This window comes from Cynocephalus volans, chromosome 5, assembly GCF_027409185.1.
Source record: "Cynocephalus volans isolate mCynVol1 chromosome 5, mCynVol1.pri, whole genome shotgun sequence".
NCBI lineage: Eukaryota > Metazoa > Chordata > Mammalia > Dermoptera > Cynocephalidae > Cynocephalus > Cynocephalus volans.
In genome coordinates this window covers 129,577,958-130,731,390 of record NC_084464.1, presented here as the reverse complement: position 1 = coordinate 130,731,390, position 1,153,433 = coordinate 129,577,958, and the positions used below count along the sequence as shown (strand labels likewise).

The following is a 1,153,433-nucleotide window of genomic DNA, read 5'->3' as shown; positions in this document are numbered from 1 at the left end:
TTTGTTTTCTGGTTTTTTTCCCCCACTCTTTTTTGTTCCTCTCTTCCCTTTTCCTACCTAATTTTGGATTATTTCAATATTTATTAGTATTACATTTTAACGTACCTATTGGCTTTAAAGATACACTTCTTTGCATTTATTTATTTATTTTTTAGTTGTTGATCTAGGGCTTACTATATATATTAAAAAGTAGAGTTGGGGAAACTGGTGGACCCTCCTCTTGCCATCTCTTAAGGGAGGACCGCTGCTGGTGGCCGGTCGTGGGGGGTGACCGCCACTTGGCCCTCGGCAGGAGAGGCTGCCTCATTTACAGGCAACAGCTTTGAAGTGTGGAGCAGGAAAAGAACTGTTTCTTAGCTGCAAAAGTGAGTCTCGAAACAGGGAACACGGTGCCAGGGCTGCTGTGGATGCAGACAGGATCCTGGAGGCTGGGGCCGCGCTGAAGGCGGCCAGCTGCCCTATTCAGGATTCGAGGTTACAGGCCGGCATTAAAGAAGATTCCTGGGAGTGCCCGAGCCGCGCCGCGACTGAACAGCCCGAGGCGGCAGTGGCCGAGAACAGGGAAGGTGGCAAACCAGAGGCAGAGGGTGAGCGCCCGACCTGGCATAGCCCTGTGAGTGACCCCTGGTCCAGTCCTGTGGGTGGCAGACGCCCACCCGACTCCCGCCTGCATCACCAGGCCACTCACCGCCCCGGGGCTCCCTCCATTTTCCCAGGTCCGGGCAGCTCCGCCCGGCTCGGCCGCCACTGAGTCCTCCCACTTGCTTGGCCCAGCTCAGGGCTTTCCGGAGCCTGCGGACTGGCCTCCCCTCCCACTCCCTCCGTGGTTCTCTGGCGGGTTGGTGGCATGGGGCGTCCCCGGCCAGTGTTGGGAGGGCAAGGAAGTACGGGCAGGCCGACCCTCACTCCACCGCACCCTGGACTCCAGCCGCCGGTAAACTTCCTGTTACTGGGAGGCAGATACCATCTCTGCTGCCACCAGTTCAGAAAAAAGCCTAACCAATTTCTGGTTCGGAATAGTGTGGTAGGAGAGTTCCCAGGTCCGCTTGAACCTGCCAGAGAGCTGGCTGCAGGCGGGTGCTAGACTCGGTTTATACCAGGGGGATACAAAGGTGAACAAGTCCCGAGAAAGATCTACACAGTGCGACAAAGGCACCCAGAGCGACCGGTCGTCGGTGCCCAGCAGAAACCTGGTAGACTTCCTGGGCGAGGCGGTGCCGAGCAGGGTCTTGAAGGCCCAGCTGATAGACGAGGGTTGCAGAAGACACGCCCCAGCCCAGCACAGTGCGCACAGAGTGGGGAGACGTGCAGCCAGGGAGGCGGAGACTCGACAGAAACCACACACCCTGTGGGGTCACCACTGCACGATCCAACAGCCTGGGCCAGAGCACACGGAAAAGGGAGAAGTCCTTCACAGGAAGTGAAAGCTCAACACCGATCACACACCCTGTGGTACGTGATCCACCAGCCCAGCAGAGTCCAAGCTGACCAGAAAGGTGGCTCCCCGGATAAGCCCAAGACCCGAGGCAACCACACACACAAGGCACTAGAGGCCAACTGAGCAGCCACGGAGGTAGCCATACGAAATTGGCAATCACAGCAACATCCTAGTTATTCATTAATCTCAAAACAGTGGACTGTGAAACCCCCTACCACAATGAATAAACATCAAAAAAAAGATACCAGAAATACAAAAAATCAAGAAAGTACACCACCAAAAGTTAATAAATCTCAAACTCTAGATCCTATAGAACAAGAAGCCCTTGAAATGACTGACAAGGAATTTTGAGTGATAATTCTAAGGAAACTGAATGTGATACAAGAAAACACAGCTAGACATCATGATGAAATGAGGAAAAGTATACAGGATCTGAAAGAGGAAATGTACAAAGAAATGAATGTCCTGAAAAAAAATGTAGCAGAACTTGCTGAACTGAAGAAGTTATTCAGCGAGATAAAAAACACAACGGAGAGTTTAACCAGCAGGCTTGTCGAAGTTGAAGAGAGAACCTCTGAACTTGAAGATGGGCTGTTTGAAATAACACAAGCAGACAAAAAGAAAGAAAAAAGAATCAAGGACATGGAAGAAAATCTGAAAGAGATATCAGACAATCTTAAGCGCTCAAATATCCGAGTCATCGGTATTCCAGAAGGGGAGGAAAATGGATATTCCATTAAAAACATATTCAACAAAATAGTGGCAGAAAACTTCCCAGGTATAGGAAAAATCACAGATCTTCAGATCCAGGAAGCTCAACGATCTCCAAACGTATTCAACCCAAAAAGGCCTTCTCCAAGACATGTCATAGTCAAATTGGCAAAACTCAGAGACAAAGAGAGAATCTTAAAAGCTGCAAGAGAGAAGCGTCAAATCACCTATAAGGGAGCCCCAATCAGGCTAACATCAGACTTTTCATCACAAACCCTAAAAGCTAGAAAGGAATGGGATGATATTTTCAAAATACTAAAAGACAAAGATTGCCAGCCAAGAATACTCTACCCTGCAAGGCTATCCTTCCGAAATGAAGGGAAAATAGTATCTTTCTCAGACAAACAAAAACTGCAGGAGTTCACTACCACACGACCACCCTTACAAGAAATCCTCAAGAGAGTACTGGGTTTGGTTCCTGAAAAATAACTACCAATGCCATAAAAACCCAAGAAAAATCAATACCCACTAGTATAATAAAAATGGCATTCATGAAGAGAAAACAAGCAAACAAAAATGCTATCTACAACCTAAGGAACCAACAAACACAGAAACCAATCAGTAAATCAGAAAGCAAGGAACAAAAGACACCTAAGACAACCAAACAACCAATAAAATGCTAGGAATAAATCAACACCTTTCAATAACAACTCTTAATGTAAAAGGCTTAAATTCCCCAATCAAAAGACACAGACTGGCTGACTGGATCAAAAAGGAGGACCCAACTATATGCTGCCTACAAGAGACCCACCTCACCCATAAAGATTCACACAGACTAAGAGTGAAAGGATGGAAAAAGATTTACCATGCAAACAGAAAAGAAAAACGAGCTGGAGTAGCTATTTTTATATCTGACAAAATAGACTTTAAACTAAAAACCATAAAAAGAGACAATGAGGGACACTACTTAATGATAAAAGGACTGATCCATCAAGAAGACATAACAATCATAAATATGTACACACCCAATGTTGGAGCAGCCAGATTTATAAAACAAACTCTATTAGACCTAAAGAAGGAAATAGACACTAATACCATAATAGCAGGGGACCTGAACACCCCACTGTCAATATTAGACAGATCATCTAGGCAAAGAATCAGTAGAGAAACACAAGATCTAAACAAGACTCTAGACCAATTGGAATTGGCGGATATCTACAGAACATTCCACCCAACAACCTCAGAATATTCATTCTTCTCATCAGCACATGGATCATTCTCCAGGATAGATCACATATTAGGTCACAAATCAAGTCTCAATAAATTCAAAAAAATTGGAATTATCCCATGTATCTTCTCAGACCACAATGGATTAAAACTAGAAATTAATAACAAACGAAACTCTGGAAACTATACAAACACATGGAAATTAAACAGCATTCTACTCAATGACATATGGGTCCAAGAAGAAATCAAGCAGGAAATCAAAAAATTTATTGAAACTAATGAAAACAATGATACATCATACCAAAACCTGTGGGATACTGCAAAAGCAGTATTGAGGGGAAAATTTATTGCATTAAATGCTCACTTCAGAAGAATGGAAAGATGGCAAGTGAACAACCTAACACTTCACCTTAAAGAACTAGAAAAACAAGAACAATCCAAACCTAAAGTTAGCAGAAGGAAAGAAATCATTAAGATCAGAGCAGAACTAAATGAAATTGAAAACCAAAAAACAATTCAAAAGATCAACGAATCAAAAAGTTGGTTTTTTGAAAAGATAAATAAAATTGAGAAACCATTAGCATGGCTAACAAAAAAAAGAAGAGAGAAGACTCAAATAACAAAAATTAGAAATGAAAAAGGCGATAGTACAACTGATTCATCTGAAATACAAGGAATCATTCGAGACTACTATAAACAACTATACGCCAACAAATTTGAAAATCTGGAGGAAATGGATAAATTTCTGGACACACACAAGCTCCCAAAACTGAACCGTGAAGACGTAGAAAATTTGAACAGACCAATAACAATAAAGGAGATTGAAGCTGTTATCAGAAGGCTCCCAACAAAGAAAAGCCCAGGACCAGATGGATTCACAGCAGAATTTTACCAAACATTCAAAGAGGAATTGACACCGATTCTTTACAAACTATTCCAAAAGATTGAAACGGACGCAAATCTCCCAAACTCATTCTATGAAGCAAACATCATCCTGATACCAAAACCAGGTAAAGATATAACCAAAAAAGAAAACTGCAGGCCGATATCCTTGATAAATATAGATGCAAAAATCCTCACTAAAATACTAGCAAACAGAATACAGCAACACATACGAAAAATTATTCATCACGATCAAGTGGGATTCATTCCAGGGATGCAAGGTTGGTTCAACATATGCAAATCAATAAATGTGATACACCATATTAATAAACTCAAACACAAGGACCATATGATCATCTCTATAGATGCTGAAAAAGCATTTGATAAAGTTCAGCACTCATTCTTGACAAAGACCCTCTATAAGTTAGGTATAGAGGGAAAGTATCTCAACATAATTAAAGCCATATATGCCAAATCCACTGCCAATATCATCCTGAATGGGGAAAAGCTGAAAGCTTTTCCTTTAAGAACAGGAACTAGACAAGGATGCCCACTCTCACCACTCCTATTCAACATAGTGTTGGAAGTACTAGCCAGAGCAATCAGAGAAGAGAAGGCAATAAAGGGCATCCAGATTGGAAAAGATGAAGTCAAACTGTCCCTGTTTGCAGATGACATGATCCTATATATCGAACAGCCTAAAGCCTCTACAAAAAAACTGCTGGATTTGATAAATGATTTCAGCACAGTAGCAGGATACAAAATCAACGCACAAAAATCAGTAGCATTTCTTTTCTCCAATAGTGAACATGCAGAATGAGAAATCAAGAAAGCCTGCCCATTTACAATAGCTACCAAAAAAATAAAATACTTAGGAATTGAGTTAACCAAAGAGGTGAAAAATCTCTATAATGAGAACTACAAGCCACTACTGAGAGAAATTAGAGAGGATACAAGAAGATGGAAAGATATCCCATGCTCTTGGATTGGAAGAATCAACATAGTGAAAATGTCCATACTACCCAAAGTGATATAGAAATTCAATGCAATCCCCATCAAAATTCCAAAGACATTTTTCTCAGAAATGGAAAAAACTATCCAGTCATTTATATGGAACAATAAAAGAACACGCATAGCCAAAGCAATGCTGAGCAAAAAAAAATAAACCTGGAGGCATAACAGTACTGGACTTTAAGCTATATTACAAAGCTATAATAACCAAAACAGTATGGTACTGGCATAAAAACAGACACACTGACCAATGGAATAGAATAGAGAATCCAGAAATCAACCCACACACTTACTGCCATCTGATCTTTGACAAAGGCACCAAGCCTATTCACTGGGGAAGGGACTGCCTCTTCAGCAAATGGTGCTGGGATAACTGGATATCCATATGCAGGAGAATGAATCTAGATCCATACCTCTCATCGTATACTAAAATCAACTCAAAATGGATTAAGGATTTAAATATACACCCTGAAACAATAAAACTTCTTAAAGAAAACATAGGAGAAACACTTCAGGAAATAGGACTGGACACAGACTTCATGAATACGACCCCAAAAGCACGGGCAACCAAAGGAAAAATAAACAAATGGGATTATATCAAACTAAAAAGCTTCTGCACAGCAAAAGAAACAATTAACAGAGTTAAAAGACAACCAACAGAGTGGGAGAAAATATTTGCAAAATATATATCTGACAAAGGATTAATATCCAGAATATACAAGGAACTCAAACAACTTTACAAGAAGAAAACAAGCAACCCAATTAAAAAATGGGCAAAAGAGCTAAGTAGGCATTTCTCTAAGGAAGATATACAAATGGCCAACAGACATATGAAAAAATGCTCAACAGCACTCAGCATCCGGGAAATGCAAATCAAAACCACACTGAGATACCACCTAACCCCAGTTAGGATGGCTAAAATCCAAAAGACTCTGAACGATAAATGCTGGCAAGGTTGCGGAGATAAAGGAACTCTCATACATTGTTGGTGGGACTCCAAAATGGTGCAGCCTCTATGGAAAATGGTATGGAGGTTCCTCAAACAACTGCAGATAGATCTACCATACGACCCAGCTATCCCACTGTTGGGAATATACCCAGAGGAATGGAAATCATCAAGTCGAAGGTATACCTGTTTCCCAATGTTCATCGCAGCACTCTTTACAATAGCCAAGAGTCGGAACCAGCCCAAATGTCCATCATCAGATGAGTGGATACGGAAAATGTAGTACATCTTCACAATGGAATACTACTCAGCTATAAAAACGAATGAAATACTGCCATTTGCAACAACATGGATGGACCTCGAGAGAATTATATTAAGTGAAACAAGTCAGGCACAGAAAGAGAAATACCACATGTTCTCACTTATTGGTGGGAGCTAAAAATTAATATATAAATTCACACACACACACACACACACACACCCACACACACACACAAAACCGGGGGGGGGGGAAGAAGATATAACAACCACAACTATTTGAAGTTGATACGACAAGCAAACAGAAAGGACATTGTTGGGGGGGGAGGGAGAAGGGAGTGAGGTTTTGGTGATGGGGAGCAATAATCAGCCACAATGTATATCGAGAAAATAAAATAAATAAATAAATAAATAAATAAATAAAGTAGAGTTGAAAAATAATATAAATTTTCCATGAACTTTTAAATGTACTGTCACACCAGTGTGTACATATATACTATATAGTATATATATTCTATACTGCACAGTATATATATACTTAAAGTATATTCTTTACTATTTAAAATTAATATTATACTGCTTTATATGAAATGTAGAAACCTTTCAACAATAAAGATTGCTTCCTTTCCTCCTGCCATTCTTTATGTTGCAGATGTCATATGTATTATATCTATATGTATTGAAAACAACACATGACAATATCATAATTTTTGCTTTGAAAAGTCATATACATTTAAAAACAACCAGGAGGAAAAATGGGCATTTATATTTGTTCAGATATTTATCATTTCTGACTTTTGCTATTTAATTCTCAAATGCAAATTTCCCTCTAACATCTATCATTTGCTTCAGCCTTTTAGACAATTTTCTTTAGCATCTTTCATGGTGCATGGCTGTTGGCAACAAATTCTTAAAGTTTTCCTTTTTATGAAAGTATTTACCTTGTTTTAAATCCTGAAGGATATTTTGGCTGGATATAGAATTCTGAGTGAGTCATTTTTTTCTTTCAGCACTTTAAAGATGTTGTTCCATGTCATTTGGCCTCCAGGGTTTCTTTTGATAAGTCTGTAATCATTCACATCATTACTACTCTCTATGAATGTACCGTTTTTATAACACTTTTAATTTTTGTGTGTGTGTGTGACTGGCAAGTTCTTGGATATTAACACTTGACCTTGGTGTTAGCAACAATGCACTCAATTTTTAAAATTTTAAAAAAGTTTTCGGTCTTTCAGCAGTTTAATTATAATGTGACTAAGCATGGTTTTCTTTGAATTTATCCTGTTTAGAGATCTGAGTTTCTTTAAGCTGTTAATTTGTGTCTTTATCAAAATTTAGGAAGTTTTGATCATTATTACTTCAATTTTTCTGTCTCAATCTCTTTCTCATACTTCTTGGATTCCAATTACTTGCACATTAGATCTTTTGATATTTTCCCACAGGTCCCTGAGATTGTATCTTTTTTTATCTTTTTTTTTCTTCTGTCCTTCAGACTGGGAAAATGTTTATTTATCTAGTTTAAAATTCACCTTTTTCCTGTCATCTATATTCTGCTATTGAGCCTGTCAAGTGGAATTTTTGTTTCTGTTATTGCATGTTTTAATTCTAAAACTTTCCATTTGGTTACTTTTTATGTAATGTATGTTAGTGAAATAGAATAGTTTGGTCAGGGCCCTCGACTCACGTCCGGTTGGGTGTGGTTCAGCATCCTTTGTAAGCAAATTGTGTGTGTGTGTGTGTGTGTGTGTGTGTGTGGAGTTAGTGCAAGTGCACACCAATGTATCTTTTTTAGTTTTGTTGCTATTCTTCTGTTCTTCAGAGAGAAGGAGAGGGGAGAGAGAGAGAGAAGAGAGAAGAGAGGAGTTTTAGTGAAGCAGGCAGGCAGGCGTCAGCCTTGGGCATCCACTGCACACGGCCATACTTTCCAACCTATGGCTTCCAAGGACCTTTTGGCCAGTTGCCTAGCTCACAGACCTGCGTGAAGGGGTCTGGTGACCCAGCCTGGCATGTGAAGGGTTTGTGACCCAGTCTATGAATGGGCTTGATGGGTCTGTGATCTCCAGACCCAGCCCTAGCTCAACAATTGGCCTAGTCAGCAGGATTACGGGCAGGTAAAAGAGCCCAACAACTGGCGTGGTCACCTTGCCAGAGCACCACAACTGACATAGTCGTGGTCGAGTAGCTTTACAATTGGCGTCTTGGCAGGATTATGCCACAATGTATTTCTCAATTTCCTCCATTTTATTCACTTCCAGTATGTTTTTTTTACCTCGCTGATTAACTACTGTATAGTCCTTGTCTGATAATATTTTGATAGTCTCAGGGCTGGCATCTGTTGGTTGTCTTTTCTCCTGAGAATGGGTCATATTTTCCTGATTATTTTCATGGCAAGTAATTGTGGATTTGTAAAGAAAAATATAACTTTAATATATGCAGTTTTGTAACAAATGCTTGCTAAAAACATTTTAAGTAAAGCAGCTTCTAAGAGGCCGTATAGTGGTCAGGCGGGCCCGAGCACACTAAACATTCCAAGGAAGGGAATGATCCCACCCGGTTCCAGGAACTGACTAGTTCCTTATCTAAAAGCCACCTGGCCAGACCCCGGGGAAAATAAACGATTGAGAAATGTGCTGTTCCTTATCGGGGTGCCAGCCAGCCTGCTAAAGCCTACCTGTAAATCTAAAGGTGCCACAAATCTATCAGGTTACCAACCTGCTAAAGTCTACCCATAAATCTAAAGGCGCCACAGATAACCAACAACTCATCCTGTCACAAAGATCTGTTCAGAAAAACTGTATAAAAGGTGCTTGTACTGTAAATTCGGGGTCGCTTCTGTCCAGGAGACTAAGTGACCCCAGCATGCTGGAATAAAGTCCCTCTTGCTTGATTGCATCAGTCTCAGTCTCACGGTCTTTGTGAAGTGAGCCGTCCCAGTCTGTGGGATTTGTGCATGGTCCACGGATCTTACAGATTGTGTCCTGGACATTGTGACTCTTCTGATGTATAGATTTCGGGTTCTGTTATAATCCTCTGAAGAATGTTGATAATTTTGTTTTAGTAGGCATTTAACTTAGGTGGGTTCAGATGGTAACCTCTTCCTGACGCCTTTGAGTGGTAGTCCAAATCTCAATTTATTTCTTTGAGCTTTGGTTACACTGTTTTGGATCTATTCTGTGCATTCATGGGTCTGAGGATCAGCAGGGTTTTTGTGTGTTCCTGGAGAAGCAGGAAGCCTGCCTGAGCTTCTTTCCTTGTTTCCTTTACTGAGAAGTACGTCAGTGTTACTCTGGAAGATGTAGCTGCTTACACTGCTCCATGACTGAGACTGTCTTGGAGAAAGCTGCAAAACCACCACCACAGCAAACGCATTCCTGTACCAGTCACTTCTCTAAGTTTTATTTCTCTTCGTGATCTGCCTGTTTTTCTTCAGTGCTCTCAGGTAGTTGTTTTTAATATTTTGTTTAGTTTATCATTGTTATCAGTGGGAGGAATGAGTTTGTAGGGGGTTTATATTGCCTGAACAGAATTGAAACCGATTAATATTCTGTCAAGAGCAGACAGTTTTAATTTTGGTGAACTCCAAATTATTCATTTCTTTGTCATATGGTTAGTAAGTTTTGTGTGTTGTAAATGGTATCTTTGACTATCACAAGATCATGGAGATTTTATTTCACTTATATTTTCTTCAAAATTCTTTTGGCTTTCCTATGATCTGTTTCAAGTTAATTTCTATGTGCAGTGCAAGGTAAGAATCAAAGTTCATTTTTTTCCAAATGGATATTCAATCTTTCCAGCACCATTTCTTGAAAAGACTGGAATTTTTTTTACCTCCACTGAATGACCTTGTGAACTTGATTGCAAATCAACTGATCATACATGTGTGAATGTGTATATGTGTGAGTATTTCTTTCTGGATTTCCTATTCTATTCCACTAATCTCCATGTCTATCCCTACACAAATTTCTCTCTATTTTGATTAATTTAGCTAATAAATCTTGGAATCACAAAATAAAACCCATCCAATTTTTTTTCTTTTTTCAAAATTATTTTGGCTATTCTAGATCCTTTTCAGCTCTACCTAAGTTTTAGAATTAGCCCACCAAAATCTACTTTTAAAAACTGTTAAAATGTTTACTGAAACTGAATTAAATCCAAAGATTAATTTGGGGAGAATTGCCATGATAATAAATTTGGTTTTCAAGTTCATTAATATGGTTTATCTTTCCATATATTTAGGTCTTTTTTATTTCCCTCAGTAATGTTTTATAAACTTTAGGTTTTGCACATAAATATATCTCAAATATTCAATATTTTTTGATGCTATTATAAATGGTATTTATAAAGTTTATTTTTCAATTGTTCTATTGCTAGTATATAAATTTTTGTATCTTGACCTTGTCTTCTGCAACATTGCTAAATTAAATTATTATTCTAATACCTTCTTTTTTAGATTGTATGTTCCTTTAGATTTTCTACATACATGAATACATGATTATGTCATCTGTGAGTTAAAACAGTTTTATCTTTCTAATTTGTATTTTTCTTTTTCTTATTGCACTGGCCAAGAGATCCAATATAGTATTGAATAACAGGTGTTCAATTGAACTTAATAGTAATGATGAGTGTGTACAACCTTGTCCCTGATCTTAGAAGGAAGACACTAAATTTTTCAGTATAATTTATGAAATTAGTTGTGGATGTTTTATAGAAACTCTTTATTTAAAATAAGTTCTCTTATTTCTAATTTGTCAAAAGGTTTTTTCCCTAATAAAATGCGTGTTGAATTTTGTCAAATGCTTCTTCTGTGTCTTTTGAGGTGATCGTATAACCTTTTCTTGTTTATTCTGTTAATATGGTGAATTATCTTGACTGAATTTTGAATATTGAACCAGTCTTACATTTCTGACATATATCCTAATATAACCTAATAGGTTATGATATAATTGTCTTTATGTATCACTACTTTTTATTTTCTAATATTTTGCTAAAGATTTGTATTTTTTTGGTATACGTGTAGTTTTCTTTTCTGATAATATTTGTCTGGTTTGGTATCAGGAGAATGCTGTTCTCATAATATGAGTTGGGATGCATTCCTTCTATTTTCTGAATGAGTTTGTTTAGAATTATATTTCTTCTAGTTTGATAGAATTCACTAGTGAAGCCATCTGGGCCAAAGTTTTCATGGAAAATTTTAAAATTACATATTCAATTACTTAACAAATATAGCACTATTTAGAATTTCTATTTATTTTTAAGTAAGATTTGGTACTTGTATCTTCAATGGAATTTGTTTTACCTATCAAATTTATTCTCCTGAAGTTGCTCATAATATTTCCTTATGATTAATATCTGTAGGTTCTACAGTGATTTTCCTTCTTTTACTCCTGATATTTCTAATAGTGGTAATCTTAATTTCTCTTGTGATTTTTTTTTCTTAGTCTAGCTAGTGGTTTACAAATTATATTGATCTTTTCAAATTACCAGTTTTTGTTTTACTAATTTTCTTTATTGATTGACCGTTTTCTATTTCACTGACATCTGCTCTTTACTATTTTCTTCCTGCTAATTTATTTTCTATTTCATTGACTCGTCTTTTTCTAGTTTCTTAGTATAAAATAATTTTATGGCTTTTTTTCTCTTCTAGCATGAGGATTTAAAGTTATTTTTCTCTTAAGCATGTCTTTAGCTGCATCATGTAAATCTTGTTGTACTTACATTTTTATTCTGTTCAAATATATTATGATTTCTCTTGTGATTTATTTTTGACCATGGACTATTTATTCATGCATTGTTTAATTTACAAATAATCCGAAATATTTCACATTTCTGTTACTGTTTCCTAATTTAATCTTGTTGTTAGAGAACACACTATGTATGTTTTCAATCTATTTAAATGCCTAGAGGCTTCATTTGGCTCAGTATGTGGTCTGTTTTGGTGAGTGCTTCACATACACTGGAAAGAATGTGTATTCTGCCTTTGTTTGATACAATGTTCTCTAAATATCAATGAGGTCAAGTTGGTTGATAGTGGTATTCAACTCTTCTGAATTCCTGCTAATTTTCTCTCTACTTAGTCTATTAATTACTGAGTCAAGAATATGAAATCTTCAATTTTAATGTGTCTTTGTCTGTTTCTTCTTTCATATGTTAGTTTCAGCTTCATATATTTTAAGCTTGTTATTAGGTACATATACATTTGAGATTTGTATGTATTTTGAATAACATGCTCCTTCTATCATATTAAAATTGAAAGAAAGTGAGCTGAGATGCTGGGTACTGTTCAAGCTTTCTTAAAGGAAGAAATCTGCTGGGCTGTGTTCAGAGTGGCCCAGGGCCCAGGGCTGCCCTGAAAATGGTGGACAGCACCAGGTGTGGGGTGGTAGAGCTTATATAGTGCTCCAAGGACTGGCTGATACCATCAAGGAGGGTCATTATGCTAATGTGTATCGGGGTGGAGAACTGCATCCTTGCGGAAGCAAAAGGGGTTTCTGTTTAAGTCAGGAGGCTTCTTGTAAAGGGAAGTGGGGAGGGGAGGGGAGGAGATGGGCAGTGCCATTTTGTACTTGGGCTTGTCTAAAGTGGAGCTGGTTATGTTGCAGATCTATTATTCCTGCCTTTTAAGTAAAGGAAAAAGGGGAAAAGGACAGAGGTCTCATTCTTCTGAAGCTACTTCCTGCTGGAGATGGGTGAAGATATGGAAAAAATAAAAGATTTAGGTGGCAGGGTATTGGTTTTGGGTGGGGAGGCTGTATTTCTGCATGGAAGGGTTGCTGATTCTGAGGGGCTGTTATCCTCCTTGCAGGAACAATTTGGCAACCTTTTGGTTGGTGAAAGCCCATATACATTCCTGCAAGAAATTAGAGAAACACCAAAAGAGACAGGGACCAAATGTAGGATGAGGCACAGTTAGGGGTCCTAGTAGGGGCATAGGCCAAGGTATCCAAGGGTTCAGTGAAATGGTTTAAGTTGTCTTGGATCACCCCAGACTCATTTATGTAATAACAGCATTCCTCCCCCAAGAAGAGGCAGGTGCCTTCCTTCTCGGCTGTAAGGAAGTAAAGGGCCTAATGGTTCTGTAAAGTGACTGTCCACTGTCCCGAGTGAGGTGACCTGTCACTGGAGGAAGGAGATGCTATCTATGTTTAACTCTTCTGAGAGTTTTTGATAGAATTGAGAGGCAGTAGCAGGGCCTGCTATGCCAGTCCCAGCTGCAGGAAGGATCCCTGTCCCAATTAAAAGGTGTAATTAGTGTCCTACAGGAGAAGGGGCACTTCCTGGGAGAGGGGGCCAAAGTTAGTCCCAGTCCTGTCTCCATCTCTCCATCTGTCTGGAGGACGATGTCAGGGATGAGCCAAAAGGATATGCAAGAAGTCGTGTTGGGAGGCGGGCAATAGGATAACGTAGTTTTACAAAGGAAATATATTCCAGTTTTAGGGCATGGATGAGGAGGGGGTAAGTGAGTGGTAGCGTTTGGTGTTAGTGAGGCAGAGTGTGGGCAGGCCCCGCACATGCTGCTAGTCCCCACTGAGGTGAGATTAGAGGAAAGTGAAGAGATGTTTGTGGAAACGTTGTGGGCTGCAATGACAGGGACGGGGGGTGACCACAAAAAGTTTCTCACAAAGTGGGAGACAGATGAGTTGCTCAGGGACCTGTCTGATTTGCTGAGGACTGCATCTTCCCTGTGGACCTGGAACCTCCATGTTCCAGGTAAGGGGGAGCATTGACATAGGAGGAAAAACATAGGAAGGATGCGAAGGGTTAGGGAGCCAAAAGAATTTAAAGGGGACATTGCCACAATGAAATTGCTAAGAAGCATCCTACCGATAGGAGGTAAAGAAGTGCCAGGAGAAATCGTCCTATAATGTTACACTGCTCTGGGACATCTGCTGCCAATCCTGTAGCAAGTACTAGAACAGACAGTGTAATAATAGCTCTTGTGCGAAGGATGTGGAGCGGGCCTGCAAGAGTGAGATAATCGCTGGGGGAAAGATCATCCTTCTTCTGGGACTGGGAGAAGAGCGAAGGTAGTGGAGATTTTTAATTTTGTGGGTCCTAAAATGGATAAAGTGTAAGGAGATGTTGGGGTCAGGGTTGAGTAGACGGACCCCTCTGGCTTGGTGTTAACATCTTTGAGTAAAGTCTCAGGTGCTAGTTTTACCAAGGATAAGCGATACCAAGGGGTTTTTCTTAGTACTTTGACTATGAGGGGTGGTGAGAAGTACTGTATAAGGCCCTTCTCAGCATGGTGAGAGAGGCTTTGGGATTCAGGTTTCAATATACACTTGCTGTCCTGGGCTCAGTTTAAAGTCCGAGAAGGTGCTGGGGAAAAGATGAGGTCATAAAAGGTTGGCCTGTTCCCTAAGATCACTAATGGGTGAAAGAGTAGGGAGATACTGGCCTAAAGGTGATGAGCTGGAAGGGAGAGGTGTGAGACTGAAGGGCTTACCATACATAAGTACGAGGGGGCTGAGGCCTGTGGGGTTGTGGGGGGCAGCCCGTAGGCAAGTGAGTGACTGGTGGAGAGGCCAAAATGAGGGATGATTTCTGAGGTGAGAGCACGCATTACTGCTGTAGCATCCTCTGTGCAGGGAAGTGCAGAGAAAAGCCTCAATCTGACCTGAAAGGGTATCTGCTAAGGTTAGAAGACAGTGTGTCCTTTTGTGGGGAGAGTAATATAAGGGCTGAAGAAGACGTAGTAGGAATTCATAGCCTATATGAATTGAATTATGGAAATCTAAAAGGATTTGCTCAGCTTGTGTGGTAGGGAGGACATAGCAAATGAGAGAGTATACCAGTTGTCCCTCCTTGGTGCTCCCAGCTGTTGGAGGTGTTGTATTTCTTGCAGTGTATATTGGGATAAGGGCATAGGGGCCACAAGAAGGACCTGAGCAGGAGAGGAAGAGTGGGAGCCTGGTGACTGAGCAGCCTGTTTTGTGGTTAGATCCACCACTTTGTTTCCCTGGGCTATGGGGTCATTGGAGGTTTGGTGTCCTCTGCAGTGTATAACCCCAACCTCCTTTGGGAGTTGTGCAGCCTCAGTAGCTTGTGTTAGATTTACTATGGCATAACCTGCCCCAGGGGCAGGCATGGAGGTGGCACGCCCATATATGAACCGTGTAATGGGATGTGGGGAGATGTGTGGAAAGGGATTGAGAAAGAGGTCTAAATCCTCCATGCAATTGTGTTCTAAGGGTCATCAGTGTTTTGGGATGAGAGTAGCTGGATTTTAAGGGAGGGCTTTCTTATGTTAAAAGGGTGGCTGCTGCAAGGCCCTTAAACAGGGGCCCATTCTCGAGCTGTTTTGTCTAGTTGTTTAGAGAGACATGCAACCAGGGAGAAAGTATCTCCTGCCTTTTGTCCCAAAACCCCAACCACCTGTCCTTGGGTTTCAGTGACAAACAAGATAAAAGAATGAGATAGGTTTGGGAGAGACACAGCTGGGGCTGCGAAGAGAATAGCTTTTAATCACTGGAAGGGAGAATGAATGAGCTTTGTGGGATCTAAAGGAATGGCAGGAACCCCTTTGGCTGCCCCATAAAGTGGCTTTGGTAGCTGCCAAAGTTAGGAATCCATAGGCGAAGGTAACCTGCAAGCCCCAAGAAAGAAAGGATTTCACCCTTTGTGGTGGGAGTAGGGAGTTCAGAAGTTAGACTCTTGAACTGAAAGAGAAGAAATTTGGGCCTTGCTGGGGGACACTCGATATCCCCTGGAGGCCAGGAAAGTAAGGAGAGCAACAATGTGGGCCTGTGAATCCTCATAGGAGGGGCTACAAAGGAGGAGGTCATCCACATATTGTATTGAAGTGCTAGAGGTTGGGGGAAAGTTCAGATAAGTCTTGAGGTAAGGCCTGGCCAAAGAAGTGGGGTCTATCCCAAAACCCCTGAGGTAGTACTGCCCAGGTGAGTTGTTGGGAATGACACGTGTCAGGATCTGTCCTGTACTAAATGGTATGAGCCATTAGGCTTTATAACTGGAAGGATGGGTGTACTGACAGACAAGTGGGTAAGCCATGAGAGATGAGAAGAAAGCAGTTTGTGTACGATGGGTTTTAATCCTATTAGGTGTTTGTTAGTGATGGGGTACTGTGGGACATCAGGGAACAAAGAGGGGTTCAGCAATTTAACAAGGATAGGGGAATGGTGCGTAGCAATGGAGGGAGAAGAAGTGTCCCATATAGGGATTGACCTTGTCTGAGGGGAAGGGGAAGGTGGAAGCCCCAGGGGCCAGGTATGGGGCAGCCTGTAACAGGAGTATTGTAGCTGGAGTTAAAGTGTTTAGGGTCAGAGTAGCTTTGAATTTGAAAAGAATGTCCCATCCCAGTAAGGGGGCTGGGCATTGAGGCATTATCAAGAATTTGTGGGCCGGCCCCGTGGTGCACTCGGGAGAGTGCAGCGCTTGGGAGCGCAGCAGCGCTCCCGCCACGGGTTCGGATCCTATATAGGGATGGCCAGTGCGCTCACTGGCTGAGCGTGGTGCGGACGACACCAAGCCAAGGGTTGCGATCCCCTTACCAGTCACAAAAAGACAAAAAAAAAAGAATTTGTGTGTGAATTGGGTGTAACGTAGGGTACAGGAAAGGCCTTGAGTAATCTATGGTTGGTATTCTGATCCTGTGACCCTTACTATTGTGATAGAGGACTGGGTTGTTGGTCCTGCATACTCAGGAAGGGTAGAGTAAATGGCCCCTGCATTGATGACAAAAGAGATTGGCTTACCTGCTATGAGGCGAGTTACCATGGGCTCAAGCATGGTGATCTCCATGGGGTCCTCAGGCCCTGGGCATCATCAGTCCTCCTAAGCAAAGCCAAGAAGCTGCGGTAGGGATGAACATGAAGCCAAAGGCTGTAGGTTGGTGACTGGGCCACTCCCTCTCTGGCAAGGGGCACAGTCAATTCCCCAGTGACCTGGCCATTTGCAGTGAGGATGGGTTACTGCAGGCCTGTGCCTAGTGGCCCAGTTGACCACCTTTGAAGCAGTTCCCGGGTGGCTGGCCCCTTGAGGCAGCCGGCTTTGGAGTACGTGAGCCACAGATGGCATTAGCCAGGAGCTGGTATTTGGCCTGATCTCTTTTATAGTTTTTTGAATATCGGGGGCTGATTGGGTAATGAAATCAGAGGGCCATGCCTGCAGGGGAGTTTGGATCTATACATGTGTATTCATGTAAAGCCTCAGAGAGGCAAGTTAGGAACTCACTGGGATTTTCAGTGGATCTCTGTGTGATTTCTCTAAGCTTGTCATAATTGACTGACTTGTGAGTAGACTTTTGGAGGCTGTAAATCAAGCATGTGATCATGTTATCACAGAGATCCCAATCCCTGTGGCCGGCCTGATAGTTCCAATTTGGGTCCGTGCAAGGAATAGCAATGGCTCCCACAGACCGCCTATTATTTTGAGCGTGTACCTGAGCCGCCATCCAGACCTGCTCCCTGTACATGGCCTCAGACAATTCCTTCCATCCCAGTCACTTCATGGAAGGGTTATAAAAAGTCAGAGCTGAGGTGGGGTTGTTACCTGACGAAGGGGGAGAAGGGGAGGAGTTGGGCTGAGGATGAGCATCTGGAGGCCAGGTGTGGGGAAGAGAGAGAAATGTGGAGGGCTGATGGGTCAGAAGATTGATCTGAGTCTGGAAGGAGAGGTTGACCATGAGCTAGGAGAATTTGACACATAGGACAGTTTTGACAGAGAGAAGAACACGTTTAGAGATAGGAAAAGGCCTGAACAAGGAATCTCCACAGCTTTTGCCATTTCAGTGAGTGTCTAAGTTGAGTACTATCTTGTGGCCACTGGGATCCATTGTAACGAGGCATTTGAGTTTTAATGTCTCCCTGGAGGCCGAGAAATTGTCCGGGACATGGCCCAGACACATAGAGCAGCCCAGAGGCATAGAGTGCAGAGTACAGTAGAAAACAGGAAGTTTAGGTTCAATGTCTCCCTGGAGGCCAAGAAATTAGCCAGGAGACAGCCCAAGGGCATAAAGAGTGGAGGTTTGGATCATGAGGATCCCATTTAGAGGGTGAGAAATGGCAGTCAGTCCTGGTAGAAGAAGCGTGCCAACAAAGAGTGTCCTGTCTGTTGTTCACCTTCTTTTCGAGAGAAAAAAAGCCACCGGCCAGCTAATGAAGTGTCCTTTAATAGCTGGGGGGCACGAGAAGGGTTCCCTTGGCCAGGCGCCTGGGCTTTGTAGAGACCTGAGTCGTAGAGAGAGTAGTCGGGGGAACCATAGAAGTAGGCAGGACAGACCCACTGACACCCTGAATTGAGGCCGGTGTTGGATGCATTGGTCTGAAACAGCAAAAGGAGAGGTGTCCCAAGTGTACCCGGTTCCAGCAGGTCTGGGAAGGGCAGCCGAGGGCCAATCACCCCAAGAGAGAGGGGATCGACCACAACATCAGCCAAAACCCTTCCCAGGTTTCAGCACCATAATGAAAGAAAGTGAACCAAGGTGCTGGGTACCATTCAAGCTTTATTAAAGAAAGAAATCTGCTGGGCTGTGCTCAGAGTGGCACAGGGCCCAGGGCTGCCCTGAAAATGGTGGACAGCACCAGGTGTGGGGGCGGTAGAGCTTATATAGTGCTCCAAGGACTGGCTGATACCATCAAGGAGGGTCATTATGCTAATGTGGATCGGGGTGGAGAACTGCGTCCTTGTGGAAGCAAAAGGGGTTTCTGTTTAAGTCAGGAAACTTCCCGTAAAGGGAAGCGGGGAGGGGAGGAGGTGGGTGGCGCCATTTTGTACTTAGGCTTGTCTAAAGTGGCGCTGGTTATGTTGCAGATCTATTAAAAATGTCCTTTATCTTTGGTAATATTCTCTGTCCTGTGATCTACTTTTTCTGATATTAGTATTGCTACTACTGCTTTCTTATGATTAGTGTTTGCATGGTATACTTTTTTACTTTAACCTGTATCTCTATATAAGTGTGTACGTTTATTGATAGCATATAATTGGGTCTTTTGATCTACTCTGTTTCTGCCTTTTAATTGGAGCGCTTGGACCATTTACATTTAATCTGATCAACGTAATGATTGCATTTAACTCTACAACCATGCTGTATCTTTGAGTCATCTGCTCTTTGTCTTTTTTCTTTTCTTGCCTTCTTTTGCATTGTCACAATTCCATTTTATCTTCACTATTGACTTATTGGCTATACTTCTTTATTTTATTTAAGAGGTTGTTTTCTGGATTATCATATAAACCTTTATTTTTCAGTCTCCCTTCAAAAAATATTGTATCTCTTCACCTATAATGTACAAACCTAAAACAGTATAATTCCATTTTCCTCTCAATTCTAAACTATTAACTTAACTTTTCATACACTTAACTTTTGCCTATGTTAAAACTTCTTAATATATTGTTATGTTTGCTTTACCTAGTTATTTATAATTTAAGAACATAAATGAGAAAAAGTCTTTTATTTTTACAATTTACACATTTACAATTTCTATCACTCTTCATTCCTTGTATAGATACAATTTTCCCCTGATGTAGGTATTTTTTGCTGGGTGTAGAATTCTAGGTTAGTCATTCATCTATTTCCTTTTGTGTTACCTGTCTTTTTTTTTTTTTTCTCCAAACTCCCTGTCCATTTAAAAAATTGAGTTTATTACCTTTTTACTATTACGTATAAGAGTTATATATAAATGCTGAATGCTAATTATTCATATGCATTGCAAATATTTTCTCCCAGTTTGTGGCTTGCCTAACTATTTTTTTAAACAATAACTTTGATAAACAGTAATTTTTAATGTCAATTTTTTCTTTTATACTTATGGCTTTTTATGGCCTATCAATTTTGCCTACTGAGCAACAAAAATATTGGCATGTTTCTATCTAAAAACATTATGAATTTAATTTTTGTGCAGATCTATGACCCATCTTGAGTTAACTTTGCATATGATGTGAGATATCTACTGAGTTTTAATTTTGCTTATTTTTTAATTTCAAAAAATTCTATTTGGTCCTTTTCTGAAAGTGTTATATCACTTATTGTACCTTTCTCTTCTCTACAGATATCTTCAAGCTTGTTTTAGTTCTTTAAACACAGTGAGTATTGTTTTATATTTTGTGTCTGATAATTCTAATATCTGATGTCTTTGTGTATCTGTTTCTGTTGTTTGTTGTTTCTGTTGGATCTCAGTCACAGTTTCACTTTCTTGTTTGCCTCTTTATCATTATGTGTTGGATGTGGTATTTGTAAAATTTTTGTAGAAATAATCTGATATTTACAATGAAGGCATCTTCTTCCAGAGAGGATTTACATTTGCTTCTGTCAGACACTTGGGGGCACTGCCCGACTAAGACTAACCAATTCAAGTAATTCAAACTTGGGCTTCAATTCTACTTTAGAATTTTGTTCTAACTTCTAGATCACCCTTACCTTGATGGTATAGCCCATTGGGGTGCTAACTTACTGTAGGGAGAGCTCCTATTTTAAATGAATTATGGATTTTGATTTCCTTTCCCTTCATCCTATGAATTGTCAAAACTGAAGTTCTACCTTTCAAGGATCAGAAAATGCTTTCACTGTGAAGGTACTTTTGAGTTAACAAATCTATCTGGGTTTTTATTTTCTTACATTTAGGGCCTAGAAATTTTTTTCTGTGTCATATCATCTATGCTTTTAGGAAGATATTTTTTACATTTTTATCCAGGTGCTTTGGTTATTTCCACCAGGAGTTGATCTGAGTTAGTATGAATAGCCCAATTTTCAATTGCTATCTGAGAAGTTTGGGCTTTTTCCCCCCAAAATGATAAACCACCTGCCTAACAACAGTTGTTGAAAAATGTATCCTTTTCACACAGGTTTCAAATGTCACATTATGTTTTACTCAGTGAGTGCATTGGTCTGTTTCTGATTTTTTTCTCTATTCCATTTATTTCTCATTCATAGTAGAGATTAATGGCTGGAGACCAGTACAAAAAGTCTTCCTATCTTTACTTCCTTTCTTGGTCTTCTTTAACTAATAGATTAGATTTTTCAGGTGATAGGAGAGTACTTGCCTCAAATGTTCACCTAGGACACTCTCATATATTCCTCATGGAAAGGTAAAACAGCACAAGCTTTAAAGCAGAGAATTCAGCTACATCTAAAAAATACTATTTATGCATTTGTTTTAATGCAGAAATACCAGGCTCTATATCTTATCACACAGACAAGCTTTCAAGATCATTCTTTATTATCTCTGGGACTCTTATCTGTATGTGACTCTCTAATTCTGACCAGACTTCCACTCTTTCAGGTCCATTTACCCATTTTACCCTCTGGAACTCATAGTCTGTCTTCACTTAAATGCTCTATGTCTTCCAACTTGGCTGGGGACCTTCTTTCTCACTCCAGCTCCACTGTCCCTGCAGGCTTTGCTTTCCCTGTAGTCCTTACAAGTTATTCTCCTGCACCCCACAGGCCATTCAGTCATGAGGGAAGGTGGAAGTCTTTATCCATGCTTCCCATTGCCATTTCTTGAAAAAAAATTGCTCCTCTTCCTTAAACAAAAATACCACCAAAAAAAAAAAAAAAAGCCTGTTTGGGGGAAATATATGCTATCCTATTGAGGGCTACCACACAGTGTTGTTTAGGCAGAACTTGCACAAGACTGTGAAGGTAGCTGTGAGCAGAGGAAGGGTGCTATTTTTTTAACATGCACAAGACATATACCATCTTCCAAACCTCATTTGAGCAAGGCTGCATTCACCCAGAGAATGATTTTCTAATTTCTGTGAACACATTCACTGTATGGGGTAGCAGCCACCCTGATTAGATGATACCACCTCCTTATTGTCATCCACAACACCTCCCTCATTCATGGGAGGTTTTATCCCTGACTTGCTGCCTTTCTCTCTACCGCTACCTTGGTCTTTATTCTTGGTGACATCAATGTCCTTACAGGAACCAATTACTCATAACGTTACCACTTTCAAAATTTCAAGCATCTTACTCTTAAACCACTCCCTTCTACTTTTCCAGATCACACCCTTTGTATAGCTATTTCCACAGTTCTTCAAGCCCACCAAGATCTCCCTTCAACATTTTTGTTACCAAGCCAAGTAGGGTCCATTTGCCTGCATGCCAGGGAGAACCAGTCACCAAAGCACATGTCTTTTCAGAGAGAGCTTAATCACAAGGCAGCCTTTGTGAGAGAAAGCAGGATATTAGCATGTCAGCTCTGCCTTCCCCATAATAGGGAAGGTGGTATATTTATGGGCAAGTGGTTAGGGTAGGCACGAGGCATGGGGAGATCACGACTGGTCAAAGGGTTTGAAGGAGTCTGTTCGTGATCTGCACTAGCAGTGCAGGCCTTTTGCATGTTCAGAAGATGGTGGCAGTCAACAGAATCTGGAGGTGGAGCCCTTGCCTTCTAATGTCAAAGATAAGAAATTCCTGCAGGCTTAGTAGGGATGTCTGTAGGCTCAGCCAGCCTAGCCTAATTTGTGTTGGGCCAAGGTAACCTCAATGATCCTGAAAAGAAATCTTAGGCACACAGCTAATGAATTCTATGCCAGAGATGTTATCTTAAAGGGCAGATAGGAATAAACAGAATGAGAAATTAGTTATGGAAATTTACTAAAAGAACAAGCCATTTAAGCAGAGAATAGACTTTAACTGAAATCCATGGTTACATTTTCACCTTGGATAAAACCCAACCTCTTGTTGAGTTTGATTTTTTCTTCTTCCTTTTACACCCCAGTTGCTGAAAGTGGCTAGAGAAAAACTAATGACTATACAGACTGTTGGCATTTTGCATTTATATCCCCAAATCCTCAAGTATCCCCCAATATGACTTAGCAGTCTTATGCCAAGAACTGTGAATGGTCTGAGATTTTACCATACTTGCAAGCTAATAAGTTAACCAACCACCATTTCATGAATGTCAGCAGAAGACACAAGACTCCTGGGTCAGAGACAAAGAACTGTATTACTCATAGCACAGCAAGCATTATTACTGCATGAGCATCAGCATATTTACTGTGTTCCCCTGCTCCCATGTTCCTCACAGATTAGCTCAGATGGATCTTTGTGCATGCCACAGGTTGTGTTCAGGAGAGGAACCCTGAGATTAGGGACCCATATCTTTTATGATGGGTAACAAGCAGGCTTCCTTGTTGCTCCAAGGGAAGATGAATTCTCTGTCTTCCAAGGCTGTTTATTATACCAACAACTTGAAAAGATAAATGGAATTAAAAGAAGTCAGTACATTGGCTCACAAGATGTGCAAAACCATGAGAGACCCATGGAGAATTGTCTCCCAATAATATTTGAGTCTGGACCATAATCACAGACTTTCTAAGGTTCCTATACAAGTTCTCCACTTGTGCATGAAATCCCTTCTCTGTTTGTCCTCTCCTGGACTACTCTTTCTTCAATTTCTTTCCTCTACTGGATCATCCTCATTATTAACCACAACTAAATGTTATAATAATTGCCCAAACTTAAAAAAAAGCAGAAAGGCCAAAACTCTTGACCTCATATCTTCAGCCAGCATCTGACCCATTCCTCTTTCCCCCTGAAAAAGTCACCTATGTTACCTCTCTCATCAGTCTCACCTTCACCTTCCATTTTCTCTTGAATCTTATCTAGTCAGGTTGCATTCCCACCTCTCTACTTAAAGAGTTCCTGTCAATGTCATCAATGACCTTCACATTGCTTAATCCAATGGTCAGTTCTCAGGTATCATCTTAATTGACCTCTCATCAACATCTGACATAGTTAATAAGTCTCACTTTCTTGAAGTACTTCCTTCACTTGGCTTCCCCATCCTCCTGATTTTTTCCAACTCACTGACTGCCTCCTGTTTTCAGCCTCCTTTACCCACTTCCATGGTGATCTCATCCTGTCAGATGGCTTTAAATACCATTCATATTCTGATGACTCCTAAATGTATTTCTAGAGCTTAAGCCTCTTCCCTGACCAAGGAGCCCTAGATATGATTACATATTCACCTTTTCCTCTTAGATGCTTAAAATTAACAGCTCCAAAATCAAATTCTTAATCCACTACTTTGCTCCCTGACAGTCTCTACAGACCCTGATTCTCCTAGAGTCTTGCCTATTTCAATAAAAAGCACCACCATTTAAAAAAGTGTTCTGGCCAAAAACCTTGGAGCTATCCCAGGTTCTTTCTTTTTCTTATATCCTTACATACTACCCATCAGAAAATCTTATGAATTTTACCTCCAAAATGTATTCAGAACCCAATCTCCACCTCCACCATTGATACTCTAGTGCAAGCTTCCATACTGTCTTCCATGGATTACTGCAATAGTTTCCTAACTTACCCCTACTCTACTCTTCATGCAGCATTCAGTGTTAACCAATTCTCAGCGACTTTCCACCACCCTAAGAATAAAATCCGTGGTCTTCCAGGTCTTCCATAATGTGTGCCTCTACCACTACCTTTCTGACTTAGCTAGTCTCTCTCTTCTCCTTACTCACTATGCCCCAGCCACTGGAGACTCTTTTCTATTCCCCAAACACTTCACAGGTGCTCTTTCTGCAGAATGTTTGCTTTTGCAGTGGCTTCCATGTGGGAAAGCCCTCCCCCTAGATACCTGCATGCTCACTTTCTCACTTCCTTCAGATTTCTGCTCAAATGTCTCTTGAGTAGAAAGGCCTTCCTTGAACACTACAACCCAAAATAGCATCACTTGCCTATTACTTTCTGTCTCTTTACCTGCTTTATTTTTCTTTATGGCCCTTAGCACTGACATCACATAGCTACTGAATTTCATCAAGTCTGAGATGTTATCAGTTGAAACATGCCATTATTTTATATGCCCATCAAGAAAGAGAAACTCTGACAGTTAAAATAGACATCATATTTCTTAAGTGACTTTATACTCATTGGAAACACTCTTTTAGATGTTAGACATGGTTTTAAAAACATTATATATCCTTCACACACAAAAAAGGAAAACAAATCAATTAAGTTATACCTAAAACATCTTTACATTCAGAGTTTAATCTTCTGATTCACTCGTCAACTCGTAGTTGTCTGTGTCAGTGTTTTTCCACACACTATCTCACAAATAAAATACAACACAGCTTCATCTACTTGTGGGTATCTTCTCTTCTTAGGACCCATAAAGCAAGAAATATGGAATTGTGGTCATTCTTCAAATGATAATTCTTGCTTTTCTAACATCAAATTTATGTCCCATTGCTCTATTTCTAGGCCTGGCTAGTGTACACAATAAATTTCCCTTTTCAGCCATGTAAGAATACCATCTTTTAAAGACATTTTAAACAATATTTAAACTCCAATGTATAGCACCAACAATGCACATAATTTAATTGTGTTTATATTATAAATAGCTATAAATAAGTTCACGTAGAAAAATGACTCTGACTACTCCTTGGCTAAATGTGCTTGTAAGATGCCAGTGACTGTAAGATGCATTTCCTTTTTCAGAGATTAAAAATGTGAAATAATGCATGTCTTCAAGTCAATTAAATATAGTATGTGTTTGTGTCTCCCACCATAACATGAGCACTAGGAGGGCAGGAAATTGGTTTGTTTTGTTCATTGGCTAATTCTCCTCATCTAGAAGAGTATTTGGAAAATAGAAGTGCAAGAAGTGTTCGTTGAATAAATGGATGGATAAATTTCTGCCTCCATTGTTAACAGTTGACTCTAGTACTATACTTAAAATCCCCAAGACAGAGGATCCAACTGGCTTAGTCAGTCACCATCCAGTATAAGGTGCCCCTGCTGGGGGTAAATGTAGTTCCAGGCACCTTACAGACTGTTGACGAGCCATCTGGTGATTCACACAGGTAGGCGGCTACCTTTAAAACTGGTGCCCACTTCAGGATGTTGCCTGCAGTAATCATGGCTTCTGGGAAACCTAGAGAAAGACAGTCAAACTTGGCTCTCAAAAATTGCTGACATTTATTTCAACTGTGAAGCCTTCAAAGGGAGCGTGACCTAGGCAAGCACTTCAAGCCCTCAAAAAAAAAAAAAAAAAGGCAGAGGAACTGGAAGGTACCTTGCTTAGTCTGCCTAGTAACCATTTGTTTTTCATTTCATCCCCACTACAACCTTCTGAGATAAAGATTCTTTTCAACATTTTAGAGATGAGAAAATTAATACATCTCTTATTCAATACCCACAATGGCAGATTTTTAATGGAAATTTTATGTATTTCTACTTTACTATGTACCTTCCAGGTGCCAAGCAATGGGCTAAGGGATTCAGTGGTACATAAAAGCAACCATGGATCCTGAACTCACTGAACTTAGAGACATCGGTCAGAGGAGCGTGTAAAGGTCACACACTGAGCGTGTAAATATCACAGTTCTCTAAATCTACTTAATTCTGGCTCCAAGCATCTATCCTACTAGGCTTAGTTGCTTTGTTGTCTCTTTTCCTGACTACACACCCTTACACCCTAAATGATACAAAGGTTTGGGGGTGTTAGGTGACATGAAGGCACATGAAAATCCTTCCAGTCATTAGATTATATTGGTTTTTATTCAAGATATTCATGAATTCCGTTCGGGTTCCATGCTGCCCCAAAGTTCTGCTTTTATCATGGAGGAAGTACAGGTATCTTTGCCTAAGCTTGGAACCCAGACCTGGAATCCCTCCTCGCCAGGCACACCATGCAGCCACCCCTTCTTTAGACTTTCGCCTCTCCTGGGAAACTGCCAGAGAACCAAAGCTCCTTCACTCCTTCACAATTTATAGAACTTTCTGCCCTTCCTCTCAGCCTCTCAAAATCACTCTCCTCCCTCCCTGTAGTGCCACCAAAAAATCTATCCCATGATTTTCTTACCAAAAAATTGTTGACCTTAGGCATCTTCTGCCGGATCCCTCATCAAGGAATTAAAAAGCCTACCTACCTGCATAAAATAGGGTAAAAGAATACAGGAGAACAAATGATGATATCAGTGTATTATTTTGCCAGTATCCCCTGTCTGGGTGTTTCCTAAGAGGGGGGGACCCAGGTCCCTATTCTAAATTGGTTCTCCACAATCCCATATACAAAGCAGCACCTGGATGGAGACTAAGTAAGCACTTGACTTTATTCCTAGCTGTTCAGGTATGATGCCTCCCTTTCCTGTTGTTTTACTTTCCTATGTGATGTAGGTATCCCCAGATCCAGAAGCATGTAATAGAGGAGGAAGGTAAGAGGTGCAAGGGCTACCTGCCACTTCCTATAATTCTCAAATATAAAATTGAGTTTCCTATAATTCATGTTAAGTCAGAAAAATGACATATATTTTTATTTAATTTTATTTATATGCTGTTTGATTCCAAAAGGAATTTAAGGCACCTAGAGAATTTAAGGAAGAGATTTAATAACAAACATTGAAACAGAAAGGGGTTGCTGCTTACCCTGAAAATTCAATTTAACAGAGTGGTTCATTCAAAATGTTCCAGTTAAACAAGATTTAATTATGCTTTATGTTTGTGTTTACTAATGCAATGTTTAGTTCTTACTCATACAGTGGAGAGAGTTCTTGAATGATTTGTCAACCTAGAGAGAAAGGAGTTTTTGTTTTGCAATGAGATGATTAGTGTTCTGTTACTTTCCTAAATTTTCAGTCATTTACTAAGTCACAAAATCTATGGGCAGAGAAGGGAGGTAGACAATGACAGTAATGTGATTTATAATATATTACCTGGATCAATCATTTTTAAAACAATATAAACTAATATATTCTATTTTATGTGGAGAGAATTAGTGTTAACAGGTTAACAGGATTTTTAAGTCTTAGTTTTGGCTGGGGTAACAAAGACCAACAACAAACAGTGGTTTCCAAAAAAATGCAGACAGAAGGAATGAGGATTTCTGTGGAGGGTGTTGGAATACTTCGGGGTTTCCCTGATCACACCTTGTAAGAAGAGAGGGAGGTAGTTTGTCATTCCCCCCTCAACCTCAGTCATGCTAGAGAGAGGTCATGACCCAAATTCCCTTCCAGGCAATCACTCAGAGAACTGACCTGTGCTTCCTGGAGCTGGGGAGCAGGAAGACTAGTGAAGAAGCTATAGCTGGAGTGGTTCTTGCAAAGGTGGCAGAACAAAAGAGAGAGAAAGGGCTGTACAGTGAACATGCTGCCTTTTTAGCAATGGTGGGCAAGAGTGCATGAGTGGATCTTGGTGGATAAAGACTTAGGCCAGGTGGGAGGAAGCTGGCTTTGAGCCATGTTGAACCAGGTTCAAGAGCACTTCCCAGAAGGGAGTTTGAGTGATATGCAGGTGCTAAGGGATGAAGTATACTTAGAGCCTGCCAATTAGAAGCATTGCTTATATCTAGGGGACTGCAGAGGGGTGCCTCCAGTGAGGACTATCTTCCAGCAATCCAGGAAAACATCCTATCAGAGGAAAAATCACATCGGGAATCTGTCCCACCCATGACCTGATGATGTCACTGCCATCCAGCAGGGTTCTCCCTGTTTCTTACCTCTTCTACCTCTCACTCCCAGCCTATGGCATAGGAAGGGCAAAGGAAAGCAGAAGCAAGGCAGGGGGATCAGAAGCCTCTGGAACTCAGAGGGCCAAGGCTTGAGTGGGAGAGAAGCTCTAACTTTAGATGAAGTTTAGAAACGTATTACTTAAACTGCATATTTTGCTTACAAAAATAGATTTGCTCTGATGACCAAAAATGACCTGAGTGACAGAAAAAGCCAAGAACTCGTTTGAAGAGATGGAAGGATAACCTTGTTTTCTGCTTCTACCCAGTGGAGTTCTACTTATACAGATATTAGAATTATCAATGCCTATTTCTGTCATGACTTAATATTAATCGTGCAGAGGCCTAATAGTCAACACACGCTGAGTGAACTTTGCAGGCTAACAGAAAAATGTGTTCTAATTCCATTCTCCTTTTCATTCATACCAGGGGTCTCACATTATCTCCTCCAAACAATGTTGAATAGCCTTGAATGACTACGTAGCTGTATAATTACTTTCCTCTGTGTGTTCTTTTTTCTGGTTAATTGTTTGAGAATACCTAGGCTTCTTCCTACACAATTCTCCATCCTTTGTGGTTATCAGGCGCATGCCTTTTGCCACCAACCACCTAAAGTTTAGATAAAATTTTATTTTTTTAAATAGACTATTTTTAGAGCAGTTTAGGTTGACAGTAAAATTAAAATGAAGTACAGAGAGTTCCCAAATACTCTATACATTATATTTATATATATTTATACATGCAATAAAATGTGGTAAAATGTACATAGCAAAAATTACCATTTTAACCATTTTTGGTATATAATTCAATTGCATTAAATACATTCACATTGTTATGCAACCATTAATTACCATCAGTCATCTCCAGAATTCATCATCCAAACTGAAACTCTGTACTCATTAAACAAAAACTCCCCATACCCCCTAACCCCAGCCTCTGGTAACTACTATTTTTCCTGTCCCTATGAATTTGATTATTCTGGTATCTTATATAAGTGGAATCATCCAATATTTGTCCTTTTGCATCTGGCTTATTTCACTTAGCATAATGTTTTCATGACTCATCTATGTTGCAGCATCTGTCAGAATTTCCTTCCTTTTTAAGGCTGAATAACATTCCACTGTATGTGCATACCACCTTTTGTTTACCCATTCATCTGTTAGTGAACACTTGGGTTGTTTCTACCTTTTGGCTGTTGTGAATAATTTTTGTCACATTGAATTGAGAGTCTTCCACTGCCTACTTCCCATAAAATAAAACCTTTTCCAACACTTTCATCCCTCACTACTTTTATAAACGGCTTTCTCTCTCTCTCTCTCTCTCTCTCTCTCTCTCTCTTCCCTTTTTCTGCAGTGCTTATCACCATACAACACTTATTTGTTTTTTACCCAGAACCTTCCAATGTTCTCTTAGCTCATCCACAGTGCAAAATTCAAAGCTTTATTTTTTTCTACAGAATCATATATCAGAGGATTTAAGCTCCAATTACACATATGAATCATCTGGGGAGTTTTAAAAAAGATATCCACTGCTGGGCCCCACTCTAGACCTGTTAATTCAGACTCTCCCTGGATGAGGCTCCAAAGGTGGATCTAGTGTGTGCTGGGGTTAAGGGTACCTTGCATTCTCGGACCATAGCTACTTTTCTGCCCTCACCTTGCCTCTTCTCACCGTGCTTATTCTGCTCCAGCCCCACTGATTTCCTTGTGGTTACCACCTCAGGATCATGTAATTGGCTGCTCCCTCTGTTTGAACATTTTTCCTCCAATATCCACATCACTCCTTTCCCTGACTTCTTTCAGGACTGTACTAAAGGAAGCTTTCCTTAACCATCCCAAGTTAAATAGTACACTGGATCCCACATGCTCATTCCCATTACTTTGCTTTATATTTCTTTGTGGGACTTATTACACACTCAAATATACATTTTTGTTTTCTGTCTCTCCTCTTTAGATTGTGTTGGTAGAGCAAGGACTCGCTTTGTTCATGGACGTTTCCTTAGTAACTAAAATAGTGCTGGCAAAAAGCAGATGCTCAATAAATACTTGGTGAGTGAGGGACTGATTCTGGAATCTTCAGAAGCAGAATTCCAAATTCAATTTGAGGAAGTATGGGATAGTCAGATGTCCAGAATTTAATATCAAAATACTGTTACACCATGGGATTTCAGAAAAAAAAGTTATTTCTCCAAAATGACAGCCATCCACTGTTTTTCTTTATTCTTCATGGTCCAAAAAGGAATTGTTTGCTATTTTCCCATGATAGAAGAAATCTGCTCTGCCTCACACAATGTGGTGGTTTGTCACTGCTCCTTAGATCCTACAGCCTGACCTACATGGATGCTGAAGGAACCTAAAACCATGGTCAGGCAAACAATTCACCTAAGGCTACATTTACTGTTGAGAAGCAAATTAGTAGTGCAGAAATTCTACAGGGAAAGTGTGTCAGATCACAGAGCAAAACACTAAGAGGTAGAATTAATGAAGGAAAAGAGAAGGATAGATTCAGGAGACCCCAACGAGGGATTAATCCAACAGGTATAACTCCTTCTGGAACTCAGAAGGAGGCAAATTGGAAAGAAAAATTAAATTATGAGAAAATTCCCCAGAGTAGCAAGAGAGTTGAGTATACAAATTAATAGAGCTCACCAGTTTTAGTTACTTTTAAAAAAAGACATGCACACTTTCTCATTCTGTTGAAATTAGAGGGACTAGATTGACCCTCCCACATTAAATAATTAGAAAGCCAATCAGTGTGTGCAACACTGGTGACCACTGAGAAAAAGGAACCAAACCAGGTGAGCTCCTTGAATGTCCTCACTTACTGCCTAGAGAGAGTTTGAGTATTAGATTGAAATTCCTGAACTTTAAGAATAAAAAATTACAAGACAGAACAGACATGTGGGAGAGTGAAGAAGTAAAAACTGTAATTCTCAGGTATGGAGAGGGGAGAAATGAACAAATAAATATTTAGAATTCTATATATTGTTATATACTGATATCATAAGTATAGATTTAACTCTAAATGTAACCACCAGCAGAACGTAGAGAAGAAATTCCAAATTACCAAATTTTAAAGGGCAATGAAAAAAATTAGACATAGACAGAAGAATAATAAAGGGAGAAAACAATAGCAACAGGATAGTAAAATATAAGGAAAACATAACATAATAAAAGGAATAAAATATATATCAATTTTCAATTTTTTAACACAACCATGTTACAAAATGATTTTAAAATGAAGCTCATCGAAAACAAAATAACAAAGAAATGTCAAAAGTATAAATGAAGATATGAGCAGATATTCCAGTAAATATAACCAAATAGAATGCAGCTGTTAAAATATCAATAAGCAACAAGGTCAAAAACATTAAACAGAACTTAATGGTGAGAGATAGAATTCACGTAGTCTTAGAAACGTCTTCCATAATTTATGCATAAAATTTTGTGCACAAATAACATAACTATCAAAAATGTAAAAAAGTTCTATAAGCACAGCTAGATCTTTAAAGAAATAGAGTGGGAGAAAAGGTATATTAAAGTTTAAATACCTTTTCTAGAATTGGATAGATCAAGTAGATAAATAGTAACTAAGGACATAGATTATTTCAATTATACCATCAACCAGTTGTATAAAACTATGTCTTACATCAGAGAACATACATTCTCTGTTTAGATCCATGGAACACTTAGAAAAATCAATCATGTTTTTGGCCACAAGGAAAACATCAATAAGTTCTAAAAAGCAGAGATTTTATAAGCCACATTTTCTGATAATTCAATATAGAGATAAAAAAGATATAATCATCAAAAAATTAACTCCTTGGAAATGAAAATGGGCTATGTTTTTGAAAATCCTAAATCAAAATCAAAGGAAAGGTGGAGAGGACCAGGTAAAGGGGCATGAAAATCAACTACAACGTATATTGAGAAGTAAAATAAAAATAAATTTTAAAAAATGATTTATAAAAACCAAAGGAAAAATTGATGTATAAAGAAAATAAAATGAGAACTAATGCCAAAACCTATGGAATACAATAAAACTGAAAGAAATTTTATAGCCTTAGAAGCTTTTATTAAATATAAAAAGAAAGATAAATGAAAATATCATCCAAACTTTATGATAACAAAATAGATTGAAAGAAAGCAGGAGGATTACAAATTCCATGGGCAGTCCAGCTGGTTAGCTCAGTTGGTTAGGGCACAGTGTTATAATACCAAAGTCAAGGGTTTGGATCCCTGTACTAACCACCACCCCCCACCCAAAAAATAATAATAATCGAATTCCATGGGAGCAGGGACTATCTTTTGCTTATTGCCACAAAGTGTTCATTTACTTAGAATAGTGCTCAATAATTACTTGTACTATCAACAGAAAGAATAAATTTTAAAACTTCTTTTTTGTGAAGATTCTTAGATGAATATCAGGTGAGCCAGATTAGAGCAAAAAGATAAATTATTCAAAATTAAGAATGACAAATAAGATAGAGATAGACACACTTAAAATTATTATACAAGAACATAAAGTGCAATTCTATGGTAATGAATTAAAAAACTTAGAGAAACTAGATAATTTCTGGGCAAAATAAATCTACTGTGGCAGAGAGATGCTATTTTATTTCTCACAGGCACAGAGACTTCTCGTTGTTGGGTTGAGACCGTGACACTGAGATCTGGCCGAATGAGTGAGAATACAGGTAACGTAAGCCACTTTCAGGGACTGGCACCTAAACACATCCTGCTCATTCCTTTAGTCCTCTTTTATGATGATTTTAGAATATCCCAGATACCACAGCTATAATCTAGAGGATGGCTCTCTAACCCATCTCAGACTGTGATGAGAATAAGAAATAATTTTAATACTATTAAAATTATGATAGTATTAAAATTATAATTATAACAAAATAATAATTCTATTGTGTTAAGTTTCTAAGCATTGGTGGTTTGTTCCTGCAGCCTAGCATAAGCTATCTTGACTAATACATTTACAGCATTTGACCAAGAAGAAATAGAAAACTGAACAGAACAAAAAACCCTTATAAGCATTTGGAAAGATGATAAAATTTAGCCATTTAAAAAGCATCGTATTCATATTGATTTTAAACTGATAATACCATTTGAAGAACAGATAACACTAATCTTTTGTGAACTGTGCCAACTTATAGGGAAGAAAAGGAAATCTCCTCAGTTCACTTTATGAAACCAATTTAACCTTAATACCAATACCTAACACAGGTAGTAGAGTAACAAGAATAAAATCATGTGGGCCAAATTTACTAACAGATATAGATGCAAATTTTCTACATAAATTTTTAACAAATGGAACCACAGTACATCAAAAAAATGCTACACAACCAAGTAGTTTGTTCTAGGAATGTGCAAATGATTCAAAACCAGGAAATATTTCAATATAATCACAACATTAATAAATTAAAGGAGAAAAGCCATGAATATATCATAAATACTAAAAGTATTTTGATAAAGAACCTCCTAATGCTAAATGTAAAAATAGAAATCAAATGAAATTACTGAAATATGATAAAGGCTATTTACTAATACTAATGTGATTGCAATATTAATAATAAAATATTGATGCCAATTGAAAAAATTGGGAACAATGTAGAAATAATCTTAATCAAAAGACCAGTTCTTTCACCATCAACAGATATTCTGGAAGTTACAGATGTCAACTAGTAAAAAGATTCTTAATGTGGTGTTCTCTTGGTCAAAGGCTGTGAGTACTTAATACACCCTAAAGCTATTAATTTGACAGCTTTCAAATAAATGTTACTAGTATCTCTTTCAAATTGCCTTTGTCAAATTTTCTAACTCATAAGGTCCATATTCCCCTTCCCTTGAGACCTTTATACATTTGTCATATGTTATCACATAAAACGGCTTGTTGAGTCAAACTTGTTTCCCTGATATATACAAAAGCATCATTTTCATATTTCACCTCAATTGAGAAATACAAAACAGTTGTATACATTAATAGCTGAAATAAAGACAGAGCCTCTTCCACATATACAAAGGATTAGAAAGATTAATATAAATAAAAGCACAATTTAAGTAAATTCTCTTATTGTTTTTCATTGCTGTAGACATTTTTAGCTGTTGTATTTCTTATGTGAATGTATTTAAACCAATGGTCTCCATGACTATTTTTGTGAATTCTACCAGGAGATAAAAAAAATTTTGTGAGCAAAACACAACCTGTACAACAGAAGTTATTATTTGTTATACATTGTTATTCCTACGTGAGTCAAAGATATTTAATCATGGGCCTATAAATGTTTTCATAGAATTATAAAATCATATAGAATACTTGATGTAGGAGTGAATGGAGATATCGTATTCAATATTTTCCTGGTAAAGTTAAAAAAAAGAAAATCAAATGTGCTTTCTCTTTTTTTAGAGTAAAATTTCATAGAATAATCCTTAGGCCTTCCCTGAACCGGAAACCTGGAGGTTTCACCGTCGTGACCAAAGAACATTCACCATACTGTTCTTCAGGCATGCTCAGTCATATCCAAATCTCAGTGGTAGAAATATTTAGTCCTTAACTGACGCCATCACAACCCACACACAAAAGAAGAAAACTGGAATCACCTATAATAACTAGTAACGTTTTTGTTTTTGTTTTTGGTTTTTTTGGACATACAAGGGGGTCTTTAAAAAAATTCATGGAAGGATTCATATTATCTTTTAAAATTTTTTTATTGGTTATGAATATTCATGGGGTACAAAGCAAATTGTCACCACTTGTGCCTAAGATGTGATGGCCAGATCCACACTGGCAGCACGTCCATTACCCCAAATTGTGATTGTACCCCATGTCCCCCACCCAATTATCCCTGGCATCCCTCTCCATCCCCCTTTCCCCCACTCCACTTTGTATCCCTAGGTATGTTGTCTCCCTCTGCAAGTCCAACGCACCACTGTGGTCTTTCCTTCCTTTCTTTATCTCTTAGCTCCCACTTATGAGTACATACGCTTTGCTTATTTCACTCAACATAAGTTTCTCCAATTGTATTATCTTTTAATTAGATTTTTCCACACACTTTTTCAAGTATCCTCATATCAACATGTATACATAACCTAAGTTTTCTCAAGCCTTCTAGTCTGGAGTTAACTATAGGATTGCTTCTCCTGTGTTTTGCTGCACTGTTAAAATGCAGGACCTCAGTCCCCTGGAAGATCTTGCCCTGCTCCCAATGTGCTTCTGTGGTTTCTAGAGGGTATCATACAGGTGCCTAGGCACAGCCCAGGTGGCTCCTACATGGTAGGCCCCAGGTCTCAGTTCTGTTTCTGCATGGGCAGGCCAACAGTGCCTGGCTGGTTTTTATTATCAAGAATGGCTCTGACACACCAAAGCCTTCAAGGCTCCAGGCTGGGAGCAGGCCAACAGCAAAGCAGCAAAGCAAGCCTCCCTTCTCATTTGTGTTACGTTCTGTTACTGCACACTGAAGCAGTGTGGTGCTCCAGTATGTCGAAGGCTTTTGGTTACACAGCTCTTCCTACCTTTGCATAGAGTCCTCTGTCTCCCAAACCCTGATCCAGGGCTATGGTGGCTCAGCCAGTGCAGATGCAGGCTTTAGACGCCCCTGGATTGAGAATTACTGCAGCCTCTTACCTCAAGGCTTTCTCTCATAGTCAGATACATTCTCCACAACTTCCCTATTGCTTAGAATGAATTATTTTCTAGGAGGTTCCTTCATTCCCTCAAGCAAACTGAAAGAAGCCCAGAAGGCCACCCACCAGTTACAAAGGCCTGCCCAGACTTGCTTACATCTCAGAAGGCCAAACACAATCTCAAATTGAGACAGCCCTGCTGAGACACTCACACTCAGATTCTGTTTGCTGTTTACAAAAATGGGATCATGCCATATACACAGTCATTATCTTTTTAAAATTTAATACTACGTCAAGCATGTTTTATATGTCATTAAAAACATGATTTTTTTATTCCTAATGGAATTCTATTTTACGAACATGCTATTATATATTTAACTAGATTCCTATTGTTAGACATGGAAGTTTCCAATTTTCCTGTAAAACATAATTGCAGTGAACATCCTTTAATGAAAATCTTGTGTTTCTCTCTGGTTATTTCTACAGAATAAATACCTAGGAGTGGAATTACTTTGTCTTGATTTGTGCATCTAGTTGCCTTCCAGAAAGATTGAAATAATTTTTATTTCCAGCAGTATATGAATGTCTGATTCAGTATGCCTTAGCCAACATTAATTATTATAATGCTTTAATATTTTCCAACTTGCTAGGAAAAAAGGTATGGTATCTATGCTGATGCTTCAGTGGTTGTATTTTTACATTTAACTCTTCATATATCTAGAACTTAAAATTATGTATGTTATGAATTATTGCTCCAACAGAATTATTTCCAAAATAACTACTTTACTGTAGGGACACCCTCAATTTTCAGATGAGAAAACAGAATCTCAGAGGTGTTTTTTTACACAGCCACATAAAGCCTAGAATTTATTTATTTATTTATTTATTTATTTATTTTTGTCTTTTTCGTGACCTGCACTCAACCAGTGAGTGCACCGGCCATTCCCATATAGGATCCGAACCTGCGGCGGGAGCGTCGCCGCGCGCTCCCAGCGCTGCACTCTCCCGAGTGCGCCACGGGCTCGGCCCTAAAGCCTAGAATTTAAACCTCCTACCTCTTAAGCAAGTTCATTACTTTTATCTCCTCTTTTTTCTTTCCAAACCACAGGGAAATGGTTTGGGATCTAGATGATCTGAAGAATTTTCCAACTACAGTGATCTCAAAAACCACTTGCTTAGAGTGAATTTCAAATACTTCAGCCCCCAAAGAAGACTATTTTCCAGAACAACCCTACAGTTTTTATAAAGGAAACTGAAGGAATATTACTGTGTTCTAGATCGATGTTCATAACAGAACCAAATATAAAACACACAATTTTTCTTAAAAAGTTTGTTTTAGTCTCCAGTAAAACAGAACAAAATTTTCTCAAACCTGGCTAATAATAACTAACCGCAATTCAGTGCTGACAATGGGCCAAGTACTATTCTGAGGGCTTTCTATGCACTAATTCACCCAAGCCTCTCAGCAACTCTGTGATGATGGTTCTTTCTTTTAAATCTCCAACTTACAGGTGCGGAAACTGAGGCATAGATAGAAGTAACTTTGGCGTGATTTACAAATAGATTAAAAGCAGTAGAGCTAGGATTTGAACTTTGGTGGTTTTTCTGTACATCCTGCTTATCGTACTTGTAACATGTGGCACCAAGGCAGTGGTCACATGTGCTGATCTAGCAGAAACAGATTTTGGGGAAATCCTGAGCTCTCCATGCCTGGCAGATGTATTTAGTGGTACCAAGCCAGGAGGATGTATTCCCATTTCAAACAATTCTATGTCCTCCTGTCTGTCTATATACACATGCTTCTTTTTTAGAACTAGACATAAAAAAACCTCAAGAACACAATATGATAACCTCTACAGAAAGTAGATCTCAAAAGAAAACAACCAGAATATAGAAACCATTAGCTACAAAGTAGACGAATAATGAAAGTGAGGGAGAAAGAGAGAGAGAAGAGAGAGAGTGCTAGTGACACATGAAGCTGACAGTTTTATTAAGACCCTAAGGGGCAAGGCTTATTATAGGCAATGAACTATATTGGTTTACAGTTTGAATTTTATTTTGATCAAAAGCAGACATTTTCTCAGGAAATACCCAGCCACAACCTTCTTGGCTGAAAGACCAAATGGCTGGCTACTCATGGACTGTTGAATGTCTGGGTATGTTTAGACAACCAAGTGCAACAGGAAAAAAGTCACAAGTCAGCCTTTTTTGCTCCTGTATCAGCAGAAGAACTAAGCTTACATAACGAGCCCCTGAGATCGATAGGAAGAGCCCAAGCTTTAACGCCGTAGCCCGAAGCCCAGTTTTGCATCATCCTTCCACGGAGCTACTAAACTTAAAAAATTTAGAGGGAGATCATCAAGAGGAAGAAAAAAGCAGTTACACTTTGCAGAACTTTCAAATCACTGATGGCAGGTGGTGCCCACTGAACTTCAAGCTTGAACTAAATTACATATTTCAGAAGGGACCCTCTTCCCTCCAAAGCCTGTGGCTGAATTATTTGGAGGAAGCTGTAGCTGCCAACAGCCACAGAGACCGTGATCCATTTAAGCATCAGATTCCAACCTGCCATTTCATATGGAAGTAGCAGTTTCGATACTGGGACCTCCCTCCATGAATTTGTGCACAAATATGCAGTAGCTTAGAGCCAGATGTAAGGTGAAGATTGGGGAGAGGGAGGGATATGGAATCAGATAGCATCTTATTCTTTTTATAAGAGTGCTCTGGAAGACTTGAGGAAGCTACTTTACTTTTCTGGGTCTTGGCTCCTTACATACAAAGCAGGGTAGTTTAAAGAGACAGTTTATGTCTATTCTCATTGATGTAGGAAAATCAGAGGAATAAAGGAGTAATTTTCTAGTACTCAATGCCAAGTTTTGTGTTCTGAGTTTGTTGCCCAAAGAGAAATAAATAACTCTCTGTATTTTAAAAACTTCTGTATTTTAAAAACTTCTGTATTTTAAAAGCCTTCTTCAACATATCTCCACTCAGATCTTTGCGGATGGTAGTTGGTTTTGCCCAAGGTGTGGGAATTAAGGTGGGTGGGAAAGGATAGGTTCTAATGCTTGGATATGAAGGTGGTGTTTGGGGGGATGATTCAACCCTGGGACAGAGAAGGTAGAAGAGAAGTGAGACCCCACTGTGGCATAGACTAGTGCTTTGCCACCACAAGGCCCCAGGAGGTAGCAGGTAGCAGAACCTCTGACCAGTCAGCATGTGGAGTCCTGTTACGGAACACTAAGGGATGCTGCCTTGAGAACCAAACAAGCATCACAATGGCTAAGGGCAGCATAAAGGATGTCAGAGCAGCTGAATGGGCCAAATCAGAATGCAGCCCATGGTCAGCAAACATCTCTGGGGAAATGTGTTGATCAGAGTTCTCTCTGAAGAAGCAGAACAAACAGAAAGAGATTTAAGGAATTGGCTTATGTGATTGGAGAAGTCAGGTAAGTTTGAAATTTGTAGAGCAGGCCAGCAGCCTGGAAATTCAGGGAAGAATTGGTGTTGCAGTCTTGAGTCTGGAATCTGTAGGAAACTTAGGAAGGATTTTTATGTTGCAATGTTGAGGCAGAAGTGCTGTTTCTTTGGGAAATCTCAGTCTTTGCTCTTAAGGTCTTCAACTGATTGGATGAAGTCTACCCACTTTATAGAGCATAACCTACTGTATTCAAAGTCTACTGATTTAAATGTTAATCTTATCTAAAAAAAGAAAATACCTTCATCTAGACATCTAGACTGGTGCTTCACTGAACAACTGGGCACCATAGACTAGCAAAGCTGATAAATCAACCATCACAGGGACTTTGATGAAAGGCCAGAAGACCACCCCTGGAGTTTCTTGATTGTATATGACCCTAAATTTTTATGTGGTTCAAGGATAGGACCACCAATTCAAATGATAAAGAAGAAATTTTCAACAATTGGGGCCTAGCAAAATTTGATTTGACTTGAAAAAGTTAAGAAATATAATTTTTTCTTATGTTCAAGGATCATGGAGCAAATTCACACAGTAATACAAATAAAATGGGACTAAAAAATCTTCAAGGTATTTTCCATGTAAACATTCTATGATTTAATGATACCATGCTGCTCTGACAAGCCTGACCTGAGACCTTATGGTAGATAGTCTGGTTTTCTGTAGTAGTATTTTCTGGTTAAACTGGAATTGTATACCCTATTTCAATAGTTATTTGGTTTTTTTTTTTTTTTCAGATATAACTGTTCTAAATAGAAACTGGTGAAAGCCAATTTAAAAAATAATTGAAAAATTTTACTGGTAACTATTTACTTAATAAAAGGTGAATATATTCAATTTTATCAGAACCTATAATCTGAAAACATCAATTAAAATTTTATTCATAAGATAAGCCTTTTTTTCATGAACAATCTCAGCAGGGTCTTATCTATATCATGTGAAATGTTTTGGTAAACAATTCTATGGTAATAATCACCTTCATGTTAATCTGTAAAGAATAGATTTAAGCACAAACTTCTAACTCACAAATTTACATCCATAGTTTACAAGAAAGTAAGAAAAAAATCACAATAAAAGCGAACAGAAATATTTTTTGCTGTCTAGCCTGTCATCTACATTAGACATAAAGCTGCATAATCACTGGCAAGAAAAATAACATCTATTTACCCATGGTAAGATGTTGGTGGACAAATGGACTAAGATCAAAGTGTATTTTAAAAAGGTCTTCTGTGATCACAATTTAGCTATTAGGTTCAAAGAGCCATGGTTATTATGTTGTTTGAACAAAATAAAAAAAGACCATTTTACCCTTCTCTGGAAAGATACAATTTTATTCAAGGAAAACAGTGGCTTGCCAGTACACTTTTCTCCCTAACTCAGATGTTAAATTTTAAAACAACAAACAAGCCCTCCATAGCCACCCTCTCACACCCAACCCAGACACACACAGAATTTAACTGCCATCTTTTCCTTTGCAAAGGCATTAAAGGCCAGAAATGCTAGTAAAGTTTGTAACATAATCAGAAAGGTGGTACGAGCTCCAGTTTATTACTCCAATACGGGACACAGCAGCAGGAGAGGGGATAGAGCTATTCAAGCTGATGTCCTAAAGTGCTAATGTAGGAAGTGATGTGTATGTTAGTTGGTAGGCAGGGTGACAATTTCTGCCATTGTCAACTAAAGTCAGACTTCTTTTTGTTTGTTTTTGTCTAAGTGATGATTGGAAGAAAAGCATTACCAAAACCTGAGAAAGTCAGTGGAAAGAGCACTGGAGGAGGAGTCAGACCTGGTCCTAGCTGTAAAAATTTGTGCCAAACCCTACAGAGGTCCTGTTAGAGACTTTCTGCATGTTGGGTTTATGCGCGACATCATTTATTCACTTATCCATTTATCCAGTACTTATGGAATGCTCACTGTGTTTGAGTCAATGCTATGCACTGGGAATGTGAGTGGCACACAAGAGGGACATGGCCCTCGTTCTCACAGTGACTCAACTGTTACACAGGTGTAGTTATTGAAACAATAAAGGAAATACGCAGTGAAATAAGAGCATAACCCCGGGTAGACTTCATCTAATCGAAGTCCCTATGTTGTTCATCATGTTATTCCCTTATTTGGACTAACCTCTTTAGTTCAGTGTAAATGGATTTTATAAAGGAGACAGGCTGAAAATGGTGGGAAAGTGCACGTGCATACATTCTTTCTTACTTCTGATCCCTTAAGGAAAACAGTTTTGTCTGTTTCTCAAGAATAAATCTATACCAATGCTAGAAATGAGAAAGGATGTCCAGAAAATGAAAGTTACTAGGAAGAAACATAGAAATAAAATGGAATCAGGTTGATGAAGAACCAAGTTAAAGAAAACCTCAGGCTAAAACACAGGTAAGAGAAAATTTACAATGTTGAAGGAATTTCAGTGATTATCCAAGCTCAGAATCAACACATTCTTGAAATAGCTAGGCCAGTTGGGTACCTTATTCCTTTCTTCCTTTCCACTTATCCTGAGTGGCAGCGATTAGCCGTGTTTGTCCCTGGATAAAATCAGAAAAACCCTTTCAGGAGGGTGAATAATCTGCCACCGGAGGCCGAGGCCTCCACAGAGAATTACGCTGCCTTGGAGAAGCCAAACAGAGCTGGGGGTGACTCCTTCAGAACTCCACCACAAATATGAAGAGAAGAAACAGGGAACATATGTCTAATGACACTAATGGGGTCTACACCAGAGTAAAGCCCTCCTGATTTTGGCAACTGGATGGAGAGGTCACCAGCATTCCTGACTTCCTGCCCAGAATAAAACATGGCAGTTAGAATGCCCTGCTGACTTCACATGGTACACAATTAGGTCTCACTTTGCAGAAGGGGCTAGTTGGGGACAAAAAGCAACACAATTCGGAGATCTTATCCAGCTGCCTGAATACTAGTCAACAAATCTTTGTCATGTCCAATTAAGACAAAAGTGAAAAGATAAGATTACCAACATAGGAAATGATTGAGAGAGACTTTTTTATGTAAAGAAATTGGAAAATCTAGATGAAAGGGAAGAATCTCTAGAAAATAAAAATGATTGTATTTGACAGAATAGGAAGTAGAAAAGCTGAATAGATCAATAACCACAGAAGGGACTGGAAGGTAGTCAAAGATCAGTCTTAAAAGGCATCAGTCCCAGGTGGTTTTACAGGTCAGTTTTCCTACCTTTCTGTAGGAATTTTTCCTACAGAAAGATTGGAAGGAAATTGGAAAGGCATCTGAAAAAGATGCCCTATGGAACTTGATTGGAAGATATTTAAGTTTATCTAGAAGTAAAGAATGTCTAGGAATGTTGGGGAAAGTTGAAAACAGAACAACTGCATATCAAAACAATATAAAGTTATGGTAACTAAAACAGTATAGCATTATCATAAGAGTAGATAAGAAGTGGAGAATAAGGTTTTGGAAATAGCAATTATATACAAGAATTTACTTTATAAGAAAGGTACATTTTTCAAACCATTGGGTAAATATTAGCCAATTTCATAGATAAGATAATTGGCTATTCATTTAGAAAAAATATCTCCCAACTTACAACACAGACATATGCAAATACTTCTAGATTGTTTTAAAAGCTAAACCTTAAAAAAAAAAATCAATATATTTACAAATTAGAGAAATAATCTTTGTATGAAAAAAACTTTCTAGACAATATACAGAAACTAGAAGCCATAAAGAGAAAGACTAACAGTGTTGACTGCTTAAAAAATTAAAACATTATATAATACCATAGACAAATCCAAAGGGAAAATATTTGCAAAATATATGATGACAAATGAATAAATTATTTAAACAAATTGATTTAAAAAAAAAATAGGATAAAAACACCAAGAGGAACAGAGCATATATGAATAGACAATTCAAATAAATATAAATGATCAACGAACATATGAACATATGAAGAGATTCCCATTCTCACTAATGATGAGGAAACAAATAACAAGAGAATGCCATTATATTTTTTACCCTGTATAAGTCTGTTTCTGTTGCTTATAATGTAAATATTTGAAACTGGATGATTTATTAGGAAAATGAAATTTACTGCTTACAGTTTTGGAGGCTGGGAAGTCCAAAGTACAGGGAACACATCTGGTGAAAGCCTTGATGGTGGCGACAGTGACCCAGGGTTATCACATGGCAGAAATGGCAGAGCAGAGAGAATCTCACATTCTCTCCTTTTAAAGCCCTCAGACCACTCCCATGACCACCATTATTAATCCATTCACTACAGCATGGTCCTCACAATCTAATCATCTCTTGAAGGTCCCACCTTTTAATTATCAGAGTAGGATTTCCCTCCCTCTTAACAATCAGTGGTGATCAGGCTTCTAATATGTAAAACTTGGGGGAGGCAATTCAGTCCATATCATACTCTTTGGACTGGAAAAAAGTTAGAAAGGGTCACTGCTATTCAGGTTTGGCAAAATTATGTTGAAATGAACATTCTTATATCTTACTGAGGGGAATGAAATTATTATAGCTTTTTCTGGAGGAACCTTTTGTAGTATTTGTGTTTCTCTGACACAGAATAAATATTCTCATATGAGTATGAAGAAATGTATACAAATATATTCATCACAATATTTTTTAACAGTAAAAAATTGAAAACAAATACCCATCAATAGAGGAACATATAAATTATGATACATCTATGATATGAAATGCTAGGCAGAACTTAAGTCTGTGTGTACTGATATGGAATCATCTGCAACACATATCTGTAAATTTTATAAAAGCAAAGTTCTATCGAAATTCTATACTTAGATCCCAATTATGTTAAAAGAAAAAATCCCAAATTGTGTATATGTAAATACCTAGAAAAAATCCAGAATGATACGTAATAGTTAATGATAATTTTGGGAAAGCAAACTGAGTTGTTGTAGGAGGAGAGTGTTGAAAGGGGATTTTATGTTTTTACTGTGTATATGTATCTTAAATAATTTTTAAACAGTGCATTTTTAATAATAAGTATATATGTATGCATCAATTCAAGGTGCAGAACAATATATATAAACCGTGATCCTAGAAAGGTAAAAGGTGATAATTCAGGAGTTGTATGAAATAGAACTTTGACTTTTTCATCCATATGATCTGTGTTACTAGATTTTTCTTACTATAACATACAGTCGTGTATTAATTGTATACCTTTAAAAACTAAGTTATTTAAAATATGTAATTCTAACATATAAGATAAATTAAGTGGGAGAACAAGAACAAATTGCAAGACAATACCTACAGTAAGATCCTTCAAAGGCAAAGGTCTGGAAGTTTACACACTGAATACAAGGAAAACACATTCATGTATTGTTAATATAATTCTCAAAAAAGATAAAAATAGAAAAAAGTAGTAAAAAGGAAATCCTACTGTGTACGAATTCAGAACCTGCTATTTAGCCACTTGATTGCAGCAAACAAAATTGTAAACATCAGCTGGTCTCCTGCCCTCAATAATCAGTGGGGAATTGGAACACCCAGGTTTTTACAAGGTGACCCTGCACCCTGGTCACAGTTGACGGGCATGGGTTTAAGCACTGAGTCAAGCTGAGACAATTACCTGGAGAATGGGACCCAGAAAGAATCCATTTCTGCATGTGGCTGGCCCTGTATCTTCCTGTGAGTCTTGGAGCTGTGGGCATACATCTGCCCTCACCCTGTGGACAGGGGAACAGAGAAGATTCTCTTCACAGAAGCTTAAACCAGTGGTAGAGAGCTGCCAACTGAGACTTCTGGAAAAGGAAAGGACTTCCTGTTTTTCTCCAGTCTTTCCAATTCTAATTCCCACAGTGCCTGGTCCTCAACTACATTTCTCCTTTTGGGTAGAGGTCTTCTCTAATCTATTGCAAATTTCTCTTCCTAGCTTCTATTTGCCACCTAAAGACAATGTCAGCATTTCCCTGTCTGACCATGAGGATATGTTCCAGTAAATTGGCTTTGTCAGATTTTATGATCCTGTGCTTTTAAATGGACCATGATAGGATAGATGTAATCTGCATGTGTCTGATATTTGACACCATTTCAAAGGCAAAATAATGAAAATATAGATATATTTAATGATGACAGAGGTCCACATGGAGGGCATTTTCCAGCTATCGTTTTTTTTCCTTGTGTGCCAAAGCAGTAAACACTATTTAAAATTTCACACTATATGTAGTTCTCCTAGTAGATTACCACATATAGGCCCAAATATAAGGCAATTTCTTCCCCTCCCCAAATTCTCTTTCAGAAGTTAGTTGTTTTAAGATTCTGTTTCTATAAGAGCTATTAATTACTGTTTTAGATGGAAAAATCATGTTTAGTGAGGGCTAGTCTGAAATATTCTCAGTCAAGTTTGGATGTTTATAGAGATCACCTGATAAAATCAGTAAAAAAAGGATGTAAAGATGTTTAATAGTGTATGAGTCATCATTTTTTGAGGGGATGGAGTATGACTTCAACTACAAGTATTGGATTTATTGTGGACAAGACTCAAAAAAAAATTTCTTATGCAGGAAGCATATGGTTACATTGTGGAGACCATCACAAATCTACCAACTACAAAACAATTTAATAAAATAATGACATGGGAAGAAATTAAAAATGAGGGATACAAAACTAAATTTATATTCTGATCCAGATTTTCTTTTAAAACCTTGTGAATAAAACAACGTACAAACATGACTAAAACAAATATTAGTGGTTCTCCTCTCAGAGTCTGTTTAATTCTTTTAATACATTTTACAATTTTTTTAAAACAGAAATCACGTGTTACTTTTGTAATCAGAAATTAGTTCTAAAAGCTAACATAAAAATTTTGAAAATATGATTTCTTTGGAGACTTCTGCATCCCTGCTAGATGGGATTAATATGTAACTTTCATACAACTATAAATGTTTTTATTTATGAGTTATTTAAATATTGAAAGTTATCTGCTTTATATTCTGTTAGATGTCTTGTTACCATGGGAACATTCAGGTTAATAGCAATGTTAGGGAAAAATAATCTGTACTAATCCACATGTAAGATTCATTTTTTAAAAGAGTGACAGAGTATTTCAAATGTTTCGGCACACTTTTCAGTTCTGTAGAGACCAAAGGATTATTATTAAAATTGAGTAATTACTGGTATTTTCTCTTCAGGAAGTTATAGCACACCAAGTGAATGCTTAATACTTAATTGGCCAGCATTTTTTGTACTTGAATATCTAATGTAATCGTGTTTCAAAATAAACCAAGTAGTTTATCTTCGAGGGACAGTGGATGCAGAAGGGAACCCGTTATGAGATCCTTGTCCCATTGTGTCCAGACGTGTCTAAAAAAGCATGTCACATGGGCTCCGGGTACATGACATTTGGATGGGGCTGTTTTGATGGTCATTTTGATACAGCCATTCTGAGGCTGCCACTAGGATACAGCTGTTTGACTTCAGAGACTTTGAAAGAGTTGCGTGGGCATGGCATTTTCCACAGCAGGGACATTTTGATGAGACATTTGGATGAAGCCTTTTCCTAGTTTTCTCTTTTTCTTTTTTAGCAATTTGTATTATTAGGTAATAAGAAGAGTAAACCATTTTGCCCCATCCTTGGGAAAACTCACCCCATTTTTGTTTTATTTTTAACCAGGAAAGTTTTATTTTGGAGGAAAACCATTAGGTTGAATCATATAAAACTTGATATTCAATTGTTTCTGGCCCCCCCAAAAAGTGAACTTCATATCATTCAGCATACTAGCTATGAATATGAGGTTTCATAGTTCTGTTCATTTGTGTGTTTTTGAGCTTCTGGTTTACAGCTGGATTGCACTGGACATTCAGAATGAAGAGGATAGGGTGGAAGGGAACTTTTTTTAAAAAAAAATGTAGTTTAATTTTTTTTACATTCTAGGATGTTGTTGCAGAGCAGTTGGACAGTTGGGAGGGAGGGAGAGAGGGGAACAGGGGAAGAAATGGGATGGAAGAAGGAGGAAGGAGGAGGGGTGGGATCGAGGCCTGTGGCACCCCCCTCATTCTCACAGGGGAGACCAGGGGGCTTCCAGAAGGGGCTTGGTCATTGCCGGGCTGGGTGCAGATGTCAGGGGGATGTGGCAAAAGCTCTCGCCAACCCCCCCACCACTCCAGCTTGGGAGCCCTGGACCCTTCTTGCAGTGGCTTGGTGGTCTTCACTGGGCTGGCTGTGCATGTCAGGGGGGCATGGCTGAGGCCCTCGGTCCCCCACCACCCCGGTTAGGGAGAGCCTGGGGTGCTTCCTGCAGTGGCTCAGTGGTCATTGCTGGGCTGGTTGTGTCTGTCAGGGGGGGCTTGGCTGAGGCCCTTGGCCCCCTGCCACCCCGGCTCGGGAGAGCCCAGGGCACTTCCTGCAGTGGCTCAGTGGCATTTTTTTTTTTTTAACCTCCATTGATATGGTGGTAGTCTAAGACGGGGGAGGGCCAGAGATGGGAGGAGGACTAGGCTGGAGCCTCCATGAAGTGCATTGTCACAAGCTCTTCACCACACTTGCTCGTCTCAAAAGAGGCCATCAATCACTCCAAGCAATACATCTGCTCATCTCTGAGGATTCACTTGTATCTTGAATGAGCCACATAAAATTCTCTCATCTCTCCCTTAAAGACATTGGTGAGGAGAATATTTGGTCCACACATGAGATTCCTTATTCTTAGGTCTAGACTGCACAATAATGCTCAATTAAATTTCTGACATTTCTCTCTTACCTCAGTAATATTAATAAAGTATAATTACTATTGTAAAACTTTATTATTAACAATGGATGTGGGGACAGCACTATCATTTCCTTAGAAGTTGACCCAATTCTGTCAAATTATGAGAAAAAAAGATACTTAGTTTATAAAAGTAATACAAATTCATAAACATTCAAACCAAACTCAATGAAGTAGAAAACATAAATCTTTTATAATGCTGGTGTGGCTAGGGAGCAGAGAAAGTTCCAGGGATGTCATGTGCACTGATTGGGAAAACAAATCGATAACAAATAATGGTTTCACACTTTTGACAGGGCCATCAAAGTGTCCCCCGCATCAAAATAGTCTTAAAGCTGTATCGACACATCCAGCTTCGTGAACAGTCCCCATGAAGTATCTAGGTTATACTTTTTTTGGACCCACTCTACCCACACCCTGATTCTCCCAACAACTTTCCCTTTTTGTCATTGTCCTTGGCTTCTGAAGTTATCAGAGGATGTCTCAGGGCCACTAGTATCCCAGATGAGAACAGTATCCATATTGAGATGTCTACATTTCAGGGCTCCCAACCCTATCCTTCTCAAGGAGCAGGGTGAGGTTCACTCTCCCAGACTCTAGGTCAATCCCCTTTTGCTTTTCGCTACTTCTACTTGTCTCAGGGAGCTCTTCTTCAACTTCTGCCTGTTACTCCTCTCTCCTTAAGGCTCAACAGGTAGCACAGGCCATCATTACAGTGGGAGGGTGGCTCTGGGGCATGCTGCCTGGGTTTACATCCTGGCTATGAGGCTTGTGCTGCAGGATCTTAGTTAAATTATGTAACCTCTCCGTGCCTCTGATTCCTCATCTGCAAAATGGACATGAGACAGACACCACAGACTCTGTCTCAGTGCACCTGTTGCTGTGACAGGCTGTTGTGAAGAATGAACTATAATCAGGGACACGCCAAGTGCCTAGGACAGTGTCCAGACCTGGGCAAACACTTGACAGATGTTCATTGCTATTTAAAAAGGAAGAAAAAGAGAAAAGCTACTGTGCAGGGTCAAGATTGCAGATTACCTCAGTTCTCACCTGCCCTAACACTTTACTTGCAGGCTCCCTTGTACAAACTCACATAACCATACATCAGGCCATATCCAGGTCTTATGTTCCCATTTGCTCAGCTAGGACCATCCTTCCACATTAGTCAGTTTCTTTTTCCTCCTCCCCTGCTAATTGCTGAGGGCACGAGTCCATCTTTTCCACTCGTGGTTTGGTTTCTGAGCAGCAGGACGGCAATGGACACACAGCAGGTTTGCTGAGTGGATGGATGCCTGAATGGATGGATGATGGTGGTGTTTATGTTGAAGCCATGAGTACTGTCTCAAAATACTTTTATTCAAGACTGCTCAGTTCCCGAATTATATTTAAATGCATTTCATTTTATAACAACTGTGCTGAATCTAGAGTAGAATTAAAATAGAACATAAAGAGAATCTCTTAAATGGGAAATTGGAAATAAAAAATGTTTAAAAAGGATAAAGAATAAAAATGCACACGTTTTCCACAAAGAGACTGAACAGCATTTTGTTTCGACATCATTAGCCCACCATTTAGAGGGTATGATGACTTATGGTCTTAAAATGAAACAGTATATCATTAAAGCCTTATTTTCGTGAAGATATTTTCTTCCAATTAAATTCAATACAATCCAGTAGAAGAATAGCTTATTCAACACCATACACAGAAATGCTTTTCCATGTGATAAAGAGCTCAAATAAAGAGTTCATATTTTACTGTGAAGCAAGGGAAAAACATGCACTGTTTTTGCAGGCTTCTTTGGGGCAGGCATTTTCTCTTAAGTGAGCAGTTTGGGCCTTATTTCACCAGTGAAAAAGAATCCTAAAACTGTGATTAATTTACCACGGCTCACGATAAACAGTATCAGAGAGAAGAAATCAGTTTTCACCAAAAAACTGTGATAGTGACACTGTTCTTTTGATTGTTGGAACTGAAGCCTTCCCAAACAAAAACAAGCCAAAAAAAAAAAAAAAAAAGTAGATATATTTAAATTATTGTCAGTAAGCTTCACCATAGTCCAGAGGGCTCTGCAATTTATACAGTAAACCTTTGAGAAACTCCCGGATTGTATCAAGCATCGAGCTAAGCCCTGGAAACGTGAAAATGAAGAGAACGTATAGGTGCTGCTTTCAAGCGAATCACAGTGTAGTGATTTTGGCATATTTCTTCTAGAAATGTGCTCCAATAAGAAGCCTAAAGGGAAACACCTGTGTACTTGTATACATGCAGCTCTGCTTATTCACTTATACATTTTTTGGCTGCCGATTTAGTGAAAAGGAATGTAGTGAGGAGAAGTGCATAAGTAATTTATATATTTTTTTCTCCAGAAAGCTTTTATCCTGAATTCATACTCAAGAGTGACAAACTTTTCAAATAGTGGTGTAGTAACGTGAACAGTAGCAATAATCAAAACAGTAGTTAACCAGAGTGAAACAAGTTTTGTTAACTACACTATTCCTTAATTTTTCGAAGTTCTTTTAAAAAAACCTCAATTTTAAGATGATTAAGACATGAAGAGGGAAATATTTATGTAAATACACATAGAGAAAGGATTCAAGGTCAACAAAAGTCACACCTAGTACCTAGATCTTGGTTGCTAATACCGTTCTCCAATAAAAGGAACTAGAACTCCTTGGAGAAATGAAATGGCTGATCCTAAGGCGGGGGCGGGAAATATACAGGATGAGCTCAGAGCATCTTGTAGTGTCAGAAAGTAAAAAAAAAAATACACTCAAAACAAAACTATGGTGTGTGTCAAAGGGACACAGAAACCAATATGGAGCTTTCAGTGGTCAAAACGAATGATTTGAACATCAAAATAAATAGCATAGTAATGGATTATAGCCCAAAGTATAAAATAAATAACTGACTGAATAAATAAATGGGGAAAAGAGACAAATGTCTCATACAGAGGAATTCCAAATAATGCATGTGCACCTTCCCTACTTAAAGAGAGGGGCATAACTCCCTGCCCCTTAAGTGAGGGCTTTACATACTGACTTCCTTCCAAAGAGTACACTATATGGAAAGCGGAAAAAGAGTGGAGAAACCTGGACAACATTACCTTGGACAGATGATCGAGGTTAACAGTCGGTCAAGGTTATCAATGGTGGTAAATCATGTTGATAGTATGAATGCTTGATGTTATGTGAAGAGAATGGCATTTTACCTCTGAGGTCTTTCTCCCAAAAAACCATAACCCCAGTCTGATCATGAGAAAAACATCAGACAGATGCAAACTGAGGAACAATCAACAAAATACCTGACCAGTACTCTTCAAAACTGCTAAGATCTTTGAAAATAAGGGAAGTCTGAGAAACTGTCACAGCCAGGAGGAGAAGGAGACATGATGACTAAATGTAATATGGTATCCTGGATGGGATCACGGAACAGAAACAGGACATTAGGCAAAAACTGAGGGAATTTGAGCAAAGTGTGAATTTTGTTATTAATTTATAAAAATGTACCAATGTTTAATTTTTAATTGTGACAAATAAGCCATAGCGATATTATGAGATGTTAACATAGGAAATTGGGCACTAGGTACATGGGAGCTCTCCTATCTTTGCAAATTTTCTGTGAATCTAAAACTATAATAAAGTTAAAAATTTACTTAAAAATAAACAAAAATCAAATATCTAAAAGCAGTAAGAGTTGACAGAGCTTTTCTCAATAAGTAGTAGATACATAAATGCCAGAATAAATAGTACAAATTGACATTATACTTTGATTCTATTTACTTTCTCCTAACTGGATTGCATAATGTGCTTCAGTTTAGCGTGTGGCCCAAATATTTTGAAGGCAAAACAATAATACTATAATAATACTAATAATTCTCGATGTACTTACTGCCTTGTACCTTTCCACCCAACTCTGCCTCCTCCCCCACCCAACCCCACCTTTTATAAATTTCAGGGACTTTAGGCATTTTGAAGTTTTCTAGCTATATGGCTTCTAAAGGTGTTGTATATTTTTATTTAAAATATATTTTGATGATGTGAATAATTATTATGTTTTTTTCCCATTTTCTCATGTGGTTGACTACTACATAGTGCAGAAACAACGCTGGATTTCAAAACTTCCCCGACTATAGAGTGTACTCACATTTTATGCAAATTTGAAATAATAAAAATAAAGATATTATTAAAGTCTTAATTTATGCACAAAATTTGTAATAATGTTAATTCCTCAAATTAAAAATTGATGGAGAATCATAATTTAAAGCTCATGGATGAAATGCATTTTAAACTGTGTTTACACTTCTACCGCATGGTGGCGCCATGTCAGCTGGTGAATGTATAACCTTGGCCAATCTTGAATTAGTCTTGAATTGACTCACCTGAGCTATTTGACCTCATCGGGAACACAGTCTACGTTCTCATTCCATCCTCCATTTTAGAGAAGAGATAACCGAAGTTCAGAGTTTAATTATTTTCCCAAGTCCACACAGGGGTCTGCTACTGAGCAACAAGTAGAATGTACTTCCTGTCACTTAGTTCTGTGCCTTTTCTCTCTCTGTCTCTCCCTTTCTCGCTCTCTCTCTTTTTTTCTATATGTGTGTGTATATATATATATAGAAAATATTTTAAAAATATGTAATTCGTAAGTGAACGTATATTAATATATTTATATTTATATATATTTATTTCCACAACAAATTTTTTATGGGGAAAAATGTACCTCAGTGCCACTTTAAAGTTCATGCATATAAGTAAATATCTAAAATACATTTATTAAAATCTTGACTAAGTACAACTATCCTTCTCTAGGTCCCTGAAAGTTCCTATGTTGTGAGTTTTGCTTAGCAAAATTTTTGCTGATGCAATATAATGTAAGTGCCATTAAAAGAATGAATTAGACTTATACAAGTTGACTTGGAGGTATTTTCACAAAGTATTGTTAAGTAAAAATATAAAAAGCAAAAAAGGATTGTATTAGTATTATGTTTATAAATCAAATGATGACAAAATTAAAATATCCTGTAGAGTATATAAATGTATGTATCTGTATAGAATTATTTGAATGCAGTGAAAAATATGGAATAGTATAAAAAGTCTTACCTTTGCAGAGAGAAGAGAGAGGAATCACGTGAGGGGGAAAGTAGAAGAGAATGAGGAAAATGCCAACAAAAAAGGAAAAAAAGTTGCACACACACAATTCTTATGTTCACATTTATATAAAGTTATCTTTATGTGAATATATGTATGAATATATAAATTTAAATACTTGGTTTTAAAGGTATTGCATATAAGGACAAAAGAAAAATGAAAATCTGGAAAAACTGTTTGTGATAAAAGTGACTGCTAAGATAGCAGGTAGCTAATCACCAAAAAAGCCAAAAAATCAAACAAACGAAAACACCTTCCTGCAAAGCAATTGTAAAAACACCTTCTGCAAAGAAGTAAGATAAAAACAGTAACCTAATAGAAAAAAATGAGCTAAGACCATAGGCAGTTTACATAAAAGAAGAATAGAAATGGCTTTCACACATCTGTAAAGATGTTTGTTCTTATCCATAATCAGGGAAATGCAAATTAAAAATCACACAATAAAATTCTGTTTTAAATTCATCATATAGGCAAAAAATTAATATGTCCTAATATGCCAAGTTTTGGTGAGGATGTTGAACAAGAGGAACTCTTTAAACTGCTGGTGAGAGTTAAATTGTAACAATTACTTTTGAAAGTAACTTGGCAATATAAGTGGAAAAACCTAAACCCTATGATCCTGCAATTCCACTCCTAGGTCTATGTCCCGCTCGTGTATTGATGAAGAGACGTTTTCAAGAATGTATGTAATAACATTTTCTGAAACACCAAAAATTGGAAACAACCTAAATGAACATCAGTGGTAGACTAGACAAATAGTGATATATTTATTCAATGAATTACTGAGCAGTAAGGTAAATGAATGAATTTGAACTATGTAAATATCATGAATGAATTCTCACAAAATAATGTTGAGGGCAAAAAGCACACTGCAGATGAATATATGCAGTATGATACTATCTGAAGTTTACAAACGTGCAAACTAATCATGTGCACCCACATTTAAGTACATATAGATAATTTGGGAGTACACATATGTGTAAGATATAAATAAATACCTGGGAATGATAAATATTAAAGTCAGCGTAGCAAATACTTCTGAAAAGAAGGGGTAGAGAAATTTAACTAGGGAAGGGTATACAGTGGTTTTCATCTGATTGGTAATGTATTTTTTTTAGCCAAATAGTATATACTTATGTTATTTACTACAATTATATTTATATTTTTACACCTATAGTTATTATAATACTATATTATACTTATATTACTTATGGTATTTCTAAAAAGATATTCAACCCCCTCATAAGAGGGGTGCTTATTAAAATGATAGCGAGAAACTATTTTCCATCTATCAGAATGTAAAGTTAAATATTCTAATAATTGTTCTAGCAAGGGTGCAGGACACAAGCATTTTCAATAATTGTTTTTTGGGGGGTTACATTTGTAGAACTTCTATTTCTGGGATGCTTGCAGTGTTTTTCAAAGCTAAGTGCACGTGCATACCGTTTGACCTAATTTATTCACTTTTAAGAATTTATTCTTTAGATACACTCTAGCAAGTACACAAAGGTGTGTATACAAATCTACCCATTGCAACATTGTCTGTGATAGCAAATCACAGAAGAGACTGGTTAGATAAAATGTGATTCATCCGTACAATGGATATTTCTCAGGAGGTTAAAAAGAATGTGGTACCCACCCTACAAACTGATATGGAATAAAGCCTAGGATAAATAGTAAAGGAAAAAAAAAAAAAAAAAACAAGGTGAAGAACATTTGTCTGATACCTACCTTTTGATAACATGGGCTTCTAAAATTTGGAACTGGGGATTGGGGGACAGAGGCAAAGAGATGGATTTTACCAATATTTCCATTTGTGTGTTTTGAATCTTTATCTCATGCATGTATTATCATAAAACAAAATTTAAAAGGTGCAGAAGCAAATAATGGAAAGAATAAATAAGATTAAAAATGAAAATAAAAACAAGAAATACCTCTCATATGTTTCATTTGAAAGATAGCATTGGTACTTCAATTTTAGTATTTTAATGAAATTGCATCACCTGCTTTATATCCAATGCCTAAGGCTTCAATTAATCTGGTGACCAAAGGAAGAAAGTCTCATTAAAAAGTGCCATTTGTTAGGAGGCCCTAGGCCCAAGGGAGGGATCTTTTTACCAAGACAGTACACTTCCCTTCCTTCTCATAAGGAAATTAGAAACCATGACCATAAACTTGAGTGATTTGAGTGAGGTCTCACTATTAGAGTTTTAAAATCAATTAATTAAGCTATATCGCTAATTGTTATAAAGAGATTTAAAACCAACTGACAAATAGGCACAAAATACAGCATGATTCAATGAGTTACAAATAAGTGAGAAAATGAGGCAATTATCCATTATATTTTATTTTTCCTTGTAGTTCTTGTTACTTTTTGTTTCATATACTTTGAGGCCATGTAAACAGGTGCATACAAATTTAGAGTTGTTATACATTCTCGGAGGATCGAGGCTTTCTTTTTACTAATGCCTTTTGCCATGAAGTCTGTTATCATTGATATTAGTAGAGTTACACCAACTTCCTTTTGATTTTATCTACATGGTATATTTTTCGCATTCTTTAACTTTTCTGTTTTGTTATGTATAGTAAACTGCATGTGGTTGTTGTTGTGTCTTAAATCCACTCTGGCAACCAGAATTTTTTAACATTCAGTCCATCTACATTCAGTGTACTTATTTATATTTCAATTAATTTTTACCATCTTATTGTATGCTTTTGATTTACTTACCTGCTTTACATTTATTTTTTTCTCCTCATGTCTTGCACTCCTGGAATAAACCCCACTTGGCCATAGTGTATCAAATCACCCTTTATGTATATTTCAGGATTTGATTTACCTACATTTTGTTAAAGAATTCTGTGTCTATGTATGTGAGATATATTGGTCTATAATTTCTTTTTCTTTTTATAGTCCTCTCTCCTTTTTCTTTCCTTTTTTCTTTTCTTTTTCCTTCCTTCCCCTTCTGTCCTTTCCTTTCTCTTTCAAGCATTTTTATCATATTTTGGTATAAACATTTTGGTAGACTCATAAAACAAGTTGGGAAGTATTCCCTCTTCCTCTATTTCCTTAAGTAGTTTGTGTAAGAGTGTTGTTATTCCTTTTTTAAATGTTTGATAGAATTCACCAGTGAAACTAATCTGGAGCCTTTGTGGGAAAGTTTCTGATAATTAAAAATTTCTAACAGATATAGGACCACTTAAATATTATTATGTTTATAATTATTATAGCATTGTTTATTATTATACTCATGTTATTAATATTATTTCATAGCATTTTTTAAAAGATTCTATTTTATGTTGTGTCTTTTGAGTCTTGCTTTTTTATCCATTCTTACAATTTCTGTCTTTTATTAGGAATATTTAGTCCATTTAAATTTAAAGTGATTAATCTTCCGAAAAGGTTCACCATTTTATTATTTGTTCTTTTTTTCTATTCCTCTTCTTTCTTCTTTTTGGATAATTATATATTTTCCAGAATTCCATTCTAAATTATCTCCAGGCTTTTTGGCTATGTCTCTGATTTTTAATAAAAAATGTACAGTTTGCAATTTATCTTCTACTACAAACCTCAGTAGTTTCTGTGTCATGTAGGAAACTGCACCAGAGATCCAAGGCCATGATGGATGAAGGTACCGGGCTTGGCACTCACCTGCTGGGCAGGTTTTGTTGCTCAAGGGTAAGCATTTAACCCCTATTTTCTTTAGATGCCAAGTTTGGTGGCTCCTAGGCTCTACAAGGAGCTGCTGAATGTGGACAACGGTTTGCTGCTGCCTCCTGAGATGGCCCAGCAATTCTGGGTGGGAATGCATTACCTCTAAGCTCTCTAGAGACGCAATTTACCTGAATGTGTTGGCTTTTGAAGACTCCAGATAGTCATCCTTATGGGAGAAGACATCAACTTTATGGTGTTGACAATTCAGCTGCTGGTGATCTGAAACCCATTTGGAAAACTAGATTGCTATATGCCCATCGTACTTTAGATGACGTGAAGTGAGAGACTGCTGAAGACTCTTCTGGTCATGAGGTTGAGTGTCTACTTATTATCTTAATATAAACATAGTTTATATCTGTCTCCTTTTCTGTAAAGACTTCTTAATATGTTGCACTCCTGGCTGTCACCCTGGGCACCAAAAGCATGGCCTGAGAGATGCCCTCTATGGCACTTGGGCAGTGTTGCCGGCAGTAAACCAAAGTGAATGCTATGGCCCATGGCTTCCAAGGTGTTCTCAGACATGGACCTTGCACTGGGCAGGGCTGAAGACCAGAGGATAACAGGGGGAATAGTTTACAGATAAGAAAGGCAGTTCCATATATTTTCCCATGTCAATATTGAAGAATAGGGTCTTGCGTGATGTTGTTCCCAGCAGCAGGCACCGGTAGATCATTTCCGAATTGATCGTCACAAGCTTGGAGTAGCTTTGAAGTTGGGACTGTTAGATAAAGAATCAGTTAGTAAAAGTTTTGGTCGCCTGGATTGTACCACAACCTGGAACTGTAGGTAAGTCAAGTCACAGCCCCCATAGTTCAATGAGCAGCCTAAATATCTCCGGGCAAAGAGCAACGTAGAAGGACAGATCAGGGCCACTGTCGTGATTGTCTCATTACTGGTCGGCTGAGACATTGCCTGGCAGCAGGTTTTGGGTACCACCTTATCTCAGCCTAACTGTGACACAAGAAAGGACCACTGTCTTGTATTTTGCCTTCTACCCATGAGTATTTGGGTTAAATGTGGCACTTAAGGGACCAGGATACTTGTCTACACCCAGACATGGTGGCCTAATGAGAACAGTGAAGCGGAGTGTGAGAGGAGCCAAACCCATAATGAGAAAACAGTGGATGTCAAGGTGAAATCAGAAGAATAAGGGGCAGGATGGCTATCCAAGAAAGTCAGAAAGGGGACGAGAAAACAAGGATGACAAATGGGTTCAGAACCAAGACTCTGAATGACAAATATTTGGGGGCTCCCTTCTCATGTGGCTTTTGGTGTATACGGCAAAGAAGGGACAGTGAAGCAGAAGGGGGCTGTCAAACTGGCTTATCGGAACCACCCAGGAATGAACATCCGCCCTAACCACTTTTCCAAAAATGGTTTTTAAGGTAACCAATGACATATGAATCATTCTTTAAGAGCTTGTTTAAATTTCATCTTACTGGAGAAACTTTCTGTTTTGTTTTCCTCAGCTCCAGTAGTTTCCCCTCTCTGGCAGAAACTCTCCTGATTGCTCAGTACTCATTCTCTCCTTCTTTCTTATTATATTATCTTGAATTTTTAGTTGGCCACCCTAGTACCAAGCTAAAAAAGTTACATTGCCCAGTTCCGTGATAACTATATGCAACCATGTTATGAAGATCTGGCCTATGAGATATAAGCAGAAGTATGGGTTATCTCCTTGGAAGAGTGTGGCACTCATTTCTTCTCACTTCTTCCTTCCTTTCACCTGCTGTGTGGAATGCAGGTGTATTGGCTGGAGTTGCAGCAGCCACCTTGGGTCTTAAAATGACCCTTGAAATGGAAGCCGTGCATGGCAGAGATACAAAATAGAAGAAGTCTGCCTCCTTGACATTCAAGATAGAAGGAGCTGGGGTCATACCATCCTAGCCCCGGATAGGCTGAAGAAGCCTACCTTTTGACTTATTTTACATGGGATAGAAATAAAACTCTATCTTATATAAGCTGAGACTTTTTACATACAGCGCAATTGATTTCCTTGAATTCTCATAGAAAATTTGGTTGGCTTAATGCATCATAGTACTTAATTCATTGCACAGATATTTTTCATTATTCTCATCTCTTACTAGCTTGTAAGCTTCAAGGAAGGCAAAATTAGAATTTACGCATTCTTACATCCATGGTGCATAGCATGGTGGCTGGTTTGTAGTGGTATTTAGTAACTGTTCATTCAGTGACTGAATGAATGGTGCTGATAACACCAAGGTTCAGAGTTCAATCTCTGTACCCGGCTACCTGCCAAAAAAAAAAAAAGAAAAAAAAAATCTCAGACTTAATGAATGAATTCTCATATGGTAGTATTATGTAACACAGATTGGCAGAGAGAGGCTGGCTGTGGCCAAGCGCGCAATGCTTTTTCACCAAAATATATATCCTTTTCCTCTTGGACACAAGACTAAACTGCATTTCCCAGCCTCCCTTGTAGTTAGGAACAGCCATATGACTGAGTGTCCACCAACAGAATATGGGCAGAATCCACCTGCACCGCCTTCAAGCCTGGCCCTGAAACCTCCTGCACAGTCGTCCACACACACAGGGTACAGTGGAGAATTCTGAGGCTCTGGGGATGGGGGGGCCACAGCTATGTGAAGCCTCAGTCCCTGAATGGCTATGTACATTTTTGACACTGCCCCACCCCAACCCATACACTGTGTAAACTATGACATACACGTGAAATACACCTTTATTGTGTCACATCTCTGAGATTTGAAGGTTCTTTCAACAACTAGCCTATCCTGCCTACAGCAGGAAGATAGGAGACTACCACAATGATCGGGGCATGAAATGATGACATCCTGAACTCAGAAGGAGACCCTAAACATAAAGAGATGAGAATGGAGTGAGCAACATTTTGAATTAAAAACCAGCGACTTGCGTCTGGTTGGATGTGAGAGGTTAGACAGGGAGAGAAGTCTAATAAACAGGGTTGTTAGGAGGATCGGACAAAGAAAAGTATGTAAAAGAACTTTAAAACTATGAGACAATGTTCAAATCTCAGAAGGAGGAGGTCGTGCAGTACAGGGAGAAGCGGGACTCCACGACAATCTCAGCAGCCCTGGGCTGTCATGGTGTCCCCCATCTGTCCTGTCCCTTTTTGTGGAATCTTCAGCTGAGAAAATGGCCTGCTTGGGAATTTTATTGGCCAGTTATCAGCCTCCTTATGAAGCAGTTTTCCTGGTTTGGCTTTATTTATACTGCTAGAGAAACAAAAAGCACCATGACTTGTGATTCATAATTTACGTAGCTGAATCCCATGGTTTTTATTTAAGAATGTTTTCAACAAATACTAATATATTTTGCTTCCCTGAAGCATCAAACTGTTCTGTGAGGATGTTCCAGGGACACATTCTGATGTGTATGTGTGTGGGAGAGACTCTGTGACACGGGAAGTGTATATCTCCCCGTATACCCCTACACTGTGATTATACTTGTCACCCCCTGGTCCCTTCTTTAGGACTCAAGAAATTGCTTGATTAATAACTCTCCTTTCCCTTTTCTAAAACCTAGTCTCAGAAAAGAATCAGGAACTCATTAATGCTAAATTAAATGACTACTAACATTTTAAATATGACTCTACCCAAGAATATTTATACATTAATAAGAATTACAGCTTCAAGACAAGGATGAAGATAGAGAAATAAATGCATTTAAAAAACAGAAAAAAAAGAAATATTAATACCAGAAAAGAAAACAAAATAGAGAAGCCATTAGGTAATGCAGCCAAGATTAAAAAAGGAGAAATATGCCAATTACGAATGAAAATGGGAAAGTAACTTAAATGCAGAGTGAATTTAAATAAGGATTTATTTAAATAAATTGCATAAAAAATCTGAAAACATCTGTGAGATAGATCAGTTTATAGAAAAATATAAATTATACAAACTAATCACAGATTTAGAAAATGTAAATAAAAATAGTGAAAATTCACTCAAAACCATCCCATCCACACTTTCGTCCCTAAAACTGTACAAGACCCAGATACTTCACCAGTGTATTTTCTGAAATGTCAAAGAATTGAGAACTCCAATGCTAATTAAAATGTTCCAGAACATGAATAAATAAGGAAATTCTTTTTAAAGAGCTAGAATAATATCAAGACTAAAATCTGACAAAGATGTTATAAAAACAGAAAACAACCGATCTATTTCACTTGTGAGAATTGATTTTAAAAATTATTAAAAAATTAGCAAGTAAAACTCATCATATTTTAAAAGAACAATAGATTTTGACTAGATAGGGACCATATCAGAAACACAAGAATGTGTCAGTATTAGAAAAATCTAACAATATATTTGACTCCATTAGTATAATATTTCAAAAGAGAAAAATAGTATACAGGTAGCCCTCAACTTACGATGGTTTGAGTTAACATTTTTCAATTTACAATGGTGCAAAAGCAATATGCATTCAGTAGAAACTGTACTGCAAGTACCTATACAACCATTGATTTTCACTTTTGGTACAGTATTCAATAAATTACAGGAGATATTCAACACTTTATTATAAATAGACTTTGTGTTAGATGATTTTGTTCAACTGTAGGCTAATGTAAGTGTCCTGAGAACATTTAAGGTAGGCTAGGCTAAGCTATGATGTTTGGTAAGTTAGGTGTATTAGATGCATCTTTGACTTAAGATATTTTCAATTTACGATAGGTTTATTGGGATGTAACCCCATTGTAAGTCAAGGAACAAGGAACATTTGTACTCATATTCACAGATTCTGAAAGATATTTGATAAAATACTAAACATTTACTTGTGATAAAAGTACTTAATAAAATAAAATTAGATAAGTTAAAAAAATTTTTACTTGATAATTAGATAATTCAGCAAAGTCACTGAGATATGTTCTTTCTATATACAAACTGTAATCAGAATGAAAATGTAAAAGAGAAAACATAATAGCAACAAAATGATAAACTACCAGAAAATAAACTTAACAAGAAGTATGCAGATTCTATACGGGAAGGTTAAAATGCTACTAAATGACAAAAAGACAAATAAGCACAAAGTTTATGCCAGCCTTAAAGAGAAAGATACATTATAAATATCTTGTGCCTAAGTTAACCTATATTTTTTTCATGATCTCAATAATATACCAACAGATTGTTTTAACTAAACAAGCATTTAACAGCACATTGAAAAATAAGCATACAAGAAAAGTCAGGAAAACTCTGAAAGGAATAAGTCAGCCTCGAGAGTAGATGAGCCCTACAATTATGGTAATTAAAGCAGTGTTGTACTGGCACATGTACATACCAACAGATCAGTGAAATAGAAGGGTGGGTTTATAAACAGAGCACCCAAATAAAATTTAATAAATAATACAGGTGAAATTCTATATCATTGGAAATAGAGTGTTTAATAAGTAAGTCTGGAATAATTGAATATCTGAAAAGACAGAGTTGAAATTGAAGGAGAGTGATATCATCAGAATATCAGAATAGACGATCCCTGATGTTCCCTCCCACAACTGATCAACTTACAACTCTAAAAATGCAAAAACTGCCATACTGAGGTTGATAGAGCTCAGGGGAAGAGCAGGAGAGACCTGCAAAGTTCATGAAAGCATGAAAGGCCATCGCAAAAGGGAGAGATCACTCCAACCATTCCATGCCCAGGCCACTTCCGTGGGTGTCATGGTAAAAGGCAAGGAGCAGCTGCCAGTACATAGAGCAGCCACCAGGGGAGGGCAAAGCTGCAGCAGAGCCCTCTGTGTGAAGCTACTTGGAGTCTGCAGGGCAGAAAGTTGCTTTGCAGTGCACCATCCCATCTCCCAGGCCAGCAAAACCACTAGCAAGTTTCCCCTAGACCCACATAGGAGCAAGGGGCTACATCCCATAGGGAGAAGAAACCACCCAGAGGTGAATGAGTCTTCGTGATGAATTCGTGCGTTGTCTGCCCCATGGGAAATATTTGGAGTGCTAGTGGGGAGGCTGACCCACCAGGGGAGTATTGGGGTGCAGCGTAGGCGGCTGATCTGCTTTCCAGTCAGCACAGGTGCCACACAGTGGAGACCAGTCAGGGTGATAGCACTGCAAGGGTAAAGTTTATGTGAGAGACTCAGTCCTGGGCCAGAATTTCCACACAGCTCAACTGTGTCTGTGGCTGACCTCACAAGACCTAGAAATAACTAAAAGACCAACAATTAAAATCCTATCTGAACAAAAATGTTCCTCGGTTTGAGAAACAGTAGCAAAGCAAAACAAATTTAGTTCAAGCACAGAGTTCAAGTCCCAGTCCCCACAGGAATTACCTGCCTGCAATTCAGAAACATCAACAGAATAAAGGAAAAAGCCAAATGATCATTTCAATAGATGCAGAAAAGGCATTTGATAAAATCCAACACCCCTTCCTGATAAAAACACTCAACATGTTATGTATATAAGGAATGTACCTCAAAACATAAAAATCATATATGACAAACCCAAAGCTAATATCATAAAATGGACAAAAATTGGAAGTTTTTCCCCTAAGATCTGGAACAAGACAGGGATGTTCAACTTCCTCACTCTTATTCAACATAGTAGTAGAAGATCTAGGCAGTGCAATAAGGCAAAAGAAAGCAATAAAGGGCATCTACATTGGAAAATAATTCAAATTATCCCTATTTTCTGATGACATGATCATATACATAGAAAACCCTAATGACTCCACCAAAAAATTGCTAGAACTAATAAATTAATTCAGTATAGTGATAGGATACAACAGCAACATGCAAAAATCACTAGCCTTCCAATACACCAATAAATACAATAGCTGAAGAAGAATTCAAGAAAGCAATCCCATTCACAATGGCTACCAAAAATAAAAAAATCTAGAAGTAAATTTAACAGAGGAGGTGAGAGACCTCTAGTACCATGAAAATTATAAAACATTGGTGAAAAAAAATTGAAGAGGATAAAAATAAATGGAAAGATATCCCATGTTCATGGGTTGGAAGAATTAACATCATCAAAATGTCCATATTACCCAAAGCAATCTACATATTCAATGCAATCCCTATCAAAGTACCAATGATATTCTTCACAGAAATAGGAAAAATGATCTTAAAATTTGTATGGGACCACAAAAGATCCCATATAGCTAAAGCAATCTTGAACAAAAAGTACAAAGTTGGTGGCATCACACTTCCTGACTTCAAAATATACTATGAAGCTACAGTAACCAAAACAGCCTGGTACTGGCATAAAAACAGAGAAACAGACCAATGGAACAGGTTGAGAGCCCCAAAATAAATCCACATACTTAAAGCCAACTGATTTTTGACAAAGTTGTCAAAAATATGCCTTGGGGAAAGAATGGACTCTCCAATAAATGGTGCTGGGGAAACAGAATATCCACATGCAGAAGATTAAATTTAGACCCCTACATCTCACCATACAAAGAAATCAACTCAAAATTAATTAAAGAGCTAAATTTAATGTTCAAAACTATGCAACTATTAGAAGAGAACATAGGGAAAGCACTACACAACATGGGAATGTGCAGCACTTTTTTGAATGAGACTACAATGGCACAGGCCATTTGTTTATTTTAGTACAAAAATACAAGGCAAAAATACACAAATGGGAGTACATCAAACTAAAAATCTGCACAGCAAGGGACCCAGCCAACAAAGTGAAGAGATTCCTACAGAATGGGAGAAAGTGTCTGCAATCTACACGTTAGACAAGGGCTAATATCCAAAATATGTCAGAAACTCAAACAACTCAACAGAAGAAAAAAATAATAATAACCCAATTAAAAAATGGGCAAAGGGCCTGAATAGATATTTCTCAAAAGAAGACATATAAATGGAGGAGCACGTGAAAAAATGCTCAAAATCACTAATCATCAGGGAAATGCAAGTTAAAACCACAGTGAGATATCATCTTATTCTAGTTAGAATGGCTATTATAAACAAGACAGAAAATAACAAATGCTGGTGAAGATGGGGAGAAAAAACTATCCTATGTTGCTGGTGGGAGCTTAAGTGGGTACAGCCACTGTAGAAAACAGTATGCAGGTTCTTCTTCAGAGACTTAAACAGATCTACCTTATGACCCAGCTATCTCACTACTGGGTATATATACCAAGGAAAATAAATCAACATATCAAAAAGACACTGCACTCCCATGTTCATTGCAGCAGTATTCACAATAGCCAAGACATGAAATTAACCTAAATGTTCATTGATGGATGAATGGAAAAATAACCCCATGGTATATTTACACAATGGAATACTATTCAGCTATAAAAAGAAATGATATCCTATCATTTTCAGTAACATGGATGGAACTGGAAACCATCATGTTAAGTGAAGTCAGGCACAGAAAGACAAATACCACATAATCTCTCTTGTACACACATATATCTTAGAAAACAACAAAAAAAGTGGTTCTCATAGATGCATAGAGTAGAATAATGGTTACCAGAGGCTGAGAGGGAAGGAGGGGCAGGAGAGAAGAAATGGTGACTAATGGGTACAAAACTCTGCTGCCTACCCTAAGTGAATCATTGTGCAGTATATGCACATATTGAAACACACTGTACCCCACAAATATGTACAAATAAATGTTAAGAGAAAAAAAGAAAGTTGAATTTTTGCCTCATCCCTTACATCAGAATAAATTCCAGATGGATCAAACATTCAAAAAAAAAAAAAAAAAAAAAACATTATTAGAAGAAAACGAGAGTCTTTTTTCTGTAAGCTCAGAGAACAGAAAATTTCTCCACTTTTAAATATATTTTTAACATATACATGTCAAAAGTTATTTAGCCAATGTCCAAAGATATATATAAACTAAAGGAAAATATTTGTCATGATATAGACTGAATGTTAATAATTTCACATATAAAAAGTTGTTACAAATTTTTAAAAAGAGTATTAACACAATAGAAAAAGTTATGAAGAGTCCAGAAATGAAAAGGCAAATAGAAATATTATGCATTTGAAAAGATGTTCAACATCACTATATAAAAAATACCAGTTAAAATGAAAGTGATATGCATTTTACCATATTTCCCCTTTATTCTGTCAAATATCAACAGATTTGATAGCATATTGTTTTGGCAAGGGTGTGGATAAACTGGTACTCTTCTACACTTGGTGAATACTCTGGAAGTTAATTGGCATCCCTTAAAATTTAAAAAACTGTGCACATTTTTTTGCACATCATATTTATTTCCAAGAATTAATTTTACAAGTATATTTGCTCATGTGGGAACAAACATGTACAAAGATATTCATGCAGCATTGTTTTTGTTAGCAAGACTGGAACCAACTAAATGTCTAACAGAGGTGGACTGTTAAATAAATTGTGATCCCAGAGTACAGTGTTATTTTAATAGAATGAGGGAATTCTGTGTTCTGTCATGAAATGTTCTCAAAATATATTGCTAGAATTTGTTTACAAAAAAAAGTTTAGTTTGTGTATGCAAATAAATTTGCATATGTGATTGCATATTCATAGAATAGCTCTAGAAGTCTACAAAAGAAATGTATCAGTCAAAGCCTCTGGGGAACTCCTGGGAGTCTGGGGCTTAGGATCACAGACAGAATTATTGTCTGTAATATATTATTTGGTATCTTTTGAATATTTTACTATGTGTATGAATTACATATTCAAAAATTAATAAACTAATTAATTAACCAACACTAATAGTAGATTTTAAAAAGATATTCAGGAGCAGATCAAATTAGTGAATAGAAGGTTTTTTTTTTTCCTGTTCTCATATCAAACAGCACCTGGTTTGTTTGCTCTTCCTTAGATCCTGAGGAGTTAGTATCAGGAATGAGATGAGTACTGCTAGTACAAATAGGGATGGGGAGAAATGCCAACTAAGAAAGGGCTTTGAAAACTCTGGAAATGTACACCTGTATTAGTTGTCATTGTCCCCATTATTATTCTTTGATAAAATATCTGATGGCTTTTATTATATAACCTTTAAAAAGTTGGTTCCAGTTTTTAACTCATGAGTTATCTAATTCTAGTCCATTGTATTTTTAGGCACTGCTTGAATCTTCTTTAGGCCACAATAAGAAATCAGCAAAACTAGTCATCAATATAGGTATACAAGGAAGGGCAAGAAGATGGTAAGGGATCTAAAAATCATGTCAGATGAGAAATGATGGAAAAAACTGACTTTTATTCTGTATAGCTTCAAAAGGAAGAACTAGGATCAATGAATGCAGTTACGGAAAGCAGAATATGATTTACTTTAAGGAAGACATTTCCAGTGATGAGAACAATCTGAAAATTTACTGGGCTGTTTTATCGGGATTTGAGTGTTCCTTCTCTAGAAATGCTCAATCAGATCACATTATAGCAAGAAATAGCCATGCACACTCAAAGTATCATGAAACCCACAGTGATCTTGGAACAAGGCTTGAAAAATAAAGTCAATTCCTTGTCCAAAGTTTCTTATTCTATTACCTCAGCCTCCAGGTCAAGGTGTCCAGAATTATAACAGTTCAGCCGTGAAGCAAATGTTTATCTCTTGTAAATTTAATTTACTCCTTTGACCTATGAAATGCCTGGATAATGCTGTTATTGACACACTCTAAGTTCAAGGGTGTGGTCAGCACTATTTACCATTTTGTGCTGTCACCAAACTTTCTGAGGTTAATGGGCTTAGAGACAGGATATCATTTATCTGAAGTTATTTAACAATAAAAGCAGTTTTATTTATTCCCATTTGAAATTTATTCAATAGGTAACCTTTTCAGCAACTATTTAGCTACGTTCAAAAAGGAAGAATGTCCTGAAGGTCCACCCTATAATTTAGTCTTGGCTCTTTCTCTCTCTCTCTCTCATGTTTGTTTGATTTTGGTGTCTGGACAATTGTTAAAGTACAGTGTTATGGGTCTAGCCCACCCTGAGGATACACATGGTCACTGCTTTCAATGGCCTACAGAAGCCTCTCATATTTTTCTTTATCTTCCAAAAGTACACTGATATACTTCATTTGTTTCAAATGGCATAAAAATATCTACAGATCTTTTGTCTAAGTCACTACTCTTAAAGAGAAGTGGCCAAAACCTTTAATACTTGGTTAGGAACATAACAATTAAAAGAAAAAAAAAAAACTTATTCAAATGATCTATTTGAAAATTTGAATACTGTCTCTGTCTTTTGAAATAGTTTCTATCCATAACACCCATTCTTAAATTCACCTTTTCTTTGGAACTTTCCTGATTCATGAAGTTAGCTCTGACTTCTCCATCCACTAAATTTCCTTGTTTCTCCTCCTCTTATGACATTTCTTTTATTCTTCCTCACCTTACTTTGTGCTTCTTTTCACACTTATCCTATCTCCACATCTTATTCAAATCACATTGATGGCCCCTGAAGTACCCAGCATAGTTCTCTGTCCATAATAGTAGTTCAATAAATGATTTGTGATTTAATTTTCTAATGCCCATTGATCAAATAGATATGTCCTGTTGGCATATTGATAGTTAACAAAGATGATGTATCTATATCTCTGGGGATTAAAATCTATTACTTGATAGAATGATCACACCAACTAATGTCAGTTACAACACAGATTTCTAGATATGGCCAAGACTTCAAATAGTACTGAAAAAAATTATTAGGCTTATCAGTGCATTTTAATCACATTTTTCAAACCATATGTAACAATCAGAAAATAAAAGTAGATGCCAAAGAATATGTTCTGATTAAGAGAGCAAAAGATAAATTCCAGATCTCCTCTCAAAGCTCTGCAGAAAACTTCTCTCTTTCATTGACTCCAGATTATTTGCATTCTGCATGCCAACAGACCCCTTTGTTTTTGTCTCCCAATCAGAATAGTGACTTCTTTGGTCATCAAGATATCTTTAACTTTGTGTCATTTGAGAGATATTTATTACTTAGCAACTGTTTACAAAGAACTGGGATAAATCCTGTGCAGAATACAAAACATTTAAGACATCTGCTGTGTGCTGAAGAAATATGGACTCTAATTGGGCAAATAAAATATAAATACCTGAAAAGATTGCAGTACAGCAGAGCTGTATTGTTCTAGCTATCTGTTACTGCATAATAAACCACCTGTCACATAAATGAGCCAACGATAGCTTCTGTACATTGGCCCCAATGTTGTTTACTTCTTCCCAGTAGGCTGACTGTTAGCTTAAAGCCCCCTGGCATTCAGTTTTAAACATTCAGTTTTTAAAAATATAGCCCAAATAAGCATATTGTTAGCCGTTTAGAGGCTGGCTGCTTTGTGTACCCAATAAACTGCACCCAATATCTGTTAGACATACACAGGACAAATCCTGGGGCTGTAAAAGTCCCCAAGTCCTTACTGTCCTTCAGAGGACCCACAGTGCAGATGAACAACATTATCTAGACATGTTAGCCTGCTTTTGGATTTCTCTGTCCCCATGAAGTTCTTGTGTCCTCTTCCCCTTTGGGTGGTGAACCCACACACTGCCTCTAAAAGGACTCTTGCTATGAAGGACTTTCCTTCACCCGCAACCTGTCCAAGAGCTTTTGAAGTAAAGCTCATGTGCTACTGTCACCTCGTGATCTTGTTTTTTCCTTAATGAACTCTGAAATCCTCAAATTGACTATACCACCCCAAAACTTAATGGCTTAAAACAACAACAACATTTATTGGGGTCATTTTGCAATTTGGATAGAGTGTCATGAGAGTGGCTTGTTTCTGCTGCACTCAGTGCCAGCTGGAGGGGCTCAACTGGAGGCCACCTGCTAAGATGTCAGTCTGGGATTGTCAGTCTTGTTATGTGGTGGGGGCATCCCTAAAACAAGCATTCCAAGAGGCCAAGGAGGAAGCTACAAGGCTTCTTATGACCTAGCCTCATTAGTCCCAGAATGACATATTCACGGCATTCTATTGGTTGAGCACATCATGAAAGACAACACCAACTCAGAGGGATGGGAATTGGATGCCACTTCTCAATGGAAGAAGTAGCGACGGGTTTGCAGCCATCTTTAGTTTACCACAGTGATTATTTCTTAGGGTATACTAAGAAATACAAGCAAGAATTGCTTATACTCTAACACAGGGGTTGGCAAACCAGCCTGTGGGCCAAATCTGGCCCACTGCCTGTTTCTGTAATTAAAGTTTTATTGGAACATAGTCATGTCCATTTGTTTACATATTGTCTATGGCTTTTTTTCTGTGCTAGAACCACAGAATTGAGTAGTCACAATTGAGATCATATAACCATTGTCTAAAATACTTACTATCTGGTCTTTCATAGGATAAGTTCATTAACCCCCGCTCTAACATGTGGTTGTGTTCTGCAGATGGTTGATTCAAATTGCTTTTTAAAAGTATACATCTTGGGCCGAGCCCGTGGCGCACCCGGTAGAGTGCTGCGCTGGGAGCGCAGCGACGCTCCCGCTGCGGGTTCGGATCCTATATAGGACTGGCCGGTGCACTCACTGGCTGAGTGCCGGTCACGAAAAAGACAAAAAAAAAAAAAAGGTATACATCTTAACAGGAGATACTCCTTTGGAAAGTTTAATGTACAAGCTCGCAACTTACACGCTGCTGTAGGTGCACACAGAGCTACTCTCTGAGACAATAGTGAGTCAATTCTGCCTGCCACCAACAGATGGTGTCCACAGTTGCACCGTTCACTTCATTCTGGACTACTGAGATTACTGTGTATTTGCCAAATGTGTGCTTCATTTTAAAGTGTTTTCAAACAGTACTTACCCTATCAAGATCAGTAAGTACAAAAAGTGATGAGAACATTAAAAAGTGTTAAATAACAAAAGGCGAAGTGTGATGATGACAAAAAGTAAAAAGAATTTTAAAATTTGAAAGTGATGTGATGACACACTTGTTATTTTTGTATATGGGGTCGACTGTTTGAAAGATAGATTTTGCGGAAGTAAGAGTGAATCATGCAACATGTGAAACTGATAATAATCAACAAGCAAAGTATGAAAATGACAAAACCAAAAAGCACATGTGAGGCTAAAGGAGCAATTGCACAGCCTTCTGTCTCTTAGCCTAATATTTACTCAGGAGATGATTATACCAGTTTTTGAAGATATGAAGTCCAATTAAGTATGATAAAAGGATGGGCTTGAAACTTTTGGTAAAAGGTATTGTATTAGGGTTCTCCAGAGAGACAGAATCAATAGGATATGTTATAATTATATGAGAGGGATTTATTAGAGGAATTAGCTCTCATGATTGTGAAGAAAAGTCCCATGACAGGCCATCTATAAACTGGATGCCGGTAATGTGGCTCAGTCGAAGTCCGAAGGCCACAAAACCAGGGAAGCCAGTGGTGTCCTTGGTGTAAGTCCTGGAACCCAAAAGCTTAAGAGTCTCAAGCTCTGATGTCCACGGACAGGAGAGAAGAATGTATCCCAGCGCCAGTGGATAGAGAGAGACCTTCACCTTTTTCCTGTCTTTTGTTCTCTCTGGGCCCCCAGTGGATTGGATGGTTCCCACCCACATTGAGGGTGAGTCTTTCCCACCCAGGCCCCTCAGACTCTAATACTAATCTCTGCTGGAAACACCCTCATGGACACACCTAAAAAGATAGCTTTATCAGGTTTCTCTGCGTTCCTTCATCTAACCAAGTTGACACCTAGAATTAACCTTCATGGATATATTTCTACAGATTCAAGGCCTCACTGAAATCTGCATAGCATCAAAGTTAGGACAGTGTAAATACCACAAGAACCATTTCCCACAGCATTTGCAGAAATCAGCAAGGAAGAATGTCTCCCACCTCAGCAGCCTTTATAGGTAGACAAAACTGGTCTTTTTTAGAAAAAGATGTTTGACAACATGCATAGGATCCAGAAGTAAAAAAAAGAATGCCAGCTTTAAAGCTACAAATAACCCACTGACTCTCATTTGGTAAAATTCTTTCTGTGAGCTAAGTTTTTTAGAACAAATCAATCTTAAATATTTTACAAGTGTATTTTCTGAATTTTAGTTCCTGTAGTTAAGAAATAAGGAAACAAACAAGCAAATTCATACTCAGGCTCAAATGTGTGATATATCACATTTTAACACAGTGACTCCCACCAATACATTTACTTTTATTGCAAATCTTGCAATAAACTTTTGATATAATTTGTGGTTCATTGTGATTGAAAGCTCAGCTATTAAAAGACATTTATTAACAGCATATACTTATTTTTATAAATTGAGATTTCCCCCAGATCTATGGAACCACAATAAAATACAGATGTGTATTGAAAGCTAAAGACTTTCAGTGTTAACCATAATACTCTATGCTCTTTGTTTTTGTGTATATCAAAATAGCCTCATGGTTTTTATTGATTTTACCATAGTTCTAATAAAATACTACTTTTATCTGCTTTATACATATGGATTCCACATAAGGTTTCCTTTGGAGGAAAAAATGTTCTGTTTAAAAGCTTGAAAATCATAACTATAAATAAAAGAGACTATTGAAGACTTTTGAGCAGGAAAGTTATGTAATGAAAGTGGTGTTTTAGGAACATATTAATTGGTTGTATATCAGATGGATTGCCCAGAAACCAGTTAAAAAGGATACTGCGAAACACGTCCTGTGAAAAGAACCATTCTAATACAATAGAAAATGGAAATAAGACTTATTATATCTGTTGGAAATCATGAGAGGTATTAAACAAAGGAGCTGAAAAATTATGTTTACATACCAAACAGGCATACTGTAAGGCTTTTCTACCTTCAACTCTATGATTTCCTCTATTTTGTGTTCAAATAAAAAATGTGAAAAGGAAAGAATGATACTACAGAAAGTGTTCGGTAGATTCCTAATATAGGAAAAAGCACCTAGTAAATTGTTACCCTACTTCATTTTAAATGTCTCTGGCTGGCTTAACAGCATTGACTAGATATGAAAATGCTTTTGACTGAACTTTTGACAATGAAAGTCTTCAGCCCCATTTTTAACTTCAAAGCATTTTTTTCTTGATTTTACAAAATTATTTTACAAATATAATATACATTGTGAAAAATTATAGAAATATATATATATAAGCAAACAAAAAATAAAATTACTTGAAATTTTACAACCTAGATAGGGTGGCTTGAAAGTCTACACACTTTTAATGTGTAGTATCTCCAATATTATTCTATGCAAACATCTACCAATAAACAAATACGGTTTCAAATAAATTGGATTATACTGTACATTCACCTAAATGTTTCAGAAATGTGTCTTTTATATCTTATTAGTAAAATATTTAACAACCAGGGAACGATTACCTAAAACAATCAATGGCCAGAAATCAAACACATAATTTTAAGCAGACTTTCTTGGAATTTAAATTTAATTCAAATTATGGTTATACGAAATGCAATATCTCCAAAATAAAATAAATTTCATTTGTATTCAATCAGGTTTTGAAGCAAACTGTTTACAATCCCTTTTTAACTCCAACGTTGTCTCGACCCCATTGTAACCAGAATTTGGTATCACATGGTCCATCTGAACATCTCACCATAATGAAATTGAAATCAACTCTAGGGTTTAACTATTTCATTCCCCCAAGACCATCACTAATCCAATATTTTCAATTGATGGCATCATAAGACACATTTTTGCTGTCTTAAATTGGTATTTCCCCCCCATACTCCTCACTCCTCAGTAATAGTCATTAAAACCTTGTTTCTCTCCTTTCTCATTATTCTGCTTCCTGCTACTTTTACCACATGAGGATACTGTGCCCCTAATGATTCATTGACTCAGCGGGGGGTGGGAGAAGGAAAAGAAATGGTTCAATGACTGGGTCAAAGCACACAAGCATTTACAGGCAGATCCCAGGCTTGACTCCTTTTCCTCGCTCCTGTATTTTTCTCCTAGCTTGTGTGCAAGGGCTCTTGCCACCATACCTATTACCTTATACAAAAGTGGCTACAATATAAATCCTGGAATCCCTCATTAACACAGTTCCACTTACAGCAGTAATTTTGTAGCAGGGGACCTGAGGACAACGTGTGGCAAAGACACAGATTGCATTTAAGAGAAAAAACAAAAAACTTCTCTTACGTTATTCAAAATAACATGTTATCTCTGAATTAAAGCCAGACAAATTAACCAACACCATTTTTTTTTCACTTATCAGATTGGCAACAATCAAAAGTTAGAACAAAATTCTGCTACCGGGTAGCAGGTAGTCTCATTCATTGCTAGTGGGAGTCCACAATGACGCAACCCCCATGAAGGACATTTTGGTAATATTTTTAATAGTTACAAATGTATTTACCCTTTGACCCAGCAATCTCACTTCTGGGAATGCATCTTACTGACACACCGGCACATATCACAATGATTTATAGCCAAGGTTATTCACTGTTGCATTGTTTGTAAAAGTAAAAGATTGGAAACAGCCCAAGTTTCTATCAGCAGAAGAGTGGTTAGTTAAGTTATGGAACATGCACACAATGGAATATTAGGTAGCTGTAAAAAACAGTGAAGAAGCATGAGAGGTACTGGTAGGGAAAGATCTCCAGGAAATATTGTTAGGAGTAAAACTCAAGGTGCAGAATAAAGTATATAAGATCCTTTTTATGTAAGAAACGGAGGAAGTGATACAAGCAATTAATACAAGTGGTTAACCATTGGGGGAGCACAAAGTGAGGGAGAGCATGGTGAGGTGGGATTAAGTCTTCTCAATGTATGCTTTGTTAAACTTTTTAAAGTTTCTAAAATATTATTTCAATATATTACCTATTAAAATAAAAACTAAATAAATTTTTAAAAGAGATACATTTTATTTTTATTGTTCTGGTTAACTGACAGATCAGGGGAAGAGTGCCCTACATCTTTTCTGGTTTAATCATTTTGAATGAGAATGTTGAAGTATGTTCTTAGATGACCTCTCCTAGTAGAAGAAAAAGGCAAAGAAAAATACTAAATGAATGTATTCATAACTTTGCATGGTAATCATTTAGTAATTACCTGCTTTATGGCATTAAGATATCTAAGAATATCCTAAGCAGCACTGACTGCTTTTCTCACTTTTCTGACTTTGCTTTTTCTGAAAAGACTGATAGGTCATCCAAACCTTTTTATTCCAAATATATCTATGTTATGTCTGAAAGGGAAATGGTAAAACTATTTATACCTTGATATGGATAATCGTTATTTTAATAAATATCACAAAATATAGTAGCAAAATTAAGATGATTAAGCTGAGATGCAGAAAAGTGTCAAATAAATACTTTAAAAAAAAAGAAAAAGAAAGGAAAGCCTGACAACATGGATGGACCTTGAGAGAATTATATTAAGTGAAACAAGTCAGGCACAGAAAGAGAAATACCACATGTTCTCACTTATTGGTGGGAGCTAAAAATTAATATATAATTCACACACACACACAAAAAAAAAAACTGGGGGGGGGAAGAAGATCTAACAACCACAATTACTTGAAGTTGATACGACAAGCAAACAGAAAGGACATTGTTGGGAGGGATGGGGGGGAGGGAGGGAGGTTTTGGTGATGGGGAACAATAATCAGCCACAATGTATATTGACAAAATAAAATTTAAAAAAAATAAATAAATTAAAAAAAAAAAAAAGGAAAGCCTGTTTATGCAGCAAAGTAGTAATTTGATTAAAAGAGAGGGTCCAACTGGAAAAGTAGACATAACTCATTAACTTGACAGGATCATTTTTAAATCTTCACTTTACAGTGATTCCATAGACACATTTTGCCTCTCAGAAATCAGACTTTTCTAGTACAATTATGAGTCCTGCTTCAAAATAAGATTTTTGTAATAATGTTGAAACAGGAGAACACAGTGCTCTTAGAGTTGGAGAGAAATTTTGTTTTAGTGCTATATTATCAGAATTATACATTATTATTATACATATCATTATTTTAAAAAATGAACACTAGCTGTCCAATTTTAGAAAGGTCAATTAACCATCTCTGAGCCTGTTTCCTTACCTATTCATGGGCATATTGACAATACCTGTTCATAGGATGATGTAAGGAATAAATGAAATAGTGTATTTAAAAATGTGCTTAATACTATGCCTGACACACAGAAAGTGATCATTAAGTAGTGGCTATTATTTTGATCTTATTTGAATGTTGACAATCTTATAAGATGAAATTTATTAGTTTTCCTATAAATATATAATTTATGATATAAATTGTAATAACAAAAATGCTTATAATATGCTAACTGTAAAACTGCAATATGAAAGTCAATGAATACTATGATTTAGAAAATCTGGCAAAATAACAGCAAGAAATATACACAAACATTAATAGTGGGAGTTATTAGAGTAATTATTGGAATAACTATTATTTTCTCTATTTCCTAAATTTAAAAAAATATATAACTTTACAATGACAATAAAGATAAATAAACTTGGCAGGGGGGTAGAAATGAAGAAACTAAATTGTCAAAAATAATAAATTACCTTGATTCAGGTTATATTGAGTGTCCATTCCCAACCCACTCCACCTTCAACACAAAAATACTCTGCACGTACTACAGCAACTGAGAGAAACTCTTCAGAGTTGGGCATATAAGATGTGCTTCTGGCACAGAGAGTAAACTACATCAGAAGATGGAAGAGAATATGTGGCAGGGAGAAAGAAAAGAAAAATTAAATTTTTATCATGGGTCAGATACTGCTAGTTGCCTTCCAAGTCTCATCTCTTCTTCTTTAGTAACAGAACCCCAATTTTGTCATGATAATAACATGCTCTTCCTAGAGTCCCTTGCAGCTAGGACTAGCCATGTGACCCAGTTCTGGCCAATGAAATAGAAATCACTGGGGAAGACTCTGTTGGTCTGTTTTAGCCACCTTCTCCTCTCCCCTTCTTCCTGCCAGGAATGCAGATAAGTTGCCTGGTCCCAGCAGTCATGTTACAATTGTGCATGTGAAAGTTACAAGGTAAGCATGGCAGAACAGAAATGTAGGAGTCTGGGTACCTGGAAGGCTTACCAAGCAGCGGCTCCTTCCTGGACCAGTCTTCCTGTTAGGTGAGAAAACTGAGTTCCTGTATGTGAAAACTACTGTGAGGATAGTCTGCTTTTTGCAGGCAAACAAATCCTAACTGATACACAACAACTTCCAGTTATGCCCAAAGCTGACAGGAGGGAAAGATACCTTTTTGGAACTTTGACGTAAAACAGACAGGGTCAAAGTTCAGAAGAGAATCGAAACAGGCCATAAAACTCCGCTTATTCATCATGCATCAATTTAGCTAGAATTGTATTCAGCTATGTGGGTTCTGTTCTGGAATGTCATCCAGGGTCTCCTGTACTTGTGACCTTGTTTTGTTTGTATTTGTTTTGTTTTGCTTTAATGTGGAAAAGTGTACATTTAAAAAGCCCATCTGTGACATATAGTAGTACTTCAAAAAAAATTGTGGGAAACAAAATTAAAAGATAATATTAATCTTTCCATGAACTTTTTGAAGTACCCTCGTACATCTTTCACACCCTGCATCTATATCTAAGTCCAACGCTTGGATTACGTGTATGAATGTTAATTAGCAACAACTTGGGTAGCTTCAGGCAGACGATGTTGTTCTACAATGTAACACAGGAAGTAACACAGAATCTATGATTTCTGTCAAGGGGAGGAAACACTTTCAAGGAATATTCTTCCTGGAAGCTGCCTTCTCCCCACCACACCCCTAAATTCAGCCTGGCCTATAAATCACCACCCGCATCACTACAGCAGAACAGATATAGCACAAAGGAAACCCCAGAGAGAGAAGTCATTCCAGAAAATAAAGCAACTGTGGTCTGCCCATCCCAGAGTGGAGGCGCTTTTGTTTCAGCAGAATTAGCGTTAGTGTTGATGGGTGGTGGTTGTTAGCAACCTGTGGCAAGAGAGAGAGGACTTAAACTCAGGTGCATCTAACTCCTATTATCTCACCATTATACAATATGGCCTCATTTTCTGATTGATGACTAGGTTATGTGTGAACTTTGAGCAATGGTAGACTAAGAAATTAAGAATTCTCAGCATAACAAGAAATGGTCACCCAACACAGACCCATGGTCTAGAAAAACTCCTCCCTTCAGCACAGCAGAGCAGAAAGAGCTCAGAGATGTAGCACAGTGTGATACACAGACCAGCAGATACTGAAGGACCAGCACCTGCATTCAGAGAATCTCATGAAGCAGAGCTGTGCCGTCTCCCCATTCTTCTCACAAATATGTTCTCTGAGTGTTTCCGAGTTTGATCAAGTCACTATTGCTTAGTGAGAGAGAAAATTATTGGAATAACAAGCACAATCCTTTGCACTGAAATAAATTATTATTCACTGACAGCTCGATTGGAGAAGCATCATCTGATATGGTAATGGTGGAGCTTCCCCTTATTTACCAGTTGGGGTCATGGCAGGTAACATATGGCACAATCAAGGTAAGTAATCTGGAGAGACTTTAATAAAAGGACTGTAAGCGACAGCCATGCAACTCGCAGCAGCAGCAGGGAGCTTTCAACCCCTCTACGTCTGAAGGGACAAGGGTCGAGAGTATACTCTGGGTGAAATTCCTGGCAGGAGCTAAGAAACTTGGGGAAAAGGCATTCAGTTTGAGACAACCTGCCAATTAGAGAGGGAGAATAAATACTCCAGCTTCACTTTTCTTTCTCCCTCTGATTTCCTGCAGGGATTTTCCTTTAGTTAAACCTTACTGAGAGCCATTGGCTAAGGGACCCCGTTGGTAAAGTCCACGTGGTTCAGCTTTCTGGGACACAAAACGTGGTGCAGAAGGGTGGAGAGTGGGTCTTGAAGGGCAGACAGAAGACATACAGCATATTCCAAATGAAGGGACTTTTAAGGACAGACCACTTACAGAGGTTTGGGCAGGGTTAAGAGACCAAAGAGAGATGTTAGAGCACCCAGGAACTGAATAAAATGGTAGCAGCATCTGGAATTACCACCCCTAGAACTGAATAAATGGTAGAAATAGTGTTTCTGTAGCTCTGTGAGAATTGTAGTCATGGTGGGGGGAGAGGGGGAGACTATCATTTTAGGGAAATTTAGTCTTTGTCAGGGATGTGGCTCTGAAGCAACCAGGAAACAGGAAAAGGAATACTGTAGTCTCTCCTATTCTCTAGTCTCCTGCCAGTGCCTCCTACTAACCCAACCCAACCCAACCAGAAACCAACCAGGAAGGGGACAGAGTGTTGAAGTCCAGAGGGGTCAGACTCCTAAGACAGAGAACAATGCATGTGAGAGAGAATAACTAGCACAGCAACCTAATAATATAAATTATCCCCTCTGTTGTATTACCTACCTCTTCTTTTCCTTTGGGAATTATTCATTCTTTTGTAGTAGTCAACAAGTATTAATTGAACACCTACTACGTGCCAGCCACTCTTCTTAGTTCTACATATAGAACACGAAAAAGACAGACAAAGCCTGAGATTTCAGGCAGATTATATTCTGTGGAAGAGAAAGAAATGAACAATATTAAACTATATATGCCAGATAATTTTAGATGGTGATAAATGCTATGAAGGCAATAAAACAAGGTGGCACAATTGAGAATGAGGAGAAAAGTGGGGGACACATCTCTAAAGAGGGGCCACTTGAGTTGAGACTAGGTGAGAAGAGGAGAGCCAGCCATGCCAGGAAAAAGCATTCCAGGCAGAGAGAAGAGTGATTGAAAAGAGAGGAATACATTTGACATGTTCAAGAATCAGTCAGGCACATTTTAGCTGGAGCATAAAGGTAGAAGGTAGGGTTGGTGCAGGGCCCAGATCAAGGAATGCTTTGTAGGTCATGGTAGGTAAATGCAAGGGAAAGCTACTAAGGGGTGTGTTACAGTATAGGAACATTCTCTGATTCATATTCCGATTGCTGTGAGCAGAATGGACTGGGTCTGGTGATAGAGGTAGGAGGGGGAAAGAGCAGCAGGAATGAAAGCAAGGGACAAGTTAGGAAGCTATTGCAAGGGGACAAGTTAGGAGACTATACCTAATCACCTCCCAAAGGCTCACTACCTAATGCCACCACTTTGGGGGTTAGGATTTCAACATACAAATTGGAGGGGAGCACACATTCAGTCCATTACATAATTCACATAGTTTGTTGTTGTTGCACGGGGAATGTTTTCATCAGGTTAGGCAGAAGCACAATTTTGTTGTTGTTTTTATTTGGAAGATAAGTATGATCAAAAGAGGTATGTATGGATGTTAGGTTAGCAAGTTGACTGTGGTAGCTTTGTACAATTTTGACTGAGTTAAGATGGAACTACGTTTCTCAGAATTCTCTTTCTGTGTGGTTCTGATTTAGCACTGTCCATAATATAAACTTGCATGAGATTTGGAAAGTAAAAGTAAAGCTATAGCAGTGCCGGACCCTGGCACTGTGGAAATTCACAGACATTGTCACTGCTCTGCTAGCTCAACTTGTGGGATAGCACTCAGACCTGCTGCCCCTCCAACCACTCCTGGAGATCCCTCCTTTAGCTACTCCAAGTCCTAGCCAAGTGCATGTGCAGCTCCATGGTGAAGGGCTAGCTTCTCTTACAGGTCTCCCATCACACTGAGGATGGAGGGGTGAGAATCAGACTCAGATTCTGGTTGCCTTTGCTCTCATGCACATCGATTTTTCTTTCCTGACTGCTGATCTGGCTGACCTAAAACAATTTTTGGCTTAACACTAGGCCTGCATAGACTGCTCCACCAACTTTCACAATTGTATCCCATCTAATCCCCATAATAAATCCCACATTCATTATCACTTATAATGGTTCTGTTTTTCTGGTCAAGTCCAGAACCGTACAACCTATGTGTCTGGGCTTTTCTTTCCTTTTTTTTTTCAAATCCAGAAACAATCTAGGATTATGCAATGTATCCAGTTGTCATCTATCTTACATCTTGTCAGTTTACAGCTGTTTTCCAGCCCCTTTTTTGTGTGTACATTTCATGACATTGACATTTTTTTAAGAACCTGGGCCAATTGTTGTAAATCCTCGACTTGGACATGTTATTATTTTCTCATGATCTGATTTGGGTTAAGGTTTTTGGCAGGAGTACTAAATGAGAGCTGGTGCTTTCTCCTCAGTACTCGCCTCAGGATACACATGATTTCAGTTTGTCTCATTATTACTAATGTTAAGTATGACTTCTTCTGTAAGATGATATCTGCCAGATTTCACCTTTGAGAAGGTAACTTTTTCTTTTTAAATTAATAAGTAACCTACTAAGTGATATTATAAAATTGTTCGCTCATCCAGCTCCCCAGTAATCGTTCACCTAATGATTTTAGCATCCATTGACGATCAATTATTATTGTGGAGGTTGCAAAACAGTGATTTAAAATTCCATCATCACTTTCACATTTATTAGGTGGAATCCTTTTGTAAAGAAGAACTTTCCATTCTCCATACCTTCCTTTTTAATGTTTTAACTATTAGCATGAACCATGGATTTTACTTTTTAATGTCATGTGTTAAACTTTATTACCTCATTTTTCATTTTGATGCTCAAATTGTGAAGAATTCAGCCAGTACATGCTCCTTCACATCAAGAACTGTGTTCAATAATATTCTGTAAAAGTTTCCTATAGATCTCTCATACATGTTTTAATATTTTTAATTCTAAATATTCATAATTTTATGTTATTTAAATGGCACCTTTTAATTTCACTTTACTATGTTTATTGCTGATATATAGTTATATAACACACAGTTTTGTATATTTATTTTGTTTTTGTCAATTTCTTTATATTCTCTTACTAATTTTGATAATCTATATCAAGATTCTTATAGATTTTCGGTTTACTCAGTCCTATCACCTGACAATAATGATAGTAGTGTTACTTTCTTCCCAATATTTATGCATTTCATTTTGGTTTTACCTACATGTATTGGTAAAGACTGCCAATAAAATATTGAAGTAGTGCTAACAGGCATTCTCATATTATTCTCAACATTAACATTTCTTCATTATGAATATTTGCTGTAGATTTTTTTAGATGCCCTCTATTGGATTAATACATTTTATTTTTATTATTATTTTGTTAAGAGGGCATTTAAAAAAAATATGAATGGATGCTGAATTTAATTAAACACTTTTATTTTATTGAAATGATTGTGTGATTTTTATCCTTCAATATGTTATTTGTGATAGATTGTATTAATATTGACTTATTTTTGATCTGTTATCTTTTTAAAGATATTTGACCTTTCATTTTCTTTTCTGATAGTGTGATTGTTTGGTTTTTGTACAAAGATTATGTTAGCCTACTCCACATGATTTGAGGAATGTTCTTTTTTCATATATAAAACTATGTGTGAGACTAGAATGATTTCTTCTTAGAATATTTGATAGAACTCACAATTGGAGTCATATGGACCTAGAGGTTTCTTTCATGTGTGGAGAAGACTCATTAAAAGTCCTTATAGAACTATTTAAGTTTTCTATTTCTTCTGTAGTCAATTTTAGTAAGATGTATTTTCTTCCAGGAATTTATCCATTTGTCTAAAATTTAAAATATATTGGCATAAAATTGTTTATATTTTACTAACTTTTTGATGCTTTTAATAATGTCTCTTTCTTCATTCTTGATTATAGTAGTTACTTCTTAATTCTCATTCTACCGCTCTCACACACACATATACACAAACATACACACACATTCAGTAGTACCAGAATTTTGTCAATTTAATTATATTTTTTGAAGAACTAACTTTTGGCTAAGTTAGTCCTTTCTATTGCATGTGTTTTAATTAATTAATTAATTAATTAATTAATTAATTAATTAATTGTTTTCTTCTCCCTTCTTTAAATTTATTTTGCTGGTTTTTGTCTAACTTCTTCTAATGGTTGATTACTTCACTAAATTTCAGCTGTTATTTTTCTCATGTACACATTTAAGGTTATACATTTTCCTCTAAGAACTACTTTAACTATATCTCAGAAGAGTCATTTAGAAGTGACCCATGGGTTAGTTAGAAGTACATTCTTAATTTAATAAGAATGAAATTATTTCAGTTAACTTCATATAAAAATTAAAGTCTAGTTTAATTGGATGTGACCAGAAAATGTGCTGTATATTACTTCAGCCCTTTGAAATGTGATGAAACTTGCTATGGCTCAATATATGGTTAATTTTTGAAAATGTTTAATTTGTGCTTTAAAAGACTGTGTATTCGACAATGACTGAATTTGTCTCTTACGTCAATTGTATTAACTTAATTTTAAAAATATATTATCTTACTAATTTCAAATCCTAATTAATCTTACTATATAAACAAATCTTATTTGTTTCTTTATGAATTGCTGAGAGAAGTATGTTAAAATCGCCCATTATAATTGCTTTCTCTATTTCTCTTTTCATTTTATTTAAATATTGTTTTGAATAATAGAGTTTGAAGCTGTGTTACTATGTGAAGACAAACATAAAATTGGTATATTGTCATGGTGAGTGAAACCTCTTAATCAATACGTAGTAATTCTCTCTGCTAGCAATATATTTTGCCTAAAAATTTATAGTGTAAGTATTTCCATGGTATTCTTTCTATGTTCCTTCATTTTCAATCCTTTGTATACATGTATTTGAGTTTGTTACAAATATCGTGCAGTTATATTTTTTATTCTTTCTGACTATCTTCATTCTTTGGTTTATTTACTGTATTTGCATTTAATGTAATTACTGTAAATATCATTGTGTAAATTTAGCATCTTATTTTGTAACTTCCTTTTTTTTTTTTTTGTCTTTTTCGTGACCGGTACTCAGCCAGTGAGTGCACCAGCCATTCCTATATAGGATCCGAACCCGTGGTGGGAGCGTCGCCACGCTCCCAGCGCCGCACTCTCCCGAGTGCGCCACAGGCTCGGCCCTTATTTTGTAACTTCTATTTGCCCCACCTATTCTATTCTATTTACTTTTTTTCCCCATTATTTCCTTTTAGATTGATTGACTGTGTATTGTGTGTGTTTAAATCATTGTGTATTATTTTTAATTACTTATTTGGAATTTATACACTCTTTTTCTCTTCGCTTAGTAGTTACCCTAGAAATTTTAAACTGTGTACTTAAAATCAACAGAATTGAAAGTAATCAGTACTTTTACCTTTTGCAAAAGCCTTAGAACATTTTTAACTCAATTTACCTTCTCCTGATTCATATATTTTAGTTGTCATTCATTTTACTTTTATCTTTTAAAAATTACACTGTTATTAGTATTTTATACTGTCAGTATTTATTTATATTTATTCACATGTTTACTTTTTCTAAAGTCTTTATTCTTTTCAACATGTAGGCCTAATTTCCTTCTGCCTGAAGTACTTCCTTCAGAATTTTCTTTAGTAAATGTGGCAAACTTACCTGGTGGCAAACTCACCCTAGGATTGTCTAAAAATGACTTTATTTTAATCTTGTTTTTAAATATATTTATAAAATATATTTTCACTGGGCTTAGGTTGGAAGTCACTTTTTCAGTATATTGAAAATATTGCTCAATGTTTTCTAGTTTCTATTATTACTATTGAAAATCAATCTACTGTTGCTCTTTTGGAATTAACCTACCTGTGTCAGGTTGAATGGCATTTCTCAGAAATTCATGTCCATCTAGAACCTCAGTATGGGACCCTATTTGGAAGTGGGATCTTTGCAGATGTAATTAGTTAGGGATCTTAAGACAAAATTATTCTGGATTTAGTGTGGGTCCTAAACTAGCAAATTTTGTCCTAATGAGAAGAGAAAAAGATGCACAGAGACGCAGAGAGAAGGGTGCTATGTAAAGTAGGAGGCAGAGATTTGAGTAATACAGTTACAAGCCAAGGAATGCTGAGGATTGCCTGCTAGGAGAGAGGTGTGACATATATTCTCCCTCAGTGCTTCCAGAAAGAATGAACACTGTCAACACCTTGATTTCAGACTTCTGGATTTCGGAAATGTGAGAGAAAAATTCCTGTGGTTTAAGCTGCACTGCTGTAATTTGTTACAGCAGCCCTAAGAAGCTGATACAGGTTTTGGTACTGGGAAATAAGGTGCTGCTATAACAGATACCTGAACAGATTACTCTAAAATAGTGTAAACAGATATCTAAAAATGAAGAGTGGCTTTAGAATTGGCTAATGGGTAGAGACTGAAAGAATTTTAAGGTGATCAATAGAAAAAGCATAGGCTATTTTGAAGAGACAGTTAGTAGAAATATGAATGTTAAAGATGCTTCTGGTGAGAAAATAAGAGACATGTTATTGGAAACTGGAGGAAAGTTGAGTCTTATTACAAAGTGCAGAAAACTGGGTTGAATTGTATTCTGTGGCAGAACTTGTAAGTGATGAATTTGGATATTTGACCGAGGAGATTTCCAAACAAAGTGTGGAAGATGCAGCTTGGTTTCTTGTTGTTGTTTATTGTAAAATGTGACAGAAAAGAGATAAATTGAAATAAAAACTCTTAAGCAAAGAGGAATCAGGACATTATGACTTGGAAAATTCTCAGCCTATCCATATTGCAAAAAATGCTAAAGGATGTGCTGAAAGGATGTGGGGCTATCAACCTTTTGTTGAAGAGATTAGATGTGTGACTCATAGAAACAGTCGACCATCTCAGCAGAAATCAGATACAGAGATGAGGTTATCCAGGAAGGATATGTGGAGCATACTCATGTCTAATGGTGTGGACCTCCTTGAAATATATGGAAGGCCCACAAGCTTTTTGAAAATGTTAAATGAGCAGAAACACTGCCAGCTTATACTAAGAGGTACAGAGACCAAATATAATGAAGGAAGGCTGTTGGACTTCTGATATTCTACAGGCAGGAAATAGGTTGATAGAACCACTCAGCTACAAATATTTGCTACCCTTTAGAAAAAAATAATGACTCTGAGAACAGAGCTGTGGATGCTGAGACAGAGGCCAGAGAAGTGGGCTGCAGGGCCTCTGCAAGCCCAGAGAATGGATTGAGCCACAGAGGATTACTCTCAGGCCTTGAAAACTAATGGAGTTTGCCCTCCTGGGAGCTAGCTTGGGACCAGTGATCCCTTTATTCCTTCTGTTTTCTTCCTTTTAGAGCAGCAATGTCTATGCTATGCCTGTCTTGTCATTGCATTTGGGACACAGATAATTTGTTTTCTAGTTCACAGGTCCACAGAGAGAGAAGAATTTTGCCTCAGGATGGATCATATCCAGCATTTCATGCATATCTGATTTAGATGATGATATTTGGAACTTTCATGAGTTGATAATACTTACATGGGATTTAAGATTTAGAGGTGATGCTGGAATGGATTAAGACTTTGAGGGATGTCAGAATGGGGTGAACGCATTTTGCATATGGCAAAGACATGAATTTGGGGGACCAGAGGAAGGGCTGTAGTGTACTGAATATTGTTACCACAAAATTTATGTCCACCTGTAACCTGAGAACATGACCTTATTTGTAAATAGGGTCTTTGCCAATATAATTAGTCAAAGATCTTAAGATGAAATCATCCTGGATTTAGTCTCTAAATCCAGTGTCTTGTGTCCTTAAAAGAAGAGGAAGGACATACAGAGACACAGAAGAAGAACACCAAGTTAAATCAGAGGCAGAGACTGGAGGAATAGACTCACAAGCCGGGAATATCAAAGATGGCTGGCAACCACAAGAAGCTAGGAAATAGGCACGGACAGGTTTCTCCCTCAGATTTTTTGTTTGTTTGTTTTGGACTTCTGGCCTCTGGAACTGTGAGAGAGTAAATTTCTGTTGTTTTCGGCCACCCAGTTTGTGGCCATTGGTTAAGGAAGCCCTAGAAAACTAATACCCTATCTTTTATTTTTCTGATTGCTGTAAGAATTGTTTTTCTTTGTTTTTGGTGTTCTGCAGCTTCACTATGATATATCTAACTGTGGACTTCCTTTGATTTATTCTGTCTGGAATACATTTGGTTTCTTGGATCTCTCAAGGTTCTTATTTTCCATTTGATTTTGGCCTGAGAGTTCCTTATTCATTTTTGTTTTTTCAATGTTTAAAAATTATTTTAAAAATTATTTTTCTAGAAGATTTTATTATTTTTACTGGTATGGTTGGTGTAATAATCCCAGCCTTGCTTTACTAGGAAGAGAAGTCTCTGCCAGAGTTATCTTATAATAACCAAATCAGGCCATGTCAGTATTTTGCATAACACTCACTAATGGCTACTTAGGATCAAATCCCAAATCCTATACTGGATGCTGGTGGACATGTCCAGATCAAACTCTACATCCTTCTAGAACATTCTTTCCCTTGCAAGTTCTGCTCCTTGCCATGCTTCTGCAATATCTGTGATGTTGTTGCAGAGATTGTTCTCACTGTATGGAACAATTTCTCTCCTCTCTGCTGTCATTTTCTCAGCTAAATTTTAGACATATTTTTTAACATTAGAATTCTAGGAGATACAAAAGGCTTTATCAAAAGAATTGAGAATGACTTTGAGCATTAATATTTCAGGGCAAAAGAGTTTTCTCTATATCTCTCACATCACACCATGCAAATATAATTATTTCTACCTCATTCAGTATAGTTCATTTTAATACATATTTACTGAGCACCTCTACATATCAAGAACTGTGTAGGAATTGGGGGAGTTCAAAAATAAATATGACATGATCCTTTCATCTCAAGAACTTCACAGTTTGGTGAAGAAGGTGGATAATAAGAAAATAATTTTAATATCTTTTTGTTAGATAAAGGTCTGCAGAGAGTTATGTGTGTCCAAAAGAAGAGAACTTAGCCAAGTCTGAGAGTTCAGGGGACACTTTCTTGGTACCTTTCTGCCAGGTCCTGTGCAGTTCAATATCCCTAGAGTCTGGAGAAGAGTTCGCTCTGATTAAATTGTGTAGAAGGAAAGGTATTTTACAACTAAAGATGGTTTTGTCCTTTGGCAAGAACATAATCATTTATATTACTTAATTTAGCCAAGAGCTTTCTTTTTACACTCAATAACTAATGAAGAGTTGTCCACCCTGTCTCAGAAGAACAACTTTTAAAATAATGATATTATTAGGTCTATTGACTGGGAAGGGGACTGTGATAAATTTGTAAAGCCAAAATCCTCTCTACCTGTCACAGAAATGAATTACTCTCCTGACAACAGAGCAGTATCTCCAAATTGGGGTTTATGTACACCTGGGAGCACCTGGAACCTCTCCATGGCCTACATAGGACCATGATTTTAGGGAAATCAGTTTCCAGATCTTTGACTTCCATGTGTATGCTCTCCAAAAACTCTGCTGAAATTGTCTTCCTTGATTTCCCATTTTATCATGTTTCCTGTTATATTCCTCTTCTCACACTTTATAGAAGAAAAGCAAACGACTTACCTTTCCTGAATTGAATTTTGCTGTATCATATTCTCCTTGTTTGAAAAAACTTTTGAGGACCAATAAAAAGGGGATGGGGGACAATTTCAAATATCGGTGACAGTATTGAGAAAATGAATAACTTAAATGATTGGTTAACAAATTCTTCTTAGTTGAGAATTCTCCTTTTTAATTTCTTTTAATCAAAATTCAATGAGGATCTAACAGAGTTCTTAACCAATAGATTATTAAAACCTAATTTTTGATGATGGATCACTATGGAATTTTTGTTATAGAACTCAGAAGAAGTTAAAAAAAAATTGAATATCCAGGTTGCAACAAATTCCATCCAGTTCCATCTACTCATTTAGGTGACATGTGTTTCTCAGTGCTCACATCTATAAAAATAAAAAATGAAAATATAATTTTTAATTTTAATAATAATATTCATACATAGATATACCCCCATTTATTCATTAAAAGATGCATTTCTATTTTTTTTGTTTAATGTATATTTATTGAAGTTTTAATAAATGTTTTTTCGATCAATTTTAGACTAAAAATAATGATAACTCAATCCAGATAGAATTTCTTAACACAGCCTTATGTTCACAAATTTTGTAACTTTGTATTAGTTCATTTTCTGTCACTTGTAACAGAATTCCAGAAACTTGAGTAATATGTACAGACACAAAATGTATTTGTTACAGTTTTGGAAGCTGGGAAATCCAGGGGCATATCTGGTGAGGATCTTCTGGTGGGGGCTTTGTGCAGAGTCCTGGGGTGACACAAGGGCAAGAGCTCTTTCATGTGCTCTCCATATAAAGCCCAAAACACCTCGTTAAACCATCAACCCATTACTTCATGAATAGATCAATCCATGAACAAGGGCACGGTCCTCATTATCCTATCACTTCTGAAAACCTCACTTTTCGAAATACCATAATTGGATTTCCCACCCTCTTAATACTGTTACAATGGGGATCAGGTTTCCAACACATGAACTTTTGGGGGACACATAAAACCCATAGCAAATTTCAGATTATGTACAGAAAGTATTATCAGCTAATAAAAGATTTAAGCATGAAAGTTTATCATAAATATGTGTTAAAATTTTCATGAAGGACTGTATTAGAAATATGTGTTGAAAGAAAAAGAAAGATTTAAAATCTCTAATAGTTAAGAAAAGCTTGTAGAAGCACATATATCTTTTACGTTCATATGTATAGATGAAATCACTATGGTAAAAAATTAGATTGGATACAATTTAAAAAGTAAAGTAACTGTTTAATTTTAAAATGTCAGAGTTCTCAGTATATGGATATTATATACTCTGTATTTTTTAAAACTTATGATAGCCACTATAGGAAAACAAATTTAAAATATTCAAAAAGATATAAAATTTCAAAATTGGTTAAGGAGGTGCATGAACAAAAACTCTGAAGCTCCTGGAGCAAGGGATGCCCCTGACATACTCCCCACCTCTGCCTGAGAAAGCTCAGCTTTCCAGGTATTGAAACTGGATGCTGTCAACAGGTTATAATCCTAGGTCACTTATTTCTAACATATAAAAACTCTTTTTATAATGAATAAGGTGTTTCTGCTTGTCTTCATACTAAGTATCACCTCTAAGGAGGTGAAGGGAACCTCTTTTCAAGAAAATGGAATCTAAATCCAGTTTGTAGCACCTGTTTGTTTCTGTGATTTGAAAAAAAGAAAAGACAATATGTTCTTTAAATCTACTCTATTATTCCAAGCTAAAAATATTTAATACTACAAATAATTTGGTAATATAGACAAGACCCCACATAACTTGGTGTTTAAAGAAAACCAAAATTTTAAATGGAGTAAAGCATTATTTGGTAATTCCAGTTGAGCAATAAAAATATGTATGTTTATGTGTAGCATTGTACTAATTATATTAGCTAGGAAGTAAACAAAAACATAAGATCCAAACAAACAAATGGACAAACTCCCTTGATTTATACAAGTTGAATGAGGAATAAAAAATTTACTTCAATTCAATGAATTCACATTTGCAATGAAAAACTCTTGAGTTTTCAAACAGGATTCAGTGTAAATAGAACTGAGGCTTTTAAAACAATGCCATAATCCTAACAGTGGGCAATAAACTAAGTGTCAAATCTTTTGGTTCTATGCAAATTATTCTGCCTGTGCTTGCAGGTTGATTCCTAGAATCTCACAGGTGTCAAATTTTCAATTAAGAAACTTCACCTTTTTTTCCCCTATAGGTACATAGGTACACACAAACTATATATGTGTGTGTGTATATATATATATGTATATATATATATACACACACACACATTTTTGAAATAACCAATTATCCTCTTTATGCCTCGATTCAGGCTATTGTTAGCCAGCTGGTCCTGCTAGTCAGTATAGGCAGTAGAACAAATATAATTCATAACTCAGGCGATCTGCTTACAGATTAGCAACCTCCAATAGAGAAAGGACCTTACACAATGGAGGAACCAGTCAGTCAGACCTGGTATTAAAATACATTCTTGACACCTATCAGCTGGACAATGCTTTTCAAGGTGTGTTTCACAGAATGGTGCCATCAGCACATTGCTTGTTGTTGGTCTGCAAAGACAAATTCCAAAATTGAGCATCGGCATTAAGAAAGTTACTGAAACATCCAAGTACAATCGGTTGACTCATCTCAGTCAACAGGATATAGAATAGCTTAGGTGTTCTTGAAATCACATGATGTATCCTACACGTACTCACACAACATGGAATCAAAGATGCCTACTAATTGTGCACAGAATAATAATGTGCTACAACATAATGTTTTGAGGTTGGTTTGCCAACTGCAATCCAAAAGTGTTAAATCTAGAATTTATTTCTTTCATTAAAAATAATTTAAATTTAACTATAATTCTACAGAGTAAATTATTAGATTCGGCCTCTGATAAAATATAAATTCTGAATGTACAGCATCATTTGCTTTATTTTGTATAAAAATTAAAAACAAATTGAGATTGCTAAAATTTGTTTTAAAACCTTTTCTTCCGTTCTCATTAACATAGCTCTGTAAGACTTATTTTTCTACTAGGAATTGTTATTAAATAAAAATAGATTAGATAAGTTAAAAAAGTAAGAAGCAAGCTTATTTGTCATGTTATAAATTGCATGTAGTTAAAAGTGTGTATACAGTGTTTAAGTTGGGAAATTCCTTTTTGTTCATATTTTTTGTTTAGTTATAATTATGAAATGACAAAAAATTACAGGTGAAAGAGTGATTTTCTGTATTAGTTGTCTATATGTGTATTTTCACTGAATAATGAGGACAGTTTTTGTAATTCTTTTATTTTTTAATGTTATGTTTGTTCCAATTATATTAATTAAAATATAATTTTATGCCTATTCAATCTAACAATAAAAGTTGGAATTGTATCTTGAATGTCTTTTTTATTTTGTTCATATTATTTAATTTTCTAACAATTCACTTCTATTTGTGTTTTCTAAAAGTATTAGTTCATGACTGATCAGGGGCAAAGAAGCCACAAAAAAATGGTCCTTAGCCACAAATGATTTGAGACTCACTGAGCTGGGAGACTTTCTGAGTCTGTTTCCTGTACTGTAAAACAAGAATGTAAATACTTTAGAAAGATATTGCAAAATTAAATAAAATCATGAGTGATACTTTCCTAGACTCTAGTAGTCATTCAATAAATGCAATCTCTTAATCCATTGTATTTAGACTTTTATTTTTATTTCTAAAATTTATTGTTGATAATTTCTAATCTGAAAATAATAATAATATCTAACCTCTTTGATGCTATGTAGTGTTCTGCATTCTTTGTATGTATTAGTTCATTCAATCCCCTAAATCCTATGACATGGATAATATTATTAACTTCTATTAATAGGTGAAGAAATTAAGGCCCAATATCATTGTAATACCAGTTTTCACTAGTTAATGTGATAACAACCTCAAAATTCCGGCAGTTTATAAAAACAAATACTTATTTCTCACTTATATTGCATTTTGGTGACTGCACATCACTTTCCTTAGCTCTTCTCCATGAGTCTTCTCATTCCAGGCCCCAGGCTGAAGAAGTAGCCAACTCTTATTAACAACACAGAAGAGAGATGGTGGGGAACCAGCAGCAACTCTTGCAACTACTTGCTAGAAATGGTATACATTGTGTTTATTCAATGCACTTGGCCAGAGCACACACTTGGCCAAGCCCAAGGTCAACAGAGTGGGGATGTATTATTCTCTATTAAGAAGGAGAAATTATTATTTGGGGACAATAAACAATCTGCCACAGTTACACAATTTGCAAGTAGTTGTGCTAATATTCAAACCTGGCAGTCTAGCACCAGAGTCTGCCCTGTTCACCATGACATCATATTACCTATTCCCAAGAGGGTCGATTGAATACAGAAAGAAAAGTCCCAGCAGTGCTGCTTCTCTCCTACACCTAACAAGGCATAAAAATTGATGATGATGACCACATAGAATCCATGAAGCCAGATAAGAAGCCCTAGGACAAGAAGTTCAAGGTCTCTCAGGACTACAGTGTTTCATAATCAATGTATCTTCATCCACAAAGAGATGCCTTACATGAAGAGCACAGATGAGATAAAGAATGTCCATATCTCAGTTCCACATAATGACAAGTGTTAGACTTTAACACATCTGTTATCCTCATTCTCTTTAATAAAAAAGATTTTACTTAAGACAAAAGAAAGCTCTACTTCTCAAAAAGTGCATTTTTCCCTGTTTGTACTGTTGGTCTTATGTTTCCAAGTGGTGATGGTATTAAAAACATGTAGAAGATACTGTGTTAACCAGATATTTTGCATTGTCTAGTTTAATATGCATCTATGATATAGTGTATTTATAACATTCTTTTTTGTTAAGGCTATGTGTAGATTGTTTGCCACCTAGTGGCAATTGTTTTCAACTCAAATATTAATATTCATGACCAATTCTAATTAGTTTGGCAACATGCTTTTTTTTTTTAAGGAAAGATTCCAAAGTCATAAAATGCTTAAAAGTGTTGACAATGACATTATTCTACTCTAGCAAACTTAAAAAAAAATACCTTGCAAATTTGGTTCATATTTAATTCTTGACAATGACAAATGAGGCATTATATTCAGGAGTCGTTTCCTGTTGCAAGAAGAATATAGAGAATGATAAAATGAACATTTCAATTTTTAGCAAATGATACTAGGATGTTCTTTAAATGTGATGGTTTTCTGTTTTGCATGCAATATTGCTTGGCAAAATATATACACACAGTTGCTAAATTTGTTGATTTATCATATGCAAATTTTAGCTTATGTGACTTTAAGGAGTTAATCAGTTGTTCCTGGTAGTCATGTTTTAATTTTTAATATTTTATTAAAAGTTACTATACAGTAAAACTAAGATTCTGGGCAGCAGGATTGACATAATTCTCACAAATACAATATAAAACAACATTCGACATTTTATAAAAACATAAAATCCCCCAATTCAGTATTTAATATATTTAAATATATTAGAATTGTTGGGGGAGGGAGAAATAGAATTTGGAAATGGATATAAAAGGGAACAAGTGAAGAATGAATTAACAAATAAGCTAATGGGAAGGGGCTTAAATGATAATGTGCTTTAAAACTGAGAACTTGATGATGAAGGTCAATTCAATCTCTGTGAGGTCTGCATAGTACGTAATAATGGTTGTTTCGAATTTAAGCATCAAATTTAAAAGTATTTTTTTAAAAAACAAAATTTTCTGTCCTAAGCAAAGGAGATATTTCTCCCAAGTACAGGAGATAATTATTTTAGTCAGATGATTTTTTGTTTGGTACTAATTGTAAACAGCCTGAAGTTATTTATACTTTGAGTTCACTAGGCATTGAGATTTTGAATATACAGTTATTAAATGGACAAAATTTTGAGCTTAAGGACAACAGTCTGATAAAAATATTTGGTAGGAAGGGGAAAAAAGAGAACAAAAGATAAAAACAGAGATATATAAGGAGAGAAACAGCTGGCCTGTTTGATTTAGGTAGGTCAGTATTTCTCTCAAATTTGGGGGGCTCCCCTCCTATGAAAAACCGATACGGGGCATGGCTCCATAGAAAAAGATGGTTTTGTGAGGACACCGTCTACACTCCATTTTTCAGATTCACAGAGAGCTTGGACACATGAATGCCTCAGAGATATCCTGTGTTAGAGAAATCAACTTGTATGACTTCACCTAAGTTAGTGTTTCTCAAACTTATTTGCCAAGCAACCTTTGTTCCTATGAAAGAAAGCCATTAATATCCTGCAAAATTAGCTTTCCACAGCCACTTTGGAAAACACTAATTTAAGCAGACTCCTCACATCATCCTATTTTACCTTTTTTTTCTCATCTCACCAGAGGCTTTGTGATGCCTATAACTAATGCCAATTTCCTTAAAAATACACACACACACACACACACACACACACACACACACACACACACATACACACACACATGCACAAAATGGTAAAAGTAGTGTATTAGTCAGGTTTCTCCTAAGAAACAGACCAGTTGGATATACACATATCTAGACTTACAGAAAGAGATTTATTATGAGGGACTGGCACCCATGATTGTGCAGGCTGAGAAGTCCCAGAATCTGTCGCCTGCAAGCTGGAGGTTCAGGAAAGCCAGTGGTATAGTTCCAGTCCAAACCCAAAAGCCTGAGAACCAAACCAGGAGAAGCAAGTTGTAAGCATGTTGTAAGTCTCCAAACCAGGAGAAGCATGTTGTAAGTCTCAGTCTGAGTCTAGAACCTGGGTGGGGCTGGGGGCAATAATGTAAGTTTCGGTTTGAGTCCAAGAACCAGGAGTGCTGATGCCCAAGGGCAGGAGATGGAGACCGCAGGTCCAGAAGAGAAAGCAAATTTGCCCTTCCTCTGCCGTTTTGTTCTATCTGGGCCCTCCCTGGATTGGATGATGCCTGCTCACTTGGGTGACAGTAGATCTTTACTCAGTCCACTGATTCAAATGCTAATCTCTTCCAGAAACACCTTCACAGACACACCCAGAAGTAATGTTTTACCATCTGTCTGGGCAACCCTTAGCCCCTTCAAGTTGACACATAAAATTAACCATCACAAATAGTATATACTTATTGAAACAAGGAGATTTTTAAACAGATTTTGTATCAGAATGAGATCATACCACACATCCTGAGCTGTACCTGTCCTTCATCATTCAGTAATATATCTTGGACATCCCCCCTGGTCAGTATATTCACATCATGTAAATTGTTCTTTCTTACCAGCCACAGAGTATTCCAGAGAAGTGTACATGAAACCTAGGGGCAGGGCAAGTTTAGAACCAGGAGAGGGGAAAAGGGCAAACCCAGCCCCCACACACAGACCTTTAGAGTAGGACCCAGGAGATGGTGGCACCGGGCTGAGGGGCACTTGGCCTTGGGTAGTGTGAGGAAGTCAAGAATCAGTTTTAAATACAAGAGGAACGAGGGTAAGATAGGAGATAAAATGAGAAGCCATTGAGATTAGGAATAGACCAGGGAGGAAAATGATGTGTTGTAGAGGCAAAACAACATTACAATTCTTGAACATTTACCATTTGCCAGGCACTAGGCTAATTAATATATATATATATTTGTATATAATTTTTATATATTGATATATACTTTTTAATTGTCATCAAAAAACTACTGTGAGATAGTTATTATCTGCATTATACCTATGAGGAAACCATGGATTAGGAAATTCAAGCAAACTAGCGGAGGTGACAAGGCCAGCAGATGGCAGAGCGGTCTGTCTCACTTGAACAGTCAGCCTCGCCTGTCACGGCACAGCTCAGGTCCCAGTGCACACACCTGCTGAGAGGCTGTGATGATTCTCACTCAGGGGCCTAGCAGGACCACGTGACTCACGACAAGCCATCTACACTATGTGACAGTTGTTTTCAGTAGCATTGGAGGTGAAGGAGTCAATGACAGGATGGGGAAAATGTTTCAATGCCCTGCTCTTATTCTTGAATGTACAGGTTGTTTTCTAATCTCTTTCCTTCTAAAGCCAGCAGAAGAAAGTCATAAGACCATGTGGCTTGACGTCCTTTAATCTCACATTCTCCTGGTATCTTTACACGTACTGATCAGCTTTCTAACATTTTCCCCCAAAATCATCAATTGGCCTCCCCCTGACTCTACCTTTGGGAGAGGGCTTTTCCTCCTTCAGCCTCCCACCTTGCCAGAGTTCTCTCGGCCTCACCATCACCACCAGCCAGGCTTAGCTGCTTCTCACGAACCCTGAGATTTTGGAGAACAGAAATAGTGGCTTAAAGTCTTCATGCGTGTGGTGCCTCATAGTGTTCTACCCGGCCCAGGAATTGTGTGAGAACAGGAACTCAGAAATGCTTGTTGAGTGGATGGTAAGACATTTGGCTAACTTCAAGGAAGAAGAGAAGCTGGTGTGTAATATTCACTTCCTTGGTTTCCATGGGAATGATATGAATGGGAAAGGTGAAATTTGTGAATGGACATAATGCTATGATTCACCAGGAAAGTAGCTGGGAGGCGTGCATCCCATTTTACAAAGAGAAAGGAGAGAAATTGAATTTGCCCATTTTTCAAATGTTTTACTAAATCTTTGCTATTGATAGTTCCAGTGCAAAGTAAGAGTCCAACCATATACACTGTGCATATATATATAAGTATACACATATTCATAATATACATCCATCATATATATTATACATGTAAAATCTCTCTCTAAATATATATATATATATAAAATATACTTTAACTTTATATGCTTTTAAGAAGCTTAATTGTCTGTGCCTTAAAAATGTAGCTATTGCTGGTATGTACTCATACAATTATAGGCATTGACATATCATGGTTTTATTTTATGAAACACTTCATCATAAATTAAATCCTTCCATATTGAGAGTAGATTTGCAGAACAAAAACTTCTCACAGTGGAGATGTTGGTGAGTCACCCCCATTTTGGTGACTCATGCCACTTTGGTTTTATAACCTTTTAGTAATATGATAATAGTAGTGCTTAATTTGTATGTGCCTCTGCAGACCTCAGAAGATCACAGAAGCAGTGTGCAGCAGCAAATAGAGGCTTTAGAATTTTAATTCCAGCTATACTACTTCTGATGTGTGTGCATTTGAGCAAACTCTAAGCTTTAATCTCTCCCTGTGTAAAGTATCTACCTTCGACAGCTATTTTGAGGATTAAAGGAGGTAATCAATCAGAGAACCTCACTCATAATATGTTCTCAAAAGTGTTAGGTGTATTTTTATCTTCCTGCATCTCCTCCCAATGACAATGAAAGTGTCAGGCAATACAGACAACAGGCATGAACATTCAATTAAGTTAAAACAGGAATTTATATATTTTAGCCTATTTTTATTGATTAGAAAAATGAGCTAAGATCAGTTGCTCACATAGATGGGATGTGTTAAAGGCAAAATTTTATTTCATGTTTTTTGTCAAGGGTGTTGTGTTCCATCTACTTTGACATCCAACCTTCCCTGTGAAGAGAAGCAAGGAAAGATGAAAGCAAGAAATATGGAATTGCATATTTTGAGCATTGATTTCTCACAGCATCTTTCTAGAATAGATCATATTGTGCAGATGATAAAAATGAGGGGAAGAGGAGTTAAGTAGACTTGCCCAAGGTAATAGCAAAGCCAGAAACCATGAGTGAACAAAACTGGAAAACTAGTACTTTACATTCCAAAAGTCTCCGTGGTTTCCTGTTTGCTGTGACTCGTTTGACTTCGTATGATTTGGATGCAGTAGCGATTTGCAACAATAAAGGGAAAATATATCGAAGGCCTCCTTGTGCCAGCCTCCAAATATTTCACTTCAACCATGTACTGAGTCCAAACGGCAAATGCTAAGTCTCACTGTTTCTTCCATCCTACTCAATGCTTTTCGTTCTCTTCTTCCTAATGAGTGGAAATCTACCATTACAAATTTAATATTTGGATTAATGGTTTGTTCCTTCTTCAAAGGCAGAGTGGTTTTTTTTTCCATATCAGTACCATTTTTCCCCCACATCAGTAATGCGTATCATAAAGTGAATTAGTTTGCCAGATTCTTGCCTACAGTTTTATAGCGACGAGGAGGGAATGTCACAGAGCATGAAATGTCACAGAAAAAATGAAAAGGAAAGCTGTGGGTACATGGTGTAGGCCGACCTCACGGGACACTTGGACTTGATTCTCTGCTCCATTTGACCCATTTAGCTTTGTTCAGGAAAAAATGCGTGTGTATGTGGTTGAACATTATGTAGTTATTAAGATCATATTTTGGAAGAAATTTAATAAAATGGGAAAACACTCCAAATATGTCATTAACTATAAAGAAGAGGAACAAAAAATTGTACTTACCCCATGATCCTAATTTTGTAACATGTGTGCATGTGGGTGTGTAAAAGTGTGTGTTTGTGTGTGTGTGAGACAGAGACAGTATTTTGGTCAAGTCAGAGACAAGATGACGTGAGCCTGGTTTGTGGCATTAAACCGACCATCCTGCAGAAGCCCCCTGTGAGCTTGGGCCAAATCAGCCTCTTGCCTCTCATAACACCTTCCAGGAACTGCTGCTGCTGTGCCTCCTTTTACTTTTGACGAAATAAAATTTTAAAATTTTAAACTGTACAGAAAGGCAAAAAAGGGCTCTAAAATCATCTACCCCCTTTTTCATAACCTAAAGGTACACTCAACGTTTTTTGTGTGGCTTCCAAAAATGTTTTATTTTTTTGCAAGTATGTATCCCGCCTCTACCATTTTTTTTTTTTTTACATATATGGAATTAATACTGTCTTGCATCAGTTTACTTTCTACTTTATGAACTGTAAGCAACGTTCCATATCAGTATTTATTATATTTCACATAAATTTATGGAGTGCTTTCTATAGTGTCAGGCCATCATCTAAGCATCTTTTGCAAATACTGTATCACTTAATCTTCATAATAACTTATGAGTGGGTATTGCTCTTGTGTCCATTTTATAGACAAATTAAATGAGGTACACAGAGAATATGATAACTTGCTATAGATAACCCCAGTGATAAATGCTGGGGCCAAGTTTCAAAACCAGGTATGGTTCCAAAGTTTGCACTGAGCCTCCAGAATCTAATCCCTTAGTTGAGTTGCTGGTTGGCACGCATAGTATATATAAATATTGGTGGATACATACAAGGGTAATTTGTAAAGGTTGTGGAAAAACAATCAAAAAATAATATGAATATTTCCATGAACTTTTTGAAGTACCCTCAGCTGTCATCCCTCTTAACAGCTGAGTGATATTCCCATGTATAAATGACCACAATCTGTTAATCACCTATTTCTAAGTACTTAGGTTGTTTTCAGTTTTTTTATTCTTATAAAAATTGATACAAAAAAAATCATTGCATTTATCATCTGTCTTTGTATAAATGTACACTGTAGCCTCAGGATAAATGCTTAGAAGTGAAGTTGCAAAATTAAAAGATAAATCCTTTAAACATTTGATAAATAATGCCAAGGTATTTCACAAAATTTTGCACCAATTTATCTCTTATTAACGGTCAATAAGAGTGCTTATTTCCCTCACACCCAAATGCTTTTTGCTTGCCAATTTATCAACAGGGGAGGGACGAAACTGAGATTGGTTTCTCACTATTTCTGTTTGCAATTTTTTAAATTTAAGAGTGCATTTGGACATACTTTTTTTATATGTTAATTGAACAATTATATTGTTTCTTCTAAGAGCTGCCTTTAATGCCTTTTATCTTCTGCCAATTTCTCTAGTGTTTTTTTTTTTTTTCCAATTGATTTACCAGGTGCTTTTTGTGTTTTAAGGATATTAACCTTTACCTATCATATGTAGTGCATGTATATTTACTCAAGCTGGAGGAAGTCAGGGTCAGCCAAGTGAGCACTGCGAAACCAGTGAAACGTTCAGCAACTGGGTGTCCACATGGGCAGCAGCATGAGGAAGAAGTCCTGGTGTCCCTCCCAGGATAAAAGTACAGATCTGAAGACAGGACCCAATATGTGCAGGAATGCATTATGCCCAACCTTCCTAGAGGTTCCCAGAGGGACTATGTTATGAGATTCGTTTCAGGAAAAGACTGAGCTCTCAACTACTCAACTACTTGAAATTAGAAGGATTTTCAGTCAAAGTGACCCTTGTTCTCAATGGCGGTAAGAGCAGCAGTGAGGCACACACTCTCAAGTCAGTCTACCTGGACTCACACCCACGCTTTAATAGCATTAGTTCTGGCTTCAAGCCTGATTGGCGGGTGGGAGGTAGTACCTTCCCCATAGGGTACTTACTACCTGGGTCAGGGCCTTCACACAGTGAGTGTTCAGTAAAGGGGGACTCTGAAGTTGGCAGCCAGGGAGGCCTAGGGTCTATTCTGCGCATGTCCCGTGTGGAGACAAACTACTGGGGAGAACCACACCAAAATGTTAGCAGCAGGTGTCCCTGACAGGTGGGATGGTGGGAATTTTCTTTTCTTTCTTTTAACGGTCTGCATTTTCATTAATGAATGTATATTTTTATTTTGCATAAAATATTACTTCTAATAATTCTTCCCTTTCAGTAGGCTTTGTTTATCAACCTCAACCAACTCTGATTCCTCCCGTGTTCCTCAGATCTGTCAATTATACTAATCATCTGTGACCTTTTTCTACCAAAAAAAAAAAAAAAATTAAGGTAGCATACAGAAAATATACAGAAAAAATTGGGAATTATAAATACTAAAGTGAAAACAGGTCCAGGGGAAGAAAAACAAGAGAACATGTTATGTACATACATGTAAGTATTTCCTAAGAGACAATGAGCTTTTACATTTTCAGAAGGACTTTGGTTCTGAGGTTCTGGGAGAGAAAGCAAAAAAAGAAAAAAAATGAGCTCATTTTTTTGAAAGAAAAAAAGAAAAGTTCCAAGAAAGAAGAGCTTTTCCCAGTTGAAGAGGCAGTAAGAAATACAGTAGACAGTATTTTTGGAAATGGCAGTTCATTCATAGAGGCATTTCTTGAAATTTCTCTTAGTGAAAGCAAAGTAATTTTTTAAAAACCCAGTTTAGACAATTTTGTGGGGCAGTAGAACAATGCAGCCCAAGTACATGGCTTTCGAATGATTAGACATGATTAGAATTAGAATATATAGTGAATTGGAGCCATTGCTTGTCCTTCAGAGAAATCTATTTTTTTTTTTTTGGCAATTCCTTCACAGTAACACTTGCATCTTTCTACTCTTATCAAGATATTGGCTTAAACCGTACGTTTCATGTATGGATGGATTATTTTAAGAAGAAAGATCATATTTCCCATTTTTGTTTTGCTTTACCTGCACATAATGCATCTGGCAATTTATATCTCACTAGTTTGATTCAGTGCCATATACATATTCCTTTTCATTTCTAGCTGTCAATAAATTTCAAATGCAATTTATTTTTAAATTTAGTTTGGACAAAATTAGTTTGATGGTTTGAATTATATAAGGCTTTATGAGAAAAGATTGATGTTAAGATCCTTTCTATTGCATGAAATTCAGAAATGCTTTACCGTCAAAAATGGGGGTTGAAATGCTCCTTTAACTTATGTCTTCTAATCACTTTGCATATTTAGAAAACACTTGAAATTGAGGAGGTGCTGTCCTCATCAGAATGTTTGATGTTAAAATTTAGTTATGGCTCTGATTTCCCTACATCGTGTGTTTTAAATCTGAAATTTAAAATAAATCCCAAGTTTGCTCAAGTATAATAAAAAGGGAGTTAAAAATACACAAAGTCACCTCCTTTTATATGGGGGTTGGACAATGTAATGATTGTAAATTACAACTACATCAGGAACCTGCCTCAGAAATGAGCATTATGGTATTTTAAAGAAAAATCTATTCTTTCCTAACAAAAGAGGGGTTGGAAAAATTGACTTTTCCAAGAGTGGTTTTGTTTCTTCATCTTGTTGATATAAATCCAGGAAAATCTACAGATTCCTAAAATATCACATATCTGGGATATTGACAGATTTATATTTTTACCTCTGGTATAATTACATAGATTTGTTTTATATCCACTTTATTACTTGCCACTCTTTCATCAAATCAAATAATGAAGTCTTTTTATGTCTTGTATTGTTTTAACATATTTCCTCTTGACACAGAAGATTATTCTGCTGTCAAATTATTATAACCTATGCGGAGCCATATCTGTGTTTATGTTGATAGCTTATTTAATTTTACTTTTATCACATGAGAGCTGAAGTAATTTACAGTACATTATTAAATTGGGGTACTAATAAAAATTCTTTTTGTACTACAGCCTTGCTTGCTAGCCCTCTGGGAACAACTGAAGGATCTCTTTAGGGTGAATCATGTTGAACTGAGGATTTTCTGCTTCTCTGATAACTAACCTCCCTTGGAGGTGGACCAAGATGGAGCCACACAATGCCAAATTTCAACATTGTAGTAGATTGCACAGTCAAAATTTCCATTTAATGGAATAATTGATGTGATTTAAAGTAGTTTTTAAAAACTAAGGTAAAAATTTTAGGCTGCCATTAAACTTGAAGCACATTTTTAAAAAGTAATTGCATATAATCATATCATTAATGTAAGCAACTCATTCAGTGTTTTTCTGAAAGCAGGTCTGAAACAAGAAGGTAAAGATGAAATGAAGGTCTTCCTAAGTAGAAAAAAGTTATTTAGAAAATGAAGCAGGTTTAACCGTGAGACATACAAACAAATCATTACTGCTAGTGAAGATACTCAGTTAAACTAAATAGCATTCAAACAGATGCAATAAAAACATTAATCCAAAAGATTTTTAGACTAGATGAATTGAAGGGGCAAATGTAAGAAACCTCTAGTACACTCTGATGAGCACAAACTATTGACAGCCAACATTTAGTGAGTACTTACCATATGTCAGGCAAGAACTATATCATTGAATTATCTCGTGACCTCTCAGAGGGACATGCTATTACTACTCATGTTCTACAGATAAGGAGACTGATCTACAGAGAGGTTAAGCGAGGTTAAGAGAGGTTAAGTTATGTGATTATTAAGTGGTATGTAGCTGGGATTTGAACCTGTAAATCAGGCTCCGTAGTCAAATATCTTAACCATTGTATACGCTCAGCAGGCTCATACCTATATTTTATTAGTGGCATTTGCTTGTTATAAATACAAGTTAGTGCAAGACAAATTAAGTAACTATGGACAAGAACGTTTAAGGAAATTATCCCAAGTCATTTGGCAATTTAGCAGCAAAACTGAGAATTCTGGTTTCCCTGTTCATGTGCTCCTCAAAACTGTGCTGCTCCCAGTTATATAACATGTTTTAAAAAGCCAGAAAGCAAATTTAGAAAGACAATCTGTGGTAAAATGACCACAGAATAATTAAACATGACCAAAGCAACTTAATCATTTAAATTTCCCTCACCTGTCAAGGTGCTTCTCCACACTCTCCCCTCATCCCCCACCAATGAATAAAGAAATTCATCAGGGCATTTTAAGAAGACTCAAAAAAATCGATCTGACTAAATTTCTTAGACATATACATTTCTGCCAATGTCCTGAGCTATGGCCATGGAGATAACACGGTTTTAGCTCATTTGAGAATGATGTTAGCAGAAGCGTGCTATTGTTTAGATCATAGAGTAAGAAGGAAGAAGCCTTCTGAGCTTTTCATCTGACATCTTTTATTAATGTTAAATTAACCTAGACATTAGACTGAGTTGGTTTTATTTGGAAGAAAAATTGATTTGGTGATTATCTGAATACTCACTAGCCTGCGTTTTATTCTTCTTAGGTGATGTTGTGAGTTGCTTATATAACCTTCAGAAAGCCAACAACTCTCTCCCAGCCTTAAGAAGTATAAAGCTTTATTTTATCCTACTTTCTTCCACTTAGCACTGCCCAACAATTCTCCTACATGTGATGTGCTCCACTTATAAGATTATATGGAATAAGCAGATAAAACCGAAGCAGCACAATTGCCCACACGTTAGCAAGGCTTCCCCCTCTCCCTCCCAAATTGCAGGCCTCAAGTGCGGTGCCTTTAAGACTCACTGAGGCTTGATTGCAAGGCCTGGCACTGAAGCCTTGAAAACGGCTTCTCCTTGCCTATACGGGTGATCAACGGGTGTAACCTCTCTAGAGGAACATTTTTCTGTTCTCAACAAATGCCTGAAAAAATGTGCAAATTGCCTAGCAATTCCATTTTTAGTACTTTGCTTTATTCAAAGACTTATTCCCAATCATAAAATAAGCCACATCACAGCATCATTTGAAATAGTAAAACAACAATTACAACCAAACCTGTAAATGGTAAAGGTCCAGCAATAAGGGATTAATTAAATGAAATGATACTTCCATACTGTGCAGTATTCTACAACCATTCTAAGTATAGAATAGTTACTGGCACAGGGAAATGTCAATAAAAAGCTTTAAAAATATGATCTCTATATTTAAAAAGTTAATTAATACTCTGAAATTTAACAAGGATTATATCAGAAAGGTGAAATTTTTTGTAGATTCTATTTTCTTCTTTATGAATTTCCATAGTCCCCTAATTTTCCTAAATGAACATAATATATTTCCTGGTCTTATCTCATTGTAAGTACTGATTTTGAGCAGCCATTAAATTTGGTTTATTTCTTGTCTGGACACTCACCTTGGCTGGTTGTCGCTGCTGATGGATTTACCCTAGGCATTGGTGACCTATGCGTCTCTTTTCTGGTATCCATTTGGCCTGTGTCATTTTGTTTTGGTTTTGTTTGCACTTGTTTTATCAATGTTCTGTTAGTAAGGTCAAGAGGAAGGTGACAGAAAACTTTTTCTTTCTGTCAGTAATCTTTGAGCATCTTCAATGACTGACGATCACTGTGAACTAAGTGATTATTCAAAGCAAAACTTTGGAGTAACTGGCAATGGGAGGAATTTTTCTCAAATTAATTTTACTAACACTACTTATGTCAACGTAGATAATGCCTTGGATGATCAGGCTTGTGAGTGACAGGTACATAAACATTGACACAGGGGGTGATGTGTACAATAAGAAGACTTTCTCCAGAGTTTCTTTCTTACATCATAAATGTGCTTTCAAAAGTGAGCTTGCAATTGAAAAGAGAAGGGACAAAAAGTTTCTTTTAAAACAAATATTCATTCTTTAATTTTCTGATTGGTAAGTTTAAATCTCACATATAGTACTAAATGTCTTAGAGAAGGGCATGGTGGAGGTTTCTTGGAGGAAACTTTGTTTATCTGAGTAACTCCAGTTTTGCGTGGGTTCAGTTTCATATAATTAGATTTCACTTCCTGTAATAGATCATTATCTTTTAACAGGAGGAAGAAACTATGTCAGTTTATATCACAGCAAGTTGTTCAAGCTAACCTAATTTCATTAATTATATGAGGCATAATCTCACATGGAGTTTTTATGCAAAACTTCAAATTTTCCAAGAATGCTGTTGTTATACACAAACATAAATATCCTGTGTTGGCCCAAAACTTTCTACGTAAATTTCTCCATGTTCAACCATGCTCAGCTGAGTTGCTAGACTCCAGAGGTGGTATGATGGAATTTCACAAGAACACCAGGCTGGAAATGCAAATACAGAGCTTATGGACTTATTTCTGGGACACCTGTCTGCATTGTGGCAGTCTGAAATGGTATCATTGAATAGTTCGTTTCATAAATTTTGAATATGCTCAGTTCTGTAACACAGTATCTATTATAAGTCCAGTGGTAGTTCGGGTTCATTTGTTTCCAGACAGTTTTCAAATACTTCGAGTTTGATAAGACTCAAAAGAACTTCATCAAACATCCCTCTACTCCCACCTATTTTAAATTGTTCATGCCCTAAAGGGATAGTGAATCCTTCTACAAGTACATCAAAGTTATAAGTCAAGTTATCATAGGGTTGTTTTGTCTACATCGTTTATTTTCTAGGAAGTTGCAGTAGTTATTTCTTACTGTTACTTTCTCCTCTTTCACCTTCTTTTAAATTACTGAGAAGACACGTTCCCTAGTGCCAGGCAAAGCAAAACCCAGAAAGATCTGGAAAATTTAGTTTAGTCCAAACTTAAGTTTCATGAGGCTTTAAGAGGGTCTAAATTTGGTAAAACCTGTTTTCTCATTCTTAACATCAGCTTGTTTTAGAGTCATCTGGACTAGATTTTCAAAGAGAAGAAACTGAAGATCAAAATTCAGCTGTACAACTCATTGCCAGTCCAATACTTTATAGGAATGTGCATATACATGTGGGATGTGTGTATGTGTGCATGCACTTGTGCGCTTATATATGTGTCTTTAAATTTAAAAAAAAACTATACATTAAACCTGGTGAATTCAAATCAAGTTTTAAGGCTCCCAGGCTGCCTCCCCAGTGTTGACTGTGGGTTTGCATTGGAAAGAGCAGTGGAAAACTGTCAGGAAATGGGTCTAAATGTTCCAAAACTTTTTTTGGAATTATTTTTTAAGTCAGCAATTTATGCAGAGAGTCATTTCTTTCTGTGATTTCTTAGTTCAAAGCAACAATACCTTTATTGGCCTAAGCTACTTTTGAAAAGAGGATAAAAAACAACATTTTTTCACAGGACCATGTATATAGCAGTTATTTAATAAATTTTAGTGAAATGAATGTTGAATTCTTCATGAATGAATGAATGAATGATTCTGTCTACAAAGATATTTGGAATTTTCAATGAAACAATTTCATATTTTCATATGAATATGCTCCAATTATACATTATCTAAAAATACACTGTTATATTACCGATTGCTACAATTGTTTGATTTTTTTTATTTTCATTGAAACATAATTGATGGTACATATCTGTGGGATATAGCATTGAACATCAATGGCTGTGTGCAACATATGATGCCCAGATCATGATAACTAATATAGTCTACATTACACTATGTAATCATATCATATTTTGTGGCCCTTTACCAATTTCTTGATTCATTTTTCTCAACTTTGGTCATAAAAAAATTCTTTTTGGGTCCTTGGATATCCTCTAATTACATTATCTACCCAAAATGTTAATCCTCATATTTAATGATGTTTATATCAGCTAGCTTCCAGAATGGCCCCTGATGATTCACATCCTTGGTATTCACACCCTCATCTAGTCCCCTCCTACAATGAATGAAGGCTGGCCTTGTGTGACAAATGTACAGAAGTGACTGTCTAGGACTTTCAATGTTGTAAAAGGTATTGCATCTTTCACCCTTATCTCATGGGTTGCTTGCTGTGGAGGAAGCTAACCACCATACTATAAAGACAACAAGGCAGCCCCTTGGAGAGGCCTGAGGCACCTGATCAACTTCCCACACCTGTGACAGAGCCACCTTGGAAGTGTGTCCTCAAGCCACAGGCAAGCCTTCAGATGAATGTTGACCCAATCAAAGTCTGACTGTGACTATAAGTGGGTCCTAAAAGAACTAACCAAAAGTGCTCTTCCTGAATTTCTGATCTTAGAATTTATGAGCATAATAAATCATTTTTTATGCCACCAAGTTTTGGGGGAATTTGCTACACAGCTGTAGCAAGTGGAAAAATATTTAAATGTATACAAATTTAGCAAATTTATAAATTTAATTCTCACAAATCAATAGTGATTCTAAGATCAAGCACATGCTTTATCCTCCAACAATCTTCTATCAAATTTTTCTTAGGAAAGTTTCCATGTCGAATGCATTTAATTCTGGGCCATTTAAGTTCCTTGCTGGCTTTGTTACTGTTTAACATTGAAAGGCTGCAAAAGAGTGTAACTGCTCTCTCTGAAGACATGCCCCTTGTACAATCAATACCTTCTGGTGCCTGCTGGGTTTGAACTACATCTAGAAAATGAATGAATAAAGGGATTAGTGAATAATGAGTTGATAAATATGAACCAATGAACAAATTTCAGTGCCTAACATGTGTTAGGCACCGTGTTAAATGCTTTCACATGTTATGCTCTGTGTTTTCATTCCTGTTACCTTTGTGTGTGTACAGTGCACTTGCAGTATTTCACATACATTTGATCTTCCCAGTTAGCCTGTGTATTCAGAAAACAAAAAAAAGGAATCTCATGGACAGAGGGAGTTTGTTAGTATTTAGCATCTTCCTGACATGATTTTCTTGTTAAGGATATAATCAGCTTTTGGTTTGTGGAAAGAAAATTTGAGAACTACCTATTAACTCAGAACTTCAGCTTTCCCAAGATACATAAGGCCCCTGCTCTCAAAGAGCTTCATTCTTATGAGGAAAATGACAAACAAAAGAGAAGAAAATTACAGCAAGAGTTTTATACGGAAACATAAAATAGGATGATATGCTAGAGTTATTGGATGGCTGCTTTGGAAGACAGCCTGAGATCTGAAAAAAAGGAGGACACTGAGAGGAAGAGTACAGCAGGCAGAAGGAGCAGGGTGTAGTGGCCACAAGTAGGAAAGAGTGTGGTGTATTTGGGACAAAACTCAGGTCAATGTGCCAGAGAAGAGTGCACAGTGATGGTGCAAGACCAGGTCAGACATGTTGGAAGGCCTTTGTAGGACAGACTAAAAAACTGGAGTCTTTTTTCTAAGAGTAATGAAAAGCCAATGAGAATTTCAAACCAGTGATTTGACTTATATTTTTAAACAATTCTTTTAGCTGTTCTGTGGTAAAAGGGGTATTTGATTATGGGGGGCAAAAATAAAGGCAGGGAGTTGTTCGGCTAGTATGGTAATATAGGGAGGTTGATGGAGACTTGACTATGGAGGTAGTAACAGAGAATGAGAGAAGTAGATATATGCAAGGCACACTTTGGAGGAAGATCCAGGATAACTTGATGGATTGCACGTGGGGGAGCTGCCTGCCAAACCTCAGTTCTTTGGCACTGTCACCTTTCTGGCCTGTATAGCCCTCTTTATATAATCATTTTAATCTTCACTGTCCTTTTCCTTATTATTTCCTAAAACAATAAAAATTGGAAAAATGAAAATGTTGGCATTAATGATAAAAAGCATGGGTCTCATAAATGTGATATCTCGAAACAAAGATGGATATCATTAGGTATGCTGAAAGCAACATGTTTTAGCCTCAACTGGTTTCTCAATTAAATCTAAAGCAGTCAACAGTGTATTCAATGTTGAGGAATAGAAAATTAAAGATTGCATAAAATGTATTGTTGAAAATGTTTCTTAGAAAAGTACATTTAAATTAAAATATTTTTAATCTCTCTGATCTAGAAATCTATCACATTTAAGTCTATTGTTCAACTTTTGCACAATCTGGATACTAATTATGTTTTCATGCCTTCAAATGTGTATAGTCCTTTAGTAGATATCACATTCTACTAAAGTAAAGGACTGCGTATATCTGCATGTAACCCATGATACATTTGTTTATGTATTAAAAATATTTATTTGGTTACTGTTATGTCTTGGCCACTTTTCTATGTGCTTGGGTTATGAAAATGAACAAACTAGGTGCAGTGGGTTGAAAGTCCTCCCACAAAGTCACTGAAGCTTAATCCCCACTGTAACTGTTGAGGGTGGGAAATCCTCTTTTTTTTTTTTTTTTTGGCAGATGGCCAGCATGGGGATCTGAACCCTTGACCTTGGTGTTATCACCACCATGCTCTAAGCAAGAGAGCTAACTGGCCAGCCCCAGGTAAATCCTATTATGATAATTGAAAGGCGGGGCCTTGAAGAGGTGATTAAGTTGATGGTCTAATGGTTGTTGTGGGTGTGGTTCTGAAGCTTGTAAAAGGAGAGGGCATGAGAAGCTATCTTTCTGTCTCTGCTCCTCCATTCTGTTATGTGAGACCCTGAGTTGCTGTAGTCACCACCAGGACAAGACCTTCCCCAGATGTGTTCCCTGGACTTTGGACTTCCCAGCCTCTGAAACTATAAGCAATAAATTTTGTTTTCTTACAAATTATCCAGTTCCATGTATTTTTGTCATAAGCAACAGAAATGGACTGTGTTGGGAAAAATAGGAAAATGTCAGGGCCCCTCAGATGTTCAGAATCTCTCTGAGCATTTGCTGTAAATACCCTCGGGTGTTCCTTGTTACTGCTTAATGTAAATTGTGTATGGGCACCCAGGTGTCCAGGGTTGTGGGCTTAAGCATAAAAAACTAATAGCTCTGATCGATCCACAGCGCTTCTCAGAACTCTCAGAGAAGTCACTAGGACAGTTGCTCCTAGATCTGAATAAAACTCATTCATTTTTCTATACCCACGGCTCCCAGAACCTTTTTTTTTCTATTACCTAGCTCACAGACCTGTGTGTGGAGGGTTTGTAACCCAATCTGTGCAACAGACTCAAAGGGTCTGTAAGCCCTAGCTTTACACTAGATCAAAGTACTCGCCTTCATAAGGCTTCCTATCTAGTGGGTATAAAAATAAGTAAACAGGTAATCACAATGGAAAGTAACAAGGGCTATGATGAGTGATGTTCAAGGTGCCATGGGAGCACACAGGTAGAAGCACTAACCAAGAAGGTAGATGAGTTGGGGTGAGAGAGAGTATCGGAAAACACTCACAGAGGTGGTAACATCCAGGCTGAGGCCCATGCTTGAGTTTCCTATGCTGTGGAACTCAACTGTAAGAACTGGTCACCTTGCAAAGGTGTGAACCCAGCCATTCATTCATTCAGCAGCCACACCCCGGCACAGCATCTTTTTCTCTCTCCAACATGGTGCATGGAGTAAATCTGGTAAAGAAACCAAAATTGTATTTTTAAAAAAAACAAGCCCTGGAAAAAATGACAATTATTAAAATAAAAGATGGAGGCGAAGATGATGTAAAGTGGTATAAGAAATTAATGGCTTTTAGCCAGAAAAATAGAAATCGCTGATATATTAAGAAGAGGTATATTGGGTGTTACAACAGCTCCATCCTTTGAGGCAGCTGAGCTCCCTGTGTGTTCTATTTGGAAACAAGTAAAAGTAGATTGTAAAACTGATTCAGCAAGTAGCAGTGCAAGAAAAATGTACTTCCTAAGTGAGAGAGATTAAATCATTATGTGTCTGAAGAGGTACGTAGATACTGGCTTATGTCTTGGCTTTTGCTTTGCAGGAAAATACTATGGTGGAATTCACAAATTTGGGCATTCACAAATATCTTGGGACCTCCTCCCTGCAAACATGAAGGCCTTTCCCTGCTTGGATGGATATAATATATTCTCTAAGAAAGACTTTTAGAAATTCAGCATTTTTATCTCAGGTCTCTTTTACCATCTTCTGAGCAAATCCACCCACTTAAGCATAGGTGTTTGACCTACATAAGGTATGATATTGCCAGAGTTAAAAAGTCGGAGGGACTGGCTTTCAAATATTTCAAATGTTATTGATACAGCTAATTTAGTTTGCCCAAATAATAATTTACCCACCTGGCAGGGTCTGCTTTATAAATGACTCCCCAGTTCATCTTGGGTTCCACTTAAAAACTGCCCTTATTACTAGCTTATTAGCCAGAAAATGAAGTGCTTATCATAGACCTTTTGCCCATATTAACCTTCCTTTTAAGGAGCAGGAACCCATCTGCAAAGTAAAAAAGAGTGAATTCGCTTACTCAGGATCAAGAGCAAATATGGGGTATGTTGAAATTGCTGCTTTTCTTGCTCACATCTGCATTATAAGTTTAAATTTCAGGCCCACAGATTAAATATTACAAAGATTATCATACTTTCTGGTCTCCCTCCCTATATAAGCTCTCACCATGCTTTCAATTCCTCTTTTCTATCTCTCTTTTCAACTAAACTGTTTTGAAAATGTCTGTCTTTATATAGCTACTTTCTAAGCTATTACATGAATACGGTTATAGAATGGGATCCTATATGAACCCTGTATGAATAGGATGCTAGTTTTTGATCCAACAGAAAAAGGCATGGGAAAAAAAATGTTACACTAAGATATTTATTAGGCTGAAAATATTTAGTACAATGACAACAATAGAATTGAGGTTTTAAAAAAATATATGTATTTTCCTCATATATCATTTTGTTAATGACCTTGTAAATGCTTATAAAAAAAAAAAAAGCTTGAAGCTTATTAGGACTTGTTAAAACACCCAAGTTAGTATAAGTCTGACTCTGTCTTACCTAAGGCTGGAAGTACCAGAGGGCCCCTGCTATATACATAGTACAGTCTCCCCAAGAGTATCATCTCATTGACATGCTGTATACTAAAAGTAAACATTCAAAAAACCTTATAATACATACAAAGTATCAATATGTGTTTTTTTAAAAATAATGTTTTAGTTATTGTTATTTATTTTAATTTCACTTAGGTCGAGGGAGAAAAATTGCCAGCGAGTAAAACATTCTCTCAGCAGCATCAGGTTGTACTCCTGCAGTATCTGTGGGCTCTGAGCATTTATGGTCTGTAGAACTACCATACCTGTTTGATTTAGATTTGCTCTTAAATGATCTTAGCCCAGTCCTTTGGAAAGCTGGTGCTTATCTGTGAAGCTTGCTGGTTGCTGTGCAAACAGTATTCCATGTCTTCAACATATTACAATTAGGTCACTTTTATTCCTTTTTAAAATTATTGTAGTGCAGCTTATAAAAATGAAAAAATTTGGCACAGTTTTGTGTCTACCAAAGTACCTCAGATTATTTCTCAAAGGTTTTTGGTTCAGTAAAATCCCAAATGCATCTTGCCAAATGTCCTTTTCTCTATGACTTCCAAATCCATGCAAATTTCAGAGAAAATTTAATCCGTATGTTTCTGATTTATTCACTCTTAACTCATCATATTGTTGTTTTCAAAGAACAATTTTATATCCAAGAAACCCTATGGCCATTATACACACACACACACACACACACACACACACACACACACACACACACACACACACGTATGTGTGTAAATATGTGTGTATATATATATATATATATAATCTTTATATATGCATATAAAATCTGGTTTTAGTCAATTTTTCCCAATTGGAGCTTGGAAGCTGTGCATTTTTAAGTATTAAATATTACTTGAACTTCCCCCCACCCTCATTTTAACTTTAAATTTTTCTTGTAAGAGGTAAGTCCCAATCAGCACATAGAGAATGTAAAATGACTGCACATTTCTGCCAGCAGCTGCCTTGCCAGACCCAAGGCTGACTTTAATCAGTATGAGTCTGCCGAACAAAGCCCAGTTCACCCCTTAATCGTTCTCAGCACTCTGGAGTCTCAGGAAAACTTCCCTCCATTGAGTCATCATCTTTAAAAAGTTGCATTTGTGGATTTGAACCTGCCATTCCGTAAAAGTGTGAGACTGAAGCCTTTTGGAACAATGGAGAATCACTGTGTAACCATTATTTCCGAAAGGAGAGAAAAAAGCCTTTCCATAAGTGGTATACTTTGAATCCACCACAATATTGTTTGTTTAGTTTTCTAAACATCATTTTGGGTCATCAAATCACATTACAGAGGACTTTAGGTTTCATTTAAAAAAACTAAAATATGTCAAGATACTGAACACATTAACGAGTAAATAACAAATATATGTTTATGCATTGCCTTCTACTTGAAGCAATCTGGTTGGCATTTTTCTCAAGGGGGTTATTTAAATTTTAAATGGAACATCTCATTTAGAGTTCTACAAATATGCTAGGGCACAGAAGTAATTTATATGTACATGAAACTCTTCACTTAAGCACCTGGCTACTTGACAATAATTAAAATACAAAGTAGACTTATTAACTTTCCCTTTTAACTTTCTACCTTTTTGCTTCTTCACAGAGAGTGAGAGGAAATTTCTAGAGTAGATTGTCAAGTACCTAGAGGTCCTTTTTCCCACTAGCACATAATTCCTGATTGCAATTGCCTCCTGAATCTCGCTGTTGCATCCTTAAAAAGGTATGCTGTGATCTTCCCTTATGGACCCATTGTTTATTTTCAGAATATGTTTTTATTTCTTAAGCTTTCAGTCCCTTTTATTCCAATCACCAGAGACTGAACATTTACTTCACTTTAATGCCAGCAATATAATTAAGGAAATAGACGGTAAAGGGATCAAAATGACAAAAAGTGCTGTAAATCAGAAATTTCCACAACATAGTTTTAACAATGACCTGGGTAGATAATTTCCATACTTATGTCATTGGCCCCGGATCTCCATCCCCACCTCCATCATCATTAATTGTCATGGAGGACATAATTTAAACCAGTGGTTCTCAAAATGTGGTACCTAGAAATGCAGATACTGGACCTATTGAATTCACCCTAGACCTTTTGAATTAGAAGCTGTAAGGGTGAGGCCCTCGGGTCTATGTTTTACCAAGCCCTCCGCGTGATTTGGACGCTCGCTGAAGTATGAGCTGATCCTGAAACTTAATGTGTTGAATTCTTCAGTTTGCTTCCCCTTTCCTAGTCTCATAACCTCACCATTCTTACCAATAGTTTTACAATCACCTTAATTTGTTGATATCAACATTTTGAAATCATTTTTGCTCTTCTTTATTTTGCCTTTTTCAGTCCCCCATCATGAAGCCAGCCCATTTTGTACCCAGCGTGTGTTTAAAAATCTGATATTTTGCTCTTATGTTAGGCCTTAAGACCAAATCCCAAGCCTTTTCCAATAAACAAACAAATATCCTCTGTAGCTTTTTATTCTAAATTGCTGTTAGAATAATTTCCCTATATGCTGCTTTTATCTTTGCTGCTGCTGGAGGAAAGTGCTATTCTATTTTGAAGCAAAACACAGTGCTCCTGTTTGTCCTTTGAGGCCTCCACCAATCAGCGTTCCACTCCTGCATTAGTGTTAGTCCTCATTCTCTAGCAAAGCAGGTCTCATCGGCTTGTTCTCTCTCGCTTCCTTTGTACTCTGTGTTTCTCTTATCTGGAAGGCCTTCTTCCCATCCCTCTGTTCTCTTCCTGTGAAAATCCAATTCACATGCTTTGAATCAGGGCTTTATCATTCAATACTTATTTTTACTTTTGTCGTAACTGGATTAATTTTGCTCTCACTTGCATGTTTCTTTCCCAACATTTTTTTCAAGTCAATGCAATGTATGTCCTCACCACTTCTTTTCTATATCTTTTTAATGTTCTTCTACTCTGTAATGTGTTGTATAAGACCCAGCACATGGTCAACTGACTTAAAAGTAGGTAAGATGAGATACTGAAACGAAATTGTCCACATTTGCAGTTATTAGTAGCTCTGGTTTAGGTTTATGGGAGGGAGTATGAAAACTACTGTCTAATAAGGGCTTGGATATTCATAACTAGTTATCCACGCCAGAAGTTTTTGGATGCTATGCCAATATCATTTAGGGTACTGCCTAAATGTGACTTTATCATTCAAGATACAATTTATTTCTTAACAAATACGAAACCATGAAATCAGTGTGTGTATACATACACATATCTTCTCTTTAACATGGGCGTGAACCTAAAGGAAATTCCACTAAGGCTATAAACAGGAAAAAAAATTACACCAACATTGATCCTTATTTCTCCCTGAAATAAAATAGAGTCTGTTTGTTCTTAATTTTTTTTTTTTATGATTTAGTGATATCCTATAGAATACTTTATTTTAATTTCAAAAAGGCAGCAACCAACTAATGTGGCAGAAGACCCTGAAAGGGAGAAATGGGTTAGAGAGAATCAGTAAAACTTAAAATAGACACCACCAGGCTTCCAGAGCAAAGCCAGCTATAAGAGAAGGAGCAGAAAGCATTAGTGGGAATCTGTTTCATTTAATCCTGGTACTGGGGACAAAAGAATTTTTCTTTTTTATTTCCTAAAGATAATTTGACTCTGTTAAAGCAGCATCTTTAGCTTCACCATATCATTTAGAATTGCAGTTGGAATGTTAAAAGAAAAACGTTAGACAATTTAATTTAGCAGAGTTTGAGCAAAGAACAATTCATGAATCAGGCAGCCCTTAGACCAGGAGAGGTTCAGAAAGCTCCACCCAGCAACTGTGGGCAGGAAACATTTATAGTCAGAGAAAGCAAGTGCCCTACAGAAACAGTTTGATGGGTTACCGCTTGGCCTTATTTGCCTTATCTGGTCATGGTCTGATTAGTTGAGACTCAGCTGTGGCTGCTGTAGTAGGCTAAGACTCAGCTATTTGTCATTACAAGAATATGCTCTTAAGTCATAGTTTGCTTACATACTACGTTAGGTTGCAGTCCACTACCTACAGAGACAGCTTTTGGCCAAATTTAATTTCACGTAACAGGAATTCTGTCATCAACACTTATCTGCAGATTCTTATGATTAAATTTGTACCTGTCCACAATTCCTTATCTGTGAATCCAAAATCTGAAAAGCTGTGAAAACTATTTTTACCATCTTTAGGTGACAGAATATTACCTGACCTGAATGAGTTTGGTGGCAAAACCAAATTGACATAAAATTATTTATATAGTTTTTATTTATGCCACGTGTGGTGAATGTTTATACATTTTTTTCCTGCTTGATGTGTTTTGAGTATAGAGCGAAGTTCTAAACCCCTTGGGCATGTGATATAATATATTGTATTGATTCTATTACCTGCCTAAAATTCAAAATTTTCTGTAATTGAAAACATATCTGGTCTTAAAGATTTAGGGGTAGTAATTGTGGATCTGAACTCATTTTCTCTGATTTTATCAAGAAAAAGTTTGAAATTATGTACTATTGTCTTGAAAATATCTCTTTAATACTTTGAAGTTTCTGAACATCTGCACCATGAGGGAAGTAGCTATGTTAGATTTTAACAAAGAAAGACTCTGGATACAAATTATACAAAGGGACTGAAAATACTTTTAAACATGATGGAATGTCAAGGGGCACAATTCAGAACCCAAGAATGTGAAGTTTTCTGCATTTTGTTCTTTAACTACCATATAGGTGTGCTCAATGAATATATAAAAATAAAATATATGCACAAATATACATATAAAATGTATACATGTATGTATTTCATCAATCTAACAGCAAACTTGGAAAACAGAATTGCAGCTGTTGAGTGTCTGTGTGTGTATTTATCGTGCCCTACTTTCATAATAGATCATAGTACTAGTTCAAAAAAAGATGCTATTGTTATATATGTAAACACACACACACAAATACACACAATTTCCAACCGATGTATCTATTTGCCACCTAATTTTTTCCAGTGTAATTACAGAAAATTAGTGCTTTTTCAATATTTTATCGAGTGAAGTGGTTGGAATAAAATTAGTGTTGACTCCCAATTTGTATTCTGCCAATTTCCTGAGAAGATAGGTTTTGAGTGGTTACTATTTAACTGAATAATTCAAATAGAATGGGAGTTGCACACAAAATACTGTATGTTTTGAGAGTACAGCAAAGTAAGACACAAGTCCTTTGCTAGGCACTGGGCTCTGACTCCCAGGGATCTGCACCTGCCCTCTTTGGGGAGAAAGACTGGCCCATTGCTGTTACAAACAGGTCAAGGCAAGGGATTTGAACAGTGAGTAAACATTTACTGGGAGTCCACTATGTACCACAATCTGAAGCAGGCACTGGGAGCTGTTCCAAAGTTACTGGCAGGCAGAAGAGCCTTTCTCTACAAGAACTTACAATACAAGGAGAGAACAGGGCAACCGCATAGTAAAGGAATTGTCTAAGGTATATTAATGAAAGAGCATTGATAGCGTTATGAATATGCATTATGAATGTCACATTTAATAACATATCCAGATGAAAAATATTAAGCCCTGAGCTTGCTAAAGACATTCTTTTCAACCTTTACCAGACCAATGTGTTTATGGGGGTATGTATTACAGAATGTGTTCTTTATGGAGGTTAAGAAGATACTATAATGGAAAAAGAATTACAGAGCACAGGTAATTTTCCATTCAAGTTGGTGCCAGTCAAAAGATGAGGGGATGAACCCTGGTAAATAAAGGATTGGTTTCGGAGCCTTGGGGCACAGAGAACCATAGAACTCCAATACTGTATCCTGGCAATTCTTGAAAACATTTCACTGACTGTATAATGGCAGTTATTTTAGAGCATGAGAACCCTTCTATTTCCTAAGAGAAAGTCAGAATTTTTATATTCGTTGCCATGATATGAAAGGGACTAATGATTTCTTTCTCCAAAAGCCTGTGGCCTTTGCAAGTGAACCAGAGAGGACAGGCCATGCTTCAATATGAATGGCAGAAGCATCCTTTTGGAGACAATCTCAAGACCTCCTAACTGAAAGCCCATGTTTCTAATTTAAGTATGAGACAGTAATTACTCATGCAGCCAGGGAGAATTCCAAGTCCCTGCTTATTTGCAGCACTGTCTAAAAACAATCAGCTCAGCTTTCAAATTTGACCAAACGACAAATGGTATGAGAATTCAGCCATCTAATAAGGATGTTCATTTTGGCATTCAGCAGCTTACGCGTGGCTCACAGATGGCTTCTGTCTCGTTTTGTGTAATCCAATCATCCTGCACTACTGCGTCTCACACTTAGTCTCCAGGAGTAATTGAAAAGCTCACAGTGACAATTCTCTCTTCTTCCAGATGTCATCGATGTAAGGAGGGTGGCTTTCATCACCTCCTTGAAGTAGGATGTGTACATGGCTCTCCAGGTCAGAGTTGCTCCAAGCAAGGTAAAGAGAAATTGCTTCTTTGCATGGCCTTTCAGTTGCTGCCTAGCACTAGTGGAAATGAATATGTTCTATAAATGGCCTTTCTGTCAGTAGGCAACTTGTTTCACTTTTGGCTGGGTACCATACCAAAAACATTCTGCTGCACTGCTTGCATCGTGTGGGGATGGTGGCAACATAGAGGCGCCCATGCTCAAGAAAAGATTCTAAAACATGTAAATAGTGGCTGTTTAGGAGGTACCATTTTGCTCAGAAGCAAGCTCTCTAGTTTTAACACCTGCACTTCTGCAATTGTTTTCTGAAATCCTGACAGTTTGTCCTCAATCTTTTTTTTTTTTAAATTATTTTTTCAGGGGTTTTCTTTTATTCTATAACTTCTAAAGGATGTGCAAGATTTTAAAGGCAAAGTATTGAAACGTTTTAAGCTGTAGGGCTGTAGGTTTGTTAGTTTCTTTTTCCCCTGAGGCTAGTGTTAATAGTTGTGTTTTATTTCAGTGTAAAAAATATCCCTTAAAAAAAAAAAAATCAAAGAAACTAAAAGAAGGAAATATGCCAAGCCTCAAAGCAGCTGTGTAAATTCACACAGGCTTTGGGCCTATAAAGAGCCAGTTTTAAGGGAATGACACCCTGGAAAATCAGATTTTTACTTAAAAATTAAATTATGATTATGAATTAGTGCTACATTAATTTTAGTAAAATATCAGCACTGTGTGTATTTCTGCAAGCTTTTTCTGCTCATTGCTATCCTCACCACATACATCATCAGTAAGAAATGTTGAGTGTGGCAACAGCTAAGAATTTTCTAGGTCAGTAAAAACATTTCAGGGAAAATATTTTTTAAAAACTTATTTTTAAGAGAATTTTAAACTGTTCATAATTTAACATAGTTTTGGGATTAAACTAGCAATAATAACTTTTGCTGGAGAGATAACAATTAAAAGATAATATCCTTTCTCTTAAGTAGCTTACACAAAGAATGGGGACTCTATATTTAGTCTGGGCTTATACACACACACACGCACACACATGCTGTTTGTCGTGGAAATATCCAGATAATTGCTGCAATTCTTCACTATTTTAGAATCTCAGGGCTCTATGTTTAAATCACTGCCTTAGAATATTAGATCAATAGTAAATATGTTCAAAATAGGTGGGCTGTTAAAAATCTGAATTTTTTATGATACATTCCTCCTATAGGTTATGAGTTAATTTTTCAGTCCTTGTTCACTGTCAATATTATTAGCACAGGAATTACTGATATACTCATAAATTTATAGTAATAACAAAAAAATGACCTTCATCTAAAGATAACTCTAAGACTCAACAAACATTCATTGAGTGTATGCAGTGTGCCAGGCATTGGGCTAATTAAATCCCCCCATCTCTATACAGTAAACGAGAGAAAAGCTGACTCAAGGCAAAGTCATGGCCAATGGCCATTTAATGAATTTGCTGTCTGGGAAAATAGCACAAGAACTGGGAAGAAAGCCCAGGTATGAGGACTGCTAAATTGTTGTTCAAAATACAATGTATTGTTCAGAATACATTGTATTCTACTCCAGTAGGATACACATTTCGTAACTGCAGGAAACTAAAGTAAACTTTCCTCTGTAAAACCAATGTTGTGTGTAAAAACCTCAAAGGCATAGCATATTTCCGCATTTCTGAACTGAAAAATTTCATCCATATGGGCACTTTCAGAGGGAACTGCTATTAGCAGGCTGGATCCTGGGCTGTAATCCTAGAAGTGAGGGAGCTATATGTCATGATTTTTCTAGGAATTGTCCAAAGAACTAAAAAGCAGGCTTTCCCATGAGGAGAAGTAGAAGGGAAAGTGTTATCTGTTGAACACACACAGTAGTTAATGCTAGGAATTTTAACCATGTTCTGAACATAAAACACCTATGACATTTTTTCTATATTTTATAGATAAGTAGAACAAAATCAGAAAGTAACTGGCCAGCGTCACACACTTCCCAGTGAGGAACTGGGAGAGAAATCCTAGTGAACCTGACCTAAAGTTCACTTTCGTTATTAATGGACTATGGTTCCCATGGGAGTAGGCTTTCATTATTTTCTTCCTTCCTTCCATTATTATTATTCAAAATATATTTACTGAACACCTAGCAAGGGCTAACCAATATTTTGGGGGCTGGAGAATTAAACATGATTAAATCAGTGTCTTTGTCTTTGAGAGGCTGGAGAAATGAGCACCTCTATAAATCAGTATGCTACAACACAAATGTGATCAGATCAGTAAGACATATACATAATGCTACAGAAGAAAAATAAATAAATGAGGGATTGATTCTTTCCAGGAGTGGAGGGTGGGGTGGGCAGATGATATATAAGCTAGACCTTGAGAATACCACTATACAGCTTTTTGCTCTGTAAAGAAGAATAAAGCTATTGTAGGTAATGGGAGAATTCTGCTTTGCAAAATCACATGAAGGCTTCCAGTTTTCATACAATAAATGGAGGTTGTTATAAAAGGACTAGGCCTAGATTTCACAGGGGAATTCTCCCACATCTTCAAAGATCACATACTCCCAATGTTACTTAAATTGTTTCTGAGTATAGAAAAAGAAGAAAACCAATAAGGTATTTTTATGAAACAATTACATGGTCACCTAAACCTTATAAAGACAGTGTAAAAAATAAACTACAGATCAATCTCATTTATGAACATGGAAATAAAATTCTAAATAACATATTAGCCAACAGAATCCAAGAACACATTGTAAAAATAAAACAAAATAACCAAGTGATATTTTTTCCAAAAATGTAAGAATGGTTCAATATTAGGTAGTCTACTAACAAAATTTACTATGTTTGTAAATCTAAGTGGAAAAATCATACGATCATCATCATACATGGTAAAACTGCCTTTAGCAAAAATTGACAACCATTCCTGATTAAAACACTAAATAAAATGATAATTGATGACTTCTTTAGTGTTTACACACACACACATGCACACACACACACAAATATATTGCAGTCCTAAAGCTGGTATATTACTTACTGGAGAATACTAGAGACATGCACAGAAAGGCCAAGATCAGGTTAAGGATATCCACTCACTCCACTACTGTTTAAAAATATACTAGAGATACTAGTCAATTCATTCAGACCAGGAAAAAAACAAAACAAAACCCCATAGAATTGGAATAGAAATATATTGCAGTATATCTAAAAAATCCAAGAGATTTACAATAAAAAAATTTAGTAAGGTAATCGACTATTAAATTAAAATATGAAAATCAGAAAACTTTCTATATACAAATAATAGGTAGTTAAACAATTTAATGGAAGATAAAATTTTGGTTACATTATTAGCAAAAGAGAATTTATTTAGTAATAAACTTAACAGAACGGATGTAAAATTTGTATGAGGAAAAAGAAAAATTCTGAGATGTAAACGTGGACTTGAATAAGTTTGGAGATTTTTATTTTTATTTTTTGGATAGCATGAGTAAACATCATAAGGCTATCATTTAGTCCCATCTTAATAATAAATTTAGCATAATCCCAATAAAAATAACAAAGTTGTTTTATGGAGGTAATCTAGTAGATTTTGAAATTTATATGGAAAAATGAACATAAAAATAGCTAAGAGAAACTTTAAAAAGAGAAAAATGAGAGGTGACTAGGCTTACAATATATTTTTTAAACAGTTTTATTGAATGATAAGTTTGATATACAAAAAACTGCCCATATTGAATGTACACAATTTGAGCTTGGACACATGCAAACACCTGTGAAAATATCACTACGATCAAGATAATAGACATATTCATCACCTCCAAAAGTTTCTTTGTGCCCCTTTGCTGGTTTTGTGTGTGTGCATGTGTGGTAAGAACACAACATGAGCTCTGCCCTCTTAACCAATGCTTTACCAGATATTAAGCATACTATATAAAGCTTCTATAATTAAAACCGTGCAGTATTGATCCATGAATAGATAGAAAGACAGATATCAATGAGCAATGGAAATACACTAATGAAAAAAGTAGTATATCACTGGAATGTTAGGTTGTGATAGAAAGCAAGGAAGTCCAACAAATGATGGGATTATGCAAAAGGAATACAGGCAGTATCTTGCAGGTGTTCAGACTGTTCAAATTTGGGACAATTGTAGCATTAACAAGAATTGTAATGGACTATGACACAGAAAATAAAGACCATAGGTCACCAAAAATAAATGAATAAATAATAAATATATAAATTAATAAGTTCAAGAGCAAGAAAGGAGACCTCTTTATGGAAGAATGCGTACTAAAATTTAGAAGGGAAAATAAAATGATAAAATCATCAGTTTATAAAACCAGTGTAAATAATTGGTTCAGACAAGATACATTAATAGTTGCTAAAACCATTGGGTAAAAAGTTTTGGGGTAACAGGATATTCACAGTGTCAAGCACAACCCCACAGATGATTTATTAAGCACAGAAGATAAACAGTACAATTAAAATAGAGAGATCTGCCAGACATCACCTTTACCAAGTGTTCAAACTGACCATCACTAGTAGTGAGACAAATTCATATTATGTCTCCTCATAAGATACGATGGGAAATATACAATATTCTCTTTGTGAAATTCTTTCCCAAAGAATCTAATCATGAGGAAACCATCAGACAAATTCAGAGTATGACACTAAAGAGATAGTGACAACCAAACGTAACGTGAAATTCGATTGATTCTAGGATTCTTGGATTTTGAGGACAACTGGGGAAATTTGAATATAGACTCTATACAAACAATATTTTATATTCAGGTAAAATTTCTTGTGTGTGATAATGGTTTTGTGGTTGTATAGGAGAATGTTCTTGCTCTTGTGAGAATTTGGGAAAAAATATTTAAGTTCTTTGAAAATTTTGTCTTCACTTTCTGCCATTGAGAAATAAATGTGTTATGATTTCACATCACCTTTACACATTATACCTGGTCATCTTTTTCCAAAGGCCATTATTTGATTTTAAGCCATCTAAAGGGGGAAAAAGTAAATACTAACACAAAAAAGCAAATCTATTTTAAAAATATATTTTTGCATGAAACACAAAATACTTTAGTATAATATAGTGTAGTGCTCTGGCTCTGTCGGAATCCTGTGAGGACTCCAATTGTAAAGCTAGCGCCAGGACTGGCGCTCACAGACCCCTCAAGCCCATTCACAGACTGGGTCCCCAGACTCCTCACACACCAGGCTGGGTCCCCAGACCCCTCACATGCAGGTCTGTGATCTAGGTAACTGGCAAACAAGTCCTTGGAAGCCACAGATTGGAAAGCATGGTTGTGCTTCTGCAGCCGCTGCAGGCAGAACACCAGCCAAATCGCAGCACCACGCAGGCCGCCAACTCCACCCACACACGACTTGCCCACAAAGAATGCTGCACCACCCCCAACCTGCCCCGAGGTGAGGGGCCCTGATTAAATTATTCTATTTTCTCAACAATCCACCCCTTCAGGGCCCATTGCTGCACAATCTACACATTCAGAATCTTCCGTGATGTTCCCTTAGCGAGGATAAATGACCCTTACATTCACACACTACACATTCCTTCCCAGTCCCAAAAGTCTCCAGCTTGTTGCAGCACCACCTCAAAAGTCCAAAGTCCAAAGTCTCATCTGAGACCAAAAACAAAAGTCCTTCTAGCCATGAACCTGTAAAAAGTCAAAAACAAGTTTATCTACTTCCAAGATACAGTGGGACAGACATTGGGTACACATTCCCATTCCAGAAGGGAGGAATAGAAAGGAAAAACAGTCCCCAAACAAATTCAAAACCCAAACAGTGCAAACGTTAAGCACACTGGGGCACCTGGACCTCTAAAAGCATTGGGCAACCTCGCTCCTACAGCTCCACCAGGTGCAGCCCATTGAGCTGCCCTGGTGCCTGCGGCTTTTCCAGGCTGGTGCTGCATGCTGCCAGCAGCCCCACGGTTCTGGGCTCCTGGTGGCAGTCCCACCCTCCTGGCTCCACTAGAAATTTTGTGAGTGGGGGTTCTCTGTGGGGGCTCCAATCCCACTTTTCTCCTCTACATTGCTCCATAAATGACCTCTGCAGTGGCTCCACTGCTGCAGCAGGTCTCCACCTGAGTCCCCCAACTTTTTCACGCATTTTCTGAAGTCTAGGTGGAGGCTGCCACACCTCCACTGCTCTCACATACTGCTGGCCTGCAAACTTAATACAATGTGAACGCCAGCAAGGTTTTTAGCTTTTGCTCTTTGGAGGTGCTGAGGCAGGATTGCTCCAGACAGAGCATCTGGGATGCAGGGAGCAGTTTGCTGAGGGCACCATGCCCCAGATCTGTCCTCAGGGACAACTCAGTTCTTCTAGGATGGGAGGGGCGTTTTCCCAAACTTCTGAAATGCCTTTAGGGCTTTTTTCCCATTGTCCTTGTTTATAGCATCTGGCTGCCTCATTGCCAAGACAATGTCTTTAGCAAACAGTTTATCTGCTTCACCCTCGCATTTTTCTCTTGCTCTCCACTTTTCTACCTCATGGCCAGGCTGAAAATTTCCCAAATCTTTATGCTCTACTTCCTTTTTACATTCTGGCTTTTGAATTACTCCAATCAGCTTGGCTTACACCAGCTAGTCACTCAGTCTCAGGCAGTTTTGCAGCATTCGCCCACAGTTCAAACAGCTGCATTCACCCAGTCGATCAAGGAGTGGCTACCCTGTCCCTGTGTATATCTGTGACTCTCCTGTAATCACTGCCACCCAGACAAGTGCATAGTAATGGAGACTAACTTTTCCACCTTTTCACCAGGTGAAAATTCTGCAGGGGCACCCATCCTCAGGTCATCTGTCCATCTGCATGTGGCACTCATTTCTCAAGGTTATATGGCACCCATCAAGCCATCGGGTTTAAGTGGCACCCTCATAGCCTTTTGCCTTCAGAAAAACACAACATGAGTTTACTACATTGTCTCCAAAGCATGTTACACCATCCACCCCTAAGTCCCGTAGCTATAGCAGCCAGGGGCTCTCAGTTTCTGCTGTTTTACTGTCTCAATTTCTCATGCACAACAGGTTGAGCCTGAAGACACACGGTTTCCCCCAACTCACCACTGGGTTGGTCTTACCTGGTGTGAGAAGCAGAAGTTGCCAGTCACTGCACATCATCCTCCAGGACATTTATCTGTGCTTCCAACAACTCTGCTTTCTGCTGCAAATCTTGATCAGTTTGCAGCATAGTGATCAGCAGCCAGGCTCCGGTCAACAGAAAAGTGGCCACTGGGCACCACATGCTCAAGGATAGCCACATTTTCTCCCCTTCCCAAGGGGTTTCTCACTGTGGTACCTGGCCTATGCTGCCTTGCAGCACACTGTGCAGCAATCAGATCCCAGTCAGCAGGAAGGTGGCCATAGGGCAGAGCATATTCAAAAGTAGCGACATTTCCTCCTTCTTCCAAGGGCTTTTGGCTCCTGTACCTGCTCAGAATCCTGCCAGCTACACCAATTGTCATGCTAGGGCTAATGTCAAAATCCTGCTGACTATGCCAATTGTTGCACTAGGGCTAATGTCAGAATCCTGCCAACTATGCCAATTGTCATGCTACACAACTACACCAATTTTCGAGCTCTTTTTCCTGCTTGTAGTCCTGCCGACTACACCAATTGTAGTGCTCTGGCCCTGTTGGAATCCTGCCAATGACTCCAATTGTAAAGCTAGGGGTGGGTCTGCAGCTCACAGACCCCTCAAGCCCATTCACAGACTGGGTCACAAACCCTTCACATGCCAGCCTGGGTCCACAGACCCCTCACATGCCAGGCTGGAACCCCAGACCCCTCACATGCCATGCTAGGTCACCAGACCCTTCACATGCAGGTCTATGAGCTAGGTAACCAGCAAACAGGTCCTTGGAAGCCTTAGATTGGAAAGCATGGCTGCGTGGAGTGGCAGCCGCCCAAGGCAGAATGCCAGCCAAATCACAGTACTGCACAGGTGCACAAACTCCACCCACACACAACTTGCCCACAAAGAATGCTGCACTACCCCCAACCTGCCCCAAGGCAAGGGGGCCTGATTAAATTATTCTATTTTCCCAACAAATAGTGTGAGGCATGTGTGCATAAATGAATGTTAATGTACACCCCAATGTCTACTGGTTAGCATTTGAAATACCCTTATCAGGAACTCACACATGAAGAGGTTCTCGGGCAATTCAAAAATTATTGTTGAAGACTATACAAGAGACTTTGTTAGTGAGCATCAGAAACAAGTTATTTTTTTTCCACTGGTGTTTTATACAAAATGTACAAAATTGAGCAGGCCTCACTACCCTCCATGAACAAAATATAAGAATCTGGAAAGCCCAGTAACATAAATACCATCAGAGAAGTACTCAAGATAGAGAACTCCATACATGTTCTTGTGTTGTCCCTCTACTTCCTGGACAAATCTGTGAATTCATCTGTCCAGGATGACTGATCCTGACTTCAGGACATCATTGCGACTGCCTCAGAGTAAACCTGACAAACTCAAGATATCCATCAAAATGTTACAAGACAGACAGGGAGCCTTCCCCAAGTTTTCAAGAAAAGGTTGTCCAAATAACTTTGTGTCTATTTGCTAACAAATGTTTCTATATTTGGCACAATTTTAAGTAAAACTTGCTATTATCGTAACATACAACAAAAATCCTGGTAATTTTCTTTCGTTAGAAATTTATAAAATACAGAAAAGAGGGCAAGGAAAATCGATGATTTCAACATCTAAAGACAAACACCATTAAGACATTTATATTTCCTATCAGATTTATATTTTTTGAGATATTGAACTGAGGATAATGGAGAGAGACATAAAGCCCCCACTACTTCTCATCCCTGGAAGGGGCAGATGTTGACCAGAAGAACCCATTGGTTATTTAATAGCAATTTAACTAAGATTTGTTTGAATAATGGATCTAGTGCTACTCTCTCAGTAGTAAGATTATTGCATTTTGTGATTTTTCATTTTTTTATTTCATGTTTTCCATATTTTCCACAATAGCTATTAATTCAATAATCAGATTAGTTTATATTTTTATCACTTAACAGTACTGAATACTTTTGAGACTAATTAATGAATATATTATTACAACAGTAGCCAGAATTTAGAAAATCAAAGAGGCAACTGCACCCCTGAAGCATTTTCAACCTTTTTGAACTTTACAGGTAATGGAAGGAATTGTAAAGTCCTGAATTGACTGCAAACTGCCACCCAGTAGCTGGAAGCAGCAACATTTATTTGCCTTCCCCCCATCTCCCCAGACTACTCTAATCTTCATAACTGATGAGACCAAATTAGTTTTAAAGGCACCTATATCTGAGCTTGTTTTCCTGATGTTTGTCTTACTAACAGTTTAACAGCAGAAAATATGCCAGAGACCTACTGATTTCTCTGGCTCTTTCTAAGAAGTTTTTGTGGATACTATCCCTTACCTCTATAAGGGATATCTTTTACATAGGTCCTCATGCTATGTATGAGATGAACTCTATAATATGGATACCCCTGTTTGCTTTAAAGAAGTTCACTTGACTCAAAGGCAGCACTCAGGGTCCAGTCAGCTGTCCATCAGCACCTGTTGACAGAGCTATATCCAACATGGTACCCTATACCAGAGAGTGACTGATTTATCTAATCAGATTCTCTCTTCTTGTGTATTTGCATAACAGAGGGAGTTGGTTAGTTGGTAGTACAGTTTGAAGAAGAAACAAAGAGAAAAACCAAAAATGGAAATGTTTAGCTCTAGCATGGAAGATTATTACAGAGGCTGTTAGGTCCATGTCACTTTGTGCTTAACTACTGAGTTATCATGGATCCAGAATGGTAACAAAGTGAGTAGCTGCTGAGACAGTATCTTTAATTGATTCTGAAATTTTCGTTTTATTCCCATTAAGAGGATGAGCTTTCTGTTCCCTACAACTTGAAGGAGCCTAATGAACATATTGAAAATTGAAATATAATTTAAAATACAAGTTCTATAAACAACATTTAAGTAGCTTTCACTATCTTCCATAGTTGTAGATATGAAGAGTAGGTTGGTGCTTTCTTTAATTCTTAATGAGAGTACGAAAAATCTCTCCTCTACAGGACTTTAAATACACTCTACACAGTACCTATATAGTTATAGTTGAAATTATCCTTAAAAATTAGGGATTCCTAATCTGGGGTCCATGGAAGGGGCTTTTGAATTTCTGCAAAAACACTGAAATTGCATACAGTTTTTTCTGTGTTTGTGAGTATATGCATTTTTCTCCACAGTACATATTTTTCATTAGATATTCAAAAAGAAAATAAGCCCTAAAGGGCTAAAAACACCACTGTCTAATTTTATAGATAAAAACATTTCTTAGAGTAACTTGCCCAAAGTCATGGAAGCTTTCATTGCTACAGACTAGGTCTCTCTCTTTCTTTCACTAAAAATTTATAAAATACAGAAAAAGGGGAAGAAATCACCCATGATTTCACCATGTAAAAACCAACATCGTTAAGGCTTTTATGTTTCCTAACAGAAATATATATATTTAGATTCAGAGTCACACTTTATAAAATTTAGCTTTCTGATAGCCTTGTACTAAATTCCACTAATACTAGCACTTTAGAACAGTGTCTGTTTCATTTACCAGAAAAGTTATACATTTTGTAAAAGGAAAAATATCTTGCCTAACTTGGTAGGAGAACAACAGTGTCACATGGTTGTTTTAGTGTGCATTTCTTTATCAGTGAAACAAATGACTATATTTGTTCATTTCAGTGGGAAATTTGTCTCGTGCCCATTTAGCTCAGGATCCAGATCTCCCAGCTGTCTATTTAATCCTACCTGAGGGGGAAACTCTAGGAGAAGCATAGGTTTCTGTTTAACACCTAGACTAGTTCCAATGTTCTTAGCAGATCTTTGCCTTGTCATCACCAGAGAGGTTTGTAAAAATGAAGACACCAGGGTTAAGAATAATAAAGTCTGAGAACTACTTAAAGGACAGGGAAGCTGATATTGAATATGAAGTGTATGAACCATTACAATTCTTACTAAGAGCCTATTTTGTTATGAAACCTAGATTCTCTCTCTTCTGTGGAGCATCTTTGCCCTTATAATCAGAACCACACAGTATACTTTCTTATTGGGAGTCAATAAACTTGATATAAAATTGCAGCTCCTCCAATGACCAGCTTTGTGAAAATCACTGAATTTCTCTGGGCATCTATCTCTTCATCTATAAAAAGGTGATTATAGTCCTAGCCCATGTATTTATTTTGATGGGTGAGCTAATCTATACAAGTATACTTTAAAGGATTGTGTAGATATTGGGTATACTTGCCTGTTCTAAATGTTTACTGTGTGATTATTTTGTCTCATCTTACTTCTTCCTTTGTATCCCCAAGAAGTCTGAAACAGCTTTGGACAGAATGTCAGCACTCAGTAATTATCTGCTGACTGATCACTATCTCATTGTACAGCAAAGATTGCTTTTATATGGGGTGGTATTCAGTGTGGCCTGGACTCTGACCAGTCACAACAGATGCTCCTTAAATAACCAGAATGTCCTTCAGCGCCCTGCTTCTATCAATCCTAAAACTGTAATGGGTCATTCAACTTACATTCTTTGATCCGTTTCAAGATGGCGGCGGCTGCGGCGGCTGGCGCGGAGTAGCTGAGGTGGAAAAGGTGGCCACTGGGCCTCAGGCAGCCGGGAAACTTGTGGACCTTCCTCTGGCCATCTCTTAAGGGAGGACTGCTGCTGCTGGCCGGTCGTAGGGGCTCAACGCCACTTTGCCCCCGGCAGGAGAGGCTGCCTCATTTACAGGCAACAGCTTTGAAGTGTGGAGCAGGAAAAGAACTGATTCTTAGCTGCAAAAGTGAGTCTTGAAACAGGGAACACGGCGCCAGGGCTGCTGTGGATGCAGCCAGGTTCCCGGAGGCTGGGGCCGCGCTGAAGGCGGCCAGCTGCCCTATTCAGGATTCGAGGTTTCAGGCCGGCATTAAAGAAGATTCCTGGGAGCGCCCGAGCGGCGCCGCGACTGAACAGCCCGAGGCGGCAGCGCCGAGAACACGGAAGGCAACAAACCAGAGACAGAGCGAGCGCCCGATCTGGCACAGCACTGTGAGTGATCCCTGGCACAGCTCTGTTCGGGGGGTGGATGCCCACGCGGCGCCCGCCTGCACCACCAGGCCACTCACTGCCACGGTGCTGCCTCCATTTTCCCAGGTGCGGGCAGCTCCGCCCTGCTCGGCCATCACTGAGCCCATTTGCTTGGCCTGGCGCGGGGCTTTCCGGACCCTGCGGGCCGACCTCCTCTCCCACTCCCTCCAAGGTTCTCTGGCAGGGCTGGGGGTGTGGGGCGTCCCGACCAGTTTTGGGAGGGCTAGGAAGTACGGGCGGGCCGACTGTCACTCCACCACACCCTGGACTCCGGCCCCGGTAAACTTCCTGTTACTGGGAGGCAGATACCATCTCTGCGACCACCAGTTTGGAAAAAAGCCTAACGAATTTCTGGTTGGGAATAGTGTGGTAGGAGAGTTCCCAGGTCCGCTTGAACCTGCCGGAGAGCAGGCTGCAGGCGGGCACTAGACTCGGTTTATACCGGGGGGATACAAAGGTGAACAAGACCCGAGAAAGATCTACACAGTGCTACAAAGGCACCCAGAGAGACCGGTCGTCTGTGCCTAGCAGAAACCTGGTAGACTTCCTGGGCGAGGCAGTGCTGAGCAGGGTCTTGAAGGCCCAGCTGATAGACGAGGGGTGCAGAAGACACGCCCCAGCCCAGCACAGTGTGCACAGAGGGGGGAGACGTGCGGCCAGGGAGGCGGAGACTCGACAGAAACCACACACCCGGTGGGGTCGCCACTGCACGATCTAACAGCCTGGGCCAGAGCACACGGAACGGGGAGAAGTCCTGTACAGAAAGTGAAAGCTCAACAGAGATCACACACCCTGTGGTACGTGATCCACCAGCCCAGCATAGTACAAGCTGACTAGAAAGGTGGATCCCCGGAGAAGCCCAAGACCCGAGGCAACCACACACACAAGACACTAGAGGCCAACTGAGCAGTCACGGCGGGAGCCATACCAAATTGGCAACCACAGCAACATCCTAGTTAGTCATTAGTCTTAAACCGGTGGACTGTGAAGCCCCCTGCCACAATGAATAAACACCAAAAAAAAGACACCAGAAATACAAAAAATCAAGAAAGTACACCACCAAAAGTTAATAAATCTCATACTCTAGATCCTATAGAACAAGAAGCCCTTGAAATAACTGACAAGGAATTTCGAGTGATAATTCTAAGGAAACTGAATGAGATACAAGAAAACTCAGCTAGACATCATGATGAAATGAGGAAAAGTATACAGGATCTGAAAGAGGAAATATACAAGGAAATCAATGTCCTGAAAAAAAAATGTAGCAGAACTTGCTGAACTGAAGAAGTTATTCAGCGAAATAAAAAACACAACGGAGAGTTTAACCAGCAGGCTTGTCGAAGTTGAAGAGAGAACCTCTGAACTTGAAGATGGGCTGTTTGAAATAACACAAGCAGACAAAAAGAAAGAAAAAAGAATCAAGGACATGGAAGAAAATCTGAGAGAGATATCAGACAACCTCAAGCGCTCAAATATCCGAGTCATGGGTATTCCAGAAGGGGAGGAAAATGGAGATTCCATTGAAAACATATTCAACAAAATAGTGGCAGAAAACTTCCCAGGTATAGGAAAAATCACAGATCTTCAGATCCAGGAAGCTCAACGATCCCCAAACGTATTCAACCCAAAAAGGCCTTCTCCAAGACATGTCATAGTCAAATTGGCAAAACTCAGAGACAAAGAGAGAATCTTAAAAGCTGCAAGAGAGAAGCGTCAAATCACCTATAAGGGAGCCCCAATCAGGTTAACATCAGACTTTTCATCACAAACCCTAAAAGCTAGAAAGGAATGGGATGATATTTTCAAAATACTAAAAGACAAAGATTGCCAGCCAAGAATACTCTACCCTGCAAGGCTATCCTTCCGAAATGAGGGGCAAATAGTATATTTCTCAGACAACTTACATTCTTTGAGTACCTACTATGTGCCAGGAAACACGCCAAGACACTACATGTAGTGGATTGAATTATCTCCCCCCAAAACTCATTGAAGCTTGAGTTGTGTCCCCCAAGTTTTATGTATTAGAAACTTAGCCCCCACTGTGACTGTTAAGAGGGTGGGAAATCCTGTTATGGTAATTGAAAGGTGGGGCCTTGAAGAGGTGATTGGATTATAGGACTGTGCCGTAGTGAATGGATTAAAACTGGTGGTCGGGGGTATGGTTCTGAGGGCTTTAACAGAAGAAGAGGGTCTGTCTTTCTCTCTCTCTGCTTTCTCTGTTTCCACCATCTTGCAATATGAGACCCCTGGGTTGCTGTCACCACCAGATGGACTTTGGACTTCCCAGCCTCAGAAATTGTAAGCAATACATTTCAATTTCTTTATAAATTACCCAGTTCCACATATTTTGTTATAAGCAACAAAAAAAGATTAATAAACTACACATATATGAGGGGTCTTCAAAAGTTCATGGAAAGATTTGTATCATCTTTTAATTCTATTTTTCCATGAACTTTTCAAAGTATCGTCATATTAGTGAGCAAAATGGACACATCTCTTCCCTCCCAGTCCCTTCTTAGATAAAATGAGGTATCATAGAGCAATTCAACGCCATACCTTTTAACAATTACTTGAAAAACCATAAAATGATATGTGGGGTGTTATTAAATGCAACAACAGAGAAATTCGAGAGATAAATGAAGAGAGGGGGCTATCAACTCCAGAAGAATGGAATGAATATGAGCTTTTCCTTTTTGAATTATATCCAGTCCAGCCCGTATAGAAACTGGAAAGGCAGTTTGGTGAGTCACACAGCAGGAGCATTCAGGGCCCACTGAAGCTCTGAATCCTCAGGGATGCCACCTGCACATATTCAGACTCTGTCTAGGTCCCAGGCTGGCCCTTACAAAAATACTGTTCTTGGTTTTGTAGGATTCTGAAACCTCAAATAAATGGAACTTTTCTCTATTCTTTTTTATACAGGTGTAGTTCCTCCTTAATTTCTACTTATTAAAAAAATGCTTTATTTTTTTAGGGCAGTAAAAGGAAGGTTGGCATCAAAATATTTTGATCAAAAAAAGATGACAATATAAAGACTAGTTGTAGCAGACAGTATTTTGTAAGCAACTTGTAAATCATTTATTATATCTTAAATTAGCACAATTTGCAGACTTGTGCAATTTATTTCACTTTCAGAGTAGATAAAAAAAAGTGGAAGCTTTTTAATAAAGAAATTGTGTTTATATTGATCGGTATTAGAGTATGATAAATTTTCAGTTACTACCCACAGTCAGACTAAGAGGGCTGAGTTAGCACCCAACAGAGAATAACAAGTCAGGGAAACTTACTGGAAGAAGTGAGGTGTCAGCTAAGACTTCAAACGATGAGTGGGAGTTAGCTTTTCAAAGAGAGGAGCAGTTAGTTGTGCACCGAAACGGCATTGAACTTTCCCAGGGATAGAATGCACTTAAGCATGGCTGGAGCGCCAAAGAGGAGGATACACACAAAGCAATTAGCAGAACCGGGGGTGACCTTCCTACACATACATGATAATGTTGTGAAATGTTTTTGGGTTTTTTCTTTTCTGCCAGTTCCTCTGTAGGAGGTGACAGTGTCCTCGAGAATTAGGTTTGCTGTAGAGGAATGCAATGGAAAGAAACATTCAGTGTTGATGGTGTGTGTTTTGTCTTGTTTTAACTTACAAAATGTGCTCCAACAATAGACTGAAAAGAGAATACCAGAGAGAGATTGACTACCCTCTGCAGGAACCTAGCTGAGGGGGTCCCGGGTCTGGAAGGAGAGAAGAGGGAGATGGTGTGGAGTTAGCAGGGGGGCGAGCCTGGGACCAAATTGCCAGGTGGGGGTGGAATATGGAGAAGAGCAGAGTCAGCAGGGGAAGCCCGCAGAGACCACTGTGTGGCTGGTGCCAGGCGGATGGGAGGAAGATGAGCCATTGGCTTCAGACAGATCCCTCACGGATCCCCATTAACATGCTGTGGAGCTGTGCAAGGTGTGTTCCTCCTTGCTAGTAGCATAGCTAGCTGCCTCCTCATTGCCCTTGGATAGTCCAGCAGAACAACATGCTCTCTGGTTCCTGGGATTCTGCCGAGTCCATAGAATTGCACAGTGACCCCCTATTCCCCTTCTCGCACCACCAACCCCATCTCAATGGCCCAAAGTACTTTTGAACCCCCTGAGACCATATGCTCTTTACTCCAGGGGGCACAGAAGGCAAATCGCCAGCAACTGTTTTCTTATTATGAATATAGATCATACTTCCTATCTGGCAGTGTTATTGTGAGGCTTAAAGGAGGCAAGGTTTGCAAAGTGGCTAGCTTGGTGCCTTACACATACAGGTATTAAACAAAGGTCACGCCTTACCCCATCCCCTAAAGAATAAGAATGTTCTCCAAATTTATTAATAAAACCATATTTTAAAAGTTTGTAAGAAGGCTTACTGGTTAAATATAATTATTAAAATTTTTTTTAAAATTATGATTAAAAGTAAACATATGTAAATTTAAATAAAATAGTATCATGAATTCCATTTATCCATCACCCAGCTTCAAAATAAATCATGTTCAATCTTGTTTCACCAACATTTCCACCTATTTTTCTACCTTTTTATTTTGAAGCTAACCCAGACATTATATCTGAAACTATTTCCCTATCATCTTTAAAAATAAGGACTAAAAAATAAAAACAAACAAACAAAAAAAAACCACACACAATACCATTATCACACCTTATAGAAATAATAATTCTTTCACATCATTAAGTATTCAATCATGTTTAAATAGCTAAATGTCATAATTTTTTTAATTGTTTGATTCAGGATCCAAATATATTTTTAAAGGAATAATAAAATGGAAAAACAAAAATTTTAGTGATAGCTAAATATCTAGACTGCTACAAATTCTGATTCTCATATTTTGGATTTTTCCTACAGTGCATAGTGAAGTTATATGTTTAGTCCTTTGAACAGCACTATTAAGTGCCTTTCCTTTGGTAATTCAATTTTTTGTGTGTGTGTGTGATCTCAACTTTGCCACTAAATACATGTATCTCCTTGGGCTGTTCATTCAGCCTGTCCAAGTCTCAGTTTCCGTAATTTAAAAAAGAAAGTGTTGAACTAGAATTGATTACTCTACATGCTTTTATGGTGAACCTACCAGGTGGGAGGCAGAACAGCTCAGGGTCAAGAGGAATAGCACTGACATCCAGTAGATGTGGGTTGAAGCCCTGCCACACAGAGGCCACATGAGCTGGGATAAGTTTCTTAACCTCTCTGTGCCTCAGTTTCCAAATCTGTGAAGTACCGAACATAGTCAACCAAATTCAGAAAGTTTTTCATATATGCGTGTAGTGGTGGGGTACAGAGAAGGGTGGATAAAATGAGAAACTAGGGGTACAGTGATTGTCACATAATAATTCCTCAGTAAATAGTAAATCTAGTTAGATTATCAGCTATTTGGGGCAGGGGTTGAGCAGATGAGCCTGGAAGGACAGGCAGAAGTTTGACCTGTGTTGTTGAAAATGGCAGCCACTAGCCAGCCACACATGGCTATTGAGCACTGGAAATGTGGCTAGTCCGAATTGAGATGTTTTGTAAATAGAACACACTCTGGATTTCTAAGACGTAGTATGAACAAACAACATAAAATACCTCAATGATATTTAATATTTAGTATATGTTAAAGTTATAACATTTAAGATCCATTGGGTTAAATAAATACTATTAAAATTAATGTCACCTTTTAAAAATTTTTATGAATGTGTCTATTAGAATACAAGCCATCTATACAATTTTAAATTTTCTCTTTCTGTTGGACAGCACTGGGCTAGATCATCAATCGCCATTACCCTCATTTTGAACTGATCTTTTTCCTTCTGTAATTATCCATCTGGTCAAACAGCATGGAAAATTGGTAGATATAACTGAAGGCCCCCTCTCTCTTAACCTGCAAAACACGTTTGTTCTACTTCCTTAAGACCTCACACATCTGTCCTCTTCTCCATTTCCACTGCTCCTCTAAGGTGTTACAAACCTATTTAAACGCTTTCCCTACCTAATAGCCCCTCTCCAATCTCCACTGCTCCTTAAATCTGTCACAGTTTCCCACGGCCTTGAGAGACATTCAAAACTCCCCAAGGAATAAAATTCCCTCCTTGATCTGACCTCAACTCTTTAAACGTTCTCATATGCCCTCGTCCCCCAAGGTTATCTCCAGTCACGTCTTTGCAAGAGCTTCTCCTTCTGCCTGTGACAACCCGAGTCCAACTTTGAAAAATTACCTAAGCCTCTTCGAGCCTCATTTTTCTTTCTGAAACAGGAATAATAGTAATAGAACATACCACTCAGCGTTTTTATAAGGTTTAAATGAGGAAACGCACACGAGGTGCCCGATACACAGTACACCTGCAATGAACGTTATCGTGGGACATTTTCTGGAGAAACGCCCCTTGCTGCGCCCTCCGCGTGCACGCATGCGCGCTGCCCACCATCCCCTGGGCTTCCACCGCGCGCTGTCCACTCCCCACTCTAGTTCTTATCTCTGCACTGCAGCCATCTGTTTACTCATCCTTCTTGCCTCTACATCAGTGGTTCTCAATGAATGGTCATAGGACAGCAGACACAAGCTGAGACAGGAGGTGCTCAGTTTCCCTGGCTCAGGTTACAGGACACACCTCCGGGTTTCACTCCCCGAGGTCCCAAGGGCCCCCTCTAGGTTGTCCCCTAGAGGGAAGTTATTGTTGCTGGTTGGACCTAATTTTTGGACCAACGTGAAAGACCTCAGGGGGCTGACTGGATGCAAATCCAGTGGCTAGGCATGCTCAGTAAAGTGGAATTTATATTCATTAGATAGCATGAATATGCATTAGACAGAGAGACTATAGAAGTTGAATCCTGGCCGGGGTTGCTCACTTTCCCGGGGCCAATCCACGCTTTGGTGGCTGAGATGTGTATCTTTCTTTTGTATCAAACTTACTTTCTGCTGGCAGCTGCTCACTGTCATGAGCCAGCCAGCGCTCTGTACTAGACTTTAAGGGCGTATTTCTTACTTTCGTATTCCACCTGGACTGGGCCCTGACGGGTCTCTCTCTTTGTGAAATCTGTATCCCTTCTTTGTTACATTAAACTCCTTCTCACTTTCTACTGTGACTCTGCTCTTGAATTCTTTCCTGTGGCGCAGTAAAGAAAATGGTAAGGGGCCGAGCCCGTGGCGCACTTGGGAGAGTGCAGCGCTGGGAGCGCAGCAACGCTCCCGCGGGTTCGGATCCTATATAGGAATGGCCGGTGCACTCACTGGCTGAGTGCCGGTCACGAAAAAGACAAAAAAAAAAAAAAAAAAAGAAAAAGAAAAAGAAAAAGAAAATGGTAAGAAGACAAGGTGGGTTAAGGCGGACTACCGGACCTTCCCAGACCCCTTCTCCACATCACAGCATTCCCGGGAACTTCCTAGAGATGCAAATTTCTGGGGCCCACCCCAGATGTACCAAGTCAGAATCGCTGACTTGGGGCTGGGGCCCAACAGTCTGTTTTAACAGGCCCTCAAGGTCTTATACTTGTACATTTAAGAAGACCAGCTAGACTGGGTTTCTATGGCTGGGACCACATCCAATTCACTTTGCATTGCTGCTTGCTCAGTGACTATTCGTCAAATTAAAAAAAATGGATGACTGAATCCTGATGACAGTGTGGGGTGCAGAAGGATATCAAGCAGGAGAATGTCATGGTCATGACTGTCTTTTAGAAAGTTAGTTCTATAGGCTGTGTAGAGTATACATTAGAAAAGTTACTAGAGGCAAGTTGCTGATAGAAAAATTATTTGAAAATCTAGATTTATAATTCAGGTGGAAAAAAGTAATTATTTACAAAAAGTATGACTTTTCAAAATATACCTATAAAATCATTTTAAAATGTATTATTCTAATATTATATTTATATGTAATATTTTATAAATTTCGGAAAAGTAAGTATATACGTAAAATTTGTCTACAAATATATTCTCCCAAAAGTTATAATTTAATTTTTAAAAAAGTTCCAAACATCTTACACAGATTTTGTATTTGTGGGTTTTCTAAGTATGTAGCACAATCCTCTGTTTGAACTGTAAAAGTAACATTTTATAGCAAGTGAGTGTATTAAAAAATTCAAATGTTTTAAATTTCAATATTGTTACAGGAATAAAAATATTTTGATGTTTGTTTGAAAATATATATTTGTGTAGAGACTATATATTGTTTATTTTGGATTGAAATGAAATAAAGCAATCATCTAGAAATATCTCAACTGGTGACTATTAATGCCCGACTTAAAAAGAAAAACAAATTGATATTAATACATTGAATAAAGAGTAAAGCAAACCCAAAGACTCGTGCCTCATGAGAAAATTACAGGGCTGAAGAAGCCCCAGGTTTGCTCCTTGTCACATATCCATCTCCCATCAGCAGATTCTCATTCCAACAGTTGGCAAGGAATTGAGCCAGTTTATGTCTGGGCACAATATTTGACCTTCAACTCAGATAAAGCCTTCACATTTTATCTTGACCTCTTAGTAATCTTCTCAGCAAAATGAGGACTTTTAGTTCTTTCTGAGTTTGTCTCTCCACCTGGAAGACACTGATAGTTGTCCATATCCATTCCTTCTTCCTTTCCAATGGAACTCCAGTTTTTATTTTATTGAGGCAGTAGGTGCCTAGCCCTGGGAGCAAAGTCACAGTGTTCTAAACCTCTCATGCTAAATCCTTTTACTCTTTGCCTGTGATTGCTCAGTGAGTGGGCACCTGGCCCAGTGGTGGTCAGTGAGACATAATGGTGGCTCCTAGGAAAGATTTTTTTTTCTCTAATAAATGAAAGAGAATTGTGGGAAGAAGTTCTCTTTTGCCCATCCTTTTACTTCTTCCTTTAAAAAGTGTTGTGTCAGCCACCATAAGGCCATAAGGGAGAGAAGATCTTAGGAAGAAAATGAGAAATATGGGCAAGAGGTTACCAAGGGTTGAGCAAAGAGAGACTGTGGGTCATGAGGGAGGAAAGATTAAGGGACAAGGAGTGTGAAAAACCAAGGGGCAAATGAGGGGCAGAGAGAGAAGAGACTTAGTGGGAAGGTGTTGGGGGGCACAGGCAAAGAGTAGGAGGTATTGAAGATGGTGTGGGGTCAGGGGATGGGGGAAAATTTTTTAGCTCCCAGAACCTTGGAGTTTTGGCTTCCTGTGTCCCTCTTAGGCCTGATGGGTCACCCATTTCTAAATAGTTGAGAAAAGCAAGTTCTTGGTAAATCTGTAAACTGGCCCATTCAGCCAATTGTCTGTGGTATGCTCTGTACTACCTTCTCCTTTTGCCTCTAGCAGAGTGTTCCTACTGTACCCAGGCCAATGAAAAGATTTGGTATATTTGGTCAACTGGTTTTTCAGAAAAAAAAAGATTATCCTAAAATGTTAGTATATTGGTTAAACAAAAATGATTTTTAAAAAAAAAATTCAAAAGTGGAAAGAATAAACTGAAAAATTCCCATGTGAAATGATGAAATTTTTGTTATATTCATAAAAACATATTTTAAAAGATTAATAGTGAAGTTCATCATGTGTTTTATTGTTTATTGGCTTTTTAAGATTTTCTTCATGTGAACTGCCTATACTTTATTTTTCTCTTGGTTTGTTTGTCTTTTTTTTAATTTGTATGAGTTTATATATTGTAGATATTAATTCTTTGTCTGTGATATATGTTACAAATATTTTCTCCCAACCTGTTCCTTGGCATTTAAGCCTTTAATCTATTTGAAATTTATTGTGGTTTCTGGTATAAGACTGGAGTCTAATGGGATTTTTCTGTTTAGAAGTCAGGCAATTTATACAAAACATTTGTTGAATAATGCATCTGGTCCCATTAATCTGGAATTTTTCCCTCTTAAATCTCAGATGTGGAAGAGTCCATTTTAGGACCATCTATTGTGTTTTAGCCAATTGCTCTGTAAATTCTTACACACATGTTTAATTATTGTGTTGTTATGTGGGGGTGAAGGGTTTGTTCACATTTTTCAAAATTTCTTACCTGTTCTTCTATTTTTATTATTATTACAGCTGAGATTTAAAATCATTTTGAAAAGTTAAAATATAAATATTGGCATTTAGGAAGTTGTTGTAGTGGATGGAGGGCAAGTGATATGGATATATACACTTCATTAATCCTTGGTGCAAATGTGTAATATGCCAGCATCTGGTCAGCAGCATTTTCCTCGTGTACTGTGAAGTCCTTCCCACACCATGGGTCTCCAAGCAATACAAGGCTAGTCACCACTGTCTAGCAGCCATTCATCATTTTTTGTTTGTCAAGCTAGTTCCCAACAACCATGTGAAAGAGCCGAGGCTCTTGGACCTCATGCCTGCTTTCTCCACAGGTGGTTTTGCTGAATCTTCTTATATGTGTCTCCCTGTTCTACACGGTGTACTATGTGTCTCTGAGCATGTGCTGTGTGACACTCAAGTAAGTAGCACTTTGTCTTCTAACAGAAAAGCTAACACTCAATATAAAAGGAGTTTATATTTAATATATGATGTCTTTAGGGATTGAAGGATGTGGACTTTTCCCCTAAGTAAGAGACTTTATTTTTAAGCAGCTTTAGGTTTACAGAAACATTGAGCAGAAAGTACAGACAGTTCACATACCACTACCCCTTCCCCCCACAGTTTCTCCTGTTATTAACATGTTACATTTGTGTGGTACATTTGTTAGAGTTATAAATCAATATTGACATGTTATTATTAACTCAATTTTACATTAGGGTTCTCTTTGTGTTGTTCAGTTCTATGGGTTTTGCCAAATGTATGATGTCATGTATCTGCCATTACAGTATCATACAGAATCGTTTTGCTGCCCTAACAATGCTCCGTGCCCCACCTCTTCATCCCATCCCTCCCCGCCCCTCCCCTGAAACCTTGACAACAACTGATTTTTTTTTTCCCCATCAACTCAAATATTTATCATTTCTTTGTGTTGGAAGCATTCAAAATCCTCTCTTCTGGCTAATTGGAAATAAACAATAAATTGTTGTGAATTGTCATCACCCTGCAGTGCTGTAGGACAGTAGGTATTATTCCTCCTCTCTAGCTGTATTTTTGTATCTGTTAACCAGCCTGTCACCATCCTTTCCAGCCTCTGGGAACCATCATTCTACTCTCAGCTTAGTAAGTGTTTTATTTAATGGTGCATACTTTCACTTTTTTTTTTTTAAGTGAAAATAAGCAAATGTTCCATCTTTGAAAACGGTAAAAGTAAAGTAACAATCATGAATTGAAATGTGTAGAGCCAGGCAGGATTCTTCTTCCCTATTTGGAGGATGGTCATGGAAAGAAAATGAAACTGTGACTCCCTAGGCTGGTATTGGAATCTGAGGAAGTTTATACTAGAAGGGGGTTTAGAGATAATCTACATCCAATTTAAATATTTTTTGATATATACTGGAAATAACTGTGAACTGGGAGTCAGGAGACCTGCATTCTGGCCCAGGTTCTTACCAACTTCTTGGATCATCTTGACCAAGCCACACAGCTTCTCTTATTTCAGTGTCTTTATTTGTCAAACGGAGGCAATAATCAAAAAAGAGTTATCATGAGCACAAAATAAGATTATACATGTATTTATAATGTTATCACTTCTTTGTAAGTATGAGACATTATTTTTCCAATAATTTTCTGTCTTGCTATGGTTGAATTTTCTTTCTCTACAAATTAAGTTGCCAATAAATTGATAGCCTTGAAATACACTATGTATATTTCCAAATAATTTTCTAGAAGTTGAGTGTTTATACAATTTACTTTTACTGTGCAACCAAAGAATTCTATTTCAATATGTAAATTAATACCAAAAAATTTTACCAATCTCTGCAATGGAAAGATGTTATTCAGCACGCTTGCACGAAACCTGTGCAGTCTCAGCCTCTGCCTGGGACTGGAAATGGTGAGGCCATGGCTGGACCAGGGAAGAGACGAGACTCTACAGGGCTCTCTGAGCATGGGATTTCAAGGGTTTGTAGTTAATGTGAATCATCAGAGGCAAGGAATTTGAAATAATTTGACCTTAAAGCTCCAGAAGGCAGCTAACTGGTTGACCATCTGCACATAGCTACAAACTTGGGTACAGTAAAAAGTCCAGGTATGTATTATATAGACTCAGATTTTAGAACAGGAAGATATCTCAGAAATTAATCTCTTCAATTTATAGATAAATGGAAGCCCAGAGAGGGTCAGTGAGTTGCTCAAGTTCACAGTTATAACACCACCAGGATTAGAACCTTCCTCACCTCTGCTATCTCCATGGTGTGAAGTTCTCCTCCCACGTTTGATGGCAGAAATTACAAAGATTATAGCTGAGAGCCCAAATACAATTAAGGCTACTTGGTAGACAAAGTTGACTTCAATGGACAAAGAAGACAATGTGGACAAGATATTATTTGGCTGCCTTCCAAGTCAGCCAGTTTTTAAATGTGCCAAAAGTGAGTGAATCCAATGATTTATCCTTGTATGTGAATAGTGATGTGCAATGCCTTGGTGTGCAGTTATGAACTGTCTCCTCTAGAATAAACTATTTTTATTTGTAACATCTTTAGGGTACATGAGTTGGATATCCTGGCACTGTTTGATTTCAAAACAAATCCCTCGTGGCTCAACACAAATTATAAAGGTAATTGTTTTTAAATTTTAATCCTGTCAGTTAGTAAGTTAAATGCCTCGCAAAATCAAAATTTTTAAAAAATAAGAATTTAAAAAATATCAGGCCTTTCTTTCAGTCATCTGTATATTATACCTGACTTCAAAAATTAATTAGGAAAAATGCCAAACAAAATTTTAAAGTGGCTATTCCTAGGAGATGGAGTAGGATGGAATAAGTAGAGGAAGGGAATTAAAATTCTTACATGAATTTTTCTTTCGAGATATTCTGGGTGAGTTTCTGTGCATTAAATATTTTCAAAGAAAAGGAAGAATGACTTAATGCACTGATTTAGAAAAGTGTTCGTGACATACAAAATAGAAAATATAAACTACAAAAGAGTTTGTATAGCATAATTTAATTTTTGTAAAATAGAGTGAAATACATGATGTTGGTGATAAGAAGTTTGGTGAATTATGCAACAAACTGGAATTTCCCATCTGGAATGACAGAGAACTTTCATTTTCTACTTTGTGCATTTCTGCTTTGTTTTATTTTTCTTCCCCAAATAGTATAGAACTTGTGGCAGAGAAAGAACAGTAAAAATGAATATACTAGGACAAAATTTATCTCTTTTAAATTTAGCATTTTTGTTGAGTAAATAATTATTATTTAATACCTAGTATGTTTATAATTATTAATATCTAGTATATTCATAAGCCTTATGTACATTAACAATAATGCTTATTTGTGTGGGATCTATTCAAACATGTTTTGGGGATGTTCATGGTGAGTTTGCCCATCTTTAGAAAAGTAAATTTTTAATGCTATTTTCCATTATAAAATAAAACAGGTTAATTTATAAAAGCTTAGAAAATACCTACAAGTAAAAAGGAGAAAAAGAACATAAATTACAAACTTACTTTCTATGTATACTTACTCTTAACATTGTGTTAAATTTCTCCCTACTTTTTTTTTTTTTAATTTGCTACCAATTCTTTACACGTTATAGTTCTTTAGAAAACCGTCAAACAATCTTTTGGGGGGACAAATGCGCAAATATACAAAAACTGCCGGAGGCCAAATAAACCAAATTTCAAATATGATTTGTAAAGGAAATTTGGTCAGTTAGAATTACTGGATTCAAATAAAAAGCTTTAGAACAGCCTCCTCAAATGGGTAACCTTGTTTGGTGCCATTATTGATTCAAGTTTGGATTGCAAAGAATATGTAAGCACAAGAGACTTTTATTCTAACAAGATACAAGAGGTCGTTTTGTTTTAACTTTCTCTTCAGGCGCTTCCCTAGTTTTTACCAAGACTATCCACAAATGATAAGGAGATAATCACAGTACAGTCAAGTATGGATCGTGTTTGTGCTGGGTAGGGGGAAAGACTTAAAACTCAACCGTTATTATTTAACTCTTGCCTTTTTTCAGCCAATGAAGGCAGGACAACGTCACAGGCTTACTGGAAAAGGCTGTGATTTTATGCAGCAGAGATTAGTGGAGATCCCCAGGATGCCTGGCACAGTTTACAGAGTCCTTTCCTCTCATAAAACATGAACATTTGTACAAAGATATCGATAAACCCTCAGCCTATTAGATCTTTAATTTGGAGCTTGGGAAGATATTTGCCATAACTCTTCAAAGTTGTTGCTTTGAGAATCTAGACTTGTTTAATCTTGGAGATAAAATATAAGAATAATCTCAGGGTCTTGGGCATATATTTAGAGTCAGGTTTCTTGTCTGTTTCAATGATTTTGTCACCCGGGAGATCAGTTTTAGCAGGACACTAGAAAGTGTGAGTCTGGTTATAACAATTACTAGTATCTTTCTTTTGCATTGCAGAGAATAGTTTACAAATTCCTTTCATTTTAAATTAAAATCCTCCCAACAATTTTCAAGGTTGATAAGATAATACTCCATTTGCCAGTTTATGGAGAAGGAAACAGACTGATCGAGAGGTTAAAATCCTGCTCGAGGTTTTATAACTCTTAAACTGTAAAGGTAGGACTACAATGCTATTATCCTGACTTTGAATTTCGTAGTACGTCCTTTAAATCTTGCTTTCTTTTATATCATAAACAAAGCATAGGTATTCTCTGTCAATACATGTAAATACAGCTTGCGCAAGACTAAAATTCCTATCTTCAAGCAGCTGCAAGTTAACCTAGAAAATCCCTAAATGATGACAAGTAGACATCTCTGTTTCCCTATAATAATGTGGAGGCCCTGTAATGTGACACATTACAGAGTGTAATGGAGAAGGAAGGAGTAAACTGTGATAGGAAGAAGTGTCGATATGATACAACAGGACAGCTCCTTCCTCAGTTTTAGGGGGCAGGACTGAACTGATCTGTACTGGTCAAAGGAAATTCCATGCAATAGAAGGACTTAGTATGAATTCTTCATTCCACTTTTGAAACCTGTTGCATTAAATAGAATTGAAGAGGAATAAGTGTGAGGCCTTTAAAAAGTTGGCATCTGGGACTGACTTAGTGTCTTGTTTATCCATTAAGCAATCACTGGCTTGCTAGTTAATAAATTATTTCTGCACAATAGGAAATAAAGTGATTTTTTTTTTTTGCTTTGAAAATTGTTTGCCTGCCTAGAATTATTGATTTCTGAATCATATGAATATAACAATCATTTGTTGTGTTTTATAGAAAGGTAATTTTTATGGAAAGTGGTATCATTATAAAAGGACCTTGATGGTATATCACATATATTTGTCACTTTAAAGTTTGGTGGATCAATCCCTTGAAACTACTATAGTCTTAAAGATCTATATCAAAGACAAGAGGCAAAAGGTTGACCCTTCACATGTTCAGACCTTTTAGAGATTTGTGGTCCTGACTTATAAATAGCTAGTTTTTTATACATGTTCAGGGAAACCACTCTGTGTATAACCAGTGGATTTAGAAGAGTGTCTCCATCCACATCTGTCATTTATGAGGCTTTCTTTCATCCATGGTTATTGGTTATATTTCCCAGATGACAATCTGAGCATACCATTTGATTACAAAGACATAAAGGAACTCATTTCCAAGTTAGATAGTGCTTGGTACCAAAGAAACATTATAGTTCAGTAAACACTTACATTTTTTTTTCATTTCCAAAACCTCAGAACTGAATTTTTTCATTAGTTTGTAATATTTTTTAAAATGAGATTTGCAATCCAATTAAAGACCCACGTACATTGGTTACATTTTAACTTTTCTTTATTGTATTTTACCTTCTAAAATGCTAAGTACAAAATAAGAAACAGAAATTACATGTTGTTATTCTCTATAAATTTAAGGATTCCTAAGAGATGCCATATATTAAAAGTTCTTACTCAAATGTGAGTATTGTTGAGATGGAATGTTTAAAAAATTCTTACCCAAATTTCTTCCCAGACTAAGATTTCATGGTCTTGTTCCTAGTTGTATTTCAGAATTGTTAGTTGCTCTAGTCCAAATAATTATATTCTTCTTTTCATTTGCAGTTATTTTAGTCTCAACAGAAGTCACCTACTTTGTTTGTGGATTGCTTTTCGTTCTGGTTGTGGAAGAATGGGTTTGGGATTACGCTATCTCAGTAACTATTCTTCATGTTGCTATCACTTCAACTGGTAAGCAAAATAAAATGACAAAAACAAAGAAAATCTGTATTAAATCTGAGGTTGTACCTAAGTCACTTCCTAAGAACAAAACTGTGTTGTATGCATGTTCTCCTATGATGGCTGGATTATAAAAACTGATGATGAGAGTTTTTCACCCCTCCTCTCCCTCCTCCTCCCCCACCAAGTTCTTGTACCCTTCTTCTCGGAGAGGTTTTGACAACTCCATTTCTGATTCAGAACTGTACTGAAGGTGTTTCCTGTACTCTTTTCACATTTGTCATGTCATCAACTTGTACAGAGTTTGCCTCTCTAAAGAATATTTTTCCTCCAAAATCCTTCTCTTAGGCAGAAACTGACCAAAGACTGGGAACTGCTGGGAACTAAGGAAACTAGTACTTGCAGACCTGCAACCTTCCAACAGTAGTTTTTTAACAAGCATATTGGTTCTTAGGCTAAGGGGTTTTTATTTTTATCTGTGATCTTTGGAGTCAGAAGAAGATGGATTCAAATTTCAGTCCTACCTTTTACTAGGTGCGTGGTCTTGGACAAACATCTCTCCCATCAGTTCCCTCCTCTACAAGATGGGCGAGATCTAGTGAAATTTCAATGAGTCAATGGGAAGTTGTCTGACAGAGCTTAGCATATAATAATTACTCAGTAAATGAAAGTGTCATTCATTCATCTATCCATTCAAAATTTAGTCTTCCCCTGTAACTTTTTCCCCTTACTATCCTTCATTATTTTTGAGCATACTAGTGAAAGTATGCGTGATAATCAGCCACAAGTTATAATTCAAAGTTGTTTATTATTTATTATCAACTTAAATCATTCTTGTGTTTTCAGTGCCCTGATCTATTGATAGTATAATCTGTCTCCAACTTAAAAATACACAATTTCCAAATGAATGACTACTTCCCAGCTTCACTGCTGTTAGAGAATGCCAGTATATTGATCCCTGAGCATCGATTTCCTCAGACACACAGCCTCTCTCAGTAACTCGGACAATCACTACCCCAGTCCCACTGCCCATCTCAAATTCTCTATTTTACTTTAGGACTTAAGTTTTCCTGCAAGACAGCTGCAGGATATTTGTAAAAAACTCTTGGGGGCAAAAAGTCCTGAGGATTGAAATGAGCTAAAGGTTCTGGACACAGAAAAGTTATGTTAATTGTCTAGCACATGACACATAGAAATTGCTTAAAAAATGAGTGCTGAATAGAATTGAGTTCAGAGTGAAATGTTCAGAATTCCAGAGGGAGTCAAGCATTGAGGATTCAGGATAGTCTTAGGACCGTCACTGCTACGTATCACTTCAAATTAACTCTTTGAGCTGACTTGAGAGCCTGACAATTCATAACATCATTTCTAGGAGAGGAGTTCCAAATATTTGACTTAAAAAAATGCCTTTTTAGACCATGACTTAAGTACAACTTTGGGGCTACCTGGTTTCATGAATGTGGATAAAATTTCTCTTTGTTATGTGGATATGATGTGACCAAATAGAAATGTCTCTTCATAAGTAAAAAAATAATGCATGTTTTCAAAGTGAACAACACCTTTTTTTTCTCTATTACAGTTATGTTGGAATTCCCTTTGACGTCACATTGGTGGGCTGCTTTAGGTATATTGGAATTACTCCAGTTTAGATTCTCTAAGGCATAAAACAGTGTTAAGTAGAAAAACTTTTGGAAATGGATTTTATTGTCTTAGACATAGATTTTATTATATTATAATATATTTCTAAGATAATAATAATGATGATGTTGTCAAGACAAGTTTTACTGAAGATGGACTCCACTGGTTGTCTCTTCTGGTCCAAATAGACTCTCAGGACAGTCCCAATTTAATACACATGAGAGACGCTGCTATCTTAACATGTACTTGGGACGAAAAGTAGATTGGTAAATAGACATATAAGAAATATACTTCTCTGTACCAGCCAGCCACCAAGTTAAAAAAATATATACATATATCTTTGCACTTTTTGTATAAAATTTGAATTTATGAAGGAATGACATACATTTTATTTTATATATTGAGCAATAATGGAGGAGCTGGAAGTGAGTTAAAACTAAAAAACTATATTGTGGCAAATTTTTTATTAAGCCATAGATTTCCTTAGCTTTCCTTCAAGTCTGACCTGTACCAGTTTTTTCTCCATTTCTTCCCCTGTCATTTTTCCCTCATGGCAGGAAGTAAGGACTGAGCTACCATGAGTAGGGAGACTAAAGCAGATCTAACTTTCTTTAAAAAGTGTTTTAGGGACCTAATTGCACTTTGACCGGAACTCACATGTAGACTCTGATCATATGTACACAGGTGCATCAAATGTTCCACTGTACAAGTGAGTCAACGGGGTAGAGCCAGAAATAGTATGAAGTACAGGTATAAGAATGTCATTCCCTTTTTCCCCTCCTCGTACATTTCCTCATCTATTCACAGAGCTTCTTGCTTAACTCAGACCTTCACATGTCATCGTAGGACTATCTTCACTTATTCTTATGTCCCAAGACACAGCCAACTCTAACTTCTTATTGGGCATAACTTATCTAAATAAACCCTCTTCCAACATATATGGATTCTGAAAAGGTTTAATTTTTAGTAGGGCAAAAAGACTGAAACCTGATATATACATCACAGGAGAAAACCGTCATCTACAGGATGATTGAAGAGAAATAGTCAAGACTCAAGATATCCACATATAAAGACAAAATTATCATGAAGAAAATGGGAACAATAACAAAAACTTGTGTATTGAAACTAGTGAAATGTCAAAAGAGCTCATGGGTAAGGAAAAAGGAACACAAGAATATGTGCAAATAACTTAGCCTTTGCTCCTTTTCCCCTCCTATTAACCAAAGGGCATAGAAGTGTAGTTTACAGCAGAATTTCTCAAACTTTAGTGTGAAATGCAAATCACTTGAGGATTTTGCTAAACCATAGTCAGTCCAGGTAGGGCCCAGGTAATGCTGGCACTGCTGGTTCATGGACCACACTTTGAATATCAATGGCATAGAGAATATTCTGAGCCTTTTTTATTCTCTTATACAACCCCTAACTTGAAACAAAGTCAATAAATTTTATGCCTTTACAGTGTTTTCAAGTTCTTATATCCGAGCTCTTCTTCAAGGTGTCTGACTTTAATCTCCCTGTTGTTTTCTAATACCATCATTTCATAGAAGTAAAGGAGCCTTCTCCATTTAGTTCATTCTCAATTTTAAATACTCCCATCTAAATGTTATGTTTTCCATAAAATTCTATTTTATAAAATAGAAAAATCAAGATGCAAAACACCAAACATGCAGGAAATGAGATTGTTATAATATCACTTTATTTTCTTCTTTAATCACACTATGTAATAATAATTAGAAAGTTAGGAAGGAAAAGCAACATCACAATATTAACATTCATTTGTGCTAATAAACTGCCACATAAAGCAAAGCTGGATGCTTCTAAACAGATTTCAATATTTGTTAAGTATGGATACTATTTTCTCTTAAATCTGTTGCATCTAACTTTCAAATATAAAGATCATATAATATTTTTTAAAATATTGTTCTTCTTAATTTGGCAATAATCTTATCTAATTTCATCAATCTGTTCTGACAACAGCAAGCAAACCCAAACATGTTTTGTTATTGTCACTCAATTTTAATGACCTACACAGTATTAACAGTACTTGGCATTTATTGATGGCTTCACATGAGCCAGGGACACTGCATTTATCTCATTAATCTCTGTTACGATCCTGGGAGCTAAGTATTATATTCCAGTTTTGCAAATGTAGAAACTGAAAGTTATGGAATTGGATAATTTAGTAGAGTTTCCACTGCCAGGAAGGTGAGTCCTCTAGCTAGCCTTTCCTTCCAACAGAGATTGCCACCCCAGAGACACTCCTACGTAGAAATCCTGAAGCTTCCACTGCAGAGGTAGGATGGTGCTGGCTCTGTGGTGTGTAAGTTCTCTCAGAGAATATACAGAGAGGAAAGAGCAGAGCTTGCAGAAATTTATGGAAATGGCTACCATTTAGGCAATGGCAAGAGTAAAAGGAAACGGAAAAGAAGACAGACTGATCAATTAGAATCACAGACTCTGATAGGACTTCCCTGAGGCTTTCTAGTTCTGTGACTGTGTCTTTCAAATCAAACAGAAGCAAACATGTTAAGACATGACTTCAGAAAAAACATACAGACAAATGTTAAAAGCATTTGTTCCTAAACTCAATTGGAAAAGAGCAAAATGCTGCTTAGCCTTTTGAAAAAAAAAATTATAGAGTGGCTTAATTTTCATTTTAAAGTATTCAAACAAAATTTTTAAGAGCTAAAATGTTCATAGTAAAATATTCAGCCCTATGCACAGTGCCTGGCACGTAGTAGAATGTCAATAAATATTTGTTTTGTAACTATGGCGAGAATTAAACAAGATGAAATTAAGTAGCAGCGATTTTCCTGGCATGTAATGAGTATATTTGGGTTCCTGACAGAGAACATGCTCCAGTGGACTTCCAAGGGAGGCTGTTTGATCTTTACCCTGAAAAGGTTCAAAAAGTAAACAGACAATTACCTGTTTTAGATCATTTATGTGTATGTGTATATGTGTGTGTATAAGTGTGTATTACATATAATATATACATATATGTATATTTTATAAGATTCAGACAACATAAATATATACATATTTATATACAAAGTGGAGGCATACAGATATTTTTATGTGGACTAGGTAATCAGAACAGAAGACTGCTCAAGCACCTTATCATTCTGAAATTACTGAGAATAAAACACTGGACATATTTTTGTGACATTCTCTTTTCTTCATAAATGGCATGATTGTTTTTATGGTAGTGCAAGAAACAGTGAAACTATTTCAATTGTTTTTTTCTGCTTACAAATTGAAATGAATTTATCAATCCTATATCTAGTAAGAAAATTAACCAAGTGTAAGTGGATTTTTCTAAAGCTTTTTCTTTGGCTTAAGCCAGATATTGAGCGAAGCGTTGAGTCAAGTTATCTGTTAGTAGCACCAGTATTATTTATACCACCTATCAGCGCACTTCACCAGAGTTTATTTCTTTCCACTTACCTTGCATATCTGTAAGTCTTAAATGTGTACTTTTCTCCAGTATTGTTTAGTATAAACAGAAAGCACATGTAGAAAGTACTGATGTTTTATTTTGCATAGCCTTTCAAAGGTATATATTTGTAATAAATTGGAAAAAAGGTACTGAAAAAAATAACTGTAAGTGGAAACAAGTTTCTCTCTCTGAAAAACAAGAATTTATCTCTTTTAGATTTTATTTACAATACCACAAAATTTACTGTGCCTTAGCCAGTTCTGTCACATAGCAAATGCCACCTTGATGCCAAGGAGAGGAATTTGCTAAAATAGTAGGTAACTATCTTAATTTCAATAACCAGGGTTTGGTGACTCAGGGGACAGTTGCCACATGACATCTGAGGTAACTTTCTTCGTTTTCCTTTGAGTGAAAAAGATATAAAAGAACAGTGGCTGAACATTTTAGTTCTGTCTCATGGTCTCACACTGACACGTGTCTTTGTGTGAGAGAGTTGTGCAATCCTGCCAGGGTTCTTACTGCAGGGAATTTTACCTTTCATGGGACTTATGCCATTACTGCCACATGAGGAGCAGCAGATTTATGAAACTCTGTAAGGTCGGATCAATATTTTAAAACAAACAACAATCACTGGGCCAATAAAATCAGAACTAAAAGCATTTTTATAAAACCAAACAGAGCCCTGTTAAAGAAAATAAATAAATAAAATAAAATAAGATAAACCAAATAGCCCAGGTATGTGGAATGCTAGTTTTTAAAAATTTTTTCTATACTTAAAAATATTTTCCAAGTAAGTGAATATGTTTTCCTTTCATAATTAGAGGGAAAACACCTTATAAAAAATATTTTTAAACAGAAACAATACAAACAAATGGCAGGTTGAAGAAAAAGGATTGAGAATTGTGAATTCCTTGGCATGTGCTTTGACTTGAATGCCTTGGAATGTCTGAGTTTTAAGAGCTCCTTAGTGTTAATTTGACAGAACCCTGCACCTATTCCCTGAGGGAAGTTTTAAATGTTAACAATTTACCAGCCTCAGAATACACACCTACCCTCTCTTGGCTGAATCTATATACTATTCTATTTTAAATGCTATGTAAGTTTCAAGAACATTATTATAGTCATGACAATTGTTATTATTCGTAATCTCACCAATGAATTATTCATTATTGGTAGTTAACCAAAACTTCGCTTTCATTTACTTGCAGGATCCGGCTTAATTTCAATGATATGTGGAGGCCAGACGTTAGCATACTGTTTGTTCAAAGACAACTTTATCTATCCGGATCTGGATGATTTTTAACAGAACAGCTGGGTTAATTTGCTTCAGAATTTCTAGACTATTGCATGCATCATGTCAGAGCTAAATTTTATTATTTATTCATAATTATATTCAAGGTTAAATTTACTTGGTACACTTTATAAAAAGAAAAAGAGAAGTTAATGAAAAGCAGAACAACCCTAGTTAAGAATTCATGAGCAAAATTTTGCAAACTCACGAAATACAGTGTTTCCCAAACTGTGTCCCATGGAATGCTGGTTCTGAAGAATGTTAATATTGCTGTGCAAGGAAAGACAGTTTCATGTTTAAGTATATTTGTGGAGTCCTTATATATTTCAGGACTTCTCAGAATCTTTAACACAGTGTTGTGGACAAGGCATCTCTAAGCTGTTGAATATGTTATACACTGTTTCTCAAATATATTCTACCAGGGTCACACTTTAGAGAATGCTGATATATCTGTGGAAAGTATAACGTAGAAGAGAGCAGACTAAAAACTGCTGCAAATCCCTGCAACGAGAATTAATTTCTATTATTGTGCCCCAGTATTTGTTCTATGGTAGAGTATTTCTTATGAAATTACAGTCTTTTTGTTGTTGTTTTTACCATCAGTGTCTATTTCTTTCTTTAGATTGTGGTCTTCTAACAGTGCTTTACACAATTTAATGTGCATTGGATTTACCTGGGGATCTTGTTACAATGCAGATTTTGGTTCAGAAGGGCAGAGGTGGAGCCTGTGATTCTGTGTTTCTAACAATTGCCAGGAAATGCTAGAGGTACGACAAAACTCAATCCTGCTCTATGAAAAATGCAGATACTGAGCAAATCATAAATACACTGGTGAGGAAGTGTGCCCCTATAAAACTCATACCCATGGAAGAAATTTACAGAAACATTAAAACTGCCTAAATAAATTTGTTAATTAAAAAAGATTTGGTTGATTAAGTACTTTTTAATATAATGAAAATTAAGTTTCACTAGTACAATAGAATAACAATCTCTCCAGACCCTGAAGACCTTAATGTCTTGTCATTCTGTAGTGTAGTTAATGAGCATGTTTACTTCTAGGATTAGAAATCCATCTGCTCAGGTAATTACTATTGTGCTAATCTTCCTTTTTATTTTTTTCTCCTGATCACAAGAATAATCTGTGGTTTTCCTCTTTTACTTATTAAAATGATTGACATTATCTCCTTGATAATACTGCTTGAAACACAAAAATTAAAAATATACAATTAGAGTGCATATTTTAGCACAAAAAGAATTGTGTATTAAACTTGAGTAAATACTCACTTTAGTTTTTATTGCCTTAAATTATATATAAAACTTTCTCAAAGGCCAAGAGTTATGCTCATTTAATTTACTTCTCTAGTGTTCCACATAGAATCATAAGGCGTAGAATCCTACCCAGTATCTTGATGCACATTTTTCAAGACTGGTATTTTTTATATTTAAAAAAAAAAACTTTTATGTTATGCATAACCTTTTCATAAATATGCTTTAAAGTTATTATATCATTGTGTTGTTTTATCATATAAATCCAATTATATACTCCTTTGGTAACATTTTACTTAAAAGAATTACGTCCCACATAAATGAGTAGTATTTTTACATTTGCAGACAATGATCCCAAAATTTATATAAGAACTATTTTCACATTTGCAATGAAAAGATGAGACTCGTATCTAACATTTTGGGGGTTTTGTTCAACCAATTGACCTTAGTAGCTGAATCGGTAAGTTCTAGAACTGTTTAGTATTACCAAAACTGTAGTGATTATCCTATAAAAGTGAGAGCATGTGTACTATGAGAAGCAAATTTTGTTTATGACAAACATCCTAAGGAAAAACAGAAGTACTTCCTAAAGTTGTTGCTCTATATGCTTCAGAAATGACTTTCTAGGTAAATAAATGCATGATAAAAGCATCCATAAATATGGCTGGGTAAAAACTGTCAGAAAAGGAAGGAAATACAATTTGGTTCATATGAAGATAATGTAATTCTTCTATAGGAAGTTTCTACTATAGAAGAAGTCTTCATAAAATATGTAAAATTTTGGAAATATTGCATATTTTTAATAGAGACAATGAAATTATAGTTTTTCTATTTATTATTTCTTACTTAGCTGTTTCATTAAAGTTTTCTTTATTCTATGAATGTTCCTGGTAGTTCAGTAACAAGAGACCCCAATACATGCTATAAAACAGAGTTAATTACCACCTAACTTTCTCCTGGTGAAGAATGTTTGTCACCCCCATCCCCACATACCCAATAATTCATTATTTATTTATTTATTTTTAAATTTTATTTTGTCGATATACAATGTGGTTGATTATTGTGGCCCATACCGAAAACTCCCTCCCTCCTCCCTCTCCCCCATCCCACCCAACAATGTCCTTTCTGTTTGCTTGTCGTATCAACTTCAAAGAATTGTAATTGTTGTGTTTTCTTCCCCCTTCCCCCCCCGGTTTTTGTGTGTGTGTGTGTGTGTGTGTGTGTGTGTGTGTGTGTGTGTGTGTGAATTTATATATTAATTTTTAGCTCCCACCAATAAGTGAGAACATGTGGTATTTCTCTTTCTGTGCCTGACTCGTTTCACTTAATATAATTCTCTCAAGGTCCATCCATGTTGTTGCAAATGGCAGTATTTCATTCGTTTTTATAGCTGAGTAGTATTCCATTGTGTAGATGTACCACATTTTCCGTATCCACTCATCTGATGATGGGCATTTGGGCTGGTTCCAACTCTTGGCTATTGTAAAGAGTGCTGCGATGAACATTGGGGAACAGGTATACCTTCGACTTGATGATTTCCATTCCTCTGGGTATATTCCCAACAGTGGGATAGCTGGGTCATATGGTAGATCTATCTGCAATTGTTTGAGGAACCTCCATACCATTTTCCATAGAGGCTGCACCATTTTGCAGTCCCACCAACAATGTATGAGAGTTCCTTTTTCTCCGCAGCCTCGCCAGCATTTATCGTTCAGAGTCTTTTGGATTTTAGCCATCCTAACTGGGGTGAGATGGTATCTCAATGTGGTTTTGATTTGCATTTCCCGGATGCTGAGTGATGTTGAGCATTTTTTCATATGTCTGTTGGCCATTTGTATATCTTCCTTAGAGAAATGCCTACTTAGCTCTTTTGCCCATTTTTAAATTGGGTTGCTTGTTTTCTTCTTGTAAAGTTGTTTGAGTTCCTTGTATATTCTGGATATTAATCCTTTGTCAGATGTATATTTTGCAAATATTTTCTCCCACTCTGTTGGTTGTCTTTTAACTCTTTTAATTGTTTCTTTTGCTGTGCAGAAGCTCTTTAGTTTGATATAATCCCATTTGTTTATTTTTCCTTTGGTTGCCTGTGCTTTTGGGGTCATATTCATGAAGTCTGTGTCCAGTCCCACTTCCTGAAGTGTTTCTCCTATGTTTTCTTTAAGAAGTTTTATTGTTTCAGGGTGTATATTTAATTCTATAATCCATTTTGTGCCCACATACCCAATACAAACAGGAAGGAACTAAAAATATTATTCCAACTAATTTTTTTAAATGACATCTTCACGAAGTATTAGTTTTTAATCTAGCCAGTATTTTAAAAGCTGATATAATATTCAGTTCTTTAAAACTGGGCTCATATCTCTTTTCTATTCTTGTTTCTTTCTTGTGTATTAACACTTTTGGAGATTACCACAGTAATACATTCTTCATTGTTCAAAAACAGAAAAGTAAAAAAAAAAGTGTGAAAAAGAAAATTAAGATAACTCATAATTCCACAATCCAGAGTCGGCATTTGTGTGTGTGCACGTACATTTTTTTACTATTTGAATTTTACTATAGTTTTAAATTCTTTACTTTTAAATTAACATTATACCCTAAACATTTTACTAAATATAATTTCAACATGTTTTTAATGACTGTACAATTTTTTATAATATGAATATACCTTATTTCATCATATTCTGATTATTGATGCTTAAATTCTTTGTATTTTTTCCCACATTAAATAGATAGACCTTAGATAGATCTTCATTTGCATTCTCAGGATCTCTAGAAGTGGAATTAAGTCATATGGTATGAATCTTTTTTAATTATTGAAAATGTTTTCAAATTGCTTTTCAGAAAGGTTGTACCCATTTATTTTTCCACCAGAAGTTTAAGAGTACCCATTTTACTATACCCTTCTAATATTAAGAATTATCATTTTACACTATTAATATGCACCTGTTACTTATATTTTTACAGTGCATATCATCTCTTAAGTTGTAACAAAATGATTTGTATAACTGAGACCTAAAATTAAGATGGTTGGTAAGCCAATTCTTTTATTTTCATTTAATATTATTTTTGATTTTTCTAAGAAATTCATTTATTTATTTTTGATTATACATATTTATGGGGTACAGAGTTGACTGTCAGCATTTGTGAACAGCATGTGATGATCAAATCAATATTATTAGCATGTTCATCATTACAAATTGTCATTACTCATTGTGTCCTCTTGCCCAACTCCCCACTGCCTTCCCGTTTCCCACCTCCAGTAAGTATAGGTCTATTTTCTTCTGAAAGTTCAACATTTTATTGTGGTGGTCTTCCTTTCTTTCTTTCTTAGCTCTCACTTATGAGTGAGGACATGTGGTGTTTCTATTTCTGTGCCTGACCTATTTCACTTAATATAATTTTCTCCAAGCTCATCCATGTTGCTGCAAATGACAGAATTTTGTTCTTTTTTATGACTGAGTAGTATTCCATTGTGTGTATATATACCACATTTTCCTTATCCAGTCTTCCACGAAGAACATTTAGGTTGGTTCCATATCTTGACTACTGTAAATAGAGCTGCAGTGAACATGCAAGTGCAGGTATCCTTTTGATGTGTTGATTTCCATTCCTTTGGGTATAAACTCAGAATTGTGATTACTGAATCTTATGGTAGTTCTATCTGCAGTTGTTTGAGAAACCTCCATACTGTTTTCCATAATGGCTGTACTAGTTTACTGTCCTACCAACAGTGTAGAAGAGTTTTATTTTCTCCACATCCTTGCCAGCAATTCTAATTTAGTGGAATTTAATTTTATCTTATTTCTAGAACAGCCTTTAACAACAAATATAGATCAAACGCCTACTGTGCACAGAATGCCAATTACCCATCCATCCATTTAACCATTCATTTAACTAGTAAACAGATATTTATTGAGTGCCTACTAAGTGCCAGGCAATTTTCCTAGGTTCTGAGATATCATGCTAGGCACTATGGGAAATATGAAAGCAAAGGACACATCTTATTGTTGTCCTGCCTCCCCACTTTTGGTTTGTTTTGGCATATAACTCCTCAAGGGAGGCAAAAGGAAGACAAAAAGGGAGGTTTGGTTGGAATCCTGCCTCTGCCTCTTATTAACATGTGATTCAGAGAAAGCTTTTTACCCAACCTTACAAATAAATGGTAGTCATTAAATAATGTTTGGAATGTTCAAGTGTAGCATAGGTAAAGCAATGTACCTAGTAGTTATATCTCAAACTAGCTATTGTTGGGTAGATGATAGGGCATAAAAGGAGAAAAGATTTAAGCTATTTGGGGGTGGGAATATGGTTTTGTTCACTGTTATGTAACCAGCTCCTAGAACAGTGTCTGAGAGATATCATACATAAAAGGTGCACAATAAATATTTATTAAATGGGGAGGAAAAAACATTCATTTTCCTTACTTCAAAGCAGTCAGCTATAATCCATCGAATTAGTTGCATGTTGGAAGACTCTGGAGAAGTGTCAAACACTGGAACACCTGGGAAGGGAGTGATCGTTGTACTGATCCAGCCAAAGTCTTTAATGCCGTAAGGAAAAGACACGCACAGATTGTCCTTAGAGAAAGAGGATACCGAGTAGCAAGGGAGTGGGATTTTCACACTGAATGTAATTGAACACATTGTGCATTCCCCATGCTCAAGTTGAGAGCAGACTCAGCAAAAACAACGTTTTCAACTCCCAAAGCATTAGTGAGTCAAGCATATTGTATACAGAGTTTGGGGGGGAATGAAGGGGAGGGTTGAATCGCACTCTCCGTAGTACAGTTCTCCATCCCCTTATTAGGCTCTCTCCCCTTGCTGCTGCTGATTGCCAGGTCTTCCTTCTCTCCATCACCTTCTCTCCACAGAACCTTTAAAAATCCCCTGTATGTTCCAAGCCAATCGGATTCAGACCATAGCTAACTAATACCAGTAATAAAAGCAAAATCGTTATAGATGCCTGAAGAACAACCATCCTTTTTTCTCTAATCATGTCCCTTCAAGCTATCACCCTGTCCCATCCCAAATAACTTTCCTAAATATTCACCTTATCTAAAGACATCTAGTGTCTTTTCAGGGCCAAATTTTGCTGCTGGAATGGAAATGCTGTAGGTATGTTTTAGAGCAGCTCTGTCCAATAGAAGTTTCTGCAATGATGGAAATGTTCTATATCTGTGCTGTGCTATACAGTAGCCACTAGCTACATGTGGCTATTGAGCTCTTAAAATGTGGCTACTGTGATTAAGGAACTGAGTTTTTAATTTAACTTAATTTTAGTTAATTTAAATTGAAACTAGTGGCTACTACATTGGACAATGCAGATCTAGAGGATCTCCTTCTTATTTACAAGGAAAACATGGTGGCATCTGCAGATATTAGAACTCCCAATCAGGCTGAGTTTGAGGCTGAGTTCCTCAGGGCAGAAAGATCCACCCTGGAGAAGAAGCACTAGCAGTAATGCACATAATTCCTTCCATAATCATCACTAGATCTGACTGACCTTCCTCTTCTCTGGGCATCACCTATTTGATTGCCGTGGGAAATCAAAGGATTAAAAAACCCATCAGTTCCACAGTGACAGGAAGACTACAGATGGACCAGCAGAAACTGGACATTGTCTTGGTGTGGGGGGAGAATCTGTTCCGTGGCATGGCCTGGCATGGACACACAAGCACTCCATCAATCTCAATGTGGTTTGGGAAAAGTCATTGTCCACTCCACGTTACATTCTCCAGAGCACCATCGAATAGGCAAGTGGGAATAGGACTGAAGCCCAGTGCAGCTTGCTGGGACTCAGGATGTTCCAAAGGAAAAAGTGCATAGAAAACCCAGATACTGTCATCCAGGCCATGATGCATAAAGGCCACGTGTACACTGTCCAGTAATGCACAATTGTGTTGGTGTCTTGATTTTTTTTCGTATACAAAAATGTAATTTCTACATTGGAACCATGACCAAAACTTGATTTCTTTCTTCCTTTCATGAGTGTCTATGATCAATGTGTCTTAAATGTGAAAATGTGCTGACCATGCTTTAAAAACAAACAGAATAAAATCACAGAAATTTACATTTATAAATTTATAATCTAGATAATCTATTTATAATTTATATATTTATAAATTTATAATTTATAATCTAGTTCCTCTTTCCCTTTCCTTTATAGGACTCCTGGTTGTCCTCTCGAAAACAAACACTGTGTTTACCATCTAAGAGGAGCATTAAATAGTAGTGTATTCTAAGCCATCAGCATCCAGTTGGGTTAATGCAGTCAAGTAAAGAGAATACATGGGAATTGGATGACGTGGTACCTACTATGTTATATGACTATTTTTATGGTCACAATTGATTTCACTGTGAGTGTTATTTTATACCTTGAATGGTAACAGAACCTAAGGATAATTTCTGATTCTCAATAACTCTAAGAATGAATTAGGTTTTAACTGGTCATTCCAGAAGATAATGTCAAATATATTTAATCTTATTCTAATAGCTACCCCCTTTGCTTTCCCCCCAAAATGAGTTATAATCATTTCTTAATTTGCTGCTATTTTATTCTCTGAACATTACAGATTTGTAGTCTTTTATTTGACACTAAAAAATGATAATTAAGATTTATACAGGAGTTATCGAGTTAGACTTGCAGTTTATTTTCTAGTAAATTCAAAGCAGTCAGCAAATCTTCTAATGAGTGCATCAGTGGTAACTGGTTGTGAATTATAAGCATCGTTTTCTAGGAAACTGCTATCAGGAGATGACTTGGATGCTAATAAAAATGAAAGCTGGCATTAGGCAGAAAAATTACTATTTGATGCTTCCTGAAAAACTGAAGTTTTTGTGATAACCACAGTATGGTACAATAAGTTAAGCACTGCACAATTTCAACATGTCATTGTGCAAGTGCATTGGGAACAAGTATTTGTCTATAGACAGGTACAAAGGACCACGGTAGGGACTCTGCCCCTGCTGTTGGTACCCTTACACTGTGGAATTGTATTTATTTGTTTACTGCTTTCCTGTCCTTTTCCTCCATCCTTCTATGGTCTTTGGGCAAGATTATTCCTTTGAAAGTAGTTTAATGCCTGCTTCTGGCCTTGCCAAATGCCAGGAAGCTTTGTGCCTAAGCCAGCAGCAGATCTCAGCCACCCTGGAAGCTTCTACTCACAAAGAAGAGATTGTCACCAGGAGCAGAGATTTAAACAAGTTTCCCTTAGATCAGTCTAGGTTGGCAAAGATCACAGGAAGCTTTGACACAAATCCAGTGCCTCCCATCTCAACAGCCTCACTTTACTAGAATGTGGGGTCATCCTAGATGCTGCTATAGGCAGAGAGCCTCCTGATGGTCTTGACTTGCCTTTCTGCCTCAGTCCCACGGAGGGGATGATCTAACTTCCCTCATTCCATCACCCCAGGCCCATCATTAGGTGGTAGGTATTTGCAATCTCCCTGAGGACCTAAAATGAGTGAAGAGCTTTGCATTTTCCAGGAGCCGCACAACTTGAAGGGAAATAAGGAGTCTACAGAAAATGGTGAGATCCCTGGGAATGGAGTCTCTAAAGGGTGACCCGTTGCCTCTTCTCTCCCTCCCAACATAGAAGAGCCTTCCCAAGGAGCTCTAATGAAAGACCTGGTCTGGCTATGCAATACAGAGAGACAGTCCAAGGAAAACATAAATCCACAAATCAGAGCACAGCATGTACAGAAATATTCCTGCACAACATAGCTCTCCCAAAAATGACAAATCAATTGAGCCAACATCTCTATGGAAGACAGCACATTTAGGATAAGGAAGAATTTCAACCACAGAAATCAAAATAAGGCAGCAATTTAAAAACAAATATATAAATTTTCCATATTTTCCCTTAAATAGAAAAATAGAAATTGTCATCTCTGTGATGAGAACTGTTGGTAATCATACAAAAGCAGCATGTATATATACACTTATACATAATCACATTTAGAAATCATGGAAATGAAAAATTCAATCACTGCTATAAAAAGCTAAGTAGGCAAGATAATTAGTGGTCTAAATGTGGCTGAAGAGAAAGATTAATGACATGAAAAAAGAAGTGAGAAACTCACTCAGAATTCACCACAGCAAAAGAGCTGGAAAATATAGAAGATAAGTTGAGACGTGGAAGATAGATTGAGAAGCCCAACACCCATTTAATCAGAGTCTGGAAGGCTATACCAGTAAGAATGGAGAAGAAAAAAAAAATGTGAATATAATGGTTGGAGGGTTTCCAGAACTGCAGAGGTGGATGTACTTCCAGATTAAAAGGGCTTACCAAATGTCAAGACGGATAAATGAAATCACTGAGACCTGGACAAAGCATACAGAAGTTGAAGAATAATAATGATAAAGATAAAATTCCTAAAAAGTAACCAGAGATAAGAAGTTACCCAGAGTAGGAAAATGAACTTTCCAGAATGCTGGTCAGTGTGAGGTAGACATACTGTCCAGGAATATCTAAGTACTGACTCTGCTTTCTCCCAATTTCTGTGCCCCAACCTCTCCATGACCAGGTAAGGGTTTGCCCTTGCTGATACTGAATTTGGTTCATAAATCTGAAATCCTGGTGTTTACAAATGTTCCCTTAAAAGAAACAAACAGTTTGTTAGTGTATATTTATCTTAAATGGTCTAAAATCCCTAAATATAAAAGGGAAGAGGCATTAAAAGAAATTGATCTTTCCAGATCTGACAAACCTCTGCCTTGAATGAAATATGCTGCTGCTGACCAAGAAAGAGGGAAGACACAAACAATATCAGTAAGAAAACAGTAGACATACTTCAGATGCAGTAGAGGATTTTAGAAATCATATAATTGTAAAATAGACAATTTTTAAGAAAAATAGATATAGAAAGCCTAAGCAAATTAATAACTATTAAACAAACTTAATTTGGCAGTAAAAATCAAAAATACTTTCCCTAAGAGCACATCTGGCCCAGATTGTAAATTGTATCAAATCATTAAATGCCACATAATTTCAATCATGTATAAGCTATCCTAGAAAACAGAAGAAAGAAGAGCTATCCAATTAGTTTTCAAGTTTGGCATAACATTGAATCCAAAACTTAACAAATATAATAAATGTGAGTAAAATAATAGCTCGATTTCATTTATAAAAATATATTTAAAAATCAAAAGCAAAATATTACCAAAGTAATCACAACTGTGCATTTTTAAAAATATTAACTCATCATAAAATTTATCCCAAGAATGCAAGGATAGATCAGCACTTGACAATCTATCAACATAAGTAACCATATATCATATTAAAGAGGAAAACTATGATCTTCTTAATAGAAGTTAGGAAATAAAAGACTCCTCAAAATTCATGTTTTTAGAAAAAAAATCTCAATCTAAGAATTAAGCATCAAAACCATAAAGCAAACAGTATATTGAATGATTACTTTGCAAATAATAATGCCAACAAGAAAGTAAGTATACCTATTACGCCTCACCCATGATTCAATATTCTACTGAGCATCTTAGCCAGTTGAATAAGAAGTAAAATAACAAATAAAAGGTTAATAGTTTATTATGGACAGATGACATGATGGCATGACATGTAAGATAAAAAGAAATAACCATCTAATTAAAATCAATAGGGCTGGCTGGTTAGCTCAGTTGGTTACAGTGCCATCTTGTTACACCAGGTCAAGGGTTTGCATCCCTGTACAGGTCAGCTGCCAAAAATATTAATAAATAATTAGAAACAATAAAAGAATATAGCAAAGTTTGGAAAACAAGATATACATACAAAAATTCGTAGTATCCGTTTGCAGCAGCCAATTAGAAATTTTGCCAAACAAAGATCTTATTTAAAATAGCAATAAAAATCTTAAATTATCAGGAATAAAACTAAACAATTATGAATAGAGAACTTATCAAACTATGTTGAAATACATTAAAAAGTCACTGAATAATTGAATAGGTATCCACAAAGTGGGAGATGCAGTGTTGTAAAGAAGTCAACTTTCTCCAAAATAAATTCTAAAATCAATATTTTGTCAATGAAAAAAATCTACCAAACTGACTCCAAAATTCATGTAAAAAAGCAGAAGTCTAAGAATAGCTCAGATTGGGGATCCAATCAAGATGGCAGAATAGATGGTCCCCAGTGTCACTCTGTCCCACAAATCAACCAATTTACAACTATGAAAATGTAACATCAGCCAAGCTGGGGCCGCTGGAGCTCAGGGGAAGCGGAGGAGAGACCTATGGAGCTCATGAAGGTGGGAGAAACTATGAAGAGAGAAAGAAAAAGCTGCTTTGAGCATTTCGGGCCACAGCTGCTTTGAGGCTCGAGCTGCTGAGCGCATGGAGCAGGAGCTGGCAGAAGCTGCAGCTGTGCCCTTCAGATGGAGTTACTTGGAGGTGGCAGGGGAGAAGAGGGCCTTGGTGGCCCCCAGGACAGCAAGACCACTAACAGGGTTCCCGTGGACCCACGCAGGATCAAGGAGCCAGAACTGAAAAAAGGGAGCCATTAAGAGGCCGGTGAGTCATTGCAAGGGATCAGTGCAGGGCCTGTCCCACAGGAAGTGTTTGGAGCACAGGCGGTGGGGGAGACAGGCCCACCAGGGGAACACTGGGACACAGCAAGGACAGCTGATCTGCCCCCCAATCAGCACAGGACCACTCAGAGGAGACTGGTCAGGAATGCGGAATTGTATGGGGTGCAGTTTGATGAAAAAACTCAGGCCCAGATCAGAGATTCTACAGAACACACATCCACCGGGTCTCTGGAGAGCTGGAAGTACCTATAAGGTCAACCATTAAACTCTGAGCTTCACAAAAAGCCTTCCCTAGGGAAACAGCAGCAAAGTAGCAATTTACCTCAACCACACAGCTCAAGTACTGGTTCCCACAGGAAGTTCCCCCATGTTAGAAGCAAAGGACAAAAAATTAGTTCCAGCCCAGGCACACCACCAGCACCTTGGGGCCTGCCTGGGAACTAGAGGCTTGGATCTGGGGACTGGACCCCACTCCCACTTCCAGGCAAACTGCGCCAGCCTGGGGACCTGAAACATGGAGAAGAGGACTGGACCTCTCTCCCACAACCAGGCACACCACACCAGCACCTTGGGGCCTGCCTGGGGACGCAGGGCATGGAGAAGGGGAACAGACCTCTCTCCCACAACCAGGCACACTGAGCCAGCACTTCAGGGCCCTCCCGGGGACCTGAGGTATGAAGAGGGGGAGTGGACCTCTCTCCCACAATCAGGCACACGGAGCCAGCACGTTGGGGCTCACCCAGGGACCCAGGATATGGAGTTGGGGAATGGACCTCTCTCCCACAACCAGGCACAACATGCGAGCACCTTGGCACCTGCCCGGGGACCTGAGGCAAGGAGAAGGGGAACAGACCTCTCTCCCACAACCAGGCACACTGAGCCAGCACTTCAGGGCCCTCCTGGGGACCTGAGGTATGGAGAGGGGGGGTGGACCTCTCTCCCACAACCAGGCACACCACGTCAGCATGTTGGGCCCCGCCCAGGGACCCAGGGCATGGATAAAGGGACCGGACCACCCTCCCACAACCAGGCACAACATGCCAGCACCTTGGAGCCCACCCAGGGACCCGGGGTATGGAGAAGGGGACTAGACCTCTCTCCCACAACTAGACACACCAAGCCAGTGCCTCGGGGCCCACCCACGGTCCCGGGGCATGGAGAAGGGGACTGGACCCTTCTCCTACAACCAGGCACATAGCACCAGTGCCTTGGGCTCTGCCCAGGGACCAGAGGCCTGGAGAAGGGGACCAAACACACCCCACAACCAGGCATACTGCCAGTGCCAAGGAGCATGCCAAAAACAGCACCCCCACATGAGTGGCCCACCACAGCCACCACAATAACCATGGCTGCTGCAAAAGCGGCTAGACACCACAGCCACCATGCAGATGGTCTGCCAACCACTGGAGTGCATTGACACAAGGAGAGTCACCAGCAGAGACAAAGAAAAGAAGAGGATGTCTCTTTCCACAAAGTCCATTTCAGAGTGACAGAAGAAGCATCTGCTCTATGATAATATTGGGGGACCTGATCACACCTCTCAGCATTGGACAGATCATCTAGGCAATAAGTTAACAGAGTAACCATTATTCTTTCAGAAGGAGAGAAGAAATCTAGGGCAATTAGAAGGGGGAGAAGGAGGCAGTGGAGGAAGGGGAGAGGTTAGACAGGGGGCATAAAGAATAATTACGATTTGTAACAATATGTATGCTAGTAATATTGACTTAATCAACATATCTCAATGTTCAACCCCCAAAATATGTATAATCGATTTTGATTCAATAAATAAAAGAAATTATTAAAAAAAAAGAATAGCTCAGATAATTTTGAAAGGAAGTTCAAGAGAAGGATTTGTTATACCCGATATCAAGACTTAGTATTAAGTAGTAGTAATTAAAAGTGTGATATTGGTTTAAAACAGATCAACGGGGCAGAATAAAGTGTTCACAAACCCAAACATGTTCTAGAACTTAGTGTAAGACAGAGGTAATATTATAAATTGGTAATACATATACTATTCAATCAATAACTTTTTACATGGGAAAAATAAATTAGGCTGCTTTTTACATTATAAAAAAATTCCAAGTGGATTAGAAACTTGAACAAAGACATTATAACTAAAGTTAAAAGACAAGCAATACAGAGTAAAGTTATTTGTAATTTATATGAATACAAAGGTAATTATACAAAGAAACAGTATCCTGAATATGGAAAGTACTGTTACATGTGAGTAAGGAAGTACAAACAGCCCAAAAGAAAAATGAAAAAAGGATATGAACTGAAAATTAAGCAAAAGAAAAAAAAAAAAGAAATACAGAAGGCCAATATACCTGTGAAAAGATATCCAATCACACTAGAAATCAAGGACATTTAATTTAATATGGTTATGAAGTATTACTTTTTACTAAATGAGCTGGCTAAAATAACAACTTGATATAATCAATGTGTATTTTTCATTTTATTAGATGTGTCAAATGCACACTAAAGTTAATATATCAATCAATTTGCACTCCCATCAGCAATCTATGCAAGTGACTGTCTGTACATTGTAGCCAATACTTATTCCTCTCCATTGCTCCATGATGTTTGGGACCAGCACAAGAGGTTGAAACATGCATAATTGAAGTTTTTTAATGATTAGATTTATGAGATTGGAGTAAAGGTATTTGCCAAAATTTTGGTCATGGGTATCTGAGAGGGAATTTAGTAATTGGATGTGGGATTAGAATTATTAGTTTATTAAAATGGACTATCATGAAAGTGTCTTGCAGCATAGGGTTTTAGTAGAAATCAGCTAGAGTACTGAAGCATCTAATGGCATAACACATTATACTGTAGATAATATTTTGGAGACTGGTCAAAGGTAGTGGTTTGAGATTAAGGAATTTCAAGTTGGAAATGTGGATGACAAGACTAAATTTTGTCAAGAATGGGGAGAAAAGAAAATGCTCAAACACTGCTGATAAGAGTTAAATTAACATAACATGGAAAGCATATCTAGTAAGAGTGCCTCTGTGATATCCAATAACTCACCAAGTCAACTTGTATTTGAATACCCCAGAAACTTATGCACAGGGACACTTGTTCAAAAATATACACTGCAGCATTGTTTGTAATAGAGGTAAACTAGAAGCAACATAGATGTCCATTAATATGAGTACAGATTTAAAAAATTTATTTATAGATAAAATACTATGCATCCCTTAAAAGAAATTAACAAGAGGTTAAGTGAGCATGATAGATCTCAAAAATATGTTTGTAAAAAAAATCAAAATATATGCTGATTCTCCTTATGGATATTTTTAACATGCACACAAATACTGATACATTTTATATATGGCTGCATATATGTGTGACAGGAATAATGCAGTGATTCCCATCAGAATCTTGATACTAATTGCCTGGGGGCAGGATGGGAGTGGCTGGGAATGGAACAGCCAAAGAAAGATTAGTTTAAGTATTGGACATGTTGATTTTGAGCTGATAGTAGGATTTTCAAGTGGAAATGTCTATTTGGCAATGGAACATATAAAACTAGGTCTTGGGCTGGCCCGTTAGCTCAGCTGGTTGCAGCACAGCCTTATAACCTCAAGGTCATGGGTTCAGATCCCCCTACTGGCCAGCCGCAAAAAACCGAAACGAAACAAAAGTATAAAAACTAGGTCTCAGACAGCCTGTTCTAAAGAGCATCTCTAACATTGCTTGTGATCCTACAGTTAATGACCGGTCAAACTATTATAATAAAAAGACAATTTTCAAGAGTCAATCATAATTCGATGACTTACTAAGGTTATAAATTCACTGAGGATTCGAGTCTTTAGGAATTTCAGTTCCAAATGTAGCTTTAAAATATTGTGGTACAAATAAGACGAATTATATATCATGCTGCTTAAAATAAACATAGGTGAGATTTATTTTCTGAAGCTCAACCATCATTGCATGATACTTTTGTGCTGTGAGGACAAATGCCCTTTTGACCAATGTACTCACTGAAGCTCAAACACACTTCAGTGTTTGCAGGATGTATTAGTATAGTAAGGAAATTTAATGATGTTTACAGACTTCACTATTTTTCTTACCACTTACAAAATGCAAACTGAATCATATTTGCTAATTATATGAAAGTTTAACTTAACATGTTCATTTATCTTTTTTGTGGCTCTATTCAGAAAGTAAAAAGGATTAGGCAAGTGGTACAAAGTTTTGGCTTTGTAATTTGGACTGGTAATGTGAGTTCACATTAATTAACTGATATTTTTATTAACTGGTATGTTTCCCACAAATGAGTCCTGCTGGTCACAAGGGAAATCATCTCTGAGCAATATGGGACTAGCACATGGTAGGTGCTCAAAAAATATTTGTTGAATTGAGGGAATGAATGAATAAATGATCATTCGTAGAAAGCTCTAGGAAAATAAATTTAAAACCATGTTAACAGTGGTTCATTTGTATAATTTTTCAGCATGAAAAAGTATGTACCAGCAGCATTGTAGATTCTCGATAAGTATGTGAATGGATACACTGTATGTGTTTATATTCTTCACAAAAATTCAATAAATGATTTTTTGCCTGTCTCCTTGCTAGCAGTGAGATAGTAGATATCGTATGTATGATATATCAATCAGATATATCTAGCACTGACTATTAATGTTGCATCAGTTATAACCTTTGCTTGAAAATGACACAAACTGACTTTAAGAATAAAGGTATTTATTGGCTTATGTGCTTTATAAGTATGTTGGCCTCAGAGGAGGCTTAAAATGGTGGCCCAAGATTTGGTTTATTTCTCTCTATTTTCCAATTTTCTCTCTTGTAGGGGCTCCATTCTTGAAAGGTTTCACCTCTTGTGTTTCCTATGTGGGTGCTTTTGTTCTGTGTTGGACCCAGTGAAAAAGGAGCAAGGATGTTTCTTTCCCAGAAGATTCCAGTCTTTTTGGCTTACAGTGGATGCTGAGCCAGTCACTGTGGCCAGAGCAATGGGACGTGCTGGTTAGCTTAAAACAATCTGAGCTCACCCCTGACTGGAGAGTGGGAGGGTGAAAGAGTGTCAGCTTCCCTGGGACCCCATGAGCTACTTGAAGGAAGAAGAATATGTGAATAAAAATTGGGTTTTTCCATGCACCAGCCGACCACTAAAAAGTAAAAAAAAGTTCTGAAAATTAGGTTTTTGTCAATAAAAAGTTTAAGCAGCAAATGCCTGCTTTACCTACCAAAAGAAGGTACAGTTTAATTGTAAAGATAAAAGAAACGTAAGTGAAACAAGGAATGGGCATTGAGGTTTTACGTAAAACAACACTCTACATTAGCAATAATTTTTTAATTGCATAATACTCAGAAGTAATAGAGGAATGGAAGGAAGTGCAAAAGAAGAAAATTCTATGTGGTTTTGTATTATCAGAAAATGCCCTAAATATTTATCAAGCACCTACTCTCTGCTAGGACTTGTGCTAAGCTCTGTCACTTGTAAAGTTATCACCCTCTCTAACCTTAAGATGCAATAACATCTATACTACCTCCTCAAAGAACCAAAGAAACTAATACCTGTCAAAATGTCAACTGTATATCACTACATGGACATGGTGAATTTTGCAATCATAAGCTTTAATATCTAATGCTCTTTCTTTTACCCAGAATATTTACTTCTTGGTTCAGTACAATTCTACTACTCATTCAAAACCGAGCTAAAAGATAATTTCTATGAAAGCTTCTCTTTCCCAGCTAAGGCAGAGGTAATTACCTCTTCTGCACCACACTTTGTTCTTACCTCTATTACAATAATTAACATGTGACTAGTGATGTGCTGGTTGTAAAGCACTTCCAAGTCGATCAATTCAATTTATATGACCAATCCCTAGAAGGAAATATTATAACTTTTCCCATTTTGTGCTAGAGAGACTGAAAATCACTACCAAACCTTCAAAGAGCAGGTTGTCCCAATATTCCATTGTTATATGTTACAGAGCATTGACAATGAAGGAAAACATCTTCATTTTTTGTGAAGCAAGTATAACATTAACACTTAACATAATATAGACTATATAAAAAGAGATATTACTTATGAATATTGATGGCAAGGTTCTAGATATTAGCAAAAAGAATTCAACTTTACATTAAAAAAAAAATACAGCATGACCAAGTAGGATTTATCTCAGGAATGCAAAGTTATTTCAAAAATAGAAAGTTCATTAGTTTAATATACCATGTAAAAATTTTTAAGAAGGAAAATAATATGATTATAGATGATGAAAGAAAAAAAATGCCCTTGAAAAAAACCAATATCTTTTCCTGATAGAGACACTTAAGAAAAATATGAATTAATAAATAATTTCTTAACATGATAAAATACACATTCTTGAGTCTTAAAGCCAGCATCTAATTAAATGAAAAAATGCTGAAGAAGAGGAACAAGGTTGGTGACTGTTTCCACTATCGACATTGGACTGGCAATGTTAGCCAATGCCAGTAGACAAAATAAATCAATTAGAGGCATGACAATTGGAAAAGAAAAAATAAAATTATCTTTATTTGAAGATGTTATGATCATATACCTGGATAACCCTAGAGAATCAATTGTAAAACATTCAAATAATTTAGTAATATAGCAGGCTACAAAGTTAACATGTAGACGTCAATAGCAATTATTTATACAAACAATAATCAGAGGATAAAATGGCAGAGAAAGTCCCATTTACATGAGCAACAAAAAAGATACTTAGGAATAAATTTAACAATAAATGTTCAAAACCTATATGAGCAAAACTTTAAACACTCATGAAGGACATAAAAACAGACTCAGAAAAACATCCTTATCCTTGGATTGGAAGACTCAACATCACAAAAATGTCAGTCCCCTAAGAAAATTTATCAATTTAACTTAATACCACTAAAAAAAAAAAAAAAAAAAAATCCACAAACTTCACATATAAAAATAAACATGCAAGAATAGCCAGGAATACACTAAAAATAAAAACTATAAGGGAATACTAGCTCTACCAGATATTAAAACATACTACAAAGCCTCTACAAGTAAAACAGCATATTACCAGTGGATGTTGACTGACAAGTTGAATGGAACAAAAAGTTTAGAAAGAAACCCAAGTACAGTATATATGAAACTTTAGTATATGATAAAGGAAGCATCTCAAATCAATAAGGTAAAGAGCAAATTTCAATAAATGGTTCTGAAACAACTGGTAAGACATTTAGAAAAGGATAATATTAGATCCATACCTCACATGACACATAAGAATAAACTCAAAAATGGATCAGGAACCCAGTTGTAAAAAATGAAACCACCAAGTATAATAAGAAAATATAAGTTAATCCCTCTTTAACTTGAAAAAGGTCTTCTAATTGAGACTTTGAATCCAGATGTAATTTTTAAAAATTGATAAATTTGACTATGTAAAAATGAAAAAACTTCTGTGTTGCAAAAAGCATCATAAACAAAGTCAAAAGACCACTGACAAACTGAAAGAAAATATTTACAATATAGCAGACAGGAAAAGGGCTTGTTTCTGTAATATATAGAAAACTTTTCTAAATTAAGAGTAAAAAGATTTTTAAAAGTCCAAATGAAAAATGAAAGACAGGAACAATTTACAGAAAGAATATAAAAATGGATGAAAAGATGTTTAACCTCACTCATGATAAGAAAAATGCAAATTAAAATTACACTGATATATCATTTGTCATCAGATTAGCAAACATTAAAAAAAATAACACTGTTGGCGAGGCTGTGGGGAAACAGGAACTCTCATATGTTGCTACAGGGAATGTAGCCTTCTGGAGAATTTTTTAACACCTCACAGAACAACATATACATTACCTTTTGACCAAATAATCCCACTTCTAGGAATCTTCTGTAAATCTATACCTCCAACAATACAAAAATACATATGTACTAGGCTATTCATTGCAGCATTGTTTGCAGTGAAAATATTTGAAACTACCTAAGAGAGTAGTTGAATAAACCATGGTACCGCCACAAAATGGAGCAATGTTTAGCTATAAAAAAGAATGAAGATCTATATAAATGAATATGAAGTGATTTCCAGAGAAAACGAAATATACATATTAAACTAGTAGCTTGAGTGAAAAGAAAAACAGGAAGGAAAACCAGAGACTAAAATATTGGTGCCTACTGGGCATGGTGGGAATTGTGTGGAAAGAATAGAGGGAAGGGAAAAGAGTCATTTCTCTGAATATACCTTTTTTTTTAATCGACCTGAATTTTGGAATCATATTAATTGTATTAGTTTTTTAAGGCTGCCATAACAAAGTACCAGTTAAAAGTGGCTTAAACAACAGAAATATTGAACTGTAATTAGTAGACCTCTTATTTTTTCCCCAGAAACATAGGTTAGTAATCCTGAAACTAATTTTTATATATTCTAAGAATGAATAAATATATAAATACATATATTATGAATAATGGGAGCTAGAATTTTCACTGTTGGAGAAGATAGTGATAAATATAAAAAGGGAACTGGAATTGCAGGTATCAGCATGAACTCATGGGGACATAGATAGACAAGTAGATATGAATCAATTAGATGTGTGTGTGTGTGTGTTTGTGTACATAACTGCACACTACACATACAAGGGTACTTCAAAAAGTTCATGGAAAGATTCACATTATCTTTTAATTCGATTTTCCCACAAACTTTTTGAAGTACCCTCGTATGTGTGTGTATGTATGTATACATCTCTCTTTTTTTCTCTCTCTCTCTTTCTCTTGCTATCTTTCTCCCTCTCTCTCACGTCTGTCCTCTGAGAGAACCTAGAAGCAATAAAACCCCAGTAGTGGTGAGCACACATAGCACCAGATCTTGTTTTCTAAATATCATTCTTCACTGAAAGAAGTCAGGTGTCCTTGGGAAAATGGCTAACCAGGGCCAGGTTAGGAAAAGAACAGATGAGCCTGGATCGTTTTGTGGTACTCAAAGTAACAAAGTAACCAAAGATGGTGAGGATATGTCAAAAAGACACAGGAGCCAGATTGAAGGGGTTCCCATTGGCAAAACCTGGTATGATTCGAGTATTAAAATAAAAATAGTAAATTCAAGGATTACACACTGTTGATTAAATAAAATATCATGAGGTTACAGAAAAACAAACAAACAAATTGGGGAAAAGAGTAAACTCTTATAAGAAATGCCAACTCATAAATCTAGAAAGAATGATGAAATTTGAAAAATCAACATTTGCCAGCCATTTTAATAATTGATTAATCTACTTTAAGGAGTAATGCATATCACCAGAAGATCTTTCTTTAAATACAAAGAGTAAATATTACAGTACTGAAACCTGGAAAATACCACCTTAGGCAATGATCAAATTTCACACGCTAGCAATGGGACTAAGCAGCAGCATGCACCTCCTGTGTGATGCACTGAGAACTCGGCCAGCGATCCCACTGCTGGGTATATACCCAAAGGAATGGAAATCACCTTGTCAAAGGGATACCTGTGCTCCCATGTTTGAAGCAGCTCTATTTACAATAGCCAAGATCTGGAATCAACCTAAATGTCCATCAATGGATGATTGGATAAAGAAAATGTGGTATATATATATACACCATGGAATATTACTCTTCCATAAAGAAAGAATTCTGTCATTTGCAGCAAAAAGGAATAATTTAGAGAAAATTATGTTAAATGAAATAAGCCAGGCACAGAAAGAGAAATACCACGTCCTTACTCATAAGTGGGAGCTAAAAAAATAAAGAAAAAAGAAAGAAAGGAAAATAAAGAGACAGAGAGAGAGAACTTGGCATTACTTCTTTGGACTCCTGCCAAAAGCAAATAGTCTGAATCTAATCTTGAGGGTAAATCACATAAACCCAAATTTAGGGACATTCTACAAATAACTGCACTGTACTTTACAAAAATGCTAGTGTCATGAATTTCAGAGAATGACTCAGGAATTTTTCCAGATTAAAGGATACAAAAATATGACAACTGAACGAAATGTATGATCTAGGATTCTCTTTTGCAATGGGCATTTTTAGAACAATTGACAAAGTCTCAGTAAGTTTCATAGATTAGATAACAGTATTATTTGTCTTGATTTCCTGATTATTACCATTGTATTGTGATTAGCTAAAGAATTCCTTGTTTTTAGAAAATATGCACTAAAATATTCAGGGGAAAGAGAGCCTTATGTCTGCAACTTATTCTTATGTGGTTAAGGGGGGAAAAGGTATATATGGTATATGTGTGTACATAAGCACACACAGAGATTGAGAAAAGGATAAAGCAACTGCAGAAACAACATTCTGGGAATCTAGATGAAGCATATCTGAGAGTTCATTGTACTATTCCTGCAACTTTTCTGTAAGTCTGATATGTCAAAATAAGGAGAAAAAAATAAAGGAGAGATAGAGAATTGGAGAATTTAAGTGACTTATCCAAAGTCTGGGGCTCAAACTTGTGCTCTTTTCACACACCTCCCTCTCTCTCTGTAATGACATCTCTATACTGTAGTAATACGTGTTGGAAAGGAAAATGAGCTGGGCTAGCAGCTGGATTGTTAATTCCTAGAGAATTTTCGTGAACACCCTGTGAGTCACACTGGGATTCTAAGGCAGCCAGCTCAGGGTCAGGAGTGTGGTGGTGCTAGAGGCACTGCCTTCACAGTGTGCCTTGCCCTCTAAGAGCTTCTCCAGCTGTCCAAGATACAATGTCTAATAAGGTACAGTTGCGGCTGGCATTCACCTCCCTAGGAACTCTGACCTGGTAAGAGCAAGTGCCTATATCTCGTCAGGAGCAATATCCACTCATGGTTATGATGGTGGCAGTTCCTTGAAGGCAGAGGGGTCCCAAGGCACCCAGGAGGGGTGCCTTGATTGAAGCTGGTGGTTTGCAGTAGAGCGACATGGTTCAGCTTTACAGGTAGAGAAGAATGGCAAAGGCTGGGAGGCAGATTTGGATTCCAGCTGGGCTCTGATGCTGGTTGGGAACCAGAATATGAACCCCAAACCCCAGACTAGGGACAGTGCTCCGCTTCTGTGCTTCCCATGAGATTCTCATAATTGTAACTTCCACATGATACTGTAATTTTCAGTGTATATGCTTGTCTTGTGCACTAGATTCAAGCAACTTAAAGACAGAATTTGTGTCATTCACTGAACAAGTATTTATTGAGAGTTGCATTGTGCCAGGCACTGTTTCACGTGCAGAGAATACATCAGTGACTGTTTTTAGACAAAATCTGTATTGTTATGGAACGTACTTTCATCATCATATATTCAGCACCTAGCACAGTCCTGGGACATAGTAGGCATTCAGTAATGAACAAGAAGATGCCCACTGTACTGGGCACTTATGGTGGTTAGGAGGAAAACTGTAGTGTCGTGGGCATTCATGGACCCATTTTGCTCAAGTCGGACACCCTAGAAACTAGGCATAGGTCAGAAGACTAATTCCAGCCCCCACTCTGAAAGCAATGCAGTTCCTAGGTCTGATATATTTGGGGCTGCTTCCGGATCTGAAGGCTGAGTCTGCAGGATGAAATTTTTACCACCAGCAGTTGGCTAGGGCTGCAGCAAAAGGGAATCAAGGGCAGTACTCAATACATAACACACTTGCTGTGGTTTACAGAGCTGAATGTCAAGGGCAGGAGGGGATATTAGAAAGCACGTGGTTAATCCCCTGCTTCCCACCGACATCCTCCATTTCGATTTCCACTCTTTCTTGCAGTAGCTATTGCCTCTGTTTCAATCATACTAGTGACAGGGAGCTCACAGTTTACTAACACAAGCGTTCTGTTTTGAGTAGCTATAATCAGCAAGTTTCTCCTTAGGTAAAGCCAAGATTAATCTTCCTGTCGTTCCCTCATTGGCCCTGTTTCTGTCCTATGCGACAACTCAAGAATTTGAATTGTTCTCTCTTATAATTTAGATATCAGAAGATCACTCTGTAATATTTGAAGACTTGCCTCAATTTTCTCTTTAGGAGAACATCAGTGCACCCACCCCTTCCTCCTTTTCTGCTCTTACAGTGGAGCCAATTGTCTTCTCCTTGTCTGAGGTTAGTCCTTCCTTCCCTTGTGTCTGAACTGCATCCCCTGCCACTGGCAAGGGACTGGAGCTACTCTAGTGAAGGTCAAGGTCTCCAGCAGCGCTACCTTCAAGCGACGTTTCCGGTGATTATTTCATTCAACCCCTCCTGGGCATCGCATCTGGCAGTACTGACAGCTTTTACTGCCCCCTCCACCCCCGCAGCAGCCCCTCTTCAGCCTCTTGGTGGCTTCTCTTCCTTTATTCCTTTATTAAGTCTTCGTTTCTTCCGGGTCCTGTCCTAAACCCTCTTCCCGTTCTACATCCTCTCCCTGGGGCATTTTATCCATTGCCTTTGCTTTGCATAACATTTAACAAGTATAAGCTAATCATTAATAAATATCTATCTCTATCCCAAATTATTTCAGGGGGCTCTAGATCTATTATGCACCTATTTACTAGACCTCTCCAAGAAAATGCCCTGCAAGTCTTCAAACTCCACTTCCAGCATGGAAACCTCCTGGGTCCTTCCAAGATTCTCAGTGTCTTTCCGGATTTGCCTTTCTTCCTGCCACATCCCCACATATCCACTCATCACCAGGCCCTGCCAAGCGTGTGACCTAAACATCTTTTCAGCTCATTCCCGTAGGTCAATGTTCACCACCGTATGGCTCCAGCTTGGATTCCTGCAATGGCCTCCTAACTCTTCTTCCTGCCTCCAGTATTGCTCTTTCCCACCTGTCCTCCATGTTCTAGCTAGAGTAACTCTTGTAAATGCAAATAGGGTCCCACCCAGACCTATAGGAATGGCTCTGCCTGGACAAGAGAATAAAGTGGAAGTAACTTCGTAGCAACAGCAAGGCCCCTCGAGAGCTTCAGCCTCATTTCCTTACATTTTTCCATGGCATTCTGTGCTTCAGCCATGCTGAACTATTTCTAGTTCCCCAAATTTACCCTTCTCTCCCATTTCTAAGTCTTTTCAAATGCTGTTCCTTCTGTGGGAATGATTGCCAACACTCTGTCGCTCTTCCCCCATCCCTTCCTCTGTACCTACACAGGTGATCCTTTGCCTGGGGAACGCTGCTTATTCTCAGCTTGGATATCTCTTCCTTCCCAAAGATCTCTACTAACCCCCTCCTCCTACCAGAACAAGGACAGTACCCCTTCTATGCATACACACAGCTCCCTAGTCTTTTCCCATCTAAGCATTTGTCACGTTACACTTGAATTGGCTACATTTCTTATGACACTATAAACTGTGAGGGCAAGAATACGCCTGTATTGTTGACCGCTGTGTCCCGAAACCTAGCACAGCAGCTGCCTCAAAACAGGTGCCGATAAAATAAATACTCACTAAGTGAAAACAAATGCATTTTTTTAAAGATCAGGTTTACAAATGCATGCTCAAATCATAGAGGAAAGCTTATTTAATTTACTTAAGGATTAGTTTTCAATCTTTTTGGAACACTAGGAGTTCCACGGAGATGCTTAGGGACTATGGCAGGGGGAGGACAGGAGAAATGAAGTGGCCAACAAACCGTTTTTTAAAACTGCTTTATTGAGGTATGATTGATACACAAGAAGCTGTAGATGTTTAATGCAGACAACTTGATGTGTTTGGCGATAAGGATACACCCATGAAACCATCACCACAATCAATGCAATAAACTTATCCATCATCTCCAAAAGTTCCTCCTACTCCCTTTGGTTTTGTTTGTTGTTCCTTTTGTGGTAAGAGCATGTAACATAAGATCTACCCTCTTAGCACATTTTTTAAGTATACAATACCGTATTGTTAATCATAGGCCCTACGTTGTACAGTAGATCTCCAGAACTTACTGTGCATAACTGAACCTTTATACTCTGACCAACACTTCCCAATTTACCCCTCCCCCTCAGCACCTGGCAACCACCATTCTACTCTCTGCTTAAATGATTGACTATTTTAGATTCCACATATGAGTGAGATCATGCAGTATTTGTCTTTCTCTGTCTGGCTTATTTCACTAAGCATAATGTACCCCCGTCCATCCCTGTTGCTGCAGATATGCCCAGCTCAACTTTTGTCTGCTTTGTGTACTAAAGGATTTTTGGTTTTCTAAAGCTATGTTCTTATATATTCCTAGAGAGGGCACATGCCCATATAGCTGAATCTTCCTCTGGGATACGTGGATGATGTATTAGGTTCCTACGTTATCATAAAAAGTGGCTTCAAACAACACAAATTTGTTATCTTGGTTCTGGAGGCCAGCAATCTGGTATGGGTCTCACTGGGCTAAAATCAAGGGACTGGGACGTGAGCATCATTGGGGAGCCGTTGTTCGCCCTACCACAGATGGGCTTCCCCTAAAAGGGTGTGCACATGAGCAAATTCTTCAATGCACATTGTCAGAAAGATGAAAGTCCACATCTTTCAAAAATTATCAAAAAGGGTCATGAACCTGGCAAAAACAAAAATCACATCCCTAGTGAAATTAATTTTAAAAAATTGATTTCAAGCAAATTATTTACATACATGTTTTTGGGACCATGTCCAAATACATAAAATACCACTACAGTAAATTAGTGCTAACTTTTTGGGAGGATAATTTGGCAAAATATATCGAAGTAGAAAACAGACATATACTTTAACCTAGAAATTCTACTGCTAAGACTTTTCCTTACAGACGTAGTGGCAAAAACCAAACACTACAAAAGAAGAGTGGTGATCTGAATTATAATACATCTATTATACAGAGGGACATGGCAGTTACTACAGTATGAAGAATGAGGGTGATGTCTATGTGTGGCTACAGAAGGACATTCAAGATAAATTGTTCAGTGACAAAAGTGCAAGACAGAGGGCAAGATCTGATGTCCTTGCATAAAGTTTCAGGAAGGACTGTGTGTGTACATGCTGGTTCTCAAAATAGTTTGGGGTAGGACACATGAGAAGCAATTGGTGGAGAGTGGGATGATAGAAGCAAGAAAAGAAGATTTTTACTTCATTTTGTGCTTCTCTACAATCTACATTTTCTATTGTGGGCCTGTATTACTACATTTTATAAAAGAGGGTCAGAGGCAGTTAACAACAACAAATACTAATGATAAAAACAGTGGGATTTATAATAATGTTTCCAAGCTTTTCTATGTGCCTCACACAGTTCTAAGCACATTACACAAATTATTTTATTTAATTCTTGTGTCTCTATGAGATAGTAACTACAATTACACCCTCGTGGCAGATGAGGAAATTCTGACTTATGAAGGTCAAGTTCCATGTCACAAAGCTGGTAAAGGGAGAGCTTAGATTAAAGCTTAGATTAAATTGAGGTCTCTTTGACCTAAGCCGGTGCTCTTAACTATTGTAGTTATTTGCATTTTCTTGCTGGTATTTTTTCATGTTAAAATAAAAATCCTAGTGAATATTTTACATATGTCTTAATACTGGTTAAAAAAAAGCTTCTTGAATGTCAAAACTAAAAGTATCTTCTTTCCTAACATGTCATAAATCTAAACAGGAATTATTATATTGCAAAGGCCACAAATGTTTTGATGCTCAATATATTCAAAACATAAAAAAAATTTTAAAAATTTTAATAAGAAGCATTACTCAAAATGACAGCATGGGTAAACACTTATAAGGAGGACAATAAAAAAAAGAGAAAGGGAAATATAAACAGGAAAAAGAATAAAAAAGGAATGAGAAGAAAAATTACAGCATTGTGCTAACATGTGGTTTACAGCTTTAAGGAAATGCTTTATAAAAGTAGTCTAGGCTATCATTTCTGACAGCTGCAATTTTCCATTATATGCACTAAAGAAATATTTTATTTCCATTAGATAGGATGAAGTTGGGGTATTTTTCCATGCGGAGATGATACCACTTATCTAGCATACTTTACTGCAATTGCAACCACACATCAGAACTACTCATTTTTTGGAGAGAAAATAATAGCAAAAGTAAACGAGCAACTCATTACCACTCCAGATTTGCATATAGTCTAAAAATAATTTGACCTGACATTTTCCAGGTAAAAAATTTAACTAGCCCTGTTCACTTTATTCAACATTTCAAGAAAGGGATTCTGCTGTGTTCCGGTGATTTGGAGATCATCTTACTTCCAGCTTCCTTCCTTTCTGATTTCTTTTACCCTGGCTGAGTCTCTTTAGGTTAATTTGCTCTCATTGATGCTTTACAAATAATCCCAGTGAGGTATAAGGGTGTTTATCAGGTAGGTCTACAGAAAGCCCCGGATAAATTAATGAGTCTACACATGGTTAAGCTAATGGGTTCTGATTTCGCAACTGTTGACCAGTCTCTAGTCCATTACTGGCTACTAAGCCATCAAACCATTTAAATAAACTATGTTCTGTCTCCCTATCTTGAAAAAAATTCTTAATAACAATAAATTTAAAAATATGTTAAATGTGACTTTTATATAACTGAAAGAGGACAAGATTTCAAGAAAATGCAGTTTTATAATTGTTGCACAAGTTTGGGTACTTTGTTGATTGAGCTGTGATGTTTAAATGAGTAGTAAAATGAAGACATTCCATCATTCATAAATTATTATTCATAAATTATTATATAATTATTCCATACCATTTATTTCTCTTGCCTTTATTTCAGAGAAAAAATACTACTTATGTTAACATTAGGATTTTCTCATAATTTGTCTTCTATTAACACCAATGCCAAATCAGATCACCATAGTTCTTAAACTCTTTTTAACTAATTTATGTTTGGAGAGGCTGCTTAGCTGAGGAATAGCAAATGAAATTGTTAGTAAAATTCGCAGTACATATATTTGAGAGTGAAATAAAAATTTTACAAAATGTAAACATCATTGTAGAAAATTGTATAAAATATCTTATTTTCATTTTTATATATTAATGCAATGTTTATATCATCTATCACTTAAGTAATGATTTTCACCACCTTGTATAATAATATATTCATTAAATCTTATTTATATAAAACCACAGGGATTTCATTTGACTTGTCCAAAGTGTGGATTTCATAAATATAATTTTTATTCATTTTCATTCTTTCAGTCGGTAATTAAATCTTTATTTAATAAAGAATTGGTAATGTCCTATTTACAAACTTTATGTGGATCATGCTCATTGCAAATTTTACTTTTGTCATATCTAGTTTTTAAAAACTTAAGCAGGCTGCTTCTTTGAACTTTTCCTATTTTCTTATATTTTTCAGCCTTTTTTCTCCCTGAGCTCTCTGCTTTTGCATTTTCTATTTCTCAACTTGAACTCATTCTCCCTAACCTTAAGGACTAAAAATAAAATGCAATTATATTCAAAGTGAACTTAATTTGACTACATTTTCACTAAATATATAAATGAAACTTTTTTAACTTTCAAAAAAGTTATTTCTAAAATTTTAAAAATTAAATATGAAAGTTAAAATGAAAAATAAATTATAATGATTAATATAAAATTTAACCTAAAATTATTTAAAAGAATCTGAAATTATTTCAGGGAAAATTAATAAAATCTCATTAAATACTTTCATAAAAATAAAATTAATTGCAATTCCAGCATTTAATGTCCATCTAATAATTGCTTACAAAATTTAGATTTTGCTTTACTCATATTACATCTAGACTTACCTATATGTAGATGTCAATATAGGTATGTACACAAACAAATGTAGGAGTGATGTAAACAGTTTAATACAGTTCCCAGGTGCCATGTGCCACAATGAACGTAGACAATGAGGAAAGCAAGAACGTCGATGCTCACCACCCAAAACTTCATTATGGAGGAGTCTATTTCAATAATTTTACCTGAGAGAAAGGATTTTACAGGTTAGTTTATCTTTTCTGTTTCCTAACTGCTTCCACATCCAAAATCCTCCCTGCATTCTGAAGCAGCAGCAGCTACACAACCCACAAACCTTGACAGCATTCAGTGGTGGCCAGCAACTGCTTACAGGATACAGGAAAAGTGGTGTGAGAAAGTGTGACTCCCAAGAGCAGATATTTAGGATTAAAGGTCTGCTCTGTTGGCACTAAGTCAGAAGCGACAGCAGTGCCCATGCACTCTTTCACAGAGTTTGTGATACTGAGGGCCCAGGGCAGAGGCCTGTCCTGCTCAGGTCCTGGGGTAGATGGTTGGGAATCCTGTGCCTGTGCTCTAACCCAGTCATGACTCTGTCCCTAAGACCTTCAACAGGGCTGCTGTCCCCAGAGGTATACCAATCATATCATGAAAAGCATTTGGGACCAGACTCAATGATGAGTATAGCTCTTTCAGAATGAAAAGACTCTGACATATCTGGATCTACAATGTGTCTCTGATATACTAAGAATCATGCCTTTTCTATTATGATGTAACAATCTTCCTGCCATTTTCTGCTGAAAGACCTTGGGCAAAGTTATTATTTTTCTGAGTCTTGGTTCTTCAGCCATAAAATGGGTTCAATAAAACCACTTCCTTGAGTTGTTATGAAGATTAAATGAGTTGATAAATTATAAAATAAATTGTTCATTGCCTAACAGATACCTGTTTTCATGATTCCTGATGTAAAATGTACTCCTCCACCCTCCATCCTATTGCTTAAACAGTAAGCTCCATCTACCCTCCCTGACATACCCTTAGATAAGAAAATAGACGAGTTGTTTTCTAGAGAAAAAAATTCTATGCCCGGGAAAGTCACTATACCTCCTCCAAACTCCATTGGAAACAGTGACTGCTGCTCTGCGATGGGCTGGCCCCTCAACCTGGACAAATTCAGCTTCCCCTTCTCCTGGACCCATGCTGCCCCTCACTGCTGGAGCTGCTCCTTCAACTCTGCAGTGTGGATTCCTTTAAATTCATGGACGGAATCTTCTCTAGGCCCTCAACCCCACCCAACAATCCTGCCAAGTGTCCTTTTTGGCCCAGTGACTATTTCAGATAGTTTTCACTTCATCCACATGTCCCACCCCTCCTCATTCTCAGCAGATAATCCAGCCTTCTGCTTCACACTGAAAATAAATTCATAAGATTGGAACCCTCCCAACCAGCTTTATAAAACCAACTTCATTGGACCCATCCTCCCTATCTTCTCCTTACCCGAGCCCACTCCTCTACTTGTGTTCCTGATCACATTTCTCCCTGATGTTCCATGGACTTCCCATTACACACAATTCGATTTCTATGCTCTCTCTTCTGCAAACCCTACCCTCCTGAATGAGTCGTCTCTATTCATTGTCTTACTTTCTCCAACACCCACACATTCCTCCAGCCATGCCCAACAGGTTCTACTTCACCACTTCACTGAAACTGCTGTCACCAACATCTTCAAGGTCAGTTGCATGGTGCCAAAGGTCTTCACTGACCTCGGGCAGCATTTAATATAGTTGATTCCTCTCTGCTTCATGGAACACTGTCTCCTTGGGACTGTCATGACATTTCCTTTCCTTTTCTTTTTCTTTCCTATCTACGCAGCCATTCCTTCTCAGTCTCCCCTGCCAGCTCCTCCTCTGTGCACAGCTCTGTGGCTTGGAGAGAGCCCTTCTGCACACTTTCTCTATTTACCCCTCACATTCTCACACGGCAACTGTATGCACCCCCACCACACAAGACAGGACACTGTCAGGGGCAACCCCAGCCATCCTGGGGAGGGGAATTATCATTCACATCAATGGGAAAGTCAAAGAATGAAACTGCTTCTTACTTGGCTCTGTCCAGGAATGTGACTAATGATATTGAAAATTTGTCCTGTTTTCTCTCTCCCTCAGCGCGGCTTTCCATGGGGCTGACTTCGTTCTCAGTCAGGCTCTCTCCACTGGCAACCTTGAGAGCCACAGGCAGCTCCAGACGTACATGCCCAGGATTCTAGAAGGAAAGACGACAACATTCTTCTCGTGTCTATTCCCGTTTTCCCCAAAAGGGTTCTGATAAATTCATCTCATCTCATAGTCAATCTGAGCCCTTTCCCAGGGTAGGAGTAGAGCAGAGTGAGTCCCAGACAGGACACATTAGTGTCCTTACAAGAACGATGAAGAAGGGAAAGGGACACTGGGCAAGAAAACAAAATATGTATCTACAACCTTATTTATCACTTTATGTCAATAATTTTACTGTCTGTATTTCTTGCCTCATTATGAGATTTGAGCTCCAGATTTTCATATCCCAAGTCCTTCTAGCCCTTATTATTTAGAAAAAACGTGTAGCCAAATTAAACAGTTCTAAAAGTGAACTTATTTTCTCCCCTAAAATTGTTCCTCTTTGATCCTCTCCTTCAGCAAGTGGCACTGCCATCTACCCAGGTGCTCAAGCCAGACACCTGCAGATCATCCTTGAGGGCTCCTGGCTGGACCTGATTTTCTAACTGATGTTCAAGTGCTATGTAGTCCGTCTGTCCACTTCTGTCACTCTCCTCTCCCATGGTCCTGATTCAAGCCACCATCACGTTTTGCATAGACTCCTAAAAAAAGTTTTCTAATCGATATGCCACTTTTGGCACCTATTTATTCTCTTTCCCTTTTATTTTTAATGTTAAAGAAATGCTGTTGAAGTCATATGCGTACATGAAGTAGCAACAGGTTTCACAAAGTTTGCTATAAAACACGATGCTGGTCCTCTAGTCATCCTTCCCTCATTTCTCTAGAGGCAGCTGCTGACACCTCTTTTAGCTGATTGTTTAGATATTTACCTCCTGAATAACATGCCATGCTACAGTGCTATTTTTTTGATATTTTTCCATTTTAGCCATTTCCAACTGACTTCCCACTGGAAAGGACCAGAACTTAACTCTCTTTCCTCTGCTCCATACTCATCCCACTACAGTTGTATTGCAATTTTGGATTCATATTTTGAATTGATAATCAAAGTTTTACAGTATTAAAATACATAAAATCTATTCACAACTGAGTATATTAATAATAGTATTTTTTTTTTAGTTTTCTCCCTATTTGTTTCCTCTAAGCCCTCCCTCCCTCCCTCCCTCCCTCCCTCCCTCCCTCCCTCCCTCCCTCCCTCCCTCCCTCCCTCCCTCCCTCCCTTCCTTCCTTCCTTCCTTCCTTCCTTCCTTCCTTCCTTCCTTCCTTCCTTCTTTCCTCCGTCCCCCCATCCCTCTCTCTCTTTCTGGTCTGTGTCTTCCATATCTTCTCTCAGGTGCCTGCTGTCTGCATATTGAAGAGAAGGGACAATTGGACATTATGAGTGGGGCTTGTTATCTGTGAACTTCACTGTCAGATGATCTGACTGGGCCGTTTAATTCCAAGAAGTTCCTCTAAAGGAGGCCATTCCACTCTCCTGCCTTATAAACAAAGGCCTGGCTCTTGGCACTTGAGGAGTGGAGAATTAAGTTGCCAGGTCTCAGTATCACTCTGCTGACATCATCTAATTTGCCTGTTTTCAGCAAGTCACCCCTTCTTTTGGGCCACGTCTGGTATCCCCCAGTCCGGAAACCTCCTCTGCAGAGACTAAGCTTCCACTCTTCTCCAGGGTGGGTGAGAGACAGTTGCTCAGCTGTATGGAACAGAGGAAGGGTTCAACTGCTTTTTAAACACTCATTAGACCAGTGCTCCGTACCCCAGTGATCCCCTCGTCCCCAGTCACCTCCACAGTCGGAGGTAGCTGTTGTCACTAGTCACTCAGCTTTGGGGGATTCTATTGCATAAATCAGGTTGGTTCTCTGCTTTCTCACTGCTGGTTTGGGATTTAGTTTTCTCGGGTCTGCTAAATCGTTTACCACTTGGCTTCCAGCTTCTAAAATTTTATCAATGTTTTTAGCTTCCAAAAAATATTGATTTATTATTCTAAAATGTTCACTATCCTCCTTGTCACTTTGGTTTGATGTCTTCTTAAGAAATACCCTTATTGTCCTTTTAGAAAGGATTGAGAGAAGTTGAAGTAGAGACATGTTTAATCTGCCATATTTTAACAAAAATCCCCTATTCTGCTTATTTTATCCACTGTGTCAGGTTAAGAATATAAATCTAATCATTACTCACCTGTTTAAAATGCTTTAAAGACTCCCTTGTTCCTCAAATCAATTTCAAAATTCTTGACAAGGCTCAGGAGGGCACTGGCTTGGCGTCCTGTTCACCCGTCCACTTCCTTCCTGCCACTCCCCTCTTCCAGACAACCACTTCCATCCATGCTTGGCTCATCCAACAAACATGTCAAGCTCTTTCTCAATTCTGCTCCATTATGAGTTTTATTTCCTTTTCTTGGATCATCTTCTCTCACTCTTCACCAGGCTAAATGCCTTCGATTTTGACTTGTATTGTTTTCTTCATACATTCACGCAATATCCACGTACTTTACTAAAGTGTAAGTTCCAGCAGTGCCTGGGTCTTATCTGTCTTATTCGCCACCTTTTCCCCATTGCTTACTTCTGCTTAGATGCTCAATAAATATTTATAAAATTAGAATTTAACTCAAGCACGTGCTTATATCAGCTGTCACAAAAGTCTTCTCTCCCACCTACACTATTCTGCTGCTGCTTTTCTTGGTCCCTCAAGGTTCAGGAGCTAATGGAGTTGACGAACAGGCTCTGGCTTTGGCCAGAAGATGAGTCCTCAATCTGAAATGTTATATGCACTATATGGACATGGACCTACTTGTCTTCATGGTTGCCTTAGAATGCTGTGGGGCTTAATGGCTGTTTACTGAATGGCCCCTTGCAGTCAAGAAAAATATAGCAAAGGGTTAACCTGAACTGGGAGAGGCAACCTTGAAGAGAGTCTACGAATAAGTCAAGACAAAATTATGACATCCAAATCTAAAGGTGTGCCAAACTTCTGAGTTAGGAGAGATGAATCGGAAAAACACAGGGACAAAGTTGCAGAATGAACAGCAAATTTGTTAGATGAGGAGAGAAAAAGTAGTAAGACCTAAGATGCAGAATGAATTGTTTGTATCCTGCTGCAAGAAGGGTCATAATATCTACTTTGTATTGTTATTGTAATAGTTATAGGTTGTGTATATGGCCTTTTTACATTTTAGGGTTCTAACAAATGGTAGTATTATACATATTACTTTTAGTTAAGATGGTACCTCATTCACATATTTTAGAAATGGGCATATTTTTAGAGTACTACTAAGAGGAACACATCTAGAAATTATCTCTGAAGGGAACATATATATTCCTTGGAACAAGTACCAGTAATATATTTTAGCAGGAACTCATAGACATCTATATCTGAAATGATTCATCTTTCCTACCTGTTATATTTCACTGCAGATTCAAACACTCAGCAGGGAGAGTCTAGTTAGCTTAGCTGGGGTATTGGTGCCCACCTCAAAAGTGTAGTTCCCTGGCTGTGGGGAAGAGAGACTGATTTGTAAGTCCTGGAGTGAGGTTCTGCATACCCTAGGCTACTGCTGTGTGCAGGAGACACCTGAGTGAAGCCATTGTCACCATGTCTGACCAGGAGGCAAAACCTTTAACTAAGGACTTGAAGGATAAGAAAGAAGGAGAATATATTGAACTCAAACAGCAGTAAAATTCATTTCAAAGTGACAATGACAACACTTCTCAAGAAACTCAAAGAATTATGCTGTCAGAGACAGGGAGCTCCAATGAGCTTACTTAGATTTCTATTTGAAGGTCAGAGAATTGCTGATAATCATATTCCAGAAGAACAGAGAATATATGGTCACAAAAGACGTGATTGAAGCTTTTCAAGAACAAATGGAAGTCTCGATCAGTGGTTTAGATATTATTTTTATCTTTTTCTTTTTCCTCAATCTTTTTTTTGTTTTTAAAAATAGCTTTTTTGTAATGTATTGTCCAAAATGAAATTGAAAAATGGTACACTATCTCTTTAAAACATCTGGTAATTTGAATTCTGGTGCTCATTATTCATTACCATTTGTTTTTATTGTGTTGATTTTTGTTGATCAAACCTCAGTCCCCTTCCTATTGCACTTTCCTTTTTAGAAATTACGCATGTGCACAGAAAGCCACCTTTTCCAGGACTGTGCACTTTCAGGCTCGTGGAGATGCACAAGATCGACAATCAGAGTGTTGGTACTGACTGTCCAGGTGGCCCTGAAGTTCCAGCATAGGACTGCTTCTCTCCTGCACGATGAGTTTCAGTGGGAGAGGGAAGTTCCTCAGAGAACTGAACTGTGGAAAAATGACTTTTCCTTAACTTGAAGCTACTTTTAAAATCTGAGGGTCTGGACCAAAACAAGAAGAATATCATGTTGGAGACAAGATGACAGATATGCAGCGAGTAATGACTAACTCCAAAGATGGCTTCACCAAAGAGAAAGCATTTTAAGATTTTTAAAAAATCTTGTCATTTAAAAAAATTTTTTTTTAATGTTTTAAAGATCTCAGAAAAGTTCTAATTTTTATTATCAGTTAATAAAGTTACTTATAGAGAAGTATATACAACAAAACACTGTTCTTTTTTATTTTGCTCGTACTTTTTGGACTGGGATATGGGTTGTAAATGAACATTATTTGTACCAGCTTCATTAAAATAAACAAAATAGTTGTAAATAATAGAAAAATGTGTAGTACCCCCAAATAATAATAATCATCATCATAATAAAACAGTAATAGCAATAACATAACTCAATGTTTCATACATAGATACACACCTAAAAAGTAATATCAATGAAATATTTTAAAGTGCTATCTACAGCTGTGTTTTTTTTAAATGGGAATTCTTTTAATTACTAGAACCTCTGAATCATCTCAAGTCAGTGTTTTTATGCTTTATTTGCAAGTTGTATTCTAGATAATAGGTCTCAAAGGCCTGAAGAAAATGTGACTCAAATGCCTTTTTTGAACTTCACTCTAATTCCCTGAAGACATGACATTAGATGGGAAAGAGGACGTCCGTGAAATAATTTTCTTTAGATACCAAAAGCCCTCATTTCTAGAAGTTTCTGCATAGACACAGGGAAATTCTTGAAATTGGGCCTTAGAGCCCTCCAATTTTGAGGGCAACTTGTCTCTGGAATCTTAGCAATAAAACATAGACTGCTGTTTTTTTGTATGACTCTATTTATCACGGGTATCCAGTGCCTTGTTTACATTTCACTACAAAATGCCCTATTAAATAATCTTGTTTCACTTGTTTTAGAGAAGATTTTTGAAGCATCTGTTAATGAATAGAAAAATGTTGCCAATTATATGAGTATTCCAAAATCAGTTATAATACTTATGACATCATTTCAGCCAAACAAAAATGATGGAAAAGACATGAGACTACGTATCTTTGCCAAAAAAGAAACAAAAACAGAAAAAGGAAAAATGCCAGGTGATGATGATGTTGAGGATAAGTAGACTTTCTCCTTTTTTGACTTTAGCTGCTCCCGTTGTAATCTTTATCTAAGTTCTATTAATTATAAAATTACATCAATTGTAACAAAAAAAAATAATAGTGTTTTACTGAATTTTATGAGTATTTAATGCATTTATTATACATATCTAATTTTCACACACAGACACCATTGAATACTTTACATCATGCTGAAGTCTGCTAGTTTTTGCCTCACACATTCCAATTTATCAAAGAAATAAAAGAAATATTGTTGATCTAAAAGGAAGAATTTATTACTGTTTATAAATGACAGAATTTTGTTCTAATAGAACGTGATGGTTTAAACGACAGTAAAAATCTTGTACCAGAAACATCAGGGGGAGAAATTGGAACTCTTTATTTTGTTTTTTTTTATTTCTAGTTTGTTAATGTGGTGTCATCAATTCAATTGACAATGATTGAGTTTTGAATGATAAGCCAAACTTGTGTTTTAGTTGTAAACTCGACTTGGGTCATCATGGCCTTTTTAAATATTGCTGGATTCTATTTGCTAATATTCTGTTTATGTTTTGGGGTCTATGTTCATGAGGAATATTGGAATGTAGTTTTCTTTTATTGTAATGTCTTTGTCTAATATGGGTATCAGGATGATGATGGCATCCCAAAATGAGTTTGGAGGTGTTCTCTCCTAATTTCTGGAAGTGTTTGTGTACAACTGAAATTATTTATATGTCAAATGTTTGGTAGAATTTACCAGTGAAATCTTCTGGGCCTCAAGTTTTTGTGGGGACATTTTAAACTACGGATTTTATTTCTTCAACATACATGGGGGTTTTCATGTAATCTATTTTTTCTTAAATAACCTTTGTTAGCTTGTGTCTTTCAAGGAACAAATTAATTCTATCTTATTTATCAGACTTATTGACATTGTATTTTCCATAATGTTTCCTTATCATCTCTTTAATACCTATAGGACATGTAATGGTGTCCTCTCACTCTCATTTTTAATACTGATGATTTGTGTCTTCTCTCCTTTTTTATTCTAACCAATGTATCTATAAGTTTATCAATTTTATTGATCATTTTTAAAAACCAGTTTTTGGTTTTATTGATTTTCTGTATTGTTTTTCTTTATTTTTATTTGATTGATTTCTGCTTTTAGCTTTATTGTGTCCTTACTTTTGTTTACTTTTGGTTTAATTTGCTCTTCTCTTTCTAACTTCTTAAGGTGGAAGCTTATATAACTGGTTTGAAAGCTTTCTTTTTTTCTAGTATAAGCAAATGTTACAAGTTTTTCTCTAAGCACTTCTTTAGCACATTCTATACATTTTGACATATTGATTTTAATTTTTACTCTTCAAAATATTTTTTATTTTCCTTGTGATTTCTTCCTTGTTTGTGGCTTATAGTAATTTGGAAGTCTGTTTTTAAAATTTTACCAATGTCTTTCAGTAATTGATTTTCAATTTAATGTCTTTATGGTCAGACATCCTTGACACCTTGTATAATTTCATATCTTTAAATTTATTGAAATTTATTATGTGACCCAGAACATGGTTTATCATAGTGAATGTTCCATGTTCCTTTTAAAAGAATTTGTATTCTGCTATTTGTTGGGTGGAGTGCTCTAGAAACATCAATTAGGCAAAGCTGGCTGATAGCATTGCTTGGGTACTCCATATATCAGCTGTCTATTTGTTCTACCAAATGCTGAGAGACGAGAGTAGTTATGGTTTTATCTATTTCTTCTTTGAGTTTTACCAATTTTTACTTTACGTATTTTAAAGCTGTGTGTTTGGATGAATAGATTTTATAATTTTATGTTATTGATGGACATATAAATGTTTATCTTTTTCATTAGAAAATGTCCTTCTTTATCCCTGGTAATACTCCATGCCCTGAAATCTATTGTGCCTAGTGGAAAAACTTCTAGTCTAACTTTTTTTTGAATAGTGTTAGCACAGTATATCTTTTTCCATCATTTTACTTTTCACCTATCTGTTAAGAATGTCTTTTGTGTTTATGTTTAAAGCAGGGTTTTCTTGCAGACAGCATGTAATTGGGACTTGTTTTTTATTCAATCAAGCAATTTCTGCTTTTTAATGGAATATTAGGCCATTTACATTTAGTAAAATTATCAATAGGCTGGTTTAAATCAGCCATCTTGCCATTTGTTTCTATTTGTCTTATCTGATGTTTGTTTCTTTTTGCCTCTTTACCGGCCTTATAGGAGTAAAATAAATGAAGAAAAAAAAAAAAAAAAGAATTCTCACGATTCCCTTTTATCCCCTCTATTTACATATTAACCATAAAATTTATTAAGTGTTTAATGTTTATAATATAAGTATTTAATTTATCCCAGTCTACCTTCAATTAACAACTTACTATTGTGTATTTCCATTTTCCCTCTCTAGCCTTTGTACTATTGTTGTTATAAATTTTACTTCTACAAATGTTATTAACCTCACAATATGTTGTTTTGTTTTTTGCTTTAGACCATCAATTATTTTCCAAATAGATTTTTTAAATGGGGAAATATATTTACCTACTTTTTTTTTTACAAGTTCTGATGCTCTTCATGCCTTTGTGTAGATCCAAGTCTTTATTTGGCATCATTCCCCTTCCACATGAAGAGCATCCTTTAACATTTCTTGTAGCACAGGTCTGCTGGCAATAAATTCCCTCAGCTTTTGTTTACCTGAAAAAGGCTATCACACCAAGTTCAAGAGTTTGGATTCCAATCCTAGTCAACTGCCAAAAAATAAAAATAAAAATAAAGAAACTTTATCTTGCTTTCATTTTTGAAAGCTACTTTCATTGAGTAAAGAATTCAAAGAGTATCATTTCCCACCTCACATTTTAAAAAGTTCTCCTCATTTTTTTTTCTGGTTTACATTGTTTTGGACAAGAAATCTACAAAAATTCTGATCATCATTTCTCTGTATATAATACACCTTTTCCCCTTGGCTGCTTTAAAAGTTTTATCACTACTGGTTTTCAGCAATTTAATTATGGTATGCCATAGTGTGGTTTTCTTAACATTTTTTCTACTTGGAGTTTGTTAAACTTGGATTTGTGGATTTATAGTTTTTATCAAATTTGGAACTTTTTTGGTGATTTTTTTTTCTGTCTGCCTCCTTTTTTCTGGAACTCCAATTACGTGTATGTCAGCCTGATTGTTACAGATGTCCTCATGTTCTGTTTACTATTTTCTGTCTTTTGTCTCTCTGTACTTCATTTTGGATAGATTCTGTCACTAGATTTTCAGGTTCAGGAACCTTTACTTTCGCAGTGTTTAATATGCTACTCACTTCCTCTAGTGCATTTTTCATTTCAGATACTGTGTTTTTTATCTCTACAAGTTACATTTTGGTTTTTCACACTTTCAATTTCTCCTCTCATCATGATCCTACTTTCTTTTATGTATTTCAGCAGATGGATCATTTTTGTAATAGATGTTTTAATATCATTTCCTGCAAATTCCATTATCTGTCATTTCTTTACTGTTTCTTTTTAAAATTTATTTTAATTTATTGAATCAAAATTGATTATACATATTTTGGGGGTTCAACATTGAGGTATACTGATCAAATCAGTACTACTAGCATATATATTGTTACAAATATATATTATCACAGAGCAGATGCTTCTTCTGTCACTCTGAAATGGGCTTTGTGGAGAGAGACATCCTCTTCTTTTCTTTATCTCTGCTGGTGACTCTCCTTGTGTCAATACAGTCCAGTGGCTGGCGGACCATCTGCGTGGTGGTTGTGGCATCTAGCTACTTTCATGGCAGCCACATGGGCCACCCACGTGAAGGTGATGTTTTTGGCATGCTCCTTGGTGCTGGCAGGGTGCCCGATTGTGGGGTGTGTCTGGTCCCTGGCTCCATACCTCGGGTCCCCGGGTGGGCCCCAAGATGTTAGTGCAGTGTGCCTGGTTGTGGGAGTGGGGTCCGGGCCCTACTCCAAGCCTCTTGTTCCCAGACAGGCCCCAAGGTGCTAGTGGTATGCCTGGGCCAGAACTAATTTTTTGTCCATTGCTTACTTCTAAAATGGGGGAACTACCTGCAGGGACCAGTACTTGAGCTGTGTGGTTGAGCTAAATTGCTGCTTTACCGCTGATTCCCTAGGGAAGGCTTTCTGTGCAGCTCAGGGTTTAATGGTTGATGTTATAAGGTACTTGCATCTCTCCAGAGACCCAGTGGATCTGGGTTCTGTAGAAACTCTGATCTGGCCCTGAGTTTTTCCATTAAACTTCACCCCATGCAATTCTGCATTCCCAACCAGTCTCTGAGTGGTCCTCTGCTGATTGGGGGGTGGATCAGCTGCCTTTGCTATGTCCCAGTGTTCTCCCACTGGGCCCATCTCCCCCATTGCTGTGCTCCAAACACTTCCCATGGGACAGGCTCTGCACCAGTCCATTGTGATGACTCACTGGCATTTGAGCGGCTCCCTTTTCTCAGTTGTTCTGGCTCCTCACCCCGGCATGGGTCCATGGGAACCCTATTAGTGGTTTTGCTGTCCTGGGGGCTGCCAAGGCCCTCTTCTCCCCTGCTGCCTCCAAGTAACTCCATATGAAGGGCATAGCTGCAGCTTCTGCCAGCTCCTGCTCCATGTGCTCAGCAGCTCCAGGCTTAAAGCACCGCCACCCGTATTGCTCTGAGCAGTTTTTTCTTTCTCTCATTGTGGTTTCTCCCGCTTTCCTGAACTCCATAGGTCTCTCCTCCTCTTTCCCTGAGCTCCAGCGACCCCAGCTTGGCTGATGTTACATTTTTATAGTTGAAATTAGTTGATTTGTGGGAGAGAGTGACACTGGGAACCATCTATTCTGCCATCTTGACCAGAACTCCTCTTTACCATTTCTAGTAACTGATTTTTCAAATGGGTATGGGTTACATTTTTCTTCTTCTTCATATGAGTTTAATTAATTAATTAATTTATTTGGTTAGCTGGCTGGTACATATCTAGTGAGTTTTAATAGGATGCTGAACATTATGAATTTTACATTGTTGACTTCTGGATCTTGCTGTATTTTAAAATACTCTTTGATTATTTTCTGGAAAGCAGCCAGATTTCTTTAGAATTGCTTATTCTTTTAAGATTTGTTTTTGAGTTCTTATAAGTTGGGTCTAGAGTGGTCTTTATTCTAGTCTTCAATGAAATTTCTCTACTATGGATTAAGAGTCCTTGAACAATTTCTGGTTCCGTGAACTCTGGGTATTGTTTGCCTTATGAGTCCTCAGTAGTTGTTCTTTTCTTGAAAGCTGTTTTTGTCTAGTTTTATGGAGCACTTACCCTGTTACAAACACTTTGGTATTCAGGCAAAGATTCAAGGATTTTCTACTTAGATTTCTGGAGATTTTCTTTGTGTACTTCCTTTCTTTTGGGTAATCTGCCCCATGAATTCTAGCTGGCTCATTCTCTTAGACCTTCAATATTGGTCTAATCAACTCAGACTGATTGCCAGACTTTATTCAGTTTCCTCTACCTGCACCATAGAATCTTACCTTTGGCAGAAAGTATAGGTGATGGTAAGTCTAACATCAATTTTTTTCCTTCAGATTTCACAGTTCTGTGCAGCCAGTTCTCCAGTATTGAAAAATAGTTTTTCTCCTACTGTAACATAGTGACTATAGTTAATAACAATGTATATTGCATTCTTGCAAATCACTAACAGAGTAAATTTTAAGTGTTCTTACAACAAAAAGTAGGTATGTGAGGTAATGCATATGTTAATTAGCTCAACTTAGCCATTCCACAATGTATACGATATTTCAAAACACCATGTTGTATATGATAAGTATATCTAATTTTACTTGTCAATCTAAAAACTAAATAATAAAAAAATAGTTTTCCCCTATAACTTCCAATTGTTTAGATATTTATGGCTGGAAGATGATTGTGAACTGCATTACTCCCTCATGGCAGAAGCAGAATTCCACATATTTATTTTTCATATTATTACTATATTATTTTTTATTAATGTTGGAGAAGCTTATGTGAAAAAAGCTTTTTGGGAGAAATTATCAAGTTTTAAAATACCTTTGTAGATAATGCATATCTTTATTGAGGCAGCGTGGGAGTGGAAGGTAGGAGAGGAGATGTGTTAGACAGTTAGGCCTATGGTTTCCCAAAAGAAAACATCATGTCTAAATTATCTTTTTATTTCCAGAATAATCATAATGCTTGACACATAATTGACTCCCTAAACACTGCTGGACAAAGAACAAAGGAAAGAAGAAACAGATGGATGAATAAAAAAGAAAGCTATAGGGCTTAATTTGTTAGAGCACAGTGTTATAACACGAAGGTCAAGGGTTTGGATTCCTATACTGGCTAGCCGCCAAAAAAAACCCCACGAAAAAACTGTATACTCAGAAGTAGAATTATTTTTGTCAAATGATACAAATATACAAATATATATACACACACACACGCGCACACACACACACACACACACACACACACACACACACACACACACACACACACACACACATATATATTTTTTTTTTTGAGGCTGACCATACATGGATCTGAACCCTTGACCTTGGGATTATAAGGTTGTGCACTAACCAACTGAGCTAACTGGCCAGCCCCAGATATATTTTTAAGATCTTGTTACATACTGCCCTTTTGCTCTTCAGAAAAATGGCACTAATTTATATTACCATCAGCCATAAAAGCATTTACTAATTTCCTTGCAGGCCTGCCAATATCGCACTAAATTAGTTTTATGTCTCTAAGAATTGATGAACAGCAAACATCTAGAGTCATTAATTTGCACGCTAGACCTTCAAAATTCTATGCCAATTTTCTTGTCAAAATTAGGACCATTAATAAAAGATTTTGCCTGGGAAGAAAAGTTGTTTACAAAATTATTCCATCCTAACTATTTCTGTATTCACGGTTTTCTTTAAAAGAGATCAGTTGTAAAAATTCTGGATTACTACATTATTTTTAACCTATGATCAGACTTTCAGTCTTTTAACATGAACCATTTATTGGCCGTGTTGTATATACTTGTCCTGATTTGAAGCTATTAAAATGCCTTCAAAGTCCATATTAAAATATGTTGATGAGTTTGTCAAGATATAGGCAAATTAATATGTTTTAATATCATGTAAAGAAAATAGTTGAACATACTGACCAGCTGCCAAAAAAAGAAAAAAAACATGGAAGATTTTCTGAAAATAGGGCAGTCTACATAAACTGAAAAATCTTTCAAATAAAAAAATACACAGACATGATTAATAAAAAATAGCTAACATAATTTAAAAACACATAGCTATGTTCACAGTAAAGTGAGGGAAGTCTCCAGAGCACAAAAATGTAAAGGAAACTGAACACAAGAGTAAATGTGAGTTGATACTTTAGCATTCTAAGTGGAGTATATGAGTCTTGATAAACTAGAAACTTGGCAATTAACTGAGCATAAATCTATGCTGAGATAGCAAATAAAAAATTGAGACTAAAGAAAGATAAGGAATTGAACTTATATACACATATAAAGAAGGGCAAACTAAAAGTTATTTGTCTCTAGCACAGGTAGGTGATAACGAAAACTTTTAGTCTCAGCCAGGATACTAGTTAAAAAAAATAGCAAACCAAAAAAATCCCTTATAATCGTGACCCTTATCACATAGGTGGTAGATTTAAATTTCCATCATCTCTGTAGTCTGGGAACTACATACCAATAAAGTAACATAAATTTTGGGGCTAGATTAGTTATAGTCCTGGGCTATCTCAAATCAGATCACATAGAATTTCTACCATAAATTCTTGGGAAGGGGCTGGCCAGTTAGCTCAGTTGGTTAGAACATGGTGTTAATAACACCAGAGTCCAAGGTTCAATCCCTGTACCAGCCAGCTGCCAAAAATAGATAGATAGATAAATGAATATAAAGCCGTGGGAAGATAAGCTCACCATCTAAAAGTATAACTCACCATCTAAAAGTATAACCCACCATCTAAAAGTATAACTCACCATCTAAAAGTATAAAGCACATATAAAAACTATCTACCATGAAAAAGAGTTGGCAGAGAAAAAAAGATATGATTAGACCCTACCTTCAAGAACAGAATTATCAAGTATAAACTAAAAGTATGTTTAAATAATTAAAGTAGCATAAATTAAACAAACAAGGATATGAGAAAGGCATAAGTCATTATGAAAATTACCAGGCAAATTTAAAAAGAAAAAATGAGTTTGTAGAAAATAAATATATAGTCACTGAGATCTAAATATTATTGAATAGATTAAATATAAGATTATATGAAGATAGAAATAGAATTAGTAAGTTGTACTGAGGAAACTGTTCTGAAAGCAACACAATAAAAAATTATGTAATATGAAAGAGAAATAAACAGGGAGGATAGAATGAGAAAGTCAATGTATGTATAAGTGATATTTCATGAGAAGACATGAGAGATACTAAAAGAGAGGCAAATTTTCTAAATTATATAAAAGAGAAATTTAATGAAGCCAAAATTTAATGAAGGCAAAATTTAATGAAGGCAAAATTCAAGATTCATAAGTCAAAACAAGTAATCAGTAAGGTAACAAAAGTAAATACTTAAACTAGTAAATGTCTGAAACAAGGAGATGATAAGCAATAAGGCATAATAAACAGACTTACAAACAGCGTCAATAATAGTGACAAGACAGTGGAATAATATATTCAAAATGTTCAGAAAAAAAAAGTGAGAAGCTATATAAACTATCATTCAAATGTGAGGTCAAAATGAAGGGCTCTTAAGATTAAAAAACCTGCGCAATGTTATAACACCAAGGCCAAGGGTTGGATTCCTGTTCCGGCCGGCTGCCAGGGGAAAAAAAAAAAAGATTCAAGAAACCAGAGGGAATTTACTGTTAACAAATGTTAATGAATAAATTATTAAGGGAGGTACTTCAGGGAGGGGAACATTGATTTCAGAAAGAAATGAGATGCAAGAAGGAGAAAAGAACTTGTAATAAATTGATAAATCTTAAAAACACGGGATTGAATATAGAACATAAATATGAAGACTAATCGTAACTCAAAAGTAAGGTAATATGAAAATATTGGACAATATTAGCTTGCAAGATGGGAGATGGATCAACAGAGTTAAATCATTCTTCTGAAGCAGGAGAGAGTAATTTTTAAAAATATTTTTAATTTTAAAAAGTTTACATAAAGTAAATTCACTCAATTTGCTGTATAGTTCTGAGTATTGACAAATGCACGGAGTCGTGTAATCACACCACCATCAAGAACTTTCCATGACCCAAAAAATTGCACTGTGTCCCTCTCCCCTTTATAGTCATTCCCTTCCTCCACTCCTAACCACTGACAACCCTGTAGTTTTGTCTTTTCCAGACTGCTATATAAATGGAATCATGCAGAATGTACCCTTTTGAGTCTAGCTTATTTCACTTAACATATGCAATTGACATTCATCCGCATTCTTGAGTACTAACAGTCTTGTCCATTTATTCCATTATCTGCTCATCTCAGAGTTGGCATCTGTAGATTATCTTTTCCTTTAAGAATTGGTTAGATTTTTCTGTACTTTTTATAAATTTGTATTTTATCGTCAGCATTTTGGATATTATGGTGTTGAGACTCTGGGTCCTGTTGAGAAAATCTTGTAGAGAATATGACTGATGTCAGACTCAAAAGTTCTGTCTTGGACTGTGAGGTTCCATTGTCAATTTAGATTTCAAAGCTTTGCTATGTTGTGTGTATGCACCTTGCACATGCACCACTCATGAGCCAGTCTGAGAATTGGCGACTGTTTTACATAATAGTTCAATTCTCAAAGCCTTTGCTGTGCTTCTTTGAGTCTGTTCTGTACACGCACAGATCAGGTGGAAGACTGGGACTTGTGTCAAATTATACATGTGATTAGGGAGTTCCATCTCTCTCTTTTCAGGGATTCCCCCCACATTATTAATAACCTAGAGTTCCCTTTTCTCAGATCTTCTGACCAGAAAGATAGTTCTACTAAGCATATACTAAGATAATCATGTTTGTCTTTCTCTTTACCCTTTAATCTATTAATGGATTTAAACACATTTCCTAATATTGACCTCTTTTTGCATTCATCCAGTGAATCAGTCATAATATATTATACCATTAATGCTCTGTTAAATTCTGCATGGTAAAATTTTCTTTACAATTTCTGCACTATTTTCTTTTCATTCTCTCTCTCTCACTCTGTGTTATCTCTCTCTCTCTCTCTGTTATCTCTGTCAGCTTTTGGTGGTATTATTGCTATGCTGATTTCATAAATGAAAGATGCTGTGATAGTTGATTTTATGTGTCAACTTGGCTAGGCTATGATGCCCAGACATTTGGTGAAACATCTAAATCTAGATGTTGCTTTTTAGATGTGATTAACATTTAAATCAGTAAGAGACTTTGAGTAAAGCAGATTACCTTCCATAATATGTGAGGGCCTCACCTAAGGTCTCCCAAGGAAGAAGGTATTCTCCCTCTAGGTTGAGATATCAACTCCTCCCTGAGTCTGCAGTCTGTTGGCCTGCCCTGCAAAATTCAGACTTGCTGGCCCCCACAATTGTGTGAGCCAAATTCTTAAAATAAATCTCTCTCTGTCTCTCTCTCTGGTTCTTATACTACATTAGGCATTTAATTGATACTTGATATTGACTAAATAAATTCATCTCTCTATTTTTTAAACTCCCAAACACATTCAATGCAGATCACACCTTCAACATAGGATGTAATTCAGTCCTTAAATTAGAATATCAAAGAAATGCATCTTGTTGATTCATACTTAAGCACAATGAACTTTTGTTATATATTTGAGTGGTTTTTATTTTGTTTTTTCCATTTTACTATAGTCTATGTGAAATGGATATCATTTAGCTTACTAGTATAACTGCTTTTTCATTTTCTCAGTTAAGTTCTGAGTAGAATCTGCTTCTTGAAAGAAGGGAGGATTATTTCTTCCCCCTAATGATCTATGCAGGATTTTTAGTCACTCAACCTCAATCAAAATTTCAGGTGACTTCATAATTCCACTTTTAGAAAATAGTGACTTTACCTACAGATGTACAACGTGTCCAACACCACTATTGCCAATTTTCCTTCTGTGTGCAAGCAATGAAAATAATGGTCTCCTTTTATGCCAATTACATCTGGGCACATGTAGTGTTTGTTAGACCAAGTGATTCTTTTAACACGAGATGCAATATTTATATATTCAGCACAACATTTCAACAAATGTTTGGTAAATACATACTATGTGCCAGGGACTTTACTACACATAAAATATAAAAGTTATCCTTACTTTTGAAACACATATAATCTACTAGTGGAAGAGACAAATAATTAAAACAATCAGTTCAGTACAAAGTAGTGATTTTGCCCGAAGCATGGGGCCAGTTATCAATTTATCGCCTCTCGACTCCAAATCCATCCTTCACTGCTTGTTTGTGATACTGAAACATTCGTCTCTTGCCAGCTGGCACGATGTCAGGCATCAGCAGTAGAGGGCACTGGAGGGACACTGCAGGAGGAAGGGATGTCTCTTCCTGGTTCTGGTGTGCTTTTCCACACTCCTGCTCCTGCAATTCTGCACCAGCAATCATGACACCCAGCGAAGCTCACCTCCAGTTAGTTTCGGCAGCACCACTGCAGCAGCACCGCTGTAGAGTTCGGAAAGTGCCCCAGGTAGCTTTCCAGGAGTGCGGCAGTGCCTGCTAAGGCAGTTTGCAGCTGAGTTCTACAGTCATCTTAGCTGGCTTTCCAGGACAGGGTTCAGTGGCATCTCCCCATGCCCCCAGCAGCAGCTTATCTATGAACTCTGTAGTCACCCCAACTCGCTTCACATCAGTATATTCAGTGGCACACCTCCACAGTGGATTCTGGTGAGTTCTGTGGGTGCTCACGGAGTTCAAGAAAACCACCTGCAGGTGACTTCCTATTGGTTTTCTGGCCAATCCAGCCAGTAGCCAGCCAGCATCCCAGCCAATTCACCAGGAGCCCCTGCAGGCAGCTTCCCAGCAAATCTCAGCCCCTCAGCGGGCAGTGTCCTGCCAACTAGATCAGCCATTGGCCCCTCTGCAGGAGGCTTCCTGCTTGCGAGTCTCAGACCATGGTTCATGACCGCCACTCTCAGCCTGCTGCTCTGGCCTGGGGAATCCAGCAGGCTTCTCCATCATCCGCTATGCAGCAACCACTTCAGTGAGTCCCCTCCTTCTTGGGTACCCTCCCTCAGCCTTAGGGTATTCCTTAGGATTCTCTTTTATTAAATAGTTAATAATTCTTTATATTAAGCCCTTTCTTTTCAAATTAGTGTGGCATTTCTGTCTCCTTATTGAACTCTGACTGACATAAGCACTATTAATTATATCTTAACCATAGACAGATTGATTGATCCTAAATTAATAATGATACATAGAACACTATGTATGTGCTGTGTAGTGATATGCCAAAGTACCTATATTTACATGTTTTTCCTCCTTGCTAATCATGCAGATTATACCTTAAATAACTGCAGGTTTTTCTAATCTCCTTTCTCCTAGGGACCACTATTAATCTTCCTTTCATCTGAAAAATTCACCTAAAAAATCCATTCTCATATAACATAAAAATAAATGTTGAGGAAATAGTACAGAGTGAATCCTACCAGATTTCTCCAGTCAAGAACTGGAGTGCATTATAAATTTAACCCCAATTTTGAATGTTCTCACCACAAAGAAAGATAAATGATTCAAATGATGAAAATGCTAAATACTCCGATTTGATCATTATGCAATGTATATATGTATCAAAATGTATCAGTCTAGCTCATAAGTATGTACAATTATTATGAGTCAATAAACAAAAAAGAAAAAAATACATTTTAGAAAGGAATCAAAAAGTGAAGGATTTAGGGATCAATTCACCAAAATTTGTTTACCGCTTTTAAGGAGAAAATAATATATTATTGAGAGAAGTTAAGGAAGCGTAAAATAAATCAGATCATACAACCAATGCACTGGTTGAAATATTTTTTTTAAAAAATTAACCTTAATTGTCAGTGTCAAAAGGAAGTCACATGTACAGAAACCCCCTCCAAACTAAGCTAGGAAAAGGCCATGAAGGACGGAGGTCTCATGCACATCTGCCTGATAACAAGAATTATCACAAAGAACTCTGCAAAACCACAGCCTTGCACAGAGACCATTACAACCTTATACAAAAAAATACTTCTGCAAGTTTATCAGCCCAGCAACTGCCTGCCCAACCTTGGACTGGAGTCACCCTTCTTATTAATTCTCGTAGCCAATAATAATTATCCTGAAACAATTATGTAATCCTCCATCATTTTTCCTCTAAAAATCTTGGTCTATTTTTTTTTTTTTTTTTGGCAGCTGGCCAGCATGGGAACTCTTGACCTTGGTGGTGTCAGCACCACACTTTCCTCAGTGAGCTAAGAGGCCAGCCCTTTTGTTTTCTTTGCCTCCCTGAATATGCACATAGTGTACAGTGACACGCCTATTCCCACTGCAATGTTCTATTCCCGATTAAACTCATTATTCTTTTAGAGAGCCTCTCTGTTATTTAGGTTGACAATTCAATAATCCATTCACCTTGGGCATTAAGTTTCTGCAAAACGGGGTATTAATCAGCAAATCCTCCACTTAGCTACCTCATGGACACTGGAATTTCAGAATCATACTTTTATGTGGAGACACATTGATCTGTAGGAATTTAGTAGCCAGGTGAGTGAGAATGAATTATTTAAAAAAAATACTAATCATGGAATAGTATCTTACATCTTCTGTAAGCAAATTGTCATGTACTTTAGGGGAGCATTATCCCTATTCTTTTTGTAAATAGTTGTGAATACAAAGGTCTGCAGCAATATATTCCAGAATTCAGTTCAGTAACACAGTAACATTCTCTGAGATCCACAAAGTGAAACACAAAGATGAACCCAGCTCTGGCCCTTAAGGAGTTTATAATCCAGTAGGAAAGAGATTCACATATATGACAAGTAGAATTGATTGAGTGATAAATAAAGAGCCTGTTAGCAATGGCAAGGACTTCCCAACCCTCCAGCTGCAGGGAGTGACCAAGACCCCCTGTTGTGCTGACAACCATTGCAACTTTTATACTGAAGCCATGCTTCCCCTGAGCTGTTCCCAGCCAATGAGGAGAGTGGCAGTGATTCTAAGGCAGCCCGTTTCTGGAAGAAGTTAGACTCTGATGGAAGACTGGCTTAAGGATTCACCACCGGCCTTGCTGAACTTTCCTGAGAACTGTACTGCACCAGCTTCTTAACTTCCTTCCTTCGTCTCTCTCTCCCTCACTCTGGGTCACACTTACATCATGGTCTCTCCAGCCTCCCCAGCTCCCTCTGTATTTTCAGTCACAGACATTTCCTCTAATAAAGTTGTTGCTGTTTAATCCCATTTTGGCTTTTCTGTTTCTTTGGGTCCTCCAAACTTGTGTACACATGGAGGTATGAGCAACATGTATGAAGATATAGAAAGAAGAAATATCAATTTTGAAAATCTATCTCAGAGGAAGTGTCTTTTTTTTTTTCTGACTGGTATGGGGATCGTAACCCTCGGTACAGTGTGGTCTGCACCACACTCAGCCAGTGAGTGCATTGGCCGTCCCTATATAGGATCCAAACCCTCGGCCTCGGTACTACCAGCGCCACACTCTCCCGAGTGAGCCACAGGGCTGGCCCTTCAGAGGAAGTGTCTTTTAATCTGGGCCTTGAAGGAAGGTTTGGATTTTGGTAGGAGAAAATGTGGGACAAGGTAGGCTGGCCTATGGGATAGCCAATGACATAGCTAGAGCAAGTAGCCCAGCATGGCCAGAATGTAGAGGTCATGGTAGAATGTAATGGGAGACTATTGGGAAAATAGAACAATTTAATCAGGCCCTCTTGCCTTGGGCCCAGTTGGGGGTGGCTCAGTAAACAAATTGTGTGTGTGTGTGGGTGGAGTTAGTGCACATGCACAGTGCTGCAGCTTGGCTGACGACTGCCTCAGGCAGGCGCTGTTCCACGCAGCCATGCTATCGAACCTATGGCTTCCAAGGACCTGTTTGCCAGTTACCTAGCTCATAGACCTGTGTGTGAAGGGTTCTAGTGACTCTGCCTGGCGTGTGAGGGGTCTGGTGACCCAGCCTGGTGTGTGAGGGGTCTGGGGACCCAGCCTGTTGTGTGAAGAGTTTGTGACCCAGTCTGTGAATGGGCTTGAGGAGTCTGTGAGCACCAGACCCAGCCTCACTCAACAATTGGCCTAGTCAGCAGTATTGCAGGTAGGTGAAAGAGCCTGACCACTGGCATAGTTGTGTAGCTTTACAGTCGGCGATGTCAGCAGCATTCCGACATTAGCCTAGCTTGACAATTGGTGATGTTGGCAGGATTCTGACATTAGCCTTAGCTCTACAATTGGCGTAGTCTGTGACAGGATTTTGAGCAGATACAGGAGCCAAAAGCCCTTGGAAGAAGGAGGAAACGTGGCTACTTGTGAATGTGCCATATGGCCACCTTCCTGTTGACTGGGATCTGGTTGCTGCGCACTGTAATGCAAGGCAGAACAAACCAGGAACTAATGCAAAACTCCGTGGAAAGGGGAGGAAATGTGGCTGTCCTTGAACATTTGGTGACCAGTGGCCGCTTTTCTGCTGACTGCAATCCGGCTGCTGCTCACTATGCTGCAAACTGATTGAGAATTGCAGCAGAAAGCAGAGTTGTTGGAAGCACAGCTAAATGTCCTGGAGTATGACATGCAGCAACTGGCCACTCCTGCCTTTCACACCATGGGAGATGAACAACCCAGTGGTGAGTTGGAGAAACCATGTGTCTCCAGGCATGACCTATTGTGCATGAGAAATTGAGACAGTAAAACAGCAGAAACTGAGAGCCCCTGGCTGCTATAGCTATGGGACTTAGGGGTGGATGGTGTAATGTGCTTTAGAGACTATGTAGTAAACACATGTTTTGTTTGTCTGAAGGCAAAAGGCTCGGAGGGTGCCATTTAAACCCAATGGCCAGCTGGGTGCCATATAAACCCGAGAAAAGAGTGCCACATGCAGATGGACAGATGACCAGAGGACAGGTGCTCCTGCAAAATTTCAAGTATGTTTTCAACTGGTGAAAAGGTGGAAAAGTTAGCCTTCATTACTACATGCCTGTCTCAGTGGCAGTGGTTACAGGAGAGCTGCAGATATGCACAGGGGCAGGGCAGCCACTCCTTGATGGACTGGGTGAATGCAGCTATTTGAACTGTGGGTGAACACTGCAAAACTTCCTGATACTAGTGAATAGCCAGTGTAAGCCGAGCTGATTGAAGTAATTCAAAAGCCAGAATGTAAAAGGGAAGCAGAGCATAAAGATTTGGAAAATTTGCAGCCTGGCCATGAAGTAGAAAAGTGGAGAGCAGGAGAAAAATGCAAGGGTGAAGCAGATAAACTGTTTGCTAAAGACATTATCTTGGTGGTGAGACAGACATATGCTAAGAACCAGGACAATGAGAGAAAAGCCCCTGAAGGCATTTGAGAAGTCTGGATGGGTGCCCCACCCATCATAGGCCCTGAGAGCATTTGAGAAGTCTGGGAGAGCACCCTTCCCATCCTAGGAGAACTGAGTTTCCCCAGAGAACCAACCTGAGGTGATATTGCCTTTGGCAAACTGCTCCCTGCTTCCCAGCCGCTCTGGCTGGAGCAATCCTGCCTCAGTGCCTCTGAAGAACAAAAGCTGAAAACCTTGGTGGTGTTCACGTTGTTTTAAGTTTGCAGGCCAGCAGTATGTGAGAGCAGTGGAGGTGTGGCAGCCTCCACCAAGATATTGGAAGATGTATGAAAAAAGCCGGGGAAGTCAGGTGGAGACCTACTGCAGGGGTGGAGTCACCGCAGAGGTCATCTACAGAGCAATATGGAGCAGAAAAGTGGGGTCAGAGCCCCCACAGAGAACCCCCACTGAGGAAATGTCTAGTGGAGCCAGGATGGTGGGACTGCTGCCAGGAGCCCAGAACTGTGGGGCAGCTGGCAGCATGCAGCACTGACCTGGAAAAGCCACAGGCACCAGGAAGTTCAATGGTCTGCACCTGGCAGAGATGTAGGAGCGAGACTGCCCAATTCTTTGGGGATCCAGATGCCCCAGTGTGCTTAATGTTTGCCCTGTTTGGGTTTTGGATTTGTTTGGGTCCTGTTTTTCCTTTCTATTCCTCCCTTCTGGAATGGGAATGTGTACCCAATGTCTGTCCCACTGTATTTTGGAAGTAGATAAACTTGTTTTTGACTCTTTACAGGTTCACAGCTGAAAGGAATTTTGCCTTTAGTCTCAGGTGAGACTTTGGACTTTGGTCTTTTGAGTTGGTGCTGCAACAAGCTAAAGACTTTTGGGACTAGGATGGAACGTGTAATATGTGAACATAAGGGTCATTTATCCTCTCTAAGTGAACATCGCAGAAGGTTCTGAATGCATAGATTGTATGGTGAGGACCGAGGACCGTGAAGGGGTGGATTGTTAGAAAAACAGAACAAGTTAATCAGGCCCTCTTGCCTGGGGCCAGTTGGGGGTGGTTCAGTAAACAAATTGTGTGTGGGTGGGTGGAGTTAGTGCGTATGCATGGTGCCCCGGTTTGGCTGGCCACTACCTTGGGACGCCACTCTGCGCGGCCATGCTATCCAACCTATGGCTTCCAAGGACCTGTTTGCCAGTTACCTAGCTCATAGACCTGTGTGTGAGGGGTCTGGTGACCCAGCCTGGCATGTGAAGGGTTTGTGACCCAGTTTGTGAATGGGCTTAAGTGGTCTGTGAGCTACAGATCCAGCCCTCGCTTGACAATTGGCCCAGTCGACAATTGGCACAGTTGTGTAGTTTTACAATAGGCCACGTTGGCAGGATTCCAACATTAGCCTTAGCACTACAGAGACAAAGGTACAAAGACAGAGGGGGCCAGGCAGAAGCTCTCAAATGCCATGCTAAGAAATTTAGTTTATTCTTAATCAGTCCAGCTCTAAACAGATTTTATTGACTCACATATCAAGAAATTGTTACAGGGCACAAGTCTGGCTGCCTTTCAAAACAAACAAATTTCAAAAAAACTCAAAAGTCAAATAAATATTGGTGAAAATGGAACTCAGCTTTTATTCAGAAATACCAGTGAACTGAGTTGAGATATTAGGCTAACCCATCTCTCTGTTAAACCAGAAGGAGAATGTGGCCAGACCAAAGCCATCTCAAAGACTCAGATTTACTGAGAGTTTTAAAAGAATGGAATGTGGGAAATGAAAAGCAGGAGGGAGGGAGAAGTGAGCTGTGGGGGATCCATGCAAGGAGCCAGGTGCAAGGTCTCGCAAAGACTCTGTCTGGTTTCTGCTCCCATCTTTGCTGTTATCTCAAGTTCTCAGTATTACATGCCTCCTGGCAAGTCTGCAGCTTCAGGCAGGCTGGAAAATACCTTCCCATGCATGTAAATAATGTCATCTTGCCCTATAACCAAGGTTCAAAATATTAAATAACAATAGGAAAAGAGAGAACTCAGAGAAATGCATGCCAAGAAAAAACTGTGTCCTTTTAAAATCTTTTAGAGCCCATGTGGTTTTGGTTCCCAATATGGCATCAGTCCTGTTCACTCCGACAAAATCAAGAGGTAAGGTAGGCATCTGGGTGGGTAGGTCAAATCAATGATGTCACCACTGACCCAAATTTTTCATGTTTGCTCCTTCACTTTGTACAATGTTGGCTTTTTTTCAAGGCTGATCTTTTCAAGGTATAAAGATGGTTCCCAGTACTGTTAGGAGCTGCCTGCTTCCTTATTTAAATATGGGACATAAGTGGATTTCTGTGATTCTTCTTAAGAGAAAACAAAAACCTCCCTGAAGCCTGCTGAAAACTTGCCTGGCTTTTTCATCAGTTAAAATGGGTCACATACCCATTCCTTAACCAATGAATAGCAGGGGTGTGGTATTGCCATTAGACCAATCAGCCAGTCATTTCTCCTTGAGCAAATGAACTACTTTGGGGGTACAAACAGATAAAAACTCGTAATTGGGGATCTATTAGGAAAAAGTTGAGCGGACTCTGTCAAGGCAACCAACGATGTTCTTTGTAATGATAAAGGAATCTTTAGAAAGACACTTTTGGGAGTGGTATGGAAAAAAATTGCCAAGTATGAGATTAAAACATGGCAACTAGTTGGACAGCTAATGTGACAGTCACAAGAAGTGATAACCAGAGTAGTGATGAATGAACGAATGAATAAGAAAGAAACCTTAATTAAAAAAAAAAAAGAGAGACAGACAGAAAGGAGTAGAATCAGAAAAGTACAAAGACAGGGAATTCAAAGGGGAAAGAGCTTTACGGAGGAGGAATGGGACAGTGTAGCAGAGAGCTTAAGACTAGGTGTTGACATCAAGTCAACTTGGAATTGGCCCCTACCTCCAACTTTAGCCATAGTTCCTTGGGGAAGGTACTCCTTAAGAGTGAGGCTATAATCTAGACTAGACAATGGAATTCAGTATAGTTCAAGCATTTGCTTCACTATAAGGTAGTTTATAAAATCTCACTTATTTTCTATCTGATATGGAAGAGACACCAATGGTAGAGAGTAGGGCTGGGAGGGATGGGAATTGATGAACTTCGGCAACAAACAGCGTGAAATTCACACTCTGCTCCACTTATTAGCTATATCACCTTGGGCTCTCAAAGCCTTGGTTTCATCAGCAGCAGATAATAATATTCTCTGTCCTTACCCACCATAATATCAGTTATTGTTTGTATACCTGTTTTGTTTTGACATTAGCAAACACATTATTATATAGTGTAAATTCAAAATATAAAATTGTGATAAATGCTTCTAAAGATGCTACTTGTAATGATTAAAGGTGATATTTGTAAAAAATTTAGCTATGCCTGATAGAGAAGGAGGTGCAAATAAGTGATAGTTATGATTTTGTCATCAAAACTGAGAAATTCTTGGCTTTGGTGATTAGGATGCCCTGGGCAACCTCTGAGAACCAGGTTCACTGCTATATAATGAACAGCAAAAAAATTATGGGAGGTGAATGAAGGAGACAGGGCAAGGAATCTCTGCCATGAAATTGAATGAGTTGAGTCCAAGGGGCCCAGTGCAGGAGCAGTTGTTATCTCCACTTCTGCTTCTATTTCTTTCTTTTTTTCTTTTCCTTCTTCTATTTGGGACAGAGAATCAGGGATTAAAAACTGTAAAACAGCTCCACCCTAGTTATGTGTACTCATCAAGGTCTGCACAAATCCTTTCCAGTTATGAAAAGTATCACTTCGACTTAGTGATACCGAAAAGGTTCTTCTTCCTTCTGGAATCACTTTCTCTAGGAAATGTCCCTTGATTAACTCCACCAATTTTCTAAGTGGTCAGCACAATGGAAGGACTCCTTCATGTGCCTCCATCTAATCTGAAAACCTATGAAAACCAGTAATTGTGCAGATGTATATAATTCTTTTTTTTTTTTTTTTAAGATGACCAGTAAGGGGATCTTAACCCTTGGCTTAGTGTTGTCAGCACCACACTCAGTCATTGAGCGAACCGGCCATCCCTATATAGGATCCGAATCTGTGGCCTTGGTGTTATCAGCACCGCACTCTCCCGAGTGAGCCACAGGCTGGCTGGTTTTTTTTTTTTTTTTTTTTTTTTTTTTTTTAAAAGAGATGTATATAATTCTATAGGTACAAACAATCAGCATTGTCTTTACCCTTAAGGAATTCGCGGATGCTGGTAGACAGGCATGATAGTGATAAAAGTATGCAGTGGAGAGATATAGGCAGGGGAACCAGGAAGGGCCCTGGGCTTAGGAGGCACTCAGGTGGCACCTAAGTCTTAAAGGAAGAGTAGAGGAAGCCAGAGAAAAGGGTGGGAGTGGGAATTTTTCCACCCCAAGGAACTAGATTAGCCAGCCAAGGAGACACCTGGTAAGAATTCAAGAAATACCTGATTCTCAGCTCAACCATGTTTTCTGGAAAGACTCTCACAAGCCCAGCTTTCAGCCTATTTCAGGGTCCCATTCATCCGTGAAAGCCTCTCATATTCATCCTCCAGAAACTTGGCAGAGAAGACTGGCTAGAAGTTTTTCCAAATGAAATAATTTATCTGCAAACCATGGAGAGTCAATGTTGTTGGTTTCAATAGTAACTGAGAGAACATACTCTGAATTTGGCTCAACTTGGTGAGTAGCATCTTGGGGGATTGATAAAGGAGGGGGAAAGGGGCCACATACACAAAATTAAAATGCAAATAGAATTTAAAAGCCAATTTGCTTATGTATTGCACACTTATATGACAAAAATTTATAGTATATTCCTATTTTCAAATACCTGAGCAGCCCAAAATGGAAAGCTGAGGTCAAGAGTGAGAATTTAGGTCCATATCAAATTCAAGAATTCATCTTTCCAGTAAGTGCCATTTACAGATTATCTAAGAAACCCACAATTCATTCTCACAAATGTATGGAATAGTTGCCACTTACTAGGCCCCGGGAAAAGAACTTGGTTTACAATTATGAATTAGCCAGACATTCTCTGCTTCCATTGACCTTGCCATCTGGAAGACTTAAATTTCAAAATGTATGTATTTATAATATATGCTAACATTTAAATTTCAACAATTGCACAATTACTTTATAAAATACTTGTTTTAAGAAAGTCATCAGGAGGCAGATAACGCTTGTGTAAAAATTGATTCATTTGTGGCACATTGACTAGATCTTCAAATATTGGCAATTCCATACCTAATCCTTGAGTGACAACGATTTGTTAGGATTAAATCCTTTCACTTCCTACACCACATGCTTGACCCCAGAGGCTAGTTAATCATGCAGGGAGAGAGTTAAAGACTAAACACTAATAACTTCCAACTATCTCTATGAACCTATCAATAAAAAATATTTGCTAAGTGCAGTGCCATATATATCCTTTTTTTTCCCTTCCTCTGCGGGGGGTGGGGAGGATGGGGAAGAGGTCATCTCCATGTTTCAGAAATTGCCTCCACTGAATCTCACCCTCCGCCCACTTCTCCACTCATCCTCCCTTTCTCAAGTCAAAACAAGTCCAGCAGTTCAAAGGCCCTGGTAAGAGCCGCCGGGAAGCCGAGCATGCTCAGTAGTTGGGACCGCTTTCTGAGCCCCAGCACGCTTTGGTTTGCACCGCACTGGCTAGCACCGGGCTCGGGGAAGCAGCGGGGCTTGCGTCGCAGCTGATGCTTGTTCCTGGAAAGCTGATCTTGTCTGCCCAGCAGCGTGTGGCTTTGCGAGCTCAGCTGCGGCCGCGCAGCCGCGGGGTCCCCGCGGTCCGCCCGCTGGAGCCGCTCTGCCCGCTCCGCGCTCGCGCTGGCCCGCGTCCTGCTCCTGCCCACGCTTCAGCCCGGTTCTTCCAGCGGTTGCTGGATGATGGAGCAGAAATGACAGGACTGTGGTTAACTGTGAAGGGCGGATGAGAGGCACAGAGAGGAGGTGTCTCGCGGAAGAAGGTGCTTTGGGGAGATTCTTGGAGGAGCTCTATCGCTTTTCTTCACTGCTTGTGACCCTGGCGTTCCCTGCTCTTTACCTGGGGAAGATGGTGACAGTAGTGGCACAGCTGGTACACTGCTTTCACCTCAGGTAAGGAGAGCATCTTTGCACGCTCTTTTCTTTTCAATGAACGCATTTGTCAGCTCTGAAATCTACAGCTGGGAAAGATCTCTTAACTATTAGTTTTGTTCTCACGCTACTAGTTTGTTCTTAACGAAGACTGGGGAAAACGACTTTTTTGTGTGATTTAAAAAAATTGTTTAGGTGGAGGTTAAAGACAAGCCTTGGTGTTCTTTTTAACCTTTGTTATTCTTGACTGTAAAATTTACCTGCTTGGTAGAATTTTGCCTTGAACATATCATTTAAGTCTCCATTTGCAAGATTAGATAAAGGGTAATTTTAAAAAAGATTTCTGGGATATGCTAGGGATAAGAACTTTATGCTATATAGATAAACTGATATTATAATTGATAGCCTTTTCGAGATGATTATGATTTCAGTTATAGCCAAGAGACAATAAGTAATAATAAAAATTCATCATCAACCTCGGTCAGCTCTAAACTTCAGCTGACTAAGGGCATTCATACTACAGTTTGGTTATTTTACAAAACAAGTGTTCAGGGTTTAAAACCGAGAGATAAATAGGACCCCCGAAATTTAAGCAATAATTTGAAAAATTAGCACCCATTATTCTTTGGATGTTGAGCAGGATAGCTACTCCACAGAAGCATGAGTTTAAAAGTAGAGAAACATTTTCAAAATGTAGTTTTGTGTTTGCAAATTAACATTTTTGGTGGAAATCATGAAATCATCTTTAGATGGCTCTTTATATAAAAGAAAAAAAAGTGCAAGAGAGGAAGCTTTAGAAACAAAACCAAGAGGATTTGAACAAAAATATTCAGCTCTATGCTGTCAAAGAAAAACAACTCAAAATGTCATGTAATGTAATAACAGCTAGTTTCAATTGCTGTTAATTTGGCTGGAGGTTTTAAGATGAAGTGCTTTACCAAGTAAATCCCAAGTTAATAAGGTAATAGAAGGTCAACCAGTATTGTCTAACATTTAGCAAACATAATCAAATGGGGCTGAAAAATGTCTTCTTCCTAGTTTGACATTAGATTTCTTTATTTCCTGCTTAAAGATGAACTTATTAATAAAAACTCATTTAAAATAGTAACTGTGTTATTTCTCTAAGACATCAAATAATTTTTTTATCAAAACTAAAACAAAAAATTCAAATCTTGCAGGGATAAAGAAGGAAAAAAGGAAAATACTTGATGTTGAGTGGTAAATAGTTGACTGAAAAAAAGTTGGAATTTCTGGACAGATGATTTCTTTTAAACATAATCTAGTGTTTGCAATGCATTCATTCCCTTGCAGGCCCATTTAACCATGAATGAGTGACAGTAAACTTAATAGGCAACATGTAACATAGGTTCAAAATTTGCTTTGTAATATTGAATGTAACACTTCATTGAAGCACTTGCTATTTTCCATAGCAGATCTATTCAGGTTTATGCACGTGTGCCTGACACATGAAATTAAGACAGGTGCATAGGGCAAGGGAGGAGTGTCTCAGCCCTGAACATGGTCAATTAAAGATAATGATTGGAACCAGTCAACAAATTCTAACAAAACTAGATTTAGAAAAAGGGCTAAACCTGAGGACACAATATCTAGTAAGAAAGGGTGAGGAAGTGAGCCTGTACAGAGCTAAAAATTCCTATTTCTAGTTTGTTCTTTGGGGACTAGAACTCAATAGCATACATCAACAGGCATTAATGTACAAAAAGGGTGAAGTTCTTGAAAATCTCATCATTTGCCTGGGGCCTTGGAGAAATCCATTCCTTCCTGCCCTTTTTGGTGTAAATACCCCAGCTCTGTGCATTAGCAGAACCCCAGCTCCCAGCTCTTAGTTGACCAGCAGCAAGACAAAAGGTGCCTGGGGTGTCTGTGATAACAGTCTGGCCTCTGAACTTTACCTCTGAACCAGCCTAGCTTGGAAGTTCCCCACTCAGGCATCCTTCAGGGGAATTAACATAAGAAGCAGTTTCCCCAAACCCAGGATTTTACTGAGGAAAAACTGTCTTTCATGCCCTGCCTTGGCTTGTTCTTGTTCTTTCTGTGGAATGATTTCTGGAAGGTGTCTTTATAAATCCCTAATCAACAGTGATCATTTGTATTCTAGTTAGACATAAAATTGGTTCTAATGCTAAGTACCACAGTCGTCAATTACCCTGGATAGTGTGATCAGCTAGAAGAAGAAAACAGGAAAAAAATTATTTCCTTCTACACAGTATTGAGTACTGGGTAGAAGGAGGCTGTTCTGTTCCTTCCTCTTCTCTCCCTGCTCACCCAGTTATGACATGTAATAAGGAGTAAAACTATTCCAGTGCAAGTCATTATGTTTTTTCTTCTAAGGGGTGAGAATGGGATGGGGCCATCGCATCCTCTGTCCCTAATCCCTCCCAGCCCTACTCCCTGCCAGTGGTGGTTCTTCCCTATCAGATAGAAAATGAGTGAGATTTTATAAACTCCCTTACAGTGAGTTTATCTGTGAAATAAATGCTTGAAATATAATGAATTCCATTTTCCCTCTGTTGGGCTGGGACACAGACCCTTCAAGCCCATTCTGTGCAGTCTGGGTCACAGACCCCTCAGATGCAGGTCACGAGCTAGGTAATTGGAAAGATCCTGGGAGCTGTTGACAAGGTTGACATGCTTTATTTGGACCCGAGCTCAGCCCCCTCAGTGGATCAGAGAGCTGTTGTCTTTTATACTATAGTCAGATAGCCAAGGAACACCTGGGGGCACTTGCACAGTTAGCGTATTTACATCAGACAGGCTGGGTCATGCTCAGCTGGATATGAGGTGAGGGAGCCTGACTGGTCTGTCACCATTTTCCTCACACACTCTTACAATCAGATAGTTCTAAATCTTCAGTTCTAATGTGTATTTCCTCTGCCTTTTCCTTCATTAAGTAAGAACATGTGCCTGCTGCTTTATTTCTACCACTATTTTTTGAGATGGACTCAACTAGTGTTTAGTATTGGAACATGGTTCAATATATTTTGTTTATTCTTAAAACCTGGACCAGGATCTATCAAGTATTTGATAGTATTTTAAATAGAAGGCCTCAAGATCAGAATTTTTTTTTTTTTTTAAAAGATGACCAGTAAGGGGATCTTAACCCTTGACTTGGTGTTGTCAGCACCACGCTCTCCCAAGTGAGCTAACCGGCCATCCCTATATGGGATCCAAACCTGTGGCCTTGGTGTTACCAGCATCACACTCTCCCGAGTGAGCCATGGGCCGGCCCAGAATTTTTTTTTTAATAATGAAATATCAAACTTTCTCAGCTATGCCCCCATCAGATTTTTCGTAAGTCTAAAAAGAGCTGATCAACTATGTTTGTATAGCATGCAAGGTTTTAGTCCTACTGCTAGTCACTGATTGATTTTGATTTAATAAATGAATTTTCCATTACTTAGATGACTCCTAGCTTTGGTTTTAGCAATTTAATGAAAGGGTAATTATACCTACACAGAGCTGGAAATACTCAAACATTAACTGGCGTCCAGCCAAGAAGCCAGAAATATCAAATTAGTTCTAAGATTGATATATTCATGTCCAAAATTCCAGGGATTCTGTGTTGTCTTCAAGAGTGCAGTGAGCTTTCAGTCCAGCCAGTGACTTTCAGATTGTCACTGCTAGAGATAGACATATACTGAAGTTTTAGGAAAAGCTTGGTATTTGTTTCTCAGTGACATTGTATCCACCAAATAGCTCAGCAGTGGAGGATAAGTGTAGATCATGATGTCATCTTTTCAAATGTGCATGTCCAGTTGGAGTCCGAATATTTGCATCTCGTGGTGCCATGAAGAGCAAATATAGTATAGGGCGTAACCAGATAGGGCACTCTGGGAAGCCCTCTCTGTAAAGATGATGTTTGATCTGAGCCTGGAATGGAGTTGAAGTCTGGGGACAGGTTCCTTTTTGCTAGATTTGTTCTAGTGATGGATATAAAGTAGTGTGGCCAGAATGGAGTGGGAGGGGGGTGCTAGGGAGAGAGTGGGAGGCTGAAGGAGGGACCAGAGTGTGTGGTGGGGGAGAGGAAGGTAGGGACTGGGGTTTGGGGGGCAATGGGAGGTAGGAGATAAGGTCAGAGAGATAGGCTAGGGCTACAGACACTGAATTTTTAATCGCATCTCCAGTGGGTTAGGAGGACTTTACATTTTAAAGAAGCACTATGGCTGCTCTATGTTGAATGCACTGTAGGGTCAAGGGGAAAGCTGAGAGATCAGGGAAGATGCTATTACAGTAGACAGAAAGTTTTGGTAACTTGAACTAAAGAGGCAGCAGTAAAGGTGAGAGCTAGCATTAGACTTTGTTTCTTCCATAAATTGTTGTATTTTTGATTACATATGTTTTTTTTTTTTTTTTTTGTGGAAAATCTGGAAAATATAGGCATGTCTCCATTATCCTACTGCCCAAACAATCACTATCCTACTGCCCAAACTTAATCACTGTTTAGTATCTATCCTATAGTAAACTTAGAAAATACAGGGAACTGTCCCCAGAAGAAATGAAATATCCCACAATCTTACCATCCAAACTTACAGGTAATATTTTTGGTATCCTGTGAGCCCCATTTGAAGCCAATATATTAGTTTTAGGAAACTCGTTTATTCCGGATACTCATACAGAACATCTCTTTTGGCTTAAATAAAGTAGAAAATGTCTGCTGTAAGAATGGATGAAAAAATCAGTTTATGTGCCAAAGAGTCACTTTATTTATTCATTAAATATTTTACTGTACACCAGATGCTGGGACTCTGTGATCTGTGGTATATGCTTTCTCAATTAACCATCCCCTCCCACACCCCAAATCAGTACCACCACATTCCTTGGGGGTCAGAAGGCTAAATTTGACTTTCTGACCTTAAATGTGGGTTGTACTTGTTCACTGTCCTGCTTTAGCAGAGACTTGGGTGTTAGAACTCTGATGTCACATTTAGAATTTTTTTCAGCAGGGTAGCCTAGGAAGAGGCTGAACTTGGTAAGGCCTACTCTAGCCCGGGGTAGACCGAGAGAGTTCTTAGGGCTGGGAGGACCAGACATTTTTTTGCTCATAAGTCTTCATCTTTCCAGAGATACTTATCAGTAAGGGAGAAAGTGGGCTTCCCCCCGATAGTGGCCACCTGAAACATGAAAGGAAGCAATCTCGTAGTAGTCTCCTTATGGCTCTCCAAGAATGTATTTATTTCACTTTCTCCTCTGTTTTCAAATACATTTCATTTTATAGGTGTGTCATGTCTTGATTATTGTTTAAAAAAAGTATATATATATATATATTAGTATTGTTTGCATATTATTTTCATGCTTTTTCATTATTTTCACTTGCATGTGTTACTTTATGAAATAAACATTTAAGACTACACTTTATGAATCCCCCAATGTGTGAAATTTCACATCCTCAGCAGAGTAAGGTTTATGTTTGTATTCCAAGCTTGCTCCTCCATCTCAGTTAAGAGTCTTACCTTTTCTAAAGTCTCCCAAATGGGAATCTTTTTTTTAGCTCTTCCTTTTCCATCTAGTAGGAAAGAATGTCTATGCAAGTTCAGAAAAGCCTTGCAAAACTTTTCCTCCCATCTCCTACCAGTCACTACTTTGGTTCAATCAATTCTTTCTGTCTTTCACTGGGTCTGTTAAACATTCTCCAGCAACTCTTCCCTATTTGGTCCTCTATGCTACAGCCAGGGTGATCTGTTGGGGTGAAAAAGTGTCTGATCATGACAGTTTGCAGCTTATACAGTATGATACCATGCCACATATCCGGATACACCCCCAAATTCTGAGACATACAAAGTTTGTCTCAGTTTGTCTATTTTAGATGATAGACACCATTTTCCCCTTGCTCACTATTTACCCCACGGTCTAACAATGTTGATCTTGTCTTTGTTTCTTGAATGTGTTAATCTTGAGCTTTATGCCTCATACCCACTGTTTCCCCTACCTCTTATATCTTTCTTCTCCTTCTCCAAGTGGTGTAATCTATTCATTCCTGGAGATCCAGACGTAATATCACCTGTTTCATGGTGTAAAGCTAGGCTAATGTGGGAATCCTGCTGATGTCACCAATTGTAAAGCTCTTTTACCTGCCCATAATCCTGCTGACTGGGCCAATTGTTGAGCTAGGGCTGAGTGTGGAGCTCACAGACCCCTCAAGCCTGTTCACAGACTGGGTCACAAACCCTTCACGTGCCAGGCTGGGTCACCACACCCATCACAAGCAGGTCCATGAGCCAGGCAACCGGCAAATAGGTCCTTGGAAACTGCGGGTTGGAGAGCATGGCTGTGTGTGGCAGTAGCCACCCGAGGCAGATGGCAGCCAAGGTGGCTGGCCCTGCACATGTGCACCAACCCCACACAATTTGCCTGCAAAGAATGTGCTGCACCATCCCCAACCTGACCCAAGGCAAGGGAGCCTAACCAAACTATTCTATTTTCCCAAAAATCCACCTCTTCAGGGTTAATCTATGTGTTCAGAATCTTCCATTATGTTCCTTTAGTGAGGATAAATGTCCCTTACATTTACATATTACATATTCCATCCCAGTCCCAAAAGTCTTTAGCTTGTTGCAGCACCAACTCAAAAGTCCAAAATCTCATCTGAGACTAAAGGCAAAACTCCTTTCAGCCATGAACCAGTAAAGAGTCAAAAACAAGTTTATCTACTTCCAAGTTACAGTGGGAAAAACATTGGGTACACATTCCCATTCCCGAAGGGAGGAATAGAAAGGAAAACAGGCCCCAAACAAATCCAAAACCCAAAGAGGGCAAACGTTAAGCATACTGGGGCACCTGGATCCCCAAAGCATTGGGCAGCCTCGCTCCTACAGCTCCACCAAGTGCAGCCCATTGAGTTGTCCTGGTGTATGCAGCCTCACTAGACATTTCCTCAGTGGGGCTTCTCTGTGGGGGCTCCGACCCCACTTTTCTGCTCCACATTGCTCCATAGATGACCTCCTTAGCGGCTCCACCCCTGTAGCAGGTCTCCGCCTGAGAACCCCGGCTTATTCATACATCTTCCAAAATCTAGGTGGAGGCTGCCACGGCTCCACTGCTCTCACATACTGCTGGCCTGCAAACTTAACACAATGTGAACGCCACCAAGGTTTTCAGCTTTTGCTCTTCAGAGGTGCTGAGGCAGGATTGCTCCAACCAGAGCAGCTGGGATGCAGGGAGCAGTTTGCCAAGGGCAATGACACCTCAGGTCTGTCCTCCAGGATAAACTCAGTTTTCCTAGGATGGGAGGGGTGCGCTCCCAAACTTCTCAAATGCCTTCAGGGCCTTTTCATTGTCTTCGTCATCAGCATCTAGCTGTCTCACCACCAAGATAATGTCTTTAGCAAACAGTTTGTCTGCTTCACCCTTGCATTTTTCTCCTGCTCTCCACTTCTCTACTTCACGGCCAGGCTGCAAATTTTCGAAATCTTTATGCCCTGCTTCCCTTTTACATCTGGCTTTTGAATTACTTCAATCAGCTCAGCTTACACCGGCTATTCACTCAGTCTCAGGCAGTTTTGCAGCATTCGCCCACAGTTCAAACAGCTGCATTCACCCAGTCCATCAAGGAGTGGCTGCCCTGCCCCTGTGCACATCTGCGGCTCTTCTGTAACCACTGCCACTGAGATGGGTGTGTAGTAATGGAGACTAACTTTTCTACCTTTTCACCAGGTGAAAACATACTTGAAATTCTGCAGGGGTACCCATCCTCTGGTCATCTGTCCATCTGCATGTGGCACTCTTTTCTTGGGTTTATATGGCGCCTGGCTAGCCATTGGGTTTAAATGGCACCCTCCGAGGCTTTTGCTTTCAGGCAAATGCAACATGAGTTTACTATATTGTCTCTAGAGCACGTTACACCATCCACCCCTAGGTCCCATAGCTGTAGCAGCCAGGGGCTCTCCCTGTTTCTACTGCTTTACTATCTCAATTTCTTGTGCACAACAGGTTGTGCCTGGAGATGCATGGTTTTCCCCAACTTACCACTGGGTTGGTCATCTTCCCTGGTGTGAGAGGCAGGAGTGGTTAGTTGCTTCATGTCATCCTCCAGGACATTTATCTGTGCTTCCAACAACTCTGCTTTCTGCTGTAAATTTCAATCAGTTTGCAGCATAGTTAAAAGTAGCCAGGCTTCAGTCAGCAGAAAAGTGGCCACAGAGCAGAGCATATTCAAAAGTAGCCACATTTCCTCCTTCTTCCAAGGGCTTTTGGCTCCTGTACTTATTCAGAATCCTGTTGCAGACTACACCAATTGTGGTGCTAGGCTAATGTTGGCATCCTGCCAACATCGCCAGTTGTGGAGCTCTTTTACCTGCCCATAATCCTGCTACTATGCCAATTGTGGCATTCTTAATCCTGTTTGTGATGCCAATTTTAAAGCTACTTGACCCCATGCCAGTTGTTGAGCTAGGGCTGGGCCTGGGTCTGAAGCTCACAGACCCCTCAAACCCATTCATAAACTGGGTCACAAACCCGTCACACACCAGGCTGGGTCACCAGACCCCTTACATGCAGGTCTATGAGGTAGGTAACTGGCAAACAGGTCCTTGGAAGCTGTAGGTTAGAAAGCATGGCCGCGTGGAGTGGCGTCCACCCAAGGCAGTTGCTAGCCAAGTCATGGTGCTGTGCATGCGCACCATCCCCACCACCACACACACAATTTGCCTGCAAAGAATGTGCCACACCACCCCCAACCCGACCCAAGGCAAGGGAGCCTGACCAAACTATCCTATTTTCCCAATACATGGTTTTTTCAGAGCTTGTCAATTACCTCTTCTACACACTTAGAGCAATTTGATCAATATTAAAGTACTGTTTCTAATTATTTAAAATTTTTCTTCTATTAGATTTGGGTCTGTGCCGGTTGGGCTTTGATGTTTGGTTCCAGGGGTACTACGATATGTACCTAATTGGTGTTCACCGTGTGAATAAGTGATAAGCTGTTTTTGTTTTTTTCTTCCCCGTCCTCCCCCCCCCCCCCAACTACTCTGCCATCATTTCTTAAACTTAAGAATCTTCCAATTACAGCCCTATGGCCAAATCTGGTCTGACACCTGTTTTTGTAAATAAAGTATTAGTGGAACACAGCCACACCCATTCATTTATGTATTGTATACGATAGAGTTAAGTGTTATGACAGAGACCATGTAGCTTGCAAAGCTGAAAACATTTCCTATCTGACCATTTACAGCAAAAATTTGCTGACTTCTGCTGTCACTCAGGAAAGAAGGTGGGTGCTGGGATTAGGATGGCAAATGTGATCACTTATAGGAACATTTCCAAAGTAGCAGGTGGTAGGCACTTTTACGAGGTAATACATTTCTGAGATTTATGCTGATTTGTGTGTTGAGTATAGCAACTATTAAAGAAAATCTAGTGAAAGGTTTGGTAACTTTGTTTCAGTAATTACAGGACAGATGATTTTGACCTAGCAAATCTTTGGATGAAACAGCGATTCTCCAACATGAATCAGAATCACCTGCAGGGCTTGTTAAGCTACAGTGCTGCCTTCCTTCCTTCCCCTCACTTAGTTTATTCAGTAGGTCTGGGTGATGCTCCAGCTGTTGCATTTGGAACAAATTCCCATATATTGCTGGCCTAGGGACCACACTTTGAGAACTATTAGTTTAGCTGTGCCTGAGAATCACCTGGGGAGTTTTAATTTTTTTTGTTTTAAAAACAAAATGTAAAAACAACCCCCAAAAAGTGTTCTTGGGCCTCACCTCAGACTTAACACCTCAGAATCTCTGGGATTGGTCTGTATTTTAAAAAGAATGACTCTGAAGAATACTTATTTAAATGTTTTGCTTTCAGAACTATCATATAAGCTTTGCCGAGGTGTATTTAAGATGTTTTGACTAATAAGTTTGAAGCAACAATAAGATATAGGTTTTATTCTTGGTTTGAAGAAAAGCTATAAACTGGTATTTGGTTACTGTATGGCTATCACATTTGTCAGTGGACTGCAATAAAACTACAGTCCAAAAAGTATGCTGTGTTCAACTCAGCAAAATTCTTTGTTTTTTCCTTAGTAAATTTGATAAGTATTAGTTGGTTTGTAAATTTGTTTGTGTTTTCACTGTATAAAATTAATTGTGATTCTGTACCTAATGCTTTCTCTTTTCACTTTTCCTTGAAAGTGACTGAGATTTTTAGAAAGGGGGGCTGTTCTTCCATGTTATCACAGTCACAAGTTTAAATGTCCAAGTTCCTTCTGGAAATGCCTATGGCACTAGGAAGGTCGTCTTTTCTGACTCTTCCTTAACATCTGGGTAAAGTGTTTTTGAACAATATAAAGCCTTTGTTGCTCTGCATGAGTTTTTGCTGGAGAATTTATTTCCCTTCTCCTAGAATTTCAGCAATACTGTATGGCTGGTTGTGTTCATTTTAATTTTGTTGATCACTATTTGTAATGTTCTGAAGCCAGGTATTATGTTTGAATACAAATAAGGCAAAACAACAATGAAATAGTAAATGTAGTAGCACCAAGATTTTGGCACTTCGACAGCTAATATAGTAACATGACAATCATGAGCTACACAAAAACTCTTAAGCACTGTGTTTATAAAGGATAAGCATCTCTGTCTTGCTTCTGGCCTGCATACTTTAACTTTTTAAAAAGTCTTTGGTCTTAAAAGGATGGGAATAAATACCAAGATTTGGGTTTATAGATGTCCATACAACAAAATAGCCATCAACTTCTTAAACTACAAAATTCTACATTATAGAATCATGATGATTACTAATGTGAAATGTTGGAATATGAGTTTGACAAATAGCTTAAGAAGAATAATTTTCTGTAGTATGGAAGAACTCATTATTAAGTGCATTTGGATTAATTGAAGTTTCTACCTGGATGTCTTAAGCAAAGTTTTTTTTTTTTTTTTTTTTTTTGCATTTCATTAAGGTTAGAACAGATATTTAGAAGCTATTTTAAGTTAAGTAGAAACAAAGACCTGTTATTCTTTCTTATTCATGAGCCTATGGATATCACTTGCATATGCATTGGTCAGCTCTGCAAAGAGAAGCTTTCATTCCTAAGGATTTATTTTTAAAGCTTCTAGAAAACAATAGCACCCAAACAAACCTCAAAATAATAGAGAATGTTAATTCATTATTTTTCTGTCATTGTTATTATTTTAATTATACTCATTAGAAGTACAAAGACTAGTTATTTATTCAACTGGAAGAATTAATTAAAATTGAGATTGTTTTTTAGTGATCATAAAAATCATTTTGACTAGCTCATCATTTTTTGCCTGTTAGTTGAATTTTATTTCTTAGGTGGGAATGTCTTACATTCCTTCCTCATGCACAAGCTGGGCCAGTGTCTTGGGTGTATTTCTGAGGGCTCTTCTTGTTCTGAGAGCAAAATGAAGTACTTGTTGTTTTTGCATTGCTCAAGGGAGTATAGTTTAGGTCAGCAGATTCCCGAAATGAATATGCTTTGCCCACGCTCAGATGGGCCCTGTGCTTGGTTTAATGCTCTACTGTTGTTGTCTTGAAATTCCTAATATATTTTGAATAAGGGGTACCACATTTTTATTTTGTACTGGACCCCATAAATTATGTCCTGCCCACAGGAACCATATTTTATTCATTGTACACCCCTGCAGATTTCTAGCATGATGCCTGACATACAAATGAATGAATGAATGAGTCCTTTCCTAGTTCTGAGAGCAAAATGTGGTACTTGTTGCTTTTTGCATTGCTCATAGTTGTGTGTGTGGTTTAGTGAAGGTAGTTCAGACATAGTGAGACAGATGGTTGAGTGGTGGTTGGGTGGAAGTGGCATTATTGAATAACTTTTGAAGAATACAGATTCTCTGGCTCCATCAGTGTTCCTGAATTAAAATGTCTTAAGACTGAAGCCCAGGAATCTGTGTCTTGAAAAAGTTCCCTAGGTGCTATTCTGCTTATGCATGAACTGTGGTCTTCTCCCTGGAGCTCTGTGAGGTCTGCAGGTCTGTGCCCAGCTGTGGATGTGGATTTCTGTTGGGCAAGATGAGATTTGTCAAAGTTGTCAGGAAAAAGACCTATTTCAAGGGACATCAAGTGAAATTTAGATTATAATAAGGGGATAAATGGGCTAAGAGTAAGTACAACACACCCATGTCCAGGATGATATAGTATGATACCAAGAGGGCTGCCATTTGTGTGATTGCTTATGCCCCATTGGAAGGGATGTGATACTCCATGCAGCTTATGCTTCCAAACTCCCAAAGTACTAGGTGAAGGTTGGCCTTACAAACCACGCCTCAGCATCATCAAGTACCAGTCTGTTGCCACCCACTATCCTCTTCATTGGTTTAGAAAAATGAGATCAAACTCAAGTGAAGGTGACCAGAGGGGACTATAGTATGGAAAGGCCCAATGGTCAGCCTAGTGCCTTCATGTGCAGTTGGGGTGTGGACCTTGCCAGAACAACTGCAGGTTTGGTGGGGGTGTCAAAAGCAAGTTGTGGATGTCGGCTTGTCCATCTCTCATAGTACCAGTCAATGCCCAGGTTTTCATTCAGAAAGCAAGGATTCAGTGTGGGAGTATACCTTATGTGCACCATGGAGCAGATTTTGTGCATCTCTTAATGAAAAATGAAGATGCTTATGAGATACAAATCTCTCAATACATAAAGAACCTTGTAACTCTGGACACAGTGGAGATTTGCAAAGTTTATGTTGTGAATGAGATCATCTAGTCTATGAGAAGACACTTAAGAAAGAAGCTTTGAAAGGAGAGGTAGAACCATCCAGACATGTCTCTTGCCCAGAAGGAAGGTTGTGTGCTTAGAGAGCAAACATCCGGAGCTCAGGGGCTGGTGAAGTAATCATTGTCTATCATTGTCTATTAAGAGTTTGCGGTTAAGACACATTTGTAAACTGAGGCAGGAGGTGATTGATCATAGTGGGTGGAGAGGTAGAAAAAACAGTAACTAACAGCAAAGAGTTAGGGATAAATTTCTCCAGCAGAGAAAGTCATGTTTAACCACTTGTATGATCTCATTAATTACTTGGTAAATATGTTCTGAGCACATATTATGTGTTATGTACTACTATTGTAGGCACTAAGGATATAGGGGTTAGAAGACAGGTTAATTCCTGATGTCATGGAATTTGAATTTTGAGGAAAGAGAGACATTAAATAAACACATCATGGTGGAGATGTAAGTTAGTGCAGCCATTATGAAAAACTGTATGGAGTTTCCTCAAAAAATAGAACTACCATATGATCCAGCAATCCCACTACTGGGAATATATTCAAAGGAAATAGTATGTCAAAAAGATATCTACATTCCCATTGCAGCATTATTCACAATAGCCAAGATATGGAATCAACATAAGTGTCCACCAGTGGATGAATGCATAAAGTAGAGTATATACATACACTATGGAATACTGTTCAGCCTTAAACAAGAAGGAAATCCTGTCATTTGTGACAACATGAATTGAACCTAGAGGACATTACATTAAGTGAAATAAGCCAGGCACAGAAAGAAAATACTGCATGATCTCAACTTATATGTGCAATCTAAAAAAGCTGAACTCAGAAAAGTAGACAGTAGAATGGTGGTTACCACAGGGACGGGGATGGGGTGGGTGGGTTGAGGAGATGTTGGTCAAGGGATACAAAATTTCAGTTAGACAGAAGGAGTAAGTTCAAGAGATCTATTGTACAATGTGGTGACTATAGTTAATAACGTATTGCATTCTTGAAAACTGCTGAGAGAGCAGATTTTAGTGTTCTTACCATAAAAATGGTGAGTATGTGAGGTAATACAAATGTTAAATAGCTTGATTTAGCTATTACATAAGTATGTATTTTAAAGCATCATGTTTTTTTTTTGTTGTTGTTGTTGTTTTGTTTTGTTTGGCAGCTGGCTGGTACAGGGATCTGAACTTTCAACCTTGGTGTTTTCAGCACCACACTCTACTGAGAGAGCTAACTGGCCAGCCCCGAAACATGTGCATGATAAATATATACAATTTTTATTTTTAATTAAAATAAATTAGGAACTAAATAAACACATCAGAGTGGTGAGTCCCGTGAAATGAATGCAAATAGTGTTCTGTGAAAGATTGTGTGTGAACCAGACAGTGGGTGGTCAGGGGTGTGGGGATGTCCTCCTCTCGCTTCTATACCAAATGTAGTTACTACACAACATGTTAATTTGTCAAGAGCTCGGTTCCCTTATCTCAAGAACCACCACCAAATTCACATTCTTGGCCAGGCCATTGCAGACTTGGCTGTACAGGATGATTTATGGGGGCTTAGACTGAGCTGAGTACTGTGTATTATGTTAGTGCTATAATAGCAAGTAGCTCCTTTCCAATTGTTGGATGTGTGTTAACTGAATGCTGAAGAATGTAAGATTGCACTGATATTACTTTCTTCCTATTTCTTAGAGATATGTTTGCCTGACCTGAGGAAAATAAGATATATACATAAGAATAGATATCCTTATACCTTTTGAATTGTGAATCAGATAATATCAAATATGTTTCTTGCACTGATAAAGATGATTTATAATTTTTAGAACACTAATTAGAGAATCCAATAGAAAAGAAAAATCCTGCTATGGTCTGAATGTTGTGTCTCCCCCCACCCCCCTTGCCCCCACTGCAATTCATATGTTGAAATCCTAACTCTAAAGTGATGGTGTTAACAGGTGTGGGGTGTTTGGGAGGTGGTTAGGATACAAGGACGGAACCCTCAAGATTGGGATTTGTGCCCTTATAAAATAAACTCCAGAGATCTAGGTAGCCCTTCCACTTTGTGAAGACAGACAGAAGGCACTGTGTATAAGCCAGAAAGTGGGCCCTCATCAGACACTGAATCTGTCTTGATCTTGGACTTGCCAGCCTCCAGAAATGTGAGAAATTTCTGTTGTTTATAAGCCACCCAGTTTATGATATTTTCTTATAGCAGCCTAAACAGATTAAATCCTTAGTAGACTTATTCTTCAATTTTAAATAAGTTTCTAGATTTACCAATCAGATTTATAAAGTAAAATTATTTGCTTTAAATTCTAGAGTTTTCAGCATACTGAACCTTCTGATCCATTCACTCTCATTTTACATCTAAGGAAAACTGAGACATAGAGAAGTTAAGCAATTTGCTTTAGGAGCTGGGGATTATTTCACTTTGAAGTATTTACAGGACACCGTTTCAACCATTTATAAGTGAAGAGGTTTAACATAGTGGTTATGAGCATTTCTGAATTTGGATCCTGTTTTGTTTTTTGCCCCATATATACTAGCTCTGTGAACTTGGATACGTTACTTAATTTCTCTAGGCTTGATTCCTCATCTCTACACTCTGAAAATGGTCATGCTATGCTCAACATGTGCTCAAAGTGGGATCAAGTGACATAATAACCACAAGCACATAGCTCAGTAGAGGGCATAGTGAAAGAAATAAGGGAAAATTATTATCATTTACACTAAAACAGAAATACTTCTACCAAAAAGATCTTTCAAGAAGATGACATTTTAAAACAATGTAAATATCAGAAACACCTCAAATATTGAGTTTTTCTTAGTTATTTTCTTTTTTTTCTTTAAAATTTTATTTTGTCGATATACATTGTGGCTGATTATTGTTGCCTATCACCAAAACCTCCCTCCCTCCTCCCTCCCCCCACACCAACGTCCCCTCTGTTTGCTTGTTGTATCAACTTCAAGTAATTGTGGTTGTTATATCTTCTTCACCGCCCCCCCCCCCGGTTTTTTTTTTTTTTGGTGTGTGTGTGTGTGTGAATTTATATATTAATTTTTAGCTCCCACCAATAAGTGAGAACATGTGGTATTTCTCTTACTGTGCCTGACTTGTTTCACTTAATATAATTCTCTCAAGGTCCATCCATGTTGTTGCAAATGGCAGTATTTCATTCGTTTTTATAGCTGAGTAGTATTCCATTGTGTAGATGTACCACATTTTCCGTATCCACTCATCTGATGATGGACATTTGGGCTGGTTCCAACTCTTGGCTATTGTAAAGAGTGCTGCGATGAACATTGGGGAACAGGTATACCTTCGACTTGATGATTTCCATTCCTCTGGGTATATTCCCAGCAGTGGGATAGCTGGGTCATATGGCAGATCTATCTGCAATTGTTTGAGGAACCTCCATACCATTTTCCATAGAGGCTGCACCATTTTGCAGTCCCACCAACAATGTATGAGAGTTCCTTTTTCTCCACAACCTCACCAGCATTTATCGTTCAGAGTCTTTTGGATTTTAGCCATCCTAACTGGGGTTAGATGGTATCTCAATGTGGTTTTGATTTGCATTTCCCGGATGCTGAGTGATGTTGAGCATTTTTTCATATGTCTGTTGGCCATTTGTATATCTTCCTTAGAGAAATGCCTACTTAGCTCTTTTGCCCATTTTTTAATTGGGTTGCTTGTTTTTTTCTTGTAAAATTGTTTGAGTTCCTTATGTATTCTGGATATTAATCCTTTGTCGGATGTATATTTTGCAAATATTTTCTCCCACTCTGTTGGTTGTCTTTTAACTTTGTTAATTGTTTCTTTTGCTGTGCAGAAACTTTCTAGTTTGATATAATCCCATTTGTTTATTTTTCCTTTGGTTGCCCGTGCTTTGGGGGTCGTATTCATGAAGTCTGTGTCCAGTCCTATTTCCTGAAGTGTTTCTCCTATGTTTTCTTTAAGAAGTTTTATTGTTTCAGGGTGTATATTTAAATCCTTAATCCATTTTGAGTTGATTTTAGTATATGGTGAGAGGTATGGGTCTAGTTTCATTCTCCTGCATATGGATATCCAGTTATCCCAGCACCATTTGCTGAAGAGGCAGTCCCTTCGCCAGTGAATAGGCTTGGTGCCTTTGTCAAAGATCAGATGGCAGTAAGTGTGTGGGTTGATTTCTGGATTCTCTATTCTATTCCATTGATCAGTGTGTCTGTTTTTATGCCAGTACCATACTGTTTTGGTTATTATAGCTTTGTAGTATAGCTTAAAGCCAGGTAGTGTTATGCCTCCAGCTTTATTTTTTTGGCTCAGCATTGCTTTGGCTATGCGTGTTCTTTTATTATTCCATATAAATGTCTGGATAGTTCTTTCCATTTCTGAGAAAAATGTCTTTGGAATTTTGATGGGGATTGCATTGAATTTGTATATCACTTTGGGTAGTATGGACATTTTCACTATGTTGATTCTTCCAATCCAAGAGCATGGGATATCTTTCCATCTTCTTGTATCCTCTCTAATTTCTCTCAGTAGTGGTTTGTAGTTCTCATTATAGAGATTTTTCACCTCCTTGATTAACTCAATTCCTAAGTATTTTATTTTATTTTATTTTTTTATTTTTGGTGGCTAAGTTATTTCTAATTAAAGAAATCAGCCTCTGTCTTGTAACTGTCTTTTTCTTGAAAATTTAGGTTTTGTGAAATATCACTTAGTAATTCCACAAGAGTGTTATTAGTATATGTTCCACATAAATGACTTCTATTTTGCTTTAGATTACAACTAATACTTAAACAACAGCTAAATTATATAGCACTTGCTATGTGCCAGGTACACATGCCTGTCAGCACATTTAATCCTCACAAAAAACAGTGAGATAGGTATTGTCATTATCCCTACTTGACAAATGTTGAAATGTCACCACAGAGAAGTCAAGTGGAAAGTCTGAGGTCACTTGGCCAGTAAGTGGAGAAGCTGGGGATGAGCCATTACATTAACATTACACCCATTACCCTAATCCCTACCCCTCACCCCAACCCCAGCCCCTAACTGTTAGCCCTAACCTGTAAGCACTAGAGCCCCTGCAGTCACCCATTATACTGTGCTGTGTATATCATGAAGGAAGAACTGTTAGTAGAAAGAAAGGATACTCTAGTTATTGAACAAATCCATATTTAATTTGTCCCAATGGTGCTGATCCAGTGGATACTCATTCAGTGTTACAAATGGCTGCCATTCATTGATTGCTACCGTGGATCCTAAACTCTACTAGGGACTTTGCACATTTTTTTTTTCCCCTCGTAACAACCCTCTGAGATAGGTATGGTGATGATGATAGATGTGATGCCCATTTTACAGATGATGAAACTGAGTCTGAGTGAGGTATACGAGTAGAACCGGCATCAAATCACAGTTATTTGTCTCATTCCAAAGCCTCCATAATAATTCATTTTCTTTAATGAACACTATATGTATTTCAATTCTGTGCTGCTGATACTATTAATGATGATGATTAATGAATGATGATTATGTACAGTAAATAAGTTAAGTCAACAGGGTATAATGGAGAATGTTCTCTACTATCCCAGAATAAAATTGAATCCCAGATTCATCACTAATTATCTGTGTTTCATCTCCGGAAAGCAGTGACTTGGCTTCATATAAAAAAATGAAGGCAGGGTATTGGATTAGATGATGCCTTCCCCAGACTAAGGCTTTCATCTTCCCAGCCAGGACTGGGCATGAGAATTTAGCTAAGTATTCCCTTAAGTGACACTAGGTGGCGTGTGAGAACAAAAGAGACGGAGACATTTATAGGTGACATGCAACCCTCATTTCAGTTGGTGATGGAATTTGTTTTCTGAAGTGAATCATTGATGATTTCAGGCTACTGATAACTACTGTAAAAAACAAAAAACAAAAAACTTGACCTTATATTTTGCCAGTGTAAAAACTCTGCCTTATCTCCAATTTGAAGTAGAACTTTGATAAATCTAAGCAGAAAGCCAATTCTTTATTTTTAGCAGAACATTAACCAAACATCTCCTGGAATAATTTTTATTAAATAACTCTTGCCATAACTGTAACAACATTAAGGTAAATTGAGAATTTGGAAAAGATAATATAGTCAAGAAATACTCTTATGAGTGCTATAGAATGAATTCCAATGCTTTTGGGCTATTAAAGTATATGTTATCAGTAATGAAAGCTAGTGAGATTATGTAAGACACAAAGAACATAAAAAGGGTACACACTTACTCTTAGAGGTCTTTGTTTTTAGATCATGAAACTTCCAGACTTTGGGCTCTATTTACTCAATGTATTTGTATTTCAAGTATTGCTCATAATTTTTTTCACTTCTTTTTTTTTTTAATCATCGGTGCTTCCTTTGAGGAAGAGTAGAGCCCAGCAAGGCAGAATAGAAGGAAGCAAACATAAGGTAGAAAACAAAGGAAGGATATTATGAGGGTGTTAGAAGGCTGCGCTCTGACCAGCTGAGCTAACCGGCCAGCCCTGGATGTTATAAGGTGGAGACAAAAAATGAAGAATTCAGATTAGATGCTGTAATGCAACCTAGGTCAGTATAATTTTACTTCATTTTTTGAATGTCTCTGAATAAATAAAAATAATGGTGGTCAGAAGGATTAGTTTAAAGCCTATTTTCTTCTAACAAACAAAAAAGATTCCTTTTTAAAAATAGCATCCTTGAGGGAGTGTCCATGAGTGTCTTTGCTCTTTGCAACTGCATAAACCATTAAAACCCAAACACTTGGAGTAAAGATGGGCCAATTGTTTTGAAGAAAATTTAAGAGTTTATTGAGTTCTTACTTGGGACTAACATTTGCTACCGTTTATTTGTGTTATCTCATTTAATTCTCCCAACAGTTCTGTGAGGAGTGTTGATTATTATCCCACTTAATGGATGTGAAAACTGAGGCTTCAGGATGTAATAAGCCAAGGATGTCATAGCTACTGAGTGGAGGACCATCTCTCTGGTTCCTAAGGCCCAACTTTGAACTTTCTCAGTATGATCTTCCCTTGACATAAGTGTGGCATTTGAAGGTCAGATCTATGCCATACTGTGAATTAATTGAAATATTCTTTAGATACCCTGTCAGTGTTCTCCTGTGTCTTTCTCACTCACACTCCAGTATCCTTCCCTCCCTGCTCCAGTGGCCCCTGAGAAACTTGGGTAATAGAGGTCACTTAAAGAAAAAGAGAAAGCTATTTCATGTGCTTTTGTTATCCCCTACAGATAACGTAATGCCTGAACCCAGATTCTAATGTTACTAACCAGATAAAGTGGACTTTTTAATGTTTATGGGCTGCTCTCTTAGGTTTGGACACAGTTCATCTCATTCGTCTCCAGAATTGTATGCAACTCATCATTTAGACATGATTAACCTAATCTTGATTACTCTCATTTTGAGAGGGTAACACATGTTGAAAATTTCAGGAAGGGAAATATGTTTTGTTTAAGCTCCCAGATCATTTTTATATGGCAGCAGGCATTCCTATCTATATGATGGACTTTTGTCTAAGAAAGTTATCCATAAATTACTTTTTTTAGTAACTTAGGAGGTGAATAGGTAAAAAATTATTAAGAACTACATTATTTTGGCACAGTCTCAAGTGAGGCCTTGGAGAACAGGATGTGGTTCGATCTATGCTAAATCTGTTTCTTGAATAGCTAGGTGAAATTATGCAAGTCTCTTAACCTCTGCAGTCTCAGAAACCTCATCTGTAAAACATGAGGGTGGGGCTGGATGTACTTTAAAAAATCTTTCCAAGCACTAACTTTCTAGGATTCTTCAGGTTCCACACCTGAAGAGAGTAACTGAAAGTAGGGCACATAATTTTTAATCAAAGCCAAAAATTATTTCAAGACAGTGTTGTTATAATTAATACTCAAATGTTCTTAGATACTTAGATGAATGCTCAAAAGGACAGATGATGATGGCTTGGAAAATGTAGTGAGTAATTAATTGCAGATGACTAATACTCTTCTGCCTGCTCCCCTCCCCCTGCAGGAGCACAAGAAAAAGGTAAGCAAAAAAAGGGACTCAAGTTCTTCCTGGTATGCCTAAAAAGACAGCCAAAAGAAAGTTCAGATGTGATTTAGCGTGCATCATTTTCTATCCTTGTTAATTATCCTGAAATAGAACCTGTTTCATGTCTAACAGTACTTTCAACCTCATTTGTAATTCAAAATAGTTCAATAACATCCTTTGCCAGTGGTGTCAACCACAAATTTCATTTCACACAGAAGTTGGTAGTGCTTCATTTCTCCTACTTCCTCAGTTCTTAGTTCTTTTTTGCCTGATGAGAGCGATGTTTGCTCAATCATGTAACAGAGTGGATTTTTTTCCTAATGGGGTGCTGGACAATGATGATAAAAGTTCATACAAATGCAAAGTAGGGAAGCATCCCCAAAGTGGAGGGATTGGACTGGAAAGGATCTTAGAAGTTACTGGTTCATCATTCTTCTCTTTTCACATATCATGAAACTAAGACCAGAGAAGTTAAGGTATTTGCCCATGGACCCACAACAGGTTAGTGGCAGAGTCAGGACTAGAACTCAGGGCTCCTGAGGCCCACGTTCAGAATTCTAGCATACCACACTGCCTGTTTCTGCAGTAATTGGAGAATGAAAAATGGAATGAATGAAAGTAGAATGAAAAATAGAAAGCAGATAATTTGCAAACTATGCCATCCTGCTAATCAAATGAGTTGATTTTTGTGTTTGACTTCTACTTTTGACATGAGGCTTGAGGTCTGGTTTTGTACATCATGGAAGTACAGCATTTGAACAATATAATCATTACTTTCAGGAGCAAAGATGTGTGGAATTAACCATATTTTCTTCCCAAAGAAAAATAATTGCATTTTTGGATGGGCTCAGAATACATGCTATTGACATTAATATTAAATATGGTAATAACTCCTAGAGATGCACTTGTGTGGTGTATGTGTGTGTGTGCATAAGTGAAAGTAAAACCAAATGAAATATTAAGACAGGATGAGAAGGGCCATGAAGCGAAACAGGTCGGATCAGTGTCTCTGAGGACTCTTGTGTAAGCCAAAGGCAGCTGCATTGAGGTGCGCTCCAATTTCTACCTCCAGGAGCCTTTGTATGAAACAGCTTCCATACGAGTCTGGTATGAACTTCAGTGCCACATCAGGAATGTTTCTTCCCAGACATAGTCCTTTTAACTTGGAGTGAATGAATCTGTCTTTACAGTGGACCTGGAAAATTGGTGTCAGTCTGTAGTAGCTCTAGAATATTCTGTTTTTACTTCCTGAATCATCTTGGAGAAATGTAGAGACAAACAGTTCTAGGTCACAACCAACATGATGGGACTCCTGCAAAGAAAACCTAATCTTTTTTTAAACTTTAAAAAATTTATTTATTTTCAGCACTTCCCTTTTTTTTTTTTAAGTAAACCTAATCTTATGAAATCTATTAATGTAGATTTTGACTAATTGAGCTAATAGCAAAAATGGAGTGCTGGAGGATTCATGTCCTGTCTTGGACACATTGTACCTGCTCTCACCCAGATGCAGAAGATTCTAGATGTGTCTGAATTCCAGTTTTGCCACTTCCTATCTGTATAGAAACATGGACAAGTTAGGCAACTTCTGTAAGCCTGAATTTCCCCTATGTTTGAGTTAACATTAGGTAAAGTACCTGATGCATGTAAATGGTAGCTGCTATTTTAGCCCATCTAATAAATAATTGAATTAGTAGAGAAGAAAGAATAGACTGTGAGATGGGTGGACTTTTTTTTTTTTAAGCAGTACTAAAGTCTAAGGGTTGAGATATATTGGAAAGGGAAAAATGTTAGAAAAAATGTTCAAAACCAGATGAATGTTCACCTCCTATTATCTTCAAAGAATTGCTATGACATAGTAAATGAAAGCTGGATTCTTACCTCTGGCCCTGGATTGGGTTAAATTAGTAATTTGCATTGTAGTAAAGTTATAATTTTTATTTTAGACTTTGTTCCCCATTGCATTTTCCCTTTCATGTAAACTTTAAAAATAAAATCAAGATTTCCTTAGGATATTTCCCCTTTATATACTTGGAAATGTATCTGTCATGGGAACTTAATGTCAAAAGCCTCCACCCCTGTCTATTGAGAAGTCAAAGGATAATGCATTGCACTTACAACTAGATTATAACCTGAGACATTCATTGCTTGAATGAAGCACTGGCCCAGAGTTAAATACTGCAAATCCACCAGAAGGCAAACTGACTTGGAATTATAATAGGTCTGTGGACTATAGGTATAAGCAGGCAATGTTAATTTTCTATTAAAATACTGCAGGTAAAGATTGACAAGAAAGTGTGGCACTTAGAGCCAAGCATGTAAGAAGTTTGAAACAATTGATCCCTGAAGAAGGGAACTTTAGGTTCTGGAAATCGGATTGCAGAGGTGGGTCACTGCAGTCTTTCCCCTCTGAATAAGAGTAGGTGGTCTGCCAGCAAGGATCAAAATAATTTTCCTGCAATGTCTAGTTATTGGTTTTTTTTGTTTGCTTGTTTGTTTTCCCTAAAGTTAGTCTCATGGTCCTATTCTCTCTCTCTTTTTGTATAGTTAAAAAAAAAAAATGAAAATGGATAAATAACTTCATTTTCTTATAATTATGTAAAGTAATGGTCATTGCAAAATTTTCATAAGATAAACAAATGTATGGAACTTAAAATCACCCAATAATACCATTAATATTTTGATGGTCATCCTTTCATGATTCTCTTTATTTGTGATGTTATTTATTGTGTAACTTTTTTTTTCATATGTAGTCTCTCTTTTTCATCTCACCCCCATAACCACTTTCAAAGCGAAATAATACAAAATTAGGAAATGCATATTTACAGCCTTTCTATGTCTTTCTCCATGCTCGTATAACATATGGAAACATATGGACATAAATGTATTTTGAGATGAATTGTTTTACTAAAAATAAAAATCTTATAATACTACAGCTTAAAACCTCTTCTAACATGCATGCAAAATTCTAGATTTTTATACACTTTCCCCTAATTTTTTTATAGATGTCTAGCTCTCATCTAATTCAACAGCAGTTCTTCTTGGCAGTCTGCCTTTATGAAGGATTCTTATGGCATTGAACATAGTTTTCATAGAAATAATTATTTTTGAACTCATATTTCATCAGTTTGAATACTATGTAATTTACTTAATTAAAATAATAGGTTCAACTAGCTTGAATAGCTTGCTAATTCTTGGTAAATACATATAACTGAACTGGTGAGAGGAACTCCTCCAACCTAGATAGAAGCCTACAAGTTTCCAACATTCTGCTTCTGTCAGTGGGTTTTACAGAGGGTTGGGAAAACTTCCATCCTCTACATATTTGTTTTCTGCCATTTTACCCAAATGGTGGAGACTGTACATTGCTGTTCTGTGTCTCTCCCCACCCCCACCTCCATGATATTATCCAGAGATTCTTTTAAATTTGTGGTTATATGAAGAAAACAAAAGGATTTGTTGAAAACAAACAAACTTACTCTTTATTTACTAACTTTGCATATAATGTACTTTAAAGGATGTTCTCTGACCAGTTACCAGTTTCTCTTCACTTGTATTTTGATAAGCCTTATTTGATGTGTTATATATGATAGTTCTGTGGAATCTCTTGCATGTTTCACATCTTGCTAACAAGAGGTAGTCTTTCCCTTGGTATATGTCTCTTGAATCCGAGTCCTTATTGTCACGTCTTAGCCTTTGGCTATGCAAATGTCTCATCTCCTATCTCCCTAAATAACTTGGGTGTTACTGCAAGATAACTTTATACCCTTTATTGTGTAGTTTATCCAGCCTAAAAATTACAATGAAAGTGGCAGGGAGCCAGTGTCTGGAATTTGGTCAGCTAGAAGGTAGGCTGGTTGGCTATCATAAGTCCTCCATGTCAGAAGTCAAGTGTAGGGGAAGTTGGCTAAGTTGTGAGGAATGAACTAGGGACCACAGCCCAAGCAAAGTATCAATTCCAAGAAAACAACAGAGGAATGAGTCAGAAATTCAAGTTTAGAATCCCTGGAGATAGAGTCATGGAACTAGGCAGAGAAGCACACAGTGAGGAGAATGGAAGAGCTGTTCAACAACTCTGTATGTCAGGATCTAAACATTAGGCTTTAGTAGTAGATTGAACAGTAACAAAATAATGGCATTTGATACTGGAGTTATTTGGGGGAATTTATGTCTCCATGATGGATGAAAAGCATTGGCAGGTTGTGCATTATTGAGAAATAGCTTTTACTTTGTATTCCTCTCATTAGCTACTTAGGTATCTACAAAATGTACCAACTTCGTCCAGACCTCTAAAGGGGTGAGAAGCAAGAAACAAGAGAGAGGTGAGGTGATGATGATGTTAGTGTCCCGGGGCTCGGCTGTTCAGTAATTGTTCAGTGGATTGGAAGGGGAAGAAGTTGACGGCCACTTGGCTACTCTTGCTCTGTATGAACTGGTTTCTTCTAATTTATGATTATGGATTATCAGTCTACCAAAAGTAGTGGAAAAAGTAAACCCATTAACTTAGTGTGGCCTATAGCAGATTGCAGGGTAAAGATTATAAAAATTCAGGGATTCCTGGCCTCAATAACAATAAACAAGTGACAGAAAATACTTGTCTCCTGCGAAATCATGAAAGTAAACAAGTTAATACTTTTTTTCTTATCTTTTTCACATTTGATTAAGGAAAATAACAGCTACCAGAGGTAAACAGAGAATTTTAGAATTTTTGTTTTAGAAAGTTGTTATTACTACTGTTTACCTGCTATGTTGTAGCTATTTCTGAGAAAGTGACTTTTCTGTCGTTGGGTTGGCACATTTTATGTGATTAACTGTATTTATTTCTTCTTCACTGATCACTTTTCATCAGTTACATGTTACCTAACTTATAAGGGAAACCTTGAAAATCTTAGTTAAACCAATTTAAAAAGCACTTTGTTTTTAAGGGTGGCAAAAATAAGAGAACCCAGAATGTGTTTGATCTGTGTATCTAAGTGATGCAGATGATGAATCAAGTTTAAATGTAGTTGCTTTTTCTGCATATATTATAAATACTAGAGTTTGTGATTAAAGTTCTAGAATAAAAAAGCAATTTGCGTGTAAAGTCACTGCAGATTAGTCTAAAACAAACCAGAAATGTCCCCTTTGAAGAAAATTTATGAGAAATAGACAGCTTAGAGATATTATTACAGTTTGTCTCTCAGATATCAAAGTACTTTAGGAACCCCCCTAGTGGGATATCTTTTGGAATAGGCTTATGAACAACATAAAAATCTCTTTCACAGACAGTTTTTATATGGCATTAGAATGTGTTTTATTGTAAAATCCAGCTAACTTACTTTATAGTTACATATGAGCTATAAGCTGTTACTTTCAATTTAAGTGGTACTAATGGGGTTGTCATTACAGTAATACTTCTGTATTTTCTCTAATTAAGGGGCTTTTTGTGTTTTAATTTTACAATAAAACATGTATCTTTGTTTTTATAACTTTGTTTTCATTTGCTTCTTTTTTACCTTCAGTTTCATTTTCAATTTCAGCTCAACACATTTGAAACTTGTTGGTGTATTCAAAGAAACTGGTTTAAAAAAATTACCCTGATTTGATCATTCTACATTGTATACCTGTATTGGAATATAACTCTGTATCCCATATATATGTACAATCAATGAGTGTCAATTAAAACATAAGTTAATTTTAAAAATTGTACATATTGCCTTACTCTGTGTTTCTGTCTCCTACAACAATCAGATTAATACTTCTTGTTTGTTTTTGGCTTTTTTAAATTGTAAAATATACATAATATAAAACTTATTTTAACAATTTTTAAATGAACAATTCGTTGGCATTTAGTCCATCTGCTTTTTCACTGCATAACAAATGGGGAGATCTGTAGTCCTTCAGAATATACTTTCGGTGAGACTTCTAACACCATACATTAGTTGATGAAATTAGAATGTGGGCACCTTAATCTGCTACTTCACTTGGATTCCCTTCCCTGAAAAGAATTCATATCATAATTCACTACTAATTTATTCATTCATTTAACCAATATTTAAGAATCTCCTATCTGCCAGTCTTCCTTAGTAAAAGATAAAAAGGAAAAATCCTACCATCTGGGGTTCTTTCTTAGTAGAGAGTTAGGTATACAAGAGGAAAATCAATTATAATATATTGTGGAAACATCTAGAATGAAGAAAATTGGAATGTAAAATGGAAGCCTAGAGGAAGTCCCAAAACTGTTGACCTCCCTCACCTTTCACGGGGAAGTGCTGATACAGGCCTTTGGGACCCATTAGAACACTTTATTTTTAAGACTCTGAATCTGTTTACCCCATTTTCTCTATAGGGTTGTGGATCCTTTATGTATGGAAAATTTCCAAAAATCCCGATGATATTCAGTGACTAAAATCAAGAATTCTCAATCCCAAACAAATCTCATCAGACTTTAGTATATTTTTTAATGTGATTGAAACTAACTTTGTAAATGTCCCATAGATCCAATATTTCCTTTATTTATTGTGAAAGGTGTAATATTTCTTATTTTGTTGTTTGTTTTTTAATGAGAGTTGAATCAGTTAGATGGAATATTTTCAGTGCTGAAGGGATCCTGAAATTTATGGTTAAAAACTCTTTATTAATTTGGACATAGTAGAACAAATAATTTATTTAGCCATCATAAAAATAAAATGTCCTCTGTGGTAGGACTATGGATAATTAGTTTTATTTATGTGTATCTGGATTTTCTTTCTTTCTTTCTTTCTTTTTTTTTTTTTTTTTACAATGAACACTTACTACCTGTATATTTAGGAAATCTATTAATAAAGACAATAAGCTGTAATAAAAATAGGAAGCCAACTAGAAGAAGTCTTCTGAAAGGGTGCAATTCAAATCGTTACTAGCCATATATTTTACTCTGGTCAAAAGAAGTTTACAAACACAATGTATTGTTCATTTTTTTCATTGATATCGGTGTTTTGTTTACTGCTATAACTTCAGTAGTTAGAATAGTGCCTAGTAGTAGCCTTTCTTCTAAATACTGCAGCTTTTTTTCTTTAGTGTTTAACTTTATTGAGCCATAATTTACCTGTGGCAAAACACAGGCATGTTAAGAGCACAGTTTGATGGATGTACAAAAGTTTGTACATCTGTATAACCACCAACCTAGGTCAAGACAAAGCATGTGTCCATCATCCTAGTCAGTTCTGTGCCCTCTTTAGTCAAATCCTGCACTGGTACCTCCACTATTCTGATTTCTATCACCATAGATTATTTTTGTCTATTATTGAACTTCATTTAAAATGAAACACGTGTGCTTTTGTGTCTGGATTTTTTTTGTGTTTTTTTTTTTTTTCATTACGATGTTTTGGAAAGTCACCTGTATTTCTTGTATCAAAAGCTGATTCTCTTTTTTATTGCTGATTAAATGAAAATACCACAGTTTGTTCATTTTCCTATAAATGGGCATTTGGATAGTTTGTAGGTTTTGGCTAACATCAATAAAATGAGGATCTCATCTAAGATTTAGATTCAAAAAAGAAGTAGGACAATAAAAAGGAAATATCAAATATTTTTTCATTCACTTCATTGATCTCTAAAAGATGAATGAAATTTTAGAAGGTAAGAGTTTTTAGATACAAAGTTAATTACATACTTTCAGCAAATATTTATTGAACATCTATTCTATTTATACTATATGAAATACAAAGATGAGTAAGGCTCTAAAAAAATTTATCATCTAGCAATGCTGATAAGGCTGGTACACAAATATGCATAATGCAAAGCATAATATGAGAAATGTAATAAGAGAAATAGACTACTGTAAGTATTGAGAGAAGGAAACAGTCATATCTCTTAAGGAAATGATTATATTATTAACTAAAATAGTGAAGGTGGTGGAGAAAATGATATCATTAACTAAAATGGTGAAGTTGTTGGATAAAGATGCTTGGGGAATAGGAGGAAGGTTATGAATTTGTTTTTATCTTAAACTGAAGAATGAGAAATAGCAAGAGTGAGAAAGAGAGAACAGAAAGAAATACAAGAATGAGAGCTGAATAAATGGGAGCTAGTGAGCTAGAGAACACCATCAGAGCACTTTCTACAATGTTGACCTCTGATTTGACATCCAAAGCAGAGGTTCTTAGCATATGGCTCATGAACATGAACCCCTTCATGGGTAGAATTCAGGGTGCCTGTGAACATGGACAGAAAAAATTTTTTACAAGTTTATTTTTACTGATGTCTCACTGAAATTGAACATTCTTTAAGAATGTATGCAATAAACCACAGTAGTAAAAGTATAACCTGTTACTTTATAACCAGTAGAGATCACAGATATTTTTATATTACCTTGTTATGTTGTTATTGCAAATATCTTGAAAAGCTGTGCTTATCATTAGCTTGAAATTATGGAGGTTATAAGAGCTACCATTAAATCTTGCTATTGAATGCACTGGTAAAGAAACCCATATGTTACGATACCAATGATTTTTAACTTTTTAATAGCTGTGTTTTAAAGGAATTGATTTCACTTGTCATCCTGTTTATTTTATGCATTGGAAAACTTAGAACAGGCCCAAAGTTTTCACCAGACTGAGAAGGGGGTTCAGGGCACAGAGTGTGAGAATCCCTGACCAAGAGATACTTGTGAGCGTCCAGAGGACATCATAACTTCAGCACCTGACTCCCTCTATCTAAAGTATGCTCGTGGAAAGCTGAAGTAAAGATCAGAATGCCAGCTCATTAACTTGCAATAAGAAATAACTGCCACTTAAAATTTACAGAACTATAGGGAGAAATGAACAAATCTATAACCATAACGGGGGATTTTAAAATACCACTCTGAGTAACTAATAGAGCAAGCAAGGAAGAAAAAAACAGCAAAGATGTGGATAATTTGAACAACAAACCTGACTTAGTGAGTATATGTGGAGTTCTACAACTGTACCATATATCTTCTTTTCAGCATATGCAAAACTTTTATTAAAATTGACTATATACTGGGCCAAAAACAGGTATCAACAAACTTCAAGGGGCTGAAATCCTACAGAGTATGTTCTGAGATCACAATTCAGATAAACTAGAAATCAACAAAAGGAATACTAGAAAAATCCCATGTGGTTAGAAATAAATGTTTGGCATTAAGTAATCCTTGGATCTAATCTAGAATTAGAAAATATTTTGATATTGTCTGCATATAATATTGATGCAATATTGCATATTACTATTTGTGAGATGCAGCTCAATCTAGGCTCTGTTTAGAAGGAAACACATAGCTATATGTTAGAATAGACAACAGTATAAATATCGATAAGCTAAGCTTCCAATAGGAGAAACTAGAAAAAGACAAAGCACATTTGGTCTAAATATATAGAAGGAAAAATAAAGATATCAGAAACTAATGATCTGAAAAATAAAAATACAATAAAGAACAATTACATATTCTAAAAGCAGATTCTTTGAAGGGACAAATAAGATGGATAACCTTTGGTTGAATCAAAGATTAATAAAAAGACAAGGCACAGATACCAATATTAAAGGAAAACATAACATCACTATAAATCTTAAAGACATTAGAAAGATAAAGGGATCTCATGACAACTTTATACCAATATATTTGAAAATTTAGTTGAACAAATTCCCAGTAAATGTAACCCATCAAAACTAACATAAGAAAAAATACAACACTGGACTCATTGTATAACTATTTGTAGTGTTACACTAATAGCTACACTAATTGGTTGGGGTTATTGTTGGACTCCTGCCAACATAGCCAGTTGACCCATTGGGCTAGGCTCACACCCTTCAAACCCATTGTACGGACTGGGCCACCAGACCCCTCACATGCAGGTCCACGCTCTAAGTAATTGAGAAAGATCCTGGGAGCCATTGGCAGATCCAGCAGCAGTGGTGGTGGCAGCCTCCCTGTGGCACCCCCCACCCCCAGGGCATCCTGGGGACAGGGTCACTGTGGATCAGAGCCACTCATCCTTTATACTTAAGTCCGTAATCCAGGACACCTGGGTGCACACGTGCCATTACATTAGACAATAACCAAGAACACCTGGATGCACGTGCATATTTACATCAAACGCTTGGCAAGATTATGAACATCTGAGGTGCCGTGACCATTTTTCTATGTTTTCCCTACACTATTAAATAAGTTGAATTTGTAGTTTAAAAAAGTTGAACCTTTACATAAGGAGCCCTCTGCCCAGATAGCTTTATTGATTAATTCTATGAAACACTTAGTGTTTTTCAAACTCTTTGAGACAATAGAAAAAGAGGGAACATTCACATTTTTTAATGAAACCAGAATAACCTTGATATCAAACAATAAGTAGGTAATTGCAGGAAATTGATGATAATCAGTTCCTTGCTTTTCTTTATAGAATTGTCACCTAAGCACATCATAGTTTTGTATTGTAGCTGTAACAAATTACAACAAATTTAGTGGCTTAAAACAATATAATTTATCTTACAGTCCTGAAGGTTAGAAATCCAATACAAGTCTCACCTGGCTAAAATTGATGTATCAGTAGGGCTGCATTCCTTTCTGAAAGCTTAAGTTCCTTGCCTTTTCCAGTTTCTAGAAGCTGCCAGCATTCCTTAGTTCCTGGGCCCCCTTCCTCTACCTAAAGAGCTGACAACAGTCCAGTTTTTATTATATCACATCATTCTTACTCCCATTCTGCTGCTTCCTTCCACTTGTAAGGACTATTGTGATTACACTGGGCCCACCTGGATAACCTAGGACACAGTTGCTATTTTTTAGACAGCTGATTGGCAACCTTAATTTTCCTTTGCTATGTAATATAATATTCACAGGTTCTAGGGATTAAGATATGGACATTTTTGGGGGAAGGGCATTATTCTGCATACATTCCTATCTTATTTATGGAGTTAGATGCACAAGTCACTAACAAAATACTGGCAAACAAATTTGGCAAATATGAAAAGCATAATATATAACAACCACATTGTGCTTACTCCAGAAACAGCATTGGTTTAACATTAAAAACATCATAACTTACCACATTAAAAGAAAAAAATGAGAAAAATTGAGTGTGTAAGTAGATGTATGCAAAGTTTGATAAAATTCAACTTTGTGATTTTAAAAGTTTTTCCACACAACAGATTAGCTAAAATTCAAAGAACTGACAATGCCAAGTGTTAATAATGGTATGAAACAGTACGAACTCTCCCACACTACTAAGACAATGTGTAGGTATGACCCCTTTGGGCAACTGGCATTATTTGCTAAAGTTGAAGATATGCACACCCTATGACACAGCAGTTCTACTTATAGCAGTTCCATTATATAATCAGTTGAAATGTGTTCACAAGTGTAGCAAGAAACATAGAAGAATATTTATAGCACATTATGTTCATGGATAAAAACTGGAAACACGACTAATATTTATGGTAGGATGAATAACTTGTGTTCTAGCCACACAATGGAGCACTATGCAGCAATGAAAATGAATAATCTACACTTATTTGAACAATGTGGATGGATCTTGTGAGCATAATTATAAGCCAAGGGGAAAAAAAAATTAAGAAGCGAGGCAGTAAAACTGAACCAAGGTTTTAGGAATGTGTGCTTAGGTTGCAATTCTGAAAGAAAAAAAAAAGGTAAGTAGTTATGTAAGTTCAGATAGTAGTGGGTAGTGATTGAGAAGGAAGGGACACAAGGTTTCTGGGGGCTGGCAGTATCCTATTTCTTTTGTTTCTTCATTTGTTTAGTATCCTATTTCTTAACCAGGGTGGTAGTGACTTGAGTGTTTGCATTGTGATAAAATGATAAAGCTATAGACTGTTTTGTACGTATTTCTTCTGTGTACATGTATTATGTTTGTGTTTTCACAAGGACAGGAGTACTCAGGTAGGCCATGGTCAATTCATACTCTGTCAAGTTAGTTAGAAGCCATTTTACCGATACATTATTAGGGACCAATGACACAGAACTGTGAAATTCAAGAGTTTGTCTGATTAGCACAGTATCTGCTTCTAGGCAGATGTGAAGTCATGCCATTGGGGGAGAAAAAAAAAAGTTTGTCAGCAAAAATGAGGGATGCTCGATGCTGTAGACTTGGGATGTTTTCTCGATGACAGGTCTAGTTAGATTCCATGTCCAGTTGGTAAGGCTCTTGGCCTCCTGGACATCATTTCAGTAGATAATGCCATTTCCTGTACATCTGTCTGCTTTACCTGCCTTGCCCATGCCTCTCCTTCCTCCTGTTTTGTCCACATAGTCTTTCCTCAGATATATTAACTCAAAGAAATTTTAATGTAGTCCCGCTGGCATGGTCCTGCCGTCCTGGTAGCTGATCTGTCCTTCATGTTACTTTGGGTCAGAGACTATGGACTGCTCATTGCTGTTATTTTTAAATGTTCTTTGGGGGCACCTTTCTGTAATTTCCACAGACTGACAAGATGGGCATATAGAGCCAAGATGTTGAAGGGATGCCCCGTAGAGATATCCAGCAGGTGGCCAGAAGTACAAGAATGGGAATTAAAATGGAGAAAAATTGAGAATAGGAATCAAGACTGCAAGTCATCTCAACAGAAGTGATCATTTAATTTTTAGGGGAAAATGACTATACAATATGGATTTTCTATCAGTATTTTAAACTTTTTTTTACCATAACAGTTTGATAGAAAAATAATTAAATATTGCCATGTAAAACATTTATAAACACTGTCAATATGAAGTTTCTTTGATTGTGGATGTTTTAAAACATTTTTTCATTAGCACTGCCAAATTATATCTAAATTGCTCCAAATTACTAAAATCATTTTAGCATTTAAGGGATTTAGAATTTGATTATTCTTTTGAAAAACACTGCCTCAAAGATAGGAAAATAATAACAATTAGAATGTATACAGAGTATAATCCCAGAATTTTATGATATTGTAAAGGTTGAATTCAAGGTTGACTTTTTATTCCAGTATACTGTTACTAAAAATATATCAAAATACTGCTAAAATGTAAATATATTCAACATGGAATGAGTTTGAGACCTATATTTTCATTCATTTATTCTCTTTTTCTACACATCTCTCTGTTAACATTTTATTCTTGAGCAGTGCCAGAAAAATCCATGTATTTTTTACAGACAGTCTCTGTAATGCCATTCCTTCTAATTCTGCTATCTAGAGCAACAAATATTAATTCATTCCCTGCTTAGTACACTTTCAAATATTTGGAGTTATACAATTTGAGCTATAAAAATCTTTAGCAATCATCCAAACTCTGTTTTGTAGATGATGGAACAGTGATGCATTGAGATGATAATTTCCCTAAGGTCATATTCCTAGGTGGTGGTGGCAATGGTACCAGGACCCTGTCCATTAACACTGTCTCTGCAACAGAGGCTGGATGGTTGTCTCTTATATTGCAGCTGCTGTAGCAGATTGAGAAAGGTGTTAGGCTTTAATGTAGAAGAGACCTGAGAGAGGTTTTACCTTCCCCATTTGTCAGCTTGTGATCGTGAGTGAGTAGTATTTCCAATCCTCAGTTTCTTCATCTGTAAATTGCAATAATTCTTACCGCTATGCTTGTTGTAAGGATTAAATGAGATAATGCATGTGAATTATGTTGCACAGTGGTTGGTATATAATATGCATTCGATAAGTGTTTGCTATTACTATTCCCGAATTTTTTTCCTTCTCGAGGACAAGCATCCCTGTTTCCTTCCACTTTTTCTCATACCGTCCCAATCATCCTCTCTAGATACACATTTTTCTTAAAATGTTATATTAGAGCTTAAAACAAATGCAGTTTTTTATCTTGGGTATAGAGCATGATGCATCTATCTTCAAGCTATTGGCAATGATTATAAAGTATTGTAGAATAATGAAAATTATAGCTCGCTTCTAAAATTCCCTGTGGAATCACCTACATTTACCACTGTACATTTTTCCCTTTTGTCCCATAGCCCTCATAAAGGAAAACAAATGCATCATTCTATGGTGAGGGAAACAAAACAAAACTAAACCATGTGGCCATACAAGCACTAATTCCCTGAGAAACTGAATATAAAGAATTAAAGAAGAAACATTGCTCAAATATCTTTGGTTTAATTACTGGTGATCATTAGATGTGATTTTATATCTTTAATTCCAGACAGGTTAATTTTCTGATCTATCTCATTGATGCCTTCACTATCAATATTTTGATTGGTGGTAAGTGCTAGTTATAACTATATCCTCCAATTATAGGAGTTTTAGACAAGTGTCAGAAATGGTTGTTAAATTATAATTGTTATTCCCCCTAAAACTGCCAAGTAAAATTTCATCTGAGGAATATGATTTTGTGAGGGGTGTTTGTAGTGTCTTATAATTCTCCTATCTTTCCACTTGAGCCCAGACTGTAAAGCTGACATTTGAATTTGCCTGAGAAGTTGATGATCATTTTAATTTGATAAACCATGAAAATGGAATTTCACATCCTTCCACAAAGTACAGGGGCTATGTGAGAGACCTAGTTAATCACTTTTCACTTAGAGAATTGTTTCTCCCTGCCAGGCTGCTCTGCTAAGTGGATGTGGCTTCCAAGATAGAGGAAGAGCTCAGCCTAATGGACTGGGTCTGGAAGTGATTCACAGCCTCCAAGTAGCCTTGCCTGGATAAGCCCACTCTACTGTCATCACTACTGCAGGTTCTGTTTCCAGCAACCTGACCTGGAACTCTCTTAGGTGATCTGTATGAATATTCTTCCTGCTTGTCATATGGTTATTCTTATTTTCAGAAGCAACATGATGGTAATAGTAGAGAACTGGGCTGACTGATGGTTGGAGAATTAGTTCTACTTTTGCTGGCTGCTTAACTGTGCAACATCTGACAAGTTACTTGACCTTTCTATTCCTATTCTTGTGTGAAAACAGGAGAATCATTCTCCTCTTAGAGACTGCATAGCATAGTCTTTAAAGATATGAATTACGGAGCAAAGTGTCTGGGTGTGAACACTGGTACCATCACTTAAGAGATCTGTGTGATTTTAAGCAAATTGCTTACCCTCACATCTATAAAAGAGAGACTAAGATATCAGTTATCTCATGCCATTGTACGAGGATTAAGTTAGTTAATATACGAGAAGTGCCTAGAACAGTGTCTGGCACAGCTTTATCACTTAAACACTAGCCATTGGTTATTTTCAGTGGCAGTCCCTCTCAGAGACAAAAGGGGCTCTGAGTACTGAAGCTTTCTTTTATATTTGTGCTTGGCCAGCCAGATTGTGAGCTCCTCGAGGCCAGGCATTGGGCTGTGTATGTGCTACGTGGCATCCTGTACACTGGTGGCCATGAGGAGATGGGTAAGCAGGTGAGTGTTTCCTAGATGAACGAAGAAAAATACCCAATCCCCCCCTTTTCAATTTTTTTCGCTAAAGGATTGAATGTTTGTCATTATCATTTAAAAGCTGTTTTTTCTGGTCTTCTGAAAATGCTACTTTTAAGGCTTTCACAGTACTCTCATTTTACCCAACTCTGACTAATTGTGGGTGTCTCTCTTGCTAAAGTCACGGTGGGTTTATCTGGCTTCATGTGAAATATCATGAAGGCTTTGTGACAGTGCAGTGAGTTGAAGCTCTGCTTCTAATCCTCAGCTCATTAGTACTTTCTGTCTAGTGTGAGATTACTTGGACTTACCATGGTAGAAAAGAATCATGGAATATGGAAAGAGGATGTGTTGATGATGAATAAAAGTGGATGTCTGAGACCTGGCTTTGAATTCGTTGCTAGCTTTTGGTTGTGTGATCAGAAGCCAGTTGCTTGTTTTTTCTTCAAAATGGCAGTATGTCACATGGTTTGGAGCTGATTAAGTGTAATAATCTATCTGAAGCACCCAGCACAGGGTCTGGCATATGATAGACACATTAAATATTGGTCCCCTACCCTTTTAGAAGATAACCTGATGTCACCCACACTTGCTTTGCTAATGACATGGATTTCATTTGTTTACATTTGTCCTTCTGAGTTACCAAGCAGTTTTTGCTATAGAGGGAAGATTTTGTCTTTTAGCCAGCAGGTGGCAACCAAATGAAAGCTAAAAGTTCACCTCATGATGATAACAGGTGAAAATACTGCTGTTTCATATTAATGCTTGATGGAAATGACAGGTGAATGAGAAACATTTGGCACTCAAGTGGAGTCACCTCTAACTAGGGCATTTTTAACACTAGGCCCCAGATAGAGAAGATTACTTTTCCTAAGGCTGCTTTTGATTTCAGTACCTGCGGATCACTGTCATATATACCTTCTTAGAGGCTTGTCAGAGAATCATTGAGATTTATGCAACATTGTGTTTAAAATAATGAATCTATTCACTTGATTTGGCAGTTTAGAAAGCAGAGTAAAAAGTGAAGTCATCAGTTGATAAAATAGAAGAGTTATAAAAATACTATTTCATTTTATTTTCAATCTGGTTTTATGTGAATTTTTTTTTTTTTTTGACTGCTCACTGTGAATTTCTGTGAGGTTTTTAAACAATACGTAGCCTTTAACTAAAAGACTTAAAAAGACATAAGCAGAGTAGAACCCTTTGTAAACTGTTTTGAGGTCTTAGTTTTTTAATCTATAAAGTAGGGATAATATCATTGTCACCTATAGTTGCAAGGATTAAAGTAAATGATGTATGAAAAGCACTTAACCTTGTGCATAGCACACGTTAAGTATAAGAAATGGTACAATTTAGATGATTTATTTTATTATCACAAAATCACTAAAGGTGGAAGGGATCTGGGAGCCCATATGATCTAACTGACCCTTTCATTGTTTGCTGAGGGAATGAGACATGGAAAAGTAAACTTGCACAAACTCACACAGCTAATTAGTACGAACATCATTCTGCAAACCAGAACTGAAGCTGTGGGTCTTTTTCACACTGATGTCCCTGGGTTACTCATTATCTCTGGCTGTAGGTGGATGGTATAGATTGTGGCTATTGAGGACTCTTGGGCAGGGGCATGGGTGTGTCAGGCAGTGTGATGATTGCATTCAAAAGAGGTGTCATGACTAATCACTGTCACATGGTACATGCTGCTGACATCCTTTGAGATAAGGTCAACCCTAAACAGTAAAAGTAAACCACTAATACTTCCTTTCCCAAAATAAGTCCCTGCTAGGCCACCTTTCTCTCATCAGGAAGGCCATACCCATAGCCATGGTACTTGATATATGTTCAGCATCATGGTATGTTAGGAATGGCTTATAACCATCAGCACTGCCCTATTCCAGGGAAAAGAGTTATTGACGTTCACTCGCTAAAGCTACTGACCTGCTGCTCCCTTAATGATGTATAGTTTTCTGTAAAAGACCTTTCAAGTAGTAGGAGGTAAGAGGAGCAAACATTTTTTTCTCCCCGTTTAGTTGGCTGCTAGCCACTCTTGGCTGTCCAGTATCTCCAGATGTCAGGGATTTTTGCACATTGTGCCTTGAATGAGTGACTGTCACCATCATATCTACATCACCTGCCAAAGTGCAAGTGTGGGCCATCACACTGTCATTGAGATTTGTGCCATAGATGTACCATAGATCCATCCTGCTGGAATTAGAAGTAGTGCAGAGGTCTTCCCATGCTCGGTGCTACCCCTCACTTTACAAATCAGAATACTCGGCAAGATGTCATTGGGCCATCATGTCTCAAATGACTACAATGGTTTACACTTCATGTTTTATGTCGGTACCAATACCTGGCACAGATAATAGTTGTCATCTCAATCCCATTTGAAAATGTTCAAAACCCAAGAAAAACATAATTAATGGTGGATCAAAGCTAGAAGCAGGCTGCTTATGCACTCTGCCATGCGCTTGTGTATATTCAGTGGCAAAGTCATTTCTAACTCTCTGAGACTTCTTTTCCCATTTTAGGGTTCTCCCTGACTCAAGTCTTTGTAAACTGATAGGGTTTGAATTTACCACACCCCCTGGGACTGGCTATTCAGGGGAGTGATGAAAATACAATCTGAAAGCCAAGGGGGTGTTTCAGGTCTAAGCAGAAGAGAGATCTGCGTGGGTAGCGTATAGTTGCCTTCTCAGAGATGCTTAACTCATACCCAATGGTTTGCTGCTCTGATCCCTATAAACCTGAGGAAAAATCCTGATTACAGGACTCTTTCTAGGCCACATGCAGAAAGCAAAAATGCACAAAGGATGTTTCCGTCCCTGGAATAATTTCAAGGAGCTAAGTTAATAATGTCTCTAACGTTTAGGATTTATAAAGCAAAGGTCTTCTAAAATGAGATGGTGCTAATTTATAATGAGGCTTAATTATAGTTGTTGATTAGTGATGTAAGTGGTAGTTTAATACTGTGCTGTGGAGTATTATGGACTTTGTGTTTTCTTGATTCTTTTTTTTTTTATCATGTACTCTGAAGCTCAGGAAGTTAAAGACAGGTTGTGACTACTGACAAATTAGTCAATTCTAATGTGACAGTGATTCTGGTTTCTTTAGTAGAAGGGAGTGAGGTAAAAGAATAGAGTGAAAATAATGACTTTCTTGCTATTTCAGAATGTGTAGTTGACGTTCCTTCACCTTCCCAGGTGATACAGGGTCGTATTAACAGTAATCCAGTGCAACAGCTTACACTTACCCAGACTTCAGCATTTGTCTTGTTAGCCAAAAACATTTCTAGCAGAGATCAGAATCTACTTCATTTCTCTATTATGCTGTTCTCAGGGTTTACACTGACCCGTCCGCCTCCTTCTGTGGGGAAGCAGAGCCTTTGAGGCATTTACTTATGTCCTTTGCTGAATCAGAGGCTTTTACTTTGGCATGACAGCAAATCTGGTCAACAGATACTAGTGATTGGTGACATACCACATGGTATGAGAGTAGGATGATGGTTGGAACTTTCTGCCCTTAGGAACAGACAGTCCTATAGAGTCTCTGTGTGTGTGTGTGTGTGTGTGTGTGTGTGTGTGTGTGTGTGTGTGTGTGTCGGTGTCCATGTATGTGTCTGTGTGTGTGTGCATATGTGTCCACATGTGTTCAGTGTGTGGGAGAGGAGGTTGCAAGAAATACAAATAACTTCAGTACAACATGGTACCGGTCAAATAGAAGGCCAGACATATTCCTTATCTCACATAGGTGAAATGATCACATACGGAAGTGCTGTTTATATTTCAATAATTGGACCTTCCTAGAGACTGTCTCAGTGAGATCTAAGTTTATACCTAGTTCTTCCTCACGAGAAAGGCTTAAAACTTTTTAAAAAATGCCAGGTTATGTATGTGTTTTAACAGTACACTTTTGACTAAAATACCTAAAAGGACAGTCTCAAGCCCCTCGGATAATGGGACAGGGTACAGAGAGAAGGAAAGTAAGCAGGTAGGCAAGTGCTTTGCTACACAGCCGACTCTGACACAAGGGGATTTAGTTATTGGAACCCAGTGTTATCTGAATGTAAGAGTGGGTCACCCTTGGAAAAATGATGTTATGGATGTTGAATTCATTATAGCGAGGCTGCAATGACAACATATAACTTTAACTCATACAAAGTCTGAAAAATAATAGCCTAATGTTCCTCTTTTTTTTTTTTTTTTTTTTGTCTTTTTCGTGACCGGCACTCAGCCAGTGAGTGCACCGGCCATTCCTATATAGGATCCGAACCCGCGGTGGGAGCGTCACCGTGCTCCCAGCGCCGCACTCTCCCGAGTGCGCCACGGGCTCAGCCCCCTAATGTTCCTCTTAAAGAAATAAAAGTAGCATACTACAGAGAGAATGTCTGGAGCACTTGTGTTATTAAAATATGGATCCATGGTATTTTCTTTGTCACATGTAAATAAACATGAGGGTGTCTTGTCTGTCTATTTAATTGAAAGACTTAATAGCATTCAGAATACTAGCTGCTAGTTAGTTGTGCTCCAAGTTTTCATGAATTACACAGCAGTGCTCAAACCAACCCACACAAATCTGCCTAAGCCTTGAACTTCTAACTGCACCATAATATCCCTTTCTGAATAGATGTCATGAGCAGCATGCATTAGTAAAAAGACCATATAATCGATATAGTCAAGAGACATGGGTTCATAGAGCAATAAACAAATTAAATGATAATATTTATGCCATGGGTTATATTTTAAGGCCAATTCAGTGACCCTCACATTAATCCAGGCAATGGAGAGTTAAGAGAAAATTCCACAACCATCAGAAGTTAGTTAGGAATATTCTTTTATTTATTAAAGTTTGCTGTATCAATTAAAGGGCCAAGTAAGTGGCTTTGATATTCAGAAATGAATGACCATTTCTAACTGAAGTCTGTCAGGCTATAATAAATTCACTGGCTGGTGCAAAACAGATCTGAAAAGAAGTAAATCGAGTCCTTGCCAACTGATCCAGGGCATATCAGGTGGTCTCTGGGGGCCTCTTCAGGGTTTCCTGCATATTCCTACAAAACACAGAATATTGTCCCAGTGGGACTGTCTTAGTGAAAATGCTAAGGTGTAGGTCAGCCAATGGACAATCCCAGAGTCTATCCAGGAGCCTAAAAACCAAGCCAGGGAAAGTGACGGGGAGGGACATGCAAAGTCTAGAGGAATCTAGGCCTGGGAAGGTTCCAATAAATCATGCCCCATTGCAAAGACTTCTGCCACTCTGAAAGGTGATGAGATTTCTTAAGGGTGAAGAAGGACAAATAGAAAAATCCAGAGAAAGAGTTTTCATGTTAAAATAGGTACTTTGCATTTGAAGTCAGTTATATGTGTGTAAGAAAGATGAGAAGGTAAGTAACCACCTGCAACTAAATTAAACTTTGTGTTTGCCATGAAAAGATTGATGACTTGTTCTGTCCCTGGAAGAATGAACAACTCCGTGCCTTGTCCCCACTGTCACCTTTGCAGTCTTCAGTCCCCACTCTCAGCTTTGCGGTCTTCTGTCTCCATACCCAGAGTACTCGACTGCTAGTTTTTGGTAACATGTCTGTTGTCTTTGAAGGTTGAGACAGTGGTACCCACACAATAGTTAAGTGAATGTTTAAATTATGAATGACTAAATAAATGACTCTATCAGTATCATTTAATAAAGATTTGAAATACCTGATAAATCTTAAAAGAACCAAATCTTTAACTTTTTGAAATTAAATAATTGGTTATACTTGGTCATTCTATTTTTGTATTTCATTGATTCTAAGAGATAGGTATATATCTAAGAATATATTCTTTCTCATTAAAAAGTCTCTGAAATTGGGGTGCAATTTACAATTTATGGTGTTATTGGCCATATTTTTTCTTTACCAGCAGTTTGCAAAATAATAAATGGTGGATCTAACAAGCTTTCTTAGATTTGGTAAACCATAATAACAAGACTAAACTCACCTTAATAATGCATATGGTATTTTATATACAGCATAGAATAATGGGAAAAGTATGGGTTTGGGGATCAAAGAAATTTTATTTTGAATCCTGCCTCTGCCTTTTTTTGTTTCTTTTTTTTTTGAAAATCTGAACAAAGAGCTTGCCCTGCCACTAATGTTTGAATTGCAGTATTCTCGTCTGTATGATAGGAATAAAGCATTTATATTAGGATTTTGCCCTATGTAGACATACAGTGAACAAAATTCAATGCCTTTTCCTTTTTTTCTCTTTACCCCCTTGACCAGATTATTTGTACTTTAGAACAGCCCTGTTAGGTAGGAATATGTCATTTCCATTTTACAGGTTCAGAAACAGAGGCTTAGTAGCATGAATGGATTAAGACAGAGACCTCCCTAGAGCCTTTGATTTTCCAGTACTGATTTCCCCAGTGCTCCATCAGGCTTCTCACAGGTAACTATTGATAGGGGTGAGAGCTTAGCTACTCCTTTGATGATAAATCACCTTAGGCAGCTAATGTAACAGTTTTACACAATAACTTAATAACAATATCGTACACTACATCCTTTTTGGAAAGGATTTTACCTCTTGCCCTCATCCTGTAAACAAGGATGGGCCTCTATTTAAAGTAGAGGAAAAGGAAAAGGGAAAAGGATATTATATCACCTGGCCTAGCATTTTTGGGAGCAGATGTTTTCCTTGTCTCATTGTTCACAGAAAATAGGTTAAAGATGGTATAAAACAACTATTCAAAAAATACTTCGATCCATAAGTCAATTCGTACTATTCTTTTCCTTGGACAGTACAAAAAACTATGAGGATGGATTAAAAATTAAAGATTGATACAAAAACCTCAGAGCTTGGTGCAAACCCAAAAGCAAGTTATCAGTATTATACTGTGATAGCAATAAACAGTGGGTATTAGTCCCTCAGGCCTAAAACGTCCAGGGTGGAATCACTGGTAGGTGCTGTGGAAACTGCTTTTATGTTTTCCTGGTCTAGCCTGAAAAATTTCAATTATGTGATTTTTTTTTTTTTTTAGCCTTTGCATTTCTCTTTTTTTTTAATTTAGTAATCACGTTTTAATGAGGCTGCAAATGGATCAAGTACCAAGGAAACAGACTTATTTCAGTAGTAAAATATCATCAAACCTACATGAAGAAGGTATGGGTGACTTATCTGAAGTTAAAGTCAGGTTTCTGAGTGAGCCTAGTTTGCTTCCCTACTCTGCCAACAGGCAGCTGTGAGATACTGAGCCGTCAGTTCTCTGATGCATCTTAAAACTTTAGCATGCCTGCATGCCAAATGAAAGATTAGGAGAGAGAAAATATTTTAAAGGGCCTAGCAAGTTCCTGAAACTTAATAGAAAGCTCAGTAAGTTCACCTTTCTGATCTTTTTTCTTCCCTCTTCTTTACCCCTTTATCCTTGATTAAAAACTTTTATGGATTGAAACAGTTTAGCAGTTTAAAGGACCTAAGTGGACTCCTAGTGTGGGAATTAAGCATCCCTGAGAAATGGGTAAATGCAGCACTCATCAAGAAGGCAGACACAGGAAAAAAACCTTTTGGGTACTAGTTCTCTTAGGGAGGGCTGGCTGGAAACCCAAAATTCCATGTATGAAAAGAGAATTTTCAACACTGTGTCCTCATCTATCATCCTCTATAGTAGCACGTACTTCATAACCATGTGTTGCCTGAGGCCTTCCCACTGTGGGGTCACATCAAGGCCTGTCATCTAACTATTTGTTAGACATCTCTATCCGCCTAGGTTAGAAACCATGGGGACATTTCAGACTCCTTCCATTCCCACTTACACACATCTGCCAGGTTCTGCAGTGCCCATTGCTGCTGTGTCTCCACAGTGCCCAGCTGTGTGTAGAAGGGGCTGGGAGAGAAGGACAAGCCCAGACGGATCTGCCACGGTTGTGCTGTGCCCCCTCCTAACCCATACATCCTGCAGCCTCCTGCCTGATCTGTCTTCTCCACCTTTTCCTCCCATCCAAGCTATTCACAGACACTGTAGTGTTCTTCTTTGCATAGATCCGATGATGTTACTGTCTTGCTCAGTCTCCTTGAAGTATTCCCCAGGGCTTGGGGAATATAGACTGAATACCTGAAAGGCACTGGAAGCCCAAGACATCTGATATCAATTGATACATGCTTATGTGGGAGCCCCTGATTCCACCTCCCCTTCCGCATCTTGCAGGATTCACAGCACTTGGTGAACACCCCTGGACTTTTTGTAAGCTGTCAACCTTAGCTGCTTTTGTTCCCCTCCTTGTGGAAAGCCCTGCTCTACCCACCTTAACTCAAGATCTCGGGTGTTGTTATTCCGTGATGAGTGTTTACTATCGTTTTCTTTAGTTATATAATAATAAGTGTTTAATATGGAAAGCTTAGGGGAAGAATCACATATGCACACTACTTCAATTGTTCCCTCTTCCTTGAAACCTTAATAGATCTTGGATTTTTTTTTTTTTTTACCTCTTTTTAGTTGTTCTCTTAGCATTAGAGTATACTTTTATTTTTTATTTACTTTTGCATTTATGAGATAATTTTTGATATTATAGATAGATACGTAATTGCCCATCCTAACTGATAAATAAACTCCGGAGGGCTGGGTTGTATCTGACCCATCCAAACCTCTCCCAGGTGTTTGTTTCAAGTGAGCCAGACGTTGTGTACCATGACTCCACATGTGACTTTAACGGTGAAACTGAGGGCTGATAGGGAATTCTGATGTGTTTTAGAGGCAGGCAGGCCTACTAGTCCCCTCAAAACATCCTGAAGAGGCCATGCTGTGCCTAGTACTGCTCTTGGGTCACTCGAGGCATCTCAGGCTCTTTCCATGCCTCCTGTTCACATTGAGCTGGTAGAATTTTTGCTCTGGAGAAAAACCTTTGAAAAAGTTTTTTTTTGTTTAATGGTGACTCTTCTGAATTTCTTCTTATATTTCTCTAATACATGAATGTTCTCAATAGACTGCATAGAATACTATAAAGGCAGTCCATCTTGAAATGAAATCCCACAGGGCTCTGCCCATCTGACTTTGTTTTCTGCAAGTGATGTATTCATTTGCCTGCAACAGCTTTATTTTGATCATCTCTCCAAGATTAAGACATGCATTACTTTGGATCTGGGCAGACTTGTATAGTAAGGAGAGTTCTGATATGTGTCTCATTTTGTTGGCCAAAAATGTGGCTCTACTGCCGTGATTTGAAGCCTTGATAACTTATAGTGATATAAATTTCCCAGAACATCACAGAGTGTGATTTAAACTCAACAACTTGGAAGGTTATATTCACCTTCAGGAAAAATTTTAAAAAACTACTTCTGTTTAAGAGGAAGAGGCAATATGATTTAACATGTGTGTGGAAACTCTGAAAGAATTATCTACCAAGGCACTTCTCTTTTTGCTTTTCTTCTCTCTCATTCCAATTTGTGATAAAAACTGTTCTTTATGAGTATATCTAGTCTAAGTGTTTGGGGGTATTCGATGTATGTGTCAAACGTATTGTGATGTGCTTGGAAGGATGATGACTAGATGGAATTTTATTACACTTATTGTTACTTATTAATCCTTACCTGCAGTAATGTGACATATCTGATATTAAACTTATAATTTCATTATTGAGAAAGGAAAAATATATAGCTTCTGTATTTTTAAAGAAAAACACAATGATGAAATATAGCTCCTGGGAAAACAGGTTGGTGGGAAGTAATATATTTTCTATTCTCTGTAGTGGAATTCAGTTTTTTTCACTGTTTGAATTGTAGGCAAACTTCTGGGTTTGTTTTTTCTTGGCAGGAGTTGCAGGGTGGGATAGAAATTTTAAAGACATTATTTAGGAGTGATTCATAAGAGTTTGACATCGGTTTTTGATTGAGCTAGGGACTGTGTGTTGAGGCCATCTCTGAACTTGAGCAATTTATACTGCAGGAAAGTATTTTGGTGCCAGGATATGCAGTTTCCCTCAAATCTTATAGTCTTGGCTCAGTAACCATTTGACCAGCTATTGCTTAACCTTTCTTTCCTTAACAGCTACTTCCATAAAACGAGTAGTTTGAGAGTTCAGATCCCCATACAGGCCAAATGCCAAAAAAAAAAAAAAAAAAAGGAGTAGGAGTAGTAGTTTGGACTAGATAACCACCTTTGGACAACTTCAATTCTATTCTATAATTTCTCGTCCCTCTGTTTTAAAATTTTGGAAGGCCAAGGTCCTCATGATTATAGCTGTGTTCTTTGAGCCTTTGTAACAAACAAATGATTAAGCCAAATTGCTAAATAAAAACAAGGAAGATAATCTTTCTAGATATTTTCAAAGCATATTTCAGGAGCACACACCATTTTGGTGCTAGGATATTATATAAAGAGATCTTTCTCAATTAGAGTGAGATATGGGGCATTTGGGTGAAAATCCTTTACAGTAATATCTACAACAATGGTTCTTCGTGATTTCTTGAGGCATAGTGATAATCTGTTGAAATTTAGGGGTCCTGGCTCAAAAAAACAAAAAAAGTATAAACAATTATACTTAAAATTTTAGATATAATTTACTTATATTTCTGAAAATTTATTCTTTCACAAAGAAAGTATTTACAATGACACAAATACCTTATACCCAATGAAGTAAGTTACACCAAAACTTTGCAGACAGAATTCTTTAGTTTCTTGATGCTGGGTTGCTATTAATAGTAAGATGAGTCAAGTTAATAGATTTTGGGGAAATGAAAGTCTCACCATCATATTGAGTCATCTTAATGATTTTAAGGCATACACTAATTTCAGAAATGTTAAACTCTGTTTCTTAGAATTGAGAGAATACATTTTTTTAACCAAGAACTTTGGCTCACTTACTTGAAAAATATTAATTAGTATTTCCAAAAAACAAAAATGAAACCCTGAACAGTCAAACAAGACAAAGTAAATTCTTTCCTAAATAAATTTTAATAGGAAGACTGTTTTTCTACAAAGTAATGCACATATTTTCTTTTATATATAATGTTGGGAAAATAGAATAATTTAATCAGGCCTCCTTGCTTTAGGTATGGTTGGGGGTGGTGCAGTGCATTCTTTGTAAGCAAATTGTGTATGTGTGGGTGGAGTTAGTGCACATGTGCAGTGCCACCATTTTGGCTGGCGTCTGCCTTGGGTGTCCATGCCATGTGCAGCCATGCTCTCCAACCTATGGCTTCAAAGGACCTTTTTGCCGGTTACCTAGCTCATAGACCAGCGTGTGAGGGGTCTGGTGACCCAGCCTGGCATGTGAGGGGTCTGGGGACTCAGCTTGGTGTGAGAAGGGTTTGTGACCCAGTCTGGGCAATGGGCTTGAGGGGTCCACAGACCCCCAGCCCTGTGACCTACAGACCTAGCCCTACTTGACAATTGGCCCAGTCGGCAGGATTACGGGCAAGTAAAAGAGCTCCATGTATAATTAGCTTTCATTTTCATAATAGCAATTCCTGAAACCTTGATTTCTTGTGGTTTGCAGTACCAGAGGATATTAGAATTCACATGCTTGTTCTGCTGGACACGAATAGGACTATGTCAGAGCTGGCCTGTCTAGAATCCTCCAAGACATTGAGCTTAAGTCAGGCCAGGAAGTCAAGAATTCTTACTCTCTCATTTGTCTGGCCTGAAGTCAAGAATTCTTACTCTCCCATTTGTCTGAGTAGAAGCAAACTTTAAAAGAGTTCTGAGATTTTTGCTTACAGAGACATTGAGAAGTTATTGTCCCTCTCTGCACCACTATTCTATTGTGGCGTTCCAAAATTTGTAAAGCATTTCAGTTTTCAACCTCTGTCATGGTGGCTTCTCGTGCAAAACAGCTCTGCTTGTTCTGTGTGTTTAAAGATGAAAAGATTTACTTATTCAAGTGACTAGAAAAATTACTATTAAATAAGCCAAGGCCCACCTCCTCATTAAATTTATTTTTGAAATTATCTCTAGGGTGGGTGTTTGTTTTCTCTTTCTCTTGTTTTTTGCTAATCCATTCTGAGAAGTCAATGATTAAGGCCCAGGATTTGATGATCTTGACAACTTACATGGCTTTTATACAGTTGTTTTTGCCAGCAGTGTGTGCACTTGTAGAAAGCATTGATCCGTGAAGACATGTGACTAATCTCTTCACTAGAGAAGCAAAACCAGGTATGCTGTTGAACATTTGAGGTATTCCATCTGTAAATAGAGTGCTAGGATTTTTTTTTCCCTAGGAAAATTTTGCTACCATTGTTGAAGACATTGTTGAAGACATTAGATATTTCCCAAAGGGCTCACAAAATAGAAATTCTTCTTTGGTTTGGAATTCTTTGATTTCTTTGAAATCCATCTGTACAGATACTTGGTATTTTGGTCAAGAAAAATAGGATAACTCCTGCAAGAACTACTCTAAAACACTGAAGAACTGCCTTCATTTCAGAGTGGATAACAACCATATTTCAAAAAATAGAAACATGGCTTCCATTTTTATTTTTCTCCAAACTACACATCAACTCATCCCTTTCCTTACATATGCAGCTTCACCAAGTCTTCCCCAATCACAATGTGGCTTCTTTTACATGGCAAGAAGATAAGCATCCTTGAAATCTACTTCAAGACAAAGGTTTTGTATTTGGGCAAATCTAAGTATTGATACAATTCTAGACTTTTCAAATTGAGCTTTTATTTATAAGCACAATTCGTCCTTTTTAGAATGTGCTAACCTCCAGAACATACTTCTTCCTTTCCGACTTCATGCTTCCAGTTGCAAGTGTTTGCAGCATGGGCCTTATTGTATTCAGCAATGAAGAGAAAACTAAAGGAAAGTTAGGGTTATCACACTTTGTTTTCTTGGATGATTTCTACTTTAGGCTAGTTTTGATATAAGGAGTGGACTTACCATGAGGTTAAATGAAGTTGAACCTTCAGAGCCCCGCTATTGCACAGGTCCCTCCCAAGTCCCCATAACTAACAAATTCTACAACTTTGGCACCCATAAACCCATTCTGGCTTTGTCTGATATTAAAAAATAAATTAAGAAAAAGATGTTCATAATCATAATGGCCAGAGTACTTTTCTTTCATTTTTATCAGTAGAAACAATTTTAGATATGATGGCATAATGACGATTACCTTTTAGAGTGGTATGTATACTATACCACATTACTCCAGTAATTTGACATAAAAAACAAGTTTCAAAGTGTCAGAAAAGAAACTAATGTGTCTGTGCCTGTCTGAATGTAAGTCTCCATAGCATTGCGTTTACATCAATACTCCACTTGGTTAAACACCTGAGATATGCTGTAGTAGATTATTTTACTTGTTAATTCTTCATATAGTTCTTTTCATAAATGAAATACTGTCAGTTCCAGGACAGTTATAACCTTCATAATGTTTAAGAGCTCAGGCTAAACAGTCACATAAACCCAGGTTTACATGTCCCACTTCCACTCCTTACTGGCTGGGTGACCTTAAGTTCCTCATCTCTAAAGTGGGCAGAATTCTAGTATCTATCTCTTGGGATTGTTGTAACAATTGAATGAGAGACCATGTGTATCATGGTTAGCAAAGAGTAAGCACTCAAATATTAGCTATTATCATTTATTGGTAATAAACTCTTTTTAACTGTAAGAAAGATCTTTTCTAAAGTTTACCAAGAAGACTAAATTAGCTTCTGGAAATAGCAGTTATAAATTATTCCATGCATGGCTAGTATTTTCTCCCTGGAGAAACAGTTAAGAAAGTAAGTTTGAGAATAATGCAGAAATTTTTAGAACTGTCCAGAGAGAGAAAAAAGGCTTATTCCTTTTTGTTTCAGAGGCAGAATTAGTAGCAACGAATGCAATTTCCAAGGAAGTAGGTTTACATTCTGTATGGAATGATTTTCAATCACATTTCTCTAGCACAGAATTGGCTAGCTTGCAAGCTCTCAAGAATTATTCATACAAAGGCTTGAAAAAACATCAGGTAGGGGACGTTAGAACACTCCCTCTTCTTTAGCCAATGATACCTTGTAAATCTATGTTTTATCACTTATGTAAAACTTTAACTTCTCAGTTGATGATTAATGTATTCAAGTTCTTGTTATATTACTGTAAATTGGGCTTAACTTTGCCAATCGAAGGGTCATTTTTCACATGGCTTTGTGTCCCTATATAGGCTTTTGTTCATATTGCAGCAATTGAGTGTATACATTCTCCTTAGTTAATTCCTTTTAAATAGAAATAGACTGAAAAAAATTTTGGTAAATGTGTTGATTTCATTGCAATTTTGGTACCTTTCAGATGTAATTTTACATTACTAAATAGGCTCCTAAATAAAAATATGAAAACCGTTAATAAACTCTTTGCTACTATTAGCACTGAAGTTAAGAATTTTTTTTTCATTATTTTTGAACATGGCTGTCAAATTGTTAGAGGCTGCAGTGCTATCTTCAGTCTATATTTATGAGCTTATTTGGGTACATAACTTACAGCTTCCTTTTTCCTTCCTGTGTCATCTAGTATACCCCATTGAAAGGAAATGAATGAAATGAATGTTTAAACTGTCTTCATGTTGTTAATTACTTTGTAAGATGTTTCATAACAGGAAAAAGTTTGGCATGCTCTCAATAGCTTGGAATATTAACATCTTCAAGGATGTGAGGTTTTCAGTGTTTGTTTAAAATGGTCACAGAAGGTAGTGAAAGTGTGTGTGTGTGTGTGCGCGCATGTGTGTGCATGTGTTTGTGTTTATGTTTCTCCCATAAAATGTGTCCCTATGCAAAAGGGTGATATGGTATAAGAGATGGACCCTAGTTAAATATTTGTAGGGTTTAGGGTGTGAAATAAGGACAGCCTTTTAAGGGACCATATTGGTAATAGGTTTGCATCCCCAGTGGTATAGGAAAATTCTGAAAACTATATCTGAGGCTATGCACACCAGGGCACAATCCTATCAGCTATCTGCCTGTGCCAGGGGATACCTGCAGACCAGTAGCAACAGGCTTATTTGGAGAAAAGACAGCGCCCAGACGATTTGCATGTACTTGAAAGTTAAATTAGTAGGATTCAAATTTTCTCTATGGAGCTGTGCCCATCAGTTTGTATCACCTTTTATTTTCTGCCTCACAGAAGTTAAAAGCATGGTTATTGTGAACCCAAATATTATTTTAAACCTGTCAAATAGTTACATTTCAACCTGCACATTTTGATTTATTTGTTATTAAACAAGAGAAGAGAGTATAATTAGGCAAAAAAATAACTTAATCAGTGTTTTGGTCACAGCTGGACAAAAGCTCTCTTTATCATGAATTGTCTCATGAGAGCTGACACTGCCCATGGCTGTCAGTGGGGTGCATGACATGGACAGACCGAAGACAGCAAAGGTTGGAGAAAAATAGAAGAGAAATAAAGGGAGAAGATGAAAAGGGAAGTAAGGGAAAGGGTGGGATGGAGTGGGGAGGAGAACAGGGAAGAAAGGAGTTTCCAAAAGATAGAGTATAAGGACTACTATAATAATTAGAGAAAGTAGTAATTTCCATAGTTTTGCATTTTAGAGTAGCTACATAAAAATGTGTGGGGGGCATTAACCATTTTTCCATGTAGGACATTAAAAAGCAAAACTCATACACTCTAATTTACTTACCTTTTGCCTCTCTTTTCCTATCTTTATCATTTTGTCTGAACTGGTGAACATTTCATCATAGGTTAGCGCTGGTATGTCTGTGGGAACCACTTGTTTAACATTATCAATTTTTTTAATATAAAAATTTAGCAGATTTTTAAAGGATGCAATAGTTTATCCAATTCTTTATCCGTTCAACATTCACTGAAGGCCCAGTATGTGAAAGGAATTAAGTTAGATGCAGAGGGAAGGCAAAGGGAATACAGTGGGACAGTGGTGTCTGGCAGATGAGATGCAAAGACCTGTGCGGGTAAGGTGGCAGGAATGCCAGTGGTCTACTCAAAAGGTAGCAGTGCAGAGCCAGGGAAGGTTTTAAGGAAGGAGAGACATTATTAGGCTGGGCTGGGGTGTGATAATAAGGTGCAAAGTAATTGAGAGGAGGCGGTAAGGAGAGGAGCTAGAAAAAGGGCTATTGTAAGACTGGAGCTAAGACCTAATTATAGGGCTCAGAGGTGGTTGAAGCAATGGGGATAGAAAGAGCCAGCAGGTAGAGCCCTATGGAGGTGGAACTAGAAAGGTTGAGCAACTCATTTTGGAGGGGGAGGGAAGAAGGTATGATAAGCTCTTTTTTTAGGAAGCCTTTTTAAAATGAGAGTTCATTGTCGATATAAAAGAGAAGGATTTTTAAATAAAATTTACAAACTTTTAGAGCATGTAAGTATAAATCAATTGCTTATTTCTCATTATTTTAAATAATGAAACAAGTATATGTTTATGGACTGATGAAATTGAAAGCTTGTTTATGAGGAATTTTAGATAGGTAGACCAAATAGATCATAAAGATCAAGAAAAAACTTCAATTTAGACTGCTGGGTATATAGAGGAGAGTAGGATTTTTTAAAGAACAGAAACATCTCTTCTACTTTTGATAACCTTTGAGCTTGTTTCTTCATCTACCAAGGAACAGCATGCTGGTGAAAAAGAATGAAATTTAGCCTAGAATTCTGTTCAGATCCAGCGTATGGCAGTTGTCTTAGTCGAGTTGCTTATCCTGTCCCTCAGCCTTACTTTCTTCAGACTGTGTAAAATGTAGGTGATAATGTACCTGTTTTGTAGGGGGTGGGGGGGGGGAGGGAGAGAGGGAGAGAGAGAATTGAGTGAGACAATACTTGTCACAGAGCCTGGCATGTGATAGGTACCAGGAATCAGCAGGTACTTCTTTTATTCTCATCGGTGACATTTATCAGAGCGTTGGTAGATGTGTCTCTTCTTGATCCAGAAGAGTTTTGATAAAACAAGAGGTATATTTGGCATTGGCTTTTATGTGAAAGAAGATGGCATTCCAAGACACACAGTAATTTTTATGAGGGCATTTCTAACCGGACACCAATGGTAAAGCCCTTCCTGTCGGCTGTGCTGTAGTTTTGCTGCAGGTTCATTGGTTTTTGCTGTGGTTATTTTAACGCTGAATGTGAAGGGGTTAAGAAATGCCCTTACTCGTGTTACACGAAGTAGCAGAAATTATCAGATAGAAACAGGAATTGGGAAGGACAAAACAAAAAACAAAAAACAAAAAACAAAAAACAAAAAAAAAGAAAGAAAAAAAAGCGGGGTGGGGGGGCTCTGCAGTAACTCATTGTTTCTTAACCAAAAGGGCTTGTATTTACATGGATGAGTTGAGCATACAATCTGGCGGTTTAATCAGATCAGAATAACTCGGGCGTTGAGGGCAACCAGGACTCCCCTTCCCCACGTCCTTTAACCACAGCCGCTGACACTGGAGTCGCCCCGGCTTGTCACAGTACTGAGTCACAGCTCCTGACTGGAGAGCCAGGAAGCCCTTCAGTGGAGAGACCCCGCCCCTCCCGGTGTGGAGCGCCGGCCTCGGGGAGGAGCTGCCGATGCTAATGAGCGGAGTTGCCAGGCGAGACAGGAACTTCATTCTTCTTCTCTGTGTCAGGATCGCAGAAATTATGCCCCTTCTCGCACCATGAGCTGGCTCTCCAGTTCCCAGGGAGTTGTGCTAACTGCCTACCACCCCAGCGGCGCGGACCAGGCCGTGGGGGACAGCCACGCAAAGGGAGGTGAGCAAGCCACCTCGAGGTAAGCCTAGGCATTGGAGAGCCGCAAAACAAAATGAAAACCTCTCACCTGCTCCAGGAAAAAAGTGACAGGGAAGTTGGTGTGGGGAGAAAGCAATTACATGTAAACGTTAACCTGACCTCCAGACACAGCAAAAATGTTTGGGTGGGTTTTTTGTACTTTTCGAGCTCACCCAGTCCAAGTCTGAAATAGCCCCTATGATTAGTGGTGAAGATGGACAAGCAGGACCTGGGGATATGGCTCTGTGGCTATCAGTCTAGCTGCTTAGCAGGTGCATTTGCAAAGGCTGAAAGATCAAATGACTATGCTGCGTTTGAAACACTTCCTATGAGATGGAATTTTTGAATGGTTTCAAGGCACAGCCGCTGGAACTATTAGTGGGAAAGTCTGCCAAAAAGCAGGGAGGCTGTTCACTGTACAAGCTGTTGTCAGAGTGTTTTTTTCCCCCCTCTCCTTGCTGAAAGCAAATCTCTTAGGCAAAAAGCCCAAGACACTGGCCTGTGGCAGTATGTTTCACATTCTTTTGTGTATGTAGATTTTGGAGGGGAGGGGGGTGGCTTTCAAAAAGGAGTTTTTGTCAGGAGATAGTACTCTGCTACTGGAGTGAAATGTGGTTAATGTTAGATCACTTTATAGGCAGTGAGAGCAAATGTTCTATAGACCACTGAGGTGCAAAGAGTGCCTTTCTCCCTATCTGTGTACTTTGGTCTGTTTTCCAAGGGCTTTTTTTTTTTCCCCTTTCTCCCCTTAATGACCTTCTCACTGGCTGAATATTTTTACTTCCAGTCTTATATATAAATTGTAAATATTGGCATAGAAGATTGCAAAAAGCCAATACTAACCTAATAACCTAGGACACTAAATTAGTTATCAGTAAGCACATTTCCTTCTTGATGCGTAATGTGATAATAAAACCTTCTTTGTTTTTATGTGACTTATGCCTATGCTTTAAGCTGGAATAATGCCTTCTTTCATTTGTTTTAAAATCCGCTAATATGGGGGAGGGAGAAAAATCAAAGGAATGGCTGTAATAGTCTGTGTTGGACTTCCAGGCCAACCAGAACTTTTTTCTCACATAGCATCCACAGTATGTATTCCATTGAATGAATTCATTTCCAGAGATAAAAGGGAATTGTTGCTTGTGTTATAGATGTGTTACCATTTTATTTTCTGTCTTTTTAAGTATTTTCTGTAAGAGATCATAAAGTGTTTTCAGCTGTTTTTCTATAAAACAGTAACATATTAGTAATCTTTCAGTCATATTTCAGCAGTCAGCAGCCTGCAACCCTAACCCCATACAGGCTATAACTTGGATTCCTCATGGCTGTCAAAATTGCCAGAGTTGTACAAGCTCAACACATTCTCCGATGACTTTAGGCTGGGGTGGCTGAGGTTGTGAGCTGAATGTTGGCTCTTGATTGTGAAAGTGGATAGAACCTTATGGACCTGAGTCCAAACCTGTCATTTTCACCTTGAGGACTCAAGCCCCCAGAGATTAGTTAGGTTGTTGCAAGGTCTGTAGTTCTAGGCCTTTGCCCTGAACTGTATATCCAGTTCTGGAGACTCCTTAACCTGTGTTTGCAGCTTTGCAGCTTTGCAGCTTTGCAGCTTGTTGTGGGTGGCCTACACTTGAGTGCACTGAAAGAACATAAGAGAGGAACAGATCATTCTCTGCCTATGCTGAAGCAGAACCAAGAGGCATTCAGGTGGCAGGGTGGGCAGTTGCTTATACAGTGAGTGCTTTCCATGTGGCTGCAGCTCCAGGTCTGCTCCCAAATACCTCTCCTGCTGGATGCCATATTGCTTGACCATACTGGCTCCAAATTCCCACTGTTGAATTACAATCTTAGGGATAGTTAGCATATTGGCTGAAGAAGATGGGGGCCTGGTTTGAGGGCTAGGAGGAAAGGCAGGAAGGAGAGTGGAGAGACAGTTGTCATTAGTGTTTACCCTTAAGCATGGAGTAATTTATCAGATAAAATTATTGTTACTTTGAGAGGCTCCCTGTTTAGGCTGGGAGGGTTAAGATACTGGAATTGGCGTGGGGGTGGGGATGGATGGAAAGAGGAGGGATTTGAGGTTGTGATGGCATCTATAGTGACCACCTAAGGATGGTGATGCTGGTGGTGTATTCACAGGATTTTGGCTTTGGCTGGGTTGGCCAGCTGGTGTTTTAAGCATTGGGAAGCCGTTCCAAGGTGCAAGGTTGATGCTTATTTTAAAAAGTTTTCTAAAAAGTAAAAACAAACAAAAGTCTTAAAAAGAGGCTAAATTAAAGACTTAGCATCCCCTCCTTCCCATTTAAAAGGGAGTTGTAGGAGGGAGCTACAAAGGAAGGCTAAATTTGCTTATCACAAGATTTTGTCCTTTTTAAATAATATGTACAGGGTACCTCAAAAAGTTCATGAAAAGATTTGTATTATTATCTTTTTATTCTATTTTCCCATGATCTTTTTGAACTCATATATATATAATGCCATTTAAAAACTGTAAAGGGCTCTCTCTCTCTCTCTCTCTCTATGTGTGTATATATATATGTATATCATATATATATATGATTCAGGATATGTATAGAAAGTGTTTGATTTTTAGCCTTGTCTTATCAAATTCTTTTTTATTGTTGTTTTGGTCTTTTGTAAAACTGGGATAGTAGGGAATTAATATTTTTGCAAGTAATCTGTTAGTCTAAAATTCCCTCCATTCCATTATCCCTCTTTGTCAGAATACATTCATTGGATGCCAGATTAGGGAATGCCTCCCACGCCTGTTTAGAGCCTCTCAAGTATTTGCAGAATCCTGTTTTCATTTTTGTTTGTTTGTTTTTTGTAATGTTTTCTCCTCAAAACATTAGGATTTGAAGAAATACGTGAACATGAGTTGTTCTGGCTGACTTGTACATAGTCAAATGTTTCCAAAGGAAACCACTTTTTATGAGTAGCTATATTTATCAGACTTTATTTACCTGTTTTCCAAGCAGACTTCTTAATATTTACTTTTGAAAAGCAGTTTTTCAAAGAATACTGCATTTTGCTAATTCTTACTGTTCTCTCTTGACTTTTCCATCATTTTAAGAAAAACTATTTTGATTGTGTTGTATCGTTTTTTGCTAGTATTTTAATATTAATGGGAAGTGATATTTTCTTTCTTTTTGGACCTTTTAACTCATTAATTTGCCTAAATACATTGAAGAATGAGATATTTTTATGCCTCCTATGAATAAATGGGTGGCATTTATCATGTAAGGCCTTGGCAATCCCATTTGCCGTTGGTATTGGGTAGGCAGAACCAAGGGGCACTACATTGTGGTGACATAAACCCTGAAACCCTGGGTTCTGGGACCAACCTGCCTGGGTTCACATCCTGACTCTCCCACTCATTAGGAGTGTGGCTTTGGAGGAGTTATTTAACCCTTTCCTTGTAAACCAAACTTCATATTAGTACTCACCTCACTGAGATGATTAAATGGGATGATCCATATAAAACCCCATAGAATAGTGCCTGGTTCATAGCTAGCTGCTACTTTCCTTAACACTAGGTTATAAGAAAAAAAAAAAGGAAATTATTGTATATAGAATATTCCTCCTCATTTCAAAAGCATTTTCATAAATATAATTTTGTCATGTGTTAAGCATATAGATTATGCCCCAGTTTCTTATCTAAGAATGACATATTTAAAAATGAACATAATGTAAAAAGTTTAGGCTTTGAAGTTTGCAAGGCCTTGGAAATGTCATCTTGATCCGTAGCAACATTTACAGTTTGAACTAGTAACAACCACTTATTGCAAGTCTACCTTGGGGCATTGATAGGCAATGAGATCCGCAAATGGTTGACTTTTATGGTAAAATGGAATATGGGTGGAACCTTTTTTGGCAGCCTTCATGCTCCTCTCCTCCGCTTTAAGAATTGCTACTACCTGGCATGCCAAATGGAAGAAGGCTGTCATCTTCAGGTGCTTACCTCAGTTCTAGACTTGTTCAGGTCTCACCCCTTCCTTGGTTCTTTAAGCATAACCATTCAGTCGCTCAGTCATTCCATGTATAATCACTCATATCAGGCAGTTGTCCAGGTGCTGGGGCTATTATGGGGAACAAAACAGACAAACACCTGTGCATGGTGGAGGGGGCCTAGAGTAAAGACCTGAACAGGTGAGGGGGGCAAGCCCCACAGATATTTGGGGGGGGGAGATTTAGGGAAAGAGCTTTTAAGACAGAAAGGGTAGGGAGTATAGAATTTATAAGCCTTGAGTAAGGCTGAGACCAAGTACCCAGAGAAGCAAAATAGCCTGCATAGCTGGAGGAGAGTAGGGGGATTGGGGAGAAGAAACCTAGGTGGGAGCTGATAGCCTTGTAGAGCATTTGAAGACTTTGGTTTTTGCCCAAAGTAAGATGGGAAGCCATTGAGGGTGAAGGGCTTTGAGCACCAGAGGAACAGAGCAGATTGCAGTTTTAAAAGGTCCCTCTGGCTGCTGTGTTGATCATAGACTGCAGAAAGTGGCACTACGCAAGAGGTTAGGGTGATGGTGGCTTAGGCCAAGGTTTTCGTCATTTTGGTAGTAGAGGGGGTAAGCAGTGCAATCTTTTGAAGGTAGAGCCTATAGGATTTTCTGATGGATGTGGTATATGAGCAAATGAGAATAGCTAAAGATAGTTGCGAGATTTTTGGCCTGAAAATGTATAAGGATAGAGTTGCCATTAATCTAGTTAGAGAAGATTCCAGATGTGTACTAGGTGGATGGGCTGGCAAGATCTGAAGCTTAGTTTGGGGTATCCATTTTGGAAATATCTTATGGAGAGAAGCATTAAGGAAAGGATATGGTTGTCTTTCTTGTGAGTTCAGCATTTGTATATGACGCCCCACAGCATTTCAATAACCTATATGACATATACCATTAATAAGATTCCTTGCTTCTGAATTTGTACGTTATATGAAATTATTTTCTTTTTTGGTGAAGGAGGGGATGATAATGAGTTTTTATAATGCAGTTACGTAATATGTGAGGTAACATTTCCCTTTATTTTTCCTAACCTTTTAAGGTGTGTTTCCTCATTTTAATTTTATAGGATTTAGTGACCAAATACATTTTAACCTGTCTAAAGGGATAATTGTTTTCTAGATCAATTTAGTCCTAAATTTCATGACATAGGATACTTTTTTAAGGTTTGTTTTCTTTACTGTGTAGTTTAGAAGCCCTATGCATAACAGCAAAAGAAACAATTAAAAGAGTTAAAAGACAACCAACAGAGTGGGAGAAAATATTTGCAAAATATACATCTGACAAAGGATTAATATCCAGAATATATAAGGAACTCAAACAACTTTACAAGAAGAAAACAAGCAACCCTATTAAAAAATGGGCAAAAGAGCTAAGTAGGCATTTCTCTAAGGAAGATATCCAAATGGCCAACAGACATATGAAAAAATGCTCAACATCACTCAGCATCCGGGAAATGCAAATCAAAACCACATTGAGATACCATCTAACCCCAGTTAGGATGGCTAAAATCCAAAAGACTATGAACGATAAATGCTGGCGAGGCTGCGGAGAAAAAGGAACTCTCATACATTGTTGGTGGGACTGCAAAATGGTGCAGCCTCTATGGAAAAGGGTATGGAGGTTCCTTAAACAATTGCAAATAGATCTACCATACGACCCAGCCATCCCACTGTTGGGAATATACCCAGAGGAATGGAAATCATCAAGTCGAAGGTATACCTGTTCCCCAATGTTCATCGCAGCACTCTTTACAATAGCCAAGAGTTGGAACCAGCCCAAATGTCCATCATCAGATGAGTGGATACGGAAAATGTGGTACATCTACACAATGGAATACTACTCAGCTATAAAAACGAATGAAATACTGCCATTTGCAACAACATGGATGGACCTTGAGAGAATTATATTAAGTGAAACAAGTCAGGCACAGAAAGAGAAATACCACATGTTCTCACTTATTGGTGGGAGCTAAAAATTAATATATAAATTCACACACACACACACACACACACACACACACACAAACCGGGGGGGGGGGGAAGAAGATATAACAACCACAATTATTTGAAGTTGATACAACAAGCAAACAGAAAGGACATTGTTGGGGGGGAGGGGGAGGGAGAAGGGAGGGAGGTTTTGGTGATGGGGAGCAATAATCAGCTACAATGTATATCGACAAAATAAAATTAAAAAAAAAAATAAATAAAAAAAAAATAAAGTGGAAGCATTAAAAAAAAAAAATTTTAAGATTCATCAACTGAACACGACAATGCAAAAACAAAATAAAACAAAATATGAACCTAAAAAAAAAAAAAAAAAAAAAAAAGAAGCCCTATGCATAGTTTTCTCTTGAACTGCAAAAAGATGCCCCCAGCGTCCCTCTAGGCAGTCCCTACCTTCATTTAGAGGTATGTGATATTTGCATGTGACTTTTGCCTTCAGATTGCCCTCATCTAGGAGGGCTGTGATTTTTGTGGGCCTGTTTAAAGTTATCTTCATGGAAGGAATTATTAGGCTTATGCCTCTCGAATATAAGGATTTAGAAATCACAAGAAATCTGCACTGCCCCCCCCCCAAAAAAAAAAACCCTGAAAATTTGTCTTGTTTTCCACGGCACACTTATTATTTCTTTCACTGTACAACTGCTCTGTGTACCCTTATCTCTTCTAAGTGGGGCTTGCTCTCATTTAAGGTTTACCATTGTTCTTCCTATGTTTTAAGTCTTATTATCATACTTCTAAGAGTGTTGCAACAAACTGGACTCGGAACATTTGATGCATTTAGTGGTGCATGTGATTTCTCCTCGACTGTGTGGCAGTTAGGCTTAAATCGTTTTTGATAATTGGACCATCTACCAGAATGAATGATCTTTTTCTCTTATTTTTTAATTCCCTGCTATGTAAATATCAGTCTCACTCACACATTAGAAAAAGAACTCGGCATCCTAGAGGCCACAGCTGCAGACGGCCGAGTGGAGGTTCCCTGTGCTTCTTGATCATCAATCTGTGAGGTCTCGCTCCCTTTGGCTGCCTTCTTTCTCCTGTGTCTTCTTGATTCGACTCTGAATCAAGGTCCCGAGAGGGCCTTCTTCTGGTCTTTCTAGTTGGTCTCACTGTTAGAGAGCTGGGAACTGCAGAAATGCTGTTGGTCTGCGTGGGGGTTGTTAACAGCATGATCACCTGCTTGGTTTGTGCCAGGCCAAGTGTGACGACAAACTCTCTCCTGAACTCCTGCCTCTGGGTGTTTTCTGTCCTGATCCAAACCTTTCATTTCATACAAATACTTTGAGACGGAATGGCTTGTTATAAAAGTTTTATTCAGTGTGATACCAAATGGGCCTTGTCTTTTCTTTTGATACAAGGAGATAGATTACAAGAAGTCTTATTTTGAGGAGATTGGGGATGAGTCAAGGTGTCTGGGGTGGATGAGGGCAGGAGAGCAGAAGGAATGATGTCTGGATCATTCCAAAGACACATTCTTTGACTTTGCTGTTTTGTTGCTGTGGGCTGGCCAAGTTTATCCTTCTTTGCAAGAAGTAAACAGAAACCATGGAGACCTGTGTGGCCAGTTACTACATCTGGAGTCTTTTCTATCCCCAAGTCCACTAAGAATGTCAATTTCTGTGTTGAAAGAGTATGAAACCTCATCTCCTTTACACATGCATTTGGCAGTTGCTTTTTGGCTGCAAAGAACACTGAAGTTGCTTTAGGGGAAATGAGGTATTATTACAGGGATCTGAGTCATAGGGAAAAGAGGCATCTCTCTTGTGTCCTCATCAACTGGTCATGTGGTGTCACATGTGGCATGTTTGCTGTCTCTTTGAGGCTCTCTACTTTTTGGCTTTATTATCTCATCATTCATCTTGAGCATGGTGGCTCTTAATGGATACCCCAGACTTGTTGCCCTCCCTCATCTTACATTTTAGTAGTTGACTGACCTGTCTTTATTTCCTAATTTCACATTTTTAGAAGGGAATCAGATTTGCCCAGTTACTCTTTTTGAGCAGGCTGTGGTAGATCCCCAGGCAGCTTATGATTTGGCCATTTTTGGTCTTTTTAGAGAAGCAGGATCTGTGGGTGTTTCAGTCCACTTTGTGTTGCTATAACAGAAATACCTGAGACTGGGTAATGTATAAAGAAGAGAGGTTTATTTGGCTTACGATTCTGGGACAGCTGCATCTGGCACAGGCCTCAGGCTGCTTCTGCTCATGGCAGAAAGTGGCAGGTAGCCGGCGGATACAAGCAGATAACGTGGCGAGAGGAAGCAAGAGAGAGAGGAGGTGCCAGGGTCTTTTAAACAATCAGCTCTCACAGGAACTAATAGAGAGAGAACTCACTCATTAATCCCGCCTCCAGGGAGAGCATTAATCCATTCATGAGGGATCTGCCCCCATGACTCAGTCAGTTTCCAGCACTGCCACACTGGAGATCAAATTTCCACATGAGTTTCTGAGGGGACAACACATCCAAACACTCCATCACTGGGTAAGGCACATTCCTGTAGAAAGGATGTGGTATCTTTGCTAAAATGTTTGGACATAATACATTGATTTTGTTTCCTCATCTATGAAATCAGCATGATAATGCTCTGCCTGTTTCACAGGGTTAATTATAAAGACCAAATATGTAGCTATTGAGAGCATTTAAAACATATACAGATGAGGAGCATTATTACTAAATCCTTTTTAATACAGTATCTTAAATTTTTCCCAGACATTTCACTTTACCAGAGTTTTTGTATTGAACTTACAGTTTAATTTTCACTTTACTTTTTTGCTGTATACTCAGACATAACGTCATTGAGGCTGGAGACTTTGCTTGTTTATTGGTTTTTTTGGTGGGGGGGTGGGGGCTGTCTCTTTGCATCTAAGCCTTAGCAAAATGCTTGGTCTACTCTAGGCAGTTAAAAAAAAGTTTGAATGAATGAATGAACATGAGAGAGAAGAGGTGTGGTATTGAACACACAGATTTTGGAGCCGGACTGCCTGGGTTGGAGTCCTCTTTCTGTTATTTAATAACTGTGTGACCTTGGGCAAGTTATCTGATGTGTCAGAGACTCAATTTTTTCTTTTCCTCCTGCAAACTGGGGATAATGATACCTAATTCAAGAGTTATTATGAGGATTGACTGAGTTAACATATTTAACATACTGAGAAGAGTACTTGACATAAAGTACAACATGCTATCTATGATGAAGGGCAGGCAGTCGATGACTATTACCTGCTGGTAAATTAATTTGGAAATAGTGTTGGAAAACATTGTTGAGATTAATTTGTAAATGGTTTGGGAAATGAATGTTTACTTTAGTACATACACAGTATAACTTCTTTATTTAAAAAATATTAGTGGAATAACATGTAAATATCTCAGATTATTATTTTAATGACTATAGTGAATACCAAAAAAAGTATCTTAAAAAGAGCTTAAAGGTAGTGAACTCTTGTTTATGAACAACTATTGGTCTTGAAAGTGATATATGTCATGGAGGAGAGCTGAGCTGAGGGTATGACATCCATGGCGCAGATCTAGGCGATATGTTTCCCCCACCCAATTTCTCCCACCCCCCCTTCCCATGTAGTGTAAACATTTGAAATCTGTCCTGTTAGTTTTTCTCTTCTTCTATATCATACATAATAAATTTACTTTATATGCCTGCAGTGTGCTGGGCTGTAGGCTAGGAAACTCTTTCCTCCTAGCCAGCACTTCTCAAATCCCTCCCACCCCTGAATTTCAAGTTCCTCTAAAATCCGTAGCTCCTGCTTACCAAAGGCTCACAAGAGCAGGCTGCTTTGCTTCCACCTCTGAGTCACACGGGACTTTTGCTGGTGGAAGTGGGAATGGGAGCTGAAGGGAGAACCAGAGTGAGGGTGAACTTGGAGGTAGGGTAGAGATGTATGCCAATTAGAAATGCAGAAGCTGTTTTCTGTAGGGGAAAAAATAGTATACATGATATTTAAATTCCATAGAGCTGTAAATTTTCCAATTCCTCCATATTATGGATGAATAGATTTCTTTTTACTAGGCAGAAAACTCAAAATGCCATTTATTTGTAGCATCATTGCTGTGGGAAAATGTGTTTGGTGTTCCTAATAATGGGTTTAGAAATAAACTTTTCAAACCCAAATAAAATCTTCACCTTAGTTGGGGGTTACTGTTCAATGTTTCTTTGTTGCTTCTCAGAACCTTTGTGAGTTAAGTGATGGTTTTTTGCTGCCTCTAGTTTTATGTCACTGTAGTTCAAATTCCTTTCCAAGGTGAACGGAAGCTTTGCATACTCCAGAAAATACTTCCCACGTCTCCTGAACGTGTGCCTGCCTTGCATTAGGGATCATATACTTGTCTACATTTGTCATTTATTTTGGAAGATTTAGGAAGGTGGGAATTGACATATGTTCTTGTGGTCCTAGTTGAATCAGATTAGAGCTGTATAATTTAATTAATTTAGTGAAGTGAGAAATGGTTTAATACTATCATGCTGCTGTAAAACTAGAACTGTGTAGAAAACACTTGGGATTCACACTAACAAGAATATTGAAATTTGGGTTGTTTGGCTTTAGAGATCTGGTTTATATCTGAATGCTAATGATTGTCAGATACCATCTATATTTGAGGCAAATAATGGAAATTATATATTGTTGATGAATAGCATAAAATTAAAATCCTACTTAGAGATTTGGGTAACTTAGAGAGGCTCTAAGATTATGCTAATATAAAATCTTAAATTTTCAATTATTTTTTGCAAAATTTAATATGTAGTTTAACTAAACAACTGTGAAGTTCCTTGCTGGGTACAAATAATAAGCCCAGAAAAAAATAAATATAAGAATTCCTGCTTTGAAAGGACTTGCAGTAAGATTCAAATGGATTCTAAAACAACCTTTTCAGTATCATATTAGGAAACCTTGGCATGCTTCTCTCATTGGAGGTATAAAACTTTAAAAGAATTTGTTGCTGAGTAATTGAGATTGGGTTTGACTAAGAAAGGGTAAGTTGGCAACTGAAAGTTGAAAGGAACTTAGGCTATTTATAGGTGGTCTAGAAACATGTAACTTGATCAACTTATTCTATAATTAATGTTTTTACTAGAGTTACTAAGTGTGTGTCTTTTCATTTCTCTCTGCCCAGCAATACAGTCCAAGCGATGGGTCTATCATCTGATAGAAGTTATTTGGTTGAATATAGAAGTAAATGTGTATAGTGTCTTATTTTTTTTTAAATGTTAATTTTTAAATTTATGATCAAAAATGGGAATATATACTTTAATATTTCCAGAATAAGATTCTTTTGAATTATAGCATTTTTGAATTATTCTCTATTACAGTGTAATCAGACAGTGTCATTACACTGGATATATTTAGGTAATTGTACAAATGTATTAATACCTCACTTCTCATTTTTTTTAGAGCAAGGTTTATATGCTTAAGAATCAGTAGGGATCTCAATACAATACGGTGAAGTAGATGACTGGAAAGTGCAAGCCTCAGAAAAATTTGGGTTTACGTAGAAAATATTAGCTAGAATTTTCAAAATACCAGGGGTTTTTAAAAAGTCCATGGAGATGTTTGTATTATCTTTCATTTCTATTTTTCCACATACTTTTTGAAGTACTCGCGTATGGAGAAAATCAAAAAAACAAAGAGACAAATAAACAACGACAAAAACACCTGCCTGCAGGCTGGATCTGATCCTGGCACCCCCAGTTTGTGAGCCCTATCCTAAAGTACAAGGTGGTGGTTTTAGTTATTTGTTGCTGTGTAACATACCACCCCACAGCTGGTGGCTAAAAATAAGTTTTCTCTCATGATTCTGGAAGATCACAGTCAAGTTCTTTCTTGGGGTTCATCAAGCAAGATGGGATGAGGTGGGATCATGAGGGGCTTCATCATGTCCACGTTTGGCACCTGGGCTGGTCAGTCATCTCTTTCTCCTTGTGCATCTCCTTGGCCTTTCTCCTAGTATGGCAGTATCAGGATAGTTAGACTTCTTGCACTCTTATTGGCTTACCATGGAGTGAGCATCCCAAGAAGCCTAGATGGAAGCTACCAGTTTCTTAGGACCCTAAAGTTATTCAGTATCATCTGGCTGTATTCTGTTGGCCAATTAATCACAGGCCAGCTCAGACTGAAGAGCATGGAGGTATATGCGACACTTCTCAATGGGGGTGTATGCTTGTACACAGAAGGAGGGGGAGGAGTTGATGGTGGCCATCTTTGGTGACAAGCTACTCAGTTGTCATCCCAGTCTCTCTGTAGCCCTTACCCGCCTTTCCTGGTTTTATTACCTACTGTTCTTATAAAGAAACCTCTGTTCCTTGGAGCTTGACTTTAAAATTCTCCATCAGTATATACACGTTCTATATGCATTTACCCCTCTGCCTTACTTTGTTTGGTAAGTTTATGTTGGAAAATTTTTCTCTTCATTAAGAACATAAATGCCTTTAGTGACGGACTGGTATTAATTTTGCTCTATCCTAAGCACTAGATGGATTCAGTGCCTTGTATATATAATAGGACTCAACTGTATTTGTGAATTGATTGATATCTGATATTGTGGAACGATTGGTTTTTTATTGTTTGCAGGACAATTTATTATAGAGCCTTTTTTTCTTTCTACCAAAAAATTATGCTTCATTCTCAAAAATATTTTCCAAAAAGGATCTAAATTTAGATTTGATTTCAGGCATAAGTGGCAATTAGAATTTAGGAAGATTAGAGTGCTGAGAAATGAGGTACTCCTTTTAAACAATATGACGGGACTTAGCATGCAGTAAGTTCTCATAAATGTTAGCTAGCTGTTATTTGTAGAATAATAAAGTAAACTGTTCCCTCCATTTGCTGGCAGCCGAGTTGCCCAAGGCCCTTGTTTGTTTACATCCAGTGATATTTACTCTAAGGGACTATTGGACACAGATGTAGTATTTTGTAGTACATAATATTTTGCGATCACATATTACATATGGAAAACATCATCCCAGAGGCTATATGAAAATTAATTGCCAGTATTTGAGTTACTTGGTTTTTCTACTCCCAGTATAGTAGTTACATTTAGCAGTCATCCAATAACTGTTATAATTGAGACTTAACGTATCTAAATAGATTATTGTAGGATTTCCTTTCTTTCTTGTTTAGAAACTTTTTGCTTTACTGTACTTATTGCTAAACTCTATTCGTTCATTGCCACACTTCTAAGAAAGGAAGGAGATAAGTGACTAAGAAACTCTCTGAACTCTGGGGGTGTGTGTGTGTGTGTTTTTTTAAAGGAATTTTTTAAAAACTACTTTAAGATAAGAAGATGTTTATATTTCTTTAAAAATACTTTGTGTACTCAGCTTAAAAACAGGACTGCGCTGTTTTTGTGGGAACTTAATGCATACATTCATTTATTTGTTAATGTGTGTATTTATTTGTTAATGCATACATTCATTCATTAATGCATACATTTATTTATTTGTTAATACATTTAAATTATTTGTTTATAGAAATGATGGGGATGTTTGTCAGATCATTTAATTCTTAAGATTTTAGTGTCAGTTAGAGAAATAAACTTTCACCAATTTTCCTATCCCCTGTACTACAGATTGGATATTGTATCATCTCTATTTTGCAAGCAAAAGAGGGAGACTAATTCCTTTTTCAGCTTAGTTTGAAGCCTGAACCTTGAAGGCAAAGTCCAGGCATGGGCTCTTAAAATGAAAGGCCCATTCTAACAGCTATGTACACATCTCATCTCAGGAGAGACTAATGCTTTGTTAATCTGCTTAGAGCAAAATTTCTTCCATAAATTAGTGTTAGATCCCTTGTTTCCCACACTGAGTGTGGGACACTGTTAATAGGTGTTCCATTAAAAAGGGTTTTAAGGGTTTTGTTGTCTGATATTTTGGTGTAAAGAAAGTTTACTGCAATACTTTTTGTAGTGTGTAATATCCTCGTGAGTATGTATTTTTTTTCTTTTTTTTTCCCCCTAGTGAGTATTTTGAATCAATGAGATAGATGAGACTTTGTGGCAAGTAACATATTCCAAGTTTATTTGAGTTAGGAGCCCTTATTTTTTGAAGAAAACTTATCAATCTTCAGGGGAATGCAATTTGTGAAATCCCAAAATATTGCTGTCTTGTTATATGTGGAAAAGTATTAAAAATTGTATGCTTTGGAATTAGTGAGATATTTGGGGGCTCTTTTGTAGTAGTGGTGGTGGTGGTGGTATTTTGGGCTCTGTTGTTGTTGTTGTTGTAATAATAGTAGTAGTAGTTGTTGTTGTTGTTGTTTGTAAACTGCCCTGCTGCCAGCCCCCATGCGTTTTACAGATTCAGGTATACCTTGTAGAATCTCTCCTTGGTAAACTTGTTTCCCAAGAAACAAGTAAGAATGTTTCTTGCTTTTTAATACCCAAGCTTCCTAGAACAAAAGTCTTTTAATGAAACATTATTTACCTTTTGTTTTTATGGGGAAATGTATATTGATGCCTGCAAACTCAGTATGACATTTTAAACACAAATGTGGGGGGACTATTTCGAGTGGCATTTTTAGTATGATGTGGACATGTTGAAAACATACAAGTGTCATCTAAGAGGACACATGCCCTGTTACTGCTTAGATGCAACACTTAATCTTACTAATTGGTCTTCAGTTAACAGCATGTTTAGGATTCTACATTCTAACATGATAGTTTATTATATTTTGGAGTTTTGTTGTGTGTTAAGTTTTAGAAAACTGGTTTAGTGTCTGGGGTAAATGTGTTACGTGTTTTCCATTGAAAAGAATGGGATAATCTCTGTGTTTTTTCTACAGAATATTGATTTTCAGGTAAGGGTCACTGCCACGGAGTTGGAGAGACTATCAACCCATTCAGGTAGTGGTGTTATCTCCGTTTTACAGATGAATACACTGAAGTAAAGAGAGGTCAAGTAATTTGCCTGAGGTCATACTACCAGGAAGTGGCAGGGCTGGGATCTGGATGAGAGCAATTTGCTGTCAGGGTCTTCACCACGATACCATTCATAGAGCTTATTTTATTTCCAGCTTTTGTAAACTGAAGGTGATTCTTGGAAGTATATACAGAGCAAGTTAAAGTGCAATAGAATGTTTGACTGTCTGGTAGTTTGTGTTTATTTTTATCATAAAAACTCTGCTCTCTTTGGTATTTAGAGGAGGGTATGCCAGTCTGGTTTCTAGACCATTCATTGGTAGTAAAATAGGCACTTTGGGAAATTACCTTAACTGCTTTCAGGCACCAGGATACTGTTTGCTGCAATGAAGTAGTAAATAGTTTTTACAAAATTCTGCTAGTTAGTAAGTAATTTTGTGTAGCCTTGAGGTGTCTTCTGGCATATGTGGCTGGCTGTTCGTGTAACTGGGGCAAATTGTATCATAGAGGAAAAGAAAAACAAATATTTATTGAGCACTCTGTATGTTCCAAGTACTTTAAAATGGAATTTGTTTCATCCTCATAAGGGGAGCATTATTATCTTCATCTTAAAGAAGAGAAAACTCAGGTAGATGGAATAAGTGGCCCAGATCACATAGTTTGAACGTAGGTAGACTCTGACTTGAGCCCTGGTCATTTTCATTACTGAGAGTCATGGAGGAAGCACAGTTACTGTTTTTCTCCCTTCAAAGCATGTGTGTTTGCGTGACAGTGGAACCTCAGTTCCCAGGGAGCGCACCTTCTACGACCACCCATCATCTGGGTCTTACAAAGCAGCAGTCTGGGTGTGCCAGGGCTGGGCATGGTGGGGACGGCAGGAGCTGCTGGGAAGTGATGGTTCCTGGAGATAGAGCAGAGGGGAAAGCCCTGGGCTGGGGCCTCTCTTCTTTCTCCATCTGTAAATGCTTGTGAACTGGAAACTCTCTACAAATGCATTGCAAATCTCCTGAAACCAGCGTGACACTATAACAAGATGTGCCTTTAAACACTACCACCACCACCATCATCACTGCCGTTAATGGTTCTCTTTCTCTTTAAAGGCTAAATAATTAGATTTTCCTTAGCCTTAGAAATAGGACAGTAAGACTTCTGTGAGTCTACATTATCTGCAGGTCTTCCCCCACGATCTACATTGTTTAAGCCCTTTCTCTTACATGAGAACTTGCCACTGTAATCCATATGTGCAATTCTCTTTGGCTGTGAAAGTGTGGAATTCTCACAGTTGCTGATGAATAGCTCCTTTTCACCTAGTTAAGTCATTTAAATACTTCAGCGGGGCCCAATGACATTAAAGTCATGGCCTACCACAGTCCCAAAATTTTCAAAATAAAGTGACCTATTTGGTGTTTCAGAAAGCGCTTTTGATTAAATTACTGAAAATATTGAAGAAGGTGGTGAGTGAGGGCTGGTTGGCTGGCTAAAGATTCTTGTAACTCTCTTTTAGCCATGAATATCTTTCATAGCATTTAGATTTTCTTAGTTTATAAATATTAGCCGAGTGATCAGCTTACTACAACTCTTTCAGTAGCTTCCACATTTTGGGGCAAAGTAATTTGAAGTTGGTCAGAAAGCCGCAGGTATGGGGATTGCCTTATTCTTGGTGCTAAACCTAGACCTATTTTATAAATAGATGATTTCCTGGCCAAAATGTCCCCGCATGACATGCTCCTGTAAATGTCCTGCTGCCACTAATTGCAAATCTTAGCAAAAATAGAATTCTCTGTCCACTCAAACTGTTCCTGCTTTCCTATCTAGGATGTCATCCCTGAGCTGCCTTTACCACGTACAGCTTTTTGAGTGATATCTCTACACTTTTATATTTGTCCCCTAAGATTCTGTGCCTTTTTAAGCTCCTTGACATTATGTCATTTCTTTGTGCCTAGGCTAATGGTTTGTATGGAGGGATCTTCGAAAACTGCCAAGTTGGCAGACCAGCACAGAGAGGACCAAGAGGGTGAAGGAAAATAGGAACCGTGTGTTACTAGGGAACCCAGGCATAACATAATGGGTGTTGAGAAACGGGCCTGCTCAGGCAAGCTTAACTCCCTGGACAGCCTGCCTCTTTGGGGAGAAAGAAGGAAGTATGCACTTTGTAAAGAGTAAAACATTTCACAACATAAAAACAAAATAGATGGAAATGCCCAGACCACCCAATCCTCATCTTGGGCCAGTGGGTCCAGAGGACTCAGTCTAAGGAAAGAGGGAATCTTTGGGCTTCACGGTCAAAAGCAGACAAGTGAACAGGGGCCTGGAAGAGGAGAACAATTAGGGAAGGAAGGGACAGTTGCTGTTTTCACTTTCCATAGGTGCTGGCACTATAAGCCAGGCCCAGGTAGCCCTGAGGAAAGGCTGCTCCTGAGGTGCCTGTGTCAAGGAAAGGGTCATGCAGGGACAGCCAAGGACTAGAGAAGCCACCATGGCGTGACCAGGAGTGGGGGCCTCAGGCGTGTGAGCATAGCAGTCACCAGAGCTTATGGCTGCAGAGAGGAGTGTACGTAGCCCCTCAGCATCAGAGAGCACTCCTGCAATTACGTGGATGGAGCATCAGCCAGAGACCTTTTGCTTCTTGCCATTGTGGGGTAGTTCACATCCCCTGCATCGCTTTTCCTGCATAGTTGGTCAGGGAAGAATCTGTTCAAGTGTACTTTTGAAATTTTTTAATTGATTGTACTGAAATAAAAAATGTCTTACAAAATTTTGTTCTGGGAACACTTGCCCAAATGTTTTAATGTTTGTAGAGAGCTGCTCTTCAAATTTCTACCTGAAATTGTAATAATCTAAGCAATAATCATTTCTTGAAGAAATGACTGAAAGTGAATTTTATTAGGAAAACCCAGCTTACTCAGCAAAATGTTAAAGTGCATAGAATTCCTTTTAGGTTGAGACAGATCCTTTCATGCAGATGGCTAAGGCATGGGATATGCAGGATTCGCTGTCTCCACCCCAGTTCTTATTTCCCTGCTCTTGGAGTTCCCCAGGCTTCTAAGGGCCCCATGCTGATAAGAGGTGGGGACAAAGTCTGTGTAGTTCTTTATCAAGGGCTGGCGTATCAAGGGAAAGTGTGTTAGGTGTTTATGTTGAAGGTGACCATTTCTGGGTCATTCAGTTCCTTCCCTCCTCATACACACCAACTGCTTCTTCCTTCATCTTGTTATTAGAGGACTAAATGAGTGATTCAATACCCAGTTAAATTATGAGGATGTCGTACAATAACATAACATGCATTGTGTTACTCACCAAAGGAACAGCTTAAATTGAGCCCAATGTGTAAATGATCAAGATGTAAAACAATTGTTACATGGTGTTTTTGCGTGCATACAAGCAGCATCTGTTTTAAATAAGTCAAAAGTAGTTTGTATTGAATAAATGATGATAGCATTGCAGTGAATTTGCACCTTCAGAGATTTCAAGAAAACTTCCTACTGTTGTGAAAGCATATAAAATAAATTTGGTCCCTCATGAATCTTCTAGATTGTGACGTATATTGTTAAGCTCCTAAGATCGTAATATGAAATGTTTTTCTTCTTTTTGGGAGGAATAAGAGATGCTACAAATCCATGTAATGCTATATTATTGATATGTATCCTCTATGCATAAATATTTTCAAAGTGAATATTTACACCATTTAATAGTTTGTTTGCATTACATATTGGGAAAAAAGTAAATAAGGAAAATAGCATTTGTTTGAAAATGACCTTTATCTGTAGATTCCCAAATCATATTTATGAGTAATATAAACAATCAACTGTTTACTTACTGTCTGAATTATTATATTTTTTTCCTGTTATAGTATTTTATTATATTTGGAACATGAATCATTTTGCATTTGGAGAATATATATGTTGTACATAATGATAGATGACTTGAGGTGAGGGTAAAAATGTACTACTTTTGTGTAGGCCACATCAGATATTTAAGTGTTTTTCATTTATTAAGTGTAGCATTTGTAGGAAAATAGCTAATGAGCATATACTTAGTTGAGCAGTGGTTTTATTCATTTTTGTGGTTTGTGCCACTTTAGGCACTACACATATGTGAAGATAATGAGTACATTGTTGGTGCATTTTTACTTATAATTTTCATACAAATTACAACACATACACACATTTACATGGGCACGACACTTACGTTGATTTTGTAGCAAATGTTATAAATGGATTGTTTAGCCAAAGCACTTGTGTGTCTACTCATTATTAACATCAGACTCATCATTTAAATTTATGTAATTATTTAAAACAGAAACTAATTGGCCTCCTTTTAAAATTAAATGACAAGTTGACATCAATGGTCAAACCTCTTTAGAGTTTTGAAACTCAGAATAGAAATTTGAAGGCTGGGATACAAAGAGTGGGGCAGGTATAGAATTGTTTTTTCAGGGATGCTGTTTTCCAAGGTCCTTGTGAAAAGCAAATATATGCTTTTTTTGAGTTATAACAGAAAAATAGAAAGATGTCCATATGTATGCATTTTGCCTTCATGCTCACAGTGATCTCTGAAATAATGCTGAAGGAACATTTAATGCAGAGCTATAATGTGTAAGTGGATTATCATTCCTGTATCCTTGAAGGAAGTACTCTGGTGAACTTTTTAAGTACAGAACCAAGATATGCCCATTTCTCCTTCCTGGGGGAAACTCCTATCTTCATCTGAGAGGGAAATTGTAGCCTCTTAGCTGTCAGGTTTGTCCTTGTTGTGTTTCATGCTTGGGACTGATAAATTTGTTCCCCTGCTCCTGATAAGGATTCAGAGATGATCATTAGTGGTAAAACCCATTTTTTTCCTCTGAAAATTTAAGATTTGTCCCTTTGGTTCTGCTTATTCAGTAAATTCCAGACAAAGAAGAGTATCCACACATTACATTTTGGATGTTAAAGACTTAGAATTGCCTCTTCTTGGCCCTGTGACATTGAGATTCTCAAGAGGACAGAAAGAAAATAAAGATTTTTATGTTAGACAATAATTAGATGCAGTGCTCTTAGCATCAGTCTACTAAATCTCCTGAATATGGAATCATTGTCACTGGTAGCAGCTGTGTTTGGTTTTCATTATAGTAAATATAATGAAAATATAGTAACTATCAATGATGAGACTTTAAAAAATTTTTTTAAACTGTGCTATGGTAACTCCTTGGAATTTGTTGAGCAGGTTTTTTGTGTACTGTCCCATGATAGCTATACTATGCTATACAGAGAGACTCTCGTAAGGAGTTTTCAGATTTCTACTACGGATGATGAGCTATGTCACATGACTGTGTTACAGGATGGGAAGTTACAATCACTATAATAGAGGTTTAAAAACAACCCAGCTCTGGGTATTTACAGAGGAATGACATCTTACATTCAACTAAAAGGATCAGAGAAAGTTTCAGATTTCATCTTGCTGGAGTGATTGTGTAGGATTGGGCTTTTGGGGAGAAAGGTAAATGCATTTTGAGGAGAGGGAAATTTGGATGGGGGTTCATACTATGAGGACACTAACATGGCTAGAGGACAGGTGGTTGAGGAAAGAGAGAGGAATGGGTGGAAGGAGAAGTTGAGGCCAATTTGTGGCAAAGCTTAATCTTGACTGAAGAATTGGAATTTCTTTCTATTAGTGTCTGCTTGTGATCTTCCCTCCTTTTATCTACTCCGTTGTGGACACTTGGATCTACTGAACTGGAACCTTTGTAATGGAGTGGCATTTTAGCAAAAAGAGGGAGCTCTGCATTATGAGAGGGCATGGTTTTGTATCTTGGATCCATCACTTACTAGTTATCTAACCTTGGGCAAATTACTAAACCTCTCTGTGCCTCAGTGGTATTGGGAAGATTAAGTGAGGTAAACCTAAAGCACACAGTCTCATTGCAGATAACTAAAAAAACAAAAACAAAACCCCAAAAAATGCTTCGTCCCTGCTGCACCTCTTATGCCATCCAAGACAGTCTGCTGCTTTGTCCTGTTATGAATATAGTTTTCAGTAAGTCTGTGGGTGAATCTAGAGAAAGACAGTGTGAGGAGGAGATAGGGAGATGGTCAATGCAGGTAAAAATGTAAGTTAGAAGAAAGGATGGCTTTTTATATGAGATGTAAGTAGTTATTTCCCATAATGAAGCCTGCCTTGCTAGAACATCTCACCTACTTCCTTCCCTTGCTCTGGGAAGACAATGAAAGGAACAACCTCAAGCTAGGGCTACTTTGGTCGGCTTTGAGCCTGAGCTTGGTGTCCTAATAAGTCCTGCGTGGTGCCTGAGGAAAGGAGAGGGCTTGTGACTTGTCAGCCCCAACAGGCAGGAAACACTCTTAACTATGGGGATGAGGTTTCAGCTGCATTCTGTTTCAATAGACCATCAGACCTTTGGCATTTACAAACATTTGTATTTTCTACTATTTGCAATAACTTGGAAGGTTGGAAACTGTGGTAGTTTACAATTTCTCTGAGACCCACAAACTGTAGTTCCAAGTCCTTAGGGTGTAGTATATAGACACTGGTCCCTAGCAAGTAAGCTTGATACCTGCTCAGCACCTACTGCCAGTTGTCATCCTGAAGGGATGAACCTGTGTGCTTATAAAGAATGTTTTTTTCAGGGAGGGAATTCAGTGAACGTAGGCAAGGTGACTCCCCTGACTCCTGATAGAGATGTGAATCTGGGGAAAGCCAGAAGTCTGTATAAACACTTCTGTGGTTGCAAATCTGAGCATTCTGGAAGTTTAGCCCAAATTTCTTTGGAATATCCAGGTGAGTGGTTGGCTTTGTCAGTATCCCAGGGAAGAGATGGAGCTTTGACAAAGTCAGCACCCTGTGAGAAGCCAAGGGAATTCCGGGTAAGCCTCCGGCATCTGCCAGCTTACTTAAACAGAGAACCGTTGGCCTGGCATCTTACTGGTGGAGTGCTAGGCTGGAAGTAACTCTCTGGCAAGATTTAGGGGTGGGGTAGTGAGGAAAAAACACAAACTGTTTTTCCTCTGCTCTCTCAGCACAATCATCACCACAGAAGACCGACTTCTATAACCAAATGTGTGGGGATTTCTCTTCACCAGCAAGCAGGCCGTTCTGCAGCAGACACCAGCTGGGTGTCTTCTAATTCAATTCAGTTCTGACACAGGTACCTGTAGCTATAGCATTAGATCCCACAGGTTGAGGGCTCAGTCCCTAAGACTGCCCCTGACTTCCTATGACAGTAGCAAGCCCTAGGCTATTTTACCTGTGCTTCTGACCGACCAGCTGTAAATCAGGATTCCCACAGCCCCTTCCTTGGGTTCAGTTAATTTGCTGGAGTGGCTCACAGAACTCAGGGAAACACTTACTTATATTTACCAGTTTTTTTGTGAGGGATATTACAAAGGATACAGATGAAGAATGCATAGGGTGAGGTATGGGGGTAGGGGTGTAGAGCTTCCATGCCCTCCCTAGGTGCATCACCCTCCAGGTACCTCCATGTGTTTGTTCAGCTATCTGGAAGCTCCCCAAACGTTGTGCTCTTTGGTTTTTTTGGAAGCGTCATTATGTAGGCATGATAGTAGCATGGACAACCGTGTAGACATGTGATTGGATGAAAAGGTATGACCTACACTAACAGAGTGGGTGGGGAGACCCAGCAAACCTGTTTGTTCAGATTCTTCTTGACCTCTCTGTGCAGCATTCCTTCCTCCTGGGCATGGGGCATGGCCCCTTTTGGAATGGGGGTCTTATGACCTACAATCAGATAAGGCAGGTCAGAGAATTTATTTATGTCCAGATTTAAGACAGAAAGGAGGGGGATGATTAGAACAAGACAGGACTGTGGATGAAAACCAGAATATACATCTTATAATATCACAGGTGGGCTTTCTGGTGCTCCCTGATAATGATACATAGAATGCACAGGGAGCCTTATTGGAATGGCTGGGAAGACCAGGTCAGTAAGAGACGAGCAGCCCAGACTGTGGAGGGCAGTGCAAATGAGAGTGTGGTGGAAGAAGAGAGTGAGCAGACCACTCAGGGAGGTTGGCAGTGGTGGGAGTTAGTATTCTATGTTGTGCTGGCACTAGCCACACAAGTGGATGGCCTTGTGGGGAAAGGATCCCATCCAGAGAGGTGACCTGAGGAAGTACACAGGCTGGGCTCTGAGAGGCTGTGTGGCATTGTGGGAGATCTAGTTATTATAGCCTTTTGTAAAATATAAATCTATTTAATTTTCCTTTAGGGCAGTCTTGTAGGTGAGGTCAGCTTGCTTTTGACTTTGAAAGTTGTCATCCACTTATGGGGTTGTTGAGTAAAGAAGTTTTTGTGGTTTCCCGGGGCTGGGGGATGGCTCGAGCAGGGAAGAGCAGGATAGAGTGGGGAAAACCCCAACAGGCCTCTCACTCATGATGCCACAATTTTGAGGTAGTCTAGTATCATCAACTGTGTTAACCTTTCTATGTGGATCAGAGGGGTAAATAAGAGGGAGTGGGAGGAGGAAAAAACCTTGTAGTTTTGAATGTGGAAAAACTGCATCAAATGATCACCAACATGATTAGCACAGTTTATGGTTGTGTTTGAGCAGAATTTTTAGAGGATAGGCTTTCTCAACATACTGCTTTATGATGAAAAATAACCTTTATCCAGTACCTTCCATTTGCCTGGTACTGTCCTATGTGCTTTAAAATATCCTATATTTTAATATTGATTCATATGTATTTCATAATACTATGAGGGTAGGTCTAATTCTGATATGTGTTTTATAGATGGTTGGGGAAATTGAGGCACAGAGGTTGACACTTGCTCAAGGTGACATGCTAGGAAGGTGGTGGGGTTGGGTTTTAAACCCTGGCAGTCTGGTTTGAGTCCTCTTAATGACTGCACAATGGCCACTGCCCACAGCCTGAGTTTGAGGGAGAAGTAATGACTATTCTCTGTTTTAGTGACCGCGCATACTGGATCTGCCCAGTTTACTTTGGAAGTATGCATTTCCCTTCTTTATGACCATAAAGTGCTGTATTTAATACTAGAAAATGTTGGCACTGATATCTCCTATAATTTTAGGGGGCTTTTTACAGATCTTAGTGAAAAATCCCATGTGGTTAGGCTTTAGGTTAAATAACCTATTTATTGGACTGAAATTTTTTGGCCATATGATTTGGCTGAAGAATGGTCAATCTGTATACTTCTCATATATGTTAAGTATGTGAAAATCACCAGAGGGCAGACCACGATGGTCCACATTAACTTCTATGGATATATTAGTCATGTTCTCGGTTTGCTAAAAGCTCCATAATACTTAAACTTGGTGGACACATTCTCTGTGTGTGTTTGTGTGTATATGTCCATGAAACTTGCACAGATTTCTAACATATTCAATTATGAAATTTCAAAAATTCTACCAAGAAAATAGCATTCTCATTAGAGAATTTTTTTTTTGGTAGCTGTCCAGTACTGGGAACTGAACCTTTGACCTTGATGTTATAAGGCCAGTTCTAACCAACTGAGCTAACTGGCCAGCTGAAAACTTGGAAAAAGCACAAAGAAGGAAACAAAGGTTACTTATAATTGTACTCCAGAGCTAGCGGCTAGTGAATTTTACTTTCCCTCAGTATTTTTTTTTTTTACACATACATTCCTAGACATGCTATCTTAAAGCAACAGTTTGTGTAGTTAGTTTATATGGTTTTATCCTTGCAGTTAAATTTTAACTAGTGTCCAGAATTCAGAATGTTTCACACATGCATTTTTGCTGGAGAAACCACAGGCATGTAACCATTTATAGTATCTTAGCTATCGCATGCATCATTTCCTTTCCTACTTCCTCCTGTCACTGCCAGGCCTGCCGCTGTCCTCTGCTCGTGACATCTGACTCATCACTGACATCTCTCTCCTCAGGCCTGCCCAAGAAGCCCGCTATTGAGCTTTATTATTTTCTTCTCCCTCAGATTTCTCAGATCTGTACTTTGTTTTCCAAGGGCCACGACTCAACCCTAATCTGCACTTCAATCATGTTACACTGTCAGTGTGAGTTTCTTGGCCTCTAGCTTCTTCTCTTTTCAATCCACACTTAAAGTAATTTTCTCCCAGGCATTTTCTCAGCATTTCTTGGTAAAGGGCCACGAAAACAATTACATTATATAATGTAGAATATACTAATTATCCTGATTTGAGCATCACATATTGCACAGGGGTATTGATATTCAACTCTGTACCCCACAGATATGTACAATCAACTATGTTATAATAAAAAATTTAAAAATTAAAAATTAAAAGAAAAATAAAATAAAAATAGTTTAAAAAGAGGCAAAAAAGCAAACAAAACTGCCTCATGGTGACACCTCTACATTATTTTCCAGTTGCCTCTATATCATTTTATGATTCTTGATGGTTTCATTCACTTCTTCCACTCCATGCAAGGCAGAGTGACACCTTGGTTCTTTTTTATTGCATTGTTAAAGGTAATTGTTTTTGCCATTTCCAGCCTCTACTCTCCATTTCATTTTTAACTTGTCAGGGCCTTTCTCTTCCTTTTTTTTTTTTTTTTTTTCCTTAGCAGCTGGCTAGTAAGGGGATCTGAACTCATGACATTGGTGTTATAAAGCTGCACTCTAACCAACTGAGCTAACCAACCAGCCCCTCTTCTATTTATTTGGTATTATTTTTGCTGTGTAATTTATACTTCTAATCAAAATACGAAAGGATCTGGTAGTGGTTGTTTATACTTGAATTTGATCACAACTTTTTTTTATGTGACCAAGTATTTTAATGAAATGAAGTTAATGCAAATAAATGAAGTTAATGCAAATAAATGTAGTTTTTCGTTTCTGAAAAAACAAAAAATTCTCTTACTTGGCAAGTAAGAAGTTTGCAACTCTGTGTTGATTCCTTCTACCCCAATTATAAAAGGAGAAACATTTTTTTTTTTAAAGTACGTAAATCTGGGAATAACTACTTGAAACCATAGCAGTAAATAAAGAAAGGAGAAGCTGAAGGAGGAGAGAAAAAGAAATATAAGAGTCAGTAGGAGATAGTAATATTATCAAACTATGTCCACTGATAAAAATGCATTATTATGAGTATGTTTTCTTTGATAAAAATGCATTATGGGTGCAATTTAAAACAAAACATATTCTCTTTGTGTTTAGTTGTTCAGTCCCTGGCTGCTTCTCAGCTACGTGTGTCCGGTTATTGTATCCATCTTAAAATATTAAACCCATAAAAGCATCATATATATTGTTTTCTTCATTTATTGCTGCATCTCAACATACAGTTAATAACAGGCATGCTGTGTACAGTCAATAATGTTTGCTGATTATGTGATGATGCTTTGGGACATCATAATCTTTGTATCTCCAGGGTTTTAGTTTATTTTTACCAGATAGAAATTAAGAATTTGGCTCTCTTACACCACTGTCAGAAAATACTGTCATATGTTTTAATAACTATCTACAGATAATGGCACCTAGTTATCCACAAGGAGATGCCATTTGCAACGTGTGTCGGTGACAGCTAAAGCAGTGGTTTGATTCCTCTTGGATCTGTGCTGCTCCTTGGCTCTAAGACCTCATTTTTTGTTCGGTCTGCCAGAAAGAGAAGCTAGCTTGAGACCACATGGAAATGAAGAAGGCAGGCTTCAGTGGTCAAAGTCATGTCAGGATTCTAGCTTGGCAAAGAGAAATGGCATGGGTTGTTTTATATTCCAAAGTTGGAGTTATCTCTTCTGTGACTCCGGCATGCCTTCATACTTACAGACACCAATATTGTCCTTGCCTTGGTTCAACCAAGACTGTGGGGCAAGGAGAGAGATGGAGGGGGCTTTTCTTCAGGAAGTATGATAGAAATCGATGGCAATGTCTGCTTTCATACACTGGCTCTCCAGTGACCTTTCCTTTTAAAAATTCTATGATTCTGTAATTACAATATGTCTTATTGGCACAATTGTTGAATTATAAATTTAAGGAGTTAAAATGAGTTTTTAAAGAGAATATAGGCTTTTCACTGGAGTGGAAGATTATTGCATGATGAGATATAGTGGAAGGGAAACAGTAGACTTTTTATGCAGCTGCCTGGAACTTCTGCTACCTGAAGGCAAGCCAATAAATGAGGAAGAGATGGATTGCTTAACCTGTGAGATTGCTCACCATGCTCTTTGAAAACAAGAAGGTGAAATTAAATGTTTTATGTCTTTGGACTTTCTCACAGTGCTTGCCCTACATCAGCCAAGTAATATCCCATGGATTTTAATTTGTCATTTATTTTGCATTTGCCTTCATGTTGCTGTATTTTAAGCCACTGCAGCAATGAAATAAATTATTTTATTTATTCTGTTTATGAAAGCAAAAAATGTTAGCAGGCCAAATAAAATGGAAATGTATTTGCAATGGTGTTATAGTATATGAGTCACTATTTTTATTATTGCTTGAGAGACTAAAGATAGAATTTATATACTAGTTCAGATCTGGAATGGGAAGAAAGTAGATGAGGCTAATATACAAGTCGCTACTGAATTATTGATTTGTGTTAGAATTTCTACATCAGGATGTTTTCTTTTTTGGAGGGCACCCTTAAGGATTAACAATATGAAGAAATACTTCTGAATAAGAATTTTAGCAAAGGGTCACTGGCTTAGTGGATTCTAGAATAGCAGCAATTGTCTGTATCCAGATGACTAGAGGAGGCGAGTCAGGATTATGGTGATCTATGTTATAGTTCTCCTAAGATTTGCCATGGCCTCCACTACTATCACTGCTGATGGCATAATGACTGACTTCAGCATTGTGACTGGAGTTTTGAGGTTCCTTCATATCACTCTTATCTATATAATTTTGGCCTTAGGCTTCTTTGCATCTCTAGCCAAGACTTACTTTTGTAATTTTGGAAAAGCGACTGCTTCTAGAACATCCCAGGGTAAGTGCCATGTTACTCTTGCAGTTCTGGAGACTGGGAAAGATCTAGCTCCATTGTCCCACCAGCATTGGTTTGGCCAGGCCCAGGTTCACCTGTGATCCTGAAGACTCCTGAGAACTGTCCTGTACTGGACTGCCTTGCTCAGCTTGATTGGGCTCTTTTCTCAATATTTCATATAGTGAAATATCAAGCCAGTGTTCTGAAACAGGTAAGTGAAAGTTATGGGAGCTGTTTAGCAAGGAAATTTGAGGTTATGACTGACAAGGAAGAAGAGGAAAAGAAAGAAGGTAATATTAGTTTTAATTTGTATGGTGTTTTCCAGTTCCATTTAATTACGTTCTCACCATAAACCCATGAGATAGCAGAAGAGTGAACAACCTTGCATTTAAGGACCTGTTCAGAAGCAGCTAAACTTCAGATGTGTTTGGAGCAGAACTATAAATGCCCTGATTTAGTCAAGTAGGATTTTTTTTTTTTTTCCTATTATCCTTTTTCACTCTTAGGCTTTCTGCGTAGGTGTGGGAGTCTGATAATGCCTTCCAAAAATAAAAAGATCCTAATCCCTGGAAGCTGTGAATGTTAACTTATTTGGAAAAGGGTCTTTATAGATGTGATTAAGTTAAGGATCTTGAGATGGGATATTATCCTGGATTATCCAGTGGGGCCCTAAATGCAATTACAAGTGTCCTTAGGGGAGGCAGAGAGAGATTCGACATACACAGAAGAGAAGCATGTGAAGATGGAGATGGAGATTGTAGTCATGTGGCTACAGCAAAGGAATGCTGGTACCAGCAGATGCTGCAAGAGGCAGGGAATGAGCCCCTAGAGGCTCCTGCCAACACCTTGATTTCAGTCCAGTGATCCTGATTTTGGACTCCTAGCCGCCAAACTGAGAGAATAAATTTCTGTTGTTTTAAGCCACCAAGTTTGTGGTAATTTGTTAAGGCAGCCGCATGAAACCGGTACAGGAGAGAAGAGAAATAAAAATGAAATGGAAAGCAACTTGGTCAGGAGGACTCTACCACCAAATTTAATTTTTATGAAAGAAGCCTCTTTTATTTACTGATGCATGATACACACTTTTAATACAAACCTGGTTTTGTTCATTTTAATTCTGATCACCAGATTAACTTTCTAAAAGCCACCCTCTAATTGTGTCATGCATGCATGTCTATATTCCCTAAATGACTATAGATTTGGGATCCGGTTTGGCCTGTGGATAATTATATCTGTATTGCTTGGTGCATAGCAGGTTCTTAGTAAATATTTTCTAAATGAATACATGGTTAAGTATGAATATTTTCCTAATCAGGCTCTAATCTGCTATTCCAGCTATATTTCTCACTTTTTTTTAATGTTCTTGCCAGGGAAAAAAATCAAGTTGGTGAGGTATAAATAATGAATAATAACTACAGTTTCTCTTATGAATAATAACTGTCCAGATGACAGATGGCACTAGAATAGACTGGTTGTATAATAAATATTAATCGAAATGTTTTTGTTATACCTCTTAGGATAAAGAGGCAAATTAGGTCAAGTCAAATGTATATTAAGGATTTATTTTAAAACGTATGCTTTTAAGTGTGTTTTCAGGGTCAACATAGATAAACCCAAATGCATCCCATACCTGCAGTATTCTACAGAAGCAATTACCATTCAAAATAATGTCAGTGAGGCACTTGACTACAACTTTTAAAAATATTTTTAAATAAGCATTGAAATAAAAAGGGTTTATAGTAAAATGACTTTAGTAAATTGAAATTAAGCTGCTTGGTGAATTCTTAAACATTTCCCATCATATGAAAGTAATTTTCTGATTGTGATATGCTGTATTTTTTATTAAGAGCGTATAAAATGAACAAGATGGTTGATATTGTTTCCCAAACTTTTTATTGTGCAAAATTTAAGCACTTAGAAATGTTTTTACAATGGGTTAATGAATACATGTAAATCTTAATCTGGTTTCAAAGTTTTAAATTTAGAAAAACTTGAAATTCCAAAGGTCAGGTCATACTCTGGACAAATTAATCTCAATGTCTGGAGAAGTCACAGGTATCAGTTTTTTTTGTTTGTTGGTTGGTTTGTTTGTGAAGTTCCTGGTGGTTCTAGTGTGCAGACAAGTTTGAGAAACGCTGCACCATATTGTTATCACACCAAAGATAATTACGGTCTAATATGCGATCTGTATTAAAGTTTCCACAGTTTTCTCCCAGATGCCTTTTTTTCTTTCCTGACTACAACATATTTGGTAGCTGTATCTTGATAAGGGCAGGGATTTTTGTCTGTTAGGTTCACTCCTGTATCCCCAGTGCCCAGAAGACAAACTGGTGCAAAATGATGGACAAATATGTGTAGATTGCATGAACTTAATCAGTGGCTCCTACATTTGGTCAGGCATCTTTGAGTGTGTTCTATATGTCTGTGGGATGTCTTTGACTGTAGAAATTTTCTTGAGCACAAATGTTGTATCACTCTCGACATAAAAAAGAAATCAGTGGAGAGTTGCAACTCTCTAATCAATAATGCACTTAAGTTCAAATATATGCACAGAAATGTAGGTGGAATTTTATTTCATGCTTTGTATAAACATTGCTCACAGGCCCAAAAGGGCCAACCCATGTGGATCCCTGGGGTTCAGTGAGACACAGTTTGAAAGAACCCATCTTGAAGGTTGCCCCTTCCCCTGGGTGAACTAGTATATTTGTGTGCATGTAATAATCTTTCTGTTATCTTGCAGCAACAGGTTTAATTTTACTTTGGTAGAAATGTAAGGCATGGTTGGTAAAGAAAATGCACATGACACTCATATTACCAGTTTTATTTTTTACCTTTCGGTTATTGCTATCTTGCATTCTCTTTCCCCTTACACATTAAAATTACTCATAACTTTGATGATAGTGTTATTTCTGTATGGGAAGCTTAAATGCTAGCTGGTGGTGGGAGAGTCGAAGTTTAGGAGCAAAAGTTTCTGCAAGGACAAGGAGAAATGATTGGAAGAAGTGACATGTGAATGGCATTGCTGAAAATCAAGAGGCTTGGGGATGTGTCCAGGGAAAGAGCCTGTGAGCCTTTCAAGGTATTTTTAATTTATTAAACTACTCTGAGGAATAGTTTAACCATTGTTATTTTTGTCTGTTATTGAATATTCTGTAAGTATCAACATTCAATTTTAGGACATTTTTAAGAGTTTGCCAATAAGCACACACAGATCTAACCAAGAGATACCACAGGTCTTCAAAAAGTTCGTGGAAAGATTTGCATTATTTTTTAAATTCTATTTTTCCATGAACTTTTGTAGTAGCCACCTGGAATCTAAATGCTTTAAATAGAATAATACCTTATTTCTTTTAGAGCCAGAATTTTAAGTTGGCACGCTCAGTGAAGGTATGAACTCACCACCCTGGCTACAACTAGGTACCTATAATCATAAGAATGATTTTTATGAACAACGAAAAAGGGTAATAAAAGCATAATAGTCAATGAAAGTAACTTTTTATTTAAACTTGACCTTTGGCACAGGACTCTGACAATCTCTTAATTTATAGTTTTAGATCTGGCCTTATCATTTATTGAGATTCGGTAATATAAAAATTTAGTAGTGCTGGGCTGGCCGGTTAGTTCAGTTGGTCAGAGCATGGTATTGTAATACCAATGTCAAGGGTTTGGATCTCTGTACTGGCCAGCCACTGAAAAATAAAAAAATGATGTCAATGTCCCTGAATATTGTTTCCCTTTCTTTTTAAACAATGTACAAATAATTCTTGGTCTGTTTTCAGATAAATCACTGACTCTTAGATAATTTTCAAGGATATTACTTTTACCTTGTAATCATAGACTTTTGTGCTCAAGGGACTTTGAGTGTCTTGTGGTCTCTTTCCTTTCACACATGGGGAAACGCAGGTTAGGGAGGTGAAATGACTGCTCAAGATAACTCACATCCAGCTGGTGATGGAAGGATCCCTGATGAATATTACTCAGTGAAGTGCCTGCCGCATGCATCTTGCTCTCCAGGCATTTTAAAGAGCATTATTACAGCAATCTAATACTGGAGCTCTGCAAAGTGTAGTATTTATATTAAACTCCATGGATGGGTTGAATCTTTTCATTCCACTTTCATCAAGGATGGAAAAGGAATGTTTTTCGCATGAGCTCTAAGCGTGTGAAGGCTCATAAACCATCTACAGGGTCGTGACACACAGTGTGTCTGGCAAGCACCTGCTGCCTTAGAGAGTCACTGGTTGATTATGGATAGTTTGGTGGTTCCATATACTTGTGAATATTCAGTGGGTAAATACCTTAAGCCCTATTTATTGGATTACCCGGAGATGTAGGTTCTTGTGGTGGTATTTGACCTGTTGCCCCCTCTGCAGCTCAGGGGGATCATTTGACCTTTATGGGCAGTCAGAAAGCAGAAGTAACAGTCCTTGTGACTTTTACTCACAAGAAGGCATTGGCTACCTTTGGCGCAGATTGGCTACTCTTCCATCTGCTCCAGGCACACTGACTGGCCACCTTCCTAAGATATGAAGAAGCTGGGCCAGTCACCAGCTCTAGACCCCATTCTCTCCCTCTTTTCCCACCATTCAGTGGCTCTTCTGAAATACAGCCAGGGAAGAATCAGAGCCTGATACTTGATATAATGGATCAAGTACCTGACCCCAATAACACCAACCAGTTTTTTTGGGTGATCTATTTTATACTTTCAGCAGAGTTAAGCACTGTCATTTAAAATGACTCCTGACCACATTGGTCAGTCCTTCTGTGTGATTCAATTGCTCCTCCAAGTGTGAGCAAGCATTGATCGGGATGGAGTGGAGAAGGGTAGGGTGAGGTGGCTCTTGGCCCAACCTGGAGTGAGAGTTCGATTGGCAGCACGGGTAGGCATAGGGACACAGGAAACGGAATTGGTTACGCGGATCCCAGAGAACAGGGGTGAAGAAAAACAAGTCTCTTTCTATTCCTTCTGAGAGACTTTCTCATAATCTCTCATAACCAGGCTGTTTCCTTGTTTATAGGTCGATTTGTACTAAGTAGGGGAAAGGGCAGATGCTCCAGAGAGAAATGCCCGTCTCTTTTAGATGTCTGTGTGAAGTGCTTATGTGGACTTTCCAGATTACAGCACCAGATAGTTGCATGTTAAAGTTCCTCCAACACCCACTGTCATTGTGTGGATACGGATGATGAGTTCCAGGGTTATGGAGCTGGTTAGAGTCAGATTGAACTAACCTTCATATTGCCACTCAGCATGTTAATTAGAGGCTGTATGGTGAAGGGGTTGGCCACCTGAGTGAGCTGAGGGTGCGTTGCCTGGGGTCCAAGTCCAGCTCTCACACTTACGTGTGCCATTGGATAAATCACATCACTGTCAAGTTGGGGTAGTAAGGTTGTTATGAGGAGTAAATGCAAAAATCCCTGTGTAAATGTTTAACAGAGCCCCTGGCAGATGGTGAGAGCTCGGTAAGTGTAAGCTACTGGTGTCATTTCATTGTTACTCTGTTCCCTCTTGGCTATTTCAGTCTCTCACCAGCAATTTTGTCAAAAATTTTTAAATGAAGAGTAGAAAATAAAATTTGTGAATTAATTGTAAATTCGATTGGCTACACAATATGTGATAATTAGCTGATGTTATTTATGAACATCAGGGATCCATTGTTTAACTCTTAGGAAATGCCTCTATTGAAGGGTTAACTAAATATGTATATATATATATATTTTTTTCCCTTTAGTCATGTTACAGAAAAATGATTCAGTGCATTTTTGTAATTTCCTAGAACCGTAGAATTTAAAGCTTAAACAGGTATCATGTTCACATTCTCTAGTTGATTACAAGGAAGGAAGTAGGCCAGAGAAATTAAGTGACATATTCAAGATTACACAGTTAATGACAGAGCCAGGCAGGCAGCCTATGGCCTCTTTTCTTTAAATCATAGACATGTGTTACAAATTTTCACGTGTATCTCCTGCCTAGATAACATCTTATACTAGTTTGCTTCCATACTGGGTGGTTGTAATAATGAGAATTTCACTGGCCACTTCTCACGTAGATAAAAAGAGTTTATTATGACTCTTAGCAGTGGATAAAGAAAAAAAACAGTTAAAATTTTTAGACAATTTATAAAACACTTCAATCAAGTATATTTCCTCAATAATGAAAAGATTAAAAGCTTGAGGCAGAGTTGGGAAGAAGCTCAAAACAGATCAGTGACCATTACCTTTTTCAAAGAGAGGGGTTTTGTGTGTGTGTGAATTACTTTGTAGGTCTAGAGATTAAGAAAGTAAAATGTGAGTCAGTATCTTTGAAACTTTCCATGTTTCGTCATTCATTTGAGAAGATCTGAAATAATATATCTACTTTCCTTTTCTGCCTTTTAATTGTATTTAAAATAGAGTATACAATAACTTCAAAAAATAGAAACATCAGATTTTCAAGGCCAGTGAAGTCCATTTCGTACAGTAATCTGTACCCGCAGGTGTGAAATGAGTTAGTATTCTGGATTTTGACTGTGGTCTTCTCTATAGATACCATTAAAAAGGGTATTAAGCTCCCTTAACTGATGCTACATTAATTTAAAAGAAGCAAATAGTAAAAAAAAGGTGCATGAAAGGAATGGAAGTAATCTGTTGTCATTTAAGACATTTACCACGTAAATGGTTGAGAAGTTGCAAGGTGACAGATATCACGAGCTTAAAGAATGCATGAGTCATTGTTGACTAATCAACAATAGTTAAGGCATGCAAGGCACACTGTAGAAATTTAAGAAATGACCTCAATTAAATATTGTGATTTTCTTTACTCCATCCTCCCTAAGCAGTCATAAAATAAATAGGAAAAAGACTTGTATAATAATCCTGGTTTGAAACCAAAATGCTACAAAAATTAAAAGCCTTTATTTGGGGCATTAATTTGGCTACTCCACTTAATGTATATATTTATTTTTTGGCATGATTATTTTGTCCTGGGAAGCAAATTGCAGATGGTTTTTTGACTTGGAAAAAAAATTGAAATTAACTAGGGAAATTTGAACTGGATATTTGTATTAAATTTCCATGTACTATGAAAATATGTAGCAAATAAAAACATTTTCAAGTACAGAATGAATGAAATATGAAGCATAGTAGAATTATCTTTCTAAAATTTATGAAAAGTGTGTTTTTAAAGAAAATAATTTTTTTCTGATGTTTTGAAGTGTATGTAAATGTTTTTGAAATGACTCCCTGGTGTTATTTGAAAGAAACTAGGCAGGAAGTGAAGAGACCTGACTTGCAGCCTGTGTGCAGACAACCAGTCATATCACCAGAGGCTGGTCGCCTCTGTCATTTGTCAAATAAAATGACTTGACTAGGTGATCTAAAGGCTTTTTTCATCTCTGCAAATCTGTCCTTGTTAATAATTTGAGAATTCAGAGATCAATGTGGACCAAGAGCTTGAAGGCTTTATTGAGGATATTAACAGGAAACAGATTTTGTAGGAAATGTAAAACTTGTTTTTTTTTTTAGAAAGAAGGCATTGTTCTTGGATATAGAACATGAACAAAGACATTATTGGAAGCAGCATTCTCATAATTTATTGCTTTGTTATTATAAAAGCGATATTATGTTTTCAAGCACCCAGAACTATATTGAATAGAATTATGCTGTAGCTGGTGCATATGATATGGGTTTTAACATCATCCACACTTCTGTGCAGTAAGGACTAAGGAAAAAGCTAGCAGTGCGGTGTTAACCAAGACTCAGGATACATATGATGGTCAACGTTAAGGGAATAAGGTTGAATTAGTTCTCCTGGGTGCAGAGGAGTCAGACTTCGGAATGAATGGGCTGGTTGAGAACCAGAAGGTCCCATAGACCGTAGGAGATTGGTTGTGGTTCAGGAAGGGGAACACTGAATTGCGGATCTTTGTGTTTCAAGTTAATAAGGCTTAGGCAGTGACCCTGTTAGTGGGACTCGATATGCAGTGGACAATTAGGTTGGGATGTACGAGGGGTGGGGTCAGAGGGACACAGGTGTTTAAATTCAAAGAGTGATAATTGCAGAGGGTGGGGTGAAAAATCTGAGCCAGGGATAGAAGGGGGAGGGGAGGAGAGAAAGAGTGTGTGTGTGTGTGTGTGTGCGCGCGCGCGTGCGTGTGTGTGTGTGTGTGTGTGTGTGTGTTGTGTATAGTGATTACGAGAGAGACTCAGTTCTGAAACCAGCTGTGTCATCATCAAGTAACCTGCTCCTGCTGTGAATGTAATCACTTACCCTCGCAGGGTTTCTGTGTTCTCAAAGGCAAAATGGGGGTGAGGAAGAGTTGAACTAGATCAGCACATCTCAGTAGGGGCAGTATTACCCTCTAAATGGCATTTTGGAAATTTGTGGGGGTGTTTTATGTTGTCACATTGTTGGCAGGGCAGGTTCCAGTTGTGTTAGACGCCCTACAGTTTCAGGACAGTCCTGCCAAACAAAGACTTGTCTGGTCTTCTACATGACTTTAGAATGACCCAGTTAGCATTCCTGAAGAGGATGTCGCATACAAATAAACCTCTCCCCTGCTTATCCTCACTCAGGTTTTTATTCTACACACCACACGTCCCTTTGTTCTATTTTCTGTATTTCTTATAAAGAATATTTTCTCATCTTATTTTTTCCAAATCTAAACTCACTCATCATAAGTAGATATAAATAGTTGAGCACTTCCTGTTATGTCTTTTAGTATGAAGCAGTTGATGAAATGACGTTTTATTTTATTTTAAATTATTTTCCTTTATTTCTCTTTAAAATTCTGATAAAGGGCACATAAATAGACACACATACAGCTATGTATAGATAAATTTATCTGAATTTCACTTCAGAATGGTAAAGGTGAAGATTATAATATATGTATTATTTTAAGGACAAGTAATTTTATTAAGGTTGAGAACTACTTGACTAGAGGGTTTCCAATGCTCCCAAATCTTGACGTCTCTGAAATACGGTGGCTCTATGAATGTTATGATTCGAAGAGGGAGGTTTTCTATTCTGGGAATTGCTTAACATTGGGAAGTGTTAAAAACTGACAAGATCAGGTTCGGAACTGGGTAGAAATCTGCCTCTTGTGAATGCAGGAAGGCCTGAAGACATTGAGGTCTGTCTGCAGGGAAGGGACGTGATGGGCCCTTGGTGAGAGCTGAAGTAAAGGGGAGAGGGTGTTCTGGTTTAGCAGCCCACAGAGGAGAGGAGCAGGCAGGGGAGGGCTTAGTGAGGTGAGGGCACTGGGAAATAAAAAAACAAAAAATGACACCCAGGAATTATGACTTCACACACTTTTTTAGCTGAATCTGGACAATTCTCCTGTTGATGTGAAGCGGATGGTGTAAGAGATTTTTCAAAGAATTTTGCTACCCATCAATGTATCCCCCTCTTGCATTTTATTTTGGTTTTGAATGAGATGGTACCATCATCCATCATCAGTGTGAATGCCCTCCACCAGAATGCAGGAAAAAAATTACCCAGGATGTGTGATCTCCCTTTTTATTTTAACAGGCACCCTTTTGCCTCTTCAGTTTTGAATTAGAGAATTTCTCTATTTTCCACTTGTGTATAATATATATATTAAGGAATATTTAAAATATGAAAACTGCAGGTGGTTATGGACACCTGCCATATGAGAAAGTAGGAATGTCAAAATAATAAGACATCCTTTAAGCTGTAATGTAGAATTTCTTTTTTTAAAAAAAGTTTACTTTAGACTAAAGAAAGTTTGAAGTTGGTGTCCAATATTAACATTCACTGTGGTCACAAATGAAATTCTGAGGGGGGATTTTGGAGTCAAATTTAAGGGGAATTTTAATAAAAAACTGTTCTCATTTCAGTTTAGAAAAAGTTTCATATAAGCATAAGTTTTTGAGGAGGAAAAATTAGACAAAGTATGAAAGGGTAAATAAATATAAAGTGAAGTGATAAGGAAAAAATTGTTCATGTAGTTTCCATTTGTAATGTTTAATGGGGACTGGGGTGCCAAAATTATGGTGTCATAGTGAATATATTTAGCATAATTTTTTATAATATTAATGCTAGAAAATTAAGGTAATATTGAAATGTACAAATAAAAAAACCAATAAGTTGTTTATACAACCAGCACCTGAATATAGTTTTGTTAACATTTTGGTACATCTTATTTTATTCATTTTTTTCTGTTGCTTTTTACAAAGCACAGTGGTTGGAGTACTACAATCACGAACAAGAGTAAGGAATGAATCTGCTCTCAGATCATCTCTCTCTTTTTCCCGACTTGAAGCAATCACATTGTTTTTCATTTTTGAATCATAATCTTCATTTACTGAGTATCTACTATGTAGTATTTGGCCCTTTTTGTAAATTATTTCCGATCCTCTTAACAGCCATGCAAGGTTAAGTATTGTTAGTTCATTTTACGAATAAGGAAAATGGATGTTCAAAGAGGTTCAAAGGTTTGCTGAAAAGTTCTGTGTCCAGTACCCAGCAGGGTGTTTGGATTCCCAAACCTGCAGTTGTCCCTGCAACTCCAGACTCTGGCACTGAAGGGATCTTCATTGTAGTTGTGGAGCTGTTCAGTGGGTGAGTGGGAAGAGCGATGCACAGCACGGCAGAAGTTTTGAGGTTGAGTGGAGGACCTCGTTCACTGTGGTGTGGAGTTAGGCAAAGTAGGAAGGATGTCAGACGGGCTGGGGCCTGTGCAGACAAGGCTCTTGAGGTAGGAAGAGTGCCTGGATCACAGTGGGCTCCACAAGCCAGTACTTTTAGACCAGAGTGGGGTGCTTGAAAGGAGAAGTAGGACAGGCACCTGAGACCCAACAGGGGGAAAAGCTGGGACAGAACTCCCAGGGTCTAGAACGGTCACAGTGAAGAATCTGGAGATTGAATGAACTAGGCTGCTCCCATATTCATGGCTCTTAGGGTTTAGAAAGAGATTTAAAAGGGAATTTGGAGAAGATGAGATGCGCTGAGTCCACAGAAAGTTTTGGCATATTTTTTGGTAAATAGAGGCTAAGGGGTGAGGATGTGCATTTCTGCTGTGCTTGAGCTCCTGTCATGCAGCAATAACCTTCTTCGGTAAAAAACGTCATTCAGCAATAAATTACAGCTAGAAACAGTAGGTTTACATCATGTCCTGGCTTGGGAAACATGATTCCCAAGGACTATTTGAATGAGGGAAATGAACATAAACAAGACCTGGTAAGTTTGTAGTGTGATAATTCCAAAAAGGTGGCAGATAGTGGCTAGGGAACTTCAAGTATCTGTGGTATCTCTAAGTTGCAGATTCACTTGCATTTCCAAGGGGCATTTACAACACAAGAGGGGGAAGAGTTGGGAACAGTTGACAGCCTCTTTTCTCACTTTCCATTTGTACTTCCTTGTGGTAGATATGCATGTCGTTCCTTCCCCTTGATGAAAAGGAGACCAATGATGCTTTCTTCCTTTGCTTTCCCACTGTTCCATAACTCTCCTGTCTCTTGTTTTTTTGCCTCTTTTGTACTTGATATGTCTGAATGCCCAGTAACCTCCCTCCTCTTGGCCAGGAGCCCAGGCAGATATTATCAGCCTCCTGCCCTTGGCCAGGAGCCTGCTGGGAACCACTGAGGTTCTTGTCAGTTTATGCATTGCCTTCTGCTTGACGGATCCTGACCTGAGGAGAGTAGCCAATGCCCAACTAGACATTGTGCATCTCCATAAATGTTTCCTCAATGAGTTCATTACTCATGAGAGAAGAGAACTCTTTCATGGGAAGATTTCCTCTTTAGGTATCTGTGAATCCAAATATATTTTATTTTTATGTAGACTTGGTAGTTGCCTGACTCATTATTGTAGGTTATTAATTATTTTAAATTTCTAAGTGCTCCGTACAGAATGCATTTGTTAAAGACAGAGGGAGCTTCTGGGTTATGAGCCAGTTAGGGGTTGTAGTTCAATTCTGTCTACCCCTGAGAAGTGTTAAGAGATGTCACTGCTCTGAAAATGTCATCATGAGTTTTGAAAACATTGAGCAATAGTGCCCACAAGATAGAGATGTTATTCCATGGGGGGTGTGTGGAGGGGAACCCTCCTATTTTTCTTGGTAAAATTGGGGCAGTGTGGGATTTCCTACTTTCCAGAGTGGGAAGATAGTTCATTTCGTTTTTGAATATGAAAATAAAGAGTAAAAACAAGTTTATAAAATGATAATTTATTATAATTTATAAGTGCTTCAATATTATGGAATTTATTGATGCTGATTACTTTCCCCATTTTATATGGGGGTTTGAATTTGTTTTTCTTGACAAAGGAGTATTTGTAGATGAATTAGGTATTTGACCCTCAATATAAAAAATATGCTTCATCTCAGATTTAAAAGAGGAGGTGAAAAAAAAAAAAAAGCACTGGCTGGTTAGCTCAGTTGGTTAGAACGTGGTTCAATCGTTGTACTGGCCAGCTGCCAAATAAAATAAAATAAAATAGAAGAGGAGGTATTAAGCATTGGCAAAGAACAGGAAATAGGTTTCTAACAGGTACAGGAGAAAATAATGGTGTTCCCTGTCATCACAGACTTATTACTTCATTTGTGAGATGAGATACACACACATGAAATGATTAGTGAACCAGACAGTGTTATTTATAACTGTATATGCATATTTTTAAAATCTCTATCTTGTGTGTTCTCAAAAGGATTTGTGTCTGTATATATATGGGTAGGTATAGTCAGGGTGTAAATCAGTTTATAATAAGGTGCTTTGCAAGAGATTTAGCTGGGGAAGGGAGGAAGTGGTCCCTGGAGTCAGGTTGGAAGGTTGCCAGAGTGGGGGCTTCCAGGATGAGCCAAGCCACATGGAGAGGGCCAGGGGCATTCTTGGTGAGGGAAGTAGCATGAGCAAATAGTAAATGCCCCCGAAGGGGTTTGATGAGGATACTGTATATTGTTATAGTGGTGTGGCTGGACACTGGTTCCTTTGGCTGCCCAGCATCTGAGAACCCATCCTGGTGTGGGGAATTCCCTACTTTTCTGAGCTTTGCTGGGAGGCAGAGCTCTCTTCCCACTGCAAAATAGGGCAGTATGTAGTGCTGCTGGAATTGGTGGAGCGAGAGGCCTCACATAGTGTCCCGCAGAGCTCCTGGACCACTCTGTGGCATGATTTGGGGCATTGTTTCTGGCTGCCAGACGTTATGGGAGCCACACAGTAAGCTTTTAATAAAATTATCTTCTGCTCAATTAGAGTTAATTTCTGTAACTTGTAATTAAAAGCCCTGATAGAAATAGATACGCATCATCAGGCACTTTCCTCTGTGCCAAGAAAGTGGCCTGTGCTTGATGTATATAATCTCATTCAAGTCATGAGAACTCTGAAAAGAGAGGTCCCTGTTTCACAGTTGAAAAAGCTGAGATACAGAGAGGCTAAGTAACTCAATTAAGGTCATGTGGGCAACAAATAGAAAACTGGGATGTGCTCCAGGCTTTTCTGACTTAGAGACGATGATCTTAACCGCTTGTGCTGTGCTACCCACCCTCCAAGTAGAGCGGATTGTAAATATACTACCTGTATGTATTTTGGAGTATTTTATTTTGAAAGGGTTTTTTTTTTTTTTTTTCTGAAAACACAGTAGAGGCAAGATTGGGGGTGAGATTTGATAATCTCACTTGATTATCAAAAATAGGATTTGGCAGGTGTAGATGGTCATTGGTTAGAACATGGAATTAAAGGTGAAGTGTTTTGACCAAGGTCTGTTTTGCTTTGGTATGTCTGGTGCTGATGTAAAGGAAGAGAGGAGATCCCAAAACCAAACAGGTGTTTAGAAGAGGCAGAGTGGTGAATGAAGAGGTAACAGGAAAGGCGCTTATTATACCCCTTAAAAGTGCCACTGGTTCTGAGGAGTTCCACTTGTCACATTGAATTTTCACAATGACTATTTGCCTGGAACAGTCTATACCCAAATACCTGCATGGCTAAACCTCCTTGCCTTCACCTACACCTCATTCAGGTCTCTGCCAAGTGTCTTTTTATCAGACAGGTCTTCTCTTCCTATACATAATAACCTAACAGTCCCCTCCCCACCCATCCTTTTAATCTGCTCAATTTATTTTCATAGCACTTCTCACCACCTGACAGGTTATACATCTTTTTATTTTCTGTCTTCTTCCTACTAGAATGTAAATTTCATGACAGCAGTGACTTTGTTTTGTTCAATGCTGAATCCCCAACATTTAGAATATATCTGATGTATAACAGATAATTTAACAAATCATTTAGATAACTTGCCTAAGATCTCATGGAAAATAATGAAATCAGGTTTCAAATTCTAGTCCGACTCCTAAGACACCCCACCTCCCATACTCCCCCCTTCACTAAAGTCCCTCTGTCTGGGAAAATTCCTATACTTGTACATGATTTGCATAAGAGGCACTTACAAATTTTGAGTTAGGAAAAATTTTAAGTAGCTAGTCCAACTCTCCTATTTTATAAGTAAGGAAATAACCATGATCCATTGAGGGTAGGTGACTTGATCAAAGTAATATTTCTGTTTACTGATAGAGGAAGGACCAGAATCAAGCTACCCCATCTCCTAGTCAGTCCTATCCTCCTACTCCCTTCTAAGTTTACTTTCTTCCTGATAAATTAAGCCTCATCTTGATGCAGAATTCAGAGATCAATCATTGGGGATTGGTTTGAAATAGTGGGTCATGTTATTTTAATGTCATAATATTAATGCAGTAAAGCACAGTCTGCAAACTCACATGCCTACAGGGACCAGCAGATAGCATAACGTGCAAGTGGGACTGTAGCAAAGTGGGAAGAATAACTCTTTTTCAGAGGGGCTAGCCCCCCGCACCTGCTGCCTGCTCAGAGAAACATGTCACAAGAGAAAAATGTGGTAAACCGATCTACAACTGTTAGAAACACCTTGCCGTCCAAACAAAACACTACTGCCAGCAAGATCTCCCCTATGGACTCTTAGTTTATGACTGCTGAAGTCTTAGTATTAACAGCCCTTTTCTTTCCAATGGAGTAAATTTCAATAAGTGGGAATATGTTAGAGAATATGTGAAGTGATATCACTGTGGTTAATTGTTCTTTAGACTAGCCAAAGGATCAGTGGGTCGGGCTGTCAAAGTTCATAGAGGGAAAATAATTATCAATAAAAGAGTACTTATTGCCTATCTTTATGACCCTGGTGATAAAGTTGAAGAGTAATGTGTTTTCTCTGTCATAATAACATCTGTCCTAATGGAGGGTACTTGGTTATGCTATTTCCTGACCGGGAGTCAGGAGACCTTCTTAGAGGTTTGGGGCAGCTTGTTAACTACCTGGATGTTACTGGGCAAATCACCCAGTGTTTCTGCTCTGCCATATTCACATTTGAATAATTAGGGGTTGTACCTTATGAGTCCTAGGAAATAAAGGATGCAGAGGACTTTGTGCAGGACTTGAACCTGGTTCTTTATCTTCGTGTCTGGATATATGAAGCCTGCCGTTGTTAGAAAAGACAGGGAATGGATTGTTTGTATTCATCACTTACCTCTCTGAGCACATTGATAATCATGCTCTTCTTCCATTGAGGCCCCTGTGAAGCTTAGATAGAGAATGATTGGACTTAAGCTCTCATTTCTGAGGACAGATTTCAAAGCCTTTTATTGTGTATAGGCCAAGAGCATGGGTTCCTGGGCCCCATGGCCTGGGTTGCATTCTGGTTTTCCTGGCCATGTTGATTTATTTCTTTAGCCTCAGAGTTTCCTCATCCTTAATATGAGGTAATAATGGTAACTCTCTTACAGCCTTGTTGTTGGGATAATTATTTCTGACAAATTGTCAAGTGCTCCTTTTATTCTTATAATGGAGCAACTGGGTAGTGTAAATAATAAAACTTTAATCACTATTTACATTTGAAATGCAATAGAGAATTTTTCCTCTTTCCTAGCAGATTTTGGGCTTTTATATTTCTCATTAGGAATTGAAATGTGTTGGAATTAAAAGTTGGCAGGGTTAATCAGTACTGTTCCTCCTTCGTACATTCTATTTAGCCTAGCGTGCCTCTGTATTTGGGCAGTACTGACTGATTAAGGTGCAGAGAATTTTATGTCAGATGGGTGTCAGCTGAAGATATCCTGATGTTAACTAAACACCTAACTTTGCATATGTGACTAGATAGACATGCCTGTGAATTCTTGCACTGTGAAGCAGAAAGAGGGCTTGCACATGGGGATTTGGTATTCCTTGAAGGAGACCAGTGTGACTGCAACTGTGCCGCAGAGGGGAGCATTCATTACACGAGAAGATGCTTTAGTAGTTTTCACGGGCCAATGTGAAGGACCTCTGCCCTGGAAGAACAAAAACACCTCTCCAGATCCATATTGGAGCATAATTTAAGGCAAGAGGATGACAATAGACAAATTGCACCCACTTCAAAAGGAGAGTGTGCATTTACACTGAGTAATTGTTCTGAGGAGCTGAGAAGCAGGCATCGTGCCCCGATGGGCCCTTCACACTGGGCCGCCAGCACTACTGGAAGAGCAGCCTGCGCTCGTCTGCTCTTTCATCTTCTGCCATATTTGTATTCATGTGCGCTATCCCCCACATAAAAGAGCACAGCTTGCTCTTCCTGCCTTTGCTCTGTGACCTGCAGTAAAACCATTCAAAAATATATTTTAAGGCTTTTACATGGAATAGTAATTACGCCCAATGGTTTTAAATCACTTGGCATCTTTAAGGAAGCATTCAGAAGGTCTTATGCCTCAGGCAGCTGCAGCTTGCATGGGTCTTGGGAGGGGCTCTTGGTTGCAAGGTGTCCATGCTCTGGGTGTGTGTGTGGCAACACCAGGCAGTGACAACGGTGTCACCTGGGAAACAGGACAAAGTTGACCGTTTGGTGGACTTGAAAGCAGCTCTAAACAGCTCTTCTGAACGAAACTTCAGGAAATTTGTTCACTGGGTGAGCTGTGGGGTGAGGAGGCTGGGGTGGGCTAAGGGTGGAGAATGGAATGATGCTGTGCACATTCTCCTGTTGTCAAGGGAGAGTTTTGGGGCAACACATGAATCTCACCTTGCTGCCAATTTGTATCATAGACAGCCACAGCTGGAAATCTTCTTAGAAGAGAACATCTTGTGCTCAAGCACCCTCATTATACAGCCGAGGAGACCGTGGCCTGCAGAGGTGAGATGGCCTGCCTGGGCTCGGGTAGCCTCCTGGTGGAGCTGGCCTACAGTCCAGGCCTCCTGACTCCCTCCCGGCTTTGGTTACCTCTGCCCTGGCAAGCAATGGCCTTCTTCTCCTTTTTTTTTTTTTTTAAAAAAAAGAAAAATATTGTACATATTAAACAAAATCGGTCAAAAGAAACAGTAAAGTAGAAAGAATAAACAGAGTCACCCATAATCCTACTATTACAGCAACCACTAGTAATATTTTTATATTCTTCATCCCACATTTTAACAGGTTATTTTTACAAATTAGCAAACAATTGGTATTTTGTATCCCACTTTTTTAAAGTTTCTATTTATTTTTGCCTCCACTCACATCAAATTTGTTTTTGTTGTCCAGCATCCTTGAATATTAAGTAACATTGATAAGAGTTTGTCTTAATCATAAATAGAAGTTCTTTATAGCTTTAATGTAGATTCACCATTGGGAATCTTTTGTTATTTTTGAAGGTTTTGTTTTCTCTTTTTTTCCTCCTCCTCCTCTTTCTTTTCTTCTTAGTTCAGTTTTTTTAATGTTCTTGCCAAGAGAGCCATTGCTTATATTTATAATGATGCTTTATTTCAATTCCAAACATGCAACTTCCTTCATACCACACACAGATTCTTTTATACTATTTAAATTTGTTTTCTGTGCATAAACTGCTCTTTCACTCCCGTAGTTTTAACTCTCATGTATATGCTAATGATTTCAAAGTTATCCTCCAGCCTATAACTCTTCCACTAGCTCCTGATCTAGATTTTCAAATGCCTGGAGCAGTTCCTTTCTAATTTGAATGTGCATAGGAGTCACCTGGGAATCATGTTAACATACAGATTAGGATTCAGTAAATATGGGGTGGGGTTTGAGATTCTGAATTTCTGATGACCTTGACGCTTGGTGCTGTGGGTCCCTGGAACACACAGTGGGTAGTGAGGCTCTTGAACATGTCTCAAGTTCAGCAGGACCAAACTGAAGTCATCACTTTCTCTATCAAACCTGCTTTTCATTCTGTCTTCCCCTTTCCCTGTTAATAACTTTGCCATCTACTCTCCTTTCCAAGAGTAAATAGTGGAATTGTCTTTGTTTCTTCTGTTTCCTTCATCTACCTTATCTAATTGGTCACCCAGGCATTCTGAGTCTATTTGAATAAAGCTTCTTGAATTTGTCCTTTCACTCTGTTTCTAATGCCCTCTGGATTCAGATCCTTATCATCTCTCAGGAGTCTGGTAACTCTAGAGCATCTTGGCCCAGGCAATCTCAGTATGTATACTTAGAGCTATCTTTCTAAAACACTGATTTGATAGTGACATTTACATGTTTAAGAACCTTCCACTGTTGCACTGCCTACATTCCAAGTTTCTCAGTATGATAAGCAAGCTCCTGAAGACTTTGGCTCTAGCCATTTTTCCCCAGTCCCCCCCACCTCCTCCCAGAAGTAAGTGCAGTCTGTCTCCATCACTCCACTCACAGTTCTCCAAACTCACGTCCATGATGCTCTATCTTTGCTTATATGATTGCCACGGCTGGAAAGCCTTTCTTGTCACATTCTACCTAGCAGGCTCTACTTGGCCTTGAAGATCCAGCTCACCGGAGCCTGTGACTTCACTGGTCTGTGTTTCCACAGCAGTTGCCACTTAGAGTGTTGTGTTGAAATTGCACGTCTTTGATGCCTTCTAAATTGTAGGCCTGCTTCATCCAAAATACATCTGCATTAGCTTAGCATAATGTGGAGTAAAGTAGGTTTTCACTATTTGCTGAGTCAATGAAAAAACAAATGCTCTGTATTCAACAGGCATTAACTTTTATGTGATAGTAGTAAGGGGGAATGGTATCAGTCTTGCATATTGGCTCTGCCTGCTGCCTCATTCATCTTGCAGCTGCTTTGTCAACGCTGTAGCCACCACCTATATATGGTGACCGAGCACTTGCAATGTGTCTAGTCCAACTTGAGTTGTGATGGATGTGTAAACTACACACAGGATTTTGAAGACTTAGAATGAAAAAAAAGAAAAGGATCTCATTAATAATTATTGTATTGATTACATGTCGCAGTGTATATTTTGGGTGTATTGGGTTAAAGTATATTGTGAACATTAATTTTGCTATTTTCTTTTTACTTTTTTAATCTGGCTAATAGAAAATTTTTAATTATTTTTGTGCTCACCTTTTATTTCTATTGGCCAGCACTGCTCTAAAATAACAATTTACTTGTTACAATGGAAGCAACTCAAGAGTGTTTCCCAGCCTTCTCCCCCTCAATTATGCTTCCTAAGATTCTGCCAAGTATTTAATGTTTAGTTATGTTTTCAATTCTTATGAGTTATTGATTTAAAAATAAATTCGTTTATGTGAAGATATTACCGGTAAGCTGAGTTCTTCATGTTGTCACTTTGAGATGATTCTTTTGATTTTTTATCATACTGAATCTCAGGAGCTTTACCATATGTCAGAAGTTGATGTTACCTATAAATATAAAACTCAAAATTTGTGTTTGTTTATTTTACCATGACCTAGGTAGGGAATAATATTAAATGAAAAGTGAGAAGTCTTAGTATAAGATTTGCAATCCACATCCTCAACCCTGCTGCCCACTACTTCTGCTTATTCAAAATTATATACATTACATGTCATCATTAATACCTTCTGCTTAAGCATTATTTCAGTGTTTAAAGCTTAAAGATTCTATCACTTTAAAAGTTTTTTTTTTTTAACTTGAGGATGCCTGAGACAATTGTTTTTCTGATTTTCTATAATCATGGAATCCTTTTGCAGTGCATCCTTCAACAGATCTCCAAGTAACAAACAAATCAAAACAAAACTGCTACGGTTGAAGGGCAAGTGGAGACCCAGAGAACCCCTTCCTGCCACCTTACTTCTCCTTCTCTGAAAAAATGCAACACTAAGACAGAGTGGCAGGCTAAATTAAGGCTTTATAGATGAAAAGTCAGTGTTAACAGGTAAGAGTTATATAATTTTTAGAATTGGAAGAGACTTGAGGCACTGTCCTTCCTTTTGTAGGGTGAATGTATCTGTCATGCTCACACAGTAAACAGGAGAGTTGTAGATAGGTCAAGTTCTTTTCTCTCCCAGTAGAATCTTCTTTCTCATGCTGTCCTGTGATAAAAGTGTAAGATATACTCTTTCTTGAGACATTAGTATGGGCTAAGAATGATGTCAGCACTTCAGGTGTATGAACCTATTGGAGATAAGATGAGGGTACATATGCCGTGATTCATGGAGCGATAGCCCAAAGTGAGGATCAGGTGAATGCTTAGGAGCTAATAAATGTCAGTCTCTCTTCTCTCCTGCCTACTCCATTGCTTATTGCAATTCACTGATTAGGGTTTAAAATGGCACAATGAATTATGCAAAAATTGTTTCTGCAGGAGGGGCTGTCTTGCAGCCTAATACAGCACAGATGGAAAGATCCTCTTTTAATTATCATTCTCACAATACGTGGAAGCTTTTTGAGGAATAAGCACTCAGAAGTGGAAGTGAATGGCCTTCGACAATAAATGAATTCCTTCTGCAGAGAGGAACTGAAATGTATTTGTGATGCAGATGATTGCTCTGTGTTTGAATGCTCATCCGTGTCATTTGAGATTCATGCTTAGAAGCAAAATGTCTCTTGAAATACTTGGGTTTAGATGCTCCCACTGGAGAAATTACTTCTGTCCAGACTGGGCCAAACTGTATTTATTTATTTATTTATTTATTTCAAAAATGGTGACAATGAGTATTTAAATGCCAGTTCACTCCAATCAAGAAAACATGCAAATTATCTTTCTCTCTCTCTGATCCTTAGTTACTACTGAGGAGACTGAATTAGTTAGCATCCCTTACTTTTATTAGCATAATATTAATGCAAATGATCAGCAAATGATTTTTTAAAAAGAAAGCAGAGCCATGGAAAGCAATTAATAACAGTGCTTATTTCCTCAGTTATGAAGAAAAAACATTTATGATTATGCTTCTAACTTAGGTATCTGTGCCAACGCTCTCCCTCCTGGGCCTAAACAGGTACCTGTTTCTAAAATCAGTTATGAGCTTAGAGTTTTGACCTGCAGAGCAAGAGCCAATTTGAAAAAGGCCCAAATGAAACACTTCAGAACAAAGATGATGTGCTTGTATATAGTTCTACATGATTTCGATACCAATAAGAATGTGTACTATAGGTTGTATTAAGATACTGCTTTTTAAAATATAGGAGGAAAAGGTAAAGGAGTAATATTCATTGGCCAACTCAAGGTATAGTAAAGGATTGACTTAAAACTATTCCCAGGAAGGGGTTAATATGAAAAGGACACTGATTAATTCTTTATTTGCTCAGAGGAAATGGGCTTAAATTAGAGGGAAGTAAAGTTTAATCAAACAACAGGAAGACATTGTTGGCTCTGGAGAGAGCTTTATAAAATTAGAATAAGGCATAGCAAGAGACTAGAATCTCCCTTCTTCCATCCGCTTATTGTTCTACAAATATTTTTTACACTTTCTGGCATCTTGTCCTGGCCTATGTTTAGTTAGTTGTAAGCACTGCAGTGTGTGTTATATGTACCACTCATACAGCAAGAAGCCAGTGCTGCTCTGTATTGTTCTTTTTCTACATGTTTTATCTCCTCTATTAGAGTGTAGACTCAGAGATCAGAGGTGAAGCCCTGTGCTTCTGTGGACTTTGGGCATCAGCAAGTATAGTATGTACGGTACCTTGCAATTAATGGGGAGTCAGTATGTATTCAATAAATGTATGGATTGCAACTTAGTGATCTTTTTGTTATCAACAAGCAGGAGCCCAGTTTCTGTAGTATTACTCCACCAAGACATTGAAGTGTTGAATTTATTCCAATTTTACTATTCTGTTTGGTGTCTCCTTCATTATTTGAAATGGGAGATATACAATATGTGGATTAATTCCATTTTAAAACCATGACTACAATGATTTTTTAAATAAAACCTAAGTGCAGAATTCTGACTAATATTTGTAAATATGGAAAAATCAATGAATAGGCATTGTTGTTCAGTGAAACTTTCTATCATGAAGCTATTGGATCAGGAAGTTACCATTCCTGTATTAGATTGGTGGCATGTGAAAGTATGCTTAGAGGTCTGGCCAGTTAGCTCAGTTGGTTAGTGCGTGGTGTTATAACACGAAGGTCAAGGATTCAGATCCTCATGCTGGCTGGCTGCCAAAAAAAAAAAAAAAAGGGTGTGGTTAGAGTTACACAATATTTGTCTTGTAAAATCTGTGCATTTTACTTTATAGAACCAGCTTTGGCAAATAACTAAAGTTATTTATGAGCTGGGAACCCTCAACAGTTGGCCCTTAGACATTTGAGTTTAAATAAATAAATAAACAAAAAAACAGGAAAAAGTTCTAAATCTTGGATCTTTACCTTAGAGTATCTGACAACTTATATATCTCCATAGTCTTACCCTGGCAAGATAGTAAAAGAAGTTCTGTTTTTGATACTATCATCTATGCTGGTTTCCGTGCCTGTGGTACCCACTGCATAAATACTGCCTTCTGCCCTGGGGGCCATTACATGTTCTTAATGCTTTCACCTTCTCCTTTTAGAATTACCCAGACTGTTCTGGTTTCTCAAGGCTCTGTTCCCTATTTAGTAGTTTATTGACTAATCTCTTCTGAAGTGAGGGCTTTCTGAGACAACAGTTCTTCTACCTCTCTTTCCTGACTACAGGGGGCACAGGTACCAGACCTGGCTGAGATGTGAGCTCCCAGCAGCCCTGGCTAATACAGAATTTGGGGCTCAGAAAGTGATCTACCAGGTGGCATTTTGGGGAGAAATAGCAATCAATCAACCAGTTCTTTATAGGGACTGGACAGAGAGGAGAATCAAGGTATGGAACAAAGGGGAAAGCAGAGGAGAACAGGAGGAGTGGAAATGGGAGACTGGATGTGGAAATGCAACTGGACATTGGTTTAGCATCAGCTTCTTGTAGCGTGCTCACACAGCCTTAGCTGGGGCTGGGAGAGGACTCTGAAGGGCATGAACTACTTGTGGACTTTTTTTTTTTTGGCAGCCGGCCAGTACAGGGATCGAACCCTGGACCTTGGTGTTGTCACCACCACACTCTAATCAACTGAGCTAACCAGCCAACCTAAAAATTATTCTTTTTTGTTTGCTTCTTAACCTTCTTAACCTGTTTCAAATTCCCCCATGGAATGGTATTTTGAAATCAGATGCCGTATTGCTTTTGATTAAGTGGGAATTTTGCTGCTCCATGTAGGAAAAAAACCAGGTAAGTGGTAGGCTATTGTAAATCTGGTGATGAGCCTGAGAGGTGGGGTTGGGGGGTGGGGGGTGTTTCCTAAGAGGACAAGGATAGAAATTAAGCTGGGACAGGTTCATCAGCTTCCAATTTTGGGGGTTTAATCCTCTTAGAATTTTATGTGTCTATGGGTGGCATTTGCCAGAGCTCAGAGGGCCCATGACTGCGTTATATGATGTGACAAGCCCAGGAATAGTGTTAATCATGTTTCCTTATTGAGGTTTTTTTCTTTTCTTTTTTTTTGGCCACCTTCTGCATTTCCTCCCTTCACTTCTTGCTGCTCATCCCTTGTGGTTACTTTAGGCCTCACTGCCCTGTGAGACCTGTTCCTGTCCTCCAAACAAAGCTCAGTGGCTTTTACTGAAAACGCTTGTTTTTGCGGGATTTATTTTGTTTTTTCCTTCAGATGTTAAGGTTAAAGTCTCTGCCCCAGCCCCCAAGCAGTATTTTACAATTGGAAATTGCCTTTGGTTCCCCATGTTCTTATTTTATATTTCATGTATCTTTTAGGTTAATTGTACCCACATCTGTCTTGAGTTGGGTCAGCTCAGAGTCCAAAATGTACTAAAAAAAAAAAAGTGGTCTTAGATAATTTCACTTAAAAAGGAAAAATTGTCTTGTAATAGTAAAATATTGTATTGTGTGACTGCCAAAGACATTTAGTGGAAAACATATGGATGAATTCTCAGCTTGGCTAAATTATTTGATTAGCTAGAAGTTATTTCTCCACCCCCTCTGCCTCCCTAATGGGGCTGACTTTTAGCACCTGGCTTATAAAAATACTTCCTGCCCTTTTGTGGTGAAGCATTATCATATTTGAAGGTCATCTGGAGCTATCTGTAAATTACACTTTACAGGCTAAGGAAAGCAGCATTCTTTCTTCCTTTCCAGATATTTACCACGTGATTGTTGCTGTTTTTAATTGTTCTACTATTACTATTCACTAGCATAGCATTACTTTATAAATATCTGCTCCCTTTTTATCATCTAACATAAACACAGGCAAGCTTTCGCTTTTAACATTTTCTTCCATTATTTATCTGTGACCCTTCTTTTTCTGGCTGTTGGAAAGTTAGTTTTATATCCCTAAAGCACCACTGAGATATGAGGTGACTTCTCCACTTATTGCAATAGATGATCACAAAGAACCAAGAGGAGTTGAATAATAATGCCCACATCTCTTCCACAATATGCCTCTGTGTTTAGCTTTGGTTATTCTCGAAAAGTTTTTTTTTTAAATCCAGCTTTGCTTTGTGTTCATGTTTTTATAGGAAAGTTGATGTTAATGTGATAGAAAAGTCCTGCTGAAGGACAAGAGATTCGCCCACATGAAATAAATAAAAGCAATATTATATTCAGTACTATTATAATTTAGTATTATTTTAACATTAAATTTAAATGTTCATCATTTGGTGCTATGTCAAATATTTTGTTAGTGCTTATATCATGGCAGGCATTGTGGATCAACAGCAACCTTCTTTCTGAACTGGAGTGATGTCAGAATATTGTAATTTGTAAATCTGTAGTCATTTAGCAACCAGAATGAAATTCCTGACTGACATTTAAACACTTTTCCTGAATCCCAGGTTCTTAATGTATATTGTGAAGTCTTCTATGTGAGGGAGTTTGCACCTTGGTGTCACCTTATTTCATTGTGTTAATCCACGTTTAAGGCATATTGGTAAATTGTAATGATGACATTCTGAACTAACAGAAATCATGATGGGGACTTTTGAGTGACAAGTTCGGGAATATCAGGGGAGGTGGAAATACCTCTGGACTTCATTAGTGAATCTCTTTCTTCGTTTCACCCCTGAAAATGTTTTGAGAACTTGGTAGATTTCTCAGAAAGAAAACAAGAGCATAGCTTTGAAACTGAAAAGGCAAAATATTTGATTTGCCAAGAGTGGTAAAAAATAAATAGATAAAAGGTTCACAAAAATTTTGGATGCTGATAACTACCTTTGAAGTCATACGAGTTTTGTAAAACAAGAGCCAGGTACTAGACAGTTGCTGTGAGGAAGGTGGGCTCAGTCTCAGGAAAGAACAGCTTTAGTAATGGACCAGTGAGTAGGCTTCAGGCAAACCCAGGAGGACTGTGAGAAACAGATCAGGGGAGATCCCGGGAAGCAGGACTCAGTCTGTTCGTGCTGCTGTAATAAAATACCATAAACTGGGGGACTTATGAACAACAGAATTTATTTCTCACAGTTCTAGAGGCTGGGAAGTCCAAGATCAAGGCTCCTGCAGATCAGTGCCTGGTTTTTCATAGATGGCGCCTTCTCACAGAGTCCCTGTGGTGGAAGAGGTAGGGCAGCCTGTGGGCCTCTATTATCAGGGTACTAATCCTCTCCTAAAAGTCCCTACCTCCTAATACCATCATCTTGTGTATTAGTCCATTTCTGTTACTTATAAAAAATATTTGAAAGTGATTATTTGTAAAAAAATGAAATTTAGGGTCTTGGTGATGGCTTTACAGCAATGCAGGGGTCTCACATGGCAGAGAATGGAAGAGCAAAGAGAGACTAACCTCTTACATACCCTTCTTTTAAAGCCCTGAGAACCACGCCTCAGACCACCATTGTTAATCCATTTGCTAGGCATGATCATACAATCTAATCATTGCTTCAAGGCCCTGCCTTTTGATTACCATAATGGGATTTCCCATCCTCAACAGTTACAGTGGGAATTAAGCTTCTAATAAATGAACTCTGGGGGACACAATTCAATCAATCCACAGCACCATGAGAGTTAGGATTTCAGCATATGAATGTTGCAGGGACACATTCAGACCATGGAGATAACCTCAAATTATTGGTCTAAATCTCGGGAAATGTTTGTTTGAGCAGGGGCTGAGTTGAGACTGAGTAGGTAGCAGCAGCAGTAACAGCCAGGGAGGAAGTGCAATTCTTACTGCGGATGGAATGTTGAACCACAGCAGGGCCTGAAGGGTGTTAGGGACAATGCTAAAGCAGAGGTCATGGCCTGGAGGCCCGTGCTGGAGAGTTGTCTGGACCACACTGGAAAATTCCACCATATCTTGTGTTGGTGTCACTTATCATCTACCTCACACTAAAGGCTTGAAGAACGTGGTTGAACAGACATCTCTGATAAAGTGCCCAACAACAGAGCAAGGCATTCAGTAAATGTTTGTTTGTTTTAGGGATTGAGGTGACGGAATGGAACCATGGAATGTGTGCTTAACAAACTGTAAGCCAAAGCTTCTTTGTGACTTAATATTAGTTACAGTCCGATATGAAATTAGCCTTTCCTGTTGTATGTTTTTATTCTCTTTAGGAAGCCTCCTTTTAGACTAAACATCCAAGAATAGAGTCACAGAGACATAGAACAGTTACCTCATTAATTTTAGGGTTGCCTGATGACTGATTTCTTTATTGTCAGCTTTTCATGTCTCTATCTTATTTCTTTGTAGCTTCACACAGTTAAGTAAAAAAACACCTGAGAAATTAAAAGGAGGTTGTCATTTTAGAGGCAGCAATAATTCAATAAGTAATAATTGAGCAGCTCACAAGAATCTGCTATGGCAAGCAGTTTGCTTGAACCCAGGGATACCAAGATTAAAAAAAAAAAATTCCATAGATTCTTGCCCCAAGGAACCCAATTTAGTGGTAGAGAAATAGCGTGAGCAGATTATCGTAGTGCAGGATGTGGTCAGGACTGGGGGGAGGTTGCAGAAGTGAGGTTATTCCAGCCCCCACAGAAAAAGGTACCAAGATATGAAACTGAGTAATGACAGCTAGAAAACAGATCAAACTGGAGAGCCTATGCTCAGAATGCAAAGTAGCTACTGGTGTTTAATTTCCAGGTGGCTCTGCAGCTGGCCAGAACAAGAAAAATGCATCCTGGAGAAAGAATAGTAGGTTGAGGGTGTCAGGTGCATATCAGCCATGGTGACAACAGAGAATTGAATGAGGTGAATATATATCAGTGTTCAAAGATCCTGAGATTTTATGTCAAAATCCCACTACACATACCTTCCTCTTTGTCTTTAAAGATGTTTTTGACATTAGGATTCTATGATTCCCATTTGGCCACTTGTTGAGTTGTACCTCCAGTTGAGGAGGAAATAAATCTCCTTAGAGAGATTTGGGGAACTCAGGAATAAAGAAGATCTCACTTCTCAGAACCAGAGCTCTAAAACAAGAAAGACCAATGTCTGGTGGCCAGTGATAGCCCACAACTTTCCCTTTTATGTACATTGTGTCTGTACCTAAAAAGGAAGTGAGTTTCTGCAACTTGCCATGGATGCTTCCTGCATTTCCCACATTTCTTTCTCTCTCATGCTTTCCCTTTCTTCTCTGTACCAGACCTAGTGGTCACTGCCTATATCCCTATTCTTTTAGTGATGTTGAAGAATTATAGTGAAAGAAGCAGCAGTAACCTAAATGTCCATCAGTGGACGGCTGGATAAGGAAAATGTGGAATATATACACAATGGAATAGTCAGCCATAAAAAAGAATGAAATTCTGCCATTCACAGCAACATGGATGAGCTTGGAGAAAATTATGTTAAGTGAAATAAGCCAGGCACAGAAAGAGAAATACCACATGTCCTCACTCATAAGTGGGAGCTAAAAAATACATACATACGTACATACATAAGAAAGAGAGAGAGAAAGAAAGAAAAAAAAAGTAACAACAGTCCCAGTAATACGTTGAACTTTCTGAAGGAGAGAACAGAGCTGGGGTTACTAGAAGTGGGAAAAGGGGAAGGGAAAGGAGGTCAGTGAGAAATTGGTTAATGGACACAAAGAATAACTATGTACTGTAATCATGAATAAGCTAATTATCCTGACTTGACCATCACGTACTGTATACAAGTATCAACAGTCAACTCTGTACCACACAAATATGTATAATCATTTAAGTTTCAATTAAAGCAAACAAAAACCCCCAAACATGTGAGTTGCTTTTGCCATATTTTTCGGTGGAAGTGATAAAGCCAAGTGCTCAAAGTTAACCCTCAGTGGTGTCACTTATGGGCTTCTCTTCTTAGTTTTGCTTAGGTAATGCTGTGTACATAGAGAATAATCAGTTCATTTACTCATTGTTTTACTGTGTTTCAAAAGTGGGTAGATACTCTTTGAAAAACTACAAAGCACTATACAAGATGTTAAGTGACTTATTTTTAAAGAAAAAGAAAGCTGAAAGAAATGAATAAATTTTATTTTTCCCCCAAAATGAAAAGAGTAAGCTATGCAAAGAGTAAAAGAAGTAAGCTTATATGAAATATGAAAATTAACTTATTGCATCCTTAAAACCTTAGCAATTGGGTCGGATAGAAGAGATTAGGAATCCTTTCCTGGGTTCTGATGGCTGCGTGGGTATAGAGCTGGGCAGTGTGGCACTTGCTTTCTAAATCAACCTCTTCTGCCTTCAGGCATTGTCAGTGTTCTTTCTTCTTGGATGTCAAAGCCACTTCTAATAATTACTGCTTTCAGCTAAACAATATTAGGCATTCACTTCCAAGGGAGAAAAATGACTTTGGTCATTCATAAGCTGTAGCTCTTCATAGTCATTCAAATTAAGTGTTTTCTGATGGACAGGGCCATTACACACACAGTATTAGTACTTCACCATTTCATTAGAGTTGCGATTTCTTCCTTTCTTTCATTTCAGCAATGATGTTAAAATCTGCACATCAGAAACACACTGTTTTTCAACATAGAGATAATGTAGATGAAGCAGCAGAAAGAATTTTTAGAACATGAAAAATTTTAGGGCTGCCGGTTGCTTGGTTGGTTAGAGCATGGTGCTGATAACACCAAGGTCCAGTGTTTGATCCCTGTACTGGCCAGCCACCACAGAATAAATAAATGAATAATTTAAAACTTTCGCAAAACAAAGTTTCATTTAAAATCATGCCCCAGTGTGACACAAGCAATATTTTAGAAAGTGCTTTGGAAAAGTTTTCTCATGCCTTTTTAAGAGATATTGTTTGATTTTTAAACATATTTTTCTCTTGATAAGTGTAATGGTCATTTAAAAATGTGAATTATAGAGACTGTGTCAACAAGATCACTTTTGTTATGGCTATGTGTAATATAAACTCAGAAAGATTGAATCATCCGATGAGGAAAAAACGTAAATTCTACCCTTTTTAATCTATTTGGTATAATAAAGTGACCACTGAAGAAGAGAAGACGTTAATCTCGGTTCTACCATCTCTCTGCTGGGTGGCTTTGGGGAAAATTTAACCCTGGAGCCTCATTACCTCATCTAGAAAATGATGGGATAGGTTTAAATCTCTAAGTTCCAATACCATTCTGAAGTTTATGCTTCCATAAATATGGTTTTATCTAAAATACACTTCGTCATTATGGCTGATGATGTCATGATCTGAGTAAGAACCCCCCCCCCCACCGCAACTTGCATGTTAAAAACAGAACAAAAACAAAACAAAAATAAACTTTATTCTTCTGTCTTATATCTCACAACCCAGTCTCTTCTTGTCCTTTCCTGAATGGAAATAAAGGTAGGATAGGAAGGTCGGGGCCAAGGAAAAGTTTCCCCTTCTCCCCCACTGAAGGTATACTGAAAATCAACTGACAAGACACAGATTAATAGGAGAAAAGAATACAAATTTTGTTTTAAGCTGCATAGAACAGGGGGAAGAGTAGAAAAATGATTGCCCAGTAACCCAATAGGGTAGGGATGTTTATATGCCCTTCTTCATAGGGAAAAGAGAGATGGAGTATATAGGAGTGAATGATTTTTAGGGGGATTCAGTGGGCTTGGAGAACCATGGCCTGGGACCAAGTCTCATGGGCCCACGGAGCAGATTGTGACTAATAATGATTCTCTTGAAATACTGAATGGTACCGAAATAGAAGACAATGGTTTGTGACAAGTCTGTCCAGGTGTGTTGACAGACTTTAAGTTTTTCGTCCTGAGATATGAGTTAAAGAAAACTCAGAGGAGGACCAGAGGTAATTGTCTTCTTCTTTGGTGGGTCCGGACTTTAGACAGATAAGTAAGAGAACAGCTTCATTCTGTGCTTTGGAGAGAGAATTGGGAGACGGGAGGTGGGGGGAGGTCAGAAAGAGCTTGAGGCTGCTTCTCTAGTCTAGCGTGTCAAAGTGCCATATTTTAGGGTATCGACCTGTGAGCCCCAACAGAAACCTGAAAGAAAGTGTAGCCTTTTTAGAAAGGATTTTGTAAGAAAAGAAAACAAAACAAACACAAAACCAGGTTCTAATTTCAGAGGACTTCAAGAAAGCAGACTTTGGGCCATAAAAATGCCTCTGGAAAAGGGACAGAATTGGGAGACAGACTGGGTATGAAGTGTTACAATAGGACTCTTGACAGGGTAGGATACAAAAAAGTAGGTATTATATTGGATAGTTAAATACGTACTCAAAGAAATACCCCAGTTACAAATAAATCTACCTCAAGGTCGTTTTAGGAAGGCGGTGGGAATGACAAAGGAGCATTAAGGGAAATATACATTTTCAAATACACTGGACAAAAGGGAAGCTAAAGGTAACTTCTGCCCCTTATCCACGATGGATACAAGCAAATGATTAAAAACATTGGCAAAGGACGGTTTTTTAAGTGATGTTTTTATTCTTTATCATTATAGTGTAAATTAAATATAGATATATCATTGGAAGAAGTCCCAATTTTTATGAAAGGCTGCAAAACTAAAATAAAGAAGTAGGTCAAGAGTCACTGGAAAAGCTTGTTTGTTTCTTTCAGTAGGTCTTTCTGGAGCATTGCCTACAGAATTGAAAAGTGCTTTTGAGAGCCATTAGGTGTTGTTTTTGAGAAATCTTAGAGCAGTGGTTTTCAAAGTGTGGTCCAGGAATACTGGAGGTTTCTAGACACTGTTAGGGGTGTAGGAGATAAAAAAATGTTTCATAATTACACTATGATGTTATTTTCCTTTTTCATTCTCATTCTCTCATGAGAATACAGTGGAGTTTCCCAGAGACTACGTGGTGTGCAGTGTCATAAAAGATTGAATGTAGAAGCAGATGTGTGCATCCAGATGTCTTCTATTAAGCTGGGTATTAAAGACAGTTTCAGACATGTAAAAACAATGCTACTCATCTCACTATTTTGTTGTTGCTGGAACATATAGGTTTTTTTTTCTTTAATCAAAAGTGTTATTTATATTAAGATGTTTATTCTTCTTATTAAATGAATAGTATTTTTTTTTCAGTTTTAATATCTAATACTGTAAGAATTAATAGGTATGACATACTCTTTGCAGGTCATTGAAAAATTTTAAGTGTCCAGAGAGCAAAAAGTTTGAGAAATGTCCTAGAGGATAAATGATTCCTCTGAGGGCAAAGTTGACTATATTAAATTCTGGGAGGGCTAGTTAACAGTGCAACTGTTAGCAGTGGTGCTGGTTGGAGTGCCCTTTTCATGGTTACCTATGAGGCATTTCAGTAGAAATTCTCATTTGATTCCTAACAACAAACAAAGCAATCAAAGCTATTGTTATTGTTCCCATTTTGTAGATAGGAAAAGTGAGAAGTAGAGAAGTGATTTACCAAAGATCAGAGAGATAACTAAGTACAGCTGGAATCCTTTGGTACTTAAGACTCCTAGTTCCATTGTTTCCGTTTCATTTCGCCCACCGAGTTGACACCAGGATGAATCATCACTCTGCTTGCATCCCAGTAGCCACAGTGTAATAAATGGCAACCTCCACCTCCTGTCAGACCAGTTTCATATTCTCTGTGATAAAATAAACAATATCAATTGTTTTGACATTCACTGGCCAGGTGGAAAAATTATCACAGAAAAATGGGAAAACATGTACCTGGGGAAAAAATACGACAAAACAAAGCCCTAATGTTTATAAATGTAGCATGGAAAACATGCTAGGAAGATGAAAAAGAAGAAATATCCAGGAAGGGTCGTTGGGTTTGTAAAGTGAGTACTTGCTGTTTGTTGAAGGCTTGTAGGGTTTGTTAAGTGAGTACTTGCTGTTGATGTGAGTGCCCGTGAAAAAAAGGCAAAGGATGAGTAAGAGAGACAGAGAGAGAGAGAGAGAGAGAGAGAGAGAGAGAGAGAGAGAGAGAGAGAGAGAGAGAAGGAACCTGGAACAATCGTGAGCCAATAAGTCAGGTGCGGGTAATTGGTAGTTGTTCCTGATTTCAGCACCACGTGTTGGCTTGGATCTTTTAGAAATATAAAATATTTCTGCTCTGCACTTCATTACAGCTAACAGATGTTGCTTTATGTTTTTGGACGTACTTTGCAGAATGAGCGTAGAATCATATAACATACTCCTAGAAACACAAAAGAGGAAACCAGTTAACTGGCCTCTTACCAGGACAGTTTTAAGAAGGTCCAGACTTTAGCCCTTGCCTGTCTGAAATACAAAAGTAGAGTACATTCTAAGAAGAAAAGAAATGACACAGGATGCTTGTTGATATAAACTGAAAGAATGTTCACTTATATCTTTAGAGGAAATAAAAAATACATGGCCGGTTGACTAAAAAGGGTAGTTTATTACTGAATGGTTGCTGCTTCCCTACTCCTCATCCCCTAATATTTTAAAATGAAAATGTTTTCTTGCAGTATTTACCAGTGATACAAAAAAAAAGGTCCATCCTTTCCATGACTCAGTATTTTCAGGTTATCACAAACCTATTCAGCTTCTGAATCTTATTAAAGTCAAACTATTGAGTCAGTTTATCAGCACTAAGCTATTAGATTTTTGCTTTATGCCTGTTTTGAAAGCAGGGCTTGATGTAGAAGGTATATTTACGTAACAGTGGTGTTACTAAATGCCCTCACATTTTTCTGCCCATGCTATCTTAATGGAAATTTACTGGAAAATTCTTGCCAGAATAAACACATTCCTTCAGGACTGAAAGGCTTAATGTACTTCTAGTTCAACTGCATCTCTTTCCTGTGAGCAGATAAACCTAATTATTTGGCATTAGTCATTATACTTCACACAGTTGACAGTACTTATTGTGGTCTCCCATGGGCGCTAAGGGTTGTAGGAGACAGGAATAAGGTAGACAGCCTTACACCACAGTGAGAGAGAAAAACAAAAGCCAAGGGTAGAGTGTCCGTATATTTGACATGAAATAAACAAACAAAATCTGGCGGATATTCTATAAATTGGCTTTATCTACCCTGGGAAAGCAGGATTAAGGAGTATGAACCACAGATAAGTTGAGCTGATGAACCAAGAAATTTTTTAAAAATTATTTTTCATTTTTAAGAGAGAGATAACTTTCTCATTCACATTTGAATTTAAGAATCAGGAGTGAAAACTCTACTATGACAATAGTGGCCTGAGTAGTGTCTGCTGGGGCCAGACAAGGAGACCAGCGTGGGATAAAGAGATGTAAACAGGACGATTAGGGCCAGGGAGGGAGGAAGTACCCTTCAGTTGCGGGACGGAGGAGGCAAACAATGGACAATAGAGACTGGAGGAAAGAGATGCACAAACATTCTAGACTTACTCCTGTTGGCCCAGTCTAATATCCACTCCTCACCACCCCAAGGTTGCTACTGGGGAGAGATTACAGCGATTATTCATTCATGCAACCAGCATTGATAAAGTGTGTAGCCAAGGCAGAGAGAACCATCTTTAAAGGAATAAAACTGGCCTATTAGTATATTGTAGCTGAATATTCAGTTATGCTGCATTTATTTGCAGCAATAGGCAATTGAGTTCTTTGACTTTTTCATTATTTTTAATTTTTTGCAGCTGGCCAGTACAAGGATCTGAACCTTTGACCTTGGTGTTACAACACCACATTCTAACCAACTGAGTTAACTGGTCAGCCATTCTTAGACTTTTTCTAACAGACCAGTTAGAATTAAATGGCTGGATAGATTTGCCCAGAGTTCGGTGACCCCTCTGCCTTATATGGTGTATTAGTTCATTGCTGTTGCTTATAACAAAATACTTGAAACTGGGTGATTTATGAAGAAAACAATTTATTGCCTACAGTTTCTGAGGCTGCGAAGTCCATCTGGTGGTGGCAGTAGTGCCTCAGGGGTCTCACATTACAAGATGGTAGAAGCAGAGAGAGTAGAGTGAGAGACAGACTCTCCTTTTAAAGCCCTCAGAACCCTGCCCCAGACCACCATTTTTAATCCATTCACTACACGGACCTGCAATCACCTCTTCAAGGCTCCACCTTTCGATTATGATAATAGCATTTTCCACCCTCTTAATAGTCACAGTAGGGGCTAAGTTTCTAATACATAAAACTTGGGGGACACAATTCAAGTTCCAATGAGTTTTGGGGGGACATAATTCTATCCAGTACATATAGTATTAAAATCCTACCTTTTTTTTTTTTTTTTTGGCAGCTGGCCAGTATGGGGCCCAGCAATTTCTTTTTTTTCTTTTTCTTTTTTTGGTGGCTGGAAAATCCTACTATTTTAAATAATTATGAGAAACTCCAATTTAAATGTGAGAATGTCTTTATACTATTAAAGAATTTCATTTTATTGTATTTCTTTTTATTTTCAATATGTATGGTAAGTAAACCAATCTTGCAAAGTATTACTTCCAGGAAGACCGTGGGAGATAAAAGAAGAATTTGAAATTAGAATCTCAATATACTTACTCATTAATTAGTGTTCGTACTCAACTTGTATTTTCTTAAAAAACTTGTTGGGTGTAAAGGAAAGAAAGGCACCATAGCTGAAATTTCTTTTCTTTTAAGTAATTAGGTATAGTTTCTCTCTGTAAATAATAAAACAAAAGTTTAATATTTCTATTATATATGGGTTTTCTATTATAGGCTCCTTTAATTCAATTCTAGAAGTAGGTGAGATGTGAATTATAAAGAGAATATAATTGATTTGAAGTTATAAAAATTATTTCATTTGTTCAATTTATCCTTTTTTTCATAGATAATATCTAAGCGATAAATGTTTGAGATAATTTCAAGCTATTCAGAGTTGGCAATAAATGAGATTTTACCACATTTTAAAATTATTAACACATATAAGTCATGCATATATTTATAAGTAAAGATTAAAAGTTGCTTTCTGCATTAGTGTGTTACAGTGAACTTAATCATCTTTCTATTTATATTTCAGTTCCAAAAATAAACTGGAAATTTAAATAGTACTGCATTCATTTGTTACAGATATTTGCTATACGAGTTGACTGCGTTTGATTTATAAATATAAATGATAAATACAAAATAGTCTATAAAATTTAATCCCAGTTTAATTAAATTAGTCTGTAATCAAAGTTCAACCTATTAACTTTCTAAAAACAAAGTTTTGAGTTTAAATAAGTGTTAAAATAATTTAAGTGTAATATAAATGAAAATATAATTTACTGTGTTGCTATTTGTTCTTTACCCTACTTTTCTTTAGAGCAAAAACTGTTCATTCTACTAGGATCTTATAATCAGTAGCACCAAAAGGTAAAGTTTCAAAAGATCAATCTCTTTGGTTTTATTGAAGAGAACTTAAGGAGTTTTCATATTCTCCAGCCTAGTGCTATGATACTTTAGAAATTGTATTGCTTCTTCATGTACTAAAATGAACCACGTTTTCTTTTGAATTTTTAGCCGCAGATATGGCCAGTACGACATGAATCAGGAAAGCTCTACCAAAGTTATGGAGAAGCCTCCATTTGATCGGTCAAGTTCCCAGGACTCTTTGGATGAACTATCTATGGAAGACTATTGGACAGAACTAGAAAATATCAAGAAATCTAGTGAAAACAGACAAGATCAAGAGGTGGTGGTTGTCAAAGAGCCTGATGGTAATAACTAAATGAAACTTTTGTTGTTTATGTATTTATAGGAACTGAATGCATGGAAAGGAAGAGGAGAACAAACAGAAAATTAAAGATAGGACAATCAAGAAAAGATATTGCAAGTTGTCTTTCAACTTTATTCGCTTGTGGGAGATTTATGGATGCAGCTGCTGGATACAAGGGGCAGGAGTAAATTCACTTAGTTGTAGATATGGCTCAGCTTACTGTATCATAGACTCTTAGGGTCAGACTTGATCTTTGAAATCATCTAACCTCCCTTGGAATTCCTCCTGTAATATGCTAGCCACGTGTTCATCTGGTCTCTAACAAAGTGTAGGTGGTGATGGAAAACTCACTACTTTGCACTGATACTGTTTTACTGTTTTTCCAGTGGTCAGTCATCTTGAGTTGTTTGGATCTTTATTTTACTGATTTAAAATCTGCTGACCTTGAACTTTGACTTACTTGCTGTAGTTCTGCCTTCAGGAAGAACAGAACTATTCTGTTTTTACAGAACAAGTCTACTTTGTTTTACCTGATAGCTTTTCAGATATTTGAGGATAATTATCTTGTTCCTAGTCAAGTCCTTTCTAGAAGGAAAATTCACTTATCCCAGTCTTGGTGGGTGGTTTTCAGACCTATTGTGGTCCTGGTCATTTTATCATTCAAATTATAGTACTCCAGATTGGATGCAGTGCTGTGTGTTTAGCCAACTAATCTAAGGATGTAGGTTTGAACACCGGGGGATGGTATTAGAAATTTAACTTCTGTATTTGCTTTTTGCTTGTATTTGGTCCATAATTTCTCTTGAGTCTCTTTCCAGCCATTTTCCCCACACTCTCCATTACTGTACTTGATATTCTGTGAGGGTTTTTTTTGTTTTTTATCTGACTGGCCTGTGTGTTTACTTGATATTCTGGAAGAAACACATAAATTTTACTTTTTTTTTCTTCTAAATTTTATACTGTTTCTTTTAATTTCTTAAATTCAAGCAGTCACCAAATTTTTGATGCCCAGTCTGGGCATCAAAATTATATTAACTTTTTTTCTATACCTCTGCCATCCATGTATTTGTAAGTATGTTTTGTTGTATAAGTTGGTATATAAATGCCAAAAAGGTGAGAGCTGCAGTCAGTGCTTTGTGATCCACTAATACAGACGTCCTTCTCAAAGGGATGTCTTCTTAACAAAATGATTTAGTATTGAGTTAGGTAGTGAAATCTATATTTATAGGATTTTCTCCTTTGCTACAACATTGCTTTAAAAATCTACCAATAATAATTTAAAGAGAAAAATTGAGGATTTTTCTTAATTTAACATTTGTTAGATTTATAAAAGTATAATCAACTCATTCTTTGGATTCTCATTCATTTTTGTCTTATTCTTTCCCCAATACCAGTAGAGTCTATCTTATTTGTGATAGTTAAAAGTATCTCTCAACCTTCCTGTCTCACTGTTTCAAGATGGAAGTAGCATGTGAATGTTCTGCTGAATATGGAGAGAATATGCTAGAGAAAACAGCATTTACGCCTGATACCTAGGGGTGTATGATTAGCTATTGGATAATTCTCCAGAGTTAAATTAGATTCATAGATTATTGTGTACAATATGATCATCAAGAAGATTGGGAATATTTCTACATGCCCAGACCTTTTCTTAGATTTTAAATTGTTTTTTACCTCTACTTTTTAGTGCAACAGGTGACTCTGTAGTTATCTTATTTGTTTTCCTTTTTATGGCAATATCAGCTTTTTTTCTCCTGGCAATTTGGTTTTATACAACTAAATTGAGTTCTACCTTAACATCATTAATAATAATGGCTGACTTAGTTTTTATGACAGTGAACGGTTTATGTTCTCTGGCATGCAGAGTGCTCAGCACTAGATTATGTTTCTTGCAGCCAGAGTTATTAGTACTTGGTTTCTGCCCTCAAGGAGTTTATATGGTGTAGAAGGATAGACACACAGGTCAGTGCTATACTATCTGATGCAGGTGATTTTAGAGCATTGTAAAGCTCTTCTCACATAACATTCTCGTATTTGGTTGTGATGTAGCCAGGACATCTTTGCATTAGTTTATAGATGAGAAAATGGAATTGGCTTGAGGCTAAGTGACTTGTCCAAAGTGACGTGGCTATCTAGGTGCAGAAATGGGTTACAGATTCAGGATTTTTGTGACTCAAATCCTTACTCTTTCATTTCCCTCTGTAAACATTGTGCTTGGAGTAAACCTATTCTAGTTACACTTCTGATTTTCTATAATTTTCATTTGATCTTGCACAATATTTTCTTTACCGTTTACTTTCTGCTGCATTCAGTATTTTGAATTGATGCAATTATTTTTTTTCTTCCTATTTTAAGTTCATTTTATTGAAGTGTAATTCACATGCAAAAAAACGCACATTTTTGCTGTGCAGGTCAGTTATATTTTACAAGTGAATTTACTCATGTAACTACTAGTACAATCAAGATGCAGAGTATTTCCAGCACCCCAGATGTTCTCTTATGCCCTGACAGTATATCCTCACACACTCTAAGCCCTAGGCAATCAATGATATTTTTTCTGCCACTATATATTAGTTTTGTATGTTTTACAAATTCATGTAAATGGAATGAATTGATTCAATTATTTAATTAGTTTCCTATATAGCTTTTTTTTTTTCTTCTGACATTAGTGTGCTTTTAAAAAATTGTCAAAATAACATAATCTGAGGTGCTGATTTGGGGGGATTAGAAAAATTAATTTGAGATTGTTTAGTTTCCAATGTCCGGATGCTCCTTACCTCTTTGCCACACTCCCTGTCGGTGACAGTGTACACAGAAAGCAAGTCTTTTCATCAGTGTGGACAATGAGGTAGTGAGAAATTTAAGCCAAGAGACTGGGCTTTAAAGTATATCCTGAAGATTGACTTCCTTCTGTAACTTGAGGGAAGTAAGTTATCTTTTCATTCCTTGTTCATCTCTGGAAAGGGCATGGTGTTATCCTCTTGCATTAATCTGTAGGAAAGTTATAGAGGTTAATTACATGTGAAATCATTTACAGATTTTAATTGAGTATATATGAAATGGATCTAAAATTTGATGTCATTGTGGCTGGAGTGTATGGCAGTTGTCCAAGTTTCAGATAATGTTTCTTAGCACTGTGGTTTGGTTACAATTGAAGTTTCAGTAAGAGTTTTTAACAGCTTAAAAAATGTAACAGTTCTTACAGCTTTTGATTTAAATACCCTTTTTCTCCACTGTCTTAGAGGGAGAATTGGAAGAAGAATGGCTTAAAGAGGCTGGTTTGTCCAATCTCTTCGGAGAGTCTTCTGGAGATCCCCAAGAGAGCATGGTGTTTTTATCAACATTGACCCGGACCCAGGCAGCAGCTGTTCAGAAACGGGTAGAGACCGTCTCCCAGACCTTGAGGAAAAAAAACAAACAATACCAGATTCCTGACGTCAGAGACATATTTGCTCAACAGAGCGAGTCAAAAGAAAAAGTAAGTTTTCTTTTTTGATGTTTAAGGCAAAGGGATAATTGCTTAGAGTCAGCTGGACTGATTCTGTTTACTTCAAATCATTCAAAACTTATCGAGCACCTATTATGTGCCAGGCACCAAAGCTGCGTGCTGGCGGTGAACAAGGGGGACTTGATCCCTGCCCTTTTTGAAGTTATACTGATGGGGCAGAACATTCAGCAAGTTAAAATTCAGTGTGATAATCTTGGCATTAGAGGAAGTGGGTGGATGTCCTTGGAGCATTCGAAGTGACTCTAACCCTACCAGGGGTGACAGGAATGGCTTCCCAGACAGTGTGACTGCCCAGTTGTTACTTATAGAAAAGTAGCAGGTAGGGGATTCTTCCTTATCTCTTAATGCTTGTAGGAATATTTGATTTTCCCTAGATTCATTTGGGAATGGATGGAAGTGGAGTTGGAGGGAGTAATGGCAGCTTAATTACAAAGTGGGAAGCCTGAGACATGAAATAACTTTCCCTTTATGTCTAGCGGTTAGTGCAGTGCCTAGCACACAGAAGATTGAGCAAATATTTGTCCGGATGATTAATGTGTTAGTGGAAGCTAGTGGAGTCTGGTAGAGACTGTGGGGCTGAGGAAGGAAGAGATACCAGGGAAGGGACATGGTAAGAGTACAAGACCTGTGTGGCTTGAAACAGCGCTACTCCAGACAGCCAGTTAGCGGATTACTTATCACTCATCCGTGAGGACAGAAGGAGCTTGCACAGAATTTTCATTCTTTCTTTCATCAAGATAGTCTTGCTACCAAAAAAAAGTCAGCTGAACAAAGTGGTGTTCTTGGGGTCAAGGCTGATTTACATGCTGGCCTGGAAGACCCAGTGCACGGCAATTGGAATGATGTGAATAAACAAAGGGACTCTTGAACAGTGGTGGTAATGATAATAACAATAACAATTGCTGCCACCATTACCGAATCCTTACTGTGCTAACTGATTTCGTGCTTTATCTCATTTCATCCGTACAGCTGTCCTGTGAGTGAGGCATTATCATTTATTTCCATTCTACGGCTGAGGCTCATAGACTTTAAGTAACTTGCTCAATGTCCTATAGATAATAAACCCAAATTCGTCTGACTCTGAAGTACATTCTTTGAACCACTTCTCTGTCCTGCTGTATTTATGTTTCCATACGTGATTCTGATATTAAGCATTTTGAATATGAGAGTCTATTTACAATATAAGTAAAAGGTAACAAAAAAGAATGGGATGAAAAGGCTTACATTTATCTGTCTTGTAGAGGTCTTTTGCTTTTTGTAGAATTTCATTCTTCTAAGAAATATTTTCTAGCTACGGATTGCTACTCTATTTGCATGGCCAATTGTGGATCATATCTAGTCCATTTTACTGGAGTTTTGGGGTCAACAGATTGCTGCAGGCACTTGCTTCAGTTAAGCACTTGCTTACCACCCAGTGATTATTTGGGACATCTACTACTGTTGAAAGACCGAACTAGGTTGGAAAACTGTAGAAAAATTAATGGTAAGGAAATATAGTATTAAGACATTTTCTTCCCAATTAAAGAGCTGTTCCTAAGGGAGTTAAGAGGAAGTGAAAAGGGGGAGGGGGCAGAGAGCTGAGCCTAAGCAAAATACATACTGTGGGATTCCTGCCAGTCTCCAAGAGAATGTTTCTACTTGATTCTAAAAGCAGCATTTTTCAGCAAATTCCTGGCAATTTCTAAACCACATGGCTTGAGTCTGAGGTCACTGGTGGATTGTATCATCCAATGAAATCATTGAGAGAAATAAGTAAATGAAAATAATGTTAACTTGCCTATGCTGCGTGCCTTTCATTGAAACACTGCCACCCATTAGAAATTTGCTTTGCATCCCCGTCCCTGAAGCAAACGTGGGCCAGCCATCTTCACTTGCAGTCCTTCTGTTTTCAAGTAAGTGCATATTCAGCTCTTGTACCTGAACTGCTTTGTCATGAAGCCCTCGCTGATGATAGGAAACATAATACAGAAATGAGTACCATCTGCACTGCCATCTTCAATTGCTAAGGAAAACAGTCCCAACCACATGCTCCAAAATATGTGTTCGTCAGTGAGATTAGGATCCCTCACTGTGCTCATCGTGCCATGGAAGGCCAGCCCTCTGCAGCTTGTGAGCGGAGGGAAGGGGAACGGTATGGCCCTGTCCTGCAGGGGATCAAAGCGGTGCCGTGCACCCATGCACCACTTCTGCAGTTTGGTAGTCACTGTACGCTGTCCTGGGTACTGCTGGTCTCTGAGGAGTACACTGATGGCCTGTCTGTGTCTGCCTTAGTGCTTTTCTAGGTTCTTCTTAGACTGCAGGTAGATGGGGAGTCCTTTGTGGCTAACAGTTTGAGGTGAAATGTGCGATGAGGGGATAACAAAGGCCACTTGCTGTCTGCAGAGATGAGACCCAATAGACTGATTATTTTAAAAATAATTCCTTCAAATAGGCCTCTCTGTATGGTTGACTCCCCTTTCTGATCCCTGAATTCCTTCCAGAGCCTTACCTGGAAAGGATGAAGTATTGTCTGGCCACAATTACTGGTGATCGGAACCAGCCATGGTTTACCATGTCTGTTAACTCCTGGAGGGCTCTGTTCTTCAGTTGTCACTGCCCCAACTCCTTGAGAAAAGGAGTTCCTTTGTACATTTTAGCTCTTATTGCTGGTTTGGTAATTTAGTTTTAATGCATCTCACATTTATTACTTTTTAAAAAAATTTGAAACAGTTCTATTTTATTATCAACATGTCAACTTGCAATTTTGTTTTATAACAGCATTATTGAGATATAATTCACATACCATACAATTTACCCACTTAAAGTGTACAATTCAATGGTTTTTAGTGCGTTCACTAACTTGCAGCCATCACCACAATCAACTTTAGCACATTTTTGTCATCTGCAAAAGATAGCCCTTGTCCATTAGCAGTCATTTCCTATTTTCCCCTCCCTACTCTTAGGCAACCACTAATCTACTTTCTGTCTTTATGATTTGCCTATTCTGCACATATTATGTAAATGGAATCATAAAATATGCGGCCCTTTGTGACTGTTTCCTGTTACTTAGCATAATGTTTTCAAGGTTTGTCCTTGTTGTAGCATGTATCAGTACTTCATTTCTTTTTATAGCCTAATAATATTCCATTGTATAGATAGACCACATTTTGCTAACTCATTCATCAGTTGATAGTTATTACTAATTTTTTAACATGCTGTGTTTTCCCTTTAAATAGTGACATTCTTAATGGCAAGGACACTTGACTCTTGTCATATTTCCCACTGGGATTAGTATTGTGTCTTACAAGTTGTGGGTAATCAAATATTTATTGGATAGTTGCTTGTTGATTATAACCATAGTGCTTTTTTTCCCACTGTGATTGTTATAATACTGAGTACATTTCTTGTACTCTAAAGGTGGTTAGTAACAGAATTATTTACAGTACCATTTTCTCTGGTTGTGAGCTGGAGATGACTAAATGGCCCATTTTCTGTGTTTAGGTTCCAGATGGCACTGAATCGCAGTCAGACAGAACAAATGAAAACAAATACCAAGGAAAAGATGGTATGTTGGACCTGTTCTCTTCTCTTTTTTTCTCCTTTAATTAATATAACAGTTACAACCTTTTAAAACATTCACCTACTATTCTAGTAAGCAAATTATGTGAAAATACTAATGGAAGGCCCTAAGTGGATAATTATAGGAAGCTGAGTGTATAGTTGGCTTTCAATTTTTTTTTTTTTGCATATCTCTATGTGATCTCTATGTGATATATGCGTATCTTGCTGAATGCTTATCATGTGCAAGACCCTATGCAGAGATATTTCTCTCGTTTAATACACTCAAGAACTCGATGTAGAAGGTACTGTTCTTCACCCATTTTAGAGAAGAGAGAACTGAGGTTGAAGGATGTGAAGTCACTTTCCCAAGGCCATGCAGCTAGTAATTGGAGCCAGGGAATTTGGAGCCTTGTTCTTAATTCACAAGCTCCTAATTCATAAGTGGATTAGTTTTCAGAAATTTTAGAAAAACTTAAAAAAATCGTTAAGATATTTTTGGGCAATTGGTTATAATTCTCCATTTCACACTCTTTCTCTTCTAATTTAAGGCATCGATGAAAATAAATATTAGGGCTTTATTAGTGCTTACCAAGAAAGAATATATAATTATTTTATTTGTTTACAAAAAGAAAAAAACATTTTAAATTAAGATCATAGATTTTAGCTTAAAAATTTAGTTCTTAATTGTTATTTAACAAACAATAGCAAAAATGATCTATATTTACATTCTTGAAACTTAGCGACTGGGGTGTTGATGCCATTAATAGTGTTGCATTTAGTTTGGAAGTAGTGGGGGAGGGACTCAAGTAAACTGGGGAGGACTGCAAAGTGTTCCCTACCTTCCTATAAAAATCATGCATTAGGCCAAGATTATATGGACACTTTGGAGTCTTGGATCCACTGTCTCCATTTTTCCTTCCATACCTTTCTCAGAACTTCTCTCCTCCACCCCCACCTTAAAAAAAATGCACATGCACACACATATGTATGTATATGTAGGTGTGTGTGTATACACACATATATATTTATATCTATAAAAGCACTTCTTTTTACTATCTGTGGAGGTTTCTTTAGTTACATGTTTTATATCAGAGTGGAATTACTGGGTGTTTCCTCAAGTCTATGTATCAGCAAACACTGAAGTAGCGAGCAAGCTGGTGTAGTGGCCTTTTGCTGGAGAGCTGGGTCATCAGGAGAGACAGATGAACCTTTTGTGCCAATGTCAGTATGCTCTGGGCTTTGGCGAAGAGTGACTGGCAGTTGTTTAGTGGATACTGAGGAAAACATTGTCCTTTCTTGGTGTTTTCCTCCCTTGCCAGAGATCATGCTGTAGGCTATATCAAGAAAGGTTCTGGAAGACAAGTTCATTATATGGGCACTGTCTGGCCTGGCTTGCAGCAGGCGAGTGAAATGTGACATGCTTGCTACCTGATTTACATCTGCTTTTGCTGGAATGCTATGAAGTGGGCATAGAGCCTCCAGTCAGGATAGCCAGAGAATGCATCTAATGCCAGCCAAGTCACTGAGGACTTGCTGTCACACCTGTTCTGGGCAATGCCGTGCTCTTTTACTAGCCAGTGAGTTAACCAGTGCTATGCAAACACTGGAAGCTTCAGAATGAAATGCATGGAAACATCATCTGGGGTTCAAAAGTGGGGCTGTTTCTGATTAAAATTTGAAAGCATGGGTGATATAGTCTCTTTTAAGTGTTCCCCACACTTAGGTTTTTAAACATGTTCAATCAAGGATGCTGCTGCTGCTTTTTTTGTGTGTGTGGCTGGCCGTGGAGGATCCAAACCTTTGACCTTGGTGTAACAACCCTGCGATCTAACCAACCGAGCTAACTGGCCAGCCCAATCAATGATACTTATTCTAAATGAAAATGTCGTAAAATTTTAATGTTGCAAGGGTTCTCACTTTTCAAATTAATCTATTGTTAAGAATCATTCTTAATTTTTCATCAAATAATATAACTCTTTATGAAAGGCCCAGTGTTTAATACATACATTTAGAAATACTAATAATACCCAAATAATTTTTTAAACTTTCATATTGATATGTCTACTTTCATGTTTTCTTTGAATTTCCATGAAGGGAGGGTTCCCCCCGCCCCCCAATAAAGGCATTTTAGGACACTTTGGACAGTCAAAAAACTTTAGGGGAGATTTGTAAGATATTTGTAAACAAGTACTATTATGCCAAAGGAAAATTGGTTAAAGTAATTATTTATACTTTAGGACCTTAAGAGCCAAAAGATTTATCTCAGCATTCTCTGTTAACTTTTCTGTTTGAGAGTAGATAATTGATTCATCACTTTTATTAGCCAATTAATCATGTATTTTTTATAGCAGTGCCCCCCTATAACCCCTGAAATTGTTTTTCCTACTATCTGCCTTAATTTGACTTACTATTTAAATTGAGGCTTTTATATACCATATTTTTTATTCTTGCCATGATTTTGGAGGAAATTCATGTTTTAAATGTGTTCTAGCTTAATATAATTACTCAGTTTTAAATTCAGTACAATCCATTTCTTTGGGTATGGGAGGGGTGGATATTTATTGTAACTTTGACATAGAGGTATTGAGAAGAGAGAATACTTTTTAAATTCTTGTCCACAAGTGCTCAGCTGCTGGAAAGGTAACATCTAAATTAAGAACATGGCTAATCATTTTTTTCCTCTTGGAATGGTTTCCTAGGAAACCAACATACATATTCACAATAAGACATAAACAGTATAAACAAGTGGGAAGATAAAAATAAAATTGTGCTTTGACATTTATGCTGATACTTTAATAATTACTTGTATAAAGGTATAGGTATTTTAATTTTTTAAAAAATGGTCAAAAACTGTTGAAAAAATATAAATGTAACATAGATGGCAGCAGATAAATACTAATAATATCAAGGAACTTTAAATTTATTCTCATTTGGGGAATTGACATAGGTAAATGCTTGCTTACTTCTGTAACTGAGAATCTACCAGGACCAGCTATGTAATTTGCAGGGTCCGTGGCAAACTGAACATGTAGGGCTAACTGTTCACATTTCAAAATGATGACAGCAGATCATCAAACCAAGTATGGAAAGCTTCTGAGCTCAGAGCCCTGTGTGGCTGCATAGGGCCCATGGCCCGCATGCCCACCCTGCCTACTGAATGGGAGCAAAGACAACAGGCTTATATTTACTTCTTAATTTTCTTTTGATTAAGACACCTTTTTTTTTTAAATTTAAAAGACTATAAACATGGTATTTTTCTGAATTAAAAAAAAATAGATTTTTTTGATTGCTGGCCAGTTTGGGGATCCAAACCCCTGACCTTGGTGTTAAAACACCATGCTCTAACTAACGAGGTCACCACCCAGCCCTAGATTTTTAAATTAACTTTACTTTCCATCACTTCCATCAGTTTGTTGTGTTTGTATGTGAGCGTGTTAATATGTATTATGTAAGCTTATTTTGTAATTCATAGCTTCTTACCATGAAACAAAGGTCTGCAGTGAGAAGATATTAGTTAATATATAATAGATAATCTTGGTTATTGGTTCCAGGGTTTTTCTAATGTGAGTTGTATTTAAAGTCAAAATTTACCAAACAGTCAAATTTAGAAGTATTTTCTCCAAAGCTTAAAGCTGGTGCTTTCAGCAAAGAGGTTTTTGAGTGTTAATTTCTTCCTGAAGGATTAACAACAAACAAACCAAAAAAGCTAAAAACACAGTTAAACTTCCAATACCCTTGAAATATTGCTGTAAATATCTGAAAATTATTTGACTAGTGTTCATAGTTGTAGAAACTTTTATACTCTTTGATATAAACAGGTGCAAAACTTAATGGTTCCTGTACCAGGCACCTCCAGACCTGACTCCCATAGTGATAATTTTTTGGCATTAACTCTTGTTTTGGAATTTTTACTATGATAGGTAAGTAACATTTCAAGAAGGAAATGCAGGGTGTGGAAGAGATTTATTCCAGGAATCTGACCCACTATGAGGAAATTAAATGGTTCTACAAGAGATTACAACTATTCACCTGCCTCCCTTTTTTTGATTTTAATTCCTTAGAGTAGTATAAAACAACAGTTAAGTGTGCTAAAATTTTGTTAGGCTTTTCATTAAGAGTTTGATATCTTCCAGCAATGCTTTGGAATTGGAGAATTGTATTCTCAAGGAAAGATTCCACAGTTGAACTGTGGATTTCTAATCACTGCTTTCTCCTGAACCCCTTTCCATATACCATTGATAAGATTCCATGAATATACCTTTTCCTATTAAAATACAGTTAATTATTGCCTAGAGAAAACAGTAGTACTCTTTCCAAAGGTTTTTAATGTAGTTAATGCATTAGAAGTTAAAAAAAAAAAAAAAAGGACATAAACAAAGCATAAGAATTGGGTCTTTTATACCCCCAGACCAGGCATCTAGCCCTGTTGGTGAAAAGGAGCTGATCCTACCCATGCCTGAGGAGGCACCTGCCTCTGAAACGGACATCAACCTGGAGGTATCATTTGCTGAGCAAGCAGTCAACCAGAAAGAGAGCTGCAAGGATAGGACCCAGAAGGGCAAAGGCGACAATGCCTCATCAACTGTACGTAGTACACTGTTCAGATGTCACTAATATAGTAATATTTTTTATCAGCTTTTTATTTAAAAACTTTAGAATCCACAGAAAAGTTGAAAGAATATATAGGAAGCACCCACCATACAGCCTTCCTCGATTGATTCAACAGTTACTAACATTTTATAACCTTTCTTTTTCTCTTTCTACATCTCTCTATATGTATGTTTTGCTATCAGATATACACTCATATTTTTTTGAGCATGTCAAGGGCATACAAAATAAAACACAGTTAAAATACTTAAGAAATTGAAAAATAAAGGGATAATGATAGCTAATAGACAGTCATATTAAAATTTCCCCAATTGCCACAATACTGTTCTTTATGACTTCTCCCTTCTCCACTCCCATTTGGGATTCAAACAATGTCACATTTGTTGTCATATCTTTTTCATTTCCTTGACTCTAGATCAGTCCCTGGCTTTTCCTTTCTTTAGTATTTCTGAAGAGTCCAAATACATTTTCTGATTTTGTCTAATTCTTTCCTTATGACTGGATTCATTTTTGGCCAAACTACTGCATAGATAATGTTTATGCCTATGATTGTATCATCAGGAGAAGTGTATGGTGTTAGATTATCCCTTTATTGGGTGATGGAAGTTTGATTACCAACTTGGCTAAGGAGATGGCCACTAGATCTCCCCCTTGTAAAGATACCTTTCCTATGTGCAGTTAATACTAGTTTGTGATCCTTGAGACTGGGTGAATATCCTATTTGTCAGTAATAACCTACTGCCCAGTGATTTCACCGTCCATTTATAACCTTGCCTGAAGCAATAATTAAAATGGTGTTTGAGAAATGGTTATTTTTTAATTCTATTATTCCTACTGCATTTATTGGCTGGCAGTATTCCATAATAATTGCTTCTTTGCTTTCTAGCACACCATGTTCCAGGCTCACCTTGTGATTTTTCTCCCTTCAGAGTTGAAAGCATCTGTGTCTTCAAAAAGCTTTGGTTCCTTTCAACAGCAAATTGCATTTAAAAATCAAGCTCTGTGTACTGAGTGTTCTCATTGCTACTGAATGTGTTATATTTTTTAAAAGTACATTTATATATGTATTATGCAAAATTCCACATATATGAGTTAAAAAGAATAGTACAATGAACTCCTAAGTACTCGTGACTCAGCCCCAACAATTCATTAACCCATGACCTTTCCAAACCCCCATCCAGTTCCCTATTCTGTATTATTTTGACTTATCTCTGAATTATATTCTGTCATTTATAAATATTTGTATTTCTAAAAGATAAAGAGGGAATTTTTAAAAACATATAATCCATATTGTCATTGTTATACCTAAAAAATGCTGGCAATTTTTAAATTTCATATATCTAGTCAGTGTTCAAATGTCATATCACAGATTTCATGATCTTCTACGATTTGTTCAAGTCAGAATCCCAGTAAGGTCCATGTATTGCAGTTGGTTGATATGTCTTTTGAGACCCTTTCAATCTCCCCCCTCCATTTCTCTCTCTCTCTCTCTTTCTCTCTCCCCCTTCTTCCTCCCTCCATCTCTCTAGTTTCCCTTCTTCCTTCCTTCTTCCCTTTTCTCTCTCTTCTTTTATCCCTGTCCCTCCCTCCCTCCTCGCAATTTATTTGTTGGAGAAACCTGGTTATTAAATTGTAGAGAATTTCCCTCTCTGACTAATTCTGTCCTCATGCTGTAGTTTAACATGTTCTTAGGTTTCTTATACGTTGGTTGACTTTAGATTGAACAGATTTGGGTTCAGTGTTTTTTTTTTCAAGACTCCTTCAGATATGTAATCATGTGTTCTCTATCTGGATACTCTTTTGTGAAATTAGTTTTTGCTGCTGCTGCTAAATACCTGGATCCATTCGTTTACCAAATGGTTGCAAAATGATGATGTTCTAATATGTTCTTTTTCATTTACTAATTTGGATATTTCTTTTGAGAAAATCTTCCTCAAAAGTTACTTTTTCCTTTTATATACCAGTTTTCAAAATTTTGTGGGTCCCTAATGTGTTAGTCCATTTCTGTGGCTTATAACAAAATACCTGGAACTGAGTAATTGATAAAGAAAACAAAGTTTATTGCTTGCAGTTTCAGAGGCTGAGAAGTCCAAAGTCTAGGGAACACATCTGGTGAGGGTCTTGGTGGTAGTGACAGTGACCCAGGGGTCTCACGTGGCAGAAAATGGCAGAGCAGAGAGAAAGAACTTCTCATGTGCTCTTCTTTTAAAGCCCTTAGAACCACGCTCCTGACCACCGTTATTAATCTGTTCACTATGGCATGGTCCTACAATCGAATCACCTCTTCAAGGCCCCAGCTTTCAATTACCATAATAGGATTTCCTACCCTCTTTGCACTGTCTTTTTGGGGGGGGACATCAACCCATAGCACCTAGCATCTTTTACCAGTCACCACTTCATGTTTTTCTTTGTTTCTTTTGTAAAAAATAACATCTTGATTCATGAATGTAAACATTGCATGTAACCCTACCCAAAATTTCTTAGGCTTATCTGTTATATTTTCTGTTCTAGACCTAGAATTGTCTGTTTGTGCAGGAAACCCTGGTTCCATTTAGTAGAAGTACACTTTTGTGACTATGATCAGGACACTAGGAGTGTTCATTTCTCTGGATTGGTTATTGCCTTCAAGCCTTTTCAAAGGACAAGTACATCTATATCTTCCTTCTATGCTGAGAATTGTGGTTCTCATAAATGGCAGATGATGTGTTTAGAATATCATGTAATTTACTTGTTTGCTTTATCCTGCATTAATGCATAGCATTCTTAGAATAACAATGCTAACACTACTGTCAACCATATGATCACTAAAAAAAGGTTTAAACTTTTTTTTCTTCTTTTTTTGTGTTTTGGGGAAATATCCCAACAGGTATTTTATACACTACAATGACTGTGCTTTATATTGGTTAGAATGGTTATTTTCCATATGGTTAAGCCACCAATTGCATACCCACTTGGGCTAATTTGCTTAATTTTATTTTCAATTTTTAGAGATTGCTTTTTCAAAATTTTGTTGTACAAGCGTATAAAATATTTATATGGTCCAAAAGTCAAATCTAATGAAGTGTATTAAAAGTCTAACTTTTGTCCTTCAGCTACCACTCTCTTCAATTCCTTCTCTTAGAGGGAAACTTCTTATTTTAATGTTATGGTTTATCCTTTTGTTCTTAGATAAAAGGTAGCCCGCTATACATACTTTCCTCCAACTTGATTTTTTTTTTTTTTTTTGACTTAGTATGTTCTGGAGATCATACCATAGTGGTATAGAGAAATAGTTCTCATTCCATTTTATGGATACACTGTATTCCCTCATAAGAACGTGTCATGATTTAATCAACCAGTCCAGTAATGATGGACATCTGCGTTGTTTTCAAGCTTACACATATATTTTTAAGAATCTGTGTTTATACCCAGTGAGAAAAGTAAAGGAGCATGCAAAATTTGCACTAAAGTGATGGTCCACTTTCCCAGACTATCCTTAGGAAAAGCATGTTTTCCACGTGACAGTCTTCATCTCAAAAGATGGAAAGCTTTTAAATTGAAAGAGAGTACAATCTAATTAAACAAAATTAAGACATTGTTGACTTTTAAACTGTTGACTCAAACAATGGAATAAAATATAATCTACAGCTGAGAGGTTTCAAAACAAAATAAAACTTCCTCTGCCATTTTATTCTGTTTAACAAACTAACCTATGCTCACCTACCTTCTTGATTTTGTCCATGTCGTGTCCCAAGTTTAAAAAATGCCCTCTCCATTTTCATCCTTCAGAGGCTAGCTCAATCAATCTATACCTTTCCTGTTAAGTCTTTCCTGATTGAGAACTTTAACATTAGGTAAAATATGTGAAATCACCTCTATTGTTATCAATCTGTTCATGTGTTTGTTCATGCATGTATATAACTATTCATCTATACATCATTATTATTTTTATCCATATGTCTTCTAGAAGGCATGGACATATAGAAAAGTTTCTACAATTCCTTAACATGGTTGATGAAGTGAATATTTATATTCGCCACTCTGAGGCAGGTATCTAAGCAGATAAAAACCTTAGGTTCCGCTTCTACTCCATGCTCCCTTGCTTCTGTAAATAAGTGCTAGGCTTTACGTAAGACATTGTTCTCTGTTGACCTCATTTCATATTCACTTCCTTTTTCTTACAACATTGAGCAGTTTTTGTTTATTCTTTATGATCTCTCACAGTGGATTCAGATTTCTTCTCTTAAATTTAGAGATCAAGTTTTATAACCTTTAATGTGCTTTAGTTTGAAAATTTAGCAACTACTGATTGTGTATACTGTATATCTCAGAAATTATCCTCTGTAACTATTTCATTTATTTATTAAATGATCTCTATGAGCTAGCTATTATTATTCCTATTTTTCATATAAGGAAACAAGTTACAGAGATAACATGGCACGCTGAAGCTTGACTTCAGTGACTGAGCCTTTGAAGCTCTTCTCTTGCTTTCTGTGTTGAAGCTGGAGCAATTGGATGAGTAAAAGAGTCTAGTTCATCATTACTGATGAAGTGCCTAGGGGCCCTGTCATACTGCAAGTCCTACAGAAGAGGAGCATAGTCAGGGAGAGCTATCTAGTTAATTTATAGTAACACATGGGAACCGATGACCTTATATTTTTTGAAAATTTTTATTTCATCCTTTAAACACATTCCTAAAAGCTAAAGAGCTTTTCTCTTGCTGAAATTCCACTGCCTTCTTTTAGCCAATGAACTGAACCATCTAGTCTATTAACTAAACAAAAACGACAGGAAACGTCATAAATATTTAAAGCTGCTGCTATGAATTAAACATTAGGATAAAGAACTACTTCATTAAGCACAGTATTTAAATAAATAAATAAATAAATAAGCTCTCGTGACATATATTGCTAGGTAAATCAAATGTTTGAATTAATAATATTTCAGGTTTCTCTAAACATTTACCCTGTGTAATGCTTTAAATAATTGTATTACATGTGTTTGGCTTATTAGAACAAAAGCAACTGATTTTAATGAAATTTTAGGGCTTTTTTTTTTTTTTAAGTGGTTGGTAAATGTGGTTGGTTCAGCTCTTCAGAAAATAAAACAGTTAGCAGAAATATAGGGCCAAGCATGAGAAAATGCAAGTTTTGTGTGATTTTAAAAGTAAAGCTCAGTACAAATCACTGGGAATCAGAATATCAGGCCAGTGGCCCTTGACTTTACTGGGCTTGATTCTGTTTTTCTCCCTGTTCTTCATTCATTCAGTGGACTGTAACAGAGCACCTGTAGTGTGCCAGGCTTATGGTACACGATCACAGAGGTGAAGACGTAGCCCCTCTCCTTGAGGGGCTCACAGTCCCACATTGATACCTGTCAGTCTAGATTTCTTCCTACCTGCTGTGTGTGGAGCAGGGGAATGGAATAGAACAAAATGGTCACTGAACTTAGTGTTTAGAAGATCTCATTTTGGATCCTTATTAAGTCACCGCTATGTGGCCATGTTTAATTATCTTTACTGAGCCTCAGTTTTCCCATCTAGAATATGCCATAATAATTCTTACCTTATTAGGATTTTTTCAAAATATAATGAGAAACCATTGATCAAATATGGTTATTATCCTTATTTTTTTCCTTACTTTGCTATAATATTTAGGGGAAAAGGGAAACCATGAAATGTTGAAATGATTTTAAAAGCTCTGTAAAAATTATAGTAATAATCCTTAACACTTTTTGAGCGCTTGTTATATGCTATTTGATCCTCACCACAACCTGATAAGGTAGATTCTGTTGTTGTTCCCATTTTACAAATGAAGAGGCTGAGGCACAGAAAGGGATATTATTTGTGAAAGGTCTCATAGCTAGTAATGATGGAGACAGGACTTTCCACCTACTGTCTGGCTTCACATGCCCCACGCCTGTGTGCTGTAGCAGGGAGGTCATTCGCACCAATGCTGGAAATGCACTAGGCTCCATCTTTAATAATATCTATAGCTGTTTTATTTAATATTCTCACAGGAAAAAATTGTATTACAAAATGTGAAGAAAGACACCTTTTCTCTTATAGTGGACTTTGAAGGCTATCTCTTGGAGCTGAATTTGCTTGAAAAGAATTAGCTGCTCAGTTGTTGAAAGTTGTAGGTTTTAGGAATTGCACTAGGAGAACAACTCAAACATTTTGGTCTCACCACTCCTCTATGCTCTGAAAAATTATTGAGGACCTCAAAAAGCTTTTGCTTATGTGGGCTATATCTAAAGTTACTTGCCATATCAGAAATTAAAATTGAGAAATTGAAAAAATATTAATCCATTTGAAGTATCAGTATTATAGTTAAGTATCTTTTATACAAAATAGAAAATGGGGCTGGCTGGTTTGCTCAGTTGGTTAGAGCCTGGTGTTATAACACCAAGGTCAAGGGTTTGGTTCCCTGTACTGACTAGCTGTCAAAATTAGAGAGAGAGAAAAAAAAGGAAAATACCCATATTTTCTAAAACAAAAAATTAAGAAATGTGGCATGGTTTTAATTTTAGCAAGTCCCTAATGTTTGTCTTTAATAGAAGTCAGCTAGCTTCTCACATCTACTTTTGCATTCAGTCTGTTGCAAGAAATAGCACATGTCATTTTCATCTGGAAAACTCCATTGTCCACTCATAAGAGAATGGGACTGGAAAGGGCAAAATAATGTTTTCGTATTAATTATCTGAAAAGTTGTGACTTGGACTTCTTGAGAGTGTATTGGGTAGCCCCAGGGGTCCCCTGTCTACACCTTGAGAACTGCTGCTTTAGGGCATGTGTCTCTTGCACTGGTGTTCAGACCATGAAGTGTTAATGATAGGGTGCAAAAATCAGCAAAGGGAATAAAAGGGGATCATTTGAACATCCTTGGTAATTAAATGAAGTCAAGGGTAAACCCAAAAGATATAATCTTGATTTTTATCATACTAGTAGAGAATAATCATTGTTTTAGTAGTCAGTAAACACAGTGAGACTGTAATTTGTATTAAATATGCTAGAGAAATTTGTGTTCTTAACCTGTGCTTGGTTTTCTTATTTAATGTGTTTAATTTTAAAAATAGGCTGAATAGGCAGGAGATGATATTTGAGAAAGGCAAAAAACAACAAACACATCACTTTATTTGCCCCTGATCCTGGGTAATATCTCTAATCATCTCAGTTTATTCAGTGGTAAAAGTAATAATTATAGTAACCACGTAAAAATACTTCAGAGGTGCTGGGCATTCAGACATCACAACAGCCCTCTGAATTAGGTGACCTCTTTTCTCCTTTTCTTTGATCTCCTCATCTCCCTCCCCCTCCACCCATCTTACAGAAAGAAAGAATAAGCAATTGCCAGAAGCCACACAGCTAGTATGTAGCTAGGTGACTAGGCATTCTGGCTCTAAGGCCACGTTTAGTTTCTTGTCTGTCTCCCTGCCCGCACCTCATGCTATATAGCTTTTCTGTACTAATCTTGCTTATTTTTTATGACAATTAAAAGATACACAATGTATGTAAAGTTTACCTTGCACATTCTAAGTGCACACTCATGGCTACTATTCCTTTTTCTCTTCTTCTTGTTTGTTATCCTCATGTCATCTTCCTCCTCTTCCACTTTTCCTCCCACTTCCCTCCTCATGGTTTGTGCTTGACTTGTAACCATCCTTGGTTCTTGAAGATCGGGTAACCAGAGTCTTTTTCTCCTTTAGGATCCCTGTCTTATTTATCCTTTGAGCCCCTGGCAGTAGTACCCCCAGGACATGGTCTTGGTTCCTTGTCTATCAGACTTCGGACATTGACTATTGGACTCGCCCCACAGCTTTGGGGGTCATCATGATAGGCAGGATCACTCTTCATTCTAACAGGAGGAATTCTACCCTGGCTTTTGTTGTCACTTATTCTGAGTATAATTACTTTGTATAGTTACAGTTTTTATTCTTGCATTACAAAGGGGGTAGATACTGTAAGCTTTTACGATATTAATGGTATTTATTTTAGCATTTCAGATTGCCCAAAGACAAAACGGGCACCACAAGGATTGGTGACCTTGCACCCCAGGACATGAAGAAGGTTTGCCATTTAGCTCTAATTGAGCTGACCGCCCTCTATGATGTGTTGGGTGTTGAATTGAAACAACAAAAAGCTGTGAAAGTCAAAACAAAAGGTAATCTTGAAATGAAAAGCAGTTGGATTTACTTCTAAAGTAGTAAAGATGGACTTGGCCTTTTAGCAGTATTCTTGGGAGTGGGGGCCACCTACAAAATAAACCAACTCTTGAAAACATCTAAATCTCTGATTCTAAAACATTGCCTTCAGAAATTTTGTAACTTGATAAAAAATATACTGTGTCCTAAACTATAGAAAACAGAGGTAAAATCAGGTAACTTAATATCCATAGAAGGAAATTCTGAATCAAGGAATCTTGACTGGTACTTTCTCCTTTGAAAACAATATACTTAAGAACATACATTTGGTACACATACTTATTTATTTCCAAAATTGGATCTTGAAAAATGACTTCAAGATGGTTGGTCCAAAATGATTGCTTTTGCTTATTCATTGGACAGCAAATACATAAGGTAGTTAGTATCTCTGTTCTTTTGTTCATTTACATTTTATTTTTAACTATTTTGCCAAAACATTCTTTCCCTTATTAAGCAAATAATGCCATTGCGACACACTAGATAGTATTCATCATGGATATGTGTAGTCTTTCTTTTGTAAGCAGGTGCTCTACCCCTTACATAAACAGAATTTGTTTTTTATAGTATGATAGAGAACAGTCGCCTCCTCAGTTTTTGTTTCTCCAAGATTTTATTGGTCTGGAAATCCAGATGATCCTCTGTTGACAAAGCTTTACTGTTTAGGAATCTCTGTCCGCTTCTTTAACCTTAAAGGTATCTCCTATAGAGATACGAAGAATGAGTGTTGAGTTGCTATGGTAACATTAGAAGAGACAAGTATTCACCTGATGTAAGTCTTAGAGGCAATTTCTCTGCAGGGCTGAAGTGTACCTTCCCTCAGGTCTTCTGTCATGCTGGGCCCCAGAAGACCTCATTCTGTGTTCAGTTCCTTTGAGTGTTTTAGCTTAAGGCCTGAAATGGTAAATTTTGAGTTAAATGGTGCTTCTGGTTTTCTGTAAGTCTTATGGATAATGAAGACTTCAGATACTTTTTTAGAAGCTCATCACAAAAGCTCCTTCAAATATAAAGTAGAAGTATAGTTTAAATAGCTGGGACTCAGTGCCCAAGATTTTTAAAGTGGCTTAAAGAGGGTTTTATTTTTTGTTATGTTTTAGAATTGCATCCTAGCAGAGAAATATTAAGTTGTTCTTATTAAGCCTACCACTATTAAAAGAGTAGATTTTTTTTTGCATCTTTTAAAAATATCTGTGCATCTTATCCAAGGTATTTTTCTTGGCATTCTTGAGGATTACATCTTTTCTTAATTCCCATACTGAAAAGTTATTTACTGGGTTACTGGCATTCTTTTGCATGGCATCTCGATTAAATGTCACAGTGTCCAATGTCTGTCCTCATACCACAAGGTAAGGCCCTTTTTCATGTTCACAGATGATTTTTATTTCCCCTGATGATGTGTGTCATAAAGGAAAAAGTTATCACTTCTGTGGTAATTATCCTCTCAGTGATGGGGGTGGGGTGGAGAAGCTGTGAAGAAGCCCTGCTCATACCAGACTCAAGGCGTCTGATTTTAATTTAGAAAAATTAATACCTGTCATTTTTTCTGTAGCTGTTCCCAGATATATAGAACTACAAATTTAACTTTAAGAGTGCTAAGTATCTGCTATATTTTCTAAAGAGAAACATTTATAGAATGAGGTCATAATGTTGGCTGATTTCTCAAAAAGCAAGTTTTTATATTTTGCTGTATTGTAAAATGTTAAATGTCAATTTAGTGTGGAAAAGATGAGTGATTTTTTTTTTAAGCCAGAACTTTTTATTTGATTACATGTAACAAATAATTTGAATATTTTGTGTGTTCTCACAGTACTCTGTATAGCAGTTTACACTTTTCCGATTATTTCAGTGATTATTTGTAATCATTTATTTAGTTTTCACTCTCTACTAGATTGCTTTATAAGGCAGGGCCGGGATTTTCCTATTGGCCTGTGTATACCTAATGGCTAGATAGTGTCATTCACTTAATAGGTGCTCAATAAATAGCTGTCTGCTTGAATGACAATGTCAGAAATCTTATGCTTTAATTTTTGTATTAATATTTTATAAATTGATGGAAGTGAAGAAATTTTGTTTTCTTGTTGCAGATTCTGGTCTTTTTTGTGTTCCACTGACAGTATTGTTAGAACAAGATCAGAAGAAAGTACCTGGAACTCGAATACCCTTGATCTTTCAAAAGGTAAGAAGGCATGAACTGGTCAGCCTAGAGAGAACATACTTGAGCTAATAGTGGGCCTTTGCATTCATACTATTATAATATAGTTTTCCAATTGATATGCTCTTTGATTTTGTACTTTGATTTTCTGTTCAGGAAGCAAATTTGTTTCAAGGTCTCATCATTTTTATTTCATGGTGATGCTTTCTGTGTTATTACTGTAACTGTGATTACCTGGTGTCATTTTCCTGTCTTATATTAGCTGGCTTTGTATAATTGAGATTTCAATTCTGTAGTACATAGGAGTGGGAACTGCTTATAAATTTCTAGGGAATTGAATCCTCATGAATATTTCATATCTGTATGTATTTCCCAAGCTTTCATATTTACAGTGAGGATGTCCAATTTAATTTACCAGTGCTTACTTTCAAAGTGGGCAAAGAAACCATAAAGTAGAATTAGAAAATGATTGCTAAACTATCAAGTCACTTGTGTAGTCAATGCCCATTATTCATCAGGGTATTATCTGTGGCAATATAAAAATTTCAGTCCAACCTCTGAGCCATGATTGTTCAGAAACACAGATTAGATCTGATAAAAGCTAGGGAATGCATACTATGTAAGGTAGGTCACATTAGTGTGGACTGTCCAAGCTACATATTCTTTGCAGCATCCTGGGCATATCATAGTTTCTGAAATTTCTGAGGACAGCAGAAATTGATTTGCATTTGATTAGCTCAACAAACTCACCCAATACTAAATCTCATTTTATTTGTCACTTATTCTAGTCTTATTCCAAACCAGTCATTTCCCTGCCTTACACACTAAGCTTTGGTGCCTTTATCCCTCATGTCTACCATTACATCCAAATTTGTATCTCATTGTTTGTCCTGAAGATCTGTGTTCTACACGGTTTATCCTGCTGATTGTCCTCTGCCAGCCACTGTCTGTAGAACCTGTATCTGTGTGGATAGCTGTCAGTACTACCTGTGATTAACAGTAAAAGGCTAACAAATACAGGCTACATATTCAAATTCTTCAAATGTCAATAAAAGTTGTGAGTTACTATGTACAGATGGCTGTACTTAGCAGGGATCAGCAGCATCCTCTTCTGGTGTATTAGTCAAGGTTCTCCAGAGAAATAGAACCAATAAAAATATATGTAGAGAGAGATGGAGAGATTTATTTTAAGGAATTGGCTCACACAGTTGTAGGGGCTGGCCAGCAGGTTGGAAATTCAGATAAGGGTTGATGCTACAGTCTTGAGTCCAAAATCTGCAGGCTGGAAACTCAGGCAGGGTTCCTGTGTTGCAGTCTTGAAGCAGAATTGCTTTTTCTTTGGGAAACCTCAGTCTCTGCTTTTAGGCCTTCAACTGATTGAATGAGGCCCACCATATTACAAGAGTAATCTGCCTTACTCAAAGTCTACTAATTTAAATGTTAATTAAATCTTAAAAAAAAAAAATACTGTCACTACTTTGTCTAGACAGGTGTTTGACTAAGCAACTGGACACTATTGCCTCACCAAGTTGACACAAAATTCACCACCACACTAGGGAAGTTTTGGTTCCTATGAAGTTTCAGTGGTGTCTCCTGACCAGGCTAAGAATTTTATCTAGTCCCTTAAGAAAAATCTCCCATTGTCATTTTCTCTTGAAATTGTTTTCTTATTTAGTTATTTAACATTTGGGGGCTCTTTAACATTCTGGAGACTCTGGCTACCTACCAGTTTGAAATATTGAATAACAGCCCTCAAGATTTTTTTGTTCGTATGAAAAATAAAGAGGCGTATAGCGTTTACTTGTAGAGAGCATTCATCCATTTGCATCCCCTCTGAGTTAGAAGCAAAAAATCACAGTGATCTGTCATGCAAAATATTTTTGATTTATCGGCTGACAATTCAATTAGGTCTTCCCTTAATTTTGTCAGAAGGAAAGAATCAGAAACCACTTATTTGCAAAAAGATTCATTACTATTCCTTAGAGGATTACACTTCAATTTTTGAGGAAATAAACTCAAAAAGGGCACTAACAAAGCTTATCTAATATTTATGAATTGTATCTGTTATTTGTTTTTTGCTCAGAAGCACATTGTGTAAACCATATTCTCAGAAACGGTTAGGGAAATAGAAATATTGCTAATTTTAACCTATGGAAAAAGTCTACCTTTAACCTACTTAGCAAATCCAGGGTTCTCACTGTCAGACTAATCAGCCAAATCAGACATACTTTGTGTCCAAAAAGTCTGATTTCATTTTTATTTATTTTTCATTTCACATAAATATACAGTATGTATTTTGAGAAATACTATGAAAATCACTGATAAATTAGAGAACATGTTTTATAAAATAAATTACTAAAGCAGCATAATTAAAATACATAGATTAATATAGTTATTCTCCATTTCTATTTTAAGTCTTGAAAATAAAAGGAAAGCTATAAAGTATTCCTTATTTATGTTTTAATGTGGTAGCTAAAAATATGTTATTTTCAGAGTAAGAAATATGGGAAAACACATGGCATTCTTTCAGACAGTATAGATATACATAAAGCTCTTGGACACTGGTATTCAGGTTTAGTGAATAATAAAAAGGACTCAAATATAAAAATACAGAAATTACTCTCACTTAGTTATTTAAAAGTTATAATCAATTTTTTCTGTGTATTTAATGAAAGTGAAGGGTATATTCTGCTAAAAACTAATTTGCTCCAGCAGCAAATGTAATTTTATCTTTTGTTAATAGGACATGGAAGCATTTTAAACAATGAAATGAAAATTTGCTACACATTGAATAGTTGATAAATATGGTTTTAAATACTTTATTGAATAATGCCCATTTAATCTAAAATAATTTATATAGAATTTTTTGCTGTAGGTTTTTATCCAATGTAACTTGTGTAAATGTGGTCTTGGAAAATGTTCCCTTTGAATTTTTAAAAAAGTCATGTACTGTTTTGACTGGTCAAAGATGCTTCTTTTTACAGCTAGTAATGAATCCTTAGGAGAATTTTAAGTATACTCCTTGCAAAATTCTTACCTGACTCCCTTAATATCAGTGTGTTCTTTGGCCATAATCTAATCCAGGTATAGAAGAGGTGAGGTCATTAAAGAGAAATTGCCATGTCTTCCCTTGTCCACACACTACAATATATCTGGTTTCAGAACATCTAGACAAAGGTCAGAGGACCTAATTTATGATGTCATGCTTTGCTCCTGACAGACACTTTCATATGCAAGGGGAAAACAGTATAAGCTCTATGTAGATTATAGGGCCTTGGTTAATCATTAAAGGAGGCTTCCCTGGGAAAAAAAAAAAAAGTATTTTATTTACATTCTTTTGGCACTCTGGAAGATTTTATGCCTGAGGGCATTCAGAGGGTATTGTAGTGAGATTGCAGATGAGTGAAGGGCAAGTCTGTCTTTAACTAGGAGAAGGCTATTGTGGAAATGGGGTGGGTGGTAGGAAGGAAAACCTATATGATGCAAGTAAATGTCTTTATTTAAACTGAAGACATGAAAATTGATTTTCTTAAAATAGCAGAATACCCCCTGTAAAGTCTTTGTGTGCTGCCCAGGGAATGCATATCCAGTTGGAAGATCACTCTGCCAGGAAACTGACCATTTTTTATCTTCTTTGCTTCCAACAGTTTGTCATTGTATTTCCCCCATTTGCCTTATTTTTGTGGGTTTCTGCCATATATATTTATACACATGCAAAAATAACTTTATTGTAGTGGGGTTCTGGAGATAGATGTGTATGTATTCATTGGGCACTGGGTATGATTTAGAAGCCCTCTACTGGAATATTTTTCTTTACCACCATAGTCTTCAGAATGAATATTTGCCAACAGTTTTTTTTTCTTCATATCATAAATAATTCTTTCTTGGCACAAACTAAAAATGAAGTGTAAATGTGCCAACACTAGAATTTCATAAGATTGATTTGATTACAGAATGTATGTTTCTAGATAAGCAGAAGAAACGGATGTTCTTAGTTGCTTTTTAAACAATGAACATCTTCATTCTCCATTTGTTTGGTGTACCACAGCTGTTGTGTGAAATTATACACTTCTGTCACAAAGTAAAATAAGACCCAACTTTTCCTAAATTACAAGTAAAGTTTTTGGACTTACTGTTTTGAAGGATCGTGGTAGTACTATAGCATTCAAAACCTCATAAAATCTGCTTTGCATGTCAATTTTCATTTATTTGTATGTGAAACAGATGTTAAATTTGGAATTGTACCTGTTACAAATATCAAAATCGGAATGTTTTTCTGTCTCTATACAGCTGATTTCTCGAATTGAAGAGGGAGGGTTGGGAACTGAAGGTCTCTTACGTATACCTGGAGCTGCCATCAGAATCAAGGTAAACCCTTGCTTCCGCTAATGTAAAACTTTATTGTTTAATTATACCTTTACATTTTAAAAGCTAACTTGCCCTCCCCACCCCTTTCTCCCATTGTTAGTAAAGTGGATAAAATAAAACAATAAAACCTCTTAACATTCAATTTATATTTCGTTTTTTTACAGTCCCTTCTGTTTTTTCATAAGTTTTCATTTTTCAAAGTTACCATATTACCTATAAAAACACTGTGATCAAGAGAACATGATGACTCAAAATATTATTAGGGAGCTGGTGATAGATTTAGTCAGGATGAGTAATAGCAATTGAATTTCAAAAAAAAAAAAAAAAAGGCAGGAACATAGACTCCAGGAAGCAAGCAGATTAGGGTCCCTGACACTCGTCCCCATACATTATTAGTCACAGTGACCTGGCAGATGACACAGTCTCAGCAGCTTTCCTGCTTCTCCTAGTTCCCTGTCTTACTGTATCCAGGGCAGCCCAAGTCTGGTGATTCCCAGACTTCCCAGTTTGATCTCCCTTTTCCCCCTTGCCCTTTTTTCCTCTCTGGATGACATCTCCTTTCCACCATCCCAGGGCACGTTGTATCATTCTGCTTTCATCTTTGTGCCCAAATTTCTGCTGGGAAATAAAACTTCCAATGAATGCACAATAAAGATGGGAGTACCCTATAGTGATGCATGCTATGTATGCTTCCTAAGGAATGTCCATTTTAAAGGGGACTTACATTTGAAATTATAGCTTTATCTGGAAAATTTATCCAGGAAAAGTTTTTGGTTAGCAGTTATTACGATCTCTTTTACCCTGACCGTCTTCTATATCCAGCTTTAGCTCTAGACTGAGATAGCACAAGTAACTACCCACATCCAATATATTGTCTTCCTGAATTTGAAAATCCAAAAGAAAAAGGACAGGGAGGAGGTAGTCTCTGTTCATTTCCTTAAGACCTATTCTATGGGAAATCTTTAGAGCTAGATCACGATGAGATGATTCTTGGTGGATGCATGTTGTCCGTGGCTGTGGTGCTGCCAGGATTGGAAATACTATTCACACATTCCACAGTTTGCATCACCTGATTATTCTGATAAGTTTCCTCCATTTAGGACACAAGTTTCGATGCTTGGCTCTTAATACATAGTGACCTCATTTTAATAGGATTCAAGTAATGTGATATACTCTGCTCACAGATTTCAGCTTGTGTCCTTCGGGTTTGGTATCTGGTGCAACGTGCAAAGAGGTTGCTGAAACTGTTTTGGTGTGTTTGTAAGCTTGGTAACTTGCCATTGTCTCACTTCATTTACTAACACCGATGGCAAGTTCACCAGCAGTCCATCATGGGCATTGTGTGCAGTTCTAAGTTCTGTGAGAAGTATGTTCTCTTACGAAGAAATAATCCCTCAGAAGCAGGTAATGTGACTTCATATCACCTGTATCAGCAAGAATAGTGCTTCTTAACTGCCTTTTCAAAGCCACCTCACAGGAGGCAAAACCACATTTACTTTAGTCCAGTGTAGTGACTATAATGCGGATTTTACTTGGAGATGGGAAGGCTGGCAGAAGGACAAGTTCAACTAAATGTAATTTCTAAGAAGGCCAATTAAGTGGATTCAGCTGGCTCAACTCTTCAACCCAGCCTGTCATCATATGCCAAATTATTCAGCAGCTGGTCTGTTATAAATAATTTAAAGAGAATATGCAAAAATTTGGGTGGCTTCTTTTCTCCCCTGCCCCACCAAATCTCTTTGTATTATTCTCTCCCTCCTTCTCTCCCTCCCCTCCTCTCCTCCTCTCTCCATCTTTCTCTGTTGCACCCCCGCCCTCCCTCTCTCCCTCCCCATGTCCCCCTTATCTTCTTCCCTCCCTTTATTTCTCTCCCTCCCTCCTTCCCTCTCTCTCTGCCTCTTTTTTCCCCCACTCCCCATTTCTAGGTTCACCTTCATGTTTTTCACCAATTACAAAAATAATTGGGGTGGAGTAAGGGGTTGTGTTGGGAAGAGAAAATGTGATAAATTCATCTAACAAGAAAAATAAATAATATTCTTTGGGAGAATGGTTTCAAATAATAAAAGGGAGTGACCAAAACTTGCAAGGATTTCTAACTTGATAAGATTTATGCCACAGCAAAAAAGCAAACAGAAAATAGAAACTAAATTAATTGATTAGTGATAATTTGCCTGACAAATTTTGTAGAGTCCTTGAGATAAGTGAACTAGGTATTTCTAATTCTACATGGACTCAAACTGTTCTCTGCAGCTGGCAGCAGGATGACTGTGTACTTAGGTATATTGATGTATTTTCATGCCTCATTTGCTGTAGAATTTGGTTTTTCATTTCCCAGAGGTGGCTAATCAGAGGTAGCCTTCTGCTTTGAGCCCACAGACTGATTATGAATTTTATGTAATATACTTCTAAATAATTTAAAGCATAAACTTAGTTTTTCTTAATTTTTAAAAATGTAATGAAGAATTACAGTATCTAGGTGAAGCCCACATAGAAAGGCTATTTTAACCAATCTTTATATCTTTACTACTTAAGGCATGTTGCGTGTACAGGAAAATGTGTAAATTAAAAAAAAAAAAAAAAAATGGCCCCGGAAACAGTTTTTTATTGGTAAAGTACAAATAGGGTGGGGGGAGCAGTATTTTTTTAAGACTTTTGGTACTTTGATACGTCTTTTCTAAAGAGTAGAATCTCTTGTAAAGTGAAAAATGTATCACACCCTCAGCAGGAAAAAAATGCACTTACTGATAGCTGTTTTTTTTCCCCTTGTGCCTTTCAGAATCTTTGCCAAGAACTAGAAGCAAAATTTTATGAAGGGACTTTTAATTGGGAAAGTGTCAAACAGCATGATGCGGCCAGCCTGCTGAAGCTCTTCATCCGGGAGCTGCCCCAGCCATTGCTCAGCGTAGAGTATCTCAAAGCCTTTCAGGCTGTCCAGAGTAAGTATCATCTCCCTTTGATGCAGTCCCTATGCTGGTGTCATCCATATTAATTGTTTTAATGACACTTGGCATCACAAAGAAGATAACCAATTGTATTTGAATAGATATCTTGACTCATTGATGTCAGTAGGTGCTCAAATGCCATACATTGTTTTCTTTTTCTTTTATTAATATACATCTCTGAATAAATAACAGAATGTTCTCTTTGGGTAATGATTAATTGCATGGCATTTAAGCAATACATTTCAATGCTAAAACCTGGAAACTTCACGTTTCTCTTATAATAGAATGAGTCATGTAAGATCTCTGATACATTTTTCTTGCCAAGTGTTAAAAGCAACACTTACTGGAGAAGCTGTGGATTAACAGTTATCATAAAAGCACAAGGAGATGCAGTAGAGTCTGTGAGCATTTCCGCAAAAATTAAATTTTGAAGTTGTCATGCAGAAACATGGAACAAGGCATTTTGCAGCCTCATTGGTGGAGGTCCACAAACTACTTCTCATGTCTTATCACTTTGTGGTCCTGGGCGAGGTCCAACTTAAGGTCTCTAATAGTTCTTGATTCCTTTCCCAATGAACACAGATCTTATCAAGTTTATGTACTGGTATAATTATTCCTTTTACTCCTAGAGGCTATCACAAAATGGAAAAATGCCATCACCACATTCAAGTAACCATATACTTAATTTCCACACTGGGACACTTTTGAGAGTGGAAGAGGGGCACTGTTTATAATTGTGGTGAGCTACAGTGTCAACCAGAACTGTTCCAGGCTATTCTTAAAGCATGCAATATTGAGATGATTTCATGAGTCATCTCATATCATAACATTTCTTCAGAATTTCTAGGAGAGATATGACTGAAATCACTGTGTAAAGTATGTTTTCTTAACAGATTTCTTGTTTAAACAAAAGAGATCATCTTCTGTTTAAAATATTTCGTAATAGTTAAATTGTGCTATTTTGTGTACATTTCCTGAAAATGATAGTATCAATGATAATAATGCACCTCTTACACTTTTTAATTGCTGCTTGGTTTTTTTTGTTTTTTGGTTTGATTTTTGATTTTTTGGCAGCTGGCCATTTGGGGGATCTGAACCTTGACCTTGGTATTATAACACTGTGCTCTAAGTTGCTTGGTTTTCTAATTCATTCTGCAAACATTTATTGAACACTTATTGTGTTCCAGGCCCTGTTTTGCATTATTCCTGTTGGAAGTAATGGATTCTTACCATGCATTTATTCACTCCCCATTAAAAGAAACAAACTTCACTATTATAGATGCACCCTGATCCCATATCAGGGAAAGTCCAATCTTCTTTTTAGTGGGGAATAATTATCATGTGGAAGTTAAAATTTTTTCCAAAGCTCTGTGGCGTGTCTGCAAACATAAGGCCGCTTGTCATATGATCGCAGTTGGAAGTGAGCATTCTGAGAGAGGAAGCTCTGAACAGCAGCTGCTTTTGCTGATCTCCCACAAACACTCTCAACAAGGCTTACTGCTCAGGCGTCGTGCCTTACATTTCACAGTAATGTTTATGCCAAATAACTTTTTTTTTCTTAAAAAATGGAAAAAGAAAGGAAAGGAAAATGTGCAGTAAAGAAAAGCGTTCAGATTTATTTAATCTATTTGCAGATCTTCCAACTAAGAAACAACAACTACAGGCTTTGAACCTTCTTGTTATACTCCTACCTGATGCAAACCGGGACACACTGAAGGTCAGCTGGGTTCATTTACATTAAATATCCCTTAGAACTGAACGGAGTAATTTTTCATTATTTGTGGCAAAACAATGTGATGTTTATTTTGGAAATGTTAAAAGTCTATAAAGAAACAGCCTACTTTTAAGGACAGATGTTGAGAAAAAGTCTTTACCTCTTAATTTATTTATTAGGTTGGTTATTTTATTAATATTATTAGGTTTTGTTTTTTTTGTTTCTTAATTTTCACTGTAACATTTTTTTCTACCAAAGCAAGTGATTGATGTTCATTGGTTAATGGAAATATGGGTGCTTTTTGTTTTTTTCTTCTATTTTTCTGTGTTTTAAAAATTTTATTTAAGGAACATGTTTTAATAAGGTGAAAATAAACATTTAAAATGAAAATCCTAGTGCTCACTAAATATGATCTACCATTGCCTAAAGATGTTACGGTTGTTTGTAGTTCCAAGTGGTAGAGTTCAAAATGTCATAGTGATGGTATGAAACGTTCATTAGTCAAAAGGTAAACCAACTCAAACAATACTGGTTATTTCTCTAAGAGCTTAGCCTGAATTCTGATTTGTAACATCATTTCAAAGTGATTTGGTCTAATATTCACATGATTTAATACTGTTTATTATAAGACTCTTATAATCAGTGGATTGTTCCACACTATTTTCATTTTCATTAATGGCAGAAGTTTATAGAGTAGTTGTAGGAGGTTTAATTATAAACTTTTATAAAGGAAAAAGGGAAAAAATTAAATATAATGTAGGAAGAGTATTTACCTCGATCTTTGCCATTGTCTTAATTTTTTTTTTTCCTGTATAGGTAAGGTAGGACTCTTGCCTCTTTACCCTTACATTTCTTTCTATTTTAAATGAAATCTCATGTCAAGAAATTTCATGTCAAGAAAACAAAACCTCTAGTCAGCTAATATTGGAAATTTTTTTCTGTAGCTCATTAAAACTCCTTGAACTATAATTACATGAATATAGTTCCTTAATGCCCATGGAATGAATGTATATACTCAACTTTTTGAGATGAAGCAACTTATGAGGATTACTGGAGGCGAAACAGTACAACCGCTGTAGGAGAACTTCCAAAGAGTTATTCCTTTACTAAGTAAAAAAAAAAAAAAAAAAAAATCTTTGCTTCACTGATTGTCAAATGAATAACTCAGAAGGCAGCATTAGGTTTTGTTTTTGAGACAGATACCAACTTCAGAAAAGGTTGGTTTCATTTAAACATTGTGTCACCAGGGTTTCTGTGTAAGGGTCATAGACTGTGGCTGAAACAAGGACATATGGCCTGGGACAAAGTGGGGCTGATTACCAGCCTGTCCTCTGCTTGCCAGCCGTGTCCTTGACACAGAGCTTCTGCTTCCCAGAAAGAGGAAGGATTATCTTTATTTTATTCACGTGAAGGTGCCTGTTTGCATGACAGCCTGTGAATGAGTGGTATAAGGTGGGAATTACATGATTTACTTAAAATATACCTACATTCAAATGAGTTCAGATAGTTGAAGGAGGAAACTCTTATTGCAATATGGTTGCTTTTGGCAAGGCTGGTCTAAGAACTTTTCTTTGCACTTTGCCTTCAAAGTCCCAGGCATGTTCTTTCATAAGTTCTGATTAAAAATGTATTTAAAAATTTTTAGGATATTTTTTTTTGGGGGGGGTAGAATTTTTTACATATGAGATTATTAGAAGCATAATTTTATTTTTTTATTTTTTGGCACCTGGTGAGTACAGGGATTGAACCCTGGACCTTGGCATTATCAGCACCATGATCTAACCAATTGAGCTAACCATAGAAGCATAATTTTATAATTAAGGGGGGAAATTGGTTTTTTTTTTTTTTGGTCAAAAACTGGGAGATGCAAACAAGTAATTTTACTTATTTACTTAAGATTTGGTGACTTAACTAGCCAGCCCTGAAGGTTTCAAACAAGAACTCTAATAATAGAAACATTGTAACAAGTATGTCATATGTGCAAGAGATTAAACCATAAATTCAGTTGTGTAAAAAAAGGGAAATTCCAGCACAATATAATTTCAGGAAGCCTAGCACAGAGTTCTCCAATTAATCCAGTGCTAGCACCACTTCTTCAGTTGTCATTTGGAGGGGCAGAATCATGCATATGACTTGGGTAGAATGTTTCTACAGCAAGCCTAAGGATTAGGAGGAATTGTATTAAACACCACGTCCTGGCATAACATGAATTGATGGTTGTCTTTGGACAAACTGTTTAATCAGAACTACCTTTTATTTTGGATTGTTGTGCATTTGGATAAGTGATCATACCTACTTTTGACTAGGAGGAATAGCAAAGACTGATTTTAAGATATCAAGAGGGATATCCATGTTACCATAATTATTGACACTTATCCTTCTTGTAGTTTTAATCAGTTCATTATATATATATTACCTCAGTCCTTGCAAGCTAGGAGATTAGGATTCTTTTTTTTTTTTTTTTGTCGTTTTTTCGTGACCGGCACTCAGCCAGTGAGTGCACTGGTCAGTCCTATATAGGATCCGAACCCGCGGCGGGAGCGTTGCTGCGCTCCCAGCGCAGCACTCTACCAAGTGCGCCACGGGCTCGGCCCATGGATTCTCATTTTACAAATGAGAAAACTTTAAAGAGCAGAGTTGCAAAAAGATCTACCCTAAGTTCACACGTAGCTAATAAGTAACTGACTGTGCTGGGACTCAAACCTGGGTTCTCAGAGCGTGGGTCCAGTGATGCTTCTACAACACCTGGCTGGGGATAAAGTGAATACTTTTTAAAAATGGGGCAGTTCTTACAGTTCAGATGAAGAGAAAATACTGCAGTTCTTTCAGCAAGAGCTAGGCTAACATCTTACTGATTTCATATCTATTCTCTCTCTTTCTCTCCCACTCTCTCTCTCTCTCTCTCTCCCTCTGTCTCTTTCTCTCCCTCTCTCTCTTTCTCTCCCTCTCTCTCTCTCTCCCCCCATCTCTCCCTCTCTTCCCCTTGCTCCTCCTCCCCTTCTCTCCCCCCAACCCATATTGTGATCGTAATATTTTTGAATAACCTTGTATTGCATATGCACACCACAATTAAAATGGTTTAGTTTCTAATCTCTGTAATTTATGCTGAAAAAGAAAGAAATACACTGGTCCCTGAACAGTTATTCTGATCTCTATGGAACAAAATTAAATATTGTTTTCATACTTCACCAATTAATCTTTTGTCCTCATTTAAGAACGTGCTGTTTCTATATAAGCTTATGCTTGGATTACAATTTAACTTTCTGAGCACTGTACCAGAAATTAGATACATAAATCTCGTTGTTAGATATTAAGGCTCTGTCTTTTTAGTTTGTTTCAAGTTTTCTAGGTCTATCTAGCAGTTAAACTTGATTCGAGATCAACCTGTTAGCACTTAGAGGAATTTTTTTCCCCTGAAATCCTGTGAAAGATAGACACACAGGTTTTTTGGTTTGCTTTTATTTTCTTTTGGTATGGTATATTTGGCCTTTTTCAGGGAGGGATTTTAGGCTAAATGGAAAAACATGATTCTTTTAGTTCAGAAATAAAAAACAGATACAAAACTGCAATTAAATTCCTTCTCCACAATTGGTTAGCTCTGTGTCCTCCAGTAAGTTACTTACATTTCTCTAAAACATTGTTTTCTCATCTGTAAAATGGGTATAATTACAGCATCTGTCTCCAGAAAGGATTAATTGACATCTTCTCTAATAATGTGCTTAATACACTGCCTTACCCAGAGAGAATATCGAATACCTGTGTAGTGATAATTAGTGTAGACCAAATTAAGTAAGAAGGCAAAAGAAGAACTTGAAATCTTAAACCCTATCAGAGTAGGGGGACCTAAGCTGCCTGTGGCTTTTGTAGAAGAGAGGCTCAGAGGATGAGTGTCTGTAGTAGAGGTGGTAGTGGGTGGCATCAGCTGAGCAAAATCTAGCCTGTTCTGGTGAAAAGTTCCTTCTCATTCATTCCTTCATTCATTTTTTAAAAACTCTCCTCTCTTTAGTCTCTCCTCGTTCTTCCTCCATCTCCATCACAATCATCATTCTTTTTAGATTCCTTGTCAGCCGGCTGTTGAGTGCCCTCAAGCAAATGAAACTGAAGTTGAATGAGCCTTTTTAAGCAATTTTCCCCCCTAATCCCTAGAGATGTGTAGAGCACATCCTGCAACAAGTGAATGTTTGCATATTTTAAACTACTTTTCAGTGCTCCATGGCACCTTCAGGCTAGAGGTCTGACACTTCTCTGCTCCTCTCCTTGCTCCCTTGTTCTATATGACCTCTGCCTCATTCCCCAGTGCCACGGTCCTAAGTAGATGCAAGGCATCCTCTCAGAGTGTGCCAACCAAATGGAGAAACTTTGATGACAAAGCCTGTTGGATGTGGTTAGCTGACTGTGGCTATATGCACAACTTATTTTTTGAATGAAATAAAAATCCTGTGTGCTACCATGCTTTAATCTCTTATCTTCATGGACGACACAAATCTCAAAGAGTTATTTCTGTTTCAGGCCTTGCTTGAATTTCTCCAGAGAGTAATAGATAATAAGGAGAAAAATAAAATGACAGTCATGAATGTCGCGATGGTCATGGCCCCGAATCTCTTTATGTGTCATACATTGGGTTTGAAGTCCAACGAACAGCGAGAATTTGTAATGGCAGCTGGGACAGCAAATATCATGCATTTACTGATTAAGTATCAAAAACTTCTGTGGACCGTACGTATATATTTTTAAGCTCTGTTAATGACTGTCTAATTTCCTAGCATAATTGTTTATGGTGATTTTGAACATAATTTTATAAAGCCAATATAAAAAATGTAATATACTTTTCTCTTAATGGTTTAAAAAACACCCACATTGTATTTTTGTTACCAGCTTTATAAAATTACATTTAATATTTGTGACTGCAGAAAATATTAAAGGTGTTTTATTCACATAGGTAAGAGGGCCCTGTGACTTTCTGTTTCAAAATCGTGAAATTATCTTAAAGTATGCCTTGTAAGAAATACTTTTTACTTATTTACTTCCATCCATTTTCCCTTTTCTCAACATTTAGGCCTGTTGTCTTTTCAAAAGCTCATGCTGTCTTGGCTTCAGATTATTCCCACTTATTTTTTCATGACCCTTTAGTTAAAGGGATACATACATTTTGCACCCTGATTACTGAGAGTGTCTTGAAACTGGTTTCTTCTGTTTTATCCTTACTTTGAGCTTGAGTTTTGACAGATAATCAGAACATGGTGATGGATGAGAGGTTTAGTTGATTAAGGTCTCATTTTTCCAGTCAATTTTATAATTGTCAAGAAAGCATTGTATAGGCATTTAGAAAAATGAACTAAAGAAATTCCAGGCAAAACTGTAATATTGAATATTTCAGTCTGACTTATTTTGAGGAACCCTCAAACATTAATCTATTAAAAAGACAGAATGATGATATCTAGATCCTGAAGTCTTTTTAAATTTTTTATTTTGGGGGGTGGTGGGGGGAGGTGCTGGCTGGTATGAGGATCCAAACCCTTGACCTTGGTTGTTTCTTTTTTAATTTTTATAATCTATGAAAAGGCAACTGATATAGGTGATTTCAAATGTTTTTTTTAAGTTAATATCCATTTATTAAACCTCAATTTTTAAAATGCCAACATTATTTCATGGTTACATTTCTGTAACTTAAAATGTTTTGTTTTTGCTAATGTGATTTCTGAGGATAAATTTCTCCTGGATTATTGCTAACTACTTGTCAGCTCTAGTTTTTTGGTGTTTTTCCTTCTCTTGCGACAGTGGAGGCTGGGTGGTTATTAGAAGGGGACGAGGACTGTAGCTTAGCCAGAGGGGTGATAGATGGGAGGCCGCTAAAGGAAAGAACTGTGAGGTGGTGGTCTCTACTGGCAATCACCTCAGGGAGTCTGCAGTCTTCACATCCATGGAAGATGGCCACTATGTCCTTGAACTTCATAAAGTCTCTTTTAGAACCTTAATCAATGGGTAGTAAATTACATCATGTGGATGCTCTGTACACCTGGTAAATGAATACTATGGTGCATTTTCTTTTCCCAGATTTAATGAATAGTGCACGTAAAATGGCACAGTCTTACCAAATAGAAAAAACCTTTACTCTTCTCGCAATCTAAGAAATAAAGATAATTATTTCTGTAGTTTAAAATGGTGCCATTTCTGTTTTTCTACTCAAATTTAATTTCTTTTTTCTGTAGATTCCCAAGTTTATTGTAAACCAAGTGAGGAAGCAAAACACTGAAAATCATAAAAAAGATAAAAAAGCCATGAAGAAATTGCTGAAGAAAATGGCTTATGACCGAGAAAAACATGAAAAGCAAGATAAGAATACAAATGATGTAAGAGAATCTTAAAAATATGTATTTATTCATATTTCAGTATTTTTATACCAAAAAAAATATATTTTTTAATGTGTTTTCATAGTATGACTTTCTACCATGTACTAGGAGGTGGTACTGATTGTAAGTTAAAGGCATCAATAACAATAACTATATCCTACTATATTAAACTGATCAGTATTGACAGTTGGTCAGGTGTTGGTGACTCAGCAAGTTAGTTCTTAATGGTGAACAAAGGCAGATAACAGGAGTGAATATGCGCGTGCGCACATGCCAGCACACCCCTCCTGCAGAGACTCTAGTTGCCCACTGAATGTATAATGCATACTGAATAAAGAATCCTCTGTGTGAACCACTGATCATTTTTTCTTAAATATTCTCATCTGTAAAATGGGAAAAAATAAATAATCCAGATAGACAAGTAAGCCAATGTCTGTGTGGTGCCTAGGATCAGTCCTGGACTTTAAATATGTATTTGAAGGTTCTTAATTTGATCAGAAGAATTATTTTGGGTGAGTTCTGTTGCACAGGAGAAAATTAAGATGTTTCAAAAAAGAAATGTCTAAATATCAGTATTTACAAGCTACTGTAAGAATATATTAAGAACGGGGTTTACAATAATGAAATGTACATGAAAATACATTTATGGAGTTATCAAGCTGTAGCGTAAGATCATGAAATGAGAGGGTTTCTATTGTTCTATTTAAGTGAATACACCAGCCCCCAACACCACCACCATTGAGGTTATTCAGTTACATGCTGACATCTTGTGGAATAATGTGAAAATGCGATTATCAGCCTTTGTCTACTTTGTCCTGCTTTTAGGAATCCAGTAGCTATACATTTTTTTTCCTCCTAGATATAGCTCTCACTTTTAAAAAATAATGCTTTCTTGGCATGGTAAATTTTTTAAATCAATTTTTGAGTATTTAAGAAAATTCATAACATTTAATAAAGGGAAATTGTAAAAAATACTTATATTTTTGGAGAAAGGACTTGATATTATCCGAAGACTAGAATTTTTGAGATATCATTTTTGTTTCACTTTAGAATGTTCTATTACCTCTAACACCATTGTAAATATGTGAATATATTGTTTTGTAGCTCTGCTTATGCATTATTAACTTAAGTGACATTATAGCCTTGTCTTTTTTAAGGCAGTTATACCATGATACTCTGAGGCTTAATATCGACTTAAGTATGCATTGTGATGTATCTTTTTAATACTAAATCCTTAGACAGAAATTAAAAGGTTACTTTTTGGAGATATATAAGTAATTTTGTCATTTTATAGAAAAACAGCATTACTTTGGATTTCTTAAGTTTGCATTTTGGGTTAATTACACATGAGCTCGTCTGAGAATTATTAATGCACTTTTTAAAAGCTGTATTGTTATTTTAAGGCTTGGGATTTAAATCTCAGTTTTATCATGTATTAGCTGTAACTTCACCTCTCTCTGAGTTTTGGTTTTCTCTTCTGTGAAATCAGTTATTAATTTAACAAAGTGCTGTCTCCTCAGTGCCAAGCTCCCATTCGATGTTAGGTACTTGAGGGAAGCTGGAGCTGGCTGGTGACCTTCAGGGAGCTAGGAGAGGGATGTAGAAGGAATGTAACTCAGAGGTGCTAGAGGGATGTGACTGAAGCCTGACCCGGGTACCCTGGGCTACAAAACCGAAAGTAGACATCAGAGAGACTTTCTTGGGGAGTCAAGCTGTTTTTCAGGCATCACTTGAAGAGAGAGAGATCTAAAATAACCTGCAGTGGAAACTTCCTGGCATGGCAGCCCACGATGGAGGTCTGTTTGGCCTGGCATTTTGGTTGAAAATTTTTAATCAGTTTCCAGAATTTTCTTTTCAAGTGGGTGTCATTTTATTAGGAAGAATAAATATACACAGAAAATAATTACAGAACAACAAACAGAAGTACAAGATAAGTTCAAATTCTGGCAATATGTGATAAGTCACTGATAATCAGAGATTTTTGAAAAGTTCTTTTAATTTTAATTTTATTTATTTATTTATGTTTTTTGCCTAAGATTCTATTGACTGAATTTTAAAACTCAAACGTTTAAGTTTGGGCTGCCATCTTAATGACAAATTGGATGTAGGGGCATCTGACATCCCCTGGCAGGAGGGGGCCTGCTTTCCAGCAGGGTAACAATTGCCTGAATCTGAGTAGCAGCTGTTCCCTTTGGATGGAACATAGGCCACCCACTTTGCTGTAAGCCATCCCCCCTCCTTCATTCTGCTTTGTTGATTTACTTTCTAGACTCTCCCCTCAAATCATTTGAATATGCAGCACAAAACTGTAGGGCATGAAATTGCCTGGGATCTTTTATCCATTTGTCAAACAGTGTGCCTACTATGTGCCAGGCATTTAGGCACCTGAAATACATTACTGAACAAAACAGATACAGAATTCTGCTGTTATAGAACTTTAAGTTTTAAACTTAATAAGTAAATTACATACTGTGTTAGTATGTGGTCAGTGCTCTAAAAAATAATAAAATCAAAACGGAAAAAGGGGAATTTGGAGGGGAAGGCTCTTGCAGTATTAAGTTGAGTAGTCTGGGTGTTATTCATTGAGAAAAGACATGAAGGAGGGCAGGGAGTTGAGCTGTGTGTGTATCTCAGGAAGTTCATTCCAAGCAGAGGGATAGTCTGTGCGAGAGCCTTAAAGGCAAGGGATAGGGTGTTTGAGAACTAGCGAGGAGTGAGTATGGCTGGAGTGAAGCCAGCAGGCATGATATGAAATGAGGCCAGAGGGGCAATACACGAGGTTACACAGGGCCTTGTAGACCATTTTTAGAAATTTAGATTTTCCCTGAGTGAAATAGGGTCGTTGCAGTGTTTTGAGCAAAGGCTTGAAAATCTTATACTATGTTTTAAAATAATCCTTTAGGCTGTTGTGTTGAGAATAGACCATAGGGGAACAAAGATAGAAATGGGGAGACTATTTTTGAGGTTCTTAAAATCAAGGTGAGAGATGATGGTGGCTCAGACCCAGGGTATCAGCATCAGAAGTGGGGAAGTGGTTAGATTCTGGATATTTTTTTTTTTGTAATTTAGAGCTATTGGAATTCCTTGATGGAAATTATATGAGATGTAAAGGAAGAAAGAAATCAAAAATGACTCTTAAAGGGTTTTGGCCTGAAAAATTGGAAGGATGGAATTGACAGAGAAGATCACAATTTCAATTCGGGGCCTGTTGAGTGTGGGGTGTCTATTAGACATCTAAGTGGGGATGTTTGGAGGGAAAATTGGGTCATATTGTCTGGCCAGGGTGGTGCATAGAGAAGCAGGGTCAGAGGGAAAGCAGGAACAGGGCTCAAGGGGAATGTATACTTCTGCTTCTGTTCTGTATACTACAGGAAACTGCTGAAAGGTTGTGGCCCCAGGAGTTATGTGATTATATTTGTATTTTAGAGCAGTCACTTGATGGTAGGTGAAGGAAAAATTGTAGGTATGTAAGACAGGAGGTTAGGTAGGAGATGCTGGGTAATTTCGTTGTTGATGGAAGTATTGCACATAAATTGGTAGAGTCTTTTCAGAGTGAAGTTGCCATGTGGCAAAGGCCTGAAAACCATGCTTCTCATTGGACTTAAAAATTCCTCCAAATGGAATACTACAACTAGCATGCAAATATTTATGCTTAAGTTCATTGCCATTTTTTAATACTGGCCAAAATTGGAAATAATCCAAAAGAGTAGAGGTGACTAATTAAATACGTTACAGCATATAAATATAGTGAAATACTGTGAAAATATACAGGTGTGTATATTGGCATGGAAAGATATTCGTGATATGTTCCTATGTGAACAAAGGAAGTTACAAATCAGTGAATAGTATCTTGCTGTTTTTGAGAGGGGTAATAATAGCTATGATTATTTTGAATGCTTACCAGAGGTCAGGCATGATGCTAGACATTTTACAAATATTATCTCATTTAATATTCATGGTCGTCTCGATGGAGTGCTTTATTGTCTAATTTTTTTTTTTTTTCATTTGAGGAAAGTGAGGATCAGAAACTTAAACAACTTACTTAAGATTAGATAAGAAGTGGTGGAGCTGGAGTTTGAAACTAAATTTATATGTCTTTAAATCCATGGATTCTTTACCATGTTCCTCGATTCCCCCCAAAATCGCAGAAAGACTCTAAGAAGGATATATAACAAAACCCTGGGCTGATGGGTGTAGTACAATGAACATGGGTTTCTGCTGTTATAAAATATATAACTTAAAACAGTCCTGGGCTGTAGCCAAGACCCAGGGGTGGGAAGGGAAAGAAGTTTGGAGTGTGAGCCAGTAGGACCCACAGGATATATGTGAGAAGCGTGGAAGAAGAAAGGATCTAGAACGACTCGTCAAGTTTTGCCTGGGGTGGTTTTATAGTCAAGATAAAGCATCAAGCAAAAGGAACACACTTGAAAGAGAAGAGAGTGTTTTTGATGTTTCAGGTTGATATTCCAGTGGGAGAACTGACTCAGGAGCATCCAGGGCTGGAGGCTTGTCTTTGAGATTGGCATAGGGATTGTGGTCGAAGCCACAGAGTACTTCGTGTTATTCAAGGTGGATATATGGGGAAAGAAAATAAAAAGACAAAAACAGATATCTAGGGTACACCAGTATTTAAATAGAGGGCCATTGAAGAGGAGCTGGTAAAAGAGGCTAAGAAGTAATAGGAAGTAAGAGAAAGTTGAAGGATGTGTATTATCTCTGAAGCCCAGCCAGGAACAGTAAAGTAAGTAAAAGAGCTTGGTTATTAGAACCAAACTCTACAGAGTGTCTGTTATCATTGGGTAAAGGTTCATGGGATTTTGCATTTGAAGGTTAGTTGTGACCGACTTCAGAGCATTGTCAGTTCCTACTGATGGATGAAGCCAGAATGCCAGGGATTGGAGCAAAAGACAGAGATTGTAGGTCGTGAAAAATCATCAAGGTAATATTCTTAAAAACACTTTGTATGTTGTTAAAGCTAACTACACAAGTATATATTCAGGCATTCATATGATTAAGACATGCTTGACTAGGTAAATTGATAGTTTGAGCCAGGTTGTAAGACACACTCAATTTGCCTAATAAGACAAATGTTTGTAATGACTAGAGCATATTAATTGTTTGGTACAAATGTGAATGTTCTTAAATACTAATGAGTCATATATTAATTATAGCAGGAGGAAGAAATTGAGGAAAAATAACAGAATTGTAGACCATAAAAAAGTAACCATTTTCTGATAGCTTTTACTTGTTGTTGAGATTGATATCATACACATATCACACTACACACCAGAAGTTATATGGCTTGAGGATATTAGTTCTGATATTAATGAGTGTGACAAGTCATTTTAGTTCTCTGGGCTTCATTTTCTTTTATAAAATGATGGGATAGGACCAGATTAATGATGTTTAACCAGATGTTTGCAATAGAGGCATCTGTAGTATTATTTAAAAACAAAACAAAACCCCAAAACTATGACTGAACCACTCCCTGGATCCACTGATACAGAATCTCCCAGGGCAGGACTTGGGTGTCTGTATTGTATAAAAACTGTAAGGGTAATTCTTCCCCTCCCCCAGTTCGGTGTATATGTGTGTCTGTGTGTACACATGTATGTTATTTTATCATGGAATTTCTCTAACACAAAAGTAGAAAGAATAGTTTATGAACCCCACAAATCCATCACCGACAATCAGACACATTTTTGTGATCTCATTCTATACTGTGCCCCACCTCTTTTCTTTTCCTTTTAGTATTTTTAAGGAAATCACAGACATCCCATCTTTTCACCCATAATTACTTCAGGTTGCATCTCTGCTTAGTAAGGTTGTAGTGGTGGCTTTGATAAGCATTTGGGGTATGAATAGCTGAATCATCCAGGCTTCAAGGTCCACCGTGAACCTAAATGTGTGTGATCTTTCTTCTGCCATGCGTGCTCACCCCTCAATGGGAAGTTGCACGGTTATGAGGGCGTGAGGGCACAGAACAGGCTCTTTATTTTCTTTTAATTGACATATTGTAATTGTACATGCTTATGGGATATTGATGTTTTGATACATATACATGTTATATAATGCTCAGATCAGTGAATGTAATCCTCACCTCATGCATTTATCATTTCTTTGTGGTGAAAAAATTCAAAAAGCCTCTCTTCTAGCTGTTATGTAACACACAACATTTTTAACCATAGTCACCCTACTGTGCAATAGAACACTAGAATTTATTCTTCCTATCTAATTGTTGGCCAACCTCTCTCTGTTTTCCATTCTGTCCTCCTCTCCCCAGTCTCTGGTAACTATCTGTCTACTATCTATTTCTATTTTATTATCTTTTTTGGTTTTTTTTAAGATTCCACATCTGAGTGAGATCATATGGTTTTTCTCTTTCTGCACCTGGCTTACTTCATTTTACATAACGACCTCCAAGTCCATCCATGTTGCTGCAAATGACAGGATTTCATTCTTTTTTGTGGCTGAATAGTTGTGTTTGTATATTACAATTTTACTTTTTTTATCTATTCATCTGTTGGACACTTAGTTTGATTCCATTGTCTTGGCTGTTGTAAACTGTGCTACAGTAAACATGGGAGTGCAGATATCTCTTTGAAATACTGACTTTGTTTCCTTTGGGTATATACCCAGTAGTGGGATTGCTGGATCATATGGTAGTTCTCTTTTTAATTTTTTGAGGAACCTCCATACTGTTTTCTATAATGGTTGTACTAGTTTATACTCCCACCAACAGTGTGCAAATATTTTCTTTTCTCCATATCTTCCAAACAACCAATACTTGCTTTCTTTTTTTGTCTTTTTTGATAATAACCATTCTAACTGGAGTAAGGTGGTATCTCATTGTTCTTTTGATTTGCATTTCTGCAGTAATTAGTGATGTTGCATATTTTTTCATATCCTGTTAGCCATTTGTATGTCTTCTTTTGATAAATGTCTTTTAAGATCCTTTGCCTATTTTTCAATTGGGTTATTTATGTTTTTGCTGTTAAGTTGTTTAAGTTCCTCATATATTCCTGGTAATAACCCCTTGTCAGCACCACACTCACCCAGTGAGCAAACCGGCCATCCCTATATGGGATCCGAACCCGCGGCCTTGGCGCTCCCAGCGCCGCACTCTCCCGAGTGAGCCACGGGCTCGGCCCATAACCCCTTGTCAGATGTATAGTTTGCAAATATTTTCTCCCATTCTGTAGGTTCTCTCTACTTTGTTAACAGTTTTGTTTGATATGCAAAATCATTTTAGTTTGACATAATCCCACTTATCTATTTTTGCTTTTATTGCTTGTGCCTTTGAAGTCTTATTTAAAAAATCCTTGCCCAGTCCCATGTTGTAGATTACCTCCCATATGTTTTCTTCTAGTAGTTTTATAGTTTCGAGTTTTACATTTAAGTCTTTAATCCATTTTCGGTTGATTTTTGTACATGGTGAAGAGGCAAGGGTCTAGTCTTATTCTTCTGCATGTAGATGTTCAGTTTTCCCAGCACAATTTACTGTTTGTGATGCCTCCAGCTTTGTTCATTTTTTCAGGATTGATTTGGCTATTTGGAGTCATTTTTGGTTCTGTATGAGTTTTAGGATTGTTTTTTCTATTTCAGTGGTGAATGTCATTAGTATTTTGACAGAGATTACATTAAATGTTTAGATCACTTTGGGTATAATAGCCATTTTAACAATATTAATTCTTCCAATCCATGAACATAGGATAGCTTTCCTTTTATTTATGTTCTTTTCAGTTTCTTTCTTCAAAGTTGTATAGATTTCATTGTAGAGTTCTTTTACCTCTAACATGGATTAAATTGTGTCCCCCATGTTTTATATATTAGAAGCTTGATTCCCCTCTGTGATTGTTAAGAGAATGGGAACTCCTACTGTGGCCATAGAAAGGTGGGGCTTTCAAGAGGTGATTAGATTCTGAGGACCATGCCTAGTGAATGGATTAAGAATGGCGGCCATGGGCATGGTTCTGAGGGCTTTGAAAGGAGAGCATGTGAGAGTCTGTCTCTCTGCTTCCACCATCCTGCAGTGAGATACTCTGTGTCATTAAAACCACCACCAAGGAATACCCTCACCAGATGTGTTCCCTCGTCTTTGGACTTCCCAGCTCTTGATACTGTAAGCAGTACATTTTGTTTTCTTACAAATCACCCAGTTCCAGGTATTGTGTTATAAGCAATGGAAATGGACTAATACAATCTCTTTGGTTAAGTTTATTCCTAGGTTTCTAATTTTTTTGGTAGTTATTGTAAAAGATATTGTTTTGTTGGTTTCTTTTCAGATAGTTCACTGTTAGTATATAGAAATGCTACTGACTTTTGCATGTTGGTTTTGTATCCTGCAACTTTATTAAATTCATATGTTCTGACAGTTTTTTTGTGGAGTCTTTAGGGTTTTCTTTATATAAGATCATGTCATCTGCAAACAGGGATAGTTTGACTTCCTCCTTTTTGATTCAAATGTCTTTTATTTCTTTCTCTTGTCTAATTACTCTGGCTAGGACTTCCAGTACCATGCTGAATAGAAGTGGTAAAAATGGGCATCCTCATCTTGTTCCTGATCTAAGAGGGAAAGCTTTAAGCTTTTCTTCATATCATGTATGATATTGGCTCTGATTTTGTCATATATGGCCTTTATTTTATTGAGGTACTTACCTTGAATACATAGTTTGTTAAGAGTTTTTATCATGAAAGAATGTTGAATTTTGCCAAATGCTTCTTCTGTGACAATTGAAATTTTCTTTCTGTTAATGTGGTGTATCACATTTATTGATTTGCACTTGGTCATAGTGCATGATATTTTTAGTGTACTGTTGGATTCAGTTTGCTAGTATCCTGTTGAGAATTTTTGCATCTGTGTTTGATAGGGATATTGGCCTGTAGTTTTCTTTTCTTGTTGTGTCCTTTTTTTGTTGATTCTGGTTTTGGAATCAGAGTAATGCTGGCCTCATAAAATGAGTTTGGAAGTATTCCTTCCTCCTCAATTTTTAAAAGTAATCTGAAGAAAATTGGTATTAGTTCTTTTTAAAATGTTTGGAAGAATTCAGCAGTGAAGCCCTCAGGTCCTTCCTGGGCTTTTCTTTATTGAAATAGTTTGTGTTACTGATTCAGTTTCCTTACTTGTTATTGGTCTGTTCAGGTTCTCTATTTCTTAATAATTTAATCTTGGTTGATTGTGTGTGTCCAGGAATTGATCCATTGCTTTTATGTTATCAAATTTGTTGGTATGTAGCTGTTCACAATAGTCTCATGATCCTTTGTATTACTGTGGTTTGAGTTGTAATGTCTTCTTTTTCATTTCTGATTGCATGAATTTGATTCTGATTGTATGTATTCTTGGTTGGTCTAGCTAAAGGTTTGTCATTTTTAAAAAAATCTTTTCAAAAAACTAACTCATTGTTTTACAATGTTTTCAATTCTTTTTTAGTTTCTATCTCATTTATTTCTGCTCCAAGCTTTGTTATTTCTTTTCTTCTGCCAATTTTGGGTTTAGTTTGTTGTTTTTTAGTTCCTTCAGATACATTATTAGGTTGTTTATTAGAAATATTTTTTAAAATAGGTATTTATTGCTATAAATTTTCCTCTTAGAACTACTTTTGTTGTATCCCATACGTTTTGGTACAATGTGCTGCCATTTTCATTTGTCTCAAGGAATTTTTAAATTTCCCTTTCAATTTCTTTTTTAACCATTGGTTCTTTAGGAGCATGTTGTTTAATTTCCATGTATTTATAAGGTTTCTGTAGTTTTCTTGTTATTAATTTCTAGTTTTATACCATTGTGGTCTGAAAAGAAACTTGATATGATGTCTATCTTTTAAAGTTTGTGTAGACTTGTTTTGTGGTCTAATATATGGTCTGTTATGAAGACTATTCCATGTGCAGTGGAGAAGAATGTGTATTCTGCAGCTGTTGGATGGAATGTTCTGTAATGTCTGCAAGGTCCATTTGATCTATGGTGCTGTTTAAGTCAGATGTTTCTTTGTTTTCTGTCTAGATGATATATTCATTGTTGAAAGTGTGGTGTTAAAGTCCCCTACTATTATTGAATTGCAATATATTTCTCCCCTTAGGTCTGTTTGTTTTATATATCTGAGTGCTCCAGGTTGGGTGCATAAATATTAACAATTTTTGTGTCTTCTTGTTGAGTTGATCCCTTTACGATTATATAATGACCCTCTTTGTCTCTTTTTACCATCTGTTTTATCTGATATATATGGCTACTCCCGCTCACTTTTGGTTTGTTTTCATGGAATATCTTTCTCCCACCCTTTACTTTCAGTCTATATTTGTCTTTAATAGTTAGGCAAATCCCTTTTAGGCAGCATATAATTGGGTCTTGTTTTTTAATCCGTTTAGACACTCTGGTTTCTCTTCAGATCGTATAAATCTTTCGCCTTTTAATCTGTTTAGCCACTCTTTGTCTTTTAATTGGAGAGTTTAATCCATTTACATTATTATTACCAAATTATGTTTTTGTTGCCTTAATTTACATTTATATCTATTGTATGTTCCTTAATCAAATTGTAGCTGTTATTTTTTGACCATTTTGACTTTAAAACTTCATACTAGAGGATTGAAGGATTTACATAGCAACATTACCTCACTGGGATGTTCTGAATTTGAATTATTATTTTATCTCTACAGGTGAGTTTTTTTACTTTGTTTAATGTATTCATGGTAGTAATTATCAACTTTTCATTTTCAGTTGTAGCATTCCCTCAAGCATTACATGTGAGGTTGGTCTTGTAGTGATGAATTCCCTCAGCTTTGGCTTGTGGGAAGGTCTTTATTTCTGTCTTATTTTTGAAGGATAGCTTTGCTTGATAAAGTATTCTAGGCTGAGAGTTTTTTTCTCTCAGGACTTTGAACATATTATCCCATTCTCTACTGGCCTGCAAGGTTTCTGTTGAGAAATCTGCTGATAGTCTAATGTGAATTCCCTTATATGTGACTTGACACTTTTCTCTTGCACCTTTCAGAATTCTCTCTTTGTCTTTGACTTTTGACAGTTTGATTATGATGGGCCTTGGACAGGATCTTTTTGGCTTTAAGTCAAATTGGGGACCATTCAGTTTCCTGAATCTGAATGGCCATATATCTCCCAATACTTGGGAAGTTTTCAGCTGTTACATCACTAAATATGGCTTCTGTGCTTTTCCCATCTTTTCTCCCTCAGGAACAGCTATTATCGAAACATTTGTTCAGTTAGTGGTGTCCCATAAGTCTTATAGGATTTCTGCATTCTTTTTCATTCTTTTTCATTCTTTTTTTTTTTTTGACTCTGAGCAATTTTTAAAGATCTGTATTCAAATTCATAAATTCTCTCTTCTGCTTGATCTAGTCTGCTGTTGAAGCTCTCAACTGTATTTTTTATTTCACTCAGTGAATTCTTCAACTCTAAGATATCTATTTGGTTCTTTTTTATGATATCTCTCTTTGTTAAATATCTCATTCAGATCATGAATTATTTTTCTAATTTCATTGAATTGTTTGCCTCTGTTCTCTTATATTGAGTTTCCTTAAGATCATTATTTGAAATTCCTTTGCAGGCATTTTGTAATTGTCTTTTACTTTGGTGTCTGTTACTGGAGTTATTGTGTTCCTTTGGGGGTGTCATGTCATGTTTCCTTGCTTTTTCATGTTTCTTGTGTCCCTACTTTGATATCTGCACATCAGATAGATAGTTGCTAGAGTGGGCTCTTTGAGATTCCACAAAACATGCCAAGCTGTTCACCATGTCTGAACTCACTTGTTGAGGAAATAAAAGTTCTCTCTTGTATGATTAACTTCAATGTTAACTCAGGATGACCTAGTGTCACACCCTTAATTTACAGTGGAGGAACTTGAGTTTTAGAGAATTTACATGACTTGCCAAATGTTCCAGAATGATCTTGTAGCATTTTAAGGTTTAGGGCTTTGGACATGAAAAAGAAATTTGTTGCTGCCACCAGAGAATCCTGGAATTAGTAGCAGTGTGGTGTAGATGCTGGGTCATTTGTGGCCAGGGCTGCATGTCTGCAGTCACAACTCTGTTTAGAATTCCATTGCTGATTTCATTTAACAGCTCTCACTCCATAGAATTGTCACAGGTATTGTTTCAAGCATATACTTTAGGTCTGGAAACTGTCGGGATTTACTTCGGGACCCATGTGGAAAATCAAATTACAATATTAAGCACAAAATCTTGTTTCTTTTTATGACATTCTCTGACTTTTTTATAGTGTATAAAAAACCATAATAAAAGAGAAAAATATCAGAACTTATTTCATTGGAAATTAAATGCTTATTAACTCTAGAAGTTATTTAAGGACTTTCTTTAAAATTCTCTGAATCTATGAGTTGGATAAAAGTTTAAAGTATTGGGATTACAAAGACCCAATTATAATCAGAATATAGACAGTTCAAGATAGTAGAGAATTCCTTCTATATTGCCACTTCCCAGTACTGTCAGTTTAGATTAGGGTGATAAATATGCTATTTCAGTTTAAGATACCTTGCTAAAATGTCCTTGTGTAATTTCCTAACTATGTTATATCTGGCCTTCTTTTCAAGAAAGCTGTATTTCCAATTTGCCCTTTTGAAGATAAAAGGTTTTCTTGTAGCTTTAAAAATGTCAGCTTTACATTTGTTACCTTTTAATAAAAAAGAAATTAATGTCTCTTCTAAAGGTCTGATGTTAAATATGTAATCTCTAGAGTGCAAAAATATGAGCAATGTAGTGTTTATACCTTATGAAGAAATACTAAAATAATTGTTTATTTAACCAAATAGCAAATGAAATCAGATTTTTAAAAATATACTTTAATATTTAAAACATATAATAACCATCTGAGGTCATTTTGTTGATTACAATACATTATTACAATGTCTTTGCATGTATACGAAGTTAATATTCTTTAAATCGTAAAATCCTTTGTGACTAAATTTTAATGGTGTGTTAGTCAAATACTGTTCTCCAGTCCTGCTATACTTCACATAAAATTTCAGTTTATAAGGACCACTGCCCCCTGCCTCCTACAGCTGTTAGACCAAAAAACATGAAATAGAAAGGTTACAAAGATTATACTATGCACAGATTCAGCTATTATTGTGGCTTAAGTTAAGAACACACTATTTTGCTTAATGATCCAGGCATGTTGTATCTTTTCAAAGCTTGGCAGCTCAATGTAATTAGTATACTAGTAGCTTTAGTATTTGATAGAGCATGGTTCTAGAGTTTGATAGTGGTTGTCATACTTCATTTAAATGAGATTTTTAGCAACATTTATTGTTCATCATTTTTATGTAAATATAATTTGGCCTCCCTTTTCAAGATATCCAGCAAAAACTTTCCAGAAACAGCTTTTAAGCACTTCATCTTTACCATTATATCTACTACACTCATTTCTTTTTCAAAGGTAAAGGGCATGGTGGATCCGCATTGTCAGACTCTCAATCTCTATATTGTTGTGAGAATTTGGGTGGGATGTGTTATCACAGAAATAAACAAACTAAGAATTTTCCTGTCCCATAGACACACAGACAGACATATACATGCACACAGTGCTAGAATACAGGTTCCCTAGTTATCAGGAACTATGGCCAGTCAGCCTAGGAAGGTGCCATGTGCCATTGCTGGCCTAATGAAAGGCTTTTCAAAGGCATTGATATTCCAACTATGTGAAACAATTCAAAATTTTTGTATTTATTAGTTTGAGAAGGGTTAACACTGAGCCGGACCTGGTTTAGCTCATCTCCCACTCATTGAGGGAAAGGGATGTGGGAAATATTTTATTTCATAGCCATAGGAATCTGTGGGAGAGTACCTATGCCTCTCCCCATATTGGCAAAAGCCAGCTCCTGTGTCACATAATATGGCAGTTATTTAACATTGCACATATACTTGAGAACTCTCAAATGCCTTTAGAAGCTAGTACTTTGGACTCTTCCTTTCAAACTCTTAACTATCAGAAAGACCCTGGATTCCTGTGTCAGATGTGGTGCTCTCCTATGCTAGTCCTGACAGCACCCTGAACTTAGTGCTGTGTTTTATAAGGAAGAAAGGCCATACTATCCAAAGCAACCATCCCTGAACTCATTTAGAATGCACAGTGCTATGGTCATATTCTTAGAGGCCTTCAGTTCCTCATGAGATGTATGGGGGGGTGGGTAGGGAGAGGGGCTGGGGAGCAGGAGAGGCTACACCCTCATGCAGGTGCTTGCTAATGTTGATAACTCTAGCTTTTCTGCTTGGCTCCCTGTAGGAGTAAATGACAATTATCTCTTGTAGCTTCTTTAATTATTTTCCTCCACTCTGTTTCCCTTTCTGTCTTTTTTTGTAGATGGAGTCAACTTAACTTGTTTCTTTTAGACAGTGTTCCTAGGATTATTCTTTGCCATTAAGGAAATGCACGTTGGTATACTTCTTTTTATTCTAGAGAAATTTTGCTATCAGTAACATCATTTTTAGTAAAAATTTTTTTGAGTGATTTAATCAATAACTACTGATAGGTGGCTACAGGTATGACTCGGATATGTGGCATGTAACTAGGATGCAGGTGTCATATATTAGGATCCCCATTGTAAAGGAGATTCAGTGGAAGGAAGAAATCCTTTTGACCCTGTGGATCATGGAAGATTCCATGGAGTTTGAGGTGTTTGGCTGGGCCTTGAAAAATGGACAGCAGTGAGATATTTCAGAAGGAGAGTAGAACATACACTAAGATAGGAAAGTATGGGTGTTTGTAACAAAATTTGACTGGCCTTTTTAATCCAAACAGTAGAAAGTGCCATAAGGAATAATGAAGGAAAGACAGGGAGCAGACTAAGGTTGCCATATCCCCAAACTCTTTATGGTAACATTACTTTTCTGGATCATTTTTGTTTTACAACTTATTTATTTTGGATCCTCTCTATAAAAAACTTTATCATATCATCTTACTTCACTTTAAATGTCAGCATAGATTTGGCTGACTGGTATTCTAGGGCTGGGTAGGACATAATTATAGGAATAACTTTTGTCATCATTACTTTCATCAAATAAAATATATATAAAGATATTTGGCAGTGTGACTTGACCAGGATTTCCTGTTAGCATCAGCATCAAGGAGATGGCTATCTGCAAACCCTAGCCTGCCATTCAGGGCTTTGTACAATATAATATTAATAATAACAGATGATAATAATCCAAAATACCAATATTTGTTGCCCTTACTGAGTGGACAGGTAGTATTGGGCTTTTATGAACTCAATTCTTCAAATGTTGCCATTACCGTTTTCACTCTAACATTAAAATTGTCAGTGCTGGCTTATTGTTTATCTCCTGTGAGGAAACAGGTGAGGCCAGGCCAGCAGGTAGAATGGCCCCAGCAGGAAATAAGCTAGAGATCAAAGCCAAGAGAGGAGTTCATGTAGCAGTTCATGTATTCCCTCAGTTGTGGTTACATCATTGCTTGACTAACTACTTTTAAAGGAAAAAGCTAACATTACCACCACATGAAATGCCCCATCCATTGTCAGAAGCAGCTCATTTTCCAAAATGTTACAAATGAAAATAAAGTCTGTCACAGAATCAAGGAAAAAGGTAAATTAGACTTGAGTCCTAGGGACAAGGTCAAGACTAAGCCATCAAGCCAAACTACATGGCCCAGAAAGTAGAAGTCAAAAAACTAAGCCAAGGGCCCAGGCTGGATCAAGAGATGAAGCAGGAATTGAGGGGTCGGGGCATGGGTTGGAATTGAGAGGTTGGAGTTAAGATGTCCTTCAAGGATGAAGTGGAGCACAGTACCCCTCCCAAAGGGAAATTAGATAAGGATGGTGGGAACGCACTTCCTCCCCCAGCAAGGTCACAATTAGGAAGCCTTGGAAAGCTTTGTATGTCTTTGTGTGGGTTTGCAATAAGTGTGCTCTGTGGTCAGGTGAGATCAGCACGATTTCGGAGGTCAGTGGTCTGGTCTTCTGCAGTGTCCTCGTATGTCTAGTAGGTGTTTGCAGTCCATGGCTTTACACAATCCCATGCTCCCTGTACTGTCTCATTGCTGGCCCTTCTTTATTATTACCACACTAAATCTCTGATGTTACTGAGAAGTAATTTAAAATTTGGGGGGTGGGGAACCACCTACATTTTTATGCAGTTTGATTCTAAAGGCATAATATTTTTGTTGATCTTTGAAAGAAATCAAATTCATGGCATGTGCGGTATTATCTGTGCTTTATGTTAAAAAATAGCAACTCAAGACATTGTGCATTTTTTAAATGATGTGATATTGTGGGCACAAAAATAATATTGTGCAATAAAGGACTTGTGTCTTATTTATCTAGTAGGTAAGTAGACCTAGCTCAGTATCAGCCACTCAGTAGATAGTAAATTTTGGTTGAATTAAGCAGGATTTGTGGTATTCAAAGCATTCTTTCAACCTAATTTGTGCATGCTGTTGTTCTAAAGTCTAATACATATGTTTATAAATAATAAATTGGTATTTATTGTAGCAGAACCATTTAAGAATTAAGTCTAATATTTCAAATGCTATAGCTGTCATTTTGATATTAAAAGTCTCAAAATCTTTCACTGATATCTCCAAATCCCTAAAATGTTCTTGACATCTACAGGCAGAGGACTTAGAACTGGTCATCTTAAGCTCAAAATGTATGGTCAAAATGTATAGTCAAAATGTAATCTCATTAACTAAGTGGGCAGCAGACACAATACAGATATATTAGAAAGGTATGTTATCTTTTTTTTAGACATGCAGGGACAAAACATTTTTGTGAAATGTGAATGTGTGGGAAGATTTTTTAAGTGCACACACTGCGACAGCAACTTCTTTCTGATTCAATTTCATAAATCGCTGCATGAAGAAGCACCCTCTAGTAGATAATACTCAGAAATCAGCACTTAATACGGCAGTAATGGTTATTGCTGTCATTCTTTACATCTTTAAAAATAATTAAGCATTACTGCATAGGCATTATAAAGTTCCCCTATCACCATTGAGAGGATATTTGAGGTTTGATGTAATTTAGCAAATTACATTATACAGTAGTTAAGGTTTTTATGTAGTGAAGTAAAATGCGTAGTAGTTAAGCACACTTACCATATAATGCATCGTACAGAGTTACATGTTCCAGCTGCTGCCAGCTTTGTTCCAGTGTCATTATTGCTTTGCAGGCTGACGTTCCTCAGGGAGTGATTCGAGTGCAAGCTCCCCATCTTTCGAAAGTTTCCATGGCAATACAGCTAACTGAAGAACTAAAAGCCAGCGATGTGCTTGCCAGGTTTCTCAGCCAGGAAAGGTAGAGGCATGTTTCGTTTTAATTATTCCATGGTGTAACTCACTTGCTCTTTCTCCTTTCCTCTTGTTTTTTTTTTTTTTTTAAGCTAAGGGGTGGTGTGATGTGCTTAAAAATTTTTTCTTCTCGGAAGAATAGGAGAGGAGACTTAGCAATTAGACTGTTGGAATGAGTTTGGTTCCTTTGGAGTAGTTGGAGTTCAAGTTGAACCAGTTGTAAGCACGATGGCTGAGCATTCCTTCACTGTGCCTGCAATGAGCTTGGCAAGTGAGACCACTCAATAGTCTTCCCAGAATATGTTGATTGGAGGTTAATTACTGTTTGTAGGCTGTTAGGAAAATTACTAATTGGGATACAGTGGGATTAAAACAAAAGACACAACTTTTTCTATGAAATATAATGAATAAAAAAATGCTCATATTTAGAAACGAAAAACATAAAGAATTAAGAAAGGACTACCAGTGCCATTAACTCTGAAGTCATAAAGGGAGGACACACCATGTTAGTTAAGAACAACCAAGCCCTGCACCTCTATTTTGGGGCTGATGGAGCAAAGGGAGTCCTTTGAAAACTATTGGCGTCACTCTCACTATATTATAGTGTGTGCTTTCTGGGACATTTTGCAATACCTTTTCTTGAATTTTAGGGGTTCTAACAAGTGTATTGGGTTTTCAGTTTTCAGCCTTTGAATTTTTATTTTTAGCTAAAGTTATCTTTTAATGCCCCCCTGCCCCTACTTCCATTTCCAGTTGTTGAAATACATGAATCTAAATGTTTAGAAAGAAAGCTGCTAATGCCAGGGCATCGGCATCTTAGTTTATGAATAATCTGTTTTGGTCTTTTTAAAGAATTTAATCTCCTCATCTCAACATTTGGGGTCTCTAACCAAGGTTTCTGCCAAAGCCTCTCCAATTTTAATATAGTACTACACATATTAATATGTTTCTGCTCTGTTTAAAGCCCTCTGCTAGGCTGGAAAGGGTATAAACATATATTTTAAAGTACCTTCCCTCAGGGTTTATAAATCGGGAGAAGGATGAATCTGTACAGCTAACAGATGGTGATAAAATGGGAGAGAGGCTTATTGGTAATATCTGGGTTTTCAGTAAGCCAGCATAAACTGCCCTTGCAACAACATGCAGAAGTAAGCACTATTACTACTTCTGTTTACTGCTAAGAAAATCCAAGATTTGCAAGGTCACACATTTTTTTAATAGGTGGTGGAGCTGGAATTCTAAATATGTGGCTTCTTTCTCCAAATGCAGTCCCTTAACGATGCTACACACTAACTCCAGGGTTTAGAGATCATCACGGATCTGGGAGCCACACTGGTGTAGAGTCTTAGAGGAGATGGAATTTTATGGGTTTAAGTCCTAGAACAGTTGGAATTTCTCAGGATTAAGTCCTGGAGGAAGTTGGAATTTCTGAGGATTAAGTCCTGGGGGCAGTTGGAATTTCTCAGGATTAAGTCCTGGGGGTAGTTGGAATTTCTCAGGATTAAGTCCTGGGGGCAGTTGGAATTTCTCAGACATCTTTGCTGCCAAAAGGGTCTCTCAGCTTCATTGAAGACATTCCACTCCCTCTTTACCGCCAGCCTAGACTTCGTGGCTACCAACGTTTGCCACCTGAAATGATGTCCCCTCCACTCCCAGATTGTATACCTGAAGGTTTGGCCAGACTTCAGATATAAGCAGCTCTTCCAGGCTAGACAAAGTTAATTTGCACAGCATTTACTTTCAGGACCCAATTGCTCATTTAGTCTGTGCTTTTGTTCCTCTGCTTGCTGATAGTACAAAATCTGACTGTGAAGTTGTGCAGTATAGTCAACCATGACTTTAATATTTACAGTAGAGCATGAAACAGTGGGAGTATATTGTCATAGAAAGCACCGCTTTTGCCTTCTGCGTATTTGGATTGTCTGCCTGTGGTGCTTTTATTAAATAAGTATTTGTTATTCCCTGGGAGCAGGGTCCCTTCTTCTACATCCTACCTTCTTCTGTCCTCCTCCCACCAGAGTGAAGTCTGATAAACTTCTCTCTCCATTTGCCTCCCCCGCCCCCCAGTCCCCCAATCCTCAGCCCTTCTCCCTGTGCTTAAAGTTGCTGGAGACAGAAAATCAATGTGAATGCTCACTAGTCCTGCATCTCCTTAGGCTAGTTTTTATAATCTCAGATCTCAAGTTCCTCAGTCATAAGAGTGGACCATAATAGGATCTACTGTATATAGTAAGTATTATGACAATTAACTAGGAAAATGACCATGAAGCACGTAGCACTGTCTGTCTGGACCACCTAGTAAGTGAATTCGCTGATAAATGTGTGTGTGTGTGTATTTTTTTTTTCTTCTTCCTCCACATTCCCGTGTTTCTCCCATTTGTGTTCCACTTGTATTGGACCAGTTGGAAACCCTACTTCCCTTCATCCTTTTTTTCTACTTTCTCAACTGAAGCCAACGAACACATAAATGACTTAAAATAAATGTACAATAAATTATGCATTTATTCACCAATCGTTGATAAAAATTACTGTTGCCTTTTTAAAATTACAAATTTGTTGATTGGCCTTATGCTGATACTTGCATGTACCAGGAAATCCGGTTCAGGTTTCCTTAAAGGGGAACAAGAACACAGACACTTGAGAATCAATCTGAGAGCAAATTTTCTTTTCCAAGTCTCCCAAAACATTCTGTTTGGGTTTCATAGAAACCGTAACTCTTTATACTCTTAGTTTACCAAGTTATGTATCATATTATAAATGAAACTAATTTTTTAATTAAAATAATAAGCATGCACCTGGTTGGAAATAAGGTAAGTTGACTCATGGTTGGGATAGAATGCAGCAGGTGGCACCACAGCATGAGGGGGTACACAGCCCTGAGTGCCCAGTGTGCTGCGGACATAGGCTAGATGGAGAAAGTTAGATCACTACATGAGCCATTAGGTTGCTCCTGTACCACATTCTTCTTTATGCCTTAAATACAAGTCAGACCTGGTTTCTTCTTCTCAGTTCCAGAGAGTGTGTCCTAAGGGCCTTATATCAGCGGTTCCCAAACGTTTCCCATGCATCAGAATTCACTGCAGAGCATTTTAAAAGCAGATTCTTGGGCTTCGTCCTAGACCTATTAAATCAGAGTTCCTAGAGCTCTGCATCTGAATTTTTAGCAGGTTTCTCTGGTAATTCTTTTGCAGAAAGATTTGAAACCCACTGAATTTTACCAATTTTATGTTTGAACCTCATGTTCTAAAGGAGTTTATTCTTTTAAGAGCAGAAATCTGTAAACACAACCTACTTGGTAAAGTCAGGTCTTCCTAAAGACTGCTTCTGCTCTGAGTGTATGTACCTCCCACATTTGAACCGCCAGCGCAGAATCTTGTCCTACTCTTTCCATTCATCTCGTGCACTGACTTGCCAGCACAGCAGACCTACGATAAATACTTAATGAATAAACCCAGTGTGAAAACTGAGGTGGAAACGTTTCTTTTTATAATTTTATGAGGCCCTTTTTGGACCCTATGCAAAGTAGATAATCATATTTTAATAATTTGATTGGCAAGTAAAATGTTACATTAACTTTTCTTTTTAATTTTACACATTTAGATACTGATTTGTTATTTTGCCTTCAGACGTATGATTCCATTTGTTTATTTTAATTCACAGGTGTGACATTTTTATTACTTATTCGGCACATTTAACAGATGGGAAAATACAAATGTGGAGATAATTACAGGGTGTCTAAGTTATGAATTTTCCATATGAGCCAGAATTCCCCAAGCATGTTAAAGTGATTTACTTGCAAGCTGTTTGATGATACAACTAATCAGTTTGTTTTGTCCCGAATAGTGGGGTTGCCCAGACTCTCAAGAAAGGGGAAGTTTTTCTGTATGAAATTGGAGGAAATATTGGTAAGCACATTTTTTTTTTCTTTGCATTCTTTATGCTAATATGACATTGTCAGTGGTTATTATATCTTTGGAGGGAAAAAAGGGAATGAGAAGTAAAATATACCATCCTTTAGACAGTTGCTGAATACTGTGGACTTGTGTCAGGGTCCGGCCTTTTCCTTCAGGCTCTATTTGAGCACCTTCCGTACAGGTGCGCATCTGTGTTCAGCTTCAGCAAAGACAGGTGCCCTATGTTAGGAGTAACTTCTAGAATGGTTACTTCTAGAATGGTTAAGGATGCACATTTTTAAAAACTTCCTTCTTTTTTATATGCCCATGTCATACAAGGAAGTAGTGGAGCTTATTTAAGATGAAGATAACACTTTTATTAAGCTATAGCACTAGATATTTTTAGTAAAAGCAGAAATTATCTTTGTGGTAGTTGATTTTCTACTAAATTTTATACATCCACGTTCTCTCCCTCTCACACATACTCATACACACTCATGTTATTAACTTATGAAACAGAAATAGAATACGTAAACTAATTTTGACCACGTTCTATATTTTATTTTGTAATTATCAGTGAGTCTTATTCGTCTCTTTTTTAAAATTTAAAATAAACCTTTTCTCTCGCTTTGACTTTTGAAAATGTTAAGGGTGAAATTGTTAAGAAATAAATGAAATGATGTTCAATTCAAAATAGTAATTAAAAATAATTTTAAGATAAGTTTTGCAGAATATTCTTTTCTGGAACTTAAAACTGTTGGTAAATATCAAAAGTTGAATACAGGAATATGAAGGCTCATTCTTAAAATTTAAATAAACCACAACTCCACTAGAAAATTGGAATTGTTAACTCTATTAGTAAAGATAATTTAAATAGTAATATATTTGATTTTTCATGTGACTCTTAGATCTTTGGAATTAAGTGTGGATTCGTAGATAGATTCAAAACTGTTGCCACTCTTAAAGGTGAATAAGCTTTTAAGAAACCATTTAAAAGCCCATCACACAAAGTTTTTTCAGCTTCCTGAATTAATTTGAAACCTGTTTGTTTAAAGAAAGACTACCAAATTCACTTTTCTAATATTTGGCTAACTCTTATAATATGATGATGAGAAGCAGGAAGGGATGAGAAGTATTTTGAAGTCTAAGACTTCAGTTAAACTATTAAGCTTTAGTTTAAAATTGCACTCCAATCTACCCCCTGTATTAAACTGATACAACATCTCTTTAATAGGGGAACGCTGCCTCGATGATGACACTTACATGAAGGACTTATATCAGCTCAACCCAAATGCGGAGTGGGTTATAAAGTCAAAGCCATTGTAAAGACTTAACAAGCTGCAGATAACCACGAGGACTCCTGTAGTAATTCTTGCTGGGTCAAGAGTGTAAATAAAAGAAATAGCGGGACTCCTATTATTCAGCTGTACCCAATTATTACAGAGTGACACTCTTAAGCCTTAAAAACTTAAAGATTGTGCTGCTGCCAGAATTATGATAATAATTACTATTAATATTATTATTAAAAAACAAATATTTCTAAAGCAAGAGGAAAGGGCCTAATTAGCCTGTGAGCTGTTTTCATAGACTCTGTGAATTGTGTCCAGATGTGATATAGTTTTTTATATGAAAGTATACTCTTTTTCGACTCACTTTTTTCCCCTAAAGTCATATATAATGGAATATATACTTTCTCACCGTTCTTACCTCCTCACATCTGCCTTCCCCCGACTGGGTTTGTTTCTTAACCAAAAAGATAACAAATACCAGGTGTGGCAAGTTGTGAAAACAGCACATATTAAAACAGACCTAATTCAGCAGTATTCCTGCCCCTGTAGAATGTTAGTATTCATCTCTTTGAATCATTTATTCAAACAATAATATCCTCCTCCTTACTGTACCCCATGAGGTGATTTGCATTCTTTTCAGTTCATCTGACATATGTGCACAGAACTGTATCCACGATCAAGAAAATAGAACTGTCGGAAGCTGCCAATTATTACCGAACCATTAAATACTTATATGCTAAGAATAAATAAAATATACCCATGTGGATTAACTGGATTATGGATAACAAGAGAGTGAAAGCCAAATCATTTTGTGTATGCTGTTCTCTTCCAAATGGAATTTAAAAAGTCATAGCTGGCTTTACCTATTGTCATATTAGCATTATACATATGCATGATAGTATAATCTAGTAATGGTTGGAGAACATATTCTACTTAAAGAGGGATTTTTTTTTTTTTTTTTAATTCCTGAATAAGTCTACTGGAAGGGTTATTCTGAGTATGACACAGTCATGTGAACAAGCTTTTGTTTGTGCACCTATTTTAAATAATCCAAGTAAATTTATTAAAATGTTGTGGAAAGTACTATTCCCAGGGATTTTAATGCACAAACTATATTGTGACAAGAGGTGAGCTCTGTACTGTAAATAAGAGAAATGAAGTGAGAGAGAAGTGTTAAATATTTTTGGAGTTTAGAGAGTAGTAAATAGAAGGTGATGTAAATGTATGCTGCACAAACTGCGTTTATGACACTTTTAGTAATACTTTAGGAAAAATTACACATTCTGAGAAGCTCTTGATGTCACTCTATTCAGGAGGGAAAATGCTGTTAATAGGAACAGTCAAATTTTTTAGTGTATGATTACAAGAGCAACCTCTGGATATCATAACAAATAATTTAGTGGTGATTCGTGCCATTGCTTTTTTATTTAAAAATAAATTTTATAATTAAATGTTTTTTTCCTGAATTATCTTCTCTTGGAATTATTACTTTTAATCCTATTTGTTTATGAGTTAACTTAGCTTTTCTTCATTCTTTTTTAAATTAATATTATTTTAAATCGACAAATGGACTATTTTTGTTAAAAGTCACTGCTACTGTTTTATTGCTCCTGCTGCTCCTGCATGATTCCTAAAGTGGGAAGGCCTGTGAGAGATACAAACTTGTTTCCTTTCAAAGTTTTTCCTTATGCAAATTTATATTCTTTAGGACTCTCAAAACACATTGTTTATACTGTTTCTGATTTTGACAGTATGTAATTATTTACTAGTTAGCAAAATAATATTTTATTAATGGTTTGATGAAACAATTAATAGTGTAAATGAAAAATTAAGTGCTTGAAACATTTTAGGGGTGCATAACTTCAACAAAAGACGGGAGTGAATATAATGATTTAAATAAATGGCTTTCTAAAAGCATATGCCAACTAATTTTTACCATGTTTACTACCTACCTGGGGAGAAGGGACAGCACGAGGTTTTTGATCATGAAAAAGTACCAGATCTTGGTAAAGAAAAATGAAAATGTGAAAATGCCATTTTGAGTTTTTCTTAGAAATCATGACCCAAGTTCATTGACATTGAGCAATATTGCATGTAAATAATAATAAAAAAAATCCATCTACACTTCTAAAGAGGAGAAACTTGATAGTGTAAAGCCTCAAATATAAATGTCCTGGTATTCTAAATGCTTTTGCTGTGATTTTTTTTTTTTTTTTCTTAAGTGAGTTTGAAATAGCAGAGTAGACTTTTTTTGTTGTTTGTGAGGGAAAGTAAAAACAAATATGTTTGAGTCTTGAGTATTTTAACTCTGAAGGGAGTTGCTAGTGAAAAGTAGAAGTGCTGGTAGTTAGAAGACTGGTTACCCTATTATTATTTTGGTGATGCTTTCTCTTTTATGAAGGCTGTCACTGTAATTCCTTGCACTTACACAATCTTTGCTTAATGCTTCTGTGGAATTCAATGTGGATTCCTTGTTAGCATTGTTTAGGAAAAGGAGCTTATTTTACTGTCTTAATGGTTTTTTTTCTTATTTTTTGTCTTTCCTTGTTTTCAATAAACTGGTTTGCACTTTCTGATTGTGCTGACATCTCACCTACTCATCAGTAGGTGGCAGTATTGGTCAGGGATTCCTTTGAACCTAATCTATGGGAAGTTTTAAAAATGAACCTGGGTTCATAGGTTAAGTGGTTAAGACTCAGTGCCAGGCATATGCAAGGCAGTTACGAAAGAACACCGTGGATCTCTTGCTTTGATTACTGATTCTTAAATTGTACATAATGATTAATTTCATAGTTTCTATTTCAGTCTATTAGTCTGCTTTTATTCTTAACCCATTGAGTGGGGAGGCCGGGTGGAGAGGAATTTTTTTCTGAGCCAAAATGAGACTTTTGGCAATATCTATTTCAAGCAGAAGAATTATGACAAGAAGCAAAGCAGTGAAGCAGGACAGGAAGAGGAGGGATGTCCAAGATAAGAGGGCATAATGTCCTCTGTATATGTATATGTGTTTGTTTCTTCACTCAACAAATATTTATTGGGCACCTACATATGTGCTGGGCCTCTTCTACTCTTGAGATACATCAGTGAACAAAATAACAAAGCCATGATCTCACAGAGCTTACATTCTAGTGGAGGGGGACAAATAATGAATTAAATGATAGGAATTAATAAGTACATAAAGTTATATAGTATGTAGAAAGGTGGTAAATGCCATGGAGACAGAAAAAAGATGAGCAGGGTAAATGGGATGAGGGGTGGACAGATAGACCCATTGCAATATTAAACAAGGGGTCTCATGGAATAGCTAACAACTAAGCAAAGACTTGAAGGAAGTGATGAGTTTGCCAAGTGGATGCCTGGAAAAAGAGTGTTCTAGACAAAGGGGACAACCAGAATGAAGGTCCAGAGCAGGAGTGTGCCTTCCTCAGCAAAGGTTTTCAAGAGATCCCAGTGTGGCTGGAGTGGACTCAGGGCCAGTGAAAGTACTATGTGAGGTTAGAGAGGTAATGCCAGGGTAGGGGGTGTGCTCACGGAGGGCCTTGTATTACGGTGACTGTAATTTACAGTTTAAATGAGGATGTTGCTGAGAATGAAATAGGGCACTGTTGGTGAGTGCAGTAGCTGTGGAGTGATGAGAAATGGTCAGATTCTGGAAATATTTTTGAAGGTGGAGCCCACAGAGTTTCTGGTATAAGGGAAAGAGAATGCGTGCGTGCGTGTGTGTGTCCGGTAAGGGGATCGCAACCCTTGGCTTGGTGTTGTCTGCCCCGTGCTCAGCCAGTGAGCGCACTGGCCATCCCTATATAGGATCCGAACCCATGGCCTCGGCGCTCCCAGCGCTGCACTCTCCCGAGTGAGCCACGGGGTCAGCCCAAGAAGATGCATTTTTTAATGAAAAATAACCACAAGACTTTTGACAGGAGTAACTGGAAGGATGGAGTTTCCAATAGTAGAAATAGGGAAGGTGGAGGTAGATCAGGTATTCTGAGGGAGAAGGGACTGGGGAGTTCAGTGCTGAATATATTGAATTTGAGGTGCCTGTTAGATATCCAAGTTGCAGTGTTTCATCTGGAGAGAGGTCTCAGCTTGTAGTCACTGGCATGCATGTGGATTTTTGACTTAAACCATGAGATCACCGAGGGAGTAAGTGGATATAGTAGGGAAAACCACCAAGAGTGGAGTCCTGGAGTTACCCTACATTAGAGGTTATGACCAGGAGAAGGAACCAGCAAAAAGATTGGGGAAAAGTGAACTTTGAGATAGCCAACAGATTGCAGTGTGCCAGAAGCCAGTGAAGAAAGAGCTCACAGGAGACACGCACGGTTGTAGTATCAGACGCTACTCATAGCTCAGATGAGCTCAAGGCTGGAATTGACCACTGGATGTCTTTGCTGACCTTACTGAGCAGTTTAGGGAAAGTGCTAGAGATGAGTATAGTGGGGTTAAAAGAGAAAAGAAAGAGAAGAATTAAAGACAGTACAGCTCTTACAAGGAGTTCTGCTGCTACACAAGGGTGCAAATAAATGAGACACCAGCTAGCAGAGAAAGAAGCAGGAGGTGTTTTATAGAGGGCCTTGAGCGCTGGGCTAAAGAGTTTCTGAAGTTTATGCAGTTAAGTCATATTTTGAGAAGAGGTAATGTGGATATGGAGCCAGACTATGTGGGTTGACTAATGTGATCTGGAACTAGTTACTTACCTGTGCCTCATTTTCTACTTTTTATAACGATTATAGTATTTATACTATTGTAATAATATTTACTTAGCAGCTCACTAGAATTAAATAAGTAATTCATATGAAGGGCTCAGCAAACTTGCTTGATAGTAAGTATTCAATAAACATGAGCATTTTATTAGTGATTATTATGATCATTATCATCAGAGCTGTACCTTAAGGATTATCTCAAAATATTATTCTATTACCATATTCATCTGTTCTTTCCCTCAATATAGAGAAAAGGTGTAACAAACTCATCAGTAACATCACAATAAACAGGTGAGAGAATTGGGGGGAAGGAAGGATAGCAACTGTGTTTACAACAACCAGCCTCTCCCCCAGATAATTCTGATAGCATCTCGCAGGAACATTCCTTTCCCCAAGTTAGGAGTTTTATTAAGTTTCATTTAAGGTAAACAAACTGGCATAGGAACAGAGTGTTCTCCCTACCTCAAATCAGGAGGTCTAAGAAGAAAACAACCTCTTACCCAGTTTTTTTCCATACTCGATACCGTGTTCTCTTCTGTGATGATCTCGAGCATCTTCTGTTGGTGGTAGCTGCTTCTTCTGACAGAGGTTCCACTTCATTGTCCTGGTTTTTCTGGGTCTGTGGTCTCTCAAATTTTATATTTAATAAGTATTAAATATAAATAATTAGCAATAAATAGCAATAATTTTTCTGCCATTTCAATTGGCCTCATATCTTGGATTCTGGACTTGGCATCTGGCTTCTCTTTTTCACTTGTGACCCAAAGTACTGTATGGGATAGCTGGGCTCTGGAGGAAAGGGTTTCATATGGAGCATTTGAACCCCCTCCCTTAAAGTTCCCCTTCTTAAAGTCCTTAAGGCTTCTTTGAAAAGTTTCATGAGTTATTTTCACATGTAGCTGCATACTGTATAAGAGAAACAGATTGGTTGCAAGAAAAGCTACTTCTATGGTATTTCTAACTTAAGCCAAGACACACTGGCTTTGTCACAAGCAAGTTTTTTCAGATTCCAAGTCTTGATTTCTCAACCAAAGGAGCTCAGATAAGCTTCAGAGAAAGTAGCTCCATTCTCCACTGTCTTTACTCCTCTTTTGATGTTCAGCCCCCACTGCACCTGGGCAGCTCGATTCTGCCTCTTGTTGCATCTCCTGTAACCTTTACAAAATGACAGCTTTCATGTAATCTCTGTCTTAAGTCACCTTCCCCTACAGCCAAGGCCAAAGTGAACAAGGCATTTTCCCTGGAAGGAAGTTCATAAGGAGAGTCACAGACTGTGTCTCGATTCTGAGCAGTCCATCAGTTAAAATTTTCTTTCTTTCATCTGATGGTAGCTTTGTTACAAACACAAAAGTGGAAGTGATTTAATCATTACTTGTGCCTTTACAGCTCTCATTTCAATGGGGGAAATCTGGGGCCATCTTAGCTTTGGTTGCTTGTATCACCCAGTTTGGATTTGAGAAGAAGAATTCTACTGAGAAACGAGAAAAGGAACTATTAAGAGATTGTGCATCTCCTTTTGTCCAAGAATCTTGAAACACATTCTGGACATACTTCCTGTTAAAGAGGGGGAAGGAATTAACATTATCTTTCTTAAGAAGTGATTAGGCATAATCAGATAGTGCCGTAAAGTATACTGTAAGGTCATTGGATGATGTTACGATAAGGAATACTTTAAAGATTCAGAAAGAAATACACGTATTCAATTTCCTGTTTTTTCTTCTCCTCCCCCCCCCCCCGCAACATTTTAGTGCTTTCTGTTAGAAATGTTTAGAATGTGGTTATGAAAAAATCAATCATATGCATTTCCACAAGGAGATTAGATTTAGATTTGTGGATAGGATTGATACAAGCTTTTGATTGGGAATGTATTCTCAGCCAATGGACTCTGATTTGAGGGAGGCAGATCTGGGTACAGCTAACTGTATAGATAAAATATAGTGGGAGCATAGAGAAAGAATGCTGGTAAATGGGTAATTGTTAGTGGAGGCAGTGGTGGTTAAGCTGGAAGCCCAGTTAGAATACCTAAGACTAAACCAGGTTGGAAATAATGAGGCTCAGGATTAGGCCTGTGCCATGAAACGTCAGAAGGGGTTAGACTGCGGTTGCAGACTCGGGGTCAAGAGGACTTGATTCCACCAGACGTAGTAGAGAGAGAGGGAGGTGTTGAGAACTCCAGGAGGAGGTGATGGTGTTTTTCACAGAGTTCCAGAACAGGGAGAAGTACTAATTTGGGGATGAAGGGATTGGGGCAAGAGAGGGAAATATTTTGGGTATGGAATGGAGAGAAAATGAGGGTGTGTTGAGCTTGAAGTGTGTGAAGAGGCTGAACAGTTAGAAAGGAGACATCTTTTAGGTAAGATTTCTTTGAAACATATGTATTTAGAAAATACTTGCAGGGAAGTGACAGCTAAAGCCACAGGAGGAAAGGGGATGGTCCACTGAAAGTGTAGGGCCAAGGGAGGGCAAAGAACGACTTTGAGGTACGCCTCCCTCCCTCCACTTGAGGGATGCATAAAGGATAGAAGGAGCAATTCAAACCATAGTATTAGTGTCAGAAGAGTAAAAATCAGAGCTGTCAGGGATGTCAACAGGTTTAACAGAGTAAATGATCAACTATGTCAAATAATTGAGGGAAGTGAACCAGATTAAAGTTAAGTAGAAACCACTGGAGCTGAAGTTTACAAGTTCAGGACTGACTTAGACAGCAGGTCCCGAGTGTTTGGGGTGATGAGAACAGATGCCTATTGCAGTAGGCCAAGATGTAAATAGGAATTTAGTTGGGATTTTAGGGGGAGAGGGGCAGAAAGAATAGGTTGATCGAGGCTTTCCTTTTTTTTTCTTTTGATATCTTGCAGAGGAAAGTTGATGATGAAATAGTTTTCGCGTGTGGTTTCTAATATCTGAACTATCTATATTTCTATAGGTAGTTAATCCAAGCACCTCTTCGTTCCTCTTATCTAAAATATTACTCAAAATGAGTAACCTTTGAAGAAAGTTGACTGTGCTAAAGGTGAAAAATTCAAGAATTTTGACAGTCTTTAAGAGAGATTGTTAATTTAAATTTTATTTTTATTCTTAAATTTAAGAAACATTCCCAAGTTTAAATCAAATGATTTAAAAATAAGCTTATTTGGAAGCTGGTGTTAAAGAAGGGGCTGATAACTCAGATACACTAAAGCTTGTTCCATGTTAGCAGCTCTTTTGAAGATACCCTTGGTTGAGAGATGCTACCTTGGCTCTCACTGCTTTTCTGCATTGCCACATATATTAAGAGTTATTGTACCCATGGTAGTCTACATAGAAAAACCTGAGAAACATACACTCGATAAATTGGAAAATATAGTGCTGTGAAAAACAAGATTTAGGACGAATGTTATGGAGAGATTTATTTCCAAATCTTAATTATTGAAAGGTAAACAATGCACTGAGTCCCCTATAATTCTGTTCCTCAAGTTTTTTCACTTACATACCCCCTAAAGTTATTATTACAAATGAAGTAGCACACTGCATATTTTTTTCACTGAAATCTAAAATTTTTCATCTTAAGTTCAAATAATTGCAAAGACATTCTAATACTTTAAATTATTTCAAGTGGAATATCAGTACCATAGTAATTTGATACCATTTTTTTTCAAAAATGCATTAAAAATAGCAAGAACTTTTATATTATTTTTTCCTTGAACTTCTATTTCTGTTGTACTTCCTTCTTAGAAATTTATCCTAAAGTAGTATATTCAACAGTACGAAGTGATTACATTTCTCTGCAACAAAAATAAATATATATATTGAAGTTATTGTTCATGAAACAAAAATGTATCACGAATTTTGATGAAGTTAATACAAAATTTAAATTTTATTGAAAATGAGGTTCTTAATGAGAATGGTTTCATTTTTCCCTCAATTTAATAATCAATGAATAGATATTCTAATAAATTCATCAATTTCTCTTATTTAATTACATATATTTGTGTAGATACTAAGAAACTTTTTCAAGTAGAAATGTAAGTTGGAGTTAAGGATTTTAGTTATGGCAGTGAAACTGTTTTTAACTCCTGTCAATTTCATTGTATGATGAAAGTCACAGATACCTGTCATCAAAATTATAGCTAATAGGTTCTTCTTTGTATTTTTTAAAAGCAAATAATTTGAAAAAATTTGACATACATAAAGATTTGTTACCTAGCTGTTATAATGCATTTATCAATTTCTGAGAAGTATGTCAGAAAATAATTACTGGCTCAAAGAGCAGAAAAACAAAGTTATGGTTGCATGTATTGTCAAATTGCATTTTAGGAAAGGTGCACTAATTTATACCTCCATCAGTGGCAGATAAATGATAATCACAATGTCTTTTCACCATCATTTCCTTAATATTCATTAATTTCATGGTGAAGAAATGACATTTTGCTGTTTTAATTTGCATTTCATAGATAACTAATGAGGTTAATCATGTCTCATGATTATTAGTCAATTTATAAAACCAGGAGAGTCATCTCTTTATATTCATTGTTCATTTCTCTATTATAGTGTTGTTTATATATACTATATATAACTATATATAAACTATGTACTTAGGATACTTAAATTTATCATATCTGTAAACTGAATGAGTACAAGTATATAATAAGGACTATAAATGTTATAGAAGAGCACCTGGGCCACGGTTAGTAATGTATAAGTCAGTCAACATCAGCAGCATCATTATTACCAGTGGGCAATATTTCCTCTAGTTGGACTTTAAATATTTTGTTTATTTTTTTTACCATGGTATTCCAGAATTGTTCTGAACTGAGAGGTCATTAGTCAATAAAGAAGATGTTATGAACTGAATATTTGTTTCCCCCCCAAATTCACAGGTTGTAGACCTAACCTCAGTGTGATGGTATATGGAGATGCAGCCTCTGGGAGATAATTAGGATTAGATGAGGTCATGAGGGCATGTTCCTTATGATGGGATTAGTGGCCTTATAACAGGAATAAAGAGAGATCTCTCCCTTTCTCCATGTGCATGCACTGAGAAAAAGCCATCTAAGGAAAAGGCAGCTGTCTGCAAGCCAAGAAGAGTTCTCACCAGGAACTGAAACATCAGGCACCTTGATCTTGGGCTTACTAGTCTCTAAAACTCTGAGAAATAAATTCCTGCTGTTTAAGCCACCCAATCTGTGGTTTTCTGTTATGGCAGCCTGAGCTGACTAATACAAAAAGCTTCCTTGGAAATTTGGCATCTAGAATAATGCTGATCCTCATCCTCTTCTTTAATTTGTTGATTTAAGTATAGGAATTGCTAGAGAAATGGAATTTCCTTTCCCATTTTTCTTTCAACGTGAGATTGTCTATCAGTTTTTGTTCTAGGAAGTTAGATGATATTTAAAACTGGTCCACCCTATGGCAAAATATTGTGGACACAGGAGTGATATTCAAATTCTAATCACTGGTGTGGCATAGGCACTGACCTACCAGAATGACTGGGGTATTGCACTGCAAAGCTGGTATCACATCATCCCAAGTGAGAATGAAGAGGCATTTAGATGGAGTGGAAACTGGTATATGTATTTGAGATTTAAAAGTGATTTCTCAAACTTTTACACCAAGATACATCTAAGTACAAACGTAATTTTTATGCAACTGTCAGAATCATTTTTGTTAGGGAACTACCTATGAAAGCAATAATAAGGGAAATGAATTCTCTAGGTGGAGAAATGTAATGGCTAAGATTCCAGAGATGCATATTTAGTGAATAAAAATTAGTAAAACAAAAATAAAACCTTTCAACCCCAGGGCAAAGTACAGTCATCCTAGAATGAAGATGCTTTGGGGTCTGACTTCAGACTATAAAAATGTTCAAATCTCTGAATGGGTGCAAGGGTAGCAGAAGACCTTCAAGGAAGGTAAGTACAGAGCTATTTGGGAGAAATACTAATTCAAATCTAAAACAACATGAGTTTGCACCTAGCGTAGAAGCTTGGTAAATATCATGTAGATTGTTCCATGGAAGACAAGGACCCTGAGACCTGCTGTGGCCGAAAACCATACTGAGTATCTAGGCTTATTAAAACAAACATTAAAAATGAGCAGAGGGCCGACCCCGTGGCTCACTCGGTAGAGAGTGGCGCCGGGAGTGCAGCGACGCTCCCACCGTGGGTTCAGATCCTATATAGGGATGGCCGGTGCGCTCACTGGCTGAGTGTGGTGGTTGCGATCCCCTTACCGGTCACACACACACACACACACAAAAAAAATGATCAGAGATTATACCCTATAGAGTTACGGTAAACTAACACTTATGTGAAGTTTGGATTCAGTAAGCAAGATCATTTATATCAATACTCTTGCCTTAAGACAGATGCCTTGAACACCCCCCCAAAAACTGTTGCTATGTCCTTTGATCTTGACTGGTCTACTTTTGCTTTGACTGGACCACTTCCACCTCTTGGTAGCCATCGCTTTGATTGTGCTTTGTTCTTAGGATTGTACTGGTAAAGCCATGTGTTATCTCCTGTCATAGTTATTTGAAGAAATGCTTAAGGATCTTGATCCCACTTGTTTCAAGTTTCCATTGAAATCTTTGCTTTTGTTTGCAGCTGATCTGGGTGCAACAGTTTTGACACCCATCAAGCAGAAAATTTCCTCAACTATAACTTTTCAGGCAGAATTGTATAAGCTGAACCAATTGAGATGTCTATGGTGTTGGCTATTGTTTCTGCTGTTCATCACCAATCCTCTTCAATTAGGGCACACACAGAAGATTAATTTTTTAACGGGGGAGGGAGAAGGAGATTAGTGAGAAATTGGTAAAGGACTACAAAAAATGATCACATTGTATAATGTTGAATATACGAATTATCCTGATTTGAGTATCCCATATTGCACACAGGTATGAATGTTCAGCACTGTACCCCACAGATATGTGCAGTCGATTATGTTTGTGAAAGGATTACAAAAAAGGATTAATTTTCTCCTTGCAAAATTGATGTGGATGGTCTGACACTGTGGGCTTCATCATCATCTCGTCTCTTCTTAAAACAGTTATTCATTTGTAAACTGCTGATTTCTTTGGGGAATTATCCCTATAAGCTTTTTAAAAAGAATTAATGATTTCACCTTCTTCCATCCAAGCTTCACCATAAATCCAATATTTGTTCTTGCTTTAATTTTAGCAGAGTTCATGTTTCTCCAGTAGGGTCGGGGCTCTTTTCAAACTGATGTCTTATTCCTCTTAGTGCTTCAAACTAGATCCTGTTCAGACATGTTATAACAAGTTAGTATGAGTTTGTTTTGGTGCAAAAAACCCCCTTGAAATCCATGCCTAATTTTTTCTTAATACCTATTTTCCATTAACATTTTGAAGATTCCTCATATTCTGACAAATTTCCAAACCTAGTCCTTGAAGGCTGTATCTGGTTTCTTTTTCCAACAGGTCTAATATTGCTGAATATAGCAAACAGGAGATAGAGGGAAAGGTGGGCTGGACCCATTTTAGTATCTCTACTAAATTCATAGTTCCCCTTCCCTGATGCACACGTGTGAGGCTTTAGTAGCCATGTTTGTGGTGTGTGACTTACCATGTGTAATTGGACCATGGGTGGACACTTGAGATGCATAGTCATTTTTTCCTAGGATTTTAAAATTTAGACTGAAAAATCCCTTTGTTAGTCTCCACACACAGTTGAAATGGCACTTGGGACACTCAGGCTATCCTTATCTCACCATGGGAACTGAGCAGAGAAAGGGAAGCTTTTTCAAAACCAGGGCAAGGCGTTTGTAATTGGTAGGCAGTGGACAACCACGGAAATCTTTTTTTGTATGGGAGTGACATGTAATCAAGCATATTTAGTCTGCCAAGGACATCTTGTACTTCTTAGTTCTGAAAACTTCTAAATTCATTTTATGGCAGCCATTCCAAGCACCTGCTCTAAATACTTCACTGAGACAAAATCAAAGTTCTTTCTTCCCATTACATTAAATGTACTCATCTAGCCTGAGTTCATGGGACATCGAAAGGGAGCAATGTTGTCCGGGCAACTCTCCCACTCCCCTTCTTCCTGAGGAGGCTGAGTCGTATAGACTTTTCTTCCTTTTCTTATCCTTGACTCACTCACTGCCTTGGCTTTTAGTAAATTAGATTATGTTTTTTTGTTTTTGTTTTTTTCTAAACATATGCTACTTATAAATGTAGAAGTTAAAATCCATTGGAAAGCTCAGAAATACGAGGCTCTCTTAGTCTAGATAATATCTAATAAGATTATGTCTTCAAAATTTTATTTGACAACAGCATCTTGTTGTTTTTAAGTGGTTTTTCTTTGTACTCAGATAGGAGGCACTTAATGCCCTCTGAAGTAGGCTGCAAACAAACAGCTTCTTTCCCTTTTCATCTAAGGAGGGTAAATGTGCCTGTGTTTTCACAGAGAGGGCAGCCCAAGAGTAAGGCTAGTGTTTTTGTTTATCCTTCTCCTTGGTGCTGTCGGGTTCCTGGCCACAGTGAGCCGTGCACTCCAGGAGATGACCTCCTCTTGGTGCAATGATGCTGTCATTCTCTCTCCCTTGGCTCCTGCTCACATTTTCCATTGCTGGCTCTCTGTTAACACACTTCAGTTGCAACACAATTCCCTGTCCTTGCTTGAGTGATAGGCTAGTGTGTTCTGTGTTTGGTAAAGATGACTTGGTATTGACTCCAACGTTCCCTCTGCTGCTTCCTTACTGCCCTCTTAACTTACAGGATGCTATTTCATATTTCCTTGAAAGGTACTGGACTGGTAAACATATAAGAAAAAAAGGCTGCAGCAAAAAATAATGACTATTTGGGTACGTACAATGTGCTACACACTGTTAGCACTTTACAATCATTTTCTCATTACATTTTGATGATGACTCACATGCGATGTATTTCTATTATCATCTTGATTGTCAGAAGTGGTTACTGAGGCTCAGAGAGTTTCCATAAGTTTCCCAGTGGTGAGCCCAGTAAGCAATGGAGCCACAGCTTGAACCCACGTACCACACCCAAGTCTATGATTGTATACACAGTATTCTTCTACCCAAGGAAAGCAATTCTGACAACCTTCAATATTGTTCATTTTCTTAAAATTCCATCTTTGGCAACCAAATGTCCCAGTGGTGGTTTTGTTTCTCTTTTATTTGTTTCACTGTTATTGAAATCCAGGATCTAAAGTTCTCCTTGAGCTCGTGGTCATGTCCTTCCTCCTTTAGCAGGAGGTGTGCACAGACATGTCTTTTCAACTTAATTAGATTGTGTAGAGGCCAGCTCCTTATCCCTCTGTGCTTAGGTCAATGTTTTATTGGTTTTTAAATCCCTTGTGTTAGATGCAGTCAATATCTTGCTTCCTTTCCTTTTCCCTGTAATTTTGTCTTAGGAATGGATAACACAGAGTTATAATGCCAGTAGCCAGCACAGTTGATGTGCCCACCTCAGTGCTTTCTGTGTGTTCTCATTGAATCATTGCAATAGCCAAGTGAGGTTGATAATACAATCTCCATATGACAGAGAGGAAACTAGGATTCAGTGCAGAAGCCACCACCACCCAGACTACTGCGTCATCCTCCAGCTGATCTCTTCATATATCTTCTTGCCCTCATTCTGTTTTCACATTATTGCAAGAGTGATATATCTTAAAATGTAAATCTGACCAGGCCACTTCCCTACGTAAGTCACCTCAGTGGTTTCCAATTTCCCTTAGAGCCAAGTCCAATATCTTTTACGTGGCTTAGCGTAGGAATTGCCATGTCTCACCCTGGACCAAGTTCTCAGCCTCATATCTTAGCTCTTTGCTCAAAACTTCCCTAGCCCAAATCCACCGTTTATCTATCTGCAGTATGTGCCCAAATAGAAATTATGTTGTCTGTCTCTCAAGATATTCTAATAAAACTTGGTTTCCTATTTGGCTGTCTTTTATTGCGCCTGCTCTACTAGCAGATGTAGTAGCTTCATTCACATCTCTTCAGCTCTTGTCGAGTTCCAGCTATGTTTCTCATAATCATCCCATGAATCTGGTTTTGCAATGTAGTAGCCTGAGCATTGTCCCCCCACTCCAAAGATGTCCCTGTCCTAATTCCTGGGACATGTGAATATGGCAGAAAGGATTTTGTAGGTGTGAATAAATTACGAATCTTGAGATGGGGAGATTATCCTGGATTGTGTGGGTCAGATGTAATCACAAGAGTCTCTATGAGAGGAAGACAGCAGATCGGGGTGAGAGTAGTAGGAGATGTGCCAACAGAAGCAAAAAGCTGGAGTGATGAGAGGAACGGGCTAGGCGTCAAGGAAAACAATCTCCAGAAGCTGAAAAAGGCAAGGAAATGTATTCTCCCTAAAGTCTCCAGAAGGAACACGCCTTGCTGATGACTTTATTTTAGAATTCCATTCTTCAGAACCCAGGAGAATAAATTTATGTTGTTTTATGGCACTAAATTTGGGGTAATTTGGTAGAATAGCAATAGGAAATGCATATGCCACATGACCCAACTTTCAAGAAAATGACCCAACCTACTAGAAATGTGAGAGATTGAAGTCATTTGACAAATATCTTTTGAATGCTGGACACTCTGCCTGGCGTATCGCCTTCATGGTTCTTATGTTCTAATAGAAGGAGATAGAAAATAAACAATAAATATCATATTGGAGTTTTAAGAGCTATGTATGAGGATACTTCAAAAAGTTCATGGAAAAGTTTAAAACATAACATGAATCCTCCCATGAACTTTTTGAAGATCTCTTGTATTGAGAGAGAGAGAGAGAGAGAGAGAGAGAGAGAAACAAACAAACAAACAAACAAAACCAAGAATATAAGATGGATCTGTTGTGCCAGGGAGGGAAGTTGTAGTTTTATATAGGGTGGTCAGTGCAGGCCCCATCGAGAAAGTGAGTAGTGTGATGGAGTTAGACACATGGACCTCTTAGGGCATTTACCAGGCAGAGAGAAAAACCAGTACTAGGCAAGCCATGTTGCTGGCTAAGACTAAAATGGGAGCTGTAGAGTCAGTGAGAAGTGATCTGATTCGGATTTATTTTGAAGAGGAGGACAACAAGATTTCCTGAATATGAAAATGTGACTCTAAAATCTTTAGCCTAACCAATCAGAAAATGGAGCAGCCATTAACTAGGACAGGGGAAACGATGGGTGCAGTGAGATTGAGGGCAAAGATCAGGAGTTCAGTTTGAGACACGTTAGACATCTAAGTGGAGGTGGGGAGTAGCAGTCAGACATTAAAGTCTGTCAGTCAAGAGCAAGCTCTGGGCTGAAGGTATGTGTATATACAATATGTATGTGGCATTTTAAATAAAGAGGCAAATAAGAGGGGTGGCAGATAGAAACAGGATGGGGATGTGCAGAGGTTTTCCCATAGGGATTAGAGTGCAGGAGATGAAAGGAGATTGGGAAGTCTACTAGAAACAATTGCAAAATGTGTAGGAAAGATATAATTTACCTTAGAAAATTAGTTGTCTATTTATACGTAGAGGGAGATATTAATTCTTTTTGAGAGAGTAAAATACATTTACTTTAAATCTTTAGTTCTTATTTCTCTAGTCAACACTAACAAAGATGCAATATAATGAGCCCATTTTAGAATCAGTATTTGCATTTTTTTCTCTTATGCTCTCAGGGATAATAGCATTTTCCAGAGCTCCATATATCTCTACACATTGTTATTGAAAATATCCATTCCAAAAGAAGTGAGAAATCAGTATAGTGACTTCAGGCAAGAATGATAATTTTGTGGTTTGGGGAATGGAATTTGTGCACTGATTCAAAGTACAGTTTGTAGCTTTTCCCCATGTGGCAGGAGATTCTACTCTGCTGTGTTGCTGGAATTGAATAATAGCACTTACCATGTATTTGACACTTTATGTTTATTGAAATCCTTTCATACATACTCACAATAGCCTTAGGAAGTAGATAATGTTATTCTCATTCATAGATAAGAAAACTTAGACTCAAAGAGCCAAAGCAGTTTACCCGAGGTCATTAAGCAAATTTAAGACTTGACTCAAACTCAGGGCTCCCAGTTCTTTTCTTTCCTCATTAAGATATACAAGCCTTTCAATTTATTTCCTTTTTTAAAAATGTCAGCTCAAAGTAATTAAGGAATAGAGGATGATTTGTAGGTTTGTTGAACATACTAGCCAATAAAACTCTCTGTAAGTTTGTGTATATTGTAATATGAAGAAAAATATTACAAATAGTACACTTCTTCTAGGAAATGACTCTTTCTTAGTTCTTATGTGCTTGTTTCTTGCACAGATTAGTTGGCATCTAAGGCATAACTGCTTCTTGATTATTCCAAAGTTGCCTTGATATTGATTGGAATCAGAAACTCACGTAATGTCCTTGTTAGAGGATAAGTTGTGGGTCCTGGCTCACTGAAATGGGCTTGCTAACAGCCCTGATTGTCCCAACAGTTCTTCCTCAAGTTTCTGTCACTCTTCTTTCTTATGTTTTCTAAAATTACTCAAAGGGAATTCAAAAGAAATGTCTTAAGAATTCTTGGACACATTTTCTGAATATTGTTGAGAAAAACAGATTATGACAGGGGTGTTGGGGGTACCCTTGTTGCTGTAAATGGATTGGTGTGGGGGCAGGTTTCTAGCTTGGTTATTTGTTGCCACAAATGGGACTTTGGCTTTATGAGGATAAAGTGTGGGACCACCTTAGAGTACTGAAAAAGGGGGGAAATTTTGGGAAGCAAAAGGGACAGGACAGATAAAGCTATTTCTCGTTGCTGAACTACCAATTGTGGAAGATATCAAAGGATGACTCCAGAAGGTGGTTGGAAGATGAAAACAATGTTTTTTAATAAGGTACACATATAGGTGGAGATAAAACAATATACCCTACATAGCAGCAGAATAGCAGTTGTAACTAGATGCTTCCATGTGAAAAAAGGGAGATATCAGAAAGTTCAGTGATGTGTGACTCCGGAATAAGCATTAAAGAGAACAATTTGAGAGGGATGGGCTGTTAAAGGGAGGACATTTGGAAAACCCAGTTCCCATCCTCAAATAAGAGTTATATGCAAGGTATATGTGTCTTTGGAGAATGATGTTGACTTAATATAATCAATATACCCCATCTAAATAAAATAGTATAGTCCCGAAAGCAATAAAATGGGCATTTCATGGCACTTTCAGTAACCAGGTAGTATATACCTACATTATGAAATTTTCGAGGTAGATCTATAGCTGAAAATAATTGGAAACTAGTATTCTCTCATTTTAGGTTGGAAGATAGTGAAAGAAGATAGTGGTAGCAATTAAGATATTTTATAAAAATGTTGTTCTACTATAGGGAATAGGGAATCAAATCTTTAGGAGGAAAGTTTATTGTATAACAAAATTTAGATCAATATTTGGGAGAAGAGGATGACAAGAAAGAGATTGTACCTTTATTAAATTCTTAAGTAGTAGTCGCTTTACATTTTAGTTTGATCCTTGCAACCCAATTCTACCATAGGTGTTACACTCTCATTAGCACATAAGGAAACTGAAAATCAAAGTAGTTCAGGTCATGCAGCTTTTAAGTTGTAGGTTAGAACAGTCCTGACGACCTCCAAAATTCATCTTTCTTTTCATCCTGAGAGAAGATATAAAACTGTCCTGAAAAATTCTATATTGTCCTCAGTGTTTAATTATTAAAATACTTGGGGAGCATATTTCAGAAAGGTCAGAGAAAAAAGTGCCGTGACTCTGATAAGGGAAGCAGTCACCTGGAGGAGTCATCTCTTGCCACTATTTAAGTAACCCAAGGCTGTTTCCACCTGTATGTAGTTGTAATAACTCTACATTTGTAAGCCTGAGTACGAAGAACTAAAATGGGTTCACTAGGAAGAATTTACACCAAATGAATCTCATTTTCTTCTCTCTCTCTCTTTTAAAACTATGATTGGTAGATTAACAGACTGTCATAGACATAACATTAAATTAGGCAAACATTTAACCACTTTTTTTTTTTTTTTTGGTTTTCTAGTAGAAAATTGTAAAATGTGAAGAAAAGGTGTGCTTATCAAAAGAACAGACAACTACTTATGGGTGACAGTCAAATGAAAGGTTATTGTGGCAGTTTTAACAGGCTTGTTTTTGAACTGAGGTGTGCTGGGACCATAGATGTAGACAGGCAGATTAGGATAGATGGATGGCTAGAACTTGGGAAAGAGCCAGGACTTAGGGGACCAATCCAGCTCCAAGATTGCTTTCTGAAAATAAAGACCTGCAGTCTAGATGTTTGTCTAAAAGTTTTACTGTGAACCCGAGCTTGACTGAGGACCTATCAATATCTGTGGTGTTTTAATCTGGTGGGTAGAATGTGGTCACTAAAATTTTCATATAGATGTGATTCTTAGAATGAAGTCGATGACATACTAAGTATTCTACCTATTAGAACATGACCCTGGTCAACTAGTAAGGGTAAAGGAAGTTGGGCCAAATACTTGCACAGAGGTGGCTAGCAGTCAGAAAACTAAGGCAAACCCCAGTTATACAAATGATGATTTCAAGAGGATTTAGGGGAAAGTGCTTCTGCATCAAGTGTCTAATGGGTCCTACTTATGGAACTAGGGCAAACTTAGAATGCATGAGGTTTCAAGGCAAGGGTGAATAATGCAGTGCTTACCAAGAGCTGCTGAGGGTGGTGTTGCACAAGATCTTACTTATGGTTGAGGAAGAAAGCAAGAAGAAAAAATACTGTGTGTCAGACTGCCATTCAAGATGGTGGAATAGACAGTTGCCAGTGTTACTCTCTCCCACAAATCAACCAATTTACAACTATAAAAAAGCAATTACAGCCAAGCTAGAGCTCAGGGGAAGAGGAAGAGAGACCTATGGAGTGCACGAAGGTGGGAGAAGCCATGATGAAAGAAAGAAAGGACTGCTCTGACCATTTAAAGCCTCAGCCACTTCCAGCCTGGAGCTGCTGAGCACATGGAGCAGGAGCTGGCAAAAGCTACAGCTGTGCCCTTCAGATGAAGTTGCTTGGAGGCAACAGGGTAGAAAAGGATCTTGGTGGCCCCCAGGTCAGCAAGACCACTAACAAAGTTCCTGTAGACCCACATAGGAGTGAGGGGCCACAATAACTGAAAGAAAGGAGCCACTCAGAGGCTGGTGAGTCATTGCAAGAGACCTGTGCATGTCCTGTCCCATGGGAAGCGTTTGGAGCATGGGCAGTGGGGGAGATGGTTCACCAGGAGAACACTGGGGCACAGCAAGGTCCTACCCCCAATCAGTGTAGGACTGCTCAGAGGAGACTGGTCAGGAATATAGAACTGCAGGGGGTGCAGTTTGATAAAAAGACTCAGGCCCAGACCAGAGTTTCTACACAACCCAGGGGCACCAGATTTCACTAGACCCGGAAGTACCTATAAAGTCAACCATTAAAACCTGAGCTGCACAAAAAGCCTTCCCTAGGGAGTCAGCAGCAAAGCAACAATTTAGCTCAACCACACAGCTCATGTGCTGGTCCCCACAGGAAGTTTCCCCTTTAGAAGTAAGCAAAGGACAACAAATTAGTCCCAGTGCAGAGCTTAAGTGGTGGGAACAGCAAATAATCCAACACAGAACTGAAAGAAAAAACAAAGTACCCACAATCAGAGACAAAGTTTGATATTAACTAGTAAAGGTCTCATTTCACCAAAGAACACCTATAACACCTAGAAGGACAGGAAGTCCCCTGGGCTACCAAGCCAGAAATGGGGGAGGGCCGGGGGCCTCAGCCATATCCCCTGACTTGTGCAACCAGCCCAGGAAAGACCACCAAGCTTCAGCAAGAAGGGTCCTGGTTTCCTGAGCTGGGGTGGTGAGGGGGTGAGGACTTTTGCCACACCCCCCTGACATCTGTACCCAGCCTAGCAATGACCAAGCCACCACTGGAAGCCCCCAGTCTCCCTTGTGGGAATGTGGGTGTTGCCACAGGCCTGAATCCTGCCCCTCCTCCTTCCTCCTTCCTCCATCCCATTTCCTTCCTTTCCTCTTTCCCCCTCCCTCCCAACTGCTCTGCATCAACATCATAGAATGTAAAAAATAACATTTATAATAATTTTAAAAAGATATTGTGTGTCAGACACAAGAAGTGAAGTTGCACCACTGAAGGGCAGAGAAATGACAGGTTGGAAGCTGACAGATCAGGAAGCATAATGCAAGATGCGTAAGAGCAGTGGTTCAGGACAAGGCCCTGGGCATCATGGGGTGTGGAGATCTGCAGGCAGAAACTTAAGTCCCATTTCAACCTACAAAAGGGAAGAGGACTCTTATATTACTGTCCAATCTGTTAAAATTGGCGTGTGCACTTCATGTGTTTTGCCTTCAGACTGAAGCCTTCAGTGTCAAAAGCTAATGAGCTATACTGAAACAATGAAGATGAACTTCAATAAAATCATGGAGTTAGTTAATAGAGTCTTTAAAACATTAATTGTAAGTGCATAGGCTAGGTGTAGCTCTCTGGGAAAAATGTTCTATAAATTAAAAATTGTTCTTTTGTTGACCACACATTTAATATACTCAACATGATGCAATACATTTGGGAGAAAAAAGTCAATGATTTTAAACTGTCAACTGAAGTTAGGGAGAGTCAAGCACAGAGAAGACATAGCCTCCAAATCCTAGATTTTTAAGTCATCCTGAGGAATTACATTCAATTCTGCTAAGTAAATTTTAAGAGGACTCGGGATAATATAATTTGTATTCAGAGGATGAGAATCAGGATGGTGAAAAGTGTAGAGATGGTGTCACATGAAACATGGTTGAAAACAACCCAGAAGGAATGGGGCTACTTAGTGTAGGCATGATAACGTCTTAAATATTTAAAAAGAAGAGGGGCTGGGGGCAAAGAATAGATATGTTCTGTGCTATAGCAAAGAATAGAATTCAGGCCATCAGGTGGAAAATTCCCAAAGACAGATAGTAGGAATTCAGTAGATAATTGTTGCATTAAATAAGCAATATCTTTCTTACAATGAAGAAATCCAGCACTGAGTGTGCTGTCCTGAGGAAGTATTCACATAGAGGTGAGAAAACCATTATTCTGGAAGCCCCATAGCATTTTCTCATTGTGTGGTAGTCTTTGTTGCAAAAACAAATAATTATTTTCTAAAATATTGTCCCAACATTTAGCCTTTGCTTTGGTCGTATAGACCTGCACCCAAACTCTTTAACTTTAGTAAGCATAATTGTTAGATTATTACTCTGATATGTTAAATTCCACGTATAGAGAGATGGCATAACTCATTTTGAAGTAATCGTATGTTGTGATTAATGCAGAGAACACTGATATAGGAATCGGAAGACCGCTTGCTCCCAGTTATTAGTTTCGTGATACTGAGCAAGTCATTCCATCTCTTTCAGTCTTATTTTTATCATGTGGAAAATGAGAGTAATAAGCCTAAGTCAGTGAGTCAAACCACTCAACAATCATTTGCTGGGCAAGCCTTGTGTGCCAGGCCGTGTGCTAGTCTTTGGGGACGCCCAAGCAGTCTCTGCTCACAAGGACTTCTGACTCTGGGAGGATTGTTGTAAAGAGTGAATGGGTTTAATGAGATGCATATAACACTGTGGATGTGGTAAGCCACTGTATAAATGTAAAACAGTATTATTTGTGTCAGTGAGCATTCATTAAACACCGAATATGATAAACTCTGTACAGAACATAATATTAAGCCATTGTATAAGAGCTGTAGTCTTACTTTGCTTCTAATTTTTCATCGTACTTAGTGTATGTGTTTCTAAGCTTGACTTCCATGAAAACAAAGAAGTTCTAAGAAACAATTATAGTATCACACCCATGCTATCCCCTTTTATCATTAGATTTCTCTCTTTTCTTATTATTTTGGAAATACCCAAGCTGAAGGAGAGAAACTGCCAGAGAAGTGTCACAGACACCACTTACTGAATGGCAGAATTTCACAAGCAAAATTCCAACTTCAATACTGGGTATATTTTAAAGGTAGACCAAATAGGATTTTCTGATGATTTGGTTATGAAGTGTGAAAGAAATGTCAGACTCAAGGATGGTTGCAAAGATTTTGGCTTGAGAAACTGCAAGCATATGCTTGCCATCATTCAAGATGAATCCTTTAGAGAGAGAAGGCTGGGAATGGGCTGGCTTCAGTTTTTGTGTATGTTGTTATGTTGAGAGGTCTATTTGACTTCCAAGTGGAGACACCAGTTAGGCAATTAAGGTATGTGAATCTGAAATATAAGAAAGAGGTTTAGTTGAAGATATAAATTTGAGGGTCATCAGCATCTTTAAAGAGAGGAGACTGGGAGTGATCATCAAAAGAATGAGTGTGGATCTAATGACCCCTAAAGCATAGACTACAAAAGCAAAAACAAACAAATGGGATTACATCAAATTAAAAAGCTTCTGTACAGCAAAGGAAACAGTTAATGGTAAAGAGACAGCCTATAAAATAAAAGAAAATATTTACAAACCATACAGCTGGTAAGTGGTTAATATCCAGAATGTATAAGGAGCTCGAACAGCTCAATAGTAAGCAAACAACCAGATTAAAAATTGGGCAAAGGACCTACACAGTATAAGGGAAAAGAAATACCTTTCTCACCCATCACAAGGTTCATGGTTGAGGCCCCTGTAACAAAAGACAGATTAACGAGAGAAAAGCATATAAATTTATTTAATGTAAGTTTTTTATGACAGAGGGGACTTTGGAAATGAAGACCCAAAGAAACATGGAAACCTGTGTACTTTTATGCTAAGTTTGATGAAGAAGTGGATAGTGTGTGTAGAAGTATGATTGGACAAAATGGGTATGACCCAGGTAATAAACTAGGGGGATATTAACATGACCTGTTTTTTCAGATTCTTCTTTGTGTCCCTACATCTTCAAAGATAAGCACATTCCTTTCTTCCAGGTATAGGGACAGCATCTCTGGAACAAGGGTCTTATGACTACTTCAGAGGAAGATGAGATCATTCTTTTGTGGCCTGCTTCAGGGGAGGAGAGTGGGAAAAAGTCAGACCTTTCTGCTTCTGCTGTTTTCTCAAATGCCAAGGTGCCATAATTTGGGATATCATGTCCTGAACCCTATCAACAGACACCTCTAAAAAGAAGACATACTAATGGCCAACAGGTACATGGAAAAATGTACAACATCACTAATTAACAGGGACATGCAAATTAAAACCACAATGAGATATCACTTCATATCTGTTAAAATGGCTGTTATCAAAAAGGGAAAAGATAAGTGTTGGTGAGAATGTGTAGAAAGAGAACACTTGCACACCGTTGGTGGGAAGATAAATTAGTACAGCCATTATGGAAGACAGTATGGAAGATCCTCAAAAAATTAAAAATAGAACTATCATGTGATCCAGCCATCCTACTACTGAATATATATTGGTACTGGGTATATACCTGAAGGAAATTAAATCTGTAGGTTGAAAAGATATCTGCACTCTCATGTTCATTACAGCATTATTCACATAGCCAAGATATGGAATCAACCTAAATGTCTATCAATAGATGAATGGATAAAGAAAATGTGGTATACATATGCAATGGAATACTATTCAGCCTTAAAAAAGAAGAAAATCCTGCTGTTTGCAACAACATGAATGAACCTGGAGGACATTGTGCTAAATGAAATAAGCCAGGCACAGAATGACAAATACTGCATGATCTCACTTATATGTAGAATTTTAAAAAGTTGAACTCATTGAAGCAGAGTACAATGGTGGTTACCAGGGGCTGGGGTTGCAGGGGATTGGTTGGGGAGATGTTAGTCAAAGGGTACAAAATTCCAATTAAACAGGAAGAACAGCTTAAGGAGATCTATTGTGCAATATGGTGACTATAGTTAATAACAATATATTGCATACTTGAAAATTACTATGAGATTTTGTGTTCTCATCAAAAATAAATAAGTGTATTTTTAATGCACATATTAATTAGCTTGATTTAGCCATTTTACAATGTATACATATTTCAAAACATCATGTTATACACCATAAATAAATAAAACATTTATCTGCCAATTTAAAAACATCAAAAATGTTTTTAAAAAAAGAATGAGTATGGATCTAAAAGAAATGAGGGCCAAAAACAGACCCAGAGCACCCCAGCTTTTAAGAAGTCAAGGAAAAGAGAAAACGGAAATCAAGAGACAGAAAGAAAACACAGAGAGTATTGTATCCTGAAGCCAAATGAAAAAAGGAATATCAGTAGGAGAGACTGGCCAACTCTATCACCCTATCAGATGTAGCTTATCAAATGTTATCAAGTAAGAGGAGGACTGATAATTGATTCTTTAATTTATCAACATGGAGATCACTGGTGATCTCAACAAGAGCAGATTTGATAGAATAGGAGGGAACAAACAGAAAGGTTAAAGAGGGTCTAAGAGACTGGGAGGAGAAGAATTGGAGAAAATGTGAAAATGCTTTCAGAGAGTTTTGCTTATAAAGAAGATCAGAGACATGGGTTAATAGCTGGCAGGAGAAGTGGAGCAGTGGGAAGGTTGTTTTTCTTTAGGTTTTTAAACATGGGAGTAATAACAGAATATTTTACTGTTTTTGGAAATAAACCAGTAAAGGAGAAATTAATGTTTAAGATGGGGGAGAACTGATGGAGAGATATTCTTGTAGATGCGGATGAGAAGGAATGGGATGTAGTTCACAAAATGAGTAGTTGCTTTGGATAGTTCCTCTCTAGTCCTAGGAGGGAAGGCAAGCGTTGTGGGTGCAGACCCTTGCAAGTGCGGTGGTGGAAATCCGGGAAGTTCTTTTCTGCATGCTTCCATTTTCTCAGTGGAGTAGGAATCGAGGTTATAAGTTGAGAGAGAGGATGGGGAGGAGGTATTTGGAGATTTAAGGAGTGAGTAGAAGGTGTGAAATAGTCATTCAGGGGAGTAGGACAGTAAATGGACAAGGGAAGTACAATGTGACTTCAGGGTACCATCAAAGGCCTGGTTCAGGTTTCTGGTAGGGTGATCAACTGTCCCAGTTTGGCAGGGACTCAGGGGTTTTCTAGGACCTGGATTTTCAGTGCTTAAACTGGGATAGTCCTGGGCATACTAGGATGGTTCGTCGCAGTAGGTCTTAGTCATGAATCGAGAGAAATTGATGTAGATGTTTGTTTTTTGGCAGTCAGCATTGTGGTTTTGCCAAAGAATACAACAAAGAATGTGATCCAGCAATTTCACATCTGGGCATATATTCAAAAAAATTGAAAGAAGGGTCTTGAAAAGACATTTGTACACTCATGTTCATAGCAGCATAATTTACAATAGCCCAAGGTGGAAGCAACCCAAGTGTCCATTGATGAACGAATGGTTACAGAAAATGAGGTATATACATACAGTGAAATATTATTCAGCCTTAAAAAGGAAGGAAATTCTGACACATGCTACAACATGGATGAACTCTGAGGACATTACGCTAAGTGAAATAAGCCGGTCATATAAACACAAATACTGTAGATTCCAATATATGAGGTACTTGGAGTAGTCAAATTCACAGAAACAGAAAGTAGAATGGTGGTTGCCAGGAGAGGGGGGAAGAGAGAAGAAGGGGACGTGGTATGTGTACGGAGTTTGAATTTTGCAAGATGAAAAGAATTCTGGAGATGGATGATGGTGATGGTCGCACAACCATGTGAATGTACTTCATACCACTGAACTGTGCCCTTAAACATGGTTAATGATAAATTTTATTATATGTACTTTACCAGAATTTTTTTAAAGGGTAAAATAAATAATACAATAAACAAAATAAGAGAGTGGCAAGAGTTGGAGGGAATTATGCAATGAACTGAGCCAATTTGTTTCCATATATCTTTTTTGCAGAAGTTTTTTGGTTGTTTTGGTTTTGGTTTTGGTGGTGATGCAGAGGAAAAGATCAGGATTTTGGTTTTGGACAAATAAAATTTGAGATGCCTGTTAGACATACAAGTAGATATTTTGAAAAGGCATTTGAATATGTGGGTTAGGAGATTGGGAGGGAGGTCCGAGCTTTATACATACATTTGGGCTGTAACGAGCACTGTTACTTATAGCTACCGGGCCTTAGGATCTCAGAGACATTGGAAAGGGTTTAAGAAGGCTTCATTGAATCATTATCTGATTGTTTAAAATAAATTTTTAAAATTATTATCAAAATATACCTTTTAAACTATTTTACTTCTTAAAATATAAATGACATTTTAAAGGTAGCAGTTAGATCTGTTTTTTTTCTAGAATTTTCCATATTTCTATTTCTCTGCTGCTCAATACCCAGAGCCTTGCTCCTGCTATTTACCTAGTGTCCATCCACCAGGATTAATTTCCTCGTATCTTTTATCTCTGCTTATGTGGATTGCCACAAGAGGCCCCAGCCTCCAAGGTCACCCTCCCCTACAGAGCTCTAATCCACCGGAGGCTCTGCACTTCCTGTACTGGGGCCCATCCATCTCTTGCCCTTTCCCAGTCCCAACACCTTCCACTGTGCACTCTGGGATTGATAATTCTTCTAGAGCAAAATCTCCTATGTCTTCACCCTCCAAAGCTAGTTGAAGGGATCAACAGGAATATAAACGATATCAAAATGAAACTTGTATTCCTAAACACTTTCTAGGCTGAGCCTCAGTACAATATTTGTGCAGACTTCAGGAACTGGGTTTTATGCTATTCTCTTAAATAAATGAATTTCATATATAAAACAAACAACACTGTACCTTTTGTAGCATGCTTAGGAAGCAGAATCTGGCCATGTATTTCTGCTATTGGACAAAAGTTCGTTTTTACTTTGTATCTTTTCCTCAGATTTTAATTTTTCAAATGAATCACGTTTTCTTTCCTTTTCTTTTTTCTTTTTCTTTTTCTTTTTTTTTTAGCTGAAATTAAAGTTACCAACACCTAGCAAAATAATTGGACCATTTTTCTATTTGGGCCAAGAGGATAAGGGCCAGTAGAGGAATCAAATCAAAGAAATAACTGTAGTGTACATTTCAAAATCTCTAACTTTAACTATGTGCTACATTACTAGAACACAGACAGGTGAACCTTACAGTGCATTTCTGGGACTTCTAGTCAAGATGGCGGAATAGACGGTCCCTAGCGTCACTCTCTCCCACAAATCAACCAATTTAAACTATAAAAACATAACATCAAGTGCATATGGAATGGGGAGACGTCCAGCGGGGGAGGCAGAAGCTCTGTGGAGACCACATGCCCTGCGGGGCCGCTGTCGCACAATCTGGCAGATAGGCTTCACTGCCGCCACCCAGCTCCATTCCCAGCCCAGCCCAGTGCGCACAGAGTGGGGAGACATCTGGCAAGGGAGGCGGAGGCTCCGCAGAAACCACACACCCTGTGGGGCCACCACTGCGTGATCCAGCAGGTAGGCTTCACCGCAGGCACCCGGCTCCATTCCCAGCACGGCCTAGTGTGCTCGGAGAAGGGAGACTTCCGGCAGGGGAGGCGGGAACTCCATGGGGACCACACTGCTGCCATGAGATCCAGCAGCCCAGCCCAATGCATATGGAGCACAGAGACGTCCAGCAAGGGAGTTAGAAGCTCCGTAGAATCCACACACCCTGTAGGGCGGACACCGCTGCACGATCCAGCAGCAGGTAGGCTCTGCCGCCACTACCCGGCTCCATCCCAAGCCCAGCCTAGCGCACAAAGAGCAGGGAGACATCCTGCAGGGGAAGGGGAAGCTCTGCAGAGACCACACGCTCAGTGGTAACTTGGCGCATCCCAGGAGCCCGGGCCAGAGTGCACGGAGCAGGGAGAAGTCCAGCACGGGAGGTGGAAGCTCAGCAGAGACCACAAACCCTGCAGTACCGCCCCATGATCCAGCAGCCCGGCAGAGTCCAAGCTGACCAGAGAGGTGGCTCCCTGGAGAGGCCCAAGTCCCGAGGCAACCACACACGCAAGGCACTAGTGGCCAACTGAGCAGTCACTGAGGTAGCCATACCAAATTGGCAACCACAGCAACATCTTAGTCAGTCAACAGTGTCAAACCTGTGGACTGTGAAACCCCCTGTCACAATGAATAAACATCAAAGAAAAGATACCAGAAATACGAAAAATCAAGAGAGTACACCACCAAAGGATAATAACTCTCAAGCTCTAGATCCTATAGAACAAGAAGCCCTTGAAATGACTGACAAGGAATTTCAAGCGATAATTCTAAGGAAACTGAATGAGATACAAGAGAACTCAGCTAGACATCATGATGAAATGAGGAAAAGTATACAGGACCCGAAAGAGGAAATGTACAAGGAAATCAATGCCATGAAAAAAAATGTAGCAGTACTTGACGAACTGAAAAAGTTATTCAGCGAAATAAAAAACACAACGGAGAATTTAACCAGCAGGCTTGCGGAAGTTGAAGAGAGAACCCCTGAACTTGAAGATAGGCTGTTTGAAATAACACAAGCAGACAAAGAAAAGAAAAAGAAAAAAGAAAAAAGAAAAGAGAATCAAAGGCATTGAAGAAAATCTGAGAGAGAGATCAGACAACCTTAAGCACTCAAATATCCAAGTCATGGGAATCCCAGAAGGGGAGGAAAAAGGAGATTGCATTGAAAAGATAGTCAACAAAATAGTGGCAGAAAACTTCCCAGGAATAGGAAAAATCACAGATCTTCAAATCCAGGAAGCTCAACAATCTCCAAACGTATTCAACCCAAAAAGGTCTTTCCCAAGATATGTTGTAGTCAAATTGGCAAAACACAAAGACAAAGAGAGAATCTTAAAAGCTGCAAGAGAGAAGCGTCAAATCACCTATAAGGGAGCCCCAATCAGGCTAACATCAGACTTTTCATCACAAACCCTAAAAGCTAGAAAGGAACAGGATGATATATTCAAAATACAAAAAGACAGAGATTGTCAGCCAAGAATACTCTACCCTGCAAGGCTATCCTTCCAAAATGAAGGGCAAATAGTATATTTCTCAGACAAACAAAAACTGTGGGAGTTCAGCACCACACGACCACCCTTACAAGAAATTCTCAAGGGAGTACTGGGTTTGGTTCCTGAAAAATAACTATCACTGCCATAAAAACCCAAGAAAAATCAAAACCCACTAGTATAATAAAAATGGCATTCATGAAGAGAAAACAAACAAAAAGTCTATCTACAACCTAAGGAACCAACAAACACAGAAAACAAACAGTATATCAGAGAGCAAGGAACAAAAGACACCTAAGACAACCAAACAATAATCAATAAAATGCTAGGAATAGATCAACACTTTTCAATAACAACTCAATGTAAAAGGCTTAAATCCCCCAATTAAAAGACACAGACTGGCTGACTGGATTAAAAAGGAGGACCCAACTATATGCTGCCTTCAAAAGACCCACCTCACCCATAAAGACTCACATAGACTCAGAGTGAAAGGATGGAAAAAGATTTACCATGCAAACAGCAAAGAAAAACGAGCTGGAGTAGCTATTCTTATATCTGACAAAATAGACTTTAAACTAAAAACCATAAAGAGTCAATGAGGGACTCTACGTAATGATAAAAGGACTGATCCATCAAGAAGACATAACAATCATAAATATGTATGCACCCAATGTTGGGGCAGCCAGATTTATAAACAAACTCTATTAGACCTAAAGAAGGTAATAGACTCTAATACCATAATAGCAGGGGACCTGAACACCCCACTGTCAATATTGGACAGATCATCTAGGCAAAGAATCAGCAGAGAAACACAAGATCTAAACAATACTCTAGACCAATTGGACTTGGCAGATATCTACAGAACATTCCATCTAACAACCTCAGAATATTCATTCTTCTCATCAGCACATGGATCATTCTCCAGGATAGATCACATATTAGGTCACAAATCAAGTCTCAACAAAGTCAAAAAAATTGGAATTATCCCATGTATCTTCTCAGACAACAATGGATTAAAACTAGAAATCAAAAACAAAAGAAATTCTGGAAACTATACAAACACATGGAAATTAAACAGCATTCTACTTAATGACATATGGGTCCGAGAAGAAATCAAGCAGGAAATCAAAAAATTTATTGAAACTAATGAAAATAATGATACATCATACCAAAACCTGTGGGATACTGCAAAAGCAGTATTAAAGGGGAAATTTATTGCATTAAATGCTCACCTCAGAAGAATGGAAAGATGGCAAGTGAACAACCTAACACTTCACCTTAAAGAACTAGAAAAACAAGAACAATCCAAACCTAAAGTTAGCAGACACAAAGAAATCATTAAGTTCAGAGCAGAACTTAATGAAATTGAAACCCAAAAAACAATACAAAAGATCAATGAATCAAAAAGTTGGTTTTTTGAAAAGATAAATAAAATTGACAAACCATTAGCATGGCTAACAAAAAAAGAAGAGAGAAGACTCAAATAACAAAAACTAGAAATGAAAAAGGTGATATTACAACTGATTCATCTGAAATACAAGGAATCATTCGAGACTACTATAAACAACTATACGCCAACAAATTTGAAAATCTGGAGGAAATGGATAAATTTCTGGACACACACAAGCTCCCAAAACTGAGCCATGAAGACATAGAAAATCTGAACAGACCAATAACAATAAAGGAGATTGAAGCTGTTACCAGAAATCTCCCAACAAAGAAAGCCCAGGACCAGATGGATTCACAGCAGAATTTTACCAAACATTCAAAGAGGAATTGACACCGATTCTTTACAAACTATTCCAAAAGATTGAAACAGACGCAAATCTCCCAAACTCATTCTATGAAGCAAATATCATCCTGATACCAAAACCAGGTAAAGATATAACCAAAAAAGAAAACTACAGGCCGATATCCTTGATGAATATAGATGCAAAAATCCTCACTAAAATACTAGCAAACAGAATACAGCAACACATACGTCAAATTATTTACCACGATCAAGTGGGATTCATCCCAGGGATGCAAGTTTGGTTCAACATACGCAAATCAATAAATGTGATACACCATATTAATAAAATCAAACACAGGACCATATGATCATCTCTGTAGATGCTGAAAAAGCATTTGATAAAATTCAACACTCATTCATGACAAAGACCCTCTATAAGTTAGGTATAGAGGGAAAGTATCTCAACATAATTAAAGCCATATATGATAAACCCACTGCCAATATCATCCTGAATAGGGAAAAGCTGAAAGTTTTTCCTTTAAGAACAGGAACTAGACAAGGATGCCCATTCTCACCACTCCTATTCAACATAGTGTTGGAAGTACTAGCCAGAGCAATCAGAGAAGAGAAGGAAATAAAGGGCATCCAGATCCGAAAAGATGAAGTCAAACTCTCCCTATTTGCAGATGACATGATCCTATAAATCGAACAGCCTAAAGCCTCTACAAAAAAACTCTTGGAGTTGATTAAATGATTTCAGCAAAGTAGCAGGATACAAAATCAACACACAAAAATCAGTAGCATTTCTATTCTCCAATAGTGAACATGCAGAAAGAAAAATCAAGAAAGCCTGCCCATTTACAATAGCCACCAAAAAAATAAAATACTTATGAATTGAGTTAACCAAGGATGTGAAAAATCTCTATAATGAGAACTACAAACCACTGCTGAGAGAAATTAGAGAGGATACAAGAAGATGGAAAGATATCCCATGCTCTTGGATTTGAAGAATTTACGTTGTAAAAAGGTCCATACTTCCCAAAGTGATATACAAATTTAATGCAATCCCCATCAAAATTCCAATGACATTTTTCTCAGAAATGGAAAGAACTATCCAGACATTTATATGGAATAAGAAAAGACCACGCATAGCCAAAGCAACGCTGAGCAAAAAAAAAAAATAAAGCTGGAGGCATAACACTACCTGACTTTAAACTATACTACAAAACTATAATAACCAAAACAGTTTGGTAGTGGCATAAAAACAGACACACTGATCAATGGAATAGAATAGAGAATCCAGAAATCAACCCACACACCTACAGCCATCTGATCTTTCACAAAGGCACCAAGCCTATACACTGGGGAAGAGACTGCCTCTTTAGCAAATGGTGCTGGGAGAACTGGATATCAATATTCAGGAGAATGAAACTAGACCCATACCTTTCACCATACACTAAAGTCAACTCAAAATGGATTAAAGAATTAAATATACACCCTGAAACAATAAAACTTATTAATGAATATGACTCCAAAAGCACGGGCAACCAAAGGAAAAATAAACAAATGGGATTATATCAAACTAAAGAGCTTCTGCACAGCAAAAGAAACAATTAACAGAGTTAAAAGACAACCAACAGAGTGGGAGAAAACATTTGCAAAATATACATCCGACAAAGGATTAATATCCAGAATATACAAGGAACTCAAACAACTTTACAAGAAAAAAACAAGCAACCCAATTAAAAAATGGGCAAAAGAGCTAAATAGGCATTTCTCTAAGGAAGATATACAAATGGCCAACAGACATGTGAAAAAATGCTCAACGTCACTCAGCATCCGGGAAATGCAAATCAAAACTACACTGAGATACCATCTCACCCCAATTAGGATGTATATAATCCAAAAGACTCTGAACGAAAAATGCTGGTGAGGTTGTGGAGAAAAAGGAACTCTCATACATTGTTGGTGGGACTGCAAAATGGTGCAGCCTCTATGGAAAACGGTATGGAGGTTCCTCAAACAATTGCAGATAGATCTACCATACGACCCAGCTATCCCACTGCTGGGAATATACCCAGAGGAATGGAAATGATCAAGTCGGAGGTATACCTGTTCCCCAATGTTCATCGCAGCACTCTTTACAATAGCCAAGAGTTGGAACCAGCCCAAATGTCCATCATCGGATGAGTAGATATGGAAAATGTGGTACATCTACACAATGGAATACTACTCAGCTATAAAAACAAATGAAATACTGCCATTTGCAACAACATGGATGGACCTCGAGAGAATTATATTAAGTGAAACAAGTCAGGCACAGAAAGAGAAATACCACATGTTCTCACTTATTGGTGGGAGCTAAAAATAAATAAATAAATTCACACACACAAACACACACACACACACACACACACACACACACAAATAACCGTTGGTGGGGGGAGTAGACATAACAACTACAGTTCCTTGAAGTTGATATGACAAGCAAACAGAAAGGACATTGTTGGGTGGGAGGGAGGAGAGGGAGGAGGGAGGGAGGCTTTGGTACTGGGCCACAATAATCAACCACATTGTATATCGACAAAATAAAATAAAAAAAAATAAAAAAAATAGTGCATTTCTTTTATTTGTAATCATCATGGGAATTTAATTCGTCACATCACTTATACAGTGAACACTGATTTTTTGTGTGCCATGGTCGAAGTGGATTATAGTGTCAAATTCAGGCCATTGTGGCTCTGATATTGTCCAATGCAATTCCGAAATTTCTGACTGACCTTCACATTATTAACAAATTTCTGCTGCTTCTCAGCATGATTTTCAGGAACTTTCACTAAATTGGCAATTTGTAGTATTGATCAAATCATAGTGTCAGTTACCAAATATCAAGTTGGGAAATTTTATAAGGGTCAAGGTACAGGTTTTACCTCTGTACATTTTATGAAGAAATTAAAGTGATTCTTCTTACTCACTTCCCCAAAGATGTGTCTAAGATGGACAGAAATTTGGGAAACCTCTGGGAGTGAAGGAGGGAGGAATTGTTTAGGGGCCAGGTTCAGTGGGTTTAAGTCAGTGATGACCATGTGCAGAGAACAGGCAAGGGTGATGTTAGGAAGGTGGGCAAGTGGAGCAGAAATGCTCAAGGACAAAGCCACACTTCTGTCTGTGAAGCACTGAGAACCCTAACAGGAGACAGAAAACACAATGATATTTGAATAGAAAGTTGAACATAAAGAATTAATAGGGAATTTCAGTAATGGAGGATTGGTGAATACAAGCAAAGAGAATGCTAACAGATCAAGGAACAGCAGATATAAGGAGCAGCCACCACTGTGGGGCTGAGATAGAGACCCCAGAAAAAGGCCTTGGGGAGGCAGAGTCATGGCTCACTGAATATGTGAAGTTCGCTGTGGTACTGCTCTGGCGGGATTCTGGAAATCTTCCCTTTGATGTGCTGGGGGAAGTCTTCCTCACGGAAATGCCGTGCCTCAGAACTCTCTAGGCTGTGAGGAGCTGGGGAAGCTGTTTAAGCGGCAAAGAAGTGCCCACTGGCACTCTGCTGTGAAGCCCCGTCAGGAGGGTGTGCAGGAAAAGTGTCCATGGTGAGTCCATGACCTTCCCCTAGGAAGCTGCCCAGGGGAGAGTGTGCTGGGGAGCTGGTGGCAGTGACACACACCATCATCAGCATTCCACTGTGATGTCTCCTTTGAAAGGGCTGGGCTGGGGAAACTGCCACAGGTAGGGCCACTTTTTGCTAGTCCCTTGGCATTGCTGAAAGAACTATACACTCTGCAGGAGCCCAACAAGGTGGGCACAGTGGAGCAGGGAAGAGAAACTCTTCCTCCAGTGTCCCTGTAATAGAGCTGAACATTGGGCCAGCTGGACAGAGGTTTACAGAATTCAGCTCCATTATTGCAGAGCATGGAAGGAAAGGTGGACGTGGAGCAGAGAGGCAATAAATTAACTCACACTGTGCTCTGGGTGTCTCCCTACAACCTCACAATCCTCAAATGCAGGTGACTTTGTGCTCTTTGATTTCTGGAGAAATTCTATTGAAACTGAAATGTTTGCTGCAAGGTGCCCTCTTTTGTGCTTAAAGCCTACTATGAGATTCAAAGTCTCTTAATGAAGAAAAAGACTTAGTGCACAACATAACATGCCCTGCACATAAAACAATTACGGCTGCATGCCAGGTGTCATTACTTTGGACAAGTCCTCACAACAATACCTAGAGATTGATCTGAGGCTCTGCTGGAGAACAGCAAGAAAGCAATTTAGAGAAGCAATAATAAAATGGATAGTGGCGATCAGCGTCTGCTCACAGGGAATTCCCTTAAATATATTTGCCGTTTTAGTTTTCTGGAGTGTTTCCTTTGTAATTAGATGGAGGCCTCTAAGGAGCCTTGGTTTCTTTATCAGCTCTTTCGAATTACATCTGTAGAAAACAGGGCAAATAGTTATTTAGGTCAGCATAGTTTTCATGTGCATTTATTTTCTGTGTATATTTCTTAACAAATAATGTAAAAGAAAAGGTGCTTAGTCTTAACACAGAAAAATTGAAATCTATTCTTTTTAATAGGATTCTAGTCTGTTGAAATCAAACCAGGACCTATACTTCTTCCTTTGCTAACTTGGGGAGACTACTTCTTCAGTAGGGTTGCTGATTGTTCATTTTCTGAACTAAAGATCCCTCCTCCCACTCTCCACTCCAACATACTCACATATTCACAAGACACTACACCTACCTTGTATGAGAAATCACTACCCTGAGTAGTCATTACCCCGACAAGAAATCTGCACCTGCAGACGTTTGCTAAGCTCCCTAGGAAAGACATCCAGGAGGTTGTGTCAGAGCTGGAACTGACAGCCACATATAAATTGGGATTCTCTGGCCTGTGCACGGTATCTGACTTGTCCAGCCTCCGTGATTTTTCTATTCCTGAAGAGGATGAAGAAGATAATTTAGAACTGAGGCAGAAGATGCAATTTCCTCTTTACTTAGAAGGGATTTTGGCTAGCACCTTTTAAACATGAAATAGGGTTCATGAGGGAACTGTTTAAAATAATCAGCACATAATGAACCACCAAGGCTGGCCTTAACACCCAGAAGTACGGTAAATTTTATGTTATATATGGTTAAAAAACCAAAAAAGTAGTCAAAGTGTAGGCAGCTATAAGAAAAGAATAATGGTGGTTGCCAAGAAGCTGGTAATAATAATGCTATTTATTTTTCAGGGTTGTGGAATGTCTGTGGTGTTGTCAGCATTTTAAAATCTGTAATGATTTCTTTTCTGATTCTAAAAATTCACTTCATTAAAAGAAAGTATGGATTAAACACCACCAGGAAACCAAGAAGCAAATTTATAAATGAATATAAAATGAAGCTAAAACAAAAGGAGAGTTTGGGATGGGAGAGGGAGGTTATGGAGGCATGGAAGAGACATCACAGCAGTGAAGATGTGAAAAAGAGAACTCTGGTAGGGTTTACAGTCATTTTGTCTTCTTTCTTTCTTTCTTTCTTTTTTTTTTTTTTTTTTTTGGTAACTGACTGGTACAGGGATTGAACCCTGGACCTTGGTGTTATCAGCAGCACTCTATAACCAACTGAACAAACCAGCCAGCTCTGGCTTTTTTTTTTTTTTAAGGCAATTACATAAAGAGAAGTACAACCAATTCTAGGGTCTAGATTTACACACAGAGGACCTTAAAACTTTGAGAAAAAAAATCATTGAATAAAAGACTCAAGTTCTTTGTACCTGTTAAACTCATCTCTAGGGAGGTAATTTATTTAACAAAAACTATAGTCACAGATATCCGATGGGATTACACGGTATTTTCCAAGAGCTTTTGAGAGATGAGCAATGATTCCACATCCATTATTACATCTTATTTTGCTAGGATTTAGAGTGCTCTGAGTTTTTGAAAGCTTTTTGTATGCAAGACTTTTTAAATTATGATTAGTAGTGGTATTATTATTACTATTTAGCATAGAATCACAAGATGGCTTCAGCGACTAATAAACAGCCAAATTTCTTTTAAGATTGACTGGTACAAACATTCCCATGCTGGTAGTGGTCAAAGTCCATTACTATTGAGCTGTACAATAAACCATTGTACTCATGTTTCCCTAGGCTCGAGCCTGAAGCAGGAAGAATTTTCCGCCTTAGGAGCTGCCTCTCCCAATCCTTAACTTCCCTCTTCCATATATTGTTTGCTTTCCCTAGCTACCTCTAATTTTTATTGTTTACTGAGTCCCACTGTGCTATCATATGTGCCGTGAAACTTGATCACTTAGCAAGCAGAGTTGGTTATAACATGCCCTGTACCGGGAGAGAATGCAGGATCAGAAATGTGTAGAATCAGCTTCCCCTACTGCATAAACTGCTCCCCCAAAGGGACTTAGGCTCACTGGGAGTCTGTAACAATCAGCGCCATTGGGGTCAAACTTCATAAATTAGTATTTCTTTACGATAGCTTTTCTCTTTAGTTGCAATTTCCTCAACTGCTGGTGGTGACTGCTTGCAAATCCAAAATAGTGAGAAAGTGGGGCAATGATAGGGAAATAATAGAAACAGGATCAGAGCTTGAAATATTTTAGGACAGCACTGCTGGCTGCAAAACAGTCAGCTCTACAGAGTGGAGTAATGTTAGATGTTTTATCCACCCATCCATCTGTTCACCCAGATGGCAGAATAAATATTCTAAAAAAAACCCTGGACATTATGTAGGAAAAGTTGTAAGATTAAATGCAAAAGGGATACACATAATCCCTAAATTTGGGTGTAAAAGTTAATATGGAGGATCCCTACATTGAGTACTGGTGAGCATGTGTGAAAAACAGCAGGTGATTAAGAATTCAATATTAGCCAATGATTGATTGATTAAAAAAAAAGTGTAATCACATAAACAGAATTAGAATGTCTATCTCAATGGTGTAAGAGTCATGTTTTCTTTGATAATGTTTGACTCACATCAGGCCATTTGGTTCTAAACACATTGAAGAGGAGCATGGTGTACTGGAATTTTCAAGCTGAAACTGGAAGATAGAAGCTCTTTCCCCATTCTGGTCATGAAGTTGTTGGGGTGTGATACTGGGGGCTGCTCATGAGCATCTTTCCCAGTTATAGGGAGATGAATTTTCCCCAGTATGAAAGACTAAAGCTGACAAACGGAGAAACAGAAATAGTTATTCAGGAGTTGAAGCACCCTCATCAGGAATCCATACCATTATTGGCAGGTGCTTAGCACTTCAAATATTATGAAGATATTCACCAACAGGTCTTGTTAATTAGTTTAAGGGATGTTTGAGACACTTTTTTCATTGGTGAAATGAGTCATGTTCAAGATGTTTGGTTAGGAACATTGTGCAGGTACAAAGTATAAAAATCCAGGTAGCTCAGAAGACTTCTGCACTTGTCATAGTGCTTGAGATCTACAGCACCACTGGCCCTGTGTCCCTCCAGGCCACCCGACCTGATTCTAAAGCTAGGTAGTTCTGTTGTGAGAATATCATTTGTGCACTGAAGCTTGGTTTTAATGTAAGGTGTAGTACAGCAAAGACAAGCATGTAACTATTTTTGTACTTTCTTGTCAATGAATGTTTACTCTCTTTTTTGTGGGGAAATGAAAGCAGAATTTGGTTCATAATTTGCTTTCTTTGTGACATGATCTGCTATTGAGGTTATATATGTATGTGTGGTATACGTGTGTATTAGTGAGTGGTATCAACTGCTACCTACCTCTATCCATAGGAAGATAACAATATTTATTCCCCCAAATCTGCTATTTGCTGAATGACCAAATTACCTTCCATCTGTTTGCAATAAGGGCATGGGGTTTTAATACTGGCACAGAGATGGTGTCAAGATTGTAGGCTTTGACGTATACAACATTTATAAAGCAAATATATTTCACAGGGCCTAGCCTCCAAAAAGCTGTAGTTTCAGGTTTAGCTTAACTTTTAAAATTACATATAGAAATGTTAAGCTTACAAAAGACAGGAAACTTTCCCCAGGCTAAAGTCTCTGTTGTAGATAAAGAAGTACAACACAGCAAAATTGCTGGCTCAAGGACAGATGTCCTTGGTGCAGGTTAACCTAAAGTTGCTTTTTGTTATGTAAAAATATTGAGGAAACTGCTGTAGGAAAAGACAGTATTGGCTAAGAAAAAGCTTTTGTTGGTGGATCGACTTAACCTTTTGCAAATTGCATTATGGAATGTCACTTTGTTATTTCACTGATGTTGCCAGCCTCCGTTGTTAAACTATACTTAGCCATAACTCTACCTATGTTCCTTTTCTGTAACTTTCTGGCCTGGAGAATAAATACTGAGACAGAACCCCAGTTCAGAGTTAATTTTCCAAGTAGGAATGCCTCTCTCATGAGGGTTCCTGGAAAATTAACCCCTTTGGGGCTTCTCACTGCTCAGAAGAAATGGGCTTTGAGAATCCTTTGTGTCTCTGCCACCCAAGGGGAGAGAGGTGACAAAGAGTGTGTAACAGTAGGCCCCATGTGTAGCAGAGTGGTAGATTTATATATTTATAAAGGCTCTATTTATAAAGGTAAGCAGGAAAGTGCCACATGTTGATGCCTCCGTAAGCCAGACCACATGTAAGACTCTCATCATGATAAGTACACAGTCAAAAATTTCAAAACATACCAGGAATCCTATTGCAAGCATTCCCACCCAAGGAATTATAGATCATAGAGCAACTAAGAATAAATTAAAATATAAGTATCTTTAAAATGTTTAGAGATACCGAATAAGAAATTGAATATATGAGACAAGAAGAACATACTATTTAAAAAAAAATTACAGGAAGGTGTGAAAAAGAAAAAAATAGAAATTTCAGAAATAGAAAAATAGTCACTGAAATGAAAAAGTCAATAGATGGGCTAAATGGTAGACTAACTTTACTGAAAATAGAACATGCGAAATGCAAAACAGAAGTGAAGAAATCAGAATACAGCAGAAAGAAATAAACAGAAAAAAGTTATATAGAGAGACAAATTGACCAGATTTCTAATGAAATGATGCTCGTGCTCTAGGATTCTCACTTGCATGGGGCCCTTGCAGCAATACGTTTTTCCTTAGCAATGTGTTTATATTGTTATATGTTTCTATAAAATTTGCGAAAGTGAGATTTTTAACTGTAGTTAAGATTGCTAAATCTTTGCATTCTACTTGGCCTCTCTGTCACACTTTCCTTATGTTTGGTAGCGTTGGAATGCACATTTTCTGAAAAAGTGACATTTTTTGAAAAAAATTTTTTGGTTTGTGTTTGGTAGGATATACTTGTGTAGTTTGTAGTAACTTCCCTGTATAGCTAAGTTACTGTAGGCACCCTGCTGTGGGAACAGCTTCCAGGAATACTCATACCACCCCTGTGCCAAAATGCCTGGCTTCATGTCACAGAAAGGCAGGGACAGAGTTCATTTCATGACAGGAAAATGTTCTACAGCACCTGGCACTGAGACAGTAAGGATAATGAAGAAGAAACAAATTTTGATATGTATGGAGTCAGAGGTAGTCTTACAGTTTATACACAAAATAAACTTGCAGGAGGTTTTCCCCATATTTGACAATAATCCAAAAAATGTATAGAAGTAACCAATGTTGAGTTGTGGCTCTAAAAGCAGCTTTTTCAAAAAATTGTTAATAAGAGCCAAGCTGAATAAGAGACTGAGATATCTATTTCCTCAATTGAAAAAGGTATTACATAACTATTGTCAGAGAAGAATAAATATGTGCCCAAACATGAAGGAGAAAAATAGTATTATGGAGGTACCAGCAGTTAATAATACATATTATATTTTTCTGGAGTTTATTATATTAATAGTATTTGTTTGTTTTGTTTCAATTTGTAATTTATGTGATTTACTTTTCTCATTCTAAAGAAATATTTACTTCATGTCTAATTTCCTATTTATACTTTTCTTTCTTTCTTTGAAAAGACTCCTAGATTGCATAAATTGCAGGTCTCCAAAAAACCTGGATCTGTCCCTGGAAATTTGAAAGACAGATTGACACACAGAGATAAAATGAAAAGCTCCCATTTAAGTGAGAGTCAAATGAAGAAAATAAGAGAATTTGGAGGAGGCAATATTCAAAGAGATATGTTAGAGAATTCCCCCAAATTGCAAGAAGACAAGTTTTAAGTTGAAAAAATCCCAATGGTTCTGAATAGCACAAATAAAACCAAATCTTCACCTAAATACATTATAGGGAAGTTACAGATGATCATAAACAAAGAAAAAAATCTTAAAAACTACCAGAGAGAAAGGAAACCTACAAAGATACCAATCAGAATAAAAGTAGACTTATTATTAGTAATAATTAATACAGGAAGACAATGAAATCATATCTTCAACATACTGAGGAAAAATATCCACTTAGAATTCTATACCCCAAATGATGAATCAAGATTAAGAGCCAAACAAACACATTTCCGGACATTTAAAAACCAGGAGGTGACCTACTTAACTAATATTCCTCAGTAAGTAAAACAAATCAAACCAGAAAGAAAAAGTGGAATCCAAGAAGCAATGGTAGGCAAAAAGAAGTTGTTAAACTGAAATAAGTATGTCCAAAATAAATAAATAAATAAATAACAAAAACAAAAAATTAAAAAACCAGCAACGACCAATTTTGGTGAGTTAAATGGGACTAAAACACTGGATGGAAATAACATGAGATGGAATGGAAGAAGACGAAGCATTCTGAGTTCTTCTAGACCTTTTTCTTTTCAAATCAAATCTAGACATTAAGTTGTATATCTTTAAGGTTAAAGATTAACCTTAAATTAAGGAAATTAAAAGAATAAATATAGAAATTATAACTGCAAAACCAATAAAGAAAAAAGGGGGGAATTATTTATCCAACATAATGTATGAAAAGACAGGAAAGGAGGCAAATTGAAGCTTCTGGGTCAGGCAGGGCAGAGGGTATTATTTTCATTTACAAATGAGGCTCAAAAACTTTAAGTGATTCACCTAGTCAGATATCTCAATGATAGAAACCAATCTCTGGACTTCTGCTTTCTAGATAGATTACTTTTCTATCTCATTAAGCTGTAATGTCTCCACTTCTAAGAGCAACCCTCTCTGCTATATCTCTGACACATTTGAAGGCTTCCAAAATAGCCCTCACAGCAAATGTTTCCATCCGAACATTTTCTTTCCACCTGATCATCTAATTGCAGGCTCATTGGTTATGAAAGCTGCATAGGAAGCGGGAACTTTTTAATTGTTCCTGTCCTTATTCCTGCCCCCAATAGATAAAATCACTCTCACAGCCTGGCCTTAATGTAACAACTTGCCACTGAAGTAAAACAAGAAGGATTTAAATGATGTCAAGGAAGGCTTTTGGTTATAAACTCAATTATATTTACTGCTTTTTGAGGTTACCCAAGGAAATTTTGTTGAATTTAGTGGTCACACTGGGGTTTCCTAAGAATGGTGCACCCTCTTAGAAACTCAGTTTTTGGTGTCCTTTCTAGCAGGACCTCAACTTGCAAAACAGCATCAGTGTCTGGCTCTCGGCCTGTAGCCGCCTCATCTTAAAGAGCCCTGCTAACCTTCGTGTGTGTGGTAAAGGCAAGACGTGGGGAGGGCAGAAACGGTGAGGGCTAGCAGTGCAGGCACTTGCATTTTACTCAATTTTATCTTTTTGTCTACAATATTCTATTAGATTATTTATATTTTTATCTTTTATATTGATGTTTTATCTTGTTTTTATTCTACTTTATTAAGCAGATAAGGCTTGATTATATTGATGGATGGAAAGTGATTTATTTTAACTGAATTTTTCAGGCTCTAGAAATCTGGAAATATTCTGCCTTTCTTCATTCTTCAAGTCAAAAATCTGGCTAAGAGCACCCACGTAAGAAGCTGTATTTGATCCAATTATGAACTACCAGCTATGGGAGCTGCACATTTCTGAGAAGCAGTGCTTTTTATGGGCGGTCTGAGCTTGTCCAGTGGGCTAGCATTTTTTATCAGAATTGTGTTGGCACACGTGTTCAAGTAATTCAGTGTTCTTATTTTGTTTTACTCATTTGGTGAGAGAGTCAAATTTATATACAAGGCATTTGTCTGAGACCAAACAGGAAAATAAGAAACTTTTAATTGTCTATAAATGTTCTCTTTAATTCCTTGGTTTCCATTTGCAGCTCTAGCCTCTCCTAGCTCTTGTCAAGGTCATCGTGTTGTCTACCAAAAAACAATCTTCTGCCTTTATCATTTTATTATTTATTTATTTATTTTTACATTCTAAGATGTTGTTGCGGAGTGGTTGTGGGGTAGGAGAAGAAGGAAAGGGGGAGGGAAATAGGCAACACTAATTTTCCTGTTCCTAGAAGCCTCTGTTCTGTCCTTCCTCAGAGTCTTCATGCATTCTAGTTCTTGTGCTTGGACTGCCTTCTGACAGATGACACCTGCCTTCTGCCCCCGACACACGCATACTTTTCACGTATTTGGCTTCTTCTTACTTTAAGTATCAGCATGAGGGTCACCTGCTCAGAAGAGCCTTCCTTGAGCATTGTAAGCTTGGTTCCCCCTGTTTCTCTATGTGGTAGCCTCTTATTTATTTTCTTTATAGCACTTATTACAAGGTTTTATTTTATTTACTGTTCTACTTAACCTTTCTATCCCAGAAGAAGGAAAGAGACAAGGGATTCTGTCTGTCTTATACAGCACCTAGCCAGTGCATTACATATAGGAGGAACTCAGCCTTAGATTCTGGTTGAAAGATGAGTGATAACTGTTCTTTTTCTTATTTTTAAGAGCCATATCTGTTGATCTCAATCTGGCATTCATCAAGATTAGAACTTTTTTTTTTTTAAAGAGAGAGTGAGACTTCAAGATGGCAAAATAGATAGTCCCCAACATCACTCTCACCTACAAATTAACCAATTTACAACTATAAAAAAAGCAACAGCAGCCAAGTTGGAGCCACTAGAGCTGAGGGGAAGAGGAGGAGAGACCTACAGAGTGCATGAAGGTGAGAGAAGCTATGATGAGGGAAAGCAAAAACTGCTTGGACCATTTTGAGCCCCAGCCACTTCCAGGCTGGAGCTGCTGAGCACACAGAGCAGGAGCCGGCAGAAGCCACAGCTGTGTCCTTGGGATGGAGTTGCTTGGAGGCAGCAGGGGAGAAGAGGGCCTTGGTGGCCCCCAGGCCAGCAAGACTACTAATAGGGTTCCTGTAGACCCACACAGGAGTGAGGGGCCACAACAACTGAAAAACAGGAGCCACTCAGAGGCTGGTGACTCATTGCAAGGGGCCAGCACTCAGCCCATGCCATGGGAAGTGTTTGCAACACAGGCAGTGGGGGAGACGGGCCCGCTGGGGGAACACTGGGGCACAGCAAGGACAGCTGACCTGACCCCCAGTCAGCACAGGACCACTCAGAGGAGACTGGTCAGGAACATAGAACTGCAGGGGTTGCAGTTTGATGAAAAGACTCAGTCTCAGACCAGAGTTTCTACATAACCCAGGGGCACTGGATTTCACTAGACCCTGAGCTGCACAGAAAGCCTTCCCTAGAGAATCAGCAGCAAAGCAGCAATTTAGCTCAACTACAGAGCTCAAGTACTGGTCCCCACAGGAGTTCCCCCATTTTATAAGTAAGCAAAGGACAACAAATTAGTTCCAGCACAGAGTTTAAGTGGTGGGAACAGCAAATAGTCCAACATAGTATGAAAGAAAAAACAAAGTACCCACAACCAGAGACAAAGTTTGATATTAACTAGTAAAGGTCTCATTTCACCAAAGAACACCTATAACACCTAGAAGGACTGGAAGTCCCCTGGGTTACCAAGCCAGAAAGGGGAGATGGCTGGGAGCCTCACCAATGGCCCCCAATCCCTGCAACCAGTCCAGAGGGAGGGAGCCTTGGGCCTTGGACACACCCTCCCCCCCATGACAAGTGCAACCACCCCAGCAACAACCACCAAGCCACTGAAGGAAGTGCCCCAGGCTCTCCCAAGCCAGGGCAGTGGGGGACCTTGGACCTTGGGCCTTGGCCACACCCCCCCAACACCTGCAGCCACCTCAGCGGCAGCCAGGTCAGTGGGGACCAGCCCAGCAGAGGTCTAGAAGAACCCTGGGCTCTCCTGAGCTGGGGCAGTGGGGGGGCTGAGGGCCTTGGCCATGCTCCCCTGACACGTGCAACCAGCAAAGATCACCAAGCCACAGCAAGAAGGGTCCTGGGCTCCAAAGCTGGGACAGTGGGGGTGAGGGCTTTTGCCACACCCCCCTGACATCTGCAACCAGTCTGGCAATGACCAAACCACCACCAGAAGCTCCCTGGTCTCCCCTGTGGCAGTGAGTGGGGTGCTAAGGCCTCAATCCCGCCCCTCCTTCCTCCTCCATCCATCCCATTTCCTTCCCCTTTCTCCTCTCCCTCTCTCTCCCAACTGTTCTGCAACATCTTAATATTAAAAATAATATTAATAAAATTGCATTTTCTTTAAAAAAAATAGTTGAAGGAGTACCATCGTTATACATAGCTGGCAAGGGTCCAGTCCTGTTATTTAAGAATACATTTATAAAATTGGAAACAACCTACATATTGATAAAGAAAAATGATTAAATACTAAAAAATAAAATAAAATAAATAAAATAAAAGAGAGAGTGACATAGTGGAAAGGCAGAGAAGAAAGAAGACAGAGTAAGAGAAAAAGTTCCGTGGAAGAGGAATTTTATAATTTATCAAGCTATGAACATTAGTACCTTATTTTAGAATTAATTATAAAATCATTTCTGAGAATCATAGTGTTTGATCTAGAAAGCATAAATAATTGTCATATGAAATTTACAATTTTTATTCTTTTTGAGTGGGAAAACAAATCTAGTTTAGTTCAGAAGAGTTGATGGTGGATCCAACGACCATATTGCACTTATATGTGTTATAAAGTGTTTGCAGATAATAAGAAAGAGGTCACTGAGATTACTATTCACTCTTGAGAAAAGTTTATATTTAACGTCAATCTTATTGCTATGAGGAAAGTAGCTTTATTAAACTTCCAGAAAAACATTAGATTGAGTCTATTATAGACCTTCCATTAAGAAAATTAGATTTGTTTTTGTTTTTGCACTATGTGGACTGCAATAAACACATAAACCAAACATTCGGAGTAGACACTAGGCCTTTAAATTATGCAGCAATTTAGATTGATTTATCAGGCAGATAAAGTTGTCTAGAAGCAGGGGGAGAAAGAAAAAAGAATTTAAAAACTCATTATCATTTAATCAATGACTAAATATTTTTTAGTTGTGGTGATAAGACTTTCATCTTAAAACCAGCACTTAGTTGAGAAATTTATTTATCATCTGTCTTTTTGGAAGAATTTAGAGAGACACCACAGAATTCTTAAAACCTCTTTGGGGATATCAAAAAAGCTCTAGTTTCAACATTTCAGTTCATTTTTTAAAAATGTTTGTTTCTGTTGTTACAATATTTTATTTATAAATGATGCTTTCACTTGTCAGACAACTTTCTGTAGGAGTCCAGGTTTCAGATTTCCCTATTTGGATCACCTTCCCTTCTCCTTGTCAAATCCCTTTCAACCAAGTTCAAGTCCCACCAGCGACTCAAAGCGTCTCCTGATGGCCCCCAGAAGTCCCTTTACCTCTGAACTTCTATGCACCCTGAATTTAGCACTGACTTTGTCTTGTTTTGTCTTGCTGCTATGCTATAGTCAAACAGCATTTTGGGTTTCTGTATAGCCAATCTCCCTCCTCTTAAGGATGGTTCCCCACCTCTTGGCCACTGGGAAGGGCTACATGCAGGTACGCTCACATTTGTACTACCCGATTCTTCCCATGGACATACTGACTGGATCACAAGAGTTCTACACTTGATTCATGCCCGGCCAATCATGTTTTCTTTTAAGAGAAATTAAAATTCGGATCAAAAGCAGCTGGTCCTTCTCCATGGGGCCCCTTGAAAATAACGGTTATAATCAGAGTTTGTCTATTTACATGCAGCCAAAACAGGAGATCCCACCTGAAGTGCGAGAGGACTACAGCAGCAACACAGTGGGAAGCAGAGATGGAGGCAGAATAGCTGCTGCTGAACCCGACAGCTTTCAGCTCTTGATTGCACGGTATGAACTCAGGCTGCTGTTCTTTGGGTTCCATGACAAACCCTGACATTCTGGTAATAAACACCCTTGTGTTGCTTTGGCTTGTTTGGAGGTTTTACTTACAAACTAAAGAACTGTGGATAAGCTATATGCTTCTTAATGGTGCCTGTATATTTTAGGATTTATATAAATATCTGTGGAAAGGAAGGTCAGAAATGACAGCTTTTACCTCTCTTCTCGAGACCAGCACTGGGCTGGCTCTCAATCACTACTTAACCTTAATCCTGCAAGTTCCTTTTTTTTTTTTTTTTATAAGAAGTAATTGAAGTGTAAGAAAAATAATCTAGGAATTTACTTTTGGAGAGAATGGAAGCTAATGAGAATGTATTAAATTAAAATTCATGGTTCCAGGATTTCTTGGTTTGGTGACTTTGGGCAAGTCAATTAATTGTTTCAAGGCTCTGTTTTTTTCATATCTAAAATGGTAATGATAAAGGCGCTGCCACAAAGGACTGCTAAGTGGATTAACTAGGAAATTGTGTATACAGTGCCTAGCACATAGTTCACATTTTTATGTTAGAACTGAATATTACAAGTGAGAGGAAACTCTAATATTGGCTTGAACAATAAAAGAACTATTCTTATTTTCTTAGTTTTCTGTTGCTTTTAACAGAATACCTGAAACTGGGTAATGTATGAAGAAGTGGAATTTGTTTCTTATAGTTTTCGAGGCTAGGAAGTCCAAGGTGGAAGGGTGCATTTGGTGAGAGCCTTCTTCCTGGAATGGACTCTCAGAGTCCCAAAGCAGCAGAGGACAACAAGTGACAAGGGACCAAGAGTGTACTAACATGCTCACTTGCTCTCTTTTTAAAGCTACTAATGCCACTCCCATGATAACCCATTTATTCATTTAACCCATTAATCCATTCATGAGGGCAGAGCTGTCATGATCCAATCACTTCCCAAAGGCCCAACCTTTCAAATAACATAGTCGGATTTCCCACCCTCTTAACACTGCCACAATGGGGATCAAACTTCAATAAGTTCTGGGGGGACAATCAAACTATAGCACAGATGCATGTAGTTGAAAGGCCAGAGTTATGACAGGCTTCAGATGAGATTTTACCCAAAGATACAGTTTCTCCACTCTGCCTTTTGCAATGTCATCTTCATCCTCAGGGTTCCATCCACTGGTCCCTTGGCAGATCTGGGCTCTCCCCACTTAGGAGCAAGTCAGGTGCAGTAGCCCCAGCTGTCATGAATCCTTATACACTTCATGCTTTAGGTCAGGAGAAGGGTGTCTGTCTTCAAATAGACATCATTAAAAGCTCATCGGTTTTGATTGGATTCCTCATCATCCCAGGCGCTCGAGGCAGGAGGATGGCATGGGAATCACTGACTGAATTATCAGTACCCATTTCTGGAGTAGGGGTCGTGGGAGGGGTAGTTCCCTAAAGAAGATGCAGGGAATTCTTCCCAGAAGTAAGGGGAAGAGATTTGGGGCAGAAATTTTTCATAGTTCAATCAATTCAATAAATGTACCTTTCTTTCATCCTAGAAAGGACTTTTTAAAAACCCTCACAAAATAGAATATATTATTTTCTCCAACATCTTATTGTGTATGAGCTATTACAATTGTTGCATAAACTTTCATTAGTTTATGTCACTATGCGATCTTTAGAAGTAGATTCTAGGAAATATTTTATTCTTAATTCAAAGGTTGATTTGAACAAATCATCCTTTGTCTTTTATTTGACTTTTTTTCCCCCTCCCATTTATGGAGGGGTCTACTCTTCTGCTAAGGATATGAGATTTTGGCAATGTTTTAATTCCAGAAAGAACTCTTAATTTTAGTGCACTAGATCTGGATGTCTCCAGTTCCTATTATGTTCCTGTCCAATTATTCCTTCAAGAGCTTTGTTCTCCCATGACTCTTCTTTATTGTTACCACATCTTTTCTGTTCTTTTTATGGATGAGCTTCCAGACACAATTGAAGCCCTTGGTATCTGGCAAAGTCAGGGCAATCACAACTGGGGGGCTACTAATTAAGCTACATGTTGTAATGTAGCATTCTAGGGTAGTTTAGAAATCCAGCTTAATGGTATATATTACATTGGTAAACCAATCTTTCTTGAATTAGTACAAAATTTTCACAAATTTGTTATTCTAATCTCTCTGAAGAAAAAAAATAAAATAATTTTCTTATTAATTCCTTTCTTTTTTCCCTATTTGATTTTCCCATATTATTATTTCTGATAACCTCAACTTCAACTTTAAAAAATTGTAACCCGCAGAAATAAATCTATTCTATGTTATGTCCCAGCATATATACTCACAAAGACATGCACATGCATGAAACAAGTTTCACAAAACAATATTTACTTTGTTCTAGTCCCTTCCATTCTACTTTATTATATAAATTGCTCTTTTGCAATCCTTTAATTTGATCTCATGACCCACTGACATGCCTCAATAATACAATTTTAAAATTATTGCTAAAGCAGTACTTTCTCACTAGGGCCTTTGTATTCCCAGGGATTTATGATTGTGTTCAAGAGAGTTCTTGTTCTTGTAAGACAAAAATAGCAAATATTTTTATTTCCATTTAGAAGGGCATTATACAAAATAAAATAATTATTAAAATATTTCCCTTTCTAACTGCACAGTTGAGAGCCCACTGGAGCACATCAAGTGAGCATGCATGCCAAATAATGAAAACCAGATAAGCATTATCATGACTTAGTCACTCAGTTGGTTTACTCCTCAACAGAGTGATGCTGGACACCTTGATTGTTTTGACTATTATAAAGTTAGTTTCTAATCATTTGCCTCATCAGATTCATAATTTATATTCATCTGATAAAAATTTATATAATGCATCATAATTACTTTAAATATATTAAAAACCAATTTATAAGAGGAAATACAAATTTAAATTATGTCCAGTTTAGTTTTATGTACTGAAACTAAACTATTCACAGCAATGTGTTATTTTTGAGAAGTGCCTGCAGGTGGTAGTGTAAAAATTCCTCTTTTAATTGTCATTGAGAAACAAAAAAATGAAAACTATCACCAAATGAAAAATAACCCAACTGATATTTTAAAGTATAAAAATATAAGAATTGCAAGCATCAGATCATAAAGTTAGTTTGGGTTCATAAAGTTAGCACAACACATTGTTAAAATCTCAATCAAAACATTAATATATATTTCATATGCTAAGACTAGACAAAAGGAATTTATCAATAAATCTGCTTTTACTTACATATTTGAAGGGAGCATCACCTTCAAAATGAGAAAAGTCTAAATCTCTCTTTCTCTCTGCCCCTCTCTTTCTCTCTCCCTTCCTCCATCTCCATCTGTTTGTATAGGAAGAAGTTAGCTGGCCTATCCTACACTTCTTGGATGACTTATGAAACGTCATTTATTTATTTAATTAAATCCTTGATGGCTCTAACCTTGGAACATTATCGAGTTGCCAATGCAAAATATAGCTCAATGACACGTCAGCACCTAATATTTGTAGCATCTACTTAGTGAGTTTTGATTTGGAGCTCATCCTTGATATTGCATTTTTTTCCATTCACTGTGTCTGAGTATGGATGATGTGTCTTTTCCATAGCAGTCAACAGTCTCTATTGTTGACACTTCTGTTTCAGAGATGATTGCTCATCTCCCTGAGGTGCCTATCCAGGCAGCCTCGATGAGTAATTTTGTAAATGCTGTATAGCGTGCATTTTAAGTCAGCCGATCCAAAACATGCTCTTTGAATGTGGTGAAAGTCTGTTTGGATATTTCCTTTGTGGCTTTTAACAGTCAATAATTGGATTTCAGTTATATGTAAGATAATGAACTTTATTAGAAACTATTATATAAATTCATTACCTAAAATTTTAAATAATATGCTTCTCTAAAGTATATGTTTTTACTTCAGATTATGTTATTGTCTCATATAATTCAAAAGTAACAAAATGATTAAAAATTTCTTTCCATGTTCTTGTGGTTGTGTGTGTATCCAAAAGTTTGAGTGTCAAAAGTTTGGGCCACACTTCTATAAAGAAAAATAAAAATCAATAATGTGTTTTCATATAAATAATCTGTTCCTGGCACCAACATTATTTGAACAGATAAGACTGAATTTATGCATGAGTGTGTGTGTGTGTGTGTGTGTGTAAAAGCTGAGGCTGAACAAGCAAAAGAGAATAATTGTCGATAAAAAGTGCAATAAAAAGCCATAATTCTTTTCTTAAACCTTTTTTTCTTAACATTAAAGTAAACTTTCTAAAGTAATATTTACTTAAGAAATGCAGCAATGGAAACATAGGGTTAGGGAGTTGAGAAAATTCAATTATAAACAAAGAAGCTGTGTGAACTGGCTTTTAGTTTTGAATTAAGCTGGGCAAATTCAGCCAGTTCCTCCTTTTCCCCCTTCTCCTCTATTGAAGTATAGTCTTCAAAGGTTAAAAGATTATTGACTCAGGCAAATATATGAACACATGTCAACGACTTTATTTAGCTCAGTGAGGATACCAATAGGGTATTAAAAGTATTCTAAGAATTTGAGAAGCTACAGACATACATGCACATTTAATTGTATAAAAGAATACGAGGATAAGATTTCTCAGATACAAAACAGTTACCTCTGGAGTTATCTCTTCCTCCAGACAGAACTTATTTGTATCTCTACTAGGCAAAAATCTACAGGTTAACTTTTGTCCCTATGGAGTTGTAAAATAGCCCAGTCTACAGAAAGTCAGCCCCAGTACTGCACTGAAAGAACATCCAGAAATTTCTTTTGCCTATTTTTAGGTTCTAAATAATTTTTCTGATACCCATACTGTTAATACTCTTAATGTGGGAGAGTGTCCACAGCCCTCTCTATACTGACTCCCTTAGTGATCTCACTAAGTCTTGTGGCTCTACATAATATCAATATTCTGATGACTTCCATATTTATATCCATAGTTCAGATCTCTTTCCTGAGCTCCAGACTTATATATCCAACTGCCTATGGTACAGTGTACTTACACATCTAATGGAAAGTTTAAATTCAACACGTCTGAAACTAAATTCTAGGTTTTCTTTCCCATAAAAAGCCTACTTCACCTACATCCCCTATTCCCCAATAATGGCTACTCTATCCTTTCGGATGATCATGATATTGGAGGAGAAGATCTGAGAAGTCCTACTAGTCGGCCTCAACCCACCCCATTCTCTAGCAGATTCTTGACTCTGCCACAGGAAAGAACAGAGTCACAGTACAAAGTGAAAACAGGTTTAATGTAACAGTTAAGAAGTATGGGCTCCACAGAGAAAGTGCAGCCCAGCTCCAGAGACTGAGCAGGGCATGCGCCAAGTTTAATACAAAAGTAGGAAATGCACACACGTTTAGTACAAAGCATAGCCTGGCTCAAGATAGTGAGCAACAGCCCCTTAGAAATAAGCTTAACACAAAAGTAAAGTACACACACCTCTCCCGACAAGGTGCGGGCTGGCTGTAGAGAGATGAGCAGCAGCAGCCCCACCTTCTACCAGGATTCAACTTTTATAGTTTCACTATTTAACACATATTCATGTGATCTAATGAATATTCAGCTAAGGGAGTGGCTCCCAGTTATGTAACATAGTCTTGCACATGTTCAGTTGGTCTCTTTTTAGAGCTTGCTCATTGGTCAAATTCTAACATACCCAATGGAAAACATCCAAATATTCAGTGAAAGGTCATTCAAAGGATAAACTCCCCTCTATTAAGCATGCTCGGCTACTAGGGTTATATAACCCCTCTCTACTGAGCATGCCCAGCCACTGAATTTGCATAAGTCAATCCCCTGAGGTCTCAATTTCCCCATGTCGGTGCCAAAAATAAGTCCAACAAGCAACAGTAACTCTTCTGTAGGGGAGGATCTAGTGAAAGGGCCTGAGACCTTGGGGAGTGGCTTAAAACCCAGAAGTGTGTCCTGAAACCCAAACCCAGGGAAACTGAGCACCTCCTATCTCAATCAGAACTTATCAGTACTGCAGTATTTTCTCACAGTATTTTCAGTATTATCAGTATTTTCTCACACTCCATAGGCAATCCTTCAGGAAACACTAATCCACCTTAGAAATGTATCAGTATCTAATTACTTCTCACTAACTCCTCTTTACCACCTCTTATATCACTAGGTGTATTCCTACAGAAATACTGAGCTCCAGGGAGACAACTCTTCTCTAAAGCAGGGCTTTGATTTGTCTAAGGGTGAATGAGTAGTTCTCCAAACCTGAACTACAAACCAGTTCTCAAGAGAGTCCATTCAAATGAAAAGTTCAAGAAGTGATGTTATTGAATCCAACATTATTTCTTTGATTGGTAATTGCTATGTAACTATTTCTAATATCTCTAAGAATGTATAAAACAACTTCCTTAAGTGTGTTGTGAATATTCATTTATTTTTTCAGTCTCAAACTTTTTCTAATCACTACATAAGTAAAATAGTTACTGTTCAAAATAATTGATTTCTCTGATGTACAAGGAACTTTGAAATGTGGTGATATTTTAGGTTTTTAAAAAATTTCTTTAAAATATTACTTATTATTTATTATTATTACAAAATGCTTCACATTAGTTTGTTAGGACTACCATAACAAAGTACCACAGACTGTGATATAAAAACCAGAAATTTGTTTTTTCATGATTCTGGAGACTAGACATTTGAGATCAAGGTGTCATCAGGGTTGGTTTCTTCTGGAGGCTTCTCCCCTTGGCTTGTAGATGGTTTTCTTTCTACCCTGTCTATATTTTAATCTCCTCTTTTTTAGGGACACCAGTCATATTGGATTAGGGCCCTCCCATATGACCCCATTATACCTTAATTACCTCTATAGAGGTCCCACCTCCAAATACAGTCACATTCTGGAGTACTGAGGGTTAAGATTTCAAAACATGAGTTTTGTGGGGACATAATTAAGTTGATAACTCTCTCATATCAGTATTGGGAACAAATGTCTTGCTCACTTAGGTATTTGGCACAAATGCCAAAGAGTGAGTCTGAGGCACATCTTGCATGGCAAGAATCCAAAAACTAATGTTGGAATTCAGGGCCCAGCCTGAAGCCATGTACTAATCTCAGTCAAGCCGTGACTAAAGTACATATGTTTGCACATCTCTCTTGGTTTAACGGAGATTAAAACACATTAAAAAATGAGATATAACAGTTGCATTGGCAATAAGTCATATCCTTTGCAAGTGGCATTGAAAAAGACTGTACTGTACTTGCAAAAATTGACTATCCTGTTTTGTTTTTATATTAATCATATTTATCAATTTTATACCCAAAATATTTCAGTAAATAATTCACATAAAAATGAAGATATTTTCCATTTGTCAGAGTCTCCTTTTCCTCTGTTGTTAAGTAGAAAATCTAGAAGGGTTCTGTAGTTGGGGACAATAGGCTAAATTAAAGTGGGAGAAAATAGTTACGATTTTTAAAACTGCTAATTGAAGCTTTAAGTGTCTGTCAATGTTCTGGTGATTTGGGGCTGAAATCTGCTCTGTTTTTTATTTTTCTTTGTCAGCAGTGTTTCACCATGGTAACTTCAATAAAAGTCCCTTCACAAATGTTTTTCTTCTAAAGTGCAAAGTACCTTTTTAAAGAAGGCTGACAACCTGGTAGGAGTGGGTGTTTGGAAAATAAATAAAGGAATTCTTTCTTCATGATTGCTGTGGGAGGCAGGAGTTAAGGAAATTATTGAGGCGATAAGGTTGGGTGAAGAAAACATTTTATCTTGTTTTGGAACAAAAGTTAATTTAATTTTGGGTAGGAAATTAATTTAAAATATGCTAGAGAAACTTTTCCTCCTCATAAAATTTTCTTACTTCTGATCTTAAAATTTGGACAAGCTTTGTTCATACAAATTCACGGGCCACTCTGGAGTATGGATTAAAAAAAAGCATATACTTGTACATATTTGTGGGGTACAGTGTGTTGTTTTAATACATGCATATACTGCACAATGATTCACCTAGGGTAGATAGCACAGTTTTGTATCCATTAGTCCATCACTTTGGAATATAGATTTTATATGAGACAAGTTTAGCCAAAAGGTGATTCAGTGAATTCTGCTTGGGTCCAGATGCAACTTCCTTGGAACTATTTTGGAGAACTATACTGAGATGGGACCTTGAGCACACTCTCAAATCTCCTCTAGTTCCTCCTCGTAAATGTGGAGGTGGCAGGAGCTCAGGGCTTTTCAGTCTTAGTTGAAGATTATAATCAACTGCGGATCTTTAAAAAATGCCAATGACAGGCCCTTACCCAGAGATTATAGTTTAATTGATCTGGGGTGACACCAGATGTAGATTTTTTTTTTAGCACCCACAGCACTTTTAATGTCTAACTAGATTTGAGAATCACTGTACTGATTGATCTCAAAGGCTGCTTCTAACTCTGCAATTTTAAGGCACTAACCTACAAATTGATTTCAGCAGGACTTGGCTCCAATAGGATTGCCAATTAAGTACCTTTGCTTTGAGATTTGTCATGTATTTTTCTGTGCAAGACTCAGAAAAGAAAGGCATTAACTTTTAGTTGAATGGACCTAGCATCTTTATTTCTGTTTATCCTACCCATTATCCAGAATAAGCCCCAAAAGTCATGTCAGTGTTCAGTGCAGAAGTAATATTTTAACTTTCAAAACATATTGGTTGAATAGTTTTATTGCTTAAAGTTTAGTTATAAGACATTAAATAGATTCAACATAAAATTATTTTTTTTTTAATGTGTATGGTAATGGCCAAGACAAAGCTAATAGTAGGATTCTCAAATGACTATAAAACTCTTTGTTGGCATGGTGGATAATTTTTATCTTTAGAGTAGTGGTTCTCATCCTTAACATATTAGAATTTCCTAGGAAGGTTTTTAAAAATCCTCATGCCCAGGATGACGAAACCAGAATCACTGGACCAGGCACCAGTTTGTTTTACACCTTCCCAGGCAATTTTCTAAAACATGGAGCCAAGGTTGAGAATCACTTGCTCTAAATGAAGTTGTGTGGACAAATTGTACTGAGCTACTGGCCAGTGGTGAAGTATAAGAGTATGTTAGCCATCACCATGATCAGAAACAGCACCTTCCCTCCCCCAGTGGATATAATTGTCAGAGCGGCTTATTTCTTCTTCTGCTACGATTCCATAGTGAGGGAGGGCTCCTGTTCTTTTAAATGAATGTTCTGAATTATTAGACTACAACCATTTCTACTGAAGATGGCAAATGAAATGTTTCCTTCTTAAGTTGATGAATAAAATCTAGGTCAGTCTTCTCACACACCCTTTGAAGATGATTGAAATAGTGGGTAAAAGGAGAAAAAAACATGGAAATTTTTTAGGAAATGAATTTGTTAAATCAAATAACAACTCAAAAAGACTCAATGAAGTATGCATTTTAAGTTTTTGGTTTCTCGTTTCCCAGTAAGTAAAAATGCATTTCAGCATTTTTCTTCTCCACCTACATGTAAATTGTGATATTCAGTGCAAACTTAAAAAGCCCAAATCCTCAATACTGTAGTATCAAATGTGTGCTTAACTGTCATTCTGGAGCTTGGTTCTGTTATCTCCCCAAAGCCTATAAATCATTATCAAACAAGAAAATCAAGTAATTAAGCACTCTGGCCTGAATCAGAGCTATACTGTCTACCTGCAGCATGAAAGGACATTCATTCACAGGGCTAGTTAAACTCTCTAATAATGAATCTGGATCAGGGAAATGATTTGCTAATGCCTTCACAAACAGAGGGAGTAAGCAAGCTGACTTCCTCCCAATCACATGTGCCAAATCCATTTGTTTTCAGTGGTTTGGACAGAAAGCCAAAGCCGACATACATGGAAAAGGATGATAAAAGTATTAATTAATAGGAGTAAGTTTTTTTTAAAAAAAAAGTTGCCTTCACAAATTGCTTCTGATCTCTTTTCCTTGAGATGACTTCAGGACATGTTGCAAATTCAACAATTTATGGTCAGTTGCCTTTTATCCTTAAACCACACAAACAAGCAATTATTTAGAATGAAATAATTCGTTTAATATTCATAGACTTGAGAAAGAACTTGAATTAAAATTCAGTCTGGGGTCTGATTTAGCACTGTCTGAATATGGAAAGGATTCTATATACATGCACACATTAGTTTTATTAGCATACATAGGTAAAATATATTTGTTTTATTGTTTTGATGGGCCCTTCTTGGGGTTAAACTTATTTTTATTAGTTGGCTGGGCATGATACAGGTTGAACACCCCTCAGTTCCAGGGCTTTGGCAAAATTAATCTCCAGTGGCTTCCCTGTGCCTTTGGTGAGCCTCAGGGATCGGATGCAACCTCGGAACCGAATGTTGGTCGTCAGGCCAAACTGGTTGAGGCCATCTGAAAAAAACAAAGCAAGTGGGCTCCGTCTTGAAATGCTGCTACATTAAATGTTCAGAGCATATTTCAAAGTCAGTTGTTAGCTTGAGATTAAATTGCAGTACTGTCTCATGTAAAGTTAGTGATTTTGATTTTAGCTTTACCAATAGATTTGTAGAGAAATAACTTTTTTATAGTTATGTACTATGAAATATGGAAACATCTAGAATTATATATTTTAAGACATTAAACAAATAATTTGGCTGGGAATGAACAAATTTACAGTTGTGACAACTATAAAATTTTACTTAATAAAACAAAGCAATTAGTCAAATACTTTAAATACTGAATGAGGACATGGGTTTTTATAGATGACTTATCAACTTTCTTACATTGTAAAAATAAATCCCAAAAAGGTTAAGTTGGTTGGAAACACATAAAATCTTCTTCCTCTTACTAAGGCCACTATTTCATCAGGCCTACTAGGTGTTAACTAGGATCCCAATCTATAGACTATGAATGGAGAAGTACATAATATGCTTCATAATATTTTGGGGTTTTTCCTGATTGAAGCAGGCGCAGGTCTTTTTAAAACCCAGATGTGTCTTTGGAAAGAGGAGCTTTCAATAAGTCCCTGATACTTCTTTATCTTTTGCTCTGTCAACCTCTGCTGAATATGCATTTTGCTTATTTTGTTAGGTAGTGGAGCTTTATATAAATGGGGACAAAAGTTCCTCTTGCCAAAATGATGAAAGACTATTCCAGGAGTCTATGTTATTACAGTACTTATTAAGAGGCACTTGGGTTATTTCTCATCCAGTTGGCCACTCATGTTTATGGGCACTTTAGGTAACTCTCTGTGGTTCACATGCTATGTTTAATGTGCTGGAAAAGGATTTTAGATGCAGATTTATTGCTTGGGTTTCTTTGTAATATAAATATAAACTCTATAATAACCTAAAGGGGAAATTAGCTACATTTAACCCAATGATTTCCAGAACTTGAGGAAATAAGTTCCATAATATTTTATGATTCCTCTGGTATATTAATTTTTTAAAAAAAATTAGAAAGAACACCAACTTTGGCCCCAGTTGCTGTTAAATGCCTTATATCTTTTATAAGCCAAATTCATTTCCTCTAGCCTCCATCTCTCTGTGAATGAAACTTTGAGGGCTATCATGAAAAGTTCAGTCCCATGTGGTTTTTATAAGTAATACGCTCATTTTACACACTGGAAATTTTAGGTAAGGTGTTATTTATACGAGCAGATTCTAAAACTAAGGAGCAAGTACACTTCAGCATACCTTCTTGGACATACTTATATAAATATGTGTTTTCAAAACCACTCACACAATAGAGCAAAGGAATTATTGCTGGAGTAGCCAACACTCACCTGGGAAACCTCCAACAAATACAGGGTCATTTGTGTCAGCTGACGTAGATGCTGGGTTTGGGCTTTGGGCTTCCACCTGGTTCCCATCTACAGTGAGCTCGATGCGGTGTCTGATCTTGTTGGCAGTGACTTTGTGCCACTGTCCGTCACACAAATGCCCTGGGATCCCAGCATCATAGATAGCAGTGAATCGGCCGGCGCCATTGTCCACATGAAACATGAGCTAGAAAGTAGAAAATTGATGAGTTACAGATGGTTTTGTTAGAGGAATATCATGATGTTTCCCACAGTAAAAATTATCAGGTGTCTAGGAAAGACAACACTGGAATCATTTGAAATGAACATAACTGGGGCATATTAAAATTTTTTTAAAACTTGACAGAAATTAAAATACAAATCTAATCACCAGTGGTCACAAATTATGTTCTCTGCTTTCGGGCACTGTTGGTAGTAATAGGCATGATGTGTTAAGCTGGTAATAATTCTGCTTTCAGAAAAATTTGAGGCCAGGTGACAACAAAAGGACCTTAGTGTAAACAGGGAAAAATTCTAACACAGATTTTTTAGAATGTGAATGTTCTTAGTGAACCTTATAAAATTTTCTTTAAAAATGTTATTCAAAGTGATTCATTAATTTGCTCTACAAATTCACTTTAAAGAATTTTTTGTTAATTTAAACTTTTGATGTTTTAATTGAATTTTTTTGTCATGGATTTCATTTTATATACAGGACTGAGAGTTCCATAATTACTTTTTGGGCACGTTTCATATCACAGGTGCCAAAGACCCGAGCCAGAAGGCCAGTTAAATTCCTAACAATGAATTTTGATTAGGCCTTCTTGTCTAAATAAGAAAAGTCTGTTTTTAGTAATGTGGAAAGGCCCCTGAAATTTGAGATGACGGAATTCTTTTGGAGCTGATGAAGAAAAGAACACATTGAAACATTGAAAACATTAGTCAGTTGGCAACAGATTTGACAAGGTAAAAGAAAAGACATAGGGTTTTTAAAAAGAAGATTAAAAGTGCAATTAAAGGGCCGGCCCGGTGGCTCACTCAGGTGAGTGTGGTGCTGGTAATGCCAAGGCTGCGGGTTCGGATCCTATACAGGGATGGCTGGTGCGCTCACTGGCTGAGCATGGTGCAGACCACACCGTACCAAGGGTTGCAATCCCCTTACCGGTCAAAAAAAAAAAAAATGCAGTTAAATAGGTGAAAGGTTTGTAAACTACACGATGATGTAAATAGTAGTGAAGAGTTGACTGTTCTGGGCAGAGTTTGTAATCACAGGATTTTGCATGTAAAAGGAGCTTGGTGAGAAATCCACGATACAGTGACGTGTTGATAGCAACTGCAGTTATAAGCAGATGAAGTTTACTCCAACAAGGTATAATAAAAGTGTTTTGAAAATTTGGCAAAACTATTAAGTGTTGCTTACTTGTTCACCCTTTTGCTTCTAAGCTCCTGGGTCTTTTTTTTCTATACTGCCTTAGAGGGTAATTTGAAGACTGAGGGGAAGGAGAGAGGAGGCAAGGAACATGTATTTTAGCTCACTATGTGGTTTTTCTTCTTGGGAGGCAGCAGAACCCTAATAGTGGAAATATGACCAGAGTTGAAGTACAATTCCTATTTAAGACCCACACAGGAGACTTGTGAAATTTCCTGCTTTGCCTCCTCTTTTAACCTGCTCCCTACGGTACAAAGTACATGTAAACAGGTCGTCTTCCTGCAGGTTGCTGTTTACAGGCAGGCGGGGACTAAAGAAGTGTTTAGAATTAGATGATCCATTGTAAGCAAACTGACAAAATATTTTAATAATTTGCTGTTTTTTTGCAATAATATCTGGATGCTTTTAAATAAAAATTGAGAATCTGATATATCAACTGGCCACCTTGACTTCTGAGAGATGCCTACCCTGTTTTAAGAGGCTGACTGATTTTAGAGGGTCCAAGACACCTCCTTTTCTTCCACTGGAATCAGCTTCATAGACTGTGTGTGTGTGTTCATAAAGAGGAGATTAACAGAGTACTTTTAGCAATACAGTAAGAGCTTGAGATCTAGAACTATTTGGTCCATTATTAGTCAATATAGTTGGCTTGCTGTAGAATTAACACATTTAAAGTTTATACTAATCCACAAAATAATGATGCTGAAAACACACAGAAATTGGGATAATCAAGAAGGATGAAAAAATACGTTTCAGCTTTCTCCCAACAAAGAATACAGCAAGGCTCTGAAATAAAGTTCTCTACACATGAACAACAGTATCATGAAGAAATCAATCAGAAATGTTTGGACAGCAGACACTTACCTTTTCATCAATCATTTCAATACCCATCCCATCCATTTTTTGACTGCTGATTCCCAGAAGAACTCCAGTGGTTCTAGTTGTACGGAATTCAAATTCTACAAGAAGGTCCAATCCCACTTTGAATCCACCAACTGTAAAACAAAGAGGTTTTTTTTTTTAATTGCATATTAGAGTACAGGGATTGTTAATTCAAATTTGTACAATGCAGTGGCAGATACTAGCCAATTATAATGGGAGCTGTAAGTTCTGGACTCCAATATTGCCTACACTTCCACCATTGTGCCACATAACACACTTTATACTTACTGCTTATTTCCTTGGCTACCTTCCCTCCTAGAATGTAAGTTCTGTGAGGGCAGGGACTTTGTCTAGATTGCTAGCATTTTATTCCTGTGCCTACCAAAATATCTGGCACAACAGTCTATCTTAAAATATATTAATGTCAGATTTTAAAAATTATTATGTAGAAGTTACATCCTATTTTTCTTTCTAAATTGTACATTTATTTATAAGTAATGATCTAGACCCACGCTGGAATGTTCATTGGAAAGGGAATGCAAGGGAATATTTAAAGAAAGCCATGAATAGGTGCCTTCTTCATCACCACCAAGAAATGGGCACAAGACTGTGTGAATTGGGGTGGGGGGAGGGATGTCATGAAATGGAGATTTGCAAGGAACTGAAGAGAAAAAAGAAAAATAGTATCTCCAGAAAGGTAGACAGGGAAAACTGGAAGGTAGAAAAATTACACAGTATAAACACAGGAGCCTTCTTGCAGAATTACATTTATTTTGCTGTTATTAATCTCCAGTGAAGGAGATGGAATAAACTCTCCAAATAGGCTTTTAGTTTATTTCTTCTATTAGTTCTTATCTGATACATGAATTTTTAAGAGGCATTTTTTATTATTGCTGTAAGGTCATTTCTGATTTAAATAAAAATCTTAGTTAAGGACTCTGGGACTTTTATTTTTCAGTACAAGAAGAAGTTAGTATTTGTATCTAGTTAATATTCAAAAGGAAAGAAACAAAAGAGCCTCACCTGCTTTGGCAAAACCTGTTCCATCAAAATACGTTCCCTTCTGAGCATTTGCAAAACATGTCCCCACATGGAAGCTGGAAGTTGGCTGCTCAAGATCAACAGGGGCCTCTGCCATGTACAGATTCCTGACACAGCCATCAATGCTGTAGGTCACCTAAATATTTAGGTCAGAAGAAACAAATGTCAAGTTTTAACAGAACTTTGCCTCTATGTGGAATACAATCACTTGTGGGGTGCTCTCTGTGTGTGGTCAGCGGCCAATTGTCCTAGGGCATCCCCAAAGCTGCCTGGGTCTATACTATCACCCTGGGCTTCAGGGCAAGGTTGCAGAACATTCCGTGTTGTGCTTCTTAACTAGGATGCTTCTAGCCTGGAATACAATCGTTCTGATATTCTAAATATGGCACATGACGTCACTCTATATCTCCACTGGTTTGACAGAGCTATGGGCCCCATGTGAGTATCATAACTTTTAATTAGCCTCATACATTCCTGATTTTATGTTTCTATTAATAGTTTATTAACCTTACCATATGTATATTTTGTTGTAATCTATGTTTAATTTCTATTTGAAAAGGTAATTAGGTTTGGTTCAGTGCTTCATCCTTTTGAAAATCTAATGAAAGAAGTGGACCATTGTCTAAGAAAATACACATGCACATAAAACTTCAAAGTTTGCCGGAAACATCTGAAGTTCAAGGAATTTAGAAATAATCATACTCTGCTCCATTATATTTCATCTGGTTTTAGGAATTCAAGTTAATCACTTTTGCCACTGTCATTTCAGAGACCCTTATTTTTGATAGACCCAGGTAGCATATCCAACAGCTGTGAAAGGAAAGCACAGGAAAGCCAAACAGTGACAATTACAACTATAATGGGCAATTGTCTTTGATGCAGGAACAAATCTACATAATTATGTGTTCTAATTTGAGTAGAGAAATGTACCGCATCTATACCTAGCATGTTCTCTAAAAACACCAATCCCCTGTGCTTCTCAGAATAATGCTTTCCAAAGCACACCAGGACACATGGTATGATAAAAATTATTTTGTGAATACTAATTTACAAATTTGTGAGGACTTTAAATTCTGAATCCCAAACTGAATAACTGTACTTGAAATACTGTATCTCTCAATATTTGCTAAATCTCTAGTCCTGAAACAAAACCATGAATATATCATCTCTATTTGCTTTATTGTCCAGTGCTTTCTATATGCCTGGTACTCTTCTACACACTTTAAATACATTATGTCATTTAATTTTAACAGCTACACTGTTTGTTTGGTATTATCATTATGCTATTTTGGAAAAGAGGGAAGTCTGTCAAACAAAGATTAAATAACTTGCTCAAGGTCACACAGTTAGTCAATAGTTAAGCAAGTATGCAAAACACAGGAGTCTGGCTCCAGGGTCCACAAACAATTACTGCCTGTCACAGTCAAGTCTGTCTAGAAAACCTGCCATTTCTCAAAAAAAAACAATTTCCTCTCGACTTATAAGTCACCGTGGGCCCATATGACCTAATAATTCAAAAAACATACATAAATAAATGATTCAACCAGATATTTAGGCAACAAAGAAGAAATCAGATACTTACTGGACCAATTCTTCTAGTGGTGTAATTGATGGGTAACCCACCAACATATAGCACTCCCACAACATCCAGGATATCAGCTTTCTTGGGACTGATGGTTCTGTTGGAGGCACCATCTACATAAAGAATTCCTTCCTGCTTAATTCGCATAATCTTAATCTACAAAAAAGGAGTCATTTTTTTCTCAATTTTATTTATATTTATTTTTGTGGGGTACAGAGTGTTGTTTCAATACATGCATATATTGCACAATGATTCACTTAGGGTAGATAGCATAGTTTTATACCCATTAGTCCACCCCTTCTCCCCTCTTACCCTCCAACCCCCCCACACCCCACTTCTGGGAACGATTATTCTACTCATGAGTCATTAATACCAATCTTTAACAAATTTCAAATATACAGACTATAAGACATAGAACTTTCATGATGTTCCCAAGGAAAAGCAAAATAATTTATGAAGTGCTTAGTATGTGATAAGCCCATAATATAAGTGAATTTTACAGAATATGTTAAACTGTCTTTTTCGTAACTACTATCTTGAGAAGAATACAAAATTTTCCTGGTTAAGTTTTAGGTTGAAGTCTCTTCTACTGGTTGCCAAGTGTGCATATGGATCACGAGGTAGGCATGTCAGAAGGAAACTTGCAGACTGAGAGCACTGTCATGAATTAAGTGGGCTGCAGAATTCATGTCCAGTTTTAAAAGTGCATTAGTTTGATTGAGGAAAGCCTGGGCTCCCAACTTGGCTTCAGATATGCTACATTCCTCTGCCTAACAGGCCCTTCTCCTGCAGAATTAAAGGGAGAGCGACGCATCCAGTCTGCACAGCTGTTTCTGCAGCAGTTGATTAGTTCAAAGCCAGGGAGGAAGATGGAAACCTGACTGATGCAGAAATTACAGCAGTGAAATGAACTATCTCTGGGCCAGAAAGAAGTAAGGGGTGCGAAGACTGTCTTGAGTATAAAAACCTTGAGTCTGAATTCAGGAAAAGGAGCATGTAAGCCTGTGAAATGCTGGAGTACAGTGATCGTTTAAAAATGAGTCTGCATCAGGATTAAAGTAATTTAACTCCTCATTTTACGCTTATCTATTCTGGTTCGGGAAGTAATTTTTAAAAACCTTCAAAAATAAAACCTGTCTTTAATTTGGGTAATTATGGTATTTAAGTTCCCTTTTTTAATCCCAGCTTCATTGTGACCCAACAATATTTTTTTCTCATGTCATATTTATTATTCTATTAGTTAGAGATGAGAAGAAACCTTAATGAGAGCTCATTAAGATCCCTATTTGCTAGTCATAAGCTCCCAAGCAAATACAAAGTTTCCATTTCTTATTTCTAAGATAACAAATTGGTTGACTTTGAGTTCTACTGTACTTTTGTTCAGGTTCTTTGGCTTTCTATATGATATGACAAGTCAAAGTATGTTAATATTTCAAATCCAGCATCTAATAATATCCTCCTCTGAAAATTAAACATTTTATTGGTCTCTCTAGGAAACCTTTACTTAATAGGCTATCACAGGTGCAGAAACAAATTTTGAGTTTTTGTTTTAATTAAGTAGTATATTATCTATTTGCAGTCATGCCAAAGAGGACAGTAAACTGGCAAATGAGCCTTCTGTGCCCATAATAGTACCAGTTTCTGGGTGTAAGGCCAACGTTTTTAAAGTTGTTCCAAATGACTGTTGGAGGAAATGATGCTTTAGAGCTCTTTAAACATGATACAGCAGAGATTTCCAGACTTGTGGTTTTCACAGACCAGCATGTGGTGGGGTGGGGGTGTGGGTGGGGGTAAGTGTTAGGGCCTGTTTTTGTTTTGCCAACTTTTGCTTTTGCCAAATATCATTTCATAAGAAAAGAGGACTCTTAAAACCTTAAAAGTAGGAAAATATAATCTCAGAATAAATATCATTCGTTTAAATTGAATACATAGATTTTACGATTAACACACTGTGTTGTCCTGATTCTCACTTAGAACACCAGAAATGTCTTCAAATGCCTGGTCCTAGTTTGTGGACAGATGTTTGGGAACCACAGCCATACAGCAATGACGGAATTCTGTAGTACCATGACGAGGCATGTAGGTGGTCAAATATCAACCTATCCAGGTCTGATCACATTTGCCAAGAATGTGGCAGTTGTGTACATGGCACTTGCTTTATTTTTAGCCTCTGCCGCATCCCATTAACACCTGAGACAGTGTATGCACTGGCAAAATAGTACTGGCACCAGAGAAGTGTGAAGGTCGCCACCCAGCATCCCCTCATAGGGTGCTGCCAACATCCCAGGGGCTGTTACCTTGTGCCACTGGCCATCATTGATTCTGGTGGGGATCATGGTGTTGGTGTCACCACTCCCCAAGTCATAGCTGAAGTAGGGCAATCCATTTCTCAGCTGAACTGTAGCAAAATCAGCATGATTGATCCGAGCCATGTAAAAAAGCAAGCCTGATTCAGCTTCGGTTCGCACTTCCAACTCAATTGTGAGACTGTGAAATAAAAGCATGCAAAGTAAAACGGAAAAATAAGAGCATTCTCATGCTAAGATACAGTGGTGTCAGATCATGGGTGCATTTTCATAAAGGAGAGTAAAACCTTCTTAGAGATGGGGACTTTCCAGGGCTACTGATTTCCCACAGTGTGCTCCTCAGGCTCAGACAAAAACAAAGCTATTCTCTACTTAGTGAATTAAAAAAAAAAAAAGGAAAAAAAACCCCAAAACCCTAACCTCATTAACTAATATTGACAAATGTAGTTGATTAAATTTGATTAAATGCAACTACTCAGTACTTTGTCTATCATTCTTTTCTAATATCTCAGAATAATGCATACCGGTTTTTAACTTTGGTGTCATCAAATGCAATTGCGATGTGACTGTTTTTCAAAAGCCCAAACTGCTTGCTCCCCATCAAAAGAGCTGGTTCTGATTCTGCAGCACAAGGACCCTGTAAAAAGCCAAGGAGCAAAAGAGGAGATTATGGATTCTGTTCTTTAAAAAAGTAATGCGGCTGTCTAATTGTTTCTTTTCTATTAAGCGAATGTCCTTGGATAAACTTAAATTCCTTAAGAATAAAAACTGCCTCTAATCCATCTTTGTAAACTACTACAGTACATAGTAGGCACTTGTTATTAAATGCTCAGTGAATGTGAATTGGTTTTCTTATATCCTATCCTTGAATTGCTAAATGAATGTGCTCAAAAATATCTATTGATTGATTTATATTTTCATTATATTTTTATCGAAAAATGTTTATATTTCTGAGAAAGCTGGAATTTTCTTTTCACATTCATTTCACTTATGAAGAGTTTTATTCCTAGAAGATTTAGAAGATTGAACAGGGAAATTGACAGGCTAGCCACCTGGATTATATAAATGTGCTCCTTCCTGCACTCCCCAGTTCCATCTCCCACAATATTACTTTTCCCTGAAAATTATCAGTCCACTAGAAGGTTTCAATGAATTTAGACTTTCAAGATGGTGTATCTAAACCTGCCAGTCAGCCCATTCAGGCCCTTAGCCGGTTGCTAGGCAACCCAGCACATTTTTTAATGTAAACCACCACACACCGTTTCAACTGCCACTGTTCAAAGATCAGCTTCCTAGGGTGTTTAGGAGAGAGAACTAGGTGCAGGGCTGTGCAGTCACTTCGTTTGATGCTCTCTCGTCACCATCTTGAAATTCTTGATAATTTTTGCACCAGGGGCCCTACATTTTATTTTGCAAATTATATAGCCAGTGCTGGCTAAGTGGACCATATTTGGCTACTGTAATACATAGCTCAATAAATAATCAAGGCTTCTTAAATCACCAAAGTCACAATTCCTATCTCTGTTGTCTATTTCCACAAAATAGCTTGATGTACAGGTTGCTTAGGAAGTCTTTTAGAACACTCAGTACATGAGAAAAAAAAAAAAAATAACCTGCACACTCTCACCAACACATCTGGTTTTAAGATCTGCTCTTAATAGCTCTGGATGGACTGCTGCCTCAATGAGTGCTGACTCAGCAGAGGTTCTCCAACAGCCCAAGGCAGACTTTTGCTGCAGTGTTCTTCCCAAAGAGTGTACCTCTGAGATGACTCATCAGCACACAGGAAATTTTAACTTGATGAGGAAAAGCCTTGTTCTCTTTTCTCTTCATCTTAATCAAACTGAGTGCTCTGCCACAGCAGGTAAAAGGCTTCAAGTGTTTCGAAATGCTATAAAATTGGTCTTCATGGAAGTATTTCCCTTCTTGCTCCCAGGAGATGGTCAGTTATGAAGAGCAGACTGGCTGAAATACACACAGCTATGCAAAAACCCAGTGGGTAGGACAGGAAAATGCTAATCATTCACACAGCTAAACGGCCCCCTCTTGGAATCAACGTACAGCACCTTTCTTATTACACTGCCTGTCCGAGCCTGAATGGAAAGGCTTTCATAGCTCAATGTCTCAGCCATCAAAGATGCTATTAATAGAACTGGGCTCATTTATCAATCTCTTGTGATATTTCTTGTACAGAGGACCATCTCAGCAAACAGTACGTAGCCTGCAGTCCTCAGAAATCTCTGAGAATCCTATCTGCTGTGAGTCCATCGGAAAAATTTTACTAAAACGTTTTCCAACCCTCAGCTCTGAAAACTGAGTAATTGAAAAGGTCAGATGCTGAGGAATTAGGGAACAATAATGTGTTGCCTAAAAGAAAACCACCAGTGAATTATGGCCATATTATTGTTACTATTGCAGTCACTTGTCCAGTTACTATATATAAATGTTAATATAAAAGAACTACTTTAATATGATTTTTTAAATGATCAGGGTATAGGGTCGGCCTGTGGCTCACTTGGAAGAGTGTGGTGCTGATAACACCAAGTCAAGGGTTAAGATCCCCTTACTGGCCATCTTTATATGGGGATTTTTAAAAAATAAAAAATAAAATAAAATAAAATAAAATAAAATAAAATTATCAGGGTAGCAGTTGTAAAGATTGGGTATTATACTGGTAGCAGTTGTATGTCGTGAAGAGTTTTTGTCCAAACACCATTATAACTTTGCTTGCTGGTAGACTGGACAGGTGTTTCTAACACTGGTCCTGAGCTGAGCAGCTGTTCTTTGTCCCCTACTATCAGATTTTTGAGATGGAAAAGTTCCTGCTTATGTCATTTTAGGGAAAACCTTTGACCAGAAAAAGACAGGAAGTTGGTCAGGGTCTTTTTACGAATCCTATCGTATGCCCTCTAGAGACTCAGGAAGAAGAGCGCCTCCTGGAGGGGATTCTGCTTTACTTCTGCGGTGGGCGGATCTTAAGCAGGAGGAAGCGGTGGTTGATTAACAGACAGTGTCTTCAGAGTGGCTGGCTGCAAAAGGCAGTGGTAGCAAACTGATCCTCTAATAGGGATCTTCAACGTTTAAAACAACTATGATAAATTCATTTTTCTTCAAGGACCACAAAATGATGTTGACTATCATTGATTTGCAACAGGATGGATATTATGAATTTTGCCTTAATAAAACTTTTATCACCTTCCTTTATAAAACTGGCAATTGGAAAAGGACTGAGAAGCACTGGAATAAGATCCTCTGACCTCTTTTGGTCATGTTTTTGTGCAAATCTGGATCTATCCCTTTGCTTGGTTAAAGGGAGACGGGCCCAGATCATGTCTGCTTTGCCTCGCTATCTCCTGGATAAACTGAAACCGACTCTGATGAGGAGATGGGTTAAGGGCCATGCCATTCCAGCGGTTTCCGTGTTGTCACTGTCCTCCTCCACTCTCACGTCCCACAGAGGGGGAGCCACTCACCCCGCTGCTTTCTTTTGTACTAACAATATTTTAAAGGGGAACATATGAGATGGAACAGAAAGTGCCCCATGCTTTGTCCAAGAATGAAATGATCTCATCAGTAAGAACATTTTCAACCCTGCTTCCCATAGACTTCTAAGCTAAGAAAGAGGGGGTAGGAGCAAAAATCTTCTAATGAGGTCATTTTAAGGAATCTTTAAAGAATGGTCATTGCAAGGTGGATCTTCCTCCTCTAAGATAATGTAAGCTTGAGGGGAGTCATCATCTTTACAGATGTGATGCTTTACCTGTGTTCTGAAAACACCGATCTCTGAAACATATTAAAACAACAGCAACAAAAATCAGGGTCTCAGTAGAGGCTCATCGATCTCAACATGTTACAATTCTGCCACCTTGTGGGAACTCCTTAAAGTACTACAAGTACATACGGGGGGGAAATGTGATATGAAAGGACAGAATGTGCTTGCTTTTTATTTGTCTATGCTTGGCTGATGATGAGTTGTAGGCAGACAGGACTTGGGTGGGAGTGTGATGTGGCAGTGCACCTGTTGATTAGAGCAGTGATGTGGCTGAAGAGGATTCTGAAGGAAGCCTAGGGAAGCGGATAACACAACAGATTAGTAATGAGGTGAAAACCTCACCCTCACATTGTCATTCACTTAATTTTAGGTCAGAATAAAGCAGTGGTCATTTCTAACTGCTGATTGGTGGCTAACAATTGAAAATGGGTTATTGGATTGAAGATAGCGTATGACTCATTGACAAACATCTCTTGAATTCAGATAGGTCCACAGCAGAGATTTGAATTGCATTTGTCAAAACTGGCATCTTTGTTCTTGAAAGCACCAAATGATGAATCATCATAAAAACTGCATAATTTTCTTCTTTCATGAGTCAATAATCCCCATAACAAATGTGGGCTGACATCGCATCTGATGCTCACTTTTGATGATCTTCTTTAAGGATGAATACTAAGTGGTGGATACTTTTTACAGCACTGACTTTAATGTTCTGAAATATAAAATCCCTACTAAAGCTGTTCATTGAGAAACTGAATTATATTAGCTCCCTGCACATGAGCTCTTTTGGTGGATATTGGGCATTTACAATAAGATTTTGCATATTAATGCCTGAAAAGAGATTCCTTGAAGTGTGAAAAATGTGTGCTTTCGCTTAAAATACCTATCAGTATCCAATCACCTTAACCTCTGGCCTTGACTATACTTAGCTTTTAAAGTTGTAGCATTAAAGTTGCTAGAAAAATTGTTTTCTTTTGCTCTATTCTTTCCTTCTTGGCCGACTTCATTTCCCAACTCCCAAGGAGCTCTTATTAGCACAGGAACTCTTTATGGCTATTTATACAGCTCTTCTTAGTTTTCACATTTTAAACTTGGAGTTTCCAAGTTCAACTTTCCAATAAAATTCAAGTAAAAAAAATAATAAGCCATCACTGTATACAAATTCACACAGGCCATGCTTGTTGTAAAGACTCGGTATAAACAGTGCACATACTTGTCATATTTCAACACATCAAAAAATTTCTGTAATACTTGAGGTCCACACTTTTATCGACCCCCCCTGCAATAATCCATGAGAAATATCCACAAATATAATATGTAGAAATGTTTTCTCCCACTTTAAATGGGCTAAAGAATAAGAGAGAAGTGCAAAGAGAAGATAAGCTAGTGCATATCAAATGAGATAACAGGCATGAAACACTCTCTAATCTATGATGTTCTAACATGTATTAATCATAGGACTGACATAATCCATTTCACAGGGCTGGGTTTTTTCAAGACGTGATTAAGTTGCCCTAACATATAGTGAATGTCTTTCTCATGCTGTGAGTTGATAGGGTTGGGTGTGATGAGCATAAAGGAGAAAAAGAAAGACTCTGAAAACAGGAGATCATTTTTGTCAACTGTGCCAGGACAAATATATAGGTAGTTCCCATGTCAGGAATTAAGTCTTAAGTTTTAAATAATTCTTAAAAATCTAAATTCTGATAAAAAAGAAAATGTTCAAAATTGAAATTACATATTATTATTCTTAATTTTCAATGGGTTATCTTACATTTAGAGAGGACAAGTTATCTGCCAGAGTTCATTTAGTAAAGGCAGGTGGCCTGTGGCAAGAAAGGCAGCTCTCTCTCTCTCTCTCTTTTTTCCTTGGCTAGCGATGACCTTTCATCTTTGCATTTAGTAGACTCTTAATAAATATTTTTAATAAAATAAATTGTCAAACATTTAACTTTTAGTAAGCTTTAAAAAGAAGACACCCCTCACACACAAAAAATTGAGAAAAATAAAATTAAGAGGGAAAATGCATGTGACTCCATGATCTGAAACAACACAAGACAATTCAACACAGGTGAAAAGTTCTAAAAGTATACTTCTGACCATGCAGTCATAAATAATTGTAATGTGCAAGAGAAAAGGAGATAGTAGTTGGAATTTAGATATCTGAGTTTTAGTGTCAACAATCACTCGTGTGTTACTTTGGGCTGTGCTGTAAGTTCTAGGGCTTTCCTTCCTCATGTGTAAATTGAGGTGCAATCTTTAAGCCCTCTTGTAACTCTACCAATTCTTTCTACGCTGACCAATAAGGCTGCTACTCTACTCTTTTGCTTTCATCTTGTCTACTAAATGGAATGCTCTGTTTTCAGAAAAGTTAAAACATACACTGCTAAGAGAAAATGGAAACTGGAATTAGAATGGAAGTTTCTAAGAAAAAGCAAATGAGTAAAATTCTCTGGTCCCAGCTGGGCAAGTATCTTTGTTTTCAGAAAAGAAGGGGGGAAAAAATGTGATCTCTAGAAACCACAGAGAGATATGCTTGAGATAGTCTATAAAACAAAGTTGGTGTGGGCACTTAGAAAAAGTAAGGTGACCAATGGAGGCCAACAGGATTCTCCACTAAAAACCAAACCAGACCAATATAAACAGGCTGAAAGACTGGACTGAAGGAAGTTCTAGTGATAAGAAGGTCCATGAGGTTTTGCTTGACTTAATGTGGTACCAGATTAGCAGCATGATGCATCTGTTAAAAACATTAAAACATTCTCAGGTGCATTAATAGAAATATATCAGACTAAGGGAGAGAGGGGTCTTAATGTCCCCTGAACTGGTCACTTCATTTTGAGTAGTATGATCTATTCTAGGTACCCTATTTTGAAAGGGATATTTCAAATTTAAGAATATTGATCATTAGGGCAATCAATATTAGAAGGTGATCAATAAGAGAATTAGAAATTAGGTCATAACAAGAATACCTGAGCTAATGAAATACTTAGCCTAGGGAAGGAGAAGACAGCTGTTTCCACATCCTCAGAGGGACATTAAACAGAGAAGATACAAACATGTGTTTGGCTATAGAAACACAATCATCACATAGAAGTTACAGGAAGCAGTTTTACTTCCATACAACTGATGGTTTTCTAAGAACTAGAGCCTGCCTCACCGTAACACTGGAAAGTCCTTGTCAAAGAAGTGTTCAGGCAAAGGCTACAAGTCCACATCAAGTATCACGTAAAAAGAATTCATGCATTAGGATGGTGACTGGACCAGATGATCTCTAAGGTTCTTGCCAATTATAATTTATAAATTATAATTTCTAATTAAATTTCTAAATTAGTTGTTTAGAAATTAGGCTCTATTTTCTTCTAGAAACAGTTTTATAAGTGGACATTAGAAATCAAGGTCAAAAACATCTATTCCACTCATGATGTTTTTAAAGTTTTCAATTGAAAACACATTCCTGAGTCTAGGGAACACACGCTTTTGAGATATATAAAGGAGAAAAGAAGGAGGATTATTAACCTTCCCTTTGCTGGGGAGAGATCTAGCCTGAGGCCACATTATGAAAGAGCTGGGGAAACATTCTGAAATCCATGTGGCAGATCTCAGAGGTGCTTTAGGGGGAAATCAGCTCCTTGAACAAATCCTCACATGATGGATGGCCTTCCACCTGCTAGTTGAGTCATCGTAGGTATTTATTTTTGTGGAATGGGGCTAATAATACTTCTGATAATATAAGTAAATGTAAATAAAACAATTAATAGTTTGCAGAGATCAAATAAAATAATGAATATAAAATACTCAGCAGATTATTGCACACATACTAGTTATTCAGTAAATGCAGAAATTCCTCAGAGTATCTATGCAGGCATACTTCTTCCAATTTTCAGAGAACTTTCCTATATCTTATCTCATTTGATTTTTACAGTAACTCCATGTAACAGGCAAGGTTAGTATAATACCCACATTTTACAGAGCATAAAATGATGCTTGGAGTAAATAAACAGTTTTCCTGAATGATGATTTATTTGGCCTCTCATTTAATAAGTATTTCTAGTGACAGGGATCATATTGCTCTACAGAATAAGCAATTCCATTATGGAAACTAAGGAGTTTTCTAAATCTGCACTCAAGCCAACATGTTCCACTCATTATTGGCATGGATTATAAACATGATGCATGTGCTGTCAAGAGTGTAGTGAGATTGACCCTCTGATACATTGGTGGTGATAATGTAAATTTGTGTAGCCTTTGGAAAAAGTAGTTCAGATGTATGTGTCAAGAACCTTAGACATATTCGTTGTTTGGCCTCATAATTTCTACTTTATGAATCTATTCTAAGAAAATAATCAGAAATGATGAAAAAGTTTGACACATAGGGGCACTCATCATAGTATAGTTTCTCATAGTAAAAATCTGGAAATACTCTAAACAACCCACAATGGGTTATAAAAGGTAGAATAAATTGTAAGTGGTGCAGTGATCAAGCATCAGACTTAGAAGTCAGACCCAATGGATTAAAATTCCCACCCTGCCATTTAAAACTGTGTGAGTGGGTTAGTTAGTTAAACTAGCTAACTCTTATCAACTCAAATAAAAATGGAATGATGACTTATAGTTTACAGAGGTGTTATGAAAATTACATATAATATCGAACAGAAATTGTTTAGCCAGTAGCTGGCACATAGTAAGCCTTAAAAGCAGTAATTATTATCATTACTATACAGTACTTATGCCATTTATTAAATGTTTCATATATGCCAGGCATTTAGCAAATGTTATCTTTTAAAATCATGATTATAACTCTTTGATATATGTGCTGGTTTATTCTCATTTTACAAATGAGGAAACTGAGGAATAGATTGGCTAAGTGGCTTTCCCACATTCATACAGAGGGTAGGTCAGAGTGCTGGGATTTGAACACAGCTTGTCTGACGCTGCAGCCCATGCTTGAATCAAGGATATGCCACCTTCCATACAATGAAATATTTTGTGTGTCTGTGTGTGGGTGTGTGGATACATAATATAAAATCATATTAGACACACACATTTGAGATGATGCTTGGAAACAGTTTCAATTGTATATGACTAGTTTTTAAAAACAGGATACCAAATTGCATATGTGAAATGAGATCTATGTAAAATGCAAATGAAAGGGACTGAAAATCACTAGGGTTGCTTCTGTGTATGATATTTGGCTTTTATTCCTGATTCTGGATATTTCTGTGTTTTACAAATTTCAAACTGAAAACGCACTATTTTATAAACACTAAAATTAAAGGAGAGCAGATATATCAATAAAGTTAGTCCAAGGAAGATAGGAGGAGATTGGATTTTATAGACCAATGACCCTTCCTCCAATTGTAGCAGTAAATTATACTAGATATCCTGAATACCCTGCCTTCTGAAAATGACTCAAAATGTTGGGTAAAAATTAGAAAGCAATGGAGATATAAACACTTACATGTGCCCAAACTGGGGTGGGTATAGGGAAGGCGGGGGTGGGAACTGGCTCAGGCTGGATAACTAATTCAGCTGGAACTTCTCCATCTTCATCTTCACGGGGTTTCTGATGGGTACAGCGACCGATGTCTGCATTTTTGAAGGATACAGGCTGTGCAAAGTCCATGGGGCTAATAGAACAAAATTAAAATGAAATATTTTTCCTTATTTTCTACCATCTTGTTTCCTTACAGTTAAATCAGATCTCTCCAACCCCCTTTTTAAGACCATCAGTGCAGATTTAGATTTTCTAAATCTAACTTGAAGATCTTCATTGTTGTCTTCCCTTCTGGGTTTTGGATGGTGTTGGTGTAAGGTCATCGTTATAGGAAAAAACCCAATTAGTAGCAAGGTGATTTACTTACACAGAGTTAATAACAAGATTCCATACACAGCCTTCAAAAGGAGGAATATTTCTGAGTGGGGAAGGTTGAAATTCAGGTGGAGCACCCCCAACGAAAAGCTTTTTAACTTCAATAGGCTGTTCTACTGTCAGGTTTTGCATATACCTTCTGTCTTCATCGACTTGGACAGTAAAGATGCTGATAAAAAATTGAAAATAAACAAGTACAAATCACATAACATTCAGTATAGTTGGAAATCAAACTCTTTCCTGCCACCCCTTCCCCGCCCTCCTGTAGTTTTTAAGAGAGCCAAAATTGAATGATTAGGAATTCGACACTAAGCAAATGTTATTGTTTCTCAAGATCTTGTGCCATGCGTCCCTCGTTAACTCTCCTTGAAAGTTTACTGAAACCAGGCAGTGGTGTAGCTGCAAAATTAGCCTTTGGTGGAGGTGACAACAGTGCTCAGCAGCCCAACACACAAGCCTGGAAGAAGGGAGGCTGCTGTACCGTGCAGTAATGTCTAATTGTATAAGGCTCAGTGGGTTTAGCACAGCATGGGGTCACGTTTTATTTGGCTCTTTATTTCTTGGTTTGTGCAGGCTATTATCTTCTTGCTAGGGGACAAACTGTACTCCTGAGAGCTTAGATTGCGGGAATCAACAGCAAACCCTTACTGTACGGCTTATAAAGAAAGTAACTGCTGGCTTCTGAATGAAAGAGGCAGGCAAGAACACCATGCTAATTGTTCCTTGCGATAATTTTCCTTAGTGGCTTTTTCATTAATATGCCTAATTTGCTTCTGAGAGATAACTCATGCACTACTAATTGAGAACCTCATGCTACTTATCCACAACAATTCTTGGATCCTGGGGCAAAGACTCAGAAGGAGACAGAGTTCTGATGATGAAAATGACCAATGGCATTTTGTCTTTTGTTTTAGAAGCAGGTTTTGAGCTTCAGCCCCCACAGTCATTGTGGAGCTATTAGTCATAATTATTAATCATCAGCCCAAGGATCACGAATGGATTACTGAAAACTTACTTCATAACTGGGGAGAAAATCAAAGTACTTGGGTGGAAAACTCAGTCCTGAAGTGTCATCTTACTGGATTTTATAAAGACAGGAAAACCACTTGTAGAAGTGGAAACAATAAACCAGGGCAAAGATGCTGAGCAATTGGTCCACTTTGGTACAATTCAAAAGTAAGAGAATGGAACAAAAGATGGATTTTGCTCAAAATGTCACCATTCAGAGGGTATAGAGGAGACAGATCAGATTTAGTTTCAAAGTGAAAATAGGGGAAAATGACATATTGGCTTTTTGGTTTTTGTTGTTTTTTTGAATACGAGACTCGAAAAATGTGTTGGCAAAAATCAGGAGGTTCAACTTCGTTGCTGAGTGTTGGTGGTTTAATGAGACTTTTGGAGAACTACTCACTTCTGTGTATGTGTGGCTCATGGAGAAGTCCCTCCCCTACACAGTCTTTTCACTTTGGCTAAAAGCAGCCTCTTACTAACATAATGAAACAGTGCTCCTAAAGGTTTTAATGAGGGGTTTAAGCCACTATTAAAGATCGTCCAAGGAGAGTGAATCTCTGCTATTGATTAGGATTTTAAAGAGCCAGAGGCCCACCTCTTTCTGCTGTAAACTCTCTCTTTAGTCTGGTTCCTCCCCAAGGACCATAATAGTGTTTTTTATTTTTTATTTTTTAACTTTTTTTTTTAGCAGTGATGTAGAGTGAAAGTGGGCTTTGGAAGGAGCAGACTGGAGTTAAGTACTAGTGTGGATGCTTACTGGCTGTGTGACCCTGGGCGAGTTTTTAATCATGCTCAGTTGCATTTCATTCATTTACAAAATGGAGATAAAAATACCTGCTTCAAACAGAGGAAACCATTAATTAAGGGATTGCCCTTCGGCTATCTTACTTAATAAGGGCATTGTTGGAACATTATAGCTGAATCCCGCTTGTATTTTATATCCTAGGAGTATCAAATCTAGATCATTAGTATTGTGATAGATCTGCTGTATTTATTTTACAATCTCCTTAGTCGATTCTTAGAATTTCATCATTATTTTATTATTTATATTCTATTTCTTGTTTGTTTGGAATATTGGTCTAAGATTTTTTTTTCAAGCCACCACCCATTGGATTGCATATGTGAAAGAGGATATTAGGAGAAGTAAGTGCCCTGACATTCGTAATTTACATAAAAAATAAAATCTAGAATTTTTTTGATTGAACATATTTTGAATGGTAGGAAAGAAAATATTTAGGTTGAAGTTTCCAGATCATGCTCTCATTCTGGAAACCCCAAATTACTCCTGAAATATCTGATTCAACTTTATGATCTTTGGCCTAATTCTGTACCTATGTGAAGAAATGATCTCATTGAGGAGAAATTCAATTCAGTTGTTTATCCTATTTGCCTAAGCAGCTATTTCACATTCTCAAGGTTTAATGTTTTGGTCCAGTTAGAACTGCTGGCCATTGAGTTTGACTCCAGGAGAAGGATCAGGGGACAAAGCCGGGGTCACTGGAGTACGAAACAGTTAGATAACCAAAGTGACTGAAATGAGATTTTTCCAGAGGAAGAGGTAAAACAGCAGAGAGAATGAACAAAGATGGGTAAAGAGAGGTAGACAGGGAGAGAGAAGGACAATCTTGAGAAATCTGTCCCCCAGTTTATCTGTCCCCCCCAATAATCTTGCTAGGTGGCTGTAAAGTTATCACCTTGGCAGTGTGACCAAGCTCTCCCAGGGGATAATGCTATGTAAGAACAGTAGATTGCTGAATAGAATATTGCTCAATTTTGGCATCAAAGTTAAGAGGGAGAGAAAAACAGAGGAAATGAAGAAGAAAAGAGATAAAGAAAATGATGCTGATAGTCTTGATCTGACCACCCCATCTTGGGCACAGGTGCTGAGGGTCAGTTCTGTGCCCCTTGAATATGTATAATCAATAAAAAAGAAAAAGAGAAAATAAAATGAATACATAGATGGCTGAAAGGAAGAAGAAAACGGAAGAAGCTACTGAAAGATATTTCGTCTGTGAAAGAGCTTTCTTTAACTATTTTGCCTCTAGCAAAAGTTGGGTGACATGTTGACTCTCATTTCAAAGACTAGGAAAAAACAACTTTCCTGAACTCTTACCAAAATCAGTCCCTAATTAAAAAAAAAAAAAGTCAAGTTTGGGAATTATGTTGTGCCCTGGCAGAACTGACTTCCTAAAACACATACAGTATTACAAATAAATAAGATCACATTTTTATGATATAACTCAATATAATTTTTGGTAGTACCCAAGGTATATCGTATTATGCTGCAAATTAAAGTAGAGAGCCAAGGAATATAAACTATGAATTATTTTATCCACTTAAAATAACTATAAATAATGCAAGGTATATGATTCATGTCAGAATTAAGATTTGAAGATGAGTATGAGTAAAACAGGGATTTTGACAAGAAAGAAGAACAATTTGGGAAGGTCCCAAAAAAGAAGCAGTACTTGAACCATCCTTTGAAGAATGACTTGATTTGTGTAAAGAGAAAAAAGAAAATCCATTCTCAGTGGTGAAAACAACAAATGTAGGCTTGCAGCATTTGGAATGTGATACCAAATGATCAGAAACTAACAGGGACTTTGGCTTGCTCAGAGCAAAGACTTCCCTTGGACCATTAATGGCAGCTATGAGTGTGTTGAGAAGTAGGACCAGATTTGGAAGGAGCGCAGCATGTTAAAGAGCATGGCATGTTTGGCAACTTGAAGGTGTCCTGGATTCTTGAGCAAAGGGTGTGAATGTGTGAAATGGACGATGGAAGAAAGACTGGAGGAGATAAGGACTCTGGCCGTAAAATAACATCAAGGATTTGAAGCTGACCAGTCCATCAACTGCAGACTCCATGATGCCAAAGCACCCAGTCCATCATGGCATCCTGACATCTCTGACTCAGACCTTCTGCTGATCCTGTGCCCAGCCTCCCCACCCTTTGCCTGCAGGACAAAACCTTTACCTCACCTTCTCACCTCTTCCCCTTTACAAACCCCAGAACGAGCATCAGAAAGTGGCATGATTTTAGTTTGGTCATTCCCCAGATGCCGGTTATCTGAATAAAGCTTCCAATCTTTGCACCAAAATAAAATAAGATAAAATAAAAATACAAAGTTATCATTTTATCCAGGGTTTTAGGAAAAGAAATGATGACTGACATTTATAGTCTGAAAAGTGTTGGGAGAAGGAAAATATTTCCAAGTAAGTAACGGTATATCATAATCAACATAAAGTAATATAAATCTTTAAGGTCACAAGAAAGGGTAAGAATAAATAATTGGCTGGGCATAGATGGAGGTATTTAAGTCAAATACCTCTGGGTTTAAAACGTGGCTTCGTTATTTATATTACTCTTGGCATGTTAGTTAATAGTTTCTTATCTGTGATGAAAGGATAGATAGATCTCACATACATGTAGAATTATTAAAAGACAATCTTTGTCTAGTGTTTGATATGGAGCATGCCATAGAATAGGTATATGAAGCAATAACAATGTTTCTAGGTGAAGTTTTTATGGTCATTAGTGATCTCTCATTAATTAGTTTAGGTAGCACTTGCTTATAGGGCAAATGATGCCTGCGTTTCTACCTTAGCCTGCTGAATGAGACATTATGGTAGCAAATGTGTACTTGTTTTGAAACAGAGTTCAGTGACTACATACTAATATGCCCGATACATTATCCTTTAATTAACAGTGAATGACAAAACTGTTTGTTTATATGGACAATTAACTGAATGACCAGTTTCAGTCATGTACTATAATCAAATAAAGGTTGGATTGATGGTCAACAGCTGTGAAGTTGGCATAATAAAATGCCCTTCTTGAAGAAACACCTGTTAAAAGGACACCTTAGTACAACATCGTAATGCATTTGGGAATTTCAGAATTCTTTCTCTACAAAGTAACATATTTTGGGTGATTTTTGGTCAACTATATTTCTCAAATCTGCATTCACTTATTGAAATTCTTCAACATTTAAAGACTTAAAAAGTTATTCCCACAATGAGAAAGATTAAAGCTTGGCAAAGGGCCTAAACTCTAGTCTAGAAGATATGTAAAATTAGTATTGTAAAGCATTCCCTAAGATTCAAATGAGAAAATTCAGTTTTCATTTCTCCTCAGAGATCACGACTACAATATCTGGCTATTAGATTAGTAAAAGTTCTTAGTTTGTTCAAATATTGATCCCTCATTTGTTTTAATCATGGTTTCTAAACATGTGTTAGTAAACACTCTGCATGAATGCTTAGTATCAAATTCAGCCCACAACCTAATGCTCTATATAGCAATAAAAAAAAATGAGGTGAGAAAAGCCTTATTATTTACTTAGAAGATAAGAAAAGTCTTATTACTTATCTAAACTGTTATCCGCACAAGAGGATAATTAGAAAATGTAGGTCTTTATATGGAATAGCATCTGCTTACTTAAACTATTGCTACACATTTATACTCTTGTTGCATTTAAAAGTATTCTCTGTGTTTTAAGGTCTCAGCAAATTTGATTTTCAGTTTTTTTCTATGCCTTCAGTCTAACAAATAGGTTGCTGGTTTGGAGGTCTGAGTCCCCCAAAGTCTTTGGGCTTCTGTTTTCTTTTTCTCTCATTGTCCTTCTAAACTAATGACCTCTCTGAGTTGTCATATAATACTTTGATGAAAAATACAGATGACTTTCCCAATAAAGTAAGTATAAAGTCCTGCAGCATCCTGAAGAAATGAGAGATCAATTCGTGCACTACTAAGGCTCACTCCCTGGCTCAGAGCTGGGGGGCAAGTGCTCTCGTCGGTCTGCTCTCAATGGTGGCCTGCATGAACTGACTGCAGGGCAGCAGCCATTTCTCTTCTCTCCGTTGACTCTATTCCCTCATGAAGCCCCTCTGCAGGGACCCTGCACACCTTGGGGAGAGGGACAGCGACGAGGAATGCACATACAGGCTCAGTAGGTCTTGCAGCTGCTGCCATACTCCGTATCTCTGATAAGTTTCTAAGCAGCTGCCATAACTGCTTTGGAACCTGAATGAAACAGCAGCTGCCAAAGGCTGCTGGCTCCAGCTGAGCTACTCTGTGCATTTCAGTACGCACATACCTCATTTGAGAAGAGAATATCTGAGAGATTCAGTGGGAAGGATTTTTCTTATCTATAGCTTCAGCAGATGTATTTGGTTTTTTCCAAAGATGGAGAGAACTGCACAGAATAAAAATATTAAGAGTAGAGCTCCTAAGAGCTCAGGAAAATGAATTTCCCAAAGTATGAAATGTAAAGGGAAATTAAGATGCTTTATCCTTTTGCAACGCATAGTATGTCCATAAACACAGAGGTGCAGGCAGAGACTGGCGCTACCAAAGGAAGTTCATGTTAGTTACAATAAGTGCTCTAGTGCTATTGTTACCCTCTAGTTCTCTCTACATGAACGGAATGTTCTCTCCCATCATGAAACAGACTTGGCTCTGGTTTGATGACAATTTTTCTCATTGTTCTTGCCCCTGTGGAGAGATGCACTTCCAGACGGCCCTTGTTGAGGAATATTGCATAATAGGCCTGCAACAAAAAATGGTTATCGGGGATTAATCAGGAGTTTCATCTATAACTTAGCCTTAGAGATTATCTGACATAACCACAGATTCATGTGCTCTGAGATCTTATCTGAGAAGTCAAGACTCAATATTTTCTTAAATGGAGTTTGTAAAGCCTCTAGAAATACTTTTTTAATCATTTACCATTTTTGCTCTTTAGTGGATGTGGAAAATGGATACAGTAATGTAGCAGTTCTGTGCAAAGCCCATTTGTGATGCTAAAAGTGACAGCTGTGCTTGCATTGGTCCTCTAACTTACAAAACCCCGTCAGGAAAGAAAGGGTGTCAACAAAATCCCTCTCTCCTATGTTCACAAGTGGACAGCTAGCTTCTGGAAATTAGGTCTGACTCTCAACCTCATGGCATTTGGAGTGTTTAGACTTCAATCTGTTCTCCGAACTGGTGGAATAGATTGCTATCACAAACATGTAACTTGTCTCCCACATTTAGAAAGAAGGAAGATAATTTTTCATCCACAAACATGCCTGCTTTCCTCTTGCTACTGTTACTATAGCAACCAGTATGGTTTTGATATCCGATTATAAACCCCAGGGAGCTCAAATACAGTCCTCGTCCCCAAAGCTGATGCCATGTGCCCCCGCTTTCTGTGGAGTCCCAGGGCACCTGCGACAAAACGATTGCTTGGTCCTTCACAAGTCATTTATGGTGGTGAAGATGGTTTCAATCAAACATTATCATGTCTCTAATAATTTACTCAATTATCTATGCAACTATGAGTCCAAAACAAAATGTTCTGAGGATCTGAATTAGTGCTCACCATCCATCAAAGGAGCAACCACAAACTACTCACACAATTAAAAATTTCTTAGCTGATTGATTGTTTGCTATCTCAACCCATTTGGCAGAACATAATCACAAATAACGCTATGAGTATCAAATCTGTTAGCTTTGAAGTATAAAATATGTCAATTTAACCAGTATTGATTCTACAACAGACATAAACTATTTAACATTGTTTCCTCTTTCAGGTAGCATTTACCATAAAATTTTAAAAACTAGACATTCATTATCATTAAAATGTTGAAACATTAAAATGTCATTTCTAGTTTACTTTGCACTATGGTACTTAATATTTCCTTATTTTAAATGTTTTAATAGAAACATGGTCTATTTTAAGAATTATTCTGAAATCTGGTGATTCAAGTCCTGATAAGGAGAAATTTGGAGCCAACAGAGGGTGCTTAATTATATAACAATGACCAAGGAATCAAATATCCTTTAACGTAAATGTCTGATCTGGTTCTCTTATATAACTAGCTTATCATTTGTAATAGAGAGAAAAAAATTATTTTTTACAACTAAAGGATGAAGGATTTAAGAGGACATTCATATTTTATATTTATTCAGTGCATATTATATGCAGTAAGAAATATACATTCCTCACAATATCTGATATATATATATAAATGATGAATCTATATTAACACTGTGCAATGAAATGAATACCTGTAAATCTACCACCGAATTTCAGAAACAATACCATTGCACTTCCCATGAGCTTCTTCCCAACCCCGTCCCTGTGCCTCTCCATCTCAGAGGTAATCACTAATGTGGATTTTACGTTTATCATTCCCTTGCTTTTTAAAAACAATTTTGCAAAATTCACATGTGTATTTTTAAACAATATGTTTAGTGTTACTTTCCTTAGAAATCTATAAAAGTCATATCATACAATATGTATGCATTTTTCATTTCTATTTAGGTTCTATTCATTTATGTTGTTATGTTTAGTTATAATTTTTTTTTTTTTACTACTGCTTAATATTCCATTATGTGAAAATGACACAGTTTGCTCAACTGTTCTCCAGCTGATGAACACTTGGGTAGTTTCTAGTTTTTCTGCTATTACAAAGTATGTTGCTATGAACATTCTTGTGCACGTCTCATTGTGCACATGTGCAAGAGTTTGGGTCCATCCCTAGGAGTGGAACTGCTGCCTTGTAGAGTATGCACATGTTCAACTTTACAAGATAGTGCCAAATGGTTTTCCAAAGTGGCTATAGAAATTTACTCTTTCCACCAGCAGTGATTAAGAGTTCCCTTTGATCCATGTCTTGCCAGTATTTAGTATCATATTTCTTAATGTTTCACCATTCTAATGGGTATAAAATCTAGTGCTGTCTGAAAATATACTTCCGCATTACAAATGTGGCTAAACATTTCAAAAATATTTTTTAGGGTCATTCATGTTTTCTCTTCTGTGAAATGTCTGTCCAAGTTTTCTGTCTATCATTTTATATGTTTTTGTCTTTTTCTTATTTATTTGTAAGAGGTACTTTTATATCCTTTTTTGTAGGTTATATGTACTATAAGTTTCCAGGCTGGGTTTTATGTTTTGTGTTGTCTGATGTCCAGAGAGTTTTAATTTTAATGTAATTGCACTTACAATTTTGTTTTGTTCAATAAGTCATTCTCTTCTTCGAGGTCAAAAGTTACCTTTCTATATATTCTTCTAAAAAATGTTTTTCCTTCCATGTATAAGACTTTAATTCATTGGGAATCTATTTTTGGTTGGGTATGAAGTAGAAATTCAGTTTCATTTTTTCCATATGTACGACCAATTGTACTGAAATAATTCACAGAACGGTCCACTGTTTTGTTAATGATCTGTAGTGCCATCTATTGTCAAATGTCATTTCCATTAATGCCTGGGTGTATTCAGCATTCTCCATTCTGTTTCACCAGCACAGATATATCCATGAATTACCACTACACTACCACAATACAAAATTCTACCTGCTAATGTGCTGACATTTGGTCATGCAGCTCTGCCATTTTATTCTTCTATTTTAGGAGTTTCCTGGGTTTTTTATCTTTGATATAAATCTTAGAATAAGTATATCATGATTCACAAAATGATAAGATGGTATTTTTATTGAACTTGATTCTTTATATCATTTTAGGGAGAACTGACATTTTTAATATTGAGTCTTTCCATTACCATGTTGAATATGCCCACTTATTCAGGACTACTTTAGTGCCTTTCAATACAATTTAATAGTTTTTTCCATCTGGGTTTTATGTCTATTCTGTTACATTTATTTTTAAATTATATACTTGTTCTTATATATACTTGTTTTTATACTATGTTTACTTGATATTTTCTTATTGCACTGGCTAAGATCAGGGCAGTAATAACAGTCATCCTTTTCTTGAGCTTGATTTTATAGCAAATGCTTATGTTTTCTTATCAAGAATACTTTTTATGTTTTTTTAAAAATATAATTGGCTAAGGAAGTTCCTTCCTTTTAGTTTACTATGTATTTTTCTTTTTAAATAATGAATGGGTGCTAAATCTTATCCAATGTTTTTACTGCATCTATGAAATGATTACATGACTTTTAGATTTTCTAATATTAAGCCACCCCTGCATTCCTGAGATAATCCAAGTTTCTCATGTTTACACATCATTTGCTAATATTTTGTGTAGGCTTCATATTTTTTAGGAAAAGGATTAAGATTTATTACATAATACTATTGATTACTAAAACTTACATGGTAAAATTGATTTAAAAAGCACATAAAACATACTTCAAAAAGTTCACAGAAGATTCATATCGTCTTTCAATTCTGTTTTTCATGAACTTTTTGAAGTACCCTCGTATAATCACAAATAACACGATCTGGTTTACGAGGCAGCATATATACTAAAGGACATATCTGTAAAGCGTTCCATTCTTTCGGTCATGGCAAACTAAGTAATTCCTATGAACTCTTTCACTGAGAAAAGCTAGATTAAATAGAAAAATTATATTTTCAAAAATATGATTGAAGATATTGAAGGAATACCAAGGCAGTAAAGAACTGTAATGCTCAAATCTGGGCAGTTGAGGGCTTGATTTTAATAGAGTCAAATGGACAGGGGATATAAGTACTCTAGTTCCTGTTCTTACAAAGCAGATACTCTTTAGGCTTTATTTTAACATCCTTGAGTGATACTGGGCTATTATCGTCCATGCCCACGTTGGTTGTGCTCTTTTGCTTTTCCCTACCCCAGGTCCATTCTCCGCCCTTCTCTGTGTCCAGGGAGAGTGGGATGGGTCAGTCTCCAGAGACTGCATCACCTCAGCTAGTGCAACTGGAAGACTGATCCTAGAAAGAATTTAAATTTAAGCTGAATATCTACAGATCTGGTAAGGAATTGGACTCCGAGATAAGAAAAATTTATATATTTGAATATAATTTGAATATATTCAAAGCTTTCCTCTTTTGCATATGCTAAACCCATCTGAAGTGTAGGTGCAAATACAAGTCTGACTCAGCACCTGGAATTGACTAACAGGAAAATCCTAGTGAAGACAATTGTCCTAAGAAGATGATGTGAGAGAAATAGGAGGCCAGCAGGGATACATGGAATGTTGAGTCCTGGGTAGCCAAGAGGAGAGTAGAAATAAATGAGGCAAATCTAACATTATTAAAACAATTTAGTAGTTCTATATAAACATTAGGGGAAATGCATTGTTAACGAGGTGTTAGGGTACCTGTCCAGTCTGCCTTCGCTTTCTCCTAGGTGGCACTGGTGTGCCTCCACTTCCCAAGAGGATGATGCCAGACTCATTCTTGGTGCTGAAGGACAGGTTGATTTCTGTTCCTACATCAACTGGCACAGGGGAGAGCTCCACAAATCCAGGCTTGGGGAAGCTAACTGTGTATACATTCTGTGGGTAAAAGGAAGGAAGAGAATAAATCATTAGAAATGAAAATTTACCTTAATGTTTACATCCCACTCGCCCTCCTCAGTACATTCAATGTGAATGTGAAACATGCTGTAGTTTTAGAAAGCACAAAAACCTGCAGTTACATGGGGAGTTCAAGAGTAGGTGAAGAGATACTATTTCCAATTATAACTTTCATCTTCTGAGAGGTGTGGATGAAAATCAACATTACAGCCTCTGTTTTTATTCCAGAACTTTGGTTTTAAAACATAGAAGATTATCATTGACAGATAACATTTTCTTTTGGTTTAAATCTACCTTGCTAAGTCTCCCTTGAAAACACTATAATTAATTCCTTGAATATACTCTACCAATTAATTGTTTATGTTTTACAAATGAGTATGGCCATGGTCTGTGTCTGCATTCTTCCTCAGTGATAAGCCCAAGGTAGAGATGTTCATTGCTATCAAATCTATAAATACACTCTAGAATAAGTTTTTTAAATTAGATATAACCTAAACCTTAAAAATAAATAAATCAAACATTTCACAGTACAGTTTTCATAGTCCAGGTTTTTCTCAAAATGAAAATAATACCATTGTCCTTGTTGATTATAAAATTAAAATAGTAAATTTCAAACAATAATAAACTGCAAAAAAGAGAAAATCACCCCTAACCCCAATCCCAAAGCTGTGCAGAAGCGTATAGCTTTCTATAATTCATTCATTCATTCATTTTCTTTCAGAACTTGCTCTCTTCCCCTCTCCTCCTCCCTATATTTAAACTGAATCATGATAGACATGTTTCTAATGTCCTTTTTCACTTAAATATGTGGGGGATAGCTCTCTGTCAGTAAACATATATCATCATCACTTTTAATGGCTGGAGAACATTATATTGTATGGATAGATGAGTATTTATTTAAGCAAACCCACATAGTCGGGCATTTAAAGTGCTTAAACTATTCATTTTTAAAGTCCCAGATTTTGCTGGAGTAAAAGCAATGCGTCCTTTAATGTAGGCTACTTTCCCCCCACAGTGTTTCAAGCCCAGTTAAATGACACAAAAGTCGGTAAAATGTATAATCTATTTTCTGTTTCACTTTTCAAATCATGGAGTTTTAGATAGTTCAGATAAAACTACTGTGTAGACTTTTCAATATTTATCCACAGCAAATTTATGCTTCATATTTTAGTTGCAAAATTCCTGGTACTAAAAAGTGCCTTGTAAAGGCACTTGTAAAAAAAAAGGATAATTTTCAATCATAGAGGATATGCATTTTCTGGACAGTTTTCTATCCTCATGTGTGTATCTCTTGAATGTGGATGAGAGTTAGGCTTTAACTCTCACTAAAACTTTCTTTAAGAAGCTGATATGAATCCTCAGAGTTTTAATTCTCTATGGACTTTCTTTTTCCTTGTTCCCAAGCTCCTCAGGATAGGTGTCTATGACCAGTTCCAAACTGGAGCCTGTAGTTAGCTATAAACAATGAAGACCCAGAAAGTTCTGTTCTAGTCTTTAAACCTTATCATTCAGATAGGGAATTCCCTTTTTCTTTCTTCCCCATTCTCTCTTAATTTTCCTGTTTTTCATTTCCAGAATTCTTTAAGATAATTATAACTGGAGGAAGAAGCCAAAATGAATAATTGTATCATAGCAGGGTAGTTAAAATTTTGGAAGTAAAATGTATTTAACATTTTCTTTTTTAAAACAAGCTCATCACTATTGAGTTCCCATAAAACCATTACTAATATTTGCTGTTGAACATTGGCTCTTGCTTATAGATATTTCAATAGTGCAGAGCTATGGCCTGGGTCTTTCTCACATGCGGGTTAGTCCCATTTGAAGAGTCAGTGCAAAATAATCAGATGGAATCAGGAGGCTGCTGAGCTGCTTTAGCAACAAAGAAGAGATACTGAGGATATCAGCAAACAGGGAACTTTGTAGTTATGCCAAACATAAGTCTCAAGTCTTTGCAGAGTTAGATGCCTCAGGTCACAGTCTATGTTATTTCAAAGACGAGGGCTAGACTTCAAAGCTGTAGACAAGATGCTATGCACTAATGGTTATGGTATAAAATACTACTTGCTATTTGTGTAAACTCCAATGCATTCCAGAAAAAAAATTAAGGTTGCTAATAAAGTTATATATAAAATACAAAAAGGTAAAATAAATTTGAAATAGATGAGAAAGATGAGGAAAAGGGAAATGTAGTGTTGGAAGGAAAGAGAGAAAGAAAAAAGAGGTTAATATTAAAGATACATGCTATGAAATGCTATACATTTGAAAAATTTGATCAGAAATTTGGATCTTCATCACATTATTTTCTTCACGGTAATATATAAAACGCTTCAATCTTGCTTTATTATTTACGTATAGCTAAGACTAGAGTCAGTAGAATCTAAGACATATTAACAAAGGACCGGTCCCTGTAAGAACATCCACAACAAGTGAAATCTGAGATGACTGTTTTTAGGAGCCTTTAGAAACAGACCCACCTCCAGAGAACATCCTTTGGTAACACCAACATAATCAGGGCTACTGAGTATATTGTATGGAGTTCTTGAAATTTCAATATCTTTGAGGCAGCCGGAATATTTCTTCAGATTTACTTCTGGCCTGTTAAATTGTCAAATGGAAAACAAAACCAATATCATTAGGGTGATGGCAGTGGAGTCTCTGACTACTGGAAGGAAGTCACATGGAGCACACAGACACACAGGCCGGTGAGTGTCTGTCAACCTGTGCGCACAGGTACCCAGAGAACTGTGGTTGCCGTTACCTCCTGCCTGGCTTAAGTGCATGTAAACACCATCCTACAGATGGAGTCTTTATATAGCTCTTATCCTCTTTCAGAATAATCCCACCCACAGCATTTAAACACAAGGTCCAGGAATTAACCGATTCCTTGTTAATGTGTATTTCTTTTTTACCACCAAACAGCAGATACTTGTGTAGGTAGCATAACCAAACTACATATCAAAAAGTTTAAATAAATCTTGCTCAAAATTTAGAAAAAAAATATCTGGAAATGTTCATTTTGAAAAGAAAATATTTCTTTCATTCAGCCCTTTTTTGGGGGGGGGGGTTCCTGAAGAATAAGATAATATTATACATCTATTTAAAGCTTTTAAGTAAAATAAGGTCCAAGAAACATTTTACTTAAATTACATAGTCTAAAACAAGATATTTTAAAACTGCATTTATAGATTGACCCCAAAATCTGTATTCTATATTACAACAACAACAAAATAAAACAACCAAATGCAAAAAACATACATTTTATTTTCCCAGTAAGGTTGAAAAATGGCTTCTATACCTAAGCTATACTTGAAGTTTACCTTTTGCTCACTACTTCTTAACATGGTGCAAACATGCCAGCAGATTAGAAAATGAAGTTTTTGCTCTCGAGTCCAGCATGTTGCTCTGGTTCATGATGTGACGCTGCATAAGTGGTTTGACTCCCTCAAGACTCAGTGTCTTTATATGTGAAATGGGCATAATAATAATAACAGTATTTGACATTATTGAGTTGTGAAGTTTGGATAAATTAATAAATAGCACAACACACAGTAAATGCTCAATAAACACAAGCTGGCAGTGTATCAATGATGAAGGTACTTCTTTCGTCTAGAAGAGTGCTGTGTAATAGAACTTTCTGAGATGATGGCTATGTTTTGTTCTGCATTGCCCAAATCAATAGTTACCAGCCGTATGTGGCTATTGGGATTTAAAATGTAGCTTGTGCCAATGAGGAATTGAATAGTTATTGTTAATTGATTATATTTAATTTACAATTAAATAACTACTGTGGTTTGTGGCTATTATATTCAGCAGTGAGTATATGGGGTAAAAAAGGTAATTCTTCTTTATGTGGAGTTAATAAGCAGCTGTAAAAACTGTCCAATAGATGCCAAAATATTGTACTTGATAGGGCAATAATTAATTCTCTCCTCATTGTCTCATGATGCCAAGTACTCCTTTTTTCTTAATAAGAAACACATGGCATGAGGAAAAACAGGTGGAAAAGCAAATCAGACCCTGGCAGTGTGTATCAGGTGATTTATTTCATGTTCTGTTTCTCCCCAGCCCCAAAACTTCTTTTTTTTTTTGATCATTTTCTCATTCCCAAGGTTTTCTCCTTCTGTTCAGTCAGTTGGTTATTGTGAAGAACATGTCCAACAAGAGGATGAGTATCTTGTTTATATTCTTCTTACATAAAGCAAAGGGAATGGATGAATTTCATTTTCAGTGTTCACTTGCTTCCATATTTTCCTTTAGGGGAAGACTGATTTATCACAATTTTTTCAGAGGTGTTGTTAATAAAGTAAATCATAACTGCAATTTCATTGTTGCATGGAAATACAAAATAAATTCCAAAATATAATGATTTAGCAAGCTCAACATTATGAAAATCACAGGGGATAAGTAATTACACATGGTAATCGGACTCTTAAGATAACCACAGGTCTCTGTTTCCCCAGGTCACCACTCAAAGGCAAAATTACCAGCTACGCGGTGCCACCCCAGAGTCTTATTAGCATATATTTCCACTGAAAGCCAGCCTTTGCCTTTTACCATCTCAGCAAGCTTAGCCCAACTGATCTCATAAACATATCATGAAAAAAGAACTTGGTTTATTTTTTACCCACATTTATTTCTATGTATTTCAGCCTCTGGTATTAAAAGTATGGTCTGTGCTTTAAAATTTTTTTTTTTTTGATCAGTTCAGCTTCATTATCTCCTTTCTAGAAATTTGGCACAGTTAGGCTGTGAAATGCCAGAACACCAGGTTTTAGCTCTAGCCCGATTGTGCCAGCCTTGCACATCTCTGGGGTTTGATCAGCCACTTACAGAGGCCTGCTGCTCACAGTTTTCATGCTAATGCCTGTCTGAAAGTAAGAAATAAAATGCTCCTAAGAAGCTAGGGAAACCATCTGCAAACTTTTTCACTTGTTGTAAATATAGTATTTCCAGAGATTCCTTTCATCTGGCTCCATAGCTAATTTAAAATAAACACGGCAATAAATAAGCAGCTTCAACAAGAGGTGCAAAGGCCGTGTAAACGTTTGCATATTTGCAGGCCTGCAAAAAGCAACAAGGCAGTGGTAAGCAATTGGGAGCACAGGTTGATTGTTCAGCAAACAGCATGATACTAGGGAGGCCAGAGTCAGGGTTCAATCCAAGAGACCACTTTGCTCTGTTCGCCAAAGGTTGGCTGTGCCCATAAATTTGACCAGCTGACTTTTGAGCGCGTGCTGCTGGTCATCAGGGGGCACTGTGCATGGATGGTTGAACAAGTAAGTGGAGCAAATCTATCACCACCGCTGGTGAAACAACGCAAATCACAGCCCAGTTGATGGAGGTAAGCAGCAACATCTTTGTTAGCGAAGGGCAGCATGAGAGCTCTCTCAGAATGAATGACTTGCTCATGAATGTACTGTGAATCAAGCTGCACAGGTGTCGCTCTGCTTCTGCACTGCTGCTGTATCTAAGAAGCCACATTTGCCCAAACCATGCACAGGAAGAAAGCATGCATAAATTTAAATTTTACCTTGCTTTCATACTAGGTCAAATGGAAGAGAAAAAAACAAAATCAGAAACAATTTACTTATAATTGCATTTTCACTTAGTAAAAAAATAGACTTTAATCATAAATCTTAAAAAAAAATTATCTCACAGGGATCTACAAAGGAAAGGATCAACAAATGCAAAAAAACTGACAGATCAAAAACCAGACATACACCCTTGTCTGCAGTGAAATTAGAATCCAGGCATAACCATTTCCCACACTATTCTCTCGGAAAATTTTAATTTTGAAATATAAAGTAAAGTACTTATTTTTGTCAATCCAATGAACTGGAAAATGCACAAATGTCTCTATTTTGTAGCATTCATGAACAGCTTACAAATATTGCCTTTTAAAGAGCTTCAGCTTAACAATATATGTAAAACTAATTTACATTTGCCACATCTTTGACCTTACATTGAGATCCTATCTATGCGCAAAATAACAGGTTACTATGAACGCTTTGTTTCTTTACCAATCACACATACATGTCTAAAGATTGTTTTGAAATCATGTGCCATACCATAGCAATATTATAATTATGCTATCCTGTGAGAGTGAAAACATTTTAGTGGTAAAGATTCACTAGGTATATAGTCTCCAAACCAACTAAGAAATAGATAGTTCCTAAAAACTATAGATAGTTTTTAAGATAGTAAAACTATCTTGTAGAGAGTTCCTAAAAATCACTTTACAATAATTAAAGTCATCACTAGAATAAATGAAGCCAGATTTGGCTAGCCTTATTTTGGCTATATTTAATTCACTCAGTAGAATATATTTAATGATCTCCTAAGGTAAATCTTAGACTTGAACAACTGCTGGATCCCTAGTACTTAGTCTAATGCTTGGCACATAATAGATGCTCAACAAACATTTGTTGTGTGACTGATCACTGGATTACCAAGTAATAACTATGTCATCATTCAAATACATTTGATTGGTAATGATTTTTCTGACTTCACATTTTCGATCAATATTCCTAACACAAATACATGATAATATAGATGAATGCAGAGGAAGTTGATTTGCACCATGAAGCTTTTCCACTTATACCCTTGAAAGACTGGTAATTAAGACAGCTGCCTGGCCTACGAGTTTAGATTTGGGGAGAAGAGGAAACCTGTCTGCATGCTAGCTGTCATAAAACAAGACTGACATTCCACTGCTCATTTGGGAAACATGGAAATACCTGACCAGTATACTTTTTAGCTATTCTGAGATTTCTCCAAATGTACTCTGTCTTTTTAGAGTAGCAGCACTTAGACAGGACTTTCATATCCATTAACAACTACCAAACTAATTAAATAAAACAAAACAAAAAATTAAAAACATGGTAATCAGTATTTGTACATAAACTCCTATGGTTTAACCAAATCAATTCATCCCAATCTATTTCAATTCAATTAACATTTATTAAGCATTATAGGTTTTATTTACTATAGGTCTTATTTATAAATTTATATTTACTTATTTACTATAGGTTTATTTATAAGTTTTACTATAGGTCTTATTTGTGTTTTATAATAAGCAGTAAATTAAATACCACATAAAATATTTTTTGATATTTTTTAGTTACTTAATTTTTTAAACTAAACTATGAGCTAAATATGTCTCCCCATCCTGCTAGATAAAAAGCATATGTGAAATTTTAAAAAGATGTTCGCATGAGCATCAGAATAAGTAATATAGTTCTAGTATTAGGCATATGGGAAAGCTCCAATACACCATTATAATGCTAATGCTTAGCAATTAAATAGGTTATACTCACAGTATCCTGGAACACTGACTAATTTTTAGAACACTAAGCATTGTCAGAGCACCATTATCTCCAGTGAATGTGCAAGGAGATCAGCAATTACAAGATCCACGTTCAACTCTGGCTTCCAAATTTAATTACTTTCATAATTCTTTTTAGCAGGTGCATATAAGGGAAACAGTGATTCTAATCCATCTCCTCAACAAAGATGTCAAATTAATCCTTTCGTTTCTAAATCCTGGTGTTGTTCTAGCACAAACATGATTTTTTTTTTTTTTTGATTAGGCCTTTCTGCAACTAAAGGTTATATGACATTCCCATTGTAATTAAACTTCAGAACTCTAGTGAGCATAGTGGCCATTTAATTAAAACTTAATCCTTGGCTTTAAATATACACTAAATTACCTCAGGTTTCTCAGCGTTGGCAGGCCACCAAAATATATTTTGTCATCTGCTTTCAAGTCAAGACCAAAGTTGTTTCCAGGAGATGAAGTTGCAATGTTCTCCTCCTGGTTAGTATCTATATCTACAATTGATATGTTGGCTGTAAAGAGATAGAAAGTTTAACGTTTTATTTGAGCAATATCAGCCATGTCTATATCATCACTGTTGCTTCAAGAACAATTTCATTTAACTCTCAAATTAACATTGGCTTTCTCAAGCATTTGTACTCAGCCATATAATAACTGCAGAAACAATAACATCAACAAAATGCATTGTTAAACTACCCACAAAAGAGCATGAAAATAACAACTTGAACACCCATGAAGGAAAACCAATGAAGATAAAAGAAAGAAGTTTAGAAGAACATCAAAGAAACATCTAACAAAATTTTCTATAATATAGATAAGTAGTTAGAAAACAAAGTAAGATAATTAAATGTTAAGATAGATATCTAACTAGGAATCAGACAATTAATTAATAATGTGAATCTGTGGCTCTTTTCATAAATTTCAGTATCCACAGAACTACTGGGATTTACGCAAAGTGTTACTCCATAGTATGATATAGTGGTACGTGGAAGTAGAGAAATGGGGATGCTTGGTTCTGCCAGTTGATGGGACCTAGGTCCACTGCAAATTACATTTTAGACTGGAATGCTGAGTGTTGTGAGAGAGTTGCAGTCCTTATGCCCATGGCTTTTCTCTAGGGTCTCTCAAGGTATTTCTTATCTGATAAGAATAAGGATTTAGAAACAGAAAGGAGAAAGGAAAGAAGAGAATTCTTTGTTTAAATCGCATTGCTTAGAAAGCAGACAGGAACTCCTTATCTCACTGATTTTCCTCCCTTATTATTAAAGTCAAGATGGCACTTTCTGAATTATGTGCTTTCTCACCATAATATTGCTTAGACTCACTCAGCCTTTAAGTACTACTTCATATATTTTGGATTCTTGATGCACAGTACGACATCAGTTCACTAACATGATAGATTTGGCCTCTAAATCTTTGCCTGATGTAGGATCTGAACTAAAAAGGGTTTGAAAATGAAAATTTGAACCAATGGATTATAAGAACATTTCTAAATGTTTATCCTTTGGTACGCTAGTTTCTTGGATGTTTCTGGTTCAAATAAATATGATGAACACTGGGTTAAACAAAGTTAAACATATATCTTACTTTTATGGCTGCCCAGATCCTTCAATATGCTAATATGCAATGCAATGCTTCAAGAGAGGGACATAAAGCAAGAAGTATTTCTCAAATTTATCTGATTATAGAACATTATTATTTTCCCTCAACTCATCATCTTTTAGAATTGATGTTTTTTGGAAAACAGAGAAATATCAAATTCCAAAATTCCATTGTAGTCTATAGCCCTACCATTCCGAAAAGATGTATCTTCAATAAAATCAAACATAATTGCCTTATCAAAGATGACCAAAATCAAATACCCAAACCTACTGATACTGCCAATCCTCAAAGTAGACTTTGTAAAAACAAACAGAACATCTAAAAAAATTGTCATATTAAAAAATATTTAGCAAGTTAAGTTTTTAAAATTTAAGTACTTTCATACAAATATTTAATTACATTCATACACTTAATTAGATTTATAAACACGTATCTCCTTGACTGGGCTGGTGGCTAAACGAAAATAGATTTATAAAATTATTTCCAAGACTTTTTCATACATATTCCTTTTTATCTAGATCAGTAAAGACATTTTCATATGGGGCTGTTGACTGGAACATAAAAATAGTCTCTTTCTGCAGACCTGGTGGGTATTTTAATGGTGTCTGAAAATGAGATTCTGCCTTTCTATCACAGGCAAGCCAGTGACTGGAGGTGGTTTTCCTTCTTATCCCTGAGTGAATATATACATTTTTAGCAATCATTCTAAGAAAAACTGATTAAAGAGCAGCAACACAATTGAATTGAAATTCACTGGCCCAGGAGTTAGGTCTGGTGGAGAGACGTAGGATGGAATATTTTAACTGACTTAAAGGAAGGCTCTACTCTATCCTTCCTGAATGATAGCAATGAAGTGGGTTTGCTATGAAATGCTGGGAAATGCTAACACTCATTATTTCTTTCCCTATTTCTTTCCCTTACAGAATAAGAAAGTAAACTACTTGCACAAAATATTAGAGTTGATGAATTCAGACATCATTTATGGGTAAGCAGGGAAATAAGGGTTGTATTACATAATAGAGTACGGGCTTAACAAGTATTTTATCATCAGTGCTGGGTTGTTATAAGCTAATGGTTTTTACTTTGGTAATATTTTTCTTCTCTGTCTTAATCCATTCAAAATCTAAATCAACCTTCTGAACTTTGTTTCCGTATCATTGCACCTGCGGGGGTATGACATACTTCTATTAGTGACTGTCTACTATTCTACTAACTGGATGTACTCTGGGAAGATGGAAAATGCCCCCTGCCCCCCAGGACTGTATTTGAATTTCAAAGGACAGTGCTTTTACAAACTAGTCGAGAATAATTAATGTAAAACAACTAATCTGGTCACTGAAAAGGAGCAATGACCCACGTTGCTGGAACCTTAGTGGACTCTGATCGTGATATAGGAACCTCCCTATATCCAAACCCAATGGAATCCTTTTGGTCCTTATCTTAATCCATATTTAATACTGTTAGCATTTTCTTCCTTCCAGGAAATTTCTTCTTTTGGCTTCCATAAGTCCAAGCTCTCTAGCTTCTCTATACCTCTCATTTTCAATCTCATTCCCCAGGGTCTATTTCTTTGAACACTTCTGAAATGTTGATGTTTCATAATGTCCCTTCCTTTGCCCCCTTCTCAGGTTTCAGCCATTTGCGTAAACTCGGGTTCATATCTACTTACAATATGTTGATAACTCAAAAGTATGTACGCCAGGACCTGATTTCTGCCTAAAAACCCACATTCAACAGATGAGAAACCATCACCTGTATTTTCCTTCAGTACTTTAAATATATTCTGAGCCAAAATAACTACCTTTTAACTCACAAATCAGTATTCCTTATTTTATTTGGTGACACTATGATCCCCACCCAATCTCCTAAACTGGGGAGTCATCCTGAGTTTCTCCTCACCATTTACACCTAATCAATCTCCAGCCTTACTAATTTCTTCTTCTAAATAACTCGTATGTCTGTCCTATTTTTTCAAAGAGTTTTACTCAGGTATAATTGATATACTATAATTTGTCCATGTTTAAATTGCACAATTTAACAAGTTTTGACATAAGTATACACTGATGGAACCAGCACCACAGTCAAGAAAATAAACATATCCATCACCGCAAAAGTTTCCTAATGCTTCTTTGAAATCCTTCCTTCCTGTCCCTTCCTACATATGCCATCCACGAGTAGTCTCTATCTGCTTTCTGTGCCCATAATTAATTTGCATTTTCCATATAATTTTATAGATGTACTCCTTTTAGTCTGCCTTATTTTGTTCAGTAATTCTTTTGATAGTCATCCATTTCGTACATATATTAATATTTTATTACTTTTTATTGTCAAGTAGTATTCCATTGTATGGATATACCACAACTTGTGTATGTCCATTTATCTTTTGATGGATGCTTGAGTTGTTTTCAGTTTTTGAGTATGACAGAGAGAGGCTGTACGAACATTCTGGTACAAATTTTGAACAGATACATGTTTTCATGTGTCTTGAGTGGATACCTAGGAGTGGAACAGTTGGTTCATATGGCAGACGTATATTTAACCTCTTAAGAAACTGCCAACCTATTTTCCAATATTGTTGTGTCATTTTACATCCTCACCAGCAGTGTATAAGAGTTCCAGTTGCTCCACATCTTTGCCAGCACTGGGTATGGTCACTATTTTTGATTTTAGACATTCTAACTACTATGTAGTGGTATCATATTGTGGATTTATTTTACATTTCCCTAATGATGAATCCCACTGCAACTTTCATTTCATGCATCAATCATCTTCTGCCTTGATTATTATTAAACCTAATTGGTCACTCTGCTTCCAACTTGGTCCTCTGAAAATCTATCATCCATATTGACGCCTGGACCAACACACTTAAATTGAAGTCACTATGCCACGTCTCTACATAAAACCCTCCAATGTCTTATCAAGGTGAATTCCAAACTCCTTAACATAGTTGAAATGGCCTCCTGGGATCTGGCCCCTGCCAACATGCCCAGCATTTTCTTCCACCATTCCTTTGAAATTTAAACTCCAGTAATTCAAACTAAATATAATTTCCCCCTAGAGAACCTATACTTTTATGTGTCTTTATCTTTTCATGTGATGCGCCTTGGCCTGGATCCCCCTGCAACTGCCTCCAGCCCCCCCAAATATCTTAGGGCTCAGTTAGTGCCCTCTCTCACTCTCTCTCCAGTGTCTACCATAGTGTTTGGTGCCCCCTACAGAAATTTATTTGCTTGTGCAGCACAGAACATAAGTTAGTGACACAAGGGTAGAAACTGTATTTATCTTGATTTAGCACAGCATCTGATACATAGCTGGTATTTAATAAATGTGTTTTGTAAATGCCAACATTACCAGAACAGGTAGTAAGGTTATTTTCCCCAACCTCTCTTCTTTTCCTTTTTAATTTAGATTTCACTGCTGCAGGTGTGATCTCTGAATATTGCCATTGCAGGCAAATGACTATATTCTTATATTCTGTTGAGATTGCGCTTTTCAACTACATTTAAGAAGTCTGTGTTTGTTTCTCTTTTATGAATTATTTGTTTATAACCTTTGATTCTTTCTCCATTGTGGCTTCAATGTTTTTCTTTTTAACAGAAAAATTAATACATGTTAATTGACTTGCTAGAGTAATACAATGCTTTAAAAGTAGCAGAGAAAATATGTTGAATATATGAGAATACATGTGAAAAATAGAATAGCTACAGTTTTATTTTAACAAAAATTTTACCTATTTGATTTGAGAAGTCGGTGGTAAGCTATCCGAGATAACAGAGAATGGGGAACAACCAGGGGCAGAAGGAAAAACTTCCCAACCTAATCTGAGAATCAAAGTTGCAAACAACTGAACTTCATAGGGTTTAATGGGATTTTTTTAAAAATGGCAATACTGTAAAGATAAATGAGAGAAGGAAGGAGGATAATTCATGTCATTAGGATTCAAAATAAAAGTGAGAATGACTGCATGGTACGTTTGACAGGAGGATTCGGGAAGGCATAAAGCAACACCGGTCTAGAGGCAATTTGAAGGCCAGGGAGGAGACTTATGAAAGAGAAGATATTGGCCAACCATGTCAAAGGGATTGAAATAGAGAACAAGAACAAAGAAGAAGACACTGAATGGGTTAAGACAAAGGGAAGTTCTTTCTGATTTCCAGACCACAGTGTAGTAACAATGAAGCTCTAGCAAATCAGGAAAAATCAGAGCAGTTGGGGAAAGAACTTTCTGAATTGATGGACTGCTCGAGTCACAGTAAACCTGAAAACATATTTTTAACTATTTTCAAGTTAATACAGTACTATAGGTTGACCTTTACCTAACATTGTTTCAGACCACAGATCTTTTGGGTACTTGTTTTAAAGGACAGAATAAATGTCTAGATGGCAGACTGATAGGGAAAGTGGTATTTCCAAGGTGACATTTATGGAAATTGTTTTCCTAAGTAGTTCTAAGTAGTTCTACCCCTGTTTTTCACACTACAGATTTGCTTAACATATTATTACCTCTTGAGTTTATAGCAATAGCCAATTCAGCCCAGCGTTCCTGATATCTTTCTTTTACTTTCCCCACAATGCACATCAATATTTTCCTTCTTTCTTCAAAACTGTTATTCTACTACCTCTCACCCTCTACTATTCTGTTTTCTGCTTCTAACTTCAATGAAAAATATTAGAGCATCAGAAGAGAATTATCTTTTTTTTTAAAATTAATTAATTAATTAATTAATTAATTAATTAATTTATTTTTTTAGAAGAGAATTATCTTAAAATGCCATTCCATACCTACAAACTTATGTCTACCTTCACTTCTTCCTGTGCTCCTCTATCCTGTCTTGGGGAAGAAGTGTTTCTCTATCTGTCTCAGACTAAGCACTTTCTCTTTAGTCTGGGTGCTACCCTCTCAGACTTTCTAAGGGCCTGTGCTATATTATTTATCATTCCTTTTTTTTTGTACTTTCAATCACTTCCTTATTACTGGTGCATCCTCCCCAACCTTCAAACGTGGTCAAGAACCATTCATTCAGTCATTCACCAATATTGATTATTTACTGCGTGCTAGGAACTGATGAAGGAAGCCAACATGGTCCCCCATTTCACGATCCCTGCCCTCCAACTCCGTATCTTCTTTCTCAGCTACTGTTCTTCCTTTCTTCTGGATTTCGGAGCCAAAGCTCCTTCAGAGTCAGTCTACACTTACTCTGTCTATTTTCTCACAGCTCTTTTACTCCAGAAGACTCTGCAATTGGCTTTTACTGTGACCTTTTGTATTAGTCTGTTTTTTGTGTTGCTATAACAGAAACTATACCTATACCTGAGACTGGGTAATTTATAAAGAACAGAGGTTTATTTGGCTTATGATTCTGGGACAGCTGCAGCTGGCACGGGCTTCAGGCTGCTTCTACTCACAGCAGAAAATGGCAGGCAGCCAGTGGGTACAAGCAGATCACACGGCGAGAGGAAGCAAGAGAGGGGGGGGAGGTGCCTTTAAACAATCAGCTCTCAAGAGAAATAACAGAGGGAGAACTCACTCACTAACCTCTACCCCCGCCCCCAACCTCCCAGGGTGTTAATCTGTTCGTGAGAGATTCCCCCCCACCATTACCCAAACTGCTCCCAACATTGCCAAGTCAGGGATCAGATTTTGACATGAACTTTGGGGGGACAACACATCCAAACTCTGTCACCATTTCATCATTCTTTCAAGGTCTTCAATGATGCCCATATTTCCAAAAACAATGAGTTCCTTCGTCCTTATCTTACTTGAACATTCTATAAAATTAAACTCTTCATTCTTTCAGAAACTTTCTTTCTTTCTTTTGCTTCTGTGACCCACATTTTCTCAAGGATTCATTTCTCCTTTCTCCAAATATTTCTTTGCAGCTCCCTTCGTGTGGTTTTCCTTTATGATGCTGTTTCAATATTCGTGTGCTCTAGGGCTGTTAATCATCTCATTCTAGGTATGAGTGCTTGATTTTTCTCATGACTATTCAGATACAACTATTTAGAATATGATGATGGTTCCTAGTTATTCATTGTTCTCCTAGAACTCTGCTGATCCTCAGATACCTATAACTAATTGCCTGTCAATTACACAGCTTTCCTAGGCAGCTAAAGGTACTGAAAGTACCATGTCCAAAATAGAACTCAGCATCTCCAGAAAACCTGGTTTTTCCCTCTGTTCAATAGCTTGGTGAATAGCACTGACATATTCTTGTCGCTATCAAACAATAATAAATAAATAAATAAAAATGAATCAATCTAAATCTGTCTTTTCTTTTAAACTTAGCCTTCATATTGAGTATATAAAAGCTCTTCAATTTTAAATGCTTGATATCTTTCAACTCCGTTCTTTTGTCTCCATTCTCATGGTTATTGACTTATTTTTCACTCTTCTCCCTCTCACCTGGTTTGCTATAGACGGCAGTGGCATCCTAAATTGTCACAAATCCACCTCTCAAGCTGCGGCTGAAGAAACTTTACTAAAGCACAAGTCTGATGGTGTCAAACCCTTGATTAAAACTCTTGAAGTTCCCTATAGCTTTTGCTTAGCTCATGAGCCCTCTGTGTACTGGCTGTGTCATCTCTTGGCCTCATCTTGTAATTTTCTACCAACATTCATTCATTTAGACTATGGATTCCCTTGTAGATACTAAAGCATTTCCCAGTGTGTGTTCAGCAGAATGCTAGTATTGCAGGAATGGAAGAATTTCTGTGATTAAAGAAGTTTGGGAAATGCTGGATCAAACAGAGGTATTTTTCTTACTGAACAACTATGCAGAGCCTCTCCCATGCAAATGTGCACTGTGCCTGTCTTACATGGGACCAACGCATGCAGCAATATTCTGATTGATAGAAGTGCAAAACCAGTTTTTGTCCCAACTGAGGAGTTTCCCCAGGGTTTTGTGTTCCAAAAATGCAGTTGGAAAATGACGAATTATGGTCTCTGATGGCTCCAGGCTTTCACACAACTTTTACCGCCCTGAAATGTCCAAACTTGCTTTTCATCCAGCTAGCTTCTCAACTCCTGCTTGTGCCTCAAGGGTACTCCCCTGGGGCTGTCCTCTATGTTTCACTTAACTGTCTCTCTCTTCCAGATGGCTAGCCTGCAATATACATTCCTATCACAGCAGTGAGCCCTTTATCCTTTAACCATTGATACTTGTCCATCTCCCCCATTAGACTGCAAGTTCCTTGAAGGCAAGGACTTGTCTTTGACTCCGTTTAGTTCTTGCTTGGTAATGAGTAGGTGCTTGGCAGATATGTGTTAAATGCAGGAATGAAAGATGGTACAGAGGTACATCTAACTTTTCATGAAATGTCACATTGGCATTGTCAACATTAATTAATTAGGTCTTTTTATATTAAGAGAAGTATCAAAGTTTCGTCTGTAGATACTGGTAACACCATAGTATAAAGAATTAGGGAAATTATACTTAAATAGCAATAGACCACACTGAGAACTAATAGACTTGGATTTTTGTCTTGGTTGTGAGAGCTTATACACGAGGGTACTTCAAACAGTTCATGGAAAGAGTTGTATTATCTTTCCTTTCTATTTTTCCATGACCTTTTTGAAGAACGCTCACATATGTCTATGACCACATGTAAGGTTGAGAGTATGTTTCCCTTTCTCTAACACCAGAGCATAATACCTGCTTTTATGATCAAATGAAATAATGTTTGTGAAAGTGTTTTAAAACATCCCAGAAACATAAAAATATCATGTTATTATTAATCAATTATTTACTTGAATACATATAAATTTTTGGCATTTTAAAAGAGAACATAGTTGGTAGCTGTGTCCTACCACCCCTACAAATTCTATTGTAGCCCACTTTAAAGGAAACATCTTGAGGAACAGGAAGATAAGAAAAGCACACAACATTTTCCAAACTTATTACAGGATATAATTTTACAAGTTGGAAGGCAGTTTTATGCTTTCAAATTAAGCTCTCAGTTTCAAAAGAAAATGACAGAACCATTTGGCTCTTCAATCAATCACGTCTAACCCACACCACCTATAATTCAAGCCAAAGAAATAACTGTATCCATTTTTCACAGAACTTGTGAGTAGCTAAAATGTCAGACAGTGTCCTCCTCCTGATTAAGTACATGGGTGCTTTGGATAGTATGATTAAGGCTTATACTGCATTATTACTATAAAAACTCACCTTGTTTTTGAATTCTTGACAGCGTGAATGATTTCCATTTCCCGTCATTATGATTTTGATTGCTGACAACAGAAGCCATTCCTGAGCCCAGATCATAGCTGACTTTTATGTGCCCATCAGTAAGCTCTACACTCATGAAATCCTTCTATTAATAGAATAAAAATACACCAGTGATTAGACCCACAGAGAAATATATGGGTATTCACTCTTTTTTTCAAGGGTTTATTAAAGGGCCTTATGGATACATTGCTGAATGTGTTGCTCCATAATAGAAATCCATTCTGAAAATAGAATTGGTGTTACTATTTTGTGAATTTTTGTGGTTGTGATGTTATGGTGCAATTGGTCACAACCAAATTATTAAGACATATTCTTTTATTACAGTAGTACCTAGTGGGTTCTTTTGAAAACATAAGAATGAAAGAATTTACTAAGAAACATTTACCTGAAAAAAATAAGGCCAAAGAATATTTAGAATCACCTTTCAACTTAGGTTTCCAGAAAAAGATTAAGGAAGTAGTTTTTTGCTGCCTACTGGGAACATCTGCAAGGTGCTTGTCTTAAATGATTATATGGGGAGATATACTGAAAATAAGTAGTAATTAAATTCTATTTGTGATTAAAGCTATCAATTACAATATATAAGCACTACCTGCATCACCTATTCTTGACTATTACACAGCTATCCCAGACTCTTTTTAACAATAATTGATAATTTTACCAATAACTGACAATTGAGTTGTAATTCTATGGGAAAGAAATAAATACATTTTCTATCATGGAAGATCTGATGTACATATGATATTTACCAGGTCTCGTGTGGCAAGATACATCAGGAGAGCACTTGAAGAAAATGTCCTGAATTTGAACATGACAGTGGAGATATTGGGATACCAGCGAATGGGGCGGCTGACCAATGCGTAGCCTTCTCCATCAAATTGAATAGTCCCCTCACTGTCTTCCACCTGAGGACTGAAGAGAGAGACATTTCACATGAATTAGATGATGTCTACTTGGCCTGTCATTATTCAATGCACCAAACTGTCCTCTGGGACTGGATTGCAAGCTGTTGTAGGGCATGAAGCATCCCAAATGTATTTTCAATCCTTACACTTCTCTCCACCTCCACAGTCACCATCCCAGACCAAGTAACCACCATCTCTCAGCTACATTTCACAAGGTGTTCAATTACTAGGTCACTGGCATTTTAAATGCCTCATGTGTCACAGAAGTACTTGGTGGATTGTTAGATTGGTTTTTAAGTGTGTCTTAGTAGTATTTGTGCAAACTTTTGGATGGGTTGAGAAGGCATTAATTACATTTCGCATATACATAACATAATGGAATATAGGTCCCTACTTTCTGAATACTCACCAACAGGTTTTTCTGGAACAGATTGGATACAGACAATGAAGCACACATGTATTTGTGTATTTTTAATCTTCTCCTTTACTAGAATATAAGCTCTATGACATTATCTAGAGATTAACAGCCAGTCTCTATGCCGGACACAAACTCAACATCTAGTAGGGTACTTGGCTCATAGAACTCAGTAAACGTAGGATGAAGGAGATTTTAGTATAGCAAATTGCCTCACAGAGAATATGTGTTCAATCAATATCAGCTGAATAATGAATGAATATCCAAGTTAAGTCTTGTGAATACAACATTTAAAAATACTTTTTTTTCAAATGTGAGGCTCTATCTGTCTATCTATCTATCTAATCATTTATCTGATGTGGCAAGAGTAAGTTTTAATTGTGGGGATATTTTTTCAAGCTTTAAATATCTGCGTATTGGCATCTATTTGAATCTCTGAAATTGCAGTATTATATTAACTTGAAGGTAGCAAGGAGATATTGAGAAAATTATGGTACTGTCATTGTAAAGTAACAACAGCCTAGAATATTATGTTCATGAAATCCTGGCTGATGAGAAAGATATTAGTGTACAAAATGAGCTTGTGGAGGAAGAGCTGTTACACATTTTAGGCAAGTTAGCTTTCTCTCTGTTCCCAGACCTGAGAGAAATAAAACACTGAAGACAAAGAGAAGAGTTTTGTGCTTTTCATGGTCAGGTCATATTTTGTTTTTTTGTTTTCTTCTGGCGGCTGGCCAGTATGGGAATCTGACCCTGTGACCTAGGTTTTATAACACTACCCTCTAACCAACTGAGCTAACCAGCCAGCCCATGGTCAGGTCTTTTTAATTTTAATTACATCTAATTTGTAATAACATATGGTGATTTCATGAAATATGTTTTTTTCAATTAAAATTTAAAAGAAGCTTTTTCAATGTTCATAAAAAATGCTAACTGAAAGACTGAGGAACTAAATCAGCCTAATAACAGTACAGTTCATAGTGAATAAATTGGCTATTACTTAGCCTTCCTTCATGACAATGAACACATTAATTTCTGGAGAACTGCATTAGAGATAAGAGAATGTTGTATAGAGTCTATGTAAGAGAAGTTGCTTGAAGTTCTGTCACTAGGATCCTGCGTTATCCATTGCCATGCTACCAGTGACAACCCAGAGAAGGGTTGTGGAAGTCACTGTTGACAGTTTTCTCGAATGCTTTGACCCAATACATTGTTAGTTATAACTTAAAAAAAAAAATCCCAAAGACAAAAAAAAAAACAAGAAATCTCAGTACACAATATGAAGGTTAAGTATTAGAATCAAAACAAAAATATCACATTTTATTTTTCTTAAGAAAAAACAAAACTCTAGGACATTTATACTCTGATATCCTTATGTCTCTAATCTATTAATTCCCTCAACATATAATATAAAAAATAGCATATTAAATGACAGGTACCCTGGAGTCTGATGTGGAGTTTCATTAAGGCTCTACTACAAGTCACTTAACACTTCAGGTCTCAGTTTCTCAACTGTAAGATGAAAGCATTAGGTTACTGAATGATTTCTGATGCTCCTTCCAACTCTAACACTACAGGAGATTCTCCTATTCAAGAAATAGGCAAATTTGCAGGGAAGAGTTTTGTGCTGAGAGTGGCTAAACATACAGATGTTTAGTAGAAGTAGATCAGCCTACTTTGCTTGATTCATTAACTCAGCCAAAACAAGGTAAGTCTGGCTTTGAATTGGTGACTTTGGGATGGGAAAAAAATGAGTCCTTCCAGGTATATTGTATATTTCAACACCTAGCATTATACTAGAGTTTTCCTATTTATTCTGAATACTTTTACCAAGAAAAGTAACTACAGTAGCACCCCCATCTGCGGGTTTTGAATTTGCAGCTTCAACCAACCATGGATTGAAAATGCTCAAAAAATACAAAAATTAAAAATAACAATACAACAATACAAATTAATACAAATTTAAAAAGTACAGTATAACAACTGTTTACATAGCATTTACATTGTATTACGTATTATAAGTAATCTAGAGATGATTCAAAGTATACGGGGGGATGTGCATAGGTTATATGCAAATGTTATGCCATTTTATGTAAGGGACTTAAGCATCTGTGAATTTGGGCATCCACAGGAGTGGGGAGGGGGAGGGTTGGTTTCTGGAACCAATCTCCCATGGAGTGCTCTCTTATAATTAATAAATCCTAAGCTTCTTAAGTTGCCTTTAGTTTATCTTTTGAACCTTGTTGTCTGGTCAAATCAGTAAAGATTAATTATGCCATTGTGGAACAGACATGCTCTTCCACATGTAACTTGTTAACTATAAAACAAGGTGTATATTGGTGCTTAGTGTATTAAAATGTCATCATCATTTCAATATTCAGCTAAATTCATTTTCCTTGTAGCAACTCTTCTCTATTTTAATCAATGTGATTTTCAGAAGTTTAAGAAAAATAAGATACATATTTTTAAAATCCCTGACAGATTACTTTTCTAAAGCATAGCAACGATTACACCTCTTTTATCAACTACTGAATAAATGCAAATTTTAAAAACTGACATGCTAAGGTCTTCCATAAAATTTTCCCATTCTACCTCTTTTAGCCTCATCTTTTACATCTTCCCCATAATATCACTTCTGCTCTTTAACCAGAATGATTGGTCTTTTCTTAAATGTGATAAATGTTTTCCTAGAAAGAAAAAACAAACAAATACCAGGAGTTCTGTAAAAACTATACTTACAAATACCAGGGCTTACAGGAAAATAGGTTGGGGCAGATTACTCAAAACTTATGCGACTACGTAACCAGAACACTCACAAAAACAACAATCCTGATCAAAATGTTATCATATAGCTCAAAAGGGTATGTTAAAAAATTTAAAATACAGGATTCTTTCAGCAATCATAGAACTTCACCTTAAAAGGAAAAGGTGAAGGTAGTTTGATGACAAGGGGTACAAGAAAGGGTTGACACTGTTGAGTGACAGAAATGTGGTAGAAAGGCACAGTGACAGAGAACAGGGCACAGTACTCTTGAGCTTGGTGTCTTCAGCTGTGTTGGTTTATGTGGCATTCAGCTACCATCACTTGGTGGTGCAAAGCATTACTATGCTGGGAGAATGTGCACGAACCTATGTGGCCACCGCCACTGACTCACATCATTCTCCCATTTGCCAGACCTGTAAGAGTGAATTCACACTTCTTCTCTAAAAACACTGGCATTCTAGCCTTCCTACCTTTGCTCTCACTGGTCTCTGGGACTAGAATACTCTCCACATTCCACCTGCTATCTCCTCTTACTGGGCTCTTACCCCACGTTGAGGCCTACCTCAAATGTCACCTCCTCCATGATGCCAATCTTGGCACCCTTAACCTGGTATGGATAATCATAGTTATTCTGAGTGTACCTTTTTAAAGAAATTTTTAATTATGCCTTGCATTTTGACTATTTTAGTATTTGTATTTCCTTCCTTCCTGGTGATAAGTTTCTTGATGGCTGGGACTAGACTGTATTTATCCTAGTATCAGGAAGTTGTAAGTGTGAATCTCTGTAACCTACAAAACACCCTACAAATACATAGAAATACTATCATAATGATATTAATTAGCATAATACTTTATACATTGAAAGTGCACGATCTTTGCAGAACTGATAATTAGCAGTGTTACACTCTGACATGATATGCACTGCTGAATGGATGCTTAAATGCTTTAGGTGTTTTGTTGATAATAGGCTTTTGAAAATTCTACTTAAGAAATTTACCAAAGATATGTTCAGGGAAAAATTGTTGTTTATTTGTGAGTAGCAGAATTTAAATGTGGACTTCATTGTCTCTGTTGTATTTAAAGAATTTTACAGACAACCTTCCATATTAGATTTTATTGGAGACTACAAAGAAAACCATCTAAAACTGTGGATGGATCAGGCTTTCAAACTATCTTCAATGTCATGTTGACAAGTCTATGGTGCCAAAAAGAAAGAGAAAGTTGGAAGTTAAACTTTTAGAGAGATAATATTTTGGGGTTACTTTCTTCTATGAAACTCTAGAGACACTTAGAGGGAAATGCGAACTCTACTCTGTTACATTTATGGGCGATTTAGGTGCTGGAAAATGTGAGTGTGCCCTTTAAATTGGAAATGAAAAATACAAACTCCTGAGCACATAGTAGTTTTTGAGTTGCTATGTATGTCACATTAAGCTTACAGGTATTTAATTTATATCTTATAGTTTTAATTTATAGTAATTAAAATTGTTTTGGGCTCAGGTGATTAGTGACCTTGAAGATTTTTGTGCTGAGAAATCCTCTACTTCCAGCTAAGTGTTTTACATTCTCTATTTCTTTTTTTTATAAAAATATTTATTCTCTATATGTGCTTTGCATGCTTGAATGTTAAATATTTTCAAATTCTTATTCCTTCCAACCTCTATCTTACAATTGATGACACGTATTATGGCACTTTCTCCTGGCCTATCTTGGCCCCTTGTTCTCTTTCTACCCTTAAGCAGAATCTTTGAGTCCCATGGGTTTCCACTCAAAGCACTTGTAGGAACCTATGTGTCAATTTGAAAAATCCTGTAGGAGATAAAACCTAGGCTAGTGTTCTATATTTTGCTATAAACATAAGTGTAGTGAATCCATGCTCAGTGAGGCCTGAAGCTTAATCAATCTAGGAAGAGATCTGTTTAAGAAAAAAAAATTATGAGAAATTGGTTAATGGATACAAGGAATAATTATGTTTTGTAATGATGAACATGCTAATTATCCTGATTTGATCATCACACATTGTACACAGGTATTGATATTCAATTCTGTATCCCACAAATATATTTAATCAATTATTTTTTGATAAAAAAATTACGACTACAAGATAACCACAAACACACAAAACCCCCTGGACACGAAGGGATGTTGGAGTAGAAAGAGATGGTAGTCTTAACTGATTGTGCTTAAAATAACTCACCTTTGCAAATTTTATAAAAATGTATGGCCATGTAAAAGTACTGCTAGGGCACCTCCCAGTGCCTTGGAAATGCCTGCACAAGTGGGGACAGAGACTTGGAGTTTCACTAGCTGCGTAGTGAAATGAGCATAATCATTTCAAGCCTGCTCCACGTCACCCACATGACGATAGAACATTGCACAATAAAATGAAAGCTTTTGTGATGCAAACAACAGTCCTTGGGAGATTTCTCATCTTCACTAACCTGACAGTACATCCTTTGCAGTCACCTTCTTTTTCTCGGAAATTCCACAAACCTATAGGTTTGCTGTCAAAGTATGTTTCTCCCATACAGCCAGTGAACGTAATCACACGTACAGCATCAGCCTTCTGCAGAAAGAAATACCGTGTTGATTAGAATTTAGAATTTCATAGACAATCTTGGTGTATCCATGAGAGTTATTATCAGCAGAAGCCAGAGTAGATATTATCTGTTCTTTCTGATATTCTTAGTTTTGCACATATAGATCTTTTAATCGTATTAAGAGGGAACTTCAAAAAGTTCATGGACAGATTTGTATTATCTTTTCTTTCATTTTTTTGAAGTACTCTTATATATCCTCACAGCTACTTCAGGATGGGTGAACAAAAGGGGAAAAGCTCAGAATTTCAGCAATGGATCCTGGTTATTTTTGCTATCAAGTTTATCACCATTACTAAATAAACACTTTCCTAGCTTCTGACTTTAGGTGAGCTGGTGACCTTCTCCACAACTCTATTCTTGTGTCTGTAACATGGGATTATGGTGGAAATTAAATTAGACCATTTCTTTGTGGGACCAAGCTCAGTACCTGGCACAGAGAAGGGGTTTAATAAATGTTAATGCTCCTACACCATTTTCTTTGGGCAAATCGGGGCCATGTGTACACTAAGAACATTTCTCTCTCGAGAGCATGAGAAAGGGTACATACTGATGACACAAAAGAGATTAAAAAAACAAACATGCATATAAATTACCCCATAATAATGCTGCTCTAAATTTTTCATTTTCATTCATAGCCAAGCAGATTTGCAGCTCAACAAAATGAAGAAAATGAAAACAACTTTGTAGGAGAAGAGACCATGGTGGTGGTGTTTGCTGGTATACACAGCACAGGGCCTGGTGTCTAATAAGGGCTCAACAAATACCTGTTGATGCCAATCCTGGTGTCATTCTCACAGGGAGAGGTCTTAAGCTCAATACATACCACAATCACAAAGGAGGGGACTGACCCAGTCCACTCTAGACAATCTTGATGTAATGTAAACCAGTTTGTTTTGGCATTCACATATTACAAAAAAATACTATATTCTGGTGCCTATAACTTTAGAAACTCTGTGCCAAAGACAGTCCACATTTATTTGAATTATCGGAGGTAAACAGTGGATTAACATGTTTGAGCTTTAGAACAAATGGTAAGAAGATGGTAACTGAATAGTTAAAGTTTTGTACTTATAATTTTAGGTTAATCCCATCAACACGTATGTCATCCTATTGCTCTGACCAAGTGGTGCACAGCCACGTAGAAATAATGATGATAGGAGCCACTGACATTTATGTCAGAGTGGTCCCTGTCATTAGTCGGAGCCTCTTAATTTTCCGGAGGTTGGTTATCCTACTTGTGGATTCTACTTGCTTTCTGCTGCTTCTCGCATCCTGGGGAGCTATGCTTGAGATATCTTCCTGCTCATTTGAATTTCCATTAGCAACTTCATTTAATTACTTGTTTTCAGCTTTTTTGTTCATATTCTGGTGTGGCAGAAGCCTTGAAACTCTTGCCAAAATGATTTCTTAAGATTTTCTATTTAATATCATTTGTCTATGTTTTCTTTTTTCCTGAGACTGACATAAAGTGCTTTGTGCCAGTAACATTTAAGGTGTGACTACTATGTCTTAGGCATTTGTCATATATTTTATACACATAATCTCATTATTCATTGTGGATGTGAAGACTGGTAATTAAGAGTAGAGACTCTTGTGCCTGGTAACTTGTGTTCAAATCCCAGCTCTTCCACTAATTATGATGTGACCTTGGTCAAGACATTTAACTTCTCTCTTCCTCAGACTCCTTAACTATAAAATGAGGAAGATATTAGATCCACTTTGCTATGGTCTGAAAGTCTGTGTCCCCCAAAATTGATACACTGAAATCCTAACTTGTAAGGTGATAGTGTTAGGAGGTGGGGCTATTAGATCATAAGGGTGGGACCTTCATGAATGAGATTAGTGCCCTTATGAAAGAGACCCAAGAGAGCTTGTTTGCCTCTTCTACCATGTGAGGACACAGCAAGAAGTCACCCACTATGAGGAATGGGCCCTAACCAGACTAAATCTGCCAGTGCCTTGATTTTAGACTTCCCAGCTTCTGAAACTGTGAGAAATAAATGTTTGTTGGTTATAAACTACCCAGTTATATGATTTCTTTTTATAGCATACCTTTTGGTGGTGGTGTAAAAATTAAATAAGTTAATTCATATAAATTATATAAAACATTACTTAGCACATAGTAAGGGTTACAAAAATATTATAAAAGTTTATTATTGCATTCTACAATATGCAAGCAAGGTAGATATTTTTATTGGCCTTTTCTAGTTGAGAAAACTGAAGCCCAAGGGGTTAAGTGACTTGCCTAAGGTCATATTTTAGTAAGAGGTAGAGGAGGAAATCCAATTTGGATTTGATTTAAAAATTTACTGCTTTTTTACTTGTAGTGGATTGAATTACATCCCCCAAAGTTCACAGAAGCTTGAATTGTATTCCCCAAGTTTTATGTATTAGAAACTTAGCCCCCACTGTGACTGTTAAGAGGGTGGGAAATTCTATTATGGTAATTGAAAGGTGGAGCCTTGAAGACGTGATTGGATTGTAGGATCCCGCAGGAGTGAATGGGTTAATAATGGTGGTCAGGGGCATGGTTCTGGGGGCTTTAAAAGAAGAGGAGAGTCTCTCTCTCTCTCTTTCTCTCCTCTCTCTGCTTCCACCATCTTGCAATGTGAGACCCCTGGGTCACTGTTGCCACCACCAGATGGACTAATACAGTACTACTGTGTGCTACCCCTATATTTGTCTTTTTGGAAAGGAGAGAAAGTTGGCAATATGAGTATATATTATTATCTACCATATATATTGACATGTAGTTCTAAGAAATGAGGAGGATTTTAGTGTGCAGTTGTGGAATCTGTTCTCATATTTTAGAGTCATATCTCGTACACAATGCAAATAGAACAACCTCACTCTATATGAAGGTTGAGTTCTCATAAATTTGGGGTCACCCCGGCTTTTCACATTTTCTGACTAATCTCATCCCAGGGTGATTCTGACAAGCCCAGGATTATCCATTATATTTGGTCGTGCTCTTGCATCTCACCCACAGGTCGTTTTCCAAAACCTAATTCCATTTAATCAACACAAGCTTCTTTAAAATGCAGACACTTTGCAATCTGAAATGCACAAGGACCTGTTGCAAAGCAATTACGAATATTAAGTGCATTACCCTATAAGAATAAGGAGAAGAGCTACTTGAAAACTTTTAAAACCAGATCATGATTTGAAAGCTTATGGCTCCTATGATATTTCCCAAGGTATTCGTAAATCTTTTAATTAGATGGGAGTATGAACTTTATAGCACTTCATATATATAAATTGTAAATTGATTCAGAAAATGAGGTATACATAAAAAAAAAAAACACTTTGCTCTTGAGGCAACTAAAACAAGAATATCAAAAAATGGATGCCACAGATAGGCTTAAAAATATTGTGTTTCCAGATTGAATATTCAGGGAAGAAAGTTCTTACTCAACCCATGTTGTCATAAACACAAGTAGAAAGTGGTTGGGTTTTTGCAGAGCTTTATCATACTTTCTCCCAAAGTAATCCCAATTCTCCCAATGTCAGGAGTTGTCTATAAAGATGAAATAAACAGGAAGGGGAAGAATGTGTTACCTTTAATTTCCCAGTTAAGCCACCAACAAACAGCATTGCATTTGCATCCACATCTAGAATTGTATACCCTGGAGGAGACACTGAATGGTAGGTACCGGGCACAATGCTGGCTTTGGGTCCATCCAGGGCTCTCACAGAAATAGTTCCATTTCTCCCCGTTCTTCAAGGGTATGTGTAGAAATGAAGGCAAAGAAAATACAGAAAATGAAATATATATCACATTTCTGGTAACTTCAGATTTAAAAGGGATAAAATGTAGAGACTTGTTTTGAAAAATTTAGGAGATAACTGGGTGTTTAGCTTCAAACATTCCAGATTCATTAAGTCCCAAATCAACACCCAGAGTCTGATCGTGGGTGGTCAGATCCAACCAGGACCAGTGAGCAACATATCCAGATTCTGCGTGGGTCCATTGATAGGAAATGACAGAGCAGTAATTTGCTGATGGAATTGCTATTGGTTAAGTGGAAAGCCTTTTTTCTATTGCTTTACATAATAATTTACTATTTAGCAGCACATACAATTTAAACAAGCTTATATTACTTCATTTAGCATTTTGTCTCATTTAATTCAGCAAGTGAACCCCAAATGAGCCACCTTTCTGCATTACAACCTGCATAATTTCTCCTAAAATTCTTTATAATGTCTTGGACCCAAATTTGTTGAATTAGTCTTTCTGGAATTGTGTATCTTTTATTGTTTGGAGCACCATCATAATGTATATAGTATAATATCCAGTCTTCAGAGTCATGTATACAAATTGTATAGAAGAATGTCGCTTTTAAATTCAATTAATATAGTTTTGAGAGCTATTATCATTTTATTTTATTTTTAAGTGATTGATTCCCATGAATCGTTAAATATGAAAATCTGGTCTCTCTTCTGAGACAAGCAGTCACAACAAAACTTCACTGTCACATTTCTCTCCCTGCTGTCTCATTTTGGTAATCATTTTATCTTTGAGGGTGCAGTGTTAAGTGAAATGCATGCTAACAAAAGAATGAATTCATCAAATAAGGTTTATCTTCTTTAACAGCATGTATCTCTTTTGATAGAAAAACTGTACTTTGTGAGTGCAAATGTCCTTAAACCCAGTAAAGAACTTAACCTCCCAACACTACCACACATGCAAGCACATTCTGTCTGTCTCTCTCTCACAGGTGCGCGTGCGCACACACACACACACACACACACACACACACACACACACACACACAGACAGACACACACATTTGCTGAAGATTTTAAAGAGGAACTAAAGATATTGCTTCTCATTAAGCTTTCTTTTACATTTTTTTATTATGGAAAATTTAAACATATAAAAACAGAATTAAACTCTATGTATCCGTCATCTAGATTTAACAATTACTAATTCTTCAAGTGTTCTTTACCCATGTCTGATCAGCTTCATCTCTAGTCCTAGGCCTGTAACCATATCTTTCAACTGTTAACTGCTTTGGGTTAGTAGGGAGTTGAGAATCAGAAAAATAAGAAAAAGTGAGGGGAAGTATTAAGAACAGGACTGATTCTATAAGTAATCTATATGCTGCTAGAAGTTGATAATTGAATTCAATCTTCACAGATAAAATGACTAAATCAATTTTCTATTACTTCCCATTTTAAGTAGTGTGGACCTGACCTATTACATATTAATACCAGCATTTTGATACTGCATATGCCCATAGGCATGGCTGCTAAGTAGGCCAAAAGAGGAGATGTGTACACCAAAGACAGGCAATAATGACAGCTCTTTTACTCTGGCTTGAATTTCATAACAATGAGTGTCAGTGAAATAAGATGACTGAAAACAGCTAAATTCCCAAATTCCTACCAGACATCAGATGAAGGAGTCAGAAATGGGCTGGTTACTCTAGCCAATATTTTGCAGGTTGGCCAGTTCCTAACAGGTATGATAAAGATACTTATTCCCACACATTTATACATATAAATGTAATATACAAAATCCATACACATGTGCATGCATACATACACAGCTACTTTATTAAAACAGAAATAGAATTTTTCTTATAAATTGGGAAACTCCTTCAAAATTTTGTGATTTAATTATCTTAATCTTTATTAAGTTACTTGCCTTGATGCTTCAATACGGTACCAATATGAGTCATCAATAGTCAAATCTGGATACTCCACACGCCCAACTCCAGATCCCACATCCCAGAGGAAGCTTACTTTGCCTTTACGCATTTCTATAGCCAGAAAGTCAATCTAGTTCAGAGAAATACAAAAACAATAGACACCAGATATAAAGCACCCTGAGAGAAGAGGCCAGTGGAGTATTTTTCAACATGTGCCATTTACAGATATGTGAAATAATTAGAAGGCTCATGATAAAACTTCTCAAATGATATGATTTATTATGTATGCTTAAAAGGATATTAGATTATTGTATCTTTAAAGCAAAAAAAAAAGAAAAAAGGCCCATACTGCTAAAGCATATGTGTTAATTTTACCCATTCTAGTTAGGTCTAATTTTGAGACAAAAGTCTTTTTTCACTCTGATACTTGTGGTAGAGATAAAAGCCTAAAAGCCAATATTTGCATTCAGAATTCATTATTGTTTTCACCAAGGACACTGACATTATTGAGGGGGCAGCTTTGCCTTTTTCACCCAAAGTGACCCAGAACTCCTTACCTGAATGGTAAATATTGACTTAGGCTGTGACTGGTCTATTAAAAAGTCTTATTCATTTTGGAAGATCCCCATGCACACAAAATCAAATAACTCACATGGAAGGAACGAGAACTCTATGGCTGATCTTTCGTAGATACAACTTATGTTATTTCAGTTTGAGTCATAAATTCAACATGAGTTAGAAGAGTTTTCACTGATCAGAAATTAGTGCACAATTGGGCATTGTCATTTCATTAACATGAAAGTTCACTGTAATTTCTTGGTTTGAGAAGAGTAAAAACAAAAAAACAAGCTTTATTTCTGTTAGACATTCTTCTTTAATAGCTGGATCTGAAAATATAATTCAAAATAAATGCTGGCATACTGACAAATGAAAGTAAATATGCCTAAGTACTGTAAAGAGTTTTCTTCTTTTCATATATCTTCTAATTTAATTTGACACTTCAGAACTTTGTGAGGTAAGATTCTGAGGTTTTCAAATCTGAAAGGCTACATTAGATAATTTTGGGGCCATGTTGTTGAATTCTATACATTTTCCCCAATACCAGGATTAACCTCCAACTCTACACAGACACAGTAGCTGAAGAAAAGCTGAATATTAGACTTACAAATTTGGCACTTCCAAGATAAAAAAGGAGGTTGTCAGCAACAGCTGTCTTTACATTGACAATAATATTATTGTAGCTTCCTTTCTTGATTTCCGGCTTGTATGTTCGAATGCAGTCACCTCCGGAAGATACAGATACTTTGATCTTCAAGAAAAACAAGGTACAAAGAACCGAGACTGAACCTCTCGGAAAGTTTGAAGTAGCTCCCAAACGACCCCAAAGCCATCATCCTCTCTTCTTTGAAGTTATCTTTCCATCATCAAATAGTGTCATTAAATGCCCATACGCAGACACCATTATACTCACAAACGAGGGCCCAGCAGAGTAGTTTTCCACTAGCATTTTGACAAGGAGCTTTTCACAGTTCCATGTCTTGTTAGCACACTACTATTTTTTGAAGCATGCAACTAACAAATGATTACCTTCATGCCATTCTCCTTTATGAATATGAAAACATTTTCAAAAGGTGATTCTATGTGAAGCTATGCAATGATCATTAGATTGTTTAATGAAATTTTAAAACTAAAATTTCAGCGATTTTGGCATCACTCAAAGTAGAAAACCATTTTTTTTTAGTTTTCAAGAGGAAATTATCTACCCTCCTATTTTCATACAGCTGAAAAAGGTGAAATAGATCTTGTTCTAGATATTCTAACAAAAAAAGAATCTTAATCATTCCACTCAGAACATACATTTCAGTATAAATTATACCTTTTTATTAAGTTGCCAGGAAATGAAATGGAAATAATTTCCAATGGCTATCACTACTAATGTATTTAACAGCTTTTTCTTTTGAAAAAATACTTTAAAAATTACTATAAATTGCTAAGAAAGAAATTCCTATATGATAGAGTGATATTGTTCATACCAATTTTTACTTTCATTTAGAGAGCCTTTCTTCAGTCACAAATAACACTAGTTGATTATTTAATTTCCTTTGGGTCAGGCACAAAATCACCATCAAAGAGGTACTTTCAGGATAGCAATGTAGTTCCTTGGACTCAGACAGAAGCTGTTACTTTACTCATTGTAATGCTCAAAGTAGGAGGCAGAGAGAGAGGAAGAGGTAAAGCTCTTCGCTACTGGTTCAAATGTCTGGTTTCAGGAAGCCTCTTGGCCCTCACTAGCAGTAAATTTCCATCTTCTCATTTCTTCTAACATTTTATGCTACTCATATAGTTTCCACACCCGGAAGTAAAACAACTAGCATTATTGTTACCTCCATGGAAGGACTGTGCAGATTCCAAACACGATAGCCTAGGCCACCAAACCAGTCTCCATATCACGGTGACATAAGGTGGTTTCTCCAAGTGTCTCTTTTGGGGGTGACTATAGGTAGCACTGTGGCCCCTCTACATGGGTGTTGAAGACTACACAGAGAAGGCACTAGATGCAAAATTGGTTGGATTCAAAAGAGAAAGCTAAGGAGGGATTTTTGGTTCTGATGAATAGGTAAATTCACATATATTTGAGAACTTCTGGGGATACTGCAGATTTGTTGCTTCTCCCATAGACCCTGCATAAGTCATGTATTTCTCTACTATCGTTGCCTTGCCTGATCTGCTAACTGAATTGCATCCCCATGCAAAGGAAACTTTGTTCTGGAAAGAAACAGAGGCCCTTTTCTCCACCACCAGGGGAAGGGTGACTTCTGGAGCCCTGTGTGTGGTGGCCTGGGGCTAGAACAATCTCAAAAGCCTACTGCTTAGACTGCTTTCTCTGTCCTTGCCTTCACCCCGAGGGTGGGGCCCAGCCTGCCAACTGAGGGGCACAGGTCTAGGGGTCAACTCTGGTCCCCAAAGTGCTCTGTGTCCCTAGGGAGATAGTCTTCCTGGTAGCATGGTTTTCAGTCAGAAAGTTAGCTCTTTGCTCCACAAATGATGGAATCTCCCTTCTACATGCAGTGCTGAGAGTAGGTGAATCAAAGTGAACTGCAGAAAAACTGAAGTAGGGAACGTACACTTTTTACTCTCAATGTTAATACCATAAAGCAGTGTATAATGGGAGCTGGCAAAGGGTGCTACATGATAGAATAACAGCTGTACAAAGGATTACTCAAGGGCTCAGAGATAGGATAAAACAAAGCAATAGAAAGACAATAGAGTAGAAGGCAGGTAGGGAAAGTGTAAGAGAGTAGTCTTTTCTTTTTTTATTTTGAATATATTTATATTTTGAGTATATGTAAACAATCTAAAAGTAACTTGCATAACAAATTACCACAAACCTAGTGGCTCAAAACCGCACATTTATTATCTCATTGTTTCTGGGAGCCACGGGCTAAGGCAGGATGTAGCAGCATTCTCTACTCATGTTCTCGGTTGACCCTGGTGTCCTCATCTGGAGCTCGGGGCCCTTTTCCAAGTTCATTCTGTTGTTGGCAGAAATCAGTTTTCTTTTTCAAGGCTAGCTGGAGAGTCTCTTTTCTTCGGGAAGAGCCTACTCCCTCCTTGAGAGTTTTCAAATGATTAGGTCAAGCCCATAGGGAATAAACTGCATTTTGATTTGCTCACAATCAATTGATTGAACACCTTAATGACATCTGCAAAATCCCTTCACCTATGCCATATAGCGAAACAATCATGGAATTTCATGGAAACAATCATACTCACTGACCCTGCAAAAAGGGAGTGTATAAACTTACGGACAGAGGGCAGAAACTTACGGACTGTCTTAGAACTAAGACCTGAAACTATAAAACTCCTAGAAGAAAACACAGAGGAAACACTTCAGGACATAGGACTGGGCAAAGGCTTTATGAACAAGACGCCCAAGAGCACAAGCAAAAAAGAAAAAAAAAAAAAGCAAAAAAACCCAAATGGGATTATATAAAACTGAGAGTAGCCATTTTAAAACTAGTGGTATCTAATGCCACTAGGGGTTACAATTAATCTGCTTTACAGCATACTTTACATATCTAAAAATATGGTTCTCCAAACAAAGCGATGTTACATCCAGTATGTCTAACAATTAATCTTAATCTGTAAAATAACTGCTGTGGTTTTAATGTGTTCCACTAAATTCATGTGTTGGTTAATTCTCAGTGCAACAGTGTTGAGAGGTGGGGCCATTTGAGAGGTGTTTAGGTCATGAGGCTTTGCCTTCATGAATGGATTAATGCCGCTATAAAAAGGGCTTGCAGGAGTGGGTTTTCTCTCTCCTGCTCTTCTGCCATGTGAGGACACAACATTCCTTCCCTCCAGAGGACACAGCATTCAAAGAGCCACCTTGAAAGCGGAGAACCCAAGCCCAAACCTGCCAGCACCTTGATTTGGGCTTCCCAGACTCCAGAACTGTGAGAATAAATTTCTGTTATTTATAAATTACCCAGTCTGTGGTATTCTGTTATAGCAGCACAAAATGGACTAAGACAGTAACCTATTGCTTAACTCTTAGACATTTATGTAGAGAACCCTCTTGGATTTTCTGTTTTCTGGTTTATGGTTTTGAATATACCCTCAGTATCTGAAAAATTCAGACAGCCCAAACTGTTGACGACCAGTCCATCACTACTAATCTCTCCCTTTAAATATTTTGTGTTTTGATTTACAGTTATAGCTATTTCTTTTAACCAATTGAAAACAGATAAATCAAAACACAATAGCTATAAATTTCTCTAGAAGAACTCTCTAGGATGTAGCCCTCTTCTAAGAGGGGAGAAATTTGTAAAACGCAAATATCTTCTTAGGCTGTTTAGCTCTATTGTTGTTTCTAATGTGAATCCTTAGTAAGACTTCTAAACAAAAATCGCTAAGTGTTAGGTATTTCTAAGGTATTTCTGATACAATATTATTAATCAGTTAATAATCATGAACTCTATTAAAGACTGCTGAGTATCCCATTATCACATCTATTGAATTTTCACTCCATTTTTCATCCAGTAACTAGGTCACTCATTTAAAAAAAATATCGCCACTCAAGTCCAGAATCAACAAACTAAAAAAAATTTACTTTAAAATAAATGTCTGTAATTTTTGGTCATATTAAGTATGGGTTAGGGTCACACGCAGACACTCATGCCAGGTCACAAATATATTTACAAATCAGAAAATGTAATCTTCAGTTAGTACACGACTCATTTGAAAAAAAAAATTGGCTGCTTGCATATTTCTAAGATTTCACAAAAAATACAGCATTTCATTGTAATTTCCATTTCTGAAAGTTATTGAGAATTTCCTTGAAAGTCATGGACAGTTGTTATTTTTTCTAGCATTATTTTTATACCTTTCTTTCATTTTGTTCTTTGTGACATGTTTTATATACTTACATGTGAGAATTTTTTCTTTTTGTGGGGAAAGGGGAAAACACTCACAACTGATGAATACATGTGCATATTTTTAGATTTCTTTACAATGAGGAAATAATCAAAATGTCCAGATTTCCCCACTTGATGACTAAGTCATAAAATGTGGCTAAAATGTGACATTCACAAGAGAATATTTGCTTCTTCCAGGTTAACAATCTCTTCCTCTCTCTACTGCCACAGCTAGACTTGGGTCCTTCTTTCTAGTTTCCCTCATCTACCTCACAAACTACTTCCAGACTACCTCATATTCAAAAAGCATAGATCTTCTTATACTATGATTCATGCTCAAAAACAACTTACCCTCACCAGTGAGGTTTATCTCAAGTGCAGTGCTTGCTAAACAAAACTGCTTAACTTATCACATAAGGCCTGACAAGGCCTGGTGTCCTAGTCCATTTTGTGTTGCTATAACAGAATACCTGAGACTAGGTAATTCATAAAGAACAGAGGTTTATTTGGCTTATGATTCGAGGACAGCTGCATCTGGCATGGGCCTAAGTCTGCTTCTACTCATGGCAGAGAGTAGCAGCAGCTGGCGGGTACAAGCAGATCACATGGAAAGAGGAAGCAAGAGAGAGAGAGGAGGTGCCAGGGTCCTTTAAACAACCAGCTCTCACGGGAACTAATACAGCGAGAACTCACTCACTCCCCCAACCCCCAGGGAGAGCATTAATCAATTCATGAGGTTGCTGTCCGCACGACTCAAACAGCTCCCAACACTGCCACATTGGGGATCAGATTTCCATATGAGTTTTGGTGGGGACAGTACATCTAAACTCTATAACCTGGCCTCCACTGACCTTTCCAGTTTAATGTTCATTTATCACTCTATGGAAACTGGACTGCTTTTTCATGATCTGACCCTGAAACTTCCTTCTCTCTCTGCCTTGGCTCAAGCCACTCCCTCGGCCACCACCCTCAGCTTACCACCATCCCTGCCCCCCACTACCCAGCTCTATCCCATTTCAAGGCCTGCCTCAATTCCTTCCCTTTGAGAAATCTTCTGGCCCTATTAAAGATGATCATTCTTTCTAGAACTTTTATAGCACTTCCTATGGCTCATGTAATGTGGAACAATTCTGTATTATCTTAGAGTTGTTTGTGTGCATGTATGATTTCTTCTGCTACATTATAAACTTTGTGTGTGGAAGAACTGCCACATTCATCTTTGTGTACCTCACAGCAACTAGCATTGAACATTGGAGATGCTTTTTCTATGTTCGCTAAATCTTAGATAAAACTCCAAACCTTGGAGTAACATCTGATTCCTTTTTACCTTGTGCTTTATGTATATAATGATTACCTGTCAACAATACTACATGGCTTTCATATTACAGCTGAATGTATGTCTTCTCAGAGTCTATCACTGCTTCTTTTACTCTGATTTTAAGTAACATTGCTTTTACTAATGTTTTTGTCATTTTCTAAGTTTTCCTTCAGTCAGTCATGAATTCCTTTTCAAGGTTCACCTTGAACTTATTCTCTTGGCCTTGTTTAGAGGTATTAGATATGTATAAGGAGACAAAAGGATATATTGTCACTCAAGCATCGTATTTTTGGCTACTACTAAGAAAATACAGTAAACTGATAGATTAAGAAAGGGCTTTTTTGATCATTCTAGCTCCAAAGTTGTTCAAAAAATGAAATTTTTGAGATGGAGGATTTAAGTATCTAAAAAGGCTTGAGTTTAAACCTCACAACATGAAAACTGTCTTTTTATTTTTATTTTTTAGTTAGGCTAAAGTTTTACATTGGCACTTAACAACTTTGTCCTGGTTCATTAACATGCTACATTCTAGAAAGTTCTGCATCTATCCTAGTGGTCTTCTAATTGGGTAAATAAAGAGAAAAATTTTGAGACAAGTCAGATATTTACTATTCTTACTCCAAAATAAAAAGAAAATTGTAGAAATTGTAAGCAAAGTAATTTTTGGTGTTGCTTTTACTCAGACAAAAGAATACATACAAAATAATTATTTCTCTTTGTTATTACTTCATATAACCTTGTTCATTCATTCCTGCCACAGCTTCACTAGTTGACCTTTTTTGCTTTTATCAAGAGCAAGGCACTCTCATCTATGCCTTTAAAATATACAATAACACAGTTTCTATTGTTGCTATTTGTATCACTCTATCCAAACAATAACAACATATGCCAGAATATCTAATTCTAAAACGATATGTGGTGATTACCATTCTCATGAAATGGCTTTTGAAATTTATGAAAGAAAAAAATCTAACCTCCCCCACTCCATCCTGCCTCAAATACCTTCATTTTAAAGGAAAAGAATATTCAATAGGGTACACTGGAAGAAGACATTCCCTCTGGGAATATTGCCAACAATTACAATCAGTTTTTGATACTGAAAATAAAAAGAGCTTACGGAATTAGCTTGTTTCCGGGCTTGGTTTATCAGTTCCTTTATCTCAGAGATGTTTTTCTTCAGGTTATCCTCAAGTTCCTTAATGGGTTTTAGTTTATCTATCAGCCGATCAGCTTCTTGTTCTAGATTTTTCACAGTGGCATCTGCATCTGCAACTGCATCGAACAAAATTAGCACACACACATGCACACACAGAAATGAGAATAGCAGTATTCTTAACTGAACAGTTTCATCTTATCCACGTGACACAGCCAGGCCACGACTGCTGAAGCAAAGTGTCTGAAGGCAAATGTGAATGTTTTAGTTGAGACTTAAGCAGGCCAGAGGAGATGTTAGAAAAAGAGGGCCAATACGCTGGCTTTCGATTAGGGTGAAATTAGCATTAAAGGTGGAGAACACGATGACCTCAATTCAATGCCTAATTTCTAGCTTCAGCCAAAAAGTTAACCTTTATAGAATAGAACTTTGGTTATAGAAGCAAAGAATGAAAGCATCTTTAAAATGTCACCTAGTTCGCCCAAGCCAGAACTGTATTTAAATGAGGATTCTTGCACAAAATTGGTTTTCTTTCTTTTTCTCACTGTCTTTCTTTTCATGTCTTAAAGAGAGACGCTATCAAAATATCTTCTGAAGAAGATTTTGATGGTGAACCGAAGACCTATGTTATACTTTAATTAAATCTTTCATGCTGCAGTTCAATTTCATTCTGAAGAATAGTTGAGTATCCTGTGTCTATATTAGGTTGAACCATATTAAACTGCCATTTTTTCTAAGTTAAAAAAAAAAGGTTGAATAGTGACAATGTCAAAGGTTTAAACCCTAAATAGTTGAAGGTTATCACTGATCCATAGACTTTCAGAATGTGCTTTTCAACGTGGGAATATGACACATGGAAAACCAATTATTCTGTCTCTGGGATGCTGATAGTCTTATCCAAACTATATCATTTATTGTCTGGTAGAGTATGTATTGTTCAGCATTCTGTCATTATGACCCTGATGAAAAAGTGAAACTGCTTAAAGTCCAAGGCTACATATCCTGTTAGACTCTGAATGATCTGCTCTCTGCCTGACACTGGACCACTCAGAACTAATCCTCAGGAGTGAATCAGATGTGCTCAAAAGGAAGTAAATTATTATTATTTTTAAGCTAGGTTTTGAAGTAGGTTTTTTTTAGTCATGCTCAAAAAAATAAGTTATACTGTTAGTGATGTTTAAAAAAGAACTAAGTCTATCATTAACTTTAATTAATAGAGCTACTAGATTAAGAACTAAGTATTTTCTTCCTGAATTGCAGGTTATCTGGGTCAAAGCCCTTGTTATAGAATTGCATTGATAACAGAACATTTTGTACTCTTTTAATTAACCATTTGTCCATTTTCCCCCTTCCTTTAATTCTCCAATATTATTCTGATATTCTACAAATTACTGTGTAATTGAGAAAAAATTATTTAGATTTAGATTCATGAGAAAAAGAAAAATAAGCAAAGACTCCTTAGGTTTAGACAAATAATAGATCCTTTTCTTCTAAGCTCACTGAAGTTTTTATCAAATGCTTCAAAATGGAAGCCGGAGGTTCCACTTCCCACCCCACCCCCCTTTTTTTCTCTATCTTCTGGAGCAGTTTGTATCATATAAAAATTATCGTTTTGAAGGTTTGAAAAAGGAATCCTCTGTGATATTGGGACTGATGCTTTCTTGAACAGTAGTTTTTAAAAACTTTCTCACTTTCTTCCATAATTATTTGACCACGTAGATTTTTGGAATTCAAAGTGGAGTTTTTTTGCTTTTTTGTTTTTTTCGATCTTTTGCTTTTTTTTTAAGCAGCCGGCCGGTATGGGAATCTGAACCCACACGCTGGCATTGCCAGCACCATGCTCTCCCAAGTGAGCTGACTGGCAAGTCCTGTATAGATTTTTAAATCACTTCTGAAGATAGATTTTGAAAAGTTAATATTTTTGTAGAAAACTACCTAGAGTTTTTAGGCTTTAAAATTTATCAGCATACAGTTTTGTCAAGTACTCTCTTATCTGTTACATTTCCTCCCTTATCTACTTATATCTCCTTCAGAACTCTGCCTATTTGTGCTTTATTTTTCTTGATTATACCTGCCAATAATTTAATTTTAAACTTTATATTCCTAAGGGTTCACCTTTTGGATTTATCAGGTCTATCGTTTTCTGTCTTCTAACTTGTTACTTTTTATCATCTTTCTCTTTCTGTAGGTTAATTTTATTTTTTCTAATTCACTGAGTTGAGTGCCTAAAATTGTATATTTCAATGTTTGTTTCAAATGTAATTGCTCTCATTTTCTCATTTTCCTTGGTCATATTATTCAGATTTTGATATGTTGAATTTTATTATTATTATTTTTCTAGATATTTTGCAGTTTTATTTTTGACCTTGAATTTAACCTATGGGATATATAAGAGAGAATATTCTTGTATCCCAGTAGTTGCTCATTTGTTAAAACCTAATTTTATCATGTGTTTTTCCAAATTTAATTCTCTGCAAGTTGAGGATAATTACTTAGAAGGAGGAGGAAAAGTGGGCTTCAGGGTGGAAAAACCACAACATAGACCTAATCTTTTTCAATCCTATTGCAAAGAAGTCATTTGAGCTTCATTGGCTGAATTTGTGTTATCAGAAGCATGGTAATTTAGATCCATCTGTGGAGGAATTCAGTTTTCCACTTTTATGTGGGTATCATATAGATATTTTACTAATTTTTCATAACACTATTAAAAGCATTTTATATCAAATACATCCACATACTTTTTTTTTTTTTTTTATAAAGGAATATTCTTTTGTATATGTAGCCTTAATACCATGACAGTGGAAAGACAGCTATGCAATGTTTAAAGCAATGCCAAAACATGGTAACATGCAAAGCTGAAGCATTTTTCAATAGGCAATGAAGCATAAAAGTTACCAAAAGGTATGCAAATAAATGTATACATACTGATTTCTGCAGGTAATTTCATATGAAAGCAAAACAAAAAGAAATTAGAAAATTAATAATGAACTATTTTCTATAGATATTATAAAGTATCGACTATCAAAAAAATAATACTTTTACAACAGGTATTAATTACAAATGAACCCTCCTTTAAGTCAAACAAATGTTATCAAATAAAAGCACAAAAAAATATGTCGTTTAGCAGGCCATGATCATATTTTTAAAAGCTTTTTTATAATGTTCTCAAGAGATAGAAAACAACCAATTTAATTAATATTTACAGATAATTAACTATTTCTCTTAATGGAAGATAGGATTAAAAACATTAGAGATAATATTATGAAAAAGCCACTATCAGTCGAGAATTAATCTAAAATAGAATGAAATAATAAATTAAATTATAAAATAAGTAAAATAGATAGTAATATTTACTTAAAAACTTATTTTCACTCATTTTTGGGGAGGAATATTGTGATATGGGATACATCAGAAATTATTCATATGGAATCTTTGAACTATGGCAGAAGCTATCTCAGGGCTTACATTAAAAAAAAGAAAAAATTAAAACGTCCATGTCCCTCCTTTTTCCTCCTTGAAGAGATTGGTCAGGAGTAAATCTTTCTTCTCTCTAGCTCTGAAGTGCACGTTACATGTACTTGCATGCTTCCTTGCTCATGAAGAAGGAATCAAGCTAACATGAGGTTAGGGTACTGAAATCAGGCTCTACTCTGCAGTCAGATGGCATCTGAATTGTATAGTATATAATGTCAAAAACAGTGTTTTTGTTATTGCACTCTACAAATATTTTGAGCCCCAGTGAAAATGTTGGTATATAAAGAGGGCTAGTCTCTTAAAAGCAAAAAGTACCCAAACTCAAGCATCTCCATTGGTGAAACCATACACCAACATAACTTCTTATCTTGATAGAAAGGGAAAAAATACATTAAAAACGCTAATGTTTATTGACTATATATAACTGATGATATAAATTATTATTATATTAAGTTCTACCATATTTTCTCAGTAAAACCTTAAGTTGATATAATTTCATGCAATATATAAAATACGTGAAGAAATCGTCTTTATAAACTAGATAAATGCTACTTTATTTCCTGGAAATGTTAAATAACTGAAATCTAAATAATAAATTATCAAGATTTTCAAATTTTAATGCATTTCAAGTTGATACCATTTTCATATTCTGTCCTAAAAGGTCTGCTAATGAGTGTGCTCCTTAACCTCTACGTTCCGTAAAACTTCACCAATTCTGAGGATATAATTTCCCAAGTACATCTGTATTTTCAATTACACTTGCAAATTAAAAGGCGTGTGGCATCCCTATACCAAATATCATGGAGACTTTGAGAATTCCTTATCTCTTGATCAGACAAAACATAGATGGAAAAGCACTGGGGCAGAGCCGGGAAACCCGCATTCTAGTTCATATCTGCAGGGCACTTGATTCCTGAGCCCAGTCTATGAACTGAGAAGGGCAGAAAACACCACTGGGGGGGGGTCCTTTCCAGCTCTAACATTGATGAGACTAGGCTACTTTTATAGAAATAAATGAGATCGTCACAGTGAAAAAGGAGATCTTACTGTTCTTGGAAGGATCTTTTACCACTGCATTCGTTTTGGCTACGCTGTCTGCCAGTTCATTGTAATTTTTCTTCAGGCCGTCAAGGTTCTGGTGGAGGTCTTTAATTCGCGCCAGTACATCCTTTGCTGTGTCGTTGGCTTGTCTGGCTTTGTCCTTAACAGCTTGCAGTTTAGCGACTGTGTCTGTCAGCAGAAGAGGGTATGAGAAACAAAACAAAGGGTCTGGAGTAAGTGGCTTCATCTGTGCTTGTCAACGTGAGGCTGCGGCTCGCTGACCTCAGGGACACATTTGCAAAGGGAAAAGGCTGAACTTTGTCTCATTCAATTGCAGCAAATGAAGCAAATTTTTTAGCTAAATTAATTTTCTCAGGGACCTTTGCTATGAATATCTGATTAGCCCTTAAAATGGCAACGTGATTATTCTAAATGCTCATTGTGTAAGGGCAGATTGTGATTTGCTGCTGAACACATTAAAGAGAGAAATTCATCCACAGGAGACATATAGCTTCATCAAAACTAGGCTTGAGATCTAATCTTCATTTCCAGAAATGGGGAAATGAATGTATTTCAATTTTAGAACAGAGAGACTTTTTCAAGTATGTTAGACTCTGTGTTTATGTATTTATATCTGTTTTCAGCATTGGAAATTTTCTACGTGCTTACTACTCAAAAGAGACATGAAAATCTGAAGTTACTCAGGTTTTTTAATGTTAAGAAAGTAAAAAACATTCAGATTTTTAGTATTTCCTGTGCTGTATAAATGTATGAATTTATTTCCTGATCATAATTTGTATATAGAACATATGTCGTACATACAGATGCCTACTTGAGAGTGGAGGTTAGTGGTTAAGACCACAGGCTCTGAAGTAAAACTGTGGTGTTCAGATTTCATATATGCCACTTTTAACAATGGCCTTCAGTATTCTGTGTCTCAGTTTCTCACTTGTAAAGTGGGGATAATGATGCTCCCCACCTTGTAAGATTAGTACAAGGATTGCATACACTTAACATAAACACATTGAGTCAGTTAATGTTTGCCACCTTTGTTATTATAATATTATGTTATCAAAAATATAAAAATAGTATCCCTAAAATAATAGTGCTTTCAGGAACTAATACCAAGCAATAATTTCAAGTAGTTATAACTAGGTAGGAAGATATTACGAACATAGTTTGAGCTTTAAAGTTTTCGAAAGTTGTAATATCTAAGGAACTGAACTCTGCCAAGAGAATTATATGGAATGGCAGTCGGATCTCACCTATTGCTGTAGGTATGGTAATAAACTGCAACTTTTTGGTAATGCATCAATGTTTTAGAGAACATTGTCTTTGTAATTTTATTCTTTCCCACTGATACAAGATCTCTTGGGCTGAAATACGGAGGCCAATGTAATAATAAGATGTCTGTATTCTCCTTTCTGTAACATATTCCTATGGATGCCAGCTAAAGGCAATAAAGGATAAGAAATACCACAATGTAAAGTGTGGTTCAGTTTGTCATTCTGGCAAGGAAGAATTCCTAAGTAAGAAAACCAGTATCTAATTTCCTGACAACAGCACAAGTGTAACGCAAGAAAAAAATCATAAAAGTTAACAACATTCTTCAAAAATTCAGGTCAACGGGCACGGTTTGCAGTGTCCTGAATTCTTACCATTTGGAATGGCTGATAACTTTCCCAAAGTGTCATTCAAAGCTCTCAGGAGATCCCCATTTCTAACATCAGCATTTCCTAACCTGGTTGTCAAGCCATTCAGACGATCATCATTTTCTATGAACAGAAAACAAGAAAAGGACAAAGCAATTTTAATAATCTCTGAGTTTATACTTGGATGTGCAATTTTGGGTTATTTTAATAGGAGGAGTTGTGCAGTCCACTGGCAGCTGGAGAACAATTCTTGCCTTTTTTGGCCTTCAACTGGGAAGAACAGCACAGGGAAAGGACAGATGGAAGATTCTCAACTATTAGTGTTGGGGATGTCAGAAAGAGCACCCAACATACTAATTATTATTTATTAATTATTTCATTTTATTTTTCATATAAATTATAAACATATTAATTAACAGTCTTCTCCATTTCATATAAGGTCTGGGTTTTATAAGCAGACTGATTAAATCACTGTTATACTACAGGTATTACCACTGTTATACTACAGATCATACTAGTATAAGTACATATTATTGTTTAAGGTGTCTGCTTTTAAGTTCCAAGCCAAAGATATCACATCGCGGAAAAACAGAACATAAAATATTTCAGCAAAGCCTGGTTCGAAAACATCAACATATCCATTTCAGTCCTAATATATTATCATTTTGAATTATAATCCCTCAAAATATGCTTTCAAGTAATTGGATTTTCTTCTCTGTCAATCGCAATTTGTCTTTTTAAAAATACTTTGGTTATTTTCACTGTTTGTACTGAAATAAAATCTTTGGATAGATTACTAAAACTATACTTTCTGAAATAAAACCAGTCTGATTAGGACTGTGATATCTATACAAATTCCTTGAGAATAAAGGGCTGCTCTTTTGATGTTAACTTGGTAGTCTTCACCAATCAAGGAAATAGAACTGCAGAAATTTTATTTCATAACTTCTTGATTTGATTTGATTTTTTTAAATAATGGAGCATTCAAATGTTCTGGCATGTAAGATGTTCATGTACAGCAAAAAAAAAAAAAGTTAATTTAAAGGGCATCACTGGGTTTATGCTATTTTCTGCATTCTGGTGGCAAATACTGTATGAACAATTAGGCTTATTATTCAAAAGAAAGACTGATATGAAGAATATTTTTTCTGCTGTCCCTCAAATTCCAAAGCGGTAATTTTGATTCTCTGCTTTCTGTACTAGAAAGTTAAAATGTGTATATTCTGACTCTGTTCTGATTTTTGTTTCAGCTACTCGACTCTGATCCTTTCCTAATTTATCCTTTCTTACACTGATCATTTTTTTTTCTGAAGTACTTTCTGTAATTTCTTGAGCCAATTCTAAACATTTCCTAGCTTTGGCCACAGAATTAGATGAGTAGAAGCTGTATACAGAGAAGAAGTGCAGATATTACAATGGAAAACTTACGAAACTATAGCAAAGAAATAAGCATTCCAAGGTTGGTTTAAATTAAAAGACATATGAGGCACAGTGTATCCATAACTAAAATCTAAGGAAGAATGTATGTGGTTCAGTTTGAATTGTAACATGGCTGAAGAAACAACTATTGATCATTAAAAGAGAATCCAACCTGATTCTTTACTTGTAATTTTGGGGGAACAAGAAGAGGATCCAATTTATCATTCTAAGCTACACTTTGTAGGATTCTTTCTCCTTATTTCTTCAGCTCTCATACCCAAGAGCTGTAGCCAAGTCATCTCCTCTACCTTCTCTCTATAGATCTCACCCACCAAACCTCGAAGGCTATACACACACACTTTTTCAGCTTTGCCTCTCTCTTTTTCATCCTACCCTCACACAGTAGAAGACAAATGTCCAGGAATTAGCTTGGCAAAGCCAGGGCTCCTAAAGTGAGGGAGGGGAGGATGCAGAACGATTAGGGTAGACTGTGAACATGCCTGACAATATAATTTCCCTTTGCCGCATCATGCCCACTGAAATAGTACAAGATAGGCATATCCAGAGTGCAGATCACTAGACAGAGTTTACATCACTTCCGCTAATAATAAACCCTTATTCAAGTTTACCACGTTTCTGGTAGGGTGCTAAGTAGGAGTTAGGGTTTGGTTAAATTGGAAATAGTAACATTGAACTATGCTATACGAGCTCTTAAAATAAAGCTGTTACATGTTATTTCTTTAAAAAAATTTTTTTCAAGTTTTTTTATCATTTATTATTTTATTTATTTTATCTCTTGATCATTAATAATGCCTTCTTTTGTATATAGTTCTAGTCATTAACAAAGTAGAGTGGTGGAATAAAATCATTACAGGATTATAGAATCAAAAGATATGGGTTCGAATGTCATTTCTGTCCCTTTTTACAGTGTAAAATGAAGATAACACCTTTCTTCATGTGATTGATATGAGGAATGAATTGGAGGATGTATGAGAAAGGACTGGATTCACCACAGGTAGTTTGTAAAAGGTAATGCATTCATGTTGGTTTGGTAATCGCCCTAGGATGTTTTGCCAGTTTTCAATAATGTTATTTATAAATTTCTTTCTTCATTTAAACTGCTTGATCTGGTACCCAACTTTATTTCCCTTTTATATTTCCTAAGCATATGTACATGTCCCTCACTTTTCAACTAAATAGGACTTTTATAGATTTAAATGGACATGTTCAATTCGACTATTCAAACATGGTATAGTTAAGTTCCTCAAATACAATTTTTATGTTTAATTAATATGAACAGGGCACAAATAAATGCACTGAAAGAATCCCCCATTCACAAAGGTGAACTTTGTAGAACTTCTTTTAATTTTGAAGGGATCTGGTTAAATGAAATCTACTGCCAGATTGTCATCTAGGTAACATTTGCAATGAGCTTTTTCGTTGATTTTGACCTTCCTGGTAATGTGATTCCTGCTACTCTTGAGTATTCACCAAGTCACTCATTTATCAAACATTTGTTAGGACCATGAGTATTAACATGCTACCTTCTGGACTGCAGCAGAAGTCTAGAGTTTTTGTCCAGCAGTGGTTAAAAGCACCAGGTTTGGAGCCAGATGACCTTGTGTTAAACTGTTGACTCCACTAAATACCTGCTGAGGAACTGGGAGCAGTTCATCCAACCTCTCTGAAACTTACTTTTCTCATCTCTGAAGTGGAGATAATGATGCCTACCACATATGGAAGTTGTGAAAAAAAATAAGATATCATATATATAAATTATTTAGGGTTTCCAGCTTACTAGTTGGGGCAAGATTTAGGGGATCCTCTCCATACAAAAATCTAGATTTGTCTCCCCAGTTGCCTGAATGATTGCTTTTAAGTAATTGAAGCATCAGAGACAATGTACCTTCTGACTCTGAGAGTGGTTTTTTAAAATTTTTAAAATATTTTCATTTATTTTTTTTTACTGAGCAATTTTTGCAAAACAGAAAACAAAGTTTCAAAACAAAATAATGCCAAAGGACTTCCAATAAAAGTGATAGCTTTCTGTCTCAGCTCCTTTAAAGTCTACCTCTCCCTAAAGGCATTCATTTTAAACCCTTGCAGCTGTTTCTTCTGGAATATACCATATATAACCAAATATATTTATAATGTTACTTACCGATGCTTTAAGTTTATAAGTTATCTCTTGATGTTGTAATAAGTGGTGAGGACTTAGTTTTCTTATATGCCTACTCATTTATATTCTCCTTTAGTATTAGTGAAATCAATGTAAACATTCTGCATTGCCTTTGTTCCCTATATACATTATTATTGTATAAATATTGCCCGCTGTCAAGTCAAGTGGGGTACTATAATTAAATTTGCTTTGGTATGTCTCTTTAAATTTTCACTCTGAAGTGTTTTAAAACACAATTATCAATAACTCAAAATTCAAAATTGGAAGTGCGCTGGGAAAGCCAACACAAAATCCCCCCAAATCTAATCTTCCTCTAAAGGTTTAGCACAATTTGCATATAGCTTAACATTACTTTTAGTTAGTCAATTAACCCATCTTCAAAGTTTCAAAACTTTTCTTTCATCCAGCTTCTTAGAAGATAATTTTAGTAGAGAGGATATATTAACCACATTGATCTTAGGTGAGGAGGTCAAGTTTTTCCAGAACTGATACTGACCATCCCCTTTCCACCAATCCAGTGTATATCAAAACACATTAAATTATATACATTAATTTTTAAAATTATATATTATATATAAAATATATATATATCATATGATTGATTACATAATTATACAGTATATGATTATATGATTCCTTGGATATGTGGAAACAATTTGAGAACTTCAAAATTTGTATATGCTAAGTTGCCCATCAGTTGTTATGATAAATCAGAGAAGTCAATGGCAAGGTTTCTAATGGCTCTCCATAAGAGAATTAGATTGAAACTTCTGCTTCCTTAAATATCCCTTTTCCAAAGTTTGCTTCCTGAGCCAAGTAGAAAATATCAAATCAATTTCTCATCATAATCTTTGTCTAGTTCTTGGCTTTTTTGAAGAAAAGTGTTCCCTTAAATCTATAAACCTTTATATAAATTATAAAACCTTGATTTCCCAAAATAAGCTAAGAGAATTAGACATACATACATGCCAGTATTTGTATATTTTCAGGTTATTGACAAAGTACTAATCGATAAATGTGGAAAGCACCTATTAGGTTGATGGGGAGACACAGAAGAATTAGAAAACATGGCACCTGTGGCTGGGGAGTTTGTAACATAGTGAAAACAAACAGAAATAGAGTTAGAGAAATTTTAAGAGCAATTACAAAGTCATATATCAATAAGTATAGCATGTCAACATCAAAATATTCAGTATATGCATTTATTTTTAAAATATTCTTTTTAAATAATGTACAGTAAAAATGTGATTAAGGTGTGGTTAATAAAATATCCCATTCTAAACTGAATTTTACAGAGGCATGAGTTAGTAAAAAGGAGAGCCACAGGCCTTTCAAATAGGAGAAATCATATGTGGTTGATGGTTGGAGTAGAGAATGGCAGAGGGTAAGTGTAGAGAGGAGAGTGTCTACTCATGTCGCTGGAGTTCATGTGCAGCTCTCTGGAAGGCAGGAAGGACATGGAGAACATTTAGTCTAAAGATCAATGAAGTGCTCAGATTTTATAGAACAATATGCCCTAGGTCACATAGTGCCTTGGTGCCAATTTGAAAGCTCTATCTCTTCCTTAAGACTTTACTAGCATCTGTTTGAAAAATTTTATAATAAACACATGAATTTACAATGACATCAAATATAAATGATGTCCACTGGAGTTTTATTGTGGACAACCTGTATACAACCATAAGCAGAAGCCCTGGAATAAGAGTCAGTTTATATTCTGATGCAGGGCACATTGGATATTTGGTGGAAGATCATTCTGTAGTTGTGCATAGGGGTAAGAGAAGATTAGCTTGGTGTGTGCTGCCATGCAAGCTTAAGATGGGTAGCAGATTAGTGATGTGGCAGTAGCAGTGACTGTAGAAACAAAAAAGACATATGAGAAATGAAAGGAAAGAAAGATTTGACAGAATCTGGAGACAGATTAAATGTGGAGGGTGATACAGAGAGAGAAGTTGAAAATAATGGATTTGTGAAACAGAGAAAAATATCTTGCAAAACAAATAATAACAAAAAATAGAAATAGAGATGAACAAAACATTTATTTGCCAATTTGTTCATTCCGAATAACTATATTATAATCTTGTATACAATTTTTATCACTTTTGCAATAGAAATAAAATTTAAAAGAATTTAATAGCAGCTTATTCAACTGTTAGTATTTCTTTTACTTAAATGATTTTGTTTTACATATGAGAGGTGGTCAGCTTTACTAAATTATATAATATATTATTATACACATTTACTAAATTATAGCTTTATATACTAAGTTAATTATTTATATAATTTAATTATATAAATTATATTATATATTATGCACATTTTATTTTATTAATTTTATCATATTGTGTTTTCATCTTTAGATATTTTAAGAACAGAAGAGGTACAATCTCACTCAAGTCACTTTACTATAGTTTTTTATTCACTTGTACAGTCCCTTGTCTTAATATTGAGAGTTCTAAAGATCCTGTCCCCTAAGTCAACCTTGCTGCCTAGTGCAGGATCCTGAGACCTGTGCAGGAAGGAAGAGCAGTTGAGCAGGAAGAAAGGTGGGTGGAATCTAGAACTGTATTCCTATCCCAGGCCTCCTGCTAATTGATTTGATGAGGCTGTTATACCCCATTTTTCCACTTCTTTTTTTAATCCCACAAATTCTCTGCATTATGTAGGCACATTATGTAGGCAATCACTGAGTTTAGTGACAATGATTAGAGATGGTATAGTTTCTTTAACCTTTTATTCCAGTCTTCCTTCATGATTGTTATTTCTATGCTTCCCTTCCCCCAGTACCTGTCACAACTTTTGGATGGGTCCTATATCTGATTACCTATTTTGTACAGATATAAATACTAGAGTGACACTGCATGGGAACATCTGGTGTCACTGTGTTTTATAGAAAGTCAGGTTATTAAAACCCTGTTTTGATCTGGAAGTGTCAAATTATACATTGTTTGAGATGGGCATAGTGCTTGATAAGCCATCGATAACTGTTAGTTGCAACTGCATGGGGCCGTAGACGACACGTCAGGAAAGGAGGGAAGGGGTGCTTGTCTGGCAGAAGGTCCTCTGAAGATTTAGGATATAGGGATAGAGGGAAATCTTCTCTGCAGCCAGGGAAATAAAAAACTAGAATGACTAGACATTGACACTTACATGTGGTTCCTCTAGGATATGCTTTAAAGCTGACTGTGGACCTGCAGGCTTGTTTTGTTTTGGGCAGCAGGGAAATTGAATCTGAATACCTTTAAATAAGACAAGTACTCTGTGGTTTAATATTGGCCCCACCATTCCTTGTGCTATCTGTGAGGCTCTTTAAGGCATTCTATATTTATCTCTGGTCTAGACATACTTACTTGCATAAAAACCCAAAGACTCCCAGATTCTGATTCTGAACACACAACAAAGCCCAGATGAATTTTTAGTTGTAACCCTCTTTTCTTATTGTCCAGGCCTTTGTCTCTTGCTAAGATGATAGAGAGGAACATTCTACAGGTTTGCTTCTCGAACTCTACTCACATAGTGGGGCTGGAATGACGAACTAAATCTCACCCTTGCCCCTCCATGTTTGCAGCTATTTTGCCACTTTTCATTTTTCCTCCTAAACTAAGTCCAACCTGCTTTTATTTTATTGATTTTCTCTGTTCACACTCCAAAGGGGGAACCAAAATTTTGCATGAGGGATCAGCAATTTCAATGGGAAAAGAAGGCTTTGTTTCCCAGGGGACCCAGGCTTGATTTCATCCATTTTGTCTAAAATTATTTATCAATGGAACAGATTATGTTTGTCCTTCACATGCCTACCCATGGAAAGGTTGATTCTGGCAAATGTATCTTGCAAGCTCAAAAGGTGCATATCTTTAATAGTAAAAGAATTCTTCGGTCAAAATATAATTCCTGTATCAAATTTTGGTTGAACAGCACTGCAGTATACCTGTTTATTCTCTTTTTCTAATGTAAAGTAATAAATAACGTCAAATCTCAACAGATTATTAATTTCAAGTGTATTACGTCATGATCTCAGAACCTTTCTGATACACTTGTCTGGACTGAATGACTGAGTGGTTGGAAGACCAAAGTATAGAAGAAAAGAATTGATTGGTTTGATAAAAATTAATGATTGGAATAATGTTTTTACTGCTCTGTGTGTTGGACAGCACTAAATGTCAAGTAAGACACTGACTCATTATTCTCGGGCGTGGGAATAGATCTTTTCATTCCCTGTGAGTGTTATCCATTGTAGAGAAATGTTATCTATTTACCTCCAAGTAATTAAATAAGTTTACTTATCTCGGGCAGAGACAAAAATTAGGGGTACGTTAAGAAGTAAATAAAATTGAAAAGTTACTCTATATAAGATAAGGTGCATAATGTTAAAATCTTAGTATTCTCAGACTTCTACTGTATTTCCTGCTGTGTATGCATTCCATGAGAACTTCAACTGGCTATTTTATTGACAAAATTTCTTGTCTGTCTGCAAAGTAGTATTAATTCACTTGGTGGTAGTAATTCATCTTCTAACTCTTTCCATCATCAATTTGTACCAAGCCTCATATCCATCAACAAAATGATTTTTACCTCCACAGATATTCAATCAGTGCAATCCAGACTGGCTTCAAATCTCAAACTCGCACAAGGGCAAGTTTACTTTTAACAGATGTATATTCAAAAATTAAAAAGCAAAACAAATTGCTCCTGGCAAGTTCAGACTCCCTCAAGGCAAGGACAGTGTAAAAATGGCAGGGAGCAGCACTAAGTCATTTACGACTAAAGCTCATGAACTAACTGAGCTGTACTGAATGGAATCAAGCAGCAAATTAGAAATATGGAGGGTGTACTGGCCGCACCATTTTTATTCCTTCTAACTCCAGGCACCATCGAGAGAGAAATGACTAAATCTCGATTTTAATAGCTGCTGTCAAGAGTTTTGCTCTGTAGGGCCTATTTCAGCAGTTCCTGGTGGTAATATATGGCATTTCCTTGATTAACAGCCATTTTATAACCTGCGTAATTGGCCACAAATCAGGGGAATGTCATAATGTAGCAAGAAAACATTCCCATCTCCGTCATAGCCTTGGCTTGGTTTTCTGGAGGAATTATGACTTGAGTAGTTTGTGGGTTTTCATTACTTTAAATAATGTACTACCTGAACTACAAAAAAAGACATTTAAACTAATGAACATTTCTGTCTCCTAACCCTATCTACCATGCCTGTCCTCAGATTTCTTTTTCCTTTGGAAAATAATGCCTAAAAATGGATTTTTTTCTTCATTTTTATAACACCAGTGTTTGTAGAAAAATAGAGGCAGGAGCAGGACCAGGAGTAGTGTGAGGTGAGTCAGGCATTCAGCTCCAGTCTGAAATTTCAAGGAGCACAAAAAACTCAGAAATTAAGATAAAAATATTTTAATGCAATATTTTTTAAAAAAATCTAAATTACTAAAAAATATCCATAATGAACAAAATATTAAAATCTTAAAGTGAGGCTCTGCTCCAGCTCTTGCAGGACTCACTTCACTCACTTTCTCCTAGTTCCAGCCCTGTGCAAGAGTATTAAATAGGAAGGTGTGACCACAGACTAATAGGATCGAGTGTACTTGTCCACTAGGAAAACAAGTTTTGGCCATTTATAGTCACTTCAAATTGTAATAAGAACCATCACCTTCACAGACTTATGTATGTAGGGAGGTTTATTTCACCTGTAACACACAGTCCAAAGCATTCTGTTACTGACATGCTGTTTAAAATGGAAACAGAACTTGTAATTCCATACCAGCCTCTATTGGAGACCAAAACATACCAAATATAAATAATTTTTAAATCTCTTCTCTTTCTAAGGTAAGGAAGATAACTATGACAAATGTAATTTTTTTATTTAAAAATAGTTATTTCCTAATTTGAACTAGCCATTGTGATATATAACAGAAATACAAAGTTAAAAAAACTTTGTGTCATTTTTCAAGAAGATAGAATATTAAGCCCATGACTGTAGTGGTTTGACAAGTCAAGGAGGAAGGTATGCCCAGAGAATGGGCATGTAAATCGAATGCAGTGCTAGGTTTGCTAGAGAAGATGACATCTGAGCTAATCTGGAAGGTCTGGTAGAAGGCAGTTAGATGAAGAGAGATAGAAAATGAAACATTCCAAGGAGAAGAAATAACACTGAAAACGTGGGACATTGAAATGGTAGCATGTTTTGGAGGAGTCATAAATATTTAGGTAAGGTTGGGGAGATCTATGCAAGCCAGAAACGGTAAGGGATGAGTCTGGAGAGAAAAACAGGAAGCAATTCAAATGAGAAAAAAAGAGACACTTGAATAAAATTTTAAGTATAACAGCTTATTTAGAGAGCAGCCATGTTTAATAATATATTCTTAACACAAAACCAACAATGTATCAGGGTAGATATTTTATGCACTTTGATGCTTGAATTAGGAATAAAATACATAAACAAATGGATTTAAAAGATTTAAAAACTTTTCAGAAAATGTGATCCACTAATAGAATTGAAAATTTCATGAAGACATTTATATCACATCTGCCTGACTCTTTCCTTTATTTCTGAAGCCCAAACAAAGTAGAATTTCATAGTCTTAAAAACTTATCATACTTAAAGTTACTCTACTTTGGATATTGGTGAAGTAATGCTATATAAACTAGACTTTAAAATTATGGAATATGGGGCCGAGCCCATGGTGCACTCGGTAGAGTGCGGCGCTGGGAGCGCGGGTTCGGATCCTATATAGGAATGACCGGTGCACTCACTGGCTGAGTGCCGGTCACGAAAACAACAACAACAACAACAACAACAACAACAACAAAAATTATGGAATATTATCCAATGCAAAATGAGATGTGAAGATGAAATATTGCAACACTGGTGAAAAAGTTTACTTGCATTCAATCCAGATTCTAAAATAATCATTTAAAAAATGCTGAAACAATTACATTCTCCAATTGTGTGATAGAACATCCTACCAATTACAAAGCAATTAATCTGAATATAACAAAAACAGTGGCCACACTAACCTTTTACATCATTTGCTAACTTCTTGGCTTCATTAAGAATTCCAAAGCTTTTCTGAAGAGAGTCTCTGGCACCTTCCTTTAATAAACCCTGAGGACCTGTTGCCTGTGGACAGAAAAAGTGTTACATATTTAAAACCATAGAATAATGGAGCAGAGATATGTAGAAGGCAATTGGTATACAGTGTTTGCTTTCAGGAAAGAGTTCTGGGCTACAGATTTAGAACTGTAAATTATCAGCATACATTTGGTAAAGTTAGGAAACTGTTTATTGGGAGACAAGAAGAAGGTCTAGAACAGAATCCTTAGGAACTTCAATGTTTAAGGGGAGGGTAGAGAAAGCACGGCTGGAGGGTGGCTAAGATTCTGGAGAGGAAAAGGAGAAACCAGGAGAGTATGATTTTATGGAAATTAAGAGATAAGGAAATGACTCAGTGCTTGCTGGCTGGTAGTGCTGCAAGCACACAACTGGTCAGTATTATCAAGTGCTGCAGAAGTCAAGCAAATTAAGAACTTAAAGTTATTCATTGGCTTTATCTCTCAGCACACTTCACTGCAGTTGGAGGCGGGGAGCTGGTGAGCGGGGGGGAGCATTTCCACCTGCATCCTCTAGGTGCTGAGATGAGAAAGAATACTGCTCCTTTCAAAAACACATCCCACATGTTCTCACTTATTGGTGGGAGCTAAAAATAAATAAATAAATGCGCACACACACACACACACACACACACACACACAAAACCGGAGGGCGGGGGGAGAAGACATAACAACTACAATTCCTTGAAGTTGATACGACAAGCAAACAGAAAGGACATTGTTGGGTGGGAGGGAGGAGAGGGAGGAGGGAGGGGAGTTTCGGTAATGGGCCACAATAATCAACCACATTGTATATCGACAAAATAAAATTAAGAAAGAAAAAAAAAATACACATCCCAAAGTAAGAGGGTACTTCAAAAAGTTTGTGGAAAAATAGAATTGAGAGATAATACGAGTCTTCCCATGAACTTTTGAAGTACCCTTATACTATGGCAAAACACAGTCTTCTAAATGACAGTCTCTGAGCCACGATCATCGCCTAGCAAAGATGTATTTCTTGAGGCTTAGATTTAAAAAATTGCCACAAAGATAATAGAATGATATGGGAAAAGGAATGTTTAACTTGAATGTCTAGTTACCCATTTTAATAGTGTTTGCTCCTCAGCTATCATTACAAAATACATGTATACCAAAACATAGATCAGATAGAATTTTTTTGTGTATATTTTAAATTGGAAAATATTCTAGGTGCAAGAACGGCTGTAGAATGCTAAATACTTGTTGTAGTTATAAATCTGAACTCAAGCTATCCCACACATAACTCTTCAAAGACATCTGCAGTGCCTTAGTAACATTATTTTTATCATTCACATTATTTGAGCATTAAACTAGGAAAGATTACAGAACTTGGTACAGCTGTGGTCAAATTTATTTTAAAGTATAATTCCAACGGCTTTCATTTAAATAAATCGATTGCTCACAGAAAAGATTGATTATACAATACTATGATATCTACAAAAGGACATATTGAAAACATAAATAAAAAGGAACATTGTGCATAGTTCTTGCAAAAGACAATCTTGGCAAATTATTCTACAGAAAACTGACAGTGTCTTCTACTGGAAACATGGGCATTCTTAGTCTTACAGTTTCTTTAATTAGATACAGTAACATCACGTAAGTGTTATTCATCTTGAAAAATAACAGTAAGAGTGTCAAAACTAATGGCACAAATCCAATGCATTTTTCTTACAAAAGTAAGTCTCAGGTTACCCACTCAACTTCTATATTTGTTCCAAATTTACACACCATTCTTACTCTTTGGTTATAGGTTTTCTGATTCAAAACAGATTAGCAACAGGAAATTACAAAGAAAAAAGTGAAGAGTCTCTAGGCACATGAAAACAGCAGAAATGGCAGCTGACAAACTATCTGACAAGAAGAAAAGTAGAAAGAAAACCCCAAAAAGTAGAGAGAAGAATTTTTAAAGCTCAGAAGTCCAAGTCATTTCAGAGACGGCTAAAATGTATAGGGGTAAAGTTGGTCTTAGCAGATGCCAACATTATTGTAGTCAAGTAACTAATGTTGATAATGATGATTCTGAATTGTCAAAATAATATGTCATTGATAAGACTAGATGAAACTAGGGGGAAAAAAAGAAAGAAAAAAAGAAAAAAAAAGCTACTTCCTCTCCCTCCCCCGGGTGAGAGTACATTTTTATAAAAACATAATCTGGTAAGCATTTAAAAACCATAATTTTAAGTTAACCTTGAATAAGCAAAGCAAGGCATGGGGTTAAAGGCGGGAGAAAGTTGATTTGCTGTGCACAGGAAAATTAAAGGGAACAGGTGAGAGAGAAAAGAGGGACATGGGCCAAATAACACTGAAAGGGGCTTAAGTCTGAGCTACGGAAATTGTTGAGAAACTATGACCAGCAATGACCAATATTTATTTTTTCAACAGCTTTATTGAGGTATAACTGGCATAAATAAATTGCACAAACTTAAAATTTTCAATTTGATGTGCTTGACATATATAGAATCATGAGACCATCACCACAGTCAAGGTAGAGAACACATGCATCATTCTTTTCAATTTTCCCTCTATCCCTTCTTGTCTTCCCTCCATCCCCAGAAAAACACTGGTCTGCTTTCTATCACTGTATGTTTGCATTTCATAGAATTTTATATAAATAGAATCATTCAGTACAGACTCGTTTTTTCTGGCTTCTTTCACTCAGAATAATTTTGACATTAATCCGTGTTGCATGTGTATCAATATTTGATCCCCTTTTTACTGGTGAGTAGCATTTTATCATATGGATATGTCCCAATCTATTTATGCATTTACCTCTTGATGGCCATTAGAGCTGTTTCCAGATCTGGCTATTCTAAGCAGAGCTTTTATGAACATTTGTACATAAATTTTTGTACAGACTTTATGCCTTCATTTCCTTTGGGGTAAATACCTAGAAGCAGAATGGCTAGATCATATGGTACATGTATGTTTAAGTATTTAAGAAACTACCAATCTGTTCTCCAAAGCATTTTTATTATTTTAAATTCCCACCGACAGTGTATGAGAGTTCCATTTGTCTATATTCTTGCCAGTACTTGTTATAGTCAGTCTTTTAAAATTTTATACATTCTAATAGGTCATCATTTTTGTTTTAATTTGCATTTTTCGATGATTAATAAAGTTAAACATCTTTTCATGTGCTTATTTGCCATCTTCTTTGGTGAAGTATCTGTCTAATCTTTTGTTCAATTTTGGGGGGTTATTTGTTTTTATTGTTGAGTTTTGAAGGATATTTATGCATAATCTGGATACAAGTTCTTTATCAGATGTGTAATTTGGAAATATATTCTCCTTGTTTGTGGCTTTTCTTTTTATTTTCTTAGAAGTGTTTTCTGAGAGGTAGACGTTTTCAATTTTGATGAAATCTAATTCATCAATTTTTTTTCCTTTTGAGGACTTTTGGTGTTGTATCTAACAGTCTTTGCTTTACCCAAGATCATAAAGATTTCTCATATTTTCTTTTACATGTTTTATATTTTTATGTTTTAGATTTAGGTCTATGATTTATTTTGAATTAAGTTTGAAATATAGTGCAAGATTCAGACTGAAGTTCATTCTTATGCACATGGATGTTGAACATCTCTAGTAGCATTTGCTAAATAGACATTGAATTGTGTACCTTTTTCAGAAATCATTTGACTATATGTCTGGATCTATTTCTGGACCTTTTATTCTGTTCTAATAATCTGTCAGTATTGGTACCAACACCACGCTGTCTGCTCACCATAGCTTTATAGTAAGTATTGAAGTCAGATTGTGTAACTTCTAACATTTTTCTTCTTTTCAATTCCACATGAGTTCTAAAATATGCCTGTCAATTTCTATAAAAAATAAAGCTTGCTAGGATTTTTACTGGGATTTCATCTAATGTGTAGGTCAATTTGTATGAAATGGGCATTATAAGAATATTTAATCTTCTGATCCATGAACATAGAAAATCTCTTTATTTCCTTACGTCTTCTTTAATTTCACTCAGTAGTATTCTGTGTATGGGTCTTGCACATTTGTTGGTCAAATTTATTATAAGTATTTCATTGTGAATTGCATTATTTTAATTTAAACTTCCATTTTTTTGCCAGTATATAAAAATGATTGACTTTTGCATATGGATATCATATCCTACAACATTGGTAAACTCATTTATTAGTTCTAGTAACTTTCTTATAGATACCATTGGATTTTAAACTTAGACTATTATGACACCTGTGAATAGAGACAGTTGTACTTCTTTTTCAATCTGGATGTCTTCTATTTCCTTTTTCTTACTGATTGCACTGGCTAGCACCTCCAGTACAGTGTTGAATAGAATTGATGAGATCAGACATCCTTGCCTTATTCCTGATCTTAAGAAGAAAGAATTCAGTCTTTCACTATTAAGTATGGAGTTAGCTGTAGGGGTACTTTGTTTTTTTATTTTTAAATAGATTTTCATCAATATCAGGTGGAAAAGTTCTCTTCTATTCTTAGAATGCTGAGAGTCTTTTTAAGGAATAGATGTTGGGTTTTGTCAAACACTTTTTCTGCATCAATTAAGGTGATTACAATATACGGTTTTCATCTTTAGTTTAACACAGTAAATGACACTGCTGGATTTTCAATTATTAAACCAATCTTACATTCCTGGGATGAAGCTCTTGGGATTTATTATACATTACTGATAAAGTATAATCCTTCTAATAGATGGTTGAATTTGATTTTTTATAACTTTGTCAATAATTTTTGCATCTATGTTTATGAAGTATATTGGTTTGCAATTATTTTTTCTTGTAATGTCTTCATTTGGTATTGGTATCAGAGCAATATTAGCCTCATAGAATAAAATGGGAAATATTTTCTCCTCTTCAATTTTCTGGAAGAATTTATTATTTCTTTGTTAAATATTTGGTGGAATTCACAAGTGAAAGTCATCTGGAACTGAATTTGTGTGTGTGTGTGTGTGTATGTGTGTGTGTGTGTGTGTGTATGTGTATGTGTGTGTGTGTAAGGTTTTGAACTACAAATTCAATTCTCTAATATAGGGTTATTCAGATTCATTTATTTGTCAGTGAGTTTTAGTAGTTTGTGATTTTCAAAGAACTTGCTCATTTCATCCAAATTGTTGAATTATTGGCATAAAGTTGTCCATAATACTCTGTTACCATCCTTTACTATCTGCCGGAGTTGTGATGATTTCACATCTTTTATTCCTGATATTGGTAGTTAGTAACTTTTCTTTGTTTTGTTATGTTTTGATTAGTGTGGTTGGATGACTGTCAACTTATTGATCTTTCATTGGATCCTTGCACCTTCATCCAACATCAGGACTGAGCCCTGATTGAAGACTATCTGCTGATTGACTTCCCTGCTGCTAATTTTCTATCACATTTCTGAGTCTTGCATGATTTTTGCTTCCAGGCTTCTTGTCTTTCCTATTTTTCAGGAAGCCAGTGATTTCTTCGTGGATTCTTAGTCAAGCACTTATTGCTCAGATATAAGGAGACAGGTGGTATATATGGCAGTGTAGGAGATATAGGAGAAACAGTGTAAGAAAAAGCAGGAAGACAGAGAATTTTGATGTGTGGATAGGACAGCAAGTATTTCAGTTCTATAGGACTGTAGAGTTTGTGAAAGGCAGTGTGGAGAATTAAGGCTATTAGGTAGGTTGGAGTCTCTTCCTGGAAAATTTCAATGTCAGACTACGGAAACTGAGCAATGAGCAATTTGGAGACATTGAAAGTTTCTGAGTAGGAGAGTATGACCAGAACCATAGTCTAGAAGCTGAGTTGGGCAGCTATATGGAGGAAAAGGAGCCATCAGTTTGCTGTTGTAATAGTATAGACCAGAGAAAAGAAAGCAGTAACCTCAGGCAAGGACTGTGGACTTGAAAGGTTTGGATTCAAGAGATGTGGAGGAATAAGACAGCCCTCAATGTCTCAAGAATCTCTCCAAAATATTAAAGCAAAGAGCTGATGGTATACACCTGTCAGTTATAAGCAGTCTGCCAACAACGCAAATTTAAAGGATAGGTTTTATTTGTATGATGAGGGAATGGAAAACATTAACATGTTATGGACAAACAAAACTGTTTCAACTCACTGGAATTTGGAGAGACCTTTCCCCAATATTGCTAAGTAAGTTACTGAAGCACATCAAGAATATCAGGACAGGTGATGAAGCAGCGTTTTCCAAGCTAATTATACTTCATACATATTCATAAGCATCACATCTGAGTTTCTGAGCTGTGTCTACAGCATATGTGAAATATAAATGAGATTCTTAGAGTTGCAAGATATTTTGTTTCTTGCTTTTTAGAGGTTGCATTTTTATAAATGATAAGTTCTTTAGTACTCTCTTTGTGTGTATATACATATACATATATAAATTACATAAAATATTATATCATGCAAAGCAGAATCTATCATTATATATAAGTTGCTGTATGTTTTTCTTAGTTAATTATTTATAAAAATGTGAGATAATTTAAGACATTATTAGCATAGAACAAAATGAAATTATAAAGTCTAGAAAGATTTAACAAAGAGCTTGGAACTTGATTGTATGTTACTATGTGTTAGTTTTCCCATTTGGGCAAAAACTATTTGCATAGGAAAAGGTATGAGAAGATATGCAACAATATAATAAAAGTAATTATTTGTGGTTGGTAGGATTATGCACATTTTATATTTTTCCCTCTTGCTTATCTGTATCTTCTGTTTTTCTATAGTGGACATGAACTGCTTTTGTAATAATTAAAAAGATTGTAGACTTTTAAAATAAGGAAATCACTGTGTATTGATTTTAAAGGTGTTTTAGTATAGCCTATATATTTTTAAATACTCTAGAATATTAAAATGAAATAGTGAAGAAAAAAGTCATGAAACAACCCAAAGAGATGGCCTTGGTCGGAAGTCTGTTGAAAGGCTGGAGATCCCTGGCATTGCGTATTCTCTCCTAGGATGGTAGGGAGATTAGATGAGTCTCAATGGAAGACTGAAAGCAAATGAGCACACAAAGAACATTCAGACATAAAATAGGAAATCACAAAAATTGCTCATGTGAATTTAAAATTTGTGACTGAATTTTTAGCTTGATGGAAACACCAGGACAATCAAGGGAGAATTTTAAAATATATTACTAAGTAAGTCTTGTTTTTCCCTAATTACAGCATGACAGCCGTAATTGCTCTAGCACCTATGGGTGCCACTAGTCTGTTGCAATGAGGCAGGGACTGGACCAGCAGCTAGACACTAGAGGCAGAGTGGACGGATGCTATAAAGAGTCTTGATTTTGCGTAAAGGCAATGAAGAAGTGTCTATTGAGTTAGAGACCATTCTCATATGGCTTAGAGTTTTCCCTGCAATTAATATCCAGAATCAAACCTAACACAGCAATCTCATCCTTGATTATTACATCTATGGGTGGAAATCTTAAATAGCAGATAGATGGCACCAAGACCATTGCTGCCTTGAAGAAAATTAGTTCAAACTTATATTGCATTATAGCATCATCCCAAAGAGTTTCTGTGTTTCTGACTGATGACACAAACTGTTTGATTTTTATCATTTTATGCCCTGAATTTTTAAATATGTTTTACGTCGGATCATAAAATGAAAGTTTGCTTCTCTGCTTCCAATAGATCGTTTTTTAATTATTGAATCAAATGAGTGTATCATGGACAAAAAGAATCACTAAAGTTGGGATTAATGAACACTATTTTCATACATTGACTCAATATTTTTCTATATAACTTAGATCCTCACTGACTTTTCCATATTTGCTATTGTGAGAATCACTTAGTTCTCAGATAAGTTGCTGAATTGCTGGTAGAAAAGAAAAACCCTCATGAGTTTTAGTGACAGATACAACTGTCATATCAATTATGGTTTTATATAATTTCCCATTAACATCATACTGGTATAAAATGTAAATTTCAGTAATTACAGATAGTAATAAAAGCCAAAATTACTGTTTGAATGACTGCTACATAATAGTTGACAGAATAAAATACAAGGTATATGTGAATTAAAGTTTACAACCTGGCTGACACCATTCTTTATTGGACCTTTTGAACACAATATGTATTCTTTGAATATCTGTCCAATCTTTATGTGGAAAGTATAAAATCAAAAATCACTTTGAAAGTATTCTATATGTGTTTCAGTTTGTCCAGTTACAAAAAGGCTAATTATGTAAGTAATACTGAAGAGAATATAAGACCACATTTCTAGACAAACTCTCATTAGAAATACCTTAACGTATAATCACACTATTGCAGGATTTACAATATTTCATTCTATGATTTATTGACCAATAGCAATGGTGTCAAAAGAATCTTGCTAATATAGTACTCAAAAGTTAATAAAGAATAATAATAAATTATTAGGAATAATAATATTAAAGAAAATAATAAAGGGAAGAATAATAATAGAAAGGAAAGAAACAATAATGATAAAGGAAAAGAGCAAATTATATAGGGGAAAGTTGGAAAATCATTATTTTTTATTAGCAAGACAAGTAATAACAAATGATTATTGCCAGTCTGAAGGCAAGAAAGAATTCTATTTAGCTTTGATTAGCCTGTGTGCTTCATAATGCTATTTATACATTAAGTACAATGGATATGTAGTTGTAGAAAGATTTTTAAAAGTTAAGGAGAAAATTGAAAATGTGGACATGCTTAATACCTCACGTTAATAACTAGCCCATAAGCATCAAAATTGCATCAATGAAAGGTAAAAAATGATCTTATGTGATTAGAGATTGAACATCAAATTACATAAGAAATTAAGTTCTAAAGTTGCAGAATACAAAATTTCCATATCTAGAATGGAAATCAAGGAAACAATCCCATTTACAATAGCTATTAAAAGAAACCACAAAAAACCAAACCAAACCAAACCAAAACGAAAACCTTAGGAGTAAATTTAATCAAGGTGGGGAAAGACATATACAGTGAAAACTATAAAACATGGATGAAAGACACTGAAGAAGCCACAAGTAAAGAAAAGGCAATCTGTATTCATGGATTGTAATAATTAATATTGTTAAAACGTCCTACTAGCCAAAGTGACCTACAGATTCTATTGAGTCCTTATCAAAATTCCAATGACATTTTTCACAGAAACAGAAAAAACAGTCTTAAAATGTGTATGGAAACACAAAAGACCTGGAACGGCCAAAGCAATCTTGAGCAAAAAAGAACAAAGTTAGATACATCATATTACTTGACTTCAAAGTATGCTACAAAGCTTTAGTAATGAAAACATCATGGTGCTGGTATATTTTTTTTTTTTTTTTTTTTGTCGTTTTTTTCGTGACCGGCACTCAGCCAGTGAGTGCACTGGTCAGTCCTATATAGGATCCGAACCCGCGGTGGGAGCGTCGCCGCGCTGCCAGCGCAGCACTCTACCAAGTGCGCCACAGGCTCGGCCCATGGTGCTGGTATAAAAACAAACACATAGACCAATGGAACAGAACTGAAAGGCCAGAAATAAATATATGCATTTGTGGTAAACTGATTTTCAACAAAGTTTCCAAGAACACACAATGAGGAAAGAACTTTCTCTTAAATACATGGTGCTGGGACAACTGGATAGCCACATGTGGAAGAATAAAATTAGACCCTTATCTCACACTATGTGCAAAAATCACTTCAAAATGGACTTAAAACTTAAATCCAAGATTTGAAACTATGAAACTACTAGAAGAAAACATAGGTGAAAAATTTTATCACATTGATCCAGGCAGTGGGATTTTTGGACATGACCCCAAAAGCACAGGCAACAAAAGCTAAAATAGACAAAATAGATTACTTCAAACTAAAAACCTTCTGCACAGCAAAAGGAACAATCAACACAGTAAAGAGACAACCTGTGGAATGGGCTGTAAACCACACATCAGATAAAGGGTTAATTTTCAAAATATATAAGAAACTCAAACAACTCAATAGCAAGAAACAACTTGACTAAAAATGGACAAAGGACCTGAACAGACATTTTGCAAAAGAAGGTATACTAATGGCCAACAGGTATATGAAAAAATGCTTAACATCATTAATCATCAGGTACATGCAAATTAAAACCACAATGAGATATCTCCTCACATCTGTCAGAATGGCTATGATAAAAAAAGATGAAAGATAACAAGCATTGGTAAGGATATGGAGAAAAGGGAACCCATGCATAGTGTTGATGGAAATTAAGTTAACATAGCCATTATGGAAAACACTATGGAGTTTCCTTACAAAACTGAAAATAGAACTATCATGTGATCCAGCAATCCCACTACTGGGTATGTATTCAAAGGAAATGAAATCAGTATGTTGAAGAGATATCTGCACTTTCATGTTCATTGTCCCATTATTCACAAGAGCCAAGACATGGAATCGACCTGAGTATCCATCAACAGATGAGTGGGTAAAGAAAATGTGGTATATATTCTTAATGGAATACCATTTAGCCTCTAAAAAGAGGAAATCTTGTCATTTGCAACAACATGGGTAAATCTAAAGGACATCATATGAAGTGAAATAAGCCAAGCACAGAAAGACAAATACCACATAATCTCATTTATGTGCAGAATCTAAAAAAGTTGAGCTCATAGAAGCAGAGAGTAGAATGGTAGTTACCAGGGGGTGAGGAGGTGGGGTGGAGGTTGGAAAATGTTGATCAAAGGATACAAAATTTCAGTTGGATGGAAGGGATAAGTTCAAGAGATCTAGCATACAACATGGTGACTATAGTTACTAACAATATACTGCATTCTTAAGAAATTGCTAAGAGTAGATTTTAATTGTTCTCACCACAAAAAATAATAAATACGTGAAGTGATGCACATGTTAATTAGCTCAATCTAGCCATTCCACAATGCATACATATTTCAAAACATCATGTGATACATGATAAACATATATGATTTTTATTTGTCGGTTAAAAAAATATATTTAAAAAATTAAGTTCTAAGCTCTGGGTACTATATTTACTAACGGCATTAAGGCAATGGAGAAATCAGAACAGATTGCACAATGTTTCTTGAAAAGGCATTAATTTAGCTGACACATCTCTTTCAAAAAGCTCATGGAAAGAGTTGTATTATCTTTTTTTTTTTTTTTTTTTTGACCGGTAAGGGGATCGCAACCCTTGGCACGGTGTGGTCTGCACCATGCTCAGCCAGTGAGTGCACCAGACATCCCCATATAGGATGTGAACCCGTGGACTCGGCGCTACCAGCACCGCACTCTCCCGAGTGAGCCACAGGGCCAGCCCAGATTTGTATTATCTTTTAATTCTAATTTTCCACAAACTTTTTGAAGTACCCTCGTAGATAATATGCACTCAATTTGGATAGAGATCTTCAGGTTCCCAAATTCTGACCTCGTAGCTTCTTCCAGCATCTTGATTAGGAGATTCCAGCATACCACTTGAACCTAACTTTGATCAATTAAAAAAAAGAAAAAGAAAAAACACACACCACCACAACACAAACCTGTACGTTATCTATATTCAAATAGATACTCAGACTTAATCTCAAATAAGGAAAGAGAATAATTTTATTTTTCTTTCGAAATTTTCTTTTCTATTCAACTTCGCTATTATTAATTCGGAATATCTGAATTAGCATTGCCATTCTAGATTTCTAGCATCAGTGTTTGGAGATGGGAGTTGGAAATCTACATTTAATGATAACCTACTGTATACCAGGTGTTACTTATATGAAAATCATGTATTATTGTGTGTGAAATACTGAAATATTCAGGGCCATTTGTGCTTATCCATATTTCCCCCTACTGGAGAGAGATGTCTACTGTCAGTTTAAATTTTAATTTTGGAGACATTGTTTTCTGGGTAAAGGAAATAGGAACAGAGCAAAACACCACAATCACCAGGCAGTAAAAACAGAGGCAGCAGGCCATGGAGCTATGCAGAGAGCAAGAAGAGTCTCAGAACTTCCCAAATGACACACAAGACCCTGGGTGTTGGGACTGTGTGGTCCGTGTGTGACCCAAAGTTTCCAGTGGAGGGCTGTGGCACTGGCCAAGGTACTTCTCACCATGCTGGGTGCTGGCATGTCTAGCGCCAGTGGGCATGCCTTTTTCTAACTCACCCTAAGAACATAAAAAGAAGGAAAAGTTCCTTAGCTCACTGGAGGCACCAAACATACCTTTATTATGGATGAAGTAAAAAATACAATAAAGACTGCTCAGAAATACAGATTACTTAATTTCAGTTAATGATTAAAGTTCCACTTAGGTTTACTATTTCTTTTGGAATATTTGAAATTTTGGGCTAGATTCACTGTCCACTTCATCCAAATATTCAAATTCATTTGGACAAAGTTACTCGTGTACTCTAGGATATCCATATTTATTTCTTAATGTATATGGTATCTATAGTTATGTTCCCCTTTTAGTCCTAATTCTGTCCATATGTGTCATCTCTGTCTGCTTAATTATTCTTGTCTTCTCTGTTTATTCGTCTGTTTATTCTAAGAATTAGCTTTCTGTTTTGTAAACCCTGTCTAATGTTTTTTCTAGGTCATTAATTTCTGCTTTTATTTTTATTTCTTTCTTTGTACTTTTTTAACCGCTTGGGCAGAAACCTCAGATAATTAGTTTCAGTTCTTATCCTTTCCCAATAATTGCATTTAAAATGGTACATTTTCCTGTAGGTGTCACTTTTATCTGCATCCCACAATTTCTTATGTGAAGTTTTATTTTCATTTCATTATTAAATATTTTATAATTTCAAATTGTGGTGAGTTTTTTTGCCCCATGAATTACTTTGAAGTGTGCTTTTTATTTTAAATTTTTTTTTGTCATTATTTTGCATCCATTTTTAGTTTATTGCATTGTGATCAGAGAATGTAGTCTAGGTGCTGTTGGATCATTAGAATTTGCTGATACTTGCTTTGTGATCTAGTTCATATAGTTCATGTTTCTTTTTTTTAAAAGTTTCAAGGGTACTTTACCTAATGGAGCTTATAGAATTAATTATCTAGTTGATATAGAGTTCTGTAAGGCCATTTAATCATCTTGTTTATGCTACTTTTAAAATCTGCCTCCTTACATCTCTTTGCTAGATTTAATTTTATTTTTAGGCTTTGTTTGCAGGTTCACAATTTTTTAATCTTTTTGCTAACTTTTTAATTTCTATTGTAATGACTCTCTTTATCCCTAAAAACTTTTTTTTTTAAATTTAAAGCCTATTTTAATTGTTTTTAATAGGGGTATACCAGCTTTCTTCCGGTTAGAGTTTTCCTAGTGTTATCTTTTCTCCTCCTTTCATTTTCAGTCTTTCTGTATCCATATGGTTTCGTGGTGTTTTGTATAAGTCATATATAGATGGGTGCCTTTGGTAAAATATTTAATTCAATTAGAAAGTAATTGTTAACTGACAATTTTAATGTTTGCGTTTTTTATGAAGACAACTTGAATTAGAGACTGTTAGTACTCATCAAATATACTACGTGCCTTCTATTTTTCCCAAACTCCTTTATAGTTAGGTTGGGGCAAGTGGCTACTTTTAGTCTTTGGATTCAGACCAGATGTGGCCCAGGCCACATGAGACAACATGGTAAGAACCAGCATTTCTCTTCCTTCTTTTTCTTTCCCTGCCAGGACAATCTTGGAGGCAACATGGTATGTGTAACTACAAGAAGGTGAGGGTTCTATGACTCACGTTGGGTTGTGATGTGAGATACAGCCATGACTTGTGTTCAGCTTCTGAGATTTCAGGGGTTATTTCTTAAGGCAGTAGTGATAATTACCATGACTGCTATATTTGGGTTTAATTCTACCATATTTTGTTTTATATTTACCACATTTTGCTTTCTTGTTTGTTTGTTTCTTTTTTTTTTTTCTTTGCTTTTTATAGAATTGATTTAAAATTCTCCCCTTCACATTCTTTTTTCTGTCTATTTGTTTGAAATGCATAGCTGTTTGTGATGGTTAATTTTAGGTGTCAACTTGGCTAGGCTATGGTACTGAGTTTTTGGTCAAGCACCAGTCTAGATGTTGCTATGAAGGTATTTTTTAGATATGATAAACATTTAAATCAATAGACTTTGAGTAAAGCAGATTATTCTCCATAAGGTGGGTGAACCTCATCCAATCAGTTGCGGGTCTTAAAAGACTGAGGCTCCCCAAGGAAAAAGAAATTCTGCCTTCAGATGCATTTGAACTCAAGACTGCAACATCAACTCTTCTCTGGCTATCCAGCCTGGTGGCCTGCCCCAGAGACTTCACACTTGCAAGAACCCACAATTGCATGAGCCAATTCTTCAAAATACATATCTCTCAGTATACGTGCATACACATCCTATTGGTACTGTTTCCCTGAAGATATCTAATAATGTTATTTATATTCTATTCTAATCCTCAATGTTTTATATGTATACTTAATAAAGATGAAAGGTAACAGCTTTTCACTCTCTTCAAAAATTCAAGAACCTTAAAAAGTTTTAACTGTGAATAACTGCCCCACTTTACTACTACTCTCTTGTATTTTAGTTCTACTTTGTTTTTAATTCCACACATTTAGTAATTATTACATCAATCCTCACAATGCTTATTTTGATTTGTATCAATTTACTATTTTTTTCACTTTTGCCTCTAATCTCCACGCTCCTTGATTTTGTTGATGTTGATGTTCCCTTTGGAGCATACTTTATAGTAGTTCAGTGAATGAAATATATTTTATAGTGTATTTTATAGTACAGGAGTCCCCTCCCCACCATCTTATCCATGGTTTTGCTTTCTGTGGTTTCAGTTACCCACGGCCAACACAATCCAAAAATATTAAATGTAAAATTCCATAAATAAACCATACATAAGCTTTAAATTGTGCACTGTTCTGAGTAGCGTGATGAAGTCTCACGCTGTCCCGCTCTGTCCTGCCTGGGAGGTGACTCATCCCTTTATACAGTGTGTACACGCTGTAGATACTTGCAGCCTGGAAGTCACTTAGTCGCTGTCTTGGTTATCACAACTACTGCTGTGGTACAGCAGTGCTCATGTTCAAGTCACCCTTATTTTACTTAATAATGGCCCCAGCATGCAAAAGTAGTGATGCTGTCATATTGTTATAATTGTTTCATTTATTAGTTATTGTTGTTCATCTCTTATTGTGCCTAATTTATACATTGAACTTTATCATAAGTATGTGTCTATAGGAAAAACCATAGAATATATAGGGTTCAGTACTGTCCGCTGGGGGTCTTGGAACTATTCTCCATAAGTAAGGGGGGAATAACTGTAGTTAGTGCTTTATGTCAGGGTTTTTCTCCCCCTCACTGATCTGCCACTTAAGAGTAAATTTTCAAAGATCTAGTTTATTTCTTAGACACTTGACCTTAGAGCAAGAAAAAGTTCCTTTTGAGGTTTCTATGGATTTTGACTCTCCTCTTATTAGGTAATAAACGCTGGGAAGGTACTTATAAGAGCAGTTCATTTCATGTATTTATTAGGATATGTGTCTTACACTTTAAACTTACTTGATTTTTAGGTATATTCTCCTCCTGTATAATATCCTTTTTTCTGGGCTTTCCCTCCCTTTTCTTCAGTTTGTCTAAAGTTGCATCTTGCTTACACAGCACCGTTCTTTACCAACTATCCCAGTATTATGGTTTTTATGAGAAAATACATTACTTTCAAACTGCCCTCATCTTCTCTGCATTTTATATTATTTTTCTTACAAATGTCCGGGAAAGACCCTGCCAGCAATTTTTAGAATAATGGCTCCCAAGAAATATGGGTAATCTTAACAGGAGAAATAATTTGAATTTGGAGAATACAGAGGAAGACTGGAGTTGAAGACCAGCATGTTACTTAATTTATGTGTCAACTTGACTGGCCATGGCTGCTCAGATGAAGCATGATTTCCAGGTGTGTCTGTGAGGGTGTTTCTGGATGGAAGTCAAGGAGGTGGCCCTCCCCAGTGTGGTTGCCCCTCATCCAATCCATCGAGGGCCTGAATAGAACAAAAAGCGAAGGAAGGAGAAATTCACCCCTTTTTTCCTGCTTTACAGGCTGAGCTGGGACATCTTATGTCATCTTTTCTGGCCCTTGGACTGCGATTGATACCACTGGCTCCTCAGGTTCTAGGACCTTTAAACTCAAACTGAACTACACCACCAGCTTTCCTGGGTCTGCACCTGGCAGACTGTGCCCTTCTCAGTATCCCCATAATCATGTGAGCCAGTTCCTCACGGTACACCTCCTCTCATATCTACTCTCTGTCTCTCTCTCTCTCTCTCTCTGTCATCTGTCTCTACTGGTTCTGTTACTCTGGAGAAGCCTGACTAGTACAGACAGTCTAAATTCTTCCCAATTTCTAATATTCATCCCTAGTGAAGATCTAACTAAACCCTGAGAAAAATTGAGAAATGGGATTCAGGACGAGAGGGTATGAAGGAACATTGTGGGTGGGTGGGCATGTGAGTGTGAGAGAGAGACAGAGATAGAGACAGAAAGTTTCAGACGATGACAGTGACTGCAAGGTGAAGAAGAGAGGGGCCAGAGAAAGATGAAATCTTCAGTTGCCATGGAAAGTTAGAGTGATTCATTTTTTTTTTTTGAATGCAAGATACTTAGAGAAGTTGAGGATTGCCTAAATTTTGCACATCAAAGTATATAAACACAACTAGCACATTCCACTGCCTTAGAGAAAGGGAGGAGAGAGAGGAAAGGAAGAAGGGGAGGAAGACGACATTTCAGAACAGGTGAAGATGCTTGTGTGATAACTGTCGTATAATGATTCTTCATTATTGTTAAGAACCAGAACTATGCAGCTAAGAACTAAGGATAAGTCCTTCTTCTGTTTGTTTGCTTGCTGTTTGGAGATATTGACATATTTCCTTTGTCCTTTTCCTTGTACCCACCAAAGATAGGTCTAAATGAGATGTCATCTTGGAGATTGTATGTAAGAAAACAAATGCTTTATAATATTTTTCCTACTCAACACTAATAGAAAAATAGTGGGTTTTCTTATAATGTCTAGTTTTGTGAAATAATATTTCATCCTGATAGAGAAATTATCTATGCAAGAAAAGTGGTTGTTGCTCATTATAGAGGTATAGCATCCTGCAAACTTAAATTGCATACAGCCTCCTCTTGCTTATAAAGTGTCAGCTTTCTTCTCTTTCACATTTTCCTTTCAATTCCCTTCTTGATTATCTGTGAGTGTTTATAAATAGGTAGATTAAGCAAATTTTAAAAATTAAAGTGGCCTTAAAAATACTGTCTCAATTATGCTTAGAGGTTATTTCTACCATTCATTGGTTTCTGTTTTTACGGTATTTTCAATGCTTTTTTCTTCTCAAATGATCTCACTTCCATTTTCTTCACAGTGGTAATTGGTTGTTTTATTGCTTGTCTAATAGGCCTTTTTTGTCTCCTCCTGCAAATGCCTTCTTTGTTTCTTTGTTTTTTTCTTTCTAATTCATTGAAGGCATTCTTCCTTCTTTGTAGGACTAGATTTAAATGGGTAGAGGACTCTTCTGTACTGTTATCCTTTGAATTCTTTCATAGGTAAACAATAAACTTAACCTCATCCTCTGTGTTTATCTATAGCTCTAGCACTAACACCAGATCTTATATTTATGAGATGCCAGTCTTGTCTAGGTAACTGCCAAACTTAATGTTTGGCAAACATATTTCTTTTCCAGCAAAATAGAACTATCAAAATTTTATTAAAATTAAAGCTTTTAAAATTCTGTTCATAAAACACAATCTAACAAATTTTCTGGGACAAATCAATCCTCTTTGTATTTGCTGATAGCCATTTAATAAGCCAGTGATTCTTTTCAGCACTTATCTTGCAATTTTTCAGACATTTAATTATTCTTACATAGTTTGTGGAAAGAGAGGAGGAATAACAATATCAGGGGACATGCTGTGATGCATTACAACTCATCATAGCTCTATGTCTGAGGTTGGTTAGCCTATCATGTAAAACATTGGTGGTAAGGAGAACTAAGTGCACATTTCACATTGGCATAAAAATGAGAGTTTCCTAAGTGTAAAGTGGGAGTATTTAATTGGGTGAAATTAAACAGCTCTTTAGCATAAAAATGTTAGACATTTTTAAGTACAAAGCAATGACAATAGCAAGATTTTTATTGGTAAAAAAGATTGTAAATAGGCTTGATATGTATCAACTATAATGAAATTCATTCACTCATTCACTCATCCATCCATCCACCCATTCATTCATTCATTCATTCATGAGTGCCTACTGTTTGTTAGGTCTTGTTCTAGATGCTGAAAATGTTCCTTCAGTAAAACAGGTTGGATGAAAATGGTGAACTTGAAAATTAGGGTCTTTAAAATAGAAAATTATCTATAAGAAGATGAATACAAAATTTAGTTTAGATTTTAAAAAAATAGGTTCATTTGAAAGGATAACTGAATATAGGAAAGTTTCTACAATGATCATGTCTCTATTTTGAGTAAGAAATAAACGGAACATATGGCATTAGTAGAGCTCATTCCAGAGATACCAAAAACAGAAGTATGGCTGATAGAATATGGCATTTTCATTCTGATCATAAAATAAACCCCCAAAGACTGTGTTAAATATTTGAATATCCCTGAATTCCAAGAATGCATTTTTTGCCCAATACCAGAGCAAAGGAAATATTGATCTGTTTTTTTAAATACTATTATTTATGTATATTTTATTTATAGCCAAATTTCCAGTCAGGTTCACTCCCCTCCTCCAAATTCTGATGCATTTGGGAGATTCTTCTGTGTGAAGCAAAAAGAGTAAATTACGGTTCTAAACATTTTAACTCACAATATACTTTCTATGAGATGTTTTTTGACCTAAAATAGGTCAAATTAAATATTACCAAGGCTTATCACACAACTTATTTACAAAATGTTGCCCAACATACAAAGGATAAGGATTTGTCACTATTAAAGATACTCAAATAATGTGATAAAATTTGGAATCCCAAAACTCCAAACAGTAGTTCCAAATGTATTTTGAACAATGACCAGAGCCAAAGGTTAAGGCCTTTTTAATTCATAAAAATAGTATAAATAGTTAAGAAGCATATAATCTGATGTGTTTTGTAAAAAGTGTACTTTATAGTCAAACTTCATATTTAACCAACTTGTGTGTGATTATAAACAATGGTGTTAACTTTTATTACTTATGACATTTAGAATAACACTGTTATACTTCCCTGTCCAGAGTGTTCTGTTTACCTGTTTTTATGTTGTGGTGGCACAAACCTGCTTGGCAGCTGTGATAACTTCAAAATGCTGACAGTGATAAATAGTGGGTGAGTGAGAAGACTTCTGCTATGATTACAGCACACGGAGAATTTATTTTGAATAAAATTTTTAAAAGAGGTCTTTGAAAACAATTCAAAACAAATGCTCTAATTTACTAGGATTTTCCAGAGCTCACTTAAATTTGAAAAGTTTAAGGAAACTGTGGTATACATACACCATGGAATACTACTCTGCCATAAAAAAGAATGAAATACTCCCATTTGCAACAACATGGACAAAACTTGAGAAACTTATGTTGAGTGAAATAAGCAAAACACAGAGGGATAAATACTGCATATGCTCACTCATATGTAGGAGCTAAGAGAGAAAGGAAGGAAGGAAAGAAAGACCACAGCAGTGCAATGGTCTTACAGAAGGAGGGAACATTCCTAGGGCTACAAAGCAGAGTGGGGGGGAGAGGAGGAGAGGTGGGGGGGAGAGGGGAGAGGAGGAGAGGGAGGGTGGTTGGGGAACAACTGGGTGGGGACACTGGGTATAAAAGCAATTTCTGGTAATTTGTATCTCATGAATATTCATAATAAATAAATAAATAAATAAAATGAGTAAGCTGAAAAAAAAAGAAAAGTTTAGTTTGGGTACGTATTCAAAAAGGTTGACCTCCATTGTTAGCACATACATTATTTGTTTCTTACCAATTTTGTAGCTTCATGTGCAAGACCTTTGGCTTCTTTGGCAATTTTCTCAGCTTCATCAATGTAATCCTTAATATTGCTGTAAGCTTTGAAGGCTGCAGTTGCATTGAAGGAGATGTTTTTAGCCCCATCAAGGATACTGTTGGGATGACCCAAAAAAAGAATGTCAGAGCACTCAAAGGTTCTCAAATGAAAAAAATCCTAATTGTAACAAACATGGCTTCCAAATGATGATGGCCAATGCAATTATGGTAATTCCAAATCATGGTAACATATCTACTTACTGCATTGTGTTGTCATTTGCAGCTTAAACTCATATTTCTAAATAATTCAGCTATGAAATACTACCAACATATCTTAAATACGCATAGCATCCTCCAAGAGCTTCTGCAATCACATGTATGCAATGAGGCAATCTTTCATGTTATTTGTTAAGTACATTCCAGGTTTCAGAGCACTTGTTACTGGAATAGATTTCACAGAATCCCTCTGGGGTGGGTGCATTTCCTAGGGGAAGCTAAATGGATGTTAGAAAGCTAAATAGCTTGCTTCAGGTCACATGAGCCTGGATCTTCTGAGTTCTAGCTTACTGTTCCATCTATCACCCTTCACTCTAAATTGTGCATGTAATGCCCAGGGTCTTCAAACATTAATATTTTCCTTTGTATCAATGAATGATAAGCATGGAAAATAAACTTGCATGTGGTGTAGATTTATTTGGAAAAATTAGTCTTGGGGCTAATAGCACCTGCATTTAGTGTGACAATCCCAAAATTGTAGGGATAGCATATGAGTTACACCTAAAAGACAGGTCACAGGTCCAATACACTCTTCCTACCTGCCCCTCCCTCCTCTGACCCATGTAACAATTCTAGCTATAATGAGCGGTTATTTCACAGGGGCATATGTAGTATTTTCCTGGAGTTTGAAATAGAAAAGAAGACTTAAAGGTTTTATGTATAGGGCCACATTTTCAATAGCCACCCTTTTAACAATAAATTGTTTTGACTCCATTAGGAACATAAAACTGAAATTTGAAGCAGAATATATATTTATATACTATAATTTAAAAGGCTAATAAGGCAACCACTGTGCTTTTGTAAAGAACAGAAAATAATTTTTCTATGTGTAGCCTAGGGCTATGTTTACTTCCTAGCAAGTCATATTTGAATCCACTTTTAACTTGGAATTTTGATATTGCTCCAGAAGAGCTTTGCCCAGACCCTATTAATTAGGCTCTTCCACAGAAAGGCTATTTGGCTTTTATGCTCAAAATTACAGAAATCAAGATTTGAAAGTGATCCTCTACCATCTCTGCTAGTCAAAACTTTTGGACAAGTATCAAATAAATAGACATTTCCAACATCACATGACATACCCATCAAGGACAGCAGACGAATCATTCAGCTGAGCCGCATGGCTCTCAGCCTGGGACACTTTCTCAGCAAGCTTCCTGTCCTTTATTTCTTGGGAGAGGTCATCTATTTTATCTTTAAGCTCCTCAGACATTGGTGGCAATTTAGTTTGAATGTCTTCAACATACTGATAAATAGAGAAGAGAGGGAATTCTAAGCAAGTGAATCCAAGTCTCTCTTAATTTACTAATTTCTCTATGAAACATAATTACACATGATTAGTTTTTTATGAAACTTCATATTTGCTGGCATAGCAAAAAGAGAATAAAGAATAAAAGCTGTTATTTAATGAAAGAGATTGGAAACTTTATGAAGGCAATTTACATCAAAAATAATTTATTTTATTAAAAAATGCTACTTCATAGGTATAAATGTGTTAAAGATAGTCATTAAGATCTTTTAGACCATTGGCCTTTCTATTACCATATATCACTCTGTACTTGCATTAGACAGTATGTTAAAAGTCTGTTTGCAGATTTACATTTCTCTTTTAACTAATGTTATAGGTGCTGCCCCTATAAAAAATGTGCTTCACCACTGTGAAAAGAAAATACAGGTTCATATGAGCGTGTGAGTACCTGCACACAAACATTCATGTTTATTGGGAGAACAAAATGAGGTTATAATTGTTACCAGCGGGTGGGCATGGTCACAATAGAATAATGAAAAAAAAAACAAAAAACAAAAAACACCAAAGAAAACTCCTCTACCTCTACAAGGAAAAAAAAAATTAGCATTCATTAGAATTTGCTTATATTTCTGAGATTTCTCATTGGTTTCTACTTATGACAGCCTATGTCTTAACATCTCTTCTAATTCTGAGTTTTATCAAGTACTCACGTCTATGACTGAGTTTATTTCATCTGCAAGACGGTTGGCTTCATCGAGTATGTCTTTGCCCTCTTTTAAAGTGTTCTCGGTTTGTCGTTTGCCACTTTCAACAGCCTCCTTCTTTTTCTGTAGTATAGTATGAAAAAGACATCAAAATCCCATTTGGGTAAAACACTATCTAGCCCTGTAGTCCTGAGCTGTCTGAACAAAAGCTTCACAAGCAAGGTACATCATGTTGATAATGTGGCTACATGAGAATCATATAAATTACCCAGCCAGTCCTCCAAGAGTTACTCTATTTAGAGGACTGTCCAGGCAATTTCTTCTTCCCATTGTGAGAAAGTCATCCAAGCAAAGAAATGTTATGCGATAGTAGCTGAGGAATTAAAACTATTTTTAAAGCAGGATGGAACATCCATTTTTAATTAAATGTAAGTGCTGAATATGGACTACTGAACATGTGGCAGTACACTGATTTGCATTGGAACTACATATTGAATTCCAGAATCTATATACAAATCAGTACTTAGTGAGCATAAACATGAGCAGATTTATTTTATGGGAGTTCTGTAAAATTTGAAGAAGTGGGATTTCTAAGGGAACTTAAGGGAAGTACTTTTCAAGAAAAAGAGAAACCATCACATGGAAGAATCAACCTAATGGGCAGTTTTATAAGAAGAGAGCAGACTCTAATTTTTCTTTGTAACTTATCTCAAAGTTAGCTTGTCTCAAAACTACATGAAACACATTCCTGGCCTAGAAGAGTAAAATCAATGAGAGAGAAATATTGTTATTTCTCTATTTGGAGCATATCTTTGCCTACTTTTTTGTTCATGCTTCTGACCCATTCACATTCTTCCAATCACTATTTTACCGATAGATTTAACTGCACCAATTACAATTTTAAGCTTTGGTCATTTATGTTTTTTACATAAATAATAATGCTAGTTTATGTTCATTTAGATCTCAATATATGCCAGGCAGTTTATAAGCTTTTCTCACTTAATTCAAACCAACTCTATTGGTCCTGTGTTTATCACCTTGATGTTTGTGTTCTCCCCAAATTCATATGGTGAATTTTAACCCCCAAGGTGATAGTATTAAGAGGTGGGGCCTTTGGAAGGTGATTAGGTCATGAGGCAGAGACCTCATAAATGGGATCGGTGTCTTACAGAAAAGACCTGAAGGAGCTCGTTCATCCTTCCTCCATGTGAGGACACAGCAAAAAGATGGGGTCTATGAACCAGAAACTGAGCCCTCACAGGACACCAAATCTGCCAGCACCTTGATCTTGGATTTCCCAGCGTCTAGAACTGTGATAAATAAATTTCTACTGTTTATAAGCCACCCAGTTTTTGGTATTTTGTTAAAGCAGCCCAAATGGAGTAAGACATAAGTGATTTACCTTAGGTCACATGGTTAGTACAGTGTAGTTAAGATTTGAACCTTGGTCTACCTAATGATAAACCCTGAGTCCTGGACTATGAAAGCAGTGTCTCTCCTATTACAGAAATCACATTTCTTATTTGCATTGGGGTAGCACTAATTTCATACACTTCTTTGTTTATTTCTTCATCAATCACTTTAATACGTTGTCAAGCACATACATCTCATTCCTGTTTCTTAGCCTTTGCACTGGTAGTTCCCTCTACCATGTGCTCTTCCCAGTTCTTTGGCTTTCTTCCTTTCTCCATTTTCTGCTCACAGTCACTTCTCTGAACACCTTTCTAAAATAGCATCCATCCTCGTCTCAATCATTCTCTCTATACTAGGGTATAGTGATTAAAAGCTGCATTTAGGCAGCAGTCTGCCTGGGGTGGGATCCCAGCTCTGCGCACTCACAAGCTATGAGACCTTGAGCAAGTAATTTAGCCTCATGTAGAATGCTTAGCCCCTGGCTACTTAAAGTGTGGCCTATCTACCAGCAGAATCAGCATCACCTGGAAACTAATTAGAAATCCACAATCTCAATTCCTTCTAGGGAACTACTGACTCAGAATCTGCATTTAAACAAGAACCCCAGATGATAGAAACACACAGTAAAATTACAGAACTGGCTTAGAACACTGTGTGTCATACAGTCAATGCTAAGTAATTGTTAACTATTATTATTACTTTATTTTGTTCTTCTTAGTACTCATTTATCTGAATTATATTCTATAGGGTGGCCATATAGAAACATAGATAATATTATTTTATTTTTTATATAGATTGAACCACCTTGTTTATTTCTTCTGGGATTTGCTAAAAGCACAGGTTATTTGATGAAAATCAGAGACACCAATGAGTCATAATACAGGGACTAATGGAAAGGCACAGCTTATCGACCTGTATGTTGCTGATGAAAGACAACAATTGAATACATCATGCAATACCCTGGAAATATCATGTTTATTATATTATATCAATATTATATATCAATATTATACATGATATTTATTATACATGATATTATTTATATTATAAACCATTTATTATGCATGTTAGCTTATGCTTCCAGGCTCTATGGTCATATTATATTCTAGTTTATTGGCTTACTGACCATCTTTCTCAATGTATCATGAGATCCATAGAATTATGTATCACTGTATCTCTAGTACCTAGAGAGTTTCCTCAATACATTTTTTTAATGAATAAGTGAAAATGGAGTTCATTCCTGAGACTTGTGCTGGTGACACTTGGCTGATTCAGGTAGCCCCATCAATGGCTAACTCAGAGGAAGTCTTGATATGTCATTCCTCTTCATAGACAACAAATGTAGGGGTAGTCCTGATGTCCCTGATTTCAAGTCACATTTTATCTTCCAAGAGTCTGACATTCCTTTACATAATGCCAATTTTAGAGTTTAGCTTTTGTATGAACTGATTTAAGCTTATACTAGATACAGAAATACACCTTTTTTCCCACATGGCTTGTTTGTATTAATGAATCAAGGTAATTTAAAATGGTTTCAATAAAGTAGTGAGTTAGAATCCTTTGTAAAACTCTGAGTCATTTTAGGGAGCCAATTGTCATGCAAAGATCAAAATGTGTTCTTTATTATACTAAAGCATAAATGATGACACAGAAATTAAAGAGATATTAGAAGTGGCCAATTTTCAGATTAAACACTGATGGAATATAGCTTTGAAATGAGGAAAGATGAACATGTGGAGCTCCCAAATATTGATAAAAGTATAGAGATATCATTTATTTGTGTTTGCTTTATGGCACTTTATTCGTTCATTAAAAACAATGTTTTGCCTCTATGCCAGACACCGTTCTAGGCTCTGAGGACACAGTGAGGAAAACAGACATTCTTCATGGCTTGCCTGGAGGAGGGAGAAAATGAATGAGGGAATTAAAGTATAATATATTTTAAAGTAATGATGAAATGAGTGCTATAAAAATAAATGATGAGAGGTGATGTATTTAGAATGATGTAAGATATAAACTACCTAAGATAGGAAACTTGGAGTTTGTATGGAACCAAAAGAAAGGCCCATGTATAGAGAGAGTTATTCTTCACAAGTAGGGCATAAGCAGAATTGTTAAATGATTCTATTTGTATATCAAGGTTGATTATATTTTTTCCTTTAACTTCTAATTAATTATCTTAATTCATTTCAGAACTCTGCAAGTTGAATACCCTTTTTTCCCCCCCTGTGTGTGTATGGTAGATTCTTCAGGAACCTGAAAAAGCTATCTTCCTGTCTATCCTTTGAATAGCAACTTACTCTTTCCTACCTTTGTAATCCCTTCTCTGGCTAAGTTAGAATGGTAGACTTTGGGAGAGATTGTCAATACATCTTCCTTTGTTTCACTGAATTGCTCATCTTCTCTCTTTCTGCCCACCAGGCCCCCAGGTCCCCTCTGCCTTCTCTCCATTGCTGGAAATGCCCTGCAAGTCCTGTCCCCTTCTAGTAGGCTGCATTCAAAGCCTCCTATGATCTGGCTCCAAATGCCATTTCCAGAGTCGTCTTCTCCTACAGACTTTTATGCAGCTTATGAAGGAGCCTGATTGCTCTATTTGACAGTCCCAAGAACACCTTAAACTTTCAGAGCTCTGTGTTTCTGCTCAGGCTGCTTCCTTCTTTCTTTCAATTTCTCTCAATTTCTGCTAAGCCATCATTTTTGTGAATCCTTTGCTGACTCTTCCAGTCAGTATTAATCACAGTATTACATATAGTGAAAAGTTAGAATATCTAAATTTCTCAGGAGATTGTAAGTTCCATGAAACCAGGAATCATTCCTCTTTGATCTCAAATACCCTGGTTACTAATACCATCTTAATATGGTAGATACTTGACAGACTTTAAATATTACCCCAGCCTATTGCCTAGCCTTATATCACACAATTTTCTAATACAAAACCTATTTTCCAGTTTACATGAACCACTCACAAATTCCTTAAAATGTAATTTTAATCCCTGACACCAATATTTCAATTGCTTCCTATAGGTTTTTCAGGATAAAAAGCAAATTCCTTAGCTTTGTCTCACAATGCAATTCTCTTGAGTTCAAGGTCTGGTCCTGCCTATCTTCTCTGAATTTCTATCCCTCCACTTGTTCACAGGTAGTCTTCATTCCAATCTTAAAACCACTAAATTTTCTCTAAAAATGTCTTACTTATTTTTTAATCCATGCCTTTGCATATGCTTTTTGCTATTTCTGGAATGTTCTTCTCCTTCTACTAACTACTGCTTACCCTTTAGGATCTAGCACAATTATTTGGGCCTCTAAGAAGCCCTTTCCTAAACCCAGGGGTGATTTAGATGTGCTAGATGCGCTCCTCTGCTTACCTCCATGATAATTACTGTAGTGCAGAGAGTGGTTTGCTTGGGTGCACTGCGTAAGTTATGTGAAGTCATCAGAGATGGTATCTTATTACTTACACTGATGGGCTGATGGTTCTCAAACATAAGGCTGCATTTGAATCACTGGACGGATTTTTAAAACAGGTTGCTGGGCCCCACTCTCAGAGTTTCTGAGTTGATAGGTTTGGGGTGGAGCCTGAGAGTTTGCATTTTTAACAAGTTTCTTTCTAGGTGATGCTACTGCTGCTGCTCCAAGAACAACATCATGAGGACCAGTGTTTGATATAATCAACTTTTGTGTTTAGCACACTTTGATTATAGGAGGGGCTTGATAAACATTTTTAATAATCAAAATTACATGCTCACTACCTTAAAATAAATGAAAAACACTTGAGTTGGGCTTAATTATATCACCTTCTTAGTGGGCACAGCACAATGAAGTTGTTCATTTAAAAAAAAGCTCATTATTCAATCAAATGGGTGTAATGTATCAGTTGTTCTCAAACCTATATAGGCATCAGATTAATTCAACGAGAATTTTAGGATGTGGACACTGGACCACACCCCAGACCACCCTATTCAGACTCTCTGAGTGGAAGCTCACGAAACATTTCTGTTTAACAAACTCTCCAGGTGATTTTTTTCTTTTCCAGCCAGTCTGGTACCAACCTTAGTAGACCTAAGCAACCTGAAACGATCAGCTTTATTCATGTTAATTTAGTTAATCTGTTCTCTCCAGTAAATTTTAAACAAGTCTTTAGTTAAGCATAGCATATAAAATGAAAATTTGAAAAGGACCACTTAGAACTTCCATGCTGACTACATAAACTCCAGGCATCTCTAGGGGTACCCAAGAATGATGGCTCCTGGTTTTAAATATCACTAAAAGGTAGGAATAGTGGAAAGCACCATTTACTGTGCCAGTATAACTCTTCTTGAAATACTTCCCAGATGCTTATTCTGCTTTCCACATAGGTAATTTTAATTTCTAATACTGTGCCATAAAATGGAGAGGTGCACCTCTGGGTAAGTTACACCACTGGTGCATCACCTCACTGAGCAGGATGAATCATTTTGGAGCTTGTGATAGGACAGCAGCCCAGCATCCTGCCTCACAAGACTGTGCTTTTTCTTGAATATTGCTAGCATGCCAGTAGACTCCAAATTGGTTAAGATGAGATGCATCAGTTAAGAAAAAAGTGAGCCTCCTTAATCTTCTATCAGAATGACAAGACTACATCCCAGAAGAAGGACCCAGAAAAAAATTATTTTGTTATTATTTATTTTATTATTGAAACACAATTGATACAGGGTACAGAGTTGACTATCAATAGTTTGTGTACAGTATGGGATGATCAAATCAGGACACTTGGCATATTTGTCATTACAAAATGTACTCATTCTTTGTGTCCATTAACCAATTTATTTTTAAAAATTTAATTTATCCTCTTACTTTTTACTCCAAAGAAAAATGGAAAGAAAAAAGTGGTTTAAAAATCCTGGTTTGTTTTATTCGATCATCATAGTCATTTAGCAAACATTTTTGAGGGCATACTACATGTCAGAGAATGCTGAGTTGTTACTGAAGGTAAAATTAGATGTTAGAAGAGATATAGGTCTGCTGCAGTTTCTGCTCTGTTGGGATTAGATACTTTCAAAACAGCGAAGGTAGGTTTGTCTCTGGGGAGAAAATTGTTTGTGCCATCAAAGGTACTGAATTTACTCTTAGGAAAAGTTAAGATTAAGAAAGAAATTGGAGCAAAGCACAGAGGGATAAATACCACATGTACTCACTCATATGTGGGAGCTAAGAGAGAAAGAAGGAAGGAAAGAAAGACCACAGTGGTGCATTGGACTTGCAGAGGGAGAGAACATTCCTTAGGCTACAAAGTGGAGTGTGGGGGAAAGGGAGAGGGGGAAGAAAGTTGGGGATACTTGGGTAGGGGACATGGGGTACAAATGCAATTTGTGGTAATGGGTATTTGCCAGTAGGAATATGGCCCTCACATCATGAGCACAAGGGGTGAAAATCAGCTTTGTATCTCATGAATATTCATAAACAAAAAAATTATTTTTAAAATTTTTTTTAAAAGAATAAGAGTATACTTGGGGGGGGAGAGAGAAAGAAATTGGGGAGAAAAAGAAAGAAAAATTGAAAAAAGTGATGGAGGAATGTGATTTAGTTCTAGACCCATCAGCACTCTGACAAAGATAGAGGCTGCCCATAACTTCTTGAGGAGACGAGTACCTCTTGTCTGTGAGGAAAAGGAGGGGAAAATAACCTAGATTTGATCTGCTCATGTTAGTCTCTTTTAAAATATCATTTGCATAGAACACATTGCAAAGAAAAGGGGAACCAAAATTTTCCCAAGCTCTGGTCTCTCAATGAACTGTTTCTCCTGTTTCTCATGTGCTCAGATTCCATTTGAAAATGTAGAAAACGTCTATAATTTTTGGCAGTCAGATCTCTGAACCAGGTTTGTGGATTAGGTTGGGTGAATTGCAAAACGATGTAGTGTTAGTACTTTGAGATACTCTAGACATGCTCTAGGATAATACACTCATTCTAGAGTTGGGGAACTGGTGTTTAGAGATGTTAATTGACTTGTCCAGTTCATACTTCTTGTTAGTGGCACAGTTGTCATTGAGACCAAAATCCCTTGACTCTCAGTAAAGAGCTCCTCCACTGTACCACACAGTCCTTAAAAAATCTTCCATAGTTTAAGTTATCTAAATTTCATTTGATTCTATGGGTAATCATCATGAAAGACAAAAAAAAAAAAAAAAGTATCATTCCCTCTTCTGCTTCTTAGTAGTTTCCTTTCAGAATTGTCATTCTTCAGTAGCAGGATACAAAATCAACACACAAAAATCAGTAGCATTTCTTTTCTCCAATAGTGAACATGCAGAAAGAGAAATCAAGAAAGCCTGCCCATTTACAATAGCCACCAAAAAATTAAAATACTTAGGAATTGAGTTAACCAAGGAGGTGAAAAATCTCTATAACGAGAACTACAAACCACTGCTGAGAGAAATTAGAGAGGATACAAGAAGATGGAAAGATATCCCATGCTCTTGGATTGGAAGAATCAACATAGTGAAAATGTCCATACTACCCAAAGTGATATACAAATTCAATGCAATCCCCATCAAAATTCCAAAGACATTTTTCTCAGAAATGGAAAAAACTATTCAGACATTTATATGGAACAATAAAAGACCACGCATAGCCAAAGCAATGCTGAGCAAAAAAAATAAAGCTGGAGGCATAACACTACCTGACTTTAAGCTATACTACAAAGCTATAATAACCAAAACAGTATGGTACTGGCATAAAAACAGACACACTGACCAATGGAATAGAATAGAGAATCCAGAAATCAACCCACACACTTACTGCCATCTGATCTTTGACAAAGGCACCAAGCCTATTCACTGGGGAAGGGACTGCCTCTTCAGCAAATGGTGCTGGGATAACTGGATATCCTTATGCAGGAGAATGAAACTAGATCCATACCTCTCACCATATACTAAAATCAACTCAAAATGGATTAAGGATTTAAATATACACCCTGAAACAATAAAACTTCTTAAAGAAAACATAGGAGAAACACTTCAGGAAATAGGACTGGGCACAGACTTCATGAATACGACCCCAAAAGCACGGGCAACCAAAGGAAAAATAAACAAATGGGATTATATCAAACTAAAAAGCTTCTGCACAGCAAAAGAAACAATTAAAAGAGTTAAAAGACAACCAACAGAGTGGGAGAAAATATTTGCAAAATATACATCTGACAAAGGATTAATATCCAGAATATATAAGGAACTCAAACAACTTTACAAGAAGAAAACAAGCAACCCAATTAAAAAATGGGCAAAAGAGCTAAGTAGGCATTTCTCTAAGGAAGATATACAAATGGCCAACAGACATATGAAAAAATGCTCAACATCACTCAGCATCCGGGAAATGCAAATCAAAACCACACTGAGATACCATCTAACCCCAGTTAGGATGGCTAAAATCCAAAAGACTCTGAACGATAAATGCTGGCGAGGCTGCGGAGAAAAAGGAACTCTCATACATTGTTGGTGGGACTGCAAAATGGTGCAGCCTCTATGGAAAATGGTATGGAGGTTCCTTAAACAATTGCAAATAGATCTACCATACGACCCAGCTATCCCACTGTTGGGAATATACCCAGAGGAATGGAAATCATCAAGTCGAAGGTATACCTGTTCTCCAATGTTTATCGCAGCACTCTTTACAATAGCCAAGAGTTGGAACCAGCCCAAATGCCCATCATCAGATGAGTGGATACGGAAAATGTGGTACATCTACACAATGGAATACTACTCAGCTATAAAAACGAATGAAATACTGCCATTTGCAACAACATGGATGGACCTTGAGAGAATTATGTTAAGTGAAACGAGTCAGGCACAGAAAGAGAAATACCACATGTTCTCACTTATTGGTGGGAGCTAAAAATTAATATATAAATTCACACACACACACACACACACACACACAAAACCGTGGGGGGGGAAGAAGATATAACAACCACAATTATTTGAAGTTGATATGACAAGCAAACAGAAAGGACATTGTTGGGGGGGAGGGGGGAGGGAGAAGGGAGGGAGGTTTTGGTGACGGGGAGCAATAATCAGCCACAATGTATATCGACAAAATAAAAAAAAAAAAAAAAAAAAAAAGAATTGTCATTCTTGACCTTTGCAAATGTGCATCAACTTGACTAGTCTAGCCAAGTTCAACACCACTCCCCACCCTCACCCAACTCCACTCCTAAGCTTCTGAGGAAAGTGACCCTAAGACTCACCTCCAAAGCAGTCATATTCTTCTGGTTTGCCACAGATAAGCGATTAGCTTCTCTGATTTTATCTGTGGCGTCTCTCAATAGGTCCCAAGCATCATCGATTTTGTTTTTGTAGTTAGCCAGTTTCTCTCGGAGATCCTTCTCCATTTCTTCATTTTTGCCCCTGGACTCTCCAAATAGCTTCTTCACTTTCTTCAGAAGGCCTTCTGCAGCTCTGCAACCGCCCCCAGCCCAACAATAGACAAAAAGCCCATGTCACTGCCTCAGGAGTTACTGGTATTAAACTGTGCTACAAAGCGATGGCAATACAAACAGAATGAAAAAAAAAATGTAAAGCAGATTTACTTTGTACTAAATTAAGTTGGAAACTGGTGTCTGTAAATGGCAAGACCATTAATAATTAAAATTAAAGCAACAACAACAAAAAAACAAACAAAACCCCACCTTTTAAATTCGTTAGCAAGGTAACAGTTTCAGTTGGAAGGGATCTCATATCATTCTCATAATCTGACTGATGAAATAAGTTGATTCACTTCCCATACCAAAACAAAAAAAAGCCACCAGATTCACTATAATGGAACATCTCTCTATTACTTTAAATGTAAGGGATGAATATTGATATGTTTTGCTTAGAAATTGTGAACAGAACTCTGTTATTGCCACGCTAGTATAATATCATGGTTTTGCTCTATTTTCCTTATTTCAACTGACTGTGCTAAGAGTTTCTTGAGTTTAACTTACCTTGTTTTCCTAAGGTGCTAATATCTGAGCCCTTAAGAAAGGCTAAATACGTGAAAAACAGTAGCTCTCATGCATCATAATCCACTGAAGGGCTTGTTAAAACACAGACTGCTGGGGTCCATCCCCAAAGGTTCTGGTTCGGTAAATCTGGGATGGGGTCTGATAGTTTGTAGTTCTAACAATTTCTCAGGTATTGCTGATGTTGCTGGGTTAGTGTATATTATTCAAGTATTATAACATGGTCACTTTTAAGTTAGCCGAATATGCATGTAAAAATGTATCCATTTTATTGAATGTGTTATAAAAATTCATTAGCATTAGTAAAATCACTATCACTTTTCCCAACCTTCAAATTCCCAACCCTTATTTCAAAGAATTAGTCATTAATTATTTGACCAATTTATTTATCCAAGGATATTTTTATTAAAACAAAAAATCTACTGATAGTTTCAAAGTGCCTAATGCAGGTGATTAATAAGACAAGCCCATTAGCTTCGTTATAGAAGGGACAGCACCAGAAAAGATCACTTACTTGATTATTTGTACATAGGCAAAAACATGCTTTTAATTCATTTTAGAGCAAGGTAAAATATAACTAAATAAAAATAAATGAAGAATAAAGGTCATAAAAACAAAATATCTTTTGCTCATATGTGTGATGGACACTTAGAAAACTAAAAATGATTTGGAAAGCTCAGTTTATAAAAAATAATACACATTTACTCACACCAACTCATCCTCCGCGACTTCCTTTTGTGCATCTAGATTTTTCCTCCTCAGTTCATTCATCATCAGATCAATCTCTTTCTGAAGATCTTGCAAATTTCTCTCAAAGGCCTTGTCTTGAATTCCTAGAGTTTCATTTAGTTTTACAGCTTTTTCATTCACAGCTGCAGGGGGTAAAACAAATTTCGTAAATTAGTAAACAAAAATGCCACATGCAAAAAACGGCATTCAGCATCTGTTCTTTACCACCATGTCCAAATGAAATGTAGTTTGCCATGGGTGGTCCTTCTGGGAAACAGACAGGCACTTAATATAATAATCAGTAACAAACAGGGAAATGCAACATATTTCTCCATATGATACTTCTTTTAGAGGGCACAGTAGTAAAAGCATGGTGTTTCTAACCTCAAAAGTAAGAAATACAACTAAAGAAGTGGGTCAAATCCTCTTCGGTTAAGAGGTAAAAACTGAGATGTGGGGCATAACAATCGGAAGCTGAAAACATGGGATCTGCTTTACTGAGAAGGCAGTCGTATTCAGTCTATTTAAAAATACTGTATGGAAATCTGATCAGTGATGAGATTTCTGAAAACGAACCTGCCATGTGTTTCCACACAGTTCTCCTGTGTTTATTTTCTTAAAAGGAATGAGGAAAGGAGCATTGGTCTAGGGACAAGGGTTATAGATTAAACCTCAAACATACCTTCCAGCAATAACATCCATCATAAAAGTCTGTGTTTATTATGCATTAAAATGAGGTTTTAAACTATGCTCTTTAGAATCTTAGGATTCTCCAGGTGCTTCAGGTGTTCTACAAATGATGTCTATTCTGCCAAGAATCTGTTTTACAGGTGGGTGTTCTGGGCAAGATTTCATTTGGAAAAAGAATTCGATCAAATAAAAGTTTGAAAAACTGGTGAATTGAAACATTCACACAGATCCACCATTAATTTTAGACCAAAGTTTCCTGAAGTGTGTTCTATAAAATGTTAATTTAGTGAGTTGAGAATTGTTTTCTCAAACTCTTTTGTCTGCTGAATACTTATTTTTCTAATATTACCTAAGAAAACCCCTAGAATCAGGGGTCTGCCTTGGCCAAGAGACATTTTCTGCCACTCAAGAGTGTATCTGAAGACCTCTTTAAGACATAAGGAATCCTGAAAATGTATTTCTATTCTTGGAGGGACTTTTCTGGTTTGCACTGTTCAGAGCTTCTGAAACAGTTGCACATAGTCAGGGCAAGTAGAGCAGCCAGAGTGGGATGTGAGACAGTGGGTTAGTGCAGTGGTTCTGAAATGTGGTCCCCAAACAAGCAGCATCAGCACCACCTTGGAGCTTGTTAGATTTGCAGCATCTCAGGCCCTGCCACAGACCTACTGGGTCTGAAACTCTGGATGTGGGGACCAGCAATCTGGTGTTTTAACAAGCCCTCTAGGAGCATCTGTTGCACACTAGAGTTTGAGAAACACTGGACTAGTAGAAGGAATTACGTTTCTAATCCACCCTTTCCAAAATGCATCTGCATAATTTCCTTTTCATTTTAAGTGGCTGGTTTGAAAGTTGCTGTAGTCAACACCTTATTTCTGATAGCCATTGCTACAGACTATTGTTTATGTTCCCCTCAAATTCTGATGCTGCAACCTAATTCCCCACATGATGGCCTTTGGAGATGATTAGATCATAAGGGTGGGAATGAGATTAGTACCCTTATAAAGGTATGTCAGAAAACTTCCTTGCCCCTTCCACCCTGTGTGGTCATAGCGAGAAGACAGCCATCTATGAACCAGGAAGCAGTTCCTCACCAGACACCAAACTTGCCAGTGCCTTGATCTTAGACCTCTCAGTCTTCAGAAGGAAATAAATTTCAGTTGTTTATAAGCCACTAAATCTATGATATCTTTCTTATAGCAACCCAAACAAACTCAGACAGCCACAGTTTACATTGCAGAAAAATTTGAATCACAAGTCTTAAAGAACAAATATGGCCATTCCCAGCCCTGTGGTAGAAATTATTGCTTCGGTGCTATATTCCTAGAATTTAGTGGGGGAGGCTTTTTCTTGGTCCACTGCCTAATATTTATACCTTGACACATGCTAAAGAACCTTTCCAAGATTCCACCATTAGTAAGATATCTTCTAGACTGTTTCACGTTTGTTAGAGAACCACAATGACCAGGGGCTGATTAATTTGAAAGCTCCTTGGTCCAAAAGACTATGTGGAAAGCATTCCAGAGAGTCAATGATTAAATGTAAGAAGGTTTTGGCTTCTAAGATTTCAAGAAAAGCAGCAGCAGATTTGACTATACCTGTGGTGCAAGCTCCACCCTTCAGTCTGAGTTCATGCCTGTGCGTACGTTTGATTTTAACCAATTGTACCATGCAATTAACTACCGACTTCACTAAATGAAAGTGATAAATCCCACTTCCCAACCTGCCAAAGCTGTGTTTCTCCTTTATCAAACGAATATGTAAATGAGCTTTGATGGAGGTATTTTTTGAAATTGGATCTAAGTTAGGTCCTGTACCTAAATAGTATTGAGTAAGGGAAGAATGCGGGATAGAATCTCATCACTTCTCTTGTGGTCTACTATCCAAGCTAAAGGAAAAGGCAAAGATGGCTGTATCTCTTGGAATGCATACACTATTTGTTTTGAATTAAAACAATATGTAAACAACTAGAAGAAATTATAAGGGTACATAAAAACAGCTTTAGCAAACTGATGCTGTATTACGAAAGAAAGCTTCATTTTAATAGAAGAGGTTTGATTGCCACACTGCTTATACATACAGGGTTTGAAACTTGGCTGAGTATTTTTGTATTAAAGATGAATGTATTATTTAGTCTCTTATTCAAAGGTATACAATATCATTTCAGTATGTTTTCTTTTTCACAGTATTGAAAGTAATGGTAAAATAAATATATCTTATTTAATAATTTCCACTTTATTTCAAAATTAACTTTTAAGTAATTTAAGAAACAAGATAAAATTAACATAAAAGGAAATAGGGATAAAGGTAAACCAATTAATATATATCATTGGAAAGGATTACTAGACAGCAAGGCATGCCATAATATTCAGTGCAGTGGATTCTAAATCTGGCTCTAAGTGTCTTGGTAGCCAATGCTTAGCAAGGAATAAAAAGGGGATTCTTAAGAGGTATACAGTGTCCATAAAATAAAAATGAATTAATTCCTCAGGAGGAGAGAAACTGTTTTTCATACTAAATCTGAAAAAAAATCCTCTGATGGGTAAATTTATCAAGAATGAAAATGACTACTCTGACCTGAGAAACAGGAAATAAGGGCGTCTAGCATTTATTAAGTCCTTTTATATGTAAGGAAATAAATACTAATGGGTTTATCTATGTCCACTCATTATTTCCAGTAATTCATGGAATAAAATATATTTTATTCATGATCAAATCAGGAGTCCCGACACAGTAGATATTATAAAATCACAGTGAGATAAGAAAGCCTTAGATGAATAGAAGTTGATTGTTTATGAAGAGGCCACGACTTACAGTGGAAAGTCAGAAAAGGAATACTCCATCATCTAAACATAAAACTGAAATAGACAAACGTCAGCAATTTATGACAACTAATAAAATAGTAAAACTACTGATGATTATCCCCCATTATTGTAGTTTTGAGAAGAAAAAATAGGTGTGGATATGTGGTAAAACCTACTTACAGCTTTTGATGAGTCTTTTCTTCCCTCTCTTCTTTCCTTCCTTCCTCTCTCTCGCTCTCTCTCTCTCTTTCTCTCTTTCTCTCTCTCTCTCCCCCCTCCACCCACACACCCCCAAACTGCCAAGCCTTGTAGCACATCTCAGCAAAGATTTAGTGTAGCTCTGGTATATCCAAATTGGAACTTTAATTATATTTTAACAATTGGACTCATTCTGCCAAAAGATGCCTGCGGGCAGAAGTGAGTAGTATTCCTATTTTTCTCAGGTACAGCTATCCCACATGGCACTTCACTAAAATAGATAAAGGTGCCCCCCCCTGGACAGACACAATCAGACCAACACACAATTTAGGGAGTGAGAGGTATCTTTGTTGATAGGTCACCCTTTTCTCTGGTGACAGACCAGGGATTGTGGATTGTGAGCAAAGCCTGAGTTAAATATTGTCTCCTCTCTGCCCCCTGCTGGTGTCTTTGTGTGGTGCACACATGGTACAAAGTGACCCTGAGGCGCTAGGCACCCAGAAAAAAAAAAATTCCATATTGACCAAAGGGGTAGCAATGAGTGTTGAGTGTTTGAGATTTCGGGTAGAAGGAAAATGAAGCTCCTGGAGTATTGATTAGTGCCTTTAGAAATCCACACAGAGTAAACTGCTCTACCTATATAATAGGATTTTTGGATGTTGTCAGTATTTTTTTTCTGGTGGGGGGTGGTGGGGAATACACTCAAGTAGCATTAATGGAAAATAATACCGGGGAAAGTACAACAATCTAGAAGAGAGTAAACCATAATGAGCTAACTGAGACTTTCCTGGTAGAAGTAACTTCTGTTTCAGATCCTGAGATGTTTTGCCTCAGAATAGGCCTCTGATTAAAACTCTACTGCTTTATGCAGTGGAGAATCTTTGGGAGTTTCTGTCTCTTCTCAGCTCATGATGCCTAAGAATTATCAGTTAGGATTTGTCTTGAAGGGTATCTCACATCCTGATTTATTTGGCTGTACTACAAAGCAAAATATATTTGGCTATACTACAAAGCAAAATATATAAAATGAGTAACACTGTAGAGCAATAAAAATGTTTTACTTTTTAAAGCCCCCCCCTCCTACTTTCTAAACATGCATGCATGTTTATTATATATTAGTAGATATTTAAGAACTAGGTGCTGGGGGCGGGCAGTGATATGTGTTTTCTTCAAGAGTTTCTTAATCTGGGCTTTGGCCCAAAAATGGCTTCCACTTTGATTCTCAATCATGTTGGTAGATGCCAAGAACTAATTCCTAGAGAATTGTGGACTAAATGCAGTAGAGCTTCTGGTAAAGTTGCATATCCAAATCCCAAACAACAGATGTTCATTAAAAACCACTAGCAAGTATTTGCAAAGCCATTTTGAGAAATTAAAGTGCCGCTTTAATGTACCGAGTGGAATGATAAAATTGGCTTTTCTATAAAAATTAAAAATATTTTAAATAATTCTGAATACAAACAATAACAAAGCATAAGTTGCCCATTAGTTATTTCAATGTGATAGACGTTCCTCAAGAATTCACTGCTATTCTGTCCTCATAATCACACATTCACTGACTGCTGTCACTAATTTAACATTGAAGGTCATAGATTTTCAGCAGATAATGCCCTTGATGTCTTCACCAAAATACTTTCTGAAACTCAACCCTTGAATTTAGAAATGTTACCTCTTACAAGAGAAATTCCAGTCCTGTATAATCTCTTTCTCTATTTTTCTGATGGGAGAAATAATGATTAAAATGTGATTTTTCTAATACCTTCTGCATCCTCGGCAAGCTCCTTAATGAATTCTCCCAAGGCCTTTGCTCTCGTGTTGGTCCTCTCAGCATCCTGTCCAGTTTGCTCGCCATCTGCTGTCACTTTGGTAGCCTAATGATCCAAATTTGGGAAAAGCATAATTAATAGAGATGATGAAGCCACAGTGAGATAAGCTCCCACTGGCTCCATTTTCTTTCAAATATTACTTTGAGCCAAAGGCAATCGATGAATTATTGATCAGATATACTGGAAATGATGCCTCATGCTCAAGTATACAATTAAACTTTATTACTTCTTCCATTAAACGGAAATCAGAGTGGTATTTGGTCTTTTTAACACTCTTGTTACATGCAATGGCACAGAAGAGGCAATAAAACACAATTATTTTTGAAATATCTTTAAGGTACTGTTGCCAGAAGTCTTTAAGGGAATCTTCAGCCTCCACATGCTGCAGTTTTGGCCATATTTTATTTACTGAAAAAGCGTGGAGCACAGCAACGATCTCTTGAGGGAGGAATGAGCAATCTGTCTCAATAAGCTTGATCCTATAGATTCGGTTCAGATCAATACGTTAATTAAAGAAACAAAGAGGGGGAAATGCTTAGCTACTCAGTAGTAAATGCTTGTTTTATAGCACTTTAAAGATGCCAGTAAAATGTTAAAGGAGAATGAATCTAGCTTTTCCCATATGACATCACCAGAAATACGGCTGTTAATCACAGAACCATACACCATTGTCAACAAACCAGAACAGAACTCCAAAACAGCACCACCTCCTGAAGAGTATCTTCCTACATATTTATTTTAATTCACATTTAAAATACCACTTGACACAATGGAATGCATTTAATGTGTTCATAATTAAGATATACCATATTTAGTCAAATAGAAATGGTGTGTTTAACATTAAACATTTTTTAAAAAGATACTACAAGTTTAGAGCACCTTGAAATAGGTTTACACTTCATTTTTCTATGTGTATGCATGTGCTAATAAACATGACTTCTCTGTTACTGAAAAGATATGGATAGTGTAAGTACAGATAATGAATCAGAGAATCACAAACTGCCTCAATATAACTTTGAATAAGGTTCAAGTTGGCAGTGAATTAATACCCTACAATCTTTTACCAGAGTGCCTGCATTTGAGGCCTGGCCAGAGTGTTAATTTTTTTATATACATAAGTGGATTTTAAATAGAACTAAATGTCTGGCCAGCACAGAACACGGTAAGAGTTGCTACAGGAATTATACTGCATTTAGAGATTTCTCAAGGGCAGCAAGAGGTTTCATTCATACAAGTATTCAAGGTTTTGCATAAAAGGTAGAATGTGAAGTCCAACTATTATCATCTAATTCTTCAACCTGCAGATGTTGACATCACTAATAAAAGGATGAAAGGATAAGAATCCATTGGAAAATTTTTAAATTCTTCTTTACAGTTTGCAATGCATATGCACAATGCTTTGGAGAGTATAAATCAATGTATTATAATGCATTGGATTTACTTGTCTAAAATATTAATAGTGGAATTATTTTCACTTAAGAGCTTTTAAAAATTCTTTCTGGAAATAAAAGAATTGTGCATGCAATCCCTACCTTACCCAAATCCCTGCTTTTGTGGTGGCTGTTGCCAGTATATCCCAGTAACCTCCTTAAATTTGATTCCATGCACATGTTTGTGTTCAAGGCTCAGATGGGTCAAAAACTTTTTACACATACACATATTCATACATATAAATTTTAAATGTTTCTTTTGAAACACTAAGTAAGGTCAACTTCTTAAGATGTTGGCAGTCTAAACTGCTTTAGATGTTTTTCTAGTCTGGACTTGATTGTACTCTGTGATATCCCCTCTATTTTCACAAATCACACAATTCCATAGTAAGGAACTTGATCTATGCTATGGTCATCTCTCAATATCTTATCAAGAATTAATGTATCACCTGCAGTATCTCTTACTATACAGAAAATGTGCACTATAATTTGAGCGTAAGGGTTTTTTTTTTTTGATTTATCAATATCTTTTCTATATTACCAAAATATTATAATTTACATAAATATTCACGCCATCAAGCTTATCAATTCTATTAATAACCTAAAGCATTCTAAATTTTAAAAAAAGGTATATTGATACACTGACTCTTTTAAATTCTGGATAAGACAGTATTCATTGTCTTGACTTCTACTCGCCTATTGTATTTGTGTGGCTATGTCTAAGAGTCATCATTAACAAACATTTTATTCTTAGTACAGATTATATGAGTACTCCAATATTAAGATGTCAAGAATCCTACATTCCCCATGAAAAGAATCAAGTTTAAAAAGTTATCACGAAGACCCCACACAATCAATCTCCCTGGCTTTCTTGTAGTGCAGTCAGTCTCGGGGCCTTCTGTATCATGCTGTCATTGCTGGGAACAAGCTCCTCCTCAGCACATTCAGAGACTAGAGCCTTGTCATCCATCAGTTTTCAATCTAAGTGTCTCTTCTCAGTGTGGCTATTCCCAGGGTGCTCATCTAGGTTTCCACACTTCCTGCAGCAGAACATTTCCTTCATAGCACCATGAATTCTAGAATTACTTATTTAACTGTAATAAGTAATTGGCTCACCTATCCATTGACTACCTCCCCAATTTGGTCTGTTTTGCTTATCACTTTATATCCAGCTCCTAGAATGATGCTTAACTTATAGCAAATATTCTTTGAATGCTGTAAAACAGATTACTAAACAATAATTTTCCCAACCAATCTTGCCAACCTTATTACCATTCTTCTTGCCTACCTTTCTCTGAACATTCTCAGAGAAAGATTTTGTGCTTACAATTGCTTCTGAACTACTCTCCACTTATCCAAAATAAACTCAGCCTTTGAGATTCCGTCCCAGCCCCATCTTCTCTGTGAAGCCCTTCCTGCCTCTTCAAGCATATGCTGTCCTTTCTTAAATTTCCAAAACAACTATCATCAGCACCACTCGTGACTGCACTGGGTAGTTACTTGGTTAGACATTTTGCCATATCTATCTAACCTCCATCCTTGGGGACTAGGGCTCTGTGTCAGGCATAGTGCCTGGCATATTGTAGAGGGTCAGAGATGTTGGGTAATTTGCTGATATAGTGATAATCGAACCAACTCTATCTTTAATGTTCTAAAGCCTGTTTGTTGGAGGATACCCAATACCGCTCAAACTGACCATACACCTGGTGCTATGCTTGCCTGCAAATGTGGATGCTGGGCAGTTTTCTGGGCAATTTTCAGAGCCCCATAGGAAACCACTACTCAAGAGCTGAAGTTGAGTGCTTGGCAGAAGAGCCAGGCATGAGAACCTCCAGTCCTCATGATGGAGTTTGGATGTGTTGTCCCCTCTAAAACTCATGTGGAAATTTGATCTCCAATGTGGTAGTGTTAGAAACTGACTGAGTCATGGGGGTGGATCCCTCATGAATGGATGAATGCTCTCCCTGGGGGAGGGGGGATTATTGAGTGAGTTCTCGCTCTATTAGTTCCCGCGAGAGCTCGTTGCTTAAAAGACCCTGGCACCTTCTCTTTCTCTCTTGCTTCCTTTTGCCATATGGTCTGCTTGTACCAGCCAGCTGCCTGCCACTTTCTGCCATGAGTAGAAGCAGCCTGAGGCCCATGCCAGATGCAGCTGTCCCTGAATTGTAAGCCAAAAAAACCTCTTTTCCTTATAAATTACCCAGTCTCAGGTATTTCTCTTATAGCAACACAAAATGGACTAAAACACCTCACTACACTGCACCCCGGCCACTGGCCTCATAGTAAATTCAAAACTGGGTTTGTGATTACATACCAAGTTCCATGCTGGTGGAGTGGTGGGGACAGAACTCTTCAGGGCCAGCCCAGTGCTTATTGAAGAAGATACCCTTCCCTCTGTCCATAAAGAAGAGCTTCCTCTCTTGCCTACACTCCAGGAGAGGAGGAGATGTAGGGTTCCCGGCACCAAGAGCATTGGCTTATGTGAATTGCCACTCTACAATATGGGTAACACAGTTAGGCTCAGCTGTACCCCAGATTTATATACATGTTCAGAAGGGCTTACAACATACTCTGTGTCTCGTTTGCTCTTCATGCCTTCAGAGATACATAGAGGGCATGATCCCTATTTTTAAACAGGTGAGAATGAAGGTATGAAGGGGTTAAGTGAGTTAACTGAACACACACACATAGGAAATTGGAAACAAACAACAAATTTTATTTCTCACATCTTTCTATTTTATCTGTATGAAACACTATTTAGTGTTTGGCTAACATCCAGGAAGACTAGGAAAATACATGAAAAAGTTGAGCATTCTGGGTGGGAGGAGGACCTTGTGCCAGCTTATGTAGTACGTTAAGTGTATAAGCTCTGGCTTTTAGTAAATTAGCACATTTCAAAATCTGTATCAGAATATCATGTAGACACGTTTTTAAAAATCAGGTCTCATTACATAGCAATTAAGTTGAAGAGTCACCCTTGTCAAAACTACCCATGAGAGACTCCATAAAGGAAGCCTATGACAAATGCACTGTCACCTGTGGGTAGTGGTGATAGATAGTGGTTTCATTGTAAAAAGTGAAATTCACAAAAATCAATTTCACCCAGGACCCAGGACAGGCTATTGATAATGTTACAGATGAATGTTAAACACTACATGATAGGAACTATCTGTCTGACTCAATTTGGCTCTTCCTATGTTTTCTTAAATTACCATCCCCATCTCTTAGTTGTCCCCCTTCTTATTCACTATTATCTTGTCCCTTGAGTATTTGACAAATATCTTTTCATTTATCCTACTATGTAGTACCATCTTCTTTCATCCTCTCTTTGATTTTCTCATTTTTACATCCTCTCCCCTCTGTTCGGCAATCTTTCCAGTGTTCCTTTGTAAATGATAACTTATACAGTTATCTTGTACATCTCTCTCTTACCTTTGATTAACTTTAAAAAAAATTCAAGTTCACTCAACTAGGTCTTTTTTCCTTTTCTTTTTGTTTTTGTTTGTTTGTTTGTTTAGAGTATTTATATCCAGGCAGCATGCATGACCATTACGCACATATTAATTTATTTCTGAACAGTGTAGCTGTTACTTTCTTGCTTTAGCTCAAGCAGTTCTCACTGTGCCTCTTGAAAATCTGCACATAATTTTCTTGGTTGTGTATTACTAGTGTCTTTCATTTTCTGTTTTCTTTATGTTAAAACTAGAATCTAATGGAGCAAATCTAACCACTGAATAGATAACATTAGATACCATCCACCTTTGCATTTGCAGACTCATATGGTTTCCTGCTAAAATTAAATTTCAGATTGAACCATTTAGATGATATTCTCAAGGGTCATCCTCTAACACTACCAGTTCTTTATATCTAAGTGGCAGTGAAGCACTCCTCAGGACAGCTGGTAGGAACACAAGACACAAGGAAAGAAACAGGAAGCAGTCAGCTGACCCTGTGGAATGATGAGCCAATTCCCTGTGCAATTTCTGCTTAAATATTTTAGATGCCAATTTTGAAAGTTCCAAACCAAACATGATTTGTTACATATTTTTTCTCTTTCTCTTTTAAAATATAAAAACAGAAATAAGAGACATTGTTGGTGACTTAAACCTTTCAAAAACTACAAATAAAGCTTTGTAAAAATGTAATATTGTTGGCACTTAAATCATTTAAAAACTAGTTTCATCACTTTGGAAATGCTTCCTCTTCATTAAGTTTAGTTTTCAATAGGTAGTAAAAGACATTGTAAATAAAGCTAAACTTTGATATTATATAGTTTAGTCTATCATGCAGCATTCTCCTCTTGTAGAATATAAACATTTAAGAGGCATTTATCAAAGAAGGCAAAGTATCCAAGTTAACATAATTATGAATATATACCTGATTTTAATGCATTTTAGAGAAATTCAAAATCAACGTTTTTTGGGGTTTGTCTATCTTTCATTTGGTTGTTCAAGTGCTATTATTTAAATTATTAAATAATACTAATTAATTACTTAATTCTTCACAATTAATTAATTACTTAAACAAATATTGACTGAACACCTACTATGTGCATGATCCTGGCAATACCACAGTGAGTTAAAAAAAGGATTCCCAACCTTCTGGAGCTTCCAGTCTGGTGGGGTAGAGAGTTGTTTATCAAACAATCATGCAAATAAACTTATAATTACAAACTGGAGGAAAAACACAGTGGTATAAGGCAATCATAGGAGGAATCTCAGCCCACCTGGAATATCACAGAGGGCTTTCAGGAGCTGAAATTTAAAAGGTGAATGGGAGTTAACAGCAGTTGAGATGTAAGAGGAGAAGGGTTATATTCAAGGCAAAAGAAAAAAGGTGTGGAAAGGTTCTTTGGTGGGACAAAGTGACTGAGGGATGGTATGGCTGGAGTGCAGATGGCCAAGAGGTGGGAGATGTGGCCAAGGGGAGGGTTTGGGCCTTCACCCTAAAAGCAATGGACATCAAGAGAAGAGGCTAACTAAGCACCGCAGTGACGTACGAGGGTACTTCAGAAAGTTCATGGAAAAATGTAATTAACAAATATATGAATCTTTCCATAAACTCTTTGAAGAGACCTCATGTTCACATTTGGAACAGCAAAAGTTCACTCTGGCTACGTGTAGAGAACAGATTGGGAGGAGAACGAGACTGAGAGCAGAGAGGATAGCTAGAAAGCTAATGCGTAATCCCGAGCTAGCACCGTGAGACTGGGTGGGAGCGGAGGGGTGGGGGTGAAAGCTGTACACAGAAGAGGGACCCACGGGATTTGGTGATGCCTTGGATAAACAGGAGCGCAATGAGAAAGAAAGAGGCATCGAGGAGGATTTCTACATTTCTGGCTCATTATGGTCAATGGATGGGAGTCCAGTTGACCAGACCATGACTGGGGGTGGGGGGGAGATGAGTGGTGGGAAGAGATGAGAGATAATCAGGGATCAGATCACAATGGGAGAGTAACACAGGGCATCCTGAACAAAGGGGAAAGCTGTTGCAGCATTTAAGGAGGAGGGCTACCTCCTCAGGTCTGTGATCTAGAATATTCACTCTGTCCAATGAATAAGAATCGGTTGGAGTTGGAATAGATTTAGAAAGAGAGACTATAGAAGGGAACTGAATTGGGCTGGGAGAGAAAGAGCGGGTAGAGTGAAGGGCAACCCACTCATTTCTCTTTTGGGAGATATTGGAGGATAAATCACTGAGATGGTCTAAATAGGAGAAAGTATAAGTTTTAAGAGGACATGATGAGTTTAGTTTGAGATGTTCAGTCTGTAGTTAAGTATACGGCACCAAAGCATGACAATAAAGTCTGTCTTCAAAATACAGACTTATGAATAATCAGGTTATACTTGGCAATTGAAGCCCAAAGGTAGAGGAGAGAGGAGACATGAACTGGGGACTGGACCCCAAGGAAGCCAGACTTGTGAGGGATGGGCAGAGGAAGAGCCTGAGAATGAAAGGTCAGAGAACCAAGAGAGAAATAAAGAGAGGAGAGTATGACAAGAAGGGAAGATGAATTGAAATTGGCAATTCCTACAGGGAGCACAAGTAATATTAATAAAGCGTCCATTGGATTTAGTGACCAGCTTGCCACTGATTAGCTTGTAAAAATAGCTGGGAGTAGAAATCCAGATTTTAGTGGAGTGAAAAATAAATGTAGACCTACTCCAAAGGCTTTCAAAAAATTTGGCTCTGAAAAAAGAACAGAGCTAAGGACAGTAACTCTATAGATATATAGTGTCATCATCAAAAAGCATCTCAACTGAGGACACCAGAGGTGGGAAAGGGACAGGGGGAGGTGGGGTTAGGGAGAAAGTGGTAAAGGGCCACAAAAAATATTTATGTTGTCTAATGATAAAATAAAAAAATTAAAAACAAATAAAGTAAAAACAAAAACGCATCAGGTAGGCAAAAATAAACAGAAACAAAAACAAATGCCACCCCCCCCCAAAAAAAACCTTAAAGCATCTCAATATTCCACACATATGGTAGGGCAGTTTTAAGATGTTAAATATAATTCTCATATTCGAGGAACATATATTCTAATAGGGGCAATAAAGTGGCATTAAATCAAAATACATTGAAAGAGATATATGATTATATAATATTTTCTTAGTTAATACTTACATATTAACTAAAATATATCAAGATACATATTAAAATGTTAGTTCTTGGGAGGAATATTGCTCTTTTTATACAAGGATATTAAGGAACTAGATTTATCCATGAAAAAAATAAGCACAAAATATAAAAGCTCTTGAAGGAGAGAGGGCAGCTCCTATACAAGGATGAAACTTCCACGTGTTTTAAAAAATCTGAAGAATGTGGTAGTCATAAAGTGATTGGTTAGCCAACAGAGCAGAGAAAAAGGACATCACAAAAATTGGCTGTACCAATCAAAGCACCTTCCACAGGAAAGGGAGCCTTGGTCATTAGATGACTACAGGATCACTGTAGTTCTCAACCTTGGCTCACATCCGAATTGTCTGGGGAGCTTTTGAAAATCCCTGTGCTCTGACTGTCTCTCAGACCAATTATATCACAATCTTTGGGTGTGGGACCTAGCCCCAGGTAATTCTAACCTGCAGTTCAGATCTAAGGCACTGTGTCATGCAGTCACAGGTAATAAAAAGTTGTGGCCACTGCATTTCTCATACTCTGCTCCCATCTGTAGGAACATTCACAACTATGAGATAGAAGTACTGGTGGCCTGAGCCTGATATTATTGGATATTTAAGTCATCTGGCCTTCTGTTTACAATTCTCTGTGTATCAATTCACCTTTTGATTTTCACACAGCTTGACCACAGGCAAAGAGAGAATTGGTCATGTTGACTTCAGCATTTATGGTCTCCATAACAGTTATATTTCTAATTATAAATGTGGTATGGACAAGGTTAATTATGAATATTTACATTTCCTCACTATATTCAACTTGTTAAGGAGATTTTTGCTGTTAGCGGTCTTATTTCTAGGCCTTTTGTGTTATAGAATCTGAAGAACGGGCAGTAACTTTACAGTGGAAAAATCTGGCAAACATTACCTCAGCCAAGTGTATGTTGGCTAAGAAATAAAGATCTGACACTTCTAGTAAAATATTCCTTGTGTTTCTAGTCTCAAATCTTTCGGCTATAATAAACGCAAGGACTATGTCAGTTATCCCTAGTGTCTGTCATAGTGCTTAGAACATGGTGGACCCCCAATAAATGTTAATTAAATGAATGAATGAATGAACAAAACGCCATCCATTTTATGGATTTTTTTCTTATTACCCCAACCAGATTAAATTGTTCTATTTTTATGTATTCTCAAGTACACTTCTTATTTCTGTATTTCACTTCATGTTTTATTATATGTTTGCATGCAGTTGTCTCATATCATCCTGCATACACTTAAATTATCACACACACACACACACACACACACACACACACACACACACACACACACACTAGACTGAATGCTCATTGAAGATAGATTGAGCCTCATTAATATTTTCCATCTGTTAACATTTAACTTGGGCTTTGTAGGTGGCGAACTTACATATGTGCTTGTTGAATTGAGTTTACTCTGCTGTGACCTGTTTAAAATTTCTTATTTAGTAGTAGTCATGTAACAAGTACAAATTACTACATATTAAATTAATACCAGATAAATGTACTCACTAATTTAATTCAAAGTCTAAATAGATTTGACAAGAAAATCTATTTTGTATATGTACATTGTATGTACATTGCTGGTATGAGATTCTGAACAAGTGCTACGATAACACCAGAGCCATTGTTTAGCATTATGTGCTTAGAAGCTCATTTGATTTCCCAGTGGATATTTTTCTAAATCAGCAGCAGGTTATGGGGAAAAGATACTGAGCCAGTAGGAATCTGGAGACTGAATCCTGCTTAGGTCCCTGAGTTTAGCGAATTGTATGGCCATTGTTAATTCATTTCACTGTCATGGCCTGAAGCAGCTCTTCTTTAAGATACAGAGTGAACTAGCTGATCTCTAAGAACCTTCTAGCACCGATATTCTTTCATTTAAAGCCGCACCGATATTCTTTCATTTAAAGCCCTTAGATAATCAAACTGGATCCCTACATTACAGACCCGTTTCTCTCGTCATGCACTTTTACAGCCACTAGATGGCGGGCTTTGTGTTGTTTTCTTCATCACTAACATCAAAAACAACCTCAACCCCCTTGCAGCTTTGAAAATTTAAAACTCCCAATTCCTTAAAAAGTCTGATAAATTAAATTACATTCTGACTTTGAAAAGAGTTTTCAACGCTTTGGATTTTCACAATAAAGAAGATTTCCTTTTTAGTGTAGAAATAGTGATTTATACTATTTCTACACAATGCAAAAATCCCATGATGAGATTAAAGACACTAAGTATTTTTATTTGTTTTTCTTTTTCTTTACATAATGAAAGATAATGCTTTGGGAATTCATAATTGATAAACATTTTATCATGCAAAATACACTGTCATTCTGGTATTTTTAGACATTGTCCTTGACACTTCTCAAGTATCCCAACCTTTTGGGGGGGCTACTAGGCTCTATGATTTGATTTGAAGGAAACATAGAAAATCATAATACATCTATTTCATGCACCATATTGGGAATGAGGAAGAATAAGATTTGCATTTCAGAACTTTGAAGTAATTTTGCTTAATTTACATGCTCTATCTGCTTTCAGAAGATTCATGATTTTGCCGACTTACCCTGGTCAGAAGCTCATTCATTTCTGTCACGAGTGTATTCAGATTGCCCTCTGCCAACTGAATAAGCCTCTCTGGGGCTCGCTGAGGTGAAAGCAGGTGCTGAAAAAGAGTTCATTCCACATACACTTTAGTAAGTGGTCTTGTAGTGATCATGGGGTTGTACATTTAACAGAAACATTTTGCCTATGGACACACAGAACAACTTTGTCACCTTCCAAGAAAAGAAAAAGAAACAATTTCAGCTGGGCACTTGAACACTGAGTGCCATGCCAAATATTCAGGTAAATAATGGAAATTGCAGTAACTGACTGAGAAATTACTATGTACCAGGCTTTTTTTTGTCTTGTTTTGTTTTCATTTAATTCTTACAACAGCTCTATGAGGTAAATGCTATTCCATTTTGTGGATGAGCAAACTGTGGCTTCAAGAGGGTTAAAAAGTCACACAAGATCACACAGCCAGTAGGGGGCAGAGTTAAGATGAAGTCTGATTCTTTAAGGCTCCCATTCCAATCCACAGGGACGCAGTTTACAGGTAAGAAAGAGAACAGCAGCCCTTGACACAGGCACCTGGCTGGGCGCTAACTAACTGGTCTGGCCTCCAGGTTGGCAGGAGCTGGCCTGGTGCTCATTGCTGGGCCATATTCTTCTACTATTGAACATAAACAATCTCACAGGACGCTAACATTAGACAGGGTCACTCTGTGACAGTAATGAATGAAACAAAAAATGAGATCATTCTGTAATCTTCTGTAAGCCCAGAAAAACCACGGGCTCTGTGCAGACCACGAAAATACCAGAAATCCGCATTTCCTGGCTCTATGAGTGATCACTGCCTCCTTGCTAATCAGAGCTTTTGCCTCCTGCCATTCTTCCTCCTTCCAGATAATTCTTCAAATACAGAATTAGATAATTCTTCAAATACAGTGCAAACCCCTGCTTCCTTGAATCTGCCCTCAAATTACCCAGCCCTATTTTTAACACCCTCTTATTGAGACACCCCACAATTCCCCATGTAGTTCAGTATCCCTTGTTGCAATGAGTTAATACACTCAACTTTGTTCCTTCACATGCGTGTTCTTGGTGGTCTTTGGCTGGAGCCTGGGGAACACTGACACACTTAAAGGAACTGAGCAAAGAGGTTAAATAACTTGCTTAAGGTTTTAATATATCAAAGTGGGATCTGAAGTCTCCAGATGTTAAAGGAATGATGGACAAACACAAACAGAATCAAGCAAGATTGGAATTTAAGGAAAACCAAGGTCATTTTGATCAACACTCAGCCATAAGGGGGTGGATGACTGAATCCCTTCGCTTAGACGATGCTCACAGATTGGAACCTCTTCCAAAGGGCCCTTCAGTACTTTATCAACCATTGCTTAAGCAGTATTTTAAAAGCTTTTTAGGTCCAACGGAGATGTTTGCTTTTTTAGTTTAATTTCTTTTCTTTGTACTGCTTCCATGTACAAGGAAAACAATTGGTCAGCATCCTCTTTATTAAAACTCTTTATATCCCTGAATAGTGGGACGACAAGGTAAATTCAGACTACTCTGCCTGGCTTTCAAGGTTGTCCTTCATCTCACCCTTCCCCACCCAGGTCTCCAGCCGTACCTTCACTAGCAGGTCTGACTTGTAATGTCTGCTAGACAGGCTCAATTCACACCCCTGCCTCTGCTCACGTGGCTCTCTTAAGCATGGCTGCCTTCTGCCTATGTCTTCACATGGCAGAGAGAAAGAAAGCGATCTCTCTGTCTATCTAATCTTATAAGGCCCTAATCCCATCTTGAAGGCCCCACTCTTATGACCTAATCTAACCCTAATTACGTCCTAATGGTCCCATCTCTAAACATCATTACATTGGGGGTTAGGGCTTGCTACGGTCTGAGTGTTTGTGTCTTCCCAATATTCATAGGTTGCAATCCTAGCCCCCAAGGTGATGGTATTAGGATGTGGGATCTTTGGGAAATGATTAAGTAAGTCATGAAGATGAGCCCTAATGATTGGGGTTGGTGCCCTCATGAAAGAGAACCCAGAGAGCCAGCTATCCTCTTCCTCCACATGAGCACACAGCAAGAAGTCACCATCTATGAGGAACGGGCCCTCACCAGACACCAAATCTGCTTTGATCTTGTATTTTCCAGCTTCCAGAACTGTGAGGAATATATTTCTGTTGTTTATAAGCCAACCAGTTAATGGTATTTTGTTATAGCAGCCCAAATGGACTAAGACAGAGATTCAGCATATGAATTTTGGGGGGACAGAAACATTCAGTCCATGACAACCCCTTTCCTATTTTTCAGAGTTTCTGCCAGAGTTAAGTATGATACTTCATGTTATGACTTTAGTCAATTGCCTAGCTTTTCAATAGATGTTAATTATTCTTGCTATCATCATTACTGGTTTCTTTTTCTTAAAAATAGAGGCAATAATACTTACCTTAAAGGCTACGGTCGGGATTAAAGAACATATTCCCTAGAAGAGTGTGTGCTAATGCCCGGTGAATAAATCTTAGATTTCTTCTTCCGGTCCTCAACCATACTTTTCTGCCTATTAAAGTTGTGTCTAGCCTTCAAGTTCCAACACAAACTACACTCTCATTAATGGTGCATTCTCTGGTTACTTTGAATCTTACCAGTTTCTTCACTCTTTTCATTCTACTGTACTTCAAATCTTTATAAAGGACAAGGTAATTATGTGGTTTTGTTGTTGTTGTTGCTAACTTCTTGATTATTGTTTCATGATTATTTTTTAACCATATAGACTCTAAGCTTCCTGAGGGTAGTGAAAATATTATAGGAGTCATGGAACCCCCCAGGGAACCAAGTACAATCCTGGCACATTCTATAATTTCTCAATAAATACCTGGTAATTGACTGATAATTGTGTAAATTGACACCTCTCATCTTTTTTCATCAGGTCGAACAACCCCAGTTTTCTTAACCTTTTCTTCTATCCCACTAACTACTGAAAGCTTTAACAATGTTTTAGAATTGTGTTTCTCAAATTGGTGCTTGTCAAAGTACTTTCAAAAACCTACTGGGTCTCTAGTACAAAACTTGAATTTTCTGTTTTCATTTTGACAATAACCTTGAATATTAATGTAAGCATTTCTGGATCCCAGGTGATGCACCTGAAAGATGAATATTGCCACCCGACATCAGTGCCTACATTGTATGTGTGTTTGATTATATGGCAGATTGAGCACATAAGTAACATGAACTTGTCAAGCGATGCCACATGTAATTTCAGGACCTCTTGCAAGAGGCTCCCTAGTTCAAATGTGGAAAGGTAGGAGAACTGAGTTACCATGTCACCTGCCGATGGTGAAAAAACCTGTGTGGAAGTAGTCAGTATCCTATTCTTGGTGCAAGCAGCAATTTACTTTGAGCTAAAATCATGTTACTTTATATTAATGTTTTTAATTTTAATTTTATTGGTTTTGTGGGCTTTTATGCAGATTAATTTGCTTTGATTTTATAGAGCTATAAGTATAGGAGTTCATACCTGATTTTATGTTTGCACATATTTAAGTAACATAATAAAACTGATTTAGGCCAAACACTGGGGGGTACAAGGGACTCTTTTCCCTTAATAGCAATCTGTATATTATAGTTCTTGAGTATGGAAAACACTGGATTAGAAACTCTCTGAACCTCCCTAACAGCTGCATCCCTTGATTTGGGGCACTGGTAAGAGTATTTTCCAAATTATGGCCAATACCCCTTAGAAAGCTTTGGTCATCTTGTCCCTGGCTATTGCTGTTCCTGTATCAACCTACCTTTAGTTCCTGGGTCATATTTTCAATACCATGTAGAATTTTATATGGAGCAGGCAGCGGGCCGGTGAGGTTGATGCTCGTGGCCATCTGCTCCAGGCGAGCCAAGTCACCAAGAAGAAGGCCCGTGCATTCGTCTCCACAAACTGTGAAAAGGAAATGACAAAGAATATTTGCTTCTGCTAAACATCCCAGGCAGATGTTCAAAGATTTCAGCTATGAAATATTTTATGGTCCAAGTATAATTCTGTGAAAGATGAAGCTACTCATCTCAGATAATTAATGCTATTGAATGGATGAGAGTTGAAAAAAGATGAGAAAAGCAAAAGAGCAAATAGGCCTGTTGCCCAGAACCTGAAATACAGATGATGATGTAAGCCCAGGGACCAAAGAGGAGGAATGACAGATTTCAGGGATGGAGGAGGGTACATTGCCGAAGTATTCAAGGAGGGGTAAGACATAAAATATAACATCAATACCCTCAAGTCATCACATGACCAATTCTAGAGGAAATCTGTAAGTTGGGACTAGAACATTCCAGAGTCTAAAAATGTCTGCAAGTGGACAGTGCTACATTCGAGTGCATTGTAGAGAATCTGTAGCAATTTGGCCTCCACATGCTTCATGTATTACATATTCAAAAACTAAATAAATTTCAGCTTGATATCTATTGAGTAGATATTTTTTTGAGTTGAAAGTGAAGAACTCTTCCTCTTTAGCCCTTCAGAACATTATCACCCATCATTAGATGCAGTTTCACAAATCACTACTCTGATGATTCACCTTATCCAGTCTTGTAGATAAATAATTGCTATGGGCCTGGAAAATGTTATTCTTTAAGTAGCCAAGAGTGCTAATATTCTAGCAATAATAGATTCAATCATCAGAAAAAGAAATTATTTAAATTAGTGGTGGTGGAGCAGGGCTGGTGGTACAGTTGGTAGAATAATAGATTATTGTCTCTCCATTATCAAATTAATCTCATAAATAGCAGTATAATTTCTAAAATTAACGTATTTTTGTGGAGGACTTAAAAATATTCATGTTTCAGAACTTTTTAGTTTTGCATAGCACAGTAATGAGGTGTATGTTCATGGCAAGGAGCATGTACTGCCATATTTATAATATGCATTCATGTATACAGTTATAATTTCTATCTTATATTCTGCAGATAGTGGTGTCAAAACCATATATACATGTTAGAATAGAGAAACATGGAAAATACCAATAGCTTTGGATTATGTCCCAAATTGGCAAGAATTCAATTAGTTCTCTAAATAGTGCTCCCTTGAGCTGCTTAATGGAGAGAAAACCATTAACTGCAGCTTGTAAACAAATAGGAATATGGAGGTTGATTATTTGATAGGACAGCAGTTAGAGGTGAGTTACAACATCCTTTCACAGGGATTAAACTGCCCCAGCAGGACTTTTAATAAATCAGCTCCTTGCAGGCAGCACCTGCAGCTGTCGAGCATCAGCAGCAGGGGTTTTGCATGCTCCTGACACTTTACAAGCCGAGCCAACGAAGAGGCTCTGGAGCCTGGAGCCACAGTCTGGAACTAGAGCTGTGTCTCTTATTCATCTTTTAACCAGAATGAAAGAGAATTTGCACCGCATGGAAACTAAAAGAAGAACATTGTGACTTCATACCCTTGTTAATGAAAGCTTCAACAGAATTGTCTACATGAAATAATTACCGAAAACACAACATAGAACACACTTAAGTGCCAAATTGACCATGTCTAAACACCAAGATCCACAGTCTGGTTCCTAAAGTTTAGTGGGTCTCAGAATCACCTGGAGGACTTTCTGACATCACAGAGGGCTGAGCCATATCCCCAGTGTTTCTGATTCAGTAGGTGATTGAATCGCCTCATTTCTGATTCTCTGACTGAGAATGTGCTTTTCTAACAAGCTCCCCGGTGATACTGACACTGCTGGTCTACTTGCCACACTTTGGGTAACAACCAGACCAGCAGCATCGGCATTGCCTGGGAACTTATTAGAAATGCACAATCTTGGGTTCTACCCCAGACCTAGGAAATCAGAATCTGTACTTTTAAAAGATCCCTTGTGCTCTATCCACATTAAGTAAGAAAACATTGCTGTGGATCAGAATTTATAAAATATAGATGCTTGGGTCTTTCTCCTCCCCACCTCCAGAGAATCCGATTCAATGGGTCTGTGGTAAGGTCCAGGCATCAGCATTTATAAAAGATTCCAGATGGTTCTATCACACAGCCAGAAATTAGAACCACTGGACCAGATGATTAACTGTAGAGATGCTTGATTCTAAAGGGAGCAAGGATTTGGAGCAGGTCATTTTGCTTGCTCTCTAACTGGAACACTTTCCCTCCATCTTTACCCACGTGGCTCCTGGGTATTTGGTTTGAGTGCTCAAATGTTACTTCCTCAGAGGGGAAGCCTCTGATGACACTGAAATTACTGTCACCTGAAATACCCACCAGCCACTACCACATTCCTTTTCTTTAATCTTAACACCCACGCCTGTATGAAATATCTTACTACTTAATTTTTATATTGTTTTTCCCTCACTGACGAAGGGACCTTAAACACCCTGGTCACAGTGCCTAGGAGAGTGTCTTGCACACAGCAAACATTCTGTAAAAATATATGTATGAATACCGTTGTGGAAGAAGAGCAGAAAAAACCATTTTGGAGTAAGAGAATGGCGGGGGTTAATATTTGAGCATGACACGTAAGTAAGCAAGATCAGGAAATGGTGAGAAGATCAGGGAGGTAGAACCGGATCATGTTAGATCAGGTCAGGAGGACCAGAGTCGGGGGAGGGGGAAAGGAGGGGATGAAGGGGAGGGGATATTGGCTAAAAAGGATAGTTCTGAATGTGAGAACAAGATATTTGCCAGGAAATGTTGAACCATGCAGATGTGTGAGGATCTGGAGAAGAGGATAAAAACAATGATTAGAGGGAGAAAGAAAATTGTCTTGTGATTGGAGAGGCAGCAACTGTCTGAAATCAAGAAAGATGACTTCCATGAAGTCGGCAAGAGGTAATCAGTTTTGACCCAGGAAAGAGATACGGGAATAGAGGAGTGGAGGGGAAGAAACTAGGTAGGAAACATTAGCAGGAAAGAAACCACACAGTTACCAGCTCCAGGTGATGCTCATTTCTGGGGTGGATTAAAGATGGTTACAACTTCCTTGCTGTTCCTCCCATTAAGAGGTGGAGTCTGTTTTCCCCATGAGTCTGGGTTGGCTCTGTAACATACCCTGACCAACAGAGCGTGGCAGAGGAGCATTTTGAGACTCCTAAGCCTAAAGGGGTTTTGTAGTTTCTGCTTTCACACTCGTAGACCCCTGGTGCCTTGAGTACAGTCCCAGGCTAGCCTCCTTGAGGAAGAAAGGCAGCTGGAAAGAGAGGAGAGTCCCAACCTGCCGCCAGTGGAGGCCCCAACATGTGAATGAGGGCATCGGGAACCCCAAGGCATGACAACAAAAGAACTGTCCAACCAAGCCCAGCCCAATTTGCCAACCTACAGAATCATGAGGATATATACAATTGTCATTTTAAGCTACTGAATTTGGGAATGGCAGCAATAGATGACTGACAGACTTTCCCAAGTTTTGTGTGTGTGGTTTAGAACGTGGATTCAGATCAGAGACTTTCAAGCTGCAATTCACAGGTTAAAAACAAGCATTAGTAACAATTCTTAATTTTATTAAGAATTATGAACAATATAAAGATTTTTTCCCCTCTGAGCCCAAGTTCATCATTGTTTTCAAAGTTCAACTTGACTTTTAATGAAGATACGTGTTTGACGGATGTTCCCAGGATGTAAGCAGGCAATTAACTCTTTTCTTACTTTCAAGATCTTGAAAGATTGTTGATAATATGATGTTTTATCATGTTTTCTAGGACAGTGTATTCTTTAGGAATCCTTTGCTAGCCCTTAAGTTATTTATAATGTATAACCTACCTATTTCCAAGAAGAAATTGAGTCAGCTTGTTGATAATAGTATAGATAGATGTTCCTTACTGAATGATTCCAGAAATTTCCATGGAAAGCACCCACAGCTTTCTCAGCTTTTTTGCAGAACTCCATCTGATTTACTGTAATATACTACAGAGTAAATTGGTGAGCTAGAATGCCAAGAGGCATGATGAATACTGATTTTTCTCTCATTTATTGTACCCCTGCCCATCTGTTTTGGTTCCTCATCTTCAGTTGTTGAAATGAAAATGTATTTAATTGCTCTTTCAAGGACTCATACATTTCATTTTCTGTCTCCGTGTCCAAAGGTCTCTTATTATCCCATGTCTTATGGTCTCTGTATTTGCTTTTGGGGGAACAAAGTACAAGCACATTTCCATAAGTGAAAGGTAAGTTTTATAGTATGCTCCAAGTAATATACTAACATCTGTCTAAATGAGTCAGAGAGACTTATGAATATGACAGCCATGGGGACTTTTTTCAAAGCTTCTGTACAAGTCTAGCTCATGCAGTTATAAGTTAAACACATTAGGAAATGTGCCCCTTTCATAATGGTTTGCTATTTTATTCCAACACAAAATATTTAATTTACATACAAGTTACTTCTGTTTGCCCTCTGACGTGTCTGAAGGAATCTGAATGGTCTGGCAAAAAAACATTGGAAATGGGATGCAAATGAAAGCCAAATTTAATTCAGTATAACAGGAAAAATCTGAATAGTGTGTAGAGATGTGGAATATTCATATTATGTAAACAACTGTTCTTTGATAAGGGTGCAGTAACTGCTCAGTATATCTGAACATCTATCTTATAATCAGGACCCCGAAGAACCTCTCCAAACTATTCCCCTAATTTAGTAATAGAGACAAGGTTTTAAAGTGAGATCCTGCCTAAAATCCATGGGAGCAAAAGCAAATATTTCAAGACTATGATTATATTTCACATGACTAAATGTTTCCGAGGCTTTGCCTATAAAAGTGTCAGGATAAATTTGTGTCTAATATTAACAAATGCAGTACTAAATTCAGATCATTATAGCTGGGCACATGTAAGGGGCAAATCATGCAGCCAATATTACAGATCTTTCTGTTAGCAATTAGTACAAAATACTGCATTTCTACCAGAGTCCCCCATGCATAATAACTACTGGCTTACTGTCACAAAGAAAATCACACACTCCATTCAAACCAAACCAGCTAAAGCCAAAATGAATGCATTGAGTATTTATGAAAAGGCCAAGCCTATTAACCAATTTTAGGTAGAGATACATAAATAGTCTGCTCTAATCAAATAGGGATAAAATGTGTAAATATACATTTTTCACAAAAGATAATTTTTGTGTTAATGTCTGAATTTTAAATTAACTCTTCTAGATGAATGCCATTGATAGTTCCCTGGATCTGAATTTCATATTTCTCTCTTTCCCTTGTCCCCTTCAAGAAAAATCTTTTATATTAGTGTCTATTTAGGATTTGTTTATTCTATATTATTTATAAATAAATATCTTCTAAAATAAAAATTTGTTTTCAGACTCAAGAAGGTGGCTTTTTTTTTAACCTGTTTTGCTTTTTTGAATAGAGGAAAAGGTATTCTTAGGTCTTAGCTGAGACTGATGAAGTTGTTCATGTACCAAGTTGTGATATATATGTTTAAATTAAAGAATATTCTGTACATAATACATATGAAAAACAAGTTCAATATGGCTCCAGGATGGTCTACATATTAAAAAATAAATGGAAACTTTGAAAGTACTATAAATAATAATGAGATAATTAGATAATAGCTTTTATTTACACAATATCTACTTTATGGCAGGCTTCACTATCGTTTTCTGATACAGTAATTCTGTGAAATAAGTACTGTTAATATCCTCATTTCACAGCTGATAAAAATAGTCACAATTAGAGTGTTTAAGAATCTATAGATAATGCATGTAAAGATTGTAAAGAGAAATGTAAGGTGGTCATAAAACTGGTTTTCAGTGACTTGAGCCTAGAATTAGAGATAATTACAGAAAACTGGAATTCAGCCTAAGCTAAAGAACATAATTCATCAGAAACTGATAACCTGCACAAAACATCATGCCTTCAAATAAAATGGCCACATAAGAACAATGATGATAATAATGGCTAGAATTTATTAAGCATCTATTATGTATTTATTTTCTTTCCATATTACAGAGAATGAAATGAGATTTAGAAAAGTTAACTAATCTAATGTCACACAGCTTGTATGTGGCAAGCGAGGATTCAAACCTTCTATATCCGCTTCATAACAGCATGCTTCCTTGCATCAGGACACTGTCTGTTTCAGGGATATCACAGGAAAAGTGAAGAAGATTAGACTACCTTACTGATAAGACTTCTTCCAACATTAAGATCATGTGATTCTACTGTTCATCGAGGTCAACAAACTTCCAAAACCTAGTCAGAGTGAAAATTATAATCAAAGTAGAGTTGAGTTTACTGTTAAATAAAGCTTGACTGAAAAGAAAGGCAATTGTGACCTGAATTCTCAATCTGCTAACAGGACAGCTTCCTCAATGTACTGTACTAACTACTGTGACTGATCCCTAGTAAACAGAAAAATGACCTAGAGTCAGAGTGATCCTCGCTGTTCTACACATTGATAGCCTGGACCAGAGCCAAGAAGGTTGGCAACAAGAAACTCAAGCATCTTTTACTAACAAAACAGATGAATAGAAGGTGCAAACATGGTGAATGAATTTGATTTTATAGATTGCCTAACTCCTAGATTTGAACAACACGCCATGGCTTAGGGTTCTAGAAAACTACAGCAGTCATACTGGCCTTTGAGTAGGAACTTACTTGGGGACCAAGTGGCGGCAGAGAAAGGATGACATTAGGGGGCTAGGATGGAAGGTGATCACATGTATAACAAGCAAAGTTATAGATTGATTAATAGCATCTGGAGATTAATTGATGTTTTCCATCATCTATTCGAATAGAAAAGTCCTGTTTTCTTTACAGTGATAACCACATTCTACTATTTTGTTCCTGCACCCGTATATAGGGAGAAATAACTGCCATTAGTAATCATCTTTGATTATAAATGTACAACAGTATTCTGGTGATAATATATGAATATAAGGGCTTCTGCATTATGGTGATAAGATCCTTGACAACAACAGGTTATTAAAAACAATAGTTGTGGGCCGGCCCCGTGGCGCACTCGGGAGAGTGCAGTGCTTGGGAGCGCAGCGGCGCTCCTGCCGCGGGTTCGGATCCTATATAGGAATGGCCGGTGTGCTCACTGGCTGAGCGAGGTGCGGACGACACCAAGCCAAGGGTTGCGATCCCCTTACCGGTCACAAAAAGGCAAAAAAAAACCCCAAAAAACAATAGTTGTGATGCATCTTGCCAGATCGGTATCAAGGTAGGATAAAACTTTAGACTTAGGTTTCACCAAGAGAGTAGAAGGTGCTTATTTTGCAGAGTTAAGGTGAATTATCACATTTAGTTAGGCTTACCTCAGTTTGAAAGTAAAGAACACACTTCATGATTGCTTTTGCAACATTGTTAAACGAAGCATCATCTGATATGTCATATTGTAAATAAATTGTGACTATAAATAATAAAAGCTGATATATCCCAAATACCTCATATACAGTGACTAAAAATAGAAAACATTGATTTGATATTTATAAAATGTTATTTCAAGTACTTTTTATGGAGTAACATCTTGCCAACAGCTACTAATTTTAATTTCTGTTCTCTAGGAGAGCAACATATTTTACTATGCCACTCATCTATTTTAAGCATCATATGAGTTATTGTGTTAACATAGTCTACAGAAAATAGTATATGAACAAATCCAAGTTTTGTGTTTCACAATTCAAACCTTCACTACTAAATAAATAATGGCTTTCTTGCTCATTCTCAAATTTCAGAAGGGCAGGTGGTTTTTCTCATTTTATAAAATGACATGTAAATTATGAATGAGGGCTGAAAGAAGAGGATGAATTTGCATTAACCTCACTTACTAAGGAGAAATCCTGGTTGGGGAAATCCAATAAAATATGTACTCAGAACTCACCAATACACATAAGGAAAAAATACATTGTAGAGCTGTCCCCAGTAATTCCTATTAGAAAAAAAAAAAGACTGTGAAGTTAATCTAAGCACCCAGCTAGGGTGTCTTTTCTCCTGCATAGAGGACAGTCTCTACTTGACAATCTCTGATAAATAAGAATCTATCATAAATACCGTAATGTTTTAAATCTTAGAAGAGAGAGTCTCAATGGTTAGCAGAAAAAAAAAGTCCTTGTGGACTTTATATCTATTTAAAATTTTTCATTGTGTATTTCTTGCCCATTTTACCTTTATTCTTCTTTGAGGTAAAATGTGCTCTAAATCCAGAATAAGTAAATGAGTAAAGAACTAAATTCACCAATGTCAAATACATTGGGTAAAACATGTTTGCTTTCTGTGTTTTATATTGGTAGCCAGCACAGAGGTTAAGAAAATAAGATTTGCAAGACAGACCTAGGTTCAAATCATAGCTCTGTCAGAAAGCCACTGTGAACCTTGAGAAAATGACTTAAACCACCTAAATTCAGTTTCCTTATCACCTAGCGGAGATAATATGTATAAGGATGTTTCAAGAATTAAAATAACTGCATATAAAGTGCTTAACATAGCGCCTGGCAAATGGTAAGCTCTTAGCCAAGGTGAGCCTTAAAAAAAAAAAATTACTATTATGATGAACTCGTGTGTGGTAAAAGGACTAATACGGACACATTATTTGTGTAAATTCTTCATGATAGTAATGGAAACCCCACAGATAAAAGTTCTGGGTCCTGCAAGAAATTCCACTTTTGATCCAGTAAAATCCTTGCTTGCTCATTGGCAATTTCCCCAGGCAGCAAGAAGACTCTTATGAACTTAGGTGGTCAAGGGAAACTCTTCTATAATTTCTATATTTTCCCTGTGTTGCCTGATCTCTTCAGCAGAATTTTATATCCTTTGTTAAATAAGAGCTTAACCTAACTTAACAGTGAGTATTGAGAGTCTTTCCACCAATATGCAGCTCACGTGAGATAACTAAATGATCATGCCTAGGCCATTAATTGTACATTTTTAAGAAATACAAATGCACGATGTTGGCCAAATTAAATTGTGTTTCCTAGAGAATTAACCAAAGACAGCAAAATTAACTCTTGTACAATACATGCTACTGAACTATCTGAGTATTAACTTATTTCTGTTTAATCGAAGAAACATCTCTTTTCTACAGACAGCACCATATTAACAACCCACCACAAATGTTTCTCTTACTATGTATATATTCTCTTGCCTGGGCCAGACTGCCTCCCTTGTCTCCCACTTATAAAATTCGGCTATGATTACATGTGATGAAACAGGCCCTGCAGGTCAAACATGCCAGGTGAATCCATTCTTTGGTCTCTTGCTCTAATTTAGCTTAAGGATATAGAAATATATTACAAAGAGAATTGAGAATAAGTCAGAGTTATGTCCTCACTGTGTCTTGTTTTGTTATTTCATTTCAAAACTGGGAGTAGAAACTGAGTCCTGAGAAAGGCCAACATCATGGAAGCATGGAATATTTTTCCATAACTGGAGAAATTTTCAAAAAAAGAGAAAAGAAAAATCTGAGAATACTCTGTGTAATAATCCTTAGAGTTACCTTAATGAAAGGTGAAGAGAAAACACAGCTAGGAGTGGAAATCACTAAGCTGAAGAGCAGTATAAGGAAAATCTATACAGTGTAATCATAAAATAATTATAAACACTTTGAAAAATGGGCCTAGATTTCAAAAACAACCCCATAATTTAACACTTTTTTACAGAAGAAAAATCACTATTATTTCATCCCAGAAGCATATTGAAATTTCCAGGGCACAGCAACTGAACTGAGTACCATGTATATAGCAGCTGCAAATATTTTCTTGTGGGACAAGAATAATGCAAATGAACATTATAAGGCTGGTGTAACTTTGTAACTAATTGGCACTTTTATTGGAACACGTGGAGATTAGAAATCCACACATGAGAGAGGAATGAGATGAGTTGTTTTCTTATGATAAATTTATTTAAAATGTAAATAAAGTGTTGATCATCAACAGAAAAAAATGTAAAACTATTGTTGATGGGCAGAATGCCAATTCCCTTTAAAAGAAATGTCTAGAAAATGATTCCTTTATCTTATGTTTCCGAGATTGTAATGTGCTATTATTTAATTGTACTTCTTGTTCAACATGATCTTATCATTTCAAGTTTGCTTCTGGATAATTAAAAAAATTGACGATTTATAATTCAAGGTCTGTTTAGATTAGTGTTGACATTAGGAGTATCTATATATTACCTAGCTAATTATATCCATGTTAATAATTTAACTTGAAGGCAATAATATTATGGAATACTTTGGTAGTCTTCTTTATCATTAAAATATGCTATTATACTTGTGAAGAGTGAATATGTATTTACCAATAACTAAATTTGATAATATAAATGTATATGACATATTACATTTAATCTTTCCCTTCCCATCTACCTTCACACATTTGTTTTTTAAACATTTTCATTAAAAATGATTGAAATCCAAAAAAAAAAAAAAATACAATTTAAAAACCTATCTTCCCAAACACACCCAGTCTTAACTTTTTGGCATATTTTAAAATCCTGTCTTAGCTTTTGAGGTAATTCTTATAAAACTAGAACTCAAATAAAAAATCTTCTAATTAAAATGCTATTAAGATTTACACACACATAAGATGTTAACACAAGAAATACTGGCATGCATAAACACAGTAAAATAGGTAAATGTTGAAATAAAATGCACTGAAATAAATTTCTTTGAAGAAAAGAATACCATAGTATAACATCCCCTTCTAAAATTTATAAATAACTTATTTTAGAATAGAATGTATGTTATATTCAAGAATTATATTTAACTACTGATTTAAATGTACTTTCAATATGGCACTACTGAATTGAGAATCACTAACAAGAAAAAGAAAGAGAGAGAGAGAGCAAACTGCTCTCCATTTATTGTACATCTGAGTAAAAAACACTTGAGTTCACTGTTACTGCTTCCAGGTTTTGTAGTTTAAGAGAAAGTTATGAAGCAATATGTCCATGGTTTTCTGTAAAAGCTGGAAAAAGAAGAGTCAGTTATAATTCAAGGCTTAAGTGCATGTCCAGCCAATTACAAAATTCAGGAGGATTCTAAAAAATTTTATAGACTCAGATTTTTAATCTGTCACAAAGGCAATGCCAACTTATGGCAAAACTGCAAACCCTGAGATGAACAACAACAAAAAAATACGCCTCCAGGAGTTTCATTGTAGGTCTTCAATGAATGGACTAAAGCATGCTGAGGATTTTCTCAGCTGATCTTGGCTCAGCAGGATTGGGACAGAAACAGCAGGTGACCACCAGAAGGTGAACAGATAGTGTCAGAAAGAATGAAGAGTAGCACTAGCTATTGCAAAGAAGAAAAAAAAGTCAGTTTTTCTCATTGGAAATGAGACAGAAATGGAACCGAGGTCTCAGAGCTAACAGCTGAGTTAGTATACGTACAAACACACTCCCTGCCCTCGCGTGCATGCCAGCGCTTGCAGCCGTCACACTTCCTTCCCGTGGCTCCGGGTCGGCACATGCAGAGTCCCGTGACAGCATCACAGGGCACAGGCAGTGAGCCATGGGGGTCACACTCACATTCTTGACAGGAGCCTCCGGGGCTGCTTGGACTGCCAGTATAGCCAGGGGCACACCTGGATTTAAACAGTGAGAAAGCAATGGAGGTTAATGGCAAGTCGTCTCTGTAAGTTGTTTTGTGTGTGTGTTTTGTTTTGAATAAAACAAAACTGATATCAAGAGTTTACAGATCTTGAGTCAGCAAACTTTTCATGTAAAGAGTCATATAGTAAATATTAAGCTTTGTAGGCCAAGAGGCAAAATCAAGATTATGCAGTAAGGGAGATAAAATTTCAAAGATTTGTGTTGTTGATGGAATTAAAAACAATAATAATAATAAAAATAGAGTAGAAGTTATTTTCTAATACCAATCTACTAACGAGAAAAATGAAATTCTTTTTGAGATATCAAATTTTACTTAATTGGGGTTTAAATTTAGTGCAGTGCTGCCTATCATCAAATTGATTGTAAAAGTTTACCTGTAACAATGGTTCTTAGCTTGGATGCTGTATAGAATCAGGCGAGGGGCCAGATTTGGCCTGTGAGTCCTAGTTTTACCACCACTGATCTACATCATAAACTTTTTAAAAATTCTCTTTTTAAAATTAGAGATGAACACAATTATATAGAGACTCTTGGGCTTTCCTGTACTCGTGCACTTTAGAGATCAAAATAGCCAAGTAATACAATCCATTAATTTTACTAAGGAGGAAAAAGAGGCAAATTAAGTCAATAAGATACTCAGATCTTCTATTTAATTCCACTGGTCTTTTTTTTCCCCCTACCATATCTTCCTCAAGATGGATTTTTCATTATGTATCTGTGGAAGTGGGTTAATGTTATGCAAATAAAATATATAACACTGGTTTGAGAAATTAGAAAGGAAATCCAGGTGAATGAACACAAAATGCAATATATTCATTGACTCTTCCACCCATCCGTGCATCCATTCACCCAAATATATACCAGTACGGGTTATGATACTGGAAATTCGATAACTTTACACGATGCTAACAAGAAAATATGCTCTGTTTTGCCGAGGATGATCTGAGATTATCTGTTGTCCTGGCTTAATTATTAAAAACACTTCCTGTCTTTCATTGGCATGTCCCAGAATGGATAATTAATTATATACATGGTCACCATAAATACAACCAATAGTCAGAATTTTTTTCAATGGGCAAGTATGGAAAGAAGTTGAGAGACAGTATGGGATTGGAGTCACAAGTTCTAAATACTGGCCAGATAATCCTACACCACTTTAGTGGCTTGGGATTGTGGAGATTTGCTCAGTTTATTGTGGAAATTAATTCATCTTGTGCTGGTTAGAAAAGGCAAAGCATGAAGAATAATATTTGTAACATAGGCTTTTACACATTTATGTTTTTGATTATTTTCCTTTCTGTGTAAGATTACAAATACTCAATAAAAGTATCATTTAAGTCCACTTAATTTTTTTCTTAACGTTTACAGGTGAAATAACTGTATTCTAAGCAGGTTCATATCAATTAAGTGCTTAAAGAGTTTATTACAAGAGTAATAAAAATAAAGTATGGGGAAGGGTTTCTACATTACAGGGATACTCAAGAAATTTAAGCAGATTTGGAACTGAGCTGATGGGTTTGGGCAAGTCAAAAGATGATTTAAATGATTTAAGGAGCTCTCAGAAGTGGAACAAATTTATTTGGAAAGTTAAAATAAAAATCTAACCAAGACCTTTGGTCTAATTGGGTTGAATAAAAGCAATTTTTTCAGGGAAATATAACCTGATCACTTATATGTTAGAAATGATGAATGCAAAGCTATAACAGCATTTGAGACCTGGAAAAACAATTCAAGCCAGTCTCATTTGATAGTGTACGACCCTGTTCATCTATATGCTATATGAACTGTCAACTCTTATTGATTAAACATTAATGGATATTAAAAACATAAATTTTCTTTAATCATTCTGCTTTGAGACAATAATTATCATTTCAGTGAACCCTTCTAGTCTTTTGCAGATAGCTGTAGCTATAATTTATAAATGTAACTATACTATAAAACATTTTTTTTCCTAAATCGCTGCAGATAATCCCCTCGGTGTCCAGGGATGCTTTTAATCACCATCCTTCTGGTGTTTACAAGGGCATGAAATAAATATGAGCCTAAGCATAAATACCAAAGCATACCAGTGGACATTAAAAAATATATACCTATGTCATCTACATCTGTATCTATGAGGAGTCTTCAAAAAGTTTATGGAAGATTTGTATTATCTTTTAATTCCACTTTCCACCACTTTTTTTTTTAAGCACCCTGGTATATTCAAATGATGCACATATCTTCAAAACAAATGGAAATATTTGGGGGTTTTATGTTGCTATGAGTTATGTAATTGCTGCTAATTTCTGTTGACATAAAAATTATAAGAGTATTGCTATATATATGTAAGTATTGGATATTGTGTTTTGAATTACTATATGCAGATTCATTTGGAAATGTATTTTACAAACTTATAAAAACTGCATTGGAATTTACAATTCTTAAATTATTAATTATTTAGTTACTTATTGCTATTACTGCTATTATTGCTATCAATACACCCATTGTTGGTTATATAAAATAGATTCTTAAGTGGGTGATGATAAATACTTATTAATGTCAGCTTATATTTGCAAAGAAATTAACAATTTAAGGAAGTGTTCCTAGGAGACTCTAGCAAAGGAGTGGGTGAAGCAGACCTGGAAAAGAATCTAAGCAGGGGTGTGATTCAGGTGATCTCCCAGTCTTAGTCTGATTCCGTGGAGAGTTCTGGAGCATAAATAGCATCTCATAATATGTTCTACTTTGAGGCAAGGGAGCTGGACATTTGTATTCTCACACTAGTCAGTCATTGGCTGTGGGCCACTGGAGGAAGATGGGGTAAATTCTCAGCCTTTTTGTCCCTCCTGTTGGAGAGGAAGCTTCCAGGTCGGACCCTAGGCAGGGCACCAACAGTGTTCTTTACACGCTTGATTGTCCCAGTATCAGTGTGATACATCAGTAGGTGATGCATCAGAATTCCTGAGATTATAGATGAGAAAAATGGGACCCAGATAAGCTGATGGAACTAAATTAAATCCATGGATCTTTATAAAACTTTTATACTGCTATCAATTATGCTAAAATTATAGTGTGTATAATGTTAATCATTAATAATAGTTACTCCGTTATGTTAGAGACAGTACCTAAAATGTACTAAAAGCGGTGGTGACAGGTTTGAATATTTAGGATATTGGTCTTACAGAAAATATGTATTTGGAAGCTATTGATTTCAACCTTACCAGACAGTCAGTCTGGAATTGTATTCCTTAATTTACCATCTGTATTGCATTTAGAATTTAATTTAATAGCTATATACATGTATTATGAGATTTTGTAAGAAATATGGTAAGAGGAAACATTTAAATAATATTGTTTGCCTGCTGAAAAGAAGAACTGAATAACAAACATTTTACTGTTTGGGTTGCACAAATTAAAAATGCTTCATACCATTTATATTCTGAGTTATGTATACACTTGTTGGGGCAGTGCCAGAGTGCTCAGAACAGTGACATGCATGCAGCTCTTGCTAGAAAATATTTTCCAGTGAATTAGAATGAGAAATATGAGGCCAGCTTTTTATTAGTAATAACTACTGACAAGCTTTTGAAAATTGATTTGATGTATTTGTTCTTATAAAATCATATACTTACATATATAAAATTATATACATACCAAAACATATATTAGATAGTTTTGAAATAATTTGGTATCTTTGAGGAAGTCTAAACATAAGATGGAAGTAAACAACACCTTTCTTTGGAGAAACTCTAAAGATAAAAATAGGTACGAAAGCATACAATTTAAACTACTAAAGAGTATAAAAACAATGAAATTGTTCAAATAATGAGACTTTTCTACAGTGAACCTTTGCCATGTGATCTCTATGTGTGACTACTCTCTGCATATCACGACTGCTGGTACCTTTCACAGTACTGGCCTTCGTACCCCCGTGGACACGCGGTACAGCGGAAATCATCGGTGCCTTCCATGACACAAGAAGGGCTGAAACTGAATCAGAGAAAAAAATTGTAAAAATCTTTTAACCCATTTATTTTATAAAATTAAGTATGCCCACCCATTATCAAGGCGATTGGGACATATTTTTAGGTGGTGATAAATGCCATATTTATAATTATTGATTAAGTTATTATTTAAGGGTAGGATATCACATTTAAATGCTAGTAATTGTCAACAAATAAATATTGGTTGGTTTTTGATGAATTAACAATGCATTACACTAAACATGTTAACATTTTGGAATTTTAATAATTATATATAGCCATGAATATTAAACATCCAGCAAATGTCCAATTTTTCACTAACAAAAAATATGACTAGAATCTATGCACATTTGTCTGAGAGTAGAATAGGTATTACTAAATATCTTTCAGATTTTAAAAAAGTGCATAAAACCTATATAATTTTTTCTGAAAACTCAACCCAAATTGCCACCGGCACTTCAACCCATGAAGTGTGAATAAATATTTCACTACGAATAAAAGAGTGCCTTTTCTGATTTACTTTCAGATTTCAGTTTACATTTTACTGTAAACACAAAGTAATGTGATATAGTGTGAGGTGAAAAGAAGGGAAAGCTTTTTACATGAAAATGAATAAGATTGGCTGACTATTTTATTGTCTTTTAAAATAATTAGGTCTTATACTTGTATAACTTGCCCTATGTTTTCACTATGATGCTGGTAGACCACAGCCAGCCTGTCTTGCTTCAGGATTTCTGATTATCTTACTCTATAAAAGAAAAACTTGACAAGACTTAAAAACTAAACTATATTAATGTGTAGTTTGGGGTAGTTACTTCTCTCAAGTGTAAGTAGGGCTAAACCGCAAGGTGCCTTGGAAGGAAATGCAGCAAACACTGTAGGTCTTTTTGCTGGTACACTAAATCAGCTAATGATGAAAAAGCAATAAGGTGTACTGGCCAGGGCCACAACTCCTTTTGGTTAGGTACTATTAGGAGCCTATTTTAACTGTCTTCTAATGCATTAAACCAATAGTACATAAATAAGTAATAAACTCTAACCTTTGCAAAATATGCGAACAAATTGATCTACTACTCACAAACTCATTATCCAACAAACTCATATTTTGCCTTAAAAAATTAGACCCACAAACTTATAATTGACACATTTTGCCAAGTTTTAGCTCTTTAAATTAAAGCTTGACGCTGAGTGCATTTGCGGGCACCTGTGCATACACACACACACACACATTCATATGTAGGCACTAGGAAACAGATCTTAGACATTCCAAGTGCAAAGCTAAAGAGCCAGTGTGATTAAATTACATTCCTTTATAGTGAAATACTCAATACATAACATGCCAATAAATAAAGTACTCAAGTGTCTCAGAGTATTGTAGAGGAATGTAGTAATTCTTGAATAGTTGATAAAAAATTTTTGAGTTATGATATTACGGTGGATGCACTTTTTCCTTATATCACATAAAAGGGCTTATGAAGGAGGAAGTGGGAATCCCATTTTGCACAGAGCAAGGGTTTATTTTTTCTGCTCACAACTCGCTCATCTTCTCTCCATACTCATATTGTCTGTAGGGCCTCTCAGAAAACCCTGTGCTTTTCTCTTGGTGACCATCTTTTATATGTCCCTATGGCTGCTAATTCCAAACTCCCCTTAACAGAATTTGTTATATTGACAGAGTCTGCTCGCTTTGTTGTCCCCTGTGGACACCACAGAGATGAACTGGCATCCTGAAAACCAACTCCTTCTGGTTCTTATCCCAGGTCACTGGTTGTTCCTTCTTGTTCTCCTTTGCTGGACTTACATCACGCCCTTGATCTCTTAATATGCTTCACAGTTCAGTTTTCAGATTTCTTCTCCCCTCTCCTTTCTCCTTTAAATGATCTCATTCAGTCTTAAGGGCTTTATGTATTGTATTTGCCCTAACATATCTACAACTGAGGAGCCCGCCCCTTCCAAAAAATACACCTGACTTTTCTATAATTTTCTCAGTTTCATTCAATGGACACTCCATGTTTCCATTTGCTCTACCAAAAACCAAGGAGTCAACTTTCCTCCTCCTTTCTCTCACACTCCATGTATATTCTATTTGCAAATGTCACTGCTGCTGCCATCACTAATATCATTGCATTATCCTATACAAAGCCACTTCTTGCCATTGGAAGATTTTCAGCCTTCGGGACATTAGTTACCCACGGGAGCACCACTGAGCTCTGCTTCTAACAACCTGGTCTCTTGCTGTCTCACAAGCATGGACCAAGCATGGGTCTTCCCCCTGGCTGGCCTGCTCTTCCTGCAGATATTCACATGGCTCGCTCCATTCATGTCTCATCTGTTTTTGGAGATCTCCATGACGACCCTATCTAAAATGGCATCCAGCCACTCTAAATTAACGGAGGCTGCTTTATTTTTCCTGGTAGCACTTACCCATAGTTCATAAAATATCTATTTGTTTATTGTCTCAATCTTTTATGAAAAATGTAAGCTCTGGGAGGGCAAGAAATTTCAACTGTTTGCCTCACTTATATATTCCCAGCATAAAGAACCAAGCCTGGCATTGAAATAGGCCCTCATTATGTATTTGTTGAATAAAGGAATAAATAAAATACTACCTCTACCTTCAAAGAATTTACAATTCTGTGTAAGAGATATGTACATACACAGAAAGGACATATATTTATTTTCTCACAATGTTGGAATGGAGTACAGTATATGCTTAGTAAATGTTTAATTTTTGAAAGAGCTTTTGATTGAACGAGTGATGTGAAGTAAAATGTGTTAGTAGTATACAAAAAGTACAAAAGACATGCTATGTTAGGGAAAGATTTTGTGACAGAGGGGGCATTTGAACTGGACCTTTAAAAGTGGATTGAATTTCACAGGGATTGTCTCAGGAAATAGCAAGAGCAAAGACTGCTGAGCGTGTCTGGAAAACAGCAAGGAACTCCGAACTTGCCATCATGTACAAGGGAGAAGAGGGAGTTGAGCCTGAACAGTTGTCAGATTGCAGAGAGTTTCTAATGCTCAGCTGAAAAGTCCGGCCTTTCCTTGGGCAGACAGTGGCAAACCCTGAGGGTGTGAGAACTGCTGCTCTGGCACAACTGTTGGAAGTTTACCCTGTGTATGTGCTTTGGTAAGAGAAAATGAGGACTTGCTCTAATGGTGTGGAAGTTAGATGGTGATCTGCACCTTCTTTACCCTTTATTTCTCTCTGACTACACCATCTGAAGTCACTACGATGAGATCTCTCAGCCTGTCCACAGAATCTATTTTGGTATCTCAGGAAGAAGCGCCTCTCTTCTTTGCTCTGACTGGTTTCTTCATTTCACGTTTTAACCCTTCTCTTCTCTCCATACATAGATCTTTGCTTTGTTCGTTAGCCTAATATGTTCCAAACTTTAGGTGGTGATATTAGTGGGTCATGAAATCAATTTAGTGAGTTTTGACTAAAATTTTGTCTAAAAGTGTAAGATAATAAAATGGAATAAATGGTGTAGTGTATTTTACATACATGTATGTAGGTATCTACATACACACGTTTTTGTGTACTGGACTATACTATAAAAAGGTATTTCTTACGGTGGTTATGATCAATCAAGTTTGCAAGTCACTGAACTAGCCACTGTAATTTGATATTTTGATTCTTTCCAGGTCTTTTGCATAAAAATATACTCAGATTATACAAGTCATATAAAACAAAAATGAAAACACACTCTTATTGGTCTTGTTAACCAATCAAGGTAGTATTCTGTCTTTTTATTCTTAAGATTTCTTAAACGGTAAACCCCAATCCTTGTAACAATGTCTGTGTTCTCTATGGAGGGTCAAAGTTCAGCAGTGACGCCATCGTTCACTGCCACCGGGTTTACTCATGAGAGGGTGGCATTGACCCTTGTTCTCATTCCTCTCTCCCTTGGTATCTGTGACAGCGTTGCCTGGGTTACCTTGTTCCCAGATTGCTGTAGCCTTGGCTCTTCCTTTTCTTCTGGCTTTCCCAACATAGGAAGTCCTGTCTGTCCTTTCTTCCATGTGCCCCCCTTGGGTAACATTAGCCTGGGAAATCTTATCCAACTTTCATTCACTTATTAACATGTCTCTTCCTTCATCTGCTCTTGCAATTTCCAGATTTCCATTTCCTGCAGCTATTTGCATCTTTCTATTCAGACAGACCCTTCACATCAATTTGAAGCTATTTGAAACGTAAATTGTCTTACTGCTGCAGCAGCTCTCTCCTGGTTTTCCTATTTCAGTTAATGGCATCTCCATTTTGGGGGCAACCTGGCTAAAAACCTCCATCTTCAAGTCCTGCCTGGACCCTCATTCCTCACATCTAATTAGTTATCAGCTATGTACAGCTGTATCCAACAGTTTTCTCACATTAATCCCTTTGTCTTCATTCTTGTTACTATTACATACCTTTAGTTCTAATTATCTCTTACCTAGGCTAGTGCAATGGCCTTTTAACTAGACTCTTTGCTTTTCTTCTTTGTCTATTTCAATTCATTACATTCAATTCTATTATAACAGACTTCCTAAACTGTGGCTCTGATCATATTAACCTTTTTTATTGTTGTTGTTATTTAATAAAATCTTGTGGTTTTTTTCTTATTACATAGAAAATTAAATAGCAATTTCTTAGACTGGTATTCAAGGATATTTCTACAATATGGTCTCTATTCTCCCATTTATTTTCATTTGCATTTATGAAATTCTGTCTGAACTCCATGCTCCAAACTCCAGTACTCACAAGTTTTTAAAACATGCCTTGTATTTCGTTTTCAAAGTTTTTGCTCATATAATTTCCTACTTTGCTCATATAATTTTCTACCAGTAAAAATCTTTAGGTACACTGTTTAAGATTTATCATACATACTACAGCTTCTTTTCTTGAATATGTTCTTGAATCTCTCAAAATTAAGAGTGGTATTTTGTGCCTTTGAATTCTACTTATAGTTAAATCGACTTCCCTTAAGACACATGCTGTATAGTGAGCTTCTCCAAGAAATGGCATGCTTCCCTTTTATATCTCCTGTAGCCTTTATTATGGTGTACCCAACAGGGAATCATTAATTAATTATTGAATTTTTCTAATCCAAATTGTTCACATTTTAATAAACAAATAACATTCTCTTGTTTAAATCTGGACATCAGGGGGAGATTGGGGAAAGGAGGATAAAAATAATACTATTTTTTCATACTCATACCACTTGGTATTTAGACCAACAGTCAGATCATGTATATCTTCCTCATCAATATCCAACTTACCTGAAAATTTACATTTGACACTCTATGCAAGGCCAGCCAACAACAACAACAACAAAATGGTGGGGAGCTTTCAGAGAAAAGGGAGACAATTTTCAGAGAAAAGGCACAGGTGGAAAGATCACTTTGTCTGAATTGCTTTGTGTTTTTTTACATTCAAGATAAGGTGTCCAGAATTCTAATTCTGAATGAACTGCCATACATTCTTTCCAAAAGCAAGTTCTTAGAGAGAAACTGCCTTGCCATGTATAGACTGAAATCCATAAATCACTTAACAGAAAGCGTAAATAGTCTTAGCAAAAAGGTATATGAAAACACCTAGGAGTTTTCATCAGTATATAACCAACGCAGAATGTTCAGACAATACTGAAATAAGATATTCTGGCTTTTGTTTCCTCTTATGGCTGTGTTTCCATGGTACCAAGCTCAGACCATTTTAACAGAATGGGGGCCGTGATTCAGGAGATACTGACTTTTTTTGGAGCATAACAATAAGTCGCCCTGCTTTAATTACACTACTTCTCAATTTTTTTAATAATTATTTCCCAGTTTTGAATTAAACACACAAAATGAATAAAAACAGCCACAAAAGTGATATAATATGCATCTAAACAATCCTTCATAGCTGAATTTATGGCAAAACTATATGCAAATGCTAGACCTATATATTTATAAAATCATGCACATTTTTATATATATCATTCATTTTGTAAACATATCTTATGAGTATTTACATTTCAACTAATTTTATTTACTTGGGACAGGGCTTTAAAGGAAAAATGATCCAGCGAATATTATATACTGACTCTGTTATGTTTTTATATTATTAAAAAAATCTCTCACTTAAATTGAGATTTTTGTCTACATGGAAAAAATAGCCAAATCATAGGCAGCCCATGTGTTAGACAGATGGCATTACTGATTGGGAAATATGGTTATATTCTCCAGTCTTACTTGTTGCTGGAAGAAACCAGAGGGCAAGCACATTGCTGACAGTCATTTGGCAATCCCTTGACAATTCCATAGTATCCAACAGCACATCGTTCACAGAAGTCACCAGCAGTGTGATGCTGACAGTTCTGTAAAGGAAAAGGGAGAAAAGGTTTGTTTTTAATTTAATGAGAGTTAGAATGTAATTTATCTCCCCACCTATGAGTGTGTATGTGCCTGTGAACATTCTTTCTTACACACACACACACACACACACACACACACACACACACACACGATCATGGACAAAGAACTCAGTCTTTGATGTAAGTATTTTTAAAGAAGCTCTTTCATTTGAGAAGCTAATATTGTAGCACACTGAAAATGAGTTGCTGTTCTTTTCTCTCTACACTAATCTCTTTGTAAATTTTTCTTTTACTCTAAATTGGGGAACAGTCTTCAGAAATCTTTAAAGTTTATTATATATTATCTGGACACTTATGTTTCTTCTCTTCCCAGGTTTTAGCTCTATAAGGTGCTCAAAAAAGTGCTAAAAATATTGAGACCTCTGTGCATGTCTATCGGTGGGCTTTCTGAAACCAAACTAAGATGGAGAGCATAAATGTTTTAAGAGGCAACAAGAGTAAAAAAGCCTAGCTGCCACATTAAGAATGATATCCATCTATTCCTTGTCAAATGTTGGTGGTTCTTTATAAATATAGAGGACCCAACCTAAACTAGCAATCTCAGGTCTTATTTTCTTTTATATGCTTTCACAACAAGAGACATTGGGGTGATATGCTTTAAGACATTTCTATAAAAAATACTGTGTAAACAGTTTTGAAATAAAAATTTTCATAAAGTAGAATTATACTTAACACAGAACAATCGTTTATGCAATAAGGACTTAGGAAGAGCTACATGCAAGGCACAGGAACAGGCACTGAAAGAATCAAGTGAGGGAACAAAGGTAAAATAACATCCTACCCTCTAGAAATGTATTTCAACTCTGGGAAAGAAAGAAACTGACTAATAGTAAACACGGCAGCAAGAACGCAATACTGAATCTCTATTGGAAATGTGATACTTTACTTCGGGAGTCAAGAAATAGGAAGAAAGAGAGGAATTTAGAGTTGAATTTTAGCTTGATTTTATGACAGGATTTGGAGAGGTCAGAACAGTGACTTATTTCTTTTAAACAATATCAAAAGAATAGTTGAGAAGCAAGAAAGGTAGTAACAAAACAGATGTACATATTAGTGAACTGATCTCCTGCTCAACTCAGCTGGACCACAGCAGGCTCTGCGTTGATCTTGGATGGCATCCCAAATGCCAGGCTTTTTGCTTCCTTCAATCAATCAAGAATTTATTTATATCATGTGTCTTCTAATGGCCAAACAACGTTTGGTATAGTATGTGTAGTCATTCACAACAAACCATAACTGAAATCACTTCCACCACAGACATTGCCATGGAATTTTAATTTATTTTTCTAGATCTTCTACTAACTCTCCTTGAGAGTTTATGCTGTTCTCTGCAGCTCATGACATTGCCACAATGAATTTTAGACCACTGATTTTTTTACATTTCTGGTGCTGTATTTGAAAATATATTATGACACTTACAGATACAGTTTATAACAATGAAAATGGATCTGGTTTTCCAGTATGATACAATACAAATCTCAAATATTGTAATTTTCCACCTCTGACTCAGCTGATTATAGTGCCCTATTTTCAGGGAAAAGAAAGCCCTCATTTGGGTGCTCTCTTAGCTTCCTGCCAAATGATTCACTTTCTAGCCTGCATTATTTTCCATGTCTGTGAGAAGTGGCGTCTGTCCTTTGTCTAAAGCTACTGTCCTCCCACACTGGTTTCCTCGCCTCCCACCTCCCCACTTTCTCCAGCATCCTCACTCTCTTCCTCTTCACTGGCTTAGTCTCACTAACATTTGAAGACAGCCAAGACTTCCTTCTTAAAATTTGTCTGTGGGGTCTCAAATTGCTTGACAATTTCTATACTAGCTCTGATAAGCTTGAAAAAAGAATTTGTTTACATTCCTGGTCTCTATTTCTTCATCTCCCATTCACCTTTTCAACAGGCTTCTGATTTCACCACTGAAACATAATTCTAGGCTCACCCATAAGATCTTCATTGCTAAATTGAAATTTAGCTGGCAATAATCAGTTCTCATGTCATGTGAATTTTCTGCAGCAGCTGATACGTCCAGCCACTCTTTGAAATTTTCTCTTCCTATGGTTTCTTTGTGAGTCTGTTGATTTTTCTCCTACTTCAGTGGCTACTCTCTCCTATTCTTCTTCATGAATTCTTCTTTTCTTTTCTGTTTAGTAAGATTGATGTTCTTGATTCTAATTTTGGCTGTCATCTTTTTTTTCTTTTCTACACATTCTATCTTGGTGATTTCATTCATGACAATGACTTCAGTTATTTCTGTGCCAAAAACTCTATATTTTATATTCAGTCTGGATATCTCTAATGAATTCCAGACTTACATTTCTAATTGCTTTTTGGATACATCTTATTGCACAACACAAAAGCACTTGGAATTTGAAATGTCAAAAATTAAGCTCATCTCTCTTTAAATCTGTAAATACTCCTGGATTTCCCATTCCATTTGGGGTTACTGTCGTCTGTTCAATTGCCCGGGTCAGCAACCTAGAGGGAGGCCTCTCTTATGCCAGATATTTATTTGATCACGCATTATGTGATTCTATTACTCTCTGGTTCTTGATTTCCTTTTTGCTACTATTTTTATCTAGGGACTGTCATCTTTTATTAGGATAATTAGAATGGCCTCTTAGCTAAAGATCCAGTTTCCAACGTTCCCATCCAGTAATTTTGCCTCATTGCAATCAGAGTGACCATCCTATAGAACTTATCAAACCATGTCATTCTCTTGCTTGAAAGCCTACACTAGTTCCCCATTGCCTCGGGATGAATTACAACCTCCACAGCATGGCAAGGAAGATCTCCATAGCCTGGCCCCTGCTTATCCCTCCAACCTTTCCTCTAGCCATTGCACCCTTTGCACACAATGTTGTAGCCACATAAGGACATCTGAAATTCTCAAGTTATGTAATGCTCTGTCTCACCTCTGGGGCTTTTCATTTGCAAATCCCTTGTTCTGGAATATTTTTTCACCCTCTTACCTGTCTAGCACCTATTCATTTCATCTTTCATTTTAAATGTCACTTTCTCTAATAAACATTTGCTGTTGTGCCCATCTGGCTTAAATGTTTTTTCTAGCTCAACAGTGACCAGAGATATGGTAGGCATTCAATGACTATTTTAAATGACTGAATGAGTGAATGCATGTTCTAGGCAGTTTAGAAGAAACTGGTCATGTGTTTTAAGATTAAAGAGGCTATGTTTCAAGTCTAAGAACTACAGAAAAGTGGTTAGCAGGGTAAAACCATTTGTCATATTTTGTTAATGATTTAAATACCATAATTCTTCCTTATTCATCCATCCAAGGGAATCACCTGTATTTTAGCAATAAGATAGCAATTGCATATTTAACAGTAGCATCGTGAGTGATAGTGGCCCTAAGATAAAATAATTACCTATGAATTCCAATCTCAAATCATTCAGCAAGATGTTAAATGATGAATAAGTGTTAACTGGGGAGTGTTTTAAGAATACATTTTATAATTATAGAAATGAACATGTGACAAAAATACAAATGAACATGTGACAAAAATACATGGGATGTTCAACAGTAATTTTCAGCATTTTGGTTTTGTAATAAAATCATTGCATAATGAATTATTTTATGTAACCTAAATGTAACATTAATAACTGAATCAAAATACTTAAAGATAGTGATCATTAATGAAAAGTAAGAGATTCAAAAATATGATTTTATTTCTCTTATACCTTCAATCTTATGTAATTTCTTCACTGAGCAATCAAATATTTTAACCTTCTCTAGACTGTCAATCTTTCACAGGATGGCTGACATACTAAACTTGGTTAACTGACTGGTTTGGTCCACAAACAAAACATTTAAATCATGATGCTATTTTTTAAACTTTTTGACATAGCCCTTTCATATGACTTTCTTGTTTGCTTTGAAATAGTATACATAATATTTTCTCCTCTATAGAAGTAAGCCTTATTAAAAAAAATCTCTATATTTTGAACCCCTAATCAGAAGTTTAATTATATTTTCAAAAGTGATACATGCTAGTATATTTTCAATAATAGATTAGAATATATGAGATTTATAAGTTTTTTGCAGGTTGAAAAACTGTTGGTATATATTCCTTCTACTAAATCAAATTAATTTAATACATAAGATACATTAATATTACAGTATCTTAAACCTAAGGTGAGAAGTTACTTAATCTAACCTTCTTTCCATATAGGATGCCTTCTATACTTTCCTTGAGATATGATTAAATGCATGAATTCTTACAAGGCAGGTCTTTTCATCTTGCATAACTATAAGCTATGAAGTTTTTCTTTACGCTGAATGAAAATTTGCTTCACTTTAATTTTCAGTCAGTGATCCAAGGTCTGTCTTCTGAAGCTATGCAGATTAAGTCTGATTTCCATTTCCCCGGGAAGGTCCTCGAATATTTAAGAATACTATTATTTTCTAAATCTCTTCTTCAAGCTAAACATTCAACAATCCTAGCTACTCAGAGTGTATTTTAAAATATAGTAGATTATAAGTCTCTATCTGTGATTTGCAAATATATTGAATATACTTTTTTCCTTGATTTGGATTTTGTGCAAATAGCAATGCCTTGTGTTGGCACTCAGTGAATCTGCAATAAAGTAAGAACTCGTACAAGAATTGCATTATGTGTAATTTCCTCTGTTTTTTTCCTTAAACACTCAAAAATAAGCTCCTAGAGGGTAAGGCCCATACAGTCCACATCTTTGAATTCCCAGCACCTACTGTAAGGCCTGCACATTGGAAATAATTACTAACAAAGGCCACAAGAATGAATGAACAACTAAGCCTACCTAATAAGCTCAAAACCTTTTTTCTTAATTTCATCTTATTAATTGTGGTTCAGAGAATTCCACCTGATGAGATCTTTTCCCACCATCCAACACATTAGATAACACATCCAGCTTTACATCATCTGAATATTTGATAGATACCATCTAAATCATTGATAAATATTTTGAACATGACAGGGTCAAACACAGAGCCTATGCCTCATCACTAGAGAAATCTCTAGAGCTTACTCTGGGTCACATTTTACAGTAACTTGTATGACCTTAGACCTATCAGTTGGTTAACATGTGTCCCATATTTTTAAATTTGCTTGTAAGGATATCATGAAACATTCCATAAAATGCCTATTTAAACAAACCGGGGTTGGAATAAAAAAATGTGGCACTTACTAGTTTATGACTTACACAAATTATTTAATTTCTCTCATATCAGTTCATCAACTGTGAAAGAAGAAATGATCCTGTCTACCTCATAAGTTTATTGTAAGAATAAATTAAAAACTCTATGTAGAGTGGCCAGGCCTGGTCGTGGTATATGCATAGAGCTGGACACATACATAGAGTTGCATATACTGTTTTTGCTGAATTTGAAATATGATGTATCACAGTCTCTGATGAATTTGATATTGTACTGGGATTCAAGAAACTAGGGACTCAGATATTATATATATAGTAGCCCCAGCAACTAGTTTGATATGTGTTATTTTGAGTGAACCTATTTTGATTCCTAATGAGCACTACTTATATTTTCTTTTTTTAAATTTTTCTAATTTTTTATTTGGGCATAATTTACATAGAGTAAAATATACAAATCTTAAGTGTATAGTTCAGTGAGTTTTTGACAAATACAATATCAGTGTAGCACATACCCCATATGCTTATATTTTCTATAGATCGCAGATATTAAATAAGCAAATCTTAAGTTTCATTGCAGATCAAAATCAATCTGTTTCCTACATTTTGCTTTTCCTTATAAAACCTTAAATGACATTTCACTGCTTTCTATCCTGTGACAAATTTCATACTCTCATGATTTCTCAAGTATTTTTCATACATAGCTCTTAATCACTTTTGCATATTCTATCAACACTCTAGAATATAATTTGCTTGGGCCTTCAAAATCAAACTCAATCAGCTAAGAGTGCATTCACTCTCTCTCACAGTCTGAAGAAAGCATATTGTAGTAGATTTAAAACTTGATTCTAATACCCTTTCACCAAGGCTCTATAATATTCTTAAATATTATAAGCATTAAATATAGTTCCTTAAATATTCTTAGCACTAATTTTCAGAACTATAATAAATTGTTAATAATCCCCTAAGGTTGTTAGATAGATTAAATAGGTTTACAAAACACCTTAAACACAGTAGATTGTAGTTACATATCTTTACTGAAGATAGGGCTAATTGCTTAACCACAGACCCTAGTGATGTTTCAGGCAATGGAGCAGATCAATGATGGAGGTTTATTTTCTTTTTCTTTTTTAAATGAGAATTATGATACAGTGAAAATAATATTTTCACAAACTATTTGATCTTTAAAAAGTTATTTGAGCTAACAGAGACTTCAATATTCCCATGCAAAAATGGGAGAAATAATACTAACCACAGGGTATACTACTAATTAAATGAGAATCTCTGAAAAGATATCTCTATATCTGTGTCTATATCCATGTCCATATCTATCTATCTATCTGCGTGTGTGTGTGTGTGTGTGGGTGTGTGTGTACTAATTAGTGTCAGTTCACTTACCTCCCCTCTCTGTCGACTTGGAGTTCAATACCACGTAGGTTTTAATCTCCCGTTTTATAGAAAATTTTCCTTAAGGGGCAACAGTCTCTGAGCTATTGATAATAAAATGCTTATTTGTAGGATGCATTAATGACTGGTATGAAGAAACAAATCTCTTGCAAGTGTCATTAGGCATTAGGAAAAGCATAGTTATAAAGTGGGTTTTTAAAAAAATACCTAACCTATAAAGTTGTGTATAGCTATGCTTCTTTCCCACTCCACAGTTTTGAAGAAAGGTGCAAAGGAAAACAAAAAAAGAAAAAAGAAAGATAAGTGAGTGCTATGGTTTGAAAGTTTGTGTTTTCCCCAAATTCCTATGTTGAAATCTTAACTCCTAATTAAATTAGATAGTATTAAGTGGGGGTCTTTAGGATGTGATTAGATCATGAGGGTAGAGCCCCTATGATTGGGATTAGTGTCCTTACTAAAGAGACCTTAGAGAGCTAGCAAGCTCCTTCCATTATGTGAGGACACAGAAAGAAGGCACCATCTATGAACCAGGAAATGGGTGCTTAACAGACACCAAATTTGCTGGTGCTTTGATCCTGAACTTGCTAGCCTCCAGACTGTTAGAAATATATTTCTGTTGTTTATAAGCTACTCAGTTTAGGGTATTTTATTATAGCAGCCTGAACGAATTGATGGTGAGAAAATCCAGCATAGTACTAGACATAAAAATGATTTTTACACTTAAAAGAAATTAAATTTTTTTTACATTGATGCATAATAATCGTACAGTTTTTACACCTTTTGATTAATTATCAACTGATTGGTTTTTAGACTATAAAGGGTGGATAATATGTATGGTTATTATCATCTTCATCATTATCATTGTCACTACTATTTTGATGGAGCTTTCCATGTACTAAGTAATGTGTTCAGAGCCTTTTATTGAGTATTTCATTAAATCCTTACAAAAACGATTTGAGTAGATACTACTGTTATCTTCATTTTATGAATAAGGAAATGAAGACCCCCCCTCCCACTAAGGTTAAATAAATTGACCAGGCTTACACAACCACTAAGAGCTGAAACCAAGATATGAATCAAGACAGTCTGACTGCAGAGTCCCTATTTGCCACTATACCAAAGTAAAGGGCATTGCACCATATGATGGATATGATATTAAACTGGGATCCAAATTACACATAGAAAAGAAATCAGCATGCTTCTATTTCCTTCATTACAGCATGGGAGTAATAATAACTATTTCTTATTTGCCTCATGGGCTGTTTCAAAGATCAGCAAAGTTGCCTAAATTCAAAAATTGTAAGCTCCCTGAAGGAATATATAAAAACTCAGAGCATAACAGTTTCTACTAGCAGTGTACATTTGATAGAAGTATTTATTTATTTTTTATTTCATCTAGGGATTTCTCAGAAAATAGACTTGCCTTTAGAATTCTTAAGGCACAAAAATAGCTATAATAGCTAGTGGTCAAAAGAGAAGAGTATAAAGACAACAGCTTTTATCCCAATAAAACTGAAATTAAAGTGTATGAATGCTTCTAAATCATATGAAGCAAATATAACTGTGCTAAAAAAAAAATGCCAGTGAAGATTGCATAAGGAAAAAAAAATACATTTACTTTTCACTTAAGAGTGTAAAAATTAACTCCATACCAAATTATCTATTGAATTTTAAAGGCAAGCAGATTATGAGAGAATACTCCACTAAAACCAAATAGTAAATAGTTCAGGAATTCAAGGATGGCTAATATTAGTTATTTACTTTGTCAATAATTTTCTGTTTAAGGTGAAAAACTATATATGATCATCTCTTAAAAGCATCTTCACCCCACCCCACCCTCCACAAATAAGCACAAGATAAATTTAAAAATCCTATCCTGATTGAAAGAAAATATCTTTAAGAAGCCAGGAACAGGAAGAAGCTTTCTTAACATGATAGGGTTCTTAAACTAACCACTAGCATCATATTTTATAGTGAAAGACTTGAGACATTCATATTAAAATCAGAAATAAAACAGAAGGCTGATTAGAAAAAAACCATTATAATTCTTTGCAGATAATATTATTGTAAACATAAAAATAAAAAAATCAATTGAAAAACTTCTAGAACTGAAACAAAAATGGATATCAAATACATGTAAAAAAAACCTATTCTGTTAAACGTTTACCAGTAATGACCAGTTAGTAAATATGTTGAAACAAAAAAATGTAGTGTTCAATTGAAATGAAATGGAAGATGCATAGAAATACATTTAATATAAGAAATACAGATGGGGAGCAATAATCAGCCACAATGTATATCGACAAAATAAAATTTAAAAATAAATAAAAAAAAAAAAAAAAAAAAAAAGAAATACATTCTCTACTTAGATAATGTTAAAACAGTTTACTGTAAGACATAAAATATTTGAATGGAGGAGGAATATCATATTTCCAGGTTGAGGAAGGATAACTGATTAGTGTAAACATAGCGATATTTTACAAATAGGTTTAATGCAATTCCAATCAAAATTCTCATAATATTTTTTTGGAGAAGGGATTGAAATAATGAATACAAATGTCAGGTGGAAGAGTATATAAGAACATCTTGTTAAGAAAATTCAAAAAGGAGAGGAATAAAGGGCCTTGCTTTACTACATATTATACCTTACTATAAAAATGAAGGCAAGTAGAACATTGTAACAAGAACTAAAAGGTACATGGAACAGAATAGATGATCCTTAAACATATCTTAATATGGATAAAATAAATTTGTCTATATTCAGATACCATGATGCATCAAGGAGTAAACAAAACATTAACCAACAAATGTTTCCTTATAGCAACATATATTTGGAGAATAATTGCCTCCACATACCACAACAAATTCCAGAAAGATTAAAAAGTTAAATCTAAAATTAAATCAGAAAAAGAATGGAAAGTATTATGGGATTTCAGTATAAGTATTGAAAGTCATGTGCCTGGGGAAGATCGCCATCAGAATGAATGCGTTAGAGAAGCAAATTGCTCCAAGAGATTGAGTCTGGGGAACATTGCTATGTAGATTTCAGGGTAATGAGAAGTTTACAGCAAAGAAGACTGAGAAGCAGCAGCCATGGAATTTGAAAATCCCCAGAACATCATGGCCTGGGAAGCAAACTGAACAAAGTGTTTTGAGAAGAATGGAGTGATTCACAGTAGTAAATGCTGCTGATATATCAAATAAGATGAAGACTGGTCACCAAACATAATCCATTGGTTCCAGGATAGCCGTAGAGGTAAAACCCTTATTTTAGTAGTTCAACAGAGAATGGATGGAGAAAAATTGTAGAGTATAGACAACCCCTCACTGTATGCAAGAAGAGGAATGAAATGGAAGCTGGAAGGGAAGTGAAGTCAAGAGAGTTTGTTTCGGTTTTTGTTAAGATGGAAGAAGAAACAAAAAGTGACATTGTAGGAGGGGAGGGAGATCAGCCAAAGTGATGTCCTCAAGTTAGAAAGAAGGGTAGGACCTAGAGCACAAGTGGAAGACTCAATTTTTTCTAGGAAAAAAAACAGTTCATCCAAAATAATGGAAAAGAGTCAGAATAATTGGGCACACATGCAGAAAGGTGGATGGATGTGGTAATGGAAGCTCATGTCACCTCTCTTCTGTTGCTTCTAATTTCTCAATGAAATAAGAAGCGAGGCCACCAACTGACAGTAAGGACGGAAAAGCATAGGCAGAGAGGTTTTGGCTTGACGAAGGAGGAAAGGGTTTGAAATAGTCATCCAGGAACGTGGAAGAGGAAATGAACTAGAGAAATACACCATGATTGCAGAGTAGCACAAAGGGTCCACGGCAAAGAATGATCATGGATTTAGGGTGAGACTGGACCGCACAGTTGTTTATTTTTCTACAGCCACATTCAGCATGGAAGGTGCAGGTGTGGAGGAGACAGACAGCAGGATTTAAGCAGTGTTGGAGGCGACTGAGTAAAAATAAGAGTAAGTAAGGGCATAGCAAGGAAAACAAGCGTTGCAAAACAGTGATACTAATGAAGGGTCATGAATATTAAGCTAGTTAAGAATGAGAGGGCATGAGAGAGATAAGAAACAATGAATAGGTGTTAGTATCAATGGTGAGATTAAAAATGTGGAAGTTGAAGTATTAAGAGGTGAGCTGGAGAGAACAGAGATGGTGGTCAAAGAATAAGATAGCTATAGAGACTACAAAGGCACCAGAAACCGGGAGTGAGGTATATGGAAGAGTTAATTTTATGGACATTAAATTCAAGAATTATGATAGGAGTAGTGCTAGAGAGAATGACACAGAGGAAAACCCTTCAAGGAATGAGGCGGATGACCTGAGAGTGAGTAGGTGATTTCCACAAGCAGGTGTAGTGGCAAATAGATGGGGTGTGAGATTCAAAGTGGGATATCATCTTGCAGGATCAAAGGAGGAAGATAAAAAGCTGGCAGTGAGGGGCAGAGACACCTGCCCTACCTTCAGGCTCAGGGAGTGAAGGGTGAAAGAAAACAGTGGCTAGCACTTGAGAAGGATGCAGGGCAGCAGCCTTCAGGGGGAAATCCAGGTGCCAGCTGGAGCAGGATGTAGAGAACATTCAGGAAGAGGGGGTTTGGCTGATGTCTGACGGTGAGTTCCCCATTGCTTGGCAGAAGGGTTTTGGAAGATGAGGAGAGGTGGGAGATGCGGTCAGCAAAGGTGTCCAGAGCTATGTGGAGATTAGAGTTGGTAGGACAAGTGGCGACATGGGAAACCTGAATTTCTTATGGTGACTGAAATAAAAAAAGGGGGAAAGACCTGATAGTCCTGATTGTTCCAAGGCAAATAGCAGGAACATAAAAACATAAGGGCAGCCTCAATTCTAAGGCAAATGGGTAAATTATGGGACATCTAATCAAAGATTGTAAACATTTAAAGGAATAGCTAACAATATAATATGCTAATGATAGAGAAATTTAAAACGCAGAATGTAAAATTGTACCTATGGCATTATATAAATCTTCTTTGTAAACACATGCATAAAATTGATAGGAAGTACCTAAAATATTAAATTTTTACCTTATGTTGAATTTTGGGTGACTTTTATTTTTTCTTAATACTTTTCTATAATTTCCAAATTTCTCATAAAAAGCCTATTTTTGTTTTTAATCAGAAAAGAAAAACCTCATATAATTTTTAAATAGTTGTGTCCTTTTCTAAAATGCTGTTAATATTCTCTTTCTTGACTGAGCAGTGGTTTTTCCAGCTATCATTTTTTTATTACTTTTTAAAATGTGGAATATGGTGAATGCCTTTTTCCCCACATGTTTTATTTCACACACATGCAGTTATGGTCCCTGCAGTTTAGCCAGCCTCTGTATGCAGTGTCTGAGCACACATAAAAAGAAATGAGCACACGGACCTTGTTTGAGAAGGGTTCAGGTGCCTACCTGGCATACCGACGTTTCAGGGTCACACAGGCTGCTGTGTCCATTACACTGACATGGAACACAAGTGCCCAGGGTTGGCCCAGGTTTGCGGCCACCTGCTTCAGAACGCAGTCGATAAAATCCTGGCAAGCAGGTCTGAAAGAATAGGAAACCAGTTAGGACAGCCAAGTTAGAAATTTTGCTTTAGCAACACTTGAGTTCTTCAGTGGTTAAAAAGACTGACTTCTTTTCCCCCACCTGTGTTAGGGGCAACACGACTTACATGCACAACTGCCAGTTTTGGTACCTAATGTGTATTTCTCCCTGATCCCTATGGTGTACAGGCAACATTCATGTACTCGGACTTGAGCCAAAGAAAGCTTTCATTTGCATATATGACTCTTAGCCTGAGAAAGCTTCATATAGTCTTTTTCTTGAGAAAGAGGTTTGTTTTTAAATAACATTTTCGTATGGACTACAGAGAGAACTCCATTGTCCTTGACAGCCTAAAATCTTCTTCTACTGTGCAAAGTGTCTTGGCTGCATTATTGATATGGATGTAATTTAAAGACTTTAAAGTAGGAAATTCAAAATAATAAAAGCTCTACACGTTTTGGGACTATTAGGCCACCAATAAAATTTATCTTCCTTAATCTATTTTTTTTTAAAATTTTGCAATAAAAATCTGAAAGCCAACAGAAAACTGTAAGCAAAGCTGACATATGCAAAATCAAAACTTTCATCTCCATTTGTGTTTATTATGTAAATGTATGAAAAACATCCCTTGCTTTCTGGAAGGAAGGCAACAGATCTAGAAAGGGAATGAGGACAGTCTTGTGTTCCAGGACCAGCTCCCGAAGTATGCAAAGCAGCTGCATTTATCAGACATTGCTTGGTTTATGAGTAAAAGGTAGAAGTCAGCTTATCAGATCCTACTGAAGACTGAAGATTATAAAGGGACTGTTCTACCACCTTGGCTAAATAGGATTTTTTTCACTTAAAAGTTTTGCTCCCATTGGTGAAAGAAAAATGATTGCTGAATAAGCAGGAAAAAAAATATTGGATTAAAAACTTCCTAAGACCTCTACATCATTTTGGTTCTGGCCTAGGTAGTCTAGGAGTGGAATACACAAGTAGGTTCCTTAGAAAGAGAAAAAGATCAATTGTCAACACTCTCCATATTTATTTTGACTTGGATAATGTGACAGTATTTCAATTAAGTACTTAAGTGTCTCTCTGCTTTTCTCACAGGCTATAAAAAATTCTGATGAGATTTAATAATGTCCTAGCTTTGAGCAAGCTGATAAAACCAAAAATAGTATTCAAAATATTTTGAGTCTCATCTGTCTTATGGTGGACATAATCATATATTTTTAAATAGTTTGTTTACATTAAATATCAAAGTTCATTTTTGCCATTGTTACTGAATAAGATCTAAAAATTATGGTTGAGGAATTCATTTAAGCATAACTAAAGAAACAGTCTAACGTGTATTTAAAAGTAGTTCACAGTGTGAGTTGTTCCAATTCTTTAGCATGCTGACCATTGAATAAAACTGGATTTTCCTCACATGGATTTCATCCTTGGATACCTATATAATTATTGTTATATTTGGTATACTTATTGGTTACATTTGCTTGGTGTGTGTGTGTGTACGTGTGTAAAAATCACACAAATTGAGAGAAGTTCCTAGCTCCACTTTATATCTTAAACAAAAGTTTAAAACAAGTCTTAGAAGAATAAAGTTAAGAAACAATACTCTACTGAGGAATCGTACAAAGTCCAATGTTATAGAAATGTATAGCTGAACGCTAAGGTGAAGTTTACTGTAATGCACAACAAATTTGTCCTATTACTATAGCTCTTTCCTGGAAGGGCAGCATAACACAGTGAAAAAGCAACCATGCTGGGAGCCTGTGGCCTCGACTCCAAGCTCTGTATAGAATCTTCTAGGCCTTTCCCTGGGGTTCTCAGAATCATGTGGGGAGCTTTTAAAAATACTGATGCTTGACTCCACCCCTACAGATTCCAATTTAATTGGTGAAGAGTAGGGGCCAGGGTTTGTTTTAAAACTCCTAGGAAGTTCTCATAAGCAGTTAGGGTCCAGAATCCCTGGCATGCGCCCCCTCCTGTGCTGTGAATGTGTGCTTTTAAAAGGGCATATAGATCCTCGGTACTATGACGGGAATGAACGTGGAAGCTTTGATGTTAGTTAGTTTTGTCTGAGAGATGTGGACAAATTACTTAGTGTCTTTGACACATAGTTTCCTCATCCCACAAGTGAGCAGATGTATTAACTCAGATGATTTCTATTTTTATTTTATTTAATTTTATTTATTTATTTATTTATTGCTTTAAAGTTCCTGATTTTTAAAAAATTAATTAATTAATTAATTAATTTTTTAAATTTTATTTTGTCGATATACAATGTGGTTGATTATTGTGGCCCATTCAGTTCTAACATTTAAAACTAATCTTGTGTCCTGATGGGCTAAATTTCTGAGTTAGCAAAGAAAAAGTGAGTATTCCACAAGGTGAGAATTAGAAACTTAAAACTTTTTTTTTTTTTTAAAGAATGGAATATATTTATTCCTTTTTAACTTTTTTCCTGGATCCTTTGTATTTATTCTTTACATTTTTAAAAAAAAATTTAAGGGTGTTTTTCAGTACTGAATGTTTTGTTTTGTTTTGTTTTTTTCTCATTGGACTGGGGCAAAATTCTTGAGAATGATTATGTTTGAGTTGGGATCAAAAGAGCTACTTTTTTGAGTCTTGTCTTGATATTGTCTTGATATTAATTCTTTCTGCGACATAGTGGAGAATTAAAGATAAGCAAGTAAACAAATACTTTTCTGAGCTTATCTTATCCCTTTTTCTCAAACTTAAACTTTTGCAAAGTTCTGTTCCCACATGCTGCAACTATGCATACCTCAATTTTCTTCTATTCTCCTTCTATTTTCATAATATGGTGTCTCATCGAAACATTAGGATCCAATTCACACAAAAATATGGGAGGGTAGAGTGGAGGGAATGAAACAAAGAGAACAGAGAGTCAACATGCCCCAGGCTCAGAGTTGCACAATGTGCATTCCCTCCTTTCCTCAGACTTTAACAATAAAAATAGATATTTGTGCTGGAGCCAATAAAAACATGTATCTTTGCGTGGGTTTTGCAATCAGGCAAACTTAAGTTTAATTCCTATTCCACCACTTACTACATATAGTTCTGTGCAGGTTTTGAATACTATGGGGCTCAGTTTCCTCATCTGGAACATTAGGATGTTGTATAACATAACAGCTGAGTAAGTTTCATCCAGATTTTGGAAACAGACTTAGAATTCAAATTGCAGTTTTGCTGCTGCCTAGCTGTGTGATCATGGCAAGTTTCTTAACCTGCCTGGTCCTCAACTTTCTCATCCATAAAATGGGGATCACAAATCATACTCAGTAATGTTAGAGTAAGTGTATTAGGGAATGTGCTTCGGATAGTACAGGATACAGTAAGCACTCAATAAATGGTACATTTTGCTTTTTTATAGGGTTGTTGTGAAGATTTAATGAGATAATGCTTGACATACAATAAATCAACACAGAGTCTCTATCCCAAATAGTCTTTTAGATGTAGCTGCTGAAGGTAAACTAAAAATTAGGCAACCATGATTGTTCGAAGTTGTACTGGGAAACAAAATACCTTGTATGTCATTTATCCATACCAAGTTCTTCAATAATTGTATGTACATGGAAACAGATTCTTTGGACCTGCCATGTGCAACAGAAGTGATAAAGGATACCCTGAGAGCTGTGAATGTGTAAGGAGACAGATCTATTTCTACATTTTGCTGTTTGGGTTTTATGAATTGATAATAGAAGTAAATTGTTTGGGAATTATAAAAATAGCCATTCAACTGTGAAGCCATATTTAAATATGGGCCGAGGAGAAAGAGGCTAGAACTATCAAAACATGACCTAAAGATTATCAGCAAATTTCTGATTTTCATTGTATTAATGCAGAGAAACACATATTCAATGTGAAATATTTTCCATTCTTAAGAAAGAAAGTCATAAATAAAAATGGAATGTGCATACAACCTAAACTGAGTTTAGGTCAGTTTAGGCAATAACCTAAACCTAACCTAACCTGAAGAGCAGGTTAAGTAAACTATGATAACCTCAATGGCTCCAACACCTACAAATCTGGTGAGCAAATAATGTCCTTTATTTGACTTATAAAGGTATTCTGGTCTCTACTTCAAATCATAAATTGTAATAATTAGACATTTCTAGAGCTAACATTTTAAATAAACAGGGCTGCAGTGTCATAACGCTATAGTCAATAGGCAAAGGCTAAATGTCTTTACAACTGGCTATATTTTTAGAGGTAACTAATACTTAATTTTGTTTACTAGCAACCACCTTTCAGATAAAAACATTAAATGAATAGCCCGTAGTTGCAGATGTCTCTGAAATACCACACATTTGGTGAAAATACTGTAAAAGATTGCTTTGTGTATTCATGACCCAAAGCATATGTTACTGGAATGGCATGTATTATTTCAGACCTGTCCTTAACTCTTGCTTTGATGATTAGATTTTATGCCTGGGTAATTGCAATTTAGAATCAAGATGAATCATAAATAAGAAGTATAATGGATTAGAGGCAATAGCTTGCAGAGAACACCTCAGGTACCTTATTATGAGAGACAGGCCTTTATCTCTGTAATCTCTTCACTAAGATATTACTGTAATTATTGTCTGTAAATAGGAGCTTAAGTGAAATTTACAGGACTTAGGTGAAGCCACCAATGCAGAGTTCATATATATTCTTAGTTTTTTTGATTTTCTTCATTTATCATTGTCTTTATTTATACTAGTTTATATTTTCATAAAATATAGAAAATGATTAAAATTAATGGAAAGCATATTTTAGAATATACTATTTGAAAAGCCTATCAATCACAATATGAAGAGTTTTTTAACATTTAAAATCTGGAATGGAAGGTGGACTACATTAAAATAATTTGCTACTCTACTACATTTTTGTTCATAAGTGAATAGTATTATTTTAAATAAATGCAGAAAAAATATAGCTGTAATAACTTTCTCTTCAAGAACTCTAAAGGTCAACCTAGACTACTTACTGAATATCTTCTACAGAAAAATAATATTACAGAACCAGAGAATTTTAGAACTTTGAAACTCAACCTGTCATTTTATATGTTGGATAACTATATAATAACTAAGGCCTATAGCAATTAAGGGAATTGACCAAGGTCACACAGCTCATAAGTATAGCCAAACACTCCTTGTATAAATAAAATTTCACCTTTGTCTAGAAAAACCTCAAGTTCTTTCTGTCCTCTATCTTTTAATCTTTCATGCTTACTGGAAATGTAGCATATTTTATATGTACCACACCATCTAATTTTTCACCCATACACTGTGTGCATACGTATTTAGGGTGGGCTGTGCATATAAGTGCAATGCACATGCTTACTGGTATGTGTATAAATATATAAATAGATGTACGTAGGAGTTACGATTTTAAAATGAGGTGGATTGTTTGATTATTTACTGAATCAAAATAGACACATTCAAATGAATACTGTCCTTCAGAGCAGTCAGAAAAGGGCTATAAAATTATTCCAAGGATGCTTCACAAAACATTTGCAGCTATTCTATAAATTGTTCTCTGAACAAAGTGGAATCCATGTGATGCTATCTAAGCTGAATGGCACTTCAGATTACAATGGGGCTTTCTCACATGTTTCCACTTAAATCAATCCTCATGATGATTCCATAGGTAAAAAACCTAAGGTTCAGCAACAAACAGATCAAGTACGCTGTCCAAGTCGCAGAGCTATGTAGGATTCTCTGAAACCTAATTCCTTTTGCTTTTCCATATGCCTTAACACCTCTCAAGAAATTTGTATTCAATATTTTTAAGTTGTACTTCACTGTTGACTTAATGTTATCATGTGCCATACTTAATAAAACTTCCCAAATCCTGTTTACAAAATAAGATGTGTAAAGTGATTTATAAATTAATCAATACATAGGTATATAAATGTTATTGCATTAATAATAATATTAATCACGGCAACTAACATTGACTACACGCCAGGCACTGTGGTGAGTGCTTAAGGTTCATAGATCATTTAGTCTTCATAAGATTCTTAGGCTGTAGGAGCGGAAGATATTAATAATATCTAACTGATATGCTGTGGGCACCAACCAGTCTGACTGATGAGAAGGAATCCGGGCTGTGGAGCTACAGCAGGTCCCGGAGGCCCCTTCCAGGCTTTAGACTGTGAAGTCTGCAGAACAGGGGTCAGTAAGGTGGCAGTCACTTAGGAACTTGGGGGTTTACCATCTAAAGCTTAAAGAGGTTTAGTAACCTGTGTGGGTCTCAGCCCTAGTATATGGTGAAATTCGACTCAAACCAATGCCAGTTTCTTATCCATTCTACTTTCCGTACATCATACTGTTCCTATTAATATTTAATATTTGTGGAAATTAAAGACTTCCAGAAGATGAAAATCTAGAAAATTTTCCAATTCTGAGGGTAGTCAAAATATCCCAGAAAGCAAAAAAAGCAGTTTTAAAAATGTTATGACTAAATGATAATAGCATTGTTGGAACAAATATATGTACTTCTGAGAAACCTATGTTGAAGGGAACAACCTGCTATTGAGAGCGTAAGTTTTGTCACGTTCCATATAAAAACACTTTCAAAACCTGATATAATCCTATCTCATAATTCACTGCAGTTTAAATGTCTCTAACAGTTTGGAAGTGGTGCCAAGAAAATAGATCATTCTAATAAATGTATCTTATAAAAACATTCTTATTTTTTTATTGTTCCATATTTCCACAATCTTTTAACATTTTATCAAATATTTCCCTTCAGTTGTGATTTGTATTATTAGGTCACAATAACATCATTCTCTTGCTACTGTGTCTTACACTGTGAGTGAAAGATCAAACAAAATAGGTTAAGAATACCTATGAAAGTAAAACTGATTGCAGCAAAGGTGGTTCTGGGAGCATTTGCATTTGGCTCCTGTAGTGAGTGGAGATTAAACAGGCTAGTAGGAGCTAACTTACCTCACAGGACAAGCCAGAATAGCCTGGGGGACAATCACATTTTTCTATCAAGTGAGCTGCAGGAGTCACTGCTGTTACACGTCCTTTTTCAGCTACCTCCATTGAGATTTCAGAGATCCTAGAACCAGCCAGTACATACTTAGATTATCATATCAGTCACTTAAGATCACCCAGCAAACACTCAATCCCACAAGAAGAATATTTTCAGGTCTTTGTCAACCTCAAGCATATTCTATTGTTTGGTCACTTTAAAACGATGCTGTGGATTGATTGTACTGTGTTCCCCAGAATTCATATATTAGAAACTTAATCCCCACTGTAACTGTTGAGGGTGGGAAATCCTATTGTGGTAATTGAAAGGTGGGTCCTTGAAGAGGTGATTAGATTGTAGGACCATGCCACAGTGAATGGATGAATGATGGTGGTCAGGGATGTGGTTATGAGGGCTTCAAAAGGAGAGTGTATGAGGAACTCTCTCTCTGCTCTGCCATTTTCTGCCACGTGAGAACCCTGAGTCACTGTTGCCACCACCAAGACCTTCACCAAATGTGTTCTCTGGACTTTGGAATTCCCAGCCTCCAAAACTGTAAGCAATAAATTTTGTTTTCTTACAAAGCACCCAGTTCTGGGTATTTTGTTACAAGTAACAGAAACGGGCTAATAAAAATGACAAATAATAATTGTATATATCTATGAACACAACAATATGACATTTTGATATATGTTTATGTTGTGGAAAGATTACGTTAAGCTAATTAACATATTGTTTTGAAGCTGCCTAAATTCCAGGGGCTCGTGTGCTACATCTTCTATCTGCATTTTTGCTTCTTCAAAGGTTATTACGCATTAGCAAAATATCCACATAAATCATAAGGAGTTTAGTAAATTGGATGTCTTATATCCTGTTGAGAAGTTATTATAAAGATTTTTTTCTCCGTTTTTAAAAATGTGAGTGGCTTCAGATAGACATGACCAATTAACTAGACATTTATATTTTTTCAAACAGACAACCCAAGGTCATTCCCTGCTACAATATCTCCTGCAGTCACTAGTGAAATTGCTTTTAACTTTCTACCACTCCCAATTTCTTCCTCTCAAACCTCTAAATGTCCTTTCAAGAACTTTAGGAAAAGACCTAGAAAACAATGATCAAGCATAACCTAATAATACTGATTTCTTTCTGAGGATAAAAAATCCTTCAAATAAATATTTTCTCAACTTTACTAAATAAATCCTTCAAGTAATTTAACTCACCCCTCCTGTTGGTGGAATTTTCCTTATAATTAAAAAAAAAATTATTCACAGTGAAAATATTGATGCCCTTTTTATTAATTTGAAAATATACATTTAAAAATATACACAGTCCATAAACTCAGACTATTTCATGACCGACTAACTGGTAACACAAAAATGTTCTGCAAATAAACTTTTAAATGAGACAATGAATAGTTTTGCTTCAATAAAAGTCACCTCCAATTGCTTAAGGAGTCTGAATCATAAACTTTATAACCAGCACAGGTAGGTTTTATTGAAAGTGAATTACGAATGCACGTTCTGGCTTCGCTAGCACTATAATCTGCACTCTGAAGATCAGCCAGTCTTTATGAAACCCACGTGCAGTTAACATTCAGATGTCACTCCTGCTCCTTCTAGTGCACCCAGTGGTGGCGAGCTGCTCCTGTAAGAGACGCCACCCTTATGTTCTCCCGGACTCTCTGTGAGAGTAGGAAGGTAACTTGGTGTTTGTTGACAAGTTTGCTGCCACTGGCATCTCCACGGCATTTTATAGCCTGGGGAACTACCAGTATCAGCTTTCCTTCTTTTGCACATGGATGCACATAACAGACCAGCAAGTGTATAAAAATCAAGTGAAGCTCCAATAGTGGCAACAACAGATATTTCTGCAATACACCATTTTTCTCCAGAAATTAGAAAGCAACAATAGTTTTGACTGCATCAGGGATTTGGCCAAACTCAGGCTTCTATTTAAGTAAATACTGCAATTCAAAAGTTATTTCCTTCAGGTAAAGGTGACAGAAGACAAAAGCAAAGAAAAAAGAAAATGACAAAATGTATAAAGTCTGAATCTCAAACCACATGTATAACTCTTAAACTCTCTTTTTCTGAGACTATTTAAAATTTGAAACTAAATAAATAAAGATGCCAGGTTATGTCCTAATTACTTTGGGGGAAACATTTAAATGTTTTTTTAACTTTTGTCACAATTCTACTGTCTTACAAAATCAATGCTGATGACCTGCCTTATTTGTTCTTATCATTACTAGATTATGACTCTAGTTTTTATTGAGCTTAGAAAAAGTGAAATATTTATGTATTCTAAAGTTTTGAAAAATGGTCACTTAAACCAAAGAATCTCATTTAGTGAGGCATGTGAAATAGTGTGACAGGGAAAGAGACACTGGGAAAAAAGACAAAGTGTCACAGCGTGGGAAGGTGAGATCTTTGAGAGAGGCAAAGAAACAGAAAGTATAATGAAAAATGCATGACAACATCTTTCCTATCAGTTCTACTAACAAAATGTTCTGTGTACTACCAAACTCTTTTACTGCAGCATGGAACAATTTGCAAAATAATATATTTGCATACTCACAAAGATACCTGCCGTCTTCTATGACATGCAAACCTACTTTGGCTTCTGCCACTTGATTTACATTTGATATTCTAAAATAATTAACAATTTAGCTGACAACATTTTTTAGCACGTGCTTCTTTATTATTTCATATAAAAATAATCTTCTGTTACAGTAAGAAATATGACAAGGAAACCAAAGGAATACAGATTTGAAAGTGAATTTTGGTCCTTGAATTAATTTTTTAACAAAATTCTCTACATCAATCAAAAAAGCAATATGGATCTCCCACATAAAATAAAAGAACTTTTCTAAATTATGTGCTTAGTACAGTACACATATTTGAATATAGTATTTTTATATTCATTTGTTTGACAGTGAGAGGCTTCATCATTTTGTTTTGTTTTGTTTTCCTAGCCTGGTCTTATAACTTATCATATAAGACTATTTACAAACATATATTGATTCTGTATTCTTACAGAACATAACAGAGAAACACATGAAAGAGAAATTGAGACTATATGCATGAACTCAACTCAACTTTCTGCTTCCATGGTATGGGACTTATCTATACCTGTGTGATTCCTCATTTTATCTCATTGGATAAGTTGTCCCTTCTCTTCAAGGAACACAGCATGTGTGCTCATGATGTTGTGGTCTCCTGGCTCTTCCATGAATTATTCTCTCTTTATTCTATATTTTTAATATTTTCCTTGCTACTAATCCCTTTCCTGTGGTCTGTAAATATGCTCACTTCTCTCCCAAATTAAATAATCATCCCTTGGCTTTTGAAACTATGTCATTCCTTCCTTTTATAATGGTGTTCATGAAAAAAAATAATCTACATTCACAATATTAGGTTCATTGTGTTCCATTTGTTTCTTAAAAGGTTAAGATTATTTCTGTCCCAGGACTCTACTGAAACTGGTATTATGAATGTTACCAGTGTGGTCCTAAGTGTCAGTCCCAATTAGCCTCATCTTAACTGGTCTCTTTGGGTCATATGAAAACACTGAATATTCCCTTGAAGTATTCCCACTATTTGGGTTGATACCACATTCATTCCTGCTGTTTTTCTGTGTTTTTTTTCTTTTCATTGTGATTCCCAATCTTTTCATATCATGATGTATAGGGGAAACGACAATATTGTATGGCACACTGGGGTGAACACTTGAGAATGCTCATGGTTGGAGGGCATTGCACCAACTTGGTCCTCCCTGGTTTCCCTGATGGTTAAAAGAGGTTACCTTCTCAGCAATCTTGTAACCCATTTACAGCACAACAGTTAATTATATCTGACCTACAATATATGTTCCACTGAATTTTTGTCTAGCATCTTAAACTCACCTTATCTAAGGTGAATTCAATATTTTTTCCCCTTAAACTTGCTTTTCATGCTATTTTCCTTTTTTGGTGAATGGAAGTAACTTCCTTCAAGTGACCTGGAAGCCACCCTTGGCTTATCTTCTATCAGCACACTCCAGAACCAACCACTTCTAAATCTGATGTCTTACTGAACTTCCCTATAAAATCTAGAATAAGAACATAACTTGGATATTTTCTACTGTAGTTTACCTGCTTTGTCGCATGATATTTCCATAAGTAGCCTTGATAAGAATATAATGAACATCATATAGTACATCCAAGAAATCTTCACGGGTCACCGTCCTACTGGTACGAGGATCATCACCATAATATTTCCATTCTTTCTGTTAACAAGAAAAGAAACCACTCTGACAAAACTGAATGCAAAACCACTAGCATCTATGCACCAAACAACTAATAACCTTACCTCTGTCATTTCTATTTCATGTCTTGTCAATTGGCCAATTAGAGGAGCAGCCATATGCCTGATGATAATTCTAGCATGAGTAGGAGTCCCACCTCGAATGATAACTTGAGGATTATAGGTCGAGAAACCTGTCTCTTCTCGAGCCTCGAAATAGATTGCGTACTTTAGCTTGCCTCCATAGGCCATCAACTGACAAAATAAAATGAAGGTGATGAGTTAGGTAAACCTCCAAATGGCTTGATTCCAAAGACACATTTCACCTTGTTCTCGTGTGACTTGCAAGTTCTTGTTCTTACCTTCTTTCCTTCAAATTGTTCTGGGAGTTTCCAATAAAATGGTTCCAAATGGAGATCTTGCCTCACCCGATCCATGTGTGCAACAATCTCTGGGTGCTGGAAGATGATGCCTTTGGTCGTGGTGTGCTGCAGCGCCTCGTCCACCAGAGGCAGAACGGTCTGCTCAGCCTTCAGAGTCACCTGCACCACATCCAAGACAACAAGAGGCTGCATGTAAGCCTTTTGGGCATGCCTTTAAAACTCCGTTATGAACTGTACAACTATCTGCAGTCCCTATCCCCATTCTGATGAGTTCTCTCAAGAAAGAGAACTCGCCCAGAGCAGGCAAGAACAGCAGGAGATAAATCTTTTTGATTAACTTGCATAGTGAAAACCACAATATCTGTGAAAACTGAAGTCTTTTACTCCAATAAAAGTAATAGTTAAAAGTGGCAGGAGTTAAAGGAAAATTAAGGTAAAAATGAACGTACTCCCACTCTAACAATCAGTGATGTCCCAAGGCTGATTGGAATGAATTAGTGTTCCTGGGGCGTTGATAGCGCGCATGCCCACTCGTGCCCCGGTGCCCTCCCGGGTCAGAGCGCAGCCCCTTCCCATGCAAATGGTAATGCTTCCCTGACAACGTTCCCCTTTTCCCCTTGGCATCCATTTCCCTATCAACAATAAGTCATCTATTTTCAAGGAGGAAGAAAAAAGGCATTTCCTCCAACCGTCCTGCACGTGGCCTCTTTACCATTTCTAAATGCGCACGGGGGAAGGATGACTTCAATATTTTGCCACTTCTCGCTGCCCTCCGTGCCGGCAGGAGCTAAGGTCGCTCCCTGGCGTGGCTCGGCGTCTCCTTACTCACCCGCCTACGAATCAGGCCTTTCGCTTCCGAGCACCGAGTGGTCGCGCCGAAGCAGTAGCAAGGGCTGCAGCCCAGGGGGTTGTTGGCATCAAGTCCGAATTGGCCAGGCCGGCACCTGTCACAGTGGACGCCTTCCACATGCACCTGAAGAAAGAGGACAGCCCCTCAGAGTCCATAACGGCAACGTTCTGGGGGCAGTCAACTTGAGAGCAAATAATAAGAGCACACTTGAAAATAAATAAATAAATAAATAAATAGGCCAAAATAAGAGCACACTGAGTATTAGACTCACATCTCAAATGACATATGTAATGACCCTTATTGTGAGGATTTCATAGGTTTTTAAAAATGCTTTATTTATAAATACATATATTACTAAGGGTAAGGTGTATTGTTTTTTTAAATCTAAGTGGCACATTTCCTACGATTCTGTTGTGAGCCATGGGAAAGATTCATGAGAATTTCAAAAGCAAAATAAACATACTGGATCCTAAACAGTGGTGCTGTTCAAAGTTGGGAAAAAAAAACAGGCAGGAGGTTAAAATGTACACTTATATGACTATCATAATATAATGTACCTACATATATATAAAATTTGTTAAATATAATATATAATAATAATCATAATATGTAATAATGCAGCACTGCACTCTGTTTTGACCTGGACCCTTGATGGCAGAAGCTGCCATTTTCCTAAATTGTCTAGACTATATTAACAACCACTTTCCAGATTTCATCCTCCCGTTTCCTCCACCCCTCTTGCATAGACTTTATCTTGAAAAGGTACCTCTGACACAGTTTTAAGTCCATTTATCCTGGAATTGATTTTTCACAAATACCTAAGAGGGAAAATCCTTCTTATCCTTTTTAATTGGCTCTTTTTCTACATCATTTAACAGTATTAATGAGGGCAGAAATCTGCACATAGTCACTGTTTGTAATGTCAGGGTTTACACGTGATGAAATTTTACTGAACTTCCATAGCAGTAAATATATTTTTCAGTGTACAGTGATTGCAGATTAACTACGGGAGAAATGGTTTTTTATAAGCCTATTATTTAGCTGTGATTTTCTCTGATGAAGCTTAAAAGAATTGTCTTCCCTGTCTCCCCTCCCAGATTATTCTTGTTGAAGCAAAGCAAAGATATAAAGAAAAATAGTTTCACTTTACCATTGAAAATATATCATCTCTACTAAGTAGAAAAAAAGTTGGATTTGAATTGAAAATAAGTTGTTGGAAAGCAGTGCTTATCTCTATGTCAATGGACACATACTAATGAAAACTCTGTGCTATAGTTTGAATGTCCCCCCAAGCTCATTTTGAAGCTTAATTCCCAATATTGTATTTGAAAGGTGGGGCCTTTAAGAGTTGATTGGACCATGAGGGCTGTGCTTAATTCATTTATGGATTAATGGGCTAATACATTTATGGATTAATGGATTATCATGGGAGTGGAACTAGTGGCTTTATAAGAAAAAAAGAGACCTGAGCTAACATGCTCTTGCCTTCTCACTATGTGATGCCCTGTGCCACCTTGAGACTCTGAAGAGAGTCCCCATGAGGGAAAAGATCTTCACTACATATGCCCCCTGAACCTTGGACTTTTCCGGGCTCCAAAACTATAAGAAATAAACTTTGTTTCTTTATAAATTACCCAGTTTCAGGTATTTGGTTATAAGCGACAGAAAGTGCACTAATACTCTCTGTGTCTAGCAATGAGTTTTTGTCCATCTGTTTAGCCTAATGAAGCAGGACACTGAAACGAACAACACTGAATGAAGCTAACACTGAGCAATGGAAATAGAATTGAGTGAGGTGTCTCCTTGCTGCATTTCGGCAGCACATACCTTACAAGTGCACTGTCCAGTTTGATCGCTACAGGAGCATTTTTTAGTCTGTGAATCACAGGTAGTGGCATCTGTCCCTGGCAGGAAGCAGTCACAGACATTGCAATGAGGGTAGTTCCAGTGACCTCGATTGCACTCTGAACATGTTGCACCAGAGAATTTTGGATGACACTTGCATTGGCCTGTATTTACACTGCATTGGAAACCCAAGGATCCCACTGTGCTGCAGTTACAAGCCTATGGAGGAGATAAAAACGGTAACCATTAACACAACTTCCTGGGAAATATCTTAAAATTTTGATTCTAATACTTCTATGCATCCATTAAACACATATTGATCATGTATCTATTCTATGCTTTGTTTTATTCCAGTTTAGTCTCTTGGGATATACCAGTGAACATAAACATTATAATTGCTTCCTGCATTTACGAATAGATGTGATTGTCCAGAAACCATAGTTCTATATGAATAAGAAAGAAAATGTGTTTTCTCTGTTTTTTTTTTTTTTAATGGTAGGGAGGGGTTGGGTACAGCACTTACCTCTTAAATTTGTTCAAAGATTAAACTTTAGACAAAGTCATTTTACCTTATCTTATTTTGGAGCATTTAAGTTCTACAATCTAGTGGAGGGAGACAAGTAAGTATGTAAATGTAACATGACAGAATAAACATTATATAATAGGAGAAGTGCAAAACGCTATGATGACATTTAAGGAGCACCAAACCAGACATGGAGAAACCTTGAAGAGCTTGGAGGGGAAGTGACACCTGATGCAAGGGTACTTAAAAAGTTTGTGGAAAAAGTGAATTACAAGATAAATATGTATCTTTCCATGAACTTTTTGAAGACCCCTAGTATATTGTTTTTGGCATTTAGTTTTGCAGACAAGCCTGCTTTGAGGTGCTTTGCTGGTAACCTTTTTTCTTTAACCTAGATGTACACACGATTTTCTCTTTATTTATGTAATTCAAATTTTTGCTAGAATTTTTAAAAGTTTGAGTCTTTTTAAAAATTAATTTACTAGAACATGGCAAGTTCTTTCAGTTTTGAAACAGGATTGCTTTTTGATTCAATACTGTTTCTTTAGATTTGTCTTTGACTTTTACATCTGTTCTAATTTATCAATTTTCTTTTTCAGGATTTCCTATAATTCTTAAAGTATTTCACTCTTGTCTGTCTGCCAAATCTTTAATATCCTAATGTCTTCCGCAATCCTTTTCTTTTGCTTTCCCTTCCTTGCTGTATTTACCTCTCAAATTTCTTCTCCATTTTACAGTTCCTATTCTACACAGTGATAATTCTATCATATGTATATATGGCCAATGCTTACTTTAAATACACTATTGTAATTTTAGCTTCTTTTGAATAATTTCTTATTTCATCTTGCCCACCTTTAATTTTTGCTCACCTGCTTATCTTTTTGTCTTATATTCTCCTTTTAAGGGTTTCTGCTCTTAATTTACAGAGTTTGTACCTTCTTGCAATTTAATGAAAATGCCAAGGGGATTTCTAAAGTGTCATTTAGGATCTTGGAATAAGTCATTTTCAGAAACCAGTTGTGCCAATTATCAATCTACTGTTTCTGAGCTCCAAATTCACACTGCTTTGTGATACTATAGTTAGACCCTGTAGATATTTCTCCATGTCCAGGTGATAGAATGTTAGGCTTAGTCAACAGAGGGCCCTAGAGGGACCCAAAAAGAGCCATAGTGGCAAGAAGACACTTCTGCTCTGGGTTCTGGTTCTTCATTAGTATCATCATCATCATCATCGGTGGCCCAGAAAGAATCCCAGCTGTGTCCTCAGGCCACTCTCTCCCCACAGGCACCTTTCTGAATAGCTTTGGTCTGCACACACGCTCTGATCATGAAGACTGCTTCTAAGTAGCTCCAGCACACCCATATCACCCAACAATGGTGCCAGCTTCTGTAGCCTAGCACTTGCCCACAAACTCTGGCACACTTGCTTTGGTTTTACCACCTGAAGGCTGTAGTGGCAACACCCTCTTGAAAGACATCTGAATCTCAGCCTTGCTGAGGGTGGGGACAGGGAGTGTGTCCTCTCCCAACCCTTTGTTACTTCACTGTCCCCCCTCCCTCAGCCTCGAGGTAGTAACTGCTCTTTAGTACCTGCTACTTCTGGCCCACTTACAGCTCTCTTTTACCTTTTTTTTTTTTTAGTAACTAACCACTTTTCACCAGTTAACAATTTTTTACATTCTACCTTCCCTGTTTAAATAATCTGGGTGGGTTCTGCCTTCCAAGTGGGGCCTGTCTTGGTACCCAAGTGGGCATCACCTCTCTCTGTAACTGAGTTTGCCACCAGAGATGTTTACACTTTGTGATCTGACTCTTTTTGATGCTGTTCTATTACCCTTCTCAGATCTACAGCTCTATGACAGACTCATGTGCACAGCACCTTGCCAATTCCAGATCCAAGTCTGGCTGGATTTCACTTTGTGTAACTCACACTTTCATTGCTCAGCTTAATTCTTCTATCTATCACTACAGTGATATTTCTGCTCTGTTCCTGCCAACAGTCATTGACTTATGAGACTGTTTCTTCTAGGATGCGATGTACAATCACCAGTTTGTCCTCATTCCTGCCCAAGTGTTTGGTGAAAAATTTTCCTATATACAGATATTAAAATAATCATCAGGCCTAACTTTTGGTGTCTTTATAGTTAAGTAATTTCCACCCTTCATTGCTATCTAGTAAAAACTCTCCAGTAGCGGATGCTACTAGAAGTTATTTTAAACCCAAAGATCCAAAATGTGATTACAAACATTGACATAGCTTCCAAGGCATAAAATAACCCACTGCCAACATCCCTAAGTAACTCATCCTTATATAACATCAGGCATAGAATAAAATTTTAAAATTAGGATGATTTGCTTATTCACTTAAATAATTTTCTTTGCCAGTTAGTTCGGGTATATATTCACTCACTCAAACAAAATGGGTCATAATCAGAAATAGAAAATTATTATGTGTTATGAAAACTATAATCATATAGTAAATAAAGTAGCCCTGTGAGACATCTTTATTTTTAAATAACTGAAATATGACATGTCTGCTGCACAATGTATTGTAAAAAACCAAAGCACTGATTCTTAAGGCACAGTTGACGGTACAAATAGACATTGAGACCTTTCCAGATTTGAGAGTTTATCCAGGAAGTTATAGTGGAGAATAAACGAGACCACTAACCATACGTTTAGATAGTACTACAGCTAACATCAAACTTAAGTCATAATTAGATTTAATGTTTGTTTAGTACTAGAGGATTTATTCACTATTCCCCTGTTAGTGAAAGACGGCAGGCTTTGTATTCCACCTCAGCAACAGCTCAAGTGATGTGTGTGCTCACACTTCAGCACAGAGAAATTTTCCGTGACAAAAAGAAAGAAAAGCTATAAATCTCAAATCACTTTTTTAAAAAAATTATTGTCATCCAAGTTTTTGAAATACTAGAACACATGCTCATAAATAAATTATTTGAGGGCTCTACGAATTTTTTTGTAATTCCTCATAATGGTGAATTGTCTAGCTATTCAGAAATTTAGATTTTTAACCTTTGTTCAAAGTAATCAAAAAATTTTAAACAACTTCAATCGACATAATGTTTATCCAGGGATCAGTAAAAATGATAATACCAAACATACAGCCATGTTTTTGTGGAAACTTAAACTGTATTCTATTCTAATTTATATCCTGAACATGAGGTATCAGCTTCAATTTCAAGTTTCATTAGAATTTGGCCACATCATAGGATTGTGCAGATAAAATAGAATCCTCATAAGTTTTGTTCTGGCTTATCTATGAGTCCAGGTGACAGCGTGGATACTTGGATTCAAAGTTGAAAATGCAAAAAGTTAGTAATAGAAACTTATAGATTGTTCCTACTCATCAAAAAACATTGAAATTCCTGAAAAATTTTTGTTGTGTTTCCAAAATGTAACTCTGTGGAACTTCAAACTTAATAATGCCATTGGCAGTAAAAAATGAGTGTCCTATCTAGTTTTTATTTTCTCTAGTCACATGTTTAATTGAAGTCAGATCTGAACTTCCTTGAACAATCGCCAATACTCTTGTTCTCCTCTAGGTCAGTGTATTCTAGATCACTGTTCACATGTTTTATCACACATGTAAAGATGGTTAGAGTCTACTATTTTATGTGTGCTCAGTGGGTTATTACCATGGGGTCAAACAGGCCATTCTTGGATGTCACATTCCAATACTCTTCAACCCAATGTGATCAATTGACATAACTCTTGCCAACATAAAAAATATCCTTATTTATTGCTCTTAAATTTAATGGGCACAGTTCAGCCCTAATCCTACTTAGCTTTGTGTTGGATTTGGCACTGGAAAACATTCCTACTTTTTGAACAGTCTGTTCTTCGTTTTTATAGTAAAATATATGATAACAAATCACACAGGATACAAAAGGGAATTGGAGGTTTATTGTTGTAAGGTTCTTATGCTGAATGCAAATGGTATATTATTTTAAGGTATATTTTGGAAAGTTAAACATATATATCCCTAGACAAACACCAACAATATAAAACAAATAGGTGCAGCTAATAATCCAAAGTCAAGAGAAAATGTTATCATAAAAAATACTTAATCAAAAGAATGCAGGAAAAGAAGAAAAAAAGAGGGCAAGAGGAGATACAGCAAGCAAAAAGCAAATAGTAAACTGTAGACAGTTCAGTCATACCAATAATTAAATTAAATTAAAATGACTTAAATATTCCAATTAAAAGGCAAGATATTAGGATTGGATGAATAACAATGGTTTAAATATAACCTATCTAAAAGAAATACATTAAGATATTAAAAAGAGGAATGAAATAAACAATAGTGTGGAAAAAATACACCACATGAACACCAATCAAAAGAAAGTTGGAAAGGCTATATGAATATTAGAAAAAAAAAGTACACTTTTGAACAAGTAATATTACCAGAGATAAAGAGGGACATTTCATAATGATAAAGCCATCAACTTTTCAAAAAGATATGGCAATGCTTAATGTGTATGCACCTAATATCACTGCTCCAAAAACAAAACCTCATAAATCCAAACCTGAGAGAACTGAACAAAGAAATAGACAAATCGAAATTATAGTTCAACACTCTCTCTAACTGAGAAAACATAAAGACATAATAATAATTAAAAATACTTGACCTTATAAAAGATTTTGGTCAACAGCTCCAGTATTACATTATTTACAAGAGCACATATTATAATAATCAAAGTGGACTTTATTCTGTGCCATAAAACAAATCTCAATAAATTTTTTTTTTTTTTTGACCAGTAAGGGGATTGCAACCCTTGGCTCAGTGCCGTATGCACCATGCTCAGCCAGTGAATGCACCGGCCACCCTATACAGGATCTGAACCCGCGGCCTTGGCACTGTGAGCGCTGCACTCTCCCAAGTGAGCCACAGGGCCGGCCCCAAATCCCAATAAATGTAAAAATGCCTAAAATAATACAAATTATGTTCTCAGACCAATGCAGAACTAAACCAGATGTCAGTAACCAAATGATATCGTAAAAACTCCCAAATATTTGGAAATTAAACATCATATTTCTAAGTAACCAATAAATAAAAAATAAATTAAATAATATTTTAAACTGAATGAAAATTAAAACACAACATATTAAAATGTATGGGATGCAATTAAAGTAGTGCCTGGAAAGAAACTAATAATATGAAATACTTATATTAGTAAAGAAGAAAGATCACAAATCAATGACCTAAACTTTACCTTAAGAAACTTGAAATATGAGAGAAAATAAAATTCAAAATAAGCAAAAGGAAGAAATGTTCATTACATACAAGTTGTTAACTTTATTCACAAGAATTGTTTATATCATTACCATATTATTATTTTAATGTCTATAGGATCTATAGTGGTGTTCCATCTTTTATTTATGATTTTATTTGTTTCTTCACTCTTTTTTCCTGATCAATTTTTCTAGGATATCATTAACTTTATTGATCTTTTCAAAGAGTCGAGGTTTGGTTTCCTCTAAAGTATTTCTGTTTTCTATTTCATTGATTGTACAAACTTTTAGAAATTATAAGGGAGGAATACTTCCCAACTCATTTCAGGAGGATAGCAGTACCCCAATACCAACACCACACAGCTACAAGAAAAAAACTCCCAAAACTCCATACCAAATATTTGTTATGAACGTAGACCCAAAAATCACTAACGAAATGCTAGCAAAAATAATCCAACATAATTTTCAAAGGATAGTCTCCCATGACCAAACAGGGTTTCTCTGAGCATTGAAAAGCTGGATTAACCTCTGAAAACCAATCAATATGACTCACCAGATTAACAGTTATAAAGAAATATCATATGACCATGTTGATAGATGCAGAAAGGCCATTAAACAAAATTGAACACAAATTCTTAATAAGCCATTATCATTAGTAAACTAGGAATATGAAGAGACATCTTCAAAACCATAAAGGGCATCTATAAGTAAAATACAGCTAACATCATTCGCAACTGTAAAAGACTGAATGCTTTCTATTTAACATGAGAAATAAGGCAATGATGTTTGCTCCTACCACTTTTAGTCAATGTTTTACTGCAATAGGAAAGAAAGTGAAATAAAAATTACATAGATTGAAAATGAAAAAGTGAAACTTTAATTGCAGATGACATAAGTATCTACATACAAAATTCCAATGACTATCAAAACATAACTGGTACTAATAAGTTAAGCAAGGATACAGTATAGAAGTTTAATGTATGCTGTGAACTGGATGTCCCCTCAAAACTCATTGAGACTTAATCCCCACTGTGAGAGTGTTAAGAGGGTGGGAAATCCTATTATGGTAATTGAAAGGTGGGGCCTTGAAGAGGTGATTAGTTTGTAAGGACCATGCCCTAGTGAATGGGTTAATCCCTTGATGGTTTAATGGTGGTCATGTGCATGGTTCTCATGGTTTTAAAAGGAGAGTGTGTGAGAAACTCTCTCTCTCTCTCTGTAGCTCAGCCATCAGCATGTGAGACCCTGTATTGCTGTCACCACCACCAAGGCCCTCACTAGATGTGTTCCCTGGGTTTGGACTTCCCAGCCTCTGAAACTGTAAGCAACAAATACTGTTTCTTTACAAATTACCCATTTCCGGTATTTCTGTTATAAGTAACAGAAAAGGACTAACACAATGTATAAAAATAGTTTAATTTTTCTATTCTAGCATCAAAATTGGAAACCGAAATGGAACAAATAGTAGCATTTGCCTTTAAATTAAACACACACACACACACACACACACACACACACACACACAGAGAGAGAGAGAGAGAGAGAGAAATTTAACAATATGTGCTCAAAGGTTGCATACCAAAAACTATAAAACATTGCAGAGAAAAATTATAAAGACCTAAGTAAATGCAAAGTTATGCCATATTCATACATTGGAAGATTCAATATTCTTAAGATGCCAATTCTTCCCAAATTGATCTACAGATTCAGTGAACTCCCAGTCAAATTATAACAGGCTTTTTGGGAAAGAAATTGACAAGCTGAATTGAAAATTTATATGAAAACGTATGGAGTCTAAATTACTGAAAAGGTATTGAAAATGAAGAACAAATTTGGAGAGTTTACGATACCTGATTTCATGCCTTGCTAGAAAGCTATAGTAATCAACACACTGTGGCATTAGTATAAGAATAGACATACAGATCAATTAAGCAGAATAGTGAGTCCAGAAATGCATGAATACATATGTGATCAATTGATTCTGACAAAGGGACCAAAGTAATTCAATAAGAAACAGGATAGTCTTTTTTAACAAATGGCATTAGAAAAATAATCCTATTTTATAAAATCCTATTTTATTATAAAGTGAGCTTTGACCATTACCTCACAGCATATATAAAAAATAATATTCAATATGGAACATGGAAATAAATTTAAAAGCTAACACTGTAAAACTTCTTGAAGAAAACATAAAAGAGACATCTTTGGACCCTGACAAAGGCAAATATATATTTCTTTTTTTAGAACATAAAACTAAAAAAACCATAAAAGAAAAAAATAATAAACGAGATTTTATAAAATTAAATGAAAAGCAAGCTATATTTTGGGAGAAATACAGTTATAAGACATATATATGTCAAAGAACTTATACCTAGAATATATGAATAACTCAACTAAGAAAACAGCTCAAAATTAAAGTGGGCAAAAGATATGCAAACAATTCACAAAAGAAGATATATGTATGACAAATAAATAAATAAAATACCAACATCACTGCATATTAAAGAAATGCAAAAGATATGAATACACCCCTAACAGAAATGCTTGAAATTAAAAAGGATTAGGATTCCAAGTGTTGGGAAAGATGTAGAGGGTTTTTGTGAAGAGAAATCACAGCACAGCTCAACAAATATGCTTTTGACTTGTACACTAATGCTCATAACAAAATTATTCATAATATCACCAAACTGGAAATGATCCAAATGCCCATCAACTGATAAATAAACAAGTCATAGTATATCATAGATGGAATATTATTAAGCAATTTAAAAGAACAAATTCGCTTAAACAACTGTAATCATTGGTCAAAACTTATTACTTTAAGTGGGTTAATCTTATTTTATTTTATTAAGACCTCACAAAAAGCTGATAAAAAAGCTGAACTCATCACCTCTCCTGATTGTGTTCCTCCTCTAATAGTAAATGGTACATACTCGTACCATCGTCTACTCTGTTACAAAGCAAAACATGGGAGTCATCCCTAGCCTTCTCTTTCTTTCTCTTTCTTCCAAATCTTCAAATCTTTTCTTTGTATCTTTTTCCTGCTCTTTCCCTCGAATCTATGAGTTCACCAAACCATATCAGCTTAAGAGTTCTGTAATGTAGCCTGGCCCCTATATCCTCTTGGCTCATTGACTGGGACCAGACTTCTGGCATCTCTTATGAATATTTCTTTAGCAGCCTTCTAAGTTGTTACCTTCCCCGCTGATGCTGGATAAAGTTTTCTAAACGTTAGTCTGGGTATGCCACTTTCTATGGTTTACTCATTGAAAAAAAAAGAGGATTTTTCTAAGCTAAAGGCTGATTAATATGACCTTTCAGAATCCTCTCAACTACTTTCCTGGCCACTAAAGTCTAGTCATAACCTGGGGGCAATTCCTATAGATTTTTAAAAAATTCCTATAATTAGCTCTTAATTTCCTTGTACTTTGCAGGTGCATTTTATTGCTCCAGATGGGATGTTATAGCTGTTTCCTGGTTTTATTATATAATTTTTTGATGTTTTTTTCTCCTTTTTGGGGAGGTATCATGGAAACAGTTCCACCAATGCGTACTTCCTTCATCATCTTTCCCACAAGTAAAACGTAAGATACTGATCTGCAATCACACTATAGTGGTAGTTTTATATTATTTGGTGGTATAACATTGGATTTTGAAATGCTCAATTATAGAGCTCTACCAAAATCAAAATCTTTACAAAAAATTATCAGATGAGAAAAGTGATTCACTCACCTTACAACCAGTGGTAATGCTGTGGCCCCAGGTATTGGGTGCACATTTAGAACAGTTCTCTCCAATGGTATTGGGAGGACAAATGCATCGACCAGTCTTCGGGTCACAATTATTACCCAGATGGTAACAGTCACAAGCTTCACAGGTGAAACAGGAGAAACAAAGAAGGGGAAAAAACATAAAAATTTGATATAAAGTGTTCAGTTTTATACTGTTTTATAATTTGTGTTTTATTTTTAATAAAATAAATAATTTTAATAAAAATATAATTCGTGTTTTAAATTTTTTAATAAAAATATAGTTTGCGGTTTTTTTTTTTATAATTTGTGTTTTATTTTTCACACAACATTTAAGAATCTTTGGAAATAAAAATTTACTTCATTCATCTTTTATATTACATTACAGTGTATTTTACAAAGGAGTTGTTGTATATGATGTATTTCACTCAATAATTTTAAAAGTTAAAGCATTTCTAGCTTTCTATTAAGTTTGAAGAAGGAAAGAACTGGTGTTACCAGATTCTATGTTAACTGTAATACTTTATATCCAGGTACTATAAAGTTTAAAATTTTGTTTATATATTTATTTCAAGTTCCCTACTAAGTTTTCTGTGCTTTATAGATTTACTTTTCCTTCTTTTTGATAACCTTGATCTGCAATAAGAACAAATAAGCTTAATGAGGCTTCTTAAATTTAGTACCTGACATATATAGTTATAAATGGCACACCTCAGTATATTCAAATTTTTAGGAACACTGTTTATATATAAAGATATTTTTTTATTTTTATGTATCAGCTGCCTTATTTATTTTCAATCTATTTTTCATTTTCTTTGCTATGATGCAGTATACAAAGAATACAAATTCCCTGTCTTGCATTTTCTCAAAGAATGCAAAAAATAATGCTTTGAAGATCTTCAAAGCCATCCAAGAAAAGGAATGCATGCCACTTAATAGCAATAGTTGCCCCAGCTACTAAGAGTATATTTTAGTGTAGCATTGCATATAAAAGTAATGAAAGCAACAGAACAAACACCAAATATTTGAATTCAAATGGAACACGTTATGAGAAACCTTTAAATTTGTTATATGATGATTAAATCATTTTAACTGAATACATTTAGGATATTTGATTAAGTTCACTTTTTAAGGGATCGCAATTATTATTTCTCTTATAACACCACGGTCAATGATTCGAATCCCCTTACTGGCCAGCCGCCAAAAAGAAAAGAAAAAAACAAAACAAAACAATTCTCATTGCTCAAAGCATTCCTTACCAGCTGTGAAAAATGTTTAGCATGATAACTAACATAGAGCAAACACTAAATAAATATTAATTATTGTTATTTTTGTTATTATTGTTGCTGCTAATTTTAAGTCAAAAGATTTGTTTTACGTGTGCTATTCATTAAGAAGAAAAATAGTTCACATTATGTTTAAATTTATGCGCTAAAAATTTGCAAATGGAAATTTCCTAAATCGTTCTTCGATGGAATCATAACATTGAATAGGAAGAAGACCTGAGTAATTAGCTAGTGTTTCCTTGCCAAATCACAGTGTTTACCACAATTAATAATACTAACAGGGAAATAATGACAATAATAATAAGCACATAGCACTTATGTGTCGGGCATTACTTTAAATATTTTATAGCCATTAACCCAATTAATTCTTACAAAAACTCCATGAGGTAGATACTATCATTATCTTAATTTAATAGATGAGTTTTGCAGAGGGAAGGTGAAGCCAAATCACTTCGTCAAGGTCATAAAACTAGTTACTGATGGAGCCACTAGACAAATCCAGGCTGTTTGCTACAAGTCATGTTCTCACCCGTAATGCTATCCTGCTTGTTTTGTGCTTCTTTTCTATTCTGTTTCTCTGAGCTAGAATGCTACTAGGTCTGCATTTCTAAAATATTATCACCATTTCATAGTTGTAAATAATATTCTTGGTCTCATTTATAATTTCTGTTCATAGATAGGTGGGTGCTTCAAAAAGTTTATGGAAGGATTTGTATTATCTTTCAATTCTATTTTTCCACAAATATTTTGAAGTACCTTCATATATTTGAAGATATAGTATTATCTCAGTTCATATTAAGTAAAAATGTTAGTAAGAATTGGATTTAAAGAATAGAGTATATTTTAAAATGGAGCTTTAAAAGAAAGATATGGCAATCACAATAATGCACTGAACTTTCAAAAGGAGAGAACAGAACTGAGATTACCAGAGGTGGGAAAGTGAGAGAGCAAGGGGGGTAAGGCAGAAATTGGTAAAGGGCCAAGAAAATCGATTCCATTGAGTAATGTTGAATATACTTATAATCCTGATTTGAGCATCACGTATTGCACACTGGTATTGTTATTTAATGCTGTACCCCACAGATATGTACAACCAACTATGTTTCAACAGCAACAAGAACAAAAATTTAAAAAAATAAATAAAATCAGATTTTAGCAAGTTAGACAGGAGATGCACTTTTGGTTGGTTTATTTCAGTGACTTAAACTAAATTTGAACCAGAAATAATGTATCATTGTTTTTGCATAAGTTTTATACTGATATTTCTAAATCATTCTTTTAATTCTCCTAATCAATGAGTTTACATATACACATTTAAAATTAAAATTTCAGCAAGGTACGTAAAAGATGCATTTTCAGCTTCTTCATTTAAGTGAATTAAACTAAATTATGAAGTAGGAAAAAAATAAAATAAGCTGCAGCTTTATAATTTTTTAGTATATATAGATATTGGTTTAGAGACCACATACAGATTCTGAAAGGATTTACAATTATAACATTCAGAATAACTTAGAATGGCTTAATTTATGATAAAAATCATATATCTAAAGGTCTAGAGAATGTCTGAAAGATATTAGCTATTGAAATAATTATATATATTATTCCTACCACTTCTCACATAAATTTGGTACAATAGTCAATCATATGTTTTAAAATCTCATCATTGAGCTGAGCATGTAGGAGTATTATCAAGTTGAAATCAATGAGTTTAGTAAGCAAAGGTAATATTCAACCCAGTGATTGTTAGAATAAGGGTCAATTCTAAATCAGTGGCATATAAATCAAGGCTAACGCTGAATTTTAACTTTCATCTGCTAACTGGTGTTTTCTTAGTTCATGATTTGTGTAAAGGTTGTGGCTGGACACTTGAGAACACCGTTTGAGGGAATTATGGTTAGAAAACCCTGTCAGCAATTTTCCATGAAATAAACAGCTAGAGCCAACCTGTTTCTTTCTCAGAACATCACAGTTTTCAAGGCAGCTGAAAGTAGATGAAAACATTTTTTTGTGTGCCAGAAAAAAAATATTAACTTCCTTGATCCTTGTACCAATTTTGCAATAGGAAAAGGAAAAATCAAAATGTATTAGCTTGGGTGTAAGAGTTTAAACTAAGATAACATTGGCACCAGAAAAACTGAATATTTGACTTTCAGGTTGCAGCAGTCATTGAGTGACTGGCTGAATGGAGGTCACAGACAGGAAGGGACACAACAGAATTGAGATCTGCTGATAGACTTTTATTGAGTACTTGAAAGCACAGTTATTTATAGGGCAGTGTTTTGAACTGCAATGCATTTCATTTGTTAATTAATTTAGATAAATATACATTACTTATTAGGTTAAATATTTTGTACTACATATTTGTTGCAAATGTGCATTTCCTTTAACAGAACAAACTGTTACAGAAGCCAAGACACCAAAATCAGAGAATGAATACGCAGCATTTAAGTCTTATTTACAGACCTGTGCAGCCTCCTTCTTGAAAGTTGAAATAGCCATGGGCACAGCGGTCACATTTCTTCCCTGTGACTCCAGGTTGGCACCAACATTGTCCGTTCTCTTCACAGTCAAATGATTTAGACCCAAAAGAGTTGCAGTTGCAGGGAACACACCCCCTTGCTGACTGTAGGCCAAAGGTTTCAGGCTGTCACAGAAGAGAAGAGAGAAAAACTAAATTTAAACCAAAGAACTCAACGTTGAAACAAGATGCACGATACTAAGAAATCAGGCAGGAAAAGAGGAATCTATGGGTTATCAGCGTTCTCAGTGCTGTCATGACAATTGGGTTATTATTTCATTGAATGGATCATTTCTATGATATCCAAAGGGAAAAGTTCAATTAATTTCATCAAAATTAATGGCAGAATTAGGCACTATTTTCTATCTGTTATATTTTCACCAGCCTTTGCCTATACTTCCCAAGGTTCTAATACAATGTAGAAATAAGCTATGGGTGATATTTCTAGTTTTAATCTGAAATTTTACTTGCTTCATTCCTAATAATCTGAATTAATTACTTTCATATCTTATGAGTTCCTTCTACTTGGTAAACGTGCTTTCAACATTATTGACCAGCAGCCTAATGTTCGATCTCATTTTTGTCATAAATCTATAAATAATTCTAATCATCATTATAGTATTCTTCTTATCAATATAATCTACAGGTTATACCTACACTGACCAAACAATTGTATCGACAAACATCTAGTTTCTGGGGTTTTGTTCTGACAATCGAAACTGATCTGTGATAACACATATTAAACAACCAGATCAGGTTGGTAAAGAGAAACTTTCATTCTCTGATGAGTTACTCATAAGCATATACTTTATCTGTTTGTACCAAATCATCTTCTATGGTCATTTGCATTACTAACTTTGGCTGACATTCCTGAAATGCATATTATCAGGCCTAGAGTTATTATGTTAGAAAATGCAGATGAATAAAAATCACTCCTACTAGAAAAAAATAAAGGCAGACATTCTACTTAACATACGTTTGGCTTGTCTTTTTAAATATAATGTATGTCACATTATTATGATATTTTAATCTGGAAAATTAGTCTCAGTAATTACTTCTTTGTAAAAATAATTCTTATTTTGGAAAATGAGACTTAATAATTACTTCTTGGTAAAAATAAATCTTGCCACTTAATGTGAGCCACCCAAAGAGAAATGAATAAGCCTTATTATATGTTTTTGCTATTATTGTTAGCAGTATTAAAAATAAGTTCGAGAAAACAAAATTACACTGAAAATTAGACTTTTAAAATGATGGTAGCTAAAATAGTTTTATTTTTTAAATGTAAATGGGTTGATTGAGTTTGATAATAATTTTAATAATTATATTTACTGCTGGTTTTATTTTTATTTCTAGTTCTAATTTAGATTTCACTGTATAATTAAAGAAGAAAATGTGTAATAGTTCTAACAAATGACGTGATTTTAAAAGTAAATTCACCTATATAAAGAAAAATTTGAGTGGTGCATAGAAGTAAGGAGTGTCAGTGGCCATCAGAAGAATTCCCTGCATAGACAAGCAGATATCCCCATATGCTCACTTAAGGTGGCCATCTGGGTCTATAGAGTGAGTGGACATGGTGGGTACTGTGGCAGTGCAGGTATGGGCTGAATCTAGCCATGTTCGTCTTGCACCCTCTCATGCCAATAAGAACTGTTCTGCCCACCAGAAAGTGAGACGGAGACTGCCAATGGCTATGGGGCAGATTCCCTGGTGGGAAGACCCTCAACATAGCTGGCAAGTGAGACTGATGCTGGTAGCCCTCAGGGACTACAAATGGGTCTTGACAGGAGTAGACACTGATTCTGGACTGGACTTTGCTTACCCAGTAGAAGATGCAAGTTCTTAGAGTGCTACAGAAAGACCAGAACAAGAGATATTGCATGGATTTGCATGGCTATTCATCATTTCTTCAGACCAAGGAACACTGTACAGCCCATAATGTCCAGCAATGGACAGAGAGATAGCCTCCTCAGAGTAACTTTGATAAAGAAGTGGAACGGTCAACCAAAACATTGGCAGTCTAAAATGGGAGGAGATATGGGCATGAAGGGCTAGTTTACAGACCCTCACCAGTGTGTGCTCACACTCAGCATGAGGGGAACTAAAGGAGTGTCCCCACTAGATATTCCTGTGTTCCTGGTGGATCTGGGGAAGAGGGGATGGGGAACGATGCTGGTATGTGACTACATAATGCTTGCCCAGGGAAGAGTACACCGGTGTAATGACTATAATTTTATTCTTTCTTCCCCATATCATCTCAATCCCACTCCCCATCCCCCAACACTTTATACACACCTTATACAGTGGTTCCAGGACCAGGTCCTGCAACTACAAGTGCTGGAAACAGGGATGGTTCCTAAGCAAGGAACTGGAACTATGTTTTTAAATATTATGTCAGAATCCCTAAAGGCCTGATAGGGGTGGGTTGTGTCTTCACCCCATTTGGCAAAATTGGGGTTAACAGTGAATACAGCTATATTGTCTGGTGGTAAATACAGCCCATTAGTTTTGCACCTATGTAACCTTATCCTATCTAGATGGGAATGTACGGAGGGTGAGCACTTATGAAACTGGTATTGCTGACTGTAATCTAGACAAGCGCAGTGGCCAAACCTAACGTCCCTTCCCTAAATTGGGTATTAATGGAGAGAAGGTAGCTGAAGGTAAAAAAAAAAAAAAAATGAGGCTTGTGAGTTGAGGAAATACAAAATTGCATTAACATCTCCAAAGAGGCTCAGAGCAAGAGAGGGCATTGTCTCTTAGCTCAATCATACCAGATGCTTGAGAGGGTGAAGCTACATGTTTGCTGAATCCACTCCTACTTTTGGGACCTGACACAATCAAACGGCAGCCTGCACATCTGAGTGGCCTCACCCTGGGAGACATATTCATATGACTGATGATGGACTGGACTAACTATTGATGACTGAGTGGGATTCTGGCAATGTGCCAGGGTCTTTTGAGTTATATATCTTTTTGTTGTAAGGGATCTGTGTTTGAAGACCACTGTGATATTTTAAAATACAGTATGTATGTGGTTGAAAAAGGAAAAGAAAAACTAAAACATGTAATATTTTTATTCATAAGAAGTAATTCAATGTAAAATTCTAGCTATGTGGCCTAGAGAAACAAGGAGAAATCAGGACAACGATTAACGCACAAGCATGCCCATTACAGTATTATTTATCATAGTGAGTAACTGTAGAGGTAGTTAAGTATTCAATGTTAGAGAAATAGGTGAACAAATTAAATTATCATACACAGGCTATGAAATGATATGCAATAATTAAAACCCTGTTTTGAAGCAGTTTTAATGACATGAATATGCTTATAATAGAGCATTAAGTAAAATTTTTAAAAAGCAGAAATCAAAATTATATATACACTATGATTCCAATTACATACCTATAACGACACACATATCCCTCAAACACACACAAATAGAAACAAACATACATACAAAAAAACACTAGAACATAATACATAAAGACAGTTTTTTAAAATATCCAAATAGAGGTAGTACTTTGCATTCACTTTTATTTCCTAAATTTTCCTCACTTAGTAATCTGAATTGTAGAAATAATACTTTATATTTATCTTTATTTCCTGAATTTTCTTCATATATATATATTTCTATATTTATACACACACATATACACACATATCCCTTTAAAGGATAAATCAATCAAATATTAAATGAGCTTCCAAATCATAGTTATCATTAAAAAATTCCAAAGCTGATTATATAAAAAATACACAAAAAGAAATGTCTCCACCATACTTTAAAAATATTTAAATAATGTGGTTTTAAAGGCTAGATACACCAAAGTAAACACCACCAAATTTCAATTATAAAATTTTAATAAACTTGGTATTCAGAAATTTATTTCATAGGCTAAGGAAAACTTCCTTGGTAAATAAATTTAAGGAGCAAACATTCCTAGTCAGTAATTGAGATAATGAGGTAAAACAAATATGGGAGAGAGAGCCTGTCCAGTCCCAGTAGGAAGTTGGGTTGACTCACATAAATTCCTCTCACTCGGGTAATAACGAAAACTAGCACTTACGTAATGTGCTTTCTATGTACCAAGCACTGTTCTAAAACCCTTTACAAATATGAATGCATTTACTCCTCAGGGCAACCCTGGCAGAGAGTTGTTATTCGCATCACTTTTTTACAGAGTGGTGAAACTGAGGCACAGAAAGTTTAAGTAAGTTGCCTAAGGTCCCCAGCTAGCCAATTGTGGAGTCAGTTTTCTGAATCAACCAGCCTGGTTTCAGAATCTGTGCTCTTCACTCTCACAAATACTGCCTCAGAGGAAAAATAGTCTCAGGGCAAAACACCACTTTGTACAACAATACTGTAAGATATGAAAATGGCATGAACGAGAGGTGATTTTCTGCTAAATTTATATTTTGGAGATACTTTTATCAGTTGCCATCCCTTTCTTTTATTTTAAATTTATGCATTTGGTTTTGAAAAACATAATTAATTTTTTAATAACATAAAAAAGATTTCTTCATTTAATAACAATAACAGTCATAATAACAATGCCTAACCTCTCCTAAGAACTCTCCATGTTGTGCCTTATGCACTGTTCTCACTACTACCCTGAAACAGCCTTGGAGGTGCCTGAACAGATTGCCCTGCAAGAGAACCTGCAGTGTGGAATGCTGACGACTGACCACCTCCATCTTCCAGTCGTTAGCATCCACTGGAGGAGTTCCGCAATGGACTGATCACTTATGTGCCCCCCCAATTCATATGCTGAAATCATAACCCCCAAGGTATGGTATTAGCATAGGAGATAGAGCCTTTGGGATATAATCAGGTCATGAGGGCTCCACCCTTATAAATGGGAAGAGGCTCCAGAGACATTCCTCCATCATGTGAGTTATTGTGAGAAGAGGTTGTTTAAGGGAAGCAGACTCTCACCAGACAAAGAACTGCTGGTGCCTTGATCTTGGCCTTCCCAGCCTCCAGAACTGTAATGAACACATTTCTGTTGTTTATGAGCCACCTAGTCTATGCTGTTCTGTTGTTGCAGCCAGAACCGCCTAAGACAAGCTCACACTAGGTCATGCTTCTTCCAAGCTACTCCCAGTCAATGGCTGATTACAGCATGGTTCTAGAACCTTCCTGTCCAGTTCAGGCTCCTCTAATGGGCAGATTTTGCTTGGGTACTTCCCAATTTGGGAATTTGCAGAATGGAATGAATGAGTCTTTTGCTACCCAATCTTTCCTTCTCTCTCTCTCTTTTCCTGGAAGTCAGAACTCCATTGCAGCAGAAGGTTCCCTGCAAGTGATGCTCTCTCTTCCTTCATCCTTTATAGGAGGTCCCCCCAGCGAATCTCTTGGCATTTGCTTCTTGGAGGATCAAAGCAGACACAAACTCTATGAAGTGGGTCCTACTACAGGCGAAGAAGCTTAATTATAGGAAGACTCAAGAAACTTACAGCTAGGAAGTGGTGAGGCTGGGATCTGATGTGAGGCAGTCTGATAGCAGAACTCATTTTCTTAAAATGAACACTAATTAGCCAAGAAATAAAACCATCATTTTTTTCTTTTCTTCTCCTTTATTTTTTATTTCATTATCTCCTTTTTGTATCCCCTGCCCTCAACTCACCATTGTCACTGAATCTATGTTGGCATTTCTTGTCCCTTGTTACTCTTCGGCTCTGCCTGAGACCTGTCCTCTCCCTCCCTTGCTCTCTCCCTCACTTCCTTCTTCCCCAGCATTTTTGTTTTACCTTGTGAGATGGGGGACCAAATTCTATAACTGAAAACAGCCCTCTTTATTTTGTGTATGGTGTGCATGTGTTTCTTGTGTTTGTTGTTCACATGAGCAAAATTATGGTGTGGAAATTGACTAAATCCTTAATTATGATGAAATGTCAGACAAATGTCACATCGGTGGGCTGAATTTTCTTGGGCATGTCACTTTCTTTGCTAGATTTTCCCCTTCAGTTTTTCATTCATAAAAGTGAGTTTTCTTCAAACGATGCCTGAGGTCCCTTGCAATTCTAAGATTATAGCTTCCTACAAATACATTTTTATTTGATTTCTACACATGCATGGTTAATTGAAACTTTTAGGAACCTATGAACTTGAACGTAAGTTTTAAAGCATACGGGTAGTCATTTTTAAAGAGGCAAGGCTTCAATCAGGAATTGCCTCATTTTTGCATTTGCAATTTGCACACTTAGCAACCGTTATTTGGGAAAATGCCACCAGGGAACGTCAGCCGCAGCACACGGAACACAACATGCCGAGGCACGAGCCATGCAGCGCCTCTGGGATTACCGGAGCTGGGGCCCGATAGGCTCCACGAGGGCACCCACTGGAGCTGCTGAAACCCCACCTCCGGGGAGACCCCAGCACCCGCTGTGCTTTCCGTGGCTGCTTCTCTTGTCGGTGCACCTGCCTGCCGAGGTTGCACTGTTTCCCTACGAAGCCTGATTTACAGACACATCTTCCTGTAACGTCACATTGTGGTGACACAGAGCCAACGGGATGGCAGTCACACAGCACACAGAATCGCTTCTCTGGGTCCAACCACATATTGGGCTTTAAAAGCCAACAGAAATATAAAATGAAAACAAAACAAAAAAAGGAGCATACAGTATTATTCGAGAGATAGAATCAGATGATATTTTCAAATCTCCTACAGAAAGGCTAGTATGACATCTGAGAAATGCTTGCTTGTTGCTTAACAGGCTTTATCACCAATAAGACATATTTATGTGAATGAGCTAGTGCAAATCCATCCGCTCTCACGGAGGATCTCAAGATGCTGGCCATTCTAAACACGGGGCAATCACTACGTTCAGAGACTGAGAGCAACATATATTAATTGAATATTTTATTTAACAAGACGATGCATCTTGATTAGCTTCTCTTCTGAAAACATTTGTTAAGTAGGGCTAGCTTTTAAAAGATGAAACTAGAAGAAGGTGTTTGCTGAAAGCAAATGGAGTGTCACATCTTATTCTGCCAAAAACGCAAAGGCAAAGGAAAGAGTATTTTCCTTGCCATTTACTGGGATTAAATTCTTAAGTTATTTGTTTCAGAAACATCCAAATTACACCCAAAATACAAATTCGCTGTCAAAGAAATGTAGGTTGAAGATCAAAAGCCAATGTACAGCAAATTTTTTTGCATTTTGAGAAAACATTTCACTGATCACAGTAGTTTTACCTATAGAGTTAGATAATCCTGAGCCCTTTTTTCAATATGTTAAAGTGTGTGAAACATGTCATTGAAAGCCAGTGAAATTTTTCACGGAGGAAGTAACTCATTGGTCAGTTCCTGCTCCTTACCTTACATTCATCACATCGCCGTCCCTGAACATTGGTTCTGCAATCACACTGTCCTGTTCGAGAATCGCAAACCTCAGAGAAGGAGCCATTGATGTTACAGTGACAGGCTGCAAAGAGACGAGAGATCTGTGGTCAAGAAAAACTTCCTAACAGGCTCAGCAGGCTTCTTAAATAATAATGATGTATCCCACATGCTAACACTGACACCCAAGTTCAGTAATAAAATGTTTTCTGATTTGCTAAGTGCTCTGTTAGGCATTCCATCATTTGATCCCTGTAACAGCTCAGTGAGATGTAGAAATAATCAGGGCAAAGGCACAGTGCCTGGCACATCATATGCTATTAAAATATTAATGTCATCATTATTAGTCAAATTGTAAGAATGAAGACATGAAAATTCAAAGAAGCCATACTTATACAAGGCCACCCATTGTAAGTAATACATACTGACTCTAGAGCTAAAATAACCTTGAGAAATTTTAAAAATTAATAGAACCCATGGCATAATATTAATGTCACTATTAATTTATTGAGTTAACTTTTTCAATGTAATGATTATTTAGTATATGCCAGTTTTTATGTTAAAAGTTCAAAAAAATGAGCTTGAGGTGAAAAAATATATATGCCTTTAAATCAGAAACAGATGTAAGCTAATAAAACATTTTTTTCAAGTATGTTAGGAATACAGCATTATAATTTTTAAAAATACTTTTATTTTACAATTTACATACTATCCCTAAAGACAGAAAATGTATTCCGTTTAAGTGATTTTTTTGTCATTTTTGTGTTATGAAATTATCTGCTGTTATTCTGAAACATATAATAAATTAGTCTAAAACTTAAGTGGCTTTTTCATACATAGAACGGTAATTAATAGCTTACACTGTACTCTACAAGTGTATTTTAAATGATACATATAATTGCATTCATATTAGAATAAAAATATGAGTGGGATATAACATTGAAATTTAGACTATCCATAGGTGGTTTTGGTAAATTTTGTCTAATGTCTCCTAGTACTTTAATTTGAGCACAAGTTATAAATACATTATAAATATGAGAGTACTTCAAAAAGTTTATGGAAAGATTCACACTGTCTTTCAATTCTATTTTTCCACCAACTTTCTGAAATACCCTTGTAGTCACTCCACTGGCCTATGTTATTATTTTGTTCACCTAGCTCCAGGTTCTACTTCCTTTCACTGCTTTTCTAAAGACTGCTTGATTTATCTTCCAGCAAAATTTGGTCTTCAATGTCTGCTAACTTGATACTGGTGTGATGGCCATTGAGAAACTGGCAAGAGCCTAAAGATAAGTCTACAGCCACAGTGTAAGAAAAGGCTGAAGAAAATATTTTCTTTAAGATATCCATTTTTATTTGTACACTAGAATTGTTGTAGATACTTTTAAGTTACTTACATAAGTTTCTTATATATATTACACATAAATTTTTAAAATCTCAAATTAGAAGACTTCTGGTCCAAATGGCGGAACAGACGGTCCCCAGCGTCACTCTTCCACAAGTCAACCAATTTACAACTATAGAAAAGCAATGACAGCCAAGCTGGGGCAGCTAGAGCTCAGGAAAAGAGGAGGAGAGATACACGGGGTTCCTGAATGCGGGAGAAGCCACGATGACAGAAAGAAAAAACTGCTCTGACCATTTTGAGCCTCAGCTGTTTCCTGACTGGAGCTGCTGAGTGCATGGAGTGGGAGCTGGCAAAAGCCACAGCTGTGCCCTTTGGATGAAGTTGCTTGGAGGCAGCAGGAAAGAAGAGAGCCTTGGTGGCCCCCAGGCCAGCTAGACCACTGACAGGGTTCCTGTGGCCTCACATAGGAGCAAGGAGCCACAACAACTGAAAGGGGCCACTCAGAGGCCAGTGAGTCACTGCAAGGGATTGGTGCGTGGCTTGTCCCATGGGAATTGTTTGCAGCATGGGCGGTGGGGGAGATGGGCCCATTAGGAGAACACTGGGTCACAGCAAGGACAGCTGATCTGCCCCCCAATCAGCACAGGACCACTCGGAAGAGACTGGTCAGGAATATAGAATTGCATGGGGTGCCACAGGCCTCAATCCCACCCCTCCTCCTTCCTTCTTCTTCCATCCCATTTCCTTCACCTTTCCTCTCTCCTGCTCCCTCCCAACTATTTCACAACAATGTCCTAGAATATTAAAAAAAATTAATAAAATTACATTTTCTTTTTAAATAAATAAATAAATAATCTCAAATTATTTAGGATTTAGAAGTCACTTTTTCTGACTGATGACTAAAAAATTAAATTTGCCATGCATTTGATAGTTATTAATTGATGTCGTCTTAAAAGTGATAAAAGCAAAACAGAATTCTGTTAAAGTGGCATTTAGAATGGAAAAATATGACATGTAAACAACATACATAAATTTAAAAGGCAAAATATATTTCTTTGTAGTGGTGTAATTTTCATGAACACATCTAGAGGTAACCAAAATAATTTTTCCATGAACTTTCTTTTCTTGAGCGTTTACTGCTTATGTGAAGAGCTATTGTAACCATGAAAAATTATAAAATAGATAATAAATGTGTTTCTTATACTTTTAATTATAATTACATGCCAAGGATCATTAAAAATCATAATCATGTCTATTCTTGTGGCAAAAGGTATAGAAATAGGTGATGGTTCAAAATGTTTTTATTCCCACATTCTTTATGTGTTCCTAAGATTTCATGCCACAGATCCCTAGTTTACCATAATAAGATGAGAGAAACAATATCATCAACTTTATGGAAGCAGTTACTGGAAGGGGGAAAAAGAGGTCATTAAATGATTAATGTAGCCCTAGAATTAGTGAGCCACCAATCCTCACAACTACCATGAGCACTGCTACCAAAGGAGCTACAATGTGTGAGCATCTCTAGGTGCTAGATCCTTTAATCCCCACTGAAAACTTATGTCCCTTTCTGTAGATGGAGAAACTGGGTCTCGGTGAGGTCAAATGTCTTACCCAAGGTCATACAGCTAGAAAAAACAGATCTTAGATAATCTGTTTGAACAGAAGAATTTATCCAGCTCCCTATGATTTTATGCATATGCCAGAAATCTGAGCCTGTTGGAAATTTTATTTTAGAAATATTATCAATTTTCAGGTGTTATTAATAAATGCCAATTTTTCCAGCAAGTGATTTGTTTTTGATTCAACAGATTATCATTTTAAATGACAAAAAGCTAGCACTCACCTTCTAAACCTATGTGAGACACATTTCTTATTGAAATGGGGTACCTTACCAGATCTTTGGTGCTCACAGCAGAGATAATAGACTACATTTCCACCGGTTTCTATAATTCTTCAGGTCGTGGGACCCATCTAAATGATTGGAAGAGTCTCCACTTACATCATAAACTCAGCAGAAATGAATTGTTGGGCTGGTTTTACAAACCTGCTCTGCTTAAAGATCCTGAAGCACGTGAAGCTCACAAGGGTCAAGTGTCAACACAGACTCACTCACCATTTGATTTTCCACAAGATCCCCTTTGCATATTATGTTACCATAAATAGAAAGCATTTGTAAATTCTATGCAACACTAAATAACACAGCTAAGGAGGGGAGGAATGTTCTATACCAATATGGATGAAGCCCTAGAGTAGCTGATTTTGTGGAAGGAAAACACAAAAATAGCATTCTGTGAATAGCCCTAAGATGAAGGTTAATCACTCAACAATTACAAATGCCGGTGTGTGAAAATACTGTCAGAATCTTATACCTATTGTGAAATACAGGACTATAATGCTCACATATGAAAGTAAAGTTAACAGGTATAATGAAATAATATGGGCAGATAAATTTATTTCAAGCAAATGATTAGAATTGAGATAAACAGAAAAGGATACGTAGGGCCTACCTAATTTCCAAATTCTTCTTTCCTGCTTATAAACATAAGTTCATTTTAAAATCTTCATTTCACATGTAAACAGAAATATGTGTAACATTTGAAAAATCACGACACTTCAACAATGCAACAATTTTCAAAGGATTTACTCTATTAGTACAAAAACTATTTTAGAATATACAGGCTCTTTATATATGCTGTGCATCTATTATCCATGTCTTGCCCATAATTTCCTACTCTCCAATCCCTTCTCAAGAAATCATCAGCTCCTTTGAGATACAATGCATCAATTCTGTCAGGGGCATCAATAGTTCAGGACTTACGCTGACAGTTCTTTGCATCAACTGCGTCTCCAAAATATCCATCAGCACAGAGCTCACAGTACCGGCCTGTTGTACCTGGCTTACATATCAGACAGGAGCCAGACAAGCTGTCACAGCTGCCAGAGATGGAGAAGTCAAGGTTGTCATTGCATTGGCATGGCTGACATGATCCTCCAGGTACAGAAGGTTGTCCAAAATAGCCTTCCGCACACCTAAGGCGAAAAAATTCATCAGTGAGTATTTGGGGGGGAAACTCATGAAATTCAATGGGGAAATTGCATAGTTTTCACACAACCCCTCTTCCAGGGTGATGCCTTTTCCTTTTTAAGTGTTCCTTTTCTCAAATGCAAGGTGATTTTAAAAAATGTTTTTCTCTAATTGCAGTGTAGATGCAAGATGAAATCATGCCAGTCCCACTAGTAATCAGAATTCAGCCAGGAACAAAAAAAAATCTTGTCACTGGCACTGAAGATGACACCAAAGCATAATGAGAAGTCTGCTGCTAGCACTCTAGAGGAATCCAGGATCCAGGTCTGTGATGGAAAGCCTTTGTAGTACAACATATCATATGCCTCCACTCCAATTGGTTGTTTTCTGTGCAAATATGTAAGGAGCACATTTTTTTGTTGTTGTTGCAGCAAGAGCTTGTTATGAGGAAACAGGCTCACAAGGAATTTGAGTAGCAAGAGTTCAGAATTTATTAAATAGAAATTATGACTCAGAAGATTCTTAAGCTATTTGGGTGGGGGCTGTGGGTATCTCTGAATTAATAATTGGCTTGTATGTATGTGCATATACATTCAGAAGCAGATTTTCATTGAAGCGTCTTTACTAAAGGCAAGTCTGAGAAGGTAGGCAGGCATATTACGGTAACATGTCAAAAGGTGATGCTGAGCTGTGCCCACAACTCATGTAAGCAAACTCTAGGTCTTTTTAATTTTTTAAAAATAATCTGAAACCATTTTACATATTATTGGGAAAACAAAAGTTCCTTTATTGATAAAATATAGCATAGAAGATTTTTTAAAAATTACAGAATCAATTTTTCCTTGATCCAAATGCTATCCTTATAGGCAGCACCTATTTATAGTCTGCTCTGTTTTTTCTTTCTGTTACATTTGATGATGCTTCATATCGAGCCACACTTGCCAAAAGGGAAACAAAACAGTGTACCTGAAGTCAGATGGTCAGGCCAGCTCTGTTATCTATGCCATCTTATCAGAATAAAGTCTTTGCAGCAAGGTCAGAATTGAAGGGGAACAAAAACAGTGTGGGAGAATATGATTTCCTCAGTAGTGCATATAGTGCTGATATGGAAGTCATCGTTTAGAGAAAGCCTCTCTACCATTTGAAATAAAAATGGTTGAAATCCAGTACATCATATTGAGGATACTTTAATTACATCACTGCTGTGGGGCAAAGTCATTAATTTGGTACAGATACATTATTATTCTAAGTTTTCTAGAAAATGTATAGGTGCCATAATAATCTTGTAGATTTAATCTTTTATGATCAGTTTAAAAATGGTATTACTAATTTTAATTATATTCCCCAAAATGTTTTATAAAATTATGAAAATTGTGTAAATATTGCTTAGAAGATCACTACCACCCAAAAATATAATTGTTCATTCATTCTTTATTATAAAATCTAAAATAACATTTTAGTGCATTAAATTCCCCCACAATCCCTTTAGGAGTGGTATTCAATAAAGATAATAAAAAGATCCTTTTGAATTTTAACCTGATTCTTCTTGCCTTATTTGATATTCAGAGCTTATGATCACATCCACATATATTCACATCTCATTTTGTTTACCACTAAGAGAGTGACTTTGCTCCACTGGAATAAGGATATGCAGTGATCATTATCACAGCAACAAAAACCTATTATTTTCAGCTCACTTTCCTCAAATGACTTATTGCCCTCAGGAGAGATGGCATTGCATAACAAGATCTGGGAATTTTTCAAAACACAGATACCAATTAATAAGTCCAAAATTCATCCATAATTAAAAAAAAATAAAACTCAGTCCAGCGAGAAAATAACTATAATTAAGTAGAATAACTAAAGAAGCATCTATCTTTAATTTTTTGCTGCAGGACATGTTAGGAAAATTTGTGAATATACGTGATGGAAAATTCATATGCCACTTTATTGCAGGTGGGACCATTTTCTGCAGTACATTAGCAATTACTGGTGAGTGTGTGTGTGTGTGTGTGTGTGTGTGTATGTGTGTATGTGTGTTCTATACATAGAATAGTATTCTTAGAGACTTATAAAAATGTTCCACTAGAAATTAAAAAGTAATTCCAGGGTTGGAGGATACAATACTGCTAATCATATAATTTTTATTAATAACAATAGTGTTTTATAATCTGACCAAGTTGGAATCACCTAATTAAAATTAGTTTGAATCACAGTCCTTTGGACCTTTCCAGCTTCTCAGATGTTTACTCCCTCAAAACTAATTGCAATGTGAAATCTCAAGCCCTCTCACTTTCATATGCAAGGAAAAATGACGGTATCTTTTTAAACAGATTGTTTATTAGATTCCTTGCTAGAGATGGACATCTTGACATAACAAGTCACTGTTCTACATTTGTTAACTTTTTCAAATTAAATTGCAATATTTTGAAAAGAGACCCTGTAAATGTAAATAGGACTCCAGGTAACACCAGCAGTTATGTTTTACAGTTGGGGCAATTGATAATTTAGGATTGCTATTAGAGGGAGGGAAAGAGAGAGAAACAGAGAGACAGAGGTGGAAAGAAACAACAATGAGAAGAATGCAACAGCACCGAGGGGAGTTTTCTCTCATCTCATTCTGCCCCGTCATTTTTTTAGCAACTTTTGGCCAAAATCTATGACCTACATCCCTCTTATAAATAGGCCCAAAACAATAAAAGCTAGCTTCAATCTCTCTAATCAAAGAGAAAAAATCTTGCCTTTTTCCCCTTCTTCCCTTTCTCAAAAAAATCTACTGAGCACTTTTATATGATTCTAATATGAATAAGGCAGTCTTTATACTATAGTCCATGGAAGAGGAATACACATTTTAAAATGCAGCAGTAGAACACTGGAAATATACAAATGTTATGATGGAAGCATAGAAAAGGGAAACCAACTCAGATTAGGATTAATGAAGGATTCCCTCAGGATGATAGAGCCTCAGGCAAAGGAGCAGAAAGGGCTGCAGGCTTTCCAGCGCAAAGGACAGCAATGGCAAAGGCACAGAAGAGGCTGGCTGTGCTGTAACACTCTCTTCTTACTACCTTGCAGTTGACATAATCAGCTAAAGACTGAGAAAGTTTGCCTGTTTATATGCCTTTCTACAAATTAGATAGAAAGTGTCCTCTCTAGGCACAGGCAGAAAAAGTGAAGAGAGAATGGACACAGCTGGGCAGCCAGGCACAGCACAGCAGATGCATTGGCAAGAGTGTATTAGTCCATTTTCTTTACTTATAACAGAATACCTGAAACAGAATAACTTTACAAAGGAATGAAATTTATTTCTTACAGTTTTAAAGACTGGGAAGTGTACAGTCCAGGGGGCACATCGGGTGAGGGCCTTCTTCTGGGTGGGAACCCTCTACAGGACCCTGTGGTGACCAGGGCGTCCTATGGTGAGAATGGGCTGAGCAAGACAGAGCTAACCTTCTCACTTGCTCTCCTTATATAAAGCCATCAGAGCCATGCCTGTTACTCCATGAATGGATCAATCCATTCAGCAGGGCACAGTTTCCACAATCTAATCACCTCTTAAAGGCCCCACCTTCCACCACCATATTGGGGGTTAAGTTCCAACATGAGTTTGGAGGGGGCATTCAAACCACAGCAAAGCAGGCACACTGGATTCGAGCCCCCAACCTCCCTTCCCTGCATGTCACTGTGCAGTGCACAAACTTCACAATCACACATGAGAAGCCTCTTGGAACCACAGTTGGAGCCACAATCTTGCCAGCAGTACTACCAGGAGATATGATGGTCTCTCTTCTGTTATTTCTATAACCCCATCTCTGCATCCAATCAGATGTGAGAAAAGGTCTCATCAGCACAGTGATCAGAGGGCAATTAGATTGGATATGGATTCAGACATTTCTGAAGCAGAGAAGAGCTAAAGGGGATTTTGGAACTAAAAATTGGAAAACAAAAAAGGAATTTCTATGAGATCTAACATGAATTATGTGAATAAAACTGTAGGCAAATTTTCAAAATATTAGGCAATTAGATTCAAATACCTTCTGCATTCTCAGTGGCAACTGTGAAATTAATTTTGACTTTTGACCTCCTTACCTAGGGAGGAGTTATTAAAACTTTGCCATCTGGGGAGGGGGCGGGGTTTAAGAAGTCCACGTATCCCACTTAGTCTCACGTTGTCCTATACAACCCACTGGCTGAATTTGCCACAGTCTTTTTAAATGTCCTCCTTCATGATGTGTGATATGTTGCTGGGGCTACAAACTTATTCTGAAAGTAATTTGGAGTCCAGTAGGGCAGGGCTCATCAGTATTTAAGTCACTTTTCACTCTAGAATACATTCTTTTTTATTTCTGTTGATGCTCCAAGACTTACTTAATCCCCATTCACCCTTCAAGACATTGTCTCTCTGCTTTTCTATTTTTCTCCTCTAGTCCAGATGATAAAAGCCTAGAATCTTAGTAAAGTGCCATGATGAATACTTTGTGCCCTCACTTCCTGACTCTCTTTATTTTCTTTTGTTTAAAACACTCCTAGCAAAGCAGTGATATCTCAAAGGTACAGTTGCTTTGGTCCCAGGTAAGTGTTTTCCAAGCTGTAACTAGGGTTCTACATCATGTGACAGAATATCCATCAATATTTTGTTGTATCTTTGTTTGCTATACTCCTGTTCACTATATTTTCTCTTCCTCCATTCAAGAAGCTAGGCCATTTTGTGTGACATGCTTGAGTGACGGGACTTGACAGGGCAAAAGGCAGACATGTAAGAATCTTCTGGAGTGTGGCTTCTAAAAGTCATCATTTCTATGAATATATCACCTCCTCCCCCAAACAAAAAATGGGGTGGAGTTGAAAAGGCAGATGGGGAAGTGATGACATTACAGATGTTGGTGGGTCCCAGTGTGGAATGAAAGAAGTAGAATAATTCTTGAGTACCCCCCACCACCCGCAAGTGGAATGAAAGTAGTGGAGAGAGTTGCTAGAGCTGGAGGGAAAATAATTAGGAAAGGGAGAAAGAATAAGTCAGCGGAAACACACTTGGATGAACTACTCAGGACTAGCTGGCCCCACCATATGCCCCTTGCCCAACACACACACACACACACACACACACACACACACACGCACACACACGCACGCGCACACACCCACACACACATGCACGCGCACACATGCACACACACATGCACACGCACACACACGCACATGTCCCTGGTGTTAGGTAAGCTTGTTAGAACTTTGATTCAAGCTTGAAGGTAGGGAGGGGAGGTAACCCCCGCCTTAAGTTGGTTGAGATTATGTTTCTAAGCTTTCAAAACTTCCACATAGAGAGAAAGGGGCCTCAAAATAGAAATTAAATTGAGATAAAGAATATAAAGTTATAATTCTTATGCATCTGAGCTGTAGTCTGAGATATGTTCTTGCTATATAACAAAAACACTGGATTTATGGCCACATAAGTAATACTGAACTAAACAAATTGAATAGATTTCTTCACTACACACTACAGGACTTGCCAGAACTTTTAACATGCTAATGGATACTTCCCAAACTTATGTGATCACAGAATTCTTTATTCCATGTACAGTTTAGGAAATGATGCTTTAGTTTTTAAATGCTGATTTTATGTAGATGATGTGCATAAGCTAATCACACAAATCACTTACAGAATGGTTTTGATTACAAGATTTGCAGTGCAACCAGTATCTTCTCTTTTGCCTGACCCTTATCCTCACTCCCTTCCACTTCAACATGCACATCTCAAATTTTTTTCCCTAATATTTTGGATCCATCTAATGTGCTTTTGGCTCATCTAAATACAGAGAAATAATAAATCCTAAATATTCCTGGAAAACCCTAATCCATATTCTGGCTGGAAAAATATAGTACCCCATTGTCTATATAATAACAACGTAAGATTACTTTTGACTAAAAAATTTGAGTTGGAGATGAGATATGCCATTTGCTACACCACATATGCACGTTGCCACCTTCCTTTGAATCAAATTAATATAGATTTTAGACAGAAAATCCTGCTCTCTGTCAGGCATTTATTTCCTTAGTGATTTTCATTATGCAAGTAGAATTCTCTCCAGGATACATGCAGCCATTTTCACCTACATTAAAAAAAGATGTGAGCAGCTTGAGGGCAAAGATGGTATAATGCACCTGCTTATACCCAGTGTTTAGCCCTGTACCCAGCACATGGTGGTTGCTAAACAGATGTTTGTTAAATAAAATGTAGCATTTTAAATTGCAGATGGTTCAGAAACTATTGTCTAACATGTATAGAAAGTATAGTGCGTGAAGCAAAACAATATAAATGCATTAGAGATTATGCTCACCTAGGTAAGTAGATTTAATGGCCTTGTATGACAGAGCAGCTGTCATTTTCCAGTTGCTAAAAAAAATGTTGCTTGTAGTGAGCTGGGGGGTTAAGCATGTGATGTAAATCTGTCTTGGCAATAATATGGTCTCCTATTATAGCAAGTAATATACACAAGCCATCCTTTTTAAAAAAGAACACAGTTAAAGACCCCTAGCTTCTCAACTGCAAATAAATCCTCCTTATTTCAGTTCTTTTCTTCCATTGTTAATTTATAGATGCTGCCATACTCACAAACAGTACTTGTTGCTGCTAGGAACTGTCATTGGCATTTTGTCCACAGACTGCTAGTTGCCAGCTAGATTCTCTCTGAGTGATTGGCTCCTGCTTCGTTAACTTTATGCACCCTGGTTGAAACAGAGGTGCTAGCTGCCAAGAAGACAGGAAGAGATAGGCAGAAATAGCCATCTCTGGGGTTAGCCTTGGTGCTGATGAGTGGAAGCAGGTCACTTCCTGTGCAGCCCCCCCACCCCACCCCCAGTGACAGTAGCAAAGGGGACTATTTTCAGTGCTAAAGGTTGTTATGTTCAGCAATGATATCAAGGCAGAAGTATGCACCATTTTTATACTGGGGCTGAATATACAGAAGAACCATTTCTTAAAAAACATTTCAGGAAGAAATACAATCACACAAATGATGTAAAATGACATCCATGGTTCCCCTGCAAAGCCACCTAGCAAAATCAACAGGAATTAAAATATTGGTGTAGGAGTAATTAGAAGAGGATATAAATCATGATAATAAATTACATTTTGTTTCTATTTTCAAATCTATTTAAAGTAAATTATGAACCACTTGCTGAACTCTGAACTACACATTTAAGCCACATTTTAAGGACAAAAAGCTAATTATGAAAAATAAATGGTGCCAACATAGACAGTAAGATAAATCTGAAAGTGCATGACTTTCCACTTGAGCAACACTTTCTAGAAAGATTGTAGGTCAATGTTTAACCTTTAATATTAAAACATTAATCAGATATTCTCTGAGTGAATGAAGATTTATTGAGCAATTTCTAGAGAATAAATAAACTATAGAAATAAAACACATTTGTTTGATAAGTGTGGTGAGAAAGCTTTATTTCACCTCATCGAGTGTGGCAGCTTCGCTGGGGTAGTGCAAAGGATGATACTGCCTGTGGTTTTATAGCTCTCAAGGTAGAAATCATTCTGCAAGACAGTGTAGTACATGCTTACCTCTCACAGCGTGGTCCTGTGTACCCGACAGCGCATTCATCACAGATCAGTCCAAGACTCCGGTCTAAATGGCATGTCGGGCTAAAGCTATGTTGATGTTGTTGGGGAACGACAGGGACAAGAAAGAAGCACATACACAAAGTCATTAGCAGCATATTTTCATTTCTCTTTCTTCACTACTGCTGTGACAAAAGGGTACAGGCTGGTCATTCTCATCTCAGAGACAGAGATTAGGATCCAGGCAACAGAGGGTGAAATGACATTGCTATTTCTGCACATGTGAATATAGCCCGGTGGAGAGCAGTATCCCTGTGACATGTTATTAGTGACTTTTGACTGGCTGGATCGTGAGCATCAGTAACAAGTGGGAATGTACAGCGGCTTTTTAGGGATTTCCTAGGCCTGACGAAACAAAGCCTCACATGCTTTCTCTTTAGCCAAATCCTACTGAATCTGAAGCAGCCCAGAGAAAACTGCTAGAGATTGTGGAAGACTCGGTAGGTGGTAGCGGTGGTGGCAGAGGTGGTGACAGGAGTTCCTACTTCCAGGACCACTACTGGGGGCAGGAGGTGTGCAGACTGCTGCACATGCTGCTCACAGGCACTCTGTTCCACTGATGGAATCCTCAGGAAAGCTTTCAGAAGAGATTAGGTGTGCATATTCTACCAAAGCTTATAATAAGCCAAACCAACACCAAACAATCTTGCCATTTCATACCTTCTGGCATGATCCAAAGTTTATCTCTCTCATTGTATGCACTAGGGTATTTCAAGAAGTTTGTAGAGAAACTGAATTAAAAGAAAATGTGAATTTTCCATGACTTTTTGAAGTACCCTCATATTTCTAATTTGGGTCTGAAGTAACAGAGTTGAACACCAAGCCAAGAGCCAGCAGAGAAATCATGTGCTAGCTTTAGCCTTCAACAACATGTTCAACTCCAGCCATACTTCTGTGCTTTGTGAGAGACACCTTTCACGCATGAACCCTTACCCTGAGATTGACACGTGTAATGTGGTTATCTGCGGGCTCTCTGAAGAACCATCAACCGTGTTGAATTCTGTGAATTCTGCTGCTGTACCATTTAAAAGGGAAATGCCCCCAATTAATCTTTCTCCCATTATGTTTTCCCTAAATAGACTTATTTTCTATTGTATATGACAGGACAATTCAGTAGAGGCTTGCTTGATGACTAAATGAATTAAAGAGAGAACAACAAATTAAACACTGCAAGTCCTGATCTCATTCTGCTCCTGACACTTGTGTGACTTTGAAATACTTTTATAACTTTGGTGCAGCTCATAGGTACTATTACTGAATAATTTTTCTCTGGCTTAACTAATCATAGCCCTACAAAGATTTAATAATTCTTATTTTTGTGATAGTAGCAAGCTATTAGAACCAAGTACGCCTATCATTTTAAAATTTAACACAGTGGAAAGTCTAAATGGATCTGCTGGGTCAAGGGGAAAAACACTTTCTGGAATACCTAAATATCATCCAGACAAAAGACTTCACCTTTCCAGGGGGTTTGGTGGCTGCCATAAACAACAGAACCAAGATGCACCCAGCCTCTCTCTGTGAGAAGAGAACCCTTTTTTAATCCCTTTAGCCAGTCTATGTCTTTTTTACGTTCAAAGTGCTATTGATAGGTGATGACTTACTTCTGCCATTTTGCTGATAATTTCTGGTTGCAGAATCCCCTTTTAGAGAGGGGCCTGGGCTTTGTTACCTGTGACCCAACTCACCATAGGTGATTTCCTTGGCAAGAGTGTGATTGCACTGAAGAAAAGAGATGCATGTTAAAAAGGAAAGAAACAGGATTTTCTACCTCCTCACCTGGTGATTTGCTTTTGTTTTCAGACACAAGAGGGGGAACTGGATTTTGACAAGTATCTACAGCGCATGTATGTCTTCTTCAAAAATTGGCATCCCCATCACCTACAGAGAAAGTGACTACAGCTAGAAGCACTAGGTTACCCATCCCTGTGGGACTACAAGGATTAAAAGAAAACCACATCAATTATTTTTTTTAAATCCTAAATTATTTTACCATAAGTCATGTCAAAGGTGGTTGACAAGGCTTCTGACACTTTTAAAACTACTTATAATATAGATTTTAAATTCTTAAATATATTCATATGTCAGTTAAAACTAACAGAAGTAAAGTAAAATGTACTCACTGACAAAAATCAATACTTTACATGAAAAAAATAAGCAATAACATTATATTAGACTTGACTAGTTCTTTACAGTTCAGAGTACTTTTATGAATAATTTTCACAAAATCCTATGAACTGGCTGGGGAAGGCATAATTTTTCTTGCCCAAGGTCATACACTAATTTCCAGAGGAAATTAGCATGGGCTCCAGGACTTTGGATTCTTAATTTGATGTTCTGTTCTTCCTATAACCAACTGTCATTCAAACTTACGGTTAACAGTTAAGTGAGTTTAAGCTTCTAGTAATATAATTACTTGACATGATGCATCTGAGTAAACTCTTCTCATAAAATAATATATCTGTATTTGTGCTTTGGCATTATTTAAACAACATAAACTGAGGATTCACTCCTTTACTACTGTAATTGCAGTTACAGCTATGGCAGAAGATGACATTCAGTAACAAAATAAAATTAGAATGAGAAATAAACATGCACAATAAAAAAATATCTACAGAATTTGAATTGGCCAGTGTAGCAACTTGACACGGACTTTGGCCAAAACAGACAGTTAATTGTTCTGTGACACAAAGAGAAAATTGTAAGATCATCATTGACTACATGTGATTCCAAGATTATGTCATTTAACTTCAGTTGCTTAGCTCCACATGGGCAAAGAGAATGTTCTGCTTCTTGAATTATCCATCCCGTGCCACAGAAGACACAAGAGAGCCAAGAACAGCAGGCATTTCCCACAAATGGGGGAGGAAGGGAAGCTACTGTTGGAATAAATGGCAAGAATCTGCACATGGAAATAGTCCTGCTTAACAGCTGAACATATATTTTAATTTTACAATGATCCATTTAGAAGTGTGTATATATGGATCTATATGTATGTATGCATACAAATATGTTTGTGAACATGTGTATGTGTTTATGTGAATGCATACATACAGATTACTATTAGCCTTGTCCCAAAAAGAATTTAATTCTTACCTATCAAAAATATTTATATCAAGATAAAATGATGCAAGAAGGTTAAAGAGAAAAAATACTAAAAAAAAAAAGACAAAATCAAGGATGTATTTAGAGTTCAAACTGCAAGTTATGATCATCTGATAGTGGTGAATCAACATGTGACTTTGAGCTTTTTCACGGCTAATGCAAAAGAGAACAGACAACAAGTGAATGAGTCAGAGCATCCAAAAGCTAAAGCAAATCAACTGCTCAACAATTCCTGATGATCAGACATTGGGGAAATTTCTCCTGTGAGTTCTAAAATTCAGTTCTAACAAAAATGCTCTCAAAGTTGGTTAATCCAATACCCTAAAATAAAAAATACATGATAAGTAAATGTCTGAAAGTATTTTGTGTTTCTTCAACTCTTATGCTTCTGGAATAAAAAATACTGGATTGCCTCTTGGAACTGTGATGTGATATAAAACAACAACGCCTTTCATCCCTTGCATAAAATTTTCTTCATTAGGGTTACACAATCAGGGCATGTTCTGTATTTGCAAATACAATAGATGAGCAGGGCTCCTCTTAACTAATTTTTACCTTGGGCACTTGGGTAGGGAAGGGAAGAGATACCAAATAGGGGTGAGTTGCTGCAAAGTGCCAGTGAAACTGGGGGTAAGAGGAATGAAAATGTCTAAGCATAATTGAAGGAGGGGCAGAGGACTAAAAGAGGAGAATGATGGAAAAATTCATCTACTTTGTGATTTTGGTTTGGGCCACATGAATTTTTGAAGTTTTTCCATGAGTTTGTTCTTCATTTCAATGATCTCTGTTCTGCTTATTCTCAGGAGAACCATTAAGCAAGGATATATTTCCTTAATTATTTTTAAACACTATGAAATCTAATTTAATCTTCACAATTGGATTTTGTAGTTATACTTGGTTTATTTTCTAAGTTTCCCTTTGGATGCTATATTTCTCTCAACCTGTTTCCCATTCTGCAGAATGGGATAATATGATTGATCCGCTAAAGCCTTTATGCTGATAAAGTATGAAAGCATAATGCCAGAATAAATCAAGATACCATTTAATAATACTTTTTAAAAATGGCCAAATATACAAAATTTTAAACAAATTAAGGTATGTTGGTTTGTTTAATGTTAGGTAGCTAGTGGTTAAATAATTAAATTTGCATTCTCTCATCCCGCTCTAGTCCCTTACATTTGAGTTAACATAACTTTTGCCGAACAGTGAATATATACTGGTTTTTACAGTGAACATTCACAGTTTGTCTCATACTAAGTTCTATTACTTTTTTTGCTTTTTTGCTTTTCTTCAATGTCTCTGTACTTGTCTCTATTTCTATAGCCCCATTGGAAGAAGCACAGAGAGGGGAATCAGAATATATGGGTTCTAATACTGGTTTTGCTACAGCAAGATGTATGATCATTATCAACACATTTAATTTCTCTGGACTTTAGTTTTCCTCTCTGGTGCATGGGATCAGTAAGACCCACCATAATCACCCATGTGGACATAAAACTATGTGTAAGAAAAGGCTCTAAAATATCTAAAGCACTCTCAAATTTCTAGAGAATGTTGTTAAATTGAATGTTTCTTTAAATTTATCTCTTGTCTTGAAATATATTTCTCTATTATAAGTACTAATTTTAACAAGAATAATTCAATATGACCTCTTGAGCCCACAAGTCAGCTCTAGAAGTGTCCCACTTTTTCAGAAATTTAAATTTCAACATTCTCGATGCACACAAAGCAGAAGTATTCACAGTATTAGTAGACAGAACTTATTAGGGTCTACCCTCTATCCAGCCTTGTGCCAAGAATATCTCTAATTTTATTAAATAGCTAATGAAAATATGCAACAACATCAATAATATTGTCTATTCAAACACACCCTAAGTATTCAAAGGCAGACATTCATGTGTATCTTTCATATTTTATTTAACCTATAAGCAATATGATACCAGAAATAATGAATATAAGACATTTGAAGCATTTACATTTTTATCTGCTACTCTAGAGATAAATTTCACTACCTAGTTACAGTCTACAGCTAGAATATATAGATCACTAGGATGAGAAGGCCAAGCAAACAGTGGACACTGTAAGTAGTTGATGAAGTTGATATATATGTACAATTTAAATATTATATGCTTATCTGTATTCATACATCATAATAATTATACCGATCTATCTCCATCTTCCTACACATTTGATTTATTTAGCAATATTATCTAAGAAATTTGGAGCCAAAATGCTTGTGATCTATAAGATTTATGACCAGGGATTAAATAGATAAATCACCAAGGCAGAACTATCACTAAACCTTATACTTCACATGAAGGTTGCAGCAAACTTTGGCTCTTTTTTTTTCTTTCCTGAATAACCTGTGAAAAGTCAAATCCTGTCTTTAGGGTTATATATGAATATTCAATTTATAACTCAGAGTTTCTAACTCAGATTATAACAGTAATGTTTCTCTCAAAAACATTTTTTAAAGGATAGTTTCCCTAGGTCATTAAGTGTCTCATAGTTTAGTGATTTTGGGGGAAATGTTTCAGAGTATTAGCTTAAAATGGGGTTTTCCCATCTCAATTTTGCAGCTAAATTATATTAATTTTCTAAATTGTTTTAAATTTAAAAGATTTTATATCTCTAACCACAAAACTTCAGGGATTTATAAACTAAGTGGATTATCACTGTCCCTCTCTGTGCTTACAAAAATGATACATTTAAAGCTGGAATTTAAGATACTACTCTTCCTAATTCTACTCATACATTAAAGATAAAATTATTATTTAATAATTTAAGAATTATTTAATGTAAGCAAAACCACCTTGAAAATGGAAGAATCTATAAATATTTGGAGTTGATATGGTTATAACTGTGCTGTCTTTATTTTAAAATACCAAGATCAACATAATTATAACAAAACGGAATAAACATATTTTAGGAAATGCCATCATTGGATATTGAGACTCTGATCCTTTGGCACTGAAGGATGGTGTTTTAATGCTTGCTGACATTCTTTTTCTTTCAGGAACAACACAATTAGAACCCATTATCAGAGCAGAACCACAGCAATATAGAGACAAGGATGGGTCATGAATGCCTATAATTACCCAAGCAAAATTTCTGCCTAATGGCTCCTCTGCATTTATAGTAATGTTGGTCAGACTTGAGGGTAAATCCATAAGCTTTTACAGATTCAATCAATTACATAATTCTAAAAATATATTAAGCTAGGATTCACATGGTCCAATGTGTGGCCAGCTCTGCCGGACTGACAGCTGTGCTAATACCTATGACATTTTGGCTGAGAAGGAGATGCAGGGCAAGTGAGTGGCCAAATGCAGTCCCTCTGCTTTCCTCAGTGAAAGTTAGTGTTGGACAATGAATTTCATGTATACATGGATGGTTCTGAAGGATGCCATTCAGCCACAGGGAGGGAGCAGGTCTTCCATCGTGTGACCTAACCCTTCACCTGAACGCCAGAGAGCAACTTCTGTGTCATGTTATACCCAACAAATGGCTGAATAGACATGAATTAAGAAGAAATTTATTTAAATTGTTTTCCTATATTCATTATTTTTCACTAGGTTTCCCTCTTGCCTTCTTCCTCTTCTCTGACCCCCCAGTCACCAAAGGAACTTCAACTTTGTGCACATCTGGGTTCATGCCCTAAGCTCTGGAAATGTTTCAATCATTAATATACATTAAACCAATTTCTTATCTTCTCAGGGCCTTGCTAGAGGACTTGACTTACGTGGTGGATCAATTAATTGCTCTTAGTGTTATCACTTAAAATTCAGCATATTTATTTTTTAATGGTGTCCTCAATGTAGACTGTAGAGAGCTGGAAAGCACATGAACTTTAAAGTTCAAATTCCAATTCTGATACTTTAAAGCCTTACAACTCTGAGCAAGTTAGTTCATAACAGCCAGCCCTTAATATCGGGGCTTACCATGTCCAACTACTGTTTTAGGTGCTTTACATTTTAATTATGAAATCTTACAACAACCCTATGATAGGGTCTTATTATCACAACTAATGATTAAGGAACGGAGGCACACAGAGTTTAAGTAACTTCTCCTAAGTTGAACAGCTAGAAAGTATGGAAACCAGCATTTATTTCATTTATTTTTTATTTTATTTTTTTAATTTTTAAAAAATCAGGATAAAAGATATACAACACAAGGATTGCCATTTTAAGCTTTTGTAAACATATGATTATATGGCATTAATTACATTGACAATGCTATGTGACTGCTACCTCTATTTCCAAAACTTTCTCATCATCCTAAACACAGACTCTGTACCCATTAAGCAATAACTTCTCATTCCTCACTTCCCCCTCACAATTTCTGTAAGCCTAGCATTTAAACCAAGGAATTATGGCTCCAGAATTGGCACCAAAGTGCTATTTTTTCTACTCATGACTTCAGTTATTAATCTATAAAATGGGGATAATAATATCCACTTTATTGTGTTATATTTGAAGGTGAAATAATACCAAATACAGTCCTTGGTGTTCTGCCTAGCCTATGGTAGTCTGCTTTCATTAAACATTAGTTCTTTCTCTTCTTTTCCAAATGAGTAAGGTGGAAAATTCTGGGGGAGAAGGGTTGCTGGAAGGGTAAGAATTTCGTGTGGGTTGAACAGTATAAAGCATAGTTCCAGTGAGGACTTTTAAACTTAATTACAGAATTATTCTCAAAGCTTTTAGCTCGTAGTATTCATTGAATCTACTAACAAAAGACCATTTTAATCAGGGGCATGTTGGGTAAGTAAGACCTCAGGGTTCGACCTACTTGATTATGCCTTCACATTAAAAGACCACAGCTGACAGATTTTATTTTAAAAATCATTTAAAATTTCTGCTCTGCGAGCATTTTCACAGCATTTAGAAATAGCTGGTAAGTGCATAACATGATATGAACTTAATTAAGCACTAAACTTACCTTTAGGAGTGTTCTCCAAGAAAGAAATTTCTGCCATTTAAAATTACAGTTATTTAGAATTGTTTATTAGTAAAAATTGTTGTTTTTTCAACATAGCATGCCCAATTAATTTTTTTTTTAATTTTTTGGTTTGGGGATGTTGTTTAACTGTTTACTCAGAGATGGCTACCCTGGGGGAACATGGATTAAAGTAGCTGAAATAGAGCATTCCCTTAAAAGGTAAGGTAAGCAGAAGAGGCAAAGCAGTATTTTTTTCTTTTTTTTAAGTCTTCTCTAAGAGGTTATTATTCTAGGTGAACGACTAGAAAGAAAATAAAAGGAAAAAAAGAAAGAAAACTGGATGAATAGAAAATTTTAGAAAGTTTGCAATAAACTTTTTCAAGATACAAATAGTTTATGTAAAATAAGATGGTACTTATCACCCATAGTTCAACATTTATATCATTTATAATATAATTTGTACCATTAAAACTATTTTAATAAGATAGATATATATATAATATAAACATATATATGACCAACTATGTAATAATGAAGGGATAGAAGAGGTGCTTAAAGGTCGATTTTACCTTTTGAGAGGTTTGTGACTTGCTCAAGATTCACAAGCAAATAGTGTGAGACTAGGACACAAATGAGCAACATTTATGTTAGTGGAATTTTTATTAAGGTATGAAGATATGTCTGTGTTTGTGTAGACGTGTGTATATGCATGCACATGTATGTGTTTGCATAAAATATGTCTGTTCTTTGGAAGTGGTTTAGAAATTCTATTTGAGTTCTATCTCTTAGATATTAAATCACCAAAACTAGAGCTAAAATATTAAAAATTCTCAGGAATACATAGCCATAACTTTAAATATTTTATGTTTAGAAAAACTCATATCACCTTACTGAGAAATTCATGCATATATTTACTATTTGTGTGTGACAAGAGAAAGTATACGTTTGATATCAAAAGTGCACTTGCAGGACTGGATGTCAAACTCATTAGGGAGGTAGGTTTGTTACTCACTTATTGGATGGGATATTGAGTGGACAGGCACAGGGCTGACAGTCTTCAGAAGTTCCTTTAGTAGGATCTCCATAGAAACCGGGAAGACATCTATTGCAATATGGGCCACCTGTGTGATCCTTACAGTTCTGAGAAAGAAATGCACATCAGAGTTTATTATTTTGGTTTCAAACATCAACATGTTGCCAAAAATAGGAATACAAAGTAATTAGTCTGTTCCCCTCCAGGAAGAATCATTTTTTTCACATTAAACGGTCAATTTTACAGAAGGGATATAGCATTGAAAGTTAATTTAATATCTAGCTTATAAACTGCATGCTAGTTTCAGCATACGCATCCTTACAAAAAGATGACTGAAATTCATTATAATTTTTATTATGCAAATCTTGTTTCCTTTTTTCTTTAGTTTTTTAAATTTCTTTCTAAAGAAAATTCATATGATTGTGTGTGTATAGTCATGAAGTACTAATAACATATGTTTAATGGAAATTGTAGCTGATTCTAGGTAAAAATCAATTGTTCAGCTTAAAACTGCTGATTTATTTGAACTGTGGTCAATCATACAAATCCTCTGGGACTATGCTCTCTTAGTTCAGACAATAATTTTGACCTTAGTGGACTCTGATCATTTGGACAATGCACTACTGCACTACATCTGTGAGGAGCTTGCTTGACACATACTGAAACACTGAGAAACTGAAAGAATTTTAAACATATAGCAATATATAATGAAACCCCCAGGCACATAAAAAATTCCTTCAGCCATCTTTTTTAAAAAACTAAAACTGCATTTTTCTTCCCATTAATATTTTTTGGAGCTATGTCTTTTTCAAATATAAAACATGAAAATAAAATGATTTATGTATTGATATCTTCATATTAATTAAAACACATTCCTCAATTCAGGCTGTGTTTGTAAAACTCATCGAGACTGGTATAAAGGTGAACAACTCAGTTAGTCATGCAGTGAAACTGTCTCTAAAGCTTCCGATAGCCCAATTTGATTAATTTTATAATGTTTTGGCATCAGATAGACATAACTTCAGTCTCCAATGGTATAATAAAGAATATCTAGTTTCTATTAGAAATCATACAGTATGGATTTGTTACTACTGACTTATATTTTTAATTTAATAAGCATATACAACTGTAATTTTTCCCCAGGTTGAAAAGAGTTCTTCAGAGCTCAGGGGTGTAAAACTTTTATTTTTATAATCAATAATGAAATTTATGAAGGAAATAGCTAAAACATAAATTAACTTTAAACACAGATTAAAAATGTATTAATCTGGTGACCATTGAAATGGACAGACTAAGTTAATAAAACTGAATTATTATTTATTTCAATATATTTTTAAATAAGTTCAATTGCATTTAGTAAATTGATTTAACAAAGACAAACAAAAATTAATTAATTAATTAATACATTTTTGAACATAGCTTATTAAAGTTCCTTGAGGGAAGAGTTCTTTGTTGAGTGGAAGATACATAAATTACAATCCAATCATTTAGGTTTCTGAACTTGCCATTTATGTAATGTGAAATAAGAGAGCTAAAGTCAATGATTCATTAAGTATCCAAGCTCTGAAATTCCATGCCAGTTTCATGAATTACAAATGAATAGGTATTTCTACAGGAACTGGTGATATTTGAAAATAGGGTTTTTTTAAAGTTATTTCAAATTCTTTTTAAAATAAATGTAGCAAAACTTTTAAAAATATAGCATAAAGGTTAGCTTCACTATTAACAGTTGTATAAATAATACAGGTTTCCCTCTTTGATTTGATCTTCATATTACTTGTTTTCAGTTTTCAAGTTTAGCTAAACTTGTTCGTTTTTTAAAAAATTCTTCACGTGTTGTCATGTTGACAGAATTAAATTTATGTCTTTAAACACTTAGGGGTTTTAAAAAATAGAATCATAAAATTGATTATGCCTTAGCCAGATTAAAAATGGTATTTGTGAAAACTGAAAATCTTTCATATCTCAGAGACCATGTTTTTCTTCAACTAGCCAAGGCAATCTTAAACAAAAAGAACAATGCTGGAGGTATCACACTACCTGAAATCAAAATATACTACAAAGCTAGAGTAACCCAAGCAGCATGGTACTGGCATTAAAACGGACACATGGACTAATGGAACAGAATAGAGAACCCAGAAATAAATTCACATATCTACAGCCAACTGATTTTCAATTTTCAGCAAAGCCACCAAGAACATACATTGAGGAAAGGACAGCCTTTCTAAGAAATGGTGGTGGGAAAACTGGTTATCCATATGCAGAAGAATGAAACTAGACCCCTATCTCTCAACCATACACAAAAATTAACTCAAAATGGGTTAAAGACTTAAGTGTGAGACCTGAAACTATAAAACTGCTAGAAAAAAAACATAGGGGGAACACTTCAAGACATGGCCTGGGCAAAAACCTTATGAAGAAGACATCTAAAGCACAGACAACAGAAGCAAAAATAGACAAATGGGACTACAACAAACTAAAAAGCTTTTGCACAGCAATCAATCAACAGAATGAAGAGGTAACCTGAAGAATGAGATAAAATATTTTCAAACTATTCATCCAACAAAGAATTAATATCCAGAATATATGATGAACTCAAACAACTCAATAGCAAAAAACCAAATAATCCAATTTTAAGAATGGGGAAATGAGCTGAACACACATTTCTCAAAAGAAGATCTACAACTACCAAACAGGTATATGAAAAAATGCTCAACAACACTAATCATCAGGGAAATGCAAATCAAAACCTCAATGAGATATCATCTCACTCCAATTAGAATGGCTATCATCAAAAAAAGACAAAAAACAACAAATTCTGGTAAGAATGCAGAGAAAAAGGAACTCTTATACACTTGGTGAGAATACAAATTAGTACAGTCATCATGGAAAATAGTATGAACTATCCTCAAAAAACTAAAAATTGAACTAGCATGTAATCCAGCAATTCCACTACTGGGTATTTATCTAAAGGAAAGGAAATCAATATACCAAAGAGATACTTGTACCCCCATGTTTACTGCAGCACTATTCCCAATAGCAAAGATATGGAATCAACCTAAGTATCCCTCAGCAGATGAATGGATAAAGAAAGTGTGGTATATGTACACATTGGAATACTACTCAGCCATAAAAAAAAAAAAAAAAATGAAATCATGTCATTTACAGCAACGTGGATAAGCTTAGGAGATATGTTAATCAAAATAAGGCAGGCACAAAAAGATAAACATTGCATGTTCTCACTCATATGTGGGAGCTAAAAAAAAGTGAGCTCATAGAAGTAGAGAGTAGAATTGAAGTTACTAGAAGGTAGAAAGGGGAAAAAGGAGGGGGATAAGGAGAAGTTAGATAATAGATACAGGATTACAGCTAGATAGGAACAATAAATTCTAGTATTCTATAGTAGTGCTAGGCGTTTAATTAGCAATAATTTATCATATGTTTTCACATGGCTATAAGAGTGCCAGGCTGGTTGGTAGACTGTGGTGCTGATAATGCCAAGGTCAAAGGTTTGGATCCCTGTACAGGCCAGCTGCCAAAAAAAAAAAAAAAAAAAAAGCAGCCTTCAAATGGCTATAAGAGACGAGTCCAAATGTTCAAATGTTCTCATCACAAAAAAATGATAAATGTTTGTGCTGATGAATATGCTAATTAGCCTGATTAGATCATCACACAGTGTATACATGTATCAAAATATTACTCTATGCCCCATAAATATGTACAAATATTATGTGTCAATTAAAAAACAAAATTAAAAAAGAATATAACGCATGAAAAAAACCAACTGATTTTGAAGAGAAATAGCAAGTAGAAGATTTTTACATTTCCTAATACCATGTTTTATTAAATGGAAATAAAAATAATCTTAAAACTCAAGTATTTTTGTAACTGAAACTATGAAACATCATTAAACAACCAATATAATGGGAATCAAAACTGAAAAAGATGAAAGCTTTACTCTGATGGGCTGATTATTGTTACAGGTATTTCTTCAACAAAAGTGCTTTGCAAATATTTGTTCACATTACAAATCACAAAGCAATTGGAAGGAGCAAGCAAGCAATCTTCCATTGTGGCTTTGAATGTTTCCTGGGTCACTCCAAATGTACGTTGAGTGAAAATAACCTTTTTATGGAGACCCACATTACAGCAGAGGTCTGGATTTTGTTGTGATGTCAAAAATATATTTCAGTTAATTAATAATCAGATTTCAAACCCAAATTAAGCTAAAAAGCAGTTTATCTGTAAATTTCATAAATTATCTGTTTAATGCTAGGAAAGAAAAAAAAACATTAATAATAAAAATGAAGCTAAAATACAGAGTCAACTGAACAGTAAGAATGCCCTTAATGTACAACATTCAGATATTTTTCTTTTTGTGGATCATATCAGAATCAATATGCTCAAAAATCAGCATACACATCAATACCATTTCAGAGAAAGGGCACTTTGAAGTCTCTGGGAAATATTCTACAAGATCACCAATTTCCAAGCTATAATGGGAAACCCTGGGAACCCTAGACTCTGCCTCTATCGTTAAGATGTCCACTGTTTCCCCAAGATCCCTCTGTTATTTGAAGGTGAACTCCTATCTCCCTGTCCATGAAACAGAGTCAGTAAACGAGGTTTCATTATTAAAAGACCTCAGATAGTACTGCTCCCTCTCTTCCGTCCATCAAAATTATGCTGCATGAAACTATTTTATTCTTTAAAAAATGGCTTCCATTTTTAGAAATATCACATCACCAAATGGGCCAACAGCATGATTTGATTTTATCTTAATGAATTCAACATGAAATATTTCCATAGGGAACATTATGAGCTTGGTTAGCATGATATACCTATTTCTGTCTTTTTAGGATAAGTAAAGCAAATCCATATCAGTTTTGGGCTGAATATTTTCTATTGCATATTAGTAAAGTGTTTAAAGGTAACTCAATATTTTTCCCAAAGTACATTTTAAAAGACTTATGGTATAATTAAAGTGAAAATCACTTAGTCTTTCTATTCATAAAAATGCCATTTGAAAAATCTACTGATTCACAAATTAAGGCTATCATGCTTTATACTGCAATGCAATTAAACAAAATCTTATATAGAGGAAACAGAAAGAGCATCAATAAGCCTAAATGCCAAATTCCATTGAAACAAAAGCCCTGAATTTTCATTTTGGATTTTCCCCAGAAGCTTTTAAGTAGAAGAGAAAGGGGCGGGAAATGAGTGAGAGAAAGAGAGAACATTAAGAATTACTGATAACATAGTCTGCCTTAAATTCTGCAGGGAAATGAAAGTATGATATCCTCCTAAACTGGCACTGTTTCAAATTGTGTTTCTGCAAGACTAATGAAATGAGAAGTGTTGTTTCAAGCTTCATGCCATGTCAGACAATATTAAACTAACATGCCCTTGAGTTAATCAGAAATGGTCTATTCAGTGTAATTCTGTAATCCTAAAGCTTCTTAGCAGGATGGAAAGTGCTCTGCACTTTGTAGAACATATTTTCTGGTTAAAAGTAGAGACTTAATTGTAGAAGGAGAAGCAGCTTTGGTGAATATGTAGTATAGATATTTATTATTTTTATTTTATTTTTTGTTACGTATGACACGTATTTAGTTAAATGCTGAAATTTTGAATAAAAAATATGCAGTATGTCCTCATTTTCAATGTAAAATAAACTGAATCTTGTCTATTACAAAGGTTATATTTTAGACTTTTCTTACTATGGGGATACAAATCATTTACTATTTTAGAAGTACAGCCTATTTTTGGTAGATTTATGCAAGGGAGTGAAACCATATACGGTCATGGTAGACATGTATCCCAGTCATTAGTTATGCTTTATAATGTTATATCTGTCCAAATGCAATTCTTACACTAATATGAATAAATACTTCCTAATACTTGTTAGGGCGATCATATATCAAAGAGCATTCTCAGCTTCCAGCTCAGTTCAACATAAAGATCTTCGTCAAATCCCTCTTGACTCTAGTGTTTAAGGTCCCAATGGCAACAACTGAACTGCAGGAATTGCAGGGTATGTTGAGCTGATTTCAGACTTGTCAGTCAGCATCTCCAAAGGAGAAAGCACTTACCAGGCATTCTCCAGTGATGTCCTCACAGGATTCCGCATGACCAAAGCATTGACACGGTTCACAGATGCCACCGAAAATAGTGCCATTAACTCGTCTGTGCCTAGGCCAACAAGACTGAAAGAAAGATAAGGTTTCAGTCATCCTTGGGGATTTAAAAAAAGGGGGGGGGGTGTTGTTTCTTGATGATAGAAAATAACAGGTAGCAAACTCATCAAATGTGCTTGTCAAAGCATTGCCATTATTGAAATGTTGCCATAGAGCTATTCCTCCTGACACTGGGGCTTCATACTGACCTTAGTGTTATTGGCAGGTATGAGATTAGAAGCATTAGCTGGGTGTCTCTTCTGAAATGGTAAAATAAAGCATAGATATAAAGAATTGAAATGTGACAGTCCCAAAGTAAAAAGAACAGACAGGAAAATAGAAGGAAAAGTACTGGAAAAAAGCAGCTGGCATAAAAGGACTCTTCAGAGAATGTTAGCCTAAGAGAGCACCTAACGTCATCCCAAGCAATGGCGAGTCTGTGGGATGTGCTCCATTTCCCACATACTAACTGCCCTTGACTGCTTCACTTTCAGAAAATCTTCAACATCTTTTGGAAAGAAGGTAGCACCCCACTCTTACATTTGACCACACACATGGCTGACTTCTACACGTGTACAATTCATGTATCTGATTCTAAATTTCCTCCATCCTATTATGCTTTTTCAAATTTACACAAAATAGTTTATGATTTATTTACCAGATATTCCCCTGATAGTTTATTTTTTGGCATTATTCTACTATCACTTGTATTCATCATTCCTTTTTTAAAAAAATGTGAAACACTTTATTATATAGAAACAGAATTCTGATTAAAACTGGATATTTGGCTCTTAGATTCCCTGTGTGTCAGTGCCTGCTCTGAGTTCCCCATCACCCTTTGTTAACCTTCCCTTCTGTGGGAATTACTGAGAACTGGGTGGGGCACAAAATAAGTGCATGGCAAATATCGCTGCCCCCCAGGATCTTATGCTCCCCTCAAGTTATAACGGCATTTAGTGGGTTATTTACTATATTTCAGGATGGTTAAATACAGCATCACGTATCGTGAGAAGACTTTTTTTTTCCATTGAAAATGGGAACAAGAGAAACCACTGAAGTAATAAAGTATATAGAATTGCGTTGTGTGTTGTTGGGAATGCTCCTTCTGCCTCGGGATATGAGGACTCTTGAATTTGAACATCAATAACAAACACGTGAAAAAAGGATGTGCTGATACTTCACATCTGAAAATAAAGTAAAATCAACTTTCCTCTTAATTTAGGCAGTACCAAAAAAAGGTGTCAATCTTTTCATTTCCAATAACTTCTGTCTATTAAACATTTTGCCTCTCTAGAACCATTATAGAAGTGATTTCTTTCTGTAATATATATTTTAAAAATCTTGTGAAGCTACATATCCAGAAGGAGGTAAAAATTAAGGACGTTAAGAATTGGGTGAAAACTGATTTACTGTTTTCAGGGCACATATCTATGGAGTTTCCTTAATAAGATTTTTAATACTCTACAAATGTACTACTAATAACACATCTTTCTTCAAAGTTCCCAACTTCTTATACTTCTCTCTTAGAGAGTGATTTTGTCTCTCAGAAAAAAATTAAAGCCATCCAAATCCATCTGTGTATTACCACGTTGCTGTAGATTGAATGTCCCCCCAAAACTCACTGAAGCTTGGCCTCTGTTGTGCCAGTGATCAGAGGGTAGGAAATATGATTATGGTATTTGAAAGGAGGGGCCTTTAAGAAGTGATTAGATTGTGAGGTCTGTGCCCTCCTGAATGGACTGATCCAGTCATGAAGTAATGGGTATGCTTCTGGTGGCTTTATAAAGAGCAGAGTGAGAAAGTTAGGTCACTCTTTCTCATGCCATCTCTCGCTATGTGACACCTTGCATTGCTGTGGAGAGTCACTACCAAGAAGGCCCTCACCAGATGTGTCCCCTAAACCATGGACTTCCCAACCTCTGAAACTGTAAGAAATAAATTTCATTTCTTTATAAGTTATCCATTTCAGATATTCCATTATAAGTGACAGAAATGGACTGATAGGCACATCCACAGGCACGAGCAAGTATCCGTGCCTCTCCACTACATTCCCCTCCAGCACAATTGGAGTGGGGCACGCAGGATCCTTCTACCTCTAAAGGGATATGATTCCACTTGTAATTTGGATTCCAGCATCTGATGTCTGCTCTATATTTCCTCTCTCTGCTGCATCAGTAATAGCTTCCTTTTTTACTGGATCATTACTATCAACTCAAAAATATGATCTAGTGTCTCTATGAAAAATTGACTAAAAGATAACAAAAATGACAAAATCACTCCCTTAACATCACATACGTTTCCAGTCACCCACCTGCTTTTATTTTCAGTGTAACCACTCTAAAAAGTCTTTTCTTCCTCACTTTCCTTTTACTCTTCATTCCATTCTAATCTGTCTTGTGCCACCATCCTTCAGGTAAAAACTGCCCTTGTCCTTGTCACCAAATTCCAGGTAGCCAAGTCCAATGGACAATTCTACAATTGCATTGTATCTGACCTCTTATCAACATTTGGCCTAGTTGACTCCTTTCTCCCTTAAACGCCTTCTTTTCTCCACCTTCATGATCTCACTATCCAGATTTCCACCTGATCTGTTTGCTGTCTCCTTCGCTTCTGCCCAACTGCTCATTGTCATGGCTTGGGCTTGTGATTTTTCTCTTGCTTATGACATTCTCTCCTGAATAATTTTAGTCAGCCCCACAGTTTATGATGCCTTCCAAGTACATATCTCTAAACCAGGCAGAGATACTGAGTTCAAGAACTGAATATTTTAACTATCCATTGACATCTATACCCCACAGGCTTTTCAAACCTAATACCAACTGTTAATTCCATCCCCATCCACCCGACTATTCCTTTCTCAGCAAGCTGGAACTAAGACATTAATTGTCTTTGGAGTTTACTCATCTTTTACAGGATCCCAGGATATTAGTGATAACAAAGCTAGAGTGACTGGCCTTATGAACCAAACTCGACGAGAAAGCAAATGAAATCAGGAAAGGATACAACTGGATAACAACGAGTCTAGGGATAGGAAGTTTTGGGAAAGAAAAGAAGGAATTATTAGAGACTAGAAGAAATAAAGAAGTCACAGAAAATCTCTAGAGCTGCAAAGTTCATTGTCTCCTGATTAAATTAAAGTCTTTTATGGATTTCAAAGTAACTTTATTTATCAAACAATTATTGTGTGGGAGGTACAGGAAGCTTTGATTATCTCTATCCTGCTTCTTTGTTCTCTTTTTTTTCCACACTTGTATGCTTCTCCCTTTTTAGCTGTCTGTTGCCATTCTTTAGCATCCAATTTCAGGTATCTCCACTCCAGGATACTTTACAAGATGTCTCTCTCCACTAGAAGAGCTCACTCCTTCGAATGATTATTGTACTTATGTCCTGTACCACTTACTGGTCCCTTAATTATGTAGTGCTGGGATCGAATTTTTCATAGGTATTTATTCTGTCTCCCCAAACATATTGTTAGCTCCTTAAGGGCAGGGATTATGCCATATACTTATTGATAATTTATATAGATAGATTTATGGAATGTATCAAACATATACAGAATTTAGCAAAAATATTTTTGAAGAAGGGAAGAGACAAAAATCATAGCTAATCAAACAATTCTTATATTCAGACAATGTTATATTCAATGGGCATTTGGAATTTGTATAAAAGATGATTAAGAGGACTGAGACTAATGTGGGAATAAGTATCACAGCAAGAATAGAATCGAGTTATTTATTATTCCAATTGAAATAGCAACTCAAAGGTTCAAAGAGAGCTCTCTGGTTTGAAATCAAAACTAGAAGGTTTATAGTAAAAGAATATGTTTTATCAAATACAGCATGTATTTTATATGTAAAATCAAGTTTGCGTTGACATAGTTAATTTATATTCATGATTAATTTTCTTTTCTCTATATGAATTTTGGAAAAGCAAGTACTTCAATGAATTACATTTATTTTTATTTCTAGATAGGCAAATCTGAACCCAGTTAAAGAAAACACATTTGTCATGAATATGGCTCTAAGCCCCATGTACCCTCTGGAAGCATGCATTATTTTAAAGTACAAGATAATTGACAAAGCAATGCCTAGAGTATTTCTATAAATGGTGTAATGCGGTAGTGTTCTGAAGTGGAACATCTTCGTACACTCAAATGATCCCTTAAAGGCACCATTTTAAAGGATTTAAGCTCCTATTTATCTGCAAGCCATGCCCTTTATCAGGGAAATGGCATGTATCCTTTTTCAACCAGATTTCAAGCAAAACTAGTTCTCAAACTATCTAAAAAACATACATAGAAGTATACAAAAAATATTACCTTAAAAGGACATACTGTGGTATTAAATAAGAAACATTAATCTTATTATAAATCTAGGGTATTCAAACAACGATAAATATTTCAAACTTTAGGTGCTAAACAAAGCAAAGACGTGTAGGGAATTTTCTAGAGCAAGATATTTCTTCCATATATTGTGTTCTTAACATTTTAAAGATTGTATGCTTCAGATGAGTGAAACTTGGTTGTATTTCTGGGGATGAAATAGAGAAAAATATGACACAGGATTTTAAAAAATAGGAAAAGAATTAAAACAAAACAAAATGAAACAAAAATACTAGTGCTAAAATCCAGATAGCCACTGAAATGAAAATGAAGGGAAAATATTTTGAAATATCCTTCTATCATCCAGCATGTAATCAATTAGATAGGAAACAAATGCAGAAACATCAGATTTTCAGTTATAGTAAGGCAAAACACCTCAAAATGAAACATAATTTCAAGATGACTTTAGATGATTAGCACTCAATTTGAAAGCCACGACTTTGAGGCAGACATTCAGGTTTCTTCTGTAAGTAATATAGTATTACTGGTTTGTACAATTATTGATGGGAAAAAAAACCCTCTTTTTAGAACAGCTTATTGACATCAAAGTTGCAGGAACTTAGAATGCACTGAGGATATAGTCTTGCAAACTTACTTCACAAGAGGAGCCAGTATACCCTGGTGGACACTGACAGATTTCCACAGCTGCTGCAACACTTCCATCGGTAGGATAGGGTACAGCTGATTCCAGGCTAACAGAGCTTAACCTGGGGCAGAGGAAAAAGAATGGTAAATAAGTAAACAAACTCGTAGGTATCATGTAGCTTGAGGAATAGTACAGCAATAATGATGTAACTATGAGCAAATTATCTATGTTGAGAAAGAATTATCCATAACACGAAGCTCTGGTCATTTGTAATATTAAGTCTTCTCAGTTAAAAGTTAATAATCCATTTACCATAAGTTTTACTAAATGATCATTTGAGGTATGGACTATTATATTATCTCTATTGTACAGATGAGAAAAATTGAGGGCTGAAGACAATGACTCATTTTTCCTAGGCCACAGGGCTGACAAATATCAGAAACAAGATATAAATCCTGGTGTTTTTTGACTCCTGAGTCTACATACTTAACAAAGAAGCTTTTTAAAATTTTCTTTTAAAAAATGAGAAAAAGCCAATAAGATAACAATAACATTTATTTAAATTGTGATGCATATTAGGAAGGGAAATGCATATTTTACTACATGTAATATATATTATTATGTAATATTATAATTAGAAATCAGCCCATATACCTACAGCCAGCTGATCTTCAACAAAGGCACCAAGAACATACATTGGGGAAAAGACTGCTCTTCAATAAATGGTGCTGGGAAAATTGGACATCCGTATGTAGAACAATGAAACTAGACCTGTACCTCTCTCCATGTACCAAAATCAACTCAAAATGGATTAAAGAATTAAACATACATCCTGAAATTATAAAACACCTAAAAGAAAACATAGGGGAAACACTTCAGAATGTAGGACTGGGCATAGACTTTATGAATATAACCCCAAAAGAACAGGCAGCAAAGGGAAAAATAAACAAATGGGATTATGCCAAACTAAAAAGCTTCTGCATGGCAAAAGAAACAATTAAGAGAGCAAAAAGACAACCAACAGAGTGGGAGAAAATATTTGCAAAATATGCATCCGAGAAAGAATTAATATCCAGAATATACAAGGAGCTCAAACAATTTAGTAAAAAAACAAGTAACCCAATTAAAAAATGGGCAATGGAGTTGGATAGTCATTTCCCAAAGGAAGATATATGAATGGTCAACAGATACATTAAAAAAATGCTGACTTCACTCAGCATCTGGGAAATGAAAATCAAAACCACATTGAGATATCATCTCACTCCAGTTAGACTGCCTGTCATCAAAAAGACAGAGAATAACAAATGCTGGTGAGGATGCAGAGAAAAGGGAACTCTCCTACACTGTTGGTGGGACTGTAAAATGGTGCAGCCATTATGGAAAATGGTATGGAAGTTCCTCAAACAACTACAGATAGATCTACCACATGACCCAGCTATCCCACTGCTGGGAATATACCCAGAGGAATGGAAATCATCATGTTGAAGGGACACCTGTATTCCCATGTTGATTGCAGCTCTATTTACAATAGCCAAGAGTTGGAACCAACCTAAATGCCCATAATGAATGAGTGGATAAGGAAAATGTGGTATATATACACAATGGAATACTACTCTGACATAAAAAAGAAGGAAATACTGCCGTTTGCAGCAACATGGATGAACTTAAAGAAAATTATGTTAAGTGAATAAACCAGGCACAGAAAGAGAAGTACTGTATATGCTCACTTATATGTGGAGCTAACAAAAAAAAAGAAAAAAATATATATACAACAATCACAATAATATGCTGAACTTCTCAAGAGAAGAGAACAGAACTGAGGCTGCTGGGGGTGGGAAAGGAGGAGAGGGAGGAAGGAAAGGGAGGAGTTGGCAAAGGGCCATGAAAATTGATTATATTATATAATGATAAATATACTAATAAAAAATAATAAAATAAAAAACAAAAAAGAAATAATACATATGAAATTGTTGATATAATATGTAACACATAATAGATTATTAATAAATAATAGACATTTTATTAACATATTTTCATTGAATATTGAATCAGGGTAGAAATGACTATATTAGTAGTACAAGAAATACTATTTGTATCCCCGAAACTAGGCTTTTATGTATGAAAACAAATTTTTTAATAAATTCTAGTAAATTTTAAATAAATTTTGAAAGCACAAAATTAAATGACTGCTATTGGTTCATAATAATAATAGTTATTGCTTTTAGAAATGATTGATAGGCCTTCATAAAACATAGTATGCCATCATTTAGCCATAAGAAAGATTCAAATGACTCTTACTAGGGCATATATTTGGAGTTTCTTTCTCAAGAGTGGTGGTATATTTTTATTTATTAGTGATTTATACTTACCAAAGAGCTTGTCAGATTTGGGAATCTATGCTGCAATCAAGCCTGAGAGCAAAGCTAATGAGCTAATTACAAGGTTTAAATGTATCTTCCAAAGTGACAAACTCTAACCAAGTTGTAAGCTTTCTGCAACAGATTTCTAAAATCTTTATTGCTTTTACCTCCACTTTACTAGTCCTAGACACTTGAGAGTACTTTGTTTGGTTTATGTATGAATGCATATATGACCAAGAAGCAGAAAAAGAAAGTGAACTTGTAATCTCAGAAAATGGCAGTTGGATGCACTCACCTAGATGCTGAGTCCTTGCTGGCACCCTCTAAAGACAAACAGATTATCTTTAACTGCAGATAAGCTCATCCAACACTATTTCGGAAAAAAGGGGCATTCTTGCATAACTTGGTAGAAGGTCCTAGACTGGTAGGCATTCAAATGATCTTTTCTCCCTCATCAAGTAACTTTGTACATAAAGAGATGCAGTGTTCTGAGCACTTCTTTTTCTTTTGATTAATTGGGGTGAAACTCATGTAACATAAAATTAATAATTTTACAGTATGCAATTCTGTGAGATTTAGTACATTCACAATGCTGTACAACTACCACCTCTATCTAGTTTCAAAATATTTTCATCAGCCCCAAAGAAAACCCTGTACCCACTAAGCAGTAACTCTATTTTCCTCTTCCTTTAGTCCTTGGCAATTACCAACCTGCTTTAGTCGCTATGCTTCTGGTACCTATTCTGGATATTTCATATAAATGAAATTATATAATATGTGACCATGGTGTCTGGTTTATCTGATTTTGCATGATGTTTTTGAAGTTCATCCTCACTGCAGCATGTATCAGCACTTCATTCCTTTTTATGGCTAAGTAACATTCCATTGCATATATATATATATATCATATACCACATTTTGTTTATCCATTCACCTATTGATGGACATTTGGGTTGGTTCCACCTTTTGGCTATTGTAAATAGTGCTGATATACACTTTCATGTACTAGCATTTTTTTGAGTAATTACTTTCAATTCTTTTGGGTATATATCTAGGAATGAAATTTCAGGGCCTGGCAATTCTTCTTAACACAACATAGGGTTTGAAAGAGTTCCTAAAGGTAGTCCTTGCTTATGTTGGCATGTGAGCTACTCCTTGAGAACACACTCTGTCATGTTATCTATGTACCCAGAATTACTGTCCGAATACATGGTCAATATACTTTTGTTGCATGTGTGAAAGGATGGATTAATGAATGGATAGGGATGAGTAGATATATACAAGACTAACTAAATGCGTAAATGTACATAAATGAATAAATAGATGAATGGAATGTAGTTACATTACTAACAATGACTAACACACTCCACGATAAATGATACAATAAGGGCCTGCCATCCACATTTCAGATGAATAAAATCAGATAGGTAAAAGACAAATTACTTGTTTGATTTGACACAGAAAATAAATGTAAAAATGTTAGAGTTAGGACTCAAGGCCAGAGGTCAGAACTCACCTGAATGGATTGTGACATCTAACTGCATGGAATTAATGGACTGTCACGTGATAAACCCATCATTCTGATCATTTTAATTTCAGAATTAGATGATTTCATGGTTGATATACTAGTTGATTATCACATAATAGACTGTTACAATTTACTAGGCAGCAGACTGGTAAACTGTATGTAAATATAGTTCCAGGATTTCCAATATAAAATTTATAAGCAAAATTTAGAGTATTGGAAGGTTTAAAACAGAAGAATGATCAATTGACTACTTTAAGGAACAAATTTTAAAAAAGATAAAAAAAATTTTTCAGTGAACTGCCAAATTTCATTTGTCTTTTGAACAACAGATGTTCCCCTCCTTAATCTGTGTAACCATTTTGAGCTATGAGAAATTTCGACACTCAAACATCTTTCCCAGTAATATTCCACATTAGTATTCACTGAGGAATCCCAATGTTCATTAGGTTCTGCTATTTGTTAAATGGGATTTTAATGCATTTAACAGTTTTAAGTGTTACTCATGAAGAAGGCTGCAGTTTATTATTTTTTTCCTTCAATATGGTCATTTTCTTTTCTTGATGCCAGGCTGCATTAATTTAAATACATAATGCTGGCAATAATAAAGTACCAAGTTTTGGAGATGCATGAACTATCAAAGATTTGTTAACTAAGTCAAATGCTTTAGCTGACTATGTCTCCTTATTATTATGACTTGAGAATATAGATAAGATGGATGAAGAGAAAAGACATATTATATAAGCTCCTATGCAAAATATTGGAATCACATTCTCGATAGTTTTGCTTTACCTACATTTGTCACCAGAGTTAGATATGCTATACTACACTAAAACAACCACCACCACAGAATATTATAGTCTGGAACAACAAAAAGACTTTTGATTTTAAAACTCTTAAATAATTTCTTTTTATCCACCTGTTTTATATATCTATATCTATCTATCTATCTATCTGTAGAATACCTCTATTTTATTACACTTAAAAGAAAGTTTCTTTGGGTTAACCACCATAGATAAAGATTTTATTGCTATCAAAGTGTTTTGTTTTATTTTGTTTTTGTCAAAAGACAAGATGATGACTCAGAACTTCCTGTAGCCTCTGTCTCGTCAAAATTCTGCAAAATACTGCTTGAAGAAGCAGCTTGATAATTTTTACTCCATTCCTAAATAGGCAACAGGATCATTCAGTGGCCCAGTCAAAGTCTGAGTGGGCCATCTGGGAAAAAGCAAGAAGTTTCTCCCATCATTTTCAATCCCACATCAAGTAAGAGAAATAACTGAGAGAATCTGATACTGTTGCAGCCATGTATTAAAAATATATTAAATATTAAAGTAAGAATTCATCTCATCCTCCTTAGTCCTACCAGTGTGCACTGTGCACACTTCTATTGCTCTACTATATTTATTATTTTATCATAAATGTATACATCTGCCTTCCCTACTAAACTATATCTTCTTTGAATTCAATTATCATTTATCCATCTTTGTATACTGGTTTCTTAGCTTAGAACTACCATATCTTTACAATTACTACCTACTGAATGTCTACTATCTTCTGTGCACTATAATGGGTGCTTGAGAAACATTTCATTTAGGCATCAATGAACCCAGTGTAATAATCACATTTTATCCACATTTACAAATGACGAACCTGAGGCTCTGAGAAGTAAAGTGCTTTCTTCAATATAGTACGGTTAGCAAACACTGCAGCACAGATTAAACCCAATGACTTCAAAACCAGTGATCTCTTTGTTACCCTACATTTCCTCTCAACATATGCTAGATACTAGGTCAGGTGTTTTATAAACATTATTTTCTCAATCTTCAGTCTTGAAAGTTAGATATTGTTTCTGCCATTTTACAGAAAAGAGAACTGAGATTTAGAGAGACACTCAGATGCTCAGTAAATGTTTGCAGACTGAATGAATCCAATATTTACAGAACAGCATTGAGAGGTAGTCAAAGATAATGGAGAGGAAACACATGTGGGTTTAAATCCTGGCTGCTCCTCTTAGCAACAGCCTGATGTCAAGCAAGTTGCATAAATCTTTTTAAGTCCTAGTGCCCTTATCCGTATAATTTCTTTAAAATGTGGTTACCTGGATCATTAATTTCAAAACATAGTAGCATACTATGCACCTATCGATACTATTTCTATAATTATCAGTCTTTTGTTTACAAGGATTTTTCTAGGTTAGCTATTATGCAAACTTTGTGTAATCTTTCTTGGTATTAAAAACCCACATTTTTTCTAAAAGTCATGTGAAAATACCTTGCCTTGAAAATATTGTGAATTACTTTCAAGCAATAAAGACACATGAGGTGTATCATGATAAACTCATGATGGGCTTGGTTATGCACCAAATTCTCAGTAGGCCTGGGTTCAGGACAGTTGACCTCCATGTGCTGTCAGTATTCCACGTTGTTTTGGTCTTCTGGTTACCAAATAAGCTCCAGAGAGTCTTACACCAGCAAGTCAATGTTTTTCCCCAGGAAAAAAACATACATCACTTCTGCTCACAATTCATTGGTCAAACCAAGTCACATGACCACATCTACCCTCAAGGGTTAGGGAAATGCAATATCCCCAAAGGAGAAGACTGGAAATTTGTTAAGTTATGTTAATGTTTTCTGTAGGGTGAAAAGAAAATATATTTTGTGCAAACTTCTATATTTCATAGGTGCTTAAGAAAATCCTTGATTGAGTTAAAGCTCAAAGATGCTACTAAATCCAAGGTTTGGAGAATTTAAAGGAGAAAGACGTGCAGTTAGATTAGGTTAATTTGTCTCACAGTCTTAAAAGGAGAATGAAAGTTTTCTATTTCTGTCTTCATTTTACTAATGAGGACCATGAGAAGTAAATGAATTAATTTTACTGAATGGTCTCAACTGTGGAAATATAAGTATGTGCCTTATTCTAGATGTCTCCAAGTCTTAACGTACTTGGAGAAAATGTTATCCCTTGGGATGAGGTCAGTCGGATAGAAATAATTCATATTCGTGTGCTGATTTGACATTAGCAAAGTGCTTTTGCAGCCCTCTAATTCCATTCTCGTAGTGACCTTCTGAAGTTGGCAGGGCAACTGTCCTCCTCCTTATTTTATAGATGAAGTGATTGAAGTCCAAAGAGGTCAAAGCCATACTTATGTTTACAACTATTAAATAGCTGAGTTGAAAACAAAAGACAAAATCCTTGACCTGCAGCCCAGTTCTCCTTCCACTATACAATTTCATCTAACCATGTAACTGGAGGAACCTAAGCCCATTTGCTAAGAGAACTACCACGGAAGTACAACCTACTTAAATAAATCTAAACATGAATTTTTGTTGAGATAGCTTCAATTTTCTGCTTGCACACAAACAGTATACCGAGTCAGAAGCCTACTGTGCAAGACAATTTGAAATCAATTCAAGTGATGTTTTACAAATATGACTCAATCTACTAGTAGATCAGAGATAAATAAAATATAACAAGCTAACTGACTCAGGATTCACGCTGACTTTCAGCTCACCTGAAGTGGGTAGGAGTTTCAGTTCTGACATTGGCTTTTACTTCTTGAACCACAGTGCTTTAGGTAATGCAGGTGTCAGAAAGCAACCACCCACTTGGATTCACATAGTCACACTCTGTGAACATTGCTCTCGTAGGGGGGAAACCTCAAAAGGTTTCAAATGAAACCAATGATTTTATGATGGGTAGACACAGAAATTGTCTGACATAAATGAAGGGGAAATGTCTTTGGATTAGCTAGCCTGGGAAGCAGTGTTGACAAAAATAAATAAGCCCCCTAGCCACTTTTTGTCAATTTGCTTGTCGTTCATTTTGAAAGCTAGGGGATTCATCTCTTTGTACTGTTTAAACATCATGACAATCTCTATTTACTAAATGGGAAAAAACATAATTAATTCCTAAGAGCAGCTTCTTATCTTCATGGCATTTTAACCCAGCTTCTAGCAGAATTGCATATGCAAAAGAGGTACATTGTTTGGCAAGGGTTCTGTTTACGAATCTGCAGTCCCTCCTTTGGGAAATGGTAATGATGATTATACTTAGCTGAAATATTACAAGTGGAACACAAACTAGGCAGGACAAGCAAATGAGGGGGTGATATCAGCAATAAAAAATCCAATAGTGGAGAGATTGCTTTGATTAAGGGATGCCAAGTTGTCAGTTTGGGGTTACGTTTGATCATCTAACTTAATCTGATTTAGAAGGAAGTTTCTATGATATCTTGTGTTATTTATTGTTGCAAAAGTGTCACTGTTTCAACAGTGAAAAATATAGAAACCTACAGTCAGTCAGATATGGGCTTATTTGGTTTAAGACAGGGAGTTCCTTTTTAAAAACAAAAAACAAAACAAAACAAAACAAACATGAAGGAACTAAACTTTGAAATGTTCTAGTTAATGAGCACTTTGCTTAATTATCACATATCATTTTCACAACAACCCTGAAAGGTAGGCATTGTAATCTCCACTTTATATTTGAAATCAAGGTTCCACAAAGACCAATCACTTGCCAAAGGTCACACATATGATAAGCAATAGAGCTTACTGAATTCTGACTCAGTTTGACTCTAAAGCTCGTACTCTTTTCTTTATACTATGTGGTCATTAGAGTACTACAGTGTTTTATAAAGATATGTGTGGTTATTTAAATGAAGAGGCTTACATGTGTTATTACAAACTGTACACTATAAAGTCAGAAACGTGTCCATTAATTAATGAAAGAAAATATTTTGCAAACGACCTTCAGATTATGGATACTCTAGAATTATGTCTCTTTAGTTTCCCACTATTTGAGCAATCATAAAGGAGACTGTATTTTCTAGGATAGCATTCTTTAATATAGGAATCATTATTTATCACCTGTTCTGGCAGAACTGTCATGGAATCAACAATAACAATCATCCCAGACAAATTTATTGTGAGTATTTAGAATTTTAAAGATTTAATAGGAATACCTTTCAGAAAAGCAGTGCTCCATTTTTATCTGCTATTTGAAGACAACAAATGATAGAGATCTAAAAATTCACTCTTTCCCACACACACCTCTTTGTTCACATGTGAACACTGGGAGACGCAGTTCTTAATTTTACCTGAAGATGGCATCCATCCCAAAGCTGTATGTAATTTGTATGAGGATTCTCTTTAAATTCACAAGCACTGTCATAAATTCTTTTCTACTGACTGGAAAATTTGTGCCATGAATGGTAAAGGATTCTTCTTTAAGTGACAATACATTAATATGTTCTTCAGATGGTTGCAGATAGACCTCATCTTGGGCTGTGCTGATTCTCAAGTCATTTCCCTAATGGAGGAAAAAAATATAAAGGGTAAAACTGAAAAGAGGGTACAAAAGGGTAACATGTATCTGCATTTGTATTCTCTGCCATGTGCATTATCCTCAGGTTTTTAATTTCAGGTTGGCTTTCTCTGTCATTTAGCACATTTCTGCTACATATGAAGGGAAGGCAACACAACTTAAATGTTAACCTTAGCCAGATGAATTACGGAGTGTAAGTTTCTTGATTTCGCATGACCTTCCTTCCCTCATTAACTAAAGAACAGATACCTGGCAACTCATAGATATATATTTCATTACAAACACTTTGATTTTACACAAGTGCCAAATATATATATTTCAAGTGCTAAATGTATATATTATGCTGGATGTGTGTTGTATAGGACAACAGGGAAGGGAACTTAAAGCAGTGTATTAGTTATTATTTTAAAGGACTTTTATATATGGGAACGAACAAAAAACAAACATGAAAAAAGCCTGTACTCTAATATTTACAATAGGATAATGACATCACAATAAAGAGATACCGACTTACCTACGACATTTAGGTCATCCTTCTTATCTTACTTCATTCATATTAATTATATGTATATAACTTTGCATCATTTTACATTTAGAGAACCCCTTTTATCTCAAATGAATTTCAAGATATACATGTGGTTTTATATATATATATATATATATATATGTATACACATAGTTATACATATAGTTATATATATATACATGCATACACACACATAATCTATGTGCACACATAATCTAGACCAATTCATCCCATTCTGGAAACACTGATTTTGAGGAAAGAATTTTGTCATTTTGTCATTGATTCACATGCACGAAAAGTTCAAGACAAAGAACAACAGAGCCTGATGCTAAATCAACATCTGTCTATTTTGAATTATGAATGTGCAGTGCATGCGTGTATATGCCTTCAAGTATGTGTGAGTGTTGGGGGGAGAGTATACATTATTAAAAAGAAAGGACATGAGAAACGGTGGGAGAGGGCCTCTAGGATAACTTTAGGTTTCCAGGATTTTGGAATTGACTATGACCCTCCAAATTCTGAAAGCAGTTTCTCCTGTATCTTTCTTACCTAAATTAGTATTTTGAAGTCAAGATTTAACTGTGGCTGAATAAGCAAATTTCCTTTTTTATTTACTTCTGCCTAATATACCTAAGGAAGTAGACAATAAAACCTACTTGGAAGTGAGGGGAGATGGACAAAATATAGCTATGTAAATCAGCATTCACCTAAACATTTTCCTCATACTTGTATACCTGCAAACATGGTCATTATTTCTACATTTAAATTTCAAGTCTGATCTGAAGATCTTCTTTATCATTTAAACCCAGTGAATATATTTACTCTGTTGGGTATGTTTCAAAGTGAAACACAGGGAGTGGTACAAAAAGTTTCTAAGGTATAATTTTTTTAGTAGTATGTAAATTGTCAAGCCAACCAGGTAGAAAATAGCACAGGTAATCTCAAATAACACAAAGGTTTGACATGGTTGAACATAAATGATGCTCTCAGTACGCTACCTCTAAGATAATCATAAGCTGGAGAACACGTTCTGTATCTTCTTCCTCTTCTTCGAGGTCATATGATATGGTAAATGTCAATTGTCCTCCTACTGCTGAGAGCTACAAAAGAGGAGATGCATAATCATTACAGGGAAGGAGATAGCTATTAAATCAGATTTTCCTTATTATTTTTAAATCATTTTATTGTTCTAGAGGGCAGCATTTAGAAGAAGCAGAAATCACTGGAGTGCAGAGTGGGAATGAAAGACATTTCTTTAGGAGTAACCTTTATACGAACCTTACCCATCAACTGTGAGCCTGACATAAATATAAATTCATGTATTATTTTCCCCAGTATTGCAGGCTTGCTGAAATTGGTTAAGTTCCATAAAACTAAACACAGCTCCTCCTGTCATCTTCTTGGTCTAAGTTTGAGCTTTAAAATTCCCAAGCAGAGAATTATATTTTTCAAAACTGGGAGATTTCTACCCATCCCACAGAGGTTTCACTCACCTTCTGTGGGTCTGAATGCTTTCAACAAAGACCTCCCTCCATTTGACAGGCACTTTACAAGATCATAAACTAAACTGAGAAATTTTGTTATTCAAGGAAAAAAAAAACGGTAGCAAATTTTGTATTAACATTTAATTAAAATTGACAAGGAAGGTATACTTTCCTTTGCAATTTGCAATCAAATAGACTGAGTTTGAACGAATGTTATTACCCCTTTTCATTAAGAAAAGTTTCCTTTTAACACACATACCAAGCTCCATACAATGTATACTTGAGGCTTAGATTTTCTGACATTGACAGTAACCTTGTAGAATTTTTCTCTTTTAAATGGGAAAGCAAGGTCATTTATAGGACAGGAATCAAAATCGGAGCTGTGAGTGACAGATTTAATGTAAATACCGCAGTCCCTGTTTTAAAATTCCACTCTAGCATTGTAAATAAAGACAATTCATAAAGCAAAGCTGATGATTTATATTCTGCTGTTTGCTCCGACATGCATAGACCCAGCTTCGCAGCCGTTGGCTCTCTGTGGCTGTTCACGGCAGACCCTGACCAGAAAGCAATTCCTGACAATGCACAGGATTCCTCTCAAGGTTGCTCCCTAGGGAATGCCACATAGCTTGCTATGGCCGATTAAACAGGATTTTAAATTGCAGCTCTGTGATGTCTTCTAAGAGCTCGTTACATGGTGCTCTATAAGGAACCAAAATTCAGAAAACTTTTATTCCCCTGCTCCACTGAGAAATGGCCCTACTCTAATGTCTTCTTATATATAAAATAATAAATATCTGCCTGAACTATAGCACTTGGAATTATTGTGAGTAATGACGGGTGAATCTATGTAAAAGGTTTGGGGTTCTAATAATTTAAGCATCCAAAATTTCACTTCGCATGCTTGTTCAAATCAGCTGGACGTTTTCTCAATAAGGACAGTCTAGAAAGGCAGTGAAACAAATGTTTTATATATTTCAAAGAGGAATGAACTATTCCAAATTTTCTAAATTATTAAAAATATTTAGTAGAAGGTAGAGATTAAGTTTGGGAAGAACGTTGGGACATAGGTTTGTAAAGTCCCAAAATTTTAAGCTTACAAATATGTTTCAACTATTTAAAATTTGGATTACATGCTATTATTTTTCTCAAACATGTTTCTCTAAAAAAAAAAAAGAAAGAAAAAGAAAGAAAATTATCAACTTAAATTAAGATATTACCATTTATACCCAACTAGAAAGAGTTTCAAACTAAAGGTCATTTCCCATTTTGCCAGTAAAGAGCCAAAGGGTGTGTAATTTGAACAACCAAAGTTTTAAGACTACAGAGGTAGAAAAATGTTCACTTATTTATTTGATTAGTTAACGTAGTTTCTATACCTATTTGTAATATTTATAAACTCACATAATAAAAGGGTACTTCAAAACTTCACGAAAAATAGAATTAAAAGATAACACAAATCTTCCCATGAACTTTTGAAGTACCCTCATCTATAAAATAATATAATACAAGAAAGGAATGAGAGGTGGAAATGGGGAAAGAAGGAACATACGTATGTAGAAAGAGAGAGGGGCCTTATGCAGGTCAGTGATAATATAAAACATGAACTAAGGAGTAGAATTAATTCAACCGATTTTGCTGAGGGCTAATAATAACAGTGATAATAGTAAGTAAAATTGTGTTTTCACTTACATTTCATGAAATGATTTTTCCCAAACTCTTCCATGAATCTTTGATACCCAAGCTTTGGTATTATTAGAACACTATTTGAATCACCTAAAATTTTCATTCCACCTAAGCTGTGTGAAAAACAGACTATTTTAAAAATGTGCACGATACTATTACCAGATGTTTTTTCCCAAGCCACAAGTATTCATTTGCATAGTATAGTATTTGAATCGGTGTCTTTTTCGTTCACCCTTAAAGGTGCATATTTATATATCAACAAGTACTTAAGTAATTCTTTAAAAGATAGCTTAAGATATTATCCTGTAATTTAGAGGTTGTACTTCTAGGAGTAACTTATTCTATGTTAAATTCCTTTGCTTCTATTTTTCCTTCAGCTCTGTGAACTAATCTCTTCATAAGCCATACAGACATGCATTTTCTGGTGTTGTTTCCAGCTAATGTGTCTTGCCCAAAGAGTACATACCACTGTATAAGAGAATTTGTAATAAGCCAATTATAAGACAATAACTTCTTTTCTGAGGGATATTGTTTTTAGGGGAAAGAGCTTTGAGAATATTCAAAAAATAAATTTTCCTCTCCTATAGCTTTTTTTCTTAAATTTTTTTCATTGTACGTGTTTATGGGGCACAGTTTATTGTTTCAATACATTCCTTTCCTATAGCTTTGGATGAAGAATTCTCTGCCTCTTCTCCATCTATCTACTCTTCCATATTCCAGATGTCACCCTTGCTTGGCTCCTCCTTGCCCTTTCTCTGTACTCACCTATAACACTTTCAGTATCCAAATCTTCACTCTCTCCATCAAATCAAGTGTGCACAGGGCTGCCAATCATCAATTGACTTTGTTGTCTCCTTTAGTTATCATCTGTGGTTATTAGTTTCACTGTCAATCTTTGTGATATGGGGTATTACATTCATTTTCTTTATTTCTATTCAACCGTCCTTTCTCATTTTATCCCCTGCATCCATTGTCTACCCTTGGTATTCCATTAAAAGAGTTTCTTGAAAGGTCATTTATAAACTCTATATAGCAGCCACTGACAGCTCTTTTGTTCAGTTTTATTCTTAATCTATATGTGACATATAATAGTTCTTAAGATTCTTGACTCCCTTGTCTTCTATTACTCTGAACTTTCCTGATACTCCTTCCTTTTCCCTGGTCATACTTCTGTCTCATTTATGGATACTTTCTTTAAAAAAATTATTCTGTACTCAGTGAGTGGATGTCTCTAAGACTCTTTCTCACTCTCTTTTGGTTTTTACTTCATATGGATTCCCCTCTCATGAACTGAACTACATTTAAGCCTACCTCCTCAGTCTACCTCTTCCAGTCTGTGCTGTATCCCTGTATTAATTTGCTCAGGCCATCATAGCAAAGTACCAGAGACTGAGTGGCTTAAACAACAGAAATGTATTTCCTCACAGTGCTGGAGGCTTGAAGGCAGAAACCAAGGTGTTGCAGAGCTGGTTTCTCCTGAGGAGCTCTCTCTTTGGCTTGTGGATGTCTGTCTGCTCTCTGTGCCTTCAGATGGTCTTCCCACTGTGTGTGCGTGTCCTCATTTCCTCTTCTTATAAGGACACCAGTCATATTGAATTAGAGCCCACCCTAATGACCTCGTTTTTATTTAATTATCTCTTTAAAGCTTTTATCTCCAAATACAGTCATATTCTGGGGTCCCGAGATTAGGACTTCGACATATAAATTTTGGGAGGACACGATTGAGCCCATAACAGCGCATACTGAAGGACTGTCCAATAATGTCTCAGACACTCAACATACTCAAAGTTGATCTCATTATCCAGATCTTTCCAAAAACCAAACTTGATCATTTTCTCAACTTTCATGATTGGGTCAAGGCAAATGCTTTATTCCTTTATTTTAAATTAGAAACCTGATGTGCAATGTAAAATTGTTTTCACTTTATTAGTATATCAGATTAGCTCCTCGACCTATACACTTGATAGGCTTCTTGTCTAACTTTCCACTCCCATTGCCATATCGTACTTAGGTCCTCGTCAAGCATCTGAATTCATCTCTCTGACTTCAGTCTTCTTGTTGGGGAAAGTTTCATCAACTGTTACTTCTGTAGTTGCACTTTCTTAATGAAGACTCTCCAGCAGCTCTGGGATCTGTAATATCATTCATGTTTCTGTGTAGTTTCTATACCCTCTAGGATCTATACAGCCCCTGTTCACAAATGGTTCAGAGGTGACACAGGGGGCTGCAGTGAACTCACAAAGGCACTGAGGAATATTGAAAATGTTTGAAGGAAACACATGATACCAAATATCTGTTGGATAGTGCACAAACAACTGGTTTGAGGTAGTTCACAATTTTAACATTAGGTAAGATAATGCAACATTCCTTTTAAGGATTTTTTCAAAATTTTGAGCGATGTTTTGTTTACTTGATCTTTTGGCTACGTCATATCTTTCTTAAGCAAGATTTTCATTGGATCCTGCAATTAAAAAGAAAATATGCACAAAAATCAATGTGAAACAGTAAATAAGGGGTAGCATTGTCCTATCTGATAACCAGATTTGAGACATTGTATACTGCCTAACAGGCACCAGATCCCATTAGTAACTGTGGTTATTTACAAAAGAAATAAATTATAATATTATCTTCGAATTGATGTGCATTATCTTTTTAGATGATTGCTAAGTTGTTAAAACATAAATATATATTAAGTTGTTTGGCCATGAATACTTAAACAGAACTGTGGCATATTTCTCTTGGTCAAGGAGGCACTATGAAAAAATTATGGAGACACGAAAAGTACTACAACTTGAGCATGTATGGGAACTTCTGATCTAGCCTCTTTCTATATCTATCCATTGTGCTACTTAGTTGTTTTCTTTTTTTAAACAAATTTTCCCATCCCTACAGCTCTCTTACTGTATTAGTCAGGGTTCTCCAGAGAAACCAAAATCAATAGGATATGTTATAATTATATGAGAGGGATTTATTAGGGGAATTATCTCACATGGCTATGAAGAAAAGTCCCACGATAGGCCGTCTATAAACCGGATGCTGGTAGCGTGGCTCAGTCCTAGTCCAAAGGCCTCAAAACCAGGGAGGCTGATGGGGTCCTTGGTGGTAAGTTCTGGAACCCAAAAGCTGAAGAGTCTCAAGCTCTGATATCCACGGACAGGAGAGAAGAGTGTATCCCAGCTCCCGCAGAAAGAGAGCTTCACCTCTTTCCTCCTCTTTTGTTCTCTCCGAAGCTCTAGTGGATTGGATGGTTCCCACCCACATTGAGGGAGGGTCTGTCCCACCCAGGCCACTCAGGCTCTCATACTAATCTCTGCTGGAAACACCCTCATGGACACACCTAAAAAGATAGCTTTACCAGTTTTCTCAGCACTCCTTCCTTTAACCAAGTTGACACCTAGAATTAACCTTCACACTGACCATTCAAATACTACTTTCTTTGTTTGCCTGGCTGATGTCTCTCACTAGTCAGAAGACTGAGGGAAAAAAGGTTTTTCAGTGACATCTCCAAAGTCTGATGAGAAGTCTGGTAATCACAACAAATAAGAGAGCAAAAGGATTCCAGAACACATGGATAAACAACTCCATCCATTAATATTGATTGAAGAATTTTAACAAAACGCGATATTAATAAGTTAGGTGGACTATATATGACTTTAATTTTCCACAATTTTGGTCTTCGTAGACTCAATTTATTAATTTTATCTTTGAGACTTTCAAATAAGTTAATTTGGGGGAAAATTTTGATTTTTGTAATTTTATGGAGTATTGTATGTTCAAGCAGGAGAACCTTTCATTTTCTCCTGCTATTTAGGAACTACGCTGTCATCTTTCTACTGGCTTGAAAAAAATATGGTTTCCCACAGGTAGAAGTAAGTGCAATTTCAGTTCATTTTAAGGAAGTTCTTATATTTGCTGGATGAATTAGACTATATTTACCAGAGATGAAAGTTATATCTTTTCTCAATACAAAGAGAAAGTGAATTTAGTGAGAGTAGTTCATTCCATTCCATCAGGATCCCCAAAGACCTGGCCTTTTACCTCTTTCTTTATGTCTATTAAGGGAAAATTCCTTCAGGGGGATTCAGATATCAAATTGCGATGCCACTGCAAAGAAAAAAGCACCCATCCATTCCTGGAGAGGGTTCAGGGCTAGGCCGTTCACTCTCCTGATCTTCAGCTTCACCCCATTAAGAAAAGAACAACACAAGTAGCTGTTTCTCATGAGGACCTATTTTAAATCCACCTTCAGGGAAAAGAAACAGCTTGTTTGCAAGGAACGTTATACTTACTATGCAATAGATAACCTAATGCCACACATAATAATATAGCGTGCATGGTACACATTGCATTAAAGATTTAATGAGGCAGGAAAGGTTTCCCTCATGAGTGGGAAAAGCTAAAGGTAATTCACAAAACTAAGCTTTAAAAAATACTTCATATTAGGCTTATGTGCGTTGTGTTGTAGCCTCTTTTTTTTTCTTCCAATTTCAAGGAATATGAATTGAAGGGTGAAGAATAGGATAACCTATTGAGGGCAGTGTATCTGAAGAGGAAATTCTTTTTTATACAATAAGCTTGAAATATTTAGTTCTCTGATGTCAGATTATCACCACTGTTATTCCAGTAAATGGGGTGTAAAACCTAATATTTGCTTTTGCTTACAAGAGCAAATATTTCAGGACAGATATACTAAAATCGAATGAGGAAAAGGCTTTGTAATACTGAGCAGGATAAATTAAACACATCTGTCAATTTCCATTTAGCATCACAAACAGGACAAGCAATTCATCTTTCTAGATCCAAGAAACCCCAGAGCCTTAAACTCTGAAAAGGTAGCCCTCCCAAAAAAGTGTTTATTAATGTGTCTATTCATGCAGCTCTCTTTTAACGTGGAAACAGCATTCCACTTCAAGGTTTTGTCATGTTCTTCTGCACATTTAAAACATTAAGATAAGAGTGTGTTTCTCTTCTTTAAAGCTTGATAATTATTAGAATAGATCAGAAACAAGAAGATGTAGATTTAGAAAACAGGCAGAATTTATACAGGAGATCTTAAAGTTACATCACCTTTTATGCATAGAAAATGAACGAGGAGTTGTGGGTGTCGGAGACAATGCGTTCTACAAATGTTAGTCTAGAAGGCAAGAGACTGGGTGATGTAGTCCAGAGGACACAAAGAAGAAAAACTTGAAGAAATAACATGCCTGCCTGCATTCATTTCTCCCTTCCTCCTTTTCTTCCTTCCTTTCTTTTTTTCATCTTCTTTTCTTTCTTCTTCTTCTTCTTCTTCTTCTTTTTTTTTTTTTGGTAGCCCTTATACAGTTTTGATAGTGGTTTTTTTTGGGGGGGGGTTGTTTGTTTAAATAACTATGTCATTTTCACATGTGTAGTCATTAGAACGGGTTGGGGAAAATCCTGAATTGAGGATTTCTTTCTTGGGCTTGACCAGTATAATTAGTCCAACTTGATAATTTTGCATTCCTCTGTATTTGGTGTCATTTAAATTTTATAAACAAACAAAGTAGTGATGAAAATTGTGAATGAGACAAGGCCAAGACAGAGTTCTGGGACACACCACCAGAAATACTCCCCAGTATAACGAACACAGGTGCTAACACTGGTGACTAGTCAGTGTTCTTGCTGCTCAGTCCCTGGACTGCCCATAGAACTACTGGATCATATTCATTCTTCCCACATTTCACCATAACTCTCCAAATTCCTCCAAACTACTTCCTAGTCAATCTTTATATACAATGTTTCTTTTTGATAATGCCAAGAGATATTAATTATAGTGTTCTGATTGGCAGAGGGGAAAAGATAGGAATTGTGAGAGACACAGACAGGGCAATTGATAGACCAACAAGAGTTTCCCATTTAAATGTTTGTTATTCTGTTTATTCACTTGAGTACTACCAGCCTATCTTCAGCATAAGCTTTCTGTCTCCTGTGTAACAAAGTAAGGCCCAATTATACTTTCCATATATTCAAATATGATTCAATGCAAACAGGGTTTTAAAGGTTTGATAAGGTAAGAATGCTTTTGGTAGCAACTGAAAAATCAGACAATTAGTAGTTTTCATATAATAAGTCTAAAAAATTTGGTAGGCATACCAAATTTTAAAATACAACGAGTGGTTTAGTTTCTTTTCTGTTTGTTTTTTCCCCTATTTTACTTATCTTTTGCAAACACTTAGATCCATTGGGGGGCACTTAAAAATATAAACACCCTGTGAATACATTTGCTAAACATTATATACATGAGGATGAGGTGCTTAGAAAGACATTTAATACAGTAAATTCGTATTTAATGTTTCCTTTTAAGTTTTTTCACTTAGAGAACTACTTGCTACTTTGTGGCATGCACTGGTCAACTCTTGAGTTGAAATAGTACAATCTCAACAGATGTGAGTCAATCGTAGCAGCCAAATTCTCTGCACTGCTTTGAGTTATCAGGCCCAGACTCAAAAACAGGGTCTTTGCAACAGCTGTTTGTTTTCCATTTATTCCCTTGTGTTTGGATGAAGCATTCCATTAGAATTCTTGTTATGGGCTAGATTAATTTATATGTAAATATTCAGTAAAAAAAAAAAAAACCCACATGTAATACATAATTAAACATTGATCTAATCCAATAAACCATAAATTATGGTTTTATATATACATAGGTTTCTTATTGACTAGGACTTAAATTTTTTTCAAGGTCTCTGCCAAGAAAGCAGAAAACTGCATGTTCATGATATAAAACATTGATGCTGATTAAAATAACAGAACACATTTTAATCCAACTTCCATTAAGTTAAAGAGAAACAGATTTACTATTGCCACATAAATGACAAATGGATAAAAGCAAAATGTATAATTTCTGTGGAAAATTCATGGGAACACAGTTAAAAAAAATTAAAAAATAAAAAAAATTTTAAAAAGATACCAGCATTGCTATTTTCTCTTTGAATGGGAATTTTAGTTAAACTTTCTTTCAGTGCTTAAGGATTTTGTCTTTTAAGTATATTTATTACCTTGGATAGTATATGACTATTGTACAGCCCCTTTCCCCTTTATTGCAAAGGGAGAACCAGAAGTGTAGAAAATAGAGTTCTCATCTCGCCTGTAGGTAATCTTTGATATTTCTACCTTCAGCAACCTTGAATACAGCTTGAAGTACTGTATGTTTATTTAAATGAGTTCAATTAATTTCAGGTTACGTTATTTAGATGGAGGGTATTTTGGAATAGCAGTCAGCTTATTCCCCACATAAGCAAAAGCCAGAACACCAGTCTTGGAATACTGTTTTGATTTGATGCTAAATGTTATTGATCTACCACTATTCCCTTTTCTCTCTCCCTTCATTCGTGAACTCTGCAGATAATTCTTTATTACAACAGTAGAAACTGGTTGTGAACTTTAGAAGATAAGAATCCCAAAGGTGTAATGGATACTAAGTCACACTCCAGAGGAGAATCAACAGGCTAATAAAATACATTCAAGTGTCTTTTTTTCAGAATAAACAGGTAAAGAGTTGCGTTAGTTATCTGACATGTCTACTACTGTAGGAGTCATATATAAATCACACAAAAGATTAATTTCATTCCTTTAGATTTTTCAGATTTGGTTTTGGATTCTGATTTTGCTTTTAAGTACTTTATGGCCCTTGGAAAAGTTATTTATGCTGTTAGAGTCTCAGTAAATTTTCACTAAAATGAGCTGGATAACACCTACCTCAGAAGTTTGTTCTGAGGATAAAATGAGAAAAAACACATAAAACTCCTCACCTGGCACCTAGCACATAACATGTATTCAATAAATGTTGTCAGTCATACTATTTTAATAAGTATAGTTTTCAAAATTAAAATACCATAAACGCTTTGCACTAAAAACCTAATGGCAATGATATTTATTTTATGATTCTAAGTGCACTTTAAAATCTTATGATTTCTGGGAGAGATCATAGTGATAGCAGGATTCAAATCTTACTCATGTCTTAATGTTTCCCTACGATACTTTGCATAGCCATCTTACCGATAGTAGATCCTACATAAATATCTGGTGAATTTTTATCAAATTCAATGCCATATGTATTCAACACCTCAATGTATTACAGATGGAAAAGGCATAAAAATGGGGATAAATTTGTACTACTCCTATGATATACCTTGCAGTTATTAAAATGTTTTTATTGGTTTCCCTATTCTTATCTTTATCAGTCCTAAAAACAAACCAAAGGAGGTGTATCTATACGAGCTTTTAGGTGATTTGAACTTACTTATAGGAGCTTACTGTACTGCTGACTGGCAAACCACAAATGCACCTGTTTTAATATAAAGAACTTTTAGCATTTGGGAAGTTTGATCTGCAGTTGAAGGAGAAAAATCAATATTTAAGTCATTTAGACATTTACACACATAAATCAACTATATGGCATTACCTATTGCCAGCTCTATATGCTAGGATAATCATGTAAATTCCAGTAACCGGTAATACATATTTTATAAGCCATAAATACCTTTTCAATATGTTGTGATATATGGGCAAACAATGTACTCTCTATATCAGGAAGACACCTAGAGTACAGATTAGAGGAAGCAGTGATCCAACTGCAACCATAGCTAGTCAGATCACATCCAGAGTACTGTGATCAATTCTTGAAACAACCATTTAAGAGAGTAGTTGACACATTAGACTTCATCCAAAGAAGTGTGACCAGGGTATTGATGGCTCCAACAGCTGAACAAGAGGTTTGAAAAGGTAATGGAAGTACTTAACATTAAAAAGAAAAGACTTAGGGAAAACATAATTGTTTCCTTGGAATGTTTGAGTTTATCAAGTATAATAGGAAGTATATAAGTAGATAGAGTTTATCAAGTATAATTGCTGTTTATAGTACAGAAATAGAACCTACATAAGAAAGTGTTGGGGAGAGGATATGGTTTTTAATACTGTGTAAGGCTTAACTAGTCATATGTAGAACTGTCAAAAATGGAATGAGCAAACTCGTAGGGTATCCATATTTCTGAAGATGTATGAATGGAGCTCCATCTGTCTGAGATGATAGAATTCCTACATCTGCTGAGAGAACTAGATCTTATTTCACTGGGCAGCTTGCAATTCCACCATGTTAGTTCATTAACAGTGCGTTACTTAAATATTAGAGTAAATTTTTTGCAATTTCTATTGTGGAGCAGCAGAATAATAATTAGCTTAATATCCACTTGCTCCCTGCTCTGTGATTTTAGAGCTAAAGCATACACAGGACATAGCAACACATTTCATTAAGAGAAAACTATTTGTACCGGCCGTATGATGATATGGAGATCATCATAGGATAATCACAGAGAGATGATTTAGCATAGTGGAAAAGAGTGCAGTTCTAGAGCTAGAATGCCTGGGGTATAACATTCACCTCTGCCACTTATTAGCCATGTGTGACCACAGCAAATAACTTAATCTCTGTCTCAAGTCTTCATCTGGAAAATGGAGATGATACAACAATAACTACCTTATAGGGTTGTTGCAAGAATTCAATTGAATAATCTAGTACAGTGTTTGACATTTTGTAACTATTTAATAAAAGTCAGCTGTTACCATTGTTCTTGTTATTGTTGCCATTGTGTAAAACAATCTCCAAAATTTTAACTGTCCAGCATAAGATTCTTTGATTACCATATCATTGCAATGAATAGGTATGATCTGGATTATTTAAAATTTAAAAACAAAAGCATCTATCATTTTATTTTAGGAAGATAATAAATAACATAAAAAATATGATGCGTCTCAAAAAATAAGGGGACCCAATTACTGAGCCATATATAATCAAAACTAACATTTGCACGGAACTTCTGAATTTTAAAAGCAGTTTTCACCATCATTTTATTCAATCTCCAAATTCTTATAGTATAGGTTTATCACTATTATTCTATTGTATAGAGGGAGAAATTGCAGCTCTAAGAGCTTAAATTGTTCACAGTCACATGACTACTATAGTGATATTCAGATGCATCCTTGATCTATGTTTGTCTTTTTAAACACTGCCCCTCAAGTCTCTCTCTCTCTCTCTTACACACACAGACACACAGACACACACACACACACACACACACACACTGTCAGTGTGTACAACATGACTATAATTCAAAGATAGGTGCTTAACAATGAGACTTACCCACTCTCTAATGTTGTTCCATATATTTACTGTGTGACTGTGGAAAAATTAATATAACTCTAAAGTCTAAGTTATTTTATGTCTAAAAGAGAATGAAAATGCCTACCTTGAAGGATTTTTATAAAGAATTTATGAGAGAAACATAAAACCTATTCGTGTTCTATACCAGGCAGACAAAATTTATTTAAACATTATTTCTTTTCCTCTCCTAATTATTCTGGAGATTCAGTAAGTTCAAAATAGGTTTTGTGAATTTGATGTTAAGTGCTTGAGAAGAAAAGAAAATACAATTGTTCCTTAAGCATGAAAACGTATCATTATTATAATAATAGAAAAAGCAAAGTAAAATGTTGCTAAAATAACGTTTTTCACCCACTAGATTGGCAAAGACCCAAAAGTTTGATAACATACTCTATTAACGAGGGGTTTACAGAAACAAGTATTTTTATGCATGTCAGGCCTTAAAAACTAACGCCACCTTAAGTGACATTACAAGTGGCACCATTATGGGCCCACAAGGGCTTATTAACGTGGCAGCCTAAAACGGTGCCGGCGCAGGAAGGAAGTAGGTTGGGAGTGTCTGCGGGAACCTTGCCTTAGCCCTTATTGGCCAAATACATGCTTCTGCACTCGTGAACACTGCGTGGTTGCAATAGCTAGGCATTGAGACAGGATGCATGCTCTTGACCTTTAAGCTGATAGGATTATGTAAAAAACTTCCCTTCCCCATTTGCCTTTAAAAGCAAGTGCTTGTGTGATAATAAATGGAACTTCTTGACAGAACCCCTGCCACGTCTGAGTGTCCTTTAAACCGGGCTGCTTGGGGCAGGTGGTGTGCTCACCTCTCTTCACGGCTCTCTTCCCCCCGTCTCCTTCCGAAGGGGACAGGAGGGAAAGAGGAATCCGGGCCATTCGCTCACCGACCGAAAGGAACGAGGCTAGGGCTGTTCGGGTCGGCCGGTGGCAGACCCGACATATGCATTGGTGGAAGCATGTATAAAATGTATGGGGTCAATTTGACAATATGTGTTAAAATTGCAAATGTATGTACACTTTGACATAGCAAGGCCACATCTAGAAGTTTATCCAACAGTTACACTGGCACATATGAGTTATATCTGGGCACTTGGTTATTCATTGCAACAATGTTTGCAGTAAAACATATTGAAAATACCTTATGTACATCAAAAATGACTGCTAATAGACATATTAATAATGATAATGATGGAGATGATAGTTAACACATACCATGTTTACTGAATCCCAAATATTCTGCAATGTGTCTTTGCATATATTAATTCATTTAATTATCAAAACAATACACACAATCTTATGAGGTAGGCATGTTATTATTATTGTTACATGCATAATAAAGGTGAGGATTACATAACTTGTTCAAGGTTACAAAGATAGCAGGTGATGAAACCAGGATTTGAGCCCTCATAGTCTAGCAGTAGAGTCAATGTTTAACCTCTTTGCTGATTTCTGAGTAAATCTGTGTACATCTATTTAATGGAATATTTTCAACTAAATACATATATGAAGAAACTCTTTATCCATTAAAGTGGAATTAGCTTCAAATTATAACAAATAAAAACAAACTATAATGTTATTTTACAATGAGTAGGGCATGCCACCATTTGTGTAAATAAGGAAAATGAATTATATATATGCCTATATGTATGTATATAAATATGAGAGTATGTGTGTGTATGCATACATATAAGTATATATTATCTATTAAAACATAGAAGTTAAAAAATAGTAAAAGAGTTAACTCAAAAATACATGGTAGTTAGTTACCACTTCAATATGTTTTATTCCTAAATTGATTTTTTCAGACAAAATGACTCTAATAAAAAAAAATTGGCATTGCTACCTGGAATATCTGAGTGAAGTGAAATATCTGTGATTTCAAAATATCACTGGTATCCAATCAGAAAATGTGTTTTGTAAAGAGGGTTTTAAAAATATGTTCAGACATTCAGACATTTATGGAAAGGTGACACAGGAAAACTACTAAAAGGGAATCCTAACTGCTCAAACCTAATGTTTCATTTAAAAAATATCTGTTTCTTAAGAACAAAACCCAAACCAAAATATAGAATATAGAAATAAAAGGAGCTGACATGATGTCTCAGTGTGAGTATTTCACAAAAATATGACTTTGAACAAATAATTTATGTTGGTGAGCTTTAAAATCATCATTTCTACTGTGCGAATTTCACCAGTTTTCCTGTTTATTTTGCTGTGTATTTTGAAGTTTGGATGAAGTACTGTTTAACACATTTTGGAGACAACACAAATGTACACTTTTATTATTTGACACCTTTAGTTCTAAAATTCGCTAACTTAAATGACAATATAAATCTGATACCTATCATATCACACAACTTCAGTGAAGTGGTTCAATACCTCTTGTTTAATAGGAAAATTCTATCACATGCAGAACTTACTGCTTTCAAGTAAATACATTACCCAGTATTTCAGACTTGCCTTCACTTTATTCCTTTTAATTTTCAGTAGAAAAATCCTTATAATAAAATAGCCTCACCAGTATCTGCTCCTTTCATTACACATATAAGTAGGATTTTCTAGCTCAAGGAGGAGGAGGAGGAAGAGGAGGAGGCAATGAACAAGAAGTAAAGGAAAACAATGGCCAAAATTTCAAAATAAAGCTGAGGATTTATTATAAGATACATAAGAAAGTTTTTGATTTTTCTACTAAGTTCCCCAATTCCCATAAACTATAGGCACCCTTTGAGAACAAAGGGAGTACAAACAGTGTTCCTTACTATTTTCTAAGAAAACAGAGTTTCTGCCATACAAAGGCAGACAGACCCTCAGGACACTCCAAATTTCCTGCCAAGAGTTCAAAGTGCTCCATGAAAGCTGTCCTATCAATCACAACATGAAACACACACTTTCTCACACTCTCACAGGGGTGCACATATTTATGCAGCTTTGGACACATTTTCTTCATGTACTTTCACATCAGCACAGCAATTGTATTCTGCTTTCAGGGGGCAACCATTATGTGTTCTGTGAACTTTAACTTAATGCATTGGATTTTGTAGTATATACTTTATTTTACATACTATTTCTGAAGTTTTAAAAATGTCTGATGTTTCTTCTCAGTCATAACCAAACATCCCTCCCACACAGACCAGCTGTTTCTCTGTTTTAAAAAAGGCAAGTAATTTAACATCATAAATACCAAATCACAACTCAAGGTCATAGTCAAAAGCTTTTATGTCTCATTAGTTTTCAGGCTCCTCATCAATTTTTTTCACTACCACTTAGATCTTGGTACGTGGAAATGCATGGAACTTGTGTTAGTTAAAACAGAAGGCTATCTCAGGCTACTAATGACTAATGTAAAACATTTTCAATTAAATACACAGTACCTAATATATTTGTTTAGAAATGGCAACAGCAAAGATTTTTCTAATTCAAAGCCCCATATGCCTTTTGGTCCATTTAACAGCAACTTCTCCCACTGAGAAAGAAGAAAGAAATCATCTCTTTGAGTAAATCTGTGCTCTAACTACTGAGACATAAAAATATTTACCTCTATATCTCTCCTAAATCAACCAATTTAGACCACTCATGTAATCCTTGGAAGTGATAGTTTTAATTTTAAAATATCAGGATTTTCTTAGAAATTCACTAAAAGTGAATAATAAAGAAAACCTGTAGGTACCACCATCTGATATTTGGACATTATTTATTCAATAATAAATAAGCAGTAGTTTGATAGTATGAACAACCTTTCATCACTTTGTAATCTATAGCTTTATTTGTAGCAATCACATATAGCAATCACATATCAAGAAGTTGACTGAAAATTTATTGATCACATTTATTTTCTCAGCTATCAAAGCTGATATGTCAAAAATATTTTTTAACCTCACACCACTTATTTTATCATTAAGAAAATATGGCCCGAGGGAAGATATATTATCTGCCCAGTGTCAAACTGAAAATAATGGCAGAGAATATGGATCTTGAATTTCAGTGCTATGTCTCTACATGTGTTCACAGACACATTTGTTTGGAACATCATGTTTACTGTTCTAATTAATTCTGTTACAATGATTTAGAAATATGGTCACAAATCCTTTCATACTCATTCCAGTGAATGTCGTTGGGGTCTCTGTCCCCTTTCTTTTATTTGGATCAGCTTGTGACTGCTTTGACTAATGGAATATTGTGGAAGTGATGCTCTGCAACTTCTAAGGTAAGGTTCCAAAAGATCATTGAGCTTTTGCCTTGTTTTCTGAGCACATGTTCTTTTGGAGCTCTGAGATGCCATGAAGGAAGTCCAGCTATCCAAGGCCACCATGCTTTGAGAAAGCCCAAGCTACATATACATAGGTCATGTGTGTGATGTTTGGTTGTCTGCCCCAGCTGAGCTCAGCCTTTGAGTTATTGTAGTCTTGATATGAGATATATAAGTGAAGAAGGCTCCAGCCATTCAATTCACCTAAAACCATTCAAGTCTTCCTGGCTGAGACCAAAGATATCTTGGAGCAAAGACAAGCCATCTTGCAATGCCCTGTCCAAATTCCTTACCTGCAAAATTTGCAAGCTTACTAAAATAGTTGTTTTACACTGCTAATTTTGAGGTGGTTTGTTACTCCAGTTAGCAATAGATAACTGAAACATTCTTAGATCTTAGTTTTCTTTCATATAATGTTGAGTGCCTGGATAGTTTGATAAGTTCAGCTACTACCAGTCAAAAGCTATGCTGTTCTACAGCTTTGCTTTTCTTAATTATCTTTCTTTAGGGCCTATAATTATTTTGTCTTTTCATATATTTTTTTATGAGCACAGAATAGAGTGGATTTACACTTTTTTTTTTTTTGGTCAAATTTCTCAAAAAGTTCTCCCTGTAGAATCACATGATTTATTTATTTAAAATAATTAAGAATCAATTAAATAACATAAACAAATAAGGAATTTCACTATTTCTCAAAAAAGTGATCAAATCTATTTCAAATTCATTAATAAAAGTTCAAAAATGAGAGAGAAAAGAACATCCAGAAAAGGTATTTTTTATGCAATGTAACTTACATAATAAATTTCCAGCAAATTAATGTCATAATAGACATTTTAAAAGTTACACTGTATTTAGATAATGAGAACTGAAGAAATGTTAATGTCTACCATAGTCATTAAGCAAGCACATACATCATATTATTAACTTTTTTTCTAACATCTTATTTATATACCTGACATTCAGGAAAATTTGAACTTTTTTCTGGACCAAATAAAATTCTGTTATAATTTTAGTTATCATTAGGTAATTCAATAAGCATATTTTTATATATGGCTTGGGGTTAAGCTTGGTCCTTTGTAAATCAAGTATAAATCTAAGAATATAGCAAAGAGAATCGATGTATTTCTATTTTAGTGCAATTCACAATAATATAGATCTCTTTTTTACATCATGGAAAAAAGATTGAAAAGCCTGGTAGCTCAGTCAGTGGATGGAAAAGGTGGGGTGAAGCATGTTTGTTCTTTTGGAGGGGCACTGACCCTCCAAGCAAGCAAGGGGAGAAAGGAGGAACATCAGGGTCTGTGAGTCATCTTGTTAGGGCTCTTTCATTCCTCAGTAAGGTTTGGTAAAAGCAAAACAAACAAAGTGAAACTGTGGATACTCTAGTTGCATAATAATTGGTAAGAACCTATTCTCGTTGTCGACAAACTCTATACACTGAAAACAGCTAATGTTTATTTTGTACAAGTTCATTTGGTTCAAAGCTTCTGAGTCCCTGGTAGTTTCTTGCTTGTCATTCATGTGAGCATTCAATAGTGAATGTAAAACATATTCAGATTGGTCAACTATGTTCTTATAAAGGTTTGAATTGTGAAATTATCTTTTAACATTTCAGAAATATGTTTAAGATTTTACTTCAAGCTCTTTTAAGTCAGTTATGTCTAAAATAAATTAGAATAAGTTCTGATTAACTTTTTATTTTATTCCTTTCAATCTAACTCAGAGGCCTCAACTTACAGTAGGTTACTGAAATAAACTCACCTGAGTAATTGATAGATTATTTTTCCTTTATCTAGTTTCATAAAGACATAGAGTCGATAGTCAGTTTTATACCTAGGAGCTTTGTCTATTGAATATTTAAATCACCATCCATGTAATTGAATTTTCTAAATAGCATGAAAGTACATACACAATTAACAATGAGCATATTAACTTATTCATGTGAATATGCTGCCAGTATGGATCTGGCCATCACATCTTAGGCACAAGTGGTGACAATTTGCTTTGTACCCCTTGAATATTCATAACCAATATAAATAAATAAATAAATATGTCTTAATTTTAAAAAATAGTTTTGATTTTGCAACTATTCATAAAATGTATCTTCTTGTGTCTTCTTCCCCGCCCCCCATTCATTTGTGTATTTATTAATTTATTTCTAGTTCTCACAAATAAGTGAGAACGTAGTATTTCTCTTTCTGTGCCTGACTTATCTCACTTAATATAATTTTTTAGAAGACACAACAATCACAATTCCTTGAACTTGTTAAGACAAGTGAACAGATATGATGTTGATGGGTGGGAGGGGGGAGAGAGGAATTGGTAAAGGGACACGAAAATCAACTACATTGTATATTGATAAAATAAATAAATAAATAAATAAATAAATTAATTAATTAATTAATTAAAATAAATAAATAAAATAAAAAATAAATAAAATGTACTGACCCCCAAATAAATATTGTTGTTTTAAGGAAACTTACTTACCAATTTAAACTATATTCATGCTAATGTACTTCTTATTACAAAAAATAGCTCCAATATAACATGCGTAGGGGACAAGAAGTAAAATACATTCTTCTTCCCACTTACCTGTCATTTTTGCTATGCTTTGAACATGCTGACTTTGTGATATAAATGAAAAACTCACAAAAGTCAGCAAAACCTGGGGTCCTCTGAGAGGCTTCTACATAATAACAAACAACTAGATTGGAAGACTTGTTATGATGAATGATTTACTTTTGGGGTGTTCATCTATGACTCTGTGCAACATTATAAAGAGATGACTTAAATAGGTTGAATATTTACATAAATTACTTGAGGCTTTTCTAATTATAAACATAGTCATTTCATATAATGCACATACCTCCAGGCTTCACAAACCTGGACAGAAATGAAGTCTCACTGAATTTGGTGACCAATAATGATAGTTTTTAGGCCCTTTTATACCTCCAAAGCAAATCTGTTCTGGCCCCTCATCAAGAAATGTCTTCAGCACCTGGCTACGCTTATCCCTCATGGTACCAAAGTTGCAATAGGTCAGACGTGGGGAAAAACAGGCCTTTTCTCAACCCCACATCACAATTTGTCTCAAAACATTTTTCAACAAAATAACTCCTTCACTTTCAGTCCTCCCCTTTTCACTATTGGAGTAAGGCTTCACACAAGCTTTTCAAACCCTCAGTGAAAGGAAGACAGGGAAAAAGGGACAAATACCATGAAATATTTTCCATGATTTTTTTCATCCCATTATTTCCTCCCAGTCTTGTGCACAAAATACCTCCAACCTTCTTCTGTCCAAAGAAGGACACATCCATATATATTATATTAGTTTCCTATCACTGCCATAGCAAAATGAGCAGCTGAAAGCAATGCAAATATATTATCTTACAGTTCTGTGGGTTAGAATTCCAACACGGGTGTCCCTGGGCTAAAATCGTTGGCAGTGATAAACTTCTTCCTGGAGGATCTAGGTGAGAATCCATTTTCCTGTTTTTGGCAGAATGATTCTCATGGTTGTAGAACAGAGGTTCCCATTTCCTTGCTGGCTGTGAGCCAATCAATGACCTGTTCCCACCTTCTAGAGGTTTCCACATCCCTTAGCTCATAGGCCCCTCTGTCTTCAAAGCCAGAAATGGCAGATCGAGTCTCTTTCATGCTTCAAATCTCTCCTTTCACTGTCACATCACTCTGACCCCCCACTTCCACCTTCCTCTTCTACTTTTAAGGCACCAAGTGATTAGACTGGGCCCATGTGGATAATCCAGGATTATCTTCCCATCTTAAATTCCTTAAACTTAATCACATTTGGAGAGTCCCTTTTGCCATGTAAGGTAACATATTTACAGGTTCTGGGGATTAGGATGTGAATATCCTTGAGGGGTGGCATTATTTAGCCTACCCCATATATATCTATCAATGGAAAGAAATTCCTGAGGGGGTCACTGGTCACCAGTTCTGCAAACAAATCCAGAATTTCAACTTGGAATCAGTCGCTATGATGATAATTTTGAAATAATAAAATTAAAGCATTTGGAGGAGGGTAGGTATGGTGAAAGAAATGGTAATGTGCATGTGTAGATTTTATTCTAAGATACAGGATGGCTGCACAGTTTTCAGAAAGTCATATGAGTTAGCAGATTGAATCATAACACCTAGGTAAGGAAGGTTTACATTGAAAATTCTGACAGGCTTCTAACAGGACTGCAGCCCTAGCAGACACTGCTATAATAAGAGCACATACCTCTTTCTAGCTATCTAATGTCATTTTGCTGAATTTCAAGCAGGAAGAAGCTGAAATCTTCTTAGAATATAAATCATGTCAAAAGTAAGAGTTAAACTCCAAAATAAATTCAGTGAAACTTAAAGTGACTTTCCTAAGCCTAGCACACAGACACAAATTAGGACCATATTGTACATATGCTGTATGATGATAATTTTCTGCCAAACAAGAAAATGTCTTCCTGAAATAGACAGCTATATTTTTCAGGTTATTGAGCTGAAAGGAAAGAACATTGTATAATTCAGTTTCAATCAAGGGGATGTAAGTGACCACTATTATATATCTCTATGCATTTTTTTGCAATGTATTTGGAGCTCCATATACATTTTGTGGCTATATTGACAGTAACTACATAGAGGTAGAAGACACCAATTAATTTATAAATAAATGTCACTAATATCTAATGGCATGCCATTTCAGAAGATGAAAATTTTCTTCTAGCAGTTACATTATTTTATGTTTAAAACACACTGCACAATATTTTGGAGGGCATATGTTCAACTGGTTTTCTTAAAAAAAAAAAAAAACAACAACTAAGCTCTAAATTTTCATGATCAATGGAAAAAGAAAAAGAAGTGTGTGACAGTTTAAGGAACTAAAGAACAAAAAAACAAAGTGTGTTTATGCCCAGAAAAAAAGGTGGATTGTGACAGTGCTGCCTAGGCAGCCTGAAACTATTCAATGTGACACATACAGATGAAAAGTGAAAACTGTATCGTAATATCACAAAACATTCCTTCATTCTCCAAGTAATAAACACATTTCTATACTGTCTGCTATACAATGAAGATTGTGAAATATATACTTCAAGCACTGCATGACGATCAAATCACATGATGCAGTAGGATATGTCGGGTATGCATATGAACACTGAGTACATCCCAGATAGACATATAAATACTAAATACATTTCAGTTATTACTACAGTTGTCACATCTAAAGAATAAAACAGCTGTTTAAACTATTGGAAGAAATTCTTGTGTGACCGATAAAGTGGAATATCAAAATGTTAACCTCTCCTTTGCTTGTTGGCATATTTTATACTGGATATAACAAATAGTTAGATGGTAAGATTGCTTTCTGTGTTTGCATAAGTAATTAAATGTTATATAAACTAGCCTTGCTTTTGGGGGCATGAAGAAAAACTCCACTTCAAGAAAGAAAGAAATTCAATGGGGTTAAACAACTGTCAAAGATTATATATTCTTTCTTTCATTTCTGGTGAAGTGCTACTGCTATTTAGTGTCTAGAGCCAAGGATACTAAATAACCTCTAAGGCCTTGTATAGTCCCATAAAACAAACACTTGTCTTGCCTAAAATACCAATAGCATTTTAGAAGGAGGAGAAGATGGGAAATTATTTCAGCCTGAGGCTTTTCCATCACCATCTTAAATTCCATGGTCAATCATTTTAACTTCTAGTTTCATTGTTCTCCCTTGGCTAAACCACAACTTTAGTTAAATCCAATTTTCTACCTTCTGTACCTGCAGCTGTTCAGTTGGACATGACTAAAGAAACACATGTCACTTGTTGACTGATCTTACTTCAAATTCATGATTATTAAACTCATATGGATCCTTAATGTTACCTAGTCCATTTTCTTTCCTACGTTCCTGGGTACTATTGCATTCTTTCTCCTTTTTCCTCGCAGCTTCAAAATCCTCCTCCTATATCCTCAGGCCCAACTATTTTCTACTTTTTAAGAACATAAAGACACAAAGAAGAGACTTCCACACATCCTAGCACCACTTCAATCCACTTGCAAGCATTTGTGTCCTTGTTTTCTTTCTAGAAAGAGAGCTCTGTACTTACTGTCTCCGTAGACTTTCTTCTCATTTTCTCTTAAATCCACGCAACTTCTTGCCCTCATCACTCCACTGAAAGTGCACTTCTCAAGGTCATCAGTAGAATCCATTGTCAAATCCAATGCCCAATTCTCATTCCTTACCTTATTTGACTCATCAGTAGTATTTGACAAAGTTAGTCACCCTTGATTAATTCAGGTGACTTTCAACATACCACTTTCCTGGTTTTCCTTCTGGCCACTGTTTTTCAGTCTCTTTTCTGGTCCCTCCTCACTTTCCTAAACTCTAAATGTTGGAGTGCTGTTGGGCTCAATCCTCAGATCTCTTTTCATTTCTATCTTTACTCGTTTTCCTGGCTATCACGTCTAGTCTTCTGGCTTAAATGACATCTGTACTGCTGATTCAAACATTTTTTATCTGCAGTATAGATGTCCTCTCCCCATTCCCAACTTCAGACTTGTGTACTATCTCTCATCTTAACATTTCCTCTTAATTGGTATCTGTGACTTCGTATAATTAGCTAAGCTGAGCTCATGGTTTTCCACCAAAAACATGCTCTTCCCACAGTCTTCCCCATCTAAGTCAATGGCAACTCTGTTCTTTCAGTTAGTTGTTCAGGCCCATAACCTGAAAGTCATCCTTGACTCTTTTTTTTCTTTCATGGTCCACAGCCAAACTGTCAGCACATCTTTTTGACTTTACCTTTGAAATATATCTGGAATTAAACCACTCTTCATCTCCACTGCCAAAACTCTGGTCTAAGCCATCATATCTAGTGACTGGATGATTGCAAAGTCTCTTAATTGGTCTCTCTATTAGAGACTGTCTTTCATTCTTTTCTCAAGGTAGCAATCATATTAAGCTTGTTAGCACATAAGTTAGATCATTGCACTTCTGTGCTTAAAGCAGTTTGGTGGCTTCCCATTTCACTGCAAGAAAAATGTAAAGAATTAATTTCAATATCCCAAAGGCCTACACTATCTGTTGCCTCCTCTTGTCCTTCTACTCTCCCCCTCACTCATCCCACCCTTGATGTTCTTTGGACATGTCAGGCACATTCACATCTTTGGGACTTTGCCCTTGTTTTTCTCTTGCCCCTTGCCCCAGTTATCCACAGAGTTTGTTCCTACGTCACCTTCAGTTCTTTGGCCAAATATTCTTTATAAAATTATAGCACCATCCATGCACCAACATTCTTCCTACCCCCCCCCAGCTCTATTTTTTCCCTGAGCACTTATCACCATCTAACACTATATATTTTATGTGCTTATAAATATTCTCTCTTCTAACTACAATGCAAGCTCCATGAGGTCCAGGGTTTTGTCTGTCCAATGATCAGAAATTAGAATGTGCCTGGGAATTTAATATTTCTGGAATCAAACCACCAATTAAATCATCAAATACATGTAGGCTGAACAAATACATAAATCAATCAAATGTTCCTCTTAAAATTACTTTTGCAATTGTTATTCCCTTCAGTATCTACCTCGAGTGCTTAAAACCTTATAATGGATTAATTGAGAGCAGTGGTTAATCTCAGATAACCACCAGGAGAGAGCCACTACTGGAGAAAGATGTTATGGTGCGTGGAAGATAAACTTCATCTATTTCATAGGGTTTTCTTATGACTAGATTTGTGGCATTACTCGATTGCCTAGAACAGGGGTCTCTCTAGACTTTGATTTTACAATACTATCAGTAAAAATGTTTTCAGGATATACAGTATATATAAATATATGCACATAGACACTCTATTTATATATTATATAATTACTTATATACTATATACATGTGCTATGATATTAATATGTAATATGTATTAAAAAAATACATATTTAAATGTATTGGAAGTGAAATAAACACTACTTTAAAATATTTAATTTCATTATTGATTTGAAACTCCTTTTTACTCAACAATATATTACTATCTTTTTTAGAAAGAGCAGTGTAATCAAATATGCCTTTCTATTTTTGAAAATCTTGGCTTAATACTTACAGGTATTACTAAGTTTGACAGCTGAGAAGGTCTGTTTCTAGCTTGTTTGTTTTAATACTTAGAATAAATGGTTTTCACAGCTGAAAAGATACCACATAGACAAAAAATACACAGGTCCCAAGAATTACATCAGTGCCTGAGCATACTAAATTTATCATACTTAGTTTTCAATCCTCTCCACCAGTTATTTTAGGTTGTAGTTGAAATTTGGCTAATAAATTTCATGATGTTAACTGTTTATACTTGAAAATTATTCTGAAAATGTGATACTTTAATGTATTTAACAAAAAGGTTCAAAGCTTCCTAAAACTTTGTATTCAGAAGACTTTAAGTATAGCTTAGATAATTTTATTTTTCTAATTCCAATGTGCAGAAAATAGTATTTGTGATTGATAGACCAACACTAATTTGAGCCACAAAATCTTATAATGATAGAAACTTTCTGCTTTCAAAATGGTTTCTGGGTAATAAAAACTGCTTTTGTAAGGCAGTTCATTTCTCACTCATTGACCAACTCTTTGTCAGGTTTGATGTTGTCATTATTTTTATCACATTTTATCACTGGGGAAAGCTCTTACTAAGAGTAGTGGTAAGTTCTAATATTTTCTTGCTCTCTGCTTGAACTTGCACTGTTAATACTATCTCCACTACATGTTTTTGAAGGGATACATTAACTCATGTATTCATGTGATAAGGCTTCCTAAAGCTAGATGATATAATTCAAAAATCAACTTAGTTGGACAAAAATAAAATATGATATTTTACAAAATTACAAAATTAATAAATAGCTGAGGTCATCACCATTAGTCCTCTCACTTTGTAAATGCTAGTTTTTCCCTCAGAACATCTTGATCGTAGCATTCCACCAAGTGAGTAGGGTGGTGTCAATCTATTCATTGAACATTTAAAAAGCCTTTATTGATTCCTATTTTTTTGATTAAACAAAATATGCATATGGAAGTTCTAATATTCCACAACATTTACTCCTATGGAGCACATACTCCCTGGGTTGTTGGAGACTGCTGATCTAGAATGTCTTTTTTATCCATATATTTTGACATATATGCTTTAGGGCATTATTACAGTGTATTAAACCTAACTCATGAAAACCAAGAAATTATCAGATGTTCTTTAAGGAATAAAAAGTTGGCAAATCTTGACCACACACAAGTACTTTTACCACTACACCACTGTTAAGGTAGATGTAAGTTTGAAATCTTATATATAAATGAACAACACTGAGATGTTTTAAAAGCATGATTTCATCTTTTCTCCAATTTAAATGCTTTCTATATTTGGGTTACCATAATTCTCTCATTTATTTTACCTGTGACTAGATGACAATTTTTTTTTTTTTTTTTTTTTTTGTGACCAGTAAGGGGATCGTAACCCTTGGCTTGGTGTTGTCTGCACCATGCTCAGCCAGTGAGCGCACTGGCCATGCCTATATAGGATCTGAACCCGCAGCCTCAGCACCGCTGCACTCCCAGTGCCACACTCTCCCGAGTGAGCCATGGGGCCGGCCCTAGATGACAATTTTATAATGGCCAGACTGTCTTCATTATAATCACTTTTCAGAAAATACAGAATTGTATTAGGCATTTAATATGTTACTGAAAAATGACAAAAATCATTATCTTAACTGGGAGCATACTGCTATTTTATATTGTAGAGATAGTTCATATCTAATTTACATTTTCCCCCAGAATTTTAATGACTAAATATGTTTTAGCCAGTTTTCAGGAAAGGCTTTGCAATTTGTCTGAGTATATTGAATATATATCGAACTTTTTAACCAAGATTTATACAATTCTATTGAGTACAGTAAATATTGTTGAATAGCTATTAAGTCTAAGGCAGCATATAGAGGGAGGGTCATGAAAAAAGGAATAGAAGACTGTTGCTTACATAAAGAAATTTAAAGTCTAGCAGAGGAAAAACATTGCACAGATGAATCTTTTTCACAATAAAATAAGACACTTCTATTGAAATATCATTTTTAGATTACTGATAATATATGAGTATATTTATATTTTTGATATATTATAAGTTCATTGTGATACCATCTGTGGTAATAGCAAAGCTGCTCTTAATGTCATCTGAAATAATGAATTTGGGAGTATTATCTGTCTTAATCTAGTTTCCACTTTATATTTCAGTGGTTTAAGTTTTGATTCATTAATTCCAGTTTCTGCACTTACATTAAATTATGTCATGAACCCTACGGCAATGAAAATTTGATGTTTCTGTATTTGAAAAAAATCTATGGATTCTGGTGAATTCTGGTGACGGGAGCTAACAGCTTTTGACTTTGGGATGGTGCTGGTTGGCCACTGTCTCCTCCATCAAACACCTCTATGGAGCAATGGAGAAAGATACTTGACTCAACCAGGTGTGCAGAGTCTACTGGAATACAAACTATTGGCTGCTGGCCCAAGTTTATTTTTCTCAAGGGACTTTGAGAAACATTTTATGAAACTTCATCAGATCCATTTGTATCTGAGCTTCAGAACTATCTCTTCAAATTATAGAAGCTGAACTGTCCCAAGCCTATAAACAGGAAGGTGTCTTCGTCCATGAATGACAGTCTAGAATAGATTACATCCTGTGACTTCCCAGAAACTCTGACTTGTTTAAATTTTTTTTTTTTCATATTTCTCTATGAAAAATATTCAAAAGGGCTTCAAGCAGATCTTCTAGCGATCTTGTTTCAAGGAGAAAACATCTCTTGTTTTCATGTGAACATAGTATTTCAAAAGAGGAAAGGTTTGGACTTAGTGTCAACTTGCTAAAAAATGATCCCCGTAGAAAGCACTATGGGCATGTTTACAAGAGAAAGACCCATTGGCTAGAGTAATGCATAGCTCTCTGGTGCTCTTATGAAGGTAGCCTGTTTGACACTCATTTCTGTGACTTAAAGGCAAGGCTGAATTCAACACTGAGGAGAATAAGTAATTGCCAAAAAGAATTCGAAGACTGACCAAAAGATTTGGTATCCATGAGCAATTACATAATCATGTAATTACAAACTAGTAGACATGGACTGATTATAGAAACTGGATGTTGGGTCTTGTATATGAAAAGAGGTAACTTATGGGTTTGAGATTCTAAAAATATATATTTTGTAATCAAATCACACTCTTACTTGCATTCTGGGAACATAATTTTACAGCTTACTTTGTTGCTCCAAAATCTAATTTTCAAAACAAAGGCCTTAATACATTTTTAGTTGTAATATGTGTTTTTGATCATTACAACCCCTTCTGAGTATTCTCAATAACTTTAAAGCATTTTCTAATTATACAACAGAAATCATACATCATAAATAGAATTTGAAAAATCACACTTTATATTAGTGTTCTTTTATTATTTATTAAACTAATATTTTCTGTATTAGTAAAAAGAAATAATGATTTTTCTTTGAGAATGAAAATAGATCCCATATGGCCCTCCTTGATTCAACAACGACTAGCATTTACCATGATAAATACCTTTAGTTGTAATGTAGATTATCACATAATCCCAAGAAAATGTCTTTTGTATTTCAACCATTAATTAATACCTACTGGTAACATAGCATGATTCATTAACTATTCTAGAAAACTAGAATTCTACTTATTGCAAAACTAGCTTAAGGCAATTCAGATAACCATGTGTCTCCATCCATATTCCAAAGTACATCATTTTAATTATAGAGATCACTTAATATTTATATAATGTGCCAGAAAATGCTCTAAGCAGCCCTAATGTATGAAATGCATGTTTTGCCCTCAAGGATATTCTATCCTCAAACTGACATGAAAACAAAAAAGGACAGTTTTCATAAAGTGTAAGTGATAAAGTTTCCATCTCTACAATGGTGTCGATTCTGTACAATGTAGCTGCAGGATACCATAGCCGTATAATCAGACTGTGTTTCCTAGTTGCCTCGTGGTTATCCGTCATTTGCAAGACAAAATTTTCCTTCTGACTCATGATTTCTATCACATATTGAACTCGTTTTTACCTTGCACAATCAGAAACAGTCAAACATTATTGTCCCTGTTTATAGTCAATCAGTAGGCAGCAATTTGTATACAGTCACTGATGCTATTTCTGTAGGTATTTCGTTAAAATCAAAGAGGAGGAAAAAGTGACAAATACCTCTTCCCCCAAATTCAGTTAGTCTACTGGAACCATCATATAATCTTGGATACTTAATCAAGATTTTTTTCTGGAAATATCAAGGAAAAATCAAGGGAGTTAATAATTATCTAGTTCCTGTTACAATATCAGATGCTTTACATGTTATTAGATTAAATTATTATTATAACTCCATAAAGTGGCATTTACAAGCTCTATTTTACAGATAAAATGACAAAAGATACAAGGTGAAGAAATTTCTCTAAGATCTCACAACTACTAAGTGTTAAGTTCTAAGAAAGAAAGTCAGGTCTATTTGACTCCATCGTTCCTACTATGATATCGCACAGCCTTGAGAAATATATATGGGCTGGGATTAAGAAATATATGTCCCTCTGTCACATCTCCCAGAAATGCATTATTGTGGCAAATCACTATTCCCAGTTACTCATCACTGGAGGGAAAACCCATCTGGAGGTGGGGGAGTGGTCTAGTCTAAGTCAGAGGCTTTGATATTGGATTAGAGTTGCAGCTAACACACTGTATATAACTCTTTATAAATCCATTGGGAATCAAAAATTCTGGTTTTGAATAACCTCTTTTTTTTTTTTTTTTTTTTTTTTTTTGTCTTTTTCATGACCGGCACTCAGCCAGTGAGTGCACCGGCCATTCCTATATAGGATCTGAACCCGCGGCGGGAGCGTCGCCACGCACCCAGCGCCCGCACTCCACGGGGTCGGCCCTTCAATAACCTCTTGAGTCCTTATTCAGTCTTTAAGATCATAAGCCTTCCAAGTATTTTGTAGGCAACATTTTATCCAGAACCTTGAGATATATAGGTTACGGTTCTCAGAAGGAAGTGGAGAATTTTCAAGATACTCATCATAACTAGAGAAACATAGACAATTTCTAAGTTACTTGATTTCATCTGTCTAAAGAAAAAAATGGTACAAAAATCAATTGCTTTACTATATACCATCCATGGAAATTGGAATTTGAAATTAAAAACACAATTTCATTAGCACCCCCACCCCAATACTTAGATATAAATCCAACAAAATACGTACAAGACCTATGTGAGGAAAACTACAAAACTCCGGTGAAAGAAATCAAGGATAAACTAAATAAATGGAGAGATATTCCAAGTTCACACACAAGAAGACTCAATACTGTTAAGATGTCAGTTCTTCCCAACTTGATGTATAGACTTAATGCAATCTTAATCAAAATCCCAACAACTTATTTTGTGGATATCAACACACCAATTTAAAACTTTTTATGGGGAAGCAAAGACCAAAAACAGTCAACACAACATTGAAGAATACTGAAAAAAGTTCACACAGCCAGACTTCCAGACTTACTATAAAGCTACAGTAATCAAGACAGTCTAGTACTGTTGAGATTAAAAAAAAAAAAAAAAAAAATAGAACAATGGAATAGAACAGAGAGCTCAGAAATATATGCACAGAAATGTAGTCATCTGATCTTTGTCAGAGAAGCAAAGGCAACTCAATGGAAAAAGGAAAATCTTTTCAACAAATGGTGCTAAAACAACTGAATACCCATATGAAAACAAACAAACAAACAAACAAATAAATAAATCTAAACACAGACCTTACACTCTTTACAAAAATTAACACAAAATGGATCATAGACCCCAAAATGGATCATGTAAAATGCAAAACCATAAAGTTCTTGGAAGACAATATAAGAACATAAGACAAAATCTAAATGACTTTTTTTTTTCTGGAAGTATCAAGGACAATCAAGGGGGTTAATTATCATCTAGTTCCTATTACACACTTATTACATTACTTTGGGTTTGCAATTACTTTATATATACAACATCAAAGGTAGGATCCATGAAAGAAAACTTGATAAGTTGGATTTTATTAAAATTAAAAATAATCTGCTCTGTGAAAGACTCTATCAAGAGAATGAAAAGACAAACCTCAGATTGGGAGAAAATATTTGCAAATGACATATCTGATAAAGTACTTGTTTCAAAAACTACGAAGGATTGTCAGTCTCAGTAATAAGAAAATAAACAACCCAATTTAAAAATGGCCAAAAATTTGATCTGAACAGACACCTCACCAAAGATTATATACAGATGGCAAATAAGCACATGAAAAGATACTCAACATCATACATCACTAGGGAATTACAAATTAAAACAACAATGAGATACCACTATATACTTATCAGAATGGTCAAAGTCTAAAACACTGACAACACCAAATGCTGACAAGGATGTGTACTGACAGGAACTCTCATTTATTGCTGGTGAGAATGCAAAAAGGTACCGCCACACTGGCAAACAGTTTGGTAGTTTCTTACAAAACTAAACATACTCTTACCGTATGAGATCCAGCAATCATACTCCTTGGTATGAGCTGAAAACATGTCCACACGAAAACCAGCACACAAGTGTTTACAGCAGCTTGATTCATATTGCCGTAACTTGGAAGCAACCAAGATGTTCTTCAGTAAGTGAATAGATAAACTGTGGTACCTCCAGACAATGGAATATTATTCAGAGCTAAAAAGGAATGAACTATCAAGCCAGGAAAAGACATGGAGGAAACTTAAATGCCTATTACTAAGTGAATGAAGCCAATATCAAAGGCTAGATACTGTATGATCCCAACTACATGACATCCTGGAAAAGGCAAAGCTATGGAGTAAAGAAGTAAATGGTCTCTCCCATCTTTGACACTTCTGAAAAATTGTATATTATAAAAGTAACGTATCTATTGGAAACTGCATGCTGCCAAAGCACTGCCATGTCTGCTCAGGGGATACAGAGCAGCAGAAAGACAGCCAGACCTAGGATATGATATTAAACAATTGAAATGTTTTAAAATGTGTGTGCTTCTCTTGCAGAAAATATTTTGGAATCCAGCAGACTAAATAGCACTAAATCAAACATTTAAATTAAAAGCTACAGCTGAACAAATATTACTGTATCTGTTTATTTTATTGTCTTAAAAGGCAGCTGCTTCCTAAGTAAAAGCAAATTAAACTCAGTTACCCAAATTCTTAAATTTGATGATAGGAACTCTAAATTGATGTTGGAAAACGAGTGTCTCAATTTTAACTTACCTTGACCATAAAGTAAATAGACATTTTTTTGATGTCTTGCATAGAAAAATAGAAAGAGATCTGCAGCAGATGTAAATTATAAATCTAATATCTGCTTGGTCTCCAGAGAAGCTGTATATTTTTGTGCAAGTGATTTAATCTCTCAGGGTCTCAGTTTCCACATTCCATTCTATGTACTCTCGACATGTGAAACAGATAAAAAAAAAAAAAAAAACCCTGTTTTAAGAGAGAACAGGTCTCTTTATCTGCTCTATCCTGCCTCCTTCCCTGGCACCGGAGGACCATGGGGAACACAACCATTTGACACAGAGCACAGCATGGAAACCACTTAATCGAATACTGTTCACGTTCTTTGCAGTCTTCAAATTCTTTGTTTCTATGTAAATATCCAAAAACCTCTTAACTTTCTCCTGACCCACAAAGAACAAGACTTTTACCCAAACAATGCTGTTCAGGCTCATAAAATTTGAAGGCTGGAAAAGAATTTGGCCGACTATTTATGCTCTCCCTCTTGTTCTAAACAAGCAAGGCCTTAAATGATCCCAGAATTTTATTTTATTTTATTTTATTTTTAGGAAATCCAGAAAGGCACTTCTGAAGAAATTCCAACCAAGTACTTTTTCTAAGGTATCAAAAAACTTTTATTTAGGAGATGTTCATCTTCTATGGAAACAAGCAATTGCATTCACACAGAGCATCCATTTATTCACTCGATAAGGAATTATGAAGTTCCTATGCTGCCCAAAGCAATCTGCTAGGTTCTAGAGGTACAAAAGTGAACAGAATCCAGTTGTAACCTTCTAGGAACGCACAGTTTAGTGAAAGAATATAAAAGAAATATTTCTGCATGCTGGGTGGTAGGAGGTCTCAGGGGAAGAGCACAGAGAAGGCCTAACTCAGCCAGAGCTGGAGATGGGTGGTCAGAAGTTTCCTGTAGAAGTTAACACCTGAATTGAATTTTGAAAGATGAATAGAAGTTAATCACTCAGGAAAATAGTAGAAAGGAATACCTGACAGAAGGAGCACTGTGAGACAGGAAACCACAAGAGAGCATTGGACATTTATAGACATGTTAACGGCTGGACCACAGGGTTCCTTCTTGAGTTGCAAGGTAGCTACAAGTCTGGAATGGCCTCCAAGCTTTCACTGTGTCCTCAAAACAACGAGATTTTAAACAGAAGACAGAGGTAATCAAATTTGAGTTTTATAAAGATCTTCCTCCATCAGGTATGTGAATAACATTTTAGAGTGGGGAGGCTGGAGTTAGAAGGCTTTTTCTGAAATCTAGGTAAGAAATGATCTAGCCTGAACATCTAAATGTTTGGTGTCTTGAATCATTTTAGTTGCTTTGTTCTGACACATTACCACATTTTCTATGGCCAGGCTTATGTATCATCAAGGCATCTGGATATGGACAATAGCTCAGCTGAGTAAAACTCTTTTCTTTTCAATTGCCGTTAGGTAGTGACTTTACCATATTTGCAGAGTTATTATTTCCTTGTTAGTAGTCAGCTGAGGGTATGATTCTATTTGGTGTAATTCTATTCTATTTAGAATCATAAAATTTCTAATCTGCAGGAGACCTTCTAATTCACCTGTTCTATTTGTTTTCACGTCATGTTTCTTCAAAACCTGGGTTTCTTGGTTTGAATGGGGAAACCACACATGAGGCCACGAGGGTATAATGTAGGTAGAGCTCCTACCTGCATCCGGTGTAACCAGAATCAGCTCTATCTCCCACCGTAACCAGCACCAGCCCTGTCACACACTTGAATCATTTTTCTTGCCTTGGGGTGTTGTAATTAAGATTTTGTTTAAAGAACAGGTTCTGTTGCTAAGAAATTATAACCTATTCTCAACTTAACCAATGAGGAATTGAGGCCCTGTGAATTTAAGGGTCTTGCCTGTGTTCACTCTTGGCTAGTGGGCAGCAGAATTCAAACAGCAAAACTGTTAACACATATTCAAGAAAAGTTGGAAACTCTTCTAGAATCTGAAACTGTCCCGAACCCCCACATAATATTCTGGTCCTGAAAAATTTCCTTTCTTCCTCATTCCAAACATTAATGATGGTGCATTTTACCCCACATAATATTCTGGTCCTGAAAAATTTCCTTTCTTCCTCATTCCAAACATTAATGATGGTGCATTTTAGACTTCTTTTTTTTAAAAGCTGCTTTCTAAGAATCATTTTCTTCCTCTGTAATTATGTGTGTGTGTGTGTGTGCGTGTGTGCATTCTTCTGTCTGTAATGAGACTGATAAAAAGATTTGGATTGACATAGCTTTTTGTGGTGGCTAAAAAGGAGTTTTTGTAGGATTGCCTTGTACAGGTTAAACTATTGGATAAGAAGGTCTACCTCTGAATTAAGATTAAATCATGCTGCAGTATTTTTTTTTTATTTTTTTAAAGCTTTGGAAAGTCTAGGTCTTGGGGACTAACTACAGATAATTAGTCATCAGTAATTTTTAAAAAGTAATTATAAAAGAGTAGCCCTCAAAATTTTATGGGTGAAGAGTCACTTTGGGAGTTTGTTAAAAATGTAGATTTCCACATATTTCTCCAGATCTTCTAAGTGAGTAAGTGGATCCAGGACAAGGATCAATAATCTTAATTTTTAATAAGGATTCCAGATGACTCTGATGCAGAGTGACCTGAGCGCCACACTTGCAAGACTGTTGTAGCTGTAACTAGATTTTAAAAGAAGGAGTTAGGTCAATGGTTTTGCTGAATCCCTAAACCTGACTTGTCTCCTTTTAGTAAAAATAGTGTACTAACTGACACAGGGGACATGGAGTCAAGCCTCATCCTACGGGGGTTTTATGGAATCAAGCTGTCCCAGGCTTCATTTGCAGTATTGTTAACATCTTCCTTAGCCTAAATATCTTTCAACAGGCACAAAGTTCTTGACCTTGTCACAACAGAAATTATTCCTTGTTTCATACACTTATTTTACCCATCTTCCTCCCAATATTTGCTAGTAAGATACATTAAATTGCTCTACAGTTTCCTGTGTAAAGTTTCAAAAAAGTTTCCGAGCAAAAGCAGTATTAAGATTAGATATTAACATAATTAAATTTTATCTCTACACTCATTTTAAAGGGAAAAGCAAAATAAAGCATTTTGACCTTTATATAAAACTATAACATCTTAATTTAAAATTGTTTGATATAAGAACAGTGCCCTACTCATTTTTTTTTCCCTGTGATATGACTAAAAACAAGCTTAAGGCAATAAATGGCCTAAGGGACCTTCCATGGCCTGCAAAGCTTTCTGCCTGGGGGTTATTTCCATTTTATTATAAAAGATTTATTTCCAGAACACTGAAGCTGATGATCACTTCAAACTCAGCCCCAGATGAAAACTGGAGAGAAAAGCCATTTACTCTCAGACCAGACCATCTCTTGATAGACTCGGGCTAAGAAAGATCCTGATAAACAGTTCCAGGTACTTTGCAAATCAACATATTCTAAAAATTAAATATACGAGCAGATTCTTCCTACCCTTTCCTTTTCCGGCTCTGTTTCTTCCTTCTTTCTGTTTTGTCTTGTTTTGTTTCCTTTTCTTCCCTTCTCTTTTCATCTTTCCCTCTTTTTTCCTTCCCCTCTTCCTTCTTTCCTTCCTGTGTATGTGGGGAGTCCTAGGGTTTCAGTGGGATAATGTCTCACCTCAAATTAGGCCCAGTTGGAATTAACATGAGGGGTCTTCAAAAAGGTCATGGAAGATTCATAATATCTTTAAATTTCATTTTTCCAGAAACTTTTTGAAGTACCCTCATAATAATAGCTAATCCTAAATGCTTACTATTTCTCAGGCACCGCCTTGAGTGCTACCTATGTGTTAATTCATTTAATCCTCAAAATAGCTCTATAAAGTAGTTATTAATATTATCTTCATTTTACACATGAGGAAAACAGTGGCACAGAAAATTAAGTAACTATAGTATAATCACACAGCTATCGTCTGTAAGAACTAAAGCCAACATAATTCCTTGCTCCTGTGTTAAACAATGCTGGGAGACTGTTTTAAACAATGCTGTGAACAAGCTCCAAAAAAACCTTGTTCCTAAATTGTATTTCATCTTAACTTACTTCTAGACTAATAGCATGCTCTTCAACACCTGATTCAAGACTCTTGCCTCACTCTGCTGGTGAATCTAAATCTGTTGTATCATAAATTCCATCCAATCCCAACCAGTTCCTTGTCATGCAAGACCTGTCTTGAAATCACCCAGCCTTTTCCCTAAAACTTATAAATATCCTCTCCTGACCTTTACCTTCTAAGATTCTACTAAGACTCTGTCAATGTGGTATTCTTCCTTACTGTAGTAACTTCGTAAACTTACTTTTGCTTAACAAACAGGTTTTTTTAGGGATATTTTTGGGAAGTTGTCTGCAGACATCTGTCTTACTTCTTAGAAAATAGAAGACTGCATTTTGTTATAAAAATAATGCTTTCTCCCTGAATTCTCTTAAAATTAAAGATATCATTATAGCAGCATATGGAAATTATAAACTTCAGTTACTACTTAGAGATTTTTGACATTTTCTTAAAAATAAAAAACCAAACACTATAGTATTTACATTTTGTAATTTTTAAACTATTGACCTTTACAAAACTTCTCTATAAATGAAAAATAATATCTCATTGGTTTCTCCAACCCACATCAAAGTGTGAAATTTAACAGGATAAAATTAATTTTTTTAAAAAATACTTGTCCATGTATCGCAAGCATCTTCAGTGGAAGAAAATATTTTTATTCTTCAATTTTACTTATCCAGGAGACCAACAAGAATGAGAAATTCAAACATCGCAAACAATAAACAAAAACTTAAAACAACCTTAAAATCCAGTTATCTCAGAATGCTATAGCCAGGGAGGGGTTTTCTTTCTAATGCAGGAAACATAATATGGTAAATATCTCAATTATGAACACACAATGCACAAGGAGGGCCTGTTTCTTTGGAAATAGCTGTAAATATATTCATCTGAGTAAAACAATCCCCTGTGTGTGGTCATGCATGCTCTCTGCTCCCATGGCTGTCACTGCTGTGCATCTGAAGTTGAGAGGTAATGGCCTCATGATTCAAGAAAACTGCTGAAGTGTGTACTTAGGCTTCAGTTTGAGAGATGGGTTCATTTATCATCATAATAAGCTATTACCATTGATAGGTCACAACTCATTGAAGAGACAGTCGGTCTAATTGGCTCAATTCTGTTAGCTTTCGATGTGCCTCAAGGAGATAAGCACTCTTTTGCAGGTAATTTTCAATCACCCAACAAACTACCTGTTTAATAATTCATCACATTTCGGATTGGGGTCCTATCACAGAGCTCCTTTTTCAATTTGCAAATATTGGATTTTAACTGTTTGGAATCCCAGACCTCAGACCCAGGTAACAGAGGGAGAGCTTTAGAAAAAGTAAGGTAAGAGAGCACCTGCCTTGACTCAGCTGCTACTGTTGGACGTAATGAGAAGGACATCAGAAACAAAAATGTAAGCTGTATGTTTCCTTCAGGCCCTGCTGAAAATAGCAGAGTTTCCTGAAGATATCTGGAAAGATAAGTGTGCTATTTGAATCCTTGTGACTAATTAAGCATACCAACCAATTTTTAGCTGATAGGACTGGGACACTTAATACTTATTAAGTGATCACATTAAAGCAATAATTTTTACAACGAAGTCCAGAATTAAAAAGTAATAGTTTGCAATAGATTAAATTAGAAATAAAAATAAAGCTGTTCTAGTTAAAATATCTCATTTTACAAATTTTACAATATTCTATTCTTGAATGAGACAGTAGAACAGAGTACGTGAGACAAACTCACCTCAATTCAAATGCTAGATATAACTGTAAGTAGCTAAGTCACCTTATAATCACAAATACATATTCTTTTTCTCTACTTTCAAAAATAAATGGTAGTAATACACGCACACACACACACACACACACACAATTCCACGTCTAGGTTTAATCACCTAAAAAAATACTTTGGATCATTCCATATTATTGTACCAACAACTTCTTTCCTTATTTATTTATAGTTGTATAGTCTTTGATTGCATGGATGTTCCAAAACTCATTTAATCAGTCTCTCAATAATAGACTTTTTTGTGTGTGCCTATCACAACCATATCCGGAATAAAACACTGCATATATGTTATTTCATACATGTTTATATACACTTGTAAGATTGATTCCCAGAAGTATATAAGAATATGTGCATTTATAACTCTGGTGGAGATGTCTAACATGGTTTTCTTGGATTGTATCAGTGTGTATCTCCACTATAATTTATGAAGATCTTTTTCTCTGAAACCTCAGTAATAGATTGTGCTACCATTGTGTTGTCTTTCCCATATGATAGATGACAACGGTAACTCAATGTAGTTATCATATCATGAGCCAGGCTGAACATTGTTTAATATGTTTAAGAGACATTTGTGTTTCTGTTAACTGCTCATTCATGTCTGTTGCTCATTTTTCTGCTGGACTGTTGCTCTTTCTCTTATCCATGTCTTAAACTCTTAATACTTATATGTTAGAGAGATTCACCTTTTATTTGCTTTATATTATAACAAGAATGGATATTATGGGATCTAAAAAGAATTAATATTTTATTATTTGCATTGTTTTGCTGGGGTTGCCGTAATAAAATACCATAGACTGGATGGCTTTAACAACAGAAATTCATCGCTGCACAGTTCTGAAGGGCTGTAAAGGAAGGATGTGTTCTAGGCCTCCCTGCTTGGCTTGTAGATGGCTGTCTTCATATGCACATGGTGTTCTTCCTGTACGTGTGTCGACCTCCAAGTTCCCCCTTTCAATAAAGACACCCATCGTACTGGATTAGGGCTCACCTTAACAACCTCACTTTAACTTGTCACATGATAGCCACAGGATACTGACTACAGTTACAAGTTTTACTACACTAATCAGTTGCGGATGGGCAGAAATCTCAAATCCTCTTGACTGCTAGGTCATCAGTGAAGTGGGGATAGTGAGATACTGATGTCAGTTGTTTGGGAAGACAGGAAGCAATATATGTTAGCTCTATTTTGGTACCTTCAAAATAAAGTGCAAAACATTGTGCAGGTATTTCCAAAAGCTGGCTGATTATTTTTATTTATTTATTTTTTTACTTTGCTGCAAAGCTGCCATTTATTTAAGTCATATAATCTGTTTACTTGCTAAAATTAATTCTCTGTCCATTTTTATTTTAATGTCATATCCTTACCACCACTACTAGATGCTATGTCAGACATCAAAAAATAGGTAGGGGACAGAGTGTTCTTTAACAAATGTCTATTATTATTATTATTATTATTATTATTATAAGATCACCTCCAATATAAATTACTGCAGCATACAGGTGTGGAAATTCACAAAGCAGTTGGCATTTATTTAACAGCTTTCGGGTGCTAAGGACATTTTTGAGAACTCTGTACAATTCTGAGGGGGTGCTAGAATCTTCATTTTGCACATAATAAAAGTCTGGCTCAACTAGATTAAGAGATGTATTCAAAATCAATACACTAATAAAGTAGAGATCCAGCATTTCAATCTGGTCTGTGAAAGGCATAAAGACTAAAACATTAATTAGGTGTAACCACAAAATAACAGAACCAGCTCATCCTCTCACATGAATAATAGCTTTAAGTCAATTCTCATGAAATGAGAAAAAAAATGTATCAGTTTGCTAGTCTGAGATCAAGCTGTCAGTGGGGTTGGTCCCTTCCGAGGGCTGTGAGAAATGGGGCCGCTCCAGGCCTCTCTCCTTGGCTTGTAAATAGCCGTCTTCTCCCTACGTCTTCAGATCCTCTTCCCTCTGTGCATGTCTGTGGTTCATCTTTCCCTGCTTCCTTGCTCTTCTCCCACTACCAACAACACTTACACAACAATAAACAAAAAACCCAGTACGTAAAGAAGGCTCTTGTCATGATAAGTTCAGAAACGGTGTAATATTGGCCCACTAAGCTACAACAATTGGTGAGTGATCTATTGCAAATGGCAGAGCTTTGCACCACATGGACTGTGATGTCAGCACCAACAATCCATTGCTTTCCAATGGTTCTTCACTGAGCTGCACATGGAACACTAGTGTAAAAAGTTATAGAAAAGAATACAGAAAAAAATGTAAAGTTTTACATTAAGAGTTGATTGAAACACTTTCAAATTGATGCTGGTTTTGCTTTCTTTAGTTCTAATATAAGGAAAGGGAGTTGCAGAAGGAAGCCTTTTTTCATGCTCTTGTTATGGTGCAGTCTTCCTTTTTACAACTTCAGAGAGAAAATTTTATACAAGGAGTACTGGAAGTTCTATTTTAAGTTTGTGTGTTTAGTTATTCATTCAATAACCATTGTGTTAGGTCCTAGGGCGAAAGAGATGACTGGTGAGAAGTCCTGTAACAGCTAGCACCAGTGGGGAGAGTGTTATCATTTACCTTTTTTGATACTCTTAATTTCTCTTTGTAGAGACAAATTTCCACCTGGTATCATTTTCTTTTTTTGCATGAAGAACTTTCTACACTTCTTCTAGTGTAGATTTGTCTGCAATAATTTTCCCAGCTTTTATTTATCAGAAAAAGTCTTCATTTTTTGAAAGACATTTGGCCTGGTAAAGAATTCTAAACTGATAGTATTTATTTGCTTGCTTTTGTCATTCTTTCTTTTTTTCTCAATACTTTAGAATATCTCTGTATTGTATTCTAGCTTGCCTAGTGTCTTAGTTTGCTCGGGCTTCTATAACAAAATATCATAGACTAGGTAATTTATTAATAAAAATTTATTGCTCACAGTTCTGGAAACTGAGAAGTCCAAGCCCAAGGCACTGGCCGATCTGATATCTGGTGAAGGCTCGCTCTGCTTCTGACATGGTGCCTTCTTGTCGCATCCTCACATGGTGGATGCAGCAAGTCAGCTCCCTACAACCTCTTTTATTAGGGCACTAATCCCATTCATGAGGTTGGATCCCTCTTGGCTTCATCACATCCCCAAATGCTCCACTTGTTAACACTATCACATTAGGCATTAGGTTTCAACACATGAATTTTGGGGGATACCAGCATTCAGACCACAGCATGTAGTGTCTGACAAGAATCTGCTGTCTTCCTTATTTTTGTTCCTTATATATTGTGTCACTTTTTCCCTCTGGCTGCTTTTACAATTCTCTTCTTACCTGTTTTTTTTTTGTTGTTGTTTGTTTGTTTGTTTGTTTTATAATTTGATTCTGATGTACCTTGGCATGATTTTCTTTGCATTTTTGGGTTTGTTTCCTTCAGTTGATTGATTTTCCTCCTGGTTATGGTTCATATACTCTGCATGTTTATGTGTCTGCTAATTTTTGATTTGATGCCAGACATAATGAATTTTACATTATTACATTATTGAGTGCTAGATTATGTTGTAATTAAGTAATATTGGACTCTGTTCTGGCATGCAGTTAATTTGTTTGTAATAAATTGAATTATTTTAAGGCTTGCTTTTAAGATTCATCAGGACAAATCTAGAATAGTCTGTGGTCTGGAGCTAATTTAGCCCTTCTACTAGGACAATATCCTCTGAAGACTTTACCTGATGACCTCTCTGTTATGAAGGCATTCCACTTTGGGTGGTGGGAAAATGAACTATTTATTACCAGCCTTGTGTCAGGCTATTACTACCTTTTGGTAGTTTTTCCAACCTTAGGTAGTTGGTAGTTTTCTGCCATGCATTTGCAACCTAATACTCTGGTTTCTCTTTACAGATATCTGTCATCTCTCTCTCTCTCTCTCTCTCTCTCTCTCTCTCTCTCTCTCTCTCTCTCTCTCTCTCTCTCTCTCTCTCCCTCTCTCTCTCTCTCTCTCTCTCTATCTCTCTCTCTCTCTGTCTCTCTCTCTCTCTCTCTCTCTCTCTGTCTCTCTCTCTCTCCTCTCTTCTCTGTTTCCCACAACCTGCCATGCAGCTCCCTTTTCTCTTGTATTCTGTAAATTCTAACTGCCTTGGCCTCCCTGAGCTCCAATCTTTGTATTTCTAATTGGCAAGACTGTGCTCAGTTTGGGTTTTCCCTCAATGCACCTCACCCTGGAAACTCCCCTCAGGCAATAATCTGGGGAAATCTACCTCATTTGTTTCTCTCTTCTCAGAGATTACAGTCCTATCCTATCCACTGTCCAGTGTTTAAAAACTGGTGCTTCACATTTGTTTCCCTCAAGTTTTCTTGTTGTATAAGGCAAGTAGGTAAATCTCCATCCTGTTATTAAATCATGGTCAGAAGCAGAAATACCAATCTATTATCTTTATGAAGATTTTTTAGTATAATTTTTGAAATTTTTGCCTTTGTTTCAACTGGTATTTTTACATATGGTGTGAGGTAGGAATGCAAAAATTGTTGGATTTTTTTCCTCTTCAAATAACCAATGGTACCAGAACCATTTAATGTATGGTCTATTACCATTTATCTGCAATGCTTATTTTGTTAAAAATCAATTATCCATTTATGCATGGGATAATTATAGGCTATTTTTTCAGTTCCACTGGTTTGTTTATTTTTATACCAATAACACTTTGCCTTAATCATTATATCTTTTAAAATAACTTCCAAGTATTTATATCAGATAAGGTCTGATTAAAACCCCGTCTCCAGCTTACCTTTAGGACTTCCATTGATTATTCCTGGTTCTTTGCTTTTCCATACAGATTTCCTTTTAATATTTATTGCTGTTATAAATGGCTTCTTTGTAAAGTGTTGTTTTGTTTTGTTTTTTGAGAACTGATTTGCTGATGCAAAGAAACACAATTGGCTTTTATATATTAATTTTGTATACAGTTCACTTCCTGATTACTTATTAATAATTTATCTGTAGATTCTCTTAAGTTTATAAAGCAGACAATCATATCATCTGCAAATGACAGTTTTTTATTTTTTTTTTCACTTCCTATATCTTTTATTTCTTATCTTACTGCACCATCCAGATCTTCTAGTACAATGTTAAATAGGAGTGGTGATAGTGAGAATTGTTTCATGTAGGTGATATTAAAGAATTCTTTTCACATTTTATATTAAATAAGGTATTTGCTATTGGTTTTTGTGTAGATATCCTCATCAATTAAAGTGCCTTTCCAATTTTAGTTTGCAAAATTTTTTGAACATCATGAATGTTTATTTAATTTAACCTATTTCTTTCTCTGGATCTATTGAGATAATTTTTTTTCTCTCTTTTAATCAGTCAGTATAGTCAATTACTTAAACTGATTTTCTGATATTAAACAAACCTTGACTCCCTATAATAACATCAACTTGGCAAGTTTAATTTAACTGTTTTTGTACATTGATGGATTTAGACTGAAATTTTTTTTAGGTTTGAATGTTGATTGATCTCAGTAAACAAAATAGACCTTGTGTTATCCTTATGGGAGGATTTTTTATACTACTGATTCAATTACTTTAATGTGCATCTAACTTTTTAGGTTTTTTCCCTTAAAGTCAATTTTATTAAATTGCATTTTTCTAGAAATTTATTCATTTTTCTAAATTATACTCACAAAAAATGATTATATTGTGTAACATTGAATATACTAATTTTCCTGATTTGAGCATCACATATTGCACACAGGTACTGATATTCAACACAATACCCCACAGACTTGTACAATCAATCATGTTTCAATAAAAAATAAGTAAATACATACATACATACATACATTATAATCAAATTTATTCTTTGTGGATTTTCATGATGCTCCGTTATTTGTTTATTTTCTGATACTCCCTTATTTGTTTGTTTATTCTTTGAAGTAATTTTAGTTATGTTCATTTTTATATTCCAAAAATTGTTTATGTATGACTTTACCTCCTTTTTTCTTGATTAATCTTTCCAGAGCTTTGTAATTTTGGGGGGTTTTATCCTGTCTATTGATATTTGTTTTCTATCTCATTCATTTACATTTATGTAAATTCATATCTTTATTATTTCCTTTCTTATGCTTTCTTTTGGATAAGCTGCTTCAGCCTCTATTCCAAAGCTAAATGCCTCACAAGAACTAACAAACATAATTGATCTAAAAAATGCTTAATCGTGCTCAATTGAAAAGGGCTAGACACATCTGGATTCCATTCCTGGCTCTATTCCTTCCTAGTTTGGATACTATAGTTTTTAGCTGCTCACTTGGGTCATGTATCTTAACATAGAAGAAAAGAGAAATTCACAAGGAAACTGAATATTTTAGGTGATATATTGGGTGAAGAATCTCTATAACCTGACCAGTAAATTCCTGACCAGTAAATTCTTACCAAGATAGCCCTAGATTATGTTAGTTATGTTGCCAACCATATCACAAACCAACTCATACTGACATTACTGTTAAGTACTCCTTGATTTTTCCCACCAAGTTGATATTAAACTGAATGCTTCCCTATCTCCTACTTGTTTAGTTAATCAATCATAAAAACTGATCTTTGTGCCTATTACATCTTATTTTAAAACACTATAAACAGAAGGATGCACATTAACATTAAAATGTTATTTTATATAATAATTTGCAATATTACAATTAGTGCTTTATAAATTTAGTTAGGAAAAATGTCAAGTAATACTATGACAGAACTATGTAAACTGAGTGATTTCTATGTTTGACCTTGAGTCCTCCTAGGTAGGCTATTTGCATAGTAGACTCCATTATAATTACAGGCAATAAATGAGTCCTTGGTTTTTTTGCTTTGTTTGGCTTTTTTTATATATTTATATTTTTACTTGCTCTTAACATTTCATTTGGTTTATTCCAGGCAGCAAATCTTGGTCCTACTCCATTGCCAAATCATTCTTGATGGGATCTGACTTATGGAATAAAAAAATCAGTCACAAGTAATGTGCCTTATTTATCTTTGTGGTCATCCTAGTCTCCACATGTATAATGCTCTTCTTAATTAATCTGTTTAATCCAAGACTTAAATTGGAGGAAATTATAGAATACAAATTATGCCACCAAAAGGAGAGTGGATCATACATGTTAGTGAGTTTTTCATTTTTTTTTAAACAAGATTGAAATCATCTTTCAACTCACACAAATCCTAACTCAAGGGTCATTTCTGAGCAATCTAATCAAAACCAGTTTTGAGTTTTTGCTTGTTTGTGTGAAGCATGTAGTTTTAATCACGAAGTATTTGTTGAACACCTTTTATGTGACAAGAACTACCCTGTCCTACAAATCTCAAACATCAATCTCCTTCTTCAAATCCACAGCTTTAATTTGGGATCTGTAAGGTAGAACTGGAAGTTAAGCAAGCGCAACAAAGGAGTTTACCAGAGATTACTTTTAGAAGCCAGATGCTGTTACAGCAGCAGACTCTCATAATGGGCATCTTAAGCTAGGCTATAGTATTCATGACAGCTACATGAAACAATTTAAAAGCTTCTCTAAGCTAGAAACAGAAAAATAGTGTAATGTAGAAAATAAGCATTGTTTTGTAAAGAAAAAATCATGTAAGATTAATTTATTAATGTTCAGAGACAGAATTTCTAACCTTAATGATAATGCAGGAACAATACACAGGCCAAGCCAGATTCTCTGAGAACTTTACAGATGCAAGGAGAATTGCTTTTGGAAGCTGCACCAACTAATTCAGACCACTAGGGTAACCTTAAGTAAATGACTATTTCAATGTTCCAGTAGCACTTAGTTTACTAAAGCAGTAAATTATTCCAACTCTGAAATTCCCAAACTGCTTCTTGAATAGCTGTAGCCTGTAGCAAACCAGCAGGATTCTTTGTCCTTTAGCTCTTTCCACTCCTGCCTGGTTCTATGCTTAAACAAATGCCCTAAAACTGAGCATTAACATTTGCCAGCATTTTGAAAATGAAATGTTGCCTAGTATAGCCCTATGGGTGTCTGACTTAATTCTCTGACTGTTTAGAATGAGGTGGGAAATTTAACACTTGATTGTGCCAATTGTGCCAAATATTCACTCACATATTTTAAAAAAAAGCATTTCAAGATTGCTACTGAGGAATTAATTTATAGTTGAGATCATGGGAATTTTTTAAATGGGCAGTATAAAAATGTGCCAATTTTTTTCTAGGCCTCATCCACTACGCACTCCCACACTTACAGTCATTTACGTACACTTCATTATTCCAAAGAGTGAAAATGGAAAAATCTTTCATGGAATAAAAAGTATTCCTTTGCTAAATTGGCTCATATTCTTCAATTTCATTACAATCAGGCAGACTTCTATGTTAGCGAAATGTGTCCCATGTGAGAGCACTTTTATTATTCGGGGTTTGGTTCCTAGAAAAAGACGAAAAGTATGTGGCATCTCCATTATAAGGGAGTATGCACAGTGGATCTCCCTTCTGTTACAAGTGGCCTTGTAACCAAGTGACTTGGAAAATGTTTGAAAATTAGTTATATAAATATTTAAGAAAAGCTAATAGCATCTCATAAATATTTTTCGCCTTAGGAATTAACACTAAAAAAGTGGAGGAGGGATTACGTACCCACAGCCTTCTGGTCACGAATGTAAATCAAATTCAGTATTTAAGCAGATGTACTAGTATCTCGATATACTATTTCTGTCAGATTCTGGCAATGGCTCTGATTTGAACAGCAATTACTGGTAAAGAACTTTGCCTTGACTATTTAGAAAAGTGGCTTTATCGAATTTACAAACAGGGCCCTACAATTTTCCATTTCCTTAGCAGGATATTAAATCAACCAAGCTAAGCATGTCATCACGACTATAATTTACGTGATGTGACATGACAGTTAAGATGTACTGTGGTAATTTCTGAGAGCTTGCAGTATTATTGTAGTATCAAAAATTTATATGGCTCTGTTATTAAGGCAAATTGTTTCATTCATACTGAGATATCTACCAGTAAACCACCACATCACTTTAAAAAATGTCTTCCATATTCAAACAATTTGCACACCCTGTTACAATGATTTTGTTCACTGAATGGAAATTGGAGCACAGGCAAGCACAGCTCTTGATGCAAAAATAATCTGCAAGGGAATAAGAAGAGCTTCATTGTGGGTGGTTATAAGAAACAGTTCAGCCAGGGTAAGGGGAGTTATCTTTGGGAACCAACAGCTACAAACAGGATGTCCAGATTCTTTGCTCTGATGCTATTTAATATCCCATTTGCTTGCTTTCCTTCTGTCAGTTTGATTTTCAGCCAACAGAAAGAAAAATCATATGACCAAAGAAGAAATGATGGAAAATACAGTAAAGAAAATTTCTATTATAAGCTGTCTTTAAATAAATTTCACCAATGTATAAAAAGTAAGACCTCTGAAACTCATCCAGTTTTGACCCAAGTCTCTTCTTGGATCTCCTCAGAGCAGTAAAATGAAACCAAAAAAAAAAAAAAAAAAAGTTTATTTATTTATTTTTTTTGGCAATTTTAAGCAGTAGAAATTCCAGTCTTATATGCTATTTTATTCTTGTTGGAAATACAGGAGGTTCCTAAATAAAATAAGATAAAATGACTTCTTGTCATTAAGGGCCTTGCAAATAAAAGTTTAATTAGATTTTTATTACAGCTATTGAATTTTATGCAACATATGCTGTCTCTTTTAAAATACATGTTCACTGAAAATGTGTTTTATTCATTTACATTATTCGTAATAGCATTTAGAAGCCTGTTAAAAATAAGATACTAGCCATGAGTTAAAATTTTCCAATCAGCTAAAACCACCAGTTACCATTCAATAAGTAGCATATGAGCCACTAAGTTTTTCTATTTCAATACTCACATGCCGTGCAAGAAAACCACTCCCTGTAAATATATTTTTATTTGTTTAATTAATGAGTATTTCAAAAAGTAACATTGTATTCTTATAGATGAAAACTAGGCTTAAATAGCATCAATTCACTAAGGAATTTTCCCATCACACCTTCCAGAGTGATAAGGTAATTTATCGTCTGACAAGGTATTAACTTTCACAGAACAAGCAAGTATTCACATTTAAAATTAAGACACCAAATTTTGTTTCCAACAAACTATTAGGCAAAATAAAATAAAATTCTAAACACCAGAGGGCCTATCTAGATAGAGTTAATCCACAACAGGGAAAAAAAGCCTGCATTTCTGAGGCTGCTGCATTTATTTATCTGTGTATGTTTTTGTATACATGTGAGTAGGCTTTAAAACAAACATGTGCTTTCAATCTGGCACTTTTAGGGTAGTTCTCTGTCTGAATTTCAGAAAATATGTTGTTTACATAAGTCTCATGGCAAGTATTAAATTAGTTATGTAGTAAATTTCTTTTCCAATTAACACTCATAACAGGTAGAAGAAAAAGTAGCTCTCTTGAATATCAGTTTTGAAATGAAATAGAAACAGATGAGGAAAACTTCAGTAAGTCTCCCACCATAGACAACTCTGAAAAACAGTTATTTTCAAGTAAACACAACACTGTTTCTTCCAATATCTGTAAATACCCTAGAGGTTCATTCATGTGTTCATTCAAGAAGTTTAAGCAGAACACCAGCGATATCAAGTTGTATACTAGGGATGCCATGACCCATTAAGGTCTTGCGTACATACTTTGCCTGTGCAACATGGGACAAATACCCAGCTCAATCTGATTTAGCTGGTTCTAGCAATCCCACGTTTCTTTAAAGAAATACTAAAGAAAATTCATGCTCATGATGGGTCATTTGCAGCAGAGTAGGGAGAAACAAGCACTGTATGGACTTACTTTGTTTCCCAGATATGGAGCTGGTGCACTCCAGTAGTAGCTGGGTGGCAGGGTCCGCCGGGCGTCCACGTTACTGATGCTGATCTGCTGAGGGGACTCGGAGTCGTCCTGCTGGGGAGCCACTTGAATGCGGCCGGAGATGTCAGTCAGATACCAGTTGCTCATGTCTTGTACCTTAGAAAAAATACACAATCATTAATTTGAAATAAAAAAATCCACCAGTTTCTTTTCTCTTGCATATTCCTTGCAGTGTTCATTTTTAGAAATAAAACAAATCTGTCAACATTTAGAAAAAAGTTGTGAATATCATTAAACATCATATGTACTCATATAGGCCCCCAATTTTTTCTTGATGTTTCTAGGAGTTTTGATGGTACCAAAAAATAACCTGTTTTTATTGATTCTATGCTTTCATTGATCCCACGCTTTTTTAAAAATTGTGATTCCAAATACTACTTTCTTAAAAATAGAAATTCATTCAAAGTTACACAATGGTTACAACGTTCTACCGTTTATCAAACAGTTGGACTTTGAATTTCATATTTTGCACTCCACTAGTAATTTCTTATTGCTTATGGGAAAAAATTTTCAAAAAATGTTACAGATGTATTTGTAAAGCAGAGGAAGAAAAGAAATAAAATATGAGGTACCTGAAAGGTGGCTTTTCATTGTGTTTCTTCCCCTCCCACTTTTTAAAATTTCTATTTTGAGGCTTAAGGACATTCAAATCCACCAGCCTGTTGCTATGACAACACCCCAGGATACTTCAAGTATTCCTTCCCAGAGGGTCAGAAGTGCTGTAGGGACCCATAGCCTAGATCTCTGACCCAGAAAAGGAAGGAGCCTTAAAGGAGAAATTAGGAAATGCATAATGATTTGCCTTTCCATGTTATACTTCAGCCAGGGGCAGGCATACAGCTGTATTTCTAATTTAAATCGTCCTACCTAGTGAGGACAAAACACGGGTTACTGAGGTAACCTGTGGCTTCTACTAGGTACCAGGGCCCTCCTAGACACGTGTGGGCTGCTTGCTGTTGTAGGTAATGGAAAGCAGGATGGTAATGGTGGCAATATGTGGCTGAAATATTTTTAATACTTTCTTCATGTAGAGATTGTTTGATTCTACTTGTCCCAACACTGTGGAATCACCGGGACTGCCTCGTTCAAAAGAGTAGATAGAGACCACATAAAAACATACTGGCTTAGCTAGACAATAAGTAATATATTTCTTCCTCCTCTTCCCTTTCCAACATCACCCCTTGGGCATTCTAAGACAGTTGAGTGGGCTTCAGTGGACCTAGTTTCTGGAGACCAAAACTTGAGTACCAGTTCTGCCCCTCAGTTAGCTGTGAAGCTTTGATATATCAATGGAGTAGTCTGGAGGGTGGAGTGGGGCTCTATAAACAAAATCAGGAAGTTAGAGAAGATGCCCATTTGTGGTTGATTCACTGAAGTCTGCTCCAAAAGCAATCAATTTGTTAAAGCATACATAAACTCAAATTTAGACATGAAAGTATAATCAGAAACTACCTATAATATTTCAGACTTGACTTAAAAATATGTTTGATTGTTGTGTTTTGGGATTAGTAAGCTGATTAAATTTGAAAGCAAGAAGATAATTTTTTGTAAATTACAACTTTGATCATGTCACTTCTCTGCTTAAAATCCTTCAAGGATTCAACCAGTAAAATATCCCAACTTCTCACAATACTCAACCCTGTAAAGTCTAATTTCTCATCCCCCATCTGGGCTTGTCTCACTCCAGCCTGATTCCTACCACTCTGTACTCCTAAGTCCAGCCACATAGGCTGTCTGAAATTCCCAAAGCTCCCATTCTCCTGGCACACTTCTTCTAGAGGGAGACACAGTGCTTTCTGCACAGAGTTGAAATGACAGTGAGGAATGTGGTGGCAGTGGAGGTAGAAAAGTAAATATGTTTATGCTAGAGGAAGAAAGTCCCAGGCACTATACTACTAAATAGGTAATAATTTAACATTTTTCAAACCAACCAAGAATGAAGGTATTGTCCAAGTTTAGTGCTCCCTTTTAACAATGGAAGATTCCAGGCAGCATCAACTAATAATGAAAGGCTGGTGGGTAATAAGTATTCTGTATGCAGATGATAAAGGAGTTTTTCTTAATTTGTTTTGAAAAAATATGGTGAATGAAAGATGCAATTCTTAAAAAAAAGAAAAAGATACATGTAATTCTTCTATCACAATCTCATGCTTTCTCCATCAAATCATGTGCCCTTGAAATTGAAACATTAATCCCAATATTGTTTCACACACTAATCATGGACACTGAAAAAGCTGGTGTCTATTTATTCTAAGAGGTTCCAGTCTACACATTGTTACAAAAAAAACCTTAAGGGCTTTGATCATAGCTAAAGACATAGCATTTGAAGAAAATCCCATCCCTATTTTATGATAATTTTAAGAAGAAGCTCACTGCAGGAAAAAAAGGTTTTTAAAAATTTCTTACAAAAGGACAACAGCAACATCAACAAAGAGGTCCCATGGAGCAGTGTGCAGAATTAAATGGTGTTTGCTTACATTGCCATAGGTCCAGTAGGAACTCTGACATCTGGTTGAAACCCCTGAACAGAAACACTTGTCACAACCTTTCCAATTATCCTCTTGCAAATTGAAGAAGCCGGATTTGCAACGACTGCAATCTTCCCCTTCAACATTCTCCTGTCAATAGAGAAGTGTGTTAGCAACAAACAAAGGTGCCCTTCAAAATTAAGAGTTGTATCCACGAAAAGTTGTATCCAAGAAAAGTATTAACTGTACATTCTTCATTCTACCTTCTCGACCACACAAAGTATAATGATATTTTTTAAAAATCTGCTCAAAATCTCCTTATTAAACTATATCCTTACTAATCACACTAGTGGGAAAGATTACCGGATGCTAATCCACTTTACTAAAACTTATACTTTTTTGATCTTCATGTTTGTTGAGAGTACAGAGTAAATGTCATGATAAATATAGGAATAAGTTAGAATGACTAAAATGGGGCCAGTTAGGTTCACCATTCTCTTGTACTGAGCTACTTCATCTGAGAACACGTAATATGTGATAAAATTAAAGATATTATACTAATACATAGATGTATAATGGAACATTGATATTACACCAATTGTAAAATACTTTTCAAATTACAGATTAAAAATACATACTTTTGAGGAAAGCATAAGAAATTGACAGAGAAACTAGGGCACGTATTCATAGTATTTCCCTGATCAGACTAAGCAGAAAAGAAGGAAAGTTTTTCCTGGTTAACATTTTCAGTGTTTTCTTTAACATATTGATATAGTTAGTTCATCATATAGTAATATTATGGGAAAAAATGATTCTCATTTGGTGACTTCTCTCTGGATTGGTTTTATTAATCCTGCATTTAGTATACTGAAAAATAATCTGTTTATAGGTGGCCTTAATAATGTAGACTCAGGCCAGAGAAAGTTAACTTTAAAATAAAAAACTGGAAAGAGTGTAATCTTTCAATTTAAAGAATTGCTAATCTTGACTGATACTTCTAAATGAAGACTCTCTGCTTTCCGGGACATACATTTTCAACATTTCCTAAACATGCATTTGTTCCACATTTCACCTTTTCATTGAATTCTCTTATAACCTCAGTTCTGAAGCTTTCCTTTTTCTTGGAGAACTAACTTCTCTCTCAACTGTGTTCATCTAGCCCTTCATACACTGCACTATTATAACCACAGAAAAGCAAAGCTAGTTCTTCTGAGATTGTTCTCTCCAATTATATAATCTTATTACATGGTATATAAGGTTATATACCATAATCTATTCAGTGGCAGAAACCATGTCTTACTTATCTTTATAGTCCCAGAAAATAACAGGGTTCCTGGTATAATATTGACCACTACCTTTATAAAATTTTATTGTTTCAATGTCTCTCTTGGTGGTTGTGTTTTTCGTGCATAGCGAAGAGCTATGCACATAGTGATGCTTAATAAAAATGTTTTTGAATAAACCAAGATTGGGCAGAAGATAGGGATGATAAAATGTAAGAACATGTAAGGAAAAACAGAAGAGGAGAGAAACATGGTATGAAAAAATAAAGAGAAATTTGTAAGAATAAACAAAGAGGTTCTCCTTAGAGCCAGGGGAATCATTTGTTTGAAATTAACGTTTTGGCTCTTAATTTCTGAGACCCATTTACAGTCTCAAGCACTTCTACATTAGTGGGAGTCTTAATGAGGGAGTGTCTCTAGTCCCATTTTGTGTGTTAAACTTTAGCATCCTGATATGTCACAATTTGTAGTATTGCCACTAATATTCTAGCCAGTTTTAATTTTTAAGGTAGATTTCAGACATTTTGAGATGATAGGTGTCAGCAAAATTAGTCAAACTAATTTCAGCCCTATAGTGACAAATAAATCCCCAAAGCACTGAAGTTGAGAACATCTTCAAAAGAGGACACAGGCAGGAGAGATGAAACATATCTATAATTATAATTTAGCTTATCCTGTTAAGGACAGGGTACAGCTGTTCTGTACACTGTGTTCTTATGTGCTTGGTCTAATCTGTTTTTCATTTACTCTCATTTGAAAGCTTACAATACCACTTTTCCGAGATTCAGACTGAGTTCCACAATTAGAAGTTTTAGACATTAGTTACATTTTCCTTAGCTCCATTTTTGCCTGGTAATATGACCTTGAAAAAAATATGATTAAATAATTGCATATTCAATTTACTTTAATGGCCTGAAGCAACACATTAGGGTAGGAATTTGAGGCACTATAAAGATGGGTGAGTCAAGGTTTCTGTCTTTAAAAACCAACATCTAGTTGGGTAAAAAGATACACTCACAATCAACTGTAATGCAAGGTAGAATATAGTAAGTACATCTCAGATAAATTAAATTATGGGAACACAGTGAAGGAAAAAATAATTCCTGCTACAAAGGCTTGAAGAGGCTTTTATGACAAGGGTGGAATTTGACCTAAACCTTGAAGCATGATTTAAAAATTCAACTTACTGGCAGAGATAGAATGAAAAACCCATGCTAGCAAAGATATTGGGAACAAAAATTAATTTTAAAAGTGAAAGGTTCATTCATTATTTATTATTTAAAAACAAATGGATTGAATACTTCTTATTTGCTAGGAACATCACATGGTACTTGTGATCCAGAGTTCCTGCCCTCAGATAATGAAAATTTAAGTCTACCCTAAGAGATATGGACCTTTTTCCTTAGGAATCAGTAAGTCATTAATGTTTGTCCGGTAGGAGATAAATCAGCAAAACTATACTTGAGTCACTTAAGTTGGCAGTAGCAGGTAAAATGTCTATGAAAAATGAGACATTGTAATAAATAAATCTTTCACTACTATACGGTACAGTAAAGGGTTAACTCTGGGTTTTGTGTGCTCAGACCCTGCACATTACAATGAATGTTATAATGTTATATGGTAATAACCTATAAACCCTTGCAGTACCCTACCTGATAATAGTGTCTTTGTATACCTGGGGGCCTATGGTCATACTGGATGTTTTACTCTAACATTGTGGTTTAGATGAATGCCTTGTTTTGTTCAATTGGGGGCTGTGGGCCATGCCATATGTGTTTGACCTCTGGGGATACTGGAGACTGAGTAGTTAAGGACAGTCATGTGGATTTTCTATATCTACATGACTGACACATAGGACTTGGGTGAGCTTCCCTGATTAGCATTTCTTCATCTGTGTTGCCACACATTGTTGGTGGGAGAATTAAGCACTCTCTGCAATTCCACTGAGCAAGGATAACTGGAAGTTTGAGTTTGGTTTCTCCTGGACTTTTCCCTGTGCATCCTTTATTTTTGCTGATTTTAATCTGTAGCCTTTCAAGTAGTAAACCATAACATGGATATAACAGCTTTTCTGAGTTCTGTGAGTCCTTCTAGAGAACCATCAAAACTGAAGGTGGTTCGGGGAAGTCCTGACACACCATACTAATGATGACAGCCCATCTACATCTATAAAAACATGTCAGCCAAGTGGTAATTTTGCATTGTCTATTGTGACACATCTTCGAGCCAAACTATTTTAGATCCTGTTACAGGTCCTCAAGCTAATCCTGCTCTATCTCCTCATGCCCAATTAACTTAAACCTTCCTCACAAATGATTATCATTTCTTACAACATGGGCACAGACCTTCCATAAGATTGCACAGTACGTTCACTTAATGCCACACTTTAATCTTCTAGACTCCCACTTTTTATTCCTGAGTCTACACCATACTTTTTCTTTAGTGAGTGGTAATTCCTACTAAATTAAATTTAATTTGGCCTGAGGCTGTCTCTGTACCTTGAGTCCCTACATAATGAACTGCAACCTAACTTAATATATAAACACACTGAAAATCTAACTTAGGAGTACATTTGTTATAACAGCTAACCAGGTCTCAGCCAATCACATGCAAACAAGTTTCAGCCAGTCACAGGCTGCCAACTGATCAGACCATGTCCGAATAAAGTAAATGCCTCATTGAAACCAATCAAGCTATTCCTGTACTTTATACTATTTTTTTGGTCTATAAAAACTCATGGGCCACAGTAGGGAGAAGAGCTGACTGAACCTCTTCTTGTTCTGAGTGCTGCCTGATTCGTCAGTCATTCTTTGCTCAAAGAAACTAAGTTTAATTTGACAAAAGTTTTTCTTTTACCATTCCTAATCAGACTGAGGTAGACTCCACATGATCCAAAACTTCTAGACTTTAGTTTTTCTCAGGCTCTACTACAGACAAATACTAAACCACAATTAAATAGTATATATGATGGTTATAGGACCTGTTCATGTATCTAGCCTTCTGACCTAGTTACAAGGCCTTTTGAGATTGGTAGGAAGATGGAGAATCAGGGAGAAAAATTTTTTAGCTCACTAGAGCTCTGCTTTCTGGATATGTCTCAATGTGTACAAAACTAACTCATCATGTCAGGTTCTACTTACTTTTTCTTTTTCAAAACTCCCTTGGAGAGGTTACATATCTAAGTAATTTCTTATTTAGAGGATTATTTCCAAAGTTTTCTTAGTTTAAAAAAGTGATTACAAGAGAACATCACAGTTTGATATTCAGTACATTTTATACATTTTAGAGTAGCAGAAATCAAACACAGAACATAGTACTCCAGGACTTTCAAGTGCACTTTTATAGAGACAAAGCTCTCTCACCCTCTATGCAATGTGCTATATATTATTATCTATATAATTAGCACTGTCATAGTAATAACATGATCTTGGCAGTCTGGGTCCTAATTCTTTTTATGGGTTTCCAGGGGCTTCTGGAATTTCTCTGTGACTCATCAGCCACTGTCATCCATGAGTCAGGCCCTGATTGCAGTCCTGATTCATTCTTGGAAGATCCTCTTGATATGAATGGCCCAGGACTTAAATTTTTTGATTCCTAGCTTGAGTGAATCATATGCTTTTGCTTTACGGGTGAGCTCTTTGAGCAATTTAATTTCCTTTGCTATCAATATCAAATTACTAATAAATGCTCTGCACATTATTTCTCATTGTTCCTTTATTCTTTATATTACTCATTCATTCATCAAATCATAGCTGAGCTACTATACACAAGGCATTATACTAGATACCAGAGGGTGTATAAAAATGTCCTCAAGAGGATTATAGCAAAGGAAGTGAGAGAAGTATGTAGACAAATACAATATGAGGTACAAGGGAATTGCTGCCCTAAGAGGAGTATAGAGAACATGCTCTGGGTCTTAAACCAAACTCATAACCAGAGTCCTCTATGCCTCTGAATGAAAAATAAGCAGAAAAGCTGTAGGGCTGAACTAACAAGATGTATCTCAAGGTTTCCATGATAGGATTAAAATAGACTGCTGTAGCACCATTCCCTTCAAAAGAAATGTTTCCTGATGTAAGAAGATTTATAGCTAGTAAAGGCTATTTATTGAAATAAGTAAATAAATAGATAAATACATTACAGTGAAGCCATCATTTTTGTTCTTTTCTTGCCATAATGATGATGAGAGTTTCAACTTCCAGCCCAAATGCTATTTCAATCATTATGAGATTTCTCTTTCCTTTAACTATTATTTTATCACTTCTTTATACTAATCAACTTTAAAAAGAGTTAGTAACATATAATCTGTTTAATTTTTTTAAAGTTGTTTTAAATGTTTATCTAAACAAAATGGGGTTTAACCTATTAAATCTGTCAGCATTTTCCATTGGGCAGCTCCTGTCAATCCAATAAATTCATTTTAATATTTTATTTGTTTAGAGTCCATTAGTGATTCTTCCCAGTATGCAAATTTAATGATAACTTTCACATTGAAACCTATGAAATAGGGTAATTTCCAGAATGCTCAATTCTTCCCCTCTAGGGATCAATATTCCCTTATATCACCATATTTTCTTAAAATCAAATATTCTACTTTCACTGTTTGTTTCTAGATATTATTCAAATTATTCTAATTGATTGTATTAGTAAAATTAAATATTAACTAATAGTAGTCAATTATTTTTCCATTGTGAATAATCCATATACTACACATTTTTATATTCTTACATATTCTGATATTAAAAAGTATCACTTCACTTTAGACAAATGTTCTCAACTTATTCAACCTTTTTTTCTTTTTCTTTTTTTTTTTTTTATGGTGGCTGGCTGGTACAGGGATCGAACTCCGGACCTTGGTGTTATCACCACCATGCTATAACCAGCTCAGCTAACCGACTAGACCCAGTCTAACCTATTTTTCATTATCATGTCCCAAAGGAGCCTGTGTAATCAAATTTTTCATAATCATCCACACCATGAAATTCTAGTGCTGCAGATATGCTGTATGCACAGATGCACTGTGTGAATATGTTTGCCTTATACACAGAATGAATATGATATTTTTTCCCCTCAAGAGCCAATTTTTATCTCCTTGGGGAGAAATGTGTGCATTAGACACATATTTCCATCACACATATTTAGCCAAATGTCTAATTAAATGTATTGTGGCCTACCCTACAAAAATATTTATAATGGCTGCCCTTTTTTCCTTTAGTACTCTTTTCCCCTTAAAACAAAATTGAATTAGAAAAACCATACTACGTTATTTTATTTTCGATTTCTTGAAGTCAATTACTGTTGGGTTGACATCAATTTTCTTTTTTGCTATAGTTTCCTCAATGTCGTTTCTCTCTGGAGATACAGAATCACAATAGTTTCCCTGTATTCTTTCTCATGAAGCTGCCTCCTTATAAATTAGGTACAATTTCAGCAGTACATGTGTAACTGTGATTGGTAGTCAGCTGGGAATTCTATTGACAAAGTAACCAGGAATATCTCTAGTGACATTTAAATTTGTGTGGTTGTGTGTGATAATTGCTTCAGGAATCTCACAGTCATGCCTAGCATTTTGGGTGTTTGTAGTCAATTACAGGTTTTCTTCTGTGATGGCCTTCATATTAATAGATCCTAGTATTAAAAGAAGTTAACAAAAGGAAGGATGATTAGTTAATTAGCAGTATTTGTTGAGTACTTACTCTTAAACACACTGTTCCAAGGTTAGATAATAGATAGTTGGTGGGTTAGAGAGAAAGAAAAGAAAAGAAATGAAAATTAGTTCTGACTTTTTACAAGCTTATCTTTTAATATTGTCAAAGAGAACCAGAGCCAGACCATAGTTAACGTGGTAAAAACAGATATTATTCAGAAACTATTGCAATAGGAAAAAAGTGACCTCAATACTTATATAGAACAGGGCTCCATTTCAAATACAGCAAAGATAAGTGGGGATTTGTAGCCAAGAGAAGAGGGTTAGTTAGTGGATGGAAAATTACTAAGAGGAAACATCAGTGGTAGGGGGGATTCTTGCTAAATCAACCTACCAGGACTCTGTTGAAGGTATGCCAAGGTGATCAGAGATAAAGGGTGATGGATTCTTAATAAACTAACTTAGCATGACTTTTGCTACAACTGGGCAAGGCTTGAAGATAGGGCCTGAAGAAGAGGCCTGTCAAAGAGCCCAGAGGAGCCTGTCTAAAGTTGATTAAGGAGAAATTCTTTGTCAATGTAAAAACCGGATTAACATAATATTATTTGAACTGTAACTGTTGCATAAGTCAAATTCCTACATGCACTTTTTATGCTAAAAATTTTACATCTGCAATTTACATTCAAGATCACTGGAGGTAAGATAGATATAAAATAGAACTGCAAATTGTGAAAAAAATCATAAAAGAAAAAAAGGTGTGAAAAGTGATTATGGCACGAGACTGATTTATATTGGGGGATGGAAAACAGCTGCCGATGGAGGATAAGATGAGCCTTGAAAAATGCCTGGCTATGGAAGGGGTGAGGGCTATAGATGAGGTTTTCCAAGCAGTCTGAATAGAACCTGTAAAATTCCAGAGTTACAAAGAGCTTGGTGGCTGAAGGAATTTAAGCAAGGTTGGAAGACAGAGAGGTAAGTCAAGGCCAGATCACATAGTCTTATTGGCCAGTAATGGAAAGTTCAATAAAAAAACAAAGCAAAACAATATTAAAGCACAGACTTTGAATTTTAATCTTTTACTTCATTATTTTATCTTTTCATTATAAGACTTTGATAAAAACAAAAGCACATATTTCTACCTAGATCAAAGTCAATTTATATTATTGATCAGATCCTACAATCCAACTGACTTTGAATGGACAATATGACACCAAACTGCAAATGGGCCAATTTCTAGCATGTGGTACTGGACAGAAACAAATACCGGGAGTCAGACATCACTTACATCCAATTGGTATGTCATATATCTGAGACTGACTTCCTTCTTGTAATTCATAAGAAGAGACAGAAATTTTAATTATGCATTAATGCATATTTTAATTATGCATAAAAATTTTTAAAATTTCTGTGCTTTCATATTTTGAAATACAATGAAGATGATGTCCATTAATATCACTGTCTAAACAAAGCTATAAGAAAAAGCCTTATGTGTAAAGGTAATAGTGTAGTTGACATTGTATTCAGAATTTCATTCACTTCTTTTATAATCTGAAATTTCTTTTTACTTTCAATTAAAAACTTTTTAAATTAGGAATTATTTTAAAACATAAGCAAAGCACATATAACATCCATTACCCACAACATAGAGGTAAAAAATATTTACATCTTACATATTTGCTTCAGATATATTTTTAAAGGAATATATCTTAGACAGAATTGAATCTCATTTCACTTCTGTTCTAGTCCCTTCCCTCTTTCTCTAGAGTTAACTGCTATTCTGAAATTAGTAGATAGTACATAAGTGTATTTAAATTTTTTATTATATGTGTGTGACCACAAACAATATAGAATTGTTTTATGTTTTACAAATTTACATAAACGATAAATGTGCAAATTTTCACTGGTTAATATGCATTTTGGAGATGAATACTTATATAGACCTTGTTTCACTTATAATTTATATTCTTTCTGTTTATAAGTAAATGCTATTCAAAGTTACTAACTTTGATATCAATATATAGACATTTATGTATAACAAGATACTTCAAAAAGTTCATGGCAAAATAGAATTAAAACATAATACAAATCTTTCCATGAACTTTTTGAAGGACACTTGTATTCTTTCTATTCAGTCAAAAAGCTATCATTTTATTTGAATTTAAGTCTCTAGTATTTTAGTCACCCTAAAATTTTGCTTCTTAAGCATTTTGATCCGTGCTGTTTTTAACAATCAGTTGACGAACCTATGTCAAATCACGTTTTTGTGAAACAGTATGAACTATCACATTGCTCTCTATGTTAATAAGTGTCATTCATTTAAATTGTATGAGTATTTTGTCAAAATAATAGGCTTTATTATTCTTATAAACAACAGGTTATAGACAATTATAGTACATTGCATATACATTGCAATATAATTGTGATATTGTGATATAATTTTGTGATGTAATTTATATGCTAGATGCACGTAATTTGTAATTTTTACAATTACATAGATATTTTATAAATATATATTATATATATAAAGATATTTTCTGCAAGTTTTTATCGTAAGTAAAACTAGTTTATAACAGCTTGCAGTTTTCTATTTAAAATATTACATTTGAAAGGCATTTCTCTTAATGATTCTATTTACTTAATTTTTCATTATCTTTTATGATTTCTTAATTGCTGTTTATTGTTGCGTTTTAATTGTCTGTGTAAATCTTCAAGTGCCTTCGCAGGAGGCATTTTTATTATTAGGATTATAATCTCTCTCGGCACAATATTGTCAGACACAGAGCAGGCAGTGAGTGGCTCAGGGAGCTTTCCCTCGGAGCTCTGCTGATCACTACAGCTCTCTGGTTTTAGCCTTTCTCGCTCTATTTACCAAAGAAAATGAACTCATTTGTTGCTCTTTCCTTGGAAATACCAGACATCACCATTTTATGAATGGTAGATACATAAAAATCCTTCCCTTTTTTTTTTTTTTTTTTCCTGTTTGATTTCTTATGTTGTAGACACTCAGGAGGTTGGGAGGTTTGCCTTCCATTTTAATCTTAGCTTTGCCTTCCTTTATTTGAGTAAATGGTAAAGGTTAGAGATTTTTGTGGAGTTTTAGAAAAGGAATAAAGCACACACAAGATATGTTTTGATAAATGTTAGAGAAGATGTACTAAGAACCTGTAGGACTGCCAAAAAAGGCATTCGGAATAGAGAGGGGAGGTGTCCTAAGCAAGCAATCACTCCCAGACTGCTATACAATCTTGGTCTACTGGAGCAATTTTTCATTTCAGATAATATTGGAATAAAATGTACTAGATCTAGAAAATTTACTGCATTCCAGAACATGACAACTTGAGGACTTGCTTGCGGACTTCTGCTTACTTGTGTAGATAGAGTTTTACAGTTTTTGTAGTCTGAAATAGATACCTAAATTGCCCTTGATAGACATATACCTATTATGTAACTATTATAATGTTTAGCTTGGTATTTCAGATATTTTTATCCCAACACATACACACTTAACATTAAAACTAATATTTGCTACTTATATTATGGCTTACTGTTTATACACACACACACACACACACACACACATCAACTATAAGCATATATATTTTATAGCTGCCTACATAAGACTAATGAGTTAAGAGAAAAAAAGATTTTTAATAAGGTTCCATCTATGATTAAAAACAAAGGAAAAAAGAAGTAACTTCCATTGTTAAATCAGTATGGCATGTTAACATTTTCCCTAGAATTATTCATTTTCTCAGCTAATGTAACTATAAATTGTTTGATCAGAACATTATGGATCTAATTACTATAGCTAACGTAAATCAGTCTTATAATTTTAGACTTGTACATGCCTTTATGTTTCCCCTAAGTGTATTAGCTGCAGGTGTAATGTATCCCTTGGTGTTAACATGATGTGTTATCAGAAGACCATGTTTGACAAAGTTACATTTCTAAAAGCACTCGTGGGAGAAAATATTGAGCCTTTAGTCAATTGTCTAGGCCTTCTTACATTTTTGGTAACAGAAGAGATTAAATATGGTAAGTATTTTAAGACCTATCTGGGTTCAAACTTCAGAAGATTATTTAAAGAAACACTTGACAGAATTCTTTTCAGAAATAGATGCAAAGGTATAGTAGATTTGAGTGTGTTATAGTTTTAAAAGGTTGCTACTTTAAGTGCTGTACACTTTTAAATGGACAGACTAGATGGGCAATGGAAGGAAAATGTTTTTGTTATAAAATGACACAGACTCTTAAAGGGACTTATCCGCTGTGTATTTACTGGGTTTTAGATAAATGGTGGTGATTTACAAATGTCTTTCTGTAGTGAACCTGGTAGGCATTTAAAGGCACTTATAGGTGAATATTTACAGAAGAACTTGTTACAATTGCTTAATGCCAGCAGATATAAGAGAAGCCAAGGAAAATAACCTTCTCTGTTGACAGTGGGGCATTACTGGAATAAACAATGTACCTTGCAGTTACAGGGTCCAAAACAAGGGTCCTCATTTGTGCTCCCTAAGCCACTGCAGTTGCAGGGCTTGCAGTCTGGGTAGCCCATGTAGCCCCTGGCACACCGATCACAGCTCACTCCTCCAAAGCCAGTTTTGCAATGACAGGATCCAGGTGCCAGACCTAAGGGAAAATAAGCCACATGTCAACATTTTTAAAACTAGATAAATTATTTAGTTCTTAAGGTTTTAATTATAGTAAACTTTAAAAACCTATTTTGACACAAAAATTAGGTTCCTAATATATATCAATAAGGAAAAGATAAAACCAAAAGGTATAGGATTTAACTAGAAGCTTGTGCAATTATGTTAACATAGCATTTTAAAAGTACCTTTAGGGCCGAGCCCGTGGCGCACTCGGGAGAGTGCGGCGCTGGGAGCGCAGCGACGCTCCCGCTGCGGGTTCGGATCCTATATAGGACTGGCCGGTGCACTCACTGGCTGAGTGCCGGTCATGAAAAAGACAAAAAAAAAAAAAAAAAAAAGTACCTTTAAAACTAATTTAAATCTCAAAGCATCTACCAAAACTAAGGCTATAAAAAAAATTGTAGCAATGATCAAGGAGTAATTTCCAAAACACTCAGGCTAATGACACTACAGTGAGAAGAATAAGTAGTCACCTGTGCATACCTGATGGCTCATAAAACAATCCTGCCCCACCAGACTATTGCAAGGTGGAAAAGAGCCTTGAGAGTAAAGATACAGTACTTAAAACAACAACTTAACAATGATAATTCTACAGACAACATTGCTGGCAGTATTACAAAAGAAAAGACTAAAGGTGTTCATGGGAATCAATATTTGGGGGATAAATGAAGAAATAGAAGAGAAAAATAAAAGCAATGTAAATGTACCTTTTTTTAATGCAGAGAAATGCAAGAGACATTCTTTTTTTTTATACTGTGTGGAATTTATTATTATTATTATTATTATTATTATTTTTACATTCTACGAAGTTGTAGCAGAGCAGTTGGGGGGGAGAGGGAAAAAGGGAAGGAAATGGGATAGAAGAAGGAGGAAGGAGGAGGGGTGGGATTGAGGCCTCTGGCACCCCCCTCATTCCCACAGGGGAGACCAGGGGCTTCCAGCAGTGGCTTGGTCATTGCTGGGCTGGGTGCAGATGTCAGGCAGGTGTGGCAAAAGCCCTCGACCCCCACCTCCCCAGCTCGGGAACCCAGGGCCCTTCTTGCTGTGGCTTGTTGGTCGTTGCTGGGCTGGTTGCATGTGACAGGGGGTGTGTGGCTGAGGCCCTTGGCCCCCCATCACCCCAGCTTGGGAGAGCCCACGGTGCTTCAACTAAAGGCAATTTTTTTATTGATACCGTTGATTAGAAAAATAGAAAAAATGTAGAATGAATGAATACAAGTTAAAGAACTTCAAAATATGGAAAAATATAAGAGCAAATCAAAGAAATACAGTCCATCAGAAAAGAGAAAGGAGGTGAGAAAAAAGCAAGGAAACATTGTGGTAAGAAAGCATAAAGCAGAATGACAGAAATAGTGTCAAACATATGTACTAAACGTATATAAATGAGTTAAATAGACTAACTGTTTCTATTAAAAACATTTGCATAGAATATGCACAGGAAATACACAAAATGACCAGAAATATAAAAATAAAAGAACATAAGTATACATTAGGAAAGCAAATAGAAAAGAAAAAAACAGTTGCACTAATATTAATTAGGGCCAAATTAGAATTTAAATAAAATAGATTCAATAGGAAAAGCTCTCATTTTACACTGATAAAGATGTAATAAAAAATTGATTTGTTATTTTATTTATGTTTTAAATAAGCACTAATCATAAGTACAAAAATATATAGATAACAAAAGATACTGGAAATCAAAGAAAAATTGTTCAAAAATCAATGACTGAGATGACATTAACCTGCCCACTTTAAATATTTACAGATGAGTTAAGAAAAAAAAAACCCATAAAATCTGACAATCTAATAATGTTGAATTATATATTGTATGGTACATTAAATATAAATATTTACCATAGCTTATCATTGTCATCATTGACTAATCTACAAAAATGTTCAACTTATCAAAGCGGAAATTAAGGCTTATTTTCTAACATAAATTACAACTTCTAGATTTACATCAAACGCTTTAATAAATTAGGATTGAATTAATTTTGAATATCAAACATGACAGTAGAATTTTACACAAAATTCAACAACTCTAAAAATTAATAAGTAAATATCCCTCCTTAATAATTACTGGGTTAAAGAGAAAATAAAAACTTTAATTGCAAATTAAATAGTTTTCTAAGTAGAATATAATAGCAGTGAGAAAGAAACTCAGAAATGTTTATCGAACATGGGAAAACTGTAACCAAAAGTAAACTTACAGGCCTAATATAGTTCTATTATTTAAAAAATATATAAATAAATTAAAATTTAATTCATGTAATTATAAAATAAGATAAAAACAAAATGAACACTACAGTAGAGAATATAAATTTGAAAAACAGAAGAAAAGCAAGCAGAATTCCAGATAGATTATGAAATTAAGTACAATAAAATGAAATCAAACAAATGAAGAAAATATAGACATTTGACTAATTTGGGGATAGATGAGAGTTTTAGGATTATAAAGGCATATAAAAAATCCAACAGAAAAAATTAAAATATACAGTAATCTCAGCATAGTGTCATTATGATAGCTAAAAAAGGTTATCTGAATTTGATAGCTGATTATATAAAAAAAATTTTTTTTTTTTTTTGTCTTTTTCGTGACCAGCACTCAGCCAGTGAGTGCACCGGCCATTGCTATATAGGATCCGAACCCGCAGCGGGAGCGTCACCGCGCTCCCAGCGCAGCACTCTCCCGAGTGCGCCACGGGCTCGGCCCTATATAAAATGTTGTTAAGTTCTGTGTATTACAAATCTTTGTCAACAACAATGAGACACAAAGCAAATCTGGAAATTGTATATAACAAATATAACATACTATTATTGTGTTTTTAAAAACAGCTCTTACAAATCTATCGGGGGAAACTACTTTACACCCCCTCCCAATGAAAAAAAAAATTTCACGGAAGAAATATGTATTTCCTTAAAAATCAAGCTAATGCCAAGAAGAGACTGGAATATCATTTCTTACTATCTGGTTACCCAACCTAAGAAGTTCAAATCATTAGACCACACCTTTCCCAAAGAGATCATCAGATGAAGGTAAAAATGTATTATGAGTATGTGTCCAATTTTTCAACTTAGGTCTATATTGAATGATATGTATCTAATTATAATATTACAAATCTTGACTATTAGATTTAAATTTTAAAATTAAAATAATTAATTAGTGGCCTAGAATTGAATATAACTGTTAAAATCTTTGAAAAGATAAATATGAAATTGGCAGACACTGCCAAGTGGTGGAGAATGTAGGGATGGTTTTCTTCTGATCTTGCACAGTAGGACCTCAAAGACAGAGTGTAAACTTAAGATCATGAAATAGAGATTTAAGCTTTCTATTTAATATGGTAAAGATACTGTAAAAGAAATACATAATAAAAAGGTATAAATGGTGAAGAAAAAGAGGGAGGAGGTGTGAATGAAACATTTCTTTGCCTTTCAAGGTGAAGAGTCAATAGGGAATATTTAATGGCAACAAAAATAAAAAGAATATTACTTAGATATTGGAGGTAATTCACGAAAGAACTGAACAGGAGAAAATGCTTGATATGGTTAAACTTGGAAATAGGACTGGGGATCAATAGGTTGAAGAGGACACTATTGCTATTTATTTTATTCCCTTCCTTACCTGTTAAAAATTTATTTTGCTACATATTATTTTTATAATCGAAAAATATTTATATACAAAAGTCTTTATCAAAGCATTGCCTACAGTAAAAATCTGAAACAATCTTAATGTTGAGTAGGTAAATAATTATAGCACAACTATATAATGATGTATTATTTCGGTCCTAAAACCAGATTTCAGAGAAATTTTTAATAGATTTGGGAAGAAACCCATGTAAAATCAGAAAGAGCAATATCAAGAATTTCTCTATGCATTATGACCAAAATATACAAAAATGTTAATAGTGGTATCCTTGCTGAATTACCACTGCATTGTATATTTATTTTTCTATTTTTATTTTATTTATGTTTTATTTTTTCATTTCTTTTATAACTTTCTCAATGATAATATACTTATCATTTAAAAAGGGGAGGGAGACTTAAGTGACATTAGTGAGAATAATGATTTAGTTGTTTCCAAAAAAAGGAAAGGGGGCTTAAAATGAAAAATGACCATTTGAATATTAAAATAAATCAGTTTTTAATATTTTAGGATTTAATATTCAAATTGATAATTCTACAGTTTAATTTTAAAAAGGCAGGCTAAACTGTGCCAAAGAAGCACCGCCAGTCTTTTTACCTCTAAAGTCATTAGGGGAAAAAACCTACATCCTAGCCGTGATTAATTTTACACTTTCCAAAGAGGAGACCACCTCACTCTTCGAGATGTAAAGAAACTGTTCCAGATACATCCTATGAATTCTCTGCTTCAATTTGGCAAGCAAGTAGCTGGAAGTAGCTCCCAAACATTTTACATCGAGTTATGCTGGCATCTGATTCCTGAATGTTTGGAGTTCATCACTTATTCCTCAAAGAAAGTTTTTGGCTTAAATTAGTGTCAGTCTCTTTCCCTTCGTTTACTCACAACTGCTGCCTTTTCTAGTCCTTCATGTGCACTTCTTGCTTTCGATATTATTGCCTACATGTCTCCTCTATCTGCTCTTCCCTTTGCAGCTCACGTCCCCCTCAATGAGTGTTTTCATTTCACACTAGAATCCGTAGAAACTACAACACAATTAATAAATAACAAGACAAAAATTACATACGCCACAGATTTGTGTTTGACTCTCTCTCTCTCTCTCTCTTTCTCTGTGTGTGTATGTGTGTGTATATATATATATATATAAACATCAAAACAAATGATTCAACTCCTCTTGCTTTCAAAGCATTGTAATTAAACATGAAACTAATTATTGAGATGAATATAAAACTGCTTCCTGGAGGCAACTCTGATAGATTTAAGAACATTTATTACATGAATGAAATGTACTGCAGAATGTTCTGAAAATAATCCTATGTGGCTTTGAGTTGTTCTCTCCTAAGAGCAGTGCTGTCTACTACAGCTCTCACCTCGTCGGGCACGTTTCTCATCCTTTACACAGACTTCATTTAAGGAACCGACTGGATCACAATGACATGGCTGGCATGGTCTTGGGTAATTTGGAGATACCTAACAAAAATATTAAAATGCTTTGAATCAAGTGTAATAAAAACAACAATATTTTTCAAATTGGCAAACTTTTAAGGACAATTTAATTTTAATAATAACGTAACAAAAAAATTGAGAAAATTATAAGAAATTACCTTTAATACGTTTGCAATTTCTAAGATCCAATTCTTTTAAATAGATACACAAAAGTAAAGAGGATAGTATAATAAACACATATATTTGGTACCTAGATTCAACAATGGTCAAGATTTTGCCATATAAGTTTTATCTCTTTTTATCCTTTGCTGAGTTTTTTAAAAGAAATCCCAGACAAAGAACCTTGAATTCCTACATATCTCAGGATACAACTGTTTTATTACCACAGTGTCACTATCATAACAAAGAAAAATAACAATGTATGTTTGGTGTACTCTAATATATATTCCATAATAAAGTTTTTCTGATTGCTTTGTTTTTTATTACAACAGAGTCAAATTAGCAATGCAAAAAGTTTCCCCCAGATTTATTTTTCAAGAACTTTTCTCACATTGATCATGGTAGCATTAATTAAATAGAAATTTATATTTGGTGGTTGAGAAAAGATAATATTAAATATTTAAGTTAAAAATTTGACTTTCTGTGAGGCCGCATAACCCGGGAAGAAACAATGTGGATTCCATAATTAGTAAAACTTGAGATCATATCCCAGTGAGACCACTTACTGGCTTGTGCAGTTTATTTCCTTGTAACATGAGGATAATAATAGCAACTACAGTAATGTTACATAAGTTAAAATGAAAAGGAATAACATATAAAGCATCTCATAAGATTCCTGGCATATATTAAATACTTAATATAACTAGTAGCTTTTACTGTTGGGTTATTTTAATTAAACAAACTTAGACTGTTCTAATATACTGTATATAAAACATTTATTTTCCAGATGGAATAACAAAAGAACAAAAAAATTAAATTAGTTGCCTAGGAAATACTGAAAATACTGCTGAAATAAAGACATATATTAACATACACATGTTAATCCCCCCATGAAATATAGCTTTCATATATGTATATATCTAGACTTAATTTACAAATGGAAATTTGCTTGCTAGTATAAATCAGATTGTTAAAACTTTAGTTATTTTCATATCTGACTGAATATCAATCAACTGGTTTCACACATCAGTTTCAACGTCATCATTTAGTTAAGACACACTCATTCATCCCCCATTGTGAAGTAAGGACTGGACTTCATACAGCACAGACAGGTAATGCATGGTCCCTGCCTTAAATAAGCTTATAGGAATAACAGATTTGAAAGACATTGATTAAAGAGAATGTGCCAAGTGATAAAACAGACATAGAAAAAGACTGTTATGGGGCAAAAGAAGGAGTAATAACACAACACAATGAAGTCAATCAATGTTTCACAGAAAAAGTGACATTTAAAATGAAGCTTGAAGTATGAGAAGCAATTTGAGAGTATAATTGGGAGAATGGCTTTCTACCTATAGAAGCCACTAAGACATGAAAAAAACAAAAACAAAAAACATTCTGTGGGCTTACTGCAAAAAGTTTCTTGTGTATAAAATTTTGACTCTTAGAAACACAATTTATGATCCCAATGATGAGCTTGAGCAAACCAAAGCTTCCTATTTATTATCACTACTTGTAATTGGGGAAATCTGCCTGAATCATACTGTTGATCAAGAAACCTTCTAACCTATGAGATTCTGCAAACATATCTATTTTACATTGATTTTTAATCCTATTAAATAATAATTCAGATTACTAATTCATCCTTTAACTTAGCATTGCATTATATATATATCATATTTGTTTATATACATAATTTATATATATATAAATTAAATATTTAGTAGATAATCTAAAATCTAATTTTAAGACAGTAATTTTAAGAACATCAAAAAGATGTTGTTTAACTAAGTTGCAATGCACAAAACTTTTCTTTCTACATCTTTATAAAAACACAGTGAGCTTGTATCCAAATAATAAGTGCTTGAAAGATTTGCATTTTTTTAATATATAGTATAGCATAGATATTTTTATTTGTATTAAAACACCAAAATCTAGGTTCAGATTCACTTATTACTTAACTTGCAATAAAAACTTGATCAAGCTTCCAGTTCTGATAACAACCAAGTGTCCTGTATGGAAACAACACATCCTCTGATAACAATTATGAATTGTGGAAAAATATAAAAATCAAATATTTGAGTACCTGGGAGAATAACCAAGAGTAGTCAGAAATTGGAAAGATTTGATGCTTGAAAGAAAAAAACACTGGACAAGATCCATATTTATAGAGGGACAGGATCAAAATCCGCATAGCAAGACTCCTCAAATGCTTAACTGATGCCTTTATTGGATGATAGTATTTCAAAAAGTTCATGGAAAAATAGAATAGAAAGATAATACAAATCTTTCCATGAACTTTCGTTTAGGAGACTCCAAGGAATACAATGGAAAGCAACAGCTGGAAATCTGAATAACCTGAACAAAGTTTTCAAGGGCTGCACACCATAAAGTAAACAGATATTGGAGTTTAAGTCAACCAAGTTAGAAACATTTGAGAAACACCTTGAGCTTTTCATCAATCTGCTCTAACAAAGTGTAAAAGCAAGCCTCTACAACTTCATGGTGATCACTCAGTGAGTTTACTACTAATGAGCACACAATTCAAAATCTTTAGAGGAAGATAATAGAATACAGGGCTTCTACACTGAATTCTCCAAAATGTCCTGTATCAATTATGAATTACTAGATATGAGAAAAAACAAGAAGATCTGACCTTATTTTTAAAAAAGTCAATAAAAGCCATCCCGAGGTTACAGAGGTATTAAAATTAGTATACAAGGCAGTCAATGCAGGCACTGTAAAGGTGTCCAAGAACATAAAGCAAATAGTAAGTGAATGCATGGCATATTTGAGCAGAGAAATAGAAACCATAGGAAATACAAGAACTCCAGAAAGCTTAAAAGTAAAATACCTCAATTGAAAAGTTCACTGAATGTGCTTAATATCAGTTTAGAGATGGCAGGAGAAAAAGTAGTCAACCTAATGACATAATGACAGATAAATAGAAACTAACCAATTTGGAGAACAAGAAAGAAAAAAGTTTATAAAATTAGTATTGCTTCAGTAACCTACAGGACACAATCAAGCAACCTGAATGCATGTAGTTAGAGCCCAGAAGGAGAAGAGAGAGCATGGGTTACAAAAATATATTTTTAAAGAAGTAATGGCTTATAATTTCCTATATATGGAATATAATCTAAAGTTCTAGTTCCAAGAAGCTCAGTGAACCAAGCAGGATAAGCACAAAGAGAGCCAACACAGACACCTTATAGTCTAACTCTGAGGATGGAAACTTTTTCTGTAAAGGATCAGATATTAAAATGTAGGTTTTGTAAGCCATATAAGGACTCTCTTTCTCTTCCTCCTCCTCCTCTTCTTCTTTTCTTTCTTCTAACAAACTTTTACAAATGAAAAAAACATTCTTTGCTTACAGGTTGTACAAAAATAAGCCAAGGCCTAGATTTGGTCTACAGGTCAAAGTTTTTCAATACATGGTGTAAAGCTAAAAGGCAAAGATAAAGAGACTATCTTGAAATCAACTAGTGAATTAAAAATACATTACATATAAAAGAACAAAGATACAAATGTTGTCTGTGTTCTCATAAGTAATCGATGATATCCATAAAATAACAGTACTACATCTTGAAAGTGCTGAAAAACAAACACTTCTGTTCCTACATTGAGAATATCCTTCAATAATGAGGGGAGAATAAAGATATTTTCAGATAAAAGAAAGCTGAGAGAATTTGTCACCACTAGTTCTGCACTACAAAAAAAATGCTAAAGGAAGTTTTCCAGGCATAAGAGAAATAGGTATGACAGTACTGAAGGGTACTAGAAATGATAAATATATGGTTAATGTAAAACTTTTTTTTCTTCACATCTTTAAAAGAACAGTGACTTCAAACAAAAATTACAACACTGTATTGGTGGCTTACAATTTATGTTCAATATATGAAAACAATAGCCTAAAAGATAAGTGTAGATGAAACTATACTATTGCAGAGTTTTAATTGTATGTGAGGTATTATGTTACAGCAGTTACTCTGAGCACATAGTAATAAGTCAAGAACGTATATTGTAATCACTACAGCATGAACTCAAAAGATAATACACTAAGAGAAACATCTAAAAAGATGATAGACGAAGTAAGTTACTGAAAAATATTTGTTTAATGCAAAAGACAGAAAATGAAAAATTGGAACAACAATTTGTGACATAAACAGAAAACAAATAGCAAAATCCAATCCCATCATTAATTACATTAAATCTATGAACTAAAACCACAGTTTAAAAGACAATGATTTTCAGGATAAAAAAAGCAACACCCATCCATGTTACTGTTTATTAGAGTCCTGCTTTTAAACGAAGGTACAAATAGGTTGAAAGGAAAGAAATTAGAAAAGATACACCATACAGAATAAGCATAAGAAAGCTAGTATATCTATATTAACAGGAGAAAAAAGTAGATTGTATGACAAAAAGTTTTCTCTATGATTAAGTGGAAATCTTAATAATTGTTAAAATCTCAAGTTATAAGATACAAAAAAATAAAAGATGTAGAAAATTCTAAATGTATATGCACCTAAAAACAGTGCTTCAAAGTACATGAAAAAATACTGACAAATGAAAGGTGGGAATTCACAATCATAGATTGGACAAATCCACACTAGCAGCAGTTAACACCTTCAGGATAAACCTTCTCAAGTGCACATATTAGTTTACCTAGAGACACCATGCACTGAGCCATAACATAAATAACCTCAATAAAAGTCTAAAGTTTGACATCTTAGAAAAGGTGTTTTCATTTTATAAGACATCCAGTGTAGAATTCAATGAAAATGTGGTAGTCAATAAAGTCCAAATATTTGGAAATTAAACAACAAAGAACAAATCACAAGAGAAACTAGAAGTTATTTTAAATTTCTGAATTCATGGGAAGCTGCTAAAGAACCTATTAGAATGAAATTTATATTTAAAAAGTTTAAAATCATAATCTAAGTTTCCAAGTTGATAAGTAGCAAAAGAACAGGAAATTTATACCCAAAGTAGATTAAAGAAATAATATAATAAATATAAGCACAGATACCAATAAACATAAAAGAAAATAAAAAGGCAAAAGGTTTTTTGAAAAGATCAAGAAAATTGATAAATCCCTAGCATAATTTATCACTAAAAAAGAGAAAAAAAAAAAACCTAGTAATTTTAGGAATTAAAGAGGGGATATCAGAATAGAAACTATATATTTAAAAAAGATAGGAAAAAAATTTTTAAACAATTTTATGCCAATAATTTGACAATTTAAATAAAATGAACAAACTCCTTGAAAATACAGTGTATCAGAACTGACCCCTCCCTGCAAAATACAAAACCTATTTAATCCCGTATCTAATAAAAAATATTCAATATATTCACAAAGTTCTTCCCCCAAAGAAAACTAGAGTCTCAGATAGTTTTACTAAGGAATTCCACCAAGAATTTCAAAAAGAATTAATTCCTGTCTTACACAAATTATTTTAGAAAACAAAGGAAAAGAAAGCATGTTCCAGCTCATTTGTTGAGGCCAGTATACCCCAGGACAAAAACCTGACCAAGACATTACAAGAAAACAAAATTACAGACCAATATCCCATATGAGAAGATGGAAAAATATTTAACCAAATAGAGCAAAGCAAATCATTTAATATATGAAAATGATAATATGTCATATAATAATAGACCATAACCAAATTGAGTTTAACCCACAAATGTAAAGTTGGCTTCATATGTGAAACATCCATCAGTACACATTGACCACATTAATAGAATAAAGCAGAAAATTCTTATGTTCACTTTAGTAGATGCAGAACAGCATTTGACAAAATTCAATACCTTTTTATTATAAAACTCTCAGCAGCCTAGGATTAGTAAGGAACCTGCTGGATCTGATAAAAGGCATCCATAAAAAAATCCACAACTCCCATCACGCTCGATAGTGAAATATCATATATTTGCCATTAAGATTGAAAACAAAGTAAAAATGTCATCTCTCATCATTTTTAGTTAACATTGGCATAAAGACGGTAAAGGAAGGAGTAAGCCTGAATTTATTTGCATGCAATATGATTGTTTATATGTACACTTATACAAAATGTAGTTTATAACTACTAGAATTAATAAACTGATAATGGATATAGGACATAAAGTCAATATTCAAAAATCTTTCTAATAATGACAGTAAATAACAAGAAAATTTTTAAAAATTTTATAATGCAAAACAAAATACTATATTAAATTTAACAAAAGACATGCAAGATCTTTACAGTGAAAATACTGATGTAAATAATTAAAGAAAATAGAAATAAATGGAGAGATATGCTGTGTTTATTAATTAAATGACTCAATATTGTTATGATGTTAGTTCTCTCCATAGTTTTTTTTTTTTTTTTTTTGTCTTTTTCGTGCCTGGTACTCAGCCAGTGAGTGCACCGGCCATTCCTATATAGGATCCAAACCCACGGCAGGAGTGTCGCTGCGATCCCAGCACCGCACTCTCCTGAGTGCGCCACGGGCTCGGCCCTCTCTCCATATTTTTTAATGTTTTGTTCAATTTTATTTGACAAATAAAACCGTGTATATTTATCATGTACAACATGATGTTTTGAAATATATATACCCATTGTGGAACAGCTAAATCAAGCCAATTAACATACACATTACCTCACATAGTCATCATTTTTGTTGTGAGAACCCAAAATTTACCCTCATAGAATTTTTCAAGAATACAATGTATTGTAACTAACTATAGGCCCCCGTTGTACAATAGACCTCTTGAACTTATTTCTCCTGTCAAACTGTAATTTTTTTCCATTGACCATCATGTCCACAAACTCCCTTCTCCATTTTTGAATATAGATTCTGTGCAATAATCCTAATATTTTCTGTAAGTGACAAGCTGATTCTAAATTATCACATTTAAGGGATACCTGCACTCCCATGTTCAAAACAGCTCTGTTTACAATAGCCAAGATATGGAACCAACCTAAATGTCCATTGATGGATGACTGGGTAAGGAAACTGTGGTATATATACACCATGGAATTTTACTCTGTCATAAAAAAAAATGAAATTCTCCCATTTACAACAACATGGATGAGCCTGGAAAAACTTATGTTGACTGAAATAAGCAAAGCACAGAGGGATAAATACCGCATGTGCTCACTCATAAGTAGGAGCTAAGAGAGAAAGAAGGAAGGAAAGAAAGACCACAGTGGTGCGTTGGACTTGCAGCAGGAGAGAACATACCTTGGGCTACAAAGTGGAGTCAGGGAGATAAGGGGAGGGGGAAGTTGGATGGGGATAATTGGTTGGGGGGCACAGGGTACAAATGCAATTTGTGGTAATGTGTATGCTGCCAGTATGAATCTGGCCTTCGCATCTTGGGCATGAGGGGTGACAAACAGCTTTATATCTCATGAATATTCATAACCAATAAAAAATAAAATAAAATAAAATTGTATGGAAATGTAAACTACTATAGACAAAACAATCTTTGAAAAGAAAAATAATGGTGGTGCACTTATATTATCTGAATTCTAGGCTTACTAAAGCTAAAGCAATCAACATAACATGATATTAGCACAAAGATGAAAAAAGAAATACACGGAATATAATCTAAGTTCCTGAAATTGACCCATTTAACCTGGTCAATTGATTTTCAACAAATGGTGCTAGAACAATGGGTTAACCATGTAAATCTCAATCATTACTTCACACCACACATGAACATTTACTTGATATGAAACATAGCCCTAAAAGTTAAAATTATAAGTTTTCTAGAATAAAAACATAATATCTTGAACAGGTACTTCACAAGAAAAGATAAAGGGAAGGCCAATAAGCACTTAAAATGAAAATTAAATCCATAATCAGATACCATTTCTCACCCACTAGATGGCTAAAATTTAAAAAGATAGTCAATGTCAAATATTATAGATGATATGCAACAGCTGGAATTTACATACCTTTTTGGTCTAAGTGTATGTAATACATTATTATTAATTTGGCAAAACGTTGGCAGTTTCTTATAAAGTCAAGCATATACCTATCCTATGAAACAAGCATTCTACTCCCAGGTATTTACACAGTGTAAATAAAAACATGATTATAAAAGATGTATAAAATTGTTTGTAGGAGCTAATCAACAATGAAAATGATCCAGATATCCATCAACAGGAAAGTAGATTAAAATTTTGGGTATGTCCATGCACAAGAATACCACTCAGCTTTTTTTTTAAAGAACTATTGATACACAAACAACATGGATAAACCTTACAATGTTATACTGAGTAAGAGAAGGAAGACACAGATTAGTATGTATTATATGATTTCAGTTTCCTCAAATTTAGTAAGAGGCAAAACTAATTTATACTCTAAAAGCTCAAACAGTTTTCCCAGAGATAGGGAATTGACCAGAATGAGGCATAATGGAACTTTCTGGAATGGCAGAAATGTTTTATCTCACATCCTCAAAGATTTATATCAGTTTCTATTATGAAACATGCCCCATCACCTTTTAAAATTTGAAGTTTTACTTTTTGGAGAGACTTTCAAAATTATTTTTCTGTATAATACATATTTGTATGAAAAAGCAAAAGTAACACTTTATGAAAGAAAAAGCATATTTTACCCCTTTGGGTCTGAAGAATCCATCAATGCATGTCTCACAGTTTATACCAGCAGTATTTTGGGTACAATTAATGCACACACCCCCTCCAATGTGCTTTCCATGTATATTTAAACTCAGATTTCTTCTGGCAACATTTTCATCATAATAGCATTCTTCAGCTTTTCCATGACAGTTGCATGCTGCATTAGGGAAAATAAATTAGTAAACATTAATTTCAGGTTTCAGAAACATTTAAAAATCATTTTCTGGGGCTGGCTTATTAGCTCAGTTGGTTAGAATGTGGTGCTGATTACACCAAGGTCCAGGGTTCGATCCCTGTATGAGCCAGCTACAAAACAACAACAAAAATTTCTTGTTATACATAATAAATTTCCATAATACATGGAAAATTACATTACATTTAGGATACACATACATGCAGACAGAAAGATATCTAGAAAGTATTTGGATTTAATGCATGTATTAATAAATTCACACTTTTTAATGGAATTTGAAATAAGTAAAACATAAATTAAACTGAATCATGTGAAATTGCCAATATTTTACTGATTTTGACTTACAAAAATGTAATTTCCTATGGTTCAATCTATTATTTCTTACTATGACAAACAATAAATTGTTGAATGCTGGCACTGAATGATTACCAGCCAAGTAATCTGTAGTGAATAATTACTATATGGGAATCTCTGTGTTAGATCCTATGTGTAAAGAAGGACTTGTAGGATATAATTCCTTTCTTTTACTACTAACAACTAAAATTTATTTATTTTTTTAATATACCAGGCTCTTTTTTTTAGTGTTTTATATTTATTAGCACTAAATTTAATCCTCAAAATATCTTTATGAATCAGGTACTATTATTAACCTCTTTTCATATATTAGGAATCTGCGGGACAGAGAAGTGAAGTACCTTGTAAAAGGTAACCTCCTCCGTTTTGGAAACTAAACTCTGAAGTCAGGCTCCAGAGTGTGCACTGCTTAAGAGTACCACAATCTTTCACATTCTACCTGGTGAGCAAGATAAGATACATGTTAGGTGCCGGGTAATCAGGATAAAATGAGAGCTAGTTTGCTTAGTGGCTAAGATCATGCTATTTTTCACCAAACAGTCTTAGATTTGGATGTAATCTTCACTACTTAGTAGTCATGTGATGTTGAGAACATCTTAATTTCACTAAGGCTTAGTTTCCATATAAAACATGATATGGTCAATAGTACTTACCAGATAGGGGTATTTAAAAGCATTGAGTGAAATAATCCATGTAAAATCATTAGTCTAATGCCTTATAAATAAGTTCTCAATTGATTTTTCTTCCTCTTCATCATCCTTGTCTTTTTTCATGTTACATTACATGAATTTAAAGAAGGAAAAAATCACCTTCGCCAGAAAGGACTAGATAAGGCTTTAAAAATTATGTAATATTTATATTAGGATAAGAACTAGGGAAAGATATTTATGCAGTCTCCTACCTACTTTAGAAGTTGAGTTTCTTATGTGTCCTTACATTGATTTCCACATACATAATGTGTGTATATGTGTGTATGTATAGGTATGCATGTATGCATACAGCTCAATCTTTTTATTTATTCCATGAAGAGTGGTGGTGGGGGGTATTTATATACTGTTCTGAACTGTTTCATCTCACTAACAGTAAATTGCCGAGCTCTCTCCACGTTACGTATTATCCCCTGAGACTACACAGGGAACTACTTGAATGGAGGTATTTATAAAGTACATATTAGTACAGTAACATTGTTTTCAGTGTTCTCCTTTACAAATAACACTGCACATACTTGGGGGACAAGGAGATGGGAGAGGGGTGGGGGCTCTAATGTTAGGAAGTTTCCCATTTGCTCATTGAGTGGCTTTGAGCAGAAAACAAGTCTTAGTGTCATTTTAGCACTTATCTCTTATAGTTGTTTTGGGAATGCTTAGCAGAATGCCTAAGTACTCAGCTAGATAAATGTTAGCTTCAGTAGCAATAGCGATTGCATAATAGTTACAAGGATCATGATAATATGCCCTGTACACCTATATGAGGACATCTGTAGGCTAAATTCCTGGAAGTATAATTTCTAGTCAAAGGGCATGTAAATTTTAAATTTTAATCACTTAAAAAATTCTCTTTTAAAAATGCTATGTCAAACAATTCTCACCCCCGTAGAAACCACAAAACTGTTTCCTTAGGGCCTCACCAACATTGTGTATTTTTAGCCCTTTTAATACAGTTCCTGGACACAGTAAGCACTCAAGTATTTGTTAAGTGAATGAATGAGCACTTTGATAAGTTAAAAGTAATATTTTCATTGTTTTAATTGGTACTTCCTTAATTATGAGTGTGATGTTTTTATAGGATCATAAGTTATTTCTTTTCTGAGAAATACCTGTTTTGAGCTTTGCTCACTTTTAACAGATTTATTGAATTTTTTCTTATTGATATGTAAGATCTCTTATAAGGATATTATCTCCTCATCACATTTGTTGCAAATACCTTCCCTGACTTTTTATTTAGAATATAGTATTTTTGCTGTATTCATGGAGAGCTTCAAACTTTATTTGTCAGTAACATGTAGTAATAAATATAAATCAGTAGGCATTATAAGCAATTTTGTATCTTTAGGACAATACACAAAAATTCTCAAGAACCCTGTTGTAAAAATATATTGCAAGAAACAGTCAAGATTTCTGCTGCCAGTATAAGCAGAGGGAAGCATAGAGTAATACAAATTTATTCTCACGCAATGTAGAATTCGTGTTGCTACAAGTATTTATAACTATGAGCTAATGAAGGAAAAACACTGATGCCTGAGTAACAGTCCTTCTCATACTCCGTGCAGCCAGGACCCTCTGCCTACAGCCCTGCCTGTGTCGATCAACAGCACCCTGCCCAGCTCTACTCTGCAGCCTCAGACAACATAGATAATACCTGTTCACAAAGAGCCATTTTTCTGCTCTGTCACCAGAAACTTACTATTTCACAGAATGTCCAAGACAGATGATATGAAGCTGTTTTTCAGTAAAGGCTTAGCAATGAAAGAATTTTCTTTGATCTTGAGAGATATCTTGTCTTAATAAGCTCAATTGATGAAAATCAAAATTAAACTCAAATGAATTAGAAGGCGATTATTAATTTTATGGAGGGATTTGTCATGTCACAGAACATTTTTCTAAATGTTAAGATGTTTGAAGTACTGTTCAACATGGAAAAGAAAATTTTCGTATAAGCTTTACACTGGCAAAAACATGATGTGTATCTAAGGTTTGATGTTTAAGATCTCCATCTTTAATTTCTGTTTTTTTTAAATGTTTATTTTTTTTCAATTTGGAAATATAGCCTCCCCTTTATTCTACACAGAATGAAAAAATTGTTACATAACCCCACTATTTAAAAAATGTATATAGTAACAAGTGGGAATCTTCTGCTCTGTTTAGTCTACCTCTGTTGCTATGGAGTTCATCTATCTTTTTTGTTTTGTCCTACAACAGAGATAGCCAGGTGAAGAGCAGTAAAATGCAACATGATGTCAGAGGCAACAGGAAAAATCTCCACCATCAAATGCTGCTCCAACTTGTGATTGTTGATATTCCAAAAACAGAAGAGAAACTTAATTAAAATCTGAAGAAGCTTGAAAGCAAATATCCCCGGGTGACATTTCATTTAAAGTCACTCTTAGGAATGAATGTCTGCTCTCTGAGGAGAACTGAGGGATTAGCTGGAACAGGGCTGGGAGTAGTTGAAGAAAACAAACGCTGGGCCTCCAGTGATCCCTTACAGTGGTGGGTGACCATCCAGTGGTGGCCCATGCCTCCAGATATGTCCCAGTAATAATGAGAGATTTCTAATCCAAAATATCTGTACACACACAGACACAAATCAAAAAGCAAATAAGTTGAGTAAAGAAAATGAATGGACTCAAGACACTGATAGCATATGCAGAATCTTAAATTGAAAAGAAAGTATATTTTGTGGTTGGGGACTATTTTATGATTTAAATGTGTTATAATCCAATCATTTCAAAGATCTATTGTGATTTATGGAAAATGTAAGTTGAATTATTTTGTTATTCAATGACTATATAGGTTTGGTATTAATTTAAAATGTCAACCAAGCCTGTTTTGGAGGCCAATTTACTGATTAAACTGAAAAAATGTAGTTAAGGTTGAATCACTAAAATACTAATATTTGTATTCAGTTTGGCTTTACAGTTTACCACAAGTCTGTTTCAGATCTTTTCTTGGCCGGAGAAAATCTCCAGAAACACAGGTTTCTCCAATGTCTTATACTATATTCTACCAGTTGTCTTAGAGATTTCCCTTCAGGCAAAACTAGACATATGGGTTATTTTCAAAGCGATAATATTAAAGTATAAATGAGTATTTGTTGACATGTTTGCATAGCCATTTTATTATTTTTATTTTAAAATTTTACTTTATCATTATAGAATGTAAACATTTTGTGGTAAACCAATTTCTCCCTAACTAATGGTCATGGTCCAATAATTGCTATAGCATAGTTTATGCTAATGATTATCACTATATTAATTTCCCCAAATTTGATCTCTTGCCTTTTTTGTCAACTTTTACTCCTGTACACTTCCAGTTACTGCCCCAAACACCACCCTCCATAACTAATGAGTCATAGTGCCTTTTTCTTTCAGATAATAAACCTAATCTGTGGGGTATAATCTCTTACCTCTGATCTTTTTCCCTTTATTAGATGATGGGTATTCAAAGGCTATTTACGAGGAGAGGAGGGTAGAGGGTAGGACTGCAAAGGGAGCAGCTGGAGGGAGCTGGAGCTAATGTGTGTTTCAGAACCATAATATTAACATACATGTTTGGAAGACTAGTCTCTACATAGTCTAGGTCTTGCTTAATGTTTATGTACATTTTTACTAGTCTATATAAACATCATGCTATAAGCATCAGGTTCATCCTGAAGATAATTAAGTGTATAGGTTTATCTATTTCTCATATCCTCCCACAACGGTAAAGTCATGGGTATTTGGTAAATATTTGCCACATTAAAAAACAAAACAAAACCGAAAAGCTGAGCAACTAAGATAGCAGGGTTAAGAACTTACCATTCTTGTTTTGGATGAAATGTGTACATCAAAAATATGAGTTTACCTAAAATCACCACATGCTTCCATTACCTATGTCCCTGGAAAAGGAGAACGACTCACCCTGTCAGCTTCCCCAGAACATACCTTCACACTCAGTTTTAGTCAGAAAAGTCCCAGCTCTCCAAGGTTTCTGATGGAATCCTGGACAGCACTGATCGCAGCTATCGCCACATGTGTTGTGCTCACACTCACAGCGAGATTTCTAGCCAAAAAAGGAGGGAATGAACTTTAATATTATTTAGAACCATAAATGAGAGGCTCTGAAAAGGCATACGAAGAAAAGAAAAAAACTTGTAGACTATGCACTAAAATGTAAAACTCCTGTCACCCTGGGAAGCAAGAAGCGCCAGCCTTGGAGGAGTATATTTGATAAACACCAGCTTAGCAAGGTTCAGGCTGGGTCTGGAAGCAGTGGGTTTAGACTTAGAAGAAAGCAGGAAGGCCTAATTGGGAGTAGTTTTGAGGACTGTATTCTCTTCTTTGATGCCTGAGATATTCAGAATTTTGGGGGTCGGATGTGCCCAGTTTAAGTCATCTCTCAAAGTGGTATTAACATTTCTGGATGTGGCAAAAGAGGAGGGAGTTGATTTCTAGGAATTTACCTAGGCACAGGTAGAACAGAAATCTAATGTTTCTAGGACTAAGTCTCCTGTATGTGTGCTTTGAGCACAGTTTCATTCACCGCATGGAACTGGGCTTCCAAGGCTGCCTGTGGTCTCTTAAAGCCTGGGAAATACCACCAATCAGTACACCTGATGGGCACCCATACTATGCAGAAAACAGCACTACAACCTTGCCCAGAAAAATATGCCAGGGTATTTGAAACTTCCTAGGAGATAACATTATAACCCATTAATCAGTAAACTAGCTTTGAGTGTAATGTCATTTGTATTACAATTTTAGTGGAGAAAAAAATCCATAGCTCTACGTATGTTCACTGATCTTACTATTAAATATATTTCTTCCATATACTGTATAGCAGATGATTTTTAATTTTGCCAGTTTGTTTATGACAGCAAAAATAGATACTCTTTCATCTTCTTCTTTAGGTTATGTTAACTAATACATTGTCATTAACAAAAAATTCTACCCAAAAGCATTCCAGCATTTTCTGGTTTGGCACTCTCAGTGCTCTCCTGGATTCTCTCTTTCACCCGCTCCTTATTGCCGCTGCCCTACCTCAGCCTCCTGTTTTGTGGCCATTTATGTTTACTTCCATGCACATTTTTCATTTGTTTGCATTAATTTTTTTGATTAAAAATTTTTAAAGAAATGGTCAGGTTGATTGATGGTAGGCATTCTCTAAAGCTAAATCATGCAGCAGGCTGTCACAGCTAAAGAGGTTTCAAAATAGATAGACTAGTTTGGAGCCTTTTTGGAAAAAAAATTAATCTGTTTTCTGATACTGTGATGGCTGACTTCAAAGTCTATCATCCTAACTGCCAGCTCTATTTCACCCTGGCACGGTGTTCTGTTACACGTCTAAGTGGGGATCTGACACCCATTCACAGTGTTCCCTGTCAGCAAAGCCTCTCACGAAGCATTTTACAGTTCAGAACTTCATTTTGCCTAAGCATCCTATAAATATACATACATTTGTCGCTGGATCAAGTGGACAAGCCCTGGCATGACCATAGCATATGCACATCCCTCCGACCGAAATATCCTTGACCGAGTAGTAATACTGCAAAAAGCAATCCAGAGAGAAATCCTGTTAAGATGACTGCAAGGCGAAAATAACAAAGGAAACATTCAGTTAAAAACTTTATTTTCTGCTTTCATCCTTAGTGGGAAGCAGGTTTGAGTTTCTGGAGGACAAGTGAGGGATCACAAAACAGATGAAGTAACTCTCAGCATTATAATCACAGCCCAAAGAAAGAATACCTCTAATTTATGTGAGGTGGACATTTTAGAAATGTCTCCCATACACAGTACAAAGTCCATGCTGGAGGACCTGTTGCTGAGGGTAGTTTTATCTAGGGCTAAGGACAATAATTCTTCATAAGAGTTGTTCACTTGGTTTCTTGAAAGAAAACCTATTTTATTGTGATTTTAGAAAACTCAGTATTCATGAATAACATGCAGACTGTTTTACTTGATGGATTTGAAAAGAACCAACAAATTTAGGCAAAATTGTGTTAATAACAATACATTTCTTGCCTATATTTACAAGGAAATAAAAAATAACGAACTGCAAGTTTGATGTGAAGAATATTTGCTTTTTTATTGTGATGTTAAAGTGGTCATACACCTTCCTATCTGAAGTTAATATAGGGCTATGATCCTAATTATTTTAATATACCCAGCTATCTATTAAAGATATTCAAAATTATAGAGCTGAGCTATTTTTAAAATTTTAACTAACATGGGTATTAAATTTTATAATTGTCAGAGCACTTTACATTACTATATGGAATCCAAATAACGATCTTAGTGGTAGGATGGTTCTATTATTCCAATTACACAGTTAAAAAAAACCCCAAGATTTAATGAGAATAAGTAGGTGGACAGAAACCTGTATGTTCAGTACAAATTCTCTTTTTTCCCTTTACTTCTTTCTTTCTTCTTCCTTTGGTTTGTTATTGTTATTTACATATAGTGTCTTTTAACATATTTTTTATACATTATCTCATTTGATATACCTAGACCTTGAACTAATAGGACTCACTAGAAAGTTTGGGTAATGTAAAAATCCCCTTTTCACTTAGCTTCATCATTTAATAATATAGATACAATAGAGATATTTGCTCAGAAAGCTGACACAGTAGTATTTGCAGATGCTTTTAAAATTAGAAAGTCTGTTTTAAATATAAATGTAAAATGCTTTCCTTTTGAGTCATGAAGAGCTGAAATTCAATATCCTATTTTTATACACTTAAATTTACATGTAATGTTTATTGAACTTGAGTACTTTCAAAAAACATATTTATATGTTAACTTCTACTGCATTATTTCAAAGGCTCATGTACAATGCAGTTATAAATAATAGATGTGCACCCCAACCCCTGCTCTCCCTCCTGCAAAAGATGATAAAAGGAACACTAACTTATTTTCATTGATTTTTTTTTTTCTCTGATAGATATACTGTCAGGAAAGATTAAATTTTACTTCAATATTATTCAGCCTTCCTGGGTGTATATTTTTAAGTAATGCCAAAATTAGAATCAAAAGGCATTTTTTAAACAAGCGAAGGGTCTAAACATTGCTATAAAAATAATGATTACTTCTGCATCAGAGAATTTACAATACAAAGCAAAATTATTTCAGGTTTGGAAAATACAGGGCACTAAAACATTCAATATATGTTGTATGGGGATAACTAAAACTTTAAAAGTTATTCAAGGTTAGGTGCACAGAAGTTAAGTAATAAAGAGACAAAATATGTGGAGTATTCAGGAACTATGAAAATTCAGCCCACTGGTTCAGCAATTTGGCAATTGGTGGCAGCAGCTGAACTTCGTAGGATCATTCTAGAACTAAGTGCTTTGCCCCACCATGTTAGTTTCTCCCTACAATCCTCTTTCTTACCTATACCTCTACTCATACAGTAGGTACTCTGTTAGCATGAATTTGCTTTAAGGATTTATGGCTGAATTGACTGTCTTGGTTATCCGTCTTAGTTGTATAGCAGCATGTAAGGGAGGTGACATAAATCAGTGAATGTGGTAGCGGGTAGACGGGAAAAAAAGCAATTATCATTCATAGCAATCTGGCTGATCATGTACATCATAATCCTACAAATTCCAGTTTAACACTGGACCATAGCACTTCTGTCAGCTCCTGTGTTCAAAGATCTGTTTAAAAGATTCTTTAACCTTTTTCTTTTTCCCTGATATTTTATTTGTAAAGGAAAATGAAACAGTACATAGAATTAGTTTTCCTTACGGCAGTGCATTTTTGCTTTGCTATGGCTTGTGATTCATTAACAAAACACAAAACCAACTTACTTTGTTAGACAAAATGATCCACATATAAGGAATATTGACATTACCTGGTAACTTTCTAGAATTGTAGAAACTGTCTAGAATTGTAGAACTTTCTAAAATTGTAGTTGTGCCCTAGACATACTAAATCGGAATCTATATTTCCACAAGATCACTGGCTTATTCTAGGCACATTAAAATTTAAGTGTGTGTGTACTAGGTTATAATATAAAATGTATTTCTGTATAATATAATATAAAATGTACTTCTGTATAATATAAAATGTATTTCTCCTTCAAAATATAAAATGTATTTTTATGGCCAAAAATGTTTCAAAGCCCCTGCACTTCCAGTACTAACTCCCCAAAGCCAATTATAGTAGTACTACAGGTCACCTAAAAAACAGAAACTAATATAGTCCTCAAAAATAAGATTATGTACTAGATATTATGGTCCTTATTTTACAAAAGAGGAAATTAAAGTTTAAGAATGTTAAAAGTTTGATAAATGTTACACTCCTAATAAGTGGCACAGTTTGGATTTGAACAAAGGAAGGTCTATCGGAATTTTAAAGTCTTTGATAATAACCACTCCGACAAATCACTAAAAGAATTATTTTTAAATTCTTTAACAATTGGACAATTAAAAAGATGGTGCAGTGTCATTCACAGGCTTCAGTCTGATTCATCATAACTTACTCTTCTCGTGACAATGGGGTCAATTTCTCTTGGGTCTTTGTGAGCAAACATCATCAAGTCGGCATTCAGGGTGCGGATCCTCTGAAATCTCAGGCGAATATAGCGAGCAGAGGTAAATTCCAGCAGTTCAGGAGAAGGGTCGTCAGCACTTGGTCTCCCATTGATGAGAGAGATGTGAATCTATGCAATGTGAAAAATAATTTAACGATTAAGTTTACCAAAAATTAAATATCTGGTTTTGTTTCTTTCTTCTTGGAAAAATAAAGGCAAGTTCCCATTCTCCCAATTAGGCAGATGCAGTTTCACGTTTACTCACCGTAATATAGTGAAGTGATTGAAGTATTTTATGGTCTTTTTAATACGTGTACATGCAATTAATCTACTTGTGTTTTAAGCGTTCTCTTTATGCTACAATTAAATGCATCCCTCTATTCCAAGCCATGTCATCAACTTGACTGTCCTAGGATTTCTGTAAATTCTTAAATCGATCATCCATTCTCTGACAATTATTGTGCCCTAAATTATTTAAGAATCTAATACATAGTTAGAAACCAGAAAACGTGGAGGAAAAAAGTTATGAAATATCAGATAAAAACAGGAACCCATCGAGAACTTTAAAAATTCTGAACTTGAAAGCATCACATTGTATAGGCATAAAATATAGAGAGCAAAAATGGACAGACTATAAGGAAAATTTTAATCCAAGTACAAAATTTCTAGAGGTTGTTTTTTGTTGTGATCTGTTTATTTTTTAGTAACTGATAGACCAAGAAGACAAAAATTTACCAAGGATTTACAAAATATACAAAATTTACAAAAATTACAAGAATGTACACATTCTGTGAAAAATATGGTACATTATATGAAAAATGTACTGTATAAAAATACTTTATATCTAGATGGAATGGTGAATTGTTTTAGGAAAATAATTTAGCACAATTGACATCAGAAGAAATACAATGTAATCAGACCATTTTCCATGTAAAAACATTGTCAAGGAACTGCCTACCGAAGGCACAGGAGGTTGACATGCTCTCACAGAGATTTCTCAAAAACAGAGAATTCTAATAAAGGACAAACTGATAAAATAAAAAGAACTCCTGTCAAAGATAAAGGAAGTATGTTCCTGATACCTAAAGAACTTCTATAAATCAATAAGAAAAAAGACCAAAAACATAATACAAAAATTGACAAAATATGTGAGGGCACTATTCAAAAAAAAGGAAATATAAATGGCTGTTAAACTTTTGATAAAATACTGAACCTCACTCATAATAAGAGAAATGTAAATTAAGAACACACTAATAAACTTCTTCCCATTTTTTCAGGTGGGCAAAACTCCAAAATTTGGTAACACTCTCTGATGGCAATGCTAAGGGGATCCAGGCATATCCTCTACACTTACAAGAACAGGTGTAAAATGACACATACTAACCCCTAAGAAAGTCAATTCAGCAATAACTATCAAAATTAGAAATGCATAGAATTTTTGACCTAGTGGTTCCACTTCTGGGAATTATCTTACAAACGTAATATAGATATTATACTACATACAGACTGAATCTATCCACTAGACTGAATGTTTGTTTCTCCTTCAAAATTTATATGTTGAAGCCCTAAACCCAATGTGATGGTCTTTGGAGGTGAGGCCTTTGGAAGGTGATTAGGTCTTTAGGATGGAGCTCTCATGAATGGCATTAGTGCCCTAATAAGAAGAGGGCAGAGAGCTAGCTCACTCTCTTTCTGTCATGTGAGGATACAGGAGAAGGTGGCAGTCTGCAAGCCAGGAAGAGAGTCTTCACCAGAACCCAGCCTTGCTGGTACACTAATCTCAGACTTCCAGCCTCCAGAACTGTGAGAAGTAAATTTCTGTTGTTTGTAAACAACCCAGTCTATGGAACGTTGTTATAGCAGCCCAAACAGCCGAAGACAATATTATCTTTCAGCATTTTTTTTAGGGAGGGGGGTCATAGAAAAAGATTGGACACCACCTTATATCCATAATTGTGGGACTAGTGAATTAAATTATACATCTATATAATTAATTATGTGAAACCATAAAAAAATTAAAAAGACTGAGGAAACTCTCAGTATGCTGATTGGAAGAAGTACACTCACTTTTTTTCTGCTATGTAGATGTTTTATTACCTAGGCAATAAATTGAGTCAAATCAAAATTGTTAAAGAAATTGAAATTGAGCGGGAGATTTGGAACTGAAAATACACACATACATACATACACACACATGCACATATGCACACACAGAGCTAAGGAGACAGGACTGCAACAAGTATGATGTGGGAGAATTTCAGGCATAGGACGGTCTGTGCATGTACTGGGTAGTGGTGACTCAAGGTCACCCACTGGGATTTTCATCCACTTTTGCAAGATGATATATCATGTGTGTTAATTACATTTTTTGACAGGAGTGGCAATGATATGTATTTCCATTCCTAATATCTTGCATTCAGATAATCCCAGAGAGCATTTTACAACCTGACTGCCAATAAACTACTTGAATCACTAGAGAAATGTAGCATACTCTGAGATGAGAAACTAATTCTGATGTCACAAAGAAAAAGAGTCAAAATGCCTCAGGATAAAAATATGAAATGTCCCAGCTAATTGAATCTATCTTGGATACTTTGTAAAGAATAAACTTATTTAATCAACACATTTGAAGGTGATGGAATTCAAGGTCTCCTAAAATACTGAATCTTAAAATACTGAAAACCTCTAATGTACGAAATTCTAAAAGAGTAAAGAAGATCTTGTATATTTCACAATTCTGGCAACTAGCAGGTGAGCAAAAAATGTGTTTAAAATTAAGTTGTCTTTATAGCTTAAGGAAGTACCAATTAAATGTTAAAATGAATAAGTAGATGCATGAAGCCATTATAACCAGTTTCCCTTAGAGATTAATTTTAGCATCCAAAAAAGTCACCAGTGCCCTTGAATTCATGCTTAAATTTCTTTCTAGTTCTCCATTGACTGCCCCGAAAATACTATTTTAAAAAAAGGAGGAAATCACTACATGTCTATGATTAAATTTCTGAAAATTATTAAGGTTTACTTGGTATAGATGCTGTCATGAACCACATTTGTGTTGTACAAAGAATCGGTGAGTTCCTCATTTAAACATACGAAGACTTTTAGGGGGAAAAAAAAAAGCGTATGTGTTCACATTTAGGTTAATAAGCCATATGCAGTATTGAGCAAAACAATACTTCTCCTCACCGCTTTGGTATTTTCATCAAGCTACTCTGCCAAGAGATCTTGTGAGTATTGTTAGTCCCAAGCTGTTTCTGGGACATAAAACCAGCCAGCTGTTTGGCCTTGTTGTGTGCAGCTTCTTTCCGCTGTTTTTTCCCTCCACTCTCCTTCAAAATACATCATAATATTGGATAAGATATTTTCACTAGCACTGTGCTGTGTAATTCCAAGTCGACTGGATAGTGGAGCATTCTTCCTGATTTCCTACGAGGTAGCAACTGGAGGGTGTCTATCTTTAAGGAAGATGAAAAGTATCAGTCCCCAAGTCCACCACTGTCTTGCTGTGAGGCCCTGGGAACTCTGTGGCAGTCTAGTGTCTGCTGAAATGGTTGTTATTACAGATATGTCGGTGGGTGTATGTTCATGCTGTCACAGGAATTCATTCCAACTGAAAATATCAGACTATGACGATCAACTGGCTTTTAGATTTTAAAATTACACTTTTCTTTGTAATTAGTCTTCACAGACAAACAAACAAAATAACTTCATCAGAAATATCTCTTGTTATGACCAAATGACTAAGTTGATATTATATTCCATTCACCCAAATAATTCTGTTTTTACTAGTGTAAGTATACTACATAAATTGTGTTTGTCTTGCATATGGATAAGACCTTTGTGCCTCTATGCATTTTTGCATTAGAACACATTTTTAAATGGTTTATGCAGCAAATAATCAGATTTCTAATATAGATAATTGTCCCTTATTATTATGCTTGTCTATTTATTTTACTATATCTGCTTTAGATTGCTAGAAGAGCTATACCTAACACCCTCCCCAATGATACAAGTTTGTTAAATGAACAAACAGATGGGAGAATGAAGTCTGCTGAAAGATCATTAAAAACTATCAGAAACTTTAAAATGAGTAGCGGAAGTGGATGGAGATGACAACTTGAAATCTAGAATGTTCTCTTAGAACACTGAACATTTTTGTTTGCATTATCAATCTCTATGAATGTTCCGGTAAAGTAGATACAACACATTGAAAGTAAGGAGATCCCAGGAGACAGAACAATAATCCCATAGTTAAAGGCTGAGATTAGCTATCTCTAGGTGTGGCTAAACAATTCCTATGTAAATGAGGGGCTGAGACATCTGGGAACCTCTTAAATCCAATCATGCTTAATATGGTAATTATTTCAGGGAGGGAGAATAAGATTACAAAGATAACTTTGAAAAATGAGACCAATCATTTTTATTTTAGACTGTGAAAAAAAGTGTGTGTTTGGAGAAAGGAAGTGAGCAGTAGGAAGCTTAGGAGCAGGAAACAGTGCAAAGAATTGTCATTGTGCTTTAGCACAGGGCCAAGGCTCTGGGTCTGGCTCCGGATGGTCAATAAGCATACTTTTTTTGGTCTATTCCTCCACTGTGCTCCTATTATTCCAGAGCTCCCTCTGTTCCACTGTAACTTTTCTTGGTAAAGTCACCAGTGTCCTTCACATTACTAGTCAAAATGGCCAATCTCAGTCCTTGCCGTATTTGACCTATTAGCAGCATTTGAAACAACCAATTACTCCACTGACTTCCAGGACACAGCGTCCTTTTTGTTCTCCTACTTCTCAGGCTACTTCTCAGTCTCCTTCACTACTTACTACCTTTGCTCCTCCCTAACTTTCTAATATTAGGGCACCACAGTGCTCAGTCCTTGGCCTTTTCTTCTGCTGTATCCACATATGCGTAGTAATCCCAACAAGGCTCAGGGCTTTAAATATCAACATACTGATGTCTCCCACATTTCAATCTCCAGGCCTGACCTCTTCTCTGAAGGTCAAAATGCAGAAACCAACTGCCTACTTGATAAAGTTACCTGGTTGTCTAACAGGCATCTCAAACTGAGGTCCTGGGTTTCAGCCCCAGTCTTCCCAATCTTACTAAATAATTCCATCCTTTCAGCTACTTTGGATCAACTCTTTAAAATCATGCTTGATTCCCTTTGTTTTCTTTTATCATACGTTAACTTTATCTGCAAATCTTGTTGGCTGTACTTTCAAAATGTGTCCAGCATCCAAACACTTCTCACCACCTCTACTAAAAATCACCCTGGACCAAGCTTTCATCATCTTCCCCCTGGGGCACTACCGTTGATTGTTTCTGTCTATCCACTAGACCATGAGTCACAAGAGCTCAAGGATTTTTATCTTTTTGTTAATTCATACAATCCCTAGCATATTGGACAGTATCTGGCAAAAATTAAGTGCTGAGTAAAAAATGTTGAATATATGTGGAGTAGAAATGTAGGGTTGAAGTCGCAGCAGAGAATCCCCATCAGAGCCATGCCTAATGGAGCCGTGAGAGCGGGACCACGATGCTGACCCCAGATCGGTAGAGCTACCAGCATGCAACACCAGCCTGGGAGAGGTAAAGCAAAGCTAGAGACCAGGAAAGCCATGGGTGTGGAGCTGCCCAAGGACTTGGGGACCCAACCACCACAGCGGTGTGTGGAGAATGCCTAACATGGAGTCAAGGTACATGATTTGCCAGTTTGGGGATTTGATGCCTGTCCTGCTGGGTTTCAGACTTGAGACCTGTTACCCCTTTCTTTTGGCCTATTTCTCTCTTTATGAATAGGAATATGTACCCTATGTTTGTCCCACCATTGTTTCTTGGAAGCAGGTAACTTGTTTTGATTTCACAGATGGGACTTTGGCCTTTGGACTTTTGAGGTGGGACAAATTAAAACTTAGGGGCTATGGAGATGAAATGACTGTATTTGTATGTGAAAATGACATGAGTTGGGGGGGAAAGGAGCAGAATGCTGTGGATTGAATGTCCTCCCAAACTTATTGAAGAAGCTTACATTGTGTCCCCCAAAGTTCCAGGTTTTAGAAACTTGACTCCCACTGTGACAGTGTCAAGAGGGTGGGAAATCCTATTATGGTAATTGAAAAGTGGGGCCTTGAAGAAGTGATTAGACTGTGAGTACCATGCCCTAGTAAATGGAATAATAAGTTGATGGTTTAAAGGTGGTTGTGGGAGGGGTTCTGAGGGCTTTAAAAGGAGAGCCTATGAGGAGATCTCTCTTTCTGTTCTGCCGTTCTGCCATGTGAGACCCCTGTGTCACTATCACCACCAATAAGGCCTTCGCCAGATGTGTTCCCTGGACTTCGGACTTCCCAGTCTCTGAAACTGTAAGCAATAAATTTCACTTTTTTACATATTACTCAGTTCCAGTTATTTTCTTATAAGCAACAGAAATAGACTAATACAATAATAACTATGTATGAAGTTAACAAACAATTGACAGAATACCTTTCTTCTAGAGGAAAAGTTTTTACAAAGTATATTAACATCTTGGTGAATAGTTTTATTATATGTAAATGAATAGTTATTAAAAAATAACTTTACCTTATCAAAAAGTTTTTAACTGTAATTTAAAAAATCTTATCAAATCAATGCAATATTGGGATATTTTTAAGTGTTATAAAATATAAAAATACATGAATATATGAAATAGTAATACATGGGGAATATAAATACACTAGATAAATAATAAACGTTGCATAATATGTCAATTATAATACAGATTAATCAAATATTTAAATATTCAGACTAGAGATTTCCCTATCAAGAATCTCTAGGGCCTTAATGAGCAAACAAAGGATTATGGACTCAATTTTTTCCCAGACACTATTTCCTGTTATATTGGGCACTTTCCATTTTCCTTTACCCCATATTTTGTTATTTCCTCAAACTGCCAATTGTAATTTTCAGGATTATTTTTATTAATTCAAACATTATTCAGAAAGTTAGGTACTCTGAAGGCTGACTACATATGCTTACCTTTCAGAGCTCTATCTCTGATCCTCACATTTCAGTATTTCTCATCCAGGTAGTCAGTCAGTCACTCATTCATTCAAAAATATTTATTTGATGCCTACTACATGGTCACTGAATCATTTTCACTTCCCTATTTGTGCCCTGGCCTGTCTCATATCTGAGTCCCTTCCTCAAACACATTTTATGTTTCCCCACTATTCCCCACTTACACAGATATACTTTACACATCTTTAAGGTCTGAGCTGTGATGCCTTCTATAAATATCTCCAGGAACTGTCTAGAACTTTAGGGATTTTGACCTTTTGGGATTTCTACATTGGGTATTATGGCATTCAGGACTGTGTCTTTCATGGTTATGACGGGCACAGGTTTAGGAGGTCCTTCTGTAGATTCTCCAAGCTCCCTTGACTGTTCCCTATCATCACTGCCTATTTGCTTGCTTGTGTCTGCTATTGCACTATAAGTTCAATGAAGGTAATAACTTTGTCTCATTTATAGTATAGACTCAGTGCTTAACACACTAAGTAGTACATGGTAGATTTTCAATAATTATCTGTTGAATAAATAAGTCAATATTAGTACACAAATATTATATAGACTGTGATATGATTTCTAACAATTGAATCTTTTGTCACTCAAACTTCTACAATTTGTGTATTGTGTAGATCATGTAAAATCTGACTTTGTATATATTTTAACTCTATTTTGCCTATATTTTTAATTCCATTTATTGAATGTGCATCATGAATTTTAGTGTGAATTTTATTTACCATAATCTAATAAATTCTTCTAGAGCTGAAATAGTTCAAGAACCTATAAAAGGACATTATATGGGTATCTCTATAGCCCCAATGTTTGGGTAAATCAATAAAAAATTATTAAAGATACTAGTGAAGCCATTTCTGAAGAGAAAAGTAATGAGATATGCTTACATAAATAGCATATATTCTTTTAGGTGCATCAATATTCCTACTAACCAGAACTGGAAAGACTTTTTCTTCATGCAGTGCGTAGTACATTGAATTACATTGAAAGGTCTTCAGTGAATATCCCACTATCATTAGAAGTTTACAAGCCCAACCAAAGCAACTATTCTTACATGGGCAACAACTACTGAGCTGCTTGAAAAGTATTGCTTTAATAATAAAATGTCAAGGACTGTGCATGACCTTAACCTCTTTAACCTATTCAAAGAATATAGGGAAATGTCAGCTTAATGAACTGTTTAACAAATATGATTGTATCATTTACAACCCTACCCCTGAGCTTAGTTTTAACAGATCTTTCACTCTCCCATAGAAGGATTTTGCTTTGACACCTACTTGGTTCCAATTGCCCCTAAAACTTAAATTGCTTTTCTCCTGTTCTTTAGAATTATATTTCTTGCATTTGTCATTCCTGGATGAAAGCTGTGCCTTGCATTAAATATTTAAAAGATTCCTCACTGTCAGAGCAATAGTCATTAATAAATTGCAGAATAATAAGAAAATCAGTTCTCTTCAAAGAATATTTGTCACTTTATGTTTTTATTTTTCTTCTCTCCTAGTGAAACCAGTTAAAATATTATGCTTCAAAGGTTTGTGTAGCTTCTCTGCTGGTCAAAGCAAAGCATCTCTCTCTCTCTCTCTCTCTCTCTCTCTCTCTCTCTCTCTCTCATTTTGTATCAAGGTTAGTTGAAACATTTTTGTATCAAGAGCAGATTTCATGTGGCAGTGCTTTCTAACTCCTATAGATCTACTGAACACAGAGAAGGTCTAAGGTTTTAGGAAAGATCAAAAATAGAAACAAAAATTCAGCTGCTTTAAGAGTTCCAATTTTCTCAAAGTCTGAAAATTGGTACAGTCCTTCTTTTCAAAAAGCTTCTGGTGGTCTTCTTGCTTCGTGTAACTCAAAGCAATCCAACAAAGCATTTATTTCTAAGTTCCTTGATCAAGATAAGCTTAGGTTAGTTTCACCTGAAACATTCCCAGATTGGTGACTTGTAATCCATCATAACTGAATGGAAGATCTTGGTATCATTCCCACCGGTCATGATCATGATGTATTGAAAGAAACACTGACCACTAAGTATCCAAAATTCTCAAAAGGAGATCATTACTAAATGCAAATCTCACCCCCTTCCTTTTTTTTTTTTTTTTTTTTTTTTTTTTTTGCTCTGAAAGGACCTGGTCATTCAGAAGTCCATTTTACGTTTATTTTTAAATAGTTTCAAATAAAAATAATATAGAAGCAGTCCAACTTGAAAATATTTCATTTCATTTATCATTGTTTTTCTTTCTTCACTTAAAGTATATAATATTTGCATGGATAAAAGAAGAGTTGTCAAAACAGGTTTTTTCAGTCTCTTCTGGGAGCTTCTCATTTACATTTTATCAAATGCAGATGTTATTGCTAAATCTTTGTGCTGTCAAGCTAAAACTATATAGGAATACAGTCATCATCTGAAACTCACAACCAATTTAATCTAAGAAGAGTAGCATCAGAGCAAGTCATGAAGGAAAATCACCAGAAGGAAGTTCTCTCACTTGCCTCAAACATTCGCATTCCTCCAAATTTTGTTTTGGGTGTGCCCCAACAGACAAAGCCTAGGAGAACAGAACCATTAGTCACCTATTTCAACTTCATAACTATTTCAGAAATTCCATTACAACACACAGGACTTGGCACATAAAAACAATAGAGGTTATTATCATGTACTTACAGAATACCAGACACTCTTGCGTGTGATTTGTATTTAGTAACTCAAATAATATTAATTCAATTAATGCTTACAACAACCACACGAGGTAGGTATTATTATTACCTGCTTTTTTAAGAAAAAAAAAAACTGACATTTTAAAAAGTACAGCTACTAAGTTCACGTGGCTAGCCTGTGTTCCAATTCTTGTCTGACTTCACTGAATGTGCTCCTCAGCTCTTCACTATACAGCCTCAAAAATTAGGGTTCAGTAAGCACTTGCTGAATGAGTAACAGCTGGTCATGTAGGTACTACTTGAAGACTTGCAGTGACAGGAAGCTCACCACTGTGAGAGCCTGTTCCATGCCCCTTCCCCACATTCTACCATCTAACTTGCTTCCATTCCAATCCTGGCTGTGACAGACCCAGATTTTAACTTTGTTCCTTCTTTATTGTCTTGCTCTTGCTCCTCTGGAATTATCTTTATTGTTTGGTTTCGCCAGCTCTTGGCTTTTCTTCATGAATTTGTGTAGGATTTATCCTACGAGTTCTATGCATTCTAGACTTCCTGGGGTAGACTGCTTACAACGTTCCCAGTCACCACCACTCAGGACCCACCTTTGGGTCAGATGGTGCCCAGGCCTCCTGGGAAGGAGCAAGGGGTGAGGTTGATTAGAGCACAGAATGTCACTAAGCCAAGGGATAGTCCCAAACTTAACAGTACTTCCCAGAATTGATCCATATCAGCAGAGACCTTCCTGGTAAATGGAAGCAAAGCTCTACGCTGATCAAAACCAGAACTGGAACATCTCTAAGAGTTGAGAGCTAAAGCATTATTATGCAGAAAAGAACCAACAACTAACTGAAACTAACATGATCTTCCTTCATGTGGAGAGCTGTTGGAGAAAGTCCCCAATAGGAAAAAAAGCAATCCAGAGTACAATGACCTACATTGGTAGAACAGAACAATCAGTGCTCTTGAAGGACATATAATAATGGCACAAAGGAAAACTTAAGCAATATTTTCCTGTTTTGTTTTCAGTCCCTGTGTGAGAACACTTGTTTAAAATTAAAATAAAATCTTGGAGCAGAAGGTCTAAATACAGCGCCAGATCTTGTGTCATTAGACTGGAACAAAACCTTATGCATACTTGAAAGAGGAATTCAGTCTCTTTCAGTCTCATTCTCTGACTCAAGCATTCTCAGAGAGAAATTGTGTATGTGTGTGTATTAGTATAGAAACGAAAGGTGTATAAGTACATTACTTTGAATTTTTTCCAACTTGTATAGAAGTGGCATTTTGGAATGGCTATTGGTGATTTCAACTGATTTAATGCACAGAAAGATTCAACTTCAGACGAGATGCTCTAAATTATGGAACCATATTAATTCTTAGAGAAGAATTTGAACGTAGACACAAGCTCCTCAAGACTGCGCATGTTCCATAGGTTTGCTGCATTTCTCATATCCCTAACATAGTGTGTATGCAAACTGAGTCCCTAATGACAGCCCATATCCTCCACCCTCAGACACTTGCCCACCAAGTCCCTACTGTCACCAATATAGGACAGGCTCATTCTTGGAATGTTCCCTTCGTCTGCCACCTTTCCCTCTCCTCTTATTTTTGTTTTCACATAATTTTTTGGTGTCTCCTTCCATATCTTTACTTATTCTCCTTCCAGGTCTTATTTCTTTACTCTGGCCCTGCTTAGTTTCATCACTAGAGTGAAATTATATATCCATGGTTGGTTAAGTTTCTATGCTTTCAAGTGAAAGTATTATATGTCTATTACTCTAAATATGGCCCCGAGCCTAGCTTCGTAAGAGGAAACTACAGGTCTTATCTCTCTGATCTTGTGATTCTTTATTGCACACGGAGGAGAAAATAAACAAAAAGAAAATTAATTTCTTTTTGGCAGAACAAGTTTTTTATTTCTGTAACTGATGAGTTTTTATTTCAATGGGTTCATAAATCTCAGTCTGTGTGTAAGACTGTAAGGATGTTTATATGCTTTTCTAATATTGCCTATCCCTGTGTGTCTGATGCTTTGTATAATTGTGCGTGTGTGCATGTGTGTGTGTGTGTGTGTGTGTGTTCAGAGTTAATCATAGTTTAAGATCACATAAATTGGAGATAGACTCCCTGTGTTCAAATTTTGGCTCTGCCAGTTACTCTGTAAATGTTAGGTAATTTACTTAATCTCTCTGTGCATCAGTTTCCTCTGTAAAAGACAAATAATAATACACATACCTTATAGTGCTGTCTGGCATATTAAAAGAAATAATTTAGGTTAAATGATTAGAATAATGCCTAGTCCACAAGATAAACTATTAAGTGTTAGTTGTTACTCTCAAGAGAGTAAAACAATATATACAAATGACTGTGTCTCTCTCTGCTAAGCAGGATGTGCTCCACCCTTTATAGTAGTTACTATTACCAACCTGGACAGTCTCAGACAACATGAGTAGCAGTAACAAAGTTCCCACCCACAATGGGGAGGTGATTCTGGAAATGCTAAGGTGGTTGAACATCAATGGGAGAATGACCATCAAGGAGAGAAGGACATGTTCTTGTGTTTTGTCTTCTTATCCATATCCAATTTTCACACAAGCAATTAGGAGAAAGCGAGGTGGAAGGACTTCCTAGCTCAACCCCCTCCAGCTCTGTGCTGAGGCATTGCTCTGGGGATGGCCTATATTCTGGTCCCCTGACATGATGGCTTTGGGGGCTGAAATCAGAATAGATGACCAAGTACCAACACAAAGACTGCCGGAAAACGAGGCGGTAGAATTACTGACACCTGGGCAGTAGTTTGTGAGAAGAGAAATATGAAAAATGAGAAAGAATGAGATGTGGGAAGGTAGCCTCTATAAATCTGACTTCATACTCAACATTGTGTTGGAGCCACCAGCTTTGCAGCTCATCACTGTGATATACACAGATGGCTAGATATCATTCAAGAATATCAAGGCTTTAGGAAGGTTTGGTGTTAATTTTACATGTTTATAAAACAACACTTACAATACAGTATGCCAACAGTATCCTGGGTTTAGGCTCCTACCATTATTCTGTACACTTACATCGTAATCATTTATTTACTAGGTTTGTAGGATGTTGGCTCTGTGCACCTCAACATCTGTACAGCACCAACAGATCTCTGGTCCTTTCAAAGGAACAGAGTGCACATAGGGACCTCTCCTCCCACACAACCAGAAGATGAAGTTTTCTGTAGATTTACCCAGTACACAGTGTTCTTGTTTCTTTCCTGGACTCAGACTAATAACTGACCACAGGAAGCTGCAGGGCCATGCCCTCAAAGCAGCTCAGATACAGCTTGTGTTGTTGGTGAGCTGGCGGGGGGTGGGGACATGCTGAAACGCAAGGCCTCATTTTCTGCAGGAACCATGCAGAAGAGCTAATATTTAGAAACATTAAAACTTGAGAAAAATGAATAAGCAGCTGATTAGAGGTCATTGATCATTATTGTAAGTTCTTTGTCTAAAGTGGACTTTGTTTCACAACATTCCTTTTCTCTTTCCTTTTGACAAACACAGCGTGAATTGAAAGGTAAAGGGAATAAAACATTTAATCAATCATCCAGGGGCCAGGGCTGAATTGCTTTCTGTTATACATTTGCTGCCAGGTTCACAGAATCAGGTTTGTTTTCAATTATTTGTAATACGCTTTCCCAAAAGAATTTATAATAGGTTGTTTAGGCACTCTTCCTTTTTCTATTAATGACAGAAATACAACTGTTCATCCTTAGCAAAAAGAAAAGGAGGTAAATTAGGAACATTGTTACTAATGCTGCTGTTGGGCTTAAGAGTTTGCTCATTTGTTTGCATTCTAAACATTCTCTAATGAGAAATGGCAAGACAGTTTCATTTCTTCTTCCCTTTCACTATCTTATTTCCAAAATAAGAAGCTAACATGAATCTCTTTATTGAGATAGTTTATAACAATGACACCTACCAAAAAAATTAAAATTAAACATATGTCAGGATTATCTAATGTTGCTCTTGTAGTTCTAACAGCTGAGAACTTGCTTCCTCGAAAAAGAGGTACACCATAAGTCCAGTGAATATTCACTGCCCTGAATGGAATGTTTCTAATCTATTTCTAAAAATTACCTTTCTCTCCCATCTCAGGCTTCCCCGTAGCTTTTCTCTTAGTCTCTCATGTCCCACCACTATCAGCCTCACTGCCATCTTCAGTATCTCAGTCTAATAAAGTGCAAATAAAGACACAGACTCATCAATAGGAGAGATGCCATTCCTTATTAGGTGACTACCTAGTTATGTAATAGGTATGGCAGTCTTTTGAGAAACAGAAGAATCTCTGAAATCCTGTTTACAGGCAGCCCAGGCATTGTCATCTATGTGGAGAGGTAACACACAAATTTCTCCTATCCCGATCACCTCACTCCGTGGCACGGTACTGGAGGCCACAATGGTCAGGCTCCTTGGGCTGCCTTTACCCACAATGAAGCAAGTGCACTCCTAGAGGAACGCTCTTGAAAACTCTCAGGCCCACAAATGGTGTTAGCATGAGCTATGGTTGGTTTGCAGGTTTTTCTGAATATCTGATCAATATTCAGTCCCTTCTTTGACTTCATTCCTGATGATTCACCTTTCCTGTTTCTAATCCTTTCTTCTCATTAAACTCTTTCACTGGGATACCTCATAATCTTCCTATCCTCCAGTAAGAACAGCTGAAACAATTCTTCCCCCGAACGGCCACAGCTAGACCCCTGATTCTTTAAAATTCCTTTTCTGAGTCTTTAAAGATTGTGATTTTAAAAAATAAAACATAACTTATTTTGAGTTCTAAGAGCATGCACCACTCTGTTTTTACCTGGATCTCTTCCCTCATATTATATATCCCTATTTTCTTGCAGTGGTATATTTGAGAAATGACATGACAGCACTGACAAAAAAAGAGAAAAGCATTCTCTTATGACACGCACATAATCAACTTATACATTCTGTGCAGAAGTACACATATACCACCGGCAATCCTGTTTCTTCCTCAAGTAAAAATACAAATGTGGATGTAGGTCAACAAGCTAATGAATGATTGTTAAAATAAACATTCTCGAGTTTATACGTCTAAATATTACCATTTTAAAATAATTATTTTGGGGTGCTCTATAATCACCTGGCAAAAATATGCACTATGCTTTAATCTATATTTAAACCTACTTATAAACTATATTTAAATTGTATGTTACATTATAAATTATATTTCAATTTATAATTCTGCCTGCTGCTGTTTTCAGTCATTAATATCATTAAAATACAACAGGTTAAGCCAATTTTCAACACATTATCATTTTAGTGTAAAATCTCATATTTATAAAGTAATATACCCTGTCTTTACACGTCATGGAATGGATTATGTTGACAAATTTTGTTTCTTTTTAACACTGAGAATCAGAACAGTCACACTTAGGGGGGTCATCTAAAATGTCCTTTTGGCTTGTGGAATAGGTTGTTTGTTTTTCAATGAACATCTGTTTGATCAATTGAAATGCTAATTATGATTTATCATTTCCATGACATCAAATATCCAGATAGTAATAAACACTGATGAGTAACTATATTTTTTCAGTTTCACCCAGATGTTTGGCATCACATAAGACACCACCTTGGTTTTACATAAAAATAAAATGTCTCTTGAGTTCTGATTGATCACAATGGAGAAGAAACTAACATGAATGGACTGGTGAGTATTGTTTTTCTCAATACGTACAATTCTACTGACAAGGCTCTTGAAATATCAGAAGTAAAATCGTACTTAAACATAAATGTCTTTCAAAGTTTTACAAATCAAAACCTAATTGTGAATATGTTAAATGTGAATATCAGAAACTAAATACAATATTCTCATGTTATAAAATTTTTTCAGCATAAGTCTCAACATTCAGAATTTATCCTTCAGATGTCATTCCAAGTATGTACCATTGTGATATATCCTTGAATATACAATATTTAAGATCTGATATGATAATTTAGGATACAGATCCTGAGGAACATGAAACAGCATACATTAGTTTGCTTTTGTTTAATGTATACCAAACCTGGAAAACCTGGTCAAGTTTTTTATCATGGACGTGGATCTCCTTCCCCTGACACTGTTTATTTAATAACCCTTTCCTTTTCTTAGGAATCAAATAAAATTAGAAAATTGTCCTTTGCTTATTGTATAAATCACCTCGTCTGTGCACTTAGGCGCACGTTTCCCAAAAGATTATTTTCACATCCTGCAACAAAGAGAATATGTAACACTTGAAATACTCTTGTGAGAAATCTCTTTTCAAAACTGTGTGTTTGCTCTTTGATTTTCCTAGTTCTACCTCACCTCTCTGACCTCTAAAGGTTGACATCCCTCGGGGCTCTGTTCTCAGACTGCTTCTCTTCTTGTTTTCATGTACTTTCCTGGTGATCTCATGTAGTCTCATGGCTTTAAATTCCCAAATTCATATCTTTAAACAGCATTTCTCATCTGAATTCCAGAATATGACATACTGTCTATTCAACCTCACCACGATGTCTAATAGACATTTCAAGTCTAACATATCTAAAATTGAAGTCCTGGGCTTCCCTGTCAAAACTCGCTACACCCATAGTCTTCCCCAACTCCAATGGCAACTCAATCCTTCCCATTGCTCAAGCCAAAACCATAAACATCCTTTACTCATCTCATCCTCTCACACCTCATGGAAAATCCATCAGCACATCCTCTTGGCAGATCTAATTGGTCAGGAAATCCTATTGGCTCTACTTTTAAAAATATCTTCTATTCAGCTGCTTCCCACTGCCTTCCCTGCTGCTACAGCACATTTATCCTCCTAATTGCTGCAAAAGCCTCTTACCTGTCCTCGTGCTGCCACCTTCCCTCCCATGCTCTAACGTTAACACAGCACAGGTAGAGGTACAGGAGTTGGGGAGAGTCGGAATAAGGAATGACTCAATGTGTACAAGGTTTCTTTTGGGGGTGTTAAAATGATCTAAAATTGAATTGTGGTGATGGGTTGAACAACTCTGAATATACTAAATATGACTGAACTGGTCACCAAACTGGTGAATTGTATGGTATGTAATATATATCTTAATAAAGCAGTTTTAAAAGTTTATGATATGTCTGGGATTTTATCCCATTTGCAAGATAACAAATTAGTCTGACACAATTTTATGCATGCTGGCAGACATATGAGACTCCTAAAACAGGGAAAAAGGACTTTTTTACTAACAGCCCGGGGAAGCAGCATGCACATTAACATATTTGATGCCAATTCCCTAAGGTCCACTTCCAACTGAGATGAGGAAAGAGGGCCAGCTGATAACTGCACTCACAGGGGCTGGTGTTACTGGAGAAGAACCCCGAGCTTATGGAACTCGAGTCCTTTCTTATGGGTGTAGTAAGTGTACTTGCCCCAGATCTGATGGGAGACACCATCTACATCTTCCCATGCTATAAGCAAACCTGCCCTTTGCTTCACAGGCAGACTCCAGCTTTATCCTCTGACTCTGTTCACTCTATAAACATACTTGAAAAGATAGTCTGAAACAGAGATGATTTGTGCCTCTGGTTTCAAAATTTATCACCAATATGCCAAGGTTTCTAACTGAACATAGGCCTAAGCTTTTAGATCTCAACTATTAACCAAGATGTTAACTATTATTTCAATAAAATGTCACATGAATTAGGTTGCTTTAAGTTGTAATAATTCTAAAATTAGGCATTTATATGCTGATTTTTTTAAAACCACTTTATTGAAGTATGATTGACATGTAAAAAGTTGTGCATATTTAATGCACATGACCTAATGAGTTTGAAGATAAGTATACACCTGAGAAACCATCACCACAGTCTATGCCATAAACATATCCATAAACTCCAGAAGTTTCCTCTCATCTTCTTTATTATTATTATTTTGTGATAAGAACACCTAACACAAGATCTACCTTGTAAGCAAATTTTTAAGTGTACAATTCAGTACTGTTAACTCTAGGCTGTAGAAAAGATCTCTAGGACTTATTCATCTTATATAACTGAAACTTTGTACCTTTTGACTACCTCCCTTTTTCCCTCTTCCACCAGACCCTGGTCACCACCATTATATTCCCTCTTTCTATGAGTTTTGACTATTTAAAATTCCCCATTTAGGACATTCCATGTCTGGGCTACTGTGAGTCATGCTACAATGAACATGGGAATTCAAATATTTCTTTGAGATTTTGATTTCACTTCCTTTGGATATATGCTCAGCAATGGAATGGATGGATCATATGGTAGTTCCATTTTTGATTTTTTGCAGAACCCCCATACTCTTTCCATAGTACCTGCGCCAATTTATATTCCCCATATGTTGATTTTATAATTTAAGTTTATCTTATTTAATTATCAGTGTTAAGAAGGTATTACTATGTTCCTCATTTTTGCGGATAAAGAAACAGTCTCAGAGAGGTTAAAGAATTTGCCCAAGAACAAATAGCCAGGAAGCGGCAGGGACAGGATTCAAGTCCAACAGTCAGTGCGTGTGGTGGAGCCATGTGGATGTGCTGGAGCATGCCAACACAGTAGGAATATGCTCAGTCAAGGACAACTGCTCTCCGTGACCCCTGAGCAGCAAACCTGGAGATCACTCAACCCCCACAAAAACACAAGTTACAAATGTTTGCACAAACACTGGGGGATAAACATGTATAATCCTGCTTCCCAGGGTTCTGTCTAGTGGTACAGGGTATCCCATAGATTTCCAAAGTCATTAAGCAGAGGATTGCATGAAGGCTTTCTGACTCATATTTCCCTTAATTTCACCTTGGATTACAAATATTATTAAGAGTGTGTTTTTAATAACAAGCACATTTTTACACTGAAGCACCCCAAAATGAAATCCAGTTGCACAGGGGAAGCATAAAGTCCTGTACTGGTGCTATGCCATGAAGGAACATTTGGCATACTAGGGATAAATTCTGATACAACATTTTTTCAAAAACTGCATCATGAATATTGATTGTATACACATGGTCAGGAAAAGAATCCATTTCTTCCAATATTCTGCCAATAATTTTTAAATTAGCAGTTGATGTGATGGAAAATTTACATAGAGTTAAGCCTAAAGCTTTCGTAGGACATTTAGCTACACAGACAAGTAGAAATTCATTTGTTTAGGAAATTTGTAAGTTTTGCTCACAAGTTTTAAGGAAAAACTAAAACAACATTTAGTGATTTTTTTTTCACACAGTTTTAAGGATTAGATGTAATTTTGCAATAGACAGCCCAATAATGAGTAACAATCACAAATTTTATTTTTTCATTCTGGTTCGAGCAGTGAAGCAGCAAATGAGATACATTTCCTTTATCTCAACTGAAGCGATCACCTCCGGAAAAATTTGAGATTTTAGGGAACTCATAAATCTTTAATGTCTCAATGCCTCAGAAAATTGACTCCAGTTAATTTTAATTATAACTTCAGAATATATTATTTGCAATTTGCTACTGCCTTATAATTTCTAAGAGCCACAGCCTTTTGCATAGTTTTCATAGGTTACCAATATAATTAATTTCCTAAAACTCACTTATAATGGTGTTAGAAAGCCTAATCCAGAGCTTCACTAACAAGATGATTTTATTTTTCTAAAACATACAATTTATAGATTTGAGGTTATTTCTTAGCAGCTCCTTCCAGGGCTTCCAGCTTTACTGACATGCCTTGAGGCTCAGCCAGTTCTAATATGTAAAATTCAGAGAGATCTTTGGAGTAGTAGACATACCTCTGAAAACACATAAAAGATATGACTAGATACACTAGAATAGAAAGTTGTTAATCCATGGGAGTGACTCATACTAAATTAAAATATTCAAATTAAATAAAAACACAGTGGTAAAATAGCATCAAGAGAGTTTGTGATAAAAATTGAAAGTGTGTTTGCAGAAGACTCTGAGATCCTCAAAGAATTTTTTTTTAATGTTTTTCTTATTAAATTTCTAAATCTCCCAATTTAGAAAGTTTAGTAGACAAACATCCCAAAACAGAACAAGCATAGTGATGAGGGTGATTCATTTGTTTTTATAAGTTCTCTGTAAATAATTACTTCTGAAAATACATCCCAAGCCCACCATCGGTGAGGGGCAATGGGGAAGGGGGTCTTTGTCTTGCACTCAGCAGGGGCCTCTAGACTAATATGTATTCTCATCCACCATTACCATACCACACGGTTCTGTGCAATTTAGCTTCAGATACTGTTAATCATTTCAGCATTCAGAAAGTCTCCTTGAGCAGTCTAGCTGAAGGGGCATACTGAATCATGTGGCTTAAAAATATCCTTGCAATTCAGAAGTTATTTTTCATTAAAGGCAATAAGGAAGTAGCATGAGAAGACGTTAGATACATTTGGATTCTTTCACAGTGCTCATTTCTACATTTTCCCATATCATTTGCCTTTGTCTCAAGTCATAGCAAATGCAATAGCAAAAGACAGTGTAGATGCAAGGATACTCATTTCCTTGAAGATTTCTCAATCCAATGTGAAGAGACATGCTGAAAAGTCTTAGAAAGATCACTTGATAGAGGATAAATAAGCCGTTAAACAAAATAGCACTGGAAACAAAGGTGAACTCATCAGCAGGGAAAGGTCTGACTTCTGAGGTCATATAAATCATATCTAAAGTCCAGATGTTTTATGACATACTAATCATTATCCTTTAGTAAACATTGTAAAACTATTTCACTTTTCTTGATTTTTGAATCTGAAATCCCAAAAGATTTTATTTACAAAAGAATTACACATTTTTACTCAGTCTAATCCTCATAAAACCCTGTAAGTTCAAAAATTAATTGAATCTATGTCAATTTTCATGAATGACAATGTACCATGGAACAATGCTCATTTATTTTATTTTATCTTGACTTTTCCCTTTTATTTAAAGATAAACTTTAACAACTTTGCAAATGATTACATTACGGATTTTTACTAATTGTTTTCAGAAATCCCAAAATATTTAAAACTCGATTTTCAACCTTACCTTACTGTGTTGCTGACTCTCATATGTAGTAAATGGGATTTGGGGTATTTAAATAAATTCTTTTGTTTTTTTTTTAATGCACCAAAATATGTATCTGAGGAACTCAGGCTGGAACATCTTGAAATCTATTCTGTTAATATGTTCCTGACATATTTGTTTCTCTTCTGTACCTGACAATTTCTGTTTATAAGTAGAACTTCTCTTTTTGACATTAGTATACAGGTACCAGAAATTATATTTTTAAATTTCATAAATTGTTCATACCACAGGTATAACTAGAGCCCATATAAGAAATAATTTTCTACTAATTAAAACAATGTGAACTTCTATATTCCCTAAACATATTTATTTATTGGTTATTGACTCAATTCTGTGTCAGTGCATAAAAAATATAAAATGTGTACATAACCTTTGACCTAGCAATTCCCTTTACCAGATTTATTTACAGAAATATGTATGAAAGAGCATAAACATGTTTATACAAGATGTTCATTATAGCATTTCTTATAATCATGAAAAGTTGGAAATAACCTGAAGGATTATTAGTGGGGATATAATTAAATAAGTTGTAGGATATCTACATCTCAGAGGAGTACAATGTTAAAATAAAAACAAACTAAATCCACTGATACCAAAAAGGAAAAACAATGTGTACAAATCATAAGTGGAAAAAAGCAAATCATAAACAACATGTAGAGGATAATTCCATTTGTGTAAAAAAAAAGGAATACATAGTATACTTTTACACATACGTTTAAATATGCATAGAAAATGAAATCTAGAAGGCTACATACCAAATGTTAATCACTGTTAGGAGTGGAAAGAACATGGGAAGAAAAGAGAACTATTTTCATCCTGGTCTGCATTGTGTTGATCACAACACAGCTCTCCTCATATAATTGCTTTATACAATTTTGTAGTACTTATTTTTTAATTGTCATCTTATAAACATTAAAACAAAACTTTAAGCATGCTATAGCACTTTTTACTCCCTCACTCTTACACATCACCCATAAGGAGCAATGGTACATCAACTTCACTACTGTTTTCTGTTCTTTAGAGAAGCAGTTAACAACAATAACACACTTTTCAGAGCTTTCAGAGGTTTCTCACCATTTTTGATTCTTAGAGATAGTCTGACTCTATACACTTTTGGCATGTATTCCAGTTTATTAAAGTTTCCTTAAAGACAGGATCAAAGTAGTTAGGAACAGATTTATAACAGATGAAATTCCAACTTTAAATGTCGTGAAATGGGCCTAAAGATAAGCTACTCATATTTTTAACTAAACTAAAATAACTTGGCATAGCTTATATTAATTGGATGCATGTCTTTCACCTATGTCAAGTATATTTGAATACTGTGCCTTTTCAGAGTGCTGGAGAATCTACACAAATATGCACCTACAGTATATTATTTGGTATCACAACAAACCTCAAGGGAAGAGAATCTTAAACCAACTTACAGATAGAAAAATTTAGCTTCTGAGAAGGTATATCTAAGGTCTCAGAGGAAGTAGAGACTAAGAGGTGATAAAGACTGTGAATGATAGAACTGATAATTAAATCTTGTTTTGGGTTGTTGTGTTTTTGGGGGGTTTTTTTTTTTGTTTTTTTTTTCACTTAGATGCAATGCACTTTCCATTAGACCACAACCACCTCCATAAGACCAGCATTCATTTCCAACTTGATGCTATGGAATTGGTTAATTAATTCATTCAGCTCTTTCAGAGTACATTTTTTACTTTTTTCATCTTGGTTTTTAATCACAATGTATTTTTTTTTTTCATTATATTTGACAGGGAATCACATTAATGTTCTATCATGGCTAATGTGCCAAATTTTAGTTACTGCTCCCCCTTTTATTGTTCATATAATATTCATTCTATATTATATGAAAGAGTCTAAAAGATCTATCCTGTAATGCCCATGTGCTTATGCAAATTAATAGGTAGTCTGAGGGTAAGTTCATGATTGTGGCTAAGAACAAGTAAACTGGGATCAAATCCTGGCTCTGCCACTTACTAGCTGCAAAACCTTGGACAAGATAATACTGCTCATCAGTTTCTTTTTTTTTTTTTAATTTTTTTTTAAATTTTTTTTTTTATCAGTTTCTTCATTCATAAACTGGGAACAATCATAGCACACAGTGCATGTGGTTACTGTGAAGGTTTGATGACTTAAGAGATGCAGAGCACTTAAAATGATCCTTGGAACATGGCAAGTGAACAACAAATGTCAGCTTTTATTACTCAAAGTATATGTTAGGAAAATGTATTAGTTCTAACCATAAGTTATCCCAAAAAAGTGCTTCTGTGTGGCAGTGGGCTGGGCTCTCCATTTGGGAGGAGTATATTTCCTATGTTAATCACATGGAAAACTACCCAGCAGCAAATAATATGGACGCTTAAGTCCCTGTCAAATAATTCAACATTGAGAATTTGCCTGAATACTTGACATTTGAGAGTGACAACAAAATGGTCACACTAACCATCCATCCCCAAGGCTCCTTCATGGACTGTTAGACTGTCAGAAAATTATGGTATTGAATCATTATCTTAGCTCCTCAGAGACACATATTTTATTGAATGGAAATTTTAAGTTTATGTCCTTAGCTTTCTTATGTGGTAGAAATAAACAAGAAATATTGTCCTCTGTACTAATTATGCTTGAAAACCCTGTACATTTTGCTATCTGAAGTTTTTACATAAGGATTGCATTAAAATTTGCTCTGAGAATTCATTGCCAGGAAATTGTCTGTCTTGAAAATTTGGAAGCCTTTCCTTTGTCAGACAAAAAAACTATATAATTTAACAATTTCCTTTTTTGCCCTAATTGTCCTAAAATTCTGAATTAAATTAGGAGTTCAACTGCAATAACTAACTCATCCCAGATGAGCAGCCAAAGTGCATTTTTCTTTAATTTGTTTTAGTTAAATTTTCATTTTTTGTTGTCAGTTTAATATTGTGTTTTGATATGTACACTACCTTGATTGACACTTCTCTTGGAAACGAGATATAAAAAGGAACACCTCTTTAACATACGATGATAATAAATTCATTTATTTTGTTATCTCTTCATTCATTCACTCATCTAGCATTACTGAGCACCAACCCTGCTAAGTATCCAAGAAAGAATGAAAAATTAGACAATCTTCAAACTGCCAATTTCTTTAAGTTAGTATAAGAATACAGGAAAGAATATATTGAAGAAAATTTATCGAGTTTTTAGAATAAATGTGTGAATTCCATGTTATTAAAGTTATTTCTCTAAAATAATGCTAACTCATGGTCCTCTGAAAACTGCCTTTTAATCTTTGAATAAAAAATGAAGCTGCTAATTTTTTAACAAATATGTCGAAAATCATACAATTAACTTAATGAAAAACCTTTTATACTAATAGCCTTGGTTCTATACGTATCTCAACAACACTCAGGAGATTTTGGAACTATTCAGAAGGTTCTGTGTTCAGAACCTTCATGACATTTCTTTGACTATCTCAGTATTACAAACTTTCATCTTTGAAGGTGAACATTTATGGGTGGTAGGGCAGGAATGAACGGAAGTCATTTAGAGTCAAGACTGGTGAATAAGTCATCAATATAAAAATGACCAACTCCAAGAAGAGCTCCAAAAACATTTTGAATGACATTGCATTCATTATAATGAATGTAGGTCTCTTTTATCCTTGCCACTACAATAGCTTGGGCTTACAGACTTCATTTCATTATGTGAATTCTGAAGCTTTGCTTAAAAAATGAAATTACTTTGCTAGCATACTTCATAGTCTGTGCTACAGAAGCTCAGAAAGGAAGCATTCTCTGGCTTCCTCTATAATGTCTTTAGCCAGCTTAATTCCTTCCTTCTCCACTCAAAGAGCAAGTTGTTAAACGACAAGATTCGGTTTCAGCTTTCAAAAATCTTGTACTCTGGAAAAACCTTGTACAAATTTCAAACTGCTAATTGCATGTATAAAGGAGGTCAGGAAAAGAAGAAATTCTAAGTTGCATTCTGTAATACTGAAATAAATGATAACAGTTCCCATTTATTGTCTGCACCTTAAGCCAGGTATTTTATATTAATCACCTCATTTAAAAATCCGACCAACATTGGGAGATATGTATTTATATTTCCCCATTTTATGATAAGGAAACTAAGCTTCAAAGAGTCGCGCAGGGTTATATAGCTATTGACTGCCAGACCAAGATTCCAAATCAGGCCTAATTTCAAAGCCGTTGCACTTGACGATACCACCTGTTAACAATCTAAACTCATCCTTCTACAAAGATCGCAACCATTTCTGCCATGGGAAAAGCTGGTAGAAAGAAAATAGACTGGCAGGATTTGGGATGAAACATGGTTTGTGTTTCCTAAGGAATTTTAGAGGCTGTTACACTCACTTAACCATGTCTCTTTCAAATGAATAAACAGCAGCTGGGAAAGTACATTTCTTATAAAAGCATTGTATACTCATCAGACAAAAAATAAAAAAATAAAAAAACTAAATACCAGATGTTAATGTAAAATTATCCAGATGCTAAAAATGATCATGCATAATACCAGAGGCAAAAGAATACTGAACTGAAAATTGATTTCAAAAGTGAAATCAGAGTGGAGACACCAGTTTGTTTTCTTGCTAAGTTAACAGAAGACTGTTTTTTTTCTCTGCTTTTTTTTAGCACACTCATGTAGAAAGATCTCTAAGTGATGGAATAAGTTTGCAAAATTAAGTGTTTCCTGGATTCAGCAATTAACACACAATTTTCAGGGCAATATCCTGGGGCTCCTATAACATTTTGTTTATGTGCTGTTTTGGATTGAGGAAGTATTGTCTCTTAGGTACCCAAGGGATGAATTTTTTAAAAAAAATTATTGTCATACCAATAATTTGTGCCTATTAATATTCTTACATGGATGTTTACATTTGAATCCAGGTCATTTTGTTATTGAGCTTTCTGGGATTTTTGTGTAGCTCCAGACATAAATGAATGACATGAAAATACTACAAAATTCTAAAGTGTTACCTTCCTGTCATAAATTTAATAAACATTTGAAAGCTAGCTGGTTCATTGATTAGGATAGTCAAATTAGATATGTCAGGTCCCACTCTTTATTCCCAGGCATGATTTCTGTGATGCTGCTTTTGGGAAAATAGAATAATTTAATCAGGCCCCCTCACCTTAGGTCAAGTTGGGGGTGGTACAGCACATTCTTTGTAAATAAGTGTGTGTGGGTGGACTTAGTGCGCATGGGCAGCACAGCGACTTGGCTGGCGTTCACTGCCTCGGGCAACCACTGAATGGCCATGCTCTCAAGCCTATGGTTCCAAGGACCTTTTGGCCAGTTACCTAGCTCATAGACCTGTGGGTGAGGGGTCTGGTGACCCAGCCTGGTTTGTGAGGGGTCTGAGGACCCAGCGTGGCAGGTGAAGGGTTTGTGACCCAGTCTGGACAATGGGTTTGAGGGGTCTGTGAGCTCCAGACCCAGCCCTACCTCGACAATTGGCCCAGTCAGCAGGATTAAGGGCAGGTAAAATAGCTCAACAGTGGCTGTCTGCATGGAAGACCTTACACATGTGTTTATAGGATGTAAACTGAGGAGGGGGAAATGCACAAAGGAGTAAGTCACAGTCCCCTCCCTAACGAAACTCAGTAGCTTTTAATAATGTCTTGCTAACAGTAGCATCTAACAAACTAATCTATGAAATGACATTGGGAAAAGATTTTATGTTAAATAACTGCATATAAAATAGAGATACTTTTTTAAAGCAAATACTGAAAGCATTCATTCTTGTTATCTGATTTAAAACAAAACAAACAAGCAAAAGCTATTTGTATTCCTATCTCAACAAACATCCTTTTGTAGTTTTCCTTTAGGGAACTGTAGGAGTAATAATCATATCTATGGGAACTCACTAGAATTTCATTTAGTTTTGAGTCTTTAGCTGTTCTTTAACCTTGCAGTCTTCTAACAGGATGACTTGTTTACTTCCCTTTCTGCAGCTGTGAGTTCTGGACAGAGTTTTGGTGATGTTATTTTTCAAAATAACCGTAAATCCTCTTTCCAGACCAGAATATCAAAGTATTGTTTGGTTCAGCATATATTTTACTGATTACTCTTGACCTAATTATGTTATATCTTTTCAACCTTGATTTGCATTTACCTTATGTTGTACAAGTCCTCTAATTGTTTTTAAATGTATGAATATCCTTTTTGTCATTATTTGATCTGCTTCCAATTTTGGAGTCTAAAGGGCCTGGAGATGCGGTTTCTTTTATTATCTTAAAATATATTTTAGCATCATTTGAAGCACTGACATCACCTGTTCTTCACATTCTGCCTTTGTTTCCTCTTTTTTTTTTTTTTTTTTTTTGTGACTGGTAAGGGGATCATAACCCTTGGCTTGGTGTCGTCCACACTGCACTCAGCTAGTGAGTGCACTGGCCGTCCCTATATAGGATCCGAACCCGCAGCCTCAGCGCTGCCAGCGCTGCTGCGCTCCCAGCACCACACTGTCCCGAGTGAGCCACAGGGTCAGCCCTGTTTCCTCTTCTGATAAAAATTTCATTTGGCTGAAAAATTACCTGTGCTATGTTCAGAAAAGAAAGTTAGGCACCAACTGTGCTATTTTTCCAGTGATAGGGATAAAATGTCCTGAACCATCTCTCCTCTCGATCCTAATGCAGGGGCTTAACCAGGGCAGGGCCGAAGGTGACTGATGTTCCTGGGCTGCCCTCTATGGGGTGCCTCAAAGACACTAGTGAGCCTTGGCAAATTTTAGCAGAGTGGTTCTACAGGTAAGAAGAAGGGTATGAACACTTTATGTTGTTCAGAACACAATTTACCCTCATTTTGCTACTGTCCTAATAATTTATCTTGCTGAAAATACCACCTGCAGTCCTCTGTCCACCTTTAGAAGCTCTTTCTGTGGTCACAGAGAGGGTTTGTGTTCATTTGTTTGTCTTATCGTTGTTCTGCCTATTTTTTTTAAATTCTATTTTTAAAATTATTTTTATTTATACATATTTATGGGGTACAGAGTTGACTCTCAGTATTTGTGTACAGTATGTGATGACCAAATCAATATTATTGGCATGTTCATCATAACAAATCATAATTACTTTTTGTGTCCCTTACCCAATGACTCCCTAAACCCCTTCCCTTGCCCCTTTCCCAGCTCTAGTAACCATAGGTCTGTTCTCTCCTTCTGAAAGTTCAATGTTTTATTATGGTCTTTCTTTCTTTCTTTGTTTCTTAGCTCCCACTTATAAGTGAGGACATGTGGTATTTCTCTTTCTGTGCCTGGCTACCAAAATCAACTCAAAATGGATTAAAGACATAAGTATAAGACCTGAAATTGCAAAACTCCTAGAAGAAAACACAGAGGAAACACTTCAGGATGTAGGACTGGGCAAAGACTTTATGAATAAGACCCCAAAAGTACAAGCAACAAAAGAAAAAATAAACAAATGGAATTAAATCAAACTAAAAACTTCTGCACAGCAAAGTTTATGATCAACAGAGTTTCACCTGTATTTAAATAGCCCATATAAGTAGTTTGGCCTTGTTAGCAAGCATCATATGCTTAATGGAATTAACTAGTAGAGACTGTCATGGCACCCAGGCAACACAAAGTGCTGAAGACTAAGCCAGTTGCTTTGCTGTTGGCTTTTCTCTCTCCACATTTGGGTTCCATCAGTTTTCTAATGCTTTCTGTTAGCCATTGTCTCAAGAAAAATGCTTGTACTTTTCTTAGCATGAAACCCCAACAAAAAGAATACACCCATCTTCTGCCAACTGGACTGGTTTATCTGTGACAAAAACTTAGAAGTCAAACATTACCCCGTGTTTGTTTGGGAATTATTAAAAGTTTACCACTTTGTAGAGAAACTTATCAAAACACTGGATAAAAATGAGAGGTTAAAACATCACAACTGTAGTGATAGAGTCCCTCATGTTAAAAAGTGAACCCCACATTATGTGAGCATTGTCAGGAAAGAATTATAAAACAGGACACATTTTATAAACTAAAGCAAAATCCCCAAATGTTTTCATTCCTTATGCTGACAAACATCCTTATTTTTATTTTAACAAGCACTTAACCGTAATTAATGTACAGGGAAAGAATTCTGCTCCCCTAAAATCTGTTTTTGTGGCATGTTTCTGCAAAGTAGGTGTTTTGGTTTGGGTTTTTTCTAAATGTAAGTTTAAAATGGAATTTTCTCATTCTGAAACTGTTTTACAGCTCAGTACAGACAGCCTCTCCACTGAATTTATTCAGTTTTTCAGTAGCTGAAATAACCACGGTGAGTCAAAGTGATTGCTGTGAACACAGCCTGTCTCCCTTCACTTCCTCCCACATTTTCTATGTGGCAGCCATGCTGTCCCCTAGATAGACCACTGCCATTTCCTCTCCTTCTCTCTCTCTCTCTCTCTCTCTCTCTCCCCCTCCCTCCCTCCTTCCCTCCCTGTAACCCTGTAACCCAGCTTTTTCTGTGCTAGGAATGCTTTCACCACCTTCTCCCAGACTCTGAGATGTTTTCCTTGATTTATCTCGTCTCTTATCTAATCCTCCCAAAATGTAAGGTCTTTTATCCCCCACATCTAAAACAGTTTTTGCCACATAGGTGATGCACAATACATATTAACGAAAAAAATAGCTAAATGTTAAACACTACTATTAGTTATATAAACCCTTGAAATTTATTCATAATATCAAATCACTTAGTGGTTGAACTGAAATTGTCTCCCAACCATATTTTTGGTATCCTGCCTTTTTGATAATGCGTTTACTTCACAGTGATTAATACGTGAGCTGCTCTACTGCAGTTAATTCAACACAAAAGTTTATCTTGTTATAAGAAAAAAGAATGCAACATAACAAATTGTAAGAAGGAAGAGCAAAATGTTTTTCATCCACTGAAGTAAAGTAATGTAGAGATAAGGAAGAAGGCAAAATTAAACCATTATTCTACTTCCTTTTCTTCAAAAAGCAACAGAGGATTTTTTTCCTGACATCATCTTCAAGAATTTTCACAAATAGTCTTGCAATAAGGTAATTCATCCTGAAAAGAACAGTGGATAACTGCTGTAAGTGGATGCCAGGTTTAAAAATATCTGAAATGCCTCTAAAAAGGTGGCAGTTGTCACTTCTGATACAACTAACATCTACACATGTGATTCTGCTTTTACATATAAAGGTGCTAGAATGTGTCTGTGTAGAAACACAGATGTACACATACATGCTTTATAGTCTATAAGGCAAAACAACACAGTTCCCAACCTTATCGCTAGTAACCTTCAACTTGCACATGGCTCCCCATGGCACCTGTTGTAATGCCTTCATGTGAAAATGCTATTTGCTGCTCTCCCCTTACCCACAAAACTAAAGAACAAATGGAACATGACTCATTTTGAGCTCAATATTCACTATATTACTAATCGGGTAAGGAAAAGACCCTCACAAAAAAACTAGGATAAGTTATAATACTTATGAATTATTGTTTCAGTGAAAGAATTTGATTTTATGTTGATGCTTTTGCTAAAATATTGTGTACAGCTGAGGTTATATTTAGGACAGTTTAAATTTCTGCCAGTATTTCTATTCATGCTTTGGCATATATTAGTTTAAACCATATGAAACTGCATTTTTTAAATTAAAAGTAGTCAAATATTGGCAATTTCATATGGCTCAACCTAATAATAGGTTTGGTTTTAGAAGGCGCTTATCAGTTGAATAAGAAAATAAACAATTTCTATTACTGAATGAAGCTAAAGAGCAAAGTTACACAAGGAAATACGATTGTCCAACTTGTTATCTTGTCAGGGTCGTCATAAATGAGTATTATAGGATTTTTGCTACCCATGATTAGAATTTAAATAATATGTCTAATGTACTTCCCAGGTGGCAGAATTCAGTAAAGTTATTCATTTATGTATTTCCAATGAAAATATTTGGCTCCAGCCGGTCTGCTATGGTACAAAATAGTATACATCCTCAGGCTAGAATGCTTTGCAGTAGATTTTCTCCAGTTTTCATTTCTTAGCAGGAGAGCTAGTAAAGAAGCTCTTGATATCTTTTTAAGTTTGCTTGTAAAGTGTAATCATAACCATTCCACTCCTGAGTTACTCATCTGAAGGACTTTTGATAATAGCTCTAGTGTTGAAATAGTCTCCCTAAGGATCAGAAGGTTATTTTAATAGCTTCAAGATCCTTTGTTGTATTTTTATGTATACTTCTGCAATAAAGATAATAGTACATTATCTTTCCTGTGTGAGACTGATTAACTGACACACCCTCAGGTTTTGCCCAGTGGAGATGGTAGATGGTACTTAATTATCTACACAGTGTCACATAAGCCCTTGTGACCAATAGTAAATACACGTTTAGAAGATAGCTAATTGGACCTACGGGTCCAGTTTTTGAAGGGGAATGATTATGCGATTTGCCATCAGAGTATCTGGACTAGATTTGGATCAGAGATTAATGTTGAATATTTACCACTATATGACCTCAAACAAGTTATTTAACCTTCATCTGTAAAATGAGAATAATACAAATTTTGGTTTCAAGTGTCTGCAAGGCTTTGGTGAGGATCAGATGGAAGAACATACGGCAAAGTGCTTTGTAACTGACAAAGCACCACAGAAAAAGGGGCTAGTGCCAATGTTATTGATAACAAAAACAATAGTTGATCTACTAATCCTCTTCCTTTGCTTGGGATTGACATTTGAAGAGAAAGGCTCAGACTCTACTTTGGTAATGTGAAATAAAACTGGTAAGACCCATCAAATCTAGCATGACCTGCCATTCCATCATGGCATGTTTGCACAGGACGATTTTAAATTCCACAAGAAAGGTTTTGATGGTTTTAAAAGCATCTTACAATACCTAATTCATGTAATAGCTTTTTTCCTCTTTCTGTAGACAGCAAATATTGTTCCTGTTTCATAGTTTCATAATCTCAATGCACTTTAGAATTGGGACCCAAATTATTAACAACAGTTTATAATTCTCAGCTCAGAAAACTTTATTATATGCTTTTTCTATAATAAATTGGAATGAATATAAGTAGAACTTATTTTACCCAGATTTCCTGCAATAAGGTGCTAGCATATTTAAATGCCTGTGTGCCCATCTTCGCAATACTTGTGTGGAAGAGAAGCACAACTGGATGTATAAGCTAGAGTAAAGACTCTTTATGATATTAAGTCTTATTTGGTCCTTTGTAAATTTCCTTACAAGATGATACTGATTGCTATTGAACCTGAAGAATTTACTATCATATTATATAGGTTACAAGGCGACATTGCCATAAGTAATCTAATTTGACCCTCACTATAGCCATGTAAGTTTTGGGGGCAGCTCTTTTAAGAACAGCTGAAAGGGCTACTGATTAGCTGAGCTGGGGCATAAAAGAATACAAGCCCCCTCTTCATGAGAGTTTACTCTCATTGAAATCTTTATGGTCTCATTTCCTACTAGCCATATGAAAGCAGTGAATAAAAACAATAAAATACCAGACATACAGAATAACAGTTAAACATCAAAAGTACGAAATAAGCTAAAAGTAAAATGATCAAAAATAATGCCAAATACCTTAAAATTTAAGCTATGATAAAATTGATGAAATTAGAAAAAAAAGTTATTTGAGAAGTAAAAGCCAAATCTAAAAAATTAAAAAAAAAAAAAAATCCTGACAAGTACATGACACAATTGAAACACCTAAGATTCCAAAAAAAATAAAATATATATTTTAAATAATATGAGTAAATATAAATCATTTACCAGAATTAAGTTTGAGGAACAAAAAAATATATATGATAAATGTAAATATTCCAAGATAAAAATCTTAAAACCAGAAATTGTAAATCATTAACCCCCCCCCAAAAAAAGAGAGAGAGAGAGAGAGAGAAAGTGTAGGGAAATAAAAGTTAAAGTGAAGTTAAAAAATATATTAGATATAAAAAAGTAGTTTACACATCAAAAAGAAAAAAGAAATGGTAAAATTTTTTAATCTAAAATATTAAAAGACTAAAACTGTAAGCTAAAAAATAGGCAGCAGCCCAAACCCAGGCCTGGGCACCCTCACACAGAGAGACAGCAGGGCCTGCTAGGAGGTGGGAAGTCCAGGGCTAGCAGCGTTCAGCAGATTTTCTGCATACCCCAGACAAAGAAGAAAACATTTGTCCTGTAGCTTTCTGGTGCTCTGAGGATGCACTGGTTCAAATCACAGCTCCAAAAATTACTAGCTATGAAACCCTGGGAAAGTTATTTGCCCTCCCATACCACACTTTCCTCAGCTGTAAAATAGACAGATATTAATAAATATGAGCTTATACTTGTAAAACTCTCAGAATAAACCTGCCTTAAAACAAATGTGCAATAAACGTTAATTATTATCATCATATCTTCCTGGCCCTGGACTAACCCCACCTCAGCACTTGAGACCCTCACTTGTTCCTTCCAGCCCTTTAAACTTCACCAAACTCCCACTTTTTTGCTTTGCTCACTCTTTCAGTCCTGTTAGTAGCCCCTGCCTCGGCTACAGATGGCCCCATACCACATGGCTCTGTCTCTTCCATGCTTCCTACTCTCATTCCAGCTCAGTCATTCCACAATTAGGGTTGTTGAAGCCAAGGTTAGTTATAGAACGTAGATAATTTGCTATCATATTTAGGTTATAAGGACGCATTGCTATAAACAACCTAATTTGATCTTCATCACAGCCATGGGAACTGTCCGGGACATGTATTAGATAGTTTACTCATCTGTCCAAGCTCTATTGTTAATCGCTGGCAGAGCTATCTGAAAGCCAAATCTAGTGAAGACCCCAAAGGACAGAGTGCAGTACCTTTGTACCTTCTACCACAACCCTGGGTTTTCTCACCTAGCTTAACAGAAGTTCACTTTTCTGTTTCATTTTAGTAGAGCCTGGTAGATCTATTCTACAACACTGAGATAATCAGGTCTCTTAAATATTGTTGTTATCTCCTCAAAATTCCATTCTCATTCAGTTTCTCTGATAATCTTTGTTTTGCAACAATACTGTATTAATTTAACAAGGATTTGCTGACACTTTCTAGGCATAATTTTTGAGGGGAGGGTAGTCTACAAACTCATCAACAGAAAGAAAAGAGGAATATAATCTTAATTTTATCACAAAGATGTACTTTTAAATAAAATAATAAAATACTTTAAATGAATTATGTATTTTATGTGTGTAATTCCAAAACATTTCAAGTGCTCTTTGCATTGCAACTGGAGTTGAAACATTTCATTTCTTAGAGGACTCCATGGAAAACTCATTGTAAGGAGGCACTTTTGTGTCATTGCTCCAGCTACTGACTGGCCCCATCTTGGTCACTGCAGAAATTATTTTTACAGAAAGGAAGTTTGAAACTCAAGAGTAATCGATAAAGGCTGGTCCCTCATTTCCAGTCCCTCATTTTCACACAAACTCACACATGAAACAATGCTACACACTTAACCCTATATCAAAGGAGAATCTCTGAAACATTTTTTAACACAGTGTTGGGTTTTACATCTTCCTTCTCTAGTATTTGCAATTCTAAGGATCACTATAATGTCAGGTGATGAAAAGAGGAACAAAAATATTCTGTCTGTATATATAAAATTCTGTCACATAGGAAATCAAAATAATATCAAAGCTCTACATAAAGTTTACAAAAAAAAAAAAATCTTCAAGAATTAATGATGGTTTCTCCAGGGATTCTTATATAAGCCTGCCATCTTTCAAAAGCAGAATCAAAGTGAATTTGAGGTCCATAGAGTTGCAGTCCAGGAGAGTGGGAAGGGTTGTGGTAACAAGGGAAGGAAATCATATGTCAATAACTTGAAGGTCTCTGTATGAGGAAATTGAAGCAAAATCACTATGGTAACCATGAATATTTAGTTAGCAGTCTAGTGACAATCCAAAGAAATTAAAGATAATAATCCCAGTCATAGAGGAGAATCTCATATAACAGGAACACATTTATTACAATTTTAATTCCAGGATCCCTAAAGCAGTGCCATCTCTATAACCATCCCCCAATTATTAACGTTATTCCTCTCGCAGCCACCCCTTCAACCATCAATACCTAGTCATAGCTCAGTTTATTTATTCAACACAAACCTGCCCAGAGATTCAGTTCACCAAAGCCTATCACCTTTCCTTACAGAAAATTGTTAGTCTCTTTCTTCAGTTAGAAGTAGTTAAAATAACTGATACTCCTTTCCTAAATAACTGGTGCCATTTTCTTTTCCTCCAGGGTTTGAGAACACTGGAAATATCTGAAAATAAGCTAGAAGTAGTGACATCAGAATCACCAGGAGTACTTGTTTAAAATATACATAGGGCTTCCTGAGCGTCTTCCAAGTCCAGTGTATTAAAAGCTCTGACCTCAGGAATAGCCATCTTTCACATGCTCCTAGGTGATTTCCAAGCAAAGCCAAGTTCCCAGTGGTGCCTCCAAGTGGCAGTTCTTGTTAGCAGTTCTCGATAGCATCTGGAGGAACAGCTTTCGGCAGAGGCAGCACTTGGGCTATGACAGTAGCCCTTGATGGAGTTGGCTCCTGTGGCACTGCTGGAGAGGCATGTCTCTGTCACTCTTCCCACCAGAGCTTTTCCCTGTGGCTAGCTTCAAAGTAATGGAGGCCCCTGGCAGTCTGTTGCTTCACACCTGGCAACTCCTATTAGAGAGCTCAGTATCATTCTCTCAAGGCAGGGCAATGCAGGGTCCCTGCTGAGTCTTCTCTTGGCATTGATGATTCAAAATTACCCATCTAAAATGAAATTCTTTTAAGGCTTTTGCTCAAAGCCTCCTTCTGTTTACAGGCTGGATAACAACACACAAGGTCATATTATTATCCCTCCACTGTCCTCCATTATCCCCGCTTTGCCAGACCCTGAGACTTGATACCATATGATTATCTCATAGCTCAGAGTGAGCTTCTCTTCTTCCTTTGCGTGCAAGTCCAGAATGCAAGATTGCAGGGCTAATCTCTTTCTGGGTAGTTGTTGAATCTAGTTACCTAGGGGACTGGGTATATGTCCTGAAGTAAATGCACTTGATTAACATTCGTTGATTTTTGATTTTGAAAGCAATGTAGAATGGAGGTCAGGGGAGGGGATGAGCCACATTTTAGAGGGAAAAGGGTAGGCATGGCTGGAGCAACAGACAAAGCCGAAGAAAGAAGCAGAGATGATGCAGTTAAGATTAAAGAGGCCAGAAGGAGGAGACTAGGTGTCTCCAATGATGATATGGACAGAGGCCAGCATTGAAGTTTGGATACAGAAGCTGAAGTCAAGGGCCAGGATATCCATTAATAGACCAATGAGGAATTTAACTAAGTTATCTTTCTGGTCTAAAATGATGTACTTTTCACCTGAAATATAATGTTTTAGAATGCTGTAAAAGTTTTGGCAAATATTTCCAACATTCTCTAGACAAGTAATAATGTAATAAACCTTAGACTCAGTAGATTTGGCATTAATCACCAAAAGATCATTTTCTATTAATGTTCTACACCTAAAACATCAACATTGCTGTTTAATTAGCATGTTACCATTGAGACATGTTTATTTCATAATGCCTTGTTTCATGGGTGGGACTTAAAAATACTCTAACTTTTCTTTTTTCTGACTTAAGTTTATATTTAAAGGATATTTTGAAGGTCAGCAAGAAGATAATCATTCAACACTTAGTCAAAACTATACCTTATTAATCACAGTAAGTATGTAGACACTGCTCTCTAAAACAAAAATCTATGTAGAAGTAAATTAAGACTTATACACCAGTAAAAAGGAAATACACAGGAGAGATGTACATATAAAAATAAATGAGTGACACAGTGAGAAAGCTGTGTCCTCTACCGTACTTTTCTTCAAAACTCAAAAGCCTAGTTTGATCATGAGAAAACATCAGGCAAACCTAAACAGTATTATTCTATAAAATATCTCCTAAAAATATCTTTTAAAACTGTCATAAAGGGCCGAGCCCGTGGCGCACTTGGGGGAGTGCAGCGCTAGGAGCGCGGCGACGCTCCCGCCGCAGGTTCGGATCCTGTATAGGAATGGCCGGTGCACTCACTGGCTGAGTGCTGGTCACGAAAAGGACAAAAAAAAAAAAAAAAAAAAAAAAAACTGTCACAGATCAGGGAGACACAATGACTAAATGCAACATAGATCCTGAACTGGATCTCAGAGAGAAAAAAGACATTAATGGTGAACCTAAGGAAACCTGAATAAAGTTTCTGGTTCAGTTACTAGTAATGTCCCAATGTTAACTTCTTAGTTTTGACAAGTGAACTGTGGTCATAAGATATTATCCTTAGGGTAGCTGGGTGATGAGGATATGGGGCCTCTCTGTACTCTTTATATTTATGGAAATTTAACATGATTCCAAAATTTTAAAAAGTGTTTTTAAAAAGCATATGCAATTTTCCTTCTGTTTATAGTAGATTATATAATTAGGGCCAATACTTTCAATGACCAACTAGACAAACTGGATAAAATATACAAACATATCTGTGTAAAAGCATCTGAGAACTATCAAGAGGCTAAACAAAGAATAATCTTCTCAGTATCAAGGAGAATAAAGATGTCTAGAGAGGTGAGTGGTATATTGTGACAGTTTTTGTCCTGTGGGCACTACCCTGTCCAGAGACATGGCTGAGAGACTGAGCCGCACTTTTGACAGCCTTTCTATGTTAGAAGGACAAAATTTGGATTCTAGACTTGTATGTACTTTGGTATATCCCACACATGTTGGCTTGGACTCCAAAGACAGGCAGCCTAGGAATGAGGGTAAACTGGAATTAAAGCAGCTGTCATTGGGTTACAGCACAGCTTTGAATCATCTGAGTATCCCAGGAATTTGAATCCCTGAAATTGAATTAAGATGATCCAGACTGCCACTGCCTGGCAGAAGCATCGGAAAATCCTCACAAGATAAAGGTAATATCCTAGCCCTCAAATTATATCTACATATACTTTTTCAAATATAACTTCTATTATACAAAGATAACCAGGCATATGAAGATGTAAGACAGAATAAAAAAGAATCAGCAGATCAAACAGATAATAAGACATATCCACAAAGGCCATATTTTAGAATTATCAAACAAAACTTGTTAAATAATTGTTATTTTCTGCTCAAGGACATAAAAAATAGAATATCGAAAATTTCAGTGTAAGCTATATTATTAAATTTAATTTTAATATAAATATAAAATTTCAATATAAAACTAGAATCTCTAAACTTCTATTTGAAAATAAACCATAGAAATTCTAGGAACTGAAAAATATAATAAATTAAATCAGGAATTCTGTGAATAGTTTCAAAAGCAGATTATACATAGCTGAGGAGAGAATTAGTCAACTAGAAGTAAGCCAGAAGAAAATATCTAGAATGAAGATGCAGAAAGACAAAAGGATGAAAACTACAGAAGAGTGTAAGATACACAGTGTATACAGTAAGAAGTTCCAAATTAGTTTTAATTAAAATTTATAGTGGAGAAAGAATGGGAAAGAAGCAATATTTGGAGAGGTAATAGCTATTTACTGAACTGAGGAAAGACATCACTCTGCAGATATATCAAACCAAGTGAATCCTAATTTAGAAAATAAAAAGGTATCACCGAGGGCAGCATTGCCCTACAGAGCCCTGTGGAATGATGAAAATGTTCTATCCTGCACAATTTCATGTGGTAGCCACTAGTCACATATGGTTACTGAGGACTTGAAATGTGGCAAGTGCAACTGAGGAACTCAATTTTAATTTAATTTGAATTAATTTTAATTTAAACAACCACATATGGATAGTGGCTATTGTATTGGGCGGTGCAGATCTGGACCATCATAGTCAAACTACTGAAAAGCAAAAACAAAGATTGAAATTTTAAAAGAAATCATAGAAAAGACACCCCAGAGGATGGTAATCAGATAGCCACATTCTCTACATAAACAATGTAAACCGGAAAACAATAAAATGTGCCAAAACAGAATAACTGCAAACCTAGAATTCTATTCCTAATAACAACATTCTTCAGCAATGGAGGTACATTATGTTATGTACCTAATTTATCACATAGGCCTTATTGAAGATGAATTTGCGTATTGGCCTTGACACTTTTGAGACACTGAGTTGTGGCTGATTTCCTTGAATTCTGAGAAGTTATCTTCTCAGTGTGGCCCCTTCCTCTCACCCAGGGGGATATTTACCACTTTCTGCACATACTTCTGTTGTAGCACTTATACTGTCATGTTTTATTCACTGGTTTATATGTTTGCTTCTCTTACTTGTCATTTCTCTCAGAAGTTTTGAGCATAAATAATAATTATTATTTCAGAGGTTATCCAAAAGTATACCATTTGAAAACTAAAAGCTAATGAGTAAGACTAAGGTTTATTTCACAGTCACTTGTCTAGGAAATGTTGGAGACAAGCATCCAAAACTTTTAGAATATTTCAAGTGTTATATGATATCCAAAACTATATTACTTTACAACACAAAGATGCCTTAGAAATATTTATGTATTAAACTAATTTATCTATTAAAGAAATTCAGTCACAGAGAGATTAATTAAACTGCCCATGGTCTCACAAAGAAGTAGAATCAGAACTAAACCCAGGCACTTCTAATCCCGTGAAGGTTTCCTATCCATGATATCTCAGAATTAGCACTCCTTCTGCTTATACTAGATCCAGCAACTTAATAGTTCCTCTAAACCATTTCTGAGTTTAGCAATTATCAACTTTTTAAAATCAACTTTTAGTCTTTACTAGAGTATGGAAGAAACATTGACCTGGCAATCAGGGGACCTAGATTCTTATCTCTATTACCAGTTGAGCTGGGAATCTTAGAGAATACTACGTGCTTTCTCTGGGTCTGTTTATTTCAAAAATTAACATATTCCATGAAGCAAGCTATATAAAAAGGGCAGATAGCCTAGAACAGGTCTGAATAATTCTTATTCTTAAATCCTATCATTCTATTTCAGATATTCTGATTTACTTTCTGTTCTTTGCTTTATCCACTTCCCTTTGAAACAAATATACATAAGCAAACATGTCTCAGAGAAAGTTGACTTAGTTGTTCTTAGTAGTCACCATCAATGAGTAGTTTTTACTGAATGTTATCTAGGAGTGAAAACAATATAGCCAGTTAAAGGAACAAACAAATAAACAAACATCTGTTCCACATTGACAGGTTGACATGGTCTAAAGGATGGAGATATACCATTAATGTAGGGAGAGCATGGTTGGGGGAATTGCATGTAACTTGCAAGTTACATATCTACCTAAGTTACATATCTACCTTAATAATTTTATATTACTCAACCAATTTCTCAATTGGATCATTTTTTAAAAGACAAAGAATAGTTTTTAAAATACTAGCTAATTATTAGTCCTGGGTAAACCAGTGTTTCCAGGATAAAAATAATAAAAATTCAACTCAAATATATTCTCTCTGCATTCCCTGCTACTACATTCTCAGGCCGAAATGGCCAGGAATTGGCGGTCTCTGGGCACGAGGCAGGGTGAACAGCTGTTTGACTCACTGCATTTGACTCCTTGTCATTTGGCAGATTGAGATCTCTGCTGAAAGCACCATTTGGAATGTTTTTCCCAAAACTGGTATTTTTGAACATGGAATGTGTAATATAGTGAGGCACTGCAGTACATTCATAGAATAACAGTGCCAAAAGGAAGTCTGATAGATTTATGTCAAAAACCTAACTTTCCCCCAGAAGTGTTTAGAGATAACCCCAGATTGGCTGGGTTGGGTAAGACAGAATGTGAAAATGGGTTTTCTGAAAATGTGAATATAAAAGATGATACTAGCTCCAGATGTACAGACTAGTGAGGAGAGAAAGTCAGACATGAGTATAAATGAAGACGTGCATAAGGAAGTAGAAGGTCGGCCACATATACTAAAGGGAAATAGGTTAGGAAAATACAATAAAGAGGCATTAGAGAATCCAAGAGGGTCACAAAGTCAAGGTTTTGTTATTTGTGTAATAATAATAATAGTAGTAGTAGGTATTATCATTATTATTATTATCATTATAACAGCACCAATAACAAAAATAGTTAATGCTCATAGAGCACTTAGTGTACATGCCAGCACTGTTCAAATACTTTAAATATAATAATTCATTTAATCTTCTTGACAATCATATGAGACAAGAACTATTATTATTGTTCCCAATTTATGGCAGACAAAACTGAGGCACAGAGAATTTAAGTAACTAGATCAAGAGCACACAGCTTGTAACAGGGAAGCCATGGTTTGGTTCTCTGGCTTAAAACTAATGAATGAGACTAAAATCTTAACCGCAGAATAAAAAACACTGCAAGGAAACAGAACATATTTGAATTAAGCATATAACCCAGCTTGCAAATAATTGAGAACCTGAGATTTTCTGTGCATTACTATTCAGCAAAGCCTGGCCAAGGGAAGAAGCCCCACTGTTAGCCCTATGTGATAACAGCAGAAACACATGCCAAGACTGACCGAATTCCTTTTTGTTTGGATCCTTCATATGGATAATATTCACAAATTCACCTCTTTTGTCTCCATCTTCAGACCAGAGTACACACAAACGTAAGGCTTCCTTTAAGGTTTCCAATCCTGCCTAATCATTAGCAATCCTCCTTATCCAGAAAGTCTCTTTATATGTAAAATCAATCATTGACTTTCCAACATAAGCCTATTTCCTCTTCTCTGATCTTTATTAGCGATGGGAGACACATGAAGGTAGTTAAAATTCTAATCACCTTGAGTTTTTCTTTTTTATTTAATAACTCATTTAAATGTACTTCTGCTAAATCCTATTTTAAAATCTCCCTGACATTAATTACAGATATACTCAAGTCTTTCTGACAGGCCTGTTTTGCCATCTTTAAATGAACTTAAATGGTGAGTTGTTTCATCTTACCTCTCCATTTTCTAAGGGGTGTATCTTGGAATAAAATGAAGTGCAGATGACCTCATCATCTTTGGCATATGATGGGGGTCCAGTGCGGGGATAAATATTGTAGAGGGTGAGGCACTCTGTGTCCGTCACCGCATGATACTGCCAGGGCTTGTATTCAACATCATCAAGAGAGCGTTCCAAAATCCAGTTTCCAGGCCGGGGGGAGTTAGCCGCTTTCACAATCACATAGGCAATCTGGAACACCTGGGGAAGAGGAAAAAACAGCAACAACGTGACTTTGAATTCCAAAGTATTCTCATCATTTCATGTCAAATACAAAGTAAATGCTACCATAGATTTCATTTCAGATTTCACTCTATAACCCTATTATGTTCTTTGAAATAATTGTATTATTACATGTTCATATTTAATAACTTTTTGCTGAGAAGAGATGTTTCATTTTGACAATGTGGCTTTAAAAGAAATGGGTAAAGACTCTATTTTTGTTCTCTAACAACTCATTGGCATCATTTTGCCTAATTTTTAAAGTTCCATTATAGTCATTACAACCTGAAACATTTATGGCATACCAATTTACTTACCTTACTGTGTTAGAGACTATAAAATATGAGTTAGAAATTCCATGTGTAAATAGTGCTTGATAGTTTAGAAAACATACTATTTATATCACTTGATCCTCAAAAAAGCACCATTTAGATGGAGTGAGTGAGGTGCAACAAAAACCACATAGGCACATTCCCATGTTCAAATTGTGGTCCCGGCATTTATGGGAACCTGGGAACATTACTTTTCCAACTCTTAGCTTCCTTTTCTGTGAATTAATGTCAATAATAAGCATACCACTGAGAGATAGTTTGGAGTTAACGAGATAATGTATGCAAAGTATCTGGTCAAGGACTTGGCAAATAAATACTCAATAAATGTCAATTCCTCTAGATCTCCAAATAGAAAATAATGGAGAAGAAATTCCAGTGATATGAAGACAACTGACTGAAACTGGAATGAATGAAATAAAGCGTTTCTGTACCTTCCCTATACAAGAGGTAAACATGTAAAAAAAAAAGAGAAATAAAGAAAGAGACATCATTTCTCTAAGTCAACAGAGTGACAATTGTGATGAATGTGGCAATCCTCCATTTCAAATCTGCATAGAATTTGAAGGAGTAAAAAAGAAATACTCTGGATGTTTTGTGATAGTGTCTTTACAATTGCAATCCAAAGTCCAAAAGAATAATCAAAGTCCAACAAACATTATTGAATGACATTTATGTGCCATGTGATGAGTAGAAAGATAAATTTTAAAAACTAGTTTAAATTACTGTCCCACCACTGATAGATTGATAGTATATTGTAAAAATGAGACATATGAAAAGTTCAATAACAATAATGCTTATGATATGTTCTTAATTAGTAAGTGCTAAGAGATATAGGGAGCTTGACAGCTCTAACCTCTGGGTGGTTGGGGTCACTGATGGTGCACAATTGGGATGACAAGCCCATTACAACATGATTAAAGGCCCTGCTGAGCTACAGAGGGAATCTTGAAAGAAATGTTCTAGAAATAAATTTTACCTACTTCATAGTTTTGACATGGGACCTTCATGATTACATGTATAATATCTATAGTATAGCCTAAGGGACTGAATTTGAAAATATGAAAAGTTGGTATTTAAGCAGCAATACAGGTGGCTCTGATGCTGGTCCTTTGAGATCTTTACTAGACTGTGGGCACACGTGTGTAGGGAGGCGGAAATCACAAGCCATAAAATGATTGAAAATAGGGCTGTTATTTGCCTTTTAGGCATACTTGTGGAAAAAAATCGTTGTTTAAAACATTGAAATAAATGCTCCTGTCCAGGTTAGCAAATCACTGCTGCCCAACCTCCCAAATGCCTCCTTCTTCTGAGACCATCTGATTAATGCCAGCATAGCAAGGAACAGCCAAGACATCCGTTCTGATTGGTCTGGGCTTTGACCATTGTGTTCTAGTATCACTGCAGGTGGGAAATATTAATAAGTTTATACTGACAAATATAAACTTATCAATATGAGCATAATTGCATATAGACATACATATCTATGTATGTGCATATCAATGCTTGAATAGCTTAGGCATTTGGGGTGAGGATACACATGAACATATGAAAGCTGTTACTTGTGCGGCAGGAAAATGAGGAATCAAGGAAAGAAGGAGGCTTTTACTTTCCATCCCATATTCTGCTATATTGTTTGTATGAGTGTTAACATAAATGTCTAACTTTTTGATAAAATTATTTTTAAAATAAGGAAAAATAAATATCAGAGAAAGGACAAAAGTCGGAGTAAGATAGAATATACTTCATCAACTGTTATCCAAAATACTTGCTATTTATGCATTTTTTTAGATGTTATTCATAAGCAATTATTTCTTTTAGGTAGTTCATATTCAACAATTCATCACATGAAACTTCTTTTAAAAGAAATTCACTGAGGAATGTGCCAATTGATTAATCTTCTGGAACGCAGAGACAGAGTTGTCTCAACTATAAAATACAAAATACTCTGGTCCTAACTGCTGGTAGTCCCACAGTATTACTGACAAGGTCTTAAAATGATAAAGAATATGAATAACTAAATTGCGGGCTCCTGGAGGGCAGGGCCTATAGCTTTTACGTCTTTAAAGATGCTACAATCCTTATTAGAATTCTTTTGGAACGGTGGGCATTCAATATTTATTAGATTTAGTTGAATAACCAAAATCACTGTAACATGCTACCATGTTACTGCTATTAATTTAACACTGGTGTTTCCTGTTTCTTTGAGCTTGAATCCCAGTCAACACTATCCTATTTTGTCACTTGCAGGCATACATTCCTTCGGTGTTTGCCCCATTATTTCTCTATGAACTAAGAAAACTACTTAAACTCTTTTACCCTCTGTTTCCCTATGTTTCTTTTCCAAAGTCACAATCATGGAAGAGATAATAAAATAATGAATACAAAATACTGCATATTCTTTGGAAAAGAGATCTATATAAATATTTTAAATTAGCATCTTTCCTTCCAGAAAAAAAAAAATCTCATAGAGATATTTTTAAAAGATAGAAAAAAAAAAAAAGAGAGGTAACAAAGCATATTAGAGACCACAGGGACTCAATAAGAAAAATAAGGATACACTGAGGTGACAGATAAAGAACTTTCCTTAGAAAGTAGCTTAGCAAGCAAACATAGGGAGAGGCCAAGTTTTCTTGGAACTACAATATGGATTTATGGCCTAGGAGCTTCTGTGTTGGCTCTGAAATAATAGATGAAAATAATGCATAAAAAAAGTTCTACTAGAAATCCCAAGATTCTTTCCATAATTCAATATAACAGCCAGCAGTAAGTGACATGGAAAAGCAGTCACTGCCTTAGAGAACATTAGAGGCGTCCCATTTCAAAACAATATTCTCCTTTCATTTATTTTCTGTGGATTCTTTCATATTCCATGCAAATTTGATTAAATTAGTTGGCATGTAGTTTTTGAATAAACTTTTTAAAATGTGCTAAATAGCATTATTGAAAAACACAATGGATAGTAGAAGTATTCTTTGAAGGCTTCAAAGAACAACTGAAAATTTTAACAATGATTTTCTAAGTATTCCAAAATTCTAATGCTGTATTAGAATAATAATGCTATCTATGCTACTTTTATTAACTGTGTCTTGTGTTTTCAGTACAAAGACCCTTCAAAATCAGTAATTATAACTTATTTCCAGATGAATAAAATCTCAATCTGTTGCAATCATGATGTGCAACAGAAAAAGCAAACACCCCTGTTACAAGAAGTACTAAAATGCTGTAACTACTAGGTTTCAATGAGCCTAAGATATCAACGCATGATACCTAAATAGTTTTTTGTTGGAGGACACTTTTTTCAAATTTGGTGACTGAAAAAAAAATCTGAAATAACTTTTAAAATAATACCAAATGTTTGAAATGTTACTGTAACAAAGGGAACTATTTCATATTCCATTTGTTACTCATTTAAATTGTTCGTCTAACAAAACACCATTTAATTACTTCACAATGCAGCATTGAATCATGTATTCCTTCTATATAAGAAGAGTATTCAGAACTTGATCTCATTTAGTGTAGAATTGGAGAATAGGGTCTTTCTGAAGTATCCTTCAATGAATTGGTAACATACAACAATCATCACATAGAGCAATGATCTCCCATCTTTTTCATATTGTGACTAAGACAAATTGATATTTGTAGAGCTCTAGGGTAAAAGAAGTCCTCACAGCTTGAAGTGAGCAACCTAGGAGCTTTGGCCACTTTAGATACTGCTCTGGAGCTGAATGTCTTAGCTCATCATGTCAGGAAGTGTGAAAACCAGAATCAATTTCTAGCACATATATTGCCGCATCTGAAATTTTTAAAAAATATCCTTCACGGAAAAATAAACAAATGGGATTATAGCAAACTAAAAAGCTTCTGCACAGCAAAAGAAACAATTAACAGAGTTAAAAGACAACCAACAGAGTGGGAGAAAATATTTGCAAGATATACATCTGACAAAGGATTAATATCCAGAATACATAAGGAACTCAAACAACTTTACAAGAAGAAAACAAGCAACCCAATTAAAAAATGGGCAAAAGAGCTAAGTAGGCATTTCTCTAAGGAAGATATACAAATGGCCAACAGACATTGAAAAAATGCTCAACATCACTCAGCATCCGGAAAATGCAAATCAAAACCACACTGAGATACCATCTAACCCCAGTTAGGATGGCTAAAATCCAAAAGACCCTGAACGATAAATGCTGGCGAGGTTGCGGAGAAAAAGGAACTCTCATACATTGTTGGTGGGACTGCAAAATGGTGCAGCCTCGATGGAAAATGGTATGGAGGTTCCTCAAACAATTGCAGATAGATCTACGATATGACCCAGCTATCCCACTGTTGGGAATATACCCAGAGGAATGGAAATCATCAAGTCGAAGGTATACCTGTTCCCCAATGTTCATCGCAGCACTCTTTACAATAGCCAAGAGTTGGAACCAGCCCAAATGTCCATCATCAGATGAGTGGATACGGAAAATGTGGTACATCTACCCAATGGAATACTACTCAGCTATAAAAACGAATGAAATACTGCCATTTGCAACAACATGGATGGACCTCGAGAGAATTATATTAAGTGAAACAAGTCAGGCACAGAAAGAGAAATACCACATGTTCTCACTTATTGGAGGGAGCTAAAAATTAATATATAAATTCACACACACACACACACACACACACACACACACAAAACAGGTGGGGGGGAAGAGGATATAACAACCACAATTACTTGAAGTTGATATGACAAGCAAACAGAAAGGACATTGTTGGGGGGGAGGGGGGGAGGGAGAAGGGAGGGAGGTTTTGGTGATGGGGAGCAATAATCAGCCACAATGTATATCGACAAAATAAAATTTTAAAAATAATAAATAAAATAAAATAAAATAAAAAGTAAAATAATAAAATAAAAATAAAAATATCCTTCACTATGCCTCTCAGGAATCCACTTTATCCCGGATTTTTTGTCCCCTGAAGAATCACAAATCTAGGAAATGCTATTAAAGAGTATTATGTTTTAGAGGTTTTACTGAGACTTTTGAGCATTATGACTTCTTAATGATGTAATAAGGCCATAGGACCTCTGTTTCCTATAGGCTGATCTCCATGAAAGCCATAAAAATATTAATGAAGACTACTCTCTGTGGAAGATGGCACTTCATCCTTCTCATTGGACTTGGCCTGAATTACTCTCTTGCATTTCATCTTTCCTACTCTCTCAAGAGAACAGCATGCAGCCATCTAGTTTCTGCCCAGTGTTTAGCTCTGCCCCTTCCCCACATTGCTGTGTGTGAATTTCAAATAGCAAATGAGTGTTCACATAACAAAACTGCTTAATTTCTGCAGAGGCTCTGCTATATTCTAGTAGGTGCTCTTGCCCATGTTATGAATTTTAACATTTCCATATGCTGCCATGCGATGCCCAGTATATTTTGAGAGATCATCTGTATTCTTTAGTCAGTGAGTTTGTCAAATTCTCTTATTTATCCATACAGGCATATTGACTTTCATAAAGTGCCAAGAGTTATACAATATCAGAACCAGAAAAGGATCACAGAAATCATGAGATCTGAAACTTAGTACCCAATGGAATAATCTGGGAAGCTTTAGAGAAATGCACACGTCTTTCTGTTTCAGTTGATGGATATAGTTCATGCAATTAAGAGTTCTTCCATTTGTGACCTCTACAGAGAAAATGAACAAAATAGAAACTAATAACAACAAAGAGAAAAGGATGAGGGGAGTTCAGCATTTTTCTGGAAGGTCCATGAGAGTCACTGATGAAAGAGAGCAGAGATCATAACCAAAAGTACTCAGAGCGGCTGTATCTGTACAGAAGTCCTAGAACCTCAAAGAGGCAGGTTTGATGGAAGCAGAGGTTAAAAGTGGGCTGAATAAAGGGAATCCATTGAAAGTCTATGTACAAAGAGGATCCACTCAAAGCCTCATGCTCATCTAGGCCATGCATATCCAGGCCAGGTATATGTCAGCAAAAATTTCTAAGCAATCTCAGAAAATATATGCTCACCATAATCTTGAAAATTCTCAGAAGAGATAATCATACATATTCTGATAATAAAAACTATTACCGGTCTTAAGTTTAAGTCCAGCTCCAACAATAAATGTTTTTAAATGATGCTTTAAATTTTAAAAATAACCTGAAAATATGTCCAATTATTGTTTTCTGGGTGAGTTTTGTGTCCCCTTTAAATTTACACTTACTTCAATAAACCTAGAATAATGTGGGGTGGGGGGAGCTCCATACTTCCTATCCTCAGGCAAATTCATTTAAAATAACTTCACACACTGGAATGATTTGTAATTGTCCCTCAATGATAATGTGCAGCCCACTTCTATGACCCTGTCTTTCCCGTCCCTGTCAAGTGTATACTACAATTGCTGAGAAAGAACTTACTGGAGTTGCATGTAAGCAAATGTGCCATTTCACCTCGGGGTAAGTGGCTCCCATGTCGCAAGAGAAACAGAAACACTCTGCCCCCAATTAAATCAGGTTTTTTTTAATACTCACATTAAACTCATGTGAAGTTAATACATTTGAAAATAAATTACTCTACCACCCCAGAATTCCTAAGAAACAGTAATCTAACCGGATGAGTAATGATAATCCTTTGAAGAGAAAATTTTCAATTATTTGTTGAAATTGTTTTCTAAAAGGGTTTAAATCAATGCCTAACTCTTCAAGAGACAGTGTTTGAAGGACTTCTCCATCTCTGCAAGAAAGCAAACCTTAACTTCTAGTTCTGAAAAATAACAGGAGTTAATTTTCAGCTCTCTCTAAGTTAATATATAAATGTAATGCAATTTCATTTTTTCATGAAAAATATTAGCTTTTTTTCCCTCTTACAGCTGGACAAGTTGATTACAAAGTTGATTTGGAAGAAATTTAACAAGCAAGAAAAGCCTAAGAGGAAAAGCGATAAATGGAGAGATATATCATTAAATGAATTTTTAAAAAGCAACCTGGAATAAATTGCTATAGTACACGGTATGCTTCATTTTACTAAGAAGGAGCTCCTATGGAAATGATGGGTCTATGGCCACTAATATTTATCAATGGACACTAAAATCCCCAAAAGAAAGACACCCAGACATTATCTGCAGTGTGATGGAAGCACATCTAGAAAGTGGTAGTGCCAATGAAAAGAACATGAACCAGTGCTAGTCTCTAAAGGAAGCTCTCAGTTTTCAAGGAAGACAGTAGCAGAGGAACACATAAACAGCACTACAGGAGGACAATTAACAAAATGCAGAATATGAGAACATCTACTGGACAAACAATGTGGTTTCTTCAAAAAAATAAATTGCAAGGAAATAAAAAATAATGAGGTTATAGATTAAAAGAGATTCAAAAGATATATCAAGCAAATGCAGTATGTAACTTCACATGCATCCTGATGAAATCAACCAACTGTCTGAAAAAGTTGGAAACCAGTGTGACAAATTTAAATACTGACTGGCTACTTGTTGATATTAAAGAATTAGTAGTAATAGATTAATTTTTAGGTGTGACAATGGTTTTGTTTACAAATGAGTCTTATCCTTCAGAGATACATTATGAAGTATTTATGGAGAAAGTGATACATACGGAATTTCCTTCCAAATAATCTAGGGGGTAGATTAGGATGTGAATAAGTTGAGAACTGATATAAGAGGGGCCATGAGTTAATTCTTACAGATGGATGTTGGGTGCATGTGGGTCCATGATATTCTTCTCTATACTGTTGTGTGTGTTTGAAAATTTTTATAATCAGAATAAAAAAGCTTACTAATACATCTCATTTATTATTTGTTTGTTAATAAATAAACAATTCCCTTTCACATAATGATATTACCACTACTGGTAATTTAGTGTTGGCTCTTAAAAGCAAACATTTAATGCATTTTCTTAATTATCTTGATAAATGGTTGACTCTGCTTCTTACTGTGACCACGTTGCATTCTGAGTTCAAGAAATATGTGTTAATAATTTTCTCAAATTAATTACCAACTTGAAAGGGCATTGTTGGCTGATAAGGTCTCAAAATTTCAGTCCAATCAAGAAAACTAGCAACATGAGCAAATGGAATCTAAACTGGGATGAATAAGGTCCTCCCACAGCTTATTAATGCATTTAGTAATCCATGCTTCATTAAATTGCAATCATTTTTAACAATCTTAGCTTCAGGGAAAATCCAGGCGAGCATCTTCCTTGTCTTGAGCACTGCCCTTGACATCTATTCTCTTCTTATTTGAAACCATGTATGGTTTCAAAAGATTGACCTGGCCTCCTGTGAGTAAGTCATTGGCACAGCATGGCTTTCACACCAGCTACTGGTAAAAGAGCAGGTAGGCTGCATTCCCCATAGAACATGACAGTCCTTCCAACGCAACCATCACAGAGCACTATATTGGTGTGAATCACAGGCAATCAGAAATGTGGCAGTTTAAAGCTTGCCTTCTAAAAATTATTCACCCTGGAGAAATACATAGCATTGTCTTTGTTTTTGTGCTTCTATAGTTACCAGGGCAAGAAGAAATTACCTGTTCTCTAATTTATGACATTACCGACATGAATGAACCACTGTAGTTCAAAGCATTTGAAGAATAGTAGCAAAGATGTGAAATGATGAGAAGGGTTAGAAATATAATGTTAACAGTGTAGAATAACAAATCAAAGACAGAATAAAACTTTTTGATCTTGGTTCATGAATTCTTTCAACAGATCAGAGTCACTTAACACGTACTCAATTTTAGCTATTACAAATGAAATAGCGTCAGCTATTTTCATGCTTATATATTGCCCTACTTTCTTGTCCTTCTCCAAGGACTTCCTTAAGAGTAGTCTGCACCCTCTGTTTCTTATTTCTTTATCACCCCTTCTCTATTTCATCCCTATTTCAGCCCTTCAGCCAATGCACCACCTCATCTCTATATTATAATCATCCTCAGAAGAGTTACCAGTGACCTGGTTGAAAAATTAATATTCTTTTCTACCTTCATCATCTTCAAAGTATCCACAGCTTTTGAGTATGCTGTTCTCCCCCTCTCTGAAACTCTCCTTCTCTTTGGAAAAGTAATATTTATTTATAATTTAGGGATTTTTTTTAAAAAAGAAAAATATTGTCCTAATACAACTCTGTGCCTAAAATGGATAGTGAACAACAAAGAAGAGGGAGTGGAGACAGAAGGTGTGTTCAGAAGACAGCCCCCACCTTCATTTCTCTCTGAGCCCTGCATGGGTGCTCCTGCTCTGGGTCTTTCTGAGTAGAGTTTCCTAAACAAAGGTGTGTCCCAAAGTTCTATTTCCTAATAATCTTTTCCTTTGGGAGAGTAACATTTTTAGTGCCTATCTTTTGCCAGGCACTTCATCATACAGAATTTTGTTTCTGTTAACAAGAACTCTAAGACATAGGTAGTAACTGATTAGAAAATTGAAATGAGAAAGGCTAGGTGTAGTGGAAAAAATAATGACTCCTCAAAGATGTCCATATCTTAATTGTTGTAACCTGTGAATATGTTACCTTATATGCCAAAGGGGACTTTGCAGATATGATTTAAAGGCTTTGAGATGGGAAGGCACACCTGGATTATCCAGGTGGGCTCAATGTAATCGCAAAGGTCCTTAAAAGTAGAAGAGAGAGGAAAAGAAGAGATCGGTCTGATGTACTGTGAGGAGGACTCAACCTGTTGCTGGCTTTGAAGATGGAGAAGCCAAGGAATGAAGGTGGCCTGTAGATGCTGGAAAAATCAGCGAGACAGATTCTCTCCTGGAGCCTCCAGAAGGGAACTCAATCCTGTCACAACTGGATTATAGCCCAGTGAGACTTATGTCAGACTTCTAGCTTATTAAACTGTAAGATAATAAATTTGTGTTGTTTTAAGCCACTAAGTTTGTGGAAATCTGTTATGGCAACAATAGAAAATCAATACACTAGGTAACTTCTTCTACTTCACATGACCAATCTGTTATAGAGCAAGTTTATAAACACAGTTTTGTCTATTTTTGCTTTTTTGTAATAACTTTCATGTCTATGAATATTTCAACTAACTTCTTTAGACAAATATTTTCCACATCTCAATTTCTAACTTAACCACCTTCTCACATCCCATTTTATATTTCAAGCTAACAACTGAACATCTCTGAATAAAATCTCATTTTGCTTTGTAATGAAGCAATTTTTTCCTTATTTTGACATTAAAACTAAGTTATAAGTTGCTAGCAGTAGAAACTATAGAATATTCTATAAATGTCTATTAATGTTTTATATATTATAATGCCCAATTATCTTTTAAGTTCCATTGAATGGGTGATCAAAAACAGAATGCAACCTCTGAGATGATTCAGAAATCTGAAATGATTTCTACAAATACCTGAAGGGTGAACTTACCTAACCACTACACAGCATTAATAAGTACAGATGACATCGCCCTTCCTGACAGAGGGAAAATTCTACCAAAATAACCTCCTTAAATATTTCTAAATCACATACTCCCCCTCTGAAATGAAAATTTGCAAAGGAGAGCATTCTGCTACAGTTTGTCAAGCTGGTCTTTACCCAAAATTTTAAAGAGGTGACTTCACCTGCCAATGAAGTGTGAAGAGTATAAATGAAATGAAAAATGAGAAGGTTGCGGACCCTGATGCCATTCTAGCTATGATTGAAAAACAAAGACAGGAGATGACATTCATGTAACCATACAGATATTTTCTAAAGATTGAGTGCCAAAAAGTTAACAAGAATTTCTGAAAGACTACCATTTTAAGAGGACATGTTATAAAATTCTTACGAGAATCACCTTGCAAATTCTTTGCTTTGTGTATTCTGCCTAGATTTCTCCTGTTTCTTTTTGAGTTAGAAAATCATAAAATTATAATTTAACCGGTGATGTTAAGTAAAAAATGATTTATGAAGGGGTGAGAACTGGATGTCTGAAGCTCCAAAAGGATCCCCAGAACACACAACACGGAGAACTCTGTTCTCTCACTGCTGTCTTCAGAAACAAGTGTTTTGCTGTTTGCAAGACTGACTGCTCGTGGACTTTCCAAAGCTCTCCACATATGCCTAATTGGTTGCGTGAGAGTAAAAATTTATTTTTTAACCTCACTGCTAGAGAAAATCAAGGCTGTCTAGTTTCCTCAAACTAGGACTCATGCTGGAGGATTTAAAAAAAAAAAAAGCTTTAAAAGTGACATTAGAACAATTTTCTAATGCTAAAATCTTTCCAATTCAATGGGTTATGAATATCACAAAAAGTCATAATTGTCACTGTTCCAAAGAAGAGCAAATAATTTGGGGGCACTTTCTGCGGTGCCAAGTGTCCTGTTCTGAGCATTAAATCATCCCTTCACATGATTAAATTATGTAACCCTAGAAAAACCCTCCACACACTTACATTTAAAGTAAGACAAAATGTTTCACTGAATTCTGACTCTAAAATCACCACCCAATACAACATTGAGTCACAACATTCAGAGACAGATTTTAAAGAACACATCTTTGGGAAATAAAAGTATTTCACCAGTATGGAATCAAGCTCTACTTCATTTGTGATACTCACAGCATAAAACGTAATCCATGGGGCTTCCTGAGCAGTCCGAGTACAATTACTTAACAGCAAATGGCAAAGCTGCAAGATCATCAATGGTAAAATCTGACCATATAAACTGAGTCCATCTAAACAGCAAAAAAGGGCTTATAGCAGAACACCCATGTGATTCGACCATCAACATATGGAAGGATAATTGTAAACAGAGATACCATGAAAGAACTTTAATGATGTGTTTCATTATGAAGACAAGACTGTTAAACCTAAACACACAGTGGATGGTTATGAAATAACTGCAGCTATTAGCAAAGCCTCATAAGAGGTATGGTGTATGGAGGCTTGACTTTTCTTTCTCTAAGCTTTTTGTCTGCAGTGAGTATAAGAATGGTATTGCAAACAGTGACCATCAGCAGCAGGTAGTAAATACAGCCACTTGTTGAAAGCCGACTTTACATACATTTTGTGTGGAGGGGACTCTGTCATTGTTTGCCTCTTCGGCATAATACACTCTGAAGTACCATCACTGATAGAAGTGAGAAACAGAAGCATGACTATTAAACCTCCTGAGTTAACCTTTTTGTGTCTAGGTTAAAACTTTAAAATTAGAATACTAAGCAAAGGTCATGATTTGAACTGCAGATATTCTTGACATGAAGAACATTTTAGAAATGCTTCAAATGCTTAGAGTACACAACATACTGAACTAACTTCAGATCAATTTTTGCAGCCTGAACATTAATGTACTTATTTAAATATAAGCATGATAAATTTAAATGTCTACATTCTCAATAATCTTCTTAGGGATGTTTAAAAGAGAACATTCAAATGGGGACTGGGGTGACTTCTCAATTAAGAAGGGTGTAAAGGGCAGTTGTACCTGCAGTCAAGTCCACTTTGGTTGGTATTATTCTCACCTTTGTTTTCCAAGATTCCTATTACAGATTCTAATGTTCTAATGTTAATTTTAAAGACCCATGGAGCAATATATTAATTAGTTCACTGATTCTTTATTTTACAAATATTACTGAACAACACATTATTTACTGTGCCAGCCTTTAACCTAGGTGTTGAAATACAGTGGTGAAGATAAAGTTGCTCTCTCACAGGGGTTGTATATTCTAGAGAAGCAGGCACTTCACCAGTGGTGTGGTGGAGCCAGCTTGCACCAACTTTCAAAAGCCAGTTGTGTTTATATCTTCTCAACTCCTTGTTCCAATGACATCCTATGTCATTGCTAACTTGAAATCAGTCCAAATGGGAGTATTTACACAATGGAAATTGGTTAACACTCTAAAACACAGCTTTTTTTAAAAAATCCCCTGGAAAGCCAGTTGTTAAACATTTGCCAGAATTCCACTGCAATGACAAACAAGGTAAATGAATAAGTAATGACATTTTAGGTAGAAGTTTCTATAATAGATCGTGATCAGGGAAGTATTTTCTGACAAGGTGACATTTGAGCAGAGACATTAGTGACTCGAGGGATGAAGTCAAGTCAAGATCTTGGAAAAGACCATTTAAGGTAGAGGAAACAGCAAGTGTAAAGAGCTTGATGCAGGAATTGGCTCATCCAAGAAAGCCAATGTGGCTATAATGAGATAGGAGCAAAAGATTGTGTTCGGTTATGATGGAGAAGCACACAGGGGCCAGGTCAGGTAAGCTATACAAGATGTGGTAAGGGGTGTGGGTTTCAGTCTGCCTATACTGGGATGCCACTGGAGGATTTCGAGCAGAAGAATAATGAGACCTAATGTATATTTTTAACAGATTACGCTGTCCGCTGTTTGGTGAGTGGGCTATGGAGAAGGGTTGTGAAAACAGAGGGATCAGTCATGTAGCTGTTCTAGTAGTCCTGGTGAGAAATATGGTGGTGGCTTAGATTAGGGTGGTATGCTGCAGGAAAAAAGTAGTGAGATTCAGGATCTATTTTGTTGGTAGAATTTTCAGAACCTGAATAAGAGGCAGAAATGGAAAAGAATAATAGAAGATTATTCCCAGGGTTTTTGTTTTTCTTTTCTTTTGGGGTTTTTTTTTTTTTTTTTTTTTGCAGTTTTTATTTATTTACTTATTTATTTTTATTGGAACATAATTGATTGTACATATCTATGGGGTTCAGTGTTGAATATCAATATCTGTGTGCAATATGTGATGCTCAATCAGGATAATTACTATATTTATTGTTACATAATGTAATCATTTTTTGTGTCCCTTTATTAATTTCTCACTAACCCCCCTCTCACTCCCCCTTTCCCACCTCTGGTGGCCTCAGTTCCATTCTCTTCTTTTGAATGTTCAATGGATTGTTGTGATTGTTGTATCTTTCATTCTTTCTTTTTTTATTTATTTATTTTTTTAGCTCCCACTTAAGAGTGAGGACATGCAGTATTTCTCTTTTCGTGCCTGGCTTATTTCACCTAACATAATTTTCTCTCTAAGTCCATCCATGTTTCTGTGAATGGCAGAATTTCATTATTTTGTATGTCATGGTAGTATTCCATTGTGTATATATACCACATTTTCCTTATCCACTTATCCAGTGATGGACATTTAGGTTGGTTCCAACTCTCGGCTATTGTAAATAGAGCTGTGAATAACATGGGAGTGCAGGTAACCCTTTGACGTAATGATTTCCATTCCTCTGCATATATACCCAGTAGTAGGATTGCTGGATCATACGGTAGTTTATCTGTAGTTGTTTGAGGAATCTCCATACTGTTCTCCATAATAGCTAGCTGTACTAATTTATACTCCCACCAACAGTGAAGAAGGGTTCCCCTTTCTCCACATCCTTGCCAGCATTTGTTATTCTCTGTCTTTTTTATAGTAGCCAGTCTAACTTAGGTGAGATTCTATCTCACTGTGGTTTTGATTTGCATTTCCCTGATGATTACTAATTTTGAGCATTTTTTCATATACCTGTTGGCCATCTGTATGTTCTCCTTTGAGAAATGTCTATTTGGCTCCTTTGTCCACTTTTTAACAGAGTTATTTTGGTTTTTTACTGTAAAGTTGTTTGAGCTCTTTGTATATTCTGGATATTAATCCTTTGTCAGATGCATCATTTGAAAATATTTTCTCCCTTTCTGTAGATTATCTTTTTGCTTTGTTAATTGTTTCTTTTGCTGTGCAGAAGCTTTTTAGTTTGATATAATCCCATTTGTTTATTTTTCCTTTTGTTGCCTGTGCTTTTGGCACTGTATTCATAAAGTCTTTGCACAAGCCTACTTTCTGAACTGTTTCCTCCTTTTAGAAGTTTTATAGTTTCAGCTCTTATATTTAATTCTTTAAACCATTTTGAGTTGATTTGGGTATACAGCAAGAGGTATGGGTCTAATTTCATTCTTCTACATATGTATGTCAAGTTTTCCCAGCACCATTTACTGAAGAGGCAGTCTTTTCCCCCAATGTACGTTGTTGTTGCCTTTGTCAATGATCACTCGGCTGTAAGTATGTGGATTGCTTTCCGGGTTTTTCTATTCTGTTCCATTGGCCCAAGCATCTGTTTTTGTGCAGGATTGCTTTGGCTATTCGGGATCTTTTGTTGTTCCATACAAATGTTAGAGGGTTTTTTTTCTATTTCTGTGAAGAATGTCATTGGTATTTTGATGGGGATTGCATTGAATCTGTAGATTGCTTTGGATAGTATGGACATTTCCACAATGTTAATTCTTCCAATCCAAGAAGAGTGTCTTTCATCTTTTTGTGACCTCTTTAATTTCTTTCAGCAGTCATTTGTAGTTTTCATTGTAGAGATCTTTCACCTCCTTGGCTAAATTGATTCCTAGGTATTTTATGTTTTTGGTGATTATTGTAAATGGGCTTACTTTCTTGATTCATTTTTCTGCTAGTTTGTTATTGGAGTATTAAAACACCACTGATTATTGCTTGTTGATTTTGTATTCTGCAACTTTACTGAAATTATCAGCTCTAAGTTCTTTTTTTAGAGTCTTTAGGTTTTTCTATATATTTACGATCATGTCATCTGCAAACAGGGAAAATTTGACTTTGTCTTTTCCAATCTGAATATCCTTTATCTCTTTTTCTTGCCTGATTGTTCTGGCTAGTACTTCTAATACTGTGTTAAATAGGAATGGTAAAAGTGGGCATTTTTGTCTTGTTCCTGTTCTTACGGGAAAAGGTGAAAGTTTTGGGGATGATATTGGTGGTGGGTTTGTTGTATGTGGCTTTTATTGTGTTAGATACATTCTTTACCTAAATTGCCAAGAGTCTTTGTCACGAAGCAATGTTGAATTTTGTCAAATGCTTTTTCTGCATCTATTGAGATAATCATATGGTTTTTGTCTTTGATTTTGTTGATGTGGTGTATCACACTTATTGACTTGCATGTGTTGAACCGATCCTGCTTGAACAACTGGATTAAAAAGGTGCTGTTTACTTAGACAAGTGCATGTTTTGAGGAAGGAAATCAAGACTTCTGTTCTGAGCTGTAAAGTTTGTGATGCTCTATTAGACGTTCTAGTGGAATTGCTGGTTAACAGACAGAGTCAGTGTATTGTTAAATGGGCTCTGTCATTTGGGCAAGTTCCTTAAACTTCCTGTGCCTCATTATTTTTTCCATCTGAACAATGGAAATAATATACTTCCTTCACAAAGTTGTAAGGATTACAAAACATAATGTGAGAGTACTTCAAAAAGTTCATAGAAAGATTCATATTATCTTTCAATTCTATTTTTCCACAAACTTTTTTAAAGTACCCTTTTACACATGAAATGGCTAGAGCAGTGTTTGGCCCATATTAAGCCTCATTAAATATTAGTTATTATAATACTTTCACCCATTTCCTAATTTATACATAGAATCTAAATTATACTTTTTATTTAATCTTAAGAGGGGAAAAACATTGGATATCAAGCTGGCAAGAGAATCTACATTTATTTTGAAACTTGAAACTGGAAAGAGAGGGAGAGATAGAGAGAAATTTGATTAGTGGGTAAAAATCTAATTAGCACTAAAGTCTACCTGGCTTTTCACTCCCATCTATCATTACAACTTATCTGCCCATAATCATTTCGTTTGGCATTGTTTTTTGTTTGTTTTTATTATTGTAATGAATAGAGAATAAAACAAGGATACTGTAAATGCAAAGTAGAATACATATTTTTAATTTAAATATTGATAGAAATGCATTTCTTGGTTTTAAGGGTCATATTGCTGGCTCCCATGATATTGTCAGGCACCTGAAAGTCAATGGTGTTTCCTGACATTGTGCTGGCTACTCTGCCTCATTCACCTTACTCTTGCATTTCAGGGAGTACACAACCCCAAGAAAGAGGAAGGAGGAATATAGTCTATGAGATCATATGTTTGCAATTTAATTTTTAAATAACTAAAAAATGTCAAATATTACGTAGTTACATGGGGAAGGTGTTCATAATATAATATCCAGATAACAAAATAGTATATAAAACTTTACCTACAGTATGCTACCAATTTAAAATGCACACATGTTTGTGTGTGCCCATTTATTTGTGTGTGTGCATGTGTGTGTGTCGAAAAGAACTGGAAGGAAATAATCCCAAATGTTGATGCTGTTAACTATTTTTTATAAAACAAAAAGTAGAATTTGTATCAAAAAGATAGTTCATGAGAAAAAAAATGTGTGTAAATATAGCTATGCTTGTTATGAAACTTAGATAAAAATCTCAATATGTATATGGGAAAAACAATCAACTGGAAAGTACCAGTAGAAAAACTAAATGTTTTAAGAATAAAATTTGAAAGTATTAATTTTAAACCATACTAAAAATAGTAAAATGTAATGATTTTAAAGACATAAAAAGATGTTTGGTGAATGTACTTTTATATAGAAATGTAGTTCAATAACATATTCGGAATTAGAAGTGCTGATGAAAATCAAGAGAATTAAAGCTAGTCTTAGTATAGTCAGGAAACAAATAGACTATAAAGATAAGACTTTTTCTCAGGAAGCTGACAAAATTGAAAAAGACTGTAAATAATTTAGTTTTATTTTGTTACAACTTAAAATATTGTCTACTTTAAATGCATTCCCTAAATACAATCCCCACATTATGTAATCAGTAGAGAAATACACAAGTATATTTTGTTGAAACTGAGTCCTTTTAGAAACTTGAAAGTGGGATCCTACTGGAGAAGTAGCACATTATATCTTATCAAATGTTTAAAATATTTAGATCACTAAAATGTTGAGTTAATTCTGTGGGGTTGGATTAGCAATTTATGCTACTCCAAGCGGGGAATAATTTACCTAATATTATTACAGAGGAGGGAGAGAATATAATTAAGAAAGTAATAACATAGTAACACCAAGGGGAAAGCTCAGAGATGAAAAGATTCCACAAAGCAGTACACTTATCAACATCTTTTAATTGGGCACCTACTATATGCCAGTCACCAGTATTCACATAGATGCCGGAAAAGGCAATGAAAATATAAAAAAGGATTGCCAAGAACTCTTACATGTTTTTACATCTAAATAGCACAATATACTACTTCTAATGGTTATTAGTCTAATTGTCCTGTACCAATTTCAACTATAAGATATTTTTTTGTTAAAGTTCTCAATATGTTTTCAGGAACATTTTGATTGTGACATATGACTTAAAAACCCAGCTATTTGACATATAGATTAAACAAGTTTATGATGAAACAGTTTTTTCTAACAAATTGTTTTAGCACCTTTACTTTCATTTTCCACATTTAATAATGATTTTAAAATGTAATTTATTGTGTTTAAAAATTATCATTATTTTCTATGTCTTCAGAAATGCTTCTTTTGTAAAATGTAGAGTATGGAATTCTATTTAATGTCTACATATAATAAGAACTTTAAATGCTATGTTGATATGTAAACATTCAGGTAGGCTTTCATTGTAATTACTGGGTAGAAGTTAAATGCTCTTCCTTAGGAAAATCAATGAATCACACTAAAAATGAAGACAAAAGGATTTAAACTTCTGAAAGCAATTTTGACAGAACTGGATCAATGATAATATTTCTCAAATCGTCTAGCACAATGTTTAGTCTATTGCAGTTGAAATTGCCCAAAGAATTCTTATCAAAGACTCACAAATTTTGCATGATTCCTTAAACAAAGAGTACTGTACTTAAGTTAACAAATGAGCAGCATTTAATAATGCAATAACTTTCTCCAAAACATTTTGAGAGGATCAAGAACACATACAGACATTTATGTCAACTCAATATTTCAAATTATATCTATACATATATGTTAGAGGTTAATAAAATTTGGGGTAAATCCTAAGTTTTACTTAGAGGTAGAGTTTTAAATTTTAATTGTTTTGTATTAATTTAGTCCTTTTTAAATGATATTATCACTATTACAGGCAAGTACAGCCTTGTATACAGCAGAGAAGCTCTGATGATCTTAATTACTCTAAGGTTTGGGTTTTTTAATCCAATTGTCCTGCACTAATTTAAAGAATTAAGTTGCATAAATATCTATTTGGAGTATAGAGAACAGTCTGAAATCAGAGGAAACTGGGTTTGGATTCTGGCTCTATTGCTTTCCAACTGTGACATTTTGAGCAAGTTGCTTAATCTCCCTGATGCAAAATGATCTCATCTCATCTGTAGTTGGCATCTTTCTTACAGAATTGAAAAAATTCCATAAGATGATTCAGGTAAAACATTTTTCCAGTGTCTAGGACAAAATAGGTTTTCAGAAAGTGCCAGTAGTAACTCCCTAGAAACAAAAATGCCTCTTTTATAATTCCAGGCATGGGTACTCATATATTGTATTTTTATTTATAAATTATTTGTATTACAAAAACTATAATTTATACAAATAATAAAATAGTTCATTTACTAACTGACTCTTTTTGACTTTTCACAGGCCTTTCATTGATGCCATATTTCTGCAAGCTGAGTGAAATTATCAGGGTTTTAATTTCCTTTAATGCAATTTTGTATCGGTCATGTTTCAAGATTCTCAAATTTTATGTGAGCACTCTTCACTGCTATTCTTTCACATAGCATATGGTTCAAAGGTTATCATACATCTCTCAGAACATGCAAAAATTATCTCTAGAAGTCTCTGGCAACTATGACTGAAAACATAAAACATTACCCTTCACACCCATTAGGATGATAACTATCAAAAAAACAAAAACTGGAAAATAACAAGTGTTGACAAGGGTGTATAGAAGTTGGAATATTTGTGCACTATTGGGGGGAATGTAAAATGGTGTTGCCAATATAGAAAATAGCATGCTGGTTTCTCAAAAAATTAGAATTAGAACTACCATATGATCCAGCAATTTCCATCTCTAGTTATATAACCAAAAAAAAAAGCAGAAACTCAAACACATATTTATACTCCCACGTTCATAGCATTATTTGCAATAGTCAAAATGTGGAAGTAACTCAAGTGTCTGTACATCAATAAATGGACAAATAAAATGTGATACACACACACACATATTTTTATTTAGCACATTTAAAAAGGAAGGAAATTATGACATATTTTTAACAAGGAAGAACCTTGGAGGCATTATGCTAAGTGAAATAAGCCAATCACAAAAGGACAGGTACTGTATGATTCCATTTATACGAGGTAAGTAAAGTGGTCAAATTCATAGAGAGAGAAGGTAAAATAGTGGTTGCCAGTGGCTGGGGGGATGGCAGAAGTTTACTATTTAATGAGTACAGCATTTCCAGTTTTGCAAGATGAAAAGGGTTCTCTGCAGCTGAATGGTGCTGATGGTAACACAACCATGTGAATGTACTTAAGCCATTGAACTCTATATTGAAAAATGGTTAAGATCATAAATTCTATGTTATGTGTTGCTTTGGGTTGAATGTCCCCCAAAACTTAATCCCCATTGTAACTATTGAGGGTGGGAAATCCTATTATGGTAATTGAAAGGTAGGTCCTTGAAGAGATGATTAAGTTGGTTTAATGGTGGTCATGGGCATGGTTTTGAGTGCTTTAAAAGGAGAATGCACAAGAAGGTATCTCTCTCTCTCTCTCTCTGCTCCACTATTTTCTGCCATTTGAGACCCCTGCATTGCTGTAATGCCACCACCAAAGAAGATTCTCACCACACGTGCTCTCTGGACTTTGGACTTCCTAGCCCCTGAAACTGTAAGCAATAAATGTCGTTTTCTTTATAAAATACCCCATTGCATGTATTTTGTTATAACTAACAGAAACAGACTAATACATGTGTATTTTAGCACAATTTTTTTTTTAAAATGAGCCATAGCGTATTCTGAGAGACTGACCATAAGTGCAAATGTGATCAAAAGAGCTAAACACCACATGAGTTGAGAAGAAAAGGATAATCTTTAATAAAGAATTACTGAGGAACACAGGTTTTACTTTTTTTTTTTTAAAGACTTTATTTTTGTAGGGGCATATGTAATTTTAAGCTCACAGCAAAATTGAGTGGAAGGTACAGAGATTTCCCATATAACTCCTACCCCCATGCATGCACAGCCTCCCCCATTATCAACGCTGCCCACCAGAGTGGTATAATTATTACAACTGATGAACCTACATTGACATATGATATCACCCAAAGTCCATAGTTTACATTAGGGTTCACTCTTGGTGTTGTACCTTCTATGGGTTTGAGCAAATGTGTGACACATATCCATCACTGTAGTATCACACAGCGTATTTTTACTGGCCTAAAAATCCTTGCGCTCTGCCTATTCAACCCTCCATCCCCTATCCTAGCCCCTGATTTATTTTTAAAGAAAGTGAGAAATATTGTCATTGATTGTCAGTTTATGTAATGACATTAAAAGTAACGACAGCTTTCAGAAAAAGAATCTTTCTAATATATCAAAAGGTAATGTTAAGTGGGATCTGTCTCAATGATGGATTCAGAAACCCTATGAAGTTCTCTTAAAAGAAAGATGAATAAGGTACTATACAGCACTATACATCACATAACCAAACATAATAATACAATATCTCCATGTCCTCTCTTCTGCGTCATAGTGCATACCCATATTTATCTAGATACATATACAAAATGGTAGCAGGGCCACTTGAAATCCAATATGGTTGATAGAGGCATATTAATCATGATATCAGAATGTTATTTATTCATAAAAAAAATTCCACAAAGTCTCAGTTTTGTGTACTATCATAAAATGTATGATTAACTTATAAATTAAATCTATTTTGCCACTAGTTTTTCTTGACTATATTCTAAAGTCAGTGGAGAAATATCTTTTCACTTTCTTACTCTATTTCTTAATTTTTGTATTTTATCTTATAAGCATTCCCATATTTCCAGAATCATTAAGTTAATTATCCTTCACATTGATGGGTGGAAAAGCTTATCATCTGGAATGAATTAACTGAGGGGAGCAGCAGTGAGGATGATGATGAAGTAAAAATTGAAATTCTATTTCCATAATGATTACTGAGAAATAATTACAGTGTCCCAGCCCACTACTGTAAAATGTTACAGAAATAGTAAATACTATGAAGGCAGACTGCTAAATTAACTATTTACTCTTTATTTTGAAGATCATTCATCTTTGCTTCTAACTTGAACCTGACTTATTGTATTAGATAATCCTAATAACTCAATGCTGAGAGGCAACTGCTTTTTAGTGTTTTGGACTAATTTCCTAGGTTGTTCTACATTACAAAGCCAATTTTTCTTTTAGTAGTGTTTATTGTTTCGGCTAATTTGAGATGAATCTACCATGACCTTCATATAGCAAACTTGGCTGTAAAACCACAAATATTTTTAAATATTTGTAAAAACAAACAATAGTCAGATATTTTGACCAGAGACTTTATTGCTTTTAATATGTAGATACAATCTGGCTAATAAGTAGAAGACACTATTATCTACTACCTCTATTTTTTTTCTGTACAATTTTATTGGCTATTACCCTAAGTGAAAAATTACACAATCAACATTTGGGCATTTAAATAAATAAACTGAACACTGGTAGGTGTTGCTATGGTGAAAGCTTCCAAATTCAATCTAAGTGTTTCAAGCCGTTCACCTTTTATTCACAATTCTCTAATAAAAACAATATTGTTACCCATTGAAATGTAGTGTTTTCCCCCTATGTTTTATATTTCCAGCGCCTGAGTGGTTTAACTCATCCCTCTCACAGTTGCATTGTCACAACTGACCACTTCCCCTTTCTTGATATATTTTATCTCATCACCTCTAAATTTGAAGTACCTAGGATTCAATTCTAGTCCCCCCTTTTAACTCTGTACTTTCTAGGTGATCTTAAACAGGGTGTTAGTGTTAAATACAATCTCCTTGCCAGTAATATCCAAATTCATGTCACTACTTCTAGTCTCTCCCCTAAACTCCAATTGTCTCTTTAATATATCCACTCAGATGATTAATATGTATTTCAACCATAAATGTTAAAACAGAATTCTTAATTACCACCCATCATGTCTAATCTGCTCCTCCTTCAGTCTATACCATCTCAATAAATTAAAATTTCTGCAGGCCAACGTCCCAGGAGTCAACAGTTTTGCCTTATTCTTCATATTCATTCTACTCTAATATTTAGTTATATCAATACACAAAGTAAATCCCAACCTACCGCTTTTGTTTTTCTCTGCTACTACCATCCTAGTCCAAGTCACTATCATCTCTTTGCCAGAATGTTACAATGGTTTCCTAACTGCCACCTAGTTTTCCCTCTTGTCTTACTACATTCACTCTCCAGTTAGCAGTTAGAGTAATATTCCTAGCAAAATAAAGGAAATCATGTTACTCCTTGCTTAAATCCTACCATAGGTTGGGATTATGTTCAGAATTAAATCTAAATTTCTTATCATGAATGACTACTTCCGACAGGAGCTAAGAAGACCTAGATACCTCCCTGACATCTCATACCACCTTTGCTCTTGATCACAGTGTTCCAGCCACATTGGCCTTCTTTCCATTCCTCAGCACACCAAGTTTGCTCCTGCTGCTATAAAATTTATCCAGCTTTTCTATCACTGGCATGTTCAATTATTCAATTCTCAGCTCAAATATCACTTCCTCAAAAATGCATAGACACAACATACAAATAAATTAGCTCTTCCGTCACTCTATTGTATTACCCCATTTTGTATTTTTCATGGCACTTTCACTATTCAAATCATTTATTTAGTTGTTCGTGTCCCTTCCCTCTCCCCATGCCTTCCCTCTATTACAATGTAAAATCCTAGAAAGCAAGGACTTCTGTCTCCTTTATGGCCCGACCTTCAGGCTTAGAACAGTGCCTTCAAAGTAGTAGTTGCTCAATCAATATTTTTTAAATGTGTTATTGTTAATTGCTTTTCTTTACACATTATTCAGGGCAGATATCATAAGGGGTCTGGCACTTACTACCAAGAATAGTACCTACTTTGTTTACACCTACTTTCAATGACAATTTCATGCATCCCAGGTTTTCCAGGAAGATCCCAATTTTAAACATTCTTTCTAGCTTTCATCATAATCCATCAAAATATCCCAATAATTAGCATATTTCAATACCAAAGCAATAATTCAGAATGTTCACATGTACAGAAAATTTTTTATCAGATAACATATTCTGATTTTTGTTTTTAAAACCACAAATAGAATGAATACATTTCTTTCCATTTTTCCTCAAAGACAAGAACCATAAAAACTGAATAAAATACTAAAAACCTCAGTTTGAAGGCATTAGGGAGCAACCAAGACAGTCAGACTTGAGTGAAGTGAAACAGATCAAGGTGAGCTGGCCATTTTCCTCTCAGGATATTCATTGATTTGGTGACAGGTGGCTAGGTGGTCATAGAGAAAGCTATGTCTATAGCAGAGTGTTCAGCAATCTCAAAGAATGAAAAGATAAACATTGGAGTTCAGTACTACAAAGTCAGGTAGGACTTAAGGGGCCATAATCCATAGGGAAATGAGACCTACATTCTTCTCAGCTTTTGCCTTCAAGAAACTTGCCAAATTCTAAATGGTGAAGGGGCTAGAAGATAAACACCATGAAAAAATTAACGCATAAGAAGTGAAAAGCTAAGCAGATCTTTGGGAAATCTCACAGAGCAAGAAAAACAAAATTTGGAGTTCAGGGTCAAGGAGGAAAGGCTCTGATAAACAAATGAGACTTTTAGTTGGTTCCCTGAAAGTCTACCCCTAGAAATAAGGACAAACCAGAAACAGCCAAAAGAACCCCTGACCAAGCCAAAAAACATCTAAATTGCTGATTGAATCAAGGCAATTTGTCCTTACTCAGCTTTTGCCAGAATGAAAATAAATCTTTTCAAAAGAAAAATAACACCATTCAGAATCTTTATAAATTTTAGACACAATGTATATTATTTGATCAAAAATTACCAACATTGTCATGAATCGGTAAAGCAACAATAAGGAAAAAGACAATAGAAACTGACTCACAGGTGTTTCAGTTGGTACAGTTATCAGATATATAATTAAAATTAACTGTTATTAATACAAGTGTACTTCAAAAGTTCGTGGAAAGATTTGCGTTATCTTTCAATTCTATTTTTCCACTTTTTAAAGTACCCTCCTATATTCCAGATGACCAAGTGGAGAAGATATCTGGAATCTATTTTTTAAACTGTATCAAATGAAAATTCTAGAATTAAAAAATTAAATTACTCAAATTAAAGATTTAGTAAATGTGTTTAATAGAAGATTGAATCCAGCAGGATCAGTCTTAGGCCCCAGGAAGGAAGCGCCCACAGCCGCCACAGCTGCCAGTGTGAGCCTAGACCCACGTGGCACCAGGGGTCAGTCTTCAGCCCTGGAGGGAAGCGCCCATAGGGCCAGCAGGCATGGAGGTGAGCCGAGGCTTGTGGTACGGGGGGCTCATTCTATGGACACATACTCCAGAAAAGGAGCCAAGGTGATGTAATATAACCACTGCCACACCTACTGTCACCATAAGGACAGTTCGCCACCGCAGTAGCAGCCAGGGCCACTCTACAGGCAACCTGCTGCTCACTCAACTACACTGATAGTAGAGTCACCAGTAGAGCCTGCAAATACAGGGAGAAATCGTTGTCCTCATAGCCAGCCAACCCCAGAGTAATAGATGAATGCAGCAGGAAAAGAAAAAGGGATTTGTACACTGAAAAACAGGTGACCAGAAAATGTAGAGTTAAGAAACCTCAAGAGAGGAGAAAAATAAGGCATTGAATATGTAATGAACACAGTGAAGTCTAACAGACTCATATGTGTAATTGGCTGGGAATTTTCCAAGACTGGTAAAAGACGTCAATCCACAGAATTCAGAAGCTTTTGAATCCCAAGTGGCATTTATATGAGTAAAATCACTCCTAGGCACATTGTGGTAAAGCCCTGAGAATCAAAAGCAAAAAAAAGTCTTTCAAAGGAGACAAAGGAAAATGACACCTTACTTTCAAAAGAGCGCCAGTAAGATTCTACACTGACTTCACAACAGAAATTATGAAAGCTGGGCACTAACGGTGGGATGTCAGTAAAGTTCTGGGGGTGGTGCGTGGGTGGGTGGAATAACTTCCAACCAAGAATTCTATTGTCAATGGAATATAAGCTTAAAAAAAAAAGCTTTTTCAATAAAAATGGTCATTTAAAAATAAATTAATCACACAAAGTGAATCCAAACTGTGACAAGCTTTAAAAAAACACTACAAGTAAACAAAAATGGGGAAATACAAAGCATACCTCACTTAAAAAATGCAGAAGAGACATAACTTCAGATAGAAGTATACTAATGAGAGAATATACAAAGAGCATCAGAAAAAGTTAAACATGTTTAAATGAATACTGCCTGTTTATTATGGTAACAATTACTTCCCATGAAGTTTAATATGTACATAGAATTAAACACATGAGAACTATAGGATGAAATGATGGGGGGATGGTATTGAGGTAAAAAGTTATGGAATTCTGATAAATGAAGGATGCATGGTACAATGTTTATGGTAATTAGGGCAAGTAATGAAAGACTTCACAGAACACAACTAATAAAAGGAGAAATAGAATAATTAAATAGGGGGGAAACTTTAATAATCCAAAAGAAGTGAAGTCATGAGAAAAAAAATTAATAAAAAATAAGACAAATAGGAAACAGATGTTAATATGGGAATTTAAACCCAAATATCAGTAGTAAAATTACACTTAAATGAATTAAGTATTCAACTTAAAGGCAGTGATTGTCAGGCTGGTTAAATAAGCAATTCAAATATATAAAGCTCACAAAAGCTTAAATATAAGGGTACCAAACAGAATGGAAAGAAGCTATATCATGCAAACACTAACAAAAAGAAGGTAGTGAAGCTAGAAAAGTAAACTTTGAGGATAAAAGCATTGCTAGCAATAATTTTTAAAAAGAGTTAATATAGCTCCAACCTAAATTTGTATGTCCCTAATAAGATAGCCTCAATATATTTAAACAAAAACATGTACAAACTCACTGATATATTTGTTACACTGCAGCCAACAACTACAGAATCCACAATCTTCACAAGTACAAAATTGTCACTGACCATATGTTGGATGAAAACATAAAAAATTGAGTCTCAAAGAATTAAATATATACTGACCACAGTGGAATTAAGTGAGAAAAAAAATAAAAAGATGAAAAGATGAGGGGAAAAAAAAGTGGTGTGGAAATTAAACATTTTATATCTAAATAGCCATAGGTAACATTAAAAAGTAGAATAGATATTAGAAAATATTTTAAATTAAATAACAATGAAATATGTAACATACCAAATGTGTAAAATGCAGCTAAAGCCATTTGTAGAGACAAATATGTAGTCTTAAATAAATATATTAGAAAAGAAGACTAAATTTTTAAGAATGTAAGCCTCCATTTCAAGAAGCTAGGAAAAAATGGTAAGCTAAAATCCAAAATAATTAGAAGAAGGTAAAATAACATGACGCATAAGACAAGAATTTAATGCAATATAGCAATCTCACAATAGAAAAAATTAACCAAGCCAAAAGTTGGCTATTTGAAAAGACTAATAAAATTATAAAAACCTACAAAAGCTGTAAAGAAAAAATATATACTCACACAAACAATGCCTGTAATGAAAAGGGTGCATCACTACAGATCATTTATACATTAAAAAGATAATAATGGTATATCATTAACAACTTCATGCCAATATACTTGAAAATGTAGGGGGAATGGATTTTTTGAAAGGCCCACTCAACTAAACTGACAAAGTAAGAAACGAAAACTCTGAAGGGTCCCATATTTATCCTAGCTATTGAATGAGTCACTAAAACCTTTTCCATGGAAAAAGCTCCTGGGTCAAATGGCTTTACTGGTGAATCAAAATTAGAATATTGGTTATTGTTATGGGGAGAAGGGAGATAATGATTGGGAGAGGACATGAGGGAAGTTGCTGGTTATCTTGATCTCATTAGTGATTACTTGGTGATTATTAGTGATTACTTGGTGATTAGTGATTCACTTAGTGATTATTCATCATGCTTTTAATTTATTTGTCAACTCTTCTGTGTGCATGCCTCACTTCATTAAAATGTTAGCTACACACAAACACACAGAAAATACATATTTTACTAAAAGAAAAACCTTGTCATACTAGCTAAAACATGAAAACTTAACTACATGCTGTTTGTAAGAAACATATCCAAAATGTACAATGGCAGAAAGGTTGAAAATAATAAAAAGAAAAATGTACCTGTAAATTATAAGAAATGAGGCTTATATAAGTAGAATAATTAGTCAGAAAAAGGTTTTAAGAGCATACTAGTAATGAATAAGGTTACTTCTTGATTAAAAAATCCACATAATCTGGAGGATATAACAACAACACAATAGCATAAAAGATGTTATAAAAGAGTTTCAATGCCCAAGCAACACCTTTTAGGCTTTCTCTCTGTATGTATTAATTTTCAAAAAATACTGAAAAACATTGGGGAAAAAATTTGGGGGGTTATGTATAAAATGAAACATGTAGGCATCATTTAAGTAGTTCAGTAATTAAACTTTTTTAGAGTTTATGCTAACTTTTGTTTTGCTTTTTTACATTATTCTCATTACAGTTCTAGCCCATTTGTTCTTGGCTCAGCATTATTTTCGGTGTAGAAGACCAGGAACTAATATTTAGTGAGTATCAACTAACGTGCAGCAATGTGCTAAGCTTTTTGCCTATATTACATCACTTTATTCTTATAATAATCCTCTTAATAAGGAAGTGGCACTATTAGCTTCATTTTACACATGACAAAATTGAGGAGCATAAAGTGGGAAACTCACCTAATGTAAATAAACTAATAGCTGATAAATGATAAGTCAGGAAAATGGACCGTGGGCACAATTACACTTCTTCCTTTCTCCTTTGCCTCATTCTTTTCTTCTTTGCAATTTTTGTGTTTTAGAGACTCGGGGTAATATTGAAAACATGTTGTACCTATGATTTAAAACATATATACTATCCCATAACTTAACTATGGAATCAGCTTCTAGAAAAAAATTTCATATGTATGTATATAACTATATATTGGATATGTGTAAACACATATAAAACATATAACTATAATAATATCTATTATAAGTAAAAACTTAAACACTAAGAATAAAATGGAGAAATACACAATATTCCACCAAAATGATGAAGTGCAGTTGTTTTATGCATTGAAGCCATCAGACAGCTGTGAAAATTGCCTGCATCCAATCTATTTTAGGAAGTTCTGTTCAGACATTCCATAACAGAATTAGTATGATTTAAAAAGTTTAACAGATCTTCTCCCACAGACTTTTAACAGATCGCTTCTCTATGTGTTATTGTTCTTGTGTTTAAAGAAACAATCCTCTAATTTATTCCAGGCTTCAAGAAGCATTTTCTAGGGCAGTCATCTTGACTCTATTTAAATAGGATCTGCATCTCCAAAATGTTCACGTTTTCATGAGGTTGTTAGAATTTCATTTATCAGCATTTTAAGTCAAAAATACATAACCTATGTTTACACTTTTGTTTAAACAGGGTCGTGATGGTTTCCCACCACACCCCGCCCCCCCAACACACACCCCTGCCCTTTACACCTACTTTTTTTCCCATTAGGAAATAATAAAACATCAAGAAAAAAAAGTTTCAGTCCCAGATTTCTCTGTTACAAAAGGAGTTAAAACAATTAAAACCTTTTTTCCCAAATAAAGCTATAAATGTAGTAAAGTCAGAGAGTAACAAATATGACTGAAGCTTAGAAAATGTTTAGAAAGAGGATTAATGAGAAAATTTACTTCTTGCTTTCTACAAAATTAATATTTGTGTCTCCTAAAAATTTATATGTTGAAATCCTAACACCCAATGTGATGGTATTAGGAGGTGGGGCTTTTGGGGAGGTGATTAAGTTGTGAGGGTAGAGCCTTCACAAATGGGATTAGTGCCATTATAAAACAGACCCCAGAGGACTCATCTGCCCCTTCTGCCATGTGAGGATACAGCAAGAAGACAGCCATCTATGAACCAGGAAGCGGTCCCTCACCAGAGACAGAATTTGCTAGTATCTGATCTTGAACTTCCAGCCTCCAGAACTGTGAGAAATAAATCTCTGCTTTTTAAAAGCCACCCAGTCTATGGTATTCTATTACAGCAGCAGACTAAGACAACAATATTCAACCTGAGTTTTAAAGGAAATTTCATAAATTAAAAAAAAAAAGTACAGCGTATTTTATAAGAAACATATGAGATCATTTAATCCTCGGTTTAATTCTCAAATTTTATAAGATTCTTAAATTATGGATTGATGTTTTACATTATCCATTCTTTCAATCATTTATTCACTCAATAAAAATGTATTGAGTATGTCCCGAATGCTTGGCACTATTCTAAGTGCTTAGAATGTGGCAAGGAAAAAAAAAAAAAAAATACTTCCACCCTCATTAAATTTGCATTCAGAAAGGGAAAATAAACAACATTCAATATAAATCATAAAATATACATAGTAAGTTAGACTGTGATATATTTTATGAAGAAAAAAGCCCCAGAGAAATGGTTTAGAAAGTGGAGAGGGGGCTGCAATTTTAAATAGATTCATCAGGGATGTCCTTGCTGAGAAGGTGACACTTGAGTGAAACCCAAAGGAAGTGAAGAAACGAGCCAAGTGGAGATGGGCGGAAATAATTCCAGGCACAAGAAATAGCTGCAAAGGCCCTGAGGCAGAAGGATGCCAGATGGAAATGTTCAAGACACAGAGAGGCAGCCAGTGGGGGCAACTGAGGAGAGGCTGTCAGTAGATGAGGCCAGAGATGAAAGGGGGTGAGGAAAAAGTCCTGGAAGGCCATGTGCATCACTGTGTTTTTCCGACTGAGTGTGATGGAAATCCATTAGACAGTTTTAGTGGAAGGACTGATGTGATCTGATTTTGCAATAATAAGATTGTTGTGACTGCTAAATTGAGAGCAGACTGAAGGGCAGATGAGTAGAAGCCAATCACGACTAATGTTCTGCACAATATAAACACCAAAGCAAACGATTAAAAAGTCAGCACAAATTCATTTAGAGGGAGAATACATTTTCTAATTAACCACTGATCCTGCTTATGACGTAGAAGCAATGATCTTTAAAAAAAAGCAACTAAAGCAGGTAAAAAACTATGATATTAATTATATTCTGTTAGTACTAAACAAGGTGTACTTGTGTATAATATTTTGAACATGTAGATTCTAATCTCATGTGTAGTTAGATTGGAATTGATGAATTTAGCAGTGACTCGAACAGTACCATGAAAAATACTCAGTGATTTGAAGAGCGGCCTTGGCTGTTTCCTTGGCTATGCAGAAGCTTTATAGTTTGTAATCTCCTTTGTCTATTTTGCTTTTGTTGTCTATGCTTTTGAGGTTATATCCAAAAAATCATTGCCCAGACTGATTGGAGCTTTTCCCCATATGTTTTCTTTTAGTAGTTTTACAGTTTCAGTATATAATTCATTTTTCATGAGTCGATTTTTGTATATGGTGTGAGATGGTCTATTTTCACTCCTCTGCATGTGGATATCCAGTTTTCCCAACACCTTTTTAAAGACTGTCCTTTCCCATTGTGTGCTATGGACACCTTTGTCAAAAATCAATTGACTATAAATGCATGTATTTATTTCTGGCTTCTCTAGTCTGTTTCATTGGTCTATGTGTACATTTTTATACTAGTATCTACCATGCTGTTTTGATTACTATAGCTTTGTGGTACATTTAGAAGTCAAGCAGTGTGATGCCTCCAGCTTTGTTCTTTTTGATCAGGATTGCTTTGACTATTAAGGGTCTATTGCAGTTCCATACAAATTTTAGGATTAGTTTTTTTCTGTGATAACCATCATTGGAATTTTGACAAGCATTGCATTCTGCAGATCACTTTGAGTAGTATGGGCATTTTGACAATATTAATTCTTCCAATCCATGAACACAAAAAAGCCATTTATCTGTGTCTTCTTCAATTTGTTTTATTAGTGTTTTATAGTTTTGTGTACAGGTCTTTGACCTCCTTGGTTAAACTTATTCCTAAGTGGTTTTTGTTTGTTTTTTTGTTTTTGTAGCAATTGTGAATGGGATTATTTTCCTGATTTCTCTTTTAGATAGGTTTTTGTTAATATGTAAAATATAAACACTCCTGATTTTGCATGCTGACTTTGTATTCTGCAACTTTACTGAATTTATTAGATCTAATAAATTTATTAGTATTTGGTGGAGTCTGTAGGGTTTTTCTATGTAAGATCATGTCATATGCAAACAGAGAAAATTTACCTTCTTCCTTTCCAATTATTTTTATCTAATTTCTATGGCTAGGCCTTCCAGTACTATGTTGAAAAGTGGCAAGAGCAGGCGGGCCTCCTTGTCTTTTTCCTGATCTTAGAGAAAAAGCTTTAAACTGTTCATCACTAAGTATAATGTTAGTTGTGGGTTTGTCATATATGGCCTTTATTGAGTTGAGGTACATTCCTTCTATACCAAAATAAAAGGATGTTGAATTTTGTCAAATAACTTTTTTGCATATATTAAGATGATCAGATAATTTTTGTCCTTCATTCTGTTAATATAGTGTATCACATTTATTGATTTATATATGTAAAACCATACTGTATCACAGGGATGTCTCACTTGATCATGGTGAGTGATCCTTTAAATTTGCTTTTGTTGAGGATTTTTGCATCTATGTTCATCAGAGATATTGGCCCACAATTTTATTTTCTTATATTGCCCTTGTCTGCCTTTTGTATCAGGATAATGCTGACTTCATAAAATTTATTTGGAAGAGTTTAAGAAGAATTTCTATTAGTTCTTCTTTAAGTGTTTAGTAGAATTCAGAAGTGAAACTATCAGATTTGACACTTTTCCTTGATGGGATACATTTGATTACTGATTTAACTTCCTTACTCTTTATTGGTTTGTTCAGATTTTCTATTTCTTCATAATTTAGTCTTGGTAGGTTGTATGTGTCTAGGAGTTTATTTCTTCTAGGTTATCTAATTTGTTGGCATATAATTGTTCATAGCAGTCTCATAATTTGTTGTATTTTCTGTGGTGTTAGTTTTAATGTCACTTCTTTCATTTCTGATTTTAGTTATTTGAGTCTTCTCTCTTTTTTCCTTAGTTAATCTAGCTAAATGTTTGTTGATTTGTTTATCTTTTCAAAAAACCAACTGTTAGTTTCATTGATCTTTTCTATCTTTTTTCAAGTCTCTGTTTCATTCATTTCTTCTCTAATCTTTATTACTTCTTTCCCTCTACTAACTTTAGGCCTAGTTTGTTCTCTTTTTTATTTCCTTGAGGTATAACGTTAGGTTGTTTATTTGAAATCTTTCTTTTTTTGGATGCAAATATTTATTGCTATAAACTTCCCTCTTAGAACTGCTTTTGCTGCATTCCATAAGTTTTGGTACGTTATGTGTCCATATTTGTTTTTCTCAAGATATTTTTTAATTTCCATTTTAATTTCTTCTTTGAGTCGTTTGTTCAGGAGCATGTTGTTTAATTTCCATGTATTTGTGAAATTTCTAAAACTCCTACTTGAACACAGATGCTTTTAATATAAATTGGTAAGAAGAATGTGACAGAAGAATTTGACATGAAATAAGAATGACCATCCTTCAAGACTGAAAATTTGATCACCCTTAATATAGTTAAATGAAAAAAAAGACACCAGAATATATGAAATACTTTAACGTACTTCATACTTTATTATTACAGAAGGGTGCAGCCATTACGTTAACAGTTATAGAGTTTAGGAAAAATTCTTCTGTGCTATTTTCACATTAATTCTAAACATATAGTAATATATGCATAGAAATACTAATTCAACCTTTTATACAAAATATAACTCCCATTTTAAATTGTTAACTTGTCCCACTAAATATATTTGTATAAGGGCAATGAATAAAATTTTAGGTCAAGAACATGTGGACTGTGATCCTGTAGCTGTAAGGCCATCTTGTTTTCATTTCTAGTTTTGAGGGATAGACCAAGAAGAGAAGTAGATTATTTGTTGAGGTGAGTGAGATGCCTACACATCAGCATAACTGATTCCATGGCATTCTTGAGTTGTTCAGAAGTGAGTGTGATCTCAATAATGTTAAAAAGTCAATTAAATATCTGTCGTGTTTTATCCCACCAGTCAATAAGCATTTTCCCTAAACAAAAATCAAATGGAAGTTCTGAGAAAATGGCCAGATTAAAAAATTCATAAAATGAGATCAGACATCATGAAATATTCTAGTGAAATCTGGCTGGAAAGGAACTAAAATAGAATATTTTCAACATTCTATTAATCTGTGAGTCCCTATAATTGTCTCTTAAATTACTGTATATTTTCTTTGCCACTATATTGGGTTTTTGCATACACGGAGTGGAACAGTTAAGCTTCCCTAGGTCCTTATAATAGCCATAATTGACAGATGGAGTTTAGTTGTTATATTGCTATTATTATTTCAAATTTCTTGCCATGATACTGTAGTATTTATTCTGCTAACCTAGAACTTGGGGCACAGCATGATAAAATCATTTGCTGAAGATATGCTGTGAGTGAATAAAATTGGGAAAAGTTAATAATCCCTTAGTCATAAATGTCTAAAATAACCTTTCTTCTAAAATAAAACGTAAATGTAAAAGAATTTCCCAGTGTAATCTGTAATGATTTAATCAAGAAAATCCAATGGTTACTGTTTTTATTTAAAGTGGTAATTTATTAAAAGTATTTCACAGAGGAACCAAGTATATATCAAAAAATACTGACAGTTGTTAAAATTCACACATCTCAAAATTAAAAGAACTAATGAATGGTCCAACCTCTTGCTGAATCAATGACATAGAAACATTTAGTGATATTTACCTATTCATTATAACACTACAGCCCTTTACTCCCAGTTGAATAATAGCTAATATTATGCTGAATAACCTAGTAAGCCTTCATGCTATAGGTGGAAAAGACAGAAGTTATGTCATTGGGAAGGCAAACCAGAGTATACTAGAAAATGAGAGATCTAGTCTCCTGTTTTATGGCAGAACAGATGTTGTCTACATTCTCCCATAGAAGCTAGGAGAACATAGCTTGGTATTTCTTAAACCCAAATGATGTATGTACCCCTTGTAAATACATAACAAAAATTCTCATGAGCTCCCTAGGCTTAGGTCATCAGATTCCTGTTTAGGAAATACTGACATAGTTTGGGGTGTAGATTCAGACTATTCATGTTGAAATCCCAGCCCTGCCCATAATAAGCTTTGTAAAAAAGGCCACATCACTTAAATCTCAGTGTTGTTCAACTGTTAAATAGGGATAATAATACTAGCTGCCTTATAGGATTACTGTAAAAAGTAAGTGACATAATAAGGATGTCCACATTTTCTCAGTTGCCAATGCATTAAAATATGCCTCCCTGCAGTTTTGCTTCAAAGCTGAACAGGTACTATGAGCAAGTCCCAAAGTTTGTTATTCCACAGGCTGAGGCCAAAGGAGAAGTCTGAGCCTCTTTTTGTCTGAGGAATTTCAATAAAACCTGCTTCATTCTTTCCATCATTGAACAATTGAATAAATTAAAATCTTGAATCACGTAGAAATAAGGATTTATTTCATTTTATAGATTATTTGTGTTCCCCTTGTGTTAAACACACAGTAAGTTGATGTGTAGAAAGTTGGATAGGGCTGAAGTAAATAAGGATATGGGTGGACATCATGCCAGAAAAAGGGACCATTTCAGCACATGTCCTCTGTACCCATCCCACGTGGTGAATTCCAGACCTTGGGGTCAGGTAGACCTGGGTTAAAAACAGAATTCTGTTTCTTGTTATGATGACTGAACTACAAAAGATGTCTTGGTGTATTCACTCATCTTAAGGCTATTAAACTAAATGGAAGTAAGAGAAAACAGAAAGACAAATCCTCATAATTCTTAAAATACTGTGTGGGAACAAATGAGTGGGGATGCAAAGCAAATTTAGGGAAATATAAATGGCTTCATTGAAAAGTGAGCTTTCAGGGGACCTCTTTGACTTACTGTATTAATAATGATAGGCAAGTTGGATAGAAATGATTTAGTAAAAACTTGTGATTGATCCATCCAGTTGGAAATTAAAAGGAAAAAATGCTGCTATGTTTGATATCAGGTAAATTATATTGTGGCTGAGCTCAAAGAATAGTACAAATGATTTGTGCAAACTGTATTAATAATTGATTCTCTTGCTCCATGTTAAATCGAAAAGAATAAGTGGAGAATAAACCAGAGCAATAAACCATCACTATTTATTGACTGAGGAGATGACCTGAGTCAATGGACAGTAGACTCACTCTTGACCAGAAAGCCAGACTTTTGATGATCACATGATGAGGGAGAACTGCTGTGACCAATAAAGAACCAACTTGTCGTTATCAGGAGAGGGGTAAAGTCCATTTTGAGGCTAGGATCCCAAGAGAATACATGCACAGGATTAATTGACCTAAAGCATGATTGATCACGGTGGTAGTTTGCCATGCCATTCCCTGAAAGTGCTCTGATGTCCTTGGAAGTGTCATTAACTCAGGGCTCACATTCAGCTGCTATAGACTAGGATGGGTAAAAATAAATCCATGCCAGTTGGCAATTTAGCTAAATCCATGCCAGTTGGCAATTTAGCTGCAGCACTGAGCCCCTGCTGCCATCCAGCTGCTCAGCTCCTAAGGAGTCCCGGGTGGATGGAAGGAGGGTCTGCCGTGAGCCCTACTAGCCTGCTTGCTCCCCATCCAGCTATTTGCAGCTCTTGAATGTGTGCAGCCCTTGAAAAAATGGGTCCAGACCCCAGAAGAGGAAGTTGTACTCCTGTTGATGGCAAAGGGCATCCATTAGGGAAATGCCTGGTGCCGATCTAGCCCACTGGCTGGGGTTTCCTCACACTGTGGCAACCTATGACCTCTACAGTATATAGTAATTGACATTACTCATCTTGACCATCCCCCTGCACTTCCCCCAAACTCTCTTGCTGCTCTGTCTCATACTAGTCCAGGGAGGAGAGGCAAAAGGTCTTTCCTATGCTGGTTCAAGAGAGTGAAAGAAAAACAGGCTGAATGAAAGAGGTCAGCTTAGTTCAACCCCTCCAGTTTCAGCTTTCAGCCAATTAAATTAGCATTTGTATTTGGAATTACAACAAAATACGGAAATATTTTTCCAGATTCCATCCTATTCGCAAGGCTAAATAATTTGGGGTGATGGTTATTCTTTATTAATAACTTTATCCTGACCTAAATATTGTGAACAGGAAGAAGAAAGAAATTAAACTTAGAAGTAACCCAGGCCTATGCAACACAAACCCTAACAACTTCCAACATCAATTTTAGATAACTACAGGGCTTGTTACCTCATTTAGTGGCCCAAGTTTAATTTGAGAATCAACTGTCACAGCTTCCTCAACTCTCAATAATAAGAAGCAATTTACTCAAGAGCCTTGTTATCCAAGTACCTTTAAGTGCACAAACCATCAGCAGAGGGGAAACACTGAACTATTTCAAAAGTTAAAAATGGCACTATTATATTTCCTTTATGTAAAATTTTGTTGATCCATATTTTCATCATTAACTTCAACTAATTAAAACAGAGTCAGCTCCTAACTTATTTCTAAACCCTTCATACGGATCCATTTTAGAATGTGCTTTAGAAATAAATGCCAGATATGTTTAAATGACAACACATCAAATGAATAGGATCCTTTGTTCATTACATCAAGAAAATAATTTAGGGTGATAAGAAAGAGTATCCTTTCACCCAAGCACTAATAACTAAACAAATTGAAATGGAAGTTACAATTTCAAAAGTGGAAATTGATAAGAAAGAGGCACTATACCTGCTGTAAATCCAGTGTAATTGTCACATAATGATATTCTATTCCATTCTTAATACTGGGACTCTGCCACCAAGTGTTCTTTCCATCAATAGCATTTGTGATCGGGTGTCTCTCTAGTGAGTCAGCAGCAGCATGAAAAGGGAGAAGAAAAGATCATAGAATGAATTTATAGCTGTTTATTTAAAGAAAAAAGTAAAACTGAGTTAAAACAAGCATCATGTGGATATGAATGCTAAAATATATGAAAAGAGAGCAATTCATATCTTCAACAGAATTTATTCAATGACAACTTTTTCATAGCACTCTAAAAGGTGGTGGGAAATGGTTAAATGCTTAGGCTACAAGAGAAGATGCTCAGGACCCTGGCCATCAACTAAAATGGGCAACTTTAAATATAACTACAGCAATTAAGGGGGAAGAAATAATATTGAAATCTAATTGATGCATTAATCATTCAGAAAAGTGAAAATCCTATTGTTTGAAGTAGTTCTAATATGCCATCGACTTTGTTAACAGAAACATACAATCCTGAATTATGGTTGAAAGGTACTTGAAGATTTACCCTTCTGACATATTCATTATTACCAAGATGCAGGCAATCCAATGTGTACATGATTTTGATATAAAATACTGTCAAATTCATCCTATGAGGTTTTTTGTAGCCAGTCTTTAACTTTCAAATTTTCTACACTTCTGAAAAATATGAAAGATACCCCAGACTTCTCAACTAGCAATTGCCTGTCCCCATAGTCACTAACTCCAGTGGAGGAGTCTGCACAATCATGGAAAGCAGGGAGACGATGGCACATAAAACTCCATTCTGCTGGCAAACACAGATCTTTCCCTGCCTTTACTCCAGACAGACCAGAACAAGATTTATTGCTAGAATCAAAGGAGAGACTGGAGATAGAAAATAGGAGATGTGGACAATCACTGCCGAATCTACAGTCCTTTGTTGCTTTGTGTTGCTTCTTCCTTCGTGTGATTCTCAAACCTTGCGGGCTCTTATCTGCTACAGCAGCCAAACCCTTGTGACATTTCTCAGTCATTGGTTCTTATCTGAAATCTTTGCTCCTCATTTTCCAAGGAACACAAGCTCTGTTTCTTTTCTCCTCCTCTGAACAGGTCCTGTTCATGCATGGGCGAGGATGGAAGGAGTGGGGGTGCTTGGAGGTGTTCCTATTTCTATTCCCAGGGCTGCAGTAAGGCTACTTAAGATCCTAACATCTCTCTTAGAAGTCGGCACAGTTACCCACAGAAATGTCAACAAAGCGCAAGTCAGCGTCCCTGGTACTCTTCTGTTCATTATGGATTAAGTATGCTTCAAGGTGTCAGTCTTGAGAACTTTTATAGAATTAATTCTCTGGGAAGACATTTCAAATGAATGGCCTATGAATATACTTTTAGATTAGAACAGAATCCTTTTGTAAATTGAAAGAATACCTCAAATAATGAACAAATCACATCACTATGGGGAACAATCATGGACTCTCAATTTGCCTACATGATGTAGCAATCCAGCCACGTATTCTCATGATAATGGTGATAAAAGAGCACAAGATTCGGAATATGAAGAGCTGGTATATGAGGACCTGGATATTCCCCCTGGCTCCACCATTTAGTACTTAACTAACCAGGAACAAACTTAAACTCTGTGCGTCATCCCTGAAATAGGGATAACAAAACTCCACTCACAGGTTTCCAGATCTTAACTTTCAGAAAAAAAAGAAAAATTACAAAAAAATGTGTGTGTGAGAGATTCATGGAATTGACATGGGAGTTCTAGCTTTTTATTTTTCCAAGTAATAGTAACCTCTAATCTACTTTTACTATCATTTCTATTATCTTTTATTATTTACAAAATATTATTTTATAAAATAAAGGACATTTTAAAACCAACAATAGTACAATAGTTTTTTTAAAAAAAACATAATATCAAAAGGAAAGACACTGCTTTAAAATGTATCCATTTCATTTTCATAAAAAATGGATATGTGGAATGTTGTTCTTATTTTCTTAATTTACCATGAACCAGTGAAAACATCTTCAACGGGAACCTCTTACTCACAGGGTTACCAGAGAACACTACAGCTATTAATATTCTAACCATTTTATACATATACATAAATAATGCATCTGCTTAAAATGTAAAGTTCTGAACCTTAATTAGAGACAAATTGCACTTAATAAAAAATTTGAAAATAACAATAAAAGTCAAGCTAAACAGAGTCTCTCACGTTACAGAAGTCTGACAGTAAAGTAAAATCATCTTCAAAAGCAAAAATTTTTATTAAAAACAATATTCATTAAATTTGCCATTTTCAGTTATGTGAGTATTTTTATTATATATTAACTTTATCTAAGTAGTCTCCTATAACCTTTAACTGAAAATATAAAGGCTATGTCTTTGAGTTACTTATGGTACAACATTCATATTCCAAATATAGATACTCATATTCAAAAATCTTAATAGGAGTGTATAGGACAGGACAAAAATATTCCATTTCTACTTGTAAATTTTTTAATTCAACAAAACAGCTGGATGAACTTTATTTTGTACCAAGTCTTATTACATTAGCAGTCCACTTAGATGAGGTATCCTGTCTCATTAATGAAAAGTTAAATTGCTGAATATATTTAAAAATGAGCAGTAGTTAAATTGTTCCGTTGAAGCTAGGGAAGGTGTTAGGTCTTTATCATGACAGCAAATACCAGAAGCATGACTAAATATCAAATAAATGCCTCTGTTGGAGTGAGTGGATGCTGAAATTGGCACGTAAGGAATCAAAACCATAAATGAAATATTACTGGCATTGCTTCTGAAGAAAAACAAATATCACAGCAAACATTCCCCAAACATCCTCTTGAATCTTTATTACAGATTGTAGGTTTAATATGTGTAGAAAAACACACACACAACCACATTTCCAAATCAAATTCATGGCTGTTAGTAATTGTGAGGGAAGCTGTTTAATTGGAAATTTTGATACCTGACACCTCAGGTCAAATTGATATGAGAATTAGTCACGAAAAGGAGGACTGGGAGATGAATCAACAATTAGCCATAATCCCCATTATGAAAGTTTAATCATAATTAATTTGCAAACACTGATGAATTGTTGACATACTTCCCTTATTTAAAAGGAGATAGTTATCCTCAACAGGGATAACTACACAAGTCAATCCAAGGGCTAACTCCTTCCAAAAACTGGCAAGACACAATCTATTAACAGTCAGAAAGTTCAAGTTTTAATTTCTCTGTTTGGTTATTAAATGCAGACCTTCCAGGTTTATTCTAGCAGTTCAATGAATCTGTGAAATTTTATTATCTGTTGCTCGAATTTTACATATATATATAAACATGTATATATGTTGTTTATTGCTAGAGTTTTATTCTTGTTCAGTTTTATTCTTTCTAAATTTCTAGTATCAAAACATGATTTTTGAAATGCAATAAAAATGGTCATTTAAAAATAAATTAATCACACAAAGTGAATGCAAACTGTGATAAGCTTTAAAAAAAAACTACAAGTAAATAAAAATGGGGAAATACAAAGCATACCTCACATGCATTGTGCTTTACTGACACATGTTTTTCACAAAAGTGAGAACTTTCTCAATGCAAAAACACAGGATGGGATTGCCTATGTATAGATGTCTTCAACTGAGATACAAGAGGCCCTGAATATAGAACTTTGAAGAGCATAAGTGACAGAGTAGCTCTTGGACTTAGTTTGGGAAATGTATCTCATCCTTTTTTCCAAGAGTCTCCACTCTATTTTTCACCCCAGTCTTTGTGTCTTTCTTCCATCCTGTCTTTATGATTATCTATACATTATATTGTCTATAGACATTTATGAATGTCGATACATTTCCTTCTTTCTCTCCTTTCCTGTATAAATATATATATTTGAATACATAAATAAATATAATATTTATATAAATACATTTAATATATTATATACAATACATTATTATATAATATATACATAGTATATGTTATATTTATTTTAATATCTATTTATAAATATTACATAGTCTGTGATATACGAGACCACCAATTTTAATCATAAAAGTTTCAATTCTCCAAATATATTAAGGTTTTGTGCATCCCTAAGTTATACAATAAAGAGGACTATGCATCCTTCCCTTTAAGCAGCTCTAAGAACGAATGCACAATGCCTCCCAATTTTCTCTTTAAATTTAAAAAATGCAAATTGTGAGAAAAAGCCTTCTTTATTTTATGTTTTACAATTTTTTTCTTCAAAAAGAGCAATGAAACTACTCTGTATTATACTACAATGGTGGATACAAATCATTATGCATTTGTCCAAACCCATAAAATGTACAACACCAAAAGTGAACCCTCAGGTAAACTATAAACTTTGGATGATAATGATGTGTCGGCGTAGGTTCATCAATTGTCACAAACACACCACTCTGGAGGGGGGTACTAATAATGGGAGGCTACCCATGTGTTGGGGAAATCTCTGTATCTTTCTCTTAATTTTGCTGTGAACCTAAAACTGCTTTCAAAAATAAAATCTCCTAAAAAGAGAGAGAGAAGGAAAACTGAGCAAATTTAGAAATAGTAGAATTGTGAGGCTTTATCCCTATCCTAAATCACCCCAACTGGCATTTAGTATTCACTTTATTAATCCCCGCATTTTTAAAAATAATTTTCCAATGTATAGCTCTAAATCAATCTTCATCTCTAAAATTATCTCGTACCATTCCACCCTTCGCCATACAAGTTTTTCATTCATTAAGCCAAATTACTTACAGTTCTCTGAATATATCATGCTGTTTCATACTTGCAAGATTTATGTATGCTTTTCCTTTTATAATGCTTTTCTCTCCTTTAATTTTGCTATAACTGTACTTTTTCAGCATATGGGTCACTTTCTCCCAGGAATCTTTGGATGTCTTTAGCATATACATAGAACCTACATGTTCCCTTAGCACCCGATTTACTTCTCTCTTTCCCCATTAGCCCTCTTTGTCCCCTAAATCAAGAGCCAGGTATGATTAACATTATGTTCCAGTACAATGCATCGCTAGTGGTGGGTGCTCAAATGCTGTTGAATGAACACACGAATGAGTCCGAGATATCAGTATGGTCCACAGAGGCCAGCAGGAGGCCTTTGCACATCACCTCTCCTTAAACCACCTCTCCCATGGTTTTTATGAATGCTCAGGATTTGGTTCCAGCCTTCTGCACTAGACTCATCCCCACCCTCTGCCCTCTGACACTCAGTTCTAGTCATTTCTAACCACTTGTAGCTCTCTGAGCAAGTAAGATTTTCTGTCTTATTCTGATCTCTCTTCCTCGCATTTCTTCTTGCCCTCCCTCTCCTCTTTATCTACCCAGCTCATACTTGCCCTTGGTTATCAGCTTGGACATCACTTCTTCTGAGAAGCCTTCACTGACACCAAGACTCAATTTGCAATCCTCCTCTCTCTTCATCACGACCCTGTGCTCATTCATTCCTTTGTACTTACCACACTATACAGCAAGAGCCACCTTCTTGATCCTTTCCTACTACTTGAGGCCATGAGCCATACCTTATTCCTCATGTATCTTTACCACAGTACCTGGCACATAGTGACCAGTAAATGACTAAAGCCCAAATTAATAACCACATCTTCAGATACCATTCTGTAGGCAGTAAATATGATGACTGACAGTCTTCAGCTAGAAAATTCTCTCTAGTCACTGTACCTGGACATATAAGGAACTCCAATAATGTTTGTCAAATGTCAGAGAGGGGCCATAAAGAGGCTCGCAGTGGAAGAAAAGTTCTAGGAATTTTTAGGATCAGAGGCTCTTTGAATTTAATGCATCTTGGCCTCAAAATCTCACAATTATCAGGCCGGCCCCGTGGCGCACTCGGGAGAGTGCGGTGCTAGGAGCGCTGGCGGCACTCCCACCACAGGTTCGGATCCTATATAGGGATGGCTGGTGCGCTCACTGGCTGAGCACAGTGTGGGCGACACCAAGCCAAGGGTTGCGATCCCCTTACCAGTCACAAAAAAAGACAAAAAAAAAAAAATCTCACAATTATCCTACCCAGTGCCATACAAATACATACGAAAATACATACGGTATGGATTGCTGCTGTTTTGATTGCAGATTCGACATTGGGGGTTCCTCACGGGCTGCCCAGGGACATGTTCTACCAATTTGCAATACATTTCAGGTCCTTTTTCTCCACACGTTGCATTGGTAGTGATGAGAGCATTAGAAGCAAGATTCAGGACAGCAGGAAATAAACCTGAAAAAGACAAATGAAGGTGTGTGAGCTAGAAACGAAGTTATGATATTGCTGTATTTTAAAATGCAATTAAGATAGGATATTTTTTAGAGCATTAAATTAGTCCAAAATGAGATAATTAGTGATAATGTAATACCGGATTTAATTCAATACACTACATAAATACTACGTATTTTCATAAGAACATTTTTTTTCTTTCTGGGTCTCAAATATGAAATCTGAAGCTATCTTCTTAATTTTTAACCTTTAATGTTTAATTAGGAAGAAGCTCATGTCCCTCACACACACTAAAAAAAACTCTATACACTTTATTTGTAAAAGATCTTACTGAATCTTTCATCTTCCTTTCCAGCTATTTTATAACTAGTATTAAACTGTAATCACATGTAAAGTTCCTGCACAGCTATACATCTATGTTTTTCATGATCATTTTATGCTCCAATAATCATTTAATGTAAATGGTTGTTGCAATTCCCTTTTATCCAGACTGGAGAAGATAGAGAACAATAAAAGATTTTGGAAACCCATTCTTTACTGCTTTCTGTGCTACTCAGCTATATTATACAGCAATATCTTGCCAAAGCAAGTCATCATAGTAGTCCATGATCATACACCAAAAATTATTTCTTACATGGAATGGAAGTGTTTTACTTGCACAGGCACAATCTCAAAGGCCCATCTCAGTGTAGGGCCAGGGAGGTCTTTCACTCCATTTAACTCAACTCAGGCTCTTTACTATCCACAGCTTAATGTCAATTCTGCTATATACATATCTAGTATTTGCATTTTCTGGAATAGTACGATAAAGTCATTCATAAAAAGCCACTCTTTGAAAAACTCTTCTCAGAGAAAGTACATTTGAGATTGTGGATAATTTTATTAAATTTATGTAAGGCACATGTTAACCATCTAGATTGTCTCAGCTCTATACAAGTGCCATGTAGGTCTGTATCAGTTCATCTTCTGAAAGAAAGTCCTTCCTAACTGATTCTAATGGCCTAGAGTTCATAAGCGTCTTCTGCCTTAATCTTCAGCACTTGGCACATGCTGGGGACAGATGTACTTGTAATGTCAATGTACTTGTAAAATGAATGAATACATGAATTATAAATATTGGCCTCATAAATGTTCTTCTACATCACCTGTATATAATGATAATAATAACAATAACCAAGCATTGTTAATTGTCTGTAATGTGCCAGACACAGTTGTCAGGCATTATTCTAACACTTTTTTATCTGCATGGACAATTGCTTCACAAAACATCCATATGAGCTACATGCTTCTATTACCTCTATTTTATTAGGGAAGCAAAGACGTGGTAAGCAACTTGCCCAAGATTATAGATAGCAAGTAGCAGAGCAGAGATTTGAACCCAAGCAATCTGGCTCCAGAATCTATCCTCTTGATCACTACACTAAATCGCATCTACAGTGTTGTATGAAACCTACATAAATGTAGTGCTAAACTGTGGTCTTGGTTGACCTTAGAATTGCATTGAAGGAAACCATAAAAGAAAAAGAAAAAATAAATCAGGAAAAGCTTAGACAGTATTTAATTATCAGACTTGCATGCATTTGTATTTGATTATTACACTTTCTTTTCAATTAACAACACAAAAAAATAGTACAGCAAATAAAAAATAACTAAATAAATTGAATCTTTAGAGTAATCACACTCAAAAATCTCAGAGGTGAGTTTATAAGACCAGATGTCACCTCAATTCTCATCTCAGTCACTCTCGGAATCTCCCAAACAGCTGCACCCAATCTTCTCTCTCTTGCCTTGCTCCCCACACACTCACCAGTCTCTAAAACCCCTCTGATTATGCCCCGAAATATAACACCCCTCCTGCCATTAGCCCTCCTGCCTTATGTTGTTCCCCAGTTATAGTTACTTGAGGCTCCCAATTTTCTCTGATTGGCCAGGAGTTCAGTGCTTGCTTTTGTAGTTAACTGCAAACACTGCCTCATTCAGTCTTCCCCCACATCTCTATGTTCTCTGACCTCCACACAGTGAAATATTTTGTCAGTGTGATGTGAGATCAGCTAATATGATCATTGGTTAGAGAAGTAGTAGCCATTCATAAAACTATTGTTATTTATTTCATGAAAAAATGGAGAGTGTTTTAGAAAAGTTAAAGTACTAACAAAAGTTATTTACCTCCCCCGCCCCTTTCTACATATACAAGGCTAAGTGGAAGATTTTCTAATCATTTTGTAAAGTTTGTCAGGTTACAAATTTAAAACTAATTAAGTGATCTCCAAGGCATTATTATCTCTCTACCTTAGGCATTTTACTCTTTTGGTTGGCAAATGATATATGACAAAATAAATAAGGTGTATCTGTATATTGTTCTCTTCTGTCATTCATCACCATTTTGCATTTAACTATACAATTATTCTTTCATCAAATATGTTTTGAGCATGTACTATGCCAGATAGTAAAATATTGGGGAATAAAAAAATTATTAAGATGTGTTTATTGTAAGAAGTAATCTTGAGCTAAATCTCAGAGGAGAAATAGAAGTTTATCTGGTAGAGAAAAGGAAGAAGGAGAAAGCGAATATACCAGCCAGAGAAAATAGTATATGAGTAGGAAACTTATTCTGAAAGCTCAAATGGACGCTGAGTGATGGTTGAGTACTTGAATTTATAATTGCTCTAACATATAAGGTTATGTAATTGTATACATATAGCTATGGGTATAGATACAGAGACATATAGAATGCATAGAATACACATAACAGTTCACATATATATCAACACAAACCACTGCCTATTTGTAACTATTGGCAATTTCTTTTAGTGAGTTTTTTTCAAATTTTTTTAAAACTTAATTTATAGTGTAGGAAAAATAGGTAGTAAGAGGGCAGAGACATGCTGGGCTTTCTGTTTTCAGGAAGACAAAATTGTACCTCTCATCTTGCTGGCCTGTAGGATGAGTTCAGGTAGTCAAGCCCCATCTAGCCCCTTCAAAGAAAGCCAGCTTAATTATACAAAAGCCATCTCAGTCAGTTGCCAACATCTCTAAAACTTCCCCAGGACACTGCCAGTTTTGCTCTGTGATCTTTGTCTCCTTAACATGTCTAGTCGTGACCCTGACCATGACCTTGGGTCCCATTTTGTAGGTATGGGTAAGACTCCTCGTGCCCTGCTTTGGCACAGCCCTATAGGACCTTATTTGAGCTGGCCAGACCCATACTTTAACAGACATGAAGAATCATGGGAGTGGGCCAAAAAGGCAGATAGCAAGCAAAAATTAATTTACTGTTTATTGCATGTTCAGAAAGGATCAGTTGGATTACATCTCAATTTCCCCCACAGGATTAAACGAATAAAATGAGAGCAAAATGATATAGCTATAAAAGGATTACAGATATAGAAGTAACATTGATTCAGAAACTATTTCATGTTCTTCATGTTATTTAATCCTCCAATAACTCCATTCTGTAAAATTTTACTAATTCCATTTGACAGACAAAAGAAGTACAGCTGAAAGAAGATAAACAATATGCACAAAGTTAAGAATTAGTAAAATTGAGAACTGTGATTTGCACTCAGCTCTTTAAAAAACTCAGAAGACTTCTTTTAAGGGCATGAAAAAGAACCAAAACCTGGTCCTTGGGAAAAGCTTATCAATTTACCTGTTCAATAAAATTAATAACTAACCCAGTCACCACTCCATTGTTGCCTCATAGAGTTTCCTACCCATAAAACTAAAGATCTTAATTAAATTTACATTTAGCGTCTTTCAGTTCTTTCCATTGATTTGTTTCTACTTTACTTATTGATCATGTGCTCAAAACTAACCTTTTCGCAATTTAATTGCCTGGTTTTGTGGTCAGTTGCTTAATGAAATTTTATCAGCTATTTTGCTGTTTATTTTAAAAAATAAGTAAAGTGTATCGGTCAGGGAAGGTCCCTAATTAGTTGCTAACGACCAATTTGAAGAGTCAGTCAATACCTCAGCTTTGTTGAATCTTCAGCGTGTCATATTATAGATTGCAACCCATTTTCATTATATGTTAAATCTATTAGGCTGTAGCTATTTATTCCCATTCAAAAGCACCAGAGCAATATTTATTGCCATATTCAAGATGGGTTATCTGTTAAGATAATGTAAACATTAGCAATATAAATGAATTACAAATAGCTGATGAACCCTTAAACAGTATTGTTGTACAGCCTCTTAATTCAATTTGAGGTTCTCTAATGTTAATGACATAAAAGCCAGAGACCATTATTCATACAACTATGATTGACTTATTTTTCGGAATAGCATCTAGACTATATTAATTTAGTTAAATTCACGGTAATAAGGAACAAAGTCTGAATAAAAACAATTTTCTTTATATTATATATTGTATTAAACATTAGAATATGTATACTATATATAGAATAATATATTTTGTTCTATAATAAATATGGTAAATAGATAATCTAGAAAAAGTCTTAGTCTACATCATGTGAAAAACTAAAATTTTATAACAGCAAACATTTAGAACATTCACCAAATTTTCATTTTTAAAAAAAATTATTGTAACATAGTTGATTGCACATTTCTGTGGGGTATAGAGTTATACCTGAGTGCAATATGTGATGCTCAAATCAGGATAATTAGTATATTCATCATTACACAATATAATCATTTTTTGTAGTCCTTTACTAATTTCTCCCTTAACCCCCCGCCCCCTCCTCCTTTCTCACCTCTGGTAAACTCAGTTATCTTCTCAACTTTTGAAAGTTCAATGTCTACTGTGATTGTTTTATCTTTCTTTTTTTATTTATTTGTTTTTGTTTTTCTTTTTCTTTTAGCTCCCACTTACAAGTGAGGACATACAGTATTTCTCTTTCTGTGCCTGGCTTATTTTACTTAACATGATTTTCTCCAAGTTCATCCATGTTTCTGCAAATGGCAGTATTTCATTCTTTTTATGGGAGAGTAATATTCCACTGTGTATATATAGCATGTTTTCCTTTTCCAGTCATCTGACGATGGACATTTAGGAAATTTTCACTGTTTTTATTTGGATGTGTTTATACTATACTTGCTTGCTCAAATAATGTGGTATGTTCATATATGTTGGCATGATTTTGATGATTTGCTTCCTCAAAATCCCACATTGTGGTTTTAATGGCAAAAGCATTTTAAAATCTTATGGAGGTTCTGTTTTAAATAATTGTGGAGTATCTCCTATTGGAGTAAATCTCCCACAGAAAACAGCTATAAAATTTCTAAAATACATATCTATAAACACCAAGTACCTGCAGAGCACCAAAGAACAGATAAACCAGGAGGGATGTGTATGTACTGGATTGTGTATCCAGTGAAAAGGCACTGGATGAGCCCCAGACTATACAATACAGGGTGGTTAGAACTCACACGGAATCCCTCAGTTTTACTGGCTTGATAGACCAGAGAACAGAACTAAGGACAGCCACAGTAGCTGTAAAATAAGGGAGAGTATTGGAATGGAGAGAGCCACAGAAAATGAGCCTCAAAATTTGTATATCAACTCTGTCTAAATCGCTGACTGATGCCAGACCTACACATGCCTTAGGCAGGTTCCAAGTATCCCAGCCGGGGCTTAAAGAACTGAACAGAGATTACAGTTTCTGCACTCCACAGGGAAGACAAGAGTTTATAGTTTGAGTCCAGCCACATTAACCAACTGATGCAATAAGAACAAAAAGAGATAGATGAATATTCTTCACAGGAACATAAAAGAATCCAGAGTTTCTACAATGTATCATTCATAATTTCCAGTTCCAGGATGCAATTTTTAAAAAAGCACTGGACATACAAAGAAACAATAAAATGTAACTCATACTTCAGAGAAAAAGCAATCAATGGAGACCAACACTGAAATCAATCAGATGTTGGAATAGGTAAACAAATATTTTAAAGCAGCTTTTTAATTATGCTCAAGAACACTCACACACACGCACACAAAATGCTTGTAATGAAAAGACAAAGAGTAAATCTCAGCAGAAAAATAGAAACTACAAATAATACCAAAAATAAATTCTACAAGTGAAAAATGCAATATCTGGAATAAAATAACCCACTGCATGGGATTAATAGAAAATTGGAGATAACTGAAGAAAGTACAACTAAACTGGAAGATCAATCACTAGATTGTTCTTCCCTGTTAAATTCTTTAAAATGCACATTAATATTTAAAGCAAAAATTACAATATTGCCTTGGAGGGGAGGTTACCATGTTTGTACCTATAATATATATGACAACTATAACAAAGTAATGCTGAAAGGAGCAGTTTTGGTAAATGGACTAAATTTACAAGGTTTTTATGCTTAGCATTAAGTGGTATGATATTAAACAGACTGATAACACCAAATGTTAAAGTTAATGGAGCAACTGGAACTCTACTACATTGCTGTTGGGGAGTGTAAATTAGGGGAACCACTTTAGAAAACAGTTAGGCAGTCTGTAATAAATTTAAGCCTAGACATATCCTATGGCCCCATATTCCCCCTCCTAGGTAAAAACCCAAGAGAAATGACACCCCAAAAAAGACCTGTACAGGAATGTTCAAAGAAACCTTTTATCAGCACCGTACTCTCCCGAGTGAGCCACGGGCCGGCCCTCAAAGAAACCTTTTACCATAATACCTGGAAACAGCTGTTTTCCATCAATGGGAGAATTGATACAGAAACTGTGGTGTATCTATATAATGGAGTGCTATTCAACATTAAAATGGAACAAACTACTGACACATGCAACAATATAGATTATTCCAAAAAGGGTTATGCCAAATAAAAGAAGCTTTACACACAAAAAATGCATACTTTATTATTCATTTATATGACCTTTTGAACAGTCAAGCCTAATCTTTTGGAAAATGAAACAGAAAAAAAAATGGTTGCTTTTGAGGATTTGAAGGCAGAGACAGACTGGAAAGAGGCATAAAAGAAATTTCTGGGAGATTACAATATTCCTGATAGTAGTTTGCATTATACAGGTGTATGCATTTACTCACACTCAATAAGTGAATGTTAACACTCAGTGATGATTTATGTATTTTATTGTAGGTAAATTTTACCTCAAATAGAAAGTCCACCAATTGAACTCCAGATAATAATATTCGTGATAACGTGTATGGGGATGAAGTTTGCAATGTGTCAAAAAATAGGATGGATTTATGGATAGTTATGTTCAGATGGATAGACATGTGATAAAGCAAATACAGCAAAATGTTAATTTTAAAATCTAGATTGTGAGTATATGGTGTTCACTGTATGATTCTTTCAACTTTTCAGTATGCAGGAAAATTGTCATAATAAAATTTTGGCAAAAATGTATGGAAATATCATATATATGTAAGATTGATCTCATTCTTTGGCCTTTATAAATTTTAAATACCAGTACCAATAAAAATTTGAATTGACATTTCTTAAATCAAATGTGGAAAAGGTTGTTGGATACTACAAAGGCAAACTGTCTTTTCAATACCTTTCAGAATTAGAGGAACTGAGCAAAAGAAAGCACTGGATTAGCAAAACTGCCAAGTCTCTCCAAGACGTCCAAAGGCCTACAATCAGCAGATGACTCTATTTCACCTATACATCTATCCAGTTCTTCTAGCTTCTGTTTCAAATAAATGAAAAACCTTGACTTAGAATCATATTTAGTGCACAAGTGTTGTTTTTCAAAGAACTACACATGTCAGTTGAAAAATGCCTTTAACAAATTAGTAAGTGATCTGCTATATGGCACAACGAAGGCTGGTTCCTTAGGCTTTAGGCACTGTTGTTACTCAAGGTGATGAAGTATAAGCTTGTTGCCTGAGCAAAAATAATTCAGTTCAAAGAAGCCTAGTTCAAACTTGAATTTTACAAATAAAGAAAAGAATGCCCAGAGCCTAAATGGCAAAGCTAGTTTTCAAACACAATTGTCATAATTCTAAATAACTGAAAATTAATTTTAACACTAAAGGCCTATACTATCTCACTCCTCTCCCGACTCTAAATGAAAATCCCCTCCTACATCACTCACAGGCCAACTTCCAACACTGCTTTACAAGTCCTGGGATTTATTTCCAAGTTTCTCAATTTTAAGAAAACACTCCTTATTGCAATAAAAGCCTTGATTTCCTCTGACAGTTACACCACTTCTGCAGATCTCCCCATGGATCTATGGGAGAAGACAGGAGACTGACTCCTGGATCCTGAAGGCTTCTTACAAATCAGTTCCTTTCATTGTCACTGAATAACTTCTTTTCAAAAGGTCCGAATAATCCACCCTTTCCACAGTCTCATCTCCGTTACTGGCTGACTTCATGAAGACCATCCACAACAATATTTGTACCTGATTCACAATCATTTCTATTCTTCAAATTCCTGACATTCTTTCTAAGTAGGTAAAGATAAATGGGTAGTAATAAAATGTGATTCCACAGGAACCACAAAATGTTAAAAGGTGCTTTGTGAACACTATGTCTTACTTCTCACCATTCTAAGATCTCTTCTTCCACTTTGGCTTTTGTCTCTAGCTTAACGTGAGCTACACTTACACTCACATCCTCTTCTGTCTATCTAGAGATGCGCTCATCTTACCTTATGTCTCATCATAAGGCACCCTAACTAGTCTTTCTGCGTGACTCCACCTCCACTCAACTTCCACACTGCCACTGAAACTATCTTCCCAGAAATTAAGTCGGATCATGTCAATTTCCTCTTTGAAGACCTGTGGAAGTGGCCTGTTGCCTACACCATAGTAGCCAACTTCCTTGGTAGTCTGAACATTTATAATCAGGCCCCTCTCCACCTCTCTGAACTCGTGTTTTCCTATCCTCCACATGCCTTCCTACACATCCATTGAACTGATATCTTACTATTTACAAATATAGCAGATGCTCTGAAAATGCTTCATCATAACATTATCTTGTTTTTCTACATAGAATATTCTTTTCTTTTGTTACACACTCATCTGCTCATCTTTTGTGATCCAGCTCAAATATTCCTTGCTCTGTGAAAGTGTTTCCTAACTCAGCCATAGGGAATTTGTCATTTCTTATTGGTGTCCACACAGTTCTTAGTTGATATTTTATTATAACCCTCATCATACTGTAACTTTGATCTTTTACAGTACAAGTCTAGTCTAAAAAATTATTGAGTGCATGGATAGCAATAGTTAGCATCTAAAATGACTCAAAGTTACACTTATTGAATGAGAATAAATGCATGCACTGTATAATCTTTCTGGAAAGAAGTCTGGCAAACAAAGGCCATTAAACTAATCAAACCCTCGACTTAGTGGAAATGTAGAACTTTGCTTTGGTACTCTAGCTAAGTGAAATAATTCAAAGAAAAGGTCAAGCTACTTGAAAATTATAGTAAACCTTTGTCATTTCTTGGCTACCAACACTCATCCTCCATTTCCATTCTTGCGTAACTGGCAATGTGTTTAGCATTGAGGATATGCAGCGTCCTCCTTCCTGCCAAGGAGGCAGAAGTAGGAGAGACCTTTCTTCTCTCTGCCCTTTAGCAATTAGGACATGTGGACATGACTTTGGCCTAGGGATCTGAATCTTGAACATGCGAAATACAGACTCTAAGGATAAAACACATCAGATCATGACAGTGGCAGAGACGGTAGTACCAGTGGGAGTGGGAGAGGAAGTGGTGGCAGCAGTGACTAGGCTGTTCAGTATCAAAACCTGGCACTGGCCTTGATGTGTGTCATCCCCTGAGCCTGGTTTTCAAATCTTTGCACCAATTCTGCAAGTTAGGCAATATGTTTTAAATATATTTCTGCTTAAGTTAAACAGTATTGGTAGTTTCTGTTGCTTATAATCAAGAAGCCAAATGGATATAAAGTTAACATGCTATGTATACACACACTCACAGACACACACACACATAGTGAAGACAGGAAGATCAAGAGAGAGCAACTTTATTATAACTGACAAAATGGATACACATGTAAACAGTTACTTCATTTAAACATTTATAGTATAAAATGTGAAGGGACAGTAGTAGTAGCACGAATCACAACTATTTATACAAAGACCCGATGGTTATACAATGACCATGATTAGAAGTGGTCACAGTGTCACTTCAAAATTTCTGTTTCACAGTGAAAATTTCCTTCTAGTTTTTTTTTTTTTTTTTTTTTTTTTCTTCTTCATTACCTTTACTTGTAAAAAGTTTGGTAAACCATCATTTTAAAATGACCATTATGTAGCTCATGTCTTTAAAGAAAATCTTTCTAATGTAATTTGGTATAAAAAATTTCACATATCTTTTCTTGTTTCACTAGCTTAAATATTAAGCTAAATTAATATTGTGGAGTAGCTGTCTTAATTATCTGTGCCTAGCACATTATTTTAAATTAACACTGAGATACCGGTACATGTTTACACATATATATACACACACATGTATGTACGTATTTTAATTTCTCAAATAATGCTTCTTGTTAATATTTATAGTCCAGTTATGAATACTACCAATAATATAATTGATAGCAGATGTTAGCTGGAAACTTGCTGTGGAAAAGTCATTCAGTCAGTGAAACAATTCTCTTCAATATATTTATTTTTAATAACTTTTTAAGATTCATCTTGTATTGTTTACAATACATAGTAGATTCTCTCTCTTTCTGTCATCCTAATCTTGGTACACAATAATTCTCCTACTAGCTCATGCCAAATACCCATCATCTCTCAAGAGAATAAAAGGAAACTGTCTGTTTGAATGTTTCTAACTTTCCATTTCAGTTTCTAGGTCTGTAGAGCATTTTTAAAAAATATTCATGCAGGCAAACAGAGCTGTTTGCAAGTAATTTGATATTTAAAAGACAAAAGAGAACATGCCAATTTAAAATGCTCTAAGATGTATCAAGGAAGAAAAGGAGATACTTTGTTGAAATCCTGAGCTATGTGGGTGTGTAAGAACAAATGGGTAAAAAACAAAAATGGGACAAAACAAAATGTTGAAGAGAATGATTTCCAGCTGTGCACTGCAGGAAGTAACTTAAAGCACTTGATCACAGTACAGATGAAGAGTTTTATAGAACTGAAAAATCAGTCCAATTTGAACTAATAGCTGTCCAGACACAACAATGCTTGCAAGCTGTAAAAAAAAATAATGCTGAATCCAGTTGTTCAGAAGCAAACAAAACCAAGGAGAGCACGTATTCTAGTCTGGTTTACAAGGCTTTAAAATTTCTTATACTGTTCCTTAGTTTTGCCCTTTTTGGCTTCTAAAATAAAAGGATATTTTTGGAGGTTTCTGAGCTAGTTTGGTCTCTTTTCTTCGTTTTTAATCGGCAAAGGTAGTTCATGTTCCTCTGTGGAATTAATTTTGAAAATTACTTACTCTGTTGCTTCTAGACAGATTAAGATGACAATGTAAGTATTTTTATTATCAACAAAAATAAAATAAACGAGAGATACCCATACATACTCCAATGGATCTTAAGCAGATATTACTTATTAAAAAAACAATGCTTACTCTATGTAGTAGGTACCCCGGCTAAAATAAGGATTATAAGGGTCACTATAAGCTCAAATGCCACCTTAGCCATTTGGCCCAGCCAAGAAATATGGGCTTTGATTAAATTCCTGACAAAGGGCACCATTCATCTAATTAAGACAGGATTACATAGTGAATTTGCCATGACCTAAAATGTAGACATGCATAAGAAAATAACTGTCATCATAATCCAGATTTCCAGTAAGAACACTAACAAATACACCGAGAAAGTTATAATAGTGCATCTCCGTAACAGTGACTTTAAATAAGGCATTTGTACTTTAAACTTCTCCACACCTTTACAAATTCCTCCAAATACTTTTTGAAACTGATTTTAACCACCCTATGCTCGGTAAATTGGAGTTGACCACACTACCTCTGATCAATAAAGACCTCTTAAAATTTTTTTTTTTAAAGTCAAATTTATCAATATATTATCTGTAGGGCTAGATTGAATAGATTCTTTGTGTAACTTCAAATCTATCTCCCCAAGAAACAAGTCCCCACTACACTCTGCTTCTATCATTTATCTAGTAACTACTATCCAGCGGCCATTGCTCTGGTGGCATTTCCAGTCCTTGCAATTTGCATGGAAATGTTACCCACTACCCATCTAAAATTAGAATCCACAAATTGCTTTGTTTTGGTTTTATTATGTTCCACTTGTAGAACAATCCTGAATCATCTTAAAGGGTTTCAAAATCATTATAATAAAAAAAAAAATTACCATAGCTGGGGCACTGATTTGGAATACTCTAGCATTAGGGTACCCAAAATACTCATCGAGGGGTTGGCAGTTGAGGAGAAATAGACTGCTTTCCAGCTCCTTCCAGCCTCCCTTCATCAATATCAGCAGAGCATATGTTCAATATCTGCTCTCTTCTGCCTGCCTTCCAAAATCAATCCTATAAACTAGATGTCTCTTTGGCAGGTCTATGTGAAAACTCAAAATGAGAAGAAAAAAAGCAAAGGAGAGGAAGTGTAAAGCACTTTTAAGTCACTGAAAATAAAATTCAGAGCCTTACACTGGCAATTATCCCACAACAAAGGTGTTTGTAATATAGAACACAAACCAAGGACTTTGTGGCTATGTTTGCTGCTAACAATCCGACAATAAAAATATGATAAATCTCTAGACTAATTGCTATGCTAGGAGGATGCATTTAGATTTCTGTCCTTCAAACTAAAATATCAGAAAGGATACTCATACGCTTTGATAAATACAATGGCATCAGGAAAGATGCTGTTCCCCATGGGCCCTGCTCTTTAAGGACAGCTCAATAATTTCTTATCTCTAGTGATGAAACATACATAAAAACACTGTTCTACATTGTGTTTCCCCTGGCTTAAAAGACCTGGACAAAATAAAAATGAAATGTCACATTTATTTACTTTGCTCTTTTTCCTTTGTTTTTATCAGTAAGTATCAGCGTCCTCAGAGCTTGATCCTGGATCCTTTTCTTACTTCATTCTTCTCCCCTGATAATCTCATCCACTTCCAGGCCATTTGCATACCATCTGTAGAGCCAATAATTCCTCCCTGCATAGGCCAGCCACCAAAACAAACAAACAGAAAAAGGAAATAACTCCCCAGTTATAGCTCCAGGCCAGATATCTTTCAGAAGCTGTAGACCTATTTATCCAAATGCCTGGCTGAAACTAACACTTAGACGCTTCACGAACATCTCAAACTTCATCTTTCCAAAGCAGAGCTCATAATTTCCAGTGCTTCAATCCCCACCCCAACACACATCCCAAATTAGGTACTCCTGAGTTCTCTCTAGCTTAACCCATTTTACTTTATCCACCCAACGTCTCATACGGGAAAACTGGGAGTCATTGTCGATGCCATTTCATCTCTAAATGCTACTCTAACTCCAAAATAAATTTCAGATCCATCTGCTTCTCTCCAGCATCATTGCCAACACTTGGGGCCGAGTCATAAGCGTTTGTAACATCTGGACTTCTGCACTAGCTTCTTAAATAGATAGACTCCTGTTTACTTTTGGCCTTTCTTCAGTCCTTTTTTCACAAAATGGATTTTCTTAAGATGCATATTTGATCAGGTCAGTCTTCTTAAAACCTTTTGATAGATTCTAATTACATCTAGGTTAATATTCAAAATTATTTTCCTGTCTTACAATATCCTCTAATTGCACCCAAAGAATATTGCCTTTAGTCAGTTTCTAGAACAAGGCTCTGCTTTTTCCTTCCTTCAGAAAAAAAATCTCTGCTCCTTAACTTTGCTCTTCATACCTTCCTGTCTTTCACAAGTGATCTTTCTCATGTCTTACTTGCCCAAGAGATCTTTTCTAACACTTTGAAACAGGTCCTCCATTATAATCCCTATTGTGCTTTATTTTTTCCTGTGCAGCACTAATTACAATGCGTAATTTTCAATAAGGATTATTTGTCTACCTCCCTTGTTTGGACATAAGCTTCAAGGTGGAAGAAAACATGTGTATTTTGTTTACTTTATCATTGTATGCTCAGAGCCTAGCACTGGGCAGAACACATAAATGTGCTCAAAGTATTTATTCTCCAATGAGAAATTAATATCATAATTTACTACATAAGTTGTATGTCTGTTCTGAAGAAGTGGCAGACTTCCTATTGTCAAAGAAATAAAGAGAATAAAACATGAAACAAAACACAATGAAAATTACAAAAAGGAAACATTTTTAAATTGTTTTATTGAGTTAGCAGCACAGATAATGTTAGCAGCAAAAGCTAAAACCAATATACCTGAAAATTTATTGTGTTAATTGTCTTCTTAAACTAATAGTCCTACTTTCTGAGTGGTTTCCCATTTTTCCATCCTGGAAAATAAACAAAACTTTTCATCTTTTGTGTTTTTTTGTGAGTCACTTTGAATTCTTTCTGGGATTAGGTTGGTTTGGTTGATAAACAGCCATTTGATTAATTAATTGATTGATTAATACATTTGCCAATACCCCAGGCTTTCTCCCCAGCCCCACCTTCCAAAAACATTGGAAGATATAAATGTATGCTCTAAATAAACACAATGTTAAAGTTTCACTAACTGCTGGATTGCTTCTGGAATTTTATATTGCATTATCACTTCCAAATTGTACCAGGCCTCAGCCTGATGCATAGGGTGAAGAATTAGAATGAGGGCTGCATGAAAAATGTTTCATAGCTGACTCAAGCATCTAATTCTGTTTTATGCTATAAAGACAAATTCTATGCAGCTTCTGTATATCTACGGAGATACTTGTTTTATAGACAAATTTTTTTCAAAGTGAGATTTGACAGTGTTTATAGCAAAACACTTTGTTCTGTAGCAGCTGTTTGAACACACACATAAATATGCAGAAAAACTCACAAATATTGTTTCCTCTTACAAATACTTGAAGTAAAAAATCAGCCTTTTTACATTCATTTAGCATAGTGCTGCTAATAATACTTTCCATTTACCAAGCAGACATAAACTCTCAGATAAAATGAGATTTTGTCAGAATTTTATGTTTGCCTTTTTTCCTAAATTTTTATTACACTAAACTCCAAGTTCCTTGCAGGCAGAGGCCATGATATATTAGTCTTCTTATTCTCAGAGACAGAGTCATTGTCATGAAATAGGTGTTCAGTAAATATTCATAAAATTAATGAGTGACCTCAGATTCTGTAAATCAATTTAACCACACCAATTCTCACATTTAAAAAAATTTTTTCATGGAGTATATTTCTTCTTGGTTACCTGATCTTTTAAAATAAGCAAGCAAAAACAAACCCCCAAACCACAAACTTTTCTTTTGGTTACATGGTATGTACTATGAACACTGTTTGTTTGGGTGGTGCAATTCATTGACCATAATAAGTGTACAGCACTGAACTTTACAAAATATTTTTGTTTATCTCTTGATCCTCTCAAAAAAACTATAACATAGATGCGGTAGGCATTATTAACTCAATTTTATAGACAAAGAAATGGAAGATTGGTAGTGACAAATGATTTACTAAATATGGAACACGTATTTTTAAATCCAACCCAGTTCTTTTTAAACTATATGCAATACATATTCATGAAATTTCACCAACTTTCCAAGCACTCAGCTAGGCAGTAATTATAAGAGAATGAACAACACAGGCTGGGCCACTTGCCTTCACAGAGCTTCAAACCAGCGCAAGAGAAGCATATGACAGAAAGTCTGTGTAAATTTTTTTAAGACACATTTCCATATTGGAAATAGTAAATAAAGGAACAGAAGTAGGACTTGACAACAAGGCAGCAAGGAGATACTCAAAGATACTCAAAGTAAGTCTGGCTAGTGTTCAATCCAGAGGGTGAGCTAAGGTCAGGATAGATACAAGTTCAGAGAAATGAGATTCAGCTAACCTTTACCTTAAATTCTAAGCAAGGATCAGAAACACGGGCTTGGAAATGAAGAAATTAAAGGTAAAGATCTTAAAGAGAGGATCTGATTTTGAATCAACTGCTTCAGAAGGGAGGAAGTTCGTATTCCAGGCTAGACCCAGCGGAGGCCTTCATAGGCAAGCAGATCCGGGTCAATGAGTAGAGGTAAGAGGTCTCTGCAACTGGTTGCCCTAGAGGTCTGAGGAAGAAGTGGTCACAACAACCCTAAAAATCAACTTACATTTTTCCAGATTAGAAAATTTCTGAGAATGCTCTCAAAATGCAACTGAAAATAGCTTACTACTGCTTGTTAAAATCATTTTCATAGTTTCCCCTGATTTCTTGGGGTCTTTTTCTGCACTTTTTCTCACAACTCTTGTATTTGGGAGCACATCTCTCTTCTCCAATTATTAAAGAAATTGCTCAGCATCATCAATTCTATGTTCTTTCCTAACTTCAGTGACATTTAAATCTTCTAATTTTCTTTAGAGTGTCCTAGGATAAATACCATTGAAAATATTTCCAGATCTTCAAAAGGTGTTTTATCTTCACTGGAGTCAATGAGTTTGGGATATAAATAGAGGACAGAAATATTACTACTTTCAAACTTACTCAGTTCCCTATGCCCCTTGGCACTGGAGTTGACAGAGAGAAGTTGATGGAGTCTAGGATGTGCTATTGGGGATGAAGGAAAACATCTTTATAATTGTCCAGGTATGATGTGTCTTTGGAGTATCAATCTTGCTATAAGATATCCAAAATGAGACATTGTTATTGCAAAGATGTTACAGAAGGTGTCCATGTAACTGTTCTCTAATGAAAAATTCTTTATCAGTTTGCTTTTTCAAGAGTAACACTCTACTAAAATTCCAACCACTTCTAAGTTTCTATATGCTGCCACACATGGTACATGCTTATTTATACCCTCTAGTATTTAATTGCATGGTAGTTAAAGCTCTTCATGCTGATGTATAATGAGCTCTCAAATCACTATGGTATCACAAGCTATTTTTTCTCCACACTTGCTCACAGAGTAATTTCTTCATCATCTTGGTTTAGTGTCAAGAGATTTTTTGCTTCCAAAGTAAATTGCTCTTCAGTTTCTATATGAAACTTCTGACTTGTGTCTGCCCATTTCTCTAACTTATTGCTCTCTCCTTGTATCTTTAATAGCATTGTACCTATTTTTGCACTATGCTGTAATTTAACAGTATATGCATCATCTAAAATCATAACTGGATAATGTATCCTGACATTATTTTGGAAGTAAAGTATATATTTGTTGGATTCAGTCCTGTCCAGACAACCAAAGATTGGTCATTTTTTATTACTGATATGAAATCACATGATTGTCACCAGAAGGGCTCATGGCTAGAAGTTACCAGTCAGTGTAAAAGATTCCAAATGATAACTAATTTAGTAAAAATTTTAAAATAATAAAAGAGTTGATAATTATATTAAGAACTTAAACTTAGACATACCTAGAAGATCATATTGAATCCCTGAGGCTCCAAAACTTATTCAAAACTCATGAAGGTCAACTTATTGAATGAAATGTTTTCAGTATATAGATTTATTCTCTCACGAAACTGTAAACACTAACTTGTCCCAAGCATGTTGAAACAAGAGACATAAACAACAGTTTCAGAATACTATATATTTGCTTGGCTACAGCAAACATGCCCAGTACAGTGTTACTCTTCAGAGACACAGCTATTCTGTCAGTAATGAAGAAAGCTTAAAAATCATGCTTATGAAACTGACAGATGGATTTGGGGCCTTAAGATTTCCAGACACGTATAATAATATTTACTTTACTTATCATCTTTCTTTCTCTAACCTGAGAACTTTTTTTTTGGTGGCTGTCTGGCAAGGGGATCCAAACTCTTGACCTTGCTGTTATCATCATCATAGTTTCCCAAGTGAGCAAACCAGCCAGCCCTGATAGCTTTTTAATAATACCTCTGCTTAATGTAATGCTAGACCCAAGAAAGTCCTCAAAAAATATTTCATAAATGAAAGAATGAATGCATGAATACAATATAAGGCTGGTTTCCAATATGAATTATAAAAACTTACTCTGCTGAGAGAAGCACATAAGTTTATAATTTTAAATATGAGTGTACATGTGTACGTGTGTGTACATTAGCATTGTTTTGGAGCTGAGACAAATCCTTCTCTTGTCTAATCATCAGGTTTTATCTTTATTTTTCAAAATATGTTTTAGATTCACATTATTCCCTATCAGTACAAATGAAACATAAATTCCCATTTTTGTTAAAAGCAGAGATTATAATTATAAGAATTTATTAGATTCCTGTGCAATATTAAGCTCCACAGAAGTCTACTTTCTTCATGTTCATGTCTAACACCAGAACCCCTAATAGCTCTCACTTAACTCTTAGATTGAATTCAAGTGTTTCATTTAGATAGTTCACATATTCCATAATCTCACTCTAATCTACCTTCCTTAATTTATTCTAACTTTATCTCCTAATACTCTCAATTCTAATAAACGATTTCCTTAATCTTTCTCTGAACACACCATCTCACTTCCCACCTCTCTGAGGTGCTATTCATTTCTCTACCTGAATTATTCTCCACAAGTCCAAAGTTAATATTTACTTCAAAATCCCCTCAAAATTCATCTTTTTGATTAAAAAACAAAAAAATCCCCCTCCTTTCCTGTTCTTTATCAATTAATCTATTTCACATAATTTATCATTTTTTAAAAAAAATCCTACTTGACTTTTTTTGCATGGATGTACTCATGACATTAGAAACAATGTTGTATACTTCTTTTGAATCTCCAAAATGTCTAACATATCAATAGGTGCACAGTCAGTACTCAAAAGTTCTTATCGAACACACTTTTGCTCACTTACAATATATAAACATACACATTTCACAGGTGAACACAAAAGGATGTTTGTGTGTGCACTTCCACATATTAAAATCTATTAGTTGGGCAAAAATATGTACAAATAGACAAGTTATTATATATGCTTTTTTTTTTTTTTTTTTGAGGCTGGCTGGTATGGGGATCTGAATACTTGACCTTGGTGCCACACTATTACCACCAGACTAACCGGCCAGCTCAAAGCAATTATATACGGATTCTAACATATTCATTCATTCATTTGGCAAATATTTATGTAGCGCTTTTTGTATTCAAGACAAGGCCAGCCTTGGACCAATCACTGTGGAATTACTCATTTCCATAACTTCTTCAGAGTCCAGCTGAAACCCTTGCACACAATTAAAACAAACTCAATCAATAATAAGGTGAGGTCTCTATTCTCAAAGAGTTTATTTACTTTGCACAACTATTTATACGATATTCTCTTTCAATTCAGGGGTTATTACTAAGAGAAAGATAGGTATTGCTTTTTATTTTTGATATTAAGTACTATTTTTCTGTCCTCCTAAAATCAAAACTAAAAATGGAATTTTCCATTTTGAAAAATGTTCAATTTTAGTTATAGCTGAATAGCAAATGTAAGTTCTGAGCAGATGGCTGTCAAAACACCAATGACTACGTACCATGGCTGAGAACTTGCACACAGAAATATGCAACTTGGTACACAGTAGACTTCTTCCATGTAAATGCCAAGGGACATCTGGCTTGAAAACTCTGCAAAATCAATTTGATGCTATTCTATATTTGCCCTGTCTTCCACAAATATTAAATTATATCAGTATCTGCTAGAATCTCTGACAGGAAAGGCTGTGTCCCCACAATCATTTCAAACCCAGGCATTTCACTTTCCAACGTTAGGAAACAGCTGGAAGCTGAAATCTGACTCACATGAAGTGTATAGCTTACATGAATGGCGTTATTTGGGAAATAGACCACTTATGTCTGAAAGAGTTAATGCATCTCACTCATAATAAATTCTCTTTCCTCTAACAAAGCACATATATACATATTGATTGTAAACAGCTTTATTCTTAGAGCTTCTTTCCAAATATGTAGCTACTGCATTCATCTTGCAGTTGGTCTCAATTTTAGTATGCATTTATGCAACTATCTTCATGCAAAATATTTTTACCACAGTGCTACTTGCATCTTGACAAAATATATGTTTTAATAAAAATATTATGTAATTTAATAGAGAAATCAATGTTCTACAAATTTAGTTGCTACAGTATGAATATATTTGCTCATCATAGATACTTTTTATATCTGGTCAAAGTACCTATTTTATTCTCTATGATAGAAAGATAATGATTTTAATTTCACACAACCTTTCATTCTACGCCATGCCATATTAAATATGAAATCACTAACACATCTTATGGAAAACAGTTTATATGTAGACAGAATAAGTGGAGGGCATTTTACGGTTGAGGTGAATTGTTATCCAAACTGAAACACAAATTCCAGTTGATGGTTAAGTTTGACACACACAAAGAGATATTTATTTATTTATTTATTTATTTATTTATTTTTTAATTTTATTTTGTCGATATACATTGTGGCTGATTATTGCTCCCCATCACCAAAACCTCCCTCCCTCCTCCCTCCCCCCCTCCCCCCCAACAATGTCCTTTCTGTTTGCTTGTCGTATCAACTTCAAGTAATTGTGGTTGTTATATCTTCTTCCACCCCCTCGGTTTTTTTTTTTTGTGTGTGTGTGTGTGTGTGTGTGTGTCTGTGTGTGAGTGAATTTATATATTAATTTTTTGCTCCCACCAATAAGTGAGAACATGTGGTATTTCTCTTTTTGTGCCTGACTTGTTTCACTTAATATAATTCTCTCGAGGTCCATCCATGTTGTTGCAAATGGCAGTATTTCATTCGTTTTTGTATCTGAGTAGTATTCCATTGTGTAGATGTACCACATTTTCCGTATCCACTCATTTGATGATGGGCATTTGGGCTGATTCCAACTCTTGGCTATTGTAAAGAGTGCTGCGATGAACATTGGGGAACAGGTATACCTTCGACTTGATGATTTCCATTCCTCTGGGTATATTCCCAACAGTGGGATAGCTGGGCCGTATGGTAGATCTAACTGCAATTGTTTGAGGAACCTCCATACCATTTTCCATAGAGGCTGCACCATTTTGCAGTCCCACCAACAATGTATGAGAGTTCCTTTTTCTCCGCAACCTCACCAGCATTTATCGTTCAGAGTCTTTTGGATTTTAGCCATCCTAATTGGGTTAGATGGTATCTCAATGTGGTTTTGATTTGCATTCCAAGATGCTGAGTGATGTTGAGCATTTTTTCATATGTCTGTTGTCCATTTGTATATCTTCCTTAGAGAAATGCTTACTTAGCTCTTTTGCCCATTTTTTAATTGGATGGCTTGTTTTTTTCTTGTAAAGTTGTTTGAGTTCCTTATATATTCTGGATATTAATCCTTTGTCAGATGTATATTTTGCAAATATTTTCTCCCACTCTGTTGGTTGTCTTTTAACTCTGTTAATTGTTTCTTTTGCTGTGCACAAGCTTTTTAGTTTGATATAATCCCATTTGTTTATTTTTCCTTTGGTTGCCCATGCTTTGGGGGTCGTATTCATGAAGTCTGTGTCCAGACCTATTTCCTGAAGTGTTTCTCCTATGTTTTCTTTAGGAAGTTTTATTGTTTCAGGGTGTATATTTAAATCCTTAATCCATTTTGAGTTGATTTTAGTATACGGTGAGAGGTATGGATCTAGTTTCATTCTCCTGCATATGGATATCCAGTTATCCCAGCACCATTTGCTGAAGAGGCAGTCCCTTCCCCAGTGAATAGGCTTGGTGCCTTTGTCAAAGATCAGATGGCAGTAAGTGTGTGGGTTGATTTCTGGATTCTCTATTCTATTCCATTGGTCAGTGTGTCTGTTTTTATGCCAGTACCATACTGTTTTGGTTATTATAGCTTTGTAGTATAGCTTAAAGTCAGGTAGTGTTATGCCTAGTGCTTTATTTTTTTTGCTCAGCATTGCTTTGGCTATGCGTGGTCTTTTATTGTTCCATATAAACGTCTAGATAGTTTTTTCCATTTCTGAGAAAAATGTCTTTGGAATTTTGATGGGGATTGCATTGAATTTGTATATCACTTTGGGTAGTATGGACATTTTCACTATGTTGATTCTTCCAATCCAAGAGCATGGAATATCTTTCCATCTTCTTGGATCCTCTCTAATTTCTCTCAGCAGTGGTTTGTAGTTCTCATTATAGAGATTTTTCACCTCCTTGGTTAACTCAATTCCTAAGTATTTTATTTTTTTGGTGGCTATTGTAAATGGGCAGGCTTTCTTGCTTTCTCGTTCTGCATGTTCACTATTGGAGAAAAGAAATGCTACTGATTTTTGTGTGTTGATTTTGTATCCTGCTACTGTGCTGAAATCATTTATCAATTCCAGCAGTTTTTTTGTAGATGTTTTAGGCTGTTCGATATATAGGATCATGTCATCTGCAAACAGGGACAGTTTGACTTCCTCTTTTCCAATCTGGATGCCCTTTATTTCCTTCTCTTCTCTGATTGCTCTGGCTAGTACTTCCAACACTATGTTGAATAGGAGTGGTGAGAGTGGGCATCCTTGTCTAGTTCCTGTTCTTAAAGGAAAAGCTTTCAGCTTTTCCCCATTCAGGATGATATTGGCAGTGGGTTTGTCATATATGGCTTTAATTATGTTGAGATACTTTCCCTCTATACCTAACTTATAGAGGGTCTTTGTCATGAATGAGTGCTGAACTTTATCAAATGCTTTTTCAGCATCTATAGAGATGATCATATGGTCCTTGTGTTTGAGTTTATTAATATGGTGTATCACATTTATTGATTTGCATATGTTGAACCAACCTTGCATCCCTGGGATGAATCCCACTTGATCATGGTGAATAATTTTAGGTATGTATTGCTGTATTCTGTTTGCTAGTATTTTAGTGAGGATTTTTGCATCTATATTCATCAAGGATATCGGCCTGTAGTTTTCTTCTTTGGTTATATCTTTACCTGGTTTTGGTATCAGGATGATGTTTGCTTCATTGAATGAGTTTGGGAGATTAGCATCCGTTTCAATCTTTTGGAACAGTTTGTAAAGCATCGGTGTCAATTCCTGTTTGAATGTTTGGTAAAATTCTGCTGTGAATCCATCTGGTTGGGGGCCTTCTGATAACAGCTTCAATCTCCTTTATTGTTATTGGTCTGTTCAAATTTTCCACGTCTTCATGGTTCAGTCTTGGGAGTTGTGTGTGTCCAGAAATTTATCCATTTTCTCCAGATTTTCAAATTTGTTGGCGTATAGTTGTTTGTAGTAGTCTCGAATGATTCCTTGTATTTCAGATGAATCAGTTGTAATATCGCCTTTTTCATTTCTAATTTTTGTTATTTGAGTCTTCTCTCTTCTTTTTTTTGTTAGCCGTGCTAATGGTTTGTCAATTTTATTTATCTTTTCAAAAAACCAACTTTTTGATTCGTTGATCTTTTGAATTGTTTTTTGGTTTTCAATTTCATTCAGTTCTGCTCTGATCTTAATGATTTCTTTCCGTCTGCTAACTTTAGGTTTGGATTGTTCTTGTTTTTCTAGTTCTTTAAGGTGAAGTGTTAGGTTGTTCACTTGCCATCTTTCCATTCTTCTGAAGTGAGCATTTAATGCAATAAATTTCCCCCTCAATACTGCTTTTGCAGTATCCCACAGGTTTTGGTATGATGTACCATTGTTTTCATTAGTTTCAATAAATTTTTTGATTTCCTGCTTGATTTCTTCTTGGACCCATATGTCATTAAGTAGAATGCTGTTTAATTTCCATGTGTTTGTATAGTTTCCAGAGTTTCGTTTGTTATTAATTTCTAGTTTTAATCCATTGTGGTCTGAGAAGATACATGGGATAATTCCAATTTTTTTGAATTTATTGAGACTTGATTTGTGACCTAATATGTGATCTATCCTGGAGAATGATCCATGTGCTGATGAGAAGAATGAATATTCTGAGGTTGCTGGATGGAATGTTCTGTAGATATCTGCCAATTCCAATTGGTCTAGAGTCTTGTTTAGATCTTGTGTTTCTCTACTGATTCTTTGCCTAGATGATCTGTCTAATATTGACAGTGGGGTGTTCAGGTCCCCTGCTATTATGGTATTAGTGTCTATTTCCTTCTTTAGGTCTAATAGATTTTGTTTTATAAATCTGGCTGCTCCAACATTGGGTGCATACATATTTATGATTGTTATGTCTTCTTGATGGATCAGTCCTTTTATCATTAAGTAGTGTCCCTCATTGTCTCTTTTTATGGTTTTTAGTTTAAAGTCTATTTTGTCAGATATAAGAATAGCTACTCCAGCTTGTTTTTCTTTTCTGTTTGCATGGTAAATCTTTTTCCATCCTTTCATTCTTAGTCTGTGTGAATCTTTATGGGTGAGGTGGGTCTCTTGTAGGCAGCATATAGTTGGGTCCTCCTTTTTGATCCAGTCAGCCAGTCTGTGTCTTTTGATTCGGGAATTTAAGCCTTTTACATTAAGAGTTGTTATTGAAAGCTGTTGATTTATTCCTAGCATTTTATTGGTTGTTTGGTTGTCTTAGGTGTCTTTTGTTCCTTGCTTTCTGATTTACTGTTTGGTTTCTGTGTTTGTTGGTTCCTTAGGTTGTAGATAGTGGTTTTGTTTGCTTGTTTTCTCTTCATGAATGCCATTTTTATTATACTAGTGGGTTTTGATTTTTCTTGGGTTTTTATGGCAGTGGTAGTTATTTTTCAGGAACCAAACCCAGTATTCCCTTGAGGATTTCTTGTAAGGGTGGTCGTGTGGTAGTGAACTCCCGCAGTTTTTGTTTGTCTGAGAAATATACTATTTGCCCTTCATTTTGGAAGGATAGCCTTGCAGGGTAGAGTATTCTTGGCTGGCAATCTTTGTCTTTTAGAATTTTGAATATATCATCCCATTCCTTTCTAGCTTGTAGGGTTTGTGATGAAAAGTCTGATGTTAGCCTGATTAGGGCTCCCTTTTAGGTGATTTGACGCTTCTCTCTTGCAGCTTTTAAGATTCTCTCTTTGTCTCTGAGTTTTGCCAATTTGACTATAACATGTCTTGGAGAAGGCCTTTTTGGGTTGAATACGTTTGGAGATCATTGAGCTTCCTGGATCTGAAGATCTGTGATTTTTCCTATACCTGGGAAGTTTTCTGCCACTATTTTGTTGAATATGTTTTCAATGCAATCTCCGTTTTCCTCCCCTTCTGGAATACCCATGACTCGGATATTTGAGTGCTTAAGGTTGTCTGATATCTCTCTCAGATTTTCTTCAATGTCTTTGATTCTTTTTTCTTTCTTTTGTCTGCTTGTGTTATTCCAAACAGCCCATCTTCAAGTTCAGAGGTTCTCTCTTCAACTTCGACAAGTCTGCTGGTTAAACTCTCCATTGTGTTTTTTATTTCGCTGAATAACTTCTTCTGTTCAGCAAGTTTTGCTACATTTTTTTTCAGGACATTGATTTCCTTGTACATTTTCTCTTTCAGATCCTGTATACTTTTCCTCGTTTCATCATGATGTCTAGCTGAGTTTTCTTGTATCTCATTCAGTTTCCTTAGAATTATCACTCGAAATTCCTTGTCAGTCATTTCAAGGGCTTCTTGTTCTATAGGATCTAGAGTTTGAGATTTATTAAGTTTTGGTGGTGTACTTTCTTGATTTTTTGTATTTCTGGTATCCTTTTTTTGGCGTTTATTCATTGTGGCAGGGGGTTTCACGGACCACCGGTTTGAGACTATTGACTAACTAAGATGTTGCTGTGGTTGCCAATTTCATATGGCTACCTCCGTGACTGCTCAGTTGGCCTCTAGTGCCTTGTGTGTATGGTTGCCTTGGGTCTTGGGCCTCTCCGGGGAGCCACCTTTCTGGTCAGCTTGGACTCTGCTGGGCTGGTGGATCACGTACCACAGGGTGTGTGATCTCTGTTGAGCTTTCACTTCCCGTGCAGGACTTCTCCTTGTTCCGTGTACTCTGGCCCAGGCTGTTGGATCGTGCAGTGGCGACCCCACAGGGTGTTTGGTTTCTGTCGAGTCTCCGCCTCCCTGGCCGCACATCTCCCCACTCTGTGCGCACTGTGCTGGGCTGGGACATGTCTTCTGCAACCCTCATCTATCAGCTGGGCCTTCAAGACCCTGCTCGGCACCGCCTTGCCCAGGAAGTCTACCAGGTTTCTGCTAGGCACAGACGACAAGTTGCTCTGGGTGCCTTTGTAGCACTGTGTAGATCTTTCTCGGGACTTGTTCACCTTTGTATCCCCCCCGGCATGGACCGAGTCTAGCGCCCGCCTGCAGTCAGCTCTCCGGCAGGTTCAAGCGGACTGGGAACTCTCCTACCACTCTATTCCCAACCAGGAATTGGTTAGGCGTTTATCCAAACTGGTGGCCGCAGTGATGGTATCTGCCTCCCAGTAACAGGAAGTTTACCGGGGGCCAGAGTCCAGGGTGTGGTGGAGTGACAGTCGGCCCACCCGTACTTCCTTGCCCTCCCAACACTGGCCACGGGTGCCCCACACCACCAGCCCCGCCAGAGAACCATGGAGGGAGTGGGAGGGGAGGCCGGCCGCAGGCCCCGGGATGCCCCACACCGGGGCAAGCAAGTGGGAAGGCTCAGTGAGGAGCCGAGCCGAGCCGGGCCGGAGCTGCCAGCACCTGGGAAAATGGAGGCAGCCCCGGTGCGGTGAGTGACCCAGTGTTGCAGCCGGAAGCTGGGTGGGCGTCAGCCCCCTGAGCAGGGCTGGGCCAGGGGTCACTCACAGGGCTGTGCCAGGTCGGGTGCTCACTCTCTGCCTCTGGTTTGTCGCCTTCCCCATTCTCTGCCACTGCCGCCTCGGGCTGTTCAGTCTGTCCTGCAGCGCAGCTTGGGCGCTCCCAGGAATCTTTTTATGCCGGCCTGAAACCTCAAATCCTGAATAGGGCAGCTGGCCACCTTCAGCATGGCCCAGGCCTCTGGGATCCTGTCTGCATCCACAGCAGCCGTGGCGCTGTGTTCCCTGTTTAGAGACTCGCTTTTGCAGCTAAGAAACAGTTTTTTTCCTGCTCCATACTTCAAAGCTGTTGCCTGTAAATGAGGCAGCCTCTCCTGCTGAGGGCAAATTGGTGGTCAGCCCCCATGACCGGCCACCAGCAGCAGTCCTCCCTTAAGAGATGGCAAGAGGAAGGTCCACAAGTTTCCCGGCTGCCTGAGGCCCAGTGGCCGCCTTTTCCACCTTAGCTACTCCACACCAACTGCCGCAGCCACCGCCATCTTGAAACCCCTCCCACCAAAAAAAGTTTTTTCCACAAAGAAATATTTAGATGGTTAGTAAAAAACTGGCCTTTGTGAGTGTGAGTGCACAACAAATACATTTCTATGACTGAGTGTGCACTGTCTGTAAAGCGTAGCAAGAGTAGAAAATGATTCTGAGCTGAAAAGAGCAACTACTTTGTTTCGCTAAAAAGAAATCACTGTAAATTTTCTTGTGGCTCCATAATGTAGTCAGAATATTTCAAATGAAATTTCCTTCAGTGAGCAAAAGCATCCACAGGTATATTGTACCCTGCATCCACCCCGACACAGAGCTCACATCACTGCTGTTCAGTGGCTATGAAATTTCCCATTTCCTATTTAAAATGCATGAATTTGCACATCATTCCAAAAGAAGCAAAAATGGTTTCCTTGATTTAAATTTTTCAATTTAATTTTAATTCTGACATAGTTGATCTCTTTACTCCATGGACCTTTCTACTTACATTTGATTTCTCCTTGACCCACTAACAAAGCTATTGACGAAAACGGGTGCCTCTAACTATACTAAAGCAGAATGCAATATCTCCACCATTACTAGAGAACAATAACTGTTCTCAGACCACTATTTTTAAAAAATCCTTAATACAAACAAAATTTATAATTTGAGCTTTTGAGTCTTTTAAATAGAAGCATATATCTGAACACATATTCTTTTGTTTTAAATGTAAAGACAATCTATATGAATATTTGTGTTATTCTCAGAAATATACTTACTACAGATAACAAGCAACCCAGGAGTAAGAAAAACACTTGTTTTTCTTAATTGGAAGTGGAAGGTCCACTTTATGTAAAAATAACACAGGTACACATTTCATTTCATTTTTCATATGCTGTAATACCTTAATTGTCTCTTTTCCCAATGACTCAAAGTAAATTAGACTCAAGAGATTCACTCAGATATGAACACTTACTATGTGTAAAGGAGAATTGTTGTTGCAAGTTTCATTTGTACACATTGTGAACCCCAAACCTATTTAGCTCTAAGTTAATTTTTTAATTTTCTGAGGTAAAAAGAAAGTATTTTCTAAGGCCTTTTACAGAAGTATGCTCAATGTTTATTGTGACTAACTTTAAGCACACTTCTGCCAAATCAAAAAATGGAAAGATAGTTAGATATGCCATTACTATCATAACACGATGTAGAATTATTTAGACAAATCAACAGACATAGAGTAATGGGGTTGAATCTATTCCTTGGATACTACATTTCCTCTAAAATCAAGAAATAATTTTATCATGCTTCCTACATTTCTTCATGCACCATTTGACTTATTTAACTCATGTGCCTTCTATATAACACAGTACTTAAGTAGGTCCAACACTGACGTTGTATTTGAGTTCTATATTAAATATCTTAATTATCCTGTTTTTAATGTAAATCAACTTTCACAAATGCGAGGAAGAGACAGACAACTTCTACCAGAGTACTATTAAAGCAGCTGCTAAAATACCCTTCCTCAAGACCAGTTAAACACTAGAAAAAAATTGTTTTTAAAAAATAAAATAAAATGCCTTTCCAATTTCAATGACCAGTCCCAGTACTCATCTGGTCATTATCATCTTGCTTAGGAGTGGTCAGTATGTATTTATTCATGTATCTGTTCACCAAAACAAACAAACAAAAAAAATGTATTAAGCACTTATAATAAGCACTATAATATGGAATGAATGGCAAAAACAAAAATAATATTAATATAGAATTCGTACCTAATGAGCTAACAAAATGTATGGCTTATAAGTGAATAAGTAAAATCAAATACATAACACAAATTGATAAGTGTTGTGATGAATGTAAAAATGGAGAGAGATGAGAGGAGTGAACTAAGAGGGGGTGGAAAAATTAGGGCCAAGATAATAAATTGGGTACTGTTCTAGCAATGCAGGCAAGATACGATTATGGTGAAGGAGACTGACATTAGGTATAGAGAAAGGAGGAACAATTTAAGAGATGTTAATAAGGTAAAATCAAGTGAGACTAATGATCTTTAAATGTGGGAGTAAGAGAGGAGCACAGATTTCCAGGCTGACATTCAGGTATAGAATACAGAAAAAGCAACCAATCAAGTTGAAAGTTAAAACTTGCGAGTCTCCAATGTCCACTTGAAATAGATGCTGTGGAAGTGTTTGCAGGTACACTATGGGAGAAAAAAAGAGAAGCAGTACAGAAAGCAAAAGAACATTGGTATGTAAGAATTATCCAGAGGAAATTATAAAGGTTACCCAGGACAAACCTAAGAAGGCCGAAGAGAATTAGGAAAGGGCACCATCTTAGAAGTCCATGGAAGAGAGTCCTCAAATAAAGAGGGAGTGCTCAGTCATGCTAAAGCCACAAGGAATTCAGTGGAGATAGAGAAAAATCTTCACTGGATTCTTAAATTAAGGGCTTATTGGTGAACTTGAGAACAGTTTTACAGAGAGATGGAAAGTGGATGCAGATTGTCACAAGTTGAGGAGTGAATGGACATAGATGCAAGGACAGTGGTGTGCACATTTTTTTTAGTTTTATCTTTAAAAAAAGTAAAAAATTAAGCAAATGAAAGCTGTCAGGAAAGACTTAATAGGGTGGTATACAAAGGTATAACTAAGAAAAAAGAAAATGAATGGAGTAGGGGAGGGGCACGGACAACCCGTATTGGCATGTAGATACAAGTAGTGTTGTCAAATATCTAAACTGGAAACACGAAATAATTTCTAAAACTCAGATAACTTTTGAATACAAAAATATTTTGTAGTTAGAGATTCTACTTATTTTGTTGAGCTATTGTTCCGCCTCCTGCAATGAAGTCTTCTCTGAATAGAAAGTTGGTTAGGTGGTTTCTAGTTATGAAAACTGTTTTCATTTATTGAAAGAAACAGTCTACAGCTGTGAGTTATGTTAGGAAAAGCTTTTGAAGTATGATGATTTCATATGAGCACTCCTCATGCAGCCATCTATTGATTTTGTTCACATCTATCAAAATCTAAGAACAGGCGGACATTGCGTGTCCAAGTACTATGTTTTGCTAAACGTTTTGTCTAAAAGTGATTAAAGTACAATTTCTTAAGCACCAAGAAAACTCTGCAACTGAGAATGAATTTATAACATGCAAATCATTCAACACTTAATTTTAGAGTAAAATGGGGGTTTATGGTGGTGATGAATACACGATCAAAGCTTGTCAATGGGCAGAATTTCTTCTGAGTTTCTTGAATAAGCATAAATGTACAATAAGCAAATACACAGCATTCTAACATTCCTCTGAAGTAAAACAAAATAGAATCTCAGCCTTAAAAAAAACCCTTAAAAATGTATGATGCTATCTTAAAGCCTCCTGAAAGATTATTTTTGTTGTTGTTGGCATTCTGAGTTTTATTTATGTGCTAAAAATCAACAAGCAAAAAAGCAAGCAAATATCCAGAGCAAACCACCCAACCAACAAAACAACACCAGCAAAACTGCTTAGGCTCTACCACTCAGTAATCTCTTGCAGAAGAGACTTTTACTAGCATGGTTGATTTTTACTGCTGTTTCCTTTCAAATACTGCTTAAAGCACTGGGGAACTCTCCAGCGGATTAAATTTCCTAGAACCTTGAAGTTCATTAAGCTGTCTGGCATAGCTTATGGCCTATTTTTGGGCCACAGCCTACTTAAAACCACATTCTAGAGCAGACTTTTTTCTTTTGGAAACAGAAGTAAGCAGCATTCCAAATTAGCCCTCATCTCTTTGTAAAACCAGCAGACCCTAAAGAAATGACATATTTAAGTGGAGAAACACAGCAAGCTTTTCTGGCTTTCTTCCCTATGGCTATTTACTAGTCTCTTGTTTCCTTATCCACAAGTTCTTTTTTTTTTTTTTTTTGTCGTTTTTTCGTGACCGGCACTCAGCCAGTGAGTGCACTGGTCAGTCCTATATAGGATCCGAACCCGCAGCGGGAGCGTTGCCGCGCTCCCAGCGCAGCACTCTACCAAGTGCGCCACGGGTTCGGCCCTTATCCACAAGTTCTTATCAGGGCAGGACACTCTTCCAATTACACAAAAGTCACTTACAGTTTCCTCCTGGGATAATAACACCTGTTCTTGCCTGAGCTATTCAAAGGATGCTCAGGGCATTCTTTCTCCGACCTTTTCTCATCAAACCTGTTGCTAATTCTTGTGGCTAGAGAAATAACTACACTGTGTGTGTGTGCACGTGTGTGCGTGTGTGTGTGTGTGTGTGTGTGTGTGTGTGTGTGTGTGTGTGTAGTGGCAAATGGAAGAAAAATAACAGGAGAGAGCATCTTAGCTCTTGAACATTTTTATTTCCATAATTATGCACACTTTCTGTACAATTTCAAGAAATAAGCTATATTACATAAAGCATATATTCAATTCTAGCCACCTACAACCTACTTGAAATCAATGAAAATATAATTTCAGCATCAAAATAATTTGCCTTTCCAAAACTATTTTAACTTTTGTATAAATAAAAGTTTGTATGAAAGAGTAATTGATCATAGATGAAATATTTGGAATAAATAGGTCATATAATGTCCTAAACAAGTCATCGTTTTGCCTAGTACATAAAATATTGTACTTTAGCAATCAGGGCTCTACTATAACCAGGTAGACTATGATTCAAAAACTGTGGTTTTCTCAAACACTGGGATTTAACTCTATACTATACATAGAAATGAAAATCCAAAAAGGAGGAACTTCAAGGAGTTATTGGGGAATTAAAAGTTGGTTTTTTTTAATGAATCAGTTAATCATAAGAGGTGGTTATATTAAGAGATATAATTTGATGAAAGTAATGAAAACTTTTCTGTCTAGGGAAACACTTCTATTTGTGGCTACTAGAGTTCAGAAAATGGTACACCAAAATATGGTGCTTTGAATGCTAAGTACTTCAGACTAAAGAAGCAGCCTCAGAACCAAGGACTCTGTGACTTTCCGCAGCATCCTGTCTCTTGTCACTCTGCTTCTCCCAAAACACAGGAAGAGGCTTTCTCTGAAGATTCCCTTTTCTGACTATGAAAGTTCCTCTAGAAGAAATGTGATTGAGATTGTTGTAAACCCCCATCTTGGATATCACAGGAGAGGAAACTAAAGGTCTCCGTGTCCAGGACACCATGCCCAGACAGACAGACATTTTACTGATTCTTCTGAGCACCACTACCTGAGAGACTCAATCTACATAATAAGACAGCCTTTGTTCACAGTGCACGTCCTCCCCTCACCCTTCCATAGCTTGTCACCAGTCCCTCCCTTCCCCCCCAACAAGAGCCTTTAAGACCCTATTTTTTTCTGAAGTTAGTTAAGCTTCAACCATCTGACCTTTATTTGAGTCTCATATTTTATGAGACTCCTGTGCATATGCACATAACACAAATGACTTTTCTCCTGTTAATCTGTCTACTGTCAAACTTATTCCAGGATCAAACCTTCAGAGGGGGGGAGGAAATTTCCCTTTACTACGACATGGCCAACAACAGCTGAATCCCCACAGTACTTGTAACCAACTCTCCCCCAGATATAAGTATGGAGGTTACTCCCCTGGAGAAATTATATGATCCCAGAGGAAAAAATCTACACATTTTGCAATTGATGCTGCTCCAGCAAAACAGCTGGCTCTCTGCCAAATTATCTATTGCCCTGCCCTTACACACAGAGCTTTCAATCATTTCAATCAGCTCCTCAATCAGGTTTTTTAGGAACTTAGAGTCAAATGTTAATAGAGAATAAAGAATATGCAGATTTTTCAGTAAAAAGTCCCTTGTGGAAAAGAAAAACCAAGATTAAACAGGAAAAAATTCTGAAAGACAAAATGTTATACAAAGGACTGACAATCATATTTTTAAAAAATAAACATCTAATTAATATTCTTGGAAAGACTCAAGAAGAGAAAAAGAATAAGATAATATAAAAAAGGAAAATTACAAATATTTCTAAAATAAAGTTTCAGCACAACTTTTGGATGAAAAATCTGAAGACATTGTCCATGAAAGAGAAACAAAAGAAAAATAGATGTAAAACATGAGAGAAAAGATGACATTAATTGTCCCAATTCAAAAAGGCAAAATTTGACTAATAGGAGCTTCAAAACAATATAATGGAGAAACTAGATAGAACAAATTTATACTTAATAAAATGATAATAACACAGGGAAATTACCCAAACTTGAAGAAATAACTATGTAGACTAAAAGGACTATTTTTTTACATTAAAATGAACTAAACAAAGGATGACTCAGAAAATTCACGGTCCGTGCAACATTTCTTAAGAAGCTATTTGAGGATGAGTTCCAGCAAAATGAGAAGCCAAACCAAGAAGGAGGAAGGGGTGGATTTCCAGACAAGGTAGATCCAATGTAGGAAAAAGAAAACAGTGCACCTAGGGAGCAATTAATCCATGTTCAGGCAGAACACAGAGGGCTTTGAGCAAAGAAGTCAAAAGAAAAGTGGAACTATTTAGAAGAACTAACACGTTGAAATATTTCTGAGGGAGGAAAGAATACAATAATGGCAAATAGTACAAGAAGTACGAGAACTAGAAACCCAGGAAAAATAAACAAATAAAAAATAACCTCTCAAACTAGTACTTGTAAACATGGAATAGTAGATGTTTTATGATTGGACAATATTTATATCAAAAAAGGTATATACTGACTAAATAAAATTGTGGTATAATTTTGTCAGAAGGATCAGAACAGAAGATGGGGTATGAGAAAAATTAATCATGATTTATAATAAAAAGAATGTCAATTGATAATACCTAAAATTGACAAATTGAAAAATATGAACGGAAGACTATCATCATTTAGAAATATCAGAATAGCAGAGAAATACTAACATTGGACAACTAAGAGGAACGTGAGTAGGAGTCTGGAAGGCGTAGGATAAGTGTGCTTTGTTTTTTCTCAAGCTTCTTAATACTATTTAAATTTTTCTGTACTTGTATTTTTTATTTTAAAACTCAAATATTTGATTATGATAAATCTCACCAATCTTTTCCTTTGACTTTCATATCACTTTTAACATATCCTGTTAATTCTTTTTTACTTAAGACCCTAGTCATCATTTCTGATTCTTCTCATATATGCAGATTTGCCTTCAAACAAAGATTGATTTTCTGACATTTTCAACCTCCTTAGAATTACTGCATATGCTTCTTAAAGCAACATAAAAGATTGTCATGTCCTCTATTTTAATGTCTTTTTCTGAAATACTTCACTTTTGTTTCTTAAAGAGAATCTGTTATTCACTTATCATTTCAAAATCAATTCTAACATGAAAAAGCAAAAACATTTTATAATGTCCAACACAAAGACATCTCTTTCATTCCTGTTCCAAGGCAACTAAATCTGACAAAGAAATACTCTTACTCTATTTTTTTTCCCACTGAAAGTGGACAGAAAAATCCCTTTAAACATTTCAAGTTACATAATGGAAAGAGATGCCATCAGAAACAAAACTGCTGGTTTCAGAATGTCAGGTTCTTCTGTGCATACATTTAGATCTGCAAGATCTGATGTAAAATGACTGGGTTTGCTTTTATTCCCCCTTGACACTGACTTTTTAGAAGAAATTTTAAGTATCTTGGATGGCAGCCATCAAAAAATGTTTTCTTCTTTTAAAATGACCAGTTTTGTCTAAATCAAATTAATGAAATACAGGTTTTAGGGAAAAGACTTTGTTAATATTAAGGCAGAAAAAATATTTGGTTAACTCTCTCCAGAGCCAAACATATCTTACATATCATCAACCATGGCTCTATATGTCTGGCACATAGCATGTGCCTAGTAAATGGCAGCTATTAACATCACCTTCAACATTTTCTTGGATGATGCGTTCCAAGGGATTATGAAAAATAGCTTTTAAAAAGTAATTTATTATACATCCTAATAATAAAATGTTGCTAGACTTTATGTTTCCAAAGTTCAGCTGTCAGATGCTAGGGAGGTATACAAAAGTCTATATTTTCATAACATACTTTTTCAGCAATAGATAAGCAATCTACAGATTTATGTTATGTACTCACTTACTAAAATCAATAGTACTCTTATGAACAAAATTTTCTAACTGGAATGCCATATCTGGAACATTTATTATGTAAAAACTATAGTACCTCACAAAGAGTATGAGCAAAATAAAATGCTTTAACTTGAAATTGAAGTGAATTGTTGAACTCAGTGAAAACCAAGATAAATCTAACAGGCTCTGAGTTATAAAACCCAGAAAATAATTGACTTATATTAAATTTATTTATGGTTAATATACTTTAAGATTATTCAAGGGAAAAAAACAGTTTTATTTTAATTCTTTAAGTGGCCAAATTAAATGCATTTAAACGTAGTTCTGGTTTGTGACCCATGAGAAAGTAGATGGAGCTGCTGAGTTGGTTATTCAGCATATTTTACCATATAAATAATATACTAAATACATGACTTTTACATAATTAAGTTATTTATTTTTTAGTGAAGAGGAAATGGGATATTTTTTATTTTCTCAGATTTTCTTCCTCTTAAAACATTTAAAAAATTAGTATATAATACATGCCAATATACTATATATTATATATTTACTAGATATAATGTATATATGTATAGAAAAATGCACAAATGTATTATGTTTGCATAATCTCAATGTATTTTCATAAGTGAAAACGTTGATGTATTATCATAATATTATCAATTTATTATCATAAATAAAAACCATCATCCAGATCAAGAGAGAATATTGCCCATACCAAGAATCCTTTCTCTCGGTCCCTATCTCCACCCTCTCCTAAATAACTTCTTGTCTGACTTCTATTTCACATGATAATTGAGTTGAATCTATTTTTGAATGTTGTACTAATGGAATCAGGCAGTATATAGTCTTTTATGTAAATTTCTTTCCTTAACATTATGTTTAAGGGTTCGCCCAGGATGTTGGATGTAATAGTTTGTTCATTTTGACTCCTTTTCAGTATTCCTTATATGACTATTTCACAATACTTATCCACGCTAATAGCGATCTCATTTAGTTACTTCTGGCTTAGGTATCATTAATAGTGCTGCTATGAGCATACTTGAATGTGTGTTTTGGTGCACAAGTGCACACATTTCTCTTGGCTAATATGCTTACTAGTTGAATTGCAGCATCATAGAGTATGTATATATTAAATTCAGTAGGTAATGCCAAACAGTTTTCCAAAGCGGTTTATGCCACATTCTTGTTTTTAAAATGTTTTTATATCTAATCTAAATCATGGAGAATTATTTGGCTCTGTTAGGCATTCAGGTAATGGTCCTTAGTCTATTCGGCACAGTAATCTAAAATTTGGTTATATTTTTAACATTGTCATAGATGATACCCTAAACTGTTCTTCAGCTAGACAGAAGTTTCTGTGGCATTCAGTATTTAAAAGACAAAGGACAAAAGAAAATTTCTCTGTCAAATATTGTATACCATGCAGATGACAGGCCCTAGTTCCTCTAAACAAACTGAAAGAGAACCTCCTGCTGATTTAAGTGCAGACAAGAGTTGTGTTTTTTCTTAGTTGGATGCAAGCTTACATATTGTACATCACAGTTCCCGTTGTCTCCAATCCAAATTTCCACTACAGTCAAAAGCCAGAAGAACACAAAGTTCAAATGGTGATTTTAAGTGCACACAATTGCAAAAATAAGTAAACCCAAGATGCATAAACAACCCCACAAGTTAAAACACTGTATTTCGTGTGCATCATTTCCAATTCCTAGTGCAGAGCACATATAAAGAAATTCTTTGATTAGGAACCATGAGCACGGCTCTAATTCTTAAAAGTATTATCTTCCTTTGACATTCATACCAAAAATAAAAAATAGAGTAAATTTAAAATTCTAGAGTGTTAGGGTATAAAATTTCCTAATAAAATTAGAGTTGGCAAGAATATACTCAATATAAATAATTATTGAAGATGATGCGTTTCATATTACATATTTACAATTCTTAATGTTTTTCATCATGAAATACTTGTGGATGTTATTTTATTCAGTAAACTACATTTCTAAATACCTTGACAATCATAATGCAGATAAACTACAGGGAGAAGCAAGGACTGGTTGAGACGCTTATCTTTCCTTTCTCTGGGGTTCTGAGTGAGTCTCCCTTTTCTGGATCTCTTACCATGTTCTCATTTGTCACCAGTGCTTCTTACATTGGACACATGACTTTGATGATCTCAGAGCAAAGACACTGATGATACTCATCAGCCTAAACTTGACCTATGCATGTTTTTAACGGGGATGAGTGTGGGGGTGTGAAACCCCAGAGATCTGATTTGATTAATCACAACTTTTCCCTAACATCTGTGTTCCTGGTATGTACCTCCAAATAAAATTATCTGCACTTCTTAACCTCTATGTTCATATCCTTTAGTTAATATGTTTACATTTTTACTGATAAGTTACCTATATTGAGTTCAATTTCAGACAAAGTGTTCTCACTTAATTTAGGTAAGTATTAATTGGTTCGTTGGAGTAAATTCTATTTAATTGCTTATTTGAATGGATTTCTGAGTTATATTTCAAAGTATGAAGGTTAGATAGTTCTCCCTGCCAGAATATAATACCTGATATACTCATGATTGATTAGAATGTAATGATAATATTAAACATTTAATATTTCATAACCTTTATATCCTTACTTTGTCATAATCATTTTATCAGGTCTATTAGTTAGATTTTATATTCTTTGCTTTAAAGATGGGAGGTTAAATAATTCTGCTACAGTCAAATATCTAGTTAGTGGGGAGCTGAGATGTGAAGGCATGTCTAAATTCCAAGAAATGCGGCATAGGGGTATTTAACCTGAAAATCAGAAATCCAAATCTAAACAGCATATTTTTTTCTTTTCAATGATGCTCTTAAATAAATCAAACCACAATATGGCACACTGTGCACAGAATGAAGGGCATCTTTCTTCTGCTTTTTACCCAGAAAATGTAACTAGAGAATTTTGGTGGCTAGCTAATGGACTGTCTGAAGACAGTTTTTATATGGCTTCTTTTAATGCTGCTGAAATCTGGACAATGGGATGATGAAAAATGAAAGTTTGAAATGGCTAAATGCAGTTTCTGGTACTCAATAAGCTGACACTCAACAAATATTTGCTTGTGAATGAATAATGAATTATAAAAAGGCAGTATCTAGAATTAGACCTGCCAATTGCATTGATATAAGTGCAGAGGGTACAAAACCAGCTTCAGGTGTTACTAGGCTTTCCGGGCCAGTGTAAAAATTATGCAGGATCCAAATGTAAGATAACCGAAAAGGGTGGTAAACCATAAATGAGATGCCCAGACCTTCTGCTTGCTCTTTGAGCACACTAGATGCCCTCTCCCCTGCCTTACTTTCCACTGCTGGCCTTGCCTCATACCCCTCTGAGGAACTACAAGCAATGAGACAGAAACTCTCTCATGTTTGCAACACCAGTCTACTGACCTACCAGCACCGTATTGTACTCTCTGCCTTCCCTCCCATCACTGCAGGTGATACACACCTTTCCTGTCAAAGGCCAAGCTCTCCACATCCAGTCTGTAACTGTAAAGTCTGTAGCACAATCTCTCCCACCTTCTGAGGGGCTTGGTTCCTGCAATTATCCCCTTTTTTTCCTGAATCATCATTCTCTCCCCTGTTGGATCATTCATATCAATTTACAAAACACAGCCTTAAAAAACAAAACAAACAAATATGTAACAAATTACTCAGTTCCTGTTTTCCCTGTCTACTGCCCCATTTTTTCCCTTCAGAGAAAATGTAATTGAAAAAGTTGTCTACTGATCTCCTCTCCCATTCCCCTCTTAACCATCCGGTCCTCCTAATCCTACAGAAAACATTCTTCCCAGACATTTCCATTTTCCCAAACACAATGGCCATTTCCCAGTTCCTACTTGAGTTGAAACCTCTACAACATTTGACAACATTCACTATGACCTTTTCACGCATTTTCTTTTCTTGACTTCAGTGAACTATACTCTCCTGGTTTCTCTCCTTCCTAACTAGCTATGCCTTATTGGTCTCATTTATTGTTTCCTGTTTCTTTGCTGTCAACTAAATGTGGGAGTACCCCACAGCTTGGTAAGGGCACTCTCCTTTTCTCCATCTGCTCAGTCTTCCTTAGTGACATCATCTCTTTATCTCAGTCCTATGGCTTTAGACATCATTTACATGCCAAAGACTCCCAGATCTATATCTGCAGTATAATTCTCTTCCAAGAACACCAGACTTACATGTCCACATTTTAAGTTAATAGCTCTACTTAGGTGTCTAAAAGGTGTTTCACATTTAGATGTCTGAAATGTGTTTTCAAATTCAACTTTTTATTCACTGTCCTTCCCTCCCCAAAAGATCTTGCTCCCCTTCCAATCTGCTCCATTCGCACTCGATGGCATCCCCATCCATGTAATCACTCAAGACCAAAACCTAGCATCTATCCTTGATTCTCTTTTCCTAACTACTTTAACCAAAGTTCCTCCTCTTTCCTTACCACCCACCTCCAATCCACCAGTAAGTACTATTGATTCCACCTGCCAAAGATATACCATACAGGTCTGCTTTTTCCCATTTCCATGAAATTCACCCCATTCAAGCCACCATTACGCCTGGGTTCCTACCGCCTCCTAACTTGTCTCACTACTTCAGATCTTGCACCCCAATGATAAATTCTCTATGTAGTAGCCAAAGAAATCTTCCTAAAATAGGTCAGAAGCAAGCCACATCTCTACTTAAAAACTGCAAGTGTCCCTCCAGGCTTAAAGCCCTAACCACTCTGGCCCCTGCCCACCTCACTGACATTTTTTTTCTAGAATGGAGACATTCTATTTCTTTAACCCACACCTTCTATGCTCCAGCATTCTTTTGGTCCTACAACATGCAACACTGGTTTCTTTTATTGGATTTTTCTTGACCACTTTAATAGCTACATAGTTATTCATTATCACATTATTCTATTTATTCGATTTTTTTAAAATAACAGTATCAATCATATAGAAAAGTTGAAAGACTAGTTCAAATAAAACCTGTAAACCCAAACACTAGATTCAATAATTGTTGAAATTTGGCCATATTTGCTTTATCTTTAAAAGTGGATTTCACACCATAGCCGGATGCACATAGGTAATACTTTAAAAAGAGACAGGAATTCAGCTGATCTTTAAAGAATGAGTGTAATATTATTATGTTGAAGGAGGGAAGGGGACATTACAGCACATCCTTATTTAAGATAAACATTATATATTTTATCATATACAAATGGTGTATGTGCCACTGATTCCAAATACAGCTTCCAAAATATATATTCCATAGGCAAAAGCATATACATTAGTGATGGCCAAGCACAACAGTTATGAAAATGATTTTCTCTTCACTGCCCTTTAATTCATTAAATAAGCTAAAATACACAACTTAGTGTTGATAGAACACTTATTTATTCTTTATGAACCATCACCTTGATGAACCAAAAAAAAAAAAAAAAAGGTATATTCTTGTCCTTCTGTGAGCAAACATTATTTGCCTAGCATCTTCCCTCTAGGACAAAAACCCATTATCTCTAAAGAGATTGCAATAAGTTTGAAAGACATGTAAAAATTATAACTGGCTATTTCCTATAAATAGTCAAGAAAAAGGAAGTATGCCAAAACAAACAAACAAAAAGTCTTCCAAGTATCCAATATAAATGCATACTTTACCCATAGGAGAATCCTTATTTCATAAAAAATTATAATGATTTTAATAATTTTGATTTTAAATTACAGCAGTTTTGAAGAAACAGAGTAAGAGCAATAACAGAATAGGACTTTGGGGTAATTTGCAGATGGGGTAAACAGTTCTAAATAACTTAACAGAGCATATAGTATTATCACTGTATCCAAATCAAAACTATAATTATAAAAATGATGAGTGAGTCACAAAATAGATCAATTTATTATATATATATATTCTATTTTTAAGAATTCAGGTAAGTGCGAACGTTAGCTGAAGAAATTTTACGCATTCTTGCTGAAAAATAATAAAAACATCTTCCCTAAGGGTTGTGGACAGCTGAGTTTTAGAGTACAATATTATCTACGCTTTGCAGAAAGACAAGGTACAGTATGGAATTGCACAAAATGACAAAAATTAATCCTGAACATTTACTATTGAGTCCTGAATAGGAGGGAGCTAAAGGGTGAAGAATACAGCAATAGCAGAGGAGCCTCGTGCCACATTAGTCCCCTTTTGATACATTTTCTGTATTCAACAACATTAAACCTGTTCTTGTTTTTACAGCTTTTTGTATGTTACCAGATAAAATTTATGAAAAAAAGTTAGGAAGATAAAAGTGCCTTAGGAGATTTTGAATCGTACCTACCCTTTATCTCCATCCCTTTTCCACTTAAAATGAATTACCAGGCACATGTTTTTAAAAAAAAAAAAACTACCAAAAATAGTTTTAAAAAGAAACTGAATTTACCGAAAAGCTTTCCTACTGACCCTGCAAGTCCTGAAATAAACAACACTAGGAGAAACAGGTGCTGTCAGAATGGAAGATTTTAAGAGTAATCTCAGGAAAGTTCTTTTCTTTGCTCAACCTTGATGAGGAGCACACGACTGCCGCCTTCAGTGCTTGAAAAGACTCGGTGATGGACGAGCCACCTGTGCACGGAATAAGAGCAATTCCCTTCCATTAGGTAGAGCCTAACCTAATTATATGAATGCTTGAAAAGACATAAAGGACAAGTCACAGTAATTTCATAAATGTGCAAAGGGGATGGGTGTGGGCACACAGCTTCCAAATAGGAGAACAATCTTATCCCCACATGAGAAGCTTGTGTAGGTAGCACTTCTTACCCACTGTTACCCAAAGAGCAGGGATGCGGTACTACACATGACTGGTGGCTGTGGGCTTTGCCAACAAAATGATGTATGTGGTTAATTTCAGTTACTCTTCAGGAAGTGCCCCTGTATGCCTTAGTAGCTGAAGGCTCTATTAGTGACAGGAGAAAAGGGGAAGGAGGTAAGAAGAATAACAGAGGTGTTGCCAAGTGCAATGTACAAGGTGAGCTATTCTTCACATAGATAAATGGGGTTGAGAATAAATCTGCTTTTATCACAAATAAAGTGTGAACATAAAAAATGAACCCTTGAATACATATGGATATGGATGTATATGTATGCATAGTTAAAGGTACAGGTATAGAAAATAAATATAGAAAATAAAGAGTCATATAATATTTGTGTTAGCTCTAGAGCATTCTCTTTCTCCACAGAATGCCCCCAAAATCTAAAACTTTTGAGACTTTACCTCAGGGAAAGCAAATTTTTAGACAACCAGGAATGATGGAATGTATAAAGTATGTATAGCCATGACAAATAATAATATAATAAACTACATTTCTTACCTCCTCATTCACCCATAAGTGTTTGTTTCTCCCTAGTTTGCCTCAATGTGAAATGCCATTATATAGTAGGAAGAGAAAAGCCAGTTCCACATTATGATCTTAGAGTCATTTTTTTTTATTCAAAGTAGATGAAATATATGTTGAATTTAAATACATCATGAAAGTTTATAAATCCCTTTTCTCCTGAGGAGAGAATTTTCTAGGTTAGTGAAAATTGATTTCCTCAAATCCACTATGTGTGTGAGCATTTGCCGTATGCAATTCTAATTATCAGAGCTGTATCCTCAATTTCACCTAAACCAAAGAGAGAAAAAAAAAAGTTAAAGAAATATTGTACCCTTGCTATCTTTTCAGTCATGTTTGGTAGGGCGCCTTTCTATGTTGTGTATTTCTGGGAGAAGACTGTCCTGGCTTCAATGACCATTATCCAGACTTAGAAAATATGTCAGTCCCAAGATGTATGTAGGTTCCTTCTGGTTCACCACTTAGAATTAACATCTTTGACCATAAAGAGATTTTAGCATTGAAAAAAAAAAACAACCTTCAGTAACTAGTTGAAATCTGACTTCTTATTGTTACCACACTGTTCTTGACAAAGAAACCTGCAATCATCCCCAACAGCTGCTGGCCAACAGGTGCTGCAGGATAACACCGAAACACTGAGCCATAAGCTAGAATCAATTTTGTCTCTCTCACTGCTACAATCAAGCAAGCAGAACAACTGGAGCATTTTTAATCTTACGTTTAATATCCTTCAAAATCAGAAGTGGGAAACAGGACCCCACCATATAATCAAGAACACACGCTCCCGTCATGGTAACTGTTCTCTAGGGCCACGCATTTTATGAGTTACATATAAAACTTACAGGGATGGTCACCTTTTGAAATCAGAACACAGCTGGTAGGCAGTAAGAATTGCATTTTATATACGTATATAAAGAACTCAGTCTGTGCCTGAGATATCATATTCAAGAGTTTAAATTTTTAAAAGTGCTCATTTACACTCTATGAATCTATATTGAGGCAATTTAAACTGTTTTTGTCTTCTGGCTCTGAATCTATGTTCATAGTCTTTCCCTTCTAACTACTTCTATCTTTTTGAAAATGGACTTTAAGAAGCCACAAAAGGTCAAATATCTAATTAATGACTCCACGCTTTTTCAAAACATGATTTCATTTTTTTAAAAACTCATCTAATCTCTATGTTGAGTCTAGCCATATTATGACTTTTTAAAATAATTATCCTAATTAGAGAAAGTGTGAAATATTTGTCAACATTTTGCAGTTTTAGAAAAACCAATTACAACATACAGTTTTTTAAAAATCTGAACCATAATTCCAAGGGGCTTAGAAGGAAAAAAGAGAGAGAATTAATTCTTAATACTGACTTGAGAGACTGCGGTCTGGGTGGGAAGACAGTTAACTTATTTCCACAAGGCGGCTAAAGCATTTTATAGACCTTTTTAATACTAAATGAGACTTAATTTGACTGATGACATCTATACTCTCCAGACACCTAAGGAAGAGGGCCATTTCCCCATGACCACCAGACGAGACCCAAAGGTCATGATGTCTTTCTCAGTTAATTATATTTTTTAGATATATTGGTATGTTTAATATGAATGAAAATATTGTCCTGCAGGAAAGACTTTGCTTTATAGACAGAAGCGCTAAAATCAGCCATTTCTATCTAGGTCTTTGGATTATGCATGCCTAAGGAAAAATGATAGACCACACTGTATTAAGCACACTATATCCAGGTACAATATCTATTTGCGGTCCCTAAAATGTTTTCTGGAAGATTAAGTTGATTCTGTGTGAATCATTTGGAAAATTCCTGCAAGTGATTCTATCCAAAAACTAATCTCTCATCTCGCCAAAGTTCCTGACAATATACAAATTCTGACTGTATTATCATTTCAGGAATATTTAAAGAGGTAGAAAAAACTGAAAAGATTGGATATTCTTTATCATAATTTTTGTCAACATTCCTTTACTTGTGGAAATCTTATTATTACTATTCTTTGTATCTAGGTTTAATAAAGAGCAAAACTTCAGTAAAATAACTGCTTTGATGGGAAACTCTACAGAGTACTAATTAAGGATGTACTTTTGAATTCATGCAGATCTGAGATCAAATACCAGCAAATCACTTAGTATCTCATTGATCAAATAGGAATAACAATAGTTCCACTCTCCCAGAGATATGATTAAATTAGATAATGTATGTAAATTACCTAGCAGTGATAGGACTACTTTGTGTAGTAACATGTAACTGCACTCTTCATTTTCAGTTCTGGAAGAAACGAACATCTCTTACCCTCCCTAACTTTGAAATTTTTTTTAAAGTTCAGCAGCCTCATATTATCTTCTATCCCAAAGGAGTAATCTTAAGATCAAAAAGATGGACAGGAACGCTTACGTCAGTGAATGCACACAGGGTTTCTGCAAGCTTTGGCACAAAGATTAATAGCAGCCTCTGAGGCAGCATCAGTATCCCATCGAGCAGTTAATGACACCGTGTGCAGGAGCAAAATAAGCATGTTGTCATCGTCTTCCATGACTTTAATCCTGAACTACACTGTGTGGTGTATATTGACTCTTTTCTTTCAAATTGTACAGCTACTAAAATGGTAAAGGAAGTTTCTTGAGGATGTACTTCATTAGGGTAAAAACTGCCCATAAAATCTGACAATTTGTGTCAGTGTCACTGCTGGGAAGCTAATAAAGCCCACATACTATAGGAGGTTGCATGAAATGCCAGCAGGATTTCCATCACCTGATGAATCAACTACACCCCAAAGACAAACTGATCAACACAGACCACTCTACTGACAATACACTGTGTTCCTGTATTTTAGAAAGGCAATTTAGGTATGCTTGATCTGTAATAGCTCTTGGGGAAAAAATGGCAGCCTAAAATAGAGAAAGCAGGCTTTTGATATATTCCTCCATCAGAAAACACCAGCCAAAGAAGTTCCTTTTACTAAATCTCCATTAGAGAACAGAAAGTCGGACTAGTTACTCATGCAATATTTACATGTATGTGGCAAAGGTTTGGTTTAATTCCATTTGAGCCCACACATCTATCAAATTGCATGAATCAGACATTTCATTTGGAAAAAAGAGTGTATTTTAAACAGATATCAATGCCATAGAGGATTTACTTTTTGCAAGTAATTTAATATGGGTACATGTATAGCATCTAGAATCCTCGATTCACTTAATATTAATCAAGAGCCTACTATGCACCCGGCAAATAATGTATTTGCCAAATACTATGTGGTGCTCAAGGGACACACAGATGACAGATTTAATCCCCATTTTCCAGAGGCTCACTCCACAGTGGAGGAAATGGCAGCGGTGGTGCCAAGAAGTGCTTAGAGTCTTTCACATTTCCCCCCTCTCCAATAATCTCACTGTGCCTCCCTAAATCCATTGTAAATAAATATAATCAAAGTAAAACATTGCTCTGTCAATGTAGCTAAGAGACAAGTTTCCTCAGCCCCCATCCCCTAGATCGCCTCCCCTAAGCACCTCTGCATAGCTACTCAGCAGCCACGATGGGGAACAGACGCTTAAACCTTCAGTGGAAATGCCGTCTGGCAAATGATATATGCACAGAGGCCTTTGTGAGTATACAGGGGTGATTGTTCATGGGCTGGGATGTAAGGGGTAGTTTCAGAAGATTCTTAAAAGGTGAGGACAAGTTACTCATGCAAATGATGGCAGGTGTAGGAGAAGAGAGGAAGAAGAGACAGCCTGTGGGAAGCATGCAAGCACACTGCCCAGCAAGTGCAGAAAGCCCAGCACGACAGCAGTACAGGGTGTCAGTGCAGAAGAAGCATTAAAGATTGGGTTGGACCCATGATGTGAATGGGGTTATAAAGGGCATGCCTTATCACAAGTTTCAATATAATTTTATATTGGAGGCCATGGAGATCCCTGGGAGAGTATAAAGCAGGAGTGGAAGGAGAGTGGAAGAATGAGGAGAAGGTGGCAGATGACTAATTTATGAGGCAGTTCAGAAGTCAAGAGAAGAAATATTTAAATTCTGAATGAAGGCACTGGCTATAGCATCAGGAAGAAGCAAATGTATTTTCGAAAGAATTCAGAGGCAGTACCTACAGAACTTGGTGGCTGAATGGATGGCAGCTGTAAAAGAGGGCGACACAGTGGCTTGCAGTGTGGATAGATGGGTGAATGGAGCACCATTCCCTAAAATCAGGGAAATAGAGGAAGGAATGAGAGGGCGTGCTGCCTAGTCCCCAACCTCTAAGATTGAGGCAAGTATGTTTAAGTTCAGTAAAATAAAATGGATTATCACCCATTTACAATCCAATTAAAAAATAGGCAAAGGACATGAATAGGCATTTTTCAAAGGAAGACCTACAAATGGCCAACAGGTACATGAAAAAATGCTCAGCATCACTAGTCATCAAAGAAATGCAAATCAAAACCACATTGAGATATCATCTCACCCCAGTTAGATTGGCCATTATTAAAAAGACCAAGAATAACAAATGCTGGCAAGAATGTGGGGAAAGGGGAACTCTTCTACACTGTTGGTGGGACTGTAAATCAGTACAGCCATTACAGAAAACAATATGGAGGTTTCTCAAACAACTACAGATAGATCTACCATATGATCCAGCAATCCCACTAATGGGGATATATCCAAAGGAATGGAAATCATCATGTCAAAGGGATGCCTGTACTCCCATGTTCATTGCAGCTCTATTTACAATAGCCAAAATATGGGACCAACCTAAGTGTCAATCAACAGTCGACTGGATAAAGAAAACATGGTGTGTGTGTGTGTGTGTGTATATATATATATATATATATACACACACACACACACGATGGAATACTACTCAGCTATAAAATAGAGTGAAATTCTGCCATTTGCAGCAACACAGATGGGTCTAGAGAAAATTATGTTAAGTGAAATAAGCCAGACAAAGAAACCAAAATACTGCCTGTTCTCACTTGTAACTGGTTCATAGAAAGGAAGGAAGGAAGGGGTGTGGGGAGGGAAGGAAGAAAGAAAAGACCACAACAATACATTGAACTTTCAGAAGGCGAGAACGAACCTAAGGATACTAGAGATGGGGGTGGGGGGTGTTGGGAAGTGATAGGTCAGACAAAGGGCATAAAGAAATAACACAATTTGTAAGAATGAATATACTAATAGTAAATAAACAAACAAATAAATAAATAAATAAATTGTTTTTTTAAATAAAAAAAATTTAGAAAAAGATTATCACCCATTTATCACTAAAAAAAGTCTATTGGCACAAGATAAAAGATTAAACTATCAAAAAGCACTTTAAAATTCACATTAAAGTTGTTGTCCAGAGAACAATTCCATTTCCTATATACTTTAATAAACACCAAATGAAATGTTGCTTGGTCCCAGTTATGGAGGTTCATACTTTAAAGATTTAATCAAGTTGTTTCTTATTTAGCTGTCATATTTGCTGTTAAAATTATTTATTCATTATTTATTTATCTATTATAGATTTATTGAATACTGAATGAACTATTATGACGAACTGCTTAACAGTGACACTGATGGACAAACTTAAGGGGTTTTGTTGTTATAATGCTGTTGTCGTTTACCAAAAAAATAAGGTTAATCAGATCACATTTCATATCTTTTCTTTAAAAATATAATAAACCTCAAACAGATAGTTCTGAACAAAAAGAATAACAATCGAGAAACTTCAAAATATCATCTCCCCAAACAAAAAAAAATAATAACACTGGAGTTTGTAGGTAGGTAGGTAAATATATAAACAAACAGAAAGATCAAAAATTTATGTATGTGTAGGACTGAAAATGTGTGTGTGTGTGTGTGTATATACACACATACGATGGAATACATGTAAATATATATATATATATACACACACACATATTTGCACACACACGTTTTTCCCCTCGAGTAGAGACAGCTTTGGATGAATCTATAGTGTTTCAGAATAATTGGAAAACTTTCCAGAATGAAAATACTGTGACTCATTCCCTCAGCATCTGTTCATTAGTTTTTGCGTGTTCCACATAGGATCTGGAATTTGGTTAAAATTGTATAATTACTATTTAATTTAATTTAGTTACTATGAAATTATTAATTAAATGTGAAGATATTTGAAAGTAATGAAAAAAGTTATATTCATCAATTTGATAAAATACTAGCATTAAAATGTTAAAAAAGCAAATTTTCTTTTATATTATTTTATAATAAAAAGCATGGTAGACAATGTTAGTACATCATTTTGTAAAATTTCAAGGGTGAGATATTAGAGTGGTCTAATGAGACAATCACTATCCACCACTCCTATGAAGAGATATGTATATTTAAAATAAATAGAGAAGGAAAGAAGAAAACGTAAGAAGGATGTGAGGAAGGGAAAGATGGTGGGAAGAGGGGAGGGATGACTTAAGGTCACTGTTTCCTTAGACAAATCTAACTTCTCCAGCCAATATGAAAACTTTTCTTTCCAAAATAAATGTCTGAAAATTCGGCAGATGCTTTATAAAATTTCTGCATGTTAGTGAAGAATCTAATAATTCCATGAGGTTTTACTTGATAATTTGGATCACACAAATTGAAGCCAGGATGAAATAGTATCAACAAGCACTAACTATAAATACATCCTCAAATATGTTTAGCAGGAAAGGTGTTAGATGCCAGTTAATAAAATAGTATGAAGTGTCAATAAGATATTAATTAATAGCATTTATAATTTGACAATAATTAGAAATTAGAAATGAGTGTATGCCAAACATAGTAGCATATAACAAAAAGAATTAGAAAACAAAGCCAGAAAATAAGAAAAATACATCGTTCTTTACTTGCAAATTAAAATCAGAATAATAAAAACAAGAAATTGAGCTTACAATTTATTCGATTAATTTAAGTCGACATGTATTTATTGAGAAGGTAATATTAGGCTCTGATCATTCAACAGTTCACAAAATAAAAACGATCTCTGCCCTGTGGAAATACATCCTTGCTAAATGGCCCAGAAATGCATACAGGTTCAAGTCAGTGAGCATAGGGACATGATTTTATTTGAAAGAAAATGACCACCATCATCATACCTCTGATTTGGAAATTTAATTTTCTAAAAGCTCTTCAAGACCTAGAGATAGGTTGCATGTTGACCTTGCTTCTCTTCGCTGCTACTTCTGAATCAGTTCCCTTCCATCTGAAAATCTCAAGTTATTTAAAGCTTCTTTCATTGGACTGTATACTACCTATTACATCCCCATAAAACCACCTTCCAGTCATTTATTAAAGACTTAGTTTCCAGTTCATGATCTTCCTTCCTGTCTCTCCCGTGTATATGAAAACTCTGCCCATTTGACTTCCCTAGTGCACGGGCTCTTGCCTTCCATGGGCCTCTGTTCCTCCTCTCTGTCTCAGGCCCCCTCTCATGGCTCCTCCTGAGAGTCAGCATCTACCACCCATCCCATCTCTTTAGCTCTCTTACTCCTGGACCCCACTAGAACAACTCAGCCCATCCATCACCATCTCCCTGCCTTTATACCCTCCTTCCTGGTTTAATGATTCCATGATCCACCATTAAAATCACTTATTGCAAACTGCCTCAACTCCTTTCTTCTGCCTAAGAAAACTGTTTTATTCATCCACTTAAAACACACCAAGAAATCTGACCTTCTTATCACAAGGTATAATCTCTTGACCAGTCAGCTCATGTCTGCAATTCCAACTTTGACCCATTCTTCTTCCCCTTCCTTACTTCACTCTAGTCACTCTGGCCATCCTATTTCTTGAACTCACCAAACCCCTTTCCACCATTTCCATGTTTTTCTCCTTCTGTCTGACGTGCTTATTTCCCCAACTCTTCACCTGCCAGGCTCTCTCTCATCCTCCTATCTCAGTTTCAGTGTCATCTCCACACACAGCCTTCTCTGACCATTTCATCTAAAATAACCAGACACAATTATTATTCTATTGCATCATCTTCATAGCACTTATTATGTATATAATTTTATTTAGTTACTTACCATCTACCTCCTGCATTAGATTTATTAGTTCCATAAGAAAAAAGGCCTTACATATTTTGATCACTTTTATGTTATTTGTAAATAGTAAATTCATGTACAAATTATTATAGTGAATGAAAGGGAAGTAAGAAGAGAGTAAAATTTGACCAAATACTTCTCAAAAAATCTAAAAGTTGTAAAAAAAAAATTCAGTATTTTTTTTTTTTTTTTTTTTTTTTTTTTTAATTTTATTTTGTCGATATACATTGTAGCTGATTAATGCTCCCCATCACCAAAACCTCCCTCCCTTCTCCCTCCCCCCCCTCCCCCCCAACAATGTCCTTTCTGTTTGCTTGTTGTATCAACTTCAAATAATTGTGGTTGTTATATCTTCTTCCTCCCCGCCCCCCGGTTTGTGTGTGTATGTGTGTATGTGTGTGTGTGAATTTATATATTAATTTTTAGCTCCCTCCAATAAGTGAGAACATGTGGTATTTCTCTTTCTGTGCCTGACTTGTTTCACTTAATATAATTCTCTCAAGGTCCATCCATGTTGTTGCAAATGGCAGTATTTCATTCGTTTTTATAGCTGAGTAGTATTCCATTGTGTAGATGTACCACATTTTCCGTATCCACTCATCTGATGATGGGCATTTGGGCTGGTTCCAACTCTTGGCTATTGTAAAGAGTGCTGCGATGAACATTGGGGAACAGGTATACCTTCGACTTGATGATTTCCATTCCTCTGGGTATATTCCCAACAGTGGGATGGCTGGGTCGTGTGGTAGATCTATTTGCAATTGTTTAAGGAACCTCCATACCATTTTCCATAGAGGCTGCACCATTTTGCAGTCCCACCAACAATGTATGAGAGTTCCTTTTTCTCCGCAGCCTCGCCAGCATTTATCGTTCATAGTCTTTTGGATTTTAGCCATCCTAACTGGGGTTAGATGGTATCTCAATGTGGTTTTGATTTGCATTTCCCGGATGCTGAGTGATGTTGAGCATTTTTTCATATGTCTGTTGGCCATTTGGATATCTTCCTTAGAGAAATGCCTACTTAGCTCTTTTGCCCATTTTTTAATTGGGTTGCTTGTTTTCTTCTTGTACAGTTGTTTGAGTTCCTTATATATTCTGGATATTAATCCTTTGTCAGATGTATATTTTGCAAATATTTTCTCCCACTCTGTTGGTTGTCTTTTAACTCTTTTAATTGTTTCTTTTGCTGTGCAGAAGCTTTTTAGTTTGATATAATCCCATTTGTTTATTTTTCCTTTGGTTGCCCGTGCTTTTGGGGTCGGATTCATGAAGTCTGTGCCCAGTCCTATTTCCTGAAGTGTTTCCCCTATGTTTTCTTTAAGAAGTTTTATTGTCTCAGGGTGTATATTTAAATCCTTAATCCATTTTGAGTTGATTTTAGTATACGGTGAGAGGTATGGATCTAGTTTCATTCTCCTGCATATCGATATCCAGTTATCCCAGCACCACTTGCTGAAGAGGCAGTCCCTTCCCCAGTGAATAGGTTTGGTGCCTTTGTCAAAGATCAGATGGCAGTAAGTGTGTGGGTTGATTTCTGGATTCTCTATTCTATTCCATTGGTCAGTGTGTCTGTTTTTATGCCAGTACCATACTGTTTTGGTTATTATAGCTTTGTAGTATAGCTTAAAGTCAGGTAGTGTTATGCCTCCAGCTTTATTTTTTTTGCTGAGCATTGCTTTGGCTATTCGTGGTCTTTTATTGTTCCATATAAATGTCTGAATAGTTTTTTCCATTTCTGAGAAAAATGTCTTTGGAATTTTGATGGGGATTGCATTGAATTTGTATATCACTTTGGGTAGTATGGACATTTTCACTATGTTGATTCTTCCAATCCAAGAGCATGGAATATCTTTCCATCTTCTTGTATCCTCTCTAATTTCTCTCAGCAGTGGTTTGTAGTTCTCATTATAGAGATTTTTCACCTCCTTGGTTAACTCAATTCCTAAGTATTTTATTTTTTTGGTGGCTATTGTAAATGGGCAGGCTTTCTTGATTTCTCCTTCTGCATGTTCACTATTGGAGAAAAGAAATGCTACTGATTTTTGTGTGTTGATTTTGTATCCTGCTACTGTGCTGAAATCATTTATCAATTCCAACAGTTTTTTTGTAGAGGTTTTAGGCTGTTCGATATATAGGATCATGTCATCTGCAAACAGGGACAGTTTGACTTCATCTTTTCCAATCTGGATGCCCTTTATTTCCTTCTCTTCTCTGATTGCTCTGGCTAGTACTTCCAACACTATGTTGAATAGGAGTGGTGAGAGTGGGCATCCTTGTCTAGTGCCTGTTCTTAAAGGAAAAGCTTTCAGCTTTTCCCCACTCAGGATGATATTGGCAGTGGGTTTGGCATATATGGCTTTAATTATGTTGAGATACTTTCCCTCTATACCTAACTTATAGAGGGTCTTTGTCATGAATGAGTGCTGAACTTTATCAAATGCTTTTTCAGCATCTATAGAGATGATCATATGGTCCTTGTGTTTGAGTTTATTAATATGGTGTATCACATTTATTGATTTGCGTATGTTGAACCAACCTTGCATCCCTGGGATGAATCCCACTTGATCGTGATGAATAATTTTTCGTATGTGTTGCTGTATTCTGTTTGCTAGTATTTTAGTGAGGATTTTTGCATCTATATTCATCAAGGATATCGGCCTGTAGTTTTCTTTTTTGGTTATATCTTTACCTGGTTTTGGTATCAGGATGATGTTTGCTTCATAGAATGAGTTTGGGAGATTTGCGTCCGTTTCAATCTTTTGGAATAGTTTGTAAAGAATCGGTGTCAATTCCTCTTTGAATGTTTGGTAAAATTCTGCTGTGAATCCATCTGGTCCTGGGCTTTTCTTTGTTGGGAGCCTTCTGATAACAGCTTCAATCTCCTTTATTGTTATTGGTCTGTTCAAATTTTCTACGTCTTCACGGTTCAGTTTTGGGAGCTTGTGTGTGTCCAGAAATTTATCCATTTCCTCCAGATTTTCAAATTTGTTGGCGTATAGTTGTTTATAGTAGTCTCGAATGATTCCTTGTATTTCAGATGAATCAGTTGTAATATCGCCTTTTTCATTTCTAATTTTTGTTATTTGAGTCTTCTCTCTTCTTTTTTTTGTTAGCCATGCTAATGGTTTGTCAATTTTATTTATCTTTTCAAAAAACCAACTTTTTGATTCGTTGATCTTTTGAATTGTTTTTTGGTTTTCAATTTCATTCAGTTCTGCTCTGATCTTAATGATTTCTTTCCGTCTGCTAACTTTAGGATTGGATTGTTCTTGTTTTTCTAGTTCTTTAAGGTGAAGTGTTAGGTTGTTCACTTGCCATCTTTCCATTCTTTTGAAGTGAGCATTTAATGCAATAAATTTTCCCCTCAATACTGCTTTTGCAGTATCCCACAGGTTTTGGTATGATGTATCATTGTTTTCATTAGTTTCAATAAACTTTTTGATTTCCTGCTTGATTTCTTCTTGGACCCATATGTCATTAAGTAGAATGCTGTTTAATTTCCATGTGTTTGTATAGTTTCCAGAGTTTTGTTTGTTATTAATTTCTAGTTTTAATCCATTGTGGTCTAGAAGATACATGGGATAATTCCAATTTTTTTGAATTTATTGAGACTTGATTTGTGACCTAATATGTGATCTATCCTGGAGAATGATCCATGTGCTGATGAGAAGAATGAATATTCTGAGGTTGTTGGGTGGAATGTTCTGTAGATATCTGCCAATTCCAATTGGTCTAGAGTCTTGTTTAGATCTTGTGTTTCTCTACTGATTCTTTGCCTAGATGATCTGTCTAATATTGACAGTGGAGTGTTCAGGTCCCCTGCTATTATGGTATTAGTGTCTATTTCCTTCTTTAGGTCTAATAGAGTTTGTTTTATAAATCTGGCTGCTCCAACATTGGGTGCGTACATATTTATGATTGTTATGTCTTCTTGATGGATCAGTCCTTTTATCATTAAGTAGTGTCCCTCATTGTCTCTTTTTATGGTTTTTAGTTTAAAGTCTATTTTATCAGATATAAGAATAGCCACTCCAGCTCGTTTTTCTTTTCTGTTTGCATGGTAAATCTTTTTCCATCCTTTCACTCTTAGTCTGTGTGAATCTTTATGGGTGAGGTGGGTCTCTTGTAGGCAGCATATAGTTGGGTACTGCTTTTTGATCCAGTCAGCCAGTCTGTGTCTTTTAATTGGGGAATTTAAGCCTTTTACATTAAGAGTTGTTATTGAAAGGTGTTGATTTATTCCTAGCATTTTATTGGTTGTTTGGTTGTCTTAGGTGTCTTTTGTTCCTTGCTTTCTGATTTACTGTTTGGTATCTTTGTTTGTTGGTTCCTTAGGTTGTAGATAGTGTTTTTGTTAGCTTGTTTTCTCTTCATGAATGCCATTTTTATTGTACTAGCGGGTTTAGATTTTTCTTAGGTTTTTATGGCAGTGGTAGTTATTTTTCAGGAACCAAACCCAGTACTCCCTTGAGGATTTCTTGTAAGGGTGGTCTTGTGGTAGTGAACTCCCGCAGTTTTTGTTTGTCTGAGAAATATACTATTTGCCCCTCATTTCGGAAGGATAGCCTTGCAGGGTAGAGTATTCTTGGCTGGCAATCTTTGTCTTTTAGTATTTTGAAAATATCATCCCATTCCTTTCTAGCTTTTAGGGTTTGTGATGAAAAGTCTGATGTTAACCTGATTGGGGCTCCCTTATAGGTGATTTGACGCTTCTCTCTTGCAGCTTTTAAGATTCTCTCTTTGTCTCTGAGTTTTGCCAATTTGACTATGACATGTCTTGGAGAAGGCCTTTTTGGGTTGAATACGTTTGGAGATCGTTGAGCTTCCTGGATCTGAAGATCTGTGATTTTTCCTATACCTGGGAAGTTTTCTGCCACTATTTTGTTGAATATGTTTTCAATGGAATCTCCATTTTCCTCCCCTTCTGGAATACCCATGACTCGGATATTTGAGCGCTTGAGGTTGTCTGATATCTCTCTCAGATTTTCTTCCATGTCCTTGATTCTTTTTTCTTTCTTTTTGTCTGCTTGTGTTATTTCAAACAGCCCATCTTCAAGTTCAGAGGTTCTCTCTTCAACTTCGACAAGCCTGCTGGTTAAACTCTCCGTTGTGTTTTTTATTTCTCTGAATAACTTCTTCAGTTCAGCAAGTTCTGCTACATTTTTTTCAGGACATTGATTTCCTTGTATATTTCCTCTTTCAGATCCTGTATACTTTTCCTCATTTCATCATGATGTCTAGCTGAGTTTTCTTGTATCTCATTCAGTTTCCTTAGAATTATCACTCGAAATTCCTTGTCAGTTATTTCAAGGGCTTCTTGTTCTATAGGATCTAGAGTATGAGATTTATTAACTTTTGGTGGTGTACTTTCTTGATTTTTTGTATTTCTGGTGTCTTTTTTTTGGTGTTTATTCATTGTGGCAGGGGGTTTCACAGTCCACCGGTTTGAGACTAATGACTAACTAGGATGTTGCTGTGGTTGCCAATTTGGTATGGCCCCCGCCGTGACTGCTCAGTTGGCCTCTAGTGTCTTGTGATCAATGCTATTTTTAAAAAATAATTGATAAAATATACAGTAGAACTTCAATTTAATCTTTATTTTCAAAGATGAAACTATACAGGTTTAATTTAATGGAAATAATACAGACTCAAAATGCATCAAATTCTATTCCCTTAGCTTCCCACGCATGGACTTGTATGTGATATCATGGAGACTGTAAGCTCCACCTACTATCCAGGAATGATGCTACGATCTTGGTGTGATACACTGAAAACATCTCATTCACATATTTGGACCATTGAGATAGCTGCAAACTAAGCTAATCCAATGATACATACTCCAAAATTCCCAGAGCCTTCGTCAAAATAAAAGTCCCTGATATTCCTTGCTCTTCTCATCAGTCCTCACAAAACTACAGGAGTGTAATCATTCCACAAAGATTCCTAATCCATTCTTTTGATTTGGACCATCAATTTTCAGCATTTCAGCCATCACAATCTACTATGCACCATTTCATAATGTTCCTTTTTTATAATAATCTAATTCTCTAATTTGTGGCCTTGACATAACATTTAACTGATAAAATTGGATTCACAATACCGCTCCGCTAATCAACTACAAAACTCCCACTTGAAATTAATATGCTACCAGTTTCTTAAACATCATAGTGTATTGTTCAAGTTGATTAGTCTTTAACTCAAATGTCCTCATTTTTGACATTTGATATCTTCCTGGATTTAAAAACCCTATTAATTTTTCTTCTGCATCTATTAATTATAGTAATTAAATGAGAATAACCAGGTGGAACTATGAGACTATACCTTTCTTTGATAGATCTCTTGTTTGAGAAACACTGCCTCCCTCTCTCTCTCTCTCTCTCTCTCTCTCTCTCTCTCTCTCTCTCTCTCACAGACACACACAGGTACATATTGTTTAGCTTATATTTTAAAAAGACAACTGTTATTTCTGCATCAATAAAGGTTACAAATTTTCTCACACATGGCCACAATAGTCAACTATAACAATGCATATATTAAGACTACGTTAATTTTTTTAAAATAGGGAGCAAGGATACAGGTAGAGTATCTTTTATATATATACACTGAGAAGCTCACACAAAAGGCAAAGTAGAAATGCACAACCAGTCTGTAATGATGTGTGTTTAATACACCCTCAATGTAATATGTATAAATCTAACAAATAAGTAAATTTGAGTTAAAATTCTCCATCCCTCTTGGTTGCCTAGCAACACAGAGGCACCACGAACCACTATCAAGACAATATTACTAAAATCTGTAAGAACTGTTCACTCATTGCTAAGTCAGGATCTATCTACATCATATATAAATTCTTTGTGAATATTTTTCCGGTTTCTGCTGGTCAGTGATGTCTTCATATGAAAAAAGACAGTGCTTTATTATTTTCCTTTGAGCTTTTCAGTCAGAACATTTTTGGCATGATCGATACATGTGCATAGAAACACAGTTGTTGTAGTTTAAAATAAATAACCTATGACATTGGGGGGTTAACTGATTTCATCCACAGAAAGATTTTGCAGTGTCTCTCAGGGATAGTTCTCATTGATAGGTAGAGAAATTAAATAGCAACTAAATAGCAGCAGTGATGTGTTTGGCATATGATAACCCAAAATATTTTACTTGAAAGATTCAGCTACCTTAAATAAAATTTCCATTTTTCTTTTGGCTAGTTCTGTACATAACTGAGAATTAGACCTCTCTTTGACATTGTCCCAACTTTAGTTATCGCTTCTCTCATACCAGTAGATTCAATGAGAGGAAGCATATGAGGTACCTACAATGAAGTGATGACAGAAAGCACAAAGCCATGTGGGAAAACTGAAATGTCATAGCACAAAATAAATATACAGCTGGTATCTTCCTACCCTGATCTAGCTAATGAGGAATTCAACTCTTGATTTTCCCCATTACACAATAAAGGTAACCGGATACTATAGAATATAGACATTTTATTTAAATTTAAGTGTGAAAGCAAAACGTGTGTGTGTGTGTGTGTGTGTGTGTGTGTGTGTGTGTGTGTGTGTAGGAGTTCTCCTTAAACACAGATTTCTGGGCCCCTTACCTAGTTATCTTGAATTCCAAAAGAGATTCTTATCACAAATGACAGTGGTTTGAACGCCTTGCCTTTGCGAACCATTTCTAATTTGCCGCATTTCTCATTTAACGTGAGACTACCTCTTAAGTACCGAAATCATCTGACCACAGAGTAACTAATGTCTTTAACTTCATCGACCTTGACATTCTTGAGGGATATATCTTGAGAACAGTTTCCAAATACATAAAAACTGTAAAGGACTGGCAGTTAAACTTCTTTTTAGGTACAAGTTCTTGCTATGAAATAAAATGTGTATTACTTCATAAAAGGTGCCAATTAATAGACAATCGTGTTGTAATGTTGATGCTGGGTAGTAAGCTGGGTTCACTTGCTGGTTGTCACTGACTGGCACAAAGAGAATAAATTCCTGTCCTCACAAAGTTCAAACCATATTACACACCTTTGAGATGTCTTACAAATGTCTGAAACTGAAAGAGCTGGAACTTGTGAATGCTAAATCTATAAATGCCAAGGCTTTTTTTATTGCATTAGAATTTCTTAACAGTTGGTCATATCATTTGTCCTGTACTATATGCTATAATATAAAATGGATTAACTAACTTGCAAATAAAGGTGTTCTCATCATAAATCTCAGTGGCAAATCTATGCTCTGATTTAAAATAATGTAGACATAAAACTAAATTGCTAGACTATAAATGTATTTCCCCTGTTAATACTCACTTGAGAGTACTTGCAGGATTTTGAGTTCATGGAAAAATTAGACACATGTATAGATGTCAAAAGTACATAGGAAGTATTAATGAAAATTATAATTTGAATGGTTAGTTTGCCTAAATGTCTTATCATTTAATTAGACATGTAATTCTAATCTCATTTTATTTAGTCCTTGAATAGATTTCACAGCCATTCATAGGTTTCACAGAGAGGGTTTCTTAAAGAAGTTAGCAACTATCACAGACTTTTGTACCCTAACGAAACAGAAATAGTCCTTTAAAATCATGTTTTTTACTTCACTGTTTAATATGAGAAGCAGATTGCTTTATCTTCTTCAATTTATTGTAAAGAATTCTAAAATCAGTTTTTATGTGATGTTACAAACTTGGCTGTATTTTACTTGGAAAAGTTTGTAAAGCAAATATGAAGATGTTTCTGCTTCAGTAATAGATTGGAACACTTTCATCCATTAATATCTTTGAAAGCACTAGCTGTACCAAAAAACAGCACTAGTGTTTCATATTTCAGGACTGCAGCACAGTTTTGAGATCAAAAGTAGAAAGAAAAAGGATTGTTTCAGTTGATACAAATTTCTACTTATCAAACAGTTATTCTCAGGGAAAAAAAGAAGAAAGCAAATCTAGGAGAATAAAATAAGCATCCCAGCAGAATGTTGTTCTCAGGAAAAAAAATAAGCAAAAATCACACGAAGGTGATTTTTTCCTCTGTATCTGACAATTGTACAGTACCCCAAATCCCAAGAACTTACTCTTTGAATCAAAATCCAACTAAAATGATCATCTCAGTGCTTACAGCTGTTTAAACTAATTGGATCACAGTCTTTCATCCAGCACTAAGGAAAAAATAATGGAATTCTCCCCTTTATAATCATGAAAAAAATCAAATACCTGCATATTTAACTCTGCTGAGTGGTTCTTTTAATGTTCAAATACATGGACCCATGCTGATTAAAATATCCTCCTTATGCATATTAAAAAATATATAATATTTTGTGACATGTACTCACAAGTTATCACTTGCAGCTCAATTAAAAATACTTTTAGCTTATTTGTTTTAAGGAACACACATACACACAATGAAAGTATTTCAGATTAAAGCTTTTTAAAAAGCAATGAACTCTCTGATTAAGGCAAGATAAATAAGAATAAAAGTGGCCTACTTGAAAGCAAAATAAAAACACAAACCAGCATTTTACCATGAACTTGGCTTAAGGCAAACTGGTAAATATTTAATCACCTAACCACAAAGAAGTGAAACTTCTTCCTAGACACAAAACTCTATAGGGTGCTATTACCTCTAGCTGTGGACCAAGAGCTTCCACTTGCAGAATCTATTCTAATAAGAAGTTGAAGCACAGAACAACTTGTTAGAAGCTCAGACAGCAATCCAGGGTCTAAATGCATATTCATATTTGAAGATGTATGTTTTTTTCCTTGTTAGATAAACATTTATGAGATGTTTCATATGCATCCTATTTGTTGTTGTTTTATTCCTATGAGTTAGAATAAAACAGTACCATATTAAACCATAAATAATCAATAATTACAACAACTGCCCCCTTTGGAGAACCAATAAGAAATACAGAAAAGAGTAATATTTTTTTTCTAAAATAGCACAGGCCAAGCACCAGAAAAACAGAAAACGTTAACCACTTATTGTATTCTACAGAAGGCTGATAAACATTCCTCTGAAACAAAGCTATAGAAGATAGCCTGCCTGGTACTACAGCTTTGTGTTTCATTTTGGTTTAACAGTGACTTCAAGAAAAAGTTAGAAAACATTTAAAATAATACATATTTGCTATTTTCTGAGCATTTGTGTACCTCCAAAATTCATATGTTGAAACCTAATCTTTAATGCGAGGGTATATGGAGGTGGGGACTTTAGAAGGTGATCAGATCATGAAGGCAAAGCCCTCCTGAATGGGATTAGTGCCCTTATAAAAGAGGCCTGAGAGAGGTTCCTGGCTCCCTTCCACTGTGTGAGGCTACAGCAAAAAGATGCCATCTATGAACAAGAAAGTGAGCACTCAGCAGACATCGAATCTGCCACTGCCATGATAATGGACTTCCCAACCCCTAGAACTGTGAGAAAAAATTTCTGTTGTTTATAAGCCCCCCAGTCTATGATATTCTGCTATAGTAGCCCAAGTGGACTATGACAATATTTGTAAGTAGTCTTAGTTCTATTTAGCAAATTATCTACAAAACTGGCTTTTATACATATCAACAAAGCCTGATGCAAAGTAAAAAACAATAGGTTACAATCTATGAGTACCTACTATGTGCCAGGCTCTTTGTACATATTATCTCTAATCCTTAAGACAGCTGTGCAAGGCAGTATTATGACCCCCACTTAACAGATGGTGCACATGAGGCACTGAGAGAAAGGTGTCTTGCTTTCTAGTAGCCCAGCTGGAAAATGTACATCAAGAATTTCAATACAAATTCAAAGGTCTACACTTGCAAAGCCTATGCAGGTAATTCAAAAACTATTTTGTAAAGTGATAGTTTATAAATTGAGCACATATGAGGAGCATGCATGATTTGTCTGGATGGCTGGTTCTGAGGTATTAAACCTGACTTGAAATAGTAAGACTAAACATGATTATACAGGAATATTTTAATAAGTATATCAACGTGCAGATGTAGAAGAGAACCAAAATGATGAAGTGTTCTTTATGTATAACAAGAAGCATCGGGTTTTAGTTTTTTCTGTGCCCTGATATTTTGTATATTAATGAATTATCCAAGTTTCGATGGGATTTACCAGTGCATACACAGCTCTATAATATTTGAATTGTACACTTCTGAGTGTGTAATGCAAAAGTTTGTTTATATGTCATACTTTTGGGACTTTGAGGAGAAAAAAGTCAAATAAAAACTGTCATATATGAGGAGGAAAAAAAAAAGTGACCAAGTAAAGGATAAATTCAAGAAATTGCCTCATGAAACTTGGTGTACACACTCATGGGATTCCAGTTATTATGAATTGCTCCCCTGCTCCACCCCTAAGGTTTTCTTTGCAAGTGCTTTTAGAACTAATAAGCTAGTATCTTGGATTAACTGATGCCTGCTAGTGCTTTCTGATTAATTGCATTCTGTTTCTTGCTTTAAAAGAAAAGTAAAGACAAAACTGTTGGACAAGTATTACAGTTTTTTAGTGTCATTTCTTATTTAAAAAAGAAAAAACTGAGAATAATTTGATTACCAAAATAGGTATATATGAAGACTACCATAATTCTAATAAAGGCACAAATTTCTTTTTAATACTTGTTTCAAGCTCCTTAATCTCTTTACAACTTAACTAACAAATCTATTTCCTTCAAACTTCTGCAATAGTTCTTTGAAATCCCAATGGTCGATTAGTAAGCTGACTTTTTTATGTGCTCTACACAAATAATCATGAACTTTTACTATGTTGAGTCCTTTCATTTTGATAAATGGATCTCCATTTGATTGTTTTATTTGTATAACTCATGTGCAGTCTGAAAAATTTTTTTAGTGCCAGTCCCTGACCTATCATAGAAAGTTAATTTTCTGTGCATTCTAAATATATCTGGATCATGAAGACAAAATGATGAAAATAAATTAAAAATGAATCACAAGTAAATAAGTAAATAAAGCTCACCTGATTGAGAATCATACCTTCTCCTCTTTAATTTCTCTGCATTACTCTATCTTCATATTATAGATTTGATTTTTATAAATTTTAAGAACAAATGTGTTTCACATGTGTATTCTTTACTAAAACTTCGATTGTTAGAACTTTGAACGATGGAGCCCCATTTGGGGCCATTTTTAAAAAGTACTATTTAAATGAAAGTATCAATAAATGTATTCCACTAAATAGTACAGAATTAGAGAAGTTGGACTCATAGTCATAACATCTGTAACATCTTCTAGATAACCATTGTTTTAAGCACCCTACAGCCATACACCACTACCATTACCATGCTTCACAGAATGCCGTCTTGAAGACAAATAAACCTTTGCTGTTCTAGAAATTCAACGTACCTTATTTATGAAATAATTATTTGTCCTGCTTTTCATTTAATTGTCCAGAAAATAATTTCATTTTTATTCAATATCCTATTAATTTCAATTGAATCTAATAGACTTATTTAAATGAACAAATTTAGTCTTAAGAAATTTCTGAGTTTCCTCAATTAAATGCTCCAGTTTCCATTTGTTTGGCTCATCTCTGATGAAATTTAAACTCCATCAAGCATAGAAAATAAAAGTAAAGAACTAAATTTCTCAGTCATGTGATTTCAAAGACTTAAAGCAAAAAATTTCCTAATTTAGTCTAAATTCTAAGAATTCATGAGAATCCTAGTTGCTGTGGATTGACTGCTCATTAAAGCTTAATCCCCACTGTGATTGTTAATAGGCTGGGAAATCCTATTATGGTAATTGAAAGGCAGAGTCTTGAAGAAGTGATTAGATTGTAAGGACTGTACCCTTGTGAATGGGTTGATCCATTCATGGAGTAACGGGTGTGGTTTCTGATGCCTTTAAAAGAAGAGTGAGTGAGAAGTTTAGCTCTCTCTTGGTCAGCTCTTCTCACATGTAATACCCTGCTTTGCTGTAAAGAGTCACCACCCACCAACAAGTTCCTCAGCAAATGTTTTCCCTAAACTTTGGACTTGCCAGTCTTTGAAACTATGAGGAATAAATTTTATTTCTTTATAAATTAGCCAGTTACAGATATTTCTGCTATAAGCAACAGAAATGGACTAATACTAGTAAATAACTATTTAATTTTCCAGATAATCCTTACACAGGATTGGGCTCCCTGTCGACCTAAGCCCTTCTCTTACGATAGCAGCAGCTGTGCTGCACACTATTCCCATGCCCTAATCTTGTGCTGGCTTAGTAGATTTTGTTCAATAAAAAATACCTCAAACTCCTTCAGTAAAACATTTGCCCATACGAATTTTTTTTTTTTTTACCTCATGTATTTTGGTTTTTTACCTGAAAACACATTTGATAGAGAAATTAAAATGTTATTTATCTAGAATCACATATCCTTAGCCTGTGTGTTGGTTTGGCATTAGCAAAGCTTTTTTTTTTTTTTTTTACCATTAAGCAGACAATTTTACTTCCTCCATCAAATTTGCACTGGTCATGCCCACTCTTAAAATTCTTTCCCTTGTGTTTCCATGGTGCACTCTCTAAATAGACTAAGATTGCAGGTGTTGATGGTAAGATCAACTTCTCAGCAGCACTCTCACAAATCAAAAACTACAAAGTGAATGAACAGAATAAAACCAAACCGTGGCTTAGACCCACAGACCATTTACTCTGGGTCCCTGATTTTAAAACAGCAACAACAACAACAAAACAAATACCATGGCATTGTTTGAAAAAGTACTTTCTCGTTCAACTTGGTAATATTGTCCTCTGAGAAAAGAAGCTGACGTAATATGAGCGTAAATGTTTAGGTGTGTACTGGATGCCGTGGCCTCTCTGAGTAAGCTGCCTTTCTTTATTTCCACCACAATGACAACAGACCAATAAAGAGTCATTCATTCATTAAACAAAAAATTAAGTGCCCAGTTTGTTGCAGGACCTAATCTAAGCCCTGGGAACATATGGATTGCAAAAACATAGGGCATAGGAGGCCAGCATTGAAAGCAGCCTGCTCTTTTTCTTCTCTGCAATCTCAGACTGATCCCCAACAGGGACAGAAGTTCTAAAGGGATATTTAGCCCCAGTTGTAGGCTGAATCAGTCCCTAGCTACTATAAAGAAGTTAGCAGACCATACATCAGGAGGGTAGTGTTTTCAACAGTCTTTCTTTAATTTAGAAAAGAAGGCTTTCCCACAAAGCATTTGGAGCAACTGTAATATTATTGCTTACATGCTTATAGCCTCTTTGCACCTATAAGTAGGGAGACTTCTGAGAATGAGAGTTGGTGCTACTAGCAATTGTATCAGGATACAAGTGTAAAGCAGCACTGTCCTGGGCAAATGAGGGTATATAGTCACACTACCTATAAGGCACTGAACTGGTCTTGAATTGTTGGGCTGAACCTTTTTTTCCTCCAAGCCCAAACACCCAAATACACACACATGCGTACACACACACACACACACACACACCCACACACACCCACACACACACACACAAAACACACACATACAGTGACTGCCAGTTTCTTATATTAATGCAACCATAGCTGTATGATCTTGATGCTGGGCAGTTACCAAGTCTTTCTTTCCCCAGTTTTCTTACGTGTCAAACAAAGTTATATTACAGAGTCTTGTGATAATATAATTATTAATGCAGTTAAGTGCTTAGCATGTCACTTGGAATGTGATACATATTTACTATTATAATTATTTTTCACACATGGGTTTTTGGCCTTTCGGGTGGCACTAGAGGCCATCATGGCACCTAGGGTGGTTGCAATCCTAAAATCAATGGACAGTAAGGAATAGCCCCTGAGCTGTTCTCATCTAAGGACTTTTGGAAATTTTGAAATACTTTACAGATTTCTATTGCTTTACCTTTTAAAAACTACATGCTGAGTAACCACTATGGCAATGTATTCTGTAACATATTTCATAGACGTCATCTCATTTAAGCCTCACCACTGACCTATGGAGCAGATGAAAAAAATTGACTAACTTGTCTAAGGTCAAGCAAGTAATAATGGACTGGTCAATAATTAAATCTGAGTCTTTTAATTTCAAGGCCAAGATTCTATCCTTCATACTGAGTTTTCCTCTTTGCTCCCAGCCAACTACCAGACACACCCCCACAGTAGCTTTGGAACATAAAGTTTAGCAACATAATTTGTTGGAGAATCTGTGGGGAAAACACACACTCTCATACATCTATCTAAGGACTTGAAAGTGGTACTACACCCAAAGAAAGAAATTTGACAGCATCTAATAAATTTATTTCCACTTTTACCCTTTGAATGAGTAATCACACATTTAGGAACCTATCCTAACAATACAGTAACAAAAAAAAATAGGCACAGAACAATTGACTACAAAATTATTTGTAGTAGCAAATAACTAGGGAAAATATCCTTAAGTGGACTGCTCAAATAAACAACTTTTATATATTCCTAAAAAATGGAAAGATGATCTGCAACTAAAGAGAGTAGATACTCATGTGGGGGGGGGGGCAGGGAGTCTAGTCTTCTCTGTATATACATTATTTTATGGATTTGACTTAGGAACTATGTAAAAGTTTTACATCATTACAAAACAAAAGCATTAAAAATCCCCTAAAGCAAATAGTCATATGAAACAAATGAAGCTTGTTTAGAGTTGATGGCTTAACCATAGAAGAATGTTTCCAAGTGAATTTTAAAAAGAGTAATTTGACTGTACATGCCTCATGGGATGTTTTAGAAATACAAAGTAACGGCTAGGAAATCTTTAAAAATAATTTCAGTAACTATGTTGTGTGTGATAATATGGGCATTATTATTCTTATTCTGAAACTATATATACAGAGAGAAAGATAGCATGAGAGATCAAATAAGTTATTAGGAATCAAAACTTGCTGTGGATGAGGAAAAAGATACATATATGAAATCAAAGAAGTTAAATATAAACCCTAAAATCCTAAATGGACATATCAGAATGAACTCGTGAAGTATTTTCTGTATTACAAGTACATATTTCCCATGTGGTCCACTGAAAAGACCTAGAAACCACCAGTATATTAACAGTGAACAGTCCTACAGGCCTAGACTATGGTCTCTTTCCTACTATAAGGAACCAGGGCTCCTCAGTGAAATGACTGTTTCAAAGACTAAGGCAGGAAATATGCAAGACAGTCCTGCAACATCTTAATATACCACAAAGCATAAAAATTATCAAAGAATATTGAGTGATAAAAGGACCAATAAGCCAACTGAGGACACTCCCACCAGCCGAAGATAGGACAATCTGAGCACTGAAAAGAGGAATAATTGCAATGAATTGAAGCACATCAAATACAGTAAAAATCCATGAGTTCATAAAATGCAAAGAGCAAATGAGTCACTATCAAAGGATACTATCAAACCAACTCATTTTTTCTAAAAACTGAGAAATAAAGGGAAAGTATCAAGCATTTGATCTGCTTTCCTGTGTGCACTCTACATGGGGGTAAAATAATGATGGAAAACTTTTCCTTATATATTCATAAACAATTCTATAAAAAAGGAATGATAGATTATCAATAATTAGTTGATGATATAAAATAATTATTGTTCATTTTCTAGTGTGTAATTGTATTTGGATTATGTTTTTTAAAAGAATCCTTGTCTTTTAGAGATGCATGACTAAATATTTAGAGATTACCAATTACATGATATGATTCCTTGGATTTGCTTCAAAATAATCCAAAGGCAAAAGAGGGCAGCTGGTAGGGTTACAGACACAAAAATTGGGTGAATTAGTGGTATTTCTTAAAGTGAGTAATGTGTACTTGAGGGGTTCCTTATACTATATCCTCCATTTTTCAGGTGTGAAATTTTCCATAATAATTTTTTTAAGCATTGGAAGATTAATATCAGATTCTTAAGTGGACTCTAAACTGAATTTTTGTTTTCTTTTGTTTTGTTTTTGTTTGCCATTTTGTTGACATTTGCAGATCTTAGAGTGTAAAAAATTCTTATTGAAGAAAAGTCAATCCCCCTCCTTGAAAAAATCTTCCAATGTTTTTATCTCTATTTCTGCCTCACTTTCCAATAAAGTGTCTATTCTTGCCCCAACATCAAAAGACCAGAATTTTGCCATAAGCACTGAAGAGTTTAAAATTGCATGGTGGTTTGATGTGTTCAGGCTGGTAACTGCACTGTAAACCCTGACTAATCCGTATTTTAAAACAGTGCCCTTCAAAAGAGCCTAGGAAACTATCAGTTTCTTTCCAGTCTGCACAGACAACCATCTGACCCATTTTTCTTTACAGAGACCCATTCCACATTCAGGACCATGCACATCATGGGCATAAATCTCAAAAGAATGAGGCAGCCTATGAAAGGAAAGTTTTTAAAAAGCTGTACTTACAAGATACTATAATATGATTTATATCAAAGGAGTAATAAGTAATACAGTCTTTGAATGCATAATAAAAATCATGTATCTTAGACCTACCAACTAATTAATTTGTAGATCTATAAAGAAGAGCAAGAAAATGATGGTTTCGAATAAACTGTGAAATATTCATGAAACATTATTTTATTTTCTATACTGATTCAATGTAGTCAAGTGATTCCCAAGGTGTATCCATGCAATTTATGTTGTTTTGTAATACAAACACAGCAGAAGGTACTCCCCCAGAAAAACTGTTACCATATTCTTTGCCCTTCAAGTGACTATCAAGATTAAATTATAGAGAAACTCAAATGAAACCCAGTAAGACTGATGAGAAATATCTCCCCTCCCATTGCAATATATATATATATATATATATATATTTAAATTCTCTACAAAGAAACCTTGTTTCTTTCATAGAAAAATGCCTTTTAGTCTGAGAAGTTTATAAATCAATTCTGCAGAATTTGTGAGACACAGGCTTTTAGGCTTTTGTCTTCAGAGGTATTCAGAAAGTTGAAAAATAGCAATGTTTTAAAAAGACAAAATGAGAAGTTTAGAGAAAAGGAGAGTAGCTGAGGGAATTCACATCTGGATACTTTTCTCTAATCAGCCTTCCTGTTTAAGCACATGTGAATGGGTCCTTAAGGAGAGAGAAAGAAGTTTTCAAACACCTGGATGAATGAGGAGTTTTTAGTAAAATTAGTTGTACATAGTGACTACAGCACATGAACGTGAGTAGTTGATGAGCAGAAAAAGATCACATCAGACTAAAGATGAGAATTTGCTAGTAGTTCTGAATTGCATCAGTATCGCAGCAGGCAACAAAATAAAACAAAAAGATGTGGTGGTTAAATGATATCTGGGGTATGGGGAAACAAGAATGACTGAAAGGAAGAGAAAGAGTAGAATTTCCAAGAATAACCACACTCTACAAAATGCAAGTAGTGGTTTACACATGTCTGTTATATTTAGTTATGGTATATTTTTTATGTACAAGCCCTGGGGATACAATGTCGAACAAGGTGATGTTTAATAGAGCCCGATTGCCTTAATTTTCAGTTTAGTAAAGAAAAAACCCTAATATCATTGATACATATTAAATAAATATCATCATTAATATTTCCAATATGTGCATGATATACTTTGACCCAATCCAAATTCCTGAAATTCATTTTCTCAAATAAATGGCAAATACAACCACTTCTCTTCATTTCCACTTCCTCTGCTCATTTCAGACCATTACCATTTCTTATCTGGTCTACTGTAATAGTTTTCTAAATTGTTTTCCTGCTCCAAATCTCTTCCTCTCTACTGCCTTGACCTCCAAAGCATCCTTCACAAGCTGATTCTTCAAAACTCAGCTCTGAAGTGGTTGCTGCCTTGGGCAGAGACCATCAATAAATTTCCATCAATGCAAGATAAAATCCACACTTCTTAGGATGGTATTTTCCCACCTTCCTCTTCAACCTCTCCTACCACTCTTCCAAAATAAAGTGACTACTAACTACACTGCCTGCCTCTGCATCTAGAATATTACCATTTCCTCAAACATGTGAGCATCCACTCTTTCATTCTCTGGAAAAACATGAATTTACTACAAATTCAGAGTCAGGAACATCTGAATGTCCAATGGGAAAAAATTCAATCTTGTCATTAATCAAAAAGATAAATAAAAGTAACAATGACATACCATTTTCACTCATAAAATAAAAATTAAACTTCACGCGACATTCTACTTCTTGGCATACTCAAAATTATGTTTTTGGGATTTATACATATTGGCATAATTTTGAAATAAAATTGCAAGAAGTAGTAGGTTAAGGAAGGTAAGAAACCATTTCCAAAATTTGAAAAACACAAACACCATGTGAATATACAATATGTTGGCTATACAAACATAATATGCATGTAAAAGTATTTTTAATGGTAAGGAAAATGACAACTCTTGACGGTGTTTGCCTCTAACAGAGGCAGAAGAGGAGCAGGACTTAGTTGTATTTTATGTTATCTCTTCAGTAAGAAAGAGAAAACATGACAAAATGTCAACAGTTGATACTTCTAAGAGAAAAGAATGTGGGTATATATTTTGCCTTTTTTTTTCATTATTTTTTAATTTTCTCAGTGTAAAAAAAAGGCTAATAAACAAAGAAGACACAGTTGCTACCCTCAAGGAGCAATGCAGTGAAGAAGACAAGCAAGAAAAACAATGATGTCGACAGTGTGTGACTAATGGCATGTTAGAGGAACAGACCATGTGCTGGGAACGCAGAGAGGCTGGACGCCTAATTGACTAGGAACTAGAGAACAGCTTCCCAAAGGAGGGGCTGGCAATTAGAGGTGAATAGGAGTTGATGAACTGAGAGCTGAGGGTTGAGTTTCTCTGGTGAAGGCCATGAGAACAGTATTTACAAAGGAAAGCCAGCAAGAAAGAATATGGTATTTTAAAGGAACTGGAAGTCATTTTTAATGTCTCAGGTTCAAATGATGTGTGGAAGAGTTGTGAGAGTTGACGCTAGAAAGGCAGGCAAAGGTGAGATCCTGAAAGGAAGTGTGCCCAACTCTCAGGAGTTTGAACACTATCCTGAGGGATGGGGAGCCACTAAAAAGTTTTAATTAGGACACGATTTTAGCAGATACAGATCCTAGAAAGATCATGCCAGGGAGACCAGATAGCTTGATTTTACAACAAGCTAGTTGAGAATTGGTTAACTGAATTAGGGGAGAAGCAGTGGGACACAGGGAAGGGAATCGGGAGCTATTTAGGGAATGCAAACTACACGTGACGGCAGGAGACAGAAAGAACGAGAAGATGACTCCCAGGTTTCTGACTTAGGCATCGGGATGATTAAGATGATAGGATGAACTTCACCAACTTAGGAAATATAGGAAAGAGTCGTTGCTTGGATTGGGGCAAGTGATCATAACAAACATAACTGGAAAGACAGAAACTAAGACTTTCTAAATACTATCTTCCATTGGTCTACGCATGAATTAAAATGAAAATCTTACATTTGTCTGGTGATTAGTATTCAGATTTATTTTCATTTTATTAGTATTGATCAAAAGAAATCTTAAGATATACACATTAAAATAAGACCAATTTTTGTGTTAAAAGTAGCTCTCAAGAAGCCAGAAAAAATTAAAATATCTAATCCAACTTTTTAATACTGACACACAGTCCACTAAGTATTTGTGGAGGAAATATTAGAATAACAATCATGATATTTCAGCTGGTAGAAATATTTTTTATATAAAAGTCTCATTATCTCTCTGGAACCATGGAAAAATAAGCTTATTTATTTATAGATGTGAAATTCCTTTAGCAGATATGTAGACAGCTCAATAAACATGTTTCCCAAACTTAACCTAGTGTGACCCATTATTCCATGAGAAATGTCCCACACAAAAAAAATGGTATTTCTTTTTCACACAGAAAATTAAATCTCAAAGAGAACCTCTTTCATTCTGTGAATGTTAACATGCATACAATACAAAAATTCAAACTACATATTCTGCTAACACCAATCAACACGAAAGTCTAGAACCTAGCAGGTTACTGTCAGCAGACTATTCCCTTATCTGTGGAGTATTGTCATTTCAAGTGGTATATAGCGCAGAAATTTGACATATTTATAGGACATCCAGCACACACCAAATGTCAGTGAGTGTGGTACTAACATAGGAAAGAAAAATAACCATTTTTCTCTTGCATTGTTGTCTAATATTTAATATTAAAAATGATTGTTAACACAATTGAGGTTTCTCTTAACAGTAGGTTAATAGACCCTTTCTTGATTTTTAACATAACAGCAGTAATTTACTTACATTTATTGGCCCTACATTTATTGGTCCCAGACAGGACTCTAAAAACCCAATCTCTTTCTCTTTCTTCTTTGATATTTTTTCTATTAATTAATTATCAAATTGGTTAATTGATAGTTTTTGCAAACCATGACTGAACTCCCTCTCTCTCAGAAAGTCTCAACATACTTTTGCTTTCTAGTGAGTTCCATATCCATAATAAAAATCCCCACAGTTGCAAAATCTATGTATAAATGCTTAGGATTTGTAACTATCTCTGTCCAGACTATCTTTGTGGCAGAAAAAGTAGTGCTCACCAAACATCTCATCTTCTCTCCCACATTACTCAGATCCCTTATGTTAGGTGGGGCTGCATAAGTGGTGTTTGTGATTTTCCTGCCCAAATCCTGGGAGAGATGAATAGGGCCCTTCAGCTGTTCTCTGCTTCAGTCAAGGTGACCAGCAATTTTCCATACAATGGAGCATCCATTGGCTTTGATCTTAAGGTGGTTATTAGAGCACAGCCCCTTTATTCACCTCTCCAATAACCCAATTTGAACAAGTAATGTGAGTGAAGATGACCCCTGTTGTATTAAGCAAACAAAATTTGGGGGGTTATTTATTACAGCAGAATAACCTTGATTAATATGAACCAATAGAGTAAACCCCCAAGGTCAAATGTGTTGCATCTCAGAAGTCTCACCTGTTACAGTGGGGAAAAGATGGCCATTTATTTTTTATTTTTATTTTTATTTTTTTCAGGAAATTGAGGTACAAAAGAGGGCCATTTAAAAAATTATCTTCAGCTCCTTCCAAATGATACATAAGTTTTAAAGACAGATTTTCTGTCTACAATTTCCAACAGTGGTTTTATGTCTACTTCAAGTGTAATATTACGTAGATCTCACATTCCTGAAGATCTTGATGACAAGCAGCAGCACATTCTGGCATGGCCTAGTGTCAAAAGGCTAGACTAGATAGATATCTTCATCCACCTAATATTTTTTGAGCCCCTTATGCTGCCAGGCAATGTTTGGGACACTGGGTGAAGGAAACTGTGAACAGACATAATCACATTCCCATGCTTTTATGTTGCTGCCCATCAAGTTGAAAAGACAAGCATTAATAAAACAATTATACATGCAAATATAAAACTGTCTACAGTGGTCTGTAGTGCTGATTGCCATATGCTCCCAGCTTTCTACCTTCTATGTGCATGGATGTTAGGCTAAATCCCACACCAACATGGTTGAGTGGGGACCATATGACTTGTTCTGAACAATGCATTGGAAGAAAAATTAATACGTGTTGCTTTCCAAACCAAGCATTGATTACTCCAGAGCTGTCTCTTTCCTTCTGTCATGGCCACCAGCAACACTGAGAAGGTGACTGCACAGTTTAATCAGTGACTGATTAGTAGAACCCCCTGCTGACTGTGATGGACATGTATTGTGAATGGGGAGAAAAGTGTTTACAGCTACTAAGATTTGGGGGTTGTTTATTATTGCTGCATAGCCTAGCCCATCCTGAATGATAAATACCTTCTTCCACTTGTGTCCAGTGTTATAATTCCAAAATATTTTAAATACACTATGTGATTTTGACAAGAAATTTACAAATTTAACACTTCAGCATAAAAAAGTTCTACGAAATTACTCAAAGAAGTTAGTACTGTGATTAAAAGAGGGAGCAAAACCCACTCTGAACTCCTTTTTAGCTTTTCCAGATTTCATCTGAACACTTTTATGATAGTGCTTCATTCTCAACAGCATGAGCTCTACACTCCATACTTTTCAAGTATAGAGTGTTGTCTACAGAGACCACAGGGGCCGTGTATCAGACAAGGTGCAGCAGAGCCGCCTAAGACAGTTGATTCTTGCAGGAAGTGTTAATTCATGCTTTGAACAAGTTCACCTCCCAAGTGATCCTTGCTTTTCAAGAAATCTTTTTAACATTTTCTTAGCATTCATTCCCTCTAGTAACCAGTTTCTGGCATTTCATTTTGTCTTTCATGCTCTTCCTCTTGGCAAATGAACCAGCCTGCTGCTTTCTTCTTGTGACATTACTTCAAAGAAAAATCAAAGGAGTCCAATTTTTTTTTTCTGAACCTAATTTTTAATGTATAAAGTACATTGATGCTTGCTGGCTATGCATTGCTACAGTCCCAAAAATATCCCTGCACCAGTTTAAATAGAGACATTTAGAAATAAGGTAGTAACTTTAGGATTTTCTTAATCAGGAGGTATGCAAGCTACTGCCTGTGGCTTGTTTTGTAAATAAAGTTTTATTAAAATGCAGCCTCATCCACTCATATACATGATATTTATGGCTGCTTCTCCTTTACAACAGCAGAGTTGAATAGTTGCAACAGAGTACCTGCAATATTTAAAATGTTTACTGTCTGGCTCTTCACAGAATAAGTTTGTTGACCCTTGACCTACAGAGTCTACATCATTTAATGCACCAAATCCTTCAAATAACCTTTAAAACCTTGCATAATATTGCTCCTTTCTCAATTCAAACTCTTTTCCCCTCATCTTCGTGTCCCAGCCACAATGACATTTTTAGATCTCTGAGGGCTCCATGCTCTCTCCAGAGTGCATCAGGAGAAGGACTACGTTCCTGTGGAACTCTTTCTCGAAACACCTTCTTCAACCTTCTGCCCCACTCCAGTTTTCTCACCTAGCTTCCACTAATTCTTCCAAGAGTCACTTCCTCAGACAACCGTGTCCTGACTGCTGTCTCTCCATAGGTCACATTGTTTGGTTATACACTATTGAGAACTCTGTTCCTTACCTTATGTCATATCAAATTATACCTCTGTTCACTCAATTATTTGATTAAAGCCTGTCACCCCCATAGACTGTGAGTGCCTATAGAGAAAGGGCAAATCTGTCGGTTTTGTACCTGTGCTTAAGGCATAGAGTAGGTGGTCATAAAATATTCACTGAAAGAATAATTGCATTCTTGGCATGCACATACCTAATATTTGAAGTTTCAACTATTCACAAGCAGTTCCAATAATTTATTACAAATATTTATTGGTCATTCTCCTTAGGCCTGCTTTAAATTTCAAAGTTGTTTGGTAATATGTAAGAGTGAGTTAGTTAAACTAGTTAGTGAATCTGGACATCCAGGACACTTATTTTATTGTAAGTTTGCTATGCCCTACTCATCTTCTCTCACAGAGTAACTCATGGAATGACTTTTTTAATGGTTTCTTTTTTTGAAAAGAATTTTCCTTTAGAAGTAAGACAGCTGATAGTGCTCAGGGTACTTAGCTTGAATTTATACATGTTGGATTCATTTAAAGTAAAACATTGATTTTGCAATGGCTCTAACGTAGGGAGGAAATGAATCAACCATACTCTCTGAGGCAAACAAGAAAAAAAAAGCCATAAAATTGTTTCAATGTTTTCCTCTACTATAAAACTATTTATAAAAACAGTGGTGAAACTAGAGAGAAGTTGAAAATAAATTAATTTTGTGAACTGAGGACATATTCAGAAAATGCTTGTCTCAACAGAACCTGATTCCAGTGAAATGTGAAGTAAATATAATCATTCCTCTGAAGCATCAGAGCTGAAGGTAGTGTCAAAGCTAATAAACCAGCACTTAGCATAAGTAAAATTAGTTATCACAGTTTAACAATCTCTTTAAAAAAAAAAAAAAAGAGCATATAGAGGAAAAGCCAAAAGTTAATCATGCAGCCATGTAAAGCTTTTTCTAACCAAAGCTATTCATAAAGAAAAAGGCTAGAAAAGACATTCATCACAGATGCCAGTGGAATAAAATGCATCTATGAACATCTCCAAAGAGGAGAAAATGGTCAAATATGGATTGTGTCTACCATCTGGTAGTACATGGTGGTCCTGTTACGTTACACCGGGAGTCTGAGATGAGTTGAATGTTGAACTCCTTCTAAGCTCATGTGGAAGAATGAGCTTCAATATGGCAGTGTTGAAAGGTGGGGCCTTTGGGAGGTTATTGGATGTTGAGGGCCCTGTCTTCATGAATGGATTAATCCATTAATGGGTGAATGGATTAACAGGTTATTATGGGTGTGGAATGGTGCTTTACAAGAAGAGCATATGAAAACTCTCTTGCCGGTTTTGCCATGTGATATTCTGCATCGTCTTGGGACTCTGTAGGGAGTCCCCACCAAGAATACCTTCACCAGATGTGTCCCCTGGAGCTTGGACTTCCTCGCCTCCAAAACGGTAAATTTCATTTCCTTATAAATTACCCAGCTTGAGGTATTCTCCTATCGGCAACAGAATATAGACTAATACAGAACCCCAATTTGGAGGACAAGAGTAGTAAACTTCGTCCATATGTCCATATATTGGCATTGGGTCACAAGGCTACTATATAGATCAGTTTCATCAGTGCTATGATCCTGCTGTATTTGGAGAATATCGCATAACACAAAACCAAGAATCTAAGCCTCACAGAATTTCTTGGGAGTCATATGTTCTAAAATGATATTTACAGATTTGAAGGTCCCAAGATAGATCTCTTATGAAAGTCAACAATATTCACATCGGATACTCTTCGTTAGTGAGATACCACTTCAAAAATAGAAGGAATTGGTAAAGAGACACGAAAATCAACTACACTGTATATTAATAAAATAAATAAACATAAAATAAAAATAGCCTGAAATGTGGCAGAAATCAAATTTTTTGTTTCATCTTGTCATGATACCCCTCAAAGAGAAAAATTTACCCTCCAACAAATCATCTCTTCCTCTCCCATGTCGATATCTTTCACTGTGTCCTACTACACTGTTTCCTCACTCTACAAATTTATCCTGGGCAGTATCACCCATTCTCCTGGGTTCCAACACGTATGTACATGCAGGAATTTAAAAAATCATTATCTCCAGTTAGAGTTCCCTCCTGAGCTTTGACTCTAAATATTCAACCTCTGCTTAGACACTTGTGTGTGTATGTCTATCAGAAACTGGAAATGAACAAAAAAATCCAAGTGGGAATTCTTGTTTCCTCTCAAAATCTGTCTTTCTGTGCTCCTTTTAGCCAAATCAGATATCTGGTGTCATGCCTACCCCCTCCTTCCTCTGCACACTCTACATCTAATGTAACCAATTCTTCTTGAGTCAAAATGCTAAAAGCTCCTGTCAGTCCATTGAGGCTGTGCATCCTCATCACCACCATCTTAGTTAAAGCCATTATCATAAATCCCTTTGATGACTTCAATAGCCTTTTAATGAATTTTCCTCTTCTGACCCCTCCAGTTCGTTTTCCTCACTGCAATCAGAGGGATCTCCCTGAAACTCTTTAACAAGACTCACAAAGTGGTTCACAATCTGGTTCTTGCTTATCACTCAACCTTACCTCCCCCCACTCTTTCCCTCTGAGCCCTGCTTTATCCTTCCTCTCCATCATTCTCCCCACACTATATTCCAAGCATTCCACACTTCTTTCAGTACCTGGAACAGATCATACATTTTCTCAGCTAGGCCTCTCCTCATAAGCTAAAGTGCTAAACTATTTGCCTAGAATGTTATGTTCCATCCAACCCCCAACCCCGCTGCAAATTCTATCTGCCTAAACTTCCGCTCATTCTTAAAAATCTCAGATTAGTTGCTGCTTCCTCCTGGAAGTCTTCCCTAACTCTTCTAAGATTCTGTGGTTTTTCTGACATATGCTCCTATAGCATCTTGTTTTATTTATTCTTGTACTTAACTCACCATATGCTATTTATTTTTATTTCAAAAATTGTTTCTCCTTAAATTGTGTCACAAGGCAGATACAACACTTATTTGATTGATTTTGATATCCAAAGTTAATAACAAAATATTTAGTCCATAAGAGTGACTTGATAAATATATATTGCATGCAAGAATAAATGAATAAATAAATGAATCAGCGTAAATCCACACATTCATTTCTACTAGGACAGCACTTCCCAAACGTTTTCAAAGCCTTAATATTATAGGCAAAAAAGTGTAAATTAGTACCCAGGAAATATATCAACTTTTGAGGGTATATCTGAAAAATGCATATGAACTTTCAGTTTTATCTCATGAAATGATTTAGTAGATTTTAATACAAAACAGTGCTTTCCTTAGCCTATACCTCATCAAAACCTTTAAGTAAAATTTATATTTCCAAGAGAGTACCATATTTATTCTGTAGTTTTGGCTATCTCCTGGCATGCTGCTAGATATCCTAACAAGTACGAGTACTTGAGTCAGAGATCCTATCTCCCTACAGAATTGACTTTTCTCACAAGTCATAGATGTGTGTCTTTTGGTGGAAATTGGACGTTTAGCAAATAATTGCAAGTATTCTGTAATTTCCAGGAACACTTTTGTTAGGATGCAGGGATGCTTTTTGTCCTCACTGTGACCTCTTTGACAGTCAATCCTGGGCTTGATAAAGCAACTAGAGGGTTACCTGGTTAACTGGGCATAAATGGAGTACCCTGAATTACACAAGCAGCCAGCTGACAGAGTGCACAGCATGCTGGTGTCTACTAACCTTGATTGGGCTAGCCACTGGGTGATATATTTAGGACTTTTAAATGGTGCCCTAGGTCAGTGTTAATGTACAAAGCTTCAAAAGCAGTTGAGGAGGAAAAGCATTTATTTGAAATACAAGTTTGCATTTATGGTAGAAGACAATTTTCAGGATCTCTTAAGGAAGGAGGCATCGAGGTCCCACACAGCATTATCACCACAAAGCAAGAACTCCATCCACTCCCATAGTGGCTAACCAGTTGTGGGGTTCATGGTGGCTAACCACAGGTGGCGTTCATTCATAGAGACAGGTAAAGCAATAGGGTTAACTCTTTACTTAAATGGCCCCTTGCCTCTAAAACTCGACCTTTTGGCTCTTCTGGCAATTTGAAGCCCCTTCAGTAGATTGAAGAAAAGAATTTCTCTCCTTCATCTACCAACTTCATCCTTCCCCCTACTATATTCTCAAATTCCCATGAAGAAGTCCAGAAAACTCTCATAATTAGTATTATCTAAGAACATTTAAACCGAATATTAAGTCATATAGCTAGAGAAGCATATAGCTTTTAAAAGTAAATATTTTAATCATTAGTGGAGTTTTTAAAGGCATTCTAAACACAAGTATGTCAAAAGAAAAAGGCACAAAATAATATATTTTAAATCAATTTTCCGTTTTTTAAATAACTTCCTCATTCCATTTGATTCAAGGTTTATAAACTGATACTGGCAGAGGAAAAATTAAGAATGTCAAATTTTCTTATTGTTGGTGTCCTTCTCTGTGTGCGGCTATGTCTTTGAGCCAGAGCTGGAGGTAGGAGCACCGCACAGTAAAGGAATCATGAATCTTGCTCTCAAATGAGTTCTAATGTCCTGGGCTCATTAGCACCAGAGCCACGCTATTAAGAAGTCCGTAGCATCTTATGACAGCTTTGATTTAGGATTGCCCCACATAAAAATGACTTTAGCTATTAGGGAAGCAATGTTGCAACACCAGTCTTAGAAACTTTTTATTTCCACTGCAATATAGTAACTCGCTAGTAACTGCTTTAATTAATAAGTTGATTAATTTGTGATTAGCTATTTTTCAGTGTGTTTTTGGTTTTCTCAGAGTTGCCATTCAGTGGAAATTTTATATCTCAAACACACAAGGATATTTAAACTAAATCAAAATACCAATACCATAACTAAAATGACATCAATATTTTTCAAAGAATATTGGAAAGCCATCACAGGAGACATAGAGATCATTTGGAATTAGAGCTATTCTTGAGGTATTACTAGAATCATTTCATTCATTATTAATATATTTCTTGTAATGGATTTTATGGACACTCTAACATTTCTATAAACCATCCTTTCCAATATCGATTTTTTTTTTCTTAATTCAGCATATTTTCTTTTCAATGATGAGGTAAGGGAGGTACTCTAGGGTACAAAATTTAAGGAGGTGCTTGCTCACTCCCAGGCCCTGCAAACACAAGTGCCTAGGCATTTTATTGCCTTTACCCTAACTTCAGCCCTGTCAATCATCCCCACAAAAGAATCAACAGTGGCCCCAAATAGCTTGTATTAAAAGCCTAAAAGTTTTACTCATTGAAAGTGAATATGTACCATTCATTGAACATTTACTATACACCAGGTTATGTATTAAATGCTTCCTCATATGAATTAATGCACTTAATGATTACAAACAAGCATGAGGAAAACATTATAATCCACATATTACAGTTGGGAATTTGAGGCTCAGCATGGTTAAGTAATTCACACAAAAGCCATTTACACAGCCAAAGACAAAGCTACAATTCAAGGCCAGGTCTGTTTGACTCAAAATTCAGTGCTCTTAATTAATAAACTGCCCTATCAGTGAGGGAAGGAACAGAATGGATTTTTTTGGAAAATAATATTTTTAAAACAGTGTCACTGCTTCAAAAGATGTAAAGTACCAATACTTAATATCTAATAAAGTATTCTCAATTAGAAGTTTTGACAAAACTGCATTATTGAAAACTTTCTGTCAGGCTGGTCTACTCTCTCACACCTCACATTTTATGCACCTCACATATATTTCTCCAGTGTTGGGAATTCTGTGGTGCCATGCCCAGAGTTCCTACCAGGCCTGAGCACCCACCTGTCAGCTGTGGCAAGGGTTGGCTGCTAATGGCTTGCAACCGCACCATTCCTTAGGCCCGACTCAGTGGATAAGACATGCCTCACCTTGGGACACCTAGCAAGTTACATCACTGGTCCCTCCCCTCAGCCTGCAGCCAGTAACTGGCGGCCACGGGGTACAAAACCGTGGCTTCCCATTCCTTAAGAAGGAAACCCCTTCCGTGGTGCAGGTGTCTTTCCAAAGCACTCCTTGCATCAGGCTGAGGCTCCAATTCTCCTGAAATCATATCTTTGTCCCATTCCTTCCCCTACTCTCTCACAGGTATCTCCTGAGAGCACTTTCTCAATAAATTACTTCATTAAAGTCCCTGCTTCAGGCTCTGCTTTTAGACACTACTTGATAGATCTTCTTTTAATCTCTCTCATTTAATCCCAGCACGTCCTCCAAATCCCAGCACAGGCACCACCTTTTCTAGAATGTTCTCTGTGGCAATGATTCTCATTCTCATCTACATTCTCACATCACCCATTTGCCCAAGTTCTGTATATTAGTATTTAATTATTACTTTTTTTTCCTGCAAAAACTCTCATTTTTTTATCTCTGTTCATAAAATTATACACTTTCTTAAGGGCAGGTACCCTACTTCATTGATACTTACGACAACACTAAGCACATAAAAACTGTTAATAATTACTTGCTATAATAATGTGTTGAATTTTAAGTGATCGATATAGGTATCATGTTAAATTATAGATATAGGTAACAAAATGCTTTGAAATGCTTTCACTATGTAAGAAAATAGATATTTTCTCAGTAGGTGTTCACTGTGTCTTTTGAGGGACGGGTACAGGAGGATAAAGCAGATAGGCTCTTCTTGATTGTTACACTTATGCATACCCAAACACTGCTGAGTCACAAATGAAAGACTGGCACAGAGCAGGAAAAGTGGATACTGCGTGCCAGCAACAGAAAGAAGTAGCTTGGCTCCTTTTCTTACCTTCCCACATGGCCACCAATAAAACCAGCCCTACTCCAAAATAAATTCTCCTTAAAGCGACAAGGCAAAAGAAGGTTAGCGCCTCTTACTAGAGACACATTGAGCTATCAGAGTTCGCGATTGTAGGCTAGTCTCATTCTAAATTAGAATTTAACTCATTTCACCAAAAGACAGCAAATGTAGATAAACCACTGAGCAATGATTAGCTTACTGATGGTAATTCTATCACAAATCATAAAACACTCTTTAAGAAAAAGCTTCCCAGAAAGTTAAGAGGAACAAATTATCAGAATGCAATGGAATATGATTTTGAAAATTCAGTTTTCTATTTCGTATCACAAGTTCATTTGTCCGTGTTCAAGAATAAATTTTAGAGAAAAGTTGTTTGGACAACTTCTTTAAAAATATGGTATTTATTCTTAATGAAAGTATGTTTATATCTGTTGAACCTTTGAACCTTATCCAATTTCAGTTATAAAGCCCCAAATAAGTCATCTTCTTAACTCTAGCCACAGGATGTTGGTAAAATCAAATGCAGCTGAAAAAACTCTTACAGACTCTTAACATGGGTAGGTCATGTAATATAGAAAAGAACTATTAAAAGTGACAGAACGTTTGAAGGATCCTCACACTTTAATTTCCTCCTTTATGCTTTGAATTCAGACTCTATGTTTTCTTCAAGCAAAATTTTTTTAAAACCTTGTAGCATAATAAAAGTCACCATAAGTTTGCATTCTTTCAAAAATTGATTAAATAAAACAAAAAAAAACTTGCAGCTAAAATATAACTTAAGGTTCAGAAGATTATTTCAATTTTTATAAGAATTAAACTTGGTAATTTATAAACATAATAAAGCTAGCTACTTCACAGTTTATAACTTATAAATTTTAAAGAAATTTAAAGAAAAAGAAATCACACCCCTCCTCCAAAACCAGATTCTTCGTTTCATTCAACTTATTTAAATATGAAATAAAAAGTATTACTATTATTTCCACTGATTTCTACCAAGATTCTGTTTTCTATTATAGATGTTTATTAGCTCTTGTCAGACTTCAACATAACTGCAATGCCAACTATAACTGCACTTGGTGTTGGTCCTCACCTGCATTAGATTTGAGCCCACCTGGATGCAAGTGCCAAAGTTATTCCTAAAGTATGTGATGTCTTCCACTTGTAGAGCCCTTTTAATTTTCCTTGCTTTATACAAATAGCAGCATCATTTTTATGGCTTCTGTATACATATTTATATTTGCTTGAAATCCAAAGGAAATAATAACCCAAGTATTTAAAACTACACAGGAAGTTGTAATACAATAGCTAAAATTTATTCACAGAGTGCTGTGGGAATTCATGTGAACTGCCTTTAGAAACTGGAATGTCAGTGGTGATTTACAATTTCAAAACTTCTGGTAAATTGCATAAACATGATTGTTGCCATCCATGTAGACTAAAACAAAAAAGGTAAACAAAATGGTTTTCTTCTGTCATCTTCCCTTCAGTTACTTTAACCCTTTTCAACTGGCTAAAGTGTCAGCTAGAACTACCAGTGCAATTGATGCTGAATTTTATCGTATCAAGGACTTTGGGCCCATAACAAACAAGAGCAACTGAGGAAGAAGCCCTAGTGGTCTCCTTCTGAGTTTGGAATTACAGAAACTGAACTTAGCAAAGATTTCTGTGGAGTCCTTGACTACAGGCATTGCCTGCTTCCAACTCTTGTCTCCCTATGATAATCTGTTTCCCAAATAGCAAGCAAAGTGACATAGAATTAAGCATGTATTATTTTCAAAACCATCTAATGGTTTCCCATGCACTTAGAATAAATTTCAAACAAAGCACCACAGTTTACAAGGTCCTACGCAATCTGGCCTCTACCTGTCTTCTGATTTCACCTCATACCACCCTTACCCCAGCTCACAATATTGTAGCTTTTATGATTTTGTTTCTGTTCCTCAAACATTAGGTGTTAATCCCCACATGAGATGTTCATTCCCATCTTAGGACATCTGCATTTCTCTGTCCATCTGGAACCATTTCCATAGGCGAAAAGTCCTCCAACGGGGCTCCAACTAACCCGGTCAAATTAACTCCCACCCATTGACCTATCACACCACCTGTTTTGTTTTCTTCCCACTTCTCATCATTATATGAAACTATTTTGTTGATTTATTTCTTTCCTTGTTCATTGGCTTTTTACCCTGGTCCTTATTTCCTCTAAAAGAAAAACATCATCCAAAACAGAGACTTGTTCATTCCTGTTTTCCCAGTGCTTGGAATAGTCAGTGTCTGGCACATAATAGGAGCTCAAAAATATTTGTGGAGTGAATGAATGAATGAATGAATGAATGAGATTAATATGCTTTAGACCCCAATACGTATACTAAGCCACATTCCCTGGGACATCCAGTTACATCAGGAGCATCAGCACTGCTACAGCTGTGAAGACCTCCCAGGGTAGACCCAGCACAGCAGCTGCTCACCAGACTGGAAGGAATGCTCTGCCTTAACAGCTGCCTCACATCAATTTCCTTTTGTTTGATTGAATAAACACATTTTCATCTGTAGAAAGAGACTAGAGTGACTGATTTGCTTAACGCAAATCCTTAAGGAGCAAAATTGGCCTTCACAATTTGGGCTGGAGGGAAATAATGCAAACACAAGGTCTGTGATCTTACTCTTGAGCAACAATAGACCTGGGACTGGGAATCCTACACTTTTTAGAGACTGAGTAACTTATAAATACATGAGATATAAAATTCAGACTCAAATTTTCATCATCCACTGAGCAGTAAAATCTGTGCTTCCCTTGAGAGAGATTGGAGTCCTTAAGGTGCTCAGTTCATAAATTGGTCTCACTCAGTCCCTTCCTCCTGGGAGTCCATGCAAACCTTATGCTTCTGATTAGCAGGGATTCTCTTACACTTTTGAGCAGGGGTGGTTTTTAAATGTCTGGCAAATATATACATCAAGTACTGTCAGTATAGATTCTGGTCACCCCCTCAGTACAGCATCAGACAGGAATCACCTAGCATGTAGAGTGGTCAGCAGTATGCCTCCAAGCCTGACACACAGCAAGTGGATGCTCAGGCAAAACACATGAGGCCAATCTAACAGTGCCTGGCACAAATATTCTGCTCAATAAATATTTAATGAAATAATTGATATTAGCTATTCTTTGTGTTTTTCTTTGGTGCATTGTAAAAAAACATTTTTCTGTTTTCTTTTGGTTTTAAAATTTATTTTATTCATATTTTTCTTTTCAAGCAATGTTTTATTTTATATATCTGAGGGAATGGTAGATAGCTTGAATCTACCTGTGTCCATTAGAAGTTGGACAAGCCCTGCTGGGTACGAGTGGTCACCAAAGCTTTCCTTTTGCTGCTGACTGTCTTGTTGTAAAGAGCCTAGGCCTGAAAGTTTCATACCAACAAGAATGAAATGAGCCTGTTCACTTCTGGGCACATTCCTGGTCTGCATTTACAATGATCTAACATATGATTTTCTAACAATCTGCGTGAAGTTTGAGAGCACTTTCTCCCACCTATACACTTTAGTTAGTCATAGAAATTTGGAACTTCACTAGTTGTATAATGAGGAAGAACTGTGTTCTTGAAACGTATTACATGCAATACATCAACAATGAAATTTAATTAATCAATTCAAGATCAAAAACCAAAAGACAGTTTTCCTGGGTATAGTAGTTTCATTATTGCAAACACCTTATTTGCTGGGCTGATCTTTGCTCATTTTAAAACACACAGAATTAACCATTTAATAAAGAAAAGCTCATTTCTCAGCACACTGACCTATTTTTTCCTTAATTTACCTCATTTTAAAAAGGATTATGTGAATGAATAGGTACTTTTTATGAATATTTAGCATTGAGACAATAATTGAATGATTTACCAAAATAATAAGGATTTCCAATCTATTCGGATAAATGCGGCTTTTATGTACAATGCCTTTCTTATAACAGAGTTTGTATTTTCCTAAATACATATTAATATTTAAAGAGTTTGATTTAACTTGCACTAGATAAAAATAAAATGACACTGGCATGGCCATCACTGCACCTAGATGTCAAACAGAGCAAAATATTTCACTCAGAACAGAGATCACTTTCTTGTGTTATTTAGTTTTCTAATATATTGGCCAGCTCACTGCTTCTAAAAAATATAAACTCTTCCTTCCAATTGCTATTTTCCAAAAAATTTATATATTTGGAGTAAGATTAATAAATCCTTGAAAGTATATATTTTTCATGATTTAAAGTACCTTAACCACACACCATTCCCTGCAGTTGCTTGCGCTATTGCTGAATTTCATTTTATGATCTTCTCATATAAATTGTTCACGAGGGGACTCCTCTTATAGACTCTTGAAACAAGAATGTATCCTGTACATTTATGTTACAGGTTTATTATGATAGATTGTTCTTGCCACAGAACTGGAAACTACCAAGCCAGTTTATAAAATCTGTTAATAAAAACAGTCTTCACACTGAAGTATACTCATTTACCGAGCTACCCAAACCTACCTGACATATATTCAATTTCCCAAATAAAATCAGGAATGTCCTGTCCTACTGCATTAGAAGTATGTGTGTAATGAGAGCAAATATTTTAGATTTTTCTTTTTCTTATTAAACTGAAACGAAGAGGACTTTGATGAAATAGTATGTTTTCTGGATTTCAGCTGATACAACCGTGAAACATTTAAGGTTGCATTATTTCAAATAATAATTTAAGGAGATATAAGATTCACCCTATAATGCATTGTCTGAATGCCGATATTCACCTACTTAATTTCAAATGCATTCTTTAATATTTGCTTCAGTGTACTGACATTTAAAAGTAGAGATTCAGAACACTAGATATTCTGTCCATGATGAATGAAATTGGAGCCAAATATTATGACAGCTGAGCACTCTGGATTTCCCTGTCCTATAAAGTTATGCCAACATTCGCTATGGGAGAGGTGAATTGTATTTGACAACATATTACCAGGCATTGTGTAATGAACCTTCAAACTTCAATTAGAACCTATCAGAAAGAAAAACAAACACAATTTCTCTAAACTGCTGCTTTCATAAGAAAAACAAGTCAGTTGGAAAATACAGCAAGTTCAACATCATTGGCTACTCATCAAGCATCTCTTTCCCATGTCAAGTTTCACATAAAATGCAGACTTTATTTTTTAATAATAATAGACATCACTCCCATTTTTAAAATACAGGGCATTCAACTCACCTGATACTCTTTCAGTCAAGAATAATTCTACACTTCAGTCTTTACGAATTTCTCTTTCTCACCACTTACCTCCAAAGAAAAAGATTATTATTTTTTCAAAGTGCATTGAATGCCACTGTTTATAAAAGTTGATCAGCATATTGAAAGTTGAAAAATAAACACAACCTTCTGGGATACCACACATGAAGCATATAAAACATCTGCATGTTACTTTAAATTAACCTAGAAGAATGCTGATGGTACGTCCCCCAAGTGGGTTACATTCTTCACGTACTATAATTTAGACTATACAGATCATGAATTTCTTAGTGCTTCTCACAGACAGCATTTCAATGAACATTTGCCTGCTGAAACACAATGGCTTGCTGATATTTAACCTCTTTCCCCGCCAGTATTTATTAGTAAGTTGCCGACATTTAGGCTATGGAAAAAGCATACATGAAAGGACCAAAATGATGGGCTTCTAGTTAGCTTAGAAGCTGGGATAACGGTGCTGCCTTTGCTAATGATTTAAACAGATGAGTGAAGTATTTGGTTGTTTTGAGGTTTTGCTGAGGTTCTTTTGATGAAACGTCTCCTTTGATGTAACATTTTGATTTAAGATTTTATGACTGTAAACAAAGCACTGAGTGGAAAATACCCAGTAAATTTTACATGACATAGGGCCTAAAAATTGCCAGATGTGAAGGATGTCAGTCATGTGAGACACCACTTCAACTAAATTTCCATGACTGGAAGTGTTAACTGTCTCCTAGTTGAGAAATAAGATCATTAATAAAAATGGTCCATACTACCCCAGACTTTTCTTCACACATTTTCACAGTATGAATATGATCATATGGTATTTACTTGTATGTTTGTTGCCAATGTTCACCATCATTTTCAGCCTTAGAATGTGAGCCAGTTGAGAACAAGAATCATGTCTTAGTATGAATAAGGGAAGCGAGGTTAAAAACACACAAAGGGAAGAAAAATAGAAAGAAGGGGGCTTTCAAGACCGTCTTTCAAGATGATCACACTGAAGAGACTAAAACCACCAGATGGAGAAAGAACTGTACCAGAACAAGGCCTGAAATAGTTCTCAGGTCAATATTCTTCCCTCAACACATCTATATTGTTTGTTTATTTTTTTTTTTAAGTAACATTTAGAAGACAACAAAGATACTAAAAATAATTAGCTTAATCCCTCATCAGTATTTTGTTGTATTCAGAAGGCAGAGAAATGTGGGTATTTGTTACCCTTTCATTCACAAGACAAGTGGATGACAAACTTTTTCTTTGCCTTTTCAGAAAATTCTGCTTTCAAATAAAGGGAAATAGAGCCATTGAACTTGAAGTAATTTTTAATTGATCTACCCCTGCCATCAGCTAAATAAATACACACATAAAAATTTTTAAATTAATTATGCTTGTGATTGGGATTTATAGACTTCTTTAGCACCCAGAGGTCCACAACACATGGATGGCAGAGTCTTGGATTAAATCACTCAGGGCTTTTTGTCTTTATAAGCACATGCTGAAAGAGAGATGTTATTATTTTATTGTTCAATAATGAAAAACCACTACCTAACTTCTAACAAAACTCTTATTGTAGTTATATTTTCATTGTTCTTGCCCATATGGAAATGAAGAATAACTCATAAGCATCCTCCTCACAATGGTCATGTGTTTGAAAAACCTGTTAAGTCACCATATGCTCCACTGTATTAATGTAATTGTGCCAAAATTAAAGTCTCATACCATTAGTTGTAATTTCATTGAAAGCACAGATAGGACTAAGAATCACAGACTCTCTAAAGTAGATAGATGAAAGTAATATCGTATTTTGATTGTGCTTTACATTAAAGTAGCCAAACATAGAACCATGAACACAGACATTTAAATTCTATTACCAACAAAACTTTCTAAGTAAGAGTTAAGTAATAAAAAGATATATAGCCACTAGACAACTACACAGAAGATGACAGCAGAAAAAAGAATGCCAAAAAGAATTCTTAGAGGGAGGAAAGAAAGTGGATGGAGTGAGAGGTACTAGCCTAGAACAGAGAAAGTTAGGGTGAGGATGTGTCTGAAAGAGGGAGGAGCAAACCATGGCAAGAAGGTGAGTTTGAGCTGCTGAGCCCCAGAAAGTCTCTAAAATTTGAGGCACCAAATCATTTATAGGCAGGCGTAAGGGTTAAGGCTGCAAAATCTGTCTTAGGTCCCCAGGTCCCTTTGCCAATCCCACAAAGTCTAGCTACTACTCCATTAGCTGACCTGATCTGGCAGGAGACAACGGATTTATTTGCTAGAAAGTTTGAGCTAGAAAGTCTCCAGTTTCTATACAATGGAGGGTGAGGGTAAGGGAAAGTTTCCATATTGAAAACCAAAAACTGAAAGTCTACACACTGAATAATGTGACCATTTTAACCCTTATTCCAATCCCCGCAGAAATGCTAACAGACAAGAGACTGGAAAATACCTGCCCATGAAAACAGTCTACAGATAAAGTGTTTGGAAGCATTAGATGGTGAACAGAACTGACTTCATCTTGTTTCCCACCTGCCATGCTGACTTCTGCCTGAACTCACTCCTTTGTTTCACTGGCCAATTATAATTTAACCTTAGGGCGAGCATAACAGGAGCACAGGCTTTAGGGAGTAGATGGCTTATTACAGCCAGTGGCGTCAGCCAATCTGCATACTGGCATCACAAGACCACTGACTCACAGATCACAGGACACCTGGTGAGTGATATTATCAATTTATTCTTCTTAAGCTGTTTCCCTGAAATTATTTTTAGTGACATTCCTTTTGCTATATAAGCTTTGTCTGAAGCCAAAGGGCTAGAGATCTCATCTGTTGTAGACATCTGATTCTGCACTGCATGTGACCTCCCCATATGTAAGTTACTCTTTTAATAAAACTCTTTGCAACCTTTATGAATTTGCCTGCTTTGTTATACAGTCTCAAGACTCCTTCTCAGTTCAGAGAATATTACACTCTAACCCCCTCCCCCCACAAGGAGTCCTCCAAGTGAAATGACAACTTGATCTTACTCAAGTTAACGTGCTTCTCTGATATCCATAGATCTAAAAATTTTAGTGTCTTAGCTAAATATGACTGGATAGCCAAATTTCCCCAGAAATTTATGTCTACTGTGAAAGATAAGAAAAAAAAACAGAGAAATAGGAAGAAGACATTCAGAAGAAACAAAGACAAAGATAAGATTAAAACTTCAAAAATTATTAATGCCCTCAAGGAATAACCAAAATATACAACATTCTTGAAACAAGAAAAGTATGTTATATTGATTTTTAAAATGCTATTCGAAGCACAAGAGATTTATTAAAAATAAAATTATGGTAACAAAAAACTGCTATAAAATAAAGGTGAGAAAGTCTCCCAGGGAGAAGCAATAGTATAAAAGGGAAAGGGAAATCAAAAAAAGAGAAAAGACAAAGATTTACAGGATCAGTCCATGAAGTTCAATATCCAACTATAAAGAGTTTTATAGATAGATAATACATTGTTAAATAATTAATAATAAAAATTAAAATTCATGAGTTTGAGATATGAATTTCCAGGGTGAAAAGATTCATAGCATAGGGCATATCATCATCAAACTGCAGAACATTAGGGATCAAGATAAAACCCTAAAAGCCCACAAAAGCAAAACTCTGATCACATACATAGGATGAAAAAAACTGCCATGGGAACATGAGAAATCAGGAAACTATTCATTAACAAATATTTTTTAAATTCCTAACATGTGCCAGGCACTTTTCTAGATGTTGAGGGATACATCTGGTTGCTTCCGTGTGGGGAAAATAGAATAATTTAGTCAGGCTCCTTCAGCTCAGGTCTGGCTGGCGGGTCAAGCAGCACATTTCTTGTAAACAAATTGTGTGTGGGTGGAGTTAGTGCACATGTGCACCAATGCATCTTTTTAGTTTTATAGCTATTGTGTGTTCTGCAGTTAGTGAAGCAGGCTGGTGGCAGAGAGCTCACGTCTAACAATAGAGGATGTTTACTCTGCTGGCAGCTGCTCAGTTTCAGTTTTTCTTTGGACTCTGCAGGTAGCACTTGAGTTTTTGAGTTTCTCTGTGGACTGCTTAGCTCTTAGACGTGTGTGTGCTGAATAAAGACTATTCCTACTTCAACCAAGGTTCCAAGGACCTTTTTGCTAGTTACTTAGCTCATTGACCTGCGTGTGAAGGGTTTGACAATGGGCTACAGGGGTCTGTGAGCTCTAGACCCAGCCCTAGCTCTACAATTGGCGTTACTGGCAGGATTATGCTACATTCGGATATATCACTTATTAAAAAAAAAAAAAAAAGGTAAAATCTATACCCGCATGGAGTCTACATTTTGCCAGGTGGTAATGCGCATGTGTGGGGTAAAGAGAGAGGCAATAAGAAGTTTACCTAATACATAGGTAAACTACATAGTGTATTTGAAGATGATAAGAGGACGGGAAGAAATACTAGGACTGAGGGGGATCAAGAATGGTGGGGAGGAGGGGCAGTTTGCAGAACTAAATAAAGGGAGTAAAGGAGGCTCATTGAGAATGGTACATTTTTTCAGTTTTCATAAAAGGGAAAGTAGTTAGCAGTGAAGAGAAGCATTCCAGACAGAGGACCAGCCAGTGCAGAGGACTTGAAGTGGAAATATGCTTCACATGTTCGGGGTGGCCAGAGTGACACAAGTGACAAGTGAGGAGCCATGAAACAAAATTCTGAGAAAAAATGCTTTTAATGTAGAATTTGATAACCAGTCAATATTTAAAAGAAGGAAGAACTAAGACATTTCTAGATGTGTAATTTATGAAAACATTTACCTTTCATTCACTCTTTCTAGAAAAGCTACAAAAATGTAGGAGTAAGAGCTCTGGGATGCTTTTTTAAAAAAAGAAACAACAATAAAACAAAAAACTTCATCTAATAGATTTCTGAAAGTGATTGAGCATATTGAGGCGAATTTAACAATTCTGTCAGAGATAGTGGTTTAGAATTAGGAATATGTGCTTAGCAAACTAAGAATATTTTTTAAGGCAATTATTGCACACAAAACTGTATGCACAAAAAAGATAGGCACAGTGCACCTCAGAGCTCAGCTGTGAGTGACATAGTTTTAAAAATGTCAACATTAAATATTTATTTCAAATAAAAATATATGTTGGAGGTTGTATGGAGAAATGCGCATGAGGGTTGGACGAGAAAGTTCAACTTTTGTCTTCCATACTAGGAAAGGAACAGATATAGTCTAAAATTTTAAAAATCAAGTTATAATTGTTTAAATATATAATACTTAAAAATCTAGAGGGGACCTCCAGTCAAGATGGCAGAATAGACGGTTCCCAGTGTCACTCTCTCCCACAAATCAACCAGTTTACAACTGCTAAAAAGCAACAACTGCCAAGCTGGGGCCACTTGAGCTCAAGGGAAGAGGAGGAAAGACTTATGAGTTCATGAAGGTATGGGAAGCTAGGATGAGAGAAAGAAAGGACTGCTCTGATGGTTTCAAGCCCCAACCACTTCAAGGCTGGCCCTGGTGAGCCCATGGAGCAGGAGCTGGCAAAAGCCACAGCTGTGCCCTTCGTATGAAGTTGCTTGGAGACTGCAGGGGAGAAGAGGGCCTTGGTGGCCCCCAGGCCAGCTAGACCACTACCATGGTTCCTGTGGACCCACATAGGATCAAGGGACCACAGCAACTGAAAAAAGAAGCCACTCAGTGGCTGCTGAGTCATTGCAAGGGACCAGCACATGGCCTGTCCTATGGGAAGTGTTTAGGGTGTGAGTGGTGTGGGAGACAAGCCCACCGAGGGAACATTGTGGCACAGCACAGACAGCTGATCTGCCTTCCAATCAGCACAGAACCACTCAGTGGAGACTGGTCAGGAATATAGAACTGCAGGGGGTGCAGTTTCCTGAAAACACTCGGGCCCAGACCAGATTTTCCACACAACCCATGTGCACCAGACCTCAGAAGACCTAGAAGTGCTTACAAGGTCAACAATTAAAACCTGAGCTGCACAAAAAGCCTTCCTCAGAGAATCAGCGGCTAAGCAGCCCTTTAGCTCAACCACAGAGCTCAAGTGCTGGTCTCCACAGGAAGTTCCCCCATTTTAGAAGTAAGCAAAAGACAAGTTAGTTCCAGGGCAGAGTTTAAGTAGTGGAAACAGCGAATAACCCAACACAGAACTGAAATAAAAAACAAAAAACTCACAGATAAGAGACAAAGTTTGATATTAACCAGTAAAGGTCTAACACCACCAAAGAACACCTATAAAACCCAGAAGGACCAGAAGCACCTTGGGCTCCGATGCTGGGGGGTGTGGGGTCCGAAGGCCTTAGCCACACACCCAACATCCACTTCTAGCCCATCAATGACCTCTGAGCTGCCAGCAGAAGAACCCCAAGCTCCCAAGCTGGGGGGGGGGGCAAGGGTCTCAGCCATGCCCCCTGATGTCTGCATCAAGCCCAGCAATGAGTAGCAAGCACCGCCAGGAGCTCTCTGGGTTCCTGAGCTGGGGTTGGGGGGCCAAGGGCCTCAGCCATGTCCCCCTGACATCCACATCCAGCCCAACCATGACCGAGCCACCACCAGAAGCCCCCTGGGTTCTTCTGCTGGAATGAGGAGGTGCCCCAGCCTTGGCCATGCTCCTAAGAAAAAGAAAAAAATTAAAATAAATAATAATAAAAATAAAAATCTAGAGGTATGTGCTAGAAGAAGCAGCTAAGATAGATCAGTCATGTCTGGAAGTTGCAACTTTTTGTAATGAGCTTTTCAGTTTCATTTGACTCTTTAACTGGTATTATTTAGAATCAATTAAACTGAGTGAAAATACATATAATCTCCTTTAAAATACATCCTAGAGCTTGCTGGGACAAGACCCAGATGATGATTAAATACAGAACACATCAATATTATCTGTTATTTCCAGATTATAAAACCTACTGCAAGGATAATGATGAGGGTGAAGGTACAGAATAAATAAAAATACTGTAACGATTAGTTGAAATCAGTCATGATCACAAATTACAAATTATAACCTATTCCTTCTGAAGGGAAGAGGAGGAAGGTGATGGTAGGGCTCCAACTGTACATGCAATATTTAATTTCTTAACAATGTAATGGGTACCCAGAATCTATTATATTGGTTTTTTGCCTTTAAAATAAATGGAGAAAGAGATAAAAATACATTAAACATATAAATGATGTTTTTCTAAAATGTTGCTCTAAGAAGCCCAGAGACTTTAATAGCATTGTTTGGAAGTCACAGAAAAATTTGTGCCACAGATCAAGAAAGCTAGTTGCTGAAAAATTAAAACCAACTACATGAATAACTATAATAGTTAAGAAACACTGCATTGATAATAAATTTTTTTAATAACAAACAAGTTATTTTAAAAGTTTGCCATGTAATAAGTTGAATTCCTTTCGTAAAAAATAAGAAAATAACCAAACCAAAACAAAAATCCCCAAAAGCATGACCTTTCTGAAACCTGTCAATTGTGTAACAATGAGAAAAAATGATGGTGAATTTTGGAATGGTATCCACTGGTAAATTGTTTAAACATCACTAACATTTTTAAAAATTCACCTCGTAATTTTATATGATCACTTGATAATCTTGGGATAAAGTCACATTCAGATATTAAAGGAAGGTAGATGAGAAATTGAAAGCCATGAAGAAAGAGATCACATATGTAAAATGACGGGTAAATGTTGATACCATGTATGTCAAATTGCATATTTGCAAATAAAAAGATTAAAACCTGTGCTAAATGGTAGCAGACATTGTTTTTGACTGGTGAGATTACTTGTTTCTGCCTCTATGAATTTTTCAGCTTTTAATATGCAATATTTTATAATAAGCAAAAGGAATAAAAGATAATTTTTTAAAAGTAATAAATGGATTTTAAACAGGAAGCAGGGAAGATATATACAGAACCTACTGAAATGAATTATTTACTGTATGAACTAAGAGGATTTTCAAGTGAAACTGAAAATTTTCAGATGACACAACTCTTCCTGGTAGTCAAATACAAAAAGAGAAATACATTTCTGGGAAAACTCTCAATACAATAGGCAGAAAATTGGCATGAATTGGTACACCTTGGGAAAAACATTTCAAACTATAAATGGATGACGAGCTATGATCACTCAAGGACCTAGTCACTCCTTAAAGACAACAGATCTTAACCACTAAGACAGCCAACAAGATCAGTGAAACAATGGGTATTGTCAAAAGGCTACTAAAAACAAAAGAGAAACTATTATTCTATGCTTGTTACCCAAAAAAAAGTACCCTTCACACATCCATAGTAAGTACACCTCTGAGAAGATCTCATAGAGGTCCAGAGAAAGGCTAAGGCAATCGTTGCAATGCAGCAGCTGCTACAGAACAGATTTTAAAAGAGAAATAATTCAGCCTGGAAAAATTAAAGAAATAAAGGGAACTACAGTTTTCCTTTGGTATCCACAGGAGATTGGTTCCAGGACCCCCAGCGGATACCAAAATCTGCAGATGCTCAAGTCCCTGATATAAATTGTGTAGTATTTGTATTTAACATGTGCGCATCCTCCTGTGTACTTTAAATCATCTCTAGATTGCTTATAATACCAAATACAATGTAAATGTTATGTAAATAGTTGTTATACTGTATTGATTAGGGAATAAGGACAAGAAAAAAAGCCCATACACGTTCAGTACAGATTCAATTTTTTCCCTAATATTTTTTACCGCATTGGTTGAATCCACAGATGCAGAATGCACAAATATGGAGGGCCAGCTGTATGCATTTGAAATCTACAGAATGATGTAAATACGAAAACAACAACAGTATATCAAACCCTGACTGAGTACTTGAAATAACCCCTTAAAGCCTGGGGTAGGTAAATTTAAGACAAAGAGGAGTTCCAAGTAATAAACCTATAGGATTTGATGGCTTATAAATTGACACAAACTAAACATAAAAATAGCCTAAAGAATATCACCAAAGTCCAAATGTGAGTACCTTTTTATCCAATCAGCAAAGAGCCTGACACCTGACACATAATGAATACTCATAAGCACTCAATAATTTGAAAGAATGTTTGGAAAAACATTTCTAATTTGACAGTATTAACACCATGAAGGCAAATCATTCTTCCTCTGGTGAGTCTATTGGTGCCCAAGTCAAAACCAGAAGCATGGCCTAAGGAATTGTGGATCACAAAATACTATCATGTTCTGGATGGGCCAAAAGTAGAATGAGAGTCTAGCCTTTAATTTACGGGAGAATTGCACTGCTTTGATATTTCCATGCAGTGTGCCTTACAGATTATTTTATTTTGAATTTCTCTTCACTCCACACAAGCTCAGTCACACATAAAATCCATCATGCCGTCATTCAACTTCAGTGTTCCTTTAAAAAAAAAAAGCCTTCTTTTGTGACCTCCTGAAACAGTATTACTTGAGAACCGAACATGAACTTGTACGACAAGACAAATAAAATGGAAGTAGGAGATGATAGTGATTAGAACAGACCGCAGCATCTTTACAGAGAACAGTAAAAACCTATAAAGAAAGCAATAATTGCCAAAGTGAAAAAAATTACTAGACATATATTTTTCAGTCCTGTGCTGTGCAAAATATTGTGTAACTTTAGTTTGTTTTATATTAATTTCCCTTTATTTTCTTTCACTAACAAGACTATTGCTCTGTCTATCCTGTTGCATTAACATAAACCAATATGCAGTAAGGCATATAAAAATATCCAACACTGTGTTTCACCTTCACTCTGCGTTCATAATAAGTATCAAAACTTTACTACCAGCCAACAAATAGAGTAACTATGGAAAGCTGCATTCTCTCAGTGCTTGTCATACTTTTTAAAAATTTCCCTAAAGGCAGAGAAGAATAAATAGATATACCCTGGGGTCTGGTGGCATAGCTCCAATTTAACAGTCACAACTCTGAAATTTCTTTGAAGATCCAGGCTGGATACTTTTTAAAATTTAAATAAATGTTATGCTACTTCATGGTATGTTTTCTTTAATATTAAAATATTGCTTAATATTGGCCCAAGAGAAGCTGCCATCTTCATGCTGTGGCTTTATATACTCCATGGTGTATCACTATGTATCTTTGATGATAAATCCTCCCCACATTGTGAACTTTGTAAATTTTTTCTATAAAAGTGGTAGTGAAATTTATGATAATGGAAGAATTATTGAGTCATGAATTCATGTGTGTTGGGCCGTTGAGTCTTTATGTTTCCTTTTGCTCAAGAAAAATTTATACTGAAACTTCTTTGCACACTATTGTCTATTTAGATACACTGATCAACCACTCTAACTACACCTCTTTCTCAATGTGTAGTTCTTATCCAAGAAAAAGAAGCATTTAGAATGTTTTTGCAATGACTAATTAATGGCTCAATTTTATGCTAAAACTTTTAAATCTTCAGTCTTTGTATGGGCAGTACTATTTTTGCTCCTCAAATTTAACAATACTGGCAAAAAAAAAAAGATAAACACCATAGATAGATGATAAATTTATTTATTTTAATAAAAAACAAGCTTATAAGCCCAAACTGTACCCAAATGCCCATAACCGGAAATGGTAAAAGTAACATAAAAGTGAAAAAATTCAATCTGTTTTTTCTATTAAATATTACTCTTTTTTTAAAAAAAAATGCCCAATTTTGAGTGCTTTGGCATATTTTGACCCTTTGTTTTTGAGTTTGGATGAAGGAATCTATAGCTAAAACTTGTCATCTCTTTATAACTCACTTACAATGGCCATATAGGCTAGTAGTTAAGGACAGAGCCTAGGGCCTTTTCACATGTGCCCAAATCCTGGCTCAGCCACTTACTCGCTGTGTGGCCTCAGTAAAGTTACTTAACCTGTATTTCTGTGTCTTTGTCTATAAAACAGTGATAACAATAGTTCCTATATCATAGCATTATGAGAAAATTAATGAATTATATGTAAAGAGTTTAGAACATTTTCTGGTACATAATAAATATGATATAAGCCTTTGCTGTGATTGTCTATCCCTCAGATCTTATACAAAATAATACAATTCCAAGATTTATCACTACATTTAATAGAACAATTCCAATGACTGTTGGGTTGAACTTTTTCTCTTTCTAAAGATAGTAGTTCTTATTACTGTAGAAAAAAAGATTTGTGTAAATCTTCTCAATAATAATTTTATTTTTTATTATTTCCTTGTGAAGAGCGATTCTTACTCTTAATACTTTCCTTGTTCACATCTGTATCTTATCGGTTTATCTAGCTCATAAATCATACTCTTCTTCTCCTGAGACAATGTAGAATGCCCATTAAGACTGCTGAAATTTATACTTACATGGAGAGTTCTTAGAATGATAAAAAATTAAGTTAGAGCATACACAGGCTCATCTTATGCAATCTTGTGTTTGATGGTAGAATACTTCTCCGTCTTAAGCTAAAGGACTATTTTAAAAGCTCTTAAAAGATCCCCTTCTATGATTTTGCAAGTTTTTCACTCAAAATGCATTATATATTTGACTATGTACTTAAGTACAACAGAGCTTTGCTGTAGTGTAGATTTATCCCATATGACAGGTTAGCACTGAGAGGAAAAAATTAAATCAAGGGATCAGTAATGTAAAAAGCCAACACACCACACCCACATAAAAACAACTGTTACGTGTTTAAGAAATGTTAAATAAAATCAAATATGATGACTGTTAACAATCTTCTGCTGATGCAGATATTTCTTTAAAAGAGCTATAAAAACCAGAATCTTCTTTCACTAAGACACAAAGAATTTCCAGAGCTTGCAATTTCTCCCTGACATAATATGGTATAAAACACAAATTCTAATTTAAATATTCATGCCTTTACTTTATTTAATGGTATGCTACTGTGACTATAGATATTATATTTTAATGTTCCACGATGTTTCTTCCTGTTTTCTAACAGCTGAAATGATAGCCATCTTCAAAAGTAATATTATAAGGCATCATTATGAAGTTTATATTTTCTTTCTTTGAAAGATGTGCTCTGCTGCTAATAATGACAACACACTGACACTCAAAATAAACATCTTCTTCAATATGAATGCTACACTTTTTAAGCTGGTAAATAATCCACTGGCCATCGAGACAAACTTCAGTACTCAAGTCTACCTTCAAACAATCTCGACCTATATCACTGCAGGATTAAAGCATAAGAAAAGATGAAACATGAATTCAGCTCAAGAACAACAACAACAAAAATCTTTAGAATATAATTTGCTCCCTGATCTTTTTGAAGATCAAGTAAAATCAGCTGGGATTTAACATTTAAAGAACACTGCCAATAAAATATACCTAGAATAATGTAAATGTACTTTGTAGATTTGTCATTTCGACTAGAAACATCTGAGAAATAAGCTTCTTTTAAAATTGCCCTCAGTATAGGGAAAAAGTTCATCTCCTTTAACCAGCACACCCAAAATTGTCTTTTTATCAGTTTGCAAAAGAAAAAGAAAGAAACTATCCAACAAAATTATCCTATATATTGATGAACTATCATACTTTTACTGTCTTCTCCTTGCCTGTCACACAAACACCACATATGCACAGACATACATCAACACAACACACACACACACACACACACACAACACACACACATATCCATATGCACAAACATTCAAATGCATAAACACACATACTACAGACACAGGTTTTTCCTTTTTGTTTTTTTTTAGCAAGGGATGTATCTGAAGGATGGCAAGTGGATCACACAGGCTACCAATTATGTTAGAATCCAGGAGGCATTAACTAATAAAGGTATTCTGGTATTTTTTTCAAACTATTCTAGTGTTCTATTCAAACACTAGATTAAATCTACTAATGAAACCCACCATATGTAAAAACTAGTTTCTTTTCAAGAAGAAAATATCAGAGGGCCTTTTTTTATTGCTTTTACTTAAAATTGAGAATGCCAGTTTTTCATACAAAATTAAAGTATCAAAGCAGGAAGCAGTTTCAATGGAAAAATATTTCAAGTGGAGCAAGGGCGATCACTTAGAAGGAGCATCGATTCCAAACCCTGCTATCATTTACTAGCTGTGGAATACATATCAGGCAATTTCACCTCTCTAATCCTCATGGAAATGTGACCTACATTGGTCAAGGGACTCTCTCTCTTGAAAACACGTGGTTGGGCACAAGACTCATGCAAGGCCATCAGAGATTAATGGGGACTTTAGGAGCAGGCGATTTTTTCCTCCTAAGATTTAAAGTGCTAAGGCCCACCTAATCCTGTAGCTACTAATGGCCATCTTAGGCACCTTTTGGAGAGAGCCTTTATGAAAATAAAGACAACAAAGAAGAAAGCTGAGAAGGGAGAGTCCTGATGGTGTGATTCAATCCCTGGCCAACAGATGGCTAAATCAGGTCTCCTTTGAACTTCCCTGAACACATTAATAGAGGAGTTAATAGAGGCTGAATTTGCATTTATATCACCTGCAACTGAAGACCACCATAGAAAAACTATCGACTCATATAATTCTAGGAATAAAGAAAATACCTAGGGCAATACATAGAAGGTACCCAACAATGTTAATAATCAATACTATTAATGTTAAAGGGTGATGCTTTTTCTTGTGCAAAGCATGTCCAGATTTTGCACTGTAAAATTCAACATCTTCAACTTCTCCCAAAAAACGATGTAATTGCATTCTGAATAATCAAGCTTTAATTTTGTTGAATTCAATAACATTTATTTGTTATGGTGCCTATTTTTCTCAATAAACTGAGATCCTCAAGAGCTGAAATTATACTTGTATATCTTACCATATTTAGACCCCCAGTATCTAAAGCAATCCCTTATTTACGGTAGATGCTTAAAAATTGTTTGTTTTTGATAATGTATGGAATCAATCTCTATTCCTTTTGGCTAATATCGCATTACCACAAGCACTAGACCACTTAACTGAATTTTCAAGAGCTGTTAAAATAGAATGCACTGCAGGAAAGACAATTACTTTTTTATATATTTAAAGAAAGTCTTCTAATCCAATTCAGAAAATGAAACTCTTAGGATTTGAACTGCTTTTTAAATAGTCCTGAAGACTGTTATTATTTACGAAATATAAAAATTCTTTCAAATAAATAGAAATGATGAAAGATTTTTTAAATGTGAAAGCAAAAATGGATAGACAGCATTTCTGTGGCATGCTGAGGCAAATTCAATATCAACAGTTTTGGGGACAATAAGCTTTTCCCTCTGTAAAGAACTAACTTCGATGACACTAGATTGAAAATACCAGTGGAATTTATCCTACAATCTTGCCTTAGGGTTTGCATCACTCCCTTGGATCACTGTAGATTACTTTGTAACTCAGACTCTAAGCTATAGCTCAGTGGATTTGCTTGATATGTCAGTAACCTCACTTAAAATGATTCCTTTATTATGCATTATAAATAAAAACTTTTAATATTGAACATCATGTTGGAAGGAGATTTTTCTAAAAGTATCTCCCCACTCCCCCCAATATTGAAAGAGGATTTTTATTTAGAAGTGGTGCTATATCTCCTTGAATATCTTATTTTAATAGCAGCCTCCATTCATTGAGGATTTACCTGTGCCAGGCCCTCTACCAGTCACTCATAACTGTTATTTAAAAAATAGAGTTAAAGGAACTTGCACGAGGTTGAATAGCTAGTAGGTGGGAAAACTACAATTCAAATTGAAATCTGTCTAATTTAAAAGTAAATGCTTTTTACTGGCTCTATAAAAATGCCCATCAGGGTAACTTCAAACAGACAAAAAAAAAAAAAAGAAACCACAATCCCGTTATTGTTGAAACAATTTGCTGAATCACAAATATTACGCTACTAGATCATTCTCACCCTTCTCTAGTCCAGATACTCAAAGATCTGATAAAAATTTCAATAGTTGAAATACATGTTATTTTCATGTGTTCTTAGTGCTATACCATTTAAGGGTTTCAGGAGCACTAAATAATAATATCTAGTGTTTAGTCAGTTCTTATTTGGTACTAGGGACTCTGGTATATGTATACCTGTATATATAATGTAATATAATAATATATGCAGATATAATCCTCACAATACCTTTACAAGGTAGGTACTGTTATTATCCCCAATTTGCAGACAAGAAAACAGAGGCATGAGAGCTTATGTAATTTGACCAAGGTTACACAGCCAATAAGTGAAAAATGGAGATGCAACCCTAGGCATCGTGGCTCTGGAACCTGCCTGCGATGGTTGGAATGTGTCCCTCAAAGTTCATGTGTTGGAAACTTAATCCCCAATGCAACAGTGTTGGATTGGGAGGTGGAGCCTAATGAAAAGCGTTTAGGTCATGAGGGCTTCACTCTCATGAATGGATCAATCCTGATTATAAAAGAGCTTTAGGCTGTGTGTTCCGTTTCTTACTCTCTCACCCTCTCTTTGCCTTCCTCTATGGGATGACATAGCATGAAAGCCCTCAACAGATGTGGACTCCTCAGGCTTAGACTTCTGAGCCTCCTGAACTGAAAGAAATGAATGTCTTCTCTTTATAAATTACACAGTTTGTGGTATTCTGCTATAACAACACAAAACAGACTAAGATACCACCTAGGCCACTCCCGGGCAGTAGCTCTTCACGTGTCACTGAGCTGGGCAATACTTTGGAAACATAGGAACTTTCCACAAAAATGTAAGTAATCAAAATGTCCATAAGACTTCTAGTACTGCAAGAGTTTAGGTGGGGAAACATTATGATGTCAAGTTCCACCCACTCGCTCAGCCTGGCTCCTCTCCCATCTTCCATGCTGCTACTTCGTGTTCTCTTTTCCTGGCTCCTTTAGGGTGGGTTGCTTCAGAAATATGACACTTCCCAGAGTACTCAGTTTTCTTGAACAATCAGTGCCTTTTCCCCTCTTGCCTTGAATGTATGCTTCCTGGAGTGCCAAACCCAAAACTTCTCCTCTGGCTGCTATCCCATGTGCCCATTTCTCTGAGCACCCCATATTCACTAGTGGAAGAAGTTCACGTCATGTTATACTCTGATTTATTCATCGTTGCCACCTGTCAGGAAAGGATGCCACTTGAGATCAGCAATCATTACATCTCACTACTTTTAGCATCAGTTACAGTACCTTGTAAATTGTAAGTATATTAGTTTGTGTTGCTATAACAGAAATACCTGAGACTGGGTAATTAATAAAGAACAGAGGTTTATTTGGCTTACGATTCTGGGACAGCTGCATCTGATGCAGGCCTCAGGCTGCTTCTACTCGTGGCAGAAAGTGGCAGGCAGCCAGCAGGTACAAGCAGATCACATGGTGAGAGGAAGCAAGAGAGAGAGAGAAGGTGCAAGGGTCTTTTAAACAACCAGCTCTAGCAGGAACTAATAGAGTGAGAACTCACTCATTAATCTTCCCACCTAGGTAGAGCATTAATCCTTTCAAGAGGGATCCATCCCTGTGACTCAAACAGCTTCCAGCACTGCCACATTGGGGATCAGATTTCCACATGAGTTTTAGCGGGTCAACACATCCAAACTCTATCGGTAAGCATGTAATATTTTACTTACAATGTTTAGTTTCCTACATTCTCCACATAGCATGCACATATATTTGTTTAGAATCAAGATATTTTAGAAATAATAAAAAAATAAAGGATCATATTTTGTTTTCTTTTGGTAGTCTACAATCCTTAAATATATCAAAAAAAGTTTTTAATTTTCTGGTCAAAATTAAAACCAGTTCATCTTTAACACTAGGTAGCAAATGTTAGGTTGTCACATGAAATATATGCCCCTAAGGTTGAACATGTAATTATTTTAGTAAAAATTGGGACTTTTAAATGTCTACAGACATTTTCAAACTCCAAAATAAGTTATGAGAGACATAAAATGAAAACAGAAATCATTACCCTATTTAAAATCACTGAATGTATCTGACTGGTTTTTTTCCTTTTTCTTTATTTTGTTTTGTGCCAAGTAAATGTATCATACACATTCAGCTGCAAAGAAACATTCCTTACAAGATCATCAAACATTCCCCTTCAATCCTATATTAGTTCATTTCTGTTGCTTGTAATAGAAATGCCTGAAACTGGGTAATTTGTAAAGAAACAATATTTATTGCTTACAGTTGGGTAACCCAAATTTCAGGGAACACATCTGGTGAGTACCTTTTCCTGGTGGTGATTATAGCAATTCAGGTTGTCACATGGCAAATAAGGGAGGAGCAAAAGAGAGAGACCGACCTCCTCACTAGCTCTCCCTTTAAAGCCATCAGAACCATGGCCACCACCCAGCAAACCATCAACTTATTACTCAGTGAATGGATCGATCTATTCACTAGGGCATGGTCCTCACAATCCAATCACCTCTTTAAAGCCCCACCTTCCAACTACCATAATAGGATTTCCCACCCTCTTAATACTGTCATAGCAGGGATTAAGTTTCTAACATGAGCTTTGGGGACAAACATATCCAACTATATCACTTTCCTTCTTTGTTTCTTCCCTTCTCTTTCTATTCCTCCCTGTGTTTCCCTTCTTTCCTGCTTTTCTTCAATATTTATGTTTGTATTTTTTTCTGTAAATTATGACATTTTTCTGACCTCCCACAGGGTTAATTCATCAGTCAATCTGAAACAGTTCCCTCCACCTCACTGTTCACTGTAAGCACTAAACTAAGACAGCAACAGGTTTATCCTAAAAGAAAGAGAAAGGCAGGGGAGTGGGAGAGAAAGATTCTTTAGCCCCCGGGAAAAGGACAAAATGATCTGACGTTAATGTTGAATTGGGAAGAAAAGTGTATATTGCTGAAGTCGTGGTCTGGTTTTGAGTTCCAGCTTCCACAAAAGGAGTTTTGTGACCTTGAGAAATTAGTAGCCCTCTCTTGGCATTGTCTGCATCATCTTCTTATTAACTTTAAAATAAGACATGCCTCACTGGGGTTGTAGTGAGGATTAAATGATATTATTAACTCTTAAAAGCATTAAAATATTCATGCCACATTCATCTCAGATTGGGGTGATGTGCACTAATGGTAAGTACTAAACATCGCATTTCCTTAATTTTACACTAATCTTCAGAGGAAGGTGTGCAATTTGGATTGATTCAAGCACAGTATGCATTGTGTATGTCGTAGGGGACAGTTTATAAGTGGTAGTGGTGTGTCTTGGCATGACAGCAGGCAGACTGGGATCAGTTAAGAAATAAACCAAAAGAATCTGTGTTTTAGGAAAATAGCTTAGAAGTGTATAAACTGGGAAATGAGTAAGACTCTTTATAGAACCAGTATAGTATCTTTGCATATGAAAGGTAAGACTCGTATTCCTAGAGTTCCCACTACAAGTTCAAGGTACTTCAACCTCATGGCTGATCCAGCTACAAATCTGTTCACCAGTCTGGAATCAAGTCTTTCTCCTGTTGCCTGATTTACTTGGATTTTTCCAGACTTAACCTCCCCAAGACCACCCCCAGTCAATCAGCTAATGACCTGGCTTCCTAATTCAAAGCAAGAGTTTAGGCTACCTGCATAGACTCCTTTAACTTCCCACACTCTCATCTCTATATTTTTTTATGGCTATATCAACTCTCACCTTCCCTGTGGTTTCAGAAGAAGTTTTCTTTCTCCTCCTCACGGCTGATCCTGTAACCTATATTTCAAATCTGAATCACTCCTGCTTCCCTAAAAATCTTGCTAAGCTATTCATTTTCTCCCTGACATTTCAGCCTTTCACTCTCTGCAATTTCTTACTTCCGCCCAGATTATAGTGATATTTAATCATCTCCGTTCATAACTCTGTAGCTTCCCTCAGGTCTTCATCTCCCCCTGTTTCCCACAATCTCTGTCCCTCTTTCCCTTCATAAGCAAGTTCCACAAAAAAATATGTAACAATCACTGTCTCACTTTAAATTCACTCTCTTTTTAAAAAAATAATGCTTATCTTTCTGGTTATAAAAGTAATACATGTTTACTATATAGAATAAATATAATTTTTTAAAAATCACCCACAATCTCATCAGGGATAAAACTTGTTAACATTGCAGTTAAGTTACTGCCAACCTCTTTATATTCATATACATGTAATGAGAGTAGAATTATGAAATTGGAATCACATAATAAAATATGGCTTTTTCCACTCAATATTACATTGAAAGTACTTTTCAATGTTACTAGATTCCATTGTTTATTTAACTCTTTTCTATAGTTGGAGACGTTAAAAAGACCAATTAATTTTCATGAAAAAGTAGACCTTTGAGCTTTGTCTTAAAAATGGAAAACATTGAAGGCTCAGAAAATCCAAATGATGCATAGAGAAGTAAATGTGCAAACCCAGTAGCTAAAATACTTTGGCATATTCATTTCTTTATGTTTCTCCCCCACCCCACCCCCACACACTGTACTAAAAAGTTCTATAAGTCATGAGTCTTATGTATCTTTTTATCCCCACACGTAGCATACTATTTGGTACAGAATAGATACATCATCAAAGATTAGTAAAAAAAATGAACAAATGAGGTTGATGAGCTCGCAATTGAAAAAGTTATCTGTGATATGACATTTTACTTTTCAGCAAGATGTCACACAATAAAAGCCATATACCACAAACCAACTGTTAATATCATCCTGAATGGGGAAACGCTTTAAGAACAGAAACAAGTCAAGAATGCCCACTCTCACCACTCCTATTTAACATAGTATTAGCAAGAGCAATCAGGCAAAAGAAAGAAATAAAGGGCATTCAGATTGGAAAGCTGAAGTCAAACTAGATGTCAAACAATTTAACAAGCCACAAGTGTAGACCATTAAATTAAAATTTAATGTCTGTGAATTAGGGGAAAGATATAAATTATCATTTTATTTACCTTTGCTCCTGGTTAAACAATACGTTTCTCAACTTTCTTAAATAGTTTAACTGTGGTATCCAATGAGACATAGCTATCAAATATTACCAGAGAAGTATCAATAAGAAAATCTCAACTTTCAACAATTTACACCTGAGAACTAATATTAGGTGATGTCCAAACTGGATGCCATTTTGTGGGTAAAGTTTAAAAAAAAGAAAAAAAAGAAATATAACATTCAAACTTTTCAATTCTGTTATCATCTGATCCTTTTTCAAATCAATAGGTAGAGATTATATAAATAGAAGTTACATGTATTAGAAAAAGCTCAGCACTTGAGTAATGGGTTCTTGTTTGGTGATATTATTTTAATCTTGATATATTGGTTTCTATTGCTGTGTAACAAATTACCACAAACAGTGACTTTAAACAACATGCATTGATTATCCCACAGTTTCTGTGGACTAGGAGTGTTGGTCACAGCTTTGGTGCTCAGGGTCTCACGAGGCAGCCAAGTAGCTGGCCTCTCTGTGTTGGCTCAGTTGTGTTTTCTTGCTGGATATCAATTGGGGGCTACTCTCTGCTCCAAGAGGCCTCCACAGCTCCTTGCCATGAGGCCCTCTCACAGGAGGGCTGTCTGCCTTTTCAAGGCCAGCAGGACGAGCTCTCTGAGCTCTAGACCTCTTTTAAGAGCTCACTTGATTAGGTCAGGCCCACTCAAGATAATCTCCCTTTGATTAACTCAAAGTAAACTAATTAGGGAATGGAATTATACCTTCTACTTTATCTTAAAATGAAACCTAATCATGAGAGTGCTATCCCAGCATATTCGCCAGTCCCACCCATATTCAAGGGGAGGGGATTATACAGGACGTGTACCCCAGGGGTTGAGATTCTTGGGAGCCGTCTTAGAATCTTCCCTCCACACTAAATGACCCACAGATATGACTATGTATACAGAAAGACTTCAGACATCCAGACCAGTCATTTAAAAACCAGCACAATTAAAACGTCTTCAAGTCCAAATATTTAACCTACATGTCACTATTGAAATTTACACTAAACAATATCTTCATTTTGTGGGAAATGAGTTGGGATTTAAACTCAACCTATTGTAACAATGACTCTTGGTAGAAATGCCTGTCCCCTGTTATTGGCACCTGGATGTTAGGACAGAGAGAAGGAGGATGAAACAAGAACAGAGCTGTTCTCCACTCCCTGCTGTATTAGTGCAACAAAGAAAAGATGGATTAGCAGGCAAGCTCGTTGGTCAGTCTGATGGCAACTATGTTGATTAAAAAGTCCAGAAGTGAGAGGCTGGGTGTAACAAGTGTATCTTAGTGACATATTTTTTTTCATAGGTCTAGGTTTTCAAAATGCTAACAGAAGGCCACCAGAGGAAAAACAGCATAATTAAATCTACTAAAATGTATTTTTAATCAAAGCTTCTAGGCAAGTGAGACACACATGAATATACTTCTTCCCATTAATATTCACTCAGATATTTGAAGACAACTGGTATACCTTCTCTGAGGCCACTCTCGTATATGATAAATATTTGCCATCACCCCAGCCATTCCTCAAATGACATGATGTTATAAACCTTCACTGCCACATTCATTCTTTACTCCACAAGTAACCTACTTTCCTATATCCCCCTGAAGTATGGCACTTGAGGTTTATTTTTTCCAGATTTAACTTAGCAAACAAAGATGGATCAGGGATATCACCTTTCTTATTTTAGAGGAGTGATTTGCAAACTTTGGGGTGCATATAAGGAGTTTGGTAAAAATGCAAACTTCTGTACCCAAACTCAAAGATTATGAGTAATTCATTTAATCTCAGTAGGATCCCTTGATTGCGCATTTTCAACATCATTGGTGATTTGTATTAAGTTGAACCATGTCTATTAATATTGTTTAAAATCACATTAGCATTTTTTCTAATCCTAACAGAGTGCTGACACCTCATGAACTTTCTCTCCATTGTACCCCCTAAGGTTATAGATACGAGTTCCTATAAAGTATTAGACTTTCAAGTTTTGGAGAACAAATCATAAAAGCTTTAACATATCACTGTTAATCACATTATAACAGATATATCACTCTAATCTTTGAAGATCTTTTGAGATCTTGATTTTGTCATACATATATTTACCTAATGAGCTTTCTGCCATAAATATATTTTATAATTGGTCTCTCCAGACCTTTATTAATGTCAGTGGCTCATTCTTCACAAGGTACCTCTTATCTGAAGAACTTCTCATTTGAACTACAGTGGTACTCTGACAAAGTCGATATTTTTCTTTTTCTCTTCATCTAAGCCATATAACTGTGCTGTGTTTTTTCTACATTACCCATTAGTGGCATTTAGTGATTTCTTTTTAATATTATTTCCACTAGTTCTCTCTGGTAAGCTAGTGAATAGAAAAATACTTATGAAAGTTTCACTGTTTCCTGGTCATTTAGAAAAATATATTATGTACAAGACCACAAAGAAAATCACAGTTAATTCCAAAACATAGAAGTTACCCAAGACACATTTTTTTTATTACATAGAAATAAAACCTAGATGCCTTAAAAAAATAGTTTATGTTAAAAAAAAAAGTAAAAAGATGATATTAAATAATGTGGAATGGAATGACAATGAGAGTTCTATAGAGCACATCTTAGGAAATCTTGCACAGGTGGGGCTCTTCCTGCCCACAGGTCTCTTGAACAATCCCTCAGCTTCCACACCTTGCCATTAGCCCTGCCAACCCTAGTGAGTTCCCTTGGGTAAATCCTTAGGCTAACTGTAACCAAGGCTGTTACCAGTGGAATTGATAATTGTTCAATATACTCCACAATACATAGGTAAAAAATACAAGTGATTTTTAAATGTCATCCAAAATAAGACTACATATTAACAATTCCATTAAGACCTATCTTTCCTAACTAAACTTTATTTTAATCTACGGAAGCATGAACTAGTGGAAATCTGCCACCCCCGTTATACACAACTGAAAAAACAAAGTTTTACTCTCCATGACAACAGTGTTCAAACACACAAAAACTTTTAGAATCCATTTAGATGAGCTGATTCATAGCTTTAAAAATTAAATTAAAAGGATACTAATTTATTCATCATTTCTGGCTGCTGTCCATCTTTTTTTAAGCTAAACTGGAAAAAAAAGATTTCTCTAGCCTTCAATGAAATTTCAATAAACAGTAACTTAAGTGACAACAGAACAGACACTTTTAAATGATATTGTAGACCCTCTTATTTTAAAAGTACTTGAGTCAAAACCTTAATTTATAAAGATTTTTTCTAATTTCTCCTTAAAAAATTAAATTAAAAAATAGAAGGGGAAAAATAATAGATGAGATGGGTGAATAACCACAAAAGTTATGGCTATGAAAAAAGCTTAATGTCTGAAACAAAACTTGAAGAACTAAAGCAGTGAAAGTAGAAGGCAAGAAAAGGTCACACTATTTGTGGCTTCTGCTGTTTGGTTTGTTTTTAATCATATATCTTGGAATTGTTTTCTGAGCTTGTTTTAATGAGATTGTTTTCTGCTGCTCTTTTATGGTAGAGCATTTGAACATAGCTAAATTTAGACAGTGTTCTCTAGGCTTAGATTAACAGAAGCCAACACTGTTCCCCTTCATGTTCTACCTCTGAACTTCTCAGTGACGGAGGTGCATGTGGGTCATCTGATGACCCCTAGCTGCACGGTGCATTTGAAAAATTACCATCAGTAGATAACACGCTGAGCACGGAAAATAAAACTACCATCTACCACATGAGAATATGTTTATATTTAATGGTGCATCTTGAGAATGAAACTAATTATCCTGTTTCTCACATATTTACCATCTCTGTTATTTTTTTTTTTAGTTCTAAGTTCATCTGTTTTTCCAGCATGTCATTTATTTTTTGCTTCTAAATCTTGATAATTATATTTTAATAATCTCTTCAAGTAAGTGTAAGTGAACCAAAAAATTAGTGAAATGTAAAGTGAAATTTCACAGTCAAGAGAACCAAACACAGAATATCCACTAAAAGCATGGTTAGTTTATTTATTTGATTGAATCATTCATTTATTCAACAAGTCCCCTCCCTATCACAGATATAGCTTTCAGATTAAACTTCCTATCACGAACTTTATAATGTATTTCACTTTTCGAGAGCTCACAATGAATCTCCCCCATCTCATTCTATTTACCTCTATTTTCCTAGCACCTACTATTATATGGCTGGTAACCAGTAGATATCCGGTCAATGTTTGTTGAAAGTTTTACAGATTCATTTAGTCTAAATTGTTCTTCCTGATTCTAAAGGCTTTTCATTCACATGCTTCACTCCAACAGGCCTTATTTTCCATTATCACCAAAAGAAAGCTCTGTACTCAGATGAGTTACCTTAAAAGCCCCATGCTTATCCCATGCCATTACTCTTGATATCTTCCTCTATGGAATATATAATTCCGTACTCATGAAAATACTAACCATCTCTCATTCATATTTAAAATCATATTCTGCATATTAAACCATTCCTTGAGTTCCAGGTCATATGTCAGGATATGGCACTCTTAGTTTTAGCCATGGAGGTAAACAAAATATTAACCACAAAAATATATGTCCTTATGACTCATCCTGATGAATGCATTATCCATTTATTCTCTCACTCAATAGTCATTTCTCCCAACAAATATTTGTTAGGTTTCTACAATGTGCCAGACAATGTGTTAACATTAAAGAGAGAAAGGTGCTAAGGAAAACAAAAATAGGCCTTGCCCTCTTAAATTTTACAATAGAAAAGGAAGGGACACTAATTAACTTGTTCAGTAGGTCAATAATTATAATCGATGATGAGTACTATAAAGGAAAAGCATAGGAAATAATAACACCCTTAATAAAGGGATATCTAGTTGGGTGAGGGTTGGGAAACAGACTAATAAGACTATCCTAAGAAAGTGATATTTGAACTGAAGTTTGAAAAATGAGTAGGCTAGGTGAAAGTGATCTTTCAAAGCAATAAGAACACCCAGAGATAAGGACTTTTTAAAGCAGTAGAGAGAACAGAACATGTTCAAGAAACCAAAAGAATCCAGTATGGATAAAACATAACTTGAAAAAGAATGGTAAACCAATGATAGGCAAGAATGGCAGAGCCTTTTTTGGTTTCTATTATAGGAATAATGATAGATCACTATAAACTTTAAAATAGGAGAATGGCAAATGTCTCCGGATTCAGGGAAGAGAACAGATTGGAGTGGGCAAGAATGGAAAAGGGAAGTTTTTCTAGAAGGCAATGATGGGGTTTGCTCATAGCACTCAGGGAGAACCAGGAAAGGCAACACCATCTGCCTAGGAGAGACACTTGTTTCTCAGAGCAAGTGATGCTTAAGCTAATTATCTTATGAGGAGTAGGAGCTGGCCAATAAGATAGTGAATGGATATTCCAGTCTCGACTCAGCCTCCTTGATCATCTCTTCTGTTTCTCCCTGCCTTTCATGGTGACTCTGCTTACCTACTTGTAACCATCGATCTGTCTCCTATCTTTGGGTGGACTTGCTGGATACTGAAATCTTCTTTTCTGTTTAAAATACCTAAGCGTTTAATCTTTTGTTTATTCATACATTCAACTTGTGTACTATGCATCAGATACTCTGCTGATTACAAAAGAAGTAGATAAATTAGAAGAAGTTGCAAACCTTATAAAATTCAAGTCAAGTGAAGGTAAATATGTGATATATTCATGATTTTATTCAGCATGGCTACCATGTACCAAACATAAGATTACAGTGAATAAAAGAAAATTTTTGGTCAAATTTCGTATCATGAGTTTGACTTTACCACATTCCTGAGCCAATAGAGAAAATGTTGACCTTATTTTCCTGGCTTTCTATTTCTGAAAACAAATGAACAAAAAAAACCTACTAATAATAAAAATAATGCAGACAAAAATTTGGAAAATATTTCAGGAAGAAGAAACACTACTATTTTAAAGATTAAAACTGGTGATAGTTAAGAATTTTGAATCCTTCAGTAATCTTTTGTTAATACAGTCTTACAGCTTTATATCTCATTCGTAGAAGGTCACCATGTTAATACAACTGAACTTCGTTGATCTCCATCGGGATAATTAAGAAGCGTATACTTAAAGATGATCATATGAAAGGTGATATAACAGTTGTGCAATTTTTAAAGACAGAGTTTTACTTTCCTTTTGCCTTAGCATGCACAGACATGAATTTTTACTAAAGAACTGAGAGAAATCCTTTATGAAGATTTTCAAGTAAACTTCCCGATCAAAGATTCCAGTTCACAAAAACATGTTTTACTATCTATGCAGGTAAAATTGAAGTGATTCATTATCACTCAGTCAACACACATTCAATTATTCTCATAATGAAGTCAAATACATAAAATGAAACACTCTGGGAAGCATTTTTTCAAATTTCTATTACCATTTGTTAGCAGATCTTGAAATTGACTTAATAGGTCAAAACCAGCATTAAAAAAAAGAACATAGACTAGAAATACTGGGGTGCACTGACTGTAAGAAGTCTAAGTATCTCTTAAGGCATTTCATGACATTTTTATTATGTTTGTGTGTGTGTGAGTGTGTATGTGTATTAAGAAGGTAAGATAGTCACAATTTAAATGTATTTCTTACCAAGAAACGAGTTTGAAGGCCACTGTTCTAGAGGAGTGAGAAGAGAGGAGATTAGCATGTTGACCAGGGAGTGCTTTAGCCATGGTATTAGTCACAGCTAATATCAGCTATAGATCCCATTTAACTCTCTACTTCAATAACCATAGATCATTTTCAGTTCCCTAAAATCCACCAGATCTTGGTATCCGGTTGCTCTCAACTCTATCATTTTGTGCTTGGTTGATAATTTACACCCAAAACTATACCTTAGAGGATGAATATATCCAAGCTGGATGTCAACCTTAATCAGATTCAGCATATACCTACTTAATTCTCTATTTCATCTTTGTTAGTAGAGCTTAAGTGTACTGGGACTTGTTCCACAGTCTTACCAATGATATTACAACATTATATCTTATGAATACTAAAATCCCTTTCAAGTCTGAGCTTTATCACTACACTAAATATTTCTAACTGGCAAATTGGACTTTATTTCAAAAGGGGAGAGGGGCTCAGAAGAAAGGCTGTTTTTCCTGAATTTATCTCAGAAAAAGGATTACCAATATTAAAAAAAAGTAAGTATTAAAAATAAGGCTTATAATATTTTTTATTAACCAAGACACAATATTGGTATTATATACTATTATTTTGGATTTCTCCATGTTGAAAAAAGAAGATTTGAACTGTCAGTAATTTGGGAGCCTACTAAAGCATTAGAGTTTTGAGAATTTTCCTTCCGATTCTTTACCTTGGGTTCACCCTAAATATTGAGAAAAAAACCAGTTATTCTTAAAGAATAATAAATATCTGAGTAAGCTCTGGAGATTATAAATTTGGGGTATCATATGTTCTGATCCTTGAAACTGTAAACTGCTCATATTTAAGGATGAGAGACCTACACCAGAGCTAACATTTGTACTCCAACCCCTATTCCCACTACCACCAAAAAGTTTTTTAAAGAATCCCCACACCAGCCAGCTACACCCCCCCCCCAAAAAGAAAAGTTTTTTAAAAGAATTTAGAACAGACTCAAAGCTAAGAAATCTTGAAGGGTTTTGAAAAGATGCAATTTCACTCTAACACTCTACCTCCCCATGTAGATGATACATAGATAGATGGATGACAGGTAGACAGACAGACAGATGATAGACAGACAGACACTCACAGTCTTCAAGTAGAGCAGGAAATTTTAGGTGAAACGTTAGGGAAGTGGTAGAAGTACCAGGTAGAAATCCTCCATCGGGTGGAACATGAAAAATTTTGCCAGAATGGTTCATAGTGAAGAACCAATGGAGAGTCTCGGTCCAGTGGAAATAAGACCACAAAAGCATGTGTCAGAGAAGGGAACTAAAGGTCTATTCAGTTGGAGCCCAGGAAGTTTCCCTATTCTTTCTTTCATAACAGGACTTAAACATTCGTTGCCATGCAGAATAAAATATGCATTAAGATAGTATCTATGTGAAAAACAAAGCTAATCAAAGAATTAAAAAGAATATATTGCTATGTGAGAATACACATGTATGTAAATCCATAAGACAAAAGCTAATGACTAAAGAAAAAAGACAGTGGTTTTCTCTGGGTAGATCATCAGGAATGAGGATATTATTTTTGAAATATTTTAAATGTGGTAAAATACACATAAAAATTTATCACCTTAACTTTTTTTAAGTGTACAGTTCAGTAGTATTAGGTACCTTACATTGTTGTGTGACCATCAACACCGTCCACATCTTCAGAACACTTTTCCTCTTTCGAAACTAAAACTCTGCACTCATTAAACAATAACTCCCCTTTCTTCTCTTTCCCGAGGTCCTGGCAACCACCATTCCACTTTCTGTCTCCATGAATCAGACTGCTATCGGGGCCTCTTATAAATGGACTCATACAGTATTTGCCTTTTTGTGACTGGCTTATTTCACCTAGCATCATGTCCTCGAGGTCTATCCATGTTATAACATGTGTCAAAATTTTCTTCTTTTTAAAGGCTGAATAATATTCCATTCTACATATACATCACATTTTGTTTATCCATTCATCTGTCAACACTTGGGTTGCTTCCACCTTTTGACTGTTGTAAATAATGCTACCCTTTACATGGGTGTGCAAGGGTCTTCAAGACCCTACTTTTAATTCTTTTAGTACTTTGAATATACCCAGAAATGGAATTGATGGATCATATGGTGATTCTATTTTCAAATTTTTGAGGAATCTCCATAGTGTTTTCCATGGTGGCCACACCATTTGTATTCCCATCAAAAGGGTTTTAATTTTTCCACATCCTTACCGGCACTTACTTTCTATTTTTTGTTTTTGTTTTATAATGGCAGCCATCCTAATGGGTGTAAAGTTTCACTTGAATGTTTTACAACCAAACTATATTCATACATTATTTTTGTAAACAGTTATAAATATGTATCTCAAAAATATGTTGTGAGACCTACACATGCAAATAAGCCTCTTTTCTAAGAAAAAGATGCAATTGTGTAAAGAGTGCTTGCAACTGGGTTGATGTGAACGGGTGGTTGGCCTGTATTGGAATCAGATAGCATATCCACATGCTGATAAGTAACACATCTCCATGAGCTAGACCTACAATTCAGGGAGAAGATGTGGGGGTATCCTAGCTACCTATGCATTGAGCTCTTACCAGTATCTAAGAGAGGAGTATAATTTTTTTATATAAAGGAATAAGAAGAATGTTGAGCAAAACTTTAGTTTGTTATATAGAGGACATTTTTTCTGCAGTACATTTTCATGAATTATAGTTTAACACAAAAAATAATATAATCAAAATGTCAGGATGTTTCTTTTACTCTAAAATCTTCAGTAGGACGACTTCTTCCTCTCTTCCTCCTCTCCTTACTTTTCTTCTTCTTCATATACAGTTAGAAGTGAACATAAATGAATGTTGAGGCAGAAATAATTTTGGATGAAGAAGAATTTTATGGTGTCAGTAGTTCTGGTATGGACAAATATAACACCACGTTAATAAAAGGACTTGTGTAACAGCTATGGGGGCACTTCAAAAAGTTCATGGAAAAACAGGATTAAAAGACAACATGAATTTTCCCATGAACTTTCTGAAGACCCCTCATGTATATAATATATATGTAAGAAGAAGCTTGTAAAAGACTAATACTGGGATAAAAAAAGAAGCCAAATTAAGGGAGTAACTAAAATCTTTGAGAAGATACTGTGATTTTAATAGATTTTGAAGAATGGTTTCTTTTGTCCTCACATGTAAGCAGAGACAGCAGTTCTCATCAAATATCCTTGAATCCCCTTACATTTCTCAGCCCCCTTGCAGTGAGGAGGGGCATAAGGCTATTTCTGGGTACTAAAATGTGGATCGGAGTACAGTGTACAATTTCCTAGCTGAAGAACTGAAGACCTAGAGTGCCAGCTCTACCCTCCTCTCTTCCTCTGCCATAGCAATCACAGAAGCCCTTTGCTGAGTTGGAGACATCACAAGAGGGGAACATCTGGCACCCTGAGTCATCAGATGGACCTGTACTGGACATTGCATGATTTAGAAATAAACTTCTGTAATGGTAAGCTTTTGAAACTTGGGGTTTTATTTGTTCCTGCAGCATGGCTTAGCCCGATCAGACTACTACAGCACACTGGGAATTGAGTACTTGTGTTATTAAAAAAAAAAAAAAAAAAGCAGCAATATTGACAGCACTAACGAAACACAACACACAATTTAAATCCTAAATACTTATTCCTCCAATCATTCTATCATCTTTATCTCCATTCTTTCCATATCGAATATACCAGATATTTCCTCCTTTTTGAAATAGCTGTATTAGTTTCCTAGGGCTGCCATAACAAGTCACCACAAACTGGGTGGCTTAAAATAGCAGACATTTATTCTCTCACAGTTCTGGAAGCTAGAAGCCTGAAATAAAAGTGTTTGCAGAGTTGGTTACTTCTGGACTCTATGAGGAAGTATCTTTTCCATGCCTCTTTCCTAACTTCTGGTGGTGGGCAGCAATTTTTGGCATTGCTTGGCTTGTAGGTGCATCACTTCTGTCTCTGCCTCCCTCTCCACATGGCTTCTTCCCTCTATCTCTTCTCCTCTTCTTATAAAGACACCAGTATGACCTCACTTGAACTTGATTTCATTTGCAAAGATCCTATTTGCAAGTAAGGTCATGTTCTTAGGTATTAAGGGTTAGTTCAATGTTTCTTTTTGGAGGGCACAATACAACACACAAAAATAGTTTACAAATGACATGCCACTTCAGCTTTCCACTTTCATCTTCTGGAATTAAATCCTATAAAATGGATTTTAAATGCCCTTACTTTTACTCACCATTTCAGAAATTGTTTGGTTTTTTTTAACTTAACTGTTACCAACTTTTTTTTAAAAAGAGTGATAATCTTAGTCCGATACTTCCTCACATTCAAACATAATTACTTTCTGCAATTACTGAAAATTGTGTTAACTATATAAGATGTTCTAATACATTTGCACACTATAGGCAAAATATAATGGGTGTCAGGCTTTTTAAGTGCCCTGCTCAGATAAGTATGAGCAATAGCACAAAGACAGGATCAAATGATTAGAAATGGGATGTAGTGGTCCATCCAAATTGTCAGTTCAACGCCTCTTGGTTGTTTTCTATTTGTTTCATTCTTGATACTCAAGACTTGGTCCTCCTTAAGCTCTTTCTCTTCTTCTCCCTTGTTATAGTGCTTCATACTCTCTCAAAATCTCTCTGCTAACATAAAAAGCCAAGAGCAGATCTCAAAATGCAAAGGTACTCTAAAGTTATTTTTTTGTCTCATTAATTCATTCACATGCACATGCATGCAAACACACACACACTCATATATATTTGTATGTGTACATGTATTTGGGTACCTCAAAAAGATTATGGAAAAATAGAATTAAAAGGTCATATAAATCCATAAAATTTTTGAAGTACCTTCATATATACATATGTAATATTACATGCATATATGTAACATGTAACATCTGTGTAACAAACATTTATAACGTCCTGGGGACACTGATAAATAAAGTGAGAGTCTTGTCTTGGCAGAATTCACGCTCTGACAGCACAGAAATTGGTACAAAGATGATTAAGTGGGAAGAGAGTATTGGGAGAATTCCAGAGCAAACATGAATACAGAAAGCAGGGAAATTCAAACTAGTCTAGAGATCAGGAAATGCTTCTTGAAGGAAGTGTATAAAAGCAAGTAGGACAGTTAGCATGCATTAGTCAGGTTCACAGAGGAGTGTTTGAGGCGGTGGCAACGTCACAGGCTCAAGTTCAGAACTGAGGGAGTGTGACATAGTCCATAAATCTAAGGGAGTTCAGAATGGCTTCAGCTCAGATTATGATTTAAAAAGTGGTGAGAGATGAGGCTGCAGAGAAATGGACAGGCCAGATCATGAGGCATCTTATAAATAAGGTGATCACATAATTCATCATCGAAACCAGGCCACTTCTGAGAATAAAAGGGGGCACCATTATCAATTAGGCTGGGGCAGCAGGTGTAAACCAGAGCTGTCAGAGACTAACTGGGATGTATGGCTACATGACTTATAACTCACATTAACAGAGCTTGGATTTTACACTAAGGTCAATCAGATGACATTACAGCATTTTATACAGAAGAGAGGCTCAATGCTATTGAATTTTATAAAGCTTACTCTAGGTAAAGAATGACAAACAAATGTGAGAGCACTAAATTGTAAGCAAAAAGAACCATTAAAAGACCACTGTGATGATTTCTAGCTGTGAGATGATGGTGACCTGAATTACTGTAATGGTTGTGAGACTGTAAGGAAACTGATGAAGGAATATCAGGTTGAACCATATAAAATTGCTACTACTAGCCATTTTTAGCCTATAAAAATGGCAGTTTCATAAGGCTCACCGTACAGATTTTCAAAAAATAGGATTGATTGGTAGCAAATATTAACCACTATATAATTGATGATGATTATTAGTGAGAGAATTATTATCATCAGGATTGTCTAACAGATTGTACATTAAAGTTTAAAACACAGAATACTCAAAATTGCTTCCTGCAGATATTGAGAGAACAGTTCATTGTGTGTGAGTCATGCATAAATAGGGACAAGCAGGGAACCAATCCCTTGCAACAATCCACATGAGTGCCTCATTGTTCTCAAAGGGAGGTTCCAATACGGTTCCAGTGCTCTCATGGGCCCATCATTGCGGAAACTGTGGGAGCCAGTTCATTTACTAAAGATCACCAGTACACAGGGCAAAGTGACAGACATAGGAGAAACACCATGGGTCAGATGGAATGTATGGTTCAAGTTAATTCTGAGGTTACTGTGAGGAAACTGGATTTATACCAAGAGAGATTTCTGATTACCACTATTTGAAGCAATCACAATATATTCTCTGTGTTGATATATTGCATCAAAATCCAAAAGGCAAACCTCGCAGTCCTGACACCACGAAGTTACATATGCTCTCATCTTCCATAATAGGAGAACAGTCAGGAGGCTGAACCTTGGACTGAAGACATTTTTAATGGAAAAATAATCAAAACATTACTGGATTATACTGAAAGCACCCAGATTAAGTTTCTTGCCCTAAGTAGAGTAGAGCTCAGAGTCACAAATCAAATTCTATACTGTAAATTTTAAATGTACATATTTTGCACAATACTATGAATATTGTACCCATTACAAGGGAATATTGGGTGTAATAGAGAGAAAGAAGAAGATGAAGATGAGGAATACTACTAGGTTTCTGGTTGGGCAATGGGTTGGGTGGCAGTGATTTTCTAGATAGTATTTATTGGAGGAGAGCTGACATAGGAATGGAAGATGATAAATTCAGTTTGAGGGATGATAAATGTGCAAATTCTGATTTTGAACATTTGTTTATTTTTCATTAACTCTAATTCCTCTCCAGATAATTTGGCATTATGTAGATTTTTACAATCAAAAATACATTGTTTCCAGATAAACATTACTGGCATGCAAATATATATACATTCATTCTAGCAAGTTTACCTTTGATCCTGAATTCTATTTTCCCAGTATTTCTAAAATAACAGAAGTCTTTTTTCACTAAATTGAATAGTGAGTTTAGAAAATGTACAGTAATGATACCAATGTTTTGGTAAACACCATCACATTTGGAAAAATAATTACATTTTCTTACTTTCAACCCTTTCTCTTACACACAAAAAATAGCAAAACTAACCTTTCTGTCACACTTGGTTATACTCTACAACAATGAGTTTAAAGGAAAGGGAATAAAGAGAAGAAACGGGGATATTAAGAAAACAACAAGAAAGGAAGAGAGATATAGGGGGTAGAGTAAAAGAGCAAAATGGATGTAAGATGAAGAAATGACACTTAAAATGGTACACATTCAGTACAGGGGTTGTGGAGATGTTAAAATCGCATAAGGAAGTATAAGTACTGTGTCAAGTTCTTCTCATTTTACTTTCCTACAGGAGTAAAAATAATAACATATAAATCCTAAAGCAAGCAAAAGGAGCCTATTTTCCACTGAGGTTAACAGGCCACATATTAGATAAAATTTAACTTATCTTTGGTGGCATAAAAAAGTAGTAAAAGGAAAGTAAAATGAAAGATAAAATGACTTTTTAAATTGAGAACATTAGACAAACTTTTAAATAGCTAAGAAAATAAGTTAAAATAAACTTCTCTGTAAACTATTACAATTCTTCAAGGCACTCAACCAATTTCCAGTGTGGATTGATGGGAAATTTTTCTCTTTTTTTTGTTTAAGTATAGTTGCTAATTGTAGTAAGTGAGTAATAAACATATATTGCTTTGATGATTAGTTTTAGAAATAGATGGCACTTCAATTCATAATGTTTGAAAAATGGGAAGGGTAGGAAGAAAGCAGTGAGATACCATGGGATAGAGGAAAGGAAAAGAAATTCAATACAAAGAGAATGAAAGAAAACAAGATCAGGTGGGTTGAGATATGTAAGGGGTAACCCAAATTGTAAAGATAACGTCAGGGGGAAAGAGAGGTCAACACTCCTCACCGATGTTAAACTCCCCCCCATCAGATCCAATCTTACCATCTGCATTGTAACTTTCCCACATCGTTCCTGTTCAAACAGAGAAAGGTCCAACTTGAGGGCCAACAGGTTTCCAATTTTACTTTAATGTTCAGGTGAAAAAGAAGCTGAGATGAAGACTATGACCTGCCTCTAGCCCCAAGTTCACAAGCTGACCTCATAGCCACTGCTGCCATGACACCACAGCTTCTCAGAGTTGTGGGATGCCTCTTAGCTTCTCAATGTTCACGCTTTTGAGAAACACCACCCAACAGGAAAGGACCTTGGAGCTCTGAGCAACCAGATTCTAACTTAAAAAAAGCAATCATTGGACAAAGACAAAGCAAGCGTAAGAAAACGAAGACTTGAAATTCTAGTCATTTAACTGACTGACATGCCCAATTATTAAAAGCACTGCATACTCCATTTCACAAATACCCACATAACTAGTCAGGTATTCCCATGTTAGGGTACTTCAAAAAGTTAATAGAATTAAAAGATAATCTTTCCATGAATTTTTTGAAGTACTTTTGTATTAGAAGCTCAGTGATTCAAAACACCAATTGTTTCAGTTGCTAAAATTGGAATCTATGGTTAGTGTCCTCTATTACTATTTCATTTATTTTGGAGTGCCTACAAACACAATGAATGGGAATATGAATCAATAGAATGACGTTTTTTGAAAATTTGCCAAGGACTGAAATTTTTGGCCTCCATTCCCATATCACAATTAGCCAAATGGGCTTTTCGGTCACCTGGCTATTATGCTGCCCACTTAGAACGATGAAACCACTATTGACATTTGCTCTGACAAGCAGAATTATCATCACCAAGGGAGACAGATGAAGACAATTAGTAGCAAAGAAGAATGACACAACAGTTAGATAATAGATAACATCGACCAACATGAGAATCATCAGGCATTAGGTACAAACACAATTAAATATTTGAATTTCAATAAAAAGTATATTTTTACATACTTTAAAAAATAGTGACTAATTAATTATACATCTTATTTTAGAAATAAATAGCAGGCAAGTTATCTCATCATATATACTTAGTGGACTATGGCCAAGTGATTGCGCTTCCATTTTTCTCCCACAAAGAACAATTATAGTTCTCAAAAAAATGTACAGAAAAAGATGGGTTTTATATTGTGGCCTTAGAGGTCCATTTTTTGAACTATAAAATAACTGGCAGACTATCCACTTGCATAAACATCATTCTAAATTGTGATACAATTCTTGTCAGACAATGTATTTCACACCATTTAGGTTATACTCCCACAGAGTAGAGTTACATAAGACACTGCCAAGTTTACCTGCAGAGAAACACACTTCAGTAGTTCTCACACAGCAAGAAGGCATTTATCATTATTCAAATAGAGAGGAAAAGAAAAGTCTCGATGTTTTTGATATTATAACTGGCTTGTGGTAAACTGCTGTTAAGCCTTGTTCAGAGGGCTGTGCTTATCCTACACAATGGGAAGACATCGCTCACGCTGTTCCACAAAATTCTAAGAGAATCAGATATGATCTAGGTAGAATTCCTTCCTTAGCTCTTGCCCTGTACTCCCATAACTCCTCAAAGATAACCACAGACTAATCTGAAAAACAGGTGAGCAATTAAAAGAGGGAAAATATGTGTGTGTGTGTTTTAAGAAACGTAATATTTTTTCCATCAGCCTTGTTCATGTAAGTCTCTGAGTAAAATATTCACAAAATGTTTTGGCAGAAACAAATATATGTTGATTTTTCATCACCTGGCCAAATATTTAATGTGTAGCAATGGTATTCAGGCAAAGTTCCCTGTGAAACCAGAGTATTTCAATTTAGACCAACTATTCTCTCACCTCAACCTTATTTCTATCACCAAATAGGGTCTAGCAAAAAACTGCTCCAGTTAGAGCTATTCATAAATGGATCTGGCTAACTGTTTTAAGCGTTTTGACTTTTACTTAAAATCAGTAATGTATATTAGGTATAAAAACATTTGCAGGAAATATATTTTTGTTGTTTTTAGGAAAATAAAAAATTGAAAATACTATATAAATAAGAATATCCTACTGAATTTCAGAACACACTTTAGACATTATAAATAAAAACATATTTAGATTCTATAATAATGATCTCAAGAATAACTAACCCATGTAAATTATCAGTCTGTTTTAGAGAATTTGCTATCTTCACCTTAAGGCTCAAGAACAAGAATGATCTGAATAGCACATATACTTATCGTTAATCTTGCGAAGTACTCATAAGACTCTTCTCAATGCAGGTGTTCGTGAAAGCTGCCTTTGTTATCTACTTAGGTGGCAAAACTTTAAAACTAAAGCCTATAAAATAAAATAAAACTACAGCAAATTCTTCTTTTGAAGTGAGCATAGCTATTTCAAAATTAGACATGCTTGAGACTAGACTGGGATGTACTTTGCCCAGAAGGTTTGTTGAACTTGAAGCAAGTATTACATACATGTATTATAGAGGATTACACACTTAAATTATACAAGTCAAACCTTATCATAAGTAGAATTTCTTTGTTGTGCCCTTTGCATTTACATTTTATTTGCTGATTTTAGCTTTCACTTTTCTAATAAACATGCATACATTTTCTAACGTGCAAAATCAAATGCACCTACTATTTAAGTGGCACTTATCTCCCTATTGACACTAGGGAGCCAATGAGCACAAAGTATTGGTTTGAAGTATCAAATTAAAATAACATCCCCAAACCATGTGGCTTTGGGGAGTTCTGATAGTAAAATAATTGAAGCAAACCTTCAGCCATAAAAAGCTATTTTAAAAATAAAAATTCAATCTCTTTTTTTTTTCCCATAACTATTTATGTTGGCAATTATTTTGGTTAACAATCTTGAGGAAAAAATGGGTAAGAAGCTATTTTTCCTCTTCCAATTTTCTCTCTTCCATTTTACTCTTCCAATTTTTGCCTAGGTTTGCCATATCCTCGTACCCACAGCAGAAGGAGGTAGCTGCATTTAATGGTATCCACACATACTCTCAAAAGATAACTAAGACTTTGCTGTGATATTAAATATATATGTATAGTCTATGTAACAGATGAATTTTCTTTTCCCTTGCACACAAACCTCAATTATAAACTCATTTAATTTAGATTAACTGTGTGCTAAGGCAATTCCATTACATAAAAATATTTTTACACCTGGTATATTTTGACTATATTTTATTCCTGAAAAGCACCCTCTAATCTGCTCTGAGAGCTTAACTCTGATTGCTTTACTGTTGCAGTTGTGAATATACCATAGACAATCCCCACAAATCGATTCCAGAAGTAGAAATATAGTAGCTTTAGTCACTATGTTGAAATAAGCTACAAGCACACAGTTTTTAAAAGGAATCTTGTATTAAAATACCTCTAGATAATAAAAAGTAAAACCAAATTATCAACATCATCTAAACAACAGTGAAGACAGGAGATAGCTTAAGTTCATATGGATGTTTATCCCATATGGAAAGTCGTAACAAAAAGCCTGGGTAGTTAGTGAAACTGATCTTTTTTTCATAGAAAATGTGCCATGTAAAGAAAAAGTACACCAGTCGAATAAATCATTACAATAATTCATTAAATCAATGATGAGGTGTCTTTTTTCTTCAGCTAACTTAACCAAATTTGAAAAATTAGTAAAAATATGGAACTTGAAAGTTTAAGAGTCTCCAGCTACTAGCATTAGAATTGCTCTTGTAATGATAACCTTTCTCACAGCTTCCAGACTTCATCAAGCCAATGACTGTCCGTCCTAGCATTCCATCTCAATAACACATTAGGAGAACCATCTTTACTTTTCATAATCTCTCAGAGTAGATAAGTTTTCAAAACTTTAATTTTGAGCTTCTTTTCTCTCATCACAAACTTAATTTTTTCCTTTCTAGTAATAAACTTATACTTAAATTCCAGTCCCTTAATCCTCTGTTCTCCCAATTTGTCTACCCTTTTCTAATTTACCTGCCTCTCCCATCACCCGTACTCCATGACCCGCCATTTCCTTGCCCTGAACTGCTCTTTCCCTGATCTGTCCATCATAATTCTGCTCTTCTGTTGGGCTCTGTCTGAATTCCATCTCCTCTATAAAACTGTCCTATGAAATGGAAACTGTTCTACTTTCTTAGAATCTAAAATAGATTTTTAATAACTTTATTGAAGCCCTTTCCACATACATCCTACCTATATTAATCTCTTTGTATGGATACATTTACATTTTTCTCTATACAATTCTCAAGGGAAAAAATTATGTCTTGCTCATCTTTGTATCTACAGTGTAGAACACCTTTTCTTATTCATTGTATGTGTTCAACACATTCTTGCTTAATGAATAAATTGGAATTTTTCTTTTCTTCCTTTGTACCATTCATTGCCTTTCTCATGATTACAATACATGTAAAACAATTAGTTAACAAGTGACTAAAAATATGCTTTAAGAGTTGAACAAAATAGTCTGTTTTATACACCTATGTAGAATTTTATAGAAATCTTAAATTTGCCAGTCTCTTAAAAAATAAAATCTTCCCGTGCAGAGCAAGCTGTATATTCTCATTTATTTATTCTACAAAAAAAGAAAGGAAGGGAGGAGTAGAGAGAAAAAATATCAATTACGGTATCATCCGTTATCCAAAAAGTTAGCTTACTGAACATATATGTTCCTACAAGTAAGGAAACCACTAGAATAAAATCAAGCCTTTATTTTGGAAAACAATTTGCCCATTTCTTGTAAAATTAAAGGTACATTTTCTATGCAACTCAGGAATTCTACTCCTAGATAGATATGAGAAATGAAAACATACGTGCATAAAAAGACTTATACAAGGCTTTTATATAGCAACTTTAACCATAATAGCTAAAAACTGGAAACAGTCTGAATGTCATCAATGGGCTAATAAATCAACATTGGAAACTTTTGGTAATTAAAAGAAACAAAATGTTGTTGAACACAAAAACATGGGTGATTCTGATAGACATTAGACTGGACAAAAGAAGGCAGGCACCAAAAAGTGCATAGTTGGTAATTCATATAAAGAAAATTATAGGATAGATGAAACTAATCAGATAAGAGTTTGGGGGGTTGTGGGAGGAGACTGCAAAAGGCCAGCGAGGACTTCCCGGGAAAGTGGAAATGTTCTATTTCTTCATGGGGGTGGTGGTCACATGGGTGTATATATTTGTCGAACATAATCTACCTGCCATTTTGTGTGAATTTTACTATACATAAATTATACCTCCAAAACTTTGTTTTAAAAAAAAGATTTTGCCTTTATATCATATCATAAAAATCTTATGGTCCAGTACCAGTCCTCAGGGACCACAAGAATAATCAAAACACATGAATAAAATGCCTGACACATAACTAGTACTAGCCTTTGGATAGAACAGAAACATAGTTAAAGCTTTTGAAAGTTAAATGGAGACAAGACGTTCAAATTCAATATATAAACTATGTCTTCCAAAGAAATCTCATTATACATATTTCCATAAATTTGTATAATCTAAATAATTATCAGAATACATATCCCTAAACAATAGTGGTTTAACTGCAAGTTGTTAATTAGGTCAGGGCTCTAAGTAATAGTTACCACAAAGGTTGATTTTGAAAACAGAGTTGTTGTTGTTTTTAAAAGAAAATGAAATTTTGTAAATATTATTTTTTACATTCTAGGATGTTGTTGTGGAGCAGTTGGGAGGGAGGGAGAGAGGGGAAAGGGGAAGAAAATGGGATGGAAGAAGGAGGGAGGATGAAAGGCAGGATTAAGGCCTGTGGCACCACCCTCATTCCCATAGAGGAGACTGGTGGGCTTCCAGCAGTGGCTTGGTCATTGCTGGGCTGGATGCAGATGTCAGGGGGTGTGTGGGCAAGTCCCCGCCCGCCCCCCCACCATCCCAGCTTGGGAATCCAGGGCACTTCTTGCTGTGGCTTGGTGGTCGTTGCTAGGCTGGTTGCATGTGTTGGCAGGACATGGCTAAGGCCCAAGGCCTCCCACTGCCCCTGGTCAGGAGAGCCCGGGGTGCTCCTGTGGTGGCTCGGTGGTTGCCACTGGGCTGGCTGTAGGTGTCAGGGGGGCATGGCCAAGGCCCTCAGCCCCCACGCTGGGGATTGGTTGTGGGTGCTGGGGGGCATTGCTGTGGCCCCTGGCCCTCTCCACTTTCTGACTTGGTATCCCAGCAGACTTCCAGTCCTTCCATGTGTTATAGTTGTTCTTCAGTGAAATGAGACCTTTACTAGTTAATATGAAACTTTGCCTCTGGTTGCAGGTATTTTGTTTTTCCTTTCAACTCTGTGTTGTATTATTTGCTGTTCCCACCATTTAAACTCTGCACTGGAACTAAGTTGTTGTCCTTTGCTTACTTCTAAAATGGGGGAACTTCCTGTGGGGACCAGTACTTGAGCTGTGTGGTTGAGCTAGATTGCTGCTTTGCTGCTGATTCCCTATGGAAGGGAATTGTGCAGCTCAGGTTTTAATAGTTGACTATAGATACTTCCAGCTCTCAAGAGATCCAAAACTCTGGTCTGGGCCTGAGTCTTTTCATCAAACTGCACCCCTTGCAATTCTATATTCCTGACCAGTCTCCACTGAGTGGCCCTGCGCTGATTGGGGTGCAGATCAGCTGTCCTTGCTGTGCCCCAGTGTTCTCCCTATGGGCCTTTCTCCCCCACCACCTGTGCTGCAAACATGTCCCAAGGGACGGGCCATGCGCCAGGCCCTTGGGATCTCTCACCAGCCTCTGAGTGGCTCCTTTTTTCAGTTGTTGTGGCCCATTGCTCCTATGTGGGTCCATGGGAACCCTATTACTGGTCTTGCTGGCCTGGGAGCCACCAAGGACCTCTTCTCCTCTGTGCCTCCAAGCAACTTCATCCAAAGCGCACAGCTGCGGCTTTTGCCGGCTCCTGCTCTGTGCACTCAACAGCTCCAGCCTGGAAGCAGCCAGGGCTTGAAATGGTCTAAGCGTTTTCTGCTTTCTCTCATCATGGCTTCTCCTGCCTTCATGAACTCCGTAGGTCTCTCCTCCTCTTACTCTGGTCTTTAGCGGCCCCAGCTTGGCTGTCATTGCTTTTTTATTGTTGTAAATTGGTTGATTTGTGGGAGAGAGTGACACTGGAGACTGTTTATTCTTCCATCTTGACCAGAAGTCCAAAAACAGAGTTGTTTTATCTGGCTTAGCATTTATACCACAGGAAACTATGACCCAGAATATAAAGTATAGTATAGAAACACTTTGGAAGTTATCTGGTTTCTAGAACTTTATACATCATTCATATGAGTACTGGTTAATCAATTTCCAACTGAAATTACAAAATGGTTTATTTCATTTAACTTATTAATTTCTTTTGCTTATTTGCATATAAGCAAAAGAAAACTATAAACATCTTGGGAAAAACATTATTCTGTTAACTCCCACACATACACTGGAAGACTAATCTTCAACAGCTGTCTTTGCTTTTAACCAAATTAACAATGCTTATTATATTCTGGCTCCCAGACGCAGAACAAAATGTTTCATGTTAATATGCCTCGTTTCTGACCTGGCAGTAATGCTAAGAAACTCAGCAGGAAATCCAACCTCCAGACACTCCTATCCAGGGAACTAGAGACAAAGGAAAATGATCCTCTGAATCACTTTATTGTAGAATTTAAAATGCTTATTAAAACTGTTGTCAAAGGCATTTCTATCCCAAATCTGTTACTGTAAGTTAGGAACAGGATGCCCTCAAACCAATCTGAAGAACTAAGAGTGTAGCGCAATGATGAATCAGAAAACCATCTTTTGAGGTAGTTACTAATTCCATGACCTTTTTCTTTCCAAAGAGAAAAGAGGAGAAGGGAGTGTGGTAATGTTTAAGCACAGCCCTAGCAGGTGATCTTGACCTGGATGAAATTTAAATGTTCCTCGCATCAAAGCGGACTGAGTAGATGTGTCTTAAGCATGGATCCTCGGGTCTCAGACCCTTGAGGAAATGGTGGTCCTAGAACTGACAACTTTAAGACTACAGTAGGGAAATTACCCCTTCGGGTCTGGCAGTTCAAGAGCTGCTTTGAGCTGAAAAAATGATTGCTTGAATCTGGATGCCTACTTCTGAGATCTTCCTGGGAAGAATAATATTTCAGCAGCAGACCTCTTAGAACCCAAATCTAAGTCTTTGCCTCCCTTTTCAGCCCAGATCCCTCCTTCCCCAGCCTCCCTCCACAGCAGTAGCTCTGTCACCAAATCCCAAAAGCATGCAATCCAGGAAAAAATCCTATTCTCACCAAGCTCTTTCCCCTGAGCTTGAAACAAAAGAGATATTTTAATTTCACTCCTTAAAAGAAAAAAACATTCTAAGCATTACAAAAAATACTTAATTTTCTACAAGAGCTTTTATAATAAAGTATAGAATAAAAAAAAGTTGCGAGAGAAAGCTACAATTACAGCTTAAGATGCACTAAGGCTTTAGAAAGACTTACTGTTAGAGAAAACTCAGACAAGCATATTTATAATCCATAAGTTTCATCTTATTTTTTAATAGCTGCAAATACCCTAGGAAATATTTTCAAATGATTTCAGAAAAAAAAAGAGCCATGAAATCAAGCAATGGAGTTTAAACAGAACTCTTCTATACAATGACTATGTAAATCAAGGGTAGTTTCTTTCAAACAGAATTGAAAGTGCACACAATGCATTTTAATGCAGAATATACAAAGAAACTATGATCTGTGATTTTACTAAATGTCAACGATTCTGAAACCCACTAATTATGGAGTCAGATATAATAAAATTCCATTTATAGTGAAGTAGAATGGAAGTTTAAAATTACATCAATGGAATGTAATGCACAAAACACAATTCCAGTAATAGTGAATGTCTAATTAGAAAGAAATCTTCATGAAATGACAATTTCACTCTAAGTCTCCCATATCCCTCCAACAAACATACCAGATTTAAACATCAATATTTTACTAAGTGAATTATAATACGTTCAATATACAAAATCCTAACATGAAACCATACACAAATCTATCTAAAAGAACAAAATATGTGTCAATATGAAATAATACAGTATACATATTCTAATTTGTGTCTGGTTATATTTATGAATAGAATGTAAAAATGAATTAAACACTTTAATTAAATGAAAGAAGGAGTTAGAATTATCTTAAACACACTGGTAAAATGAATGGATGTTTTCCTGTGGAGAACATAAGAAACCATTATTTTTTGACTGAATCAAAAAAACGTATTATATATTCTTGTAATATATAACATGTTCTTGTAATATGTAACATGTTTTTTAAAAAATGGGTAAAGAAGATGAATAGACATTTTTCAAAGGAAGATGTACAAATGACCAACAGGTATATGAAAAAATGCTCAACATTACTAATCATCAGGAAAATGCAAATTAAAGCCATACTTAGATATTGTCTCACCCCAGTTAGACTGGTTATTATTAAAAAGACCAAGAATAACAAGCACTGGTGAGGATGTGGAGAAAGAGGAACTCTTCCACATTGTTGGTAGAACTGTAGATTAGTACAGCTAGCTATTATGGAAAACAGTATGGAAGTTCCTCAGACAACTACAGATAGAACTGTCACACAAACCAGCAATCCCACTGCTGGGTATAAACCCAAAGGAATGGAAATCATCATGTCAAAGGAGTACCTGCACTCCCACGTTCATTGCAGCTCTATTTACAATAGCCACGATATGGAACCAACCTAAATGTCCATCCATGGATGACTGGATAAGGAAAATGTGGAGTATATACACACAGTGGAATAATACTCAGTCATAAAAAGAGTGAAATTCTGTCATTTGCAGCAACATAGATAAACTTGGAGAAAATTATGTTAAGTGAAATAAACCAGGCATGGAAAGAGAAATACCACATGTCCTCACTCATAAGTGGGTGCAAGAAAGGAAGGAAGGAAGGAAAGAAAAAAGGAAGAAGGAAGGAAGGAAGGAAAAAAAGGAAGGAAGGAAAGAAGGTAAAGAAAGAAGGACCACAATAATATGTTGAAATTTCAGAAGGAGAGAACAAATCTATGGTTACTAGAGGTGGGAAAGAGGAAAAGGGAGGGGGGATTAGAGAGAAATTGGGTAAGGGACACAAAGAATAATTACAATTTTTAGTAATGAATATGCTAATAATGTTGATTTGATCATCATATATTGTACACAATAATGGTAGTCAACACTGTACCCCCAAAATATGTATAATCAATTATGCTTAAATTAAAAAAAACATGTTATAGATTATGTATACATTCAATTTTCAACGATTCTAATCCTCTCATCTCTAAATATTATTATAATGCTATGCTGCAATTTTCATACTAGCTTTTTGCATTTAAAAATAATCATTACTTCCTCTATTGGAGTGAAGGATTTATATAGAACTGAAATGCATGTCTGGGATTTAGAAAATCTTGGGATTCTATTCCTATCTCTTTCTGTTTTTATCAGGCTTAGTCATTCATTTTACGAACTGATCCCCTTTACTCCAACTGTGGAGGTATGCTGCCTTACACATCACAATACTCAAAAGCTTTGTGAAGAGGAATAGAAATGGTAGTGAAATAATATAACCTCCTAGATGCCAGATGCTACACAAATGTAGAGCATACGACAGCAGCATGGTGGGAAAGGAAGCTGTAATTAAGACCATCAGATGGGATTTGATTGTCTCTTTCCGTGGTAATCATAATAACTATGTTATGTACTTATTCAAACTTAGACATTTAGTTTATAGGATCTACCTGAAACCTATATTAGCTAATCACTAAATTTTAAAGTATTTAATATTAATTCTTAGTCTTAGAAGAATATATAGCTAATAATATCACAGCTGACTGCAGAGTTTCTTCATTATTTGATTTGTAATGTCTTTTCAATCACTTTACTCTCTCCTTATTCACGAAGCATACATACAAGAGAATAAAAAATAAGGCACGATGCCACTTTTCTATTCTCTTTAAATACTCCCAGTCGAAAATGTTGCCATAGCTTGGTGAATTCATATAGAATTCAATCACTAGGTGCTTCAACCGGTATAAAATAAAAGAAGAAAACATATAATTTTGAGACAAATTCCACCTCTCCCACACTCTCAGCACATAAACACCTAAATAAACCAAGAAATAAAAAGAAAAAAATTCAAATACATAATATGATAAAGAATCTTTTATACTATACATTATGATCTGTAGGGCTAATGTAACAGAAGTATTTGGACAAGGGTGGATTCATCAATGAGAATCTGAAGGAAATGAGGTTTTAGTCCCATTTTAAAAATAGAAGAGGAGGTAGGGTGTTCAAAAGTAGAGTGTGTTAAGAAGAGGGGAGGGTGTAATTGACGGCTCAAATAGCTTAGTAAATGCATAAAGGGGGAAACTCTCTTTTTGCAAAAAGTGGATAAAAACAGATCAATTTAGAAAAAGTAAAGAGGGAATCTTGTCCAAGTGATGAGCTTTGAAAATGTGAAGAACTTAGGAAGGAAACCAGCAGGAAGCCTTGAATATTAGCTTCTATGATATATTTAAAATAGCTGTTAATCTCCTAGAATCATCACTTAAATTTAAATATTTAATTGGAACATCACGTTTCAGCATCCAATGATTTTACACCTTTCCCTCACGTCCTGGTAAATTCTATCTTTGGTTCCTTTTTCTATACTTGAGTAGAAATTGCGACTGCCTGCTATTGATAACATCATAATCTTAACTACCTCCTTATTTTCTCAATACTTATAAGTATGAAGTAAGTGTTGCTTCCTTATAGTTAGCTCTTCCTTTTCTATTATTCCTTATTCAGTATTTACTGTGACTACCGTAACTCTGTGCTATGCGGTAAGGATAGAGCAGTACCAAACAGACCTGGGCCATGCTCTCGAAGGTCTTATACCGTCCCCCTCCTCTCAAATTCCCTCTTGTAAGAAAAAATCCTCACTTGCTGAAGGACCAGCTCTGCCTTGCCTTTTATTAGAGTTCCATTCTTAAAATAAGGAGAAGAATACAGGTACCATGTTTCTTGAATTACAATCTCTTTTAAAAATTCTATGTCACCATTTTGATTGGTAATAACTCTTAAGGAAGAGACCACATCTAAGGGCATGGTTTATGCATTTTTTTACATATTGTAGAGGTCCTGCAAGTAGTAGTTTTTGAAAAGGTTTTTGTTCCCCACCCCCCTCGGGGGGGGGGGGACCAAACTGGTGGTATCTAAGAAGAAACAAATAAAAATGGAAGTAGATGCCAATAAAATCACCCCATGTGAGTTATCTATATTCTATCCTTAGAATGTAGACCTTAAATGGGCATTACTATCTTACCTAGTATAATTCTCATCGGAAAGGGCCTCACATCTAGAAATGTTCTAATTAAGCCAAGAAGTACGTATTCCTTATCCAAAGCTTAAATACTGCTCAACTCTTACTGAATATTCTAAGGAGAGGGGGGAAAAAAAACTATATATATATATAAAGAAGAAAGATAATTTAAGGTAGCCTCGCTTTCTAAAATATTTTATTTATCACGTAAGTGGTATTGATAGCAATACCTCCTATCTGTCGATACCATATTTCAGTATTTGTGGAAATTTACATCTTACAAAAATATTTATTCAGACTGTAAAAGCATTAGGGAAAAAAAAGTACATATACAGGAAACACTTCTGTTCTGTCCCAAAAGAATGACTTCTTCATTCAATTTTTTGAGTGCCTACCATATGCCAGACTAGAAGATAAAAATAAAGCAGTAGATAAAATAAAAGGCAAAAAGTCCTATCATTATGAAACTTACTTTATTAATTTCTAACTATTAAAGATGAAGATCTTGGAAGAAGAACTAGTTGATTAAACGCTCTTCTTGCTTTCTGCAATAGTACTATATTTTGAGATTTATCTGAAATAGAATGAATTGGTCTTCCAACTTACTACATAACTGAAAATCACAAACAGGGCAGATTTATTACATACGTGAATCTAATTTTGACTTAATCCATGGAATTGTATTCAGAAGAGTCTGAATACAGCTATGTATTAACTCAAAATTTTAAAAATGTATATGTTTCTCCTAGGCTTTGGAAATGGAGGTCATGTTAAACAGAGTTATCCAGTGGTATGGGGAGAGAGACAACAAAGTAAGGAAATAAATCAACAAGGTTATTCTAGATAAACATCAAGTTTTTTAAAGAAATCACAATACAGAGATGCGTGCAAGACAGGAGCTACTTTAAATTGATTCTCAGGAAAGGCCTCTACAGGAGGTGACATTTGATGTGAGACTGGAATATTGAGGAGACATCTATGCAGGGATCTGAGGAAACAATGTTCTGGACAACAAGTACAAAGACCCTAAAATGGAAATAAGCTTGGAATGTTTGGGAAATGGAAATACTTTGCTATTACTGGAATATAACAGAAAAAGAGAACAGTTTGAAATCAAAGAAAAAGACAGGGGCTAAGTCACAAACAGTCTTGTAAACTGAGGAATTTGGAGTTTATTCTTCTTGCAATAAGAATGCATTGAAAGGTTTAAGCAGAGGAAAGATATAACATGATTTACTATTGTCAAAGCTCACTGTGGCTGTTGCGTGGAAATGGATTGTGAAATAGGAAACAGGATGCAGGGAGAGCAGCTGGGAGGCTGTTGTAGTCTCATAAGCAAGGAAAGACAGTAACTAGGTCTAGAAGGCAGTAGAGATAAAAAGATGTGGACAAATACAAACAAAATTTTGGTGGCGACAGGCTGATGATTTGGATGTGGAAGGTGAAGGAAAGATAAATCCATGTAACTTATGGGTGTCTAGTTTGATTCAGAGGGGAGATGGTGGTACCATTTTCCATACTGAGGAAAGCTGGAGGGAGAAGAGTTGAGGAAATTCAGAGTACCTGTGTTCAGTAGTAGAAAACGTTGGGTTTGAGAGGCCTAGTAGACAACTAAGCGAAGACATCAAACAGGCAGTACTATTACCATCCACATCTGGGTAGTAGCAACTTAGACCAGCCTATGACCGTCTCTAATCATGTTAACTCTATGGCCAACAAGGCCAGTTCCTACATGTTTCAAGGCAAGGCTGTAGTTAGCCATGCTGAAAACATCACTCAATGTAGTCTTTGAATAGTGTTCCATCCTCTTCTGACTATACATTGAGTACTTAACTCCTTTTAATCCTTACAACTACTCTCTAAGAAAGGCGCTATTATTACCATTATTTTAGAGTTGAGGACGATGAGCTTCAAAGAAGCTAAACAATTCACCCAACAACACTCAGCTAGCAAGGTGTGAATTTAGGACTCAAACCTCAGAAATATAACTTCTAAATCTAATCTCAAAAGTGGTGTGCTTAATGCCCACACTAGCTGGACTTCGGATACAAAGTCACAGCACTAGAACTATAATTCCTGTTAATCAATAACCAAACCAGTAAGATTTCTACCTCAATCCATCTACTCCATGAAGGGGGTCAATTAGACGATAGTCTCTACTCTGGGAGTTACCACAAGCATAATTACAAGACATTTGGTTGACAAATAGATAAGCTACTCCCTCCTATTGTGCATTTGTTTCTTTAAAAGAAAAGCTACAAAAATAAAATACGTAGTCATTTTTGTGGTTGTTCAGTTCAACTTTGGTCTTGGGCATACCCTGGACCAATTAATGACGGAGTTAATGACTAAAGCTATCCTTTTGCCATCACTTGGCACATATTCATTAATTGACCAGGAAAAGTCCTGGGCCTTGATTATTTTTGCTTTAACACTTCACAAAACAACAAACAGAAAAAAGCACACTCCTTATAAGTTAAGAATTCCAGGCTTGGTACAAACTCTTATATGACTCTCACTAATTTAAGATAGAACTGATCCAGCTAGGAATTTTCTTTATCATCTCTGCAGATTCTTTAAAATAAACAAAATGTTCATAGACTCTTCTGATACCTCAGGACATAGCACTGAATCCAGATGGCAAATATTATCCAAATGGTAATCTTTGCATAGGGAACATCACATAAAAGGAAATATAATCACCTCTGATTATGTCTCCTTCCCCTTTTCTTATTGTTTTGTGCTGTTTCAGTGCTGAGGCTGTACATTGTCGTGGTTAGGTGAATGGGCCACAGAGTCAAACCACCCAGATCCAAATCTTGGTCTCTACCAGTTCACTGGTTGTTTGACCTTTGGCAAGTTAGTTAATATTTTGCATTTCGATTTTCTTTTCTGTTACATGAGATTAACAGTATGTACCTTTGATGAATTAAGGGACAAGACATGCTTAGAACAGTACTTGCCCATGGTTGAACATTCCATACATGTTAACTAGTTTTATTTCACTATGCTTTTCTCACCAAGCAGATCTGATAACTTAATACAGCCCTGGACTGTCAGGGAGGAAGGTCAGCAGGTAAATTAATTCACACTAAAGTGAATAATGACACCACAGTAAACAGCTTGGAAAAGAACAGCCTGAGAGGGCAATGTTTTATCTAAACGAATTAATATCTGAAGATAAAATTTCAGATCCTAAATGGATGAGGAACTTTAGGATAGTGTTGCTTCCTTAGCATCTCTCAGGTAGCACTATGTCAGGAACCCTATGGATAAAATCAGTCATTGAAAGTTGAGTGAAAAATATTTTGTGGAAGCTTGAGGAAGAGACTAAAGAGAAATTTAAAAGGTTTTGCAGAATTTTAAAACATCACTGTCTACATACAAAGTATATCTACAGCTACTTGCAAAACTAATAAAAATGGGATATGCACTTTACAAAATTTCCCTCCCATACTGGTTAACTTTTTCTATGTTACTGGCATGTATGTGTCCAAAAAAAAGCAGGAAAAAAGAAAGGATGATGAGGGCATGCAGTTCAGCAGGACATGGGTTCCAATCTGTTCACCTTGCCTAACATTAAACACTTTCTAACAATAAATAATAAATAAATAAAGAAGAAAGTCTGTTAAATACAAATTCTGATATATATGAAACCAGTTTAATTATTACAGATAAATTACACTGCAAATGGAGAGGATACATCAGGATGGAAACACATGAACTGCAAAAATTTAGTCACTTTAAATTGTGATGCTGAAAAGGATCTGAGCAATTTGTCTGCTTATCCTGTAAACACCCCACCACCACTCAGGTTCAGACCCATCAGTGTTTGAGAAGCAGGATCTATAAATCTGAATTCCTTGCTTGTCAGAGCGGTGTGAGACAGGCCCTTGAACAGTGAAAAATTTGGTTAAAGGAAGGATCCTTGAGTCTCTGGACAACATCTCACAACAAATCAAGGGAAAGAAACCAGATCCATCATTTGGCACACTCATAATGATCTTTGATGAGATGGGCACAGAGGAAAGGATCATGTTTTAGGTTCTGAATATTATGAGACCCTTCAAATGCTTTGGGAATCACAAAACCTTTAAAGGTTAGAAACAGATGAAGGAAACCCTATATTCTAAGGGACATGAGATGCAGTACTTCCTACAAGGATTCTTTTCATGAAAAGCACGAAGGATCTCTCCTGATGTGAATTCCAGAGCTTAATAAGGGAGCTCAATAAATAATTGAGCTCCACTCATATTCAGGATTCTAAATATTAGCATGCTTCCTTTGTGTTAAATCTTGCTCATGAGTTCACGTTTTAAATCCATTAGGAACAACGTAATATTTTTAACTTTGGGCAAGTGAACATTTCCAGTTTGGGCAGGTGAAAAGAAAGGAAGCAGGCAGAGATTTTGATTTTCTATATGTGTGCCAGGACGGATTTAGCCCTTCCTGACTTTTTTTTACAGAAGCAGCTCCTCTGGATTTCTGCCCCCTTGGAGAGAAATGGTATCTCTGGCTAGACTAGACCTAGGGTAAAAATTAAAGTTGTCTTGGCTCTTTCTGATTACAAAATTTACCTTCACATGCCTGTAGCACTTGAAGAAGCTGCAGGTGGTGAAAAACTCAAGTATACTCTAACCCTGTAATGCTCAAAGCATGGTCCATGAATCCCTGGGAGTCCTCAAGACGTTATCCATGGGTACACAAGGTCAAAATTCTTTTAATAAGACTTAGACATTATTTGCCTTTTTCGTGTGTTGAAATTGCACTGATGGTGCAAAATTGATGGTGGGTAACAGCCATGATGCGTTAGTACAAATCAAAGCTCAATATTGAATCAACCTAAGAGTCCATCAGTAGAATAATGGATAAAGAAAATGTGGTATCTATACACAATAGAATACTATTCAGCCATAAAAAAGAATGAAATCCTGTCATTAGTAGCAACATGGATGATCCTGGAGGACGTTATATTAAAAGAAATAAGTCAGGCACAGAAAAATAATACCACATGTACTCACTCACATGTGGAAGCTAAAAAAAGTTGATCTCATGAACTGGAGAGTAGAATAGTGGTTACTAAAGGCTAGGAAGGGGAAGGGGAGGAGAGAAGAGAAGAGGTTGATTCATGGATACCGAATTATAGCTAGATAGGAAGGGTAAGTTCTAGTGTTCCATAGCACTGTAGGGAGACTACGGCAAACAATAATTTATTGTATTTTTTCAAATAGCTAGTAGAGAGGATTTTGAATGTTACCAATACAAAGAAATGATAAAGACTCAAGGTTATGAATATGCTAATTACCCTAATTTCATTGTTACACATTGTATACATAAATCAAAATATCACTGTACCCCATAAATGTGTAAAATTACTATGTGTCAATTAAAAATATATATATACACATATTCTATGCATTGAATTGTGTCCCCCAAAGTTTCATGTATTAGAAACTTAATCTCCGCTGTGACAGTGTTAAGAGGGTGGAAAATCCTATTATGGTAATTGAAAGGTGCGGCCTTTAAGAGGTTATTATATTGTGAGAACTGTGCCCTAGTGAAAGGATTGATCCATTCATGGAATAATGGGTTCTGATAGCTTTATAGGAGAGCAAGTGAGGAGTTAGCTCTCTCACTCGAGCCATTCACCATGTGATATCTTGATCTCTGTAAAGCCATCACCAAGAACAAGGCCCTCACCAGATGTGTTCCCTGGACTTTGGACTTCCCAGGCTCTGAAACTATAAGCAATAAATATTTTTCCTTTCAAATTACCTAGTTTCAAGTATGCTATGATAAGCAACAGAAACAGACTAATTCAATATAAAATTTAAAAAATTAAGACAGGTACCAAGCTATGCTAGTTGTCATTTTATTTTTCACCACTCCATCTTTTAGGGGGAAAAAAAGAGCTAGTTTCACAGAAAAATATCATTGATTAATTAGGAACAGTGATTAAATTTATTAAATCTTTACCATTGGGTACATCTTTTTAATATCAACTATCTACTGAAGTATGATAGTTGATTTAAGGAAAAGCACTTGTACAATTGTTTAAGTTACAAGCTAAATTATCCACTTTTTTTAATCCATCTGACATGGTTTTTAAGACTTGATTATTTGATAGAAATATTCTTGAATATAAATAAATTAATTCTGCATTTTAAGAATAGTAACTTACAAAATTTGTCAATAATTACATTTGAACTTGCAAATGAAAATTAAAATTTTGGAAAACTTGAACTTGTCTCTTCCACTGTAAGATTAACAGCTTCTAATATTTAAAGACTTCTAATATGATCAATAGTGACACAAAAAAATGATTTTTAAAAATAGTTTATAATGAAATTTGTCAACTTTTGGGTAATCTGCATAATTAAGTCAATCAATACTTTCCAAATGATCAATGAATGATGTTATAACATTACACATGGGTGAAATTCTTACTAAGTGCAAGAATTTAATCTAAGAGAGTACAAAAATATCACTGATACAGTTGCAGATACCACACTGCAGCCAATATTTAAAAACTGTTACTGAGTTTTGGTGTAGTATCAAATAAAATTTGTAGCTGTCTTGAAGGCATTAAAATCCCCTCTACCTTCTAGCAACTTTTTCTATATATGATGCTGTATACTTCTTTATTTACTTAAACCAAAGCAACATGTAAGAATTTGAATGCAGAGGCAGAAATGAGAATCCAACTATCTTTTATTATGACAGACATTAAAGACGTTTATTTTGGATATAAAATTATTTTTCATAAGGCTATGTTATTTTTGTCAATATGTAATTGTTTTATTACTGTTACTTAAAATTAATAAACATTTTTAAATTTTCCAATTTTAATTTCTAATACAATAAAATAATAAATATAACCAATGTAAATCAAAGCTTCAATTATTTTTAAGAGTATAAAGGAAACTTGACACAAAAAGTTTGAAAATCCCTGGACTGTTTTTATGATTAGTGTTTATAGTTCCACTAAATATTTACTAATCGGTGTTTGTAGGCAATTGGTACACATTTTCAGATACCAGTTTTTGCTCTTACACAGTAATGTCTATATATTTATTAAACAAATGATTTGTGCCATGTTTGAGAACAACATGCCACATGTCCTTGAAAATACAGAAGAACTAAATGTATTAAGAGACACAGGGAAAAAAACAACAACAAAAAAGGAACGCTGAAGCTAAACTTCATAAACCAACAACACCTACAGAAACCCTGTCATTTACTATAATGAGGAATAGTATTTATGATGTTATTTGTACAGCACATCTCATTTAATCCTTACAACAACCCCATGAGATAGATTCAAACATTATATTGTCATTTTTTCAGATGGGAAATTGAGTTTAAGCATAGTTAAATGACTTATTCATTGTTGAAGTTAACCTCTTTAGGAAGGGCTGAAGGCAAAACTTGTATTCTGGAGTCCCGATTACAAATCCAGTAATTTTTCTAACGTATCAGTATGAAAAATTGAATAGTTGCACATTCCATGTTAGACATAATTGAAACTTTTTGATAGTAAAAGGGCCTATAGGAAGTATTTTGTCTGAAATTTTTTTTCAAAATCCAATGTTCCCATGTTTAGAAAAGCAGTTTTCCCTAGAGATATGTTAAGGGTTATATGATTTTTTGAGTAGTTTTTGTTGCTGTTGTTATTTTTGTTTTCGGTTTTGTTTTTGTTTTTGTTTTCTTTTAGAAATTTGCAGTAATTTAATACACAGATAGACACACTAAAAATTCTCTCTATCCAGGTTAGTATTAAATATGTGTTCCAAGACTATTTTTTCACCCCAGTGATTAAAGAGAGTCTAAATACAGAGAATATATATTGAGAGCTTTTCTATAATCCAATTAAACTTTCCACTGAAGACCATCCTGAAACAAACTTACACTGTGCCAAATACACTAAATTGTCATCTCTACCCAAGTAGGTGTCAATAAGGACACATGCTTCATAGGGTAAGAATAATAACTAATCTTTATGGGGCACTTACAATATGCCATATATTTTTCTAAATACATTACCTGTACTAAAGGAGTTCTAAAAGAATAGAGTTTCACCCCAGTCAGACTGGATATTATCTGAAAGACAGAGAATAACAAATGCTGTAGAGGATGGGGAGAAAGGGAAACCCTCCTACACTCTTGGTGCGACTGTAAATTAGTGCAGCCATTATGGAAAACAGTTTCCTCAAACAACTATAGATAGAACTGCCACACGATCCAGCAATGCCACTTCTGGGTATACACCCAAAGGAATGGAAATCATCATGTCGAAGGGACACCTGCACTCTGATAGTCACTGCAGCTCTATTTATGGTAGCAAAGAGTTGGAATTGACCTAAATGTCCAACTGGATAAGGAAAATGTGGTATATGCATTCAGTGGAATATTACTTTGCCATAAAAAAAGAAAAAAATTCTGTCATTGGCAGCAACATATATGAACTTAGAGAAAATTATGTTAAGTAAAATAAGCCAGGTACAGGGCCGAGCCCGTGGCGCACTCGGGAGAGTGTGGCGCTGGGAGCACAGCGACACTCCCGCCGCGGGTTCGGATCCTATATAGAAATGGCCAATGCACTCACTGGCTAAGTGCCAGTCACAAAAAAGACAAAAAAAAAAAAAATAAGCCAGGTACAGAAAGATAAATACCACATGTCCTCACTCATAAGTGGGAGCTAAAAGAAAGCAGGCAAGGACAGAGGAAGGAAAGAAGGAAGGAAGGATCATAATAATACATTGAACTTTAAAAAAAAAAAGGACAGAATTGTGATTATTAGAGTGGGAAAGGGAGAGGGGTAGGAGAGTTAGCAAGAAATTAGTTAAGGGTCACAAAGATTGATTACATTTTGTAAACATGATATACTGATTATCTTGATTTGACCACCATATATTGTACACAGGTACTGATATTCAAATCTGTAACCCACAAATATATATAATCAATTATATTTCAATTAAAAAAACTGTCAAAAAATAAAAGAATAGAGTTTAACATAATAAATTCATGTCCAAAAATAAGATATTACTAGAAAAAAGACTATTATATCATATTTGATGTATAAATAGCCACAAATGTTGTTAAAATTTCCATCGTGTTGTCTGTTTTAAATCACTCCTCACACTGAGCTACTAACATAACTATTAGCTAATTATAGGAACTTGTGTTTCTTTTTATCTCTGTTACTGACTTGTTATGTAAACTTGATAGAATTCTTCAGTCCCTCTGTGATGAGATAGTTTGCCATCTATAATCTCTTCAGGTCTACTCAAAGAAATTTCTAGAATATTTTGCTCTTATTAAGCAAAAGAGATGTGGCATATGCCCTACAAATATTATTTTTGAGCTTTATGCTCAAATAAAGGAGAAAGAAGAAAAGAGCTAATATTTACAGATTAGCTGTCAAGTATTTTCAAAACTTAAACTATATTAACTCAGACTTTTGCTCTTAATTAAATGTAACTTAGCTATGAATCCAATTCTTGCCATCTCCCAATTTCATACTTTTTCTACTATTCAAAGTTACCTTTAAAGCAGAGAAATGTATATAAAAAATAAAGATAAAATGAGTCATATGTTAATAAGACCATTTATTGTAGGCTAAGCTATGAAGTTCATTATGAAGAAATGCTACAGCACAAATTCCAATTAAAACTGAATTCATCCATTTGTGTTTTCAAGTATACAAGCAAATTCCTTCACAAACGGACTAAGCTCAATTTGGTATACCACACAGTGTTGGAGAAAAGTGTGTCTTTGAGACAGAGAATTATTTGGCACCAAGACAGTTTTTAGACTTCTTTTTTTGAGGCATTTTGAAAATTCACGTTTATTGAGCCCCTACTAGCAGCTCCATGTTTTATATTCACTGTTCTGTGAATGCCTCTCAACAAATCAGTGAGATAGAGCAGCTCCCTGAAATGACAACTGTATCACGCATGTTCTCCTTAGTACTTCAGTTTCATTCAATAATAGAAGAATGCATAGCAGGCAATAAGCCAGAACATTGTGGCAGCTACGCAAGGCTTATGAAAAAATATATTTAATGTCGCAAACTCTGCTAACTCTATTTCCCCTTTGGAATGGGACTTTCTATGATACAGCAACATCTTACGGTTTTAACAGTATAGTTACTGGACTGAGAATTATAGTTATCCCATTTACCTTTTTCTTTTTCTTTTTTTTTTTTTTTTTTTTTTGGTCTACAATCATTTATCAATGCAACTAGTCTTTTCCAGAAATTCAATTTTTAGATTTCCCTATTCTAGGTTTTTTAATAAAACTAATAACTTAAGGAAAAGAAAATATAATGACTCAAGGAAACAGAAACCAAATAGTCGATACGCTACATATACTAATTAGCTACTGTGAGGGCTAAGCTATACATGGTACATTCATACATACATAATGGTGCTGTACATACACACATACACATACACACCGTTTCAAAAAATAGGATGGTTGCAAAATTTTCTTTCTTAACTGGGTTCAACTTCAAATGGAACTTTTTAAATCTTTTTAGACCAATGTTTTACATCTTTTAAGAAAGAATTTTGAGATTAACCCTGTTCTAATTCATAGGTATATCTGTTTGGTTCTTGCTCTGTTTATTCACTGGCATATACATATTGACTATTTTCAAAGATTTCATTATATAATAAATACCATTATGCTTCTAGCTTGCTGAAGGAATTCCTGTAAGGAGACTTAAGAAAAGCCAATAAAGAATCAGTTAACACTTTCTTTTTCTTCAGTGTCCAGTACTCAAAGTCCTAAGAATTTAATGACTAAAATTTGATTAATGCCTTTGAATCTCTGCATAGTTTTAAGTAATACATAGTTTTAAGTGTGTGTGTTTCTACATAGCTTTAAGTACTGTGTGTGTTTGTGTGTGCGATTAAATTAAAAAGATCCCTGAAGACTATACATTTTATTTCTCACTATTCCATAATACCTAATGAATCTCTGGTTTCAAATTAGACTAACATAACTTAGAAATGGAGATATGATTTTTTTCAAGGTATTTTATAAAAGATAAACATCTAAAATTCAAAAAGGGATGAGAGCTTAGGATCCATAAAATCAGAAGCAGAAATATAAAATTTCTAATTCTAAAACTAGCATTGGAATTTTTGTTTGTCCTTCACTAGTTTCTAGGCATCTATTTTCCTTCTATAAAATGAAGATAATTATATTAACCTACTAAACAGCTCTACTATGTAAGTAAATGTGTTAATGCTCGCAATGCACTAAATACTATCATACCGAACTAAACCATTTGGCATTCAAGATGCAGTTAAACGAAGAGCCTTGGGGAGGTACACAGCTCGGTGGTCAACTGAGAAGACCATACATGGCAACACATCCTTTGTATTGCACAAAGTGCCTTTCCTAAGTACCAGGCACTAAATGGTTCTTCAGGTCTTCATCGTTTGGAATTTGCATAGATTAACTTGCTATTTGAACCAAATTAGGCTTGTCACAAAAGGCCAGTGTTATGAGTAATAACCCACTAATAGACTATCCTCCATGATCTTTTTCTTAATGGCATGTGTCTAAATAAAAGCCAAATAGCATAAAGTTCCCATATTAAATCCCCCATTCAAAATGACTTAAAAAAGAAAAAGCTTTTATACCCATATTACACATCTTTAACAAGCCAATGTCTTTAGCTTTAACTCACCATGTAAGTTCAGGTTCTGTCTCAAAACTATCTTTAGATAGTATTTACCAGAGACTTTTAATAAGAGAGATTTAAGTGAGGTTTTGCCTTACGTATCTTCTTAAAAGTTGTATTTGTTAGAATCATCTCTTTCAATTACCATATATTATTCACAAGCAGGATATTAAAGGAAAAGGGAAGGAAAGAAGTAAAAAAGGAAGAAGAAAGAGAAAAAACTATGCAATTTTCTTCATACAATTTTTGTTACAAATGATAGAATTAAATCAGGATAAAATTGTGTTACTTTAGTCCAAAGGTTACTGTAAGACTTAAAGTGATCCTTAAAGTAGTTATAAAAATCGAAACAGAGCATAGAATAAGTTTCTATTCGTAAGAATGGGTAACATTTCAAAGTTCACTTCATAAAATAAGTCATCAGATCAATACATCACCTTGTCATTTTTAACAACAAAGTGTCTAAACTTTACTTTGTTATTGAAATGGATAATAAGAAAGGTAACTCCAAAGTACATATATGTCCATGTGCAATTGTAACATTTTTATTTTAAAATGTACACTAGTTAAAATTACTCTAAGAAACCGATGACATATTTCTAAGTACACTGAGGAAGAACAAAAGGACCTGTGGAAGTTTGGCACTTAGGTTGTTTTTGAGGTACTGATGTACTTCGAATCATGGAATAGTTTCAAGGTGCCAAGAGGAAGAAAAGATGGTAACGAAGTTGCAGAATGATAAGACTGTTGAGGTGGAATGCTCTGGAATGTGGAATTACTTAAACATGCTCAATGAATGGGACATTTGGGCAAGAGATGAATCTAAAATAGGACTAGTAAAAAGTCCTGTGCTTGAACTATTGGTCTAGTCCCATGGATCACTGCCTATTTGAGAAAAGACGTAACTATGATTTTATTCATTCATTTAACTCTACACAAAACTCACCCGTACCTCCCCATCTCATTCAGATTAATGAACAAAATGATAACAATTGTCAACAATGACCCAGTATATATGATCCATTTCCCCATCTCTTCTCTGACCACTCTCACTGTGCTCCAACCCTAGACCCTTACAAATCTGTTTCTTGTGCCAAGAGTACTCTTCCACCTGATATCTGTGTGAATCACTCCCAAACCACTGTTCAAGTGTTTGCTCAAGTGTGACCTTCTCAATGAGGTCAACCTTTATCAACATATTTAAAACACCAATCAACCTCCCTCCTCTCCTAGAACTCCTGATCCCCTGACCATGCTGTATTTGTTTGTCCAGGACATTTATCACCTACTACATTCTGTACAATATAGTTATTCTTCTATGACTTCTACATTATATATTCACCATATTTCTGTCTCCCTGTCTTCTTCATCCCAGTTGAACATAAGCTCCACAAGAGCAGGGTTTTTCAGGGTTTGTTTGTTTTGTTTTGTTTGTTTGTTTTGTTTGATTTGGTCTGTTTTACTCACTGAATTAGTCCATTTCTGTTGCTTTTAACAGAAATACCAGAAACAGGGTAATTTGTAAAAAACAATATTTATTGCTTATAGTTTTGGAGGCTAGGAGAGGGCCTTGTTGGTGGGTGGTGACTATGACAGAGACACAGGGTATCACATGGCAAGAATGGCAGAAGCAAGAAAGAGAGAGCTTCTCACACTGTCCTTTTAGAGCCATCGGAACCACACCCTTGACCACCATTAAACCATCAATGGATTTGGGACACAGTCCTCACAATCTAATCATCTCCTCAATGATCCACCTTTCAATTACCATAGTAGAATTTCCCACCCTCTTAACCCTGTTATAGTGGGGTTTAAGTTTCTAATACATGGAACTTTGAGGGACACAATTCAATCTATAGCACTCACTAAACATATTCATTCATTAATCACATTTCACTACACGTAGCCTGAACCTCACCAATTTCCTTCACAAATTCGGACCTTTAAATTCAGTCTTATCACCTGCTAAAGCCAGAACTGTCTTGTTTCTATCTGCTTGGTGTATACTCAGCCTGGCAAGAGTCTCGCGAACCATGTGCCCATCTACTTTTGTCTTTCTCTAAACCCTACCTTATTTTCTCATTTATTGCAACTGGGCTTCTGCCTAAGTTACTGTTTAGCTACCCAGTTTAAAGTTGTGCCTATACACAAACCTGAAACCAAATCTTCTGAATTAGAAGCTAAACAGTTACCGTAACCATTGACAATCCTTTTTTCTTGACCTTTTTTACACAGTCTACGGCTGCTAAATAAGGGCCCACGGCAAACTGAACAGATTACCAGGAGTCACCATTCTTTTTTTTTTTTTTTTCACCCTACTTGGAAACTCTTCCAGCCATGCTCTACCCACAAAGTAGAATCCAATTGGATTCGACTTGAATCAAGCATACATTTGACACACCTTTTGGACTTTATAATTTAGACAGCTAGCCATCCACTAATCTTGTTATATACAGGTTAGGTTGAGATTAATTTCCCTATTTTGGACCCCATTAGGTCCCAATTCTTTCCCTTCCACTATGGCCAGAATTACGGTTCCGTAATCTAAAAAAAAAAAATTATTAAAGAAGATGTAAGACTTCATATAAAGTTTAAGTGAAATTTTTAATAGTTCACTGCTAAATCTATTTGGACCAAAAAAATAATAGTAATAATAATAATAATACTTCAGTCTCAGATGTCCAAGCTGAAACGTCTAGTGCATTAGTCAGTCTCAATGAATAATTACTATTTATTAAATGTACAAATGGAAGAACAATGATAATGTTCTGCTTTAGACAAATGGGGACTGGGAAAATATTGAGACTTGAAATCCACCAAAAAGTAAATTTTTTGGAGTCATAACTATGGCAATATAGTAGAAAGGTATGATAAGAATTCCAAAACCTACTACTTCAGAAATTCTTCCTGTTTTACTAAACCCCACCCATAAAATATAGACTTTTTGTGTTCTTACAGCAGTCATATCTGGATAGAACTCTTGGGATACTTATTTGAGTTTTAAAATAATTATATCTGCAGAAGGTGAAACTTTAGTTATTATAGTATAAGTGCCAGTTGTCCGTTATTTCAGGAGCTAGAGTAACTGAAGTGACTTGAGGAAGAATTGGCAAAGCATGTGCAATTTTTTCATAATCCTCAGCAACTCCATAAAGACCCAGTTCATTACTTTGCCTGAAATCCTAGGATAGAAAAATCTTAAGAATAAGATAGACCAGAAATCTGTATACATTGTTATGAGATAAAATATAATATAAAATTTATATCAATTTTATTAATTCTACTATATATGTATTATATAATCAATGTTGAATATGTTCTTATTCTCAGTCATACATTTTATCTGTTATGAATCATTTTTACTAAACTATTAAGACAATTTGTAGTGAACAAGCCAAAAAGTTACATATGTAGCAAAAGAAAATACCAAAAATAATTAATTCCAGGTTTATGGCCACAATAAATCTTCTGAATATTTCTCAGGTAATTTATAAACTGTTCTCACATTTTAAAACACAGGATGTTTTAGAACTATGCAATTGATGGTATTGTAGAAATTCCATACTAGAGTTTTAAGTATTTTTGCCAAAACTGTATGAGGGTTGTCTCAAACATGTTTTTATTTTAAATCCCAGAGGCATCTAAAAACCACATTTACATATATTTAACATTTTCTTGACATTTTTGTGAATTTAGAAATTTAAACACAAGTATTCACTCCAAAAAAAAATAGACTATAATAACAGAATCTTAAAATTTGAAAAGGACTAAAGACTTGATGAGTCTTAGCTTCTTTTCAGGAGAGGAATCCCACCCTAATGCATCCCTGACTATCTGTGCATCTCATACCTGCAGGGACGTTTCAGTAAACAAGGTGCTCAAACACAACCCAGTTATTTCTGAACAGTTCACAATAGGGTGTGGTGGGTAGTGGGAGAGTATGGACAAGGAGCAAATTTCCCTATTTTACTGAAGTCAAACCATCCTCTTTGTCATATTCTATGGATTCCAGTTCGGCCTTTAGAAAGGACATTTTAGTCCCTCTTCTATATAACAACCCTTCTAAAAATTTGAGGATATCTCTTATGACTTCCTCTCCCTAAATCTTTCCTTCTTCAGATTAAAAGGCTTTACTTGGAACATTCCTTCTTTGAGAAAATTTCATTCTACACTTTCTCCTCTGAATTTACACCTGTTTGTCAATGCAGTGCCTAAATGTGTGTTAGCCAACAGACCCGTCTGCTTGTATGAGCTTTGCATGAAAGTGAGTTAACTATTCTTTCACCGTGTCACACTCCACGCTCATACTGAACTTGCTGCAATTCAAACTGGTCTTTCTCATCTTGTCTTTGTACTCATTCCTGTACATGTAAACATGTAAGGACACAAGAAATTTCCAGAAGAGGGCAAATGGAATTATTTAACATCTAGATATGAATTTAACAAAAAAACCAAAAAACTCCATGTAGGTTCTGCTCATGGTCCAGGCTATAGAGACCTTTAAAATTACTGAACCTGTTATTAACAAGCTTAGCCACCGTAATCAATATTGGACCACCAGTGATCCTAATAATCTTGAATTTTATGTTTTACATCAAGCCATTACCAAGATAGGTGAACATAAGAAAACCTCTGTCACACTAATAGAGACTTCTTTCCAGGTTGACCTTGATCCACTACGCAGTATTCTTTGGAAACTATCTTTCAATCAGTTCTATTTATCTACCATTATGCTTCCATTTCCATATATTATTCACAAGAATGTCAGAAAAATTTTATCCACTGCCTTCATGAAATGCAGAGTCACTTTGACCACATCATTTCCTTATTTTGTCAATCTTTAGTAAAAGAATTTCCTTGGAATATAATACTTGGTGAATCGATGCTATTCATACTACAATCCAGTATGTTATAGAAACCCCATAAGACTTTAAATAAAAAACAAAAATCCGGTTAAGCTTAGATTACAACATCTAAAAATTGTTGTTTCGTGTCAGCATTCTTAATAGATTGGCACCATACTATAAGGGAAAACAGAACTCCTGCACAATTAGTACTTAGCCAGGAAGGTCAGTGCTAGTATAATCGAAAACAGAAAAGTTGATGATAGCCAAGAAAAAACTTCTTCAGTCAAACTCATATCCAGCGATCTCCACAGAGGCTTGCTTCAACAGAACAACACTGAAAAGGAAACGCAGCCTCAAAAAATAAATGGAAAGAAACCTTGAAACTGTAAAAAGGGAACTTCTCCATAAACAATACTGAAAGTATTTTTAGTTATTGAAAATTAAGTTATTCTTAACAGTTAAATCACAGCTACTCCAAGCCACAGGTTTTAAATTTGTCCAATGAGAAGAATAAAAACTGAAGGTGAAAAAATATCATGTATATAAGGCATTTTTAAATTATAAAGTACTTGCAAATTTTAGGTATAATGAAATATATTTTATATATACGTTTAATATTAACAAATTTCAGCCATTTATCCTTGAGCCAACCTCCAAATATATTGCAAATGGTCAACAATAAAGACAATAATAGACATCAGAATGCAGAATTAGCAGTCTGCAGTAGATTCTGTGTTATCATTGTTTTTCATAAAATTCCTTATTAGCATCCAAATGATCTGTCAACTGAATGTCATTATAAACTCTTTCTTCTGCATTCATCTCATCTTGTGCCTGGACCTTAGATATCAGAGTTAATTTTACCTCAATTGAAAGAAAGAGCAAAGGGGAGGAGAGAAAAGAGGAGAGTGTGTGTGTGTCCTGGGAAAATTCTCAGGACACCCACTTGATCCCTACTCTGTATGCTTTGAGCTTCTGCCCCATTCCAAGTGAACAGAAGGGATGGTGTCCCTTGACCCTCTTCTCTAGCAGCTGCCTAACAGTATAAAAGTATTACATATTGTTAAAATACATCATATAATTGAGCAAATACTAATAGGTAAAAGTAGTATTTTTAAAAATTAGCTGCCAGAGAAAGTCTCAAAATTGCTGCCTCATAAATTCTATTAATTAAGCCACATTGACCCTATTTTACCTCTCAGACAAGTACAAGGAAAAATAGAAGAATAAAGTTATATAGTGAACTTTAGGTCATTTTTATCCTAGGAATTTTAATAAGGGAGTTATTATTATGGCAGTGAGTTTAGAGTGGGTATCTTTTTATTCCTTTAAAAAAATAGTACTGCTAAAAATACTAGTTCATAAGAACTATCAGAACTATTTGACATGTTAACTAGAAGTTAACTAGCAGAGAGATAAATATATTTCAAAATTTTAGCAGATTCAGCCTCATCAAAACTTTTAAAAGCTTCTAACTTCTAGATGCTGTACTCTTAGGGTAAGTATTTGATAATTGAAACCAAATCTTAAATGTTTCTTAACTATTTTTTACTTCAAGTTTTTCAACTTACAAAAATGCTTGCTGAAATACTCTGTAACACATTGTGTTTTAAAATGCTGCATATGGGCCTTTTAAAACTTTCATAATAATAAAAGTCTTCAAAGACTCTCAAGAACTTTAGAAATGAGATGCCTGTAAACATGAAGGTGCTCTGATGAGAATAATTTAAGTTACATTAAAGACAACTGTTTTCCAAAGTCCTCTAAAATGTATAACTGACTGGTTACTGTGGCCTTATGATACACACGACAGAGAAGTTTCCTCTGTGTTTAAGCAAGAAGAGAAATTCTCTACAATAAAATAGGATACCAAGATACGACGTGGGTATGGAAAAGGTGAGGCTGGAGGCACCATTGCCATGAAAGAGAAAATCCACATACTTAACTAATTTATAAATCCTGTTCAAACACTTGGAAGCAAAGTCCTTTAAACAAAACAAAATACAACAAAACAAAAGATACATCAGCTGCTTTTCATAAAGTTCCAAGATGAACCACAGCTTGGGAAATCTTCCTCTGCAGGAATAGAATCTAATTTGGAGAAACTTTTTTTTTTAATTGGAAAAAAAGTTTGCTTTTGGAAAGACTTCGGTTAACGGTTTGCAAGATGTAGAGTGATACCAAGACCTCTCAGAAAGGAAGGAAGATGAAAAGCGCTCGCGTTCTCTTTGCTGGAGGGAGGTAATTCCCCCTACTCCACTCACTCAGGGAGTTGAACGTGAACTTGCATCAAGCTTAGCACCACTTGCCCCAAAGCGCACTCCCTAAAGGCAAAGCAAGAAAGCGGTCCCCAGCCTGCAACTCTCCGAAGAAGGGACCGGCGAAGGACGTTATCAAGAGCCCGTGCCTCGACTGTACCTCTTTGCTGATGCGCCTGTGGCTGCCGCTGCTGCTGCGCCCGGCCGCCCCCCAGGCTCCCGGTCAGCAGCAGGAGGACGAGGACCCCGGCGGATCCTGGCATCGCGGTGGCCACGAGCGGATCCACTCCTCAGGAGCTGCAGGAGTCGCTGCCGCCCTGTCCCCTGGCCCTGGCTCGTGAGCCGAGTGAGCAGCAGCTGCTGGGGAAGAGGAGGGGACAGCCCCCTCTGGCTTTGGCTCAGCCGCCGCCCGAGGGTGCGGGGAGAAAGAGGACACTCCTCCACGCCCCACTTCCCGGGCGCCCGGCCCCGCACACGCCCGGGCACGGGCCCTTAAAGGGTCCCCCTTTCCTCCAGCGTTGCTTCCCTTGGAGACGGGATCATTCCTTAGCTTGATCTGTTAACTGAACTTCGTTTAAATTAAAGAAAATAATTGCTCTGAAAGCTCTTTGGGTTCTGTGGGATATTAGAACATTCAGGAATTTCACATCCTGAGAAAGGCCTGGCGAAGCTGTGTGCAGCCGCTGTGTATCCAGGTGGAGACGGGACCAACGGGCCACTGTGACTGTGGAGTTCCTGGGAGACCGAAGGTGGCCTCCGGGGACGCTGCACTGCAGGCCAGGGGACCGACTGCTTGGTAGACTGCTGCAGGGCGGCAAAGGAAGGGCAAAAATAAAATTGCTCCACTGAAGTGTTCTGACCAACGTAATGGTTAGATTAAGGCTTTCGGTTTAGTCAGGAGACTTCTGTTTCAAGGGGATGAAGGACTTTGCAATGGTTTCCTTTCAGACTCCAAATTTCATCTCTTCCAGTCCGTTTCTTCCTTTTAACTCAACTTCTGCAAGTTTCTCTGCCACCCTTGTTCAGATGACAACTCCTTACTAGGTTTTTGTTGTTTGTTTTTTATGGCCTAGGTCAGTGGTTCTCATAAGGTTTGAAGCAGCTATTTAATGGGTTTTATGAGACTTGCAGGATGTCTTTCCGTTTACTCAGGAAGGGGTACTGTGGGGTTACTACTGGCATTAGTGTACTGTGGGGTCAGGGTGCTATTTGTCCCACGATGAACAGGACAATCTTACACCATAAATTGTCCCTCTCAGACTTCTGAATGAGCCACTGATAATCCTGCTCATGGTATTTGAGTCACCAGGACAATATCAATACCAATATCCTATCGATTGGTGTTGGTGACTCTAGGAATAGGTTCAAACTTCTATTTCCTTGTGCCTATTAAGGTAGTTTTACCTAAGCATTTACATACTGAAATATAGTGTTTTATATAGACGGATTTTTAAAAATTTTTTGTAGGTAGTTATTATATTGATATTTTAAATATTATATTGAAGTTATGTCATATAATCTATGAATTTCCTTTCAGTAAAATAAAGGAGTTATTGTCCATAATAAGATTGATTGGGAATCACTAGCCAAGACCCATCCTTCAATCTTCCTTAGATCTGTTAACGTCAGTACCAGGAAACTTTATGATCTTTTCGCTTTAATGTAGAAATTTGCAAAATGGAATCTGACCCAAGTCTTCACACTTAAATACTACATTATTTATTATTATAATATATAGCAATAATAAATGTATAATATTCAAGTGTTTATTATAATTAAAACTCTAATATTTGTCATTTTCTTTAGTTTTGCTTGAAAGTGTTTTTCAAGCACCTCTAATAGCAGAGAAGCACCCTAAACTGTTTCTAAATCAATTTCTACACTCAAAATGACTGTTTTCACTCAACAATATCATGCCCTCAACTCAAATTAATTGATCTAAATGAATATAAAAGCAAAATCAGATTAGTAGAGTTGCTAACTCTAACTGTAGAATAGAAATATATCATGTTTTCTCTATCACTTTTTCCTTTACACTCTTGCAGATTAATTTTTATAATCAATACTTGCATCCAGCCTTCTGGGTCAGTCCAGCTGCTTGGGCTTCCCTATTTTACACAAAAATGCCTTGAGAATAAGACTGATCTCCACTATCAACACTACTAGTTTGATTTAACATAAGGAAAGAACTAAAAAAGTATATAACCAAAGTTAAGGTGCAGAACTAGTATTATCAGAGCTATAATTTGTAAAAACAAATCTGACTAATGCACAATTTACAATAATAAATGTACCCATTTTATACCCACCCATTGACAATTATCCCAATTAATACAGCCTATTTTTATCATCCCAGAAAGTTTCCTTTTCACCCTTTGGCAGTAAATCACCCAACCTCCATCCCCAAATACAGGCAACTACTGATATGATTTTGGACTCTGTAGATTAGTTTTAGCTATTCTCAAATTTTATATAAATGTAATAATAAAATAGTAATCTTTTGTGTCTGGCTTCTTCCACTCATCAACATGTTTTGGAGATACAGTCATGTTGTTGCTTATATCACTAGTATATTCCTTTTCATAGCTGAATAGTATTCTATTGTATGGATATATCACAATTTGTTTATAGGCTCATCTGTTGAAGAACATTTGAACTGTTGCAGTTTGGGGCTATTACGACTGCTATGGTTATTTGAATACAGTGTTTGCGTGGGCATGTTTATATTTCTCAGTTCCTAGGAGTGATATTATTGGGTCGTTTGATAGGTATGTCATTAATCCTATAAGAAACTGTATAACTGTTTTCCAGTATGCTGGCATCATTTTATATTTCCCTCAGCAATATACTAGAGTTCCAGATGCTCCACATCTTTACCCACACTTAATATTATTTTATTTTAGCCATTCTAGTGGTTGCATAGTGATATCTCACTGTTGATGCTGAAATGGGCTTAATGGGCATTGTTTATCTCCATTTGTGAAATGTCTGCTCAAATCTTTTGCTCATTTTTTCTAGTTGTACAATTTAAATGCATATTTTTTTTAAATATGAGAAAAGTCCTCTGTCAAATATATTTGATATAGTATATATTCTTCTTAATCTGTAACTTCTCATTTTCTTGACTGCTCTCAAAGAGCAGAGTGTTTAATTCTGATCAGGTCCAATTTACTGTTTTTTCATTTACATCTAATAATTCTTTTGTCCTTTAAGAAATCTTTACCTAATCAAAGTTGTGAACATGATCTTCTTTATTTTTTTCTTTTTTCCTAGTTATTTTATAGTCTTAGCATCTACACTTGGTTCTATGATTTATTTCAAGTAAATTTTGGTGTTTACTCTGAAGTAAAGGCTTAGGTAAGGGCTTTCTTTTCCCCCTGCAGATATCCATTCATTTCAGTACCATTTCTTGAGAAAGGTATCATTTCCTCATCTGATTACCTTGGCTCCTTTTTTCAAAAGTTTATTAACCATGTGCGGGCTTATTTTAGGGCTCTTTCCATTGACATGTATATATCCTTATGCCACTATCACAGTCTTTCTTACTGTAGCTTTATAGTAAGCCTCAAAGTAAGGTAATGTAAATCTTACAATACTAATTTATAAAACAACTTCCTTGGCTATTCTAGGTCTTTTGCATTTATATATACATAAAAATATAAATGTCTATATCAATAAAGCTGAACATGTTATTTTTTATTTTTAAATAGACTTTATTTTTTAAAGCTGTTTTAAGTTCACAGCAAAATTGAGCAGAGGTACAGAGATTTTCTGTATACTCTCTGCCTCCAGACATTGCCTCCCCCATTATCAACATCCCTCATCAGAGGTGACACATATGTTACAGTCAATAAACGTACATTGACACATCATCATCACTAAGAGTTCATCATTTACATTGTGCTTCACTCTTGATGTTGTACATTCGATGGGTTTGTACAAATGTATGACGACATGTACCACCATTGTAGTATCACAGAGTTGCTTCACTGCCCTGAGATTCCTCTGTGCTCTGCCTATTCATCCCTCCTCCCCAAACCTTACTTCCAACCCCTGGCAACCACTGATCTTTTTACTCTCTCCCTAGTTTTGCCTTTTCCAGAATGTCACAAAGTTGGAATCATGCAGTATTTAGCCTTTTCAGAGTGGCCTCTTTCACCTAGTAATGTACATTTAAGTTTCCTCTTTGTCTTTTCATGGTTTGACAACTTATTTCTTTTTAGCACTCAATAATCTTACATTGTCTGGATGTTTATTTCTCCATCCATCTACTGAAAAACATCTTGGTGCTTTCCAAGTTTGGGTAATTACCAATACAGCCACTATAAAATTCATGTGCAGGGTTTTTTTCATGGATAGAAGTTTTCAGCTTCTTTGGTTAAATACGCAGGAGCACAATTGCTGGATTGTATGGTAAGAGCATATTTAGTTTTCTAAGATCCACATAATGTTTAAAATCAGCTAGTCAATTTCTACCAAAAAAAATGTTAGTAGGGAGTTTGATCACAATTAAGTTGAATCTATAGATTAATTTGGGGACAATTGATACCTTAGCAATATTGAGACTTCCATTCCACAAATATAGCATGTCTCCATTTATTTAAATCTATAAATTTTAAGTAGTACTTTGTAGTTTTTAATATACATGTCTTAAACATACTTTCTGAAATTTATCTTTCAGTGTTTCATGTTTTTGAATACTATTATAAACAGTATTTTTACATTTAATTTCTCATACTAATAGTAATACAATTGATTTTGGTTACATTCATTGGATCCTAAATAGTTGTTAAAAACTTCAAGTAGCTTATGTGTTGATTCCTTAGGATTTTCTATATACAGGACCATGCTATCTACAAATAAGACAGTTTCACCTTTTCTATCTCTATGCCTTTTATATTTTTTCTTGTCAATTTGCTCTAGCAATGACTTTCAGTAAAAAGATGAATAGAAGTGGTAAGAGTATACATTTTGATCAGAGGGGAAAAGCAGTCATTCATTCACCATTATGATGATGACTATAAGTTTTCAATGGATGATCAGTAAGAAATTAGGAAGTTTCCTTCTTTTGCTGAGTTTTGTGAGAAAAGTATACTAAATTTTGGCAAATGCTTTTTTTGCATCTGATTAAAAATATAAGATTTCTTTTCTTCGTTTGGCTAATACAGTGAATTGTTGTGACTAATTTTTCAATGTTAAACTCACAGTTCTGGCATAAGTCCCAATTTAGTCATCATGTATTATCTTTTTATATGTTGCTGATTTAAATTTACTAATATTTTCTTAAGTTTTTTTGTGTCCTGTGGTCAACAATATTGCATTATTCACTTAAAATTGTTTTAAATGTAAGTCTCATGTTAAGTGTTCTTCCCACACACACAAAAACAGGGGCAAAAGGAAACTTTTTTGGCAGTGATGGATATGTCTGTTACCTTGATAGTGGCAGTGGTTTCATGGGTGTGCACATATATCCAAACATCAAATTGTATACATTAAGTATGTGCAAGTTTTTTGTGTATCAATTATACCTCAATACAGATTTTTTAAAGTATTTTTGTGTCTACTTATGAGGAATATCAGCCTATACTAATTTTTTTAGTAATATCTTTACCTGATTTTGGTATCAGGGTAATGCTGACTTTATACAATTAGTTGGAGTATGGTACTTTCTGAAAGAGTTTACATAGGATTTCTATACCTTCTTCCCCAAATGTTTGATAGAACTCAACAGTGAAACCATCTGGGCCTGTAGTTTTCTTTCTTGAAAAGTTGTCATTGTTGTTGTTTTCATTGCAAATTATAAATTCAATTTCGAGTAGATATAGAGTGATTCTGATTTTCTGTTTCTTCTTATATCAGTTTTGGTGATTTGTATCTATTGAGGAATTTGTCTATTTTGCTTAAGTTGTCAAATTTATTGGGGAAAAGTTATTCATAATATTTCTTTATGATCATTTTAATGTTTGTAGGATCTCTAGTGATGACTACTTTTCCCTGACATTTGCAATTCTTATCTCCTCTATTTTTTTATATCAGTCAAACTAGAGACTTGTCAATTTTATTAATTCCTTCCAAGAATCGGCTTTTAATTTCACTGATTTTCTTCTATTGTTTGTCAAATTCAGTTTTATTGACTTCCCCTCATATCTTTAAAAGTTTTTTCTTCTACTTGTTTTAGGATTACTTCACTCTTCTTTTTAGCTTCTTATTGTAGAAGCCTAGATCATTGATTGTAGACCTTTTTCTTTATATAAATATTGAAGCTCTGAATTTCCTCTAAGCAGAGGCTCAGATACATTCCACAAATTTGGAATTTTAAAATTTTTCATTTAATTCAAAATCTTTTTTTAAATGTCTTTTGATATTTCTTTTTTAAAAAGTTGTGTTGTTAATATTGTTTCTTTGAGCTTTTAATAGATATCTTATTGTTATTAATTCTTAGTTTAATTCCCTTATGGTCAGAGAACATACTCTGTATGATTTCAATACTTTGAAATCTATTGAAACTTGTTTTTTATTCCACCTTATAGTCTGTATTTGTTCATGAAGATAATGCTATTCTGCTATTCTTTTTTTTCCTAAAGTTTTTAAAATATTCATTATTCATATTGAAAATTCACAATGCTTTAAAAATATTTGCTTAATGCAAAATTGAAACATCCAGAGAAATGTCTTTTAAACATATTTGTTTTATTATATAAAGGTTGGTAATTGAACTAATCTTCCTGTTTTATTTATTGTTATTCTTAAACAACAGATTCCTTTTTACAAATTATTCTGCTATTCTTAAATGGAGCAATCTATACAGGTTAATTAAGTCAGACTGGTTGATAGTGTTGCTCTTTATACTTATCCATTTGCTATTTATTTGTCCTATCAATTACTTAGAAATCTCCAACTATAATTGTGAATATTTCTGTTTCACTTTTCAGGCCTTATGTTAGTTATCATAATGCTTCATAAGAAATTACCACCACGTTTAGCAACTTCAAGTTGTAAATATTTGTTATCTCAAAGTTATTGTGGATCAGGAATTCAGAAAGAGTTTACTTGGGTGGTTTTGACTCAGGGTCTCTCATAAAGCTTCAATCAAGGTGTCAGCCCGGGCTGCCGACATCTGAAAGCTCTAAAGGAGCTGGAGGATTCACTTCTAAAATGGCTGTGGGTAGGAGGCTTCAGCTCCTTGCCACATGGGCTTCAATCTTAGGCTGTTTGAGTGTCCTTATGTCCTGATAATTGGCTTACCTAGAGCAAGTGATGTGAGAGAGAGAGAGAGAGCAAGGAGGAATCCACAGTGCCATGTATGACCTAGTCACAGAAGTTACAGACCATTTCTTCCATCAAATTCTATTTATTAGAAGTAGGTTAATAAGTACAGATCACACTCAAAGGATGGGGAATGAGGCTGCACCTTTTGAAGAGAGGAGTATTTAAAAAGTTGTGATATATTTTAGAAGTACCACAAGCCTGTAAGATTATTTTTCATTTGAAGGTTAAGATTTCTTCATGAAGCTCTATTATCAGTGTCTACACAGTAGTACTGCTATGTCTTCAAAATCTGATCTTTTGTCACTATATAATGTCTATCTCTGGTAATTTTTTTTCAGATAAAATTTATTTGCCTGATATTCATATAACCACTCCATATTTCTTTTTTTAAAAATATTTTAGCATTTATTCATACATATTTGTGGGGTACAGTAGATTGTTTCAATACATGCATGTACTGCACAATGATTCACTTAGGGTAGACAGCATGGCTTTGTACCCGTTATTCCACCATTTTTCCTCCCCACGGCCCCCCACCTCTGATAACCATTATTCTACTCTCTCCTTCTATGAGAACCACTTTTTTAAATTCCACATATGAGTGACATCATGTGATACTTGTCTTTTTGTGACTGACTTACTTCACTTAACATGATGATTTCCAGTTCCATCCATGTTGCTGCAAATAATATTTTTTTAATAGCTGAGTATTATTTCATTTTGTATAGATATTTTTAATAATTAATATTTGCTTGGCATATTTTTCACATCATCTACCTTTATGTATAAAGTTTATCTCTTATAGTCAGCATATAATTTCAAACAGACTGATTTGCCATCTTAGTGGAGTCTAATGCAGTAACCACTAGCCACACATGGTTATTTAAATTTAAGCAAATTTAAATAAAATAAAATCAATAATTCAGGTCTTCAAATTGCCACGCCACAGTTCAAGTGTTCAAAAGCTACACGTGGACAGTATAGACTATATGCTACAAGGGACATTTCTCTTGTCACTGGAAGTTCTGTCATACAGTCTGGGTTTACAATCTGTGGAAGAGAGAATGACATGGTAGAAACCAATGTCACAGCCTAATCACAAAATGCAATTATTTTCTGCAGCATTTCTGTAGCTTTACATAGAAAATGGTAGTGTTTAACTATAATGATTCTAAAATATAGAAAAAAGATTAATAGAAACAAAAAATATAAAAATAATAGAAACCTGTCGTAAACAGCAATAATAGAATTTAATATATGGGAAAAATAAGTTGGAAAAATCTTTGAAGAAAGGATAAACAATCTGGACACACCCATGGTTTTTTTTCCCCTCTAAAAATCAATAATCTGTCTGGTTTTTTTTTAAGGCAGAATTGAAGAATATATATAAATTTTAAGGTTTTGACCTAATATTGTATATTTAATTTTATTCAAAACATTATGTAAAATTGATTCAAAGTAGTCCTACCACATTTTGTAGGCTAAGGAAAGTGATGTCTATTTTGTACTTAAGAAGACACTGATGGTTTTTAAGCTAGAAGTATCATGGTCAGATTTCCAGTTTTGATAAACAATTTTATCAGTGTGGAAGGTTGTTTGGTAGAAGGGAGTAAGGAAAACGGAAGAACAGAAACCTAAAGGAGAGCACTGTGTCATTCACTTGTTAATAGCCACTCACTTATAACATTATGGAGTGCCTGCTGCGAGCTGGAAGCTAGACAATACGGTTACCACAGAAAACAAGATAGGAAAGATCCTGCCATCACAGCACTTACAGCCTAGTGGAGAAACAAATAATGAATTAGTAAAAAGTTTTAAATGAGTCGTGACAAATTGTTATAACATTTATAAAGGAAATAAAGTGATATAACAGTAACTGTATGGTGAAGTCTTTTTAAAATAGGTTGTCAGGAAACCCCCCTGGAGGAAGTGACATTTAAGCTGAGAGCTGACAGAGGACAGGACTCCAGTGAGTGCAGTGTCAGTAGAGAGTAGAGAAAATATTTTGGAGATGTTTGGGACAGTGAATTCAGAAGACTTGCTAACCAACCGGATATGGGGATTTAAGGATTATTCTAAAGTTTCTAGCTGGAACAACTGGCTGTCTGGCAGTGTTAATAATAGAAACAGGAAATACAGGATGACTGCCAGGTGTGAGTTAGATATGTTGAGGTAATTGCCATTAGAGTTGTCCAGATGTTATTTTTACTTCTTAGGAAAGCATTTCATAGTCATTCCATGAACAGAGCACACAGTCAAGGGAATAGATTTCTCTGTGAAGTTGAAGAATCAGCATGGAGGGAATAATTAGAAAACACAGCTAGGCTAGAAACAAAATAATTTAGTATATGCTCATTTGCATCATAAATTAATGAGGAAAAGGAATATCAATTATAATGGCTCAGACAATCAGGTGTGCAACTGGAAAAAATAAAATTGAGTTAGATATTCACTGAACACCATACATAAAATTCCAAATAAATTTAATAATAAAGTATAAAAACTGACATATTACTTAAACCAATGATAAATGAGTAGAGCTGGGAAGATATATACAAAGTTATTGTAGAAATAAAAAATAATATTTGTGTTACACACCAAAAACAATCAATTATAAAATGAGAGTCTATTCATACTAATTTTGAAAAATCCTATTTAGTAACAAACATAACAAGAAATGTGTAAGACGTATATGTAAAACAGTATTTCAAAAAAATCTGAATAACATAAAAAGGTGGCCTAAGAATATGTGACATTATAAAGAGTCCCTCCAAATTAATTTATAAATCTAATGCGATCCTATAAGGAATACTTATCTTTTCTCTTCTTTTGCTTGTCCTTCTTTGGAGAAACTAGCTATTACTTAATTCTTGGTAGGGAGAGGGGCTTTGTTGTCCAATACAAAAGACAAACAGCTTTCTTGGAAGCTGATGAGGGCAAGGGTTTTACACATTGCCAATCAGATGCTCCTACCCAAGCAGACTTTCCAACCTACAGCTAGTAATATAGAGAAGCAGAGACAAGCTCAAATTGTTGTACTGGCAATGGCAGTGACATTCAGTAGCTTTGATACCAGCACTCATTCTTACAGTTTATTCGAATGACATTTATTCAGGGCCTACTATGTGCCAGGCATTGTTCTAGGTCCTGGGATACAGCTGCCAACAAAACAAAGATCTCTGTTTCTCTATCACCTGAAGTTCTTATTTTGGGGAAGGAGGGTAGATAAAATTAATTATAATCATTAAGTAAATTATGCATCAGATAAATAAATGCAAAGGTCAAGGAGATGTGGAGTGGTGGCTGGGGGGGTCTAGGGTATGCTTCGGTGAAAGGGTGGCATTTGAAAAAAGACTTGTCTTAGTCATGGTTCTAAAGAAAACAGACGTTGAAGTAAACACATTTGTGCTAACATTTTATTAGGAAGTACAATCACAGGAAAGCAAGAATGGTAAAAAACATGGAATAAGGCAGGAAATGAGATAAAAGAAAATAAGGGAAGGTATAATTGAGCTAGACACAGATTTATGGCAAGGTGATTGCTTGATCATGCAAGACATTTCAGAGAAATCCCATGAAGCTACTCTGCCTCCAAAAGGAGGGAGAAGGGAAAAAAATTTATCCACTGACTCCCATCCCCCATTTTTCAAAGTTCACCATTTAGGAATTAGCCCCTCACACTTCTGAGTTGCACATGACTTAGTAAAATGGAGAGTGACTGTCCATGTCTTGAAACTCAGTGTCAACACAGGAACACCAAAACAAGAGGCAAGACGGAGATTGTGCTCACACATTAAAGAGGGCCCAGGAACAGCAGGCAGAGCAGCCCCACTAGTCCACAGCCACATGGAGTCTCATGAGAACAGAGTAAGCCATCTTTAGGGCTACTCTAGGTGGAAAGCAGGCCACACGCGTAGATCAGGGGTGCTGTGTAAACTGAAGTCAACACAGAGTCAAAGACAGTGAAGGATGGGGGAAGGAGTCGGCAAAGTGCTAAGAGACAGGTCAAGGGTAATGGTGCTAGTTTTGTCAGCTATTCCGAGGACACTGTGTTTACTCTGAGTGACAACAGCTACTCTTGCTATTTTACACTTTCAAAAGATGCAGGTGGCTGCCCTGTTGAAACAGCCTGAGGGAGACAAGCATAGAGACACAGAGGACCAGTTAGCAGGCTACTGCAGAAATCTAGAACTGGTGATGGTGGCTAGAACCAGAGTAGTAGCAGCGCTGAAGAAAAGCAGCACATTTTAAAGGTAGAGCCTGCAGGAATTTCTTGCTTCACTTTTCACAAAAAGCGATTTCCAGTAGATTAAGAAGCTAACTTAAACTTAATTAAAAGCTAAGTTTTAAACACAATGCTAAAACTGTTAAAAATAAAATTATAAAAGCATTAGAAGAAATAGGGAAGCCTTCTTAACATCTCAAAATTCAAAAACCATAAACAATATTAATATTACAACAAATAAAATTATCAGATAACCAATAGACCAGTAGAAAATATGTGTAACATATATGAGTATAAGAGGTAGAAGTTTAGTACCTAGAAAATACTAAAGACTCTTATAAATGAACAAGAGAAAGACGAATAATTAAACAGAAAACTGAGCAAAGAGCATGCTAAGGAACTTCACAAAGTGGAAACGTGAAGAGTATTACACATGAACAAGTAAAAAAGGTGCTCAACCTTGCCAGTCAGTAGGAAAACACAAATTAAAACAATGAAATGCCAGTTTTCATCCATCAGGTTGGCAAAAAAACAAGAAGTTGAAACATGCAAGGGTTGGAAAAAGCATAATATGGGCTGCTTATATACTGTCTATGAAAGTGTGTAAATGGCAAATACATTGAGGAGCACAAATTGATAAAATATGCTTAAGTGTGAAATTCCTGTCATCTCAATCAAGAAAGTCCACTTGACATCCATTCTAGATAAATATTCTCATATCACAGAAAAATGCTATGCAAGATTTTTATTGTACTATTGAAAAATTAGACATCTCCTAAATTTCTACCAACAGATGAGTAAATAAACCTATAAAGCATATATACCAGGGAAAAGAATTAAGTATGTTTATAGGTGCTGACATGGAAAAACAGCTAATGCATAACTTACAAATAAAGGAAGTTGGCTGAAAATACATAGGATGATATGCTCAGGATAAATGGGTGTGATAATTATTTAAGTAAGTTTTCTGAGTTCCCACTATTATGAGGTTTGAGAAAAATAGTCATTATAACATTAAAATGGTTTATTTGGGGGCCGGCCCCGTGGCTCACTCAAGACAGTGAGGCACTCGTAGCGCTGAGGCCGTAGGTTCGGATCCTATATAGGGATGGCCAGTGTACTCGCTGGCTGAGCGTGGTGCAGACTCATAGCTCAATTTTAAAATTACTTCCCAAACTTAAGCATTCATCCCAGCATGTTAAACTAAATTATTTGTCAGTCTCTTATTGGTTATCAGAAATTACTTCTAATAGTACAATAAAAATACAATGCAAATCAGTTACAAATATGAAAATACAAAAACTGTAATACTGTATGAAGTGATTGTGAAAGCTACACAAGGCACAGACCAGACCATTCAAAATTAGTCCACAGAGCAATTAAAGAAGAGAAAAGGAAGAAGGGTAGTAACAAGATGAATGCTTTAAATGAGAACAATTTTTAGATCAAAGCATTGTAGCAGAGCTTGCATACTTCAGCCTAATGACCTATTTTAGGAACCTATTGCAAAAGTCAAATGTGAAATGAGTTAATATCATGTTTTTATACAATTTTGTCAGGAAAAAATTTATAGCAAAACATTCTATTAATTCTTTAGGTATGTCAAAAATAAGAACAGTTAAAATGATATCTCTTATTTTAATTAAGGGAAATACTTATTTTTATAATTTTACTCTTATTTTCAGAATAAAATGCCAGTAAAATCTTTTTACCTCTACCTACTTTGAAATATCACTACTTTTTATAAATTCTACAAACCTACCCAAACATTATTTGAAAGTTTATTTATTTAGGGTGACAATAGTTAGTAATACTGTATTGTATATTTCAAGATAGCAGGAAAAGACGATCTTGAAAGTTATAACCACAAAGAGATGATAAATGTTTAGGTGATAGATAAGCTAACAATTCTGATTAGATCATTATACTATATATGCACATATTGAAACAACAAACTGTACCCCATAAACATGTACAATGAAAAAAATATTTTTTAAAGGGGAAAAAGGATAGGGAACATAGGGGATGGAGGGGTGTCACTCTGTTTCTCAACTGAATGTTGGTTATAAATGTTTTTATATTGTGAGAAATTTCTGAGCAGTACTGTTGCTTTGTTTTCTGGGAATGTGAGGGTGGAAATGGCAGATACGTATTTGGTACATGTATTATTTTTCATTAACAAAGATTTAAAAATAAACAATTTGGTGATCTCAAAGTGCTTTTAAAAATAAAAAAATACATTGCCAAAAAAAAGCAAAAGAAAGTTTGTTTATATTTCCTGTATATGTGCTTAATTTTGTGAATCATAAATTTTAAAATTTTTAATATTGTTTTAGTCTTTTTGATTGAAGATGACAAACATTGACTAAAAAGAATTAAAAGTTTATTATTCAAATTCTCAAAACTTAAATAACTGTAAAGAAACCCAAATAATTAAACTTTTAAATAATATGTTTCGTAAATTTGTAATACTTAGACTTCTGATGTTATTAAAGCTTAGGACCATGACTGTGTGAATGCACACACTTGTATGCATGTACCTTTTTATAAAAATAAAAATTTTCAACAGGCATTTTAAAAAAGAAAACAGGACCTCAAGAATGTTGAAATAGAGATATAGACCATGTTTCTCAAAGAAAGAATCAAATTTTAAATATATCAATTATCCTCAAAATGAATCAGTACAAGTTAAAATCCTAGAAAAGTTATTTACAAAATCTGACAATCTGACTCTTGCTAAAGAAACAATAATTCAGACACTTGTTAAAAATTTTATTCAGGACTATTGCAATATGTTTCAAGACTATTGCCATAGGGGAAAGAGATCGTACTCATCTCTTAATACAACAAGAACAAGTGGGGATTTATAGCCAGGGCAGGGCAGGTGCGGTATCAGTGGATGGAAATACTAAGAGGAGACATCAGGGTAGAGGATTCTTGCTAAACTGACTTAACAGGACTCTTGCTGAAGACAGGCCAGGTTGGTCAGATATCAGGTGTGGGAGAATTGTCTCTAAATTGACTTACCAGGATTCTTGCTAAAACTGGACTCCACAAGGATGGACATGGAAGCCCAAGGTCAAGGCCTAGACAAGAGGGCACAGAAGTACCTGACCTAAGTTTGGTCAAGGAGAGTGTCACTCTTAACATTTTTTTAAGGAGAAAAAAATGCTTACAAATATTCAAAACAAAATTTTGATTAAAAATAAAAAAAGGAAAAACCAGAGAAGACATTACCAATTCAGCAGATTAGAAATAGATCAATTTAAGAGTATATATTTAGATTTATAAATATTCATTAATTAGTGGAGAAAGGATGGTACTGTGGCCATTGATTATCAATTGAGAAAAATATGAAATTAGGTTACCACTGCATGCCTTACACAAAAATAAATACCAAATGGACTCAAATATTAACAATATAAAAGTACTTCAGAAGTGTAAATGAAAATATCAGAGAATATGTTAATAATGTAAGGGTAGGAAAATTCCTAAACAAGTCACAAAGCTCTGAACTGTGAGAGAAAAATTAGCAGAATTGACCACATAAAAAGTTAACCTTTTTATGTGGAAAGAAATCACACGTAAAGTTAAATTATAGATGAAAGACTGTGAGGATTTTTTTTCAATATTCATTGGACACATGCTTGATATACATTGATTTTTTTAAAGTTTCTATGAACCACTAAGAACAAAGCAAACAACCCAATTAGTAGTAGGCAAAGAACATCTACGAATAATTTACAAGAACAAAGATTCAAATGGAAAAAAAAGATATAAAAACTGTTTAACTACTTATCTCTGAAATGTGAATTTTTTTTTCTGAAAACAATAGTGAAGTATCTATTTTCACTCTGATGGCTGAAATAAATTTAACAAAAAAAAATTTAAGGTTAGTCCCACCTAGTGCTGATGAAAATATAGGAAAACAGACATTCTCAGACCCTGCAGTTGTAAATTATTATCATCATTTTGGGGAACAATTTGGCAGAATCTGAAATGTTTAAAACATGCATTTCTTTTAACCTAATTATTACATAGTACAAATGTATGTTTCATAAACACAGTCTGTTTTATCTCAGCCAATGTTTCTCTAATGTGAATTACTCATACTTGATTCATAAACAGGGTAATGGTTGCAAATATCACACAGAAGTTGTGTAAGTTTATGCATGTTTTTTTCCAGGCAAAGGAAGTGGATAAAACATGCATAGAAATACAACCTTCAGCATGGAAATGTAAAAGCCCACTGCTGGGTTGATGCAGTTGTGTCAGGACTCCATGAAAAATCAGTGCGTGAACCCAGTCTTCTCCCATGACAGCTCACCCTCAACCTTATACCTTTCATCTTATGGCAGGTTTCACTGATGCCTACACCCTCCTTAGTGGCATCTGCCCAGCTCACAGCTTTACTTCAACTGCATTCTTTCAGCACCATCAGCCCTACTCTTAGCAGCATTTCCATTTAGTGATTTTGTACATTTTTAATATCCACTGTGACAGCCTCCAGATAAACAGAGCTCTTTTGCCTGGGCAGTCCACATTACCTACCCAAGTACCATTTTCTGTTTCCCTAAGTGCACAGGTATTGAGTGGGCTGCCACAACTCTATTTTATGCCCTTTTATCTTAGCTGCACTATTTTGAAGAACATGAGGGTTTTTAAGGAGCTCAAAGAAGAAAGCCTGTACTTGAAAAAGTGAGCAAAAGATATGGGTATAAGGATCATTACCGCAGGAATGCTTTTAATAATAAGTAATTGAAAGCCTAAAGTCCCACTTGATCATAGTGTATTATTTTTTTAATATGTTGCTGTATTCCAATTGCTAATATTTTGTTGAGGATTTTAGCATCTAGGTTCATCAAGGATATCGGCCTGTAATTTTCTTTTTTTGTTGTGTCTTTATTTGGTTTTGGTATCAGAATTATGTTGGCCTCATAGAATGAGTTTGGGAGAGCAGAATCTGTTTCAATTGTTTGGAAGAGTTTCATGAGAATTGGTATTAACTCCTCTTTAAAAGTTTGATAGAATTCAGCTGTAAAGCCATCCGGACCCAGGCTTTTTTTTTGTTGGAAGATTGCTAAACACTGCTTCAATCTCCTTGATTGTTAATGGTCTGTTCAGGTTTTCTATCTCTTCTTGGTTCAGTCTTGGTAATTTATGTGTCTAAAAACTTATCCATATCTTCCAGATTTTCAAATTTGTTGTCATACAGTTGTTTATAATAGTCTCTAAGGATTCTTTGTATTGCTGTGGTATCAGTTGTAATGTCTCCCTTTTCATTTCTAATTTTTGTTACTTGGTTCTTCTCTCTCGTTTTTCTTGTTAATCTAGCTAATGGTGTGTCTATTTTGTTTATCTTCTTGAAAAACCAACTTTTAGTTTTGTTGATCTTTTCTATTGCTTTTTGGATCTCTGTTTCATTTAGTTCTGCTCTGATCTTAATTATTTCTTTCCATCTACCACCTTTAGGTTTGGATTGTTGTTGTTTTTCAAGTGCTTTGAGGTATAGCAATAGGTCGTTTATTTGGAGTCTTTCCATTTTCTTGATATAAGCATTTACTGCAGTAAGTTTGCCTCTAAGTACTGCCTTTGCAGTATCCCACAAGTTTTGGTATGATGTATCTTTATTTTCACTAGTTTCTAGAAATTTTTTGATTTCCTGTTTAATTTCTTCTTGGACCCATAGGTCATTCAGGAGCCTATTATTTATCTTCCATGTATTTGTATAGCTTCCAGCGATTTGCTTATTGTTTATCTCCAGTTTTAGTCCATTGTGGTCTGAAAAGATTGTTGGAATGATTTCAATTTTTAAAAATTTGCTGAGACTAGATTTGTGACCTAATATGTAGTCTATCCTGGAGAATGTACCATGAGCTGATAAGAAGAAAGTGTATTCTTTAGCTATTGTGTTAAATGTTCTGTGTATATCTGCCAAGTCCAGTTGGTCTAGGGTGTAGATTAAATCCTGTGTCTCTTTGTTGACTTGTTGTCTGGAAGTCCTGTCCCATACTGAGAAAGGGGTGTTCAGATCACCCACTATTAATGTATTATGTCCTATCTCCTTCATTAGGTCCAAGAGTGTTTACTTAATATATCTGGGTGCTCCAGTATTGGGTGCATACATGTTTATGATTGTTATGTCTTCTAGCTGGATAGTTCCCTTTATCATTATATAATGGCCTTCTTTGTCTTTTTTAATGTTTCTTTGGTTTAAAGTCTATTTTGTCTGATATAAGAATAGCTACTCCTGCTCGTTTTTGGTTTCCATTTGCATGGTATATCTTTTTTCCATCCCTTCACTTTTAGTCTATGAGTGTCTTTACAGGAGAGGTCGGTCTCTTGAAGATCATCTCAATAGATGCTGAAAAAGTATTTGACAAAATTCAACATTCCTTCATGATAAAGACTCTCAACAAATTAGGTATAGAAGGAAAGTATCTCAACACAATAAAAGCCATTTATGATAAGCCCACCACCAGTATTATTCTGTATGGGGAAAAATTGAAGGCCTTCCCTTTAAGGACAGGAATAAGTCAAGGATGTCCACTCTTACCACTTCTATTCAACATAGTACTGGAGGTACTAGCTAGAGCAATCAGGCAAGAGAAAGAAATACAGGGAATCCAGATTGGAAAAGATGAAGTCAAACTTTCCCTATTTGCAAATGACATGATACCATATATAGAAAAACCTAAAGACTCTATCAAAAAACTCCTAGAGCTGGTTAATAACTTCAGTAATGCTGCAGGATAAAAATAAATGCCCCCAAATCAGTAGCATTTATATACTCAAATAATGAATTAACAGAAAGAGAAATAAAGAAAGTAAGCCCATTTACAATTGTCACCAAAAAAAATATGATACCTAGGGATCAATTTAACCAAGGAGGTGAAAGACCTCTACAATGAGAATTACAAACCACTTCTGCAAGAAATTAAAGAAGACTCAAAAAGGTGGAAAGATATTCCATGCTCTTGGATTGGAAGAATTAACATTGTGAAAATGTCTATACTACCCAAAGTGATCTATAGATTCAATGCCATCCCCATCAAAATACCAAAGACATTTTTCACAGAAATGGAAAAAACAATCTTAACTTTCATATGGAAAAAGAAAAGACCCTGAATAGCCAAAGCAATCCTGAGCAAAAAAAACAAAGCTGGAGGCATAACTCTGCCTGACTTCAAATTATACTACAAAGCTGTTGTAACCAAAACAGCATGGTACTGGTATAAAAATAGACATTCAGACCAGTGGAGTAGAATTGAGAACCCAGAAATCACACCTCAGGCTTATAGCCATCTGATATTAGACAAAGGCATCAAAAATCTACATTGGGGAAAAGATTGCCTCTTCAACAAGTGGTGCTGGGAAAACTGGATATCCATATGCAGAAGAATGAAACTAGATATGCATCTCTCACCATACACTAAAATCAACTCAAAATGAATTAAAGACCTAGGTATAAGACCCAAAACTGTAAAATTACTAAGGGAAAATATAGGTGAAAATATAGTTAGGTCTGGGCACAGGCTTTATAAATATGAGCCCGAAAGCACAAGCAGCAAAAGAAAAAATAAACAAATGGAACTATATCAAACTAAAAAGTTTCTGCACAGCAAAAGAAACAATCAACAGAGTGAAAAGACAATCTACAGAGTGGGAGAAAACTTTTGCCAACTATGCATCCAACAAAGGACTAATATCCAGAATATACATAGAACTCAAGCAATTATACAGTAAAAAAATAAATGATCCAATTAAAAAATGGGCAACAGAGCTGAATAGACATTTTTCAAAGGAACACATGCAAATGGCCAACAGATATATGAAAAAATGCTCCACATCACTAGTCATCAGGGAAATGCAAATTGAAACCACATTGAGATACCACCTCACTCCAGTTAGACTGGCTATGATCAAAAAGACAGTGAATAACAAATGCTGGCGAGGGTGTGGAGAGAAGGGAACACTACTGTACTATTGGTAGGACTGTAAATTAGTACAACCACTTTGGAAAATAATTTGGAGTTTTCTCAAACAACTACAGAGAGATCTTCCATATGATCCAGCAATCCCTCTTCTGGGTATCTATCCAGAGGAATGGAAATCATCATGTTGAAGAGATACCTGCACTCCCATGTTTATTGCAGCTCTGTTTACAATAGCCAAGATATGAAACCAACCTAAATGTCCATCAATAGATGATTGGATAAGGAAACTGTGGTCTATATAAACTATGGAATACTACTGTGCCATAAAAAAGAATGAAATACTCCCATTTGCAACAACATGGATGAAACTGGAGAAACTTATGTTGAGTGAAACAAGCAGAGCACAAAGGGATAAATACCGCATGTGCTCACTCATATGTGGGGGCTAAGAGAGAAAGGAAGGCAGGAGAGAAAGACCACAGTAGTGCCGTGATCCAACAGAGGGAGGGAACATTTCTAGGTCTACAAATTGGAGTTGAGGGGAGAGGGGGGAAGGGGAGGGAGATTGGGGGACAATTGGGAGGGGACAAAGGGTACAAAAGTAATTTCTGGTAATGGATATGCCCTGAGTATGAATCTGGCCCCCACATCATGGACAGGAGGGGGGACAATCAGTTTTGTATCTCATGAATATTCATAATAAATAAATAAATAAGAAAACTTAAAGTCTATCAGTTGGGGAGTGGTTAAATAAACTGTGATCTGTCCTTTCTATAGAATACCATGCCATTACCGAAGTAAGTAGATCTATAGGCAGGGCAATTTCACCAAGGTATATTAATGTTTAAATGTTACTAAGCAATATGTATTTTTACATTAAAATTAAAAATATAAAACTATATCTGCATGTACTAAATGGTTTCCAATGATTGCATATAAGGACGGAAGTGTTTTGGAGAATTTTTATGTTTTAGTAAATATGTTTCTGTACAATTTAAGACTTTTTTAACAATATGCATGTGTTCACTTAGTGATTTTTAAATAACCTACTCTAAATTAAAACACTAAAAAATCTACAAGAAAATGTTCAGCTCTTGAAATATAGGAAGAGAGAAATGGAAAAAGATAAAGATGAATAGTACATTTCAACCTTTATTATGTCAAAAACCATAAATGAAAGGAAAGGTGAACACAAACTTGAAAAACATATGCAACACATATAACTGATATAAGTCAATATCTTCACTACATCAAAAATATGTAGAGTTTTCTGAAAACATGATTTCCAGCCCCATCCCCCAGCAATTGCAATTAAATCTGGTAAAGTGTAACAGCAAAGTTGGACAGAACAGCAAGGTGCTTAGAGCAGTTAATCTGTAGCAGTGAGCAAGGATAGGGCTGGTGAGAGGAGGGATAGATGGTTAGGGTCCGAAAAAGAATAAATTTTCCTTGCCTGAATTCAGAGTCAATTAAAAGAAGCCAGGCAGAGGAGAAATCAAAAATTAGTATGTACCGTAGTATTGTTGGGGAATGTAGCTTAATTTGGTGGCCAAGAGAGCTTCTCAATACCACACCCCAGAGTTAGACACTTATCCACCCACTTGCAGTCAACTCTGGGAAACTTCAAGCACCCCCCCACCCACCCACCCACACAGCCCTACTCAAATAAAACTTATTCATGGAGTGGGGGACCTGAGCAAGCAGGCAATTACCAAAAATAGAAAAAACACATCTTCACATGCCCAATTCCTAGTCCCCAATTCATCAACCAGGTAATTTACTTCTCCTCTCAAGGAGAAAAGACAGGAAACCGAGAAAAGCAGGTGTGTATCAGAAAAGTCAGTAGAGATTTAAATTGTAATTAGGGAAAGTCTACCACAAAGAAATGAAAACATTTCAAAGGATAATTAATAAACTCATAGGTATTAATATAATTGCTAAGACATACTTTAAAACAGCTTCTACTGTTTTAAAGGAAATGTGCTTCTTTCAGATTTTTTACATAACTTCTGAAATAGATAAACTAAAGCCCTTATAGGTAGGAAACATAAAATGCATCATTAAACTTGACTTAGAGGTTTAAGAATATAGAATGGTTCCCAGAATCAGCACTCCTCTGAAGGAGAAAAATAGGACTGAAATTTATATTTTAAGGGTCAAATAAGATTCTTTAGAATCCAAATGTCTCACCAACCTATTTTACCTTACATCATATCATAATTTAATTAGGATCAAAATGTATCCATGATCTACATGGAGGCAAAAATTATAAAAAAAGAATATGGAAAGAATTACAGAGTACTTGTAGATTTATTTTAACTAGTGGAGTGCTACAGAGATTTTCAACTGAAAGAACGCTTACATCAAAAGAGATATTGAGCAAGAAAATGATTTGACAGACTCTCTTAATTTAAGTTAGTGAGCAGATTGTCATTATAAAATTCGAGTACCCCGTTCATGTCAGGACATATAATCTCAAAATACTCTTAACCAGAGTAATTTGGAAATGGCTAGAGATTACACAGGATAAAAGGTCAATTTTAACTTTTTTACTTCTTATGTGTTCTTTTCTCTCTCTTCCCACCCTCAAGAAATGACCAACCTAACACAACTAAAATTCCTCTCTCCTGGCACATTTCAGATGCAGGTCTGCAAGGGATTTGATTAGGTCTCTTTTGGTTATATTTGTGATGAGTGCTGCAAGAGGTATTCACTGATCTTACCAGTGGAGAGATTTCAGTTCCTCTCTATGTTGATCTTGGGCTCACTGTGTGACTTGCTTTGGCCAGTGAAAGAAGAAATGTGATATTTGTCACTTCTGTGTGCTTCACCATGCTTCCTTCCCACTCTGTCATGGGGACTAGCAATGGTCCAGAGAAGGCAGCACCACTGGCCTAGGCCTCCCTCCTGCCACTCTAAAGTGACATGTAGTATAAATGAGATATATTTGCTTTCGTAAGACCTTGAGAGTTTGTGAGTGTTAACTGCAGTAGAACATTCCTGTCCCTACAGATACCAAGAATCATCCACAAAAGAAAGAAAAAGTCTTTAGCCTACTTCCTCTTCCAGATTAAAAGTAAGCAAAAAATTACTCTTTTTTAGTTTTCATCCCTAAGTGCTGGCTTAAATTGATTTATTAAGATAGGAAGATCATCATCTGGTCTAAGAATCTGTAGACTTAATCGTGAGCTGTTTTTTATTTCTGTAAAAACTGATAACCAATTACTAAATATAGAAACTTTATTTTAGTCTTGCCTTTAAAAAACAATCATCTGATTTCTGATCTGGATCTATGTGAATGGCTATTTATTAAAAGAAATAAAAACAACACTAACTTTTTCTATTAGGAGAAAAATACATTATTCTTTAATTCCTGAATCAAATAAGGTTCTATTCATATTTACTGTGAATAAGCATGCTCTAAAGTAATAGAATGAATAATGAGGGTGCTTTTAGAAAACCATGTAATTTTTCAAATGAAAAACACTAATCTTAACACGTTCTTAGGCAAAGAAGGTTATGGCCTACTAAAGAGAGCTTGATGCTTTCAACTAAAATAACACTTGAAAAGAGTCTCTACCACTTTTATTTGTATAGTACTTTGTTGCAAGAGAAAAGCTGCCAAATATGTCTAGAATTGATTAATAAAGAGAATAATTGCCTCCTACTAATTTTAATCTTTTGTACAGCTTTGCCTCTCATGGGATAAACATGAGGACTAAGCGGAATTATCATCGAATCTGAATCTAACCATTCCCTTGCCAGTAGCCAATGAAGTGCAAACACAAATTAAACTAGATTGAGGATTATATTACTTGGCTGTTTGAAATTTTATATTACTGAGAAGCATGCAGGCAGAGAGAAGCAGATGGGCAATACCGAGCAAAATTTTCTTTCTGGATACTGCCCATCTGGTTTCCTTTTTGTGTTTCTACTTCAAGCATTCTAGATGTCCTAATTTTTTTTCCTGCAGTTGCATAAATTAGTTATTCAAATTTTCAGTGGTCAAAAGTAATATAGAGCTGATGATTGCAATATAAACAATAATAAAAATTATAATTTATATTGAATGCTTACTAGGCTCCAGTCACTCTCCTAAAACTTTTAAATGTTTTATGATTTTTCCATTACCACTAAATAGATACTATTACTTTCTCCATTTTATAGGTGAGGAAATTGAAGAATAAGGAGTTTAAGACATTTTTCCAGTTCACGTTGCTAGGAAATGCTGGAATAGGTTAAAATGTAAAAACATAAAATGTTAAAATGCTATTTTAACATATAAAGCCTTGGAAGGATTTTTTTTAAAAAAGACTTTTTTTTTATTTTGCTGTAAAATTTAATGTACTTATCTATTATTAATTTTTAATTTTTTAAATTTATATTCAAACTTCTAATACATTTTATTTAATTTCTCTCAAATTCACCAAAGACTTTTAATACAAACAATATATTTCACATATTTCAAAAAAGTTAAGATTTAGTAAGTGGTGAGTTTGTAAGCATCAAGCCATTGAATTTCAGATTCAGAAAGGACATTAAACATTATCTTATCTAGTGCCTTGCAAAAGTCTTTAAGCAATAGAACCCTTTCTTCACATAAAATTAGATGAAATTCTAATATATATAACCAGTAAATTGCTCAGAATGAAGTGCCCGTGTATAATTGGTGTGGAGAAGGCATTGTGGGAGAGAAGAGAGCTGGAGCCCTGCCCACTAAACAGCTCTCTCTCCTTTTCTCTCGTTTCCCCCTACAGTGGTCCCCAATACTCTTTCTTGGAACTCCTAATGCATCTGGTGTCCCTGAATAAAACTATTGTACTCTCTGATGACAGTATTTGCTTAATGAAAAAATGTTTATTTTAACAGGACTCAGTTTCACCAATACCCAATTTACAGATAATCCCAAAGTAGAACCATCTATATTTACCCATTCTTTCCATCCTCAGAAGCCAACCTCTGACACTAAAGGAACATCCAGAAGAACCTTAAAGTTTTTTGAATCATTATGTGTTTAGAAATGGAGAAGAAGCTGTAGAAATCCGAAGAGGTTGGTGAACCAATCTTGGGAGCAAACCTGTTGGTAGAGCCAGGCTACCAACATGATGCTTCAACAACGCAAATATAAAGCACTCTCACATTCACATGCAAATACAAGGATAAAAATATTAGTGTAGGTTGTCTTTTCACTCTGCTGATTGCTTCCTTTGCTGTGCAGAAGCTTTTTAGTTTGATAAGTTAGTTAAAAAGAGGTAGATAGTTTTGGACATGGATCCCTTTGGATCTTGCAGTGAAGCTGGATCAGGGCTACACTTCAGTGACTAGGTTAGCAAATTAACTTTAGGCAGGGAAGTAGTGGTGCAAGGGGATCAGTAAGTAGGATGAAAAGAGTTTGGTTTTGGTTTTTTTGTTTTTTTCCCAAAGTCCTAAAGACAGGAAAAGGCCTATTCTTTCTTTCTCCCATTGTGTTTCATGGCTTCCTATTCACAGGACCTAAAATCCACATTAGTGCAGTCATATGTACCTACTTTATAGTCTGATTAAGTTAGCCTGATAAACAGCAGGCCTGGTAACCTAGTAATTATTCTTAATTAGTTAGAAATACAATATGTTTTTCTTTTGAAATGATAACACAAAGCCCAAATAACCATCTTATAAAAAAAAAAGGTTAGAAATAAATCAATTTCTGTATTGGAGTTGGAGTTGGGAGTTGTCTTTGCAAAAACACACACACTCACATTGTGTTCATCAGGTTCTCAAACCTAAAGAACAGGTGAGGACTCCGATCTGCTTCTTGGCATATATACTTAAAATCTTGTCCCTCATCTGTGTTATCTGTCTTTCACACACTCACAGTATAGCTTGAGGGGACCTGGAGCATCTGGACATTCCACAGAATAGCATATATATCAATGACATCATGCTAAAGGGGCCAGATAAGCAATAAAAGACAACTACATTGGAAGCCTTGGTAAGTCAAATGAGCTCCAGAGGGAGAAAATATATTCTATGAAAATTCAGAGTCTACTACATCAGTAAAATTTGGAGGTGGAGGGGCGGTGGTCAGTGGTCTGAGGCATGCCAGTACGTCCTTTCCAGAGGACAGGGCAAATTATATTATCTTACACCTTTCAATACTAAAAAGGAAGCACAGTGCTTGATGGGCTACTGGGGTTCTTTCAAGTCTTTGGTGATGGTATTAATTTCTTTATGGATAAGGTATTGCTTTCAATTTATTATCCTGCTAGGAAAGAAAAGTTCTTCAGATTCCATTTGGCCCTCCCTACCATAGTAACTTTTATTCCATGGTTCAGATTGGTAAATAAAGATGCTGCTAGTTGTTCAAGAGTACTTCAAAAAAATCATGGAAAATGGAATTAAAGTATAAAAATAAAAATATAACTTTATTTCTCAACCTAAGCACCATCAAGTTCAAGACACTTTTGTAAGCAATGATACCAACCATTTAGTCCATCCCTAAAGAACTGAGAATCCAGGGAATTTAAACATGTTGGTGCAGTCTTTTTTACATTATTAGCTGAAGAAAAACGGGTATCCTTTAAAAAGTTTTTAAGATTAGAAAACAAAAAGAAATCAGAAGGAACCAAACCAGGACTGTAAGATGGATGCCTAATGATTTCCCATCAAAACTCTTGCAAAGGTGCCTGATGAGAGAAGTGAGCAGGAGCTTTGTCATGGTGGAGAAGGACTCTGGTGAAGCTTTCCCAGGTGTGTTTCTGCTAAAGCTTTGGCCAGCTTTCTGAAAACACTCTTATAATAAGCAAATGCTATTGTTCTTTGGTCCTCCAGAAAGTCAACAAGCAAAATGCCTTGAGCATTTTGTGCATCTTGTGGGTGCAACCTTTGTTCTTTATCAGTTGACTTTTGCTTTGACTGGACCACTGCCACTGCTTGGTAGCTATGGCTTTGATTGTTCTTTCTCTTCAGGATTATAATGCTTAAGCCATGTGTCATCTCCCATTACAATTCTTCGAAGAAATGCTCCAGAATCTTGATCCCACTTCTTGAAAAATTTGCTTTTGCCTGCAGCTGATATGAGTTGCAACAGTTTTGGCACCCAACGAGCAGAAAGTTTGCTCAACTGTAATTTTTCAGTCAGAATTGTGCAAGCTGAACCAGGTGAGATGTCTATGGTGCTGGCTATTGTTTCTGCTGTTAATCACCAGTCCTCTTCAATTAGGGCATGAACAAGATAAATTTTTTTCTCACAAATTGATGTGGATGTTCTGCTGTTGTAGGCTTCACGAACATCAATATTGCCTCATTCCTTATTAAAACAAGTTATCAATTTATAGAATGCTGATTTCTTTGGGGCATGATCCCCATAAACTTTTTGTAAAGCACAAATGATTTCACCATTCTTTCACCCCAGCTTCGACATAACTTTGATGGTCTTGCTTCAATTTCTGATAGGGGCCCTTTTCAAACTGATGCTTTATCCCTCTTTGTGCCTCAAGCTGGATCCTGTTCAGACACGTTATAACAAGTTAGTACAAGTTTATTTTGATGCAAAAAATTTTTGCAATTCATGCATAATTTTTTCGTGACTCCTCACACATGTATTTCAATCATATTCTCAGCATCTGGCAAAATATGTATGGGATGATGTGGCAGATCTTATTAGTTGGCTACTTAATATTCATTCCCCATATCATCCTTTCTAACATCCTCACTTTAATGCAGGGAGCGATGTGTCCAGCCCAAGTGAATTATGCATCATGACAAACCTTCCCTATTTTTTCCCTGTACTTTCTTATTATCAGGGTGGACATACACGTGACTCAGTTTTAGCAATGGCACCTTAGAAGAGTGTCATTTTGATGGTATTCCTTGGAAAGTTTGCTTTCTTGATAAAAGGGAAAATAGGAAGCAGACTTAGCCTTTTTTCTTTCACTTTACCCTGTCTTGAACACGAACATAGAGGCAGGAATTGCAGTGGCCATCCTCTGACATGAGAGAATGGCAAAGAGAAAGACAGAGCTGTAGCCTCTGACAGCACAGAACTGTTGAACTCATGGACCACTGCTTACCCCCAGACTTCCTGGTACAGGTGCAACATGAATGCTTGCTTATTTAAGCCACACTAGTTGGACTTTGGTTACTTGCAGACAAATATAATCCTAATGAACAAAGATAGGTTCATTTGGGTGACTAAACTATGTTTAGGTTGTCTGTGTTACTCTGTACTGAAAACCAAAACCTATTTATCTTCGTATCTGGATGTTTTGTGTTGTAATCCATGTACTAATAAAAGTAAAAGCTACGAACTCACCCAACATAATTCAGCAGTACGCAAACTCAAACTTATGTTTTGTTTTCGGTATCTTAACTCTATACTGCAAAAGATGATAGTTTTTTTGTTTTGTTTTTTGTTTTGTTTTTCTTTTAGCATGTTCATAGAAATTCTCTTACTTACAATCTGCCTTAAGCCATGAATTTTGGAATAATGTCCATACATTTAGAAAAAAAATCTTTCATACTCATTGAATTGCCCTTCATACTACACTGTAACAGCCACTGGTCTCTCACAGCCTTTCTTTGAATGGTTATTTCATAGTAGATAACCACAGGGGATAATTTAATTAGTGGCTTGGATACCACATGACATTGACTACAAAGTTCTATTCTTTAATATTCATTAGAATTTTTCTACTTTTAGGTCAGTTAACAAATCCCAGACTTCTCAACCCATATGCACCTCAGCACCCCAATTTTCCCTTAGTCTTGTTGCTTGCAAACACTTCTGGTCCTGATTTATATTAATCAGGCATCTTCAATGAAAGCAACAAAGGCTAATAATGGCTGATTCGACACAAAAAAACATTTTGAAAGAAATTCTGGTGGGGTTGGAGAACGTGACTCAGAAGCCACACAGCCAGAGCAGAAACCCAAATCATAACCTATGAATTTGCCACTCTTTGTGCCACTCTTGGTACTGCTGAAACACGTTCAAAGCCACAGGAGACAATAGTAATAATTTTGGATGTCACTGCTGGATGCCTTCTACTGCTGACCCTGGAAGGTGGTTGTCACTGTTACAGTTGTTTTTGTCTTTTGCCAAACAGATTCACTTCTGTGTATATTTCTTTGCAGCATTATCTCATAACTCAAAGTGTAGGCTATATATGCCTGGTTTCCAAGATTAGGTGCAAGGTGGACTAGACAGGCAAGCATCATAAAACTTGCCTTTTAAGCCTTCACGTAGGAAAATGAACTCTGTCTCCCACTAAGGGTTTTTAGGTCAGGAACCTTCTGAATATAGAAAGGTGATCCATATAATGGACAGTTTAAAATAACTAACAGGAAGGAAAATATTCAGTATAAATTATCAACGTTTATCAAGTTCTTGCCATTGCCAGGTACTGTTTTATGAGCTCTCTATTAATTCATTTCGTTCTTACATTGCTCCATTTTCCCCACTTTGAGAACAGAAACTAAAATATAATGAGCTTAAATAGCTTCTATGAGGTCACAGCTAATAAGTGACAGCAAAAAAAAAATTCTATTTCAAGTCTGTCAGATGTCAAATCCGCCCACTTACCTATTATGTTCATGTTTATAGTTGCATAATTAACTTCTCACAAGGTCCAAAGAACATAGTAATTTTAACATACAATGTTGCTCTTTTTCTTAGGAAAAACTGATAAAGTGCTAACTAAGTCAATGTCGTACAAAAGAAGAAGGTTAAGATGGTGATTGAATTTAAAACCTGAATCATTAGATTAAGACTTTTGCCATAGGCTTAAAAGTTCTTAGAATTGTGGAATTAGGTCAAAGGACTGTAGATATAAAATTGCACTTTACTTTAGCATGTACTGTAAACCTCTGAGCACAGCACAGCAGGTATTTTTTGTTTTTCTTCTTTGGGACAATGACTCAATGTCTTACTTTCCAGATAACATTGGCAAAAATAATAAAGAAAGTGATATTGCCAGAGGTACTTTTCTCTTTACTGGACAACAATATAATGAAATAATAGATTCTGACATGGGTGGCAGCTATATGTTATGAAGGAATACTTACTTTCGAGGTTTAAATAATTTAACATATTTTTTTGCTTTTATATGAGTGCTTTTGTATTTTAGGCTAATGGTATTATTTATAGGTATTTTGAGGTAATTTGGCCAAGAAACTAAAATGTAAATACTGATATAAAGTATTGGATTTGTATTATCTGTCAGGTATACTGGTCTTAGTCACTCCCAGCATGGGACATAAGACATCACAGGTGCTCTGTAGTTGTGCATTGTCTGAAGAAATGCCAACATGTGACTCATCACGGATTCGCAGTCTACACTGCTCTTCTCATCAGGTTTCCCAAGCCTTTTGCACTCCACTCGAGCCCATATCTTCTCGCCCCTTTATCTCAGCAAACGATTTCCTCTCCAACTTCACTGAAAAGAGGAAGAACATCTGAAATGAACTCTCGACATTCTTCTTCATTTTATTTTTTTCCTGTTATTTTACTTCTCTCCTTCTCGCTTCCATTTTGCTCATTCCTTCTCTCCCTTTCCTTTATTTTTTTCTCCCTCACTTCCTTCTTAATTCATTTTTTCCTTTCTTTTCTTTTCTTTTTTTTGCAAGGAAAGACCAGTGAGGAAGCAGAACCCGGGGTGGGGGTGGGGGTGGAACTGTCATTAATTAGAAAGCAAAAGCCATGAGTTTGAATTTCAGAAGCAATATTTCCATCTCTGAAAGAGCAGCTTAAGGTCAAGGAAGGATCAAACACCCCACAATCCTAGAGGAACAAGAGGACTAAACAGGATGATTACAGGATTTAGGTGATCCAAAGGATAATTCCGATTTATTTCAGTGGCCAATTTATTGAAGGCCCATCATGGGCCAAGTCCAGCGCTAGATCATGGAAATTCCAAGTGAGATATGCCCCTTTGCTGGAGCATCTCACAGTCCAGAGGAGGTGGAAGAACAGATAAAAACTAATAAATGTTCTATAAACAAATCTTCTGTGACAGAGAGAAAACACGTATAAAATGCTATGGAAAAGCAGATAAAGGAGTGTTTTACTTTGAGCTCCCCAAGGGCAAATATTCTACTTCATAATTAAGGGCTGCTCTTAGAAGGATGTTAATTTCCAGGCACCCCTATTCTTCATCTCTTTATCTTAACTGTTATTTTCTTAAGCAGGATGATTCAGTAGCAGGGTGGTAAAGTGGATTCAAAAGCCCAAGGGCCACGATTAGACAAAAATGGACATTGGAAATCAGGCCACTGTACATGGAAAGAATAGGCAGAACCAAGGGGATTTGGGCAAAATACCAACAATGTCCACTACAAGAAGCAATTAATATTGTAGAGAAAGTCAAAAAAAATTACAGGCAAAAGTGAATCTAACTGTGGCTTTGAAATACAAATAGATGTTTTCCAAGCAATAAGCAACACAAGAACTTTCTAGGGATAGAAAGTGAGGAGGTATATACTTGGGACATATTTTATGCATCTACAACATAGTGTATACTTTAGAATAGACAGAGTACATTATGGGGTATAGACACAAGGCTGGAAAGGTAACCTCGAAATGACTGAAAATCCCTGCATGCCGTGGTACAGATATATACTCAGTTGGTTAAGGCAGAACATCATAGGGTCCAGATCAGGACCATGTTTTATGATAGTTGGCATTCATGGAATGCTTTCTCCTAAGTGCCTCACATGTATTTTCTCCCCTATTCTTCAAAACAAATCCACAAACGAAAAATAAACAAATGGGATTATATCAAACTAAAAAGCTTCTGCACAGCAAAAGAAACAATTCACAGAGTTAAAAGACAATCAACAGAGTGGGAGAAAATATTTGCAAAATATACATCTGACAAAGGATTAATGTCCAGAATATATAAGGAACTCAAACAACTTTACAAGAAAAAAACAAGCAACCCAATTAAAAAATGGGCAAAAGAGCTAAATAGGCATTTCTCTAAGGAAGATATACAAATGGCCAACAGACATATGAAAAAATGCTCAACATCACTCAGCATCCGGGAAATGCAAATCAAAACCACACTGAGATACCATCTAACCCCAGTTAGGATGGCTAAAATCCAAAAGACTCTGAACGATAAATGCTGGCAAGGTTGCGGAGAAAAAGGAACTCTCATACATTGTTGGTGGGACTGCACAATGGTGCAGCCTCTATGGAAAATGGTATGGAGGTTCCTCAAACAATTGCAGATAGATCTACCATAGACCCAGCTATCCCACTGTTGGGAATATACCCAGAGGAATGGAAATCATCAAGTCGAAGGTATACCTGTTTCCCAATGTTCATCGCAGCACTGTTTACAATAGCCAAGAGTTGGAACCGGCCCAAATGTCCATCATCGGATGAGTGGATACGGAAAATGTGGTACATCTACACAATGGAATACTACTCAGCTATAAAAACGAATGAAATACTGCCATTTGCAACAACATGGATGGACCTTGAGAGAATTATTTTAAGTGAAACAAGTCAGGCACAGAAAGAGAAATCCCACATGTTCTCACTTATTGGTGGGAGCTAAAAATTAATATATAATTCACACACACACACACACGCACACACACACACACACACAAAACCGGGGGGGGGGAAGAAGATATAACAACCACAATTACTTGAAGTTGATATGACAAGCAAACAGAAAGGACATTGTTGGGGGGGAGAGGGGGAGGGAGGGAGGTTTTGGTGATGGGGAACAATAATCAGCCGCAATGTATATCGACAAAATAAAATTTAAAAAAAAAAATCCACAAACTAGATATTATTAGCTCTTTTTCATGGAATGGGAAACTGAAGCTTAAAGTGGTTAAGCAGCGCACCTGAGTCCAGGCTGCCAGGTAGAGCTAAAATTTAAATCCAAGTGGTCTGATAATAGAGTCAAGACTCTCTAATTCTGCACATATTAACTCCAACTCTTCTGGGAGTGTCTTGAAAGATAAATTATGAATGGAAACTCAGTTGCAATGGAAACCAGTAGGAGGCAATACCAATGACCAGGCAAAAGATGGTGGAATACTTAGACTAGGAAAATAAAAATTGGGATGAACAGATGGGACAGGCTTTTGAAGTGAAAACAATAGAACTGATGAACAACTAAATGTGGGATAGAAGATATGAGGTAGAAGGTAGAGGTAAGGACAATTCTGAACTTTCTTACTTGGATGTCTTGGTGTAATTGACGTAAGGAATTTGAAAGAAAGGACATGTTTGCATCCATGAAAAACAATGAGTTCGTTTAATTAATTCATGCATCCTACTAACAGGAGCAAAACAGAATCCCAGTTTTCAGAAATAAGGTAAAAGGTAAGAGCTGGATTAGTGGTGATGGTGATGATATTGAGCCTCAATCTACTGAATAATCTCCTGCCTCAAAACCAGTTCTAGAACAAAGTTGCAGTCAAGAGGCAATGAATATAAGAGAAGAAATGTTGCAGAGCCTAGAGAACCAGTCTGAACCGGACACCCAATTCAATAATTTATTTATACTCTAAATAAAACAAAAGTGTTAAAGCTATTTTGTGTCTTTTAGCAACTCCATAGAAAATGTGGTCCATTTTCTAATACAAGCAGAACAAGGAATATGTTGAAAGCATACTTGCAATTTACCTTACTAAAAAAATTCTACCTAAACCTTGAAAAACATCAGAATTAGGGCAAAGTAGAGAAGTCATTTGTGCCAGCCTATCAAAGACATTTCCTGCTTGTCTCATAAATAAATACATCTGAAATCTAATGACTTTAAGCAATCTGAGAAATTATTCTCTAAAGGTTCTCACACTATAAAAGGGCACTCTTGGGCCTTCCTTTCTAATTCTCCATGCCCAAGTGATCAAACCCCTAAACTGAAGGTAAGTAACACACTATCCTTTACACAACTGAAGTTACAGGTAACTGACATGGAAACAACATAGCAGGGAAACAATGTTCTCTTGAAATAAGTAGCATAGATATACCATTCTTTCCCTTGAGGCACATTAATTTTCTTTTCTTTTCTTTTTTTTTTTTTAGATCATTTGTTTGCTTAGCATTTTAAGATCATAGACCTAAGAAATGGGCTCTTGTCTTACCAATATTAAATAATATTTTTAACAGCAACATCTCAAATATCACCGGATTATAATTCTACCTGTCTGTGGAAAACACTCAGCCCTCCCACCCAGTCCCCCTACCTCTGTTGTTTTGTTTCACATAAGCTCACAAACAATTCTCTGGTCTTAGTGCAACATCTCCCTGAATTTTGCTATCCACCAAGGCACCCCAAGGGTGGCCCTTCACACTGCTGCTGTTGTCTGTGCCCTCCCTGAAAATATTATATCCAGATAAAGGAAGCATCTCCTGTTGCTTACAAAGCTGCAACCTCACTAAGGAACAAAATGACACTGAATTTCCTTCAGTCTTCTCTATGTCTGTGTCATGCTGTGTTGCTTAAAAGATACAAACATGTGGAATATGCCTCTGTGTGTGTGTGTGTCACATTTCAGAGCAGAGCACTGAAATGACAGTGGTGGAGCCTCTCATTTCATGGAGTCCTTTATAAAAAGAGCTCTTTCTATTTCTGGCTGCTGCCTCTTTGTGCATAGGCTCAGGTGTAGTCTGGGGGTCTTTTTCTGCACTTCTCTATCCTCCTACCCCAAGCAAGTACAAGCTATCTCCAAGCCCTTTCTCCTTCATGTAAATCAAGTCACAGATAAGACTGGCTCAGCAACAGTCCCTCTTACGTATAGTATATAACAGCTTGACTGTTGAATTGTTGTCTTCTGGAGAATTTTAATAAATGCTCACATTAGCACCATGATCTTACTGGAGAGTTTTAAGAATGGTTTAGACTGAAGATATGCACACTATCGAGGCAACTCTTTTCCAGACTAAATAATGCTTACTATATCCTTAATCCTTCTAATTCTTTCTTCCAAACACAGTCTTATACAAACCCATGTTTATTTGTTCTGTGTAGACCATTACATGTGGATATAAATGTATAAAGAACTGAAGAATTTTGGCTCTAAAGCCTTAAAAGATTTGTAGCAAATCTTTATATCTTGTTCATTTGAACTGTAAACAGAATTGCCTTATTTAGTCCCTAAATAAGAATTTATAGCACCTTCAACTTTTAACACATACCATTGTGAGCTTGTATGTGTGAAGGTTAATTTTATATGTCAACTTGACTGGTACATGAAATGCCCAGACATTGGGTCAAATATTCTGGGTGTGTCTGTGAGGGGGTTTCTGGATGAGAATAACATTTGAATAGATTCAGTAAAGCAGATTTCCCTCCCTACTTTGGGTGGGCCCCATCTAATCAGTTGAAGTCCTGAATAGAATAAGAGGGCTGAACCTCCCCGAGTAAGAGAGAAATCTTCTTGCCTGACTGCCTTTGACCTGGGAGATTTGTTTTCCTGCCTTCTGACTCACACTGAAACATTGGCTCATTCTGGGTCTTGAGCCTACCAGTCTTCAGACTGGAACTACACCATCAGTTCACCTGGTTCTCAGGCCTTCAGACTCAGACTAGAACCAAACCATCAGATCTCCAGGGTCTCCAGCTTGCCAACTGCAGATCTGGGGACCTGTCCTGTCAGGCTCCATAGTCACCTGAGCCAATTCCTTATATTTAATAAGGAACCTATTGGTTCTGTTTCTCTGGAGAACCTGACTAATACATATTGTACATTGGCCTAGTGTTCTCGAGCTCATTCTAACTGGAGTTTTGCCTCAGCTCCAGAAGTGATTGTGATAAAACCAAAAAGACAGAAGGGGAATGTTAATTTTTCCTTTCATCTTCAGACACAGTTATCAGTCCTGGAGGTTTATTTGAAATAGAAGGTGTAGTTGCTGATGGCACCAGAGAAATGAGTGAGGGAAAACCATCTGCAAGTTTGATATATGCTGTACTCTAATATTCTTAAACCATCCAGTATTCAACTAGATCCAGAAAATCCCATATTATCACACTTTCACATGAAAAGGTGCCTGAACTAAGCATAACAGATTCACATGTCAAGTGTCTTCAAGATGCCATTTGAATTTAATATTTTTAGTGGATTGATTGCTTGATTGATTTGGAGATATAATTTTTAAGTGTGCAATTCCCATTACCAATTGCAATAGCATTCCATTGGAACACATTACCCAATGCATGCTTAGTCACAGTCTTTAAGACTTTTGGATCTCTAGATCCATAAACTTCAATAAGATGTATTTCGAAAAATAGATAACCTCTGGGAACACAGATTCATTTTGAGGAAAAGAAAAAGTTAATTGATTACTGTAATATCTGTAGACATGTTCTTTAGATGTGTTTTTATTTATTTCTAGATTAATGTAAGATATATAGTTATATTTACATAATCCCTAAGATTAGTTTCCATGATTTTTGTGATTCTTTTTGCTAACTCTGAAAAAAGAGCATATAGTGGATTTGTTAATCACCTCGTCAGCATCAATTGACTCTTTTCTACTTTCTAAAAACATTATTAATTTCAATTTGGAAATCTATCATTCCACCACGCAGCCCATGTGTTCTAAGGGAAGTTAAATTTGAGAGTGTGGCATCCGACTGACTTAAGTCAATAAGCACACTTCCATTTTCTTGCATAGTGATTGGTTCAGGGGTATAAAGATGATGTTAGCTGATCCAACCAGAAATTGCATTTTTAAAGGTAAATTTAAAGACTCTTGCTTGGAATATTGGGAGAGAAACACTCCTATATCTGTATGGTGTGTGGTTATAAGAGTGGAACTGTTGCAGCTATTTTGTCATCATGTGGAAAGCTCTAAATGACATTGACAATGGAAGGGAGGATTTTTAAAAACTGGGTCCTTAAAGGTACTATTAAGTTGCTGAATCAAAATCAAGTCAACATGCCTCCAGATTTATATACTTATGAAAGCCAATAAATCCCCTTTATTGTTTAAGCCATTTTTACTTGGATTTTTTGTTGTTGTTATATGCAACATAAAGGATACAGATATGTAATTGTATAGTGTGGTAGAAAAGCCAAGGCATATCAGCTATAGATATGGATTTATGATCCCTAGAAATACCTTTCCTTGAAGGTTCTACTTTTTAAATATGGCACTAGGCACAAATGGCTTTAATCCTATGCCATTATTATATGTTGAAAAATAAAATATCTATTAGTATAATTGTTTATCTTCCATTTTTCAAATATTTCTCTAAATGGGAATAGTAGTCCCTTATAAACTCATATTAGAGTTTTTGAAAGCCCACATGATTTTTGCTTCACCTTGGAGATTAGGAATACCACCTGCTTCCCTAACGATGGAAAGAACAGATGGAGATGTTAATATTGTAGAATATTTTAGAATTTGACAAGAGAATTCTCTTAACATTTAGAATATTTTGCTCCAAAATCTCGATCAAATTATTAAGTTATTATGTGTTTTTACAAAGGGATGGACTATTTAATATTAAAACTTTATTTCTCAAAAGTCATCAATAGTAAATTATTTTAAAAGATCAATAATTGCAAATGAGAAATATTGTCTTTAAAATATTTAACTTACTATTATTTTTAGGAATATCATACACTAAATTAAGTAGCCATGTCATATTTTCTGAAGTATGAGAATGTTGCATATTATATTGTATTGTGATTGATAATATCCAGTGATATAAACATAGAGAAATTTGATATTTATAAACAACTAAATATTATGATTATTTAGCTATATTAGATGTCTATAATATAAGCTACATGTACTACTACTAATAGCAATAATGATTTAAATTTTTTAATTGCTGATCAATGAACAATTTTTATTCATTCTTCATTCCTCAGAATAATGCTTGCAGGTAGATACTGTTACTTTCCCTTATTTTACAGAAAAAGAAACTAAGGTTTATAGGAGTTCAATAACCTGGTCAAGGTAAACAGCTAGCAAAGAGGAAGCTGAGGCTCAAATCCATGGAATCCAACTTCAAACTTACAGAATTAATCACTGCATGATTCTTCCTAGCATATCTGTCCTTTTCCAATTTAAAATTTAGCAAAACAAAATAGAATAATTAAACAATTGCTACAAATATTTGAAGAGACAGATGACAAGCAATTATATGAATAAGATTAAATGTGGAAATTAAGCAAGCTATTTCCAATAGTGGTGTGTATTTTAGGCAAATGACACACTAAGGAAATAATGAGTTATAGACACTGTTTAAATAGATTGAACTTAGAAGTATTTGTTGGAGTAGATAAAGTTTTAGAAACTGTTTAAAAGATGGACTTTCTTGTCAATCATAACATGTTGTATTTTGGAAAGCCAAAAAACTAGGCAGAGATGGGAGTAAATTGAACAGATGGTAGATTTCTTCTTATTTATAATTGTTCCAACCATTTTGATAAATGAGGTGAAAATATTTTAGAAAGCTATTTCTAATTTTTGCTGTTTTGTGTACATTAATTCTTGATGATTTCCTATTATTCTACTGGGATTCATTTACCTGTTGCTTAATATATTTCATGCTTGTATGATGTCCTGAAAATACTATCCAATTATATTGAATCCAAGTACCACCCAGCTACCTTAGCAGTTTCTGAAACTGTACAACCCTTTCCAAAGATAGAAAGACTTGGTCACCCTGGGAATACTGACAAGACTGTCAAAGTCTTCTCAAAGAAATAGATTCCAGTAGAGCTTATCCTCCACAGGATTGAAAAAATACCTTAACATCAGCCATGTAATTACCATGACATTGAGCACAAGCTCAGGAAAAACTAATTAGGCCATCATAAAATAAATTGACCAATTGATCAAAACTTATTTTTGTTCAAATATAAATTGTGACACACCTCCCGTTATTTGCTGATATCCCTTGTACCTCCACCATACACACCCCCCATCAATTCTCCTCCCTTCTGTGCTAATCCTGGTGGACTGCATCCCTTATGGCTTCCCGTGGGACTTGGATAAAAGAAGGCACAATCAGGGGAATAGAAAGCAGAAAAGAAGAGAAATTGAGATGTTTTATTTTCACTACTTTATTGCTTTGGGCCATGTTTCTGTCAGTAGCTATCCATCCTCAACCCAACCCCCAACTCACCCATCCCTTCACAGCTCCCACTGTGTATTCCTTCCCCCATAATTCCAGTTTTCAGCAGACTCCAATACCAAGATTTCCTTCCTTTAAAACTTCAGATGTAAGGGTGTAATGACTAGGCTGTAGGACCTCAGTATACCTTCTTTGTTTCCTTAACCCTGCCCGCACCTCCTTTTAGTACAGTTCTTTTACAGAACAGCCTTTCTTTGAGCCATCTGGGACAGACCAAATTGTAGGACCATTTGGTAACCAAAACACCAAAACTATTCTCCCCTATTGCTATGGATAGCTTGATTTCCTTCTGCTATTGGACTTGCACTTCCCAAACACTTCCTAGAAAGCAAGCTCCACTCATGCAAGAATTTGTCCTTCTTAATGCCGTATTTCAAGTTCTCAGACAGTACCCTGAACACGAAATAAGTGCTCAATAAATGCCTGTTGAATGAATAAATAGAATTTGCTGCTAAAGACCAAGCAGTAAAACTTTGCTGCTATGACTAAAATTGTCTTCATTTTACCACTTGCATCAAGAAAATCTGAATTACAAATCTGAAAAAAATTTGAGTGATATAAAAATAGTGTGGAAACATGGAATTGCAAGTAGAGGCTAAACGCCGACAACATTTTGTTATGTAAACTAAACCTACACAATCATTCAGAATAATAATCTCCAGTAAAGAAAATGTAGCTTTCCTACTTTCTTATTCCTAGGTTTGGGCACTTAGTCCAAATTGGAATTGTTAGGTTATAATGTAAGTTATATGATAGTTGAACCTTATTATGAATTAAATGAACTTCTTGAATTCGTCTGGGAAACTGTCCCTCAACCAAAATACTGTTTCTGTAGGACTATGCATTACAATTTGCAAACAGAAAATTTTATAAATAAACATTTGGAAACAACCTTTGAAAGTGAAGGCAAAGTAATCTTCCTATATTCTTTTGTTCCTACTATAGTCCTGGAAATGTAGCAGCCCTTAATATATGGTTATAGAGGGGCTAAATTACAGGAAAAAGAAAAGATAATGTTTTAGAAACGGATTCTGGAGGGGCAATTTTAAAGTTGTATCCTCAAGGGTATGTTTTCTCATAACAACTGTACTCGTGATGGGATGAATTGCATTCTCCCAAAATTCACATTTTTAAGTCCCAAACCCTAGTAGAGCTCAGAATGTAACTGTATTTGAAGTCATAGGGGTGGGCATTAATTCATGTGACTGTATGTGAGACAGGGCCTTCAAAGATGGAATTAAGTTCAAATGAGGCCAGTAGAGTGGGGCCCTAATCCAATATGACTGATGTCCTTTTAAGATGAAAAAGAGACACCAGGAATGCACAGGCACACAGAAAAGGCCATGTGAGGACACAGTATAAAGACAGCCATCTGCAAGCCAAGAATAGAGGTCTTACCAGAAACCAGCCCTGCTTTGATCTTACACTTCCCACTTCCAGAATTGTGAGAAATAAATTTTTGTTGTTCAAGCCACTCAGTCTGCAGTATTATGTTATGGCAGCCTGTGCAAGCTAATACAATATCTTGATCACTACAAATATAAGGTCTTTGGATCTAACTCACTTTTTCAGATTTAGTGGACCCATCATATTTTATTTTAAGCCTAATTGTCTTAATTTAATAAATAAAATGGAAATTCATTTTATATGAAAAAATTTTTGAATGATGTAAAAATGGTGTGGAAACGTGAATTATAGGTAGAAGCTAAAAACTGGCAATTATTTTGTTATATAAATTAAACCTACATGCTCATTCAGACTAATCACCTCCAATAAAGATAATGTAGCTTTCCTATTTTTTTATTCCCAGGTTTGGGCATGTAGTAGGGACTCATTCTAAATTTTTATAGAATGGTTGAATTGATGACTAAATAAATTCATATTATATTTTACAGTAGTAATTCTCAAAGTGTGGTTCCTGAACCATCACCATCAACATCACCTAATAACTTCTTAGAAAGCCACATTCTGAATCCTACTCCACACTTATTGAATCTGAAAGTCTTGAACCCAGCAACCTGAGTTTTAACACCTTTCAGGTGATTCTGATGCAGGGGAAAGTTTGAGAACCACTGCTTTAGAGTCACTACAAATCCGAGTGTCTCACCATTAAGTGAATGACTTTCAAAAAGTTTGTGGGGAGAAAGAGTTTCTTATCTCATAAACAAATTGAATCAGTATTTCCTCCAGATATTATTTTATTAACAGTTGATAATAAAATGAAAAATGTTTTATTAATTATCGTTTATATTCTAAATCTTGCAGTGTTGCAAATAGCAACTCACTAATGGTATAGAACTTAAATATTGATAACATATTAATAAATTATAACTTCTTAGAAATCTAATTTTTAATTAGCATTTAAAATATTTAAGGTAGTCTTTAAATATATATATAAAGTAATAGGCTGCATCTGCAGTGTACTATTAGTTGCATTTGTCAATCATTAGTAGAAGTCCTAGTTCATTCAAAATTACTCACCTAGTAATTTTACATGGAAGGAAAGATTTAAGCACAGTAAGAATCCCAGATGTTTTCTTGCCACCTGTAACTTGATGAATAATTCTCAACAACGTAAGAATTTTTGTCAATCTTCAAGTAAAATGGTACAAAGTACAATATTTTTTCACTGTTATTTATTTTCTTCATCTCTAAGTGTCAGATTGGGAAAAAAGATTTTTAAATGGTTTAGACTTGTCAAGAGAACTACAACAGAGTCTGCTTTACCACATACACTTTTAAGAATTTTTCTACATATGTAAAAAGCCTCCCTGAATTCAAGTTTCACTGCTAATAATTCGGTATGTGAATGTTTTTATTTCACAATGTAGAAAAAAGAAAAGCAGGGGTCAGTGATATTCACAGAACTTAGAGCTGGTAGGACACAATCTACTTGTAGTAATATTACATTAAATAGCAAACACTGCGTTTACTTCAGCTGTTAGATGTGTTTGAACTTGCGTGGTCTACACTCATGGCCTGTGCAGTCATTTACGTTACAAAATACCACTGTCTTTTTGTAACACAAACAGAGAGTTGAGAAATCTCATGTGACCTATCCAGACCACATGAAGTCACTGTGTTGTCACTGAATAATTACTAGGCCCAGGTTAACGCCCTAGTTGACCAACCAGGTTTGTGGACAGGAAGTGATTACGTGGAGTCTAGTGTAGTATCTAATAACCACGGTACATTTTTGATGTAAAATAATCAACAGAATAATGATGAAGGAGAATGATATTTGAAGGTTTCTGCAACAACTGTAATGTGATATGGACAGAAAAATTTCTATTTATGACGAACAGAAAAAAATAATCTATATAGTAGTGCAGATACTTCTGTTATTTGTTGCCTACATTCAACATGAGGAAAATGCTAAATGTATGTCAGAGGTAGGAAACATAAAGATGCCTTTTTTTTCTAATCCATGTTAACAGACTCCCTGAATTCCACGGGTCTCGGACCCACAGATTAAGAATTCTGGTGTGGAGGAATATTTTACACAATATCATAAAATTATTATCAATCAAAGGAAGAATGTAGGAATTCCACAGGATACTTGATTCTGTTACTTCACCAAATAAGTGAGGTTTATGAGTGTGTGTATGTATGTATATATATATATATATTGTATGTTTATATATATTTATACATATATAAACCGTTAATGAAAAGAAACATTAAACCAAATGCAATGTTAAGGTACTAATTCAAATAAAACAACTTCATAAAAATCAATCTTAAAACAGTCAAGAAAAAAAGAAAATGGACTTGACATTAGATTAAATCTATTTTGCTAAGTGTAACAAAATGCTGTGATTAGGTAGAAAAATTCTTAACTAATAGAGGTATATGATTAAGTTCTTCTGGATAAAAATTAATATGTTACTTTGGATTTGCTTTAAAATACACCAGGAAAAAAATAGTTAGGGAATAATCGAAATTGAGATAAGAATAGAAGAATACTGATAGCTGTTAAAGCTGAATACATGGGGTTCTATTACACTGCCTTTATAATTTTATTTCAAAATTTCCTTAATAAATAAATGCTAAAGATGGAAAATTGCCAGAAGCCCTTAAGATACAAGAAATCTAACCTAACTTAAATGGTAATGATTTTTCTTAATGGGATGTATTGTGCACATCTTGGGCCACACCTCACATCCTGTTGGCCCACATTTTTATTCCATCTATTAATGCAGCAACCAGCTGTACAGCAGTGTAAATGACATCTTGCTGCAGCTATTCTTCATCTCTCTCACTTCCTGGCAAGGGAATTGTCTGCCATCCCACTGTTGAGTTGCCAAAAGGAACCCATTCAGCAATTCGGATACATGGATATACGGCAAACCAGGCAGGGCGAGGGAGTTACTCTATGGGCAACCCTCGGCCAATGAGGAACAGAGGCGGATGAAAATTACTCCCTTTTTCCATTCCTCCAGCAGACAATTTAGAGAGAGTTTGAACAACTTCCTCAACAAGTCTTTAGTGGAACTTAGCTTCAGTAGCTCACAGTGATCATCTCAAAGACTACTCGTGAATTTTCTATTTCACTCTGTCCAGTGCCTACTCCTGTTCCTTGGAATGACTTAAAAAAAGAGCCAGTCTCAAGCTCTGCTTCCTGGGAAACTTAATAAAGAGAGTAAAAAGAAAGATTATAAACTATAGTGAATTTTTTAAAGCATTAAACAAAATACTAGTTGGGTTCCCTGGGCAGCAGACTGAGACAAACACAGGAAGTTAAGAGCTTTATTGAGCAGTGATACCCATAAAAGATAAAAGTTGGAGGAAGCAGAATCCAGCAGCAAAAGGCTTGAGATCACAGTGAAAATTTGACACTAATGAAAGGAAAAAGGAGCTATAAGTAGGACTAGGTAGGGAGATCTTACAATAGTTATACAGATCTGACAAAATCTCAGCCAATGCAACAGGGACCTCTGGAGCAAAGGCTGTCCCTTAGCAGAGTTCCTGTATTGGGCAGACATGCCAGGACTATCACCTATACCATGCCCAGTCATTGACTAGGGGCTGTCTGGGAATAGTGTGGATTTGGATCAAAAACTGAGATAGATAATGAAGGTGCTCACAGCTGTAGGCTATCAGCTTGCTGCATTAATTGCAGTAAAACAGCATGTTCTTTCTTGAAGGGGGATTCAAACAACCGTCTTTGATGGCTGTCAAAGAAACATTTTGGAAATATATATTTTTCTCATTCATATATTTGATTACTCCTCTTTTTTATAACCTCAATGAAAAAGACTATAAAGCTGAAGATAAAATGCAGTAATCACTGGAAAATACAATACACATTGCTGGTTACTCATGTTGACATCAATAAAGAAAAATGTCTGCCAACTCTTCGAACTTCATGGTACTCTGTGGTAGTGTTGTACACACACAAAAAGTCTACACATGAACCCCACTTCATCACATTTGCCATTGTAAACAACCAACAATCAATCAAAACCGGTGCTATAGATGTCTAGTTGTATTGATTTTTTTTTTCTTTTAGGGTTCTACCTCCACATTACCATATTTAGTTAACTTTATATAGCATTAAAGAACACATGACTATGTACTTGTCACTCTTAAACTGACCTCACCAAGTATTTACAAATAGTCTTTCTAGTACTAACAATTTCTAACACTATTAAATTTCAAAATAAGGACATGTTGAAAGGTATTGAGGGGACAGAACTGAAGCATTAGACCCGAAGCGCTATGGGAAAGCCCACAGGGAAAGCTTTAGTTTGTCCACAGCTCTTCATGACCTTTGAGAGACTGTTTTTTGTCTTTGAGAAAGCTTATAACCAGAGAAGATGGACTTTAGGCAATTTCTCTTGGGAATAACAGCCACAGACATTCTTAGAGAAAAATGACTGTCTCCCATTCCATGTCAGAACTCAGGAAGAAAACTTTTGCTATGGTCAGCGGAAGTAAAAACAAGCTTTGCCTGCAGAACAAATGCAGATAAGACATCAGCTTGCCTTTCCTAATATTCTAAGTTACCCATCAGAAAATTACTACCATAGTTTGGTTAATTAAATTGTCAAATAATTGTGTACATGATTCCTATTTTCTATTTAGAATAACAGAAAATTATATATTCAAAAAGCTACAAGATAAGGATATGAAAACATTCAGAGGGATGAGATTTTATATTAAGGCTGGTGTGGCTTTCTACACAGCTCTCTGTGTATGCAACATGCATTTTTTCATAAAAGTTGCAATATTCTTGCTTATTGTTTCTTCCCTTATGGAGCATAAAAGAAAAGTTCAACCAAGCACTGTTCTATTTTGTATTTATATAATAGCAAAGATACTTAGATATCTGATAACCAGTTGACTAGCTGGAGATAAGTATACACTTTGTTACATTTATATATAACACAGCAAAATATAAGCAGCTATTTATAGTTACTACTTCACCAATTCTGAGAATAAATTTCTAAAGTCAGATGTGCATGGTGTAACTGTTCCATTTTTGTTATGTTTAATAATATGCCCAGAACATTCCAGTGATTAGGAGCTCGTCATATCATATTACCTCATGATGGGCAATATCTCTTATTCAGTGATATGCAACGAATTCTTTTCTCGTTCATGTCATGTCATTGTAAAATCATAAAGATCCCATAGATGCGAAGCTGAGCAAATTGTTTATGACAGAAAGAAAATAGTAGAATGACAAATGAAAGGCCATGAAGTTGTCTGGCAGGGAGAGGTAGTAATGAGTCACCTCCCAACACTGATTAATCAGAAAGGTACAATTGTTGGTACTTTCCAGGACTTAAGAATCCTTCTTCCATCCACATGTGGGCTCTCTTTAGGTCAGCAAGCACTTAATAAGTACCTGTCAAATGCTGAGCTTTGGATTTAACACTGTGAGGGATACAAGCACACATAAGTCCTGATGGTCAAGAAGCTTACAATCTACAGGTAACAGCCTCGCTAACACACAAAATCATTATGACCTAACAAATGGTGCTAATCTAAAGGCAATAAATAGTAGCTCAAATCCAAACAAACGCCATAGTGCTGGAGATACATCTTTGGACTAGGTAGGGGCTGAGGTGGGCCTTAAAGGTTGAGTAAATTTTGGTGAGACTAAAGGAAGAGTAATTTCAAGAACAGAAAATAAACACACAGGATTAGGTTGATATTAGGTATCCTGATAGAGATAATTCTCAGATTTTAACACAGTTGACTAACATAGCTGACCAGAGACAACGTGGGTAAGCATTTTAAGTACTTAAGGAGAGGAAAGAGAGGAATGAAATTTGTCTACAAAGTAAAAGAAAAAGATCCGACACTAAATCAGACACTCACTGATACAGACCAGTGAGGGACAACAAAATACTTGAGATGAAGGCAGTATTCATGATGCAGGAAAAAAGAGAGAAAGGTAATTAAGATTTATATGTGCCTCCTATGCCTGAGCAACGTGCTATGTGTCTTATTCAAACTACAACTGCATAAGGCATCAATGGCTTCATTGCAGATATCCCTGAGAATATCTGATATGGATTGAATTGTGTCCCCAAAGTCCATGTATTAGAAACCTAACCACCACTGTCACAATGTTAAGAGGGTGGGAAATCCTATTATGCTCATTGAAAGGTGGGGCCTTGAAGAGGTGATTAGATTGTAAGAACCATGTCCTAGTGAATGGATTAGTCCATTGATAGTTTAATGCTGGTCATCGGTGGGATTCTGAAGGCTTTAAAAGGAGAGCACATGAGAAGCTCCATCTCTCTCTCTCTCTCTTTCTCTCTCTCTCTCTCTCTCTGCTCAGCCATATGCATGTGATACCTTGTCACCACCCACCAACAAGGCCCTCATCAGATGTATTTCCTGGGCTTTGGACTTCCCAGCCTCTGAAACTGAAAGCAATAAATGTTTTTTTACAAATTACCCAGTTTCAGGTATTCTGTCATAAGCAACAGAAACGGACTAATACAGTATCCCAAGGTATTCCCTTAATATCACACAGTCCACTGAAACAAGCTATAACTTTGGACATGACGCCCACTAGGTGATATCACTTCTGTGTGATAATGGAAGAGAATTTTCTAGCAGTAAATGACTTCTACTATGATACAGAGTAGCTCCAGTCCATCTCTAGGGACTGTTTCTCCTGGGCTGCTTCTCCATGTCCAGAGGCAATCTAGATCCCCATCCTCCATGAACTTTCCTGACATTTCCAAGTCTCGGAACTTTCTCTGCTGATTGAGATGCTCATTTGAACCTTGTCAAAACCAGATTTAACAGGGTGTTAAAACTCATTTCCTTCAGGAAGAAAATTTCAGGCATGTGATTTTCTTCCATTATCTCACCAAAGTTCTATGTCAAATCTTCAATATCCTCCACATTTCTAACCCATCTAGAATGATGACTCCTGTCCAGATCTCCAGCTTCCCTCAGCCTTTAGAGACCATCTCCCCCACAAGGCCGGCAGCCACTCAGATCTATTAGTTGTTGACGAGACAATCAAATTGCTTTATCATTTGATGCCACTGGGTTTGTTGATGTGTTGACTCCCTGTCTTTCCAAAAGAATCAGTTTATGTGTCATCTCACTGTGAAATTTAGCCTAACAACTCATGGCAGATTAAATTTTCTTTCATTCTTTAAAAAATTCTGAGTACTCTTCTATGCCAGTCACTATTCTTGGGACTGGAAATTCAGTGCTGAATAAAATGGGTAGAGTCTCTGTTTCCCCTTCAAATTGAGAATTTGAGACATTAAGAGCTCTTTCACGTGCGTACCATGCACACCTCTCCAAAGGTGTGTACTTTTTTTTCCATGTCTCTTTCTTACTATACTACAAGCAACTTAATAGTAGGCACTGTGACTGCCACCTGAGGGTCTTTAGTATCTAGCAAAGTGCCTGGATCTTTGGTAGCCCTGCTATTCAACATCCAAGGGCAGTGTTGCCATATGTCAATGTTGAAGGAATCATGTTGAATAAATTGACGTTTTCTTATATCTAAAGCCTTTTTAACATTTTTGTTCTTACTATCTTAATGACAGCACCTTTTAAAACATGACAACACCTTTTTAAAAACCTTGTTATTTTCCAAATTTGAATGAAAAACCGTTCCGTAAACCCCACTCTAAAGAGTTTATTATTTTTCTTCTAAGAATACATTCCCTCTGAAGATACTTTATAGATTCAATAAATATCATAAATGTTTTTGATAAATTGTTTCTTAATTAATATGCATTGGTTGCTTTCAAATCAGCCCTCTCAAGTATTTTCCTTCATAAATATTCACATTTGGGGTATTTTTTTTTTTTTTTTTTTTTGGTGCTAATGGTGATTTTTTATTTGTTGCTATTGTTTTGCTTAATTTCTAACACAGCTTTCCTTTGTCTCTGGAAACTAGGAAATAACCAAGAGAGAACAAAGAGCATCAGTAATCCTTTTGTGTTCATTCTTTCTCCATCTTTACTTTTTACTCTAAGTCAGCAGTTTCTGCTTACTTCTCCTCTAAGGTTTGGATCTTTAGGCTTTGCAAACTTCTGTTTCTTAGTTTATATACTCTAACTTCTCAAAGAAAAAGAAAAAAATGACTTTTATTTATCCAATTGTACCTCCGTCAATTTTCTGGAACTTAAGCTGTCACTTTGAGGTGCTGAGTCAGAAATGTTCTGCGGGGATGATAGCAGCTTCTGCTCGTCACCTTTTCTCCTGCACAGGTGGGGGCCAAATGCTCTGAGCAAAAAAATAGAGAGATCGATTTTAGGACATTATTTTTCTGGGGCAACAATGTCACTTTGTATTCTTTCTAGCCAACTTAAAATCCATATATTGCAATATAATTTTTTGCTCTTTCTTTAAAATCCAATACATGATTTAAATCCTTGTCTTAAAAAAAAGCCCTCTTTTAACTTTTTAAAGTCTTAATAATGAACCTGCATCTCCTTCCCAAATATTATCCCTTTATTATTTAGAGGTCTCACTATACCAAGTTTGTTCCTACTGCATTTCATCCAAACGACTAAACATTTAGAGCCATCTTGTCCATTTTCCTCCAGTCAAAATGCTGTCCTGAGTCAAATTCTCTAGTTGTTAGACTAGGTAGCCGGCTATTTAAATCAAGAATTTGCATTCAAGATTTCATTTCTTTCTTTTTTTTTTTTTTTAATTTTATTTTGTCGATATACATTGTGGCTGATTATTGTTGCCCATCACCAAAACCTCCCTTCAAGATTTCATTTCTAATATTCATTGTTAAAACTTTGGCACATCTATCTCACTGAATATCATATGGTTATCCCCATCATACTCTAGTTTTAAATTTTATTTTTAGTTTAAAGTACTTCATTTATTTACTTTGAATATCAATACAGCATTTCTTTATATAAGTGTAATGTTTTGTCCTCCCTTCTTTACCCAGCTGCTGCCACCTACCCTTGCTACCAGCCAAGTACAACTGTGCCTGTTCTCCCTACACGTACCCTGAAGGCACACTCAGCTATCTTCCTAATTATGCACTTTAAAATATTGCAGGGATGCCATTCCTCTCAACAACCATATTAAGGAATTACGTGGAAGGCAACTGTCTCATCACTTGAAATAGAAAGAATCCAGGCTGCAAATAAAAGTGTGCACTTTTTATAGAAAATAAGTCAGTGGTTAATCTGGGAAAAGAACCCAGGGAATTTGCCTCCTGTGTTAGCATATCTGTCAATAGACTAATTTTTATTTTCACTGAAGATAGGACTGGAAGAACCTAGTTTCAGTTATGTCTTAGGCAGAATTCTATCAATGCTACACCAGAGGAAAGGTTAATTTCACAAATGTTTGTAGAATTCTTTGTGATATGATTCCACAATTTTTTTGAAATGTTAGGGAACTATAATTCTGTGTCTCAAATTAGAATATTGTCTAACCCGGAGAAATGACACCAAGTTCTTTTGTAAGAGAACAATGGTCAGTGCCCTTGTAACATTCACAAAAGCTTTTCTTTGACCACACTGTCCAAGTCCAAAGCTATCTTGGTCCAAAGTTGTCAGTTATGTATTAATTTATTCAATAGTTATTTACTGAGCAGATATTATATGCCAGTCCCCAGTAAAAAATTTAAACACAATTCCTTTCTCGTGCAGCTTACAATCTTACTGAAAAAACAGAGCAATTATTTACAGTAGGTTAACTCTTAAACGAGAAAACGAACAATGCTCAATAAGAGCCTATGGCCAGGGCAGCTCCCTGAGATTCCAGGTCTCAGCGAGGCTCTCTAAAGGGAGCAATATCTTAAACTGGGGTTTGAAGGGTGAAAAAAGAGATAACCAAGTGAGACGGGAGGTAGAGTGGTTAAAGAGTATTTCAGGCAGAGGAAATAAGATGTACGAAGCCAGAGATGAGAGACAGCATGATACATTAGATATCTATTAGAAGTACAGCATGAGTGGGGTGTAAAACGGGGAGGTCACAGAGAGATAACTAGGGCCAAAGTGAAGAATGAAATAGAATAAGAGTCAGCAAACTTTTTCTCTAAAGGATCAACTAGTAAAGAGTTTAGGCTTTGGGGACCACACAGTCTCTTCTCACAACTGCTATTCAAATCTGCTATCACAGTGCTAAAGCAACCTTAGGCAATACGTACATAAATATAATTCATTGATGTATAGGCCAACTTGTGGTGAACTGACATCTGAACAATATTTAGTCTTCTAACGCATGAACACAGTATATCTCTCCATTTATTTAGTTGTTCCTTAATTTTCTTTAGCAATGTTTTTGTAGTTTTCAGTGTCTGGGTCTTACACTTTTTTGTCATATTTATCCCTGCTTCATACTTTTAATGCTATTGTAGATAGCATTATTTTATTTTGTTTTTCTACTGTTTATTCTACAATCCTGGAACAAAACTTCCTTTTCAGTCTGGATTCCTTTTACTTCTTTTGCTTACCATATTATACTGGCTAATACCTGCAATACAATGTTGAAAAGAAGTGGTGAGAGAAAGTATCCTTTCCTTTTTCCTCATCTTTGAGGGATAGTATTTAGTCTTTCACCATCAAATACAAGGTTAGCTGTAGATTTATCATAGATGGCTTTTGTCAAGTTGAGAACATTCCCTTCTGTGTTGGTTAATTTTATGTGTCACCTTGTCTAGGCTATGGTATCCAGTTTTTGTTTGTTTGTTTGTTTGTTTGTCTGTTTGTTTGTTTTCAAAGACCAGCCTAGATATTGCTGTAAAGGTACTTTTTATTAGATATAACTAACATTTAAATCAGTAGACTATGAGTAACACAGATTATCCTCCATTATGTGAGTGGCCCTCATCCAATCAACTGAAGGCCTTAAAAAAAAAAAAAAAAAAAAAGACTAAGTTCCCTCAAAAAAGAAGGAATGAATTCTGCCTCCAGACTGCCTTTAGACTCAAGACCAAAATACCTTGCCAGAATTGCCAGCCTGCCAGCCTGCCCTACAAACTTCAGTCTTACCAACCCCCACAGTCATGTGAACCAGTTTCTTAGAATACATCTCTCTGCCACCATCCATCCATCCACCTATTCATCTATCTATGTATATCTGTTTCTCTGAAGAATGCTATCTAATACACCTTCTATTCCTAGTTTGCTGAGTGTTTTTAACAGGAGCAGAAGCTGGATTTTGTCAAATGCCTATTCCACATGTATTGAAATGAGCATATGGTTTTTTTTCTTTTTTAGCTTGTTCATATAGTGAATCTCATTCTTTGATTTTCAAATGTTAAGCCAAATTTGTATTACTGTCATAAACACCACTTGATCATAATACTTTATCATTTGTAAATATTGTACTTGATTTGCTAAAATTTTATTAGTAATTTCTGTACCTGTGTTCACAAGGGATATGGTCTCTAATTTTATTTTCTTGTAATATAGGTGTCTGGTTTTGCTTTCAGAGTAATGCTGGCCTCAAAGAATAGATTAGAAAGTATTTCTTCCTCTTTAATTTTCTGGAAGAGTGTGTGTCACCATGCTAAATTCTCTCATTAGTTTTAGCAGGCTTTTGTTTTTGTTTCTGTTTTCTTTTCTAGAATGCGTAGTTTTTTCATGTATACAATGTGTCATCCTCAATAAATAAAGTTTTACTTCTTCCTTTTTAAACTTCCTACTTAAAAATTTTTTAAATTTTTTAAAAACATATTTTAAGACTTCACTTTTCACTTGACTTCATTTTTTATTTTTATTTTTATTTTTATTTTTATTTTTATTTGGGGGCAGGTATGGGGATGTTAGAGCAGTTTTAAGTTTAAAGTGAAATTGAAAGGGAGGTACAGAGATTTCAACACTGTCAACATTACCCACCAGAGCGGTACAATTTTGCAATTCATGAGCCTATACTAACACATCATTATCACCCGGAGTCTATCATTTGCATTAGGGTTCACTCTTGGTGTTGTACTTTCTATGGGTTTAGACAAAGTTATAATGACATGTATCCACCATTATAATATCGTACAGAGTATTTCCACTGCCCCCAACTCCTCAGTGCTCTGCCTATATATCCCTCCTCCGCCTTTACTCCCAACCCCTGGCAACCTGTCTCCTAGTTTTGCCTTTTCCAGATTGTCAAATAGTTGGAATTATACAGTATGTACCCTTTTCAGATCGGCTTCTTTCATTTAGTAATATGCATTTAAGTTTCCTCCATGTCTTTTCATGGTGTGATAATTCATTTCTTTTCACCGTTGAATAATATCCCATTATCTGGATGTACCACCGTTTATTTATTCATTCACCTACTAAAGGACAACTTCATTGCTTCTAAGTTTTGGCAATTATGAATAAGCTAACGTAAACATCCGTGTGCAGGTTTTTGTGTGCACAAGTCTTCAAGTCCCCTGGGTAGATACCAAAGAGCATGTTTGCTGGATCATATGATAAGAGTATGGTTAGTTTAGTCAGAAACTGCCAAATTGTATTTCATAGTGGCTGTGCATTTGGCATTCCTACCAGCAGTGAGTGAGAGATCCTGTAGTTCCACATACTTGCCAGTATTTCATGCTGTCGATATTCTGGATTTTGGCCATTCTAATAGGTGTATAGTGGTATCTCATAGTTGTTTTAATTTGCCTTCTCCTGATGACATATGACATGGAGCATCTTTTCACATGCTTATTTGCCATCTCTATATCTTCTTTAGTGAGATGTCTGTTAAGGTCTTTGGCCCATTTTATAATTGAGTTGCTTGTTTTCTTATTGTTGAGTTTTACGAGTTGTGTATTTTGGATAACAGTTCTCTATCACACGCATCTTTTGCAAATTTCTTCTCCCAGTCTGTCAGTCTGTGGCTTGCCTTCTTATTCTCTTGAACCTTCCTGTCTTCTTTATTATTTTTTTTTCTTGCTTCATTTATGGGTAGGACTTTCATTTCAATGTCAAATAGAAATGGTGAGAGCAAAGAGTCCCTTATTCTATATGTGAGGGAGATGACTTTCAGTCACTCAGCTAATATATAAGATGTTAATTGTAAGTTTTCCATAGATGTTTTCAATCAGATTGGGGATGCTTCTGTGTATCTCTAGTAGGCTGGGAGATTTTCCTTTTTACTCATGAATCAATGTTGAATTTTGTCAATGATTTTTCTTCATCTATTGAGGCGACCATATTTTTTTCTTCCCTTTTCTTGTTAATGGGTTGAAATTACACTGACATTTAAAATGTTAAACCAATCTTGCATTTGCAGAATAAACTGCACTTGGTCATGATTTATTTTCTTTGTTACATTTGGCAGCATGTGATTTGCTCATTGTATTGGTTTGTTAGGGCTTTCGTAACAAAGTACACAAACTGTGTGGCTTCAACAACAGAAACTAATGGTCTCGTGGTTCTGGAGAATAGAACTTAGCAACATTTACATGGCAAACTCTTTTTCCTGAGCAAGAGGCTGATATTGAAGTCTCTCGTCATTTCTTTAGCCTCCCAGCTTTTGCTCTCCTCTTGGCTCATTGGAGCCTTGCTTGACATATGCATATTTTAGGAATCACTAAAGGAGCTGAAAAAAAGAGTGTACACAATTGTGTATGCAGAATTTGGGGGTGAGCATCCTTTTCCTGTGGCTTTCTCGTTTTTGTGATTTTCCTCTCAATTTTCATCTGCTCTTGTCTTTTTCAACCTCTGTCTTTTCAGTCCAGGAAGACCGCAAATTTTTATTTGAATTGTATTTCTTTATATGCCTCAGGAAACTAGAAAGTACCCTCAGGGAGAAAACCAACCAAATAAAAGTACTACCCTGTTCACTTCTTTTCTTTAAAAAAATTTGTCTCATTCACTTTCTGATGCTTTGGGGTTTCTCTCATGTTTCCAAACAGTTTTTTAAAATCCAGAGTTATAATAGTTATCAATAATATGATCAGTATGATAAAAATTAGTCACCGTTATTGGAATCAGAACTCTAATCAATGCTCTTTTGATTAAAAAAAGTTTTATAATGTGACTCCACCATTATTCCCATATATTAATTTATTTTTATTATGATAATAAATTTAATACATTGATTATTCATTACATAATTGTTAAAGTTAATTTTATGAAGCTTTTAATTTTATAATATAGTACACCAAAAGTATTTTTAAAATAATATTCAATAAAAATAATAATAATAATATTCAATAACTATTAATAAGGCTCAAATAAATATATATTTCTTAATTTTTAACATAATTCCAAAATTTCAATATAATACAATTTACCATAATACAAATATTAACATAATGCTTTGACATAATATAATTTATTTTTAACATCATACAAAACATAACTTAAAATAATAACTGTAAGAAATGCCTCACTCTGTCCATATTTGCATTGTAATTAGTATCCCTTATTTCTCATTTCTGTTTTGTGCAGCCAACACAGTAACATCCTCACGTTTTCTGTAATGTGATGTAATTGAGAGGTCCAAAATTCATTCTGCATGTAGAAACGTAAGAGACCACAAACCAGACCAGGGGCAGGACGGAGGCAAAATGGCATGATTGGGCTTAATACTACCCCTCCGAAAAGAAAGACGTAGCTAATGACTCCTGCTCTCCTTTTCCTTCTCTCAATTTTCTTTTGATACTTTTAACTATTAAATAGGCTTTTCTCAAATCCACTGTATTAGTCAGGTTCTCCAGATAAACAGAACCAATAGGAGCTAGATAAGAGGGGATTTACTATGGGAACTGACTCATGCAATTATGGAGGCTAAAAAGTCCCATGATAGGTTGTTGGCAAGTTGGAGAACCAGGGAAGCCAGTAATGTAGCTCAGTCCCAGTCTGCAAGCCTGAGAACAAGAGAAACTGATGGTAAAACTCTGTCTGAGGCCAAAGGTCTGACAACCTGGAGTTCTAATGTCCAAAGGCGGGAAAAAAAGAATGTCCTGGCTCCAGGACAGAGAGAGAGAATTTACCTCTCCTGTGCCTTTTTGTTCTATCCAGGCCCTCGAACAATTAGATGGTGCCTGCCTCACCACTGCGTGAGGGGGGAGCTTCCTGAGCCCACTGAGTCAAATGCCCCTCTGTTTTGGAAACACTCTCACAGACATACCGAGAAATCAAGCTTTACCAGCTAGGAAGTATCCCTTAAAATTGACACCTAAAATTAACCATTACACCCACAATAAGCAGAAGACAAGTGACCACTAACTTAAGGAAAACAGTGAAAGAAATAAGTTTACCTTAATATATGAGACAATTAAATCTATAGATAATTCATTAGATACTATTAATTTTTGAAACATTTCTTTTTACTCTAGTGGGGAAAAAGAGATTATAGAATGCCATTTTAACCTGCATAATACTGAGAATAAGATTCAGCATTGCATTGCCATAAAAAGTTTATAGACTAATGTGTTGTCACAATGTGCTGGGTGCAGGAAATGCCAAAATGAGCTAGATATGATCCCTGGCCTCAAAGAATATGGTCACTCACTAACTCATTTTCCTTCCCCCAAATCTCTCATCCCTTCCTCTTTGGCCTCATTGCCAAATCTCTGATATATATTTTATAACACCACTGAAACAATACACTGAGGCAGTACAGGTTAGTGGAGAGAGAATGACTTGGAAGCCAGAGAGACCGGGATTCAAATTTTAACTTAAACATGTATAAAATGTATGTTTTTGCAGTTACTTCACCCCTCTGCACTTAAGTTTATTATTTGCAATAGATGAGCATTAACACACATATCAAGGTGTTTTTGCAGGGAGTAGATGAAATAACAGTTGTGCAAATCTCCTGGGAAATTATAGAAGCTAAATAAGTCTTCATTTCCCATCCATTAGCATGGAGAAAATGGATGTAAACATATTTTACAAATTGTAAACTAATCTAATTTTAATTTCATTTTGAATACACCAAGCATATTGCTGATAGACTAATCTCCTTAAATTTGCTTTAACACACAATATGCTTCAAGACTGATCAGCTTTCAGTTTCTTTTCTCAGATAGTCAGACCAGCTCCTCTGCCTGACTTTCAAGGTCACCAAAAGCTGCTCACATCATTCCTATGCAACCATTTCCCCATCACTTCCTGACTCACTGTAATCTCTAAGTCTTCTCTAGACAATTTGGACAGGCATCCACATTCTCTCACGCCTAGGCCTTTGATCACATTTGAAACATGCTCTTTTCAATTTACCCAGATCCTTCCCATTATTCTTCAACATTTAAGTCAATTCTCAGTTCAAAGGAAACTTTTCCTGATTATACAAACCTTCATTAAGCTCTTGTTTCAATTCCTAAAGCATCTATGTGCCACTCAATTTTCAGTGTTTCAATCTTACAATTGTCCCTCCATTTGTTTGCAAATTTCTTAAAGTCAGAAATCTTCTTTTAAAGACATTATAAGTATATGTTATGGTTTAAAGTGTTTTGATTAATTTTTTCTTTGTGAATAAGCAAATTTAAATTAGAAAATAAGAATTGAATGTCAGCAGTTGTTACGTAGTGTTACAGTTTGAACTGTGACCTCCCTAAAGGAGAAGATGACTGTCTATGAACCGACGAGAAAGGCATAGAGCAGATTTTTCCCCCTCAGCCCAAAGAAGGAAACAACCTGCTAACACCTTGATTTTGGACTTCCAGCCTCCAGAACTTTGAGACAGCACATATCTGTTGTTTAAGACACCCAGTCTCTGGTACCTTTTTATGGCAGCCTAGCAAGCTAACATGCACAGTTTTTGAATCTTCCCTAATGTTCCCATAAAAGCTGAGGGAGCACTGGGAGTAGCAAAATCAAAAACTATGGTCAACCTTTACATCGACACTAGGTGGCAAGTTATCTTCACAAACCTAAAAAGGCTAATAGGTGAACACAGTAAGAACAAGACCAAAACGGTCTCGCTGACTGTGCAGCAGAAAGCAGAAGAAAGGCACAGAGAGCCATGACACCTAGAGAACACCCAAATCACCAAGCCCTGGAAAGTTTAGAAAGCAAATATAGAAAGAGTAATTGATTTAGGAAAGGACTTGGCAGGCTTTAATTTGCATGTACAACTAGGAAAACATGGTAAGGTCATATGGTGTTGAGGTGATCTGAGTCTTTTGAACTTAGTTTAAAAAAAATACTAAAACAAAAATCAAGCAAAGCTCCTTTCAAGATCTGCTGGGGAATAGAACCAAACTGAGCAGGAGATGTGCAATAGAGCAAAGAAACAGAAAGGTCCCCTAATGCAGACGAGAGGAAAAAAGCCATAATATCTCAGAGAGTACAAGGACATATTCTTTTTTTTAGTACTTCACTAAGCTAACAGAAGAAGAGAGTCTATAATAAGGAACCTAAGAAATATAATCTTACCCACCCTTCTCTTCTAAGAATATGGATAAGTTATTTCAAGCACAAGCAATGAAAAGGATCACAGTCAAATCACAGATAAAATTATTGAAATAAAACTGAGATTAAGGAGAAATCTTATGTGCCTATAGACAATGAAGGTGCACTTGAAAGACATTCCCACAAAACTCTTGCCTAATCGTTAAAAATGAGTCCAAATAGATTAAGAAAATGTTAGAAGCTATGAACAGCTTAAATAAGAATTAACTTATAAATGATATGACAAGACACTTAACAAGAATAGAAAATTGCATTGTTATTAGACTGTTCAACAGTAGCACTTTATACCAGAAGAAAATGAGGAAACATACTCGAAAAACACAATGAAAGAAAATGTAAGGCAATGATTTTTGTATTCAGGCTAAGTGCCTGAATACTACGTGTTAAAAGGAGAAAAAGCTTCCAACTATTAGTAATATCAAGAATACAGAGCATATTGCTTCTGTGAGCACTTCTGGAGGAATCTATTAGGAAAGAAGTTTCAGCAACCTAAATCTGGAATGAGCTTTAAGTACATATTGACCTGTTGGACTAAAACTAAATGATGTTTATAAGGAAAATGGTATACTGCAGATGTAATTACATGAAGGACCTTGAAAAAAGATTATCCTGGATTATGTTAGTGTGCCTTAAATCCAATGACAAGAACCTTATAAGAGACACACACAGGAAAACAGACAGAAGAGCAGGAAGCATCGTGACCATGGAAGCAGAGATTGGAGTTATCCAGCAAAGAAATGCCAAAAAATGCCAACTGCCACCAGAGGCTGGAAGAGGTAAGGAGTGAACCTCCCCTAGAGCTCTGGAGGGAGTGTGACCCTGCTGACCCCTTGAATTTGTATTTCTGGCCTCCAGAACTGTGAGAGAATAAGTTTCTATTGTTTGAAGCCACCAAGCTTGTGGTAATTTGTAGTGGTAACCTTAGGAAACAAACACACTAACTAAATGCATTAATATTCACAGTAGAACATCAATGGGCAATAGCAAAAGAAAAAAAAAAGGCAGTAGAGAAGGAATAGAGTATTGTATAAAGACATTAGTATAAATATAGCCATTAGAACAGAAATGTATATTTTCTAAATATCAAAAGATATGTCAAAGAGAAAGAGATTGACAGAGAGCAAATAAAATGGACAAAATAGGACTATATGTTTGAGCACATAACATACTTAAATGTAAATATAACAAAAAATATTACAGGGCTATGTTAGTTATCTGTTGCTTATAACAGAATACCTGAAACTGGGTAATGTATAAAGAAACGAGGTTCATTTCTTACAGTTTGGGAGGTTGGGAAGTTCGAAGTTGTCAACAGAATAGACACAAAACTAGCTACAATACTCAAAAATTAAAAAAAGAGAGAGATAACTTCCTTGAAAACTAGGGATGTTAAAAAGTAATGTGATTACTTCAAACAATTCTGTGCTAACATATTTCATCTAAATGAAAAGGATAATTTGCAAAATGCAACCTACCAAAATTGTCTCCGATAGAAATAAAATGCTTAAACATACCATTTGCCATTAAGTAGAAAATGGTTAGAGTTCATCCAGGACAAACACAATTTACTGATATTTTCTTAACAATCATATATACTCATCTCAGTCCAAAAGCCAACATCATACTTAACAGGAAACACCTTATTAGAGGTGTTTCTGCTAAAGTTAGGAACAAGACAAAAATGCTGATTATATCCACTACTATTTAATGTTTTTGTTGAAAGTATTAGCCAAAGAAACTAAAAAAAGGAAGCAATTAAAGGCATAATATTTGGAGAGAAAGAAGTAAACATTTTCTGTCTACAAATGAAATAATTATGTATCTGGAAAGCCCAAAGATTTAATGGAGAAACTACTACAAACAATTAGGTAATTTGATAAAGTAGCAGGTTATAAAATCGATGGCTTTCATATATACAGTGACTGGTTAAGATCCCATTTATGATAACAAATGTATATACATATATATATAAACAGATTATATACATGGATATATTAATATACATATATATATCAAGAAGTAAACTTACCAAGAAGTATACAAAACCTATACATTGAAATCACCAAAGACACAAAAGTAACCTTGGACAGGAAGATTCAATGCCATAAAGATATCAGTACTCCCTACATTAACTTAAATATAAAAATGTCATTAAGGACTTTTTCTTGAGCCAGATAAGATTATTATAAAGTTCATTTGGAAAAACAAATAAATAAGAATAAACAGAAAAACGCTGATTAATAAAAGACTAACTTCTAGGGGAGAGGTTTAGCACTCCCATATATGTATTAAAATATATTATAAGGCCTCTATAATTAAAATGCTAATGCACACAAATCAATGATGTGTGTGTCTGCATGTATACTTAATTGCTTATGAAAATTTAAGATACAAGAAAGACAGCAGCATCTCAAGTTAATACTAGGAAATCAAATATTTTTGAAGTGGATAGGAAATAAAAATAACAGTAGATTCATTCCTCATACTATATATTATAACAAATTCCAAAGGGATTGACATTTTAAATAAATAAATAAATTTAAACAAATTTATAAACAAAAATAAATTAAACCATGGGTGAATTGAAGTGTAACCCAGGTGTGGGGAAAATTTCCCTGCTATTACTCAGATTCCAAAAGCTATAAGGAGAAAGATTGATACATTTTATTACATAAAATATGCATGACAAAAAAGTCATAAGAAAAGTAAAAATCAAATGACAAAGTGGAGAAAATATCTCAAATCTCTATCACAGAAAATAGTTAATATCACAAATGTATCAAATGCTTCCATAATTATAAAGGAAAAAAATCCAAAACTCTATAATAATTTCATAGAATTATGAACAGAATTTACAGAAAAAGAAACGCAAATAGCACTCAACTCAATGAAAAGTTACTCTATGTCACTTGTGGTTAAAAAAACGCAAACAGGGGGCTGGTTGGTTAGCTGAGTTGGTTAGAGTGCAGCCTTATAACACCAAAGTCACGGGTTTGGATCCCCATACTGGCCAGCTGCAAGAAAGAAAAATTTTTAAAAAGGTGCAAATTGAAATTACACTGCAATAGTTTTCACTCATCAAATTAGTAAAAGTTCCAAATTTAGCCAAATACTTCTGGGGAAGCTATAGGGAAATAGGCGCTGCTAAACATTGCTGTGGGAAAGGAAAATAACACAACACTTACGGAGGGATATTTGAAAGCATTTAGCAAATTATGTATACATTTACCATTTGACCCACCAATTTGATTTCCAGAAATCAATACCAAATCTACGAGAAAACACAAATGAATTCAGCAGAAAAGAGGACCCTGCCACACCATGACAAGTACACCCTGTGATGATCCCAGACATTCTTCAGGGGTATCCACGGCCATTTTTCTCAGGGCTTGAATCTCTGTACTAGGAATAACCAGACATTTTGAGGAGTATTGAATAGAGGATATAGGTTAACACTGATCTCCAGAAACATGAGGAATCACCATGGCCTCCCTTTCACAGTGGGGCAAACAAAGGGGGAGGGGTAGTAGGTGACAAATGGAGTTCAAGCTAAAGTCTACTTTACAGTGGGTTCACTGGATAGACAGACCTACCCAGTTCCTGAATGCATAATTGTGATAGTCTTGATAGCTGGAGTAGCCCTTGCACTTAGGATAAGAGCTATCATAGAGGGGAATACCAAGAGTAAGACTCAGAAACTCCACTCTCCCCGCCCCCTGACCTCCCGGCTAAGATAGAAAATCACAGGCAAAATCTAATTCTGGGAGTGGGGTGGGCAGACAATGGTGAGTGACAGAGAGTGGTGGTCCCTACCATATATATTCATTGAATTGCAATCTAACTCCTAAAAAAACAGATGGATTCTGGAGAATGACTATAGATTGACACAAGTTTGACCAAGTAGCAGTCCAATTGCAACTGCTCTGATGAACATGGAATTTTTTCTTAAGCACATTAAAAAGGCCTCAAGTACATGGCATATGGTACATTGAGAGAGTGTGTATATGTGGCTGTGCATGTATGTTTCTATCCCTTTCAGGAGAAAAAAAAAAAAAAAAACAAGGGGGTTTGCCCTCCCATGGAATACCTGACAAAACACAACCAAAGTTTTGCCTCAAGTCTGGGTTAACTCTCAACCTCCATGTCATAATACTCTGACAGTTCAAAGACCTCAGTACTATGAACAGCCCCCAGAACATCACATGGATCTATTGCATCAATAATACCATGCTGATCAGGCAGGATGAGCAAAAAAAAGGTGGACATATTAGAAGTGTTGGTAATACACATGAGCTACAGTAAACTCCTATGCAGTAAGTGTCTATGAAGCTTCAGGGGCCTGACATATCAGCAAAATTTCAGGATGTCCAGTGGTCAGAGGCATGGCAAGACACCTTTAAAAAAAAAGACAAACTGCTGTATCTTGAATTCCCAACCACAGAGTGGGAAACACATTTGTTCTTAACTCTCTTAAGGTTGTGAAGGCAACACATTCCTCACTTAGGAATATTGATCTAGTGTGTAAACTGGGTGCCATGAAATGCTGCTGTTTTTGGCTGGAGTTGGAGCAGATAAGAGGTACAAAAAAGGTTCAGACTAGGGTGTGAGAAGCCTGTTGCTCGGGCTATATGGGTCAGCAGACCTTATAGTAAAGTGGAAGTTTCGGTTGTGGAAACAGTGAGGAATTTATGGTAAGCTCTAGTAGGTGAATCACAATACAGGCACCTGGGATTCTAGAGCAAGACCATGCCATCTGTACTGAAGAATTATATGCCTTTTGAAGAACTGCTCCTGATGAACTACTGGGCTCTGGTAAAGATAAAACTCTTGATCATGGATGTGGAACTGCCTATCATTAGCTGTGTTCTGTTGGGTCTACTAAGTTATAAAGTCAGACAGACCCAGCAGCGATTCATCATAAGACAGAAATGGTACATCCAAGATCAAGCCCAAACAAGACTAAAGAACATTAATGAAACAGATGACCAGGCATCCCAGACTTCTATACCTGCCATGTTTGTGCCAGTGCCACACCCTCAGCTCACATGGTGGTCATGTGGGAAGAAGATGATCAAATACAAGCAACTGACGGAGTAGGAAAAAGTCTTAGCTTGGTTTGCAAATGGGTTGGATGGCTTTGTGATTGTATTTACAGACTACATGGTAATCTGGAGTGATGGCACAGTGTAATAAAGATAGGTCATGAATTGATAACTGCTAAGGCTGTGTAATGAATACACGAGATTTATTATACCATTCTCTTTCATACTTTATTATGTTTGACATTTTCCATAATTTAAAAAAAAGGTTTTTAGTAAATGTCCATTGATGGATGACTGGATAAGAAAAATGTCCTATATATACTCAGTGGAATACTATTATGCCATAAAAAAGAATTAAATTCTGCCATTCACAGCAACACAGATGAACTTAGAGAAAATTATACTTAGTGAAATAAGCCAGGCACAGAAAGAGAAATATGACAAGTCCTCGCTCATAAGTGGGAGCTAAAAAATAAGCAAATAAAAAAATTTTTAAAAAGAAAGATACAACAATCACAATAATACGTTGAACTTTCAAAAGGAGAGCACAGAACTGAGGTTACCAGAGGTGGGAAAGGGGGAGGGGGAAGGGGAAGCAAGAAACAGGTAAAGGGCCACAAAAAATGATTACATTGTGTTGACTGTCCCTATTATCCTAATTTGAGCATTACTTATTGCACTCAGGTATTGATACTCAACTCAGTACCCCACAGATACATACAATCAATTATGTTTCTTTAAAAAAATAGTAAAAAATAAATTTTAAAAAAGAGCTTTAAAAAATGAAATATAAATCTTAAAAGGTTTTTAAGTGTAAAATAAAGGCGTGATGGGAAGTAAGGATGTTCTTGGTAAAATTCCACAGCATTTAGTCTTTGATACTAAATACAGTTTCCTGGATGAGTATTCTATATTTTTCTACCATTGAGCCGATTAGCCTACCAAGAATTTACAGTGGTGAACAGCAGTGGACCGGAATGCTGTGGTACTCAAAGGATTATTTTGTATGTAAGGGGTCGTTTTGTGCCTATCATATTGGCAAGATGCCCACTGCTGAACTAAACTGTAAAAATGAATAATGTCTTTCTGTTCAAAATTAAGAGCTCACAATATATTTATTGTCCTATTACTACAAAAAGTTCAGTTTGCAATCCACTTTTTTTTTTTTTTTTGCATTTTAGTAGAGCAAATCTCTTAATTATGCAGTCACATAAATGAAATCACAGCATGTCTGAAGAAAACTGAAAGACAGTTTACTCTAACTCTTGTATTTTACAAATGAGAAAACAATTTTTTGAAGTTCCCAAGGTGTTACTGACTGAGCTGAGACTAAAACCCGAAACTTCTGCCTCCCAACCTAGTGCTTCTTTCACTACCCAGTCTAAACACGTGATCAAGATAGTGTCCCTTTCTAATAAATCCAGTCTATTAATTCAAACTCTCCAACAAATATTGAAGAAAACTTTGACCCCTCAACCTTTTTTCTAATAGCTCCATCTTCAGTTCCATTCTAATAGACAGTGAAAGCCTTAAAGGGGCCTTTGTTGTTGCTGTTATTAAATCTCGATTCTGTAAGATCTATCACAGTGCCTGACATACAATAGGCAGTTAATAAATGCTCACTGGAGAACAAAGGATGCAGAAGATCTATACATCAACAATTGCAAAGCTTTATCTAAAAGCAAAATGATTGCCACTTTTTGTAAGTAAAATGACAAAGGTGATATGTTTCTAATATTATAGGTATTATTAGGTGTGTTTTGTTTGTTTTGTACAAGTAATCTACTCATCTACAATGGTTTAGGTTGGTATAAGCAGTATGTGAAGTGCCTCTTGATTTTTGTAAGACTCATAAAAACCCAATATACAATTTTACTTAACAATTCAAGTAATGAAGAAAAATTGACATAACGCTAATGAAATATAAAATTTTACAGCTTATAATTAGAATATATACCAAAATCCTATCATTATTTCTCCCAAATAATTAAAAATTATTTTTCAAAAGGAAAACTATTTTTTTAAGTGTCAAAGAAATAATAATAAAACAAACAAAAAAAACTCTCACTAAATCCAGTTGCATGCCTGAAACATTTCATGAAATGTTTTTAAAGATTTAGTAATCACTGAAAAGAAACTCTGTCTTCTGTATTTTGTGAGGGGAATACATTTTTGCTCCTATACACAGTATCTCTAACAATGTTCTTTGAGTATCAACACCTTCAAGTGAATCCAATAAAAACATTTTACTGCTCTGGGTAAAGGAGTTACAGCAAATTAAGTAGCTGATTCTTGTGTTTATGAGGGCTTCTTAGTGCACCCTTGTGGTAAAGTAATAAATTACACATGCAACCTTAAAATTTTTCTAAGCATAAAGGCAACCCTAACAGAAGCAAATACCTTCAGTACCTACCATTGCCCTACCTGATCACGGAAAAAAAAAAAAAATTAGCGTGAGTTTTACATTGTGAAAAGGAGATACAAGATAAATGATTTGAATAAGAGGGTTTAGGACAAAATGACAATTTCAAATTAAGTTTGTAAGAGACCATTGAAAGAAATGTTGAATAATGTCAATTTATTGGACACATTTCAGTGGATTCATTTATTTCACTAGTTTGATATATCTTGTTCAAACATCTGTGCTCTATCATGTGAGAAAACTGTATTTCAACAATACTTTCTAGATTCTCTCAACCTATCAAATCCGTCTACAATTCTTGCCTTACTTTTCTTAGCTAAACATGAGAAGTGCTTGTCCTGTGCAAAACTGGATGGTTTCCTCACGTTGACTGATATAGCCAATGATAAATAACATGGTAAGTATCTAGCGTGTTTTTTTGTTTTTGTTTTTAATTAGGAAAAAGAGCACTTGCTTACCTTTGAAAATAAGACAGAAAAACACAGGGCCCCTTTCACATTATAACGTTTTTTCATAAAATTTGCAGCAAAACATTCTATTAAAAGATCTTTAAAGTTTGAATTAATATGTCTGTATTAATTGTCTCTCTTGCTCATGTCTTAATTAAAAGTCTGAAATTCTAGCTCCTCTACTCCACTTTCATTGCTAATCTTTTGCTTTTTGTTGAGATCCAAAATACAGAAGTTATTGTCACAGTATATTACCAAAAGATGTTTGCAATTTTTAGTAGGAGCATACAGATTGAAATGAGAGACAGCAATATGTTCTGGTGAATAAAAATGTTGCTCAAATTTGCATAAGCCTGAGGATTCTTTAAAACTGTCAGATAAATGAATATGTTGAGCAAAGTCCACCAATGCCTACATAGGCCATGAAGGAAGTCTATGTCAGTTAATTAGTCTGGGTAGAAACATTGGAAAACTGTATAAGTTCCTTCTTCTTGTCTGGCAGAACCTTCCTCCTGCTGGAAAGATTAAAAATTCCAGGTGTTCACTTAGCCTCCCATGTAGCTAGGCTACTGCTTGTGTCACTGCTATGGTTTAAATGTTTGTCTCTTTCAAAACTCATGTTGAAATTTAACTGCCATTGCAACATTATTAAGAAGTAAGACTTTTAAGAGGTGATTAGACCATGAAGGCTCCACCTTCACAGGTGGGATTGAATTTGTCCTTATAAAAGGGTGAGCTGGGCCTCCTCTTGCTCGCTCTTTGCCCTTACATCATGTGATGATGCAGCAAGAAGGTCCTCCCCAGATGCTCACACCTTAATATCAGACTTCTCAGCCTCCAGAACTGTGAGCCAACAAATTTCCATTTCTTATAAATTACCCAGTGTCAGATATTCTGTCATAGCAGCACAAAACCAACTAAGAAAGTCACAATCCTAACCAATAGAACCTGATGGGATGGCTGGAAAAAACTGTCCTCCCAGGTAAAGAGGAGAAATCTACTTTTTTCCTACCTGCCCTGGACATTGTCATTTGAAAAGATAATGTTAGGCGACATAACCATCCTATTGTGGACATGAGGAAAAAAACTGAGTTGCTAAGAAGCTGAACTGCTAAAACCATCTATCTCTGCAATTAAGGGAGATTTATAATTAAGCTACCTTTCAGATATTAGTTATTTGTCAGATATTAGTCAGATATTGTTATTTGTAGGCTTATGTCTCTAAAGTAATATACCCAGTTTCAAGGAGCCTGTCACTACACAGTTCTTGCTAATTTTTTGTGTTAATATGAAGTCTCAGTGCTGACAAATGATTCTATTTTTCACGAGGAAGTAAAAACCAGGATTTGTATTTTATATTTCAATAAATAAATGTTGGCATTTAATATATAAAAGTACTCTGTGAGGCAAACAAAAATATTTGCAGGTTGAATTTAATCCTTTTATGGCAAATTTAAGATTTCTGAAAAAATTAACTTTTAGAAAAGTATTAAAATTATATTTCTACACACATGTACATCACAATAAATAGAATTTGTCTGAGATACATGAGTTCACATAACCACATAATTTAGTCTAGATCCTATTTTTTTCCGATAACTCTTAGGAAATGCATGATTAATTTAGAAAATTTATAGCAAAGATAATCACTTGCAAAGATAAACCAGGGTATATGTACAGAATACCAGACGTATCAGTTTACATTAGCAATGTTTGCAATAGTAAAAATCTGGAAACAATCCAAAAGCACACTGGTGGGCAAGTGGATGAATAAATTATTTTATATTCACTAAATGCAATAATGTCAACTAATGAATAAATAATATTGCATACAGCAATACAAATAAATATAAGCAACCTAAAGTTAAGTGGAAAAAGTAAATCAAGAAAGTTAAGATAGTACACAATATATTTTATAAAATTTAAAACAATAAAAACAAAACAAATACTTTTTTAAGGATACATAGCTATGACTAAGTCATATTTTTAATAGCAAGATAATATACATATGTGATCCAGAAAAATACTGACAGGAAGGTGGTGAGAGAATATGTAGGGAACAGAAATTGGAAGAACCAGATCATTAGATGTTCTAGTGTCTAAACCAGGTGTTAGGTTCGTTGATTGGTATCTGTTACACTATTGCTTATAAATTAAAACAAACTAATAAATAAGGTATACAAGAATCACTAATGAGAGCATGTGATAAAACAAAGATAAATACTGAAACAATGCATACAAAGAAATAATAGAATGAAAAGAAAGATAAATGTAATTAATGTATCAGTTTCTGCAAAGTACAAAAAATTATAACAGGTATACAATATAGTTAGGCAGTGTAGATGCTCTAAAATTTTGCAGTTCATCTCTGAACCAATAACTTGCCCCCGAGTGATCTATTCACATACAGATGCATGAAGGCAGACACCACATGTCCAATGTTGACCCTTTTACGTCCCCCAAGTGAAGCACTGTGGTTTGTATGTTGTCACTTCTTGCTGCGTGATGGAGATGCAAAAATTAGTCAGAGCCCGAATATTAAGAGCAATGAGAAGCCAGAAAGGACTGCACCGAGAAAATTCCCTCAAGAAGGGAGAAACAAGGTACTGCTCTGAGCTTTTATTGTAAAGACAAGAAAATACAAGAGAAAAAAAACAACATAATCAATCATTTATCAAAGGAATGAAAAGAAATTGTCTATTGGGCATTCTCTGGAAAACATCTTGAGAAACAAAGGAAAAGGAGTGAAGCTGGATAAGAAATGACCTTAATGTTCTTATCTAACCTAGCAGAAACTATTTGCTGTTTCCAGCACATGCTGTTTTCAACGCTTAGTTTCTGCATAAGTGCATTTAGGACTTTTGCCCTTGGTGCACTCCTGGTTCTTTGTCAAGCATATGTGCTCCCACAGTATATGTCAACGCTTAATCAATATTTTATGACAAAAGGATATATAATTCAAGTATTAAACCCAGTTTATATTCAAGAAGTCTCCAAAAATTAAAAGCAGAGAAAAGTAATATTTAAAAAGTATTATTGTAGACAAACTTTCAAGTCATTTAATTAAAATATATATTTTTGAAACATACTCCAAAGTATATTATTATATTAGTAATTAAAAATGTTCTTGTAACACTAGGGTCAAGGTTCCAGATCCCCATACCAGGCAGCTGCCCAAGATGATGATGATGATAATAATAATAATAATAATAATAATAATAATAATAATAATATGTTATAGTTTTGTGTGAGAATATTGTCCTGAGGACCTTCATTTAAAGTACAGAATCAGATTTTGCCCTTTACTTTTATCCTTTGATTTTTTTTTTAATTTTAAATACCATCTTGTCTTACTAGATGCTTGGTGGTTTGTGATATGACTATGAATTGACTCGACCAGCAGTCAAGACAAATGGCCTTTGCCTCATTAAAGAATCCAGTGTTATGAGAAAAAGCCAAGGCAAGAAGAACCTGGAACATGAGATAGCCCATGAATATTGGAAAGGATTTTAAGATGCCAGGTGGCCTAGGAAATAAATAGAAGGACCTTTCCTGGAATAAAATTGAGTGACTTTGCCAGCCTTGTATTGGGTGAAATCTGGCACTAAATGGAGAGCCCTGGAGAAAGTCCAGATGACTCAGCAGGAGTGAGAAGGAAACAGGTGGATAAACTCTACTGCAAGCTTGAGTTATTGAAAATAGACAAACTTTTAACTGTTGAGTATAAAAGGAAGGATTTTGAGAAGATAAGCATAAATAATATAATTTTATTTAGAATTTATTCAGTTTTAAAACAAAATGTCACTAATATTTAGGATTAGTCTATTTTTGACTTTATCTTTCCCCACCCATGGCCAAATAACAATACACAAAAGGAAATATTTATGAATTACCTGCTTTGTGGTAGGTACTGAGTTAAACCTAGAAGAAGTATATCTTAAATGTTCTCCATTTAAGGATGAGGAAGAGATACCTAGGACAAAAGGGCAAAGAAGCATGAACATTTAAAGATGCAAGACTGTCTCCTTACCTTTGAAGAACTCCAAGTTCTGTGGAGCTTCTGTGTAGGCTATAAAAAGAATAGGAAGATATCAAATTGAAGTAGTTGAGGCCAGGGAGAGAATGTAGGAAATATTAAAAATGTCCAGAGAAAATAGAATGGTTGAAGACTTTCACATCTGGCTAGGAAGGAGTTACGGAGACTGAGTTTACCCTTCTACTTGAAACAACTGAAAAAGCAGAGAAAATATATGAAACAAGGGTTTTCAATGTGTCAGATGAAAGACAGTGATCTCTGAGAGATGGGATCCAATAAAGCAAGTCCCACTACTGTCCCAGCTCACTGCCTTGAAAGTTTCCAGACTTCTGTGTAGGAAGAGGGTACACGGGAGGAGAATGGGAGACTCACTGGATGCAGAAAACAGAGCTAAAATTCCAGGTGGGATATGGAAGAACTGAGCAACACTATCAACCAACTTCACTTGATTGACATTTATGGAATGCTCTAAAATGATATTAAACATCATTAGTCAAAAAGGAATACAAATTCCTTTCAAGAATGCAAAGAATATTTACTAAGATAGACAGTAATCTGGATGATAAATAACTATTAATGAATTTAAATGAATGGAAGTCCTACACCATGTAACCTTTTGAGATTGGCTTTTTTATTCAGCATTATGACTTTGAGATCCATGCAAGTTGCTGTGTGTCTCAATGGTTCATTGATTTTTATTGCAGAATAGTGTTCCATTGTATAGACACACCGCTGTTTCCTTAACTATGCCTGTCGAAAGACTTTTGGGTATATTTGTCTGTGGCTATAAAAAAAGCTGCTATGAACATTTGTGTACATTTCAATAAGCAGAAATTTTCATTTTTCTAGGATAAATAACTAGAACTGTGATTGCTGGGTTGCATGGTAAGTGTATGGTTAACTTTTTAAGAAAATGCCAGGCTGATTTCCAGAGTGGCCTATATCATTTTACATTTCCACCAGTAATGTATGAGAGATCCCATTTTTGTACTACACCCTTGACATTTTGCATTATTTGTATTTTTTTATTTTGCTCATTCTAATAGGTGCGTAATGGCATCTCATTGCAGCTTTAAATTTGTATTTCTCTAATTGCTAGTGATGTTGAACACTTGTCTTGTTTTTATTTGCCATTTGTATAACTTTGGTGAAATCTATGTCCAAGATTTTTGCCTATTTTCTAATTGGATTCCTTTTTCCCCCCCTACTGTTGAGTTGAAAATTTATATTCTGCATTCAGGTTCCTGTCATATACATGATTCGCAAATATTTTCTCCCAGTCAGTGGCTTTTATTTCATCCTTTAACAGAATCTTTACACAGCAAACATTTAAAATTTTTATGAAGTCTAATTTATCTATTTTTTCTCTTATGGATGTTTTTGGCATTATGTCTAAGAAATCTGCCTAACTCGGGCAGAAGATTTTCTCCTACATTCTCTTCTAAAAGTTTATAGCTTTATGTTTTAGATGATGATCTAATTTGAGCTGATGTCTGTATAAGGATATAGGCAAGGGTCTTTTATGTTGTTGTTGTTCTATTGATGTTCAATGTTCATGGACTACTTGTTGAAAAGACTATCCTTTCTCCATTGAATTGCTTTAGCGCCATTGACAAAAATTACCTGGGCATATTTGTGTAGATCTACTTCTCTATTTTGTTACATTGATCAATATATCTATCCTGCTGCCAATACCAAACTGTCATAAACTTGGGTGCTGTGATTCCTCTAGATTTATTCTGTTTAAAAATTCTTTGAGCTGTTATAGTTCTTTTGTCTTACTATATTTAAGATACACTTGCCTATGTCTACAAAAAAATCTCGTAGGGAATTTGAAAGGAATTGTATTTAATCTATAGATCAGTTTGGGAAGAACTGACATCTGTATTATGCTGAGTCTTCTAATTCATGAACATGATTTATCTCTCCATTTATTAAGATCTTTAGTTTTTTCATCATGGTTTTGTAGTTTTCACCATAAAGATTCTGTTCATGTTTTATTAAATTTATAGATAAGCATTTCACATATTATGGAGTGATTATAAATAGTATTGTATTTTTTTATAATTAGCATATTCACTATTACAAATCATAATTTTTCTTTATGCCATTTACCTGACCTATCACTTCCCAACGCCCCCTCCCTTACCCCCATCTCTAGTATCCTTAGGTTTGTTCTCTCCTTCTGAAAGTCCAAAATATTGTTGTGGTCTTTTCTTTCCTTTTCTTTCTTTCTGTCTTTCTTTCTTTCCTTACTTCTTTCTTATCACCCTGTTAGGAGTGAGAACATGAAGTATTTCTCTTTCCATGTCTGTCTTATTTCATTTAACATAATTTTCTCCAGGCTCATCCATGTTGATGCAAATGGCAGATTTTCATTCTTTTTTTATGGCTCAGTGGTATTCTATTATGTATATATACCACATTTTTCCTATCTAGTCATCTAGCAATGGTATTTTTTCAAATTTTGTTTTTCAATAGTTTATTGTTAGTACAAAGAAGTGCAATTGATTTGTGCATTGACCTTGTATCCTGTGACCTTGCTGAACCCACTTAGCAGTTCTAGGATTTATTTTTTTTTCAGATTCCTTCTGTTTGTCTATATACATAGTGAATGATGTCACCTCAAAATAGAGACAGTTTTATTTTTTGCTTTCCAATCTGTGTGCTTTTTATTTTATTTTCTTGTCTTTTTTACCAGCAAGGTCTTCCATTAGTGTGTTAAATAAGAATGATGAGAGTGGACATCCTTGCCTCATTTCCAGCATATTCAGTGTTGAGGGTAAGGTAGGTTGTAGGTTTTTCATAGACACTCCATAGCAGCTTGAGAAAGTTCCTTTCTATTCTCAGGTAGCTGAAAGTTTTTTATCAAAAATAAACGTTGCATTTTGTCGGCTATTTTTTCTGCTATTTTTTATTAATTAATAAAACCATGTGATTATTCTTCTCAAGTGTCTTCATATGGTGGGTACACTGATGGATTTTTGATTGTTGAACTAGCCTTGCATATGTGGAATAAAATCCACTTGGTCATGGTGTTGTTGTTTTTTTTTAATGTATTGCTGGATTCAATTTGATTACATTTTGTTGAGAATTTTTCCTTCTATGTTCATGAGGAATACTAGTCCATAGTTTGCTTTTTAGTACAATCTTCATCTGGTTTTTGTATCATGATAATTTGGCCTCAGAAAATGAGTTGGGAAGTGTATGCTCCTCTTCTGTTTTCTGGAAAAGGTTGTATAAAATTGATATTAATTCTTCCTTAAGTACCTGGTAAAATACTCCAATAAAATTCATTTTTTTGAAGTTTTTAAATTATATATTCAATTTCTCTAATAGTTGCAGGAGCAGTCAGATTGTCTGTGTTATCTCGGGTGCATTTAAGTAGTTTGTGGTGTAAGAGGAACTGATCTAGTTTAATTGCAATTTGGCAATATCAATATTCTGAGTTAGATAATGTACTGCAAAAGATGCCACTCATGGCAGAAACTGAATGATACATGCATAAACCCTCTCTGTACTATTTTTGCAGCTACTAGTAAGTTTATTATATTTTCCAAAATAAAAGTTTAAATAAAAATAAGTATATTTCTTTTTATCGTAATGGTTAATTTGCTAAACTATACAAGTTCATTCAACTACTTATTTCTATGAAAAAATTTCTAACACATGACTGTTGCTTTTTCTTTTTTCTTACTATAGTAACATAGTTGATTGTACATATGTGTGAGGTACAGAGTTGAATGTTGACACATGTGTGCAATATGTGATGTTCAAATCAGGATAATTAATGTACTCAACATTATACAATGTAATTGTTTTCACTGGCCCTTTACCAATTCCTCCCTTACCCATCTCCCCCTCCCCCTTTCCCTCCTCTGGACACTTCAGTTCTGTTCTCTCCTTTTGAAAGTTCAATGAATTATTGTGAGTGCTGAATCTTTCTTATTTTATTTATTTTTTAGCTCCCATTTATGAGTGAGGAAATGCAGTATTTCTCTTTCTATGCCTGGCTTATTTCACTCAACAAGAGTTTAAGTTCATACATACTGCTGTGAATGGAAGTATTTCATTCTTTTTTTATGGCAGAGTAAGTAGTCCACTGTGTATATATAATCCACATTTCACTTATCCAGTCATCTGATGATGAATATTTAAGTTGGAGCCAACTCTTGTCTATTGTACATAGAGTTGCAATAAACATGGCAGTGCAGGTATACCTTCAAGATGATGATTTCCGTTCTTTTGGGTATGTACCCAGCAGTGGAATTGCTGGACCATATGGCAATTATATCTTTAGCTGTTTAAGGAATCTCCATAGTATTTTCCATAATGCTGCACTAGTTTACAGTCCCACCAACAGTGTAGGAGTGTTCCCTTTCTCTGCATCCTTGCCTGCATTTTTTATTCTCAATCTTTTTGATAATATCCAGTCTTACTGAGGTGAGATGATACCTCAATGTGGTTTTGATTTGCATTTCCCTGACAATTAGTGATGTTGAGCATTTTTTCTTGTGTCTGTTAGCCATTTGTATATTTTCCTTTGAGAAATGCATATTCAGCTCCTTTACCCATTTTTTAATAGAGTTATTTGTTTTCTTACTGTCAAGTTATTTGAGTTCCTTGTATATTCTGGATATTAATCCCTTGTCAGATGCATAGTTTGCAAACATTTTCTCTCATTATATAAGTTGTTTTTTTTGCTCTGTTAATTGCTTTTCTGCTGTGCAGAAGCTTTTTAGTTTGATATAATCCCATTTGTTTATTTTTTCTTTTGTTACCTATGCTTTTGGGGTCATATTCACAGTCTTTTCGCAGTCTTGCTTCCTGAAGTGTTTCCCCTTTTTCTTTTAGGAGTTTTATAGTTTCAGGTCTTGTATTTAAGTCTTTAATCCATTTTGAGTTGATTTTAGTATATGGCAAGAGATACAAGTCTAGTTTTATTCTTCTACATATGGATGTTCAGTTTTCCCAGCACCATTTATTGAAGAGGCAGTTCTTTTTCCCAGTGTATGTCCTTGGTAACTTTGTCAAAGATCAATTGGCTGTAACTTCGTTGGTTGATTTCTGGGTTCCCTATTCTGTTCCATTGGTCCAAGTGTCTGTTTTTATGCCCATACCATGCTGTCTTGGTTACTATAGCTTTGTAATATAATTTGAAGTCAGGTAGTGTTATGCATCTGGCTTTATTTTTCTTGCTCAGGATTACTTTGGCTATTTGGGGTCTTTTGTTGTTCCATATAAATGTTTTGATTATTTTCCTATTTCTGTGAAGAATGTCATTGGCATTTTAATGCTGATTGCATTGAATCCATGGATTGCTTTGGTTAGTATGGACATTTTCACAATGTTCACAATGTTAATTCTTCCAATTCAAGAGCATGGAATGTCTTTCCATCTTTTTGTGTCCCCTTTAATTTCTTTCAACAGAAATTTGTAGTTCTCATTGTAGAGATCTTTCACTTCCTTGGTTAAATTGATTCCTGCATATTTTATTTTTTCAGTGACTATTATAAATGAGTTAGCTTTCTTGATCTTTTTCTGTTAGTTCATTTTTTGAGTATAAAAATGCTCCTGATTTTTGCATGTTGATTTTGTGTCCTGCAACTTTACCAAAACCACTTATCAATTCTAAGAGTTTTTTGTAGTGTCATTAGGCTTTTAGGCTTTTCTATATAGAGGATCATGTCATCAGTAAACAAGGAAAATTTGACATCATCTTTTCCTGTCTGGATGCCCTTTATTTCTTTCTCTTGCCTGATTGCTCTGGCTCCTACTTCCAATATTACGTTAAATAGGATTAGTGAGAGTGGGCATCCTTGTCTTGTTCTCATTCTTAAGGGAAAAGCTTTCTACTTTTCCCCATTTAGGATGGTATTGTTGGTAGGTTTGTAGTACATGGTTTTATTGTGTTGAGATACTTTCCTTCTATACCTAATTTGCTGAGAGTCTTTATCACAAAGAGATGTTGAATTTTGACAAATGCTTTTTCTGTGTCTATATGGTTTCTGTCTTTGATTTTGTTGATATGATACCTCCCATTTATTGACTTGCATATGTTAAACTGTCCTTTCATCAAGTGGGGTTAACCCATTTGATCATGGTGTATAATTTTTTGGATGTGTTGCTCTATTCTATTTGCTAATATTCTATCATGGCTTATTGTGTCTATATTCATCAAAGATATTGGCCTATAGTTTTCTTTTTTTTATCATATCTTTGGTTTTGGTATCAGGGTGATGCTGGCATCACAGAATAAGTTTGGGAGAATGGCATCTGTTTCAATTTTTTGGAATAGTTTGAAGACAATTGGTATCAATTTTTCTTTAAAGATACAGTAAAATTCAGCAGTAAAGCCATCTGGTGCTAGAATCTCCTTTTCAGGAGACTGTTGATCAGAGCTTCGATCTCATTGTTTGTTATTGGTCTGTTTTGGTTTTCTACTTCTTGATTCGATATGTCTAGAAGATTATCCATTTCCTCTAGGCTTTCAAATTTGTTAGTGTGTAGTTGTTTATAATAGTCTCTAATGATTCTTTGTATTTCTGTGGTATTGGTGGCAATGTGTCCTTTTTCATTTCTGATTTTAGTAATTTGGGTCTTCTCTCTTCTTCAGTACACTTAGCTAATGGTTTGTCTATTTTGTTTATCTCCTCAAAAAACCAACTTTTTGTTTTATTGATTTTTTGGATCATTCTTTGGGTTTCTATTTCATTTACCTCTGCTCTGATATTAATTATTTCTTTCCGTCTACTACTTTTAAGATTGGACTGTTCTTGTTTGTCTAATTATTTGAGGTATAGCATCAGGTTGTTTATTTGAAATCTTTCTACTCTTTTGATGTAAGCATTTATTGCAATAATCTTCCCTCTTAGAACCATTTTTGCAGGTTTGGGTATAATGTGTCTTTATTTTCATTAGCTTAAGAAATTTTTTGATTTCCTGTTTAATTTCTTTTTGGACCCATATGTCATTCAGGAACATGTTGTTTTTTTTCCATGTGTTTTATAGTTTCCAGAGTTTTGCATGTTGATTTCTAGTTTAATGCATTGTGGTCTGAAAAGATACTTGAATGTTTATATATATATATATAACATATATATATGTTGTGGAGATTTGATTTGGGACTTAACGTGTGGTCTATCCTAGAGAACATTCCACGTGCTGATAAGAAGAATGTATTATTCTGTGGTTGTTGAATGAAATGTTTTATAGATTTCTGCAATGTCTAATTTGTCTAAAGTGTGGTTTAAATCCTGTGTTTCTCTATTGATTTGTTGCCTAGATGATCTGTTCAATGCTGAGAGAGGGGTGTTCAGGTCACCAACTGTTATTGTATCTGGGTCTATCTCTTTCCCTAGGTGTAATAGTGTTTGCTTTATATATTTGGTGCTTCAATGTTGGGTGCATATATATTTATGGTTGTTATGTTTTCTTGTTTGGTAGATCCCTTTATTATTGTATACTGGCTTTCTTTGCCTTTTTTAAGGTTTTTGGTTTAAAGTCTGTTTTATCTGATACAAGAATAGCCACTCCTGCTCATTTTTGATTTCCATTTGTGTGGTGTATCTTTTTCCATCTCTTCATTCAATATGTGACAGCATATAGTTGGGTCTAGCTTTTTAATACAATCAGCCAGTCTGTGTCTTTTGAGAGGGGAATTAATTCCATTTACATTTAGAGTTGATATTGAAAGGTACTCTCTTACTTCTGGCATTTTTTCAATTTTCATTTGGATGTTTTAAATATGTTTTGTTTATTTCTTTCTCTTTTATTGTTTGTCTTCAATGTTTGTTGGGTTTTGGAGGTGGTAAGATACAGTTTCTTAATCTTTCTCATTTGCATTTTTATTCTGCCAATGGATTTTGTTCTTTCTTGAGTATTCATGGTGGTGATTATCACTTTTTGGATTCCAGATGCAGGATTCCCTTGAGGATTTCATGTGGGCTGGTCATATGGTGGTAAACTCTCATAGTTTTTGTTTGTCTGGGAAATACACTATTTCTCTTTCACTTCTGAAGGATAGACTTGCTGGGTATAGTATTCTTGGCTGGCAGGACTTTTTTCTTTTAGTATTTTGAATTTATCATCCCATTTTCATCTGGCCTGTAGAATTTCTGTTGAGAAGTTTGATGTTAGCCTGATGGGGCCTCATTAATTGGTGACTTGATGCTTTTGTCTTGCTGTTTTTAGGAATCTCTTTGTCTTTATTTTTTCAGTTTGATGATAATGTGCCTTGGAGAGGACCCTTTTTGATTGAAACTGTTTGGTCATCTTTGAGCCTCCTGAATCTCAATGTCCATATCTCTCCCTATACCTGGGAAGTTTTCCACTTCTATTGCATTGAAAATGTTTTCAATGCCTTTTCCTTTTTCCTCCCTTTCAGGAATACACATGATTTGGATGTTTGTGCCCTTAAGGTTGTCTGCTATCTCTCTTAGATTTTCTTAATTTTTTTAAATTGGTGTTCTTTTTTTGTTTGCCTGAGTTATTCCAAAAAGATTGTCTTCAAGATCAGAGATTTTTTCTTCTGTTTGCTCTAGTCTGATGTTTAAGCTGTCAGTTGTGTTTTTTATTTCACTGAATGGCTCCTTCAGTTCCATGAGATCTGCTACATTCCTTTATAATGTATTAATCTCTTTGTAAATTTCCTCCTTCATATCCTGGACAGTTTTCCTCATTTCATAGTATTGTCCAACTGTATCTGCTTGTATTTCATAGAGTTTCCTTAAGATTTTTACTCAGATTTTTTTTCCAGTCATTTCAAGGGTTTCCTGCTCTATGGGGTCTGATACTTGAGTGTTATTGTATTCCTTTAGTGGACTCATATTTTCTTGTTTTTTTCATATTTCTCATATCTCTACATTGGTGTCTGGTCAACTGATGGAGCAGTTGCTTCTTCTATTACTTTCCTTCCTTGGACTTTGCTAGTGACCCTCTTTGTGTCAATGCTTGACTTGAATGGTCAGCAATCTACCTGCACAGTGGCAGTAGCTGCTGCAGCTGCTGCTGTGGTAGCAGGCCACCCCTGTGGCAACAGTGGCTGTAGAGGTGGCTTTGGCAGGCTACCTACATGGCAGTGGTGGCTCCAGCAGCAGCACGCTGCTCACATAATGATGGTGGCAGCCTGGCAGTGCCATTGGTGGCAGCAACTGTGGCAGTGGCAGTTGCAGCAGCTGCCTACTTGACTGCAGTGTCCACAGTGGCAGCGCACACAGCTACAGTGTTTCCTGCAGCAGTGAGGTTACCTCGTATTAGTGGAAGCAGCATCAGTGGCTGCAACTGCCTCCCTGTGGTGTGCAGCATCTTTGACAGCAGCTGCATTACCTTGTGGGGGCGGTAGCAGTGCTGGTGTTTACAATTGCCTCCCTGGCATCTGCAGCATCCACAGTGGCAGTGGAGTTACCTCACTGGGGCGGCAGCAGCACCATTGGCTGCAACTACCTCACTCACATCTGTGGTGTCCTTGGCAACAGCAAGGTTACCTCGTGTTGTCACCAGTGGTGCCAGTAGCTGCAACTGCCTCCCTCACATCCGCAGTGTCCTTGGCAGTGTCCTTGATGGCAGCAGGGTTACCTCATGGGGGCGGCAGAGGTGCCAACAGCTGCAACTGCCTCTCTCACATCTGTGGTGTCGTTGGTGGCAGTGGAGTTACCTTGTGGAAGTGGCAGCAGCACTGGTGGCTACAGCCTATTGTTTTTTATCTGATAGCAACCCTTTCTGGTTTGAAATGCAAAAAAAATAAATAAAAATAACATAACTTTCAGTCTTTCTTGTTTTTGAATTAATTTAACAGAACAAAATACTCTCAATACTGTTGCCTATACTAACTTCTTGTAAGATGTGTACAATATAATTGTGTTAGTTAAGCTTCTTCAGGTTGGAGGAACATTTTAGGATATGATGATGATATCTCTGTTGGTAGAAATTTAATTTAATTATATCCAGTATTCCCAAGACTAACAAGCTTGTGGTTCAAAAACAGGGAGATCTTGAATTAAGAACCGTTAACCTCTCTCCTATATGCCTAAGTAGAAAATGAGGTCCCTTCCATTTATGCCCCAGATTTTTTTCTAGAAGTATTGAAGGATGCTTCAGTTATGCGTAGAAACCAGTCTGTCAGCTGAAGTCATCATAACACATTTACACTCTTTCAGTGTTCCTTTTGGCTCCCACAAGTTTATCACCCCTGACTACAGAACCTTTTGGAAAAGACTGACTGTTTCTAGTCATAAAAATTCCAATGCCCCAAACTGTAGGACTCTAAAAGACTAAAGGGATACTGTTTTCAATGGAGATATAAAAACTAACTTTCAGCTATACGCAAACACAATATGCAAATACTATAGAGTACTATTTTTTAAGCTAGGAAATACATTAGGCTAACATAATTCATAATATTAGCATGATTATTATTAATGTTATAAAATTTATGGATTGTATCTATTCATGGAACATATTAGTATTTATCTATATTATCAATTTTAGTAATATATCAAAATTAATTTTGATCTTTTTGAGCATGTGACTTCCTTGAAGTTAAAGAATATCTTTCATAACTTTATATCCTCAACACATAGCAATGTGCTTTACTGCAGGTGCTAAACTCAATAAATGTTTGTAAATTGAATAAATTAATGAATTAGCAAAGTTAAACAAATTCTTCTAAAGCCAAATGAATACTTTATCTTCTTTCACATATGCTTCCTGCTTTCACATAAGGTTTTTAATATTTATATTTGTTTCTACAAATTTAATTTCAACTGTAGCTTCCATATAAGAATTCCTCATATCTCTGCATGATATATTATTACATTCGGTTTCAAAAGCTCATATTTTTATTGAAATTTTATTTTATTTACTTAATTCAGTTCAATATCCTCAATCTACAAAAATATACTTTTACTGCTATAAAGTTGAATCAAATCAAATTCTCAATTCCTTATGTAGATTGTTTACCTTAAACTTTCAGCGTTATATTTAAGATTTATGAGTTGAAAGTTATTAATATTACTTTGAACTTATACCAATCTCACTAATAGCTCAGATATACCAGTTCATCCATTTATCTACAATATAGCATCAAGAAAATAAAACTTTTAATATCTAATAACTTGCTCAGACTACTCCATTCTTATTTTTTATCAACTCTAAAAAACTACTAAATAACTAAATTTAGAATAGTCTGTACTTTACCAAAGTGAGGCTAAATTATATTTTTAAAGAAAGAAGAAAAAAGCTTGTGCATTATGATATATTAAAAAGAGAAATATACAAAGTCTTATATTCCCATTTTTTCCTCATAACATATTATACATAATTACCAAAAAAGAAAGATAATTAAAGGGAACTGCACTAAGAGATTCTAAAATATATTTTTAAACTATCAGATACTTTCTTAAGTACAAACAAACACATAAATTAAAGAGGATAGTAACTCCAGAAATAGATATAAGTACACTTAAGAATTTACTTTATGATAAAGTTGATGTTTCAAATCAATGGATAAAGATTTTAAACAATGCTTTTAAAATTTCATTTACTACTTAGAAATAAGAGAAGTTAAATCCTTATCTCATACCATAACCTAAAATGATTTTAAGCATTCTGCTTCTGACTAAGATGGAGTAACAATATCCTAATAGCACTTTCACCGTAAACAGCTAGAAAACTGGGAAAAATATATATGAAACAACTGAGAGTCAGAAAACAAATCAGTAAGACTTACATTGCTCTGGATTTCAGTGTGGAGGCACAGTACATACCTCAGTTTATGGAAAAGATCCCAAAGAGAACCTAATTGTTGCACCGAGTGCAACTTTCATATTGTTACACTACATACAAAGCCAAAGAGACTACCAGGAAGCTGTGAGATGAACAGTTACCTGAATGATTTAGTTTGGGCTTTCTAAGAAGCAGAAATCACAACAGAATTAGACGGGCACAAGATTCATTAAGCGAAATCCCTGTGAGGAAAAATGGGAGAGAGTTTAGAAAAAACAAGCAGAGTTTTCATCATGGAATGTTAATCTGAACCCTGGGAAGGAAGGAATGCTAGGTAGGAAGACTCTCAGAACAGTTCTACAAATGTTTTAACCAGGCTGGTAGGGAATCCTTGAGCCAAAGTCAACTATCAGAACAGTTCCGTGTTTTACAGAAATGAAGCTTCATTAGTTTCCCTAACATTCTCATTTCTTGTCTGAGAGCAACCACAGGAAGTGTGAACACCTTTGTGTGTGTGACCATCAACTACACCCTCTGCAGGAGCGGATTCGAGTGGTCCATTTTCATGACCATGACACCCCACTGCTTGACATATACCCATCTACTTCTCTACACAGATTTGAGGACCAGGCCCCCCATGGATTCCAGAAGGTTCTTTTCCTTAGGAGAAACTTAGAAAAGGAAGGTTAGTAGGAAGAACATCAGCTCCCATTGATCTGGTGGGTCTCAGAACCGCGACTAGTACTCAATTATTCCCTCCTCCGTGTCCCACTCAAAATTCTCCCCCTTTCACCTCAGCAGATCTTGGGGAGTTAGTGGATGTTGTGACCCAAACTTTCATTCCTGATATTCCTATACCAAGAGTGAAAGAGAAGTCATCAGAGGAGATACTATAGCCATTAAAAGGAGAATAGAAAATATAATGAACTACTTTATGGCATAAATTTGACAACTTTGAGAAAATGAAAAAATTTCTTATAAGACATAAACAACCAAAGTTTGCTCCAAAAAAAAGTGAAAAGTTGAGTGGCCCTAAACTTACTAAAGAAATTGAATTTATATTCAATTCACTTTACCACAAAGAAAATTCCAGAATCAAAGTTTCCTATTGAATTCTATCAAATGTTTTGAGAAAGAAACATACAAATAACAATAATAATAATAAACTCTCTCAGAAAATACACTTTACAAATGATTTTATAAGGCCAACATTACCCTGATATGAAAACAGGCAAACATATTTAAAAGGAAAGAGAGAGCGAGAAAAGAAAACTGTAAACTGAAATCCCAATGAAAAAGTGGGAAAAGTGGTGATCGTCTCAGGAATGCAATTTCAGAATTTAGGAATGCAACATCTGAAAATCAATCAATATAATTCATCATAATAACAAAATAAAGGTGATAAGTCATATGAATATCTCAACAGCAGAAAAACTTTTGGCAAAATTTGTTGCTTATTCATATGAAAAGTTCTGAGCAAAATGGGAATTTAGAAAAACTTCCTCAATCAGATATAGGGCATATATATATAACTGACACAATACTTAATAATGAAAGACTGTATGCTTTCATCAAATATCAGGAACAATGAAGGGATATCCACTCTAACTCTTTCCACTCAAACTATACTGGAAATTGGGACCAATGCAATATGGCAAATAAATAAAAAAATAAAATGCATACTCATTGATAAGGAGGAAATATAGATGTCTTTATTCACAGATGATGTGATCATTCACATAAAAAAAAACAAGAAATATACAAAGAGATTCTGAGGAATAATAAATAAACTTAACAAAAGTTCACAAGATACACAATCAATTTTAAAAATCCATTGCATTTCTGTATACCAGCAATGAACAATTGAAAATTGAAATTGAAATGCAATGATTTACAAAAGCAACAAAAGACATGAAATGCTTAGGGATAAATTTATTAAAATGTATGGAAAATTTGTATATTAAAGACTTCCACATATTGCTGGGCAAAATTTTTTTTTTTTTTTTTGTGACCGGCCACACTGGGCTCAGCCAGTGAGCGCACCGGCCATCCCTATATAGGATCCCAACCCGCGGCGGGAGCGCTGCTGCGCTCCCAGTGCCACACTCACGTGAGTGCGCCATGGGGTCGGCCCAAAATTTTAAAACTATAGGAATGGAAAGATATGCCAAGTTAATAAATTTCTAGATTCCATATTATTAAGATAATTCTCCACAATTTATCTACATTATCAATTCAATCCCACTAAAACACAAGGAGTCTTTTTGAGGAAAATTAAGGTGATTCTAAAATTATATGGAAATGCAAAACCTATAATAATAAAAATAGTTTTATAAAGAAAGAAAAAAGTTGAAGAGCATGCATTACTTGATTTCAGGGCTTTGTATAAAGCTACAGAAATCAAGACAATTTGTCATTGGTTTAAGGATCAGGATAAGAACTAAAGGAACAAAATACGGAGTGCTAAAATACGGATCTACACATTGGTGGTTAATTTATTTTGACAAAGGTGCTAAAGTAATTTAATAGAAAAATTGTAGTCTTTAAACAAATGGTGCCAGAACAGCTCAATAGAGAAAAATATAAACCTCTACCATTACCTTATAGCACACAAACACTAGTTCAAAGTGTATTATAGGACCCAAACATAAAACTTATAAATAAAACATTTCTAATATGAAAACATAAGGCATAATATATCTGTGATACTGGAGTAGGAAAGATGGTACAGAAGAAGTACCATTCATTTAAAAATTGGTAAATCGGACTTCATTAGAATTCTGTAGAGCAGGAAAGACTTTCCCTTTACATTCCTGTTGTACTAAGCAAATATTATCCTAGGTTTGATAGTTAGATCAATGAAATAAACTGACAACAGATTAACAGGAGAAAGGGTATAAAAATTTATTAATTTGTAATATTACATGCATGGGGCATCACAGGGAAAAAAGTGAATACCCAAAAAAGCAGTGAGATTTGAAAGTTTATATATTGTCTAAATTGGGGAAGGGGATGGGGAAAGTAGGCCACTTAGGGGAGAGTAAGTGACTTTTAGAAAGAATGAATTGTCCCTTAAGACAATAGATGAGAGATGTGATTGTGACAAAGTTGGTCTAGATGTGCTGCTGGCTTCCAGTCTCCTCTCCTGTGATAAGAGTCAATCTTCCCTGTCTGATGAAACTCCTGGGGAAGGGATTTATGACAACTGAGGTCCTTTTGGAGGATCTGTCTTTAGACAGGAAAGGACAGTTCAGAGAAAGCCTCTCCTGCATTTGCTATTTCACAAGTGCCTTCAGCTCAAATTAATCAATATACCACAGCAACATATTTTGGAGTGGCATGTCCTGAACCTCTTATAGTTAAAATTACTGCTCTTCAAAAGACACTTAAGAAAATGGAAAGGCAATCCAAGAACTGAAAGAAAATGTTCTCAATACATATATTTGGAAAATGACTTGTACCCAGAACATAAAGCACATTTGTAACTAAATATTTAGAAGAAAAAGCACCCCCTCCAAAATAGGCAACAAACTGAATCAGTTACCTCACAAAAGATACACATGAAAAAATTCTCAAAGTCATTAGTAATTAGTTAAATGAAAATTCAAACTACAATTAGTTATCACTACTACTCATTATTATGGCTAAAATGAAGAAGATTAACAATATCAATTGTTGGTGAGGGTGAGTCCCTAGTACTCTCCTACGCTACTCGCAGGAATCTAAAATGATATTACCACTTGAAAAATTTGTTGGCAGTTTCTTATAAAGGTAAATATATACATCCACACAACTCATTAATTCCACTCAGAGTTATTTACCCTGTTGAAATTAAAACATATATTCACATAAGACATTATATATGAAGATTCTTAGCAGCTTCATTCAAAATAGCTAAAACTGGAAAGACACAAAAAGTTGAAAAGACACAAAAGTGAACAGACAAATTTTGGCATATTGTTACAACAGAATACAGCTCAACAACAACAAAAATATTAACTACTGATAAACACTACAATATATTTATCTCAACAATATTATGATAAGCAAATATTATCAAGACTCAAAAGAGTACATTCTGCATGATTCTATTTCTGGAATCTTTAAGAGGACAAATCTAATTTATAGTGACATAAAACATGAGTGGTTATCTGCAGCCAGGAGTAAAGAGAATTTATCTGTGTTTACAAGGGAGAGACTGTTAAGACAACAAAAAAGTTTGAAATGTGGAAATAGGCAAATGGAGGATTGCCTGTCCTTTCAATGTCATGCTAGAGTATTGTCGAAGAGTCTTATCTAACAAGGATTATCTAACCCCTAGGGGGATGTACCTTTGATTATAGTATTTTACAACTCTATAAGGTAGGTGTTGAAGAGTAAAAAACTGATAGTTATACAGAATATTCTGTTTCTATAGCAGAGCAGATTAAGTATTCCATAGAAAACATTGCATGGTCTGTAGGACATTAAAATTTTTTATATGTAATTGAGAAATCTTAATCTAGTAATTTTTCCCCCATGGCTATAAATGATACTTTCTACCCTATAGTTTTGGGGGTGTTTCTGTTTTTGTTTTTGTTGGGGGTTTTTTTGGATCAGCTTTACCATCCTGTTTTCTCCACCAGTAGAGTTAGATATACTTTTGGTACAAACCAATTCTTAAAAACAGTCTCCTCCAAAGATTCCTGTGGGTTTTAGATTACCATCCACCATGTCTTTGGTCCTATTAAAGCACAGCTACTAAGCTTCTGTTGCTCTTGGATCCTATCATCCCTATCAAAATCAGGGAACCTGTCTCACTGGCAGCATCTCATACGGTCATCACTGGCCTACAGAAGACAGTCACCACAGAGCTTTTCGAGGACACGGGTGCTCAACACCTTAGTGAAGCAAGGATCCTTGAAATACATAGTGGGTGGGAATGCACAGATTATACATGACAAAGTTTTCAACATCCCATTTTCTTAGGCCTTTGGGATTCCTTCCTTCTCATTACACTAAGGAAGTCTTGGCATATCAACCTCTTTCAATCAAAGTTCCAATCAACAACAAAAAATATTAAAGCTATTTCCAGCTGCAAAAGTTAACATATAAGATCTAAAATATCTGTTAATTTTACTCATTTCAAAATTTGGTCCAACACGTTATATTCTGTCTTCCTTGATCTAATAAACTTAGAATACACTCCCACATCTACTCCTGAGGTATCTGCAATACATACGAAAAAACTGCAGTTCCTTTGGTGAATAAGCTGTTTTCTTCCTGTTCAGATTTTTTACCTTCCACTCTAGGGTGTGCTGATAAATGATCATAGCTATGGGTCCAATGGCAACAAAGGATTTTTGAGGTGTGTGGTAGGGAAGATAATGGTTCTCAGTGATGTTCATGTTCTAATTGCCAGAATCTGTGAACATGTTATCTTACATGGCAAAGGGATTTTGCAGATGTGATTAAGTTGAGGACCTTGAGATGATTATTCTGGATTATTCCAGCGGGTTCAATGTAATCACAAGGGTTCTTAAAAGTGGAAGAGGAAGACAGAAGAGGAGGTCAGCATAATGTGATCTGAGAACTTGAACCTGATTGCTAGTTTTGAAGATGGAGGAAGGGGACCATGAGTCATGAAATGCAAGCAGCCTCTAGAAGCTGGAAAAGGCAAGGAAATGGATTTTCTCCTAAAGCCTCCAGAAGAGAATGCAGCCCTGCTGACACTGATTTTAGCCCACTGAGACCAGTTGCTGAACTTCTAACCTGGAAAACCATAAGATCTGTGTTGTTTTAACCCACTAAATTTAAGATGATGTTTTATGGCAGCAATAGGAAATCAGTACAGGATGAGGAGAGTAAGCACCTATTACTAGGCAACTGTCTTAGATGAGGAAATTTAAGAGGTTCAGGAAGCAGGAGGTTAGTCTCCTCAGAACCAGGAGGAGGAACTCTTTCTGTCGGCAAAGGTAATGTCTGAAAGATTCTCCTCTCTGTTCAAGTCAACCTAATTTGGGATCCTACTCCCTCCTAACCAGGGACTTGGAAAGTCTGTGTGTTTAACTTGCCTTGTAATTCTGCAACCTCTTTGATTAAATTTTCCATCTGGTTTCCAACAAAATTATGCCAGAAATAAAGCATACTTTCAGGACAACCATAAAAAGTGTTCTAGCATCACTGAATAGAGTAATAGGGGAGTAGCTTGAGTAATATGGGTTAAAGAAATTTGTTAGTAATTTAACATGTTTACATGTCAATGCATATGTCAAATAAGCAAAAGCAGAAAAGTTTGCAAACAACCGTAAAAACCAAGTGAAGAATCTGAAAAAGTGCAGGGGCAGGATCTAGAGTACAGACAGGAAGATTAATGACTGAGACAAAGAAAATATGAAAATGACAAGATGAGTTTGTTTGAATAGTAGCAAACAAACTATTTCTATTATATTTTTCTCTCTAAAGGAAGGAATGAAGGAAACTAAGAATAAGAGAAAAAGGTGAAGGATTAGAAAAATAAGAACAGTGGAGAAATGGGCAATAACTGTTATGGAGAACAGAGAGATAATTAATCAGGAATGTATAGAAGACATTTTTAGGAAATGCTGAAGTTCTAATTTAGATCAAAGAATATATATTTATGGTTATCTAATTTTCTCAAACAGTGTTCTGCCCATGAGTGAGATGAGGAAACCAACTGAATTAGCATACGCTTAGTATGTCAGGCATTTCTCAAAGTTTCAGCCAGCCAGCTTCCAAACGCTTTTCCTATTTGGGTGAAGATTCCCATTTTGTGCAGCTGATAGTACTCACTGCCTCACCTCCTGCTACAGAAGATGAGAGAGAAAAACTTTCTACTTCCTATTCTTAAAACCAGGATATAATTGTTTGAACTACGTTCAGTCTAACATATGTTCCCACCTGAGACTTTGCATCTTGAGAAAGTGATGCAGAGACATAGCTGCAGTTTAGAAATGCTCTGTGGCAACAGCACAGCTTTGGTAATCCAGCGGTATCAGTGTCAGGTATGCGGTAGCAGCACTGTTCAGAGGAGCCATTTCAAAGTCATCATTCTAACCAAATGTCTTTGTGGCCTGACCCAATTCACAGCTTCTTTGCAGAACCTTCCTTGGTGCTTGTCTATTTTCTGAGCTATGTTCTCCTGTCTTCCCGCATACTCTGTGAGATACCTGGTAAGGATTTTCCTTATAAATTCCTTTCTGTCCTCATGAGTTGGAAGCAGTTTCCATCTCTTGCCATGAGGATTCCTGGTGGATACAGACAGGCATGTTTTGCCCAGCAGATGAGATGGAAGGAGAAATCGATGTGAGTTTGAAGATACTGGAAAGAGAATGAATAAACCAGAACATCAGCACTAGATAAGAATGCCTGTGAGGGCAGGGGCAGGTGAAGGAGGAAAATTAGAAGGCTCATACGCTGGAGGCCCCAGTGAGGACAGAGAAAAGACAAGGTGGGAAGAACTAAGTGAGAAAGTTGCTGTGAGAAGAGGCTGGGGACAGAAATAAGAATTTTCAAGCAAATATTTTAGAGGTAGCCAAGTCCTGAGTTAGAAGTTTCTAAAATATGACAACATGACTGAGGGAATGAAGACGGATGGAAACAAGAGTGCAAGAAACTGAGAAATCCAAATGTTTCATAAGTCATCCATGTTTGTCACAGCTACCAAAAATGAAGGCAGGAATATGGTGTGAAGTGGAAAACTGTATTTACATATTAAAGTCTTCAGTGAACGGGAAAGAAAGACTGAGAAGATTGTTCATGAAAGAAATGAGGAAAGTGGCTTAGAATCATGGTAAATGTTTCCAAAAAGGCAACGTATTTTATAGGATGTCACAGAAATAGTGGTTTGTAAATGAAAGAAGAGAGTCCTGGGACCTGATGACAATGTTGTGGGACAGAATAAGTGTCATCAGGAGAAGCAAAGAATTGGGGGAAATGATCAGTTGAAAAATTGTATATTTCAGGAATGAGTTTAAAACACGATTTTTAAATTTTGGGGGGGGAATATTCCTGCTTTTGGGAACCTGGAAATTTGGGGGTTTGTAGCTTATTTTCTTAGGGTAAACAGTAAATTTGGTCTGAAATATCTGAGATCATAGCATAGTTCTTTAGGGAATAAAAAATATTGCTTTAGGAGCTAGCATGTAGGATATTAATATCGCACATAAAATATTGTGTCATTATTAGGAATGCATTCTGGTACATTACTGAATATTTTGAATTACTACTTGAGTGTGTTCTTTTTAAAAATACAGTTTTTCCTAGCAATAAAATATGCTAGATTATATGAAATCCACAGATAAAAATTAAAAGCATGTATCTAGAAAAAAAACAGTCCATAATACAAATTTTAAGAATTATTCTTACATATTATTTTTTAATATCTTCAGTATTTTCTATAATTATGCTAATTGTTGAATTACTTTTCTGTCAGTATGAAAAATATCAGTATTCTAAGTGGTCATATATTTCTTCTTTCTACTCCCAAGGATCAATTAAACAAGTCCTTTTCTGTTAATTATAAAATAAAAAGTAAATCAATTTAATTTTTGGCATTTAAGCATTTAGTACTGATTTAAAATCCAACAAAGCAGGGAAGCTCCCCTATTTCCTTTGTAGTAGCAAACATATACTAAAGTCAGGGACTTTGTGTGGCCATGGTAAAGCTGGCATTCCTTCAAGCTAGGGGTTTTTTAGGCCACTCATCAACTCTAAAACCATTTAAGTAGTCATTGTTTCTGCCTGTCAAGCAAGATAGTTGTTAGCCTCTGTGAATACTTCCCTAATAGCTCCACCAATCATTTTTATCTCTGCTGCCAACCTGAGCTTTCATTAGCAAGTATGACAAATGTTCAAGAAGCAACATAAAGAGGTACTGAACCAGTTCAATCTTTTGGAGGAGTTTTTACTCAGATCCAGTGAGAACTGTTATGTTACTAAGGAAGACTTTGGAAATCACTACTTACCTAATATTATTTCTCCCTCACACTAAAATGGCAACTTTTGTTCTTCCAGTTTTTCAAGCCAAAACTCATAGAGTCATTGTAGCTTTCCTTCCTCTCACATTCCATACCCAAAACACCAGGAAAACAAAAGGTGGGGGGAGCTGTCCGGTTAGCTCAGTTGGTTACAGCTCAGTGTTATAACACCAAGGTAAAGGATTAGGTCTGCCAGCCGCCAAAAAAAAAAAAAAAGAAAGAAAAAGAAAAATTCAACAGGTCTTGCTGGTTCTAACTTCAGAATATATTGGGAATTTGACCCCTCTCCAGATAGATAACACAGCAGTCCAGCAGCATCAGTTCTTACCTGTCCTTTCCCCTAGTCCCCCAAATGCATGTGTGCGTCTACATTAGTTCCATGATAGCCTATTTCTGACACCACACACACAGTAATTTTTCAAACATAAACCAGATCATGCCCTTCCTCAGTTCAAAACCCTGCAGTATATGCCCGATTTATAGAGAATAAAACCCAAAGTTTTTACTAGGCCTACAAAGGTCTACATGACCTGGCTCTGGACAGTGTCTCAGACCTCATGTCCTGTCATTCTCCTCTCACAGTGCTCTAGCTGTATCACTTCTCCATAATTCTGCAAATATACAAAGCAAGCTCCTCCCTGGCCCTGAAATGTTCTTCCCTCTAACACCGTCCTGGCTCCCTCCTTCACTGAATCTATATCTCTACTTAACTGTCACTGCAGCAGGGAGGCATTTCCTGACTTGCTCAAATAGCACCCCTATGAAATTCTCTGCTCCCTGCTCACTCTATGAAGTGAGCAAACATACACACACACGTATGCATATATATGTATGTAGACATGTACAAGGGTACTTCAAAAAGTTTGTGGAAAAATAGAATTAAAAGATAATAGAAATCTTTCTATGAACTTTTTGAAGACCCCCTCATATGTATGTAGACATATATATACATGCATATGTGTATGTATAAAATCTCTACCAACCAGACTAAAAACTACAAGTTCCAACCAGAATATAAATTCCACAAGAACAAAGATTTTGCTTTATTGACTGCTGTGTGCCCAGGACCTACAACAATGTTTGGCACGTAGTAGGCACTCAGTGAGCATTTTCTTAATAAATAAATGAATCTGTACTAAAAGAATATAGTTCTGATTAGAGTTTATATACATACATATTTAGCAGATAAAAGAAATTTCCCGACATAACAACAAATAAGAGCATCTTTCAAAGCTCAGAAATTACATCGAGGGACATAAAAAAAATTTGTATAGGGAGTATGTGAATGAAAAAGGATGGTCTCTGATTCTCACCCAAGAAGCTGGTGCCCTGAGCAGGGGCTGCCAGATCCCAACTGCATAACAATGCCTCTTTTCACAGACTTGTCTCCAGTACCAGAACAGGAATGTACACCATCACTGTCGGCTGTCCCCTAAGATTATCCTCCTAGTTACAGTAAAGTCTGAACTTACGAAATTAGTGAAACCACGGGATGGAAATGTAAACCAGACTGGTTGGATGAATTAATCAGAATTAGTCATTAGGGCAAGAGCTCTGACATTTTTCATCCTTGATTAAACATTCTAACAATGTGTTCCAAAACCTAAAGTAATAAAAGAAGACAAGATCTGCTTAAGGACTGGTAAACCTGTACTGATACCTCTGAGTTTGTCAGGAAGCATCAAACTAGGAATAACTCAGGCAATTCATATTTGAGTATTTCAGAGACCCTTTGTTTTATACCAGTTAAGGGAAATCAGTTAAAAAAAAAAAAAAAGGCAAAGAATCTGTGTGCATTTCTGAACTGAAGTGATAAATCATTGCTGACACTAAGATAAGTTCATGAGGAATATGGTGAAAACATGATGCACTAGGAAAGCTCACTGTATTTGGAAAATGGTTGCTCCAATTCTATCCCCTCACCTAATTTTCTGGACAATACTGGACAAAACTGACTCTCATTTGCCTCCTTAAAAAAAAGTTTACATTAGTTACAAGATCCTTAAGGAAAGAACAAAGATATGAGAATTGCCTGGAGGACTTCATTAAACTATCCATGCCTCTCTGTAGCCTCTTTCACCAAGATTCTAAGCTACCTTTTGGGAACGACTCCAGTGGTTACCTAAAGTAGTTGGTTGTTTTCCTCAGGTGCGTTGAATAGTGGAAAAAATGGTTGAGAACCACACACAAAAAATAGTCCATTTCAGCTCGAAAACTTGATTTGTTGTACAGAAATAAACCATAGAGAAGTCTTTAGAATTAACAAAGTCATCAAGAAGATATCATCTCAAAACAATGACTATCAGGGTTCCTCTGAAAATCGTCCACTATTGTCGGCCGTCTTCCCAGTTATGCACTCCGGTGATGGTATTTCCTTATATTGCATGCAACTATTGTTTCTACTATAATTTAAAATCTCTATTATTCCATAAAACAAAATGTGTATTTAAAATACTCATAAAATTCTTATTTTAGTTGAAAACATTATAAATCCTTTTTCTATCCCTTCTTCTAATAAAAATATTCTCTCAGAAGACCAACCTTGAATCTAAAATTATAAGTAAGTGGGTTCTCATTAGTTCCAAATGCAAAAACAAACAAACAAAAAACCCAGCTAGTGAGATGAGTACTTTATTTACAGTTTATTTATTCCTTATTCCAATTATGTTTTATTTGATTTCCTGATTTACTGCTTATTTTAATAAACAAGGAAGTCATGTGCAGCAAGAGGTATGTGATATGGAGAGAAATACTGGTGGTGTGCATAATTTTATGACATTATGGTTTTAATTATGTTTTATTATAATTTTTTACTAAATTTTTAGAACACGAGATTGCAAGAGATCATTCAAAGATTTAAAATATTTCAAGAAAAAATTTTTTAAGATTTTTTCAAAACAACAACAAAAAAGTTTTTTTAATTATGGTTGAGATCAGATAGCTAATAATCAAAAGTCTATATATGCGAAGGATCCCAACAAGCCGGAAGCACTCTTCTAAACATAGCTGTCATTAGCAGTCACCTTACTGGGTTGCTTTGAAGACAAGCTTCATCCTTGCTTTTTGGTGATATCTTTGTCTCTGGTTTGAGATTTCCATTAACAGAATCACCTACTTGGATTAAGACGTTGATTCCAAAAAAGCACTATGACCTTGGGCACATATTACATGAGAGTTGTAAATTCCCAGATATGCCTACCATTATTCACTTGCAACACAGCTTAGTTTTATCAATTTGCTAATTGTCATCTGGAAAAATAGGAGGAAGAATATTAAGAAAATTATCGTCATGAGAGAAGTGAGTTTCAGGGAGAAGGTTGTCGGTATAGGATACAGTCCAAGGAAGCTAAACATGGAAAATTTAATAGTGGGCTTCTGGGCATCCTAGTTGTAATGAGAATAAAGTTAACAGATAAAATACAGAATACCCAGTTAAATTTAAATTTCAGATGAACAACAAATATTGGAAATTGCAATTTGAGACATGCTTATATTCAAAAATTATTGTTCATCTGAAATTTAAATTTAACTGAATGCTTTACATGATTATGATTATTTCCTAAATCTGACAACTGTAATATGAAGAATACATAACTTTGGGGTAATTGGTTTGAGAAAAGCATCACTGTTTTCTTGCCTTCGGATTTAGTTCTGTCTATGTCTACAATTAAAAGGATAAATAGCTTCAAATTTTTACTTTGGTCCCAGAAATGTTTTTGCTTTTTCTCTGTAGAAATTCATTGACATTATTGCACTCTTCGTACATCAGTTCCTCCACTGAGTGCAATGTATTGCCCCAGGTCCTACAGATCATATAAAGAATTGAGAAAATCACTTTTGTATTGAACTTAATTCTTATACAACTAGGACATGCATGCACATAACACAGAACGTGTTAAATGTCATTAAAGGGGAACTGAAAATTATTGGAGGGTTTCAGAGGAAGAAAAATAGTATTTTCAGATTGTGTGGGTGAACAGTTAAAAGCTATAAGAAGGACTAAGCATGACTAATGTTTTCTGTCAATATGGCACCCTAGATATTATCCAACCACAGAGCACCTAGAAATCCTGCATAGAATCTAGAAAACAAGCTTTTATAAGCAGTGCTCAGTTCACTTGAAAATAGGGGAATTCTCCAAGGGTTGCTAAAAGAGTGAGAGAAGAAAGAAAAGAAAAGAGAAAGCACTGACAACCCTCGTGGTATGCTAAAACCTAACTATGACTCTTCATGAGCTATTTATTGATTTTAATGAACTAGAGGCTTGGATTTTAAGGTACAGATGAAAAGTAAGAGACACGATCTTGAACACACCCACAACTGGACCCATGGAGGGCTGTGCCATACATGAAAGGGTTGCAGGAAAAAAAAATCAGTTTGTCAGTAAACACAGACAGTAGGGATAATTCTGCATCTCCACAAACAGAAAGCCCAATATAAGATAGATGAAAGAATTTCTGCTTCAGGGTAGGATGTAGACAGATTCCAAAAAAAAAAAACATGCATAAGCGCAACAAGAAAAAATAATAAATAACAAACACACACATAATGTTCTATAGTACTCTCAAGGGTGGTGAATGCCTGGAAGCTGTAAGGAGCTAAATCGCAGCAAGAATTGAACCTTGCATGCCACGTCTGGAGGCACATGAGTTGTCTGGGTACAGGTGGGAAGCAAATAGACTGGCATAAATAGAAAATCTTTGCAGGAATAGGGAAAAAAACAGCCTAGCTTTTAAAAGCTATTTGGGCTGGAAGACAGGACTGAAATCTGGAAAAGCCCCACATGCAAAAAATAATCAATGTGTCTGGCAATTTGTCCCACAACTTTATGAATTTTACTTTCAGGAAGAAGTCGCAGTAGGAAAAGAATATTTAACCAAATTCATGCAGTCTTATGCCTTTTCGGGTGCAAGATTTCCAGAGTCCTGCTGGAAATGAATCCACTGGTAAAACAAAACTATTCAAAGCTGTGACCCACGGGGCTGGCCAGTTAGCTCACTTGGTTAGAGTGTGGTGCTGACAACACCAAGGTCAAGGGTTCAGATCTGCTGACTGGCAAGCCAACAACAAAAAAAAAAAAGTTGCGGCCCAAACCAGCTCAGTGTGACTTCTGGTGGAATTTTAATGATGAGCCCCTCACCCTAGCTACTAGGCCTGCCCACGCTGAGATAAAAACACAATGTCTAGAATTAAATCGAAATTATGAGATATGTCAAGAAACAAGAAAATGTGGCACATACTCAAGAATGAAAATCAATAAAACAAACTCACAGATGACTCAGACTTCTGAATTAGGAAAAAGTACATTGAAACAAGTAGTATAAATATGTTAACAGATTTGCAAAAACAAGAAAGATATAATGGATGGAGGCAACTAGAATTTCAAGAGAGAAATTGAAACCCTTAAAAAAAATGAGAATCTAAAAATCAAAAATAAAATATCTGAAATTTAAAAAAATACATATAGGTATATACCTATGATGGATTTAAAAGCAGATTAGTCAAAGAAGAAAGAATCTGTAAAACTCAAGAGAAATCAACAGAAATTACTCATCATGAAGCATAAAACTAAAAATATTGGAAATGATATAGGAAATGCCCATTGGAACAATATCAAGTGGTTGTATCTGTGTTTGGATTCCCAAAAAAAGGACAGAAGACTAGAGCAAGGAAAAAATGTTTAATGAATTAATGGGAGACTTTTTAGCAACACTGATGAAACACATCACACATAGATGCAAGAATCTCAACAAATCACAAGCAGTATAAATATCAAGAAAACCACACATAGGTACTTGTAATCAAATGTCTGAAAAACAAAGATAATGAAAAAAATCTTAAAAACCACCAAAGGAAAAAAAAAGAATGCTGAATAGAATAACAGCTGACTTGTTACCATAAAAAAAGAAGACAGTAAAACAACATATTTAAAGTTCTAAGGAGAAAAACTGTAAGCTCAAATTATATATTCAGTGAACATATCTTTCAAAAATGAAGGTGAAATAAACACAATTTCATATTTTTTTAAAAATAGGAGAATTCATTACCAGTACCAGAATTATAAGAACTTGTAAGCAATTTTTTTGTCAAGCTGTAGAGAAAGGAATAAAGATCATCAGAAATGACAGACATGTGAGACATATAAAACACTTTTTGAAATCTCTTTGAAAGGCAATAGATTATTTAAAACAAAAATAATAATGATGTACTGCAGGATTTATTATAAACATAGAAGAAGAATATATAAAAGCAATAGCACAATGGAAGGGAAAGTAAATGACATTAATTTTTCATAGGTGAAATAGTGTAATATTGATACAAGGTAGACTGAGCAAATTAAGGGTGCATATTGCATTCTCTAGAGAAATCACTAAAAGTAAAATAAAACCAAGAATTATAATTAAAAAGTTAATAGAGGGGATCAATACAAAGGATGGCAAAGAACAAAGGGAAAAAGAACAAATAGAATAAATAGAAAAAAAGCAAGAGGTTAGTCTAAAATCCATCTCTATTTAGCATCACATAAAATGCAAATGGATTAAATACTCCAATTAAAAGAAGACATTATAAGATTGAATGTTCTAAAAAAATCAAACTACAATGTCTTTGAAAAAGATACATATAAATATAAAGATTCAGATGGGTTGCTAGTAAAACATTGGAAATAGACCACATAAGCAATAATCATAAGAAAGCAGATATGACTATATTAATATGAGATAGTGTACATGTCAAGATAAGAGCACTGACAAAATAAAAAGGAATATTTTATCATGATAAATAGATCAATTCATAAAGACAAATATATTTTGTCTAATAACAGAATGTAGAAATACCTGAAACAATAATTGACAGAATTAAAGCAAGAAATAGATCTCCAAGCATAGTTTTTATTTTAACATTTCCTGGTTAGTAACTAATAAAAAAATTAGAAAATTCACTAAAGCTAAAGGAGACTTGTAAAACATTATCAACTTACTTGATCTAATGCACATTCATAGACACTACACACAACCTATGCAGAATATACATTCTTATCAAGTGTACCTGGAATACTTGTCAAGATACACCTTGAGCTAAATGATAAAACAAGTCTCAATAAATTACAAAGAATTGTAATAATGTTGACTATTTTGTTCTATGACACCTAAATTAAATGAGAATTACTAACAAAGAAGTATCTAGAAAATATCCAAACGTTTGGTGTGGAATATACTAACATTTATAAAACAAATGTATTTCACAGGGCCTAGTTTCCAAAGCCCTGCAGTTTCAGGTTTAGCCTAACTTCTGAAAATTACATATAGAAATGCTAACCTTGCAGAAGACAGGAAACTTTCCCCAGGCTAATGTCTCTGATATAGATATAGAATTATAACACTGCAAAATTGCTGGCTCAAAGGGTAGATGTCCTTGGTGCAGGTTAACCTTACTTAATTGTTATGTAAACGTACTAAGGAAATTGCTGTAAGGAAAGAAAATGTTTGCTGAGAACAAGCGTTTGTTAGTGGATTGACTTAACCTTTTGCAAACTGCATTATGGAATGTCACTTCGTTATCTCATTGAAGTTACCAGCCTCTGTTGTTAATCTATACTTAGCTATAACTCCACCTATGTTGCTTTTCTGTAACCTTCTGGTTTGGAGAATAAGTATTGAGACAGAACCCCAGTTCAGGGTTAATTTCCCAAAGGAGAAATGCCTCTCTCTTGACGGTTCCAAGAAGTTAACCCCTTCAGGGTGTTTCACTGCTAAGGAGAGTTGGGCTTTGAGTAATCCGTTTAGCGTCTCCATCACCCAGTGGAAGAGAGGTGACAAATCTATGTGAGGACAAAGAGAGGACAACAATGGTAAAAGAAGAAATCACAGAATAAGAACACTGTTTCAAGCTAAATATAAAATACCTTTACAAATATTAAAATTTATGTGATATAGCCAAAGCATTAATTAGATGAAAATGCATAACTTTAAATGCTTACAATAGAAAAGAATAAAAATTTAAGAGTTGAATCTTTGCTTCTACCTTAAGAAGCTACAAAAAGAACACATTAAACCCAGAATAAGTAGGGAAAAAACAATAATAAAATCAGAGTGGAAATCAACGAAATAGAAAAAATACAAGAGGGAAAAATCAACAAAGCTAAAAAATTTTTCACAAAAATAATAAAACTCTAATTAAAAAAACCAAGAAAAAAAAGACTGAGAAAGCAGCAATTACCAATATCAGAAATGAAAAGATGGTGTCAATATATAGATCCTATGACCTTAAAAAACTAATGTTATGAAAAACATTAAACCATTCAATTTAATGCTTTACACGAAATAGAAAATTCATTGGAAAACATGATTCAACAAAATTGGCATAGGAACTGGAAAATTTAAATACATTTTACTATTTTTATTAATATTCTTCCCACAAGGAAAACTCCATGATCAGATGGCTTTAATGGTGAATTCCATCAAACATTTAAAGATAACTTAGATAAATTTTGTTCAGAAAAATGACAAGGAACCAATATTTAATTCATTTTATAAGATTAGAGTAACATCCAGAACCCCCATGACACAGGCATTAAAAGCAAAGAAAATTACAGAACAATATTTTATGAATATAGATGCAAAATTTTTTCACAAAATAGTAGCAAACATAATTCATGAATATGTAAAAAAATAATATATCAACTAAATTGGTTTTAACATAGGAATGCAAGTTCAGTTTAACATTTTAACATCTATCAATGAAATCCACCATATTAACAAAATAAGTCATATAATAATTTCAATCAATGCAGAAAAAACATTTGACAAAATGTAACACCCATTTATGACAGAAATTTTCTGCAACTAAGAATAAAAGAGAACTTCATCAATCTGATGAAGATATCTACAATAAACCTACAGCTACTTAAGTAAAATAGCAAAAGCTTTAAGTTAACATAGTCATGCATTGCTTAACAGGGATACATTCTGAGAAATGTATCATTAGGCAATTTCATTGTGCAAGCATCATAAAGTGTACTTACACAAACATACATGGTATAGCCTACTACACACCGAGGCTATACGGTATAGCCTATGGCTCCTAGGCTACAAATCTGCACATGTTACTGTACTGAATACTGTAAGCAATTGTAACACAATGGTAAGTATTTGTATAACTAAACATATCTAAATACAGAAAGGGCACAGTAAAAGTACAGTATGAAAGATTTAAAAAATGATACACTTATGTAGGACATTTACCATGCTTGCTGGTTTGCTGGACTAGAAGTAGCTCTGGGTAAGTCAGCAATTGAGTGGTGAGTGAATGTGAAGGTCTGGGACATTACTGTACATAAAGTATAGACTTTATAAATAAATACTGAACACTTAGGCCACACTGTTTATTTTTTTAATTCTTTATTTAATAATAAATTAACCTTTGCTTACTGTAACTTTTTTACTTTATAAGCTTTTTAATTTTTTTAAACTTTTTGGCTTTTTTGTAGTAACATTTAGCTTAAAATAACTCCATTATAATCTTACAGGATCGCTGTCCTTTATGTGGTCTATCATTGACCAAAATGTCATTATGCAGTGCATGAATGTATATGAAACAGGGCAAAGATGCCCACTCTCAACACTTCTACCCAAAATTTTGCTGGAAGTCAAAGGAGGTGCAATAAGGCAAGAAAGAGAAATTTTTTTTTAAATAAAGATATGAAAGCAAGAAATAAAACTGTGTTTATTTTCAGGTTGTATCACTATATACAGAAACTTAATTTACAAAACAAGCTACTAAATGAATAAATAAATCTAGCAAAGTTATAGAATACAAAGCCAGTACTTTAAAAATCCATTGTTTCTCTATGTGAGCAAAAAAACAATTGTGAAAGGAAATTTTTTTAAATACTATTTATGTTGGCATTAAAGAACAAAAAATACTTGGGAAGAAACTTAAGGTGGGATATGCGAGTCCTATACAATGAAAACTACAAAAGTTTTCTGAGAGAATTTAACAAACAGAAAGACAGTCTATGTTCATGGAAGAGGCTGATCTTGTGAGTGCCTGCCACAGGGCAATTTTTCATTCACTTCGCTGGTTCTGGTGAAGCACGGGATTCTGCTTGCCCTGTCCCTGCGCTTTCCTCTCCCAGTCCCAACTCCACTTCCTTTGGCACAGCTGCAGACCATAAAACTTTCCAAGACATACTTGTTGCCCTTAAGTAATTTACAGTCTTTAAAAGGACCAAAACTTCCTTGATTCCAACAATGAAATGTACATACAGCATTAATTTTTTCTGGTGTTGGCCCTGAAGGCAAAATAAATATCTCAAAGGTAGGTCTTCATCTAATTTGTCTATTCAAAAAACACCATTGTGAGTCTTTCGTATTTGTTCTCCCTGCCTTAGTATCTCTTCCTACTTCAAAAGAACCTACATACAACTTTCTTGAAATTTATTTCTAGGACCGTCTGGGAATACCTGAGACTGAGGCAGGCTGAGACCATTTTCACCTCTAACCCATCTCCCTCTGCCAAGATATAGGGCAGTTTATTTATGGGAAAGCAGAGTTGCATCCTTTTTCTTTGGACCTAGAGCACCTTGAAAAGTTGTTGCCAGGGAGAAGCTGCCTCGTTTACAGGCAACAGCTTTGAAGTGTGGAGTAGTAAAAGAACTGTTTCTTAGCTGCAGAGGCCAGCTGCCCTATTTAGGATTCGAGGTTTCAGGCTGGCATAAAAGAAGATTCCTGAGAGTGCCCGAGCTGCGCCGCGGGACCGAGTGAGCAGCCCGAGGTGGCGGCGGCCGAGGACGGGGACGGCGATGACGTGGAGGCAGAGAGGGAGCCACCCAGCCCGGTCCGGACCCGTGAGTGACCCCTGGCCTGGCCCTGCTCGGGAGGCGGATGCCCGCCTAGCTTCCACCTGCCCCACCGGGCCATTCACCGGCCACAGGGCTGCCTCCATTTTCTCAGGTGGGGGCGGCTCCAGCCCAGATTGGCCAGGCCTGTCCTCCTCACCCGGCTCGGCTCCTCACTGAGCCTTCCCACTTGCTTGCCATGGCACAGGGCTTCCCGGGGCCTGCGGGCCGGCCTCCCCTCCCACTCCCTCCACAGTTCTCTGGCGGGGCTGGTGGCATGGTGCATCCCCGGCCAGTGTCAGGAGGGCAAGGAGGTATGGGCTGGGCCGACTGTCACTCAACCGCACCCTGGGTTCCGCCCCCAGTAAACTTCCTGTTACCGGGAAGCAGATACCATCTCTGCGGCCACCAGTTCGGAAAAACGCCTAACCGATTTCTGGTTAGGAATAGTGTGCTCGGAGCATTCCAGAGTTTGCTTGAACCTGCCAGAGAGCTGACTGTGGGCAGGCACCAGAGTTGGTCCACGCCGGGGGGATTGAAAGGTGAACCGTGTGCTGCGGGCGCCTCCCCCAAGGAGCTCACGCTCTGGTGTGGGAGATAAGACAAGTACACAAATAACCGCGATACTAGGAGGAAGGTGATAAGTCCCGAGAAAGATCGACACAGTGCTACAAAGGCACCCAGAGTAACCAGTCGTCTGCACCTAGCAGAAACCTGGTAGACTTCCGGGGCGAGGCGGTGCCGAGCAGGGTATTGAAGGCCCAGCTGATAGATGAGGGTTGCCGAAGACATGTCCCAGCCCAGCCCAGTGCGCACAGAGTGGGGAGACGTCTGGCTAGGGAGGCGGAGACTCAGAAGAAAACACACATCCTGTGGGGCCGCCACTGCGAGATCCAGCAGCCCAGCATAGTGCGCACAGAGTGGGGAGATGTCCGGCTAGGGAGGTGGAGACTCGACAGAAACCACACACCCGGTAGGGCCGCCACTGCATGATCCAGCAGCCCGGGCCAGAGCGCATGGAACAGGGAGAAGTCCTGCACGGGAAGTGGAAGCTCAGCAGAGACCACACACCCTGCGGCACCGCCCCATGATCCAGCAGCCCAGCAGAGTCCAAGCTGAACAGAGAGGTGGCTCCCCGGAGAGGCCCAAGACCCGATGCAACCACACACACAAGGCACTAGAGGCCAACTGAGCAGTCATGGAGGTAGCCATACCAAATTGGCAACCACAGCAACATCTTAGTTAGTCAATAGTCTCAAACCCGTGGACTGCGTAACCCCCTGCCACAATGAATAAACATCAAAAAAAAGATAGCAGAAATACAAAAAATCAAGAAAGTACACCACCAAAAGTTAATAAATCTCAAACTCTAGATCCTATAGAACAAAAGGCCTTGAAATGACTGACAAGGAATTTCGAGTGATAATTCTAAGGAAACTGAATGAGATACCAAAAAACTCAGCTAGACATCATGAAGAAACGAAGAAAAATATACAGGACCTGAAAGAGGAAATGTACAAGGAAATCAATGTCTTGAAAAAAAATGTAGCAGAACTTGCCGAACTGAAGAAGCTACTCAGCGAAATAAAAAACACAATGGAGAGTTTAACCAGCAGGCTTGTCGAAATTGAAGAGAGAACCTCTGAATTTGAAGATGGGCTGTTTGAAATAAAACAAGCAGACAAAAAAAAAAAAAAAGAATCAAAGACATTGAAGAAAATCTGAGAGAGATATCAGACAACCTTAAGCGCTCAAATATCCGAGTCATGGGTATTCCAAAAGGGGAGGAAAATGGAGACTCCATTGAAAACATATTCAACAAAATAGTGGCAGAAAACTTCCCAGGTACAGGAAAAGTCACAGATTTTCAGATCCAGGAAGCTCAACGATCTCCAAACGTATTCAACCCAAAAAGGCCTTCTCCAAGACATGTCATAGTCAAATTGGCAAAACTCAGAGACAAAGAGAGAATCTTAAAAGCTGCAAGAGAGAAGCGTCAAATCACCTATAAGGGAGCCCCAATCAGGTTAACATCAGACTTTTCATCACAAACCCTAAAAGCTAGAAAGGAATGGGATGATATTTTCAAAATACTAAAAGACAAAGACTGCCAGCCAAGAATACTCTACCCTTCAAGGCTATCCTTCCGAAATGAGGGGCAAATAGTATATTTCTCAGACAAACAAAAACTGCGGGAGTTCACTACCACACGACCACCCTTACAAGAAATCCTCAAGGGAGTACTGGGTTTGGTTCCTGAAAAATAACTACCACTGCCATAAACACCCAAGAAAAATCTAAACCCACTAGTATAATTAAAATGGCATTCATGAAGAGAAAACAAACAAACAAAAACGCTATCTACAACCTAAGGAACCAACAAACACAGAAACCAAACAGTAAATCAGAAAGCAAGAGACACCTAAGACAACCAAACAACCAATAAAATGCTAGGAATAAATCAACACCTTTCAATAACAACTCTTAATGTAACAGGCTTAAATTCCCCAATCAAAAGACACAGACTGGCTGACTGGTTCAAAAAGGAGGACCCAACTATATGCTGCCTACAAGAGACCCACCTCACCCATAAAGATTCACATAGACTAAGAATGAAAGGATGGAAAAAGATTTACCATGCAAACAGAAAAGGAAAACGAGCTGGAGTAGCTATTCTTATATCTGACAAAATAGACTTTAAACTAAAAACCATAAAAAGAGACAATGAGGGACACTACTTAATGACAAAAGGACTGATCCATCAAGAAGACATAACAATCATAAATATGTATGCACCCAATATTGGAGCAGCCAGATTTATAAAACAAACTCTATTAGACCTAAAGAAGGAAATAGACACTAATACCATAATAGCAGGGGACCTGAACACCCCACTGTCAATATTAGACAAATCATCTAGGCAAAGAATCAGTAGAGAAACACAAGATCTAAACAATACTCTAGACCAATTGGAATTGGCAGATATCTACAAAACATTCCATCCAACAACCTCAGAATATTCATTCTTCTCATCAGCACATGGATGATTCTCCAGGATAGATCACATATTAGGTCACAAATCAAGTCTCAATAAATTCAAAAAAAATGGAATTATCCCATGTATTTTCTCAGACCACAATGGATTAAAACTAGAAATTAATAACAAACGAAACTCTGGAAACTATACAAACACATGGAAATTAAACAGCATTCTACTTAATGACATATGGGTCCAAGACGAAACCAAACAGGAAATCAAAAAATTTATTGAAAGTAATGAAAATAATGATACATCATACCAAAACCTGTGGGATGCTGCAAAAGCAGTATTAAGGGGGAAATTTATTGCATTAAATGCTCACCTCAGAAGAACAGAAAGATGGCAAGTGAACAACCTAACACTTCACCTTAAAGAACTAGAAAAACAAGAACAATCCAAACCTAAAGTTAGCAGACGGAAAGAAATCATTAAGATCAGAGCAGAACTGAATGAAATTGAAAACCAAAAAACAATACAAACAATCAATGAATCAAAAAGTTGGTTTATTGAAAAGATAAATAAAATGGACAAACCATTAGCATGGCTAACAAAAAAAAAGAAGAGAGAAGACTCAAATAACAAAAATTAGAAATGAAAAAGGCGATATTACAACTGATTCATCTGAAATACAAGGAATCATTCGAGACTACTATAAACAACTATATGCCAACAAATTTGAAAATCTGGAGGAAATGGATAAATTTCTGGACACACACAAGCTCCCAAAACTGAACCATGAAGACGTAGAAAATTTGAACAGACCAATAACAATAAAGGAGATTGAAGCTGTTATCAGAAGGCTCCCAACAAAGAAAAGCCCAGGACCAGATGGATTCACAGCAGAATTTTACCAAACATTCAAAAAGGAATTGACACCGATTCTTTACAAACTATTCCAAAAGATTGAAACGGACACAAATCTCCCAAACTCATTCTATGAAGCAAACATCATCCTGATACCAAAACCAGGTAAAGATATAACCAAAAAAGAAAACTACAGGCCGATATCCTTGATGAATATAGATGCAAAAATTCTCACTAAAATACTAGCAAACAGAATACAGCAACACATACGTAAAATTATTCATCACGATCAAGTGGGATTCATCCCAGGGATGCAAGGTTGGTTCAACATACGCAAATCAATAAATGTGATACACCATATTAATAAACTCAAACACAAGGACCATATGATCATCTCTATAGATGCTGAAAAAGCATTTGATAAAGTTCAGCACTCATTCATGACAAAGACCCTCTATAAGTTAGGTATAGAGGGAAAGTATCTCAACATAATTAAAGCCACATATGACAAACCCACTGCCAATATCATCCTGAGTGGGGAAAAGCTGAAAGCTTTTCCTTTAAGAACAGGAACTAGGCAAGGATGCCCACTCTCACCACTCCTATTCAACATAGTGTTGGAAGTACTAGTCAGAGCAATCAGAGAAGAGAAGGAAATAAAGGGCATCCAGATTGGAAAAGACGAAGTCAAACTGTCCCTGTTTGCAGATGACATGATCCTATATATCGAACAGCCTAAAACCTCTACAAAAAAACTGCTGGAATTGATAAATGATTTCAGCACAGTAGCAGGTTACAAAATCAACACACAAAAATCAGTAGCATTTCTTTTCTCCAATAGTGATCATGCAGAACGAGAAATCAAGAAAGCCTGCCCATTTACAATAGCCACCAAAAAAATAAAATACTCAGGAATTGAGTTAACCAAGGAGGTGAAAAATCTCTATAATGAGAACTACAAACCACTGCTGAGAAAAATTAGAGAGGATACAAGAAGATGGAAAGATATCCCATGCTCTTGGATTGGAAGAATCAACATAGTGAAAATGTCCATACTACCCAAAGTGATATACAAATTCAATGCAATCCTCATCAAAATACCAAAGACATTTTTCTCAGAAATGAAAGAACTATCCAGACATTTTGGAATAATAAAAGACCACACGTAGCCAAAGCAATGCTGAGAAAAAAAAATAAAGCTGGAGGCAAAACACTACCTAACTTTAAGCTATACTACAAAGCTATAATAACCAAAACAGTATGGTACTGGCATAAAAACAGACACACCGATCAATGGAATAGAATAGAGAATCCAGAAATCAACCCACACACTTACTGCCATCTGATCTTTGACAAAGGCACCAAGCCTATTCACGGGGGAAGGGACTGCCTTTTCAGAAATGGTGCTGGGATAACTGGATATCCATATGCAGGAGAATGAAACTAGACCCATACCTCTCACCATATACTAAAATCAACTCAAAATGGATTAAGGATTTAAATATACACCCTGAAACAATAAAACTTCTTAAAGAAAACATAGGAGAAACACTTCAGGAAATAGGACTGGGCACAGACTTCATGAATACGACCCCCAAAGCATGGGCAACCAAAGGAAAAATAAACAAACGGGATTATATCAAACTAAAGAGCTTCTGCACAGCAAAAGAAACAATTAATAGAGTTAAAAGACAACCAACAGAGTGGGAGAAAATATTTGCAAAATATACATCTGACAAAGGATTAATATCCAGAATATACAAGGAACTCCAACAACTTTACAAGAAAAAAACAAGCAACCCAATTAAAAAATGGGCAAAAGAGCTATGTAGGCATTTCTCTAAGGAAGATATACAAATGGCCAACAGACATATGAAAAAATGCTCAACATCACTCAGCATCCGGGAAATGCAAATCAAAACCACACTGAGATACCACCTAACCCCAGTTAGGATGGCTAAAATCCAAAAGACTCAGAACGATAAATGCTGGCGAGGTTGCGGAGAAAAAGGAACTCTCATACATTGTTGGTGGGACTGCAAAATGGTGCAGCCTCTATGGAAAAGGGTATGGAGGTTCCTCAAACAATTGCAGATAGATCTACCATATGACCCAGCTATCCCACTGCTGGGAATATACGCAGAGGAATGGAAATCATCAATTTGAAGGTATACCTGTTCCCCAATGTTCATCACAGCACTCTACAATAGCCAAGAGTTGGAACCAGCCCAAATGTCCATCATCGGATGAGTGGATACGGAAAATGTGGTACATCTACACAATGGAATACTACCTAGCTATAAAAAGGAATGAAATACCATTTGCAACAACATGGATGGACCTTGAGAGAATTATATTAAGTGAAACGAGTCAGTCACAGAAAGAGAAATACCACATGTTCTCACTTATTGGTGGGAGCTAAAATTTAATATATAAATTCACACACACACACACAAAAAAAATAAATAACCGGGGGGGGGGGGGAGAAGATATAACAACAACAATTACTTGAAGTTGATACGACAAGCAAACAGAAAGGACATTGTTGGGGGGAGGGAGGAGAGGGAGGAGGGAGGGAGGTTTTAGTAAGGGGCAACAATAATCAACCACAATGTATATCGACAAAATAAAATTTAAAAAAAAAAAAAAAACACTCCATTGTGAAATCCAAATAAAAATCCTGTATCAAACAAAAGGAAAATCAACAGGTTGTTTGCAGTTTTAATGATTATTGTATAATTGAAAACAATTCATTTGCTACCAAGTTAAAAAAATTCAAATATTGTGTTCAATAATAAACCAAGGACACAACAAACTATAATAAAAATTTAATACGTATTTGGCTTGGTCTAATTAGCATTTAATATGATGTTTAAAACTTTTTAATGGAATCTTTATTGTGTCATACTGGAAGGTGCTTTTTGAATAGGAACTCAACTCTAATAAATGAACCCTGTGCTTATAAACACAATTTTTCAGCCCTGATTTAATAAAAATTTCAGAAATTAGCTAACTGATAAAAGACTTTCATTAAATCCAAATGGGTTCAGCAAACTAATAGAAGGCTCAGTATATAAGATTCAGCAGTGTCTAAATGGCCCTCTCATTAGATTTTGAGCTACAAATAAATATATCCATGGATGAATGCAATTGTTTTAAATGTTGCTATTCATAAGTTAAAACATAAAAAGTAAGACTTCCATATGAAATGGTTAATATAAATAGTCAAGAGTAGATATTTAATTTAGATTTAATATTATAAGACATATTTTTATGTGTTATATTGTTATTGCATCTCACAAAATATGTTTTCCAATTAATTGGGCTTGCTACTGCAGCATTTATCTAATATATGCAATAGCCTGTCAGTTTGAATTTATATTGTCAAAATAATCATCTCTCTCCTCTGGAAGTATGAGCTTAGGTCACAAATGAGAGGACCATAATTATTAGTTGTTTCTTTCACTGTTAAAGATATGAGTGATTTTCAAAATTAAGCATTTTGGCACAATCTCTTTAAATGTGCACACTTTTATTATGCCCTCCCATGTTTAAGAGGATTGAGTTTTAAAAGACTAATCTAAATCTTGAAAATCTAACTTCAGGACTTTATTGCTAATGAACATAAAAATAAAGGACTGGAAGGTCCCTTTTAAACAGAAACTCAAGTTGAGTGAACGAAGCCTGTGCTTTATAGATACAAGACCCACATTTAAGAGAGAAAAGTCCTAAATGCAAAGTGGGAACAATAAGTGGAGCTCATTTCAAACAACCAACCCTCTTCAGTTACCATTTATGAAATTTACTAAAGTAAAACACTCTCACTAATACCTTCTCTTAATTTCTAGTGTCTTTAAGTTCATTACAGATAGGTTAAAATACAAAATATTTCTTTCAAGTAAAATGTATCAATTTTTTCACCATATATATCACATGATTGATTGCATGATTGATTTTCAAATTACACTTGTAATTTTAGTGGTATGTACTCCCAGATAAGTGATTTAACTGAAAGTTTTTACCTAATGACACAAAATACATGACTTTCCCATCCCTGCACTGTAGGTACCTTAACAAGTATATTTAATTATGAACGGGTTATGAGGTTACTGTGATGGGAGGTAGACTTTATTTACAAATTTTAAGCCATTGTGCTATTTTTTTCGTTCAAAAATCCTCTTGTGACAGAATTGGCTGTCAGAGAAAAATTTGTGATTTCTCTCAGTAATGCAACAGTTCCTATTGAGAAGCAGCTGTCCATCCAAAGTCTACAATTCCAATCCTTTGCCACCTTTAGGCAGGGACACGGATATAATGTAAGTTAAAGTGATGTATGTTACTTCAGGCTGAGAAACAGTCTGCTTTATTCACACACCTTTTCTACATGCTAAGTAAATGCAGGGGACTGCAAAGTCATAAAAGATGGTGGAGACCCAAGGAGCTTGAGTCCCTGAGTCACTGGATAAGGCTACTTATTGACCAGGAGCTCATGCATCTATTACTTGAGCAAAAAATAATTTTCAGTTATATTAACCCACCAAAATTTTGTTTGGTTTGGTTTTGCTTGTGAATTTTACTGCTTCTGATATTATCTTAACTAATATAGATACTGGTAATTTGAAGTGGGATAATTTCTTTAGGGAATACCTTGCATGTGTGGCATTGTCTTAGTAAACAGGCAGGAAACTGACATCAGAAATGGAAAAGATGGAAAACTATATATCATGCAATGACAAAGTATTTGGTGAAATGGTCAACAAAAGTACATGGGAAGTCATCCAGCTTGTAGTTCTAGGGAAAAAATTTTAAAACTCAGAATGTTAATAGTATAAATTGGTTTATTACCCTTTCTGATATTTTGTATTGTCATGCATTTTAATTCTTCACATATTTTAAGCACCACAAATCATTACTATTATCATTGTTTTACATGAACTGTATGTTTGGATTTACCCATGTATTTTTCTTTACATCTTGCATTTCTATGTTTCTATCTCAAATCATTTTACTTCTGCATAATTTCTTAAATATTTCTGTGCATTCAGATCTGCTGGTGGTGACTTCCCACTTTTTGTTTGTCTGGGAATGTCACTGTTATTTTGTCTACATATTTGGAGGATTGTTTTGCTTGATATAAATTCAGGAAGGCATTTCTTTTCTCTAGCATTTTAAAGATGTCATTCTACTGATTTCTGACTTTCATCATTTCTGCTGAATAAATAGCTATCAGTCTTTGAAGATGAAGTATTTTTTGTGGGTTTTGTTTGTGTTTGTCGTTGATTTTCCCTTGGTTTTAAGGTTTTCCCTTGGTTTTAAGGTTTTAAGGTTTTCTATTCGTCTTTGGTTTTCAAAGTTTTGCTATGATTTGCCTGGATATGATTTCTTTCTAATTATCCTAGTAGAGGTTTTCTAGCAGAGTCTTTGAGTATTTCTATTGAGTCTTTTGACAGTTTTAGAAAATTTAGGCTGTTATCTATCCAAATATTGCCTCTGCTACATTTTCTTTCTACTTGTGGAACTCCAAATCATATATGTGCTCCACACATCTCAGATGTCTTTTCTCCTTTGAGGATTCAAGTTGAATATTTTCTATTGAATCCTGTCTTCTGCTGTTTCTAATCTTTTACAGAGTTCTTAATTTCATCCGCAAAAGTCAATTGGTTTTTCAATTTCTAATTCTATGACAACATTCTCTAACTTTTCATCTTTTTCCCCATGTTTTCCTCTATTTTCTTGAACATATTAATTATAGAGTTATGTTAATGTTTTTATCTGCTAACTCAAATAACTAGATTACCTGTGAATCTGCTTATATTGTCTGTTTTTTTACTCTGTATTTCTGATCATATGGTCCTATTTCATAGCATGCCTAACAGTATTTAATGAAAAAGAACAAATTTGTGTAAAAAAAATTGTGGTGACTCCAGAGAACAATGGCTTCCTCCAGGGAGGTTTTCCCTCCCTCTCTGCTTGACAAATAGAGTTAAGGGGTATACCTATTATCTTATTCTAATCAGAAACTAAACTGATCCTGGATTACGGTTTTGACTCCTCTGGTTTGTAGTCACTTTTACAGAGACCTCCTCAGTGTTTTATTTGACATTTTCTACTAAGGCCCCTTTCCCTAGTGAATCTTAGACAATATTCCTGTGTGAAAGAGGTAACAGTAGGCCAGGTCATGTATGAGATTATACGTCATTGTGAGAACTTTGGCTTTTATTCCAACTGAAATGAAGAACCAATGAAGGTTTTCAGCAGAGAAGTGACATAAAAATTATTTGTGATTTAAATGGTTCACTTGGCTGCTCTAATATGAATAAATTGTAAAAGAGAAAGGTGAGAGGTAGGAAAACCATTTGGAAGTCTAGAAAGAACATTTAAAAGTCTGTTGCAGTCTTCTCGTCTGTATATGGTAGTTCAGACAGAAAAGTGGTTAGTTAGATACTATATAAACTTCAAAATTACAGCAAACAGGACTCCTGATGACTGGATATGGGATTACAAGAGAAAAAGAGGAGTCAATAAATCCAAGTTCTGGGCCAAAACACTTGGAAGGATTAGGTGCTATCAATTAAGATGGAGATTATTTTTATGGAGTTTGGGAAGGTGAAGTGGTGTGGAGTGGGGCAGATTCACTAACAGTAGGCAGAAAAATATACAATCCTTATATTCACGGGAAAGATCGGCCTGGAGAGAGAAATTTGTGAGTGGTTTTTAATTTGACAACTGAAATTGATCTAAATAAAATGCAAACAACTCCAATTTGGAACCATTTGGGAGATTTTTTTGGTTTTTTATTCCATTTCTGTCATCATTTTGAGTCTATATCATCCGTAAAGGTTGAGATAACTGCCTAATTCCAATAAAGAAAATGTTGGTTTTTCCAGAAGACAATAGCTTATCTATCAATATTCAAACTGAAGAAATTTTGAAGCGTTCAACACATATTTTCAACTGTTAGTAAGATCTAGGCTGCCAGACTCAGGCTAATATAGAAGGTGTTCGGGACATTTAAATTTCTGTCTGGGAAGAAAACTGGATTTTACCACTATGGTGCATTTATTCCCTGTCCTTGCACATGCTTTAATCATTTCCAAGTCTGTTTTTTTCCACTGTCACATCACTTCTTACAACTTAAAATTCTTCAATATAACTTTTTGTCAGTAGAAAGTCAATAAATTAGTTATGACATACCTTTGAATTTGGGAAAAGAAAATAAGCTGCTGAAATAGAGATTAGAGTAAAAGACTAGAAAAGACACACTAGATGCCTGGTCATAATTAGGTATAAAGATCTAGAGAGCAGCTATAGGTAAAGTTAAATGATTTTGACAAAAAATGTTAAATGAGTTGGTGATACGTATTTGTTTTTCAAATTTCTGAAGAGAGCTGACACTTAGAGAAAACAGAAAACTCATAAGATATACATAAGAACATTTCAAATAATTTGGTAATAAAAGAGAAGACATAAGTTATTAGTTTATGAGTTCTCATTTAAAAAGAATATGCCTGAGGTACTTATATGTATATCGTCTTTATATATATATATATATATATATATATATATATTTGCATCTTAACTATAGTGTTTAGTTTGAAAATAAATTTTAAAATTAAAATTTGGCATGAACTACAATATTTCTGTAATTAGTAGATATGTTTATGTGCAAGGAACTGAGAAATGATACAATATGGAAAAGCCGAGCTCATCTTTTCTTTTTTTACTTCTAAAAGTTCAAGTAAATTTTTTTTTTTTAAACTCTCACATGTAGGTGAGAATATGCAGTATTTATGTCTCTGTGCCAGACTTATTTCACTTAACATAATGCCTTCCAGGTTCATTCATGTTGCCACAAAATGACAGGATTTTATTCTTTTTCATAGCTGAGTAGTATTCCGTTATGTATGTACAACACATTTTCTTTATCCATTCATCTGTCGACAGACACCTAGGTTGGTTCCAATTCTTGGCTACTGTCAATAGAGCTGTGATAAACATGGGAGTGCAGGTATCCCTTCAACATGATGATTTCCATTCCTTTGGGTATATACCCAGCAGTGGAATTTCTGGATCATATGGTAGTTCTACTGTCATTTTTTGAGGAACATCTGTACACTTTTACATAATGGCTGTACTAATTTACGTTCATTCCAACAGTGTATGAATTCCTCTATCTCTGATTCCTGACCAGTATTTGTTATTTTTTGTCTTTTTGATACTAGCCATTCTAACTGGGGTGAGCAAATATCTTGTTGTGGTTTTGATTTGCACTTTTCTGATGACTAATGACATTGAGCATTTTCTAATACACCTGTTGGCCATTTTAATGACTTCTTTTGAAAGAAATATCTAATCAGCTCATTAGACCATTTTTTAATCAGATTATTATTTTTTTACTATTGAGTTGTTACATTTCCTTGTATATTCTGAATATTAATCCTTGTTGGATGAATAGTTTGAAAATATTTTCTCCCATTCTGCTGGTTGCCTTTTCACACTGTTGAATGTTTCTATGATGTACAGAAGCTTTTTAGTTTGACATAATCCCACTTGTCTGTTATTGCTTTCCTTGCCTGTGCTTTAGAAGTCATCTCCATGAAATTTTTGCCCAGAACAATGTCTTGGAGTGTTTCATCTAGGTTTGCTTCTAGTAGTTTTACAGTTTTAGATCTTACATTTAAATCTTTAACTCATTTTGAGTTGATTTTGGTAAGTATCAAGATGTAGAGGTCTAGTTTCACTCTTTGGCATATGGATATCTAGTTTTCCCAGCACCACTTATTGAAGAGGCTGTTCTTTCCCCAATGTCTGTTCTTGACACCTTTGTTAAAGATCAGTTGGCTGTAAATGTGTGGAGTTTTTTCCAGGTTCTTTGTTCTGTTCCATTGGCCATGTGTCTGTTTATACATCTACCATGCTATTTTGGTTACTACAGCTTAGTAGTACATTTTAAAGTCAGGTAGCGCAACACTGCCACCTTTATTCTTCTTGCTCAGGATTGTTTTGGCTACTCAGGGTCTTTTGTGGTTTCACATGAATTTTAAGATTGTTTTTCTATATCTGTGAAGCATGTCATTGGTATTTTAATAGGGATTACATTAAATCTGTATATCGCTTTAGGTAATATGGTCATTTTGACAATATTAATTCTTCCAATTGATGCACATGAACTGTCTTTCCATTTTTTTGTGTTCTCTTTAATTTCTTTCATCAGTGTTTTGTAGATTTCATTGTTGAAATCTTTCACCTCCTTGATTAAATTAATTCCTAGGTATTTTAGTTTTTCGGTAGCTAGTGTCAATGGGATTACCTTCTTGATTTCTTTTCCTTTTTCTGCTAGTTCTGAAGCTCCTCAACTGGAGTGGGCCTCCCCACACAAGGTGGGCTCCTGTGCCCCCAGGAGAGATTCTGGGTCACTGTACAGGTCCGCAGTTGCAGGGGGTGGCCCTGGGTGGCCCTGGGTGGTCTCACTGGAGCAGCAGACAGGGTTCTGTGCCCCTAAGAGAGATGTGTGGATGCTCCACAATTTCCAGCTGGATTGCATGGCCCTGGGTGGGCTTCCTGGAGCCAACATGGGATGCTGTGCCCCTGGGAGAGGTGTAGAGGTGCTCCACTGAAGACAGCAGGGCTGCTGACAGTGGCAGGAGGTCCCTATGAGTCAGCTCCCTGGCTCTGGAAAGTGCGCACACTGGCTCCCTCTGTCCTGAGGGTGGCCTTTGCACTGCGTTGGACTGCTTCTTCCCAGGGTGCAGAGTGCCACATGGGCTTGGATGCCAGAGTCCTGGTGAGATATGGGGACCCTAGGACTGTGGAGATGCTGGGGCTGTTGGTCCTCAGGGCATAATGCACTTGGATGTTGGCTCCAATCTCAAAATGGCGACATGCTGTTGCAGCCCAGGACCCGGGGATGAGGGGGCTCAGTGTGAACCCCCTCCCTGGATTAATGAAGTTATGTGGTCTCCCAGTAGCTCCCCACACTGGGCTCACAGCCTGCGAGGGCCACACGGCTCCCTTGTAGCTTGGATTTCAGGTGTCCGTGGCACAACTTGTGCTTACCTTTTCCTTTCAGGCAAAAGTCTCTCCTGGTTCTGTGTTGCTCCTGGCTGAGTGATGAGGTGGTGAAGACCAGGTATTTTCTCCCATTCTCTATGTGGCTATCCTGACTACCTGTGGTCACCAGCATTTCTGATACTCCTTTACTGTTCTCCAGCTCTCTCCTTTAGTTCTTCCAAGTGTAGTTGTTTGTTTGTTGTTTTGTCTTTGTGGGAGAGAGTGGTAGAGTCTTCTCGTCAGCTGTCTTGACCCACTCCCTTTATATTTCTCCCAAGCTCATCTTAAAAACTAATCCATGTACAATCTGGAAAACATATCACCAATTATCAATCACCTCCACTAAAAAAACATATTGTTGGGAATGAATATAAGCCAGATAGATATTTTAAAATGTTTAATGCTAAGGGAGAGTAATTAGTTGTGTCTAGAATTTTTGCAAAGCAATAACAGAATCTTTCCAATATTTGATTCTCATATATGATTTTCATGCCATGCAAAGAAGTGGAATACTATTTTTTTTTAAATACAATAATATGAATTTTAAGGCCTCTGGCTTCAAAATATATCCAGACTCCTACCACATAAAACCCAGGGTCTAGACCACCATCATTTCTCATCTGTTTTGTTTCAATAGCTTCCCAGCTGTTCTTTGTACTTCTTCGTTTGGCCACATACATTTTATTAACAGCATTGCAACTGGAGTGATACTTTTAAAATGTTGAGATCATATTGGAGTGAGCAGGACTGAAGCCATGTTGGGACTTAAAACTGCATGGGATCTAAAAGATTTTAAAAGGACACAATTTGTTCTTGTCATGCATTTCTCTGAGTTTCCTCTTTTCCCATGGTCATTTGATATTTTGAATCTTCGTTATGGGGCAAGACGACATTATTTACATGAATATAGAGTTGTTTTCCAGTGAGCATGAAGCTTCAGACTTGCACGTACTATCCAGATCCCAGGAAATCAAGGAAGACAATAAAGCTATGCTGACTTCACCCCTCCAGCAGGACCCTGACCTAACAGCAAAGACAGGAGCAGAAACCAGAGTCTTGGCGACACCTTGAACCTGGCTCCTTGCATGGAGCCCCTTCGGCTCACATCCCATCCCTCCTGCTTTTCATTTCCCATGTTCCATTCCCTCAGTCCCCTCTTTAGAAAGCCCTCAGTAAGTATGAGTCTTTGAGATGGATTTAGCCTGCCCATTCTCCAGGTTTACCAGAAAGATGGGTTAGCCTAACATCTCTCCTCAGGTCACCAATATTCCTGAATAAAAGCTGACTTCCATTTTCACCAACATTTGATGTTTGAGTGGTTTGCTTTTGAAAGGAGCAGGCAGCTGGACCTGTGCCCAGTAACAATTACACCTCCCTGCTGCTCTGACTTTTCTCTTTTTAAAACGCACTTCAGTCACTCAGCTCCTGCCTCCCAGTCCCCTTGATATGTATCCTCCATCACCTCAGGCATATTTCTACCTCAGAGACTTTGAAGGGTAGCAGACTATGCCACCACAAAATATTCCACTTTGACATAAGGATTATTTTAAGCTGAAGCCAACTAAGAAGCAGCAGATACAAGAAAAGTCCTCTATCTTCCATTTGCCTAAAAGGAGGATATTAATTTACAAAGATGTCCCTCCTTCCCTCTCTATGAGGAAGAACAAAAGTGAATCACCACAGATGGACTTTAGATCCTTTTGCTGTGGTCTGAGTGTTTGTGCCCGCCCCCCCCCCACATTCATAAGTTGAAACCTAAGCCCCAATGTGATAATATTAGGAGGTGGGGCCTTTGGAGGTGACTAGATCATGAGGGTGGAGCCCTCATGAATGAGATTAGTGCACTTATAAGGAGCTGAAGAGATCAGAGGTCTTCCTTTCCCCATGAGGACACAGATAGAAGGTGCCATCTGTGAACCAGAAAGCAGATCTCACCAGACACTGTATATTCTTGTACTCTAATTTTAGACCTCCCAACCTCCAGAACTTTAAGACACAAATTTTTGTTTTTCTAAGAAATATTTAATACCAGTTTATAGTATTTTGTTATAGCAGCCTGAATGGACTAAGGCACCTTTAAATTCTTAGAGACACGACAAGAGGAATCTCCATACCAAACTTTACTAACTAGCCTTTATCTTTATTAGTTTCCCCATTTAGTTGCCTTTCCACAATTTGCTACCCCTAGAGACTCAAGGTCTTTTCCCTTATCTTGTCAATTCTCTGAAAAAATTATTGTTCTTGGTTGAAGATGCTATCTATATAAGCCAGAGTTGTCAGCCACCTCTTTGAGAGTTACTCTTTCTCTGAGTTTTCTATGCATACACGAAATATACGTGTTAATAAAAAACTTTCTTTTGTTTTCTCTTATTAATCTGAAAGTCTTTTGTTTACAGGGATCCCAGCAGTGAATTTATAATGTTAGAGAGAAAATTATTTTTCCTTTACAACTTAAACCAGTTTCTTCTCCCTACCACAGCTACCTAACTTACCCTTTATTTCTTGCACATTTGTGACCAAATATCACCTTCCAAATGGGACTTACTTTTCCTCCACAATTCCCCTAACACTCCCAAACCCCCTTACTCTCCTGTGCCTCCTTTTCCACAGTGCTTATCACTTAATATACTGCTGTGGATTGATTGAATTGCATACCCCAAAGTTCACATATTAGAGGCTTAATTCCCACTGCAAATGTTGAGGGTGGGAAATCCTATTAGGATAATTAAAAGATGGGGCCTTGAATAGGCAATTAGACTGTAGGGCCATGCCATAGTAAATGGATTAATAATGGTGGTCAGAGGCATGTTTCTGAAGGCTTTAAAAGGAGAGCACATGAGAATCTCTCTCTCTCTCTGCTCTGCCATCTTCTGCCATGTGAGACCCCTGCATTGCTATAAAGCCACCACCAAAGAAGACCCTCACCAGATATGTTTCCTGGACTTCAGACTTCTTAGCCTCTGAAACTGTAAGCAATAAATTTCATTTTCTTATAAATCACCCAGTTCAGGTATTTCTGTTTTAAGCCACAGAAACGGACTAATACACACACACTATATAATTTACTTGGTTTTTTGTTGTTGTTGTTGTTGTTGTTGATTATTATCATTTGTCTTTCCTGCTTAAAGACAGGAATATTGGCTACTTTGGTCATTGATAAATCCCAAATATTTAGAATTATGCCTGCTACTTAGTGCTTGGTAAATGCTTAATTAATGAATGAATTAAAAGTTCAGCTTCAAACTTGAAAATATTACCAAAAATATTTTCTGAAAAATATGAGAAATAAAAACTGCAATATCATTTTTTAAAAAAAAGATCAAGAGATATCACACAGCATGTTATATTTGTTTCCTTTGAATTCCAAGCTCATTCTGCCACTTGTTTCCCATACATACAAGTGTTTATACTTTGCCTAAAATTGCTCCATAGGAAATCATAATAGCTACAAAAGGAAAACTACAATTAAGTTGATTTTGTTGTGGTAAAGAAATAGCTAGAGTCAAAATTTTAAAATAAAATAATGTTTTATTTACTGACACAGTGGGGTTGTTCAAATAGATTCATTATTACACTGTATATGTTTAGTGTTTGTGTTTATTTAAAATAGACATAGTGCTCTTGTTTTTTTTTTCAAGGTAAAGTAAACCAAACACAATGTATTTCTTTATGACTCATTTCTGTAATACTATGACATTATATGGCATAAAAGAGAAGTATCAAATAGATTTAATAAACAAGTCATTGAAAATAAAATAAGTTTTAGAAAGTTGGTTTGTGACATTGATAAAAAGTTATAAGTAAACATATACCTTATTATTATGATATTAATTTTTAGATAAAATAATAAAATAGTACTGATATGTCAACATAATGTGAACATGGCTGCATTTATATTTTCTGGAACAAAATATTTTTAGTGTTCCAATCAGAAAAAATAATCATAGCACATGCTTAATTGTATTCCTGTGCCCCCAAATCATAATGTAATAATAAATACATGAGAAAGAATCAGTCTACTTGACTGACAACAAAGTCAGTCACTCTGTCCATTCCTACTATGAAAAATACTGGCTGGTGCCACAGCATCCTGAATGCTGCCAACTACTCTTTAAGTGCCCTTGAAGTTCTGCTCAGAGAGCGCATGCTGGAGAAAATCTTCAGCCAGAATGCATACCTTACTCAAAGTCAGAAAAGTCATGGTGAATAGAAAAGTTGAATGCAAAGACTGGTCACATCTTCAACCAGATGACACACCTTTTCAGTCTCAGAGAGTTAATACTGGGGAGAAGCCTTTGGAATACACTGGGAAGGGCCTTTGGGATAGCTCTTAACTTCAATGTCAGGGACCTCAGACAAGCAAAGGACCATACACATATTGTGAATGTGGGAAGGTATTCAAGGAGAGGACCTCCCTGATTTGTCATTAGAGAGATTACAGTTATTTACTAATTACTATTCATTTACCAATTTACTGATATGTCTCTCCATGCTGGCAGGGATTCCTATCTGTTTTATTCACTCTTGTATCACCAGGACAAAGTGCAGAGCCTGGTCTTCCCTCTCTTGTCATTGCTGAATCCAGTTTGAGTAAGCATCCTTTTAGGTCTGTGAAGAGAAAATTCCTCATTGTTGTTGTTGTTGGTATCTGACCAGCCTCAATATCGTAGATATCTTATCACTGGTGGCCTGCCTTCAGCAATAATCCTATCAAGTGATAACTTAAAAATCTGCTCTCATCAGGTCAGCTAAATTGCAGTGTCTTGGGAAATTTGGGAAATTTGTGTCCTGAAAAAGATTATTATAAGACCATTTTAACTCAGAAACTAGACATGCTGGCACAAGAAGAAGTAATAAAATGACCTAGAATGCTTCTTATAATCCTTATCCTAGATTCCTGCATGCAGAATGTAACTTTGCAACAATCCAAAATGTCTATATATATGTACTAACCGATAGAAAACTGGTGTAATGATTAGGATCTGTCTGTCCTCTTCTCTTTCTCTCTCCTTTGATTCTCCCACTTTGTGTGATTATAAAATGCTGGGTTCTGCTGGCCCCTTTAGAGTGCATTTCTCAGGGCTACCTGACCTATGTATTTCCCAGCTACAGTCACCATATTGGCTCAGTAAACTCCATGCTTATATGTTCAACCTCAGTTTCTCTTAGTTTAGCCAGAACCTCTTATTTTTTATGTTTCCCCTTAGTAATTCTCCATCCACTGACTCCCACCCTGCTCCTTGCTTTTAAATCCCCACTTGATTTTATTGGCATTGGGTTGAGTCCAATCTCTCTCCTTCACTATAAGATCCCATTGCAGTGGTCCCCATCGCCAGGGCCTCCTTTCAATAAACTCTGCCTTACCATCTTTAACAGTGTCATGAATAAGTTTTTCTTTAACAATATCTATCCTTTTTTCTGCTGGTCCATTTTAAACAACTATTTCAGTTAACTTTTCACCAGTCCTGAATTGGGTAGGAGGAATATGTAGAATATGTAAACTAATAAATATCATAAAAGTAATTTCTTTGTAATTATTTCACGTTATTATGAAGTAACTAAGTTTTCCTAAACTCAATGAATCTCAGGAAGAAATATTTTAGTCTTAACTATGCTTTATTTGGGACAAACTATTAATATCCCCCTTCCTTTGGAAACATTAGCTTTGATGAAAACATTGTTTATTTAAATAACTGTTTCAGGCAACCAAGGTTTCCAAGGAAACATGTTTTGAATTCTTCAACAGAATATGCAAATGAAAATCTCTATTCTTTATAAGTGTCTCTTAGTGAGGGACAAAGCCTGAAACAATAAGCCAATTCAAAAAGATAAAAGGATACAACTGGCAAAGTGACTCCAGTGACTTTTTTCAATAGCCATGAAAATCATTCTTTTTTGCTTTACAGATTTTAGTACCCAGTATCAATATTTGCCTATTGTCAACTGGAGAAAGATTAAAAATAAATTTGGCGTCAATGCTCTTGAATTTTCATGGTGGTATCTTTCCCTCTGATATCTATTCAACTAGCTGAATATTGAGATTAAATTGTCCCGTAGAGCAGTTCGTGGCAATTTTAGACTTTCTATAGCAGAAATTAATGTGATTTCTCTGTTGAAAAATGGAAACAGTGGAGACAAACAGGAAACAAGAATGCTTTTGACAGTCATAGTACTAGAAAAATTAGTTACATATCCAGAATACATTTGCAAAGATACGCCATTTTACCCATCAAGTATTTTATCACTATGTAAAAAGAGGAGGAGGAAGAGAAGTAGTGCTACTGTAAGACACCACTGCAGCTCATTCTTATAGACCAAGCTTTCAACCACACCATCCACTACTCTATTACTTCCAATTCTCAAGTTAAGCAAACAAGTCTAGTTTTCTACCCCCCAGACACACCATGCAATCAAGCCTTTGCTGGCGCAAAAGGAACAAACTCATAATATCCTTTTTAAGAGGAATATTAAGTCTTGCCTAAGCCTGCTCCAACTGTTCCTGGTTGTAAAAACTACAGCATGAATCTAGAAAAAAGAATTTTTTTTCCTACAGCTTATAATGTTTTGAAAAAGACACAAGAAAAAGCAAACAGAAGAAGCCTAAGAAGTAGACAAGGGAAAATATTTCTCAATCACATTGCTGGAATCTTAACACCTTTTGTGCAAATAAGTAGACCTCTTTTAAATAGTATATACTTAAAAGTTCAGCACATATAAAAAGCAAACATATGTATAGCAAGCAAACTAAAACTAAAAGATAACCAAAATCTATTGTGAGACCAAACAGGAATGGATGACCACTAGCTAGGTAGAGATGGTTTGTATCTGAGTTTGAATTCTCTCAGAAACAAACACAGAGAAAAAAGGCTAGAATGTTTGGTAAGTAATCCAGGTAAGTATCTATAAAAGAGCAAGGGAAAGAGAAAGGGTAAGAAGCCAATAAAAGCTACATTACAAATAAATTACCATCGCGGACATCTGGAGCTAAATCTCACTAAGGAACTCCGGGAGACACTGTAAAATATGTTGCAGAGTTATCCCAAATGAGGGGCAAGAAGCCTGTAATAGTTACACACCACATCTTGTCCAGTATTTCTGGGGACTGCTTCTGGAGGCATTCACACTGCAGAAATTCTGGTGTGCGCTGCACGTGGCCCAAGCAAACCACTATAGCCAAAAAATGTCCTCATGCAGGGGTCATGTGTGTTTGCAAAAAGTAAGCCTAAGCATTTAGAGTGAATGCCAACAGGGCATGGATGAGACATGAACAGTATCTGTCAAAATTAAAATAACCAAGATAAGATCTGGTCACATTTAGCGAGAATGAATCCAATAAACTCAAGGGCACTTTCGTCAGTTGGCTAGAATTGAGAGAACTTAAAATAAGATCTATATCTAGGTGGCCAATAGAAAGAGAAAAAAATGTGCTGATGGGATTCAGGACACGCTACCCCAAACTATGGCACCTTGGCATTCAAGGAACAGCAGAAGGAGGAAGGTTTTCTAACCTTCCCGAAGCAAGCTGTAAAAGAACGGTCTGACCTTTCCCTGAAGAAAGTTATAGACCCTCATTCCAGAAGAACGGGAACATCTTTATCTCTGAAGATACAGGGACACAGAGAAGAACTGAACAGGTCTTGTTAAGTTCACGCCAGTTTATTACCATTAGATCATACTCCCTTTGTTCGATCATACTTCCCCACGACTGTTCACTCATTATCAAACCTAAATATAAAAACACAAAGGTTTCCCTGTCTCTTTGGGTCTTATTTATTTCTGAAGGCTCCATTCATATAAAATGTATTAAATAAATTTATATGCTTTTCTTCTGTTAATCTGTCTTTTATGACAGTTGCCTTGGCCATGAACCTAGAAACAAGTGAGAAAAAGTTATTTCTTTTTCTCCCTTACAGTGCATTCGAGAGTAAATGCAGAACATGAGAGTCTGAGAGAAGAATAGACTATGGCACAGAATCAAATACAGAGGACCATGAAACAGTGCAACAGCAGTTCTAACAATAATAGATCTACTCTTGGAAATGTGGCAATGGCTAATAATTCAGTAGCCAGACATAAAACAAATGTAAAAAGACCTTGAAAGACCTATAGCCAACTTTCAAAAATTATCACAATATCAAGAAGACAAAATATGGGTCAAGACAGAAAAGGATGATGAAAAAGTAAGCATTAAGATGAGTGAACAGGCATCCAAGTCAAAATAGTACAAAAGGTACATCCTTTGATAAACTTTCCCGTTCAATAGAAATGGCAAATAAAATATAGAAAAACAAAATGACATAGACTCAAATTCAAAGTAAATATCTCCATTGGCCAGAAATGGAATATAAATGCAAAACACTGTAAGACACTGTTTCAGGATGAGAAAATAGACAAAAAGATATATGACCTTATGGCAAGTAGTTGAAGCAAAGCAATCACTGGCTATGTTAATATATTCCCAGTATCATCACCAGCCAATAACTACTTATTGCGGTTGTCTGACCTGGTTTTGAATTGGAGAATAGGAGGGCCAGCTAAAAGCAAAACCAAAATGCTGGTAGGGAGATGTGACAGAGTGTGACTGGGTGGGAGAAAAGAGAGGGAAGGTAAAGGGGGAGGGGAAGAGAGAGAAAGAGAGCAAGACACTCAAAATTATAAAACACATAAAGAAATACAATACTAAAACATAACCAAGGAAATTAAGAATTATACTGTAAATTCATTCCAATTAATTTAAATTTCGTTAAAAAAAAACTGGGGCAAGAATTCTAAAATAAATATGTCAAAGGTTTTAAACGGAAAAAGGAGACAGCCACCTTTAAACTTAACAAATTGTGAAATTTAGAAATCCTTAAAAAATAAGTTGAGAACATAAAATGTTTATTTAAATATCCTGAAAATAAAAAATAAATGTCATTAAAATAAAATGTAATATAGGTGATTAATATAAAAATGGAAACAAGTACATAATGACTAGGAAGATGAACATAAGGAAGAAACTCATCTAAAGCACAGTTTGGAGAAGCCAGACAAATACGAAAAAGCAGTTAAGAAATACAGAGGATTTAATTGGATGGCTAAAACACTTATCTAATGGGAGAGACTAGTAGAGATGTAATATTTGAAGATAACTGCTTGAAAATTATCCAGAATTCTCCAGCTTGAGTCCCCAGGTCACAAGCATACTCTGATTTGTTGGTAAATTCCATGCATATAGACAGTGTATTGATACTATAGAGCATCGGGGATAAAGTGACATTCTTGAAAGCTACCAGAGCAAAAAAGACAAATTACTTACAAATGACAATTAGACTAAAGGTAAGTTTATCATCTTTAACAATCTATTTCAAAATTTCGTGGAATAATTATATCCAAGGACAGATAAAAGGGTGAAAAAGAAAACTAACATAGAATTTATACTTAACTATTATTCAAGGGAAAGAACAAAATAAAGATAATATCTAAAATCATTTACCCACTAGTTATTCTCTAACAGAAAACTGAGTCATCTATTTTATCAAAGGAAAAACGAACAATAAGGTAAGTTAGATTATTAGTCAGGGTTCTCCAGAGAAACAAAACCGAAAGGATACATGTACTTATATGTATACATATATAAGAGGAGATTTAGTATGGGAATGGGCTCACTTGATTATGGAGACTGAGAAGTCTCATTTCATGCCATCTGCAAGCTGGAGAACTAGGAAAGCAGGTAGTATAATTCAGTCCAAGTCCGAAGGCTTTAGAACCAGGTGAGCTGACAGTGTAACTCCTAATCCAAGGCCAAAGGCAGTGGGAGGGGAGGAAGGGTACTGGTGTGTAAGTCCCAGCAGAGTCCTAAACCAAGAGATCCAATATCTAAAGGCAGGTGAACGTCTGCTCTCAAGAAGAGAGAGCCAGAAATTGCACGTCATCTATGATTTTGTTCTATCCCGGTGGGCCTTCAACAAATTAAATGATGCCTGCCCAAACTGATGAGGGCAGATCTTCCTTACTTATTCCACGGATTCAAATGCTAATCTCTTCTAGAAACATCCTCATAGTTGTAGTCAAAAATGATGTTTTACCAGGTATCAGGGCACCCTTCAACCCAGTGTCGTTGACATATAAAATAAACGATCACATAGCGAAGTGTTTAAAAAAAAAAAAATTGGTGAGCACTGAATTTGACAAAATATTCTAGTAAATTTAATTAAATACATTTTTAAATAATAATTTTGTGTTTCAAAAGTAGAGAAAACCTTTTCCGCCCGCTCCCCCCTCCCCCCGAGCGCTGCTCCGGCTCCAGCGCGCTCGCTCCGAGCTCCGGGCTCCTGCCAAGCTAGCGCCGCCGTTGTCTCCCTCCGGCCGCCATCATGATCATCTACCGGGACCTCATCAGCCATGATGAGATGTTCTCCGACATTTACAAGATCCGGGAGATCGCGGACGGGCTGTGCCTGGAAGTGGAGGGGAAGATGGTCAGTAGGACAGAGGGTAACATTGATGACTCGCTCATTGGTGGAAATGCCTCCGCTGAAGGGCCCGAGGGCGAAGGTACTGAAAGCACAGTAATCACTGGTGTTGATATTGTCATGAACCATCACTTGCAGGAAACTAGCTTCACGAAAGAAGCCTACAAGAAGTACATCAAAGATTACATGAAATCAATCAAAGGGAAACTTGAAGAACAGAGGCCAGAAAGAGTAAAACCTTTTATGACAGGGGCTGCAGAACAAATCAAGCACATCCTTGCTAATTTCAAAAACTACCAATTCTTTATTGGTGAAAACATGAATCCAGATGGCATGGTTGCTCTGCTGGACTACCGTGAGGATGGTGTGACCCCATATATGATTTTCTTTAAGGATGGTTTAGAAATGGAAAAATGTTAACACATTTGGCAATTACTTTGGATCTATCACCTGTCGTCATAACTGGCTGCTGCTTGTCATCCACACAACACCAGGACTTAAGACAAATGGGACTGATGCCATCTTGAGCTCTTCATTTATTTTGACCATGATTTATTTGGAGTGGAGGCATTGTTTTTAAGAAAAAAACATGTCATGTAGGTTGTCTAAAAATAAAGTGCATTTAAACTCACTTGAGAGAATGCTCCTTAGTTTAATACATATTTAAACTAAATCCACTGCTAAAAAGCATAAGACTGTCTTCAGATAACTTCTACAGTGAAAGCTACTTCTGGGACTGGAATATAACAAACAAGAATCAAAAGTTTTAATTCTCAGTTGCAGTAAAGGGAAAGACCGTGCTCATGGCAGTGCCAACATTTGAAGTGGAGCCTTATACATTTCATCACCTACAATGGAAATAGTTAACTCTGGAAGAGATTACCAAAAGAATAAAAAAAGACTAATTCAGTTGGAAAAAAAAAAAAAAGTAGAGAAATCAAAATTCTTAGCTAAAATAACAAGATGAGAAAGTGTCATAGATTGTTCAGTGGGCAATCATGTTAAGATCTTTATTATTATGTGGTGGACACAAAAATACTACAAAATTATAGATTTGAATTTAAAATTATAGTTCTAAATTATGTTAATTTAGAAGTAAAAATACAATATTTACCTGCCAAGTCCATAGAAAAAATTAAATATATATCTACTTAAACAAATATAGAGTATATAAAGAAAGAGTGCAGTATTCTACTTATGAGTAACTTCCCTCAAATAAAACCATGAAGAAAGTTTGAAAATAAAAAAAGTTAAAAATATATGCTGTATTAGCCCATTTATGTTGTTTATAACAGAAATGCCTGAACTGGATGATTTATAAGAAAATGAAATTCATTGCTTACAGTTTCAGAGGTTAAGAAGTCCAAATTCCAGGGAACACATTTGGTGAGGTTCTTCTTTGGTGGTGGCTTTACAGAAATGCAGGGGTCTCATATGACAGAAAATAGAATAGCAGAGAGAGCAGAGAAACCTTCGCATTCACTCTCCTTTTAAAGCCCTCAGAACCACACCCCTGACAACCATTATTAATCTATTCACTACAGCAGAGTCCTACAACCTAATCACCTCTTCAAGGCCCCACCTTTCAATTATCATAATAGGATTCCCCACCCTCTTAACAGTCACAGTTGGGGCCAAGTTTCTAATATATAGAAGTTGGAGGACACAATCCAAATTTCAATTAGTTTGAGGGGAACATTCAATCCACTAAATATGACATGCAAATAATAATGGTTACAAAGATGTCAAAGCAGTATTGACAATAATATAAGGGAAAACAAAATTTAATGCAAAAAACATTAATAGGAATAAAGAAGGTTGCTATACAATCATAAAAGAAACAATTTTCCAAGAATTTAAAATAATCATGGAATCTTACGTACTTAAAAATTTAGGCCTGAAATGTAAAATGCAAAATCTGCTCAAATTATAAGGAGAAGTTTTTAAAATCTGCCAACATGGTGAAAATTTTTAACAAACCTCTGTCAGAAATAGTTAGGACAGTATAAAACAAATTAGGAAGACTACAGGAAATTTTCATAGAACTATTTAGGATATTTATTAAATATATAGAAGCAGGCACCCGCTAATTTTTTCTCAAATTAATTCTTCTCCTTTTAAAGTAAAACCATAACTTTTTATCTGAGCACATGTGAAATAACTGTTTTATATATAACTCAATAACAAATATAAACCAGTAATAAATAACTTGATTTTTAAAATCACTCACACACTCACACATATACACACACACATATTTAATTATTTTCCACCGAAAGAGGTAATATCCATAAGAAAGTCAAGGAACAGATCTCAATCACATGCAAAATATTTACAAGTGAAAAAAAAAGTTGAGAGTACTCAATAACTAATTTCATGAGCCTAGTGTAACCTTGATGCCAGAACTACAGAAGGATAGTTGGGGGGAAAAGGGCAAATTATTTATCATTATCCTTTATGAGCGTATTTGCAAAAAAAATCTTAAGATTAGCAAGTCATCAATATCTTACATACACACACATGTTTTGCTTGGTTTTATCATTAAGATACTTAAATATTAATTTAAGGCATTATTGTCTCTAATCAAAAGGGTAAATTTAGGGCTGGCCCCGTGGCTCACTCGGGAGAGTGCGGTGCTAGGAGTGCCGAGGCCGCGGGTTCGGATCCTATATAGGGATGGCTGGTGTGCTCACTGGCTGAGCGTGGCACAAACAACACCATGCTGAGGGTTGCAATCCCCTTACTGGTCAAAAAAAAAAAAAAAGGTAAACCTATGTGACAATCTCAATAGAGAAGAAAAAAATATTTGGTCAAATTCAAAATTGATGGTTAAAAAAAAAAGCTAAGAAAATGGAATTGGAAGTAAATTACTATGTCTTGAAAAAGGATATCTTACAAAAATTCATAGGAAACACAATAGAAATTGACAATGAAGTCAGAAGGAGAACCTGTTATTAGGCCTGCTATGACTAGCCTATTGAACATTATACTGGTGGTTTCAACCATTTTAATAAAACAAGAAAATCACTGAGTTACAAGAATGTGAATGGAAAAACTGGCTATATTTTCAGAAAACATTACTTAGAAAACCAAAGGCAATCTAGACCCATATTGTTAGAATAATAAAGGGCATTGCAAAAAAGTTACTATTCCTATATATCAGTAATCTTCCATTATAAAATATAATAGAAAGTGAGATTCAATTGCAATTGTGACAGACAGTAATTTATAGTCTCAATGCAATTCCAAAGGAAATCTTGTGAAATTTTGGGAAACTTTGTAAAATTGTGACAGAATTTTGTGGAACTTGATTCTCTGTTTTTAAAACTCATGTGGAAGTCCCATGATTTACTAATATAAAATAAACTTCTGAAGAAGAAAAGCAAGGTGAAGATACCGACTTACCATTTTTTTTATTTAAAAACTATAACAATTATGCCAGTGTTATTTCAATGCAGAGATAAATAAGTAGAGAATAGATAGCCTAGAAACAGATCTTCACACATATGGAAAACATATGCAACAGAGGTAAAGCAGATCAGTGGCAACTGATGAAATATTTAACACTGAGTTTGTCCAAGTGAAGTCTTTTAGGATACCTTGGGAGCATAATTCTTTGTATATTAGACCAAACATATCAATGTTATGAATCTTTGCTATTTATTTATTTTTCCTTGAATGATCAATTCCTGAAGAAATGCATTTTAAAATTCTAGTAGAAAATTAATGGATTTGTTTCTTTATATTTTAATCATTTTTACACAAATGTACGTTTTTCTAAACAAATGGGACTACATTAAACTAAAACCTTCTGCACAGCAATGGAAACAATCAACAGAGTGAAAAGACAACCTACAGAATGGGAGAAATTATTTGCAAACTATGCAACTGACAGAATTAATATTTAGAATATACAAGGAACTCAATAATTTTAAAAATTTCAATTTAAAATGTGCAAAGGAGCAGAATAGATATTTCTCAAAAGAAGACATACAAGTGGACAACAGCTATATGAAAAAATGCTCAACATCACTAATCATCAGAGACATGCAAATCAAAACTACATCAAGATATCATCTCACCCCAGTTAGACTGGCTATTGTAAAAAGACAGAAAATAACAAATGCTGGCAAGGATGCCAAAAAAGGGGAACCCTTATACACTGTTGGTGGGATTGTAAATTTGTATAGACATTTTGGAAACAGCATGGAGGTTTCTCAAACAACTACAGATAGAACTACCATATGATCTAGCAATTCCACTACTGGGTATATACCCAAAGGAATGGAAATCAGCATATCAAAGGAATATCTTGATCCAAGCCCATGGCGCACTCGGGAGAGTGTGGCGCTGGGAGCGCAGCGACGCTCCCGCTGCAGGTTCGGATCCTATATAGGAATGGCCGGTGCACTCACTGGCTGAGTACCAATCACGAAAAACACACACACAAAAAAAGTAGTATCTTCACTCCCATGTTTATTGCAGCTCTATTCACAATAGCCAAGATATGGAACCAGCCTAAATGTCGATCCATGGACAATCAGATAAAAAATGTGGTATATTTACACAATGGAATATTATTCAGCCATAAAAAGAAAGAAATTCTGCCACTCACAGCAACATGGATGAGCTTGGAGAAAATTGCATTAAGTGAAATAAGCCAGGCACAGAAAGAGAAATACCACACGTTCTCACTCATATGTGGAAGCTAGGAAACAAGCAATAATAATAATAATAATAATAAGCTGAACTTTCAAAAAGAGAAAACAGAACTGTAGCTACTAGAAGCCAGAAAAAGAGGACAGGGGGGTGGCAAGAGGTTGGTCAATGGACACAAAGCTGCTAGATGGGAAAAATAAATTCTGTGGGTGTACAGTCAAGCTAGAATCAACAATAATTTACAGCATGCTATCAATGGCTAGAACAGAGGAAATCGAATGCCCTCATCACAAAGAAATGATAAAGTTTTGTAATGATGAATATGCTAATTACCCTGATTTGATCATCACACATTGTATACATGTATTGATATTCAACTCTGCACCCCATAATTATGTATAATCAATACATTTCAATAAAAATAAATAATTTAGAGTCTTTTTCATATCTAATAATGCTTTTTGCTTTTAAAAGTCTATATTGCCTGATAATAACATAACTTTCTTTGACTTGGTATTGTTGTGGGTCTTTTTCCCATCTTTTTTCTCTTACATTTTTATAATATAAAGTGTATATCTCATATAAGCAGCAAGTACCTTAATTTCTACTCTA

The 1,153,433-nt window shown here is 36.2% G+C and overlaps 4 protein-coding genes, 1 long non-coding RNA gene and 1 pseudogene across 6 annotated transcripts; 4 read left to right on the top strand and 2 right to left on the bottom strand.

The window, feature by feature from the left end:
* Positions 1-100,956: 100,956 nt before the first annotated feature.
* Positions 100,957-149,292, top strand: TMEM244 (transmembrane protein 244). The gene is made up of 5 exons (XM_063098360.1): positions 100,957-100,962; positions 141,777-141,862; positions 143,985-144,058; positions 147,514-147,639; positions 149,207-149,292. Exons 1-5 carry the CDS (start codon positions 100,957-100,959, stop codon positions 149,290-149,292), a joined length of 378 nt encoding a protein of 125 aa, XP_062954430.1.
* A 39,847-nt stretch (positions 149,293-189,139) lies between these two features.
* Positions 189,140-189,788, top strand: LOC134379154 (small ubiquitin-related modifier 1-like; annotated as a pseudogene).
* Positions 189,789-267,131: 77,343 nt separating this feature from the next.
* On the top strand, positions 267,132-414,674 carry ARHGAP18 (Rho GTPase activating protein 18). 2 transcript variants are annotated; one of them, XM_063097093.1, is made up of 15 exons: positions 267,132-267,297; positions 331,009-331,205; positions 334,447-334,682; positions 338,193-338,256; positions 342,661-342,836; positions 350,836-351,001; positions 353,123-353,214; positions 357,481-357,558; positions 360,335-360,494; positions 362,135-362,217; positions 366,724-366,930; positions 368,424-368,564; positions 385,714-385,838; positions 389,675-389,736; positions 390,959-391,277. In XM_063097093.1, the coding sequence occupies exons 1-15, from the start codon at positions 267,185-267,187 to the stop codon at positions 391,048-391,050; spliced, it is 1,992 nt and encodes a 663-aa protein (XP_062953163.1). In that variant the 5' UTR covers positions 267,132-267,184; the 3' UTR covers positions 391,051-391,277. The 2 variants fall into 2 exon arrangements, with proteins under 2 accessions (XP_062953163.1, XP_062953164.1); XM_063097094.1 differs by lacking the exons at positions 385,714-385,838; positions 389,675-389,736; positions 390,959-391,277 and adding an exon at positions 414,588-414,674.
* On the bottom strand, positions 333,997-441,738 carry LOC134378120 (uncharacterized). Its single transcript, XR_010023614.1, has 4 exons — positions 441,656-441,738; positions 385,640-386,163; positions 334,408-334,603; positions 333,997-334,195 (listed from the first exon to the last, which is right to left on the bottom strand). It is a non-coding gene; the product is annotated as an uncharacterized LOC134378120 (long non-coding RNA).
* A 6,680-nt stretch (positions 441,739-448,418) lies between these two features.
* LAMA2 (laminin subunit alpha 2) lies at positions 448,419-995,939 on the bottom strand. Its single transcript, XM_063098359.1, has 64 exons — positions 995,825-995,939; positions 870,607-870,777; positions 864,503-864,615; positions 826,100-826,342; positions 784,390-784,569; positions 781,363-781,452; positions 779,853-779,970; positions 774,642-774,820; positions 765,796-765,895; positions 760,599-760,759; positions 749,207-749,347; positions 746,652-746,825; positions 698,047-698,148; positions 696,296-696,507; positions 687,319-687,430; positions 682,259-682,372; positions 676,146-676,273; positions 667,034-667,120; positions 659,251-659,462; positions 655,060-655,166; positions 647,682-647,862; positions 643,916-644,052; positions 634,387-634,623; positions 632,539-632,682; positions 631,689-631,868; positions 631,393-631,581; positions 631,176-631,309; positions 627,010-627,127; positions 619,928-620,062; positions 607,786-607,910; positions 601,493-601,579; positions 597,389-597,582; positions 585,856-585,998; positions 582,078-582,176; positions 571,366-571,477; positions 565,898-566,060; positions 564,433-564,643; positions 554,805-554,921; positions 553,928-554,091; positions 552,550-552,688; positions 532,531-532,633; positions 521,916-522,032; positions 520,264-520,446; positions 518,668-518,673; positions 515,707-515,861; positions 509,020-509,163; positions 507,851-507,984; positions 505,759-505,918; positions 502,042-502,166; positions 496,266-496,428; positions 495,457-495,601; positions 486,057-486,195; positions 480,822-480,942; positions 478,150-478,326; positions 473,464-473,612; positions 467,045-467,221; positions 466,642-466,810; positions 457,933-458,045; positions 457,400-457,589; positions 455,103-455,258; positions 453,503-453,656; positions 452,462-452,592; positions 450,154-450,376; positions 448,419-448,781 (listed from the first exon to the last, which is right to left on the bottom strand). The coding sequence occupies exons 1-64, from the start codon at positions 995,937-995,939 to the stop codon at positions 448,624-448,626; spliced, it is 9,360 nt and encodes a 3,119-aa protein (XP_062954429.1). The 3' UTR covers positions 448,419-448,623.
* A 152,015-nt stretch (positions 995,940-1,147,954) lies between these two features.
* LOC134378175 (translationally-controlled tumor protein) lies at positions 1,147,955-1,148,650 on the top strand. Its single transcript, XM_063097144.1, has one exon. It carries the CDS (start codon positions 1,148,064-1,148,066, stop codon positions 1,148,580-1,148,582), a length of 519 nt encoding a protein of 172 aa, XP_062953214.1. The 5' UTR covers positions 1,147,955-1,148,063; the 3' UTR covers positions 1,148,583-1,148,650.
* Positions 1,148,651-1,153,433: the final 4,783 nt, after the last annotated feature.

What these genes read in the sequence shown, in the direction of transcription:
- TMEM244 (XM_063098360.1), top strand. An exon ending in ATGTGCTGTGTGACACTCAA is followed by an intron (nt 141,863 to 143,984) that starts GTAAGTAGCACT and finishes TAACATCTTTAG; the next exon opens with GGTACATGAGTTGGATATCC. An exon ending in GCTCAACACAAATTATAAAG is followed by an intron (nt 144,059 to 147,513) that starts GTAATTGTTTTT and finishes TTTCATTTGCAG; the next exon opens with TTATTTTAGTCTCAACAGAA.
- ARHGAP18 (XM_063097093.1), top strand. Translation starts at nt 267,185, where the DNA reads ATGAGCTGGCTCTCCAGTTCCCAGGGAGTTGTGCTAACTGCCTACCAC. An exon ending in AGCCTTTCAGGCTGTCCAGA is followed by an intron (nt 360,495 to 362,134) that starts GTAAGTATCATC and finishes ATCTATTTGCAG; the next exon opens with ATCTTCCAACTAAGAAACAA. An exon ending in AGGTTTCTCAGCCAGGAAAG is followed by an intron (nt 385,839 to 389,674) that starts GTAGAGGCATGT and finishes TGTCCCGAATAG; the next exon opens with TGGGGTTGCCCAGACTCTCA.
- LAMA2 (XM_063098359.1), bottom strand. Translation starts at nt 995,939, where the DNA reads ATGGAATTCAGACAGAGCCCAACAGAAGAGCAGAATTATGATGGACAG. An exon ending in TGAGAAACGTGCCCGACGAG is followed by an intron (nt 760,760 to 765,795) that starts GTGAGAGCTGTA and finishes ATTTTCCCTTAG; the next exon opens with GTCTGGCACCTGGATCCTGT. An exon ending in CTGGTTTCTTCCAGCAACAA is followed by an intron (nt 601,580 to 607,785) that starts GTAAGACTGGAG and finishes TCTCTGATTCAG; the next exon opens with TTTCAGCCCTTCTTGTGTCA.
- LOC134378175 (XM_063097144.1), top strand. Translation starts at nt 1,148,064, where the DNA reads ATGATCATCTACCGGGACCTCATCAGCCATGATGAGATGTTCTCCGAC.